The 1,153,433-nt window shown below is 38.2% G+C and overlaps 7 protein-coding genes, 1 long non-coding RNA gene and 3 pseudogenes across 18 annotated transcripts; 8 read left to right on the forward strand and 3 right to left on the reverse strand.

Annotated features, from left to right (window-relative positions):
* The first annotated feature begins 12,131 nt into the window (after positions 1–12,131).
* Positions 12,132–25,719, forward strand: METTL13 (methyltransferase 13, eEF1A lysine and N-terminal methyltransferase). 3 transcript variants are annotated; one of them, XM_055319427.1, is made up of 9 exons: positions 12,132–12,229; positions 12,400–12,628; positions 14,200–14,959; positions 16,232–16,431; positions 18,037–18,232; positions 19,092–19,259; positions 20,543–20,758; positions 22,935–23,066; positions 24,572–25,719. In XM_055319427.1, exons 1-9 carry the CDS (start codon positions 12,198–12,200, stop codon positions 24,844–24,846), a joined length of 2,208 nt encoding a protein of 735 aa, XP_055175402.1. In that variant the 5' UTR covers positions 12,132–12,197; the 3' UTR covers positions 24,847–25,719. The 3 variants fall into 3 exon arrangements, with proteins under 3 accessions (XP_055175402.1, XP_055175404.1, XP_055175403.1); XM_055319429.1 differs by lacking the exon at positions 12,400–12,628 and having other exon boundaries at positions 12,189–12,229; XM_055319428.1 differs by lacking the exon at positions 12,132–12,229 and having other exon boundaries at positions 12,245–12,628.
* A 46,264-nt stretch (positions 25,720–71,983) lies between these two features.
* DNM3 (dynamin 3) lies at positions 71,984–627,042 on the forward strand. Of its 5 annotated transcripts, none has more exons than XM_055319209.1 (21): positions 71,984–72,224; positions 160,935–161,008; positions 214,638–214,787; positions 215,972–216,175; positions 269,551–269,649; positions 270,229–270,389; positions 274,166–274,308; positions 277,569–277,704; positions 280,213–280,280; positions 283,519–283,657; positions 297,549–297,635; positions 302,616–302,686; positions 322,591–322,642; positions 323,450–323,479; positions 361,530–361,643; positions 466,168–466,277; positions 519,937–520,048; positions 587,289–587,453; positions 595,943–596,169; positions 596,853–597,110; positions 626,903–627,042. In XM_055319209.1, the coding sequence occupies exons 1-21, from the start codon at positions 72,064–72,066 to the stop codon at positions 626,937–626,939; spliced, it is 2,598 nt and encodes an 865-aa protein (XP_055175184.1). In that variant the 5' UTR covers positions 71,984–72,063; the 3' UTR covers positions 626,940–627,042. The 5 variants fall into 5 exon arrangements, with proteins under 5 accessions (XP_055175184.1, XP_055175182.1, XP_055175185.1 ...); XM_055319207.1 differs by lacking the exon at positions 626,903–627,042 and adding an exon at positions 617,446–622,836; XM_055319210.1 differs by lacking the exon at positions 626,903–627,042 and adding an exon at positions 601,915–602,283.
* On the reverse strand, positions 371,953–378,202 carry LOC129505895 (uncharacterized). Its single transcript, XR_008663628.1, has 2 exons — positions 375,510–378,202; positions 371,953–373,974 (listed from the first exon to the last, which is right to left on the reverse strand). It is a non-coding gene; the product is annotated as an uncharacterized LOC129505895 (long non-coding RNA).
* A 13,036-nt stretch (positions 627,043–640,078) lies between the features above and the next one.
* PIGC (phosphatidylinositol glycan anchor biosynthesis class C) lies at positions 640,079–643,617 on the reverse strand. Of its 5 annotated transcripts, none has more exons than XM_055319563.1 (2): positions 643,197–643,617; positions 640,079–641,469 (listed from the first exon to the last, which is right to left on the reverse strand). In XM_055319563.1, exon 2 carries the CDS (start codon positions 641,251–641,253, stop codon positions 640,360–640,362), a length of 894 nt encoding a protein of 297 aa, XP_055175538.1. In that variant the 5' UTR covers positions 641,254–641,469; positions 643,197–643,617; the 3' UTR covers positions 640,079–640,359. The 5 variants fall into 5 exon arrangements, with proteins under 5 accessions (XP_055175538.1, XP_055175534.1, XP_055175535.1 ...); XM_055319559.1 differs by lacking the exon at positions 643,197–643,617 and adding an exon at positions 642,804–642,906; XM_055319560.1 differs by lacking the exon at positions 643,197–643,617 and adding an exon at positions 642,804–642,899 and having other exon boundaries at positions 640,079–641,501.
* Positions 641,867–666,308, forward strand: CUNH1orf105 (chromosome unknown C1orf105 homolog). The gene is made up of 8 exons (XM_055319019.1): positions 641,867–641,898; positions 642,456–642,537; positions 643,890–643,975; positions 647,334–647,421; positions 654,491–654,565; positions 660,384–660,454; positions 663,134–663,198; positions 666,156–666,308. Exons 1-8 carry the CDS (start codon positions 641,867–641,869, stop codon positions 666,299–666,301), a joined length of 645 nt encoding a protein of 214 aa, XP_055174994.1. The 3' UTR covers positions 666,302–666,308.
* Positions 666,309–672,600: 6,292 nt separating this feature from the next.
* LOC129506115 (U6 spliceosomal RNA) lies at positions 672,601–672,700 on the forward strand (annotated as a pseudogene).
* Positions 672,701–688,365: 15,665 nt separating this feature from the next.
* SUCO (SUN domain containing ossification factor) lies at positions 688,366–804,681 on the forward strand. Its single transcript, XM_055319020.1, has 28 exons — positions 688,366–688,456; positions 693,281–693,384; positions 723,776–723,934; positions 724,070–724,362; positions 724,640–724,984; positions 745,259–745,367; positions 747,492–747,602; positions 749,637–749,788; positions 751,561–751,698; positions 751,922–752,072; positions 755,834–755,957; positions 756,789–756,913; positions 757,959–758,026; positions 770,207–770,314; positions 772,537–772,642; positions 774,577–774,597; positions 774,780–774,835; positions 775,334–775,425; positions 775,910–775,975; positions 782,418–782,486; positions 783,251–783,341; positions 786,011–787,174; positions 790,157–790,244; positions 793,305–793,409; positions 794,935–795,089; positions 795,550–795,641; positions 801,527–801,582; positions 802,639–804,681. Exons 1-28 carry the CDS (start codon positions 688,366–688,368, stop codon positions 803,080–803,082), a joined length of 4,683 nt encoding a protein of 1,560 aa, XP_055174995.1. The 3' UTR covers positions 803,083–804,681.
* Positions 804,682–835,839: 31,158 nt separating this feature from the next.
* Positions 835,840–843,240, forward strand: FASLG (Fas ligand). The gene is made up of 4 exons (XM_055319487.1): positions 835,840–836,252; positions 836,854–836,899; positions 841,423–841,479; positions 842,737–843,240. The coding sequence occupies exons 1-4, from the start codon at positions 835,893–835,895 to the stop codon at positions 843,129–843,131; spliced, it is 858 nt and encodes a 285-aa protein (XP_055175462.1). The 5' UTR covers positions 835,840–835,892; the 3' UTR covers positions 843,132–843,240.
* A 66,921-nt stretch (positions 843,241–910,161) lies between these two features.
* On the forward strand, positions 910,162–911,575 carry LOC129505972 (serine/threonine-protein kinase 38-like; annotated as a pseudogene).
* Positions 911,576–1,056,666: 145,091 nt separating this feature from the next.
* Positions 1,056,667–1,057,739, reverse strand: LOC129505941 (glyceraldehyde-3-phosphate dehydrogenase-like; annotated as a pseudogene).
* Positions 1,057,740–1,138,648: 80,909 nt separating this feature from the next.
* LOC129506074 (U1 small nuclear ribonucleoprotein C-like) lies at positions 1,138,649–1,139,062 on the forward strand. The gene has a single exon (XM_055319542.1). The coding sequence runs from the start codon at positions 1,138,649–1,138,651 to the stop codon at positions 1,139,060–1,139,062; it is 414 nt and encodes a 137-aa protein (XP_055175517.1).
* Positions 1,139,063–1,153,433: the final 14,371 nt, after the last annotated feature.

Genomic DNA, 1,153,433 nt, shown 5'->3' on the forward strand with positions numbered 1-1,153,433 from the left:
CCTTTCCCAGAGACTCTGCAAACTAGAAAGCTTTCTGGAGCTCCTGCACTGACCCTTGTCACCACTGCCACCACTCCTTTCCCTGTTCCCTCTTCTCCCTATTTTCTGCCCCTACACCCCAGCCTGGGTGAACTTTCAAACTATAACAACAACCTTGAAGTTCTTCCAAATCCCCTAGTAATTCAAGCACCCTTGAAGGTAAAACCTAATGAAGGAGGTTTATGAACTCCCTCATTTCCTTGTAACCCTTGCACTAAGGCTGAATTGCAAACTATTATCAAGGAATTTCCCAGTGCCTTTGAAGACCCTCTAGGCTTTGCTAAAGAGTTTAACTTGATTGCTCAAACTTAGAAACCTGGTTATTCTGACCTCTACCAACTTATTCCACATGCCTGTAGGTAAAGACCATGTTGGGAAAGCTTTAACTTAGATGAGTCCACTTTAAGGGGTCCCTTAAAAAAGAGGATTTCAGATCTCTTGGAGACAATGGAATACATTATTTGGTCGATACGCAGCAGCTTGTAAAACACAAAATGACTTCAAAAACAGTTAAAGGATATTTACAGCCTGCAAATAAGAAAAAACAGTCTTTAGCAAAAGACTTGACTGAGGAAGTAACTTAGTCAATGTACCAGAAATGAAATTTGCAATTTTATTTCAGTTACTTATGGTCATGGGCGCGTGCACACACACACACATCACATTCGTATGTCTATGTGTGTGCTGGGCCATAAAATATCTATTTCTTGCTGTGGAATGATCCCACATACTTGAAAGCCACTGCTCTTATATCACAGTAAATTGACCTACAAGAATCTGTGCAGACTGTTGAAAAGGCCAATATAAGCAAACCACCCTTTCTGTTCTGTACACACAGTGATAACTCCTCAAGGCCAAACTGTAATCACTGGTGTAACAGGCTCATACTTTGTTGACTTGTCTCTTCAGGTTTGCAGCCAAGTAGCAAATTGATTTAAGACACTTCTACTCGTGACTATCTGCAAGGCTGGGAAGTCTGATGAAGGCTTCCCGTACACCTATAGCTTTGCCGTTAATTCAGAATTGTCCCATTTCTTCAAATCTTTATTTTGCCTATCCACCTGAGAGCAATGCTCTTTAATAATATTGTGGGGATCCTGTTGACCCTGCCTGTTTTTTTATTCTCAGACTAACAAAGCAGTGTCAGGATGGATCTATAAACAAATGAAACTCTTGCTGTAATTTCCAAAAAGTGTAAGGTTAAAAGAATATTGAAAAGGGAATGTAAGTAGTCAAGCAGAGACTGGAATGGATTTATTTAAGCTGAAGATAGAGTTTTATTTTTTTATTTTATTTTTTTGAAGAAAGAGTTTTAATATCAAAAGCACACTGGTGCATAATTAAGAATTTGGTTTTCTTTCTGTTAAAGGACAAGTATTCTTGGATTATATGGGTCTGCTCTAAATAAGAAATTGTAAATCATGTTTATTTATCTTTAGGTGATCGTCTTCATCAGGTTTGATGACTCAAATACACGGAGTCTTCTGGATATTAAGAGACCTAAGTTTCACTTACAACTATGTGACCCTTTGTATTTGCCTTCAAAATCTTTTCTTGTCACTTGGTCACCTAGATAATGAACTATTATTTCATAATATTTTGTAATCCTATTTGATCAGGTATCTAAAACCTTTTGCTTTTTGACAAACTTCCGCAAATCAAATTCTAAATAAGTCTTTTGACCAAAAAATAAACAAGTTCCTGGAACTTCTCAAAAGATTTGCTCCTTCTCCTTATAGAAAGGGAGATCTTACACAAATTAGGGTTGATATGTCAAATTATATGGGAAGCATAGTCAAACAAAAAGTATTCTAAAGGGGAGTAGAAGGATGGGTGATGGACATTTAGGAGGGAACGTGATGTAGTGAGTACTGGGTGTTATATAAGACTGATGAATAACTGACCTCTACCTCTGAAACCAATAATATGTTATATGTTAAGTAATTGAATTTAAATAAAAAATGTAAATGTAAGAAAAAGTGATGCTAAAGGAAAAAAATAAAAAGCGATACTAAGCCTTAATGATGTATTTCTATAAGGATATGTTCTAAGTGTTCTAGAAATGTATGCAAAATTCCTAAAATTCTGACGTCCTGGCATAATGTTATCAGTCATAACCTTATCATTGACTTAAAGTGTTATGTGCCACAGAAATAACCAAATTTCTTTGTTAATTACATCATAATGAATTCTCATAAGATCTCTAATATTTGCTATTTCAAATCTTTTACAGGTAGTTATTGTTTCATGTGCTTCATCTTCAAAGTGACTCATAAGAAAGACTTAGATAAATATGCTAAAACACAGATTTTATTAAATTTAAAATCATAACATTGAACTTAGTTATGAATAGATAACTCAAAATTTCTAAAACACGAATGGAAAAATAATTGCTTTAATGTTTTCTTTTCCAGACTGAGAGGACCTTTATTCTTTTCTCCACTAAGCTATCTATAACCTCTATCAATTTGGTTAAAGTATTTCTTTATAACAACAAAGTTTGAAACATTTATCATTTTCTCCCTGCCTGATCCCTCCAGAATTCTGAAATGCTTATTAAATACTTTCATTTTTCAGAACAATGTATGTATTTGTATAAGTCCAATAAGTATCTATGGGCTGCCCAATGCCCCTCACCCCTGCCTCTTTGATCCACAGCTAATAAAGGGGGATATATCTGACACCATGAAGGCTCCTACCGCTTCTAATGGCTTCTATCCAAAACAACCATGCTTTGGTAAAGCCATCTTTCCACAGTGTGTCTCCAGTAGATAAAGACCTTAAATACTACGCCATATCACCTGGGGACTTCACTTACTGGAACAGGCATCTTCAGAAAAAATCTCTACCATCCCACTGGAAAGACACCTATCAAGTTGATGACTAATCCTTGTGCTACCAACTTCCAAGGAATAGACCATAGGATTCATATGTCACATCTAAAGAAAGCACCAACCCTAACTGAATCTGCACACCAACTGGTGACCCAAAAGTAGATTTGCAGGAGTTGCAGCCAACAACAGATGAAGGAGACAATGTTCCCAAGATGACTGGACCAGATCTGTAGAACCCTTTCCTTGCTGCTTCTTACTTTGTTGTTACTATTGTTTTTCCTCTTTCTCTTAAAGAGAGAATGCTCTTATCTGCATTTATCAGTGGATTACAAAAGGGGGAGACCTCTGTGTTACATCTGTCACCAGGAATTCAAATCTGTTTGTGAAGTTGGAAATCCCTGGGTCCTCCCTACAACCAATTGCTCTAGTCCCAGTGGTGCTGCTGATTAGCCCCACAGCCTTTATGTGTTCCCTATCAGGTTAAGTTGCTAGGACCAGCTGTTCCCATACCTCGTTTCAACCTTTCCCAGTCATAACCATACTAGTTCAACCATACACCTTGAAAAAAGAGTTGTCAGCAGTGAATCCATTTTGTACTTTGGATTCCATTTTGTTAAAAATATGGAACTGTACTAACCTTGGTGAGTTACAAAAAATAGGTTATTTGCAGAAAAAAAGACTTTCTGAGGACTGTAAAAACTATGATTTTCTTAGTAATGAATGAAATATCCATGATCAAACAAGGAATGATAACAGATAAATGTACCCTTCAATCTCACATCTTATTTTTCTAATCTCAATTCTTGATAAACTGATGTAAGTTTTTCTTTACGTCCTTAGATCTGCTCTATTGCATTATTAAATTTATTAAGCCCCTTAGATACTTAATGCAACATTTTTTTTAAGATTTTATTTATTTGAGAGAAAGTAAGTGAGCAAAGGAGAGGGCACTGAGGGGCGGAAGGGTAGAGGAGAGGGAGAAGCAGACTTCCCCCTGAACAGGGACCCCAACCAGAGGCCCAGTTCCAAGAACACAGGATCATGACCTGAGATGAAGGCATAGGCTTAAACCTACTGGCCCACTTAGGTGCCCCCTTAATTTGATATTCTTAACAATGTACTAGTTATCTGGATCATTATGCAGAATGTCCATGAGATTTTTAGAATATTAATATTGCTAATTACCCTTAATATGCTCAGATCCTCGGTAAAAAAGTTCCACTTAATACACTGGTGGTTGTGGAATCCAGAACCTCCACAACTACCAAGATTATGACCACTCAGCAGTTGATTCATTTGAACCAAATGGCTTAACAAAGCTGCAGATGAGGAAAGTGCCTAAGCAGAATTTTCTGACCGCTGCCTTGTTGCTCAAACATGGCCTAACCCTAGGGACGGTGACATCTTGAATTGACTATCAGACTTAAAATGCCCTCTGACATGGGACATAACTTTCTGGGACTGGTCCATCTCAATGACATGGGCCTAAGCAAATCTATAGTCGGTCAGCAATGCTTTCAGAGCAAGGCTTGATCAAAAGAGGAAATGTGAAAGGAGAAGTAAAATGGAGTCTCTATGCAAGGGGTTTTAACATGGAGATGGGAGACTGTTAAGGAAATGGGCCTTATACATGTTCTCAGGGAATAAAACTATAAATGCTGAACTGGGCCAGACTGCAAATATTCCAAGGACGTGGTCCAACACCTGCAACTTGCTGCAGTAAGAGCTTTTGCTTAGTGACAGCCCTAGCAACCAATTGTTCAGCCACAGTTAGTTTTCTGCTGCCAACAGCAATCAAAATTCTTGTAAACAACACATAAAGCATTACCTTTATCTTAAGAAAACTTAATCTTTATTATCTGGTGGGGGACACAGTTTGAGGTGCTACCCTAATTTGTTTTCCTTGAATTACAAACCAGACTCCCCAAATAAATGTTTTTCTTTTATCTTAGCTCTGCTTCTTTTCTTGGTCTACGCTGTAGAAGTCAGGGATCTGAACAGGCAATAAGTGTACATGGGGACTGACTTTCACCCACCATACTGGCTGCCTCAGAGTGATTTCGGGAATGGGTTCTCTCCTGTTTTAGGCCTATGTAGGTGATGCTGGATGTACCTAGCTCCACAGAACTAGAGGGCTCCAGCTGCCCAAGGCTTCCTAACAGGATGTTACTGTGCACACACACTCTGTGGAGCAGTCGCCGTGGATCTAGAAGAGGGTAAGGGTGTGGAGAGGTTGAGTCACAGAAGCAGGCTCTTGGAGGACAAGGACTATGCCCAGTTGCAAGCAGTGGGGTGCATAGCTGTGCACCTTCCCCTTGAAGCGGGGCTGGAGGATACAATACTGCTAGCCCATTGCCTGGCTGGTCTGTCCTCCAATAGAGAGAGTTAAAGTCCTAGTGGGGAGAGATGCCTAGGACTCCATCAAGTGGTGGAGTCCAGGTGGTGTCTGATTGTTGCCAACATGCAGGTGCTGCCTGAAGAGTGACTCGTACCATGAGTGGGCTCCCTCCCCAGGCTGCTGGAGAGGCTATGCTGCCTGTGCATGCAGTGCACAAGTTCAGAGTTGCCAGAGATCTGGAGCAGAGCAAGGATCTGTAGGCTTCCATGGGAACAAGCTTTGGTGGACAAGAACTAGGCCCAATCACTAACTATGCAGATGTAGGTATTCCCCCAAACATAAAACGAGGGGATACTAGACTGCTTTCCTGGGGCAGGGCAGGGGCAAACTGAAATTTTTCAAGGAAACACTCCTTGGGAGCCCCAGAGTACTGCAGAAACCCTAGACCTGATAAGGACGCAAGTCCAAATGGGGACTGACTGTCGCCAGTCTGAAGCACCACCTTAGGGTGATTTTCAGGGAGGAGGTCTATGCCTGTGGTCATGGTTTGCTGCCTGTTACTTTGTTAGCAGTCTTCCTAACAGGTACAAGGTAATACATCTCATTGTGCTTTTGAGTTGCATTTCTCTAGCAATCAGTGATGAATCGGCATCTTTTCAAATGCTTGTTGGCCATTTGTGTATCTTCTTAGGAGAAATGTCTATTCCAGTCCTTTGGTCATGTGTACTTGGGTTTTTGGGGTTGTTGTTAAGCTGTGGTGCTTTACACATTCTGGACATTAACGTCTTATGAGACACATAATTTGCAAAACTTTGCCCCACCCCACAGGTGGTCTTCTTACCCTGTTCAGCGTTTCCTTTGATGTGCCCAAGGCTGAATAAATCCCATGTGTGTATTTGCTTTTGTTGCTGTGCTTTTGGTGTCATATCCAAGAAGGCATTGTCAAATACAATCTCATGAAGATTTTCCCTATGTCTTCTGCCAGTTTGATAATTTCCCTTCTTACACTTAGGTCTAATGCATTTATTGTTAATTGTTTACATGACGAAGAGAAGGTCCAGCTTCATTCTTTTGAGAGTAGGTATCCACATTTCCCAAAGCAAGGAGTTTGGAATTTTTGAGGTTTGTAGAGCAAGCCAGTGTGTCTGGGGATTTGGCAAATGGGGTGAGTGGTGAAAGAGGGGATTGGAGATGCAGGTAGGGCCTGGATCCTAAAAGTTGATAGCACATGCAGAGTCTGGGTTTCATTCTCAGTGTTTTGGAAAGCACTGGAGAGTGACATAAACAGATTTAGGCTTTTAAATGATCATTGTTTTCCTCCTAGAGTCAATCGCAGAATTATCATAGGACTGAGCAATTCCACTGCTAGGTATTTATTCTACATAACTAAAATTGCACACTCATACAAACACTTGCATAGCAACAGTATTATAGCTAAATGGGTCAAACCCAAATACGAATCTTTCGATGAACAGATATATACCACACATTGCGTATCCAAACAATGAAATATTTGTTATTCAGCCAAGAACTGGAATGAGATATTGTTACACGCTCCCATATGGATAAACCTTGAAAACATTATGTTAATTGAAAGAAGCCATCCACAAGAGACCACATCCTCCAAGACTCGTTTTTCATGAAATCTGCAGAATAAGCAAGTCAATGGAGGCAGAAAGTAGATTTAGTGATAGAGGGTAGGGGAGGGGGAAAATACAACTAATGCTAATATGTAGGGAATGTCTTTTTGGTGTGATGGAGAGGTTGTGAAATTAGGTGGGGGTGATGGTTACACAGCTCTGTGAATATATTAGAAACCATTGAAGTCTACATTTTTATTTATACTTTTATTTTTTAATTTAAATTCAATTTGCCAACATATGGTATAAATGCTCATCCCATTAAGTGTCCTCCTCAGTGTCCCTCGCCTACTTACCCCATCCCACCCACTTTGCCTTCTACAACCCTTTGTTTGCTACCCAGTTAGGAGTCTCTCATGGTTTGTCTCTGTCTCTCTCTCTAATTTCCCATTCATTACCCCTCCATTCCCTTTCACTATTTCTTATATTCCACGTATGAGTGAAACCATATGATGATTGTCCTTCTCTGATTGACTTAATTCACTCCATAATACCTCCAGTTCCAATCACCTTGAAGCAAATGGTGGGTATTTGTCTTTCCTGATATATATATATGCACATATATATGCACACATATATGCATATGCACACATATTATATATATGTATATAAAATCAGATCATCTTTATCCATTCATCTGTTGAAGGACGTCGTGGCTCTTTCCAGCTTGGCTATTGTGGACATTGTTGCTGAGTATTGGGGTGCAGGGTCCCCATGTTTCACTACATCAGTATCTTTGGGGTAAATACCCAGTAGTGCCATTGCTGGGTCCAGGGGTAGCTCTATTTTTTACTATTTGAGGAACCTCCACACTGTTTTTCCAGAGTGGCTGTACCAATTCGCATTCCCACCAACAGTGCAAGAGGGTTCCCCTTTCTCCAATCCTCTCCAACATTCGTCTTTTCCGGTCTTATTAATTTTCGCCATTCTCACTGGTGTGAGGTGGTATCTTATCGTCGTATTGATTTCTATTTCCCTGATGGCAAGTGATGTGGAGCATATTCTCATGTGCTTGTTGGCCATGAGTTTGTCTTCATTGGAGAAATTTCTGTTCACATTGAAGTGCACCTTTTAAATCATGTATTTTCTTTGTGAGGTATATCTCAATGGGAAAAAAAATGCTATTATATATACTTGAAAATCCACCATAACTGCTGAGCAGTAAATGGATTGTGTTGGGCAGGAATAGTGGAGGCCATTAGGCAGAGGACCGGAAGGCAGCAAGCGTGATGAAATTCACACATTGAGAACTGTTAGATCTTTGATTCCGAATTCCATGTATCTCTAAGCTGTATCGTTTGGCATCATGAAAGGGGTATAAATTTAGCCATTTAGGTGCCCTCTCCTGCTGTCTAGCTCCAGAAATACTCAGGCCATATTTTCTGAGGCCATTTGTCTGTTGAGTCTTAAACCACTAGAGCTGCTGTTTGGAGGCAATTGCCGCATACTAGGGAAAACTCATTCCTTCTCTGTACCAGAACAATCAACATAAAGATCTACTGTTGGAAGACCGGATGGGCGAAGGCCAGTGAAGTGTTTTGGCCTCAGAAATTGAGATACTTTTTAGGAGAAGACCTTCTTGCACTCTCAAGGCATGTAAAGTTTTTTTAGTTTTAGTGAAGGATTACATAGGACTGCTTTGTTTGATTACCAGGAATTTTGTTCTCCTGGTTTCTTTCAAGGGCCCCCATCTGAGTGGTTAAAAAATATATATATCTTGGTGGGAGCATAAAGGATGCTCTAAGGATGTTGATCATTAAGTGCTATTTCTAAGTCCTCTTTGGTGGTAGAAAAATATTTTGTTATGGGTAGAGGATAGAGACTATAAAATTAAAATGGGATACATAAAATGCTCATGGTAGATGTGCTGAGGGCTAGAGTTTAGAAAAAAAAAAGAATTTGGTTTTTTTTTTTTTTTTGAAAAAAAAAATTTGGTTTTCAAGGTTTGTTTGTTTTTTTTTTTTCTTCCTGCAAAGGAACTCTTAGTTTAGAATTATGGAGAAAACATTGTAATAGTGCACCCTTGTAATCTTTCCCAGGATCTAGGCTGCACAAAACAAAGTTAAAAAGCAAAAACAGGCTTTGGGAGCCTCCACAGTAGGGATCTGATGCACAGAGCACAGGCCATCATCCTTGGCACCATCCCTCACCATTTCTAGTTTTCAAAATATTATGGCCACTGGCCCCAAAGATAAGCAGCTTGCTGTATGCTATGTCCTTTGCTTTCTCCCATTACAGTAGATATGCGGTCCACCCATTATCAGGAAAAGAGTCACCTACAGATGTCCACAGTGATAGAAGAAACTATTAAACAAAGGGAATCCGGGGAATCAAATACAATACCGAGGCAGGCTGGCTAAATTCACTCCGTCATACATAACTGTTGAAATTTTTTTAAACGATTAGAGTTTTGCCTCAATTATGTGCGTGTGTCCATCCCATGAATTCACGTTAATGTGTAAGGGGATTCTCGGAAAATTGCAAGTGCTATGCAAACTAAAAAGTACTATTATGATTATCTTGATATAGGAATCCAATGTCAGCTTGAGCACTACTTCTCAGGTCAGCAACAATGCCTTTAAGAAAGTGCTAATGCCAGGTAATAAAATGGTACAACATTATCCTAGAATGTCATGCTTGCCTTCCATTATTCTAACCTAGGGGACCGTTCAATTCTTAGCTTCTCAAATTTGGAAAAGAAACCCATTTGCAAAGACTTCCAGTATGAAATCATTTCCAGCGCCGCATGAGCCACTCCCTGGACACCAAGGAGAGATTCCCTTTAAACAGTTTTACACTGCACACATGAGGTATTTTCACGGTCTGGACCACAAAGTCCAGTTGGATGCCACTGATAGAATTTGAGAAGGGAATGAGCCCTGGGATAGGCATGCAGGACAGGAGAGTGGCTTTGAGCCTGTCGTGGGCTAGCACGGTGACCTCTAAATTCCTCTCAAGCAACAGTTCTCCAAATGACCTCCCTTCTCCTTCCCCTGTGCCATCGTATAGGCAATTTCCTCAGTCATCCAGACGCCTATATGGGCACCATTCTGAGTCCTCGGGTCTTCTATTCCCCGTATATGATCAGACATCACTTGCTTCCATTCTCCCTGAGAGCATTCTCCTATCAGTTCTGTCATGAGCCTCATTGTTCACTGGCTTCTTATGGCCTGACAGCTTTAATCTGAACACTCAGAATGGAAGACTTCTCAAAACAGAGGTGCTGCTCACCTCAGTTCTGTTTTAGCTTCTGAAGCTGCATTCTTCCCACTGTAACCTTCTGCCCAACCACCCATACCCTCTCACGGAAATGCTCTGTAGTGGTTTCAAAACCTTAGTGACTTCATACAAATTTAGTGTCTTCCAGTTCTGGAGGAGGGAAGCCCGAGGGGGTCTTACTGGACTAAAACCAAGGTGTCTACCGGGCTGAGTTCCTTCTGGAAGCTCTAAGGGAGAATTCTTTTCCTTGGCCCTTCCAGCTTTCATAGGCTGGAAGGCCCTTTCCTTGGCTCCCAGTCCCCTCTTCCATCTTTAAAGCCAGCAATGCGGCTCCAATCCTTCTCATGTTACCACCTCTATCCTTTTTCTCGGCTGTCTCCCTCTTCCATTTTTAAGGACCTTGTGATTACATTGGGCCCATCTGGGTAATCTAGATTAGTCTCCCTATTCTAACGTCAGATGCTTAGGAAACGTAATTTCCCTCTCAGCATAGGCTAATTTATTGACATGTTCTGGGAATTAGGACATACCCGTCTCAGGGGGAAAGTGTCTTCTGTCTATCACATGCTCTATGCTATTCTCTGTCTCCCACATTTTCAGAAATGCTTTTATTATCTATGCCTCCTTTTGCAAAGATCTCAGCAACAATTAGTTGAATATCGTTGCTAGAAACCCCATGCTTAAATTAAGTAAGACTACTACTTGCAGATTATATACTGAGAGAGGTCTGGATTTATATTTTTAGGGTATGACACCGAATGATCTCATCTACATGCACTGTGCATTTTAAAGCACACTGGTAACCACCCCGGAATTCCTGATAAAACACAGACCATCTTTTTTTTTAAGATTTTATTTATTTATTCTTGAGAGACACAGAGAGAGGCCGAGACACAAGCACAGGGAGGAGCAGGCCCCATGCAGGGAGCCCGATGCGGGTCCCGATGTGGGACCCGATCCCGTGACTCCAGGATCACGACCTGGCCCTAAGGCAAGCGCTAAACCGCTGAGCCACCCAGAGATGCAAATCCTTGGACCGCAGCATAGACCCGATCCGTCAGAAACTCTGGAAGCGAGATTCAGCAACCTGTTTTAATAGGTCTCCCAGGTGAGCCTGAATCATGGCTAAGATCGAGCACTACTCTCGTAAACCAGATGAAGTCCACTAACGACCACCGGTCTACGTGGCCACCTGTGCTGGTGGGGTCTCTCACCCCCGGCCTACAGGTCGATGCCCAGTGCACGCCCGCCTGCCTGCCGCCTGCGTGCTCCCTCCCGCTACTCCCAGCGCCGTGAACAGCGCAGCGATGCGCAGTATTCGGCGCCTGTGCGCTTCACAGGACCTTCCTTATTCCTTAGGGTGTCAGGTGAGACGAGAGGACAGTCTGTCCGTTAAGCGCCTCAAGCAAGCAGTCGCAACCACTGTTCGACGGCGCCAGCGTGACGTCTAGGGAGGCCGATGCTCAAAATGAGCTTGACGGCGCATGGTGTCCTCCGGGGGGACAAGGTGAGGAGCAGCTTCGGAGCACGCAGCGGCTCTCCTCGGCGGCAGCTCACGTCGCTACAGTAACAGGGGAATGAATCCTGCCTGTGGGCCGACAGGCCAGCCTCCTGCAAAACAAACCTCAATCGTCCAAGCGGCTACGGGAAGCGACGGTGCGCGGGAGACGCAGAGGACGACCGGGCGAGGAGGGCTGCCTGCTGCTGGGCGTGCTCGCCTCACTCCTCGCCTCGCGCCCTTCCCCCGGCGTCTCTCTTCGGGAGCCTCCTCCTCCGGCGCCCGCAGCCGGCCGCGCTCGGGGTCAGAAGCGGCCGCGAGGTCCGCTCGGAGCGGAACGGGTCGCCCGGCCGGGAGGGCCGCGCGCGGAAACCTCACACCCGGGGCGGAGGCCCCCGCGCGGCGCGCACAGCCGGCCGGGCGGCCCCGGAAGCGCGGCCCCGGAAGCGCGGCCCCTTCCGCCCGGACTTGGGCCCGAGGCCCCGCCCCCTCCCGCGGCGCGCCGGGGAACGCTCGGCGCCGCGTGGACCGCGCAGGCGCGTGGCGAGCGCGTCCCGGCCAATGAGGTGCCAGAGCCACCGCGCGGGGCGGGCCTGCGTGGCCGGCCAATCGCGCGGCCGCGCCCCCGGATGTGGTTGCGGGTCCCGCGCCCCGCTCTGAGGTAGCGTGAGGGGGCGCACGTGGGGCCGCGGCCTGGAGCCGGGAGGAGGGGGGGCCGTGGGCTGGGCTCGGCGTCCCGCGTGTGGGCGCGGCGCGGAAGCGTCAGCCCTTTGGGTTTCGGGCGGGGGAGAAGTCGGCGTGGGCGTTTGTGCGGAACGACTCCCGCCGCAGGGTCGCCGCCGGCGCGTGTGGGGAGCCCGTCCCATGGTCCCTCCTCGGGCGAGTGGGGCAGTCGGACGCCGGCAGCATGAACCTCCTACCCAAAAGCTCGAAGGAGTTCGGCTCCGCTGACTATTGGGAGAAGTTCTTCCAGCAGCGAGGGAAGAAGGCTTTCGAGTGGTATGGAGGCTACCTGGAGCTGTGCGGGGTGCTGCACAAGTACATCAAGCCCCGGGAGAAGGTGAGCGCGGCCCGGCGTCCTGGGTGCGCTCGGACCCCGGGCACCGAGCAGGGCGTCCGCGCTGGGTGCGTGCTGGGGCCCGGGTTCTCCGCACCCCTCGGCTCAAAGGGAGGTAAACACGCCTGCTTCGAGGCTTTCAGGGAACAGACGTGCTGCCGCCAGCCCCTCCCCGAATTACTGATCTCCCTGGAAGAGGGCTCCTTTGGGAGTCCAGGCGGAGATGGCCTCCTGGAGCCGTGGTGGGTGGCTCTGTCCCCGTCCACCCCTGTAGGGCAGATAGTGCCTGCGGCTGCACGGAATCGGGAGCCCGTTCTCGGAACTGGGGTGGCCGGCACCCTAATTTCAGGCACCGTGCTTAGCTCATAAGCAACAAGAGCCCTGAGGCACGTTCCAGAAATGGCAGCTGGGGAGTACAGCGCCCGCGGTTGATGGAGACGGAACTGTACGTCGTGCAGGTGGGGAAGAGGCAGGGAGTAAAATGTCATGTTCTTGGAGGACGCTCTACGTGCCAAGCCTCGTGCTGGGTGCTATGTGTGTTCAACAGTTCAAATCTCATAATGAATTCTGTAAGGTTCGCTCATTGCATGGACATGGAAACTGAGGCTCTGAGAGCCAGTCTCTTGCCCAGGATCATACATGTAGTAAGCAGCCACATGGGCTTTTAAATTCAATCCTATCTAGTCTAAGGTTTATGCACTTTTCTAGAGATAGTGACATTGGGGGAGAATATTTAAGGATCAATGTGCAGTTGCCCCACAGAGGGTGGTCGCAACTTGTGTTTTAAGTTTGGCTTTAGAAAATAGGAGAGTGTGGGCACCGGGGGGCTCAGTCAGTTAGTGTCTGACTTCTGAGCTCAGCTCAGGTCTTGGTCTCTGGGCTGTGAGTTCAAGCTCTGCTTTGGGCTCCTGTACTGGTGGTGGAGCCAACTGAAACACACAAAAGTAACAGAATACGGTCAGGTGGACCTGAAGCCGTGAGTGGAATAGAGTTATGTCACAGCAAGGTTTTCAAGAGTAAAACAGGAGGTTTGAGTTCAAAACTACTGTTTTTAGATTCTGTGACTTCTCTCCCTTCTTGAGTGTTCAATGCTTGCTTCAGGGAAAGCATGGACTTGGTTGTTTTTGTAACATGGAAAGTCCCTTTTTATATACATACCTTGCATCCTTGATGAATGAATGTGGATTTCTTTCTTTTTTTTAAATTTTATTTATTTATTCATGAGAGACACACACACACACACAGAGAGAGAGACGCAGAGACACAGGCAGAGGGAGAAGCAGGCTCCATGCAGGGAGCCCAACGCGGGACTCGATCCCGGGTCTCCAGGATCACGCCCTGGGCTGAAGGGGGCGCTAAACCGCTGAGCCACCCAGGCTGCCCCATGAATGTGGATTTCAAAGTGAGATTCTCAAAGCCGTAGTTTTTCAAGGTGGAGCCTAGAATCAGCTTAGAATCAGTAGCATCTGCATCTTCTAAGAACTTGACAGCCATACGGAGACTTGATTCTGGGAAGTATCTGCCAGTTATTCCTTTACCTTGATCACCTTCATCTTGTTGGCTTTTTCCCTCAGGTACTGGTGATTGGGTGCGGTAACTCAGAGCTCAGTGAACAGCTGTATGATGTGGGCTATCAGGATATAGTGAACATCGACATCAGTGAGGTGGTCATCAAGCAAATGAAGGAGCGGAATGCCAGCCGACGGCCCCAGATGAGCTTCTTGAAGATGGACATGACACAGATGGAGTTTCCTGATGCTTCCTTCCAGGTGGTGTTGGATAAGGGCACCCTGGACGCTGTCCTGACGGACGAGGAGGAGAAGACCCTGCACCAAGTGGACAGGATGCTGGCTGAGGTTGGCCGTGTCCTGCAGGTGGGCGGTCGCTACCTCTGCATCTCCCTGGCTCAGGCTCACATCCTGAAGAAAGCAGTGGGTCACTTCTCTCGGGAGGGGTGGATGGTGAGGGTACACCAGGTGGCCAACAGCCAGGACCAGGTGCTGGAAGCAGAGCCTCGGTTCTCCCTACCTGTTTTTGCCTTCATCATGACCAAGTTCAGGCCAGTCCCTGGCTCTGCCCTTCAAATCTTTGAGCTCTGTGCTCAGGAGCAGGGCAAGCCTGTGCGGCTGGAGAGTGCCGAGCGGCTGGCTGAGGCGGTGCGGGAGCGGCAGCAGTATGCCTGGCTGTGCAGCCAGCTGTACCGCAAGGCCGGGCTGGGGAGTGTATCTCTGGACTTGTGCGATGGGGACACGGGGGAGCCACGCTACACCCTCCACGTGGTGGACAGCCCCACTGTGAAACCATCGCGGGACAATCATTTTGCCATTTTCATCAGTGAGTTGGGATTGCTCCCTCTCTTCCCTGGAGGGGCTGGCTCATAGGGGCTGGGACTTTGGTGGATGGGTATGCTTTGGCCGATTTTATCTTGCAGGGGGTGGCACTTCAAGAGTTTAGACTAGTCCAGGCCTGAGGAACAGGGAGTAGCAGCTGTCCAGCTACCTACTTAAGATTTGAGGCATATTTCTTCACATCTTCATTGCAAAAGCTTGGTGAAGTGTGAGAATGGCTTTGGTAGGGAGGAGAGAAAGGCAAGACAGATCAATTTAGGTAAGTGTCACAGTGTTGAGAGTTACTTTGTAACATGGAGTGACAAGCAGCAGAGTCAGCTCTGTAGCCTGTGAGCTGCATGACTTGGGGGGAATTTGCTGTGCTTCTCTGCTGAATTTAGGGAGACAGTACAGAGTAGTCGCTTAAAAAGTGACTATTTGGGTTCCAGTTCTAGCTCAGTCTAGCTCAGTCTTGGTGGTGTGACCTCAGACATACCTTTTCTTTCTGTGCCTGAGTTTCCTCATCTATAAAGTGATTTAGTTGACTGTGTCATATAGGTGTGAAAAGTGTAAGGTCTCTTAGGGTGCTGCTCCCACATAGTAAGTGCTTAATAAACAATAGTGGTGTTTAATGATAAGGATGAGGAAGTGCTTTCAAAAGTAGCAAATTCCAGACAGTGGCAAGGTGTTGAAATCATCATGCTGGTGATTTGCTGACAGGTGAGCTATTTTCCCAAGTATTCCATAATCCTACCTGTCTACCTTTGGGAACAAATGGTATAACCAGTATAAGCATGGAATTTGGGGCTGGACTGCCTGGGTTTAAGTCCCAGCCTCACCATTTACTAATTGTGTGGGAAATTAATTGGCAAATAACTTGGGCAAATAATTCAGCTTCTGTGTCTCAATGTCCTCATTTATAAATGGGAATATTAATACCACCTGTACCGTAGACTACTGTGAGAATTCAATTAGTTTCTGTTTGTAAACTTCTTGGAATACTGCTTGGCATGCAATAAGCGTTAGCATTATTGCTATTTTTCTTGCAGTAGGTGCCTGCCTCTCTCCTCTTACACACAGGGTCATGTGGGTCCTACCATGTGTCTGATGGCTGCTTTACTCTGAGCCTTGTGTACTAGGGAAGTGATAACCCTCAGTGGGTCACATTCGGAAGGGATGCTGGGCCTACGCCAGGGCTGACTCGTGGCCATGTAGGTCATATTGATTGGGGCTTGAACACTCTTCCCTGGACTCCCTGTCACCAGCTGCCTCTTTCCAGTCCCCCAGGGTCGGGAGACCGAGTGGCTCTTTGGCATGGAGGAGGGTCGGAAGCAGCTGGCGGCCAGTGCAGGCTTCAGGAGGCTGATCACAGTGGCCCTCCACCGAGGTCAGCAGTATGAAGGCATGGACAGCATCCAGGCCGAGCTGTCAGCCAGAGTCATGGAGTTGGCTCCTGCCGGGATGCCCAGCCAGCAGCAGGTAACAAAGCTTTGGCAGAGCTTTCACAGATTGCTAGAGAAGTCGTATTAGGCAGGAAGGCAGAAGGTGTCTTGGACCTGGGACTAGTGTCTCTTCCCTTAGGCTGTTCCTGGAGGGCATATCAACACCTCAGAACTGAGTGGTCAGTACTTAGTTCTCTTGCTTCAGGTAGTGAGAGGAAGGTGAGTAGTTGCTCTTTGGAGACCCATAGTAGCATCTGTGTTTGTGTGGCCTTTGAGACTCCACAAATGCTCTTCCCCTTGCAGGCTCCAGCTCTTTATACTGTGCATTGCTCAGTATGTTTCTCCTTACCCTTTTTTTGTGCAGGCCTTCCTTGACCATTTTGTTTTCTAGAACCATCATTATCTGAGTGTAGAATGGAAAAGAGGCAAAAACAGCTCAGGTTAGTTTTCAGGATATTAGTATTGCTGGTCAGGTATTTTCCTATGGAGGAAAACACTACTTTGGCAAGTAGTGTTATGGTATTCATCAGCCTATATTGTCTTGTTCCATCCTGCTCATTGGTGAATTTACTGCAGGTACTTTATCCATGATGGATAGAAAGGCCAGGGTCCCTAGAAGCTTGTTGCTGAAGTAACAGATTTGAAAAGATGCACCTAGACTCCCAGGTTATAGCCTGTTGTTCTGCCCACTCGGCTGTCTTGTGTTTGCAGATGAACGTGCTTGATTCTTCCTGGCAGACTCTGGGGTTGGTGTCCACCAGAGAGATGCGGATCCTGTGGGGAGGTCATTTGGCACCTTCTGTCCAGTGCCTACATTTCTGTAAAGTCAGAGGCCCCTGGTGATTATGACATTTTCTTGGAGGTCTTTAAAAAATTAGAAAAGAGAAATGATTAGAAAGAGAGAGTAAAGATTAGAAAGATAAATGGAAAAGTCTGGGGGGAAAATGTATTTTTCTCCTAGTTTTTTCTCCTGTTTAGAAAAAATAAGGGAAAAGGTGAGAATAATTGGGGGAAGGGAGAGATTTTCCAAACTTGGAATTTTTGCTTTTCCTCTGGATTTTGTTGTCTTTATCCCTGTTCAGGCTCCTTCTCTCATAGTTATAGTCTTCTCCTGAGTGTTCCCTCTAGCTTTTATGGAAAGTCCTTTGAGGATTCCTAAAGAGAAACTCATGTGTTTTGTTTTATTTTATTTTTTTAAGATTTTATTTATTTATTCATGAGAGACAGAGAGAGAGAGAGAGAGGCAGAGAGACACAGGCAGAGGGAGAAGCAGGCCCGATGCAGGGAGCGTGACGCAGAACTCGATCCCGGGACTCCAGGATCACGCCCTGGGCCGAAGGCAGGCACTAAACCACTGAGCCACCCAGGGATCCCCACTCATGTTTTTTTCTTAGGGAGAACCCATTGCATTTCACTGAGGGTTTTGGAAATCTTTGTGTTCAATTGGTTTTCAGAAGAGTGAATTAAATCTTTTGGGATGTGTTGAAAGGCTCCAGGAAAGTTCAAGGCAAACCTTGGAAGTTCTTGCTGTCTAGAACCTTGATATGGGGATTCCTCATATACCCACAAAGGGAAAGGGTTATAATTCCTCATGTTTCTTAACTGAGGTGGTGTTTGACCACATCTCTTTTTATATCTTCAGGTGCCCTTTCTGTCTGTGGGTGGGGACATCGGGGTCCGGACCGTTCAGCACCAAAACTGCAGTCCCTTGAGTGGCAGCTACGTGGTCGAGGATGTGCAGGGGGATGACAAGCACTATTTCCGGCGGCTGATCTTCCTTAGCAACAGGAGTGTGGTGCAGTCAGAAGCAAGGTTGCTGAAGGATGCGTCTCACAGAGGTGAGGTATCATCAACACACTAGTAGGATCCAAGTGGACATGGCTGGACTCTCCATCTGGGTGGTAGAAAGACCTGGCAGCTTGGCTAAGATGTAGGACAGAACTGGGTACCTGTGGTCAGAGGCACAGGGCTCTGCAAGTTGTCCTGTTACCATCTGGGCTCTTAAAATTTAAGTGGCAATAAGCAAAATAGAGGTGTATGTTATTCTTGAGCAGAGCCTGGGTCTGAAATGATGAGGGGCTGGGGAGGTGGTTCACCAAATAGTTGTGATTATCACTTCAATGCCTTCAGTTTAGAGGCTGTTTTGCATGTTGCTTCATATGCATCTGTATTATATTCATTAGTAAACTTCTGTGAGATGAGCCAGAAACATTTAGAGCCTCTCCATAGTGCCACCTGCTAGCATGTTTCAGAGAGGCTTTAGAGTTGGTGAGTACCTTAGAGGTCACCTAGCCCAGTACTATTCAGTAGAACTTTCTACATTGGAGGGAATATTTAATAATCACTTAACTGCCCAATATAGTCACCATTAACCATGTGTGGCTCTTGATCATGTGAAATGTGGCTGGTGCCAGTAAGGAATTGAATCTTTTTAAACAGTTGTATTAATGTTTACATTTCCATACCTGCAAGTGGCTGGAGGTTACAGTATTGGGCAGTGTAGATCGAGGCCATGTCCTCTGGGATTTTTTTTTTTTTTTTTTTTTTTTTTTTAATTTAAGTAGGCTCCATGCCCAGTGGTGTGGGTTTTGAGTTGAATCAAGCTCACTACAGCACAGTGCTGCTGATGTGGCTCCCCTTCCACAGACTACAGTGCTAAGTAAGCATAGGACCTCATCATCTCTACCTCTTCTTTAGCCCAGAAGAAACGGAAAAAGGACAGGAAAAAGCAGCGGGCTGCTAACACTCCCGAGGACCTCTCAGCAGCCCCAGGGCAGTCCATTGACAAGAGTTACCTGTGCTGTGAACACCACAAAGCAATGATTGCCGGCCTTGCCCTGCTGAGAAACCCGGAGCTGCTCTTAGGTGAGGGAAGTGCCCCTGCCCTCCACAGGAGGGGCCTGTAAGATTGCAGATGGATGCCGTGTCAGCTGGCTTGTGCTTTGAGCACAGGGATTAGAGACCAACAAATGCTCATACAGCAAAGCTTTCTTATTCCCAGCCATCTCCCAAGTTAATTTAATAAACATTCAGTAACTTTTCCCTCAACTCTAATTGTGATCTTGAAATGGCTGCATCTGTGGATGTCTAAAGTTTTTGTTTATTCATTTATTTAAAATATTAAGGTATAAAATATATTCAATGAGACACAAAGTACACAGATTTTAAGTTGTTCAGTTTGATGAGTGTCTGCTTATGAGTCTACCCGTGAAACCAGATTAACCTTTACAAATCATGACTCCAAAAATGCCTTTGCATTTTAGAAGAATTTCTGGCTTTTCAGTCATGTGTTATAATTTGAGCACCAGATGCAATTCTTACTTGAATTTCTACTTAAATAAAAAAAACCTATATTGTAGGCAGTACAGTCTTAGCCTTATTACTAAAACAGGTTTGGCTCCAACTACAGTAGTAAAAAGTACTCATTTTTCTATGTAAGCTTGTAGCTGTTCACCTGAAGTCCTGAGTGTGTCTTACTGAAACACCCTGTATTTTTGGCCTGTATAGGTGCTGATGTATGTCCCTAAAGTCTCAGTTCTTAGGTTTAATCCTCAGGTATTAATCCAATATTTAGTGTCTCCTTTGGGTGATTCTTGTTTCTTGACTTCTATCTTCCTGTGGTAGCTGAGGTTTCTCTGTACTTACAGCTAGGATTTGGGCCTTTGTTTTCCTGTGATTTCTGGAACTCACTCACATGGATTGCTCTCGCTGGGCTGATGTGTCTGAGAGGCAGTTGTGGCCTTTGGATTGAAAGCTGGGCAGAGGGCATTGCATCTCCACTGCCTTGTGATCTTGAGAGAGATGTTGGCTATCATCCCTCCGAGTTACTAGGGGGAATCTAATAATGCTTATGTTAGGGATGGTGATACGATGTCAGCTGAGTGCTTGGGGATCATTAAAGGTCTGTAATAGTAACACACTGGTTCAGCTTCTGGATCTAGTAGAGAAAGGATTGTGTAACCAGGGGTGAGTTTTCAGATGTCAGATTGGCTTCTACATTTCTGGGATGAGACAGAGAAGCTAGGCCTCTAAACTGTGTTTCCCCTGGGCAGAGCCAGTAATCCAACTTCCTCCTTTCCCCTCCCCAAGGATGGTATAAAACTGTCAGCGAGCAGATTGTCAAATGATACTTGATTCTTTTATTGCAGAGACCCCCCTGGCAATGTTGGTGGTAGGCCTGGGTGGGGGCAGCCTCCCCCTGTTTGTCCACGATCATTTCCCGAAGTCCTGCATTGATGCTGTGGAGATCGACCCCTCCATGTTGGACGTGGCCACCCAGTGGTTTGGCTTCTCCCAGAGCGAGCGGATGAAGGTCCATATTGCAGATGGCCTGGACTATATTACCAGCCTGGCGGGAAGAGAAGGTACTGCTATTGGAGACTTTGGAGGGGTGCTGAGGGAAGATTAATCCAAGGTTGTCAGGCCTGCAAGGGCCTCTAGAATTCATCTCTAAGACGGCAGCATTAGCATTGTCCCAGTCTTAGACCTGTAGATTTGTTCATTCCTTGGTTGATGTATTGATTCAGTGAATACAGGGTGCCGACCATGTGCTCAGCACTGTGCTAGGGGTTGGGCCACAGCAACAAGTGAAACAGTCCGTTTCTGCCCTTGTGGTGCTAACAGATCAGTGGGTCTTTCTCCTGATTCTTTTCTGACTCTGTGTTCTTGTCACTTCCTCATCCTCCCAAGAAACCTAAGGTCTGTAGTGGGTGAGGAAAAGAGGAAGAAAAGTTGGGGTGTGTGTTGGGAAATTTTTTTTTTTTTTCAGTCTTTCAGCTGGAGGTGAAGCCAGAGATAGAGCAAAACAGCGTTCATATAGATCAGTGGTTGTAAAGCTGAGGAGCATCAGGCAGTGTCTGCAGATGTGTTTTTGGTGCTTGTAACCGCAGGGTGAGGGTACTTCTGACAGTGAGTAGAGACCAAAGATCCTGCTAAACACCCTACAGTGCACAGGACAGCCACCCATGACAAAGAATTATCTGGCCCCAAATGTCACTGCTGAGGTTCAGGAACCCTGAGGCAGATGCTACTCCGTGGGGATGCTGATGGCCGTGCTGCTGCTGGAATTGAGACTCCATTTTGCTCTAATAATTCGTGTCCCTGATTTATGACAAAAGACATACTAATGTTCTGCAACAGCTCTGTGATCCTTTTGCCACTTGATATGGAGGCTGGGGATGGTGCTTCCCAGAGCCTGAGCCCCTCAGGGAGAAGTCAGTCAGGTTGGTTCAATTTTAAGTGGACCTGGTGAGCTCAGGCCACCCACCCCTCCTGGTCTGCCTATTCCATCGCTGATACTCTGGTTCTCACTGGTTTAGGGCATCTCCCAGTAAAGTGTGGCAAAGCAGGATGGCTGGGGTGAGTACCTTGGTGCTGGGGTGGACAGATGGTGCAGAGATTTTAATTGCAAACTGAATTTAAGGATATCAGAGCTTCAGAGATTACCTCTGAGGCTGGGGCCAGTGTGGGGGCCCAGTCCCAACACAGCTAGTACATGTGAAACATTGAAAACTGCCCTAGGCTCATGGCAGGCTGTCAGTGCGTGACATGTTGCTGTATTGACAGTTGGTTGATGGGTTTTGAATAATCTGGCAGTCACCTCTAACAACCACCTTCCAGATCATTGGAGGGCTCCTACAAATGTGGACAGTGGTAGTTCTTGGACTTTGATGAGCTGAAGCTGACATGTTCTGCTCTCTTAAGAAACCCAAACAAGATCTGTGTTATGCCCTGTTATGGGCATACAGTAGTCCTAAGTCAGTATTTATGAATTCTTGAATAATTGGTATCACAGTCTCAAAGTTTGCTAAAAGTCAGTAGTATTGTAGGCTTACCCCTTGTAAAAACTGTTTTCATTATAGCAAGGAGCTCATCCAATGCATCATCAGTTCTTTCTCATTTAGCAAAATCTTTCTTGAGCCAGCTATTGTTTGAGGACTAGAAAAGATACACTAATTAATTTGAGGGCATTTTCTCCCACAGCCATTTGCAGAGTCAGCCCTTAAAGGCTTAGGCAGCTGATTTGCTGCCTAGCAGTAGTTCTCAACTTTGCCTGATTTAGGAATTTCTTGGGAGTTTAAGGAAAATACCAGAGGCTTCCTATCTCTTCTCTGACCTGTTCCTCCCACGCCAGGGTTTTTGACTCAGGTGGTCAGGAATGGAGCCCAGATTCTCAAAGTATTTTGAATATTCCCAGGTGACTAATGCTTTGCCTGGATTGAAAATTACTGGTATAGATGAACTGTTAACCAAGTAGTAATCATGCTAGCATGGACCCCATGAATGTGTGTGCCTTTGGAAGGTGCTTTTAAATACGGAGGAAAAGATCAGATAAAGGCCATTTCATGTAAGGGGCTCACAGCAGAACCCTGATTGACCACGACTTTCCTGGACAGCGTACTTAGTGCCCTTACAGGCAAATGACAGAGTCCATGTCATCCTTCGGACTTAGCCACCTGTGGCCACCACAGGTCACAGGGAATATAGGGAGTAGGAATGTAAATGGTGGTAGACAAAGACTTGTTTGCTTCTCTTTCCCAGCACGGCCCCGCTACAATGTCATCATGTTTGATGTAGACAGTAAGGATCCAACACTGGGCATGAGTTGTCCACCACAAGCTTTTGTGGACCAGCCTTTCCTACAGAAGGTCAAAAGCATCTTGACTCCGGAAGGTAGGAAGTATAAAAGGTTAGGGAGGGATGAGGGGTGGGCCCTTTCAAAATTGTTTTCTTTTAAATGAAAAATGTGCACGTCATAAGTGTAGCTCAATGAACTTTCCTGAGTTGAACACACCCATTTACCAGCGTCAAACACAGAACATTTGCAGCACCCCAGAAAGCCTACCTCTTAGGTCTTTCCAGTAACTCATCCTCCTCTCAAGGATAACCCCTGTTCTAGCTTAAGTCAGTATAGCTTGGTTTGTTTTTGTTTTTAAAGATTTTATTTATTCATGAGAGACAGAGAGAGGCAGAGACATAGGCAGAGGAACAAGCAGTCTCCCTGTAGTGAGCCTGATGTAGGACTCGATCTCAGGACCCCAGGATCATGACCTGACCGAAGACCTATGCTCAAGCATTGAACCACCCAGGTGCCCCAGTACAGCTTAGTTTTGCTCATTTTTTTTCTTTGTATAAATGGAATCTTATGGAACATACTGTTTGCCTTCTTTCACCAAACATGATCTTTATGAGATTTATCCATAGCGTTGTGTTTACCTTTTTCCTTTATATTGGTGTGTAGTATCATTGTGTGTCTATACAACATTCATTTTTCCATTCTGCTGTTGGTGTTAGATATTTCCTACTTGGGGCTTTTATAAATAGTACTGATATCAACATTCTAATAGATGCCTTTTGGTGAGATATATTTGCAGGTGTGTTATATATTTGTAGGTAGGGTTATATATAAAACATTTTTGTAGGTAGGGTTGTAATTTGGATCATAGTTTACTGGTAAGCTGGGGTTTTCTAGATGTTGCCACAGTTTGACAAGGTGTAGCAATTCACATTTCTCCCAGCTTGGTCACGCTAGCTACCGCTTGATTTCTTTCTATGTGGGCTGCACTAGGCTGTGCTGTGTCATCTTTGTAGCAGCCTGTTTTCAGATAAGTAAACCAAGTAAGGAATCTTTGCCGGGGTGACACAAGGTAACAAGCTGCACTCCAACCCCAGTCCTTGCGACTTAGAAACGAGTTCTTAGTCCATATTGACAGCCTCCCAGATGTTTTGATTTGTGTCAGGTACTTGAGTGAACAGAGTTATTTGGAACCTTCGTTGTCACAGGTCATGGTAACCTTGGTCCTCTTACTGGCTGATAAATATTCCATAATGTACGTCAGGAAGCTAACATCCCTGTGGAATTGGTACATTTTTTTCTCGGGGTATGTATTCCTTCTTTCTCAAAGCAATTGTTGGGGAAACTGAGGCACGGAGAATGGGAATTTGTTAGCAGCACAGAAGAGCAAAAATTAGCTTCAGGTTTTCTTGTAGTTCACGTATTCCCCATGCTCTTCTCTGTCTTCATATGCGGTGTGTTCTCTGCAGACTCACCGCAGTTTTGTTTTCCTAGGCCACCAACCTCCCTGTGGCAGGAATTGGTATATTCCTCAGAGCTGAATCTTGTCTCCAGCATGTCTCCTGATCTGATGAACATGACTCTTTTCCTTCCCACCATATAGGTGTTTTTATCCTCAACCTCGTGTGCCGGGACTTGGGGCTGAAGGACTCAGTGCTGACCGGGCTCAAAGCAGTCTTCCCTCTCCTGTATGTCCGGCGAATTGAGGGTGAAGTAAACGAGATCCTGTTCTGTCAGCTGCACCCAGAGCAGAAACTTGCCACATCAGAGCTCTTGGAGATGGCCCAGGCCTTGGAGCAAACCCTGAGGAAGCCTGCGAGGGGTTGGGATGACACTTACATACTGTCAGATATGCTCAAGACCGTGAAGATTGTGTAACTCCTTGGCTGGGAAGTCTGTTCCGCTTCCTGCCCACACTGACCTTGGGCTCCTAGCCTTCCAGAGATTGAAGAATTATAATGCACAGTATTTTTTAAGCCTCATATTTTTCTTGGTTTCATACTCAGTTGCGTGCGACCTCCAGCTTAGTGAGGTTGCCTGAAGATCTGGGGAAATAAAAAATGTCCGTCCCATCCTGTCATCTTTAGTACCACTTGGATTGATCCCCTCTGCTTCCTGTACTGTGTCCTTGAGTAGGATTCCCTGCTGGAGCCCCCAACAGATGCTGATGCCTTAATGACTATACACCAAGTTCCTTAGGATGGAAGACAATCAAATTTGATTGCTGGTTTGCTTTCACTTTATCTTTCTACTGGTTCTGTGGGAATGATCTCAAGTGAGATAGCATAGTATTCTGTGCCAGAAGACTATAAAGAGAATAGGATTTCCATAGATGTGAGACAGATTTGTGAGAACATCTAATCTACTCTGTCTCCCCCCAGATGGAACTGCTGCTGACATGATCCCAAGTTTTAAGAATCTATTAACCCACTTTAACAACTTTCCTCAGCTACCCCAACCTTGTAGCCTAAGCTCTTTGTTCTGTTCTTGTGGAAGGGATGGATGTAAGTGGCCCCATAACTGCATGTCAGAGACAGTCGACTAAAATCTCCAGTATCAGTTTACTCTCCTTCACTGAGTGACAGCTATATGTGGGACCCAGTGTAAAGACTGCGGTGGAAGTAAAGATGGTTAAGAACGGCTAGAAGACATGGATTAGTAATAAAAACAAACATGTTCCAGTGACTTACTAAGTGACTCACATACACTATCTCATTTAATGAAATAAACGAAAGTTAAACTAAAACCACATCTAACCCCAAGTCTCACTTGAGCCTCTCACATCAGTCCTATATGTTTTTTGAAACTAAAACCAGCAGTTCAGAGATTGGCTTGAATTTCATCTCCTCTAATTATGCCAAGGCTGACTTAATGAGCATCACCATGGAAAATAAATGTCACCATCCACCACCCCAAGTTACTTCACAGGTCCTTTCAAATGGACTCTAACCTCCTGAGGTATAACATATTTCAAAGTTAGAGTGTCATCTTTACAAAATTGTATTAGCTCATTGAGGAGAAAGGATGTAAGGATTTTGGATTTTATCCATTGCAAATACTTGGTATTTCTTAGGGGATGGTCTTTCCCTGGAGCCATCATGTAAAAGGAAGACTATGTCTTGCAATGCCCCTGTACCTCAAAGGGCCCTAGTTTGGGAATCCTCTATTTTCTAATCTGTAAGTTCACTCAGTGTTAGGACAGGTGATAAAGGAATGGGGTCTGAGTCAGAGGATCTACTCTGCCATTCTGTTCTCACTCTCAAGCTGTGCTGACTTTGGAATAGCACATTTGGGTGGCACAGCCAAGCTCAGGATTTACCAGAATGAAGATGAGGTCTCCACAATATCTTGGGAAAGTCATCCAGGGAATTAAGCAGACTTCTTGGAAAGCCTTTGGAAGTGGGAAGAGGCTGTCATGGGTGATGATAGTTGTCTTCAAAATTTTGGAAGTCTGTGGGTATGAAAGAAGAGTGATGTTGAGTATGTGTTCCTCCAGAGACTGAAGAAAGATCCGTGGGCAAAAATTATAGTTGGGCAGCTTTCAGCTTCATTTCCTACAGAGAGATTTGTACCAATGGAGACCACTTTGGTCATATACACGTGGTGACTCAGGCTGTTTACTCAGACACTGGTCTTAAGCCCCCTTGGTGTGCTCCTGAAGTTGTGAGGAGAGGGTATTCATTATTTGTGTGTATTGCTAAATGATCACTGCAGTAAGCCTAGTTAACATCTAAGAGCTGTTCACTTTTGCATTGATGACACGCAAATTGGTCTTCATGAGAATTTTGCCTAACTTGAGGCACTGGAATTCTGGAGGAGGGGGAGGCCTGTGAACTCAAATACCTTCCAGACTAGACAAGTAACGTAAATATATGAAGTGAGCAGGCTAGGATGAAGCCTGCAGCAAACCAGAGAATAAGTGCTCCATCAAAAGGCAGCCACTGTTTTCCCAACTGAGAGCTGTCCTGCAGGAATGCTCTCCCAGCAGAGCTAGATGTTTTAAGAAAAGCCAGACATCCTGAATGTATTTGTGTGTGTGTGACTATTAAATAATGGCCAGTCAGAAAATATCTTCAAGCCATATTCAACCTATGGGCAGGTAATTTGCATCTTCCACCATGGGGGAAAGCCTACAGAGCACGTGAGAATCTGGCATACACCCAGGCTCTGAGTGAACGTAAAACAAGGAGCAAGCTGATAGCTACCACTCCCAAATGTCTTAAAGTCCCATCCTGTTAAGTGACCTCCATTTTCTGCAGTGGCTACTCTTGAGATGGTCCCAGCATCCTTGGCATAATGTACAGTTTCACTTCCCAGGACTCTCAGAGGCTGAGTGATAATAAATCACCTGATAACCCCTTCCTCCTGCAACAAGTTCTGCAACAATGTAAAATTGATTAGGCTGGCTGTTGCCCCTTCTCTACCATCCCTCGACACACTGGTTTTTCAGTGTGTGCCTCCAGTCTTCCATCAGGGCTCAGCTTGCTAATAGCCATTTCTTGAGTCCATTCCTATGGGGTAAACCAGTAGTCTCCGCTTCCTATTCGGGTCATCTGATAATGGTAATAATGGTCCCCAAATATGTCCATGTCCCAATCTTGGTAATATGTGAATATGTTACATTACGCTGCATAGGGGAACTAATGTAGCAAATGGATTTGATATTGTAAATCACCTGACTTTAAGATAGGAGATTTTTCTTGATTATCTGGGTGGGCCCAACATGATCACAAAGGTCTTGAAGTGTGGGCAGAAAAGTCAATGTCCGAGTGATGCAGTATGAGAAAGATTTGACTGATGGTTTCTAGCTTTGAAGAAGGAGAGAGCTCGGTAGCCTCTAGAAGAGGTCAGAGGACGGATTCTCCCCAAGAACCTCCAATAAGGAATGCAGGTCTGCCAACATCTTGATTTTAGCCCCGTGCGACCTCTTTCGGACTTCTGAACTATAGAGATATAAAATAATAAATGTGTTTTGTTTTAAGCCATTAAGTCTGTGGTAAATCATTACAGCAGTAATAGAAAACTAATATACCTGGGAAACGTGTGTGTGATAAGAACTTTTAAGATCTACCCTTAGTAATTTTCAAATATACAATATCGTAGTATTAATGATGGTTGCCATGTTGTACATTATGTTCCCATGACTTATTTTATAACTGAAATTTTGTACCCTTTGACCCCCTTCACTCATTGCATCCACCTCCCCACCCCTGGCTCTGGCAAACGCCCAATCTGTTCTCTGTATTTATGACTTTGGTTTTGTTGTTTAAGATTCCACTTGTAAGAGCATATGGTATTTGTCTTTCTTTGACTTATTTCACTTAGCATAATAGGCTCAAGATCTGTGTTGTCTCAAATGGCAAGATTTCTTTTTTTATGGCAGAATAATATTCTGTTGCATACACACACACACACATTTTTTTTTATCCATTCATCCAATGGTAGACACTTTGGTTACCTGTTTTCATATCTTGGATATTATAAATAATGCAGTAAACACAGGGGCACATACATCTTCTCAAGTTAGTATTTTAATTTTCTCCAGAGAAATACCCAGAAGTGGAATTGCTGGATCATAAGTAGTTGTATTTTTTATTTTTTAGGAGCCACCATATTGTTTTCCATAGCAGCTGCACCATTTTACATTCCCACCAACAGTGTACTACCTGGGAAACTAAAAAATACTTCCGTTTGGGCTCCACCCCCAGAGATTCTGATTTAATTGGGCTGAGATGCAGCCTATGTATCAGACCTGCCGTAAAGCTTTTTAGGTGATAACGTGCAGCCAAAGTTGAGGACCACTGAGGTAAAATTTATGTGAGCAGCTATGTTAATAACATATGCTATAGCTATGTTATGCTATTCCCATTACTTCCTTAGCTCTGAAATACAAGCAGCAACAGTCATTTGATGGAATATGCTCTCCTCCCACTTTGTCTAGGAAAAACACTGCACTGCCTTTATTGGACTCATGACACTCTTAAACCAGATGTGTAGGTTTTTCCCCCCACACCAAGCAATGCTCCAACTTATTAACACCAACTAGGTGTCATACATTCAGTTAAAATTGGACCCTTCTGCCTGAGGTTAGTGCAGACCTAGAGCCACTCCCCCCCACCCCCTGTCTTACTCAACCCCACTTCAATATGCCAGTTTCAAAATCCCAAGTCCAGGTTGTTTGTGCTTCTGACCAACTGGCTATAAGGCAGAGGTTTCCATGGCCCCTCCTCAGGTTTGATAATTTGCTAAAGCAGCTCACGGAACTCAGGAAAACAGTTAACTTGCCAGTTTATTATAAAAAGTTACAATTCAAGAAGAAACAGGTGGAAGAGATGCACAAGGGAAGGTATGTGGGAAGGGGTGTGGAGCCTCCATGCACTCTGGGCATGCCACCCTCCTTGCGTCTCCACGTGTCTCTACTGAAAGCTCTCAGAACCTGTATTCTTGGGAGTGTTATGGAAGCTTCATCATGTAGGTATAATTGATTGTTAATTCAATTTCCAGCCTCCTCTCCCTTCCTCAGAGAATGAAAGAGGGGTTGACAATTCTAAGCTTCTAAGCATGGCATAGTCTTTCTGATCCAGGAACCTACCAAGAGTCACCTCATTAAAACAAAAGATGCTCCTATCAACCAGGAAATTACAGGAATTTTAGGAGCTCTATGTCAGGAACTGGGGTCAGAAACCAATTTGTATTTTGTATTATTTCACACTTCAGTACACCCGTGCACACCTCAATCTCTTAGCCCTTTGAGTGGATGACAGTAGGGCGAGGAGATCAGCTTGCTCTATAGGGTGATTTTCTCAATGGAGCTCAGCAGCCCATTCGCCAGTATGACTGGCCCTGAGTCTACTTCTTGAGGACTTCATTAAGCCATAGGTAATCCAGTTTCTCTCTTGTAGTTTGTCTTGTCATTTGTTTCTACAAATTTGTCAATAAGTAACGGTTGATAAGAGGTAGAATCCTTTTAAGATTTTATTTATTTGAGAGAGCATGAGCAGGGGGAGGGGCAGAGAGAGAGGGTTAGGCAGCCTCTCCACTGAGCAGGGAGCCTGCGGGGCTCAATCCCAGGATCCCAGGATCATGACCTGAGCCGAAGTCAGACGCTTAACCAACCCAGCCACCCAGTCATCCCAAGAGTCTCTCAAACTCTTAGGCTGAGTTTTTCTTATATTCAATAGTTTATTTTTTATTTTTATTTTTTGTTTATTTGTTTATTTTTGAAGATGCTGTTCTATGCCCAACTCCATGCTTGTGCCAAGGATAGAAAGGAAAGAGATACAGCTCCTGACATCACAGAGCTCACTGTCTAGCTTGGGAATAAGTTGCAGCACCTGGATGAGTTCTGGAACCACATGTGCATAAAGTGTGAGGAATGAACAGAAGATGATTGGGTGTTTGCTGAGAGTCTTACATGTTTGTTAGGTAAGAGTCTGGTCTCAATAAAACCACACCTTTAAAGTGATTGAAAGTGGGACCCAGGGCAGCCCTGGTGGCTCAGTGGCTTAGCGCCGCCTTCAGCCCAGGGCCTGATCCTGGAGACCCAGGATTGAGTCCCACGTTGGGCTCCCTGCACGGACCCTGCTTCTCCCTCTGCCTGCGTCTCTGCCTCTCTCTCTCTGTGTCTCTCATGAATAAATAAATAAATAAATAATCTTGAAAGAAAGAAAGAAAGAGAAAGAAAGAAAGAAAGAAAGAAAGAGAAGAAAGAAGAAAGAAAGTGGGACCCCACTGTTTTGTTTTCCTAGCTCAGGTCTTACCAGGTTCCCATGCTTCCCAGTAGATGGCACTAAAGATCACACTGAAGTTTGAGGTGTCTACAAAATTCCCCTTGGGAGAGCAGAATTCTTTGAAGGAGCTGTTTCACATAAATCCTATCTCCTGCTTTTTTCCTCTCATGCCTGGCCTCGACTCCTACTTTACGTGTTTTTCTCTCCACTCAATACTATCTACTCTACTCCTCCACTATCACCATCTCTGCCTTCCCATACATACGGAGAGATGACTCTCTCCAATCAAGATCTGCCATGGTGGAACACTGCACGGAGGCAGAGGTCCTTTTGCCTCCCATTCCTGATTTTAGAAGCAATGGTGTAAACAGAACAATGGGATTATGCTAACAGAATGTAAAGGAGGTAAATTGAGGAAGCATATAAGAAATAAAAACATATCTGAGCTTGCATATCAAATTTCCTACCACGATAAGATGTAAGTCATTTCTATCATAGTAGTAAAATAGTGCATATGGGAAAGGTTGGAAAATATATAATTTGAAATAATGGATTTGGATTTTTTAAAGATTTTATTCATGAGAGACACACAGAGGCAGAGACAGATGGATCCTGTAGGGAGCCTAATGCAGGACTTGATTCCAGGACCCCAGGATCATGACCTGAGCCAAAGGCAGAGACTCAACCACTGGGCCACCGAAGTGCCCCTTGATTTGGATTTTTAAAAATGCCAGTATCCCTGTAGTGGCCTCAAAAAAGTAATGTCCAAATCTTAACCCGTGGATCCTGTAAATGGGAACTTCATCAGGAAAAAAGATCTTTGCAAGTGTAATTAAGGATCTTGAAATGAAATCATCCTAGATTTTAAATCCGCAGACGAGATCTTAGAACAGAAGGGAAGACAGAGACAGGTGAGGCACACAGGGGAAAAGACCAGTGAAGACAGAGGCAGATGGGAGGGAGGCATCCACAATCCGAGAATAGCTACCAGCCACCAGAAGTAGAGAAAGAGGCTTGGAATGATTCTCAGAACCAGAAAAGAACCAATCGTGATAACACCTTGACCGAGGGTTTCTGACCCCCACAATTGTGAGAGTAAATTCCTGTTGTTTTAAGCCACGTGATTTGTGATCATCTATTTCAGTAGCCTCAGGAAATGAATACACTGCCTAAAAGGGTTTTGCCCGTGCTGTTGCACAGAATCAGAGATTGTATGCCCTCTCGGCCACATGCTACCTACAGAGGTCTTTAGCCTCTATAGGGCATTTTCTGTACAATCTGGGTTTCTAGCATCTTTCAAAAACATAGAAGCTCTGGCAATGCTGGGCTCCTGTTCACACTTGGTTAGAACTGGTAAGCATCTGTCTCTTTTAGATCAGTCATATTTGCTACGGTCCCCAGTCCTCCATCATGTGGTTATGTTCCATGCCTGGGCCTGCAGGCATTTGAGGTTGTAACTCCTGTATGTGCACCAGGATTGGCAGGTTAAGAGACACAGTCCTTTCCTTTGGAATAAGGATTTTATAGTCAGTGGTTTTGGGAGATTTGTATCTAGCAGCACCATGTATAAGGTGATTCTGAAATTTGGTTGCTCAACAAAACTACCTGCGGACCATTTTTCATATGCAAATTCGAAACCATATCCCAGACCTACTATATCAGAATCTTGGGTATGTGTGTGGCATGATGGAGTGGACAGGGGTAGAGCCCTGGAATCTACATTCTTCAAAGTTCTGAAACAATTCTGATAATAAATGGGCCTTAGGGCAGGTGCCAGAGGGCATTATCCTCTAGTACTAAGAAAAGGAGGCAGTGTCAGTTTGTTATCCCACTGGAAATCTTTGAAGTATATTGTTCTTAAAAAGTCTTTTCTCAGGTTAAAAATAGAGTTACCATACAACTCAGCAATTGTACTACTAAGTATTTACCCAAAAGATACAAACATAGTGATCTGAAGGGGCAACTGCACCCCAATGTTTATAGCAGCAATGTCCACAATATTCAAACTATGGAAAGAGCCCAGATGTCCATCAACAGATGAATAGATAAAGAAGATGTTGTATATATATACAATGGAATATTACTCAGCCATCAAAAAATTGAAATTGTACCATTTGCAATGACATGGATAGAACCAGAGAGTATTATGCCAAGTGAAGTAAGTCAAACAGAGAAAGCCATTTGTCATATGTGAAATTTAAGAAGCAAAACAGAGGATCATAGGGGAAGGGAAGGAAAAATAAAATCAGATGAAATCAGAGAGGGAGACAAACCATAAAAGACTCTTAACTATAGGAAACAAACTGAGGGTTGCTGAAGGAGAGGTGGGTGGAGGGATGGAGTAACTGTGTGATGGGCATTAATTAAGTAGGGCACATGATGTAATGAGCAATGTAATATGCAACTGATGAATTACTGAACTCTACCTCTGAAACTAATAATACACTATATGTTAATTCATTTATTTATTTTTTTTAAAGATTTTATTTATTTATGAGAGACACAGAGAGAGGGAGAGACACAGGCAGAGGGAGAAGCAGGCTCCCTGCAGGGAGCCTGACGTGGGACTCGATCCCAGGTCTCCAGGATCACGCCCTGGGCCAAAGGCCAGTGCCAAACTGCTGAGCCACCCAGGGATCCCCTGTTAATTCATTTAAATAAAATAAAATTTCAAAAAAGTCTTTTCTCAAAATTGGAATGATTTGCATTGTTTTGCAGAGCTAAGATTTGAATTCATTAGATTCTGTTTATTTAGGTATCTATAAACCAAGAGTATCAAAACCATTCATTTCCTTTAATGAAAATCATAAAAATGAATTATTATTACAGTGATATATTTTACTTATCTAGGTAATCTATTCATAAAAACTTTCTTCTCTCTCTTTTAATGGTGAGTGGGAACAAGCTGCAAAGATCGTCTACAAGGTTTGTTACTCTGCTGATGAAGTCTGCAGGGCACCATCTTGTAGGCAGAGAACTCCCAGTCACCTGAAGGAACGAGTAGGAAATGTGAGGGTATTCACAGAAAGTTGTTAGGCAGCATGACGTTACCATTATTTTGATCAAGAAAGATTACATACATTTGGTGATTCTCCAAAGCATTGCATACAGATTCCATTTGACAAGTATCTTATTATATAGTGCTGCCGAAGTGAGCACAATTTAACAAGTATCTTATTAAGTGATTCCTTTATTCAAGAAACATTTATGGATAAACATTCAGTGCCATGAGCCAGGCACTATTCTATTGCACTAGAAATTTACAGTGAATAAATGTAAAAATAAAAGTCTCTGCTCTTGCAAACCTTATATATGATGATAAAAAGTGAAATGTTAGCTTTATTAGTATGTGATGGGTGCTTTTCATGGTAAGCATGATTGGTATATGGGTTATATTAGCTTATTAATTTTTAAGGCAACTTTGCCAATATGTCCTGCAGAAAACCGAGGTTGAGCTCTCAGTGAATGCTACTGGTTCATAGAAGCCAGGAAGTTCAGTTTCAGGGGTAGCACCAATTGAATATTTGCTTACCTAATGCTCTCCTTAGAAGGGATATTTTTTTCATGGCCACCTCAGCATCTACTTCTCCACTGAGAGAATGGATGAGCCCCAGGCCATTTGGAAACTGGATAACAGAAAAATTTCCTACAGAGAACTCTTGGAATGGGCTAGGCCACTCAACCCATCTTCTGGTTATCACTTGGAAGATCCAGGTCTTACCCTCAACCTATGGTTAATGATACTCTTTTAAAATTCTGCCTCCAGGGATCCCTGGGTGGCGCAGCAGTTTGGCGCCTGCCTTTGGCTCAGGGCGCGATCCTGGAGACCCGGGATCGAATCCCATATCAGGTTCCCGGTGCATGGAGCCTGCTTCTCCCTCTGCCTATGTCTCTGCCTCTCTCTCTCTCTCTTTCTCTCTCTCTCTCTCTCTGTGACTATCATAAATAAATAAATTTAAAAAAAATTAAAAAAAATAAAATTCTGCCTCCCTTGGCACAGTACAGTCATGGTAGGGAAGGTGGGCCAATGACTTACAAGCATAGTTTAGACTGATTCCAGGGCATTCACTCCTAAGAAAAGGGCAAAGCCAGGACTAGAATCCATAGCTCCAGGCTCCCAGTCCAGTTCTTTCTATTGTCCCATGCCATCCATCTTTTCTCTTTGAGCACAAGAGTTTGGAACCCTTGCAACATGACAACTTTAAAATATAATCTCTGTTTTGCTATCAAATCAAGATGGAGGAGCTGCAAATGGTTTTAATGCCCTAGCAGAGTGCATAGGTGGTGAAGCAGTTGTGAAAAGGCATTGGTGTAAAAGTCCTGTTTTTACACCCAGAGCTGCAGTGGCTGTGGGTGCTACCCATCAGAGCAGAGCTCAGGCCACCCAGAGCTAAGACATTGAGGGAGCATTTCAAGGCTCATCTTCCTTCATAATTAAAGTTAGCCTTTTAGGATTTCCTGAAGACCACATTCAGTAATTGAAATGAATTTATTTGGCTGTGACTACAGAACCCTGTGGTCTTTTCAGAGGCATTCTAAAGGTAAGCATTTTACGGACATGCTAAGAACACGTAGATAATCTTAACCTTCAACATATCTGAAAATGAGGAGTAGTGAAGGCAATGCTCTGGAAAGCAAGCATTTAAAGCTAGTGGGGAGACATGATCACAAGATAACTTATATTTTCCTAATGTATGCTCTTAGATTCCTGTCATAGGTGAGAATGCTTAGAGATCATTGGTTCTGCTGGCTTGTCATGATGAGTTCTTATTCCAATGGATGTATCCTAAATTTCTTCCTTCCCACTAATCTGCAGATATGAATGAGGTCACATTAACAGTAATCCTTCAGATTTCCTAAACCTCTTGCTCCCACTTGTATCTCCTTCTCCTGCCCCACACCTGCCCCACTTGGCTTTTAGCAACGTTTCCCAGCCTTCTGCTTGGGTCTATCCAGTCTTGTCAGTTGCGGTAGTCCTGCATCACTGTTGTTGTTGTTGTTGTTGTTGTTCTTCTTCTTCTTTTTCTTCTCTTTGTAAAGATTTGTATTTATTTATTTGAGAGAGAGAGAGAGAGAGAGAGAGAGAGAGAGAGAGAATGAGCAGAGAGACGGGCAGAGGGAGAAGCAGACTCCCCAATGCAGGGCTTGATCTCAGGACCCTGGGATCATGACCTGAGACACTTAACCCACTGAACCACCCAGACACCCCTGTACCACTATTCCTATTCTCTTCCAGAGAGCACTGGTTCTGTCTCTCTGCACTCAGGAAGCTGCAAAATGTTCAAGATGTCAAAATGGAAATGCATTTTCCCCCAGAACCTCTCTGGATCCTGTGTAGAAATGGGGAAGATTCCTGTCTCTCTCCTGTTCTGAGCTGTACTTTATCATCTTCTAAAACATTGTTGGTTGGGGTCCAGGCCTGGGCTCTCAGGGGCTTGTCAGCTTCTGCCTGGAGTGCTCTCAGGAGACACCAACTTCTCTGCGCCGGCTTCACCCTCATGGGCCTTCTACTTCCCTCTCAAAGCAGAGCGGTGTCTGCCGGCCTTTATCAGACAAGCCTGGGCTCCTCAGAATCCTCTGTATTGCAATTCTTCTAGGACCTACAGTAGCTGGGGAGCTGCAGACAGACAGCAACAGGAATGGAAACTTTGTTCCTTTTGTTCATTTCTTCCTTCTGTCAGCATTTATCAAGCACCAGCCATACCCAAATACTATGCTGGGGCAGTGGAAGTACAGAAGAAGTCAAGAACCTCGCATTTTTGATAAGCCATTAAATTGGGTTAGGTTGCCAAAGATGAGGGCTCTGGGAGACGAGGCTAGAAAGGAGTGAGGCTAGACGGGCCTCTCTCACTTTGCCAGCTCTCCGAGGGGGGTGCCGATAGCTGACAGTGGTAGCTTTGGGAAAACTGAACACAGAAGTAACTAAGCAAATGAGCTTTCAAAAATTGTTCCTATACTTTTTCTGGTGAGAAGAGAGCTCCCCTAGTCAGAAGTTAAGATCCTATTAGTTTATAGTTATAAAACCTAGTTGTTAAAAGGAAAAAAATAACTCTCATTTAGGACCTACTATGCAAGAGGTACCTTAAATGTGTTACATAATTTTTAATTTGCTAATATTTTGTTGGGGATTTTTGTATCTCTATTTTTAAGGGATATTAGTTTTAATTTTCATTTCATTTCTTTATTTTCTTTCTTTGTCCTCCTCTTCCTTTTCTTTTCTCCTTCTCCTCTTCTTCCTCTTCCTTCTCCTCCTTCTTCCTGATGTCTTTATCTGACTTTGGTATTAAAATAATGCTGGCCTAATAGAATGAGTTAGGAATTATTCTCCCATCTTCAATTTTTTGGAAGAATTTGATGATTGCTGTTAACTCTTCTTTAAATATTTGGTAGAATTGATATATGAAGCTGTATTGTTACGTATTTTTTAAAAGGCAGCTTTATTGAGCTATAATTGACATACAACCAACTGCACGTTTAGATCATACAATTTTGTAAATTTTAACACTAGTATACACCATCACCACAATCAAGATAATGAACACAGCCATCACCCAAAAAATTTCTTTTTGCTTCTTTGTAATCCCTTGGTCACATTTCTTTGTACCCCGATACTTGTCTAGGGGAATCAATGGTCTGTTTTCTGCCACCATAGATAAGTTTACATTTTCTAGGATTTTTATACTGATGAACTCATACTGTATTTACCTTTTTTTTTTTAAATTTGACTGCTTTTCACTGAGCATAATTACTTTGAGATTCACCATGGTCTTGTCTTTCTCAAGAGTTCACTCATTTTCATTGCTGAGGAAGATTCCATTTTTGGATCCCCCCCAAGCTGTTTACCCATCCATCTGTTGGTGAATATTTCAGCCTTTTATAGTTTTGTCTATTAAAAAAGAAAGCTGTTATGTTCAAGTTTTTGAATGGATATATGCTTTCATTTTTCTTGGGTAATTACCTAAGAGCAGAATGACTGTATTCTATGGTTAGTGTATGTTTAGCTTCTTAAGAAGCTACTAAACTGTATACCAAAGTGGTTGTGTCATCTTCTATTCCCAGCTGGACTATATGAAGCTCCAGTTGCTCCATGTCTTTGCCAGTATTTATGCTCTGGTCAGTCTTTGTAATTTCAGACATTCTAATTGGCATGTAGTGGTAATAGCTAATGATATTCAGCATCTTTCCATGTGTTTATTTTCCAAATATATTTTTTCTTTGGTGAAATATCTGTTCAAATATTTTGCCTATTTAAAAAACTAGGTTGTTTCTTATTATTCAGGTGTGGGCGTTCTTTATATATCCTAGACTTGTGTATTTTATCAGATATAAGATTTGCAAGTTTTCTCTTAGTCTGTGGCTTGTCACTTAAGAGTGTCTCTTAAAAAGCAAACGTTCTTTATTTTGGTGAAGTCCAATTTACCAATTTATTTTTTTTATGGACCATGCTTTTGACCCTTATCTAAGAAATCTTTGGCAAACACAAGGTCACATAGATTGTCTTTGTTTCCTTCTAGAAGTTGTATAGTTTTAGGCTTTATATTTAGGTTTAGGATCTATTTTGAGTTAATTTTGTGTATGGTGTGAAGTATGAATCAAATTTTTGGTTTTTGGTTTTTTATATAGATATCTAATTGCTCCGTTTGCTAAAGTATCTTTCTTCTGTTAAATTACCTTTACACTTTTGTTGAAATCAATTGTTCAAATATGTGTGGGTCTATTTCTGGACTTTTTATTCTTTCTATTGATCTACTTGTCTATCTTTATGCCAATACAACTCAATCTAAATGATTCTAACTTTATAGTAAATCTTGAATTCAAACAGTGTTAAGTTCCAAAGTTGTTCTCTTTTTTGCTCTTCTAGATCTTTTGCTGCCATATGAATTTTAAAATCAGATTGTCAACATCTACACACATAAAAAAAGTCTGTTGGAATTTTGATTGGTATTGTATTGAAACCATAGATTAATTTGAAGAGAATTTACATAATTAAAATATTGAACATTTTTTTTGAAGATTTATTTATTTGACAGAGAGAGTATAAATGGGGGAGGGGCAGAGGGAGGAGGGAAAGAACTCAAGCAGACTCCCTAATGACTGGGGAGCCCAGCATGGGGCTCATTCTTACAACCCTGAAGTCATAACCTTAATGAAGCCAACTATCAGTGGCTTAACCAACTGAGGGTCACTTAACCAACAGAGCCACCCAGGAACCCCAAAATATTTAATCTTCTGATCTATGAGCACAGTATATTTTTTCATTTATTTAGATATTCTTTAATTCTCTCATTGATCTTTTATAATTTTAACATACAAGTAGTATCATCTTTTGTCAGATTTACTTCGTACTTTTAATGCTATTATAAACAGTATTTTAAAATTTCAATTTATGATTCTTCCTAGCATAAGGACATATATTGTTTGTTTGTTTTTGTTTTAAGATTTTATTTTTGGGACACTTGGGTGGCTCAGGTGGTTGAGCGTCTGCCTTTGGCTCAGGGTGTGATCCTGGGGTCCTGGGGTCAAGTCCTACATTGGACTCCCCACAGGGAGCCTGCTTTTACTTCTCCCTATGTCTCTGCCTCTCTCTGTGTGTCTCTCATGAATAAACATGAAACATCTTTTTTTTAAAGATTTTATTTATTTGAGAGAGAAGGTGACCATGAGTGGGGGGAGGAGCAGAGGGAAAGGGACAAGCAGACTGCCTGCTGAGCAGGAAGCGACATGGGGTTCCATCCCAAACCCTGGGATCATGATCTGAGCTTAAAGCAGGCACTTAACCGACAGAGCCACCCAGGCACCCCAGACATACATTGATTTTTGTGCATTAATCTTATACACTGAAAGTTTGTTAAACTCGTTTATTTAGGAGCATTTTTTAAAAAGATTTTATTTATTTATTCACGAGAGACACAGAGAGCGAGAGAGAGAGGCAGAGAGACACAGGCTGAGGGAGAAGCAGGCCCCATGCAGGGAGCCTGACGTGAGACTCGATCCCGGGTCTCCAGGATCACGCCCTGGGCTGAAGGCGGCGCTAAACTGCTGAGCCACCTGGGCTGCCCCAGGAGCGTTTTTTTTTTTTTCTTTCAGATTCCACAGGACTTTCTTCATAAGCAATCATGTCACATGTGAATTAACCGTTTTCCTTTTCCTTTTTAATTTTATACCTTTCATATGATTTTCTGGCCTTATTATAAAACCTCTAGTAAAATGTTGAAATGGTGAGAGCACACATCCTTACTTGTTCCTGTCTAGGGGAAAGCATTCAGTCTTTGACCACTGTTAATGATGTTAGCTGGAAATTTTTCATAGACACTCTATCAGGCTGAGGAATTTGCCTTCTATTCCACGTTTACTGACATATATACATATATGTAATCAGAAATAGATGTTGGATTTTGTCAAACACGTTTTCTGTATTTAGTGAGATTTTTCCTTTTTCTGTTAACATAGTAAATACATTTATGGATTTTTTAAAGAGTCAATCATGCATTTCTGGGAAAAAACTCACATAATCATGCATTATTTTTTAAAGAATAATTGCTCAATTAGATTTGCTAAAATTTTTTTTTAAAGAGTTTATTTATTTATTCATGAGAGACACACACAGAGAGAGACAGAGACACAGGCAGAGGGAGAAGGAGGCTCCATGCAGGGAGCCTGATGTGGGTCTTGATCCTGGGTCTCCAGGATCACGCCCTGGACAGAAGGCGGGGCTAAACCGCTGAGCCCCTCCCCTGGGCTGCCCAATTCTTTCTCTTTATATACAAATGGAACCATTTGTGTAAAATTGGAAATGTTCCTTCCTTAAATATTTAGTTTAACTCATTGGTAAATTCATCTGAGTCTTGAGAGTTTCTTCTGTGTTAATTTTTTAAAAAGATTTTATTTATTCATTCATGAGAGACACACAGAGAGAGGCAGAGACATAGGCAGAGGGAGAAGCAGGCTTCCTACAAAGAGCCAGTTGCAGGCCTGGATCCCAGGACCCTGGGATCATGACCTGAGCCAAAGGCAGACGCTCAACCACTGAGCCACCCACTGTAGGTGCACCTACAGTTTTTTTTTTAAGATTTTAAAATTTATATTAGAGATGGACCATCGAGGGCAAGGGCAGAGGTAGAGAGAGAGAGGAGCAGAGTCATCACTGAGCACGAAATACGACGCGGTGTTTGATCTCTCAACCCTGAGATCATGGCCAGAGCTGGAACCAGAGTCAGATGCTTAACTGACTACATAACACAGGTGACCTTCTTCTGTGTTACAGTTTAAACTACTAATTTTATTTCTCTAGTAGATGTAAATTTTCCTCCCAAGTGAGCTTTGGTAGTTTCTGTCTTTGTAGGAATTTTTGTCCTCTGCTTTGGTGACTCGGATGATTATATAACTTGGAATTCTTGTGATTGTTCCATAGTTCACTGATGCTCTACTCATTTTTTTTTTCTTAACCTCTTTTTTCTCTGTTTTATTTTTTGATAATTTCTTTTGTTGTATCTTCAAATTTACTAATGTTTTCTTCTTTAATATTTAATCTGCCATTAATCCAATCATTGTATTTTTCCTTTTTTCCCCCAAACATTTTATTTATTCATGAGAGACACAGAGAGAGAGAGAGACAGAGAGAGGCAGAGACACAGGCAGAGGGAGAAGCAGGCTCCATGCAGGGAGCCTGATGTGGGACTTGATCCTGGGACCCCAGGATCATGCCTTGGGCGGAAGGCAGGCGCTAAACCACTGAGCCACCCAGGGATCCCCTGTTTTTGCTTCTTTGCCCACTTGTTAATATTTGACTGGGTGCTGCACATTGTAAATTTAAAATTTTAGGGTGCTGTATATATATATACATGTATATATCTATAAATATTCTTAAGCATTATTCCGGAACATAATTTACTTAGAAACAATATGATCCTTTTGAGTCTTGCTTTGGAGCTTTGTTAGAAACACAGGGGAGTGTTTAGTATAAGGTTGATTTTGTGCCCCATGAGTAGTCTACCTAATGTTCCATGAATTACCATTTTCCTCTCAGATAAATGAACTATTCCTGATCCTGTGTGAGCTCTTGGGATTATTTTCCTAATTTTTACAGTCTTCTACTGAATACTTGAGGGGAGCCTCTGCCTTGCAAACTCTAGTCACTTGATCTGTCTGGACTTCCATCTGTGTGTCTTTGGTTCATAGAGCCTACCAGGCGACATGTCAGTTTCATGGCCCAGCAACTCTCTCAAGACAGTAAACTGGCCCAATCATAGGGTCCACCTTATTTATTTCCCATCTTTTAGGGTTCATTGTCCTTTTATTGCCTGATGTCCAGTGTCTTGAAAATTATTGTTTCATGTATTTTGTCTTGTATTTCAGTGGGAGAGAGAAAATCTGATCCCTATTACTCCATTCTGTTGGAAGTGGAAATCACAGCATGTAATTTGATCCTAATAGCTTCGTTTTTCAGTGAGTATTTTTTTGACCTCTATTTTCCCACATGAAAACATTTTGGTTCAGGGAGGTTTACTTCTAAGCTAATTAAAGGTAAACCCAGGGTTTAAATCTAAGTATGTTTCCTTCCAAAGCCTGAGTTCTTTTCACTGTGCTGAGCTCATGATATTGTCTGAAAGTATTCAAGGCTGGGGTTTAGGCCAGTCTCTGACTTTAATGATCTGCATAAGCTTCATCAAATCATGCAAATTTACTGTCAGGGAACTTAAAAGCACTTTTCAACTGCCCTGTTCCAAGACTCCTCTTTAGACCATGACGGACTTCTCTTCGTATAAGCCACATCTTTCAGCCTGATTTCCCGTTTCCTTTAAAGCCATAACCCTATCCTTTAAAGCTATTTTTCTTTAAAACTCCATTCTCCTGAAGGTGCTTAGTGTAGTACCTGGCATACAAAAAATTCCTTGATGAATGATTATTGAGTGAATGAGTAAATAAATGAATGCATAGTGGTTAGCTGAAGAGAATGGTGCAGTTTCCTTCCTTGCCTTTTCCCTAACAACCACAGCTGGAGGGTTGTAGGCCTCTGCAATCCCTGGACACCGGTGAGATCATACTAACACCAGTGATCCAGTGTCTGGCTCTGCTGGCTCCAGCAAGACCTCCAGGTCTCTCTCTCTCTCTTTTTAAGATTTCATTTATTTATTTGAGAGAGAGAGAGAGAGAGAGCATGAGCAGGGGAAGCAGCAGAGACAGAGGGAGAAGCAGACTCTCCACTAAGCAGGGAGCCTGATGCGGGCTCAATTCTAGGACCCTGAGATCATGACCAACTGAGCCATCCAGGCATCCTAACCTCTAGGTCTCTTGAAACTCTTCCTCCCCACTTTGTATTTCTAAATTAGTGAGAATTTGTAAAAGAATAGCTACCAAATACTTTGAACTGCTAGGGGGAAAAAAGGCACTAACTATAATTACATAAACAGAAAGTGGTAAGTTTCTTGTTCTCTCAACTCAAAAACCAAAATTCTGGGGGCCTGGGTGGCTCAGTGGTTGAGCACCTGCATTTGGCCCAGGGTGTGATCCTAGAGTCCCGGGTTCGAGTCCCACATCAGGCTCCCTGCATGGAGCCTGCTTCTTTCTCTACCTGTGTCTCTGCCTCCTCTCTCTCTCTCTCTCTCTCTCTCTCTCTTTCTTTGTCTCTCATGAACAAATAAAAACCAAAATTCTGATTGTACTAATTTTGGTATGTAAATGTCACCTGTTGGCCATAAAGCCATGAGTCTCATCAAGGAACACTTTTCTTCCTAAGATACCTCCAACTGAACCAGCTTCTGCGGACCGGGTGATGAGATGACTCAAGGCCCCTGTGGCACACTCAGCTATTACTGGGATGCCTGAGCACTTTTGTCCTGGGAGGTCCTTTGCAGCCCAGTGGGCTGTGGAGCAAAGGAGGGGCCAGAAATGGAATTTCTGCCCAAGTCCCACACATAGGTATCTAAGTCCTTTAGGCATGGGGACATCCACATTCACTGGTTGATTTCACAGAATGGTTAGTCTTAGAGGTTGGCTTTTAGGGCCCTTGGCAATTCAGTTAGGTTAACTGCTATTTATGGAGCATATGCTTGGTGCTCTTACAGAGGTGGTGTTTGGCTTTCTGTTTGGAGGAGGTCTCACTCCTTGACTTCTAGGTCTGAGGTGAGAACACTGAGAGGTAATACTTTGGGGCCAGGGAGGGTCTACTTTGGAGAGAGAATGACAACCCTGAAGGCTTATGGAACTCTAATAGTTTTAGGAATGCCAAAAGGTGCTCTGCCCTTTGGGGAGCTGTTGGAGTAGATCTGAGCTCTCCGTGTATATGCTACGGTGTTGAAAACATTCTAAGTATGCAGCGCATACTTTGTGATGGCTTAGATTCTTTGGGGAACAATTCTTGTAATTGTACTAGAAAACAGAAGTCAGGCTTTTCCAGTGCCATTGGCTTGTACTAACATGTCTAGCTCCTATTGTTATAGAGACAGTGAGAAAATAGAAGGCAGACTTTATAGGTGCCAGCACACCTGTTTATAGCAATATAGGAGATTTTGGTAGTGTACCTCCTCCCTGGGTTAACCCACCCATAGTGGCCTAAAAACTGAGTCAAGGTGGCATAGAAACCAAACCATGAGTTTCAGGGAATCAGAGTTTCAATGTCACATCCATTCTGACTGCCTTTGGGTTCTTTTTTTTTTTTTTTTTTTTTTTTTTTTTTTTTTTATTTTTTTAAAGATTTTATTTATTTATTCATGATAGTCACACAGAGAGAGACAGAGAGGCAGAGACACAGGCAGAGGGAGAAGCAGGCTCCATGCACCGGGAGCCCGACGTGGGACTCGATCCCGGGTCTCCAGGATCACGCCCCGGGCCAAAGGCAGGCGCCAAACCGCTGCGCCACCCAGGGATCCCTGCCTTTGGGTTCTTAAGCAAGTTTTGCCAGCTCTCTGAATCTGTTTCTTTATCTTTAAAATGGAGATAATAGTAGTTTACAGTGCTATTGTAAAGATAAAATTTATTCAGTGGAAGGGTTTAGTACATGGTAACATACTATAAAAGGTTGTTGTTTTTTTTTTAAAGATTTTATTTATTTATTTGACAGAGAGAGAGAGAGAGAGCAGGGAGAGAGCAGAGCAGGGTGAGGGGCAGAGGGAGAAGCAGGCTCCGCATTGAGCAAGGAGCCTCATGTGGGGCTCTATCCCAGGACCCTAGGATCATGACCTGAGCCACGAAGGCAGATGCTTAACTGACTGAGCCACACAGCTACCCCTATAAAAGGTTTTACTTATTTGTTTTTAATTTTTAAAAAGATTTTATTTATTTATTTGAGAGAGTATGAGCAAGGGGGAGGAAAAGAGGGAGGAGAGGCAGATAGCGCCCACCCCCCCACCCCCCCTCGCTGAGCAGGGAGCCTGATATAGAGGATGCGGGGCTTGATCCCCGGACCCTGGGATCATGACCCAAGCCAAAAGGCAGATGCTTAACTAACTGAACCACCTAGGTGCCCCTATAAAGGGTTTTTGTTTTGTTTTTTTTTAAAGATCCCTTTTATTAAGAAGGATTTGGATCCTTGTTTTCACTATTTGGAAGAGTTAAGAGTAAAACAAAGGAAACAAAAAGAGAGGCAACTTGGAGGTACCCAGATTGTGCTCATTCAGAGTCAGGGAAACACAGTGAGTGAAACAGTTTCTGGGAAGAGCATCTGAGGATCCTAGCAAGTTCATGAGCCAAGTGCATGCAGAGAAGGGACCCAGTCAAGAAAGGAAAGAAAGAAAGAAAGAAAGAAAGAAAGAAAGAAAGAAAGAAAGAAGAAAGAAAGAAAGAAAAAGAAAGAAAAAGAAAGAAAGAAAAGAAAGAAAGAAAGACTTCCCTTTTTCAAAGGCCTAGAATACTGAGACAGCTAAGCATGGAGTTTGGGGGAAGGGCAAGAAACAGGTGGAAGAGCAAAAAACCGGTAAGATCTTGAGGGTCTGAGAGGAAGAGCCTGTGAAAGGAGTAGAACAGGGTTGAAAGGGTTGTCAATGCAGGGGGCCTAGGGGTGATGGTGGCAGTCATTACTGATATTTACCAGACGTATCATATACCAGGCTTGGTGCTAAGTATCGATAGGCTGTCTCTCATTTAATGTTCACAACAAGCTCTGAGGTAGGTGGTGCCGCTATCCTCGCTTTACTCGTGAAGAATCATATGCTTAGGGAAGTTAAGTCCTCACAAAACCAGCTCTTGTTTGGCCTGACTACAGATCTTACCTTTAACCCTTGTGTCCTACTTTCTTGAAACTTGTGAAGCTGTGTCTCCACTTAGTTTGTTTCCCTCTAAATATTTCACTTTGGAGTAAAAACTACTTGTGCACGTGAATGAACACACCAAGATATGCAGCGATGGTGGTCCAGGTTGAAAGGCTGCCCTGGAGAAGAGAAGAGTTGCCCTAGACACACACACACACACACACACACACACACACACACCTCATTTTCTTTGATTCCCTGGCCATTGTGGCAGCAAAAATTTACCAAAGGCAGTGATGGAAACTCAGATTAACAGAGGGAAGGGGGAGGGTGGTGAATTTTGGATTGGGGACTGCCCTGCAGGAGCCCCATTTCTTCTCAGCAGTACAGATCAAAATCACAAGCTGTTCCCTGAAGCACATTCACCTCTTCCTGGATCAGCGCTTATTTCCAGAGCTCTGCAGGGCTTCTTATACATCCTGACCATCTCCAGGGATGTGGCCCTAATATTTCACTCTTTGTACTGCTTATTAACTGAACATGACAGTCTAGTTGAATAGGATGGGCCGGGGAGTAAAAGTTTATTGTTTTTTTAAATGGCTAGAAGGATCATTAGTTTCAAGATGAAGAAGAGATTTATCAGTTTATTCCTCAAATTTTTTCTTGAGTCACTTCTTTACAGTAACCAGCTGTACCAGGTACAAAGGTGAATAAGCCCCTAATCCTAAGGAATGAGTGTAAAAATACAAATGTGATACATGGTGATTATGACTAGAATAGAAGTTCAAACAATCAAAGCCTCCCTTGATTAGCGGTGATTACTTTACAAAGTAAAGTCATGAGTTTTCCTGTTTCTGGGAGTTTCAAGCAGATTCTGAATAACAACTGGGTCACGACTGGATTATTGCATTGGATATTGACATGGGCTATATGAGTTGAAAATATTCTCTTCCTGGGCTACTAAGACTATATTATTTTATGCAACTCTAAATGGTGTGGTAGTTGTGGGGTTAAGGCAAAAGAAGCAATGAGGCAGATGTTCCTGGCTTCCTCCTCCAAATCCATCCTCTCTTTCTTAACTACGAGAAATCCAACTTTGTCCCAATTATGTCCAGCTTAAAATACTCAGCTTGCCAATTGCACAAGGGTGGCCTTGTGACACAGTTCTGACCAGTGAGATGCAAGAGCCAGTCACCAAGTGGGGCTTCTGGGAAAGCTTGTTAAAGCTGAGTCATCTGATAAGTGTCTTTTCAGCTTTTACATTTTGTCTTTTGTCCCCTCTCCAATTTTTATTTTCTGCCTGGAGGTGGGATAGCCATTTTGTGAGGGAAGAAAAGCCATTTCTAAAGACAGTGGGACAGAAAAAGGGAAGGAACCTGTGTCTCTGTCACCATCCTAGATCCTCTTCACCAGCCCTAACTTCATACATGGGGACTTTTTGTTATAGGAAAAAATAAGGCACTATATAATTAAATCAATATAATAGAATTTCTGTTACTTGCAGCCAATTACACTCTTAACTGATATATACAATAAAGTGAAAACATGACTTGGATTCAAATTTCTTTTTTCTTTATTTATTATCTATGAGATATTAGGAAAGTTACATGAATCTCTTGGAATGTCAATCTCACCTGTCATTGACATGAATAATGCATGAATCTTATAGGGTTTGGGGGAGGGTTTGAGATAGCATGCATAAAGTGGTCCAGCACAGTGCCTGGTACACAGAAGGACCTTAATAGATGTTTCTTTGATTTTTGTAGTTGGATATATTTTCATATGAGGCCCTTGAGACAATTAGAAAAGATGTTCATGTTATTGATGGGCATATTGATTGATCCCTACTATGGGATGCACAGATGATTCATTGACATGTGGAAAGACAATATTCTCTTTAGATTTATTTTCATCTTATCTTTTTAACATTTCTACTTTGAGTATATTTTATGCATAAGTACAGAAATACATGATATAATTTATAAATAAAAAAATTGAATGTAGGGCACCTAGGTGGTATAGTCAGTGAGGCATCTAACTCTTTTTTTTTTAATTTTTATTTATTTATGATAGTCACACAGAAAGAGAGAGAGAGAGGCAGAGACACAGGCAGAGGGAAAAGCAGGCTCCATGTACCAGGATGTGGGATTCGATCCCGGGTCTCCAGGATCGCGCCCTGGGCCAAAGGCAGGCGCCAAACCGCTGCGCCACCCAGGGATCCCCGGCATCTAACTCTTGATTTTGGCTTGGGTCATGATCTCAGGGTTGTGAGATCAAGACCTGCGTCAAGGCTCAGCATGGAGTCTGCTGTGGGTCTCCCTCTCCCTCTGCCCCTTCCCTGGCTTGCACATATGCACACACACTCTCTCAAATAAATAAAGAAAATCTTTTTAAAAATTAAATGCTGGGAGTACCTAATAAAAAAAGTTTGGAGACTACTGCAAATATTATCTACATCATCATCACTTGATTTGTTTGTTAGAGAAGGAAATTTCTGGGCCCCAGTGAATCAGCAACTCCATGGTGAGGCCCTAAAAATTACATTTTAAAAAACTGCCTAGATGGCTTTTGCATTCACCTAAAATTTAAAATTTTACCTAAGTTTGGAAACTAAGTTTAGAATAGAGGAATTTCTCTTTATATAACCAAAACTTGTGGTGGCGCCAATCTTTTCTAGAATTCCAGGCCCTTAATGTTTAGTTCCTTTTTAAACTTAAGAGTAGCAGAAGACTAGTGATCTCATGATTAGTATTCAAGATTATTAAGCCTGAATTTGAATTGCATCTTTCTGGGTCTGGACCTGACAAAGGCAAGATTAGGGGAAGTATGTAAAATTTACCTTTTTAAATTTTGTTTCCCTTGTTTCAGGGTCACTATGTTCTCTTCCTTTTGATGGCTCACTATGACCTCATAATAACTCAGGGTTTCACAGGACCATCTTTCACTCCTTCTGCTGCTCTCTGCTGAGAGTATATCGTGGTCCTATAATTCAACTAATTCCCTATGGTAGTGATGGGCTCCATAGTCTAGAATAATGAACAAAAAGACCTTGGATTTTGGAATCATTCATACAATAAATGCTCAAAAATACATATTGAAGTCTTATGATACAATAGGCATTATGATAGGCACTGTGGATCTAAAACTAAAAGGTAAGTGGTTCTTACTTTAAAGAATGTGAAAATTAGGGCACCTGGGTGGCCCAGTAGTTGAGTGTCTGCCTTTGGCTCAGGTCATGATTCTGGGGTCCTGGGTTTAAGTCCTGCATCAGGCTCCCCACAGGGAGCTTTTCCCTTTGCTTATGTCTCTGCCTCTTCTCTGTGTCATGAGAGCATAAATGAATAAATAAAATCTTAAAAAAATGAATGTGAAGATTAATATGGAAAACCAAACATAAGCCATTCATTACTATGAAGTGACTGCTTTTATACAGGTAGGAACAAAAAACATTGGAAGTACAGGAAGAAAATGTCCAAGTTTGCTTGGGGAAGGCAAGAAAGTCTTCCGGGGAAGGTATCACATGAGCCGAAGGATGTGGAATTTTCCAAGAAAGAGATGGATGTTCTGGGAAGAAGACTCAGCTGGGCAATGGCCCAGAGCTGGAGAGCTGGAAGGTTCTAGAATCTTGGAGTGGTTTGGTTTTTATGTATCACAAGTATGTGGGGGAAAGTGTCAGGAGAATGTGGTTGGGGCCCAACCATGCCATGCACAGGAGTTGGGTTTCACACTTTTAGCAACTTTCAACATACTTTTGTGTTTTAGAAAGATTGCTCTACCAGCAAAATGGTGGATAGACTGGAGGGGATATCAGCCCAGAGAGCAAAAGGTCAGTTAGAAAGCCAGTATCATTGACAGATAAAAGATGATGAGGACAATAAGGGAACTGGTGGTAGGAATGGAGAGAAGGGAATGGATTTGAAAGCTAATGAGGGGTTCACACCAATAAGATATGGTGATTGGATATGAGCAGCAAGGGAGACTCAGGTTTTTATCTCAAGTAATTAGATGAATGGTAGGGCCATTTTTCCAAAATAGGATGCTGGAGGAGAGGACATCCTCCTGGTTCTGCCACTCACTGGTATTCCGAACTTGATAAGTAACTTGACCTTTCCACATCTTACTTCTCTTCATCTATAAAATGGAACTGTTGTGACCATTAGATGTAATGGTATGTAGGAGGCACTCCATCCATGAAAGCTAATTATAATAATCCAAGAAAATAATTCCTTTAGAGTTAAAATGTATAATATTTTACCTTCCCTGAGTAATACAATGCTTTAATATACTAAAAAGTGCATGCATCTGTAGACAGTCTTTATTTATTTGGGTATGTTTAGTTGTATTGCCTTGTATTTCATAAAGAAGCAGTGAAAAGATACACAACAAACTATATAAGTACAAACAGTACCCAATTTATGAGGGTTCAACTTATGATTTTTGACTTTATGCATTCAATAGAAACTGTACTTTGAATTTTGACTATGTACTTTGCATATTTTTGACTTTTGAGCTGTGAGCCATACTTCCCAGTCAGCCACACAATCACAAGGGTAAACAACCAATATACTTACAGCCTGTCTGTACTCATACAACCATTTTGTTTTTCACTTTCAGTATTCAATAAATTACATGAGATTCAATACTTTATTATAAAAGGCTTTGTATTAGATGATGTTGTCCAACTGTAGGCTAATATAAGTGTTCTGCACATTTAGGTAGGCTAGGCTAAGCTATGATGTTCAATAGGCTAGGTGTATTAAATGCATTTTCCACTTAACAATATTTTTTATTTACAGTGGGTTTATTGGTATGTAACCCTGTTGGAAGTCAAGGAAGATCTGAGGGATGGAGATGGGAAGTGGGAAGGATAGACATAGTAATGGGAACAAGATTTTTTAATAGGTACCATTTTATATTGTTTTAATTTTGAACCATGACTGCATTACTTTTTTTAAAACATTAAATAAAAAATATTAAGTCCTGGGGTGCTTTAATGATGTGAATTTCAGACATATGTTCAATGGGTTCCATCAAAATTACTGGGGCTCCTTTACCTCCCTGCCTTTTCTGATATTTTCTTCCAAACCTGCCCTTCCCTTCTTTGTTAACTCTCACTTCATCTCAGGTCATAGCTCAAGGATCACTTTATTCCTGTTATGCCTCTTCCTTTGCTACCCTCTTATTCATGAGATTCTCTTCCTATTTTCCAATGGGATATTGTGATAGTTGTAACTTAACTATGGCTTTTCTTCCAGTGGGCTGTAATAATATTTACGTTATATTATTATAATTATTATTATTTTAAGTAGGCTCCACACTCAGCATGGAGCCCAATGCGGGGCTTGAACTCACGACCCTGAGATCAAGACCTGAGCTGAAAATCAAGAGTCAGAAGCTTAACTGACAGAGCCACCCAGGTACCCCATGGGCTATAATTTTAATTTACCATCTTTCTGCCCATGACACTGTGAGTCCTCAGAGTGAGGGGAGTCTTATGTGACTATATTACCAGCATCAGACACTACTCATAGCTTATCATAAGTGTTCAAGAAATGTCTATTGAATGATTTGCAATGTATGTGTAGTAATCTTATGCCATGAACTTTTGGAGACAGCTCCTATTTCAAACATTTTCCCTTTGTTTCCTTAGGCATTGGTCAGTCCAACATACTAATTCTTTTTCTCTTCCTACTTTCCTTCCTTTTTCCTCCTCTTCTCTTTCTTTTTTCCTTCCTTCCTTCCTTCCTTCCTTCCTTCCTTCCTTCCTTCCTTCCTTCTTTCCTTCCTTCTTCCTCCCTGCCCTCCCTTTCTCCTTTTCCTCTCCTCTTTCTCCTCTCTTTCCTTCTGTTCCTTCTTCCTTGAATAAATATACACATGGGTTATCACCTATCGTGGTCTCTTAGTTGCGGTTGTTAAGAAACGGAAATCCCTTAGCTCTGAGATTGACACAAACAAAGGTAAAAATTCACTCTTCTGTAATACCAAGGCCAGAAAGAAACCAAGAGCCTTAAAAAAAATTCAGAAGTTCCTCTAATTAAATTGTGAGCTCTTGAAAAGCAGAGACTGTACTTTCTACCCTTGTGCCCTGGTACCTTGCAAAGTTGCTGGTGCAGAGTAGATCTGACTCAATAAATGAGTGCTAAACTTAATTGACCAAAATAATAACAAGGTATATCTTGCCTTCCCTTGAGAATCTTTGTATGGAGGTGAAGAACGCTGAATTTTGAAAACTAAATGATTAAATGTACACAGAAGCAGGAAAATGGTTAGGCATATGCAACTGTGGAACCGGTAGATGTTGGCTGAATTTCCTTTTTCGCCAGTAACTATGTGACCTTAGCTAAATCACTTAAATGTGAGCCTGTCTTCACTTGTAAAGTGAAGTGTGCACACACACACACACACACACACACACAATCTCAGATGATTACTAGGACAGCTGAATGGGATAACCAAAGCAAAGGCCTCGGCACAATACTTGACACCTAGTAATTACTCGATGTTGTTTCATTGAGCATGCTATTGCTCAACATGATACCTAGCTATTATACCAAAATTTTTGCAAGGCCAGGCCAATGGTACAAGTCTTAAACTTACAAAACCTGGAAGAATCTCAGCTAAGAGAGAAACTGGGGAAGAGACTGCATTAGAAGCCAGGTTCTTGCCTCTCAAACTGAGTTCTTTGCTAAAGCTAGAATTGGAAGACAAGAGAAATGAGGCTTTGGAGTCATAGATATTGTGCATCATGAAATGATTAAGGCAAAGTGCAGTGTTGGCTGGTGGCCGTGTCCTTATCTCAGAAGTGCAGCCTTTGTGTACCTCTATCTGCTTCATTTTTAGCAATATGCTTTTTTTGTGTGGGTGAGGTAGAAAGAAGTGGCATGACAGAGGGACATTGGAGGACTGTAGGAGAGAATATTTGAGGATAGGACCAAATAGATGAATAGTCTAGTGCCCTTTAACTCGTTGATTGCCAGGAACCTGGCTGAGACAGAGCATTGGTTTATTCAGCTTTTATCCAGCTCAGCACCTTGTTGACAACAAAATGTGTGTGAGTCACAGGGGGTCAAGTGACTGCAGCTTCTCTGATGAGTCATTGTCTTGCCTCCACTAATGTCCCAGCAGCTGGGTCTGACTTATTTACTGAGAGCAAGCTCCAGCTGTCTGCAGGTACAGACTGTTGTGCTCCAGATCTCACCAGCAGAGCGAGCAGGCTTGATTTGGGGGGATTTGCATTCCTGGAAGGTCTTGAAGTGTAACAGGCTGGGGCTGCCCAATGTGATGTTACGATGCTCTTGCCTCCAATTTGGTAATAATGCAATGAGCAAGTGTTTAGATTGGGACACCAAAGAGTTAAGCAAGAATTAGACGGTGTGAAGAGGACCAATATATACTATTCAGGATCTTAGCAAGGTAGGTGGCACATCTACACTGGGCTATTGAAGAGACTCTTTACAAAGGTGTGGGTGGGTTCAGAGAAAGAACGAGGGATGGTGTAGAGCACCCAGGAAAGCCAGAATGGGGACCCATTACTCGGTTGAACAAGCAGAGGCAAGAGTGGTTACTGGGGTGGGAGAAAGTAGAAGTATGTGGAGGTTGCCTGAGAAGAGCTGTCGAATTATTTAAGGATCACAGTCGAATTAGAGTTAACCGACAGGAAGGGAGCTAGAGGAGTAAATACCTGACCTCATTCTCCTTTTTCCTGCCCTTCTTAATCCTTCCACTGGCCAAATCCAACTGGAAGGCAGAGAGCAAAGGAGTGGTTGATGCCAGCCATAGACATTGCCTCCTGGGGAAAAGGTAGAGTGGAAAGAGCAGAGATTGGATCTGGAGGCAAACAGAAAACTTGTAGCACAACTTGCTAACTAGTCAAGTTCATCTCTTCTCTGATTCTTAGTTTCATTCATTATAAAATGGGGAAATCACTCTACATTGTTGTGGGAATGGGATGAGATATTATAGGTAGAAGGTTTTGAAAAGTCATGAAGGGCTTTGTGAACTTTGAACTTGATGAATAGTGCCTACTTTTCAAGGAGGAGGGAACTACAATGGCATGTGACCGGGGTAAATCCCTTATTTCTCACTTAGTTCACTAACCCTTCTGATACTGTACTAGGTATATCACTCATACCTGATGCTGAGGATGAGCATGGGAGCAAAGGTGGGTGGGCTATATAAAAAAAGGTGATACAGAGCATAGCCATTACTCTTTGAAAAGCTTGTAATAGAATTGGAAAGAAAGAAGGTATGTGTATACTCATAGATGTATATATGAACTGTAGAGAAAGATGTGAACATATCTAAGTACAAACATACACACACAAGGTAATGCAGTCTCATATGCAAATGAGGCAATCACTCAGGAATGATTAGAGTTGGACAGAGACCATCAGAAAAGTTTTTCAGAAGGAAGGAGTCTGAGTTGGAAACTGAGTCTTGAGGAGCCAGGCTCTGACCTCTTGAGGGTTTGTGTGTGTGTGTGTGTGTTATTTTTCTTCCAGGTCTAGGAATAGACCTTTTCAAATAGAGGTTGAACTATTTGAGTTCTTTGAACTTATATCTTTGTTTCTTCTTTTTATCTGTAATTTAGCCGGGCATGGTACTCTGAAGGTCCTCAGGAAGTGTTAAATAAATCCGTAAAAAGCATACAGTATTTGTGCTACCACATTAAGTGAGAGAAGAGAATACCCATGATAAGAGTGCCCCCCTTGAGTGGTATGGTCTTTTTGAGAATTCTTCTGAGGGTGTTGGAAATACCACTGCACACAAAAGATGAGTCCCAGTGAATGAGTTTAGCATATGCTTTTTGATAAGTGATTTGCATAAGATTAGTGTGTGCATAGACTGCAGTCTTAGAAATTTCCAGACAGAAAATGACTGCTTTCTGGAAGATGTTTCATTTATTAAGAGCCTATGACATGCCAGACATGTTTCTCTGATCCTTTGCTTCTGGGGCTCAGTAGAAAGAGATGAGTAAGGGTGGTGATAATCTCCCCCAAATAGTCGTCAGTTATTGCAAAGTTTAAAAACAGTGTTTAGCACTCAAGTACTGTTGTATAAATGTTAATCGTCAAGGACTCAGAGTGTGACAATGAAAGGAGATGATAAGGTAACATTGTCCAAACTTTTTTGGGCAAATATCAGTGAAAATGATATGGGTGTGGGACTGTTCAGAAACACTGCTGTGGATGCAGAAATCACTGATTCTAAGCCCATGGGGGTAGCCCAGAAAAGAGAGCCCTGGAGCAATGCCAAGGCTTCTTGGGCTTTGAGAGGAGTCTTTAACTGGTAGGAGCTCATGAAACAGGCTGAAGGCTATGGATAAAAAGCACAGCTTGCACCTATTATCAACTTCCTGCAGAAGAGAACATCACCTGCTCTGAAGCCTGAGGGTCACAGAGAAGGCTTGTTTCAATCCTGTTCTCCTCTAGGCTCAAGGCTATGGGTGCACAAAATTGAAGTCAGGCTTCTGATGACCAAACAACACTTGAGCCACACCTCAACCTAAAATGCAGAATGCCAAGTCCGGTCAAGGTCTGTGGATTGATGGGGTGTATGTATATATACCTAGGTGCACCCTCCCTGTTGCATTTTTTTTCCCCACATTTTTTTATTGAGGTAAAATTCACATGAGATAGAATTAATCACCTTCAAGTGTACAATTCAGGTTGCCTGGGTGGCTCAGTCAATTAAGCATCTGCTTTCAGCTCAGGTTATGATCTCCTGGTCCTGGGATCCAGCCTGGAGTCGCACTCCCTGCCCAGGAACAAGTCTGCTTCTCTCTCTCTCTCTCTCTCTGCCCTTCCACACTGCTCGTTCTCTTTCTCTCTCAAATAAATAAATAAAATCTTAAAAAAATAAAGTGTACAGTTCAGTGGTATTTAGTACATTCACTGTATTGGGTAACCGTCACCTCTCTAGTTCCAGGATACTTCATTAACCCAAAGGGACATCCTATACCAGGTAAGCCGTCATTGCCCATTTCCTCCCTCTGCTTCGTTCCTGGTAACTGCCAACCTGGGTTTTGTCTCTATGGATATATCTATTCTCTATATTTCATGTAAATGGAATCATACAATATGTGGCCTTCTATGTCTAGCTTTTTTCACTTAGCACGATGTTTTCAAGACTCATCCATGTTATAGTATGTATCAGTACCTCATCCCTTTTTATGGCTGAGTAATATCTCAGCGTTTGTGTATATATCACATTTTGTTTATCATTTCATCAGGCAATGGGAGTTTGGGTTGTTTCCACCTTCTGGCTATTGTGAATATTGTTGCTATGAACTTTGTGTGCCAGGCTTTTTGGAATACCAAGTGGGATTGCTTACTGGGTAATGTGGTAATTCGACATCGAACCCATTGAGGAAACACCAAGCTGTTTTCTAGAGCAACAGCACAATTTTATATTCCCACCAGCAAGTATGTGAGGGTTCCAGTTTCTCCACATCTTTGCCAACACTTATTTGTCATTAAAAAAATATTACCTATTACAGTTTGTGTGCAGTGTTATCTCACTGTAATTTTGATTTGTGTTTCCCTGGTAACCAATGATCCTGGGCATTTTTCATTCCCTATTGAATTTAAATTCAATGAAAATATCCTATAGCTAAACTTTTCTTTTTCAAAAAAAATTATTTATTTGACAGAAAAAGAGACAGAGGGCACAAGCAGGGGGAGCAGCAGGCAGAGGGAGAGAAAGAGAAGGCCTCCCACAGATCAGGGGAGCCTGATCCAGTTGATCCCAGGACCCTGAGATCATAATCTGCCCCAAAGGCAAATGCTTAACTGACTAAACCACCCAGGTGCCCCTATAGCTAAATTTCTGCCCTTGAGTGGATCTGTAGTATGATTTAGATGGCAAATTCTCCCATGTAGATTTAACTCTCTTTGAGTCATGTGGAATAGACTATTATTTGCTAATAGAGCCTAAGAAACACTCTTGGGCAATGGTGTGGATATGGAAATAGATGAACTTTTTCAGAAGCAATATTTATTAAAACTATACTACTAATAGCATTGTTTTTCTTTTTTTGGTCTGAAGTTTTATTTTAAAATCTATCCTTAAAAAAATATGTCCTAGAAAAGCAAATGAGACAAATAACAAATCACTTTGTGATTTGTTACCCTCACTTCATGGGCTTGAGTATTTCTTAAAATGGAGCAGCCAAAACTCTTGAGATTCAATACTAACTTTATTACTGAGTGACCTTTGACCTCTGACAAGACTTCTCTCTCCTGTACTATTTAAAAATCCCACTATGCTTCATTTCCCACTTGTTCTAATGTGGGGGATGATGATGAACTCCTACCAGTGTTGTCAGGGCTCTTGGGAACTCCAAGAAGAAACCCACAAGTGAACTCGTGGTGATGTTGTGAGGATCTTCCCAGGTGAACCATCCATTTTGATATACCTGGCTTGGACTGAATTTCTCTTTCATTAAGGCCATTAGTGGCCCTTTTTATGCCAACTTCTTGAGGCAAATGGACAGGGTAATGTGCCTCCAATTAGAGAAAGAGAAGACTGAGTGTCCCCAGAATAGTCTCATATCACAGTTAGGGTTTGTTAGTTGCAAAAATAGATCTACATTAAAATAGAGAAAAGTGGAAAATGATATGAAAATAGAAACCATATTGTGCACTACCTTTTTTGATAAGTAGGTTAGCTCTCTAGAATTCTTAAGTTGAGAAGAGATAAGAAACTAAGTAATGCAGTGCCACATCCTCAACTGATCTGGTATTGGGCTGGGTATTGAGGTCATGTCTGTGACCAGGCTCTGATTAGGTTTTTCTTGCTGGTATTTTTTTTTCTTACTCCTATCTCTAAATGCCTCCAAATATGGGGGAAATTCTAGAATGTTTTCAATTGAGAGCTGAGACTGAATCTATAAAAAAAATTCCATCCCACTCTTAAGAATAATAATATTCTTCTCATTCTGTCAACCACCCTCAGCATTCCCTGAATTACCTTGTCAGTAGGGTCCTAGCTGGAGGCCCCTTGTAGATAAACAATACCTTTCTGGATGAAAATTGTCAGAATAATTGTTTTTCCTATGGATAAAGGTATGTCAAAAATGGTTATTTTGGAAGGGAGAGAAGACAGCAAAGGAGAGTTGATAGTCTTCAGGTGGAGGGTCATGAGAAAGTTTCTGAAATCTGTTGTCTCTTGTTTACCATCTTCCATCTTTTGTTAGCAACATTTAAGGTCATTTTGCCAGATAAATAAATTAGGTCAGTAAATAGTCATTGGATGAATCTGCTTTAGATGGATAAATATCAGGTCCTCAACTGCAATCTGCAAAAACATGGATTTTGAGTTGTTGGAAACTGGTCTTGAGTATTCAGAGATAGATGCCATCATAGGATGGGGACATATTAAGAATATATAATGAATTCTTATTCCTCCCTATTTGGATATTATCTGTTCAACAGAAATGTTATCTTCTTATTTTTGGGAGGATTGTAGATAAATACAGAATGGTCTGGTTTTTTGTTTTTGTTTTTGTTTTTTCCCCCTAAATCTGGCAACTGTACTTCCTGGGCACTTGGCTAGATTACATTTCCCAGTGTGACTCAGTTTTACCAGTGTAATATTTGTGCAAATGATGTGTCATTTCTAGGACTGGCCCATAAGAACTTTCTATGTATGCTCCTGTATGTCCTTTTCCCTTGTGGTTGGCTAGAATGGAGACAATTTCTGGGGTGACTTTAAAAGCTGCATGTTGAAGGGGCACCTGGTGGCTCAGTAGATTAAATGTCTGCCTTACACTCTGGTCATGATCTTGGAGTCCTGGGATCGAATCTAGCATCAGGCTTCTCCCTTTCCCTCTGCCCCTCCCCCTGCTTGTGCTCTCTCCCAAACAAATAACATTTAAAAAAAATGATATAAAAGCCGTATGTTGAAGTTGGCAGAACTTCTATTAGACTGATTGCATGGAGGAAGACAACTGCATTAACTTGTTTACTCTTCTGTACTATACAAACCAATTTTTTGTTTTACTGTATTCGAGCTATTATGCATTTTGTGATCTATTGTCTTTGTTATGTAAGTAATTTCCTTAACCAATAAATATGTCAGTGGGTTAAGTCATTCTTATTGGTAACTAAACTACTAGATAGGGAGAAAACTTAGCATTAGATAGCTAACTTAATAAGGTAGGAATTATTTATAACTTCCAAATACAATGTTCTACAAGTGCCCCCATAGGCTTTTGCTGTGTGTAAGTGACTCTGAAACTTAGTAGCTTAAAATAACACCTCTCTTAGGTTCCCAGAGTCAGGAATTTGGGAAGGACCTGACTGATCAGGATAATATCTATAATGCAGTGCAGTTGAATAGGGATTTAATGTGGAAATCCATCTGGTGGAAGCCATGATTTGTGCTGTGGAAGAAAGTCAGGAAAGTATATGACATGATTCTGACCATCAAGAAGCTTACAATACTACTGGACTTGCACACATGGATAGGTACAAAATCATATAGAACACCTAGTTATGTTGTTAAAATCATTCAACAAATATTTAAGCATGTAATATGCACTACGTGCTCTACTAGGCACTGTGTTTATAACCATGAGCAAAATAGATAAATCCCTTTCTTCATGGAGCTTATTTTCAGGTGTGTGTGTGAGTGTGTGTGTGTGTGTGTGTGTGTATAATAGGCAAACCAATTAAAAATGTAATTATATAGAATATTAGAAGATGATAAATGCTGTGGAGAAAAATAAAAGAGGGGAGGAGAATAGAAATTGTGTGAGGGGATGCAATTTTGTTTTCAAGTGAGTTCTATGCCCAGTGTGGGGCTTGAACTCACTACCCAGTGATCAAGAGTCACATGCTTTACTGACTGAGCCCACCAGTGCCCTAAGAGGGTGCAATTTTAAGTGGGATTGTCAGGTAAAGACCTCCCGAGAAAGTAACTTTTGAGCGTAGACTTATAAAGAAGGTGAGAGAATAAGTGTTTCAAGCAGAGGGGAAGAACAGATGAAAAAGTGCCTATAGAGGAATGTGTTGGTTATTTTCAAGAAACAACAAAGAAGTCTGCAGGAAGGAGCTGGAGAAAAAAGCAAAGTAAAGGCAGGATGGGGAGTTGGAGGGGAGGATTAGTAATGAAGGGTCTTCTAAGTTTTTAGTCTGATTAAGATTGGAAACCAGTGCAGAGCTTTTGAGTAAAGGGGTGACATGATGGAACTTATGTTTAAAAGGATAACTTTGGCTTCTATATTAGGAATAGTTAGTAGGAGGGTAAGGATGGAAGTAGGGAGGCCAGATAGGAAACCACTGTAATAATCTAGGACAGAGGTGGCTTAGATCACTGTTTAACAGCAGAGATTTTCAGAATCTGCTAGATTCTAGATATATTTTGAAGATAGATAGAGCCGGTAGGATTTCTTGATGGACTGAATGTATGGTGTAAGAGAAAGAGAGAAGTCAAGAATGACCATGTTTTTTGGTTTGAGCAAATTCAAGTATGGATTTTCAACTAGCTGAGATAGGTCAGAAAAAAATAATAGGTTCAAGTGCTAAGGGGAAGAGAGCGTGTTTATACGTAGATGGTATAATCCAGTAGAGAGGGAAAAGTTAATAATGTAGTTAAGAAGAGAGAATTGCTATAATCAAGTAAAGAAGAGAGTAGAATCTAGTGCATATGTAGAGATCCTGTCTTAGAAGTTCTATAGAAACACTAGGGAAGGCAGAGTATATGATCTAGAAGCTGGTATGTTGGCATTTGAGATGATGGGAGCTAGTGGAATTTCTTTTCTGATTGTTACTATTTTCTTAGTGAAATAGAATACAATTCACCATTTGAGAATGAGGATGAGGGAAGAGACATGGAGGTCTGAGGAGAGAAGAGAAAGTATGAAATTGTCATCTAGGAGAATATAAGAGTGAATGGACTACGGGAAGGCACTGGTATTACCAGGTCTATTCGAAGTTCAGGATTATTAACTTAAAGTAGTTCCTGTCAACATGGTAGTGTTTCTTTTCTTCCTATCTATGTTCAGCTTCTTGGGTGCAGGCACAGACTAGGAGGAAAGTTGGATTTTCCTAGGGCTGGGTTATGCTGAGTATGATAAATTGAGGGAGAAGTGGGAGTAGAGGGTGTGTTCAAGGGAGTGCTTATAATGATAGATCATGCCATCATGCCATCTAAATGAAATGAGGGAAGTGAGGACATGAAGGAGGTGAGATGGTAGAATTAATTGATTATAAGTCCTAGTGAGACTGATGAATTATTGCAGGTGGACACTAGAGAGAGTGATCTGGAAAGACAGTGGATGGAGGCCTGAGTGGGGACTATTTTGTGTGGAGATTATGGGTGGTTGTAGACTGTGGTCCTGGCAGGAACTAAGGATTGACTTGGGGAGGTAGGCTGAGATAGGGTGAAAGACAACAATCATGGGAGGGGAGAGGATGGAAGAGCAAGGACAGTGTTGGAGGTATCACCAACGTGGAATGGAAATCACAAAGAATTAAGACAAGTATGTTGTTAGAGTGAGTCATGAACTAACATCTTTGAAACCCAAGGAGAATGAACAAGAGGTTGGCAGATGTTTCCAGAAAGGAGAAGCAGGAGTGACAAGAGTTGAATGATCTAGATCCAAAGCTGGAAAATTTTAGAGAAGGAATGGCTTCAAAGCAGCCATGAGGAGCACTGAGTAAACCTACCCCACTCTGAACTTTTAGTCCTAGGATTCAGGAGGCATGAGAGAGCTGACAGCTACCCTTTGTGATGACTCCAGTAGAAACAGGTTCCTCAGGGGAGAACTAGGTTACCAGATTGCTGTATAGTAACTTTGGAGAAAAGGTGAGGATTGAAGAGGATTTATTGCTAATAAAGTATGGGGAGCAAAGGGCACAAGGTGGAGGTGTTGCAGGAATGAAGGGATGGAGCCAGAGAAGATTCCAGCCCATGAAAATCATGAAGGCCCCGTATGTGAGGTACATGTTATTCTTCTCTACCCTGCCCTGCCTCTGACTGACTTTTCCACAAACTGGGGCTCTGTGTGCAGCTGGTCGTGTGTCCTAGTTCTCATCTGTCTAAAATGGATCTGGCTTCTGGAACAGAGAGGAGAAGCAGATAACCACAGAGCATAACCACGGAGCCCTCAGCCAACGCTGCAAGCTTAGACGTAACTAACCGTCAGATACCTCTAACTGACCACCTAACAAGAGGCTTGATTTTCTCATTCTATTTGGATCGAGACATCTGGGTAGGGCAGAAAAATTGTGAAGAGGCCATCTCAATCGCATAATAGACGCGTGAACAAGAAACTTCTTTCTAATTGCGGTGTCCAGCCCCTTTGGATTATGAGGGATTTGTGTCAGGCAGCACCAGCATTTCAACCTGATACCTTCTCAAAACAGCCACTGCTGAAAATTGTTTTTAAAAAGAAAAAGAAAACAAGAAAATGAATTTTTATGAAGATAGCTGATAAATGGCTCATCTGAAACATGTGCACATTCAAAGAAAACTAATTGTCCCCACCCAGGGGACACCTGGGTGACTCAATTGGTTAAGCATCTGCCTTCAGCTCTGGTCATGATCTCAGAGTCCTAGGATCGAGCCCTGTGTCTGGCTCCCTGCTCTGCAGTGAGCCTGCTTCTCCCTCTTCTCATTCATGCTTTCTCTTGCTATCTTTGTCTCTCTCTTAAATAGACAAAATCTAAGAAAAAAAATAACAAAGAAAACATAATTTTTATCATGGCCTCCTTGGTGGAGCTATTGTTTTGCAGATGTCAATGCCCTGAAGGGGACTCTCAGCTTTGTGAGGGTGTGTGTGTGTGTGTGTGTGTGTGTGTGTGAATAATTCCTATTGTGCAGCAGGATATAAGTAGAGCATGCCCTAATGGATTCAGAGTCATTATACATTAGAGTTACAGTTCAGTCTTTGCAGCTGAATTTCTATTTTTCAGAACGTAGGTCTTCAGCAATAAGGTGTTTGGCAGTTTTCACCAATAAAAAAAATAAATAAATGGCATAAAAGGGAGTTGGGGTTGAACCTGCCTGTTACCTTTGCTGTGAATTTTCTCTTTCTATTCTCTCAGCACATACCTGCCAGCATTTACCCTCCTAAAATAATTTATGTGGGGATGGAAGAAAAACAGAAATAAAATAACTTCCTCAGGCTAGTCTAAAAGGAAAAGATTTGGAAGGTCATGTAGGGAAGCACTGAAACCATTTTATCAAATAGAGTGATGGGTGGATGGAATAGTGATATGGTGGTAAAATCAAGGGTCTTCAGGTTTGACCATTTGTCTATAAGACCTTGGAGTATTGACTTTTCACAATGAGTTGCCTTTTTGACAGTCTTGTTAAAGGACTAACTCTTCTATCTACAAATAGTTTTCAAGGCAAGTGAGGATGCTAGTCAGGGGCAGGGTTAGCAGGTAAGGGCACAGATAGGAGTGAGATTTCTACTGGAGCAGTCACTGAGGAAAGTCTAAAGAGGACCCTGCAGGGAGTGGGCATTTTTGGAGATTCTTGGCTCCAGAGATACTATGTTCCTTTGCATAATTTTGCCAGAGAATCTGGAAATTATCCTTGTGTCATTGGCTACCTTTATTCTAAGTTCTTTTCAAACTGTACACAAAGAACAACACTAGTTGTAAAGGAATTAAGCTTCATTGTAATTTCTTCATCAAAGTCAATCTCAGCCCATTTTTGCCTACTCTTAACTCATTGCTTTCTGGATGTTCTTACTTGTGCTTATCTGTGAAAACTTATCTTGCTTTCTATTACTTTGTCATGCTTGATTCCTAGTGAACGGTTACTTTCTTTTTTTAAAAAAGATTTTATTTATTTATTTGAGAGAGAGAGAGAGAGAGAGCATAAGCAGGCAGAGCAGCAGGCAGAGGAAGAGAGGGAAGCAGGCCAGCGGGGAGGCCAACGAAATGGGACTCAATCCCAGGAGACCCTGGGATCATGACCTGAGCTGAAGGCATGTGCTTAACCAACTGAGCCACCTGGGTGCCCTGAACTTTCAACTACACTTTCTGTTTATTTCTGGGCTCTTCGTACGAGTGGACTCTTCCATAATTCTAATTTACCAGATGAAGGAATCCTAAAATTGATGAGATACATGAATAGTAAGATACTTGAAAGTATTTTTTATTACATATTTATCACACAAATCATGTAAAAATTATAGTTAAGAAAATCGTTTTTGTAATTAATATATTTACAGTCCCTGGGTAGATTTGGATAATTATAAATAAAACATTTAATAGTCTTTTGATGACATGCAGTTTATAGAATATTTTAGTGTTCATTATTTATTTCATTGCACAATAGTTCTACAAATTAGGAAGAACAGACATTACTGCACCCATTTTACAGATGAAATTATGGGCTAGGAAGGTGAATCACACAGCCGGTAGAAATTTGAATCCCAGGAATCTCTGGGTGGCTCAGCAGTTTAGCGCCTGCCTTTGGCCCAGGGTGCGATCCTGGAGTCCCAGGATCGAGTCCCACGTCGGGCTCCCAGCATGGAGCCTGCTTCTCCCTCCTCCTGTGTCTCTGCCTCTCTTTCTCTCTCTATGTCTATCATAAATAAATAAATAAATAAATAAATAAATAAATAAATCTTAAAAAAAAAGAAATTTGAATCACAATCTGCTGACTCTATATCATGACAACTGAAATAATTTATGTAAAGATAAAACCTGCTCTTTTTCACAAACCTGCTCATTTTTCACAAAAATGATTTACCATGCATTTTCCAGTCTCAATATAGATTTGGCAAATGTAGGTACTATGTATTACGAAGGTTCAAGGTCTCCTTGTGGGACTGCAAGTATGGTACACAGAAGTGTATGTATCAGGGAGAGTGTCTCTCATAATATAGCTGGGTGACATTGGCCAAGTCACCTAACCTCTTTGATTTCTCTCAGTTTTCTTAAGTGTGAAAGGCAGATGTTATTGGTATCTGTTAGTTGTTACTTCAAAAGTAGCTGTGACATGAAAATGGTTTGTGGGTATGAAGCAGTATCAATAACTGTCAGTGTTGTCAGTGCCACGATCTTTGGCAAAAGATCAAGGAGCAAAAGAACTGGGGTTCAGTTTGGCCTCTATGCTCAGGGGATGAAGGTTCCCATTTCTCCTGTAAAATGAAAGAGAGGAGGGGTATCTGGGTGGCTCAGTTGGTTAAGTGTCTGCCTTCTGGTCATGATCCTGAGTTCTGGGATTGAGCCCCATGTCAGACTCCCTGCTCAGTGGGAGTGTACTTCTCCCTCTCCCTCTGCTGCTCCCCTCGCTTTTGCTCTCTTGCTCTCTCTATCAAACAAACAAACAAACAAATAAATAAATCTTTTTAAAAAAATGGAAGAGAGGAAACCATGTGAAATGGGGAAAGTGAGCGTCCTAGGACACTCTGACTCTAGTATGTTTATGGGACCCATTCTGCTCTTGTCCCACACCCCCTTTCTGAGCTGACATTGCTGGAATATAATCCTCTCTAAGGAGATAGTTTTTAGTGGCTTAAGGTGTTTCTTTCCTTTCTGTAAGTGATGTTTTCCTGTCAACATAACACTCAGAGATCCCGAAAAAATGACTCTATATTGGCAGAATTTTGGAGTCATTGCAAACTTCTTAGGGAGTAGGTATATTTAATTTTTGTCCTCTCAAAACACAGCATGATTATGGCTGGCCATTATTAAGGTTATCCAGAGTCTATCAGACTCTGTGGTACCATTACATGTTGTATCATAAATGCCATAGGTTATTTTTATTGTAGTATAATTTACATAAGACAAAATGTACCATTTCATGTTTACAGTTCAATGAGTTTTACAACCACATAACCACCAGCACAGTCAAGATAGAGATTCCACATGCCCCCTTGCAGTCAATCCCCTGTCCCCACCCTCAGCCCAGACTGCTTTCTGTCATCACAGATTAGTTCTGGTTTTTCTCGAATGCTGTATAAATGTATTCATACAGGATGCAATCTTTTAGGTCTGGCTTATTGATGCCATAGATTACTGCATATGGTTTAAGCAAACAAAATTCAGCATATGTACCTACCTTCCTATGGTTTCGGGTAGTCTACAATTGGATATCCTTGGCTAATGATAGTTCCAGTGACTGTAGTGGCCTGGGCTGATAACATTTCTGCTGTTTGGGACAGAAAGAAATGTTTCCCATTTAAAAATCTTAGTTATCCTTTGCCAGTTATTAGCTGCCAGTGAGTGACAAAGGCTTGGGGGGTCAATGAGCTTGTGGACTCTCCTGCTTCTATTTGCCATGATATTATAACCTTGTATTACACAACATTTTTGCTGTTGACAAGCTGTATGTATGTAAACCACTCATGGTTCAGCCAAATGGCATTTTTATTCACTTTTAAATTGTAAGAGTAATACATATTTGTTGTAGAAAATTTAAGAGAAAAAAGAGAAGAGGACAATAAAAATTTCCAATACTTTCTCATGGAGACTAACATTAAATTTTTAGGCACATTTCTTCCTATTTTTTTTCCTCTAGATAGTCCACCATGCAGATATGAAAATACTATATATATAATTTTATATCCTGCATTTTTCATTTAATATTTTATTCATAGCATTGCTTTGTGTCAGTGAAAAATTGTCATAAGCATATTTTAAATGGTCATTATAGCTTACCTATATACCTAAAATACTACTGTATTATTAATGATAATATAAAATTATATATAATGTACAATTAATATAGAATTATCCCTGTATATCTCTATGTGTATAGGATTCATAATTCAACAAATGAGAATTAAAAAGCACTAGGGGGCCCTCCTTTTAAAAGGAATTATGTGATTTCTGTTCTACTTTGGTTTGTATAGATTATGCTTATAGCAGAACACAGCTGTACCTACTTGATAGAAGGCACAAACCGGCTGCTAAATCGACTTAAGCGATGTAGAGAGTGCTTCCTAACCCTTCTGTTTTAACACCTTAAGCTTGCTGATTGGTATTTTCTGCCTGGCAGGTGTGTAGATTCAGCCATGCTTCCATGGGGACAACTGGTGAGATTCCATCTGTCAGATCTCAAATTGACAGAAGTGATAAGGGTAGGAGACTGGAGTGGTTCCTCCAGAGTTATTTTGCTTCCTGATGAAAGCTAAGGAAAAATACGGGCAATAAAATTGGGAGTCTGACCCCAATTTCTGACCCCTGCTCTTGACTGAAGGAGAGAAGCCTGGAGAGACATAAGTGCCAACTATGATGGAAAGTCTAGTACAACTACAGGTGAAAGTCTGTGTGTCTATATTGGACTTCACTGGCTTTAATAGAACTCAAAAGATGTCTGCAGACAAACTGATTTGCAGGATGATCTAAAATCTAAGTGATAACCTTTGGAGAAAGGACTGTAGGGCTTGAACAGGCCCTCAATTGTATGCAGAGTAATACTATAATTTACCTAGTGGCACTCACAAAGGATGACATGACAAATGCTTAAAGTTTTGGTTCAGATGCTTCATAAATATTTATCGATTACTGAGCTAGGCACTGTGGGAGATATACGAGATGTGGCTCTGCAGTAATGTGGCTGATTTTTTTTTAATTTTTATTTATTTATGATAGTCACACAGATAGAGAGAGAAGCAGAGACACAGGCAGAGGGAGAAGCAGGCTCCATGCACCGGGAGCCCGACGTGGGACTCGATCCTGGGTCTCCAGGATCACGCCCTGGGCCAAAGGCAGGCGCCAAACCGCTGCGCCACCCAGGGATCCCAATGTGGCTGATTTTTTAAAAACCAGGAATTCCTCAGTCATTTATTCAAGTGTGGGCTCTTTTTTGAGAGGTTAAATATTTTTTCATAGATGTTTTCACCACTCAGCACTCTCTAACTCCTTAGAGTTTGCTTTCAGCCTACAGCATATTTTAAAAAATATATGTGTATTTAAGATACATATATATTTAATTCTTAGAATTAGCCAAAAGTCATTTGGTACTAAACCTATGAATGTGGTAGGATAATATTCTGTTCATCTGAAATGATGTGTGACTGTGGAATACTGAGTCTGAGTTTTTGGATAAGGTTTATTAATTTCAAAGGAGGAGTTCCAATGATACTGTGTGAAATGCAGCATTATTGCCACTGGCTTATTGCTTCTCAAAATGACCCTGAAGGAAAATACTTATTTCAGTAATAGTTCTGATGTGTTCATAAAAAGTTAACTTCTTAGATAGAGAGCCACACCTGAAAATGGCTTAACCTTTAGGAATCTTCTGCCTCATTAGGAAGGTGGGAACCAGTGCTATAGTTAAGAAAGCTGGAACTGGCATTCTTCACTTGGTGCTGGACCAAGGCTAAGGTGATTGTGTGATGCAGACAAGAAGCAGGGGCGGCTAACCCGGCTCCCCTTTCAGCTTTACACCCACCCTCAAAGATGTAGGTTGTCTTTGTGTCAAAAATTCCCCCTCAGATTTTCCCCTTTGTTTTTGTTTTCTTCACTATTTGTTTTATACAGATGAATTTATGTGAAAAGGGGTGGAGTGTGAGTATTAAATTTCTCCTGGTTCCATGTTATTGCAGAACTGATTCTGGAAATGGGAAGTAAAGAAGGAAACCAGTTAGCGAAAGTAGTTAAGGTTAATTTCTTGAAGTAGGTGGGTGGGATTGATTTGAACTAAGTTCTGGAGAATAGAGATGACATACATTGCTTTTGTGCACATGAAATTCAAATTTATATAATGATTATACATTCTCTGTCTACTGCATGGTCACATGGTCTTTTATATTAGAATGCCAGATACTCAGGGCAAGGGCTAGTGCTTCTGAGTTTTTTGTATTCCTCACAGCATGTAGCACAGTGCAGGACATCTCATCAAGGCTTCAAGAGAGAATTGTTACTCCCTGATTCCCTTCTTGTTTTCCCTTTTTTCCTTTAAGCAAATGTGGTGTCTGAGTCTGCTCAGGCTGCCATAACAAAATACCATAACCTGGGTGGCTTAACCAACAGAAGTTTATTTCCTCAAAATTCTGGAGGCTAGGAAGTTCAACATTGAGGTGCTAACTGATTCGATTCCTGGTGAGTACTCTCTTCCTGGCTTGCAGATGGCTGGCTTCTCACTGGGTCCCCAGATGGCAGAGATAGAGCAAGCCTCTGTAAGGACACTAGTCCTACTGGATCAGTGCTCCACCCTCATTTAACCTCATCCTAAGTACAGCCACACTGAGGATTAGGGCCTCAGCATATAAATTTTGAGGAGACACATAGTTCAGTCCATATCGCCGCTGGGACACTTATTACACTATGCTGTGATAATTTGTTTATGTCTATCCCCCATTGACTATGGTGTCCTTAGGTGCTAAGCACTGTGCTAGGCATTGAGAATCACAAAGATGGATCTTGCCTGCAAAGAGTTTATCATTAGTTGTATTTGTTTTCTATAGCTGCTGTAATGAATTACCACAAACTTAGTGGCTTAAAGCAACACAAATGTATTACTTACAGCTCTATAGGTTAGAAGTCTGATACATATCTCACTGAGGTAAAATCAAGGTGTCAGGAGAGTTGTGTTCCTTTTGCAGGCTCTAGGCAGAATCTGTTTCTTTGACTTTTCCAGCTTCTAGAGGCAGCCAACAATTCTTGGCTTCTGGCTCCCCTTTCTCCATCTTAAAGCCAGCAAAATTGCATCTCAGTGACCACTCTACTGTAGTCACATCTCCTTCTGAAACAGCCAGGCAAGACTCTCTGTTCTTCAGGATCCATGTGATTAGTCTGGACCCATTCAGATAATTCACCATAATCTCCGTATCGCAAGGTCCTTAGTTTAATCACATCTGCAAAGTTCCATTTGCCATGTCAGGTAACATATTCACAGCTTCTGGAGATTTAAATGTGGACATTGTTGGCAGGGGGACATTATTCTTTCACATTAGTGGAAGAAGAGACATGTAAATTAGAGATTCAATGCAATGTGCCAAATGCAATAATGGAAATCTATTTAGGGTACATGTATATGGGAAGAAGGTGGTTAACAAATGATAGTTATAAATGAGGTACTGGCAGTAAAGATGAAGAGGATGAGGTGGGTATTAGGGAGTTAGAATGGGCATAATCTGGGATCCAACCTGATGTAGGGGATGAGGGAGAGAAAGAGAAAAGGAGTAGAATGACTTCCAGATTCTGGATTGGGACTGGGCAGGCCTCTTGTTGGCACTGGAGGGCATGGTTAGTTGCTCTTCATGCCCTTCTGTCTTCATGATTACTCTGGCTACAACCAGGTGGTGGATGGAGGGGTGATTCCATGAAAAGGCATGTTGGGCAGATATCCTACTAGGGATACACTTCAGTGGAGGAGATGGTGCATTCCGCTTTGTCTTTCTCTTTTGCTTTTTAAAAAAGTTGAGATACAATTTACAGTGAAACGCACAGATCTTAAGTGTTTAGTTCAACGAGTCCATGAATATATACTCATATCCAAATCAAGATATAGAACATTTCTATCACTTTACGAAGATCTCTGGTGCCTCCTGCAGTCAATCCCTACACCTCAAAGGCATCTAGTACTCTGATTTCTATCATGGTAGATAATTTTGCCTATTGTACAACTTTGTATAAATGGAAGCACGTAATATGTACTCTTTGATGCCTTTCATTCAATATAACGTATCTGAGATTCAACTATGTTACTGCTGTATCATTCCCTCCTTTTTGTTGTTTAGAAGTATGTCCAAATTTGCTCTTTCGTTCATCTTTTGATGGACATTTGGGTTATTCTTAGTGCTTTGGTTGTTTGGACATTTTTATACAAGTCTTTTAGGGTTAAAGGAGAATTTATAGGGATCCATGGGTGGTGCAGCGGTTTGGCGCCTGCCTTTGGCCCAGGGCGCGATCCTGGAGACCCGGGATCGAATCCCACGTTGGGCTCCTGGTGCATGGAGCCTGCTTCTCCCTCTGCCTGTGTCTCTGCCTCTCTCTCTCTCTCTGTGTGTGACTATCATAAATAAAAATAAATAAATAAATAAATAAATAAATAAATAAATAAAGGAGACTTTATAGGATTAAATGCTGAGATTAGAAAAGATGAGCTGTTTTGAGTAAGTTAAGTCAGAGGTACTTGTGGGACGTTCGGGTAGTGAGGTCCAGGACCAGTTTTGAGTACAGTCTACGGTAAAGGAGAGAGACGTGGGCTAGCAATTTAGATTCCTGTAGTCGCTAGTCATTATGCAGAATCAAAGCCATGGCAAAAATCCTCAGGCAGAGTATAAAGTGTGAGACAAGCAAAGGCCCATGAATTAAATCCTGGAAAGCACGGATATCTCTTTGTAAAGTGGAACTGTCCAAAGAGGCTGAGCAAGCATGACCATTTATCTTTGTATCTCCATAGCAGGCATAGGACTCGACTCACAGGCACGTCTCAATTTGCTAAATTTAACAGAATATGTGCAGAGTACACGCTCTTTGATAGACCCCAAGGAGGAGTTAGATGGGCAGGAGAAACGGCGTGAGGAGTCTTACAGGACATAATGAGTGTGGGGATTGAAGAGAGGGAGCCTGCGGGGTAAGCACAGCGGGCTTCACCTTAGCTTCGACAGCTGGGAGGTGGAATTGTCGGGGTTGAATAATTAGGTAGGGTCAGGCTACCCAGGTCCTGAAATGGATATCAGATGGAAGAATTTAGACCCCACAGGCCAGCCACCTTGAGCAGAGGTGGGTTCTGAAAGTAGGGCGTGAGAACATGAGATTTGCTTTTAGGAAGTGACTCTGGCGGCGACGGAGGTACCGAAGCTACTGCTGGTGACAAGGCTGAGTTCTTATCAGTAGGTCTTTCCCCTGGTCTTTGGCTTTGTAGCTGCCGCTGATTCCCGGACCCGGCGCTGTAACTGTGCCTCTAAGCCTTGGTAGCAGGAGACAGAGGTCGTGGCATCTGGCCGCAGCTGGGAGGCAGTGCGTGCGCGCCGGCCCGAGGAGTCCGGTCGGGAACCCTCCCGCGGAATTGCAGGCAGGAGGGGCGCGGGTGGGGCGGCCGAGGAGCCAGGCCACGCCCCCTCTCGCCCGCGCAGGCGCGCTGCGGGCCGTTAGCTGTCAGGAGCCGAGCGGCGGGCGGCGGGGGTCCGACGTCTGCGCTGGAACCCGCTGACAGCACCCAGCTCGGCAGGGGCGGCAAGGGCGGCAGGGGCGGCCCCGGCTCCCCCGCCAGGTCGCAGAGGAGAGCAGGGACCAGCGGCAGCCGGCGACGCTGGCACGATGGGGAACCGGGAGATGGAGGAGCTGATCCCGCTGGTGAACCGTCTGCAGGACGCCTTCTCGGCGCTGGGACAGAGCTGCCTGCTGGAGCTGCCGCAGATCGCCGTGGTGGGCGGCCAGAGCGCGGGCAAGAGCTCGGTGCTCGAGAACTTCGTGGGCAGGTGAGCGCGCGGGGCGCGGGGGGCGGGGCGGGGACCCCGCTAGGGGCGGCTGGAGCGTGCGGGGCCGGCGGCGGGAGCCCGGGGCGGACCGGGGGCCGAGGCGGAATGGAGGGCAGAGCGGCGGCGTCCGTGGGGCGGGCGGGGTCGTCCCGGCTCCGGGCATCCTCCGTCCGCCGCCCCTCCGCCCCGCCCCCCCCCGCGCCTGGTGGCCCCCCTGTCTGCCTTTCATCCTGCGATACAAAGCCATTTCCTCTCCGTCCTCCGGTCGGGGAGTCAGGGGAGGGGGGTCCGCCCGGCGCGCCGGCCTCGGGCAGCCTGGATGCGGAGCGCGCCCGGGAGCTTCCCAGTCCCCGTCTGCTGTGTTTTCCCGGCTCCACATCCCCCTCCGTTTCCTGCCAGCCTCCGCGAGGCTCCAGGCGCCCCCCGGCCCCCGGCCCCCGGCCCCCGCCCCCCGCGGAGCTGCGGTCCTCCGCGCCCCGGGGCTCGGCTGCGCTCAGCTGTCCACTGTTGGAGACGGTCGTGCTCAGCCCCTCGCCGGGGAGGCGGGGTGCGAGGAGAAAGGAGCCGTTTGTTGTGGTGGAAGCTTTATCCAGCCGCGCTTCCCCACCATTCTCCTCCCTAGGAGTCGGAGAATAAAAGGTGGTGTGTGTCCGCGTGGGCACCTATTCTGAGCCCCAGGCTGGTGTCGAGGGAGGGGAGCGTGGACCCGCGTTGCCCAGATGCCGTGTCATTCCCGCATCCTCTCGGAATTGACCAGCATCTTCCTCGCACGCTCCCTGCGCCCCCTCCCCCGCAGCGGCTTCCGTTCCCGGGGCTCGCCTCTGTCCTGCGGGGCTTCGAGATAAAATGAGGGGTCTCAGCTATAGTTATGGATTCCATCGTGGCTCTTCGCACAGAAAGAGCTTAAAGGATTAATTTTTGAATTGGGAATCAGCATTGCTTCCCCTGAGCAGTTCGCCAGGGATTAAGTTACCTTAACGGCCTCGCCTGAGGAGCGCAGACGTTTGCCAAGAAAAGCCCGTTTGAGAGCATTACGAAGGCTGAAATCTGTGTCCTATAGTAAACCAGGGAGAAATGTGCAGCCCTGAGACAGCGGGCCGGAGGGGGCACAATCCAGATTGTACTTTACTCCTTTTACTTGGCTAGTCAAGTGACTGGAGATTCCAGAGGGTCCTGTTCCTTTTTTTCTTTTTTTTTGTTTTTTTGTTAGTGTTTGGTGGTGTGTAAAATTTCCATATTCCCACATCTCCTTTGGGAATGTTAGTATCTATAAAGTGCATATTCTTCTATCTTAGATGATGCTCTATCTCTCTGATGATATTCTTTTTTCCCCCTTGTATGAACTAGAAAGCTTAGGATCCTAATAAAAAAGTAGAATTGCTGACAATTGGCTGGTATCATTGCCTAAGTCTCTTAATCCCTTCACTTGCAGGTCTTACCATTTTGAGTGATGAGAAACTGATGGTAAAACATTTTGCATACGTCATCATAGATTAATGGTGAAGTGATGGATGGATGTGATTTCAGACATAAACACGACAGTCATATACTTAATTAAGAGTTTTACTTTTTTTGATTTATTGTCAATGAAATTCACTAAATTTAAAGTGGTATCCATAGGAAAGTGAGATTTGAGGACAATGTAATTTTGAATCTTCAAACTCCAGCACATTTAACATGGTGCCTTAATAGTCATTTAACTACTTTTGTTTTTTGAACAAATAATTGAAGACTAAAATTGTAAGTAATTCAAGTGCAGTTACCATATTTTTATGCATCTTTTTCATATATTTACTTGGATAGGCCTGTATTATAAATGCATTGTTTGTGTCAGGAGCTGTTGAACCTAATGTCAGTATTATGCACATATCTCAATTCGGTTCTCCAGGTTTTCAAATCCTGACACACTACTTAATGCTGTAATAAAGTTGTATACATTTCCCCTCACTAGCTATAGTCTTAAAATGTGAATTAAAAGGAAAAGATATATGGAAGAGTAAAATATTTTAGCTTAAGCATTTTTGTGCTTTTCATTTAGAATGAAAAATAAGGACATTATAAGCATTATACAAATCAGAGCATTTAGCACAATAGTACTCTGTTATACTTTTTAAAGTTTTATCAACAATTACTGTTAAAATATCAAATCAAAGGAAAGGGTGAACATAGAGGGAAAAAACTCATTTAATAAATATATAAAGGCTTTATTATCTGTAGAGATGACACTTGCCTAGCAGAGCTTATATATTAGGAAAAAAATTAATTAAAAAGGTCATTTGACTTTAATAAAGGTTTCGGTCATTGAATTATTGAGGAATCTAATTTCTAATTATAAACCAACCTTAGGGAAAAAGGAGTTCTCAATTTTGAAAGGAGATTGGTCCTAGGCAGAAAAAAACTACTTGTATTCCACTATAACCTTTTATCTTTTTGTTATCCAGAAGTTTTGTAATAAGGATAAGGTCCTTTCCTTTAAGGATGAAACTTTCTTCTTTTACACGTAGCTGTTTTCATTTGAGGACTCTGGCGTATTGTAGTTATCCAATGTAGTCATAAAACAAGGGGTCATTGCTTGTATGAATTGTGTTTGCTCTCATTTAAGCTTGTTCTCTTCAAAATAATGATGCATTTTCCTCAATACTTAACAATCCATATTTAGTGGATTAACTATTTTCTCCTCTCAGATAGTTTATATTGATTTTTTTTGATACCACTGAACGAATCTGGTTGTGAATGTGTTTACTTCATTAAACTGTAGCTGTAAAATCCAATTTTGGGGTGACAAGTTTTAAATTGTTATGAATAAAATGAGTCATGAATGAACTACTTGTTTGTGATATTCTTTCTGAAGTGATGAATTTACATATTAATGTAATATAGCGTGAGTAACCAGATTGTTCTTTTGGTTGTTCAGATGAGATATAGACTGGCAGTGAGAGGCAGCGTAAGGTCTAGTGAGTAGAAGCTGAGACTTATGTGAATATAGGGGTTCATTATCTGGTGTGGGGTCTGCCCATTTGGTTTGTGTATGAAAGAACAGAATTTACTCAACTACTTTCATATCCAGTGTTTTTTTTTTTATTGCAGTGCAGTGAGTTGATATGATGATGGTTATGGTAGTGGTTAACATTTATTGAGAGCTTGCTATGCATCTGGTGCTACTCTAAGGACTCTTACATGGGTATTCTCATTTAATAATCATAAAACCTCACAAAGGAAGGTACTCTTATGAGTTTCATTTTATGGAAGAAGAAATTGAGATTTAGACAGTTCAAGTAACTTGCTGATGGCTAATTTAATTTAACATAAAAACAGTGGAGCTAGGATCCAACCTGAGGTATGGGCTCTATACCTATACTGTAAACCAGGGTGCCATATTGCTCCCTCCATACTTAGATTTACCAAATCCTCTGATAAATACTTTTAACTTCTTTCTTTGACCACACTTAAAAAGCACCTCCTGGGGATCCCTCGGTGGCTCAGCAGTTTGGCGCCTGCCTTTGGCCCAGGGCGTGGTCCTGGAGTCCTGGGATCAAGTTCCACGTCAGGCTCCCTGCATGGAGCCTGCTTCTCCCTCTGCCTGTGTGTCTGCCTCTCTCTCTCTCTCTCTCTCTCTCTCTCTCTCTCTCTCTCTCTCTCTGTCTTTCATGAATGAATAGATAAATGAAATCTTAAAAAAAAAAGCACCTCCTAAATGGACAAGAAACTGCCATATTAATAGTAGTGTTCATATTTATTTAAGTCTACTTTGCCTTATTTCACAGAAGATTTGAGGCAACCCCTTAGGCAGAAGCCACATTAGTTAAAGAATAAGTACTTTTCTTTACTATATTAGACATTCTTGAAGGGAGCTCTAGCATGTAATTGGGTTGTTTATTTAAGTATGTGTTTAGAATACATATAACTTGTTTATGGAGGTGTTAAAGGAAAACTGTATTAGTTGCTAATGTGCAAATGTTTTATAATGATATACTTGTTAAAAACATTAGTTTTTCAATACTAATTATATAGGCAGAGAATTCCACATTATTTTATTCTAGTCTGAGTGGTAAATAGACTTTTAATTTTGTACAAATATAGCAGGTTTTGTGATTAATGATTAAAAAGATTTTTCAAAGTTGACTGTGTTAAGGGAGTGCATTTCAGGTGGAAATGTCAAATGTATACTTATATAGTTGTGATTTTTTAAAAAAGATTTTATTTATTTATTCATGAGAGACACAGAGAGGGGCAGAAACACAGGCAGAGGGAGAAGCAGGCTCCATGCACAGAGCCCAATGTGGGACTCTATCCCAGGACTCCAGGATCATGCCCTGGTCCAAAGGCAGGTGCTAAACCGCTGAGCCACCCAGGCGTCCCTAGTTGTGATGTTTTAAAGACAGATATGTGGATTGTCTAATAAAAGTTTTTTTGAGAGAGAACCTTAATAGCCACTTGATGCTGTTGTTGCAATGGACATAACTGGATAATTTTTAAAAAATCCTTAAGTCATTTACATGGCTTAGGCACTAATCTATTCTTGAATCCTTTGACTGATTTCAAGAGAGTAGTTAAAAATTGAGGAGGCCAGAGTTCTTTAATTGCGAGTAAGATTAGGCACAGAAGCACTCATATTAGCAAAACTTCTTAATTCAGAAACAGGTTTGTATTGAGGAAAATTATTTTTTTAATTATCAAAGCAGCTGAATTAGCGAATATTTTTCAACAAATAGCTTCCAGGTATTAAAGTGATTAGATAAATAGGTGCTAACAATTAAGTTGTGATAATTTTTGAAAATTGTGCTTCATGGTTCCCAAGAGTCTATTTAAATAAAATGTCAGACATCTGAACTTTTTTTGGTCCAGCAATGAATTGATAAAATCTGAACTTATGAAGATACTTTTGCTGAATTAACATACATGATATACTTTAGGTGATCACAAGTGTACAGTTGGAGTTAATTACTACAATCAACTTAATTCTTTTTTATTAATAGTATCTGAGAAGAATACAAGTAGGTATACTGGACTTGGATAGGATATCTCTCTTTTGAAATTTACTGTTGATGATCAGATATCAGAGTGTACTTTATTGATTTCTTTAAGAGTGAATTTGGATAGACAGTCATCCAGAACTTGGGAGGAATGGAAACTTTAATAGTTAGCTATGTTATTATGCTAGAGGTTAAACTATTGGATTATTAGGTGTTTTTCTTAGGTAGTGGTACCTTTTGTTAGAGCTAGTAAATGGAGTTAAATTATGATGTTTTATTTATTACTGTAATTTATTTGATATCGAGGGGACTACAAACTGCTGAAAGAGATGATTTTTTTTTCTCTCCCACAAGAGCCAAGTCAAGGGAACCCTAAATTAATTAATGTACTGTACAGAATAATCCACTTTTTTTTCTGTCTGGCCGAAGTTTTGCCTATCTCTGAGTCTGCTTTGTAATTTCTCACAGTCTCAGCATTAATTGATTATTTAATTGATTAAACATTTTTTTTAAGAGATGAGGGGGAGGGGCAGATATATAGAGAGAATCCCAAGCAGGCTCCAAGCTCAGCACCAAGCCCTTGCAGGGTTTAATTCCCTGACTCTGAGATCATGACCTGAGCCAAAATCAAGAGTTAGATGCTTAACCCTGAGCTACCCAGGTGCTCCTCAGCATTAATTTAAAAATCCACTACATTTTTATAAAGTAGAAGTAAGAAGGAAGCCAGTGTTTATTTAGCCTTACTGAGTTGTAAGCATGGACACTATTACATATTTTCCATGCTTTCCTTACTTTCCCTGTTTTCACATCCCCTTGTCAATAGGGGAGGAAAACTCAGGGTTAGAGACGAGAGTAATTAGAGTCACATGGCTAGTAAGTGGCCAAACTGAGATTTAGCCTTGGATATGACTCCTATTGATGCTCTTGAGAAGTATGATCAAGTCAAGTCAATGAACATATATTTAATGAGTTCTGAGTACACTGGGTAAGAATATAGCAGGAAGTATGAATGCATAGAAACTGATGTTCTTACAAAAAGAACTGACAACATAAGGTATGAGAGCTCAACTTTCAAGTGGTTTTATAAAATAAATGCAGTTAGGTATAATGCAGATTGGGATAAAATAAATTATACTATGTCAACTTATTTTTACAAAAAAAAACCCTTGAAAACCCACAATTCTGAAATTGAGTTGGGATATAAGAGGAAAGTAGACAATATATGAGTTTCCAGTGTCGTTTGGCAGCTTGGTATCATTTTAACTCAAGGCTGCATGTAACTAGAATATCGATGTCAAAGTGGGAAAGTGGTTATCTGTGTTTCAGTGTCTGACTCCACAACAAAGCATTGAATTTAGACTATCACTTTATCACAAAGAGATACAATGTACTGGAGCGGGCCTGAGAGAAGATTAGGAGGAAAGAAAAAAGGTTGGAGAGATTAAAAATATAGCTGGATGCAGTGAAGGCTAAGTGAGAGTGGGATGGATTAGGCCAACTGCTTTATATGTACCTCTAAGGCACTAATGCTGAAGGGAGTGGAATTCTGTTTTCTTTTTAAGAATAAGGCCTTTATTATTTATTTATTTTTTAAAGATTTTATTTATTTATTCACAAGATACACAGAGAGAGAGGCAGAGACATAGGTAGAGGGAGGAGAAGCAGAATCCATGCAGGGAGCCTGATGTGGGACTCGATCCTGGGACTCTGGCATCATGCCCTGGGCCAAAGGCAGATGCTCAACCACTGAGCCACCCAGGCGTCCCAAGAATAAGGCCTTTAGTTCAAGTAATGAAGTGAACTGAAGACAAAATGTCAGGGAAGATTTTCTACAGGCAAACCTGAGAATAGAATGTGTTGATATTGTTTAGAAGTGGGGGAGGGTAAAGGAAGAGTGTTGACACTAAACAATATGCATTTTTGAGTTAAACACTGTCCTGACAGATTAGAGGGTTTATTAATACCAAGTTGGTATTTTTTGTTTTGTTTTGTTTTGTCATAGGAAGCTTAGCTTTGCTTTTATCAGTAGCAAGGACAGGCGTTTCACTAGGTTCTGTAAGAAACTTTCTTCTGTCTTAATTTGCTAACATAGGAGCTACATTAGGATGCAGAGAGACTGAGAGATTTACCCAAGGTCAGAGACAGAATCAGAGTTGAGTTTGGAACTTGGTGTTCAGAACTGGGAACCCTGTTCAGGTCATCATCTTCTTTTCTTCCTCTTGTTTTAAGGTGCCTCCCTTGTACCCTTGCTCTGCCTCCTCGTTTTCCCATTCCTTTCCATTAGACCAGTCTTTCTGCCTCCTAGATATTTCCCTTGATTACTTTGCTCACTAGCAGGTCTGCAGTGATGCGTCATCCCCCTGCCCTACCAATAGCAGAAGGAAAGAAGGAGCAGGATTTTTGTCAAGTTTAGGCTTAGACCAGTAAGTTGGCTGCGATAATATACGCTAGTATATTTGTGACTTTTAGGAAACAGGCCCAGGAAAAGACTAAATGCAATAGTGAATATTTTCACACATTATTAATGTTTTCCTGCCAGGTGGGCGTATCTAGAAAGTTGTGTCTGTGGTGGTCACTGATAGACCTTACTTAAACCAAAGAAAGCTTTTGAAAAGTTGAGAATTGGTAAATAATATAAATATGGCAAGTTACTGTTTTAAGAAATGAATAGAACTTTTTGGTAAAATAAAAGATAGGTATTGGGTAGCAAATCCTCACCTTTTAGTTTTCCTGTTTCATAGGTATTGTTACTTTTTGTTTTTGTGTTCTTAGAGTGAGGCCCATCGATATCATAGAAATTATTTTAATAATTTCAACAAACATTAATATTGTATTAAATCCTTAATATTCATTGATTAGGAAGGCAAGATAGTTGTTGAGGAAAAGGATGATATATTTAATCCATGAATTATGTGAATGACACAGGACCGCTTTAGATCTTGTTTTTCTGACATCCCTGCTGAAAGTCCTGTATTTCTCAAAGTTTAAAGTGTGTGCCTCAGTACTATTTTGTGACAGTGTCTCATTTTCATCTCCCACTGCTTCAAGGTCATGATATACCCATGAATAACACATACATACCTCTTAGAAGTGGTAGGGCTTCTGAAGGACCTCATTGTCTATTGTTTCAGTGGCTTGGAATTGAAAAGACAAATCCATTTAAATTAGTAATTTGATGGGTGACTAATCTTATTTATGATATTTCTTAGATCTCAGAAAGCCAACATTTGACAAGGACTCATCATATCCTGGTGATAGAATGCAGGCTTTGCTCACTGGTCCTACCTCTGCCTTGTTTGGTAGCATGGCTCCTCAGTAAGGCACTGAACTTCCCTGGGACTTAATTTCCTCATCTGCAGTATAGGGGTAAAATACGGACTTTATTATTTTATGTGCATGTGAGTTCTAAGTAAGATAATGTTTAGTGTATAGCCCATAATGTGCATTCAATAAATTATGGCTATGATATTATGATTTATAAGAAAAAATATATTTGATCATTCATATGACTAAAATTATTTCTCTCTCTCCTTTTTAAAAAATTATTTATTTATTTATTTATTTATTTATTTATTTATTTATTTATTGCATGTGGGGAGCAGAGGGAGAGGGACAAGCAGACTCTGCTGAGCAAGGAATCCATTGTGGGGCTTGATTTCACTACTCTGAGATCATGGCCTGAGCTGAAACCCAGAGTCTGATGCTTAACTGACTGAGCTATGCAGGTGCCCCCCACTTTTTTCTTAAGATTTTATTTAAAAAAAAAGATTTTATTTCATATGACCAAAATACAATTCTCATACTGTTTGGTCTTCATTCACAGTTCTTGTCTTATAGCTCACAAAACTTGAAATTCCCAAAGTATTGAGAGTGATAAAGTAGTCTTTTTGTTATATTATGTGGTGACTTGGAAAAGGATGGGGGCTGGTTAACTAACCCTGTGATTAGAGGGTTGGAATTTTCAGTCCTTTCCCCCAGCTTCCTGGGAGAGGAGAGGAACTTAAGGTTGAATCGGTTACCAGTAGCCAGTGATTCAATCAATCTTAGCTATGAAATGAAGCCTTCATAAAAACCCAGGAGAGAGAAAACTCTGAGTTGGTGAACACATGGAGATTTAGGGAGTCTAGATTGCCTGAAGAGGGCATGGAAGTACCTCACCCTTTCTCCATACCTTGCCCTATGCATCTCTTCCATCTGGTTGTTCCTGACTTATATCCTTTAATGATAAACTGGTAATCTAATAAGTTAAATGTTTCTCTGAGTCCCATGGGGCACTCTAGCAAATTAATTGAGCCCAGAGAGGGTCAGATTGGCATTTGAAGTGTTGGGGTACAAGCTTATGGGACTGGGCCCTCAACCTTTGGAATCTGAGCACTGCTTGTTGGCTTGGGAACCTCCCTCACCACATTAGAGTTGGTATTAGAACCCATTTAATGGCTATTAGTCTATGTCTTTTATCTAGACTGGAAGTTTTCAGAATATTTTTAAAAACAAAAATAAATTTAGGAGAGATGATAGTAAAGCATATATGCAAATTCTCCATTTTGTGCATGTTGGAAAATTACAGCTGCGTCAAAATACTAACTTTTAGATTATCCTAACAGAAAATACATGGGCCTTCTTTAGAGAAAGCATTGTCCACATCCACACTTAGCATTACCCATAGTGTATGTTTTTCTTTAAACAGCGTAAAACAACATAAATCCAGTTTGTGTGTTTTCTCTCATCAGTTCCAGAGCACTTTTCCTTTTTTTAATTTATTCGAGAGAGAGAGAGAAAGAGAGAGAGAGAGAGAGAGAGAGAGAGAGAGAGAGAGAGAGAGGCAGAGACACAGGCAAAGGGAGAAGCAGGCTCCATGCAGGGAGCCTGACATAGGACTTGATCCCAGGTCTCCAGGATCACACCCTGGGCTGAAGGTGACGCTAAACCGCTGAGCCACCTGGGCTGCCCCCAGAGCACTTTTCCATTTATTCTTTTATTAATCCAAACATATTCCTGAGAAGAGAGTAAAGACTTATTTTATTAACTTCAATTCAGAAATGAAGAAGATTGAGCAGGTAAAAGTTAAATGACATGCTAAGGTTTATTTTTATTTTATTTTTATTTTTTTAATATTTTATTTTATTTATTCATGAAGGAGAGAGAGAGAGAGAGAGAGAGAGAGAGAGAGAGAGAGAGAGAGGCAGAGACACAGGCGGAGGGAGAAGCAGGCTCCATGCAGGGAGCCTGACGTGGGACTCGATCCTGGGTCTCCAGGATCAGGCCCTGGGCTGAAGGCGGCGCTAAACCACTGAGCTACCCGAGCTGCCCCATGCTAAGGTTTAAATGGTGATACTAGAGATAATGAATGTAAGAATTAGTAACATTGCAATAGTAGAATTAAAATGAGTTTTGCTGCAATTTTCCTTTGTTCTTAGAATAAATTTTAAGGAAAGTATTTGATTCTATGATATGGAATAAACCATTCTTAGCATATCTGTATCTTTTGAAAATATCGGATGAAATTATAGGCAAAGATGGGGGTAGAAGTGGGAAAAACAATAGCGAGTCCTACTGGAAAAGCAGGACTACTGAGTGAGTGTATAAGCTAAGTCCAAGGAACAGAAAACATCTACAGCAAAGAGATCGGGAGGTAAGACAGAAAAATAGTGTTGGTGTTGTTAGGCTTTAGAGAAGTAGTGCAATTTGTATAGTAGAAGTTGAAGTAATATCCAGTGATTATTTTCAGTGGAAAAACTCATATTCTGACTCAATTGACAGTCTCACAACTTAACTAACCACCAGTTTCAGCTCTGGTGGAAGCTAACTGGTTCCATTTGGAATGACGTTGTCTTTGTGTTACTAGGTATGCCTCAGAACATTTGTGTAAGAGTAGCTTTGGGTGCCTTATCTAGAGGAAACTTAGAGATCTGTGTATGTGTGTTTCTGCTTTCTGGTTAATAAAACTGAGATTCATTCTTTTCATATATTTAAAAGAGGGGAAAAGGCTCATGGTCTACTTTCACGGGTCCTAGCATTCATGATTCTGAATCCTACTTCCTGGACAATAACCGTTGTGTGGTGAGATTTTTGTATTTTCATCTAGAAATACCAATATAACTTTTTGAATACTGGCTGCAGTTTGTGGATTCAATTTAAGAAACTTTCCATGATCTGTTTACTTAACCCTAACAAAGAAACATGTGAAATTTTTGGGGGTGGTACTTGATTTGATTTATCTACCATGAATATTATATTTTCCCAAGGGATTTTTTTCTCAATTGAAGAAGGGAAATGGTGGAAGGATCATGAATCTCTTGCTTCAAGAACAAGGGCAGGAATGGGAAGGAGGAAGTTTTGCTTAATTGAGTGTGAATGTCTACTGTATTGTAGGGAGATAGGAAGAAAAACAGATGAAGTCTTAACTGCAGTGGGCGTTAGGAGTATTCATGAATTATTTAGTTTGAGATGGATGTTTGTTAAAGGATTGCTTCACCATGGGGAAAAGCAATGAAAGCTGGGATTAGTCCAGTATAACCATAACCCTACTGGTTTTCCTCAGCTCTTCCTGTCTGATTTAGAAGCCCCTCCTTGGTGGTCCTTGTTCATATCTTCCTGCACAGGGATCTTACTGCACAATTGGTTGCGTTGTCTGTCTGCCCAACTCTTCGCACCTTCCATGAAGTTAAGAGCTGCATTTCAGTTCTCATTTTCATTTAATGCTATATGAATTAGCTGTATGATTCTGTATATACCACTTATTCAAGCTGAATTGTACCTTTTTTTATCAATAAATTGGTTGTAGGTAGGGGGGGATTTTGGACTAGATCAGTGTTTCCCAAATTGTGGGTATGACTTTATTAGCAGGACAGGATATCAATTTAATGGGTTGTGACAGCTTTTAAAAAATATCAGAGTAAATATCCTGAATAGTAATGATAAATACCATACATTATTGGGAAACTTTTGCATTAGTTATATATTTATATATGTATATCATGCTGCAATATGAAATTTATTTCTTACTACGGTTGGCCTCAAAATTGTTGAATGTCTCTGGACTAGATTAAATCTAATGTTATTTTTAATCATTTATTTGATGATTCCATATTTGTGTAGTAGGACAGATCTTTTTATTACAGAAGGCACAATTCACACTATACCATACTATTCCACTAGACAATTTAAAATGAAGATAATTTTATTATTTTTATTTTGATAAATTAACTATCTTTTAGTCAATGAATAGGTACATATGTTAAAAACTGAGACACTTCAAAAAGATATACAATAAAAATGGTCTCCCCCATTGAGGTTTCTTACTTGTTAAGATGTCTCATTTACCTGAATACTTGCCAGATTATTTCTGGGTTTATATTTTCTTCATATGACATTTATTTGATTTTTGAGGACAGAAAGAATAAACTTGTTTGGTTATAGGTAGATGCTAAAACCAGTTGATAATATGTTTGAAAGTTCTGTTTGCAGGTGGATTTATTTATTCACTGAGTCATGTATAGTCGTATTTTGAGAGTCTACTATATTCCAGATTATATGTGAAACTCTTTGTAAAGAACTGCTCTATCAAAGAACTTGGTGGCCCAGTAGGGTACAAGTCTCTACAGTTGATATGCACTGTGCTGTTATTATTAGGGTAACCAGGCTGACGATTCCTATGTGAGGCATTTGTTAGAAAGTAGTCGGTGGTGTCATGATGTTGTCTCCAAATACTTAAGGAGCTGTTAACTGGAGAGGGATTGGATTGACTGTAGGTCCCTAGAAGACAAAGAACAAATGAATGAAAGTTACAGGTAGACAGATTTAAACTTAACATCAAAAGATTATTCAACAGAAGAGTTAAGAAATGGAATGAGTTCCTCTGAAGCAGTAAGTATTCCATCACCAGAAGGATAGAGGCCAGGGATGAAAGACTGACTGGCTCCTTGGCACGGTGTAGACGGGAGGCAGATTGAGCAAAAGGACTTTAAAGTTTCTTTTTAATTTAAAGTCTATGATTTAGCTTGCTGGGTGTCAGTAAGCAACCTGGCTTTTAAAAAAATGTACTTTAAAATTTTTTTATTTATTTATCTGACAGAGAGAGAGAGAGAAAGGAAGCGAGCACAAGCAGAGGGAGCAGGAGAGGGAGAAGCAGGGAGCCTATGTGGGGCTTGATCTTTGGACCCTGGGATCATGACCTGAGCCCAAGGCAGGTGCTTAACCAACTGAGCCACCCAGGTGCCCCTCAAAACGTATGTTTTCTATAGACTATTTCTAAGTAGATAAAAAGTGTCAGACATAGAAAAGGGTTAAGACCTCCCTGGGTCAAGTCTTTCCAGGCCTTCAAAAAATAGTTGTGGATGTAAAAAAAAAAACCCTGGAATCTCTCAAAGAATGGCAAATCCCAAGAAGCAGCTATGAATAAAAAATGTTTTAGTGATAAATTGTATTATTCTTTGAAAAAAAAAAGGAATAACAGCTTGATTTTAAAATCTGCTTTAACAATCCACCTCTTTTTTCAGCGATGTACTGATCTAAAACTCATTGGAAAAATCTCATTTAGTCTTCTTTTTCATGTCTAAAATCCTCTTCCTAAATCTAATACATATTAGAATTTCCTTATTCAGAACATTCTAGACCAGGTCCTCCCCTATACTTGGAGATCTCTGATGGCATCCTGCTCTCTCATTTCCTGTTTCTCATTCATTCTTTCCATGCTAATATTGCTGCTCTCAGATTCATTTTCCAACACACAACTTTCATGTCACCACCCTCAGGAACTTAGAGTTAATACCCATCTTTTCAAACCTCTATGTGATTTTCAAAACATTTTACCTGTGTAGCTTTTGTTTTCTGCCTTTCCGCAATGTGTTTTCCTTTCACTTTTCTCATCTTTTCTGTGTATAAAGTGGTCGTTTCTGACACAGGAATGAGCATAGCTGGGCAGAGCATGATCTTTTGTGACCAAAAGGAATTCCAACAATCAACATATACTTGGATGCTTACTTTGGGATGAAAAGACAACTAAAAAATATTTGCCCTCAACAGAGTCTAATGTAGACTAACATTGGGTGTACTCCAGAACTCATGAAGTGTTATGGTAAAGAACATGCAGTCTCTGGAGCCAGACTGCCTGCATTCACATCCTAGCTTTGCCACTTAGGTAGTTCTGTTATCTTAGGAAATTACTGAACCTCTCTTAGTGCCTTGGCTTTCTCATCTGTACAATGGGGTAATAGGAGGACCTATCTCATCGGTCCTAAGGATTAGGAAGACTAAATTAGTTAATACACGTAAAACACTTTAGACAGTGTCTCACATAGCAACATACGTGATATCTGTGTTTATTACTGGGGATGGAAGTTTAGACAGAATTTGGGTGCCTTTAGAATTAGAGTGTATTCTGGAAAATTAAAAGAAAATATCACATCTCTTTGGAGAGTCCAGGAAAGTTTTCATGAAAGAGGTACGGTTTGAAATGAGCATTAGAGAGGAAGAATTTGACAAGTTGAGATGGGGCAGAGGTCAGAGGCCAGAGGCCAGGTTACAGCCTTCTCTGACCTTTTGATGGGTTGGTGCTATGCTGTTTGGCACTTCCAGGTTTCTGACTGATGTACATAAGTTTTTGGTCCCTGAGACAAATACAAACTCCTTAGTGGTATTACCCACAGTATCTTGTACAATTCTGTTTTATTTTTTTTTTCCTGATAATTATATATCTATTTTTTTTAATAAATTAACTTTTATTGGTGTTCAATCTACCAACATACAGAATAACACCCAGTGCTCATCCTACAATTCTGTTTTAGGTACTTAATTTTTATTGAGTTTTCACTAATTAAATTGTTGATCCAACTTCAGATGGGTTAGGACTGGGAATGAAAGTAAGTAATCTTTAGTGAGATATATTATATATAAATAAAATCATAAGTAATCTCTACACCCAACATGGGGCTTAAACTCACAAGCCTAATATCAAGGGTTCCACTCTCCACCAACTGAGCCAGCCAGGTACCCCAAGAGATTTATATTTTATACTTATGAGATAAAATTGACTGTGTTTGAGGAACTAATGCACTTAGCTTGAAAACTAATGTTCTTTGCCCATGTGTCTTAGTTTTTTAGGTATCTCTTCTCTCATCTGTACTGCTCTATCCATTTTCTTTTTTTTTTAAGCTTTTATTTATTTAATCATGAGAGACACAGAGGAGAGGCAGAGACACAGGCAGAGGGAGAAGTAGGCTGCCTGCAGGAAGCCTGTTGCAGGACTTGATCCCAGGACCCTGGGATCATGACCTGAGCCAAAGGCAGATAGATGCTCAACCATTGCGCCGCCTAGGTGCCCCTCTATCTATTTTCTTAATAATATAAATCTACTTAGGATTTTGACCTCTGCCATCTTCTGCTCTTGGCTTGGCTCCTTCTTTGTCTTCCCAACTATTACTTTCTGAACTCTTGCTGTCTGAGTCTAGGAATCAAATAGATTTGAATTATAAGGTTTAAATATACTTGAAAGGCTGGTCCATCCCACCATCTCCCAAGGTAAATATATGGATGTCTTTGTCAGATTTACTTAAGGAACTTGTCAAAATAAGGGTTTACTTAAGGGACTTGTCACAATAAGGGTTCTTGGGCTTGACTCATGGTGACCAACTCAGTGGGTCTGGAGTTAAGCCAGCATAATCTGTATTTTTCTAAAGTTCTCCTGGTGCTCCTAATAAGCAACCATATTTGGGAGCTCCTAATCACGACTTCCACAATTCCTGTGATTTCTGCAGCTGTGGATAAGGAATGAAATGTGTCTTCTATTCCCATCATGATACTGAAACTGTCCTTGCCAAGGTCACTAATGATTTTTAAACAGCTTATTTTACTAAGTATTTCTTTTTTTAAAAAAAGATTTTATTTATTTATTTATTTATTTATTTATTTATTTATTTATTTATGAGACACACAGAGAGAGAGAGAGAGAGAGAGAGAGAGAGAGAGAGAGAGAGAGGCAGAGACCTAGGCAGAGGGAGAAGCAGACTCCTTTCAGGGAACCCTGTGTGGGACTCAATCCTGGGACCCTGGGATCATGCCCTGAGCTGAAAGTAGATGCTCAACCACTGAGCCACCCAGGTGTCCCTTACTAAGTATTTCTGAAATTGATCACCTATGCTTCCTACAGCCACTGAGTTCAAGTTGGCATCATTCATCTCCTGGACTATAGCAATGGACTTCATACTTTCGCCATCTGTAACCCTCCAACCTAGCTTCCACACTGCCATACCATGATTGATATGGAATTAAAATTAAGTGATGTCACTGTGGTGGTGGAAACTATTCAGCTCCTAGTGCTAACAGCATAAAACCTAAGCTTCTTGGCTTGGTATAAAAGGCCCTGCATAACCCAGGCTTTCCAGGTTATCTGTATTTATGCTTGTATCCAAAAGCTTTTCATGCCCTGTGCACATTCACCATGCTGTTTCACGTTTCTTTGCCTATTTCACATGAGTCCCTTTATAAGGAATAATGTGATCCTTTACTAGGCTAGCTCCTATTATCTTTAACTCAAGTTATCTTTCTTCTCATCTCTTGAATACCTCAGCTACCTTCCACTTTCTCATCTTTCCCAAGTTATTTATCCCTCTTCTAGGCATCATAACTGTGGTAGCTTTCTTTTCTTTTTTCTTTTCTTTTCTTCTTTCTTTTTTTTCTTTTTTCTTTCTTTCTTTCTTTCTTCTTTCTTTCTTTTTTCTTCTTTCTTTTTTTTCTTTTTTCTTTCTTTCTTTCTTCTTTCTTTCTTTCTCTTTCTTTCTTTCTTTCTTTCTTTCTTTCTTTCTCTTTCTTTCTTTCTTTCTTTCTTTCTGAGAGACACACAAAGAGAGAGGCAGAAACACAGGCAGAGACAGAAGCAGGCTCCATGCAGGGACTTGATCCCAATTCTCCAGGATCACACCCTGGGCCGAAGGTGGCACTAAACTGCTGAGCCATCTGGGCTGCCCTGTGAGTAACTTTCTAATGTTACACATATTACATTGTTTTAAATTATTTTATATACTTCTATCATTAAATTGTGAGCTTCTTGAGGGCAGACCCTCTTTTACTTTTGGGACATAGTAACTTTTGAATAAATATTGAGTGGATAAGTCAACAGATATAATAGAGAGGTTTCAGCCCTTGTCATACCGACTTACCTGCAGCATATGATGTTTATTGATCACTCACTGTGTACCAGGCACTGTCTTAGGCAGCAGAAAGGCATTAATAGGTGAACAAGCATACTCCTGGTCATTGTAGAGCTTGTGGTATAGTGAAAAGATCAACAACAAGCAAATAAAAAGTGTGTAATTATAAACTCAGTATGGAAGCTATGACAGAAATGATCATGACACTGCTAGAGCATGATAGAGAAGGACATTATAGGTTGATCAAGGAAGCCTGTCTGATCAGGTGACATTTCATCTGAAGATAAAGGAATCAGGTATGGGAAGAGCTAGGAAAAAGCAGTTCATGAAGAAGGAACAGTATGTGTTAAGTCTCTGAGGCATCAAAGAGCTCTGTGTGTTGAAGGAACTCAAGGTAAGTTGGGCTAGGGGAAGTATGGCAAGGAAAAGTAGCAGGGAATTTAGGTAGACTTTGTTGGTGTCAAAAATAGTTTAGATTTTGCCCAGAATGCAATGGTAAGCAACTGAAGGGGGGATTTTAATCAGGATAGTGACATAATCTGATTTATATCTAAGAAAGATCACTTTTGATGAGTACTGTTTAAGACTGTGGTCACCACCCCATGTAGCCAGTGCTACCAAGAAACTGAATTTTCAGCTTTATGTAATTTTAAACCTAAATATAAAAGCATAATTAATTCAGTTATTGGAAAACTTTTAAGTATGTTCTGATACTTTTTTGACTATAAGTTTATAACATTAAATATAGATCAGGTATTTCTGATGAAAATTAAGCTTCTAAGTAGGGAATGTGCTATAAATGTAAAATACACACCAGATTTTAAAGCCTTGGTATGAAAAGAGAATGTAATTGTCTCATTAATTTTTTTATACTGATTACATATTGAAATAATTATATTTTGGAGAGACTGGGCTAAATTAAAATGAACTGTCAAATTTACTTATTTCTTTTTATTTTTTTTGTAATGTGGCTACTAGAAAATTCAGAATTATTTATGTGGCTCACATTATATCCCCATTAATGGTAGATGCTCTGAGGATAATGGACTGGAGGCAGGCAAAATAGCACCAGTGAGAAGGGTTAGTAATCTTTTGCAGTTGTCTAGGTGGGTGATAATGACAGCTTTGATTAGGAGGTGACAGTGGAAATGGAGAGAAGTATAAAGATTCTATATGTATTTTGGAAGAGTCATCATGACTTACTGATGGATTAGATAAGGGAAGAGTAGGATAAAAAATGACTTACAGGTTTTTAACATGTGACTAGATGGACAGGGTTGCCATTTCTTCAAATGGGGGAGACTGAAGAAAAAGTCGGGAACTAAACATCAGGAGTATGGATTTGAGCATGTAGAGCCTGTAAGATATCTAGATGGTTGGATATGAGAGTCTGGAGCACAGAAGGAAGTTTAAGTGAAGATATTAATTAGTAGTTGTCAATATTTCATTGACATTTAAACTTTAAGATAGCAAAAACTATAAACATCATTGAAAGAATTTAAAAAGACCTAACTAAAAGGAAAGATATCCTGTATTCATGAATTAGAAGCCTTAAAATTGTTAAAATGATAATATATCTGAAATCAACCTGCAGATTCAATACAATCTCTATAAAAACTCCCTAATTCCAAAATTTACTTCAGTACTCAAAATAGTATAGTACTGGCATAAGGATAGACATATAAATCAATAGAAATAAACTATTACAGGGGCATCTGGGTGGCTCAGTCAGTTAAGCATCTGACTCTTGATTTTGGTCAGTTGATTTTGGCTCAGGTCATGATCACAGGGTTGTGAGATCAAGCCTCATGATGGACTCTGCACTAAGGGTAGATCCTGCCCCCACCCTGTCTAAAAACAAAACAAAAACAAGAAAAAAAATGATTATAAAATTTGGGTACCTGGGTGGCTTAGTTGATGTCTGCGTTTGGCTCAGGTCATCATCCCAGCATCCTGAGATTGAGTCCCACATCAGGCTCCCCATGGGGAGCCTATGTCTCTGCCACTCTCTGTGTCTCTCATGAATAAATAAATAAAAAAATTTTAAGAAGACTACATTTTTGGTTAGTTGATTATTTTTTCTTTTTCTTTTTTTAACAGAGAGAGTGTGCATGTGAGCCAGGGGTGGAGGGAGGGGAAAAGGCAGAGGGAAAGAGAGAGAGAATCTTAAGCAGACTCTCCGCTCAGCACAGAGCTCAATGCAAGGCTTGATTTCACCGCCCTGAGATCCTGACCTGAGCCAAAATCAAGAGTTGAACACTTAACCAACTGAGCTACTCAGGTGCCCCTATGGCCAGTTGATTTTTGACAAGAGTGCCAAGACAATTCAATGGGGGAAAGAGTGACTTTTTCAACAAATGGTTGAGACAATAGGATATCCACATGCAAAAGAATTTGGACCCCTACCTCAAACCATGTATACAACGAACTCAAAATGGAGCAAAGAAAAAAATGGACCAAAGACCTAAATTTAAGAGGTAAAAACTATAAAACTCTTAGAAGAAAACAGTGTAAATCTTGGTGACTTTAGATTCAACAGTGGTTTCTTAGCTCTGATACCAAAAGTATAAACAACAAAAAGAAAATTCAATAAATTGGGATTCATCAAAATTGAAAACTTTTGTGTTGTTTTTAAAGATTTTATTTATTTATTTCTGAGAGAGCAAGAGTGAGAGAGCCTAAGTAGAGGGAGCGGCTTGTTTTTGCTTCCAAGGCTCTAGTAAGAACATGAAAAGATGATCCAGAGAACCGGAGAAATTTTTTTGCAAAGTATATGTCTGTTAAGGAATAGTGTCCAGAATATGTAAGGAACTCTTATAACTCAACAATAAAAACACAATCGAATTTAAAAATGGGCAAAAAGATCTGAATGACATTTCTCCAACATTTCATGAATAGAAGATGTCTTTCCATCTATTTAGGTCTTCTTTAATTTGTGATGTAATCAGTGATGTTTTGTAGTTTTTGCTGTACAATCTTTTTTTTTTTTAAGATTGTATTTATTTATTTGACAGAGAAAGAGAGCACAAGCAGGGGGAGCTTCAGGCAGAGGGAGAAGGAGAAGCAGGCTCTCCCCACTGAACAAGGAGCATGATGCAGAGCTTGATCCCAGGACCCTAAGATCATGACCTGAGTTGAAGGCAGACGCTTAACCGATTGAGCCACCCAGGCACCCCTTTGGTATACAGTCATAAAGCTAAAGCTTTAAATGTCAATGAAATACTGACAACTACTAATTAATATCTTTAGTTGAACTCTGTGCTCCAGACTCTCATATCCAACCACCTGCATGTCTTAATAGGTTCCAGCATGCTCAAATCCATACTCTTGATATTCAACTCCCTATTGGAATTACTAACTCTGCCTGCCTGACTCTGTTTCAAGACACAGCTATCAACTCTTTCTTAGAAGCCTTTACTAAGAGAGAAGCTGTTCACTAAATGTATGTTGAGAGATTGAGGATGCCTAGAGCCCTGTTGAACTGATGAGTTCTTTGAATACCAAAGAATTATCCAGAGAGACAGTGGTATAAGTACAAAAAGCCAAGGGCCTTTGTACTTACATGGCTTTTTGTCTTTGTTTCTTCATCTGCAAAATGGAAATAATACACATTATCTCAATTCCTTATACAAAGTCTAAAAAGTGGGTTTTAAATGTCTAGTACATTGACTCCTCAATAAATGATAGTTTAAAAAATTATAACTAAACATGCCTAAGAGATCATCTCCATTGCAAGGACTGCAAAGACATCTGCTCTATTTAAATTCTGCATTATTTGACATAACATTTAAGACAAATTGGGAAGACCTATAACTGAAAACTGTTTTTCTAAAAGGTAATATTTCTCCAAAATGACTTGCACGCTTCTTGGTTTAGACCCGTGGGTGGGTGAACGGAGGGATACATTTGGTGTAGAAGGAGAATATGTAAAATTCAGATCTACCCTGCATATTTTCCATTAAGGTATCCAGATGCCTGAACATTAAGGAGCTGTGCCAGGGAGGAGAACAAGAACCTGGTAACTAGTCTTCTGGTTAAAAGGAGCTAGCAGAGCTTACAATAAGGCTGAAGGATGAACTATCAGTTGTCTATAGAACAGACAGGATTTGTAGAAGCATAGGGTATTAAGTAGAGCCCTTTAGGCTTGGAAAGGAGTCTTTTCTATTGGACTAGAACCAAGACAAGCACAGAGAGATTATAATTTAGATACATTATATATATATATTTAGATATATAATTAGATACATTATATATATATAATAATATATATATACACACACACACTTCATGTTGAATTGTCATTGTATGGCTTGTTTTTTTCAGTAGCTTTTATTTTTTTTAATTTTTATTTATTTATGATAGTCACACACACACAGAGAGAGAGAGAGAGAGAGGCAGAGACACAGGCAGAGGGAGAAGCAGGCTCCATGCACCGGGAGCCCGACGTGGGATTCGATCCCGGGTCTCCAGGATTGCGCCCTGGGCCAAAGGCAGGCGCCAAACCGCTGTGCCACCCAGGGATCCCTTTCAGTAGCTTTTCTTTTTAAAAAATGGTATGTAGGGGTGTCTGGGTGGTTCAGTCAGTTAAGTGTCCAACACTTGATTTTGGCTCAGGTCACTATCCCAGAGTCGTGAGATTGAGCCCTGCATCAGGCTCTGAGCTGGATGTGGATTTCTCCCTCTCTCCCACCCACCAGCCCCTATCCCTTTCCTCTCTCTCTCTCTCTCTCTCTCTCAAAAAAATGTATATAAATTGAACATTGGTTAATAGTGTTTTCCTAATACTTTACAGCATTAAATTAGAGATGGTTTGTTAGATCTTACTTGCCAAAAGTTTTTTTTTAAGATTTTATTTATTTATTTATTAAATTAGAGAGAGCACTACATGACTGGAGGGAGGAGCAGAGGGAGAGGGAGAGAAAGAATCTCAGACTCTGCAGTGAGTGCGAATATCACACAGGACTTGATCACCCCACCCTGATCATGACCTGAGCTGACATCAAAAGTTGGATGCTTAACTGACTGAGCCATCCAGGCACCCCTAGCCAAAAGTTTCTAATTTTTGCTTGAAGAAAATTTTTTTATTATATTACTTAAAGTTCTAATTCAGAGCAAGAATCTTTTGTGTGCCTAAATTATTTCATAATGAAATTAATCATCCCTTGATTTGCTTTAAAATGCAGGCATTTAGGAAGCCTGGGTGGCTCAGTGGTTGAGTGATCCAGGGTGTGATCCTGGGGTCCTGGGATTGAGTACCGCATCAGGCTCCCTACACAGAGCTTGCTTCTCCCTCCCTTGTGTCTCTGTCTCTCATGAATAAATAAACAAAATCTTTAAAAAAGAAATAAAAAATTCAGACATTTAATATCTAGCAGGTTTTCTTAATTGGAGAGAAACATTCCTGTAATTCATAAGAAGTTAGCTATCATGCCTGCAAATAAAACAATTTTTTATTTAAGTTTAAATTAAATTAAATTCAAATTTAATACCTTGCTTTTCCACAAAAGATTTGAGGTGGCTTCCTACAAACCACATTCATTCATTCATTTATTCATTTTTTTTTTTACAACAAGTGGAGATATATGGAGATGAAATAAGACAGTAGAGTAAAATAGAAGTAAAGAGGCAGGGCCAAGAAAAAAGAAGTAGCTAAGACCAAGAAATGGAGAATAGAAAAATTTCAAACATAAAGATTAGCATTGTAGAGCTGAACACATGTATGCACCTTATTAGTTGGGGAGAAAGAAATCAATCAGTTTATTATCAGAAAGGAGGAAGAAACATTCACATTCATAGTTTCCTCTAGAACAAAAACAATTTCTCATATTTTATAACCATGTAATAGTAGCTTCTTTGCTCTCTGATCTCACCCATTACCAGGGTTGAGTGGGGCAGGTGACTTTGGGATTTGGAGCCTGGATCCCATTCTCATATTTTCCGACACATACCAAGATTTCTTTCAACTTAAATGCTCATACATGGACTAAAAGATTCGTATCTTCCCCAGATAGCTCATTTCCTATGTGTATTGATGGCCTTTAACATTCTCATATTCAATAAACCTTGAAACTTTCATATTTTCTTCAGTGCTCCTCTCCCTGTATCTATTGAGTCTTGTGGGTTCTACTCGAGTGGTGCCTTTGTTCTCTGATGGTGCTGTTCCATTTCTGTTGCTGTTGTTCCAGCTCAGGACTTCCCTTCTCCTTCTTCTCTGTCACAACAGCTTATTTAATAGTGCTTCTGGTCAACCCTCTTCCAAATCATCTTAAATACTCATGCACAACCCTAATCACCACCATTCCCTTTTCCAATGTAATAAACTCCTAACTTTTTGGCATGACATTCAGAGCTTTCCATGATCTGGCCACCAACTACTTCTCAGCATAGTCTTCTCTTCCTGTCACTTACACACTATAGGTACCATTTTCTGGAACATTTATGCTTTCGCTCCCTTGTGTTATTACCCATACTGCTTCTTCCATCTAGAATGCTTTTGCTCTTCCTGTTCCTCCCATTTTAATTCAATTTATTAAAGCTTCACTGAGCGTTTGCTATGAACAAAGGGTTGTACTAGCTAATATGGATTCAGAGATGGGAATGATTGTCCTTTCTCTCAAAGATCTCATGCAACTATTCAGAGGAATTGATTGGTAAGTTGAAGTTTACATATTGCTTCCTCTTTGAGCCTTTCTAAGGTCTTTTTAAAGATTTTATTTATTTATTCATGAGAGACACACACACAGAGAGAGAGAGAGAGAGATAAAGGCAGAGACACAGGCAGAGGGAGAAGCAGGCTCCATGCAGGGAGCCTGATGGTGGGACTCGATCCTAGGTCTCCAGGATCAGGCCCTGGGCTGAAGGTGGCGCTAAACCGCTGAGCCACCGGGGCTGCCCTCCAAGGTCTTTTTATTTTTATTTTATTTTATTTTTTTCCCAAGGTCTTTTTAAAGAAAGCTTAGATGCATGTAAGTTTCTAATAAAGGCCAAGCATTTTTAAACTTTTTGGCCACGTGTGTAACCCTGCATGGAGCACAGCTTTGAAATCAGCAGGAACTGCACACAGCATGTGGGGAAGAGCCTGGAATGGTTTGGGCGGGGGCGGGAGTTAGACCTTCAGGTGCAGGCTTCCTCAGAGGCTGAGTGAGGCTGATGATCAGGCTTGAGACAGATTTGAAGCAGGTTTGTATCTATGTGAGAGGTGATGGCTTTTGAAATTTGATTTAATTCCATCTAGTCTTATAGAAATGTTTACTATTTAAGTCGTTGGATACTCCTTTCCTGTTCCTATCATGATTACTTTGTTTCACTAGAAAAATCTATATTTAAATGTGGCTATTAATGCTCTGAACCTAAAACATTCGGAATGTAGAAGTCACATCTGTAGTAGGCTCTGATAGGTAACATTGGTGTTCATCCAGTCCGTGATTCTTTTGCTAATAGGTACCCAAGTAATGTGTCATGGGGAGATGCAGGGTGTATGGTTTTCCTTTCAGATGTTAATCCTAAACTAAGGTTAGATGCACCCAAAGCATTTTTTATATGTTTATAGTATTGTCACATAAATTTTTATGCATTTCCTTTGTACTTACTTTTATTTAAACCTAACCCCTTCTCTCTTTTAAAAAAATATTTTATTTATTTATTTATGAGAGACACACAGAGAGAGGCAGAGACACAGGCAGAGGGAGAAGCAGGCTCCATGCAGGGAGCCCGACATGGGACTTGATCCTGGGTCTCCAGGATCACGCCTTGGGCTGAAGGCGGTGCTAAACCACTGAGCCACTCAGGCTGCCCTAACCCTTTCTCTTCATGTTTATAATCTAGTCTAAAAATTATTAACAGACCCATTGAGTCTGCTTGAGTGTCAAAGGGAACCCTTATCATTCTAGTATTTGGTATCTGTGGAATTTATCATAAACACATGTTTATATATCTGTGTTTACCATAGCCTACCATATTTTATCCATCAAAGATAACATAATTTTAAGATGCACCATTATTTTATATACAGCTAACAGAGAAAAAGAAAACCACTCTCAACCAACACAATGCTCTCTTATCACTTAGAATTTTTGTTTTGTACTTACTGGAGAACCTCTCAGACTTTAGAAACAGATTTTTATCCTATGTCACTCGTATACATATGTAAATTATAAGATGTAAGTGAAATGAGTTGTCCACATTGGGTTCAATTCATGACTTACCCTTCAGTGCATTAGTTGACATCTGTGTTTTTCCACACAATATCATCCTCCTGCTATTAAGAATGTCGGTGGTGAAGCATTTCTTAAAAAGGTGCTTCCTGCTTGCATGATAGTATTGTTATTTTCTAACAGACAGGATCTCTTAGAACTGACCAGTTTTGTAAGGCTTTCGTTTGTGCCCTAGGACCTAACCTCCCTAGAGAAGGTGTCGAGTGGTGCCCTGAGTGCAGATTGTGGCATTCCAGGCATCCGTCCTCTCTGTGGTGTGTGCAGGCCAGGGGCAGAAACTGCAACGCCCTGAAGTACTTGGTGTTAAGCCAAGTGATTTTTCCTGTTTTCAACCTCAACATTGCCATTTGTGCGTTGTGTGAATGAGTGGAAATTTTTGAGCAAGAAATAGCTTCCTGCCAGATCGATTTGAAATGCTCAGATCCACCTATTTAATGGCATCTTCACAGACATGCATAATTGAGTTAGTGATGTCACAAATTAGACAATTTTTCAGGCAAAAAGAAAGGAGAATTAGCTGTCTTTTGTAAGTCAGTGCTTCTTGGCAACTCTGGCTTGCTTTATTCAGCAAGAAGTAGCCTTTTAACACTTGCGGTGTGAGAAGGAAAAAAAGAAGTGTTTTTTATATCGTTTCTTAAATTATAGTTGCAGAGCTAATTGTTTTTGCATGTACTTTTTTCCTCAAGGCTGTGTATCTGAGCATGATATGTTTGGTCTTTAGAGAAAACCATTTTGTGAATGCTTTTGAACATAAACTTTTACTCCCCACCCCTGGATCAAAGTATGTGAAGATACCTGGTGCAGACCCGAGTGCTATTTCCTTTGCCCTACCCATTGATGCTCTACCCTCACCCTTGGTGCTCCAGCTGTTCTAGACTTCTCATTCCCTGAACCTACAGAGCCCTGCCCCCCAAGGGTCCGTCCGCCTGCACCATTCTACTTCCCCTTAAACATTTACTATTTTGTCTCTGACCTCCCCTGGCTGGGTCAGACACTATGTGCTCTTGTAAAACACCAGCTACTCTCTCTGTCTTTCGTATTTATTAGAAACACAAACATTTCTTTAATATTGCCCTCCTACTAGGATGTAAGCTCTCTGAGAGCAAGGATCTCCTGCTTCGCCTGCCCCTCCAGTCCCTAACACTTGTAGGTGCTTACATGATATGGTGAATGAATGAGAAATCCATACTTTAATGGATGTCTTCAGACCACATTAAAATTGTGTGGTTATATGATCTGATGCAACTATCAGGTGCTTTCCTAATAAAATAAATATTTCAAAAAAAAAATCGAACAGTCATCTGCTGGCTCAGAGCTTGGCCATTGGATCTTAGCAGAGTTCAGGTTTCCTGAGATCTTTTGTGGATGATTTTCATTCTTGCTCAAGTTTGTCTATTCAGAGGCATTTCCTCATAAGGGAAGCGGGCAGTTATAGCTGTCACTTGTAGTTCACTGTAGAATTGTGCTGGTGTACTCTAGAATTCCTCTTCTCTAGTTTATACTAATCATGTTTTTCCTGTATCCATATCCACATCGAGACTTAAGGTTTTGACCTGAAATTTTCTGGCTATTCATTTTTCTTTTTCTATTTACTTAATTACAAATGAATTCATATCATGGCTGATAATCATTAGTTTTCACTGAGGTATGATGCTGGATTATTGCTACTAAAATATTTTACTACTCTGCCTTATTTTTATTGTTCAAAAAAGTAATGCTCATAGATGATAAATAGTTCATGCTACCTCAGGACAGAAATTAACACACTGCCAATTACTTTCAGCTTACTTTAAACCTTCAACTAATTAAAGGTAGGGACTGATAACTTTTATGTGGACTCTTTTTTTTTCTTAGAGGGAGAGGGTACTGGGGGTGGTGGGGGAGAAGGGGAGGGGCAGAGAGAGAGGGAGAGAGAGAGAATCTTAAGCAGGCTCCATACTTAGTGTGGATCCAGGCACAGGGGCTGAGGTCATAACTTGAACTGAAATCAAGAGTCGGACGCTTAACTGAATGAGCCACCCAGGCGCCCCTCAAGTTACTTCTTTTTTTTTTTTTTAAGATTTTATTTATTTATTCATGAGAGACACACACAGAGAGAGGCAGAGACACAGGCAGAGGGAGAAGCAGGCTCCATGCAGGCAGCCCGACGTGGGACTCCAAGATCATGCCCTGGGTGAAAGGCAGGCACCAAACTGCTGAGCCACCTAGGGATCCCCTCAAGTTACTTTTTAAATATGGGAAGTTCTGATGTTTTCTAGAATTTTAACTATAGCAGCTCATAATATTCAGTTTCCTTCACTAGTAATTTGTGTTGTAAAGTCATAATTAGGCACCATTGGTGGGAGCTACTGTAAGTGCTGATGTAGTGTCTAGAAGATATAAATGCCCATTGAAGAATTAACCTTGTGATCAGGGTTCAGATGGCTTGGGTTTTCAGAACCCATTTAAATACTAGTGTCCTGCTATTATGTTTTCCATTGTGAAAATATTAAGAAATAGTATCTGACATAAATTGCCCCTTATATGTTACTGATATAAAGTAAAATTAGTAACATATGTAATTTTTATGTATTCTCACTGTATCCTCATTAAGAAGACAAATTTTAGGTGGGACCAATTGAAAACTAATGTATTTATTTTTTCATTGTGAACCAGCTGATAATCAAGGAGTCTTTTACTCATTTGGGACTTACTAGACTTTGAAGTTTCTTATGCATTGTTCAGTGTTCTGCAAAAGGTTTACCCCACTTCCCTGAGATAAAAAGTGAAGTTGATCTTCAGTTAAGTATGTTTCTGTTGAATACTTACTATATTCCAGTCACTTTGCAAAATAGATTATGCATCAAAAAGAGGTATAGAAGGGTTTCTGCACTCAAAATTATATTCTTTGGGGGAAAGATAAGACATGAAACAATGAGAAAACAGCATAAGACTATAAAATAAAATGCTAAACTTAATACAATCAGGTAGCAAAACAGTCTGTCTTGTAATGGGCAATTTAGGGAGAAATAAACCACACGGAAAGATAATATCTATGGAGAGTTTATCAAAGAAGGATCACTTTGGGGAGCCCCAGAAGATGATGGGATTTGGGAAGACAGAGAAAGGTGGAAGGTATACCTGGAGGAAGAACAGCACGATAAACACTTGAAAACGTGAAAAAGTCTGGCATTTATAGGGGATAGCTTAGTCACAGTGTCAAGTATGTGCAAAGGAGGGAAGATTCTAAATGACATCAAATGCTAAAAGTCAAAAATTTGGAATGGACATTGTCAGAAGTGATGGGGCAGAGAGGGCCATTTGGGGTGAAGGGAGACCAGGGTGGAACCAGTATTCATTGTTGAGAAATGGAGTGACAGGATATAGAACCATGTAGGTATCGCCACTCTGTGTCAGTGTCTAGAGGTGTAAGAAAGGATGGATACATGGCTGTCAGGGATCTGATTTTACAAAATGCTGAACAACTCTTCATAAAGTTCCAAACGGAAGTACAGCCTCTCTTAATTCACGTGGTAGTTTCATTTCCTGAAAATCCTGTGTATTGCCTTAATCTTTGTTAATATATAAAACAGAGTTAGGTTCAGATAATTTCACCTACATGAATTGTAGCAAAAGATTGGAAAATCTTGCAGGATGCAGGATAGTTGTTCAGTGTATAAGACTTTTCCAAGAGTTCAAGCTGTTTAACATTTCTGGTTCTACAATCACTGTGAAACACCCTCTAGGATTTCTAAGTAAACCTTGATAACCAACTGCCCTATACTATCAGTGACTTGTGTAATTTATGTATCTTAATTTCCTTTTCTTGTTTAGATGTTTGGCTGTTATTTTGATTGTTTTTATGTGCCAAAGAGAACCTTTAAAATGTAGTTCCCCAATAAGTCAGAGATTTTGTATTAATTGTTTTCTCTAGGAAGATAAATTCTATAGGTTTAAGAGGAAGGGATTCTTTATTACATTCAATTTAGCCAACAATTGCTAAGCCCCTACTGACTTCCAGGTACCATGTAGGTATGAACTATGACCTCTGCTCTCATGTAGCTGGCTCATAGCCCATCAGGCAAGTCGAGTGTATGATTAAGGGTGTGTGGAAAATCTGAGATGACAGAACCTGGGAGCATTGAGGGAAGGACAGAGAAAATGACAGAGATTGTCACTTTTGAGTTATGTCTTAAAGAGTAAGTATAATTTTTTAAAAGATTGATTTATTTTAGAGAGAGGGAAAGAGAGAACACAAGGGAGGGGAGGGCAGAGAGAGGGGAGAAGACAGAGAGAGAGAGAGAGAGAGAGAGAGAGAGAGAGAGAGAGAGAGAATGTCAAGCAGATTCCTTGCTGAGTGGAGAGGCCGTATGACTTGATCCCACAACCCTGAGATGGTGACCTGCGCTGAAATCAAGAATTGGATGCTTAACCGATTGAGCCACCCAGGTGCCTCAAGAATAAGTATGTATATATTTTTAAAGACTTTTATTTATTCATGAGAGACACAGAAAGAGAGGCAGAGATGTAAGCAGAAGGAGAAGCAGGATCCCTGCAGGGAACCCAATGTGGGACTCTGTCCTGGGACCTCAGGATCACTACCTGAGCCAAAGGCAGACCTCAACCACTGAGCCACCCAGGCACCCCAAGAATAAGTGTGATTTTAACAGAATTTTAAGAGTGCGCTGCTTGGTAACAGAAAGTTGAATTTGAAATGAACTTTCAAGTTGTATTAATTATACAGACTTTGTAATGAAGTACCAAATGCCAAGTATTTCTTGAGATGATAAAGCTTCTTTGCTATCTCCCAGTTTCTAGATATTTTTTGTTTTTGCAATTCACTTTTCTGTTGTTTATCTTTACATCTTTGTATCTGGCTTTTGAGCATAAGAACCATGTCTTATAATTAACAGGATCTCCCATAGTGCAGAGCATGGAGTAACCACTCAGTGAATATTGAGTGAATATATCTTAAATATTGTCAAAATAATTTATGAATGAATAATTCCTTGTTGAGAATTGTTTCTGTTTATTTTCCGTTAGCATTTACCAGGAAAAGTGAAGTCAAGAGTATTTGAGACTAAGAAGACAGCTTTCTCCACTTTTGGCAGGCTGGCCAGGCCCAGTTGTGGTATGAGTTTGTAGAACCATGTTGCTTTTCTCCTAGTCCCTTTTGTTAGGGAAGAGATAACTTGGAAAGCTATTATCTGCTCTGGAAGTTACAGAAATTGCCATTCAGGAGGCTTTTTTCTGAATATCTGTGTCTCATTCAGGTTTAATTTGGACAAGATATTTTTTTCTCTCTTTGGAATTTTGACGAACAAGATTATAGATTTTTTATAGTTATGTCAAATTTGATATTTGTAGAAGCATGTTGTGAACTATAAAGTATCATAGAAATTATTATTCTTTTGCCATTATTAAGATCAAGAGAGAGGCACCTGCATGGCTCAGTGGTTGAGTGTCTGCGTTTGGCTCTTGTGATTCTGTGATCCTGGGGGGACCTGGGATGAGACCTGCATTGGGCTCCCTGCAGGGAGCCTGCTTCTCCCTCTGCCTCTGTCTCTGCTTCTCTCTCTCTGTCTCTCATGAATGAATGGATAGAATCTTTGAAAAAAAAAAGATCAAGGGAGTAGTATGATCATAGCAAAGAGAAGCAACATCATTCCATAATTACTCTCAGGATCTGAGTTATGTGTTTGGCATAATTTGTGAAGACACTTGATCAGCTTTGTTAACTCACATTCTATTGTTGTAGTTATTGGATAGGTTTGAATATTTGAAGATCTAATGATGTCAGTTCTTTAAGAAGTCAAGTAAAAAAAAGTCAAGTTAATTCTTACATTAAGATGAAGAGATCTTGAATATGCTTCACTTGCTGTGAAGTTACTTAATCTCTGTAAGTGACACATTTCTCATCAGTAAAATATTATATATTTTTACTGGATGTTGTGATTTTTAAAAATGGATATGAAGGCCATGGCATGGTGTCTGGCCTGTGGTGGGTGCTCTCCATCTTCATTAATGTTTGCTATAAGGTATTACTAATATTTAAAAGATTATTTAAAACCCCAAATTCAATAGATATTTATTGTATACCTACTATATGTCAGATACTATTTTAAGAGCTGGAGAACAAAGCCCGTAAATAAAAGATTCTTGTCCTCCAGGAACTCACATTCTAACTGGGGAGTTTGATAAATAATAGGCATAATAAATAAGGAAATTATGTGGTAGGGTGCAGGATGATTAGGGTTTTGGACTAAAGAAAATGTAAAGCAGGTCAAGGAGGATCAGGACTGTTCAGGGGGAAAGGCCACAGATTTGGAGATGACAACATTGTGTCTCTTTCCTAATTAGGAGTTGGCATTTCAACTGACAAGATAAGTTCCTTAAATTGGGAGAAATTTGTCTCAAAGAACAGCTAGCGTTTAGGGTGAGAAGCAGACATCTCTTAAGGAAGTGTTCAATACCCCCTTTGTTCTAAAGAACAGCTGTTATGCTCTAAAAGCTGTTAAAATGCCTGATGTTCTTGGGGCACCTGGGTGGCTCAGTTGGTTGAATGTCTGCCTTTGGCTTGAGTCACAATCCCAGAGTCCCAGGATCAAGTCCTACATTGCAAGGAGTGTGGGGCTCCCTAAGCTGGGAGTCGGCTTCTTCCATTCCCTCTGCCTCTGTTTATGTGCTCTTTCACTCTGTCTCTCAAATAAATAAAATCTTTTTTTTTTAAATGCCTGATATTCTTAACTGTGAGGCTTAAGATGTCTGAAAAGGTATACATTTTTTCTTTTCTTTTATCCAAAAAGTAAGTAAATGATGTTCTTTTATCTTTTCTTTCAATGTTAATAAAACAGGCATTCCTAATGGTATTATCTAATCGTTCCTTAGGAGCTATTTCCTTTACTTCCTAATGGGTGTAGCTCTAATCCAAACCAGAGACACACTTATGTTGAGTCTCACATTATGTGACATTATTACCATGAGTGTTTTCAAAATTAAGAATGTTTCTATTTTTCTTCTGAGTGTAACTTGGCTATAGGGTAGGAATGTGAGAAGGCCTCTTGCCACAGGTAAACTATCTATTAAAGTACATTATTTAGTAAATGATAGATAATTCTTTTCCTGGAACTCATTTGAAAATTTACTGTAATGTAAACTCAGCTTTTTCTTATTTATTTATTATTTATTTATTTATTTATTTATTTATTTATTTATTTATGATAGTCACAGAGAGAGAGAGGGGCAGAGACACAAGCAGAGGGAGAAGCAAGCTCCATGTACCAGGAGCCCGATGTGGGACTCGATCCCGGGTCTCCAGGATCGCGCCCTGGGCCAAAGGCAGGCGCCAAACCGCTGCGCCACCCAGGGATCCCTATTTATAAATTTTTATTTATTTATTCATGAGAGACACACGCACACACACAGAGGCAGAGACATAGGCAGAGGGAGAAGTAGGCTCCTTACAGGGAGGCCAATGTGGGACTTGATCCCAGGACTCCAGGATCACAACCTGAGCCAAAGACAGACGCTCTACCATGGAGCTGCCCAGTCATTGTTCATTCGTTTGTTCTTTCTTTTTATTATTTTATTATTTTATTTTATTTTATTATTTTATTTTATTAATTTGAGAGAGAGCAGAGCAAGAGAGAAAGCAGGAGCCAGGGTTGGTGGGGGGCAGAGAGAGAGAGGGAGAAGCAGGCTCCCCACTGAGCAGGGAGGACTTGGACTCTGACTCTGGCAGGGTTCCATCCCAGCCAGGACCCTGTGATCATGACCTGAATTGAAGGCAGATGCTTAATTTACTGAGTCACCCAAGTACCCCTAAACTCAGCTTTCCAATTCCTAATCAGAAATGGTATTTTTTCTATATTTTGAAGTTAGATGTCAAATCCATACACATATATACAAATACTATTATTTGTCAGATACCTAGGTTTTCAGATATTAAAATTGGATGCCATTAATATGTGTATTTATCATGTATAGATATCTATATATACACACATCAGCATATTTCAATGATTAAGATAATTTGCTTAATTTCCTAATTATTTAAAAGAATTGGGGAAACCAGTAGTTTTCATAATTAAATATTACTTAAAATTAAATAATTGTGGTGTCTGTGCAGGTCAAAATAATTCTGTGTTTCAGTGGCATCTATGATAGTTCTTATGTTTAGATGTTGCAGTCAGAAGGTGTGCAGTGTCTAGTTGATGAAATTGGAGTGGTTTTTGTGTGTTTACTTATTTAAGGAATCTCTACACCCAATATGGGGCTCAAATGCAAGAGCTCAAGATCAAGAGTTGCATGCTTTTCTGACCAAGCCAGCCAGGCACCCTGAAATTGGATTTTTGAAAATAGTGTGAAGACTTTGTTTTTATCATCAAAATATGACATTCAAATAGCTCGTTATTGTCAAATGCACACGTGTGATTTGTGAACTCAGAATACTTGCACTTAGCAACTTCTAGAGTTCAAGATTATTTTGTCTGAGTTGCATTTATTAAGACTACTAAAGAGCCAATGTTATTCCATTGGAATTTATGCAATTGTACCTTTCCTTCCTGGTTGAAGGACTAACAGTATCTCTTTTTGAAGACAAGTTGAAACATAGGATGGAAAGATGACACTTGAGTAAGTTATGTTTGGACTCTGAAGGAGTAAACCAGATATGTACTGGCAGTATAGTGTAGTGTCTAAGACCATTGAGCTAAGCCTGAACACCTGGGTTCAAATCCTGTTTTGCCACTTACTGCTAGCTAGGCAATCTTGGGGAAGTAATTTAACTTTCTGGTCTTTAGTTTTCACATCTGTGAAATGGTAAGAATAATAGTAACTACCTTCTAGCTTTGTTTTAAGAATAAAATGTAAAGCACTTAGGACAGTGTGTTAAATTAATATAAAAATAATATATATTAATATAAAAATAAATACCACAGCAAGTCTAAAAAAGAGCCCTTACTTTTCAAGGAACTTACTTAAATCTTTACCGATAGGGACACCTGGGTGGCTCAGCGGTTAAGTGTCTAGCTTCAGCTCAGGGTGTGATCCTGGAGTCCTGGGATCAAGTCCCACGTAGGGCTCTCTGCATGGAGCCTGATTTTCCCTCTGCCTATGTCTCTGCCTCTCTCTCTTTGTGTTTCTCATGAATAAATAAATAAAATATTTAAAAAATCTTTCTGATAAAATATCTGGGATGTGCTATCTGGGATTTGCTTCAGAATAATCCAGTAGAAGAGTAGGACATGGAGTGAGTGAGAAGAGAGATGAAACAAGATTGCCTATGGGTTAATTATTGTTTCAGTGGAATATAGGTACATGTGGATGTATTACACCCTTCTCTCTACTTTATGTAACATTGAAATTTTCCAAAAAAGAAAAAAGAAGGAACAGTTTGCTCTGTCTTATCTTCCTTCCTTCCTTCCTTCCTTCCTTCCTTCCTTCCTTCCTTCCTTCCTTCCTTCCTACCTTTTACTCCTTATCAGTTCTTATCTAAATCTGGCACACTATTTCTTTCTTTCTTTCTTTTTTTTTTTTTTGGTGTTCAAATACCACCTTGTGTGAAGTCCTCCTTGATAACTCCAGCCACATCCCATCTTTTCTCTTGTGACTAATTTAGTCCCCTGGGCCCTTCTTGGGTTTGTGTGGATACTGTGTGGCTTTGTGCTTTTTCTTTTCCAAGGCTGAAGCTCCGTGGGAGCTAGGATCATCTTTGTAACTCTCATAGTCATCTTTGTAACTCTCATAGGAAACATGTTACACATCAGATCTTTGTTGAATAAATGGTATTTGTTGACTGTAATCTAGAAAGAGCCAAAAACAAAACAAAACACAAAACCTTTCTTTGTGTCACAGTTGTTACTAAAGTACCATGTTTCTGGTTGAAGGAGTATTATTAAGACTTTGTAGTGGTAATTCCAAATAGGAATATGTGTGGCTTTATAGTGAAGTATTTTTGCTGTTTGGGGATTTCCTTTTATCTTTTTAGGGACTTCATTTGGAAAGTTAATGTTGTTCAGGTTTATTAGCTGAGTTACTGTAATATCCATCTAATTCTGGCACATTAGAAATCTGAACATGTGTAACAGTTGTTTTTTACTTCATGGTTATGGAAAGTAAGATTTTCTTTTTTCCATCTGGGGACCTACATTTATAGACTTTAATGATACAAAGAGTCTAGTATAAAATTGGAAAAAGTCAATATTGAAAAACCTAAGTCATAGAACTTTTGTTTCACTTTTGTATAGGCCCTGAAACCATGGAAAGAAATTAAAACAACTATAATTTTAGTTACCCAGCCATCTCCCATAGCACAAGTAAGCTTTCTCTAGGTGTATTATTTTTTTTAAGTGGGGTCCATGTTGAGCTTGAACTCACGACCTTGAGATCAATACCTGAGCTGAGATCAAGAGTTAGACATTTAACTGACTGAGCACCCAGGTGTTCCTGCTTTAGGTATATTCTTAAAATCATATGTAGAACACGTTTTGGTAAGCTAAAGCATTATTTTAAACCCAAGAATTTTATGTCTATTACACATAGTAATAAGTAGAATAATTTTTATTTTTACTTATTTTTATTTATTTTTAAGATTTTATTTATTTATTCATGAGGCACACAGAGAAAGAGAGAGAGAGAGAGAAAGAGAGAGAGAGAGGCAGAGACATAGGCAGAGGGCAAAGCAGGCTCCATGCAGGGAGCCCGATGTGGGACTTGATTCTGGGACTCCGGGATCATGCCCTGAGCCGAAGGCAGATGCTCAACTGCTAAGCCACCCAAGCGTCCCAGGTAGAATAATTTTTAAAGAGTTTAAGTGTTTTGTAAATCTGCTTGTTATAAGTTGCACTTAGCTAAGGTTAAGACTCCACTCACCTTTGTGTCTTCTTTACAATAAATCTTTTTTCCTGAACTTATTGCCTAACGGTGAAATATAAACTCAAGGTAGCCCTTCATTTTCCTTTCCATTTACATCCTCTGTACAGAGGTGCTAATCACCAGTGAAATAGTTAAGAGATGACACTCAAAGCAAAAAGAAGCACTAAAGGACACAGATAATCCATAAGCTAAACAATCAAGTTCCTAAAAAAGTCACCAACAAGGTTATATTGACTGAAGTCATTATTCCATGACTTTCTCACTTGCAATGGAGAATAAATAGTCTCTGCCTTTCATTTTCTCCACTCTGCTTGCTCCATCGCCACCCCAGTAGCATGTTCTCATTAACCCAATTTCTTGACCTTTAGCTACTGCACTGAAGAATTCAGATTCACAAGAAGTGAATTGCCTCATTCATATTTGCAAGGTTCGAATCATGGTTAAATTTTAGGCGGGGTGTCTGATTATGAACAGACGTGAGAGTGGATGTTCTTTAGTGAGGATCTGCACTTGCTAAGCTGTATTGTTTCATTCACTCATTTACTCATTTAGCTTTTCCATAGCACTGAGGACAGTGATTCTCCATGTAGTCATTGTGAGACATCATGCCATTTTTGGCTGACTAATGAAGTTCTGAGAGAATTTAAAACTAAAGTAAAATTTCCAGGGTGCTGGGTGGCCCAGTTGGTTAAGTGTCTGACTTCAGCTCAGGTCATGATCTCAGGGTCCTGGGATCGAGCCAGGCATTTTGCATCAGGCTCCCTGCTCAGTGGGGAGTCTGCTTCTCTCTTTCTACTCCTCTCCCTCCCACTGCTCATGCTTGTGTATTCTCTCTCTCAAATAAATAAAACTTTTTTAAAAATAAAATTTTCATTAAAAAATAAGCCACATGGAATTATTGAGAAGAATGAAGGGATAAGTGCTAAAGAAAAGATGTCCAAAAACTTTGCCAAATAAGGATCACTAACAGTTTCCAGAGGCTTTGATGATTTTTGTTTTTGTTTTTGTTTTTTACATGGATTGAAAACTTCCTTGGGGATAGGGACCTTGTTTTCTATTCTGTTGTATCTTTCCTTGGCAACTAATAACTCATTTTTCACTAATTGAATAATCTGGAAACATTAATTTTAAATTCCTTTAATTTTTTTTTTTTTGGAAGTTGGGAAAACCTTGAATCTGTTTGCAAATTGATAGGACTGTGGGAATTTATTCATGAAAAACGCTTGCAGCTGAGGCTGACTTCTTTCCTATAGCAGAGATGCTTCTGGTAGAAGGACCTGCTGAACCACTTCTGTTTTTCCCATGCACTGGAAAACACTTATATTAAGTGACAGAGATAAAAGTAAACCTCAATTTATTACACTACTTTTCTACATAGATGAGAACCCAGGCTATACTATTCATCATTCAGGGGAAAGTCAGGTAGCTATGACTTTCTTTTACATCATATTTTTGCATGAAAAGGTTTGTCATTATTACCCTTAGGGAATAGGAGTATTCTTTTGAGTCCTAGAGGTACTTGGGTACTATTGGGACCTTTTATCAAGTAGATTCTGTCTACCTCAATGCATGGATTTCTGACTTTAAAGGTCAATTTTTGAAGAAAATCAAGAGTTGGATACTCAACCAACTAAGCCACCCAGGTGCCCCAGAGTAGCTATGCTATTAAAATCTAGGCATCTCTTTGTTATTGCTCAGAAAGAATGAGGAATTATATGATGTACCTCAATCAGTGCTATCTATTGAAGAGTCTAGACCACTTTAGATTACTTTGACTATTTGAAAACATGAAAGTGTTCAGATAGTTTATGTTTCCATGTAATTGTCTTAATACTCTTATCACTCAAAGGTATGGTTGCAGATAATGAAAACTACTCTAGCTATTTAAGCGAAAAAGAAAAAAAAACAATAACAAAAAAGGATTTAACATAAGGAATTAGGTGCTTGGTAGTCACTGGAAGGGCTAGATGATTAGATTGGAGGGTGCTCCTCAAGGAATTGTTCTAGAATGGTTCTAGAATGACACTGCAAAACTGGCTGTCAAGGGAACTACTACTGTAGTTACATTTAGAAAGCTAGAAACTCAGGAGATCTGTATGTCCAACTGCTGCTTTCACCACTTTAGCCACTTCCAGGCGTTATAAAGCAACTGTTGTGTTCTGGAATATTTTACCTCAGCTGTGATTCATGATCAGACTGCTGTCAGCACTGTTAGCTTCAAAGCTTTCTGTTACCTGCTAGATCTACACCAGCAAAACAAACTTTTGAGTACTGTGTCTCCTGAATTTGACTCTGAATTCAGATCTTACAGAAGTACATCTTACAGTGAAAATTAAAATGCGTGGAGAATGCTAGTTACAAGGAAGTCTGGGAAATGAAGTGTTTTTTTGTTTGTTTGTTTTGTTTTGTATTTTTTTTTTTTTTTAGCATTCTAGTCTTTGTAGTATAGGAAAGCAAATAAAGAGATCTGGAACAGAAATTGAGCTGGCCACTCACTGTGTCTACCACAAATGTTCTTGTGTTATCCCCTGTGATTGCTAGAAAATAACCTTAAATTTAAAATTCAGCTGATTAAATGAAGGAAATAATTTTCACATACAGACCATGTATGTTGCTCTTTCTTCTCCATGAAGATTTTTAAAATAGATTTTTTGTTTTTATTATTTAAGTCTGCAGAAGAACATCTAGTAATCATTAATTACATGGTCAGATGTGCCAGCTGGAATAATTCAGGTATCTGTGTGTATTTATAATTTAAATCCCATATGTCATCTCTTTAGAATTTGGCTATCTTTTGAAATTAAAACTTTTCCCACTGGTAATTATGCTAGCGGATTTAATTGAGATTATTTTTTTGGCATAGAGAGCATTAAGTAGAGCAAATGGAGCATAAGCAACATTGGTTGAATAAATAATGAATCAAAGAGTCTGTAAAGGTTAAATAGAATTCTCTTGAATATCCTATGAAGTGATTTTTCCTTCCATGGTGCATACTGTCAGGACAGCTGGCCTAACCCAAAGTCAGAAAGGCAGAATAAACTGTAATATTTGAAATGAACATGTCTTACTGTTAAAAGTCCTAACTTCTAAGACCATCTGTTGAATGTCCTATTTATAAATAAGGAAAAAGATTTGTAGATTTAATTGCTGTAAATGGAACTATTACTTTCATCTCTGGAATTAGAGAGGACTTCTCTGACTGCCTTTGCTAAAGGTGAATCTCTTCTCTGGGGCCCTCTGTTTTGTAAATCATCCAGTAACATTGCTGTGTTATTCTCATAGCATTTATCATGATTTTATTTATTTTTGTTTATGCATTAGTGTCTGCATTTCGTTAGAATGCAAGGTGCATGAGGATAAGTGCTTTGCTATATTCACTGCCCCCAGAACCTACAGCAGCCTGGTAGTAGGTGCTGAATATTTGGACAAATGAATGAAGGGGGAAGAAAGTGTATTGGAATAGCAGTCAGAAGATACAGCCGAATAATTCAACAGGAGACTGCCTACCTGTCAGCATGATGCCTGTATACTCCATGCAGTTGGGAGATAATATCTGTCCTGCTAAACCTTGTATATGCACAGCTGAGCATGGAACCTGGCACTTAGTAGATTTCCAATAAATATTTGTTGAATAGTATATAGTTTCCTTATTTTAAGATGAAGGTGGGGGGGATCAGATAATCTTTAAGTACTTATTTATTTGAGAGAGCAGGCATGTGCAGGGGGAGGGGCAGAGAGAGTGGGAGGAGGAAGATAATTTTAAAAAATAATTTTATTTATTCATGAGAGACGGAGAGAGAGAGAGAGAAAGAGAGAGAGAGAGAAGCAGAAACATAGGCCGAGGGAGAGGCAGGCTCCCTACAGGGAGCGTGATGCTGTGGGACTCGATTCTGGGACTCTGGGATCACGACCTGAGTCAAAGGCAAACTCTCAACTACTGAGCCACCCAGGTGCCCAGAAGAGAGAGAATTTTAAGTAGGCTCCATGCTTAGCATGGAGAGCCCAACACCAGGCTCGATCTTAGCACTCTGAGCTCATGTCCTGAGCTGAGATCAAGAATCAGCTGCTTAACCAACTGAGCCACTCAGGCACCCCTTTAAGTGCCCTTTACGATTTAACATCCTGTAATCCTAAATCTATATACCTTGGTTAGGTTAGGTTTGTTTTAGTTTTTGTTTTTTGTTTTGAATCCCCAGGAGAATTTTCTGTGGTCTGTTCTGTTGAGCAAGTTAAGTATTCCATGATTTCTGTTTGTATATAAAATGAGCTAATTAAGGACATAAAATGTGCCTTTATTCAAGAATGTTGACATTAACAATATATACTTAATTGTAGTAACCATGTGCCTTGAATGAGATAATACTTTGTTTTTCTCTATAAACACAACTTATTAAGTAGCAGTTGTATAGTGAGTTAATCTTATGCTTTTATTAGATTTCTTATTTACGAAAATCACAAATCAGAGGAAAAAATGCTTTGCCATGCCATATGCTGTAATTTGTATCCTGAAAAATAAGTCCTCATTGTTTGTGGCCTACTCCAGCTAGGTATAGTGTAGTTGATTAAAGATGCTTGACTAGTGACTGTAGGAACACATACCTCCAGTGGGCATTTAGTTCAGATGCTTCTACTGTGGGCAGCTCATTGTAGATAGTTCTTCCTTTCAGAAAGCTTGCCCATGAGGGCTGACTTAATTGGAAGACTGGCTGGCTTAATTGGAAGACATTATGCGACTCGATTTGGAGTTGTGAGTTCAAGCCCCATGTTGGGTGTAGAGATTACTTAAATAAATACAACTTGAAAAATAAAAGAGCTTGTCAATGAAAATAATTAGTGATGTTGATAATGGTTTATAAAGTTGTATACAGTAGAAGAAATGGAAACAACGTAAATGTCAAACATTTGATGTATCTCCATATAGACTAATATGCAGTCTATAAGTCTGATGGTGAAAGATGTATATTTATTGCTAAAGGATAATATTATACTGTTAAGTGGGTAAAGAAATTATAAAGCTATGTAGAGTGTGACAATGTTGTTATGAAAAATATATAGGTAAAAATGTTTGTAAAGGTCTAATATATAATATTAAGACATTGTTGGGTGATGGAGTTGGAGTTGATTTTTAAAATTTATTTATATTTAAAACCTTTTATCCAAATGAGCACATAGTACTTGTATTATAAGAAAATGATTACCAACATTTTTTTCCATGACTTACCAACTAGGTGTTCTATGCAAAATACACAGGCAGAATAAATAGTAAAGTAAAAAAATTATGTCATTTATTACTCTGCTCAGTTTGACTAGATATCTTGAATTATTTTGTGGATAATTTATTGGGAAGTATTTTTTCAGTTGTGAGTAAAATTAAGTTTGTTGGAAACCTTCCCAAATCTCAAAATATAATAATATTTATTGAAATTATTTTATTAAGAGAAATTGTAATACTGCCCTGTGAATTTTCTTAGTAATTGTGTAATAATAAAGTTACATTCATGATACACTGATTTATTTAGTTGTTTTTTTAATAATAAATTTATTTTTATTGGTGTTCAATTTGCCAACATACAGAATAAGACCCAGTGCTCATCCTGTCAAGTGCCCCCCTCAGTGCCTGCCACCCAGTCACCCCCACCCCCCGCGCTCCTCCCACTCCACCACCCCCAGTTCGTTTCCCAGAGTTAGAAGTCTTTATGTTCTGTCTCCCTTTCTGATATTTCCTACCCATTTCTTCTCCCTTCCCTTCTATTCCCTTTCACTATTATTTATATTCCCCAAATGAATGAGAACATATAATGTTTGTCCTTCTCTGATTGACTCATTTCACTCAGCATAATACCCTCCAGTTCCATCCACGTTGAAGCAAATGGTGGGTATTTGCCATTTCTAATGGCTGAGTAATATTCCATTGTATACATAGACCACATCTTCTTTACCATTCATCTTTCGATGGACACCGAGGCTCCTTCCACAGTTTGGCTATTGTGGACATGGCTGCTAGAAACATCGGGGTGCAGGTGTCCCAGCGTTTCATTGCATCTGTATCTTTGGGGTAAATCCCCAACAGTGCAATTGCTGGGTTGTAGGGCAGGTCTATTTTTAACTCTTTGAGGAACCTCCACACAGTTTTCCAGAGTGGCTGCACCAGTTCACATTCCCACCAACAGTGTAAGAGGGTTCCCTTTTCTCCGCATCCTCTCCAGCATTTGTGGTTTCCTGCCTTGTTAATTTTCCCCATTCTCACTGGTGTGAGGTGGTATCTCATTGTGGTTTTGATTTGTATTTCCCTGATGGCAAGTGATGCAGAGCATTTTCTCATGTGCGTGTTGGCCGTGTCTATGTCTTCCTCTGTGAGATTTCTCTTCATGTCTTTTGCCCATTTCATGATTGGATTGTTTGTTTCCTTGGTGTTGAGTTTAATAAGTTCTTTATAGATCTTGGAAACTAGCCCTTTATCTGATATGTCATTTGCTAATATCTTCTCCCATTCTGTAGGTTGTCTTTGAGTTTTGTTGACTGTATCCTTTGCTGTGCAAAAGCTTCTTATCTTGATGAAGTCCCAATAGTTCACTTTTGCTTTTGTTTCTTTTGCCTTCGTGGATGTATCTTGCAAGAAGTTACTGTGGCCAAGTTCAGAAAGGGTGTTTCCTGTGTTCTCCTCTAGGATTTTGATGGAATCATGTCTCACATTTAGATCTTTCATCCATTTTGAGTTTATCTTTGTGTATGGTGCAAGAGAGTGGTCTAGTTTCATTCTTCTGCATGTGGATGTCCAATTTTCCCAGCACCATTTATTGAAGAGACTGTCTTTCTTCCAGTGGATAGTCTTTCCTCCTTTATCCAATATTGGTTGACCATAAAGTTGAGAGTCCACTTCTGGGTTCTCTATTCTGTTCCATTGATCTATGTGTCTGTTTTTGTGCCAGTACCACACTCTCCTGATGACCACAGCTTTGTAGTACAACCTGAAATCTGGCATTGTGATGCCCCCAGCTATGGTTTTCTTTTTTAAAATTCCCTGGCTATTCGGGGTCTTTTCTGATTCCACACAAATCTTAAAATAATTTGTTCTAACTCTCTGAAGAAAGTCCATGGTATTTTGATAGGGATTGCATTCATCAAAAACCTCCCAAGACACAAAAGTCCAGGGCCAAATGGCTTCCCAGGGGAATTCTATCAAACGTTTAAAGAAGAAACCATACCTATTCTACTAAAGCTGTTTGGAAAGATAGAAAGAGATGGAGTACTTCCAAATTTGTTCTATGAGGCCAGCATCACCTTAATTCCAAAACCAGACAAAGACCCCACCAAAAAGGAGAATTATAGAACAATATCCTTGATGAACATGGATGCAAAAATTCTCAACAAGATACTAGCCAATAGGATCCAACAGTACATTAAGAAAATTATTCACCATGACCAAGTAGGATTTATTCCCAGGACACAAGGCTGGTTCAACACTCATAAAGCAATCAATGTGATTCATCATATCAGCAAGAGAAAAACCGAGAACCATATGATCCTCTCATTAGATGCAGAGAAAGCATTTGACAAAATACAGCATCCATTCCTGTTCAAAACTCTTCAGAGTGTAGGGATAGAGGGAACATTCCTCAACATCTTAAAAGCCATCTACGAAAAGCCCACAGCAAATATCATTTTCAATGGGGAAGCACTGGGAGCCTTTCCCCTAAGATCAGGAACAAGACAGGGATGTCTACTCTCACCACTGCTATTCAACATAGTACTGGAAGTCCTAGCCTCAGCAATCAGACAACAAAAAGACATTAAAGGCATTCGAATTGGCAAAGAAGAAGTCAAACTCTCCCTCTTCGCCGATGACATGATACGCTACGTAGAAAACCCAAAAGCCTCCACCCCAAGATTGCTAGAACTCATACAGCAATTTGTCAGTGTGGCAGGATACAAAATCAATGCCCAGAAGTCAGTGGCATTTCTATACACTAACGATGAGACTGAAGAAAGAGAAATTAAGGAGTCAATCCCATTTACAATTGCACCCAAAAGCATAAGATTTCTAGGAATAAACCTAACCAAAGAGGTAAAGGATCTATACCCTAAAAACTACAGAACACTTCTGAAAGAAAGTGAGGAAGACACAAAGAGATGGAAAAATATTCCATGCTCATGGATTGGAAGAATTAATATTGTGAAAATGTGAATGCTACCCAGGACAATTTACACGTTTGATTTATTTAGTTTTTTGATCAGTTCCACATAAAACATTTGTTTAGTCTACTGACCTATCACTGTTACCACAAACTAGTAATCATATGTAAGATGGAATTAATTCTTAATGATGTGGATTTTTCAAGATATAAACGTCTTTAATTTTGTGATCATGATATTGAATATACATTGTGTAATGTAGAATATACTTAAGATATAGCCCTTTCTCTCAGGATCTTAAAATTTGAGAAAATGGACAACATATGGATAATACTATTTACTATGAAAATTTTCCTGTCCAGTTTTGTCTTTTCATGTAAAACTAGGCAGAGGGGCTATGGGGTGTGTTTGACAGTTATACACTTGGGAAAATTGATAGGACTGGGAAATTTCAGATGAAGTAATAGGAAACTCTAGGTAGAGGGCCTGGCTGAGCCAGAAGTGGCACCACAGGGTCAGGCTGGGTCTGAGAGCTGGAGAGTCAAGATGAAGGCCATGGGTGAAATAGTGTTCTGTGTATGCCACTGAAATGGCAGCGTTCTTCCTCCAGGGTAGACATGCAAATGCAAGCATCCACAATGCCTGACTTGGGTATGTTGCTAGCACCTTTAGCCTCTAGTGGGTACTGAGTGGGAGAGATTGCAGCATCAGCCAAGATATCTGTTGGTGCGGGGAACAGGGTTAATAAAGAGATTCGTCCTTTTCCTACCTCACTTTCTCCAAGGAGACAGTTTTGTTATTTGACATCAAAATGTTACGTAATGTTCTAGGAACCCAATCTTCTCAGAATTTTCAGAATTACCATAAATAATAAATTTACAGTTACCAATTAAAGATTTTTTCTCTTTAAGTTGATTTCTTTTTAGATCTAGAATTATTATTTTTAACTTTATTTTGAAATCATTTCAAATATAGAAGTATTGCAAGAATAGTATAAAAAACTCCTGTATTCCTTTCACCCAGATTCACCAATTTTTAATGTTTTGCACACATGTATGTGTATTTTCCTATACTGTGAGAGTTAGTAGATCATGCCTCTTTATTCCTACACGCTTCAGAGTGTATTTCCCAAGAACAAGGACATTCTTTTATATAAGAATAAATGTAGACATACAGTCTACATTCAAAATTTGCCAATAGTCCCAATAATATTCTTTAGAATATATTTCCCTGATGAGGTATCCAAGTCAAGATCACATTTTGCATTTAGTTGTCATCTTTCTAAATTTTCTTTGATCTAAAACAATTTCCTAGGAGTACCTGGCTGGTTCAGACAGTGGAGTAACTCTTGATTCTCGGGGTCATGAGTTTGAGCCCCTTGTGGGGTGTAGAGATTATTTAAATAAATAAAACTTTAAAAAAATTATAAAAAAATAAAAGTTTCCTAGTCTTTTATTTCCTTTCATGACATTGATATTTTTAAAGTGTACAGGCCAGTTTTATAGACTCTTAATTTTGGGTTGTATGATTCAATTTTTTAAGCAAATGACTTTTTTATTTTAGTTTGGAAAACATGGAAATATATAAGAAAGAAAACATTCAGACATGATCTTGGTACCCAAGAATACTGTTGACATTTAGGCACACTTCCTTTTTATCCCCTATGAATTTATTTTTCTACATAATTGGGATTGTTCTGTATGTGCAATTTTTGTATCTGATTTTATGAGAATTTCCCATGTCATTGAAGGCTCTTTGAAACCATATTTTAGTAGCTTTCTTATATTCCTTATTACAGTTACACTAACATTTATTTAAATATTCTCTTATTTTTGGGCATTTAAATTGTTTCAGAAGCTCAGGACATTCCAGTCTTGAGTTTTGGGACCTCTTTCTAGGTAACGATTTGCTTTCTCTCAGGTGTGCCAAAGTATTGGTCTGCTCAGAGTGCTTTTTTTTTTTTTAATTTTTTTAATTATTATTTATTTATGATAGTCAGAGAGAGAGAGAGAGAGAGGCAGAGACACAGGCAGAGGGAGAAGCAGGCTCCATGCACCGGGAGCCTGATGTGGGATTCGATCCCGGGTCTCCAGGATCGCGCCCTGGGCCAAAGGCAGGCGCTAAACCGCTGCGCCACCCAGGATCCCTCAGAGTGCTTTCATACCATTTGCAGTGATAGTGCATTGTCATTTTCTCAGCCTGGCTTCTGGGTGATCACAGGGAGCTGAATACAGCTAAGTTAAACAGATGTTCAACTTGGCTGCATCTTCAAGTTCTTGCCTGGTATTTGGCTTTTTTTTTTTTTAACAAGGTTTAATTCACTTTATTTTTCTTGTATAAAACTATGTGGTGGTCACAGCTAGAGTCTGGATCCTCTGCATGGAGACTCAGGTGTGAGTCTTTACAATATGGTCAGTGAATCCCTGATAGGGAGACCTGGTGAACAGTCTCTTTCCATAGGTCAGAGATGAAACAGCTATAGATCTTGGAAATGGCATCAAAAGCAGCCTTGGCAAAATTGCCCAGGGTGGCAGGGTAGCCTCTGGCTGAGATGTAGCAGTTGTCAATACCAGCCATCATCAGTAGTTTCTTGGGCACAGGGGCCTGAGACAATGCCAGTGCCTCTGGGGACAAGGATGAGACACACAGCGCAGAGCCACTGCAGCAGGTCTCCTTGCTTGGGACAGTATGGGGCTTGTTCATCTTGTCTCCCAGTAGCCTTGCTACATAGGGATGATGGAAAGCTTGGCAGGGATGATGGCCTCATGAATGGCAGTGACTACATCCTTGGAGCACTTAACACCCAGACCGACATGCCCACTGTAATCTCTGATGGTAACTAATGCCTAGAACCTGGTCTGCTGGGCAGCATGAGTCTACTTTTGCACAGGAATAATCTTCAAAACCTCATCCTTAAGGGATGCACCCAGGAAGGAGTTGGTGATCTCAGAGTCCCTGATGGACAGAGAGAAGAGATACATCTCCTCCAGGGACTTGATCTTTGATCTTAACCAGGCGGCCCAGCTTGGTAATGGGAATCCACTCCTTGTCCTTGGCCTTGCTTCCATGAGCTCTTTGAGATCTGCAGCCTCCACCCTGACCTGTCTGTGGCTGTGACTTTGGCCCTGGATGCCACTTCCTTGGCCTCCCATCCCAGGGCCCCTGAGCCCTTCCAAAGCACTGGCATCATCCACTATTTGGTATTTTCTCAGAGAAGAAGATGGGTTCAGTCTCAGGGAAGCTCCTTGGCTCTGAGAGAGTTTCTGGTTGAAAGAATAAGACTCCATGGTTTCCCGGTGGAAACAGAAGCCCTGGATTGTGATTTGATCCTGGTGTTCCCTCTGGGGGATTTGTATTAATGATGGAAGAAGCAGAGGTTGGTTAAGTCTGTCGCCTCCTGAAGTGGTTCTTTTTCTCAGAATAAAGGAAAAGAATATGCATCATCTCCTCTGTGATTCTTTTTCTAACATGCCTGCAATCCTCCACACTGGACTCCTCCACACTGACCCTGGTTAATCACCCGGTTCTCTGAATTATCCATGTCTCTTATGCTTAGGTCCATATTGCAACCCTCTTACTATATGTACTGTGTTTTCTTGTGTACAAGTCTGGCTTCCCTACAAGGCTTTGAGTTTTCTATTAGTTAGACTTTGCACTGCAGCAAACCACATCAAAACTTAGTGGCTTAGAGCAGCAGCCATTTCTGTAGCTCATGATTTTGTGGAATCAGCAGTTTGGGCTGTGCTTAGCAGGGCTCAGCTGATTTTTGCTGGGACTCACTTATTATGGACAGCTGCTGGCTCAGAAGAGGCTGGCTGATTGATAGTGGGACACATCAGTTACTCTCTTTTAGTTTCTCATTCTTTAACTGGCTGCTTGAACTTGTTGACATGATACCCACAGGGTTCCCAAGAGCATACAAAAGGGCAAAACCTTAATATGCAGGGACTTTTCAAATTCCTGCTTCTGATACAAATGCTACTGTCTCATTGTCTTAAAACAAGTCAATATGGCAGACCCCAGGGTCAGTGTGTGAGGACACTATCAAAGGGCGTGGATGGAGGATGCGTGAACAAAAGGAGTCATTCCTATAGTCAGTCCACTACAATTTCCTTGATGTCAGGATTACATCATAACCATCTTTCTACCTTTAGCTCCGTACCATGTGTTTGGCATAAGGTAGATGCTTGGGAAATGCTGACCTGATCTATACAGTTGTCTGATTCCTTTAGTGTGCCCCCAAATTGAGTAATCTTTGGGATACAGAGAGAGCATTAAGGAAATGCTCTGGGATACTGAGCTTTAGGAGACTCGGCTGCTGGCTGACTAGGAGTTGGAGGGATCAAGGATGTTCCAGGGGTCAGAGATGTCTCACCTAGAGATTACTCACCTACTTTCCCTAAATCCTGTTCCAAGTAAAATAGAGTCCAACATTCTCTACCTAACGGGCCTTAAGTTGCTTTCAGGATCTGTGTAGGTCTCTTTTCTTTTTCTACTAAAGGGAGACTATACCAATGTGTACCTCCTAGGCCAAAGAGATGACCCAGGCGTAGCATTTGCACAGTGAGGATTAGAGAGTGATGGACCTTGGACTTTGGGTTGGGGTGCATGTAATCTTGCTTTGGAGGTTCCTGAGGGTGTGGAATGGAACTAGGGGTAGGATGAAAAATACATTGACCCCAGGATAGGGTCCCCTTTGCCTTGGGCTGCAGAGGTTGGGAGGTGGCCTAACCAGGGATCTTAAAAGGCTATTGTCAGTAGTGGGAATTTTCCAGGGGATTACTGGCTGAACTGGTCTCAACCTGAATTCTGAGAGTTTTGATTAAATCAAATGACTTTAGAAATATAATGAACTAAAAAAACCTACTAAATAGCTGTTAACTCATTATATTTTATGGCAGTAAATGAATGTGGTGATTGTTTTGTGAGATTATGAACTTAAATGTTGGTTCCTGCTAATATATAGCGAAATTGTGAGATTATAATCTTTTAGGAAATGTATCAAATTATTAAGATACTTTTCCTCTATAAATGGTAAAGTCTCTTATTTGTGATTTAAGTGATTAGTCTACAGTCTCCTGATTAGTAATAAAGTGAGTACCAGGGCCACTGGCTGGATTAGTTGGGAGAATGTGCGACTCGATCTCAGAGTTGTGAGTTTAAGCCCTACATTGGGTGTAGAGATTACTTAAAAATAAAATCTTTAAAAGAAAAAAAATGAATACCAAGTTACACAGGACTTTAGTGTTTATAAATTTAATGTGTATAGACTAGAGGGGATGATAATAGAAGTTCAGCATAGTGAGGCATATAAAATAGTTTTAAGAGTTGAAAAGCTCTCAAAACAGCTACAGGCATACCTCTGAGTTATTGCAGTGTCAGGTCCAGAGTTGCAATAAAGCAAATATCATAGTAATACAAGTCAAATGAATTTTTTAGTTTTCCAGTGCATATGAAAGTTATTTTTAGTCTATTAACTGTGAAATAGTATTATGTCTAAAAAATGTACATACCTTAACTAAAAATATTTTATTGCTAAAAAATGCTAACCCTCACCTGAACTTTCATAGCATCATAATCTTTTTGCTGGTAGAGAGGGTCTTGCCTTCATAATGGCCACTGACTGATCAGGTGATGGTCACTGAAGGCTGGGGAGGCTGTGGCAGTTTCTTAAAATAAGGCAATAGTCAAGTTTGCTTCATCAATTGACTCTTATTTTCATGACAGTTTGTAGCATGTGTTGCTGTTCCATAGCATTTCACCACAGTAGCACTTTCATAATTGGAATCAGTCTTCTCAAACTCTGCCATTGCTTTATCAATTAAGTTTAGGTAGTCTTCTAAATCCTTTTGTCATTTCAACAATCATCATGACATTTTCACCAGAAGTAGATTCCATCTCAAGAAACCACTTTCTTTGTTCATCTGTAATGGAGCAACTCTGAATTCATTCAAGTTTTATCATGAGATTCCAGCAATTCAGTCACATCTCCAAGGCCACTTCTTATCCTAGTTCTCTTGCTATTTCCACCATATCTGAAGTTACTTCTGCAACTGAAGTCTTGAATCCCTCAAAGTCATGAATGAGGGTTGGTATTGACCTCTTCCAAACTCCTATTCATGTTGATATTTTGACCTTTCCAAATGAATTATTAATGTTCTTAATGCCATTTAGAATGATGAATCCTTTCCAGAAAGTTTTCAATTGACTTTGCCCAGATCCATCAGAGGAATCACTATTTATGGCAGCTCTAGCCTCACAAAATGTATTTCTTAAATAAGAAGACTTGAAAGTTAAAATGACTACTAATGATTTATGGCCTGCATAATGGATGTTGTGTGGTGCAAAAGCATTAATCGTGTCTTACACCTCCATCAGAGCTCTTGGGTGATCACCAATACTGCCAATGAGCAGTAATATTTTGAAAGGAATCTTTTCTTCTGAGTAAGTCTCAACAGTGGGCTTAAAATACTCAGTAAACAGGGCACCTGGGTGGCTCCGGGGTTGAGTGTCTGCCTTTGGCTCAGGTTGTGATCCAAGAGTCCTGGGATCGAGTCCTACATCAGGCTCCCTGCATGGAGCCTGCTTCTCCCTCTGCCTATGTCTCTGCCTCTCTCTATCTCTTATGAATAAATAAATAAAATCTTAAAAAAAAGTCAGTAAATGATGTTGTAAAAAGATGATGTGCTGTTATAGAGTCTTTGTTTTTCCATTTCTAGAGCACAGGTAGAGTAGATTTAGCATAATTCTTAAGGGCTCTAGGGTTTTGGGAATGGTAAATGAGCATTGTCTTCAACTTAGAGTCACCAGCTGCATTAGCTGCTAACAGGAGAGTCAGTGTGTCCTTTGAAGTCAGATATTGACTTTTCTTCTCTAATTATGGAAATCCTAGATGGCATATTCCAGAAGAAAACTGCATCTACACTGAAATTCTGTTGTTTAGTGTAACCACCTTCATTAATTATCTTAGGTGGATCTGCTGGATAACTTGCTGCAGCTTCTACATCAGCACTTGCTTTACTTTGCACTTGTATGTTTTAGAGGTGGCTTCTTTCCATATATCTCATGACCCAAACTCTGCTGGCTTCAGACTTTTCTTTGTAGCTTCCTCACCTCTCTGAGCTTCACAGAATTGAAGAGAGTGAAGGCTTTGTTCTGAATTAGGGTTTGTTTTAAGAGAATGTTATGGCTGATTTGGTCTTCTGTCCGGACCACTAAAACTTTCTTCATCAATAAAGCTGTTTCACTTTCTTTTTAAAAGAAGATTTTATTTATTTATTTATTTTAGAAAGAGAGAGGGAGAGAGTGCAGGCATGCCTGCACACCTGTGAGGAGGGGGCAGAGGGAAAGGCAGACAAGCAGGCTCCATGCTGAGTGTGGAGCCCACAGTGGGGCCCAATTCTAGGACCCTGAGGTCATGACCTGAGTCGAAATCAAGAGTTGGACACTTAACCAATTGAGTCATCCAGGCACCCCAAGCTGTTTCACTTTCTTATCATTTCTCTATTCACTGGAATAGCACTTTGAATTTACTTCAAGATTTTTTTCTTTGCATTTGCAACTTGGCTGTTTGGAGCAAGAGGCCTCGCTTTTGGTCTGTCTCAGCTTTTGACATGCCTTCCTCACTGAGCTTAATCATTTTTAGCTTTTGATTTAAACTGAACAATGTACAGCTCTTTCTTTGACTTGAACACTGAGAGACCATTGTTGGGTTATTAGTTGGCCTAATTTCAGTATTGTTTTGTCTTAGGGATTCGGAAGGCTGGAGGAGAGGGGGATGACAGGGAACAGTCCAATGGAGCAGTCAGAAGGCATGTAACATTTGTGGTTTAAGTTTGCTGTTTTATATGAGTGTACAGTTCTTAATGCCCCAGAACAATTACAATAGTAGTATCAAAGATCACTGATCCCAGATCACTATAACAAATATAATAATAATGAAAACGTTTGAAATATTTTGAGAATTAGCAAATGTGACATAGAGACATGAAATGAGCAAATACTGTTGGAACAATGGCTCTGATAGACTTCCTTGACAAAGGGTTGCCACAAACCTTTCAATGTGTAAAAAAAATGCAGTATCTGCAAAGTGCAACAAAGTGAAGTACAGTAAAATGAGACATGCTTGTATAAGAAACACCTGGGGAGCTGGTGTTAGGGTGGCTAAAATGAATTTCAATGATCCTTTCTTTTGTCTCTCCCTCTTCTACCCCACTCCCTTCTCTTTAAAGAATCCCTTTGGGCAGTAACTTCTTACCTGGAAAATTACCTTTGCCTTTGTTATTTACATTACCCTTTTAGGAATTTTGGAATAATATGCGAGCCCTTAACAGAGGAGTTAGAATCAAAGCTTATTGTGTTCTGGCTATGGCTTGAATTTGAAATAAGAAAGGGCAAACATAAAACTTTCAGTTTTACAATTTGAGGATTAAGTTACGAAGTCATTAGCAATGAACATGTGTCTAGTAATGTCATTTACAAGGCTTTTGATTAATGACTACACTAAACATTTCTTCAGATTCACATAGCTCTCTTAAAGCTGAATTGTTTTGCAAGTTGGCGTACAGAGTTATCCTTTCCGGTTTAATGTTTGAAAGACTCATTATATGTCTTCTTACTAGAAAGTTATTTCTCATTGGTTATAGTAGAATTACATTTTAATGTGATATGATTGGATAATAACATATTATCATCAAGAACAGGGGAAGGTAGATTTATTAGGCAGTTGAATTACTGGAGATGTTGCTGTGAGGGAAACCCCAATTACCTATGGGTTGTGGACAAGGAACTTCCTATTTCCTGCTGGAGATCTAAAATTGATTACCTTCAGACTAGTAGACTTATGCTGTTATTCCTAAAATCACAAGTTTCTAGAGATATTAGGACTATAGAAGTTATCCAATCTTACATCCTCATTTTAAAAATAAGATTATTTGGATATAAGGTCTCTTGCCCAAGGTCATGCTGGAATCAGAACCCAAGGACCATAATAGCCCTGAAATAGTGACTATTACTTCTTAATGCAGAGTGTCTCTTCTCTATATACAAGGTATACATTCTCGAGGCAGAATCTTAAAATTTTGTTTACATGTAGTATTTAAAAGGTTTTCTATAGTTTTCATGGATGCATAAACTGTAAAGTCAATTCTTAGTCTTTATATAAAGTAAGTTATTTGGTTTACCTTTATTATTGCCAGCATGTATCAGAGTAGCAAATTCGCTCCATTCTTCTTTTTTTCCCCTGATATAGTTGACACACAACATTGCAGTAGTTTCAGTTATAAAACATAGTGATTCAACAACTCTATGTGTTATGCTATGCTCATCACAAGTGTAGCTATTGATATGATGTGGGCCCAGAGTGAACGATCCAGAAAGAATTCTTGGAATGTTTCCTGGGTAAAAAGGGGTTTTTATTAAAGTATGGGACAGGACAGGTGGGCAGGAACCGCTGCCCTGAGATTGTGAGGAGAGGTTGATTGTATACCTCTAAATTGGGAGGGGCAGAGATAAAGGAAGTTTTCAAAAGGATTTCCTATGTTAAAGAAGATTTACTGGATCCTGGAGGGATCAACCTTGTCAAGCTAAGGTTACCTTTTGCCTCTAGCAGAACATTAACATGAAGGCAGTTGAGTTCCTTGAGGAATGTCACTCTGCCTGTCTCAAGTACTTGTCAGTGGGCTGCAAGTTGAAGGAAATTTAATTTTATCTACAAGTTTTTTGCCTTTGTTCTCCTCATCAGCTACCATCTGTCACTGTTATTACAATACTATTGACTATATTCCCTATGCTGTATCAAATCATTCCATTTATGGATCTTTTCCCAGTAAATTTGGGACCCATAAAAAAAGGTAAACCTTGTATTTATTTTTACTGTACTTTATTTATTTACTTGGTTAAATAGGTGATTCACAAAATTTCTACTCTGTTTTAACATTCCTTTGATAATTTATAAACACATTTATGCAACCTACGTGTATGTGTAAATATGTATCCGTCTTGTCAATATTTGAAAAGATTTGAGATTTATTTCATTCACTATTAATATATTATAACCATATTGTTAAGTTATTTTGAGGCATGACCTGTTAATATAATTTTTTTCCCATTGTCTTTTTTCCCCAATTGAAACAAATCGAACCTTTAGAATATATATATAAACCAATCCTTACAATCTGATTAATTTTTAAGAAAGGCTGTGATTCCATGATGCTCTCTGGTGGTCTTATATTTTAATTTTATTACTATAAAAATTATATTTTAATACTCCTGTGGTCAAGAAATTCTTGATTATCTTCTACTTTCTTTTTTTTTTTAGTATTTCTGATTTTATTATATATAATATATATTATAATTATAATTTTATATTTATATAATACATAAACATAATTATATATTAATGTAAATATAGTTAGAAATATAGAAATTAAATATAATTATATATTAATATATTATAAATGTTACAGTTAGAAGTCATATATTATATAATATGTATTATATATAATTTAACAATATTATAGTTAGAAGTCAGCTCGTTATTATCATTGTATGTTAAGAATATAGAGGTTTTTGTTTTTCTTTATGGTTACGAAAAACATTTGCTTTTGAAGTATGAGAATATAATAATGTTATATTTGCAATAAAGTTTTAAAGCCAGTTCTCAGGGTTATACAGTGGAAAGATAGTGGAACTGGGAATAAAACTAAGGTCATATGAAATTCATTTTTCTCAGTAGATGGAAATAACATCACTTTCCCAGAGAACAAACTCTGTAGCTATTAGAAACAGTTAAGAGTTCTGGGGCACCTGGCTGGTTCAGTGTGACTCTTGATCTCAGGGTTGTGAGTTTGAACCTTACACTGGGTGGAGAGATTGCTTAAAAATAAAATCTTAAAAAAAGAAAGAAACAAGATTTCTTAATATAGATTATAAAACTGGCATAGATGGAAGAAATAATAGAAATGGGATTTTCTAGCATTTTATTTTTGGCTTAAAGTCTGATTCTGCTAAAAGAAGAGGAAGGCATTATAATGGAAAGGACTCTCAATTAACATTTGCTTGGCCTTGTGGCCTTAATTTTAACTGTTTTCAACCTTCAGGCAATAACACCTGTCTTTCCAAATTTATAAGTTTATCGTGAAGATTAGATGTGATAATGCATATGAAAATATTTTGAAAATAGCGCTATACAGATGTGAATTAGCATTAAACCAGAGCACCCGATGCATTCTTCTTTTATCTTGCCAACAGTGTCATCTCTTTGAAGGTGGAAGAAGCCAGTGAAGAGGATTAGCATTCTATATCTATAAAAGTGACAAAGAATATATTGCTGATATGGCCTTAAAAGGAATTCTGGGAAATGTGACCTTACTAGTTTTTTTTTTTTTTCTTATTAGAGTTTATAATGTCAAGGCAAGGTGGTACTGCATATAATTTTTAAAAAGTAGATTTTGGGGAGCCTGGGTGGCTCAGTCAGTTAAGCATCTGACTCTTGGTTTTATTTCAGGTCATGATCTCAGGGTTGTGAGGTAGAGCTCCTCCTGGGGCTCCTTACTGGGTGTGGGAGCCTGCTTAAGATTCTCTCTTTACCTTTACCTTTGCCCTGCCTGGCCCTTTGCCTGAGTTCTCTCTCTTAAAAAAAAAAAGAAAAAGAAAAGAAAAAGTAGATTTTTGAACACAGGGTTGCAGAAAGGGAGATGGGTGGGGGATTGGGGTAACTGGGTGACGGGTACTGAGGAGGGCACCTGATGGGACGAGCATTGGGTGTTATACTCTATGTTGGCAGATCAAACTTCAATAAAAACAAAACAAAACAAAACAAAAGAAGAAGGTAGATTTTAAGGAGCTTAGAGAAAAAAAAGTAGACATTTTAAAGGAATTGTGACCCATGAAGATGGCTGATAGTGAAAAATGAAATTCTGATGATTTACATGTAAATGATCTAAACAGTAGAGAAAGATTTATGGCAAGGTAGTTGTCTAACAAAGCCAGTGATATAGACTGAGCACAAAGGTCACAGGAAATATACAAAATATCAAGGAAGGAGCTTTTACTGAGGATAAATACAAGAGTAGCATTTATTTAAAATGGATTTGGTGACTTTCCTATATAGTACAATTGGCTTTAAAATATGCACTTTATGGTCAACTAATATTTGACAAAGGAGGAAAGACGATCCACTGGAAGAAAGACAGTCTCTTCAATAAATGGTGCTGGGAAAATTGGTCATCCACATGCAGAAGAATGAAACTAGACCACTCTCTTGCACCATACACAAAGATAAACTCAAAATGGATGAAAGATCTAAATGTGAGACAAGATTCCATCAAACTCCTAGAGGAGAACACAGGCAACACCCTTTTTGAACTTGGCCACAGTAACTTCTTGCAAGATACATCCACGAAAGCAAAAGAAACAAAAGCAAAAATGAACTATTGGGACTTCATCAAGATAAGAAGCTTTTGCACAGCAAAGGATACAGTCAACAAAACTCAAAGACAACCTACAGAATGGGAGAAGATATTTGCAAATGACGTATCAGATAAAGGGCTAGTTTCCAAGATCTATAAAGAACTTATTAAACTCAACACCAAAGAAACAAACAATCCAATCATGAAATGGGCAAAAGACATGAAGAGAAATCTCACAGAGGAAGACATAGACATGGCCAACACGCACATGAGAAAATGCTCTGCATCACTTGCCATCAGGGAAATACAAATCAAAACCACAATGAGATACCACCTCACACCAGTGAGAATGGGGAAAATTAATAAGGCAGGAAACAACAAATGTTGGAGAGGATGTGGAGAAAAGGGAACCCTCTTACACTGTTGGTGGGAATGTGAACTGGTGCAGCCACTCTGGAAAACTGTGTGGAGGTTCCTCAAAGAATTAAAAATAGACCTGCCCTACGACCCAGCAATTGCACTGTTAGGGATTTACCCCAAAGATTCAGATGCAATGAAACGCCGGGGCACCTGCACCCCGATGTTTCTAGCAGCCATGTCCACAATAGCCAAACTGTGGAAGGAGCCTCGGTGCCCATCGAAAGATGAATGGATAAAGAAGATGTGGTTTATGTATACAATGGAATATTACTCAGCCATTAGAAACGACAAATACCCACCATTTGCTTCAACGTGGATGGAACTGGAGGGTATTATGCTGAGTGAAGTAAGTCAATCGGAGAAGGACAAACATTGTATGTTCTCATTCATTTGGGGAATATGAATAATAGTGAAGGGGAATATAAGGGAAGGGAGAAGAAATGTGTGGGAGATATCAGAAAGGGACACAGAACATAAAGACTCCTAACTCTGGGAAATGAACTAGGGGTGGTGGAAGGGGAGGAGGGCGGGGGGTGGGGGTGAATGGGTGACGGGCACGGAGGGGGACACTTGACGGGATGAGCACTTGGTGTTATTCTGTATGTTGGTAAATTGAACACCAATAAAAATTAATTTATAAAAAAAAATAAAAAAAAATAAAAAATAAAATATGCATCTAACAGAACATATTTCAAAGTTAGAACAGTGGCTACTAACCACTCCCTGACAATGACTGGAAAAGAATATATGTGAAAGTTTAGGTAGGATAATGTCAGGGAGGCTAAAACTGGGAATTAGCTGAGGTTTATGATAAGGTTAGGGCAAACAAGCAAACCAATAAAAACAAATTAAAGACAAGAGAAAGGACTCTTATTTGTTTTTAAAATTGAAGCTCCTTCCAGAAGATAGTAGAAGATAAGGTTGCTGAGTAGGGAAGATGAAAAGCCTCCTTAAAACTATTCTTTACTGGAAATACATTGCAGAAACTGACTGAATATTCACCAGGGATAGTTGTAGGAGGTGAAACATTTGGATTTAAGTATGTTTCTTTATAGCATTACTATTTAATGTATTTGGTGTAGCCACCGTGCTTCCATGATGTCTAGATATGTTGTAGTCCACCCTAATCTGAATTTAAACCTCATTTTGCATTCCCCTCATTAGAATTTACCAGTCACAATTTATAGATTTTCAGTGATATTTAATGCTGAGAACAAGGATATAAGAAAAAGTCAATGAGAAAAACTACATGTTTACCAGCCTCTAGTCTCCAAACCATCCCTAATTATTTGTAGTAAGATCAATGAATCAAATGATGATCATGGATACAGTTCTTCAGATATCTGTTCTCAGTGTGGGGATCCATCAGTTAAAGAACAAGAGGAAGAAAGAGGTAGTTGAACATTAAAACCACCTTATAATGCCTGGGGATCCCTTATAAAAACCTCTCTTCCACGGCTGATATGATATGATATGTAGTACCTTAAAATGAGCTATTTATTTGGCTAGGCATTCTTATTTACATTTTATGTTCAAATTCTTTATAGCTCACATCAAAAGAGAAGAATAGAGCCTAGCAGCAGCCCCTTTTGTAAGGCCATATTTAAAGCTTAGTTTGATATTGTACTGTAAGAGGGATGCTAAAAATAGTGTTCATAGTGAATCTGTTTAACAATTTTATTTTAAGATTTGGCTTTTTAAAGCTATCTTCAGCCTTGTATGGAAGTACTTATTCCATGAATTTATATAGAAGTAGCATTTCTGGCCAAGTAGAAAAAAATTACTAGTTGATTCATTTTCCTAGAAAACTAACAGATGCTTTCCTAGAGTTAAAACATAATCAGATTTATTTAAAATTGACTTGGTGACTTTCCTGTAGTAAAACTAACTTTAAAATATGCATTTAACATAACATATGTAAAGTTAGAACAATAGCTACCAGCAGCTACTCCTTGACTTTCTGAATTAAAAAGAATTCATATGAAGTTTTAGATGTCAGTTGAATTAACTTACAAGTAACTTTGAATGGGAAAAGAAATCATGAAGTTGGCACTTGTTTTTTTTTTGACACTGCTTCTGCAAAATAAATTTGAGATTTATAGAGGTGACATAGTTCACTGTAGACTGTATGTGTGTGTATGGAGGGGGAGGGTGTTTATAAATCTATCTAGGAGGATATATTTTTGGTCTTGTTTATTAGTAATCATAGAAGCAAAAAGTAAGCAGTCATGTATCCTGAACTGAAGGTAAAATAACAATGGACATAGTTTCTAAAAGTCACTATATGTGGTTTTTGAAAAATCTGGTTCTTAAAAATACATTAATTTCTGAAAATCTTTCCATGTAATTGACTTTATGTGGTATTGCAACCAAACTGCTGGGATGGCCAACAGTCTACCCAAGAGTAGAAGAATATCAAAGTGAAAAGGCTGCCATGATCAAAACATCAGTTCTGAGTTTCCCATTTAGAAAGCTGGAGGTGGTTGATGCCAATATATAGTATTAGGAATGGGCCTGGAATCAGGGAAATACAAATCAAAACCACAATGAGATACTACCTCATACCAGTTGAGAATGGCAAAAATTAACAAGACAGAAAACAACAAATGTTGGAGAGGATGTGGAGAAAGGGGAACCCTCTTGCACTGTTGGTAGGAATGTGAACTGGTACAGCCACTCTGGAGAACTGTGTGGAGGTTCCTCAAAGAGTTAAAAATAGAACTACCCTATGACCCAGCAATGGCACTACTGGGGATTTACCTCAAAGATACTGATGCAGTAAAATGGCTGAACACCTGCACCCCGATGTTTATAGCAGCAATATCCACAATAGCCAAACTGTGGAAGGAGCCTCAGTGTCCATCAAAAAGATGAATGGATAAAGAAGATGTGGTCTCTATATACAATGGAATATTACTCAGCCATTAGAAATGATGAATACCCACCATTTGCTTCAACGTGGGTAGAACTGGAGGGTACTATGCTGAGTGAAGTAAGTCAATCGAAGGACAAACATATGGTCTCATTCATTTTGGGAATATAAAAAATAGTGAAAAGGAATAAAGGGGAAAGGAGAAAAAATGAATGGGAAATATCAGTGAGGGTGACAGAACATGAGAGACTCCTAACTCTGGGAAACAAATAAGGGGTAGCGGAAGGGGGAGTGGGCAGGGGGATGGGGTGACTGGGTGATGGGCACTGAAGGGGGCACTGGATATTATGCTTTATGTTGGCAAATTGAACTCCAATAAAAAAATACACACACACACAAAGGAATGGGGCTGGAGGTATAAATGGATAATCATCATATGCAGTGGATATCTCAGCTCCTTTCAAATTAATTTTAAATATATTTTAATTTTAGAACACTTTTAGATTTATAGAAAAATGACAAAGTTAGTACATAGGGCTCCCGTATGCTCCACATCCAATTTCTCCTATTGTTAAAATCTTATATGAGTATGGTACATTTGTTACAATTATTGTACCAATATGGATGTATTTTTTATTAATTAAAGTCTGTATTTTATTCATATTTCTTTGGTTTTTACCTCCTGGCCTTTTTCTCTCCTAGGATCCCATCCAGGATAGCATACTGCAGTTAGTGATCATGTCTATTCAGGCTCTTCCTGACTATGACAGTTTATCAGACTTCACTTGTATTAGATGATATTGATAGTGTTGAAGAGTATCAATCAGGTATTTGGTGGAATGTCTCTTAATTGGAATTTGTTTGATGTTTTTATCATGTGGTTTTATGTTTTTGGGTGAAAGACCGCAGAGGGAAATTGCCCTTTTCATTGCTTCCTATCAAGGGTACATACCATATCAGTATGACTTATTACTATTTTTTTAAAAAAGAATTATTTATTTATTTTGGAGAGTGAGAGTGTGCACATGCTCATGTACACAGGGTGGAGAGGTCGGGGAGAGGGAGAGAGAATCTCAAGCAGACTCCCTGCTGAGTGTGGAGCCTGATGTGGGGCTACATCTCACAACCCTAAGATCTTGACCTGAGCCAAAATCATGCTTAACCAATGGAGCCACCCAGGTGCCCCAGCATGACTTGTTACTATTGATGTTGACCATTAGCTTACAACTGAGGTAATGTTTGCCAGGTTTCTCCCTGCACCTACTCTGCTCTTTGGGAGGAAGTCACTATGCACAACCTACACTTAAGTAGTTGGAGTTCTGCTCCTCTTTCCTGAGTGTATATTGTTAACGTAAATTACTTGGAATTCTTCTGCAAGGCAGATTTGTTTCTTCTTCTCCATTTATTTATTTATTTTGTCATTTATTTGCATCAAAATGCACTCATGGGTATTTATTTTATTCTTTGGTTTATAATCCAACACTACTTTATTTTGTTGCTCAGTCTATTCCCTAGGGAGCTCTTTCAGTTGGCTCCTGTATCCCTTTGACAGACTTCCATCATTGTGTTTGTGCATGTGTGTATTTTGAGCACTTCCTTACTTTCTTTCACTGTAAGATGCTCTGGGATCATCCTTTCTGTTTCCTGCTCTAGTTCCAGAATCAGCTGTTTCTCCAAGGAGCCCTGGTTCCTTTTATGGAGAATGATATTAGAGACCAAGATCTGGGTGGTGTGCTCATTGCTACTGGTATGTAGTTGCTTCTAGGCCCTCTCAGCTGACAGAGCAGGGAGATCTATATGTGTATACTAACCTGTATATATACACATATTTATAGCTATCTCTGAATATGACCATCTGCATTGATGATAAATTAAACATGGGTTTATATTGATATCTCCAACTCTAATCCATTACCACATGGATGATTCTAGCCTGCTCTTCTTGCTTATCTGTAATTTCTCATCCCAACAGGAAGGAACTTGGCTCTGAACATCCATTTATTTACTTAATTGTTCATTCCAGTACACATATATAGCAGTAACAGAATTGTTAACTTGTATCCCTGGGGGTTTATAGCTTTATCAGTTAGAGTACAGTGGTCATATACTATTTCTTTTCACCTTTAGTCTTGCAGATTTCACTCATTACCCCTTAATTAGGTCAGCACTTCCTCCACTCCCATACCTTTCTGTGAGGTTGTTTCATACATTTGTGATACAGTTAGATTATTTTTTTCACATTCTGCATTTTATTCTGGGGTCATTAATAATGAAAAAATGCATGCATTCGGTTTCACTCTTTGTGCTATAAAGCTTTTTAGGTTTTAACAATGTATAGTATCATGTATTCATCACTACAGAGTCATATACCTGAAATTATTTTTAATTGGTTAATATTTGACCAATTTTGATTTAAAAATCCAGCAGTTTTTGGAGATTTGTTCTAATATAACTTGAAATGTAAGCCAGTGTATTATTTACATGCAGGTACATGAAGTAGCTAAAACTTAAGTTTTAAGTTATCATAAAGATATCATAATCTTAAGTATATATTTTACACATTTAATAAACACTATGAGAAAATTCCTGTAATTTCTCTGGTACAATAGTCCTGTCAATTCCTTAATCTTCTCCAAATTACTTATATTTTCAAAGAAGAGTAGACATTCATCCAAGTATGTTCTACTCAAGGTTAGGATTTTAGGCAGTGTTAACAACGAGTTACAAACTAGGAGGCAGTGTTGGGAAATCTTGCTCTCTAGAGCCAACCTCCCTTACTTAAAACCTTAACATATTGCTTCATTTCTTGATTTATTTTCAAGCATCCTTCAAGACCATCTTCAAGTGATCCCCAAGCTACTTTTTGAAACTGGGTGACATTTCTTCACTGAACAAGTATTTTTTGAGTGTCTTCTATATGTATGACATTGTGTTGGGGGCAGGGTTTCAGATTGTATATCAGCCAGAACAGGTGGCCAAAATGCTCTTGGAACCAGTGGCTCCCAGACCGCTGAATTTCATAAGTCAGTTAAAAAGCAAACAAACAAACAACCCCAAACTTTGGCAATGGATATAAAGTTGCCACCTTTTTTTATTTTGTAAAGTGTGTACCTCAAAAATAAATATCAGACAAATAAAAAATGAACAAGACTTTCATGAGTTTTGCCCCTTCTAAATGTCTAACTTAAATTTCATACTATGTTCCTTTCTCTAATTAATATAAGCTCCCCCTCCCCCAGTCCTTTATTTAAAGACTTTTTTTTTCTCAAATAACATAGGCTATTATTCTACTCCACTGATGTCAAGGATAGACCTTTATTATTATTTATTCTTAATTTTTTTAAAGGGTAGACCTTTAATGAGTAGAACAGATGTCAGAGATTTGGCAGTAGTCAATAATCATATCTATCTTTTGACAATCTTTTGATTCTAAGGATGCTGTGAAGAATTGCTGCTTTGGTCGAAAACCTAAATTAGCACATGCTATTCCATTGTGAATGTTTAATAAATATCTGCTAAATGAATAAAAAATGAATCTTTTCAAATCATCTCATTCATTAATGTGAAGATAGATAGAATCTAACATTTGACAGGAACTTCCTTTACTGCTAACAATCTGGCATTTTCTATATTTTATAGATGAACATAATAAAAATATGATCTTTGTTCTAATTGGCCAGTGGCAGAATTTAACCTTGCTTTTCTGACTTTGTTTCAGAAACCTATTTTCTGAATAAGGTTTTTTTACTCATTTTAAAATGAGTACATTTCTTATTATTGTTTTCATTTTGAACCATGTTTTACAAGTAAACATTTTATTGAGCATACCATGATGTTTTGTGGACTTAATGATCCTGTAAATCTAGCTCCATTACCTTTAGGACCTGGTAAGACTTAGATAAAAAAAAATATTTTAAGTCTTTAAGATATGAATAAAAAATGGAATATACTTATAAAGGCTTAGAGATACCTAGAATTTTTTTTAAAAGACTTTATTTATTCATGAGAGACACAGAGAGAGAGAGAGGCAGAGACACATGTGGGACTCCCGGACTCCGGGATCACACCCTGAGCCAAAGGCAGACACTCAACCGCTGAGCCACCCAGGCATCCCAGAGATATCTAGAATTTAATCAAGAGATGATTTCATTTTCAGAAACTTGTTTTGCCGTATTAAAGAAATATACCACCCTGGGTGGCTCGGTGGTTTAGCGTCTGCCTTCGGCCCAGGGCATGATCCTGGGGTCCCGGGATTGAGTCCCATGTCGGGCTCCCTGCATGGAGCCTGCTTCTCCCTCTGCCTATGTCTCTGCCTCTCTCTCTCTCTCTCTTTCTCTCTCTCTCTGTGTGTGTGTCTCTCATGAATAAATAAAATCTTTTAAAAAATTATAAATTAGGTATAATAAGAGATTAACAACAATAAGTAGTAATAAAATAGAATAATTATAATAATATGCTATCATAAAAGTAGTGTGAATGTGGTCTCTCTTGAAATATCTCATTGAACTACACTCACCCTTCTTCCTGAAATGTGAGATGATAAAATGCCTACATGATGAGATGAAGAATGTGAATGATACAGGTATTATGACATGGCATGAGGCTATTGACGTTCTGATGATTTGTCAGAAGGATGATCATCTGCTTCCAGACCACAGCTGACTGCAGGTAACCGCAACTGCAAAAGCAAAACTATTAATAAAGGAGGGACTACTGTATAAACATCCAAAAACAGGGGAACCTATCATACAATGGAACACTAGTAATCATTAGGAATGGTGAACAGAATAATTATTAACAGGAAAAAAAATCACTCTCTACTATTAAGTGAAAAATCAAATTTACAAACCTAAATATACAATATATCTAATATATGTATATATATACATATATACATATATTACATTTTCAAATCATACAACAGCATAATATAATATAACATAAGATAAATCTATGCCTAAACATTAAAAGTGGTTAACGTCTGGATGACTAGATTGGGATCACGCCCTGAGCCGAGGGCAGATGCTTAACTGCTGAGCCACCCAGGCGTTTGCATGTACCTAATTTATAAATTAACTTTATCATAGGTATGAATGTGTAGGAAAAACCATATATATAGGGTCCCATACTATCCTTGGCTTCAGGCATTCACAGGGAGTCTTGGAATGTATCCCCGGTGGGTAAGAGAGGGACTACTGTATTATTTCCATTCATGGTTTCATTTGAATCTTGTTAATGGAAGAGGAGGTTATGCTATTCATTTTTAGAAGAAAGAGATGATGAAGTGTCTTCGAAGCTACGTGAAGTAGGGCAGCAGTGCCCTCGAATGCAGTGGACCACTGCTCTGGGATGCTTCTCTGCTTGCTAGCCTCACTGGGCTGCAGGCTGCCCTAGGCCTGTTTGCTGTTAGCCCAGCTGAGAGAACAGTGGCCTCAGTAGCGTCAGCAGGAACAGAGCGGGCTTCATCTCTGCTCTTTGTCTCCGATTTGGTGCTGGTGTGTTGTCCCTGCTGCTGCCATGTGATGGCTTGTAAGCGGCACTACACACAGGATCAGTAACTCCTTTTGAAAGCTCTATTGTGAGATGCTGCTGAGTTTTAGTGCAGAGGAGGTTTTTGCTAGTGTGTTGCTTTTGGTTTCTTTCAAATGTGAATGTGCCTTCCTCTAAAGAATCCTAAGTAAGGAAAACTAGTTTTGAGACAAGGATGAATTGAATTATCCTTTACTTCAGGCCTTCTGTAATAGAATAGCATAATAGAAAAGTAAGTGCTTGGATTTCTTTGTCTGCTTTGCATTGCAGTTAACTGCCGTAAGAGAAGTGAGAAATAAGAGAACAGGGTGGGAATCAGGGACAGTTTCATAGATGAAATGATATTTCAATGGGGCATTCAAGAATGGGTAGGATTTTTGAGAGTAGTAACAAATGTCAAAGAAGCACAGAAATGTGGACAATGGAAGTTACCAGGGTTTGATTTTTTTTCATTCATAAAACATTAATTGAGGGCCTATGATATACCAGGAATTATACTAAAATTTGAATACATGAGGATGAATAAGACATGGTTCCTGATTTCTAGGAGTTAACACTATGGTTGGGAAGATGGAAAATAGGCAAATATAACATAGTTGGCTCTACAATATAGGTTTCTACAAATAATATGGATTTCAGAGTAGGGATATCATAGCCCAGCCTTGGCAGAGTAACAGAAGTCCTATAGGGGCTGATCGCTGAGGTGAGTCTTGAAAGACATGGGGGCAGGGAGGAGGGTGCTCCAGATAGAGGAAACTGCATGTGCAAAGGCAAGGTGCAAGAAAGAAGATAGGATCTCTAGGGCACTGCAGAGAGTTTAGTCTACAGCAGAATAAGAGTTTATTGCCAAGTGAAGGAGGACTGGCAATACATACTTTATGAGGGTTTGAGTTAAGAAAATAAAGGGTAGGGAGAAAATCAAGGAGAACGTCCAGATTTTTACTTGGTTGGTGGTGTCATTTACTATTATAGGAGGAAAAACAAAATCTAAACTAAGGAGGAACAGATTGGGAGAGCAGTGTGTTCAGTTTGGAACATGATAAGTTTGGAGTGCTTGTGATATATTGATATAACAACTAGAAGTCTAGAGCTCAGAAGAGAGATTAGGATTGCAGAGTCAAGAATGGCAACTATTAGTGGGGAGTGGATGAAACCACTGATGGAGAACATGTAGACTGAGAAGATGGCTGATAAAAATCCAAGGAGTGGACAATGAAAGACTGAGAAGGAGAAGAGGGAGGAAAAGTGGGAGGGGATGTAGTGAGGGAGGTTAGCTGAGAAAGCATCAGGAGAAGAGAGAGAGGTCAGCAATATCAAGTTTGCTGAAAGAACAAGGGAAGATAAATTCTGGGAACACTATTGCTTTTAGAAATAAGGTCATTGGTGGGGGTATCTTCAACGGTGAGGTAGATTGGCCTAAATTTCAGTGGTGGAGGCATGATTTTAGAATATCTTGAGAAACTTGGCAGTAGAGGAAGCAGTGAGTGGTGACAGTGAGTGGTGACAGTGAGTGGGAGGGAATGAGTGAAATGAGGCTGGAGAGAGAGGGTGGTGGTCCTTTGTTTGCTTGTTTCTTCCCCCAAGGATGGAAAACTGAAATTTTTTTTAAGATTTTTATTTATTTATTTAAGACAGGGAGAGGGAGAGAGAGTGAGATCCTGGTTCTTGCATGAGCAGGGGCGTGGGGGAAGGGGCAGAAGCCGGCTCCTTGCTGAGTAGGGTTCCTGAGGATGGGCGGGGGGGGGGGGGGGGGGGGGTAGAGTGGGAAACACCTCTATCCCAGGACTCTGGGATCATGACCTGAGCTGAAGGCAGCTGCTTAACTGACTGAGCCACCTAGGTGTCTCCTGGAATACTCTTACAAGAACCACTTGAGAGGGGAGGTTGAAAATGTGGGAGAGAGTCTGGTTGCAAGGATGACTCAGAGCAGGAAAGAAGAAAGGAGGTTTTGAGCACAAATTTGTACCTGTACCAAGATCTTTCAAAGATATCAGAGTGATGTTATATGCTTACCTACTAACATGCAGACTATTCTAAATGGGGCTTTAACTCTGTCTCTGTGTGTTTGTAGTGTTATCCTGTTTCTAAGTCTTTGCTTTTTTCTATTTTGCCCTCAAAAGTATAAGATCTGAGCCTTTAAGTTTTCCCTCTCACCCCAACTTCCTTTGTCTCTGTAGCTTAACCTATGATCTAAACAAATATTTTTTTCTAATGTAAACTGATTAACCTTTATAATAAGTAGAGAATAAAATTTCTTGACATATTCCTCTTTATGTATTAGTGATGTGATCTTTGAAAGTGGTACAGATCCCTGGAGAGAGAACTCGATGTGTAAGACAACTAACTTCTTTGGGACGCAGTTCTTTCTTTAGAAAAAGCTCAGGACAGGATATCAGAATATCAAGCTGTAGCCTCAATTCTGTCCCTTGTGAACTCCTGCAACAACACATTTAATCCCTCCTTGTTTCTTTCTCCACTTGTAACAGGTAGGTAGTAAGAGCCATTGTACCTCGCTTCTTTCCTGTCAAAAGAACTGAAGTCAATAGTATATGTATATTGTCACTGCTTTGAAATGTATAGAGTCCAGTGTGTATAAGAGGTGGCATTATTGTAGTCTCACCTCACCTGGCCAGAATGCAGAAATTCAAAAATGCTTTTGTCTTCAGTTTTGTAATTTTGACAGTTCAACAATATGGTGTATTATGCTGTAGAGAGTATATCACATCCTTAATTTTCCATATAACCCTGCTAAAAGACAACCTTGGGAGACAAGAGGTAAATTAAATAGGCTGTGAGTAGCCAAGATAATACAGCAAAGCCCCTCTGGGTACCCTTAGGTGAACAAGACTGACTGTGCCCAGAACACGCCTGCTTCCTGGCAGTTCTCCTACATTGGGTTATCTGACCTTGATGCCCACTACCAAGTAGAACTAGCAGGGAAGGAGTGGCACGTTAGAAGCAGGCACATTGGTGGTAGGGAGAAGTAGCACCCAATGTTCTGATAGCAAAATAGAAAAAAGTAAAGACTTAGAAACAGGATAATACTATAAACACACAGAGAGTTAAAGCCCCATTTAGAATAGTCTGCACTATTTAAAAGGCACATCGTAAAATGCCTCCTAAGAACACAATAATAATCATTAAAAAAACCCTCTCAATTTGTGCAGGGTTTTTAGGCCTTTGTAATATCCACTGTGATATTACTGTATTTTAGCATAACATAATAATTAGTGTTTTAAATGAAGACTTTATCAAGAGATGTTTAAATACTTGGAATACTGTGTGTTAAGAATACCAACAAGAAGATATTAACTATTTTATATATTAAATATGTTTGATAGTTTTCCATTAAAATAGAATTTTGGCAATTATAGCAGTAGCTGGGGCCTTTTCCAAAAGGTATCTCACTCTGTTTTTACCTATTTGAAGGATGGCCCAGAATTAGTGCTTATAGAAATTGCTAAGAGTTAGAGCTGTGATGTGTGGTTGTTCTAGAAAGCCTGGTGCTAGATGAAGCTTTGTATTGTCAGCTCACATTTATATTTCCATGGCACATTTTAAAGCATTTTAAATCTTTATTGCCTTGTGGGATCATAAAAAGGTTAATAAATAGTCAGGATTTTTTAAAGATTAAAACAGCCCTATCCCAGACTGTCTTTAGACCCTGGAGAATACATTAATTTTATCAGCTTTGGAGTACAAATATTCCTCTTTTTTTATTCTGTGATATTTAATAGCTTTAATTGAAATGGTAATCTATAATGGAAATTATCAAAAATAAAATATGAAAGGTTTAGTGTATTTCTTTTACCACATAAAAGAAACAAGTCTTCTAATTATCCTTAAAGAATTGCCAAGGAACAAGATCAGACTATGGTAAATTGAAAGTAAAAATGCTCATTATTGAATTGTGGTAGCCCTGTTGACATTTCGGAAGGACAAACCTTGAAACCTTCTAAGATCCAAAATTCCTGACGTGAGAAATGCTTTTGTCTTTTACAGGCAAGAATCTAAAATCTGGACAATGGCTTAAAATCAAAGTAATGACCTGGAATGTTGTTGACTCTGTAGAAATGTGTTCAAGAGTGATAATCTTTGTTAAAAAGGATAAATTATTTTTTAAAAACTGATCAAAGACTTAAATCTTGTATTATTTTATCAACAGGTTTTCAGGTGTCTGTCAGGGACTGGGCATAGTAAAAAGCTACTTGTACTTTTTTGTGTTCTGGGTGAAAATTTTCTACAACACTTATGTTCAGAAAACTTTTTAAAAGGGTTGGACTGGGATGAAAATCGAGTAATACCATAAAGAGAAGTTCTCAGTGAGCAAAACGAGATGTAGAAGGTGACTAATTTTTAAGGAATGTCTTATGTATATAGTTTGATGTCACAGAATGGACAGTAGAAAATACTGTAACTTAAAAAATCACTTTCTTGTCTATTTTTCCTTTGTATTTGGTGCTGTATTTCTGATTTTCATTTTTTTGGAGGTAACTTTTTTTGTTAAACTTATGCTCCCAGATAGATATTGACAATACTGCCTTGCTTTTTTTTTTTTAAATGCTACAATTTTTAGAGAGCTTTCCCAGGCACTGTCTTATTTAATAAAATATGACATAACTATTTTGGAGGAAGGTCAGCATACTATCGCTATTTTACAAATGAGAGAACAGGTGAAAGGGGTTCAAGAGCTTGTTTAAGGCCCTAGAGCTAGTGTCAGGATTGGACTTTTTCTTCCTTGTAATCCACTGTCTTCTCATTGCATCACTTTGTTGATACGGGAATTAATTGAAGAAGACATTTTGGTTGGGGATTTTAACTGATCTTGGAACTTGAAATTTTAATTTGTAGACATGTAACTTACTGTTAGAAAAGGGAGTTTAAGTAAGTTGAAAAGAGGTAATAGCTGGAAATTCTACATAGACTTTAAATGTTCTAAAGTTCTTACTTTTGTTTTAAACTGTATTAAGTGTTCTATGTTTTAAATGTTCTACTATGGGAAAAATAATCTCAGAGCTAGAATTCATTCTTCACTGGACACCAGTCACGAGTCCCGCATTTATTGTAATCAACTGGTGCTTGGTAGGATAATTGTGAAAAATATTTTATTGACCAGAGACACAGACTTAATTTTTTTAAAGGTTTTATTTATCTGAGAGAGAGAGAAAGAGAGTGCATGAGTAGGGGGAACAGCAGTGAGAAAGGGACAAGCAGGCTCTCCACGGAGCAGGGAGCCCATGCAGGGCTCAATCCTAGGACCTTGAGATCACGACCTGAGCTGAAGGCAGTGAACCAGCTGAGCCACCCAGTCACCCCGATGCAGACTTGAAGCTGAAAGATGGTTGTCTTTAGAAGATTGGCTGATTTCTCCCAGAGAAAAGAGAAACTTCCAGGGAGAAGAAATCAGAGATAGTTCATTTTTATGGATAGTTGATGCTGGTACTCTAGTTGAAGCGTGGCTTGGAGGTTCTGAAGTGAATATGGTTATGTGGGTACTAGGGAGGACTGACCACTGAGATGACTTGGACATACACTGTGAAGGTCCCTGTGACTAACTTGCTACAGAGGCTGGGGAGGGTGGCATGGAGGATAAGCACTGGATACTACCAATGGGGCTAAGCCAACAGGGCCACAGGAATGTAGACAATAAGCATCTCCTGTAGGGGTTACCATGGGTCGCTGATTAAAGGCCTTGACTACATTTTTCTTCATTGCATCACCTTTAAGGTCTGATACAAATCAAGGGGTGAGAGAAGAGCCCTTAAACATGTCTGATATTAGATTTCTTACTGACGTGAATGAATCTTGGTCTTGAAGTCAGAACTGCTTTGAATTAAGAAACAAAAAGATATAATGTTTTTTGATCTTAAATGTAGTGAAGCAATTCTTAGCTTATGTGCATACATGAATGTTTCCATACATGTATAAGGACTTCTTTTTTATACCTCCCTGGCCTTTATGCATCCATCCGGAAATGTCCTTGTCCTTGTCTAACCACCTGGAAAATGCTTACTCATCATTCAAAATTCATGTCAAATATCAGTTCTCCTTTTTGAATAAGCAGAGAGTAGGGAATCTAAAAATAATTCTTGGCTTCCTAATTTGCAATATAGAGATAATGCTTGCCTTGCTTAAATCACAGACTGATTGTGAGAGTTGAATGAAATGACTTCTATTAAAGAGACAGAAGGTATTTAAGGTTGGGAGAGCCACAGTAGCAAAAGCATTGAGCAGATAAATCTGGTATACATGGAGGCAGGGTTGCTAGGGAGACCTGTCTTTATGGAACTGAGGATTAATTTTTTATTTTTTGGTGTATGTGGTAGGGATGAGAATAGCCATAAAATATTCACTTAATGTGAACTGGATTTAGAGAAGGATTTTGAATTAGGAGAAGAACTTTTAAACATAATGAGGTGGTTATTAGGAACAGTTTCTTGATAGGTGATGAAGGTATTTTGAGTTGATATTAACTTGTGATACACAAAATTAATTTTATTGAAGACTAAAGAGACTGCACAGACAGGAAAATCAGCATGGATACAAGTAAATTGTAAGAATCAAAATCATGAGTCTCAAGACTGAAAGTATAATGGGCTGTTTTGGAAATAAAGAGTTTTTATTTTAGGAGGTGACCCACCCCCTCAATTTGTACATAAGGTGTTATTTCAGTATTTGATGGTTGAATGAGAAATGAATGTGCTAGACTGTGAACCTTCTGAGGGAAAGGACTGTTCTAGATTGTTCAATTTCTTCACAGTGCCTGCAACATCATAGCTTTCCAAGATTTGCTGAAGAAATGAAGTAGCTTCTCAAACATTTCTAAGGCTTTTAAGCTGTAGTTCAATTGCCCTCTGTAAAAATAAACCAAAACGCTTTTTTTTTGAAGATTTGATTCATTTATTTGAGACAGAGAGAAAAAGATGGAGTGCACAAGCATAAGCTGTGGGAGAGGCAGATGGAGTGAGAAAGGAAGAAGTAGAGTCTCCAATGAGCAGGGAGCCTGATGTGGGGCTTGATCCCAGGACCCTGGGATCATGACCTGAGCTGAAGGCAGATGCTTAACTGGCTGAGCCACGTACCCTCTTTTATATTTTAAATATGTCTATAACAAAATAATTATAGTAATAGGGAGAAAAGGAGCTCTCATTTATTGAAGTTCTGCTATGTGGTCTTACCTGTTATTTAATCTTCTCAACAACCCTTTAGAGTATGTGATGCTATTTTTATTTTACACACCTGGACTCTGAGATTTAGAGAAACAAAATACCATAACCGAGGTATATAGACTTAATGAGTGATAGAGCTGGAATTTGAACCCAAGTCTTTCAGGATACAACAAGAAATGTCCTACAATGTGTGCTTCAAGGCAGAAATAATTCCAGATGGACTCAGTATTTTTGAATATGCCCCAAATCTGACCACCTTTCACCACTTCCATCACTATGATGCTGGTGCAAATTTCCATGATTCTTTGCTTCTGTTAGTCTAACATCTCCTGTTTTCCCTGCCTTTTTTTTTAAGGTTTTATTTATTTCTTTTAGATGGGGGGGGGGGTGTGTGATGGGGAGAGGAGGGAGGGGGAGGAAGAGGGAGAGAATCTCAAGCAGATCCTGTGCTGATTGTGGAGCCCAATGCGGGGCTTAATCTCACGACCCTGAGATTGTGACCTGAGCCAAAACCAAGAGTTGAATGCTTAACTGACTGAACTGACTGACCACCCAGACATTCCTCTTTTCTTTGCTTCTGTCTTTGACTCCTATGGTTTATTTTTAATAGTCAAAGTGGTCCTTTTATTTTTATTTATTTTTTATTGAAGTATAATTGACATATGATATCAGTTTCAAGTGTACAACATAGTAACTCAATCTTTGTATATATACATTGAAAAATGATTGCCTTAATAGCTCTAGTTATCATTCATCATCAAAGATAGTATAATATTGGTATGCTTGGGTGGCTCAGCGGTTGAACGTCTGCCTTTGGCTCAGGGTGTGATCATGGGATCCAGGATCAAGTCCTGCTCGGGCTCCTTGCAGGGAGCCTGCTTCTCCCTCTGCCTGTGTCTCTGCCTTTCTCTCTCTGTCTCCCATGAATAAATAAATAAAGTCTTAAAAAAGATAATATAATATTATTGACTATATTCCCCATGCTGTACATTATATCTCTATGACTTATTTTATAAGTTTTTATTTCTTGATCCTCTTCACTCATTTTAGCACCCTATCCCCCTCTCTGTTAGCAACCACCAGTCTGTTCTCTATATCTATGAAGTCTGGGTTTTGTTTTGTTTATTTTGTTTTTTAGATTACGCATAGAATGTAAGAGAAATCATGTGGCATTTGCTTTTGTCTGACTTATTCACTTAACATAATAATTTCAAGGTCAATACAAGTTGTTGCAAATGGCAAGACTTCATTCTTTTTTATAGATGAGTCCTATTTTATCATACACATTTCTTTATTCATTCCTCCATCAATGGACATGTTGGTTGCTTTTATGTAAATAATCCTGCAATGATCATATATATGCATATATCTTTTCAAATTTTTATTTTTCTTTTAAAAAATATTTTCTTTAAAAAAATTTATTTATTTGAGAAAGTGACAGAAAGTGAGAGAGAGGGAGAGCAAGCACAGAGGGCGATGGAGAAGCAGTTTGCAGTTGAGCAGAGAGCCTGATGCAGAGCTCAGTCCCAGGACCCTGAAATCATGACCTGAGCTTAAGGCAGATGCTTAACTAACTGTGCTACCCAGGTACCCTTCAGTGTTTTTTATTTTTATAAAAAATATTATTTTTATTTTTACTTTTAATTTTTAATTTTAATTTTAATTGATTAGTGTTCATTTTCTACCCTTTTATTTTTTATTGATTAGTGTTCATTTTCTACCCTTATTAATATTAAATACTGAGAATGAGGAAAAATAATCAAGACTAAAAAGCATAATTTATGCTATTATTCTAAAGTATCACAGCAATTAACACATAGGCCTGCATTTGTTTTTTTAGACTCTTAATTTCTGAGGACAGAAAACATTTAACAGATATTATATCTGTAATCTTCTCTAATATAATTTATTATCTAAATTTGAAATTTCCTAATATGATCTTTTTTTTATTTGAAAGAGAGAGAGAGAGAGTGTGAGGGGAAGAGAGAGGCAGAGGGAGAGAGAGTCTTAACCAGACTCCGTGCTGAGCATGGAGCCTGATGTGGCACTTGTTCTCATGACCCTGAGATCACAACCTGAGCTGAAACCAGGAGTCAGATGCTTAACTGACTGTGCCATCTAGGCACCCCCTAATAATGATTTTTATTAAAAGTAAGAAATCCATATTCCAAACTGTCTTTCTTCATTATTGTCTTACATGCAATGCTGTAGCCATAGTAAATTATTAAGCCAATTTCATCCTGCCTTCCTGGCTTTGTGCCTTTGTGCCTTCTTACTTTACTGCCTGCCTCCCTTTTTCTTATTCTAATATTTTTGAATACCTGCTATATGCCATGCATGGTAGTGGGGATTATATTAGACATCGTCCTTGCATTCACTGGAGTTAAAATGGATACTGACATCCCTAGTTATGAAAGTGAAAACAAGAAGCCTTTGGTTGCTTAGAATGCCATTGGTGGAATTAGATTTTTTGTATCTTGGTTAACATCTAGCATTCAGGGATTCATAGAATTTTGGAAGTGACAGAGGCACTGGAAGACAATTGTTTAGTTCTCACATTTTAATAATGTAGAAACTGAGTCTCTTGTAGAGTAAATGGCCTATTGAGGTCACAGCTAAAACCTAAGCTGGTTTCTTGACCAGTGTTCCTTCGATACCACCTCCTTTCTGCTTATTGGGTTGTTGCCTGTCCAGATCCCATGTTGTTATATACTTTTTATATCTGGTTTGTGCTGTTAAAGACCTCTTTTCACAAAGCATACACTGAACTATAGGCTTTTACCATTATTGGTTTTGTTACTTGAAATTATAATCGGAACAATTAGAGATGCGTCAGTGGAAAGGCAATGAAAGAAGGCCATTAAGTGCTAATAAATGCCTCTCCTCATGGGAATGGAGATCTTTTCTTTTCTAAGTATTTGAGCTCTTTTCAGTGGTGCTTTTAAGTGGCTAGAAATAACACTTGCCACGCGCTTGTGGAATACTCTAGATGCCAGGGGTTCATTTCATTCTGTATTTGAATTGAACATGCTGTGGTTGGAATGTGTGTTGATTCTTTTGTTGGTTTAAGCTTTCATTCCATGTTTTATATTAACCTTTCTCATGGAAGGCAATAGAACAATAGTGAGAGGTCTTAGAGAATGAAGCCTTTGGGTAGCTGATGACTTTCTAGGAAGTAGATGAAAAAGTTAAAGTTATAGGTGTTTATTTTGATATAGTTTCATTTTCACATCACTCAAAACTTTAGATACAATATGAAAAACTAAATCTAGCTTATCCTAAAGTCATATGCCTATGGCTGACAAAAGATAATCACTACTTACTGCTCTGGAGATATGTTACATTCTGAAACAAATTTGTTTAGTTAATTACTAAATAAATTTCAGGATAACTATGATTATGGCTTCTAAAAATTGTGGTAACGATGATGATGTTGGTGATGATGATGGCAGCTGAAATTTTTGACCCCTTACTATATGCTAAGTATGTACTCAAGTTTCTTGTCTACAATTTCAGAATGCAAAATGATCTGAAAATTAAATATTATTTTTGTAACTCATTTTGCAAAACTTATATTGACCTCAACTTATTTACTAGCAGACTTGACCTGAATGATGTGAGGCTAAGTTTTTATTTATATTACTGTGAATATTCATTTGTTTTGCTACAGAAATAGTATGTTTGATTCCAGGTGCTACTTCAGATTCCATTACACAGTTTAAGTTTCTTTCTTTTTTTTTTAAGATTTTATTTATTTGTCAGAGAGAGTGAATGAGATAGCACAAGCAGGGGAGCAGCAGAGAGAGAGGGAGAAGCAGGCTCCCTGCTCAGCAGGACCCTGGGATCATGACCTGAGCCGAAGGCAGACGCTTAACTGACTGAGCCACCAGGTGCCCCACACAGTTTAAGTTTCAGGCATCATTTTTTTACATGTCTCAAATCTGAAGAAAATTTGAGTTGGCATATCACAACACCACCAGAAGATAAAATATTATATTATTCCTATTATTCCACCCTCAACAGGCCCACAATTTGCAGAAGAAACTGAACCAAAATGTAGTGGATTCTGAATTCAAACCCAGGCATTTCATTCTAGAATTTGTGCTATACTGAAAAAGAAGTATTTAAAAGTACTTCACAAACATAAATATTATATTTTTATCTAATAAAGTTCTAGTTAAGGTGAAAAAATTCAGATTTGAATAGAGTTGGTTACTCCATTAATATTTCTCTGTTCTGTTTCCCATGTTAAATACTATCATAAACTCTCATAGCCATGATTTATTAGTAGATCCTGCCAATCTTGATATTTATTTATTTATTTATTTGAGAGGGAAAGAGAGAGAGTGCATGCACAGGTACACACCAGTTGGGGGAGGGGCAGAAGAAAAGGAAAGACTCCCCAGCCAACTCCACACTGAGAGTGGAACCAGTTGTGGGGCCTTGAGGCAGGGCTCAACTCAGGGTTGACATGGGGCTCAATCTCAAGACCCTGAGGTCATGACCTGAGCTGAAATCAAGAATCTGCCCCTTAACCAACTGAGCTACCCAAGCACCCCTAGTCTTGATTGTTTTATTTTCAACCTAATAGTCTGTTCTTCTTTGGATTTCTTAAATTTTCAAAAGCTTCTGTGCTTGTTTGTAAAACATGCTGTTAGGCCTCAGGAAAAAGTAAATTGAAACTGAGGCAAATGTGCTTTGAGATGCTATCTACTCTAAATGAAGAAGGGAGCCACCAATCATTTTAGCACAACAGACAGTTTGAACTATAAATAAAATTATCACCTTAGTCACACACTATCAGTTTACTGATGTTGGTGGATGTATAGTTTACATAGTATTCTTGACATATACAACTGGGTAATACAGTCTGATTACTGTAGTCAGAGAAGTATAGAGAAAGTAATTCTTAAGTTTACTCATTAGTATGCCTTCTTTGGTCAGCTGAATCTATTAAGTAATAAGCAAAATTTATTGAACTCTGTTGTGTTTCCATTGGTTACTTTTAATACATTTTAAGACTTGGAGCAAATAAACATATTTTTCCAAACTTTCATTGGGAATGTAGCTTCAAGAGTACCTTTTTTAAAAAAAGATTTATTTATTTATTCATGATAGACGTAGAGAGAGAGAGAGAGAGACAGAGACAGAGACACAGGAGGAGGGAGAAGCAGGCTCCATGCTGGGAGCCTGATGCGGAATTCGTTCCCAGGACTCCAGGATCGCACTCTGGACCAAAGGCAGGCGCTAAACCGCCGAGCCACGCAGAGATCCCCAAGGGTAACTTTTAAGATAAGAAATAATTAAATATTTATGATACATATGTTATAAATATATATATGTATAGATCTATATACCTATATATCATCTATTAGATAGTGAGTGCTTTTCCTTCTTCCTTTTTCTCTTGCTCTTTAAAATTTCCAGTCAATGTTATAGAATCATAGAAAAAAAATCAAATAGACAAAAAACCCCGCAAAAAGCCCAACCCTTTTCAGGTTAAGAAAATTAAATAATAGACCACATACATGATGCCTGTATATCTTTAGTTATGAATGTTTGCATATTTATTTTCTAATTAATACCTAAAATTTAGCTTTCCAATAAATTAACAGTTTTATTTCCTATAATGCTGACTTTATTTGCTCACCAAGTCACTGTTGAGCACCTTCTTCATGCCAGGTGCTATGCCAAACACTGGCCTTTTAGAAATGAGGTTCCTGTCCTAAGAGAGCATGTCTAAGGGAGGAGATGTGACTGAGATTCATGGAACCTTGGAATAAAGAGGAGAAACATTTAAATATACTGGCATTTCAAGAAATGCTTCCCATAGGAGGCTGTACCAACATTCTGTCTTTGAATGAGATGGGTAAAGAAAGGCAATGCCTTGGAGAAAGGCTTCCGTGGTCAAATATTCAACACAGAGGCATGAAATTAGTGTGAAATCACCTGGGAACCAGATGTTCTGGGAATAAAAGGTTTGCATGGGGGAATAATGGATGAGGCTTCTAGACTATTAGGGAGGCGTTAGATCCAGGGATCCACTTAAATCCCTCTTTGATAATTTTTTTTCCTCTTTGATAATTAGAATATCATATTCTCATTCTTTTTAAATAAACTGTATGGCTATGGCTCTTCATTCTGTTTTAATGGAGAAACTGACCTATACTTTTTTGACTTCCAATTAAATACCTAATTTTTCTTTTAACATCTTAGGAAAAGTGGAAACAGGTGAGCATAGTATTGACTATGCAAGAATTGGCAACAAACAGTAGGACCAAGGACAGTAATTGGGTCATATTTCTCTGAGTCAATCTTCTGGGAAGGGTTGAAGTGGCTGCCTACATCAACCCTGTCCCTTGTCATTGGATAAGTGTTCTCTTGGGTCAGCTTCTTCTCACAGGGTGCGGTCTTCCACACCTGGGCCTTTCTTACCCATTGTAGTGTTAAAGTACAAAGGTCTGAGATTCGTGTATGGGCTTCATGGAAAAGGGGCAAAGGAAGCCTTTCAGCCTTTTTGGTACTGGCCTTAAACTCAGCTCATAACTAGTTCAACCTCAAGTTTCCAGGATTCAGAAGGGAATGTGTAAAGGTTTGAGGTAAAAGCCATCTGACCTTTTTTTTTCTACACATATCTTTCTAGAAACCATGTAGGAAAGGATGGCTGACAGGATGAATGTTTGTCATTCTGAGTTCTCTTACTCTTCTTTGATTTGTAGCACATATTCTTTTTTTTTATAAATTAATTTTTATTGGTGTTCAATTTACCAACATACAGAATAACACCCAGTGCTCATCCCGTCAAGTATCCCCCTCAGTGCCCGTCACCCATTCACCCCCACCCCCCGCCCTCCTCCCCCTCCACCACCCCTAGTTCATTTCCCAGAGTTAGAAGTCTTTATGTTCTGTCTCCCTTTCTGATATTTCTCACACATTTCTTCTCCCTTCCCTTATATTCCCTTTCACTATTATTCATATTCCCCAAATGAATGAGTACATACACTGTTTGTCCTTCTCCGGTTACTGTGGCCAAGTTCAAAAAGGGTGTTGCCTGCGTTCTCCTCTGGGATTTTAATGGAATCTTGTCTCATCAGAAAAGACCCCGAACAGCCAGGGGAATTTTAAAAAAGAAAACCATATCTGGGGGCATCACAATGCCAGATTTCAGGTTGTACTACAAAGCTGTGGTCATCAAGACAGTGTGGTACTGGCACAAAAACAGACATATAGATCAATGGAACAGAATAGAGAACCCAGAAGTGGACCCTGAACTTTATGCTCAACTAATATACGATAAAGGAGGAAAGACGATCCACTAGAAGTAAGACAGTCTCTTCAATAAATGGTGCTGGGAAAATTGGACATCCATATGCAGAAGAATGAAACTGGACCACTCTCTTGCACCATACACAAAGATAAATTCAAAATATATGAAAGATCTAAATGTAGCACATATTCTTAGTGGGAGTGAGATTGTATCCAAGGGGGCAAATATTAATTCTTGGGGGACAAAAGTAATCTTATTCTTCTCATGTATAAAGCACATATGTATATACAGTACATTTACTGATATACAGTGTATCTGTGGTATTAAACAATGGGGAAAATTTGATGGAGAAAAATATCTAACAAGGTTCCTCAGGGGGGCATAAAATAAAAGGAGGTTGAGAGATAGTTCTAAAATGTAGTTTCTCTATTTTTTTCTTACTCTCTTTGTTAGGCAGTACATACAAAGATGGGTTAGTGACTCATAATGTCTTTTTTTGCTCTGCTATGCTTAGTCCATAGCTTTTATCTTCAAGTTTGCCTTGTGGCTTAAGATGGTTTCTGTAGCTCTGCTCTCATGTATAATCATCAGGGAGAAAAAAGAAGAGGGAAGGGCAAAAGGTGTACATCAGCTAAATCAGACCTTTTTAAAGGAACTATTTCTTTTTTGTTAAAGATCTATTTATTTATTTTAGACAGATTGAGAGAGAGAGAGAGAGAGAGAGAGAGAGAGAGAGAGCATAGGTGGGGGAGGGGCAGTGGGAGAGAATCTCAAGCAGACTCCACTGAATATGGAGCCAGATGTGGGGCCCGATCCCACAACCCATGAGATCATGGCCTGAGCCGAATCCAAAACTCAATTGCTTAACCAACTGAGTGACCTAGGTGCCCTGTTAAAGTTGATGTTACTGGGACACCTGGGTGGCTCAGCAGTTGAGTGTCTGCCTTCGGCTCAGGGTGTGATCCTTGAGTCCTGGGATATAGAGTCCCACATCGGGATCCCCACAGGGAGCCTGCTTTTCCCTCTGCCTATGTCTCTCCCTCCTCTCTCTCTCTCTCTCTGTGTGTGTCTCTCATGAATGAATAAATAAAATCTTAAAAACAAAAAAGTTGATGTTACTCAGTAACCTTTACATTTTACTGACTGTATCTTAGCTATGTGGATGCCCCATTTGCAAATGAGTCAGGAAAACGTAGATTTATATATGTCTATTTATCTATTAAAATTGGGCCCATTGCCATTCTTAACAAAATTGAGATTCTGTTAATGAGAAGCAGAAATGGATATCAGGCAGGCAACTAGTAGTAACTTTAGATGTCTCTTCTATCATCCATTTGTGTGGCAGCTACCCAGGGCAAGGTATAGTTTGGGATTTGGAATAGAGCAAGAGTTTTGTGCCATTCCTGTATGCTGGGACTCATTAATCTGCTGCTTTAAAATTTTGAACAAACTGGCTTTGTGAATAAGCAAATAAAATGGATTAAATATGAAGGCTTTAGGTTCCTGAGAGTTTCCTGGTGGAGAGAACACATGGCATTTGAAACTAAAGCTGGCTTCTTCATTCAGCTTACAGATCTTGGACTCAGGCATTTTGCATTTTGAATGTTGCAGTGGAAACCATTAGTTATTGATTAATTCGATTTCATGAAAACATTTTGCTTAGAAATTTCAAGTTTTGTGAATGAAAGTTAAATTTGTTTTGAAATTTCTTAGATGTTGGTAAAAAAATAAAAACAGTGTTTCCTGCAAAAGGATTTGTAGCTATATTTTTCAAACAAAATGATGGTGGTATTTATCGAATACCTAAAATTATAGAGTAACTGATAACAGAAACATGTGATCTTTTGCAAATCTGTAAATGCTAATATTCTTACTATGCCAAGAATTTAGGGAATAAAAGAAAATTTCGTTGGAAAATATCCAATTAAGTCTGTGGATTTTGGCATAATTACTTCTTTCAACAATTAAAGTGGCATTGTAATGGTTGGCAAAACTCCAGGATAAGGCATAGAAGTACAAAGGCATTTTAACAGCACCATTGTGTTTAGCATGTGGACTACATGACCTCAGTGCTTCTTGGGGCAGGAGGTGGACAATATTTGGCAAGGATCTGTCTGTTTCTTTGTCTTTCTCTGTCTTGCCTTCTTTACCTCTCTTCTTTCCTTTTTCTCTCTCTTAGGTTGGGTTATCATTTTAAAGGACTGTGAGGAAGTAATCCTGCAGGAATTATTTTGGAGCACATAAAATTATACTTTGAAGATAATTTTTTAGGAGGGCCTTTTCTCTTTTTAAGGAATAATTTAAAAATATATATTGGCTCTGGGAGTTTTAAAAAAATTGTTTCCTTCAAATTCTATTCTGTGTCTTTAGATAATAATATTGGCCCAACTGATATTTTGTATTTTTTGCTTTGGTGTAGACTGTTGGATCTTAAACATTCATAATAAAACGTTAACTTAAATGACTTCAAGAAATTATTGGTAGATTGAAAGTCATCTTGCCTGTTCTTTTGGTACATCTAAAATGCTATTTATCTATCTACCAGTTGGGGAATTAGATAGGATAATGTTTTCCCTCCATGATATGAATATATGGGGCTACTGGAAATCTTCCTGACAGAGTAGGTAGAAAGTGTTAGAAATATTTAGTACATGGACATTAAGGGGGTACTGGGGGGATCATAGGGGTGAGGACACAAACTATAAATAAATCAGTGTAACGAGTGTGTTGAGAGCTTAGAGGCATGCATGGGGGAGTTCAAGGAGGGCTTCTCAGAGAAGGTGATGTAGAGGTGAGTGTTGAATCAAGCAGAAGTTGGCTAGAGGGAGATGTGAGGAGAGGGCATCCCAGGAGGGGAACATGGGGTGTGCCAAGGCACTGAGCCTGAAAGTGCACATGGAGACTTTCACGAAAGACAGACTTTTTATCTGCTTTGTTTTTGGCTTGGATTTCATGCTAAAGACAATGGAGAGTCACTGAGTGATTTAGAGTCTGGAAATGATGTGATGGGACTTATGTCACTGCTGAGGTTACAGTAGAGTATGCTCAATTTGGATGCAGGGAAATTAATTGGGAGATTATTGCAGTCTCTATGAGTGTTGTTGGTACCTGGGTGGTGATTGAAATAGAGAAGAGAGCTATTTGCACTTAAGAGATATTAAGAAGGTGGAATCAGCAGGACTTGGTGATCAATTGTGAGAATGAAGACAGAAGAAAATGGGCAATGGATGATTCCCAGGTACTTGGTTTGGCTGACATGTATGGATGCTGCTGATGTGTATGATTATTGGGAATGAAGGAGGAAAAACATGGTGGGTGGATGATAATGAGTTGAATTGTAGAGCTTGAATATGAGACATCTGGGTGGAGAAGACTAAGAGGCTAGTGTGCCTTTGGGGATGCCTCTGGCTTATAGTATTTGGCTTACCTCTTTGGAGACCTCTTCTCAATCTTTCAATTAGTTCCATTTCTTTCAGTGTTCATTAAATATTGGTATTTTCCGGGATCCATATTCATTACTCTATTCCACTCCATTCCTACTCATCTATTCTTTTGCATTTAGCTGCCTATTACATGAATTTCTGTCAGATTATTATCTCCAGACAGGACTTTTATCCTGAGTTCTAAATGGTCAGTCTAACTGTGTACTTGTCTCCATTTGGATATTCTTCAGATATCTATCAATATATCCAAATATTTTCCCTTATCTTCTTCCCCCTTTCCTTTACAATGTAGCATAGTCTAATGGTCACATTAGCATAGAAACTAGAGTTAGGCTGTCTAGGTTTGAGTCCTCTAAGATCTGTCAGTAGCTTTGTGACTCTGAGAAAATTATGTGATCTTTCTGTATCTCAGCTTCCTCATCTGTGAATTGACAATAACAACAGCACCTACCCGAGGATCAAATAAGAATAGTGCCTGACACATATAACTAACAGCTATAACTGAATCTTCCTGTATTGTCTGTTCTGGTTAATGGTACCACTATTCAGCCAGCTAACCAATCCAGAACTGTGAGATTTATCCTGACTTCCTCTGTATCACTTCATTCCACATCAGAATGATCATTTTGTCCTGTCAAAAGTCTCCACTCTCTTATGTTTTTTTCCATCTCTACCATTATGCTCTGAACTTAATCTTTATTATCTTCTTCCTCAGTGACCCAGACTGGCTAGTAACTAGTCTCCCTGTCTTGTCTTTCTTTTTTTCAACATTCTCTGTGCACTCTCCCAGTGATTTTTCTGAAATGCAAATCTGATTACTTAAAACTCTTTAGTGCCTTTCGGTTCTTACAGGAAGAAAAAAAATACAAGTGAAGGCCTCTGAGGTCTGGTCCTGCCTTCTTCTTCAGACTATTCTACCTCATTTTGACCTTTCTTTAATATTTAGTTCCATTATATTCTGTATTACTATGGCCTTCCATGTCTTTGTATATCCTGATCCCTTTCGGAGTGCTTCCTATCTCATGTCTCTCTGAAATAGTTTCTGGCTGTTTCCCCAAGCAAAATAGATCATTATTCCTGATCTATGTCAATATTACACCTTGTGCGGAACTTAACCATATGCCAGTTATGCTTGTCATTTGCATGCCATTCTCTTCTAAGACTAAGCTTATCTTTGAATCATTTACATGAATTAACTTCTTGAAGAGTGTAAGTTATGCCTCTTGTCTCCAGTCAAGGGCAGATGTTAAGCATTTATTTATTGAACAGATTATCTGGTTAGTGATCATTTACATCTAAAAGATAAAATATCTCTGTACTTACCTTATTTGTTGCTAAGGGAAAAATTTCTTATAGCTTAGTTGATACAGCAAGTGTGTTCTCCTTTTTTTTAGGCATCTAAAGGTCAGTCATTTCCTAGGAGACCAATAATAATGTTTCTTGTTAACTAAGTTTCTGGAAGAGCCAATAAGAAATATTATCAAGATGGTTCTTAGACCATAGGATGGGAATTGTTCTCTACTTTTTGTGCAGAAGTCAGGAAACCAAGAAAGAGCATTGACTTATTGCCTGAAGACCAGCTGTTAGAACTGTGCAGATTAATGATTCATTGAGGTGGGTGGAGAAAGAAGAAGACATTTGAGTTGTAGCTGCTATGTAGCATTGAGAGGGAAGTACTTCTCCTGCCTTAAAATCTGTACACTACAACCATAAATACATCAATAAGTTACTCCGGCAATAGAATGAAGTTAATTAAATGATGCTGAGTCTTCAGATTACTCTTCTTATTTTTTACCTTGAAAGTTCATGCAAATGAGAAAAAAATGGTGAAAAATGGCATGCAAATTTTATATCTTTATATACATGACCATAAATAGAAATGTGTCATTTAAATCCACAGTAATACTAAAGGCACAGTCATTTTTTCCTGCATTAATTTAGCAAGGTAGTTTTCCTATAAGATGTACATATGGGAGAACCAACCACCTATTGCATAAAAAATAACAAAATTCAAATGGATGGTTGCATGCAGTGTCTGATGAATTTTTCATGATTATTTGTATCAGGGCTTTGGCTTACTGTTAGAGGCCAATATAAGGAACTGAGCTTTTCCCAACCAATGCAGCTGGTCAACACCAAGGGGACAGTTCAGGTGGGGTCTGTGGCTCCTCATCTTTAAATTCCATTCACAAATGTTGAAATATTGTGTGTAGAGGCATTTTATTTTTATTTATTTTTGAGATGAGAGAATACTATAATATCAGGGAAAACATGTTGTGGCTCTATTATAGCAATAGTAATAGTAATACTTTTTTCTATGGTTGTTGGGTTTTTAAAAAGTTGCCATATATCGCATTTCATTTGATTCATAGGGTTGTCTCAGTTTAGTAGCAAAAGAAACTAAGATTTAGAGAGAATTTTATTCAGTCAGTGGTGGAGTTGGGGCTCAAAGCAAGCCTCTCTGGGTTTTATCTGAGGGCTCACCTCTTAGCTTGCAAAGCAGCGGTATGCTGGGCATATGGTTTTCATGCTGCTGGATCATCAGAATAACATGAATCTTCAGGATGCTGGGTTAGTCACTGGCTCTTCAGAAGAGAGACGTTTCTCTCTAGTGCCTTGTTGTACATGGATATTCCTGTGAAGTCAGGAGAGACTTCTAAATAACCGGATTTGATTACCAGATCTTTTGATTTTTGGTAAGAATATATGTGTTAGAAGTAGGACTGGTGATAGCCATAGAGGGGGCCAGTAAGTATGAGTTAGTAAGAAGGGAGTTGCATACCTGAATCCATTTATTACTTTTAACATAAAGGTCTGTTTGCTTAATAAAAAAGTGTTAGATGCATCTGTGGGCTTACTTTTTAGCCGAACACATGATAATTATTTATTTAAAATGATACATTATGTTTTGCTTTAATAATATTCAAAGGGGTTGTTACTAAATCTACATTATAAATATATAGTCTTAAACATCAGTTGAAACAGAAACCAGCACTAAGGTATTAAATAACTAAACCTTTCTTCCTTCTTCCTTCTCCCGCTTCACCTCTTTTTATTTTTTAAGAAAATATTTTATTGATTTCATGAAATCGCATTATTCAGGCATTTAAAATGTGAGTATTTCTCTTTGGCATCGATCTCAAAGTCCTAGTAGCTCAAACAGATTCCCTCCCATTGTTTACTGTGGAGTTTTGTTCTGTTTTCCCTTTATCTATATTGATTCTCAAGTTAACTTGTTCCATTTTGGTTTAGACACAGTAGATGCTCTTCTTGTTCTGACTAGTTTTAATGATTACTGAAACCATTAAAATGAACAAATATTCTGATATAGTTCCTGAAGAGTATTAAAAGAGTTTTTAATTATATGCATTTAGATGTTTACAGAGGAGAGTATCTCTCTTTTCTGAATTCCAGTGTAGTTTATGTATCCCCTTCTTTAATGGTCTCCTCTGTGCCTGTCTTTATCTTCCTATTAGATTTCAAACTTCTGGTGTCTAATGAGTGCCAGGTGATGCCCACAGCATCACCCTAGCACTTCTTAGTTGCTCAGTGAATTTTTTTTGATGAATAAATAATATTATTTATTTCAGATGGGATTTTTTGGAGCAATACAAGTCTATAATTTCACCATTATTTATTTGAGTCACATACAGTGACATTTCAAATGAAACTTAGTCCTTGGAATCAAGCAGTAAAGCTTTAATTTAGTTAAGAGGCTGTTCAGTATTATTTCCTCTATTAAAATTTACTCTAGCACTTGCAAAATAAATTGTTTGTAGTAGGGGAAATTTTGTTTAATTTTTTCTCTGCAACTGTATTCTAAAGGATCAGTGGAGCTAAAGGCTTGGGTTCTGCAGCATTCTCACTGTACTTTATCATTTGTATAGGATATTTTCATTGAAATTTCATTGTGTTGAAGCTCTACCAAATTTTCTACAAAACTTGGGATCCCTGGGTGGCGCAGCGGTTTGGCGCCTGCCTTTGGCCCAGGGCGCGATCCTGGAGACCCGGGATCGAATCCCACGTCAGGCTCCCGGTGCATGGAGCCTGCTTCTCCCTCTGCCTGTGTCTCTGCCTCTCTCTCTCTCTGTATGACTATTGTAAATAAATAAATAAATAAAAATTAAAAAAAAACAACAACAACAAATTTTCTACAAAACTCATAGTATGACCCAGGCCATTATCACCCACTGAATTGTTGAGTAATGTATCCTGACTTGAAGTCAATGTTTCTCAAACCATGGTGAGCATCAGAATCCCTTGGAGCTTGTTAAGAGTACCGATATTGCACCCCTTCCCCTGGGCATGCCGAATCTATAGGTTTAGGATGAATCCCAGGCATCTGGGACCACTTTCTGGTGGTCCTGGAACCATTTTTGAGAAACATTGCCATTGAGTCAAATTTATTTGTTATTTTTAAAATGATGAATCTTTCAAAATTGTAAGGCATTCTAAATGCATTTAAAAGTTGTGTTATAGGTATGTTAATGAATGCACAATCAGTATTGATTTATGTGGCATTGTAGATATAATAAAATACTTTCTTAGCTGCAGTTTTATTGGTCTAGTGTATATTAATATGCATTTAAAACACAATCTTTATTGGTTTTAAAAACTCTTTTTTAAGAATAAACTCCCGCTTATAAGGAATGAAAACAAAATTCAAACTTCAGTGTTTGCTGTTAATTTCTACATATACAACATTTGTCTAATTAATCCTACATTTTATGTATGACTTTTAATTGGGAAAAAAATTTCAGGATATTTAGAAGGCACAATCAAATATGTCTTTAATACCTCTAATAATGGTCCATGTTGACCTTGAAGCTAGACTGAGTACTGAATTTTTTAGTTACAAAAAGTTTAAGGATTAATTTCTGTATCACATGTTTTTATAAACGCTGATTCTCTGAAAATACAGGTGAAGTGAAAATATAATATAATTTAAATGCAAGCTTTTATTAATTCCAGCTAAATGAATGAGTGATGTATTCTGGTGAGGTCATTGTGATAATACACATGGATTAATATTCAATATAAGGAGCCTCCTTCCCCCCATTTTTATTTTACAAAGCTTCTTTTATAAGATGGATCAGCATTCTTTAGACATGTTATGCACTAAAAGGTTGGGAATTTAGTAGAATTACATTGGAACTTGACTTATAAATTTGTAATCAGAATCACATAAAATGCCTTAATCTGTTCTTTCTTTCTTTTTTTCTTTTTTCTTTCTTTCTTTTCTTTTCTTTTCTTTTCTTTTCTTTTTCTTTTTTTTTTGTAGGGACTTTCTCCCTCGTGGGTCGGGCATCGTAACCAGACGGCCTCTTGTGCTGCAGCTTGTTACTTCCAAAGCAGGTAATAAATGAGGATGTTTGCCACATGAGTAAGCACATTCCCATGGTACCTGTTGCCTCCATTCCTGGGTGTTGGGTTGTAGCAAGTTTTTGTGATGTCTCTACTCTGGGTAGCAGCCTGTATTTCTCTTCAAATGCTCTTTTCTTCATTATCCTTTTAATTCCTTTGATTACAGTAAAGGGAAAATCTATTTGCATAAAGATTTTTAAACACCTACTATTTTTTAGTCTAAGAAAATAGTATTGTCTCATTGTAATCCATCTATATAATTTTACAATACAGCTTAACTACTAATACCCTTCCAGTTTGCTTCCTTCTTGTATGTGTATGTGTGTTTGGGAATTTATTTTTAAGTAATAAGTCAATATCCATCTAATATCTGTATGCAGATGTACAATGTATGTGTACTTATATCTACATCTAATGTGCTATGCTTGCCCCTCTCTTTAACACCATAATTTGATAGGCAAATAAGCTTTGTTTTCATTCTAAGTTCTTAGTAACTAGTGATGTTAGATTTTTTTTTTTAATTTTATTTATTTATGATAGGCACATAGTGAGAGAGAGAGAGAGGCAGAGACACAGGCAGAGGGAGAAGCAGGCTCCATGCACTGAGAGCCCGACGTGGGATTCGATCCTGGGTCTCCAGGATCGCGCCCTGGGCCAAAGGCAGGCGCTAAACCGCTGCGCCACCCAGGGATCCCTGATGTTAGATTTTTTGTGTGCTTATTTGGTGTTTATATTTTTTAATGAATTGGCTATTTTTATCTTTCCCTATTTCTTTTTGAAGAAATTTTTATATTTTTATAAAAAATTTTATATTTTTATTATTTTTATATTTTATATTTTTTTATATGGTGTAAGGAAGGGTCCAACTTTTTTTTTTACATATGAATATCCAGTTTGTTGCCCATCATTTGTATGGTTTTGGTACCCTTGTCAAAATCATTGGTCATAAATATATGTGTTTATTCTATTCAACTGACCTATGTGTCTATATTTGTGTCAGTATTGTACTGTTTTAATTACCCTTGCTTTGTAGTAAGTTTTGAAATTGGGAAGTGTGAGTCCTATTTTGTATTTTTCAAAATCATTTTGGCTATCCTGAGTCCCTTGAAATTCTGTATGATCTTAAAATCACCTTGTTTTAGCCTAGCAATGCAAGGTTGGTTTGACACCTAAAAATGAGTTAATGTAATGTATTATATCAATACAATTAAAAAGAAATCACATGATCATCTCAACAGACTCAGAAAAAGCATTTGAAAAAAAATACAATATCCCACCATTACAAAAACACTCAATGAAACAGGAATAGAAGGGAATTTTCTCAACCTGATAAAGGGCACAGACTAAAACCCACAGCTACCTTCTTCATACTTTATGGTGAAAGACTGCATGCTTCCTTTTAAGATCAGGGACAAGACAAAGATGTCTACTCTTGCCTCTTCAGTTCAATATTGAGCTAGAGGTTCTAGGTAGGGCAGTTGGGCAAGAGAAAGAAATAAAAGGTATCCATATTGGAAAGGAAGGGGTAAAATAATCTCTATTTATTTATTTAATTTATTTATTTTAAAGATGTTATTTATTTATTATGAGAGACACAGAGATAGAGGCAGAGACATAGGCTGAGGGAGAAGCAGGCTCCCTGTGGGGAGCCCGATGTGGGACTCGATCCCAGGACCCCAGGATCATGACCTGAGTCAAAGGCAGATGCTCAACCACTGAGCCACCATCCAGGTGCCCCAAATAATCTCTATTTATAGATGATATGATAAAGTAAGTAGAAATTCCTAAGGAATCCACCAAAAAACCATTATAACTAATAAATGAGTTCAGCAAGGTTGCAGAATACAAGATCAATATACAGAAATCAATTGTATTTTATATACTTAGCCACACACAATAAAAAAATGAAATTAAAATGATTTAATTTATAATAGCATAAAAAATAAGATACTAATTAGGAATAAATTTAACAAACAAAGTGTGAAACTTGTACTCTCAAAACTATGAAACATTGTTGAAAGAAATTAAATAATATCTAAATAATTGGAAAAATATCTTATGATTTATATTCTGTTTATAAAAGTTTTGATGTATTGAAATTTTACCCTTTATGGTTGGGATATCTGTACATGTATCTTTAACAAAAAGTAAATACTTAGCACATTTTTCTCTCTTTTCATATTTAAAATTTTTTAACATTTAGTTCTTTATTTATTTGAAATTTATTTTTATGTATGCTGATATTTTTATGTATTTTTATTTCCCAGTTTCCTTTATATCCTATTGCATTCCTACTGCAATCTATTTTTAAATATCTTTTCCGTTTTATTGTGCCAATAATAGTGTTTTACTTTAAAAGATTATTTGTTTGAGAGAGAAAGGGAGGGGGTGGTGGTGGAGAAGCAGATGGAAAGAGTCTTAAGCAGACTCTGTGCTGAAAGTGGAACCCAACGTGGGGCTTGATCTCATGACCCTGAGATCATGACCTGAGCTGAAACCAAGAGTCCGATGCTTAACTGACTATGCCACCCAGGTGCTCCCACAGTGGGTTTACAGTTTACTTAAAATCCAGCTGTCATGTCTATAGTTCTGCCATTGCTTTTTATTTTTTTAAAAGATTTTATTTATTTATTCATGAAGCAGAGAGAGAGAGAAACAGACAGACAGAAAGAGACTGAGAGAGAGACAGGCAGAGGGAGAAGCAGGCTTCATGCAGGGAGCCTGACTTGGGACTTGATCCCCGGTCTCCAGGATCACACCCTGGGCTGAAGGTGGCGCTAAACCGCTGAGCCACCGGGGCTACCCCATTGCTTATTTTTTATTTAGGGGTTCTTTTCTATTTGTGTGGCAATATTTAGGATAATTTTGTAAAGACAAAGTTATTGCCATTAAAATTATTTTAAACCCATAAATTCATAGAGAGTAATTGATATTTTTAAAATATTCATTATTTTTTCCCAATCCTGGGATCATGCTATATCCTTTCATTTGCTCAAATATTCTCTGTATTCATTAGTAAAATGCTTGGTGATTTTTACATAGTATCCGTGTGTTTCTAGTTAAGGTATTCATATTTATTTATTTTTTTTGTTCTTGTGGTTTGAATAGGATTTTTTTTCATTATATTTTCTGATTTCTATTTCAGGTCTATGTTAATGCTGCTTATTTTTGCTTTTAATTTTTAAATTAACTGTATTAATCTACATTTTACCTTAAAATATTTTTAATTGATTCTCTGGAGTATTTTAGTTATATGGTGATTTCATCTGCATTTCTTAATAGTTTTCAATAAATACTTATCCTGAAAATACTGAGATGACTGAGAAAAAAATTGCACTGGGGATTTTTGGGTGAGTACTGACGTGGGAAAAATTACATGGTGAGCTTTATTGAGAAGGTACATTATATGCTTTTTCCTTATATCCTTTTGTCAACAGTCTCCCAATCTTGTCACTTCTAAACCCCTGACCATTTTTTCATTAATTAGTGAGAATCATACTTCATAAGCCACCTCTCTTTTCAGGCAAAGTAGACTAGAAAATCTTCCCTCAGGGAAAACTTACTGTTTTCATAATCATTCATGAACCCCAAAAAGGGTTTTTTTATATTATAGCACTCTAGGTGATGCCAGCTGATAACAATGCTTTTTTTTCCCACTCCAAGTGAACTGTTCATAGGGCAATTCCATGTATGACTATAGGCTAGGGTTGATGAAGAGTTAACAAAATGGCTGAATGAAGCAAGCTGGGATATTATGTCACTGCTCAGGTAATTTACTTGTGCCTTTAGATCCTAATTGGGATCAGTTCCACAAATACTACTTTCTCTTGATAGATTCATTCACTCTTCTAGTGCTTGTTGAGTGATTCCCGTGTATTAGGCAAATAACCCTGGCAACATGGAGCTTACATTCTAGTTGGGGAGAAAACAATCACTACCAAAAACCAAACCAAATCAAAATAAGACAAACCCCCCAACCCTCAAACCATAGAATGTTAGATAATGAAGAAAGTAAGCATTCAATCCATGCTGCTATTTGTGTAGGCAAAGGGAGGTTAGAAGATTCTAAGATGGGAGCTACTTGTGTGTTGGAAGTTTAACAAGGATGCCAGCAGGGCTGGAATGGAGAGAGGAGGAATAGTAGAAGGTGAGGTAAGGAGAGACGTGTTGCTGGAACAATTGCTTGGGTAGGATCTTGTGAGCTAGGTACCTTGAAAGGAAGTATGATAGTAGGATTAAGACCTTACAGTAAGTGGCCCTGAGTGTAAGAGAAGGAAACTGGAGTGGTTTGGGGATTGGATCGTGGGTTAGGGTAATTTCTTTACTGAGGAGGCTGAAGAATGAAGGGATACCTTTTCTACTGCAACCACATGAAAAGAGGGAAATGTGGGAGAAACTACTGGGAAGTCTGTGCTTTTAGTGCTAGAGAGTTGTGGGTTTCCTCATTTCATGACTTTATTTTCTCCAGGACTGAAACAAGATATTTGCTGATAATGATCATTTAATCTTCTCATTTCCATTAGTGTGCCTGTTATTTGTCTTTAATGTCTTCTTACATTGGTAGGACTTCCAGAACCATGTTTTGCTCCTAGTTTTCGTGACAATGCCTTTTGTGTTAAGTTATGCATATATTGTTTACTATTTGCTTTTCCTGGTAAAGAACTATTTTATTCCTAATTTTAAAAAAATCTATTTTTAAAGGTTTTATTTATTTATTCATGAGAGAGAGAGAGAAAGAGAGAGAGAGAGAGAGAGAGAGAGAGAGAGAGAGAGAGAAGCAGAGACATAGGCAGGGAGAGAAGCAGGCTCCATGCAAGCAGCCTGATGTGGGACTTGATCTTGGGACTCCAGCATCATGCCCTTGGCTGAAGGCAGGTGCTCAACCGCTGAGCCACCCAGGTGTCCCTTAAAAATATTTTAAAACCTATGCTTGCTTCGGCAGCACACATACTAAAAAAAATATATTTTAAAACCTAATAAGTAGATATATAATATTAATGAATGACATTTTGGCGTTTATTGAGATGATCATTTAAAACTTTTTTTTGATATGTTCACCTTTACATTTGTAGATTTCTTATTTAAGCATCCTTCCATTTCTAAGATATACTTGATTTTAATAACTTATTTTTACTGTACTATTAAAGTAATTTTATTAATTAATCTAGGTTATTTACATTTCTTTGTATATACATCTGTCTATCACTGTCATTATCGAATGAAATCTGTACTGGTCAGCATAAAATAAATTGAGCAACTCTCTTTCTGTCTTTTGGCTTTCTTCTACTAGCTTTTAAAATTCTTAAAAACCCAGTGATGCATTTTAATTTCTGTTTCCAATTAAGGAGGGCTGCTAGCATGGCTTTTTACAAAGGGTTATGTCTTAGATCAGTGGCTCAGCAACAGCAGCTGTGGGCAGTAAGAGAGGTAGACTTGAGGCTGTGGTTGCACTGGTCCAGAAGCATGGGATGTCAGAGTGCATAGAGTATTAAAAAACATGTGGATACTTCCTGTTCTTCTTCTTCTTCTTTTTTTTTTTAGAGAGAGAGGGAGCAAGTGAGTGACTGTGAGTAGGGTTAAGAGGGGGGAGGGGGAGGGGCAGAGAGAGAGGGAGAGAGAAAATTTTTAAGCTGGCTTCATGCCCAGTATGGAGCCTGATGTGGGGCTTGATCTCATAACCCTGAGATCATGACCTGAGCTGAAATCAGGAGTTGGACACAACCTACTGAGCCACCCAGGTGCCTCCATACTTCTTGTTCTAATGCAGAGATTTTCCTGTTAAAATCCTAAGAAACTCCTTTAAAAGTATTGCTAAGCCCAGGATAATTACTATTTAAAAAATTATAATACTGAGTGGTTGCCCTTTTTTTGAGCATTAGTTATGTATCAGCATTATGCAAGAACCTTCTGAGATAGATGTTACGAATCTCATTTTAGAAAAAGAGCCCCAACAAGGTTAAGCAGTTTGTCGGAGGCCTTGCTGTTGGAAGGAGTAGGGATTGTTGCTAGTATCTTTCTGAGACTGATAATATTGCATTTAAAAAATAGGAATCTCTAACTGCTTGCTTGTTTTCTTTCTTTCTTTATTATTTTAGAATTTAAATTCAATGAGCTAACATATTTTTTTAAAAAATTTTTAAAGGATTTTTTCATTTGTTTGAGGGAGACTGCTGAGAGAGCATGCACAAGCAGAGGGAGTAACAGAGACAGAGGGAGAAGCATGTTCTCCACTGAGGAGGGGGCCTTGTGGGGCTTGATTTAAGGTCATGATAGTTTGGATTTAGAAAGAGATTTCTGAAGGTTTGGCTTGAAAGGATAAGAACTGCACAAAGTGTTGATGAGGTGTTAAGTAAGGACTCACCTCAAGAGCAAGGAAGTAGGTAGAGGGTCCATGGTAAAGCAAGGGGACAGTTTTCAATGCCTGTGGGCATTTCCAGGGCTATGTTGTAACTGGCTTGTGTCAGCTGCTGAGATCCGATCATGAAACTCTCTTCTCTTTTGTATTCAGTGACATCATGGTGGTAAGCTGAAGCTGGTCATGGTGGGAATATTTACAATATGGAAATTGGCAAATGCTACAAATCAGGACTTTCTTCCTCTTAGAATGCCAGCTGTTGTTAAACATTTACCAATATGCCACAGGTTTCTTTCTTCTCAATACCTAGTCTCAGTGTTTACTGGTTTAATGACATGTCAAATTGAGACAAGAAATGTGTCTGAGTAAAATATTTTTGATGAACTACTGAGTATACTGAAAGTGTCACCACTTTAAGAAATGACCTATTTGGAATTTGATATACTTCCTGAAGGATGGGTGGTTTTTTAAGACATTTAAATCCGTCACTCTTTCCATTAAAAGCTACTGTTGAGAACTTATAAAAGTAAAGCATGTAGGTCATGGTTAATGATAAGTGGTTTTATCTCCTAGAGAACTTTCCTATGTTAAAATTCTTCTCTAAATGCTATTATATTGCCTCATGCTCCTTTATTTCAATGACATTAGTGTAAGAAAAAAAGATATTACAAATTAGAGCTTTCAAAATGGATGAAGTTAATTGTTCACATTACGGAAGTATTCTTTTGTGAAAGATTTTCTTGGTATTTCCTCCTTTCATGCATGTCAAATATATTATTAGTTCATCAAAATTTGATGTACCACCCCTGTATTACATTTATTGCACAATGTAATGTGTTCGTGTTTCAAAAATTGTGTAAGACTTGTAATTTATTAGAAAATTATTATTATTCAGTGTTTGGGATCCTTGGAGTTGCTTTAAGTGACCATTTAACGAAGATATTCAGTAACAGAAGTTAGAACACTTGTTTCTGAGGCACCAGATAACTAACAGGGTAAGGCGGAGACACAGAGTTCAGGCAACAGGTCTGAGAAGCATCAGGAAGGCTTGTGAAGGTGCCAGATCACTATGTTTTAAGTGAGGGGGCTACACATTGAGGTCCATCTTCAGGGAAACTTTAAAAACATTGTGAGTCTAGGTACAACTGAGCCAAAGTATGTTTGAGGAGATTGCTTCTTACCATGAGAGTCAGGGAATAGTTAATTTTAGAGAGAAATGTCACCTTCTCACAAGTGAGATATTTTAAAGAAGTTTGTAGATTACTTAGACTTTAAATCCTGATGTATGTATGTACAATGACCAGGACTTGTTTTCTAGGTTCATAAATTAGACTGATACATACTTAGTGGAAACATTCAAGTATTTCTTGAATAACAACATTGAAAATATTTTAAAACTACCTATCTCATTTGTATTTAAATATCTGAGTTTAATTAAAATGGACATTTTAGAATAAGATAGACTGTTTTTGCAGAGATTAAATGTTTCTTTTCACTGTAACAAGTTACCCTCATGTTAAAACAAATATGATTCGAAAACATTCTTTCTTGACTACAGCTTTGACCTTGTTCTGCTCCCGTGCTGGTGTCCTTCTGCTTTCCTTATAAAGTACAGGTTACCATATAAAGTGCAGATTCATAGTTTAAAGTCCCTTGAATATAGATATTCTTAAACTTTAATGTGCATAGGATTCCTAAGGATTTCTGAGTATTACTGTCTGAAGTTTTGATTCAGTAGGTCTGGGGCAAAAGCTCAGGGAGATGCATTTTAAAGAACTTTCAAGTGCTTCCATAGCTGTTGGCCTTTGATAAACACTGAGAATCATTCATAATAGTTTCACCTAATTCTTTTACTGTTGTTTTCTTTTTCTAGATCTTTCCTTCTTCTTTTTAATAGCTCCTTATTTTGAGATATTACCTATTACTCTTTTAAAAATTGTCCGAATGTTTGGTCATGGGATTTTTAGACAGGTCTCAACACCGTGCTTTGAGTAATCAGCACTCATTCAGTTCTGAACCGTATTCTGCTGCCAGGGCATCTTGCTCAGACACCAGCACATTTGGCCCTGGTACTTGAAGAGCCTGAGGATATTTTCTTTCTAGTTTTGATATAATTGATGTAAAACACTGTGTAAGCTTAAGATGTATGATGTAATAATGTGATATATGTGTATCTGAGGATTTTCATAGACTGTCAGAGGTTAGTTAAGATTCTAACAACATCTACTCTTGTTGTTACATAACTGACTTACCTTCCATGCATAAATGTAGAGAGAATAAAAACATCCACGTTGAAATCTCTGTAACAGTAAGTGCATATTCCTTGGAGCTGGGGATATGCAACCCCCAAAAGTCCTAGGTAAAATAATAGTCTTATTAAATGGATAGAAATATTGAAATTATATACATGTATTAAGGTAAGACTTGGAGCTGGGGATATGCAACCCTTGGAGCTGGGGATATGCAACCCCCAAAGGTCCTAGGTAGAATAATAGTCTTATTAAATGGATAAAAATATTGAAATTATATACATGTATTAAGGTAAGACTTTGTTCAGATATTTATACTCTATTTCATGAAGAGGTCAAATGACTTTCAGGATTCTTATAAACCTTATTTTTGAGGGGAAAAGTAGTTTGTGCACTTTCATCTAGACCTACTTTCAATTTGGTTTGGTTGTGTTTTTCAGGTCACTGCTCTTTTAATATTTGTATAACTCAAGAAATTTAACTTGTCTTCGTTTTATGCTTGGTTATTGGAGTCCCTCTGTCAATTACTGGTTATATTCATTTTTCTTCCCCCTACTTCTTTTTGCTGAGAACACTCTAAAACTGTTATTTTTGCCATTTTTCTTTTGTCCTTTTTTCTTTGCTTAAGTATTGGCTACATATTGATTAATAGAATTTCTAGTTGTTCAGTTGTATATCTTTAATTTACAAAATCCACAGCGATTTTTGCTCAACTCTAAAAATTTTGAGAAAAGTCAAAGAACTATTCTAAGCAAACTTGACATAAATATTATTTTTTTCACAGGTAGATGGCTGCCCTTTAATGCCACATTTATTTCTATTAGGAAGGAAGTGACTAAATTACGTTTAGTCATGTTTTCCTTGAAAGCAAATGAAGAAATATATATTTCAGTAGAATTCCATTCCTGTTTGTGAGGTAAAGATGACTTTTGAGTTGGCAGTAATTTGGTTTTTAGATTTGTTTGTCTTTATTTTATTAATTGATTTATTTATTTAAAGTGGACTCCATGCCCAGTGTGGAGCCCAATGCACTGAGGGCTTGAGTTCACAACCCTATATCCAGACCTGAGCTGATATCCAGAGTCAGACACTGACTGAGCTACCCAGGCTCCCCATCTGTTCTATTTTAAAAGAAGGCATTGAGGTTTATATTGACCTCAAATTTCCAAGCCAAAAATTATAGTTATCTTTTGGTCTGTCTAATGTCATTCAGAATTATATCTGCTTAAAGAGGCTGGATGGAAAGGTGATAACAAGTTTCTTCATTTTGGGACTTCTCTTTCCTTCTATAACCCTTTGTTCTTCCAGTTTTAAAAAATAGGTTGTCTGGAAATAATTGATCTTGAAGAAGACTAAAGGATAAGAGGTAAAGTTGTTAATATCTGTTCAAATCTGAGAGAGGTAGGTATGATTTTTATTGTAAGAAAATGAATAGACTTATTTTACATCATGACTATGACTAATAATAATTATTACTTACCTACTCCTTCCTACTCTCCTGGTTTCCCCTTGGGCTTCTAACAATAGAAATTGTAGATCACAGATGTCCCCTATTATTTCCATTTGTTGGATGAGTTGTAGTAGTCTGGAAATCCTTTTCTTTGTCTTCTCCTCCTCTGTGGGTCATGCTTCCTCCTTTCTGTGAAACATTCACTTCACTGGTCACTTGACCAGCAGGACAGGATGCATCATATCATCTGTTGAATGATATGGCCCATAGATTTAAGAAATGGGTTGTTCTGTTGTCTGGACAACATAGGGTGGACCATCATTGGTCTACTCTGGTGGTTTACAAGATAGCTTTGTAGTAACCGAAGGTGTTTATTTTGCAAAGTGAGCTAAATTCACATTAAGTACTTTTGAAGTGATTATGTTAGTTTAATGCTAACAATATCCTTCAAGCCTGGTGGAATCTCACCTCATTATTTTCCCAAAGTGTCTTTGGTAGATTTTATATTCATGTTTTTGCATGCGTTCATCTGTTCAAGTAAATAGATTTTATTTTATTTTATTTTTTTATAAATTAATTTTTATTGGTGTTCAATTTACCAACATACAGAATAACACCCAGTGCTCATCCCGTCAAGTGTACCCCTCAGTGCCCATCACCCATTCACCCCCACCCCCCACCCTCCTCCCCCTCCACCACCCCTAGTTCATTTCCCAGAGTTAGAAGTCTTTATGTTCTGTCTCCCTTTCTGATATTTCTCACACATTTCTTCTCCCTTCCCTTATATTCCCTTTCGCTATTATTCATATTCCCCAAATGAATGAGAACATACACTGTTTGTCCTTCTCCGGTTACTGTGGCCAAGTTCAAAAAGGGTGTTGCCTGAGTTCTCCTCTGGGATTTTGATGGAATCTTGTCTCACATTTAGATCTTTCATCTATTTTGAGTTTATCTTTGTGTATGGTGCAAGAGTGGTCCAGTTTCATTCTTCCGCATGTGGATGTCCAATTTTCCCAGCACCATTTATTGAAGAGACTGTCTTTCTTCCAGTGGATCGTCTTTCCTCCTTTATCGTATATTAGTTGACCATAAAGTTCAGGGTCCACTTCTGGGTTCTCTGTTCTGTTCCATTGATCTATATGTCTGTTTTTGTGCCAGTACCACACTGTCTTGATGAACACAGCTTTGTAGTACAACCTGAAATCTGGCATTGTGATGCCCCCAGATATGGTTTTCTTTTTTAAAATTCCCCTGGCTGTTTGGGGTCTTTTCTGATTCCACACAAATCTTAAAATAATTTGTTCTAAGTCTCTGAAGAAAGTCCATGGTATTTTGATAGGGATTGCATTATACGTGTAAATTGCCCTGGGTAACATTGACATTTTCACAATATTAATTCTGCCAATCCATGAGCATGGAATATTTTTCCATCTCTTTGTGTCTTCCTCAATTTCTTTCAGAAGTGTTCTGTAGTTTTTAGGGTATATTTTGAGAACCATTTGAATGGTAAATGGTTCTCCAACCTTTTATTTTCAGGTTGTAGGTGTCCTTCTGTCTAAAATGAGTCTCTTGTAGACAGCAAATAGATGGGTCCTGCTTTTTTATCCAGTCTGAAACTCTGCGCCTTTTGATGGGGTCATTAAGCCCATTCACGTTCAGAGTTACTTGAACTTCTTCTTAAAGGGGAGTTTTAAGAGTCCCCCTTAAAATTTCTTGCAGAGCTGGTTTGGAGGTCACATATTCTTTCAGTTCCTGCCTGTCTTGGAGGCTCTTTATCTCTCCTTCCATTTTGAATGAGAGCCTTGCTGGATAAAGTATTCTTGGTTGCATGTTCTTCTCATTTAGGACCCTGAATATATCCTGCCAGCCCTTTCTGGCCTGCCAGGTCTCTGTGGAGAGGTCTGCTGTTACCCTAATATTCCTCCCCATGAAAGGGGGGAGGGGCAAGATGGCGGAAGAGCAGGGTCCCCAAATCACCTGTCCCCACCAAATTACCTAGATAACCTTCAAACCATCCTGAAAATCTACGAATTCGGCCTGAGATGTAAAGAGAGACCAGCTGGAACGCTACAGTGAGAAGAGTTCGCGCTTCTATCAAGGTAGGAAGACGGGGGGGAAAAGAAATAAAGAAACAAAAGGCCTCCGAGGGGGAGGGGCCCCGCGAGGAGCCGGGCTGAGGCCGGGGCGAGTGTCCCCAGGACAGGAGAGCCCCGTCCCGGAGGAGCAGGAGCTGCACCAACCTTCCCGGGCGGGCGGAAAGGGGCTCGCAGGGAGTTGGAGCAGGACCCAGGAGGGGGGGATGCCCTCGGGCTCCCTGGGACACTAACAGACACCTGCGCCCCGGGAGAGTGCGCGGAGCTCCCTAAGGGCTGCAGCGCGCACGGCGGGGCCGGAGCAGCTCGGAGGGGCTCGGGAGCGGCTCCAGGGAGGGGGCTGCGGGGCGGGAGCGCGAATCCAACAGCGCAGGCCCCGGAGCACAGGGCGCCGGGACACAGCCCAGGATCCGGCCTCCCCCGGGACAGGCAGAGGCCGGGAGGGCCCAGGACAGCGAGGACGCTCCTGCCCCGAGCTGAGCAGATCAGCGGCCCCGCCCCGGAGCCTCCAGGCCCTTCGGACGGAGAGCTGAGAGCCCCGAGCCCCGGAACTGCGGAGGCTGAATCCAGGCTTCCAGAGTTGCCATAGCAACTGCGACTGTTCCTCCTGAGACCTCACGGGGTAAACAACCCCCGCTGAGCCCTGCAGCAGGCAGGGGCAGAGCAGCTCCCCCAAGTGCTAACACCTGAAAATCAGCACAGCAGGCCCCTCCCCCAGAAGACCAGCTGGACGGACCAGTGATACTCCCCCGTGTTCCAATACAACTTGTTTTTGGCCACTCTGCACTGAGCAAAATGACTAGAAGGAAAACCTCACTTCAAAAGAAAGAATCAGAAACAGCCCTCTCTCCCACAGGGTTACAAAATCTGGATTACACTTCAATGTCAGAAAGCCAATTCAGAAGCACTATTCTACAGCTACTGGTGGCTCTAGAAAAAAGCATTAAGGCCTCACGAGACTTCATGACTGCAGAATTTATATCTAATCAAGCAGAAATTAAAAATCAATTGAATGAGATGCAATCCAAACTAGAAGTCCTAACGACGAGGGTTAACGAGGTGGAAGAACGAGTGAGTGACATAGAAGACAAGTTAATGGCAAAGAGGGAAACTGAGGAAAAAAGAGACAATCAATTAAGGGACCATGAAGACAGATTAAGGCAAATAAATGACGGTCTAAGGAAGAAAAACCTACGTTTAATTGGGGTTCCCGAGGGCGCCGAAAGGGCCAGAGGGCCAGAATATGTATTTGAACAAATCCTAGCTGAAAACTTTCCCAATCTGGGAAGGGAAACGGGCATTCAGATCCAGGAAATAGAGAGATCCCCCCCTAAAATCAATAAAAACCGTTCAACACCTCGACATCTAATAGTGAAGCTTGCAAATTCCAAAGATAAAGAGAAGATCCTTAAAGCAGCAAGAGACAAGAAGTCCCTGACTTTCATGGGGAGTAAATAGATTTTAAATGCCTATACTGTGCCACACAACAGAGAAGTTGCCAGTATATATCCTGTACACCATGTTCCTTCAACTATCTTCCTGTTACCATTACTTTGGCTGATATTTAGAGACCTTTTGCTTCTTTTTTTTTTTTACCCTCTGCATACATAACAGAGGCTATATAGAATTGTCTCTCTCTCTGAACTTCAGTTTTTATTGTTACATTATATTGGAATTTGAGGTCATACAATACTTTTTAAGTATTAGGGCTTAGAAGCACATACCTCTGTAACACATGTCAAAAGCAATTTGAGTATCCTTCGGAGGGTCTTGAATCTAAGGCATGTCAACTGTGATTTCCATTTTGAATGTCCATTTACTCTTGTGCTTTTTGTTCCTCATCAAAACCCTTTTTCTCAGCTTGTACATGATATATCTGACTTTTCATCAGTGTCCTATTTTAACGTTTCATTTTTTTCTAGTTTTCTGTGTACGTGTCTACCAATGTTCATATTAGGCTCACGTGGGCTTTTCCTCGACCAAGTATTAGTGCAGGTTCCAGAATAAACATCAGCATACTTTAATATGCAAGGCTATTTTGATTTACAATGTAGCTGTAATCTAGAGATGTTGTCTGAATTGTTTATTGTCTAAATTATTGCTAGCCTTTTAAGTAAATCTTTTAATTAATTTGTATTTATGCTATTGAGATTATTAAAGTTGAGTGCTCAGAAAAGGACATATGTAAGGAACACTTATTCAACAGTTTATTAAGCATATTTTTTCTTCTCATATAAAAAGGTTGCTGAAAGGTGTACAAAGTTATATATATATATATATAGACACACACACACACATGCACACAGTCTCTACATTAAAAGGATAATTCTGAGTGTGAGAATAGCCACACTTTTAATTCCTGGATAGTATAATAGCAGAGGTAAAACCACAGGAGTGATATGAAGAGATTATCAGACTGAGGAAAGCATAGGTACTGCAACTGCCAAATGAACGAGAATAACGAAGGTGAATGTTCAGAGGTTGGTCCTGGAGGAAACGCTGTGTGAGAAAAGTAACATTGTGTATCAACTATACTACAATTAAAAAAAAGAATAGAAAATGTATCATATTGATTGTTAAATGAATACACTTTAATTATATCATGAAATATGTTATATTGATTTAATATAAATATATAACATAAAATTTACCATATATTAATTTTGTAATTTTTGTGTCTGTTCCTGCTGAATGACTTTTATCCTGATTATGGCTCCTATTTTCTTGCTTCTTTGCATGCCTAGTAATTTTGACTGAATATTGGCCATTGTGGTCTATGGCCATACCACCTTGAATGTGCCCAATCTCGTCTGAATACTGGCCATTGTGAATTTTATGTTGTGCTGGATTTTGTTTTAATAGTTTTGGGCTTTGTTCTGGTATGCAGTAAATTAATAGGCACCGTTAGATCTCTTTGAACTTTGCTTTTAAAATTTATTGGGATGGCTCCAGAGCAGTTTTTAGTCAAGGGCAAATTTGACCTCTTTATTGACTCTACTTGAAGTCCCAAGTCTTAGTATTTCCAGTCTGGCTTATTGGAACACCGACTATCCCAAGCCTCTTGTGAGCTCTGGACACTGTTCCTCCTACTCCATTTTTGTGGTTCTTTCTCCCAGCCTTGGTTGTTTCCTCGTATGCATTCACTAGTCTCTGGAACTTTATCTCTGTGCAGTTCCCTTTTCTTCAATACTTGAATAATATTGCTATGCTAAATTCTACCTGCTTTGGCTTCCTTGAACTCTGAATTCTTGTCTCTTCATCTTCGGGAGACTTCTGAGACTTACATGGGTTCTGCCTTCCTGTGCTGTGACATTGACATTTTCTCTAGGCAGTGAACTGGAGCAATTGAAGTATTCACCTTGTTGGTTTCCCCTCTCTCAGGAATTTCTATCTTGAATTGCTTGCTGTTCAGTGTAGAAACACTGTTCTTTAATAGGACCCACTGGTCCTATTTTCTAATTTATTAAGGTGGGAGGGTATATCTGATTCCTGATACTTGATCACGGCTAGGAGTGGAGGTAAGACCCAGTTAACATTTTACTCTGTTAATGATCAACATTGAAATCACATTGGTTTTGACTGCTCATGGAAAACATTTCCAAGGTCAGTTTTGGACATTGGTTTATGGCTCTAAGGTGATGAAAAGACCTTACAGTTATACCCCCCAGATAAAGAGTTTACCTCAAACTGTTTCTTTTACATCTCTCTCCTTTTTTTTTTGTAATATGTCTCCCACTTATAGAAGCTACCAAAGAAATACAGAATACCAGATGAGCTAGGCATTTTTTTTTTCAAGTTGAAAACACCAGATTTGCTAAAATCTTGATGGTGCCTCTTAGCTACAGTACGGATGTGAAATTCAGACATTTTTAGGTAACAGAGGGAAGCTCCCTGTCTGCAAGTTAGGTGAGTTAATAGGACTTGGGTTTGTAGTTGTCACATTTAGAGCTTAACCTTAAAATCCACCTCCATTTGACTCTACAGATAGTTACCACTGATATGATAATGTCACCATATCAGTAGCTACCATTAATATGATCTCTTCTTAAGAAGAGTCTTAGGAAGAATTTTGTCAGAACTGTTTATTGGTGCTTGCCTTTGCTTGCTTCATCATCTCTTGGCTGTTGCAAAAAGAATGTCAATATTGGTCTTAACAAGGAATAATGGCAGGGATATTAAGGAAAGTGAAATTAGTTCACGAGTCCATCTTCTTATTGTAAAGATTATACATGTACCTAAAATAGATGGCTTTGCTTCAATTATTCTAGCTGTTGGGAGTTAAGTGTTAGATGATGCCAAGTCTGAGAACCTTACAAGGATAGTTATTTAACGATGTAAACACATTACAGGAGTGTGGATTCAGATATATAATTTTATGTTAAAATTTAATGACCTTAACTAAATAATCAATAAAGGGGTTATTGGATAACCAAGGAAGCCAATGGATAGCCCTTCAGACTTCATAAGAGCTGTCTTGTGTATGCTATTGATACTTGTATATTTCCATAGAATTGAGGGAGACTAATGGAGCTGTGCTAAGCTAATGATGATTAATAAGCATCTTTTCCCTGTTGACTTGCTTTTGGCTGGATGATAAGGTTTTTGTGAAGTTGTGGTATGTATGTGCATGAATATGCTCAATACTATGTGGTTTGATAAAGTATCCATTACATTTTCATTTCAGTTGGTGACAGTGGTGGAATTACCATGCAAGAACATCTATCAGAAATGAGACAAGAGGAATAGGGAGCAGCTATCTGTTACTCTGATGGCAGCATGGAGGTAGACCTGGTGGGGTTTGTGGTTCTTGTAGATCAGGCAGCTGCATTTGGACTAAGGCTTCATTTCTTCTCTTTATGCCTCTAACTTTTTCATGAGCTTCATAGGATTTGTAATCTGTAGGACATGTGTGTGTGAGTGTGTGTCTAAGTGTGTGTGTGTGTGTGTGTGTGTGTTGTACTGTCCTTAGGTTTATTTCTTCCAGCAGGTTTTGTGTGTATGCATGTTAGGGAAAAGGATGTGTATTATCCTATTATCCATCAGGGCTTCTAATTTGACTGGGCTTATTTCAAAAGCACTACTCATAGTTTAAATTTTTTTTTAAGATTTTATTTATTTATTCATGAGAGAGAGAGAGAGAGAGAGAGAGAGAGAGAGAGAGAGAGAGGCAGAGACACAGGCAGAGAGAGAAGCAAGCTCCATGCAGGGAGCCCTACGTGGGACTCGATCCCGGGTCTCCAGGATCAGGCTCTGGGCCGAAGGCTGCACCAAACTGCTGAGCCACCTGGGGTGCCCAATTTAAATGTTTTTAGTTGCATAATAACCTGCTGAAAAAACTCAGTATTTCACAGTAAATAATGGAACATTTTATTTGACTTTACTCTGAAAAGATTATCAATAATAATTTCAGGTATATTAATAACAATAACTTTCTTTAGTATTTCTGTAGAATTTTTAGGGATTCTGTAAGATAAGCAGTAGTTAAGTAAATTTATTTCTTTTAGCCCCAACATACCATATCTATATTCATTTTTACTCTATGCGCTATCTCATCTCTCCCAGGCCCCTGAGTTTTCATGTAATCTTAGTACCTTGAGAGCCTTTACAAGAGCATCTAATAAGTTCATTTATACTCAGATACAAGTAACTGATATAATTTGAAGTGTTAATATCCTGAAGTCCTTTACATTTTAACAAAAAAAATGAGAAGCCTTACTTAACAGAAATTAATCTCTATTGTGGAGTTTTTTTGGGGGAAAGGGATAGTTTTTTTTTATTTTTAATCTGTAGAAGCTTTTTCAAGTTTTTAAAACCATACCACTTAGGTGACTATAGCTCTGCTTCTACCCAGAGTTAGCACCTTAATGTAATTCCATCTTCAGTAAGTTCAGAGTTCTTTATAAATTATTTCTAATCTTAAGACACTCTATTTGTAGTGAACAGACAGCATTTCAATCTGTTGACCGCTGATGAAACAAATACAACATTTTAGAGAAATAAAATAATGTCCTTGAAAACACTTTGTAAAGTGTTAAGGTATTATACAAGCAAATTTTTATTGGTAAATTGCTTAAGACCTGACAATTTAAGCAGTCTCACTAAATTTTTAATGAAGGTACTAATTTATAATGAATAAGGAAAGTAGGAGAAGTTAATACTGAGGTGCTTTGAGAACGAGCTGGGTTAAGAACCATATTTCTTACCTCGAGTGCCTAAGTTAAACTGTCATTGTTATTTTTTAGGGTTCTGGTGTTTGGGGATGGAAGAGTAATATAATAGACTGCCAAATGGCTAATGCCAAGTTGAAAATGCTTACATCTGAACGAACTTCTCATTGATCCAATCACTTTTTGAGAGAAAAAGGAAAGCAGCTCTTCACTGATAACATAGGTAAATGAAAGAAGTGCTGCCAAGGGAAACAGCTACTACTTGTTACTTGTTCTCCTGGAATCCCGTTAACATACTCCTCGAACAGATGAGTTTCCTGAAGGAGCCAAATTCCTAAATGATAATCTAACCAAAATACTAAGTGACTTTTGTGGTTAAAACAGAATCCAGATAGAGGAAGCACTAAGGTCAAGATTTGTAAACTACAACTAAATTATGAAAACTATTCTACTTCCTAGTATTCAGGCATTTGAGAGCTCTGCAAAAAATGCACTATTATGTGACTTCCTCAATTATGTAATATGTTTGGGTATATTGGTTAGGAGCTGAAAATATAGCTATCTCAGACTTTTCTGTTTTTATATTAAAGAGAATATTCTTATGTATTGATTTTATTCATAAAGGAAAAGCACAGAAGTTACTAAAAAGCAAATAATGTTTTTTTTTAATTATAGGAACACTCAAGAATTTATTGATTTCATGAAATAAATAGCTGTGCCACTCATACAATATTATTAATATGGAGAATTATAGAGTATATATATATATATGTTTTTTATTTATTCATGAGAGACACAGAGAGAGAGAGACAGAGAGAGAGAGACAGAGATACAGGCAGAGGGAGAAGCAGGCTCCATGCAGGGAGCCCGATGTGGGACTCGATCCCAGGTCTCCAGGATCATGCCCTGGGCTGAAGGCAGCACCAAACCACTGAGCCACCCGGGCTGCCCATATATTTATATTTTTAAAACCTTTATTTAAATGAATATATTTTAAATATTGTCCGCAAAATATTGCTAACTCTACCAGTAATGAAAGCACATTGCCTCATAATACTTTTCTCTGTGTGAATGTATGAATAGAAATGTTAGGTATGGGCTCTCCATCCAGGGGCAAAGATCAGTAGTTTATTTAAAGGTGGGAAAGGGGGGGGAGGGGCAAGATGGCGGAAGAGCAGGGTCCCCAAATCACCTGTCCCCACCAAATTACCTAGATAACCTTCAAGCCATCCTGAAAATTTACGAATTCGGCCTGAGATGTAAAGAGAGACCAGCTGGAATGCTACAGTGAGAAAAGTCCGCGCTTCTATCAAGGTAGGAAGACGGGGGGAAAAAGAAATAAAGAAACAAAAGGCCTCCGAGGGGGAGGGGCCCCGCGAGGAGCCGGGCTGAGGCCGGGGCGAGTGTCCCCAGGACAGGAGAGCCCCGTCCCGGAGGAGCAGGAGCTGCACCAACCTTCCCGGGCGGGCGGAAAGGGGCTCGCAGGGAGTTAGAGCAGGACCCAGGAGGGCGGGGATGCCCTCGGGCTCCCTGGGACACTAACAGACACCTGCGCCCCGGGAGAGTGCTCCGAGCTCCCTAAGGGCTGCAGCGCGCACGGCGGGCCGGAGCAGCTCGGAGGGGCTCGGGAGCGGCTCCAGGGAGGGAGCTGCGGGGCGGGAGCGCAAATCCAACAACACAGGCCCCGGAGCACAGGGCGCCGGGACACAGCCCAGGATCCGGCCTCCCCCCGGGACAGGCAGAGGCCGGGAGGGCCCAGGACAGCAAGGACGCTCCTGCCCCGAGCTGAGCAGATCAGCGGCCCCGCCCCGGAGCCTCCAGGCCCTGCGGACGGAGAGCCGAGAGCCCCGAGCCCCGTAGTTCCTGCGGAGGCTGAATCCAGGCTTCCAGAGTTGCCATAGCAACTGCAACTGTTCCTCCTGAGACCTCACGGGGTAAACAACCCCCGCTGAGCCCTGCAGCAGGCAGGGGCAGAGCAGCTCCCCCAAGTGCTAACACCTGAGAATCAGCGCAACAGGCCCCTCCCCCAGAAGACCAGCTAGAGGGACCAGTGATACTCCCCCGTGTTCCAATACAACTTGTTTTTGGCCACTCTGCACTGAGCAAAATGACTAGAAGGAAAACCTCACTTCAAAAGAAAGAATCAGAAACAGCCCTCTCTCCCACAGAGTTACAAAATCTGGATTACAATTCAATGTCAGAAAGCCAATTCAGAAGCACTATTCTACAGCTACTGGTGGCTCTAGAAAAAAGCATTAAGGCCTCACGAGACTTCATGACTGCAGAATTTAGATCCAATCAGGCAGAAATTAAAAACCAATTGAATGAGATGCAATCCAAACTAGAAGTCCTAACGACGAGGGTTAACGAGGTGGAAGAACGAGTGAGTGACATAGAAGACAAGTTAATGGCAAAGAGGGAAACTGAGGAAAAAAGAGATAAACAATTAAAGAACCATGAAGACAGATTAAGGCAAATAAATGACACTCTAAGGAAGAAAAACCTACGTTTAATTGGGGTTCCCGAGGGCGCCGAAAGGGACAGAGGGCCAGAATATGTATTTGAACAAATCCTAGCTGAAAACTTTCCCAATCTGGGAAGGGAAACAGGCATTCAGATCCCCCCCTAAAATCAATAAAAACCGTTCAACACCTCGACATCTAATAGTGAAGCTTGCAAATTCCAAAGATAAAGAGAAGATCCTTAAAGCAGCAAGAGACAAGAAGTCCCTGACTTTCATGGGGAGGAATATTAGGGTAACAGCAGACCTCTCCACAGAGACCTGGCAGGCCAGAAAGGGCTGGCAGGATATATTCAGGGTCCTAAATGAGAAGAACATGCAACCAAGAATACTTTATCCAGCAAGGCTCTCATTCAAAATGGAAGGAGAGATAAAGAGCTTCCAAGACAGGCAGGAACTGAAAGAATATGTGACCTCCAAACCAGCTCTGCAAGAAATTTTAAGGGGGACTCTTAAAACTCCCCTTTAAGAAGAAGTTCAAGTAACTCTGAACGTGAATGGGCTTAATGACCCCATCAAAAGGCGCAGAGTTTCAGACTGGATAAAAAAACAGGACCCATCTATTTGCTGTCTACAAGAGACTCATTTTAGACAGAAGGACACCTACAACCTGAAAATAAAAGGTTGGAGAACCATTTACCATTCAAATGGTTCTCAAAATATACCCTAAAAACTACAGAACACTTCTGAAAGAAATTGAGGAAGACACAAAGAGATGGAAAAATATTCCATGCTCATGGATTGGCAGAATTAATATTGTGAAAATGTCAATGTTACCCAGGGCAATTTACACGTATAATGCAATCCCTATCAAAATACCATGGACTTTCTTCAGAGACTTAGAACAAATTATTTTAAGATTTGTGTGGAATCAGAAAAGACCCCAAACAGCCAGGGGAATTTTAAAAAAAGAAAACCATATCTGGGGGCATCACAATGCCAGATTTCAGGTTGTACTACAAAGCTGTGTTCATCAAGACAGTGTGGTACTGGCACAAAAACAGACATATAGATCAATGGAACAGAACAGAGAACCCAGAAGTGGACCCTGAACTTTATGCTCAACTAATATACGATAAAGGAGGAAAGACGATCCACTAGAAGAAAGACAGGCTCTTCAATAAATGGTACTGGGAAAATTGGACATCCACATGCAGAAGAATGAAACTGGACCACTCTCTTGCACCATACACAAAGATAAACTCAATATAGATGAAAGATCTAAATGTGAGACAAGATTCCATCAAAATCCCAGAGAAGAACTCAGGCAACACCCTTTTTTAACTTGGCCACAGTAACCGGGGAAGGACAAACAGTGTATGTTCTCATTCATTTGGGGAATATGAATAATAGCGAAAGGGAATATAAGGGAAGGGAGAAGAAATGTGTGAGAAATATCAGAAAGGGAGACAGAACATAGAGACTCCTAACTCTGGGAAATGAACTGGGGGTGGTGGAGGGGGAGGAGGGTGGGGGGTGGGGGTGAATGGGTGACGGGCACTGAGGGGTACACTTGACGGGATGAGCACTGGGTGTTATTCTGTATGTTGGTAAATTGAACACCAATAAAAATTAATTTATAAAAAAAAAAAAATAAAGGTGGGAAAGGGAGAGTGGAACTGCCAGTAAGAGAATAAGGAGGGATGGCAATTAAGTACATGAAAATAGGCTTAACATTGTTAGTCATTAGAGAAATGCAAATTAAAACCACAACAAAATAATTAATATACCACCAGAATGCTAAAACTAAGAAGACTGGCTGTACAAAGAATTGACTAGAATGTAGAGGAACTAGAATGCTCGTACATTGGTGATGTTCAATGTAAAATGGCACATCACTTTGGAAAACAGTTTGGAGATTTCTTAAAAAAATTGAACATACACCTTCCATATATACACTAGCCAATCTACTCTTAAGCATTTGCCCAAGAGAAATTGGTGCATTTGTCTTCCCAAAGACTTGTGTGCAAATAGCCAAAAACTGGGAACAGCGCCTATGGTCATCATTGGGTGAATGGATAAACAAGTTGTGGAACATTCATACAAAGGAATACAGCTCCTCAATAAAAGGCATGAATAATTGATATACTCAACAACGTGGATGAATCTCAAAATTTATGTAGAGTGAGAAAAGCTAGATAAAAGGAGTACATATCAAAATCATTTAAATTTCTGGAAAATGGAAACTTATCTGTAGTGACAGAAAGCACATCAGTGTTTTTGAGGGAGGGTGGAGAGTGGGAGGAGGAAGGGATTACACAGTGGTATGAGGAAACTTCTGGGTTGTGACGGGTATGTTCTTGATCACAGTGTTGTTTTCACAGGGGTATACATGTGTCAAAACTTACCACATTTTATGTTTTAAGTATGTGTGTTTTACTGTTGTGATAGTTAATTTTATGTGCAAAGGAATGCCTAGATAACTGGTAAAACATTATTTTAGAGTGTGTCTATGAGAGTGTTTCCAGAAGACATTAGCATTTGAATTGATAGACTGAGTAAAGAAAATCACCCTCACTAGTGCTTGTGGTCATCATCCAATCTGCTGAGGGCCTGAATTTAAATGATTGAATGAGTGAATGGCAGAGGAAAGGTGGAATTTGCCCTCTCTGCTTCAGCTGAAACACATCCGTCTCTTGCCCCTAGATATTGGTGCTTTTGGTTATCAAAACTTCGGATTCAGATGGAGACTTACACTATCAGCCAGCTACCTGCTACCCTCTCCTCCATGCTTTTTCAGGCTTAAATAGAATTACATTACTGGTTTTCCTGGGTCTCCAGATTGTAGATGGCAGATTGAGGTACTTCTCAGCCTCCATAATCAGGTAAACCAATCCCTCTTAATAAATCTCTTTCTAGATACATGTACATACATATAAATATCTCTGTATTTCTTTTTTTTTTTTTTCTTTTATTTATGATAGTCACACACAGAGAGAGAGAGAGAGGCAGAGACACAGGCAGAGGGAGAAGCAGGCTCCATGCACCGGGAGCCCGACATGGGATTCAATCCCGGGTCTCCAGGATCGCGCCCTGGGCCAAAGGCAGGCGCCAAACCGCTGCGCCACCCAGGGATCCCAATATCTCTGTATTTCTATATCTGTCTGTCCATCCATCCTTCCATCTATCTGTCCATCCATCTATCTTACTGGCTCTTTTTCTCTGGAAAATCTGAGTAATATACAATTGTATATCAATTACACCTGTTAAAATACCATGTTAAAAAATACCATGTTAAAAATACCATGTTAAAAATACCATGTTAAAAAATACCATGTTAAAAATACCATGAGCCCATCTACCTAATTTGCCCTTAACTTATGGCTTAGTTGTATGTAGAAACTGCTACTTATTTTGGGAATAGGGGAATGAGGATGTACCATGCCATCCTGCTCATGCTTTAATTTTTGTGGTCTCTGTTTTCCAAAGGTGTTAGATAATAAACTCAATGTGGCTGATCACATACACATTCTCTTAGGGTGAAATTTCTCCTTAAGGTATTGTAAATTCTACCAACTTCATATTTGCTGAATCTTCAGTTCATATAATGAGAATTGGTGGTTGCTTTATCAGTTGTAATGATCCTGGTGACTGATGTTCTCTCTTGTTCTTTTACTGAAAACATGATGGTAACTGTAATAAAACTCACATTAAAAAAACAGATTTTATTTATTTATTCATGAGAGACACACAGAGAGAGGCAGAGACATAGGCAGAGAGAGCAGCAGGCTCCATGAAAAAAGCCCGATTTGGGACTTGATCCTGGGTCTCCAGGATCACACCCTGGGCAGAAGGCAGATGCCCAACTGCTGAGCCACCCAGGTGACCCTAAAACTGACATTTTGATCTTGAGGCAGGGAAATACTGCAAATCTCATATCTCAACCTCTCAGATAAATGTAGGACTTGGTGCCTACTTGGTTATCAAGTGGCAAAGTATTAAAATAGAAACTAGACTTTGAAATATTTTACATGCAGTGCTTTGCATTATAAAAGCATAATTTATCATCTACATGTCTTTTCTGTCCCTGTAATGTGCTTATGTTGGGCAAAAGTATTCTTATGCTCTAAAGTTTTAATTTAGTTGGGAAGAAATATATTTCTGAATAATCAGATTTCTGAAGAGGCAGATTTTCTGTTCAGGGTGCAAAACTCAGTGTAAGTAAATGGTATTGCTGATTTATTGTATGGCTTTGGCCACTATATAGCATATTTGGTCTTCAGTTTTCTCTTCTTTGACATGTATATGGTGTCCTAAGCATAGTACTATAAGCTGACGTTGTGAATCCCTAGGTAGTAGTTTCCTGAAGACTTCTTTAATTCTGTCATTGCTAGAGTGTGTGTTCTTCACTTGGAAAGGTCTTTATCATGTTGTGCCAGACAGAGGTGGCTTGGGTGATGATGATGGTGATGTTTACTTAGAAAGACAATATTAAAATAATTAAACATTTGATATGCTCTGAAATTTAGTATACAAGAATCAAGAATTTCATGCTTTTTATTTTTATTTTAGTTTTTAGAGCAGGGGGAGTGGCAGAAGAAGAGAGAGAATCTCAGGGGCGGAAAGAGAGACAGAATCCACTTTAGATGCGGAGCCTGATACACGGCTCTAACCTACAACCGTGAGATGACCAGAGCCAAAATCAATAGTTGGACACTCAAGCAACAGAGCCACCCACATGCCCCAAGACTCTGCTCCCCATGCCAATCAAAACTCTTTGTCTATTTGATATGTCTTGTACAGTTTGCACAATACTTGCAAGGCTTGATGGGCATATGGTTGAAGTAAAAGCCATAGTTCCTGTACTGGGGGAGGCATGGGGCAGAGTTGACAGTTTAGTGATAAGCTGTGCAATTGTGGCTTTCAGTGCAGAAGGAGTTCAAGGAAAATAGAGATCAAAGTCGGCTTGAGTAGTTGCAGATGGTACAATGGAGGCCCTGATGTGATGTAAACTAAAGAAAAATAGAAGAAAACTGGGTGATCATCTAGGTCGAGAGTCAGATTTGAAGTTAGGTCTTGAGAGTGGGATACACAGGAGGCAGTGAGCAGACCTGTCCTTCCACTTTTGTGATGAGGCTGTCTTGGTTGGTAGAGGGCAAGGCCTAGTTACAGAGAATATGCAAACCTTGGTAGAGGAGTTTGGAATTTTGTGGCGAAAGACAGAGTGCCATTGTAGAGTTGTAAGCAGGGGAATGCCATCTGTTAGGAAAACATTTTAGCATCCTTTCTTGAGGACTTACTGCAGTACCAGCTCCAGTGGTAGAGGTGTTGACAAGACAGTGCACAGCTGTTTTACCCAAAATATAAGTATAATTTAGGGTTTAGGATTGCTTAGTTTCCTGGATATTATTTTTCCCCTGTGCTTCATAGTTTGGTTTCATCTTTCCAGTCACATTTTCTCTTGTGTTTTTCAACCCTGTGTTTCAGCAACAGTGAACATGGCATTTCTCAGGCTGTACTTTCTGTCTGAAATTCCTTCGGTCATTCTCTTTTTCTGATGCACTTCTGTTCTCCTGTGAAAAAGGTTTCAGTCAGGTACCATCTCTTCTACAAGCCTTATCCAACAGCCTCCTTCCCTTAATTGTTTATACTTTTCCTTGTGTTCCATAGCACTTCACATAAACTTCTCTAATAACACCCATCATTTTGTTCTCTAACTTGGAGTTTATCTGACTGACTTACCTAGTAACCAGTAAGCTTCTTGAAGGGAGAGGCCATTATAAGTTGTAGCCAAGCACCTAAGTGTAACTCCCGTAAAATAGTAGACAGTTGTTTCAGTGCTCCTTGAATGAGTTAGTGGGTAATCTCCTCCATCTCCATTGAATGCTGAATTTGAGATCTTGTGAGATCCTACCTAGTAGAAACTTTAGTGAGTGAAGATACAGTAGAAGTGTGTATTCTACAAAAATTTAATGACATGATATGTAGTACAGGTAACTTAAATGGATAGACCAATAAATTTATTGACTATTTTGAAGAGAGTTATTTTGCAATGTGAATGAATTATCAAAAGAATTATTTGGTTGTTTCTTTGCTGCTGCTATAGAAGGCAAAGGAGTTTCTACAGCTGTAATAGTAATACATCCACATTTAAAAATTATGATTCTTTTCTCTTAGGGAGGTATAGTTTGTATTTATCATTATTAATAGCACGGATTTTATAGTCAACATAGTCAAGAAAACATTATCCTCTTTATTGTTTTATTCTCTTCATTCAAAGAAGTAATTATTATATCATGGCTTTTGCTAAGAAATGGCTATTGATTCTAGGCATTTACTAATAGTCTTTTTTTGGAAAGAAGGACTTCAAGCTTTAAAACATTTAAATTTTAACTAAGGAATATTCTGCTTATTTAGTTTGTATTAGATGCAAATATGTTAGAGGACTAACATACTCATATCTATTTCCTGAAGATATATTTCTTTCAAACTTTATATCCTAGCCGAATGTAATATTTGCTATAATCTACAGATCACAAGCTTGGCTGTTATTTTTCACTTTGTAATTATATGTCATATTCACACCTTCGATTATGATAATTATTTATGGTTTTAGACATTTAGGCAAATTATCTTGCACTTTTAGTGAAGCCAGTTATTTGAGCTTTAAATAGATTAAGGACTTAGGGAAGCATTCAGTGTATCCTTTACTCAACTGTTTTTATTTACAGTACCTTTCTGCATCCTCATTTTTCTTACCTCGTTTTAAAATTTTTTAACTAGAGGAATGCTAATAGCCAGGAATGATGTCCAGAAAGCTTAGCTTTGAAAGAAATGTGTTCAGAATAAAAAGCATTGAACCCCTATTAAGCTTTTATTTTAATTTTCTTTACGCAAGTTTTGGATGTGGGATTGAGTTTCTTTACTATTGTGGTCATTATCCTTTTTCATATATTCCAGTTTTCAGTAAACACATTGAAGCATGGTTTCCAAAACTGCATATAATACCTGTGTGGTCTATACACCACATGATTCTGAGGGCTAGCTGTCCCTTGTGTTCTGTACGCTAAACTGCATTTAATGTAGTGTTAGGTCACATTAGTTTCTGAGTAGGGATATTTTATTATTGGTTTATACTGAACTTGTCATCCACTACAATTGCCAACTCTTTTCTTTTTTATACTAGCCTGGATTCTCTCCTTGTGTTATTGATTTAAGAGCAGGACTTTATATTTATTTATGATAATAAATTTCTTTTGTTAAGTTTCAATAATGATTTCAGCCTGTTGAGAATTTTGGGTCTTGACTTTTTTTTTCCAGTTTGCGCAGATCCTCCTCTGGGTAATAAGTATACCATTTTACTTTGCCCAAAACATGGGGGAAAATAGTGCTTGTCAGAACAGGGTCTTGGACCTTCTGAAGTAGCAAAGGACCTTGTTCCTCCTCATACATTTTTTAACCTTCTTTGGTTTCTGGGTGCCTCCTATTATTCCTTGAAATCCTCTTAAGATAACAAAGTGACTATTAACCTTAATGCTCTTAAGTCACTTTGCTGCTTAGTGTTCTCACTGTTGAAATTCAGTTCCCTCTGGGGGCAGTGACATTTTATATCTGATTACCTTCTTTTTCAATTAGTGTGCTTGCTCATTTCTACAAGGGGAGATTTAGTCGTTGAGTCCAGAAAATTCTAGAACATACCAGTAGAAAATGCCACCAGAAGGAGGATAATTTATTAATGAAAACATATCCTCATATTGTGGCATTTCAAGTAGCATGACTACAATTGAGGAAACTAGGGCAATACTTTGTTACGCAATTTTTTTTGGAGACAGCTAAAAATACGTTCTCGGCAGAGAATTAATGAATTATAGTAATTTGATGCTAAGCAGTTTGGTTTTAATTAGGAAGATTTAGCTTACTAATAAAATGTCACCGCAATTTGACATAAGCTGTTAGAACAGTTTAAATTGATATTATCTTTTTAAAACACATGGCTCAGCATGCTAAAATAACAGTTTGAAGTACATGTATGAATAAAACTGCGACTTAATAGCAAACTTCAACTTTGTCATGCTAGTTGGATAGACTTAGGTTTTTACACTCTTTTGAATAGGTGAGTTGCTGAATAAGTGTTATCTCTTAGCCAGGGAGAAGTTATTATAAATGTATTATTTGCATGAGTGCACTGGGTAATGAACCGCTTAAAGACATGGAAGCCATGTACAGCTGTACTTAAGAAAATTAGACAAATACTCATTTATAAAACGTGATATATCTGTTCATTCAAAAAGAAGATAGTGTTCTAAAATAAGATCCTAACTTTCATAGTTACAGAGAACAATTGTGAAAGAACCAATTTTTTTCACTGTATACTGAATGCATTTTTTTATTTCACTCTCTGTGGCAGATAGATATAGAGGAATCAGAGATGAATGGGAGATAGTTTTGGATCTATAGGAACCCATGCACCAGAAGGAGAGTCAGAGACTTAATAACAAATATGGCCAATAAAATGAGAAAGCTACTACCATAACTACAATCATAACAATAAACATAACTATATCTTTTTAAAAAAAGATTTTATTGAGATCCCTGTGTGGCTCAGCGGTTTCGTGCCTGCCTTTGGCCCAGGGCGCGATCCTGGAGCCTTGGGATCGAGTCCCACGTCGGGCTCCTGGCCTGGAGCCTGCTTCTCCCTCTGCCTGTGTCTCTGCCTCTCTCTCTCTCTCTCTCTCTCTCGTAAATAAGTAAAAATAAATCTTAAAAAAAAGATTTTATTTATTTATTCATTCATTCATTCATTCATTCATTCATTCATAAGAGACATAGAGAGAGGCAGAGATAAAGACAGAGGGAAAAGTAGGCTCCCTGTAGGGAGCCCAATGTGGGACTGACTCAATCCAAAGGCCCCGGGATCGCACCTGGAGCCAAAGGCAGACATGCTCAACCACTGAGCCACCCAGGTGCCCCAATCATAACTATATCTAATATGAGATTTTAGAGGAGAGATACCTGAGGTGAGAGGCATGGGTAGCATCAAAGGAAAATTTTTGTTGAGGAGATATTTAAGGTGAATCTTAATGAATAGAATCTAGCCAGGTGAAAGGATGTGTGTGTGTGTGTGTGTGTGTGTGTGTGTGTGTATTTTGTGCAGGCATGTGTCTAAATGTGTGTGGAGGTGTTTGTGTGTTTGGAGGAACAAATGAAAGGGGTGGGAAGTGAGTTGGAATAAAAATTTGGAGGTGAGAAACACTGAAGTTTCTCTGGAGTGTATAGTGATTGTGTGAGTGAGAGATTGGGGTGGGGTACGTGAGGAGCTTGTGGACAAAAGAGAACTTTCAAAGGTGTTGGAGTAAGGGGATGGTACAGTTGGCATTACATGCTGATTGGGTTGCTGTGATGATTATTGGTAAAGTAGACTTTACCAGCAGGACTGGAGCAGGACTCCGGGCACAGCTGTGGAGTTAGCTGCCCAGGTGAGAGATGAGGGCTCCCTCACTTGGCTTTGGTGGTTGGGATTTGAGGGGAGTCAAGAAATGCTTAGAAAGTAAACTCAGGTAGATAGATATACCTGTCTGACATGTCTTTTGTTAGGTTTGTTTCTAGGCATCGTAGTTTCTGTTAATATTGTAAATTATATATTTCTAAAATTATGTTTTATAATTAATTTTCATGATGAAATATTATGTAGAAGTACAACTAGTGCATTGCATCTCTGTGCATTAGTATGAATGAATCTCATGTGTAATGTTGAATGAATAAGCAAGTCCTAGGAAAGTGACTCATTTTTATAAAGCTCAAAAACAAGTAAAACTAAACAATATTTAGAGATACATACATATGAAATAAGCCAATATAGAAAAGGAAAAACTAAAAACAAAATGAAGGATGAATGTTATTTTTCATGGAAGGGGAGATGAAGGGGGGAGAGTACATAGGAGGATAGAATGGTAACGGGCAGTTGTGGCTTCTTGTATTGGAGATGGGTTTATTGGTGCTAGATTTATTATTGTTAGTCATTATATGTATGGCATTCATGACACATGTATTCTTTTGTACTATTAAACATTATATTAAAAAGATAGTAAAGGAAGAAGTTAGATATACAGGTAGAAATAAGAGCAAGATATCTCCAGATTTCCAGCTTGGATTACTGGGTCATTGATGGTGATGTCAAGTAAACAGAAAACAAAAGGTTTATTCAGAGAAAATGATGAGCTGACATGCTTGAACCACATTCAAGAAGATGGATATTCAAGTGTGCAGCTTGGGGGAGAAATCTAGGCTAGATATGTGGATTTGGAAGTCATAAACAAACAGTTGTCTTTCTAACCCAGAAAGTGGATCAAATTAGAAATTTTTATCTAGGGAGAATGAGAAAAACAGTGATTAAGAAAGAAATCGTAGGGAGCACCAGCATAATGTCAGGAGAAAAGAAACCCAAGTAGAGAAGAAATGAATGGCAGGAGTGTCGGGACTAGGGATTTGGCCCCTAATTTTTCCAACGAAATCTTACAAATGGCATTAGTTGTCCTCATCCTTTTATTATTATATTTTCAGAAGTGTGAAGGGGACCCAAGACATAAAAAGTCATTTCTGAGACATTTTGTATGTCAGTCCTTGCCATGGTGTCTTATCTCTACCTGAAGATTTCCATGAGGCTGCAGCAGGGTGGTATGGTGAAATGAACTAGAGATCAGGGGTCAAATCACCTGAATTTTTGTATTTCCACCATTTTTTAGTTCTGTGACTTTATAAATCGCTTAAGCTTTTTGATGATTAATTTCCAGAAGATGGTTTTGAAGATCGAATCACCTAGTGCACATGCAGTTCCTTTGAACATTATATGCATGCTATACAGATGCAGAATGCTCTGTTGTTAATTCAGGGAACCTTCACTACTGTTGAGGCTTCTTATGATTCTGTGATCATGAAACTCAGAACTTACCTTTTTTTCCTCTAAAAGTGTTAGTCTCAAGTGATTATTATGTTGGAATGGTAGTCCACTGTTATGTCACCTTTGTGTAGTAAGCTACACTGAGGAAAAATGGGAGTCAATTTAAATATTGTTTTTAATTTTCTATTGGAAAAATAAATTATTATCAAGGTAAGTTTCTAGTACCAAATGCAAAATGATGCTGTTGATGTGTTGCCCAAATGTGAACTTCAGTGTTTACAACTGGTGCTTGAAGGAACATGTCTCAGATTCTGCCTGCATTTGGGTCATTTAGCTTTGACGGAGAAAAGCTATATTTATAGTTATACAGAAATAATAACTATTTTTTATTATCATTAATAGCAATGTTTATATGGCACTTAGCACATACATACTTACCAGGCACTTGTCTAAGTACTTTGTATATATTGACTTATTTAATCCCCACAGCAATCCTATGAAGTAGGTGATATTATTATTATTGTTCCCATTGTACATAGGGGAAACTGAGGCACAGAGAAGTTATAGTTCACCCAGGATAATAATACTTGTTTCCCAGGATTTTTGTTAACATGAGGTAAAGTGTGTCTGCTTGTGAATAAAATCTTGGTGTATCACAAATTCTCAAGTCATTTAAAATGTACTCTGAGTTAAAAGCTACCAATTATGCAGTAATCAGTATAATCTTTTTTTAAATTTTTATTTATTTGATATATATATATATATATATATATATATATATATAGAGAGAGAGAGAGAGAGAGAGAGAGAGAGAACATGCATGTGTGCGCACGAGTGGGAAAAGGGCAGAGGGAGAAGCAGGCTCCCCACTGAGCAGGGAGCCTGATGTGGGGCTCGATGCGGGTGTTGATCCTAGGGTCCTGGGATCATGATCTGAAGCAAAGGCAGATACTTACCTGACTGAGCCACCCAGGTGCCCCCTCCTTTTTTTTTTAAATCAGTACAATCTTTGGGGCTTGCATGTGGCAAAACCATAGATTTATGCTGAAACAAGTAAAAATAAATGTCTTTAAAAATTCAGCCTATGTACTTTCTTTCTGCTTTCTCCTCCTATTTTTCACTTTCTAGATGCACTACTTGGAGGCAAATAAAAATCATTATATCTTTAAAGGAATATTTAAAGGAATCTAAAACAAACTCAGAATATTAAAGAATAATAAAGATAAGGTAATATATATTAAAGATTTTAAGGATAACCTTAGCTGAGATAGTGTATTACTATCTTTAAATAATAATCTTTAAATAATATCTTTAATAATAATTTTAAATTTTTAAAATCTGTATTAGATTTTCTAAGATTGTTGTGGGTATTAATAAGAGTTCATATATGTTAATTCATATCTTGACTTATACAACAGATATGTCCTAAGAATATGTGCATAAAATAAGTTTTTGGATTCAAATTCTATTTTTTATTTTATTTTATCCTATTTATTATATATTGTTTATGCTTGTTTTTTTTGTTTTTTTTTTTTGAGGAGTGAGAGGAGGAGTAGGAGGAGGGAGAGAGGGAGAATCTTAAGCAGGTTCCATGTCCAGCATGGAGCCTGGTGCAGAACTTGATCTCACAACCCTGAGATCATGACTGGAGCCGAAATCAAGAGTCGGTCACTTGACCAACTGAGCCACCCAGGCGCCCCTCAAATTCTATTTTAAATATGATAGATGAAAAGATTTTTGTAAAATGTATAATAACCCTTCAAATTATCTTTGAGGTGAGTATGAATTTTTATGTGTAATATGGTTCCATCTTATATCGGTACTGCATTCTAAAATCAACTTTTAAGGCCAAGGTAGGTTATAGTCAAAATCACCATTAGGACTGTAAAGTGCCATCCTAAATATATGGTGTTGTGTACACAACTATCATTTCTTCTAGCTTTTCACTGCTCGTTTTTACCAATGCCCCTTAGTTAGTTCTTGAATTTCTTTTTTGAGGATGTTAACAACAAAAAAAATTTGGTAGCTGTCATTAGAATTCAGTTTTGTTTTCTGTGGAAACTACTTTTTCTGACAGATCATAAAAATCAAGTGAAGTAAGTGTCAAGTTTCAGGAACCAGTTTTATATTGATCATTAAAAAAAAACACAGGAGTCATATCAATAGTCTCTATTTTTTGGATTATCTCCTTTATTATTACATAGTGCCCTTTTTTTTTTGTCTCTTGTTACTGTTTTTGTTTTAAGGGCTACTTTGTCTGATATAAATATTCCTACTCTGGCTTTTTTTTTTGGACATCAATTTTCATGATAAATATTTCTCCATCCCCTCATTTTTACTCTGCAAGTGTCGTTAGGTCTGAAGTGAATCTCTTGGAGGCAGCATATAGATGGATCTTGTTTATCTACTCTGTCACTCTGTCATTTGATTGGAGTGTTTAGTCCATTTACATTCTCATTGTTGATATATGTTTGATTTATTTATTTATTATTTTTGGATATGCATTTATTGATGTTTTGTGGTTGTTTCTGAAGATTTTCTCTGATACTTTCTGGTCTTTCTTACATGGTTTTCTTGTTTTCTCTAGTGATATATTTTGATTTCTTTGTCTTTATTCTTTGCATATTTATTAGTAGTGTTTGGTTTGTGGTTACCATTAGGTTTGTATATAACCTCTTCTGTATATAGCAGTCTATGTTAAGTTGATGGTAATTTAAGTTTGAACCTATTCTTTTCTCCTTCCCTCCCCACATTTTAGGTATAATGGTGTCATAATAGAAAATTTCTGTAAAAAAATCAGTCAAGGAACATACAAAGTAAAAGAATATAAATTATGACTTGTTTTTACTGCTTTTATGATTCCTACCTTCATGCTGTCATTTTGGGTCTTTCCTTTCCACTCAAAGTATCTCCTCTAATATTTCTTGCAGGGCTGGTTTAGTGGTCATGAACTCATTTAGTCTTTGTTTGTCTCAAAACCTTTTTCATCTCTCTTTCTATTTCGAATGATAGCCTTGTTGGATAGAGTATACTTGGATGCAGGTTTTTCCGATTCAGCACTTTGAATATATCATGCCACTCCTTTCTGGCTTGGGAAGTTTCTGCTGAAAAACCTGCTTATAGCCTTATGGGATTTCCTTTGTATGTAACTGTCTTCCTTTTTCTTCCTGTTTTTAATATATTTGATATAATTATATTTTGCCTTTTAATTCTAAAATATCCTGTTTTGGATCTGCTTTTGTTGATTTTGTTTGGAGTTCTCTGTGATTCCTATATCTGGATATTTGTTTTTTTCCCCTAGATTATGGAAGTTTTCATCTATTATTTCTTCAAATAAATTTTCTGCCCCCTTATCTCTGTTTTCTTCTTCTGGGACTTTTATAATATGAATATTATTATGTTTAATGGCATTGCTGAGTTCCCTAAGTCTATTCTCATTTTGCAGAGTTTTTTTCCCTCTCTTTTGTTCAGCTCCATCAAGGCATGTTAGTTGTATCTGTTTTGCTTAAATATCTATCCATGACCTTGTCCTATTCTTTCATTTGGAATAAATTCCTTGGTTCTCTTATTTTATCTAAGTCTTTGTGTCTGTTTCTCTGTGTTGGGGAAGTCCACCTATGTCTCTTGTTCTTGAGGGTAATGACTTTCTGAAGAAGCAGTCCTGTAGTGCTCTGCAGTATAGTGTCCCCTGTTCCCCAGGCCTGGTGCTTCCGGGAGTGTCTCCAAAGTGTTCTGTATGCACTCTGCTAATGTGTCCTGGTCACTTTATCCTTCAGGCCAGTTGTCTGTAGTCTCTCTTTGCTTGTTGTGGGCAGTGTTTTGTTCCTGGCCTGAGTGTGGTGAGTTTTAACTAGGTATGTTCTGGTCTGCTTGTGAAATGAGAACCATCACCAATGCCACCAGAACTGAGGTCCTGCAAAACTCATGGGTTGGGATGAAGTGTGGTCAGGGTTTGATTGGTCTTCTGGGGAAAGGGCCTGCCTCCCTGGGACTGAGGCAAACGTGCCTGGAAAGGGCAGTTCTTCTGGGGTAGGGGGTGGCGGTATGGAGCTAGGGGTAACCAAGTTTGGTAGCTATTGTTGGTGCTGTGTTGGTTTCCACAGGTCACTCTGTGGTTATGCTGAGGGGTGAGGGAGATAAAGGGCACCTGCTGATTTCTTTGTTCCCAGAGGGGTCTCTCTGTGAATGCTACCTCTCTAGGACATACTTGGAGAAGAGCAAATAACCTCCCCATTGTATGTTCCAGGTGCTCTTCAGTTCACTGTTTCCACACTGTATGTTCACACGCTCTTTGCCCTGTCTTTTCTCCAAGAGCAGCTCCAATGTTCTCTGAGCTCTCCCAGAGCCAACCAAGCATGTGACCTTTAAAACTTTAGGCTTTGGGATCCCTGGGTGGCGCAGCAGTTTAGTGCTTGCCTTTGGCCCAGGGCACGATCCTGGAGACCCGGGATCGAATCCCACGTCGGGCTCCCGGTGCATGGAGCCTGTGTCTCTGCCTCTCTCTCTCTCTCTCTCTCTCTCTCTCTGTGTGTGACTATCATAAATAAATAAAAATTAAAAAAAAATTAAAAAAAATAAAACTCTAGGCTTTAAGCCCCACTGGTTGCAAGAACTTAAGAAATTCAGGCCCTCTTGCTTTCCAAGCCAATTGCTATGGGGATTTGTTTTTCCATGCACTCCCCTGTGTGCTAGTCTGTTTCTTGCTCTTCTCCATGACTGCAGCTCCCTCCCCACCACCACAGTCACAATCCATTTCTCTCCCAAACTGAGTTCCTACCTTCTTCAGTTTGGTCTCTTTACCAGTAGTTGTGGAATTTATTCTGCCAGTCTTCAGACTGATTTCTGGGATATTTAGGATGATTTGATAGTGATCTAGTTGTGTTCATGGAGATCTTCCTACTCTGCTGCCAGCTTCCTCTCCCAGTAGCCTGTATTCTTTATATGCTTAATATGGAATTGACACTATGCTAAATGCTTTATGTGCAACATCTCATTTAACATTTACCTACAAAGAGGGGTGCACTCTGTCTCTTATATTCCTCCATAATGCTTTATGTTTCATTCATTTCACAAATTTTTTTCCCACAAATATTTTATCATTTTTGAAAAAGGTATTATTTATTTATTTGAGGGAGGAAGGGAGGAGAGAGAGAGAGAGAGAGAGAGAGAGAAAGCATGAGTGATGAGGAGGGGCAAAGGAAGAGGGAGGAAACAGACCTCCCACTGAGCAGGGAGCCTGATATGGGGCTTGATCCCAGGACCCCAAGATCATGAGCTGAGCTTAAGGCAGACACTCTACCAACTGAGTGACCCAGGTGCCCCTGTTTGTAATTTAAAATTTTAAATGTTCTCTTTTCTCTTTTTGGTTTTTGCCCAGTTCTACCTATCCTCCTAAATCTACTCGGAATCAGCTCTTTCCAGAAATCCTTTATAGACCACCCCAGCCTAAAAGACTCTTCCTTTTCTCAATCCTCATAGCATAGGTACTCCATTTATCCGTAGATTACTTATGACAGAGTTTTCTATCTTGAAATCTTATTTAAATCTTTTGCTTAATTTTTACAACGTTGTCTTCTTTGTCTAACTTGGGTAAGTTCTTCAAGATTATGGATGATAGCTTAACACTTCATGTCCTATATAGTTTCTTCTTAAGTAATAGATTTTTGTCTGACCAGAAAACTCAATTCTCATTTGAAAGGATATATTATGTTACAGAACGGAAAACAGTAACACTTTTGTAACCTAAGAAGTACAATGTGTAATTGAAAGCTGTTCAAAAGGAAATGGAAAACCTTATCACAAAGCTAGAACAGGTTTTGGGAGACTGAATATATTTTTGTCATATTAAACTTCTTACTAAAATGAAGTCCAGGGAGCAGTAACATGTTCTCAAGAGTCTTATCCAGAGCTACTCTCTATAACTGATTAGACCAGAGTGGGAGGAGATGCCTTATAAAAAGATCCTACAAAGATTGTGCAGAAAAAAAGATTTTGCTTCACAGTGCTGATTCATACTGAATGAGGAAAAGATATTGAAAATTCTAAAATGCTCAGAGACTTTCAAGGCCTCATGAGTCTGAAAAATAGTGAATAATATTTCAGTTCAGAATTTTCACTCATTAAAAAAAATCATTCCTGTATCCTTAAGGAATATTATATTGAAGATGTAGCAGATACAGTTGCTACTCTCTAGGTACTTCTATTATTGCATTGGAGAGAAGATATATAAACAGTGACTATGCTAATGTATAACATGCTATGTGAATGTTCTTAAATATGTTACTTTGATTGGAGACTCTTTAAGATTCTTTCTGCCTTGTGAAATCACATGAGTAGTATATTCACAGAGTCCTAAAAATTTCAGAGGAGGAAAGCGTTTGTCACAGTCAATGAAGTAATCAAAGGAAATTTTTAGGAGAAATTATATTTAAGCAGGGACTTGTTTAGTGTTTTGATAGGCATAGATTATAATCATGATAATGATACATACCATTTTTTTTGCTTGTTATGCAGGAGCCAATACTAGGTACTTTAAATAAACCTGTGAGAAAGAAGGGTGGAGTTATCTGAATAACCTAAAATTATACCAAAAATTTTGTTTACATTTAAATATGTACATTTTTATAGGAGAAGGTTCCAGGATCCCCAGAAACATGAACCATGGTGGAGAGAGTAGCACATGTAATTTCTGGTCTTTGAGAAATGCACACCTAGGTGAAAAGAAGGAACTATGGAGAATAAAGAAGTGAAAATCTGAGAATTGGAAGCTCCAAGGATGGGAGAACTTGAAGTAATCAGGAACAATTGGTATAGGATGGCTGACTGATTGTCCTTGCAAGTCTGAATGTCTAGATTTAAATCCTGGGCTGCCACCTTTAACTGTGTCATCTTAGGGGATTTATTTAATCTCTCTGAAACTAAGACCTCTGCTATCTTGTTACATATTTCTTTAAAATTTCTTTGAGCATTTTTAAAAGAGCTTCCCATGTGTTTAATCCTTTAATTCATTTATTTTTTTATGTAACATATATTTGTTAAGGTCTTATAACCAGCCACTGGGAGAACGTTGATGAAAGAAACAGAATTGGCCATGTTCTTTTCCTCACAGCAGCCTGTGAAAGAGACTCCATTTACAGAGGTGGGAACTGAAGTATGGGCAAGTTAAAAGACTTTCCAAGTCACATGATGAAGAAATGGCAGAACCTTCAAACTCAGATCTGACAGGCATAGCTAACTCTGTGAGAATGTTAACAAGGGGAAATCTAGTGTAGGGATGATTTACATGTAAATTTCTTAGTTTAAAGAAGAAGAATACAGCTATTTTGGATGGGCCCTTTTAACATAATGAAATTACTCAGAGGGTTTATCAAATAATAGATCATATTTTTAAATATTATCATATTTCAGTATAAGACATTTAGATGATCAAATAGTTAATACATTGTTACTGAGATTGCAGTATTCATTGTGATCCATCAAATGTATTCATATTTCAAGGCCCTCTAAAATGGGTGCACTTGTTTTCTAAGCCAGATAATTTTTTTTTTGTTTAGATTGTTATTTTCCAACTCCTTTAATTTTATCTGCTTTGTAAAAGTTATTGATTATCCCCATATTTGAACCTGTTTTATTTATTTTTAATTTTTTAAAAAATATTTTATTTATTCATTTTAGAGAGAAAGAGTGAGAAAGTGTGTGAGGAGCACAGGGGGAAGGAGAGAAATCCAAGCAGACTCCCCACTGAGCCAGGGGCTTGAGGCAGGGCTAGATCTCACAACCCTGAGATCCTGACCTGAGCTGAAACCCAGTTGGGGGCTTAACCCATTGAGCCACTTAGGTGCCCCTGAGCTCATTTAAAAGGAGGTGAGTGAAGAAAATCTTTAAAAAAAATGGCAGAGTATCTGGGTGGCTGAGTCAGTTGGCTTTGACTCTTGATTTCAGCTGGGGTCATGGTCTCAGGGTCGTGGGATTGAGCCCTGCATTGGGCTCTGTACTCAGTGTGGAGTTGGCCTGGGATTTTCTCTCTCTACCCCTCCCCCCTACTTTTTTTTTATTTTAAAGATTTTATTTATTCATGAGAGACAGAGAGAGAGAGAGACAGAGAGAGGCAGAGGGAGAGGCAGGTTCCATGAAGAAAGCCCAGTGTGGGACTTGATCCTGGATCCTAGGATCCCACCCTGAGCTGAAGACAGCCACTCAACCGCTGAACCACCCAGGCATCCCTTCCCCTCCCCCTACTAGTGCATGTTCTTTCTCTCTCAAATAAATAAAGAAAATCATAAAAAATAAAAATAAAAGAAATGAGTGTCTTGGTGAGAAAGTTTTCTATTACTTAAGTTCCTATTGAGATAATCTGTGACTATTGTAGCTTAGTACTAAGTTACATGCAATCTTAGTTGGAAAAACCATAGTACAGAGTTTCAGTTCAGAACTTCATTTTGTTTTCTCTATAGGTACATTTCTGTTAGCATCATTTAAGCTGACCACATAATGCATTGGGTTTTGCTAAGTGCTGGGTGTTCTTACAAATTCCTTAGGATTAAGACAAAAATCACTTAAGGAAGACCCTAAAATATCTTAAATTTACTTATCCTTATTTAGATAATTTATGCACTAATCAACCCATTTTATTGCATTTTCTTCATAAGAGGTGCAACTTAATTTTTCTTTTCTTTTTTTAAGTTTTCAAGAATTGTTTGAGTCATTGAATAATTTTTGCAGTTTATGAAAGAAAGGCATCTTGTCAGAAGAAATTACTTTTTGCTTTAGTTTTATGCCTTCGATTATGAATACAGGCATACCTTAGAGATATTGCAGGGTTTAGTCCCAGAACACTGTAATAAAGTGGATATTACAATAAAGTGAGTCAAATGGATTTTTAGTTTCCCAATGAATATAAAGGTTATGTTTATACTATGTTGTAGTCTATTATGTGTGCAGTAACATTATGTCTAAAAAACAAGTGTACATACCCATACCTTAACTTAAACATATTTTTTTGCTAGATGTTAACCATCATCTGAGTTAGCAGCAAGTTGTAATTATTTTGCTGATGGAGAATCTGGCCTCCATGTTGATGGCTGCTGACTGATCAGGGTGGTGGTTGTTGAAGATTGAGGTAGCTGTGGCAATTTCTTAAAATAGGACAATAATGAAGTTTGTCACATCAGCTGACTCTTCCTTTTGGGAAAGATTTCTCTGTAGCATTTTATCCACAGTAGTCAGTTCTCTCAAACCCTGCTATGGCTTTATCAACTAGTTTATGTAGTATTCTGAGTCCTTTGTTGTCATTTCAATAATTTTCATGGCATCTTCACCAGGAGTGAAGAAACCACTTTCTTTGCTCATCCATAAGAAGCAGCTCCTTGTCCATTAAAGTTTTGTCATCAGATTGCAACAATTCAGTCCCATCTTCAAACTCCACTTCTCATTGTAATTCTCTTGCTTTTCTGTCACTTTGGCAGTTACTTCTGCCACTGAAGTGTCCTCAAAGTCATCCATGAAGTTGGGATGAGCTTCTTCCAAACTTATGTTAATGTTGATGTTTTGTTTTCTTTCCATGAATCACAAATGTTCTTAATGTCATTTACAATGGTGAATCCTTTCCAGGAGGTTTTCAATTGACTTTGCCCAGATCCATTAGAGGAATCACTATCTATGACAGCTCTAGCCTCACAAAATGAATATCTTAAGTAATAAGACTTGAAAGTCAAAATGACTCCTTGACTCATGGACTGCAGCGTGGATTTTGTGTTAGCAGTCATGTAAACATGACTTGTTGTCTATCTCCATCACAGATCTTGGGTGACCAGGTACATTGTCAGTGGTATTGGATAAATATTCAGTGTATCCAGTATTTTGAGAGGAGTATTTTCTTCTGAGCAGTGAGTCTCAACACTGGGCCTAAAATATTTATAAACCATGTTGAAAACAAATGATGTACTGTTATTTAGACTTTGTTGTTCCATTTCTAGAGCACAGGTAGAGTAGACGTAGTATAATTCTTAAGGGCTCTAGGGTTTTGGGAATGGTAAATGAGCATTGTTTTCAACTTAAAGTCACCAGCTGCATTAGCCACTAATAAGAGTCAGCATATCCTTTGAAGCTTTATAGTTAGACATTGACTTCTCTTTAGCTATGAAAATCCTACATGACACCTTTGCAATAGAAGACTGCTTCATCTACACTGAAAATCTGTTGTGTAATGAAGCCATCTTCATTAATTATCTTAGCTAGATCTTCTGGATAACTTGCTGCAGCTTCTCCATTAGCACTTGCAGCTTCACTTTGCACTTGTGTGTTATGGAGATGGCTTCTTTCCTTCCATCTCATTACCCAACCCTTGCTGGCTTCAGATTTTTCTTATGCAGCTTTCTCACATCTCTAGCCTTCACAGAATTGAAGAGAGTGAGGGCCTTGTCCAGGATTAGTCTTTGGCTTAAGGGAGTGTTATGGCTGATTTGATATTCTATACAGACCATTGCACCTTTCTTCATATCAGCAGTGACAGTGTTTGCTTTCTTACCATTCATGTGTTCACTGGAGTAGCACTTTTAATTTACTTTAAGAACTTTTTCTTTGCATTTGCCTCTTGGGTCTCTGGAGCAAAAGGCCTAGCTTTTGGCCTGTCTTAGGTTTTGTTATGCCTTCCTCACTAAGTTTAGTCATTTCTAGCTTTTGATTTTTTTTAAAGATTTTATTTATTTGTTAATGAGAGAGAGAGAGAGAGAGAGAGAGAGAGAGAGAGAGGCAGAGACATAGGCAGAGGGAGAAGCAGGCTCCATGCGGGGAGCCCGACGTGGGACTTGATCCTGGGCCCCCAGGACCACACTCTGCGCTGAAGTCAACGCTAAACTGCTGAGCCACCCGGGCTGCCCCTAGCTTGCTTATTTATTTATTTATTTATTTATTTATTTATTTATTTATTTAATTTATTTATTTTTAATTTTTTATTATAAATTTATTTTTATTGGTGTTCAATTTGCCAACATATAGAATAACACCCAGTGCTCATCCTGTCAAGTGCCCACCTCAGTGCCCATCACCCAGTCACCCCCACCCCCCACCCACCTCCCTTTCCATCACCCCTAGCTCGTTTCCCAGAGTTACCTAGCTTTTGATTTAAAGTGATATACGTGAGACTCTCACTCGAACACTTACAGAGGCCATTGTAGGGTAATTAATTGGTCTAATCTCAATATTGTGTCTCAGGGCATAGGGAGGCCAAGGAGAGGGAAAGACGCAGGGGGGATGCCAGTGGGTCAAGGAGTCAGAATACAGTGTTTATTGATTAAGTTGGCTGTCTTTTATGTCCATGGTTCATGGCATGCCAAAAACAATTACAACAGTAACATCAAAGATCATTAATCACAGATCATCATAATAAATATAACAATAAAGAAAAAGTTTGAAATATTGTGAGAATTACAAAAATGTAACACAAAGACACAAAGTGAGAAAATACTGTTGGAAAAGTGGTACTGAGCTATGCTTGAAAGAGGGTTGCCACAAGCCTTAATTTGTAATAGGACATCATCTGCAAAGTGAGGTAAGGCAAAGCCAATAAAATGAAGTATTCTTGTATCATGTCCATGCATGTATTGTATTTTAATGTATTCAAGATAAAATGTTTATTTTTATTTGTTCAGACTTTTGTTATGAAAATATTTCTTCCCGTTATCAAGCTGTATCATGCTGACTAGTAAGACAGTACTTGGGCCATGGTTGATAAGTATTTTTGTATGGCCTCAACAGCATTGAACTGATTGCTCTAATGTGATAGAGTTTAGAGGAGATGTACCTCCCTGCTATAAGAATTTGTAATTTTATTAAAGTTTAATGCATTTAATAGAGCAGACATCCATGGGAAAATTCTTATGATTTTAGATAAACATGTGTGTATATGTACAAGCTTGGGGCTTAGTAATATTGTGAAGACTGCTACTCGTAGAGATTAAAATATTGTATTGTAGAAATTGGCAAGCTGGTTCTGAAATTCATGGGAAATGCAAAGGACCTAGAATAGTCAAAACAACTTTAAAAAATAATAACAAAAAAATAACAAAGTTGGAGAATGAACACCACCTGGTTTTAATATTGATTATAAAACTACAATAATCAAGGTAGTGTGACATTGGCATTAGAGATAGGCCAGTGGAACAGAATAAAGTCAAAATGGACGTACAGGCAAATAGACAACTGATTTTTTGTTAAAGGTGCAAAAGTAATTTGGTGGAAAGAGTAGTATTTTCAACAAATGGGATTGGATAAGTTGAATATTCATTTGTAAGAAGTGAACTTCTATTTGTACCTTTTACCATAGGCTAATTTAAGTTGGCTCTCTTTCTAGCTGAGCTTCATGATCCTCAGGAATTTGTCATGAAGGCATTTGAGGAGCTTACATAATACACTAAGATCTTGTAAAATATTTAGATGGAATGCTGTTGCTTACAACTTGTGCATAGAAGTGCATACTCATGGAAAAGTTTTTTTTTTTTTTTTGGTCAAGTAGTTAAGATATTACCATTTATCCAGCAGTGTGTGTATTGTAGCTCAGAAATTTTCTTTGAGAATATTTTTTTATGTCCCTGTTTATATACTTGTAATTCTGGTATGATTATTACTAAAATCTCATTTATAAATTTTATTCCTTGTGTATAAGATTTTATGTGAAAATAATATTTTCATTTTGTAAATTAGACTTTGGATTGTGTTTTTTGTATTGGAATTTGATTACTTGAATTTTCATGACAAAGTCTAGTCATTTCACTTTTAATTACTCTAGAATTTTTACTCAGCAGATTATCTTATTTTTTGTGTTATTAAAACAAGGAATGACATTGCATCATTTGCTGTTTCTGAATTTTTATATTCAATTATTCTTTTTTTTTGTTTTTTTTTTATTATTATTTATTTATGATAGTCATACAGAGAGAGAGAGAGAGAGAGGCAGAGACACAGGCAGAGGGAGAAGCAGGCTCCATGCACCGGGAGCCCGACGTGGGATTCGATCCCGGGTCTCCAGGATCGCGCCCTGGGCCAAAGGCAGGCGCCAAACCACTGTGCCACCCAGGGATCCCTTCAATTATTCTTTTTAAAAAATATTTGTTTTATTTATTTTAGAGAAAGAGAGCGAGCGAGTGTGAGCGGGGTGAGGGGCAGAAGAGAAGGAGAGAGATAATCTATCTTTAAGCAGACTCTCACTGAGTACAGAGCCTGATGTGGGGCCTAATCTGACCTCAGATCATGACCTGAGTTGAAACCAGTAGTTGGCTGCCCAACTGATTGAACTACCCAGGCACCACTAATCAATTATTCTCAAATATTATTTTGATAATGTACTTATTTGAAAACCTCTTATATATATTTTTAATTTCTAAACTTTGCTCATTGTTGGGAGGAGGCAAAAAGAGCCTTGTGTAGTCAAAATTAATATGAAGTCTATGATCTAAAGCTCATGCATTGCAGGGTAGTGGGCTTACTGTGGACTTTTTCATTGTTTAGACTCAAACCATAGGTTCCTGGACTTTTCATTCTAGAATATAACATAAAGCTACAAGTTAGAATGGGAATGTTCTTAAAAACAGAGATATTGCTAACAGTAAGAAGTGACAATTATAAACCTGATCACAAAGGAAGAGACACAAGGAAAAAAGCTTAAAAAAGATAAAGTAGCGCACTGAAACTAATATAACACTGTATGTTAACTATACTGAAATTAGAATAAAAAACTTAATAAAATAAAGATAAAACTTTTTATCTAAGCAAAGTAATCTTTAGCAAAAGTCTTTGAAATAATACATATTTAAATACAGAACATTGTGTAAGGGTACAAGAAACTACACAGCACATGCTCAATTTTTGTAAATTCCTGTAGCCATGTGTTCATACTTATCTTGACCTTTCAAGCTTTTAACATTATTAATTGCTCCTCCTTCTTGAAACATGCTTTATTCTTTTGGCTTCCATGATGCTAAGTACTGATTTTCCTTCTATCTCTCTGACTACTCTTTCTGTCTCTTTTACAGATGCATTATCTTCTACCTGGCTTTTAAAATTTGAACCTACCCAAGGATCCTTTCTGTGTCATTTCATATTCTCCCTTAGACAGTCTCTTTTGTGCATAACTTATGTACTGTGACTCTCACATTTTATAGCTCCTGGGCTAAAACTCCAGACTAATATTTTCAGCTGACTCCTTGACACTCTACTTGAATATTTCAGATATGTCAAACTCAGTATGTGAGAAGCCATATTTGTGAACATTTTCTTTTCCACATCTACAAACTTCACATCCTCCAGTGTTTATATGTTGATTTATTCACTTATTTACTCATTCACTTGTTCATTAATTCAACAAATATGTATTGAGTGCTTAATAGATGCAGGTCACTGTTTTGGGCATTTGGGAGTTTAGCAGTTAATGTTCCTGATTTCACTGAACTTATATTCCAGTGGATAGGAAAGGCAATAGAGAAAAACAAGAAAAACTTTAGATCATGATTGTGTAGAGCCACCCTGGGTGGCTCAGTGGTTTAGTGCCTGACTTCAGCCGAGGGCATGATCCTGGAGTCCCAGGGTCGAGTCCCGCGTTGGGCTCCCTGCGTGGAGCCTGCTTCTCCCATTGTCCTTAACCCCTGTACTGAGACTTCTACCTTTTGCTCACTGCTGGACTCACTCAGGTAGTTTGCTTTTTCAGAGCCCCCGCCCCCAAACACCTTTTCTGATTGCTAGACTTCCCATGTTTACCTTAGGGACACAATTGAATTCTACTTCAAATCTGGGTCTATAAAATTCGTGTCTAACTTACCCTGTTCTAGGATCTTGCCTTCAATTTGGAATGACTTCAAGGCTTGAGGGAAGCATTTTTTCCCCCCAAACTGACATTGATCAATGGTATGCAAAGTGGCCTGCTTTAAAGAAAAAGGAAGAAATCCACAGATGTTCTTTACTCTAAATATGATAGGCATTGGGGAAACACAGATGAATAAAATGTAGCCTCTTTCTTTGAGGAAATATGTTTTTAAATATAGTCATACATAGATTCTTTACAGCCAGTGAATTCAGCTAGTTGCATTGAAAATTATTCCGTTTATGCGACCCACATGCTCTATTTTCATTGGAGCCCTGTGCTCACAAAATAGTGCTATTAAAACACTTCAGAAAAAAGACCCTAGCTGAAGTGTTGAGGGCCCCAGTTCTTAGAATAAAGATTGACAAAAGACAATGTGCATGTGTTCCATAATTATTCTCTTTTACTTAACCTTGATTAATTGAAACATATGCATGTTTTTCCACATGGAAGGGGCATATTGGTAATATTTAAATTCTTATGGTCATCCTGTGCTTTTCACAGATGGAATGCTGCCCAGGCATAAACCATCTCATCCTTCCCCCAAACAACTTGTCAGTTGTTTAACCTAGGCATAATTTGTTTTTCATGACCATTAGAAATGACAGTGCTAGAATGTTTTACAGGGAAATAAAGAAGAGTGATAGCTTTTATTTTTTAATACCCTTCTCCCCCCCTCCAAATTTTTTTTTGATATAAAAATAAGTCTTAACCTTTGCTTCAAATGTAGGCTATTTTTAACACCGGGGAAACAGGGATGATTTTTAAAACTAGGATTCTTATTTTGCAAAACTGAAAACATACTATGAGTTTTAGCAAGACAGGTTATACTGACAAAATAGAATTTCATGGATGCATTATCATGGTTTCAGTGCTAATATGCACATAACCCTCATCCTGTATATGAGCTCGTGGCTAAGAAATTTAATCACTTTCTTTTCAGATTGAACTTGGGCTAAAGTCTGGAATTGTTTGAGGAAGAGACTGTTTCATGTACCCAGCTACCAAGCATTTAGAATGAAAGGAAAAAGAAGGTATCTCAACCAGAAAATGAGATTGCTAGACCTTCAGACCTATTAGTTCATCGCAGTGTAAAGGTCTCAGAAGACACACATTTGCTAGTGCTTAAAAAATGTAGCTATTGATCAATTAGTACATGCTGTTCTGTAGATTTTGGTTTAGGTGTTAGAATTTCCTTTATCCCCAAACTCACCATGAACACTTTTGTGGAGGTGGGTATAATAAGTGATGCATCACTCTTGTGATAATCCTCTTTAAGATTTTCATCTATAATTGTATTTTTGGACGGCAGTGAAATAAAGCTGTCATCTTTTAAATTCTGCATTGTTAATGAAGATTTAGGATTGCGTGATGATATAAGCCGATTGATGATCCTCCTCAATAGCAACTGTGGTCAATTGTTCAAAAACATGCATGCCACCTCTGCTGTCCACCTATTTATAATTTGCTCAATAGGGGAGAGGATCCCATATCCTTGTTGTTAATGAGACACATCTTATTGGCAATATAATCCTATAGCTATAAATTATGATATGTTTTTCTAATGAGAAAGTAGATTGTGTGGTCTGACAATTATCACTATACTGTTAATGATAAGGGGACTTAGACCTATGAGTCTACAGGGCTGAGTAGAGGATAGATAACAGGTAGATTCTTTCTGGCAGCTCAGAGTAGGTTTTACCTGAATTCCATCCTAAGATGATTTGCTTTCTAAGAGACTCTTTGGGACCATAGAAAAAAGGATTTTGTGGTTTCTGCCCCATTGTTTCTTCTGAAATGCTGGGCATGTCTGAAACCCAGTGACGGACATAGATTAGACCCAGTTGACATCTCTGCTATGGTTAGTTACTCTTAGGTCACTCATTTGGGATCACTCTACTGTGTATGTGCGTGTTTGTGTGATATGTACTTTGTGACAAAAATAATAGTATTTGTAGGGTTTAACCAGTGGGAATATACGCAGAAATGTTTTTTTAGGGGATCCCTGGGTGGCTCAGCGGTTTGGCGCCTGCCTTCGGCTCAGGGCATGATCCTGGAGTCCCGGGATCAGGTCCCAAGTCGGGCTTCCTGCATGAAGCCTGCTTCTCCTCTGTCTGTGTCTCTGCCTCTCTCTCTGTGTCTCTCATGAATAAATAAATAGAATCTTAAGAAAAAATGTTTCTCAAGACGTAAAATGACTTTAGGCAAATATAATAAATCCCTACTCTCACCGGATGAATTCCACTTACTCCCACCCTTGTAAGTTCTACCCATTTGTCTTGTCAACTCTCATTGTTTGGTTTCCTTTCTGTCCCTGTGGAGGAACTGACATGCTCCTTTCTATGCCTTCTGTCCCCTCTTCCTTAAGATACCATTTCAGCACTTTTTTTTTTTTCCTCAGTTCTGCATTGCCACCTTTCCCTTCATATGATTAATTCCATCAGCCAATGGATGTGTTGTTAGTTTGCCCATCTTTATAAAACCCTCCCTTGATTTTACATCCTTCTCCAGCTGGTGTCTCACTGTTTTCCTCTCCTTTACAGAAAAACTTAAAACAGTTGTCCACAGTCAATCTCTTCTCTCCTGATGTGTTCCAATCAGGCTATCACTCCACTGTAGCAGCTCTTGTCAGCCTCCTGGAGGACTCTCCAGTTGTCTAATACCACGATCCATTCTTAATCTCATCTTACTTGAGCAGTTTTGGATGGAATGGAAGTCCCTTACCTTCATGAGAGACCCTTTCTATTTGGCTTTGGGTCCTGTCCTCAGTTTTCCCCCTACCTTGTTGACCACTCATTCTCTCTCTTTCTCCTGACCTCTAAACACTGGAGCTCCCAGGGCTCAGTGCTCTGGTCTCTTCCCTATCTAATGCTCTCTAAGTGATCTCATCCCCTTGTCTGACTTTAATGAATTCCAAATATATATTTCTAGCTTGTAGTTCTCCCTGGATGAAAGACTAACATACCTAGCCCCAAAGGCATTTGTGTGCTAATTAGAAAAAGCTGCTCTTTTTGTCAAGCACTTGACTGCCATCTTCTGGAAAATTTTCAGAATAAATAAACATTTAACAGATGACTTTGAATGTGAGTGGGATCTCTTACAGCTGTGTAATCCTCAACTGTTAGCAACAGTTCTGTTTCTCTGCTTGGGTGGGATGTAGGAGGCATCACAAGTGTAATAAGTCCCCAGCCAAACTCCTGATCCTGAACCCCCATCTCCCCAACCTCTTCCTTTCAGTCTTTTCTATTTCAAACTTCTTCCCATTGCTGTAGTCAAACTCCATGAAGTCCTTCATGACTCCTCTCTCTCCCATACTCCGAGTTTAATCCATCAGTAAATCATACTGTTTTTTTTCTTCAAAATACATTAGAATTCAACCACTTCTCCCCACTCCTACTGCTGCCACCCTGGTCCAATCCCCATCATCTCTCACCTCCATTATCCCAAATAGCCAGCTTCCTCTCTACCCCTCACTGTCTATTCTCAACACAACCATCCCAGTGATTTATTTAAAACCTAGGTCACATCATGTCTCACCTCTACCCCAAGCCTTTCAAGTGATCTACTGTTCAGCCAGAGTAAAAATTCAAGTCCCACGGGCTCCACACAATCCAGGTCTGTACCACAGCTCTGACCTCATCTCCTGCCTTTCTCCCCGATGTGTTCTATGATCCAGATGTGTTGCTTGTTCTTCTTCCAGTGTGCTTTCAGCTCCAGATACTCTGCTGGGATGCTCCTCTATTAAAGCATTGCTTGCTCCCTTCTTTTCTTCAGTTTTTGCTCAAATGTCACTTTATCTTATCAGAGAAGCTTTCCTCAATCAAAGCATATAACAAACCAATCTTCCTGTCCTAGCATTAAATATCCCCCCTACTGTTCAATTTTCTCCATAACACTTATCAGCTGGCACACCCACATTGCTATTTCATCTCAGTCGAATTTAAGTTTCGACTGAGGTTAGAGACTTATATGTATTTTTTTCTCCTCTGCAATTTCTATAATAGTGCACCGTGAAATAGTAAGAGCTCAAAATATTAGTGGAATAAATAAATGAATACAGCATCTCTAAATCTCTCTGTGGGATCCTATCCTTAAAAAGACACGAAGGTTTGAGATGGTCCTACACAGTTCTGATCTCTCAATTTCAAAATAAAAGCATTTTTAGGAGATCAAGAATGAATTAAAATCTAATTTGAAAATTGCATGGATTTTGCAGCTTTCTGGAAGGGTCTTGGTTTCCTACAGAGAAAGCAAGTAGGCGCCATCTAGTGGCTGCAAGGACGTCTACAATTGTGTTACTTGAATTATTGATTGGCAGCGTAATTGAAAATGTAGTCCCTGATCCAGAAGCTTATTAATTTTATGAAAGTAATAATTATGGCAGCTATAAATCCTCAACTGTGCATTTTCCACAAAATATATTGAGTTGAAAAAGTACAGTTCCATTTCTTATCAATTATGACTCCTTTTTACGAATTAATTTTTGTTTTCTTGGATCTGATAACCTTTGTTCCTCTTTATTTTTATTGTTTTATCCTCTACTTATTTCTAAACTTATATGTTCCTATGATACTGGCCAATCCTTTGAGTTAGGTAAATAAAATAAAGGCCATATCTTCTGGGAATGTAGATGCTAATAAAACAGCACCTATGAGGGTAAACATGTGAAAGAACATGCCAGAAGATGCAGTCATCTCTTCAGGCCAGAATTCTGAAGCCTCCTGAATTTGTACTGGGTATACTTCCACTATTGAGGAATAAACTGTGGGAGTCTTAGCTTGCCGTTTTTCAGAAAGTGACATATAGCATATGGAAACACTAAGAAAGAAAAATATTCACGTCCACCTACATTGACAGGGAAGACTGAAATGAAGTAAAGTCTCTGTCCTAACATTTGAAAGATTAAGTCATTACAGTTCTTTGGGAAATTAAAACTTAAACTGGCTAGTCCACTTCAGAAGCCATGGCCTTTCCAGTCCTGAGTAGCTGTGGTGGGGTTGGGAAATCTGTGTCTGCCTCCAGGAGGCCTGAGCAATGATCAGACAAGCATGGGAAGGTGGCAAGAGAAGCCCAGGGAGAAGATGAACTCCTTGTGCCAGGGCTCAGATTAATCCTGTCTTTTTTACGGGGAGGAAGACTGCCTGAGTAGCTCCAGGGGGCGAAAGTTGGACCAAGGAAGTGTGATTAGAAAGCAGATTTCAGACTTTTGTTAAGATACATTTTCCCAGGGGTGCTGGAGTGGCTCAGTTGGCTTAGCATCTACCTTCCACTCAGGTCATGATCCTAGGGCCCTGGGATGGAGCCTGGTATCAGGCTCCCTGCTCAGCGGGAGTTTGCTTCTCCCTCTGTCCCTCCCCTGCCGCATGTGCTGCTTACTTGTGCGTGCTCTCTCTCTCTCAAATAAATACAATTTAAAAAAAAAAAACATTTTCTAGAGCATCTGGATGGCTTAGTTGGGTAAGTGTCCATCTCTTGATTTCAGCTCAGGTTTCCATCTCAGGTTTGTGTTTAAGCCCCACATTGGGCTCCGTGCTGGGCGTGGCGCCTACTTAAAAAAGAATTGTAGAATTGTTTTTTCCAATAAGAGGGTTTTTTTTCCCCCCTCAAACATCAAAGCCTCAGTTTCCTATCAGTGGATGTTTCCGAGCAGAGGCTGGTTGGTAACCAGCCAGGAATATGTTGGGCTATTAAGATTCTCTGATTCCCTTAAACACCTTACTTTCTCTGCATACACTGAAACCCTTCCCACTCTTCGGTACTCACTTCAAACCTCATTTTCTTTTTTAGATACTGCAGCTTGAATCCATCTTTCCTATCTCTGTCTTTCCTTTCTCTTTAAATGCAGATCAGCATCATTTCATGCTGCCTTTGTTAACTGATGCTAAGCTGCTTGAAGACATCTTAGAGTTGTCTCCCTGTTGGCTTTGCTACAGTGGGTGAAGGTCAAATGTTTATGGTGGAAATGGTGGAAAGACTACCAATAATTTTCTCACCTGACATCTGGGCTTCAGATACTTAGCTGTAGTCTAAGTTTGATGCAGTAGTTCTTCAGCTAGTTATTAGAGAATCAAAAATTTTGTTAAGATTCATTCTCTCATTAAGATTATAATTTTTAAAAGTCTAATAGTATCAGCTGCCTTTTTGAGTTGTGTTATAACACAACTCAAAGTATACCTGATACTTCTGGAAACAGGAATAGAAGTCCATAGTACAACATTTAGTAGGATGTTACTAAAACTTAATCCAATTTTCTGTTATTATGTAGTTTTTCCTACTTCCGTGGATACTGATTTTTTTTTTTTGGATTGTACGTATTTTCTTTCATCCCAAACTCTTTTTTTCTTGAGAAATCTTTTAAAGTATTCAAGTTAGTGTGGTATCTTGAATAGTATATTTTAAAGCTACAATATTCCATATATTATTTCTCTTTAAAGAATTAAGTACAGTTTCTTTTTAAATTGTCTTGCCTTCTGAAGCTATATTTATATGACTTAGCATTCCCTCTTAATAAAGTGGTGATATTGAAAAAGGGCATGCTAATAGGATTAGCAGGTAGGCTTTGTATGTTCCCTAGACTTAATTTCTTTGACAATCAGATGCTGTTTCCTTTTCATTTGGAGGGCCAAAATTCTCTTTAAATTATTTAATAGACTATATGATTTAGGGACTGCTTTTAGTATTTAATTGCTCATCTGCAAATTAACAAATTTAGCATTCCTAGCATTTGTACTGTGTTTAATATTTCTAAAGTGTTAGCTGTGTTTCTTAGTAACTGCTGTATTCTCTCATTTTAATGGCTGAGGAGACAATATTGGATACTTTGACTTGTAGTTAAAAAAACATTGTTTCTCAGGGTGCCTGGGTAGGTCAGTTGGTTGAGCCTCTGCCTTTGGCTCAGGGTATGATCCCAGGGTCCTGGGATCAGACTGCTCCTCCATGTGCCTCTGCCCGCCACTCCCCCTGCTTGTGCTCTCTCTCTTTCTCTGTCAAATAAATAAATAAAATCTTTTCTAAACAAACAAACAAACAAACATTGTTTCCCTACAATTATTGCAAGAGTGCATGGATTTTAAGTTATGTTAATTTGTCTTTTGTAGAATATGCTGAATTTCTACATTGCAAAGGAAAAAAATTTACAGATTTTGATGAAGTTCGCCATGAGATTGAAGCAGAAACAGATCGAGTGACTGGAATGAATAAAGGCATTTCCTCCATACCTATTAATTTACGAGTCTATTCTCCACATGGTAAGTAAAAAAACAAAATTCCAAATTTTTGTCCTCAAAAATTTTATATTAATTGACATACATTATTTGTGTAGAAGATGATTTGTTCTGTCAGAAAGTACCAGGTTTCTGGGATTACGTTTGGATACTACCATAAATGAACTGGTCCAAAAAGCTCACCAATTTATGGGGAGGCAGGAGGACATGACTTTTAAAAAATCAGAATTGAGTATGTCACTTAAAAATATTTCTTTATGCTTATTTTAAAATTAGAGTTTCAAGAAGTATGCATGAAAAATTCCATTTTTTAACATCTTCAGTCTTAGCAAGAATCTTAGAGATACATGGTACTGTGATTGAGTCTTCCCCTATCAGATATTCTGTAGCCCTCTGATTTTCTATTTATTCCCTTCCTAAGGAATCAACTAGAATTTTCTTCCAGACTAACAGAAGAAACTTATAAATTAGATAACCAGTTTATAGTATATGATAGTAACCTCTATTCCGACTAAATTTTCAATGGGACAGATTTTAATCTCTAATCTTCTACTCAGCTCTGTTGCTTTTAAAGTGGAATGTGAATAACATAATGGTCAATTATGACTTTCCAAGAATATTTGGTGCCAATTCTGTTGTGTGCAGAGAATGATAGCCTGGTCCCAGCTGGAGTCACTGACTCAAGGGTAGTTTCCTGCTCTCCTGATGATACTCCATGAGTCTGGCTGTATAGTCTACATAGTAAACTTGTGGTACTACAAATGGTTCACAGATTTCCACTAGGCTAAGTGTCTAGCCCTCTCTAAATAAGTATATAATACTTTTGAAGGGAAGGACAAATCTTATCCTAAGAATTTTTATACCATTTGAGGGCAGTGTATAAGACTGGCAGACAGCATATGCATTTCTTGTTCAGTGTTTGAATTATAACACACTAGTGACAGATATGACAGTTCTCTCTTAGCTGTGCAAATCAGTGCCTTTCAAATTGTGCTAAAATGATCATTTGGTTTAGAACAATCATATCATAAAAATAGAGAAAACTAAAAAGCCATTTTGTATTCGGTGTACACAGAAGTTGAAGTTAACACAGTATATAATATATAAAGCTGAGCTTGTTTTATTTCCACTAACAAGACAGGTGATTTGCATTATTTTTTAGCATAGAGAGTTTATGCAAGACTCTTCTTCCCCCTCCCCCCATACAGTGTTAAATCTCACACTTATCGACCTACCTGGAATTACTAAAGTGCCCGTGGGAGATCAGCCACCAGATATCGAGTATCAGATCAGAGAAATGATCATGCAGTTTATCACGCGGGAGAACTGTCTGATTTTGGCTGTTACGCCAGCCAACACCGATCTTGCAAACTCAGATGCACTGAAGCTAGCTAAAGAAGTTGATCCTCAAGGTGAGTGTGTGACCTTTAAGATGAAAGAGAATTAGTTTAAAATGTCAAGAGTTTGTGTATATTTCAAGGTAACACAATTCTCATAACTTAATTTCATTATTAATTTAATTAGCTGTGATTTATATTGTTAGATTTTTTTGAATTTAAGATGCTGAAAGAAAAATAACTAGGGGATATAGTCTAAACCTATATAAATAAATGGTAATATTAAGTGAGATCTAATAAAACAGACATATCTATTCCTCATGAAATACTTATTTTAAAGAGCTAATAAACTAAACTTCTGGTACAGGATTCAGACAGTCCCCTTTAGTTATTAAAAGAGTTACCTGAATGTACTTCCAGTGAAAACTCTGTTTTATGTATGTTTTGTTTCTTTAAAATAGGAAGCCCACTTAATGTATGTAAAGTATTATTTAGCTTATAATTATTTGACATAAGCATGTATTATAAAAGCAGGGATTTTATTTTATTAGTATTTCAGAATCCAGAAAAATCCCTTATTTCTGCTGATGTTTTGATTTTTTTCTATGAACTGAGTAATAATAGTTTATTTTCAGAGATCCCATAATTGGACTCTCTGTGTGTGTGTGTGTGTGTGTGTGTGTGTGTTTAAAGTAGCTAGGGAAAGGCACTCAGTGATGTGTCTCCTCAATGTGGAGATGTATGTTCTCCAATTCTAAGAATTTTTTTGACAATTAATTGCCTCTACTTTCTCTTTTGTATTTATCTGGAATCCTTATTATTAGCATGTTAGAACTTCTGGATTAACCCCCTTTTAAAATAAATCCTCCCCTTTTATTGTGTTTCTTTGTGTTTTTTTTTTTTGTTTCTTTGTGTTGATGTTCTACTTTTCAGAGTTTACTCAACTTTATCTTCAACTCCACTAATTAATTTTTCATTTCTGATATTTAAAAAGTTCCAACAGCATTTTCTCATTTTGTGAATGTTATTTTTATTTTTTTAAATAGCATTATGCTCTTTGCTTTGCAAGTACAGTATTTTCTCTAAAGATATTGGGATCCCTGGGTGGCGCAGCGGTTTGGCGCCTGCCTTTGGCCCGGGGCGCGATCCTGGAGACCGGGATCGCATCCCACGTCGGACTCCCGGTGCATGGAGCCTGCTTCTCCCTCTGCCTGTGTCTCTGCCTCTCTCTCTCTCTGTGTGACTATCTTAAAAAAAAAAAAGATATTAATGAGAAATCTTTTGAGGCTTTTCCTTTGTAATCTACAGTGTCTCTGTGTCTATTTTTTCTGGTGATTCTTGGTCATTGTCTTTGATGTCAGAGACCTTTTGTTCAAATGATTGGTGTCTTTTGCTGCTCATTCAGATATAGGAGTAAATCACTAATAAGTTGATGAAAATTCTATATGCTATGAATGGGATTCATTGACTAATCAGCTTTATCATTAGGTGATGGGACTGGCCATTTTTTTAGGAGGCTTTCTCAGCTGCTGTTTGATACTGTATTTCCACTTGCACTGGTCTGGTATAATCTGATTTCCAATGTTTCAGAGTCAAGAGGAAGAATTGAGTTTGGCAGAGGAATGTGGGGTGGGTCTCACTGTTTAGCATGTAGACTTTTAATTAATCCCTCTGCTTTCATAATGGCATTCCCAAAGATCTTCTTGAGTTTAGAGTCCTGGATTATCCTCTTCTGAAAGCAAATCTTCAGTATCCTGTTGAGGCTAAGGAGGAGTAACTATGCGGTTATGCAAGATGAGAAAAATGGTCTGGAAGTCTATCAATATTGCATATACATTTTCAGCCAATTCTATTTTCTTTCTTTCTTTTTAAAAGATTTTAATTTATTTATTCACGGGAGACACACAGAGAGAGGCAGAGATATAGGCAGAGGGAGAAGTAAGCTCCCTGTGGGGAGCCTGATGTGGAACTTGATCCTAGGACACTGGGATCATGACCTGAGCCAAAGGCAGATGCTCAACCACTGAGCCACCCAGGTGCCCCCAGTTCTTCTATTTTCAGCTCCTCTTACACCCTGGCCTTGGTGCCTTTAGTTCTTAAATCATGGGGCATCTGGGTGGCTCAGATGGTTAAGCATCTGAGTTTGGCTCAGGTCACGATCTCCAGGTCCTGGGATCCAGCCTCGTATAGGGCTCCCTGCTCAGTGGGGAGCCTGCTTCATCCTCTCCCTATGCCTCTCCTGTATGCTGATGCATGCACTCTCTCCCTCAAATAAATAAGTAAAATCTAAAACAACACAACAACAACAAAAACAAAAACCCAACAAAACAAAACCTTCCCAGAGTTCTGCAGAATTCTCTCTACCAACATTAACGTGAGTATGTTCAATCAATCTCAAGAATTAGCTACAGATATTTTACAGGACATGTTAGCTGTCCAATTTTCTTTTAACTTACATTTCTTATAAAATTCAGAGTTTATAAAAACAGAAGATTCTCCTTTGGCTGTTCTTCTACTATATTTGAAGTTGTAAGGTTGTAAGGCAGAGGCAATTGCAACCATTTTGTCAACTGTGAGGAGAATCTACCTGAGAAATGAACCAACTCCAGGGAGACAGAACCAAAGACTGACACATTCATGTTATATTTTACTCCTCTTGTTTAGAAGGGATTATTAATGACAGTGACTATATCTCATTCCTCAGGCTCCTCAAAAGAAGATTCATTTATAACCCAAAACAATAACTCTCATGTGATGGCATATCATTAGGTGGGAGTAATTAATGTTGGTGGAGGGAGTCATCAGTTTACCAGAAAAGAGGCAGTTTTTACCATCTCACTGACAGTATTTACAGTGCGTTGTTACAGCATAAAAATACAGCATTGTTTCAGTCATGGATTTGTAATAGTATGCTATAAGTCTGTATCCAGAAAGTTAAATTTGAATTTTTATTCCTAATGTAGGCCTGGCTTGTTTTATAAACCTATTTTTATTAAATACTACTTAGAAGTTGCCATCCGCGTGTTCATGAATTTATTCAAAATGAGCCTCATTTCTTGTGGATCAGTAGAACTCCTGCTTTGTCAAAGATTGGCCTTCATTACTTCAGTATTTAATATCCTACTTATGGTAGTTTTGAGGATAGGTTTTTGTAATTTTTGCAGATCATTGGCAGAAAATTTTGTAGGTAATTGATAATTTTGCAGAAGAGAGAAAACATTCAGTGCCACTGTGTGCCATTTACTTGTCTGACCGATTCCTTCATGGTGATTGCTAAGGAGGACAAATTAATTCATTGCCTGAAGACTCTTAATAAGTATGATTCTTGGGTTCAATAATAAAAGTCCCTTGCTACCCTCAAGGCTTGCAATTTGTTTTCACATCCCAGTTTAAATTCTAAAACTCCTGAGCACTGTTGTGAGAAACCTGAAAACCATCTTTGCAGGGTGCTCAGGTCTCCTTCAGAGAACCACTTTGGTGTGTTGCTATCCTCTGGCTTTGGTTGGTCCTGGACATCACTGGAGCTCCAAAGGAAGAGGGTGAATTCTTTCCCAAACCAACAGAGTTCGCATTGTGTGTTTTCATTAGCAGTAAAAGAATTAAAATAGAGAAAGGAAGAAGCTGGGAAGGCCTTGGGATCTGGTATATAGGGATATGTTGTATCGGGATTGATAAACAGACTTTCATTTACTTTCTGTGTCCTTCTAGTCATTCTGTGAGTATGTTTTAAATATCTGTTTTAGAGGTCTAGTTTTCCTTATAATTACAGCTTTGGTGAAAAAGCAATGACATCAGCCTTGGTTATTTAGATGTGTGATGCTTAATTTCCACATGTTTGTGAAATTCCCAAATTTCCTTCTGTTATTGATTTCTAATTTCATTTAATTTTGCTTGGAGAATATGCTTTGTAACATTTCGGTCCTTTAACATTTATTGAGACTTATTTTATGGCTTAACATGTCACCTGTCTGGAGAATCTTCTATGTGCATTTGAGAAGAATGTGTATTCTGCTGTTGTTGGGTATAGTGTACTATAGATATTCATTAGATCTATTTGATTTATAGTGCTACTCAAATATTGTTTCCTTTGTAATCTTCTGTCTACTTGTTCTATTATTGAAATTGAGATATTAAAGTCTACCACTATTATTGATAAATTGTTTCTCTCTTCAATGGTCAGTTTCTGCTTTATGTATTTTGAGACTCCTGTTAGATGCATTTATACTTGTTATGTCTTTTTGATGGATTAACCTTTTGATCATTATAAAATGTCCTTTTTTTGCATATAGTAACAGCTTTTGTCTCAAAATTCTGTTTTGTTTGATTTTAGTATAGCTACTCTAACTCTCTTTTGGTTACTGTTTTCCAGGTATATCTTTTCCCATTGTTTACTTTTAACCTATTTGTATCTTTGAATATAAAATATATCTCTTGTGGACAGCATATAGTTGGATCACTTTTTAAAACCCATTCTCTAAAAAAATAAAAAATAAAAAAACAAAACAAAACAAAACAAACCCATTCTCTAATATTTGCCTTTTGACCAGAGTGTTTAATCCATTTCCATGTAATGTAATTACTGATAAAGCAGAATTTATATCTGTCATTTGCTCTCAGTGTTCTTTATGAATTATGTCTTTTGTTTGTGTATTTCTCTATTGGGCAGCAGAGAAATAATTTTTTGTTAAAGACGTATTTTCTGCTGTACCATTTTAATTCCCTTGTCATTTATTTTAATGTTTTTTTTAAAATTGGTTTTCTTACTGGTTGCCATGGAATTAAAATTAACATCTTTTAAATCAGAGAGGAGAAAAAAATTACAAACAAATAATTATACACTTATATTTTCTTTTATATGTACCTAAGTAGCTACCTTTACCAGTGTTCTTTATTTGTGTGGATTTGAGTTACTGTCTAGTGCCAAACTTTCTTTTCAGCCTGAAAGACTCCAGTTAGTATTTCTTATAGGGTAGGACTGTTAGAGTGGGATTCTCAGTTTTTATCTGGGAATGTCTTAATTTCTCCTTAATTTTTGAAGGAAAATTCTTAGCTGATAGTCTTTTTTTTTTCTTCCACTACTTTTTGAGTATGTCATCTCATTACCATCTGTGGTTTTTTGATGAGAAATCAGCTGTTAATCTCATTGAGGACCATCTTGAACATGAGGGATCTTTTCTGTCCTGCTGCTTTCAAGATTTTCTCATTTTCCTTGAGAGTCTGATTATGATATGTGTAGATATGGCTCTCCTTGATTTTAACCTTTTTGGAGTTTTGGGGAGGGTAGATTAATGTTTTCATCAATTTAGGACATTTTCAACCATTCTTTTTTTTAATTTATTTATTTATGAGAGACAGATAGAGAGGGGAAGACACATAGGGAGAGGGAGAAGCAGGCTCCTTGTCCTGATGCAGGACTCGATCCCAGGACCCCGGGATCATGGCCTGAACCAAAGGCAGACACTCAACCACTGAGCCAACCAGATGTCCTGTTCTGCCATTCTTTTTTTTTTTTAAATTAAGTTAAATTTAAATTCAAGTTAATTAACATATAGTATATCATTGGTTTCAGGAGTAAAATTTGGTGATTCATCACTTAAATATAACACCCAGCACTCATCCCAACAAGTGCCTTCCTTAATGCCTATTACCCATTTAGCACATCCTCCTACCCAACTCCCCTCCAGCAACCCTTAGTTTGTTCTCTGTAGTTAAGAGTCTCACTGGTTTATCTCCCTCTCTGTTTTTATCTTATTTTATTTTTCCTTCCCTTCCTCTATATTTATGTTTTGTTTCTTAAATTCCACATGAGTGAAATCATGATAGTCTTTCTCTGAACAACTTACTTCACTTAGCATAATACACTTTAGTTCCATCCCCGTTGTTATAAATGGCAAGATTTCATTTTTGATGGCTGAGTAATATTCCTATGTGTATACACATATATATACCACTTCTTCTTTATCCTTTGATTAGTTGATGGACATCTGGGCTCTTTCCGTATTTTGGCTACTGTGGACATTGCTGTTATAAACATTGAGGTGCAAATGTCCCTTTGAATCAGCATTTTTGTTTACTTTGGATAAAGAACTAGTGCATTTGCTGGGTCAAAGGGTAGTTATATTCTTAACTTTTTGAGGAACTTCTAAACTGTTTTTCAGAGTGGCTATACCAGCTTGCATTCCCACAAACAGTACAAAAGTGTTCCCCTTTCTCTGCATACTCACCAACACCTGTTGTTTCCTGAGTTGTTAATTTTTAGCCATTCTGATGGATATGAGGTAGTATCCCATTGTGGTTTTGATTGTATTTCCCTGATGATGATGGTTGTTGAGCATTTTTTCATGTGTCTGTTAGCCATTTGTATATCTTTGGAGAAATGTCTGTTCTATCTTCTGCCTATTTCTTAACTGGATTATTATTTTTTGGATGTTGATTTTGATGAATTCTTTATAGATTCTGGATACTAGCCCTTTATTTGGTATGTCTTTTGCAAATATCTTCTCCCATTCCATAGGCTACCTTTCAGTTTTGTTGATTGTCTCCTTCAAGGTGCAGAAGCTTTTTAGCTTGATAGGGTTCCAGTAGTTCATTAAGCTTTTGTTTCCCTTGCCTCTGGAGATGTGTCTAGTAAGAAGTTGCTGCATCTGAGCTCAAAGACGTTGCTACTTGTTTTCTCCTCTAGGATTTCGATGGTTTCCTGTCTTATATTTAGGTCTTTCATTCATTTTGAATTTATTTTTGTATATGGTAATAAGAAAGTGGTCTAGTTTCATTCTTCTGCATGTTGCTGTCCAGTTTCCCCAACACCATTTTTCCATCAGATATTCTTTCCTGCTCTGTTGCATATAGTTATGGGTCCACTTCTGGGTTATCTATTCTGTTCCGTTGATCTATGTGTCTATTTTTGTGCCAATACCACACTGTCTTGATGATTAGAGCTTTGTGATAAAACTTGAAGTCTAACATTGTGATGTCTCCCACTTTTCTTTTTCAAAATCACTTTAGCTATTAGGGGCTTTTCTGGTTCCATATAAATTTTAGGATTGTTGGTTTTAGTTCTGTGAAAAATGCTGGTGTTGTTTTGACAGAGATTGCATTAAACATGTAGATTACGTTGATATTTTTATTTGTTTGTTTATTTATTTATTTATTTTTAAAATATTTTATTTATTTATTCATGACAGACACAGAGAGAGAGGCAGAGACACAGGCAGAGGGAGAAGCAGGCTCCATGCAGGGAGCCTGACATGGGACTCGATCCTGGGTCTCCAGGATCACACCCTGGGCTGAAAGTGGCGCCAAACTGCTGGGCCACTGGGGCTGTCTGATATTTTTATTTTAAAAATATTTGTTCTTCCAATCCATGATCATGGAATGTTTTCCATTTCTTTACATGTTCTTCAATTTATTTCATAAGTGTTCTGTAGTTTTTAGAGTACATACCTTTTACCTCTTGGTTAGGTTTATTCCTAGGTAACTTATGGTTTTTGGTGCAGTTGTAAATGGGATCAATTCCTTGATTTCTTTTTCTGCTGCTTCATTTTTTGGTGTATAGAAATGAAATAGGTATGTTGATTTTATATCCTGCGACTCTGCTGAATTTGTATATCAGTTCTAGCAATTTTTTGGTGGGGAGTCTTTCAAGTTTTGTACATAGAGTATATTGTTGTCTGTGAAGAGTGAAAGTTTGACTTCTTCCTTGCTGATTTGAATGCCCTTTATTTCTTTTTGTTGTCTGATTGCTGAGGCTAGGACTTCTAGTACTATGTTGAACAATGGTGATGAGAGTAGACATCCATGTCATGTTCCTGACCTTAGGGGAAAAGCTCTCAGTTTTTTCCCATTGAGGATGGGTGGGAAAATGGACTTGTGGGCTTTTCATATATGGCCTTTATGATGTTGAGGTATGTTCCTTCTATTCCTACTTGATTGAGGGTTTTTATCAAGAAAAGAAGCTGTATTTTGTCAAATGCTTTTTCTACATCTATTTGCAAGATCATGTTCTTATTCTTTTATTTATTAAAGATTTTATTTATTCATATGAGAGAGAGAGAGACAGACAGACACATAGGCAGAGGGAAAAGCAGGCTCCTTGTGGGAAGCCTGATGCAAGACTTGATCCCAGGACCCTGGGATCATGCCCTGAGATGAAGGCATACACTCAACCACTGAGCCACCCAGGTGTAATGTGGTGTATCACACTGATTGATTTGTAGATATTTTTTTAATAATAAATTTATTTTTTATTGGTGTTCAATTTGCCAACATACAGAATCACACCCAGTGCTCATCCTGCCAAGTGCCCCCCTCAGTGCCCGTCACCCATTCACCCCCACCCCCCACCCTCCTCCCCTTCTACCACCCCTAGTTCATTTCCCAGAGTTAGGAGTCTTTATGTTCTGTCTCCCTTTCTGATATTTCCTACCCACTTCTTCTCCCTTCCCTTCTATTCACTTTCACTATTATTTATATTCCCCAAATGAATGAGAACATATAATGTTTGTAGATATTGTATCATCCCTGTAGCCCAGGAATAAATCCCACTTGGTCATGCTGAATAATCCTTTTTTTTTTTTTTTTATTTATGATAGGCACACAGTGAGAGAGAGAGAGGCAGAGAGACACAGGCAGAGGGAGAAGCAGGCTCCATGCACCGGGAGCCCGACATGGGATTCGATCCCGGGTCTCCAGGATCGCGCCCTGGGCCAAAGGCAGGCGCCAAACCACTGCGCCACCCAGGGATCCCTGAATAATCCTTTTAATGTGCTGTTGGATTTGATTGCTAGTATCTTGTTGAGAATTTTTAAATCCCTGTTCTTCAGGGATATTGATTTGTAATTTTCATTTTTAGTGGGGTCTTTGTCTGATTTTGGAATCAAGGTAATACTGGTCTCATTGAATAAGTTTAGAAGTTTTCCTTCCATTTCTATTTTTTTTGGAACAGCTTCAGAAGAATAAGTATTTATTTTTCTTGAAGTGTTTGTTAGAATTCCCCTGGGAAGCCATCTGGCCCTTGACTCTTGTTTGTTGGGAGATTTTTGATTACCGATTAAAATTTTTGCTGGTTATGAGTCTGTTCAGATTTTCTATTTCTTCCTGTTTCAGTATTGATAGTTTATCTGTTTCTAGGAATTTATGCATTTCTTCCAGATTGCCCAATTTTTGCCCGTTGCTGTGAGTGGGGTGTTAAAGTCCCCTACTATTATTGTATTATCAATGAGTTTAAGTTTGTTATTAATTGATTTATGTATTTGGCTGCTCCCAAGTTGGGGACATAAATATTTACAAATGTTAGATCTTCTTGTTGGATAGACCTCTTTATTGTGATATATTGCTCTTCTTCATCTCTTATTACAGTCTTTGGTTTAAAATCTAGTTCATCAGATATAAGTATGGCTACTTCAGCTTTCTTTTGATGTCCATTAGCATGATAGATGGTTCTCCACTTCCTCACTTCAATCTACAGGTATCTTAAGTCTAAAATGAGTCTATTGTAAGAAGCATATTTATGGAACTTTTTTTTAATCTGTTTTGATATACTATATCTTTTGATTGGAGCATTTAGTCCTTACATTCAGAGTAATTATTAATAGATATGAATTTAATGCCATTGTATTATGTAGAAAGTTGCTCTTCCTGTAGATTGTCTCTGTTCCTCTCTAGTCTTTGTTGCTATTGGTCTCTCTTTCCCACTCAAAGGATCCCCTTTAGAATTTCTTGCAAAGCTGGTTTAGTGTTCATGAATTCTTTTAGTTTTTGCTTGTCTTAGAAACTCTTCATCTCTCCTTCTATTCTGAATAACAGCCTTGCTAGATAGAATATTCTTGCCCGCATATTTTTTCCAATCAGCACTTTGAATATATCATCTCACTTTCTTCTGGCCTGCCATGTTTCTGTGGACAGATATTCTACTAACCTTACATATCTACTATTGTAGGTTAAGGACCTTTTGCCCCTAGCTGCTCTCAGAATTCTCTCTTTATCTTTGTATTTTGCAAGTTTGACTATGCTATGTCTAGGTGTCGACCTGTTTTTGTTGATTTTGAGAACAGTTCTCTGTGCCTCTTGGACTTGAATGCCTCTTTCCCAGGTTAGGGAAGTTATTCATTCAAATAAACCTTCTACTCCCTTTTCCCATTCTTCTTGTGGGACTCCTGTGATATGGATATTATTGCATTTTGTGAATTGTTGGGTCTATATTTGTGATATAATAGTTTTCCTTCCATCTTCTTTTCAGCTTCATTATTTTCCATAATTTTATTTCTGTATCACCTATTTGATCTCTGTTTCTTCCATCCTCGTTCTGATTACATCGTCAGTTTCACATCTCAGTTATAGCATTTTTTTTTTGGCCCGACTAGTTTTTAGGTCTTTTATCTCTGCAGCAAGAGTTTCTCTTTCTTTCAAGCCCAGCTAGTATTCTTATGACTGTTCTAAATTCTTATTCAGGTACACTACTTATAATTGTTTTGAGCAAATCCTCAGCTGCGATTTCTCTTTGATCTTTCTTTGGAGAGAAATGTTCTGTCTTGTCATTATGTCTAGGTTTCTGTCTTTTGTGTATTATGAAAGCTTGCTATGTTTCCTGCTCTGAGAGTAATACTATATTAAGAAGGCATCATACACTGTCCAGGGCTTAGTGATTCAGGAAGTATGCTGTGCACACTCTGCTGTTGCGTTTTGGATAGGTCAGTCCTCTAGGAGTTCTTCCTTCATTGCGGTGGGGAGTGTTTGGACCTTTAACTATGTGTGCTTTGATTTGTTTGCTAAGATAAGCCTGATTAAGAAAAAAAAAGACTAATTCCACTAAAGGGAAAAGGAAAAGGAACAAAAAGGCAAACAAACAAAAAGGTAGAAATCTGATTCCAAAGAAAAAGAGAGAAGGAAAAAAGAACATAAAAACCCAGCCTGATCCCAAAAATGTGAGAAGGAAACATATGAACCAACAAATGAACAAAAAAACTATAAGCCTGATTCCAAAAGAAAAATTTAAAAAGAAGAAGAAGAAGAAGAAGAAGAAGAAGAAGAAGAGAAGAAGAAGAAGAAGAAGAAGAAGAAAAAGAAGAAAAGAAAAAAGAAAGCCCAGTTCTATTTCCACCAGAGCTGAAGCTATCGCTTTGGAGCTTTCTGTGATCAGTAGACTTGGTACATGCAGGGGGCCTGTGTTGGTCTTTTGAGGGAGAGGCCTCACAGTCAGACTTGCCGTATTAAAGATGTCCCCGCCAGGTACAGCAGGGTGTGGTTTGGTGTAAGTGACTCCAGCCACCACTTGAGGTGCTGTGTTTCTCTCTCAAGTCTCAGTGTGCTAGTGGGCTTGGGGGGGGGGTGGGGTTGGGAGGAGGTGGTGGAAGATGGTGTTACCCCACTCTCTCAGCCCTGGTGAGGGGAATTGGAGGCTGCTGCTGTTCAGGAGGCCCTCATAGAAAAGTGAATGATCTCCCCTCCTGTGTACCAACCTTTCATCAGATCACTGCCCTCCATCTGTCTGTGTCTGGCCAGCAGCATGGTTTATCTCTAGCTCGTGGCTGGTATTCCAAACTCCAGATCTTAAAGGACCCAGCAAGGTGTGGACTCAGTCCCCTCCTCCAGAGAAGAGCCTCCCGGCACTACATCCTGCCTTTTTCTGTCCTGGAAATGCAGTTGCAGGCCTGTATAGGTGCCTGGAGTCTATGATGAAGCACAGTGAAAAGCTGTGACCAGGTTATACACTTCCCCTGCTGTTGAATGGCCACTCAGTGGTGCCCGGTGGGTCTCATGTTCTTGAAGAGGCAAAATACTTTCTTCCAGATATACTCCAGGAGGGGAATATTCTCTCCCAGTGAGAACCAGGGGGCTGTGTACACCAGAGCATCTTGTGTGAATCTCTGTGCTGGTCTCTCTCCTGCTCTCACTTTCTCCCTGACTTCTCTCTGCAAAAGTGGACCCTCCTCTTTCTGGTACCTCAGCTTTTCTCTCCCCCAGTTCTCATCTCCGAAACATGAGTCTGCCATGTTCTCTCCCTCTAGTGTTTTCTTAATCTTCAGATCAATTTCCTAGTTGTTCAAAGTGATTTGAATGTCATCTTGTGTTTGAGGGATGAGGCAAGCTCAGGTTCCTCTGTACTCCTCCCGCAGCCATTATTTCTTCAACTACTCTTTCTTTCCCTCTCCTCTCTGAGGCTCCTGTGAAATGCATGGGGGTATGCTTTATGTGTCTCAAAGGTCTCTGAGGCTGTGTTCATTTATTTTCTATATGTCTTTTTTTTTCTTTTCTGTTTCTCAGATGTGAGGAATAATCTAATTGACCTATCTTCAAGTTTGCTGATTCTTCTGTCTGCTCAGATCTTCTGTTGAATCTATCTAGAGAATTTTTAGTTTTTATTATTTTAATTTCTACCTCCAGTATTTCTATTTGGTTCTTAAAAAAAATTCTGTCCCTTTATTGATATTCTATATTTGGTGTAACATCATTCTTATACTTTTAAAAATTATGTAGATACGGATTTTTTAAAGTTCTTTGAACACATTTAAAATAGCTGATTTAAAGCCTTTGTTTAGGGGCACCTGGGTGGCTCAGTGGTTGCATGTCTGCCTTTGGCTCAGGTCATGACCCAGGGTCTTTGTCTAGTAAGGTCAGTGTCTGGGCTTCCTCAGAGATAGTTTCTATTGAATACTTATTTTCCTGGGTATGGGCTATGCTTTCTTTGCATATCTTGTAGTTTTTTTCATTGAAAATGGGATATTTTGAGTAATATAATATGGCAACACTCAAAATCAGATTCCTCTCCTCCTCCAGTGTTTTTGTTGCTGTTTATTTGTTGTTAGTATTGGTATTTGTATTTGTTTGCTTAGTAATTTTCCTAAACTAAGTCTATAAAATCTGTATTCTTTGTTGTGTGTGGTCATTAGAGACTCTGGTCAATTTTCTTGTTTGTCAGTTAGTAATTGGACAGAGGTTTTCTTAAGTGTACAGGGCCAATAAGTCTCCTAGTATTTAGTGAATAGTGTGATGTGCATGGTGGAATATGCCTTCAATACTCAGGCAGGCGGTTTACTATTCTGCCTTAGTTTTCACTTCCTGCTTGTATAGAGCCTTAAGGTTAGCCAGAGGTGAGAGTTTGTGGCCTTTCTAGATCTTTCATGAGAATGTGCACAGCCCCAGACATGCATGTAGCCTTTTAGATTCTAAATTGTACATGTATAAAAACCTCAAAGATCCTATGGCCACCTCATTCTCCAACTTTTCTTTTTGAGCTTTTAGGTTAGCTTTTTCTGCCCCAACTCTGATTGCTGCTAGAAATACCTAGTGATGTTAAGTAATTGCCACTGATTGTTTTTGACGTTCGTCCTGGGGAAAAGGCTCTTTGTGCTGAGTAGACCCTTAAATCAAATAAAGAAAAGCTCTAGGAATAGGTGACTTTAGAGAACTGCTAGAGGTGTTAAATAACTACAGTTCTCAAAAATTGTATTTTTGGTGTGTTCCAGCTGTATTTTATCCCCTCCAGTGGCTGCTGGCTGTTAGTTTTCACTGTGATTTTAGGGATTTTCATTTTCAAGACTATTATAGAGCTAAAGAGAAGGGTCTGGGAATTGGAAAAGTTCAAATACCACAAATCTCACTGTTCTTACTGAGATTCAGCCATTTTTGTTAAATAAATACTTCTCAGTTTGTTACAAGGCTTTAGTTAATTTTGAGAGTTCTAAAAAAGTTGATTTTGACAATTTTTACCAGTGTTCTTGTTGCTTTTATGAGAAGTAACCTTCTCAGAGGTCCTTATTCCATTCCACTATTCTTCATTCTGCTCTTATGTAACTTTAATAATTGGGAAATTTTCAAATAAAAGACGTTGGATTTGGGATGCTGAGAGCAATCTGGTTGTGACATCTGTTACCCTGTTGGTCTTCAGGATTGATTTCACTGGCTTTGCAAGTGGTCTGTTCTCATCATTAGTTCATCTTACCTGAAATTCTGCCCTGATTAGCTGATGAAGATGACCTATTTAGGTAAGAGAGGGCCATTCTTTATTCAAGGCATCTGAAATATAATCTTATCCACCAAGATACATCCTTATATAGTTTTCTGAGAGGTAGTCTATTTTAGGCAGTCGTGACTTTGTACTAAATTAAGCCTTCTTGACAGAGATAGGTCATTTTCAACTGGGCATAGTATATTAGAATATATACTTGGAAAGTTTATGTTTGCATAATGATAAAAGCTTTTATAAAATGAATATTACTATAATGCTGGGATAAATTTATATATGTCTTATATTAAATTTAATGGTGAATTATTCTCAATATATGCAGAATGTTACACATTTGTGGCTAGAGAAAGTTCAAGCTTATCTTTTGTGAAAAATGTTTTTACTGACTAAATGAGGATTTTTAGTAAAACTTCAAGGGAAATGGCCATACTATTTAAAAGGTCAAACTCCTAATCATTGGAATTATCTAATATTTTACATATATTTTTCCCTGTAAAATTATCTTAGCATTTTGAAGTTCTCTTACATACTTTGGTTTTAGTTTCACCAGAATACTGTGAGGTTTGTTTGTGGAAAGGTCCTATTTTGGGAGTGAATGTTTATTTAGATGTTGGTGATTTACACTGTTTTATAATATGGCTACAACCATGCATCTGTGATAGCCTTACCCTCCTCATCTAGTGTTCTTTCTACTTTATCAGATGACTTCTCAATTAGTTGTCTTATTCAGTGGTAGATATGAAAGAATACAGGGTTTGGAAGCAGATCTATCACCTCCCAGTTGTATGTCCTTGGGGAAATTATTTAACTTAACTTTATTACCTCATCTGAAAATGAGATGAGGTTATAATAAACCTTACCTTAAAAGGTTACTATAATAATTAAATAAGATAAATTTATCTGTAATGAGAACTCTAACTCTAAATGGCTAACCAAATACTAGCGATTATAGTGAGTTGAACTATATCCCACAAAAGATATGTCTAAGGCCTACCCTCCCATACCTGTAAATGAGTACTTATTTGGAAATAGGGTCTTTGTAGATGTACTTAAATTAAGGATCTGGGATGAGATCACTGTAGATTGAGGGTGGGACCTAAATCTAGTGATTAGGGTCTTTTTAAGAGAAAAGAGAAGATTTGAGAGCGACACACAGGGAAGGCCATATGAAGATGGAGGCAGAGATTGTGTGCGATCCCAGCCAAGTAACTCCAGCAGTTACCAGAAGTTGGAAGAGGCAAGGAAGGATCCTCCTCTAGAGCCTTTTATGGGAGTGATTATGACACTGCTAACACTTTAATTTCAGACTTCTGGAACTAGAACTATGAGAAAATAAATTCCTATTGCTTGAAGCCACTAGTTTGTGACAATTTGTTTCAATAGCCATAGGGAACTAATTTAGATTGTAATTCCTTGAGACTAGATAAGATCATGTAGGAGATGAATATAGATAAGAAGAAAAAGAAGGCCAAGGAAGTAGCTCTGAGGCTCTCCAAGGCAATTTTCTCCCTCCCACCTGGAGGGGAGGAGAAAAAGCAGCTGCCACTGAGAAGTGATAGAGAACCAAGTGAGCAATGTACTCCAGAAGCCATGGGAAAAGAAGGGTTTCAAGAAGGACACCGTGATTGGCTATACTAAATGCTGATGAGAGATCAAGAAGGATGATTTGATAGGTCAAAGTTGAGCCTACTGTGAAGAAGCCCAATAGCACAGTAAGAAATGGAACGACAGGACTTGGTAACTATTAGGTAGTGAGATTTCTCTTATATTGTGATGAAGTGGTACACCTAACCTAATGGCATAAAAAGCAGGGCGCCTATATTTCCTTGTGTCTCTGGCTTGGCAATTTACCCAGGCCTTACAGGCTATATTCAACTTCAAACTTACAGTGCTCCTCTGTGAAGAACCTGGGAGGTGCTGGAAAGCTGCATCCATTCACTTATATATATATATATTTTCTTAGCCCTGAATCCTTTCCACTGCTTGCTTGAAGATTTAGTAGTAAATGGAAGGAAAGCAGCCTTGAACTGGGTCTAATTCATCATTACCTCCAATCTTTTTATCTAAACCAGACTTTTATGTTTTCATGTAATACAGATGAAAGTAGAGAACTGACCATTGGATTTGCCACATGAAAGTCATTGGTGACTTTGATAACAAGGCTTAGTAGGGTAGTCTCCTTAAAGAGGGTTCAAAAGAGACTTGGGTGTGAGGAAGTAGAGACAGAATACAGACAGCTCTTTCAAGTTTCACTGTAGAGTGAAGCAGAAAAGTAGGATACTAGTGTAAGTTCAAGAGAATGTTTTTTAAAGATGGAAGATATTAATAGTATGTTTGGGTGTTGATGAAAATGGTCTAGAAGAGAGATACAATTGGCAAAGAATGACAGAAATGAGATAAATGTAGGAGAAATGGGATAAAGACAGGAGAAATAGAAAAGTCCTTGATTTTTTTTTAGGGAGTGGAGATAAAATGTAGGGCACCTGTGGGAGTCCTTGCCATAGGAGATAATTAGATTGTTTCTTTATTTTAATAGTAGGGAAGGTAGGGATATGGATGCAGATGAGGGTAGTTGGTTAGATTGATTGGTTGAAAAATAGCTTTTTTCTTGTTGAATTTATTTATGATAGTGTACCATATCCTGAATACCATCTATCCTGAAGGTTGTAATGGTCATATAATAAAGACACCATGTTAACACTGCTGTTCAACATCTGCTTGTTTTATAGACACTGCTATACCTTAGCTGAGCAGTTCATCATAAAGAGACACATTTTCTGTATAGAAAGCTGAGGAGTCAGTACCAATAGTGGTATTGATTTATTACTTCAGCATGAGTTCATTACCCATGAAGACTCTCATTGTGCCTTTTATTTTCTGGGCACAGCAGTATTTTAGCATTACCCATCAAGTTTGTTGTCTACAATAGAGGACTGTTCAAAGGCCTCACTAGGGAGGCAGATGTGTCTGGAAATTCATTCATGGTGATTTATTTCATGGCAAATGAATTTCATTCCTAAATCTAACATGATAGATCTTCCTAGAGTACGAAAAACACTTCATGAGGACTGTAAGACTCCTTGTTGGGAAGACAGTACCATTTTCTCTTGAGATGAAATTTGTGAATTGGGTCAGAATTTACCATGAAGCTGGAGGCAGATTGCTTTGTTTGTTTTATGGAGGTGTGTTCAATCTGCTTCTTCAAGCTTTTGCTATTCAACAAGTCTCCCTTTTCAGTTTGGAAAAGTTAAAGTCCATGGGTTGATATGAGTTGATATTTATTGATTTTTGGCAACATGTAGCAGACACTACTTTTCTGTCTGGTCATGGAGGTGCTGGCAGTGCTGTTAGGTTGAATAGAAACTTCAGGCATGCAGACATTAAATCAGCATTCAGAATATGGTGAATATATTTATAAAATGCAAATATAAGAGCAATCAATGGAGAAAAAAACATTTTTTTTCAGGCAGCGTATCTGTCTCTGCAGGTATTCTTTGCCCCCAATTAAATTCTCATTTTACCTTGAAATTCTTAGCATAAATATTTGACCATATTGGAAAAGTTAATAGACCTTAAATAATTGCATTGAGCCCAAATCCTACCTGATATTAATTGGATAAGTTAATGTGTGAAGATATTCTTTGAGAAGAAATAACTCAGTGTAAAAGTCTTAGAAGCCATTTTTTTAAACTTCTTAAAGGATATATATTTTTAGCTTATTTCTAACATGAATGAGACTCATACATTCAATTAGTCTTTTTTTTTTCAAATTGAGGAAGTGCTAAAGACAGAGGCTAAAATCAAAACATTGTGATCTTTGAAAATTTGGTTCATACCAGTTCTGCCCAGTCTTATTTATTTATTTTTAAAGATTTTATTTATTTATTCACAAGACACACACACACACACACACACACAGAGAGAGAGAGAGAGAGAGAGAGAGAGGCAGAGACACAGGTGGAGGGAGAAGCAGGCTCCATGCATGGAGCCTGACGTGGGACTCAGTCCCGGGTCTCCAGGATCAGGCCCTGGGCTGAAGGTGGTGCTAAACCGCTGAGCCACCCGGGCTGTCCTGCTCAGTCTTTTAAATTGTGCATCTTACTATATACTAGGCTTGAACAAAGACTAAATTACATAATCCACTCTAAAGAAAGCAGGGACCAGGGTTCCTGGGTGGTGTTGTTGGTTGAGTGTCTGACTCTTGGTTTTACCTCAGGTAATGATCTCAGGGTCCTGAGATTGAGCCCTGCCTCTGGCTCTGTGCTCAGTGTGGAGTCTTCTGGAGATTCTCTCTCCCTCTGCCCCTCTCCCCAGTCATGCTTTCTATAAATAAATACATAAATAAAATATTTTTTTAAAAAAAGGAAAGCAGAGACCACAGATACACATGATCCTGAAACCCTGTGTGATCAAAACTTTGATAGGAGGTTTATAGAATGTATCATCATTATATTATACTTTGAAGTCTGAGAATTACAGATGTGCATTTCAAAGTCATGTTACTATTTTGCATTGTATGTACTTGAATTTTAAGAGTTTTATGCATATGCAATTTAAGTAAGTTTGTTAATCTTATGTTAGAAATCAGCCCCTTTGCAGAGAGAGTAGTTTATCTGTAGTTTGGTAGATGGGTTTGCCAAAGTGTAGAGGACTTCCATTTGAGCTTTAAAAAAGTATGTTGAATCTTAGAATTATATCTAAGATTTAAGATTTTTCTACATTTATATATATCATATATAATTATTTATATCTATATTTATGTATATTGGAAAAGAGTATGTTGAGGGGCGCCTGGGTGGCTCAGTTGGTTAAGTGTCTGGGTTCGGCTCACGTCATGATCTCAGGGTCCTGGGATTGAGCCGCACATTGGGCTTCCTGCTCAGCAGAGTCTGCTTCTCCCTCTCCCTTTGTGCTCTCTCTCTTAAATAAATAAAATCTTAAAAAAAAAATTGTGTGTTGAGGGCACCTGGCTGGCTCAGTGGTTGAACATCCGCCTTTGGCTCATGTCCTGATCCTGGGATCCTGGAATTGAGTTCCAGATCAAGCTCCCTTCAGGGATCCTGCTTCTCTCTCTGCCTATGTCTCTGCCTCTCTCTCTGTGTCTCTCATGAAAAAATAAATAAAATATTTCAAAAAAAGTATTTAGAGTATTATAATTGGAAACATGACCACAAAAATATTCATCTTATAGGCTTAACTTTTTTTTAATGAAATTGTATGTATTTCATATGCTACTATTGGGAAGAATAAAATGGCCTGGAGTATAAAATTTACTCTCAAAGATCAAAAAGAATAGAGTAGATTTAGAACTTGAATATGCATGTGTAAATGTAACACTTGAATTAAATAGGAATAAAAAAGAAAAATATGAGGGCATTTTGGCAAAAGTGGACATGTTAAAATGGAACGTGTTATTGTTATCAAGATTTTATCAGTGTGAAAAGCCATGGAGATATGGATTCCTAAAACTGACACGTTCATTCCTTTTGCCACTGGGGGTCACTGTAAAGACATTGCTTGAACAAGTCTAAAATTTCCCAGAGTTGCTCTTTGTGGAATTTGAATGTAGAAAATTTTAATGTGGAGAAAAACATTATTTATGAGAATGACTAAAAAGTATCCAAGAAAACAACCTAACCTTATACCTAAAGGAGCTAGGAAAAGAACAAAGCCCAAAGCTAATAAAAGGAACAAAATAATAAAGATTAGAACAGAAATAAATAAAATAGAGACTAGAAAAACATAGAAAAGATCAATGAAACCAGGAGCTGGCTCTTGGAAAAGATCAACAAAATTGGTAAACCATTAGTCAGATGCATCAAGAAAAAAAGAGAGAGGTCTCAAATAAAATCAGAAATGAAGGAGGATAAATAACAACCCATACAACAGAAATAAAAAGGATTATAAGAAAATATTATGGAAAATTATATACCAACAAATTGGACAACCTACAAGACATGGATAAATTTCTAGAAACATACAACCTCCCAAAGTGAATCAGGAAGAAATGAAAATTTGAACAGACCAATTGCTAGCAATGAAATTAAATCAGTAATCAAAAAATTCCAAACAAATGTCCAAGACTAAATGACTTTACAGGTGAATTCTAGCAAACATTTAAAGTAGAATTAATCCTTATCTTCTCAAAGTACTCCAAAAAATAGAAGAGGAAGGAAGGTTTCCAAATTCATTCTATGAAGCCAGCATTACCTTGATACCAAAACCAGATAAACACACACACACACACACACACACACACATGAAAGAAAGAATATCTCTGGCCAATATCTCTGATGATCATAGATGCAAAAATCCTCAATAAATTCAGTAATACATTAAAACCATTCACCATGATCAAGTGGGTTTATTCCAGGGACATAAGGATGATTGGATATTCACAAGTCAATGTGATACAGCAAATAACAAGAGAAAGTATAAAAACCATATGATTACCTCACTAGATGCATAAAAAGCATTTGACAAAGTACAACATTCACTCATGTTGGAAACTCTCAACAAAGTAGGCCTAGAGGGGACTACCTCAACATAATAAAGGCTATTTATGAAAAACACACAACTGACATCATAATCAACAATGAAAAAAACCAAGAGGTTTTCTTCTAAGAGCAAAAACAAAACCAGGGTGTCCACTCTCACCACTTTTTTTCAACGTGATACTAGAAGTCCTAGCCACAGAAATCTGACAATAAAAAAGAAATAAAGGTCATGCAAATTGGTAAGGAAGAAGTAAAACTGTTACTATTTCAGAGGACATGATACTGTATATAGAAAACCCTAAAGAAGTCACAAAAAATCACTAAAACTGGTAAATGAATTCAGTAAAGTCTCAGGATACAAAGTTAATATGTGGAAATCTGTTGCATTTCTATGCACTAATAATGAAGCAGTAGAAGTAGAAATTAAGAAAACAATACCACTTACAGTTGCACCCAAAAGAATAAAATACTTGGGAATAAACTTAACCAAGAAGGCAAAAGACCTATATTCTGTTAACTATAAGACATTGGTGAAAGAAATTGAAGATGACACAAATAGTCCATGCACATTGATCGGAAGAACCAATATTGTTAAAATGTCCTATCCAAAGCAACCTACAGATTTCATGCAGTCTATCAGAATACCAACAGCATTTTTCACAGAAGTAGATCAAATATTGCCAACATTTGTATGAAATCACAAAAGACCCCAAATAGCCAAAGCAATCTTGAGAAAGAAGAGCACAAAGTTGGCAGTATCACAGACCTATATTTCAAGTCATACTACAAAGCTATAGAAATTGAAACAGTATGGTACAGGCACAAAAACAAACATATAGATCAGTGAAACAGAAAGTCCAGAAATAAACCCAGGCTTTTATGGTCAATTAAACTACAACAGAGGAGGCAACAATATACAATGGGAAAAAGTCTCTTCAATAAATAATGTCAGGAAAACTGGACAGCTATATGCAAAAAATAAAACTGGACCACTTTTTAAATATCATATACAAAAATAAACTCAAAATGGATTACAGACCTAAATGTAAGACCTAAAACCTTAAAATTCCTGGGAGAAAGCTTAGGCAGTAATTTCTTTGACATGGGCCGTAGGAATATTTTTCCAGATGTGTCTCCTTAGGCAAGGGAAACAAAAGCAAAAATTAAACTATTGAGAGAAGGCCAAAATAAAAAGCTCTTACAGCAAAGGAAAGCATCAACAAAATGAAAAGACAACCTACTGAATGGGAGATGATATTTGCAAATGTTATATCTGATAAGGGGTTAATATCTAATATATATAAAGAACTTATAAAACTTAACACCAAAAAACCAAGTAACCTAATTAAAAATGGGCAGAGGGTATGAAGAGACATTTTTTCCAAAGAAGACATACGGGTGGCCAACAGATAGATGCTGAACATCACTATTATCAGGGAAATGCAAATCAAAACCACCATGAGATATCACCTCACTCCTGTAAGAATGGTTAAAAATCAAAACAACAAGAAATAATCATTATACGGTTTCACTCATATGGGGAATATAAAAAATAGTGAAAGGGATTATAAGGGAAAGGAGAGAAAACGAATGGGAAAAATTAGGGTGACAAAACATGAGAGACTCCTAACTCTGGGAAACAAAGGGTAGTGGAAGGGGAGGTGGGCAGGGGGATGGGATGACTGGGTGATGGGTACTGAGGGGGGCACTTGACAGGATGAACACTGGGTGTCATACTATATGTTGGCAAATTGAACTCCAATTTTATATATATATATTTCATATATATATATGAAACAAAATGATTGTTGTCAAGAATGTGAAGAAAAAGGAACCATCATGCACTATTGGTGGAGTACAAATTGGTGCAACCACTGTGGAAATGTTATGGAGGTTCCTTGAAAAATTAAAAATAGAATTACCATATGATCCAGTAATTCCACAGATAAGTATTTACCCAAAGAAAACAAAATCACTACTTTGAAAAAATAAATGCAATTTTATGTTTTTTTCCAGTGGTATTTACAATAGTCAAGGTGTGCAAGCAACTCAAGTGTATGTCAATGGATAAGGGAGATGCAGTATATATAGAATGGAATTTACTTAGCCACAAAAAAGAATGAAATCTTGTCATTTGCAACAATGTGGGTGGACCTAGAGAGTGTCGTGCTAAGTGAAATAAGACAGAAAAAGACAAATATCATGTGATTTCACTCACATGTGTAATTTAACAATCAGAACAAAGAAAGAAAGAGACAAACAATAAAACAGACTCTTAAATACAGAGATCAAACTGGTGGTTACCAGAGGTGAGGTAGGTGGGGTGGGGGTGGGGAACGAAATAAAGAGGATTAAGATGTACAAACTTACAGTCACAACATAAATAGGTCACAAGGATGAAAAGTTAAGCATTGGGAATATAGTCAATAAGATGGTAATGTAATTTGCTGACAGATTGTGATTACACTTACTGTGGTAAGCATTAAGTAATGTATAAGAGTTGTTGAATATTATACACCTGAAGCTAATATAACACGGTATATTAATTATACTTAAATAAGAAAGCAAAAAAACATGTTTTTCCTTTAATTGCATTTTGGTGATGTGAATCTTTTTTTCTCAAGAATTCTTTTCATATTATGGATAAGTGTTGCATTGCTATTCAAGGTGGAAGTGTTTGATTATCTTAATCAATGTGACTTTAAAACAATTGTATTCTCATGTCTTTCTTGTTTCAAAATTTAAAACACAATTAATAGTTATCTATGCAATTAAATCTTACTCCTGAATTCTGATAGAATCAAGAGCATCTAACATTCCTATTTGTGTAGTAGCTTTTTAGAAAGTTGCTATGGAAACATATCCTGTAAGCCATTCTCAGAATGCCTACCCAATCCAGATCTGTACAGTTATATTGTGGGCAGTATAAATCAAATATGATCATTAAATCAAAACAAAACTCCTCTAAATTTTTATAAGATCTTCATTTTCCCTTTCATGAACTCTCTTCCTCCTTCCCTCCCTTCCTGTCTCCAGCCTGCCTTCCACCCTCTCCCTTCCTTTTTTTCTTCTTCTCTCTGTTCCTCCTCCCCAACATTTCTTGAATGCTTGTTATGATCCTTGAGTCAAAGAATTATTTCTTCCACAGAGACAAGAGGGAAGTAAGAAAGTACATGCTGTTAGAGGTTAATTTATAGGTATCTGGAAAGGCATTTGATGAATTTATTGCCTGTGAACATAGATTTTTCTCTTCAAGTAGGAATGAGGCAATTGGCTGAGAAAGAACTGAGTCGGGTGCAGATGCAGTGTAGGAGAGGAGAGGGCTGTGTAAGATATTTGAGAAGGGAGATATTTTAAACAGCCACTGTGGATAAAGCGTGCCAAATCTGAAGACCTCTCCTGAGGTCAGAGTCCATCTGCACCAAGCTTCAGGCTCCTGTGATTCCCAGAAACACTTGGCAGCTAGGGGGTTAAAGAGGCAACTACTTTGATTGCTTCTGGGTTAGAATTTTGCAGGGTTAGTTTAATGGAAGATAAAATGGGGGAAAGAGTTGAGGATATTGGAAAAAATAATAATGGGGCGATGGACTGTAAAATCCTCACAAGGAGGGAAGAAAATGAAGCCAAAAAAGACCTGTAAATCTGGGTGGGGGGAAATGGGTGGTTTAGGGATGGGGTTCTGGATGAGACTGGAGTATAGCAATGCATTATTCATAGTAGGTGAATAAAGGAATTGGAAGAACAGGAGTTTGTGGTTAGAAGGTAGAATATTGGAGCTTATGATTTACAGCTGGAGCAAGTCCAGGTTATAAATGTCCAGGATGTGGTCACAGGAGGAAATTGCTAAAATGGCATGCAGGTGAAAATCATTGAATAGAAGAGGTCAAGGGACTCAATACATAAAGAGAACTGGATACATCATCCTCACATACATTGATGCTGCCCAGATAATGGTAGAAATAAGGGTAGCGAGAAGTACCATGATTCTAAGACCTTCAATTAAGTGTGTGTGTGTGTGTGGGGGGGGTTGTGTGTGTGTGTGTGTGTGTGTGTGTGTGTGTTGAAGATGAATGTCTCAGCATTTGGTAGATGACAGAAACAAGGAGGACTAGAGTGCTGTAACGAGAGGATGTAAAGCTCCAAAGCAGTGTTTTTTATGTGAAAGTATAAGATTTTGGTTTGGAGCAGCCCTGAGGAGTAAGAAAACTTTATTAACCTTCATTCTATTTTCCTCCAACCCTGGACTCGAGTGGAGCCTGGGAGAATATGCAGTTTCCCACCTGAGAGGCATGAAGGAGAGCTCTGGGTTTAAATGAAGGCAAGGAGGTGAGAGATTTAGAGCAGAGCATGTGTGTGTTGGAGTAATCTGATGTCCATAAAGATGTTTGATTCCAGATGGGACAGTGGAGAGGGCTGGCAGAAAGGCAGCGAGGGGAAGCAGTGGGCAGCATGTTGGAATGCATGAACAAGGAGCATGTTGGAATGCTCAAACAACCAAGTAATGTTCTTAAGAAACTTTGCCTTAATCAAAAATTACATTAATAAAAAGCATAAGACATATAAAAATTACATCTTAAAACAGTACAGCCTAGTGGATAATAGCAGGAACTCTGGAGCCAAGCAGCTCTACAATTAATAAGCTGTGGAATCTTAGGCAAATTTCTTAATCTATTTATGTTCGAGTTTCCTCATCTGTGAACTGAAGATATTACCTTCCTTATTATATTATTATGGCTTTAATGAGTCAATGTCTATAAAGTACTTAGAAAAGTATTTGTCCCATAATAAGCTCTACAAAAGTGTTACATACAATTAATTTGTTTCATTGGCTAAAAAATAGGTTTGGGGTTGTTGAGTTTCAGACTTACAAACACATTTTTTCCTGCAGGAATATTTCTGTTTTAAAAGACCTTAAAAAACCAATAAATGGTTGTAATATTTTCAGAAAGGGTATAGATGTTAATTTTAAATCTCACTCAGCAACATTAACCCTTGCTTTCCACTTCCTTCTTACCTGTGTTTTCTTAGGGTTGCCAGCATTATCACTTGTCCAAGGTTCTTTGTTTTGCATTCATGTGCTGTTATCTTTATAACCCATTATGATGGACAAAGCCAGAGCCACCCTTTCAAAAAGCAGTTGTATTTCCTATGTAAGTGTGTGTGTGTGTGTGTGTGTGTGTGTGTGTGTAAATCACAGTTTCTGGTAATGGTGCCCGTGGCTGTTTATGTAATGCACATCATGTTCTCTATTTAGTAGGTCCCAGAAGAGCTCAAGGACTTAATGCAAACTTTTGCTGTAGGAGAAATTCTTGTTCAGAAGAGAATAACCAGAGGAGCTTGGATTTGGTTTGAGAGTGAAGGGTGACATGAATAAAGAGCCATCTGGTGCTTTCAGTGAGTCCCAAGTTAACCAAGTTAGATTCCAGTTAAAAGAGTGTCCATGCTGTTGCCAGCAGAGTCCCTGGATGGTGTTCTAGGCCAGAACATTTTGTGATCGGCAGTCAGAAGTCTGAGTTATCTGTTCAGGATGCCAGATAGATTGCCAAGGGCTGTGTATGGAGCCTGATTAGTTATTATCTACAGTAAAAACTGTATGAGAAAGGCAAGAGTGGGAAATACGTAAAACTTCCAGATCCACAGCAATGATGGAATCCTACTGGGCAGGCACTATGAAGACTTCCAGGTCCTACCCTGGCAGTGAAAGAAGTTTCTTTTTTTTTTTTTTATAAATTAATTTTTATTGGTGTTCAATTTACCAACATACAGAATAACACCCAGTGCTCATCCCGTCAAGTGTCCCCCTCCGTGCCCGTCACCCATTCACCCCCACCCCCCGCCCTCCTCCCCTTCCACCACCCCTAGTTCATTTCCCAGAGTTAGAAGTCTTTATGTTCTGTGTCCCTTTCTGATATCTCCCACACAAAGAAGTTTCTTGATTAAATCCTAAGAGTGCTTTCTCAGAGAAACACCCTCATCCATTGTCCATTGTTCTCCCAGGACTCCTTCTGTCAATTTGTTCCTTGTCCCTTACCCTCTAAGACAAATCTGACACATCTGAAGTGGAAATGGGGGATTTTGACCTACTTGGGAGATGCACAACTTTCATAGTCTGCTGTCTACTTGTAAAAACTTGGGACCTTAAAGGTTGCTTAATGACTCATAGGGTCAAAGTCTTTTTAGGTCAAGCTTTTTGTTTCTTTGGGAATACAATTTCTTAAAAAACTCCATAAGCTTAACTTCTGTTGCTAGTTAATTCCATGTACAAATAATTGTATGTGCAAAGACTTTTCCTAGACATAGGTCTTAAATCTATTCTATTTCTTTGTTGCCTTGCCACCAGTACTCTTCCCTCAATCCTCTTCTCTCTCTTTCAGCTTATTGGGGTGACCTTGAGGCTACCTGAGACTATAGGCTTGGGTAGGGAGATATGCATTTTAAGTGCAAAGTTTGATAAAAAGTTTTGATAAATACAGACACGTATGCAACTATCATCACAACAATGATAAAGAACACTTCTATAACCCATAAAGATTTTCTTGTGTTCCTTTTCAGGGTCTCATCCTGGTCCCTGACTGCTTGTCCCAGGAAACTACTGATCTGCTTTTTGTCACAATAAATTCGGTTTATCTTTTCTAGAGTGTCATACAAAAATGGCATCATACAGCAAATACTCTTGATGCCTGGCTTCTTTTGCTCAGCATGTTTCTTGAGATTCATCCATGCTGCTGCATGTTTCAGCACTTTATTCTCCTAAACTGATGAAGTTATATCATTGTGTGGATATGCCACATTTAGTTGATCCATTCACCTGTTGATGGAATTAAGTCTTTTTCTAATAGCTGATTAGCCATAAATATTTCTGCCATAAATAAAGCTGTCATAAATATTTCTATCTATATATTTTTTTTGGGGGGGGAAGGTGGGGTAGAAGGAGAGGGAGATAGAGAATCTTAAGCAGGTTCCATGCCCAGCCCAGAGTCTGATCTTAAAACCCTGAGGTCATGACCTGAGCTGAAATCAAGATTCAGACGCTTAACCAACTGAGCTACCCAGGTGCTCCACCATAAATATTTCTGTATAAGTTTCTATGTTCTTATGTTTTCATTTCACTTGGGAAAAATACCTAAGAGTGGAATTGCTGGGTAAGTATATGTTTAATACTTTTAAGAAACTCCTAAGCTCTTCTCCAGAGTGATGTACAACTTCTAGCAGCAATAGATGGATGTTTTATTTGCTCCACATACTCAATAACATTTGGTATTTTTAGTTTTATTTTAATTGCAATCACTCTAATGTCTGTGTTATGGTATTGATTTGCATTTCTCTGATGACTCATGATGCTGAGCATCTTTTCATATCTTTACAGGCCATTCATAATTTTTTTTGTAAAGTATCATTCACATCTTTCGCCTATTTTTAAATGATCTGTCTTCTTAGTATTAAGTTATGAGGCTTTAAAAAATGTATTGACACAGATCTTTTACCATGTATTTTCTTTCAGCTTATATAGCATACTTTTAAAATATTACTTCACCATATCTTTAAAGAACAAGCTTTATTTTTTCTTAAAACTTTATTTTTCAAAGAACAAGTTTTAAATTGATGATGTATAATTTATTAATTTTAAAAATATGCTCTACATTTTTAATCCTTTATTTAATTTTTAATTTAAATTTTGTTAGTTAACAGACAATGCAATACTGGTTTCTGGAGTAGAATTCAGTGATTCATCACATACAACACCCAGTGCTCGTCACAATGTGCCATCCTAAATGCCCATCACCCATCTAGCCCACCCCCACCCCCTTCTCTCCATCAACTCTGTTTGTTTTCTATTGTTAAGAGCCTCTTATGGTTTGTTTTCCTCTCTCCTTTTCTTTCTCTTGATGCCTACTGTTTTCTCTCTTAAATGTCACATATGAATGTGATCATTTGGTATTTGTCTTTCTCTGACTTATTTCACTTAGCATAATACTCTAGTTCCATCCACGTTGTTGCAAATGGCAAGATTTCATTCTTTTTGATGGCTGAGTAATATTCCAGTATATATATTATACCACATCTTCTTTTTTTTCTTTCTTTTTTTTTTAAGATTTATTTACTTATTCATGAGAGCCAAACAGGGGGACAGAGTTACAGGCAGAGGGAGAAGCAGGCTCCCTGCAGGGAGCCCAGTGTGGGACTCGATCCTGGAATCCCAGGGTCACACCCTGAGCTGAAGGCAGATGCTCAACCGCTGAGCCACCCAGGCATCCCTATACCACATCTTCTTTATCAATTATCAGTTAATGGACATTTGGACTCTCTCCATAGTTTGGCTATTGTTAATGCTGCTATAAATATCAGGGGGTGCATGGATCTCTCTGGGTCTGTTTCTTTGTATCCTTTGGATAAATACCTAGTAGTGCAATTTCTGGATCATAGAGTAATTCTGTCTTTAACTTTTTTTTAAAATAAAAGACTATAAAAATGATTTTACTTTAATTTACTTATTTGAGAGAGAGAGAGGGAGAGAGAGAGATTGAGAATGTGCACACAAGAGTGGGGCAAAGGGAGAAGAAAGGAGAATCCCAGGCTGACTCTGCATGAGCATGGAGCCTGACACCAGGCTCAGTCTCATGATCCTGAGATCACTGTTGCAGGATTTCTTTTCCTTAAGTTCCAGCAATTCTTGGTCATACCACTTTGAAGAATGGAAAAGTAGACCAGACAGAATGGTGAGCAGCAAAGCAAAGTTTATTGAGTGATTATAAAGCAAAGTTTATTGAGTGACAGCATAAAGCTCACAAAGAGGGAGAAAACCATAGAGAGTTGCCCCATTTTTTTTGAGTTGCCCCATTTTTAACTTATGAGGAACCTCCAAATTGTCTTCTAGAGTGGCTGCATTCCCACCAACATCTGTTGTTTCTTGTGTTGATAATTTTGGCTATTCTGACAAGTGTGAGAGGCTATTTCATCATGGTTTTGATTTGTATTTCCCTGATGATGAGTGGTGTTGAGTGTCCTTTCATGTGTTTGTTAGCAATCTGTAGGTCTTATTTAGGAACATGTTTATTCATGTCTTCTGCCCATTTCTTAACTGGATTATTTGTTCTTTGGATGTTGGTTTTGGTAAGTGCTTTATATATTTTGGATATGAACCCTAAATCAGATACGTTGTTTGAAAATATCTTCTCCCATTCCATAGGTTATATCATAGTTTTGTTAATCGTTTCCTTTGGTGTGCAGAAGCTTTTTATCTTGATGAAGTCACAATAATTCATTTATGTTTTTGTTTCCCTTGCTTCTGGAGACTTGCCTGATAAGAAGTTGGGGCAAACAGGTTTCTGCCTGTGTTCTCCTCTAGGATTTTGATGGTTTCCTGTCTCATATTTAGGTCTCTCATCCATTTTGAATTTATTTTTGTGTATGGTGTAAGGAAACAGTCCAGTTTCAACTTTCTGCATGTTGCTGTCCAGTTTTCCCAACACCATTTGTTGAAGAGACTCTTTTTTTCTTCCATTGGATATTCTTTCCTGCTTTGTTGAAGAGTAGTTGACCATATAATTGTGGGTTCATTTCTGGGTTCTCTATCCTGGTCCGTTGATCTATGTGCATTTTTGTGCCAGTACAGCAGTGACTTGATGACTACACCTTTGTAGTATAGCTTGAAATCTGGAATGATGATGCCTCCAGTTTTGTTTTTCTTTTTCAGAATTGCTCTGGCTATTCTGGGACTCTTGTGGTTTCATATAAATTTTAGGATTGATTATTTTTGGCTTCGTGAAAAATGCTGGTGATGTGAGAGGGACTGCGTTAAATGTGTAGATTGTTTTGGGTAGTATAGAAATTTTAATGATGTTCTTCCAATCCATGAACATGGAATGCTTTTCCATTTCTTTCATAAGTTTTCTGTAGTTTTTAGAGTACATATCTTTTACCTCTTTAGTTAGGTTTATTCCTAGGTACCTTATTGTTTTTGGTGCAATTGCAAATGGGATCAATTCCTTGATTTCTTTTCTGCTGCTTTGTTTTTTTTTAATAATAAATTTATTTTCATTGGTGTTCAATTTGCCAACATACAGAATAACACCCAGTGCTCATCCCATCAAGTGCCCCCCTCAGTGCCCGCCACCCAGTCACCCCCACACCCCGCCCTCCTCCCCTTCCACCACCCCTAGTTCGTTTCCCAGAGTTAGGAGTCTTCCATGTTCTGTCTCCCTTTCTGATATTTCCTACCCATTTCTTCTCCCTTCCCCTCTATTCCCTTTCACTATTATTTATATTCCCCAAATGAATGAGACCATATAATGTTTGTCCTTCTCCGATTGACTTATTTCACTCAGCATAATACCCTCCAGTTCCATCCACGTTGAAGCAAATGGTGGGTATTTGTCGTTTCTAATGGCGGAGTAATATTCCATTGTATACATAAACCACATCTTTATCCATTCATCTTTCGATGGACACCGAGGCTCCTTCCACAGTTTGGCTATTGTGGACGTTGCTGCTAGAAACATCGGGGTGCAGGTGTTCCAGCGTTTCATTGCATCTGTATCTTTGGGGTAAATCCCCAACAGTGCAATTGCTGGGACGTAGGGCAGATCTATTTTTAACTCTTTGAGGAACCTCCACACAGTTTTCCAGAGTGGCTGCACCAGTTCACATTCCCACCAACAGTGCAAGAGGGTTCCCTTTTCTCTGCATCCTCTCCAGCATTTGTGGTTTCCTGCCTTGTTAATTTTCCCCATTCTCACTGGTGTGAGGTGGGATCTCACTGTGGTTTTGATTTGTATTTCCCTGATGGCAAGTGATGCAGAGCATTTTCTCATGTGCATGTTGGCCATGTCTATGTCTTCCTCTGTGAGATTTCTCTTCATGTCTTTTGCCCATTTCATGATTGGATTGTTTGTTTCTTTGGTGTTGGGTTTAATAAGTTCTTTATAGATCTTGGAAACTAGCCCTTTATCTGATATATCATTTGCTAATATCTTCTCCCATTCCCTAGGTTGTCTTTGAGTTTTGTTGACTGTATCCTTTGCTGTGCAAAAGCTTCTTATCTTGATGAAGTCCCAATAGTTCATTTTTGCTTTTGTTTCTTTTGCCTTCGTGGATGTATCTTGCAAGAAGTTACTGTGGCCAAGTTCAGAAAGGGTGTTGCCTGTGTTCTCCTCTAGGATTTTGATGGAATCTTGTCTCACATTCATCCATTTTGAGTTTATCTTTGTGTATGGTGCAAGAGAGTGGTCTAGTTTCATTCTTCTTCATGTGGATGTCCAATTTTCCCAGCACCATTTATTGAAGAGACTGTCTTTCTTCCAATGGATAGTCTTTCCTCCTTTATCGAATATTAGTTGGCCATAAAGTTGAGAGTCCACTTCTGGGTTCTCTATTCTGTTCCATTGATCTATGTGTCTGTTTTTGTGCCAGTACCACACTGTCTTGATGACCACAGTTTTGTAGTACAACCTGAAATCTGGCATTGTGATGCCCCCAGCTATGGTTTTCTTTTTTAAAATTCCCCTGGCTATTCGGGGTCTTTTCTGATTCCACACAAATCTTAAAATAATTTGTTCTAACTCTCTGAAGAAAATCCATGATATTTTGATAGGGATTGCATTAAACATGTAAATTGCCCTGGGTAACATTGACATTTTCACAATATTAATTCTGCCAATCCATGAGCATGGAATATTTTTCCATCTCTTTGTGTCTTCCTCAGTTTCTTTCAGAAGTGTTCTATAGTTTTTAGGGTATAGATCCTTTCCCTCTTTGGGTAGGCTTATTCCTAGGTATCTTATGCTTTTGGGTGCAATTGTAAATGGGATTGACTCCGTAATTTCTCTTTCTTCAGTCTCATTGTTAGTGTATAGAAATTCCACTGACTTCTGGGCATTGATTTTGTATCCTGCCACACTGCCAAATTGCTGTATGAGTTCTAGCAATCTTGGGGTGGAGTCTTTTGGGTTTTCTATGTAGGGTATCATGTCATCGGCGAAGAGGGAGAGTTTGACTTCTTCTTTGCCAATTCGAATGCCTTTAATGTCTTTTTGTTGTCTGATTGCTGAGGCTAGGACTTCCAGTACTATGTCGAATAGCAGTGGTGAGAGTGGACATCCCTGTCTTGTTCCTGATCTTACGGGAAAGGCTCCCAGGGCTTCCCCATTGAGAATGATATTTACTGTGGGCTTTTCGTAGATGGCTTTTAAGACGTTGAGGAATGTTCCCTCTATCCCTACACTCTGAAGAGTTTTAAACAGGAATGGATGCTGTATTTTGTCAAATGCTTTCTCTGCATCTATTGAGAGGATCATATGGTTCTTGGTTTTTCTCTTGCTGATAGGATGAATCACATTGATTGCTTTATGAGTGTTGAACCAGCCTTGTGTCCCAGAATAAATCCTACTTGGTCATGGTGAATACTTTTCTTAATGTACTGTTGGATCCTATTGGCTAGTATCTTGTTGAGAATTTTTGCATCCATGTTCATCAGGGATATTGGTCTGTAATTCTCCTTTTTGGTGGGGTCTTTATCTGGTTTTGGAATTAAGGTGATGCTGACCTCATAGAACGAATTTGGAAGTACTCCATCTCTTTCTCTTTCCAAACAGCTTTAGTAGAATAGGTATGGTTTCTTCTTTAAACATTTGATAGAATTCCCCTGGGAAGCCATCTGGCCCTGGACTTTTGTGTCTTGGGAGGTTTTTGATGACTGCTTCAATTTCCTCCCTGGTTATTGGCCTGTTCAGGTTTTCTATTTCTTCCTGTTCCAGTTTTGGTAGTTTGTGGCTTTCCAGAAATGCATCCATTTCTTCAAGATTGCCTAATTTATTGGCGTATAGCTGTTCATAATATGTTTTTAAGATCGTTTGTATTTCCTTGGTGTTGGTAGTGACCTTTCCTTTCTCATTCATGATTTTATTAATTTGAGTCTTCTCTCTCTTCTTTTTAATAAGGCTGGCTAATGGTTTACCTATCTTATTAATTCTTTCAAAGAACCAACCCTCGTTTTGTTGATCTGTTCCACAGTTCTTCTGGTCTTGATTTCATTGAGTTCTGCTCGAATCTTTATTAACTCTCTTCTGCTGGTTGTAGGATCTATTTGTTGTTTTTTCTCTAGCTCCTTTAGGTGTAAGGTTAGCTTTTGTATTTGAGTTCTTTCCAGTTTTTGGATGGATGCTTGTATTGCGATGGATTTCCCCCTCAGGACTGCTTTTGCTGTATCCCAAAGATTTTGAACGGTTGTATCTTCATTCTCATTAATTTCCATGAATCTTTTTAATTCTTCCTTAATTTCCTGGTTGACCCTTTCATCCTTTAGCAAGATGGTCCTTAACCTCCACGTGTTTGAAGTCCTTTCAAACTTCTTGTTGTGATTTAGTTCTAATTTCAGGCATTATGGTCTGAGAATACACAGGGGACGATCCCAATCTTTTGGTATTGGTTCAGACCTGATTTGTGACCCAATATGTGGTCTATTCTGGAGAAAGTTCCATGTGCACTTGAGAAGAATGTGTATTCAGTTGAGTTTGGATGTAAAGTTCTGTAGATATCTGTGAAATCCATCTGGTCCAGTGTATCATTTAAAACTCTTGTTTCTTTGGAAATGTTGTGTTTAGAAGACCTATTGAGTATAGAAAGCGCTAGATTGAAGTCACCAAGTATGTGTATTATTATCTAAGTATGTCTTAATTTTGGTTATTAATTGATTGATATATTTGGCAGCTCCCACATTTGGGGCATATATATTGAGGATTGTTAAGTCCTCTTGTTGGATAGATCCTTTAAGTATGATATAGTGTCCTGCTTCATCTCTCACTACAGTCTTCGGGGTAAATTTTAGTTTATCTGATATAAGGATGGCTACCCCTGCTTTCTTTTGAGGACCATTCGAATGGTAAATGGTTCTCCAACCTTTTATTTTCAGGCTGTAGGTGTCCTTCTGTCTAAAATGAGTCTCTTGTAGACAGCAAATAGATGGGTCCTGCTTTTTTATCCAGTCTGACACCCTGCGCCTTTTGATGGGGTCATTAAGCCCATTCACGTTCAGAGTTACTATTGAAAGATATGAGTTTAGTGTCAGCGTGATATCTATTCAGTCCCGTGTCATCATGATATCTATTCAGTCCCTGCTGCTTTGTTATTGGTGTATAGAAACCCAACAAATTTCTGCACATTGATTTTATATCCTGCAACTTTGCTGAATTCATATATGAGTTCTAGCAATTTTTTGGTGGATTCCTTCAGGTTATCTACATATAGTATTATGTCACTTGCAAATAGTGGAAGTTTGACTTTTTCCTTGCTGATTTGGATGCCTTTTATTTCTTTTTGTTGTCTTATTGCTGAGGCTAAGACTTCCAGTACTATGTTAACTAGTAATGGCAAGAGTGGACATCTTTGTCTTATTGCTGACTATAGGGAAAAGGCTGTCATTTTTTCCCCTTAGAGGATTATAGTAGCAGTGGGTCTTTTGTATATCACTTTTACAATGTTGAGGCATGTTCCATCTATCCCTACCTTGTTGAAAGTTTTCATCAAGAAAAGATGCTGTATTTTGTCGAATGCTTTTTTATTCTTTTTTTTTTTTTGCATCTATTGTTGGGGTCATATGGTTCTTACCTTTTTTTTTTCATTAGTGTGGCATATTATGTTGATTGGTTTGTGAATGTTGAGCCACCCCTGCAGCCCAGGAATAAATCCCACTTGATTGTGGTGAATAATTCTTTTAATGTACTGTTGAATTTTACTTGGTAGTATTTTACTGAAAATTTTTACATCCATGTTCATCAGGGAGATTGGCCTATGATTATCCTTTTTAGTGGAGTCTTTGGTTTTGCAATCAAGGAAATGCTGGATTCATAGAATGAGTTTGGAAGTTTTCCCTCCATTTCTATTTTTTGGAACAGTTTGAGGAGATTAAGTATTAACTTCTCTTTAAATGTCTGGTAGAATTCCCTTGGGAATCCATCTGGCCCTGGACTTTTTGTTTATTGGGAGATTTTTGATTACTGATTCAATTTCTTTGCTGGTTATGGGTCTGTTCAAATTTTCTATTCTTCCTGTTTTAATTTTGATAGTTTGTATGTTTCTAGGAATTTGTCCATTTTTTTTGTAGATTTCCCAGTTTGTTGCATATAATTTTTCATAGTATTCTATTATAATTGTTTGTATTCTATAGTGTTGGTTGTGATCTCTCCTCTTTCATTCATAATTTTACCCATTTGGGTCCTTTCTCGTTTCTTTTTGATAAGTCTTGTTAGGGGTTTGTCAATATTGTTAATTCTTTCAAAGAACCAGCTCTTGGTTTCATTACTCTGTTCTGTGGATTTTTTGTTCATTTCTATATCATTTATTTCTGCTCTAATATTTATTGTGTTCCTTCTTCCATTGGCTTTAGGCTTTATTTGCTGTTCCTTTTCTAGCTCCTTTAAGTGTAAGGTTAGGTTGCATATTTCAGACTCTTCTTTCTTCTTGAGGTGGGCCTGTATTGCAATATACTTCCTTCTTATGACTGCCTTTGTTGTGTCCCAGAGGTTTTGGACTATTGTGTTTTCATTTTCATTTACTTCCATGTATTTTTTTTAATTTCTTCTTTAATTTCCTGGTTAACCCATTCATTCTTCAGTAAGATATGTTTTTACCTCCATGTATTCATGGTCTTTCCAAATGTTTCTTGTGCTTGACTTCAAGTTTCATAGCAATGTGGTCTGAAAATATGCATGGTGTGATCTCAGTCTTTTTGTACTTATTGAAGGTTGATTTGTGACCTCGTATGTGATCTATTCTGGAGAATGTTCCATGTGCACTTGAAGGTATATTTTGTTGCTTTAGGATGAAATGCTCTGAATATATCTGTGAAGTCCATCTGGCCCAGTGTGTCATTCAAAGCCATTGTTTCCTTGTTGATCTTCTGCTTAGATGATCTGTCCATTGTTGTGAATGGGGTAATAAAGTTCCCTACTATTATTGTATTATTATCCATGAGTTTCTTTAAGTTTATTATTAATTGATTTATGTATTTGGCTGCTCCCAAGTTGGGGACATAAATATACACAAATGTTAAATCGACCTCTTTATTGTGATATATTGCCCTTCTTCATCTCTTATTACAGTCTTTGGTTTAAAACTAGTTTGTCTGACATAAATATGGTTACTCTTTCTTTTGATGTCCATTGACATGATAGATGGTTCTCCACTCCCTCAGTTTCAATTTGCAGTTGTCTTTAAGTCTAAAATGAGTCTCCTGTAGGCAGGATATAGGTGGATCTTGTTTTTTAATCCATTCTGAATCCTATGTCTTTTGATTGGTGTACTTAGTCAGTTTACATGAGAGTGATTATTGAAAGATATGAATTTAGTGCCATTGTTTTACTTGTAGAGTTGGTGTTTCTGGACATGTTCTTAGGTCCTTTCTAGTCTTTGTTACTTTTGGTCCTTTTTTTCCTCCACTCAGAGTCCCCCTTAAAATTTCCAGCAGGGTTAGTTTAGTGGTCATGAACTCCTTTAATTTTTGTTTGTCTAGGAAACTCTTTATCTCTTCTATCCTGAATGACAGCCTTGCTGAGTAGAGAATTCTTGGCTGCGTATTTTTCCCATTCAGCATGTTGAATATTTCCTTCCACTCCTTTCTGGCCTGTCAGATTTCAGTGGACAGACCACCTGCAAACCTTATCTGTCTTCCTTTGTAGGTTAAGGATTTTTTTTTTCTTGCTGCTTTCAGGATTCTTTCATCATATGTGTATTTTGTGAATTTGACTTTGATATGCCTTGGCAATAGTTGACTTTTGTTGAATTTAATGGGAATTATTTGTGCTTCTTTGATTTTAATGTCTGTGTTCTTCCCCATATTTGGGAAGTTCTCAGCTATAATTTGTTTGAATAAGTCTTCTGCTCCTTTTTAGCTCTCTTCATCTCCTGGGACTCCTATGATATGAATGTTATTATGTCTTAATAAGTTGCTGAGCTCCCTAAGTCTACCTTTGTGGTCCATTACCTTTCTTTCTCTCTTCAGCTTCACTATTTTCCATAATTTTTTCTTCTATATCACTGATTTATGCTTTGTCCATCCTTGTTTTTATGTACCTCACTTGGGATTGCATCTTGGTTATAGCATTTTAAATTTTGGCCTGACTAGATTTGAGTTCTTTTGTCTCTGCAGTAAGGGATTTTCTAATATCTTCTATGCTTTCTTCAAGCCCAGCCAGTATTTTTGTATCACTGTTTTAAATTCTAGTTCAGACATCTTACTTATATCTGGATTAATTAAATACCTGGCTGTGAGTACTACCTCTTGTTCTTTCTTTTGGGGTGAATTTCTTCATCTTGTCATTTTGTCCAGAAAAGAAGAGGAGAAAGAAAGCAAGCCAAAACAACAACAACAATAGCAACAAACCAAAGAAACTAGATCCTGGGTGTGTTTTAATCTGCTTATTAAAATAATATTAAATATTTAATATTAAATTTATTTAATATAAATAAATTAATATAATATTAAAATATTAATAAATGTATTAAAATAATATAAAATATTGATTTATAAAATAAATTAATATAAATATTAAATAAATTTATTTAATATTAAAATAATCTAGATCACAAGGAAAGAAAAATAAAATGAAATAAAATGCAATGAAAGGAAAAGAGACAAAAATTAAAAATATATAACGTTGACATATAAAAATTAAAATAAAATAAATAAAAACAGAATTGAAAAAATAAAATAACTGAACAAAAATAATGAAAAACTTGACTAAAATAAAGATTTTATTTATTTGAGAGAGAGAAGAAGTGACAGCGAGAGAGAGAACAAGGAGAGAGAACAAAGAGGGAGAAGGAGAAGCAGTCTCCCCTCTGAGCAGGGAGCCTGATGTGGGCCTTAATCTGAGGAACCATCCAGGACCCCACAAAATGATAAGTTTCTTGTGTGAACTCATCTCTTTCTTAAATACCTTGCGTTAAGCAGCAAGGAACAGTCAAGATAAATTAACACTCTGGCTCTTTCCAATAGCTTCTTCTTTCAGGAGGCACTCAGTTTGCCTTACAAGTTATTATATGAAGCAGGCTTATAAAATATATTGCTGTTGCATGACATGAATCTTGATATTTCCAACTTGCTATATTTGTTTCCTTGCTTTGTAAGCCAGGTTTTCATTACAGCAGCTCTCTTCTTCAAAGTATCAGTATTTGTACTAATATACAGAAAGAAGTACGGTAAACATGTAATAGTGCAAACAGTAGAGAAAGGTCCATCCTGTGTGGACTCTCAGGGTAGCATGGTGTTTCTTGTCTGTGACATCATTCAGCTACCCAGATACTTGTACCTGTTATCCTTAGGGCTTTAGGAACTTGCTATGGTTAGATCCGTTAAGTGAAAGATGATAGAGTAGGCAGATGCATATGTGAGAAATTATATAGACTAAGCCTAGAAGTGACAAATATCACTTCTGCTCACATTCCACTACCTAGAACTCAGTCACAGGCAAAGGCAAATTATAAGGGAGATTGTAACTCAATTGAAAGGGAGATCTGGAAATATACGATGTGCAAAGGAAGAAGAAGGAAATGGATTTAAGTGGACAAAAAGATATTTAAATATATATGGATTCCTTTTCTTTTGTTTCCTCATGTCTTGGTATATTTTGCAGTACAAAGGCTCAGTGAAAGAACCGTTCCACGCCTAAATTTTCTTACTTTGGGAATAATTCTTTCTCCTTTCCCTCTTTTTCAGTCTTTGCCTTCTCTTTTTCCTTTCACTTCCTTCTATAAATATTAAATCTTTCAAGCACTTTGCTAGACTCTGGATATATATTGATGAGCAAGATTGAGTCTCTGTTATTACAGCAACAGTAATTTTTGTGTTTTCTATTTTTAACTTAATATTTTACCCAGTATTGTATGCAAAATATTTCCTGATGGCTTTGAAAATAAAACTGTGTTATTCATAATTGTTGGGAGAAACAATAAAATAATATTAATAGAAACTTATAGGAAAAAAAGATGAAACTATTCCTGTTCATCACTGATTGCTTTAAGAAATAAAATATTCCATAATCTTTGCCAAACAGAAACAACATTTACTTCAAACTCCCCTAAATCCCACCAAAATCCGAAACAACAAAAATGCATTAACTGAAGGACGTCTAATTTCCTAAGTCTGTTTTTAATTTTGCAGTATACATGTTTACACTAAGCTCTTCATTGATTTTGTTTGTCATTGCTGTTGTTTCAGTGTACACCATGTTCCAGATTACTTTTCTGGCAACTGCTAATGTGGTTCATGGCTTGTTTTTTTTTCCCCATTTCTTAGTTAGATGAAACAACACACTACTTAAATTTAGTTGCAAATATAGATGAAAGAAATGGCAGTGCTCTTATAGGAAAATCATTGGGTTAACAATCTTAGGTAATATGGTAGAATGGTATCATATTTCTTTTCTTTTTTTTTTTTTAAGACTTTTTGATTTATTCATGTGAGACAGAAAGAAAGAGAGAAGCAGAGACATAGGCAGAGGGAGAATCAAGCTCTCTGCAGGAGCCTGATGTGGGACTCTATCCCAGACCCTGGGATCATGTCCTGAGTCAAAGGCAGACGCTCAACCGCTGAGTGACCCAGGTGTCCCATATTTCTTTTTTGAAGTTTGTATTTCAATGCTTGTCTGAACCTAAGAAAAATATGCTTATTTTTGCTCTCATTTATTCATTTAATAAATAAACATTGATTGAGTTCCAACTCTGTGTTTAGCACTTATATGAGTTGCTTGAAGTATGTACAGCAGATATAGTCCTTATTGTAGAAGAAACCATGATCTAGTTAGTGATATAGGCAAATAAGTAGATCCCTAGTTTCATATAAGAATTATGATTTCAGTGTACATAGAGAGCCTTGAAGGCACAGAGAAATGGCTCCAAATGTACATATGTTGGAGCCTGATTAAGAACCTGCAGGAGAGGCCTGTAAGATATTTTGAAGGATGGGCAGGAGTCATCAGCTGGAATAGGAGGACCTTAAGCTTTCTTCATCCCATGGATACAACTAGATAACACGCACAGCAGCCTAAAAAACCCAGAAAACAACCCAAAGAACGAACTCCATAACTAAAGGTAGAGAAGAGGCCACACTGAAGAAAATAGGAAGGGGGATCATGTGGTCTGGGAAAAAAGCAGACCAATGGCCATCTGTAGTGAGGAGGGAGCTGGTGGCATGAAAAAAGGTGGAAAACAGACTTTCACACCGGGGAGCCCACAAACAGGACAAATCCCCATTATATTTGCCTTTGAGAGAGAGAGGGGCCAAGTTTTGTGAGTTCTTGCACCCAGCAGGATATAAATCCTGGGATTTGAAAAATTGGCAGACTCAGCTCTGGGAGAGCCTGGAGGGCATTAGAAAGCTGAGTCCTGGGATCCCTGGGTGGCGCAGCGGTTTGGCGCCTGCCTTTGGCCCAGGGCGCGATCCTGGAGACCCGGGATCGAATCCCACATCGGGCTTCCGGTGCATGGAGCCTGCTTCTCCCTCTGCCTGTGTCTCTGCCTCCCTCTCTCTCTCTCTCTCTGTGACTATCATAAATAAATAAAAATTTAAAAAAAAAAAAAAAGAAAGCTGAGTCCTCACCCTTAAAGACACAGCCTGACAAACATCCTATGTAAATACAGTGTAGAACCAGCAGTTAGAAAAATGCCAGGGGCAGATGGTAAAGGGACTGGTTTTCTCATTTCAGAGCATGGCCCAGAGAGACAGGGATCATGGGGAGAACCCTTTAGGAGCAAAGCGGCTGGCAGATGCCATTTCCCTCCCCTACCCACCAGCATAAAAAATGAGCCACCTATGGGAACCAGCATAGCCTCAACACTCCTCACCTAACTTGCTTGCACCAAGTTCTACCCTACTGTGCTTCAGTGGATCTGCCCTTCCCAGTCATGCTGGCCTTAGTCCCAGTGCTTCAGGCCCCCTCCCCTGGAAGACCAGTGCAAACCCTGCAAACACTATCTCCCTACCTGTGTTTGTGTGTTTTGCAGGACCTCAGTTCTGGCAGCAGGGGCAGGTCTTGTTCAGCAAGCAGACCACTGCAGACACTGCACACCTTGTTAAAACATGCCTCACCCCTGCACTGCCCACAATAAGCAGAGAGCCTCTGCAGACAACTGGACAGAAAGAAAAAGAGGCCATGACTCAATAGCAGAGCACACACATAGGAGACACTCCCTGAAGTGCCAGGCCCTAGGGAACAAAGGACACTATACTGCAGGGCACTTCAGGACCTCTTCATCATAAAGCTGTTATCCTTAAGAGTAAGAGAAGTAGCTGAACTTCCCAACAGACAAAAACAAACACAGAAAGTCAGACAAAATGAGGAGACAGAGAAATGTCTCCCAAATGAAAGAACACAACCAAACTATAGCAAGGGACCAAAGAGAAACAGATATAAGTAATATGCCTGACAGAGAATTTAAAGTAATGATCATAAAAGATACTCATTGGACTTGAGAAAAGAGTGGAGGACATAAATGAGATCCTTACACACAGATAAAAAAGAACCAATTAGAGATCAAGACCATATTAAATGACATTTTAAAAATACACTTGATGGAACAAATAATGACCTGGAAGACAGATAATGGGAAGTAACCAATTTGAGCAAAGGAGAGGAAAGAAAATTATGCAAATTGAGAATCGTCTTAGGGAACCCAGTGACTTAATTAAGCATAATAAATTTGCATATAGGGACCTCCAAAGAAGAGAAGAGAGAAAAAGGGGCAGAAAACTTATTTGAAGGAACAAAGCTGAAAACCTCCCCAATCTGGGGAAGGAAACAGATATCCAGGTATGGGAGACACAGAGATTCTTCCAAAAACTCAACCCAAGAAGGTCCACAGAAAGACACAGGGTGATTAAAATGCCAAAAGTAGTGATATAGAACAAATTTTGGAAGCAGCAAGAAAAAAGGAGACAGTTACATACATGGGAAATGTGATAAAGCTATTCATGGATTTTTCAGCAGAAACTTTGCAGGCCAGAAGGGAGTGGCATAATGTATTCAAAGTGCTGAAAGGGAAAAATCCACAATCAAGAATACTCTATCTGGCAAGACTATCATTCTGAATAGAAGGAGAGATAAAGTTTCCAAAATAAGCAAAAACTAAAGGAGTTCATGGCCACTAAGCCTACCCTACAAGAAATATTAAAGAGGACTCTTTGAGTGGAAAGGAAAGACCATAAATGAGAGTATGAAAAGCAAAAAATATAAAAGCAATAAAAAGAAATATTCTCATAAAAATCAGTCAAGGGCTTTGTAACATAAGAGAATGTAAAAATATGATACCATATACCTAAAATGTTGGGATAAGGTGGAAGAGGAATAGAGAATTGGTTTAACTTAGTGACCATCAACTCAGTATTGACTGCTATATGCAGAAGTTGTTATATACAAACCTAATGATAACCACAAATCAAAAACCAATAATAGATGTGCAAAGAATAAAGAGAAAAGAATCAAGTATATCACTAAAGAAAGCCAACAAACCATGAAAGAGAGCAAGAGACAATAGGATCAGAGAAAATGTATAGAAAAAATCATAAAACAAGTAACAAAATGGAAATAAATTAATATCTGTCAATAATTATTTTGAGTGTAAAGTGAACTGAATGGTCCAATCAAAATACACAGGTTGACAGACTGAATAAAAAAAACAAGACCCTTCTATATGCAGCCTACAGGAAACTCATTTCAGACCAAAAGACAGCTGCAGATTGGAAGTGAGGGGTTGGAGAAATATTTTCTATGCAGATGGGTGTCAAAAGAAAGCTGGAGTAGCAATACTTATGTCAGATAAAATAGAGTTTAAAATAAAGACTGTAACAAAGGACAAAGAAGGACACTACAATAAAAAATGAGACATTCCAAGAAGAGGATATAACACTTGTAAATATTTATGCATCCAACAGGAGAGAACCCAAATACATAAAACAGTTAATAACAAACATAAAGGAAATGATTTATAGTAATACAATAATAGTAAGAGACATTAACATCCAACTTACATTGGTCATCCAAACACAAAATCAATAAGGAAACAATGGCTTTGAATGGCACACTGGACTAGATGGATTTAAGAGACATATTCAGAACATTCCATCCTAGAACAGCAGAGCACAGATTTTTTTTTTTGAAGTTCACAGAGACCAATCTCCAGAATGCTAATCTCCTGTATTTTGCCATAAAACAAGTTTCAACAAATTAAAAAAAAAACTGAAGTTATACCATGCACCTTTTGTGACCACAGTGAAATCAATCACAAGAAATAATGTGGGAAGAGCACCAATTCATGGAGGTTAATTAACATGCTACTAAATAGTGAATGAGTCAATCAAGAAATCAAAGAAGAAATAAAAAATTACATGGAAACAGATGAAACTGAAAACACAATGGTCCAAAATCTTTGAGGTGAAGCAAAAGTGACTCTAAGAGGGAAGTTTGTAGGAATATAGGCTTATCTTAAGAAGCTAGAGGGGATCCCTGGGTGGCTCAGTGGTTTAGCACCTGCCTCAGGGCGCGGTCCTGGAGACCCGGGATCGAGTCCCGCATCGGGCTCCCGGCATAGAGCCTGCTTCTTCCTCTGCCTGTGTCTCTGCTTCTCTCTCTCTCTATGTCTATCATGAATAAATAAATAAATAATCTAAAAAAATAAAAAAGAAGCTAGAAAAATTTCAAATAAACAACCCAACTTTACATCTAAAGGAGTTAGAAAAGGAAGAACAAATAAAACCCAAGCCCAGTAAAAGGAAGGAAATAATAAAGATTAGAGCAGAAAACAAAACAAAACAAAATAGAAATATAAAAAATAATTGAATAGATCAATAAAACCAAGACCTGGTTCTTTGATAAGACCAAAAAAATTGATAAATCTTTAGGAAGACTCATCAAAAAAGGAAGAGAGGATGCAAATAAAATCCCCAATGAAAGAGGAGAAATAACAACCAACACCATAGAAATATAAACGACTGTAACAAAATATTATGAAAGCCTATATGCCAACAAATTGGACAACTTAGAATAAATGGAAAATTCCTAGAAATATGTAACCTACTGAAACTAAAGCAGGAAGAAATTGAAAATTTGAACAGATTGACTACCAGCAATGAAATTGAATCAGTAATTTAAAAACTCCCCCAAATCAAAAGTCCAGGAACAGATGGCTTTATAGGTGAACTCTATCAAACATTTGAAGAGGAGTTAATATCTATTCTCAAATTATTTCAAAAAATACAAGAGGAAGGAAAACTTCCAAATTTATTTTATGAGGCCAGTATCACCCTGATACCGAAACCAGATAGACACAACAAAAAAAGAGAACTACAGGCCAATATCTCTCATGAATATAGATGTAAATACCTTCAACAAAATATTAGCAAATCAAATCCAACAATAATTTAAAAAGTCATATGTCACAATCAAGTGGGATTTATTCCAAGATGCAAAGGACGTTTAATATTTACAAAACAATCAATGTAACACATCACATCGAGAGGAAATATAAAAACCATATAGTCATTTCAGTATGTGCACAAAAAGCATTTGACAAAGTACAACATCAATTCATGATAAAAACCCTCTGCAAAGTAGAATCTGGAGGGAACATACCTCAACATAATAAAGCCCTTATATGAAAAATGCACAGCCAATATCATGCTTAGTAGTGAAAAACTGAGAGCTTTTCCCCTAAGGTCAAGAACAAGATAAGGATATCCATTCTTACTGCTTTTGTTCAACATGGTACTGAAAGTCCTCATAGCAATTAGACAACTAAGGAAATAAAAGTAATCCGCATAAGTAAGGAACAAGCAAAACTGTCACTGTATAGATTACATAATGCTAAAGCCTCCACCAGCAAACACTAGAACATGAATTCAGTAAAGTTGCAGGATATGAAATCAAGGTACACAAACCAAATGAAGCACCAGAAAGTGAAATTAAGAAAACAATCGCATTCACAATTGCACCAGAAGCAATAAAATATCTAGGAGTAAACTGAACCAAGGAGGTGTAAGACTTGTACTCTGAAAACTGTAAAAACCAATGAAAGAAATTTAAGATGATGAAAAAAAAAAAGGAAAGACATTGCATACTCTTGGGTTGGAGGAACAAATATTGTTAAAATATCTGTACTACCCAAAGCAATCTACAGCTTTAATGCAATTCCTTTCAAAATACCAACAGCATTTTTCACAAAACTGAACAAATAATCCTAAAATTTGTATAGAACCATAAAAGATCTGGAATAGCCAAAGCAGTCTTGAAAAAGAAAAACAAAACTGGAGGAACAATTTCAGATTTTGTTGTACTACAAAGCAGTAGTAATTAGAATGATACTGGCATAAAAACAGACACATAGATAAATGGAATAGAACAGAAAACCCAGAAACAAACCTACAATTATATGGTCAATTAATCTTTGATAAAGGAGGAATGAATATACAATGGGAAAAGGACAGTCTTTTCAACAGATGTTGTTGGGAAAACTGGACAGCCATATGGAAAAGAATGAACCTGGACCACTTTCTTTAACAATACACAAAAATAAATTCCAAATGGTTTAAAGACTTAAATGTGAGACCTAAAACCATCAAAATTCTTGAAGGGAGCATAGGAAGTAATCTGTCTTGACATTGACTGTAGTGATATTTTTCTAGATATGAGGCAAGGGATATAAAAACAAAAATAAACTCTGTGACTACATCAAAATAAAGTTTCTACACAGAAAAGGAAACAGTCAATAAAACTAGAAATCAACCTGCTGAATAGGAAAGGATATTTGCAAATGACATATCTGATAAAGGGTTAGTATCCAAAATATATAAAGAACTGATAGAACTCAATACACCAAAACTAAATAATCCAATTAAAAAATGGACAGAAGACACTAATAGCCATTTCTCCAAAGAAGATATAGAGATCACCAACAGACACAGGAAAAGATGCTCAACATCATTCATCATTAGGGAAATGCAAATTAAAATTGCAATTAAGTATCACCTGGCAGAATGGTAAAATCACAAACACAAGAAACAAGTGTTGATAAGAATGTGGAGAAAAAGGAACCTTGTGTGCTGTTGTTGGGAATACAAATTGGTGCAGTCACTGTGAAAAACAATATGAGGTTTCCTCAAAAAATTAAAAATATAACCACTCTATGATACAGTAATTAACCCTCTCAAAATACAAAAACACAGTTCAAGGGATCCATGCACCCCTGTATTTCTTGTGGCGTTATTTACAATAGCCAAACTATGGAAGCAACCCAAGTGTCCATTAATAGATGAATAGATAAAGAAGATGGGTATATATACAATGGAATATTAATCAGTTATAAAAAAGAATGAAATCTTGACATTTGCAACCAAATGGATAGAGGTAGACAGTATAATGCTGAGTGAAATAAATCAGTCAGAGAAAGACAAATACCATATGATCACATTCATATGTGGAATTTAAGGAACAAAACAAATGAGCAAAGGAAAAAGAGAAAGAGAAGCCAAGAAACAGACTCTTATTTATAGAAAATAAACTTATGGTTACTGGGGGGGTGGTGGAGGGATGAGTGAAATAGGGTATGGAGATTAAAGAGTGTACATATAACGATGAAAATAAAATGATAAAAAGGAGAAATGGGTTTGAGTTGACCAAAAAATTAAGGGAAGGGAAGGATATTTGGAGTTGAGGGGCAGCATTATGAAGATAAGTTGCCCAAGAGTGCACAGTCACATGGAGAAGTGCAACTTTTTGGGCGTGCCTGAAGCTTAGGATTGGAGTAGAGTAGGAGGCATGTTGAGAATCAAAGCTCGTGAGATCACAAATTTCATTTACTAGGTGTTTTTTATGCACCAAGTACTTTACATATGTTATGATAATTGTCTTTAATTAATAGATTTTATATTTTATGCAATTTTAAGTGGAAAGAACAGAGAGTTCCCGTATATATTCTGTCCCCAGATGCACAGCCTCCTCAACTATTAACATCCTACACCAGAGTAGTACATTTGTTATAATTAATGAACCTAGAATTGATGTATCATTATTACTCAAAGTTCATTGTTAACATTAGGATTCACTCTTGGTGGTGTACATTCTATGGGTTTTGACAAATGTGAGATGATAGGTATCAATCATTGTAATACCAGATAGAATAGCTTTCACTGCCCTAAAAATATTCTGTACTCCACCTTTTTATCACTGCCTCCCCTAATCCCTGGTAACCCCTTAAGATTTTCTCTGTCTCCTTACTTTTGCTTTCTCTAGAATGCCATATATTTGAAACCATAGACTTTGTAGCTTTTTAGATTGGCTTTTTTCACTTAGCAATATGGATTTAAAGTTCCTCCATGTCTTTTTATGGCTTGATGGCTCATTTTTTTCAGCAGTGAATAATATTCCATTGCCTGGTTGTGCTGCAGTTTTATTTATCTATTTATGTACAGAGGACATCTTGGTTCCATCCCAGTTTTGGCAATTAGAAGTAATTCTGCTATAAACATCTGTGTGCTTGTTTTTTTTTTTTGTGGACATGTTTTCAACTCTTTGGGTAAATACCAGAGAGTGCAATTACTGTATCACATGATAAGAGTATATTTAGTTTTGTAAGAAACCATTTTCCAAAATGTCTGTACCATTTTGCATTCTCAATAGCAGTGAATGAGTGTTCTTGGTACTACATATCCTGGCCTGAATTTGATGTTGTCAGTGTTTTGGAATTTGCAATTTTAATAGTTGCTCAGTGATATCTCACTGTTATTTTAGTTTTCAATTCCCTAATGACATATGATGTGTAAACAACTTTTTGTATATATACTTGCCATCTGTACATCATGTTTGGTGAGGTGTTTGTTCAGGTCTTTCACCCATTTTTAAATCAGATTGTTTGTTTTCTCCCCTTGTATGAGTGCAAGGGAATTTTTCTCAGATATTCACTGTGAGAATATTGAATGAGTGCTGTTAGCCTCTGTGCCATATAAGAATCAGAGTTTGGAAATGCCTTGTGTGTCTTTTTAAGGTCTTCATCAGAATTCATCAGCACTCGTCATTATGGCTGTTCTTTACTGAAGAGAAATATAATTGAAACATAGTATCACACATTATTTATTAGCTCTTAATTTAATTTAATTTTCCCTTTAGTTGGAGAGCAAAGATTTTTTAAAAATTACTCTTTACTTATTATTGTACATAACTTCTAAATCTGGAAGTTTTTATCCTTCCTGGAATTATGGACTTGAAAGAGACGTCTGGTTAGTCTTCTATTTCTTATATGTAGATCAACAGGCCTGGGTGATGTAACTAACTTGCATAATAACAGCTAATCATTTATAGAATCTAGCTGAGAACTGGGAAACAGAAAAATATAGTGATTAAAAATGGAATTAGTTTGCCTGGATTCCACACCCTCCAGGCTGTGAGCTTTTAGGTAAGCATCCCTTTCCTCTCCAAATCTCACTTTCCTGATCAGTGTAATTGTGAAAACAGTGGCACCTATTTCATAGAGTTGTTTCAAGTCTATGTCCAGTGCATAATCAGGACTCAATACATGGTCTCTATTGTTATTTTTATCTGAGTCTTTTAGATTCCCAGTGAAATGCTTTGAAAACATGCTGCCTTTGAATCTCTTCTGGCAATGGCTTTTTAAGGTCTGTCAGTGTAGGTCTCCAGTATGCCAGTAGGAGTTCATTGATTATTTTAAGCTGCCTATTTGTATAACTGTGAAAAGAAAATAATCTCCTTTGATATTTCTGGTATACTACTAAGCATAGATTTCTCTACCTTTGCAGAGCTAAATGAGTACTAAAGAAAATACTTTTAAAATTTAATTTTAATTTTTATTAATGTTACAAATATACATAGCTTTAAAAAAAATCAGTCCTAAAGGCTTTTAACAAAACTATTGGTCCCTTGCCTACTCCTCCTGATTCTTGATTACTGATTTCTGGAGGTTATCACTTTGACCTCTTTTAGCTTTCTTTTGGTATTTACCTCCATATTTCTCTGTAATCTGTTCATACTACTATTTTTTTTAATTTTTTATCTTATGATAGTCACAGAGAGAGAGAGAGGCAGAGACACAGGCAGAGGGAGAAGCAGGCTCCATGCACCGGGAGCCCGATATGGGATTCGATCCCGGGTCTCCAGGATCGCGCCCTGGGCCAAAGGCAGGCGCCAAACCGCTGCGCCACCCAGGGATCCCTATACTACTATTTTTGAAATTTTATTTTTAGAAATTCACTTTTGACTTCCTACTGTGGAAAAGAATTTAGCTGTCTTCTATCTCTCTCACATACCCCCATATACTAACCATACGTATATACACTTACCCTCTCATGTTCTACTAATATAATTATATTTAAATATTTATGATTATGAAAATATCATTCATAGCTGAGCCCTGTGTAAATTATGATTACATTTCTTTCTTACATGATATTGTTGTCTTTGAGGTTGATAAGTTGTCTTTCTTTTTGTTTGCTTGCATAGTCTTCTATATATCCTTCAGTAGTGCATTCCTAGCTTCTCTTCCAGGAGTCTAAATCTCTTAATACTTTAAAAAATCTTAGGCATTAGGTGCTCTGTCACTTTCATTTTTTTTTTCTTAGTGGGGGAAATACATCTCAGTAATCTGTGTCCTCTCATCCTAATAGATATTGATTGTTCCCCTGGCCTAGTACTGGGATCTGCACCATCTTGAAAATTCCCTTCTTTTTTTGGTTATAGTATATATCTTGCTTCCTGGATCTCTTATTTACTCTTTTGCTAATTTGCTTTCCATGTTTGGTGAAACACATCCTTTAGTAGTTTCCAAAGAAAGAGAAAGGGAGGTAAAATATTTTGAGATTTTGAAAGTCTGAAAATATATTTTTCTACTGTCACATTTATTGATAGTTTAGAATTCTAGGCTAGAAATGATTTTTCCCTCAGAATTTTGAAAACAGCACTCTATTGAATTTTATTTTATTTTATTTTTCTTTTCTTCTTCTTCTTTTTTTTTCTATTGAATTTTAGTTTCCAGTTTGTTGCTGGGGAGACTGATGCTATAATGATCCCAAACCTTTTTTTGTCATTTTCTTAACTTCTTTGGGAGCTTATTAGATATTTTATTTGTTCCCAGTGTTTTGAAATCTCTTACTACTATTGTGTGTGTGTGTGTGTTTTTTTTCATATTATGTTGGATACTTGATGGGTTTATTCAACGTATAAATTAATCTTTCACTTACAGGATATTTTCTTGAATAGTATGCCCCCTGCCCAACTATTTCAGTTTCATTTTCTGTTTTCCTGTGATGTCAGTTATTCAGATATTGGGTCTTCTGGATTATTTCTCTAGTTTTTTCTTTCTTACTATTTATTTATTTATTTATTTATTTATTTATTTATTTATTTGAGACAGAGAAAGAGAATAAAATAGAGAGTGGGGGAGGAGGAGAGGGACACGGAGAGACAAAATCTCAAGCAGACCAAAATCTCAAGCAGACTCTTCACTGGACATAGAGCCCAACACAGGGCTTGATCTCATGACCGTGAGGTCATGAACTGAGCCAAAAACTAAATTTGGTTGCTTAAACTACTGAACTACCCAGGTACGCCTATTTCTCTAGTTTTAAACAAGTTTTTATATTATTTACTTCTGTTTCTTTTGTTTTCTGGAAGAGTTTCTAACTTTGTACTCCAACCATTCTCTTAACATTTAAAAAATTTTCTACTCTTATATTTTGTTAATGAAAATTCTTTTTGTTTGTTTGAATGTTTCCTTTTATGACATTCTATTTTTGTCCCATGGACACAATAACCTCTCCTTTTTCTCTAAGGACATTAATAAAATAATAACATTTTCTTTTATATTTTGTATTGTCTTTGTTTTCTTCAGTTCTATTTTATAATATTTGTTTTGGTCTCAGAGACTCTCCTTGGCTATCCATTAACATTTAAAATCATTTTTTAAAAATTTTTATTTTTTATTGAAGCATAGTTGATGTACAATATTGTATTAGTTTCAGATGCACAACATAGTGATTCTACAACTATATAAATAACAGAATGCTATAATAAGTCACTTATAGGAAATATATTTAATAATATGTTATATTAATATTATAATAATTTTGTATGATGACAGTTGGTAACCTACACTTATTGATTATATTTAAAAGTGAAATATTAACAGGTGATTAGAAATTCTATGTGGGTGTGCTTGACTAAATGAGTTATAGGCTTCACAGTAGGATGATTTATTGGGCTGTCTTAATTGGAGTTCCACTGAATTTTAATGTCTATGTTTTCCTCTAAGAATGGTTAACTTCCCCAGACAGTTTTTTCAATCTCCTGCATTGGGGGTTAAATTCTACCAGCCATTTTTTTTTCTTAAACTGGACTAGGCAGAGAGGTCCTGCCATACAGTATATGGAATTTCACTTAATCACCCTCTTCTAATACCTGATGCCCCTACCTGGGCCAAGTGCCCATTAGTTCAGTTTTCCATAGTTCAGTGTTTCCAGGGAGTATACCTGCGCTGTCCTGCCAGGTTGGACCAGGGTGGATCCTAGCTATGTTATCCATAGAAATCTCATTGCTTTCATCCAGCACTTTTGTTTTCAGCCTCAACTGCTCCCACTACTCTCCATTATTGTCAGAGCTGTTGGTCTCCCTGAACCTTTCTGAGAGGCTGTGATGTAAATTATCCAGCTTCTGGGCTTCTCCTGTTGTTGGCTTTCTTGGATTCAATTTTCCTCTTTCTCTAGTCTGTTAAGTTAGTTAGTAGTTATTCTGCTGGGTTTACAGTTTCAAAATGTTTCTTCAGTCCTCTCCTATTTTCTTTGACTTTCTTGGTTTAAATCTTCTTTACTTTTAAAATTCTTTGTATTGTGAAAAGCAGTATATTGATTAAAGGCATGGGCTCTGGATACCTAGACCTACATCTTTGTATGACCTTGGGAAAGCTACTTAATCTCTTTCTGCATTAGTTTCCTCATCTTAAAAAAAAAATAATAGTTGGAATCCTTTTTAAGATTAAATGATTTAATCTTTCTAAGAGCAAATGATTTAAGACATATAAAGTATGTAAAACCTAGTTGGCCTAATAAATATTAGCCATTTTAAAGTGGTTTCAGATAAAAAGATGAAGATGTGTTCAATTTATCATGTTTTACTGGGTGTCCAGAGAAATGCACTTAAAAATATGAATGCCTAGGCGAATATTGTTCATTTTATCTAGTGAAGAAAGCAATGGGCAAACACAGTGTATCTGATGTGCTACATAAAATGTCTAGGTTTTACGTTGTTTTTATTACTGAAAGGTACCTTGGAAATTAAGGTTTCCAATTCTTTATATTACAGGTAGGAAAACAGACCCTGAGAAGAGAGTTAAATAGCTTGTCTTGAGACCAGAATCCAAGTATCAGGATTCCTAGTTTGGTCTTCTTTTCGTTAAGTCATATATCTTTTTCTAAGGAACAGGGAATGCTGTGAGACTTTATTTCTGGTGATGATGCTATCCTATACCTAACTTTCTTCTTATTTGTCTGTCAAGTACTTGGAACTGGCTCAGTAATAAGTTCTGGTTTATGACACACTCTCTTATTGATCCTACTTACTTATTTTCAATAAGGTAATACATAAAAACATTAAAGCACCCATATGGTGTACTACCTTGGAGGAAAATTTTAAGTGTATAATTTCCATGTGTGCATGGTACAACAATAAATATACATATTTAAAATTATTGGCTGATATACTATTCAGTTTTTTTCTCTCTTGAAGTGAAAGTTATCTTATGGATAGGTGGTTTTACAACTCTCCTTCTCATCACATCTGAATTCACCAGACCAGGGTAGCAGTGGATTAGAAGACAAAGTAAGACAGAGAGAAACAGGAAATGGACCAAACACATGAGTGCCTGCACTTAGCATTGGTAGGGACATATGTATTTCTAAAATGTGTTAGTCTTCTGAAAACTGTAATATTGGGTTTTTTGTGATGCAGGTTTAAGAACCATTGGAGTCATCACCAAATTGGATCTTATGGATGAAGGAACAGATGCCAGGGATGTTCTAGAGAACAAGCTGCTGCCTCTTCGCAGGGGTAATGTACCGTGTCCTATAGAGAGGACTTCCTTTGATGATGTGGCAGAGAAACCATTGGGAAACCAATGGCAAGCTTGGTTTTATGCCTTCAAAGTTGTGGGGAATATATTTGTGATTAGTTATACTTTTTCTGGAATGGCATAATGTTTCCAAATGATATATTAAAAATGATCCAAAGTGAGAACTATTCCTTAAAATAACAGGAATAAGAAAACAGGAAAAAGAAGGAGTTTGGAAGGAGGGTATAAATATTCATCATAAACTGCATAAATATATACTGTTCTGTTTTAAGTGTGACTTGTTTACTTGGCCACCATATGACAAAACTGCTAAGGGAGACACTGTGTTAAAATGTACAGAGCTCTTAAGGGTAAAACACATTACTGTGTTAATGCTAAAAAAGTGTCATTAGCCATCAGCCAGCCTTTGTTTAATACTGATGACTTAAGTGGAGGGTTCAGTTCTTCAGCCCTTAAAAATAATTTTGCTTTTCTTATTCAGCCTGTTTGAGAGCCTTGAAATCTCTCCAGAATAAACAACAAGTGTCCCAAACCCCATTTTATGTGTTCTGTTTCAGGCTATGTAGGGGTGGTAAATAGAAGCCAGAAGGACATAGATGGGAAGAAGGACATTAAGGCTGCCATGTTGGCCGAAAGGAAATTTTTTCTCTCACATCCGGCGTATAGACATATTGCTGACCGGATGGGGACCCCACACCTGCAGAAGGTCCTTAATCAGGTAAAGACCTTTCTCAAGCAACAATTATGAAATATTAAGTGACTATTGGAATTCATATTTTTAATTTCAATATTAATTTTTTTCCAAAATAAGACATTTGGCTTAATTGATAGGAATTAAAATGAATATAAATACTTAGTCCTACACTACTTTAATGTTATTGAAAGAATACTGCTCAAAGCAGAAATAAACACTTATTTAGGAACAGTGAACAAGGGTATATATTAGCACCCACTTTACTCATAATATGTAGTTATCTTAAGAAACTAAACTTGTATATCTCTGAAAGGTTGATTTCTTGGGATCTGTTTTTAAAATGTCAACATGTAATGGTTAGGTTAGATTTATTTTTAAAATTTTTTTATCGTTTTGTTTAGGATTGATTTGTTCCTTAATTTAAATTCTTAAAAATAAAAAAATCCATATAAGAAATCATTGATCTCCATTCATCTAAGAAGTTTTTGCAGACCCCTTTCTCTGAACAGTAGACTTGGGCCACCAACTTCCCACATTCCATGCACTTACATACTTGCGTAAAACCTCATGCACTTACTTGGTTACATATTTTCCATCTCCTAGGGAAGTTAAGCATCATCCTTAGTGTGTGCAGGGTCTCCTCCCTGAGTTTTGATTATGTTGATTCAGATGGTGAGCAGCTTTTCTCACAAATAGAATCATAGGATATGCTTTAATGTTTATGAACTTTGTCAACCAATCAAGTCGTTATTGAATGTCCTGATCGTTTGCTCCTGAAAGCTATCTTTAGAGACTAACACAGTAGTAGGCTACTTGTAACACTGTACCTGAACCATTTGGGCAAAACAGTTGAAGAAGTTTTAGAAAATAAAAAAGTGGTGGTATACTTCTATTTTAAGTGGCATAACAGACCTCATGTAAGATTTGTGCTTTTTATCTAAGGGTAGATGAGTATGTATGTATGTATGTATGTATTTATTTATTTAAAGATTTTATTTATTTGAGAGAGAGACTGGGAGAGAGCATGAGCAGGGGGGAGGGGCAAAGGGAGAAGGAGAAGCACTGAGCAGGGAGCCTGATGTGGGACTTGATCCAATGACCTTGGGATCATGACCAGAGCTGAAGCAGATACTTAACTGACTGAGCCACACAGGGGTCCAGTAGATAAGAATTTAGAAGTCATGAGGTGGTGTTATGGTTGTATCATTTAACGAATATGAATATATTTTAGAGAAGGAACATTGATTTGCCACACAAAAGGCATAATATTCTACCAATGTATTTAGCTGATAAAAATCTTTTTGGATTACTGCTTTCATGCCTGTATTGATCTAAGAAAAATATAAACTGAAAAATTCTTAGAGAAAAATCACTAAGGTGATTATGAAGATTAAAGTTGGAAATAAATAAGGTTGTAAATACTAGAAAAGTAGAAAGAATATGACTGGCCATTTGGTTATACAAATGATCCCTAAACTATGACATAACTGGATTCTGGTTGACTGAAAACTGAATTAATTTTGTACTGAAGATCTCTCTTTTCTTGGATAATCACTTTCTTTTTTATTGCTTCAGGGATCTTCATACTGTTTGAAACTAGGATACTTTTATGGCTGATTCAATGTGCACCAATACCTCTGGCCCTGAGGGACAGTTTCTATGGCGAAAACTGGAACAGAACATGACATTTTTGAGTCATTATGACTGGAGGGCAGAGGATGAGGGAGTGAGTTATAAGAGACGAATTTGGAGAAGTAGGCAGAGGCTGGATCCTGTAATGTTTATAGGCAAGTTAAAGATTTTTGTTCTTATCCTAAGAACAGTGGGGAGTGAGTCATTTAAGGCATCTGAGTAGGGAGAATACACAATCATATCTGTGGATTAAAAATGATCATGGTGGTTGCAGATAGGAAGATCAAGAGTAGACATGAGAAGTTAGGAGTAAAGTGAGAATGATGGTAGTTTGGCTTGGTTAGGGCCAGTGAAGATGAAAAAAAGCAGAATTGAGAAATGTTTAGGAAAATCGAGAACTTGGTGGTAGATTAATTCTGGTGGGTTATGGAGAGGTGAGGTCAAGGATGTGTTCCAAGTTCCCATATTGTTATGAAGTCAACAAGATGGAGAGCCCTAAAAGGAAGATTAGGTGATTGATTTCAGACATACTGAGGTTGAGGTGTCATTGACACATCTAAGAGAAGTAAAGTCCGTAGTCTAATACATAAGCCTACAGCAAAGATTAGAAGTCTGGTCTGTAGATAATGCATTGGTAGCCACAAGTGTTTGGATATTTATTAAAGCTATGAGTAGAATAAGATTACTGTAGGAAAGAACAGAGAGTGGACAAAGAAGAAGGTTAAGACTCAGATTTGAGGAATATTGATATTTACAGGTCTGGTGGAAGGGGATGACTTGGCAAAGGAGATGTAAAGGGTACATTTGAAAGGTTAGGAGAAAAATGGGAGGAGCTAGGGTCATCAAAGCCAAGGAAAGAAGTGGTTTAGAAAGTCAAGAGTGGTCCAGAGTGTTGCTTTGCTGTTGAGATATCTGAGAGGCAAGAAGTGGAAACCATGTGTTTTTATCATTTACCACTCACATGGCAGACAGGTGGCTACTAGTATCTCATGGTTACTGATCCTCTTAGACTTGAGGATTTGTGATGTTGCTACTGGGAATGCAGTTCTCTCCATTCTTTTGTTTTCCGCTTCAAAGCCATAATAACAGCATGCTGGGGAATATCTTAAATCATAACTGTGGGCAAAGGTATAAGCTAGTTATGAACTATTAACATCTAAGTAACTATAGATGTATTGAATAGATGTATTCAAGTAATCTCAGATAAACATAAAAATGATTTAAAATGGTTTCTTTAGTCAGTCTGGATATTTATTCCCCTTTCAAATTATTATTCTTTTTCCTGCATTTCTGTTAAGTTTACATTCTCTCCTTTGATTCCAAGTTTATTACTTAACCAGTTCAAGAAGATGATCTTTTTTTCCCTTTCTTTATTTCTTTTTTTTAAATTTAGACTTTTTTTTAAACTGGATTATAATAGAAAGAACATAAGGCTAACCAATCTGGGTTATATCCACCTTTGTTCTTAACTAATAATGTACTCATAGACAATCTCTTAGAGAATTTTTCAATCTTCTGCGCTTGAGGTGCCGGCAGATGATCTCAGCAGAAATGCCAAGTGGATGGTTAGGTAAAGAAAGCAGCAGCAGAGAGAGTTTTCCTTTGCTAGACATGGAGCTTTCGTATGCAAACTGCTGAAGGCATCAGCCAGTGAACAACCACCACTGGACTGAGGCCTAGAGGCAGGGCAAGAGGAAGCACTCCAACTGCAGAATGGAGGGGAAGTTAACAGCTGATAGGTGCCTACAGGTTCCACTAGTGTGGTCTTGCGACATCTGGCAGCACCTGTAACTTTCCAGTTTCTTCATTTCTAACTACATTTTAACATAAGGCTCCTTTCTACAATCAAGGTAATCTGACAAATCAATCCATGCTCAAGTTATTAGGCAGTCTCATTGGTAACATTAGGTGCATTTTAACAGGATATTTCCAGCCAGGCATAAAGAGGTAGACCAGGCAAGTGACTCCAACTGAAGGAATATGGAGCATCTCCTTAAGGTCAGGAGACAGTTGGAGCTCCTTCTCATTATTACCTACATAGTCTCAAAGGTATATATGTATATGATTTCTAAGTTTTAAATGATTAGGAAAACAGTGAAGGTCAATTTTTGTTTCACGAGTTAATTTTAATTTGTTATATCTATATGATTTTGTTTTGGTTTATTTAGCAACTTACCAACCACATTCGAGATACCCTGCCAAACTTCCGAAACAAACTACAGGGGCAGTTGCTCTCCATAGAACATGAAGTAGAAGGCTACAAAAACTTCAAGCCAGAAGACCCCACCAGGAAGACCAAAGCATTGCTGCAGTGAGTCACCTTTCCCTTCCCTCGTTCGGTTTGCTTTTGCCTTGGTCTCTTTGTCATGATATTTTTGAAGTTTAACAGAAGAAGCAAGTAAAGTGTAGAGACTCAGTGTATATTATACAATGAGCCTTGAGTCTTTATGTGATCTTATTCTGTTACTATAAATTGAACCAGTTGTCCATCCCCATGCACAATTTCCCTGTGCTTTTATAATTGGATTCTGTAAATGAGTAAAACCAATAGTGATAACTCAGTAGGGTTTTTGCCCATAGTCTCTAGAAGTGGACAAAGCTCCTGTCAAAAATGTCATCTGTATTATACAACTGTTTCTACTGATGTCACTCGCACTTATTATCTTCTTATGTTAGTCATTTCATGTGATTTATCTGTGAACGTTTTTCAGTGGAATGAGAACCAAGGCTTTAATAATTAAAATGTGGGGATCCCTGGGTGGCGCAGCAGTTTGGCGCTTGCCTTTGGCCCAGGGCATGATTCTGGAGACCCGGGATCGAGTCCCGCATTGGGCTCCCGTGCATGGAGCCTGCTTCTCCCTCTGCCTGTGTCTCTGCCTCTCTCTCTCTCTCTCTCTCTCTCTCTGTGTGTGTGTGTGACTATCATAAATAAATAAAAATTTTTAAAAAAATAATTAAAATGTGGGTGACAAGGCCCATTTAAATTTCTTTCACCTTTTTTTAGTAATGACTTCCACGTAGCTCTTTTAAAACATAGATGTGAAACCTGCCAAGTATCTTTTTACACCTTCATGATCTTCCCATCTTATCCTTGGGTTACTAGGTATCCCTGAGAGGCCTTGGGTAGGACAGCAGAGTTGTTAGAGAATCACCATCTCCTTATGTTTTTTATCTTTGTTCTGTTTTCTGGCCCCTCCCAGTCTCATCTGTCCTCTTATCCCTATGCTGCAACTTACATCAGTTTCCTCTCAACCAGAAGACCCCTTGCCCAGCTGATAGCCCAGGACATCGCAAGTCCATTTTCCAAGATGATGCTTGCTCCCTCTTGCTGTCTCTTCTTATTGTGCAACCTTGCAATCAAGATGCCCTTAATTTGGTGCTGAAAATGCATGAGAAGATCCCTTTCTTTGTGGAGATATTTCTAAATGCTCAAACTATTAAAGTAAAAATTTAATGTAACATTTTATGTTTCCTCATTTAAAAACATTATAGAATCATACAGTGGAAAGAATTTTTTCTTGGATTCAACTCTTTTCCTAGTTTATCTTTTCTTTTTATTCTTGGCTTTGGTTAAGCTACTATAAAAACTCTTCAAGTTACAGAGAAAAGAAAGCTATTTCTGTTTAGGCTCTAGGTCATCATCTTAACATCCAACTGAAACTACTCTCCTTACAAATACTAGGCTTGCCTCTGTGATTCCATTGGACTCAGATTACAGAATTTTCCACATCTGGATTCTTCCCTTGTAGGGGGCTGATTAGCTCCTTCCTCTCTCCTTACCTCCCTTTCCTTTTTCTTTCCTTTCCCCTTTTCTGCCTGCCTCTCTTCTTGCCTTCCTATCATCTCTTTGTGTTTGACTTGGTGTCTGGCTCTGTGCTATCTACTGGAGATTCAACAACAGATAAGACTTTTGCTATCAAGGAGAGGCTACAATAGAGCAAGGGAAACAGACATATAAGCAACTGTGTTAAAATCTGATAAATGCTATGTTTCTGGTAAGTATAAAATGTTAAGGGAGGACAAATGAGGAAGCAATTACAGGTGAGGAAGGTTGTGAGTTCATAGAGGAAAAGGTACTTTAATGAGAACCTAATGTATGGGAGGAGTTTGTCAGGTGGAAGAGGAGGACAAGAGAATAGTGTGAAATTGTTTATAGCTTGTTGTAGTGGGCCAATGGGCTGGAGTGTAGGCTGGAAGGAAAGCAGTGGCTAGAGGTTTAATTTCCTAAAATTTCCCAGCATTTCAGTGCTTCCTCATGTATATACCTTCTCAGGTGGTTAAAAATTAGATTAATATTGGCATTTGCATAAACATAGTTACGTGGTCCAGTTGTATTCTGAATTTTCTGGCCTATGTAACTTGCAGTTTTAATTCATCCGTGGTTTTGATGAAAGAGAATAAAAGATAAGTCTTCAATGGTTTGACTTTTTCCTGTTGAATTTGAAAGCATTACCCTCATGCCAAAATTAGAGTTTCTACACTAGCAATCGAAGATGTAAGTAGGTTGCTGTTTTCTCCCTGTGATATTTTTCTTTGTTTTTACCAACCACCGTAAGGTAATTCATTCCTTCATTGAAGTTATTGAGTACCTCTTGAATATTGGGCAGGGGGAGATAAATAAAATTCATGGTTCTTGCTTTTAGGAGAGAGACTGGCAGGTGAACAAGGGTGAGGGGCTCTACTAAGTGTTGTGTTGAAAATAAGTACAGGAGAGGAGGAAGAGAGTCCCTTTACCCGACGGCAATGAGGAATGGTAGTGGATAGGACCGTGGAAGGTTTCCTGAAAAAACTAATGCTTGAACTGATTCTTGAAGGCCAGATAAAAATTAGCCAGGCAGGGAAGCAAGGAGCAGAGAAAATGATGTTCTGAGCAGAAAGGAAAACAAGTGTAGAAGCACAGAGCATGGTACACATAGGGAACTGCAAATACAATTTTTATGGTTGGCTTAGAAGGTGAACGTGGACGAGTAGTGAGAGATGGAGCATCCAGGGCCAGACCATGGAGAATCTTGCATAATGGGTTAAGGAATTTTAATTTTATTAGCAAATTGTGGGGAATCATTGAAAAACAAGGCTAGAGCTAGTTGTGGAGGAGGGTGGAGGTCACCAGTTAGCATTGTTCTGGCAGAGGGAGGTCTGTGATGTTGCGGTGGGGAACAGAGCTCACAGAGAATGAAGGGGCTCATCTGAAGCATTTAGAACACAAAGTGAGTGCAATGTCATAGGAACCGAGGTACATTTTGACTATTCTATATAAAGTTTTATTGTTTAATTCTTAATTTCAGTCTTTTTAAATGCCACTTTATGTTTTTGACTAAATGGGCAGAATGTATCTAATGACACAGATATTTAAGATATATATTTTAATTAAATGCCTAAAATAAATCTTAATAACATGTATGCCATATAATTACATTTTTGAGTGCTGAATAGAGTGCAGTGTTAATTCTGCCAGTAGGTGCCACTAAGAACACTAGGAAAGGATTCTAAAGGCTCACCACAGTGAATTAAAATGAGAAATGCAAAGCCTTCTAACTTTAACTTGAGTTTTTTTCTCTTTCACAATTCTAGGATGGTTCAGCAATTTGCTGTGGATTTTGAGAAGAGAATTGAAGGGTCAGGGGATCAAGTAGATACCCTGGAGCTCTCAGGAGGGGCTAAAATCAATCGTATTTTCCACGAACGCTTTCCTTTTGAGATAGTAAAGGTTTGTACCAAGTATTATTTCTTCCCTTTCACTTTTTCATTTACATGTTCTGTTCTACATAACTGTTCATAAAATGTTTATGTGAGTGGTATAGGACTAAAATCCTTGAACAAAAATCCCCATACTCAGGTGATGAAATTTAGGAGAGAAATATTTTCTTCCTGATGGTCCTGATTTTATTTATTTAATAGGATCTAACAACATTTCAAGTTATTTCAACAAATACTAATTGAGTTATTATGAAGTTTATTTGTTGTCTGACTAATTTAATAATGTTTCTTGAGCACCTATTCTGTGCCAAAATTCTAGGTGCCACTGAGCACCAGAGGCACTGTCTGGTGGGAAAACAGAGGAAATTTTACAATAGACAAAGTAAAAAAACATCAAGTGTTGTTATGTAACACAATGTTAGGGAGAACGAGGGAGGCAGAGTTGAGTGAGCCACTTTTTAAAAATATTTATTTGTTTACTTTAGGCACAGAAGGAGAGAGAGACAGGCAGAAGCAGGAGGGGTAGAGGGAGAAGGAAAGAGAATCTCAAGCAGGCTCCACCCTGAGCACAGAGCCTGATGCGGGGCTTGATCCCAGGACCCTGAGATCATGACCTGAGCTGAAACCAAGAGTCAGACGCTTAACCAACTGTGCCCACCCAGATGCTCTGAGTGAGCCATGTTTTAGGTGAGGTCCTTCTGAGTAGAGGACATTGAAAGCATGACCAGAATGTCATGAAGAAATCAGCTGTAAGGATCTTGGGAAGATGATCATTCAAGGCACAGCTGAGGATGAGGCCCTAAAGCAAGCATCTGTCCAATGGGCAGAGAAACAGTGGGTAGAGAATAGATGGGGCCAGTATAAAGCTGATGGAGGGGAGAAGGGTATGCTGTGAATTCAGAGGAAGGAAGTTTCCAGTTTATGCAAGGCCTTCCAGGTTGCAGTGAGGTGTTTACATTTAATAATGAGAAGTTAAGGGAGAGTTTTAAGAAAAGGTATGACCTGATTTGGTGGATAATTTTAAAAGAACACTTTGCAGGCTCAATTGTAAAGCGGCAAGAGAGTTGATTCAGGGAGAAAAGTTTGGTGAGTTAAACAGTAGGGTCAGAGCTCCTAGGAGTGAATCAACTTTCTGTGGTGCCTAAAGTTTATACAATTTGGGGGGAGCCCTTGAAGGGGAAGAATACAAAATTATAAACATAGAGTTAGGCACAGGGTCTTGGAAGGTGCTTATGCAAGAGGGAAGCCCTGAAACTTAATCTTCTTTAGCTTCCTAGTAAAAATGCTCTAGAAGAGAGGATGGAGAAAGTGATTGGATTTGTGATTTTGAGGGTAGGGTCAGTAGGGCTTGGACTGGTATGGGGGATGCAAGAAAGAAGATTCAAGGTGACTCCTGAGGCTTAGGATTGAACAATGGCAAATCATAGATGCAGAAACTGAGCAAAAGCTGAGTTTGTGTAGAGGTATGAACTGAGAGAGTTTTATTTTTGCTAAGTTTAGTTTGGCTTGCCCAAGAGGGCTAAGTAGTAATAGGGACTCTGTTACTTGCTTCACATACAGAGGAGGGTGCTCATGTCTTGATGTGGGAGGTAAATTGGTAAATAGATCGTTTCATTAAAATGTGCTAAGGGGTAACCTTGAGCCTACAGACCTGAATCCCATACTGAGTGCATGAGGGAGTCTAGCTTCTGAGCTGAGTTTGCAAGGATGAACAGCTAGGCAAGCAGGAGGGGGTTGGGGCCTGGGGTTGTTACAGATAGAAAAGGAGGAATGGGGAAAACAGCTGTGGGCTGCGGGGTGTGGTAGGAAACTAAAGCAGTTCATCGTTTGATGGTATAAAGTGTGAGGGGAAAAATGGATAGACAATGAGGCTGGGAAGACAAAATATTAGAAGTCAAGGGCTGAACCAAATGTGCTCTTGATATCCCTTTTAGGTCTAAGCTCCATGACACTTTGATCCCAATTCCAAATATATTTAAAGTACCTAGAATTTCTGGGAGATTTTTATGCAGTCATCTATCCTGCCTTGGATTGGTAAAATATTATTAATTTCCTCTTGTAAAGAGGCCTTGAATGCAGGTGGTTAAAATGGCCAGGGAGAAAAGACAGCCATTGTTAATCTCAGCCCAGCTGGACCACTGGTGCATGTCAGGTGACACTCTTATTTATGCGTTTGTCTGTGAATAAATACATTTACTACATTCAGCAGAAGAATGAAGAATTGTATATTTCAAATGAATGGCCAGATTTATGTCCAGAAGGCATTCTTTATGCATAGCACTCCTATCTATAACAGAGTTAAAATCCACTATGCTAAAATTCCCAGAAATCCCCAATGTTCTATGTTGCCTTGAACTTTATATAAACAGATGTTTTGACCATCTGGGTTTAGGTTAGGAGACACATGAGTATCCATTTATTAATAACTAAGTCAAGTTATTCTCATTTTTAAATATTCAACAATATTATTATTCAAAGGAATTAAGTGTCATAACTGTGGCTCATTTTGCATCTGCAGATGGAGTTCAATGAGAAAGAATTACGAAGAGAAATAAGCTATGCAATCAAAAACATACATGGTATCAGGCAAGTGATTTACATTTTCCTCGTCTTCTGTTCAAGCTACTAAAAGAAAATTAATAATTATAAATGGCTAGTGAAGTAGCCTTTTTGTCATCTGAGCAGGGGAGTACAGAGATGGAAGTAGGAAATAGGAGACTCTAGTTTGAGTTTAATGGTGATTTCCTGTATTGTCACACTCACAAAAGAAAAGACTTTACAATTTAAAAAAATGCAGGAACACTTCCTGCATCCACAGCACTGTGCTCTGTACAGTTAGGGATATACTGGTGAGCAAGACCTTGTTCTCCAGAGCCTTGCATTTTAGGGAGGGAGTCCTGACCTACTCATAAGTGATCATGACTTAACACAGAGGCAGGACAGATAAATTTCTGCTGGAGTTGTGGGGTAAGATTGGGTAAGATTAATGAAGGTGGTGGCTTTTGAGTTGAACCTGCCTGGATAGAGAAAAAGAATGATTTCGACAGGCAATGGTGTGCTGTGGGTTTACACATATGTGTGTGTGTGTGTGTGTGTGTGTATGCATGCACACATGTGAAACATGGGAGGCTGGAGATTATTGAGGCAGGAGAATAAAAGAGAGGGCTTACAGTTGACAGAGTAGTGTGAGCAAAGGCACAGAAGAGGTAAAGTACAGCAGGGATTCGTGGAGCAGGGAGTCATGCATTTTCACTGAATGGGAGGGCAGTGGGACACGAGACTGCGAGGGGAGTTTGTATCTTGTGTGGAAGTTTGTGGGGGATTTCCCCTTGTATCAAATGGGATTATTCTCACTTTCTTTAAAGTACTATCATAAGAAAAAAATGAATTTAGCACACACATTTCTTGAGTTCATCTGCCAAATTTAATGGAGTATATTTAAATGTCCTGATTTTAAGATATTGAACTTAGGTTGCTTACTGCTTACTTCATAGATGATCTCATAGGAAGGAGATGTCCCCCTGTCTGTTGGCCGTTGTCTCTCGGCTTCTGCCACAGGGCTAAGTTGAGACCATTTTGGGGACAGAACCTGAGAGGGCAAAGCTTGACACTGAGTGTACAAGTGAAAGGACTTATGACATTTGAATTTCCTGTCATTTTAACATTCAGACAACCTGCTCTGCAAGCTGCAAAAAGGATAGGTAAATAGTCACAAAATAAAAGGGAGAAAAGATTCTATAACCAAATCCAGTATTTTTCTCTTATTGTCAACAGGATTTCCAAGTTCTCTATTAATTCTATTCTGTCTTCCTCAAATCTGGAACACATTAGGTATAGAAGCTGTGTCTTGCTCTTGAGCTGGGCAGGGCTAGTATTTGAGCATGTCAATCTGATAAGTGCAGTGAAACCAAATCACATTTTTGGGGGTCCCAAACTGTTCTTATATTCACTTACTTTGCTGTAAGTGTAAAATGCAGTACTGTTACTTGGCTTTTATAACTCTTTATCAGATACATTTTTGCTGAATGTAGCTGCAAAAGCTCAGTAGTTCAGTTTTGAAGATTTTGGAATTACGTGCATTGGAAAATAATAGGTGGGTTGTTATTTATTATTCTGGAATTAATTTGCCTGTAAGATGATAAGAAGTGCACAGTGTCCTGAGAATAAGATATACTAATGGATGGCATGATGATTTAGGCTTTTAAATACACTTAATTTGAAAAATTTGGTTTCTGACTGATTGCTAGGTATCAAAATAACAGAAGCCATCTTTGTCCACTGCAGACCTAATGGCCCTTCTGTGTTCCGTAAGCACTGTGTGCCAGTGATGAGCATGGGAGAAAGACAGTCCTTGTGGGGCAAAGACAAATGCAATAATGATCTTTCCACCAGGGTAGTAATGGGACTATGTGTGTTCAGACCACTGCAATGCAAAATAGGATGTTGGGGTTCGGAGAAGGAAGACCTTGTCAGTGGCAGGATTGGAGAGGGCAAGCTGTAGGAAGTGGTTGTTTTTGATCTGGGCTTTGAAGCACAGGTGGGACTTGGACGGGCTGAAAGTGTGGGGAGGGTGAAGTGAATCTTACGGATGGAGGCAAAGACAGAAAACGTTAGTATGAGTATGTTTGTGGAAAGGCCAAGGATTGGGTTTGGCTGAAACATAGGGTGCATGAAAGGGAGGAGGCAAATAGCTGGAACGGAAGGTTAGGGTCAGACAGGGAAAATTTTAATGTTAGACCAAACAGTGTGGATTTTATTCTGTATCCAAGGTGGAGAAATTTCAAATTATAATATAGTAGGATCACTACAGTTAGAAAACGAGGTGAGCGTAAGGTGATAAAGTAAATGATTAGAAGGGACCAGAATAAAGCTGCTGTAAGGGAAGGGTGAAAATAATTTCCCAAAAGAAGCATCACTGAATTGAGTGGTGAAGGAGAAGAAGTTAATCAAAGGCAGGAGGGCCTGGGAATGGGGAGGATCCAGCACAAGCATTTGGAGCCTGTAGGGCTTTAGGCGTGATGATACTCGGGGTTCAGAGTTTCTCTTATGGTAGCTTTTCTCCTTTGTCCTTTTATTTAGATGTAATCATTTTTCACCTTTTATTACACACCACACTCACCTGCTTTGCTATGTACTTTTGCAGCCGGAGAAAACCATTGTTATGACACCAATTTGAAATAATTACAGCCAAGTGAAAGGATACTTGCTATTTTGATTCTCATTTGTTTTTTTGTAAATTCACCATTTAGGCATCCTGGGTCCCAAGCTAGTTAACTGTCTTTCTTTTCCTGTAGCACCCCAGAACCTCAGATTGGGATCCACTGAGGTCGCTATAATACAGCTCTCCTGGAGAGGATAGATTGCATAGTCAGGAATGCTACTATTTCAGTGTTGACAAAATGAGGATTATCTTCTGCTCTATGAAGGACGAGAGGGGGTTGCTATTGGAATACTTTGACAGAGAAACGTAAATTTAGGACAGCATTTTTATTGTAGCATTGCTTTTTATTGCAGTGAAACAGTGAGATGAAACAAACTACAGGTAAATGTCAGTTACTGGTCATATTATTCCAGTCCATGAAAACATTTTGGGAACTGTTTTTAGGTGACACTAATCATCTAGAGAATGAAATTTATTATGGGATAGTAGTTTCGAAGATATTATTACAAATGATACTGTTGATAGAATAAATCACTATGTAACTTTTAAACGGGTATTACATGGTTACTTTAGGTGGCATGTCATTTAAAACGTTTTTCAAAAAAGTATTGGATATTACTTAATTTAAAAAATCTAATATACTGCTTTCTTTCTTATATTCAGGACAGGGTTGTTTACTCCAGACATGGCATTTGAAGCAATAGTCAAAAAGCAAATTGTAAAGCTGAAAGGGCCTTCCTTGAAGAGTGTAGATCTGGTAATACAAGAATTAATCAACACTGTTAAGAAGTGTACCAAAAAAGTAAGTTTGAATTATTTAACTTTCCAACAGTTAACTTTCTAGTTTACCCATCTTTCCTACAGTGCTATGTAACTCTCATTCCCTGACTTTGTTGTAAAAGGTAGTGTATTTGCCCAAGGGGAAGGATTGTGAAAAGTATTGAGTGGGAACTGCTTTCATGGTAGATGGGCAGAGATTTGTCTTCTATCACCCATGCCAAACAGGGTTGTTTAAATCAGAAAGAGTATATTTTAGTCAGTTAATTGTTTTCCTTGTTGTCTTAAACAGGTAAATATCACCTTAGAACAGTTTGGTGAATTCCATAAACTAATTTTTCTTATGGTGTGTGGATGGGGATAATTGTCAGAGGAAGGGAATCATTGACATTGCATATATCAGTAAAAAAAAAAAATTCTTCTAAGTTTTAAATGAATCCCATTTGAACCTGGATTCTGGGAAGCAGCAGTGTGGTATAGTACTTAAGACCCCAGGCTCTGAGGTCCAATCACCCAGATTCAAATCCTGGCTCTGCTACTTACTTTCTGTGTGATCTTGAGTATTATACTTAATCCCTTAGAGTCTTATAAATTTCTTTCACAGAGGATGATAATAACAACAATCCTACTTCCGTGAGAATTAAACAAGATGATGCATCAAAGCCATGGGAGCACTTAACACATTGATTAATCATACCAAGTACTCAGGAAATGATGGCTAATCTACAAATGGCCATTTTATTAGCATCCAGTACTCTCTACTGTGTGATATTTATTGAATCTATGATGTAGAGTAGGAGGGGGAGAGACTTCCTCCTCATGGGAGGGTCGTGGAGGAACTGTGCTGGATTCTGTCCATTCTGTGGGGGCATGAAAGGGGTACCTTGTGTTAGAACATGTGGGAAGGAAGTTGATGATGATGTTTAAGGTAGGGCAGGCCTGGCCCCATGGCAATTAACACTGGTACTGATTTCTTGAAAGTGTAGATAGTTCTGGTTTTGTAGGTTTTGTTACCCTTCCCTTTCTGTATGGCTATGAATAACCTCCCTGAACAACCAGTGGGAAAAAAGGAGAGACAGAAAATGAAGATGAATATGAATTTGGTTTCCAGTTACCTGGTTGAAAAATTCAGATGAAGAGAGTTGTAAGTAGTGAAAGAGGAGAGCTGGCTAAATCCCAAGATGCCAATGCTAAAAGAAAAGGAGATAAGGGAATTGCTTGGGGCCCAGAGTGGCTCTGGAGCTTCAGACTTTTTTTCTTAACCTCTAATTATTCTTCTACCTTGTTCCTTAACGTCCTAGTTTTTTTCCTTGAAAATGAGAGAAAAGCCATTAAGATCTAAGGGACTGAGGAAAGGGAAGAGGATGCACATGGAGAGGGAAAAAAACCCAATCTTTACACCAGCTGTCCATTCAAAAACTCAAACCCCACTGATAATACTTCACATTCCTTTTGTCCTTGCCTGACTTCAACATGCAGTTGCTCTTGCCACCTGTGTGGTTAAAGATCTCCTAATTGGCCTCCTTGTAGGTGCTGCTGAATTAACTGATGTTGCATTCTCTGTTAACCACAGGATTGCCACTCTCAGTACCTGGATGTTTTCAGCCACAAGCTTTCCTTTAGATTGCCCATGTGCTCCCATTCCCATCAGGAAAGCTGGCTTTTTCTCAAGGGCCCATTGTGTTGTGCTTGTGTTCAAGTTTGTTTAGCCAGTCATATTTCTTATTTTAATCATGTAGTTGAAATGAAGAGTAAATGAACTGATCAAACACAGAAAAGACTTTGAGTTTTGTTTCTATAAACACGGCTTTGGAAAGACTTGATAAAAAAGCTTTGCTGTTCATGAGGTGTAGGCAGGATAATGCTTAAAGAAGATGGGGGGGGGAGTTATAAAAACCTAGATGAGCTCTGCATTCAGATTGTTTCCCAAGTGTCTTCAGGTTCTCCCTATGCTTTAAAGAGAGCCAAACTGGAAATCATAGATGAAGGATGTGGTTTATGTAAGACAGAAGACGCATAACTCCAATCAGCAGACCCATATGCAGAGAACAGGCCTTGGCCTCACATCAGAAGATTGGCACATGTGTGTATATTTATGTTTTAAGTTATATAGAGTGTTTATGGTATGTATGAGTCATTTTTTTTTTTTTATCATTTCCCATTGTATCCAACTTGTAGGAAAACCAACAGTCCTGATGACATGGGAAGAGACAGCTTGTTCGTGGACACTTTTTGGCTTCTATTCTTTTGCTCTTCACTCTTTGAATCTCTCTTTACATTATGCTCTCTAGATCAATGGTTGTTGTGTATTTGTCCTGTCTTCTCAAAACATTGTATAGTTTGTCTTAAATAAAACCTCGCCTTTTCCCTGAGATTATTGCTTACCCTTCAACTCTTTTCCCTGAAGAATATTTATTGGCTTACACCCAAGGAATCTAAGGGCCTGCTTCAGGCTTGGCATCTGCCTACTTACTCTGTGGCTTCCAAACATTGTGCCTTCAACTTCCTGTAAAAGTCTTCAGTAAAGGCCCCAATAGTACCAGGTCTGTTCTTCCCTTCTTTTCACTGTCACCATCGCATCTTAGTCACTCCCTTGCATTCATCAAGATATTTAGAACCTCATTTACATTTTTCCTCTTCATTGTAAATTCACTTTCAACTTGTATGACTTCAGTAGAGACTGTGTAGAAATCATATCCAACACCCAGGAACTACTGTTCTCCCAGATCTCTGACTCCAGTGGCTTTCGGTTCATTCCACACTAGCATGATACTTCCATGACCTCTTCTGGTCCTTATCTTCATTGACAAATGTTTTACCAGGAGAGCCTTCAGCACTTTCAAACTGTAAGCCTAAGGTTTTCAGAATTCTGGTCACCCCTCCTAACTTCTTTAGGTTTTAAGTTAGTGAGAAAATTAGTAGAAAAGCTTAGAGGAGGATTGAAATTTAGTACCCACTTTGCTGCTGATAAATCTAGATTGGAAAATGTGTCTGGAACTTGCTGCTGAAGTGGTAGCCTCCTGTTACTTCCTGTTCCTTCAGTAAACCTTAAAGGTCACAGTGGTGGAAAGAGTTAGATGTGCACCCATAAGAGAGACAGAGTATTTGGGCTTGTCTTACATCTGCGGGAATGTAATCTAGTAAAAGTCGGAGAGCCACATGTGAGTAGTGACTTAGGGTACCCACCCTGCCCAACAGAGAGCTGAGGATTGGTGCATGTCAGGTTCTCACTGTCTTACCAATCAACATGTCTTTCTCTGTGTGTGTGAGCTGAAGAAAATAATAGAAGTTTCTTCCATAGGGCTTCCCCAGGAGGGCAGAGTGTTGATGAAAGTTCCTACTATGAGTGAGATGTGCAAGGTGCTGTGGAAGAGCAAGTGAGCAACAGTTCTTCCTTCTACCTAACATTCTGTCACAAGCTCCTACCCTTCCAGTTTTCTCTCTCCTTTGCTCTCCTTATAACCACTCATCAATTTCATTCTTATTTTCAGTAATGATTTCACAGAGAAGATAGGGACCAGAAGTGGGAACACGATTTTCCCAAACTTCCTGGTATTCCCAACCCTGTCCCTCCTTTCCTCTGTCTCTGTTGAGGTGGTTTCCCTGGCTGGGGTTGGGCTCCTCTCTGTACTCTCACCCTCTTAAGGAACTTATCTTTTGATTTTTCTATTTCTTAAATCATCACTTTCTCTATCACATTAAAAAATAATCTAACTTAAAAGTGGTACCAACAATAACAAAAACCTATCCACTTTTTTATTCTCCTTTTCTTCATGTGCAGCCTTCTTGGGAAAAAAGTAGTTCGTATTTGCTGTCTTTATTTTCTTATCTCCAGTTAACCCATAACTCTCTGAAATGTGATTTCCACAGCACCACTCCATTGAGTAATTTTGGTGAAGGTCAACCAGAGACCTGATCGCCAGATGTAACACACACTCATCCCTGATGCTGTAGGCCACTCTCTCTCTCTTTTTTAAAGATTTTATTTATTTATTCATGAGACACAGAGAAAGAGAGAGGGGCAGAGATACAGGCAGAGGGAGAAGCAGGCTCCATGCAGGGAACCTGACGTGGGACTCGATCCCCGGTCTCCAGGATCACGCCATGGGCAGAAGGCAGCGCTAAACCACTGAGCCACCAGGGCTGCCTGGCTACTCTCTTTTTGAAGCTGATACCCATCTCTTATAGCTTCTCTTCCATCCTTCTCATGATTCCCTCCTCTGTCTCCTTTAAGAGATTATCTACTTTTCCTATTTCTGAACGCCAGAGTCACACAGAGCTTACTCCAGGTTTTCTTCTTTTTCTATCCTTTTTCTCTGCCAGGTCATACCTCCCATGGCTTATATTGGTGATTCCCAAATCGATAGCTCCAGCTCCAGCCTCTTTACTAAAACAGTCTACTCTACAGTCTGCTGCCATTATTCTCTTCTGATTTATAGCCCTGAACAGGTTGTTTTTTTTTTTTTACACTAAACTATTCCAGTGCCATCCTAACTGGTCTTTCTACTTTCTGTCTTTCTACTTTTTGTCTGGCCACCATCAAATTCATGCTCCCCACTGCTGTCAAAGTGGCCCTTCCAAAATACAGACTATTTTACCTGTTCCCTCAAACTTCTGCAATGGCTCCTCCAATCTTGCAAATAAAGTATAAATCGTTTACAGTTGCTTTTAGTTTAAAATGTGATCCCTGAATATACTTCTTGAGCTATGTCTATTGGTGCTTTGTGCTTGCTCCAGCCATTCCAAGTGATTTGCACCACCCTCACGGAATTTTCATGCCTTTCCCATTCACACATGTGATTCTCTTTGTTTAGAATGTCTCCTTTGCCTCTTGCCTTCACCTGCCATCCCTTCTCATTTTTTTGGTCCAATTCAATTCTCATCACTGTCCTAAGAAATCTTCCTGCAGGGCCTCTGTGAGTCCTCTTCTGATCTCTGCCTTTACTCCCTTTACAGTGCTTTAGTTGACACCCTATGTTTACTCCTATCATGGCATTTATGATGTTACATTGTGGTTTGTTTTTCAATTTATTTAAGTGAACGTCTCCTCTTGTTGATTATAAGCTTCTTAAAAAAATGCAAAACTGTGTCTTTTTATCTTCTTGTTTTTGGCATCTAACATAATGACTAACCCCCCAGCAGAGGAATTCTATAAATACTTATTAACAATTTAGATATTCTAAGTTCCCCTGACACTAAATAAATCTGTACTTGGTTTTAAAAGAATATTTTAGTCATTTCTTTTAAAATAATCAAATTTGAGCAGGTTTTCTTTTCCTTCTTTTCCTTCTTTCTCATTTTGATGTTCTTAACTTTTGCCCTCATTATGTCTACCTTCAATTTCTTTTACTTTAAAGCTGCCCTAATTAAAATCTTTTGCAAAGCAAAATAGCCTTAGTTAAAGTTGATTATACCAGGACTTTATTACTTTTGAACATGAGCCATATATAACGTGATTATGTAATTTATTGTCGAATGTAGGACCCTTTTGAGATTGAAAGGGGGAGCTATTCATACATTCAGTGGAATAGTAGGAGTAGAGTGGACTACCCCAGGCAATCTGAAAGGCATAGTTACTCTAGCTGTATTGTGAATATATGTATATGCACTTAGAGTCTTAAAACAGTACTTTCATTTACAGTATTTCTCATGTTGAATGTCTTATGTGTGAAATATTTAATTTTTTCCCCTAAGCCACATAAATAAACATCAATGAAAAACATGGGATTTATGTTTGTTCAAGTAACAAAACACAAAGCTAGACTTCTAACCTGGGGGAATGCAATCTTCTCGGATATTTTCTCACTGTTGTTTCTGGAGCACTAGAGGACAAGACAAGAACATTAGAGCTTTCTGAGTTGTTTGGCTTCACTCCAAGGACATGGAAATTTCAGAATTTTTCTGGTGGGCATCAGCTCTCAGCTGCTTTGCTTTAACCCTAATTCTCCGGTGCACCATTGAAGGGTCCTGAGGTTCTTTCAGGAAGCGCTGAGAGGAACATCTTGTGTTTTTAACCACAGTTTAGCAACTGTGCCATTTATTGGCCTCTTGGGAAACCACATTCTTGGATTGCCATCATACCAATTAATTGATTTTTTTTTAATTTTTTACTCTGTTCAGAAAGAAAAAAAAAAAGCTTTGCAAGGAAATAGAAAGGATGCCTTAGTTGGCTGTAAGAAAGACAAGAAAATTTTTTTCATTAAAGAGTGCTGTTAGAAGAAATGCTGAATTTTGTGGCTAACTTAGGTGAGTCAATATCTTTCAATGATTACCCATACTGATCAAGTAAGTCCTTAGCATGGCTTTCAAGGTTCCAGTAATCTTACCCCTTTTCATCTCCTAAGCTCCTCCCACTCTCCCTCTCCTTGGTCCATTGCCGCTACACTGGTCTCCTGGTTTCTTCAACAGGTCAAGGATTTATGATGGTGGGGCCTTTGTACTTCTCATTCTCATTGTTAGAAATATTTATGTGGATCACACCCTTGCTTCTTTTTAAGTCTTTCCTCAAATGCCACCTAATCAAAGTGTTTCTCTGACTTTTCTATCTACATTTATACATGCCTCCCTTCAAATACACACACACACGCATCACTCTTCATCTACTTACCAAACTTTGTTTTTCTTCATGGCACATATGACCACATGAATTATAATAAGTATGTCTTTTGTTTTTTTTTTTTTTTTTTTGTTGGACAATAAAGGGACTTGAAGAATATAAGCTCCATGGAAATAGGGACTTGGTTTGTTCAACACCGTATTCACAACCCTGAAATAGCCAGGTTTTAAATACTAATTATTGAATGGATACTTGAAAGAATAAATGGATCATATCTCATAGATGTGATGGGTTATTATCCATTTGACTAAAGTAGCCACTTGATTACCTTCCATGAAAGTCTGTAGGAGAATAGCTGCAAAGCATCATGCTCTAATAGGGCTTTCTTTTATGTCTGGATAGATCTGCTTTGTTTTATACTCTACAAAAAGACTCACATTTCACCTCCTCTAATGGCTAGCTGGCTAGTCAACAAACTATTGTGTTTTGCATATAATAGATGCCTCATATAACTCAGGTTTCAAATCAGGCTGATTATTAAAGTTTGAACCTTTCATTGGATATTATAGGGATTCAGGCCTGGTGCTTGGCTTTTAAAAGATAGGAATTTCATCTTTTTGTTATTGTTACTTGTTTTTAAGCCCAGCCCCTGCTTTTTTTTTTTATTGAGCTATAATTCATATATAACATATTAGTTCCAGGTGACCACATAATGTTTCAGTATTTGTATATACTGTGAAATGATCACCATAACTGGTCTAGATAGCATTCATCCCCACACATAGTTACAAGAATGTTTTCTTGTGATGAGAATTGTAAAGATCTACTCTTAGCAACTTTCAATGGTCACCGTGCTGTACATACATTACGTCTCCAGGACTTATTATTTTGTAACTGTAAGTTTGTGCCTTTTGACACCCTTCACCCATTTTGCCTGCCCAGGCCCCTGCCAATCACCAATCTGTTCTCAATGTTTAAGCTCAATTGTTGTTATTGGTTCTTAGATACTACAAGATTCTGTAAGTGCAATCATGCAGATTTGTCTTTCTCTGTCTGACATATCTCACTTAGCCCCTGCTCTCAGGGTCCTTCCATGTTGTCACAAATTATGGAATTTCTTTTTTTTAATGCCTGGATAATATTCCAGGATTTTTGTTTTTTCATCTCATAATTCACTAAAGAATTTGTGATCTTTATAATTAATTCTTAATTTGTAATTTTCCCTGGCCTCTGCTTTTCCCCTTACTTTCTGTTTTGATTTTTCTTTTTAAACTGCTCATTAAGGGGATCCCTGGGTGGCTCAGCGGTTGGCGCCTGCCTTCGGCCCAGGGCCTGATCCTGGAGACCCAGGATCGAGTCCCATGTCGGGCTCCCTGCATGGAGCCTGCTTCTCCCTCTGCCTGTGTCTCTGCCTTTCTCTCTCTCTGTGTGTGTGTGTCTCTAATGAATGAATAAATAAATAAAATATTTAAAAAAAATAAAAAAAATAAACTGCTCATTAATATGCCTACCAGAGGTAAACTTGAAAAGAAAGAAAACGAAAATCTGATTATTATCTTCATGTGTTTTGAGACAGTGTCAACCCCATCCCTGGCCTCCTGTTTTAGTGTGCTCTGAATTACTTAATGAGGCTGTCTCTTCTGAACACCTTTCAGCTTTATTTCACCCAATGTTACACTTTTATTTTTATTCTTTGGCATTTGCCAACTAATCCTAGAGTCCCCATTTCTCTGCTTAGAAGTGTTATGGTAAGAATACAACAACATCCCATACATGTTCTTCCATCATATACTTTACTATTTGTAGAGAATATTTGAGGTGTAGAGATGTGGGATTTGCCCACTTGGAGAAGGAGGGCGAACATTTTTCTATCTCTCTGACCATTTTACCCAAGGCCCCCTCAATGGAACCTGGTTCTCTTCCCCTTCCACCAGCTTCAGTTAGGTCTTGTAAGACTTCCTATATGCTACTCCTAAAATAACAGAACACTTGATAAAAAATTTTCCCATTCACAATTGCTAGAAACTGCAACTTCTTGACCTCTTTATACTGAATCGTTTCTTATCCTTGATCACCTTTGTAAATGTAAATCCTTCTATTTTTCCTTTTTCATAATAGGTGTATTATTATTTCATAATAATAATAGGTATTTTCTTATTTCCTGAATGAATCCAGTGTTATGCTATACACAAATGCTAGGGATTTGGGGGCAGGTTTTAATTCACATAAATGGAATAAAATTATGTTTTAATGGGCAGCAAAATCATTATTGCTGCTCAGTTTGTAGTGAGTGGCCAACATTGGAAAGTTTATGGCTTTTGGATCAAAACAGAGCCCATACCTTTAGGTTAGCCAAACCAATCAACTCAAGTCATGTGCATAAAAAAATTTTGTTCTGATCTTTGGTTTATTTTTTTGATTTATGTTTAGTATGGAACTATGAACAGATGGTACCTAATAACCTGACTCTTTGCTTAAGGCAGTGAACTAGTTAGTCTTGAAGGTGTGGAAATCTTTCCTCATCTTGTGTTTGTTCCAAGAGAGACGTAATAGCATGGCTCTCTTGGTCTGATTAATCAATGGTTAGTAACTTTTATAAGTGTATAATTTTTGTTTTACTGGATAGAAAGACCATTCAAGTGATATTTTTCCGCTAGGAAAAAATGTGACCTATGCTTGAAAGTAAATTTTTATATTGAGGTGCCACCAATAGAATTAAACACTACCCTAAATAACACTTAAAATATTGGATTTTGTTAATACATGTTTTGTATTTAAAAAATACCTAATACTCTTTCTCTCAGACCATAATTAAAATCTTCTCTCAAAAAATAAAAATAAAAAAAATCTTCTCTCAGAATTATATATTTAAAGTTTTGCTTTCTAACATCATATATATTGCATTCTTTCTACATTGAATATTCCTTAAGAGTATTCAGTGTGATTTTAACAATAAACTGTATATTTTATTTATTTTTTTAAAAATGTGTTTATTCATCAGAGACACAGAAAGGCAGAGACATAGGCAGAGGAAGAAGCAGGCTCCCCGTGGGGAGCCTAATGCAAGACTCGATCCCAGGACCCTGGGATCGCAACCTGAGCCAAAGGCAGATGCTCAACCACTGAGCCACCCAGGTGCCCTAACAAGAAACTGTTTAGAAGTAATTTGTCATTTGATCGATGCTCAGCTCTGTCTGGAAGCTTCACTGTTATGATTTAAGCATCAAATCTTCTGAGACCTGCTCAGAGTAGGTTTAGCCACTTTTTTGTGTGTTTTCCCTTGATTATTATAAAATATTTCTCTCCAGTATGACAGTATCTGTAAAGTCAACCTGCCACTAAGACTGGTTTTTAATTTCAGGTAGTTTGACAAAAACTGAGCATCAAGCTGGCTTATGGCAGTTGCCCAATGAGTGACTGCCTTGAAATGAATTTAGGAATATAGAATTAATATAACCAATAGCAAAGTCTTAATTCCTTGATTCTGTATAAATCAATTTCTAGAATATTTAAATAGTTAATAGGGGAATAAATGTCTAAAGATGATGTCTTCTAAATCAATATTATTTTGGCATACATGATTACAACTTTGATGATTTTGACAAAGTAAATATATTCTTACAACTGTAGCCTTTCAACTCGGTGTTAAGGACAAAAGAGATTGCAAACTCTAATGGTTAAAAATGGTTGAGGAAACTGATTGTGCCTTAAATAATGACAAGGAAGAGAGGTGAGGAATTGAACTGAGTGATCAAAGTCAAGTATTTAAAAAAAAAAAAAACAAGCAAACAACAGCAACAAAGAAAAGGGTTCTGCAAACTGAGCAGGAATTCCCATTGACTAAGCTAATGAAATGAGTGGCAGGAAGCCTGATCAGAGATTATTCAGAATGTGAGCGGGACATTTACCTTCCTCATATATATTATGAGAAGAATGGGGTCTGAAGTGTTACATTTGAGAGCCAGCAATTCAAGCTAACATTTTGATTCTTAAAGGTCTACAGTCTTTCCAGATCAACCAGCTAGATAGAAACTGTAGCAGCTGCATAACTGCCTTTCAGCAGTGCCTACATCCTGCACTGCTAGTGTCCCCTTCAGTATTTCTCCTCCTTTGCCTCCATAAGGGTGGTTGTTCCAGTGTGTTCTTTTTCCTTTTGTTCCAGTTAGAATTTAGGCTCATTTACTTTCCAGTTGTCTCAATTGTAGGTACTAAGTTATGCCTGTGGTGGGCTCCTTTCCTGGTGAAACTAAGCCCTTGGGCAGTAAGCTTGGAAAGGTCAGGAGACACACACACACATACAGAACATCAACCCTCTGCCAAGGCCAGGAGATGGGAAGGTTCTTGGATGATTCTGATTCTTGGGATCCTCTTGCCACTTTGGCCTTTCTCTAACTTAATGATAGCTGCACACTAGCCTGGGGTCCTTCAGCTGTCAAGTACTTTGTTTCTGAATAAATATTTATAGTGCCACTCTTCAGTGTTGTAAAAATAACTTTCTGCTATCATCTATTTTCTAAACGCTGTTGAAGGCATGTGTCTCCTGCTTAGTAGACCACTATTACTTGGGCAGTCACTTTTCTGCAAGAGTATGACTCTGTACTTGTGTGGCTATTATCAAAAAGCATGGGTGCACTGTTAGCTGGGGATGCCCTGAGTGCAGAGGAAAAACAATTGGTCTGGTAGCTCAGGGCAGGATAGTGATTTGGGTCAGATATACCACTCAGGTTTGCCCTAATCAAAAAGAATGATTTGTTTTGATCAGCTATCTCTTCTATACTGAAAATGCTTTTACAGGCCTCACAAAAAATTACTTACACTATTCTCAGAGTATGAATGGACTTCTGGGATGGTAGAACTTTTCCTGGAGAATGCTTCCAAAACTTGAGTAGAAGCTCCATTTGTATCCTACAGTTATTCATGAAATAAGCTCTCAAATGAGCATACATCTCAGAATTTAGCTACGTGTCTCAGTAACGGGGCAATGGTTTGGTGATCTCATGGAGAGGCACTGGACTGTGATTTTGGGGGTAATTAAGGCAGCCAAGTCTCTGTGCTTTTATTATGATGTTATACAAGCCCTCTATGGTCACTGTAGAAAAATTTGGAGAATATAGAGACATATGTAGAAAAATTGGAAATTATGTATAATCCCATCATTCAAAGAGGTTATGCCTATGAAGATTTTGTAGTCTTTGTGTAGATCTTTTACTGTGTACAGACAATAGACTTGCAGCTTTAGGAGGCTTAATATTTATATGTGATTTGTGATTATGATTGTTCCCATGAAAATTGCAGTTTGTTGTCTAGTTAAGAATATGTGCATCTTGTATACTGTAAAGTTGATGTGTACGATGACCTTGTTTGACCACAGAGCAGCCTTTTCTCAGGGTGGCCTAGTTCTAATTGCTTAAAAATTAGGAGAAATGTTAGGTGCTACAATATTACTCAAGATTTTTGAGATTTGTAAGGTCTCAGGCTATATTTGAAGGGTATCAAAGGTATATGGTAGCCTGTGACTATGTGTATGTGTGTGTTTGCTTGAATGTAATCACATTATATATTTAGTGCCTTGATTTTCTTCACTTGGTATTATAAAAACTTTACCATGTTATTAGATATTATTTAGGAATTGGATAAAATGAAAAATTAGGTATTGCATATTATTTGGATGGTTAATTGTATCCCATTAGTGGATCTACTTTAACTTTTATTTAATATTGTTAGAGACTTAAGTGGCTTAAAGAGTTTTGTTTATTCATTTGTTTTATTGTTGCTATTCCAAGTAATGCTGTGATGAATGCCCTTATTATTTTATCTCAGAATCCTGTGGAATAATTAGATCAACACATATATAGTGGATGGCTTTAAGATTTTTTGGTACATATTGCCAAATTGCTTTCCAGAAAATTATTCTCATTGTCCCTTCCTCAGAAAATATAAACTGTGCTAGTTTCAGGATACCCTCATCTGCATTAAGGCTTATGGAAATAATTAAAGCAGTTTGACAACATAATAGTTATTATCTTTCTTTTCATTTCTTTGGTCATTTGTGCAGTTTAATATTTTTCTTCTGCTTATATATCATTAAACTTCCTTTTTTAATAAAGTCATATTGTTTGCCTGTTTTTATGAGATATTAGTGTTATTAATTTGTAAGTGCTTTAAATAAGAATTGCAAATAACCTTTGGTCTGTCCTAAGTCATGAATTTGCACCCTTCTCTCCATTCTACTGCAGCCATCCCAGACCCAGTCGCCATCACTTCCTATCTGAATTGCCTCAGGAGCCAAAATTCATAGCAGGCCTGCAAGGATCCCCCTGATCTGATCCCTGTTTGTGTTTCTAGCTTAACCATCAAACCATCCTCCTCACTCTCTGCTCTAATCTACCTTTGCTTCTTTTACCATTCATTGTTTCTGTTCCACATTGCCTTCACACGTGTTTCTATGCTAGACAGCTCCATTTCTGCCACAACTGTTCCTATATAACTTTACCTGACTAAGCCCTTCTAGGTTAGGCCTCCGTAAGCCTCCTCATAGCATCCCATTCTTCTTCCTTACATTGAAAATAACTATGATTAATGCATTCCCTTTTGCAAATTAAATTTTTGACAATTATTGGCATAATTTAGATGGGATGAGTGATTGAAATGAATTATTTCTACAGTTTTGCCAAAAAGTATGTACACACAAACACATCTGTTAGGAAAGAATTTAAAAAAAAATTATCTCTGTGGTTCATGGAATGAATCATTCTCAAAGACTAGTGTACAAGATGATCGGCTCTGGAGTCTAAAAGCTTGGGTTAGAATCCAATTGGAATCCACCAATTCTGAGCTGTTTACTCTTGGGCAAGTTACTTAACTTCTCTGTGCTTTGCTTTCTTCCTCTATAAAATGGGGTTAATAATAAAATCTTTTATGATTGTTGTGGATTTTGAATAAGCTAATTCATGAGGTGTTTAGCACACAGCCTAGAATATGGTAAGTACTCTATAAATGTGAGTTATTTTTCTCTTTTTCATCCTCATTTCCATCTTCTTTATCTTTGAACTTTATTAAGTGCCAACTCTTTTTAGAGCATAGTACTAGATGGTATTTGGGTTTCTGGTTGTTGTTTTTTTTTTTTTTTTCCTTCAGGGAATTTCTCTACTAGTTGTTTCCTATCATATAATATCGTTATTTTGATTATAGTTTGCAGAGCTCCTTCTGTCACTCTGCCATTCTTCTTTCGTATATTTTACTTTTGCTTCCAGATTTGTGATATGTACATTCTGTAAGATAACATAATTTATCATCTCTGCTTCTTTTTTTGCAATATAACTTTTTGAGTATTAACACTCAGATCTGTTTCTCTTAACAGCTGGCAAACTTCCCCAGGCTCTGTGAGGAAACTGAAAGGATTGTAGCCAACCACATTCGTGAGCGAGAAGGGAAGACAAAAGACCAGGTGAGGGGAAGCTTCCATGGTGGGCAGGGTCCTGGTAGGAAGTAGAAGGTTTCTCTAGGGCTGTCTTCTGGTGGTCTCCAACAGTTGGCCTGTCTCTGAATGGAAAAAAGTAGCTGAGAAAACAACCACATATTTTTATTTTTACTTATTTATGGATTTTATACATGTGTTGCTATGCTAACCTCTTGTGTATGTTAAACAAGTATAAAATCTTTAGAAGGATGATATTTCAAAAGCAGTAATAGGAATTGCATTACTTTTTCCTCAGTGCTCCATGGATCGTGTTTGCCCTAGCATGTATACACCCCACTTTGAAACCAAGAATTCAGAAACATAGAACATTTTTTCTCTGAGCAGGGGTTCTTAACTTTTAATGGGCCCACGCATGGGTATCAGGATATTCATAAATTCCTAAAATGTTCTGCAGAATGTTTGGTGTTTTCAATTTCTTTTCTGAAATGCTTATCCATGAAACCTGTGATTGGAAAACAATGTTTAAGAACAGCGCTTTTAAACATTTTTTTTAAACATTTTTATTTAGTAAATGTATGTGGCTTGTAAGGAGTGGCCTTAAAATTATCTTCTAATCCTATTTAGCTCCATGAATTCAAAAGATTATTTTATGTAAAGATAATTCATTAGAAAAAAACTAAGGACTATGTGAAAATAATAAAAGCTTCTTAAATTTAGGTGGATTTTATTCTTATTTATAAAACATCATAATGGGAAGCACAAAGGTTTTCAAGTGCTCTTGGATTCCAGGACACAGCTGTGACAGCATGTAGAGGACACTGGACTCAGGCCATGTGTTCTCCACAAAATAACAGCATGTTCTTGTGAAAATCACTTCTCAGGACTGTTGTTTTCTCATGTACAACATTGGGCTTTTGGTCTGTGTGATCTCAGAAGTCCCTAGAAGTTAGAATTCCAAGATTTTTGTGCTGCTTAGGTGATTTGGAAAGGCTGAAAGGGGGAGCTAGGGGGGAAAAAAAGGAGAAAGGCAAAATAGAAAAGTGAGACAAACTGCAGGGGGAGAGACACAGGCAACCTGCCCCAGAGGGTGCATGCAGAGAAGGGAAGGGGTGGGTGGGTGGGGGAGGGGTGGCAACAGAAAGTGAAGAGACAGAATGGAGGCCCAGTACATTGGAACATTTGTCACTCAGTAACAGCTTGCTCTCTGCTAGAGCTAAGGGATACATTGCTACTAATTTTTATCATTGTGCTTTGAAAGTTAATTGAACATTATTTATAGTTTGCACTTGTTTTCCAGCTTCCACACCCTTGGATAGCTACAATAGCCAAAAGAGGAAAAAATAGACTTTATGACTTAGTGGAGATAAACAAATCAATGTTAACTCATGGGCCAATGAAATGAAGCATAGGGCCAGATATAAAATCCTGCCACCAGAAATTCCCCACACATCTAATGTCATAGCTGCTATTGGACCAAGAAAACTTAAATTCTAGTATCAGCTATACTCCTGACTTTAAGTCAGTAAGATAACTGTTTTAATTTAATATCTTTATAAAATTCAAAGGAAAATATGTCCTAACTCTTAGGGCATTTTACATTCCTCACCTAGGAATGTAAAAACAGTGTTGGAGAAAAAGTAGTACAATTATTATAAATTATAAGCAATTGTTAACTTCTTCATTTTCATGTTTTAGAGTTTTTGCTTTACTAAAATGTTATACTCAAATTTAGCATTGTCGTTAAGACTGTAGGTTTCGAAAAGAAAATTAAAAAAAAAAAAAAGACTGTAGGTTTCAGTTCGGACTGCCTGAGTTTGAATCCAAGCTCTCTCATTCCTTTTTTGTGTAAATAACAAGGTACTCAACATTTTATATACTTCAGTTTCCTCATCTTAAAGTGGGGGTAACAATGATGGTTAACTCAAAGCCATTTTGTGAACATGAAATGAAACAATCCAAATACAGCTCTTAGTTCTTCATTAATTTTAGTTGTTATCATCTTTTTTTTTCCTAAAGAGCTATGACACATAGTGTCTTATGAGAAAGAATTGCCTTTTTCTGATTTCCAGAGAAATTGTCTTCCATCTGCCCCTCTGATGTAATGATGAATTCATCCCCCCAAGTGGGAGATAAGGGGATGGAGCAGGTGACTCTCTTCTAAGTGATGTGACCATTTCAAATGGCCTGATCTGACAGTTAATCAGTCAACTCCTTGAAAAAGCTGGTGCTTGACGCCTATAAGTAGACCTATGCAGCACAGTAGAAACATGCATGATCTTGATAATGTGAATATATCAGTTTGCGTAGATCTCACATATGAGTTCTGAACTCTGTGTTGCTTGGGGTCATATGATGCTTCTGAAGTAGCTGGTCAGAGAGGGGCCCATTTTCCTCCAGCCTCTGTACTAGAAGTGCCTTGAAGTGTTCTTGCAGTTTTTTCAGTTTTTAAAAATTTTAAAGAAATTATTACTAACCTCTGTTCTAGAAGCTTTGTAGGGAGAAATTCTTCACAATTAAAAAATATGGGAAACCATAAACCTGTCTGTGAACTTTTTTCTAAAATGCATTTTAAAAAAAATCTATGTGTGTACCTATTATACCAGATGTTTCCATACATGTAATTGCATGTGAAAATGGCTGACTTTCTGGGTGATTACTGCTAGCAGAGGCAGCTTTACTTTTCTTTAACTAAATATTCGGTAACTGTGGGTAAAAAGGCAGTGAGAAACTCTGAGAAAGTGAAAAAATGAGAAAAAAATGTACTATTTTCCTTTTCATCCCCCACATGCGACCTGGCTCTTTTCCTAGGATGAACACAGACTCCCAGTTTCCAGGAATATGAATGAGAGCAGCCATAGTTTTTATTTTTTTTCTACTTTTTTCCTATACTGTAGTCCAAGTTAATGTGGATGAACGGCCAAGATATTCATGACAGCCTTTGGCAATGTTGAGAATTATGTAGATATTTTGCTCTTTATGGTGGCAACAATTTATTTGTGCTTAAACATTATGGTTTATTGATACAAACTCCTGGCCAAGTGAATTTGGGAGTATGACATTTAACAAAATCTGGCTTCATTGTAGGGGGAATAGAGGCAATACCACAGATAATCTAATAATGATGATTCCTCCTAACTCTTTAGTTTTATTCATTAAGAGAAGAAATGAAATTGTATCTTATTATATGAAACTTTTTCATACAAGTATTATGTTATTGACCTATTAGTGCCTTTACCTTGACTTTATGTTTTGTAGTAGGGATGGATTTGGGGTGATCCATTTATTCTTTTTGTCAGGTCCCCTTGGGACTCACAGCAAGATTTGATCAGATGACCAGCTGAGATTAGCCATGAAAGCAAAGCCTCAGAGCTCATAGCTTTGGGTAGTGAAAGACAGTAATAAGTGGCCATGAAATAATTATATGGTAATAAATTGCTCCCTTTAAAGTCTCCTTCATGGCTGGTAAAAATAATAAATTTATAGCCACAAATACTTAACTGGGTACCTACTGTGTATATCATGCTACATTATGGACATAAAGTGGTCAAGTAAGCTTCCATGAAACTTGCTTGCAGTCTTGCAGGGAAGCAAATCAGAGAAATGAGGCTGGGAGGTGTGGAGACAGGGGGAGAAGCATACTCTCTGCTGAATAGGGAGCCTGATGTGGGGCTCCATCGGGGGTCTCTGGGATCATGATCTGAGCCAAAGAAGACATTTAACCAACAGAGCCACCCAGGTGCTCCCCTTTTTCTTAAGATTCTATTTGTTTGAAAGAGAGAGAGAACAAGCATGAGTTGAAGGGGCGGACAGAGAGGGAAGCAGACTCCCTGCTTGGGCAGAGTGGGGAGCCCATAGGGTTTGATCCCAGGACCCCAGGATCATGGACTGAGCCAAAGGCAGCTGCTCAACCAACTGAGCCACCCAGGTGCCCCATGGCCAGGGATTCTTAAGTATTTTTTTCTATCAACAAGTCTCAGCGTTCTAGAAAGAAGGAACACAATTGGGAGAACAAAAGGAAACAGAGGAACTCTGTTTTGAATATTTCTGGAATAGAATTCTCTTTCTACAGTTTCTGGTTGGTTGTTCCACCCTCTCTTGTTCTAAGTTCTCTTATCTCCTATTTGAAGAATGTTTTCTACAGAGGGACTTTCCAGATCTCTGATTTAGAGTTTATAAGCATCTTGTGATTAGAACATTTTCATATTTCGTGTTTACTGGAACATGCATTCAGTTCATTCCTTGACAAATCTTGATTGAATGTGCATGATGTTCTAGGCCCTGGAGATAGAGCAGTGGATATGGCAGATGGGGCCTGTATACTGAACAGGTAGATACTTATTATGTCAGCTGGTGGTAGTGCTACAAAGGAAAATAAGGCAGAGTAATAGGATATAAAGAGAGTGCTGTTAGAATGGGCCAGGAGGTGATGAGGTGATCTCTTAGCAGAGAACTGAATGAAGTTTTGCTTTTGATAATGAAGCCTAGTGATCTTAAGGAAGTTTTCTATTTATTTGTATATTGCCTTTTTGAGTTGGTTGATAAGATGTTTCTTCTGCTTGCCTAGAAGGATCTTAAAGAGATAGAAGAGAAGAGGAAAAACAAGAGGTGATATTGTTATTTCATGGCTAAAATACAGTGTCTACAGGAGCAGGAAGCTCTGAGCAGCTCCTCACTGATACACACATGTCCTTTTGGACATTATGCCTACATTTTAGAAGATGAGAATAATTCTAGGTTCTATGTTAAATAGGCATAGACTATAACTGCCTATAAACTATAATACTATTGTCTTCATGGGGGACTCAGACTTTTGAGGTAGATTTTTAATTTCTGAATTTAGAGTGAAAATTATGAGTCTAATGAAAAGACTTAATGCAACTTTTCATTTTAACTGAAGACCTTTTTAAAAATTAAATGAAGATAAATAATTTGTGGGCAATTACTGAGTTTTGTGTTTGAGAATATTTACAATGCATTTTCACTGAAGTGTTTCTCTTTGACTTATAGGTACTATTATTGATTGACATCCAAGTCTCCTACATCAACACCAATCATGAAGATTTCATTGGGTTTGCAAAGTACGTGAAACACTTGATTGCTGCATGCATTTCTCCTGCTGATTTTTTAAGAATGCACATTGCGAATTTCTGCTACAACCATACTACTCTTGAGAGCACATTCTGTGTCAGGATTAACTCTGAGTCGACCATGTAGGAGGTCTGAACCTCACGGCCATGAGGCCATGTTTTCTCGATAACGTAGTTGGCTCTTTCATTGTGTGCCACGTGAAGTCATATGTGTCTTAGATATTCATTGTTTTTGGATGATGGTCTGCAGTTTGTACTTGAACTCTCATAGATAAGCAGTAACAGATGCACATTTAAAATATGTTTGGGAACACTTTCTCACATAAATTTGAAGTATCAAATGTAGTTCACAGGATACAAGCTATTTTAACATCCCTAAATCAGAATATAGAGTTCTGTTTTTTTTTTTAAACTACCCTTTGTAAACTTAGATGGAATCTTTTTGGATGAACATGCTCTTTTCTACAAAGTGTGTATACTTTATTTATACTTGTCTATATATTGCTATTCTATCATACATGTATTCTGTTATATTCTAGTGTTCTATTACTATATTCACAAATATTGTCATATACATACGCTTAGTTTTTTAGGGTTGATTATTCATCATGTGACATTTTCAAGACCCCGAATTTACCATTTTTTCCTGGCCTTTAGTAGAATCAGTTTTTGTTTGCTTTTAAGGAATTTTGATTCTAACTCTAAAATATATTTGTGTCATATACATGGTTTCAAGTATATAAAACACAGTCTATTTTATATAAAATACAAAGTAAAGGGGCCTATGTGCTATTACTATATATTCAAGAACAGGGACAAATAGAAAAATATAATAACAAAATGTAAAACAAATTTATCTAATTGCACTCTGACTTAGAAGTAACAGATATGTAGGTCATGTAAGCTAAACCAAACAGTGGCTTGAGGAATTTATAGGCATGTATTAGGGAGCAAAGGCCCAATTATCCAAAAGAAAATGGTCTCATTCTAAACTTGGCTGTGATCATGATGGCTTAACCAAGGGTGTATTATATTTTGCATCCATCGTGTGGTAGATTCGTTTTCCTCAACTATTTCTGTAACCTATGTGTAAAGTTGTTAGAACACAGTGATGAATATGTTCCTTTGGCCAGTTGTCTTTTTAGCCACACTACCCACTCCAACTTCTAGATAGGTGTTTTCTCACAGGCATTTCATATAGACCTGCTCCCCTCTCTTTTAGCCCCCGTGGCTCTCACCAAGTGCAGTGCTCATTTCCTTACACAAAATCACAGTAGGAAGAAACCTAGACTCTGATACACCTCTCTATCCTGGCCTTGGAAGGGGGGACTTGAGAATTTCTGCCCAGTCTCCAGCACACTCAGTGAACTCCATGTGGCTGGTGCCAAGTACTACACTTGTTGCTATTGGGGAAAATATATAAGAAAAAGAAAAAATATGTTTCTGTCTTGAGGAGCTTGCCTAATAATCGAAAAGTAGAGAGAAACACATGTAAAAAGTTAAGCCAACACATTCTCCATTTACTTCACTTGCTTCTTTGAGGAATTTAAAAGAACAACAAATCCTTGAGCCATTTGAAATAACAGGAATGCTGCCTTTAATGTTGATTTTTCTTGGTTACAAATGCCTGTTAGTTTCTTATAAAAATGTAGCAGATGTAGATGTAAACTTGACACTATAGCTTAAAAGTGGAAAGGATGTTGCAATGTTGCCCTGTTGTGGTACCTGATTCAAGGAGGAAGCAAAAATCATAAGGAGTTTGGAGGGATTCACGATTCTTTGAACAAGTTTTGTAATCAGTGCTACAATTTCATCTCATCCGTATAGTCAGTTTTCTTGGAACTTCCCCCTCCTTCTCCATTTATTTATTTATTTATTTGTTTGTTTGTTTGTTTTTAAAGATTTATTTATTTTAGAGAGATTATTTTAGAGAGAGATCATGCATGAACGCAGGCTGGTAGATTGGGGTAGGGGAGGAAGAAAAGAGAGAATTCAAGCAGATTCCCTGGAGTGTGTGGAGCCTGATGTGAGACTTGATTTCATGACCCTCCGATCATGACCTGAACCAAAACCGCTTTGGTTGTTCAACTAGCTGAATCACCCAGGTGCCCCATACTCTTATTTATTTCTAAAGATAAATGGTCTAGAGTTACAATATTTTCTATGTCATAAACTGTTCACTATTATATTGACTAGGTTTCCAACAGCATATAATTTTGCAAATGTAAATACTTTCAAACTCAACTTTTTGATGCAGTCTCTCTGTAATCCAGGTGACTGCCCCATTTTCCCAGCAGTGAGATAGGCTTGAACCTTTATGATGTTGAGGGAGAAAAAAGAAGCATTGTTCAAACTGCTTTAGGCACCTAGCAACTATGCACATTTTTCATCTAATTTAAACTGCACATCTCAACTTTCTTTTAAAGGACTAGCCTAAGAGTCAGCAGTCTGGATAATTTTTCCAGGATTTGTCACTGGTGAGCTTTGGGTTTTGGCAAGTCATTTAGCCTTTCTGTATCTCAGTTTACTGCTCTATCAAATGGAATAATAAGTAATCCCTGTCTTGTGTACCTTTCAGGATTGTTGGAAGATCAAATTAATGAAGTTATGGGAAAGTGCTTTTGAAAACTGTGGTGTAGTCTGTAAAAGTGAGAAAGTGCCCCCCCCCCACACACACACAGATACACAGAGGAATTTGATTACTTTAGATGTACCATTTTACTTTGTTATGAAATTTATCATGATTGGAGTATGATTGCCACTGGAAAATTTTTTTAGTTGCTGATATTATCTCTAAACACGACTCAGAGGTGAATGTTCTTTCCATTTGTATGCTGAGTTGGAGTACATTTCAGTGTGACATGGGACAATTATAAATATGAAGAAATGTTCATTTCAAAATCACTTAAGGGATTGTGGTATTTTTTTGTGCTTTTAAAAATTAAAAAAATATGGTTGTAGCTATAAATTTTAAAGTTGGCAGGAATGCTGTTTCCATCAAAGAAGAAAAGTCAAGCCATATTTGAAGACAATTATGTAAGTATTTTTAAGTTCCAAAGATAGAAAATTAAGGTCTGGAGTTGAGGAAAATAAGCATTTATTTCATGAGATATTTAGAGAGTTGCCAAAAGAGGGGATCCACCTCTCAGATTTATAGGATGTTGATGGACATAGCATTTCACACACACATATATTTTTTTCAATTGGGATGACATTTTTGGGATCCCTGGGTAGCTCAGCGGTTGAGCGTCTGCCTTTAGCTCAGGGCGTGATCCCGGGATCTGGGATTGAGTTCCACATTGGGCTCCCTGCATGGAGCCTGCTTCTCCCTCGGCCTGTGTCTCTGTCTCTCTTTCTCTCTCTCTCTGTTTCTCTCATGAATAAATAAATAAAATCTTTTAAAAAGGTTGGGATAACTTTTCTTAAAATTAAAAAAAAAAGAAAACAAATTGCTAAAATTAGATTAACAGAATATTAATTCTCAGAGTAATGCCCAGACTTCCCCTTTCTGCTGTAGACCTTACTCTGCCATGCTGAATGTGTGGAATTTTTTTTCATCTCCCAGCTATTTGTCAAACATGGACCGTAAAATATGTACCATGTGTAATGTATCCAAGTAAGCACTGCTGTAGGCTTGCTTTGGAATTTCCTGATTTCTGAAAGCTTGATCTTTATATTATAGTTTCTGAATCTAAAAGTCCAATATTTCAGAAGAAAACATCAACTTGCCTCATGACTTAAGGATTTTAATTGATTATCTCTGTTGAAAAAAAAACAACAACCCTACATTCTTTCTTTTTTTCTTTTTTACACAATACTAGGTTTTGTTATTTAAGAAAACAAAAGCTACTCCAATTGTTCTTTTATTCACTTCCCCTCTTTCTCTGTAACCTTGCTATATTTGAATAGAAAGGCAAGCTTGTTGGCTGAGTGCCTTGGGAAGTGAACTTTCATATTTCTTGTGCTCTTCTTCATTTGTTTCATGGGCACAATTTGCCTTCCGTCTATAACCTATACAGTCCAATTGTTTAAAAGAAAAATAGGCTCTAGACATAGATCATGAATAGTAATATCTCTATGCTGCGAGTGGCAGACCAAGTCCGTTTTTCAATCTGCTGGGTAGGTCTCAGCACCTGTTTTCTCATAGTTGAAAGTGTGCAGATTTCAGTTCCTTATTATATGAGTACCAGGAAAATTCTATTGGTTGTAATATTCATGGTATCTCCTTTCTGATCCTCTGGAGTGCCTTTGTTGCCACTTAAAAAAAGATTTTATTAATTTATTTGATAGAGAAAGAGTAAGAGCAAGCACAAGCAGTGGGGGGCAGCAAAGGGAGAGGGAGAAGCAGGCTTCCAACAAACAAGGAAGCCCAGTGTGGGATTATGACCTGAGCTGAAGGCAGATGCCTAACTGACTGAGCCACTCAGGTACCCCTGTTGCCATTTTATTAAAGGTGGTATATGGGAACCTTGGCATCAAATTCCAGAGCAATGTTTTTTTCCCTTTTTTTTCCTAATACATAATTATATTATATCATAAGGGTGTTTTTAGTTCCTATTCTTTAACACAAAAATGTTCTCTCTCTTGTGGAATCAAATTTTGGGTATTATAACAAGATTGATTATTCTTTTGACTCATATACAAATTCAGGAATTAAATGCTTGGTTGCTTTACTGGGACTGGTATCAGGTAGAAATACAGGGTTGAACAACTTGCAAGGGCATCATTAATATCACCTATTCAAAAAAAATCACCTATTCAAATAAGTTATGAATTCTAATGTTTTAAGCACCATTTTAAAAATCAGCAGACTTCTACTTTTCTCTTTCATTCTCAAATCTGTTATTTTGAACATTATCTTCATCTCTGAAGTGGATCTTAGAAGGTGAGTCATCCTTCTTTGATAGGCCCCCAAATCCTGGAGGATTTTCTTGCATAATATTTAGCCTGTGACTTCACTGAAGATCTTGCAGGGGGAATTGACATTATGTAGTTTTCTTTCCCTTTTGGCTTCAATCTGATTGGATGGAGCCAAGCTAGGATGTGATAAGCTGTACTCTTGGGACTCTTGGCAAGTGTTCATAATCTTCTTGGGGTAGTATAAAAGAACATTCTGAAAGAGCTTAACTTAATTCCAGAGCAGTGCTGTCCAGTAGAACTTTCCGAAAGGATGGAATAATTTATAATCTGTGCTGTCCAATACAGTAGCCACCAGCCACATGTATCTATTGAGTAGCTTAAATGTGGCCCACAAAACAAATGAAAGTTAAATTAAATTTTAATTAAACTTTTGATTTAAATAGCCACATTTGGCTACCAGTAACTGTATTGAACAGCAGAGTTCTAGAGTATGGTGAGTCCAGCTGACTGTTGTGAGTCCTTCATTGGTAACAGCTTGGTGGTGACCTACAATAGTGGCTACTAGAAGAGAAAAAGAAGATAACTCTGTTAGTTGCTGCTAAGCAAACCCCGAGGCTTAGGAACATGCAGTCAACTCTTGAATTGCTCTATCACCAAAGGATCATAAAGGACGGGCTTTTTCCTTATACTGCCTTAAGTCTGTATGTTGCCATTTTGCTGTTTTTTTCCCTATCATGGTTACTATTAAAATTTCATTGATTTCCAAGTCTCTTCTACAAACTAAACATAGTAGTGGAGGGTGAGGCACACCCTAATGTCTGCTGTGGAATCTGCATCTCTGAGGGACTCCATTTCCTTGATTTATTTGAGCCCTCTATGAGTTGATGTAGAGTCAACATTTAGATTTCCCTTTTTTCTTTCTCACGTCTCTTTCACTTTTCAGCCCACTGCAGTCTTGTTTCTGCCACATTACTGTACTGAGACTGCTTTTGGTTGACACAAAACAGCTGATCCAATGGGCAATTCTGAGTCTTCCATTTTATACCATAACCATGTCTTGTTGAGCGCTGCCCTTTACTTCAGCACTACTCAACTATCTCCTGGCTTTCCTCTTTTTCTTCTAGCCTCTCCTCAGTTTTATTTGGAGCTCTTCATCCTCCAATCATGGCTTAAAAACTGTTTTTTTTTTTAATCATGATTCTTTCATAGATCCTCTTTTCTCACTTACTGCACTGTCCCTGACCAATAACTCCCATCGTAATGGTTGCGGTTACCCCCTTTATCTAATGATTCTAAACCTAGACATCCATTCCAGAACTTTTTCCTAGACTGTGTACCATATTCTACTACATACTAGGCATCTCTACTTGTATATCCTGTGGAAACCACAACCAAATATTCCTAAATTAAACTCATCATGTGGTCTTAGAATTTAGTCCTCTCCATTGTTCCCTCTCTCTGTGGATGGAAACTCCCAGTTCACACCAGGACCCTGAGCATCATTCTCTATTCTTTCTTCCCCTCATCTTTGTTTCCCTCCATCTTTACCCAGTCCATTTGTTTCTACCTCTATAATATGTTTTGAATTTGTCTATTTCTTCCTGTCATCATTAAGACTACTAAAGTTAGTCTTCCTTTGCCTGGGTTACTATAGCAGTCTCCCTGCCTCTCGGCATGTTCATTCTCATTCCTTTTGGGATTCCCTATTACTTTCAGAATAAAGTCTAAACTCATTAGTGTGGTTTTCAAGGTCCCGTGGAGTCTGTCTTCTGCTTACCTCTTCAGGCTATTCTATCATCACTGTTGATGGCCCACCCCCTAGCCCCTATCCTCTGGTCAGACTGACCACTTTTGCATCTCCCTCAAGGTACCATACTCTTTTTTTTTTAAGATTCTATTTATTTATTAATGAGAGACATAGGCAAGGGGAGAAGCTGGCTCCCTCTGGGCAGCCTGATGCAGGACTCAATCCCAGGACTCTGGGCAGATGCTCAACCACTGAGCCACCCAGGTGCCCCAATGTACCATACTCTTGCTGCAGCACATGTCTATGGCACACTTCTTTATATTATTTAAATTTCTTATTGCAGATAAGCATTAATAATCTAGTTAAAAATAACCTTGGTATCAAAATATAATTTCATGAATATTTCTTTTTTAAAAAAGATTTGATTTATTTGAGAGTGAAAGAGAGCGAGCATAGAGGGAGAAGCAGATTCTCTGCTGAGCAGAAAGCCTGACATGGGGCTGGATCCTAGGACCCTGAGCCAAAGGCAGACACTTAACCAACTGAGTCACCCAGGCACCACATACTTTCATAAATATCTCTTAAGAAACTACTATAAACACTGTGCTGGGTAATTCCAGTGGTAAAGAGAGGGAAAGATACCCAGATTAATGCAACACATCATCAGCCATCAAGGAGCAGACATAGTTGGAAGGAGTTAGAGATCTGCCTATAACAAGGTCCTGTTTGTATAATACAGGCACAGACGAAGAGCTTTGGGAGTTCATGGGAAAGGGAGATAATTGGAGATTTCTAAGAAGGCATAATCCAGAAATGGTACTCGATTGACTCTGAAAGCTGAGCAGGACTCCAGCAGTCAGAAGGAGGGGATCTAGGCTGGCTGTTTCCTATCTTTCCTGCTTCAGAGTCAATACTACCCATTTCAGGGAGGTAATTTTACTAAAACATTGCTTTGATCATGTCATTTGCTGGCTCAGAAACTTTGAATACTTTTTGCTGCCTCTAATATAGTGGCCAAATTCTTCATAATTGGCCTCAACATACAGTTATTGTACTAGATGGCTTTTAAGGTCATTTTACAAACCTGAGTCTATGATTATATAATTTTGCCATAATAGTTTTACTTTCCACAACTTCCCTACATGCCTCATTTTTTCTACCTCCTGGCTTTGCTAATACTACCCTATTCTCTTGGAATGCAGTTGCTTGTCTTCCTTTATTAAAGTTTAACCTCTTTTCAAGTTTTCTGTGAAAATCTCAGATCACATCAGACCAAAATAATCTTTCTTTTCTCTGAACATTCAGACCAATTACTATGTATAGGACTTATTTGAAAATGGACACACACCTCCTTGGCATGCACTTGTTATTTGAATCTCTTATTGTGTGTGCACATGGACAAGGATAGAAACCAATATGTAAAAAAAATTTTTGAGCTAAAAGATAATATGGATTTTCTTCTTTGAATGAATTCAGTTGTGCTCTTATTTTTACAAAATTTTAAACCTCTTATATACTTTTAAAATCATTAAGTCTCAGAAAATTAAATTAACCTCATTTAGTTTTATGTGTGTTAGAGCTTTAGCAAAGCCTTCCACAGTGACTTGTGTGTAATAGAAATTTATACAATTAAGAACAAACACACCCAGAATAAGAAGATATAAGGTAATTATATCCTACATTTGGAATAAAAGCACCTTATTTTTTAGCTTTCTGTTATATCCTCACATATTTATTCTCATAGAGCTTATTTTTTCTATGTTGTGTTTTGTGTATATTTCTCACTACCTACACTGGGTAAATTGGAGGCTTCTGATGACAAGGATGATACGTTATTTGTGTTTATATCTCCTACAGAGTGTCTTGCAGATAACTGGTGCCCTAAAATTTTTGACTTATGTCAGGGTAAAGCATTATATATAGGTATGTTTTCAATGTTGTGGATATAACCAACCAAGTACCTATCACCAAGAATATGTCCAAAGGCTCAAGATAACTTGCAGGTCCTTACATGGTTTCTCATGATTACGTTTTAATTTGTATTTGTATTTTTAAATTTAACTTAATTTATTTTCTTAGTTTATTTTTAAAAATTCAAGTATAATTAGCATACAGTGTTAAATTCTTAAAAAAAATTCCTTTCAAGTATATAATATAATGATTCAACAATTCTATATATTTCTCATTGCTCATCAAGATAAGTACCCTTAATCCCTTTTATTTATTTCACTCATCCCCCACCAACCTCCCCTCTGGCAACCACCAGTTGGTTCTCTGTATTTAAGAATGTTTTTATTGTTTGTCTCTTTTATCTTTGTTCATTTGTTTTGTTTCTTAATTCCACATATGAGTGAAATCATTTAGTACTTGTCTTTCTCTGATTTATTTCAGTTAGTATAATAACTTTCAAGGTCCATCTGTGTTGTTGCAAATGGCAAGATTTCATTCTTTTTAAAGACCGAGTAATAATCCATAGTGTGTGTGTGTGTGTGTGTGTGTGTGTACATATACTAAATCTTTAGCCATACATCTATAGATGGACACATGGGTTGCTTGCATATCTTGGCTATTGTAAATAATGCTGAAATAAACATAAAAGTGAATATATCCTTTAAATTGTTTTCATTTTTGTTGGGTAAATACCCTTTAATGGGATTACTGGATCATATGGTAATTCTATTTTAAATTTTTTGAGGAACTTCCATACTGTTTTCCTCAGCGGCTGCACCAGGTTACATTCCCACCATCAGTGCATGAGGTTTCCTTTTTCTTTTCATCTTTGCCAACATTTGTTATTTCTTCTGTTTTTTATTTTATCCATTCTGACAGGTGTGGGTGATATCATATTGTGGTTTTGATTAGCATTTCCCTGATGATTAGTTATTTTGAAAATCTTTTTCTGTGTCCTTTGGCTATCTCTGTATCTTCTTTGGAAAAATGTCTAATCAGGTCTTCTGCCCTTTTAAAAATTGGATTATTTGGTTTTTGGGTGTTGAGTTGTATAAGTTCCTTTATATATTTTGTATACGTACCTATAATTGAATATATCATTTGCAATATGTCCTCCTATTCAGTAGTTTTTCTTTTCATTTGTTGATGATTTCCTTTGCTCTGTAGAAGCTTTTTATTTTGGCATAGTCCCAATAGTTTAATTTTTCCTTTGTGTCCCTTGCCAAAGGAGACATATCTAGAAAATATGTTTCTATGGTAGATGTCAAAGAAATTAGCACCTATGTTTTTTTCTAGGAATTCTTTGGTTTCAGGTCTCACAGTTAGGTATTTAAACCATTTTGAGTTTATTTTTGTGTCTGATGTAAGAAAGTGATCCAGTTTCATTCTTTTGCCTGCAGCTGTCTAGTTTTCCCAATGCTATTTGTCAAAGAAACTTTTTCCCATTGTAAATTCTTGTCTCCTTTGTTATAGATCAGTTAACCATAAAAACATAGGTTTATTTCTGGCCTCTCTTTTCTGTTCCACTGATATATGTATCTATTTTTGTGCCTGTCCCATACTGTTTTGATGATTACAGCTTTGTAGTGTATCTTAAAACCTAGGATTGTGACACTTCCATCTTTCTTTTTCTTTCTCAAGATTGCTTTGGCTATTTGGAGTCTTTTGTTATTTCATACAAGTGTTAGTAATATTTGTTCTAGTTACGTGAAAAATGTTATTTTGATAGGGATTGCATGAAATGTGTAGATTACTTTGGGTAGTATGGACATTAAACAATATTGGTTCTTCTGATCCATGAGCATCACTGTGGTTAAGTTTATTCCTATTTTTGAGAGCAGGGGGTAAGGGCAGATGGAGAGAAAGAATCATACACAGGCTCCATGCCCAGCACAGAGCCTGATGCAGGCCTCCATCCCATGACCCTGAACTTATGATCTGAACTGAAATCAAGGGTCAGATGCTTAACCAATTTGAGCCATCTAGGCACCTCCAGTATTTTATTCTTTTTGGTTCAATTGTAAATGATGTAAATTGTAAATGTTTTCTTAATTTCTCTTTTTTGCCATTTCATTATTAGTTTATAGAAACACAACAGATTTTCACATATTAACTTTTTATCCCAAGTCTATTGAATTTGTGTATTAGTTCTAGTAGTTTTTTGGCGGATTCTTTAAGGTTTTCTATATATAGTATCATGTCATCTGCCAATAATGACAGCTTTACTTCCTCCTTACCAATCTGGATGGCTTTTACTTCCTTTTCTTGTCTGATTGCTGTGGTTCAAACTTCCAGTACTATGTTGAACAAAAGTGATGAGAGTGGACATCCTGATCTTGTTCCTGCTTTTAGAGGAGGAGCTCTTGGTTTTTCACCATTGACTATAATGTTAGCTGTGTGTTTTTCATATAAGGACTTTATTATGTTGAGGTATATTTAATACCTTGTTGAGAGGTTTTTATTATGAATGGATGTTGTAGTTTGTCAGATGCTTTTTCTGCATCTAGTGAGGTGATTATATGGTTTATCTCTTTTCTCTTGTCAATGTGATGTACCACGTTGATTGATTTGTGAATACTGAACTACCTTTGCATCCCTGAAATAGATAAATCCTGCTTCATCGTGGTGAATGATTTTTTTAATGTATTGTTGGATTTGATTTGCTAATATTTTGTTGAGGATTTCTGCATCTATGTTCATCAGAGATATTGGCCTGTAGTATTCTTTTTTGTAGTGTTTTTATCTGGTTTTAGTATCAGGAAAATGCTGGCCTCAGAATAAATTTGGATGCTTTCCTTCCTCCTCTATTATCTGGAATATTTTGAGAAGGATAGGTATTAACTCTACTTTAAATGTTTGGTAGAATTCACCTGTGAAGCCGTCTGGTCTTGGACTTTTGTTTTTTGGGAGGAGGAGGTTTTGTTTTTGTTTTGTTTTGTTTTAGTTACTGATTTGATTTCACTGCTGGTAATGAGTCTGTTCAAATTTTGTTTCTTTCTAATTCAATTTTGGAAGGTTGTACAGATTGTTGGCATTTAGTTTTCCATAATATTCTCTTAGAATCTTTCTATTTCTGTGGTGTGGGCTATTATTTTTCATTTATGATTTTATTTATTTGAGATCTCTCCCTTTCCTAATGAGTCTAAGTAAAGGTTTATCAATTTTGTTGATTTTTTCAAGGAACCAACTTTTGGCTTCATTAATCTGTTTTATTCTTTTAGTCTCGATTTCATTTTTTTCTGCTCTAGTTTTTTATTATTTTCTTCCATCTACGGGCATTAGGCTCTGTTTTCCTTTTTATAGCTCCTATAGGTATAAGGTTAAGTTGCTTATTTGAAATTTTTTTTTTTTGCTTCTTGAGGTAAGCCTACTTTGCTATAATCGTCCCTCTTTGAACAGCTTATGTTGCATCCCCAATATTTTGGACCACTGTGTTTTCATTTTCATTTCTCTCCATGTATTTTTTAATTTCCTCTTTGATTTCTTGGTTGACACATTCATTGTTTAGTAGCATGTTATTTAGCCTCCATCTATTTCTGTTATTCTGTTATTTCTTTTCAGCACTTTTTTTGGGTGTCATTGACTTCTAGTTTCATACAATTGTGGTCAGAAAAGATCCATGATATGATTTCAATATTTTTTAATTTGTTGAACCTTGTTTTGTGGCCTAATATGTGATCTATTCTGGAGAATGTGTCATGTAGACTTGAATGTATTCCAGTGTTTTTGGATAGAATGTTCAAATTTATCTGTTATCTGTTTATTTTTTTTAAAGATTTTATTTATTCATGAGAGACACAGAAAGAGAGAGAGGCAAAGACACAGAGGGAGAAGCAGGCTCCATACAGGGAGCCTGATGTGGGACTTGATCCTGGGACTCTAGGATCACACCCTAAGCCAAAGGCAGGTGCTAAACTGCTGAGCCACCCAGGGATCCCTAGATCCATTTAGTTTAATGTGTCACTCAAAGATTTTGTTTCTTTGTTAATATTCTGCCTGGAGCATCTATCCACTGATGTGAGTGGGGTGTTAAAGTTCCCTACTATTGTATTACTGTCCATTTCTTCCTTTAGGTCTGTTAATAGTTGCTTTATGTATTTAGTTCTTATGTTGGGTCTACAAATATTTACAACTGTTATATCCTCTTGTTGGATTTTTGCCTTTATCATTATGTAGTGTCCTTCTTTGTCTCTTATTTACAGTCTTTATTTTAAAGTCTATTTTGTCTGATAAAAATACTGCTATCCCATCTTTCTTTTTGCTTCCATTTACATGGTATATGCTTTTTCCATCCCTTCACTTTCAATTTACTTGTGTCTTTAGGTCTGAAATAAGTTTCTTATAGGTAGCCCATAGATGGGTCTTGCTTTTTTCTTTTTTTTAATCCATCCGTCACACAGTGTCTTTTGATTGGAGCATTTAGTCCATTTACATTCAAAGTAATTATTGATTAGTACGTACTAATTGCCATTTTGTTACCTGTTTTCTGGTTGTTTTTGTAGTTCTCTGTTCCTTACTTCTTTTGCTCTCTTCCCTTGTGGTTTGATAGCTTTCTTTAGTGATATGCTTAGATTGCTTTCTCCTTATTTTTTGCATATGTATTATAGGTTTCTAATTTGCATCTACCCTTACACTCATATATAACATCTTATGCATATAGCAGTCTATATTAAGTTGATGGTCACTTAAGTTTGAACTCATTCTAAAAGCACTAGTTTTCCTCCCCCTCCCATGTTTTATGTATATGATGTCATACTTTATCTCCTCTTATTTCATGAATCTCTTGACTGATTTTTTTATAGATCTGATTTTACTGCCTTTGTGCTTTAAACTCCAACCTTGTTTTATGAGTGATTAATCTAATACTTTTATTATGTTTATATTTAACTGTGAAATTTTTTCCCTTTCACAGTTTTCTTACTCCTGAATATGGCCTTTTCTTTCCATTCAAGGGATTCCCTTTAATGTTTCTTGTAAGTCTGGTTTATTTGTGATGAACTCCTTTAACTTTTGTTGTCTGGGAAATTCTTTATCTCTCCTTCTATTCTGAATGATAGCTATACTGAGTAAAGTATGTTTGGTTGTAGGTTTTTTTTTTTCTTTTCAGTACTTTGAATATATCAGGCCACTCTCTTCTGGCTTGCAAAGTTTCTGCTGAAAAAAATCAGCTGAGCCTTACGGGGTTTCCCTTGTATGTAAATGTTTTCTTGGGGCAGCCCGGGTAGCTCAGTGGTTTAGTCCCGCCTTCAGCCTGGGGCCTGATCCTGGAGACCCAGGATCGAGTCCTGTGTTGGGCTCCCTGCATGGAGCCTGCTTCTCCCTCTGACTGTGTCTCTGCCTCTCTCTTTCTCTATGTCTCTCATGAATGAATAAATAAAATCTTTAAAAAAAATAAATGTTTTCTTTTCTCTTGCTGCTTTTAAACTTCTCTCTTTATCACTATTTTTTGCCATTTTAATTATTATGTGTCTTGAGGTGGACCTTCTTGGGTTGATTTTTATTGGAGGCTCTCTGTGCCTCCTGGAATCAGATAGCTGTTTCCCCTCATAGATTAGGGAAGTTTAGAGCTATTAATTTTTAAAATAAATTTTCTCCTTCCTTTCTCTTTTCTCTTTCTGGGATCCCAAAATGCAAATGTTATTATGCTTGATGAGTTCCCTTAACCTATTCTCATTTTTTATTATTCTTTTTTTTTTCTGTTCATTTTAGTTTCTTTCCAGTACTCTGTCTTCCAGCTTGCTGATCCATTCTTCTGCCTCCTCAACTATACTTTTGATTCCTTTAGTGTATTTTTTATTTCATTTATTGAATTCTTCATCTGATTGGTTCTTTTTTATATCTTCTATCTTTTTGTTGAAGGTCTCACTAGACCCTCCATTTTTTTCTCAAGTCCAGTAGGTGTAATTACTTTGATTTTTTTTTTTTAATCAGGCATATTCTTGTCTTTGTTTCATTTAGCTCTGTTCCTGGTGATTTTGCCCTGTTCTTTCATTTGTGACGTATTCCTCTGTCTCCTCATTTTGTCTGTGTTTCTATGTATTAGGAAAAGCAGTTATGTCTCCTGGATCTTGAAAGTAGTAGTTTTATGAGGTAGAAGCCTGTGGTGCCCTGTAGCACAACGTCTTCTGTTCAGCAGAACCAGGCACTCCAGAGGTGTCTCCTGTGTGGGTTTCATGTGCCCTAATATTGTGGCAGCCTTCTTTGCCTTCAGTCCAGTGAACTGCAATGGCTCACTTTACCTGTTGTGGGCAAGATTTGGTCCCTGTGCTGTTAAGGGGCCAGCCAGGGGTGCCTGTGGGCTTGTAGTTGGGTGATGGGGCAGTCAGACCAGAGGCCTGCCCTCTCAGCCTGTTTGTCAGGGTTGCAAAGTGACCCCAAACTGCAGGGCTTTCTTTCTGTGCTGCCTCACTGGAGGTTTTTATTGGTGGGTGGGGCTGGCAGTTAGACAAAGACACCTTCCCCCATACCATTGGGGCTGCAAATGTACTGATCAGCAGGGCACTCTCTCTACACTGTCAGTTGTAAGGCCAGGCTGCTAGGGCTGCAGTGGAATTGGAGTGTGGTTATCTTCCTCTCTCACAAGGACAGGAGTCACTTTGGAATGGTGCCAGTCCCTGTTGAGGCTGCTTGCAGGATGAGATGCAGTAGGAGCCACTTTGGGAGGACTCCTACAGAGTGGAGTGGGTTGGATGGAGTGAATTCACAAGAGAATGCAGGGGTGGGGTGCACAGTGTCAGCAAGGTAGGTGGAGGGTATTGAAGCTGGTTTCCAAGATGTCTGATCAAGATGTCAAGATCTAGGCTTGGGGTAGGAGTGTAGGCAGGTAGGAAGAAATGGCATTTTATAACTGTTTTGTTCTTGGAGAACTCTCCTAAAGATTTCTGCCCCTCTAGCATGCATTCTGAAATTAGTAAATAAATCTCCTTCCCATAACCCCTTGTGCCTTTTCAAACTGCTGCTTCTATGCTGTATCTAGGTGGGATTGTTTGTTGTACTGTCTCATTAGGGGCAGGGATTCAGATTCTTATCTCTCTTCATAGCTCTCAGAGTTGAGTCTGCCAATTTTTTAAGTTCCAGAGTTAAGTCTCACTGGTTGTAAAAACAAACAAACAAACAAACCCAAAAAAACCCCCAAAAACTCACAAAGTTAAGTTCCAAGGGTTTGCAAAGCCAACTGTTATGGGGCCTTATATTCCTCCTGTAGATCCCCTGTGCCTGGGATCCTTGGTATAAGGTCTTCTCTGTGCTTATGGAGTCCTTCGCATTTTTGCTTAGTCTCACCAGGAGTCTGGCTCCCCATGCATGGCATCTTTGCCCCCTACATTTTTTGATGTGACGTCCTCTCTCTGATGAACTGTGGAAAGTCTATTCTGCCAGTCTTTGGGTCATTCTCTGCTGTGGTTGCACTGATGTGGCTGTTATCCAGGTGTGTTCCTTGGACCAAGTGAACTTGGGATCCTCCTACTCTGCTGTTTTCCCAGGAGTCCTCCCATTTTTAAATAAATATTTTGAAATGTTTTTAGTTCAATCATCACAGCATACATAAAAATTATGATAAAGAATGTTTTATAACTAGACAGTTTATTTTTTATTGTGTTGCTTATGTAGTAACTTCAAGTACTAAATACATCTTTAATAAGTATCTTTGTCTTTATGGGGCCAGTTGCTGTGAAAAGATTATTCTTTAGGTCAAAAGTAAAGTTAATTTAGGATTTGGGCTTTTTAAAAAAGATTTATTGATGATTTATTTGAGAGAGAGAGAGAGAGAGAGAACATAAGCAGGAGGGGCAGAGGGAGTGGGAGAGAGAGAATCTGAAGCAAACTCTGTGATAAGCACCGAGCCCAACACAGGGCTTGATCTCACAACCCTGAAATCATGACCTGAGCTGAAACCAAGAGTCAGATGCTCAACCAACTGTGCCACCCAGGCACCCCATTTTTAACACTAATACTGGATATTGGCTTATAAAATATATCTCTTTTTACTCCTACATATTCTTAGAATATGGTAGATCCTACATATTATTTAGTAGATAAAGGTTCTGTCAGTAGAAAATCTCTTTTTCTACTGTGTAGGTCATAAGCTTCTGAGAATAACTTTGCATCTCAAGTAATCTTGGATCTAAGGGGAACCTAAGAAATTAGTCTAATCCCTTACCCCTTGTCTCTGTCTGAACACATACACTCACTTTTAGATATGACACTGTGGTCTGTATGGCCATATTCTTTGCACAGAGAATTGTCAACAGTCTCTAACTTTTGCTTTATGTTCTGTTTTTCTCCTATGTGATTTTAAGGGGAATCTACACATAATTCAAGGGTCCCCTATAGTTTGCCTGCTTTAAACACCTGTGGGTCTATTATAGTTTGAAATTATTACCACTAGTAAATGATTTATTTAAAAACATTTCCTCTTAAGAAAACCCTGAACAATTATGGTACTTGGAAATGTTGACCATAGCTGTGAAGTTGGCATGGTCACACTACAGTAGTAGCTGGTCCCAGCTCTTCCCTGAAGGGGCGGATGCTTCAGGCCCCAGAGGAAAAAAGCATGGCCAAGATCTGAAGCCTCAGAAGAGAAATACTTTAGATGCACTCCATGCTTCGAGGCATGGTGGGCAGCGAGAGGGCAGTGGGCATATCGACCCCTGGCCATAGCCTGACACAAACTTTATTGTATTTACAACCTCACCACAAAAACCCGAATAATGTAGATTTGGATTATGTAGAGAGATGGTTGGAGAGAGATGAATTTCATAGTGACTAAGAGAAGCAAGCATTTAACTAAAAACTAGGAAAATAACAAACAGGAAAGAAGGTCAGACCCCGAAATTAGCAAATTGAAAAACAAAACAAAAAATACACATAAAATGTCTTTAGTAATCAAATACTGTGTGCCCTTTTACCACTCATGCCTTCCCCAACCTCATTTGAATGTAGTATATGTTTCTTCCTGAGAGTGAAGAGAAGCAGCTTAAATACATCACAGTAGATTATAGGAGATTGCTATTTTGAACAGCTGTTCTAAATGTGTGATTTGTGATCTGCTACTGAACCACAATATCCCATCACTTTAAATAGCTGATTAATGACTTTAATCTACATTTTCTCTATTTTAAACTATTTCATCACTAAAACAGCTTCTAAAAACTATTAAACAACTAATGGGAGGGTCTGCTTTTCAGAATTACCACAATGACTTGTGATTTCTTGTATGAATAAGTGTTTACTCAAAGAAAGCCTTCATTCTTTTGAGAGAGAGAATAACATAGCACATAAATATCTGGGCTCTGGAGTTAAATTTTTGGGGTCATATCTAGCTCTTAATCCCTCTATGCTCATGTTGTAATGATACCAATCTCATTGGACTTCTTATTCAACAGATGCTTGTTGAAGCCAACTGGGTGCCACATAGTTTCAAGGCACTGGGGGCATGGAACAGACAAAACCCCTTGCTCACAAGAGCTTATGTTGTAATGGAAGAAGACAGAAAATAATACACACAAAAATCAGTAAACTATATAGTATGTTTGAAGGCATAAAGTGCTATGGAGAAAAATAGAATAGTAAAAAGAGGATGAGAGTACTGGAAGGGAGGGATGCAATTTTGAATAGGGTCATCATGGTAGGTCTCATTGAAAAGATAAATTTGAAAAAAGACTTCAAAGAGGTGATGCTGAGAGCCATGCTGATGTATGGGGGATGCATATTCTAGACAAAGGGAATAGGTAGCATAAAGGTTTTGAGGTGGGAGCATGCTTGGCAGGTCCGAAAAAAAGAAAGGAGTCTGTGTGGCTGGACCTCTCCCATGAACAAGTTGGGGAGAGTAGATGATTTAAAGAGGCAGAGGGTGGGAGGCCGGTTGAGTAGGGCCTATGGACCATGGTAAGGACTTTCACCCTGGGTAGAATAGTATTGCATAATAGTATAGAATGTTTTGAGCAGAAGAATGGCAGAAAGCCCCTTTTTTTAAAAAAAGGATCACTTTGGCCTCTGTGTTAAGGATTGATGTTTGGGGGACAAGTGTGGAAGCAGAGACCAAAATAGGTGATCAAAACAATAAGATAACCATGGCTTGGACTAATGTGGTAACAATGGGGAGTGGTAAAAAGATGTTGAATTTTATTTAAGTAAATTAATTAATTTTTAAAAAATTTTACTTTTAAGTAAAAGTAAAGCCATCATGGGACTTGAATCTATAATCTCAAGATCAAGAGTCGGCATGCTCCACCAACTGAGCCAGCCAGGTGCCCCAAAATGTTGAATTTTAAATAAATTTTACTTTATTTTAAACATTTATTTATTTGAGAGAGAAAATAGGAGTATTAGTGGGGGAAAGGTAGAGAGAGAATCTACAGCAGACTTCCCATTGAGCATGGAGCCCAATGTGGAGCTTGATCTAATGATCCCGAGATCATGACCTTAGCTGAAACAAAGAGTTGGACGCTTAACCAACCAAGCCACCAGTCACCCGAATTTTGAATACATTTAAAAAAGTAGAGTCAATAGCATTTTGTCATGATTGGATGTGGAGTGTGAGAGAGAGAAAACGAGGATTTTGGCTTAAGCACTTGGAAATACGGAATTGCCCCTGAGGAGGGGAAAACTGTGGTGGAGCAGGTTTTAGGAAGGAGATCACAAGTTCAGTTTTGGCCTATTACATTTGAGATGCCCATTAGACATCCAAGTGGAGAGGGTGAATTGTCCAAAACATTTATGAGTCTGGAGTTAGGGGATATAAGTCCAAGCTGGAGATCACTATGGGAACTGTCAGAATGTTGTGGAATTCAAAGCAGTGAGACTGGGTAATAGCATGAATTTGGGATCTGGAATCAGACGACTTGATACCACCACTTATTAGCTGAGGAACTTTGGGAAAGCCACTTTGCTTCTCTGTGACTCATTCTCTCCTCCTATAAAATGAGAAGAATAATAGTAACTACTTCATGGAGTTAAAATAAAAATTTAAATCAAAGTCACTAATACCTGTAAAACACTTAGAACATAACATACTCAATGAATGTGAACCGTTCATTTTCACTACAGCTATTCTGTATACCTCCTAGAATACCCCAAGTCCTTGCACAGACTCATGTGATTAGTGTGGCAATACAACTTTTTATACTGTGATTTATGTTTATGGTTTGGTGTGGTTAATTGGTACTAATTCCCCTGAGTTGGTCTTGCTTCCAGACTTAAACTGGCCTGGATTTTTGGTATTTGCTCTGCCTGAGTTGTTGATACATTTTGAAAACCTGTATATATTTTAATATGTGTTACTTGTTCCAAAAAAAATCTTATGAGTTTCTTCAGCAATGGTCTCCTTTGCTTTTCTCAGTGCTCAGCAGAGGAGCAGTCAGGTTCACAAGAAAAACACAATTGGAAATCAGGTAGGAATTTTTAGAATAATCAGTGCATGCCTGCCCCAGAGAATTGGAACTCAGTCGCTTGATTATTTTTTAATGCAAAATAATCGTGTGCAAACTTTGCTGAAAATGCAGCTTTTTGTTTTGTTTTTGCTTGTAAGGTTTTTGGAGTGTGTTGCATTTTATTTATTTATTTATTTTTGCTATTTTACGCACTTTATGATTTATTTTAGATAACTTTTCTGCTATTTGCTCTGCTTTTCACAATTGACTCTTTGTGTCCTACTTTGCTTGCTTATGTTACCCCTAAATTTGATTTAACATCAAATCTGTGAGTCAGTTCAAGGTTAAAATACGGTGAGTAGTTGCATGAGCTTCTGGTGCTGCTGACTAGTTCACACATTTGCACAGCTTGGTAACAGTGAAGGGACAGCTCATAAAGATGGCAGTTGTTGGATTGAATCTCTGCCACAAAAAATTCCTGTTGGTTAATGAAGACGTTAATTCCTAGATCTGATCTTTTAGGTTTTTGTGTTTTGGGCTGACCTGCTGTCTCTAACTAATAGCGCTCTGCAGAGATTGCATTAACTCTGACAGTTTGCTGTTTCTTTTATGTTTTATGTGATAATGAATATTTGTATTGTTATTTCTTTTCAAGTCAAAACAATGATGATTTCACGTTTTTTTTAAATTCAGAGGTACAATTATTGAACAAATTGAAACCTCTGCTCTAGAATTTTTTCCATTGTTTTGAAAGGAGAAGAGGTAATAACAGACTTTATTTTAAAAACTTTTTTCTGAACTAAAGCATATAATTCTTTGCTATTTCAGGGAACCAATCTTCCGCCTTCAAGGCAAATTGTACGAGCTAAGTTCTGTAAGCTTTACTGTTGCTTTTTCATTTAGCTTCCCAAGGGCACAGTTTGTCTTTAACTGATTAACTCAACTAGCGCTTGCTACTAATTTTTTTAAACTTAGGTTGTCTTGTCCGTAACACTGTATCATTGAAATAAAAATCCTTTTAAGAGGGTTCATCCCTTCACTGCTAATAACTTGCTGTGATTGAAAGGTATGAACTAGTTAACTCTAAAATGCTATAATAATAAACCCTTAACATTGTGGGTGCTTTGATATTTCTCTAATTTTAATGGGCCTTAAAATAATTAAAATCATTAATGATCTTCATCTCTGTCTCTTTGTGCTATGTTGTTATGAGGCGTAAGCCTTTCTCTACAACTTGTATGATCATATTTCCAATAAATGTAGTTGGTGCTTCTAAAAGGTGGGTGAATATTAAACATCTGATTTTGTTATATTTGTTGATAAGCCTACTCAATTATGTGTATTCATTAAAAAATAAAACAAAACCAAAATCACATCGATTGTTATCTTATATGCCTTTAAAGTTGAATCTTTTAAAACCAGATATTCTATCTTCATTTTATGGAAGTGTAGAGATACTATAAAATTACTGGAAAGGCATTAAACAACAACAACATTACGCTCCCATTTGTACCACAGATGAAGCAGCCCTAAAGTCTTTTTTCAGTTGTGCTCAAGTTGAGAATGAGATTGGAGCCTGGGCCAATTATTTGCCCCTGACGTTTTGGAAGAAAGACTTTGGAACTAGACATTACTGGGTTCAAATTCTGCTCTGTCACTTAGTAGCACTGTGACCTGGGACAAACTGAACCTGAGTTTGCTCATTTGTATGATGAAAAGAATAGAAAAGAAAAATAAAAAATATATCTGTAGGATGATTGTGAGAATTAGAAGTAATTTCCATAAAGAGGTTTGCATCTGGGTACTGGATGTGTGCCCTGCAAACAATATTTCCCTTGCTCTTAGCAGGCAGGTGCTGTTCTTGAAACTTTCAGAAGAAAAATATAAAAATGTAAAAAAGTTACAAAAGTTATAAAATGAGAACAATGAAACATTTGGGGAAATTAGAAGCTTTGGCAAATTATTCTGAAGATTGCAATGCCCAGATTAAGGCTTGATGTGTCATGGATTTATACATAAAACTTTCTTCATGATCAGAAGCTCTAGCTCATAGAAGTTTATATTTATTGGAAAAGCAATAGTATAGTGGCATGAATGCATATTTTAAAACCAATCTGGAAGGAAATTCAGAACAGTTTTCGATTATATATTGCTTTCAAATGCTGAAATAATGCTAATTGTGTTTCTGTGACTTTACTTTCATTGAGTACTTCAAAGCCCACACAGTATGGAAGTCTTTAATTCAAGATAATAGAATTGGGTGAGTCTTAGAATATAGATCCCTACCCAAAACACTTGGGGCCAGCTGTGTCATTAATGTCAGAATTTTTTGGATTTTAGAAGAAAAGTATATTTTTTGGATTTTAGAAGAAAAGTATATTTTTGGATTTTAGAAGAAAAATATATCACATATATCCTATATTACCCTATATTCATGTGGGGTCAAGAGTCAGCACCCTTTAATTAAACACGTTATGTTTCTTCATTAAAGCAAATGAACAATCATCACACTAAGTGGATTAAATGAGAGATAAACATTTTCATATCAGGTTATATTTTGCTGCTAAATTTTTGTTTTGTTTTGTTTATTTGTTTTACTTTTCTATTTTAAATGTTTTTAGAGAAGGAAAGAGAGAGAGAGAGAGAGAGAGAGAGAGAGAGAGGCAGAGGAGGGGCAGATCAGAGGGAGAAAGAGAATCTTAAGCAAGCTCCAGGCCCAGTGCAGAGCACAACACAGGGCTTTATCTCACCACTCTGAGATCATGACCTGAGCTGAAATCAGGAGTTGCTGCTTACCTGATTGAGCCACCTGGGTGCCCCTATTTGTTTTAAACAAAAACCTTTTGGACACCTGGGTGGCTCGGTGGTTGAATGTCTGCCTTCTGCTCAGGTTGTGATCCCGCCATCCTGGGATGGAGTCCTGCATCATCACTCTGCCTATGTCTCTCCCTGTCTCTATGTGTCTCTCATGAATAAATAAATAAAATCTTTAAAAAAATTTTAAAACCCCCCAAACCTTTTACTTTGCAAGTAAGGGGTTATGAACCTAAATATCTTATATTCCAGGATCAAGTTCTGTAATTACATGCAGTACAGTATATTTTAGTATATTTTATTACTTTTTGCTACTTAGCAGAAACGAACCATACCTATTTGAAATCATTTTCTTTACGAATCTGAATGTCTGAGGTTGATTTGAATTTGTATAAAAAGTTTTTGCCGATTAAGAAGCTCAAAGCCAGGGACCCTTGGAGCCCAGACTGTTAACTGATGCTGCTTTTTATAGTTGATGGGGCTGAAATACCCTTTGCTATGATGGTTCATCCATTGTGATATTCCCTTTGGGCTCCTGGTTATCAAAGATCCTGCTGTACAGAGTCTGCTCTGAAATATTTTAGAAGGATTTAAGGAAAGCAAAACCCCTCTTTAAAGACTATCTTGTCTTATGGCTGTCCAGAAATTTGTTGGGTTGAAATTTCCACAAGTTGATGTCAACATTTGTACAAAAAAATGTGAGCACACGATTAGCTTAAAGTTACACTGCCCGATAATTTAAATGCAACCTTCATTCATCCCTTCACTCATCAAATAAGTATTCAAAACCTAAGAGTATAAAAAACTGTGGTAGATGTTTAGAACTGAAAGATGAATAATTCATGGGTCCTATCCTCAGGGACCTCACAGCCCATGGGGGATGATGGTAAGTAAACAAACTGAAGTCTACCTCTTTTTTTTCAAGGCAACTTCCTTCTGGTCCTTCAGGTCACATTGAAATGTCACTTCGGGAATATACTGGCCCTGACCATTAGATCTAAAATCACCTTCCCCTCTTGTGTCTTGACCTTATCTATTATCTTCTTATGTTGTTAATTATTTTTTCATCTTCCTTCTCTAGGGCCTCAGCTCTACTGAAGCTTTTTTTTTTTTTTTTTTTTTTTTTTGTGGTGCTGAAAGCCATGGAGTATCATTGTAAGGTTTCAAGTACAATCATAAATTTTAGCAAGATGAGTCTGCCTGTATGTGAAAGGTTTTGAAGGGAGGACAAGGTTAGAAAAAGGAGATGAGTTAGGAGGCTGTTGCAGACAAGAGATTATGGTGATCTGGGCTTGGTGATTGTGCTGGATTTGAGGAGAAGCTGATGCATTGAGGAGGATTTGTGATGAACTGGATGTTGGGAAGAGGACTTGTCATCATCAGCAATGCTGTTTAGATATCTGATTTAGGCACAGGTGAGATAATGGTGCTCTCCATGGAGAAGGAAGTATAGTGAGAAACTCAGATTTGGATTCAGTTAGGAAGGGTAGATATGTTGAATATGAGTTACTGTGGGAGAAGGAAGTAAAAGTGTCCAGAGAGTTGTTGGATAAAAGTGTCTAGAGTTGAGAAGAGACAGAGAACTATTTATCTCAAAGGTAGTAGGAAGCCATTGAAGAGTTTTTAGGGAAGGGATATCATCTGACTTGTATGGTGGAAAGATTGTGTGTCGGCCATATGGGATGATTTGGAGGAGTAAAACTAGAAATGTAGAAATTGGTGAAGATGTTTTTGAAATGATTCAGGTAAAATACAAATGTTGGTAGCAACTGGTATGTAGACAGGAAAGATCCAAAATACATTTAGAGGGTAGGAAGAGTTATAAATAGTTGTGGAATTGGGAGGAGGGAGTTCTCTTTCCAGGCAATGGCTCAGGACATACCCTGACAAAGGGAGTGCAGGGGAAGAAGAAGCATATTTTAGGGGAAAAGGTGATGATTTCAGTTTCAGATACATTTTTTGGTGCCTATTGGAGATGTCAATAGGGTTAAATTTCAAGACTTATCTGGACTGGAAATATGTTTTACAGCTCTCAATGTATACATGGTAGTTGAAATCATGGAAGTAGATGAAATTGCCTCCAGTGGATAAAAGCATGGAAGAAAATACAGGATTTAAAGGCTAATGGAGAAATAAAGAGTTGGGGCAGAATGAGAAACTGGGAAGGAATCTAAGGAGTAAAAGAGAGGTAGGCAGACTTGGAAAACGGTATGGTGAGAGCCAACAGAAGAGTTCGGTTCAAGGGGGGGAATGACCAGTTAATATTGAATGTTTCCTAGAGATCAAGAATCACTGGGGAAGTTGTCAAAATAAGTGGACTGGTAGGAGGTCCTATGAGGTGCTGGTCACCTGAGTCATTACCAGTCCTTTTGGTCTTGTGAATGACTCTTCTACTCTATAGCTAAAAGGTAGCGTTACTTTTGTACCTTTCAGCTAAAATAAAGTTGAGAAACCAGACAATGGAATTGAGCTGAGCTGAGTTTTTTCCAGGGAGGCAGCAAATGTAGTCAAGGGAACAGAAGGGAAGTTTTGAGAAGATAGGTTGAAATAAAGGATTGTATAATCTCATATGAATAGTTTTGATTGCTGTATTAGTTAGGAAATGTTAACCAAATATCAAACAATCCTAGAGTTTCAGTTCAATCCCAATTCCACCCCAGAGGTCAACTCCATAGCTTAACAAACAACAATTTAATTCAGTGAAGGTCACTGAGGTGCTGGTGGTAGGAGGTGGGGGGCATCCCGCTTTACATGGTTGGCCCATGGACTTTAGAATCCTCTTTATTCTTCCAGCAGATGGGGAAGAGGAATAAGCCTGAGTGAAGGAAGTTTTTTTTTTTTTAATTTTTATTTATTTTTGATAGTCACACAAAGAGAGAGGCAGAGACACAGGCAGAGAGAGAAACAGGCTCCATGTACCGGGACCCCGATGTGGGACTCGATCCTGGGTCTCCAGGATCGCGCCCTGGGCCAAAGGTAGGCGCCAAACTGCTGCGCCACCCAGGGATCCCTGAAGGAAGTTTTTAAGGACAAGCCTGAAAGTGTCACACATTTTTTGCATTTCCATTCCATTGATTGATCAGAAGTCAATCATTTGGCCTTGGGGAAACAGAAAAATATAATCTGAACTTGTGCCCAGAATAAAAAAAAAGACAAAAGATGGTGTGGACTGAGAACGGAAAGGAAATGAGCAAGCCAGAGGAATGAAGAGTTTACTGAAATTGGAGAAAGAGTGTACAGTAGTCCCCTTTTATCTGTGGGGGACCCACTCCAAGAGCCCCGATGAATGCCTGACATTATGTGTAGTACCAAACCCTACGTATATGTGTTTTTTCTATACATACCTGTGATAAAGTTTAATTTATAAATTAGGCACAGCAAGAGAATAACAATAAGTAATAAATTAGAATAATTATAGCAATATACCATAATAAAAGTTGTGTGAATGTGGTCTCTCTCGAAATCTCTTACTATACTGTAGTCATCCTTCCTGTGATGATGTGGGATGATAAAATGCCTCTGTGATGAGAAGTGAGGTGAATGACACAGGCACCGTGGTATAGCATGAGAAGGAGGCTCATCTGCTTCTGGGCCGCAGTTGACAGTGGATAACCAAAACCACAGAAAGCAAAACCTTAGATAAAAGGAAACTAACATACCAGGATGATGAGGAAAAGGTGGTAGGATTGGAGGGTGACGTCAGGGAGTGGGACGTTGTATCTCAAGGCTGGCAAGAGAATGCCCCTGGAAGTCACAGGGGTTATTAGAATAAGAAGGAGCAGATATTTGGAGAAGGAGAATGACAAATGATAACTGTGGATATTGGTGGAATATTGTTTGTCCTCAGAAGCCATGGGCAGCTGAAGAGAAATGGGGATAAAATTTCCGAGATTTAAGGCCTAGGATATATTGAAGCCAGGAGGATTACATGGCTGATAATTCATTCCTTTAGTTATCAGAATCTAGGGCAGGAAGGCACAGCTGACATGCTCACTGGCCCAGACTGCATCGAACTGTAATTGTAAAATTAGGAAGAATTTTTCTTTAGGCAGCGAACAGAGCAGGTGCTTGCAGGAGCCTGAATATTAGGGTACCTCCTAGTCCTGGGCCTGTTTGTTTTGTTTTTCACCAAAGTGCCTTCTATTGCTAACTTGAGATTGGAGTATGAAATTCAGCTTTCCCAAACTTACAGGTCTCCACATTATTTGGATTCCCAAATTTCTTGAATTCTTGGCTACAAGCAGAGAGGACCTTTCTCATCAAAACAGGGTTTTTTTTCCTCCCTACCTTCTTGAAAGCTAGTCTCTTTTCTGTAGGACCCCCTACAGGTCTCAAAAGATTATCAACACACCCCAACATCCGGAAATTGTCCTACCAAGTTACCTAGTTATTCAGCCTCTGTAAGTACATGATTTGGGACCAATATTAAAAGAGGTGAGAGTTTGCTTGGCTAATTTATAACTGGTTAGGAAGTTTACCAACTTCCTGGGCTACAGCAGAGGGCGCTGCCCATCCCTCTCTCTTCCCTGGTCAGTTTAGCTAATTCTACCTTTGGGATCTGACACTCAACTCCCATACTCACCTGACTTCCTGGTACTGTTACCTAGATGAGGATTCTTTCAGGTGTAAATTTCAGAAAAGCTTAACGTACACGACCTTGGGAAAAAAAAGTGAATTAATTAGTTTACATGTTTGAATATTTCGGAAATAAGGTACCCATGGTTCAAACTGTCGGAATGAACCATGATGAACTGGATGAACTCTTTCCTTTTTTACTTTTGCTTCTTTGCTGTTGGCTCTGCTCTTGGGCCTCAAAGGACTGCAGTATGACAGCTATCAGCCTCCAGGGGATTTCCTACTTTGTTCAGCAGAAATAAATGAATCTTCCTCCCAGAAGTTTCAGAAAAACTCCTGAGGTTCACTCTGATTGATCAGGTGTGGATCTGTGCTCATTCGTGAGCCAATCCCTGGGGCCACAGGATGAAGTGTACTGATTGGCTCAGGCCAGATCATACGGCCTAAGGAGTAGGGCTGGGCTGGGCTCCTCTGACAACAGTCTGAACTATTGTTGAAAGAAGAGGGAATAGACCCTGGAGGATGTGTATTAGAGATGATGGCTGCAGGTACTTGCTGAGCATTGTTTGTCTTCACAACAATTTCATTTGGATAATAGGATTCTTAGGTATATTGTCTTCTTAAAGAAATATAACATGGTTAATACCGCATTATTAAAACCCTATGGTTTATTTACTGATTAATGTTTTTTTTTTTTCCCAGTTCATCCTCTGATTTTCTCTCCCCCTTCATTTTCCTCTTTCTTTCCAAAAAACATTTCTGTTGACTGTATTGAGAGGTAGTATAATGCAGTGGTTCTTCAGAGCTAGAACTCTGAAGCCACTGTGTGTGGCCAGGAGCAAATATTTAACTTCCTGTTCCTCAGGTTTCTAAATAAGGTGATAAAAAATAGTAACTGCTTTATGAGGTTTTTGTAAGTATTCAATGAGATAATACAAGTTAGGTACCTACAGCAGGCCTTGGCTGATAGTAAGTGCTTGTTATTATTATTGTTATTGCTGTATATTTGTATTATTTTGTTTGTCTTTAAGAAAGATAGTTAAGGGAGATCCCTGGATGGCTCAGAGGTTCGGCCCAGGGCGTGGTCTTGGAGTCCCGGGATCCAGTCCTACATCAGGCTCCCTGCATGGAACCTGCCTCTCTCTCTCCCTATGTCTCTGCCTCTCTCTCTCTGTGTCTCTCATGAATAAATAAATAAATAAAAATCTTTAAAAAAAAAGAAAGAAAGATAGTTAAAATAATTGCTTTTATTTTCTAATTGAGCCTTCTCCTCCTTTGGAAATGGGAAGATTGCTACAAAGCAACAATGAATTCTGCATATCCATAATGGTTTGTGGATTAATTTTTGAAGACAGCTTTCTGAGTGCAGAACAAGAAAAATACCCTCCACCCCAATATTCTAATAAGCAGTTCAATGTATTTTTGAATATATATTATAAAATTTTAGAACCAGTTAGACTTCTTCATCAAGTTCTTTTAATTAAAAGTACTTTAAAAAACATTATTTGTAGGAAGAATTTAATTTTTACTCTCTGTTGATCTTCAAGGTAGCCAGTTTTAATGAAAACCCTGTCAATGTTATACTGGTGTTTCAGTGCTTTTTTTGTATTTTTACAAGAAGTAACTTAATAATTAAAAATTATCAAAGATTTGTGGCAAGATACAATATATACTTTTATATATACAATATATATTTTAAGACTATATGGTGCTTCTCTGTATTTATTAAATATTACATAGATGCCCCTTATTATCAAAGAAATGTAAATGTAATTTTATTAGATATAATAGATTGCAATTTAGGAAACATTTCTAAAATTGTGCAGTTCAAGCCAGTAGGAATCTAACTTGTCATGCCAATACATGCATATATCACAGCTGCTTTAGCATGTATCATGTATAATAAGATCTGTTGTGACTAGCTGTGTTTCTATCCTTTAAGGGAATACAGTGTTGTTTGTTGCCACTTAGTCTGTTATTTAGATTTTTAAGTGTATAAACTTATTCTGAGACTGCCCTTTTCTTTGGCGTATTAGTTTTCTAGGGCTGCTGTAGCAAAGTACCAGAAATCGAGTGACTTAAAATAAGAGAAATATATTCTCTCACAGTTCTGGAAGGCTAGAAGTCTGAAATCAAAGTGTCTTTAGGGTCATGTTCTCTGTGAAGGTTCGAGAGGTGAATCTTTCTTGCCTCATCCTGGCGGCTGGCAGCTCCCGGCACTCCTTGGTTTGTGGCAGGCTGACTCCAGTCTGAGCATCATCTTATGGCTTCTTACTCTCTGTATGTGTCTATTTCTGTGCCCCCTCCTCTTCTTCTAGGGATACCAGTCATTGGATTTGGAACCCACTCTAAATCAGTATGGTTTCACCTTAACTAATTATATCTGCAAAGATCCTATTTCCAAATAAAGTCACATTCCGAGGTTCCAGATGGATGTGAATTTTGGGAGACAGTATTCAGCTCACTACACTTTGTCCCCTTACAGATTTTTTCTTTTTCTTTTTTTTTCTTTTTTTAAATGGCTTATTATAATAAGATTTTTACCTGGGATTTAGCTATACAGGATGCTGAACTTTAATCATTTATTAAAGTAAGAATTTTATAATTGGACCATGGGAGCTTTAAAAGCTATTTTCTTTATTATTCTGTTTTGAGAAAATAATAACCTTGTGTACTACTCCTATCAGTTCTGTAGAAATCATGACAGTTAACATGGACTAGTTAACAGTGTTTCAGGTATTTCACACGTTAGCTCATTAACTCCTCCCAACAACCCCCTGAGGTAGGTGCCCTGATCATCTCAGTTTTACAGATAAGCTGAGGCATGGAAAGGCCAAATAGCATGTCCAGACTTACAGTTTCTAAATGACAGCATCATGATTCAAATCCAGGTGATTTGATTCTAGTTTTTGTTCCTTTAATTATAGTGTTTAGCCACTGCTTCTAACAGTGTAAATTGTAAATTGCATCAGGAATCTCAGTTTCCATTATAGCTGAAATCCATTCACTGTTAGTTTTATTTATACCTTAAATTTGTTATTAATCTAAAGGTGATTGATCCTGAATAGAATGAACTTAGATTTGTATACATTAATCTGATTGTGGTAGTCAGTTTGGGCTGCTGTAACAAAATACCATAGACTGGGTGACTTAAACAGCAAAAATTTATTTTTCAAGTTATGGAGGTTAGAATTCTGAGGCCAAGGTGCCATTTTGGTTGAGTTTTTGGTGAGGGCTCTCTTTCTGGTTATGTTCTCATATGCCCTTCCTTGGTACATGAAGAGAGATGGTTCGATCCTGTGTCTCCTCCTCTTTTTTTTTTTTTTAATTATTTTTAAAAAGTAGGCTCCATACCCAAATGGGGCTTGATCTCATGGCCCTGAGATCAAGAATCATATGCTCTACCAACTTAGCCAGCCAGGCACCCTTTTCTTCCTCTTTTTATAAGGGTATTATTAATACCATCATGGGAGTACCACCCTTAAGACCTTATCTTACCCTAATTACCTCCTAAGGCCCCACCTTCTAATACCATCCCATTAGAGGTTATGGTTCAATATATATATATATATATATTTGGGGGCAATACTAATGTTCACTTCATAGCACTGATTAAAAATGAAAAACTATAATAGCTGTTAGAATGTGTTTCCTTTTTCCCCCTCAATTCTAAGAAAATATCTCCAGAACTTAGAAGTAGCTTATAAATAAATTCAATGATTTTTATTTTAATTAAATAGACAATGGAATCTGTGAAAACCACACTGAGTGAAATGTATGGCCTGCTAATTTTTCTGGATCTTTTAAAATCTAGACTTTTATTTGGAATAGCATTTAATGTATGCCTCATAGGTTTTTTTCTAGAAAATATGCAGATGCCCTTACTGTATTCTTACAATTAAGTAAGAAGTTACAATTACAATTAAGTAATTAAGTTACATCTTAATTGAAGGTTTAGGGCTTAAAATCAATGAGGAGAAAAACCTATCTATTCAGAATTACCTTGAAAAATGCCTTCAGTGGGCAGAATGTAGCCTCACATTTCAGCTGTGGTCTTTTCTTGGAGACAGTAGAGGCATGATCTTGTTTCTCCAGGGCAAAGGGCACTTGGGCAAACTAAGGGCTTCTCCTCATTCCTCTCTCCTGCTAGCTGTCTCACAGCCACCCATTCCCTCCCTCTGTCTCTTTTATCCTCTGCCCTTCTCCCCCCCCGCCCCCCGCCTTTTTTTTTTTTTTTTTTTTTAAAGAAAGCTTGATGTGTTTGATTCCCAGTAAGTTAAACACCTGGTTGATTTGAATTCTCTGGAATTTTTATAACATTTAAACATTTTATTTTCTCTCACTATTATTAACCACCATAATTTTGGATCTGAATGTTCCCGTGAATTAACAGATAAATGACATCTTAGCGTCTTCCTGTTTATGACTCTTTTCAATGTTTATGGACATTGGGATTGTATCATTTCCTTGGTTCTGAATGAGTGGCTCTCACTGTTTTCATTTCCACTTCTTTAATCATCATTCCACATCTCAGAGAAGTTTCCATTTTATTTTCCTACATAGGCAAATACCCCTAAGTGGTAGAGGGGTTCTACAATGTGGCTACTTCAGCCAACACCAAAAGTTGCTGGTTTTCTTCCTTAGCCAAGCCTATGATAGACCCACCCTGGCTGCCCAGCCACCCCCACCTCTCATCCCTTACTGCTCCTGATTCCAGGCCAGGGGAGTACCAGGGCTTAGCTCCCGATGTCTCACCCCCTTCTCCTGCAGCTTCATTGCATAAGGCTGCTCACATTCCCATTCCTCACCAGTGAGCTCATCATCTTGTCCCTTGGCCACAGAGACTTTTTAAGTAGTTTGTCAGGATAGAGTAATTACTCTAACAAGGCAGAAATTGCTCCACAAGGGTTTTTTTTGTTGTTGTTCAAGCCTTCTCTTATGTATACTCCATAGCTATTTTTTTTCAAGATTTATCTGAGAGAGAGAGAGAGAGAGAGAGAGAGAGAGAGAGAGAGAGAGAGAGAAAGGGAGGGGCAAAGAGAGAGAGAAAAAAATCCCAGAAGACTCCCCGCTGAGCTGAAATCAAGAGTTGGACAGTCAGTTGACTGAGCCACCAGGGGCCCTGATAGCTAATTTAGCACAAAATTTCAAAGTAGTATATGACTTTGAAGACATAGTTTTCACTTGTTACATAAGATATATATGAACACATTTCAGATATACCTTTGACTCTTACCCCATCTACTCATCTCCATAGCTATAACCTCTCTTAGCATTTTAGAGTACATATACTTACATATATACACACACACCCAAACACACACACACATGGTTTGTGATTTTAAAAAATAAAAGTGGTCACAAATGTTGTACATATTTTACCCTATAGTTATAAGCTCCACAAAGGCAAGGACTTTTGTCTCTTTTGTTCATTGATGGGTCTGAAATACTTAGAACCTGGTGTATAGTAGATGCTTAGCAAATATATTTGAAATTTAACTTTGTTCACTTAATGATATGTCTTAGAGATTTTTCCATGTAAACACACTGACAGGAGTCAACTAAACTTCTTTTACTGGTATCTAGTATTATTGTATATTACACAGTGTAGATATGCCATTGTTAATTTAATGATTACCCTGAGGATAGGCTTGTTTTGTTTCTAGTTTTTCCTGAAACAGCTGAACCAGTTTATAGACCCTACAACTACATATGTGAGTACCTGAATTCTCAACACTGGATAATTATATTTTATCTAATTTTGGATAATTTGATGAAAATAATAATGTATTATTTGATTTGCATTTCACTTATTGCAAGCTATGCAGCCTTCGAAATATTTAAGAGACAGGGCACCTGGTTGGCTCATTTGGTAGAGCATGTAACTCTTGATCTTGAGGTTGTGAGTCTGAGCCCCATGTTGGTTGTAGAGATTTTAAATAAAATCTTAAAAATAAAAAAAAAATCTTTAAAGAAATAGATGAAATAGTTAATAGACATTTATATCCCCTGTCCTATGAAATAAATATCTGATTGTATCTCTTTGCCCATTTTGAAGGGACTGTTACATTATTTTCTTATTGACTTTAAGATTTTTTTAATAGTTTGGATATTGTGTATTATATGTAGTGCAAGTATTTTCTGCTTGTCTGTCACTTGACTTTATTGTATATCGTAAAACAAAAAGTTATAATTTTGATCTAGGCATATTTTTTCAATTTTTGTGGCATTTATATTTTATCATGCTATGATAGTTTTAAGGTTTTTATATTTAGCTATATGAAAAAGAAATTGTTTTCCTGCTGCTCACATATTTCTATCCTTTAAACCATTTATATCTGTAATTTACTAGTGAGAGAAATATTTTTATGTGTATTGATCACTAGTATTCTTTTTTCTGAATGAACTGTTCATGCCTTTGCTTATATTCTCTTTGAAATTTTTTATACTTGATTCGTTGCATAATTTTTAGGCAGTTATATCAATCATTTGTTATATTTATTAAATATTTTTCCCATTAACTTTTGTACATTTTAATTTTACTTACAAGGTTTTTGAGGTCATTTAAAAACATATTTTGTAGTATTATCTGTTGCTCTTTTTATCTAATTTTTTTTCTACTGCCTTTGTGGTTAGGAAGGTGGTGTCCACCTCAAGAACGATTAAATATTCACCCATTTATTTATAGAATTTTTATGAATCCATTATTGACATTTGTCTCTGTAATCCATTTGGAATTTATCATAGGTGAAGGTAAGGCGTGGGGAGCAGAGTGTAGGTATTGAGAGCATGATAGATTGTGAAGCCTGACTGTCAGACTTCAATATTTGACTCTGCTACTTGCCAGCCATGGGCAAGCTACTTAAGGGCTCTGTGCCTTAGTTTCCTCATTTGCAAAATGAATATGATTATTGATTGTATCTACCTGTTAGTATTAATGTGATTGAATGCATTTGTGTATGTAAAGCACTGAGAACAGTGCTTTGCACATTATAACAACTCAATGATTGTTGATAGTGCCAATAATAATGTAATAATTGTTAAAATTTTATTCCAAAGGAGCAAATGTGCAAATATAATTGTTTGAATGATCCATCCATCACAGCTGATTTCCACTTTATTGATCATATAAAAATGTCAACAATAATTGTAATAATCAGAGTAGCCCACATTTCTTGAAAGCTTACTCTGTGGCTAGGTATTGCACTAGGTATGTTCCTTAGATTTTTACAACAACACTATAAAGTAGGTTCCATTCTTCCTTCCACTTTATAAATGATGTAACTAAAGCTTAGAAAAGTTAACTAGTCCACCCTGGGTCATACAGTGGATAAATGGTAGAATCCTGGCTTCAGTCCGGGTCATGGATGAGCTCTTATCCTAGGATCCGTATCTGGGTTTTGTATCCTGTCCCAACATTTGTTGATTTTTGTACAGTGACCCACTTTTAAATTAATGCAGCTGTCGAATACATTTTGATATCTGTTAGGTCATTTCCTTTCCTTACTCTTTTTCAGAAATTAAGATTTAAAAGATTTCAAGTATTAACATTACTCATTCTTTCAGTTGAAAATTAAAATCTTGCTATATTCCAACTACAATTCTATTTGAATTTTGATAAGATATTTATAAAGCCTATAAGTTAATATGGGAAGAAGTTATATTTTTTCACATTCTTTTAAAAATTCCATCCGGTTGGATGGGTGATTCCTTCAAGTTATTATAATTTCCTTTTTTTCCCTTAATATAGATAAGTGCACATTTATTGTTAAAATATAAAATTATTTGGAAATACCCTTATGTTGCAATTATGAAAGGGGTGTTTTTAGAGTATACTTTCTAATTGTTTATTACAATGTGAAACTATTGATTTTTAAGCACTTATTTTGTGTTTAAAAATTAAGCACAAAATTAATGGAATTCGCTAGATTCTCTAATAGTTTTCCATTTAATTATAATTTTTATCTTACCTTTTTGTAATAGGAATATTTTTATTTAATGGGAATATTTTATTTAATAGGAATGAATGTTTATTAGTATTTGATGTTGGCTTTTAGTTTAAGATATATTTATTTCTTATGATAAAGAAATAAGTCTATTCTCTATATCTGACATCCTGTCTCAGACATGAGCATTTAGTTGAGATGATTATGCTCTTACTTATTGAACAAATTATGTAATTTATTATATTGGTAGATTTACTAACTATTCTTGCTTTTCTGGTAGAAACCATATTTGGCCATTAGGGGATGATTCTTTTGCCATTGAATTAGTTTTCTTGTTATTTAATGGAAGATGAGTTTATTTTGCCTATGATATAAAGTTATTCTTTATAAAAACAAATGAATATATTTATAAATTAATAAAATAGAAGATAAATAAATATGCAATACTATTGAACTTCCTATTAAAAGAGAAATGTCACAGAAATTGAGGAGTAAAGGATATTGTATGCCTTATTTCTGATTATCTCAATTTGCTTGATAAAACAGGAGGCTGGGGTGTTTGCTGACTGCCTGGGAGTGGGAGTTACATGGGAGCCTTAAGAAGATGGTGAAATTCAGTGTCATTACCAAGTGGAATTATTAAGAGGAGTGAAAGGGCTTTTAGCCATTGGCCAGTTTACATGCCGAGACTCTAGTGTAGAGATGCTAAATTCTGTATTTGTTATACTGAAGAAACCCCGGTTCCTTCAATTTAGCAAATTAAGAGATTAGCAAAGGACAAATTAGACAACTTCAATGACTACAGAGGTGTCCTGGGATATTTTGTTGGTGATGAAGTCCAAGTTCTATACCTGAAGGTCCTTTTGAAAGGATGTCACTGGTTCACTGTAACAGTGAAAATAGAAAAGGAAGCTGGGAAATTTTTGTATGTATTTCTGATAGAGGTTTTTTTTTGTTGTTGTTATTTTTGCTCATTGCTTCCCATGTTGAAATCAAATCCACCCTACATAAGTATTTCCCCAATTCACCATGACCAAGGCGAATTGTAGTTTCTGTCCCTACAGCATGAAACTTTTTGTCCTCAGTGCAATAACATTTCAGTTTTCCTTAGTTGGAATGTTTATCCCAGGATCCTCAAAATACAGAGACATCTTTACATTCTTAAGATATTTCACCCAAGAGAATGCTGAGATATATACTCACAGAAAAGAAAGCTCATGTTGACCATGTCAATTAGGTAGGGGAGCATTTGATGGTCATCCTGTGGGTTCTCTTCTAGAGATTCATTTTATCTTGAGCTTCATTGTCAAGGTACCTAAATGTCAGAGCATTAATCCTGGCATTAGTGTAAATTGTTGGGACATCTTATTATTTTTTAAAAATTTGTTTTGTAATGAGATAATCCCATTTGAGAACAATTTTATTTTTTTCTCAAAAAACTATATATCTTCTAATCTTAGGGTCTCAGATTTCCCAGATCGTAGCTCTGCATGTCAGTTACAAATTCTGTTTGCCATAAATCCTTCATCCCTTCATGGAGTCCCTCTTTATTTTCTGTCTTCAGACATTTATTTCAATGAGCAGGTCTCTCATGGCTTTTGTGGAATCACATTAACTTTCTCTCGGGAGTAGTTTGCATGTGATTGTGATTTTTCTTAGTAGTGAAATTTCATCTTTACATGAAGTTGTAGACAAGGGTTTAATAGTACACATTGATCTCTCATGTGTAGTTTGTATTATGCAAAAGGCCAGAGCAATTCTGAACACGAACATGGCAGAACTCTGTTTATGTATTTAAAGGGCAGGGGGAGTTTCAGGTCACCGTCTTCTAATGACGCTAATATTTAGCATTTATTGAGTGCTTTTGGGGGACAAGCATTAAACCAAGGTTTCTATATAGATTGTCTCACCAGACACTTCCAAGAGCTTTATGAAAGTTTGGTTATCATTGTCTCCATTCAATGGATGGTAATGGAGAGTCACAGTCTTAAAGTGACTTTGTCAAGGTTGCTTCATTGCAAGGATAGTACTGTGAATAAGCATATATACTTAGTATCAAGATTTGGCAGTGGTTAACTTTTGGTCATTTTTGCTATATCTGTGTGTGTGTGTTTACTCTTTGAAAGTAAGTTGCAGGTATCATGACGGTTCATCTCTAAATACTTCAGCTGCCTTTCTTAAGAAAAAGGTCATCCTGCTTTATGTCCACATCATTTTCTCATCTAAGAAAATTAATAGTAATTCTTAATACTATCTATTTTCCTTGTGATTTACCTGCAGTAGTACTAATAGTTTGAAAGAGTTAATGCTGGTCTGAGATTTATCTGAAAAATCCTTGAAAGACCAATGTGGTTTATTTGCCTAGCAAAATATATTCCCTAATTATGTAAGTGCAGAAAATAAGACTTTTCAGAGGTTATCTCTCCTTCTTTCTTTTTAAAAGATGTTATTTACTTATCTGACAGAAAACAAGAGAGAGAGAGAGAGAGAGAGAGAGAGAGAGCGCGCATGAGCAAGCACAAGTAGGGGGAGAACCAGACAGAGAGGGGTAGGGAGAGGCAGGCTCCTCGCTGAGCAGGGAGCTCAACTTGGGGATCCATCCCAGGACCCCGGGGTCATGATCTGAGCCAAAGGCAGATGCTTAACTGACTGAGCCATCCAGGCATCCCTCAGAGACGATCTCTTAAAATGTAGATCTATAGAATTTTAGTGAAACTAAGAAAGAAAATGTCTTACCCCTAAAGTTACTATGAAATTTTTTTGATTCAGCAACCAACCCATTCCCCACTTCACAGATTCCATTAGGCTGAATTCTATAGGATGAATGAATGTTCCCTCTCCACGAAATGAGGGTCTTAGTTTCATAATTGAACTTGAGTTCCTCAAAGCTTTGCACTATGCTTTCACCTCACCAAATAATTGGCTGAAGTTTTTGTCTTGATTTCTGGTGAGGTTATTTACACTCTTAGCCTGCGATGGATTGCTCCTGTGGGAAGATTATTTGATGCACTGTCTTTTATATTGCCTGAATGGAGCAATACTTGGGAAGAGTGCACACAAATAAAAATGAGAAATATAAATATGAAATGGGAAATATGAGCATGAAATTCAGTCATCATCATAATTTAAGTCATTTCATTTTTTAAAAAAGATTTTACTTATTTACTCATGAGAGACACACACAGAGAGAGGCAGAGACACAGGCAGGGGAAGCAGCAGGCTCCCTGCAAGGAGCCTGATGCGGGACTCGATCCCAGAACTCCAGGATCACGCAGATGCCAAAGGCAGATGCTTAACTGCTGAGCCAGCCAGGCATCCCAATTTAAGTCATTTCAAATGCCCATGATTATTCTTTGTTTGCAACATAATATGAATTCTTTTATCTATGGAGTTCTGATATTCCCTGCTCCTTTTCTAAGTTTTAATTCAAGTCCTTATTGACTTTTTATAATTGTCTTTTAGGAGTAAGCACTAATATAAATGAAATTTAGTATAATAGTCACTTTATTATTTCCTGACCCAGTCTACTAAAAATGATCTTCTTAATTAAGTTGAGAAAGTTTTAGCATGCATTAATGTTCTCAGTTTTTTTTTTTTTTAATCTTCAAAAATCTTTAACTTCTCCAGCAAGTCTGGTCTTCCTGTTGATCTGCTGTAAAGAGGAGGAGGGGAAAAGGAAAAGGAGGATTTGTTTTTGAGAACTCAACTATCTATAAATGACTTCCTCTTGTTTGGTACATCCACTTTGCAGGGTTTCATTTTCAAATGCCTGGTTGCAGGATCCACGTCCTGGAGGAAGGAACCGTGTCATCCTTCACTTATCCTGTGCACATAGCTCGACCACTGCTCCGAATATTATCTCCTATCACTTCTGGCATTTCTTGTGCTTCTCCTCTTCCTGAAGTTCATAATTCATGTCACCGATTTCCGGTGCATACGGAGTCAGGTTTGGAAATATGAGACAATTTTAAAATTACAGATGCAAAGCCTAGCTGTTTGAGCCAACATCTGCAACTAGTTTATGGGATTAAGCAAAATAGCTGCTCTGGATGACTGATATTTACCAGGGCCTCTCCATTTCCCATCAGAAATCAAAATGCCTGTTACTTATATGCTCTTCGGTTTTCAGTACAAATCAGGATTTCATCTGTTAGATACCTCATTTTATTAAGTTTTCCCACAGAGTATCTTCAGTTCAGCCAATTTTCAATTAGCCACGATTAAGGAAATCAGGAAGAATATGGTCTAAGTAAAATCCACAAGTAATTAAAACACTTTAACCGGAATCGAACACTCTCCTAAAACTTTTTGCTGAAATTACAAACAAGTGAAACATCTGATGTGGTTTTGCTTTGTTTTGTTTTGTTTTGGTGCAAACAACAACAACAAAAAAATCTGAATATGTCACTCCTTTGCTTACAACCCCTCAAAAGTACTTCTTTACCTTTAGGATAAAGACCAAAACTTCAGCATCCATTTATCCGTTCCTTGTCTACTTATAACTCCTTCTCGTGCCCCTGGCACTCCTGAATTCCGTGCTGCAGCAACAATGACCTTCGGTCAGTGCCCTCCGTGGCTCAGACTCTGTCCCAGCTGGAGCTTTTGATACGTTCTTTTCTGTGCCTGGAACATCTTTTCCAATTTTGCCTGAATAACATCTTTTTATTTTACTTAGTTTAAACATCACTCCCTTAGGAGTAACCATCCCTGACTTCGACACTATTTTCGGCTCTCTCCTCTATGTTCCAATAAGAACATGTACCTTTCTCACTCAGCATCTGTGTATTCTTTGTTTAATCTTCCCCCTCACTTGCCCTTCGGCTCCAAGATCAGGGACAGTAGTTGCCATGTTCTCTGCTAGATTCTCTATGTCTCACTTAGAGTCTGCTCATGATAGCTGTCCAAAAAAATAGTGGTTGAATGAAAGGGAAAGTTACATATTTTTAAACTGAGAAGTAAATGGCCAGGTATGTAAATTACCTATAAAATAATGATTCATAAACCATGAGGTTGACATTCAGAAGGGAACATCTAGAATATATTAAAACTGCTCATTAACTTTGAATGTTACTTTTTTGTCATCCAGAGGGGAAAATTGGATCTGAAGCATGTAGTTGTTACTTACAGTTGTCATTTCAGGCTTGTCTATAGTGACTACTCAAGTTTTCCACTGAAATATGTCACCAGAAAAGTAATGGAAATTATTTAAACTTGATTAACATTTAGAGCTACTCACCCAATTATAAATTGTATTTTGACCCCACAAATGCTGTTGTCATTTTAGATAGAAGAGTTTCCTTTCTTCTTTCTTTCTTTCTTTCTTTCTTTCTTTCTTTCTTTCTTTCTTTCTTTCTTCTTTCTTTCTTCTTTCTTTCTAAAGATTATTTATTTATTTATTCATGAGAAACACAGAGAGGAGAGAGAGAGAGAGGCAGAGACACAGGCAGAGAGAGAAGCAGCCTCCATGCAGGGAGCCCAACGGACTCGATCCTGGGTTTCCAGGATCACGCTCTGGGCTGAAGGTGGCACTAAACCGCTGAGCCACCTGGGCTGCCCAGATAGAAGAGTTCTTTATTTATCATTCTTGACCTTTTTTCAGTAGATGTCTCCCAGACTGTACAGTATGCCCGCTGCATGTTTACAGAAAGTCCTTGGTGTTGGTACTGCCCCTGGTTTAGAGCCATTGGACCAATAATTTATTGACTAGCCCATGATCTTGGGAAAGTATAAGTATTCCAAAGGAGCAAAAAGCCACAGTTATGTTACTGGATCCACCAAAGTGGGTCTGCTCTTTGGTGAGCTATAGACATAGACTGACCCAGGTGGAGTTGCCTCCCAAGATTACTTTAATTGTACAAGCAAGGAAATCATGGGGGAATAAGACCTAAAGCCATGTCTTCACCAACAGGAGAAAGTTTGGGACAAATATCCAGAGGGGGATTTTAACATTATAATGAGTCTGGGGTAACTGTTGGGCACTGCTGGCACTTTCTGATTCATCTGCACAGGTGTCATCTTCAAATATTTCTTTTTCTGTCCTAGCAGTTCATTAGTTAGTTTCCAAAAGGTAAGACTGACACTTAGACAGAAACTTCTACTAGAAGTTTCCTGAATTTCAGGGGTCAGACTGGTGATAGTCTGTCTCTACTTCACAATAATACCTACCATTTATTGAACATTTACCAGATCACAAACATTCTACTGAGTGGTTTATGTACATTCATCTCACTTAATACTCACAGTGTGATTTGAGTTAGGAGTATTAGCTCCAATTTTCAGATGAAGAAAAAAATGAGGATTGGTTACATTAAGTAACTTTCCCAAGTTCATGCAGTTAACAAATGGAGGAGTTGATATACAAACTCAGAAAGTCCATGCTTTCAACCAAGCTGTAATCTAATTGGGAATATGGAAGCAAAGCAAACACAATTGCAAGTAATTCAAAACAAGATGATGTAAGTGCTAAATTCAGATAGTGAACAAAATAAAATGTCCAGAGAAGGAAGAAATGCTACTGAAGCTTCTCTATTATTCACTGGAATAGTATCATGGACTGCTTTCTTTTTCTTAGAGTGTTATATTACCCAGAAACTCTGATATGTATTTATGCTTTTACCTATCGCTCTCTGTCACATTTGATTTTGAAACAATCATATTATAATCATAGGTACCACTTTTTAAATGGCTGTTTTGTAAAAGGCAGTGTGTTAGGTGCTTTGTTTCTCAGAACACTTCAGCCTGACTGAATAACAACTCATTGCTTCTCTTCATGAGAAAATTCTCAGGTACTTTTTAACATATCTGTTTGATATATGTTTTCTTCATTGGCCAATTCTTATTTTTTTTTTAATTTTGGAGGAATGTTTCTCTGCATCTAGAAGATGTTGTGTAGGTATTGGTTTATCAATACCGAATCAGAGTTGCCTGGGAGACTTTCTGTTCTGTCACTCACGCATTTTAATCTGGCTGTTTCCCATCTCCGTCAAGCCACAGAAACAATGCCTGGTATGGTTGTGCAGCCAGCATGTCTTTATTAGTGGAGCGACATTGGTTATTCAAATATTGAATGCCTTTATACCATTTAACTGCTCCCCACAAGTGCCTGCCTATTATCAGAGACACTGAGGCTCCTTTCTCAGAATGCCTCCAACTTTCCCCCTTAGTGAGAAACCAAATGCAAATGTCTGGTACAGAAGGGGGCCTCCAGTCCTCTGCTCTCACACTGTGACCCCCATACCTTTTCATATTGGTCAGGCTGATGCTATACTAGCTGTTAGATATTTTGAATATTATCTCTTCAATAAACTCCATGTTACCCAAGTCAATTTTGGGGGTTATTTAAAAAAAATTTTTTTTTTTGCTTTGAATCTCACTTCTCCTCTCAGTGGCTTTTGACCTTTTCAGTCTATTCGTTTTATTAAATAAAACATCCATGTCTATTGACTTCTGTGGACTTGGAATTCTCTGTTGTTTTCTCCTGGCTCCTAGCCACTGCTGTCTCCTTTATGGGTTCATCCTCTCCTCCCAGACTTCACATGTTGGCTTTCCTCATACCTCAGTCCTGGGTCCTCTTCTCTTCTTACTCAGATTTCTACTTTATGTCATGTTTTCATACCGACAGCTTTAATCACACCCACAGCCAACGATTCACAAATCTGTGTATCTGATAAAGACTTCTCTGTAGCAAATTATCTGTTTTACATGTTCACATTTTGACAAGTCCACATTGAACTCGTGACTTATTGCCTCCCTAAACATGGCTCTCTTACTCTCTCATAGTGAACCTGCCTCCACAGCCTGTCCAGTTTCAGAAACTTGAACCTTGGATGTCATCCTTGACACCTTATTCTCTCTCATCTTCCATCTCTGATTTATCATTGTCATACTAATTTTTCCTCCTAAAGATTCCTCAAATCTGTCCACTTGTCTGTATGTCCACTTCCATCCCATTATCAAAGTTATCATTGTCTGTGACTTAGGATTCAATCCACTTTTCCCATATCCTTTCTCCCCACTCTATTCTCTTCACCAGACTGGATCTAGAAAGAAACTTTTCATGATGCAGATCTTATGTGGCTTCCCTACTTTAGATACTTCAAAGGCTTCCCGTTCCTCTCGGAATAAAGACCAAATTTCTTCACATAAGTGACACAGCCATGCCTGGTTTGCCTGGTCTCCAGACTTGTTTTGCAGGGGCCCACTCTTGCTTTCTTTCTGCACTATGACCACCTGATCCCCCACTCCCACACTCTTCAGATTTTAGTGCAAGTGTTAAAATCTTCAAGTACATCTTTTTTTATATCTCATGTAGGTCAGGGCTCTCTTCATGTACTGAAGCAATCCTTGGCAGCACGAGCCATAGCTGTAATTGTGGATATTTATCTGTGTGAGTCTTTGCTTTGTATATATTCTCCCATTTGTCCATAAGCTCTGTGAAGTTCAGGGACTGTGCCTATTTTTTATTTTTATTTTGGAGGGTTATCCTTGTATTTTCAATGTGCTTATACCTATAAGGTATTCATTAATTTTCTATTAAATGACCTAACAAATATTTACTAAGGTGTTTTTTTCCCTTGTCTCTCTTAAAGAAGCTCTCTGAATTATTTTTGGTAAAATGTCCATCTTCTACTCAGACCTTGGTAATTATGTGGTATCTTTTCCTTTGTGTGTGCATATTTTTGTCCTTGAATGTGAGAAATAGATGACGAGCTTAGTTCTCATTCTGTTTTGTATCATTTGGAATCTTTTCCACATGGAGGGCTCCTATTAACTTCAAAGGAAGCTCTGCACATGGAAAAGATACACAGGAAAAAAGTGAAAAAAGTAGAGCCCTGATTTTCATCATGCTTAATGGCCTGGATCTTGCAGAGGTTTAGGTGAGTAAACTCTGAGAATAAACAGCTGACTCTTAGTGAGCCTCTCAGAAATAGTAGTGCATGCCGCAGAAAGTGCATAAACAGGCCACTGAGCAAGTTCAGGGATATGAGGAGAAGGGAAGAAGTTCTTCAGGAGTAGTTTTGGGAACTGAGATCATACAATAACCTGCTGAGCCATAGCAATGTGAAAAATTGAGCATGGGCTTATGTGCTAGAAGCCAGTCTCGATGGAAAGAGGTTTCAGGTGCTTTCACGGGGCAGAATGAGTGGAGGATAATGGAGGCACCGTAGAAATAGTCCTCATAGGTTTGGGGAGTCCAGAAACAAAGTGGGCTGGGGACTCCTCAAGGCGACCCTTGTGAGGTTATTTCATGAAACAATAACTTGGAGTTCAGCTTAAAACATTTTTCTTAATGTGATTATGATTCAAACTCATGTCAGTTTTGTTAGGTAAAGATTGAAAATTGTAGAGAAACCAGAAAGTCATCTTTTTGGCAGCTGTATCTTCAAATAAAAAGGGGATTTGATATAGGTATTAAATTTCAATTCCTTATTTTCATTCAGTTTTATTGCATACTATTAATATGTTTTCAGTCAAATTAGTTCCTTATTTAAAAGAGTCAGGCTTCTTTCATCCTGGTGATTTCCCATACGATATTCCAGAATTACTTCTCTTCGTGTTGTGCTGTAATTTCACTTCCAAGTTGTTTATAATCTGCCTGAGTCCTCCAACATGCTGCATTCATTACATGTTTAAGGGGATCTCAAGAAACTGCCTCTTTCAAGCAAGCAATAAGTGATGGCACCTTGCATATTTAATAGCATGAATATTATAGGAACAGATGGAAAATACAGGAAGATTGAAGGAGGAAATAAATATAAGTTTATATCTTACCACCAATTTTCAATCATAGTTAACATTTGATATGTATATTAGTCTCTTCTGTCTTTACATTAAGAAATCCCAGACAATCAGACTCTAGAGTCCTGCCTAATATTAGCACTCCTTGACAAAAGTATTTTTGTCATGTCATGCATTAGGTGTTTTTGCTCTGCTTATTTTTTTTTAAACATAAGACTCTGGAGGATTTATTAAGTTTCTAAAATAATAGAGGATAGGGAAACTTCAGATATCATCTTCTCTGTTTTTAATACCTAGAGTAAGCATAAAAATTATAATATAATATAATTAATATTTTTAAATATTTTTTATTTATTTATTCATGAGAGAGAGAGAGAGAGAGAGGCAGAGACAAAGGCAGAAGGAGAAGCAGGCTCCATGCAGGGAGCCCAGCATTGGACTTGATCTTGGGTCTGCAGGTCAGGCCCTGGATGGAAGGTGGCGCTAAACCGCTGAGCCATCTGGGCTGCCCCTATAATTAATATTATTAGTATTATTTTGTAACATGACTAACCACAGTTGGGTATATTCTGCAATCACAGAACAGAATGAAGCCATTGACCTAAATATGGACTGAACCTTGGACATTGACCCTATTCCTTTTTTTTCTTTTCAGTAGAGTTGGTACAAAATGTTACATTAGTTTTAGGTGTACAGCTTAGTGATTTGACAAATTTAAAGATTATGCTATGTTCACATAGCATACCTGTCCTGTTATATTGTTTATTGCAATATCATTGATACTGTATTCCCTATGCTGTGCTTTTTATTCCCATGACTTATTCATTCCACAACTGGAAGCCTGTATCACCCATTCCCCTGCACCCATTTTGCCCAACCCCCTCAGTTTAATTTAATATCAGAGGGTTATATCATAATCTATTAACCAGTTTCCATTTAGGCAAATAGGTTGTTTCCAATCACTTGCTCTTAGAAACAATACTGCCAGCCAACATCCCTGTATCTGTTCTGGGTTAAGGGCTGGGGCTCTGAAATCAGACCACCAGAGAGATTTTCTTTTATTCAAATACTAAGAGGCTGAATCAAAGTGAGCAAAGTAGCCAACTCCTATGATAAATAAAATTTATAAATAATAAATAAATAAATAAATATATACATTTATTTATTTATGCTTCCTCCTATGAAGAAGGTGCTTGGCAGCAAAACAGGAGCCTGATTGTAATTTCCTCATTCGTCACATACTACTTCCCTCCAAGGATTATTCTATGGGTTAGAAGACATAATATGCAGGGTACTTTTAACGCAATGCCTGGCTTAGAGTAGTGTTCAGTAAATGTTAGCTCTTGTTATTTCCTGGAGTTCCTAGAAATGGAGTCAAATTGTATTCTTAACTTTGCCTAATTTAGATACTTATGAAACTCTGTAATCTGATTTCCTAGAAAGGTAAAACCATGAAAGGAACATCCAAACATACAAATGTCACTTAGCCAATTCATCCATGGTGGTATTTTGTAAAGTCTTTTAGAATTTATCATAAAATATTTGATAATTTTATGTCTTAATTGGTTATTCTGTCAGTTACCTTAGATATGCTTCACCTTACCTGCTTGTTTTCACAGCTTCTTTATCCCAGCCACAAGATTAGTTCACTGGATGTGAAAATCAATTTTTTACATTATGTCAGTCCATGATAAGACACATCTGGGCATAGTTACGGTGGCCTTCATTTGTGATCCAAGGGGCAGGGCACCTAGCACAGTGCCTGAGTCATCAAAGGCAAATAAATACCAGTAAATACCAGTCGACTGACTTATCAAGTGTCTTAGGTGATAAAGGTTTTTGAACACATTTCCTGAATTAAACTTATCTCTCTCTTTTTTTTAAAAGATTTTATTTATTTACTTGACAGAGAGAGAGAACACAAGCAGAGGAGGGAGAAGAAGCAGATTCCCCGCTGAGTAGGGCCTCAATGTGGGGCTTGATCCCAGGACCCTGAGATCATGACTCGAGCTCAAGGCAGATGCTTAACCAACTGAGCCACTCAGGCGCCCCTAAATTTATCTCCTAAAGCCACAGGCATAAACCCCTTCTTTTCTCTCTTAGGCCCTGTGTTCTCTGTGGTCAGGCTAGCTCCCAAGATGAACAAGTGGGAGAGAACAGTTCTGACTACATTTCCCAACTTGTCCTTCTAGATTTCCAATCTGAGAAATCCATTTACTCCTCTTGGAAGGGGAGTGAGTGAGGAAACAATAAGAGTGCCATTCCATCCCCCACTCTCGGCAGTATCCTCAGCTTTCCTCCACCTTTAATTCCATTAGGTTAAATGGTTAAGCCACTGGTTCACTTGGAGCATGGCTTGCCCCCTTTGTGGAAGGAGATTTACAGTCTACCAGTCCTGCTCCTGCTTCTTCAGGAATCTCCTCCCAAGCTAACCATGGCTCCTTTGGGCATCTTTCAAGCACCTCTGATGGATAGAAGGCTCTGAAATGGGTCAAAAGAGTACATCAGTAAAATTCAATCCGAGGCCAGTTTGTCTTTAAGATTAAATGTTTCCTCCTTACCTTGTTTTCTGCTTCAAATTATATCTAAGCATGTTGTTTTCATAGTGTATGGAGATTTCTGCAATGATCAAATGGCATCAATAATAGATTCTAGGGATCCCTGGGTGGCTCAGTGGTTTAGCGCCTGCCCTTGGCCCAGGATCAAATCCCATGTCAGGCTCCCTGCATGGAGCCTGCTTTTCCCTCTGCCTGTGTCTCTGCCTCTCTCTCTCTCTCTCTCTCTCTCTCTCTCATTAATAAATAAATAAATAAAATATTTTAAAAAATAGATGCTAATATATTAAGACTCAGTAATAAAACATCAACAAACTAGACATGAACCGCCCCCCCCAACTCTGATGTTGTCAGAAGTTAAAGTCCACAGATGATATCACCACAGGAGTTTGTTAAGTCTAAGATTCTTGTGGAACATCGAGTTCAAGTCTGCCAATTCATACTCTCTTGGCTTCAGGCAAAGAGGGTCTTGCCCCAGTGGAGTTGGGATTCATTCAGCAGCTATGCTCATATGCTCATACAAGCTGGCCTCCACAAAAATGGATTGTTCTTTGTGGGCTTCTGAAGTTGCAATAGTCTCCGTGTCCCTTACTTCAGAAATAAAGCAAAGATGGGCCACAAAAGATAAGCCCAGCACTAACTCCAAATCAACCAAATTTATTAAGACAAATAGACTCTTTAAAGTAGTTATCCCAGGCTACATTTATGTTCCTGTACTCTTTTCTTTTTTTTTTTTGAAGGTCCTAGAGACATTATTTTTTTAAATTCTAGTATAATTAATTAATTAATGTATAGTGTTATATTAGTTTCAGGTATACGATATAGTGATTCAACAATTCTATACATTATTCAGTGCTCATCATGATAAGTATATTAAGTATATTCTTAATCCCCTTCACCTATTTCACCCATCCCCCCCACCTCCCCTCTTGTAACCACCAGTTTGTTCTCTATACTTGAGAGTCTATTTTTTGGTCTCTTTTTAAAAAATTTGTTATTTTGTTTCTTAAATTGTGCATATGAGTGAAACCGTAGGTACTTGTCTTTCTCTGACTGGCTTATTTCGCTTAGCATTTACTCCTCTAGATCCATCCATCTTGTTGCAGATGGGAAGATTTCATTCTTTTTATGGCTGGGCAATATTTCATTGTACATACACACCACATCTTTATCCATTCATCTATCGATGGACACTTAGGTTGCGTGTATATCTTGGCTATTGTAAATAATACTGCTGTAAACATAGAGGTACATATGTCTTTTTGAATTAATGTTTTTGTGTTCTTTGGGTAAATACTCAGTAGTGTAATTATGGGATCATATGGTAATTCTATTTAAAATTTTTTGAGGAATCTCCATTCTGTTTTCCTCAGTGGTTGCATGAATTTGCATTCCCACCAACAGTGCATGAGGGCTCTTTTTTTCTCTACATCCTTGCCAACACTCATTTTTTTATTTTTTTATTTTAGCCATGCTGACAGGTGTGAGATGAGATCTCCTTGTGGTTTTGATTTGCATTTCCCTGATGATGAGTGATATTGATTATCTTTTCATTTGTCTGTTGCCATTTGTATGTTTTCTTTTCTTTTTTTTTTTTATTTATGATAGTCACAGAGAGAGAGAGAGAGAGAGAGAGAGAGGCAGAGACACAGGCAGAGGGAGAAGCAGGCTCCATGCACCGGGAGCCCGACGTGGGATTCGATCCCGGGTCTCCAGGATCGCGCCCTGGGCCAAAGGCAGGCGCCAAACTGCTGCGCCACCCAGGGATCCCTGTATGTTTTCTTTAGAGAAATGTCTCTTATGTCTTCTGCTCATTTTAATTGTGGTTTAATTTGTAGGGTTTTTTTGGTATTGAGTTGTATAACCTCTTTATATATTTTGAATATTAACTTCTTATCAGATATATCATTGGTATCTCCTCATTCAGTAGGTTGTCTTTTTGTTTTGTTGATTACTTCCTTTGCTGTGCAGAAGCTTTTTTTTTTTTTTGGCATAGTCCCAATAGTTCATTTTTGCTTTTGTTTCCTTTGCTTTAAGATACATATCTAGAAAAATGTTGCTATGGCTGATATCAGAGAAACTACTACCTGTATTCTGTTCTGAAGATTTTTATGGTTTCAAGTTTCACATTGAGGTCTTTAATCCATTTTGAGTTTATTTTTGTGTATGGTGTAAGAAAGTGGTCCAGTTTCATTTTTGTGCATGTAACTGTCCAGTTTTCCCAGCACTATTGGTTGAAGAGACTATCTTTTTTAATTGTATATTCTTGCCTCCTTTGTCATGGATTAATTGACTGTAAAAGCATGGGTTATTTCTGAGCTTTCTTTTCTGTTCCACTGATATATGTATCTATTTTGTGCCAGTACCATACTGTTTTGATTACTGTTTCTTGTGCTGTTTTGTAAGTGTGGCCATTGACTATAGCAGACATTTAGGAGTATCTGAAAGAGAGATGGTAGATGGAGGAAACCCTTCTGTGTTTAGTCCTATCAGGCTGTCAAACAGGTTATTTTTAGTTGTTTGTGAACTCTAAATTTTTGGGGGGAGGGGATTCTCTCCCTAAGAAGTTATTTTTGCCACTGTACACTTTACCACCAAGGGGGAAATCTATACACATTGTCTGAGAGAAACATGACTGTTTGTTACAATGTTTAGGACTCTGCAGTGGTGGCAGCCCTGGTCATCAGGTCCTATTTGAGTTACCTTCCTCCACTGTACAGCATATTCAAAACTTCCTAATTTTTCCTTTGCCTTTGTGTTTCTCTTCCTGCCTCTGGTTACATAATTTCTTGGTCTAAAAGCCTAGGCCTCCTAAGGAGACTTCATCCTGCCTATATAATTAATGCAGAGCCTGCTTTAGAACTTGTGCTGCAGTGGAGGGTGACTCTTGAGTCTGTAAATAAGCCATACAAGGTTAAGATTAGTTCTCCACAGTTGCCTCTTGTCCTGGCCCCAGATAAAGAATGGCATCAAGGGAAGCCCATCTCACCCGTCCTACCTCCCATCTGGGCCTGGGCCTAATAAATTAAAGCTAGAACCTTAAGAGGGCTCTGTGATCCATGCTGGCCTCAGCTGCCTTACAGTTCAAAAGTAGTAAATTAAATTCTCCTTCCTGAGGACTATGAGGCCTGTATATGGAAGGACTCTTTTCCCTATAGGCACACCTGCTTAGAAAAAAATCTCTGCCAGCCAAATTCCAGGAGAAGACTATATTCTGAGGATGCCTAGCAAAGGTAGATCTTTCCCAAGTAGCTGAGTGACTGGCTTGACCTGTGCTTTTGCTAGGGCCATGCAGTTTTGCAGCATTTACCCATAGAGGCCAGGCAATATATGAATTACTTTTATAGAAGCAGCTACTCATCTATGGATAAAGCCTGTGTATAAGCTTTTATAATCTACCAAGAGCAAAATATCAAGCAGTGTATGATTTACAACCTCCACTTAGGCTATAACAGTTTAAAGCCAGCTGCAGAGCTGAGAAAAACTTGTGTCGTCTACCATAAGCAAGGCCAAGGTTAAAACGCCCTGCTCACAAATAAAGTTCAAGGCCCAAAGCCTTGGCCACATTAGAACTTTTCCACATGTACTTTTTTTTCTCTCCATAATTTGATTCCTTGTCTATTAATTTTATGATCCAGTGTGCTGCCCAGATGTTGAGGTCCGAACTCATTACTAGCATATAGGTTTTGCCATCCCCGACAGAGCCTGGGTTCTCTTAGCATGCAGGGAAGGAGCTAGAACATAAACTCTTTAGGCTTGCCACAGAGGGAGGGGGCTGGGCTGTTCTACTTTTCCATGCCTGGTCTTGCAGTGGCTTTCAGGGTTTCTGTGTTTGGGGAAAAAAAAAAAAGCTTGGGTGATATTTTATGGCAATAAATTTTTTAAAATGGTTGGCCTTCAGCCTTACAAACATGAACATGCCCTTTCAGCTCTGAAGATCCCTTCTAGTCGTGTAATTACGAGCTTGCTTGCTCTTATTTACTTGGACACTCAAAACAGAATTTGATGTTCAAACACCAAGAGGCTGTAAATGGTTATTCTACCGAATGTTGGTGGATTTTTTTTTGATGATTTTAAATTTGAATGCAAAATTAACATTTTATATTATATATTTCTTTATGAAGAGAACCTTCAGTTAATCCCATTTGTCTCATCATTCTTTTCAAATTTTATTATTTTAATTAGTCTTTGTCTTCTTTTTCTCACTTATTTTCCTTTGTCTCATTCTTTTTATTTCCCCTCAGCATTTTTACCTCTTATATTCTGACCATTTTTCCTGCTTGCCTTTTCCCTTTTCCTTTCTTATTCCACTGTTTTACATGGATTTCATGATTTCTCCCCCCTCAATTCCTTTGTGAAAAAGTACATTAGGAATTGATTTTTCTTGATTCTTATTTTAAACTGATTATCATTGGGAAAACAAAAAGCCCATTTGTGGCAAATATGCTTCCTTTCCCTACCTCTCCTCTGGAAGTGGGCCGGAGCTTCTTAAATACTTTATGACAGCAACTTAACTTGCTGACAGCATTTGGTGCTGAACACACTTCCATGGATGCCCGTGAAGAGATGTGGCCATGTGTACTTACAACATGCAAGATGTCATTCTCTTCTTCTTCTTCTTTTTTTGGCTCCGAATGAGGAAGCTTGTTGCAATGCAAATGAATTTCATCCCATAGAATGTAATATCTATTTTTTGCGAATTCTTTGCAGATTTCATTTTAACTGTTATTAGTAACTCATGATTTCCACATAGTACATTTGAATATATCCACTGGACTAAATCATGTTTACCAAATATCCTGTTAGCTATAACATTTAGTACTTCTAGAAATAGTGGTGTGTCTTTGAGAAATTAATACAGTGATGCCAGGAGGATCAGGCAGTTATTCACATCAACTTAAATATCCAAAACTCCATTCTTATCTTCACTTACCTACTTTTTGCATTTTTTTTGAAACCCCATTGACATCACCAATCTCTTCATTTTCTACATTCCTGTTAGACCCCTCCTGGTTTCATTTCTGGCCTAGATTGAATGGATGATCACCTGAATTAGTACCTTGCTCTAAACCTTCAACATCTTTACACCCATATACTTAGGTCCTTTGGCCTTAGAAATTCAGAACCCTGGATCAATTCCATTTATCGTCTCTTTTTCTACATCCAGTGTGTAGAACACTGCTGATGATAACTATTAAACTATGCCAATTGTGTTCCTGCAAACTATGGCCTTCATTCTCAGCTTTCAACTATTTTTTAAAAATAATTTATTTTTTTAGAGCACTTTTGGGTTTACAACAAAATGGAGATGACAAGGTACAGAGATTTCTCTGTACCCTTTGCCCCCATATATGCATACCCTTCCCCATTACCAACATTACTTACCAGATTTTTTTTAACCAAGGATGAAACTATATTGACACATCATCGTCCAAAGTACGTAGTTACCGTAGGGTTCACTCTCAGAGTTGTATATTATATATATAGGTTTGGAAAAATGTATAATGATATTTATCCATTATTATAATAGCATGCAGATTATTTTTAGCCCTAAAAATCCTCTGTGCTCTGCCTATTCAGAACTTCCCCCAATCCCACTCTCACTCCTGACAACCACTGTTTTTGTTTTTGTTTTTTTTGTCTTCATAGTTTAGCCTTTTCTAGAATATTCTATAGTTGGAATCATATATAGCCTTTTCAGATTGGCTTCTTTTACTTAGCAATATGCATCTGAATTTCCTTTGTCTTTTCATGGCTTGATAGTCAGCTCTTTTTACTGTTGAATAATATTCCGTTGTCTAGATGTACTGTGATATATTTATCTACTCATCTACTGAAGGACATCTCAGTTACTTCCAAGTTTTGGCCATTATGAATAAAACTGTTGTAAACATACATCTGTGTACATAAGTTTTTAACTCTTTGGGTGAATACCAAGGATTATGATTTCTGGATTACATGGTAAGAATATATTTAGTTTCATAAGAGAGTACCAAACTATATTCCAAAGAGGCTGTACCATTTTGCATTCCCACTGGCAAATGTATGAGAAATCCTGTTGTTCCATATCCTGCACTTGGTGTTGTCAGTTTTCTGGCTTTGGGACGTTTTATTAGGTGTGTAGTTGTATCTCATTTTAATTTACATTTCTCTCATGGCATATGATATGGAAGATCTTTTATATGCTTATTTGCCATCTGTATGAGTCATTTGTTAAAGTCTTTGGCCCATTTTTTGATCAGATTGTGTGTTTTCTTATTAATGAGTTTTAAGAGTTCTCTATATATTTTGGACAACCATCCATTATCATATATGTCTTCTTCAAATATTTTGTTCCAATTGTAGCTTGTCTTCTCATTCTCTTGATACTGTCTTTTGAAGAGCAGAAGTTTTAATTTTAATGAAGTCTGCCTTATCAATTATTTATTTCATGGGTTGTGTCTTTAATGAGTATCCAGAAAGGTGTCATTATACCCAAAGTCTTCTAGATTTTTTTCTTTAATGTTATCTTCTATGAATTCTATAGTGATGTGTTTTGCCAACCATTTTTTAAACTAATTCTTGTTATGTTCCCTTTCTTTTTTTTTAAGATTTTATTTATTTATTCATGAAGGACACACACACACACAGAGAGAGAGAGAGAGAGAGAGAGAGAGAGAGGCAGAGACATAGGCAGAGGGAGAATCAGGATCCATGCAGGAAGCCTGATGTGGGACTCAATCCCGGGACTCCAGGATCACACCCTGAGCCAAAGGCAGATGCTCAACCACTGAGCCACCCAGGCGGCCCAAACCCTCTTCTTTTTTCTTTTTAAGATTTTATTTATTTATTTGAGGGGGACAGAGATCATGAGAAGGGGGAGAGGGAGGGAGAGAGAAATAATCTGAAACAGACTCCACACGGAGTATGGAGCCTGGGGCTCAGTCCCACGACCAACCTCGAGACCATGACCTGAGCCCAAATCAAGAGTTGGAAACTTAAGCAACTGAGCCACCCCGGTGCTCCCCCATCTTGCTCTCTCTCAATGACTGATTGTCCCAATGCTCTCATTAAGCCACTTTTCCAACTTCTCACCCTTATTCTCCTCCAGATAAATTTAATCTCTGCTCTGATGAAGTGAATTGGAAAGATCAAATATAACCTCCCTAAACTTTCTACCCTTTTCCTCACAAAGGACATACATCTGCCCTTACTTACCAACTTCCCCAGGTGCACAAGATGAGGCAGCTCCATTTCTGTCCAAGGGCAGTCCCTTTCTGTACTCTTTATCCTTCATTCTTATGTTTTTAATCCTTGAATCATTTTTCTTATATCACCAAACTCTTACTTTGTATGTTACTTCTCAAACAATAAATAAGTTCAATTCTTGTCTATACTAAAAAAAAAAAAAAAAATCCCAAAACAACAACAACAAAATAGCAGCAACACCACCACTACCTCCATTGGTCCTGTGTGTGTTTTGATTTTAACTGTCTTTCATCTTCCTGTGGATAGAGCTCTTTTCAATCATCATTTTCATTTTTTACTTCCTATTCACCTTTCAACCCAATAAACTCTGACTTCTCCCACCATCACCCTGCAACCGGCCTAGCTGAAGACACTATGATGTCTACATTGCACTTTATGCATCCCTGTCTGTGTTGAATTTGACATTCTTGATTACCCTGTCCTTAATATTCACCTTGCCTTTGGCTTCTATGGCCTTATTGCTATATTTCTCTGACATTCCTTTTCAGGCTCTTTAAATGTTGGTATTTCCCTGGATTCCACTGGGAGCCACTGCTATTTCATTCAGAGTTTTAACTGACACATATCAGTGACTTGTAAGTCTTCATGTCTAGTCCTAACATTGCCATTTTTGCTTCAGAGGTCGAGTCACCCCTATGTGTATTTCCCATAGGTACCTCAAATTCACCATGGTTTTGGCTAAATTTATCAACCACCCTACACTCCAAAACTTGCTTCTTCTCTGTTCCTTCTGAGGCAGTAGCCCCAAGAGTTTTGGAATTTCTGGAAGATCACAATGTTTAATAAAAATAAAATGTAACCTGTATATGTAATTTAAAATTTTCTGAAAGCCACATTAAAAAATAAAATGAAACAGTGAAATGGTTACTAAAAATTGATTTTACTTGACCCAATATATCCAACATAATACTATTATGATAAATCCTAGAACAATGAGGTATTTTGCATTTTTGTACTATATTTTTAAAATCTTATTGAACATCTGAATTGAAACTATTCGCTGGGTTCCAGTGACCACGTGGCTAGTGGCTCCTCTACTCAGTGCATTTGTAGAGTCTTTATCTCCACTAATCTCTCTCTTATCCAGTTATTAGTCCTGTTAGCTTTATCTCATCAGTATTTCTCCATTAAGTTAATTTATTTTCATCCTTACTATGCCATGGTTTTAGTTCACAATTTAGTCTTTTCTCATTTGAGTTGTTGCAGTAGCTTATGTAGCTAGTTTCTCTGCCTTAGAAAGTGTACAAAATCCACTAGAATAAAGGAGACTATAGTAGAACATCTACTTATATGTATTTTTATCTAGAAAATAAGAAAACAAGCCAGTCAATAGTCAAGTGTAAATGTAAGACGCAAAATATATTTTCCCCACAAAATAAAAAAAAATAATGTTATTTATTTTATCTTCCTGCAGACTTTAAAGTTTCTTTTTATATTTATATATGGTATACATAATTTATTAACACTATGGCCATATATAATTTAAAAATAAAATTACATGTGTACTTGAAATTTATTTTACTACTGCCAGGGGGAGTGAAATCACTAAAATTTGGCATCTCGTGGACCTGGACCTACTCTGACCTCACCTGCCTTCCCAACCTCAACTTCTTCATCCCCACCTCAAATGTTTTGTACTTAGTGGCTCTTTCATATTTTATTATTGTTTGTTCTTCTTCATACAGATAAACAAATAGGTAAAGTACTTCCTGGCCTGACCTAATTCTATTTCTCTTCTAGGCTATTCTGAGGACTCTTTCTCTTCAAAGAAAGTCTATGACAACTTCATAAATTATGTCATATGCCCCTTCTCTCACTTGACATACATTTCTTATTACATTATTAGACTGAAATTATATTTTTTTATGGACCAACATTCCCCACTAAGACATAGGCAGACATAGGCAGAGGGGGAAACAGGCTCCCCACAGGGAGCCCAATGCAGGACTCGATCCCCAGACCCCAGGATCATGACCTGAGCCGAAGACAAGTGCTGAGCCACCCAGGCATCCCACGACATATGATAGTTCTTTAGAAATGTTCACTGAACTACATTCATGGCTCTCCTTCTTGAAACCAGCTTCTTTTACCAGTGAATGAAACAATGATTTGGTCATTGCACTTTATGGAGTATCTGGGAGACTTCCTTTGTCTCTAAAGGTGCATGATAAAATAATAAGTATACTTTGATTTTAATACTGTGATTAGTATCCTATTTCTAAGAAGCTCATAGGGTCAATAACAATGTTATTGTGAAATGAATTGCCCACTTGCTTCTTACTAAAAAGTAGATGAGATTACTTGCTCTAGCATAGTGAAGCTTTGGTTGCATGTGTACATGCAATCACCATCAAACTTCAGTATGGATGATAATCACCTTGGACACATGTTTAAATATAGATATCTGGGTTTCATATATATGTATTCTGATTAATTTGAACTGATGATGGCCCAAGATCTGTATTTTTAGGAAGCATCACAATGATTATAATATAGATGATAGAAACCATACTTTGAGAAGTATTGCATCCTTTCTTAAGTAGAAGGTAAGAGGAAGAAGTAGTTTTGAACAGCTGAGAGAACTGCCTTAGTCAGGGACAGAGTGAGGTTCTCCATAGAGGTCTACAGAAGTTACAGAGCTATAATGGACACATGGGAAAAGTTGAAATGGAATCAAGGGTGGCTGTGACTGTGTGGAGGGAGTCATGAAGATCAATATAAGAAAATTTTGGCTTATTTCACAATTTTCCCTAGGATTTATTTTTCTTCTTCAGCAAGAAAACTTACTATCAATATTTTTCCTAAAATCTTATTATTTGAGTATTTCATCTTCACTTAGGAACTGACACTTGTTAGTCATTCAATAACTATTTTTTTTAATATTCCAGGATCTCTAGGATATTGAACACTATAGGTATAGGATGATTTTTAATATTTAGAACAGTATCATATAATTCTACTCAGTATTTCATTTTGGATTCTATGACAAAAAAAATTATCTAGCATAGAGGAGATAGTCAACTACACACCATGTGGAAAAATCTAACTTTGCAACTATGAGGAAAAAAATAGACTTTCAGTTAAATGTCATTTGTAAATACTCAAAGCTGTAATCCAAGTTATTAATGTTTTAAAATTTAAGAGCAGTTTAAAGATTTTAATGAAGATGCTACATATTTTTTAGCATGACAAATAACCAGAAGTAGATGGATAAATCTAGGCCGTTCAAAAGGTCCAAACTTTTATTTATTTTATTTATTTTTATTTTTTAAAGATTTTATTTATTTATTCATGAGAGACACAGAGAGAGAGGCAGAGACACAGGCAGAGGGAGAAGCAGGCTCCATTCAGGGAACCTGATGTGGGACGTGATCCTGGAATTCCGGGATCACACCCTGAGCCAAAGGCAGAAGCTCAACCGCTGAGCCACCCAGGCATCCCATCCAAACTTTTAATTTTCACTTATTGTTTCAGCTTTCTCCCTCATCCAGTTTTATTCAGATCTGTGAGCTGTTAACAAGAAACTAATTGGTTGACTTGAGTTTCTTCTTTTCACCATTTGGTGGCCAGTCTCTGGTGGAAATCCTAATGAGATGCAAACCAGGCAAACAAATGGACTAGTGGACTGGAAGGAGGAGAAGAGGCAGTGGGCATGGAGAGTTTATTATTGTTCACCCAATCAACTAAATCTGTTTTAATTGTAGCAGCAATGCCATAAATAGTCTCAGCACAAGCCTATTAGTCTGCCTCATTTAATTCCTGTATGTTTCAGTTGCTTTGCTTCCACTATCCATAGAAGTCGTCTGCAATTTTAACTTTGTTCCTTTGTTGGGAGAGATTTCCCTCTGGTTATCTGTAGTTTGGGAAGATAAATTATCTTCAATAGCTTAATAGAGATTGGGTTTTGGGGAAACAGTGTTTTTCTTATTGCAATCTATATCTTGTTTTTAACTTCACTTAGCACAAGACCTGTACTCTCTCTATTGGCTCATGTTAAACTAAACATCTCTGCCAATCTGTGCTCTCTTGTAGGTGATTCGCAAGGGGTGGCTAACCATCAGCAACATCGGCATCATGAAAGGAGGCTCTAAGGGATACTGGTTCGTCCTTACTGCTGAAAGCTTGTCCTGGTACAAAGATGATGAGGTAAGCCACAGAGAATGACAGAGTTTTCTTTTTAAAGAGTTTCTAATTTCAAGTTAATTGATATTGTGATATACAATTTCAAGACAAGAGTGGTTCTCTTTCAGTAAGACTTATCTTGGGGTGCTTGTTTGAAGAAGCATTGTTTTTTTCCTCATAGATTTTTATTTTTATAATATTCACCTCAAATTTCTTTTATTTCTTTGGTATAGTTACACGTTTGTTAACCTGATGAAGTGGAGTTTGGGGTCACTAGTTGGAAATTTTCTTGTTTGTACTAATAGTGAGATACTGATAAAGGGAAAACAATTTTCATTAAATGTGTTGAAAAGACCCAGGAATATAGAGCATCCTAAGAATGAAATTAATAGCACTGATGTAAAGTTAATAAAGAATTTTGAAATTGTTGCTGTTATATCTGTCTCAAATGGCAAGCTTTTGAAAATGTCCAAATCACTAGTCTTTAAGCGAGTCTCAGATAGTTGTTTTTTTTTTTTAAACATTTTTTTTTAAATTTATTTATGATAGTCACAGAGAGAGAGAGAGAGAGAGGCAAAGACATAGGCAGAGGGAGAAGCAGGCTCCATGCACCGGGAGCCTGATGTGGGATTCGATCCTGGGTCTCCAGGATCGCGCCCTGGGCCAAAGGTAGGCGCCAAACCGCTGCGCCACCCAGGGATCCCTCAGGTAGTTGTTTGTACGAATGTTGTATTTTGAAAATTTGATAGCTATGTAAAAGCATGAATTATAATAATTATGCTGTTCTGGTTCATGTTAGATGTTAATAGTTTTGGTCCTGTGATTTCAAAATCTTATAGCTATAAAAATGCAAAAAATCCTATCAGTCTTGTGGATCCATTAGGATGCTATAAAATGATACTGCCGAATTTGGGAGATCATGGATGAAATTAACTGTTTTGGAAATTTTAACAGCTCTGGTCTGACCTGAGCAGTTCTTGGTGCTTATAATGCAGTATGCAAACATTAGATAAGAATGCTTTGTGATCACAAAGCTATTTACAGGGGAGATTGTCTATACATGCTATAAAGGCCATGTATACCTGGTATAAAGGCCATGTATTTCAGAGTTAAAAGTCCTTCCAATCCTGGCTTGATATTTTTTGGAAAGCATGACAAGGTACCTTTGTTGGTGGTTGGAATTAAAGTTTCACATATTATACAGTTCTTTCTGTTCCCTAATGCTTTGTGTACAATAGTGTGTTAATCAGATCAGTTGATGACCACCAACTTTTCTTCAGTAAGGGAAATAAAATCTTCTAGAAATGTGCAAGGATGATTTCAATGCAAAAATCTTTTAAAATTTTTTTATGTTATATTTCACTGACTTCAGTCAAACGTGGAATTGGTTGTTATGTCTTTTTAAAAAATTTTATGTTATATTTCACTGACTTCAGTCAAATGTGGAATTGGTTGTTGTGAGAGTCTGAGGATTAACAATGGTTTCTTTCCTGTGCTGGCTGCTTAGAAATCCCGATCATTGTGTGGGAAACTCTAGTGTTTAAACATCACAGCTTCAGGGCTCTGAGATGCCTCGCTAGACAGAAAATCAGTAAAAGAGTAACTTCTTTTGCATTCCATTGCCTTAAGAGATCTTCTCTTAGATATATTCTGTTTCCAAGGATTGAGAGGATCATTTATGTACACTTAAACACATATTGGTTTGGGGGCTTTTATCAGTTATTTTAGGGAAAGCAAAAGATTTTGCTGAGGATTCATAATAAGAATAGCTAGTGTTTTATATAGACTAATTAACTCATTCAAGCCACATTAGAACCCTAAAGGTAGGTGCTATTATTTTTCAAAGAAGTAAACTAAACAAACAAACCCCCCAACTTTTAGAAAAGTCATTTCTCTAGGACTCAGTTTCCCTTATGGCTGACTACTGGGTGTTTATGAAGACAACTAACTTCCCAAGATCACATAGCTAATTGGTGGCAAAACAGAAATTCACATTCAGGCTATCTGGCTCCAGAGCTTATGTCTTCAACCATAAATGTAGGCAAGAATCCCAGAGATGCTGGAGTTGTCCAAGTCAACCTCATCCCACAGAGGATTTATTAAGACAAGTTCCCGGGATTTTGGCATTGATCTTTTCCTGGATATTAGTATCAGGGGCTCTGAAGACAATAGGATTAGTGGCTGCTCTTGGAATATGGCTTTGGGGTTCTCTTGTCAGGCTGTGTGGAACTGAAAGAAGGCCACTGGAAAGTTTATGATGCCCCGTGGGGCGAAAGGAGAAGCTTTGAGAGCTTGGTAAGCTTATGATAACTGGTCATCCCTTCCTCTCCTCTATAAACTCAGGATAACTTTTTTAAAATTTCTGTTGCTGAAGTGCCCTCATGAGCACTTGTTTTCAACAAATGGAAAATACATGTGTACAGTTATAGTATTAGCTGAGTTCTGGAGATTGTCTTATTAAAATTATATGTGTGGAGGGTGTTTGGGCATGGGACCAGTGGGAGAGATAGGAATGACCCTTGAAATACAACGGAGTGATTTAGAAGTTTAGAAGAGGGTTGTTTTCTTAGTTTAGACCATTTCAAGAAAGAAAATGACAAAGTTGCTGTTCTGTGGAGCTAATAAAGAGACTAATAATATAATATCAGATATTAAGTGCTCTGAAGAAAACAAAATAGGGTAATGAGCTAGATTTTGCTGAAGAACATTCCAGCTCGAGGGAACCATATGTGTACCCCTTCTCCTCAGGTAGGAGCCAGCAGAGATCCTGTGGCTGAAATGTAAGAGCATGGGGGAGAGAGTTAGGAAATAAAATCAGAGGTACCTGTGGGTGGAGCCTTATCCAGCCAATAATTTGAATTTTATATCAAGGATAATTGAAAAACAATTGGCTTGTTCCAACAGGATGTGACATGATTGGATTTATGTTTTAGAAAGATCACTTTGGCTGCTGGGTTGGGCATGATTTGTGGAATGGAATAGGTGTGTGGGATGGAATGGGTGTGTGGGATGAAATAGGTGTGTAGAAGGAGGGGAGTGGCAAGAACAGAAGAAGGGAGACCAGCTAGGAGACTGTAGCAATAGTCTAGATAAGAGAAGATGGTGGCTTATTCTGGGTGGCTTGAGAGGAGCTCTTCAATTCAGGGTAGCAAATGGATGGGCCACATAGAGCCACGCTGTTGCCATTAGCTACTGTTACTTATTAGAAGTCTGCTCAAGAAACAAGATAGGAAGTGTTCAAAATATTAATAATGTCTGACTCACAAATGACCCTTCTGTTTAAATTGTGTCACTGGGGCAGAGCCTTTTTTCCACTGGAGCCATCCTCATTCATTCCTGCCTCATTATTCCTTGGCCATCTCCACTGGCATCCTCTACTCTGTTCTATTTCTCTTGCCAGAGTTTTCCACCACTGCAGAACACCTCTGAGGTTGCTGTCAAGGTGAAAGGGAGGGAGCAGTATCATTCTTTGCTTTCTGCTAGTATTCAACAAATAGTTACTAGTGTCAATGGGGAGCAGAGGCCAGAAGGGAGGGTATGGGGAAAGCAGGTCAAGAAGAAATATCAGAGGGTAGGGCTTAGAAGTCGTGATGAGTCTCTGGCCTCCTGAATTTGTACCCTAAACTCCCATCTTTTAGCAGCAATGTCTTAAATGATACTTAGATTCCATAAAGGTCTTAGTTCATAGTTCAGGCCATAGTTCAACTACATGTGGCCTGAACGTGCTGCTGTGGGTAACCTCAAAACCCTCCAACTTAGAATATTCTTTTGTGAAAATAAGCCTGAATTCTAACTCAATGTTTGGAGTCCATCTGTTGTTAAATTAAGTGCATGATCTTTGTTCCCATGGTATCTTTCTCATATGTACTTTAGCATCTCTATACTTGGAAATCCTGTTATATGATAATTTCTTTTTAAAGATTTTATTTATTTATTCATGAGAGACACAGAGAGAGGCAGAGACATAGGCAGAGGGACAAGCGGGCTCCCTGCGGGGAGCCTGATGTGGGCTGCCATCCCAGGACTCTGGGTCTGGACCTGAGCCAAAGGCAGATGCTCAACCACTGAGCCACCCGGATGCCCCGACGTGATAATTTATCTTTCTTAGTCAAACAGATGGGAGACAGTAAATATTGTTAAGTTAGTTATATTTTCATTCATTTAATCAATAACAAATGTGTATGTAAATTTTCCTGGGGGATTATCATATTTTTTTCTGTGTTCTGCCATCTTCCCACTTTCTTGTGTAATTAGATTGGTGTGTTTTCATTATATCAAACTGTTAAGTAAATAGCATATTATGCCATAAGAATAGATAGGATTTTATGTAATTTATGACAAGTCTGTAATAAATATAAATGACTTATGAAATATATTTGAGATTGAAGAACAATGGCTCAGACTTTTATAGGATTATATTCATTGAAGAAAAGACCCCATAGGCTATATGCTTGGTACAATGAAAACAGTGAGGTATGGAAGATGTGGATTTGCTAGGGCTAATGTCAGTGCTAGAACAAGTCCGTTTTCTCTGGGCCTCACTTCTTTTCTTTTCACTTACGGAATGGGGATCTTAGCTCACCAAGTCACCTCAAAGTCATTTTCTAGGACTCTAAGAAATTATATATAAATAAATACTTTTTTTTGATTTTTATTTATTTATGATAGTCACACACAGAGAGAGAGAGGCAGAGATATAGGCAGAGGGAGAAGCAGGCTCCATGCACCGGGAGCCCGACATGGGATTCGATCCCGGGTCTCCAGGATCGCGCCCTGGGCCAAAGGCAGGCACCAAACCGCTGCGCCACCCAGGGATCCCTAAATAAATACTTTTATAAACTTTTAGATGTCACACTTACATCTTCATGATTGCCACTACAAGTAACAACTGTGCCCTCCCACTGTAAAGCCATTATTTGACTTACATATGTTCTAATTTCCTTTTTTTTTTGTCATTTCATATTGTGAGATAGGATGTATGGTATCTGAGCCTATTTTGTTGTTGTTGTTGTTGTTATTTTGTTTTGTTTTGTTTTTAGCAGAGAATAGTAAGGTTCATCCTCTACTGGGAACTCAGATCCCATTCCTTTAGTGAGACTTGCCAGGTTGCCTCCTCTGCAGCCTCTGGGTTCTCTTATACCTCAGCCAAGAATTGGAGGTGATAATACAAAAACATGTGATTTCCTGTCGAAGCTGGCAGAAGCAATAGCATGATAACACTGTGTAAGAATTTTAACCTAGAGTTGGCATGACTGTAATGGTAAGTCCCCAGCATTTTTCCTGCTTTCTGTCTATCCTGAACAGATCTATCTAGCCTACCCTTGAATTTTAGATGGATTCATGAATACCCTCAAACATTGTGGACTGTACTTTTTGAACCATTACTCTAAATTGCAATAATGTTATTTGTAGTATTACTGATAGGTGAGCTTAATAGAGAGGTTTCTACCTGTGTCGCAGACACTGTTTTATTCCATATGTTATCTTCAAAGAGTCTTTATAATACAGTGTGGTATACAGACATAATTTATCTACCTGACTAAAAGAAATTGTCTTCTTACAATGTTAGACAGTTTATACCTAACCACCCAGGGGTTTTTCCCAAATGTGGCTGTCCTTCTAGATCATGTTCTAGTACCCCAGATGCAGAAATTTCTTTTACAAGTGACCGTGAGCTCTTTTCTAGGGGTTTGATAGGCCTTTTCCTGTCTTCATCCTCTCCAGAGCATTCTCCCAGTGTGTATACCCCCAAGTCAAGGAGGATATGTTTAGGGGTAAGGACAGAGTTTGGACATGCAGGCTTGTGTGTCCACAGACATTCCCTGTATTTGGGATGGATGATCTTAGATCCTTTGATTTCTATCAAAATAATGACCTAAGGATATTTTTAGTACTTTACCAAGGATTTGGAGAAGCAATACAGCAATTCAGACAACAGAATAGTAGATACCCCCTGCACAGTTCTTTTTAACCAGTAGACACCCCACTTGGTGATGTCACTGGTTGCTCTAGCTTTGTGCTGGCCCAGCTTACGGGCAGTACATTGGCTTCTCTCTTTCTTTTTCCTCCTATTTCTTTCCTCAGTGCTGTTCATCTGGATTGCCCCAAACTCAAGGTGTTTCTCATTCTGTTATATACATCCTTCAGGTCTTCTCAGCATCTAGTCCAGCCTTTGCTCCAGTCTCAATTTTGCATAATCAGACTAGTCAAAATGCTAAACCAAGACAAATGGACTCCCAATTAGCAAGATGCTCCCTAGTTTGACAGTAATTATGGTTGTAAATAGTATCCTATTAGTCATTCTACCTGCTTAAAGTCATTCAGGCCAGCTTTCTATCTGAATGATAATCTTGATGATGATCATTATCATCATAAAGGTTAACATTTTTTGAGTATTTATAGCTTTCCAGGCACTGAGGTATTTTATTTACATTCCCCATTTTAGAAATGAAAACTGAGACTCAAAGAGAATAATTTAGCCAGCTGCTCAGTGTTGATGCTGTGCTCTTAATTGGCTGAACATTTCCCAACAAATACTTTCTGAACACCTGTTATGTAGTAGACACTATCCTACTCATTAAGGATAAAATGGTTAGCAAGGAATTCATGGTACTTGCCCTCATGAAGGATAGTTACTAATAAAGAAAACATACAAACAAGCAGGAAAACCTGTCAGATGTGCATTACAAGCTATGAAGAAAATAAATCCAGTGATGTGTTTGTCTTAAGGAGTGTCTGAGATAGGATCCCAGCCTGAGAGGGATGTTGAGTTGGGTGGTCAGACAGAGGTTTATGTTAATGTCTTAAGGCAAAATTGAGCCTGATGAATTGAAGAAACTGTATTAAGGCCAAAGAGAACAAAGAGAAAATAACTCGATAAAGATTAAGGATTTTGATCTTAAGAATGATGAGAAGCCTTGGAAGTTTTTAAGCTGGAAAGCCACATAATAAGATCTGAATTTTGCCTTGTAAAGAATGGACTGGAGGAACACAGACCTGGGTTGGGGAGTTGTTAGGAAGGTATGGTTGTGGACTATGTAAGAGAAAATAGCTTGGGCTGGGTGGATTGATGGAAACTGATAGAAGTGGATGGACTTAAAAGATTATTTCAGATGGTGAAAATTGACAACTCATCACATATGATACATATTGGTTGAGTGTTTCTGCTAATTTGTAAGCCTCTTGAGACCAGAAGCCATTTTCTTGTTCACTGTTCTACCAGTGAACATAGCACTGGCAGGTAACAGTAAATATTGGTTGAGTTTAGATGTGATTGAGCAAGTAAATAAATAAATGCAACCTAATAATTCATCATGTCCTATTATCTAAGGCACCTAAACTAAATTATTTAATTACAGGGTAAATTTATAATTTGAGGTAGATTGTCTTAAAGTTTTCTTAATTTTCATCATTGAAGGTTAATGGTTCTTTATTTCCTCTCCTGACTCTGTAGCTTCCTGAACTGAATACTGTTTAAGCAGAAAATAAATTTCCCAATCTTATTTTAACACATAGTAAATATATTTTGTACAAGTCAGGGAGGATTTAGAAAAGGGCCAAGTGTAGCATTAAAATAGAAATTATCATTTCAAAAAGGATTTTGGGTTTGGATAGTTTTATATTAATACCTTACATCAGATCTGGAAAAAAGGATGGATTTTATTTAAAATATGTATAAAATATGAATTTTAGAAGAATAGAATATTCTGCTAAAGGGAGAAAAGAAGCCTCATTTTTCCTAACATTGGTGAGAATGCGTGAATGATAGTTAAAATCTCTGAAGGGGGTTGCTAGTTTATGTATTAATGGTAGCTTACAGCCAACATTTATTCTACTTCTATCATACAACATGAAGATCAAAATCATTATTTAATACTTGTAGGAAAGTAGTGTAATTCAACAGAAGTGCCCCCAATGAAAATGTACTAACCTTGTACTGTTGAAGAAAATCCAAAGTCTGCATTGAAAGAAGGACATTCTTTGGACTCTTAAAAAATTGCAGGCCTCATTTTTGTGGGTTGAAGTATTTGGATAGCTTGATAAGGAGATTATATAATTCCTTTATAGGGATATTTACTTAGTATTGTTCTTATTATGTAGCTGTAACAGATAACAAATGTGACTCAGGTAATCAAAAACAAAATGGCAGCAATCTCCCTGAAGAGCCAAAGCCCTGAAACCAAGAGGTCCCAGAGATCTTCAGTTCTTTCCAGTTTCAGTACTTTTAAACGTCTGCCTGTTTCCTGCTAGGTCCCCATGCTCCCTATGATGAGGAGGTTAGGATTGACCCTGTGAACACTATTCACACTCCTTGCTGAATTGTTTTAGTTAGCCAAAACTTACATATTTTTTGCCAAAGAAGTCCCCCAAAATACTGAACTTTACTTTATTTACTTTATTTATGTTACTTAAAATTCTTCATGATCATAATTGTGTTTTTTCACATATTTAAGATATCTTACGTTATGCTTTTTAATGCAGGATTATTTCATACAAACATTTCCACATTCTGGTGTTATCCAAAGATTTATAACTTTAACAAATATATACAACAACCTATAATGGCAAACACTTTCAAATTTATTAAAAATACTCGAGACCCAAACCCACTCCCCTAAATGTATTTTTTGTTTCACTCAAAAGATTATTCTGGAAGAGCAATATTACTCTTTACCAGAAGAGTAAAAATTTAAAATGCACTTCATTTAATGAATTTAAATATACATAATATTCTTTCAGGCACTTATTGAGTGCTAAGGGAAAAAATGTAAAACCAAAATGTCAACGTCAAATTTTATGGGAATATTATTGGCAATGTTATCCTGAGCAGCTCACTTAAGGATGACTCTGCTGGCCTCCTAGCTTTCCCTTTGGAGTTTGCTGGAATGGAACAGTCATCTTTATGTTCTGACCTGCTATTGTGTCATCTGGAGTGGTCTCACTGTCCTTGGGACTGCCCTGCAGGGTTCAGTAGAGTGATGCAAATGTGGACTCCTGTTGGCATCTGCTGCGGGTTATACGAAACATTTAAAATTGGGTGGTAATATGTAAATATTTTGTGGGACATTTTTATATTGTCTTCCTGTTTATATTTTATGTTTTGTGAACTATTGTTTAGTACTTTATTGCTAGTCATAGACTTTCATTTAAGGTAAAAACCTTCATTGCTCAATGTGTTTTGCAGAAGTATATTTTTGCAGAAGATATATATCCTAAGGCCAAATTGTTAAATGCAAGAATGTAGCTTTAATTGTATTTTTACTTCTTTTTTTTGCAGAATCATTTTTCTCTTTTTTTAAAGAAACTAGTGTCAGGCCCAGTAAAATATCAAATAGCACAAAATCCTAGAAATTTTTAACCTCATAGGGTTTTTAGCCCTAAGACTAAATCTTTCATTTTAAAACTGAAAAATCTGCAGAAAACTAGTTTTTTTTAGTCCAAACTATATATTTGAAATATTTAATTAAGTTAAAAAATGGAAAATTTTGTTTATTCTTGTGCAACATTTTCAAAAGTTTGACAAGAATCTAAGGAAAATGAAATTAATTTTAAATACTGAAATTAAAACATTTTAGTGAATCAGAGTTGACAATTTTCTAATTTTATCTGTCTCCACACTTTTTTAACCCATCAGTGTTTGAAACATTCATATACGCAAGCCAGCCCTGATCATTTCATTCCAGTTCACTATACTGAAGTTTTGATATATCCTCAAGAGATATGGCAAAATTTACATTGTTTTACCATTGATCCTTTTCCTTGCTCTTTTTGAAAAATAACTGAATTGCCTGAACATCTCAAGAGTTTCAAAGTTTACAGTGAATGGGAACATGTATTTCAAGTGAATGCATTGGCCTTGGTAACTCCACCTTTAGAACTATAGTGTAATCTTCTTAATTAAACAATGACAAAGTAATAAATCTTTGTATGTCATGACAGTTGGGAATATAGAAGCTTCAATTACAATTTTCTATATATCAGCAGAAGAGAAGCAACTATTTTAATACCTATGTTTGAAATACTCTTTTTGCTATGTTTTACCCAGACCCAAACTGGTAGTATTAACTCAAAATACATGATCCCCTGAAACATTATCTCCTCCCTCTTTTTCTTTTCTCCTTCTCTCTCTTAAAAAATCATGATACAGAAAATTAAACTTAGTTTTTGTAGTAGAATTATTAGAATCATTTCTTCTCTGTCAAGCATTAGACTGAAGTTATATTGTTTTGTCATATTGATTATGGGGTTCTGCAAAGCTGTGTACAATTAATGTCAAGGGTAGTAATTTACTGACAACAATTAGGAAAAGAGAACTATAGAAAGCACAGGAACATTTTCAGAAATGGGTTTTATTATATTTCATAAGCACCACTCACTTTACTTTTGGTGGGTTTCAATATTTGAATCAAAATATAATAATAAAATAATACATACGAATTAAGTATTAAACCAACAGATTAAACACCCAGGCCCCCGCGCCCCTCATTTTGGTTGTAGCTCTTGGTGTAGATGCTATGGTGTGAGGGCTGCTTTCTTTCAATGGCTGGTTGTCATTCAGGCTGGGTTGTCATGTGACTGCCTGTCTGTGCCTGCTGTACAGGTGAGCGGATGTTCTGCACAGCAAGTGTAGACAGGCAGACACATGACAACTCCGTCCAGCCAGGCCCTTGGTTCCTTCGGGTTTCCTTTGCTCATGGGCAGATACAATCAGTCTGTTTTCCAGATTTGGTGATTTTGGAGGGTGAGGGGAAAGGGAGAAAAACACACAATAGAATTAAACATTAAAACATTAGGGAACTAAAACAAGTTAGACTTTTGACTTTATTCAGAAAGTACACTTTTACATTTGTTCCAAATGTGCTAACATGGATAATGGACTTAACAGAAAACTCACATTGAAATTTTAAGGAAAAAAACAAAACAAAAAAAAAAGATTAAGCACAAGGTTTATTCTTAAATCCAATTCATATTATTATTACTGGCCCACATGCAGTCAGAGTTCAGAGTAATTGAACCAGATGTTTTTCCTCTTCACAAAAACTCTGCATATTTTAAAACTGAAGTTAAAGATAAAGACTATGTTTATACATGTTTCTTGTAGTAGATAAGTACCATAGCCCAGCCCATGAAAAAGAAACTTGTCGTTTACATGGAAACGGCAGCCATTTTCAAAATAATTAATGAGCCTAATGTATTTGGCAATTCAACCAGTCAACTTTGGTATCCGATGCTTTGATAGTGGGATTTTATAAGGGGATGTATTTTTGCCAATACTTCGTAAAGCAGTGAGAACTTAGTTAAATTTCTCATATTCTTTTTGATGCAAAGTATTTACATGTGGATGTGAAGACCAAATAAAAAGCAGTGTGAGCTCACATGCTCCACCTTAGCTACAGCACCGTGCCATTTATCAAAAGGGTATAAAGTAAGAAGTTGTTACCTATGGTGATGCTCAGAATGTGTTTTGGACATTGGTACTGCAGTACAGTTACAGAAAATTTCCTTAAACACAGAAAAGGAAACTTTATTTCATATCCAAAAAGTAAAACCATACCCTTTGAAAAGTTTTCTTATAATTTGTATAAGAAAGAGTTAATGGTGTTAAATACAGTTAGAAAATGTAATTCTGGTGACTCAAGGATAACTCTACTGGCTTTTTATTATAAACGATCAATTCACATCCATAGAGGTATTTAATAAGTTCCCCTGCCCTTTAAAACACAAAATATTTAGATAGTCAAAATTCCAATAAGTGGGATTTCTTCAAAAACAAAACAAAATCTTATGGTCCAAGGAGTGTATAGTTTGGGATTTTTTTCCAAAGAATTTTAAAGAAAATTCGTGGTTTGTTATTTCCCTTTAATTACAAAATTCTGAGAAAATAGCAAATAGAAACTTTATGGAGAGGAAAATGTTCTTAGAGACTGAAAAAATTAGTTTTCTACACATCTGAACTTTTATGCATTGATTAGATATGGTACAGTTTTAACAAAGAGTTGATAGGTGCAATTTTCCATTTATTTATTTGATTTCAAGAAAATAAATATCTGATTCTGTTTCTGGTCATCATTCTGAGTAGAGAACTTTTTTTTTTCTGACAGAATCAATAATGTCAGTAAACTTGGCTGCTATTTAGATAATTACAAGGTCAGAGTATGTAAAAACAAATACCTTATGAAACTACTTTGTTATTGTTGCTGCATTCAGTGTAACAGAAAATATTTAGAGTGATTCACTTACAAAGAGTATATTGGTGGAAATTAAAAATTACTGTAATTCTGTATAGCTTTCCCTCTCTCCCATAAATAATTTGATCCAGTTAACTCTGCTCAATTAAAGGAATGATGTATGCAACCTGAAAAAATAGAAAGAAATATTTGTGAGTTTATATGTTATATTTTAATATGAAACAGTTCTAATAAAACAAGATATCCAAAAATATTTGAGCCTGAAAAACCATAACTTTTTTTCAGGGGGAATAATCTTGCTAAAAAATGACTATTTATAAGACTTGTGGACAATTAATGTTTCTAATAGATTTTTAAACTACAATTACATTAACTATGTGGCATATGCATACTTCATTGTTATGTTCAATCTGCCCTTAATCTTGTTAAAAAGACCAAAGGCTGAAAAAAAAATTTAAGACTTTTTTTCCATCTCTCAGCTAGAGTGACTGTCAATTCATTATCACTTAAAATGCTAACTAAAATATAAAAGAGCTATTTACATTATTATCGTACCATGTAATTTTTAATATGATTGTTACACTTTGTTTTCTTTTGTCTTTTATTTATTATCTTAAGGAAAAAATACAATGGAAGAATTATCTTCTAAGTACTTCACAGCAAAATTAGACCAGAGCAACTTCAGGAAACTGGCTGTCACGATAGGTCAGGAAGTCCAATATGAAGATTTAATGATTTTCCTTAATTTACTTCATTATCTCTATTTATTAAAACTGATAAAACTTTTTAATAAGAGACCTTCAAAACCTGGGTAAATATTTCTCTTGACCTAATTTACAGCACAAAAAAGTAAAAAGAAGAGACCAAGTAAGAAAATTTCTGTCTTCATTGAAGACAATTTCTTGTCTCCCTTCAGGTTAAAGCCCTGACCTCCTAGTTATTTTAAGTTGGGATTTCTGAGTAATGGTCACTTAGTTATTATTTGGACACTATTGTGAGGGGTGGGATATTCTCCTTAGAAAAGAGGAAAATAGGTTGTTTTTAAAGAACAGAGCTGTTGTAGGGTAATTGAAAGCTTTGGCTTCTCTTAAGGATGGACGCTGGTGGTTGAGTGAACTTTTTCACATTATCAAGTTGTATTTTCCTTTTATTTCCTTTAAAAAAAAAAAGGAAAAATTCTTTCATTAGACATTTTATGCCTAAGCTTTTTCCCACGGCGTGAAAAACTTGGGTGGTCTGTAAGGCGAGAGGTGGGGGTAGACAGTATATTTTGGTCTTTGAAAAACATAAACACTATTATCTGGGCCGAAAGACAGACATGCCAAGCAGGGAGAGCGTTAAACATATTGACTAATTGCAAGAAAGTGATCAGTAAGAAATTTTGTCCCACTATAAACAAACTTTCTTTGATTGTGAGATCTGGGGCTTAAAAAATAGGGAATGAGGTTGGAAAATATAAACTGTTTTATATTGATCCTCTTCCACTTACAGATTGATGGTGTTGAAGGTAAGGCCCTACGTTTCATTTCTGTTAGATGGCAGAAAAAGTTTTCCTTTTAACCCAGCACCTAGCCTAACTTACCAGGCATCCATGCATTGAAACAAAAAATAACTACTAAGCTTTCCTGAAATGCAGTTTGGACAGACCCTGCAGACATTTTTCTCTTTCTGACAATGTACAAAGTTTAATTTTAGTACTTACCATCATATCCAGGGGTAGTTTTAGTTGAAGATGTCACTGTTGGTTACTTTCCTCTGGAATAGATCCCATGACCTCTAAAATATTTGTATATCTCCTTATAAAGTAATATCAAAATAAAGTTAAACATTGCTCTAATTACCCTGAAAATAGATAAGGTATTATTTTATGATATGTGTGTATACATGCTGGTATATATACCAGCGCTTTAAGGGCCATCCTGTCCTGCCTTCAGTGAGCAGGAGTTTATAAAATGAGCTTTTACATTTGATTCTTGATTTAGCTCATGCAATTTAAAAATAAGTGTGATTCCTTTTCATTTGTTAAAAGTTTGCATCAAAAATGGGTTGTCAGGACTCCGCCGAGCACTTGCAGGCGCTCCTCGGCTACCCCTCTACAAATTATTTCTTATATTCCTATTCCTGTACTTCTGCCAAGGACACCATCGGGTCCCCTCTATCTCTAGACTAAAAGTCATCCTGAGGGAGAAAATTGGTGGGCAACCAATGATGGTTAATTCGTAGAAACAAAAAGACCAGTTAACGTGAAGAAAGACATTTGAATTCAATATACATGAAATGAAAGCAAGTTATGAAATTTTGTCATTTCTACAGAGTTAAAAAAATTTCAGAAAAACTTAAACATTGCCAAAGTCCCTTATAGCTATTTTTCTTCCTCAGTAAGTCCATCAATTAGTAAAAATACATTTTTTGAGAAAATAAGCTTCCGTAATTACCTAGTAAAGTTTTTTTTTTCCAGTTTCATTGTGAAAAAGAAATTATATAGGTTTTAAACATCTCTTGTTCTATTAAAAATAATTAATATGGAAGCCTCCAAGTCACAATAGAAAAACCAAAGGGTGACTTTATTATATCATCTAAATGGAGAAGATAAGTAAATTTATCCTTGCTTTTTATGTTTTAACTAAAAACTATGAATAGGAAACTTATATGTTCTTTATACCAGTTGGGGGATGATCAAAAGGGTAATTTTAAAAGTAAATTGTTTTCACAAAAGATAACTTGGGGAACCTTTTGTAATAAAATGTTTCGCAAAAGAGAACTTGTGACAATTTTTGAATTATTGCAAAATGTACAATTTAGAAAAGGATTTGTTCAGGAACCACGAAAATTTTAAAGAATTAAAGGAGGACAAAAGAGAGCACATTGGTTTTTTTCATAAAAGCCTACAGAACAGATGTTTTCATTATATAGAATTGTTTGGGAGTTGATATAATTGGGGGCTGGAGGAATTAGGGGTGAGGCAGTAACGTTTCTCCAGAACTTTCTTTGAGAGGCCCACCTTTAAAGTTAAGCATGGATCATATTGCAACCCAGACTTTCTCTATTATTCTCTCTATTGGGATTTCATTCAGCTTGAGGGTTTTCCTCCCTCCCACCTTCCTCCCCACCCCCCTTCACCTCCAGGACAGCTGGAAACTGACCAAAGAAAACTTTGCCTTCGTTTACAAATTCCTTTTTTATCAGTGGGTTTCTAGACAAAGTACCTTATCATTTTAAATGCTCCGAGAAATAGAAGCATTGTAAAATATAGGCATGAGGTCTCAGCTGACCAACAATTATCAACCATTTTAGGATTAAAAAAAAATTAAAAAACAAAACTGTAACACAGAGATATATATATATATATACTGGGATATCTGAAGACAGAGGTTTGGTTTCTTCTATTCTCCGACTTCATCAGTTGCTGACTAAGTTCTGGGTTGGCGCGCTTTCCTGGGTCAGTCCCATCTGCATTGTCTGGTGGGCAAAAGCTTGGCAGCCTCTTCTTTTATTGTTAGATACTACTATTCCTGGGATTTATATTATGTAAGTAAATTTTGAAAAAAAAAAAAAAAGCACTATTCGGATAGCATTTTAAAAATAGCTAATATTCTTTCCTTTGAAGCAAAATGGACCCAACCCGGGAATGTTCCAAGTTCTCCGACAGCCCTTATTCAAATAAGCTTTCAGGTCTTTGGATTATTCATTTCAACAGTTAAAAACTAGCCTCATTAAATTATTCTTAAGTGTTTGGAGTGTTTCCATATTTCATTTGGAAGTGGGAAAAACTTTAAACTTAAGGAAATCCCTGACTTCTAAATCTTCAGAAATCCAGTATCAATACAGTAAGTCGCTCTATACCACATATTGTTCCTCTCTCAAAGCTAAAGGCATAGCTGTCCATCACACATGTACGTCTGTCTGTCTCGCACGTGAACGCAAATCATTGGCTCCCCACCTCGGCTCTCCTGGGCACAGACCAGGTGAGCAGTCAGGAAGGCCTTACCCACAGGTCTTCTTCCGAGCAGTCCTTTCTCAGCAGTGTCCCCGAGGGCTTCTGGGTCCCTAGTGTGCAAAACCTGTGAAGAAAAACATGGGGTATGAGATTGGAAAAAGCAAACAAAAGTCTTCTCCTTGGAAACAGCTACTCTCGTCCCCAGCCGTCCATGGCGATGCTGTCCCTTGCCCAGTCTAACCAATGTGCAGACTACTGTACAACGGCATTGTCCTGAACAGGTAGTCTGAACACTGGGGCGACGGAGCAGGATCTCCAGAAGCTTCCATCTATGTACTTAAAATCCTCTCCCGGTCTTTGGGAAAAGCCTCCCTTCCTGCACCGGGGGTTGCATTCGGCTTTCCCCCCTGAATTCTGTTGCACTGACTGAGACACACTCAAGGGCTGTGATTTCCAGTCTTGACGTGGCACATTTGCTGCAGACTGGGGAACTGGCAATGAATTTAGGACCAGGAAAAGGGGGAGGGCTGGGCTGGAGAGTCCATATATGGGATGATGTCACCCTGGGGAGGTTTGGGTATGCGCTGTGCCGCTGGAGAGACCGCTAGAATCGCCTGCTCTCAGACATGGGTCTGTGCATAAAATGGTACCAGATGTTTTAGTGTAATGTTAAGCAGTCATTTCATCTTCAGGCCAGATTTTTTTCCTCAACTGGGCAGGAAGTGGGCCTCAGTATGGAAAAGCTGTAAAAAAAAGAGTCGAGATGTACAGTTCTGCTGTGGCCAACTGAAAGTGAGTTAGTGTCGAAGTACAAATTTGCTGTCCGATCCAGGCTAGGAAAGTCATTTGAAGATAGAGGATAGATAAAAAAAAAAAAAAAAAAAAAAAAAAGTAAACACAGAGTTGAACGCTGGAAGTCAGGGCTCATTTGTGAACTTTTTTGAGCTTTCCTGTGGTACTTTATTTTCTGGTATTTCACTCGTCAAAAGGGCAGATAAGTTCATTTCTCTCTCTCTCTCTCTCTCTCTCTCTCTCTCTCTCTCTCCCTTTCCCTCCTCCTCCTCGTCTGTTGGATCTGTCAGCGGCTTGCAGGCTGCTCTAGACTTGAACAGTAATTATAGCAACTTCCTGAAAGTGAAGCCCCCATGAAAAGTCTGGAGAAATGTTCTTTGTCATGGCCTCTACATGAGTAATTAGTTCCACATGTGGCCTTCCTCGTTTCCCTCAGCGATTTTGGCTGGCTCTCTGAATGCTGTGCTATAGCTTGACCTAAAGAAACTTTAAAGTTTTGATTTCAAACCTCCACTATGAAATAACGACTTTAGTCTTCGAACAAATTGCCTCTGGTAGATGCATGCTCTTAAGTACAGCATTCTTTTTCACTGCTAATTCTTGATTTTGTGTTAATCCTTTTTTAAAAAATTTTAATGGTATTCCACTGTTTATAGTTTTTATCTCTGGTTAACTAAAACTGTTGAAATTTGCCAAGTACTGGTAGAGCAAAGGTTATAACATATCAACCCACTGGCATCTATGTTTCTTTTCCTGTTGTTGCTTGTTTTCAATTATATATACTGTTGAATATTCGGAGTATACAGCCCTGTGACTGTCATCCCCGCCCCGTAGGATTCTGATTAAAGTTCGAGTTATCCAGAACAAGAGCTTGATTAATTACCCTTCCAGAGATCAAAATGTGAGAGAATTCCTAGGTAGCTTCCAAATATAATTTGAGTAGCCAAACTATGAAATTTAGTAATCTTTAAAGAATTACAACTAGAGCAATTCATTTCTACTGGCCTCATGCAATACTTTTTAGAAGCAGAAAAAAATCTACTCTTTTAAATATATTGGGTTAAATGTTTCAAAAAGCTTCAAGTGAGAGCTTCCTTAAAGCTTTCACTTATCATGAAACGTCCTCTTGAATTAACATATACCATTAATGGAATCTAAAGTTTGACAAGCCCTGGTCACCTTGGGAGGAAGATTAAATAAGATAAAAATGAATTATCCAGTAATTTTGGGTGGAACAAAGAGATTAGCATTGGGTATATCATTCATAGAGGGATTTAAACTCTCAACGGAAGACAGAGGGATTACTTCCTATCACCTACTTCCACTTCCATACCTTATTTGTATAGGGCCCATCCCATAATGCCTGAACAAGCCCAGGATGCCCCAACTCCTTACCCCCTCCCACCCCATCACTGCTTATATAAGACTGGAAATAGACATGTGACTACATATAATCTAACAGTCTTGCTACATGTAGATACCAACTCTGTTCTTTCTCAGCACCTATATGTTTATTCATAATAATCGTCATAGAGGAGCCATGAGCCAGTGGTACAATAGTCAGCCAGGAATCCAGCATTCCAGGTGTGGGCTTCTTTCTGCCACAAATAGTGAAAGCCTTCCCTCTGCCCTCTTCTATTTATATCGATGAAACATGCCTTGGAAATTTTGGGTAAGGCAGATGAAAGGTTGCTCTGATCAAACTGCTCCATGATTTCATCTCAGTTCACACATCTATAGTTCTCAAGTGTAGGAGAGATTCTTTCTCACAAAGGGAATTTTTCGAAGTTTTATTCAGGGAACTCAAATTCATACTTATCTTTACTGTTACTGAAGTAGTTTAAGTGATTTTCTACAGAATGCAATTACACAGGTTTAGTTCTTGGCATATGTGCCCGTCTCCTTAGGCTTCCAGGTGACTAAAATGCTTCAGAGTTAACTTTCCTTCAAATAAGCTCAATAAATATTTATTATTGCTTCCTCGTATGCTGATCACAATGCCAGGGACTGGGCATATAAAGATTAAGAAGATATGATTCCTGCCCTAGAAGAGCTCACACCTACTTCTAATGTTAAAAATGCTAATTGGTGATCAAATTCAGTTTATAAAATCTTCCATGCCTCTGTGGAAAGCCCTTGGCATTCATTTGGAAATGGCCTGAGGACCTTTCCTCTGTCTGTAAAGTTATCAGTTAAATACCTGATGAGACAGGCTCTAAAGAGCGCAGTTATGCCCCAGAAAGACTCGCCTTTGAGAATTAATGTTATTTAACTTGCCATTTCAAAACACATTGACCAAAGTGATTGTTTGAATCAATGGATGTTTGAGGTCACTATAAAATTTTCTCTGTTTTAAAATGTCATGGAAAGAAAAAACTGTTTCAGTTGGTTATCATTCCCAAACTTGGCACATTTTTATGACTTTAGAAATTCTCAAATTGAAACCAGGACTGAGTCTTGTTTCCATGTACTCATAAAGGAACAGGGTTACTAATGTTTACAATAGAGTATTTTGTGACATCCAGATATGGTGTCACAGGTAGTATTTAGACTCTCTACCTCAGATAATATGTATATAGCTTTACCTTTTTTTGTTATAAAATTAGTGCTCAGGCACTATAAAAGTTCAAACAATAGAAAGTATATAAGGAAAAAAGTTAATCATCTTCCCTTCCATCCTCCTAACCCTCTCTGCTCTCCCAAATTAGTGCTAACAGTTTTGTGTGATTCCTTTTACCACTTTCTCAATAGCCATTTATAGCTTCTTTACAGATTACAAAATCTTTCCATATACAATGTGTCGGTTTCTTGTAATTAACCTTATGTAGTAGGTACTGTAGTCATTCCTATTATCAATAATGAGGACGAGGCTGGAAGTTAAGCATATCGCTTCGTGGAATAACAGTAAGTGGCAGAACTCAGCTTTTTACTAACCCAGTCACCTGTACCCCCAAAGCATATTGTCAGCCCACAGAGACCATTTTTTCCCCTACAGAATTCTTATAGCAATTTTGTTTCCTGTTATTCATTTGTTAATTATCTGCTGCCTTCTCTTAGTTTTGTACTGAAATGTCACCAAATATTTCACATATTTGGATTTTTCCCCAAATAGAATGTAAGCTAATTGAAGGCAGGGTTGCTATCTTTATACTTTAAGTGGACTGTCACAGGCCATTCAGCATCTGGTTGAAAGAATGAATAAAAGCTACATAGTACATGTATGGTTTCTGGTCAAACCTTTATCATGACAGTCATTCGAGAATTAAAACGATCTTATTTTTTAATCTTAAATGTGAAACCTGGATATAGATGTACTGCCGTTGTGTATCGGATTGCACTATTCTTTTAGAAATAAATGTGAACATTTGGGCCAGCCATATTTCCTTGCTTATTTTTGGCCTCGTAATCTTCTGGAAGCATCCTGTGTAGCTATCGGTCATATAATCTTGTGTGAAAAGCAGGATCTAACCAAGTTGTGATGTTTCCTTTCTTGTTGTTTTCTCCTTCCCAGTCTGTATTTGAGATAAAAATCTAGTTGACCCCAGTTCATCACAAATTAGGAAAGATAGACCCACTTAGTTTGACTTTATGTTGTGTGGATTAGCACTTTGGGTTTTTTTTTTTTCTTTTAATTGGTGGCAATGCAATCCCCTAATTACTAGCATTTCCTATTTTGTTAGGGCCCAAAGGGACTGGGAGATTTGTTGTAGCAAGGCTCTCCCCTTTTCTCTCCCTCCCTGAGTCAAATGGCTGCCTTCAGATCACTTGCAGTGAGGTGCTCTCTCAGGCAGAGATGCAACATCAAGAGACTGTGAAATGGAGGAGAAATAGTCCAGAAGAGGCAACAGATTTTCCTTCAGCAACTGAAAAAGAAGTTACATTAGAACAGCTATAAATCATACATGTAATGCAACCGATTTTACAGTCTTCAAAAAGCTTGCGAAAGGCGGAGATTGTGAGAGTTGATTTTAAAATGTACATTTACTAATGCATGTTTTGTTTTGCCTGTCTGTAGAATTTCCATTGCTGAGTCTGTTTATTTAGAAATCAGCCTCTAACCAAAAGCAGTATGTATTTTATGAACATTCTTTCCTCAAATCAATTGAGGAAGATAATGTTACGAACTTTGAGTCTTACTAACCAGTGTCGTGCACAGCAGCCATTTCTCTATTTTAGGTAACATAATACATCCTGCAGACGAACCTTAAAAACTGGCTCTATTGAAAACCAGTCTCATGAAGGTAAATATGTGATTTATGACTCCAGTAAAATTTCAAGCACTGTCTTGAAATCTTTAGGGGAAGGCAAGATAAAGGGATAGGAAAATTGGCGCTGGCCTTCCCAGGCAGATTTTAAGTGAGAGCGTACTAGGAATGCAGTCTGCTGCCTGCTGCAGCCCCTAAGAGCTGACGGGCATCATCTGAATGCTATGTGCTAGGAGCTCCCATTGAATTCCACATTACAATCAGACTTTAAAATGAGCACTGGCTCACTTGGACAAGAGAAATATGGTGTCCTCGGGTCACTGACAATTTTAGAATATTGCCTCCTGATGTCTTTTGGCATCACCAATATTTTATTTCCTTAGTATGACTCAGAAATGTGCATGCATGATAACGTAAAGAAAAAGAAGTCTCTATGTCCATTACATGAAGACTCAGAGCCACTTTTTTGCAGGGATACAGAAAGTCTCCTTTCTGTGACTGGGGGTTCAAGTGAAGCATATTGGCTGCAAGGAATTTGTGTGTGAAAGGAAGCTTTCTGCTTTACTCAAAATACCTGCAATTACCTAGAAGGTCATTTCAGAAGCTCCAAGTCTTTAAGCAATGATAAGCGTACTTGCACAATACGTGGCACAGTATCTTTATTTTAGGATTCATAATCCTTGGTATATTCAGAAGTGGAAATACAAATTATATGAGTTGCTAAAAGGGTTTGATCCCACATAAATCTGTTTAGTTGAGTATATTGTAATAACTGGCTTCTTAATTCTGTTTAGACTCCAGAGAATTTATTCAAGGGACATATGAGACCACATTAAAATACTTCTATTCATGCCACCATGGGTATTTGCTTTACTTTTACAGGAAAAAGAAAAAAAGCACTTTGTGTATAAATTAGTTCATGTTGAAAGGTTATTTACATGTTGCAGATGAGTATTAATCCTATGTTTATAAACACTTATATTATTTGCATGTTAATCACCCAAAAATGGCTTCAATTGGCCAAACAGAATCAGATTATATGACTTCACTGATCTTCAGGAATATAGTGAAAAGCTGTAGAGGAAGGAAAGTGTATAGTTTTCCATTTTTAAAGATTTGTTTTGTTTCGTAGACACATTTTATGAGCACTTATTTTATTTTTCTTAAAGATTTTATTTATTTATTCATGAGAGACACAGAGAAAGGGGCAGAGACAGGCAGAGGGAGAAGCAGGCTCCCTGCAGGAGCCCGATGTGGGACTTGAACGCAGGACCCCGGGATCACACGCTGAGCCAAAGGTAGATGCTCAACCATTGAGCCACCAAGGTGCCCCCAGCACTTACTTTATTTATATCAGGCCCCTGTGCTAGTGTTTTTCACATGTAATGTAATCCCACAATCCTGAAGGTAGGATTTTGGTTACAGATGAAGGAATAGAAGCTCCAGGAGGCAGTACAGTGTGAGCGTTCTGGAACTGGACCACATGTGTTTAAATTCTGGCCTTGCAACTTCCTATGGACCATAGCAATTATTTAACTGTTCAGGCCCCCGGGTTCCTTATCTTTGAGATAGGGTTTCTTTGAGGACTAAAAAACCTAATGCGTGATAAGACCTTGGAACAGGGCCTGGCCCAGAAGTGGGCCTCCTGCAGGTCAGGTACTATTCTGAGGGCACAGTCAGGCTCCCATCTTCCCTTAGTTACTGACCCTCAATTCAAAGCTAGGTACTATGACTACAAAGCCCAAGCAATAGCAAGTACTGCTCAGGAATAAAGTGTGTTATTTTCCCCAAAGTGTTTATAATCTCATGGGGTAAATAAACCATGTATGTGTAAAACAAGTAAAAATAGAAGAAAATATTTGATTCTGAAAGAGAGGCAACAAGCATTGTTTTGAAAACACTGCAGTGGTAACTCGCTCCTTAAGATAGATAACCTTTTGGAGAATCTTTTTGAATAGCCCATCATGACCTTACTCTCTTTTGAGTTTATCCACTTTTATTATACTTTTTCATGTATGTATTAAAATACATATGTGTACATAAATGTGTATGGATGTGTGTATCTATATATATCTATTTAAACTACACCAGGTCTTTATGTGAAAATTACTAACATCAAAATCAAATTCTTAAAAAAAAAATCAAATTCTTTCCCCTTTTTAAAGTAACCTTTTCTTTTTTTAGGCTAGCACGTGTTCAGTGTTTTTTGTAATCTTAGATGTTAGTTTTAGTGTGTGCACATTTCAGTCATTTTTTTTAAAATTGTGCCTGTCAGAGCTTTACAGGAACAATTGAAGGTTAACAAGTATAAATTAGATAGGAAATGTGTTCATAATTTTGCAGATGCAAGATTTAAAGGGGACCAATTTCTATGGTGGGGGGTTATTGCTGCTTGCATTTAAAAACTGCACACACACTTTGTGTACTACTGGATCAGTTTTCCCCCAACCTCTGCTTTGTAACAGAACGTTTTCCTCTGGTACAATTTACTTCCTTTCCATTTCACCTTGGTTTTTTCAAGAAAGAAGTAGTCTTGGATTTCATTGGCCAGAGTGGATAATGATGGCTTTTGAAATACTGGCATGTTTTGCTGGAGAACTAGTAGAATTTTAAATAGTTTTTGCTTTTTTTTTTTTTCTTTAAGAGATCCAGACCTCACTGAAAATGTTTAGGGTGGGCTCCAGGTACTACCTGGTCCAGGGTGTGTGTCCACTACAACTTATACTTAGAATTCAACTTGCATTTTCAGGACCTAGTGAAATTATATTCCTGAGAAGCTCACTAAAAAACCAAAAGAACTTATAGTTTGTTTGTTTAGTTTTTTTCCTTCAAGTTTTCTGAACAGAGAAAACAACAGGAGCCATAATAAGTGACCTAAGAGGAACCTTTTAACTTTTGTAGAATTGCCTTTGTCCGTAGTGAAGCCAGGTTGATGATAATGGGCTTCTCTCCCTTTTTTCATGATTTCAGACCATGACAGTTTCAGTACCACATTTTAGTTGGTTAATTTTTGGAAAGTTCAGTTCTTAATTTTGTTTTAACCTTTAACAAAGCATAAGAAAGCTAGTGGGAAGTGATTTGCCAGTAAATATTGTCCTATATGTTTTCTCAATCAGCCTTAATTTTAGTTACATCTTTGCATTCAGATCATAAAATAATCAGTGTTGGTCACGTGGTAATGCTAATACTGGTTAGGTTGAATCCAATTTGGGTTTTTTTGTTTTGTTTTGTTTTTAAAGAGTTTTTATTTATTCATGAGAGACACAGTAGGAGAGAATGGCAAAGACACAGGCAGAGGGAGAAGCAGGCTCTATGCAGGGAGTCTGATGTGGGACTCGATCCCAGGTCTCCAGGATCACGCCCTGGGCTGAAGGCGGCACTAAACCGCTGAGCCACTGGGGCTGCCCATGGATCCAATTTGTTAACGTTGATTCTGACTTTATTTTATTATTGTTTAATTTGATTTTGTTTAGATCATATGTTGTATATTCGGACTCATTTAGATGAAGAGCCACATTTGCTGCATTCCTCTACTGGATCATTTTCAGTGTATTTCTCTGTGTATTATGTATATGCAGGATTTCCTGAGTATATCAAATTCTCCACTTACAACTCCCATTCCCACAGTACATGGCACATATCTCCTTCACATTCAATAAGGGAAAGTTTCCATAAATTTTTGTGACTGTGCATGCTGTTGGAAACTGGAGAGGCCCATGCTGAAAGTCATTTTAACCATGTAAGATAATTTTCATAATACAATTCTCTTTACTTACCAGTGCATACTGTGAGCATGAGATACACGTTTTGAATTAATATTCACAGTGTAAACACTAAAGCCAAGTCGCTCAATGCCTAGGGCAGAAGATGTTTGGTGATTTAATGTTTGTACAGATTTAATTAATTGTATTTCAAAAGTTCATCTTTCTTGAAGAAGTTACACTTCTTTGAACCTAAACCTTTTTTTAAAAAAAATTTCTGTTTTAGGGGTGCCTGGGCAGCTCAGTTGGTTAAGTGCTTGACTCTTCGTCTCAGCTCTGGGCTTGGTCTTAGGGTTGTGAGTTCAACCCTCACATTGGGCTCTGCACTGGGCATGGGGCCTATTTAAAAAAAAAAAGTTTTTGTTTTAGTTACACTAGTTACATACAGTCTTATATTAGTTTCAGGTGTACAGTATAGTTCAACCTTTGTATTTTGGGATACAACTGAAGTATAAGAGAAGGAGGACCAGAATTGTTTGGTACCAGATCAATTCTACTATTTTCTGATTTGTCAAACGAGATGTGGTTGGACATTGGGAGATGGCCTGAATTAAATGATATGGGTAAAATAAATTGGAATACTTTTGAAAACATTCTGCAGTAATTTATAGGCCAACGGTTTGGAGAATTGTCATGGCAGTGCCTGGGGGCAGATGGTTACAGTGCTGTTGCAGAAATTTTTCTACCCTTGGTGACTTTTGTGGTAGCCATGAATGTTTAAGGAGAAGAAAAGCAGAGAATTATTTCAACTAGTTGTGTCAAAAGGCAGTGATGTGTTAATGTCCATCCACTGGGTATATGTTAATACACCTTCACCAAGTGATCACAAGGTATTCAGCAAAATGGGTTTATTGCTCATTTTTATTCCTTCCTTCTCCTCCTCTTTTCTACTTGTCCTTCTTCCCTCTCCACCCCTCTCTTGCTCAGTGTGAGACTATATTGCTTTCTTCTCTTGTCTCCAGCCTCTACTCTTCCTGTGTTTCTTTTCAGAACACAGTACTACTGAAGGTACTGGAATTGAGGAAACAGGGAAATATGTATTCAACTATTTAAAAAGATTTTGTTTTTTCTCTTCACATTTTCAGTCAGATGCATTGCTTAAAAACAGAGAACTCCTGAACTAAATTACATTGCTTTTTGTCTTCCTTATGGCCTTTAAAATAATTCTCTTATGAGCCAGTGACTTTTGATTTAAAACAAAACATTAAATGTCTTTGGAAGGGAGGAGAGAGAATGTTAGAATTTTAGATTAATCATGCTGTTTTGCTTTAAATCAGCTTTCTAATGGCTCCAAAAAATATTGCATACCAAATATTTTCAGATAACCATTTAGACTTTATTGTCTGTTGCATTCATTCATCCACTTGTTGTTTGTGCTCTGCTGATTCTTCTCAAAGAATTGAGAAATCTGGCTTATTCTGATGTTTATCACTTTTCACACTTGGTTATAAGCTCCCTGAGGGCAGGGGCCATGCCTGTAGTTTGTGTCTGCTGTGCAAGGGAATCACGCTAGTAAATGCATAGTGATCCGAGATTATCCTGAATGAGGAGTCAAAAAAAGGGGGATTACTTCCTGAGTAAGAATCAAGACCATTAAAGGTCCCCTTGCTAGTTTACATACATAACATTTTAATCTACCTTTACAAAGACTTTAAATATAAACTGCAATTAGAATGCTAGAATACACAGGCCATTTGTTGTGCTTGAGAGTGTGCTTAGAACGTGCCACAAAATGCTGCAGATGCCATCTTACTTAAAAATCACCAGGAGGAATTTTTTAGATGAATGTCTGCTGGGAAACTACTGCCAGGAGAAATGTGGAAACCACATGAAATTCGCTACATAAAGAAATCTGGTTTCCATTTCTGCGCTGCATTTTGTGCTTAGCAGAAAGAAGATAAACAAGCTGTTTAAAACTAAAGTGAATGGCAAACGGATTAAATTTTAAAATCCCATATCGTAAATGTATTTTGAAATTTGTGAAATTTAATCCCATCACATAGGATCCTTTAAGAAGGGAGAAAATGTGTTGAATCTTCTAGTTTTAGATATCTCAGTGGAATGGATGAGTAATTTTGCTTCCTGTTGATGAGCAGTAACACAACCATAACATTTGCTTCAGTTGAAATTAAAACGAAAGTTTCATGCTAGTCTTTAGAGGCAGAAATTATTTTCAGAGTGAGAAAAAGAAAGGAAGCAGGAAAACTCTTTTTTTGGGCTTGGTTCTAGATCATTCCTTCTAGGGATAGGAGAATTTTGCTCTCGTGTTTTAAGTTAGCTGTTTTTTAAAACTATGTGAAAAGGTATATGAGTGGGGCAGATAGAAGGAGAAGAGCTGAAACTGTTTTTATTTTCAGAGAAGTATTCTGGAGATTCTTTTTTAGTTTTCTATTTTGTGGCCCTTATACAATTTAAATAAGTTATGAAGTTAGTATTTAAGAAGAAGTAAACCTGATGAAGATAAAATGGATTGTGAATAACAGAGACATTAATATTTAAAACATAAAGACCGATCATTCAAATTGTGATTTCCCTTTAATAAACATAACCAGATTGTGTATACCCATGCTCAGGAGTCACAGGCATGCATGCATTTCTAAATTCAGTAGGCCTTGTGCTTTGAAAAAGCCTGTGAGATCAAGGAGATTATAAAATTAAGTTCATCATATACTTGAGTGGATTAAAAGTTTTCCTTCCACAGCTTTCCTTCCTACTTTGTGGTAGAAAAGGGAGGTGGAGTTATTTAAGGCTAATTTTAATTACTTTTATTTAAAATGGTGGGTTTTGTTTGTTTGTTGTTGTTGTTTCCCTATTTTAACCTCCAATCTGAAAACTTTTAGCTGGCCTGTCTTAATAACTGGTACATAATTTGTCTAAGCCTGCATTCATAGCCCAGGGGTCTTTTGTCTTAGAAAATGCCATTTTTCAAATCAGATATAAAAATAAGCTCTAGTCACTCCATTCATTTGTTCTCCTGATCACTCATTCATTTCATAAACATTTGTCAGTCTCTACCATGTTATAGACACTGTGCCAGAGACAGAAATAAGTAACACAAAATTCATGCCTTCAAAGAGTTTGTTTGGGATGACTTAAAGGGCAAAGACAATTGTTGAGAAGAAAGAATGATTTAGATAATATAAACTTACACAGATGCTCAGGTTCATTGAAGTAACAGACTAGAGAGCTAGGTGGCCTGAGTGTGTGTCTAGCTCTACCATTTTGCTGTGTGTCCTTGGGAACATTATTTGCCATCCTTGTGATTTTGGAGTAGTTATGAGAATTGCATGAATTAATCTTTGAAAGCTCTCGGCATAGTGCCTGGCATTTATTAAGCACTTTATAAATGTTAGCTTCAGGGATGATTTTCAAGATCCTTCACAAGTAGAGTAGGGGCACCAACCAGTTGGAACTGCTGTTGGCTATAAAAACCTGATATGACCACACCAGTGTGTATGGTTTGGATGTTGGCTCAGTTGGCCTCATTGGTATTATTGTTTCTACTCAAAATTTCGGAACCAAGCTTTGTCTTACTCCCACCTCATCCTGTGGGCCAGGCTCTGTGGAGCTCATAGACCCAGGGCTTCTAGGGGCCTGCAATTTGTATTTTTGAAGTCTTTTCATTTTTAAGTTTTAAGTGGCTATACTTAGTATGGACTTTCTTTTCTTTTCTTCTTTTTTTCTTTTCTTTTTTCTTTCTTTTCTTCTTTTTTAAAAATTTTATTTATCTATTTGACAGAGAGGGAACAAACACAGGAGGAGTGGCAGACAGAGGGAGAGGGAGAAGCAGGCTCCCTGCTGAGCAAGGAGCCTGATGTGAGACTTGATCCCAGGACCCCAGGATCATGACCTGAGTTGAAGGCTGATGTTTAACCAAGTGAGCCACCTAGGTGCCCATTACTGACTTCTTTTCAAGTTCCAGATGATTCAGGGTGTTTTTCTTAGCTAATAACTTCTAGAAGACATTAGGGCCAAACCCGGAGTTCTGTATTTCTTTCCCCTAATGTCGGTTGGTAAGTGTGATAGTACAGGCTTTTCCTCTTTCACTTCTCTCTCCCATTTCTCCTCCTCCTTCTTATAAGAAGAAAATAATATCTAAGGCTAATTGCCTCACATTCTTTTTTAGAAAGAGGTATATACATACCTACATAAATATACAATACAATACATACATACATACATACACAAATTCACTCTTTTTAGCAAATGGCCAACAGTTTGTGGTAAGGATAGAGCCAATATAAGAGCATTTGGGGGAGGTTAGAAGACATGCGAGGTGTGAAAGAGTTTGTTCTTTTGTAGTTGCTGCTACTGACACTGGTCACTTAACTGTAGATAATTTACTTGATCTCTCTATGTTACATTTTTCCATCTGTAAACGTGGAGTGATGATAGAACCTTTTTCATAGAATGTTGGGAGGATTAAACAAAGGAATACTTATCAACACAAATTTCAATAAATTTATTTAATTTATTATACTTAATGCCTTAGAAGTAATTAACATTTATTAAATTCACTGAATTTATTCAGCAGATACTTAAAGCACTTATATATGCCAGACACTATTATAGGCACCTGGAAATACAATGGTGAATAAAACAAACAAAAATTCCTATCCTTGTTACAGTCCATTATAATGAAAAAAATAAAATATAAAGCAAGAAAAGGAAGTAGAGAATTTTGGGATGGGGTTGCAGAGTTAAATAGGGTGGTTAGGAAACATGATGTTTGAGAAAATGTTTGTAGGTGGTAAGGGTGTGACATGTAGACTGCATCGTTAAAGAGAGTTTTCAGATGGAGGGGATAGCATGTGCAAAGGCCCTGAGGCAAGAGTATGCCAGAAAGCCAGGAGCACTCCATTAAGTGAGAGGAAGAGTAGGAGGAGGTGAAGTTGGTGCCAGAGACTTGCTGAAGATCTGAGCAAGCCAATGACTGATATTGAGTGGCTATGGAGAAACATATGGAAAAAGGAGAACTTTCCTGTTAAGGAGAAGAACAGGAACGTACACAAAAGGAAGAGTCAGTGGAAGAGGCAGGCTTGGAACATATTCAAGATAGTCTGTGTAGAGCAGAAGTCACCAGTAGGGGAAGAAGAGGCACAAGATTGGGTAAATAGAGCGGGATTGGATGATGACATTCCTTGAGGGCCAGGCAAAGGACTTTTGGTTTAAAAAAAAAAAAAAAAAAAAGGAAAAGAAAAAGAAAAAAAACTTACCAGTCAATAGAAGCAAATCAATGATAAAATAGTAATGTCCAAATTTAAAATCCAAGTATACGCTACATACATAAAATTCTCTGAGGTTTGTTTTCAGAGAGAAATAAAAAATATAAAATATAAATAATAATTTTGAAGTTTAATAAAGGAAAATATGATCTTTCTTTTAAAAAGTGCTTACTGTTAAATAAAAGATTTCCTGGGATCCCTGGGTGGCGCAGCGGTTTGGCGCCTGCCTTTGGCCCAGGGCACGATCCTGGAGACCCGGGATCGAATCCCACATCGGGCTCCCAGTGCATGGAGCCTGCTTCTCCCTCTGCCTGTGTCTCTGCCTCTCTCTCTCTCTCTCTCTGTGTGTGTGACTATCATGAATAAATTAAAAAAAAATAAAAAAAATAAAAGATTTCCTAACATCCTACTTTTTGAGTTACAGTTATAAGCATCATGGTTTGATAAACTAGATATTGCTTTAAATATTAAAATCATAATCCTTTGAATAAATAATGTTGGTGTGGGTAGAAATCAGGGATCTTGTTCTAATGGTTCTCTTTTTATGCCCATTATCAAGCTTTAAACATAAGAGCTGTTGTGCTGGCTGCAATGTACACATGATCACATACTCACAAATATGGTACAGAAGCAAGTGAGACAAATGACTTGAGTCAACTTAAATGGTTGCAACTGCCTTTGGAAAACTATCTTGCAGTTTGAGACCTGTTGATGTTACTTAGTAATTTCTGCCTTTTTTAGCATTATACTAGTCAAGCTACGCAAAAAGGTGGTCTGATGGAGGAAAAGGAAAGAGCAAGCACCCTGTTAGATTCATCAGACTTTCAGATGTCCTCATTGGCTCATGCTTTTTTCAACATAATCTTTTCAAAAGATGAGCTTTTACTTGAAAATAATTTTCTGTCATCAAATGACTTCTGTTGCTGTGTTTCTGCCAGACAGTTCCTCTCTCAGTGAGTTTCAGCCCAAGACTCAGCCATGCTGAGTATAGCCTGCCTCACATGGAACTAAACTTATTTTTCCCATGAATTGGTCCTCAGAAATTTAGCAGTATGTAGAAACATGTTTCTTTACCTCCCCAATGTGAACGAGATTCAGTTTTAAGATGATTCTCATGAAATCTATTTTAAGAAATGGATGCTGAAAAAAAAAAAAGAAATGGATGCTGGACTCATCAGCTGAGTGCTACAGTACAGAATACTGTTAGGAAACTTTTGACTCTATTTCTGACTTCACTGTTATCCTGCAGAGGAATTTGGCAATGTGCACACTCCCTGTTGATGAATTTTCTGAGCATCCCTGTGAAATAGTGGTGAAATATTAGCTAATGTGCCTAGTCAGTTTTTACTGAGGAACTATGCAAAGTAAGCAGTCTGTTCTGTGGTATAAAAGGTGAATTACTTTTAAGACTCAGAGCAATCCTATGAATAGGTTGAAACATGCTGTTTAAAACTGTATGAATTTATTAACTTTGGGGACTGGATTATTTACTCTTTTTATCAGTGATTTTGATGACAGACTTCAGAATAAGTTCATTAGTTTTGGATGACACTAAATTAGGGGGTAATGTTAACCTCCTTTATGATTCAAATACAAAGTGGCACTTGTACCATCAAATGATGAACTGAAAAATAAAATGCAGTTCAGGAAGAACAAATGAATGCTACAGGGCTAAAGAACAAAGCAAAACCTGAATGTTGCCATGACCCATTTCTCAACCTAACTTCAGTATTGTAAGATTCTCATTATGAATTTTTTTCTTATTAAGAATTAAAAAAAAAAGTTTACCACAACATTAGAGGGAAATAATAGAGATGTGAATTCAGTCAAGAGTGTTGCTTGAATAGGTGAGGGGAAGATACGATACATATTAACCAAGAATAATGTTGTGTTTCCCCTCTGCTTGGCGTTGGTATACTTATTTAATGAATATGACCACTAGATCTCATTTTAATGTTCAGATTTTATGAGAGATCTGAGAGATTTAAGGAGGGTACCATAGATGAGCAACGAAAATGATTCAGGGTTGGAATCTGGCAGTATGATGGGCAGGGAGGCAGGATTGGGTTTAAAAAAGAAGGTGGTGGGATCCCTGGGTGGCTCAGTGGTTTAGCGCCTGCCTTCAGCCCAGGGTGTGATCTTGGAGTCCCGGGATTGAATCCCACATCAGGCTCCCTGCATGGAGCCTGCTTCTCCCTCTGCTTCTCTCTCTCTCTCTCTCTTTCTCTCTCTCTCTGTGTGTGTGTGTATGTGTGTGTCTCTCATGAATAAAATCTTTAAAAAAAAAGAAAAAGAAAGAAGGTGGTGTTTTGACAGAGGAAGAAGCTTAAAATCAACTGTCTGTAAGTAAATTAGATTTCAGTGGAAGAAGGATGTTCAGCCACACTTCATCTTCCAAGGGAAAGTAAACAAAATAAATTAGTGTAAATTGCTACCAGAGAGATTGAGCAAAAAAGAAAGCATTCTGTGGAACTGATTGCTGTTAAACTCCAGGTGGTACTATTACGTATGATAGGTTGTGGATTTTCTCTCAGTGGTTATCTTGTAAAAATGGGATTTATCCATTTTGCTTGGATGATTGGTTGTCTTATTTCCTAAAAGCATGATTTTCTTTTTTTTTTTTTAATTTTTTTTTTATTTATTTATGATAGTCACAGAGAGAGAGAGAGGCAGAGACATAAGCAGAGGGAGAAGCAGGCTCCATGCACCGGGAGCCTGACGTGGGATTCGATCCCGGGTCTCCAGGATTGCACCCTGGGCCAAAGGCAGGCGCTAAACCACTGCGCCACCCAGGGATCCCCTAAAAGCATGATTTTCTAAGGCAATATTTTGGTTAAAGTATATTTGCAAAGGAGTTGAAAAATTAGTTTGATCTATCTCCATCATTTTGTGAAATTTCTTGCTACTCAGGTACTTCAAAAATTCACTCAACAAATGTATATAGGGCGTGGACTTATGTTAGTAAAAATTTTTATAACGGTAGGAAACAGCAATACACGCTATTATTGTCTCTGAAAAAACAAGCATAATTTCTTGCCTAATCTCTGCTTTTGATTATTTATGTGGAGTTTTTATATTAGACCTGGTATAATACAATGGCATATCTGTTGTTGCTTGATTATCAGCTTTGAGATTTCACTTAGAGAATTCATGATTTGTGAACTCGAAAAGTATCATTCCAAACATATGGCAATAAATTCTGATCTTATTAATGTTAGGTAGCTTATAGTAAGATGTTGTCATGGTGACCATTTCTCAGAAACACAAATACACATGCAAAATAGCCCCCCCCCAAAAAAAAAAGAAAAGGAAAGGGAAAAAAAGATGTCTAATGTATTTCTCCTGCTTTAAAAATACTTCTACTTCACCCAGGGGTGAGAAAGATACTTTTTCCTTGAGTGTCTTTTTACATTTTTTGAATTTTGAACTATATGATAGTGTATTGCCATTACTAACTGTTATCTAATAATAATAAATAATTGTTTTTTAGAACTAAAAAAAAGTCAGGTTTCCCAGAATAATTTGCTTCGATTTTTTTAAAGCTATTCTCAGATCATTACATGAGAGTGTTTTGTTACTCTTTTCATTATTTTCAGAGCTTTGAGTAAGGTGACCTGAGTAATGGATACAGAGAGTGTTTTGCGAAAGAATACCTGTCCAATTTTTTAAATATTCTTTTGATAGAGAAGTATGTATCCTTTTTTAAAAGCATTTACATAAGCGGAAATTTGATAGGAGTCTGCCCCTTCATGCAAACAGGTGTGTGTCCTTGAGACTTTATATGGAATTAACCACTTTTTCAAGTGAGAAAAAAAATACAGTTAGAAACAACAGAATGGTAACTCCCTACTTGCTGTTATCATGATACAGGGACAAGGGGAAGAATTAGCAAATTTTTTTTTTAAGAGCTGCTATGTACAATAGAAGAAAATGTGAGTTAAAGCAATAGGCAGTGTTAAGGGTTGTGATCAGCTTAAGGTACTATTACTTGGTATGATCGCCAGAGGACCAGAAATATCCAAATCTCTGGGGACAACAGCAACAACTCTCCTCATGGTCTCTCTCTTCTTTCTTTCTTTCTTCTTTCTTCTTTCTTTCTTTCTTTCTTCTTTCTTTCTTTCTTCTTTCTTTTTCTTTTCTTTCTTTCTTTCTTTCTTTCTTTCTTTCTTTCTTTCTTTCTTTATTTTTTTTATTTTATTTTATTTATCCCTGAGAGACAGAGAGAGAGACATAAGAGAGAGGCAGAGATTTTATTTATTTATCCCTGAGAGACAGAGAGAGAGACATAAGAGAGAGGCAGAGACATAGGCATGAAGCAGGCTTCATGCAGGGAGCCTGATGTGGGACTTCATCCTGGGACCCCAGGATTATGCCCTGGGCTGAAGGCAGGCGCTTAACTGCTGAGCCACCCAGGCATCCTCTCCTCATGGTTTCTGAAGAAGAAATAATGGCAAAGAAAAGGAAAATGGCACCTTGTTATTTGCTGGGGATTTGGCCCCAAACCCTAGTGCAGAGAACTCTGGCTGGCTGGGCCAGACCACCTACATGGAGCAGCGACTTCTCCTGAGGTGATGAGGCCCAGATAGCTTCAAACTATAGGAGGCCTCTTTATGCTAACATCCGTATCAACAGTTTTGCTTCTTATCACACTCCACTGGTAGGAAAGACTTAAGCTAGAGTGACGTGTTTGGTCCTGGGAAAAATGAGCGTTGGCTCTGAAGATGCCAAGCATGGGGAAGACATAAACCAGAGGGAGAGCCACACCTATGCATGCCCCTGGGTCCTGTTCATCACTTAGCAAGAGTGACGCCATCTACCGAACCACAGGCACTCTTCCTTCTGGGGTGGGGAAAGTGTGTGAGGTAGGTTGTAGGCAGAATGGTCTTTGAAGGGCACTTTCTCTTGAGGACCACCGGCTTGGTAGTGCTGGCTGCAGTGAGAAGTGGATGAGCCACACTGCAGCTCTACTCTGCTTTTGTTTCAAAGTCCAGGGTATGTATCCCTTGTGTTTATGCTAAGGGCACATGCCGCTCTTTGTCTGGAGGCTGAGGACTTGGCACAAATGCAATTGAGTCATTTCAACCAAGTTTACAATGTAGATTTGTGATCCAATTTCAGTGGTTAGCCATTTTCAGCCCTATCCAAAGAAGCAATCTTAGTAAGTCAGGTTATATGTATGTATGTGTGAAAGACCTAACTGGTCCTTAACCAGACTGATCTTTCAAAAATATGGCTTTATTGGGTGAAGTGTAGATGGGAACTCTATGTACTGTGTTCTCAACTCTTTGGTAAATCTAAAATTATGTTGAAATAAAAAGTTTTTTTAAAAAGTCAAAGACCAAGACAATAATGTGTTTCAGAAAAAAATAAATGAAATTATTATGTTTTTAGGGGAATGAAGATATTTCTCATTATATATATATATATATATATATATATACATATATAGTTACTACACTGCTCAAAAGCTTTCAGTGACTTCCTATAATTAATAAGATATGGTTCAAATACTTAAGCCTTGGAATTTAAAATCTCTCAAATCTAGCCTCAGTCTATAAGTTGCTGCCATTCACCCCGTTCCACATCTCTAGCCAAATTGCTGTCCTCACTGACCTTCAGGGATTCCCTGAAGGATCCTTCCATCCTTCCATCTCATGAAATCTCCAGCAGCCCTGCAGAGCACCTAAAATTTTGTCCCTTCCAGGAAGCCTTCCCAGCCTACCGGTGGCCCAAGGTAGTATGCCTGAAAGCAAATCCTGCATATAAACTTTCAGTGCTTCTATTTAGCAAAAGCCCTATTTTTAGTATTAATTTTACATGTCTTTGTAACATCTCTCTACTAAGTTTTTTAAGCTGCTCCAAGCCAGTAGTTGATATTTCTGTATCTTTGAATTCTCCACAGTGCTTCCAAATATTTATTCCTTCCACCAACTTTTATCAGTTACCTTTTTTTGTGCCAGGCACTATGCTGGGTGCTTGAATATGAAGCAAAATAAAAATATTCCTTTATTGTTTTCCTCCTGGGCAACTTCATCAGAGGGTCTCTCATCGGGGCTCCCACTGCATCCTGGCCTTACCACTATCTTATTCAGCGATATCATGCTGTACTGTTTGTTGGGTTGTGTATCTGGCTCCCCCTCTGGACTGCAAGCCCCTTTGAGGATGGGCACTTGGTCTTTTTTCATCATATCCCAAGGACTCAGAATAGTACATGCAGTGGTGCTCAGTGTATGTGTGCTGAGCGAGACTGAAAGAAAACCAAAAACTAAGGCTGAAGATTCTGGTTGATTGGTGGGATGATAATGACTGAGGCCCTCACTTAAAAAGGCCATAAACTGCCTGGGAATCACATTCTGGTGTTATTGTTGTCATTGTTCTTTTTCTTCTCCAAGCAATGTCTACTTTTAATCACTATGTATGCATCATCACCAACACACCTCATGACATAGGATTTGTGTGTACTGTAATGAATACATCTGCCATCATAGTAGTTACTTTACACAGGGAATCTACAGATAAACACATATACAGGTTTTTTGAATTCCAGGAATATGTGCTGCCAACTCTGTGATCTGTAGCAACAGATATCAAGTCACCATTAGACCTGAATACCTTCAAAGGTTTTAGTCCATCTTTGTATTTCAAGTGTCTGGCACAAGCAAGGCACCTAGAACAGAGTATATGCTTAAATAAATGTTTCTGCAGTTAATATGAATGATTACAGTTCCTCTCCCCTCTCAACATCTTTTTGTTTGGCTAGTCATTTTGTTGTTGTTGTTGTTGTTTTATTTTTTTATTTTTTATTTTCTGGCTAGTCATTTTGTCTTTTGTTTTGTTTTGTTTTTTTGGCTAGTCATTTTGATATCTTACTGGTTTTATTGGAGCTACTAAAGAATAGAACTCACTGATTTGAGTTTCTTTCTACTTTCCCTGCCTTCATGCTCTAAAATCCTGATGTGGCTAAAAGTGGGAGCTCTGAGACTGAAAAGGAGCAAGAAAGATTTATATCATCCTGAAGTTCATTTTCAGGTCTAGGGAAATGGCAGAGGATTGATTTCATACAGAATTTTAAACTGAAAATCGCTCATTATTAACAAAGAAAACCTCATAATTCTTTTACATAATTGAGATCCATGCATTTTACATGGAACAAACAGGCACAGAGTTTACTACCTTCAAAGAATTTATCAAAATCAGGGTACTGAGGGGATCCCTGGGTGGCTCAGTGGTTTATGGCCTGCCTTCTGCCTGGGGCGTAATCTTGGAGTCCCGGGATTGAGCTCACATCAGGCTCCCTGCATGGAGTCTGCTTCTCCCTCTGCCTGTGTCTCTGCCTCTGTGTGTGTGTATGTGTGTGTGTCTCATGAATAAATAAATAAAATCTTTTTAAAAAATCAGGGTACTGAAATTTTGAATCCAGCTACTGTTATTTAGCTCGCACTTCTCCAAAATATCTCATAAGAAGTTGAAATAGAGAGACTCTTCAGTTCTTAAACTTTGTCTTGATAACTTATATTACCACAGTAAGATTTTTTTAAGTGCAATTTCCTGCAAAGTGGAGATTAATTCCTGATGCTCTGAGGGTTTGGGTTCTTCAGATAAAAGACTACAAAGGGAAAACATGAACATAGCATCTCCGGTAGTAATTATACTTGTTAGATTTCATGGATGTTACGTAGTTTGCTGAACATTAGCACAGCTTTGTTCTGTTTCAAAATAAAAAAAATAATTCCTTATGGTTTTAACTACCTATATTATAATTGACTTAAAATAGTTTGTAGTGGGTACTAGGTGAATACTTGTTGAATGAATGGGTGTCTCTTCCAATTGTTCGTTAAAAGTTATTCTACACAGTCTCCCTATCATTTTATCAGCTTTTTCTTGAAAGGTTAACTACACTAGAGTGGAAAAATAAGGAAGCACACCTATTTCGGCATTATGGCCCATTACTTCTTCCTGTATATGTTAACACAGAGGATGGAAAGAACCTTGCATATTTTAGCAAAAGGTTCACTGGCTATAGCAGGATGGACACTTAAAACAGGGCTGAGTTGTTCTATTATCAAGACAATTGCCTGATTGAGAACAGCTCTCTGGAAAAATTCCAAGTATGTGTCTGGATTACCACAGGGTGCTGGAGTGATTAGAATTGCTCATGAGCAACCAAATGCCCTGGATTGTCTCCACAAAGCAATTGAAGTATATGGGATCCCTGAGAGACATGGCTTAGTTGAAAGTATTCTCTTCCTGTTGTAGCCTTCTTTGCCTCATTGGAAGTATTAAATGCACAGCAGATCTCTGCATGGGAAGCCCTAATGCAGATATTAGATTTTCAAGGTGTCCCTGGTCAAATGCACATGAGACAGGCCCCTCCCACAGTCATATTGCTTGTGGAGACATGTGGAGACATGTAGTGACGAGCACTTAAGATATTTTAAAATCATTTATAAGTTATCAAGTCCTATGAGCCAAATTGCAATAAGCATAGGTGGATGAATCCACAAAGAAGGTGTTTACACTATAGCTTCAAGTGATAAAACTTGGCATATATTTTGGGATGAATATGGTTCTTTTGCCTTTGAATTTTCAAATGTCTAGTGGAGTAAATGTTTATTTGTGATTGATAAATAGTCTGGGGTGGTGAATATAGTAGTCATCTTTGGATATGTACATTAGCCTTTTCTTTTAAACAATGATTCACATGGTTCAGATTTCACCTAACTGACAAAGTTTCTCCATAGCATGTCTGGCTTAGTTATTGCCACCATTCAACTCCTGTTATAAGGCAGATTCCTTCTCTGTTTCTGCACTCTGTCTGGGGTGGAATTCCATATCGAGTGGCATTTCCCTTCCTTCCAGAGACTCTTAAGAATTAGATCTCTTCCAATTCTCCATCAACCCAAGTGGGCTGAGGTTAGGCCCTCCCAGAGCTTGAATGGGTTCAAATATTCCTTCCTCTTTGTGTCTGGGGCTGCTCAAAGTCCAATCTTCTTAGCTTCTTAGCTACATTTCTGTGACTGCTGCTTCACAGGAGAGAAATAGTCTCTATTTTTTTCATGAAATCCTAAAAAAATCATATAATCTTTTCATCCTCCCTTCTGGGCTATAGATTTTAGGAAAAACAACTTTTTGCCTAAGGGTATTTGGTTTTCAAATGGTGAGCTATTCACCGACTTTTTGGCTCGTTAAGCTCTCTAAATGTGACCACTATTGGTTGATGAGCCTTGACCAAGTTGTCTTTTTTAAAAACTATTCTGGTAAAAATATTCTGGTTAGCTCGAGTCTTAGGAACTGGAAGTTTGCTTGGAGATAGTTAATTTGAACTTGAGGATAGGAAGAAACCTTAGAAAGATCTTAGGGAACTTAAAACTTCACTGCAAACCTGTAGTGTTTGCAGCTCTGGACATAGACTCACATTCCATTTTCTGACTGGGTGACATTGAACTAATTGTTTGATATGAATATCAGTTTTTATAACCGGGAAATAATTTGTTGTTATATTTAAATGAAATACCCATTATCTTGTTTCTTTTTCTTCTTGTGAAGAAATTTGACTTCCTGTTTTGGTAGCCTCATCAGAGAACTGAGAGCAAAACTCATGGCAAATGTTGGGTTTTGCAGTATGTGAAGCAAAATCCCTTGCAGCTCTGTTTATAAACTTAGTTGCATTTTTTTCTAAGTATGTTTAAGAAGCAGGTCTAGAAGGAGCTAGACATCTATGTACTGTAAAAGCAAATTAGCTTTTACATAAGTGTTTTCAGAAGGAAAGGATCAGACAATAGAAGAATATTACATGAAAAGCATTAGAATTTCTTGGTTTTGTTCTATGTATGTTTTAAGTTCATATACTTGAAGCATAGGGTATATGTTAAATGCATTGTTTTTTACATCTTTACAATAACCTTTTCAAGTAGGGGGTACCATTAATATCCTCATTTAGTAGATGAGGAAATAGGCTTAGGAGGTTCAGGTACCTTGCTTCATGTCTCACAGCTAATAAATGGCAAAGCTGCTGTTTGAACACAGGTGTGTTGGGCTCAAGCTTTTAACGCCTGACTGGGAGGGCTGAAGTGAATGGGGCAGACTCCCAGCTAGGCAGCCACTGACTAGCTGTGAGACTTGGGGCCTTAATCTCTCTCTTCCTCCTCAGTTTCATATCTATAGAATGTGAATGAAAATAGGATTAAATGAATTCATATATGTAAAGCCCATAACATAGCACCTGGAATATGGTAAGGACTTCAGTGTTTATTGGTGGTGTCATTGTCAGCATATTATTATAATTCTTTTCTAAAGATGGTCACTTTGGAGTAATTTGCTTAGAATTTATGGATGGCACACCGCAGTGTTCTTGTTTGTTTTGTGATAGTTTTGTTTTTCTTTTCTTGGCTAAAAGAGCCAGGGAACGTTTGGGCCAGAGTTCTTTATGTCTGACCTCCTCTAGTCTGGCTATCTACCCTGACATGAGTTCTTAAGAGTCCATGTTTGAAGAAAGCTGGTGCATTGTACCTTTTGGCAACCAAATCATAAAGAAGAAAAATTGAATTTCTGAGTCACTGGGAATCATGCCAGCTCTGTCCTCATTTATGCTAAACTAAAAATCTAACCAAGGTGATATTTCTATGCTGTGGGAAATAGTTATATTATTCTTCATTGCCTTGGAGTTTTCACCTCTGCCCATTATTGAATTCATAATCTCTCTCTGTATCCTGGATCCTTTTCAACAGAACTTCTAAGAAACAGAGATTAATTAGTTTGGTGCTTCAAAGAACATACCTCCAGTTGTTCTGAGTCAAAAGGAAGCTGTGAAGAATAGCACATAATTTCAAGCAGAGAGTTTGTAAGTGGTATGAATTAACTAGTGATATTGATTATTCCCGCCCCATACTTATTCTGTATTGTCATCCTTATTCATCTCAGCTATTTTGATTTTCTAGGAACAAATAAGCAATAGAATGATTTCTTTTTAGTCAGTTATGGTCATGTTAGTGGATACTTTATTACATTTTTTTAAAAATAGAATTTAATGTCATATGATAAAAGTATATGAGAAGAATACAAGAATGAGTCTACCTAAGTCAAAATTTACCTCTTCGGAAGATATGACTTCACAGAAGAAAGGGAAATAGGTCAGTGTATGTTTTGTCTGAAATTCTTATTTACTTCTTATTTTTCATTTAAAATAATCAAGCAGTAGAGCTGTATACTGTCTACCCTGCTCTGTAAGATCTCAGTACCAGCTTCTCCTTGGTGGTGAGTGAGGGGATGCAGACATTCTTTGGAAAATGTGCTGATTTCAACTTTACACAGAAAAGTTAGGCTGATGAAAATATTGAATAGTATTTGTCAGATTGACTTAACTAATATTTATTGTATAGTCCTCCTGAGTTGTGCCAATTTCTGTATCTAGATGATAGATAAAAATAAATAGGGCAGTGCTAATGAAACAAAACAAAACCTATAAATAGCAATCCTTGAATTTTTATTCTCTACCTTGTTGAGGAAGGCCACAAAGACGGGATGTGGACTTGTATTCTGGACACAAGAAATCTCAAGTATAGAGGCCTGGGAGTATGAAAGAGTCATGTATTTAGGGAACCTTTACATGTGACCGGAGAACAGCACCTGGTGCTTGGTGAATAAGAGGTACTTGCTATTTATGAATGAGTAAATATTTGTTGAGGGAATAAACAGAGTTCCTTGAGAAGAATGATGGGAAATGTGTGTGAAATGTAAAGGGGAGCCAGGTAGGGAGCCTTCTGGGAGAAAAACCCAGTCCTTCTGGTAAGTGGTTCATAACTGGGGTATTGCTGCTGCCTCATAAGGAACACCAAACCCCTCATAGGAGAACTTCCATGAACTTCTCATTCTTGTTTCACCTGTGAATACATGCTATTCTACTGATGCCTGTCATTGTGAAAGTGAGTTGTAAATAGTGTGATGCACAGAGAAAGATGGTGAGCTATGGTTATAGGTGGTGGAGAGTTCTTGAAGGAAATGAGCTTGTGTGTTGGAGACATAATTCTAGTAGAGGTGCAGAGGGTGGCTTGAGTGAGGAAAAACTGGAAACAAGGAGAACATTATTTTTTAAAGATTTTATTTATTTATTCCTGAGGTACACAGAGAGAGGCAGAGACATAAGCAGAGGGAGAAGCAGGTTCCCTGAGGGGAGCCTGATGAAGGACTCTATCCCAGGACCCTGGGATCATGCCCTGAGCCGAAGGCAGATGCTCAACCACTGAGCCACCCAAGTGTCCCAAGACAGGGAAAACATTTAAGAAGTTATTGTTTTGTGTATGAAGGATCATGCATGCCAGAACTAAGGTGCTGTCAGTGAAGATGGAGAGAAAGTGAAGGAAAAGAGATGGTAAAGTCATAGACTTGACAAACTTCTGATTGAGCAATTGGGTGAGGGAGTTGAGAGAGGGAGAGGGGTGATTCCAGGGTTTTTGTTTAAGCAAATAGGCAGAATGACAGTATCTATAAACAAACAGGGGACCCAAGAGAAGGTGCAGGTAATATGAATGCTAGGGATAATAATTATTTCAGTTTGGGATACTGAGATTCACAAACATGTGATCCATGTGGGCAAAGATGTCCAATTGAAAATATATAGGACTTAGTCTCAAAAGAAAGCTTTTTAACTATGAAGTTAAGCAGGGAGAACCCTTGTACCAAGGAATGATTTCAGGATAAATTAAGAAGGAATGAAACTATGGTTAAATTTACTTTTATTAAAAAGTAGTAAAGTTTAGAGTTAACAGTTAAGTTGATTATAGACTTTATGTTTGCCATCCCAGCTTTAAAATGCATTAATTTTGCTAGGCTTCCAATTTTATGTTACAAGATGAATATGAAAGTATATTCATCCTTAAGTGAAGACACCCGCAGACAAGCCTCCTAGATCTTATGGCCAGGACCAAGCTCTCACACCAGTATTTAGAGTCCACATACTAAGAGGAAATGAGCATCTTAAATGCTGAACTTGAAATCATGATGAGGCAGCAGTGGTGTCCATAAGCTTATATTCTGAAAAAAACTAAATCAATTGATTTAAAATATATTTAAAATGATGCAATTCTTTATAGCATATGCTCCATAGAAAATGAAGGGAGACTATTATACTTTCAAATATTAGAGAATATTTTTAACATTCTAAGTACTATATAGTTGAACCTTAAATAAATTTAATGATTAAATATAGAATGAGGCTTTTTTTCTTTTTTCCTGGGCTTGAGTCCATCAACTTGGGAAGGAAATATAAATTAATGGAGCATAAGTTTAAGTTTTAAATATGAGGTTTTGAGACCTTTCCTGCTTAACTGTGGGTCCATTGTCAAGTGAATATGCTCTGTTTTGAAATAAATGTGTCCATAAGTGAATGGAGAAGATTTGAGACCAAAAACACTTTTTTCCTTGGCAGCATCTAGGACTTAGACACCAACTTTTGATTTTTACTGTTTGGTTTAGAAGGGCCTGACAAGTTACACCTTGGTAATTTATCTTCCTTGGCTGACATTTTTGAACAAATGCCTTAGTGTTCTACTTAGACCTGGTGCCATGCTTAGGATTTCCTTTTTTACTGTTTAATACAATTTGTTAATTTACCTTATATCAGAAAAAGACTGCTAAAGTTTCTTGTAAGAGCAATGTCTAGTGATGAAGGGTTGGTAGACTGTGCTATGGATGGCACACACACTGCAAATAGATCATTTGTGTTTTTATTGTATGTTTTCATCAATGGTGAAGGATATTGCTGTGCTTCAGCTGTATTTTCAAATATTAAAGTTACTTCCAATAAGCATTCATTATGGGCATTAGCAAGCATGTTCTGAATGAGATATCACAAAAAGTATCAGAAAGGTGCTATTTGTCTAAATTGCTTTATATTTTTCAATAAGAGACATTTAAACAGTGAGATCACCACTGACTTGTGGAAGTACTGATTTTTAAAAATTATCTTATTCCATATGGAGTAAATTGAGTTAACTAAGGCATGCTGTGTTCTAATAAGCCAACTATTCATAACAATCTATCTTTTTCATTGCTACACACTCTCCCCTGTCTTTGCTCAGGCATCTTCCAAATTATTGTCATTGTTTGCATGGGAAACAGAATAAAGAGCATGACTGGATCAGCACAAATGTATTTCCACTTTTGGAAAAATAGTGATATACTGACCATGAATCAGTATTATCTTTGTTTGCAAACAACATCCTTCTTACCCAGGAATGTGCACCTTGATTTTTGTCTTTAACTTAAAAGTTATTGCAAGTAAACTGATAAAGGACATCATATGTTACTAACTCAAACCTATTGATGATGATTTTTACTTATAGATTGTGTCCCTATAGATGTTTCCATGGGGGACAATTGAGTAAAGATGTCCGGTGTAGTCTTTATTTCCTGAAGATCTAATGGTAGCATATGGAAGTATCCATTCATATATTTAATTTCAGTGACATTAGGAAAGTTGTATTATTTGAAACCAAGTGAGTAATGTACATAATAAGTATGAATAAGAGACTGGAGGAAAGACAATCCTCTGAGAACTAATTGTAAGAAATATTTCATGAAGCTGAGGCTTAATTTTATGCCATTTTATTGTGAAAATTTCCAAACATTGAAAAGATAAAGGAATTTTACAGTGAGTACCAGTATACCCTTTATGATGACAATAGAGGTTTAACAATATTTGCTCTATTATAAGATATATTTTAATGGTAAGTAAAACTTGGACAGGTCCAGCCAAAAGGATCAAAGTGTGCTCAAGATTGGGAAAATGAGAAGGTAGGTTTTGTGGTAGCCAGTCCCCAATAATATCTCTACACATCCTTGAATAATCCCTCCCCAGCATCAACCAGGGTTGATTTACATGATTTTGGTGGATTCAGTAAGTACTCCACTGCCTTAGCCCAAAGATGTGCATGTCCTAATCTCCAGAGCCTGTAAATATGTTAGATTATATGTCAGGAGGGAGTTTGAATATACGATTTGTGAATAAATTAGGAATTTTTGAGATGGGAAGATTATCTTGGACTACCTGGAGGAACCCAGTGTAATCATAGGTCACTTTAAGAGGGACTTAGTAGACTTAGCATTAGAAAGAAGATATACGGATGGAAGCAAATATCAGAGATGAGAGAAGATGCTACCTTATTGACTTTGGAAGAAGATGGAGGAAGGGACCACAAGCCAATGAATGTAGGTGGCCTCTAGAAGCTGGAAAAAAGGGAAAAGGATTCTTCTCTAGTGCCTCCAAAAAGAATGCATCACTTCCAACTCATTTTAGACTTCTGTTCTCTAGAACTGTAAGATGAAAAAAAATTGTGTTGCTTTAAGCCACCAAGTTTGTAGTAATTGGTGACAGCAGCAATAGGAAACTAACACAGTAACCAACAGACTATGGCAGAAATGAAGGTTTACCACTTCTGAGGCAATAACATTATAAAAGACTGCAGTTTCTGCATTGAGTTCTTTTTTCTGTGATCATTCACTGTGGCAGAGGCCAGCTGCCATGTCATAAGGACATATAGGCAACCTAAGGAAAGGCCCTTGTGGCAAAGTACTGAAGTGTCCAGCCAATAGCCAACAAGGAAATGAGACCTATTGGGATCCCTGGGTGGCACAGTGGTTTAGCGCCTGCCTTTGGCCCAGGGCACGATCCTGGAGACCCGGGATCGAATCCCACGTCGGGCTCCCGGTGCATGGAGCCTGCTTCTCCCTCTGCCTGTATCTCTGCCTCTCTCTCTCTCTGTGACTATCATAAATAAATAAAAATTAAAAAAAAAAAAAAAGGAAATGAGACCTGTCAGTTACCCATGTGAGTGAACTTGGAAGCAGAACACTCCCGCCTCCCCAAACCCTTGAAACTTCAGATGACTACAGCTCCATCTAGCAGCTTGATTGCAACCCATGGGGGACCCTAAGCCAAAATCACCAGGCTAAGCCAATCACAGACTTCTGGCCTACAGAAATTATGAGGTAACAAATGTATATTATTTTGAGTGCTTCACTTGGGGGCAATTTGTTATGCTGTAAAAGATGACTAAAACAGAGTTGAAATGGTAGTTCAAGGGGAGATTGTGGAAGGTTTGAATGCTATTCTAATTCACTTCTCAGTAGGGAACCCTTGAGAGTTTTTGATCTGGAGAGTAACCAACTCAAAATAATAAGATTTACCTTGTTTTGATATATTAGAAAACAGGGAGATTGGAGGGACGAAAAATAGATGTAATATCAAAAATAGTAAAATTAGATGTAACAATGAAATCCTCCTCTAGGTCTGTGAACATAGGAAGGGACAGCAAAGAATAAAGGTAAAACTACAAAAGAAACTCAATAGGGCCAGGTGGCCAAATCCATTCAAGGGAGAGGGAAACTGAAAAGTTGGATGATGGTGTTTTGAGTTTGCTAGAACAATGGTGTAATTCTGAAAATGGGATGTTTACAATAAGAATCAGTTTTTAAAAGTTTCTTATACTCTTTGAAATTTAGTTGCATAAGTGAAAATGTTCAGAAAAATTTAGGATATAAGACTTCCTTGTGGAGAGTTAGCAATATAAGTGAGGGATGAAACTGTGACCTGAGACAGAAAGGTATGATGCTACAGGATACATAATTGCATATGTAAAGCCCCGAATGCTTTGGCTGTAAGTGTTCTCACAGCCAACCCAGAGGAAATGCTGACAATAACATGGTCTCAGACCCAGTAAGACTAAAGCAGACAGAAATGTCTTCCTTGGGTCTTCTTAAGTACACATCTTCTCAGCATTACCCTGTCTATGGCAATCACTATGATTTTAATGAGAAGACTTAAGAATAGGTCACTGGACTTTATCATTAATTTATCATCAGTGATATTTAGGATTTCATTGTTGGTATGATGGTAAGGACATAAGTGGGATTGCTGTGGGTTGAAGAGTGATTTTTCTGGCGATGAAATGAAATCAGCAGTCTCAGTTATTCTATCATATATCAGGGCTATATCACTTTACGTCTCAGCCCATAAAGCAGAGCAAAAATAGTGATCTTCTAGCCTAAAATATAAAGTGCTTGAAGATGCTGGATAAGAATTGAGTGTGAATCCAAGATGTTAGCAGCAGTTATGAGTACATACTGTGAATGCAATGAACTTGAAGGTTGATTGCCAACATGGTTGGTTTGAGAAGCCTACATTCAGATGGTCACCTCTAATTTTATATTTATAGAAAGCATCCCCCTGTGTGGACTGGAATTCAAAATTCTTGTTTATTACTAGTGGTGCCTGATTGTCATCTGTGAGCTTTGGTTTATGTGTGATGAGGTAGTATTTGGTAAATGGTGGTCTCACAATTTTTTCTGACCAGCCCTGCTGGGTCTCAGTTTTGACAAGTTGTTTCTCCTAGTAGGTTTTAATCAGATGTAGAATTCAAGATGATGTTAGTACTCTTACAGTGTTGTTCAGGAAATCAAAATAAAATAATAGATATGATGAACATGCCTTGAAAAGTTAAAGGATCATGTAAGTATTAGTTATGCTTATCATCATGTTTACAATGATTGAAACCATTATTTTATTAAAATAGTATTATGACTTCTGAATTCAAGATTGAAGAGAGGAAGGAGAAGTTTTTTGCTGTTTATTTCAGCTTCTCTATGACTTACATGAACTTCCTAAGGAAAATATATACGTAGGCAATATATATAGATATATATGTATTTTAGTGATGCTTACTTAATCATTTGCATTTGGATTATTTGTAGCCTTATTTAATTCTCGACTTATTTTCCCAACATAGTTTTGGAAATATGAACTCAACAATTCTTGGAATATAACCAGTAAATACAGAGTGACCTGTATGTGAAAAATACTGCTTCATACCCTCTTAATCTTCACAATAACCTTGACAGGAGGTATTATTATCTTTTTATGTATAAGGAAATGATGGCTCTGAGAGATTAACTTTTTTGCCCATGTAGCAGGGATTTGAATAAACAAATATAGCACCACAGTACTTAGATATAAGCTGAGCAATGAAAATAAGTTTGATTAGAGAAAACATAACTGCATCTGTAAATATTGTACCAACATCATATCATGTCTCTGAGTCAAATTTATATTGTTTTCAAAGCAGCATTACCTTCTGTTAACAGGCCTCTCTCATGTTACTTTAGCATGAACATGCAAGTTTGCCAGGTAGACATCTCACCTTTGTGAACATGTTACCAGTCTATGTGAACTAGTTCCAGTTAGTCTTGAGATTAGTAACAAGATATATATAAAAACGATAAACTATTATATATTTTGTGTTTTCACTGTTGAGCCATGAGTAGAAAATAAAATGGTTAGTAATGTTTTACGGACTCTAATATTTGTTTGTGCCTCATGGTTTAGATTGCTTAGCCATTCTTGGTCTCATCCATTTGATCCTCACCATCACCTTGTGAAGTAGATAGGGTTGATTTTTTTTTTTCTTTCACTTCATTTCGCAGGAGAAGAAATCAAGGCCAAAGGAGAGTGAATGATTTTTTCAGCAAACTTCAAATATTACCCATGTTAAAAAGATTCTGATAAATAGTCTAAGGTTAAGTGGATACAATGCAATAACCACAGTACATCTTGTTGCTTTTATAACTAGGAGTTTACTGCTAGATTATAGTTTGATTTAGGTAAAACTTCCCATCATATAGCATATTCGAAGATAGGAATATAAAAGCTTTTCTTCCTCCTTTTTCTGCAGGGATATCTACTGCTTATTTTAGCCCTAGTTATTACCTGAAGAAGTACTACATGCTTCTCCAATGGCTGTGTTTTTGTGGAGAGTTAAGGGAGAAGCTGTTCATATCTTTCCCCTAATGATATTGCCAGTCCTAGAACTTTGACCCAGAACACTCTACTGGGTCATGTATATGCAATGAAATTTGCCTTCTTGTGGCCTGTGGTGTTTACTTGTGAAAAAGCCACATCTGATAGGTTTATTTCCTAGTCAACTATGTAATGAAAGATTACATCAAACAAGAATAAGTTGTCTTGTTACCAATATTTAAAAATAGTTCTTTCCTTATTAAGCAGCATTTACCCAGCACTTACCTAGTACAGCTGCAATACCAAGTTCTGAGGCGCACAGCTCTTCCTTCACTTGGCTTATAAGCTAGACTGTGAGGTCCAAACATCAAGGCAAGGTGTTTCCAGTTTCACTTTTCACATAAAAATAGATGTCTTAGTGTGTTTGGTCTACTATCACAGAAACCATATACTGGATGGCTTATAAACAACAGAAGTTTATTGCTCACATTTCTGGAGGTTGGAAGTCCGAGATCAGGGTACGGCAGATTCAATGCCTGGTGAGGGAGGGCCTGTGTCCTGCTTCATAGACTATCATCTCTCTGTATCCTTGCATGGCAGAAAGGATAAGGAAGCTCTCTGGAGTCTCTTTTATAAGTGCACTAGCCCTATTCAGGAAGGCTTCCCCCTCATGACCTGATCGATTCCCAGAGGCCTCACCCCTCTTAGTACTATCACATGGGGGTTAGGTTTCAGTATATGAATTTTGAGGGACATAAACATTTAATTTATAACAGTAGTTTGGAGAGCATGTGAGACTTCTCAAAATATAAATAATAAAAAAGATACTTTTACATCATGTCTGAGATAAATTTGTTCTTTTGGCAAAGATGATTTTAATTGTTGGCACTTTCCAGGACAAGGAGCAGTCTTCTCAAAATGATCAGATGAAAACAAGAAACAAATGCCCAGGAACTCTCCATTGTATTCTTGATGAATCCTTTCTTATGTTTAAAACAGTTGAATATATATATATATATCTTGCTAGCAGGGCAGTTCTCTAAAAGACTACACTACTTTCTTTATGTATAGTGTCAGTGCCACAATATTAAACAGAAATGAAATATGTGGCTATGCTTTCCTTTTTAAAAATGTGAATATATTTCTCTATAGAGTTGTTTTGTAGCTGTATTGCTATTAAAGTAGTGCCCAGCTCCAGGCCTGCAGACTGCTGACATACAATTAATCTCACAAATTTATGAATGCCAAAGCATGAAGCAAAATGAAAACAACTGGGGGAATGTTTAAGGGAACTAATTGGACTGTATCCAGATGTGCATGTGTAAAACATCACCCCTTAACTCCTCCCCCATATCCTGTCTGAAGACAGGATTTTTTTTTTTCTCAAAAATAAACGAGTTATTTGAAAGAACCAATGGTCTCTGACGAAAACTGAATTAGGCAAAGCCCATATTGAACATACTGTGTATGTTCTTTTGGTGTCCTTGTTTTTTAATTAACTCATTGAGTGTTGATGAATCAATCTGCCTGATGGCTGTTCTTGATGGCTATCACCACAACACATCACCTTGCATTTGAAGATAATCTAGAAGCGCTTTCAAGAATGTCCATTTTCTTGAGTTTTGGGCTGTCACGAACTACAAAGTCCTATTATTAGAAATAGACAGGATTAAATTGTCTAGTGTGGAAGAAGCTGTTAAGATGGGAAGTGAAGTCTGGTTAAGAGGGAAAAGGAGCATTAGAGTGTTTCTTTTTCTTTTCTTTTCTTTTCTTTTCTTTTCTTTTCTTTTCTTTTCCTTTTCTTTTCTTTCTTTTCTTTTCTTTTTTTCTTTTCTTTCTTTTCTTTTCTTTTCTTTTTTTCTTTTCTTCTTTTCTTTTGTCCAAGACTAGCCAGAGGAGCTAAAGAGAGAGAGAGAAAAAAAGAATTTTTCTTAAGATGCTTTAGCTCACTAAATAAAAATAAAAATCAATGTAATATTGACTTTGGATGTACGAAGTTATTTGGACCTAACATCATTGGGATATGAGGAATTAGAGGTCTGGGATGCTGAATAAGAAGCTTTCATGTTGGTGTCCAACCATCATATATATTTTCCTATTTATTTTCTTTTTTTCCCCACATATATTTTAAATGTACCAGAGAAGAAACAGTAAGACATACCTTTTGCTTAAATGTCAAAAAATACTTCCTTGAAAACAAGATAACCAAATCCAACAAGAAGTTCAACTAATTTCATTAAAGGAGTTTTCTCTATAGACTTCTTTTTCTCTTGCTCTGCATAAAAAGCAAAAATAAAGATGAATGAAATTTTAATGAACCTTTTAAAGATGAAATGAAATTTTAATGTACTCATTAAGGTAGAGCATATAAAGACCTCTTTCCCCACATGCCCCTCCCTTTAATCTGCCTGTGCCAAAGCAGAGACCTTCCTTGGGATCAAAATTCCTGGCCTCAGTAGGCAGTCTCAAGATGGGATTTTTGTTTTTATTCTGGAAGAGAAAACAAAAGTAGAGAAATTGAAAATACCCAGTCTTTTAGCCCACTTAAGGAAAGATTAAGGACTCCAAATTTCAATATTTCTACTACAGCGGGTAGCAAATTTTTATCATAAAACTTGAGCGTTAGAACAGTATCAGTAGGGGATCCCTGGGTGGCTCAGCGGTTTAGAGCCTGCCTTTGGCCCAGAGTGTGATCCTGGAGTCCTGGGATCAAGTCCCATGTCAGGTTCCCTGCATGGAGCCTGCTTCTCCCTCTGCCTGTGTCTTTGCCTCTCTCTCTGTGGGTCTCTTGTGAATAAATAAATAAAATCTTAAAAAAAAAAAAAGAACAATATCAGTAGTTCATTTTGAGGATAAGCACTGATTTTCTTGTACCCTTCTACTTGTGCAGATACTTATTCAATTTAAAGCCTAATTTTCATATCATAATTACTAGACATAATTTCCATTAAAAAAGAAAAAGGAATTCGTCTGTTTTCTCAATTCCTTTACCGAAGGGAACTGGGTGCAGAAAGGCATTGTCCTGTGTCAGATGCCAGGGTATTTATGAGAAATGCTGAACCCAGAAGAGGAAAGCTGATGAGAAGATCACTTGCTTTATAAATATATATACACACAGATAGCACTGTTTCTACACCATGACAGTTATTCCCCTCCATATTTTGTCTCTATAGAATACCCAATAGAGTTATATTTCAGTTAGCCAGTTCTAATTTCAAATGGAGATAATTTCTGGGAAAGTTGAATATATTGGTTTTACCCACCGTATGAATATATAATTTCATGATGTTGAAAATATTCTCTTATCCAAATTCTAAAAGAACAGTTAAATTAACCTAAATTAAATTTTGATGTCTTGGGGCACCTGACTTGGGGCAGGTGACTCAGTCAGCTAAGCGTATGGCTCTTGATTGCAGCTCAGATCATGATTTTTGGGTTGTGAGATGAAGCCTGGCATTGGGGTCAGCACTGGGTGTGGAACCTACTTAGGATTTTTCTTTCCCCCTTCCTCCACTCCTTAGTCCCCTCCCCCCACCACCTCTCTCCCTCTCTTAAAAAAAATTTTTTTTTATATCTTAAGCAAAACTTGGTAAGTACTCTGGAGTTATTTGTGTGGTCATTTAAGGAAAATACAATGATTTGGGGTTTCAAAACACAAATCTAGAAAACATTATGGACTTTTTAAGCAGAAGGTCAGGGCAATTGATAAAATCCTCAAGTACCAGAATGGCAAAACTCATCAGTTGCTTAAAATTATTTGGTAATAGATTCAAACACTTTCTTGCTGAAGAATGAGAGCATTGTAGTAGGAATTACTGGACTAGTGCTTAAAACAACAGTGACCACAGCAATAACAGTAAAAATCTGCATTTCCACCAGGTTTGCCACTTATTAATAGTTTAATCCTGGATTAGTTGCTTTACCCCTATGAGCCTATTTTCTCTCTATTCAATAGGATTAGGACTCTATCCTGCTTCCTTTGCATGTTGTGAAGGTCATTATGTTTGTAACACTCCCTACCCCTCCCCATTACGCTCTCCCAAAACAGCTCTTGTTCCATTCTTACCCATCTGGAAAACACCACCTTTATCTGTCTTTTTACTCAAGCCAAAAAGCTGGGAGTAATCTTCCATCCTCCCTTCATTTGACCCTTTCCAATCTATCCCCAATTCTTGCTAATCCTGTCTCAAAACAGATCTCAGATCTGCCTCCTTCTCTTTAGTCCCACTGCCACCAACCAGCCAGGTCTAAGCCATCGTCACTGCTCATCCAGATGGCCACAAAGCCCTGCCACTGTTTCCCTCCACTCCTTCAGCACCTTTTCACAGACACTCCTAGAATAATCTTTTAAAAGCATACATCGGATCTTGTCACTTTCTTGCTTAAAACATTTCACTGGCCACAGTTGCCCTTAGGATACAATATAAAATCTTAAATATGGCCCCCACACTCTGGTCTCTTCCTATATCTTTACCTTCATTAACTTCTTTGCCCTCCCCCTTCCCCTATACTGAGGACTCCACTCTTGTCACACAGTTCCTTTTTCCACTGTTCCTTTGAGGAGTGCTCCTTCCAGTGTAGGGCCTATATCCTTTCAGCCTTAAGATGCAATATAAATGGAAGTTTTTTAGAGACACTTCCTCTGACTTCCCCTTCTAGTCTAAATTACCTTCTCTGTTCATACTCTGTCACGGCACTGTCTTCTTTTTCCTTGGAGAATTTATTCCAATATATAGTTACATATCTATTTGTATATTTATTCCCTTATGTAAGATCCGGTAGACCAGGAGCCTTATCACTTTTGTTCACTGCTGAACCCAGATGACAAACATGTTGCTTGGCATGCAAAAAGCTCTTGAATGGCACTCTGCTAAATGTTGGGAATATGAAGTTAATTTTGCCATGGTCCCTGGCCTCAAGTGGCTTACAGTCATTTAATGAGAAAGAAAGATGAACACAAATTATATGGAATCATTCTGTAGCTCAGAGAGAATTTTAAAAATGACTTTTAAGATCAGGAAAAAGAATTTGTAGTTCAAGCAAAAAGATCCCTAGGTTGGAAGGGGCATTAACACTTCAGGTCATTAATGGGTGTACACTACTGGTGTAGATAGGAGCTTCATTTTATATTTAGAGTGGAAGCTACCATTAAACCAAAAATTGTCTAGCTTGTATTACAAATTTCTTGCTATTTTTTTATTTTTTTGTGTGTGCATTTATATGTGTATCCACGTGTGTATAAAGTTTCTATCTGGAATGTTCCATCTTGTGAGAAGGAAAACATGTTTTTTGGTGAATGTTTCTCTGGCTTCCAGAATCTGCAGAGTACCAAAAGATGTTGCACTCTGATATGGATATAGAAATAGAAAGAATAGATTGAAGAGTCATCTCTTCCAGTATTTATAGAGAGAGTTGGGCAAAACTACACAGTTCTATGGAATCTTTCATAATCTTCGCATTAAAGGGTGTTAAAAATGTCTAAGACCCAAATGATTCCAACCACACTGATGTGGGATTTAGATATGTAGTCTAAATTTAGCATCAGACAACTGGAATTATTTAATAGAGAAAATGGTCACAAAACAAATACATGAAAATACCATCACATTATAACAATTTAATTGCAGAGCTTTTCCTTCTTTCTTCTCTTCTCTTGTTTCTTTCTTTCTTTCTTTCTTTCTTTCTTTCTTTCTTTCTTTCTTTCTTTCTTTCTTTCTTCTTTTGAGAACACGTGCCTGCACATGTCAGGGGAGGGGCAGAGGGAGAGATTCCTCAAGCAGACTCCCTGTTGAGTGTGGAGCCCAATGCTGGTCTCCATCTCAGGTCCCATGAGGTCATGACTTGAGCCAAAACCAAGAGTTGGACCAAGCCACCCAGACACCCTCCAAAACTTTTCTAAAACGTACCACATAAAACCCAACTGCAGAGGTGCAGCAATTTTTGCTGCAATTTGGAAGCTGGTCAATGAAAAATAGGAAATTATAATTAATTTTGTTTAGAAGTTGAGAAATTTGGGAATGTTTATTCTCCCTTCTAAACATTACCCTCAACACAGTATTGAGCAGCATGTTCAGAGAACCTGGCAATACCCCAGGACATCTCCCCAGGCTAGGTGCTAAGAGCTTCAACTTGCTCTTTTAGAAATTCATCGTTTCCACTTAACCCTTGTTCTCTCCATATGGTCCACTTTAAAAGACAAAACTTTTGGGGAGTTGTAAGTCTGGCTGCAGGAAAGGAGGAGAAACCACCTTAGAATTTACTGAGTACTGAATCTGGGCCAGGAACTTGGTATGTGCATTCTCCAGTATTTTCCCTCTTTCACAAATGCAGAAACCAAGTCTCAGGGAGGTTTAGTCTTTCTTTCTTTCTTTCTTTCTTTCTTTCTTTCTTTCTTTCTTTCTTTCTTTCTTTCTTTTTCTTTCTTTCTTTCTTCCTTTCTTTTTTTTTTTTTTTTTTTTTTTTTTTGCCTTTCTTTATGTGGCTGAATTGTAGAGCTGAGATCTGACCTCCCAGCTGGTCTGCCTGTAAACTCATGTTCTTTCCTTAACATGCTCTCCATCTCCTAGTAATTAATTAATGGGATGCTTTTTTCTTAAAAGCTGGGGATCAGAAGCACAAGAGTGTGCTAAGAACCTGGAAGAGAAGTGGTGGTGATAAAAGAGAAGGGACAAGAGAGCAGAAAAAGGAGGCTGGAGAGCCCTTGAGTCACTACATAGGAGCAGCTCCTCTGGGCTGGTCTCATCTGCAGGTTTTGCTTTCTGCCCCAGTGTGTACAGATGGGCCAGGAACCAAAGCTAAAATGATATTGAAGGAAGCTCCTGATAGGTCCTTCGTTATTTGCCTCAGCCATGAGATCCAGAGGCCCCTTCAGTATGTGAATACCTGAAATTAAAAGACTACAAATATGCATTTAGACTGTTTATTTTAGGCTTCCTGTTTACATTTGTTCCAATTTTATTCTCTCACAGGGAAGTAAAACTGGAATGAGGTGGGGAAAGGCGAGCAGATGCAAGAGGGAAGTGAAACTCTGTTTTGAAAGTAGAACCATTTTTACATTTCGGTTAAAACTGAGTTTAAAACATTCAGCTCTCTATTGGAAACCAATGTGGGTAGAGAGCGTTTGTAACAGAGCTTCACCTAATTCATTCTATATGCTTGGCAAAGGAAAGGCTGAAATAAGAGCCAAATTCCAAAGGGTCTCTAAGGGAAGCAAGGTCACACTGCATTCAGAATTCTATAGCAACCTGGCCTGAACAGAGGGTTTTTAATGGGTTTGTGCACTTAGGAATCATTCCTCTAGAATATTGTAATTGTTTAGCCATTTTGTGAGGTTCTCTTATAAATGTATTGCAAACACTGCTTTATAGCTAGGTAAAAAAGACTATTAAATTATTTAATCAAGTTAACTCAGTTGATTTTATAGCTGGTTTTGAAACTGAAAATAAAGTAATGTGGAAGGGTTTATTGATTAGTTCCACTATCATAATAAATTTGTGGAAATGCCTAGCAAGCCATATTTTAATTTTATTTTATTTTGTCTGAAGAATTTGGCTCATCCTTAAATAAAAATTGTGCTTTAATTCCAAGCGATCTTATTATGAACAGTTGAATTTTACATTGTTTTATAATTAGCCCTGCTGTTTAATGGAGCTCATTTGCAAGGTAAAAGGGCAAAATGTGAGAAGCAAGGAAACCAAAAGTTCACCAGTTATTACAATAAAAATAGGAATAAGGAGAAGTGTCATTTTAACTCATTTTCTGGGAAGACATTCCAGAGTTTGAGGGATGACAGAACATCTTTTGGGTTCTTAGGATCCAAAAAGGAGTAAGGACTTGAGACTTTTGAAGTTGTTTTGCTTACAACCAGATTTACCTCAAAGTGCAGAGTGCATAAGAGTTAATTTGAATGTCGGTTACAAATTCCAAGAAATGTGGAGATATAAACCAGAAAGACAACATGACCTGAACAGGGGTTTGGGAATGTGGACTCTGATGTTGACCTTGTGTCATTTTTGTTGTTGTTGTTGTTTTTTAACTTAGTAGTGATGAAAAATAGCTTCTATTCTGTTGACCCCCTTGAGGTAGTACTAAACACAGATAAAATGGAGCGTACTTACTTCTGTTTTTCTGGGGGGGTAATATGGAAGCACAGTCCTCCTCTCTTCTGAAGATGATACGAGCTTAGAGCAAAGTTTCAGCCATTTCTGAGAGGTTCAAGATCCAGGTATCTATATCTTTTGATGCAAATGTTGCTACCTCCTGCCTCTCCAAGGTACTTCTTGCACTCCAGTGATGGCCAAACCAGCTGGAGGAATCAGAATCAGTCGTTAATAAAAGTTTTGGGGGCAGCCTTTGTCAACCTTATAGTGTTCTCTGTCTATACCAGTGGTTCTTCAACTTCTGGGTTCTGAAACCCATGTGAGAGCATTGTAAGAGTTATTGACCTTTCCTTGGAGTATTGCACACTTTCACAAAATGACTTCCCAAAGTCCTCCAGTCCAGGGGCCCCTTCGTGGACCATTGGTTGTAAGCCCTAGCTGTGCAGGGTTAATTTCCCCAAGTTGCCTTCTCTTATCATGAAGCTACTTCTTTTGGCCCTGAGGTCAGTACTGTGTAATCTATTCTCTTGATATCCTACCCATCTTAGAGTTGGTGGAAGACCCCCTCCACAAGGAACCTAACCATTTTATGTCACTGTTTTTTCCAAGACCCAGTCTTAAGTTTGAATGCATCTTTTCTTCTTCTTTTCTTTATATTAGATTCCTACCCATTCTCATAACTTGCTGTATTCTTCTCTCCCACCTGCCTTTCCTCACCAGCGGCCCAGAGTGACCACTCTCCTAGTGATTCCTAGTAATACCACTTAAACTTGGTACCAGCTGTATGATGTTCATTATTCTCTTTTTTGCTTATTTTTAAATGAGTTTTTACTAGGAAATATTTTAATGTATACATATGAATGGAGAATAGAAATACTGCCTATTTTAACAAAATCTTAGCATTATGACATATTTACCTCAGATCCTTAAAAACAATAATTAGAGTTATAATGAAAATCTTCTACAGTGCCCTCGGAATGCCTTTCTCTCTTTCTTTCCCAATGGGAACTGCTGTTATTTTCAGACATGTTATTTTACTATTCAAAAAAAAATTATTTTTTGGTCTTGAGTGTAGATCTGATTCCTCCAATGAGACTATAGTTCCTTACAAACAGATAATAACCTTATTTTTATTTTGATTTCTCCCACAGTGCTTGGTTGAGTGCTCAAGGGGTCCTGTATTAGTGACTCTAGGTGTACACATGCAGGATTACTTGGCTTTTGGCACTTTTTCACTTTAAGATTCTCCTCCATCTTCTTATCCTTCAAAGATACTTTGCATATTTTCTTAGCAAATTCAGAAGACCATTTCCTACATTTTCTTTTCATTCTGCAGAAGAAAACCCAGATTATACTAAATTTTATATTCCTTTGGATAGTCTGTTCATTTTTCCCATTTCCTCACAATAGGCATGATTCTTAGTCCTTGTGCCTCAGTTCATTTATTTGCAGGTTTGGGGAAATACTTTTGCTTTAGATCACCTTGAAGTTTATTAAGATAGTATAAAATGTATGTGTAATATGTGACTAAAAGGTAAATTCATTTTCCCCCAAATATTATTACTTTGTTTTATGTGTTTATATGCTTTAAAGATTCATCACATTGTACCTCTTAGCAGTCCTGATATTACCCTCCATCTCATAGTTAAGAAAACCCAGGCTACGAAAGATAAACAGCATCTCAGGTAGCAGAGCTAGGGGTAAGACCAAGTTTTAAGATTTCTGTTCTCTTCACCTCACCATTATGCACAATTATAGTAAAAATTCAGCAATAATAGCCATTAATCTTATTGGATGACTTGACATGGTTTGGGTCACTTTACACTGCCACCAATTCCTTTTTTTTTTTTTTTTTTAAGATTTGTTATTCATGAGAGACACAGAGGGAGAGGCAGAGACATAGGCAGAGAGAGAAAAAGGCTCCCTGTGGGAGCCCAGTTCAGACTCTGGGATCAGGCCCTGAGCCAAAGGCAGACGTTCAACGGTTGAGCCACACCCAGGCATCTCATACTGCGCTAATTCTTACATCAACTCAAGTTAGGTGGTTTATCATCCTGTGTTACTCAAATTGGGGCTCAGAAAGGTTAAAGGAATTGCTTAAAGTCATGGCTAGTAACTACTAGTAGTAATGACAATGATAATCGCTCACACTTTTATAGCACTTATCAGGTACCAAGCTCTGGCCTAAGAACTTTATGTAAATTAACTCAGATTATACTTTGAGGCACAAACTCCTTATCTTTACTCCATAGACGAGGAAAGTGAGACTTAAAGAGGTTAAATAACTTGCTTGAAATCATTCAACTAGTAAATGTTGGAAGGAATTTTTAATCCCAGTAGCCTGGTTGCAGGATCAGTGTGCTACCTCCTCCCACTAACTGACACAGGATTCTAATCTCAGAAGTGAGTGTGCTTTTCATTATGCCTCCAAAGTCTTCTGCAGTATAATCTTTTTCTAATTTGCTATAAATTAGAAATATTTATTCAGATTCAGAGTCCAATTTCTTATTCTTTTGACTTGGAATGTCCTTTACCAAATGAATAGCAAATTCCAATTTGCCTTTCAAAATCCTGCTCGGCAGTCTCTATTACTGTCCATGATTGTTGAGCCCTTTCTTCCCTCTCCTGAAGAATTAAACACTCTGCTAAAGATTCTACTTCTGAACCATGTATTTACATTTTAAAAAATTAGTAGACTTTTTAGAATAGTTTTATATCTATAGAAAAAGTTGAGCAGAGTGTACAGAGTTCCCATATACCCATTTGCCCTGCTCATAGTTTCCCATATTTCAACACCTTATATTAGTAGGTACATTTGTTACAATTGATGAACCAGTGTTGGTATATTATTATTATTATCAGCTATATTATTAGCAACTATTATTAACTAAAGCCCATAGTTTACATTATGGTTTGTTTTCAGTATTATGCCATTCTATGGGTTTTGACAAATGCATAATGTTATGTATTCACCATTACAGTCTCATAAAAAATTTCATTGCCCTAAAAATTCCTGGTACTTCACCAATTCACCCCTCTCCCACTTCCTTCCTCTAAACTCCTGACAACCACTGATCTTTTTTGCTCTTTTTACAGTTTTATCTTTTCAGAATGTCATATACTTGGAATCATAAATACGTAGCCTTTTCAGACAGGCTTTTTCATTTAACAATATGCATTTAAGCTTTCACATGTCTTTTTGTGGCTTGTTTGTTTTTATCATTGGATTTACATTGAATTTATCATTTAGTATATGGATGTACCACAGTATGCTTTCCAGTCCACCTCATCTCAGATGTTTCCTGTTTTGGCAATTATGAAAAAAAGTTTCTATAAACATTGTATGCAGGTTTTAGTGTGAATGTAAGTTTTCACCTCATCTGGGTAAGTACAAAGAGGCATGATTGCTGGATTGTGTTGTAAGAATATGTTTAGTTTTGTAAGAAATTACCAAGGTAGCTGTACTGTTTTGCATTCCCACCAGCAATGAATGAGAGTTCCTGTTGCTCCACATTCTCATCACTATTTGATGTCAGTTTTTGTTTTGTTTGTAAATTAGCTATATTAATAGTGTAGTCATTTTTCAGTGTTGTTTTCTCTAATGACGTATGGTGTTTTAGAGGGACTCCTTTTGTATGCTGATTTTCCATTTGTATTCTCTTCTTTGATGGGGTGTCTGTTCATGTCGTTTCACCCATTTTTAAATTGGGTTGTTTTCTTATTGTTAAGCTTTAAGAGTTATTTGCATATTTTAGATACCAGTCCTTAATCAGATTTGTGTTTTGCAAATATTGTCTTCCAGTCTATGCCTCATCCTTTCATTCTCTTGATAGTGTCTTTGACATAACAGAGATTTTTAATGTAATTAAAAACTCATCACCCAACCCAAGGTCACTAGATTTTCTCCTATCTCATTTTCTAAATGTTTTACCATTTTGTATTTTTTATTTAAGTCTAGGACCCAGTTTGAGTTAATTTTTGTGAAATGTGTAAGATCAGTGTATAGATGCAGTTTTTTTTTTGTTTTTTTCTTTTTTTTGTCATGTGCATATCCAGTCATTTCAATACCATTTGTTGAAAAGATTATTCTTTCTCCATTGAATTGCCTTTACTCCTTTATCAAAGATATTCTGGGCTTTCTGTCTGTTCCTCTGATCTATTTGTCTATTCTTTCACAAATACCACACTCTCTTGAGATTGCAATAGCTTTATAGTAAGTCTTGAAGTTGACTAGTGTCAGTTCTCTGACTTTGCTTTTCTTCAGTATTGTGTTCCTATTCTGGGTCTTCTGCTTTTCCATATAAATTTTCAGATCAGTTTTTCAGTGCTCACAAAATAACCTGATGACATTTTTATTGGAGTTGCATTGAATTTATAAAGCAAATTGAGAATGGACATCTTATTGATAATGAGTTTTCCTGTCTGTGAACATAGAATCTCTTCCCATTAATTTAGATGTTCTCTGATTTATTTTATCAGTTCTATACTTTTCTTCATATAGATCTTGTACATATTTTTGTTAGATATATGCCTTAGTATTTCTTTCTATTTTTAGCATTAATATAAATGTTTTTTTATTTTTAATTTCCAACTCCAGTTATTCATTGCTGGTGTTTAAGAACACAGTTGACTTTTGTATATTAACTTTGTATCTCGCAGCTTTGTTCTAATCACTTATTAGTTCCAGGAGTTTTTTGGGTCAATTCTTTGGCATTTTCTACAGAATCATGTAATTTGCAAACAAAGACAGTTGTATTTCTTCTTCTACAATCTGTATATCTTTTCTTTCTTTTCTTCTCTTATGCGTTACCTAGGACTTCTAGCATGATATTCAATAGGGAATAATAAGAGGGGACATTTTGCCTGGTCCTAATCTCAGGAGAAATTAGGATCTAATTTTAGGTCCTAATCTTTAGTAACATTACTAAATATAATGTTAGTTCTAGGCTTTTTGTCAGGTTTTTTTGTAACTGTATGTTATCAAGTTGAAGGAGTTCCCCCTCTATTCCTAGTTTGCTGAGAGTTTTTATCATGAAATGGTGTTGGGTTTTTGTCAGATATTTTTTCTGCACCTATTTATATAATCATATGATTTTTTGTTACTTACTGTCCTTTAACTTGATGGGAGGGATCACAATTTTTTTAAAAAGATTTTATTTATTTATTTGAGAGAGTTAGCAAGCAAGAGAGAAAGAGAGAGAGAGAGAGAGAGAGAGAGCATATGTGGTGGGGAAGGGCAAAGGGAGAGGGAGAAGTGGACTGCCTACTGAGCAGGGACCCTGATTCAGGGCTTGATCCCAGGAGTCCAGGATCATGACCTGAGCCAAAGGCAGATACTTAACCAACTGAGCTACCCAGGTGCCTCTCACATTAACTGATTTTGAGAAGTGAACATTAACTGATTTTGAGAAGTGAACTGATTTTGAGAAGGTATCTAGCATACCTAGAATAAGCATGGTACATAATTGTTTCTATACTTCGTTAGATTTGATTTGTTAATATTGAGAATTTTTGCATTTATGTTAATGAGTGGTATTGGTGTTTTCCTTTCCTTTATTGTAAAAACTTTTATCTGATTTCTATTTTAGAGTATTGCTGTCCTGATAGAATGAGTTAGGAAGTGTTCCCTCTGCCTCTATTTTCTGTAAGAGATTGTAGAGAACTAATACTTCTTCCTTAAATGTTTAGTGGAATTCACCATTAAAACCATTAAGCCCTACTGCTTTAATTTTTTAGAAGGTTATTCATTATTGACTGAGTTGATTTAACAGAAATAGGCCTATTCAGATTATCTATTTCTTTTTGTCTGAGTTTTGCTGGATTGTGTCTTTCAGCGAATTGGTTAATTACTCTTTTGAATGTTCTGTTTCTAAACTGTGTATGTACTTTTATATGGCATATTTCATAATTTGTTTCTGTGTGTGAGTGTTTTCTTCTACTAAATGATGGAGTTCTTGAGAGTATAGACCATGTTTTTAAATTTTGTATCACCAAGACTTTGCACAATAATTGGGATATTTCATGGAAGTTTAATGAGATGACCTGAAATTCTTCAAAATATCAAATAGATATAAGAAATATATATGGCAACACCACAGCTATAAGAAGAAGAACATGGGATTTTTAAAAATAATAATAATAATAATTATTATTATTATATTTTATTTTATTTTATTTTATTTTTTTACTTTACAAAGGACTAATCTATTTAGTCCTTTTAACTGGCTTGGTTCTAAGGTGAATTATAATGTTGGACTCTAGTCACCTTACTGTTTAAAAGAAAGCTGCGCACTAGTGAGTCAGAAATCTAAAGTTAAACGGTTTTAATATGAAATGATGACATTTGTCATTGGAAGAAGCATTAATACAATTATAAGAATGTGATTCACCCCTTTCCCTATTTCTAGAAATCATCTGTTGCATAAAACAGAACACACCTGAATAGAGACAATAACCATATAACCTGAGCTCCACTGGGGAGAACTGATGATTAAAAATTACAAAACAGGAAGTTAGACTTGTAATTTAAACTTCTGCTTAGTCTTTGGCTATGATTAAATATTATGTTCAGGACAAAGAATGAGCTGCTGGGTCTCTTTAATCTCTGCTCTGATCTGCTAACTGCTGTTGTGTAACTAAGGTACCTTGTGTTCCCCAAAGGGTGAGCCACAGGCCTCTTTCTTCAGACCCCATGTTTAGATTGCTTGCAAGCCCTCAAGTGCTACATCCGCTGAGATTCGGTGTTGCATTTCATTGATGTGTTCAGGCTCTTTTGGTCAGAGACCGAAGCATAAACACTGTGCTGACAAGTCCGGGTCATGGAGTGGTTTTTGGTCGCTGAACTGCCCAACCAGGTTATTAGGGAGCAACATTTTAGCAGCAGCAGCAAGTTGTTTATATGATATCCAATCCCAGACATTTTGCATGTGTTTAACACTATATGAATCTATTTTTAAGATTTTTGATAATTATGGTTAACAATCAGAATTCCTCGTGAAGTTGACTCATATTATTTCTAATAGAATTTATTGTGTTATTTATCTGCATTTCTTCTCTATAGTCTATGAAGTTTGCTTTTGTATAACAGTGGGTTATTTTTAATAATCCATGCATGTTAAAAATGTTTAGTTCTGGTATTTTATTAAATAATAGTGTTCTATGTGGCCTTGGTACTAGAGTAAAAAATGTGTGTAGTTCCTCAGTTGCAAGGCTATGTGATAAATTATGATATAAGTTTGATTATTAACTTGGTTATTTATGTAGTGTGTGATATTTGCAAGGCTGCTTAACCAATTTGATTCTTGATTTCCATTACTATAAACTGGATAAAATGTTGTGCCACATTTTTAATGGTCATAGAGACCTTTGATATTTTTCAACAAAATATCTGTGCAAAGGGTTTTGTTGCCACTAAACATGTAGCTAGTATTAACAAATAGTTTGACATGAGGCTTTTAAAATGAAATGAATTAAATTGGGCTTTATGCCCTAAATTTTGAATGCTTATAAATTTAATATTTATCCAATTATGAGATGGACATTTGTGTCCTTTCTCCTAAGATCTTTAAAAAATGAGTGTAGCACTTTCTTACAGTTGGATCATGAAGTATTTATATCCTTCACTGAGGTTTTATTGTCATGAAAAAGATTTTCTTAGCAGTATGTAACATCTCCCAGTGCTATATGGCACATGTTAACAGCGACCATATGTGCTGCTTTTTTTTTTTTTTTGTATAATGACCCATGTTGAGTAAACTTCACAATATAATGGCCTTTGTGAATTTATTTTGAAACTTGAAATTGGTGTATGTTTTTTGTTTTATTACTTTTAGTGATGCTGTGTCTTCATCGCTATTCTGCCTAAATTGATACAGTGTATCATTTGTGCTCCAGAAGAACACACTTCACAGTCTGTTCTTAGATTGGGAGGACTAACACAGAGTTTCTGAAGTGACAGTATGGAAACCTATGGCCAATTATTTCTATATTTTCAGACTTGAATTCTTTCCACTTCAATAGAACCAAATTTCTATTCCCATCTTAGGCATCACCACTTGAATGACTTGAAATCCAGTCCATCAAAAATTCAGTTTATTTATTTCTGCCTTCACCTCTGTGTCCTGAAAACCCATTACTCTCCTGCATTTTATATCTTAGTTAATAGCCTCAGCAGCTGCACAGTTCTCCCAAATTACAAACTTCCTCAGAGTCATCATGGATATATCTTCTTCTATAAGCCCTACATCATCTTGTCTTCAAATCCTAATAGTTCTTTTTTCTCTCAAATATAGTCCCTCCTCTCAATCCTCTGGCTTAGGTCATATCCTTACCATCACTCTCCTGGATAACTCCTGGATAATTATGACAGCCTCCTGAATGTTTCACCCCACCTGCCCCACTCCACATTGTGATTCTAAAAGCACAAATGTGATCATGTCACTTCCCTGGGTAAAACATCTGTTGTCCCTTGATTCTCTGTTACATAGAGCAGTACTTTAAAAGTTACAGGTCGCAAGCTATTAATAAATAGCGAATTCAAATTAGTGACTGACATTGAACTTTTAAAAATTTAATAGAAAATAAAATAGAATACATCACATTTTGTAAAGTTTTGTGAAAGTCTACTCTAGTTATATTTATCTTTATAATTTTGCATGTGTTTGGGGACTGTTTTATATAAAATGTATGTCTGACCATGGGTTATAGTCATGAAAGTTTGAAAGCCATTGGTATAAAGGATAAGGTTCAAACTTTTAATCGGTGCATGCAGCTTCTTTTATAATCTACCTAGTTAACTTCTCTACCATCATCTCCAGCCAACTCTTCAGAGAAGTCTATGCCGATTTTCACTTCAGGAACTCACTGTATTTCCCTGGCATGATCTTTGCTTTTATACAACCTATTCCCTTAAATGAAGTAGCAGTTCTCAGACTTTTTTGGTCTCAGGATCCTTTTAAATTCTGACAATATTCTTTTTTTTTTTTAAGATTTTATTCATTTATTTGTTTGAGAGAGAGAGAGCATAAGTGAGAGTGCAAGCAGGGATAGGAGCAGAGGGGAGAGATGGAGGGGAGAGAATCTCAAATATACTCTGCACTGAATGCGCAGCTCCATGCGGGGCTTGATCCCTTGACCCTGAGATCATGAACCAAGCAGGAACCAAGAGTCAGGCGCTTAACTGACTGAACCAGCCAGTTGCCCCTGAAAGTAGTCTTTAAATACTTCCAGAGAGCCTTTGTTTATATGGACTATAGCCTATATCTATTGATATATAACATGCTAGAAATTAAAATGGAGAACTTAAAAATATATGTATTCATTTATTTAAAATACTAATGAACCCATTGTATGTTGTCCTAAGTAATATATTTTTGTGAAAAATATTTTCCCAAACAAATGGAAGAGTGACATTGTTCTGCAGTTTTGCAAATCTCTTTAATGTTTGGCTTGGTCAAAAACAGATTCTCATATCTGCTTCTACAATCTGTTGTGATGTGATGTTTTGTTGAAGGATTTGAAGAAAATCCAGACTCTAACAGAGATGTAGTTGGAAAAGGACTAATTGGGTATTTTAATAAATTTTTCAGATAATTGTGTAGATATTCTTCTTTAATACTATGCTAAAACTGAACAAGCAGTAATTTCTTAAAGATTAGTTACAATGTAGATCCCAAATCATATCAATTAACTTTCCATAGTCTATGACATTAAAATCAATGTTCTGTCTTGTTTGCACTTTGAATGGATCTTTTACCCATGCATGATTTTGCAATATTGTGCACTGGCCATTTGGGAAATATTGATTCTTTGAATGATATGTAGATATTCCAAATGTTTATCAATTTCATTAAATAATATTTAAAAATCACATTGGCTAATACTGCCATGGATTGCAGCAAATAAGTCTTAGCAAGTTTTCCAAAATTTTAATTTTCACATAAAAGCTCTAATTTTATTATTGGCCACTAATAGTATTGGTTGTTTTCCTTGAAATGTCATACAGCTGAATCAGTTTCACAGAACTGTATCTTTATAGCATGCAATACATTTGAATTACTGCAGTTTGTCTGTCAGTGATTCTTTCAAGTAAAAGTGGTATTCAAAAAAAAAAAAAAGCATAACTCCAACAAGTGCTTTTTTTCTTGAAATAACTATTGAACTACAGGATATAGCAAAAGTGTTTTATGTGTACTTCTCCATTTCATCACATCGAATACTAAAAAGGCATATCAGGAAGGTGAAGATTTTTAAAAATTAATCATTTTCATTCTTTTATCAAAGATATTCTTATGCAAATCTGTCTTCTTTCTTCTTCTTCTTCTTCTTCTTCTTCTTCTTCTTCTTCTTCTTCCTTCTTCCTCTTCTTCTTCCTTCTTCTTCTTCTTCTTCTTCTTCTTCTTCTTCTTCTTCTTCTTCTTCTTCTTCTTCTTCTTCTTCTTCTTCTCTACAACAGCTTGACATTGAAGAACATAACTACAAGTGCTTTGTGCCCAACCTTGATTTGTGGTAAAGCACCAGCAGTTTTACCCCCATTACTCTGAATCATCAGGACATATGTCAATATAGTAGAAAAGACATATAATACATTAGTGTTATAACATTTTGGCCACGTGGGCCTATTATGTGGGCCCCCTGCAGAGGGTACTACTGACTCCCAGGGGACCACGGTCCATACTTTGCAAACTTCGGACTTGAAATCTTTCCTATGCTCATTTTCTGCTTGGAAAATTCATATTCAAATTTTAAGATTAAGCTCAAAAGTCTTGTTCTTTGTGAAGCCTCCCAAAGCACCCCAGGCTAATTTATTACTTCTCCTCTGATTTCTGGTGATAGCCCTTAAGACATTTCCCTTTGTCCATGAAGTTTACTGGTAGGGGCTGAGTTTTATTCCTTCACCACTACAATGACTGGTAGATCTAAGGATTTCTTAATGAGCAGCAAGCTTGTTCACCCTGTGTTATATATTGGTTTTTATCTCTCCTTCTTTCTCTCTCACACACACTTTATTGGTTTTGTCTTCCTAGAGAACCCTGACTGATATAGCTGACTTGTCCACATTTTTGGTCTTATGTTAGTCCAAGGAATAAAATGCTGTCCTGCATACTCTCTAATCCTTGACACTGCTAGACTTAGATTCCTAGAGGTCATAATATTATAACATTTTCAGATCACAATACAGACTTCAAAACACTCATGTATTTGTGCATAATTAACTGTTTCTCTAGAAGTAATCAGGAGCAGTAAGCAGCAGGGATCCAAAGGGAAAATAAAATATGTTGAACTATATGGACCTTAGTGGGAAGGAAGTAACTGGTGGGGGAAGTAACCAGTAGAGAAGGTCCTATTATGAGATGAGTCGTGTCCCTGCCTACCTTACCCAAATGTTGAGCCCGAACTCTCAATAACTCAAAATGTGGCCATATTTGGATAGAGGGCCTTTAAAGAAGTAATTTGGTTAAAAGGAGACCATTAGGGCAGACCCTAATCCAATACAAGTGTGTCTTTATTAGAAGAAATTTGGACATACAAGGGTACACTAGGGGTACACACAGAGGAAAGACCATGTGAGGACAGAGAGAAGGCAGTCATCTGCTAGACAAGGAAAAAACCTAAGGAGAAATCAAACCTGCTGACACCTTACCTTGGACTTCTAGTCCCCAGAACTGTGAGAAAGTAAATTTCTGTTGTGTGAGCCACCCAGTCTCTGGCATTTTGTTATGGCAGCTCTAGCAAACTAATACAGGCCCCAAGGGTTGACACTGATGACTTTTCAGCTCTGCCTTGGGCTGGACATGATTTTGGTGCATTAGAGATTTCTGTTCATCCAGAAGCCAGGACAGTGGATTTCGAGAACTGCCTTGGATTTGCTGGACTCATTCATCTCTGACTGGCTTAAGAGAGGCCAGGCTGAGTTGCTATTTGCATTAAAGCAGGGAGGGGACTCTGACACCTCTTCCAAGAGCCCCATAGTAACATAGATTATATTTGCAGTGCTCCTGCCTGGGTCCTTGCCCATCCACAGCTGGAGTTCCAGAAAAGTCTTGTCAGATCAGGCAATGAGCATCTCATATAGCCTAGTCGGGTTTTTTTTTTCTTCATCCTAATATTTCTGAGGCCGTTTTTTTTCATCATCTGGAAAATGCATTTACTGAAGCCTGTTTTAAATAGCTAAATAGATTTATAAAATCATAATTTTAAAAAATGTTACTAATCATGAGATGGTATAATACAACCATCAAAAATGCGCTAGTAGGGCAGCCTGGGTGGCTCAGTGGTTTAGTGCCACCTTCAGCCCAGGGCCTGATCCTGGAGGCCCTGGTCAAGTCCCGTGTTGGGCTCCCTGCATGGAGACTGCTTCTCCCTCTGCCTGTCTCTGCCTCTCTTTCTCTCTCTCATGAATAAATAAATACAATCTTTTAAAAAAATGCACTAGTAAGTGATTACCTATTTGGTACTTTGCAGTTTTAATAATGATTATATAATAGTGATAATTTTAATATGTAGCTTATACTTCTATAGTGTTTACCATGCACCAAACACCATTCTGAGCTCTTCTCGGATGTTACCTTAGAACTATTTTGACATAAACTATCTCAGTTGGCTTTTGTATTAAAGCTGTGAGTTAGGCAAGGCAGGTATTATTCCCATTTTGCAGAGGAGAAAATTAAAACTTAAGAAAGTTCAATGATTTTCTCAAGGTCACCCTGCTGGTAAATGGCAAAGCTTGAAACATAATCCAGTTCTTCAGATTCCTAAATTAGTGATTATTCCAAACCACCTCTCTTCTAAATGGCATAAAGCATTTTACATTTTATATATATATATATACACACATATATATGTGTATGTATATGCATATATACGTATATATGTGTGTGTATAATTATGCATTACATATTATATGTGTTACATATATACATACATATACAGGATACAATTTACAATACATGTAAAATCATGAGCAAGCAAATATGCTTTTCTTTGCTTCTTTAGGTTCTAAAACAAATAAATGTGAGAATCAGTAAGATAAGGAAAATGACATTTGCCTCCCTAAAGGAATACTGACTTTCAGCCCTTGCAGGAAGTACTGGAAGTGAAGAATAGAGACCAAGAAGCACCTGTTTCTCACACCGAGAGCTGTATGGATTGGAGAGCAGAGCAAAACTCAGCTGGAAAATAAGCCAAAAGGGGAGATTAGCCAATATAAGCATAACAAGAAAATTGTAAAAGTTGCATCTGAGCATTAGAGAAGACTCTAATGGGAACCGAGATAGAACATGAAACAAAAAGACTAGGAAAACTGTTTCTTTCATATACTTCTTTCATTGGTAAGATAAATTCAATTTATAGGAGGCACAAAATGTCTCCATCCCCAGAAAAAAGTTATGCCTTTGAGACAGAAAAGAAAGAGGGTAATATATGTCTGCGGAAAATGTTTGGCTCTAGCATACATCAATATGTCCTTTCAGATATAAACTATGTCAGTTTCTATACTCAGGTTTCATTCCTTACCACAGGAAAAGCCCCTCGTGAGGGAAGAGTTTAAATCTAAACATGACAGAGGAAAGAGATGGTTAAAGAGCGCTTGTTAAATCCCATGATTTCCTCCCTAACAGCCTAACTCCTGAGCAAATCGAAGATTGCTCTTACAGCAAAAGGGCAGTAAACAGAGATATATCTCATTGTTTGTTTCTAAAAATTAGAAAATATGTCACAAAACCTTTCAGTGATTTCAGTATTTGGGGTAGGAGAGGCTCTACCCTGCCCATAATGACACTGAGGAAGCAAAGTTGCATTATTGCTTAACTCAAACCTCGATTAACTAATTAAAGCTGCAGACAAAAAAAGACAGAGGGGGAAACTTTTCTGATTATCGTCACTCCATAATTACTAGTATTTTCCATAACCTAGGCAACTCGGCTGTCTAAGAAACAAAATCCAGCTGAAACTGAACCTTTAGAAGTTTTCCTTCTACAGTTTTTTTTCAAGGCCCAGAGCAGGATCTCTATCATACTCAAGTTCCTCCTGGATGTCTGGAAAAAGTCTTAGAGTCTGGGAGGCCTTCCAAAATATGTGCAGTGACCATTGCCACAGGCGCGAACTGCTTAATGTGTTTTGCAGAAATCTTCACCACGATGCAATTGATTACTGTCTGAAGGGATTCCCCCCCCTTTTTTTTCAAAATAACAAGCTGCTAAAATATGCTTTTTTATATTTTATGACATCCATAAGTATCTCGTGTGGACTGAATATGACTGGAGAAAGTTGCTGCTCTGAAATGTCTAGTTTAAGCAATTTTTTTTAAGTTGATGGGTTAGGTGAATGGAAAAAGGAAACACTCTAGATCTATGGAGACTATATATGCAAGGTTGTATACTCATTACTAAAACTTGAGTTTCTGTCCAGTTCTGCTGTAGATCCTGAAATAAGGTCAGAGGAAAAATGTGAAGAAATGGCTTTTTAAGGAACAGGTGGAAATTGGAAAGAAAATGGAATCTGGAGTTCTGTGAGTCAGTCTGCCTTATGAGGATGCTATTTATGAGGCCAAGGGAGGAGGTTAGAGAGCTCGTTGTAATGTTTCTACATAATTGAGATCAAATTGTTCACGTTCTTTAATTCTATTTATTCATTGTAGTAAAGCAAAGGAATGACCTTGTAGCTAACAGGCAGTGGTTTTGTTCTTATTCATCTCATTGCAAACAGTTGCAGCAGAGCTATTGCCAGGCTTATTCTAATGTCACATAGAAAAAGTCTGATGAATCAGAGAAGGGAAAATGCAGGGAAGATACTGGAATCATAATAAAGAAAGGACAGAAGTGACATCAATTAGGAGATTTCTAATTCTTATTTTCATGGCAGTTTCCATAATCATGCTTAAAGTTGGAAGGTTGCTCTGATCCTGATATCAATCACGTCTCAGCCAGGCAGCAAACTAAGCCTAGTCACTGCTGCTGGAAGATTTCTTCCTGACAGGGATTCATGGGAACTAATTGTCAGAGGTTTTGAGGTAGTTAAATAGAAGCTGATGTATGTCTTTTGCTATTGTACAGTCACTGAAGATATTTCATATGATATAAAGTAGCTTTGTAAAACAATTAACCTAGTTCATATCTTTGAACAAGGTCCATCTCAGAAATCATCTGCTCATTTATGGGCATCACATTTTGCGTGTTTCATGTTTCATGTATATGTGTGGTGAAATTTCTATTATGGTACACAGCTTACCACAGGAGGAGGTGTGAGATGCGATGTATATACTGGACTCCTTCTCTGAAGGGCTTAGGAGAGGCCAGGCTTATCGAAGCCCAAACCTTTTACTTTGTATATTAATGGGAGCCTAAAAAGGAAACAGTAAATTTGTACACTTAACTTCGAGTCTTAGGAATTATTTATTAACATCATAAATACATAAGAAGGGATAATCAAATAACTCCAACCCAGGCTGAACACAGGATTCCAGAAGCAGGAAAGTAAATGATAGAAGGCCCCCTAGTGAGACCAGTACTGATAGAGAGAGAATACTTACTTGTCTACCTTCTGATATGTTTATACCTCATCTGTGCATCCAAGCATCCTTCCATATGAAATCGTAACAGTTTTTCCCTGGAACAAAACTTAGAGACTATATAGTCAAACAGTGTTTTTTGATAGATAAAGGAAAACTAAGGCCTAAATAGGTTAGCTAAGTTGCCCCAGGTCAAATAACTGTTCGGAAGAAGAAAATCTGTATCTTTAGATGTTGGTTCTATAGTCTACCAAGTCCAGTATTATTTCTCCTCCCCCACCTTGTCCTCTTCACCTAACTCTTCTCCTGAATGACAGGAGAGTTGTAGTAGTAGCTCCATGGTCATCCCGGCCAGGCAGTGTCCACTTGTAGAAGGAGCCTGCATAGTACAAACCAGCTGTGCTTCAGGCCAACAGAACTGGAAATGGCAGGCTTGTCTTGCTTCACTCTGTACCTGCTCCAGAAATTACATTTTGTAGAAATCATTTGATCTGGTGAATTAAAAGGCACAAGGAGGATGGCATTGGGGTTCTTGAGAATGTTGTTTCTTTTCTGATGCTGGTTACGTGGGAATGTTCACTTTGCAGAGATTCTGTGAGCTCTGCATTTCTGAATACTTCAGGAAATTTAAAAAATTTTATGCAACAATTGAAAATTCCTTGATAAAGCATGTTGGCATCAAAGAAATTAAATTCCTCTAAAAATTGTTTTACAAATTTATTTTTAAAATTTATTTTTAAAATTTGTAAAACAGTATATTGAACAAAAATAGCCATCATTGTCTGGCCTGACCAGAGTTTTTATTGTAAGGCAAATTTAACCTACTCCTTCAGGTAGAAAGTTTTTCTGGATCCTGGATCTTTTTCTTCATACTATGTAACTACTTAAAAGAATCATTTAAAAACAAAAGCTATTAGATGCTTACTGTGTCTTCACACTATGGGGATTATTCCCAATTAGAGCTAACTTAAAGCCTTTTTTCTAATCTTCATTTGTATTTGTGATAATTTTCACTTGAACTTTTCAACAGCATATTCAATAATTGCTTGTGTGGTGCATGAAATTGTGTGTGTGTGTGTGTGTGTGTGTGTCTATGTGTGTGTGTATGTGTGTGTGTGTATACATTTGCCCAAGGAGTTAAGTTCAATTTATAAGAAAGAAACCTTTATTGAGAGGAATTAATCATTTTTCTCTAATATGACCTTGATTGTCTCTCTGTAACTTTAACCTTTTAATTTAAAGACCAAGAAGATGAACTTTCAGCATCAGATATAATATGATGAGGTGAAGCCTTTGTCTGTCACAATGCTTTATGCTCAGATTTCAAGTCCAGGATAAGCCAAGTTTCCCATCTAAATATTTTCCCTCTGTAATTAGAGATGTAACTAGATATAGCAACGGATTCTGAAGATGACATTAAAATGTCATTTCACTATTAGAAAGCCATAATTTATTATCTTTTTCCACCAGCTCATTTCCAAGATTCATAAGAATCTCACTTATTAATTGAAGTGACACAGCTATGATTATTTATTCCAATGGAAATGGACTCCTTCCAAGAAAAACAATGTTCTAATTAGGATTACAGTCCACAAACACTGTCACTCATATAGTGATACTTACAGATGTCTTGACTCCAGCACCCTTATACCTTATGACATCACCACTAAAATATGGAGAGGGAGAGACTTCTTTCTAAGTTTGAGAGCTTCCATTGACTCTTCATTTGCTGCTGCTCCTCCCTCTTACACAAGCAGCAGTGCTAAAGAGCCACTTTCAGAGACCCATAGCCAATGTGACTGGTGGGAAACCAAGTCTTTGGTGTGCTCAGTCCATGACTCTCTGAGACATTTGAAAGCCCTGGTAGCCCTTTGGCATAGAAGCCACTGCAGATTCAACAACACAAAGCTTTACATATGCTGGAGACCTTATTTCTATTAGAGATGAGTTGCCAGGTTGAATTTTGGCTTCCCACTTTATTTTCTTCTATTTATGGCCTATTACACATCACTTGATTGTTTTCATTCTTTCTTTTCCTTGTCCTGACTAATTTTGTTTCTGAAAATTCAACTATTATTTTAGAATATACCATATGTCAGGCAGTATTCTATTCTCCTGTTGCTTTTTCCTCCACAGCCTATCAACAAAATTTTATTCTATTGTTGACTATTCCTTAAGGAAAATTCTGAGGGAAGGAGGCAAATCTTTTAAAGAAATGTATGAGGCATTGGTGGTGCAGGGGTAGGGGGTGGCTCACAGTGACTGTATTTAGGAAAATACAGACTACCTGTCTTCCTATGTTTTTTGTCTTATTTTAAACTAAAATGGTCAATAGCTATATATTCCCTGTATTATAAGCTAGTTTTTAGTGAATAATATTTTACATTTGTTCAGCATCTTTTAGATAAAAGACTGGGCAAAATTTCTTGACTATTCTTATTATTGCTAAGAAACATCATGGACAATAATTATAACATCTGGTTATTTCTCCATTGAAATTGAAGTGACTCCTGCATGTTTGAGGGCATCAGAGGTATCCTTGAACCTCTGAAAGTTTCTTTATATTCTGTAGACATAATTGCAGCAGCATACCAGGGACCTTCGTGAGCAACCAAGTAGGAGAAGAGGGGGAAAAAAAGGATGGTTAGCATATTAAGTTCTTACTTTAAAAGAACAGTGAAAAAGAAAACAACTATGTAGCCCAATCAGAATGAAATAGTGTGATTGATGGAAACTAAATAATTGGATATTTTGGCTTTGGATTAAATACCTGAAGAAATTTGTTTTTTTTTTTTAAAGATTTTATTTATTTATTCATGAGAGACACAGAGAAAGGCAGAGTCATAGGCAGAGGGAGAAGCAGGCTCCCTACAGGACCCCGGGATCACAACCTGAACCAAAGGCAGACACTCAATCACTGAGCCACCAAGATGGCCCAAGAAATTTGAAAGAAAACTGAATTTTGTTACTCTGGTAATATTCATTAATCTAAATAAGGGTAAGAAGGACTGAGCAGTTGATGTAGCTTCTGGGTTCATTGTAACAAGCTGAAGAAGACAAATTTTGGGAAGTTTTTTGCTTGCAAAACCTAGTTGCACTTATATGAAGTTATTCTTTTATCCCACTTAATGTGACTGTTGAGATATTTTACTATGGAAACGCTTCATGTGGGTTTTGCAGCAGATGATATACACACAATGTTACCTTTGTAAATTCTGAAAAAAAATCAATTCTGAAACTTGAGTTGCAATTCCAGCTCAGGAATTGTTGACTTGTACAGCCATCAGCCATTGGGAGAACTGTAAGAGCAATGAGGAGTGAGCTAAAGCCTCCTTTAATAAGCAGGGTTGGTAGCTATTTTGTAAAGTGGTTAAATCAAGAAATAAAACTCAGCATATTATATAGGCCACCAGTAGAACTACACAGAAATTCAAAGAGATTTTTTTCTTGAAGTGGAGAGAGGTGGGGTGGGATACTTGCTTCTTATCACATATTCTTCAAAACTCTTTGAACTGTTATCACATGCATATATTACTTTGGTTTAAATAAGTTAAATTAATTATTTCAATGAAATTCATTTGAGTCTGTATGGTGTGCTAGGTACTGTGTCTGGAAGTGTTAAAAATTGAAACCTTTAAAGAATTCTAATGTGGAATATAGACTGCAAACAACAAAGCATAATGAAAAAATAATTTATCCATACAGAGAGTAGAGTGATTACTTTTTTCTAGAATTAAGAGAGAGCATAAACAGATGTGAATGACAGCATGTGACTATTTGTGTATGAGGTTGATGGGCCCTGTGAACGGTCGAGAAGGAGGCAGAGAAGTCTTCACAGTGGTGCTGTCCCTGATCAGAACACACAGGGCTTTATCGAAGAGCAGTAAGAGGGAGATGGGAATGGAGGTGAAGACACAGTAGAGTTCACAACAGACACCACTTCTCCACACCATCCCTATTGTCAGGAAGAACTAACCTGTATCTCCTTCATTTCAACCTTTTTTCCTGCAAAGAGGAAGCTGTTCAGATAGTTTTTTTTTTCCTAGTGGGTAAGTATGGAGGAGGGGAAGAAGGTGCATTTTATATGAGAACACCATATCTTCATTTTACTCTCAAAGTAGAAGACCCTAGAAAATACACAAGAGCCAGAATTTTTTTCTAGAAATTTGGTCTAAGGTTAACTTTTTCTAGATTACAAATTTAATACTGGAGTAAGTGGGACATGGCTCATCTGACCAGGATCCTAAAGTAGGAAGGCTAGCTAAATCTCACAGGTGGTCTTTAAGGAGAGCCCTAAACCCAGAATTCATTGCACTAATCCAGCCTAATTATTTTAAGGGCGTGAACAAATATGATGAGGTCATTGAAGAGAAGGGATTGTTTGCTTCCATATTCATCTTGGCAGCTGTAGCAGCTGTGATAGCTCTTCAAATACCCAGATTATAGGTTAAACCCTGAAGTTGAGCCTTTGAATTTTAGGACTAGATAGAAGTTTCTTGAAATACCCAGCTGACTTTTCATACAGCAGAAATGATGTCATAGGAGCTATATGCAAATGATTACAATAGTGAGTAATCAGATACATTGTGAATAAATACAATATACAAAGAACTGATAGGAAAAAAAATAGAGAATGAGGAGAACTCTCCAAAGAGAGCTCAACAAGAAAAGTTGGTATCGAGTTAAGAGTGCACATGGGAAAGGCAGTGAGGCCTCTGACAGGTGGCAGGGGAAGTCTGTTGACAGATGAACTTTACATTTCTCGAAAACTTTGTCTTTATCTCCGAGTTCACAGGGACGGATGGGGAGGGAACAGATGTCAGAAACAGCAGTGTTTCTCAGGGAAGATTAAATGGCAGAGGAAATGGAGATCGCATTACCAAATAAGACGAGAAGGGAAAGTAGTGTGTCTGAGTGGGAGTGGATGGAATGACCAGGTGGAATTTGGATCTGAAGTTTGAAGAGATATCCTATTAAAACAGTAAACATCAAACTATCATAGTGTAACTGGTTGGGATTCAATTAATTGATGACAATGATGGATGCTTTCTTTGTTGATAAAATAGTGCCATACAGAAGAAATTAAAATTTTTAATTTTGGATATGTATATTGTTACATTTCAGAACTTTGGTGAGAAATTGAAAGTATTGGTGTAATGTGTTGGAAAGAACTAGAGTTTAGAAAAGATCTGGGTTTATATAAAAGATAATTGAATATTATGTTATTTTCATTCTTTTTTTTTCTCCCTCATTCCCTTATTTCATCATCTTTTCTCTTTGTTGGGACATGTGGAAGTATAGAAACCTACAAGCAGTGTTTACTGTTAAGGATATTGCCCCCATTAGTATGAATATGTATTCATTAATATATGAAATATATATGAAAAATGTAATTTGAAAATAATGTGATCATTTAGATTTCTGATACACATATTAAAGATCTCAGCTCCAAGAACTTAAGGCAGAAGTTTAGAAGACCTGAGATTTAATTCTAGCCAACTCATGATGCGCATTCTGATATCAGGGAAGTCATATGTCCACCTCTACCTCAGTTTCTTCAGCTCTAGAGAGGACCTCAGATCATATCAGTAGTGAATGTTCTTGGTGGTTTGAAGACCATAGTCTTAAGTGGTAATCCTAGTTAAAGCACATGGCATTTGCTATAACAGTGGGAAGAGAAGGGATGGCTCACAGAGCAGAAAGTGACCATGGTAAAACAATTCCTATGTTGATATCGGTTCGCTCTACTAATGCTAATTACACATCTGCTGTGATTTTGCGTCTGGGAATGCTTTTCTTCCAAATGAACATTGTTCATTTCCTTGCCTCTTTTAGGTCTTCACTAAATGGTTAAATTGTGCATTCCCCCCTCCCTTTCTCTCTGGAATTCCCTATTCTCCATTTCATGCTCTATTTTTCTCCGTAACAGTCATTATTTTCTAATACTCTAAAAAGTTCACTTGTTTGTTTATTTATTTAGTTTGAAGAGTGGTCAATAAATAGACCAAGGCTAGCAAAGTATTGCCTACTTTTTGCCTCCCCTAATGGTGGATATCAGTTGCTTAGAATGGCACTTTCAATGTACTTGAAGATTGTTTGAAGGCACTTAATCTCTTTCCTATATCTCATATACGTCTTCACTTTGCCTAGAAAATACTTTTTTTGGAGGATAAATCAAAAGTAGACTTTTCTCTGGCCCTATATTAAAGTTATTCCATTATATTACATATGATTTCCCACTAATTTAACAAACTCCATTTTCTTTGGAACTTCTAGTAGAAAAATGGACTTAAACACAACTTATTTATTTTGTTATTTTTATTCCCCACTAGAAAGTAAGATGAGGTAAGAATTTTGTTTCATTCAGTGTTGTACACTTAACACATAAAATAGGCCTTATCACATACTTAGTCCTCAGTAATACACAATTCTTAACCATCAAGTAGCTGAGGAATTCTAAGACTAGTTGTGAGTGTATTATTGACATGAGAATGGATAAGAAGACTAGGAAAGTCGAAAGTAGAAATGGATCCATGACCACAATTTTCAAGTGCTTTGAGCAATAAGATGTTTGCTTCAGATGAAAACATGCAGAAGCCTCATATGAAAAGAGTAAAGCTCAGACCTATTGTGAGTATGGCAGCTAAAAGGAATGTGGCCCAGCTTGCTTCTCTCCTGAATCTTCCAAGGTGGTCCCAGAAGAGGCTCTGCACAGATTCTCTCAAATTTACCTAATCTCACAAATCACTTGGGGCATCTGTTAAAAATACAGATTCCCTGGCTTCTTGCTGGGGAAGAAATAAGAATATAGCAGGCAGTTGGTGAAGGGGCAAAGGTGTGTATCAAAGGAGGTAACAGTAGACAATGGAGAAGGGCAGAGCTTGGAAGGCTGAGCACAGAGAGAGGTTAGCAAAAGGTCAGAGAGGTCTAGTGAGTAAAGTAATTGTAATAGTGGTCAGTCACTTACACTTGTCTCCCACATAAGAAGAAAAACTTGGATCTTGGTTTGGGCTGAGAATCAGATGTGTTTAAAAAGAGAAAAACAAAGCCATATTTAGGGTTTTGTTTTGTTGAATTTTATTATTGACAATGGCGCCAAAGAACCAACATACAACCGCTTGAACTAAATAGAACAGTAACAGAGTTCTAAACATTCAAACATGTGATGGAGAGAAAATTCCACTCGTCAAAGATCTCAAAAGAGACACCACTCACTCATTCATTAAGCACTCCTAGTAAACAAACAAAATCTAGAAAAAGACCTATTCTTTTTTTCATATTCAGTATCAATTTCTTTTTCTATCAGCAGAATATAATCAAATTATCTTATTTACTTATTTTTTAAAAAGATTTTATTTATTTATTTGAGAGATAGAGAGCAAAAGCAAGGTGGGGGGGAGCAGAGGAAGACAGAGAAGCAGACTCCCCCTGAGCAGGGAGCCTGATGTGGGGGCTTGATCCAAGGACTCTGAGATCATGACTCAAACCAAAGGCAGATGCTTAACTGATTGAAACACCCAGGTACGTGTCAAATTATCTAATTTAAATTGGGCCCCTCTAGACACATCTTCAGGCCCCACTGTATACCTATTCTTTTGTGGTTTATGTATTACATATAAGATATATTCTATAACTTTTCACCATTAATCCTTACACTTCTTTGCATTCATTGAAATTTCACATTCCTCTGAAAAAAGCATACCTCAAAAAAAAAAAAAAAAAAAAGAGCCCTCTTTCCCCATTAGCTTCTTTTGGTTCCTTCAGACTCCTCAGCATCAAATATCCAAAATGGAATCCATAGCCTCTCTGAACCCATGATTCATCTCTGTCTGTTGTTCCCTATCTCAGTGAACATCATCTCCATGTCCAATCCATCACTAAATCCCTGCTGGTTTTACTTCTAGATAATTATCAAATATGAATATTCTTCACCTTCTTCTACTCTCCAACCATCTTAGTCCAAGCTACCATTTCTCTTCTTCCTTGACTTTTGTAATGGCTTCCTACCTGTTCTGCATGTACTTCTGGCCATATTTTAAATTCTTGGAAGTCTGCTCCAGGTGTAGCTCCATCAATTACTTTCTTGATCTTTCCACTGCCATCATCCCATTTCATTACCTTTTAATCTGGGCAGTGAAGCACCCATCATCCCAGTTACCTTCCCAGCTTTTTTGTATCTGCCTTCTTCTATTTACACTATCTGCTAATACCAGCTTAATCTTTTTAAGAACATGTTCACCAACTGTTACATTGCTTATTGAGTTAATTTCAAACTTTGTAGGTTGGCATTCTCTTCACCAGAATATCTTGTCCTCATATTTATGCCTATCAAAATCCTGCCCAATCTTCAAGAGTCTTAAAATATTTCTGAACATCCTTTCCACTGAAGAGGCACTTCTTTCCTTTGAACTCACATCCTTCTGATGTCCTCTCTTACCAGAGTCTTTCACATTTCTATCACCAGATACACCTTGCACTGTCCCTTACATATAGTAAATACTCGATGTGTTTAATGAACTTTAGTTTATTTTAATGGGATAGTTTTTAGACTTTGGGTCTCTGAAAAGAGCTGAATTATTGTATTCATTTTAGTATTCTGGAGTTCCATAATAATCAAATGGAAAACACCCTGCATATGAAAGCATAGCTGCACTCTATTTGTTTTATTTCAAAGTGAGCCAGGTCCTTTTACCACCAGAGAGGAAGAAAGGGGATTAAGCTGAAATTAATGTTTTGATGAGGATGAGGCACATGGTAAATTGACCCGAGGGAAAGAAAAAAATCAACTTGCCACATGTTAGCAACAGAGACTCTTCATGATTGATGTTCAGTGACTTGGAAATTCTCTTCAGGGCAAACTGCATTTTCACTGCTTACTCCCATACATTCTGAAGCATAGATTAATTTCAAAACAAGAACTTAAAGCTATAAGGACCTCAGACCAGCTTTAGTTTGTGGTTTTCAAACTTTCCTCTCTTCTTTTTTGTTTTTAAGCATTATAACTCTTTATTCAATTAAAATCTTCCGTGAAATCCCATTATATGAAATAAATAAAAATGGAGTTGTTTTTGTTAAAGAAGGGTGGGAGCCCAGGATCCAGCCCTCTTGCCTCGGGGTCTCCAGTTTTTGTGATGCTCCCTGAAGCACATCCGGAATAAGCCTACAATGCTGGTGATCCAAGTTTGAAAACCAAGGATCTCATCTCACCTCTAGTTTCTTATATGAGGAAACGTAAACATGCCCAGAAAGACAGTATTGGCCAGTGGCAGGACTGAGACTAGAACTTGGGTTGCTTGCCATTGACTCTAGGTTCTCTTCCCATTACATCATGCTGTTTTTTTTTTGGTTTCATGTACCTCGTTCTAGTCACTTCAACTTAGTCTTTATTTTTTCTAGTGGCAGCACGTATGAACAAAAAGGCCTCCTGAATTTCTCTGAGGGTTTCAATAGCTTCTACTCTAAGATCTTTAACTAGCAACTATTACCAAATGGCCATACTACTGTATCTTCACATAAAAATGCATTTGGTTGGTAGCATGTTGACCAAAAATTCTAAGAACCTTGGGATAATACAGGGAAATAAGGGTAAAGGGCTAAGAATTTGATATTGAGGCCCAAATAGGTTTAAAAAGAGGAGAGGTATATGATGACTTGTCCAGGAAAATCAGATGAAACTTTAAAAATCCTCATTTAAATTTCTCAAAATTAAAAATACTTCATATTTAAAATTTGGTTTTGTTGCAGTAAGAACACCTAACATTAAATCCATCCTTTTAACACATTTAATGGGTACAATACAGTATTTTTTAAGTATAGGCACAATGTTATACAGTAGATCTCCAGAACTTACTCATTTTGCATAATTGACATTCTGTCCATATCATTCACCACACAATCTCTGGCTCCCATCATTTTATTCTAATTCTGTGAGTTGGACTGTTTTACATACCTTATATATGTGGATCCAGTAATCCTATTTCTGGGTATTTATCCAAAAGAATTGAAGTCAAGATCTCAAAGACATATTAGCACCCCAGTATTTATTGAGGCACTATTCACAATAGCCAAGATTTGGAAACAACCTAAATGTCCACTGACATCTAAAAAGAAAAGAAAATGGAATGTTATTCATTCTTAAAAAATAAGGAAATCCAATCTCCGACATCATGAATGAAGTTGAATGTATTATCCTAAGTGAATAAGCCACAGAGGGACAGATAATGCATGATTCCACCTTTATGAGGTGCCTAATTTCCTCATTTTAAGAACACATTTTATGTAAAAAGTTCAAGAATATGAAGCTTAAAAATCTAATGTTTCATTGTTCAGAAAGAAAAACACTATTAACCCTTCCTTTAGACATCTCTCTTTTGAATGTAAACATGAATTTATATAATCATACTGTGCATACTATTTTACAATTTGATTATTTTTTTTCCTTTTTCAATTTGATTCTTTAAATCAAGAAAATTCTTGGTGCACTTTCCACTGTATTTAGATATGTCACTTTGTTTCATAGTCACATAGTATTTCTTGTGTGGATTTGTCATATACACTCATTTTTAAACTGTGATGAATGAAGTACCTACTTCATAATATTATTATTATTGGGAGGATTAAATGACTAAATATATGATAAAATGCTTAGAAAAATAAGTACTCAATAAATATTAGCTATTACTAATATGTACCATAATTTTTTAGCTAGTCTTCATTGATGGACAGTTCAGGTTTTCAACAAAAATGAGGCAAGTAACATTTCATATATGTACACTTGTGCAAGAATTTTTTTAGGCTATATTCCTAATAATGGAAAATGGAATTACTTGGTCAAAGGATGGATACACTTAAAATTTTGATATTTTCATATTCCCCTTCCTCCAAGACTGTGCCAATTAACATTCCAGTCAAGAATGTGTAAAAATATCCATTTCTCCATATCTAATCAATATAGGATTTTTTCAGTGATATGCAAATATTCACACAGCTGCAGTTTTGGTGTGCTTTCCTTTTGATGATTAGGAAAGTTTGGTGTCTTATGTTTTATTGACCAGTTGTCTTTTACCATCTGAGAACTACTAAAACTAATCTTGACCACTTTTCTATTAATATTGATTTGTTTTTTTTAAGCAGATTTTTAAAAAGTTCTCTAGATATTATGCTTATATTTTCAGCCATATATGCTGCCAGCCCTTTTCTCCAGTTGCCTTTTGTTTTCCAATTTTGTCTGTTGTTTTGTCATGAAGCATCTCATACCCATGAGACTTTTATAGTATCAGTTTTTGTGTCAAATATGAAAAGCTTTTTTTTTTTTAACTCCAGTACTACCCAAATCATCACCTAAATTGTACTTTGGGATTTTGTTTTGACCCATCTAAAATTTATTTGTGGGGGGAGGGAGAGGGATGGAAACCAAATTCTCCTAAAATTGTTTATTCAGAGGTCTGATTTGTAATGCTACCTTTATAAAAAACTACATTCTCATTTTTTGTTTCATTCTTTCTGTGCTATTTTCTATTTAACAGACCAGTCAGTGGAATTTTACAACAGGCTTCTGATATTTGTCACTTTATAATTTTTATATTAAATTTAAATTTTTGAATCCTTCTGATTACGTGTTACTTTTTCTCCTCCTCCTCCTCCTCCTCCTCCTCCTCCTCCTCCTTCTTCTTTAGAATTTCCCTAGCTCCTCTCATCTGTTTATTCTGTCAAGTGAAATTTAGAATCATTCTGTCAAGTTACCTCTTATAAAATTATACTGAAAAATTTCCCTGGGAATGATAATTGTAGTTCTTTAGTTTTTAGAGAATTTACAACTTTAAATAGTGGGATTCTTATTCAAGATCTGTTTCTTGTTTTAGTTTAGTTTTGTCCTTCAGCATAATTTTATAAAGTTATTCATATAGGCACTGCACATTTCCTGCTAGATTTGTTCACAGGTATTTTCGAGCAAATACCCTAACTTCATTTAATGATTGATTAGGAGTACAATCCCACAACTTGAGTTTGCTCTGTGAATATAATTTCTAAAATGCTATTCATCTTCAGTTTTCACTGAAGATCTCTCCTTTTGCCATTTTCTTTTTAAAGATTTTATTTATTTATTCATGAGACACACATAGAGAATGGCAGAGACATAGGCAGAGAGAGAAGCAGGCTCCCTGAGGGGAGCCGGATGCCAGGCTTGATCCTAGGACCCTGGGATCAGGCCCTGAGACAAAGGCAGACACTCAACCACTGAGCCAGCCAGGTGCCCTCTCCCTTTGCTATTTTGATACAGAGCATATTTTTCCTACACAGCTCAAACTGTACCCCAGACTCCTTTAAAAATAGATTGTGTTTGAATGACATCTCTCACCTGTATGCAGTTACCATAAAAAGCTTGTTTGGACAAGATTTTGCTATAAATTATTCAAAGAGCTAGTTCTTCATTATTTTTCTTGTCTTATCTAAAGAACAGAATCATACAACTGGGAAGTCTATGTGTATACAAACTCACCAAGGTTAATAAATATTCTAAGTTAGTTAGATAATTATTATGCTTAATTTTTATTCATTCAGGGATGCCTGGATGCTCAGTAGTTGAGCATCTGCCTTTGGCTCAGGGCATGATCTTAGGGTCAATGATCAAGTCCCACATCAGGCTCCTTGCGGGGAGCCTGCTTCTCCCTCTGCCTATGTCTCTGCCTCTCTCTATATATATATGTCTCATGAGTAAATAAATAAAATCTTAAGAAAAAAAAATTATTCATTCAGCAAACAACTATTGAATCCTATTATGCTCAAAGTTCTAGAAGTAGAGACATTTCCCTATTCACTAGTGACTTATTATCTGTAGGAAAGAGATATTTGAACCAAATGATTGAAATACAAAGCAATTAAATCTGACAAAATCAGTTAAGAGTTCACATCAAATGGCAATTAAACATCTAAAGAGTGTGTGCCTATATATATGTGTGTGTGTCTGCCTGCATCAGCAGCATTTATTTGTAATGAAGAGCACACTTAGAAATATGTCTAGCTGAAGCAGGTTTCTGTAAGGTGTGATTGTTAAATCTTTTGTCTACTCTATGTGCAAAAGTATTGGCAATACAATCAGGTTAGGCCTGCAATATAAGTCCTAACTCTAGCAATAGCTTTTGGAATTTTAAAACTCAGGTGATTAATGAAAATATTAGGGAAGAATGATTGAATCCATGGTACAGAGTAAGAAATATATCCTTTTTTATTACATATATATATATATATTTAGAATTGTTGAATGTGTTATGTATTACATATATGTATATAACAGTAGAGTATAATAAAATACATGTACTCCAGGATGCATGTTTCAGTTCTTATGTAAGAAACTAGTAAGAAGAATACTTCTTTCATTGTCCAAGTTGTGCTGATTCTTCCCTATATGTGCCTCAGTGTTCTTATCCTATGCTGCTCTGTACTAGGACATCATACTCCTGTACAGAAAATTCTTATCCTTGCCTTTGCACTGTTAAAAGCTTCCTCTCTGGAGTTATTAGAGTTGTTTTGTTTTTTAATTCCATCACTGGGGAAGTCGAAACTGTGATCCTGCTCAACCTATAACCCTGCTGATGGCTTTCCCAAGTTGTGATGTTTCTTGGCTGGTCTCTGTTCTGATAATATTGTGTTTGCTGAGTTCTTGCACCATGTGAGAATGAGCCAGATTTTCTGTTGGGAACAAAGCTCTTGAATGAGATACAAGCTAAAAAGAAATGCCTTTTGTTTATTGGACAAACTATGCATGTGATAACATGCCTGTGAAATTCCATTAGATTACTGTGCCTCTTATAGAGTATATGTCAATAGTATTGCAGTAACGTTGTAGAGTGACAGATAGTAACTACACTTCCAGTGAGCATAGCACAAGGTAAAGTTGTCAAATCACTACCTTGTGCACCTGAAACTAATATAACACTGTGTGTCAGCTACACTTCAATTTTAAAAAAGAAGAATTATAGTCCCCTCTTCCTCACCACAGCAGGAGTTCATGGTATATTGTTTCAGGAAACTGCTTGCTTTGCATGGAACCCCTTGTGCTGTATTGACTCCTGGAAAGGACCATTTGTTTAACCACTTCACACCCACTGTCCGATAGGACATGTGCCGTTTGAAAAGTGGGAAAAATACATGTGCTACAGAGTGTTTTAACAAAGTTTGAATGTTCTTTCCAGTGAATGTTACTTTCTTACTCCAGTTTCTTTTTTATTACAGCATGAGGGTTACATGTTCAGTGGGAATATCTCTCCTTGACATGTCTATAGTACTTCCTCGTTGTCTGTTTAACCCACTTCAACCTACTTCAAGCAGGCTCTGTTCTCACCCTTCACCAAAATAGTGCTTATGATGATTATCAATTTCCTATATCTGGTTACTTTTCTATCTACATTGTACTGTATATCTTAGAAGTAGTAGTTATATTTGACCTCTCCCTCCATCTTGGAACACATTTTTCCTCTTTTCCTTTTTTTCCCCCCTTTATAGTTCTTCCTTAGTCTCCTTTGGTTTTTTCTCTCCTCTTCTTCCTCTACATATTGGAGAGAGCTGGGCCTTCTTTTCTCTCTCTACACACATACTCTCTAGCTGAACTCATCTAGTCCTCTGGCTTTACTTATTTATTTTTTTAAAGATTTTATTTATTTATTCATGAGAGACACACAGAGAGAGGCAGAGACATAGTCAGAGGGAGACACAGGCTCCAAGCAGGGAGCCCAATATAAGACTCGATCCCCGAACTCCAGGATCACCCCCTGAGCGGAAGGCAAACGCTCAGCCACTGAGCCACCCAGTCCCTAGTCCTCTGGCTTTAAATACCATCTTCATGCCCTATTTTTGTGACTACCACAATTATATCTCCAACTCTGAATAGCAGACTTGGATATCCAATGACCTTCTAGATCTAGATATTTAAACGTCTAATTGGCATCTCAAATATAACTTTCCAAGTCAGAACTCAATCTATATATCAATAATCTTCTTTATCTTAGTAATAGGCACTACCATTAAATTCACAGTGTGAAAGTCCACCTTTGATTCCTTTTTTCCTTCACCAGCCCCCTTACACTCAATTCAACTGCCCCAATTGTTGTTGCAATTCCCAGATTTCTTTCTCTCTTTCTGATTTTTCATAATGCTCCACTGCCAAATTTGTCTTTTCATTCTGTTTTTTTCTTTAAAAAAAAGATTTATTTATTATAGAGAGAGAGACATCATACATGCCTGCAAGAGAAGGGAGGTGGACAGAGGAAAACATTCCTCAAGTAGACTCCCCACAGAGCATGGAGCCTAATGCAGGGTCTCAATCTCAGGACCGTAAAATCATGACCTGAACCAAAATCAGGACTTGGAAACTTAACCAACTGAGCTGCCAACACACCCCATTCTGTTCTTTTTCTAATCACTCCCCCAAAGGAATGGATTTCAATTCACATTTTTAAAAATGCTTATAATTCCTAAAATTTTAAATATAAGTAAATAAACATAAAATACTATTTCGTGTAAGGAGAACTTATAATTGAAGTGCACTGTAATATCAATATATAGGGTTGTGGTAAGGAACACAGGGGTTGCAAAAATGGTTTATGAACTCTTACACACACAAAAAGTGATTATTTTGCATTTATTAAGAAGTTAATGTTACTGGCACTTCTGAAGATGAATTTAATGTTTCATCAGATCTATTATATCTAAGAGTTATGGGGCATGTGGTTTGTACAAAGCTGGGTGCCATAAACATTGAGAAAACTTAGAGCTACCAAAGGAATTCACTGTCAAGGAGGGGAGACAGACATCTAAGTAAATATGTGTGATAGTAAAAGAAGTACAACAAAGACATGAATAAGACAAAATGGAGGTGCCCAAGAGGCTATGACTGGCTGAAATGGAAGGGCATGTCTGTGACACACAGGGGCTTCCCTCATTCTTCTCTTTCCCTCATCCTTCCCTCCAACCAGTTTGATTTCATGATCTGTGACTCTACTCCAGAGGGTTGCCAAACTTTTTCTATAAGGGACAGATAGTGAATAGGCTTTTGGGTCTACGTATGATGTCTTTCACTCACTCTTCTTTTCTCATTGCCATTTAAAACAGTAAAGACAATTTTTCGCTATTTGGGCCAGACAACAGAAGCTAAGGCCAGAGTTAGCCCTTGGAGCTATAGTTTGCCAACTGCTGCTGTCCTCCAAAACCTGTTCCCAAGCCCAATTGCTTCTCCCTTCCACCACTACTCTAGTTGTAATGACCACTGTCCCCTTCCTGCACTTAGTCTCCTATTGGATTCCTGCCCCTGGTCTTGGCCCTCCCTAATTCACACACTACACTGTGGCCAGGTGATCTTTTAAATCATGCATATTGCCCCTTATATCAAGGAAGGCTTCCCTGATGAACCTACAAAATATAATGCTTCACAACATTTCTGTGATACTTGAGGAACTGAGTTTGGGAGGTGGGAAGACAGGCACTCCTAGAGAGCCAGCACGTTCTCACCATTCTAGTTTTATTTTAATAACTATCAAGCTTTTCATATTGAAATATATTTATTATGAATAATGAAATAGGAATTGATTAGATTTAATTGTAAGTATTTAAGCTTAGGGAATGTAAGAAAGGGGGGAGGGGAAAGAGAAGAGTATAAGCTTTGTCATCTAAGGTAGGATAAAGCTCACTATTTATATTTATGTAGTTTATCTCTATTTGAGTTGCTGTGGGTCTTAACCGGGAAGCCCCTGGGGACTTCACTGGGTCCTTGTCTATGTTAAACACTTCCTCCTCCTCCTTCTTCTTCGTCTTCTTCTTCAAGAATTTATTTATTTATTTATTCATGAGAGACACAGAGAGGCAGAGACATAGGCAGAGGGAGAAGCAGGCTCCCAGTGGGGACCCTGATATGGAACTTCATCCCGGGACCCTGGATCATGACCTGAGCCGAAGGCAGACACTCAACTGCTGAACCACCCAGGCACCCTTTATGTGCCACCCAGGCACTTTCTATGTCATTAGTGAGATCTGGGTGTGGAAATCTCCCTTATCCCTACTTCCTTGCTATTATTTTCCACCAACTTCATGGTATCTTTTCTTAACCATTGTCACAACCTTTCCCTGCAGCTCTCCCATCATTGTTTCACTCATTATTCTCTTCATAAGGGTCCGACTTTATTGTGTCTTTTCCCAGGTATTCCCAATTCCCCCCACAGCTCTATTTCTGAACCACACAACTTAGCATGTTACCACCCCATCTTCTTAAAGGAAGCAGATAATTTGCAGCAAAAATTAAACATAGGTTCAATTACATGTGTCAGTATGAATTAGACACGTATTATTGAGATATTTTCAAGAGTTCCTCCCTTAAATAGTACCTTCTTTTTCTCAAAAGATGAAAATGCTTTTGCATCTATTGCCTCTTTATTCTCGTAAAGTTAAGTTTATTTGTTTTCATTTTTCAATTGAAGGATTGAATTTGGGTATTATTATTCTTGCTTTACACATGTTGCAGCTGAAACGCAGGAAACAGTCCCCCACAAGGCCCCACAGTATATGCTGCAGCCGTGTCTGGGCCTCCCAGCGTCTGAGAGCCAGGCCTGTGTTTTTTCTCCTGGTCTTGCTGAGGGCAATTAGAAATGGAAGTAATTTCTCAGCTCTGCTCCAAATTATTTATAAGTCAAGGTCATTTGTTTGTACCTATTTAGACCATGTCAGCCCTTTCAGGAGAGTTCCAAATACACTGTTTCTTCTTCTTCTTTTTAAAAGATTTTATTTATTCATTCATGAGAGAGCCAGAGAGAGAGGCAGAGGCAGAGGGAGAAGCAGGCTCCCTGTGGGTAGCCTGATGCAGGGCTGGATCCCAGAACCCCAGGATCACAACCTGAGCTGAAGGTAGATGCTCACCCACTGAGCCACCCAGGCATCCTGCAAATACACTTTTCTTAAACCAGTTTTTCAAACTTGGATAATATGCAGACACCCTTTAAACAAGAAGGATCCTCTTCAATGGTGAGGATGGGCAAACTATTTTCTTTTTTTTTTTTTTTGGCAAACTATTTTCATTCATAATATTACTTAAATATGTAGAAACAGAAACTTTCTATAACATATCTACAAATACATAAATGGGTCATACTGGTTACTCTATATCAAAAAAAACAAAACATGTCAAATTCAGACAAATCTGTATTACCAAGGAACATCAACTGATCAGCAATGTTCATGTGAGAGATGATGTCCTTTTAAGAAACTTAATTAGCTAGTCAATAGGAATGCGTTCTAGCTTCCAGGCATAGGGTCTTTTGAAATAGGCATGTCCAGGCTTACCTCTGCTGGATGATCTCACCATCCTCCTGCCACTTTAATCCTATTGGGATGAAACCTCTATCCACCCAGGGCACTGTGATGTCGTTAGAGGAAAATACTATATATTGATGTCTCTCTCTGCTCTTTTCTTTATCAGGATGCTATGTACAGAGTACTTCTACTCGGTGCAAACACGAACATGGGCACTTTTAAGTGGTTCCCCAGACAATTCAGAAAATCCCTTATACTAATTTTGTTAAATACCAACACAAAATTCCTTGTTCATTCTAGCAAGACCTCAGAAACTCTGGGGACATAAGGGAGCTCTAGCTGAGAAACACCGCTCTAAACTTACTGCTTTCAGACTTGGAGAAGCAGCCTTGGACTGGACAACTATGTACTGGGATGATTTGAGGGCCACCTAAGAATCCCACCCCTACCAGTTTGCTAAAGCACTGGAATGACTCTGCCAATTCAGGCTGAAGGATCGGGGAACCTGATTTAAATACAAACATATTATCTGAGGAGAATAATTAACAGCAATTGATTCTCTTGCTCAGAGTTTATTATAAATGCAATCTTGCATGAAACAAGGCCTTGTGGAATGAGACTTAGCATAGGTGAGTTTGATACCATCATAAATCATCATGTATTAAGTGCCTGCTAGTGTCAGAGATCTGTAGAGGTAAACAGAGTCTCCATTCGTGGTTTTTAAAATCCAGTTGGTAATACGGACAAATGGAGTGAGAAGGGGAGCTTTCCTTGGATGTAGCAGAGGGAGAAACTTAGAAACTAGGCAGCAGCAAAAGCCGTCAACTCAAGGCCATCTTGGTTTGGAGCCAGCAGAAAAGCGAAACTGCCCGAATGAAGAGGTTTGGAGAAAGAAAACAAACCTTCCCTGCCTTTTAGTTTTTTAGCCAGTCTTGAAACTCTTGCTTATTTTTTTTAAAGTGTAAAAACATATCTGTAATAAAAAGTAGATGATCCTTTAATTACAGAATTTTCATTTGTATATTTCTTTCAAAGCTTTCATCTCCTCTCAAATACTTTCCTTGATGTATTCTCTGCAGTCCACTGTGGAAGCGAGGGAGAGGAATTAATATTACCTCTTAGCCTATAGTCGTACTTCCTCTATCTTTCCACAGCTGTTGACACAGTTCCACAATTGTGGATGCCTTACAAGTCTCTCTGAATAGAAAACCGTAGTTTAAAGTTGTTTATATTGTTTCACTGCTTGCCACCCTCCTGGCCTGATAGTGTACGTGTTTAATGAGTGTTTATCTGGCAGGCACATAATTAACTTCCGATTTTCCCCTCATAGTCCTATAGCTTACAAATGTAAAAGCTGGCTGTTACAGCTATGTTGAAGAGAGAACACCTTACTGCATTGATGGGTAAGGAAGTGGACGGCTAAAACAGATTTTCCCCAAGGAAAAGTAAAGAAACATTTATCAAAGAAACATTTATGACAAGTCCCTGAAGAGACAGCCCTCTCATTCAATAGTAATGCCCATGATCTCATTTAATCTACGTACCCCCTGTGAGCCATGAATTATCACCTCATTCAGAGATAAGACTTAGAGAAATAAAGTAAGTTGCCTAGATTCACATAGCTAGTGCCAGAGCTCGCATGTGAACCTGGTCTTAACCCCAAACTCCATCTGCATCCTTTCTGCTCGCCACACTGCCTCTCCTGGGAATCTCCTCCTGGTGGTCCTTGTCTCTAGGAAACTGGGGATGGGCCCACCTGAGCATACCAGGAAAGCAGAAGGCACTTTTAGCTTGTATAGCTTCAGTCTCTTCCCCCCCAATACATAGGTCACTTTGCTCATCGTTTCTGTCTCCCTGCACTCCTTCCTTTTTTCTTCTCTGTGCTCATTTCTTCTTCTTCACCCTTTCCTCAGAAAGCAGTCAGTAGATATGATTAGAATTGATGGAGAAGAACCGTTCCAGTTCTTTTTCCCTCATCCAGAGCCCTGTTTCTGTGTGAACTTGTGTTTGAGCCAATAATGGTACGCAGACCACCAGCTGTGCTTGGAGCAATTTAGCCAAATGTCATCATAAGTCCAGAGCTGCAACTCAGAAGGTGCATGGAAGGGGGCCCCTTTTTCCCTGAATCCATCTGGGTCCACATTCCCTGGAACAGATGGAGAAGGGATCTCACTAGAGAACACAGGGAGAAGCATGGTAGTCAGCTCTCCTTTGCAAACACACTGTATGGGTCTCAACAGGAACCCTATGGAATTATGTTAATATCAGGTGAGGGCAGGTAGCTTTGGAGTCAATGCAGAGGATGGCATGAAAGCAATTCAGTTGGGTTGAATGCTCAGTCCTGTTGCTTTTCTCCTTACTGCTGCTTCTTTTTGAATATTTCTTTGTTGAAATGATAGAAGAGAGAGGGGAAAATTCGGCTTTGATTTTTATTTGTGGCTTGGTGACAGATGATGGGGGTAAAATTTAAACCATTCATCTACTAAGTTCTGGGAATTGTCAGAGGATTCTAGTTGTACATGCCTTCCTGACCCCCATTTTTCTCAGATAAGTAAAAATTATGCTGCATTTGTAAACAAGGTGCTTTTATTGAGTTGAACTTTTACGAATGTATGGTATACTTAGCCAAAATAACACTTTTTATTTAATACAAGTATACTCAAAGGGCTATACATGTAGAATTTTGTATGATTAATATGCACTTGAAAGCTGTTACAAAGTAAGCATAATTTCAGAGTGTGTGGAGTTTCTTAAACTCACTTTGTAATTTAATGTGTAGCCACTGAAGTCAGAGTTGAGGGATACTACTACCCGAAATCTGTATCATATCACACACCTTTTCAAGTAAATCAGTCACTATTCCAAACTTAGAAGGTTCTCTTTTTAAAAATGTAGGTTTTGTTGCCTTGGAACACTGAAAGAAATGAAGAAATGAGAATATTAAGCATTTGAAATATGCTCATTTTAAAGTGTTTGCAGTATGTTTTGCCGTGCTGAGTAAATTTTTTCCTTCCTAGTTACTTAAAAAGTATAAAACACAAACTAAGTCCCTGTACATTGCTTCCCAGGAAATTTAACCCATGAAGTACATTGCCAATACAGAAGTAGCTTATAATAGTCTACAAACACATATGCCACTGCAATTCGTTATTGAAGTCATATCTGTTACCTTGTTTTATTTCTTGCAGAGCTGCTCAAATGCTATCCTTCTTACTTACTCTTTTGGATTTTCTCATTTAAATAATTTTTCCCTGGATAAAGACTCTTTCCTTGAGTGAAAAGTCCTAGAAATTCATAACTGCATAAACCATCTCCTTCTTACTCTCTCTCTCTCTCCCCCCTCTCTCTCTTTCTCTCTCTCTCTCTCTCACACACACACACACACACACACACGTGTGTGCTAATAATCAGTTCATTTTTTTAAATGATGTATTGTTGGGAAATGCCATTTTTCTACTTTACTGACTATTCATTTTTTTTCTGAGACATACTAATATATAATGACTAGATATAGCTACTGTATGTTCAGAGTCCTTAGTTGTCAACAATAGAATCTACTCTAGCTGGTTTAAGTAGAAAAATACTTATTAAGGGAGATAAATTGCTCAAAGAGCCAAAGTCAGAAAATTAGGCTGACTTTCCCAGAGTGAGTTCTCCAAACTGAAGTTCAGAGCTGGGGTTGCCAGGGAGCTGCTGCCTCCACCTAACTGGAAGCTGTATAGTCAGGAAGCCTCCTCATATTATAGCCTCTGGATCCAAAACCATACCACCTCTGCCATGATCCACTTCAACAAAACAAGTGCCACATACTCTGTAGCTCACCAGTGTGAGCCACTTCTGAATCAAAGTCTGACATGGATATGAATATATTGGGTTGGCTGAAACTTTATCTCGTCTGGAGCCCTAGCTATGATATGAATATATTGGGTTGGCTGAAACTTTATCTCGTCTGGAGCCCTAGCTACAAGAGCAAGATTGGGAAGGGAAAGAGAGTTTTGAATTGAACTCAAACATTATAAGAAGTTCGGAATGGGCATTGAGGTAGCCCATTCTCAGAATCTATGATACATCTAATAAGATTCTGTGCCAGTTAGCTACTTGGAAACTGTGTGTGGGTGAGGCTTGCAGAATGTAGGATCTCTCTGTAAGGTGATCAGGTAACAAGCTGCTCTTTTTGCTGAAATGTTAGAATATGGAGCATTTTCTCTGAAACTATGTAGCTCCCCTGAGAAGAACAGTAGGATATCCCTGCTTGGTGAAGGCAGAGAAATACATCTGGTTGCTGGCACTCCAGGGTAGGGCAGGAAAAGGGGAGGAGGGACATTTCAACAAAAAGACTTTTACTAAGTTCTCTTGTTTTTATTCTACTTTTGCTGTTCACCCTGCCTGGTACCTCTGGGTCCCAAAACTTCTTTTTTATAGTTCTGTGTCTAGGGAAGAGTCTATAATCTCCTGCTAGGGGCAGGAGTGTGCTGCTGTGCATTGAGGAGGTAACCCTTTGTCATTAGTTGTTCTATGTACTTCTGTATACAGACTCTCTGATCTTGCTATCTAAGCCCAACAACTATTCCTTCATGTCGGTATCAGGTACCTCCAAAGAAACAGGACAGGACCTAGTTGAGGTGGCATTGCATCCATTCTCTACCCCTGTAGGAACTTGGGGGAATAACTCCTTTCTCTATGCAAAGTCAATCAATGCTCCTCTGCTTTCTGTCTTCCAAAGCTTTCAGGAAATGTCTTCTCTACTGTTTTTTTTCCCCCTCCCATTCTTTATCCTTGTGGATCAACATCTTTTTATTCTTTTACTATCATCATAATGGGTTTAGGGGAGGGAGAAGAGGTGTGGTCAATCTGCCATGCTTAGCCATAAGTCCTTTAAATTTATTATTGAGTATACTTATCATTATCAGTCCTGTACATTTTCAATCTTGTATCTATAAATACTCACAAATATTTCTTTAAATATAAGAATTAATAGAGAAATTAAATATAAAATATGAGAATAAAGCTTTTAATTTTCTTGCTGTAAAATTACAAAAGTCCCTTTTTTTGGAAGGAGAGGGGAGTCCACATATTGAGGATATTAGAGGTACCAGGAAATATAAAATATACTAAGTGTAAAACAACATCAAAAAAAGTGTTACGGTCCAAGAATGCCTAGAGAATGGAGGAGGGAGCCCCCCAGTGGGCTCTTACGGCCAGGCAGGCTTCCTGGAGGAGGTGGAACTTGAATTGGACCCTGAACCATAGTTTTCTTGGGCCTACTACAACAGCCCATGAAAGCCTCCCCAAGGGCAGTTTCTTCAGAGCCCAAGAGAAAAATATAAAGAAGTACTTTTTACTAGCAGCCTCCTGATTCACAGATGCTGTTTACTACTCAAAATGTAATTCTGATTAAAGCAGGGAATTATTCGAGCTTAAATGAAAAGATGAGTAGTTTGTATTATGAGTTTCATACTTGTATGTCTCTATAGTTATAACTTTTAAATAGCAATAAACACCAGATTTTTGTTTTCAACAGCATGTGGATCTAGTATTCTCAATATATTATAGCCCTTTTTTTGGATATTTTTATTATTTTCTAAGTCAAGCATCATCTTTGAGTCCTACTCTAAACAAAGCACTATGCCAGCCCATGCAGGGACTCAATCCTATGTTCATTCAACAAGTGTTTGATGAATGTCAACTATGCAACTAAAACTAAGAGGGAAACAATTGCTTCCCTCAAAGAGCTGATGCTTTGATAAGGAAGTCAGGTCATAGGTACATAGTAGCAGAGGAACAAGATACATAGAATAATTAACAACAACGATAATAATGGTAATAATAACAGCAAATTTGTTCTTTCCCTAGGAGTTTACCTTGTAGTTGGAAAGGCAGAGCATATGCACACTTAGGTGAAACACTCAGCCACTTAGAAAATAAGATGGAGAAGAAACCAACCACAGAAATGCTGTCAAGGAATGGGACTGGGGTGAGAGAAATTCTGGAAGCGGTAGAGGAAACCTGAGTGCTGTGCCTGGCCACAAACGGCAAGGGTTTCTGATGGTTGGAGAGTACTGCATACTTTCTGGGCATATTACAGTACTCAATCAATCAGTCAGGGTATGGCAGGGGTGATTTGACCTGGAAGCATTTGCTAAATCACATCCATGGTTCTGGGGGATACATGTTTGCTCAGTTAGAAATTGCAGGAACTAGATGGAGCTACTTGGTGTAGGAGACCTAGAGAGATGAGGCACATCTAGGTTGACTTGGGGGAGGGCAGAGCCGTGGCATTACAGAAACACCAGAAGAATAAGGCTGGCACCTTGTTCCAGAAGAGGGATTTGGAAATCCAGGCCTTTGTACTACAGTCCTCAGGTGTTGCAGCTGCATTTCTTAGAAGCAACATCTGAACAAGAGGATGAGTCCCCAGGGCAGGTTTTCTCATAGCCACACTGCTGTCTCAATCAGAGGAGCTTAACTTTTTAATCTACCCAATATAATGAGCTTTGGTGTCAGAATTTCTTTTAAAGGATTCTACTGATTGAAAAATAATAAGTCTGCAAGTGGGTTGAAGAAGGAAAAGAAGACAGAAAAATGAGAACTGTAATACTTTAAGAAAAAAATGTACATGAAGTCTGAACTAGATAGAGTGATCTTTTGCAGGAGTTCTGGGTGAAAGAGAAGCAGAGTGGCTCATAAGCAGAAGTATTTCTAGTGGGAAGAATAGTATAGACAAAGACAAGATGATGTGGTTAGATTTGTTCTGTGTGGAAAATAAAAATGCATTGGTTTTCCTGGAAAGCAGAAGTCCTGTGGTTGGCATAGTGGGTATGTCGAGGAATTTGAATTTACTCTGAATGACAGTACAGTCTCATCTTGGACAATGAGGCGAGGGTGAAGAGCATGATGAAAATTTGTGCTTACATAACACTTGTGTCAGTTCCTCAAAGAATGAAAGGCTAGCATTAATTTATGGAAGCATCTCATTTTTCTTGGCCCAGGTACCTACCCCAAAACCCAGGGTACTGTCTCTAGTTTCCCTGTTCACAAACATTCTGGCCACCATGTATCAAGGAAAAAAGAAAACTTTGTCAGGAAAAATATTGATCAGTATTATTATCTCTTGAGGAATAAGCAAATCATCATAATAAGAGTGTCCCATGGTATCTCATGAGTTTCCAGTATTCTGCAAAAACAGTCCCTGTATGAGGGAGATTAATTTTAAAATTGGACTGATCTGTGGTATTGCCCTGTTTGGGTTTGTTTTTTTTTTTTTTTGTATTTTTTTTATTGGAGTTCAATTTGCCAACGTACAGTATAACACCCAGTGCTCATCCCGTCAAGTGCCCCCCTCAGTTACCCATCACCCAGTCACCGCATCCCCCCACACACCCCCTTCACTACTGCCCTGTCTTTGGACCACGTTCTTGGTGGCACAATCTGTCTCCCCCTTTAGCTGGTGCAGTGGTACCGTCCATGTGGGTTACACACATTGGTGGTATGGTTGAGTAATAGGAATGTTCCATTCATTGCTAGCAGTGTGGTGCAGCACTGAGAGAAGACATATGTCACTTTCTCAGTAGGAGAAGAGACACTCAACAAATTGGGAATAGATGGTATGAGAAATGCAGTAATCAAGAATAAACATGGGATATCATTATGTGGATATGAAAAGAGGAGTGGTCAAAACTAGGAATCTTTGCCCTAGTGAAGCTCAGCTATTCTCAGCAGTATGGAATATTCTGTTAATCTGTCATGGAAACTGTTTCTATTCTGATTATTTATTAGCCTGAGAAATATTATCACAATATTTTGAAATGTTACAGCAGACTAGTGAAGAATTATAATATATATATTTAGAAAATAAATTTGGTGCCATTATTACATAGTTCAAAAATATATTTGGTACTGTTACAGACTTTTTCATACATTTTTCTTAACTCTTTTCTAATATCTTATGCTTTACTGTTTTTTAAAACTTTACATCTGTTCTTACCTGTTAAGAACAGTGTATTTCCTGGTTTGGGTCTTTGAATTGTTTTGAAGTGTATTGAAATGTTATTGTGCATGCATGTGTTTAAGCCATGAGGTCTCTATTAATAAAATCAAGTATATTGGCCTAGGTTAGTGAAACTTCACCTAATAGGATAATAAGCAAAAAGCTATAAATTCATTCAAAATTAGCCTTTCAGGCATTAAAAATAAGTTTTTTATATCATATCTGTTTAATTTTTTATGTAATAGTGTAGACATATTAATAGATTTAAGAGTAGATAGGTAGACATGGTAGTAAAATGGCATAAATACGAAAGTGATAAAATTTCATCATGTTGGAATTTTGTTACTGCTGCATCATTTACAGTCAAATGTGTATTAAACAGTATCTGATGCAGCAGCGTTTAACTGATAAGTATAAACACAAAAGAATTTCAACATAAACCCTGCCCTCAAAGAACTTCCAATTTATTGAAGAGGAAAGTTGAGCATAAATAAGAAATGGTATCCTATATAGCCTAGGACAAAAACCATGGGAAATTTTAGAGCTCTTAAAAAAAGATATATATGGAGTGCCTGGGTGGCATAGTTGGTTAAATGTCCAACTTTTGGTTTTGGCTTTGGTTATGAACTCATGGTTGTGGGATCCAGCCCCTCAGTTGGGCTCCATGCTCGGTACAGTCTGCTTGAGATTTTCTTCCTCTCTCTCTGCCCCTCTTGAGAGTGTGCATGCACTCGCTCTCTCTCAAATAAATAAATAAAAATCATTTGAAAAATAAAAAATGAAAAAAGACATATATGACATGCAGTAATCAGAGTAGGCTTCATGGAGGAGTTGGCACTTGACATAAATTTCAAGGCCACTAGTATATGCCTTCTTGCAAGGAAGAAGACATTCCTAGCAAGTAGAAGCCATACAAACAGAGGCAGAGAGAGAAATACACATGATGGTCAATCTAAACTTTGTAAAGATTTCATGATCAAAAGCAGTGCCAATTAAGCATCTTTTACAGATTCTTTCTTTCCTACAGAATTTTTATTTGATTCTCAAATATATGTGACTATCAAATATCTTAATCAACATACGACTTTTGCTATCAGACAATTTCAAAATAATTCAACAAATACTTGTAATATGTTGTATAAATTTCAATGACCAACACTATGCCAGGCATTAAAATATATAGAAATAAATAACTCATTGTCTCATCCTTGAATATTTTGTTGCTTTGTTGGTGAGAAAATGTACATACAAATAAGATTCAAGGTAGTCATCAAACCAAGGCCACTCAAACATTCCCCAAGTTATGAAACTCCCTACATATAAATCACCAAGTACATAAAGACTTTCATTTTGGTTACTTCCACCTCCGACAACACTCTCTCAAACATTTAATGCATCCTTTTGGGAGTGTATCTTATTTCTCCTCTTTCTTCTAATACTTGTCAGGTTATTGAAAGGAAAGAACACAAACTCTCTCATGTTCCCTCTCTCTTTGAACAAAGAATCCCTGGATGCCTCCCATACAAATAGTGCTAGCAACCATTTTGTATTGAGGAAAGGAAGGGTACTATGTTTAAAAATGAAGGAAAAAAAGATGTTGAAATGGGGACCTCAGCTTCTAAAGCTTTTGAAAATTTCTCTAAAACTTTACAAATGCTTCCTCCAAAATGTCTATTTAATATAAAATATTTAAAATATCAAATTAGGGCAGCCTAGGTGGCTCAGTGGTTTAGCGCCTGCCTTCGGCCCAGGGCATGATCCTGGAGTCCCGGGATCGAGTCCCACATCAGGCTCCCTGCATGGAGCCTGCTTCTCCCTCTGCCTGTGCCTCTGCCTTTCTGTGTGTGTGTGTGTGTGTGTATGTGTCTCATGAATAAATAAATAAAATATTTTTAAAAAAATAAAAAAATACAAATTATATCTTATTTACTTATAAATGTTACAAAAACATTTTCTATTTTTTATTTTTCTTTGCCAATGTAACCTACTTAAACAATAGAATTGACTCGGGATCCCTGGGTGGCGCAGCGGTTTGGCGCCTGCCTTTTGCCCAGGGCGTGATCCTGGAGACCCGGGATCGAATCCCACGTCAGGCTCCCGGTGCATGGAGCCTGCTTCTCCCTCTGCCTGTGTCTCTGCCTCTCTCTCTCTCTGTATGACTATCGTAAATAAAAAAAAAAATAGAATTGACTGAACATTCTGAATTTCAAATGAACAACCTTCATACAAATTTTGTAATGTAATGCATTTATAGGATGACGATATATCATATAACATATAATTCAAAATGAATAGAATAAACTATGCCTATTGTATGAATCAAAATAAAGACAGAGGAATGACAAAGAGACAGTCATAAACTTAGGAAAACCTTTTGCATGGAAGGTAAAACTTGAACTTGACTCTAGGCTGATGTGGTAGGGGGAAGCTGGAAGGATATCTCAAGTTGGGAAAAGAATGTGGACAGAGCTGTATTTGGTCGAAATGGAGACTTTTTAATAGAAGAGTAAAAGATATTGTCAAATCAGAATTGGACCAATTTGTAGGTGTGTCATGTGACAAAAATGACCGATGTCACAGGAAGGAATTTCATGGATTTTCTTCCAGAAATAATGGAGACCTGTGAAAATTTGGAAGGACTGTAATGGATTTGACAGAGTAGTTTCAGAAAATTGCCCATCTCTGGTAATGTTCAAGGAATTAGAAAGCAAAGGACTAGATAGGAGGCCATTTATAACCACATGCTTGTGAGATGCCAGAGACCTGGACACATGTCGTGGGAATGTCAGACAAGGGTAGCTCTGACAAATTCTCAAACAGAATGAAACATAGTCTTGATGTGATAAAGGGGGTGAAGGAAATAGTACCTTAGAAATGATAGTGAGGTTTCAGATTCAGTGACTGGGAGAATGCAAAATTAAAATATACCTAATGGTAGAAACAGGGAGGTCAGAAGAGAAAAAAAAAATGGATGGAGGGGCACCTGGCTGGCTTAATCAGTAGACCATGCAACTCTTGATTTTGGGGCCATGAGTTCAAGCCCCACATACAGCATAGAGCTTACTTTAAATAAATAAATTTAAAATAAAGAGAAAAATTGGATGTATGAGAGGACATGGGGTTCAATGCTGTCAATAGAAAACTAATATGCACCACATATGTCATTTTAAATTGTCTAACAGCCATATTCAGAACACTAAAAATAAACAGATGAAATTGCATTTAACAATATTTTATTTGCCCTAATTTTTAAAAAATACTATCATTTCAATGTATAATAAATATAAAAATATTGATGATATGATTTACCTTCTTTTCCTCACACTAAGTCTTTGGATTCCAGTATGTACTAAATACTTAAAGCACATCCTAATATAACTAACCACATTTCAAGTGCTCAGTAGGGACTATGGCTGTGGCTATCACATTGGACAGTGTATTGTTGGCCAGTTTAATAGAACTAACAAAGATTATGTAGCAAATGCCTCAATTAAGCTGGTACTAAGATTGACTGTATTTTGGAAATTATAATTCTGTTTATCCTTTCTCCTCCTCTATTCCTTTTGTTTATTTTAGCTACTTCATATTCAACATGTTATTTTAACAGAACATCATTCTTTCCCCACAGCACCAAGAATTTTAGAAATATCTATGATAGATTGTTTCATTGCTCTCTCCAATTCTCCATTTGACTTACAACTTTAATTAAACAAGTCAGTCTGAATCTTCTTTTACTTCTCCCTTTGTCAGTCTTAAAACTCTTGATTATGAAATAATTTAGCAATATGTCCTCAAAAACCTTGGATAAATGACACTTAGTACTTTGGAAATGAAACTACATTTTTCATGTTCCCCTGTCGGCATATGTGTATTTCTCCAGCATTTAATGTCTGACGTAAACTTGCTGGATTTTTGGTATTCACTATATGCTAAAGAACTCAGTATGAAAGGGAGCCTACTTCTATAGAAAACACGCCAAGGACATTGTGTTCCATCTTTACAATGAAATGCAGATTTCCCATTAAAAGGCGAATCCATCATTTCAAAAGGTTGAAGAGGATGGTGCATTAAAAAAATCCAGCTGCTTAAATTTAGGGCATTGAAAAACATCCAATAAAAAAAATGTTCCTGGGTTTCAAGCATTTTCATTTGATTATGTATTGGATAGTTTTTCATTCAATCTGTGATCTTGCCTCTTAGAATTCTGTCCTAAAATAGTCTGACAAGTGACTCAACTGTGATACTTTATTAACTTAAATTGCATATTTTGTTATTTAGAATACACTTGTGTTTCGTAATATATTATTAATTTTTGTACAAGAAATGTTTGAATTTTCTTACCATGCTTTTCTTTTTCATGTTTATTCTTAGGCTTCTCTCACTCCTATTTAGTTTCTTTTATGTTTTTTTGAGCTTCTTTGAAGACATTGTCTGCCAGGACAGCAATTTTGTTCTCCAACCAACTTCCTTCAACTGATTTAGTCCTCTGTTTCTCTCTGCCTCACTGTTCTTATGTGTTCTGCCCAACTTTTCTCTAATTAATTTAGTAGTAAGAAGTGTTAAAGCCAGTGATTCCCTGAGCAATAACCCTCTGTAGGGTCTGCAGACAACATGGCCCCCAGAAACTGGCTAGGGTGTGCACACATGTACACACACACACACACACACACACACACACACAGTTCTTCTCCACACTACTGAGCCTAGTGCTCTGGGAACAAAAAAGCTTATGTCAAACATGTCTGTACAGCGCATGCATTTTTTGACAGGAAATACGGTAATAGTTGTTTATTAAAAGTCATGTGTAAGTCTCCATGCTTAATGGAGTCTAGTCCTGCTTTTTCTCAGGACCAGCACTAGAAATATGGGCTGGGACTCTATACACAGGGCTACTGTTGAACAAGGCCTGTGTAAAATGCCCCTATAATAGATATTGACTAGGTATTTTAAGCTGAAAGTTTGATTCTCTCCTATTAGACTGATTGTTAGGCATTTATACATATGATAATATTGGCCCTGGGCCAATCCCTAATAGTAAATGTTTCTCATAATTCTTTGGCATCCAGTATGTTTCATGAAGACCGGTTTAGTCTCATTTGCATACCTTCCTCTCCAGTGTCCATGTTCTTCCAAAAGAATTATTAATTTTAAAAGAGAATTTATTCTAGTTACTCAGTCTACTTCTAATGGGTTCTTTTTTTTCTCTCAACAATGGAATCACTTTTTTTCTGGACTCACATTTTATTCTAAGAAGTATTTTGCTGTGCTTTCTCCTGGTTTATAGGGGGTTTTTCATACTGGGGTCCTGTGCTTCCAGTTTCCTGCCAGCACTGGCTATCAAAACTGCTTAGGCTGCAAATAAAATATGAAATGAAATCCATCTGGCGTTTCTCATTGAATTAGGACCAGAACATTTTTGTTAAATATTAACAGATGGCTAAATTCTTAATATCAAACTAACATTTTAAAACATCTAAGGGGCCCACATGAGGAAGAAAGGATAGAAGACCATGTGTTCTCTCTATCGCTGAGCCCGTCCTTCTCCACACTTTTCCTCCACTCATCCTCTCGACCCATGTGTTGAGAATCACTGGAGTCTCTTTTCTCAGACAGCTCTTATTCCTTGGTAGCTGGTGTCAAAATAGTGCATGATGGTATCGAAATATTGTAATCAAATGTTGGCTAACTCAGGTGATGTGTTGCCATTGGCAGGCTTCAAAATCTTTTATTAAAGCCAATTTTCTCTCCCTCTCTATCTCTCTCAATAGGAAAAAGAAAAGAAGTATATGCTCCCCTTGGACAACCTGAAAGTTCGAGATGTGGAAAAGAGCTTTATGTCTAGCAAGCACATCTTTGCACTTTTTAATACAGAACAAAGGTAAGAATATGAAGCAGCTTCTGTCTTCAGATTTTTTTTTTGCTTGAAATTTATGTGATCTAGAGACCATATTTATAAGAGTTCCTTTGGTGCCATCTTGAAATTTGTTAACTCTATAGTTTTCCTTTCATTTGGCTTGTATGTTTAACTTTCACCATACGTTATGGATTGAAAAGATTCGAACTTAGAATAAGAATGATCTTCAAGCATTAATTAGTTTATTCCCTGCTCTTCCATCAGGCACTCAAATCATGTTGCTTTCACTCTTGAAGTGCATTTTATTAATTTAAAGTCTTCCATGCCCTGAATTTATTGTGTACATACTTATAAATTACTGTTATTATTTTTGATAGTATCTGTCCAGCATGGGTGGATACTACTCAAGACCTTCTTAAAAAAAAATAAAGACCTTCTTATGTATATTAGGATGGCATTTTTACATTGGTGAATAGAATTATTCCCCTTAATGTGAATACAAATATGTAGTACTTCACAGTTTTTCAAAGCACTATGCACAGTCATTTTTTAAACAGTCTCCCATGAAGCCAAAAGATAGAGTAGTGTGGTGACCATTTTAAAAATCAGAACTGTGGCTCAGAGAGGTTAACTGACTTTCTTAAGATTATAAAATTAGTGCATAAGAAAGCTTAAAACTGAAGCAGGACTTCTGTGTTTAAGTCCACTTTTCCTTCCACTTATGTTGCTTGTCTTGTTTTATTGCTGTTGTTTGTTTGTTTATTTGTTTTACTACCCATCACCTACAACATCAAAACTTAATTTGGGGCTGATTATCATGGAGTGCCATGGTTACTTACTGAAGCCAAGGAGGAAAATTAAATAAACAAATGGAGAGGTGGCAGAGGGTGGAATAGAGAGATGTCAAAGGGCTATAATGAGGCGAACATAACAAGGAGATCTTTTCCAAATGGAAATGTTCTAGGAAAAAGCTAATTAATTTCTGTGAGTCAGTTATTAAGAGATTGAGTCATTAGGTGGCAGGGTCTAATTTTAACCCATCTCTTGAGGCCCTTTTATCTTTATTTAGCAATAAATGATGTTCCCTGATTAGGTTCAATGACCGGCCTAAGGTCAATCACACAGTAAATTAAAATAGCCAAAGAAGCCTTCTTCCTACATTCCCAGTCAGTTGCTCAGAGTGACTCATTATACAAAAATACTTAGAAAAACCACAAGAGCAAATCATTTAAAGAACCTAGGGGAAAGAAAATTAAATATAACTACCCTACCGAATACTGAGATGGAGTTTTTAAAAACTTGGTATTGTTTGAAAGTTGCATAAAAAAAAAAAGAACTGTGATGATAAAGAATAAAAAGATTTCCTAGAGAGAGCAGTAGTGTGTCCTTGTGCTAGGGCCAACTGAGTACTGTTTACATACTTTTCTCAAAGCAATGGGTAATTGGGAGGTCCTGAAAGAACCTTCACAGATGTGCTCAGCCTTCTGCCTGGATGCAGAATTGAAGTGAACTACTGCATACAAAGTCAATTTGAGTTCTGGGTCAACCTGGAAGGTTCAGGTTATAAAAGGGCTTGGTACAAAATTTTAAAAATCAGACAATGGTAGAGTATCTTTCTAGATGAAATATAACTGTGGATTTTTAAGAGCACAAAAGACACCAAAATAAGATAACTGGACTTCTAAAATTCTAGTAGGTATTCTGGAATCCTAGAGTTCTCAGTAGGTAGTGAACTCTTCAGCTACTTCTCAGAGACCTCTGAGAGTACAAGGCTGTCCCATCTATATGCATATTTGCCATTGTCTTTTCCTCTGAAATCTTTAAATTATTTTTGTACTGTTTAAGACCTCCAGTACAATGTTGAATATGATTGGGTATCCTTGTTTTGTTTTTTTATTTTAAGGAGAATTATTTCATAATTTTATAATTAAGTACTTTCTGATAGGTAACTGATATCAGGCAAAGAAGACCCCTTGTGTCCGTGTTGCCAAAGTTTCTGTTTCTGTTTAAATCATAAATGGGGGAAATCCCTGAGTTGCTCAGTGGTTTAGCACCTGCCTTCATGGCCCAGGACGTGATCCTGGAGTCCTGGGATCGAATCCCACATCGGGCTCCCTGCATGGAGCCTGCTTCTCCCTCTGCCTGTGTCTCTGCTTCTCTCCGTGTGTGTGTCTCTCATGAATAAATAAATTAAATATTTTTAAATAAATAAATAAATAAAGTTGAATTTTATCAAGTGCTTTTTTTCTGTCCCTACAGAAATTGTATAATTTTCTTCTTTAATCTGTTCATGTAATGAAACAGATTCATAGACCTTCTAATGTTAAACCATCCAGATCTCTTGGGATTAATGATGCAGTATTATTTATTATGCTTTCCTGGCTTGTTTGCTAAGAATTTTACTTAGACTTTTGCATGTATGGTTATAAGTGAGATTTGCCCATAAATGTCCTTTTTGTGTGTGTGCTGACCTTGCCTGATTTTCATATCAAGCTTCTGTTAGCTTTATGATTGAAGTGGGAATGAGTCCATATTATCCTTTGGAACATTTTTATAAGATAGGATTAACTATTAATTGATTATTTGGTAGAACTCACCCATAAAATCATCTGGCCCTGGTGGGCAGTTTTAGTAGGTAAACTTTTTTAACTAGTGAATTAATGTATTTAACAATTATAGGTTTGTTAGGTTTTCTATTTTTATCATAGGTCATTTTGGACAAATTATTTTTTCTAGGAAAGCATCTATTCTGTTCATTTTTAAGTATATTAGTATCAAGTATTTCTTAATGTTCTGTTTTTTTTAATTCCTGCTGTATCTGAAATTTGACCCCTTTTTATTTCTAACATTAAACTTTATCTTTTTTAACATAATTATTTTTGCCAGACCTTTATCTGTTTTCAAAGTAACAGGTTTGACTTTTTTAACACTTTTCTTTGTATATTTTTTCTTTCGTTTTTAAAGATTTTATTTATTTATTTCAGAGAGAGAGAGAACAAGCATGAGCATAGGAGGACCAGAGAGAGAGAAGCATACTCCCTGCTGAGCAGGGAGCCAGATGCAGGGCTCGATCCCAGGACCCTGGGATCATGGCCTGAGCCAAAGGCAGATGCTTAACTGACTGAGCCACCCAAGGGCCCCTTTGTATATTTTTTTCTATTTCAATAATCTCTGCTCTTTTCCTCAGTACTTCCCTCTTTGTATTTTATTTGTGTATTTTGTAGGCTTTTTTTCCCTAACTTCTTAATTTGGATATGTAGTTCATCAATTTTTTGTCCTTTTTCTTGTATATGCAGATAAATTTATATATTTCCCTCTAAGTAATCTTGAGATATAATATTTTCTGTTATTATTAAGTTCTGTTTCTTGACACTTCTGTTTCTATAATCTTCATTATGATTTCTTCTATGAGTCATTTAGAAGTATGTTTTACATTTTTTGGTGCATAGACTTATTGGTTTGTTGTTATTGATTTCTAACTTAATTGTATTGTGGTCAAAGAACACAGTCTAGCACATGACGAATTTTCAAAAATGTTCCATGTGTGTTTGAGAAGAATGTATTGATTTGGGAGTGTGGGGTTCCATGAGAGTCCATTGGATTATGCTTGTTCATTGTATTATTCAGTCTCTATATTTACTATCTTTTTTCATATTAATGAATTCACACCCTCAGCAAATTTGTATTAGGCAGCCATTATGTGTCAGGCACTGCTCCATGTACTGAAATACATTTGTGAATAAAATAAACAAAAAAGATGATACATTTTAGATTATGTTCCAGAGAAGGGTTTTGGCAGGGAGACAGACAAAAGCCATAAAGAATCTCACTTCATCAGAAGGGTAGTAAAAATCTCATTTTGTGACTATGAGCTTGATTATTCTAGTAAATCTGTCAATTTTTGCTTTATATATTTTGAGAATTTTGAGACCAACCTATGTTATTAGAATCTTACAAGTTTAGAATCATTTTATCTTCCTGGTGGTTTTCTGGATATATAAGTAATTTTGGGGCAACCCTCTTTATTCCTAACAGTGTTCTTTGCCTTAAAATTTATTTGTCTGCTCCTAATATAACTATACTACCTTTCTTTTAGTTAATATTTGCTTGGCTTACCTTTTTTACCTTTTTTGCTATCAACTATTTTTTTAAAAAATATTTCTTATGTATTTGAGAGAGAGGAGGGTGGGCAGAGGAGAGAGACAATCTCAAGCAGACTCCCCACTGAGTAGGGAGCCTGACATGGGGCTGGATTTCATGATCCTGAGATGATGAACCAAAAACCAAGAGTCTGATGCTTAACCAACTGAGTCACTGAGAAACCCCAACCATTTTGTTTTTTTATTAAGAAGCATTCTTATATCTCATGCATCTAGATTTATTTGTTTTTAATCTAATGTTCTTTTTCATTTAGCTAGAGAGTTTAGTCCATTAATATCATTATAACTGGTTTATTAAATTTATTTGAACACCTATTTTAGTCAGAATATAGGGGTATAAAGACTTCAAAGTTATGAGATAAAAGAACCATCAATATATAATTTAATATCCAACTGAAGTATTATTCAAAAATGAGAGCAAAATAAAAACATTCTCAGGAAAACAAATACAAAACTTAAGAGTTAAAACCAAGTAGCACCCACTGTAGGGTTCTCTAAGGGATATACTTTAGTGTGAAGGAGAATGAACCAAAATTAAACACTGGAATGCAAGGGAAAAACTGAACAAAGAAACTGACAAAGTAATAAATTTAAACAAACAAACAAACACTGCTTATGTGAACCAATTTGAAAAAGGTGGTAAGGAGTAAGGTGGAATTCAAATGCTGAGTAACAACAATATGGAAATCAGGAAAGTTAGTAGAGTTAAACTGTTTCAAGGTCATTTTGGAAAAGGAGTAGAAAGACTAACTTCAAACTTTAAATAAAAATTGAGGAATCAAAAAGAATAAAAATAAAGCATATAACTACTAAAGTATATAAGGAGAAAATAAATTAATTAGAATTTTTAAAAGTCAGGAGTGAAGTGGGGAGGGTATAAAACAAGTATAGAAAAGGCAAGATAATGGGCAGCCCCAGTGGCCCAGTGGTTTAGCGTTGCCTTCAGCCTGGGGTGTGATCCTGGAGACCCCAGATCAAGTCCCACATCAGGCTCCCTGCATGGACTCTGCTTCTCCCTCTGCCTGTGTCTCTGCCTCTCTCTCTCTCTCTGTGTCTGTCATGAATATATAAATAAAATCTTTAAAAACAAAAAAAGGCAAGAGAACACCTTTTAACATTTTCCTGTTCTCTTATTTATTTTCTCAGTAAAAAATAATTCTGTTATTTACTCCAAAGTATTTATTAGGCATTTCTTCATTATCAGCTATGCATGTCAGTATTGGTATTCTAAATGTTTTGCATGACATTTGTAATCACCAGTGAGTGTCATACAGCATTCATTTTTCAGTAATCTTAAGACAGAAAATTTAAGAATGAATGAAGAGGTTAAAGAAAAAAAGGAGAAAAGGTAATCTAGTTGAGAGAATAATTATACATGAAACAGATTATAGTGTGTAAGGTAACATTTCACCAGATCTATGATAGCATATTCCATTCTAGTGTTTAAGTCCCACAAACAATAGTTAACAGCATAGGAGGTGACCCTTCTTGGGTCTTGGCATGAATTGATGGAGAGGAGATTGAAAGGAATATCCCAAAGAGGAAATAGCATTAGTCAAAGCAAATGATTGGAAATGGTACTTAATCTGTTGTCACCTGTTCTGGATGAGAAGAAGCTAATTTCAAAGGCAAGATGAGCCCTAGTTAAAAAAAATTTTTTTTTTCTCCATGGAATTTATTGGACTGGACTTACCATATAAATCAATATATTTTAGTATTCTATGTAGAGGGAAAACAATGCATCTTTCAGAAGCATATATGCTTAGCATAATTCTTTCTATCAGCTATACTTAAATGATATTCTTTTCACCACTTACACGGATTCTGAAACTATGTTCCAATTTTTTTTTCTGAGATAAAAATCTTATAAGAAAAATTATATTCTTGCCTTTATTAATTTATCTATTTCAGACAAGCTGTAGAAGAGATTTTATAAATGCTTCTGTTGATTTGTGTGCTTCATCCTTGTCTTCCACTTTAGTGTTTTGGATCAAAATATTTACCCATTCAGAAGACCCTTGGGAGATGCATTGGGTTGGGGTTGAGTTCCTGTGTGAACACTAGCATTGTCACCAGTGTAATTGTAAAATATCATGGCTTTCTAGGGTTCTCTGAAACCTTAGAGATAATCCTGTCCATTCTGCTCATCTCACAGGTTAAAGAGTTGATACCCATAATAGTTAAATACCCTTCCCATGTCACAAATGTTAATGACAGAAACAAAAGTAGAACCCAGGCCAAAGGTCTCCTGATCCAGGGCTCTTTCTGATACCACAGTTTTGATATTGACTGTGGAACAGGAATTCCACCTAATATTTTCATTGGAATTATTCCCAAAAGAGCAGCAATGAAGAGATTTTTAACTTTCTTTGGAGGTATTTCTTATCTCTTAGTCCTACCAATTTCCATGGAATGCTTTTAGTCTCATTGGCAAAGCTAGACATAGAACTGACCAGTACCATTGCTACAGTTCTTTTAAAAACTTTATTAGTCCTTGCTACTTGTACCACAGCATTATTCCTAAGAGCTCATACAGTTGCTGTTTCAACTTTCCACTATAAAGTTTAAAACAGTTATTCTGTAATTCCCCAATCATCAGGTGTGTGAGAATTGATACATTTAACATCCTTCTTTAAAAAGCCTTTGGTGTCCTGGTAAATTAATATGATCTTTGTGAGTCTGGTGACCAGATTTTTGAGCCATTCTAAACAGTGTTTTAGTGCTAAGATTTTTATAAATGGAAGGAATTGTTACTAGCTGCAGTGACTTATGCGCTTGAGAGTCAATTTCACACCTAGACTGATTTAGCCTACAAAAACTCCAGGTAAGAGTATGCATCCCCCAACTCTCCTCTGGGCCTGTCAAAGACCATATCCTAGATATATGGGGAGACTTATAAATCGCAATACTTTGTCCTCACATTCATTGCATCACCAGATCATTTTGAAATCTATAAAAGATTCCTAAACTTCTTTGTGGCAGGATCTAAACTACGATTGGAATGTTCCCCCAGGTTTTTGTTCCATTTGATTTTGTTAGAAATGCCATGTTTTCTCTGGTCGAGGCATGTCTAGATAATGGCTTCACTGTGCTGGTCTTTGCTCTCCCCAGGCAGGCCTTCTCTTTTAAGGTCATGCTAAGGCCCATTTGGTCCAAGGTATGTCAGTTCTGGTAACCAGCAGAGATCTGCGTCCATCCAGGGGTTTTGTAGGGCAGCCACATGGTGTTTTCTGAGTACCCCTTGGGGTTGTCCAGCTCTGTTTACTTTTAAAATAAGGCATTTTTTCCGTGACGTTGCTTTGTAGCTTCAATTCAGAATATGGTTATCAACATTGCCAAGTGTTTCAGTTCACCTCCCCCTTTTCCTACAGAAAGTGATTTTAGGATGTTTCACTAGTCCACTAGTCCCCAGCATACTACTGACACTCAATAAATGTCAAATAATGCCACACTATAGCTAGTGCTGCACTTTAGGGATTCCAAAAAGAATGGCTCTTTATTCTCATTGTTAAGTGGTATATTTTTCCACTTGTTAGCTGGAAAGAAATTGGAGTCAGATTTTTCCATTTATATACCTTTATGCTACGTTTCTATATTAAGACACATTTAGCGTTTAAGTTGTTTGAAAAGTACATTATTAAACAAATACGCTGGGCAAAAGGTGGTATACAATGCCTTGTCAAAAAGGTCATGTCTCATTTGAATGTGGTGTAGTGTCAAGTCTATATTAAAAGGGAAGCAATTACTCTTCCATAAATAGGATGGCAGAGGCTCAAATTCATTGGAAACTCAGTAGATTAAGAACATGTAGAATTTTATAATAGGAAATTAAATATTGTATAAGGAATACAGTGCAATGAGGCTTGTGTTTAGGACATAAACATGATACTTGGAGAAGTTATTTTATTTTATTTTACCCCAAAGTTGTCAAAAGGATGTTTCAGACATTTCTTCTTGCCTCATAGAATACTAAGTGAGGATTGTTTCTCTTCTGAATACTCTAATTCAAGAAAATTTTTCTTTGTCAGATTAAGATTCAGTTGTAACCAGTCTTTCCAGTCCAAGCTGAGTAATGAGATGTATGTTACCCTCCATTTCCCCAAGGAATGTGGATGGGTTATAGGGGTGTTTGTAATACTCTCTATGAGTACCTAGTATATTAAAAAAAATCAGGTTGATAGTAAAAAAAAAATCTTTATCACTTTCAACTATCTTATCTAGTTTATTATATCCTCTCTGTAACTTCAGGTATGATTATAAATGCCTTGATTTTCCCTGTACTCTATTCCTAGTATCAAAAAAAATGCCACCAGATGTGAGACTAAGTGAAGTCTGATGCCTTGTCTGGACGCACATGTAACCAAACTGATAATCATTACTCAGGTGTCAGTGGTATGGCTGTGAGAACACTTAATGTATTTAAGTAATGGAATGTGCTAAGTCGACATTTTAACACCTTGTACTACTTTCTAGTTTTAACATGGTAACAAATAAATAAATTAACTTAAATATAATTATGTGACAGATATTCATCTCCACTGCTGCACTACTTTCTATGAGGGGGAGTTGGTTTTGTCTTGTTCATTGCTTTATCCCCAGGGCCGTACACCTCAATAACATGAGGGAATGAATAAATGTATCTATATTAAACTTTTCTTCCCTGTTATATAGAGAAGATATAAATAAGACCAATTGCCAGGAAAAAGCATTCTGTAGGTAAGCTTTGGAAGCCTAAAGCCTCAGATCTGGGTGGGCTGAAAATGAACATACAGATGAAAACTCTTAGAGGAAATGAACACAAAAAGAAATCTTTGATTTAGTAAGTAAGAACCTGAGAATTTTCAGTTCTATACAAACTGTATAAATATTATTTGAATTTAGAAGAACAGAATTCCATGTCATTGTCCTTAAGAAAAAAATAGAGAATAGATGTTCTGTTGTAAATTGTCTCTGTTCTCTTGTTCATTTTATTATTCAGAACTGTGTTGTAGATATCTCCATTCAGCTTTCTAAATCTTCAGTTCTTTAGCTTAAGCAAAGTATTAACAAATTTCAGGTTTTCTGTTATATGTAGAACTTCTGAAAGTAAAGGAGGTAAAGAGCCAGAAGACAGGATTTTAGTTTTCTGTTGGTAAGATTTTGGCCCTTTTTGGTTCTGCTAGAACTATTAGGTTCACATGGGTCAGACAGAGAGTTGAGGACTTTTGCAGAGTTGCTGATTGCAAATTCCCAATATGACAGAAATGCTTATTTCCCACTGCAAATCTAGAGAGATAGACCCGGTGCTTTCTTTGTGGAGGAGTTGGATAGAAATACATGTGTAGCGAGTCAGTAAAAGTATACTTTATATCTTGAAGGCTGTTAAATACAAATCTTTGATTCAGAGAACTCCCTTTTTTGTTTTTGTTTTTGTTTTGTTTTGTTTTGTTTTTGTCTGCTCTCTTCCTTAGTTCCAGTCTCTCACTGCAAAGATATTTGTTGTCATGTGGTTCTGATCCTGCATATTACAATAGTTCCCAGCTCTCACTACTCTTTCTTTCTTCCCCTTGTTGAGTGTCTCTCTGGTTATGAAATGGCATCAGGAAACACTAGGTACACCAGAGAGGAGGGGTGAAAATGTTTTCAAAGGGGGCATCTGGGGAGAGATGGATTAGAGAGCTAAAATTGTCTGCCCATTTGATTTGATTCACCAGCTACACCAAGACAAAAATCAAGTATGATTTGGTAATATTTTTGTGAACCAAGTCTGTGACAATTGATTTCACAGCTAAGATAAATTCTCATGAAAGCCAACATAATTGCTTGGGTATGAAATGTCTGTGGCTTGAAGCAATCAATTTAAATTCTTCTCTTATTGGTTTTCAAATTAAACTCTGAAGTGAAATAGGAGTATGATGCCCTACTTGGATGACTGTTTCTGCCTTTTCTGAGGGAGAAAAATAGCAAGTTGGTGCTTTTTAGCTTTTTCAAATGTCATTAAAAGGCTTTGGAGAAATTCTTCATGCTTAAAACACCTGTGTGTAATCCATATCCCATTTTTCTAGGGGAATTAGACTTTGGGCTCCCTTTGAGTATTTCAAACAAAGGGAATGATAGGATAGAATCAGCGACTTCAATTCAATTCCTTTCTTCCCAAGGATTTAAACTGGAGTTGTATTTTAAGCCATTAGTAGCACCAGCAGGGATTTTGGTCAGTGTTTGAAGCATTCATGTTCAGGAGGTTTGTGTCCAAGGGCAATCTTGATAAATGAGCCCAATACGGCTATGTAAAGTTCAAGAACAAAAAGAAATTCTGTCCTTCACAGCAAGTTTACTTTTCTTCTAGGATTTCAGAACAAATACATTGCCCGCTCCCCACCTACTTCCTGGAAGGACTGTTTGCTGATGGGTAGTCCCCTCCCCCACTACCCCTTCAGACAAACACTGTGGCTTGGGACAGCCTCCATTTGGGGACCATAAAACTGGCCCCAGCTGTGTTCATTAATGATAGGGAACAATCACTGGTCGCAAACATACTACAGAAAAATACATGCTCTGTTCTACGATACAGTCTTTAAATGAGACTCTGTAGTGGTTAAGTGGCAAGAGAAAGTCTGACAGATCATTAAAAGAGACTGGTACAGACGAGCCAATATTTTAAAATGTGATGGTTTATAAATAAGATTGTAGTGCTAGGTTTTGTTTAAAAATTAGCTTTAATTTTTGAAAACTAGTCATCCTAAAGAACTGTATTCAAAATGTAAAGAATGAGTTTACATTTTGGTCATTTGTGGGAAAGATAAAAGTAAAGTGAGTTGTGTGCTTCAGCAGTGTGATGGTGAATTTGTGACAGCATAGCATTCCCCCCTCCCCGCCCAAAGCCAGTAGGAAGATAGCCAAGGGTTCAGGTATTTCAGTCAGCAACCTGCCGGGAAGAGCTCTTAAGAAATGAATAAGCAGGGGTGTGAAAATTTCCCTAGCCTGAAGGAAATTTCTAAACACCCAAATTTCAGTTGGCAGTCCTAGAGGCCTCCCAAGAACAAAAATAAAGAAAATGAAGGGCATGCTTTACTATTGGAATAATCAGGTTTTTAGAGAAGACTTATAGAATATTGTAAAACAATCTGCATGTTGACAAAAAAGCCCTACAGGAAATAGAATAGAAAAAGTCCAAAGAAGGTTATTATTCAAATCTGTTGCTGTTTAACTCCAGTTATACTGAACAATGTATCCATGGCACTCTGGCAGACACACTGTTTTCCATTATTACTAGTGTTTCCATGTACTATCCTGATTTATTACTAAAGCACTAACACCTTGCCTAGGAGTTCCTGAGTTTGAAAAAAAAGAAAGCCTCAAAATATCAAAATAACATGCAGATATATAAAGCTTTATGAAGATCACTGAACTCCTTCAAATAATGCACTCAGGAATATTTATTGTAAGTCTGGCTTTTTACATTATCAATTTGCAAATCAGGAATCTTTTGGGGACCCAACGTTGCATGTGTGATCTATTTTCATTTTTCCTCAGTTGATTTGCTATGCAATCAACTTAGCCATTAAAGAATGTCCTTAGTGACTATACCTGCTGAGAGAAAATATTATGAAGGTTTTAATTATATACCTTGTATATAAGTTATAAATTATATTATTCTGCTTCTATTTGCTGCGTTCAGAGGGAAACTATTTACTGGCATGTGTAATTAATTTTAATTAACACACGCAGCATTAGTAAAGGGAACTGACACGGCACAAGCTTTGGTAGAAAATGTTAGTCACACTCTGCAGCTAACTCTGAGCAGATGCATGGTTTCATAAAGAAAATATTTGCAGAGCCTAACTGGAGTGAGTTTTTTCCTTTTCTTTTCTTTTTCTAATTTTGAAGACTGCCTATGTTTATTTCTTAGAATCTGAGGAAAATACTGCTCATATAAAGGAACAGTTTCAAAAAGTGCAATTGCAGTGAGTAGTTTGACTACTCAAACACAGTATCTGCCTTTGCTGTCAATGTGTTTGTTGAGCCGGTACCTCACTCCATACCTGTAGAAATTTCTTGTGTTATTCTACTAGATAGTAGCCTGCACTTGTTTTAATATTACAGAATAATTTTGCTTCGGAAAGTAGATAAATGCTTGCCACTTGGGTCACTCTATCAGGGCAGTAAGATAGTTAAAATATTTGTGTTTTAATGTTTATACTCTGTATTTTAAAATAAATTGGCCACATAACATTGATACCAGTGGCCCTCAAATTTTGGGGTCTGAGGACCCTGTCCTACTCTTAAAAATTGTTGAAGACTTTAAAGAGCTTTTGCTTGTGTGGATTGTGTGGATTATGTCAGAAATTTTGTGAGCTAGTTGGCCTCACGTTGTTGCTTAAAATTGGCTATAGTGAGAGAGAGAGAACTTCTACCATGGAAATTGACATGTTTTACAAAATATGGCTTTTTTTCCCTTGCATAGCTAGTTGTTAAACATTTATTAGCATACTGCCAATGATATCCGTTGGTAGAAATTTAAAATGAGAAATTTTTAAATATTCACTTATTAAATCATTTAAAATAATAGTAGTAAATCTATTTCATGTTAGCATAATTAGTATGTTTTATGGGGAAAATATATTTTAAAATATCAGTGAGAAGAGTGGCTATTTTCTTTACAACTTTGCAAAACTCTTTAATGTGTGGTTTAATGGAAGACAGCTGGATTCTCATATCTGCTTCTGCTTTTCATCTGCTGCAATATGTTGTTTTGGTTGAAGTATAAGAAAGTTATAGATTTTCTTCTTTGATACCTCACCAAAACTTGACAAGTGATAGTTTCCAAAAAAGTTAGTTGCAATATGGAATCTGAAATCATACTGATGAACTTTTCATATTCTGGTACATTAATCCATTGGTCTTTTGTGCATTTTTAAGTGGATCTTCCACTTATGAGTGATTTTATAGCATCATAGATTTGGAAACATTGATTCACTGACTTACATAGATCTGCTCAATGTGTACACATTTCATTATACAGTGTTTAAAAATCACATTCCTAATATTACCACCAATCTCATCAGAAAGTAGGCAATACAAGGTTTCCAAAATTCGAAGTCTGAATTTCATCATTGGTCATAAATACTGTCAGTTGTCTTCCTTTAAGTGAGTCTCATTTTGTCCATTTTTGAGAAAATGTCTGCCAAAAACTCAGGTTTTCATAACCGTAGGATTGACTCTTAGTAAGGCTTCCAAGTAGAAAATGCATCTCATAAAAAACTGGTACTTCAGCTTACAGTGGAATTGCAGAAGTGCTTATGTGTACTTAATCACTCTGTGACAGAATATTGTGAGGATATGTGCACTCAGGCTCTAGGTTTAATAGAATTAATAGTTTTACTGCTTCATCGAGATATCCTTAAGTGGAAGTGACTTTTTTGAAAAACTGTGAGTGCGTGGCAGTGAAAAATACAATGGCTTTCAATACAGCTTTATGACATTGACTTCATTGACACTAAGGTTCCCACCTTTGCTTCTGTACCACCAGTGCAAATGTTAATACATTTGCTGCAGGATAAACCATGGATATAAAAAATATATATATTCCACTTTGACTATTTTGGCAACACTTGTGTTTTTTTGATAAGCATTTGTATAAATGGTCTTTGAGTACTGATGTACAGATGCTGGACAAATATAATCAAATATATAGTACTATATATAGTACAAATACAGTACAAATATAGTACTGATACTGGACAAATATAATCAAAACAAGTATAGTCCTTTAGATTTGTCACATTTTAAGGTTAAAATGTAATTCTGCAGATGAGATTTTAACTCATACTTCACATTAGCAAAGAAATCTTTAATTAGACAAATTGCTGTATCATTGGAAAGTAACAGTAATTTCTTTTTATTTTATCTAGCAAGTTTTCATTAATGTCAAGTGCAAAAAAAGTTTTATTAATTAATCTCTCAGCTACAGAGCACACTTATTCAGTCATTGCAATACAACAACTTATCCCATAAGATGCTTCAAGGGTTTGGGGGGCACCTGGGTGGTTCAGTTGACTAAGCATCTGCTTTTGGCTTGGGTCATGATCTCAGCATTCTGAGATCGAGCTCCCTGCTCAGTGGAGAATCTGCTTCTCCCTCTCCCTCTGCCTCCTCCCCCCCCCCTAATGCTTTTCTCTCTCTTTCTCTCTCCCCCACCCCCACCAAATAAACAAAATATTTTTTTAAAAAGATGCTTCAAGGGTTTTTTCATTTATACTGTGAAGAGCTCTAACAAAGAGTATTTGGCTTTCAAAGAATACGTTAAATTTATGTTTAAAATGTGTGATTCCTTTTTCTGTGTTTGATGATTGGTCTCAAATGATGGTGTGAGTTATTAATTGGCATTATAATGCTATTCAAAAGTGCTCAGCTACATTAGACAAGAAGAGAATTTATAAACATATATAAAGCCAAGGGAAAGGAAGAGCTTTCATCCTATTTTTGTTTTATACTTATAGCTTTGTCCTGTTTCTTTGCACTAGTTTCCTTCCTTCTAGGAGCCAGAGTACTTTGGGACATGTTGGTCTTAATGGGTTTTTTTTAGCATCTTTAGTTATAGCTGTTGCAGATAAAGGTTGAGAAATTGAATCTTCAAATATCCCCTTTTTTTTAAGCCAATGAGCCATCCATAAATGTAAGAAAAATATAAATACATTATTTCAGAAAAAAATTATTAAATTCTAAAATTGTATTTTAGATAGAAATTTTAAGTTTAGAAAAGGTATTTTTTTTGAATTAAGGTATTGTAAAATAAAGACAAAAATGTATGCCTATACATTTGTTTGTCTCCATGTGGACAGTTGTAAACTTTAGGATTTCAAAACAATGACTTATTAGATGATGAAGTTGTAGAGATTATAGCAGGTATAAATGAAAATAGCCTTAGAAGCACAGTAGAAGTACTCAGAACAAATGAGTTAATCTCTGAAAATGCACATACTACCTTTGAAAATTCTAGGAAACATGAGAGTGCACAAGCTTACTTTCCAAGTGATGATAGCTACATGTAATGTAGTTTGTAGAAAGCTCTTCTGTGGATTCATAATAGGATGAAAGTGAAAAACAAATATTATGAAAATAATTTTGATTTTTGAGAACCCCCTAAAAAGGTTTTGAGGATCCTAGGAGTCCCCAGACAATACTTTGAGAACTAGTACATGATATAATGATTTATTGGTGTGACATCAATTTAAGGTTTATTTTCGTGCACTGATGGGGATACTTATTGCGTTAGTAAGTCTGTTGGTTGTATCACCTAGTTTTGAAGAACCAAGAAACCACTGATTACCAAATTAGATTTTTATATGTCCTCCATACTGTCTTAAAGTAGAAGGTGAAAATAGAACACATCTGGAAAGACAAACTCATTTCAGGCCAACATAGATTTATTCTAGTGATCAAAGCCATACCATTCAGTTCCTTCCCAATTACACTAAAATAAAATCCAAAACAGTTATGAAATTTCTGGAGCTTTTGTTTACTCCCCATATCTCCTATTGTTCTTTTATCATTGGTGATGTTAATGAAAATGGGTTCCAGCCAGAGAAATCATCAAATAGCTTAGAGTTGAAAAGATGAAATTTTTGGAAATGTGTTGATTTCTGAGAATCATGTGTGGAAATGCAGATGTGACCAAAGAGAGTAGCCCTGTCACCCACAAAAGGGAAAGGATCCAGGGCCTCAATCTCAAATGAGAGACCCTCTCTTTGATAGCTCGAAGACAGGAGGGAGGTAGGGGATATCATATGCACCTCTTTCACCTTGCTCTCTACTGATAGGTTTGGTAAGTGATGAAAGACAGGAAATACTGAACTACATTAGATGGGTTTTTCCTAAGTGGAAAGAGTTATTTGGTTAATATCTTTCATCTTGAATCAAAACTTCAGAAATTTAGAGAATTTTCTTCTTAAGCACTGCTTTTCAAATTGTTAGGGTAAAGAATTGTTTTTTTTTTTTTTAATTTTTCAATTAAAAAAATTTTTTTCAGTGTATTGCCCAACTAGTATACAACCTGTATCACATAACGACTTACCTTTTGGGTTCAACGTCACCCAAACTGGTGTGAAACCTATTCATTAGACTAGTCCATCAAGGCTTGGATATCATACAGTGTCAGGCTGCTATAAAAGCTTCCAACTGCTTCGGACAGTTTCTATACTTACGTACTTATAGACTGGTAACAAGCAATTCTCAGACCTCAAGTACTGCTCTGATGTTGGCCATCGCAAATATAGGGTTGAATTTGCCAAACACACTTCCCAGCAGAGGGTGATTATTCCTAGACAACTATGGCCTGTCATTTGCATAGCTGTTGCTAGATGCCACAGTAGAACTAGTTACAGCTACATTGACTCCACAGGTAGAATCATTCAAAGTATACATTGTTTCCATCTCAGATTAATGCACAGGGTCCAGTAACTGATTTTGGTTTTTCCTATAAAAAGCAAAATGATGTTAAAGTTCTTGGCTAGATTACTGGCATGGCAATTAACCCTATCTCTGTTTTAACAATGAAACTATCATCTGAAAGAGTATTTATTGAACAAGAATAGGCAGACCCTATAACATGTAATTTGTCACTAAAATTATTATATCCTTAATTCTTTTGAACTTAATTTATTTTAATTATTTAATTAATTTATTATTTCTTAACCAATTAATTCATTGTCTCCTACTACCTGGAGAATATTGAAATTTTATTGCAGTGCTGAATTTCTAGAAACTCCTTTTGTATGGCTTCTTCTTATGTCTGGATAGTTGATGAGGAGCAAGCAACCTGAGAAAAAAGAAGCTATTGATATTTCTACTTTCTGGTCCTTTTTCAAACCATGTTACCCTAGTGATTTCTTTTGCCCTCTCCACAGAGCAGTTTTTTTCTTCCACGTGACTTGACTGGTGTAAAATTATGAAAACTAATACTGGTTTCCAACCCATGGAAATCCAGATAGTACACTCAAGCAAAGACCTGAGAAAGGAAACTATCAGATAGTTATTCCTTGAGAGCTCCTGGCTCCCAGGAAAACATTTTTAACATAGTTCCTTAAGATCATCTCTTATTATACAATAATTTTTAATCCTGACAAACTTCTTCTTAAAGAATATTTCCTTCCTGAACTATTTTATGTTCAACTATTTATGTTTAAGGAAGGCATGGAGCTGAAGGATTCACATTCTATAGTATCTTTACATAGATTCAAATTAGTAATGGGTGGAGACTCCGAAAAAGGTATAAGCCCATCATTAAAATAAGGGTTTTTAAAAAATAATTTTATGTTTTTTTAATTAAAAAAAATTATTTAAAGTCAATTAATTAGCGTATAATGTATTATTACTTTCAGAGGTAGAGGTCTGTGATTCATCAGTTGCATATAATACCTAGTGCTCATTACATGTTACCCTCCTTAATGTCCATCACCCACTTACCCCATCCCCTCAGCAACCCTCAGTTTCTTTCCTATGACTAAGAGTCTCTTCAGGGGTGCCTGGGTGGCTCAGTAAGTTAGTTAAGGGTCTGCCTTCGGCTCAAGTCATGATTCCAGTGTCCTGGAATTGAGTCTCTCATCAGGCTCCCTGCAGAGGGAGACTGCTTCTCCTCTGCCCTTCGGTATAAGATGGTCCCCCTTTCTCTACATCCTTGCCAACATCTGTTGTTTCCAGACTTGTTAATTTTAGCCATTCTGACTGGTGTGAGGTGGGATCTCATTGCGGTTTTGGTTTGTATTTCACTGATGCCGAGTAATATTGAACATTTTTTCATGTGTCTATTGGTTATTTGTATGTCTTTGGAAAAATGTCTGTTCATGTCTTCTGCCCATTTCTTGATTGGATTATTTGTTCTTTTGGGGGTTGAGTTTGATAATTCTTTATAGATTTTTGAAAATAGCCCTTTATCTGATAAGATATTGCAAGTATCTTCTCCCAATCTTTCGGTTGTCTTTTGATTTTGTCAACTGTTTCCTTTGGTGTGCAAAAAGCTTTTTATCTTGGTGAAGTCCCAATAGTTCATTTTTTATTTTGTTTCCCATGCCTGTGGCTGAGGTCACAGAGGTTGCTGACTGTGTTCTCTAGTATTTTGATGGATTCTTGTCTCACATTTTGGTCTTTTAACCATTTTGAGTCTATTTTTGTGTATGATGTAAGGAAATGGCCCAGTTTCATTCTTCCACATGTGGCTGTCTAATTTTCCCAACACCATTTGTTGAAGAGACTGTCTTTATTTTTCACTGGATATTTTTTCCTGTTTTGTCAAAGATTAGTTGACCATAGAATTGAGGGTCCATTTCAAGTTTCTCTATTCTATTCCATTGATCTAGGTGTGTTTTTGTGCCAGTACCATACTATCTTGATGATTGTAGCTTTATAATAGAGCTTGAAGGCCAGTATTGTGATAACACCAGCTTTGGTTTTCTTTTCTGACATTTCTTTGTCTATTTGGGGTCTTTTCTGGTTACATACAAATTTTAGAATTATTTGTTCTAGCTTTGTGATAAAAAATGATGGTATTTTGATAGGGATTGCATTAAATGTATAGATTTCTCTAGGCCCTTTTAACAATATTTGTTCTTCCAATCCATGGGCATGGAACGTTTTTCCATTTCTTTGCCTTCCTCAACTTCTTTCATAAGTGTTCTATAGTTTTCTGGGTACAGATCCTTTGCCTCTTTGGTTAGGTTTATTCCTAGGTATCTTATGGTTTTTGGTGCAATTGTAAATGGGATCAACTCCTTATCTTTCTTCTGTCTCATTGTTAGTGTATAGAAATTCAACTGATTTTTGTGCATTGATTTTTATATCCTGCCATATTCCTGAATTCCTGTATTTCTAGCAATTTTGAGTTGGAGTCTTTTGAGCTTTCTACATAGAGTGTCATGTCATCTGTAAAGAGTGAGTTTGACTTCTTTGCTGATACAGATGGCTTTTATTTCTTATTATTGTCTGACTGCTGAGATTAGGACTTCTAGTACTATGTTAAACAGCAGTGGTAAGAGTGGATATCCCTGCCATGTTCCTGATCTTAGAGGGAAATCTCAGTTTTTTCCCATTGAGAATGATAGTCACTGTGGGCTTTTTGAATATGGCTTTTATGTTATTGAGGTATGTTCCTCTATCCCTACACTATGGAGTGTTTTAATCGAGAAAGGAGACTATATTTTGTCATATGCATTTTCTGTATCAATTGACAGGATCATATGGTTCTTGTCCTTTCTTTTATTGATGTGGTGTAATACATTGAGTGATTCACAGATGTTGAACCACTCTTGTGGCCCAGGAATAAATCCTAGTTAGTCCTGGTAAATAATCCTCTTAATATACTGTTGGATCCTATTGGCTAGTATTTTGGTGAGAATTTTTGCATCCATGTTCATCAGGGATATTGATCGGTAATTCTCCTTTTTGGTGGGGTCTTTGTCTGGTTTTGAGTTCAAGGTAATGCTGGTCTCATAGAAAGTTTAGAAGTTTTCCTTTGATTTCTATTTTTTGAAACAACTTCAGAAGAATAGGTATTAATTCTTCCTTATGTTTGGTAGAAATCCCCTGGGAAGCCATCTGGCCCTGGACTCCTATTTTTGGGGAGAGTTTTGATTACTGATTCAATTTCCTTGCTAGTTATGGGCCTGTTCAGGTTTTCTTTTTCTTCCTGTTTCAGTTTTGGTAGCTTAAACATCTCTAGGAATGCATCTATTTCTTCTGGATTGCCTAATTTGTTGATATATAGTTGCTCATAATATTTAATATTTGTTCATATTTCTTAAGTGTTGATTGTGATCTCTCCTCTTTCATTCATGATTTTATTTATCTGGGTCTTTCTCTTTTCTTTTTGATAAGTCTGGCCAGGGGTTTATCAGCCATATTAATTCTTTCAAAGAACCAGCTTCTAATTTCATTGATCTGTTCTCCTGTTCTTTTCTTTGTTTTTAAGATTTTATTTATTTATTCATGAGAGACAGAGAGAGAGAGAGAAAGGCAGAGACACAGGCAGAGGGAGCAGCAGACCCCATGCAGGGAACCCAACATAGGACTTGATCCTGGGTCTCCAGGATCACACCCTGGACTGAAGGTGGCGCTAAACCGCTGAGTCACCTGGGCTGCCCTTGGTTTTTATTTCATTGATTTCTACTTTAAACTTTATAAATTCTCTTCTCCTGCCTGGTTTAGGCTTTATTTGCTATTCTGTCTCCAGCTTCTTTAGGCGTAAGGTTAGATTGTATATTTGAGACTTTTCTTGTTTCTTGAGAAAGACATGTATTGCTATATAACTCCCTCTTTGGACCACTTTTGCAGCATCCCAAAGGTTTTAAATGGTTGTGTTTTCATTTTCATTTATTTCCATGAATTTTTAAAATTCTTCTTTAATTTCCTGGTTGACCCATTCATTCTTAATAGGATGCTCTTTAGCTTCCATGTATTTGAGTTCTTTCCAAACTTCCTCTTGTGATTGAGTTCTAGTTTTTTTTTTTTCTTTTTAAGATTTTATTTATTTACTCATAAGAGACATGGAGAGAGTGCAAGAGGCAGGGACACAGGCAGAGGGAGAAGCAGGCTCCACACAGGGAGCCAGACGTGGGACTTGATCCCAGGTCTCTGGAATCTGGCCCTAGGCTGAAGGTGGCTGCTAAACTGCTGAGCCACCGCGGCTGCTCCTGAGTTCTAGTTTCAAAGCATTGTGGTCTGAAAATATGCAGGGAATGATCCCAGTATTTTGGTACTGGTTGAGACCTGTTTTGTGACCCAGTATGTGATCTATTCTGGATACTATTCCATGGGTGCTCAAAAAGAATGTGCAGGGATCCCTGGGTGGCGCAGCGGTTTGGTGCCTGCCTTTGGCCCAGGGCGTGATCCTGGAGATCCGGGATCGAATCCCACGTCGGGCTCCCAGTGCATGGAGCCTGCTTATGTCTCTGCCTCTCTCTCTCTCTCTCTCTCTCTCTCTCTCTCTCTGTGTGTGTGTGTGTGTGTGTGTGACTAAAATAAATAAATAAAATTATTTATTATAAAATACATAAATAAAAATTTTTAAAAAATTTTCTTAAAAAAAAGAATGTGTATTCTATTGCTTTAGAATGGGATCCTCTGAAAATATGTGTGAAGTCCATCTGGTCCAGTGTGTCATTCAAAGCCCTTGTTTTCTTGTTGATCTTCTGCTTAGATTATCGGTCCATTGCAGTGAGTGTGATGTTAAAGTCCCCGACAATTATTGTATTATTATCAATGTGTTTCTTTAATTTTTTTAATTGGTTTATATATTTGGCTGCCCCTATATTAGTGGCATAAATATTTACAATTTTTAGATCTTATTGTTGGATAGACCCTTTAATTATGACATAGTGTCCTTCCTCATCTCTTATTACAGTCTTTGGTTTAAAATCTAGTTTGTCTGATATAAGGATTGCCCTCCCAGCTTTCTTCCTTTGATGTCCATTAGCATGAAAAGGGTTTTTAACCCCCTACCCCTCTTTAAATCTGAAGGTGTCTTTGGTCTAAAATGAGTCTTTTACAGATATCAGATCAATGGGTTTTGCTTTTTGTATCCAATCTGATACCCTTTTTCTTTTGATGAGGGCATATAACCCATTTACATTCAGAGTAACTATTGAAAGATATGAATTTAGTGCCATAGTAAAGTCAATTTCTGTATATTGTCTCTGTTCCTTTCTGGTCTATGTTACATTTGGGCTCTTTCTTACTTCAAGGATCCCCTTTAATATTTCTTGTAGGGCTGATTTAGTGATTACAAATTCTTTTAGTTTCTGTTTGTCCTAGAAGCTTTTTATCTTTCCTTCTATTTTGAATGACATTCTACCTGAATAAAGTATTCTTGACTGTATATGTTTCTCATTTAGCACCCTGAATATATCATGCCAGTCCTTTCTGGCCTGCCAGGTCTCTGTGGACAGGTCTGCTGCCAGTGTAATGTTTCTACCCTTGTAGGTTATGGACCTTTTGTCCCAAGCTGCTTACAGGATTTTCTCTTTATCTCTGAGATTTGCAAGTTTCACTATTATATGTCAAGTTGTTGACCTATTTTTATTGATTTTAAGGGAGTTCTCTGTGCTTCCTGGACTTGAATGCCTGTGTCCTTCCCCAGATTAGGGAAGTTCTCTGCTATAATTGCTCCAATATAACTTCTGCTCCTCTCTCCTTCCTCTTCTGGAATCCCAATTATTCTAATATTGTTTTGCTTTATGGTATCACTTATCACTTGAATTCAACCCTCGTGATAAAGTTGTTTATCTTTCTTTTTCTCAGCTTCTTTATTCTCCATCATTTCATCTTCTATATCACTAATTCTCTCTAATGCCTCATTTATCCTAGCCGTTAGAACCTCCATTCTTGACTGCATCTCATTAATAGCCTTTTTGGTTTCAACTTGATTAGATATTAGTTTTTTTTATTTCTCCAGAAAGGGATTCTCTTGTGCCTTCTGTGTGCTTTTTCCAAGCCCAGCTAGTATCTTTATAATCATTATTCTGAACTATAGTTCTGACATGATACTGATTAGGTCCCTGGCAGTCATTACTGCCTCTTATTTCCTTTTTTGAAGTGAGTTTTTCCATTTTTTATTCTGTCCAGAGAAGAATACATGAAAAAGAGAACAAAATACTAAAATGACAATAATGGCCCCCAGAGAAATATACATTTCACAAATCAGAAGAGACCTGAAACTGAAGAAAAAAAAAGTGAAAATATTTTTTTTTTTAAAAAAGAGCAAGAGAATATAGTCAGATAGGTGAACAGAACAGAGCAATACACCAGATCCTGTGTATATTTTGGTCTGTTTGTTAGAAAACTAGATCCCAAAATCATAATGAAAGAAAAACTTATATATGTAAAAAAATAAAAAATACAATGAAAGGATAGTATGTAACTGTAAAAATTAAAATTAACAGACAAAAAATGAGAGAAAAAAAGAAGTAATATAAACAGAACAGTGAACAGAACAGCAATACACTATATCCTGGTCACTTTGTTGGAAAAAACTACACTCAAAATTGTAAAGAAAGAAAAAAAAGATATGTATAACATACATACACACACACACACACACACACACACATATATAATGAAATACATTGAAAAGATAGAATGTAATATAAAGATGAGAATTTAAAAAGATTTAAAACAAAACAAAAAAAGATTTAAAAAAAATAGAGAATATGATCAGACAAGTGAAGAGAACAGAGTCACACTAGATTCTGGGCACATTTTTGTCTGTTTGTTAGAAGAAACTGTATCCCACAATTGTAAAGAAAGAAAAACATATCTTTATCTTATAGAAGATAAAATTAAATACAATGAATCGATAGAATATGACTGTAAAAATGAAAATTTAAAAATATTTTTAAAAGAGTTGACAAAATAAGAAATTGTTTGAAAAGGTTCAATAAAGTTGAAAGACTGAAGAATTGTGTGTGTGGGGGGGGAAACCATGAATTCTGTATGCTATATTCCTCTACCGCTAGAGTTCTGCAGTTCTGTGTTCCATAGACTGGGTCTTGGCTGGACGTTCTTGCTGATCTTCTGGGGGAGGGGTCTGTTGCACTGATTGTCAGGTGTCTGCCCTGCGTGGAATGCACCGTGGATTCCTGGGGCCAAGCTAAGTAATCTGCACCAGATTGCTCTAGGTGGCTTTTGTTCCCTGAAGACTTTCCAGGCCATTTAAAAGGATGAGAATGAAAATGGCAGCCTCCTAATCTCCAGCCCTGGAATGGAAAGCTCAGGCTTAACTCTTCAGTGTGTCCTCAGAGAAAAGCAGTCAATCACTCCTGTCCCCCTGAACTCCATCTGCACTCCGTGCTCACCCAGCCTGTGACCCAGGGTATCTATCTCAGGCATGCAACCTATTTGGGGTCCCCAAATCTTGCAGGCTCCTGTAGTGGGCTCCCACGCCACTCCTCCCACAGGAGGAAGGCTGTCTCCTGGGTTCTGCTGCTGGCTAGGCCTCTGCTCAGTGAGTCATCACGCCAATTGGGCAGGGGTTCCTGGTTTATGGCAACCCCAAGCTGAGAGCCCACTCCGGGGCTCACTGATTACAGCCAGTTTTCCTGCTCCAATGCCTGGGAATTCTGACACACTCAGGCACCCCCAGTCTTCCTATGACCCCAGGGATCCTGAGACCACACTGGCCCACCTAGAATTCCACCCCTGCTTCCTTGCCTGAGCCCCTTTCAGGCAGGGACATCCCTCACCAGAGCAGACTTCTAAAAGTTCTGATTTTGCACTCTGCTGCTCTATCCCTTTCCAGTAGACAACTGCCAGAGGCTCCCCCACCCCTATTTATCTTCCCATAGACCCTGGGATCACTTCTCCACACTTCCTACCTTGCAGAATGTGGTCACTTTTCTATTTATAGAGTTGCAGCTATTCTTTTCTTAAATGTCTGATTGAGATTTTAGGTGTTCAGAATGATTTAATAGTTACCTAGGTGAATTCCTGGGACCAGACAAAACTAAGGTCTCCTACTCATCCACCATCTTGGACTGTCTCCTAAAAATAAGTTTTAAAAATATTTTTGTATTTTAATATATATTTTTACTATACCTTTTTAAAAATAGAATGAGCAACTTGTGAGTTGTGAAGCTCCCTCATTGCCAAAGCACTTTGAGCAGAAGCCAGATATCAACTTATTTGTAGGGTGATCATAATGTATCATTTATGTTTGAGAGTAGAAGGGACACTATTAATAATTATGCTGAATTACTTGACAATAAACTGATATGATCTAGGCAAAAAGAAATGAAGCCTACCTGCTGAGGAGAATTTGTAGTCCCAGTGAGGGAATTTGGCTTGGGTGACCTCTATGGTACATTCCAACTTCACCATATAAAACCTATTTTATGCACAACTATTGCTTTACACTTTTTTATGATTATTTATTTTGCTAATAGTCCTCAAACAGAGAGAAGTCTGAAGTGTGTTATTATTAAACATTAGAGTTTAAATTTTGTTTGGCACAATTTACAATATGTAATTTATGTTGTAATTTTTTAAAAATCTTGTACGCAAGAAATTACACACACACACAGACACATTCTCATTTATATGTAAATTAAATCGCTTAGTGTAACAGCCCATTCCCCAACTGACCTTGAGTGGAAAGTTTGTGTTATTTATAAACACAGTCTCAAATGTGATACCACTATTTATTGTTGATACTTTCAACTTGTCTCTGGGATTCTTCTTATGAATTGAGAGACCAACATATTGCCAGAATCAGAAATGAGCATTATTTTCATATTAGGCAATCTGATGTAAATTATAATAAATTATAGCTTTTGTCTAAAAGTTAGACGAAAGGGAAGATGGTTTCTTTTTTTTTTTTTTTTTAATTTATTTACGATAGTCACAGAGAGACAGAGAGAGAGAGGCAGAGACACAGGCAGATGGAGAAGCAGGCTCCATGCACCGGAAGCCCGACGTGGGATTCGATCCCGGGTCTCCAGGATCGCGCCCTGGGCCAAAGGCAGGCGCTAAACCGCTGCGCCACCCAGGGATCCCGGAAGATGGTTTCTTTGAGAGGAAAGTGTGCCCTTACTATTCTATGAGCTTTTCAGGAGGTTACATATATGGCAATAAAGAATATCAATGGATTTCTACATATTTAAGTTTTCAAATATTCATTAGCAGAGTTTTACTATGATGTGTATGGAATTGAAGGTTTGTTTGTTTGCTTGCTTGTTTCATGTGGTAAGGACACTCTCTTCAAGAAAGTAGGATAAGGGTAGAAATTATCCAATTTATAACCACTTTATCGAGTACTTATGTGCTAAGGTCTGAGGTAGAGCTAATCTGCAATCATGGCTTTCATAGTGTAGTAGGAAGAGATGGGTATTTCTGCCAGTGGCAAAAGGTATTGAATGAGATTTCTCAGCATCCTAATTTCCTAAATTCTCAATGCACAAGCTAATCTTGTGCATCTGTGTAAATAATCTGTGTAAAACATCTGTGTAAATAATCTGAAAATTGCAAAAACTCAAACTTTCAGGTCTGTCTCCTTTGAGCAGGCAAAGACAATCTTCAGAAGACTTCACATGGCTTCTAATCTCAAGTGGGAAAGTGGCAAACTAATCGCAATATGGAAAAACATGAGGTGTCATGTATTTACAGGAAAATAGTCCAAACTCTTATTTAAGACTCAGAGTCTCATTAACAGTGAATGAAAAAGATCTAGGGATCTCTGTAGACTAGCACTTGAGGTTATCTACCCAATGTATTGATATGGTCCAGTGGACAACTCAAGAGTAGAAAACATCCTGCTTGTATACAAAATAATGGTGTTTTATACCTAGAATATTTCATTAAAAACCCCCTCAATCAATTGCAAGAAGAGGCATAATGTAACCAGAGCAGATTCTGAAGGTGAAAATTATAATGATTGATGATACAAGAGAGTTACCTTGCATGATCATGGCAAAAGGATTGGAATATTCCATTCTGAAAAAAATGAGAGATGTTATTAAAATGTTAATGTCATTAGATTATATAACTATGATTTTGCCCCCAGAAATTTTAAACTACTGGAATGAGGAGAGACCTTTGGATTAAAATAGAGACTGCACTGCAGTTCTGTCATTATTATTAATCCTGAGAGGTGGTTCAGATACTTCTCAAGCAATTTATATGAAATTATGGTAGCATCAAAACTTAGCACATACCTGAAGGAAAGCATCTCTGAGCTCAGAGATTGATTGCAAGGAATACTTCTTTGCCTTTGTTGATATGATTCTTGCTTTCTCTCTCACATTTGGATTCTAGATTGGACCAAAGTTATACTTTCTATTTTTTGAACTCTGTTCAAAGTAAGATAGAATTAAAATAGCAAAGTACTCATAAAAAGTGTTCTATAGTCAATTATTCTTAAAAAAAGATTTTATTTATTCATTCATGAGAGACACAGAAAGAGAGGCAGAGACATAGGCAGAGGGAGAAGCAGGCTCCCTGTGGGGAGCCTGATATGGGACTCGATCCCAGGACCTTGGGATCACACCCTGAGCCAAAGGCAGATTCTCAACCACTTAGCCACTCAGGCATCCCTACAGCCAATTCTTCTTAAATGAATTCATGGCTCTTTTCTTGGCCCAGGCTCAACATTTCCTAAATTTTTATCATAGTTCATGATTTATAGCCATTTTCCATGGGTGCCTGTTGTCATTAGTGTTTTATAATAGGTAACAAATGGAATTGCCTTCAGGGAGATGTTCACTGCTCCTTCTTCGTCATGCCATGGAAGAGAAGCCATGTTTCTGTAATTCACTAGTTCATTTCCTGTTTTATCCTTCCTTCCGTTAAAAATCAGGAGTATCAGCGTGTGACTTATTGCATAAATATGCACACAGCCTGTGTCTCACTGTGCTGTTGACTTCATGGCCTGTTAACGCTCCGCCACGTTTCCATAGCAAACTAGCAATGCCGACGGGGGAGAACCCCAGCAGACCGTAGCGACTGATCTAATTTGGAGGTAAAGTGTTCTTTCTCTGGTAGTTTCTACTCTCACTGTGACTTTTCCTAGGCTATGAGATTAGTCTCCTCATGCTTAACCCAGGGAAGTAGTCCAGTTTTCTTGTTGCTGAAATTTGCTTTGCTTATTTTCACTAGCAGTCTGGTTTTATAAACATAATCCTGCCAGACCGTATGTCATCTTTCTTCCTTTAGAGTAGGAAATGAATGAATGTGTGCGAGAAAGGACCGATGCTTCGTCACCTTTGCAGGGTGCAATGCATTTAGGAGAAATCTTGAAAAATAATAATTTTATATCAGATTGAAAAAAAAACTTGAGCATCTTTAATTCCTTTTACTACACTAATGTTTACATTAAAAGCTTCTTCATCTGAAATACATTCACTTATGAAATATTTAATTGAATGGGGCGCCTGGGTGGCTCAGTTGGTTAAACATTTGCCAGCTCAGGTCATAATCCCAGGGTCCTGGGATCCAGCCATGAGTTGGGCTCCCTCCTTGGTGGGGAGTCGGGTTCTCCTTCTCCTTCTCCTTCTGCCCCTTCTCTTGCTTGTGTGCTCTTTCTCACGCTCTCTCTCTCTGTCTCAAATAAATAAATAAAAACCTTTTAAAAATAAAAAGAATATTTAATTGTGTAACTTTGGATAGTAGACTGGTAAAATAAATACCCAGCAGGGGCTTTTAGAAATCTCCACATATACACAGCATAGTATTTGTACACGAATAATTCCCAAATCAGTACAAAACCATTAGCAAACTCATTACCTTGGTCCATTTACGTTGCTGTTGTCAGATCAGGCTTGATTTTCAGTGAGACCCTGAACACCTTGGGCACCAGTAACACCATGTGAAAATATTAAGAGAGTTCTCTTGCTCCATCTATATGCTAAGGGTCCTAGATATACACATCCAATTCCACTCTTTCTCCCAGGCTTCAGACTTATATCTAGGCTACCTACCAACCCCAGTCTAGAACTGTAATTCCTGGTTTCCTGTCCTCCAGTCTTCCAGTTGCTCATGCCAGAAACTTGAAAGTCATCCTTGGTGACTTTCTTACCCTTGCTAAGAAAAATATGATTGCCAGTTCCTCAGAAAAATATGATTGCCCTTCCTTGGAAGAGAACTATATGTTTAGAATTTGATCTCTTCTTACTGCCTCTGCCTCCTCAGAACCAGTTCCTCAGAAAAATATGATTGCCCTTCCTTGGAAGAGAACTATATGTTTAGAATTTGATCTCTTCTTACTGCCTCTGCCTCCTCAGTCTGGTCACCACTTGCCTGCACTTCTGCGGCAGCCCCTTCCCTGGTCCCTCTCTTGCTATTGCCATGCTACATGCTACATGCTACAGAGAGTATGAAGAGTAACCAGGGAAGTATTTCAAAAGAAGTAAGTCAGATCCTATTACACACCTCTGCTTAAACTACTTCAGTGTCTTTCCAGCACACTCAAGAAAACATCCAAACTTATTATTGTGTCCTGTGAGGCCCTCCATGATCTGGCTTCCAGCTCCTTCTCTGAACTTATTTCCGACGGCTCTTCATTGTTCACTCTGCTCCAGTGATATTGGCCTCCTTGCTGTTTCTTGAGTATGTTGACCTCGTTCCTATCTGAGGGCCTTTCCATTTGCCAGGAATGTCCTTCCCCCAGAAACCTGCATGAGTCATGCTCTGTCTTCATCTCATGTCTCTTCAAATGTCACCACTTCATTTTCTGACTGTTCTCTCCAAAGAGGCACTTGCTCCTGCTCTATTTTGTTCATAATGCTTATTACTTCCGGATATGTTTGTTTATTTTTCGTTTGTTTTCTCTCTTCCCTGTTTGAGTATCAGTTTTATCATGGCAAGGGTTTAATCTCATTTGTTCAGTGCTTGGCATATAGTAGCTATTCAGGAATGAGTGGAGTGAAAAAGTGAGAGAATGAGTGAGTGGATTTTAGTATTGCTTATTAATATCCTTGAGCTTGCTGCTTGCTGGACTTTTTTCCCCAGTCTTAAGCTTCAGTCAACATTTACTTAATGGTAACTGTATATTCTGTAAAGGATATAAAAAGGGTACTGAATAATCATATAGAACTTCATACAGTAGTTCCTCTTATCCCTGGTTTTGCTTTCCATGACTTCAGTCACCCACGGGCAACTGTGGTCTGAAACAGATGATCCTCCTTCTGATGTATCATCAGAAGGTCAATACTAACCTCAGGCTAGGTAGTGCCTGCATCCTTCACTTCATTTCATCTCATCATGAAGGGATTTTATCATCTCACATTACCACAAGAAGGGTGAGTATAGTGCTGTATTTTGAGACAGAGAGAGAGAGGGAAGGAGAGACTGACTATATTCACATAACTTCTATTACAGTATATTGTTAAAATTATTCTATTTTATCATTAATTACTATTGTTAGTATCTTACTGTGCTTAATTTATCAAACTTTATCATAGGTATATATGTATATGTATCTAGAGTTCAGTGCTGTCTGTGGTTTCAGGCATCCGGGGGGGTCTTGGAACATACGCCCTGAGAATAAGGAGAAAGGACTACTGTACCTTACTGTTCATTTTTACATATATTATTTTCTTGTGTTAAACATCTAGGAAGCCATCCAGAAGAGATTCCAGGTTAATATTAGGAGAGAACAAGAAAAACATTCATGAAAGCTTATAAGGAGAGGCACAGAACTCAAAATTATGAAAATTAATAGTATCAAAATTTTATACATATACACATATAAGCAAGAGATGAGAGGAGTAGTTCAATCCAGCAGTATTATTTAAGTTATCCTGAAATATTGTAATGAATGAAGTGAAAGGACTGGAGAGATAAAAAGAGGCATTCTGCATAAGAAGACTGGGATGTGGGAGGTCATGGCCAAAGACAAAATAATGTGATCAGAGAACAGCAGGTTTTGTTCCTGTGGAAAGAGATTATTTATAAGTGCAAGTTATGAAAACTGAGTATTTTCTCGGTGCATAGTGATGAAGAGAGAGAATGTTTTAGCAGAATTAAATTATGGGAAGTTTTAAGCTAGTCTGAAAGGTTTTGAAGCTAAGAGACAAGGACCGCTTCCAGATTTTTTGAAGGGAGCCAACAGTAGTATGGAGAAGAATATGTTTCTAATGAAACACAGTGGTTCTAAAAGGGGTGAGGTGAGATACACGGAAAGGAGCCTGGGAGGGTATAGAAATGTTCAAAGAGAAGGTAAAATCATGGCTCCAGATGAACCATCCAGGTGAAACTGGGTTTCTTTTCTCAGTGGTCTACAAAGTAATCATCGCAATGGCAATCTCAAGAGGAGAGGCACCAGGAAAATTGTACCCCAAATAGAGATATAGATAACCTGTGGACCAGCATCCCCATTTTCCTCAATTTGAGCTTGCTAGAACTTGCTGAACTATAAGGCAACACATTCTATATCTCGGCTCTTTGCTCCCACAAAGTGGTTTGAAGCCCAAAGTTTTGGTACATATTGTTCAACTCTGTAAATTACTTTGTAAATAGCTGTTGTCTTTATTATATGCAATTGTTATTCATTTAAAAATATATTAACAAGTTTCATCTTAGTATTTTGTCTATGAATCAAGCTGGTTTGCAGGCCCAACTCCATAATTTACAGTTCTGTTCTTAAATGTTAGCTTTTTTTGTTGTTGTTTGGCAGTGCTCATTTCTTCCTCACTGATACTTTGAAAAATCTAATGTACTTTTTGATCATCTCATTTCTTTGCTCTTGAAATTTAGAATAATATAATGTCGGAATTTGACACAGACATGTCATATTTCACCTCTAGAGAAGAACACCATCTAAAATACATTAGCAAGATGAAAATCTGTGATACTTGCTTCCATGACTGTTTATTCCAGTGTTTTTACCAAGCTCAGGGCAACGCTATGGAGAAGCTGGAGTTTGAGACTGATCTTGTCCATTACTCATCGTCATTGGTTAAATTCTGTTCACCTCCTTCTTTAGTCTTACTTTCTCAGTTAGTTACATCATTGGGAAATTGCCTTGTGAGCTAATAACTTTCTCCAGGAACATTTGTGTTTCAATAGTAATTCCTGCCTAGCACCATGCTCAATGCTCTGCAGGTGTCAAATCCCTAAACTCCAAAAACCCTCTTAAGAGGTGCTGGGGTGGCTCAGTTGGTTAAGTATTTGCCTTCAGCTCAGATCATGATCCCAGGGTCCTGGGATGGAGCCTGTCATTGGGCTCTCCACTGAGCAGGGAGCTTCTCCCTCTCCCCCTCCTACTGCTTGCTCTGTCTGTCTCTGTTTCCTTCAAATAAATAAATAAAATCTTAATTTAAAAAAAAAAACCTTTAGATGGTACTACTCTCATCTATCAACAAGAAAATCGAAACCCAGAGGGCTTGATTAATTTGACTGAAAGTCATAAAACTAACATATAATTAACGAGTTCCAGAGTTTGATTTTCTCTGATTCCAAATGTTCTGTCACACCATGCAGATTCCTGTAGAAACTTAAAGCTCTCAAGACTCCAAAGAATGAAACTTCCAACATTGATTGGGGAAAGTTTTGATAGGAGATAAGGGTATTCTGGGTAGGATATAAGTGTTCATCTATTCCACATATTAAAAGTCTCTCTGTATTTGTCGAGAAGCATCTTTTGTTAGACTATTGAGGTGATAGGCATAACTCTACTTGGAGATAGTCTCAGACTATCTCCTTATTAATGCATACAGTTCATTCTTCTTGTCTGATAACTATCCCCCCAGGGGAAACCTACATGTGTCCCTCATATGGAGAATGGAGAGCAGTACAGTCTTCCAGTACGGGTACCTTGAGAACTTATGTGGCTGTCTAAGACTTCAGGCTTCTCTTGGGTCAGACTGTCTTTATGCCCACACAGTGCCAGCAGCATGGCATCAGCCTGCACCTGTTTACTCCAGAGCTCCTTCTTTCCCAGGTACCACCCACCTTAGGTTGTTGCTAGCCACTGAGGGAGACCTGATTATTAAAGGTTTGTTTGGATTACCAGAAAATTCTTCCTCCTATCTCTGTGCAATGCTGTCAGTTTCCACTCAGTTTTTTCCTCAGTGACAATGGCTAAAATGGAAAGGGCTTCATATTGTCTCCAAACAGTGCTTTGCCTGCCAGGTTCACCTTCCCTGGCCTTGTAACGTCATCTGCCTCTTGTTTAGTTTCTTTGGAAGCTCTCTCCAGCTCCCCTCATGGAGAGGCTCCATCTCTTTAGCTGGATTCCAGAACCAGGCACAGTGGTTGGCAGGACTTGACCACTAAAGAGTACAGGGCAGCAATTACTTAGACTCTTTGTTTGTGACTGATTCTCTATTGCTACTTCCTGAAGCCATTTTTCTATTCCACTAGGAAAACCAAGTTTACCTGGATTTTATTGAGATTGGGCCAGGGGTCAAAGGGGGCATTTTCTAAGTTTAGCAAGGAAAAAGGTACATTTCACTAAAAAAAGAGCTAAGTTTTCTCCTTCCTTAGCTAAAAAGAGATTTGAAGTTGCTTTTGTGTCTTCCTGTAGTTAAAAAAAAATGTGCAATTGCTTGTTTTGCAATAGGTTTTGTTCTGTGTTGCATGCAATTTTCTCTTTTATATGCCCCCCCTTAAAATTAAATCCAGTAAAATGTGAAAGAAAGAAGTGCAATAATCTCCACAGCTGCTGAGTTTTCCTGGAAGGCAAAGACATCTCAATTTTAAAGTTAGCCTTAAAACATGAAATCATTGTTCTTTGAAACAGCTGTCTGGTCAAAAACCTCTTTGTAGTGTACATTTTTAAACAGCAATTTTTAAAAACCACTAGGAGCTTTGTAAAGATTTCCTTTATCTGGGTTGTGAATTATTGTCAGTCTTTTGACTGTTAATTGTTAAAGTGATGAAACTTACTGGAATAAAACAGATGTCTGGTTTTTTTTTTTTTATTGTTTAGGGGAAGAGGGAAATGCCATTGGGATATTGGAGTTTACTTGATACCTTGACAGTAAAGTCCAAATAAACTGTTGTTAGGTAGTGTTTTAGCATAGCACTCACCATCAACTTTTTGTGTAGTGCTGGAATAGAAGCTTCTCGAGGAGAGTGAAATTGTATGTCTTAATCACCTTGTGTCCCTCAGGGTCTAGCATGATACCTGGCACGTAGCTTCTCAACAAATGTTTATTAAACAAAGAAATCAATAAATGAATACCACAAGTACCACTGTACAGAATGACATGTCATGTAACAAGATACATAATTCATTCATCCATTCTTCTGTTACCTTTTATGGAGATAACCTGGCAAGGAAGTTTTCCTGAAGAGAAACTTTAGGATTGAAGATGCATTTCAAAATCTCTCCTATTATTATTAGTCTGTTATGGATCTTTCACCCATGATTTGATGTAAATTAACTCTGACACTTTATATTTTCACCACCTCTTGGAGTAATGAGTTTCATAAATAGAAAGCAATTGTAGTTCAACTCCAAGGATGGGTAAGTAGAGCATTATGGGATCACAGAAGAGTGAATAACTTAGGCCTTTCAGGCTACCTAAAAGAAGACTCTGAGGAGGGAGTGTCTGAGTCAAGGCTGCAGAGATGAGTGGAAGTTTGCCAGATGGTGAGGTAGCCAAGGGGGCAGTGGTAATAGTGCATGAAAAGGCCCAACAGGTAAAAGGGCATACCATGGGACCATCATCATCATCAGTGTCATCACCACTAACTTCTGCTCAAATATTACTCTTTCACACAAAATAAAGTTGCCACTGAAGTGCTTGATTTTTTTTTCAATCTGATTTCTTTTCTTTGAAGAGTCAATTATATCCATTATATTGAGTATACCTAAAATGACCTCCCCAAGCAAGTCACCAAATAGTAAAGCTTCCTGCAGACCAGATTTTTATAAATTTGTTGCAGTAAGAAGACTGATGTGGGAATGCCTGGGTGGCTCAGCGGTTGAGCATCTGTCTTCAGCCCAGGGAATGATCCTGGGGTCCTGAGATTGAGTCCCACATCGGGCTCCCTACATGGAGCCTGCTCCTCTCTACCTGTGTCTCTGCTTCTCTCTCTCTCTCTCTCTCTCTCTCTCTCTCTCTGAGTCTCATGAATAAATAAATAAAATATTTTTAAAAAATTAAAAAGAGACTGATGTGTGTGGACAGATTTGGGGCCTTAAACAATTTAGGTGATTTTAGTTGTATACTGCTCATCCCAATCCTGGTCTCACTGAGGGGAACCAGTGAGGTACTACAGAGCCAGAGTGTAGACAGTGCTGATTACCTGGATGGGGCCAGGACGTCAGAGCCCATGTTAGGTGGCCATATTCACAGAGCAGCCCAGACTTTCCCGATGTACCCAACACATCTTTTTGTAGCCTCAGAACAGCGGTCTGAAAACCTATTTTTTTCACACTATAAAAGTGCATACAAAACTTTCCAAAATGAGTTCGAGGAATTGACTTTTATATAACTTGACATGATTAAAGTAATAATAATAATATCAACAAGTAAACATTTAAAAATAATTTGAAAAGCTAATTTCATGGAGAACCATTGTGTAAAATCATTCATATCACAACCATGCCAGCCCCTTTCATTCTTTTAAAATTTTCCTCTCCTCTGTTCTCTTTAACAGTGTCTCAATACTGGTAAATTTACACAGATCTCACCCTAATCCTAAGGTCTAAAAGTTCTCATCAAACTCTCTTCAGGTATTCGGGGCCTAGCATGAATTCATAACTGCATATTATCTCACAATTGATTTTTTGGCTTCTTGATTAACACTATGCCTTCTGGAATCAGATGTCACTTTTCCTGTGTTGATAGTTCCTCATAAATCTTATTCTTTAAAACTTTCAAAATGAGTTTTTATAAAGTTTATATAATAATAATTATTATTAGTTAGTCATTAACTCAAATGAAAGATCCCACAGAAGGTGATTTTCAAATAATAAATACCGAAGGGAAAAAGGCCAGACTCGTGTAGACTGGGCAGCAATTTTGTCCTAGCACATGGTGAGGCATGGCTTGGAGGGGCCAATAGCCACTCTATATTTATTCCTCAGATTTTGGAAATGCTGAGCTCAAGCAGATCATTACCACAACCTCTTCTGACCTAATAAATGAGACAGACTGAAAATAATTGTGGTTCTCTCTCTGCTTTCTTCACCAGTTGCCTTTTATTCCCTTCTAAAGTCTTTCATTGCTCTGGGCTAAATGAAGTTTGGATTGCAACAACAATTTTTTTTTAATGATATTGTAATACTGGCTCATTTGCCTGCTATTGGTTATGTCCAAGTAGACACATGACCTGTGGCTGTTTGGCTTGTTTTCCTATGGGAAAATGCTTAACGAAGCTAATAAGCTGTATTAAAACAAAACAAACAAACTCACATGGCATCCAGCATCACAGCCACATGTAGTATGGTTATTATTTATTATCCTGAGACACCAGTTCCACATCTCCAACTGCCTACTGGGCATGTTCACTCATAAGACCTTCTGTCCCTTCCAGTTTAACCCATCTGAAACCAGGACCCTTTCTTAAAAGCCATCCTTCACTGTTGGAATTTTAAGGGGCCAACAAATCACACACTCCCTCCCCCCATTAAAATTTGTTGTTGTTGCTATTTTCAGAAGCATAGGAAACAAACAGATAAGGCATGAACAAATGGGTATAGATCAACAAATGTCTTGCTGGTAGTTCAGCCCCCAGCGATCATGGCCACAAGTGGAGCAACCACAGAGCTCCACCACAGGGCAGCACTCAACAGAGCTTCTTGGAATAGGAGAGAAATGCATGTGTCCTGTGGGCGCAGGCTTGCTCAATTTCTCTTTTATAACACACTAATCAAATCAGTCAGCTCTCCTCCTCTTTTGGGAAGGAAACAATGAAATCTGGAGAAAAGGGACTGGGAGCCAAAAGCCCTACAAGAAGCCAGGAGATCGAGTTCCACTAAACGAGTCCCTCCAAACTTTTCTATTTTTGTTTAGAATACCTTCTTTACTTATGTTATATTAGATTACATTAGCATGTGGGTGTGAGAAAGAATATTTTGATATTAAATATTCTATATCATAAGAATTTCCACCATTAAAATTGTAATCTGATTTTTTTATGATCTTTTTCATTATAAATAAGACCCCACAGTTATAACCAAAACTCATACTTTCAGCCCTCTCCTCGTGCCTGTGATTAACACTGTCATGGGCCTGGTGCCATGGCCATTGGCAGCCAAAGTCAGGGCTAGTGGTGACTCAGCTGATTCTGCAGATGCACTTACAGTAAATGTGTTTTGCAATGCTCTTATATTTTAAAATGTTTTTTCCTAAAAACTAAAAAAAGAATGTATTTCAGATTTTAATTAATTTATTTATTCTTTATTGTGTCAAGAAAAGGAAATATCAAATGATCAAAGGACTGAATAGCAAATCTAGTCAGGCTAAAAGAACTTGTTCCTTTGGTGATGAATCCTGACACTTTCAGTCAATAGATGATAGCCAACCTACAATTTAAAACTGTCTTGGTCTTTGAGGCTGATCTTGAAAGACAGATAAATATTTTAAGGAAATGAAGGGCACTGAGTACTTCATTCATTGGTGTTTGCTTCAGCCAGTCTTTCATGCATTCACAGTTACTTGCTGAGTATTTTTTGTGTGCTGGGTGCTCTACGTAAGTTCTGGGAATGGGAGAAACAGGTTCTCTACTCTCACAACTGTTAATGGCAATTTCTGTGAGAACTTTTAATAGAGTAACCTAACCATTTTGGGAATTGAGGGGTAGCTAAAGCTAACACTAGAAGATAGTAAACACAGTTTGGGTGAAGAGAGAAGGGGAGATTGTTCTAGGCAGACTGAACAGCATTTACCAGGCCCTGAGATAGGAAGAAGCCTGTGTGTTCATGCAGCTGATAGCTGGAGCCTGGCAAACAAGAGTCGAGATCCAGGTTACTTACAACCCTAGAGGCTGTGTTAAGGTTGTTCATCTTTATTCTAATGTAGTGAGGAATGATTGATGAGGTGGATTTGAGAATAGAAATATCCAGAATGCAATTGTAGCTTCAAAGGGAACTCTGGGATTTGTGAATGGTCAGCTTATACATGATACTGAATGCAAGTGGTCTCTTTTTTAGCACTCCTTGTAAAAATTCTTTTAGGAAAAACCCTACTTGGAGTGGTGACTGGATATTTGTTCTTTTGAGGTATAATTGACTTATTACATTAGTTTCAAGTGTACAACATAATGATTTGATATTATAACAAAAGGATCACAAGTCTAGTTAACATCTGTCACCATATATAGTTACAAAATATTTTTTCTTGTGTTGACAGCCTAAGATTTACTTTCTTAGCAACTTCTGAATAAGTAATACAATATCAGTTTGTATCGTTTGTCACCCTTCACTCATTCCCTGTGCAGGGGAATATATGCCTCCCCGTGTCCTGGCTATTGTAAATAATGCTGTATTGAACATGGAGGTGCTATGTCTTTTTTAGTTTCTTCATTTTTCTTTAGATAAACACCAGAAGTGAAATTTTTAAAAGATTTTATTTATTTATTCATGAGAGACAGAGAGAGAGGCCGAGATATAGGAAGAGGGAGAAGAAGGCTCCCTGCAGGGAGCCTGATGCAGGACTCAACCCCAGGACCCCAGGATCACAACCTGAGCTTAATTAAGGCAGATGCTCGACCACTGAGCCACTTAGGTGGCCCAGAAGTGAAATTCCTGGATCATATGGTGGCTTTATTTTTAATTTTTTGAGCAATCTCCATACTGTTTTCCATAGTGGCTGCAACAATTAACATTCCCACCAACAATACATAGAGGTTCCCCCTTCTCTACATCTTTGCCAACACTTATTTCTTGTCTTTTTGGTTATTAGCCGTTCTAACAGATGTGAGGTTTTACCTCCTTGTGATTTTGATTTGCATTTCCAGGATGATTATTGATGTTGAACACTTTTCATGTACCTATTGGCCATCTGTATGTCTTCTTTGGAAAAAATGTCTATTCAGATATTCTATTTTTTAATCAGACTGTGTTTAGCTTTGTGGCCATTGAATTATATGAGTTCTATATATATGGTGGATATTAACCCCATGATTTATGAATATTTTGTCTCATCCAGTAGGTTGCTTTGTCATTTTTTTGGTGGTTTCTTTTGCTCCACAGAAGCTTTTTAGTTTGTTATAGTTTTATTGCCTTTGCTTTTGATGTCAAATCCAAAAAATCCTTGCCAAAACCCATGTCAAATAGCTAGTTCTGATCTATTTTTCCTCTAGGAATTTCAGGGTTTTAGGTCTTACATCCAAGTGTTAATTCATTTTGAGTAGTTTGTGTGTAATAGTGTAAGATAGTGGTTCAGTTTCCTTCATTTGCATGCAGTTGTCCAGTTTTAACCACACCACTTATTGAAGAGACTGTCCTTTACCCTCATTGTATATTCTTAGCTCCTTTCCAATAAATTAATTAACCATATATGTATGGGTTTATTTCTGGGCTCTCTATTCTGTTCCATTGATCTCTGATTGTTTATTATGCCAGTGCCATACTGTTTTGATTATAATAGCTTTTGGAATCAGGGAGCATGATGCCTTTAGTTTTGTTCTTCTTTCTCAAGACTGTTTTGACTATTCAGGGTTATATTTTTAAAATTTTTGCTACATTCAATTTCCTAATATATTTTTTTAAAGTTTTACATTTGTATTCATAAGTGAGATTGACTTACAGAAACATATCCCAAAATTTGGTCTTTAAAATACTGACCCTTTGATAAGTTCAAAGAAAAACGATTCAGGGGTCAATTAAGTTTGGAGAGTCATGCATAGCAGGTTCATTTCTTGGAGATTTACAATGTGTACTAGCCTCTCAATATTTCTGAGATGTCCTGCATAGAAGAATCTTCCCCTTAAAGTTTGGAAAGAAAGACCTATGAAACTCTCTGAGATCAGGACTATTTTGAAGAAAAGTTTTGATTTATTTAATTTTTAATTTTTTCCCCAATTTATCCTTTGGATATTGGTCAGGTAAGATTTTATGATTCTGATTCACTATATTTTTAGAAATTGATACTTAAAAATTTACTGTCATAAAAGTATACTCAGCATCTCTTTAAAAATTTAATCTTCTCCTTATTAAATCATATGTATCAGCTCTGAATTTGATTACATTTCTCATCTTATCTTTACTAGATACTACAGAGCTTTGTTTCATTGTTGGATTCATCAAAGAATGGACTCCTAAATTTATCAAAGATAGTTCAATTTTCCATAATTAGTTCTGAACTTTATTATATTCTATATTTTGCCTTGATTAGTTTTATAATGTTCTAACTTCCTAAATACAATTCTGGCAATGTATTTTTTTTTGCTTTTTTTTAATAATAAGACATATATGTATGATTTTACCTCTGGGTAAAATTTTGGCTGCATTTTCTGAGTTTCAGTCTGGTGTGTCGTGTTATTTTTGTCTAATAAGTAGTGTGCAATTATAGTTTTGAGTTGCTATATGACACAAGTTTTGGGGCAAGTTTTACTTTATTTTAAGTGGTTTTAGGGTTCTTTCTGTTTAACTTTTATCATAATTTCTAGTTTTAGTGTACTGCCTTTTTATCTTCAATTCACGAAATTAGGAATATTCTCTGTAAAATATAAAAATAATTCATAGTACTCACTTGTGAAATTTGTATTATTGAATTCATAGGTTTGATTCTTAGTTTATGGTAATGTACCATCTTGGTATCATTAATTCATTGTCAGTAGTCTTTGAAGAATTTCGGATGTTGAGAAAAGGCTGAAACATACTCAGTCAGCCAACAAGTGTTATTGAGTACCTACTGTGTGATGGAAATGTCAGAAATACATTGACGAATATTTAAAGTTCCATTGTTGAATTTATATTGCAGTTGGAGGAGCATAAACAAGGGAAAATGAGAGTTGGAAAGATAAGCCAGTGACGGCAAGGAGTTTGAATTTTTTCCTACTCATGGTGGGCAGTCACTGGAAGATTTTAAACAGGGTAGGGATATAATATGTGATTCTGGTGGCTTCTGTGTGGAGAGTAGAACAAGAAAGGTGCCGAAGAGCTGTCATCAGATGGCAGCTTGGATATAGGAGTCTGTAGTTCAGTGTAAAGACCTGAAGATATCTGCATTTAAATGATATTTAGGATTCCCAGTGAGGCAAGATTATCTTGCCAAAAGCATAGATAGAGGGAAGAGGACCATGAAGGAGCTTGGGGCACTCCAGAATTTAAAGATCTAACAAAGGAAGAGGAGACATCAAAAGAGATTAAGAGCTGTAGTCTGTGATGTAGAAGTGTGGAAACACAGAAGTCTTTAGGAGGAAATGATTGAAGACAGAGGGAATGGTCAATATGTCAAATGCTGCAGCGAAGCCAAGTAATGTATAGATAAGGAAAAATTGAGCATTTGCTGTAGATCATGTGACCTTGATAAGGCCTGTATCCACAGAGTAACAAGATCACAAATCTTACTGGGGTGAATTAAGGAAAGAATGAGAGAGAATGGAGAAAATGATTCAAAATAGCTCAAGGAGTTTTGCTGTAGACGCAAACAGAAATGGAGCAGTTCGTAGAGGATGGGAAGGGTCAAGAGAAAGTGTGTCTGTGTGTTTTAAGATGGTTGCTTTTAAGGCATGTTACTGTGCCATATGAATGATTCAATAGTAGAAAGGAGGAAATTATTGAAGGAAAAGTAAAAGGGAATGATTGTAGGAAGTTCATAAAGACATTAGAAGAAAAGAAGAAAAGGTCTGGCCCTTCCTTGTACTGGCAGAATCTGTGGTTGCAAATGCAGGTAGCCTGGGGTACTTGGTAGAAAGAGGATATATCATTCTCATCAGATTATGTGTGTTTTTCCTATGAAGTATGAAGGAAGATTATCAGCCAGGTGTTAGTTGCAAAGGGCATATTTTAGATTTCAGGGAAGAAAAGGCATGAAGTAATCATCTAGTACAGTGATAAAGCTTTTTGACTACAGAATAAGAGTAGGGATATCTGGGAAAGTTAGGTGCCCATTTGATATTTGTAGTTATAATTTGGAGTGCAGTAAGCCCAATTGTATATTTTTTTCTCTTGCATTACTTAGAAACTTGGATAGGAAATATAATTCAGTCAGAGTTTTATTAGGTCAGTAAAATGGTGAAGGGAAAGACAGAAAAGGGAGTTGAAGGTTTGCAAGGTAGTAGTTATAGTACTAAACTGAGTCTTCACAGAAGTGAAGACATAAGGAATGTGATAGTGGGAACATGGTAGGATCTGTAGATCAGTAAAAGCCTACACTAGAAGTTGTTTCTCAGATTTTCAAAAAGGATAATTAAATGGAAACTTTGATTGATGAGCTTATCACCGATACCCTGCTATGTAAGTTTACAATTAATTGTAAAATTGATGGTTATACATTTAGAAAGGAAATCATTGATTGGTAGGTCTTGCTTCAAAACTTGAAAAACAAGTGCAGCCAAACTGACTTCAATTTTTTCATAGAATTGGGTAGATATAATATACTTAAACCTTGATATAGTCTTTTGGGATATACATGAGGGAAAATAGAAGGACATTACTTGATAGTACATATATGATGGATTTATGATTAAGTCTTAGTGTTGATACCCGGTGGGTATCAATTAATAGAACATGTAACTTTGGTATGGGATTTTTTTGAGGTCTATTTAGTTCTATAGTGTATCTTTGATAATGACCTGGGAATATTGTTTTATTGTAAATACACAGATAATGCAAAGCAGGAAGAATTATGAATATGATATTAGCCAGAATTGGAATTCAGAACATACGAGCAAACTGGGATATGGGCCAGACTAACTAGATAAAATATAATAACATTAAATATAAATTTTACTTTGTTTTAAAATAGTACAGGAGAGGTCTGATTTTATAGGAGATCAAGCCCAAAGGACCTAAAGGCAGTGAGAATAATGAATAATAGTAATTTTTGTGTTTTGTATATTTTACTTGCATTTTCCTGATGCTGGACATTATGTTAAGCAAGCTTTTCACACATGTGACTTTATTTTATTATCATTGTAAGCCTGAGATAGATAGTGGTATTATCCCCATTTTATAGATGAATGAACTGAAATTCAGAGACATTATCTTACCCATGTCATAAAAGATAATAAATGGCATAGTCTGGATTTCAACAGATATTATTCATGATCTTTTACTATATTCTACTACCTCCTACATTAGTGAAAGTTTACTGTTAGAAAGTAGGCAAAAATTCCACCAAATTTCTTCCTTGCATCTGGATAATATTGCCTCTGGAGATTTGTGATCAGTTGTTGGCATGTCATTTTCAGAAAATCCTTTTAAAATAAAGCAAATCCACAGAAGGGTAAGAAGGATGTTATCTAGAATCTTCTTCATATGAGAAACATTTGAAAAAAAATGGCAGAAAGGTTAGCTTGGATACTTAGAAGACTTGAGGGACAGCTAATGTCTGATCCCAGATGTTTAAAGTGCTGTCATAGGTAAACAAGCTAAACTTCACATTTTTAATACCTAAAGATATCTTTATGACGTGTGAATGAAAGTTATACATCTAGTCAAAACACAGACTCATCATGTGGTCATGTTTAGCAGTGTGGCACTTAAAAACCTTTTACCTATGGAGTAAAATTTCTCATGCTCATTTTTAATGTTGAAAATTTCAAACAATGAAACACATATTTCAGCTTGATTTCATAGTGAAGTCATTCAGAAGCTCATATCTGCATGATTGCAGTTGCAATAGACTAAACAAAAAAAATTCAGTCAGTACAAATTGCTGTGGGTTATCTATACAGCTACAGCATGTGGTGAGAACCTGGAAGCTACATCCACAGAATTTATAAGACTTCCAGTAAATCAGCTCAGTTCAGTGTTTTAGACCTGTATCCAACTCTTCTTGGATGTCTAGACACAGACTAAGATGAGGCTTCAAAAATGGGTAAAAATGAAGCAGCCAAAGCCACCAGAAGCCTTTGACCCTCTTCTAATGTTTCAACCAGATAATTATTTTCCCTCTCAAGAATTTGGCTATCCTTTGAGGGGGAAAAAAAATCAAGATTTTCCATGTGAAGAGCCCCTGAAAGAAAATACTCTGGAGAAAGGTCAGTGAGAATGGGCCAAAGCTGAATTCTTCAGATCTGTTTAGAGAATGTGGAAAGTCTGTACCCTCGCTACTTTTTGTGCTTTCCAGCTGGACAAGAGCTACCTGGCATTTGTCCAGCTCTGCCTTCCCTATACATTTTACATCTTCAAGGGGCTCATACTGTGCACCAGAAATACCTCGAATGGAAACTTAAGTGGTAGCTAAAAGCTATGGTAGAGGTAATTAGATAATTAAAAACTGATGAATTTTGATTTCTATCAAGATAATCTCTTACCCTTTCTGCTCTGTAGCAAACATATGACCTTTCAAATTTTCCAACAATAAACTGTCCTACTTAGAGAATATATTTCCTTCAAATATGTCCCACTTTTAATTAAAAGTACTTATTCTGCTTGTTGTGATTTTTTTCTTCAAACTTTACTATCTTAGTTTTCTGAGGAAAATTAAGGATTCTGTCAAAAATTAAAAATTTGGTTTCAAAATAAACACAGTTAGGGCACTGTAGTGGCTCAGTCAGTTAAGTGTCTGTCTTTGGCTCAGGTCATGATCCCAGGTTCCTGGGACTGAGTCCAGCACCAGGGCTACCTGCTCAGTGTGGAGCTCGCTTCTCCCTCTGCCCCTCCTCCAACTCGAGAGAGAGTTCACAAGGCGTGCTCACTCTCTCTCTCTCAAATAAATCTTAAATAAATAAATAAAAATAAAATAAAATAAAGATAAATACCATCCAAGTTCTTTCGTTCTTTCATTCATTCATCTATCCCATTCATTTGACAAATAATTTTTTTGTAGAGACCATATGCCAAGGACTGTGATTGGCGCACACCGTGCTGTGCATTTGCTATGTAATCTTGGGAATCACTTCATCTCTAAATCTCAATTTCCTTAACTGTAAAACAGCTCTGCTACCAACTTTGCAGGGTCAGTAATGAAGACTCAATGAAATGATTTCTCTTTTTAAGATGGTGAAAAAACTAGAAGCTTCTCTTTTACCCTACTCTATCCATTGCTGTATCTAAAAGATCGTGTACAAAGGAGACAGAAAGTCTTAAAAACACTGGAAAGTAGCAATGTTAATCAAGTAGTTGCAAAACTCATGGAGTAAACTGGAATGAAATTTTTATTAGTAACCACTGCAGGCTTTACCTTGATTAAGAAAAATGGAGCTAAATAGACAACAGGAAGAAACTTCTACACTTCTCACTGAGTCAACACAAGAAATGTGGATCCTTGTGCCAACCAGAAATCCAGATGGCCAACTCTAATTTGAAGCCAATTCAAAAAATGAATCCAAGTAAGAATTTACAGATGGGAAAGTCCAGGTAGAAAATGTCTGATGATAAATACTTATTCAAGTTAAACATATAGAGCTCCATTTAAATAATTGCTTAAGTATAACAAAATTGCATATTAAGCTAAAGAAATAGACTCTTAAAGAGATGTGAAAACAATAATTCAGAAATAATATTCTGCCAATATTTCTAGACAGATTAGCAAAGGCATGTGATAAAATGACAAGAAGTAAATTCTTCTAAATTCCTTAAGTTAGGAATTGTTTTACTTCTGAATTACATATATATATGTATTTATATATGTATATATATTATATATATGTATATATATTTATATATATAAATGAATTCAGGAATGATTTGGAAAAGTGAAATATAATTGTTAAAAAAATAATTGTTTACCTGTAAACTGAAACCACTTACAGGTATAGAAGCCAAAAAGGCAGTTCATTTATCAACATATGCAAGGAAAAAGGAAATGGGAGCATAAAACAAACAAACAAAAAAAAAAAACAAAAACCTTATGTCAAAATGACAAAACTAAAACCAAGCCTATCCAGCTATGGCAAGAAATAAACATGACTCAGACTTTCCTAATCATGGGCAGTGCTATTCAAATTGGGATGAAAAAAATTTTTTTTCTTCTTTGGAAAATATATTTATTATTGATAGTGAGTGCAGTAAAGATGTCAGTATTCATGATCGAGAAGAGGTTGTATAAGCCAAGGTTGCCTTTATGTTGATAAAAAATGCCTTATTTCACTTGTAATCATAAACATTATTCCAGTAAAAGAGGTACATTTTTCTCTCCTTTTTGTCTTACTTACATGATCACCATAATAAGTTAAAATGAAGTAGCTCTTCTATAGTCAAGGGAGAAAAGAAAAAGAAAAAACCAACACGCCAGAGCCTAGATTATTGCACCCAGCATTTCTGAGCTGATATGGAGGCATAGTGCCCTCCCCTCCCCACTCCAAGGACCCTAGCCCCCATCCCAAGCCCCAAACCTAGCTTTGCTGGAGTGAGGGTTTACCCAACCATGGAGCCTGGTAAGAAGAGCAAGCTGAATAGAAAGTTAAAAAGGTGGAGAGGGCTGCCTTTCTCTCAACTATATTGTTGGCATTTACTACAAATATATCTTTTTAAAAAGTAAAATAAATGGACAAAAGTAAAAACATAGAAGAGACAGAGATATGTCAGGGTAATATAAATAAAAAGTGAGAAATAATTCCAATAATATAAAAAAGTCTTAATAAAATTAGAATAAAGAGTATCACTTCTAGAAATGTGTTAAAATGCCCACCTCCCTTTACAAAAATATTAAAGCTTTGATGGAAAATCACTTTTAAATGATAAAATTTGCAAATATTTTAAAGATGATAGTCATTATTTTTGTGGGTATAATGATATTCATTATTAAGAAATTTTTTTAAAAAAAATTATTTATTTATTCATGAGAGACACAGAGAGAGGCAGAGACACAGGCAGAGAGAGAAGCAGGCTCCATGAGGGGAGCCCTATGTGGGACTTGATCCTGGATCCTGGGATCACAACCTGAGCCGAAGACAGATGCACAGCCACTGAGCCACCCAGGCATCCCTATTATTCAGTAAATATTTATTAAGTACCTTCTAGATCTAGTCACTTTGTAAGACCTAAGAATATAGTGTAATGAAAACAACACGTCAAATATGTCTTTCTATTTATGAAGATCTTGTTTCATGTTATTCATAAGATATTATCATTTTCTTAATTTAAAAAATTTATCCTATGTATTTTATAGGCTTTTTCCTAATATGAATGGAATATCTTCCTATATCTAAGTTACTAGAAGTATAGTGTAGTAGTGTTTTGTAAAAGCCACTTGGATTTTGAATTAATTTTGGTAATTTATATTTGTTAGGGTATTATTTCCACTAGGTTCCACTAGGTTCTTGCCATAGAATTGCATATAATATTTGATTTTAATTTTTTTCTATCTTCTCTATATTTGTGGCTATGTATCCTATCCTTTCTCATTTGTGAGCTTGTATACTTTTGTTTTCTCTCTTACATAGTATTATGTTATCTATTTCTAAGGGGAAAAAATATTTGTGGATGTCTATCTTTTATGTTATTTTTATATTTCCTACTTTATTAATTTTGGTTTTAATCTATGTTAACTCCCTCTTCTTGGCTTTTTAAAAATATATTTTATTTATTTAATTATTAATGAGAGACAGAGAGAGAGAGAGAGAGAGAGAGAGAAAGAGAGAGAGGCAGAGACACAGGCAGAGGGAGAAGCAGGCTCCATGCAGGGAGCCTGATGCGGGACTCGATTCCGGGACTCCAGGATCACGCCCTGGGCCAAAGGCAGGCACCCAACCACTGAGCCACCCAGGGATCCTCGGCCTTTTTTAAATAATAGTTTTATAATGCCTGTAAATGAATATTGAACTTTTTTCTACATTCTATAAATGATGAACATATTTAGGCCATAAATTTTCCTACAGTCTGCTATGTTCTGTTGCTTGGAAATGATGTGTTTTTTTTTTATTGCTTTCTAAATTTATAATTTGTATTTTGGTTTCTTCTGTAATATAAAGATTATCTAAGAATATATTTAAGGGGTTTTTTGGTCTTTTTTTTTTACAAATTCTTTTTTTTCTTTTTTTTTTTAATTTGTGATTAAAGAATGTGATCTATATAATCTTTTTTTTTAAGTTTCTTAAAGTTGCTATTGTGTATGTGTGTAGGTCCAAGTATAAGACTGATTTTTGTAAATGTTTTTTGGATAATGAGATATCCTTATTTTCTATCTGCTTGCTTGCTTTTGTCCATGATATTTGTTCAATTTGAAGAGTATATTAAATTTATGTCTTAAATTTATATGTCTTTGTTTTCTGCTTGTCTGATTTCTCTTTCCCTGTTCTTTTATTTTTCCAAATAATATGTAAGTTTTTTTAAACCTAAATTAATTGACTAGCTGAGAGAATTCAGCCTACTGTCATTGATTTCATAATATACTTAAATGTATTTCTGCCATCTTATTAAAATTTCTTATTTTGTTCCTTTTTATTTTTTCTTCTTAGTTTTTTTTCTTGATCAAGAGGCTATTAATTTCTCCTTTTTCTTCTTTTATTTTGAGAGTTCTGCTGTACTTCTAATTCTATTGACATTTATATTCATCACCAGTATATAACCGTATCATTCCATGAAGCAAATTATCAAATATTTCTGCCCCAAACCCTTTCTTCTTCTGCTTCTCCCCTCACCCACTTCTCCTCACAGTAAGACCACTGGGATCCGTTTGCTGCCCCACTCTTTGCCCCGCACCCATCAGAGAAGACCTGGGGAGCATTTTTATTACCTCCTACCCTTCCCCAACTTTCAGACTATTTGAATAGTGTGTCTCTTTTACCTTAAGAATCTTTAGCCCTTATACTGCATATTCTTAGATGGCCTATCATTATTTTGATTTGACTCTGTAAATGTTGCAAGCTCTGTTGCTCGCCACTGTTTTTTTCTTCTTAACCTTTTTGAGGGTTCCTTTGGTGCTGTTGCAGCCTCATCCCCTGCATAGGTAACTCCCTTACCTCAGGAGTATGGTGATACCCCAGCTGGATAGAGGTCTCTGCAGTCCTTGTAAGAGTCCATGAGGGTTAGTTACTTCATTGCCTTCTATCTTTTGAATGTTTAATCTGGTGCCAGTCTAATTCTTTCTCCTTTGTAAGTAACTTGGCTATCTCTTTACAGAAGACTTTTGAGTGTTTTCTTTATTTCAGAGCTCAAGAATTGTATAAATGTATGTCTATATGGTATCTTTTCACATCAAATACATGTGAAACAGCACTTAAAATTTATAGACTCAAATCTTTCTAAAAATCAGGATAAGATTATTTTTTATTTTATTTTTTTTTTATAAATTAATTTTTATTGGTGTTCAATTTACCAACATACAGAATAACACCCAGTGCTCATCCCGTCAAGTGTACCCCTCAGTGCCCGTCACCCATTCACCCCCACCCCCTGCCCTCCTCCCCCTCCACCACCCTAGTTCATTTCCCAGAGTTAGAAGTCTTTATGTTCTGTCTCCCTTTCTGATATTTCTCACACATTTCTTCTCCCTTCCCTTATATTCCCTTTCACTATTATTCATATTCCCCAAATGAATGAGAACATACACTGTTTGTCCTTCTCCGGTTACTGTGGCCAAGTTCAAAAAGGGTGTTGCCTGAGTTCTCCTCTGGGATTTTGATGGAATCTTGTCTCACATTTAGATCTTTCATCCATTTTGAGTTTATCTTTGTGTATGGTGCAAGAGAGTGGTCCAGTTTCATTCTTCTGCATGTGGATGTCCAATTTTCCCAGCACCATTTATTGAAGAGAGTGTCTTTCTTCCAGTGGATCGTCTTTCCTCCTTTATCGTATATTAGTTGACCATAAAGTTCAGGGTCCACTTCTGGGTTCTCTGTTCTGTTCCATTGATCTATATGTCTGTTTTTGTGCCAGTACCACACTGTCTTGATGACCACAGCTTTGTAGTACAACCTGAAATCTGGCATTGTGATGCCCCCAGATATGGTTTTCTTTTTTAAAATTCCCCTGGCTGTTTGGGGTCTTTTCTGATTCCACACAAATCTTAAAATAGTTTGTTCTAAGTCTCTGAAGAAAGTCCATGGTATTTTGATAGGGATTGCATTATACGTGTAAATTGCCCTGGGTAACATTGACACACAAAGAGATGGAAAAATATTCCATGCTCATGGATTGGCAGAATTAATATTGTGAAAATGTCAATGTTACCCAGGGCAATTTACACGTATAATGCAATCCCTATCAAGATTATTTTTTATAAAGTAGTTTCTTTTCATAATTATTTTTCTCCCCCCACCTTTTCTTTTTTCTGAAACTCCTTTCGTTTACAGGTTAAATGTTCTGGGTCTTTCCTCCACAGTTTCATAACTTCTCTTTGTATTTTTAAAAAAATTTCCCACTAGATCTTGAAAACTATGAATTCTAGTCTCAACATTCATCATTCCTTCAACTTATCTACTAAATATTTTAACTTAAAAATCTTATTTCTTAGTTCCAGGAAGTTTTTCTTAATGTTGTTTTTATACCTCTTCAAATACTTACTATTCTTCTGCTTCCCCCAACAGTTCATTATTGATATAGTGTTCTGGTTGCTCTCTTCATTCTTGCTTTCTCGTTGTTAGACCTGCTTATTAGATATCCTTTTATTTTCCTCTGTTCATTGTGGCACAAGTCCAGCTGCTGTATACTTTAAGTGGACTAGTCTTATGAGAGTGGGAAGGCACAGACATCTTAGTCATCACAGGCCCAAAATAGGCAAGTTGCCGTTTATGTATTGAGACACCAGGAAGGAGCCCTTCTTTTGCATTAAGGTAGAGAAAACTCAGCCCCCCACACTTCTTGAGGGCCAGAGGATCAGGCACATCCAGGAGTCCTGTGATCATTGAGGGACAGCCCTACCAAAGGCCTGTACATGCAGGTCCTTGCCTTAGAGTTTTCCTGCTATATTCCCAAAGTTTTGTTCAGCCCAGAGTGAGAAAATACCACAATTATCTAGTTCACACCCTCTACCCAAGTGCCAATCCCAGTGTCTGCCTGACTCAAGAAAAGATGATATGTTTGACCTGAGTTAGAAGTGGAGAAGATATAATGGGGGATATAATGATAAGCATAAAAATGATACATTCCCTGTCCTAATGTTGGTTGTGGGCTTGTTGGGAAGATAGACAGTATCTAAGTAAGCAAGCAAGCAAGCAAACAAATACATGAGTAAGAAATAAAAAAGAAAATGAAACCCACACATAACTGAATTCACAACCGTTATTAGTGCTATGGAGGAAAGGTGAATAGAAATATGGGCTGAGATTCCAAGAAAAGTAGGCATTAATTGTACAGTGAGAGAAGAAGAAAAGACCTACAGGCAGAGAGCAGTAGATTCAAAGACTTTGGGAGTAAGCATGGCAAATCTGAGGAAGCAAGGGAAGGCCAGCATGGGTGGAGTAAACAAAGCAAGGAAAAGGAGAATGTGAAAAAAGCTGAAGAGGAAGGTAATACCTATGGGTCAGACTATACTATATGATAGACAGTATTGTCTTTCCCTAAAAGCAGGTGGCTGTTGGAATGTTTTACTTCATGGATAAAAATAATCTGATTCGCATTTTCAGGATTCTGTGTGGAGAGCAGATTTAGAGGAGCCATGTGATGCCAGGAGACCCACGAGGAGGCCACTATAATATTTGAAGGAGTGTGATGGCAGTCAATGTACAGGAAATGCACTTTAGGTGGTCAAGTGAAAGAGGGTATGAGAGAGTGGAAGGCAGGGAATGTCAAGCTGAAATCACCAATTCAGTCCTTCATGTCAAGGTGCCTTTGAGATGGTCAAGTGGAGAAGTCAGTGGACATTATGAATCTGGGGAGGTCTTGAGCAAGAGATATAAATTTGTGAGCCATCTTAGTTTAGGTATAAACTAAGGCTCTTAGGCTTGAATGATAATACCCTGGAAGAGAATAAGACCCTAAGTTCTGGTATTCTACTAGTATTGTCTAAATTGGATTACCTCTTCTGGAGGGGTAATGGGTAGTGCATATCAGTATCTTAAAAAATGACTGTAACTTTGATCCTGTAACTCTAATTATAGGAATCTATACTCAATTTTAGACAGAAGGACACCTACAACCTGAAAATAAAAGGTTGGAGAACCATTTACCATTCAAATGGTTCTCAAAATATACCCTAAAAACTATAGAACACTTCTGAAAGAAATTGAGGAAGACACAAAGAGATGGAAAAATATTCCATGCTCATGGATTGGCAGAATTAATATTGTGAAAATGTCAATGTTACCCAGGGCAATTTACACGTATAATGCAATCCCTATCAAAATACCATGGACTTTCTTCAGAGACTTAGAACAAATTATTTTAAGATTTGTGTAGAATCAGAAAAGACCCCGAACAGCCAGGGGAATTTTAAAAAAGAAAACCATATCTGGGGGCATCACAATGCCAGATTTCAGGTTGTACTACAAAGCTGTGGTCATCAAGACAGTGTGGTACTGGCACAAAAACAGACATATAGATCAATGGAACAGAATAGAGAACCCAGAAGTGGACCCTGAACTTTATGGTCAACTAATATACGATAAAGGAGGAAAGACGATCCACTGGAAGAAAGACAGTCTCTTCAATAAATGGTGCTGGGAAAATTGGACATCCACATGCAGAAGAATGAAACTGGACCACTCTCTTGCACCATACACAAAGATAAACTCAAAATAGATGAAAGATCTAAATGTGAGACAAGATTCCATCAAAATCCCAGAGGAGAACTCAGGCAACACCCTTTTTGAACTTGGCCACAGTAACCGGAGAAGGACAAACAGTGTATGTTCTCATTCATTTGGGGAATATGAATAATAGTGAAAGGGAATATAAGGGAAGGGAGAAGAAATGTGTGAGAAATATCAGAAAGGGAGACAGAACGTAAAGACTTCTAACTCTGGGAAATGAACTGGGGGTGGTGGAGGGGGAGGAGGGCGGGGGGTGGGGGTGAATGGGTGACGGGCACTGAGGGGGACACTTGACGGGATGAGCACTGGGTGTTATTCTGTATGTTGGTAAATTGAACACCAATAAAAATTAATTTATTTAAAAAAAAGGAATCTATACTCAGAAAATAAGAGTAGTAAATGTCAAAGGCTTATGGATAAAAATATTCACTTAAGCATTATTTTTTTATTGTAAAAAGAAATTACCTAAATATCTAATATTTGAAAGAGGTTAAGTAAATTATCATACATTTATATTAATGAATATCATACCATTCTAATTTAATGTTTATAAAGATGCAATGGCATAAGTAAATTACCATAATATCATAGTAAGTAAAAAAAGGACTCAAAATTGACAGAAAGAAAGAGAAAAGGGAGTTGGGGAGACATCAGCTGTTTGAAAGATTGATAGGACAATAGTATAAAGAAATAAGTTTATCTGTAAACCGTGGAAAATGGATGATTGTCACCATTTTTATACATTTACCGAATTTCCAAATCTTTCTAGATGGGTGTATATTATACCTTATGTATTATTTTACTGTTAGGAGAAGAAATAAAAGTACAGTATTGTCCCAGTTATAAATATGCACTTTATAGGCATATCACTCTGTTAAATATTGGTTAATGTTTTTTTCTTTTCACAGTAGCTATGAGAATTTCTGCTTTCAATCTAAAATAGTATTTTTAGTTTGTAAGATTACTGTCATACCTTTTAAAATTTTATGAGCCATTTAGACTTATAAAATGGTTTCAGAAAATTGATTAATTACTAGGCAACAGCAGATCAATTCCTCTGGAATCTCTCTCACTTGGCACCTGTGTATCATCTTGAGAGTATTTGTATCTCCTTTACTTCTTATTGCTTAGCAGTGTAAGTGGTTCTGAATTCTTTAATTTGAAGTTTTAAAAAGATTACATAAAAATATAAGAATTTTCTAATTATTTTAAATACACTGAATTATTTTTGTTTTCCTCCAGTGACTGTCAGAGAATTATCCATTTGGACTGTCAATTGTATCATCATCGTCTGCAGTGATATAAAATCATTTTGAATTTGCTTCCAAACTAAAAGCATGATGTTTTTTTTTTTTTTTTAATTCCAGGAATGTATACAAAGACTATCGTTTCCTTGAGCTGGCGTGTGACTCACAGGAGGATGTAGACAGCTGGAAGGCATCTCTACTGAGAGCTGGGGTTTATCCCGATAAATCTTTAGTAAGTTGGATCTCTTTTTTTATGATTATTGACCATGTTTAAGAAGACATAATTCTATATACTATATAATTGTTAAACTGGTGGTCTTTTGGAACAGTTCTAAGTAATACTATCCTCAACATATTTCTTTTTCTCCATTAGTTTCTATTTTAGGAAGTTTATCAGTATATTTGCTAGAGAAAATGCCCTATTCTGCCATAAAACATAATATATGTTTTATGTCTGAGAATGTCTTTGTTTTAATTTAAAATTTTATTTTCCTTTACATGGTATTTCACAGTTGTTCTAGTATTCATACAGCTGTTTAGAACATTCTTCATAAAGTCATAATGTCCTAACACTATTTCATATCCTTAAAAATGTACTTATTTTTATAAAAATCTACCTCCCTTCATTAGGTCTGTAGTACCTGAGTCCAAAATCATATCTGTATTCAAACTCTGGTTAATGTCATTTGGAGTGTGAAAGAAGAAAAACATTATATTGCCATTCCTACTTATCTTTATAAATATACTTCAAGTGTTTGAAGTCACTTCTGTCATTCAAGTTAAGAAACAGAACTTCTATTTGTATTCTTTGGAAAATGTCTGTATTTAAATTTCAGAAGTCCCATCCAACACATGTACACACACCGTTAGACACTCTGTAGCTGATGGCTCTCCCTGCTTACTCCCTGTCCCCTTTCAGGTGTACTGTCCAGGTGTCTCCTCTAAATGCAAGTACTGGGGCTGAGCCTTGGGAATTGAGTCCAACTGGATCCTGTTGATGCTTGCTTGACTCTAAATTAGTTTATAAGACTGATCATGAACAAGTCAGGTCACTTCTAGGCTCCCAATAGGAATAGTCTTCTCAAGAGAAATTCTGAAATATGGGGCACAGATGGGGCCATTGAAGCATCTCTGGAGGAATTTTAGACTTGACCACATCCCTGAGGTTGCACTGGAATTTAACAGAGTTTCAGAGGTAAAGGATTGGGGATTTGTGTCAAAATGTTCTTCTCTTAGCTGTTATTTTAGCTCACATATAGATCTCTTAACCCCCACCCAATCTACACTTGCCTGGCTATCACCTAAAACAATGAATTCCCCACAAAATACCCTCTAAATGAGGTGAAAGAAGACCGTTTCCTGATGATACTCAAGTACAGAGTTGTCTGTATGATTTCCGTAATTGTCCAAATTTTATCAGTGGTGTACATATATATTTACATAGCTGTATGCTACTCCAAAAACTGTACATGAGAAATCATTTAAAAAATCAGAGTACTACTTATACTTTGGTTATTAATTCTAATCATTTATTATTACTCTTCCCTCTCCACTGATGGTACTGTGTTTAATTTCACAAATATTCTATATTAAAAATGTACACATGCTTACTTTTTTATTCATTCAGTCCACAAAAGCCTGTTGAGCACACGCTTTTTGCCAGGCACATTCTAGGCACCAGTGCTGTAGAGGTGAATAATAAGGTCCCATCCCCAAGGAGCAGACGTTAACAAGTAAATGAATAACTGAATAATTATATAGTGTGATTGTAAAAGAGTGATACAATCTATAAAAAACAAAGAAAGTGAAAGGGATAGTCAGTGAGGGGCAGGTAAGCTTTATTTTAGTACAGATGATAAGGAAAGGCCTCTTTAAATAGTTGTCATTTGAGTAGGCTCCTGAAGGAAGAGAGGGAATAAATGAAATGAAGAATATTTGTGGAGAGGACTGGCAAGTGCAAAGCCAGCTCAGTGTCTCAGAGGAGCAACAAACAAGTTAGTGACTCTGGAACACAACAAGGGAGGACAAAAGTGGTTGATAGTTTCTGAGACGGTGGTCACGGCAGATTATATTGGTCTCGAAGGATGGGGTGACCATTTGAGTTTTGTTTTGAGTAAGATGGGAAGCCATTGGACGTCCGGTTTCAAGCCAGTTAAGTGACATGATAAGATTGACATTGCTAAAAAATTATATGTTGATATGTTGAGTTATTACAAGGAGCCATAGAGCATGTGTGTTCAAGCACAGGTTCTAGTGTCAAACTACCAAGACTGAAGTTCCAGAAGTTCACATATAAGCTGTGATTGTCTAGCCTTTTTATATATCCAAATTCCCATTTCTAAAATGGAAATAACAGGAGTCCTCTGTAGCTTGGTTGACAGGATTAAGTTAAAGAATGCAGGGAAAGCACTGAATAGAGTGGGCACAAATAAGCCCTCTATTTTTATTTGTGATGATAATGATGATGATGGTGATAATTATCATTTTCATCACAGACTGCTTTCTTTAACAAGTAGATGAGAGCTGAAACAGTGTGGATGTTATAATGTAGCCCAGTGAGATCGTAAACACTTTATACTGTTTCCGATTTCCAAATAATGCTTGGTCGTATAAAATGTTAATGTGTGGATGTATGTCTTCTTACCATGCAACTGGAATGTTTGTGCAAATTTTTTTTTCAATTGTGATTTTATCAAATTTATTTTAAATGAAGTAGACAATTTTGCTATTTAAAGAAATGATGCAATATGCCTCTTATGAGGGAAAACTGTCTTGGGAAAGCAAAATTGCCTACCTATCTCTGGTGAACTGTTTTTACAAATTTGAATTTTCATGTGTACACCATAGCTCTGCATGAAGATGGTCAATGAAATATTCGTGATTTTTTACCAGAATACTCAATTTTAAGCAAATCCAGAATTGTTGAACAATCTGTTTGATTCTTTCACATCATTTTTTGTTTATAAATATACCTTTGGTATAGTTGCTTAGAAGGTCAAGACAAAGGGGTTTTTTACTATATGCCAAAGACATAACAGGAAATTAAACTTGGAAGTATGCCATGAACATTGCTTTTCTCAGTTTTCATCATAAACAATATTTGCATTTCTTATGCACCATGCAGTTCTAGAGGTTATATTACACGATTGCTTGACTTTCAGATGTTTAAATGGCAGCTAACTACTGAAAGCAATCTAAGTAGAATGCTTGTGTAAACATTCATTTTGTGAGCATGCTTAGATTTGGGGGAATGGATACTTATAGGTACAGTTATTCTAATTTAGAAAGATTTGATGAAAAAGTCAGATTAACCTAATAACAGATGTCTTTCTGTAAGTAAATTTTTAGGACTTCTGGTGTGTCATTTGGGTTTTGTATCAATAAACCATTGAGTTGACAGTAAATCAATCACTATTCTAAAAATGAAACATTTATTTGTCATATATGGACATAAGTCTAGACTCAAAAAGTTCTGCTTTCTACACAAAACATCTCTATTTTGACTGGGAAAAAAATCTACAAAGATCATTTGTAAAAACTGTATAATTTTGGCTTCATTTTGATAAATAGACGTCACTCACATTTTGGTTTGGGACAAATTTTTTTTCAAATAAGAATGCACACTTTTTAATGACATTCTTTCCCCCATCATATCTATTTTATCACATTCAAATGATTGAATGTTTTTGTCACTCATATCATAATGTTCTGCCACTTGGTTTTTTCTCTTAGGTTGTTTCTCTTGGAGTTTTCCTACAGATTTTTCTTTCTTTTTCTTCCATCTTTTTCTCCCCTTTCTTCCCAAACTTCATCTATCACTGCTATGGTGGACTCTAGAAATTCAAATATAAAAAGATGCAGTTCTTACTTTATAAGAATTTCAAGGCTAGTGGACGTGAGGGATGCAAGTAAATAATTACAGTGTGGTAGGAACTACAGTCCATGTCTGTATAAAATGCCACAGCCCAACTATATTTCCATGTGGACTTTCTAATTACCTCCAGACCCTTAATCTTTCTGGATCCAAAGTGAAATATAGACTTCTTTGAGCAGTGTAATGTGTGGCCCTAAAATGGAAATGAGGAGTCCTGGGTTCAGTTTCCCACTGTGACACTGCCATACTCCATGAACTTATCATAACCTCTCTGAGCCACAAATTTAGCATTTGACCAGTTACCTCATCTTTCTGAGCAACCAAAATACTTTAAAAAATATATTTAAATCTGAATTTAGATTTAGCAGAATATTATTTCTTTAATTTCTATTTCCTTTAGCCACTAAATTAAAATTATAACTATTATGACATCTTATGTTGTTAAATAATTGAATTGTTAACACTGTTTTGAAGTAACGATGTTTCTAATGGAATTAATTAATAATATTTTGGGGTTTTTTTACTGATGAAAGTGAGAGAAAAAGTGTGCATATGTCAGTATTATAGGCTACAATTAAAGAACCTATAAAGATTATTTTATAGGAAAAAATGTGTTCATGCATCAGTAAGTATGAATACAAATAAATATGAATTTCATTAAATATCTAAATGACATGATACAAAAAATGATTTTTCTGGTACAATTTTGTTAGCTCACAGTATGCCTTAAATTATGTATAAACAAAGAATTCCAAATTCTTTAGAACATTTTGTGTGTGGTGAAATGAAGTAGACTTTAAGTCAGATCTACTCACATTTGAATCCTGACCCTTCTGTTTATTAGGCGAGTGGCTCGGGCAACTTACTTAACTCTTCAGTTTATTATTTTTTAAACTCAAAATAATGCTACCTTCTTCTGTGTGATTTTATAGGATTAAATGAGAACTATTGCATATCACCTGTAGCTTTGTGCTGCAATTGGGTGAATGTGTTCAATGCCATGTAGCCTTTATTATTACTGAAAATCCATGAAATCATAATTCCCAGTTTAGTAGTTACTTTTTCTTTGCAAAATATCAGTGAGACTTGGGCATGTTGAAGGAGAGTTTCCTTAACTGTTGGCTGAGGAGGTAGACTTCTTTAGGGGGACTCATGGGGTTGTGCTGTCCTGCTGGCCAGGCTGGCTTGGGAGGCTCTATCTATCCATCAACAGTGATCCCAAGGAGCTATCAGGGAAAGTGAGGGTTCACAAGCCTGCCCTCAGATGCTGGCCTGGTGGTTATCTGAAAGAAGCAGCCTGCAGAGTAGTGGGTACCCTGGAGATAAATTTGGTGTGAATTCAGTTTTGCCTGTTTGTTAAATTATACACCTCTGAACTAATTAAGAGATTTCCATTGGCTGTATAGATGGATGCTCCTCCCATTTATGGTATGAGTTAAGTGATGAAAAATGGCAGTAGAATGTGAAACACCCCAGAACTTCACTATATCTCTGAATTCAAGACTTTCCCAGTCATAGTGAGTGCCTTGGAGTTTGAAACCACTCTATAAATGAAGTCTTTGGGGACTTCAGAAATTCCTTTTGGAAAGATTCAAAACTGAATTTTTCTCTGTGACAAATAACAATTCGGAGGAGGGTCTCCGTATCAGTCTGTGGGGGGAGAAGTAGAATGCCCACAGACTTCCGTAAATGTCTCTTAATATGGGAGACCACTCATATGCATTTATTTATTCAGCCATCTAATAATACAAGATTGACAATGCTCATGCTTAGCCTGGCCACACATCACTTTATTCTTGGTTTATTCAGCAGTGCTTCCCACACAACGTCAAGCAGCCACATGACCAATACTGAGGAGTCTAGTTTTTCTTCAGTAGAGGAACTTGTGGCATCTAAACATAAATTGCTGCCACACAGAGTAGTGGAGGGAATTATAAAACATTTACAGTTCACCATTCATGGCTGTTATGCCTCTCTTAGAATAGACAATTGGGAAATGATTGAAGGAAACAAGAAATGGCAAAGCCACACCACGGCCTCCACTTGGATGTTTCTCATATTTAAGGATCAAGGCCCCCTACTCTGTGACATCATTGTTGCCACTACAAACAGAACCATCTGCCATTGAGCAGAGAAGCCAGTCATTCCCTAATGTGCAAAAATACTTGGTTGAACTCCTGAAACTTATTTGGTAGATCAAAAGCTGCACTGCTGTGGAATTCAATAAAGTCCATCTGTTTGAGGTATTTTCAGCAATATTGCTCTTTGGAGAACCAGGGCCTGTTATTCTCTAAAATAGCATTTTACTCCTGATAAAATTCCCTGTGGGAATCTTTATTGCCTTATTGAATGGTTGGCATATTCCTTACAGAGACTCTTTCTTCCCCCTTCATTCATTCTTCTATCATTATTTATGTCTCACAGAAGCCAGTGATGTTAACAGTTATATCATGGCAATTCTCAATGCCAAGAAGTTTCTCCACACTATTTTATCAGTGTCTTTAAACTTATGTTATGTTGTTATTAAATATGATGGCTGTGATGGCGCTTGGATTGGACATTTCCCCAGAGTCACCAGTTGGCATTGCGTTTAAGAAAATACCCTCTCCTGTGATTGTGGCCTTGCCCATCTCCAGAAAGTTTCTCTCTGTACATCGTCTTTTGGAACTAAATGCCAGATCTCCAGCCCAACCTGTTACTCCACCCCGGGCCTGTCCTCCTTCACAGACACACTTCACTAACAGCTCTCTTCAGCTCTGCATCTCAGTGAGAATTCCTCCTGGGCCCCTTGTGAGAAGAGTTCAGATCTGTTCCCTGCCCATATCCCATCACGTCTTCCCCACAGGATCTGACCTTGCAAGGACTCCGGCTGCCCTGGGAGTAATGAATCACCATTTTATTTTTTTAAGCCATATGTGAGTGAAATTGTTTGATATAAATCATACTCTTGCAGCTCCAGTTTGAAACAGGAGAGCCATTTGCCTGCTGCCTGTCACTGGCTGTTCTCTGCGTCTCTCTCCAGAACGTCACTTTTAGAAATGACTGCATTTTTTTGTGACTAACCTTTCCAGACCCATTTTCTTGAATGTGGACCAATGTTTATTTTGGCCGTGTCCCCACTATACAGCTTTCGCTTCCCATGCCAGCTCGAGACAAAACTCATAATTTATGGAGTAGAGGAATGGTACAGATGGAGGTCGTAACTTGGTCTGCTTACCCTGTCTCCCCAGAACCACCCACTCCTTTCCTCTGCTCCTTTCCTTTCTTTTTCCACCTTCTTTGAAACCAAGGATGCAGTGTTTGTTTAAAAATGCATTGGCTGATGAAATTTTCCACTGCTTGGCATGTTGGAGGAGGGGCTGTCAGGAAGGGGCAAGCTGACATACTAACTATTTTGCCTTTCATGCTAACAGTTCAGTTATTACCAATTCAAACCAGTGCTTTTTGGCCAGGTTCCCATACTCCAAGGATTCCGGGTAAAAAGAAAGGGGGAAATCACTGTCATAATTTTCTGCTGTTATAAATATATGATTTCACTTAATATAAGTGGATTCTTTGACTTGCCCAGGAGCTCTGGGTGCTGTATGTATGTAGGGGATGTCAGTGAATAAATTATTTGTTTGGATTTTGCTCTAGCGTGAAAAACCTTACAATTTTTAAATAAGTTTATGTTTAACGTATTTCTTTTTTGTTTTTTTTTTCTTGCGGCTATGTGCACAGGGGAACAACAAAGTAAGTTCTTTGTCCTATTGCAACTCTTTCTTTCCAGCCCCCCCCCCCCACTGCATGCATCTTGGTGAGAGCGTTTCTGTGCACGTTGGAATGACTGTTGTCTGTGACACTGCAAAATTATACAGGGTTTGCAAACACCAGGGAAAATGTACATTTGAACTACCCTAATGGCTGTTCCCTTTTGACCTTTTGGAAGGGGAATGTTATGTTCTTTAGGGTAGGTTATTGGGTGGTTCAGAGGTTCATAATACAAGGAAGGAGGTCGACACTGAGAGCAAAGATCATGAAAATTTAATAATAAGGACTCTTCTGCAGGCAGGGTACAACAGTCTGATGAAACTTGGTGCAGCAAAGTTTTTAACCAAAAATCAAAGCTCTCATGTTAATGTGCAGTTATAAAAACCCCAAACTGGAGTCTTAAATAGCAGGATGGCTGGCTTTGCTGGTGAAACTGAACGAAATCAGTGCTCTGGCTTTGAAGGTGCCTTAAAATGGATGGAGGAGGGTGGGGTCCACATTTGACTTGGCTTCTGCACCCTGATGTATTCCAGCTGGACGGAAGCGAGAGGGTGTGGGGGATGGAGGAGGAGACTGAATGTGCATGATAGATCTATGAGACCAGGCAACACGCAGCAATGGTGAAAATTATCTTCATGTTGCTATTGTCATTAGAGAAGTGAGCAATTTAGTCATCATAGGGCTGCTGGCTTGTTTAAATTTAAATTCCATTCTTCCAAAAGATTAGAACTACTCCTCGCTTATATTAGTGATATAACAGTAATATAGTTAGAGAAGATGGTCTTAAGTTTAGCAGGGTGATTCGCTTTTCATTTTTTTCTATGGAGAATTATTAGTGTTTTATCCTACCAGGTGGCCCACTTAAAATGGGCCTCATTGAATACAATAAGAATTGAAAAGAATCTGTTCTATAAGGGGTTGCCTGCATATTTAAACCAGCTGGAATTCATCAAAATTGCTATTCATAAGCCATACATATAGAATGTAAAACAAATGTGGGAAATCTTGCAGTTTAATTTGATGGAATGTGCTGTTAGGAATATGTTGAAGTCGCGGTTGGTATTGAAAATGTGTCACTTTTTAAATTTATATCTGGATATAACTGCTTACCACCTAAGTAATAATATTTAATAGAGTTAAAAATAATGCAAGAAAAGTACAAGGTAAACGTTTGTGAATAAGCAAAGTGAATTTAGCCCACTAATAGTTCGCTTTTTAAAAACAGCAGGTAACTTATGAAATTAATTAGGGATTTCTTACACAAAGTAAAGGATAATATTTCTACCTAATACTGCCACTATTAGAAAAAAAACATTTGGATAAAATATAAAAACCCCTGTTTTAGTTCTTACACCACATAATGTATTTCAATTCTTGAGTAGTATATATGTCTGATCTGGTCATTTACATTGAGTTTCTGTCTAGAATTTCACGCGCTCCATCTCTTGTTTGTTTGTTAAGGACAAGTAACTAATTGTGAGTGTACTAATAATTAGTCCATTTGTGCCGATGATCAGGGAACCAGCTAATGACGTTTTAGAGGACATGCTAACCCTTAGACACTCGAAAAGCATTTCTGATTTGCCTCTTTCACTAGTGATTCATTGATGACTTAAAGGGACTTGTAAAATTCCTGTAAGAAAACACTTCTCGATAGCAGGAGTCATCCATTATTGTGTCTTGCTTGGTCAAGCTCTTCTGGGCAAAGTTCAGTTTAATGGGTTTACTCATTTTCAAATAATTATAATGCAATGAGCAGTAAAACCCCAAAATGCTAAGCTACTGCTTATAAGGGTACCTGTAGGATGATGCAGAAGACCTGCAGGGTCTTCAGGCACCTGGAGCCACCATCTGCATAATGAAAACTTGGCCTAATGCTGAGGGGGTTAATATTGTCAGGCTCCAGAGTGTTAGCTAAAGAGTGTCAAAGATGCAAGCACTGACTGCTTGGGTTTTCCATTGAAGAGTGGCTACTTTGGAGGCGCTGGTATTTATTGCCCTTATGCCTTAATTTTTCATTGTTTATGTTATGAATAAGTGATAGCTTGTGAAAAAATGTAATGCTAATACTTTTAAAATACAATCATTATATTGACCATGTACTCTGGCACAAGAGAGCCTCCTCAAATCACAAACAGCACATCTGCATGCTATTTTCCTTCAGCTTAGAATTTCAGTATAAATGGAAAACACTGGAATACAAGCTGTGCTGTCTCCAGAGTATAGATCTGGAGTCTTCAAAAGGAGAATATGAGATTCTTTTTTCCCTCTAATTCTGGAATGCTTGTTCTGAATTGTCCCCAAGGCAACATACCTAACTCGTTGCCTGCCATGTACGTGAGCCAGCTGTAAAAGGTGACTCATTTTAGACTCACAATGGCTAATTGTTTACTTAGGGAATGGCATTTTATTATTTATGATATTAATCAGACTCTAAAGAGAATGAAGTCCGCTAAATTAATATTTCTTCTGAGGAGCAGGATGAATGGATTCATCTTCCCACATACATTAAATGCAGTATAAACACATACACATCCATACATGCATGTTCTGAGGTGTATGGAACAAGCCTACTATTCATTTTCTCAGTATCAACTAAGCTGATCTGCTTCAGCCACCTTTAGAGTACTCTTTGGGTTTGGGATCTAATCCTCTAAACTCCAAAAAAACAAACCTTCATCATAGATACACATTTAGATTTATATTCTAGAATGAAATGTCAAAGTTCACATTCCTCTTTGAACAATTTTTATGTATGTTGTTATTTTTCCTTAAAAAGCCAATTTTCCTTTTCTGAGGAGATCATAGTTACTAAAAAAAAATTCCTTCCAGGCCCACTACTTATTTTTCCTTTTGAAAATGTTTTTCTGTTGGCATAGTGATACTCTAAATTGCTTAGGGATAGAGTCTGCCTCCTTCTTAGAGGGGTTTCCCTGAACTATGGATTCCAAGTCATGTTTTCATGAGGAAGAGCAAAGTCTAGGACTTCATGAGTCAGTTTTGGGAATGTGGACAAATATATACAGTAATGAGGAGGAGGGGTTGTTTTTGGTTTTTTTAATTAGTTGTTCACAAATGTTGTAAGAATGTAACTTGCAGAACTGAGGCCTTCGAGTAAAAGAGTAATCTCCATGTTTTTTATCCTAGAAAGATGACATTTAGGAGCGCCTGAGTGACTCAGTTGGTTAAGCGTCTGGCTCTTGGTATCAGCTCGGGTCATGATCTCAGGGTCCTGGGATCAAGCCTGGTATCAGGCTCTACACTCAGATGCTTGAGGATTTTCTCTCTCCCTCTCCCCCATTCACCACACTCTCTCTGAAATAAATAAATAAATCTTAAAAAAAAAAAAGAAAGGTAACATGTAAGTTCCTTATTTAATTTGATGTCCTCTTTTGGTAGGCATCTCTAGGAATTCAGTAGACTTTTTATTTCTTTATTAAAGACTTTGAGTTTTGTTAAATATCTTTGATATTAGTCAAATTAAAGCTAGAAAATACTTAAAATAATAAGGAGTAAAATTCTATGACAAAAGCTTTCAAGTTTCTTAATGATGTTGGTGCTGAAACATAAATGAAAATTAAATAAAGAAATCCTGATGAGTTTAGAAATGACTGCTTCAAAAAATTTCAAGTTATGGGGAAAAACTACATTTAATCTTTTCTCTTGTGAATGGAGAAGGCTGGGGCTCACTTGAAGGGCGGGGCCAAGAGGGTCATCATCTCTGCTCCTTCTGCTGATGCCCCCATGTTTGTGATGGGCGTGAACCACGAGAAGTATGACAACTCTCTCAAGATTGTCAGCAATGCCTCCTGCACCACCAACTGCTTGGCTCCTCTAGCCAAAGTCATCCATGACCACTTCGGCATCGTGGAGGGCCTCATGACCACCGTCCATGCCATAACTGCCACCCAGAAGACCATGGACGGCCCCTCTGGGAAGCTGTGGCGTGACGGCCGAGGGGCTGCCCAGAACATCATCCCTGCTTCCACTGGCACCGCCAAGGCTGTGGGCAAGGTCATCCCTGAGCTGAACGGGAAGCTCACTGGCAAGGCCTTCCGTGTCCCCACCCCCAATGTGTCAGTTGTGGATCTGACCTGCCGCCTGGAGAAAGCTGCCAAATATGATGACATCAAGAAGGTAGTGAAGCAGGCATCGGAGGGCCCCCTCAAGGGCATCCTGGGCTACACTGAAGACCAGGTTGTCTCCTGTGACTTCAACAGTGACACCCACTCTTCCATCTTCGACGCCGGGGCTGGCATTGCCCTCAATGACCATTTTGTCAAGCTCATTTCCTGGTATGACAATGTCTTTGAAGGAGAGATTTACTATCCTTTAATTCAGTCTTCCTAAAGTAAAGGACTCTTGTGTTTCTCCCAGCGGAAGTATTAAGTTGACCACCTTGAGCAGAGAGAAGGAGTATTGGAAAAGGAGAAATAGAACCGAAACATGCTAAAACATTAACTTCTGGTTAGGTTAAATGCAATAATGTTATACATGTTGGAAGGCTTTGCTATTTAAGAAAAGAAGGGAAAATCAGGTTTAAACACTTGTTTTTACATTTAAGGAATATTTTAGTGATTTCCCAACACATTCAGCAAGATAAGTGAGCATTGACAGCCTCCAACAATGGGAAAAGTAGTGATTACCTAGAGTATTTCTTTGGGTGATCCACTAGATTCTAGCAATCATTTGCAAAAATAGTGTGTGCCAGATAAAATGTCACCAAAATGCATTATACTGAAGAACACAGATGTTATATGCATGATAACTTGCCTTATCTCTAATGCCAGGCCTTCAACTCCTAAATTCTTGCTCTTGGTTGAATATGAGAGACTGTAGTTAGCCCTTTTGAAAATCACCAAACCTGTAAAGAACCAGACAGTACAGTCTCATAATGTATATTTCCTTTCCAGTATTTAAAATGTGTATAAGTGCGTATCAGAACATTTTTAGGCAGTTTAGGTATAGTCAGCTAAATTAGGATTTTTTATTTTCTTTGAATAATGTATATGCTTTCCTTGGTTTTCTTAGAGAATCTTAGAAAATATATTTCCCTGGTATTTAAAGGGAGCCCATCTGAGTTGCTCAATTTATACACCATCCAATAAGAATATCAGCAAAGTGAAAAGAACGGATGAAAACTCACTGGCTTCAAAGTGTTATTTTAGTTCCACATGCATGGAAAAATGAATTGTCAGTCTCAATCTTCACAACACCAATAAATAAACCTTTGGTTCTTTTTTGGCAAATCTGCTCAGAAAGCTCACAGTGGGTAATAGAATAGGAACTTCTGAAGGGTTCGTGGGGCTTATTTATATATTTTATTTCCTCTGTTGTGTCCAGAATAAGTGACTTCACTCTAGTTAATGAGAAATAATGAGAATAATTTTGTCTTACTTCATAGTAATTTTGACATATTCTCAGCACTTTGCTTTTTAAAATGTTTATTCTAATGTAGTTAAAATACAGTGTTCAGTAGTTTCAGATCTACAATGTAGTGATTTAATATAGTGATTCAACAATTCCACACATCAGCTGGTGCTCATCATGACAAGTGCACTCCTTAATCCCCATCACCTATTGGTTTATCTCTTTTTTCCCCCTCCATTTGCTGTTTTGTTTCTTAAATTCCACATATGAGTGAAATCACATGGTATTTATCTTTCTCTGACTGTTTTATTTCACTTAGCATTATATTCTCTAGCTCCCTCCATGTTGTTGCAAATGGCAAGACTTCATTCTTTTTATGGCTGAATAATATACATTATATATATTATACACTATAATAAATATATATATATAATAACTATATATATAGTACATTTATATCCACTTATCTATTGATAGATACTTGGGCTGCTTCCATAGTTTCACTATTGTAAATAATGCTGCAATAAACATAGTGCATATATCCCTTAAAATTAGTGTTTTTGTATTTTTTGAATAAATACCCAATAGTATGGTTACTGGATTGTAGGGTAATTCTATTTTTATTTTTTTAAGGAACCTTCATACCTTGCACAGTTGCTACACCAGTTTGTATTCCCACAGTGCACAAGGGTTCCTTTTCCTCCACATTCTCATCAATACTTGTTTCTTGAGTTTTTGATTTTAGCTATTCTGATGGGTTTGAAGGGATATCTCATCATGGTTTTGATTTGCATTTTCCTGATGATGAGTGATGTTGAGCCTCTTTTCATATGTCTGTTGGCCATCTGGATGTCTTTTTGGAGAAATGTCTATTCTTGTGTTCTGAACATTTTTATTGGTTTATTTGGGAGGTTTTTGTGTGTATTGAGTTATATAAGTTCTTTATATATTTTGAATACTAATACTTTATTGGACATGTCATTTGCAAATATATTCTCCCATTTGGTATTTCTTTTTCAAGATTGCTTTGGCCAGTATTTTGTGGTTCCATAGAAATTTTAGTATTGTTTGGTCCAGTTCTGTGAAAAATGCTGTTGGTATTTTGATAGGGATTGTATTGAATGTATAGATTACTTTGAGCAGTATAGACATTTTAACAATACTTGTTCATCCAATTTATGAGCATGGAATATCTTTCCATTTCTTTGTCTCATCTTCAATTTACTTTAACAATGTTTTATAGTTTTCAGAATACATATCTTTCACCTTTTGGTTAAATTTATTCCTAGGTAAATTTTGGTGCAATTGTAAATGGGATTTTTAAAAATTCCCCTTTCAGTGCTTCATTATTAGTGTATAGAAATACACTAGTTAAATTTGGTTAAATTTATTCCTAGGTAAATTTTGGTTAAATTTATTAAATTTATTCCTAGGTAAATTTTGGTGCAATTGTAAATGGGATTTTTAAAAATTTCCCTTTCAGTGCTTCATTATTAGTGTATAGAAATACAAAAGATATCTGTGCATTGACTTTGTATACTGCAACCATAATGAATTTATTTATGCATTATAATAGTTTTTTAGTAGAGTCCTTAAGGTTTTTTCATAGTATCTTGCCATCTGCAAATAGTGGAAGCTTTATTCTTCCTTACCAATTTGGATGTTTTTTTTTTTTAATTTCTTATTGTTGTCTGATTGCTATGGCTAGGAGTTCCAGTACCATGTTGAATAAAACAGGTGAGAGTGGACATTCTTGTCTTGTTCCTGACATTAGGGGGAAAGCTCTCAGTTTTTCATCAAGTATAATGTTAGCTGTGAGTTTTTCATAAATGGCCTTTATTATGTCGATATATGTTCCTTCTAAACCTATGTTGTTGAGGGTTTTTATTATGAATGGATGTTATACTTTGTCAAATGTCAAATTTCTATTGAAATGATCATATGGTTTTTATCCTTACTGATATAATGTATTGATTTATTTGTGAATATTGAACCACTCTTGCATCCCAGGAATAAATCCCACTTGATTCTGGTGAATGATTTTTTTAAAATATATTGTGGATTTTGTTTGCCAATAATTTGTTGAGGGTTTTTGTGTCTATATTCTTCAGGGATATTGGCCTGTAGTTCTCTTTTTAGTGTAGTGTCTTTATCTGGTTTTGGTTATCAGGATAATGCTGGCTTCATTTTGGAAGTTTTCCTTCCTCTTCTATTTTTTGGAAAATTTGAGAAGAAACAGGTGTTTACTCTTCTTTAAAGGTTTGGTAGAATTCACTTGTGAAGTCATGTAGTCATGTAGTCCTGGATTTTTGTTTGTTGGCAGTTTTTTTTATTACTGATTCAATATCACTGCTGGTAATTGGCCTATTCAAATTTTCTGTTTCTTCCTGCTTCAGTTTTGATAGTTTATATGTTTATAGGAATCTATCCATTTCTTCTAGTTGGCCAATTTGTTGGCATATAATTTTTCATGATATCGTCTTACAATCCTTTGTTTTAATGTGGTGTTGGCTGTTCTTTTTCCTCTTCATTTGTGATTTTATTTGAAGTTCTCTCTTTCTCTTTCTCTCTTTTATTTTGATGAGTCTGGTTTGAAGTTTATCAATTTTGTTGATCTTTTCAAAGAACCAGTTCCTGGTTTCTTTGGCGTGTTCTATTGATTTTTTAGTTTCTATATCATATATTTCTGCTCTAATCTTTATTTTTTACTTCTGCTAGCTTTGGGTTATGTTTGTTCTTCTTTTTCTAGCTCCTTTAAGTGTAAAGGTGGGTTGTTTATGTGAGATTTTTCTTGCTTCTTGGGGTAGGCCTATATTGCTATAAACTTCCTCTTAAAACTGCTTTTTCTGCATCCCAGAGATTTTATACCACTGTGTTTTCATTTTCATTTTCCTCCATGTAATTAAAAAAATTTTTTGAGTGATCTCTACACTCTGAAATGAAGAGTCAGATGTTCTACTGACTACACTAACCAGGTACCCCTCCATGTAATTTTGATCTCTTGGTTTACCCGTTCATTATTTAGTAGTATGTTTAACCTCCATGTATTTGTGCTCTTTTCAGATTTTTTCTTGTGATTGATTTCTAGTTTCATAGCATTGTGATTAGAAAGGATGTATAGTATGACTTCAGTCTTTTTGAATTTGCTAGGATTCTTTCATGGCCTAATATGTGGTTTATTCTGGAGAATGTTCTGTGTGCACTGGAAAAGAATGTATATTCTGCCCTTTTAGGATTGAATGTTGTGAATGGATCTGTTAAATTCATCTGGTCTAGTATATTATTCAAAATTACTGTTTCCTTATTGATATTCTGGTTGGATGATCTGTTGTACATTGATGTGAGTGGGCTGTTAAAATCTTCTACTATTATTGTATTACTATCAGTTGGTACCTTTATGCCGGTTATTAACTGTTTTATGTATTCGGGTGCGCCCATGTTGGGTGCATAAATATTTACAATTGTTATATCCTCTTGTTGGTTTGTCCCTTTTGTTATATACTAATGTTCTTTGTCGCTTGTTACAGTCTTTCTTTTAAAGTCTATTTTGTCCGATATAAGTATTGCTACCCCAGCTTTCTTTTGACATTCATTTACATGATAAATATTTCTCCATCCTCTCACTTTCAGTCTACATGTATATTTAGGTCTGAAATGAATCTCTTGTAGGCAGCATACAGATGAGTCTTGTTTTTTTTTTTAATCCAGTCTGTCACCCAGAATCTTTTCATTTGAGTGTTTAGTCCATTTACATTCAAAGTAGTTATTGATAACTATGTACTTATTGCCATTTTGTTACTTGTTTGTGGTTGTTTTGTTGTTCTCTGATCCTTTTTTCTCTTGCTGTATTTCATGGTTTGCTGGCTTTCTTAAATGCCATACTTGGATTCATTTCTCACATTTTTCTGTATATCTATTACTGGTTTTTTATTTGTGGTTACCATTAGGTTTGTATATAACATCTTCTGTCCATATTAAGTTAATAGTCATTTAAGTTTGAGCCCATTCTTTACTCCTCTCCTCACCACAATTTTGGTATATAGTATCATACTTTACATTTTTTATTTTGTGAGTCCCTTGACTGATTTTTATAGATATACTTATTTTTACTGCCTCTGTGCTTCCTACATTTTTTATTACTATTTATGGTCTTTCCTTTCCACTCAAAGAGTTCTCTTCAACAGTTCTTATAGGCTAATTTAGTGGTCATGAACTCCATTAGTTTTTGTTTGTCTGGAAATTCTTTATCTCTCCACCTATTCTGAATAATAGTTTTGCTGGATAGAGTATTCCTGGCTGCAGATTTTTCCATTCAGCACTTTGAAAAGTCTGCTGATAGCCTTATGGAGTTTCCTCTGTATGTAACTACCTTCTTTTCTCATGCTTTTTAAAAAATTCTCTCTTTATCACTCCTTTTGGCCATTTTAATTACCATGTGTCTAGGTGTGGACCTCCTTGGGTTGATGTTATAGGGGGATCTCTGCCTCCTGTATCTGATACCTGTTTCATTCCCCAGATTAGGAAGTTTTCAGCTATTATTTCTTCAAATAAATTTCCTTTCCTCTTCTCTATTTCTTTTTCTGTGATCCCCATGAATGAATAATTTCTGTGAATGTTATTATGCTTGATGGAGTCACTGAGTTCCCTAAGTGATCCTTTTGCATAGTTTTTTTCTCTTACCTGCTGAGCTTGATTACTTTGCATTATTACTCTGTCCTTCAGATCACTAATTCATTCCTCTACTTTTTTTAGCCTGCTGTTATATATAAGTACATTTTAAATTTCATTTATTTTGTTCTTCATCCCTGATGGTTTCTTTTTTTATGTTTTCTATCTCTTTGTTAAGAGTCTCACTGATGTGCTCCACACTTAAGTCCAGTGGGTATCTTTATGATCATTGCTTTAAATTCTGTATCATCAGACATATTACTTATATCCTTTTTGCTTAGATCTCTTGCTGTGGTTTTCTTCTGTTCTTTCATTTGGGCATATTCCTCTGTCTCTTTATTTTGTCTAACTCCCAGTGTCTGTGTGTTAGGAAAGTCAGCTACATTTCCTGCCCTTTAAAAGTAATGGCCTTATGAAGAAGTCCTATAGTACCCAGCAGTGCAGTATCCCTTTTTGACCAGAACCTAATGCTTCAGGGGTGTCTCCTATGTGTGTTGTGTGTTTCCTGCTATCATGTCTGGGCCACTTTTTCCTTCAATCTAGTCATCCGCAAAGGCTTTCTTTGTCTGTTATGGGCAGTATTTGATCCCTAGCTGGGGGTGGGAGGCATGTAGGGGTTTTGTGTTTGTTTTTGTTTTTTAAAGATTTTATTTATTCATTCATGAGAAACACAGAGAGAGAGGCAGAGACATAGGCAGAGGGAGAAGCAGGCTCCCGGTGTGGAGCCTGATGTGGGACTTGATCCCAGGACCCCAGAATCATGCCCTGAGTCAAAGGCAAACACTCAACTACTGAACCACCCAGGCATCCCAAGGGGTATGTAGTTTTAACAAGGCATTTACTGGTTTGCTTGCAAAATGAGACCTGTAACTGTTGCTGCAGGGACTGGCGCTATGTGGCCAGGGCAGACAATTTTAAGAAGGTGCACCTTTCCACAGGGCCCACAGCCACTGCACCTGCTGCCAGGACCCATGCCCCACAAAACATACTAATCAGAGACTTGGTTTTGGCAAGATTTGCAGTGGTCTTCTAGGGGAGGGGACCTGCTGAGTCTAAACTTAGGCAAAGCTGACTGGGAAGGTTGGATCTGCTGAAGTGCAGTGGGGCAGGACTTGGTGTAAGCAAGTTAGGTAGTGAGGCAGCTGTGTATTTATGCTGCAAGGTGGAAGGGTGGAAGTAGCACTTTACCAGCTCCTTTGTTTCTGGGGAATTCTCCCTGCAATCCCTGCCTCTCTGGGATGAGCTCTGAGATGAGTAAATAACTCTCTTTCTCATATACCCCAGGCATTTTTCAAACTGCTGCTTTCATGCTGTATCCCCACAGGCCATTTATTGTGCTGTCTCTTTAAGAGTAGGGACTCAGCTGCCTATCAATGTTTGGGCTCTCCCAGAGCCAGGCCCTCTGATTTTTAAAATCCCAAGCTTTATGGCTAACTGGTTGTAAGAACTTATGAAATTTGGCCCCTCTGGTTTTCAAAGCCAAATATTTTAGGGGTTCATCTTCCCCATGTGGGCTCCATGGCATGATAATCTGTTTCTCTCCCTTTTCCACCATTGATTGAGCTCCCTCCTGCCCATGGATAGTCTGCTGGAGTTCATTCAGCTCCCCATTACATTTCCTCCCTTCCTACCTTCTTTGATGTGGCTTATTCTCAACTTTTAGTTGTGCAGTTTGTTCTGCCAGTCTACAGGTCATTTTAAAGGTTATTTTCACTGATATGAGTGTTACCTAGTTGTATCTATGGGGCAAGGTGAGCTTAGGGTCCTCTTACTCTGCTGTATTGTCCACCCTCTCAATAGTCTCTCTCACTGGGACGCCTGAGTGGCTCAGTGATTAAGCACCTGCCTTTGGCCCAAGGCATGATCCTGAGATTCCTGGGACCTGCATGAGGCCTGCTTCTCCCTTTGCCTGTGTCTCTGCCTCTCTCTCTCTCTCTCTCTCTCTCTCTCTCTCTGTGTCTCATGAATAAATAAATAAAATCTTAAAAAAAAATAGTCTCGCATAGTATTTTAAACACCTTTTTGTATGCTGATATTTTTTAATGGAATTGGTTTGAATGAAAAATTTTTATGCCTCTCTTTTTTTTTCATACCTCTCTTTTGAAAATATGTTATGATCAAGTATGATTTTAGAAATTCCAATGTGATAAGTTTTGGTATGAAATTTAAGCACTTACAGAAGCAGTTTTATCAAAAAGTATAAATTAATTTTTTATTAATTTATCTTTATGTGATTATCAATGGTACAATGAAATTATATCAGAATCATTGTAGTTGTAAGTTTAAAATTTTTCTTCCTATCGTTGGCAGATCAACTGGACAAAAACTAAAGTAAAAATGAATGTGATTATTTTAAGAAATAAGGCTGATTCAAAAAATGTATGTGTATATTTTTTAAATATATAAATATTGGATATCTGATAAGCTACAAGAAGCTATAGAAAATTAGATATACATAGCAAACTTTAAATGTAAAAGCTGATCTATTCAGGAAAAGAAAATACACTCCTAAATGGATCCAAATAGAAATCAATAATTAACAGACTCTTTGGGATATAATAACAATGAAAACACTAAACAGGAAACATTGTAAAATTGAACCAATGCTATACACAGAGAAAAATAAATAAACTTCAAATGGAATTATTATTTTTAATAGAAGTAAAGAAGTTTAAAAGGTTGGAAAATGAACAAAAAAAACTTAAGGAAAGAAATGATTAAAGATTAATGAATTGATAATGAAAGAATATAAGAGCTTAAGCTACATACAAATTTCAAGCTCTTGTATGGTACAGAAGACAGTAAACAGTTATAAGGCAAATGACAAATTAGTAATATTGCAGGATGTATGACATTCAAGGGTCTAAATATCCTCAAAATCGAACTGTTCCTTTTTGATTCATTTAAAACAGAACAGAAACTTATTAGGAAAAAGAGAAAGCTGACCAAATCAATAGAAGTTCATTTAATATCATTAAAGAAAAAAAAGGGACTGATATAAAATCCAGTTTCATTAGTAACCAAGAATTATAAATTAAAATAGCCACTTATGTATCATTTTTGACCTTTCAGATTATGAAAAATGTGAAAGAATGGTCATAAAATATAGTAATGAGGAAGCTGTCCTTCTTGTCCGAGATGCGGCAGAGTGTACACATGGCCCTCCTGGAAAGTGGCCAACTTGATGTTGTGTATCAAATGCTTTGGTCATGTGCCAACCATTTGGCCAAGCAATTCTGCTCTTATAAATTTATTTTTATCAAATAATTTAATAATTGTGAAAAGGTATCTGTTCAAAAATGACTTTGAAACATTGTTCATAGTTACCAGTGTTTAAAAACAACAGCAATATCTATCATAGATAATTGGTTTAGTAGAGTATGATATCTCAATGAAATGCTTTAAGCAAAAATTTTTAATGTAGGTATTTATTGACTGCTATTGAAATTTTCATGATAAATTAGCTGAAGAAAAAACCACTATGGATAACAAAATCCCATTTTTGCTTTAAAAATTTTTTACATGATAACTATATTTATATATTTACATATAGACATCCTGAGAAGATACACACCAAAATGTCACTAATATGGGTAATTTTAAATTTTGTTCCTGTACAATTTTCTCATTTTCCTTAATAACTATTTTTGTGCAGTTTCAAAAAAAGGTTTTAAACACACCTTAGACTATTCTAAGATTGTATGTCAACTACACTTTAGTAAAAAAATTTTTTAATAATAAAATTTTTTAATGAAAAAGAGAAAGATATTTAAGGGGAGGATGGTGAGAAATATAAAATGTTGAAAATAGTATTCAGAACGAAAAATATAGAACATAAATATATTACACTTTATAAGAAAGTCAAAGATATTAATATAAATAATGGAAATTAAGCATCTAAGACTCTACAAATGTAGTCTTACAATTATGTAATTCTATTAATATTATGTTTATGATGAATATATAGATTTTGTTTATTTCTTCCCCTTTACTGTGCCTGTACAAATAATATTATAATATTATTTATTATTTTTTTCACTGAATTACATATTGTTGAAGGATCATGCTATGAGTCTCTGATGCTTACATTCCCTCATTGCCTGTGGCTCTCAATAGTGTCTTTGTTTCACATGCTCAAATTCCATGGTACCCAGCCCCCTCATCTTCCTGGACCAATCCTTCTTCCTTAAATTCCATGTTTGTACCTGTCAGCACCATTGCCCACTATGACTATGCTATGCATAATATACAGAAAATATATATATTACCTGGATCTGGATTATCAGGGAGCCATTTTGTGGCCTAATTTCTTGCTCTTTATCTTCTACTATTATAAGAATCTAATTGAGGTTTAAATATGATAACATATAATATTAAGCTAATGAAAGTAATTCTGCAAAATTTAATTTCAATGTTTAGTTTCAAATTTTAAATTCAATAGTTGATTCATTTGCCTTGAATTCATTCGTTTATGCTACAAAATGAATAATCTGAAAATTGAAAAGCAGGATGACAATTGAAGACCTGGGATCAGAATTAGAGTCTCTACTAAGAAATGCTCCTCTAAAGGAGAAAAAAAAGGACAAAAAAACAAAAACTCCTTTTGGTTTCAGAGAATCATGTTGGCTATGGAGCAGTATTAATTGTGTGTTTGCTAGGTACTGTACCAGGCACTCTTATTTGAGCAAGAACTAAACAGATTAAGGCTAGTGACCATTAAAATCAATGACTTAATTTAAACCCAGATTTAGCTGAGTTTTTATAGAAAAAAAAAAGGAAAGCTAGAATGACAATGACATTTACAACATGTATGACAGGCAGAGTTAATATTTTATTTGCAAAAGCTTAAAGAGTTCTTACAAATCAATAATAAAAGACAGTAATAAAAACAAAAAGAAATGGGAGCAGGTTTTATAGGGAAGGTCAAGAGGCTGATGTGTTAGTTCCAAGGAGAGATGATGGCTTGGATTTGGGACTGATACTGGGAAGTGATTGGATTTGGGATAGACTTTGTTGATAAAGGCAATCTTTTAAGATTTACTGGTGGATTGGACATGAAAAGTGAGAAAAGGAGTAAAATTTAAAAAGATTATTGAGTTTTAGACAACAGATACATGTTAGTGCCATTTAAAAAGATGAGTAATATGGGGAAAGGAGAAAATAGGATGGGTAATATTGTTTTGATCGTGTTAGATTTGAGATACTTCATACACCACAGTGTTGAGTCAGGATAGAATAAATTCTACTGCTGCAACAAACAGCCCTCGAAATCTGGTGGCTTCAACTATAGGATTTATTTCTTGATCATGCTGTATGTCCATTTCAAGTTATCTGGAGCTCTGCTCCTTGTTTTTCTCATTTCAGGAGTTAGGTTGGTTAGATTATTGCTGATCACCATGGCTCAGGAAAAGAATGTGTAGAGAGCCACACATTGGCTGTTAAATCTTCTGTCTAAATGCAACATGTTATTTCCATATCCTTTTTAATATCCAAAGTGAATTACATGGCCACACCCAATCTCAAATGGGCAGGGAAGTACCGTGTTACCAAGTCCTTGGAGAGAAAACGGATATTTGAATGACTGTCTCAGCATCCAAGTAGAGATATCTTTAAGGCAGTTAAATATCTAAGTTGAGAGGAGAGGGCTTCAGACAGAGATTTGGATGTTATTAGATATTTAAAATTTTGTAGCAAGAGATAAAGTTTAGAAACCGAAGAGAGCTGAGGACAGAATTATCTATCCTTTAGAAATATAGTAGAAGGGGAGAAACCATCTAAGGAGACATAGAAAGAGTCGTGTGTGTGTGTGTGTGTGTGTGCGCACGCATGCAAAATCTAGCAAAATCTAGTATACAAAGTTCTAAAAAGAAAACAATAGTATTTAAATAAGACTTTAGGAAATATATCAAATTGTGTGCCAACTAACTGAATCAGCCCTAAATTCAAAGACTAATGTTATGTAGCGCTAATTGTATAACAAAGTGGGATATTAAAAATCAACTTTACATAATAAACAACATACATTCTGCAGCATAAATTGCTATTTCTGACCAAAATTTAAGTGAAGAAAGATCTTATTGGGTCATTTTCATTTTCCTCTTTGAAGTAGTTATTAGTCATACAGATTTTTTTTATTTTATATCACATGGCTTCAAAGAGAATTGGTGACATTTCAAGGAATTAGGCAAAGCAAAAAAAAAAAAAGAATCTAATGCAAAGAGCAAGATATAGCTTTAAAAAAAAAAGGCTTACTGTTGAAATCCTTCCATCGCTACACTTATTCCCTCACTTAAGAAACCAGGAAAAAAAAAAAACAGGAAAAAAGTATTATTTCCACTTAGCTCGTTGGTTCTCAACTAGGGATGATTTTGCTCCCTAGGGGAAAATATCTGAAGACATTTTTGATTGTTAGACTGGGGAGATACTACTGGCATCTAGTGGGTAGAAGCCAACAGCCTATTATTTATAGGACAGCCTCCATAATAAAGAATTATTCAGTCAAATGTTCAATAGTGTCCAGATTGATAGACCCTCTGGCCTCGCTTGAAATAAGTATATAAGACCCCCCCTATACTAAAGTCTAACCTATGAGGATTTAAACCTGTGTTCTTCATTAACTGAGCCCAATTTATAGGGTTGGTCGAAGAACTGGAATCTGTTCAGATTACAAACTATGAACATATGCAGCCCACACTTCCCATCATGCCTCACCAGTATCTGCTTCATTTGAAAAATATTCCCTGTCCTTTGATTTGCTGGTTTGCCTTAAAGAGTATGATAATAACTGATGATATTTGCATACTTGGACTTGCATAGTTGGTCAGGAGGTTCAGGGTCAAGGATTTTAAGTATTACAAAGAATTGCCTTTCCTAACACTTTTTTGTGAACATATGTCTTTCATTAAATAAGTAAAACCCAATTTTTATAAATTTGGATAACTTTTAGGTGCCTCCATTAAAAGCCAATTTCAAAATTAGAATTCCATGAAAACAGAAAAGTTAAAATATTTCTATATTTAAGCATTATAACAAGATACAAAAATAGACTCAGTTACATACAATTAAAAACTGAGCCTTTATCAAGAAAAACCTTTTTAATGTTCCAACCTAAATATCATCATTTGTCCCTTTCCAAGTGGTGCAACCATTCAACTCACAGATTGTTGAAGAGAAAACTTTGCTGACCAAAGTATGGAATGTATTGTCTGCCAACTGAAATCTATTTTTTTAAAGCCACTTTAAGATGGTTTGTATACCTAGACACAAATATAAAGCCACCTATATTAATTTGCTCAACCTGTTTAGAGGTAGAGTTTTTCAGGCATTGAAGCATCAACCTGGATACTTTGATTTTCCTCAGATGTGACAAAATTACTGAAGTCAGTTGTAGAAGCCAAGTCTTACAAAGGCTTTTTAACAATTTTACATTTCTAATTCATGTGAAGTGCTGAGAGGGTTATAATTATGATGAATTATAAAAGTATTAAAGCATAAAATTTATGGTATTATATAAATTTTTATAGAATATGAATATCACATCAGGAAGTAGTTGCTATCGTAAGCTTCAACTTGGATTATATAAAATAGCATAGTGATCGGGGTCCTGGAATAGATCTTTAACAAAGACACTATATTATAACTGCTTAACAAATAGGAAGGCCTCCCAGATGGTGAAAAATTTTAATACTAGACAGGGAACATTAGGCACAGATTTGACAGAACAGAATTTTGTATATTGGTAATTTGTATAATACTGTATATGGTTAATTTATTGGTTTCTTATTTGGCTATTGTCTGTCTTCTTAACTGTACTTCTGCCAGTGGTTTTGTTAACTTATTATATCCCTAGAACTGGGGATGTAATAGGTAGCGAGTAAATATTTATAGAAACATTCAATGAATGAATATAAATTATGGAAGAAACAAGTCAGAAACTGTAAACTTAGGCGCACAGTTTCGGGGGAGAAGTAAGTGACAGTACAAAGGAGAGAAACTGCGGCATGGTAGGAATAGGGAAGGGAAAGGTAGTGACATTGAGACAGGAGAAATAGCTTCCAAAATCCTTAGCCATTAACCTGATCACCATGATCAGTTCTTCTGAAATTACTGTAACCAATTCTCCAATGTATATTTAAATGTCTACTTTGCCAGACTGCTTACACACCTCATTTTTAAGGGTTAGGCACAATAAAATACTAATAAAATTAATTATTGTTTTTTTTCCCAATATATGTAACTTAAATCTGATTGAGCTTTGCTCTCAACTCTATCAACCTATTTTGCACCATGGTAAAAAGATCTCTTTATACCTTATCTTTTTTTTTTTCAAATTAGAGATAGTAACATTATTATAAAAAGGAAAACTCTCCGAATTGTTTCATATCCTTACCTTGTCTCTCTGTGTTCCCAGTTCAGTGGATGGTCCTCCTCTCTGATGAGGCCATCTCTTTAGCATGTTTTAGGACTTTGCTTATCAGTTATTGCCATGCCCTTAGATTTTTTAAAATTTAAACATAGGGGGCACCTGGGTGGCTTAGTCAGTTAAGTGGCTGCCTTCGGTTCAGGTCATGATCCTGGGGTCCTGAGATCGAGCCCCACTTTGCATCAGGTTCCCTGCTTAGCAGGGAGTCTGCCTCTCTGTCTCCCTCTGCTCCTCTCCCTCACTCCCCACTCATGCTCTCTCAAATGAATAAAAAAATCTTTATAAAAAATAAAGATAGCTGACATACAATATTATATTAGTTTCAAGTGTATGACATAGTGATTCCACTTTTATATACATTATAAAGTGATCACCACAATAAGTATAGCTACTGTCTGTCACCATGTAAAATTCTTGCAATATTGACTGTATTCCCTGTGCTATAAATTGCATCCTTGGTGTCTTATTTATTTTATAGCTGGAAGTGTATACCTCTTTACCCCCTTTCTTATTTTGCACATTTCGCTATCTCTCCTCCCCTCTGGCCACCATCAGATTGTTCTCTGTATCTATGAGTCTATTTCTGTTTTGTTGGTTCATTTGTTTTGGTTTTTTGATTCCACATATAAATGAAATCATATGGTATTTGTCTTTCTCTGTCTGACTTATTTCCCTAGCATAATACACTCTAGGTCCATCCATGTTGTTACAAATGGAAGATTTCATTCTTTTTTTATGGCTCAGCAATATTCCATCTTTATCCATTCGTCTATTGATAGATACTTAGGTCGCTTCCATATCTTGGCTATTGTAAATAATGCTGCAATAAACATAGGAGTGCTTATATCTTTTTGAATTAGTGTTTTTATTTTCTTTAGATAAATACACAGAAATAGAATTTCCAAATCTAATGGTAATTCTATTTTTCATTTTTTGAGGAATGGAGATACTGTTTTCCACAGTAGCTGTACATTACCACCAACAGTGTACAAGGGTCCCCTTTTCTCCACATCCTCACCAATACTTATTTCTTGTCTTTTTGATACTAGCCATTCTGATGGGTGTGAGGTGGTATCTCATTGTGGTTTTGATTTACTCTTGGATTTTCATTCTGTCTCCTTCTGCTGGCTTTCATATATATATATATATATATATATATATATATATATATATATATTCTCTAATTGCCTTTCCTAATCAAAAAACTTTATTCCTCTTTTTCTCTTCACCACCAAGTATTTTTAAATTAGCTTATTTAATCCTCACAACAATCCTGTAAGAGAGTGGTTCTTAACTAGGGACATTTGGCAATATCTGGAGACATTTTTTACTATTACAGTTGTGTTGAAGGATGCCACTGGCATTTAATGGGGAGAAGTCAGGGATGCTACTAAACATCCTATAAGGCTCAGAATTAAATGTCTGAATGTCAGGAGTCCTGCTCTTGAGAATCCCTGCTGTAAAGTAAGCATTATCTTCTCCATTCTAGAAATGAAGAATAGAAGGCTTAGTAAGGTGAGCAAACTAGCCAAAGAGCACATATTTAATAAGTGAAAGAGTCAGGAATTAGTTCACACCTAGTTTTGAATCTAGAGTTGGTGAAATTTCTAATATATACTCAATTTCAACTAATACCCAATTTCAACTAATTTTTATTATATGTAAATTTAGGGTAAACCCCTTTGTGTATAATTCTTCGTATGCATTTCTGACTACTTAAAGTAGATTTCTAGAAGTGGAATTGGATGGAGTGACTGGGTGATGGGCACGGAGGGGGGCACTTGACAGGAGGAGCACTGTTATACTATATGTTGGCAAATTGAACTCCAATAAATTAAAAAATGTTTTAAAAAGAAGCAGAATTGGTATCAAAGGGAATGAATACAGAGTTTTTGATTTATGCTACCAAATTACTTTTCTTAAAGCCAGAGCAGTTCACATCTCACCTAACTGTAACCTGAAATGATCACTACAGTTTTCGTGTAGCTTATTTAATCTTTGCCAATTTGATCATTTACCTTTCCTTAAACACGTACGCAAACAAAAATCTCTGTTGCTCAGAGAGTCTCCTTTGATTGCAAACCTATTGACCCTCTGATTAGGGTGTTAAGACTCCAATCCAAGCTCAAAGCCCAGCTGTGCGACTTGATAGCAGGGTGACTTTGTGCAAGTTACTCTGAGTCTTCGTCCTTATTTTTTAAATGGACCTTGATGATAATCACTACCTCACAAACACTAAATGAGCTACTCCTGTGATGTATGTAGAAGAATGCCAGGAATAAGGTCGATCCTCAAAAGGTGTTGGCCATCTTCAGTATCACTAGTTTCTGTACTTGCATGGTCTCTTAACCTTTGTTAAAGTGCCATGGTTCTGGACCTACAAGTTGCTCTGACTCCCAGTATCATCCTCATTCTCCACATATCATCTCCTTTCCAAGCCTGCTGTTTACCAAGGACCTTACTAACACTATTTGCTAACACTTCTAAAGGCATTTATTGAGATACCTATTGGGGAGCTTCTGCCTGACTTTGATATTCAGGATTTGTTTATAACCTGGCATCTTTGCTCCAGAGCATTCTTATGTACTCTACTACTAAACCATTTCCATCTAGGTATTGCAGATTATCTTCCTCAATAGTTCTCTACTTTTATATTTTCTTACATAAAAGTTTTATATAGGGGACACCTGGGTGGCTCAGTCAATTAAGTGTCTGCCTTCAGCTCAGGTCATGATCCCAGGGTCCAGGGATCGAGCCCTGCGTCGTGGGCTCCCTGCTCAGCGGGGAGCCTGCTTCTCTCTCTTCCTTTCCCTCTCCCCCTGCTTGTGCTTTCTCTCTCTCTCTCTCTGTCAAATAAATAAAATATTTTTTAAGTTCTATGTAGAAGCATTTTCCAAAGTATGGTCAGCCTATTTAAGTAAGAAGATTGGATTATCAGAAATGTTTGGGTTACATTGTACTCTATCTTGCTTCTGGTGAGACACCAACACATTAGCACTTTTTTTTTAATTTGAGTCCTGGAATATGAATGTGAATTTGACACTGCAATTCTTGAACTTATTTTATCAAATAATATGCCCCCCCTTGTTTTTTAAACAATACCTGTCACCATCTAGTAGTATCAGTGTTCAGTGGGAAACACTCTTGCAGAATAGGCAAAAGGATAAGGAGCAGCCTCTAGATTAGGGTTTCTCAAAGTGGTCCATCTGACCTGCATCAGACATACCCAGGCTGCTTTTTAAAAATGCAAACTCCTAGTCCACTCCCAAGTCTTCTAAATTGAATATCTGAGGATGGTTCCTGGGAATATACATTTTAAATTAGCTGTCAGGGTAATCCTGATAACCTCTAAAGTTTTATAATTACTACTCTAATTACTAACAGTATCCATAGAATAAGGTACAAAAACTATTAACCTATCCCTTCTGTCACCATTGAGGGAGAGTTTACACTTGTGGCCTTTGATTGTACTGTGAGTTAGATTGAGGTAATGCTAAGAATCATGCCCTGTGTCTGGCTGGGTTTATTAGAAACTCAGCTTTCTAATCATACCCCTACCCTTACCCTTCAGCTGTGAGGGGTCCCTGTCAGCTGTGATCAATAGCAAATAATTTTGCTGGTAGCTAGGGAGCCTGTGAATGGATTTTGTTCACAACTCTGACACTGCTGGTGGGGAATCATTCCCTTACCTCATTGAAAACAACTGTTGGCGGTCCCCAGGCTGAAAGGAAGAGCTAGAGAGACCTAATACATTTTTTCATGGCACAGGATGAGAGCAGCCACAGGCCACCGGGTGTGCCCTGAGAGCTCAAACCAACTCACTTTTTTCTGTATATTTGTTTGTTCAGGGAAGTCATTACCATATCTCTTTGTACTTTTGTGCTAAGTAGCTCTGAAAACTTCCATGGAGTTTTTCAGATGAGCCTAAGTGTATAACCAGTACTTAATTTTGGTTTTAAATTCAGAGTGAAAATAGATCTGAACTTAAGATGTATAAATGGTAGGTTTATTTGTACAGGTTTATAGTTTTAGGGTTTTTAAAATCTTTTTGCTTTTTAGAACTATTCTGCTATGTAATATTAACTTGTTAAAAGGTATATTCACATTTTCCTTCTTTGGTGATTTCCATACTTTGTACCCTGCCAAGTTGGGCCATGATGTTCATTGACATTTGTTTTTCTAAATAGAAAATAATGTTTGATTGCTTTTAAAGTAGAGTTGAGGGTAACCTCTGGTTGTGAAATATTTTGGTATGTTAAGTTGTTCCTTTTCAAATGTGTAAGAGACTATTTCATTTTTAGGACTATTTTAGAGTCTACCTTTAACTAAATTTCCTTCCTGACTTGTGATAGTATTGAAGAATTACCCTTGCTACCATTGGGCAATAGGAACAGGGGGAAAATGCTGTTCTTGAAATCTTTTGCCCAAACTGTGTTATCTATTTCCATCTATTTTTCTACCAGTCTGTTTCTAGAACATTGGCATTGGCTCATATTGCCTTAAGAAACCTCATCTCTGTCCATCACTCTTGCCCTTGCCCTATTTTCAGCATTAGTCATCTGCTCAGAAACCAATGATGATCTGGCCTGGCAGGTTATCTGTTCAGTCAAAATACTGTGGTTTGATTATGCCATGCTGTGCTGAGGGGTCAAAGCACCCAAAGGAACAACAGACACTTGGTGTTCAGCCATATTTTATGGCAACAGCTTCCTGGATCTTCCCCCACTTTAGGGAGCTGCTCTACTTACCTGGATTTTCCCTGGTAACCCCCAGTCTCTGATAGGTGAGGGCAGTCTATGAGCCAGCCTTTCTTCATACATCATTCGTGCTTGTCCTGTCTGTTGAAGTTTGATGTTATTTATTGTTCCTCTCATTTCACATCAGTTCAGTTAAACAAGCCTTTATTAAGCATTGCTAGGTGCCAAAAATGCAAAAATTACTAAGTCTTCTATGATTTCTGTTTTTAAAGAGCTCGATCTCTAACAGAAACTTGTAACAGAGAGTGGTAAAAAGTATGCTCAGGATTCAGTGGCTTATAAGGAGCATCTGGCTGCCTGTGGCATGGGTGGGGAAGGCATCATAATAATGGGTAACACCTGATTTGTAGAAGTTGTACGTGGTGGGACTTATACTGAATCAGGTAGGGGATCAGGTCACCAAGGATGATATACTTCATTCCGTGCCATCAAGAAGCTATGAATGATCAGAGTGGTGTTTTAGACTTTTGAGTCCAGCAGCATGTGAAAGGTGAATGTAGTGGGAGGCTGGAAGACCTATCAGGAGATTCTCATAGTAGTCAAGGAAAAAGGTGGCGAGGGCCTGAACCAGAGTTTTAAGGAATACGTGATGATGTAAATGAAAAGTATGCCCCTTCCCAGTCTTTTTGGGTTAAATTCATTCTGGGAATTTAGTATGTGATCAGAATGAGATGTAGGTTGACACATTCCCTTACATTGTAAGTCATGGCTTGACAGCTTCTCCACAGAGGAAGCGCCACACTGTCCCCACTGCTGGTCCCAACTTCTGTTTGTTCCTGTCTCCCAGACAAGTCTCCTTCCTAGTTTCTACTCGGCTGCTCTACAGCTATGACCAGCAAGGTTTATGTTGATCATTCTAATGCACTTTTGTTGATAATAGTCACTGGCAGACCAGGAACACTAGTGGGCTTTACCATCCAAATGACACAAAGTGACAAATAAATTGGAATAATTTGTTTTAACCACTTTTCATGATTTTTGGTGGGATTTTTTCTCATTGGAACTGTAAAGCTGTTTTATTTCTAATTTGAACCAGTTCCTTTGTTTCGTTCCTTTTACGTTTCTTCTTTTTTTTCTTACCTTTTTGGGGATCCAGAGAGAGTGTTTTAAAATGGGAAATTCCTTAAGAAACCTACAAAATGTATTTTCTTCATTGAATTAAAGAAAACTCCGTAGCAATAAACTTGGTTTAATGTGGTCAGTTTTATCACAGATCAGGCCTGCCCAAGGCAAGGGAGCTCAGCCAGTAATTTGGGAAGCCTTTGAAGCCACATGCACATGTATACATTAACCTCTAAAACTAACCATAATTTTAATTAACATAAAATAATCTAAAGACATGCTGATTAGGCACCGTGTGGCTTGAACAAAGCATTCTGGGCAGGGGGCTGGGGAATAGAAAACTCTGACCATTCCTATCCCCAACAAACAGGGCTTTCTTTTAATCATTTAGAAGTACATTTCATTTTGCTCAGCTTTTTTTCTTCCACGATGTTCTTAGAGACCAAAAACAACAAAATTCCAAAAGCTTTTGCTAATTAAAGCGAGAGGAACTGAAACTGTTATAGATTATGTCAGTTAAACCTCAAATTAGAAAAAAAAAAGTAAGACCCCAGATCTCTTTTAAAGTATATGATTTACACCATATTCCAGTAAATCAATGCAGGCCGAGAACTTTTCATTCATTTCTCTTGTGTGTCGTGTGAGGCACGCTTAAAGCAGTTGGTTCTCCTAGGGACAAAGCAGGAAGAATTAACTCGAGCCAGTGTTGCTTTTTATGATATGTGGTTTTGAGTTTCAGAAGAGTGGAGTACAGTGTGAATCATGGAAGCAACCGACTGAAAAATCCTCAACTCTATAACAAAAAGCAGATTTTTTTCCACATTTCTTCCAAGTTTTTCTTTCACATGCAAGTCTGAGATACAAAATATTCTGTAAAACTGTAAGGAAGCCACAGTAGTTCTTGCTGTTTGGGGGTTTCCCAGAGAGAATAGTGTTCAGAATGTTCATTTTTTTGCCAAATGGTTTATTATGTGGACTGAGCAGCCCAGCAAAACAGACAACACCATCTCCATTTTATTATACATGTTATTTACTGGGGTTTCCCTGAAGAAAGCTTAAGAATTCTTTCCCCATGAGTCACTGACCAAGTGATTGTTTTTTTAAAATATAAACTTTCCTTCAGCTGGTCAATTTGGAACACAGTCTTCTCATCTTCTGTTCACTTCGGGGCTGCTTCGCCTTCATCTGTAAATGATCACTTCTATAGCCAAATCGAGTGGCTTAAACGTAGCCAATTTCTCTCCATTTAACGCTTAAGTTTAAGAAAGCAGCAGCCTGGTCAGGCAAGATTCAGAGGTCACTATCTTCTGAATGTGACCTACATAATTATATTTTCATTGCTTTGGCAAAAATGCCTCTTTTTGGTTTAATTTGTGCTGGAATTAATGGAATGCAGAATTCACCCTTTCTCACCAAGAGTTGGTGGTGGTGCCTATACCCAGGCCATGTACCTTTTTACCTTTGTGAGTGGGTTAGAAAGTATTGTCCTCTATTCTTATCTTCTTACAGAATAAGGATCTGTAATAATTGTCTTTGCTAGTAGTTGAACTTTCCAGTTAAATATTAACACTGTAACAAATGTGTCAATATGAATGTTAATCAAGATCGACTTTTCCTCCATGAAAATAGGCTCTATAATTGCAATCATCCATTCTGAAGGAACAATGTTATTTTAGAGAATATTTCTGAACCCCTTCCCACCCACTTTCCCAGTGGCTATAAGAAGCCTGCTGTTGCCAACTGAGTGGTCTAGCGTCCCTGCTAATTACCTCCTTCCACAGCTTTTGATTTTGAGCCCAACTGATGGCGCCAGGGGCTGAACCACAGTCAGATCTACAGGCCCCTGATTTGCCAGATGGAATCTATGCAGTTTGTTTCCTTTCTCACAGTGTTTTTATGATGGACTCAGCTCAAACTGGAAATAGAATAAGAATTGCTTCAAAATATTAATGGCTGCTGGGTTAAGTTTGGAGAAAAATAGCCACGAAATTCTAATTTTGTTGCCCTTATGGGTGTGTATGTGTGAGTGTGTATATGTGTGTCTGTGTGTCTGTGTATGAGCTTACAAAAGGATACTTGTAAACATATCACAAAATTGTTTTTCCAAAGATATTGGCATTCTTTGAATTATATTCCACTAAGTATACAGATCCCAAAAGCCTTCAGAATACTTCACATTTTATATCCTTACAAAGGTTTTATTCCATTGCCTATTGATGACTAATATGTGAGGTCTCATGTCTAAATCAGATGTGCCTAGAATATTTTCTGGAGCGGCATCCTTTTAAAATCCTGAACACAAAGGTTTAGTCTCATCCCATGTAAAAATGTTTGTTTCTCAAAACGTATATTCACCTGTATATTTTGCTTGCTTATTTGAGGTTCCTTCAGAAAGAGAAATTGATTATGATAGAGGAAATAATGTTAGTGGACAAAACCATCTCAGACAACTGTGAGTTAAGTAAAAGCTATCTAAGTGAACTACTTTTCTCCCTGTTAATTTGGTTCCACAGGCATTTAGTAGTAAGTTAAGCATTTCAAAATCCAGAGGGCAATATGGATGGAAATTTAGCTCTCAGTTTTCTTTACTGATGGAAAGTTAGAAAATCATACATAATTTTAAAGAGAGAAGGTATTTTAAACCACCAAACACACATACACACACACACACACACACACACACACAGCCTGTGAATCATTAGAATAAGTCTTCCTTGTCAAAGTTACCAAACTTTTAAGTAGAATTGTGCCCACCTAATTCACTTCTTATTCCACAGACATTTAGTTAGCACCTTCATGTGTCTGGCATTTGTGCTCACTGCTGCATATATGGTATGAAGGAATCTTTGTTCTCGAGGAGCTCCCAGTCTGCTAGGGGAGACTTTAAGAAAATCATTTATCACCACCGCATATGATAATTGCTGTAATAGTTTTGTTAGGAAGTAAAATGAGAGGTGCCTAATTATTTTTCCTGATAAGCAAGAATGCAGATCAGAAGGTGCTTTGGAAAGGAAGTGACTTTTAAGGTGAATTTTGAAGGCTATTGCTAAGAATCTGGGAAGACTGGGGAAAGGAGAGTGGATCCCAGGCAGAGTAACAATATACCTAAAAATTCAGAGAAATGAAAGTGTATTGAAGTAACTGAAGATAGATGACCATGACAACATAAAGTTCATTTGAAGATGTTCAGGGGAGGCCGAGGGAAAGGGGGTGTAGACAGATGACAAATCTTGCTGAGCTCTGTACACCATGGGCAATTAACTAATTTGCAATATCAGTGAAAAAGATTATCTATAGTATATTCTTTTTTATGAAATTAAAAATAACTGATAAAAACAACTCTTTAAAACTACACATAGGGATCCCTGGGTGGCTCAGTGGTTTAGTGCCTGCCTTTGGCCCAGGGCATGATCCTGGAGTCCCAGGATCGAGTCCCACGTTGGGCTCCCTGCATGGAGCCTGCTTCTCCCTCCTCCTGTGTCTCTGCCTCTCTCTCTCTGTCTATCATAAATAAATAAATAAATCTTAAAAAAAAGAACATGTTCAATGTACCTTTAAAAAAATAAAAAATAAAACTACACATAGATGCAATAAAATAATAATAGGAAAGTAAGGTAATTGTCCTCACTGATCGTTACCGTGGGTGGCAAAGGCAGGGAGATGATGAGTTGGTTGGTAGAAGGTACCCTATGAGTAGATACAGATGGGACTTATTAAAAAAAAAAAGGTCCCAGCTTCTGGTTTTGGTAATGAATTCCCTGGTGCTTATTACATTATGAAAATAACTAATTAAAAATCTAAATAAGTGAGTAAATAAAATTGGTCTGCACATTGGCCAATGATGAGAGTGCTCCATGAACCAAGGATTATGGTTAATCCTATTCTGTACACTAGAAGTACACTGAGAGGGGTGGGACAGGGCAGCCTGAAAATTTTCTAAAATTGTTGAAGTCCACCAATTCTTAGATTCAGGAAACATAACAAGCCCTAAATAGGATTAAATAATAAATAAGTACACATACCTAGGCATATCATAGTAAAACCATGGGACACTGAGGACAAAGAGATCTTAAATCAGGATAGATCACCTACAAAGGAAGTGGAATTAGCCTACTGATCAGTTAGCCGGTAAGCATCATTGCATAAATAAGTGGTAGGTCCAGTACTCAGGTTCATGTCTTCTGTTTCCATGTTTTTCTAATATTCTTCAAATTTTATCACACATTCTTATATAGAATATTTTGTTCACTGTAATAAATGCAAACCAGAAAAATAACAGAATCAAGAAATTCAAAAACTTGAAAAGCTGGAAAAAAACTTAGTAATAATCTGTTTAACCTATGAAAATTTTGGTAAAACTTCCTTAAGTACAGAAGAGAAAAGGGAAATAACATTTGTTTAATGCCTCAGTATGTGTCCAGCATTGTGCTAGTGTTTTTATAATGTCATTCAGTTGTCACAACAGATATTTATGGGTTGTAGTTCTAATTTCCATTTTGTGGTATGAGTGATCATGGCTTAGAGAAATGAACTAACTTATCCAATTTCAGAGCTGGTGTATGATAAATTCAAACTCTTGAGAAGTGCCATCCAACCCTGCCCAACCCTTCCATCTTTTCAGTAGCATTTTTAATAAATGAATAATATAATTCATATTACCTGCTTGGTGTCAGCAGATGGAACCCTTTCTGGGTAGCCTTCCAATACCACAACTCCCAATATCAGGGTTCCTAACCCTGCAGACTTGCTGCGGGATATCATTTCTACTTTTACACTTCTCTAGCTAGACCTTTTTCCCATGTGGATACTTCACCGATTCCTCCACCACCTACTTGGTTATCCATTTAAAATAGACTATTTTCTAGTGGTACAACGGTTTTGGATGCTGGCTGTTAACACTTTCTGGACAAATTACTGAATACATCTGAGCCTCAGTTTCCTCTGATGCAAATGGAGAAATAACACACCCCCCTCCAGGATTAGTTTGATGATTAAATGAGAAAATAAAATCAATAAGGCCCTTAGTTCTGTCTCTGCCACTTAGAAGTTCTCAGTAAGTGATTGCTGCTCCTAACATTCAATCTGTTGCAGGTACAGAGAGAGCTTATAAAAGCTCAAAACTTTTCATTTTCCCTTCCTAGTCTGCCTGAGAATAAGTGACCCATCTTTACTTAGTCTGCTGGTTATGTTCTGATATAGCCCTGGACTGAGTTGTCATTAATTTTATATCATTTTATTAAGAAAATAATCATAAAAATATTTTTTGAATTTCACATAAAGGTAATATAGATGGATATAAGAATACATTACCAAATACACATTTTCTAAATCAAGAATTTAAAATTCCCAAACATTCATCTCCTGAGTCTAATTCACTAGAATGGAATACATGAAGACTATGTTCACTAAACTTCTAAAGAATTCACATGTTATGTAGGACATTTTAACCAAAGAGTATTTTCACATTCAGGATTTATTATACTGAATGAAGTGGTTATGCACAATCATTTTAATGATACAATGATAGGTGAAGGTTACTGTAGTGTCAGCAGTTAGAAACGCAAAATCACCAAATCCACACATACATAGACAGCTCACCCTAAGGCCAGAAGAGGGAGGAGGAGAGGCAGAAAAAATATTATGTTAAATCAGTAAACATGTGCATTGGGTGATACATGTATGTTATACATACAAAATGCTAAATTGGTATAGACTTCTGAAAAAAGGGGGGCCTATTTTTCTCACAGTGTGCAAATGGTAAACCTATTAGGCAGAAATTTTCATATTTTACATTCCCAATAATCACTCTATTATTTTTTTCAAACAAAGCATTTCCATTCTTCTTTAGGGCCTTCTGGTACAGAAATAACATTGTGAAGTTGCTCACATTTTTCATACCCTTCCATTTTATCTCATTAGAGTGTGTTTCTTGTAGGTGGAATATCTCTCTGGCTCATTTCATGGCTAAATAGGCTCATGAATCTAGATGGGTGGATTTTTCACTTTGCAAAGCAACACATTCTGTGCCACTAATTTATGCAGCATTCAGGCTTTTAGAAGATTGCTAGCTATGGTGGGGTAACTAGAAATGAAGAAAGGAAGTGCTTAGCTTTGGAGAAAAAGAATTAAAACAGTCCTCCAAGGTGCACAGCATGGCAATAAAGTATCTGGATTATCTGTTAGACTGTCAGAGAGGGCAGTATGCTAGATAGAATGATAAGAGAGGGGAAAAATTGCAGTTCTCTCTCATGTTATACTGACTTTGTAAAAAGGATTTTTCTCTCTTTTACACAAGACACAATCCACCAGATCTTTTTATATCAGCAGGGAACTCATCCATCTGCATATCCATGGAACTTGCCAGCTGTTAACAGCATAGCATAACACTGCTGAACAGTTCAGGATGCAAGGATGAGGAATATCATTCTCCCGTTCCCAACTGAAACAACATCAGCAAATGTAGGCCGGCTAAATAGAATTATCCAAAATGGAGCCTGTCTGAAGTTCCAAGTCTCCCAGAGACAAAAGTACTATTCACCTCTCCTTTTTGCGGCTGAAGTTCATTTGCATCCCCTGATATCCTTTAAAATATTACCCTCCTGGGAACGCCTGGACCCCCTGTAGGATACTTAGAAACATTCGGTTGTTTCTGGTCAGACCTATGTAGTTTGTGGTTTGAGTTCTCTGACTCATATTTTAGGACACCAGCAAAGAAAAGTCACTGCCACAAATGTAGCAAATGTTTACCATCTAAATTCTCATGGTTCCAGGGACCTCCTGCTGCATTTTAAATTTTTTTCTATACCTACTTTTGCTTTAAAGGCATAATTTCAGTGCTCCCTTCAGCAGCACATATACTAAAGGTCATAATTTGAGAAGTCTGGCTCTTATCTGAGCCTTTAGAATGATAAATATAGAATTTCTTGTCCCAGAAAAAAATGTAAAATAGGAACTAGCAAGTTCCAAAATTTAGCAACAGAGTAATTGATGGCTTTCTCCAAATATCTGTTAAAATTTTAATAGAATAAATCATAGGATTTTTTTAAGTAAAATTATTTAGCAACAAGAATTTAGCACTTTCAAAGCAGCCACATGGGCTGTTGCCCAGAACTCCCTTAAAGATTGCTTTGCTGAGGCTGTTCGACATCTGTCAGCGTTTTCAGCGTAAACCATCGGCTCAAAAAAAATTCTTCAGGCTGAAACTTGATATATCAGGTCTCAGCTCAGGAGTTTTTATGTGTATTCAGGAAAATAGCTTCAGCTGTTTTTAAGTTAGAGCTATAGAAAAAAATCTGATACCAAGACACATTTAGTTTATACATAGGTAAAAAGAAAATGGACTTCTACCCAACTAAAACGAATGGAAAAACATCTAAGCAATTTAATGGTTGCGAAGTTTTCTTCACACTGGATTGCTGAGACAGGATGTCTTTATTGGAGCTCTAGTGACCACATTCTTAGTAGGATAGTATATGGAACTCTGCCCAGCTTTAATTCCAGAGGTCAGAATGTGCCCACCTCTTGGCAGCTGAGGATGAACGGCTTAAGTGACAAATTCCAATCCTGCAGCTTTCCAGATCATTGTACAGCCAGAGACTAACACAATAAATAGCATTTGCCAAAAGGCATCGTGATTCACTGGTGGATTGTGGTTTTGCACAGCTTCGACATACATTATCTTGACGTCTAAAATTACTTCTCAGAGTACAGCTGTGTGTGTGATACTGGACTTCATTCCACTGGATGATCCCATGTAGTCCAGTTGCAACAAGAATGCACTTTTGAACCGAAAAATGTCACTAGAAATCTCACTGAGAGTGCAAGAACTCATGAAGAGTCCCAGTTTATTGGTTTGTAAGGCTTTGCCAGTGTAGGTAGAAAGACTGTCTTATAATTGTTATTGCATTCAGGGTGGAAAAATCATTTTAATGAGTGAACCACTGATTTTTTTTATGTGAATGTTAATTGAAAATAGAAAGGCAGGGAACGATCTGGCCTGCAACATACCAGTCTGCTGTTCCAGGTGTCTCTGTTGTAGAACTTCTTTGAAGTGAAGATTCCCTAAATCACTACAGCATTTCTGAGGGTTACCCCAAGAGAGGAAAAACCTCAAAAATGTATAAACAATTAAAACTGTACTAAAACTGAGCCAGTGCTTTACTTATATATGTCCATATGGCTTCCTGACCTGATCAAGAGTCTTCTATTCCAATAGGATTTTCTTTCCCATAGAGAAAGGGATATGCCCCAGTTTTTCTGATTCATCTGTACTTATTACACTGAAATTAGAGCTTTGAAAGCCGAATTTCAGTTCTACCTCTTCAACTTATATTGTATGGCCTTGGAAAAATCATGCCTCTTTTTTGACAGTTTCTGAAAAAGGAAATAAGTCTATCTATGTCAAAAGCTCAAAACAAGTTATATAAGTAAAACAATTAGAAACTTATATACCTCTATATTTATACAAAGTATATATTCACATTCCTATGAGTAGTACACAGTATTGTCACTAGCATGAAGGAAACTAGAAGTCTAAAGTACCTGGAACCCAAATAAAATTTGGCAAAAAAATGATGGTTAGGATATAAATTTCTTTGAGAATCAACCTCTCATTCCACTTATTCGTGATTTACAAAATGTTTGGGATCCCTGGGTGGCGCAACGGTTTAGCGCCTGCCTTTGGCCCAGGGTGCGATCCTGGAGACCCGGGATCGAATCCCACGTCGGGCTCCCGGTGCATGGAGCTTGCTTCTCCCTCTGCCTATGTCTCTGCCTCTCTCTCTGTGTGTGTGTGACTATCATAAATAAATAAAATCTTAAAAAATCTTCTCTACAAAATGTTTTGCAAGGATGAGAAGCTATTCTGAATAGCTAATAACAGTGTCAATATACATAACATGTTGATATGTCTGTGTGTCTGTGATATATGAAACGTTTTGCTATTGAACAGTCTGAAGTAAAAGAAAAGACAGCACCAATCAGAGTCCTCAAATCTTTATTATTTTAAACAGTACTAATCTTAGGAACAAATCTTTTAAAAAGGCATGTGGACTTTGATTTCTGGCAGTTTTAAAAAAGCTATCTTGATGTCATGAATGTCATGAATGTCATGAATGTCATGACAATGTCATGAATGAAAACTGGGATATTAACTTAAAGTGGTCCAGGTTGGAAGCAGTTCTGGGAGCTTGTAGAAACATAAATATTCTCTGAAGATACACACCCCAACATCAGACCTAATAGGATTGACACAAATAAAGCTCAGCTGGACATGAATACACAATCCAATATTTAAAAGTATTCAAAAAAAAGAGAAAAAGAAAGAAGGAAGGAAGGAAGGAAGGAAGGAAGGAAGGAAGGAAGGAAGGAAGAAGAAGAAAGAAAGAAGAAAGAAAGAAAGAAAGAAAGAAAGAAAGAAAGAAAGAAAGAAAGAAAGAAACCATCATGAGTGAGTCAAGAGAATAACAGTAGAAAAGAATTTGGCTTCGTTTGGAATTTAAAATGTTTTAAAGAAAAAAATCACAAATTTGAGAAAGGAACACCTTTCTAAAAGACTATGCATATGTATTAAAGAACCAAATAGACCTTTTAGAAATGAAAATGCTTATTGAAGTTAAAACTTATTCATAAGTTTTATGAATAAACAGTTGAAGAGAGACTAAGTGAAATGGATCATATACTGATCTCAGATGATAAGTGTTTAATAACTCTCTCTCCAGGGGAGGAGAAAAGAAGCCCCTGCTTTTTAACATTTGACAGTTTCCATGCTGTACCTACTCCTACCATGGCCAGTTTTAAACTACCAGTGTGATGACAGTGAACGCAGAATTAGGAAGAGATGCTCTCAGTTGGTTCCTGGATGCAGGTACACACCAGTTCCTACACACAACTGGTCGCATAACTGAATAAATTGCCCAGCATGCAGTGTAGACAGAAAGATAGGAAATGTATGAAACACAAAAGATTGCATGAGAATGTCTAACATATGTTTAATCATCATTCTAGAAGAGAATAGGAGAATGAATAAGCTTTTTCCAAAATTGAAGTAAGTCATGAATTTGAAAATCTAGGAGAACCACAGATAACATGCAGATACACATTGTAATGAAATTGCCAAACACTCAAGACAAAGAGGCAATGTTAAAAGCATCCAGAGAAAAAAGAGAGACCAACTTCCAAGGAACAAGAATTAAGACTTCTTAAAAACAACAATAAAAACCAGAAATAATGTAATAATTTTCAGAGTATAGAGGAGAGGAATTAACCTAGAATTGTGTAACCTTATTAAAACATTATTTTAAAGTGAGAGCATAATAGAGACATTTCATCCTCTCATTAGATGCAGAGAAAGCATTTGACAAAATACAGCATCCATTCCTGATCAAAACTCTTCAGAGTGTAGGGATAGAGGGAACTTTCCTCGATATCTTAAAAGCCATCTACGAAAAGCCCACAGCAAATATCATTCTCAATGGGGAAGCACTGGGAGCCTTTCCCCTAAGATCAGGAACCAGACAGGGATGTCCACTCTCACCACTGCTATTCAACATAGTATTGGAAGTCCTAGCCTCAGCAATCAGACAACAAAAAGACATTAAAGGCATTCAAATTGGCAAAGAAGAAGTCAAACTCTCCCTCTTTGCCGATGACATGATACTCTACATAGAAAACCCAAAAGCCTCCACCCCAAGATTGCTAGAACTCATACAGCAATTTGGTAGCGTGGCAGGATACAAAATCAATGCCCAGAAATCAATGGCATTCCTATACACTAACAATGAGACTGAAGAAAGAGAAATAGAGACATTTCAAACAACGAAACAGCATTTACCACCAATGGATGCACACAAAAAGAACTACTTAAAGAGGTATTTTAGGAAGAAGGAAAATGATCCATAAGGATTATAGACAAAGAAATGGATAAACATTTGGGTAAATCTAAGCCAACATGAAAATAACCACCATAGTAATAATGTCTAGTAATTAAAAGCCACGTGAATAGTGAGTTTTATTTTCCCTCAAAAACTAAACAGTTTATTATGCATTTAATTATACTACCACTTGAAATTTTTTTAAGATTTATTTATTTATGATAGACACAGAGAGAGAGAGAGAGAGAGAGAGAGAGAGAGAGAGAGAGAGAAGCAGAGACACAGGCAGAGGGAGAGAAGCAGGCTCCATGCTGGGAGCCTGACGTGGGACTCGATCCCGGGACTCCAGGATTGCGCCCTGGGCCAAAGGCAGGCGCCAAACCGCTGAGCCACCCAGGAATCCCCCCCCCCCTTGAAGTTTTAATCATCTTTTGTTCACTTGTGACTTATGAACCAATCAGAAAAAAATATTAAAGTATTTTGGTAAAAGATTTCCTTGGTTTAGTCCAAATTACACTGTGTTAAGCATAACAAACATTGGGATGAGTTTTTAGTTTGTAATGAAAGATCCATAAACATCTCTAAGAAAACACACTCCTCTGTGTATGTCCTTTACTCACATTACTCTGCTCCATCACTGTACAGCTGAAACTAGATGTGTGCATTTTCCACCCATTAAAGCAATTCTGTGACACCAGCTCGGTCCTACAATTTAACTCAATTCTGACACTATCCACCAAAAGATAGTGCGCCACCGACTTAGGGTTCAGTTCATTTAAGAGTGCTCCACTCCCCTACCCAACTTTAGATGCCAATCAAAAATTCAGGTTGTCTCCTGTGCTTCTGACCAACCTGCCAGATAGAAGTCCCAACACCCTATTCTGGTTCAGTAATTTGCTAGAGCAGTTCACATAACTCAGAAAACAGTTTACTTACTAGATTACTGGTTTATTAGAAAAGGATTTAACTCAGGAGCAGCCAGAGGGAAGACATGCCTAGGGCAAGGGATGTGGGAAGGGCACCGAGTTTCTATGACCTCTCTGGGCATACCACTATCCCAGTACCTCCATGTCTTCACCAACCTGGAAGCTCTCCAAACAGCATCCTTTTGTTTTAATGGAGGTTACATTATAGAGACAGGATTGATTAAATCATTGGCCATTGTTTATTGGCAGTTTAACTCAATCTCTAGCCCCCTCTCTCTTCCCCAGAGATGATGAGGATGGAGCTGAAGGTTCAACCCCTCTAATCAAGCACATGGTTGGTGCCACTGGCAACCAGCCCCCATCCTTAGGTATTTTCCCAAAGTCTCCTTATTAATATAAACTCAGGTGTGGTTGAAAGAGGCTATGGTCAATACCAAAAGACATTTTTTGTCTAACTTTTATCACTTAGAGCATTCCAAAGGTTTTAGATGTTCTACCAAGAACAGGACCATGACCAAATGTGTATTTCTTCGTATAAATCACAATCTCACAGTACTTCAGATTTCAAAAAATATGTATCTTGTTGATCTTGAGCGTTCAATTATGTGAGTTCCATGTCACTATTTATCAGGGATTTCCAACTTAATGTGAACTGATAAAGACATATTGCAGTTTAGGATTGTGAAAAAGTTTATCCCCCAGACACTGGAACTTCAGAGCCTCTATTTCTCTCTCCCCATATGCTGGTGAGTCTTGACCACTAGGAGAGTTAACAAGAAAAGATAGAGTTATTTTAGACTATGCTCCAGTTAAAGGAACTAGGGCTTGTGGAGAAATTAGGACTGGAGTGGAGAAAGTATAAACACAACAAAATAACTTATGGTGAAAACAGAAAACAAAGAAAAGAAGTACTAAAAAATGATGGGGAGATATTTAAGGATACAAGAGACAACTTAAGGGAGGCTTCCAGTGACTAAATGTGAGACCATTTCAGCAACAAAACAATAATAGTAATGGATTATAACCCAAAGAATAAAATAAGAAGCTATTCTTCCATAAATAGATAATTGAAAAATAAATGAAGGGAAAGCTCTTCCTTACAATATAAATCCAAGTGATACTTTTAAAAGAGAAGATAGAAAATCACCCTTTATCAAAACACCATAGTAATAACTGTTTCTCTCAACACTCATCAATGGATGCTGAAATTAGTAGCTGAAAGTATGACGAGAAATAGGATATTTACATAGCCTCAAAAATATCACCCAAAAAATACTTCTTAATTCCAAAAGGGAAAATAAATAGAAACTGGAGAAACCTGTATACACCATCTTAACCAAGTGATCAAAGTTAACATCGCTAGCACCAGGACAGACTGGTAACATGTATCTCCTGGTGTAATGCACTGAGAAGGACACGTTGTTTACATGGCTTTCTTGAAAAAAAAATGCATAATCTAGGGGTGCCTGGGTGGCTCAGTCAGTTGAGCATCTGACTCTCGATTTCGGCTCAGGTCATGATCTCGAATCAGGCTCTGAGCTCAGAGTGGAGTCTGCTTGAGATTCTCTCTCTCATTCTCCCTCTGCCCCATCCCTGCTCATGCTCTCTCTCTAACTAAAGTATTTTTAAAAATGCATAACCTAAATTCAATTATGAGGAAACATCAGATAGACTCAAATTGAGAGACACTATAAAGTAACTGGCCAGTACTCTCTTCAAAATTTCCTGACTGACCATGATTGTGTGGTTTTATAAGATGTTAACATTTGAGGAATCTAGGTCAAGAGCATACAGGAATTCTTTGTATTAATTTTGCAACCTTTTTATAAAACTGAAACTATTTCAAGATGGAATTGTTTTTAAAAAAATCAAAGATAGGGTTATGATAGTTTTCCTGGGCCTCTCCGTCCTCACCTCATTGTCAGAAAAGCCTCCTCTGTCCAGAGACATCATCGTATGGCTTCAGTAGAAGATAGCCTAGTGCACGGCTTAGGAGGAAGGAAACAGTTGGAGTCTGATGCACGAGGTCCCTACCCCTACTGTGTTGAATCAGTGTAGTAGAGGCTATTAAAATGCCATCTTGTTCTCCCTTCCCCCGCCTCTACCCCTATACTCCACTCTCCAGACTGCTTTTAATCCTATTGGGAGGATATATGGGGAGAAAGAAAGAAAAAATAATGAATGGCTGTATTCTTTGGCACATGAAGAACAGTTTCCCTTTCGGGGTTTCAAGAATAAAAAATGAGAGGCTTTAAATCTCACTAACTTGTGCAAGAGTGTGTGTGTGTGTGTGTGTGTGTGTGTGTGTGTGTGTGTGTGTAGGTAAAAGTGTAAACTACCACTGTGGAAAGAATAATGCTGATTTTCAAAACCTACTAAAGCAAAGGGAAATATTATTCCAGAATAAGGTGTATTAGTGGCCAACAGGGGGAAAAGGGCGGCAGAAGATCTTGTTTAGCTCGGGGTGTATTAGGAACTACCCTTTTCATAGCTAACCCTAAAGAGATGAGCGATTGTTGCCAAGATGTGTTTATCAAATGTCTAGGCTCTCTCACAGGATGTGAGAGTTGGTTCAGCCTGTAAAAGAGCCCGGTATTTTTATTTTAGCCAAATCTCTGCTCTCAGTCAGCTCCCTCCCCACCAAAATGAAACAGCAACAAGGACAACAAAACCCGATTGAATGTTGGCAGGAGGCCCATTGCAATCCAGTCTTGCTTTTTAAAAGGAATCTCTCTGTTTGATGCCTTGCGTCTCACCAGTGAGCTCCAGACTGTTTTTCTTAGGATAGATTGAAGTGAAAGAAGATTGCCATTGGTAATTCCTTCTACTTACAAAAAGAAAGAAAGGGAAAGAAGAAAGAAAGAGAGAAAGAGAGAAGAAAGAAGAAGGAAGGAAGGAAGGAAGGAAGGAAGGAAGGAAGGAAGGAAGAAAAGAAAGAAAGAAAGAAAGAAAGAAAGAAAGAAAGAAAGAAAGAAAGAAAGAAAGAAAGAAAGAAAAGGAGAAAGAAGAGAGAGGGAAAGAAAAGAAAACAAGAAAGTGGGCAGAATGTCCATGCTCATGTTGAGTCCCTCCGGAGGGCAACAAGCTATGGAAATGGTGCGAGGAAAAGCCACAGATAGAATATTAGGGTGTGAATTCAGACCACATGCCTCACTACTTACGCTGCTTTCTGCAGCGGTTTGGTTTTCCGTAAGCTGGCCTCCTTCCGGCTGCTCACTTGGCACACTGAGATTTCACCAGGTTGCCTCTCAGACAGGGTCTAGGGCATCACTGAATTTACATTCAAAATAAGATACCTGTCTGGACGCCCCCGCCCCCCCACCCCACCCCAACACACCCTTAATCAGCATCAGGTTGTGCCGTTCTCTCTGTAAGTGATGGGCGCTGCTGGCAGTTGGTGTTGTTTTTGGCTTGAGGCCTTATAGACCAGCCAGCCGTTGTGTAAGCACGGTCTGTCTGAATTGCTTTGGGGCTAACTGCCTTCTTAGAAGTTCTCTCACTGTTCATTACTTTGCCGGCAAGCCATTACTATTATTAATTTAAATTCCTCACTCTACATTTTCTGTTCTATCGGATGATGAAGTATAGAGAATACTTAGCTCTGTAAATCTTCAAGATTCTTTTTGGTCTTCATTTCTGTAATTTGCAATTGGGATTTTAAGCCAGTGTAGAACTTGTAAATTTGCTAAATTTAAACCAGAATTTGGGGGTAGGGCTAATAACTAAGCTATTCTGCTAATGCTGTTTTTAAAACTTCTGGTGTGTGTGTGCCTTTTTATTGTTTGCTCATCATATGGTCTATTCAGAAAAATTAAAAAAAAAAAAAACACTAAGTAGCTCTTGGCAGAAGGTCAAAACCAGCATTGCAGGGAAGGTATTTAAAAGTCTTTTAAGTGTGGCTATTTGTATAAGCAATAACTGAACATTTCTTATGACTAGGGAGGACTATTTTCACAGTCTTTCATGGAAATATTTCTAGACGATTTCTGTGGCTCTTTTCCTTGAGCTCATTTATTTGCTTTTGCTTCAGAACAGAGCATTTTAATGACCAGTTTTACGAGCCTAACCTGCGTTCTGCAAGCTCCACATGACTGGATTCCTGTTACACATAACCTTTGCCCTATTTTCCATTAAAACACAAAACTTTCCTTTAATCAACTTCATACTAAGACCTTGGAGGGAAAAAAAATGCAACAGATACTTTGGTCTACTATCCATCCCACTAAAACTAGTAAGTTTTTGAAATATTTGTTGTTGCCTTGTAGTTCCGAAATTTATACATATTAATATTCTAAGCACAGATCCCTTTATTTTCTAAGATGCTTAGTACCTTTACCTAGTCCATTACTATATGCCTCCAAGTAAACAACTCCTTTGGCTGTCTTTAAAATGCACTGAGGCAGGCAAGGACAAGATGAGTCCCAGGTCATTCTGGAAATAGAACTTTTTTTAAAAAATGCATAGTTTTCTCAGTCTTACATATAACTGCCAATGTCAGGAAGCTCCTTCTTAGGACAAAGCTGAAACAGCCATCTGAAGTCTTTGATTCCTTCTCTTTCTGTTTTAATTCAAATGTAGAACAACTATTTTTTTCATTTTATACATAATATCCTAGATATTTTTGTATACAATAACTTTCTTTTCTCTAACCTGAAAAAATCCAGGTCTGTTTAATTTTTCTTCCAGGTCTACTTCCAGTGATTTAACCAGTATTATTGATATCTGCTAACCGTTCAAGTTCTCCCTTTCATTTGAGCAGTGGCGCCCCAAACAGGATGCAGAGCCCCTGGGAGGGTCTAACCAGTTCTGAGAACAATGAAGCCGTTGTGGTGTGGCACTCCAGCTCCCCTCTTGGTCATGCATTCCAGCCATGTTTGTCTTTTAAAACTATACTACGGATTTAAGGTAGTCTGCGGTTCCTTATAACACCTAGCTCTTTTTCTGCCCTGCTTATTTCAGCCAATCTGTCCTCATCTTATAATCCTGTTTACTTTTTCCTTTTAGGACAAGGAGGGCACTCTTTAAGACAGAGTGAAGTAAGTTTAGGGAAAATGAAAGGAAATCAATTTCACATAGCAGGTTATAAACTTATGGAACTCTGTAGTCCCAAAAGGTAGTGCTGGCAGGAAATGTAAATGAATTCAGAAAACCCCTTAGCCAAATTTATGAATGAGAACCATAAATGGCTACTAAGAAAACCAGGGCTATGCCTGACTTTTACAGTTGGAGTCAGAGAGTTGCTCCAAGGCCTCCCACAGGACAGTCTCTTGCAATCAGTTGAAATGGCTGACCTTGGGTCTAGCCAACGTGAGATTTCCTGAACATCCTGTGTCCTCAACACTTGTCTCTTCTCCATCCCACTGGGTCGCAGAAAGACCCTCCAGGTCTGTTCTGGCACAGGCAACTTTCTTTTTGAAATAACTTGTTTTTGGTAAATTTTCCTTTACCGTGCAACCATCTGCCTACCACAGTGCCAATTATGACTGTCAGGGAATAATGACGTCTGTCCAGTGGAAACTAGCTGAGATCACATTTGGATCCTAAAACATAGATACTTTCTTTTATGTAAAGTCAGACCCTTCTTTTTCCTGCAAATTTTCAGACCTGAGACCATAAATAGCATTTTTGCTCCATCCTGTACTCTATCCTCAGGAGAACCCTCAATCCTCTAACCCCTTCCACTCTTCCCCATCTGTATCTCCTTATTGTGGGGTTGCTACCTGGGGGCACTTTTAAAATACAGATCCTCCAGGCCTGAGCCCAGATTAATTAAATCACAGTATCAATGGGTGGAGCCGGTGTATGGGCAAAATCAAAATCATCCCAGGCTCTTCTGGGCAATCCACTGAAAGCCTGGCCCAACAAGTTGTGTTAGTTTCTTTCCTCAACTCGAGCGCTCTGCTCATCATCTCAGTGTCCTCGAGGCATCCTTCTGCCATGCACACAGCCTCCCTCATTGAATGTTTCCTACTGATTACAGTGAAGCTCACTGCACCAGTCAACAATGCCAAGTCTTTATGCTGTCTGCTTCCTCTGTCCTTTCAACTGTGAACTCCTAGTAAAAGAAAATTTGCTGCAAAAATCTGGCCTTTGCAAATTTGTGATACTCAACACTTAAAGGAACTTCACTTCCTCTTACCTCTTTGCTGACTAACCTGGCTCCTGCTCTAAATATAGGATCATCCTTGGCATCAGTCCCTCCCTTTTTTTCTAGGCAAGCCTGTCACGTCTTTCTCTGGGGGGCGTTGGGGCCAACTAGATGAAGCTGCCAATACTCCTATCTTCATTCTTCCTCATTCTCTTCTTAGCCTTCCCTTAAATGTTCAAGAAGAAAGATCCTACTTTCATTTATTAAACACTATGGAATACCAGCTGCAATGCATTAAAATACAGTGGAAAAGACCTAGTAGGAAGCAATGAGTAATAATTCATGGAAAAATTGTAAAATTTAGGAAGAAGAAACATTTCAATAGGCTATGAATATGTAGGAAGGAGGGATCAATTCTGTTTAATTTCACTAGGAAAATGATATCACATAGGCAGTGACATCAAGGCCAGGCCTGGAATAACGGAAAGATTTTAGCATTCAGGTTTTAGGCAGAAGGGCATTCATATTCAAGGAGGCAGCGTGGGCAAAAGGGACCAGGTTGTGATTTGCATGTTTTGATCTAGAAATAGTGAGTAGCTAGGTATAGCTGGAATGTGACATAAAAGGTAAGTCTCTAAATATTTCTCTTTTACCAATACACTGAGCCCTGTTTGTTTTTGACATCATCTAAAATCTCATGTACACAACTGCCTTCTCTGATGTCTTTGGCTTTTTGTTTCCTGGCTCCTTTTTTAACTTCATATATGCGCATGTCCTCCCTGTCCTGTAAGAAACATTCTGTGACCCCGATATCCTGATATATATACTATGCCATTTCTACCACAGACAATAATTGGTCTCCCTGCTTCCTGTCTCACCCTCCTTACATAAATTTAGCCTGAAAACAGCTGCCATAGTCATCTTTCTAAAATGTCATGTGATCATATCCTTTCAACATGCTTGTCCACCATGCACTCCTAAATATTTCCCCAAACATATCAAGCTAATTTCTACCTCCATTCCTTTTGTTCCCTTTGCCTACATGCCTTCTTGATGTCTCCATGTTCCAATACAACCTGCTTTCTCTCTGTAGCCCGTCTGGCTCCTAAAAACTCTAGAAGTCACTAGATATGGATAGTGATTATACTTAGAGGCTGATTGGATAACTGATTATACTTAGAGGCTTTACAGTAGCACTTAGGACTTATTGCATGCTCTGATTATGACACATTGTTTCTGGCCTATGGATTTGCTCCTCCCCCAAAAGATGGTAAACTCCTTAAGAGCACAAATTGTGTGTGTTCTTCGCTTTAACCTCCCAGGGCACATAGTACATTTCTCATCATGTGTTATATGCTTAATACATAGCAGGAATTAATTATAATAATTATCTATTTTTCAGTAAACTGGTTTAGACCAAGATAAAGACTCTATGAAGAGGACAACAGGAAAGTATTTACACTGCGTGAAAGGGGCTCATTTTCTATTCTATAATATTAGTATCTAATTTGCATATCAATTTTGATGTAGTTGCCTCTTCCTAACTCAGAGTCAGCTAAGAAGTAATAATTGAGCCTGGAGTACCGAACTATAGGGAATATGGGGGGTAGAAGACCCCATAAATGATACCCAAATGGATTAAATCTGCCAAATCTGAACAGGGAAATGGGGTGGGATCTACAGGACAAATGACCCCCCCCCTTTTTTTAACAACAACAACAGATTTCAAGGAAAAAAAGAAAGAGAATGAGATGAAGGAGAAGCCTATAGATTAAAATAAACGTAAGAGATATATCTACCAATCACAGTATATGGACTTATTTGGATTCCAGTTCAAACATGTACACTATAACATGTTTTTTTTTCAGAGACAATTGAGGAAGTATACTGTGAACACTGAATACAGTTGGCTCTTGAACAATGTAGGGCTCAAAGGAGTCACCCGCCCTGTGCAAAGCAACTTTTAACTCCCCAAAAACTTAAATACTAATAACCTATTGACCAGAAGCCTTATCAATAATATAAACTCAATTAACACATATTTTGTATGTTCTATTATATGCCTTATTCTTACATTAAAGTAAGCTAGAGAAAATAAAATGTTATTTAAAAACCACAAAGAAGAGAAAATATATTTACAGTAGTGAACTGGATTAATCGAAAAAAAATTGTGTATAAATGGACCCACATGGTTCAAAGCCATGTTGTTCAAGGGTCAACTATATTTATAATGTTAAGAAATTATTATTAATATTTTTAGTGTGATAATAGTATTGCGGTTATGTTTTCCAAGGGTCCTTTTCTTTTAGGAATACATACTGAAATATTTACAGATAAAATTACGTGTTATGGAGTTTGCCTCAAAGTAGTTGAGGAATGTAGATGGAGAAAGGAGAGCCATGTGGCCAATCATTGAAGCTGAACAGTGAGCACCTAGTGAGATTAATTTCTGTTATTTTCTTTACTCTCTCCACTTTTACATATATTTAAATTTCCCAGGGGAAAGGATTTAAAAAGTAGTCACTAATATTAAATGATTCTTGTTAAATATTTTGTGCATGACAATGGTATTGTGGTTATGTTTTTGAAAAGGAGTCCTTTTAGAAATACTGACTGAAATATTAATGCATGAAATAATAAAAATATAGTCATGTAAGTTATTGTGAGTTTAAAAAATTATAGTAGAGTGAAAACACAAAATGTTTACACCGTCAGTGAAAAATTTTCTTATCCTCAGGAATACATCCCTAAAACCCCAAAAGTTGAGAAACAATAATACTTTAGGTTATATAAGGCCTGCCCTGTGTTTTACCTGTTTTTACTAAAAGATTACTCCAATATCTAAAAGGTAATGTGAGTTGCACGTCCTGTGGATGAGTGCATATGGAGGAGTAAAAAATAACCAAACACTGGACTGTAAGTAGTCATAGTCCTTAAAGATACAAGATTTGTCACAAGAGTAGTGACTTTCAAAACTATTTGGTTTTATTCCAGTTAACATCAGCTCTCAGTGGGCAAGCTTTGAGATATGCTTAAACAGTCCTAGATTTAAAAAAAAAAATGCCAGGCTTTCCCCAATATCAGTTTAATTAATAAGTTCATTCTTAGTCCTCTGACAAACTTTTCAATTAAACTTGGATTGTTAGCAAATTATCTGATATGGGGAAGAAGGGGAGTCTTGTGTCTGTGATTAAGATATTCATGAGCAACAAAATAACCATTAAGCTAATATTGTATCCCAGCTGAAGTCTGGAAAATCTGTTAAGTTAGAAAAATCATTCATGGATGAAGAAGAATTGAGTGTGCTACTGATACCTTCATTTCAAGTGAATTCCAGTGAAGCATATAGCTCTCTCTTCTTGTCAACCTAAAGCCACAGATGCACATTGGACTTCATCCTCATATTGACAGTATCTCAGTAAAGGTTAAAATTAGCTCTACAGTCTACTAACTTAATGAGATCATATTATGCTCTCTCAAAGTCTCATATGATGTTATAATCAAAGGAAATAAAACTTTGAACATCCAACTAGGAAACATAGGACTTATCAGGCGGCCGTTCTGAGAGTATGAATCCAATGTCAACATTTTTATCATAATGAATCAGCAATATTGTTTTAGCAGTGGAATTGGCACTTAAAATTATTAATAAAATTGTAATCCTTTATAAAGTTTCAAAAAATAAGCTTGTATTTTTTGGAACTTAAACACTTTATATAAAAGACATAATACCATGTACCTACTCTGTACTTACACTGTCCGGGGCAGTATAACAACTGTCTAGTTGCATGTGGTTACTGAGCCCTTGAAACGTGGCTGGTCCAAATCGAGACATGCTGTAAATGTAAAATACCTGCTGGATTGCAGCACTTGGTACAAAAACAAAAAAAAATGTAACTATCTCATGAATTATTTTTATATTAATTACATGTTGCATTTGTTTGCTAGAGCTGCCATCACAAAGTACTGCAAAGTGGCTCAAACAACAGAAATTTATTTTCTCACAATCCTGGAAGCTAGAAACCTGAAATCAAAGCGTCAGCAGGGTGGGTTTCATCTGAGGCCTCTCCCTTGGTTGGTAGATAGCTGACTTCTGTGTTACCACATAGTCTTCCCTGTGTGTGTGTGCCTGTGTCCTAATCTCTTCTCCAGAGAAGGACACCAGTCACAGGCTTGTGGCCTTCCTCTTAAAAGACCCTATTTCCTAATACAGTCCCATTCTGAGGTTCTAGGAGTTAGGACTTCACAATTTTGTGGTGGATACATACAACTCGGCCTCGAAACACATCACAATGATACTTTTCTCTAGGTGATAATATCTTGGTTGTGTCTGCTTAAATGAAACATTATTAAAATGCATTTCACTTGCTTTATTTGACATGGCCACGGAAATGTGGCTTGTGTTTTATTTCTACTGGACAGTGATATATTTGATTTCTTTGGAATGTTAGAACCTTGTAGCATCACCTCTTGGAGGAGCAAGAAGAAGTTTTAATTTTTAAAAATGTCTTACTTTCTATTTAATTTCACATTTAGGACTCAGTTCTACTGCAGTGTTGTTAATGAGCAAGGGCAGCAAGGTGGTGTATAGAGAGCAGGAATTGTACACAAGAGGTGTTAGGTCAAAGTCCCACTTCAGTCTTATTATTCTTTTTTTTATATATTTTATTCATTTATTCATGAGAGACACAGAGAGGCAGAGACAAAGGCAGAGGGAGAATCAGGCTCCCTGCAGGGAGCCTAATGTGAGACCCAATCCCAGGACTCCAGGATCACACTCTGAGCCAAAGGCAGATGCTTAAACACTGAGCCACTCAAATACACCCAGTCTTACTATTCTTTATGATCTTCGGGCATGTCCCTTCCCCTCTCTGTGCTTCCGTTCCCTCTTCCTAAAGAAGAAGAATAATGCCTGACATTTATTGAATGTTTATTATGTGCCAGGCAATCCTCTGAATGTCTATACTAGCGATTTATTTAATCTGCACAATGACCCTTGAAAGGTAATAGTTATAATAGGTACAGTTATTATTCTATTTGACAGAAAACTGAAGTCCACAGAGATTAATCAACCTACCCAACCCCTACTTTGTTGCTCAAAGTTCCCAGAGTTACTAAGTGGTGGAACCAAGGGGTCTAATGTCCTTTATTCCCTCATGTACTTCTGTCCCACCAGATTGTTTTAAGGACCAGCTGAGATGGTATATATGAATGCATTTAAAAATTGTTGACTGTTAATTGTTTTATCTTTTCCTAGAAATATTACAGATAAAGCTATGGTTTTTCTCTTTTGACTAGCAGATCGATGTTCTTCCTTGATAGCCTAGTTATTTTAGAGCTAAAGGAAGGGACAGTGTTTGTGTTTTTGAATCACAAAATCTTCAGAAGGATTCTTAGAAGTCATCAGTTCTAGCTCACCCTCTTGCTCATTGTAGCTGTAATTTTTTTCCAGCTTGCCCAGAAGATTTTGCTTGAATTCTTGTAGTAAATGGGTACTCCCCAGTTACATGACATTTCTGAATGGCTCTGACTGCTTATATTAAGCTTAAATGCTCCTTCCTTTCCTTTTCTTTTTTTAATTGTTTAAAGATTTTATCTATTTATTTGAGAGCGAGCACAAGCAGTGGGGAGGAGCCAAAAGAGATGCAGAAGCAGACTCTCCGCTGAGCGGGGAGCCTGATGTGGGGATCAATCCTGGGACTCCAGGATCATGACCTGAGCTGAAGGCAGACGCTTCACCATCTGAGCCACCCAGGTGCCCCACACTTTTCTTATGGTCACAGAATTGTAGCGCTGAAGGGGCCTCTGGAGATGAAGTCAGCAATTCTCATATTCAGGCAGTGAAGGACCTGACATAATAAGCCCACAACATTTATTGCTAAGACCGTAGCCCAACTTCTTCTTCTGATTCCAGAAAACACTCGCAAAGAAAGAGTTTGCAAGGGATCTTTTGATTTCTTTTTTTAACCAAGCTCATATGTATGAATTTTGTAAACTCATGTAAGTCATTTATGTCATTTACATCAATTAAACAATACAAACGATTAACTTCAATTGAGCACTTACTATATTTCAGGCACTGCTGAGTGCCTTTTCAATGATGCCCTATAAAATGTTTAAGATGCTAATATTACTCCCTCTTACGGCACAGAGATTAAGGCCTAGAGAGGCTGACTGACTTTGTAACTTTAATTTCACTAAAGTCACAACCCTAATTAGTGACAGAAACAAGATATGAATATAGTTCATCTGATTCCGTAGTTCATAATCTTAATTACATTCTAAATTGTTGCTCAAATTGAAGTGGTTTGGGAACATGGGGTAATCCACTAGAGTCAGGTGGATTTTTTTTTTAATTGTATTTGAGGAATACTACAAATGTGCATTTGATCTAGGTATTTTCCTTATAGTTTCTTTGATTTGGGAGTTCTGTAGATTTTAGTAGGATATGTTACTTATAGGAATGTGGAGAATATAATTAAATCAGATAAGAGTTCTGTTGAAATGATAGAATTACCATCCAGAATTATTTCATTGATTTATTTTAATGCCCTTTAAATTTTAATCACACATGCACCTTGATGTTGCATAAAGCTTAAGCCATGCACATTCCAGTGTTGAGTCCTCTAAAAATTGGTATCTTGCCTTTTTCATTTTACACATATTCCCAGATATTTTATAAGTTATTGTGAAGTATTGCTAGAAATTGTATTGAATTGGATGGACAATGTTGTCACATCTCTTTTTGATGCCTTTGGCCACCAATGTAGTGTGAAATTTCATGATGGTAATTTCAGAGAGGTTTTATTCTTTAATTCAGAGATCATTATACCTATTTTAACTAGAAAGTATTTATATGAATTGAGTAGACATAAACAATTGGCGGGGGGATATTATAGTACTTACTAATAATAACATTTCTAAGAATTTTGAAGCCATGGTTAGGAAAAAATAAAATTGGGGGAAATTGTTAATACATGCAGTAATACATTTTCTTAGCAATATTTACATATCCAATCTAAAGTTACCTTGTTATTCTATAAAGGAACATCTTGATCTGGTCATAAAAAGCATTATTTGAAATTGTAATCTCATCAGTGTTTATTAGTGGTTATAGTCTGATTTCTCCTTCCAAACTACTTTAAAAACAGTCTAGAGAAAAAAGGTTTTTAAGAAACCATGTCAATGTCAATTTTTTCTGATACCTCTAGCCATATTTCCAAACCTTATTAACACAGCCCTCCGTACAATCTCATGTATATAAATTTTAAAATACTACAGATTTTCTTATAATAATTGCACCAATAATGCTGCCAAAGGTTGCTGATCTTTTAAGCAATCTTGCCTTTGTTAGTCTTTACCACTTTGTGAGAAGTAGGCAATATTTGAAGCAAACATCACAATCAAGGTTAGGCAAAGAAAGTTTTGTTATCTGTATATTATTTTCTCCATTTGTTAAGCAGGCAATACACACAATTTCAGAAAAGGGATAGAGAGAAGTAACAAAAGAGAATAAACTAGAGACACAATGGCTATTACTCCTGGCATGTAGATCTCTGTGATCAATTGAATTTCAGCATCAGAATTTTTAGCATCTCCAGTATATTGTATTCTTATCAACTTCATGAATTTCTATTTTCTGTACAATCAAGATTTGCCTACCTTGAGACAAAGTACTCTACATTTTAGTCTGTTTCTTAATTGGGAATGAGTATTTATGGACAGAATTTCTACTTAGGGCAACTTTGGATGTCTGGGGCACATTCGTGCATGCTGTATGTTTGGTGGCCCAGAAAGCTGTGGCCCATTGTTCTTACCAGAAATGTTCTATCTTTGAATATTGGAAACAAGGGATTTACAACAGCTCAACTTGGCAAATTTGTTCTTATTTTGCTTTAATTTCTCCTATTAACAGAAATGAATCCAAATTTTCTAGAACAGTTTATAGATTGTTTATCATCTGGTAAGGCCATTGGGCCCTGGAATGCCTGACGAATGTGTACTCACTAATTCATGTGTAGGGATGGCTGAAAAAGTTATCACTGAGGCCTTTGGGGAATTGTGCAGTTGAATCCAGATGACAGGTCTATCAACTACAGCGTTCAGCAGAGACTGGAGAAATGTAAAACCCTTGACTATAGCTACTTCTTTAAAAGTCTCATGATTTTATTTCTCTACTCATGCAACAAGTCATGATTCTACCCACAGTTTAATTCTTGAATGTTTTTAATCCATTGCATTCTTTTGTTTTTTTTACTAAGAAGTTTTTGCATATAAAGCAAGTGATATCGTATTTGTACTGCACTTTGAAAGATTAACTCAAGACCTTTCATTTTGGCTAGGGAAATGGACTTGTAAACACCTCATTGAGATACAAGACAAAGGATGAGAAATCTAAGCCAAATGTTCAGATGCAGGGAGGAGAGGGGCTGAATTTTAGCTGCAGTATTCAGAGGTGTGCCAGATGTGCTAAACCATGAAGGAGTAAGAGGTGGAGATGGAAGAAAAAGCTCCAGGTTGTGAGAACATCCTGAATAAGTGAGTTATTCATTTGAACTCTTTAGGATAGGGGCAAGAAAAATTAAATTCAAGCCTACTCAATTTTTATTTATTTTTTATTTTTTTAAAGATTTTATTTATTCACAAGAGACACACACACACACAGAGAGGTAGAGACATAGGCAGAGGGAGAAGCAGGCTCCATGCAGGAAGCCCAGTGTGGGACTCAATCCCAAAACCCGGGATCACGCCCTGAGCCAAGGGCAGACACTCAACCGCTGAGCCACCCAGGCATCCAAAGCCTACTCAATTTTTAAAAATAACAAAAAACAGTTTACTGGCTGGTATAACCACACAAGCCAGAGATAGGTCTGTTATAGCCAGATGCACACACTCCAATCATGTCTTTAAATATCTGCCTCTCCCCATCTATCAGCTCTGCAGTTCTCTTTGTTGACTCCATTTGCAGGCCAGGTTGACTCCTCTTTACCCTGAGGCTCACTTGCCCTGGGACTTACTTCTTAAAAAGTTTTCATTCTTTTTTTATTCTTAAAGATTTTATTTATTCATGAGACACACAGAGAGAGGCAGAGACATAGGCAGAGGGAGAAGCAGGCTCCCTGCGGGGAGCCCAATGCAGGACTCAATCCCAGGACCCCAGGATCATGACCTGAGCCAAAGGCAGATGCTCAACCACTGAGCCACTCAGGCGCCCCAAAAGTTTTCATTCCTAAATGAAAGGAGGCTTCTCCTCCTTAATAGTTCTGACAAGTGTGCCACGAGTGGCTTTGCTCTGCATGTGCCATCTCTGTCATCACAGAGGTTAGGTTGGATGGGCAAGTGGAAGGCTCACCTGCTCTCTGCAGATCCATCAGGGCTCCAACCAACAGGACTGAGCTGAGGGGAGGAGGCTATCCAAATTTATCTTTACCCACAGGAGAGGCATAGCAAGACCCAGTGATAGATTGGAGAGAGGCGGATTATTTTTTTACTCTCTTCTTTAGAGCATGCTGTGAAGTAAAGGTAAATCATTAGAGTGGGACCAGTGTTACTTCCTATCACAGCCCTTCCTGATCCTCTGCTTCTCTGAACTCTTATAGCATCTGTGAACATCACTAAGCAATGTAACATTGAATCACATACTGTTTGATGATCTGTAGTGAGACTATGTGTGTATTAGTTAGGGTTCTCCAGAGAAACAGAATCAATAGGGTGTGTGTGTGTGTGTGTGTGTGTGTGTGTACACAATGATGGATGGATAGATAGATGATAGATGATAGATAGATAGATAGATAGATAGATAGATAATAGATAGATGATAATGATTTTTTATATAGAATTGGCTCACGTAATTATCAAGGCTGGCAAGTCCAAAATCTGCAGGGTGGGCTGGCAAGCTGCCAACCCAGGAAACCCAATGTGCAGTTCAAGTCCAAAGGCAGTCTTCTTAGAATGAGAAAGAACAATGTTGCAGATGAAGTCTGAAGGCATTCGGCAGAGGAATACTCTTTTGCTGTGAAGGGCAAATTCAAGTCTATTCAAGCCTTCAACTGATTGGATAAGGCTCCATATTATGGAGAACAACCTGCTTTACTCAAAGTCTACCAATTTAAGTATTAATCTCATTCAAAAATACTTTCACAGAAATACCCAGAATAATGTTTGCACCAGATATTTGTGTCAAACCCACGCTGACACATAAAATTAGCCATCACAAATTGTTTTTATGTTTACCCTATTGTATTTGATCCTATTTTCTGGAAATTTTTCTTTGGAAATATTCTGTTTCCTATTTTGCTATTCCAAAGAAATGTGATTTTTTTTTCACTAAAAAGGAAATTTGTATCAGTTGATTCTAATTCTAGTTCTCTTTAGGAAAAGGGTTTTCTTTTTACCAAAGTTAAATTTAAAACAGGTATTTTTCCAAGAGTCAACACTTGAAAAATAATTTTGGCCCTTTCAATATTACTAATATCACCAAATAAGATGGTGAGGCCAGTGGTTATTTTTAAAGAAACTGTCTAAATTGTTGTGCTTAGACACTTTATTGTTTGTTTGAAAATGAGGGACAAAAGGTTGTTATGCTGTGGTAAGCAAACTTGGTATATGTAAAGATTGAAATTTTCCAAAAATAAGTATTCATAAGTTTAGAAAAAAATCTCAGCAAGATTGTTTAAATGGTAGTGTTCAATGTGTTTAAAATATCTGAATCTTTCATATTCACAAATCTATCTGTTAATATAATACAATATGGGACTTTAAATAGATTAAAAACAGATTGGGATTACTATACCTTCAGGGCACCTGGATTGCTCAGTCTGTTAGGCATCTGCCTTCAGTTCAGGTCATGATTCTGGGGTCCTGAGACTGAGCCCAAAGTCAGTCTCTCTGCTCAGTGGGGAGTCTACTTCTCCTCTTCTCTCCACTTGTGCCCACTCTTGCTATCTCTGTTGCTCGGTCTCTCTCTCTCTCTCTCAAATAAATATATAAAATCTTTTTTTAAAAAATGAATTACTGTAACTTCTAGGAAGACCTCAGGACAGAGTACAGAAGTCTTCAAATTTCTCTACAAATCCTCACATCCACATTTGTTTTTACAGTTGCAGATAAAAGCCATTGTTTCAGGGCATCTTAAATGCAAGTACAGGACTGTCAGTTATCTGAGGGAACTCCTCCTTCCCCTTATTCCTCTAGATCCCACTTATTCATTGCTGTCATCATTCAAGTTATTTATTGAAGACATGGACATACACTGGCCCCACACAGAAATATGCTATTAGCAGCTCTTGGGCTGAGTGAGCGTTAGAAAAAAAAAAAAGCTACATCAGAACATAGGCTTGTTGTTGTTTTAATCAAGTATGTATCTTTCAGATCCCCATGTAGTTTTTTTCCAATGGCTGTTTAATTTCACATTAATCTTACCTAGTTTTGTAGTGTTTATGATGATGCCATGTAGAGATGAAAAGAGAATAAAAGCTTTAAGGAGAGTAGAAAGATAATAGCAGGTGAAGGAGAAGAGGGAAGGAAGAAAAGTGATGAAAATGACAGAAGCAGAAGAAGTTGGGTCCTGCCTGCTTTGTCCAGTCGGTCACCTCCACAGGATCAGGTGAGGCTCAGTGTTTTGTCCTGTGTTATGATGTTTCTTGCAGATTGGAGACGTAATTAGATCCCAGCATTTGACTGGAGTCGCAGTTCCAATCTGTAGACAGCCTTAGATGGAGTCACCAACACCTTTACGTCAGCTGAGATCATTCTGGATGCAGATAGTTACTTATCCTGCCCAGACTGGGAGGCTCCACATGGAGAACCCAGTTGTAGCAATCTAAGCACTTATTCACATTTACTGAATAGCAACCCCTCAGTTACCTGGAGCTTGGTCTCTTAGGTTCTTTTTGGAACAGAAACCTAATCCCTCAGGAGATGGCTTGGGTGAGTGTTTGTTTTCAAATATTCCACAGTATTTATGAAGCTCCTACTACATATAGAGGGCACCATGCTGACTACTAAAGATAGAACAATGAGCATATTTCCTCAGTCTCAGTCCAAAATCTCACCCAACTCTGAAGGTTCAGCTCTGCTGTGGTCACCCATAGGGACTCCCTGGAAGCCCTGTACTTGAGCTCGTCCTCTGACTCACTGGCTCCTCTCACCCTTGCTCATGAGCAAGCCCTGTGTCTTTTGACTTCCTTTGTGTCCATCACAGTTCACCTGAGACACTAAACAAGTGTTTTTCAAATTAATTAATAAAATATCCGTCACAAGGCACCAGACTACAAATCTATACTCTTCTCAAAGGCTTTGCGGAGCATGCTTCTCCCTTCTCCCATAGTTTTTGGGTCTTGTGGGTTGTTTGTTTGTTTTACAAGTTGAGTTGCTGCCTCTACAAATTAGCCTCTAATTAGCCTCTGCAAATGAGAAGTACATGACTGAACACGGGGAAAGGTTTTCAGTGAGACATTCTTCCTAATATGGGGCTGGAAAATTCAAAGCTGCTTTACCATGGTAAACGCTCTTTCCATAATGGTGACCCGATTCACTAAGAAAAAGTTAAGTGATATTTTTTACTGTTTGTTTAAGGTAGTGGAGAAATTGTATAACAATAATAAGATGCTTAGAAAGGGGCAAGCGTTGCTTATCTGGAAAAATCACTTATGTAGATCTGCAGATTATAATGCAGTGCTCTCCACTGGTGAGAAGAGATGCAGCAAATTCCCCCCCTGCCCCCCCCCCACACACACACACTCCCCAAGAGCTAATATGTTTACTTACGTATTTTTGCCAGGATACTTTGCATTTCTATCATTCCACTTTTAAAGAGTTGCAGTGACCTTAAGAAAATAACCTTATGTAGATGGTTTTAGTGATCCTCTAAGAAGCCTATGACATAGTTCCATAAGAAATTTAAGGAAAGAAAAGAGACAAAAATAAAATACATGAAAAATAGATATCCCCCATCAAGGCCAGATCTCCTACAATGGTTGCTTTAAGGTATGGTGGGGGGCAACTGGTTGGCTCAGTGATTGAGCATCTGCCTTTGGCTCAGGTCATGATCCCTGGGTCCTAGGATTGAGTCCAGCATCAGGCTCCCTATGGAGAGCCTGCTTCTCCCTCTGCCTATGTCTCTGCCTCTCTCTCTGTGTCTCTCATGAATAAATAAATAAAATCTTAAAAAAAATAAGGCATGGTGGGAATTATTTCTGATTTGACTATTTCATCCTCTCACCTTTTAAAGTAGTAAGTCTTTAGGAGAAAGCTTTTAAATTAAAATTTTGTAAAACAGACTGTTTTCTGAATAGCATGCAAATAGTTTCAGAAGAAAGAAAATTACAATATTGTTTATAAACAATTTACAGTGCTGAGTCGTTATTTTTCATTGTTTAAGCTGCATTAGATTTCACAAAAGCTGTTTAGTACAAAATTACAATAGGAACGCCTGTCCATTGTATTTTTCAGAAGAAAGCTGGTTTTCACAATATTATTCACATTTTGTAAACAGCATCAATGAACCTGCACATAAAAGGTTAAATGTTTGCAGACCATTCTTTTTTGCCTCAAAGATCAGAGACAAATTACTATTTTTATTTTACATTCCCTTGATGAGGATAATGATAAACAGCTGTCACTTCAGTGCTTAGACTGCAAAGAATCCTATTGCAATCCTATAATTTAAACAAAGAAAAAATACGTAGTCATACACAGTATACATAAGAGCACAACAGAGAATTTGGTTAGAACTGGGTCAGAGAAAAGGGAACATTTGCTCTCTGAAATTACTCAGTTAAAAGAGAGTCCATCTATGCACATTTCCCCCATTTTTCTTAGATAGATTAGAAAGGGAAAGTATTTCTTCTTTCTTTCTAAAATCAGAAAAGAAATTCAATTTGCATTCTGAATTCTGTGACTCCCATCATGTCCATAATATTATCTGAATGGTTAAAGTTTACATGTGATCACATATTATTTCCAAATGCTAAAGAGAATTTCAAATTGTTTTATGGGTTATTCTGGAATAATTCTTCTTCCTCCTCCTCTCCTCCTTCTCTTCCTCCTCCTCCTGTCCTCCTCCTTCCCCTCCTCTTCCTCTCCTCCTCCTCCTCCCCCTCCCCTTCCTCCCCCGCCGCCTCCTCCTCCTCCTCCATCGTCGTCTTATTCTTCTTATTTTTTTCTTCCTTTTACTGTTGAGAATTAAACCATTCGGTGTTCTCCATTCGCTCTGATACTTTCTTTGTTCTTTGCATCTGGTTTCAAAAAGTGAAAGTGAATGTCTTTTGCATGTTTTGATAAGCAAAAACTAAAGTGAGGCTAAAAGTTAAAAGTTGTGTGAAATGGGAAAATTCAGTGTTTCTATATAAAAATGTGGATGATGACATATATCATTTCTTGGTGTTTTATATTTCTGGAGGTTCTTTCAAAAATACTATTTACTCTGCTTTTCTCTCCTGTTTCAATAATCTTTTTTCTTTACAAACAGCAATATTTTAATGACATCTTTTCCCTGGAAACTCGTTTTACATTTATTATTTTATCTATAAAACTGACTTGATGTATTATGGATATTTCACCATTTCGTAATACTTCTTGATTTTTTTATACTTAAGGAAGAAAAATAAATTTGTTAATATTGTATGCATGTTACATTTTCTGAACAAATTTCACCTCTCAGAGACTCAGCATGCTCTTCTATAGGTTGACAATAACAAGGGCCTCTACCTCCTGAGGTTGTGGTATGGATCTTCTATGTAAAGTGCTTAGCAGAGTACCTAGAACACAGCAAGTGCTCAATAAGTGTTCCTAGGGCAGGTGGAATATTGACAATGAAATGTCATCACCCCCAACTGTTAAATACCATAGCAAAACCTCAGTATATTTCAGATCAGAGAGACAAACTGAATTGTATTTTATCTACTAGAGAGGTTTATGTCGCTTTGTATAAAAGATATTTTCCTCACAAAGCTGTCGGTCATCTGTTCTCATTTATATACATAATTTCATAAGCATTTTATCATTCTCACTGTTATCAAGTAGTAAGAGACCCTAACTCATCACCCTGAGTGATTCCTCTGGTCTCCAGTGTCTCTGACATGTACACAGGCACACTTAGAGGCCCTGTAATGCACCAGAGCAATTTCCTTGATTTAGGTAAACCCCTTTTGCAGTTGTTAACTCCTCCTCCCATGCATTGAGCTCTGTGCTGGGTGCTGAAAAAGGAGGGATAAACAAGACCCCAGAATCTAATAAGAAAGGAACATGAAACTAGGCTGGATATTAAATAATATAAGTGAATACAAGACACAGAGGAAGTACAGAGGTGGGAGGGGGGGATGATGGGGACCTGGGGGTTTTCAGGAGCTTGTCCAGAAGAGGTGATGATGAAGCAAGACTCTGAAAGATGGAAGATCTTCACTGGGGGGAGGAAGGGGTTCTGGGCAAAAGTGACAAGCTTGCAGAAAACACAGAGGTGTAAAAAAAAAATACACTTGCCATTTTTATATTGCTCTAATTGAAAATGTTTTATGCTCAAATTTTTCACTTTAAATTTTCATAGTATATGTTGAGAGCCAAGCAGCTCTCTAACTCATATTCCATGAATATCCAGAAAGGAAAGAAAGCAGCTAAAATGTATTGAGGCCCTTGGCCAGGTCATCTCCTCTGTGTTATCTCATTTAGCTTCCACAAGTTTACCAAGGACACGGATCCCCATTTTACAGATAGGAAAGCTGAGTTTTAATTACATCAAGTAACTGAAATGTGGCCACACAACCAGTCCACAATAGAGCGTGACTTTGAACCTAGAGCTTTCACTTTCAAATACGTTATCCTTAAAATAACACTGTAGTTACTACTGACTCTTACAACTTGGGTTCAACAGGGAGCACATTTGCAGTGGTTTTTAAACCCTAGAAAGAAGTTTGGAAAACTGATTGTTTTTTCACTGCCATGGCTTACCTTCCCTCTATCACTTTACCACATTATGGCCTTAGCTTTTTACCTACTTGTCCTAGATCCTTTTGTGCTTGTCTATCACAAATTAATAATAAAAATAGAGAACTACCTAAGACTCGATTTAGCTCTTTGTCTCAGTGAGCCAAGACCATTTAAAACAACAGTCATGGGATGCCTGGGTGGCTCAGCAGTTGAGCACTTGCCTTCGGCTCAGGTCGTGATCCCTGGATCCAGGATCAAGTCCTTCATCGGGCTCCCTGTGAGAAGCCTGCTTCTCCCTCGGCCTGTGTCTCTTCCACTCTCTCTTTCTCTCTGTGTCTCTCATGAATAAATACATAAATCTTTAAAAATGAATAAATATATATAAAACAGTCATTTTTGAAACTTCTTCTACCTTGCTGGAGTAGTGGTTAGATACCTCAGAAATGTCCTCCAATGATCACCCTGAAGCATGGAGTCATACTCTCAGGATTGGAAAAATGACTGTAGTGATTTAGTGAGCACGTTATTTTAATATTTTTTAAAAGTATTGGATATTTCTGAGCAAGAGAAGCTGATATAAATAACTAGGACCTATTTCTCTCTTTGTTATTGTTGACTTTGTCAGCCTACAAATATGCCTTTTACACATGCATATTGATTCAAAGGAAAAATGTCATTTATAGATCCATTTAAGCACAGTGCTTTGCCTAGAACTGATACGATGATTGAAAACCTGGCAGATCAAAGTATGTACATTTCCAAAGAAAAGTACTTCATGCCTACAATGGAAGCAATAAATTATCCCCCCTCCTTTTTTTTTTTTTTTTTGCATTTGTAATTAAATCTTTCCAAATGTTAGAAAGTAGCCAGACCACTAACAATATTTGTATCATGTTCTGGGGCTTAGATGGTTCAACCTGACTTGAAATGGAGACCATTTGTTCTAAATTGATTTCAATGCCAAGCCAATAGGTCAGCCCTTAATGATGAAGATGCCATTCCAGCCCAGCCTCTGGTGGATAAGCCAAAATTAATTAACTCAAGTCCCATAGTATAGAAAACAGATGCTTCTCTCATGTTGCACAAATAAATTCTTTGTGTATAGATGTGTTCTGTTTTATTCAAAGAATAACAAGTTGGAAGTTAAAATTGTAAGTTTTCCACAATGGAGCCAGCCTTTAGTAGTGATGACAGAAGCATGAATTTACAGAACAAATTCCAGCAAGTGCATGGAAAGATGAATTATTCTCTATATCTCTTATTTTGACTCCAGGCCAGGCCCAGGAGATTTAGTTTTAAAACCTGGGCTGATGCAAATGCTGATCCATTCCAGGACAGACCTAGGAGTTCCAGAACAACACCAAGGTTATTTCTAATCTATAGAATCCCTTGAGACCCCTCCCAGAGATTTGCATCTGCATCATTTGCTTGGATTCAGTTCTTTGGCCAGCTTGCAAATGGCTGAAGATTAGACTGTTCTCTAGAGAGATGTTGTTAGGTGAACTGTTTATCTGGTTATTCATCTCAGCATTCACTCAGAATAGTTGCCTTTCCCAGGTTGTGGCTCGTTAAAAGTTGAGTAATAACTGCATGGTTCTGATCTCTTTTCAGAATTAATGGGTATGTTTAAATAAAGATGATACCATCTAGTAATAGGACTCCAAATACAGTGATCAGAAGTTGATCGTCTGAGAATGTATGGTATTTTTTTTCTTTTGAATGAATGCAAAATAATACATGTTTTCTTTCCTTTCTGTTAGACTGAAAATGATGAGAATGGCCAAGCAGAAAACTTTTCCATGGACCCACAATTGGAGAGGCAAGTGGAGACCATTCGCAACCTCGTAGACTCCTACATGTCTATCATCAACAAATGTATCCGAGATCTTATTCCAAAAACAATAATGCACCTTATGATCAACAATGTAAGTGATTATAAACTGTCTCATTCTAACTTCTAACCCATCTTAGTGTGGAAAGTGCTCATAGTCTCATCAGTTTTTTTTATGATATTTTCTGGATTGTTAAAATGCCTATTACCTAGGTTCATTTATTTTCTATTAAAAGCGGTAAGTGGCTAGTGAAAGAGAATTTAGGAAAGCAAACATGGAATAGCCATAGCATTGTGGTATTCCCTATAGCCTATCTCCTCTTGAAGAGTGCACATTTGCTCACCATAAAGCAGAGCAAAAATACTGTAGCTGCAGTCGGGGTATAAGTGAATTGCAAAGCCAACAATAAAACCAGATGCCCTGGCTCCTAGACTTTGAGATTAAAGGCAAAAAATATTTATTCTTTTCTACACACATGCACATAAAATACGTTATATGATTATTTTCACCTTCTAAAAACTATGGAATGCTATTTTAACCTGGGAAATGGCTTTTTGCCCTATCCCCTTGGATTCAAAGTCAGTCAGCTTCTCTTTTCTAAGGTAATGATGATATTGCCACAGATGTTAAAATGCCTGCTAGACTAGCCCTCAATTGATCTGTATCATATAGAATCCCTCCCTTTTTGTGGTTACCTTTACAGTGGTCATGATATGATACTTACATTATGTGGTCTAGTTTGGCAGCTCCTTTATTGAAGTACAAATAATATCATGGGTTATTTGAGAAATTATCTTTTAGATAAGATAAGCTATAATGGGGTGTTTTAGAATAGGCTTTTCGGACTCTTGAAAAGGAGACACCAACATTTTTAGTTCTAGCTATCTTCTAGGGACACCTTTTTATTTAAATCAATAATATATGATGAGCGTTTGCTTGTGATAAATACAAATTAGTTGGCAAAGGTACTGGACACAGTTGAAATCAGCAGAAACCTATATTATTAAGCCTGGCTCTGCTACAGACTCTATTGACCTAAATAAAGACAAATCAGTTAACTTCTTTACATTTGTTTCCTCCATATGTAAACTACTAACCATGACTTAGGGAATTTTTTTGTTAAGATTTTATTTATTTATGAGAGACACAGGAGAGAGGCAAAGATATAGGCAGAGGGAAAAGCAGGCTCCCCATGGGAGCCCAATGTGGGACTCCATCCCAGGATCCCAGGATCACGTTCTGCGCTGAAGGCAGGCGCTCAACCACTGAGCCACCCAGGTGCCCCTGGTTTAGGGATTTATTTCAGAAAATAGTACATGTAGAAATACTATGGAAAAATATACTTGTAAGAAACCAATGTGTCTGCCTGCCTATTTAAGAACCATAAAGAAGGGCATCCCTGGGTGGCTCAGTGGTTTAGCGCCTGCCTTCAGCCCAGGGTGTGATCCTGGAGACCCGGGATCGAGTCCTACGTCGGGCTCCCTGCATAGAGCCTGCTTCTCCCTCTGCCTGTGTCTCTGCCTCTCTCTCTCTCTCTCTCTGTGTGTCTCTCATGAATAAATAAATAAAACCTTTTAAAAAAAGAACCATAAAGGGCCTTTTCCATATCTCAAGACTTTTTTCAGAATTGTGTTTGTAAATATCACATTCTATTTGTTGTTCATGGTATATTTGTTCCTTGAAGAAAGGTTTCCTCAAAGAAACCCCTTGAGGGAAACCCTTCTTGAAGAAGCTCTAAGTACCCAAGGTTTTTATCTCTATTCCCTACACATTTTTGCATAATCAAACAAGGTTATTAGGATGCTTTGAAGTATCAGCAGTAGATAAGCAGTATCTAGGAAGTTTGGAAACCAGGAATTGCACTCAAGCTTAGTCACTGGCCCACTGTGTGACCAGAAGCAAATTATTTGGCCCCTCTGAGTTGAAGTGGGTGACTTCTAAAATGACAATAAGAACACTGAGCGGCCTCACTGAATTGTCAGAGAATGTAATAAATGCGACCGTATGCCATTTTGAAAAATACAGAGTACTAAACAAATTGTCTGTGCATTTTTTTAAACTACCCTCTTAATTTTAGTTAAATGAGTTCAGGTTGTTTTGCTGTGGTATATCCAGGCACTTGCTTATTTAAACATTTTCCTGATGAAGTATCATTTATCTTTTCAGTGTTTGATGGCGAGTCATTAGTGCTGCCAGCAGTTCAAACACTTCTTTGCTCTGCACTGTATTCAATCATCCACACAGGAAATAGCCCTTACTGTCTATACTGTGAGGAGGAGCCTGACACTAATTAGTTAAAAGGAGAAAGAAAAAAAGACCCTCTTGCAAATCTATCCTACTTTCACCTTCTCAAGAAACACACACACACCCACACACCCACACCCACACACACACACACACACACACACACACGAAGAAATGCCGGGTTAATTGCCCTCACCCCTCACCAGTGTTCTTGTTGGTTTTAATGAAATGGCTAAGCCCCCGCCCACAGGGAGTTGTCCAGGGAGAGCTCTGCAAGCTGTCTTAAGAGAGACCTTACACAGGAATAATGAGACATGGAGACTTATAGGAATGTGTGGAGAAAACAGAAACATCATGACACGCTGAATTCTTACGAAATACGGTTCTCTTTGTTTGAAATTTAACTTTTTGTGTCTGTCAGAAAAGAGTTTACATAACTCAGATGACCACTATTATTTTGTCTGCTTTTTTACACTATACATAAAAATACATAGTCATATCTATCTGTCTATCTGATAATGATATATATGTGAAAGAAATAAATTACCCTTTATAAATGCCATATCCTCATGGCATCTTATTGTACGGGACACCTGGACCCTTTCTATCCATTCCAGAAGTGCCCTGTGGAGTTCAAGGAACAGAAACGTGGTGAACACCCAGCGCTGTGCCATGCATACGTGCTGATTTTTTGTTCGGTGTTGAGAGACTTCAAGGCAGAGAATTCATCATAGAATCACAACTAGAAAACAAACGCCTTGACTCCTCATTCTGAACTCTATCCACTTAACCCTGCTGCTTCTATATTTGGCTCCTGGTTAGACCCTGGTTCTCCAGAATCAACGACTACCTGAAGCGGGGGCCTCTGTGTGTGGACAGTCACCGTCGAAAGCTGCACTGTGGCCTTTCCTCTCTGAAATGGCAGTGGCTACCCGGCCTTCTGAAAAAGAATGCGTTTCAGCCAACTTTCCTAAAGTTCAGAATTTGGTGGGCAGTTTCCTTTGAAAGTTTACATTAAGTGCTCTGCCACTCAAGTCTCCATATGGAATTATTTAAGAAGTTTAAAGCCAGCAATAAATGCCTTGCCTCAGACATACTGTAAGCCTTTGTCTGTTGAAGCATAGCAGCTGTTGCATTGCTTAAGCGCACTAGGGAACAGCGGCCCAAAGAAATAGCAAGTTTATGACAGCCGGTCATTCTGGACGGGCTACAGTCGAAGCAGCAGAGTCTTGTTGAGGACTTTAAAGTCAACACACACCTAGCACCCCATGGCAGGCACAGTTTGATGGCCTCTTTCTCTGCAGCTCACCCCATCAGAAGATTCTCGGTCCCAGAATCAGGGAAGGGAATCCAGCTTTACTGTGAAAGCGTCAGTGGCAAAGCCAGACATCATTCTGTGCTGGTATCCATAGGACAGCCATCCACTAGGTACTTGTGATTTTGCCCAGATTATAAATGAAGAAACTGAGGCTCTGAGAGGTTAAGTGACTCACCCCGGCTCTCAGAGCTGGGACTGGCAGAGTCAAGATTAAAACCCAGATCTTCTCATCCACAGTCCGTGAACGCGTATGGTGAGATTAGGCCAACTACACAGCTCAGCTAGCAGGGCTCCTGTCCCCATAGCATATACCTGATGTATCTTCCCCAAAGGCTCATTTGCTTGGATATTTAATTAGGGTTTGTTTGAATATGAGAAACGTTTTAAATCTTAACTAGTAACTCGAGCAAACCCAGATAATACAAAATAGAACATAAAGTTTTTATGAAATTTTTTAGCAATCAAATATGAAACCCAGAGGCATTTCACACTTGGAGTGCATGCTGCTGCCTGTGCCCCTGGACCCCTGGAGGTCCACATTTACTCTCCTTGGCCATTGGCACTTTGGTGGAAAATCAGTAACATGTGCTCCAATTTCAAAACTCACTGTAACTTTCACATGTATGAAGTAGAGTGTTATTTCAAATGTTCATTATTTGAGGTGAAAGTATCCCTTAAATACCAGGGCACTGATTTGTTTCCACGGGTCAAGAATTCAGCATCCTTCCCAAGAAACAGATCAGGACCAGGACCAGAAGCTCCCCTCTCCCCACTTTCCCCCACTACCATCATTCTGCACCGAGGGTAACACTCCTGATGTCTTACAGCATAGCTTATCTTAGCTCTGGCTGTTCTTAAACTTTGGAATCATATAGTGTGTGCTTTTTTGGTGTCTAACTTCTTTTGCTTGCTGTTAGGTTTGTGAGTCAAAGGATGTCACTTTTTAAAAATATTTTATTTATTTATTCAAGAGAGAGAGAGCAGCAAGCAGGGGGAGCTGCAGAGGGAAAGGGAGAAACAGTCTCCCCACTAAACAGGGAGCCTGATGTGGGGCTCGGGGCTCCATCCCAGAACCCCAGGATCACAACCTGTACTGAAGTCAGAGGCTTAACTGACTGAGCCACCCAGGTGCCCCAGGATGTCACTTTTTAAAGAAGGAAAACAGCACTGGTCTTTAGCGGAAATATATCCCTGAGAAATGGAAAGGAAGCTAAAGCAGATGTGAAAGAATTATGAGATCTCAAAGAACCAAGTTCCTTTCCCAAACTAAGCAAATTTAAACTTCTCGATTATGTTTTTCATATATGTCTTCATGAGAATGACAACTATCACCGTGTTGCAGACTGTGGCCCTCCCGTCTAGAAACAGACAGCTCTTAAGGAAATGGTCTCTTTAGTAACAGAATTATGTGAAAATTTTCAGAATGTCCCTTCTATTTGTGAAGGTTTTAATAGGGTCTTAATTATGAAGACAAAGAAGGTTTAAGATCCCAAGCTATTGCAGGTTGATAGAGAAGGGTTAAAGTAAGAAAGAGAAGAAAACATGTGGAACGTTTTTAATGACCTCACATTCCTTTACACTGAGCAGAACGACATGGTGCGGTCATGCCTGTTTATCTAGCCTGTAGACTCTGAACTGGAATGAGGTTTTGTAGTATGAGAATTTTTTGTGAACCATACCAAGATGTATAGGTTATAAGGTGTTATAATTAAAAGCATAAATATTATTTCAGGTCTCGCATCCAAGTATAATTCGTTTATGCTGTGTTCTGTGAGGTGTATTCTAAATGCCATCACCTCAAAGGGATCTTACTTGGTCTCCCTGTCATGCAGAATCCCTGATTTACGTATGTGCACCACGGACATGCGGACTGCTCAGAAAGTCCCCAAAGTGTCTGGAAACTCCCTGACATCCCCCTACCTTTGTTCCAGTTGTGGCATCACAAAACTAGGCTAGCAGGAGAAGAGAAGAGTCTTTCTAAAATTTTGTTTCATTGAAAAATAAAATGTTTACCCTCCACTCTGAATTGAACTGTATGTGTGTCTTGACACCCGCGATAGCTTTCTGTGTGTTCTTCTCCCTCTAAAAACCTCATGCCAACTTAATTTCGCCTGTGTGCTTTACAAAGAACAGCTTTTGCTTACCGAACACTATCAAAATGCTAGGCATTGCGCGAGGCAATTCATAATTATTCTTTCACTTGATCCTCACCACGGCCCTAGAGACAGCTACTACCACTGTCCCCAGTTTACAGATCAGCATCCTGAGACTGAAAGAGGTAGTTATTTGCACAAGAACAGCAAGTGTGGGAGCTGGGACTCAAATTCAGAGCTGAGTGTAGAGCGAGTGCTCCTAACCACTGTGTCTTACTGCCTTTTTTTCTCTCATGCTAGTAATATTCCTATTAATTCATAACATTGCCAAATCTTTGGGATAGTAGGCCAGTTTTAGTGTGTTACGTTCTGATGTGGGAGAGTTGATTCAAGGCAGATCTTTGATCAGAATGCTGAAACAAGCCCTCATTATTTTATTTCGTGGTTTGTTTGACAGTCGCTTCTTAATTCAGATCTGCTTTAAATCTCTTCTTGGAAGGACCTTCTTTTAAATTGTGTTTAATAGATTCTAAGTGATACTCCAGTTAGATGTAAAGCTTCAAACTAGCTTAGCCCAACTGCTGTTCAATGCCAGGAAAATTGTCTGGTTTTGAGTTTTGAGTTGCATCATCTATCTGAGTGCATGCACACTCTCAGCAGCAGAAGATTCGTGCGAGTGCCCCTGACTGTGGGTACCTGCAAGTGTGCTTAAAAGTGACTGAATCTCCAAAAAGGGGGATGAAGTATTCCTTAATCCAGATCCAGTGTCTTTCCTCTAACTTTTAACTTACTTCCTGACTTCTGATTTTCTGTTCTCTGACTCACCCAAACCTCAGTGCTTGAAATGTTCTTGTTCCTTTCGCTCCTCCCCTTTCACATCAAAACAGCACCTCATCCACCTGGGTTTTCCTCCATAATGTAATTTATATGTGCCCATCTTTTCTATTCCACTGCAGTCTTGCTAAATTAAACCCTTACTGTCTCATAAATGACATATAATGGTCTCCTAACAGATTTCTTTCTCTCAGCTGCCACCCTTGAAAATTCTTTTCCAATCACAGACAGATTACTTTTTCTAAAACTCTATTATATTGTTTCACTGACTTGCTTAAAAGTCTTCCATGGCTTCCCATTGCCAAGTGGATAAAGTTCAAACAGTTTGCTTGGCGTTCAAGGCTTTCACATCTGGCTCCAGGTTACCTGGCCAAATTTACCTTCCACAGCTATCACACATAAACCTTCTACCCTCTAGACAGTTGCCCAAATACATCTCGTCTACTAGATTACTTCCACATTTGAATCCCTCTTGGTTTACAAAATGTGGACAGAGAATACTTTTCATTTCACCACAGTGAAGCTATGATTTTGCTGAATTTTCTGATCAGTATAACTATTTACATAGCCTGACAACTTTAAAAAATAATAAAGCTACGTGTTTTAGACTCTTGTCATCTCTTGGTTACATATTTTAACTACAACTCGGGAATTCTGAGCATCTGACAGCTGTGCTGCTGTCTGCCTAAATTTGTAACAATTAAATATACTGGCCTTTGGAATTTCTTAGAAAGATCCAGTGACTCTAAATAAGTATTAGTCTTATTTAACAGAGAAACTGAAAAATCCAAGTTGGTTTATTTTTCTAGGCTTAAGTTAATTAGCATACATGCTGTACCACTCTAAAATAATGATGCTTAGACATAAATTGTCTTTGCTAAGCATTCAATCCAAGTGGGTGGGGTAATGGGGTAACAGAAAGCACCAGACTGAGTCAAAAGATTTGGGGTTCAACTTAATGTTATGTGGCTTTGGGCAAGTTACTAAAGTCTCTGAATTTCAATGTCTTCTTCTGTAGAATTGAGGTCATAGTAAATTTTGTATGTATGTGGTGGGAATCAAAACATAACTTGCGGGGGTACTTGGGACATTCTGTCTTTCACTGATTCCTGCACTCACTTGTTTCACATTTACTAGTTCTGACATGATGACACATGTCACACTCAGTGGCATCTGGGCATTCTGTCATAGTTTAATTGATGGTGTTTTCTCTTAGTGGCATAAAATTATGGCGTATCTTAAAATTACTGGTATCTTCCATTTGATGAGATATGGTGGCTGGTGCTTGCTCCCTTGGTGCTGTGCAATGTATGCATCCTCTCCATTCTCATTCTTCTTCAAACTGCCCCTCCCCTATGACTCATACACACTGTTCATACTTAAGTCTGTTTTCATATATCTGTTAACTATGGGAACTATGTCAGTCCTCAATACTGTTAAGCAGTTCTACTGTAGACTTCTAGAAAGCCAAGAGTAAATAACTTTTTGGTTTTGTAAGTCAACTTACAATAATCATACAAGGTTCTGTTTTTAATAGAACTTCACTTACTAGTGCTAATTCTACCGTTGGGTTGACATTGAAACCTGGGATCTTCATACTACTCCAGTGATTGTGGTAAAAACTAGTAAAAGACTGGGAATATGAAGGAATGGATAACTTGTGCTATGACATAGGTGTCTTTACATCATTGTTTTCTATTGAAAATACTGCTGCTTATCTTCTGGTACCTGCCCTCATCTCTATGCCAAGCAGCCACAGACAGCATTGTGGAAATGCTTGCATTGCCAACAGGCCCTGTTCTGGTGATAGCAAGATTTAGTCCTCTTTCAACTAATCTAGGTTTTCCTTTAGTCCACAGCCATAAGACAGAGGGGAAGACTGTTCCTGCCCTGGTACTGAGGATTGGGAGGACAATGGAGAAAATGAGAGTAAACAAATACGCATATATTGTACATCTTGCATGCATGATGCATCATGAACTTTTTCCCAGAGTGAAATGTTGCAGACTTGGTCCATCATGGGCTCTGAACCAGTTTATACCATTTGATCACTCATGTATTCCCATTTTTACTTTTCTGTGGTAACTTGACAGGTTAAAGATTTCATAAATTCAGAGCTCCTAGCACAGTTATATTCTTCAGAGGACCAAAATACTCTGATGGAGGAATCTGCTGAGCAGGCTCAGCGCCGGGATGAGATGCTTCGAATGTACCAAGCCCTTAAAGAAGCCCTTGTGATCATCGGCGACATCAACACTGCCACCACTTTCACCCCTGCACCGCCTCCGGTGGATGACTCCTGGATACAGCATTCCCGCAGGTAGGAAAATAGCACCACGTCACCTGAGGCCTCCCAAGCTTGTCCGGGATCATTTTATGAGTGTTCTTCCCTAAACCAATATGAACCGAAAGATTAAAGAGAAAGAAAGATATTTAAGTTCAGGAGTGAGAGAGAAGGTCAGATTATCTGCACTTCCTTCAAAAACAAACAATATATCCTTTCAATGGAATGTTATACAGTCATCAAAATGAGTAAGACAGTTCTATACTGAAGTGAAGAGACAGCCAAGTTAATGTGAAGCTTTAAAAAAAAAAGTTGTAGAATGTTATGTTCTAATATGTACAAAACAAGAGCTTATATAGAGAGAATATTGTGTTGTGTCATAGAATATAGTTGAAAAGGATACATAGTTTCCTGTGTACTGGTTGCCTCCACAGAGAGAATGGTTGGGGTGGGGGTGGGGGAATGTCCTTTCCACCATTTACCCTTTTATACCTTTAAAAATATATATATTTAAGTAATCTCTACACCCAAGATGAGCTCACACCCACCACCCCAAGATCAACAGCCGCCCGCTCCTCCCTTTTACAAGTTGCACTGTTCCTAAAACGGATCTGAGTTCCTCAATAAGAAAAAAAAGACTTTTTACAAAGCAGCCAGGAAGCCTTAAAATATGTTTTTGAAGATGACTCCAAACTGAAATGGATCTCGTCTGTCCCCAGGTCACCCCCTCCAAGCCCCACGACCCAGAGGCGGCCGACCCTGAGCGCTCCCCTCCCGCGGCCCGCCTCTGGCCGAGGGCCCGCGCCCGCCATCCCCTCGCCCGGACCCCACTCGGGGGCACCCCCGGTGCCCTTCAGGCCCGGCCCGCTACCCCCTTTCCCCAGCAGCAGCAGCAGTGGCAGTGGCAGCAGCGACTGGTTCGGAGCGCCCCCACAAGTCCCCTCCAGGCCCACGAGGGCCCCACCCAGTGTCCCCAGGTAAGTGCACTGCCCCCTACGCAGGCTAGGGGGACGCTCTTTGGTTCTCTTCTGCTAGCCTAACAGACAGACCTTATTCAGATAAGAAAATCGCAAAAATATTTTCATACACATTTGCAGTTTTCACCCAGGTGGGGTATCATGGGAAAACCGTGAAGCCTGTGACACCATTTAAACACCAATATGTGGTCCAGACCTCTCCTCTATCAACTGGCACAAACTAAGTGGGACCATAGGAAACTGGGTCCAAATGAATGACATTTGGGCAGCTGTTTGTATAATTTGAGAGAGAGCTTTGAAAGGAAAGAAAGAGCCATGGCTGGGTTATTGCAAGCTGTGTGCTCCATAGGTCATGAGAGTATCAAGAGCTAAGGCCTCGCCTTCTCTATTACCAGTGGAATTCCAGAAAACCACTCACTTCAAGGAATATTATCCATTTGCCCCCTGAACTATAACCCTTAAACCCAATATTATTAACTTTAATGTAGTCTAAGTAAAAACTGGGCTGATCAGTTTGCAATATATTAAAAAGAAAAAAAGCTGTGCGGAGAAATTTTAACGTAGACATGATGATTGCTATGTGCAGTCACTAACCATATATGAGATGGAACATCGTACATTTGAATTAATACATCTTGGCACGGGTAAGCAGATTTTCCAGGCTTACTTGTGAAACAAAATAGTGAATAAATGAAACTTGAAACATGTATATAGTTGAAGCTATATCCTCATCTTTGTACATTTATAGTCAAACATGTACAATGTGTATAATTAGAGATTTTAAAAATAGAAGGAATTAGAGGTTTTTTTTCTCAAGATCAGAAACTTTAAAAGAAAACTAGCTCATACAGAAATTTAATTGTTTAAAACATTCAATTCAGACTATTATAATATTTGTATGCTTTATGAAGGAAAACCTTACTATGCGTGTACCATAAAAGAGAAGTGACTTCCTCCCACCCACGAAGCCTGAGTCACCTCACTCTCTGATTACGGGGCTTACATTTATTTTGATCTTCAGGCTGTTGGGTGTAATGAGGAGAAGGGGCATCTTAAACTAGTAAACAAAGGATGGTGTAGCAGGAACAGCAGGGGATGTGGAATCAGAAGACCTGGTTTGCCACAGACCTTGCACAACTCATTAAACTCTGAGCTAGGGTTTCCTCATCTATGAAATAGGAACAATTTGAAAAAGGTTGTTGCCCAAATCATATGTAATGAGCCTGATAAACTGTAAAGCACTGTGGTCGTTAGGATTATCATCACTTTGGTCCTAATCAAAAAGGATAATGTACTCTCAAACCTGTATTTTTTTTTCCTCTAAAAATAAGGTCCAGCTTATACTTCATTTGGAATGGAGCTAAATTTAATAGTAGTAAAAGTAATAGTGAATATTTATTGTGCTCTCAATGTATGCTGGGCACTATTCTAGGTGCTTTGAAGGTACATTTTTGTTTACTGCTCACAACCACCCAAAAGGATAGGTTATTATACATTTTACAGATGAAGCCCAGAGGTTTAAGCAATTGGCCCAAGACTGCTCAACCAGACCCTAATGGAGCTGGGCTTTAATCCCAAGCAGTCTGACTCCAGAACCCAGTCTTCCAACCACAATACTAGGGTTTCTCAACCTTGGCACTGTTGCCATATGGGGGGTCGGGGGGGCACTTGTCCCGTGCATTTTAGTATGTTTAGCAGCATCCGGGCCTCTACCCACTGGATTTCCAGTCACACTCCCCCAGTTGTGAGTACTAAAAACATCTTGACATTGCTAGTGTGTTTGGGGAGGTGAGGAGTGGGGTGTAAAATCCCCCTCCCCTTGAGGATCACCACACTTCATTATTGCAAAGATTTTTCCCTCCATGTAAAAAATAAATAAATGTCAGTGTTGAGCCTCACTGCGAGCAAGGTTAAATTATTGTTTTAGGAAATTTCAGACTGACTAGGAAAGTATCTGTTATTGTGCCAGGAAGGTGTGGAGACCACTGGGGGGCAGGGTGGGGTGTTGAGAGTGGGAAGGCAGGAGTCCGAAACAGGAGCCTCAAAGTCGGCTGTTTTGTCTGTTTAGCTATAAGAAGGAACCAAAGCAACCTGGTGGTGCCTTTCCTCGGGAATGAACATGCATGTCTTTGTTTGCTCGCTTGGCTGCTTTACCTCTTTGTTTCAGATAAACTGGCTTGCCAATCCCTTTCAGAGATACTGCTGAATGCTAAACTGATTTGTTAGGCTGGATGGAGTCACCCTTTCCAAGCTCACACACGGAAAGAACGTAGCCAGCAGGAATCGGAAGCTCCAGCTCTAGCTAGAGAAGGGGAACCGCAGGTTTAATGCATCTGTGTTGGGGAATTTATAGGACAACGGTTATGTTATTCAAAACTTCTAGAATATTCTCAACTTGGAGCCAGCCCTAACTTGCCCTGGCCTTGCAAAGAGTCTCAAATGTAAAACAGAAATGAGCCTTCAGAGTAAAAGAGGAAGGAAGGTTGGTTTTTGTGCTGAGCCTTCAAGTTTTAGCGCCAGCCAGTTCAGTGCAACGGGAGGGAAACCCCTCTTGGGGAGGGGGAGGGGGGTCACCTGAGAGAGACCCAGAGAGACTCTGTCAGGATCCTTTTGCCTATTAAAGTTTAGCTTTAGATGAAGAATTCTGACCACATAAAGTCTGTTTTTAATAAAAGCCAGAGCAGGAATCCTACCAAATGCAAGCCAGAAATGGGGTTTAAGATTTCAAAAAAAAGAAAAGAAAAAGAAAGAAAGAAAAAAGAAAAAGGAAAGAAAGAAAGGAGAAAAAGAAAGACAAAGATGAAAAAAGAAAGAAAAAAGTTGAGGGGAAGCTCTTGTTGAAACTTCACCTTGTTCTGTTTATTTATATATTCTCTTTTCCCTCTTTCCCACTCTGATTTGCCTCCATTTTCTCTATTAAAAACTGAGAGAAAAAAAAAAAAAAAGCTTGAAATGCCATTATCCATCATCTCCAGGAAAACAACCCATAGCTTTCCGAGAAGGAAGTTTGAATTTTTTTTTTCCTAGCCTCTTTACTTTCTTAAGGGCCCTTTCTCCTCCTTTATCTGAAACCAGAAACTCCTAACGTGACAAGACAGGACAAGCCGTGTCCCGCCGGCTCCCTGTTGGGCTTTAATATTACAGAGGCAATAACGGAACTTTTAGAGGCAAAATATTCTACATCCGGCATGTGCCTGTACAGAGTTTTCTTCCGGATAATTTTCGACTTCATTAGCAAGTTATGATTTTGACGTTAGGAGCGTATACACCTTTATTTTAACCCTACTCAGATGTAATGAAAGCACTTGCTACTGGACAGAGACCATGAGCGTTCGGGTGTGTTGTTGTTTTTTTTTTTTTTTTTAATTATTTTTATTACATCTTTCCATTCCAATGTAAAGGAAGAGGAAGGAGAGGGGCGGGGGGGGGGGTCGTTTTCGGCCCAGCTTTTCTCAGCCGCTCAAGCCCTTCTGGTTTCTGTGCACCGAGCCTGCCTTCGGTGAGGGAGCTGCAAATGCTGCAAAGGACATGCCTGTTTAATTAGTTCCACCTGAGCTCGGGGAGCATCTCTATCCCAAAGAGACTCACCAGTGGGGATGCTTCTGTCATTAGTGAGTTGAGTGTACACAAATCTGATTTGTGGAACGTTGTCTATTGCCAGAATATCTGGCTTGCCCCCTCCCCTCTCGCCCCACTCAACTTCTCTGAAGGGGCGAAAACCCAGTTTGAAAATCCCAGCCAGTTGCGTTCCTGTTTAGCAAGATGATCTGAAACAGACATTACCACTTCTTTAGGGGCCCCGGTCTTCTTACTTGAAGATCCTAATCTTCATCAAATATTAACTTTAGGGCTGATGTAGCTATTTTCGGTTACGGCTTCTTAAAATTAGTTAATTGGGAATCACAGCCTTTGACATTAACAGAACAAATTAACTGAATCAGAGTGTGTTTTTCCTGGCAACAGCTGATTCTGGCATTATTTTACTCATTTGTCTTCTCCCCTTTCCCTGGACTAAGCTATTTTGCAACGGTCAAAAGGGGATAAGGGTGGGAGGAAGGGTCCCTATCCAAGGAAAAGCAAACTCCATTTACCTCATCACGCAAGCCTCTATTTAAAAAAAAAAAAAAAAAAAAAAACTAAAAACTAAAAAACTGAAGTACTTTTTTTAACCACCCTTGTCACCAAGTCTGATGGTGTCTTTTAAAAATGGGAAAACTGTATCATAGGAAAGGATTTAGCTTTTACTCCAGCTCATCCGCATGACAGAAACACAAGATGGAAACCAAGAAATGCTCCATTGACTCTCTGGTGAGTCCAATAGTGAAGCTGACATCTCGTGCTGCACGGACAGCCCTGGAGCATCATCAAGATTATCACAGGGTTTCCCACTTATGCCCATTCTGTGACTTACTCATTTTCCCTGACTTTACATGGCGCACTTTGAGAGTCTCATCGCAGTCCCACGGTCTCAGTAATTTACTGCAAAGCCAACCATGGCAAAAGTTACAGAAATCTCTCTCCATAAAGAGATAATTGGTGCACTCTTGGTCTTGTCTTTAAGGAGGTAAAAACCATTTGGTTCTCTTTACAATTGAATCTTGTTTTACATGTTTGACCTTGATACACTGCTATGCTGTATCTCTTTTCCGTATTTTATATGTTGATCTAGTGGACATTAACACAGAATCCCTTTAACTTAGGGATAAGTTCTCCTTGTTTTGTTTTTTTCAGCCAGTCCCCCAAATTTTGAGTAAGGACATACCCACGATTCTTATAAGTTTGTCTTTGCATCCCTCACATGAAGGTTTGGTGCCATGAAGGATGAAGCTGCTGAGTCTTGAAGTCATGGGTTCAGGGTACACGGACAATTAAGCGACTTTTGTGACTAGCCTGTGTCTGATTCTCCTGAAATCATGTCCTGGAAAACATCCTGACTTACTCCCTCCTCAAGAGCCCTCTAAAAGTATGACTTCTTTTAGCAACTGAGTGTCATTTGGACAAGTGATGAATTCGTCTTGTGATTTCTGATTTCAGCCATGAGTTTTTTATTTTCCTCACTGTCCTTCCCCTTTAAAAAACAAATAAATAAATTTATGATTAGGTATTCTGATTTTTCAGGAAACGGTTTTTATTCTTAGCGACTGGATTTAAAAGTCATGGAGAGATTTTTTTTTCTTTTTTTTAGTATAAATGCCAAGAGTGGAAACAACTTTGAGGTGTTCTGATTCTTAGCATTATTTAAGGCAATTTTGTGAGACTGCTGTGTTATAAAATTTGTTACTGAAATCCCAAATGCAATTAATAATTTGTTGCAGGTTCAACATGAGTTGAAAATATGATGCTTCATATATTTTAATGAAAATAGAAATTTGGCCATAAACTGTTCACTAAAGAAAATATTCAATTTAATTTAAGCCCCTCCTCAGTTAAATATCCCATCAAAATCACTCAAATTCCACAATCTGTAACATAATATTTCATTGAGGTGAATCGATGGTTAATGACAAGAGTTTTTCATTTTGCAGTCTTGGTTTCCATCTGGTTTAAGTGAAGGTAAAATTAGTCTGGTGGTTTCCTTCTTGGGTCTAGCAAACTTGAGTCTACTTTACACAAACATCTCCATCCTGCCACAGTGCGGAATGACTGGCAGTCTGTTCAGGTGAGACCCAGGAACAGAACTACAAGTGTTCTGAAGGTCAGAATTTGGGACTTTTGCAGATGTGTCAAGGTAGACTTCAGATTGCCTTTCTGCTTTCAATGTGTCCCTTATCTCACTTTTCCAAATATCTGAGGCTGAGGGGACGATAGAAGAAAAAGAAAATAAGAAAGGATCTACATACGACCAAGTCCAAGCAACCAGAAATGCAGACAGGCGGCAGGCAGCCGTAAATATAACAGTATGCTACTCCTAGCCCAGTGGTAACTGGCATTAAGTTAACCAAATACAACTGCTTCCACATCCCGTGACAAATAATAGCAAATAGTTCTGTCATTGTTCTCTCTGGGGTTCTAAATTGCTAAGCTTCAGCCATTGCAAGGAAAGCCTTTCTGAGTTTCAGGATACGCAGCCCTGCCCTGAGTCTCACCTGATTGATGAAGACAGCCAAGACGGGAGTCTGGCACGAGAGCCACTGACCAGTGAAAAATGCACAGTAAATGCTTATTATTCTTCCTGTGGCCAGTCAGCAGCAAACTGTCACCAGTTGGAATCTGCTGAATGTTCCTATATACAAGTTGATGTCAGCTCAAAAGGAAAAGAAACAAAGAGAAAGGAAAGGAGAAGAGAAGTGAATCCCGCCCAGTGTAAGCAGACAGACACACGGGCTAGTACTTCCCTTTCATCGTCGCCTTCTTTTGTCTCCTTTGCTGTAAGAAAAGAATGATTTTACAGAGAAAACCTTGACATGCAGACAGTGTTGGTCAGATGGCACATTTTTTAGTGACTTTGGAGATTCATAGCACAATGTGATGCGTGGCTCTTCCACCTCCAAATTTTATCCAAGCAGCACGCTCCGAGAAGCTGCTGGGCGCTTCTTCCTTCCCTGTGACTTACCAGCTACTGTGAAAGAAGCGAAATTCAGCTTACTGGAGTGACTCTGGCCGATAAACAGCCAGGAAATTAAACATGAAATTGTAAATGTCACCTCTTTCACTCAGAACGGGCCCTAAGTGCTTACCTCCAGCAATATGAGAAAGGAGAGGAGGATTTAGCTGAGGGTTTGATGGCTTTTGTCTGCTTGTCATAACTTTATTGCCGCTTGGACGTAGAATTTTTAAATGCCCAACATTGAAATCCTTTAGCTTACTAGAGCCAACATATTGTAACCATTGTCTGGGGGAACCTCTGAATCTAAACACATATTTACACCCTTTAGTTGCCAAATGAAATCCATCTGGCTTACTTAATGCTGTTGCCAAAAGAATATTACACTTTTGGTCTGGCCAGTATTTTTAAGTGCAGGGTGAGGGGGGTTGGCATTGGAAGGACATTGAGTTTGAGAGATTCTGCAGGTGTATTGACACCATATTACCTGTATTTTGATGAAAGTTTAGATCACTTGGCGACCCCGATCAAAACTAGGAGAATTTCTACCTAGGGCAAAGTCTAAAGCCACAAGGTATTCAGCAGCCTCATCGTGTGGTGTGGTACTTTCTTTTCCTTTTGGCTGCTTTTCAGGCACCAGAGCCACATGATAGGCAAAACCACAAATAGCAAGTGCTCTAATTTCTGGAATTATTTTTTTAACAATTCCCATAAACACTAGGAAATGTCCATTCCTGCATTCCAGCCAAAACGATCAGCTCATATGAACTGAGAAAGGACACATTCCATCCAAGGATCAAAAAAAAAAAAAATGGTTAATCAAAATGGCAGATGGCAAAATCCTCCTTCACTCATAGTCAGTGGCAATGCTGGGACTTCTTGACTTCCATTGTTCAGACACAAGGAGAGTTCCATATCTCCATAAAGTCAACATTTTCCCCTATTGAGATTAGTTAAAATGCTGAAAAATAGGCTAAGGTGTGAATACTGGGAACCCAGTAAATGTGCAAGTTGATACGAAGTTTAGCAATAAGTTACATTCCATCCCTGCTTTGTTTGTGGAAGGGCTGAGGAAGCAACAGAGAGGGAGAATGATGTGAAGGCCTGGATATCCACAAACTAGATGCACCGCCACACGGGCATCCCCAGGCTTCTGTGGCAGTTTCGAGAACCGAGAGGAAGTGAGAGGTGTGAGAAGGTGGCCTCGGGTGGTTTTGAATATGATCTGGGAAATGATTTTATTTTACAATTCAAATATACCAGTCGTCTCCACCATGTAAATATTACCTATTTCTAGTTTCAGATTTGCATGAGGCAGCATTATCGACACTTCTCTTGGTCAGTATATATCACACTGATCTATAGTGAGATCGCTTAGGAGGGTAGATGAGGAAGACTTTGTAGCCCAGAAAGTCTAAAATGAAATTATTTCACTGGGGAATGGATATTTATATGCGATATATTCTGTACCATGTGTATTTTTTTAAGTTTATATTAGGATTGTTCTCAAAGCCAATTTTAAGAGTGAATGAATTTTTTCCTTCAAATAAATCTACCCTTAGAATCACATTCAAGGGACTTTGCCAGAAAGTCTATACACTGCTCCACCTTTAGACCACCATTTACGGAGGAAAAGCTATAAAACCTGGGGAAAACATCTACTTATTTTTAAATCAACTAGAACTTCTTTTTGCTTCGTGGTAGTGTTGGAAAATATTTTAATAACTAAAATAATAAAACTTCATGTGAGGCAAATTCTACCTTAATTATTGCCTCTTGGGGTGGAAAATTAAGGAAACATTAGTAAATGTGTTAACTAGAGAAACCACTGCAGTAATTTCCCTCCACATATCTGGATCCGAAGTCAAAATAAAATCCATGCTACACATATTATTTGAAAGAAAGCAAACTTGTCATTTTAGCTCAACAAAAGTAGTATCAGAGCACTTGGGACTGAAATTAGTGGACCCCAGAAATCCCAGTGACTCATCAGACTTCGATTAACTTACTTAAATGCCCTATCGTTCAGTTTAGGAATCTGTAGTGAGGGGTGTTGCTATGATTGCTTGATTTGTTTTAATATTTCAAACGCTCTGCATTTACCCCCCTTAGCATCCTATTACTTGAAAACTAAGTATATTGAAAACTCATTTTAAAGCACAGTATCTTTGAATAAGCATGTTGAAATAGTGTTTTCCTCTGTGCTTGAAACTTTAGTGTATGACTGACCACATCTTTTAAATTTCCTTCTTTTATGCTATACCTGACTCCTCCAACCCAGGACCTTTTCTCCACGTGTAGCTATTCAATATACATCCTGCATTCACAACCCTCTAGGTGACCAAATGACCTATTCATGCCACTAGCCATTGCTACTTTGTTGTTCCAAAGTCCCCTGGCCTGTTGAGCAAGGAGAAAATATTCTTGAGGGTTATAAGGTATCTTGGTAATTTATAAATACTTTCATAATCTCCATAGACTGTTGAGCTTTCAGTTAAAATGTTGTTATTTTTATCATAAAAGTTTGCTTTTCTCTTTTTTTTTCCCTATGGATTTCAGGTTACTTATTAAATGTGCATTTTGAGATGTAAGAATATGTAGCCAGAATAACAAAGTTAGCTCTGACCACTGTCTCCAGAGAGCAATATATTAAATCGGGAGAGCAGGGTTTTAGAACAATTTCTCTTTACCGCATTCTCATTGCACTCTCACTTTGTACCCTAGTCCTGAGTCCCTTTGTCTCCGGAGGGCCCTCCATCCAACTACACGGAACAGTCATCGTTCAGTCACTTAGTCGGACACCTGCCTCCTGCCTGTGTTTGGCAGGCCAGCAGGATGAGGAAATAATCAGAAGAAAATGTTCTGGTTCTTTGACCTCATCCACATACAACATTATCCAAAACCGTTTTCTGTGAGTGAGGACAGAGTGGCTCTGAGATCCCTTGGTCTAACATTCTGCAGGAATGTGGAGGAACAAAACTAACTTTTCTGATCCCTTCTAAGATAACAGAAATAGAAATGATGTCGGCCTCTGCCTGTCATTTAGGTGATGTTTACAGACAGACGTATGTAGACATGTAAGCCTTTCACTGGTAAACATTTTGGCTTGACTTTCTCCTAGCTCAACTGTCTTCTTAAGCACAGCTCCCCATGGTCATCGCAGCAGTGTTTTCCTGAAAGCATATTTTGTGAACTATTTCTCCAGGATGATGGCAGTTTTCTTAAGGCAGATGCCTAAAAGACATATGGTTTTCATAGATTTTTCCGTCTAGACTAGCTTTATTTAGTGACTTTTGGTCTGAATTGGTCTAGTTAAAGTTTCTGTAGAAGCTTGTATAAAAATTTAAAATGTGGGCATACCATTAAGGTGTAAAACAAAAAGTTTGACTTCTTATTGGCAATAGATTAAAAGGGATTGGTTGCAAGTTTCCTTCAGGTTAAGTAATTCTGACCATCCTGTATGCCCACTCGTCCATTCCACTCCCACAACACTGTCCAAAATGGAAAGGCTTACCCCCAAATCCTATAACTGTTATATTCATATACTTCTCAATGTTTTCCTGAGTAAATTCTTTGTTTCCAGTTGATGTGTGTGTGCGTGTGTGTTAGAAAGCTATAATTCTTTCTGCAGACTCTTTACATGGCCCAGGAGACATATGATTCTTTGCCCTTTTAGCACCAATTTTTACAAAGAGAGCATTTCCCTCATTTTAAAAAAGCACCCATCAAGCCACTGAGTGAAGGAGAGGGAGCGTTTGGGAATTTTTGTAGTGCTGCCAACCGCTGAGAAAAAAATCCATTTTTAAATGCAGTGCTGGAGCCAGTGTCCCAGACTCGTGTAGAGACAGTATGACACTGTAGGAGGAAAAGAATGGCTTCTAGACCTGTCTCAAAGTCGGCCTTTTGCTCTCACTTTTGTAAGAGCTAACTGCCACAGCTCTAATCCCAGTTTAGCTGCATCAGAACAAGGGGGTTCATGGAAGGTGGCACTGGGGGTGGGGAAGGGGGGGTTGTTGGTGCTTCGGCCTCGGCCAGGATCGTCACCTGCCTGCGCACCGACCATTTAATTGGACTTTAGTCACATGTTTGTCCACCGACATGGCAGCTTGCAAGGCACAACTGCTTCTCTGTTTTCTTGTGTTTGCATTAAACTTTTTTGTTTTTAAACTTTGAGCTCTGAGACATGTTAGAGCTCCTCCTGCTGGATTTCTTTTTCTTTCTTTCTTTCTTTCTTTCTTTCTTTCTTTCTTTCTTTCTTTCTTTCTTTCTTCTTTCTTTCTTTCTTTCTTTTCTTCTTTCTTTCTCTTTTTTTTTATCACTGGGATTGTAATTAGTAAATGGTAACTCTTTGTCTCCATTTTTGCCACTTGGACTGAGAGACATAAGTGGCCAGAGGAATACCACGTGGTACATTTCAAACTGGCCTTTGAATTCCCCAGGTATCACAGTCAGGCAGAAATGAAACATTGGTGCAACATAAATCTCTTAAGTCTTCAAATTCTTCCCTCTCTATGTGTTGTTGTTGTTGTTACTAAAATAAAAGGCATTGGAAAGTGAAATTTGCCATCAAGATTTCTAGTTACATGTTTGCTCTGTCTGAGGTAAGACCCCAAGTCAGATACTCACACCTGCAAGGTTCCTGCTTTCTACCAGAGAGGGGTAAAGAGTCTTTTCTGTCTTTCTAAGCCAGAAATGAATGTTACAGCTCTGTGTAGACCTTCGAAGGGTCGTCTTTTCCCTCCCCATCCTTGCCCCCTTGTCTTCTTCCCACTGACTCGAGATGACAGAGGAATGTGCATCTCAGAAGTGGACGTTGCCTCTCCCAGTAGCTGGTTCTTAGCACCTCCTTCCCAACCTCTCCTCCTTCCCCCAAATGGCGGGGTTGGCCAACCCCTGTCCCTGGTGCCTGAGCTGGGAATGAGGGGAAGGGCAGACAGAAGAGGACAGAAGAAGATGAAGAGGGTTAGAAATAGTTGTGCCCCCGCAACATCAATGGGACTAGGTTTCTACATCATGTAAGTTCTTGGAGATCTCTTTGGGGATTTCTCAAAAGAGAGAGGGAGAGAGAGAAGGGAGGGAGGAAGGGAGGAAAGAGAAAAAGGGAGAGAAATGGGGGGGTGGGGAATCATCGGAAGGGACACTGCCTAGCTTCATTCACTAGCCACGTGTAGGTAAAGCTCTTTTCAAACCACATCCTTTCTCTCTGTACGCTTTTCTCACCATTGCATTCCTCTTACCTTCTGCTTTTTGCGTCTCTTTCCTCTTTCCCTCCATCCAGTTTATCTGTTATCAGTGATATAGTACAGAGGCTAAAACATTTTTTAAAATCTCGAAAGCCGGGCTTTTGAGGAATCATATTTTAATATAACCCTAAACCCTGGAAGTTATCTGTTTTATGAATTAGGACTCAGTGCAAAACAAATAATTTTGTCACTTCTGATAAAGAACAAGACAACACTTGGTTTCTCAAACTGACAGCACTTTTTCTAGTGTTTTTTTCCCTCACACATACTATTTCCTATTTCTGGACTGCCAGTCCCCTCAACTTCCCTTGTTTTCTGGAGGCCCTTCTGACCCCCTTCCAGTCCCAGGCTAAGACTCCAGGGGCCCCGGAAGCTCCTAGGCACAGTCCTGTCATTACCAACTATCGCACTGTCATCACAGTTTCTTGTATCTCTCCCCATCTCGGAGAGACTCCCAGGCAGGGATCACGTCTCTGGACATCTGACTGTTAATACAGCATGCAGCACGTAAACAGGGCTTATTGAGAGAATGAAAGAATACAAAATGAGTTGACATGCAGTTCTAATTTGGAATTTCTTTTGGAATTAGCCCAATATTTAGTATATTTTAAGGACCAGTTTAAACACAAACACTCTATCTCGTTCTGTTCTATTGAGAAGCTTGCCTGGCCAAATGCTACTGTAAAACTCTTTTTTTTTTTTTTTTTACAAATCACCAACCGAGCAGACTTAATGTGGGCATATCGTCCTTCAGGCTGCCTTTTTGCTGCAACCACAGAAGTGGAGAGATCTGTACCATCCCTGTGAATGAAATCCAAGTCAGATATTTAATATCATGTAAAGCAAATGTGGCAAGGGAGGTTATGTTACCATTTATCTCAGAGACTAATTTATACAGGATATTAGATGTTTGTATCATTGAATAACAATTGTGGACTGTTTTCCCCCTTATGTTCTTACTTCAAATTCTGTCAACTGATTCATACTTTCCCAGTGACACATGTTATAAAGGCATGGGTTCATTTTCACAGGGGAAAGAAATGCTGGCTCTAACATGTAGCACGAATCATATTAGAGAATTCTTTAGACCCTTTAAGTAGACTCCAAGTCCTATGTTCTTTCCAACATCTACTGTAAATGATTCTTGGACAGTATCAACTCATTTTCTTACTAAGCTGAGAAGGCCAAAAATATGCTGGATAGCAGCCTATGGTATTTTCAATAATAAATTACAAAATACTGTCTTCCATGTGGACCATATCCTGACCATTGTGGCATTTTTTTTAAAACAGCCTCATAGCTTGTAGATATGTAAAATCTGTCTTGTTAATAAATGCTTAAAATAAGCGAAGCACAAACACAACTGTGTTTAAAATACTGCATCTTGTTATCTGATAGAGCAGACATTTGCAAGAGGAAGTCCTGGATCCTAGTCAGTTGCCATTCCATATCACCTAGCACCGTGCTCCTGATTTGTCACTGGGTATCTGCATTCCTGTACACTGAACTACCGGTGGGGACGCTGCCCTCTGCAGGTGCTGTGGAAGACTAGGATAAGGAATAATCTGGGTTCTTAGGAAGTTTATAATGTCACTCAGGTGATAAACTGTGTGTAAACTCTATATACATGCTTTAAACTTTGAGAAATGATCCAAGGATTAACTAATTCAAGAGGTTCGTGGACAAACAAGGCATTACTATTCCCGAGAGGGAGATACTCTGGGCATCCCCCAACCAAGCTTCCCGATGCCACCAGAGCCATTTTATTTATTAACTCTTTTAAAAAGATTTTATTTATTTTTTCATGAGAGACACAGAGAGAGAGGCAGAGACATAGGCAGAGGTCGAACAGGCTCCCTCTGGGGAGCCTGACACGGGACTCAGTCCCAGGACCCCAGGATCACGGCCTGAGCCAAAGGCAGATGCTCAACCGCTGAGCCACCCAGGCGTCCCTACCGGAGCCATTTTTGCCTGGGTCTGCTTTAAAGACAAGTCCAACAGAGCCCAGTACGGGAGATGCTCTTTATGGTTTTAGAAAACTCAGAAGCAGTTTTTGTTTTAGTTCTATTTTGTTCTGTTTTCTAAGAAATTCACCAGATGTAGTCTTACTTCTTGTGGTTCAGTACACAGAACCCTTCATTAAATTTTTTTTTTACCTGTTTCATCAGTAAGATAAACAAGTTGGGCAAGTTGGTATCAGATCTTTGTGGCTTCTAGAAACCTGGGATGTATAACTCTCCCATCCTCCTAAAAGTAATTATATGTAATATGTAATTATATGTAAATTGAATTATTGAGACAGATGTATTTTAAAGCCTCAATTATATTTAATAAGTAGAACTTGTGGTATAAGAGAAGCCTATTACATATCCGTTTTTATGCAAATACTACCCTGGTAGGCAGATATCATTCCTCTAGATGTGTTCATCTTTATCTTTTTTGAGGGTTTTCTTTTCTTTTTTGTGTGTGTAGAGGAGTAGGTTCACCTAGCTAATTAGGTGGACTTCAGTCATACATACCCTTTCCAAAGATGAGAATTTGCAATTCATGGTTACAGATGCTTACTTTCCTTACTTACTGCCATTTTCATAAGCAAATACAAGTGTCCCTAAGCAAGTAGGGGGTGATGATTAACAAGAAAATTACCGGAGTATACTATCTTAGTTATTATAAAATAAACCTAAAACTGAGCTGACCCATGCTTAAGTCTAATTCCCAAATGTTTCAGAGTGTTTCTACAACCATTTCTTCACCCTTCTTAAGATTTTTTTCCCAGTACTTTCACTTTTTGCTTGTACTATATCTGGCAAGTGGTTTGAATTGCTAATAAAGCAAGCTCAAAATCACTTACTGTGCCTTAGAACAATGGTTTTCAAAACATGGTCCCAGGATCAGCAGCATCAGCAGCATCTGGGAACTTGCTAGAAATGTCTCACCCTATTAGAAACTCTGTGTGGTGCCCAGCAATCTGAGTTTTAACAAGTCCACCAGGGACTTATGATGCACGGTCCAATTTGAGAACCATTGCCTCAGAATGTGCTAATGTAACTGTCCAATAGAAAGAATCCTGGAAAGGGAGCCATGAAATCTTGGTGTAAACATAGAAAAGGAAGGAGACTGGGCTACACAGATCCAGTCTGGCTCACACATTTACCAGTCTCATAATTCCCACTCTGACAGAGAATAAGGGCAGGGGCAGAAAGACCAAGCCATTTCAACAACCGGTGTTGTGCTACCTGACAGCAAGAAACTAGAGAAACCCCACATGCTGATGTACCCCGCAAGCAGTTTGCCTGTAGAATTTTCTATATATTCTCTCTCTCTTTCTCTCTCTCTCTCTCACTATATATATATATGTATATATATATATACATATATATATATATATTCATATTCTCAACCCTACAATGATTGGCCTCACATCATAAATACTCAGAACCCACTAACCCAAAACAGAACAGCTGAAGTTTTAATCCTTCCATTCTTAGAAGAGAAGTGAAAGAGACAGTAAGACAAAATAATGCATTCTTCTCTCTTATCAGTAAAGCCAGGTTCTCCCTTTCAATGCCACCCACCTTGTGTGAGCATTGGATTTCCTTACAAAAATTGTCATTGTCCAAAAGACTGTAAAAAGTTCATCCCTGCAGCTACGAATGCAACTACAAGTATTACATCTCTCCCTTTGATTTGGAAGCAGAAACATGGCTCTTCTGTCCTAACCATAAACCGCCCACACACAACACAGTGTTTCAATAAACACTAAGTGATGCAAGATGCTCCATTTCAATGTAATGGGTTACTTAATGAAGCCCATCACTAAACAAAGCAACTGAGGAAAATTTGGTACAAAACAAATAACTTTGCCCAAAACAAACTGTCTTATGAGGTGAATGTCTTTGGAAACTCTTTGAATGGTTAGGAACTAGACCAATGAAATGAACTTTAACAGTAAACCTTAAATGTATTTCTGGTGTTGAAGTTGGCAAATACCATTGCTTATTAAGAAAATCACACAGAACAACTTAATGCTCCTCCTGAATTGCTTTCTAGTAGAGTTTTATTATTTTAGAAATGAAATGATGCTCATTTTTTTCCAGAAGGGTAGGGAGGGGGATCTTTCAGGATTTTTAATTACCAAGTACGTATATGAGTTACTTTGACCTGAAACTGAGCATATTTTGTAGATGTCATAATTATTTTTGAGTGAACATGATAGAAATTTTGTCTTTCATTTTCTCATTCATTCACCACACAGGTGTGGGTGCCTATTTATTTTATTTTAGAGAGAGGGAGAGTGCATAAGAGTGAGGGGGGCAGAGGGAGAGGGAGAAAATACTAAGCAGACTCCATGCCCAGAGTGGAGCCAACATGGGGCTTGATCTCGCCACTCTGAGATCATGACCGGGAGATCATGACCTGGACCGAAATTAAGAGTTGGTTGCTTAATCAACTGAGCCACCCAGACACCCCCACTAAGGGACACTTTTAAGAAGCTCATAATGGATAGATTCTCCCAATTTTATTTTTTTAAATATTTATTTATTGGATAGAGAGAGAATACCTCACATGGAGCAGAGGGAGAGGCAGAGGGAGAGAAGTGGCTCCCCACTAAGTGGGGAGCTTGTTGCAGGGCTTGATCTGAGATCATGACCTGAAGAGAAATCAAGAGTTGGAGGTTTAACCACCCACGGACCCCAGGGACCTTTCTCCTAATTTCTTTATTAAAAAAGGATGCCATGAGGAGCACCTGGTGGCTCAGTTGGTCCAGACTCACATCATTGGGCTCCCTGCTTAGCCAGGAGTCTACTTAAGAATCTCTCTCTTCCTATACCCCTTCTCCCACTGGCATACTCCCAATTTCTCTCTCTCCCTCTCTCTCAAAAAAAAAAAGAGAGAGAGAGAGAGATTAAGAGAGAGAAAGCATGTCATGAGCCCAAGATTATGCTAGTTTGGGGATATAGTGGTGAATAAGACAAACGAAAGTCCTGGCACAGAGCAGAAAGTTGCAATCCCTAGTCTCCTGCCTTGCTTTCTTTCTGGACTTGCCCATTACCATCGTCCTTTTCTAGTTCCATCAGCATAGTCCAAAACTGGGGAGGAGGTTAATGAGGAGCAACTGTGCCATCATAGCATTTAAATCTCTCTCTTCTCTGTCCCCACCATTGAGCTCTGCCCTTCCATCTTCAGCACATAGTTTCTAGTTTCTTATAAATTCATTGTAACTATTGTCTTACATCTTCCAAGTTTTATATGTTGCAGTTAAAATCACATTTGCCCCTGCTTTGACCACATTGTATTTTCAAGCTTCCAAACTAAATTCTTAGAGTCTGAAGTACAAAATTTTGCCATTTTTTCCACTTAAAATGGGGTACAATAGTAAAAACCACTTGTATACTTGTCTATCCCACTCATCTTCCATTCTAAATAGATTCTGAGCTTTTAAAAATGATTGCAGCATAATGCAGTTCACATAGTAGATGCTCAATAAATTATGTATGCCACATAAAAACTAGAAGGTGTGTTATAGATCATCTAGTCTGAGTCTCCGGTGCCTGTAAGGGGGAAACTGAGTCTTGGAGAACCTCAGTTGGTTAGTGACTATACAAATTGGCAGTTGGAGGCATCCACATCTTTTTACTTCTGATCTAGAACTCTTTCTGTGTAAACTCAATAATAGCATCTCAGAAACACCTCAAAAATATTCCTGGCCCCAATGGATCTACTCCCTTTGATCTGGCCTATGCTCTAACCTGGCCAAGCATCTCTGTTTAGGCACTTTTCAGCCATTCATTTGTCCATTATTAATAAATATTTATTCACTGCCTTCTAATCTAATAATGTGATTACATTATACTAAATGCTGAATACACATAATAAATACAGAGTATATGGTCTTTGCTCTTAAGGAATCTACTGCGGGACATAGGCAATAATATAGTAAATACATAATCACAAACAGGGTCAAGTGCTATGAAATACACAAATATCATGAAGTGATTGGGGATGGGGTGGTTGGAAACTCTAGGATGGTCAGGAAGGGCTAAGGAATGACATTTAAGCCAAGAACCAAAGGATCAGAAGAGAACCCGGTTTGTATTCCTTTCTCTCTTGGCTACAGTCCTTGGTCCAAGCTATCATGTATGCATGAAACAGTTTCCAACCCACCATGCCACATTGTACCCTGCCCCTCAATGAATTTGTTTTAAGATCTACTTAAAAAAAAAATCCAACCTAATATTGAATCTTCTCGTAGAGTTTCCTTCCTTCAAATTCCAAACTCTGGCCAACTCCTCCTCTCCCTCCACCCCGCCATAACTGCTTAATTCTAAGAATACATTTCTATGGGTTATGTGACTATTTATCAAACTCGCTGAGGACAGGGGGCTTATTATTTAACGTTTATTCCAAACATTTATTAAAGAATTGAGCAAATACATTACAGGTAACATTTCCAAGGGTCAAAATCCTACATGTTGCTGTAGCTTTTTTTTCTTTTTTCTGCAACAGCAATGACTTCCCAACATATACCTGTATGTAATGTGAAGATCAGTGAGTATCACAAGCATTCATAAATTGCTTCTTACTTCTATGGATAACTGTATTTAGTTGTCAGTGTCCAGTTGTACAGTGGCTGAATGATAAGCACACACCACAAGAACAGGAAGATGAGTGAGACACAGCCCATTTCTCATCAGTGGAGATAAAACATAAAAACCTAATTAGGATTGATTGTGATGGTTGTAACAGACATATGTTGAGATGCTTTCGAAGCAGCTTTATTAAGATAGGGAGAGGTAGGTTAGAGAAGACGTTGGGGAGGTGAGCCTCGAAGGATGGATAGCACTTCTAGCAGAAGAAAAAAACAGCGCTGAGAACATAATTGCACAGAACATCACACTAGAAGTTGTATGAGACAAGTGAAGTAGGAGTGTGACCTCTGGCCACTAGAAACTTCACAACAAAGGAGAAAGTGACTCAAGGTTCAAGATTCAGGACAGAAGTCAAATAAATATGGCCATTTTAAATGAACATGAGCAGTATGCTAGTGGATGGGCAGTGCTTTTGCATGGACACAAGTAAAAAGGAAATCAGGGGAAGATTTTTCCCAGCAGGGAATAGCCAAAACATGTCAGGTGGTCAGAGTAGCCAGTACCCTTTCTGCAAAAAAAAGGTGTTTTTTTTTTGTTTGTTTTGTTTGTTTTTTGTTTTTTGTTTTTTTACTCAAATCAACAACTAGTATTGATGGTTTAGTTTGGTTACTGTGCCTATCAGGTATGTCTAGTCAGACTTTAAGAAATCGAGTGCCCACCTAATAAGGAGACTAGCATAAGGAGTTAAATTGAAATGCACCTTCCCAAGGAAACCTTTCCTCTAAAGCCTCTTGGACATTTTTCTGGTGCAGGAGCAGAAAGGAACTCTGTTAATATCTAGGAGTTTGTGCCTAAGGGGCCAGTATTTGTACCATTAATGAACAATATCTCTTTTGCGTTTTTTCCTTGACTATCTAGGTTTTATACCTTTGTGATTTTTTTTCCACATTTCATAATTGTTTCCTTTAAGTTTTCTATCTTCACTTCTTCATACCTGAGAAGGGACATTTGATTTAATCATATTAGTGTTTCTAACACAGGAAAAATTCTGTGGCATGACTATACTTCCAAAAAGGATCTTTCTGAAACAACCAGTGGGACAGTTTTATCAAGAAGAAAGGTTTCAGTTTGCAGAATTTGTTGAATTTTGTTGATTATAAAAATTACTCCCCAAAACACTACATATGAAAGCAAGTACACACACACAGAGATCCTAATACATTTAGGAAATAAATGGATGTGTTCAGGAACTAAAGAGCATTACTAGGTAATGTTGAGATTCTCACATACAGTAATATTTCATTATCTGGAGTTTGTGTATTGGGCAACCTCAGCTCTCAGAAACATCATAACCAACCAGAAAGTGAGCAATACTCCTCCTGGGCCTATTTACACTTACTGTAGAGAATGCAAAAACCCGATTCTCTGGTTTTCTGGTGCCCTTCAAATTAGAAATAAAATATAGAACAAATTGGAGGAGGCTACTGCTAAAGGCAATGAAAAGTGATAACTAGCATTCTGACAGTAAAAAGAGAATATTACATAAAGGGAAATAAAAATTCAAAAATCATCATCCTCTGAGACCTGATATACCTTAAAAGTTCCTGGAGTAGGCATAATGTAACACAGTTCACTCTATGCAGTCATTGTCTGTCAGCTGAGAAATGCACAGGACATTTCAGATGGTTTTTAAATGATTTGGTGTTTGGGTTTTTTTGTTTTGTTTTGTTTTGGGAGGAACCGCTTCTGTTTTGAGAAAGATTTGCGTATGAAATTTTTGGTTTCAAAATTCTAGATGAATGAAATGTGACAGTGTTCAAATCATTACAGATGGCAACCACCCCTGCTGGCCTGTCTGCATGGGCATGTGTATGATGGCTCTTTCTCAGTGTCTTTGGGACAACCTTCTGCTTAGATATTCTACTTGTTTCTTTACCTTTCTCTTTCTCTCTTTCTAGCCGGAGACCACCCCCATCACCAACTCGTCCCACTATAATCCGTCCACTAGAATCCTCCCTGTTAGACTAAACGAAGTGTCTGGCATGGCAATTAATTACTAATGAATTATGCGAAAGCAACATATTTGATCAGTAAATCATGAGTAGTCGCATGTGTGGACATCAGTAGGCAAGTAACCAGTTTTACTAATGCATTCATTACTCATCTTCGTTGCTCATGGTGTATCAAACCTTTGGAGTTTGACTCTTGAAAACTGCTGACCCTTCAAGGCTTTCTATGTTGTACTGACCAAGGGTAGGTTTGTATAGCAGCCCTATATTTTGGAGACCATTTGCCTACCCAGGTTAACCACCAGGTAGCCCATTAAGTATAATTCTTAAGAGCTATGAGATGGTGGGCTTAGACCTAAGCCATACATATATTTATTTTCCCACATTCTGTTTTGGCTTACAGAAGTTATGTTGTCCATTATTAATATCTCCTTCTACTCTATACTTACCTATTTAGATCTTCTTTCCTTCCTCTTTATTTCATAGGACTGCTAGGAAGTGATTTTAAAAAAAAAAATTAGGATTCCTTAAGAATACAACTTTTCCAGAAGCACAAGATAGCTTGCAAAGGAAAAGTTAACGCATTGCTTGCTCTAGAGAGCTTCTCTTCATACCAATGTGTTTTGCTTCATGCTAGAAGCATATTCAACAGCAAATCAAAGCTTAATTTTCAGTAGCCTATCAGTAGATTTGGCTAGTTAGTTTCAGAGTTCAAGGAAGAAGCAAAATATCACATCTCTAGAAGTGTCTGGAAACATATAATTTCTTTATTCACATATATATTCATCTCCTTATGGGTTACAGTGACTGACATGGAAGATATTTAATTTTTCAAACTGAGCTAATTTTAGGCATAGCTAACTACACATTGACACAAACTCCAGTTTATTTATTTATTTGGTTGGAGCAAAACGTTTTCTCTTTCCATGCTAATTTGTAATTCCCTCATGTAAGAATTTATCTGCCTTTAAGACTAGGTTAACGTAACTTTCCATCCATTCTAGGCTTTCTTAATATATCTTGAGCCTTACTCTGGAATAACTGTTTTCAAAAGGAGCCCCAGAATGAAAATAGAAGTCGTTTAGTAAGAGATGCCATGGTTTAAGAGCAGAGCTCACACTTTTACAGTTGTAGGATTTCAGAGTCTCTATACAGGTCATTCCAAATAATGGTATTAAGACATCGAGATCTAAAGCAACTTGGCAAATGCTAGCATTTCAAAAATTTACTAAATCCTTTTAGCCTGGGGGTTAATAGTTCAGTCTTAAGGCTGAGTTTTAGACTACCTAGGACCAAATGATTAGCATGTAGGAAACAGCCAGAAGCCAACTGGAATTCCGTCTGCTAACTGTTCCCAGACAGCAGAGCAAGTCCTCACTGAATAGTGGCGTCCCATGACACTATTTCATATTCTACAGAAGTAAATCAGGTTTCACCAACTGAAATGTCTCCCTTTGAAAGCAGCAAACATGATTTGTATGTTAACTTCACTTTAATTTCCTGTGTACTTTATACCCAAAGCAGACACCCATAAAGTATGAAGTAAAAACTTTCAACCATTATTAAAAAGAGAACTTGCCAACTTGAATGACATTGTCTTGAAGTTATTTTAAAGGGTTACAGCTAGCCCACTTATAACAGGCAAAAATCAGAGAATACAAGATTTATAAAAAGAACATTTCAACTTTTAAGTTATAAGTTATTGTATAAAGAACAGCACCCTAAATCTTCTCATATCTTTTTTTTCCGTCATTTGAAAAAAATCTTAACTCTTTGTGAATGGAACAGATATGCAAGAGACATAATGTGTGTTTAAAATAGTGCTGCAGCTAAGTGGGAATGTGTTACGTAAATGTCCATAGTAAAACAAATTATCTACAGAGATCTTATCATAAAATTCCCTCCTTTTAGGATTCCCTTTGCTTCTTCCTTTGAATTCTCTAAAATAGGCAGCTAACATTATATACTTCGGGGTTTGGCTTTGTGCTAAATGTGGTTTTGCATTTTGCTGTATTTCAAAAATTTCCTTCTGTTAAAGGAAAATATTGTGGATAACCACTGGTGTGTTCTTAGATCAGCACAAACCATGTCGAAGAAAATTGGAGATGTTTTTCCAACTTTCCACTGATCTTATGTAGTCATAAACAATGGCATTTGTCATATTTGGCTTTTGCTCTCAGATTATAATCCTACAGTTTCACTGTCCCAATTGTCTCTGTTTGTAGGCACATTTTTGTCCTCTCACTTCTCAGTTATTTCTAGCCTCCCCTGGAATTCCAGAAGTCATGCTGGAGAATACGTTGTTTGCTGCAGTACTATGTCATATGATTAGTATTAATGCCATTTCCCAAAGGGTTTGCATCCTGCTAAAAAGGAAATGTAAAGGTGAATGAAGTCGGAAGCTCTAAGATGTGTTTAAAGTGCGTTGTCCATACCAGGCCTTAAGGTGGGAATGTAGCTTAATGAGCTTTCTAAGAGTTTCCCATACCACTTCTCATCTTTTGTGTGGCTTCCTCCTGATTGCTCTGATGTGGTCTACACAATAGATGTCTAGCAAAATAAAATAAAACATACAATATTTTTAGGATTTGGAAGAATTAACTGTATATGTTTGTTTTATAGGTACATCACTTCTTGTCACATGCTAAATATTGCATGCTTATTGACTAATTGGAATAACCGTTTACTCAAGTGTGAACAGATTATTGAAATAGTATTGATTTAGAACAGATATATTGCATTTCCAGAAGTCATCCACCAAGATTACTCTTCTGAATGTTGCTTATAGCTGTCTTTTATAGCACAGAAGAGCAGTAGGGTTTATTAGTAAATTGCCTACTTGTTCAGATTCAAACTCATTCTGTTCCAAAACATAATGAAACCAGTTCCTGTGATATAACTGTAAGCCTTCTAAACTTAGAATTTAAAAATAGTCATAATAGATTAATTTTATGACTTTTTAGTATAGACTGTAGCCATAATTCTCAAATATGAAATGGGACCTAATACCAGTATGTGATAAATGTTGATGTTTTCTGTGTACAAACTTATTTTCTATGCATGTGTCTATGTATACAGTATATACATGGTGAATTCATTTCTGTAAGTACTGTGTTTTGTGCCCCTTTGGGTAGGTAGGTTTAAAAGCACTTGTTAAAATGCCACAAGCATGAGTGTGAATGTATGTGCACTGTGTATATATGCTATGTATGGGTGTAAATATTTATGTATACATGTGCTGTATGTGTGGGTATGAAAATATTTTTAAACTGTTAATACAAGAGCTCACTTTGGAGGGTCTGCTGTAATACATGATAACAGTGGTTTATATGACAATGATAACATACATGAGGCATACAAAATTTTTCCAGGACAGACACAAAGCTCAGAATTACCATGACAGCACAGTAGAGTAACATCCACAGACATTTGTACCTAAGTCCACAGCACTGCTATCTAAGAAGAAATTACCTTTGCCAAATATAGTGTAAGATCGGGAAACATACTTTTAAAATATCTGATTGGAATTATAAATTATTCTTGGATTGCTGAGCTGAATCTTGAAAAGCTTAAATTGGTCTACATAGTTATTCTTCATAGTAAATGTCAAAAAAATAAATTGGAGAGATCAAGCAATATAATAAAAAGAGCAGACTTTTTGGAGTAAATTTATCAAAAAATGTAGGGAAGAAGTTAATACCTCAGAGGTAGGTCATCCATCTCCTCTTTCAGGTAAATATTTCTCATTTGGCAAACCAGATAAGTATTTGAAAGATAAGTATTTGAGAATAAAGCCTAAATAGTAGGTCTCTGAACTGTGGAACCCACTCAAGGGAGATAAGATATGAGACTCAAACTGAGAGTTTTATATCCATTTCACCAAGAGGAGCTGTGAGCTCAGAGTTTAATGTGAATAAAGCTAGATGAGTGTAGAGAAACAATATTAGTCCATTAGATCACTCACTCCTTTCTTAAAAGTTCACATGTGTCTTCTAGATAATCTTAAGTCATCCTGTCTAGTTGGTATGCTTTAAATTGTGTGGTGCTCTGTATTGTGAAACTTTAAGAATATTTTGAAGCATATGTAGTATATGCATTGCTACTTGTATATATGTGTAAGAATGTGTATATGTGTGGGAGCAAGAGAGAAAACTCAAGGAGGAGTCTCCTGTTTGTCTTAAGACCTGTTCATACTGGTATATACTGGTGAGACTTCTCACCACTCTGGTCTGGGGTTTCACACATGGCTCAGCTCAAGGCATTCATTTCTTAATTTTTACCCTTTCAATTCCTTAAACTCTGCTCATTGTGTAATTTTTTTAAAGTATTATAAAAATTACTCTGTCAACCTCTTGCATTGTCTGTTGCCAGTTTGATAAAAAACGATTCCTCTCAACCAGAAATTTCACCAATACTTGATTTATGATTAATTTCATATGTACAGCCTTTGTTTTGTTTGCCCATCTATGTTTCTTTTTTCTCCCTTTTCTGAATCAAATTCCTCTTTTGCTTTTTTATGAAGCAGCAGTGTGTAGAAGCAAAATCTTACCTTCTCTGTTGATTCTTTAATTAATTTGAGCCAGAATACTTTCCACTGTCTTCTTGGCACTTTCGAGATTTCTTACTGCTGATATATGGATGGACTCTGTGAATGGAATTTTTGAAGCAAGTTTCTCAAGCCTGTATCATTCTTGAAGGTTACACGTACCTATTGTGAAAATGTGAAGCTGTATTTCTGAACTTGAAATAAATGATAACACTTGAAGGACTCCCCCTTCCTCGTTCTTGTATAATACATTTGGTTCATATCTATGCATATCGGTAAGACCTGAGATGTCTGAATACTTATAACCCTTTTGATCAAATTGGTCCAGAATTACTGAAATGGGGAATAATAACATTTGGCATTACTGTCATTTAATTGGGGGGAGGACAATATTTTTTAAAGGGAGCAAATCAGACAAATCAAAGGCAGGAGAGTGGGAGACATTTTATTTCTGATTCAAATTCATTGCTGAACTAGGTTAAAAGGGGCACATGCCTTAGACAGTTGCAGGGGTGCAATGTGACACTTGACAAGAGGCACCATTCTTATTTTGCCATTAAAGAGGAAGTGTTCATGAAAAAACCCTGGGAAGCAAAAAGAGGAAGAACACTCTGCCCAAATGTTAGGTCCACAGAAGGCATTTCTTACAGAAAGTAATTGAGCTCTTGACTCAATAGTTGGCCTCCATTATTTATTCATTGGGCATCGAGGGGAGAAGCTACCCTTTTAGTTTCCCTAATATTAAGGAAATGGAAGAGTGCTAAACAGTAGCTGCACACATCCTTGTCCGCAGGTTCCAGAACACAGAGTAAGACTCTTTATTACAGAGTTTTGATAATAGGTTCCTTATCAATGTACATAGTCCCAGGTTGAACCACCCATCCAAAATAGGAAGACAAGAAGAGAAAAGATGAATATTGGTTTACTTTCCCTCTGTGTTCAGGATATGTTCATTGGGAAAAGATGAATTGCAAAGATTGCTGTATTAATTCATGCTTTCCTGTTATAATTTCTTTTTCATATCTGTACATCTTCCATGAGTAGAGCCATTAATGCCTTCAAAGGAAGCTTCTTACTAGAAAAGATAGGATGAGAATCATGCTGTACACTTGTGTGGGGTGTGTGAGTGTGTACATGTGTATGTTTTACTGTGTGATTCTTTATTCAGTAGTTTCTAATGGAAATTACCAAAACCAAAGGACCTCATTTGGCAAACTACTTATTTGCTAACTATTTGGCAAATTACTATTCATATTTTTGAAATAGTTTTGGCATGGAAGTAAATATCTTTTCAGTTGTCAATATTCTTGTTTTTCTGCTGGAATCTTTAAATTTCATACTGAGAAATCTATCTGGTGTTTGGTTAGACAGATCTCATACCCTACTTCCTAGTACTTCAACACACATCTGGCATTGCCACTTTGAAGACCATTTGTTGATATTTTTTCACACTGTGGCAGCCTAATAATTAGAATACATGCAAGAGATGCTGGCTAAAATAGAGATGCAGTCTTAGAGTTTCCCAAAGTTCATTCCATGAGATTTTAGTAGGTTTTGCATGTACATATACCAAGGGTTTCTTAATTAAGCATACTTGGGAAATGATGATTAAAAATTAAATGTTTCTTTACTGGAAAACTTAACAGAAGTTTTAATATCAGATTGCATTGTGAATCTCTAAGAGAAGATCAGTGTCTACATGTTTCTCAGACTTATTTGACCATCAGTGCTTTGTTCATAAAACATAAAGCAGGTCTAGTGTTGTGAGGAAACAATGCTTTGGTGGCTTTAGATAAGAGAGAAAAGGCATTGAGCAGGATTAGTCCATTACAAGACTGTCACTATCACAAAGTCAGGTGATAAAATCAAATATAAGAGCAACTAAAGCTCCCAGGACAATCTTCTTGACCCCCATGCTTTGTCACAGCAATGTACCAGACCCAAGGAGGAAGATCACATAAGAACAGAGGCATGAAAGCAGACATACATGCAATGACTCTTAGTAAGCCTTGTGGAAGACTCAGATAGTTTTCCATACTACTTTTTCTCTCACTCCTGAAAAAAATAGCTCCTTTAAAGGAATTACATTCCCCCATTATATTCTTGTAAATGAATGGATCCAGGTTGATTTAAAATTTAAAGATTGGGGATCCCTGGGTGGCTCAGTGGTTTAGCACCTGCCTTTGGCCCAGGGCACGATCCTGGAGTCCTGGGATCGAGTCCCGTGTCGGGCTCCCGGCATGGAGCCTGCTTCTCCCTCCTCCTGTGTCTCTGCCTCTCTCTCTCTCTCTCTCTCTCTCTCTCTCTCTCTCTCTCTCTGTCTCTATCATGAATAAATAATCTTTAAAAAGAATAAAATATAATAAAAATGGGAACATCCCATCTAAAAAAATAAAAAATAAAATAAAATAAAATTTAAAGATTATCAAAGGAAAACTTACCCAAGCCTTCAGGCTCACCCACTGATCTGAGATACTAAGTTATCTAAATGATGGGCAAAGAAAGTAAGCAGAGAATGTTTTGTGAAGTTGTAACAGAAAAGAAAAAAAGTCATAAGACCTCCCCAGGGACCTTGCCAGGGGAATTTCACCATTAGAACAGATTGCAGCATTGAGGTAGATCCAAGAGAATATGGATAATCCATCATTCTTACTGATAATTGAGTCTTTTATATTTGAATAATGCCCATGTTCCATACACAGTTTTTCCTGCCTCCTTACCTTCCTGTTCTAGCCAAACAATTCTTTGAAGCTATTTTTCAGAATACTCAAGAAGGTGTAACATGAAACTATAACCTTGATTAGGTAGATTTGCCTGTATGGTAAAGAGTAGCAGGCCAAACTTTAAAATTTGTCAACTACTCAGAATTTCAACTCAGTGTTCCAATTCAGCAAGAGTATGATGTACGTTTATAGGCCTTCATGTAAAAAGCCCAAATATTTTCAGCATTTGCCTTGGGCACTTCAGCATTGTGTAAGTAACATAGAAGGTTCTGGAAGATAAATCGTGAAAATTCAAACCACCAAGATCCATCATAGAACTAACTCTGAGCCACTGCATGTGTCATCATCGACATGCTTTTTTGGCAATGAGAGGAAAGTTGGTGCAGGAAAGTGAAGAGGAAAAGAAAGGAGCCGCCTGAGGGAATAAATGTCATTCTGATGTTTGAAGCAAACATTCTAGCTGTCAGGTGAAATATATTCCAAGACATAGAGTTTCTGATCCTGTTTCTGGATTAGAACACCAAAGAGCTCAAACAGGAAAGTGCTTTGGCATATGCTAACAGAATGTCTCTTCAGCAGTGTGGACTTAATGGCTCACCTCCCCACCCTGCTGAGGTAATTAAAATGTTCTAAAGCCCCTTCAGAACTCAAAAATAGTTTCTGTTTGCTGGGCAGGTGATAAATCTCATTGAGCCTGACAGGAATTTAATTACACTTTCTTCATGAAAACACCAGGGATCCCCATTACCTGGATCTCTAAAGCTAAAGGCTTGCAGACCCCCCCGCAGTTGAAAGGTTACCAAAAGCAAGTTCTTCATCATTTAAATGGATGAGAGGCCTCCTTAGCATAGCCAGCTTAAATTGGACCGAAGAAAAATTGGTCTCGGACTTCAGGGAAGGTAAGATTTTTTCACCACTGCTCAGAAATAGTGCAGTTTGGCTCCATTAAACATCTCCTAGAAGATGAAAAAGTTTGTTTCTGTTTTTGTTTTTTGTAGACTTCATTGCTCCACTCAGTTGAAGTGTTACAAGAGTAAGATGGCAGTGAGTATGTTGTCAGACACCTGGATGAATAGCCAAAAAAGAAGTCCCGCGGGGAGCAGGGTACTGAGCTAACCTCACAGTTCTGTGGCCTGCTGTAGTGTGGAATTCATTACCAATTTGGTTAGAGAGAGGAAATGAAAGTACAGATTTCTGCTGGAAACCAATGGGAAAGTTTCACTTGGCCTGCTGTTTTCCCACTTACAGACAGAGCCGTTTGTTGCAGTGTAGAGTTTACTCCTCTAGCAGCGAATCATCCAGAGAGGCTGATGTCCAAATGAAGCACAGCTCACTCTAGACCCTTATTTCACAACGATAGGCCTGACAAGATGCCAGCCAAGCTAGGGATATGGAAAAAAGTCTGGCAAACTCAGTCTCCTTCACCCTGCACCCAGTTCCGAATAAATCAGAGCTTTAATTGTACGCAACTCTGAGACAGAAGCCCAGGGTCCCATGGACCAGGACTAGCTTTGTGGTTTCCCTGGGCTTGGAAAGGCTATTGTATCAGGATATTCACTCGGAGCAGATTCTCATTTACAAATCCTCCCCCCCCCCCCCCGCCCCGAGATCAACCCCTGACATTTTCTGCATTATGATTACATTGCTCATCTGATCTCTTAACACCTTCTAATTTACCTCACCTTAAAAAAAAATTTTACCTGTCAATTTCTATATCAACTTCTTCTCCCTTTGGAGGTAACAATGTCACAAACTCAGGGCTCAGAAGCAAATACTCAAAGTGATAAAGGCATTTGGCTCTAGTACTATTTCCAGGTCTCCTGAATATGATTGCATGGATTTATCATCCCAGGGTACAAAAGAAGATTCTGGAGTGGGCTCAAATGGCTCACACCTAGCACACTGCTGATAGCCAGGAAAAGTCCTGGGAACTGCTAACTTTGCCATGTGGTTCTCTCATTTCTCCTGCATGTCTGCATGTTTTTTGTCTGATTTGAATTTGACTTTCGTGGGTTCATTTTGCATGCTTTTATTTGGATTTGTTTTCTACTTTAAACATTGTTTTCTTCCTCTGCATCTGTGTTTTTCTTTTTGTTATTTTGTTTTGTTTTGTTTTGTTTTGTTTTGTTTTCACTAGGCGACCCCCTCCTGCAGTTCCAGGACGACCATCCTAACATCCATGATTCATCTCGTTTTGTTTCCAACAACATGTCTATCCATGGTATTTAAAAGCCTATCGTTTGCACTACATGTCATATGTACATAAAAACTTTTATTTTTGATCTATGTCTATAATAAAAACAAAGTTTATTCTATATAAAAATGAAATGTGTTCTGTTTCTTTTTCTAAAGAAGAGACAAATTAAATGGTTTTCAGCTAAAACCAGATAAGGTGAAAAATATGTAATTTGATCTTGTAGGAGCTTAATTTGAAAAACATTTAAGTTCTTAAAGCATTGTGATTTAAGATGCTATTTGGTGGTCATTGGAGCTACCCAGGCTGCAGCACTTAAGATGAACGTAATTCAGATGGTTCATGACCACTGGGTACATATACTTGTGCCTATGGGGTTTGTCCTTGGATGTTACCTAGACAGAAAGAATGATGAAAAGCTAACTGCCTCCCGGAATAAGAGTTTGTTGTTTAGAAGGGAATTGAGACCAAATGAAGAAGTCACCTGGAAGTAAAGGCTGTGACTAAATTACAGAATGTTCACATTTTAAAAGTTAGGAGAGAAATAAAGCATTATTTCATTCATTATTGTTTTTTTTTTTTTGCACATTCATTATTTTTTAAAAAAGATACTATTTGGTGGAGAATAATCCATCTTCAACTGAAATGTCTGTCCAATAGAAATATGAAAAAAAAGTATGAAAAAATAGAAACAAGTGTTGGGGAGGATGTGGAGAAGAAGGAACCCTCATGCACTGTTGGTAGGAATGCAAGCTGGTACAGCCGCTGTGGAAACCAGTATGGAGGGTCCTCAAAAAGTTAAAAATAGAATTACTGTATGATTCAGTAATTCCATTACTGGGTATCTACCCAAAGAATACAAAAACACTAACTTGAAAAGATATATGCATCCTATGTTTATTGAAGTGCCATTTACAGTAGCCAAATTATGGTAGCAATACAAGTGTCTACTGATGGATGAATGGATAAAGAAGATGCAATACACACAGACACACACAATAGAGTTTTATTCAGCCACAAGAAAAAATGAGATCTTGCCATTTGCAACAACATAGATGGATCTAGAAGATATAATGCCAAGTGAAATATGTCTGTCAGAGGAAAACAGATACCATATGATTTCACTCATGTGGAATTTGAGAAACACAACAAATGGACAAAGAAAAAACAAACCAAGAAACCAACTGTTAACTACAGAGAACACACTGGTGGTCACCAGAGGCAAGGTGGGGGGGGGGGGATAGGTGAAAATAGGGGATGGCGATGAAGGAGTGCACTCCTGATCAGCACTGAGTAATGTATAGAATTGTTGAATCACTGTATTGTACATCTGAAACTAATACTGTATGCTGATTATACTGGAATTTTTTTAAAGTGAGAAAGAAGCAAAAATTCTGGATATCTAGAAAAGACACAGAAGACCAAATAATTTCAACCAGCCTCCAGGGATCCCATTAATAATTGTTATTGCACCAAAACATTTATTCCTGTTTTTATTATTTTTCTAAACACTCTTTGTAGGAGATAAATCATGTAAGATAATGGAAGATAGAATAGGTCTGAAATACATAAGCCTCACACATTCTATTCAGCAAATGCAGGGGAAAAATATATCATTCAGAATAAAAGTGCAAAGAAATGTTACCACCTTGAGAAGAAACGTTCTTTAATGTGTCAATAAAGCACTGGAAGAATGGAATCTATGTGACTTTGGAGGACCAGAGAACATTTTTCTACTATAATACTCAAATGGTATCTCCAATACTGAATTTTTAATCTACCTTAAAAAAAATCCAAACATTTATTCAAATAAAATGTCTATTATTAAGGTAGTATATCTGCCAAATTTGCAATCTCAGATTTTAAAAAAAGATTTGAGATTCAGAATTCTCTCCTCTTCAAAAGTTTACATGATCTTAATTACAATCTGAAAGTATCTCCTATTGGGTGAGATCACTTCTATGTATGGCTCAGTTGACTTTATTAAAACAGAAAGCTACAGGAAAGTAAAAAATTGTTCATGAGGATTCGGTGTCTCATGAACCTCCTGTCTGACCTAGGCAAGACCTGGTAAAGATAGGCAAGGCAGAAGATGTGGGCAGCACCCTCCAATTAAAAAAAATGGAGATCCTTCACTCACAACGCTCTCCCTTTGGACCATAAAAATCTTTTGAAAAGACTACAGTCTCCACTCAAAAATAACACACTACTTTATTTCTCTGGCATTTCCAATGGCACATGACATCCATTTTTACTTGTCTCCTAGGTCCAGTGACTGTTAGAAGCACTGGTCACTGAGAAAATTCAAAGGCACCAGATCAGGAGATCAACTGGGGCTCAGGTATTCCTGGGGGCGATGGGGTTGATGCAAAATAAGGCACAGCATGCAGTGCTCTCTCTTCCCTCCAGCTCCCAGCCACTTGAGTTTTTGAAGAATATTCTTATTGCATAGCATTCTCATCTGATAGCATCCCTCTCCCAAAAGAGACAATGTTCCTGGATTATTTCATACACCTCCCTAAACAAAAGAAGGGGTTGTCAACCAGGTTTTCACCAGTTCATCTTTTTTAGGTGTTTGGGACTTTCCCACTTTGTCTGAAACATGATCTTATTTTCATATACAGTGTTACACAGTTTAGGTGTTTAAAGCTTAAACTGACCTGATGAACAATGAGGAAGGAAAGCCCAAATCACACAAGAATGACATGATTCCCTGGCAATTTTGCAGGGTCTCAACAAAAGTCCAGGTCCTTCCTCACATTGACAAGGCAAGTAAAAAAAAGGGGGTGAATCGGGGTGGGGGCTAGGGGGAGAAGCAGCCCAGAGCAACATGAAACATGCCATGGTTGGTTCCTATTTATTTACTATCCTTCGTGTTTCTGTTTCATAATATACCTTTCCCCAACCATCCCTGCCCCCATCTCCATCCTCAATACTTGATAGGGTTGAAAAAATGCTGCATTTTTCAGAGTTGATCATAACTCAGGATCATCACAAGGAACCATTATACCTATAACATATTATTTTTTAAATGTTCTCATGCCATTATTTACGCATCAAACATTTCTTGAAATCATAATAATTATTATGTGCTAACTATGTAATATATATGTTATATATATTATACATATAACTACATAATAACTATTATGTGGACTGGGAGCACCCAGAGAAGGAACAAGATAAAAGTAGCTTACAAAATAGCAATAAGGTGCTATGATGGGAGAAAATTTGAGTCCTTCTCCCAGGGAGAACTGTTACTGACTTCTGTGCTGAAGAAGCCACTTAAGTTCTAGAACTCAGATTACCCACCTGACTCAATGCATGCTAACATTCCAGAACATGGTGATTTTGACCTCTGACAATAGAACTCATTTCAGCCAATCAGAAACCAAATATTTCATTTCTAATGGAGTAGTATGATACAAGATTCTAAGTCATATAAGTGCTGGTTGAGGAAAAGACAGTGCAGCTTTGAAGCTGAAGTAGTCTGTGAACTTTGCTTTGGCTTCTAACAGAAAGGCTCTATAATCAGAAAGTACTCTGCAGCACTCTGCCCCTGGAAACAGGGGAGTTCCTCAGCCTCCAACTACAAAAATCCAGGACGTCTGAGAGATGGAAAGAAGAGAACTAAAGGTAGGAAAAAAGTATACAAAACTTCCAATCCTTCCCTTAGGGAGCTTCACTGGTAAATAAACAGGGATCACATACACACAGACGGGAATTTCAACAAATGTCCTAGAAGCTCAAAGCCAAACCTGTGTTCTTCCTTCACACACATAGACACGGTCAGTGGACTTGGAGCAGGATATACTCGATCCTCAGGATCCCACAGTTCGAAAATAGTTACAGCATCTGTTTCATAGCTCAGCATTAAGTATGATTTTTTAAGAACCCTCCAATGATACTGGAATCTTTAATCCAGCTCTATGAGATTCTCAAGTAAACCTTTGCATCCACAAATCCATTTTAAAAGCATGAACTACACCCACAGGAAGATAAGACTCCTGAAAAAGAAAACAATTTCTATATCCCTTTATAATACTACAGAGTCTTATCTGCATACATCAGATGGAACTTGTGACACTACACTACTCTGTGTCCCCCACTGACAGACATACCAGCGGCCTCCATGACCACGTACACACCCATTGTTTTTTTTTACTATAATTTCCCATTAAATTGGATTAGACGGCAGACTGTGGGATGAGCCAAGATGAATCTACTATTCCCGTATTGCTTTTAATCAAATCAAATGTCACAGTATTTTATATCAGGTCCAGATTTTCAGCCCCAGTTCACATCTTTAGAGAACCTCATGAACAGGGGTGAGAAGTAGGCACAGGGGAAACCAAGCCTTAGCCACCTCCTCAGGTCAGGGAGACTGAAGGATCCTCAAGTCAGCAATGGAGAAGTCACTGAAGTGGGTTCTACCTCTCAAAACAGCTGCTAGCGAAGTATGTTTCTGAAGCCTCATCTAACACTGGAAAGACTAGGGTTTGCGGCTCCACTGGGCTGGATCTTTTTCTTCCACTTCTCATCTCCGAGGGAGCATCTTAGAAAGCAGCAGAGAGCAAGTAAGAGCCAAGGAAACAGCTCCTTCTGCCTGCTGCCTTTTTTAAAGACAAAAATACAGCTTGCATACACAAAAGCTGCCCGGGGCCTGAAGATCTGTTTATTTTGCAATTTAAAAAGAGTGGGAGGCCCACAGCGTTCTCACTGAGCAGAGTCCAAGTGTTACTTGGGCTCCGCACAAGGCCACTGGGCTATCCCTGAGTGGGGAGCAGAGAGCCAGCAGCTTGGGAAGGCTGAAGCAGCAACCAACCCAGCTCTTTCCCAGGGCCCGAGGGACCATCGTTTCCCTCAACCTCTGCATTGGCAAAATCAATTTGATCCATTGTCCCAGCAACATGTGCTCAGGGGACTGGAGAGCTAGTCTGTGTAGGGCACAAGACCTCAGGCTGATCCTGGTGTCTTTTGAATCCGGGTGCCAATTGGTGCCAGATGGTGGCAGAAAAAGCCCTTTGCCTCTCTAAGCCCCTTCCTCTGGCTCGTTAGCACCTGCATTACCTGATGGGGGCAAAGAGGCACCAACAGCCCGGTGTGGCCGGGCCCCTGGTGTGGCCGGGCTCCTGGTGTGGAGCAAATACTGGGCAGCTGGAAAGCAGATGCTTCCTAACTACCTCATCTCCGGGGGACCCCCCGCCCCCCGCATTCATCACAGTTCCGTCTCTGGGAAGAAAATGGTGTTTAGGTTTGGTTGGTGATTGCTATTGTTTCTCAAGGTAAACAGACCAACGTTATCACACCTGTGTGGCTGAAAAAGAAAAAAATAGCCCAAAGCGTTAGCGTGGTGGAAGCCAGCTCGCCCAGCAGGTGTTCAGTTGTTTCGGCTCAGCCTCTCCCCTGCAGCTAAGCTGTCCAGAGCCCTCCCCACAGTCGGACCATCCACGGGACCGCCAGCAAATGCTGGCTCTCGTCTAAGCTCTGATCACTTTACCCAGAATCAAACTTTCTAGAACCCTACAAAGGGTGCTGCCCCACTGATGGAAGATTGCACAGTTGTCAGGAAGTTTGTCATTATACCAGAGAGTCAGTACATTCATCTCGTTAGCAGGCAGTAGTAACCTATTCGCGATGGCTTCAGGAAGCCTGTACCCTAAGACCACACCTCATTTAGAGTTGAGGCCTTCCCTCCCCACCCACCGATGTTTGCATTTTCCCTGCCAATTGCCTTGTCTGCCTTCCAAGACCCCTTAGACTGCTAGGTCACCCTCCTCCCTGGCACTCTGCTCTCCACACAGTTTGGTCCGCGCCTATCCTGTGCTCCTTTTCCACCCTCCCCGGCTTCTAAAACCCTACACTGTGCCCTCTGTAATCTACTGCCCATGATCAGTAAAAATCCGTGTATCTTCCACCTATTATCTGGCTGTGTCCTTCACCTTCTTGCTCTAACACAACCAAAATCTCCTCTCAGGGCACCGTGCCCCCTGTGGTCATCCCCAAAGGTGGCAGCTTGTCTCCACAGCCCTGATACTGCTGAACCGGAGTGGGGTAGGCATCCTGTTTTTCACTTTTGCTTTCAGACCATTCTTCCTCCCTCTGCCCTAAAACCCTCAGCCTTAAACCTCATGGCATCAGACTATTGCACATACTACCCCTCAGTGTTGCTTTAACCCACCACCAACCCCTAGTTCACTTTCCCTCATTCCTTGATGATTTTAGCTCCTGCTTCCCTGTCATTCTCTCCAGGACTATTCCTGTCTCAATTCTTGGGGATTTCACATAGGTGTAAATTATCCTTCCAACATCCCACCCACCCTTCCCTCTTCTTATTTTCTAGGATTTCACTTCTCCAATGATGCTGCCCTCCACTCCACCTCAGCCACTCACTCCCAAAGTTACAACCTTGTCTTTATTCTCTGGTCTTCACATCCTAACCTTCTAACTGCTTGGACCCCTAATACATTGATCTTCTCCCTGTCCCTCACCTTCCTGCTCTTCACCCGTGTTAAGGTTCACTGTCCTTCTTACTCAACTAGAATACCATAGTCAATCATTATAAATCATGCCCATGCATGTATATGTATACATTTCTCCTTTGTCCTCTCAATTTTTTAAAAGATTTATTTATTTATTTGTTCATGATAGAGAGAGAGAGAGAGAGAGAGAGAGAGAGGGGCAGAGACACAGGCAGAGGGAGAAGCAGGCTCCATGCCAGGAGCCCGACGGGACTCAATCCCGGGACTCCAGGATCATGCCCTGGGCCAAAGGCAGGCACTAAACCATGGAGCCACCCAGGGATCCCCCCCCTGTCCTCTCAATTTGATAAAACCACCACCCTAATGATATTCAGCTCTCCATCTCCTCTGCCTTGCACCCATGTACTTGTACATGGTCTGGAAAACACACAGACACAACCAAACTAATTGGTTTCACTTGAAAGTCACGCTCGCCATGCTCAAGTGAGCCCTTAATCCTACTGAGCAATTACACTAACCATCCCTGGTTCATTCACTGCCCCAGTGTCCTAAGCTATATCCTACCTCCCGCTCTCCTCACTCCCCTATCACTTCCTCTCTTATCCTCTCAGCTGATTCTTTGCCTCCTGATTCTCTAGGAAAATTGAAGCAATCAGAAAAGAACTTCCAAAAATCCCCATCACCTCATCTACCCACTTAGCATCTCTCCTCTCATTGGCGTCTGTATCTATGCACTCTGCCTTCCACGTGTTGCCATAGGTAACTCTCCTGGACTCTGTCCAGAGCCAGTCCCTCCCCTCATGCACTAGATCCCATCTCCTCTCAAATGCTCAAGACTGTAATTCTCACCTTCCTCACATCAATGACTACTTTCTATTGTTGCATTTCCATCAGCATAGAAACATATCATTTCTCCCATCTTAAAAGAATAGTTTGTCTTCACCTCCATGTTCAGTTTCTGCCCTATTTTCTGGTCTTTCTTTGAAGCAAACCTTTAATTTGCCTATACTTGTCGCTCCAGTTCTCCTCCTCTTTTCTTTTAAACCCATCCCAAATAGGTTTTTCTTCTCCCCACTCCACCAAAAACTGTTCAACACCACCAATGACTCTCTCTTTGCTAAATCCAATGGTAAATTCTCAGCCCTTGTGTTATTTGATTTACCAGATTGTCACATGAAATCACAGTTGATCACCTCCTCTCCGTTGAGTCATCTGCTCTTGGTTTCCAGGACTCCCAACTTCCAAATCCATTTGCTTGTTCTTCTCTCCAACCTTTTAATTTGGAGTGCTCAATCCTCTTCTTAGTTCATATCAGTTTCCTTGGTGATCTCATCCAGTCTCATAGCATTTATATACCAACAATTCCCAAATGTATATTTCCATCTCATACATTGATCTTAAAATACAAACTCATCTAACTCCCTACTCAACATTTCAGCCCTATGTCTGCAATACATTTCCCAAACTGATTTTCTTCCCCCAAATCTCCACCCATATTCCCTTTGCCCCAGGCTCAATTGATGACATCTCTACCTTTCAATTTGCTCAGGCCAAAACCCTTTAAGAGTCATTTATGATTCTTCTCTTGTTTTCACACTGCACATCTGTCAGGAAGCCCTTGACTCAACTTTCAAATTATATACAGGATGTGACCTTTTTTTTTAAAGAATTTATTTATTCATTTGACAAAGAAAGAGAGAGAACACAAGCGGGGGAGGGGCAGAGGGAGAAGCAGGCTCCCCTCTGAGCAGGGAGTCCAATGAGGGAGAAGCAGGCTCCCCTCTGAGCAGGGATCCTGGGAATCTGGATCATTCATTTACCTCTTTCAAGCCTTTGGTCAAATCTTACTTTTTTCCATGAGACCTATCCTGACTCCCTGATCTAATAACTTTTTTTTCCCATAGCATTTATAATCATCTACTTATGTTTATTGTCTGTCTCCTCCTGCTAGAAGGTGAGCTCTACTAGATCAAGGACCTTTGTCCACTTTGTTCATAGATATATTTCAAGCACATAGGACAGTATATAATTAGTGCTCACTGAATATTTGCTGAATGAATAAATTCCTGAGGCCAAACTTCATAAAGTGTGAATGGTGGAAAGTGAGTAGAGATCAGCCTGCATGGACAATAAATATTTTGCTGGATGTTGAGGGTGGGAATAAGGGATAAAGGGGATAATGAGGAATTTGAGAAAGCATTAAAAGCCAACTGCCTACCAGTTAGTCTTCAGCCCTGGATGCAATTCAGCTGTTGAAAAGTAAAGGATCAGCCCAAACTGGCAATCAGCCTTAGGCAAGTTCCTGGCTCACGGAGTCTCAGTCACCTCAACTGTAAAATGAAAGTAATACCGTGTATTACAGGATTGCTATGAGAAGTAAATAAGATTATGCATAAAAAGTGCCTAATACAGTGCCTGGTACATGGTGGGTGCTTGAAAATGTAGCAATCCTAATTTGTCAAATCCCAACATGCTATTTATTTCCTGAATTTATGGGGACCTCGAATAGTATAGTTATTTCTCAAACCACATTTCATCAAGAATTCCAAGACTTTGTTGAATTTCATTAGAAAAAGAAGTATCAATAGCTTCCACAGGATGGCACTGTGTCCCAGCCCGGTTTCCCTGCATCCAGTGTGTTTGAAATACTGTAAAATTGTGTGACTGATGCCCCCTGCTGGCTTTCTTTTTCTTGACGTTGAGCCTTTGGCTTAGAAGATGTATAATGGCTTCATGCTTCCTTGAACATGCTCAGAATGGGTTTCTAAATCCACAATATAAGCCAGCTGCCCAAAGGCTCACTCAAAATTTTATAGCACTGCCATAGCTTATAGGCCTAACACTGATACTAAGTTGGTCACTGCACAGAACCAATGTGCTATCATCGGATCCCTGCACAGCCTTCTAGCTACTGGCAAATCATCTACAAGCCACATCATGCCATAAAACAAAGCACACTGGCTGCTCCATAGCTCTATCTTTCCCTGATCCCGTCTATCCCAACTACAAGCCCTGATGCCATTTTGGAGAGACAGGCAAAGCTGCCTCCTCATTCCTCACTTGCCACCACCACCTTCCAACCAGCCTTACCTATTGATTGACAGGAAGCAGAGCTGGGAGAAAGGAGTGCAGAGAGGGAAGGCCTAACAGTTCCCTATGCAAGTATTTGGTTTGGGATTTTAATTCCAACGTTACTGTAATGGCTTCTCCCTTCCCCCACACACCATAATATTCTCTGAAAATCTAGTCATGAATATTCTGCTTGCTCTCAGTGCAGCTTAAAGAGACTGACCACATCACTGTACTTAAGTAATGAGTAACCTTCCCAACAACTGTCACACCGGGTCACACCCATCATTAGCTAGGCCCGCATCCCTGTGCCAGCAGCAACCCAAAGCAGCATGCTGAAAGTGAGCCCCATCGTCCCCTAGTAGTACCAGTAAGAGCTTGGGATTTCTTAACACTTTCTTACAAAATATTTACGGCTTATTTGTATTTTTTTCCCAAAACTTTTTGGAATCTATTTATATTCTTGGTCTGGGAAACTTCCTGGAGTTACATGCAGAAAATTATATTTTTCATTTGTCTTCAACTTGCTTTGCTTAAATTTCAAAGGGTGTCCTCTCCTCTAACTCATGACTTAGTGAACAAATTAACATTCATTTTGACCCTTTTCAGTTTTATAGGTGATGACTGTGTATCTCTGTTGAGACTTCTTCCAGGCTGTGATGGTTCAATTCTCTCATCTGTTTTCATAGGGCAGTCCTTCTCTGTGGTTACCATTTTGATTTTTTAATTATCCTTCTGTGATCCATTTCTAATTCCACTATAGTTTGGTGATGAGGCAACTGATTCTGCACAACAAATTCGAAGTACAAAAGCACTAGATTTTGTTTAGATCCCAATACCCTTCTAGATTATGCCCAGAATTTGGAGCCAATGTCCTCCAGACATATTTGAAACACTTTAACCTAACTGCCATCTCAGGCACCTCAAACCTCATGTGTCCCATTCTTATTTTTCTATCTACTTCACCTCCAAACCTGTTCTCACTTTTTTCATGGAATGGAACACAAATCCACTCAAGGCAGAGGCCCCACTCATCCACTAGTCCCTTCCATTTCCCAACACAAGTCTCCCAAGATCTCAGACAATCTAACCAGGACCCTCATCTCCATGCCCACCATCATCACCACCCTTAGTCCAGATGGCCACTCTTCACTATTGCCACAGAGCCTCTGAAATTCAGCCTGAAAAATGCTGCCAGAATTTTATTTATATATATGCATAAAAGTGTTTGGGGGGAATCTTATGTCCCTTTTCAAAATCTCCTTAATTTGCATTGACTATAGTATAGGATAATTCAAAGTATTCAGCACTTTCAAACCTCAAGCCCTCTCCCTATGACCCATCTATTCTGTGGTTCTGTCCATCTTCAGGATGTATCTAGCCCCTGCACACTTTGAATGTACTGCTCACTCTGGTTGGAATATCGTTCTCGCTGCCTTTCTACCTGAACTGAGTTGGCTGCCCCGCCCTTATACCCTCACATCCAGCCCTCAACTCCCCATGCCCCTGCCACCTGCACACTGAACAACCACCACCAAACTGAATAGGATCAGGCCTTGGGGGGGTGGGGGGGAGGGCGGGCTCCAAATACTATATTCAGTGTGATGGAGAAGAGCTGAAAATGACAGCACAGGCACATTAATTCATCCCACTGAAACTATTCCTGAAAGTGGTTCAAATCTGGAGAACTTTCTGCTTATCAACATGGATACAGTTGCTACGTGAGTTTCCTAAATAATCAGAAACCCATTCAAATAAGGCAAATGTACTAAATATAACCCCAAAGCGCACAATTTTACCCAATTCTTCAACCACTAACACCTGGCCCTGTTCCTGATCTGAACCATGGAAGTACGAGCCAATTTGGGCCATTCTCAAGGCATGAAGAAGCCACTTCTGACCTAGGCAGTAGTTGGACGTTTCAAGCTTAAGTCAGTTTCCAAGATCCCTCTCTCCCCATGAGCCAGTGTCCTTGGAACTTCAAAAGCCATCTCACTGGCCTCAGGGAGAACTACCCATTCTAATGAAACACCACACTCATCAGTACAAATTAAAATCAGAAAAAGAATGATATGAAGTGACAAAGCTCACGATATTAGTTCACAGTCCTGTTCAAGACATTTTTTGAGAAATCCATGTTCAGAGAAACAAGTAGTAGAACTCTTTAGGAAAACTACTGACAAAATTTCTGACATGAAACTAATCTCTAGTGGGAAGGGATAAGGACTTGCCCCAAATGAATGATTTCATGAGATACCAACTACTCTGGGAGGACTTGAATGCATTTTGTACTTTGTCTTCTTCAAGTCTTCCTACAGATCAACTTGATAACAGCAACAGCTGACACAAATGTAGTGCTACTTGTCCAGTGTTCTTCAGAACACTCTGCATAGATTTCATTTAATTATCACAATTCTAGAGGTAAATACCTCCATTCCCACTTTATAGATGAAAAACCTGAGACATAGAGCAATTGCATAACTAGCCCAAATTCCAATCATCTACTCCCTCTGTAGATAAGCTGGGTTGCTCCCAATGACCTACAGTATAAAACTCAAATTCCTGAGTATTCAGACCCATTACTCAAACCTCCTGTTCCAACTTTTCCTCAAATCCCCATAATCCTAAACTCCGATAAAACACTTTCCCACCTTTGTGCTTGCCCTGAGAACGTACATGGCCCAACGGCAGCCACATGTTGCATCCAAGTATGGCTTTTGTCCTGATATAAATTGGGCAATATTTACAGGTCAGATTTCACATTAAAAGACACATTTGTGGGGCACTTGGGTGGCTCAGTGGTTGAGCATCTGCCTTTGGCTCAGGTTGTGATCCAGGTCCTGGGATCAAGTCCCGCATCCCCACAGGGAGCCTGCTTCTCCCTCTGCCTATGTCTGCCTCTCTCCCTGTGTCTCTCATGAATAAATATATAAAATAAAATAAAAAATGACATTTGCAGCTATTGAGATTTCATTTAGGATCTTACTCAGAATTCTAAAGATCTGAAGCTAGGACTGATTTCCAGCTAGAAACCCTCAGCTGGAGCAGAGTAGTGGCTGCCTTCACTGGTCAGGGCACACTCCATCCAGCATTCACTTCCCATTAGTCTCATAAAGTCAGCCAGCTTCACTTGTTCACATTAATGACTTGGTTCCTAATGACCTTTGCCACTTTGCCCTAAACCTGAATCCCACCTGAAACCACAGACCAAGCTCAAATGCTATCTCCTCCGGTAAATGTTTCCTAATTATTCCAATTAAATGTGGTCTCCAGCTTCTTTGAATTCCCCTAGCATTCTGATTATGTATCACGACACACCACACTCTCCTTTGGACTTAAGTGTGTACATGCTTCACTAAGACTAATAGAAACTCTGAGTCAAGGTTAAGTGACCAATTTTGTGATCTAAGGCAATAACACAACACAGAATCCAGGATTCTAGGACCTGAGCTCTAGATAAATAAAGGTAGAGGGAAGTGACTTTACACATAAACACATATATTTTCATTCTCTCTTCACTCTTCATGCCCCTTCTGTCAGCCTTCTTACAGAAAAGTCGTGAGACAACTTAATGGATGTTATTTTTTTTAATAAATAGAAGCCACACCACTTCATTTGTTACAGCAGAGGCAAGAATTGAGGAGGGCCTCAGAAAGCGTTTTCATCCACAAAATAACAGAAAGGACAAGCATCTTCACCACCCATGCCTTTGGTTAGTTCTTTCTTTTGACTGCTGTTCCCCTACCCACATCAGTATGTTGTTTCCAGGATGGGACTGTCTTCAAGTCTTCTACTAGTTGGGAGGCTAGTCTATCAGCTTGCCTTAATAACAGAATGGAAGTCTCTAACTTAGCTGAGAAACCTGGACAGGTCTTCTTTGATTTCAGCCTCATCCCAAGGCCCATGAATGTTTTCTTTAAAAAGCTGCAGGCGAATGAGGTAGAAAGGGCAGAGACAAGAGATGGAAACCAGCAGAAGGGCAAAGAGGATGGCTCCCACAGCACTAATGGACAGTAAACCTCCCAAGGCTGAAAATGCAAAAAGCAACGTGACTCCCACATAGCTGCATGGAGTACATGCCTTCAGTTTCTTCTGTAACATGGGCCACAGGGCAAAAATCTGGATGGCAAATGTCACCATGATGAAAGCATGCAGGGACCGGGGCAGGCGTGACGCCAGGCAGACAGAGGCAAAAATGGCCATGTTCAAGGACAGTGTGCTGGATACAATGGCAGCGTTGGCGCCATAGTCAAAGAAAATGAGGTGGCCCAAGAGCATAAAGACCGACATGGCATAGATGGTATCGGTGCTGACAGACTCTGTCAGGGTCTTCAGCACCGGTGAAAAACCGTATGTGAAAGTAATGAAAACGAGGGCACTCTTCAAGTCAGCCCACCGGGTCCGCCCGCTCTTTTTCCGTCCTTCCCCTCCATCGATGAGATCAAACAAAACATAGCCAATCAGTGAAGAAGCCAGGCCAGTCCCAAAAAGCCAGTGGGGCGCCAGGAGGCCCTCATCCATGTACCACCAGATAACCACAAAAACACAAACGCTGCACAGCTGCTGTACCACCACACTGGACTCAAATACCACAGCCCAGTACTGGTACTTCCGGGCGTAGATGTTTTTCCGGAGCTCTTCCAGGAAACGCCGGTCCACATAGTTATCAGGAAAGGGCTGCCGCTCATACAAGACCTTCTGCCACTTGATCTCCTTTGTGTCAGTTACAGGTTGGGCACACATTATCCTCTCCTTCAAATTCAGGCCAGTTTGAGCTCCCTTCCAGAAGTCCAGGTGGTTCTTGTTCTTTACACAGTTTTGCAATAAGACCTCTCTGGAAGTTCCATGCTGTGTTGGTTCAAAGTGTACCGACCTTCCCTTGCTTTCAAAGGCAGCAACCCGGACGAGGCCTCAACTCGAAGAGTTTGTTCCCAGAGGCAGGACGATGCAGCCAAGTTCCTGGAAAATGAGAGACTATGAACCTAGGAAAGCTGTCAAAGGTCAAGGGAAGGACGGAGTTAAAAATCAAACCAATTCAGTTTATTAAAAGTCTGAGCAAAAATACATGCGGTGGCTGTTTTATAATTATGGACATTAACACTTCACATCAGATTTTAATTGTAATCCCACATATAACAACAGACATCTGTCCGCTATTACTCTCTGAGCGCCTACTATGTGCCAGGTGCCTTCTGGAGCTTCTTTCGTTTAATCCTCTCCTTTCAAATCAGCATTAGCTCCGCTTTAATCAGTAAAAATACCTGAGATTCAAATTGCTTAGACAACTTTAGCCCAAATTAACAGTGGCGCCAAATTCAGGCCCACGTCTTTCCCCCCGAAGCCTGAGCCTCACGTCATGTCTCCCTCAGGGGTTCACACATCCCTGAGGTCTGTGGATGGGCTCCAGAGCATCCAAAAAACTCTCCCTGTCACCATATCCTTGTGGCTGCTATTAGTGCAAATTTCGAGGGATAGGATCCGGAGCTTTTATTTATTGAGATCTCAAAGGCATTATACAAAAAAAAAAAAAAAAAAAAGGAAAAAAAGAAAAAGGTACCAGTGACACCTGGGTGGCTCAGCGGTTGAGCGTCTGCCTTTGGCTCAGGTCGTGATCCCGGGGTCCCGGGATCGAGTCCCGCATCGGGCCCCTGGTAGGGAGCCTGCTTCTCCCTCTGCCTCTCTCTGTTTCTCATGAATAAATAAATCTTTAAAAAAAAAAAGAAGAAGAAGAGAAGGTTCCAGTCTAAAGACAACAGTAAAGTGCACAATACAAAAAGGCACGAGCTCCTGGTTTATTCAGCCAAAACGACGGGCTCCAAGAAGCTCAAGGGTCTTCTTGACCCTCGGTTAACCGAGCTTAACCTCCTTTAAAGAGCTCGCGTCCTGGCGGGAAACTCTCGCGAGGCCCGCGGACGACGACCCCTTCTCCACAAGGAAACCTGAAGGAGGCAGAACGACCCGAGTCCTCCAGCAAGCCCGGGAAGACGACTCCTACTGCCCGACCTGACTCCTTCCACGGAGACCACGGTGAGTTGGGCTGCACCAGCCAGACGCCCTGGAGCCCCCTTCGCGGCCGCGGGGACCCCAGCCCAGCGCGCTCCCGGCCGTCGCCCAGGGCAACGCCCCGCCCCGCCCCCCCCCCCGCGGGGTCGGCCCGGTGTCCCCGGGGAAGCCCCACTCCCCCTCCCAGGCCTCCGCGGCCGCCGCGGCCACCGCTCACCAGCCTTGCGCCTGCGCGGGCGTGGCGGAGGAGAAGGAGGCCCGGAAACGCGGACGCCCGCCCGAGGACCCACCTGCCCGCGGCTCCCGGGGCTCTGCGGCCGGACAGAGGCGGCCGCCCACTTCCGCTCCCATCCGGGGCTCCGCGGCGCTCGCGACGCCGGCCGAGCACTTCCGGGTCCGCCGCTTCCCCCCCCCCCCCCCCCCCCCCGCGGCGAGAGCGCCTTTCCCCCGCCGGCGGAACTGCGGGGGTCGCTGCTGCCCCCCGCCGGCGACCCGCGGAACTCCCGGCTCCTCTCCCGAGGACGCGCCGCTCGGCGCCTAGGAAAAAGCAAGCGCCCCAAAGAAAGGCTGGATTATTTGGGATCCGAACGCCGGGGGACAGAGGCTGGGCTGGTCAAGAGAGACCGTAGAGCCGACTCTTAGGCGCTCCTGTTACTAAGTCAGGCCCTCAACTGGGGACCTACCATGCATCCGTGCATTCACTGGGCACGTATTCGGAGAGTACCTGCAAGCACCGTCTTAGGGGGGCTCTTGATACCACAGTGAGTGGAACCGAAAATCCCTGCTCTCCTGCAGCTCTCTGTCTTGTGCGTTGACCTGGAAAGTGATGATATCTTCCCAGAGGACAAAACCGAGGCTCAGAGAGATTGTGAGCTGGCCCAAAGCCACCAGCTGCAAAGTGGATTAACAGATTAACGTGCAGTGTCCGCAGCTTCAACGTGTTGTTCATTCCTCTTTGGTGCCTGGAAGGACTCGGGAGCGGAGGGCCCTGTGGCTGAAAGCAGTCTGAGTCTGAACGGGAGGTTGCTGATAATTCAGCCGGCTGCAGAGGTGCACAAAACAGATGGAAGTGATAAAGAAGCAAAGGGATAGATAGAGTAGAAGGGCACAAAAGTCAGAAAACCTGAATCCACCTATGAGCCGCGTGACTTGGCAAATCACAACGCCTGAGCTCTGATTTCTTCATCTGTAAAGTGGAGATAACACTGTTTGCTCTTGGATACTTTATAGGAGACTCAAAAGGCCCTCGTGATAAAAGTGTTTTGTAAAGTGCTGACTTTTATGTAGCTGCCATTAGCTCACTTTGGTTATTGTTTTGATGGCAGTGTTCAAATGCCATAAATTCCACAAAATGATCTCTTTCCATTTCTTTCCAGGTTTCTGTTCCGAAATTTGGCAAGATTCCTTGGCTTAGTGAGGCCAGCCTCATAAACAAGCCATTAGTGCTCAGCCTCCCCAAAAGGTAAATCACTCAGTCACTGAAGCCAAAGGTTCCGAGAAAGATGTCACAGAAGATGATTTCTGGGGCAGTTATCAGAGGGGCAAATCTGGTCAGTTGAGAAACTCAAGATGAGTGCTCAAAACCCAGAAATGGCCTGGGTTTCTCAGACAAAAGCGGGCACTGAGTATAGGCTTGGCAGGGGGGAGGAGATCTCAATGAACCTCCCTCTCTACAACCACCACTCAACAATACAAAAGAATTTTGCCCCTGGATGCTACCTCTCCGAACACTTCCATCCTCCTCTACATCTTACTTTTTCTCCTCTGCTTTAATTTGAAATTTTCTCATTTTAACCATCAAAAGTCTAGAACCATAAATGGCAGTCTTTATAGAGGAGCGACTGCCCGTGTATCCCTTTGGGGCAATCTCCTCCAATCTCACCAGTCCTGCCACTTCCAAACCAACAGCTATGGAATATGTTTCTGTGTTTCACAATTGGAGGTGTTCATGTGTTAGCAGCATTTTAGTGCTGACACTCGAAATATCTGGGCTTCTTCATTCCTCTTTCATTTGTGGTCCCTGGCTGCTCTGGGGAGGGGAAGTGGAAGGAAGGGGGAGTGTGAGGTAATGTGGGGGTGAATGGAAGAAATCAGAGGGAGGGTAGAGAGAGAGCGGCCAGGAGGCAACTTCGAAAGCACTTCATAGATGAAGAGGGCTGGCTCCCTGGCACATGTGGCAGTTTGCTAGAAGGGTTGTACTTCTAGCAAAGGGATGTTCGTAACCATCACCTACCCTCCTACCCTCCTACCCTCCTACCCACAAGCTACCCACAAGTAAGTGACTCTCCATGAAGAACATTCTCCCCGCCTGGCCTCTTCAGTAACATGGACCTTTGCTTTATCTGCTGCTCCTTTTAAAAGCCACGTTCTCAGTAAATAGATTTGTGTATTTTCAGAGCATCTAGGAAGTGCCTGTTGCTCTGTTCTGCTATTTTTACTTTGTTGTCTACACTCTAGCTCGTGTCTAGCTAATGTGAAATGGCTAGTGTTTGACCCCTAAACAGGGTAACAGCTCACTATCCCATCTCAGCCCCATTCCCATTAGACCTGCCCCTGTAGCCAGGAGTAAAGCATCCCTGGGCATGGTGCTCTCACTCCTAGCTCTCTTGTTTTCTGATTGTACAGTTTTGGGGTCAAGGGTAGGGAGTGGAAGCAGGATGAGGGCCTGAAGATGGCAGACCCAGAATATGATGGGGCAGCCCCAGCACCTCTTCCCCTTCACAGCCAGGTCCTGGTATATCAGAAGGGACAGACTATTGATAGTCTGAAGGAAGGGGTTGTTTTCCCTCTGGCCATAAGGAGAAATTACCTGAATGGTCGGTAAAGCTCTACTCGTCTCTAAACAGAGTATTTGGACAGCAGTCTCAACTCTTGTGAGGAGAAAGGGCACTTCTCTCCCTCAAAAGACACTGACTGGATGCCACCAGTGTGGTGCCCAGAGCTTTCAGGAAGACAACGTAGGAATGCACAGTCTATCAAAAGGACAGTTTGCTTAAGTATCAACAATTTTTTTTTTAGATTTTATTTATTTATTCATGAGAGACACACACAGAGAGAGACAGAGACACAAGAAGAGGGAGAAGCAGGCTCCACGCAGGGAACCCCATGTGGGACTCGATCCCGGGACTCCAGGATCACAAGGCAGGCGCTAAACTGTTGAGCCACCCAGGGATCCCACTATCAACAATTCTCAAAGATTAGAAACTCTTCATCTGGCTAAAGCTCTGGGTTCCAATTATTTTTGGCAAAACTTTCCTAAGGCCTCAGTAAGAAAGTTATAGATATGTTTTAAGTACTACCTAGTTTGGCACAAGCAGTTCTAACACACAAGAGTCTGAAAAAGAGAAAGAAACATTTAGTAAAATGTACTCAGAGCACCAACTACAAGGCCCAGAAACTACCTACATGGCTGGAGGAGTGAGGCCTAGCTCTGAACACCATGGCCTGCACAGACCTACTTCTTTCAAAGAAGACTGTCATGCTACATGGAAGCCACACTCATCATCAGTCTCTAGAGCCTTCAGGTGACACTGAGACCTTGTGTATTTGAGGTTATTGAGTGCTAAACAGCTCTAGAGTGGTCTCTGGTCTCTCTTGGTCAGCATTTAGGTGTCAAGTCCAAGGCAGGCTGGCTGTCCACAAATCAAAGGTAAAGACAGTGAAGGGCTGGGTCAGACCCACCCGACCACTGCTCACCCAGGGAAATGGTGAGGAGAAATGAAACCATAAATGCCTCGGGAATACCAAACTCCTGTCACATGCCTATGTTATAAATGAACAATGAACAATGAAATCTTTCCTCATTAGAGAGGAGAGGTGTTCCTGGCACTCCGAGTTTCCATTTCTGGAATGCCAGGGGCATGTACAGTGCTGCACACACAAGCAGTTTTTGATGACCGGGGCCCCTGCAGGCCTTGGCCTCTTACATTGTAATAAAATGAATCATAACAGCTGCAGAGCAGGTGGGTCTTTTCAAGAAGGAGATCTGGAAGTGTTTCATCGATTACATCTGCTTCTCTGAACAATTTTTTTCTCTCTTAATTTGTACACTATCTAACAATTCACAGTTTGCATTGCTTAGTTCAAATCAAAAGGACAGAGAAACCAGAGTGACTTAAGAGAGCAAAGTCATCCTTTGGAAGCTGTCAAATGGCCTGTGCCCTGCAGGACTGGGCTGGGCAACAACTCCTTGGGGTGTCCCCTGGATTATCTTTTTTTGGAAAGGAAAAAATTTTCTTCTTCCCTTCAAGTTTCTTCGGGCTGGTCGAAGAATCAAATTGACATGAAACACATTAACAAGAGAAAATCAAATTTGATTTTGTACATACAGGAACCCACATGAGAGTCCAAAGACAGTCATGCCAAATAAGGTATATATGTCATGCTGAACTAAGAAGGCAGCAGGGGTTGAGAATTTCAAAGGGAAGGAAGACAATTCACAGGAGGAAAGGAAAGAGTAAATGTTTGGCAAGCAAATGTTTGCTGGGCCATCCAGAAACAATGGGACACAGAGATTAATTTCAACAGACTTTGCTAAATTCCTCTTTACCTAGTTGATATATTATATATAATCTATGATGATAGCTCTCTTCCTGGAGCAGGTCCCTTATTTAAATTCTTTAAGGCAGTTAAGGGGAAGGTCAAAGTTTCTTCCCGAGTCTTTCTGGCCCTGATTGTTTTCAGCTCAAAATACTCTGCAAGTCAATATAGTACATCTTGGGGCTATTCATATTAACCCCTACATCTCTGAAACAACCAAGGGGTTGGTTCATCAAATCAGAGACTGTGGTTCTAACTTGCTCTTTTTTTTATTCCTTTAGATATCCTCAGAACTCTGCCGCTTTCCTGATTTCATCCAAGAATATGAATTTGCCTGTTTTATTTCAAGTTCCAGATGTCTTATCTAAGGTACTCAATTTTGTGTTTTAATTGAAAAGAAACCCATAGTGGTTCAGGGATGACATCGAATGTAAATACAAGGGCATTTTCTCTCTCCTTAGCAGAGCCCTGGGCCTGGAACATCATCACTGTTCCATATATATTTGTTGAATGAAATGAATGAGCATAACAGACTCGCCCAAGGTCAAGTACACTAGCATTAAGAATGAAAGTTACAATCATCAAAAAATTAAAACAAACACAATCCTATTGAGAAATAAACCCTGAAGCCTTCAGGGACTGTGCTTAGCCTGTGTCCAGAGCCAGTCTTAGCTTCTAGAGCCTCTGACCCTGTCCCATCACTGCCCTCGATCCCTTGTATCTCCCACCTACACATTCTACACCCGTGGAATTTCATATTGTCTTCCTCATGTCCCCTCCACCTCACAGAAATCAACTGAGATTGACAACTGGGTGATGACTACACTCCCCAGGAGGTTCCCGATCTTCAAGGTGCTGATAAAGTCAGCAGTGCTAAGAGACAGAGGGAGAGAATTCTCAGGCATAAAAGCAGTTTCTCACCTGAGGAGTACACAGGGTGGCTGCTGGTGTGCCAGGGTGGTGTTCCTAAGCACTTGTCACAGCGCCCCACTCGTGGTGACACCCGATCATGGTGACAGCTCCACTCTGTGAGTCACCACTGGGTCAGCCATGATGTCAGGAGGTAGATCCCTGCTTAGGGAGGCCTTCTGTGGTTTAGGGAGATATGGAGAGACTGAGTTAGATGCCAGCTCAGTGAATGAGTGCACGGGACCTGATAGGTGCACAGCCATCATCAGGGGCAGGCAAAGTCCCTGTGAGGCAGTGAGAAGGAAAGGAGGGGTGGGCAGAGAGTGCCAGGGAATGGTTGCAGAGGAAGCAGCACCTGCATGTGTTCTAGAAGGTGCTCCTATAGTGAAGGGAAGCACCAAGGGAACAAAAACACAGAGCCTGAGCATGAAAACATCAAGGAATCAGGCCATGGCAGGGAAAGAAACCATGCAGATGGGTGGGCTCAGCCGGAGGGCAGAGGGCCGCAGAGGCCAGGAGCTCTGTGGAGATGGTCCAGGTTTTCAGCTCAGCATGGTCAGGGGCTGTGCTTGAGTCACTGCACTAATCCCCCAACATCCAGGCCAGGCATGTAGGTATGAGTTCCCCCTTGACATGCACAGGATCAGCTGAGTGGAGACGGGATCCACCCTGACAATTGCTGCAGAACCAGCGAGAAGCCTTCCAGTCACTGTCTTTTTGACCTCTGATTTAGACAGGCTCTCCCCTGCCCCCGAGCACCTCCTTATCCCAGGTGAGCTTTGAGTCTCAGTGCATCACGCCTTCTGAGGCATTAAGATTCCAGGCCCCAGGCCCCAGACCCCTGGGGCAGGAGGCGCCAGAGGAAAGCATTGACAATGACCTGGGCAGGTTGAGAGGCCCATCTCCAGCAGGGCAGAGAATTTCATGGCTGCAATACGCAGGAGTGGCCACTAGAGGGAAGCCAAGAGCAGCTGCTTCCCTGGGCTTGGCCAGTAGGCTGAGGCCAGGAGGCCGGCCAGGCTCTGGGCAGACCCAGGGATCCCCAGATTCTAACTCCTGCAAGGAAAGGAGGAAAGGAGGGCTCCAGGACCTCATCCTCATCCTCATCCTCACCGTGTCTGGGGCTCATCCCCCACCCCCCCGCCCCCGTGTCTCTCTGTAAAAGACAGTTGCCCCTGCAGATTGGAAAGGCAAGCAGGTATAGGGAAGGCAAAATCTTACCTTTGCCATCTTTGGGTTTTCAGCTGCATCAGATAATTAAATCAGTATAAGACAGATTAACGGGACAAAAGCATACAAATGTATTAAATGTAAGTTTTATGTGACACGGGAGCCCTCATAAGGAAATGAAGACCCAAAGAAGTGGCCAAACCTACATGTTTTATGCTCGATTGAACAAAGAGAGGCAATGGGGGATAGTACCTAAAATAGATGGGGTGGCTAAAGGAAGGTAAAAACACTTTTAACAAGGTCTGCGTGTGCAGAATTGTACAGTTGGCTGTGACCACGAAGGCCTGAACGTATACCCTGTGAGGTAACCATGGGCTCAGCCAGCAGCTGCTCCTTTCTGGGAAGAAACCGTGCTCTATCCGGTGGAGTATAAAGCACCGTGAACACCTCATGTCTTTCTTTATCCTCTAAATCACTGACCTGCCAAATTCTGCTGGAAGCCATGCCACCAGCTAGAGGTCCCGGCCTCCGGGCACAGGTATAAAGGTCCTTCCACCTGGCTCCCTTCCCTTCCCCACTCACAGGTCAAAGGGCAGAACTTTGAACATTCACATTCCAGTGGCATTCCTGCCCTACCCAGAAGCAGTCCTGTGGTAGAGGCGGCTGTCTGCGTGTCTGGGGCAATAGTCACTAAGGGGTGGAGAGATAGAAAGGACATAGGGGCTGAGAGATGGAAAGACAGGGAGAGGAAGACAAATAGCAAAAAAGCTGAAGCCGAGAGAGGCGCAGAGAGGCGGGTAGGGGCACAGATTACAAGAAGAGGAAGTAGAAGAGGAAAGGCAGAGCTAGCAAAGAAGAAAAATGGAAATAAACACAAAGTGGTGGAGCCTCAATACTCCCCCATTTAGACATCCACGGTGGAGCAGCTTCTTTGTCAGGCAGGACTTTCACCTGCTGTTCCAGGCATTGACTCATCCAGATGCCACGGAATAGCCCAGTGTACTGTGATCGTTGAGTAATTAAGGCTGAGACAACATGCTCTGAGCTCCCTAGCAAGCAGAGCAGATGTGGGGGGCTCTCTGGGGGCTGCAGTGGAGGCCCTGGGACCCCTTGGTGCACTTGCTGGGTTGGGTGCCGCTGGGCAACAGCTACTCACTTACTAGTGGAGAAGCCTACTCTGTTCCCTCGGCTCCCGCCCTCACTCACTCTCTTCTCTCTTTGTTTTTTTTTGTTTTTGTTTTTGTTTTTGTTTTAAATTTTTATTTATTATTTATGATAGTCACACAGAATGAGAGAGAGGGGCAGAGACACAGGCAGAGGGAGAAGCAGGCTCCATGCACCGGGAGCCCGATGTGGGATTCAATCCCGGGTCTCCAGGATCGCGCCCTGGGCCAAAGGCAGGCGCCAAACCGCTGCGCCACCCAGAGATCCCTTTCTCTCTCTCTTCTCTCTTTGATCTGGGTTTGTTGTTCTAGTGTAATGAGTCAGAGTCCAGATGAGAGAAGTACTATTTTGCTTTTAGCAGACCTGTGACAAAGGCCCCTGGCTAAACACACTACAGCGGCAGAGATGTGGCTAGAAAACGCACAGGACGGCAACTCTCAATTTTCTCGCCACCAAGAACTTGTTTTATTATTTCTCTCTTGCTGAATCTCAGCGTTTGAAAGCTTATGACCACCACAGAAACCACCTTGCATGTTCCTAAGTCCTTTTCCTGTGTATATTGATCAGATACATATAACTACAAATGTAGTTTTAAAAGGGAGGTAATCATGGTCACCGCTGACCTGATGGTAATAAAATCCAAGTTTAATAAGTCTGGATGGTAGATGCATGGTTGTTGATAATATTTTGTGTATGTTTGAATTTTTTTCCTAGTCAATCATATGAGTATTTTAAAAACTATCTCCAGCTGTATTCTTTCATGGAGATGACTGGTATTTTCAGATTGCAGGAAAGTGTGTAATTATCAGAGGGCTTTTCTGAATATTGAAAATAACTCTCCAATCACCACTTTTTTTTCTAAGGGATATAGGAAGCATTATGTCCTCATATGGATCCTAAGAATCTACTTTCTCCCTGAGAAAAGGTAGTCTTCTTTTGTCCCTTTATCCAAAAGTTTCTGGCTCACTGAAATACATGTATGGTTAGACAAATCTCTTAACCCTTCTGGGCTACAATTTGCTCTTTGTGTTCATTCAAAGAGTTGAACTAGAGGTGACCCATGAGGTGTCTCTCATTTAAGTCAGGAGTAGAAAGGAAAGGAACAGAGGTGTCGAGGGCAGGAAGGATGAAAGCAAATTTGTCAGCGTTCCTCAGCATGCTTGTGGTGGCTATTTTTAAGATCACCATCTGGTGCTTTTACATTTTCAGTTCTGTTATGTGGAGAGGTATGTGTGTATATGTATGAGACAGAGAAAGAGAGGTGGAGAGAGAGGGAGGGAAAGAAATGTATTTCTCTGTTTCTTTATCAAAGATTCAGGAAGGCCAAGGACTTGGGCCATGAACCAGACCTTATGAACCTCAGCAGATATTAACCTCAAATATTAGGACGTTTCCAATCGTGAAATGTGAAGAGCAGACTCCAGCTTTGGGGGCCTTGCTGAAGTGTGCTTCATACCTTGGCCAGGCTATAAAAGGTTGCTCTCACTCTCTCATCACATCTGCCATCTGCTATCCTGAGGACAGCTGCTTGGAAAATGAGAACCCCATTAACATTTCAGAACTTTTCTTGGTCGCTCTTACTCTACAGATGATACTGACTCTACAGGGGCCTGTGTACTCTGAACCATCAGCCAATTCATTTGCCATTTCTGCTACTGCTGCTGAACTGGCCTTAAGGAAATCAAGAGTGAGCAGCAAATGCTGCAGAAGAAAAAGACCTTTGGTTCTAGGGCCAGGAAAGAAAGCAGGTTGGGGGGTTTTGGGGGGAGGTCTGGGGGTAGGAAGAGGGGTCCTACAGAGTGTGGAATCCCAAATTGTTTGCATCCACTTCCTTGTACACACATAAGTATATGTTTATGTGATTCATTCATTCAACCAACATGTGTGAATGCCTACTGTGTGCCAGATTCCTGATAGGCTCTAGGGACACAAAGGGGTTTGAGACATGTTTTTGCTTTTCAAGAATTCTCAGTCTGGTGGAGGAAACCAATGAAAGAAAAGAGAAAAGAAAGAAAAAAAAAGAAAAGAAAAGAGAAGAGGAAAGAAGAAGGAAGGAGAGAAAGAGAGAGAAAGAAAGAAAGAAAGAAAGAAAGAAAGAAAGAAAGAAAGAAAGAAAGAGAAAGAAAGAGAAAGGAAGGAAGGAAGAAAGAAAGGAAGAAAGAAAGAAAGAAAGAAAGAAAGAAAGAAAGAAAGAAAGAAAAAGAAAGAGTAACAGGACAAAATGCAGCAAAATGCTGTATCAAGTCTGTGATAGAATCAGAAAGGCAGGCACCCAACTCAGGTAAGGGGTGTGTAAAATGGTAAGAGGGCCTTGAGGAAAACTTTTCTGAGAAAATAACAGTGAAGCTGTGTCTTGACCAATGTGGCGTTAACAAGGCTGGACAGAACAATATATAAAACATTTCGTCTTCAGGCTCCACGGGATGGGATTCCTCAAGGTCATTCAACTCCGCATCACATCTGCCGCCCTCGTTAACCCGGCAAGATCCTGCCGTGCACCTCGGAGGTCTCTCAGATAGGTCTGTTGCTTGATTTGCAATGAACTCTTATCTTATGTGAAAACCAAAAGCCTATAAAAGGGGAAGGAATCCACCGCAGGAAAATAAGAAACCGCTTTTAACTCCAAATCTGCTCGAGGACGCTTCCACTTTCACCTCTACCCATCTATACCTTCTGCATTCTTTCAGACTAAGTGTAATGCCGCTTCTTGAAGACTCTCCTGATCCTGCAGTGGGATGTGGTTTCTCTTTTCTGAAGGCCTGGAAGTACCATTGCTTCTTCTGTGATATCGAGTGCATCTGGTCTTGGATCACAGTTTCAGAGATGTATTTAAGTTTCAGAACTCACAGATGTGAGGGATGGAAGGAGGAGCCAAACCCCGGGAGATGCCATCCCCAAGGTATCGGGAAGATATGGCAGAGGGTGGAATCTGCCAGAAGCCCAGGAGTCTCCTCTGCCTCTCTGGCCTCTGCCCAAGCCCCACTCCCCACACTAGACAATAGTCCATGCTCAGCTAGCCTCAGTTACCTGAAGCCAATCTGCTAGGTCATTCTTCTGCGCCATTGCCGTGCTTCCTGGGGGTTGGAATGCCCTCCCCCAACTTGTTCACCCTACCCAAACATTGCCTGCTCCTGTAGCCCTTCTCAGACCCTTCCCTCAATGTCTGTCCCACCTCCACTTTTTTCAGTTTCATTGCGCCCTCAACATATCCCTGTCACATAACCTTCTATACTGTTGTGCTTCCTTGGGCACAGTCTGCTGGGTGGTGAGCAGCTGAAGTCAAAAGCTGTGTCTTATTTGTTTCAGGGACCCCAGTACCTAATGAATGGGCAAATGAATGAATTTGTATTTTCCCCTGGCCTGCCTTAGGACCAGAAAATGCCTTATTCATCTTTGTGGCCCCAGCCCGCACATTTATTATGGCCTCACAATAAATGTCTGTTGTTGAATGAATGAATCGAGTTGTTCACACTCATACTTTAACATGCCAACCCACAACATTGTATTGTAATACTCGGTTGATTCTTTTTAAATGGCCTATAGAAATGAAATGTATTTTAGGTATTTGTCAAAAGAATCCAACTTTGTCTCTAGTTTGCAGTCCTCATACCTTCAATAATAATGCCTCACCCAAATGCTTTATATTTCTCAGAGGATGAAGCTACTGGATGACCAATCCACTGAAGGTCACCTTAGGAGCACTGCCCAGGCACTCCCCACACTGCAGAGATATATTCCTCCTCTTCCTGTGCCCCATCCCTCTCAGGGCAGCAGGAATGGGTCAGGGCACAGGTATACACACATGTAGTAACAGGTCAACAATCAAATGGCAGAAGGGGGCTTTAATTCACAGTCATTGTTTATCCCTTTGACCCCCCTCCCTCATATTATAAGCTTCTTATGAACATACTTCATGACTCTGATGTCAATGTGAGTGAAGAAAGGTAAGTTGTACCTGTACCACTATATACAGGGGTCCCAAGTAGTCTGTGACTGACCCTCTCCTGCCTAAACTCTTTCTGAACCTACCAGCTGCAGCCAAGCTTGGACTCCATGTCCACATGGGATGGAACTGACTCCCTCTGTTTTATGGAAGGAGTAACTATTACCTTTCCTATTCCTCCAACCCTGTCCTCCTTCCTTGCTGCCCAGATACCCCCACCATTTCCTCACCTTCCTCTGTTTCTCCCCTCAGGCCAGGAGGATCCAGAGTAACCCCATGCTGATCAGAAATAAGCAGCTGTGCTCCACATGTCAAGAAATAAAAATGGTAGGTCAACAGGATGATAGAGATGAGCATAGGTATCCCAGAGGATAGTAAGCACTATGCCTCCCTGACCAGAGCCCAGTGGAGAGACAATACTTATTGCAGGAATGGCTGAAAATAAGGATCTGTTGGCTCTGGGAGCATCATTATCTGACACAATATGATAAACTCTCTTTATTTTCAACAAACCAAAAGATGAATTAGGGTAGGTGAGTTAGAGGGATAGAGATGAGATGAGCCACTGTACTTTGAGATCCTAAAGTAACTGCACTGCTGTAGAGGTTCAGGAGCTTATGAAAGTTCTCCCCACTTAACATTCCCACAATACAACACGACAAAACACACAATCATACAACACAATCTGCCCCTACCATTTTAGTCATGAAACAAGCAGCTTCATCTTTGGACACATCAATTCAATCAGCGCCTCAGGATTAAAGCTCAGCTATAGTACTTTCTAGCTAGTGAGTGGCGTCTGTAACGGGTGGTGCAGAATGGTGGGGAATGAAGGCTAGCAAGAGGATTATGGGGAAACAAGGACAAAGCTTTGCCATCTGTCAGAGATGCTGCAGAAAGAAGCCTGTGTATGGAGGAATGCTCCATAGGTCAGAGTTTGGTCTTAAGTCAGTTTAAAGATTAGAGTTAGGGTCAGTCAGGCTTGGGTTGAAGGTTAATTTAGCTAAATGGCTAGGTTTCGGATAGAAGTTGAGGAAGGGTATTTATAATTCTGATATCCTATGATTCTCCTTTGACTCTGGGCTGGTGTGTGATAAAAGGAAGGGCAAGGAGTAGAAGAAAAACAGGAGACATAAGAGAGCCTCCTTTGATTAGTTAATGGTGAAAGTTCTTGGCTAATAAGATATGAAAGAGACCAGCAGTTTTGTGGTATTTTTGTGTGGGATTTGGAAATTTAACTGAAGCTACTGACAAAGGTATATCTAATGTTACAATCTATGTCCAATTAAGATCACAGTGTTCAATATTAGCATTGACTGGAATCTGGGAAAGTGGAATTGAGATTTCTCCTGATCTTATTCCTGATCTTATTCCTGGAATCACTGTGTCCACATTTAGAATGCACTGACCCCAGGCCCAAGCTGGCTTTGGCCAGCTGGCTCACTTGGGACTTCAGCAGCTGCTCTCTTTCTCAAGACCTCTTCTCTGACCTTTGCCCTTGCCCAGGCCTGACTGGAGTAGAACCACACACTGTGGTTTTACCATTCACTACAGATCCCAAAAAGAAGGACCTCAAACGTGAAAGTCAGAAACAGTTCATGCAAACCCTGGTGGGAAACTAGAGAGAGTTAGAAAATGAGCACGCTTCATACTGCTTCACTATGTGCAATAGCACTTCAACTTCCTCCTGGGGTAGGGGTATTGCATATCTCCTGTAGTCACTGAGACCCCTCCTTTCTCAACAGGGGGCTGAAAGTAGATGCTGGGGAAGATATAAAAAGACTCCAAAATGATATGCTTTATCAGGTTGAGGAAGTCATATCTATGAAAAACCCACAGCTAATATCATACTCCATGAAGGAAGACTGGATATTTTCCCCTTAGATAAGAAACAAGACCAGGATTTCCATTCTTGCTGTTTCTGTTTAACATCATACTATATGTTTTAGTTAGGGAAGTTAAGAAAAGAAAAAGAAATAAAAGGCACCAGATTGGAAAGGAAAGCATAAAACTATATTCACAGATGGCATAATCTTCTATCTAAAAAGTCCTAAGAGACCCACATAAAACAATTAAAGCTAATAAATGGGTATTGAAGAGTTGCAGGATACAAAATCAATATCAAAAATCAACTCTTTTTTATATACTAGCAATGAACAATCCAAAAATTAAATTAGGAAAACAATTCCATTTACAATAGCATCAAAAAATTAAAATACTTAGGAATAAATTTAACAAAATAAATGCAAGCCTTCTACATCAAAGGCTATTAAATTTTATATAAAGAAATTAAAGAAGACCTAAATAAGTGGAAAAACCCAGATTTTTAAGATGGCAGTACTCCCAAATTGACCTATATGTGCAGTGCAATCCCTCTCAAAATCTCATGTGACAGGGCAGCCCTGGTGGCTCAGTGGTTGAGTGTCTGCCTATAGCCCAGGGCATGATCCTGGAGACCCAGGATTGAGTCCCACATTGAGCTCCCTGCATGGAGCCTGCTTCTCCCTCACCTGTGTCTCTGCCTCTCACTCTGTGTCTCTCATGAACAAATAAATAAAATCTTTAAAAAAAAAAATCTCATGACATTTTTGAAGAAATTGACAAGCAGATCTTAAAATTCATATGGAAATGCAAGAGATGTTACAACCATCTTAGAAAAGAAAAAGTTGGAGGACTCACACTTCCTGATTTCAAAACTTACTATAAACCTACAGTGATCAAGACTTTGTGGTACTGGCATAAGGATAAACATATAGATCAGTGGAATAAAATTGAGAGTCCAGAAATAAAATCTTATGTGAACAATTAAAAAAAATGTTAACAGGAGAACATCAAATTTAATTACATACATGTGGGGTCTCCATAAAAACAAGAGATCATGAACAGTTGGTTTTTGACAAAGGTGTCAAAACAATTTAATGAGGAAAGACTAGTCTTTTCAATAAATGGTACTGAGACAACTGTATATCCATATGCAAATCCCTAGCGGAAAAGTAGGTGTAAATCTTCATGACCTTGAATAAGGCAATAGTTTCTTACACATGACACCAAAAGCACAAACAACAACAAAACTACATAAATTTGATATCATCAAAATTAAAAACATTTTTGCTACATCATCAAGAACATGAAAAGATAACCCACAGAATGGGATAAAATGTTTGCACATCATATATCTGAAAAGGGACTAGAATCCAAAATATATTTTTTTAAAAGTTTACAACTCAACAATAAAAAGACAACCACCCCAATTCAAAATAGGCAAAAAAAAATTTTTTTTTGAATAAACAATTCTCCAAAGAAGGTATACAAATGGCCAATAAACACATGAAAAGATGCTCAACATCATCAACCACTAGGGAAATGCAATTGAAATCACAATAAGTTATTATTTTACACCCACTAGCTTGACCATAATAAAAAAGTGGACAATAACAAGTGTTGGCAAGGATATGGAGAAATTGGAACCCCCATCCATTGCTAGTAGGATGTAAACAATGCAGCTGCTTTAGGAAATGGCAATTGGCAATTCCTCAAAAACTTAAACATAGAGTCACCATATGACCCAGTATTTTCATCCTAGATATATACCCAAGAGAATTGAAAACATCTCCACACACAAACTTGTACAAGAATGTTCATAGCAACATTATTCATAACGGCCAAAAAGTGAAAATACCTCAAAGGTCCATCTACTGATGAATGCATAAACAAAATTTCATTTAATCCATGCAATGCAATATTATTCAGCCACGAAAAGAAAGTATTTATATATGTTACAACCTGGATAAACCTTGAAAACATTTTGTTATGTAAAGGAAACCAGACAGTAAAGGCCACGTGTTATATTGATTTCATTTATTATGATATGTCCAGAATAGGCAAACCTGTAGAAATAGAGAATAGATAATCCTTAGCAGTTGCCAAGGATTTGGGGAATGAATGAATGAAGAATGAATGCCAGTGGAGACAGAGTTTCTGGGCTGATGAAAATCATCTGGAAGTAGATAGTGGTGATTGTTTACAACTTTGTGACACTACTAAAAACCAGAGTTGTATGCTGAGATGGTGACTCTTACGGTGTCTGAACTTAAAAACAGATTAACACTAGAAAAATATTTTTTACAATAAAAGCATAAAGTGGAAGAATATCAAAAAAAGAAAAAGCCTAATAGGACCTGGCTTCTATGACTGCTTATACTCCTATGTATGAGTACCCTGGGCCAGGAGCTCAATTGTTTAGCATGGAAGAAATACCTACTGAGGCTTATGGCTGACTGTGAGTCACCAGGGATATCTGCCTTAGTGTTATGTAAATTATCTCTTTTTACGTGTCTGCTCCAAACAGCTCCTCTTCCCTGTAAAACATCTATTTTGTAGTTGTTCTGTTATCTGCGTTACTCTCTGATACACACTTTGAAGTCCCTTCAAATTAGGATGTCAAGCTAGTATGTAAGGAAGTATTCTCTAACATATGTATGTTAATTGGTTTTAAAAGTCTATTTATATAATTCAGTTCATTTCAACAAATATTTACTGACTGCCTACCCTAGGCCAGGCACTTAGGTAATAGCTCAGCTACAGAGGAAAAAATAAATAAATAGAAGAGTAAGACATAAATCCTGCCTTTAAGGAGCCAATGGGTAAACAAATAAAGATAATGAGGTGATGAATAGAAATAGAAATAGACCTGTGGGATGTGAACACATGTGGAAAGTAGAGATCAGAGAAGTCTTCCCAGAATACTACACCTGGTTTTCAAGACTGAATAGGAGTTGACCACATGACACACTTCTTTTCAGGGACAAAAGTACAATCTTCAGTAAAGACCTTTGAGGTATTATTATTTCATTTGTATGAAATGTCCAGAATTATTTTTGAGGTAGCCCCCATCGCCCACTCATGCATGCAAAAACACTACCTGGATTTAAGGGCTTTTGAAAAAGGGTCATGCTAATCAGGAGAAGGTAGAGAGTTTCCTCCATCTTTCTTTCTCTTTCTCTTTCTGAAGAGCCAATGTCAGAAGAAATTTTGGAAAAAGGCAATACATCTCCTTCATTCCCATCCCTTTTATGTATATAAGAAACCTCTTCTCAGGTTCTCACCAAAGCCTTTGCTGTCCTCACTACTCTCAGATGCTCCTGTCACTGGATCATTTCTTTCCTCTCTCTCACATCTTCCCCTCAGCTAATGAGTTACAACAATTTGATTAAATACCATAAGTGATTGGCGTTTCTATAGACAATGTTCAGATTCTTCTCTCTTTTCAAGCATCGCTGAAGGCCCTTAACACATAGTCACTTGCAGGTTTGTTGTGTCATACATTTAAATCACAAGTCACTAAATGAATAACCCAACTAACCACCACACCCACATATTGTGATTATTTTTTCATTGTCATGGCTATGATGTCTTTTGAGAAATAATGGGGAACAAATGATTCTTAGTGAAAGCCTGTGCTCCAAAAGAAAACCAATATTGAGTGCCAGTAACAAATCTGGAAAAGTTCGAGAACATAATGTCTTAATCAGGAATACTCTGTGTAATTTATTTTAGTCCTCTAGGAAGGTCACACTTGAAACCAAGTGTGCTTCAAAGTGGTTTCATTCATTCCCTAATTTGATCAGCAAATATTTCTTGAATAGGCACTATGTTAGAATCTGGAAATACAAAAAAAAGGGACATGGTCTCTGCCCACATGAAGCTGAAAGTCTATGAGGGAAACCAGACATCAAGCAAGTAAATAAAATAAAAACCTTAGGAGTATTCCTATAGAGAAAGCCTAGGGAATGGTGAGAACATAAGGCAGACAACTACCTAACAGTGGTCCAGGAGTCAGTGTTGTTTGTGAGAGGCTAACCGGTGATCTGAGACCTGAAGAATGTTGGGGGTGAGCTATGAGCTAAACAAAGAGGATTGGAGGCTTTACCAATCTTGAGGTTTCTAACTTCAAAATCTGATAACCAGGGAAGACCATAGACTCTATGGTTTGTGAGCAGGTGATCACCTCTGATTCATTCATATCACAGAAGAAGACGTGAATGATTCTAATATTAAATACAAATTGAGTTTGCTATGATGGTGCATTATTTATTTAAATTGGAATACGGTTTTGGGTGATGTTCTAAATGAGACTTTCTTTCAGAGGGAACAACCAAAACCTGTGATAATCCCTCATAATCTGAAACTATCCTTTGAGAATCTTATGAGCCATAGGTAAGTCTAAGATTTAAATCAGGACATATTTTAATTCTGTTTATATCGGTTTGTGGATACGGGACAGTGGACTGAGAAACATAGTAAGTAGAATGTTTAGGGAATGCTTAGAGAATGGGCTTCTTGACTGGTTTCATTTCCTGGTTAAACCAGAGAGATCAAAAAAGTTGTTTTCACCTTTTTACTGAACAACTATTGAAATTGTAGTAGAAAGTATTATCTGCCTTTCCACCTTCCCAGAAACAGTACAAGGAAGGGGATACGAGATTCCTCTGGTAGCTCAGTCAGAACTGAGTACACATTCTCCAAGTAGATGATTTATGTAATTCAGAAGGCTTGGGACATTACACATAATCTGTTCTCAGTCCAAGACATCCTCTGTTACTTTTTAGTAACTAAAATTCCTGTCATCAGTCTGTTTGATTGTTGTTTGCTGCTTTCTTATCAAGAGCAAGTATATAAAAAATACAATCCAGTCAGAATTTTGATTAGTTGGATTTCAGGGATTTTTCTTCTCCTCTATCAGAAAGGGAAAAGGACTGTAAAAGTTTTTATTCAAATACAGACTTACCCTGGATAAGGCACCCATGAGGATAGACTTCCCTTATAGTAGATGGTTGGAACGTAGGCATACAAGCATGGTCAGATTTGATATGAATAAAAAAAGTTATATGGGATCTAATGACAGTCTTCAACTTTTCTCCCTCAAAGAGAAATCAATAATATGGAAAAATAAGTCTCTTTGTAAGCGTATGTTAAACAGCAGTAGATGCTGTGATTCCTTTTCTGAAATTTTCTCCAAGCTGAAGTATAGACTCAGATGCATGGAACCCATGTGCCAGGTGCCTGACCCGGGGAGAAAGGGTCAAGGAGGAAATGGGTAGTGTACTTGAGTACAACAGGCTCCAGTACTAATAATAACACTTACCTGCACTGACTCTATACTTTTCAAAAGCACCTGTCAGATCATAATGAAAGTAATTCAAATAAATATTCTGTATAGACTTTAAAAAGAAAATAGAACTATCTAAAGTCTGGGATTTCTGTGCAAAAGTTTCACTCTATGACAGAAACTTTTGAAATTTGTTGCCCCAGTTTATTTATTTTGCAAATTTGGTATTTTAAATAAACTCCCAAATTCCAGAATCATTAGCTGATTTTAAACAAATAGCTCTTATTACTTGAGCTAGGCTAGGGGTTGAGCCAATCCTAAAATCACATCTACACCAACCTGAAGTATCATTATATGGGTCATTTTTTTTTTTCAGTGTAATGAAGGGAAGCAGACCACTTCTGTTCTAGATTTAGTTAGTGTGACTGTCAAGTAAGGTCCTGATTCTATTTGTAGCTTATAAAATCTATAAGCTTATAAATCTATCATGGTTTTTGAGTCTCACTGTATATATACGGGCAGGTATAATTGTCCTTACTGAAATAATAGTTTTTTAAAAAATTAATTGTAAATATTGTCGAAATTAAGTGATGTTTGTTTAATGGAAGGAATGAAAGAAAAGCAAGAGGGAGAAAGAAAGAAAGGAAATATGAGTGGAGAGGTATATATTTGTTGATTTATAGTGCAAACAAATCTTCAGTTACTCAGTCTTAGAAATACCACCTTCCTGTTTGCTCAACATGGGTAAGAGAAGGGATTTTTCTTTTCCTTGGTCCCACTGATTTCTCCAATGGCAAATGAGTAAAATGGCCAGATGGGACATATTTTTGGTAGCAAAGTAAAATAATCTTGGAAAATCTTTGTAGAAATAGAAACAATGAAATGAGTTCAGAGACTTAGATATCCCATCAAAGTTTAAAGATTTGTCAATCTTTCAAAATTAAGCAACTTAATGTAGAAATGGTTTGGGCTCATATCCATTTTGGTGAAGGGTCACTTCCACAGCCTTAGCCACTGGGGGAAATAAGATGTAGTCAAGACATTTTCTCTAAAACTGGAAGGTGAAATAGGTGATAGGATTAAGGAGTGCACTTGTGATGAACACTGAATGATTAAAATAAAAACTAAAAACAAATAAAAATATTTATAAAAATTTTATTTAGGGATGCCTGGCTGGCTCAGTTGGGAGAGCATGCTATTCTTGATCTCCAGGTTGTGAGTTCAAGTCCCACGTTGGGTGTAGAGATTACTTAAATAAATATTTTGTAAAAATTAATCAAAGTCAGATTGGCAACAAAATATTTCTAAATGGTTTCTGTTCTGCTTTAATAACACTCAACAGTAGAGAATCAGTCTCACAGCATAATATTGATGGGAATAAAAGAAGAGATTTTAAGGCCAAAAAATAAAATAAAATAATAAGAAGGTTCTCATCAAAATATTCTGTTTTGCACTTGAGGAGTATATTACTGATGTGAAAGAATTGTTCACTTTTTTCTTGAAACTGGAGGATTCTTGATTCCTTCTATTTTTAGACCATATGTGTTTGGACAATGCATAAAATGTTTTTTCAATGAAGTTTTTATCAAACTCCATAAAAGTAAGAGAGCTTGAGATATAGTGGTCTCTGGCCCAGGCATATTATACTGTGGCAAAGTGCTCTGAGCACAAGGTTAACAGGTGCTGAATTCAAGAGACCATCTGTGTTTTAAAATGTATCAAGACACATTCCTTTCCACCAAGCCTGAGCCACTTAACTGATGTGTTTTCTTGCTTCTTCCAAACAGAATGAGTCTTCATCCACCAAAAGCCCAAGCTGTACTCAAACATTCCCATAATGACATCTCAACAGGTTTGTGTTCTTTTAGAGCACTTGTGGTGGGGGACATACCACCCCCAGAGGAGCATGATGAAAAGTTTAATCCTTAAAATAGTTACTAAATTTTCTGAATAAGTTCCCTCTGTCTGCCCCTTTCTCTTTTCACATACTGCTTATGGCCTGTTTTAATTGCTCCCCGGCTGTCTCTTCAGGCTAGTTCCACCTGTCTCCTCTCCGGGCTCACTGACCTTTATGTATGTCACATTTCTTCCCAGGTCTTCTCCATAGCACACGGCTATACCCCATTCTTTCTAAAGACCCCCATAATTGACTTGCTGAAGAATTTTCATGGAAATGGGGCACAAAGTGTGTAATTCCCTTTCAGGCAGTGAAGGTGGGAAAGGAACGCACCCCCACACCCCTGAAATGGCCTCACCAAAGCCCTGAACCTTCCACCCCACAGCTTTTTAAACCACCTGCCTTCTCTTGGCAGCTGCCCTGCACTATTCTTATGTGCACTTTCTACTAATAGACAAAAGGATAGCATCTTCAGCAAGAGCTTCAGCATTGACCTGTGTCTCATCTTTTAGAGACATCAACACTGGGCTGGTGAAGGTGGGTGTGGATCCTGGGGGGAATACTCTGGGTTTAGTCCAGTAGACGCTGTCATGTAAGTTTATCCACCTTCTTATTCGCTCCCATATTAACTGAAGCTGCCTCCAACTTTTCTCTTATGTGATTTACACAGGAAGTTAAATCCAAATCACTTTCTTTGCTTTGTGCAAATGGAAAAGTCTAATCTCCGTCTGCAGGGGAGCTAGAGCCAGAAGTGCCTGAGAAGGCATCCAGAGAGGAAATTTAAGATAAAAGGAATTTCTTGAAGGGATGCTAAAAGTGGTGACCAGAGACTTAGGTAAACAGTTGAGGTTTGGAGATATTCACATTGGTGGAGTGAAAGACTGCGTCTCAGGGAATCCCTTCTTGGGTATCTGGAAATAATGGCTCTCATTTAGCCAAAGTGAACTAAAGAGCCAAGAGCTAAGAGCATCCACCCAAGAAAATCTCCCCCTCTGCTTGTTCACTCTTCTGTGACCACCTCATTCTCTTGAAGCCAAGAGAACGTAGGGTAACAGGCATGTGCAATTGGTTCTCTTTTCCAGTTGCATACTCATTCTGAGTTTTCTTTGAACCTGGATTTTTTCAGGCCTACCTCACAAAGAAGTAGAACACGCATACATGCACACTCTTACATGCCCTTCCCTCAGCAAGAGTGTTTATTTTGTGATTCTACAGGGCAATGCGATAAGATGTCTTTCATCAATTTATTAACCATGGGAGTGTATTTCAATTACCAATATAAGAGCTAGACTTTGTGTACAGAGGTCAGCACATTATGTTCTTGGACATAATATGACTCTTGCCCATAGAGTTCATCCAAGAACAGCAATCTTGGAGGTAGGACTTGGGGGAGAGTGCTTATGGAGCTAAAGCTTGGCAGATCTACTATCGATTTCAGCTGTGACGTTTCTGAGATTTGCTTCATTCTGCGTGTACCCTCTAAGGTTATTGTAAAAGCACTAGCCTAGAGGCAAGGAGACCTAGGTTCAGATCCTAGTCTTGCTGTACAGGACTGGCCAAATTGTTTAAACTGTCTGGGCCTCTGGGTTCCCACCTATAAAACCAAAGAGGCATTCTGCTGTCCCACTTCCCCCTCCCCCGCCCCTGAAACCCAGACACTCAGTACAAGCAGCCTTCACCTTTGATCAGACCAGAAAAACTGCTGACGCTGTCCTGGCCCTACTGGTTTATACAGATTAGACATGTCCCTGCTGCAGCACTTGCTTATTGCTGAAGCTGCCACCCACCTGTGCTGCCTTGCCTGTGGAGAAACTACAAATACCAAATGGCTGACTCATTCTAGTGAATATTACTGCCAATCATTGTCTAACCCTTCTTCTTAATTACAACAGTGACTTCCAGTGTGTTTCTGGATTCAGCTAACCTTGGTATATTATCAATAATTATTGGTAAGAAGTAAGTAAACAGAAAGAGCCTATCTCCATAACTGATGGGGATTTCTTCTGGATTCATTTATTTTGACTCTGGCTTTGAGTCCAGAGTTCTATGATGTGTAGGGCTCCTGTGGTCAATAAACATCAGTAGAGATGTGAACAGCCTGCCTTGGCCTACTACCTGGGAGAGTGGTGTGACAAGATTCAAAGACACTAGGCTAGGATTAAGGAGACCAGGGTTCTGGTCCCCAGTCCATCAGTGCCTATAACCCTAGACCTTGTTTCCTCTTCATTATAGTGATGAGACTGAACCAGATCCTTGGTCTGTGGTCGTGTGATATCTCTTAGCTCTCATTCAGCTCAAATGAGGAGCTTTTCCAGAGAATTCAGGACTCCAGTTCCCTTCCATTCAGTGACTTCCAATAGAAAGACGTTATCCTTCGAGCAATGTGTCTTCTGGAAAAGTTGAATATTAACATTTTTGTAAATAAAATCACATTTGAAGAAAAGGTCAGAATGATGAGAATTTTAAGGAACCCTAATTTAAATTATTTCATAAAATAAAGGTTCCTTTTGAAATACAAATACTATCGTAGACTTTTTGTAAGGATCATAGTTTTTTTTTTTTGAAGATAGAACCATAAATGTGTCCCTGAAAAATATTCCAAGAATTTAATCCTCTTTTCCCTTTGACTCACATTATCAAATACATTTTATATTCAGTTTTTATTTAATTGGCAATGACTCCTAATACTTGAGTTTTGTTTCTGGGTACTCTCTTCTGACCTCTTTGATAAGATTTGTAGAAGCTTAAATCTTGGCAGAATAAGATGGTTCTATTAAAAGGAATTCTTATGTGAATTTTGAATCTGTTCTATAAGGGTGAAAAAAAGTATTTGGTGACCTTTAGATATTTTGAGTTGCTTTAAAAATAGACTCTAAGAAGCCCTTGCTTTTCCTTCTTACACTGTCCTCCAGAGAGCATTCACTACAGACTGCCCATTCTGGGCCCCAGGACAGCTGTCTTCAATAAACTGCTGGCAGATACCTATGCAACTCTGCAGGAGACACAACTCTCTTCCTTGCCCAGAAAGGAGCCAATGGGCAAGACAGTGAGGCAGTGAGTGGTTGGAGCTCATCACCTTCCAGACTCACAAAGAGAAAACAAGTTAACCAATCCAGTTTCTGGCATGTTAGCCTAATTTCCTCCTGTCACCACAAAGGTGACTCACTTTTACCTTCCTGAGAGTGCTAGAATTCTAGCTCTTGCCACTGTCTTCTCACTCAATTTTCCTAAAGACAAGTGGTTTAATTTCCATGATTATAAAGGTTTACTGATTAAAATGGAACATTTTGAGTATCATTAATTTTATTTTTTTTAAGATTCTTAATTGTGTCACAATAGACAACATCCTTTGTTTCTAAGACTTGAATTTTCCATGCAAATTATTTCGGCTCTTCAGGGCAGGGGGCTGGAAGTGGCTCCCTTAGGTCTCTCATGAATTCAATCTATTATGAATATAGGAGAGAAATGGAAGTCACCTTCCTGTCAATATCTCTGTTAGTTAACTGGTAGGTGACAGAGGATTCTGTGATGCAATGGGAAAATGGCAAGTGATTAGGGATTGCAACCCTTGAGGACAGGAACTGTGCCTTGTCTAGCTCCCCACCCCCCATTTAGTGCCCTGTATATTATCAGATATTTATCTAATCTTTGCTCATTCATATCTAAATCACATGCTTGTATTTTGTTATTTGATTACTTTCATTTCAGAAGGTGTACCTTCAGCTTTGTTGTGGTCCATGTGGCAGCAGTGTGAGGGAGACAGAGGAAAACTCTAGGATTTCAAATATATTTACAGGCACCAATGCTCAATACCCAGCTTCAGGAGGGCTCATATCAAAAAGGTCCCTTCCATGGATGCAATGGCCTTGTGGAATACGAAGACCCTGGCTAAATGGACACTGGAACCCACATGTGAGAACCAACCTCTGTACTGACTGTATTTGAAGAATGGGCTTCAGGAATCTTTAGCAGATGGCCTGGTGCCTAAATTGACCTCATTTCTTATACATACACACACACACACACACATTTAAAAACAACCCCCCAAACCAGAAAAACTCGCTCGATTGCCCTATATTTATGGTAGGTTATGATTCTTGGTTTCAGTTCAGTTAGAGTTCAATAACTCCAAAAATAGTATGTGCTTCCTCTCAGGGCATGCATATATTATGATCCTGCTTCTTGACTATTGCCATAGGACAGACAAATCATGAATAAAAATGTTTTTTCTTCTTTTTTGTTTTGCAAATTAATGTAGCCAAGAAAAAGGATATGGGGTACCTAGACCCCTGAATCAGGAAGAGATACATGCCCTAAGCACAATTATTTGGAGCTTTTGAGGTAATCTGAATATTATATACCCAGTCAGATAGAATGCTTCCTAAATCACAAAAAGTCCTCACCTGGAGTATAAGGGTATTTCTAAAATTTCATCAAAATAATAACATTCTGGTGTTTGCCAATGTGGCTGAGTATGGTGACTGACAATGATGGTCTGTATCAGTGGTTCTTAAACTTTTCATCTTAGAAAACTTTTTTACATTCTTAAAGACTGAGAGCCCTAAAGATCTTTTTATTTATTTTTTAAATTGTTTTAATTTTTTGAGATAGAGAGAAGAGGGGACATTGGCAGAGGTGGGGGTGGGGAGTGAGAGGCAAAAGGAGAAGCCAAGAGGATCTTAAGCAGGCTCCATGTTCAATGTGGAGCCCTGAGGCAGGGCTCAATCTCATGATCCTGAGATCATGACCTGAGCTGAAATCAAGAGTTGGACGCTTAATTGATTGAGCCACCCAGGTGCCTTCCTAAAGATATTTTTAAAATATGGATTGTATCTACTGTTATTTATTACATTAGAAATTAAAATGGAGAAAATGTTAAACACAGCAATACCCAAGCACACCCTCCAGTAGCTGTCAAAGTGATGACATTATCACATGTTATATAACCTTTGGAAACTCCACTGAAGCTTTGGGAGAGAAGGAAAGTAACAAGTACAATAACATCTTAGTATTATTATGAAAATAATTTTGACCTCACAGACACCCCAAATAAGATTTCAGAAACCCCCAGGGGTCCCCAGACTATACTTTGAGAACTTCTGATGCACATGATATACCCTCCCATCCTTGGCCTTGCCAGGAAAGGGCTGCCAGGATGTTTTAATTCACTCACCCAAGTACTCTGGTCTCTTGGCAGAGATCTTCGAGAGAAGGCAGTAGCAGGTTTTCCAAGTGCAGTTATATTAACTTTCAGCATCCTTTGTCTCCTTTTGCTCACATTGTTTACTTAACAACCTTAATTTGGTTTCTCAAATAGTGCCCTGGTGAAAATAGAGTGAGTTAACTGGTTGGCACAAGAACTCTCATTCCCTCCGGACTCTCCATTCTCTATATGGACGCTTGTTAGTTTATTTGCTCTTGGTTGGTATGAACTCATTTCCCAGAATCTGAGGTGTAAACCTGGACTCATTGTGACCTTGGCATACCAGTGATGTCCCATCAGTAGCTTTGTTGAACAGTTAGCTAGTTGGTGAATTTCCTTTTTACTTTACTCCTTACTTAACCACATCTTGGAGAGTAGTGGCACTGAGGGTGAATGGCCAGGGTTAGGAAGTCCAGCCCTTGACAGCCTACTCCACATGGCCAAGCCCATGCCACCATTTCAATATAAACTTGCAAAGAAATCTATGTGGATGCTGCCTGATTTTTTTTACCATTAGTAATGTAAGTAAGAAATCATCTTAAGCACACCAAATTTCATTTTTCTTTGTCCTATAGGGGTCAAATGGTTGACTCTGCCATCATCTTGATGGCTTTTTCTTCTTTTTTTTTTTTTTTAAGATTTTATTCATTTATTCATGAGAGACACAGAGAGAGAGGCAGAGACACAGGCAGAGGGAGAAGCCGGCTCCATGCCGGGAGCCCGACGTGGGACTCGATTCCGGGTCTCCAGCATCAGGCCCTGGCCTGAAGGTGGCGCTAAACCGCTGAGCCACCCAGGCTGCCCATGCAGGCTTTTTTCTGTGCTGATTTGGACCCTTGGAGGTAATAATGTGGACTTGTCACTTATTACTTTACCTACTGTGCGTTCCTAAGCTTCATCCAAAAACCTCTCATAAATGGGCCCAGACAATCTCTTCACTATAAAAAGCTGCTGATAATGTTATTCCCAGGTCAAAATCATGTAGAGTTCAGATTAATTTTTTTTTTAATGGATAACCTTAGGTAGATTTTTTAAATTTAAAGCTAATGCTTGGTTTTGCTGTTTTAAAAATAACTCTTGTTAAAATAAAAATCTGCAAACTACTCTCTATCCTTCATCTTAACAGGGAACTTAAAAACCGGTGAATCAGAACAATTTCTTTCCTGTCAGAATGGAGAGAAATGTTATGTTGAGGAAAATCCATGCTAGATTTTTAAAAAGAAATCAGGCATATATCAAGTCCATTGTCACTTCCAGTCCCCAGTTTAACCTTGGGAAGTCCTATAGGCCTTTACTGTCATGTGCTCTGTTCAGGGGTACTTATCTTCTTCCTGGCCCTTGACAGTCAAAGCTCATGGTAATACACATCAGAGCCACTCAGCTTCCTGCATAACCAAGAACCGAGAACCAAGAACTCCAAATAGTAGACATAGAACAGAGTTGGCAAGAGCCCCTGGGTGGCTCGGGTTGAGCGTCCTCTTTTGGCTCAGGTCGTGATTCAGGGTCTCGGGATCGAGTCCCACATCAGGTTCCCCACAGGCAGCCTGCCTCTCCCTCTGCCTGTGTCGCTGCCTGTCTCTCTGTGTCTCTCATAAATAAGTAAATAAAATGTTAAAAAAGAAAAACAAAGTTGGCAGAACTGCATTTTCCCCTCCTAAGGAAAGCTCTATTTGGAATGTCTTGTTTGGGTGTAGTTACTCAGGTTGAAGGTGGTCTTAGGGGTGAGGAGGGTATCACCCAATAGAATATAGAAGATTTCCAGAATATAGAAGAAAAGGAGGAAGCACAGAATTTGTTTCTAATATTAATAAACCTGTAAACTAAAGCCTTAACCAAGAGGTGGTATCAAGATAGAGAATTTAGAAATGGATAAAATTTAACCTCTAGAGAAAACAGGATGATTAATCTTGTTTCAACCATGTCTCCCTCAAGCCGCCCTTAATTTACCACTTTATTTAAATTACAGTCTCTGTTTCATACGTGTAATTCTTATCTCTCTAGAAAAGGGCATAGCTTAATGAGGATGAGAACGGTATCTCATGTTGACAGCATATCTCCACAGGAGCTACCCAGATACATACTTGAAAGATATTTAGAAGAAAAGTCCATTCCTACGTTGACAAGCAATATGAGAAAGTAGGAGCTGAATTCCCTCAATGACCGGCAAGGAGGGTAAAAAGGGTTTAGGTATTAGGAACTTATTTCAACTGGAGAAATAACACATCTAGACATAAATGAAAGGCATGTAGACAGGCCAATATGTAATTAAGCTTGAGTTACTCTCTGCTATATATCCCCAGTGATATCAGCAATAAGATTTTCCGTAGCACCAACTGCCCAGCTCTCTGGACAGGGACAATGATGCAATTGTGTGACCTTGTCGGTGAAGTTGGTCGGAAGAAAAATAGCCATATTTACTCTCACAGAATGTTATCTCCCCCTTGCAAAGTCTTTGGCGAGGCATTTCACTGCCTGGCCAGTAAAGTGCAGAATAGTGAAATTAGGCATTGGTAGATGTTTGCTCTTTCGAGGAATACTTGTTCCTAACCCCTTGGGATTGTCTTTCATGCCTTCCTGTGTAGCAGAGAGCATCCTACAGGTCACATAGCCAAAGAATCAGGAAACCCTTGTTTCCTAGACTCTCACATTGAGAAAATTGGGTAAAGAGTAAAGTGTGCATGAAACAATGAGGTATTGGTTAACATTGGTTGGCTCTGAGGAGTAGAATTGAATGGCTGAAGGACAGAAATTGGCAGAGGGAAGGGATATTTCATAGTATTTCCTTGTCTATTCTTTGAATTTTAAACCACGGGAATGTTTTGCTGACTCAAAAACGAAACAAGATCAAACAAACAAATAAAAACTTTAAAAAGTTACTGGGAAAAAAAAGTCACGGTTGGGGTGGGGGGCTATCTAGCTTTGGGATTGTAAGCCTAATAAACTATCAACATAATGCTTTATCTTCATGATCACGGACAACACAGTCCTTGAATATGGCAAAGTTCGGACAAGCATCTAGTGGAAAGATAAATTTTATCTCTGGCCCTTGAAAATTTTGCTCTTGAAATGCTACTGGCAAATAGAAACACATGCTCCAGCTTAGGTAGCATTTTGAACTTTCAAAGCAGTTTGACTTGTTTTTCCCCTTTCTTTGTCTCAAATTTACAATCATTCTCTTAGAATGAAAGGAGAACAATCAGTGGTGCACACACTGCTTTCCATGTAACAAATGCAGTCCTTCCCTGGCATCTTTACAAAAATTCTTTATTTTATTGTAACAAATGTATCTGGTTCTTTTTTATGAAGCTGCCTACACAGGGCTAGTCCATCTTGCACAAAACCCTTGAAATATTGGATGGCATCATCCATGTTGCTCATAGGCTTTTCCAGACTTATGATCCCCAGGCTGTTGGGCCAATATGACATGGCCCAGTCACCCTCTCTAAACCCACCCCAGTGCCACTCAAAAGAAGGCACCTAGAGTGAAATCTGAAACTTCAGATGCACCCTGGCCAGATGCATCTGTAGAACTCTCAGCCTCCTGAGTTCTGAAGTACCTGCATTAGAAATGCAGACTGATAAGAAATTCGTTTTTCTGGCAGCTGTGTCTCCTCGTTCTCCCACACTGACTTGCCACCAACTAAAGATTTTTGGTTGGGCAACCTGGGTGGCTCAGCGGTTTAGCGCCGCCCTCAGCCCAGGGCGTGATCCAGGAGACCCAGGAGATGGAGTCCCATGTCTGGCTCCCTGCATGGAGCCTGCTTCTCCCTCTGCCTGTGTCTTTGCCTCCCTCCTCTCTCTCTCTCTCTCTCTGTGTCTCTCATGAATAAATAAATAAATAAAATATTTTTAATAAAAAATAAATAAGTAAATAAAAAATAAAAACCACCCCCTTCACATTGTTTCAACTGCTGCTATCAAGGAAAGGTCAATTACTGAATAATTATTAATTTTTTTATCAAATTTATATGTAACTAAATATTAGGACTTCTGACAAGCATGGGATAACATTCTTATGGTATTGGGCTGATGCAATTTCAGAGACAAACCCAGAATTGTGATGTTTTGTAATTGTGTAATTTTGCTCAAGTTACTTAACCTCTGTGAGTCTGGGTTTCCTGTGCTGTATAATGAGGATAAATGTATCTGTCTCAGTAAGAGCAGCACATGTACTAAAATTGGAAGGAGGAGAGAAGATTAGCTTGGCCCCTGCATGAGAATGGCATGCAAATTCCTGAAGTGTTCCATATTTGTTAAGCTAAGCTCATATGTATATTTATTAAAAATTGCAAAAAATGTCCCTGCATAAGAGTTTTCTAATTTATATTACCATTACTAATGTGTGCAAGTGCCTGTTGCCCTCAGCCTCAACAATGACTGCAATAATTTTTACTTTTAAATAATTTTTAGGGATGAAAAATATCTCTATACAATTGAAATTTGTATCTCTAATTATGAGATTGCACTTGTTTTTATATATTTAAGGGCTATTCATTACATTTTTTTATTGTTTGGCTTTTAAACCTATTTTGTTATCATGACCCATTAATTTGTAAAGAATAAGATATTTAATTATCCAAATGGCAAAAAAAAAAATCTTAAATGATACAATTGCACTAAAGATTTCCACTTAGTCTCTGACCATGGGATCAAACACATGTTTTCATTTAACATTTGGAAATCTGATAAAATACCATTTATCAAACCCAGACTGGATGCTAGTAGAGAGGGTGATTGGATGAGCTTCTACTGTGTTCCGTACCACACGCTCAACACAGTGAGTCCATATTTCATCTTTACAATAACCCTTCAAAATGGGTACGGTTGTTATCTCCAAATATAAATGAGGAAAGTTGATCTCACAAAGGCTAAATAACTTACCTAGAACACACTTTGGAATTGAACTTGGGTCTTTCTGAGCACACAATTGGAACTTGAACTTGAGTCTTTCTGAGCACATAGCTAACTGAAGCACCTTCCACTATCCTATCTCTCCTCTGTGGCATTTCTGTCCATTTCTTGGTCAACATAACATCTGAGATTTCCAATCAACCAATCACCTCAAACTTGTTAAAGGTTATATTCAAAATAGCAGTTCTCTTCACGGAGTTCTCCGTCATCTGACGGATGAAACTGGCTGCGAGTCAAACAAAGTGAAGCCTCACCTTGTTGGGTTTTCCCGGGATGGGAAATGACATGCACTTGCTCCAGGCAGAGGCCTCTCTTCTCTCAGCCTGTAGGTTATTGGAATGTGTCATGTTTTTGGAATGATAGTGCAGGGAGGAGCCAGAGGAGGCAGGTCCTGGCATGAAGCTTGCCCACCAGTTTAGATAAAGTTTAAGAGGTGGGTGGTAAATGGGTAGGAAAGCAGACTAGTCCCAAGAGTGTGGCAAAGTCAGTGAACAAATCTTACACTTGTCAGCTCTAGTTTGGTCAGCAGTTGGAGCCCTAACAAAGTAGAGGAGTGCAGCAGTAGAGAGAGAGGTAAAGATGTGTGTGTGGAGAGGGAAGGAGGTACTTGGAAATGTCAACAGCTGGAATTCATTATCTTGGAAGTCTGATATTGATGGTAGAGCCCAGTCACTGCATAAGATGCAAGGGGCTGCCTGAGGAAGGGAGTCTGGCCAGAGCAAAACCGGGAAGCCCAGGGATTCTCAGTGAAGCCATATCATGATCTCTGGGGGTAGGGAGGTTAGAAATGCATTCAATACTGAAATATTTTTCATATATGCATGCATTTATTTTTTTAAGTTTTTATTCATTGAGAGAGAGAGGGAGAGTGGGGAGGGGCAGAAGGAGAAGAAGAAAGAGAAGCAGACTCTTAGTTGAGCAGGGAGCCTGATGTGTGGCTTGATCCCAGGACCCTGGTATCATGACCTGAGCCGAAGGCAGACACTTACCTGACTGAGCCACCCAGGCACCCCTACACATGCATTTAAAATAAAATATGCAGAAATTCCCTGGTAGCTCAGTGCGCTCAGTGGTTTAGCAACTGCCTTTGGCCCAGGGCATGATCCTGGAGTCCTGGGATCGAGTCCCACATCAGGTTCCCTGCATGGAGCCCTGCTTCTCCCTCTGTCTCTCTCTCTCTCTCTATCTCTCACGAATAAATAAATAAAATCTTTAAAAAATAAATAAAATAAAATATGCTTGTGTTCATAATAGAAAATAATAAGTCTAAACAAAGTCTTTTTAGCTGGTGAGGATATATAGAAATTGAACTCTAGTTAAAAACTATTAGTTATCTTTTGCATAGTAGTGATTATCACAGGGGCTATGAAATTTTTATGTTAAACAAAGAGGGGATCAGTTTCAATATTGAGAATTCCTTGGAAAGCAAGAGAAAAACAGGAGTGCAATTCTGGAAACAGGTCTCTTTGCCTCCTAGGGCCATGAGTTAGCTTAGAGCTTCTCTCCATTGGTTTACTTTGATTCAATAAATATTCGCTGAAAATGTATAAAACAACAAGCACCATATTGGGTGCTGTGGATACAACAATGAATATAATCATTCAGAAACTTGTGATCTAATTGGGCAATAGAGGTAGGCTAACAGATAATCACAGTGAAATGTTAGAAACACTATGATAGAGTTATGCACAGGATAGTTGGAGGATCTCTAGCCTGGGCTAGAGGTTTTTTCCTAGAAGAATTGTTCATAAGCTGATTTTAAAGAGCAGTTGGTACTGGATCTAATGCAAATGGGTAGCCTGTAAGGGGTGGTGGACCATGGAGGTTACAAGCTTGGTCTCTGTACTTATGTTGGCTGTACTTAAGTGCCCTTAGGATGGCACTTCCATCTTGATTCAAGATGGTACCAGGGTACAAGGATGTACAAGATGGTACATCCATCAAGATTGTACTAGGCTACCTACCACATAGGGTTGTTGTAAGGATTAAGTAGGGCAATTATGTATCACACCTTAGCACAGAGCTCATAATAAATATAAATTATTAGTTAATTTTAAATATAGTATGATCTGATGGATCTGAACCTGTGGAGTGCTTTTAGTTCAGGTTCTTTCTATGCTTAGAAATTCCCTTCCAAGCTAGTCTAAGGTTTTTTTGTGCCTTTACTTGTAGAATATTACATGAGTCAATGGGGTAATTTATTAAGGAACTGACAATTAAGTTAGAAATGTAGCAGTGCTGGTTTTCAAAGGAGTTAATATTTAACAAGAAGGTATCTCAGCCCAATCCAATATCTGCATTCATTCATTCATTCATTCATTCATTCAATATTAGAGTTCCTATTATGTACTAGGCACTATGCTTTATGGAAACCTTACAAAGATGATTTATAGATAAATACTTTTCTGTTGGAACTCATAGTCTCATGAGAGAGACAGACATACGACCAAAGCATTACAACACCATATGATAAATGTGATCGGAAAGGCACGTACAAAATACCAGCTATGACATTACTTGGCTGTGCAATCCTTACTCAGTAGGCTGGAGAAAAGCATGATTAGAACTGGGTCTGAGGGAAAAAAAGCTGAGGGAAAGGAGGAAATACCAGTTGGAAAGAGACCAAGTAGAGGGTTTTGCAATAATCTAGACAAGGTTTGTAAATCTTGTTACCTTCTAGCAGACTATACGGTCAGACCCTATGAGGAGAGACCTGGACTGGAGGCTTATTTCTAAGAATCGGCAGTCTGAAGTCCAGTATTTGAAGCTACAGATATCAATGAGATAAGTCAAGAATATAGTGTTGTACTGTAGTGTGTAAAGAGAGGGATCCAAGGGGGCAGGCTTGGACAATGTCAGAGGATAAGGAAGAGGAGTTTTCTAATTAAACTGAGAAGAGACCAGGAGAAGTATCCCAGAAACCAAGAGCAGAATTTTAGGAAATAGGATGTTACCAATGGGGTTGAATACCACAGAGAAGTCAAACAGGAAAGTAGTGAAAAGAAGTTACCAGATACAATTAAGATGTCAGAGGTAAGAATGTCAGAGTACTAGGGGTTCAAAAAGAATTGGGATTGCAGTGAGTTGAAGAAAGAAGGAAGTTTGGTCATGAGGAGCAGAGACAAGGATGAAGAAAAGAGACCTCTAATGAGAGAAAGGAGCCTGGTAAAGAAAGCCAAGCCTATGGGCACCTAAGCATTCCCCTGAAGAGAAGCCTGCTCTCCAGACCAGAGCACTCCAGTGTCCTTCCATCTGCCTGCTCTAATCACACATCAGTTCCTCTCCTTCCTGACCCACTTGGCTTCACATTTTGGCTCCTACTTCTAGTGTCTCTGTACCTCTGCCTGTTTGCTTTGGGCTTGGTAACCAGGCCTCCTCAGCAGTGTGAACTCAGGCCTAAGCCCCCAGAACACCACTGGCAGTGCTAACAGTGACACATCATCACCTATGCATTCATCACACATATATTTGTTAAACCCCTAGTATGAGTCAGGCACTATTCTTAACATTGAAAGACGCTGAAGTAGAAGAAAATCAAAGTTCTTGATCTTACTGGAATTTACATATAGTAGGGGAGATAAAAAATTAAGAAATGATGGGTAAGAGTCCCCAGAAACCTTCCCTTCAGAAAAGAACTTGAGTCTACACACACTGACCCATATGTAGTTCAGTGTAAACTCTTAGAGCCATTTTCCTAGCTGGTCTTGGGCCTTTGATGTGCCACCTAGGGTATAAGGTCTCACTGGTGTCATACCATGTCCTCAGGCATTCAGACCCCAAATGGTAGCCAGTAATCACAGTACTCTATCAGTCAAGTCACATTCTGATTCTTTTCTAACGGATTGTAAATGATGAACTAGTCTCTTCATTTGGACCCATGGCCCTTTTCAGTGGCTTTCTCCCTCTATGCGACCTTAATCCCACATACCCACCTTATATTTTATTCCCAGCTAGGCTTTCTAATTAGTTACTAGATGTTACTCAATCAAGGATGCTATCAAATAAAAATGTGCCATTATTATATATACTAATTAAGAAAAAATACCCAAGATGAGGAATCTAATGGGAGACCCCCTACATAAAGCTGAGACACCAAAGGGCTATACATTCACTACAAAACAAGAAATGAACTCACCACACAGGGAGAGACAGCAAAAAATCTTGCATGTTTCCATCTTGGCAGTGGTGAAGAAAGGATGAGAAACACCTCATCCAAGGAGTTAAACCACAAGCTGGGACTCATACAAGTGGTCAAAGTTTACATGACTAGAGTGGCCCAAATATTCTCAATCTGAGAATTTAATTTGAAGTGATATCAGGATGACTCCAGAAGCAAAAGTAAATCTAAATCTTTAGAACCAAAGTTCACAATGCCCATGGATGGCCCTCTGAACCCTTGCAATAGTCAAACTTTGTATTTCTAATGCAACCCAAAGATACCAGGCATCTGGTAGACTTCATTGCATAGGGATTTGGCCTATGGTCTCTTTCTTGTGAGTTTAATTTATAAAGATAATATTTTATATATTGTGACCACTTCAGAATTACAGATAGAGGGGCATCTAGATGGCTCAGTAGGTTAAACATTTGGCTCTTGATTTTGGTTCAGGTCATGATCTCAGGTCATGAGCTCAAGCCCTGCATTATCTCCATAGTTAGCCAAGAGTCTGCTTCTTCCTCTCCTTCCATCTCTGCCCCTCTCCCTGCTGGCGTTCTCTCTTTCTCTCTCTCTCAAATAATTTTTTTTAAAAAGTCTTAAAAAATTATATATGGAGAAGTTAGGGGCACCTGAGTGGCTCAGTCAGTTAAGTGTTTGCCTTTAGCTCAGGTCATGATCTTGGGGTCCTGCGATCGAGCCCCTTGTGGGGCACCTGTGCTCAGTGGGGGGTCTGCTTCTCCCTCTCCTTCTGTCTCTCTCCCGCTCATGCTCTCTCTCATAAATACATACATACATACATACAAACTTTATAGATGGAGAAATTAGGGTTTGTATAGCACATTAACCATGGCACTGAGATACTATTTAGTGTCCCACAAAGTCATTTTTTCCCCTGAAAGATCAGAACCTGTCTGTGTCTGGCATCTTGGGCTCTTTCTGAAATGAGAGAGGGCTACATGGGATCATCCTGGCACCTACAGGTATTAGTATAAGTTGCTGGGGCCAGGAGTCTGAATTATTGACACAACTTCCCCTAGAGACTAATTCTGGGCTCCACACAGAAGTTTTGGATTCTGGCAAAGGTTTAGAAGAGGAACCATAAAAGCTATTGTAAAACAGAAACTAGGTGGAAAGGGTGAAATTCTAAGTTTTCCTCCTAGAAGGAACCCCAGAGACCATCTAGACCAATTCTTTGGACCATCTGGCAGGGCTCCTATCTCATTAGACTTTGCATGGCTCAACCTTTTGTGTGACTCAGGTCTCTGTTCAAATGCTACCTCCTCAGAGAAGACCCTCTTGATTATATTATCTGTAATAGCCTGCCTACAATCTAGGATGTTTAATCCTTTCTTCTGCTTCTCTTAGTCATAGCAATCATCACTATCCAATACCATCTGAAATAATTAATTTTGAACTTGTTTTTTTTCTGTCTTCTCCCATTAGAATATATGAACATTGTTCAATTTCATAAGCCCAGAGCCCAGCCCAAAATAGAAACTCAAAAATATTCATTGAATGACTGATCAGTGAATGAATCAATGAAGAAAATAAGGACAATGGCTGTAATTATTTCAATCTCAGAAAAATGAAATTCCATATCAGGTTTAAACTAGACTTTGAGTAATTTATTTTCATTGAAGATCTAGTTATAGCATTTATGTATCCTAGTATTTAGCATAACCTTATACAAGACTCTCACCAAATGGTCTGGCAGATGAAAAAATTCACATTATATGTCCCTTAATGATGAGGTGCTTTAATTCTCTGGAAAAGAAATTCTCTCTTATCACCAGGGAACAATGATATATGTGATACTATTGACCAAAAAAAAAAAAAGTTTGGGAAATACAAATAGATTTTAGATGATATGAAAAATTGAAAAAGATGAAAGAATTAAAGATTTAAAATAATAGTTGAAATATGATAAGTGCAGGAGTGCTTTTAAGGAAACAGCAGAGGTTCAAGATGTCATGGTCATCCATACTCTTCTGATCTCCTTTGTTAAAATTGCCTTCCAAGGGCTTTAAAACTAGGAGCACTTTATCCTTGGCTGGGGTGCCTGTGAATTGGCGCTTAGAATGAAGGATAAACCAAATGGCCTTCCCAACATTTTCAAGCCTTACGGTATTCTGAATTTGGACGCTGAAAAACTGCTGCACATTTATCATTTCAGCAAACATTTATGTAAAGTACCTGCTTAATTCCAGGGACTAATCAAGATCCTTTTGATTACAAGTGACAAAAACTCAATTTATACCTTAAGAAAAAAAAAAAATAGAAGCACACTTGAGGGATCCTGGATTTTCTCCCAGAGCAACCAAACCACAAGAAGTGCAGGGATGTAGCAGACCTCAGGAATCATTAAAGCCAGGAACTTAATACAGTGTGGATTCTCCATCTCTTTTTTCCTGGCTCTTTTGCCTTCTCCTGTTACAGACTATCTATTTCCATGTGGCAGAAAATCTGACTATGAACATCTTCCAATATTTACCTGTATAGCTTTCAACCACTATAGTTCCAAGTCCCAAAATCCAGGACCAGGCACCTGGCCCAACTTGGAAAGGAATCTTATCATCAAGCAATCAGTTATGACCAACTCCATATAAATGAAGGGGTAGGGAAAGAGAGACACAATTTTCAAGGATAGTGGGTGGGGCTGAGCAGGCAATACTATACATGCTCATTATGTCCTGGCTCTGTATTAAACACTGGTTAGCCACTGGTGAGATGAAGATGACTAAACCTTAATACCTGTAAAAGTTGGTGTCATCAATTGCTGCATGACACAAAAATGCTGTCAGTGATCTCCTCAGAGTCTGAATGAAGTGCTGCATCTGGGAGCAGCTGAAACTGACATCTCTTTGACAAGGCCGCCCCCCTTTTCTTTGTAAAAGGCACATGCTGTCTTCAGAGTTCAGAACGTTGACCTGTCACTTACAGTTAGTGACAGGGATCCAAAGGCAATAGTTGAGGAACTGGTTTGTCAACTCTTGGGAAAAGAGGTCAATAAGATAGTACTGGGGATGGCCAGGATGAAGTAGGAAATAAGCAGAGTAGACAGACAAAGGAGATAAAGAAGAGAAAGAATAGGAGAAGGTGTTGTTAGTGGAGTTAATGAAAAATTAATGCAAACTGAATTTGAAACCCCCTTCCTCACAGCTCTCCATGTCTTCCTCCATTTGGGAATGAGAAAAATGGACTCTCGCAAAAAATTCTGAGAGGGTAAAGCTCTTGATGTGGGACTCTCTAATCACAGACTGCCCCTTCTGTTTTGAGGTTGTGTCTGCCCAGCATTTCCTCCAGAGAAGTACCTGGTGGGAGAGGGAGTGTAAGACTGAATGAGCTCTTCATGCCCCAGCTTCGTTTCCATGACAACTGCTCCTCAAGCATTGCATTTGGGCCCTTCTAACTTCTACTTTCCCAAGGAGAAATTTGCATGTTTGGGAAAGGGATGGAGTTGGCTTATGGTCACATAGCTGGGCTTTTCAGAGATTTTCCAAAGGGCTGACATTTCTTTTAGAGATATTTCTGTGTACAATGCTTAAAGTGATATTCCTTCCTGATGACTTGAAATAAAAACTCATCACTTTTCCCTTTAGAAAATGGCCACAGCCTGTTGTGCCTGGCTGGCTCAGTCTAAAGTGCATGTGACTCTTGATCTCAGGGTTTTGAGTTCAAGTCCCACGTTGAGTGTAGAGAATACTAAAAAAATTAAAATTAAAATTACGTAAATTAAAAAAAGAAAAAAAAAACAAAATGGCACCAGCCCAGTAACTCCCAAGTAGGGAGTTACTCCCAAATAACAGCATCACAGGCTAGAGTGTGCCTAGTCATTTGTTAGTCAAATGAGAAAGTTAAGTAATGAATTGGTAAGAACTGGTTCAGCCAGATGACCCATGTCAGGAACCATGTCTCATCTCCCTGGACTAGAGTGGCTGTCTAGAACTGGACCATTTCAGGGAAAGGAGTGTCTTACAATTTCCTACAAGTCAAAAATGCCTGTTGCAAGAGTCATGGATGAGATGGAGGTGTTCAGGAAGATGAAGATGATAAACACCCACATTGTAAAAGTATCAGTGACTGACTGACTCTGAGCGACTCCATTAGGCATGAAGAGGAAACCATACTTAGCATCTCTCTATAGCTCACCCGCATAGTGCCTGGCACAGAGCAGGTGCTTGTAAGTTTTGGTTGATGACAAAATAAAAGTAACATTTGATTATTTGAGAGCCTATTTCAGGAGCTATGCATAATCTGGGGCTTCCTAAAGGTCCTAAAGATTAGCCTTCCTAAAGATTAGCCTTCTAGGAATGAAAGAAAGCTTTCTCTTTACTTTTTGACTATCCCTCATTTAACTCTGATTTGATTTTTCTTAATTTTGCTCCTTGTTAACTGAGAATTTGATTCCAAAAAAAACTGGCTCCAAGTGAAATAATAGAGACAAGGAGGAGTAATTCATTCTGGGATCCAGAAACTGAGCATAGGATAGGGATTCCTGGGGATTCCCAGCAAAGCTCAGAATTGAAACAAAGGGAAATGTCTTGCAGAGTTATCTTCACTGAGAAGTCACATGATCACCACTAGGCCAAAACAGTCTAGTCAACATGAATTTCTCTGTACATTCCTTCCAATTTGTAAACCCCCTAGACCTTTTATAATTGAAAACTGGGGTTTTTCAAAAAGTGAGACCTCTTGTGTATACATGGGAATTGTTGGGGTTAGCTGGCTTAAAATTGCAAAACAACAAGAAAAAGATAAGCAATGAGAATTACGTTATGTTTGTGATTGAGAAACAACTACATGGGATATGTTTGTAGCTTAGTGGTTGAAAGCAGAGTCTCTGATGGTGGCCTGGCTGGGTTTGTACCCTGCCCTTACTGCTGCCATATGGCTTTGGACAAGCTGTTGTGAGATTGACATGCATTATATTAAAAAAAATGTCCCAGATTTGCCTGGCACATCATAAGCAGTCAACAATCAACTAATCTTACTATTCTTATTTAAAAATGCTTTATAAGTCACAACTCTAATGAGGCCATTTTCCTGCTTAAAATATGTCAATGGTTCCTTGTTATTCCCCTAGCTAAACTGCAAGTTCTTTAGCATATCCTACATTCCAGAACATTCCAAGGCTGGTCTCCACTTACTCATCTCCTGCCACTCCTCCCTAATGAAATCCTAAGCTGTAGCTTTACTTAGAGCTCCTCAAAGTTTCTTCTTCTCTTACATCTCTCTATATGTGTTCTCTTTCTTCTTCTTGAGATACTATTTCCCCACTCATTTGTCTGGATAATATCTATTTGTCCCTAAATTAGCCCAGATATCACCTTTTCCAGGAAGTGTCCCCTAACATGACTAGGGTAGATTAGGAACCCCTCCTCAAGTCCTTATATATCCATGTTCTACTGCATCATGTTTCTTAATATACTATTGGCATTCTTTCCTTCTCTTTCTCCCCCATGGACTATATGCTCCTTAGGGGGAAGAAATGATATCTTTTTCCTCAAGGTATCTCCAGCATATAACACAGAGAAGGTATTCCAAAAAATGTCTTCTGTCTTTAGAATAGAGGAGGCTTAAACATGAAATAACCTAGGAAGATCAGTAAAAATAAAGAGCTGAAGACAGAAATAGAGGGGAAAAAATCTGTAATTCTCTTACCTCTCACCTCATTTCTGTACCTTCATACTTGAGGGCCTGGGATTCTTCTTTATCATTTTCCATCCTCAGGTTTCCTTTAAGAGAAGGTCAGGAGTCACATTCTCTGGTGACCTGGGTCTTTGAGGCTGTTACCTGATCCTGCTTTATTTCCTGTGAGCAACCACAGCACCAGCTCTGATCCTCAACTGGAAATTCTGAGCAGTCACAGTTTCAGGTCTTTGTAAGCTGATTATGGTTCTTAGAGGTAAGGGATCTAAAGCTTTTCATAATCTAGACAATGCAGGCCCTGTCTTTTAAACTAGCCAGTACTGGATAAGTAATAACTAATTGCCTTTACATTTTCTAAGAATGCTGGGGGGGGGGCGGCACAATTAATCCTTTAAATGTTCTTGTAGTTAGAAATGCCATCCTGTTGCACACTGATCAGGAAAGTGATAACTCAAGGTCATTCAGCAGAACCAGGAGGTCAGACCAGCTCTAGCCAAAGGAAAACTAGGCTCATGTAACTCAAGTCAGTCTATTTTTCCCTTTGGCTTTTTTCATTCTGGACATAGCCATGGAATTAAAATGGGAGCAGAGGGCAAGCTAACGATGAGAAAATCATGTATTTGAACAAGAGTTAAAAATAAAGAAAAGATAAGTAGCATTTATGAAATCCATATGAATCTGTTCCAGCAATCTGAAAGGCCTTAGCTAAAGCAAATGCCCTGAATTACCCAAGGGAATTTCTGTGCTATGTTCTTTTCTTTGGCATGAAACCCCCCAAGGATCCAGGGTAACAGTTAGGAAAAGAGATAGAAGAGGAAAAACATTTGTAATGAGTCAGGGGTTTGATTTTTCTACCATTTAGTAAAGATTTCATTTTGAGATGAATTGCTTATAAGCTTCTAAAATACCTTTCTTAGGATGTTTGATCATGACAAGTGGGAGAGACTTTAGAATATTTTAATCTCAAGTGCAAATAGACCCAAAGCTTTTCACCTCTCTCAGCAGTAGCAGTAGAATTGTCAGGGAATGGGTCAAAGTTAATGAGGTCTTTCTGGTCCAGAGATCATGTATCACCTATCACTAGAACTCTAATACCTACTATAATATCTGTCATTTAGTAGATGCTCACCAAGTTTGGCTGAAAAAATTGTAAATTCATGACATGTCCAGTGAAGGAATCATGGTCTCTTAGTTTTCATTCTCAAAGGAAAAAAAAAAAAAAAAAGCCCTGACTTGTAGCACTTGCCAATTGCTATGGTATAACTACTCCAAGCATGGGCATTTTAAAGCTTTGACAACAAGCTCACCAATTTTCTAAAAATTTAATAATCAGCCCTCGTTACCAGTAGGAGTTGACTCCAATACATTTGGGGCAGTACATCCTTGGCTCTCTATACATACAGGCAGAGCAGTACTGAGTGTTTTCAATATATTTAGCTCTCTGAAGGAAAAAGGGGAACATGGATAAAGTTGGAGGTGGCTTGAAAACAGACACTATGCAATATGATGAGGCCTCTTGCAGAGAAAAGCGCATCAGTGGTGTCCTGTGGAAACTGCCAAAAACCAGAAGAGTTTTGTGTCTCTAGTCTACCATGAAAAGTGGAAGAAATGCTGATAGACCCCTCCTCTACACACTGGATGCCTCTTCCTCTAAGCAAAGGGGAAAGAAATCTCTTCAATATGACTAAGGTTCATGTGAACAGGTAAGAAACCTTAATCCAGGTACGAACATGCTCAAATCAAGGTTGCCAAGTCAAGGTGTCTTCGTATTGTGGAGATTAGACCAAAGATGGTTATTTCTTATTACCTAAACACTGTATCAATACCAAGAATACTTTTCATGCATATTTGGTAATAAATATTCTTTGTTGAGACAACTAGATCACTGTTTCCATTCTCCTACAATTCACATCATTCATATAGTTTTTGCTAGAAGTTTATCCATTTCTTATGTTGCTAAATAAATAGGATTTCTTGCTTGTGAGTGCTTAGGATGAGTGTTCTGTGACATATATTTATTAGAGAAACACATATTCAGCCAATGTGACTCCTTTCAGCCAGTACATCCTCTCCACCATTCATTGGATGGATCTGGAGCTTGACACATGGGTTTTGGTTATGGAGTGCAGAAATGGACCTGAGCTCAGGTTCTACCTGAAGCAGATGTACTTCCTCCTCAGCTTTGCTCTGTCTGAGAGGTGGGATCCTTGGATAGGGTGGGGAAAGGTGAGAGCCAAGCCAGCAGGGCTCACTTAAGACACACATCTCCCCCTACCACACAAATAGGCATAATATAAAAGACAGGTCTCATGTCAACTATACTTCAACTAAAAAAAACAAAAAAACAAACAAAAACAGATCTGAGCCTATTCTATTTTTAGATTTACTTCTACATCACTCATCTCAAACTACTGTTTGCGTGTCACTTGATCCCTGGAGATCTATTCTTGGTTTTCCTCGACCTCACTTTGCTAATCTCTTCCTTTTTTCGCTAAGCTAATTTTTTTTAATTACCCTGCCATGTGGCTCCTCTCAGTTTAGCATAAGACATAACAGAAGAATCTGAGAAGTCAAGCAGTCTGGGTTTGCCCCTTGACATTTCACTTGCTGGCTGTGTGGTTTTGGGAAAGTAACTTGAACTCTCTAAGCCTCCAAACAAGGTCACCATGAGTCCCTTTCTTATAAGTGTTATAAAGAGAAAATAAGAACATACATGCCTAATTCCTAGCAAATATCTCTGTGGTAAACACTTAAATACTTTAGCTCTTCATAACATTATTTCAAACATTGATATTATTGTTCTCATTAGTAGAAGTGGAGTTTTCATGGCACTACATTGCCTTGAGTGTGTTGGGTGATGCCCATACCCCAACCTCAGCCTGAATCTACCTTCAGAGATTCCCATGACCCAGGTCCCTGAGCTCGTGGAACTGACGCCAAACATACCTCTAAGCACAGAACCCTGTGATAATTTGCCCCTTGAGATGTTCCACAACTTTATTTTGGATAAGAATATCTTTAATGATTCTTTTATTTTGTTTGCCATGTGCTCTGTTATTGCTGATATGAAAGTATGTCTAGAAAATATATGCCTTTTCTTCAATTTGCATTTGATAAATACTGACTTTTTAGCCTTTAAAATGAATAATGGCCATTGTAACAATGACAATAATGAAATGGTTTTATTATTTGTTTCCATTCTAAGAAGCTGAAACAAGGATAGGCAAGATGGCTTCTTGTACTTCTTGTAATTAAAGGAGTCTACGGTTCTGCTTGAAAGCCCTAATTTGTTTTTTTACTTTCCTCAATTCATTCTGGGGAAATAGCCAAGCTCCTGAAATAGGACAGATTCCACCTGGATATTTCAGGTCTAGATGCCCTTGAATGCTGCAGCCAGACTCATCTGTCAGGATCAAAGGTTTGAGCTTACCTTCAAGATCAAAAATGCCTTTGAATTTTCCAAGTACATGAAAAGAGATTCCATGCATGCAGTCATGTGCAGCCCTGTATGTCAAAGGATGAAACCATACTTTCTAGGTACTCTGACAACAGACTGTAGAGGCATTTGAGAAACTGGAGAAGGCGGGAAACAGCCAGGGAGAAAGGCTAGGAGGAGTACTTGAGGTTTTCTAATGACAGGAAAGGCCACTGCCTAGGTTACCAGCAATCCCCGATGGCAACAGTACTCTTCCATTCCCATCTATCTATGGCCTGTCTTCTTCCTTCCCCACCCCTACCCCTTCCTCTGTCTTGTTCCTTCCCTAATCTCCCAAAGTTTTGTTCTCTTCAGTTTCAAATGGAGGAAGGACTACATTTGGCAAAGGGTTCCCACAAATTTGGCATGGGGTCTATGGTTCAGTTCCCTCTGATACTTCTTTTGTCATGTGTTGGAATCTGCCTGTTGCTATAAGAGCTGCTCAGAGCTGGTCCAGTATTCTCACTGTCAGGTCATGAGTCCTCTACACATTCCTTGAGCAGCGAACGTGTATTTTCCAGAATCAAACTAGATTTTGTGATACAATCTTAAGGATTATGAGCTGGAAATGGAAAGGGGGAGATCCAAGAGATTGAAGATTCTCAGAGGTCATCATGCCTAATGCCAGAAACCTTGGCCTAATTTACAGTGTTCCCTACAGAGAGTTGCCTGGCCCTCAGTCAAACACCAGGTTATAGAGATTGCCTCTTCAGAAGAAAAAGGAATATCTGGGAAACAGAGCTAAGAAGGAGACTCACTCTTGTAATATATAGGTTTGAATTCCATCCTGTTGCATTTATTATCTATTCAAAAAAGTAAATTCAATATTCAAAAATGCCTTCAGTGTGCAGAAACTCATCACCCCACAATGCAGACCATTCCATTTTGGATGGTTGGAACGAATAGAAAGTTGTCCCTCCTGCTGAGCTGACATTGTCTCCCTGTGGCTTCTGCTCTTTTAAACCATCCCTCCCGGTAAGTAGGAGAAAACCAGTTCTCCCCTCGCTAGTATCAATTTTTTTTCCAGATATTTGAAGATAATCATTTTATTTTCCTTCAGTCATTTCTTCTTGAATGACAGAAAGGTCATTTGCTGTGTCAGGTCTCTCAGCTTAAAGAGCTACAGGAAAAGAGAACTAATTTTAGTGTTTGTCAAAAAAAGGAACTAGTCCCAAGGATGAGTTTCCCTTGTGCTATGTTGCCGAATCTGGCCTTCACTGCTCAATTGAAGGTGGAGATTGTTAGAGCCAGATTTCACTCCAAAATGAAGAAGTTGTTCTGGCTTTAACTTTGTAGCATGGAGGAAGGGAAAGGGGTCTCCCTTTGCCCATGGACCCCTGAGCTCCCTAGCAGCCTTGAAAAACCTTCACAAGCTTCCCCAAGAGATTGTAACATATTTTCTGCTGGGGCCTATTTCTATATTACAGAAGTTTTGCACAGGCTTTTACCTAGAGGTTTATAGAGTGAATACAATCAGGGGACTAAATTTAGAGGTCCTGCTTTTGGATTGGATTGGCCTCGGGCTTTGTGCCCAATGCCTTTCTTGATCTTTATTACATTTCAGTAAGTATTGCCTCCCCTCCTCCCTCTCTCCCCAGTCCGCAGGAAGCACCAGAATACATACCTGCCCTCAATAAGCATGTATTCATCCTCATGAAGTGAGAATACAAAACTGATTAGATGGTGGCAGAGGGTAACCAGTGACCAGGGGCAGCACGAAGGACCATGGCGTCCTTCTGTAGCAAGTGCACATATGGGAACCTTTCTCCTTCTCAAAAAGAGAAACCTGATGACCTATTAGGAGATGACCTTACAGGTATGTGTCTAGAGGTAGCTGTCCACCCACCCAAATATCTTGATTCCCCTTATGACCAAGGATTCATATTTGGGACCAACTAACCAGAGTAGGATATCCTTGCCAGGGATATCTTCAGTCCAGAGTGATGCTCATCCCTACAAGATGGCAAGACCTATGATACCTTGCTTAGCCAGCTTGTGGCACTCCTCACCCCTTCATCATGGTGAAGGCTCTCCAGAAGGCTAGTCTCAGACCTGTAATCATGGGAGGAATTATGTATCTAGAGAGACATCAAACTGAATAGTGAAGCTTGCTATATGAACTCACATTCTTTTGTCTCAGCTCAGGCATGTTCTCATTCATCTGTCCACTTAGGACCAGCTCACACATTGAGCAGGCACCTCTTGTTTGCTTGACTCAACCAATTCTCCCTTGGTTTAAGCTGGTGCACATCAAATATATTTTCACCTCAGTATTTACGGCTACCAAAACGGGATTAGTCAGTGAACATTTCCTGCCTCTCATTGTTCTCTCAGAGTATAGGAATCAAGCCTTCTCCTTGCATTTAGCATTTGCAAGGAGAGGATGGGCATGCAAAAAAAAATTTTTAATATTTTAAATGAATAGATATTTCATGGTTATTTACTCAGGCTTGGTGTTGCACTTGGCTCTGGGAAATCAAAGTGAATCAGATGCTCATGTCTTCATGTTAAGGGATGAAGGCAGACAAGTCAGGGAGACATAGAGCAACCAGCAGGATAAGAGATGGAGCTGGGACAGACCAGAGGGTAGGCATCTCATCCAGCCTGGGCCAGGGTGCCACCGGGAAAGAGGATCAGGAACCAACCAGGGGAGATGACAGCCTAAGGCTTGAGCAGACGTGAGCTGACCCAGAAGCAAAGCAGTGTGTGAAGGCAGAAAGAGGAGGTTCAGTAGCCTGTGTAAATTCTGGAAGGTAAGAGAGCATGGGTTAGAACATGATAGAGCATGGGTTAGAACTAAATAGTGAGTCCTTGTACCCCAGAATATTTTCTTATAGCTGGGAAGTTCTGAAGGCTCAATCATCAGCTTTCACTTCATTTACTAATGGCAATTAATACCAATTAGTATTCATATTCAGCCTTGGTTTAATGAAAACCCTCTATTCTGATCTGTGAAAAGAAAGCTTAAAATGTGTTGAGGTCAGGAAAAGCAATAGCCTGGTCTCTATCCCCTCCCCTCCAGCTCTGGTCCAAAAACAAAGGCCACTAGCAAGTGTCAATAATGCTGGAATGTGCTGGTGCAGCTCAGGAGCTTGGGGCATTCTCTCTTTTCTTTCTCTCACTCTCTCTCTCTCTCCTCTTTTGGTCTGGTGAACTTGCAAACTGTCTGCATTCTCGAGATCCATCCCTGTCAGGTCTCATACAGGACTCCCTGCTTAACCAGGCATGCACACACCATTGCTTTCATGCAGACTTCCTTCTCCCTGCTCCACCCCCCCCCCCATTCCCACTTCTCCACCCACACTTGCCCTGGAGCCCTTAAATCTGTGACAGCTCTCAGGAGACAGAGAATCTGCAAGAGGGGAGCATGATCTCTTGTGGGAGGACCTAAATGTGGGGTAGGTTGCAGGATGTGATTTGTAGATCTTTACCATAGGATCCAGAAGAAAGTGGACTGGTTCATTGTCTTGGGCACATCCTTAAGAATCACAAAAGAAGGAAAGGACCTTCAGATCCTTGGTTCCAAAATAAAAGTAACTAACATTCTTAGATACTCAAATGAAAATTTGACATGAATTATCTCATTGAATCCAAACAATAATCTTATGAGGCATTTATTATTGTTATCCCTCTCTGTGCCTTAATTTACTCATCTGTAAATGGGGGATAAAATTTACCCCATAGTCTTGTAAGTATTTAAATAAATAGTAAGTACACTAGAACTATGCCTGGCACAGTGTAAGCTCTCAGAAAATGTTAATAGTTGACCCTTGAACAACACAGATTTGAACTGCGTGGGTCCATCCATACATGGATTTTTTTTTATAGTACCATACTGTGAATGTATTTTCTCTTCCTTATGCTTTTCTTAATAACATTTTCTGTTCTCTAATTTCCTTTGTTGTAAGGATACAGTATGTAATACATATAGCATACAAAATATGTGTTAATTGTTTATGTTATCAGTAAGGCTTCCAGTTAGCAGTAGTCTATTGATAGTTAAGTTTGGGGAGTTATACATAGATTTTCAACTGTATGGGGAGTTGTCCTAATCCCTGCATTGTTCAAGAGTCAACTGTATTTTTTATTGTGAGGAATCTGGGGTACAGAGGTTAAGTAATTTGACCAGGAATACACAACCAATAAATAGAAGCCAAGATTCAAACCCAGGCAGCCTGACCTCCTAACGGTAGCACTATCCACCCAGCCTCTCTGCTCTGCAGAAGAATGAAGTAGTGAAAAGGAATTGGTGATTTTGGGGTTGCTAGAGAGAAGCCAGAGAATCCCTTTGGTTTGAATAAACCAGTGAGTCCCAGAACAGCATCATTGGCATTTCCCAGGAACTTATTAGAAAGGCATATTATCAGGCCCCATTGTAGTTCTCCTGAAGCTGAAACGAAACCCAGCATAGTGTTTTCAGTAGCCTTCTAGGTGATTTCAAGGTGCACTAAAATCCCAGGAGCATGGGCCCAGGCTCTCAGCTCTCATTTCTTAGCTACCCTGTGCTTAGACTCCATAGATAAATATGGCTTGCAAGATGTTCTTCAACTCCTCTCTCACCCAACTTGGGGTTGGAGGTTTAGAAAAGGCCTAGGGGAAGGCCTCATGGCAGCCCATCAATCTTTTATTTGGGAGAAGATGGCAATGGGACTTTCTGGGGTCTCACCTTCTTCACTGTTCCTCCAGTAGTTAAAGAAACAATCCTCTGAAGAAACAGGCATCTGAAAATGGAATTAATTTGGCCTCACAGCCACATCACGTGGAGTCCTCAGTTTTTGAAAACACGAGGTCACAGGTAGAGAAAATAGACTTGGTACCTGATTCTGGTGGTGGTTTTTGGTTTTCCCCCCAAAATAGAAAAGTAGAGTTGCAGGAGCCAGAAAAGCTGAAAAGCAATCAAATGAATTTTGCCCTGTAAGAGTGTATCTGTGAGGTGTGGGGGTGGGCAGAGGTACATCTCAGGCCACTGTAGCCTTAAAAGCTCTGTGAGGCAGGAGATCTTACAGTGTTACAGAGCAATTCTGAGGTTTCATAAAAAGCAGTTACATAAGCAACACAATTTCCCCAAGGATCAGGAAAGGGGAAAGGATGGCCCATGGGTAGGGATGGGGAACAGGGGTAAATAACATACTTCAGCAATGTAATGTTCTTTAATGCCTTCTACCTGGTTCAGTGCATGACACACAGCTATCCAGTGATGAAGCTGGGGCGAGGACTCTGGCTCTGCTGGGATAGAGCAGGCCTCATGATGGAATGATGCCTCTTTGTCAGGGGTTATGTCTATGGCATGAGAGAAAGAAAAGAGGAAGAGCAGAGAGAATATTGTCAGAAACACAAGGCTCTCGGCTGATTCTGGAGCCAGATTCACTCAGCCAAATTCTGCTTTATCAGTCTTCTGGGCTGGAGGGTGACACCCGCAGCCTGTTTATCAGAGCCGAGCAGCAGTGACACAGGCAGCCCCTTGCCAGTGAGCAGCCTGATGGAGGTATCCAAGTCCAGCCCTCCAGAGCTGTGTTGCGTAGACCCACGGAGACCAGAGCTCCAGAAGGTACCAGCAGAGCTTCCCTGGCCATGGGGGGTTTGGCTCAGGTCCTACCTGTCTCTCTGCTCAGTAGGAAATGAGCTTGGAGCAGACATCTTGGCTTGAGAGAGGGGTATGTTGCTCCCTGAGCTTTCAGCTGAGGAGGCTGAGTTGACAGGTGTAACAAGGTTTTCCCCCAGTGCCCACCCTTCCCTAGCAGGCAAGCTGAGGTTTCTCACTCTTACATCTTTCCTCCTGGGCGTTTCCATAGGGAGAGAAGACTACCTTCCAGATTTCTCTGGGGAAAGGAAATAAAAAGCCGACAGATGTCTCCCTGGGAGGTTGGGAGCACGTGCCAGGGTTCCCAGGAAATTGCCAGCTCACCCTGGCTGACAAATAGCCTTTCCTGACAAGTAGCCAATTGACTTTCAAAACAACAGTGCCACTGACTAAGAGCAGATTGCCTCTTTTTAAGGAGTACAAGGTATTTGGTAGGTGGGATCAGATCTTCTCCCCTCTGCAGATGCGGGAATATGGAGAGCAAGTGAGGACTCTCATTCCCATTTTACAGAACAGGAGAATTGGGTCACCCCTTCACAGGGAGGTGACTTACTTATACAACTAGGTATGTATATGTATACAACTATACAGCAGCTTGAGGTGGGCACAGGACCTGTAGTTAATGTTGATGCTTCTGCATGTGGGAACACCAACCACGGGTCAAATCCACTGTTGGGCAGGGCTCAGACTTGCAACTCCTGGCTTCTGAACAGTGTGTGTTTTGTTTCCTTGTCTGAAGCCAACTTTAAACTTAAATGTATGTACGGGGAGAAATCATGTTTTCCCCTATTGGACAGTATAAAAAACCTGGCAAGAACACAAAGAACCCTTGTTCCCTGGACCAGGATCTGAAGAAAGACTTCATATCCAAGAAAGGATTCTGGAATACACTGTCTCTTTTATTGAGGTTGACACAGCCCCCTGGAGAGCTGCAAGAACAGACTAATAAAAGCTGAGGGCTTCACACAACCAGTGGCTTCATCCTTCCACCTAAACCATTCCAGATCAATTAGCCTGAAATCTGTCTGTTCTTAAACCCTCTCTCCCACCTCCTCACAGAAGATGTTTTCCCCAGCCCCCAGTTCCTGGAAGTTTCTGCCTTTAATTCTTGTGAGCTTACCTTTTACCTGGATGTTGAAGAAGATCCGTGTGAGAAGCAGGCTGTCAGCTTTTCTTTGCAATCAGGCTGTGAGTCCAGATTTTGAGCCCACACTTGAAAGGACCCTCAGTTAACCCCAAAACTGCATGATTTATGCCCTGGAGATAAACCAGTGAGCCAGACAATAATCCCTGCTCTTAGAGAGCCTACCTATATTCTAATAAATAAAAATAAATAAAATACAAATTTTAAATATGGCATTTTAGAAAGTGATAATTGCTTTGGAAAAAAGCAAAACACGAGTAGGAGATAACCAAGACGGCTGATAGAGACATGAGGTCCCAAAGGGACCCAAATCCAGGGTAGGTCACTGGGTAGGTTTGTCTTCTGACTCAAACACCACTGCTCCCCTCATACCTAGCTCTTACACTTTGACCAAGAGCTCCTTCTAAAGTCTGCCTCTCTTCTTTTGATCCTTCTATTCCTCTCACTTCCTCCACCATCAAAAACTGTGCCTCTTTCTCTGTCCGGCAGATTCTCCCGATTTTTGAGGTCCAGCTCAAGCCAAGCCTTTTCATGGCTCCCTTGAGGTATACAGAGCTCTCTCTTCTCTGGGCACCATAGAAACATTTAGCCATATGAGTGCTAACTGATCTTATCTTGTCTTCTGTAGCATTCTTAACAAATTGAGCACTGTGACAGAGGAGGCTGACATCTCAGCATGTGGCTTGGAATCTAGGACACCAGTTTTCATACGGCAATCAGACCAGCAAGCTTCAGTGCAATTTGGTGAGAGCTGACTCCTGGTTCCAGGACACAGCAACTTTTTTTCTTGAGCCACCAGCCACTCTCCATCCTCATTCTCTCAGTAGAAACTTTATTAGGGTCTATCTGAAATGGATTTGCTCATTTTTCCTTCTCATCACTTCAAAATTTAATGTGCATTTTCCCCCTCTCGCTCCTATTTGAGAAGAACTTGTGCTAATTCTTGTCCAAGACAAATTGCTGGGACACTTGTTCATCGTGGCCACTCATATGCTCTGAGATCCTGTGTTTTTCATTATGCAGAAATTCTTGTTTATTCTCTTAAAATATTGGCTTCTTTTCTTAGCACCCAATCAAGTTGAAGTCTCCCCCATTAAAAATAGGAATAAAAATCTTGATACTTTTTCCTCAAGTAACTACCAAACCATTCCAGAGGGAAAATAAGTAAGTTAGAATAAGGACGTTTCAACCAGATTGCCTATAGTTTATTTTATTAAAAAAAAAGTCTCGGAATCTTTTATTACTCTTATTTACTTTAATTTTTTTTAAAGAAAGCTTTTTATTTCTAAGTAATCTCTATATCTAATATGGGTCTTGAACTTATAGTGCTGAGATCAAGAGTCACAGTGCTCTATCAACTGAGCCAGCCAGGTGCCTCAGAATGCCTGCAGTGTAAATATCAGTTCTGTTGTTGTTAACTGTGGTTTTGGACAACTTACTTAACTACTCTTTGCCTCAGTTTCTTCCTCTGTAAAAATAGGGATAATAGTGACTATGTCATCATGTAAAGTTGAGGGTTAAAGCAGTTCATTTTTTAAAAAGATTTTATTTATTTATTTGACAGAGAAAGGGCGCACAGGTAGGCAGAACAGCAGGCAGAAGGAGAGGGAGAAGCAGGTTCCCCACTGAGCAGGGAGTCTGACCTGGGACTTGATCCCAGGACTCTGGGATCATGACCTGAGCCGAAAACGTTAACCAACTGAGCCACAGAGGTGCCCTAAGTCAATTCATTTTTGTGAACCACTTAGGACAGTTCCTGACACATTACAAATGCTATAGCAGTGTCTATTCATTAAAAGAAATGATAGTAAAATTAGCTATTACTGGGGCACCTGTGGCTCAGTCAGTTAAGCATCTGCCTTCAGCTCTGGTCACAACCCCAGGATTCTGGGATGAAGCCCTGAATCGTGCTCCCTGCTCAGCGGGGAATCTGCTTCTCTCTCTCTGCCTGTTGCTCCCCCTGTTCATGCTCTCTCTCTGTCAAATAAATAAAAATAAATAAAAAATATATTTTAAATTAGTTATTATTATTTCTTTCATTTCCTTGGTCCTATTCCTTCTTAGAACTACCATCCAATCTGTCCATTGTCTTTCATCACCAAACTTCTCAAAAGGGTGGTTAACACTGCAGACTCTCCATTAATTGCCCCTGTTACCTCCTGTCTCTTTTGTTCCTCAACCCACTACTGAAACCACCCTCTGCAAACTTGCTAGGGGCCTATTAAGCTGCCAGCACAAAGTCTCTTTTCATTTCATTTGACTTCAAATATCTGACTCTGAATTTCATCTTCCCTTTGGTTTTCCAGCCAATCCCACTTCTCCCCAGCCATCTCCTCTCCACATACTCCATGTAGACTTTAATGTAGACCTTCCCAAGGGTTCTTCTTGGCCTCTTCTCATGCTACACCCTCTCCCTGGAGGTGTAATCCTGTCTTCAATTATTGCCTGCATGCCATTGAGTTGCACACCTATTAGGCCTGACATTTTCCCCTGAGCACCAGCCCAAAAATCTGACTGGCCCAACAGGTATCCTGTCAGATAATCCATTACAACATGTAAACCTTCGCTCTTTCATGTATCTTTTCAAGTCTCTGTTTTGGCACTCAGTCACAAAAGCTAGAAACTAAGTCTTTGTTATTCTCTACCCATATATGCCTTTGCATTTGACAAATCAGTTGTCACATCCCTTAGTTTATTTGCTTCTTACAATGACCGAGAGAACATTATTTGATTAAGTGATTCACTAAATCTTCATTTGGATGAATCTTATTTTCCCAGACTGACAAAATATGTCAATCCTTTTTAAAAAGGGTGATATAACTCTTTTTACAAAGGAAAAAAACGAGGCTCACAGAGATTAAGTGACTTGCCTAAGGTGTTGGAAAAGTCAAATGAGATATCAGGTGTTGTAGAAGCGTCAGGGGCCATAAAGGATCATGTAAATGCAAGGTTTTCATAATCATTAATAAATTTTTAAGTTGCTGGTGATACAAAAAATTTGGCAAATGTCATAAGAGAAGTGCTGTGTTTTATAGGAATACAGAGGAAATACAGAGGAGAGGGATATTAATTTAGCTAGGGATGATGAAGGTCTTGGGAGAAGAATAGAATTTTAAAAGATGAACCACCTTCTCCATCTCTCATTCTTGTCCTGCATCTTTGCATTTTTCCTGTGAACTTGAATGATCGTTTCTTAGTGCTTCCATGTAATGGTTGGAAGTTTCCTCCAGTTGTGACAGACAGATGAGAAGCACCTTTTATAATGACATTGGGTACAAAGTCAAAAGGTCACCTTCTTCAGGGGCAATAAGAAGCCATTCAAGACTCTGACAAAAGCTCACACCACACTACCTGCCATATGGGCAGCAAAGAACAGGGGAGAGTGTAGGCCAATGAACTGCACAAGCCTCAATGACATTTGAGCAAATCCAAAGTAAGTGTTTCCAAATTGTGAAATCAGAACCAACAATGAATTGCCCAATGGATGCTGTGATGATAATTAGCTCAGGCTCAGGTTCCTGAAGTATGCTGTTTGGGAATTACCTTGCATGCTGCAGCTTATGCGGTGTAAAATGTGTCTTATAAATATATGAGGATATATTTTTAGGAAGCCCATGGCTGTTAAACTGGCCATCTTTGAGAAAAGAAGGAATAGAATAGAGCCTTTTAGTCCACTGATGTCAAATCACTTTATTTCCCATAAGTCCAAGTTGAGATTTAGTCAGATTGGGCTAAAACAGGTTCTTGCAGACTTCTTGGGGTACAATAAGCCAGGATATTGTCCAACTTCAGGAATAAGAAGGTAGCTCAGACAACTTCTCTGTTCTACAGCAGCCATTACCTACATCTAAAAAGGTCAGCCATTCTTCTGAAGCTCAGTGTCCCCAAAGCCACCCCATTACTACGACAATGGTGCACACGATATATACAGCTTCAATTATGACTCTTTAATGGAGATAGCAAAACAGAGGACTTAACTCTCTATCAAAATAATTCTGTGAAGAATGCACAGGTTAGATTTCAGTTTGATGGTCTTCTGAATGACCAGAGGCAAAGTCTAGCAGTAGCCAACTTGGTTGAGCCTGGAGGGGATGCGCTCACAGACTCAGTCTCTGCCTCCTATTTCCCCAGGTTCCACACTATCACTCACCATGCTTAACCATTGTTTGACTGATTGAGTCAGTCTTAATTTGCAAGTCTCCTTTCCCCAGGCTGGCAAAATGGACTTATTGCCAATTCTTTAAAGAACTGTTGTGAATATTAATGATATTTTCCTTGTACAGGGTTTGGGTTCCTGCTCTAGGTAGAATGCTGAACAGAGTATGGTCATTATTTAACCCAGCTGACATTTCCTTTCATAGTTAACTCATGAGCAGTGATATCATGAGAACTAGGCCTGAAACTGGAACAGCTTTGAGCTATCCAGCCATAAAAGTCAGTGGGTGCTCCTTTACCTAAAAATGCAATCACTGACATAGATCTTGCCCATCTGCCCTCATAGTTATGAATAAGCCATGTCACATTTAAGTTCAGAGCACTTAAGGTCTGGTTCCCAGTGGGCAGGAGAGAGGCCATCAGATGGTGCCCAGGCAGTGACCTAGACTGGGAAGCTCTGTCCCAAGACAGTGGAAAAGACTAGAAGGAATAGAGCTGATCCCAGCTCCCCAGGAATTTCACAGTCTGTTGAAGACATAAGAAAGCTTTGTTGCACAAATTGCAGTGTTTCAATTGAAATGTGTGGAGAAGCCTCTTCAAGGTCCCTATATTTGCCATGTGGGTTGTAGTAGATATAAGGTACAGGGAGTGGAGAGCGAGAACTGAGTCATTAAAAGGGAATAATTCATTTGGGTCTCTGGGCTTGTGGCCTTAAAGATCCAGTCTTTTTATGTAGGACCTGCTGATGTCAGGTGTCCCACATTACCTGCTTCCTTGAGCCCTAACTCCCCCTCACCCCAACTCCAAGGAACACTAACCTGGAACCCAGCAGGGTCAGAAGAAACTCCTAAAACTTCTCCCATGGCAGGGCACCTAGAGAAAGTCAGGGCCAGGTAGAGAGGGCCTCATCTCTATAGACAAAGGGGGCTATGAGGGAGGAACCCACAACAAGGTACAGCTAGGAAACGATAGATACTTACCTAAAACTTTTTTACCATTTGTTTCCAGTTGAAAAGAAAAACTTAGCTTATGATATCAAAACTATTATCACTCATAATTGTAGGGAGCATAACTGACCGATAACCCCAACTGCTGACCCTCTTGATTCCCCATCACATTTATAGCCACACTTCCTACAGGCTGCTGGTGGTCACTGAAAAAGCACAGGAGTACCCATTCCTGCCAGATTTGGGATACTTCCAATAGGTGACTCTGGCTTGAGGACATCCCATCAGCTTGGCCAAACCTTTCTTGGAACTGTGCTGCGGTCCTGTTGTCAGATCTGTATCACGGCCTGAAAGCTCTCCTGAAAAGCTCTCCTGCACCTCCCCTTTATCCTTCATAGGCATTGACCCCAATACGTTTCTTACACCTATAATTCATTCTTGGATCTGCTTCTAAGAGGACCTGAGCTAGCACAATCATTAATAACAGCAATACACTCTTCTCATTAACAAGAATAGATCTATTGCATTCTCTGTGGAGGTTACTATACCAAGGCTAAGAGACAGAGGAAGCATATGAAGAGATAAAGGCAATAGTCCCTACTGGAATAGGTAACATGAGTCCCATAGATACAATAGTGAACAATAAAAAAAAGTATATGCTTCTAACACGATACAGAAATCATTTATTTATATGATGATTTCCCTGTCTATATCTCAGTGGGACCAGTGTTACATAAACTGTTAGCCAAGATTCATTAAGAAGCTGTAAAATTATAGCAATGGGTCACAACCAGCATCATTTGGAACAAAATAGAAGCTGTTAGAAGGCAGCATACATAGATTCTGTATTGTGAAATGTATGTGTGTGTACAGAAACAAATATATGATTGTGTGATGGATTATGATGTAAAATATATCCCTTACATCAAGAAATTTTCAAAGTGACTAAAGGAAACCATGAGTTTCTGAGGACAGTGGCAATGTCCTTTTTTAAGGCTATATCCCCAGTGCCTAGGAGCATTACCTGACTGTATGTAGAGACTCAATAAATGTTTGTTGATTGTGTGTGCTTTTGACGGCTGATTTTATATATCAGCTTGGCTGGACTAAGGGATATCATATTATTGGTAAAACATTTCTGGGTATGTCTGTGAAGCTATTTCTAAAAGTTTTTAGCATTTGAATTGGTAGATTGAGTAAAGATTTCCATCATTAGAGTGGTTGGGTATCATCAAATCCATTGAGAGCTTGAATAAACTAAAGGGTTGGAAGAGCTGTGAATTTGGTCTCTGCTTGAGCCAGGACATCCATTTTCTCCTGCCCTCAGACATTGGCACCTCTGAATCTTGGGCCTTCATATTCAGAACTGAACTTTCATTATCAGCTCCTTTGGTTGACAGGTCTTTGGGTTTGGACTAGAACTCCACCACTGGCTTTCCAGCTTGTAGATGGTAGACTGCAGGCTTCCTACATCTTTGTAGTCACATGAACCAGTCCCTCATAATAAATCCCTTTCTATGTATCTATGTATATTCTGCTGTTGCTGTTTCTCTAGAGAAGCCTGACTAACATGGTGCTGAATAAGAAGAAGAGAGGGTCACTTAACAGAGGAGAGGAAACCTGAGTTAGACCTTGGGGGAAGAGGCTTAGAAAAATGGAGAGGAATAAAAAGAAAATGAAAAAAAAAAGAAAGAAAGAAAATGCAAGAGGCATGATGTGAGCAGATCAGGATGCCCATGATATGTTGAATAAGCCAGTTAGATTGGCTTAATATCCTCAGCATGGAAAGAAATCAAGGAGGAAGATGAATTTGGCCTTTAATTGATGTCAGGTGGCCAACACACTTCTAAGCATGTGTTGTTTTTTTTTTTGCAGTAATAAGGTAATAATGATAAAAAATCATACTTCCAGAACTTAGAAAAGTCATCTTTCAAAGGCCTCAAAGCATATTAACATGCTGCATTATTTATTTTTTGGTAATTCTTTGAGGCAGGTTCAAGGGAAGCTATCATCATCTCTATTATATACATAGGGAAACCAAAATGGAGTGAGAGTCTCTTAATTCCACCTCCCTATGGTGAACCACCTGGAGTTCTTGATCTGAAATGCAGTATTCCATGTTCTCTATCTCTTCTAGAGCCAATCCTTGTTGTTCAGGTGTGTTCCAATTCCTATTCTATATAAATCTGTAGAAGTTTTTAACTTCCAGGAAACTAACTAGATTTCAAACTACTCTTTACCTTTTTGTCTGGTTGACTTAATATGACTGAACCTACCCATAGGACATTTTAATAAGTTTAAGCTCATCCTCCCAAGTGGTATCTAGGTCAAAGGTATCAGCAAGAAGAGATACTGGCCATACTAATGGTTTCTGCAGTAGCTGAACACTAGTGGATACTTTTTTCTTCTTCCAGCTCTCCCAGATGCAAGGACTTCCTTCTACCTCTGGAGTTGAATGAACTTATAGGCTGCTCTGGTATTAGAAAGTGGGTCATACCTCTTAGAGAAACCTCTGAAGGTCGTATCAGAGCCCTGCTCCTCTTTTATGACACCTACATTGACCAGCATAGGAAGAAATGGAAAACTGAAAGAAACACCCTTGTCTCTAAAACCTAAGGCCAGGGCACCTGGCTTAGTCAGTTAAGCATCTGTTTTTGGCTCAGGTTATGATGTCAGAGTCCTGAGAGCAAGTCCCACATCAGGCTCCCTGGTCAGCAAAGAGTCTGCTTCTCCATCTACACTTCCTCACACTCATGCTAGCTGATGTACTCTCCCTCTCTCACACACACAAAAATAAATAAAATCTTAAAGCCTAAGGCCAAATGAGATGGTCTTTACAGCCATGGAACAATCTGGTATTTAGATAGGGGAGCAGTGGTGGTGCTGCAGTGCCAAGGCTCTGTGGCAACTTCAAGGGTTGGAGGGAAGCATAGCCCTTCCCTTCCTCACTATTCTCCCACTGCCCTATGTATATTCCAAGATCCAGACATACAGAACAACTTGCAATTTCCTAAAGTGTCTTTTTTTTCTTCTGGGCTTTTGTACATGCTAACAGTCTATCTTCCTAGAATGCCTTCTCCTGCCTGATGTCCTGCTACTTATCCTCTGGGCTCAGCTTGTTATCAGTCCCTCTCTTCCTATGAGTCTTCTTCCTCATCACCATCCCCAATAATGCTTTATAGTACCTTCTCCCTATCTTCATATCCCACATGTGATATTGTAATTGTTAATTTTCTTGGTAGCCCCCAAGATGTTGATGACAATGATAATATAGATATCATCTATTGAATGGTTACTATGTTTCACAGTAATACTTTATGTCATTAATTATCACACCAACCTTGTGAAGTAGTGTTATTCTTATTTGTAAGTATGAAAACAAAGCTCAGAAAGGTTTTATCTAGATTTATGCAGTTAATAAGAGGCAGGGTTGGGATTAGAACACAGTTCTAAAAACAAACAAACAAACAAACCCACAGTTCTACTGACTCTAAGTCTTATTTTCCATCACTATACCACAATTTTCACCACTACATCATGCAGCTTCTCACTGGGCTGTGCACAATTTGAAAGCATGGGTCACAACTTTCATCTGTATCTTGTGTCTAGCACAGCACCTGGAATGAAGTAGTTCCTAGATGCTGTTAAACAACAAAGATTCAACTGAGTTATTTTATTTTATTTTTTATTTTACTTTATTATTTTATTTTATTTTCCAACTGAGTAATTTTTTCATTTTTAAATTTTTTTAGTAATTTTGTTTTAAAGATTTTATTTACTTATTCATGAGAAATACACAGAGAGGAGATAGAGAGAGAGACAGAGAGACAGAGACACAGGCAGAGGGAGAAGCAAGCTCCATGCAGGGAACCCGATGTGGGACTCGATCCCGGGTCTCCAGGATCACGCCTTGGGCTGAAGGCGGCGCTAAACTGCTGAGCCACCCAGGCTGCCCTCCAACTGAGTAATTTTAAAGATCAAATTGGCTTTTTTTCAACAATTTATGAACCAGGAAGCATCCTTAGCAATAGGAAGAAGTTCTACAAAGCTGTAGAAAAGAAAAAACTTTTAAAGGCAGAAATGGGGTTGGAAATGGAAATTATTAGCAAACAATGCATTATTTTAGGCAAAGTTGCCTTCCTACAGGAAAAGACAGGGTCCACTGGGTAGATTATCTCATTAGTGTTGACCAGGCCATTCCATGTTGACTGAATAAAGGTTACATTTGAGGTGAGGGGGATGAGTTGAAACAGCAATTAAGTAGGTACTGAGTCTTGGTTTGCAAACATGGGATTTAGCAGAAATGACTCCATTTTGGGCATGTTGTCTCCTTTGTAACAGTACTCAATAATGTGTTTGATAAATCGATGAATGAATGGCAATGAATTGTCACTGTAGGCAGCCTTAGCTAAGTCCTGGTAATCTCAATATATATTTCCTGGCCTTGGATACTCATTTTGGAAGATCAGTTAAGTTTGAAGTAAAACCATACTTCAAGAACAGCAGCAAGATAATATTTTGTAACATGGCTATGACTATATTAGACATGATTGGACTGGGTTGAGTTACTGGGATAGATAGTTACATAAAGGAGCTCATGCATGCAGTGATGAAATGGATATAGATAAATTGTGTTTACCCCTAAAACTCCCACAAAGAGCTTAACAAAGTTTAACATTCTGCTGAGGCAAGACCTTGGTCTTATTTGCACAAGAAGCAAGTGGTCCCCAGTACAAGCTAACCTCAGCCAGGCAGGCTGTTTGGAAAGCAGTTTGGGGATCAAAACAAGTTTGATGCAGTTTCTCTATTTCAGTAGGAGGAAGGAACAGGGGTCACTTTCTTTAAAGAACCTGCAAAGAGGCCTAGAAAAGCTTTGTCCACATTTATATAGTTATTAAGAGTCAGGATTAGAACACAAGTCTGATTTTTTTTCACTACATTATGCACTCACCTCTGGTTAAACCATCCCTGACCACCAGAAGATTAGTGGCAGTGTCTAGACTATAATCTATCAGCACCACCAAGTTCTTCTTGCCTCTTATACAATAGTTCTCCTCTGCAGAGAGCAGAACTCAAGGAACAAGATCTTTGAGCTTCTTTGTTGAATAGTCAAATAAGAGATTGTTTCTTCCTGTTCCTTGGGGAAATTCTTCCTTTTTTTTTTTTAAGATTCCATTTATTTATTCACGAGAGACACACAAAGAGAGAGAGGCAGAGACACAGGTAGAGAGAGAAGCAGGCTCCATGCAGGGAGCCTGACGTAGGACTCCATCCTGGATTTCCAGGATCACGCCCTGGGCCAAAGGTGGCACTAAACCGCTGAGCCACCAGGGCTGCCCGGAAATTCTTCCTATATGAGAAAAATATACCTTTGTTGATTCTTCACAGAATTTGAATTTCCCATCCTGGCTGGGTCTCAAGCCTCCTTTTAGCACTGACCTCCATCAAAATTAAGTACAAATAGAGATGCCTGGGAGGCTCAGCGGTTGGGTGCCTGCCTTCAGCTCAGGTCCTGATCCTGAGATCTGGGATGGAGTGCAGCCTGCTTCTCCCTCTGCCTGTGTCTCTCCCTCTCTCTCTCTCAGTCTATGTCTCTCATAAATAAATAAATAAATCTTTTTAAAAAATTAAGTAGAAATAGGTCCTAACAAAACTCACAAAAATGCAATATTCTCCACTTGGGTAAAATAAGAGGTGACGTACTAACAAAAACTGCCCAATTCTTCTTGAACGGAAAATACACACCAATCTCAGAGCAAACCAATTGCTATGGTGCTTCTTCTCTCTTTCCAGTCTTTTCTATAGGCAGGATACTTCCCTTTGTGCTCTTTGGCTTTAGATAAATTACATGTTTACTAGGCATAGCTGAGCCTAAGTGTATTTATGACCATGGTCTTTGTTAGAGATTGAATCCTTCTTGGTGTTCTGGTCTATTGCCACCTAAATTTGGCATTATGTCTCTCTTAGATTTTCCTTACTGAATTATAATAATCTTACATATGGGCTCCAAGTCTACATATGTGAAAACCCCAAGCTTGTAAATTACTTAGGTAGTTAACTGGTGGATCTGAGAGTGAACGTCTATAGAAGATAACTAAAATTCTTCATCCATTCATTCAACATTTATTGAATATATAGTATTGCCAGGAAGAGTGCTAAGGGGATGAGAATATAGATAAATAAAGCATTTCTCTGCCCTTAAGGGGTTATAGCCTACTGGGGACATGAGTACAATTTTTACTTTAAAAATCATTTGGTGGTGACCAGGGGCTGAGGAGTGGGGGGAATTAGGGAGATGTTGTTAAAGGGTACAAACCTGCAACTAGTAGATAAGTCCTGGGGATCTATTGCACAGCATGGTGATTACAGACAACAGTGCTGTGTTTTAAACTTCAAAGTTGTTAAAAGTTTGCACCTTAATTGTTGCCACCACAAAAAAAGAAATAATTATGTGACATGATAGAGGTGTTAGCTAATCTAAGTTTGTAATCATATTGCAATATATAAATTCACCAAATCAATACATTATATATTTTAAACGTACACAATATTATATATCAATTATATTTCAATTTTAAAAGTCATTTAAAAAATAAAAAGTTATTTGAGGGTGCCTGGGTGGCTCAGTCAGTTAAGCATCTGCCTTTGGCTCAGGTCATGATCCCGGGGTCCTGGGATCGAGTCTTATGTTGGACTCCCTGCTTGGCAGGGAGTCTGCTTCTCCCTGTTCCCCTCCCCTATGATCATGCTCTCTCTCTCTCTCTCTCAAATAAATAAATAAAATCTTAAAAAAATAAAAATAAAGAAATAAAAAGTCATTTAATTTCATCTCACAACAAAATATGTCCAACCACTGAGGTTGCCTACTTGGAGGATCAAATTCGTGCTGTGATGTTTGGAAATAAATGCATTTAATTTAATAAAAGAAATTCACCTAAAATTTTAGAGAAAGTACAAAGCAATTACTGAAATACAGAATGAATGCATCAGGTAAGCATTTCTATTTACTTGAAAAAATCTGGTAGAGTTGGTGGCATAGAATCTTGATGGTTTATTTCTGTATTGACAACAGATAGTATTTATGAAGGTACCTTCATATTTGTAAAGGGAAAACAGAGCTGTTGTTGTTATACACTGACTTCTAAAGATCTATGACAGTAGGAATTTCATGTGGTTGAATAGGGGTCTGGAGGCCTGAGCTTATAGCCACTGAAAACAATCTGGTGGAGTTTTCTTGACCGTAAGTTCTAGACTCTTTTGTTAATGAAATGGGGTTCTATCCAATCTACCTACTTCACCAGGTGGTAGAGATGACCAAATAAGATTGAGAATTGACAATGTAGATACCATCCTTTCCCTTTACCCAGGGGATGTCCCCATCTCCCACTACCACAGAGAGTATATTCAGAGGAAGGGAAGCAACGTGAGGGAGATTGCTCTCCTCTGGTGACTCCCTGTGAAGAGAGAGGAAAGAGAGGTAGGTAATGTGGTTTCACTGGCTCACAGTCCCACTAAGTATGAGTCTCAGTGGTTCTCTAGATTTTGTTACAACAGAAGCAGGCTTTTAAGAAACACTATAGCATATTTCCCTGCTCCTGCCGAGAACATCAAACATGTATATTAAGGGTCTATCTCATGAAAGACATTGGCTTCAAAGATTAAAAAGGCATAGTCCCTGCTCCCAAGGAAAACTGCAGAGGGGAAGTGACCCCTAGTAGAAGTTTAAAGGAGAAATAGCTCACAAGACAGACGATAGAGGGGGATCTTTTTTAGTTAATTGTATCAGGATGAAGATTAATTCAGAAACTTTAGAAGATATGTTTAAACAAAGGCTGAATAATTATTCCCATCACTTGACAAGATGTATGAGGCTTCATTTCCTATAAAGTGAAACAATAGATCCTCCAGAATAATGGAGCTCCTTGCCCTCTTAGCAGATGCCTTGGATTTCATTCCCAATCTTTGTCAGATGTGAGGTTCTAAGGATAATCAAGGTTTCAGTAAGACATAGAAAAGAAATAAAATTATAGCTAGAACACTGGAAAATAACAGAAATGGATGGGCAACTTCAGGGGGATTTGTAATGGGACAGAGATAATATCAACAAATGGGGGATGGACTCAACAAATAAGCTAGGCATTCACTTTGCAGCAATTATGTTACTAAGCAGGGTGAGGTAATCTAAATAAAAGATTTAAAAAGCTAACTTCTGGATAGATCTCAAGTTCTTGATCAGTGAGTTATTAAGTTTGTTTAAATCTTCTTTTATAGTGTCTAGTTATAATTTGGCCAAGACTAAATCTGGTGATATTTAATATTGAATGGATGAAGGACTTGTCTGTCACCTACTTCTACAGCCCCTTTTAGCACTTTGCTCCACTATATTTTTGGGCACTACTGCCCACCTTGGTGAGAAACCTGTGATCCAAAAAACCTCTCCCTACCCAACATACACCTTCAATACTTGGGTTCTGGATCCAGTTTCAACATGGTCCTGCTCTTCACTGAAGAAGAGAACCCTTGAAAAATTGCAATAAAGCTTCCACTGAAGAAGAAAATGGAGCTGGCCAGGAGATGGAGAAGTATCTAAGAGCTAGGAGGAGAGCCAAAAAAAAAAAAAAAAAAAAAACAAAACAAAAACAAAGGAGGAGTGAGATTCAAACAGAAGATGGTGAATCAGGAGGCTAAATGTTGGAGAGAGGTCTGCGGCAGCTGAGAAGAGCTGGGTTCAGGGATTAGAATTGGTAGGCAGTGGAGACTGAGAGGAGAAAAGACAAGCGGCAAGATGTTAAAGGAAAAAAGCAGCCTGGGAAGAATTGGGAGATCAAGTAATAATAATGTTGATAACCAGTGTTTATCAGAGAGTGTAGCTGTGCATTTTGAATTCCACTAAACAGCTGGCATGTCTTACCTCCTTGCACAGATCCTATTAAGTAGGTACTATTATAATCCCTTTTTTACCCATGAGAAAATTGTGACACTGACTAGACAGTAATTTACCCACATAAATTTACTACATCACATACTGATAATCTGAAACTGATGAAGCTCAGATTCAAACTTAGATCTGTTCGGGTTATTATGCTTCTTACTCTAGGTTTGTTTGAAAGAAATCGTTTTATCTGTATCTCATTAGGAGAATGTGGTTAGGGGAAATTTATTAAAACAGGGAAGAGGGACGCCTGGGTGGCTCAGCAGTTGAGCGTCTGCCTTTGGCCCAGGGCATGATCCTGGGGTCCAGGGATCAAGTCCCGCATCAGACTTCCTGCCTGGAGCCTGCTTCTCTCTCTGCCTGTGTCTCTGCCTCTCTCTCTCTCTCTCTGTCTGTCATGAATAAATAAATTAAATCTTTAAAAAATAATAAAATAAATAAAACAGGAAGATATAAGGATACATGCAAGTAGATGGGAAAGGAACATTGGAGGTGGAGGCTGAAGATACAAACAATGAGTCTAATGCATGGAAACTTGCAGATGATGAGATAAAGTTTCCCAAGGAACAGAAAGGGTTCTACAGACACAGCTGGATAAGTTAACTTAAGACATAAGAGAAGGAAGAAAATAGTCACTGGGTTCAGTGGTTAGGAAATAATTTTGTTTAAAATTGCTTTAAAACTTGGATTTCACAGAGGAAGTCAGTTGTTAACAAATATTGTTATTTCTCTTATGAGTTATGCACCCTGTCAAATAGAGTCAGAAACAACATTGCTCGTCATTTCTAATTATTTTCAAGAAATGGATTATAATGCTGAAAAAAATCATCAGTACTCTATCATGTCAAACATTCCCATTGCTCCTTTCATCTGAGGAATTATATTCTTCAGGCTGTCTCTGAATAGGTAGGGCATGTAAATTGAAATTCTTTTGATTTCAGGGGTCAGAAACCCAACTTGAACTACTTAGGTAAAAGAAGATTGCCTTGTCTCACACAGCCTGACCTCAGGAGACAGAGGGATGGAACCACCTCGGGAAAATGGGAACCGCAAGCTTGATCATCAGCAGGATTTTCCATTCTTTTATCTCTGCTTTTGTCTACTACTGACTTCATTTGCTTCTACTCCAGGCTACAAGCAATCCCTATGCCAATCTGTATCCCTTCTCTACTAGGAAAAGAAAAAGCCACTTCTCCCCAACTCCAGTTTACAGATCCCAAGAAATGTTCAAAAAGCTACAATCGGGTCATGTGTCCACACATGGGACTAAGCACTCACCAGGACGGTGAGGTCAGTTCCCACTTGGGGCCAGGTGAAGGTGGGGTATTTCAGACTCTGAAAAAGAAGGGAATGCTATTTCAGAAGAAAGAAGGACTGATGGTCAGAAACAAATAATAAAAATCTATATACATGGAATCAGTTCTTTTACTGATGGGAGAGTGAAGGATAGAAGCATTAGAAAAGAGACTGTAGAGAGGGACGCCTGGATGGCTCAGCGGTTTAGTGCCGCCTTCAGCCCAGGGAGTGATCCTGGAGACTGGGGAATCAAGTGCCATGGCGGGGTCCCTGCATGGACTTTTCCCTCTGCCTGTGTCTCTGTCTCTCTCTGTGTGTGTCTCTCATGAATAGATAAATAAAATCTTAAAAAAAAAAGAATTAGATTTGGTTTTTGTTGTAATTATTGCTAGTCTCCAATTTTATTTTTTGTAGACAAATAGCAATATATGGCTAGGAGTGTTCTAGGTGCTTCCTCAAGGGGCAGCTTCCCGTTGTCACATAAAGTGGCAGGGAAATACTCATGACAAATTTATCTTGGACCAGCAAGACTGTGCTTGCTTCAGGCTTGTCTTCACCTGGATTATTCATGGTGATTTCAGAGAGCCTCACCTGCAGAGTCAGAGTGAGTGAGCTGAGGAAGGGGAACTTGAAACTTGCACTCCACTTGGTTGGCTGACAGCCTCTGAGCTATCATTTCATCTTCCATGGTTCATTGAAAGTGAGGGCTTGCTTCCTTTCTGGCTCGGAGAATATGGACAATTAGACACTAGAATATAGACATCATATGTCCAATTTGTATCTCTTGACTTTAAATAGTTTAAAGGAATTAGCATATTTCACACAGCAAAGGATTTTTTTCTCATTAATGAAAGGAATTTATGAAAGTAGTTATTGAATGCTTAGAAATAAAGCAGGACACAAGGATGATCACACAGGCAGAGTTCCTGGAAATATACAAACATGGAGGAAGGCATCATGGACTTAAAGAATAATGCTTATGTCTGATTTATTGTATGCAGTCCTTAGCCTGGAATGCCAAAACGATGTATTGGAAAAAAACTCAACAATTCATTGGTCTATTGTTAAGAAAATAGAAGAGACTTTACTAGTAACCTCCAGATTAATAAGTAAACACAGAAAACATGTTCTTCAACTAACAACTGCTTTTAGGATTAAAAATAGTCTTAATGGATGTTTTTCAAGTATTTTGTGTTCTCTTCCACCCACTGGTTCAGAATCAGATTCAACTAATGTTCATGAGTGACTGCCCTGTGCCAGACACTTTGCTGGATGCTCCTATTACCTAATTTGATTCCTGCTTCTCCTCCAGAAAAGTCTGACTGTTCTCATTTTATAGACACTTGGAGAAATGAAGAGTCTTACCTAAGGCCTCATAAGTGTTGAGTGAGGAGCTAGGGTTTCTGGCATTGTAGTCTGGGGTCCTTGAATTGTGCTCCTTCTGTTGACACTTGTCTTTATTTTATCAGAGTCAATGAGACTTATCAACACTTAGATGTTAAATACCAATGAAAGTGAGAAGAAAAACATTCTTCTTTGCTAATTAATTTTATAAACAAATAATAAGCAATTGTATAGAAATAATAGAGAATAGAGCAACCTGTAATTTGAGTAGTCATGAGTCATGGCATGGTATAAAACTCATGTCTTTTATGTGTGTGTGTGTGTGTGTGTGTGTTCACTTTTTACAGTGTAAACAAGCTTACAGAAAGGTGTGAAAGGTGAACACAGCAGATTTGAATTACAGAGAATATAGGTATGGGCTATCCCCCAGCTCATGGAATTTAATCAAAAACCCTATATAGCATGTGTTGAAAGACATCAGTGTCTTGGCAGGAGCAGTGTCACACTAGCAATATCAGAAAGTCATGCACCACTGTGGGACCTAAAGATAAGAAGTACTGCTGTACAGTCTGTCCCAATCAATCCACTATTTACCAACTTCACATGAAATGCCCTTTTGGCAAATATAAAGGTTCTCTTAGGGAAACACAGGATGGGTCCATGCTATTATTTTTACCTAAAATTAAAATAATCAAGTGGATTATTAAAGAACAAATATCAATTATCCCTAAATATGTCACCCTAATAATAAGGCTAATTTCACTTTTGTCTAGACCTTTCCTGAGGACATCACTATCTTTAGAATGCATCATTTTTATTTCATTTGTCTCTTGATAAATGACAATTTGCAGGAGTTGAAATACCTGATCTTGCATTTTATTTTGTAAGCCTACGGACCTCTGGAGCATGATTGTATCGTGTTTGTTGGTCCTTTTATGAAGTCTCTGATGGTGTCCTGATGTTCAAACAAACATACTAAAAACAAAGTAAGTGTGCTAAGGAAGACCATTTCTCTGTAGCCCTCGTTTTCCCCAGTCATTTCTGATGCAAAAGGACAAACCCAGGGACTGCTTCCTGATTATGCATTTTCAGTTTCTTAAGCAACTACAACAGGAAGGCTGGGACTAGACCTATTTCCTATGATGTGATATACTTATCAGCCCATTGCTCCTATCACAACTCACCTTCTAGCTTTTATATTTTTAATAAATCCCTCTTTTCTTTTTTAAAAAAAGGTTATATTAAAAATTCATGAGGAATTTTTGTCATTCATTGATGTCATTAAAATCCATGAGGAAGGAGAAAGATACAGGATCTCTTCCACTGTTGTTTGGGCTTTCTTCACCATAGGTCAACCGTTCAAATATCGTTTTTCTTGCAACATGAGGGAGGACAGAGAAGAGGCCTCATGGGGATCAGCATGATGACAGCAAAGCAGCAGGACTTGCCATGTTCCTCCATTACTCTCTCCTCCATCTCCTCCTTCTCTTCTCTCTCCTTACCCCTTGCTCATATTCTCCTGCCACACCCATCTCCCTGTATTGTTTTATCTGGACAGATTTTTGATGTTGTGAGAATATTAAGATTAAAGAAATAATATCTTTTTTAAAATTTATTTTTATTTTTTTAATATCTGAGAATTCTGATGACCTCAGAGGAAGGTTCTTTGGGTTTCCTGGTTATCTGATGACTAATTTCTTCTCTAGGGGGAAACTGTACATTAGTCAGGCAAATTAGCTCTCCTCCAGCACAGGAAACCTTTCTACTGGTCTTCGAGAGTAAGAGAGTCACAAGGTGCTTTTTTTTCAAGATTAGACAGAGAATCTATATTGGCTCCTCCCTGGCAGGAAATAGAAACACCTCTTCCTAGGTGCTGTCCCTGGACAAGGAGAGAGCAGGAGTAGTGTGAGGAGCAGATGGGGCAGTCAGGGCCTTCTGTAATCGGCCTTGAACTGCCTTTTTAGCCTTGTCTTACAACCCTCTGACATGTGTATAGCCTTCTCTCAAGGGAAATAGAACCTCCTTTTCTCTTGGTATGTCTCCAGACTTTAGCTTGACTGCCCTTCCCACTCTCTAGAAAGCACCATCCTGCACCTGAACCACAACAGGCACACACACAGTGTCTCAGCTGCCTCCTGTGCCAAGAAAACACATCTGTCCGTTAGAGGTCCAGGCCTAGGCCCATCTTTCTTTTGCTTCCCCTAAGGAGCTCGGTTTGCTCCATCCTTTCCTTTCTCCTCTCAACAGCTACAATAATTGATAAGGTGTTAATCTCCATCAGGAAAACACACTGGAGCTGAAACCAGATATGATGCTTTTGATAAAATTGGACAGACTTTGAAGAAGTGGTGTGTGTGTATATGTGTGTTTTAGTGAAGGAACTAAAGGCAGACAGTGTGACTGAGAGGGGAAGCTGAGATGACAAATACAGAGAGAATAATAAAGTAAGGTGATGGAAATAAAATACCACCTTCTGGTCCTGATAACATATCCTACAGAACCCCATTTCCACTAGGCCTCTTACATGGCTGGGTTAATTATTCCTGTCTCTTCACTTTGGCCTTCATCCTACAACCGTCAGCCTTATAAAAGCTAGAGATTCACTGAGACTTCCCAAACTCCAGTTCAATATTTAAAAAGCATCTTTTTAATTTGGAAAGGCCACCACACACATACTTTTTATACCCAAAATGCCACAATGTTCCCTAAATTGCATTTAACCTCCAAGCGCATGCCCTTGACCAAAACTAAAGACTAAATGGTTTATATTCTTCTCCCTTCCCTTCTCCAGCCTTTTCCTGAAAGTTCTAACTTGGTGTTAGAACAGTTTCAGACAGTCTCCATCTCATCCTGCAGTTTGTTTGTACATCGAAGCCTTTGATACATCAAACAAAACCTCCAAGAGCCTTTATCGCCTAATCATGTACGCATAGACTCTTAGAATGTTGTAATAATATACTCTATAAATAAAATGTGAGCATTAAAAATCAATTGTGAATACCTGAGTTTGCTTCTATAATAAAGGCATATTTGTGAAATATAAAAGAAAAAATTATAGACCTTGTAAAGCCTTTTCCAGATAAAATCTGAAAGATATTCATATTTATATATATTTTCATAGCCACGCACATGTCCAATTTATGATAATTAACAACTTGTGTTGTTTTGAGATGAAAGAATTTTGAAATAAATATTGAGAGTATTAGAAATAAGCCTTCTTTTTTTCCTTTTCTTTTAACAAACATTTAATATCTGCTACATATATATTTAATGATGTAGGGAATAAAAAGGTGTAGGGACGCCTGGGTGGCTCAGTGGTTGAGGGTCTGCCTTTGGCTCAGGGCATGATCCCTGAGTCCCAGGATTGAGTCCTGCATCGGGCTTCCTGCATGGAATCTGCTTCTTCCTCGGCCTGTGTCTCTGCTTGTCTCTCTCTGTGTTTCTTACGAATAAATAAATAAAATCTTAAAAAAAAAAAAAAAGGTTAAAAAACTGGCCTCTGCCCTGAAGTTGCAATCAATCTAGTTAGGGAGATAAAGCATAATGGCAAAGATTATATGAATGATATAGACATTAAAAGATAAATACATAAAATCCCATGACAATGTGTGATTATACAGCAAGAAGTGTTGGCAATTAGTGCTGTGATTTTGAGGTAGACGTCTCTGTGGGTTGGGTGGTCCTGGGAGATGGGTAGTTCTGGAAGGCTTCCCAGACAGAGGAGGAGGAGCTTCAGCTGGGCAGGAAAGAAGCACAGGGCCCTTCTGACAGAGAGAAGTAAGCTAAGTAGTGGGTGAAAAGACTGTATATTTGGTTAAAATGCATCAGTAATGGAATCTTGATAATGTTTAAAACTAGATGCTTAGAGAAAGAAAAGAAATACAGAAAGATATTCACTGTGGTTGGCTTTGAAGAGTGGAATTATTGTTTCCTTGGTGTTTGTATTTTCCAAATTATCACTAGCTTTTAAAAAATAATACTTAAGAGTGCCTGGGTGGCTCAGTCAGTTAAGTGTCTGCCTTTGGGGAAGCCCGGGTGGCTCAGCGGTGTAGCGCCACCTCCAACCTAGGGTGTTATCCTGGAGACCTGGAATGGAGTCCCACATCGGGCTCCCTGCATGGAGCCTGCTTCTCTCTCTGCCTCTCTCTCTCTCTCTCTCTCTCATTCTCATGAATAAATAAAATCTTAAAAAAAGCGGTCTTCTTTGACTCAGGTCATGATCTTAGGGTCCTGGGATCAAGCCCCACATTGGGGCTCTCTGCTCAGCAGGGAGTCTGCTTCTTCCTCTCCCTCTCCCTCTGTGCTTTCCCTCTCTCTCTCAAATAAATAAATAAATAAATAAATAAATAAATAAATAAATAAATAAATAAAATCTTAAAATATAAGAAAAATAATATTTAACAAACCTTTAAAAATTATTGCATCAATTTCCTATTGATGTTCTGCTCACAAACCTTCTGGTGGGAAGACAGGATTATCTCTCCTAGTTCATGTTTACAACAGACTAGTAGATTATTATTTTTGTTTTTCTCACAGAAATGTGGGGACAAATTTCCACGATTAATACTTTGTTCAGTATATTAGGTAGCCTTTATATTCTATTCCTTTTATCAAATTAGCCATTATTCCAGTTATCTTCTATGTGATAAAATTATCCCCAAACTTTGTGGTGTATAACAATACTTTAGTATGTGTATGGATTCTATGGATCTGTTATAAAGAAGGGTACATGGGGATGATTTGTCTTTGCTCAGTAATGTCTGAGCCCTCAGCTGGAAGATTAAATGGTTTGGAGGCAAACCATTTAAGCCAGAGGCTGCAATTATATGAAGGCTCATTCACTTACCACTGGCAGGAGGTGCTGGCTGTTGACTGGAATATAAACTGAGGCTATTGGTCAGAATACCTACATGTGACCTCTCCATGTAACCTGGGCTTCCTTACAATATGGAGGCTGTGTTCAAAGACTGAGTGTCTAAGAAAGAGAGAGATCCAATCAGAGTTCGTATCTCCTTTTATGATCTTTTATGACTAAGTCTTGGAAATCACATAGCCTTACTGTTGACACGTTCTATTTGTCAAGGGAGTCACAAAGCTCAAAGTCACACAAGCTGTTTCAAGGGGAGGAGAGACAGACTCTGTCTTTTGATGAGTGATAGTGGTGATGGTGACAAGTTTCCAGAAGAGGATATGGAACTGGATAAGTTTGGTGAGAAATTTTGGAAAATACGATTTACCACAGCCATTGTCACACTTTCTCCTGCAACTAAGTCAGTTGCCCTCAGTTATTGCTGAAAAGGTCAGATGAGCTGCAGATTTTCTGGCCCAGAGCTATGTCAGATGACTAGAGATTCCTTGGTGCAGTGATACCAAGAGTTTGCTGCAAATTGCTTTTCCCACTAGAGAAAGAAAGGTGCCACCTTTGTCACTGAGGTGAATTAGCTTATAGCCTAGAAACCACTGTTTATTTTATCAATATGCTGACCAAGGCAAGAAAGTTCTGCTGAGGGAGTCCCTGTCTCACTGAAGCTGATATTCTATATTTGTAAATAAAGCTATAAAATTATTACTTGGGTGTGAGAGGACAAGACATACTCAACATAGGGAGCTTCGGGAAAAAGCAGGAGAGAAGGTATATAGTACATGAAGGAGAGAGGACTTGTGGGAGGAGCTTTTCTAGTATCTTCCATTCACCTTTGCTGAGTGGGAAATCTTTGATGATACTAGTTGGGTCTTGGTGGGCAAAAGATAGTAGAATGATCTCCAAGCAATAACAAAATGAATTAAGCCAACATAGTTATCAGCTTCCTGCTTTGTCACTAATATGCAATTTGACTTATTTCAACTCAAAAAATATGTATTTTACACTTATTATGTACCTATTTTAAGTCTGTGAGAAGCATAGGTAAAATGACAAAATGATACTCTACTATCACAAAGTTTCTTTGTAGGGGCAAGGGAATCAGAAGAGAAATATATATATATATATATATATATATATATATATATATATATATAATATTTAATTTTTTCACCCTAAAATGTGAATGTAAGTTGTTAATAAGAGTGGTGGTACAGGCAGCCCGGGTGGCTCAGCTGCCTTCAGCCCAGGGCCTGATCCTGGAAACCTGGGATCGAGTCCTGCATCAGGCTCCCTGCATGGAGCCTGCTTCTCCCTCTGCCTATGTCTCTACCTGTCTCTCTCTCCCTGTGTCTCTCATGAATAAAGAAATAAAATCTTTTGTTTTTAAAAAAAGTGGTGGTACAGCTTAAACACTAAATGAGATCAGAAAAAACTATGTTTACCAAGTTTTCCTGTGCTAGTACAAAACAGTGGAGATGTTTTATCTAGTCTTGTGAAAATAGTGTCTCAAGGATCTCAGAAAGGAACGTTTTATTTTTTAATTAATTTATTTTTTTATTTATTCGAGAGAGAGAAAAATCATGAGGGGGGAGGGGTAGAGGGAGAGGGCGAAGCAGGCTCTCCACTGAGAAGGGAGCCCCAGGCATGGCTAAATCTTAGACCCCTAGGATCACGACCTGAGCCAATGGCACCACCCAGGCACCTGAGAGGAATGTTTTAGAACAGTGTTTTCTAATTTATCTGACAATAAAAGTCATCCATTAAGTACAGATTTCCCAGTCCTCCTAAGGATTCTGATTCTGAGTATCTAGGGTGGGTTTAGGAAGCTATATACCTTTACAAAGGATTCTATTATAAGGAAAATTTGGGAAATTGAGATTTAGGAGAAATTGCAATTGATCAAAGAGGAGTGAAAAACCCAAAGAACTCCTTTTGCAAGTAAGAGATACATAGAAGTGCAGCTAGCTAGGTACCTTTTGCACCTTTCACAAATTGAACCTACACTGACAACATTGCAATGTAAAAAAGAAATTAATAAAATTAATAAAAAGGAAATTATTTCAAAATATTCTGTCCATCTATTAAGGTTTTTTTTTCAGCAACCGTGAGTCTTTGACTAAATGGTAGATCTATTTTATTGTAATTGTGCAAATAAATACATCACATTACATTTTTAGCCTAGGGGTACCAGGGTGGTTCAACTGGTTAAGTGTCTACAGTCTGCTTAGGGCATGATCCCAGGGCTGGAATTGAGCCCTGCTTGGGGCTCCCTGCTGAGTGGGGACTCTGCATCTCCCTCTGCCCACCCCTTACTCTCTCTCTCTTCTCTCTTTCACATGCTCTCTCAAATTAACAAAATCTTTGAACTTTTTTTTTGTTTTTTTTTTGTTTGTTTTTGCCTATAACTAGGTTCTGAAAAAAAGGCAAAATTAAAAATATGTAATGTTTAGGAGTGCTTGGCTGGTTCAGTTGGTGGAACATCTGACTCTTGATCTTGGGGTTGTGAGTTCAAGCCCCACATTGGGTGTAGGGGTTACTTTAAAAAACATGTAATATTTAAAATTAACCAAAATTATCTTAAAGAATGTAAAGTTTAAATTCTACTTATAGTGATCATAAATATCTTTCTCCATCCCTATTCTTCAAAATAAGCAGTTTTCCTTTCAAACCCTTTAAATTTTCCCCATTGTATCTTTGGAGATGGGACTATAGTGAAAATCCTAACAAAGTCCAACTAAGGCCGAATGTTTCTAAACACTTGAAAGAAGTCATGCTTTAATATCCCATCTCGGGCAGCCTGGGTGCCTCAGCGGTTTAGCGCTCACCTTCGGCCCAGGGCATGATCCTGGAGACCCTGGATCGAGTCCCATATCGGGCTCTTTGCATGGAGCCTGCTTGTGTCTCTCTGCCAATCTCTCTGTGTCTCTCATGAATAAATAAAATCTTAAAAAAAAAAATCCCATCTCACACGTTATGTAATGAGGATTGTATCGCTCACTCGTAGACTTGGGTTTTTTTGGTCTTAGTTTTAAATGAAAGAATGCACATAAAAGCTCTACTTCTGTGTAGAAGATGCTCAAGACATTTAAATATCCCATTTCATGAATCATCACCAACTTCGTCATGATCAACCTCACAGTTACACTTGATTGAATGGCTCCTTTGTGCCAAGAATAATGCCAAATGCTGTGGAGGATACAGAGGTGAAATAAGATACACTTCTCATCCCTCCAGGGAAGACACACTAACTGCAGTGCAAGTAAGAAGGTAATAATCCGCGCTCTGAAAGTTCACAAAGTGGAGGGCTTGCAGGGGGTTGTACAATGGGAAAAGACTTCATGGAGAAAGTGGTTTCAGAGCTCACCTACAAGAAGTTTCTATATTCCATATTCTCAACAGTTCCTCAACTTTCCCTAGAAGCATGATTGTTACCCTTCCTTAATTATCTGGTGATATGAAATGATTCATGTTTAATTCTCTCCTAAGGAATGGACTTTCCCAATGAGTTTCATTAAATTGAGTGAATTCGGTGTAAGGAATTGAGAGTTGCACAGTAGAAGGAAACAGTGAAGGTTCTTGCATACCAGTTTCCCTGAATATCAATTCATGCGAATCCTTTAACAGCTTCCAGACTGACACACTTTAATATTACATGATCTCCCTGTGCAATACGAAGTGGGAAAATTAATCCATATAATGATTTTCACAATTCAGGCCTCCAAATAAGATAATGACTGAATAACAGATAAAGTAAGTGTTCTTCAATTATCCATAATTGCTTCAATTTATAGAAGCATTAGAAAGATGGTTTTAAAGTAGATGCAAATAACAGGAAGAAGAACATGTCAGGGAAGGTAAAGATTACATTATAAACAGTGACTAGGTGGTTGTGAAGGCAGGGCAGCAAAGAGAGTTCTAGAAATACTTTCAGATCCTTGGAAACAAGTAATCCCTAGCAAAGTGTCCATTTGCCCCACACCTCTACATTTTATTATTTTCTCGCATTCTCTTTGGATTTTCAAGTCTTGCGACTGAATAGAACAATTAGAAAATGGACACATCATAGCAGACTGTCTTCTTTGTTCCATATATTCAGGATAGAAGAATGGAAAGGAAAAAAATTAAAATATTTAAAATAACTTATTTTGCTACAAATAACCAACATTATCATAAAACATCTGATTTTTTTAAGAGTTCAAAGTTCCATATGCACGGGAGAATCGGACAGTTCCACCAAAGTTAGGAAAAATCGCAATTCCCCACTGCCCTCTAATTTCTCCCTGTTCCCCAAAATCCCACTGCTTTCCCCTCCTACAGTCAATTGTTATACCATTTTCCTCCATGCCCTAAATTGCATGTGTTGTTATTCTTTGTCTTGGCTTTTTCAAGTTTTAGGCAATACTGATTTGCTTTCTGCCATAGAAGCTGAGGATTTTGCTCTGTTTCCTGTTCCCTGGCCTATAACACCTTCTCATTGTTCCAGCCTTCTGATGTCGTTATGTCATAATTTTGGTTACATTAATTTTTATCCTGAGATCATGTAAACACTATTCACAGATGAATTTGTCTTGCATAACTCTGTTTTCTAAATTGGTTTTGTTTTATTTTTTTTAAAGATTGCATTTACTTATTTGACAGAGGGAGAGAGAGAGAGAGAGAGAGTGCACAAGCAGGTGGAGCAGTAGGCAGATGGAGAGGGAGAAGCTGGCTTCCTTCTGAGCAGGGAGCCCCATGTGGGTCTCGATCCCAGGAGCCTGGGATCATGACTGAGATGAAGGCAGACACTTATTCAACTGAGCCACACAGGCACTCCTTGTTTTAGTTTTCTAAATAATTTTCGCTAATCAGCTATCTTTTCACAATTGCCTAAATTTCCCCACAAGTCTCTCAGATGCAGTCTTCCTGCAGAGGTCTGTCCGAGTGCTTTCTGATCTCGAATCCTCAGTGGCTGCCTCTTACTCAGGATACTCTGCAGCCGTGCTGGGTTCTTCCTTCACTATTACCCTGAGGAATCCTCCTTGCTTTTTCCTCTGGATTGGATTTCATGTTTCCTATATCAAGTGTCTTCTTTTTTGGTTTCCCATCTTGTTTAGCAGAGTAAAATCTCCTGTCATGAGAAATGATGCACAGTAGGTAAACTTCTTGAGATGTTTCCTGTCTCGAAATGGCTTTATTCCCCTGAAGTTGATTGATGGCTTAGTTGAGCATAGAATTCTTGGATGGAAATGACCTTCCAATCTTAGTATTTTGAAGACAATGCTCCCACTGCCTTTCAACTTTCTGTGTAAAGGTAGAGAAGTCCTAAACTATTGATTCTTGAATCTTTGGGCATGGATCTGTTTTTCTCACCTATCTTTAAAAGGTCTGTGATCTTCTCTCTTTGCATCCAATAGTCTTGAACTTCACAATGATGTGCCTCAGTGTTGATCGATCATTTTTTAAAAGATTTTATTTATGCAAGAGCATGAGCAAGGGGTAGAGTCAGGGGGTAAAGGAGAAGCAGGCTCCCTGCTGAGCATGGAGCTGGAACTGGGGCTTGATCCCAGGACCTCAGAGTCACCACCTGAGCCGAAGTCATATGCTTAACTGACTGAGCCACCTAGGCAACTCAGCACTATCATTTTTATCCAGTGTGCTGGGCACTTAGACTAGGGCACTTTGAATTCGAAAACTTAACCCTAGAAAAATGTCTTAAAGTTGTTTGTGTCTTTGCACTTCTTCTATTATAGCTATTCTGGATCTCCTTCATTAGTCCTTTGTCTTTTTGCCTATTTTCCAGACAATTTCTTCAATTTTATCTTCCAATTTTCCTCTTGAGTTTTTTTATTTCTGTTTTCACATCTTTACTTTATAAAAGATCTTTTTTGTTGTTGTTTTTGACAGGTTCCTTTTGTATAGTATCCTGTTACTGTTTTATGGTGGCAATGTCTGGCAATGTTAGAATTTCTTTTTTTAAGTTTTCTTCTCTGCATAGTCTTTTTCTTCTACTCTGATGTTTTGTTTGTTTTAGATGTCAGAGCATTTTCTTTTTGGCTGGTAATTAGTTGTCTATTCCTTTTAGTAGTGGAGCATTAAAAGTTTATTTGATATTCTGAGCACAAGCTGGGCTTGACTATGACCTTTCCATGGGGTGAATTGGTTGAGAACACTCATGTCTCAGTATCTTTTAGGTCTTCCCTTATAGGATAATCACATTCTCCAAAGAAGACTCTTCCAATCTTCTGCCGAGAGAGAGAGAGAGAGAGAGAGAGAGAGAGAGAGAGACTGGCTGTCAGTACAGGAAAACAGCTAGGGTTTCAGAATCAAGTATGTGTTCATTCTACCCTCAAATTGCTATTATACAATTTTTTAAAATATTAAAAATTTGAAGGTATAGTGCTATAACCACCTGTATTCCCTCTACCTAGATTTGACAATGGTTAACAGTTGGCCACATTTGTTCTTACTCTTCTCCTCTCCTGAACCTTTGAAGGTAAGATGCCATTATCATGACATTTTACTTTTAATATTTCAGCATAAATTTCCTCAAATAAGGACATTTTCTACATAACCACAATGGATTATATCTAATAAAAAATAGGGGTACTCAGGTGGCTCAGTCAGTTAAGCGGCTGCCTGTCAGCAGAGTATCTGATCTTTATCAGGGCAGAGACTTGAGCTGTCCAGAGTTTCTGGACAACATTTAGGAAATCCTAGGATTTGCAGTGCACATGACTTATCGTGTGTGATCAGTGATTTATAGGTTTTATTGAGTTGGGAGATCCTCTTATAGGAGTTTCCTCAAGCTTTGTACTTTTGACTTTTCAGGCCAAATAACTTTTTGTCTTGTGCATTGTAAGATGTAGCATCCCTGGTTTCTACCAACTAGATATGGCATTTCCTCAACTGTAACAACCAGAAATGTCTCCAAATGTTGCCATTATTTTCCCCAAGGAGAAAAATTATTCCTGGTTGAGAACCACTGTGGTTCTAGATAGTAGTTACTTAGCCCATGTCTCAAAGATTTTCTACAGTCTTTCTTGCCATTCTTTGGCATATGTTGTTATACTTTAAATATGGTCGCATTTATCTGTGCTAAATTTATTTTGTAATTCAAACTAATTTTTTGTTATATTTGCCTATTGAGTTATAACATACTTTCCCCCTGATATTTAACAACCATGTAGAAAAACATCCAGTTTTTCAAAGGTCAACTCCATGGAACTTCTCTTATTCTCACTATCTGACATCTTAAAACAAGGAAGAACTAGCACAAATAGAAAGTCAGGTGAAGAAGCTAATTTATGGGGAAGATGAGTTCTATTTTATTCAGGGAAAATTTGAAGTGATAGTAGAATATCTAAATGCTATGTCCAGCAACAAACTTGAAGAGAGGTTGGGCTACAGACCTGGGAGTCAACAGCATAGTTATGAACTAAAATTATGAAGTCCCCAAGAGAAAAATGAAAAAGCTCAGAGGACTGAAGACTAAATCTTAACATGAAAACTATATGAAGCTAGCAGAAAGAAAAAAGGATATTTATTGACTGAAATAATGAAAGCTAACGACTGAATGATGAATGGTAACCCTACCACAGGGGTATCAATAAAGTCAAATTATAGGAAAAAAGAAGAAAGAAGGAAGGAACTAAAGAAAAAAAAAGAGAGAGAGAGAGAAAGAAAGATTGTGTCTACCAGAAGAGCATTGCAAGGACTTGTGGAGTAGTAGTGGGTGGGTTTGTGGTTTGGAGCGGGAAAGGGAATAGATAAGGTGCCAGGTGACTTGCCAGTCTTGAGATAAGGATGTATTCTGATCAGACTTCCTTGGTGGTAATCTACTGAGGATCACCTGGGGAGCATCTGTTCCCTATCCTGAATAAAGTAATTCCTAGAATGAAAGGAAAGAGTGCTCAATATGGTAAAGAATGTCAAATAATCCATCTTTCTATTGTTCCTACCTTCTTTTCAACTTTCATATCAACCATTTACTTCTGCTCTTGAGTGAGATAAAGGCTTGACTACTGCAAGGATAAAGAGAGATGAAAGGATAATTCATTGTTTTATACTAAGAGTGGTATCAGTAGATCATTGGAACTGTTACCTAATTATTGCCAGAAAAATTAGTTTCCACATCATCATTTCTAGAATTTAAAAAATATATCCAGTTGACTTACATCAAGATTCTTAGAATGGGTCAAATCATTTATGTCCCTGGGAATGCAATTACCAACCAATTCGACTTAAAAGGTTCATAAGGAAATTTTGTCTGAAATTTAAGCATTTTACTAAGGTGTTTTATTTTTTTCCCCTGCGGCCACACGTGCAGTACCTGACGCATGCTCTAATAATATCTGCTTCATTTTTTTACACTAAACATTATGCCGTATTCCACAGCACAGACACCTTAGAGCCTCTCTATTCCCCCATTTGTCTGGCTGCTTTCTGGGGAAGAGAGTTCTGGGTCTCCCGATAGTCAAGACAAATAAAGGAAACCAGAGTTATATTTTATATTTCTTATCTAATGAAAGAAGCATCCCTCAGTAGAGACTAATTCCTCTTAGTCTGAAACGAATACATCAGCAGAGACAGATGAAGGAACTCATTAGGCCAGAGGCCAAATCTCTCCTCCGAGCAGAAGCTAATGCCTCTGCCTCTATAACTCTGCTTTCTAACAGAGCTACAAGAGGGGATTGGGAAGAAAAGTGGTCAAGCATTTTGGAGTTTCAAGCAGAAACCGATTCCAAAAGATCTTGAGGGCCCCAGTGGCATAAAAATCCAGGGTGGGCATACTGTCGGTTACTAAAGTTTAAGCACCAGGCACTTTTTTGCTCTGCACGGTAGCACAAGAGGCGTGTGTTACGTGACCTCCTTCCTCCCTTTTGGTGAACTCCAGGACCCGAGGCTTCGTCAACGAGAGCCCAAGCGTTGCAGCCGAAGCTCGAATCCAACAGAACGCAGACCACCTCCGCCGACCCCAGCGCAGGAAGCTGGGGCGCTGAAGGTCTCCCCGAGGCGGAGAAGATGCGAGGGACTTTCCGCTCCAACCAATCAGGTGAGAGGAAATCTTGGCGCACCCCCTCTCCACCTACCAATCAGCACCTACCTCCATGGGCCGGGCCCATCGGCACCGGAAAAACACCTTTTAAATTTTTTTAGTTATAGCTTTTTTCCCCCACCGTCATTCTAGGCCTTCCATCCCACGAACTGTGCTCAAAGAGGAAAGCTGAGTAAAACAATTCCAAAGCTGTTCATTCTGGCGAGGAGGCGCGGAACTCCACACCTCTCCATCAAAACTGTGATTCTGGGAGGGATAAAGGAAAAGGAGCGTTCCAGAGGACACACTACAACTCCCAAGAGGCCTTGCGCGGACTCGGCTGGGCCCCGGGCGAGGGGGCGGGCCCTTGCAAAGGAGACCGCTGAGGGTCATGTGGCTCCTCTCCGACTTCCCGAACGTGAGCCCCCGCCCCGGGGAACTCTGAGGTGGGCGGGGCGGCGGCCACAGCGGCTCTCGCGCCTGGTGTCCTCCCCCCACCTCCCGTTCCTCCGCCCGAGACGTCGGAGGGGGCGTGGCCCGCGCGGAGGCTGGTGGGGGCGCGAGCGCCGCGGGACGTGGGTGACGCGTCTTCTTCCAGCTCAGCGGTGTGTGAGGTGGCGCGGCCCCGCCGGCGATTGGCTGTTGGGAGCCTAGTACGCAGCGGCCGTTGGTCGCCGGCAGCACGGAGGGAGAGCCGGGGCGGGCGGGGGGGATATGGGGCGGCGGTGGCGGCGGCGGCGGCTGGAGGAGGCGGGCGCGGGCGAGCCGGCGGCTGCGGCAGTCCCAGGAGACCTCCTGTGAAGCGCCCCTGTGGGCGCCGCCGTGGGCCCCGCGGGGAGGGCGGCCAGTACGCGAGCCGCTGAGGAGCCGCTCCCCCAGCGCCGCAGCCCTTAGGACTCTCGGTCCCATCCTCTCGCTCCTGCTCCGGCTCCTCCATCTTGGCCTCGGCAGTGGCGGCTGCCGGGAGGATGTGCCGCCTTCTGGCAGGGGGAAGAAGGAGGAGAAGATGAAGAAGTACCGTCGGGCCTTGGCCCTGGTCTCCTGCCTGTCTCTGTGCTCCCTCGTCTGGTGAGTCGCCGCGACGAGGCGGGAGTTTCCTGAGAGGGGACACCCCAGGTCACACCCCCAGATCATCTTGGCTCTTGGGGTGCGGGTCTCCCAGGCCCTGCCGGGGCGACACACCGGTTATTACGTCGCGGCTCTCCGGCTGCCGGGCCCGGCTGCGCCCTGTACGGTTTTCAGGGTGTGTTTTGGGATTTTCAGACTAAGTGGGAGGGAAAGGTGCCTGAGCCGAAGGGACCACCCGAGTGCCTTTGTACTCAGTTACGCTGCCCCTCGGAGACGGAGAGGCCGGGGTGTTTGGGTAGTTCTCAGATAAATGCAAGGTAAGTCCCTGGTTTCCTGCCAGCCGCTCGCTCTCCTAGTGTGATAAGGGTGGAAAGAGTGTCGGATGTGAGTGTTCCCGACGTGCGATTTTAAAAACGTGATTGTCACGAGGGTGAGAAAGTAATGTACAAGCAGGAGTTCTTGGCCATTTCTTAGTGTCTTTGGTCTCGCGCACCCTTGGGGCTGCCCCTCTTGGAAACTTTGGGGTGGGGGGGGCGTTATGAAGCACGTTTCCGAGGGGTAGCTGATGGAAAGCCGTTGGTTTAGTAGAGTGTCTTAGGTGTAGTGTGTACAGTAGGTTCTGGTGGTGTGGCTTGGATAGTGTCCCTGGTAATGGGAGGATAAGTCCTGAATTTTGAAGGCGAGAAGAGTGCTCCCTGTGTCCCTATATCTGTGTCTACCTTGTGGGGTGTACTTTACACATTTTAGTACATTCAGTCTTCCCAACAGCACCATGAGGTAAGTATTATTGTTAACCTTGTTTTTCATTTGTTCCTAAAGCTTATGGAGTGTCTGTTGCTCCCCGGCACATTTGGGTGTCTCTGAGGCACAGAGACCTTGTCGGTAAAAGGATTGCTGTCATTATACTCGGAAAAGCCATTTTTAACCCCCACCCCCCTTAGAGAATTTTAGAGACGTGTGACGTTTGCTGACTGAAAAGATGCTTCGGTTAGAGCGATTACACCAGATTAAAGTCTAGTTAAACGAAGTCTCTCGTTTATTTCTGGAAAACACCAACAATATGTTCATGTTCTTGGTGCCTAACCGATTCCAAAGATACTGAAGTTGTAGAGTTCCTCACAGAAAGTAGTAAATGAGAGGGAAAGGAAACACTTCCCTGGCTGAGGAATTTTGAATGGAAGATGGACAGAAGTCTTAGAGAACAAGACGTTTGGCTTTTTGACTTTAATTACAAACCCTTTTAAAGGACTGCTGTCATTCCTCCCTTTCTGCTTTTTAGTATCATGTTAGGTACCACGAAGTGCGTGCAGAGGAGTCGACTCATCCCATTTTAAATTTAAATTTGTAGGTGAGATACCAAAACCTTGTGCTCATATCCACCTGTTCCTGAGGAGGGCTTGGTAATTTACAGGATATATATAATTTATTTCCTCTTTTCCTTGATCCTGCCCAACTTAAGATCATGTTATTCTTCACCAGCACTTTCTGAAATGGCTCATAGGGCAAAGAGGTTATACTTTTCATTCAAGTTTAGAATGATTTTTTTTTTTGATTGAAACATATTTGACATTGTGTAAATGTCATTGTGGCATTTCATAAATTTAAGATGTACATGTTGACTTGCTGTATTTATATATTGTAATATGATTGCTATTGTAGTGATATCACTTTTTTCGTGTCACATTGTCATTTCTTTTTTGGTGGTTGGAATAATTAAAACCTAGTCTCATAATAAATTTAATAATTCACTTGCAATATCATTATATGCATTATACTCTATAGCATATCTCCAGGACTTAGTTATCAGTTGCAAATTTGTACCCTTAAACATTTTTTTTTCCAATTTTAAGTAGATGGTGGAGATGAAACCAAGCATTACAATGTGCTTTCTGAAATCATTTTTGGATTTAAATTAACCATGCTTCTATTACTTTGTGTAACTTCTGGCTCTCTTTTGCTTAGGCCAACTTCATATGGCTTCTCATTAGCAATAGTGAGAAGATCACAACCTGTTGGAGAAAAAAATCAGCCTAGTATTGAAAGTAGTAGTCAGAAAGTTCTGTAAAGTTTGTTGACTTTCCCAGTGAAGAATGGATGTTGAGGGTTACTTAAAGGAGTGAAAAGATTATGAAACTTTAGCTAAAGAACAATTGTTTTAATATATTTTGAGATTGGTTTGGAGTACCAAATTTAGGGACATTTTAATTATTCTTTACTGACGCTGTTAAAGGACATTGAAAAGAGGGTATTTAGGCTTGAGATATTCTTGGAAGGGTAATGATGAGATTGGAGAAGAGGAGTGGTACGTGATACTGACTGGCAAGAGGGTATATTATGTCTTTGAGACTCTCTTCCTTGGGGAAATTGAAATTACTGCACTGATCCAACCAGAGGTCTAATTCTTGTTCTGGTTTGCTCTAATGTCATTTTCCGGTATCTCCATTCTCCCTTTACCATTAATGGTTATGTTCAGCCATTGTAGGGTTAGATAGATGTTTACAGAAAAGTAGTTAAGCTCATTTTAGTAGCCATTTTTGTCTTTGTCATTCATAAATTGTCCCCCATTTTTGATCCATTTCTTTTTAAAGCTATATCATTTTGCAATTTATGAATGCTGTGCTTTCCTATTACAGTTCTCTAGTTTCTAAAGTTCTCCTTACCAGTATTACTGAATTTTTTAACCCCCTTTTTTATACTCTCACACTTTATATATCTTGATTTTGTCTTCCCTCTCCTTTTGTCTTTTCAGCCTAGAGTCCTAACCTTAGACCCTTTCACACAAAACCTATCCTTCCATCTTATTAGTCATTCTGGTTGCTATTTTTTACTTTTGCATATATTATATGATTCTTTATTAAGTAGTACAGAATATTTTAGGCATAAATGTACTGTAGCTGCAGTACAGAGTAATATTGATTAGAATTGACATCTATCTCTGTGTCTACCTTGTGGTGTGTACTTACACATTTTAGTACATTCAATCTTCCCAACAGCACTATGAGGTAAGTATTATTGTTAACCTTATTTTTCATTTTATAGTGAAGGAAGTAGGCAAATTAAATAATATAGCGAGGTTAAACAGCTATTAAGTTTAGGAGGCTGGATTTGAATCCACGCAGCCTTGTTCGTGGTAGAGGATCCTGACTTGTCAAAGGTGAGAAGGCCTGTCTTCTTAATAGGGCTCCATCACTTTGTAGATATACACATCCTTAGGCATAGTATGTAATTTCTTTGAACCTTAATTCTTATATTCTAAAAGTAGGAAAACTAATTGATTCACACTTCACTGAGTTGTTAGGAGGATGAAATTAAATAATACATATAACAGGTCTTTACAAAATAGTAAGGGTATATCATTTGTATATTTCATCATAAAATTATTCAACAAAGATTTTTCTTTTTTTTTTTTTTAAGATCTTATTTATTTATTCATGGGAGACAGAGAGAGAGAGAGAGAGAGAGAGGCAGAGACACAGGCAGAGGAGAAGCAGGCCCCATGCAGGGAGCCCCATGATGTGGGGCCCGAGTCTCTAGGATCACACCCTGGGCCGAAGGTGGCGCTAAACTGCTGAGCCACCAGGGCTGCCCAACAAAGACTTTTCTTATGCTTATTATGTACCATATGTTGTTATGGGAATTGGAAACCTGAAAACAGGGAGACCAACTTATCCTGGTTTTTGGTCACTGAAAGTCCCAGGTCCCGGAAATCCCCTGTGTTATTTCTTAGTGCTGCTTTAACAAGTTGCCAAAAATTTAGTGGCCTAAAGCAGTATACATATAGTATCTTATAGTTCTGGGGTCAAAAGTCTTAAATAAGTCTTAACTGGCCTAAAGTCAGAGTGTCAACAGAGCTGATTCCTTCTTGAGTCTCTGAGGTAAAGAATCTTTTTTGACCTTTCAGCTTCGAGGGCTACCTGTGGTCTGTGACGCCTTCCTCACATCATTCCCACCTCTAGTTTAAGGCCTCACATCTGCTATATAACTGATCCTCCTGCCTCGTTTTTATAAGCACTTTTGTGATTACATTTGGCCCATCAAGACTATCCAGGATTATATCCCCATCTCAAAATCCTTAATTTAATCACATCTGCAAAGACTGTTTTAATACGTGAGGTAACACATTGAGGGATTAGGACTCGAACATCTCTGGTAGGCATCATGCAGCCTAATACACTGCCTTCAGTCCTGCAAACTGGAAAGATTGACCATCAGCTTAAAGAGGACGAAGATTTGATTTGTGCTTTAAGCAGTGCATATTCAAACTTTTTTTGAATGTGTCCACCCTCAGTAAAACCATGTCCATGCACCTTTAATATTTCCTTGTTTATGTTATGTGCATGTGCCAATATAATGAATGATGTATAGTATACTAATAAGTTACATGAACTCAGTATTTTAAAAAGATGAGAAAAACAGTCTGATCCTTTCTATTAATAGTACTTTTTTGCTCTCAAGCAATAATTTCTGGTGAGAGCTTTGTGATTGACTAAATTATTTTACATCATGATGTGATTAAAGAATAGCTTGTATTAGTTAGGAGTCTTAGCCCTGCAATTTTCTTGTTGATTTGTGCTTGTGTAGCTATTACCTTTGTAGTCTTTGCAGGAATTTTTTTGAAGCTACTTCTCCATGTTGTGAGAATCAATTTAATTAAAATTAAATAGTGTAATCCCTAAGTCTGCTTAACTGGGCACACATAAATGTCAGTGCCTCACAATGTGCTGGAAGTAACCCCCCCCCCCCCCCGTTAGTGGAGCTTCCACATTTTCCTTCAGGTTTCTGACTAGTCCCTAGGATTATTGATGTGATAGCTGACCTTCAGAACAAGTATAAATTCTTAAATTAGACTTAGTAAAACTTAATTAATTAAAAAAAACTTTTTTAGAGCCCATTTTATGTTTACAGCAAAATTGAAATTGAGTGGAAGTTACGGAGATTTCCCATAGACTCTGTCCCCATCCTTGTATAGCCCCTTCATTAATCAACATCCCTTATCAGAGTGGCTTATTTTTTTTTAAGACTAAAAAAAAAAAAAATCTATTCTTCTTGGACCCAATAGGATCATCTTGGAGAAGCTTATATTTAGAGCTAATGAGAAAAACCTGACAGTTCAACAATTCTCATACATTTGACAATATAATAAATACAAAAAATATTTACAAAGGTCTTTAGGAACACCAAGGGTAGAATTTATATTCTAGATATGGTTCTATCACTAGCTCTATGTCCTTGGATGAGTTATTTCTGAGTCTCAGTACTCATCTGTATAAATGGTTTGCAGGATGGATAGCTCAAGATGGGAGAATTTTGTTTCAGGTAGAGGCAAGATTCCTAGAGTTTACGTGGGGGAGAGATTGGAAAGGGAAGCTAGAGCCAGGTTTTGAAGAGACTTGATAATTGTGCAGATGAACTCTGATTTTAACCTGTCTGAGAGGATGAGCCAGGGCGGTAGTTTAAGCAAGAGCGTGAAGTCAGATGGATCTTTTAGATCACTATGGGGATAGAGTGGATTGGAAGGGACAGACTGGGAGGCTTTGGAGGCCTTTGGAGGATGGGAGCCCTAAGCGGCAGTCACACTGGAGAGACTTGATAGATACCTAAATCAGTGTGGTCTGTTTTGTTTGCTTTTTTGTCCTTGGTACTAATTTTTTCTGAGTATGTCATCTATTTTCATTGACCTCAGAGGTAATAATTTCTTGGCTTGTAATTTTATTTCCATATCTCTTATGTTGCTTTTTCTATGATAATATTGCTGGCTTCTTGCTCATTTGTCTCTGTGCATAAATGAGCAGAAATTTGAGAAACAAGAAAAATAATATAAGCAGTTTTATTGTTTTTTTTTAAAGATTTTATTTATTTATTCATGAAAGACACAGAGAGAAAGAGGCAGAGAGGCAGAGACACAGGCAGAGGGAGAAGCAAGCTCCATGCAGGGAGCCCGACGGACTCGATCCCAGGTATCCAGGATCAGACCCCGGGTGGAAGGCGGCGCTAAACCGCTGAGCCTCCTGGGCTACCTCAGTTTTATTGTTGTTGTTGTTTTTTTAAGATTTTATTTATTTATTCATGAGACAGAGAAAGAGAGAGAGACAGAGACACAGGCACAGGGAGAAGCAGGCTCCATGCAGGGAGCCCGACGTGGGACTTGATCCCGGGTTTCTGGGATCACGCCCTGGGCCGAAGGCAGGGCCAAACCGCTGAGCCACCCCGGCTGCCCAGTTTTATTGTTTTTAAGGTAATAATTGGAAATATCTTTGAAAATCCCAACTCTTTTTTGTCTGGAGAAATTATTTTCTTTATTGTGTTTCTGTAACTTTTTTTAAGACCATAAATCTCTTTTCTGAATAAATTAATAAATATTCAAAGTATATGATAAAATAATTCCTCTTCTTTAAATCATTTGATGACTTTTTTTTTTTTTCTATAGTCTTTGTTGTCCTGGGCATATAGTTTTCAGCATGGTGACTTTAGGTAATGATACTGTATTATATATCTGAAAGTTGCTAAGAGTAAATCTTAAAAGTTATCACAAGAAAAAAAATTATAGCTGTGTGGTAATGAATGTACTTTGTGTTGAACATACTACAGTTTATACAAATATTGAATTATTATTGTATACACCTGAAACAAACATAATATATGCCAGTTGTATCTCAGTTTTTTTTTTGTTTTGTTTTGTTTTGTTTTGTTTTTTGGTTTAAAAACAAGTTCTTGTGGAACTTGATGTGAAAAACTTTGGGAAGAAAAGTTTATCTTTGCCCTGGGATATATATTCCAAAGAAAGTCTCTGGTACTTAAAAGAGGTGTTGAGTTATTAAAAACAATGTTAGATCTTTTCAGACAAGTTCGATGAAGCCAGATTGCTTAAATAGGAAAAGGTCTGTGAAAGAAGGTGTGACAAGGAGGTACAACATCTTTGTGTAAAGCTCCAACACTTGTGTTCAATTAAAAAAAAAAAAGAGGCAGATAACTCAATATCCTTTTTAAAAGAGCTGGTTATGTTTTGTAATAACTTCTTTAGATTATTAAACATTTGAGGGTATATCAGAATGGATGCAGGTAGTTAGATTGGCTGGCAATGAAAAAAGCAAAAGATACACCTAACATACCTTTGGACATCTGTTATTTCATTTTTCCATTGTTCGTCAACTCCTAAATTATTCTTTCACTTTTTCCCAACTGTCTGACTAGAGAAATAGGTCAATATGTATATCTAACATTCTAGTCCTTGTGATAAAAGGGAAGAGAAAAATTTATAAAAAATTTAAGTGCTTTATTCTGTCAAGCCATCTTCAAGTAGAAACATATGTATGAAATACTTTGTTTAGTTTATACATAAGTGGAATTCTTTATTTGAAACATAATGTGTACATGTTGCAGATTGTACTCTAGTGCCAATTATGTGTTATTTGTTTTGCTTTTCAAGGCCGTATTTTAAAGTAGTTTCAAAAAATTGTACACGTTGCAAAGAAATGAAAAATTATTTTCGAGTACTTACAGTATGAGAATGTTAATCCCTTGGGATAAACTTATTTCATAAGTGCAGATTTTTTTTTAAAAAAGAAAGTTTGATTTTATTTTAGGACTTTGTAAAGAATCACTAGTTAAAATTCTTTATATTTTATGTAGAAGTAACACCTAGCTTTGTTAGAAAATGTTTTGTGACATATAGGTACTAAGTGAATTTTGTATTTCTTGTTATAGAATATTTGTAATCTAACAGGAGAAAGTATGTAAAGTGCTTAAAATAATGCCTTGCTCATAGTAAGCACTAAGATTCTTATTATTTATTCCCTCTGGGTGCTTTGGTATAATTAGGAGGGCAGAGATGGCAATGTTGAGAAATAGGAATCCATAATTCATTCAAAATGTTATTTAGTTACTAACAATGTATTTGTTGTGGTGGGAAGCAGGAGACTTGAGCTCTGCCCTTGGGAATATACAATCCGGTGGTGGAAATATATGTACATACTAGTGTAGTGAAAAGAGCATAAAACTTACTCAGAGTTTGGTTGTAATCTTTTTTTTTTTTGCATTATTAATATTGAGCCCTTATTGGGCGCTTCTTTCTATTCTAAGTGTTTCATGTACACTGTTTACAACTCTTTTGAGATAGCCACACCATTTTTAAAATTTATTTATTTTGATTTTATTTTTTAGCCACACCATTTTAAAGATGAAAAAGAGGCATAAAAATTAACTTGCCCAAGTTCACACAGCTAGTAAGCAATAAACCTAAGTAGGCTGAGTCTGTGTTTTGTTTTTATTTTTTATTTAAATTCAATTTAGTTAAAAAAAATAAAAAATAAATTCAATTTAATTAACATATGGTGTATTATTAACTTCAGAGGTAGAATTTAGTGATGCATCAGTTAGTTGCATATAACACCCAGTGCTAATTACATCAAGTGCTCATCACCTGGTTACCCCATCCTTCCACTCCCCTCCCCTCTAGCAATCCTCCATTTGTTTCCTATAGTTAAGGTCTCTTATGGTTTGCCTCCCTCTCTGTTTTTATCTTATCTTTCCTTCCCTTCACCTATGTTCATCTGTTTTGTTTCTTACATTCCACATATGAGTGAAATCATATGGTATTTGTCTTTGACTTAATTGCTTAGCATAATACTGTCTAGTTCTATCTATGTCATTGCAAATGGCAAGGTTTCATTCTTTTTGATGGCACACTAATATTTCATTATCTATTTATCCATCTGTCTACCTACCTATGTACATCTGTTTCACATCTTTATCCATTCATCTGTCAATGGACATCTAGTGAGCTTGTATTTTTATCACTACTCTACTCCACCAGCAATCTGGTGGATAGCCTTAAGCAAGTTTCTTTACCTTTTCTTCCCGTGTCAGTTTTCTTACCTGAAAATGGGCAGACTGGATTGCCTCAACTAGGAATGGACATTAGAATTGTTCACGAAGCTTTAAAAAATACACAGGCCAGGGACACCTGGATGGCTCAGCGGTTTAGCTCTGCTTTCGGCTCAGGACGTGATCCTGGAGTTCAGGGAACGAGTCCCACATCGTGCTCCCTGAGGGGAGCCTACTTCTCCCTCTGCCTATGTCTCTGCCTCTCTCTCTCTGTGTCTCTCATGAATAAATAAAATCTTTTAAAAAAATAAAATAAAAAATACACATGCCTAGGATTCTTACATTGGGGGTTCTGTCTCAGTAGGTTTGGGATAATCTGTTTATCCCAGTAATTATTACTAGATCAGGTGAATTCTGAGAATTTTTTGTACTTTTAGCATTCTGAGGTCTCTGATTTGAACATTTGTGAACAATACAAAAAACTGAATTGTTCAGTAGGTGCTTAATGAAAATTAGGAAAAATCAGGCCTGGAGTTGTCAGGAAACATATGACAAGTTTAAGAAAAAATGATGTGTGGCTTCTTTGGAATGTAGATTTTTCGTGAACTGAAATAAGATGTACTGGTTCTGCTAATATGAATAATGGTCTTTTCCTAATGTGGGGTGTGTGTGTGTGTGTCTATAGTGAGTAGGTAGTACTTAATTGTCAAGAAGAAAGAGAATAAAAGATAATGAACTTGATATAAATGGGAGTGATAGCAGACAAGCCTGAGTAGAAACTAAAAGCTATGTTTTGGAAATTGTAATGAGTTTTATAAGCTCACCCGAGGAATTAGACAGTAAAGATCCAGCAAGAGAAGTGATGTTACAGGAATGTTATTTTGACATCATTGTGCTAGAAATATTTCAGAAGAGAGAGACTTGGAGGGATGAGTACAAAAAAAAAGGCAATTGGAGTAATTGAAGTTTATCATAACAAGGACTTGGTAGTAAAAATGAAGAGGGTGCATTAAGCAGAGTTTTGAGGAAGTAAATGATCTGGTTTGGTGATAGATTGGCCATTGACAGTCCAATATAGTAGAAGTAGCATTGGTTTAGGATTCAGAAGAGAACTTGGTTTTAGTTTGCCTCTAACAGGCTCTTGTTCTTAGGATTCCCTTTCTGTCATCCATGTCAGTGTTGAGAGATATTTACTGAGGCGTCTATGTGGTACATTCTATGTAGGATTCTTGTGGATAAAACAAAGTTAACTGCTTTCTTGGAGTATATTGGTTGAGAGAATAAATGCTAGGATCTAAAGTTATAAATTTGTGCAATAAAGTTCAAAGAGAGAAGAAAAGTTTAATTTTTTATTTTTATTTTTATTTATTTTTTTTTAAGATTTATTTATTTATTCATTCAGAGAGCGAAGAGAGAGGCAGAGACACAGGCAAAAGGGAGAAGCAGGCTCCGTGTAGGAAGCCCAATGCGGGACTCGATCCCGAGTCTCCAGGATCACACCCCGGGCTGCAGGCGGCGCCAAACTGCTGCGTCACCAGGGCCTCCCAAGTTTAATTTTTTAAAAAATATTTTATTCATTTATTCATGAGAGACAGAGAGAGAGAGAGAGAGAGAGAGAGAGGCAGGGACACAGGCAGAGGGAGAAGCAGGCTCCATGCAGGGAACCTGATGTGGGACTTGGTCCCAGGACTCTAGGATCACGCCCTGGGCCAAAGGCAGGTGCCAAACCGCTGAGCCACCCAGGGATCCCCTAGTTTTTTTTTTTTTTTTTTTTTAACTAGGTCAACTGGAAGAATTGGACATGTTCAAAAAGAAATAGAAGAGTTGCAGAGGATTTTGATAGGAGGAGCAGCTGAGATGAGTGGAATAATCCAAGTGGAATGGTCCAAGTGAACATTGTATAGGCACTTAAAAATTCAGACTTCACTGCATTTAAGATTTGGGCTGGAGCTGTCCTCATAGAGAGGGGATCTTTTGAAGCAGAACTTTCGCTGAACAAGGAGCTTCTGCAGATACTTAGAATAAAGAAAGGTGCCAAGCAAAGTAAAGCTCTGAAGGGAAAGGAGGAGACTGGTTTGAAAAGAAAGATGGAAAGAGGTTTAAGGTGCTCATTTGAGTGGGCAGCAATATAGAATGTCTCAGATAAGGCTGAAAGGCTTGAAAACTGAGAAAAGGGCCTATTTTCAAAAGAGGGAAGTAATTGGTAAAAGCTCACAGGAGTGGAAATAGAAGATATTTGAAGAGCTGGTAGGCATGAGTTCTCATACATTTTGGCAGCCAGAGAGAGAAGAGGTTAGTCTCACCCTTGTATGCTTCAACCCTTTCTACACAGTGCCACTAGATTTACCTAACACACAACTTTGATTATGTCAGTCTCTTGCTAAAACATCTTTTAGCTCCTGTTTAGGCTCCTATTTTCCTGAAGAGTAAAAATTTAAAACCTCACCTTAAAGGTCTGAAGTCTGGACCAAACCTACTTTTGTAGCTTTATTTTTCACTGTTAGGTAGGCTTTCTATTATAGCATGATTAACCTGTTAACATGGTAGTAATTTACTTGGCTACTATCTTTGTAATTTTGAGTTGAAAGTTAAGGTAATGAGGTATTGTGACTTGGGTTTTTAGGCTAAACACAGCTGATGCAGTTTATTGAAATATATCATTATCAAGTAAGTATAGCCTATGATTATTTTCAGAGGACAGTTGTATTGGTTGAATTTCTAACAGTATGTTAAAATGTAAAAACAACATATATTGCTTAATAAGTGCTACCCCACGCTGGATCCTTGAAATTATAGGCAAATTTAGAGAAACAATCCTCTAATAGATTTTGATATATGGAATAGTTAAACCTTTGAAATTCAAAGGTTTGATGAGAAGCAAACGCTAGACTACAGAGTTTTCTTTAGCTAAGCTCTATAGAATTTCATGTGATTTGATTGGGGACTGCTGTGGCAGCCAAATAGAATAAAAGCTGGGAGGGGAAAGGAGCACAGTGTGACCTCTTGTGATCAGCATGTAGAGTTAGCGGAGAAGCAACCTTAAAAGAGCCCCCAAGCTGATAATAGATTAAGAAGAATATCTGTCTTTTAATACATTGTGATTGAAAGAAAGTAGGGTGTTTATTAACCAGAACCACTGGAGGCCCAGTGATCTTTTGGTCTTTTTTGGTTTTTGATCAAAGTATAATACCCATTTACTACGAGTCTCCTTGTACTTCATAGAATTTCTATTGTTTTTCAAATTTCTTGACAATAATGTTTAAAAAAAACCCCATAATTTTCAGTTGTTTGAAAGTTAAGTTCTACTTTCCCACCTTTATGTTTCATAGGTGTCTTTCCTGGATTGCCTTTGCTTGTGAAGGGGGGAAGTGGGCAGGGAATTAATTTAACCACACTGCTGTAATTAAATGGCTGGTATTAATTATGTTTCCATACTATGGATTAGATTTGCCCTTGTGTTTAAGAAGCAATTCTTCATTGCCCAGTTCTCTTCTTTCTTTTACCATAAATTCTTTGGTTACTGGGTTCTCTCCTTTTTCTAAGTTCTTATCCAAACTGTTCCAATCCATAGTCAGAGGAAGAGCTCAGGAGATCACTGTGCTGAGAACAGGGCAATAAGTTCTCTGCCCTAGAGTTGCTCAGTGTTGTCTAAGGAACAGAAATATAAACAGTTAATTTCAGTTCAGGGTTGTAATAAATGCTCAGAGATATGCCAAAGGGTTGTGGCCAAGCCACAAATTGTGGAAATCAGGAATGTGTCCTAGTCCCTAACTTGTTCCTTTCCCCAGAAAATGGATAAGAATTTAGTCAAGTTTTGGAGGGTGAGGAGTGGGAGTAGGGCAGAACAGTCTTGGAAGAGGGAGAAGCATGGGCCAGAGACTTAGAAGCATAAGACAGCTTAGTATGTGTTCGGGGAACAACTACAACTAATTATGTATCATTGAAGCATGAAGTAGGAGGCAGGGAGTGGCAGAAAATATGAAGCTGAAGATTTAGGCAATAGAAGAATTTTAGATATTTTAAAATATGCAAAGAAGCTTGAATTTTGTAATGGAGGGTTGATAGAAGGTCCTAAGCAGGAGAACAGTAGTCTGACGATTAGTGTTAGGTTCTTGGCAGTGTGAAGGGTTGATTTGCAGAAGTGGTAAGATATGAATTAGGGAACTGTTAGGAGGTTGCTCTAAGTAAGAGATGGGGGTTTGAGCTAAGGTAGTTGTAACAAGATGGAGAAATGGATTACAGAAATTTGAGGTAAAATAAACTGTAGATAGTGGAGGGACGATGAAGGAAAAAGATGTATAGATGCTTTTCAGGTTTCTAACTTGAGAACTGGGTGAATAGCAGTATCACATGATGAGATCAAGGATATAGGAAGAAGAGATTTGGAAAAGGAAGATTCTTATGTTCAAGTTTGGATTTAGTTGTTTTGGAGACATCTTGGACCATGAAGAGAGAGAGGTTCAAGTTTTGAATGAGGTTAATTCATTTGCCACATACATAGGGTATCATTGAAAGGTTTTAAGAAATGGACCAGGTAGGAGAACATAATAAGGACTGAAGATAAAAGTAACCATCAGATGAAAACCATGAGATTAGATGAACTCTTCCTAGTAATAAAGTAGAGGGAAGTAAAGGGAAGACTGAAAACAGAACCCTGAAATCAGAATTTAAGCTGCTGTAGTCAGCAGAAACAGCCTATCAAAGGAGACTCAGAAGACTCCGAGAGAGATGAGCAACAGAAGTATGTAATTTGACAAACTAAAGGAGAAGAGGGTTTCAAGTGGAAGCAGTAGTCAAAGGTGCCACACACAGCAGAGAAATCAAAAAAGGTAAATCCTGCTACTACTATACTAATTTTAATAGTTTAAACAAGGGCAGAAATTAGAATTAAGCAGGCCAAGGGCTCAGTAGAAGGTGAAGAAATTGAGACTACACATATATAGTACTCTAGAATTTGATACGTAAATGAAGGTGGAAAGAACAAAGCTGATAAGTTAACATTTGAGTGCATATTTTATGTCAGACTAATAAGCACAGCACATGCATCATTTTATTTTCCTCATGGTAACTCCATTTTATTAATCATTTATTTTTCTATCTATTTATTTATTGGCATGTGTGCATGAGCTAAGGGGAGGGGCAGAGAGAGAGAATATCAAGCAAGCTCCGGAGCTGGACGGCAGGCTCGATCCTACAACACCAAGATCATGACCTGAGCTGAAATCAAGATTTGGAAGCTTAACTGCACCATCTGAGCTCCCCTTAGTAACTCCATTTTAGAATATCAATATTGAGGCACACAGGTTTTGTAATTTACCCAAGAACATACAACTAATAAATGGAGTACTTGGAAATAACACTTGGGGATCTTGACTCTAAAGTTCATGTCCTGGTCACTATACTACAAAACTACAAAACAAACAACAAAAAAAAAATTATCTCTGGTTGCCACTATCTAAATCTGAGGTAAACCTTATTTCTCTTTTGTGATAGTTCTTATATTTTTGTTATGCTATAGCTAGCCTTGACTAGTACCATCATTTCTGGAGTGAACAGATTGATGTTATTTTCTCACTCTTCATTTATCTGTTGACCAGCGAATATTAAATATGAAATGCGGCGATACAGAAAGATTATAGGCTTTGGAGAGAGAGATACATAGACTTGTCACAAATTGAATGACTTTGGACAAGTTAATTTCTGAGCTGTAGCTTCTTTGTAAAAATTAGGTTAAGACTTTCATTTAAAAGTCTGAATAAAAAAATAAAAATGTGACTTTTTTTTTCTCGAGACATCAGGTGCTTAGGATTGCATTGCTCATACTCTATGCAGAGTTCTGCCTGGGTCCCCTTTTTTGCTCCATTTTATATGCTTATTCTTTTATCTTCAGTTTCACTCTTTTCCCCATTTTAGGCAGTTACCCCAGAGTATATTTGATACCTCTCCAGTCAGCCTTCATGTATTTATTTGATGTGTTTTTTCCAAAATAGTCTTGTTTTGCTTATATGCTTATATAAAATTTTATATAAATGATATAATGCTATTAATCTCCTTCTTCTTTCTACTTCTTTTAATACTTTTATTTTTACTTGTTTTAGTTAGTAGAGTCACCATTAAAATGAATTTTAAGTAGTTAATGATGTGGCAAAGTAATTAATGATGTGACAGATATCGTCAGGAAAGCCTGATAGTATCATTCATTCATTGAACACTTTGTGTGTGACTGCTTCTAAAGAGAGACTGCATGTTAATAAATGCATTTTGGGAGTATTCTGTTCCAGTTGCTTGTCTTTTGCTATCCCAGTACTGTAGTCTAATTAGAATGGTTTTGTAATAAATGTAATTATCTGGCAAGGTGAACCATGTGCCTTTGCTTTTTTTGTTAATTTAGTTATTCTTGAATCACTTTATTCTCATATTTAGAATAGGACCCTTCAGGTATTTTGATAGGAGTTGTATTTGAGTGATGAATTGCTATCTTTACGTTGCTGTCACCAGCATTCTATGAATGAACATACTAGGTTTTCGTATATTTATCTCTTTATTGTATGATTATTAACAGAGTTAAAATTTTGTATATATAAATAGTTGTGTATTATTTTTCTTAGGTTAATTTTGAAATCATTTTATAATTTTTCTTATTGCTAGTAGCTTATTTTCTATTTGGTTATTGCTGGAAGGAAATATAAACTTTTGTTTCTTTAATTTTTAAGTTGAGGTAACTTACATATTGCGAAATGCACGTATATTAACTCTATAGTAGTTGAATCAGTTTCGACAAACACATATATTTGTGTAACCTACCTCCCATCAAGGTATAGAACTTTTGTATCACCCCAGAAGTTTTCTCGTGTCCTTTTCTAGTGAATCCCCTGAAGCAACCAGTGATTTGATTTCTATCACTGTGGATTAGTTTTGCTAATTCTGGAACTTCATCTAAGTGGAGTTATACAGTATGTCTTGGGTCTGGTTTCTTTTACTCTGCATGATCTTTCCAAGGTTTATCTGTGTTGGTTGTTTCATTAGTGATTTATTTATTGTGAATAGTTAGTACTTTTTTTTTAAAGATTTATTTATTTATTTATTTATTTATTTATTTATTTATTTATTTATTTATTTATTAGAGACAGAGAGAGAGAGAGAGAGAGAGAGAGAAAGGCAGAGACACAGGCAGAGGGAGAAGCAGGCTCCATGCAGGGAGCCCTACGTCGGACTCGATCCCGGGTCTCCAGGATCACACCCTGGACCGAAGGCAGGCACTAAACTGCTGAGCCACCCAGGGATCCCCTAGTTAGTACAGTCTATGAATATACTATAGTTTCTTTATTTTACTGCTGTGGACATCTGGGCTGCTTCCAGTTTTGGGCTGTTAGAAATAAAACCTATGGGGGACATTTTCTTACAAGACTTTTTGTGGACATACTTTTCATTTCTCCTGAGCAGAAGTACCAAAAAGTGAATTGCAAGCGCTGAAACAGATGAGTATTGTATCCTTCTGCATATAGTACCCTGAGAAAGACACATCACTTAGGAAGGATTCTGGCTGGGAATACATAACCTGAATCTGATCATGAAGAAACATATCAGACAAACCTCAAATAAGAGATATATTATTTAAAAATAAAAGGACTGTGTTCTTCAAAAATATCAGTGCTACACAAGGTAAAAGCCAAAACCTTCCAGGTTAAAGGAGGCTGAAGAAAGATACATGATAAAAACAGGACGTGATCCTAAACTCAATTCTCTACTTGGGAGTAGTGGAGGGGGAATGTTATAAGGACATTATTGAGTTAATTGACAAAATTGTGATATGGATTAAAGTATTGTCAGTGTGACATTTACTGAAGTTGATAACTGCATTGTGGTTATGTAAGAGAATATCCTTATTCTGTGGAAATACTACCATATTTAGAAATAAATTATATGGAGATGGAGAAAGGAGAGTGTGAAAAGGATGTGAGAGAGTATGCCATGAGCAAATTACAAGTGATGGAAGAAATGAGGCAAAATTCATCAGTAGGTTGATATGGTTTGTGTATATTCTTTCTACTATGCTGGCAATTCTTCTGAAACTTTGAAATTTTCCCTAATAAAAAGAGGGGGGGAAAAACAAAGTTAGCATTTTTTCCTTCTCTTTCTGAGGTATTGATTGATCCATTCAAATTTCCTTAATTTTCATTAGTTTTATACTTTGTGCCAATTTTGCCATTTTCTAAAGAAATCCATTTTTTCCAAGTTTTCAAATATACTGGTATTTATATAGTATATAATATTTTATAATTTTAAAAATCTGTTTTGTCTGTGGTTATTTCATGTTTTGTAACATACTGTGTTAATTCATATCATCTACTCTCCTTGATTGGTTTTACCAGAGGTGTATCTTTTTAGCATTTTCTTCAAAGAATCAACTTTTGGTTTTCTGAATCTTTGCCTTTTTTATTATTTATTTCAGTGATTTCTGTTCTTACAGCCTGCCTTTTTTTTTTCCCCCAATTTTATTTTATTTACAATGTTACCTCTTTGAGTTGAAAGATTAGCTCTTCTTTTCAGGATCTGTCTCCCAATGTGTTTAGAAGCATAGTTTTCCTGTTATTATCTTCTCTGGGTCCCACCAATTTTAACTGGTAGTCTTCCACTATAATATTTCATAATGTTCCTTATTGTTTCCTCTTTAATGGAATGATTATTTTGCTGCATAATTTTTATTTCCAGATTAGGATGTTGTTGGCTATCTTTTTGTTACTTCATATATTGTTGCAATGTGGTTGGAGAATATAGTTTATTAGATCTTCAGTCTTTGCAATTTGAGTCTTCTTTTGAAGTTTAGTATATGGTCAGTATTTGGGAAAGATTCGTATGTGCTTGTAAAGAATGTTTAATTTGTATTTGTTATAAATTCTATATATTTGACCAAACTATTTCGGAGAAATTTATGCACATAGAAATACCTTTAGTATACATGTACACACATGGTATAATATGTATGTATATGTTATTATGTACCTTGTCCTCCCCCCCCTTTTTTAGTTTTAATTTTATCGAAATAATATATCCATATGAAAGTCAGAGAGCTCTAAGATTTATTTACTTATTTTGGTTTGAAAGAAACCACTTTCATTTCTTAGCTGATTAATTTTATATTCTTTGTCTCTAAAATAATTGCTTTAATGTCAGTTTCAGTGTTCTAGTGCAGATGATCAGATTCTCTTTAAGCACATGTTGGTAGTAATATAGTTCCGTCATAATTTGGATTAGATCAGTGTTCATTGTTTATGTAATTATGACTTATATAAATGCTATTCACAACATGATTATTTTTCCTTTTCTGTACTACCATTTTTCCTCCTGTAACTAATATTTGGCTTATTAAATTTGCTTGTTTTTCTGTTCAATGACAAACTGTCTACCATTTATATAAATCTGTACTTAAGATTTTCAAAGACTTATCATCAGATGTGCTGTCAATTTCATCTTCTAAAAGAAGGTTCTTCTGGAGTGTCTGGTAACCTCCAACCTCCAGGTTGTTCCCTGTTCTCTGTGTATAGCTGTCATGCTAGGATTTTATTTCTAGTCACCCTGGAGATTCCCTTTCCCTCTGTCATCTCAATACCATATTGTTGTAATTATTATGGTTTTATAGACATCTAGTTCCTTCACATTAAAATCTTCTTGACTGTTCTTACTGCTTATATAAATTTTAGAATCAGCCTACCTACTTAAAAATCTTTGTGTCTTCAATATGCAGTTGTCAAATATTCTGTATATGTTAGCTTGAATTGTATAATTTGAGTTTTCCATGTTGAAGTGTTGTCAAATACTAGTAATTTCAAACAGTTCTACTTAATAGAACATTTCTTGCTAAGTTTATATTTTACTGTTTTATTGTTTCTTTTGCAAATGGGAACTTTTATAAACTTTTTTTTTGTTTTGTTTTATTTATTTATGATAGGCACACAGTGAGAGAGAGAGAGGCAGAGACACAGGCAGAGGGAGAAGCAGGCTCCATGCACCGGGAGCCCGATGTGGGATTCGATCCCGGGTCTCCAGGATCGCGCCCTGGGCCAAAGGCAGGCGCCAAACCGCTGCGCCACCCAGGGATCCCTGCAAATGGGAACTTTTATGTTTCATCTTGTAACTGGTGGCAATGGCGATGGTGATGGTTTGAGCAGAGTTGACTTGATTCTTTATACCTACAAATATAAATTGTATATCCAGAACTTCTTTTAATAGGTGGTTCTTTTTAATTTTTCATCTATAATTATCACATCTATAATTATTTCACCTTTAATTTTTCACACTTAATTATTATTTTACTATTTTTTCCATTTTTATACCTTTTATCAAATTATGTAATACTAGCAATAATTCTTGTCTTGTTTCAGATTTAAATAGGATTGTTTTTAGGTTTCTTCACTAACTTTGGTACTGACTTTTAGGATTGTGTATTATGCATATATGTCTCCATGGTAAACATCTGCTTATTACTATTTTAAGAAAATCTTGATGGATGTGTAAGTTTATCAGATGTCTTTCAGTGACTGTGGAGATAATCATAAGATATTTTTACATGGTAGACTAAATAAATAGATTTTATTATATTGAACCACTTTTGAATATCAGAATTAAACTCTGCTTGATCATAACAGTAGTATATTATTTCTTTGGTATGTTCCTAGGGACTTTCTTTTTTATTGTTTTATTCATGTCTGGTATCATAAGTTGTATTAACGTGTAGTATTCATTTGCGTGTGCTGTTTCTCTTAATTTTGGACATCAGTGCTATGTTCCCTATATGAAAATTACTTGGAAGCTTTACTACTGTGCTTTGAAATAGTTTAGGCAGCTTTAGAGTTATTTGTTCTTATGTATGTATGTAAGTTTTTTTTTAAGATTTTATTTATTTATTCATGAGAGACACAGAGAGAGAGAGAGACAGACAGAGACACAGGCTGAGGGAGAAGCAGGCTCCTCACAAGGAGCCTGATGCGGAACTCAATCCTGGATCCCGGATCCCGGATCCCGGGATCACACCCTGGGCCAAAGGCAGATGCTCAACCACTGAGCCACCCAGGTGTCCCTGTTCTTAAGTATTTAGTAAAATTTAGAATATTATTGGCATCTAGTACTTTCTGAGGAGATTAAGTCTTTGAAAACTTTTTCTTCTGTGATAATTATCAGATACTTCTTTTGTGAAGTCTTTATTGTTTTACCTTCATGAAATTCATAATGCCTTACTTGGAATGCTGATAACACAGTTTATGGTTTTTTTAGGGCATTAAATAAAAACATTTGTCTTATATACATTTGTCTCCATTATATTGTTAAGTTCTTGAGAGCTTAGGGTAGGAGCCATCTATTTGTTTATTGCCTCAAATTCTAGCCCGTAGTAGGGGATATATTGGCTTAACAACTTTTTCCTTCTTTCTTTTGGTGATGGTAAATGTTTTACAGGCTTCCCAGTTGGCATGTGTGTTGTAAAGAGAGTTCTTCAGCTTCATCATACTACTCTCAAGATGACAATTGTGCACTAGAAAATGAAGATGTACAATTCCAGAAAAAGGTACCTTAAATAAAGTTGACAGTGTAATTTGTGTGTCAGCTTTTTGAGACTTCCTCAAAATGTTTGGAATAAAAGTAATTTCAAAAATACAGGACATAATTTTTGGTGATTTGTAATTCTTGCTGTAATAAGAATTACTCAGATAATTCTGAAAGTAAGCATGTTTATTTGTGTTGCTTATGTTTGGAATGTTATAACATCTTTAGTCCTAGAATAGGGAGAAAAATAGTACCTATTCAGAAAACTGAAAACCAGTGGCTCACTTTTTAATACTCTAAATACTTAAAAGGTTTCAAAAGAAACCCCAGCCTTATAAGTGAAAATTTAGATATGAGGATTATATGGAGACTCTGCAATCACTGGCTATGTAGTTTTTTAATATAATTGGGGGAATTTTAATAAAGTATAATTGGGGGAATAAATAGACAAAGTCCAAAAAACCAGACCAGATGGTCTTTTTTTTTTTTTATCAGATGGTCTTTAAATCACTTATTATTTTATTATTTTAAATGATAAAAGGTGGGGGGCCTGGGTGACTCAGTCAGTAGAGCATGTGACTCTTGATCTCAGGGTTGTGAGTTCAAGCACTACATTAGTTATGGAGCCTACTTAAAATAAATAAATAAAATGAATGGTGAGTATTGACTAGATTTGGCTTCTCCCTATCAATATATGTTTTTAAAATACAATTGACCCTTGAATGACATGAGTTTGAACTGTGTGGGTACATTAATATGCAGATTTTTTATAATACAGTACTGTAAATGTATTTTCTCTTATGATTTTCTTAACACTTAATATTTTCTCTAGCTTACTTCAGTATAAGAATATGGTTCATAATATATGGAACATACAAAATATGTGTTGACTGCTTATTATTGGTACATTTTCTGGTTAACAATAGGCTATGAGTAGTTAAGTTCTGGGGGAGTTAAAAAGTACATGGAAATTTTTGACCGTGCTAGGGCTTGGAGCCCCTAATCCCTGCATTGTTCAAGGATCAACTGTATAGAAGTAATTTATACTAACTATAGAATATTCATATTTATAGCCTATCCCCCTTCTGAAAGGAACCACAATTTACTGTTTCTTGTGAAAACATGAGACTGGTTTTTTGTGGGTATCTATATATGGCACACAAATTAATATTTTTATTTTCCGTAAAATGTCATATTGTAAATATTCTACATTTTGACTTTCCCTTCTGCCCTGATAGTATCTCATGGACACTTTTTCATGTTGCTGGATTCTTGTTATGGCTACATTTTTATTCCATCATAAGTTATGATATATTTCTTTATTAAAAGACTGAATTGTAAAACAAAAAAAAAGACTGAATTGTTTCTCAGCTTGTGTGTGCACGCATGTGTGTGAACATAAGTTTATAATTACATGCTTGGAGGGGGTGGCATGATATTTAGCGTGGATGATTCGAATTTTGGGGTTATGTTGGATTTCTGGGATAGAGCATTTAAAAATTTTAAGACCGTTCCTGAATATCTCTTTAAAGAGAGTATAATTTTATACTTTTAACTTTTACCCATAGTCTAAGACTTTGATCTAATCTCTCATGAGAAATTTGAAAACAAATTTTGTGAGAATGAATATAAGCAAAGCATTCGGGGGGGAACATACTCTTACAGAAATATTTAGGTCTGAAATGCTTTAAAGGCTTTGATAAGCAAAGAATGAACCTTGCTTTTATGAAATTATATCCTAGAAGATACATTTAAATGGGAAGGTATCTGAAATCCTAACTTGAAAGTAAATGTCAAAAGAGAGATGACACAAGTATTAAATACATATTGGATGATGTACATTCATTTTTTAGATATTTTCCAAAGTCTTACTGTTTGCCTACCATGTGGTGCTGTGTGGTAGGACTAAAGTGCTTATCAAGAAATCAAATGAAGGTCCTGAACTCATTTAGTGTACATTTTAAGTGTGATGGCAAGGAATGGAATGCAGGAAGATGAACAAGCATGTAAACAAAAGTAATTAGAGTCAGACTTGTACAAAACAGTGTTTTGGTTGTAAAATACATAATATTGCTTTATATTATATATATATAACTGTTTTGTGAAATAGTTTTATCAGTTACCCTTTCATCTTGTTGCAATATAGGATGAAAGAGAGGGACCTATCCATGCTGAATTATCGGAAAAAGTGGGTTCAAATTTACCTATTCCTCCAGAAGAACATAAATTAAAAGATGACTACGATGTGGATGTACAAGTAAGCTATGTTGCTTTAATGTTTAATAATACATCTTTTAAAACTACTCACCATATTGCATATTGTTACTTTTTTCAAACTTTCATGCAATTGGCTTTAATACTATTTACACCTAAGAGTACTGATTTTGATAAATTGAAAAATTGCAGATTTAATAATAAATGTGACCATTTTCTTTGTAGTAAAAGTTTGGGTGTAAGTTCTCATTTCTTTGTAGGTTCTATTTTAGATCACTATAATGTATTTTATCTCCAGATTATTAGATGTCGGGAAATTTTTTTCTAACTTACAACAAAAGATAGTATTTGTATATAAAATCGAGTATTTTGATACCAAACTTTTGTCACTGATTGTGGAATATGAATTAGTAATAGGTTAAAATGTATTTTATGTGTCTTTTATATTACATCCTGAATATTTTCCATTTTGTACATCAAATTTTATGAAAATTATTAAAAACTAGAATGCTGAAGCATCTGGAACCCATTTAATGTCAGGAATAGCTGAAGAACTAGGGATATTTTATCTGGAAGAAGAAAAACTAAGGAAAAACTAAGTATCTCAAATATTAACAAAACAAACCAACTCAAAATGGGGGAGAATTCTTTTTTGAAAATACAGTTACAGCTATTTTATGACTTGATTTCACTATCTAAGTACAAATAGTGAATTTCATTTTATTGGATCCTGGAAGATGTTTGTCAGATGTGTGTACATAAGAGTAAGAAAAAGTTCTCTGTAGCCCTTCCAGTTATACGACTATCCTGAACAGTTCTACCATTGTTCATTCTCCAGAACTTTTATCATGGTATACTCTTCCTCAAATACTTTGAATTGCTTATTGCATCTTAATAGATCTGTGCTGTTCAGTATAGTAGCCACTAGCTACATGGGGCTATTGAGTACTGGAAACGCAGCTAGTCCAAATTGAGACTTGCTGTAAGTATTAAATACATATTGGATTTTGGAGATTTAGTTAAAAAAATGTAAAATATCTCATTGATTTTTTTTTATATTAAATACATATTAAAATGATAATATAATATTTGATAATGTAATACTCCTTTTTTCAAGGCCTCCACCATAAACTGTAAACTGTTTATATTCCTTTGTGAATTTTTCATTTCAGTGTAAATATTTCCCCCAATGATCGCATTTTATATTCCTCTGAACTCTATACCTTGTGTTTTCTTTCTGCTTCCATACTGAGTCCTTTTTGCTTCAGAGAACCAATTATTCTAGTCCATAATAGTCCATAGTTTCTCTTTTCCTTGAACTGAGCATGAATACCTCTCACTTGATAGTTAATAAGCATTGAATGTCTGCTGTGTGCCAGGGAGCATGAAGATCAAGAGAACATAGTTCTTACTCAAGACATTTACAGTATACTTGAAAAAGGGAAGAAGACCTTAAATAAGACAATTAAGGTGTTATAGATGCTGTCTTAAGTCTATATACAGAGAAAGTAGAGGCATAGAGAAAGAGGAATGGCTAATTCTCTGTAGTGTTGGTTGTGGTGGAGAATATGCTGATAGAGGTTTCAAATATAAGTGGTAATAGGTAGATTTCAGATTGTTGTTTGGAGGGTTGAAAGGTCCAGAGCATCCAGGAGTGACGGAGCAGTGAAAATCATGGATTGCATTGTAATGTTACTTGTACATGCCCTGTGCTGTTGTTTATTTGTGGACATTATCTTCTAAACTGCTCTGAGGCAAGAAGTATGTGTTATACTGTTTTGTATATTTAAATATGATTTCTGTGTTGCTACTAGCATTAATAATAGTAAGAGGGAAATATATGTAGGTCTTGATAGAAAATAGGAAAGAAGAAAGACAAGCTCCTTTGTCCTAGTTTGTGAAATGCCATGAAAAATGGCTAGAGCTTGTATTTTAATATGAAGTATATTTCTTGGGGGATAAATGTTAGAAGATAGGATTTTTATAAAAATACATTCTTGATACTGTCACTTTTGAATGTACTTTTATAAAATCCTATATAGCAAAAGAATACAACTGACTTTTTTTTTTTTAACAGAATACTGAGTCAAAATTAAGTCCATCTGTGATTGAGACACTCCCTACAGTTGATCTACAAGAAGATTCTTCCAGTATAGTTTTGGGCAGTGAAAACATTGAAAATATTTCCAGCTCATCTACCTCAGAGATTACTCCAATCTCAAAGCTTGAGTAAGTCATTACAAAGAAAAAAAAAAGGAATCTCATTAGGTAATGATAGAAAAAGGTCTTTTTAAAGATAAGGCCGCTTGAGACTCAGATTTGAAGTTTAGGCTATATAGCAGACTTAAGTTACGATGCCTGTGTTTTTATTCTGCATCCAAACTCTGAAGTTGATTAGATCTCAGCCATGAAATCTCTACATCACATAAACTGAGGTTCTGCTTGTTTAAGTAAATACTTACTTGAGTAATCTTCTCTATAATTATCAAAGATTCAGATGTCAGTATTCATTTCCATCAAGTATTACTGCAGCATTCCATTCATAGTTGTGTCTTTTTGTGAATAGATACATTTTTTCAAACTTGATAATATTCAGGATATGTAGGTGTAAGATTTCCTTAATTTAGAAAAATCTATTATATCTTTCCTAGTCTATTAAATCTCTCCTGATCCTTAAAGCAACACTACAAAGAACAAAATTCCCTTCTCATACTACATTAAGTATTTCTCTTACTAAGTGTTTTGTGTGTGTGTGTGTGTGTGTATACACACATATATACATATATACATATATATATAATGGATAGGACAATATCTGGCACATAGTAATATATCTGTCAATAAATATTATCATCACTACTTTTTTGGGGGGGGATAAGCACTCTTTAAACACTCTCTTTAAGAACAGAAGGGACTGGAGTGAAGGAGTGGTACTCAGAGATGTTAGAGTTGCCATTTAGGTATTTATCCTAGATAAGGAACAAAGAAACAGGAGACATGCTTAGAAATAACAATAGTATTTAAAATTTTTTAAATATTTATTCCAGAAAGAATTTAAGGCTAGATATTACATATCTGAACAGTACATATTATTTTCCCATTATACTGAACATGACTACTTAGCAAATTGGAAGTGAGTAGGGGAAAATATTAGGGTATATATTTATAAAACAAAATTCTGAAAGTGCCTTGAGAACTTTAGTGAAATGTTTTGAGATAATAGATGATTTTTTTTTTAAGATTTATTTATTTATTCATTCAGAGAGAGTGAAGAGAGAGGCAGAGACACAGGCAGAGGGAGAAGCAGGCTCCACGCAGGAAACCCGATGTGGGACTCGATCCCGGGTCTCCAGGATCACACCCCAGGCTGCAGGCGGCACTAAACCGCTGCGCCACCGGGGCTGCCCAATAGATGATTTTTTGATACTATAGGCAGCAACTCTAATACTGGTAGAATATACTAACAGGAAGGAAACATTAGAGAAGATGCAGTTAAAAAAGTAATTTTATGTACGCATGAGTGTCTTAGTCGCCTAAGCATTTAACTCTTGATTTCAGCTCAAATCATGATCTTAGGGTTGTGAGATCGAGCCCCAAGTTGGGGTCCATATAGTGTGGGGACTGCTTAAGATTTTCTTTCTCCCTCTTCTCCTCCTGTCCCTCCTTGTATGCGCTAGTGTGCTTTCTGACCCCACCTCCCAATACATACATACATACATAAATTTAAAAACTTATATTTTATGAGACCAAATACTAAACTCTGATATTTTGCTTTAAAATTTGGTAATTACCTATTTAATGGCCAAGGGCATTAACAGATCAAGAATCAGGAGTTGACCTTATATGATTTAAAATAGTGAATTCTTGAAAACAGCCTGCAGAACTTCAAAGCATTTTTCGGTGGCTTAGATTATTTTTTGAAAATCGCTAATAAAATTTTTAACTTATGCCACATTATTTTCATTGAATTGCCAGATTGTCTTTTTTGTTTCTATTTTTAGTGAAATAGAAAAATCTGGTACTATTCCTATAGCCAAACCAAGTGAAACTGAGCAATCTGAAACCGATTGTGATGTTGGTGACACCCTTGAAACAAATGCTCCAGTTGACCAGCCTTCCTTTGTTAGTCCACCTGAAAGGTGGGTGTGAAATGTTGTTTGCCCTTTATATAATTCTGTAATGATAGCAGCGTCATGTTTGAATGGTGCACGCGTAATTCCACTTTGTGATTGAGAGAAAGCTAATCCCTTTGTGCTCTTTTCTTGGTTTATTTTATACATGATAATTGTAACAGCTTAGGTTAGATTACATAAACTTGTTATTCAGTTAATTCTTTTAATACATCTTTTTGGTTTCTAATAGCCTTGTTGGCCAGCATATAGAAAATGTGTCATCTTCACATGGCAAAGGAAAAATAACAAAATCAGAATTTGAATCAAAAGTTTCAGCAAGTGATCAGACAAGTGGTGATTCAAAATCTGCATTGAATACTTCAGATAATTTAAAAAATGAGGTAGGTATATGACTTGGACTATTTCTTACTTTATATTATGCATCTTTATTATTAGCTTATGTTGCTGTTTGCTAACCATATTTGCCATAAAAATCAGTGATTAAGTAGTTAATGAGGAATATGGAACTGAGGCTAGCTGTGTTCCTTGAGGGCAAGTGGTTACTTTTTGGGTACTGTTGCCAGTGTATTGTTTATACATAAAGTTGTTCCAAGTATGAACTTTGTATATAATTAAGTGGTTTTCTGCTGCCATCAACTGTTTGATACCAGATACATAATGTCTTTAAGCAGTTTCTCAGAGAGCTATATAGAAGAAGCTATGATTATTGAATTCAGGTATCTTCAGGCTGAACATAAGTTTAACTCCATAAACAATGTTAAATTTAGGCTCTTCAAACAGAATTATTTTAAAGAGATATTTTACCTTTTGTTTGTTATTTGTGCACAGACTACAAACTAGATCAGCTTATATTGAAGAGTGTGCCATTTACAATTATACTATCCTCAATTATACTTTCCAAAGAAAGTTTTACTTTCTTTTCTCCTTTCGAGTTCTGCTTTGACTTCGTATAGAGGCCAATGCAGAATTTCCTAAAGAAATGTTGGTGGAGAAGTCTGGGCTCCCTTCAGGTAAGAAGTAATGGGGTAACAGAGATGAAGTCCACTCCATGAACTTAAAACATGTGGAATCAAAGAGTAATTTAAAGTACTGAGTACTATCGACATTTGTTCCCTTTTAATTTGGATCTTCTGTTCTCTACCTTCCCTTTCGTATATTTTCAGTGAATATGTACTCACAACTAACTAAACTTCATTCTGGAGACTTTACTATCACTGTACCAGCTATTTTTATGTTGCTTCTTAAAATTACAGGAGCAACATTTTGTAGTCCACCATCTTGAAGGAAATAATTTTCTCAATGAAACCAAATCAGGCATATATTATAGTTCAGTTGTCCACAGCCATAAATAAAATTAGGCAAACATTACAAAAATATCTTCTTTGGAGCTATGTAAGTATCAGATGTGAAATTCAAGCATGGCAGCCAGTTTTGTCCTAGTTTTTCTTTCTCCTTAACCATTAGTGGACTGAAACTAGTCTTCATAACCTAGGATGTAAAGATGGATGATGAGTCTATGCTAATAGGCAAAAATGGTGTAATTTTTAACTGTATTAATTATATCCAAATAAATTAATATCCTGGAAAAATTATCAGATAATGAGCACATAATGAAATATCTGGTACTTTTATGTATTGTCCAGTTCAGGATAATTGTTTCCAGTTAAGTTTGTGTGACTGGAGAGTTTTTTTTCTCATGCAGGTAGATCTTTGTGTTATCATTGTTATCTCAAGAATCTGTAAGACAGTCTTTGCCATACTTAGTTAGAAACAGTGCTTTACCAAGTATTTTTATTGTATTGTTTAGTTTTCTTATTTTTTGCTAAGAGGTGATAGTGATTTATTTGCCTGGGCCTCAAAGAGCATAAGTATGTTCCTCTACTTTTGTATTTCTTTTAGTATTGGGCTTTATTCTTAAGTACTCAGGTTAATTTTTATAAATATGTTTTTTTCTTATTTTCCCATTATGTTCAGACTAGGTTTTTATTTAACTTTTAAAGTAATGGTTTACTAGGTCTTTACATTCTGCTATGTACTTTTTTTTTTATAGCCATATACTTCATTTAGTCAGCCTGTTCTGCAAAACACTCCAAGATGGAGGTTGTATGGGAGCCAGTTTGCTGTCTTTCTAGAGAAAGATTATGGGTTTTTGTGTTTGTGTAATTTTAATAAACTAGTATATTAGTGTAATTCTAATATTCTAGTATCAGTCCTTAAAAGTATACTTTAATATAGCAAATATTAGTTTTTATTTTATTTTATTTTATTTTATTTATTTTTATTTTATTTTATTTATTTTATTTATGAGAGAGACAGAGAGAGAGAGGCAGAGACGCAGGCAGAGGGAGAAGCAGACTCCATGCAGGTAGCCCGACGTGGGAGTCGATCCCGGGTCTCCAGGATCACACCCTGGGCTGAAGGTGGTGCTAAACCGCTGAGCCACCTGGGCTGCCCAAATATTAGTATTCTAAAAACTGTGCCCTACAAAAATAGCATATGTACACTATATGAGACTTGTGCTATTTACCAGAGTAAGTCATTTAAATAGATGTATACTTCCCAAGGAACTTTTAATAAATGTTATGCATTGCTTTAGGAATACAGAAATAAGCAATGGAATTAACCTACTTGCATACAGTATTCAGATTATGGGGAAAAAATTACAAATTGAATTGTGTGCCTTTCCCCAGTTATATTTCTTCTCTCCTCTTCAGATAGAACACCTATGTCAAATTCAGCTTGTATATGTATGTGTGTAAGAATGTCTTTTTAAACTTTTTCCAAAACTACATTATTATAAACAATACATACTATTATTTGGTATATTTGGACATAATATAAAATGATGTCATTCTTAAGTATCATTTTTCATACCATTGTTTTGAGATTTGTCTGTTCATTATTTATACTGTTATATTTCACTACCACAATTTGCCTGTTCTTCAATTAGTAGATATTTAGGTTGTTCCTGATTTTTTGATATTACAAACAGTGCTGCAATAATCATTTTCATACATACTTTCTTAGACACGTGCATGTTTTCACTCATATTTATACATAAGAGTGGAATTGGGTCACAGGGTATGCACGTTTACTTTTATAGCTAAATTGTTTTTAAGTTTATTTATTTATTTAAGTACTCTCTATACCCAGTGTGGGGCTAAAACTCAGGACTCCAAGATTGGGAGTTGCATGTTCTTCTGACTTAGCCTGCCAGGTACCCCTAATATTACTAAATTTTGAACTCCATTCAGCAGTCTGAGAGATGTCCCATGGTTCAACAGACATGCCACACTTGAGGGTACATCAGATTGGTATAACTTATTTAGCATGTCTGGTGTTCATTTGCATTCCCTGGTTGTTACTGAGATTGAGCATTTTGTATTTTCTCTTTGCTGAATTTATTGTTCCTTTTCTCCATTATTGATTTGTAGGTAGTCTTTGTAGTTTTAGTAATCCTTTATTAAAGGTTGCATATATTGCAAATACTTCTCTCAGCTTGTTGCTATTGTGCCATGTATTTTATGGTCTTTCAATACATTTAAATTTTAAAATTTTAATCCAGTGAAATGTGTTAGTCTTTTTTTTTAAACTATTATTTCTTCATGTTGTTAAATCCCTTTATATATGAAGATTTTTCTCTACTTTCTTTAAAAAGCTTTTTCTTTAGACTCTTTATGTTTTTAAATCTACCTTAAATTTTTATGTGAATGGTCATCTAAAATTAGCTTTCTTTAGGCATATATTACATATAAACATATATTATTTTAGCTTAGATTTTAAGATGGATGCATTACAACTATAGTATTTATTAGTTTATGTAAGGAATTGTTTGTTTATGATACAGAGTTTTTTTTTTACAACCTATGCTTATATTGCTAACGTGAAGGAATACATCCTATGGTGCTTGTGATGCTTAGGTAGATTTCCACAAGAATACATCTTTTGGTGCTTAGGTAGAAGATTTTCAATTATTTCAAGGGAAACTCGCCTTTTAAGCAAACCAAAACTTTTTACATTTCATTATTCTGAAATATTTTCTGTCAACTATAAAATTTGACTTTAATTTTACAGGAACATTTGTATGTACTTTTACAATTTATTAATCTGTTTTCTCTGTATTCTTTTGTATTTCTTTCAGAGTTCTGATTATACAAAACCAGGGGAAATTGACCACACATCTGTAACAAGTCCCAAAGACCCGGAAGATATACCAACATTTGATGAATGGAAGAAGAAAGTTATGGAAGTAGAAAAAGAAAAAAGTATGGAAGCATTGTAATTCTTTTTTTAATTTATTTTACTTTTTTAGGGACTGGTTTAAATACTCATTTCTCTCCATAGTTGGTAAAATAAAATAAAACTTTTGAAAACTTTTTAAGGGTGAAAGTTACTAAGATGTGTAATTACCAACTTACATGATTTACCTGTATATAACTACATAGTTTTAATATTAATTAAAATCCATTCTTGTAAATTGAACTCCAATTAAAAAAAAAGAAAAAAATTAAAACAAAAACCAAACAAAAAAATAAAATCCATTCTTGTAAACTGTTAAATGAGGAAAAATGAGACAAAGTAGACAGAACAGTAATCTTCATTTCAATTTATAAGAGGAAAATTGCATGGAAACTTTGTTGTTTTTGTATTTGGTGGGGGCTTGTCTGGGATATGAATGAAACTTTTGAGTCATGAAACTTTAAACTATAAACAGAGTTGGACATAAGTATTGCCCTTTGTTTTTGAAAGAAAATCTCAGAGTTAAAAATTCTTAATGTTATAGAAAGATAGCATCTATCCTTAATAAAATATGTATGCACAATATTTTGATTGTCATGATAAGCTTCATTTTGAGATTCGTATTATTTAGACAGAACTCAAGTAATGTGGATTTTTGCAGTTAATTTGGTTTTGGGGGTATTTTAAAGCCAATGAGGTAAAGCATTTTGAATTTCTTAATGGGTTTTTAAAATGTTCTCTTAAGTATTAAAACCTGTTCTTCACTACACATCAGCTATTACTTTTGAGATCATTGTTGGGAGTATTTTAAATCATAGTCATCATATATGTACGTTTATAATAAGGTTTGTCTGCAGGTCAGTCAATGCATCCATCTTCTAATGGAGGTCTACATGCAACAAAAAAAGTGCAGAAAAATCGAAATAATTATGCCTCAGTAGAATGTGGTGCCAAAATTTTGGCCGCTAATCCAGAAGCCAAGGTACTTAACTGTAAAATTCTTCTGTACATGTGGGACACTAGTAACTTTTTTAAATAAAGGCAGCAGTTTGCTGAAAACTATATTTTAACATGAGCTAGCTCTTTTTCTGATTTACTAATACATGTAGGATTATGCTTTTAAAGACATTTTCTTGTATGAATTCTTAGTTATATTGGTTGATACATTGCACCTTTTTTTAGACTTGGTAAAGACTGTTTTTTTAGAGCAGTTATAGGTTCACAAGAAAATTGAGAGAAAAGTACAGAGATTTCTCTTACATCCCTTACCCCAATATGTGTTTAGCCTCCTCCATTATCTATATACTTCCCACCAGAGTGATACAATTGATTCATTTACATCGACACATTGTCACCTGAAGTCCATAGTCTACCTTAGGGTTCACTTTTATCATATAGTCTATGGGACAAATGTGTAATGACATGTATCTCCCATTATTATATCATAGAGTAGTTCTACTGCCCTAAAAATCCTCTGTGCTCCACCTAGTCATCCCTCGCTCCCCTCAACCCCTGGCAACCACCAATCTTTTTACTATCTTCATAATTTTGTCTTTTCCAGAATGTCATGTAGTTGGAGTCATATTGTATGTAGCCTTTTCACATTGGCTTCTTTCATTTAGTAATATGAGTTTAAGTTTTGTCCATGGCTTGATAGCTCATTTCTTTTTAGCGCTGAGTAATATTCTGTTGTCTCAATGTGCCACAGTTTATCTCGTCATTCACTGAAGGGCATTCATCTTGTCTTTTAACTTTTAAAACCTGTTTGAAATTTTAAAAAGAAAATACTAATAGAAAAATCATTTTTCCTTTATAGTAACAGACATTTAATTTTAAACATTTTATTATAAGGCTAACTTTACATTATAGACATAACTGGTAAATTTTAGCCTTTTTATACCTTCTTCTCAAATGAGCATTTCAGAATCTTACTATTTTAAGATCTAAAAATATAGAAATCCTAGAAATCTTTAGAGTTGAAGTATTTTTCCTTAAGTAATTTATTCCCTTCCCCCTTTTTAAAATAGAGCACATCTGCTATTCTTATAGAAAATATGGATCTTTATATGTTGAATCCTTGCAGCACCAAAATTTGGTAAGTAATATAAAATTTAATACAGTGCATTCTATGTATGTACATCCTCTGTTAAGCTTTTATGTTAGGATTAGATTGATTTGTTCATGTAGTCACTTAAAAAGTATTTATGATTGATAGGTGCTTGTATTGTACTTAATTTAGGTCCGGCTTGTACTGTACTTTCTTAGTTTTCCTAGAAGAAGTAATTCCTGAGCTAAATCTTCAAGGATTTGTAGGAAGTCACAAATGAGAGAGACTGAGATAGTCAGGAACTGTAAGGATGTGGGGGGACAGTGCTAAAAGGATTGTATTTCTTATGGGCAGCTATAAGTAGAAGCAACCTGAAGAAATTATTTTAGGATAAGAATAAAGGTATAATTAGAGTAATCGTGAAAGAGGAGACAAATTTAGTTTACCAATAGTTTAGTTTACCAGGCCATCCAATGCTGTACTTATCTTAAAAATTTTTGAAGTTTGTTAAAATACTGTGGAGGGCATTGTTTGTTTTAAGTAAGAAAATGACATGATCTCATTGGTATTTTAAGAAGGCTCGTCCTCAAAGGATAGCCTACAACAAAATGCAATTGGGATTACGGAAACCAGTTAGGAACCTGCTTTAATTAAGGCATTGGCAGTTTAGATATAGAAGAGAGGGGGGATATAAAAGATATTTATAGCAGATCAAACTGGCGGCTCTTGGTTAGTAATTGGATGTAGAGAGAGTCATCTAGGAAATCTCCCAAGGATTTTGGCTCTTACTTGGGTCTGTGATTCTGCCATTAACTAAGAATATAGGCAAAGGTATAGGTGATATACCAACAATTTTATTAGATTATTTAATTGCTCCAAAGCCGCTGTTCAAAAAAGAATTAAGATAAATCACCATCATACTGATTTACTAAAAATACATATATTGAATTTTTTTTTTAATCTGAGGAGAAACTCTTAAGATAATGCTTATGTTTTCTGTTCTTGGCTTTCCTTTTGGTACATTTAGGTTCATTTTGAAAATTAATACCACAAATTACTTAAGGGAATTAAGGGATAATTTGAAAGTCTACTTTTCCTTCTGTCATAAATTGGAATTGAGGAAATGATTATCTGAGATTGTAGTTAAACAGTTATTTTGAAGTTTGTTTTTTTTTTTATTTGTAGGCACCTCTATAGTCAGTAACAGCTCAAGTTTTTATGCTCCAAATTTTTGTATTTCAAACAGACATGCTGGGATGAAGTTATATGAAGTAGTCATAGCTATGCATTTGTATTTTAACATTTCTACCAAACAGCATGTATTTATGTGTTTTGCATATTTAGTTTTGGCTCATTTACATAGGTGTTTTCATTGTATAATTGAATTCAGAGCACGTTTAATTGATTTCACCTGATTTAAGTAGGTTGATCCCCCTAGGGTATATTAAGACCACATAGTTTCACTGCAGCTTTATGTCTTAATATTTGGTAGAGTCATCTTCATCAAAACTCTTTTCACTATTCTTGTTTTCATTTAAATTCAAGTTAACATATAGTGTAGTATCGGTTTTAGGGGTAGACTTTAGTGATTCATCACTTACACATAATACCCAGTGCTAATAACAAGTGCCCTTCTTAATGGCCATCACCCATTTAGTTCATCCCCCCAAACACCTCCCCTCCAGCAATTTTGTTCTCTATAGTTAAGAGTCTCTTATAGTTTGCCTCCTTCTGTTTTTATCTTATTTTTCCTTCCCTTCCCCTATGTTCATCTGTTTTGTTTCTTAAATTCCACATATAAGTGAAATCATAACGGTATTTGTCTTTCTCTGACTGACTTATTTCATTTAGCATAATATGTTCTAGTTCCATCCGTGTTGTTACAGATGGCAAGATTTCATTATTTTTGATAGCTGAGTAGTATTCATGTGTGTGTGTGTCTGTACATACACCACATCTTCTTTATCTGTTCGTTAATTGAATAGATACTTGGGTTCTTTCCATAGTTTGGCTCTTGTTGATAATGCTGCTATAAACATCAGGGTGCATATACCTATTTAAATCTATATTTTTGTATCCTATGGGTAATACCAAGTAGTACAATTGTTGGATCATAGGGTAGTTCTATTTTTAACTTTTTTGAGGCACTTCCATATTGTTCTCCAGAGTGGCTGCACCAGTTTGCATTCCCACTAGCAGTGCATGAGGGTTCCCCTTTCTCTCTCTTCACTAACATCTGTTGTTTCATGTGTTGTTATTTTAGCTTTCCATCAGGTATGAAGTAGTATCTCATTGTGGTTTTGATTTGTATTTCCCTGATGCCGAGTGATGTTAAGCATCTTTTCATGTGTCTGTTAGCCATATCTGTATATCTTCTTTGGAAAAATGTCTATTCATGTCTTCTGCCCATTTCTTAACTGGATAATTTGGTTTTTGGGTGTTGAGTTTGATAAGTTCTTTATAGGTTTGGGATACTAAACTTTTATTGATACATTACTTGCAAATATCTTCTCCCATTCCCTAGGCTGCCTTTTAGTTTTGTTGATTGTTTCCTTTGCCCTGCAGGAACTTTTTATCTTGACGAAGAGCCAATAGTTCAGATTTGCTGTTTTTTCTTGCCTCTGGTAACATCTTTAGTAAGAAGTTACTATGACCGAGGTCAAAGAGATTATTGGCTGTTTTTTCTCTAGGATTTTGATGGTTTCCTATCTCAAATTTAGGTCTTTCATCCATTTGGAATTTATTTTTGTCTATTGTATAAGAAAGTGGCCCAGTTTCATTCTTCTGCATGTCTCTGTCCAGTTTTCCCAGCACCATTTGTTGAAGAGACTGTCTTTTTTTTCATTGGATATTCTTTCCTGCTTTGTTGAAGATAAGTTGACCTGATAGTTGTGGGTCCATTTCTGGGTTCTCTGTTCTATACTATTGATCTATGTGTCTGTTTTTATGCCAGTACCAACTGCCTTGATAATTACAGCTTTGTAATACAGTTTGAAGTGTGGAATTGTGATGCTGCTTCCTGCTTTGCTTTTCTTTTTCTATATTACTTTGGCTATTTGGGATCTTTTCTGGTTCTATACAAATTTTAGAATTGTTTGTTGTAGCTCTCTGAAAAATGCTATTATTTTGATAGGAATTGCATTGACTGTGTAGATTACTTTGGGTAGTATAGATATTTTAACAATATATGTTCTTCCAATCCATGAGCATCTAATGTTTTTCCATTTCTTTGTGTCCTCATCAGTTTTCTTCACGAGTGTTCTATAGTTTTCAGAGTACAGATCTTTCACCTCTGGTCACGTTAATTCTTACGTATCTTGTGGGTTTTGGTGCACCAAAATGGGATTGATTCCTTGATTTCTCCTGCTGCTGCTTCATTATTGGTATATAGAAATTCAACAGATTTCTGTACCTTGATTTTATATCCTGCGACTTTGCTGAATTCATGTATCAGTTTTAGCAATTTTGGGGGTTTAGTCTTTTGGATTTTCTACATGGAATATCATGTCGTCTTTGAAGAGTGAAAGTTTGACTTCTTCCTTGCTGATCTGGATGCTTTTTATTTCTTTTTGTTGTCTGATTGCTTTTTCTAGGACTTCTAGTACTATGTTGAACAACAGAGATGAGAGTAGACATCACTGTCATGTTCCTGACATTAGGGGAAAAACTCTGTTTTTCCCCCTTGAGGAGGATATTAGCTGTGGGATTTTCATATATGGCCTTTATAATGTTGAGGTGTCTATCCATGCTTTATTGAGGGTTTTTATCAAGAAAAGTGCTGTATTTTGTCAAATGCTTTTTCTGCATTTATTGAAAAGATCATATGGCTCTTATCCCTTCTTTTATTAATGTAGTGTATGATGTTGATTAATTTGTGGATATTGAACCACCCCTGCAGCCCAGGAATAATAAATCCCACTTGATCGTGGTGAATAATTCTTTTAATATACTGTTGGATTTGATTTGCTAGTATCTTGTTGACAATTTTCATCAGGGATATTGGTCTGTAATTCCTGGTTTTAGTGGGATCTCTGTCTGGTTTTGGAGTCAAGATAATGCCATCTTTATAGAATGAGTTTGGAAGTTTTCCTTCCATTTCTATTTTTTTGGAACAATTTCAGCAGAATTGGTATTAACTCTTCTTTAAATGATTGGTAGAATTCCCCTAGGAAACCATCTGGCCCTAGACTCTTGTTTGTTGGAAGATTTTGATTACTGATTCAATTTCTTTTCTGGTTATGTGTCTGTTCAAGTTTTCTATTTCTTCCTGTTTCAGTTTTTGTGGTTTACATGTTTCTAGGAATTTATGCATTTCTTCTAGATTGCCCAATTTGTTGTCATGTAATTGCTCATAATATTCTCTTATAATTGTTTGTATTTCAGTGGCGTTAGTTGTGATCTCTCCTCTTTCATTAGTGATTTTATTTGGGTTCTTTTTGATAAATTTGGCAAGGGGTTTATCGATTTTGTTAATTCTTTCAAAGAACTAGCTCCTAGTTTTGTTGCTCTGTTCTACTCTCTTTAAATTTCTGTATCCTTTATTTCTGCTCTAATCTTTATTATTTTCCTTCTTCTGGTTTTGAGCTTTATTTACTGTTCTTTTTCCAGCTCCTTTTGATGTCAGGTTAGATGTGTATTTGAGACTTTTCTAGCCTCTCGTGGAAAGTCTGTATCATATACGTCCCTCTTATGATACAGCCTTTGCTGTATCCCAAAGATTTCATACTGTCGTGTTTTTATTTCCATTTGCTTCCATGTATTTTTTTTTCATTAATTTCCAGGTTAACCTGTTCATTTTTTAGTAGTATGTTCTTTAACTTCTATGTATTGGTGGTCTTTCCAAATATTTTCTTGTAGTTGATTTTAAGTTTCATAGCGAATGGTCTGAAAATATGTATGGTATGATCTCTATCTCTGTGTGTACTGGTTGAGACCTGATTGTGACTCAGTATGTGATCTGTTCTGGAGAATGTTCCATATGCACTTGAGAAGAATGTGTATTCTACTGCTTTAGGATGAAATGCACTGAACATATGAAATGCTCTGTGAAGTCATCTGGTCCAGTGTGTCATTAAAAGCCCTTGTTTCCTTATTGATCTTCTGCTTAGATGACCTGTCCATTGCTGCAAGTGGGAGTATTAAACCTCCTGCTAGTATTGTATTATTATCAATGAGTTTAAGTTTGGTATTAATTTATTTATATACTTGGCTGCTCCCAAGTTAGGGACATAAATATTTATATGTGTTAGATCTTCTAGTTGGATAGATGTCTTTATTACGATATAGTATCCTTCTCCATCTCTTATTATAGTCTTTGGTTTAAAATCTAGCTTGTCTGATACAAGTGTGGCTATTCCAGTTTTCTTTTGATGTCCCTCAGCATGATAGATGGTTCTCTACTCCATCACTTCCAATCTGGAGGTGTCTATGGGTCTAAAATGAGTCTCTTGTAAGCAGCATATTGATGGGGGTCTTGTTTTGTTTTTGTTTTAATATTTTATTTATTCAGAGAGACACACAGAGAAAAGCAGAGACATGGTCAGAGGGAGAAGCAGGCTCCCCAGGGGGACCCTGATGCAGGACTTGATCCTGGAATCCCAGGATCATGCCCTGACCTGGAGGCAGGCACTCAACCAATGAGCTACCCAGGCATCCCTTGTTTTTTTAATCCATTCAGATAGCCTGTCTTTTGATTGGAGTATTTAGTTTATTTACATTCAGAGAAATTTTTTGAAATTAGTGCCATTGTATTACCTGTAAAGTCACTGTTCCTGTAGATTATCTCTGTCTTTGTTGCTCTTGGTTTCCCTTTCCTACTTAAAGGGTCCCATTTAATATTTCCTGCAGAGCTGGTTTAGGGTTCATGAACTCTTTTAGTTTTTGCTTGTCTTGGAAACTTCATCTCTCCTTCTATTCTGATTGACAGCCTTATTGGATAAAGTATTCTTGGCTACATATTCTTCCCATTTAGCATGTTGGATATATCATGCCACTCTCTACAAACTGGCAAGTTTCTGTGGACAGGTCTTCTGCTAACCTTATGTGTCTACCACTGTAGGTTAAGGACCTTTTGTTCCTAGCTGCTTTCAGAATTCTCTCTTTATCTTTGTGTTTTGCAAGTTTCACTATGTTATATCTTGATGTTAACCTGTTTCTGTTGATTTTGAAGGCAGTTCTCTGTGCCTCTTGGACTTGAATGCCTTTCCCAATATTAGGAAAGTTCTGAGCTATAATTTCTTCAAATAAACTTCTGCCCCCTTTTCCCCACTTTTCTTCTTCTGGGACTCCTATGATACAGATATTATTGTGCTTTATGGAATCACTGAGTTCCCTAAGTCTCTATTCATGATCTACTAGTTTCCTTTCTTGTTTTCAGCTTCATTATTTTCCATAATTTTATCTTTTGTATCACCTATTCATTCCTCTGCTTCTTCCATCCTTGTTGTGATTATATCTAGTCAGTTTTGCAGCATCTCAGTTGTAGCATTTTTTTTTTTCACCCCGACTAATTTTAGGTCTCTTGTCTCTGCAGCAAGTGTTTTTCTGGTGTCTTCTATCCTTTTTTCAAGTCCAGCTACTATTTTTAAAAATTAATTTATTTGAGAGAGGTGGGGGGGTCACATGGGAGCAGGGGGATGGACAGAGAGACAGAGAACATTCTCAAGCAGACTGCCCATTTAGCACAGAGCTCAGCATCGGGTTAGATCCTATAACTCTTGAGATCATGACCTGAACTGAAATCAAGAGCCAACCTGCTTAACCAGCTGAGCCATCCAGGTGCCCCAATAAAATGTAATTTTTAAAAATGAGTTTACAATTGCAGCAAATAAATAGCCACCCAGAAATGAATTTAATAAGATATACAATACTTTCATGAAAATTTTAAAAAATAATAATCTACTGAAAGACATTAAAAGACAAAGAAGGATATGTCCTATATATAGATAAGAAAACTCAATATCTGAGTCATCTGGAGATTCAGTAAAATTCCAAACAAAATTTGACATGATTATTTGGGGAATTCAACAGAATAAGTAAGTCTAAGATTAATAAGAAAAAAGCAGAAGCAGAAGAATAGCTAAGATGGTCCTGAAGAATATGATGCAAAAACTTGCCCTCCCCCCCCCGATACTAAGATCCATAAAGCTAAAGAAAATGGGATGTTACTGTAGGTGGTGATAAACTGATCAGTAGAACAGAACAGGGAGTACAGAACAAATGCATGCTTAGAGGCAAAGTTTATGATAAAAGTACATTGTAAATCAGGGAGTAGTGTAGAACTACTGAATAAACAATGTAGTTGAACTTACCTGTCATAATTTTGGATTTTTTGGATGTCAGATCTCTGACATTAAAAAAAAAGATACCTTAAATTTTTAACTTATGCTATCCACATTTAGGTTTTTGATCCCAGTGGAATTTTTTTATATATGATATGTAGGAGGGATTCATTCTTCCCTCTCTATTTTTCTGTTTAGATAATTTTGTTTTAATCAGACTTATTTTAACAAATCAAAGCACACCTAGTTAAAGGTCCAAGCACTCCCCACTGCAAACAAGAAGGAACTCTGTAGAGGACTGACCTGTGGGAAAGAGCAGCCAAAAGAAAACAGAGTGTGTGTAGCATATACCTGAAACACTTACTGAAGTGCAATGCTCTGGACAGCGTATGACCCCTTTTTAATATCGCATTACTCTCAGGAACAGGAAACATTACAAGCTTTCATAATATGCAAAAGATAGAAACCAAGACAAAATGACAAGACAGGAATTTTCTGAAAGAAATATCAGGAAGAAATCATGGCCAGGGATTTGTTCAAAACAGATACAAACAATGTATCTGAACAAGAATTGAGAACAACAGTAATGAGAATACTAGCTGGGGGATCCCTGGGTGGCTCAGCGGTTTAGCGCCTGCCTTTGGCCCAGGGCGTGATCCTGGAGTCCCAGGATGGAGTCCCACATCCGGCTCCCAGCATGGATCCTGCTTCTCCCTCCTCCTGTCTGTCTGTCTCTCTCTCTCCCTCTCTCTCTCTCTCTCTCTCTCTCTATCATAAATAAATAAATAAATAAATAAATAAATAAATAAATAAATAAATAAATAAATAAATAAATAAATAAATCTTAAAAAAAAAAAAACGAATACTAGCTGGGCTTGGGGTGCCTGGGTGGCTCAGTCAGGTCAGTGGCCAGCTCTTGATTTTGGGCTCTGTGCTCATCTGCGAAGTCTACTTGTAAATCACTCTTCTTCCTCTGCCCCTTCCCCAGCTCACACTTGTGTGCGCATGTGCTCCCTCCCTCTCTTTCTTAAATAAATAAATCTTTTTAGAAATTTTTGTATATAGATGTCCAGTTTTTTTACATATGGATCTTATATCCAACTATCTTTTTATATTCTCTTTTTCTAATAATGTGTAGATTTTTCTTCGGAGTTTCTGTGTAGAAAATTATAGCGTCCCTGCAAATTTTTCTTCTTTAAAAAATTTTTAATCCTTTTCATTGTATTTTACTTTCTTTTTGTCATTACAGCTGGCAAGGTCCCTGGGAAAATTATAAATAGAAACAGTGACAGTAGGCAATGTCATCTTATTCCTTATTTTAAAGGCATTACTTCTAACCTTTTACCATTAGGTATATTCTAAGTTTGGTACTCAGCTATAAAACCATCTTGGCCTGTGAGAAGATACTGATTTTCTTTTAAGTGTATAATTTATTTTTTTTTTTAAATTTTATTTATTTATTTATTTATGATAGTCACAGAGGGAGAGAGAGAGAGGCACAGAGACATAGGCAGAGGGAGAAGCAGGCTCCATGCACCGGGAGCCCGATGTGGGATTCGATCCTGGGTCTCTAGGATCGCGCCCTGGGCCAAAGGCAGGCGCCAAACCGCTGCGCCACCCAGGGATCCCTTAAGTGTATAATTTAAAAACTAAGTAATATGTTCACATGGTTCAAAACCAAAAAGGTATTTCAGAAGGATAAGGGAGTTAGAGTGAGATTCTTCCAATCTGTCATCCATCTTCTTATTCATTGTTAAATTCTTAGATATCTTTTTAGTTTCTTTGTGCAAATACAAATGTAGATTTTTATTGATCTTTTTTTCACACAACTTAGTATATTATACACACTATTTTTCTCCTTGAGTTAAATTTTAACTCAACAGTATCTGGTCATTTTTCTATTTTGTTCATAGAAAACGTTTTCATTCTTTTTGACAGCTACATAAAGTTTGATTATTTGGTTTTACCAATATTTAACTAGTCTTATGATGATGAATATTTGGTGTTCATAATCTGCCATGGCAAACAGCGTTACTATGAATAAGCTAAAGCATGTACCATTTCGTACTGGTGTAAGTAGATTGGGATGTTTTTAAATACATTTAAAAGAAATAGTTATAAGACTATTTAGGTTTACTATTCTTAAGTTACTTTTGGTAAATTACATTTTTCTAGAAATTTGTCTTCATTTTCAAAGTTTTTGTAATAAAGTTTGTAGTATTCTCTTATTGTTTCAATGATTTTTTTTTTAAACTCTACTGTGTCTTCCCTCCATGCACCAGTTTGACTTTATTGATTACCTCCATCATGTCTTTTGTTTTGTTTTGTTTTATGGATTTCTGCTTGAAACTTTATTATCTTATGTTTTCTTTAAGTTTAGTTCTATTGAACTTAGTTTTTTTTTTCCAGATAAACACATTAAGGTTATAAATTTCCTTCCTAATTGTATCAACTAAATTTTGATACATGGGGTTTAGATCTTGTGTTTAGATCTATGATCTCTTAAAATTCCTGAACTATAAATGACTAAAAGAAGCATATTGAAATTGGATTTGTCAAGTTTTATATATGTGGTTCTATTAATTTGCGTAGAATATTCTCTGCTTCTAAGAAAACATAAAAGATGAGGCAGAAAAATGAGAGAGCATTTTAAAATCAACTAATTGAGGAATAATAACATACCTGCTTATATTTTATATATTTATTTATTAGGTGCATACAAGTTTTAGAATTATTAAATCTTCTTGGTGAATTCACCTTTTCATGTTTTTCTTTATATATTGTTAATTTTTAAAATTTAAATTCAATATATATAGTACATCATTAGTTTCAGGTATAGAGTTCAATAATTCATCAGTTGCATATAATGCCTAGTGATCATCACATTGAATTCACTTTTTATATCTGGTAATATGTTTGAAAGCTTATTTTTTTTTCTGATATATAGCTCATGTCTTCATAGAAATTGAGAACATCATATACAAAAAGAAGAGGTGGAGGAGAATTAGCTTTTTATTTTCTTCTTAATGTTCTTTTAGATTTATTTTTTTCATTGTAAATAACAAGCAAAGTCTGAGTTTGGTTTTCTTTAGTTCCCTTTCCCAAGGGTGTTTTGGTGGTTTGGGAAATGTTCAAGCTTTGGAGCCAGATAGAACCAAACAATTAAAGGACCCACACACTTTCTGTTGTGTTCCTTTGCCTCCCCTAAAGATGTTGTCCCTGCCTGCATTGCTGAAATGATTTATTCCTATCACATTCTCATTCCAACCTGTAAGGTAGGAGAAAGCAAATGGAGAAGTAGCAGCTCCCTTTTAAAGACTTGACCTAGGGCAGCCCAGCTGGCTCAGCGGTTTAGCGCCACCTTCAGCCCAGGTTGTGATCCTGGAGACCCGGGATTGAGTCCCACGTCTGGCTCCCTGCATGGAGCCTGCTTCTCCCTCTGCCTGTGTCTCTGCCTCTTGTGCTCTGTGTCTCTCGTGAATAAATTAAAAAAAAAAAATCTTAAAAAAAAAAAAAAGACTTGACCTATAAGTTGGACTTGACATTTCTCCTCACAGCCCTTCTTCACCCTAAACTAAATAACACGACCAAAACTGAGAAACACAATCTTTGATGTGTGGCTATAAGCTCAGCTATATTTTGGCAGGGTCTTTAATTACAAGGCAGAAGAGAAGAATATGAAGTAACCACTTAGTGATTATTGAATTGTTTTATAAAATGGAGATCATGTTCTTTGCAGTTTGGTTATAAAAAATTAAAGAGTGAATGTAAATCATTTAACATAATATCTGACCCAGAGTAAGCATTCAGCAAATGTTGGTTTGCTTCTCTTCATGAGCTTTTCTCTGAAACCTGATTGTTTTTTGCCATCTGCTAAAACTTGGTTCTTTTGCTCTCATAAATTAAACACAAGATGTTATTTTTAATGCTTTTGATTTATTTCATTGTCAATATATATAATCTCATTTGATATAGTAATTACTTTCTGAAAGTATTGATTAGAGTTCTAGATGTCCTGAGTATTTCTTTTCCCCAAATGCCACGCTGTATTCAGTTTTATTTTAGACACATGACACCATACTTGTAATTCTTCCTAAGAAGCAATATTTTATGGCATTTTTCCATGACCGTAAATACAGGTCTCTGGCATCATTTTTAAAGAATAGTTTTATTGAGCATAATTGACATAAAAATATATATATACACATATAAAATAAACTGCAATAGCAGAATGTACAATTTGATATATTTTGACATTTATACATCTATGAAAATATCACTACAATAAAGATAATGAAACATATCCACCTTCCCGAAATGTTTTCTCATGCTCCTTTGTAACCAACTCTTGTTCCTACAGCAATTACAGATCTGTCTTCTATCACCAAAAATTATTTTACATTTTCTAGATATTTATATAGATGGAATTTCTAGTAACATTTTTAATGCCTGTTGGTATTTCATTGTTTGAGTAGACCATACTTCAATTCTTAATGCTAAACATGTAGGTTGAATTCTTCCACCTGCTTTTATAAACTCTGCCTTGATATATTACAATGAATATACAAGGGTGAGTCTTTGGAGCTTGTGTCCTTAGGATAAATTTCTAAAAGTTTACTGCTAAATCAAAGACTGTGGTACCCTTTGAGATCACGTATATGCCAAACTGCCCTCTAGACTAGTCAGTTTACACTTTTACTAGCTGTTTTTAGTGAAGTCATTCCTTCTCCAAGAATGTTGTCATTAAAAAAAGAACCTTTTAAAAAATATTGTAGGACAAAATCAGTATCTTATGTTATTTATAGTTACTTCATCCCCCAACTAATGATATGCTTGGGAAATAACAAGTAACTTAGTGGAAGTCTAGTTTATGTGAACTATTTATGTTTAATATAAACTATTTTTTTGGTTGGTTTATCTCAATAATTGTCTTGTGTTCTTTTTAAAGGTTTGTTATTGAACTTTGTGAGCCAATTCAAGTAAAACAGCTTGATATTGCAAATTATGAATTATTTTCATCAACTCCTAAAGACTTTCTGGTTTCTATCAGTGACAGGTAAATTCTAAAGCTGCTTTCTACAGAAGTTTTGTTGGATTTCCGGAATAAAAATTTTTAAATGCATCACTTTTTAAAACTTTAGTTTTTAATAGATCTGTTTGTAAGAATAGCAATAATACTATAGTATTAGGCACTTGCTAATCAGCTTACTTTCACTAAATCATAGTGTTTATAATCATTATAATCATTATATGATATTATTCCTTTATAAGGTGAGGGAACAGATAAGGAAAGGTTAAATAGTTTGTCCAGATCACATGAGTTGTGAATTGGAGAATCAGGATTCAAACCTAGATCTATATGACTTCAGATTCCTTATTTTTAATTATTATGCTCTGTTACTGCCAAACATTTCTTTAAAAAGTTATTAAAAGGGGCACCTGGTTGGCTCAGATGGTTAAGCATCTGCCTTGGCTCAAGTCATGATCTCTGGGTCCTGGGTTTGAGCCCCACATCAGGTGCCCTGCTCAGCAGGGAGTCTACTCTGTCTCTCCTGCCTGTGCTCTCTTCTCTCTCTCAAAAAAAAAAAAAAAATTTAAAAAGTTACTGTAAACATTCATGAATATTTCATTTTATATATCATGAGGTGTATTTTTGTTAAAATATATTTTAAAAACTTTGTTATGTGTGTGTGATTATAAAAGAATAAACATTTTGTAAGGAATTTGGTAAAGAATCACAATCCAATCAAAGATAACTTATTAGCATTTTAATATATTCCTTCCAGTCTTTTCTATGTATTTATATATTTAGTAATTTTTTAAAAAAATCAGCTTTTACTGCTTACATCCTGATACATGCTTTTGTCTTTTAAACACACCATTTAAAATTTTTTATTTACTTAAGTATAATTAACTTACAATGTTACATTATGATATTAATTCAGTAATTCTATGGATTAAATATACCATTTTTAATGAATATTTTTTTATTTTTCTTTCTTTATTTTAAATTTTATTTAAATTCAGTTAATTAACATATAATGTAATTTTTTAATTTTTTTAATTTTTTATTTTTATTTATTTATTTATGATAGTCACAGAGAGAGAGAGAGAGAGAGAGAGGCAGAGACACAGGCAGAGGGAGAAGCAGGCTCCATGCATCGGGAGCCCGACGTGGGATTCGATCCCGGGTCGCCAGGATCGCGCCCTGGGCCAAAGGCAGGCGCCAAACCGCTGCGCCACCCAGGGATCCCCTAATTAACATATAATGTATTATAGGTTTCAGGTAGAAGGTCAGTGATTCATCAGTCTTATATAGTACCCAGTGCTCATTACATCATGTGTTCTCTTTAATGCCCATCGCTGAGGTACCTCATCCCCTATGGGCCCCCTCCCCTCCAGTGACTCAGTTTTTTTCCTATGATTAAGAGTCTCCTATGGCTTGTCTCCCTCTCTGATTTCATCTTGTTTTATCTTTTCCTTTCTTCCTCTATGATACTCTGTTTTGTTTCTTAAATTCCACACATGAGGTCATATGATACTGTCTTTCTCTCATTGACTTATTTCACTTGGCATAATATCCTCTAGTTCTAAATAGTTTATATTTTTCCCCCACTGGAGGTATTTACTCATTTCATAAATACCTTTTGAATATCTCTGATATTGCATGTAGGATGCTATTATTTATTTAACCATTCTTCTATTGTGATTGTTAATGGTTTTCCATGCTCTTTCTTCTTGCACCTCACACTCAACATTTTGCATATACAGTTATTGAAATTAATTGTCAAGACCTCTTGAATTTCATCCATTTTTCATCTAATAAGCTTGCTTGGCAAGGAATTTTTTGTTTCCCTTTCCACCAGTACTTTTATTTATATTTTATATTGTCACACACCTGTCAGTACCTGAGGAGTAGTAGTACCTCCTTCTTCTGAAACAATCTCTTGTACTCTCTGTTTTAAAACCTCCAGTTTACTTAGAAACCCAAGAAGCTGTTTTGGTCCTACGTTTGTCTTCTCCTTTCTTGCTTTCTGTTTGATAATGGTGTGAGTTTCTCAAGATATTCTTTCCCTATAAAGAGGAACCTATCAGAGTTTAGTTGGAAAATAAAATGTATTTCTTCAACTCAGTGTTTTACTCCTATTTAAAACTATGTTAAGTGAGTTTGTGCTCTTGGAGGAAAAAAATAAACAGGATGTATTTTGGAGATGTGATGGAACCTCTCAATACGTGGTTTATGATTTTTTAAAAAGAATGTTTATATTTATTTCCTAGATATCCCACAAATAAGTGGATTAAACTGGGTACTTTTCATGGTAGAGATGAGAGGAATGTCCAGAGTTTCCCTTTAGATGAACAGATGTATGCAAAATATGTGAAGGTAATGTTTATACATTCAGGACTATGTTTTATAATAAAAACATACCTATTATTCGTACTTTTTTATGCCTCACCCCCCCTTTTTTAGAAATCACAAAACTTGAGGAAATTAATGCAATATTCTTTTTGATAAAATGATTCTTACTTGCATTTATTATTTTATGAAACAAATATTAACACATTCCCTTTTGCATAACTGGTAGCTTAGGCCAATTTTTTGATATTTGCAGCTCTGATGAAATTTCAAATTGTATCTTCATGTTTTTTGGGTCTTTATGTAAAATGTCATCTTCATAGCATCATGTGTCTCTATTTCAAAGCCCAAATCATTGTTAGTCATTGATTTTTTTTAATTCAAGTGTGATTTTTTTAATTAGAATCTGATTTTTAGATCATTTTAATTTTGATATCCAATTATTTGTCTTACAGCTTTTGCCTTTTCTATTGTGTATTCAAGTGAAATATTCTGTGTCCAAATACCAATTTCAGATAAACTTTTAAATGCTTATATTCAGTATTCCTGCTACTTCCTCTACCAAAGTTGAATTATCTACTAAAATACAGTTACTACTCTTAAATTGGATTTTAAACAAAATACAGGAGTTTCCTACTCTTCTCCTCCCCTCTTTTTTTTTTCTCTCTAAAATAATAGCACACCTTGAAGTACCACTGTATTTATAATATGACCCTTTGGAATGATAGCAGCTCTAATTTCTGTCTTTTCTTCTTTAAATGTGAGAACTTACACTGCCTGATCGTCCTCTGGGATTTTATTGTCTGTCTTTTTTAAGCATATATTAAATTGGCTTCTATGAATGGGTAAACTTGTAGTATTCCTAGTCTCAATATAAAAATGCCAAATTATTTTTTTAAAATGCAGTTGATATTCTTAGTGGTTCAACAGTGTTCAGAAAAATGAAGGGTATAATTTGTTTCTTTTAAACGGTTGCTTATGACCTTTTTATATAGCAGTGTCTACACTGTGATAAGGAAGAATTTTAAAAATTATGTGGCAGGTGATACAATTGTATTTAATTTTTACAGTTAAGGCAACCCACCTATTAATGAAATAGTTCCAAGAATCATTCTTCGTACCATCTACTCTGTTAATAATGGCAGAACATTTTATTGGTTGTATAAAAAGTGCCATTCCCTACTTAGTCCTTTATATGGTAGGACATTATAGAGTATCTTGAGGATTATTTTTCTAAAAAATTATTTTTGATAGCATTAGTTCTAAAAGCAAAAAAACCCCATTTAATTCTAATTCTAATGTTGATAAATATGTAAGTTTGCCTGGGTTTTCCTTATCCCAAAATTAAACCCAGATGTATGGTCTACTTTTTAAAATCGTTTGTATCTTAAAAGTGGATTGATTATATATCTTTTCGTTCTGTAAGTTATATTTGAAATAACCTAGCATACGAAAAATTCATGCTTTCCTTAAAAAAATTTGTAGACAATATACACAAGAATAAATATGATTTTATATAATGCTAATTAATCTTTTTATCACTATGTAAATGCTTGTGCATATCAACATATATATCCATAGATACATAATACATATCTATAATATTTGAATTAATATGACACAGATTGTTTCTAGATATTCTTTATTAGTTTTAGAATGCTTTTATTCCTGACAGATAAATAAAATAGCAGCAGTGAATTTTAGGTTATTCAACTTAACCTTAAAGTTAATTTATTATTTCATTACAGTTAGATTATATTTTCTAGCCATGATGGTAAAAATTTTAATTATTGGCTTGATTCTGCAAAGAAATAAGAGTACTACAATGTTATCCATCACACAGTATATGGCTTTCTAAACTTTAATTATACAATATAATTTACAAATATTAAATGTTGCTTATGGCATGTTATCCAGACTTTGGAACTGATTTCTTTTTCTTTTCCTTTCTCTTGCTTCAGATGTTCATCAAGTACATAAAGGTTAGCAACCTTCTCTTTTGCAATATTGAATACAGGGCATGGCATATTACTGCATGGCAAAAAAGCAAAACTTATAATTATTGACTTTTGGGGAAATGAAGACTTTATTTTTAGAAATTTGATGAAAGAAACTGAATATATTGTTAGATAATCTCACGTGCACTGTGCTTTTTATTCTTTAGGTAGAGTTGGTATCACATTTTGGATCAGAGCACTTTTGTCCATTAAGCCTTATAAGGTAATACAGAACAACATTTATCGAGTGACTTATTTAAAAAAAAAAAAAAAAAAGATACACAAAAGTCCCAGTATATTTAAAGTGAGGAAATGATTTTCTGTTATGTGAAGTTAATATTATAGAAATAGAAGCTGTTAAAACCTTGTTCTTGAATCCATTTTAGAAAAATGTAAGAATTTGCTTTAAGAAAAAAATAACCATTATATGTATCTGGTTTAGTTTGCTTGCTGTTTTGCTATGATAATAATATATGGAAAATTCTTAGACTAATATTAAAACTGGCCATCACATTTTTAAATGCCTTAAATAGATTACAATTTTAATGGAAACAGTGGGTGGGTGACTACAGTGTAAGAAACGGTCATTGTTTTGGAGTCCAGAAGCTAATGGCTCTCAAAAAAATAACCAAAGTTAATGTATTTTGTCATTTATTATGAAGAGATGAGTCTTAACAACTCTGTTTTGTTTTAAAGTCTTTAATGAAATTGTTGTTAATAGGGTATTTGGCACTAGCATGGTTGAAGAATATGAAGAGATTGCTGATTCCCAGTATCAGTCAGAACGTCAAGAATTATTTGATGAGGACTATGGTAAGTGACTTTAAGAGAAATGACTATTATATGTATTTTTTTGTTTTTTAAAGTCTAATATTAGTCTGTAGGGGTAGGAGAAGGTTTTATGTCACCCTCAATTACTACTCTATCAATTCTTGTTTTAAGAGATTTTAAATCATAGCCTGAAAAATTGAATTTTTCCCTTCCTTAATTTTCCTATAAGTGAAATGAAAACATTTACTAGGGGTTGGTAAAGTAGATGGAAAGCTTAATAAAGTCTTAATAAATGTGATTAAAATTTTGGTAAGCAGTGGAATTATTTTCCTTGGTTTACAATATCTGTTTGACAAATGGTTTCTGAATCTTATTTTCGATTTGTGAACATATTTTAGATGTATAGTGAATATTTATTATAAAATATGCTTTAAATAGCTGACTTTGACAGGACATAATTTGAGCTTTTAAACATATTATTGGAGATAGTTCTTAGTGTAATTACCTTCATTTTCTCTTTAAATAGATTATCCACTGGATTATAATACTGGAGAGGATAAATCCTCAAAAAATCTTCTTGGTTCTGCTACAAGTGAGTATTTGGGGATTTTCCTAGACATGATTAAAGTATTTCCCAACTTTTTTTTCCCTGACATATGTGGATATTTTGTTGTGGTATATAGTTTAGGAAGCTCCTACTCCCAGTATTGAACTGAAGTTGAAATCAAAGATAGTGGCTTTGAAATGTATTTCCATAGGAATAAGACTAGAAAGATTAGATGAAAAGAAGAGAGGAAAAAGTGCAAGCACAAGTTTGTTCTTCTACCCTAAGTTCTTATATTTTTAAGCAAATTCCTTGGAAGAATGGGTTATTAATTTACTTGGGAAAAGAATTATCAGAGGTTCTAAACCATATCAATAGAAGTATCTGGGTAGTCCTACTGGATGGGAAAGAAGTTCGAATGGTAGTTCAGAGGTAGTATGCATCAGTGAAATCCCAGCAAACAATGATTTGTTGATTTGTTAATGTAGTTAGTTTCTTATTTAATTACAGACTATAAAGGCTGTTATCCATAATAATAATGATTCTCAAGCAATAACAGTAATAGTAATAATAATATATTCTTTGTAAACTAAAGAAATAATGACTAAGATACTAGTAGTTTATTTTTTGTCATGCCAGCCTATTATCTAAACCTAGTGATAGGCTGGCTTAAGGAGACTCTTGGAAAGACCAACTGACACTTTATTTTACTGTTATAATTCAGGTAGGTATATTTTAATGGTTGTTATTTTTGGTTATTACTAAAGAATATAAAATCGTGAAAGGAGTTTTATTTTTAATTGGAGATTAACAAGTGAATATAATAAAAGTAAAGCTTAGTAAAATCAATGGCTAATTTCTTGTGATTTTCCTTTGTTGCTTCTCGTGAGTTGAGTTGCTTGAATCTCAATCTCCTGGTATAAATTGTCTTTATACCTTTTTAGGATACTCAGCCAGTAGTATATCTACTTAGGTAGTATTTAGTATAGTATAGGTGCAATATATGGAGCTGGGAGTTGTTTCTGGTTTTTTTTCATCTTTTCTTTTTTCTGTTCCCTTTTTCCACTTTTGCTCTCCATAGAAAAATGTAGCCTTCGGTGGACTTTTTAAAGCATAGGAAGAAGAATGATAAAAATTCCTGTATAAGAGGAACCCTTTTATGTAATATTTAACTTTGTTGGATATTAGCTCAATATACTTTGTTTCACTCTATTGCTGGTCAACTGACTTTCTATTTATTAGTGACTACTTTTAAGTAGCATTCTTAGCTATCTAGTTCGTGATAGTATTATTGATGATAGTATTAATTAGTTTTATTTAAGTAATTAGTATTGATGATAGTATTAAAAATAGGTGGTTCATTCACTGCTATGGGATAGAATCTTTTAGGAGTGAAAACCTGATTCTGTTTTATCTCTCTGGATGTTAATATTATTGTTCATGTCCTTAAATCTGTATTAAAAATTCTGTGGTACATAGTAATCATCATAGCTCAATGATGTTGTATTAGCTGTCTAGAAGCATTCTTATTTTATGGAATCAAAACATAGTCCCAAACTGAAAGATCTCTAGCTTCTGATAGTTACTTGGAGAGGAAGGGGAACCTTAGGGAAGTAATAGCTTACCATAGTTTTAGATAAAGGAAAATCCTGTTGATATTCTTGATTTCTTTTTCTATATTCTTAAGGGATTAACTCCTAAACAAAACCCAGTTTATATCTCAATGGAGGACATTTCTCTATTTGCAATCACTTCTCTGACCAAGATATTATTTGATTTAATGAGATAAAGAATCTTCTTTATATCCAACTTTTGGGATCCTTTTCCTCAAAAATGTGTTTCTTGGTAACATTTTTTCTTTTTGTGGATCTCTGAAAACGTAGTCTATTTACCTTTCATTGTTCTAATACTGAAAGAATTTGTTTAGTGAGAGGAAGGGAGGGTGGGAGGGTGTCAGCAAAGCCTAAACATAGAAAACTGGGTTTAAAAAGACCCCTATCTCTTGAAGTTTCAGAAAAAAGGCAATCGTAGCTGGTAGTGATAAGACTTTGGTGTCATAAAGGCTATAGACATGACCTAGCACAGCTATCTTCTACACTTATTCCTCTAGTTTTCTGTGAAGAGTGGGACTATTTCTGAGCCTGGCTTTGCTACCACCTGGTGGTATAACATTTAAGGAGTAAATAACAGTAGAATCAGGCCAAAGAGGTAATCTCTGGCATTGAAATAACTGAATTTGACTAGCATCATCATACTATGAATTAGCTTGAAATTGGCCAATTTTGAAACTGATTAACTTTTAAAATTTACATAGTAGCTCCAAAACAGAATTCTGTGGCTTTAATCTTTTTTTTTTTTTTAAAGCAGAGGCAGAGGGAGAGGGAGAATCTTAAGCAGACTCCATGACCAGCACAGAGCCCAACAAGGGGCTGGATCTCAGAACGCTGAGATCATGACCTGAGCCAGAATCAGGGGTTGAACACTTAACTGACTGAGCCACCCAGGCACTCCTCCCCCCCCCCCTTTTTCCTGTGGCTTTAATCTTAATGGAAACTCCTTTTTTTCCTATTGGTATTGAGCATTTAGTAGTTACAGGAAATAAATGTCACCAGGGTACATTGCTTCTATTGGCACTTGGTTTTCAGAGATATACATACTATATATTTGGACATTCTTGACATTATATAATTTTCTTAACTACCATACTAAAAAGGGAGAAACTATTATGTTAGAAAAAGCAGCATTCTTGACTTTGTGTATATGCTAGTTATGGCAGCTCTTCTGCTTGATTCTTTTATTTACATTCTTTAACCAAAACATTTAACTATTGTACATCAACAAAAATTCTTCATATCACTCTGCTTTCCTTGTGCTTTGTCATGTGGATTTTCCAAACCACTTTCTACTTTTGGTATTCTAGCAGGTCTGCCTTTACTCCTAAATACGGTCTGCATTTTTTCTAGACTCGCTTAAAGGCCAGGTTTCTGTGTATATGTTTAAGACAAAATAGTTTTTGTGTTCTTTTATATCAAAGTATTTTTTTATGAATGTATGTATTTTAAAGACCTAGAAGGAGAAATGAGAATGCAGGTGGGCATGCAGCAGAGGGATCTAAATACACATGGGAGGAAATCATTATTTTGTTGCTTTGTCCTGTTATATTGTAGCATAAGTAGTTTGTTTTCCTTATCAAAGAGTCATAGTGTACTGGAGACTGAGTATAACATGTTGATGGTCCTTGGGGAGAATTCATTCCTAAAAGAATGAGATTGGATGAATAGTGCCCTGCTCTAAGATAAAGGAGTTGGCTAATCTGGGAGAAATTAAAGGACAGATACCTAGTTTGGTGCTATGTTGCAAATTATTACCTTAGTCTATTCAGACAGTTTTTTAGTGGCCACATTATGATTTTGACAAGGTATCATGTGCTTGGATGCAAATTGGGAATGGTCAGAATAGAATATTCACAAAGCTGCTTTCACTCAAAAGACAAAATGAGACTACATTTGGCAGTGTTCTGTGAACAGAGCAAAATTATTTTTAGATGGGCCGAGAATGTAGAAATTTGCCAAATTTTGCTTTTGTTACCAAGTATCCCCCTGAAATTATGATAGTTAGTATTTTTCAATGATGGATGATGTTAATCTTCTTTAGGTTAAAAAATAAGACTTTAAAGCTGTTTTCTTTACACAGATTGATAGATGTGTTCTTCTTGAATTCTTTAGCAGTAAATGCCCCAAAATTTGAATGTCAAAAAATTTATTATCTGAGGTAAGATTGCCCTTTGAAGTACAAAGGACTTTTGAGTATAGATTTGATTCCAGAATTTGGATTCTGTGAAGTAGTCAGCTTTGACTGAACTTTAGCTTGCAGGCTAAGTAGAAGATCATATATTATTGTAATATTGGTTGACATTAAAAGTGGATTTATGAGGAAATAAAAGTGTTTCCATTGCTACTTTATCTTGGTTTGTGAGAAAAAAAGGTGTTTCCATTCCTGTTTTTTTTAAGTTTTTATTTAAATTCCAGGTAAGATACAGGGTGATAATAGTTTCAGATGTACAAGATAGTAATTGAACACTTTCATATAACATCTGGTGCTCATCACAGCAAGTGCACTTCTTAATCTCCATCACCTATTTTACCTTTTCCCTCCACTCGGGTAGCCATCAGTTGTTCTCCATAATTAAGTCTGGTGGTTTGCCTACTTTTCTCTTTTTTTCCCCCCTTTGCTCATTTGTTTTGTTTCTTAAATTCCACATAGGAATGAGGTCATATAATATTTCTTTCTCTGACTGACTTATTTCACTTAGCATTACAATATCCATGTCATTGTGATTGGCACGATTTCATTTTTTATGGCTGAGTAATATTCCACTGTGTATATATAGTCCTTTTTCTTACCATTCATCAGTTGATGGACACTTGGGCTGTTTTCATAATTTGGCTATTGTAGATAATGCTGCTATAAAAACATCAGGGTGTGTGTATCCCCTTGGTGTAGTGTTTTTGTATTTTGGGGATAAATACTCAGTAGTGTGGATACTGGATCGTGGGATAGTGCTATTTTTAACTTTTTGAGGAACCTTTGTACTGTTTTCCAGAGTAGCTGCACCAATTTGCATTCCCACCAAGAGTTCAAGAGGGTTCCCCTTTCTCCACATCCTCTTGAAGTCTGTTGTTTTTTGTATTGTTGATTTTAGCCATTCTGGCAGGTGTGAGGTGATAACTCATTGTAGTTTTGATTTGTATTCCTTCATAATCAGTGATGTTGAACATCTTTTCATGTGTCTGTTGGCCATCTGTATGTTTTCTTTGGAAAAAGGCCTACTTCAGATCCTCTGCCAGTGTTTTAATTGGATTTTTAATTTTTTGCCATTGAGTGGTATAAGTTCTTAATGTATTTTGGATATTAACCCCTAACCAGATATCTGATTTGCAATTTTTTTCTACTGTTGCAAAATTGGCTGACGTTAAAAGTGGGTTTATGGAGAAATAACCGAATTTTCATTGCTGCTTTACCTTGGTTTGTGAGGAAATACTGTGTTTCCATTCCTGTTTTTATCTCATGTGTTAGCTTAAGAATCAACACTGCTTCTTTGTTTTCTAGTTTGTCTGGTCAAAGGAAGGGCAAAGATTGATGTAAAATCCTAGATATATACAAACAAGTACAAAGCTTTTGTGTGTTATACCAAAATGATTGGAACAAAGTACCATTCCTGTACTTTGTAAAGATTTAAATTTATGACTACCAGTTATCATTTTAAACTAAGATTTCTTACTGCTTTCTCTTACCATAAAACATATATCTACAGGGCTAGCTCCAGGTGACAGTGCTTGGCTTCTTCTCAATTTTCTAGATAGGGTGTTAGCTTTCCTCCCTTTGAGCCTTTCCTACTTTTCACATCTATGATTTTCACTGAAAGTGATGAAAACCATACTATGTATCTCTTAGGAAAGGAAACCAAACTGATGAGGCTTAATTAAGTAGCCCTTGCCAGATACTAATATTTTAATAGGATAAATACCTGATAACAGGTGAATTAACTTCTAGTAGAATTTTAGAGATTAGATTGGAGATGGAAATTAACTTCTGTTAAAATTACATTATAGAAGGAAACCACCTGTTCTTAGCACCAGCTTTTCATGAAGTTAGGTATTTTGTGGTACTCATGTATCATAATCAGATTTATTCAGATCTTTGGCTATTTATTCAGATATTAAGGGTTTCACTTTATTCATCATTCAAAAACCCTCTTTAGAAAGAAAGATAGAATTCCTGGGTATACAGATTGCTTTACCTACAACACTGAGAGTTTTATGACATTGACTTAATCTGCCCATGTCCATACCCACCCAATTCACAAAAGAGTCTGTTTAATGTATTATCCATTAAACATCATTAAAAATTATCAAAGAAATCTGATTCTATGCAATATTAACTTGGGATTTAACTATATTATCAACAGATAATATATGTTCCTAGTTGAAAATAAAATTTTTCTGCTCTCCTTTGGATAATAATCTTCCCATTTTATTTACACATATAAAAATTGCCTGTTCTTCATGCTTTTTTTTTTGTTTTAAACTGTAGAAACTTTTTAAAGAAAGACAAGCTTTTCTGTAAAATACTAATTTTGGTTGTCACATTTTTCTCTCTCTGCCCCAACATGGGCTATATGTTGAATTTTACTTGAATTTTGTAATATGCTGAAATTAGTGTTTTGGCAAAAGGTTTGGGAAGCTTTACCAAAAAAGTATAATTAAGTTTTAAATTCCTTCTGAACATAAAAATTCAGATTTATGTTTTATACTTTTTGGCTGAAATTTGTGTCCTAGATTGGACTTACATAGTAAGATGAAGAAAAAGGTAATTAGTCCAAAAAGATGCAAAAAGACCATTATAAATGGTTTTTTGACTATCTGATATTAAGCTATATAAGAATTTTTAGGTGTATTAGTATTTTTTTTCTGATTGAATTTTGTTTTAGATGCCATTCTAAATATGGTGAATATTGCCGCTAATATTCTGGGAGCAAAAACTGAAGACCTGACAGAAGGTACCTAATCATTTTATGGGTCTTTTAAATATCTGATACTCCAGGGGTCATTCTAGTTAGGAAAATTAATTAATAAGCCAAACAATTTGATTTTTCATTTAGAAATATAGAAATGATACAAAGGGACTTACCAATCTTCTGTTACCCATTGTTTATTTGAATTTCACAAGTTCTCTCTTATAATAGGATCCTGTCTATATAAAATTCATGAAGTTGTTTTTTGACTCTTCCTGTTGTAGAAGTAATAATTCTATCCCTTATCTCTTTGATGCTCTAAGGATACTATATGCATGATTTTATTTATCAAATAATTACTCAATTTAGAAAGTGATTTTTTTTCCCCTACAGAATGCCAAATAAAAGTATTAATAGCAAGAAGAAACCATCTTGCCTTTTTCATTCTTAGAAAATACTTAGTTTCAAGTGCAAACTTAAAATGACCCATACATTTCTTCTCATTCTCTTTAGTTACTCCTTTAGATGTCTAGAAGGCATGCTAATCATGTAAGATTACACAAAATTTATAGTCATTTTACTTGCTTTATCTGAGAAGTTGAGAAAGAATATGCATTATTTGTAGTTCTGACTTTGTATTATCATTTCTTGCTAAAAGAACTTTGTTGGAAGAAAATAAAGTCTTCAGTAGCAAACCTGTTTTACTTTTTCTCCCTCAGAAACTAAAGTTCTTTATTTGTTATAGTGAAATATCTTCATGGTATAGCTTTTTAAAATTAAACTCAACATGGGTATCTTTCTTAAAATAGGAAATAAAAGTATATCTGAGAATGCCACTGCCACAGCTGCACCTAAAATGCCTGACTTAGCTCCTGTTTCAACTCCTGTTCCATCACCTGAGTAAGTTATATTGTGATATTAGAGTTCTGTTAAAATGGAGAGCTAAGTGTACTAGTACATAGAAAGGTACTTGAGATTTGTGTGTGAAATGATTATAGAAAGCTCTGAATCATAAGGCAGGCATTCCACAGCCACTTAAAATATCTCTGAATTGCTTTTTGGCACCAGGAATACACTTCACTCCAGACCAGACATCTGTTGTTTTGATATTATATATTACCTTTATTATTCACAACACTGAATCTTTTTCTTATTGCAAATAATTGGCCTAATTCTGCAGGAATAGGTTTGAGGACAAATTTTAAAAGCTTGCTTTCATTAAGTTCAAATTTAAAAGCATTGATTGAATACCTGTGCTGTGCCTCAAAAGCTATAAAGGGTGCCTGAAATACCTAGAGCAGTGATTCTTAAATTATGTGTTTGTCTCTCAGCAAACTCTTACTCTGTTCAGTTTCTTAAACTGAATTAGATTGAGGTCTTTTCCCAGGTTGCAGTGGGCAACTATGGGCAGAAATGCCTGTCATATAGCTAACGTAAAACACCCTCATTTTTTTTTAGTCTTCCTACCAGAGATGATTAAGGTTTTTTGACACCTCTACCCCTTATCTATAACAGATAAGCACATAGACTGGATAATTGGGTATAGTTACTATAAGTTTATGTGTATTTCATTATACTCTGTAAAATTTTGAAGGCCCTTTCTCTCAGAAGAAATCTGCTTAACAGGATAAGATAATTGAATAGGATACATGAAAGGTGCAGTGGGTATGGTTTAAGCTGCAGTTAATTTAAGTTGTTAATTCCTAAATAACATACTAATTCAAAATTGAGATTTTTGTGCTTTGAAGGGCACAATGACAAATTTGTATTCTGTGTTAATTCAGAAAATGACTAAAGATACTTTTTTATTGAATGACTACAGCATTATATGTCATAGATTCCTAGAAGGTACTAAGAAATCTATTTAGGATAGGGTGGTATTTCTAATTACGTGGAGCTGTGATTGCTAGTCCCATTTTTGTAACTATGCTTCTTCAGTTAATAACACATACTATGTCTTCTTTTTCAAAACTGAAGGAAACTGACTTCACTTTATATATGTACCGACATACACATATATACACTTACTCCCCCCATGTATACATAAGAATATTGGTTGAAAGATACTACATCAGTCTAATGTAGTGGTTTTTACCTTTCTCTATTAGTTTTAGTTTATTTACTTATAATTTAAAAAAAAGATTTTATTTATTCATGAGAGAGGCAGATACATAGGCAGAGGGAGAAGCAGGCTCTCCCCATGGGGAGCCCGATGCCCAACTTTATTCCAGGATCCCGGGATCATGCCCTGAGCTGAAGGCAGACACTTAACTACTGAGCCACCTAGGTGTCCCTCTATTAGTTTGATTTTAATAGACTTTTTAATCTAATTGCTTACTTTTTAATTTATGTTTCTTATTTATTTTAAATTCTTTTTGATGACTTTATGGCAGTCCTTTGAAGAAGAAAACTGAAATTGAAGAATACATGATAGGGTGTCACTGTTAAAGTTACTTTGAAGAGATGACTTACTTTCTTTTCTCAGGTTTGAGTTTTTTAAAGTACAGCTCTGATGAGGTATATATAGATGGTATACAACTTAATTTGTACCAAATTAACTCAATTAGTTTTTCTCCCTCCCTTTCAGACACTGCTCCTTTTTACTGTCATAATTTATATTGTAAATAGTAAGCAATAAAGATGTAAGAAATGTTATTAGTCTATGTTTTAGTTTTGCCCATTTACTTACTGTCAACAAGATGAAAGTCTAGGTTTTAGATACTATTTTATTACTACCTTTGCTATTATGATATTAGTCTTTATTCAAAGACATTTCCTGGCATTCTTAGTAATTTTTCAGAGTAGGAAAATTATATATGGAGATGTTTCTTTTTGGTATTCAAATTAGTTTTTCAGATTGTATGTTTTATGCTGTAAGAGCTGCATCTGGAAATTTATTATATTTATCTTAGAATGAACCACAGATGTTATAATTTATAGCACTGTTCTTACCAGCTCCATCCCCCCACACTTTCCTGCCTTACATACATACTCTAGATCCTAGAGATGGGATTAAATTACAGATGAGGGCACTTTATTATTAGCCAGGACAACTCTAATGAAAAGTTGTTAAATATTTGGCTTAAATAATAGAAAATTAGGTCAGATGATTTTAAAATTATTTTGGGGAGAGAGGGATGGCAGAAAATTGTGTGTGTGTGTGTGTGTGTGTGTGTGTATGTAATGCTACCCTGGAATTCCTCACATCATCCACAGAAAAATTTTTTGAAAAACCTAGCTATCTTTTGAAAGCATGATACTCAAATACAAAGTGCATTCATAAGTATTAAGAATCCACATATAAGCAATCCACAATAATCAAGTTTGATTTAGTAAATAGGGGGATTTGAGTCATCTGGCTGATCAGTTGATAGATGATCTTTCTATTACCATTTCTGAACAATACTTGCTTTTATAGTGAAAATGACTTGAAGGGAAAAATTCATCCAAAAAAAAACATTTCAGTTTCTCCTATATTTCTAGTCTTCCTTTTATTCAATGTATGATACAGTGATTTTTTAGCATAATTTTAACTTTAGATTTCTAATTAAATTTGTGTGTATTTCTAGGTTTATAACCACTGAAGGACACATACACGATACAGAGCTCTCATCACCAGATACTCCAAAAGAGAGTCCCATTGTACAACTGGTTCAAGAGGAAGAAGAGGAGGCAAGTCCATCTACAGTGACCCTTCTGGGTAGTGGTGAACAGGAGGATGAATCATCACCCTGGTTTGAGTCAGAGACACAAATATTTTGCAGTGAATTGACCACAATTTGTTGTATTTCTAGTTTTTCAGAATACGTATATAAATGGTGTTCAGTTAGAGTTGCTCTTTATCGGCAACGTAGCAGAACTGCTGTGGGTAAAGGAAAAGATCGTCTTGTGTTGGCTCAACCACCATTACTGCTTCCTGCTGAATCAGTGGATGTTTTAGTATTGCAACCTCCGAGTGGAGATTTGGACAGTAAGAGAAAGGAAAAGGATGCTGAAACTATCGATCTAGGTGACTTAAGTAGTATGAACCAAGGTGATTTGATTAATCACAGTGCAGATGCAATTGAACTTGAACCAAGCCATCCTCATACTCTTTCTCAGTCTCTTATCTTAGATGTTACTCCAGAAATCCATTCATTATCTAAAATAGAAGTGTCTGAGCCTATTATATATGAAACAGGACCTACACCATCTCAAGTGATCCCTCAAGAGAGTTCTGTTGAAGTTGATAATGAGACAGAAAAAAAGTCTGAGAGTTTTACTTCTATAGAGAAGCCACCTGTGATCTATGAAACAAATAAACTTAATGAAGTAATGGATAATACTGTAAAAGAAGATATAAACTCCATGCACATCATCACAAAGCTATCTGAAACAACAGTGCCACCTGTAAACACAGCTACTATGCCAGACGGTGAAGATGGGGAAGCCAAAATGAACATAGCTGACACACCAAAGCAAATTTTGACTCCTATTATGGATTCTTCTTCATTACCTGAAGTAAGAGAAGAAGAACAGTCTCCAGAAGATGCCCTATTAAGAGGGCTACAGAGGACAGCTACAGACTTTTATGCTGAATTACAAAATTCTACAGATCTAGGATACAGTAATGGAAATCTTGTACATGGATCAAACCAAAAGGAGTCAGTATTTATGAGACTTAATAATCGTATAAAAGCCTTAGAAGTAAACATGTCTCTCAGTGGTCGCTATCTGGAGGAACTTAGTCAAAGGTGAGCTTTATAATCAATTAGCACAGTCCACTTTGCATAGTAAGGTAAGTAGCAGAGTATGACTTGTAAATAGAGGAGGAAAGGATTAGTTATCTCATGATAGTAGTAGTCAGTGCCATTTTTATTTTATTTTATTTATTTTATTTTGCTTTGTTTTATTTTATTTTATTTATTATTTTATTTAGATTTTATTTATTTATTCATGAGAGATACAGAGAAAGGCAAAGGGAGAAGCAGGCTCCCCATGGAGAGCCTGATTTAGGACTTGATCCCAGGACCCTGGGATGATCACGACCTAAACCAAAGGCAGATGTCTAACCACTGAGCCACCTAGGTGCCCCTAGTTAGTGCCATTTTAGCTGGAGAGCAAGTTACTTGGATATCAATCAATGAATTGATTTTCTTTTTTAAAAATACTAAGTGATGTAATATCTTTATAAAATAGGGTGACAACAACTTGAATTATCTTTAATCAGTTTCTCCTTTCTTCTGTTGTTTAACTTTAGCCACTTTTACTATTGGGTTCCCAGAGTAATCATGTGAAACTTACAGCATTATAACATGTATATCTGTACCGAATATGCAATACCTATAAAAACTATAGATGTCAAAGATCATAGTGGAACTAGACCAGATATCAATTAAGAGTTTAAATAAGTGAATACTAGAATAAACTGAACTGGATGATTAGGGAACATTTACAGTCTTTCAAACAAATCTTAGAATCCTAGTTCTAATTGTGATAATTTATGCTCTTGTGGTCATAAGTGCCAGTGTGCTTATGCAGCGATTAGGACCCCAGGCACAGTTCTCCATTTTTTTTAATACCTGTTTATTCTTTATCCCCTAAATGTCCAGTGTCCTTAGGGCTTCTCTTTCAACATTTTGTAACCACTTGGGCATTAAGTGTCCAGAATTTCTGAAGCACCACCTTTCCCTACTCCTTTTTTTTTTTTTTCCCTACTCCTTTTAAATCAAAATGCTACTAATGAGATGTCATCATTATATTCTAATGGGTTTCCCCCTAATCCATACAGACAGTTTATTGGCAAATTATATGTGCGTGCATGCTCATTTAAGTACCTCCTACTTGGGGTGCCTAGTGAGTCTGCTCATCGGGGAGTCTGCTTCTCCCTCCAGCTCTACCCTTCCCCCGCTCGTGCTTTCTGTCTCTTCTCTCAAATAAATAAAATCTTAAAAAAAAAAAAACAAACCCAAAACCCTCCTATCTGCTTCTCCTTACCCCAACTGTCTCCCTAAGGGAACAACAGAAATCATTAATAACTTTTTTATTTTTAATTGAGATATAATTGACACTAATTTCAGGTATGCAACATAATGATTTGGTATTTGTATATATTGTGAAATGATCACCACAATAAGTCTAGTTAACATTCATTACTATACAGTTCCAAGATTTTTTTCCTTGTAACAAGAACTTTCAAGATCTATTCTCCTAGCAACTTTCAAATAGAGTATTGTTAACTATAGTTACCATGCTGGACATTACATCCCCATTACTTACTCATTTCATAACTGGAAATTTGTACCTTTTGATCCTCTTTGCCCATTTCTCCCATCTCCCATCCTCTACCTCTGGCAACCACCAATTTGTTCTCTGTATCTATGAGTTCGAGGGTATTATTGTCATCATCATTATTATTATTATATTCCATGTATAAGTGAGATCATATGGTATTTTTCTTCTCTGTCTGATTTATTTAACTTAGCGTAATGCCCTCAAGTTCCATCCATCCATGTTGTTGCCAATGGCAAGATTTCCTTCCTTTTTATGGCTGAATCATATTTCAGAGTGTGTGTGTGTGTGTGTGTGTGTGTGTGTGTGTGTGTGTGTGTGTGTTGGGAGAGGGTGAGAGAGAGAGAGACCACATTTACTTTATCCATTTATCCTTTGATAAACATTTAGGTTGTTTCCATGTCTTGGCTATTGTACATAAGGCTGCAGTGAACATGGGAGTACATAAATTTTTTCAACTTAGGGTTCTTCATTTTCTTCAGATAAGTACTCAGAAGTGAAGTTGCTGGTTTATAGAATAGTTCTATTTTTGATTTTTGAGGAACTTCCCTATTGTTTTACAGAGTGGCTGCATCAATTTGCATTTCTACCCACAAGGGTTCCCTTTCTCTACATCCTTGCCAAACATGTTATTTCTTACCTTTTTTTTTTTTTATTTCTTACCTTTTTGATAATAGCTATTCTAACAGGTGATCTCTCATTATGATTTTGATTTGCATTTCCATGATGATTAGTGATGTTGAGCATCTTTTCATGTACCTGTTGGCTGTCTGTATGACTTCTATGGAAAAAGCCTGTTTAGCTCTTCTGCCAGTGTTTTAATTGGGTTTAATTTTTTATTATTGGATGGTATACATTCTTTATGTATTTTGGATATTAACTCCAATCAGATATATGAGTTACCTTTTGCTGTACCACAGCTTTTTAGTTTGGTATGTACTCCACTTGTTTATCTTTGCTTTTATTGTCAAATCCAAAAAGCCATCACCAAGATCAATGTCCAAGAGCTTACTACCTGTGTTGTCTTCTGAGTTTTATGATTTCAGGCCTTACATTCAAGTCTTTAATCGATTATGAGTTACTTTTTGTGTATGGTCGAAGATAGTGGTCCACTTTCATTCTTTGCATATGGCTGTCCAGTTTTCCCAAAACCCATTTATTGAAGAGACTGTTCTTTCCCGTTTCATATTCTTGGTTCCTTTGTCATAAATTAATTGATCATATATGTAACTAATCTTATATAGTAGCAAGATGTGTAGAATTGGTGTTAAGGTAGTAAATACTTCAAGGGACCTCTTTATTTTACCTTTGTAAATGTTTCAGGCCTCAATAAGAGTCATTTTCAAAAAAGTAGATTTATTTCACAGGTTGAAATCAGAAGTTTGTTTACAGTAATAAGTTCATAAGAAATTTAAAGCTAATTTAAATCCTTTCTTACTCCACAGGTACCGAAAACAAATGGAAGAAATGCAAAAGGCTTTCAATAAAACAATAGTAAAGCTTCAGAATACTTCAAGAATAGCAGAGGAGCAGGTTGGTCATCTTCACCCCTTATTTACATTTTATATAGATTTCTTTAGAATTCTATAGGCTCTTGCTAGTAAGAAAGATAAGTAATATTGATTCATTTTTTTCCCCCAATAGGTTAAGATAAGCCTTATAAGATGTCATGTTTGGGAAATTACCTAGCTATCAGCATCTGTATCTCCTCTAGAGATAATTTTCTTGAGCATTATTCCTATTACATTTCCAAGTTTGTGTGTGTATATGTGGTAGAAGTGCATTGGCCTTTTTTTCACGTAACTTTGTTAAACTCCAATCTTTTGATTGCAAATAAGAATAGTTCTGTTTCTTTTTAATCCTTATATCTTTTCATTTCTTCTTTTTTTACTCTCTGTCTCTTGCCTGTCATGCAATATGACTGGTGATATTGGCCATTACCCCGTCTTGTTGATTTTAAGGAAACAATTTCAGTATTGAACGGCTTCAGTGTTGTAATATCCAGATGCTTATTAAAAGTTTTTATGGTGTGTTACTAAAATGAGAAATTTTATACTTTTCTAAAAGCTTATCTGGGACTAGGGGATAATGAGATGAAGTGAGGAGGCCTGAGGTTTCAGAGTTTAGTTGCATCTTACTGCCAGTTCCACACACAATCTATTTGTGGTTCCATACAAATTTCCTCCTTTAGTGTTTTTTTTTTTTAATTGAAGTTTGAGAGTTATTTATGTATTCTGAATACAAGTCCTGTATTAGAGATATGCTTTACAACTATTTTCTCCCAGTTCATTATTTGTTTTGTCATTCTCTTAAAAGTATCTCATGAAGAGAAGTTTTTAATTTATTAAAGCCTACTTACCCATTTTTTCTTTGCTCTATAAAATCTTTCTATAACCTGGGGTCACAAAGATTTTTTTCCTCCGTTTTGTTCTAAAAGTTTTATAGTTTTCATTTTACATTGGGTTTATAATCTATTTTAATTTTTACATATTGCAAAGTATGGCCCAAAGTTCTTTTTGTTGAGGAGGGGGATAGAGAAACATATGTATGATTATCTCTTTATTCCAGTATATTTGTTGAAAAGACTATCCCTTCCTCACTGAATTTCCTTTGTACTTTTGATAAAAAATTAATTCACCATGCATACATGGATCTGTTTCAGGGCTGCTCTTTTGTTCTATTCATCTATTTTTATACTTTTACCAAATTGTTGTGATTACTATAGCTTTAAAGGAACTCTTGAAGTCACATAGTGTGAATCTTCCAACTTTGTTCATCTCTTCCAGAATTGTTTTGACTAATATGGATTTTAGAATCAGTTTGCCAATTTCTACAAAAAAAAACAACATGTTTGCATCTTGGTTAGGATTTTGTTGAATTTTAGATCAGTTTGGAGAACTGACGTCTTAACAGTATTGTCTTCTGACCCATGAACACAGTAGTTAATTAGTTCTTCATTTATTTTAATGGTTAAAATTATTTCCTCTTTATATTTTCTCATCTCAAAAACTTATTTAAATACTTTTAAATAATTTATGTACTATTAACAGTATTAGAAGTAAATCTTGATTAGAAGTGTTAACCAAATTATTAAATTTCATAGTTTTTTCTTTAAATGTTTATAACTGTCTGGAACGTATCAGGATTTATCAAATGTGAGTCACAAGATATAATGAGTCAGATTCAGCATTTTAAAAAGATGAAGTAGGGATCCCTGGGTGGCGCAGTGGTTTGGCGCCTGCCTTTGGCCCAGGGTGCGATCTGGAGACTCCGGATCGAATCCCACGTCGGGCTCCCGGTGCATGGAGCCTGCTTCTCCCTCTGCCTATGTCTCTGCCTCTCTCTCTCTCTCTCTCTCTCTGTGTGTGTGTGTGTGACTATCATAAAATAAATTTAAAAAAAATTTAAAAAAAATAAAAATAAAAATAAAAAGATGAAGTAAGATAGAAAAGTACCACAGTGTATCACAGTAGGGAAATAGGTGAAACTTTTTGTTACAGTTTTATACATCCACATCCACCCTACTCTTGCACATACACACAGTTGAGATTTAAGATTGATTGATTGATTGATTTTTATTTTATTTTTTTAAAGATTTTATTTATTTATTCGAGAGAGAGGCAGAGACACAGGCAGAGGGAAAAGCAGGCTCTATGCAGCAAGCCCAATGTGGGACTCGATCCTGCATCTCCAGGATCAGGCCCTGGGCTGAAGGCAGCGCTAAACCGCTGAGCCACCCAGGCTGCCCTAAGACTTATTTAAATCTAAATTTGAAAAAGTTAGGTCTAGAATGATAAATGGTTATATAGTTAAATAGAGTGTTAGATTTTCTTTACATTCTGTCCTCTTTTACTCCTTCCCAAATTCAGTAGTAAGTTGAAAATTTCAATACAGTCTCCCTAATAAGATTCTTGACCATGAGCATGATGCATAATTCCCTAAAATATGCATGTAGATATTTTACATAAAGACACGTTTGTCAGTTATAAAAGTTTTAAAAATCTAGAGCTGAAGAGATGGATGTTTTTGATTAATTTATTTTTATTGGTGATATTCTAGCATTGACTAGATCAGTTGTAGGTTTTTGACTATATGACATTCTAAGTTCCATTCTAATGTGTGTGATAGAATAGAATTTGTAAAAGCTTAGTATGAGTCTGCTTTATACCCCAAAACATTTTTCAGAACTTTTTCAGCATCTTTTTGTGCTGACACCTTTGGTTTGAGAACATATTTGACAAAGTGATTGTGTTGCATATAGCTGACTATATGCTCGTTCCTGCATATGGAGCCCATATTAACTTGAAGTAATTTATTAACTTCCACTAGACAGTAATCCAAATGTGGCAATAAATGGCAAAATGTTTTTTGTAGGAGTCAGGAAAGGGAGGATTCAACAGTCTCATTTTTTGTTTTTTTTGTGTTTTTTTAATTTCTGGTCACATTTTACAGTACTTGTTCATTAAAAGCTTTCTATTATGTATTTTTTTTCTTGAGAAACTTAGTAATTTTATTGGAACTTGCATGTATATTTAACATATAGATGAAACTTTCACACACACAAAAATAATACTTCTTCTTTCTTTATCATAGGATCAGCGGCAAACAGAAGCCATTCAGTTACTACAGGCACAATTGACCAACATGACACAGCTTGTTTCAAACTTATCAAACACAGTGGCAGAATTAAAACGCGAGGTATTGTTATTGCTGGTATTGTAAGACACATTGCATATATAGAGGTTGTCATAAAGACTGACTTATTAACATGGTATCTAAGAACTTAAACCAAACAAAATAGTCATTTATAGAGAACTTGCTCAGAACACCGGAATGTGGCACTATAATATTTTGGAAATAGATTAATTATGATAATTTTTTGGAAAACAAAGCATTCATAGTTTAGGTCTTACCTAAAATATGGTTATAAAGCAATACTATTAGGCCTTTTGCAAACCACTGGTACTTCCATTTTCAGTTCACAAAGGCTTATTGAGTTGCTTAACAAAGCAAACATTGCATTGATTTAACAAGTATTGAGCATCCAGTGTATGTGAGGTGTAAGCTGTACATTCCTTATGGCATATAGCAGTGAGTAGTCCCTGGCCACAGAACTCTTCTGGGGGAGAGGACAGTAAGATAGAAAATGAAATATGTGTATATGAAGTGATTATGGTAAGGGTTGCTTAGCTAGAGTGATTTGGGAAGGCTTATCTGAGGCAGTGGCATTAGAACTTGAGTGCACAAGAAGAGTTTGCATGCCACAGGAGGCTTAGGGTCAGAACAAACCTGTTACTAGCAGCACTAGGGCAAAGGACCCATGATTAGAAACTGTGTGGTATATCTGAGGGCAGAAAGAAGGCTGGTGGCTGGAATAGAATGAGCAGAAGGAGAGTAAGAAGTACATTCAGGATATGCCAGGGACCCTGTCATAAAGGCCTTTGTAGGCAATTTAGAGTTTGATTTTTACTCTTAGGGAAAGAATTAAGAAGTGACATGGGTCATCTCATTGACTGCACTTTGAGAAACTACCTGTTTGTTGCTCTTTGGAGAATTGCCTCTTGGGGAATAGGAAGAACAGAAGTGGGAAGGAGACTAATTAGGATGCAGTTGCAGTGACCTGGGTGAGGTGATGTTGGTTTGGACTTATATTTTTAGAAGTGGAAAACAGTGTGAAGTTGTTGAATTCAGGGAATGTTGAAGAGAAAGACAAGCCTTGATGAAAGATCGGATGTGTGGGATGAGGAACTAAGGATGATCCTGTGTTTTTGGCTTAAATAACTGAGTAATTGCTGGTTTAGTATTACAAGATGGTAAAGACTAGGCAGAAGCAAGATTTTTTTTTCTCCCCAAGTAGGAATAATACAGATGGAAAAACACAGCAAATGTGGCAAAATGTTAACTATTGATGAACATAGGTGAAAAGGCATGAATATGTTCATTACTGTTTTTAAAAGTTTTCCATAGATTTAAAAATGTTCAAAGTATTGGGGGGGGTAGAGAAGAAAAATTATCTCAGTAGGACATTTTCTAAGTGCATGCCCTTCATTTTATGGTTTTGAAACATATTAAGAAATGCTTAAAATTATTTGTCCTTTGATTTTTATATCCCATTATATTTTTTATAGTATAATTTTTAAATTATAATGACAGGATAAAATAATATATTTAACATTACTATAAAATAAAATATAATAATTATTAGATCCTTTTCTCCTCTCAGGTTTCAGATCGACAAAGCTATCTTGTCATATCTTTGGTTCTCTGTGTTGTCTTGGGACTGATGCTTTGTATGCAGCGCTGTCGAAACAATTCTCAATTTGATGGAGATTATATTTCAAAACTTCCTAAATGTAATCAATATCCAAGCCCAAAAAGGTAGTATATATCAACATTTTATTTCACTATTTTTACTATATTTTATATTTTGAGAAATTTGAATAAGCAAATAATGAGATACTTTCTTTTTCCCATATGATTATCTTAAAACTGCACTGTTAAAACATCATTGTAACTAGCAAGAGATAGTCCTGTATCTGGAAGGTTCTGTAGACTGGTATGAAAAATACGTTAATAGGAAGTACATAAACCCTTGAAATGTTTTAGTTATGAAAGGTGCTTAAATGTGGAATTCAAAGGGAGAAGATAGTAGGTATTTTAATATAGCATCTTTTAGACAATGGTCCTCAATTTTTTTTACATGTAATAGCAATAACTGAAGTATTACATTAGAGATTAGTATTCTGTGGATGTTCAGTTCTCAGTAGCTTCTATCAAGCCCCAAGTGCAAAGTAAATTATACGTAGTTTACTCTGTGCTCATTTTCTTCATGTTTTAGGTGTTTCTCTTCCTATGATGATATGAATTTGAAAAGAAGAACTTCATTCCCACTCATCAGATCCAAGTCTTTACAGTTAACTGGCAAAGAAGGTAGATTTTGTGCAATATATATATATATAAACATGAATCTAACTTACTTCTGGCATAATTACAATGTCAATGTTGTGTTCGAAACCACCTGCAACAATAATGGGTAACCTTCATGTTTGTACTATGTCAGAGCCACTGTATCATTTTCACACTTACTGTCTTTGTTCCTAAAAGCCCAGAGGGTGGGGAAGGAAGGGGGGCTTAGTTTAATTAGCCGTTGGTAGCTTTGTTTGCACATGCTCCTGTTTAGAAGTATTTCTTTTTAGAAAGGGATGTTTGAAAAAGTTCAACAGATTTGGAAAACCTGAATGTGCTCCCATAGCATCCTGTGCTTATCTGCCTCCTCTTCTTGTACAGGTAGGACCCCTTTTGTCTCTAGTTTAGGACTGTGAGGCACTTTCTGAAAAAAAAAAAAAAAAAAATCTAGTCTATCTCTTTTTTTATAGGCCAGGGTCTATAATAGCATTCTATTGTCTAATAGTCAATGAATACTTAAATGTATGAATGTGTACTGAGTGGCTATTTTTTTTATATCTGTTCTTTTAAAATTAGCACTTATTAAGAGACTTATCTTTATACAGTATTAAAATAACCAAGTTAATTATGTATTTCAATTAGAATGGCTTTCTTAATAATTATTGGCTGGCTTCCCTTTCTTAAAGACTTAGTAACAACAGCATGTTTCAATTGATAAACTCTTTCAAGTAATCATTGCTGAGCATTACTATTTCCACAAAGCTTCACAGACTTAACCCATTACATTACATGTGTGCTTACTTAGGACTAGTAAATCTCTTCTTCCCCCTTTTTCTTTTTTTCTTCTTTTGGCTGATTTTCTTTTACAACTGAAATTTTTAATTGAAGAATTACATGTAAGAAAATGTAATTGTCATATGTAAACCTTGATGAATTTTCATAAACCAATTGAACACACCTGTATGACCAACACCCAGATTAAGATGGAGAACATTATCCAGTACCCCAGAAACTTCCTTGTGCTCTTTTAGACACTGTCCATCCCCTCCCAGGATAACCACTGTTTTGACTTCTGACTGTTGACTGTGAGATTCACCATGTCACTGAATATAGTTGTTGTATCTTTTTATAATATTCCATTATACAAATGCACTGCACGTTATTTTGATCATTTTCAGTTTGAGGCTATTCCCTATCTTTTGGTACTGTGTTTGATCTCTAGCATTTCTTTGTTTATCCTTCTTTAGAACTTTTCTGCCTACATTATCCATCTATATTTGCATGTTGTCTACTTTTTAACATTAAAGTTCTTAACATACTAATCATAATTTTAAAAAATTCCTGGTCTGATAATTCCACCATTCTTGTCATCTAACTCTAGTTCTAATGTTTGTTTAGTCTCTTCAAACTGTGACTGTTCTTCAAACTCTTCAAACTCTTCAACTGTTCTTTGCTTTTTTAAAAAATGCCTTGTAATTTTTTATTGACAGATGGGACATGATGCACTAGGTAAAAGGAATTAGAATAAACAGATCTTTTCATAATATAGTGGTGAGGTGTGGTGGTAGAGGAAGCATTGTGGACTCCTGTGATTAGGTTTCAGTCTTTTGGCAGGCCTTTGTCCCTGGACTGTACACTTCACCAGTGTTTGTTGGGTTTCTCCTTTTGCTTAGGCCAGTTCGGCTCAGATAAAACACCAGCAGGTACAGCTCTACTAAAATAGTTCCTAAAGTCAGGCCTTGTTAAGAACAGAATACTCTCTGGAACACCTGGGTGGCTCAGCGGTTAAGCACCTGCCTTCAGCTCAGGGCATGATCCTGGAGTCCTGGGATCAAGTCCCACATCGGGCTACTCTGGAATATTTCAAAATGGTGAGGACCTGGTAGAGCTCCTAAAAATACAACTCATAAAAGTGTGAGGGCTCCCCTCTGACTGGATGTCCTCCTTAGACTTTTTAACTTACAGATTTATCCACACTGAGCATCCAGCAATTTATCAATTAATAGTTCAGGTTTTTCTATATGAGCACTGGTTCCCACAGAGGTTTCTGCCCAGGTAATTTGTGATTCACTGTATTTGCCTATCTCTGAGTTCGGGGATAGTAGTTTGCCTTGTGAGCTCACTTCTCTGAAGGAGCTAAAAAAGAGTTGATTTTTTTGGTTTGTTCAGCTTTTTTAATTATTGTTAGGACAGAGTGGCAGCTTCTGTGAACACGGGCACACTTTTTGAGGCTACAGACAATTTTTGTTTCTTCCTTTCCAATCCTTATAGATCTTATTTCCTGTTTCCCTAACTGCAGTGGCTAGTATTTTAGCAGTGTTGAAGTAGCTGATAGGCACCTTTGTCTTGTTCCCATTCTTAAAGGCAAAACACCTAGTGTTAAGTATTATATTTCTCATAGGTGTTCTGTAGATAGCCATTATCAAAGGAAGTTCCTCTTCTTAGTTTGCTAATAATAGTTCCTCTCCCCATTAATGCTTTATTTTACCAAATACTTTTTAAGCTTCTTTTAAGATGACTATTTCTAATCTTCTTATTAAAATGAATTATACTAATTGATTTTCTAGAGTTACATTTTTATTACATTGTTAAAAAACACAAGTTGGTCATTATACATTATTTATATATGTGTATGTTTTGTGTACATATTGTTAATTTCACATAATTCTGTGTGATATTCTAGGGATTTTGCTATCTTATTGTTCATGAATAAGGTTAGCATGTAATTTTTTATTTCTCAGACTGTTGGGTTTTGATGTGTCAAGTATGTAAAATCAGATGGGCAGTGTTCTCTTATTTTCTGTTCTCAGGAAGAGTTTCAGATTATAATTATTTTTTGAATTATTAGTCACATAGGTCCAGTATTTTCTTTGTAAGAGGAGTTTTGGTTATAGGAACCTGATTTTTTTTTTTTGTCACTTTAAATTTAAAATTTCCATGAATTTTTCCATTTCATCTAAATGTTAAAATTTATTAGCAAAAAGGTACTTGCATATCTTTTGCCTATTAAACTCTTTTTATTTTTCCTCCCTTTGAGAGCTACAAGTTTCTTCTCTTTTTCTGTCATTAGAAGTTGTGCATTCTTTTTGACATTTTCTTGTACTTTAGCATCTACAAATACTTGTCAAAGTCTGCAGTTATTCAATACTTTTACCTCTTTTTGAACAATACAAAGATCTTGTATCCTCAACTTCATTTATATGTTACTGTTTTGTGTATATAAATTCTTTATTTTTTTTGTTTAGTTTTAACTCAACAAGGTATACTGTTTTTTACACTAATGTTCATTACATTTATTCACATATATACCAATTTCTTAATTCTTCAGTTCTGCTTTCTGAGACTCCGTTTGCCATTATTTCCCTTCATACTGAAACATTATCGTTTTTTCTTTATTCCTTTTTAAATTTGTTGGGCTCTTTGAATCTCTCAATTGGTATCTTTTATCAGTATTGGAAAATTCTTAACCATTATTTTTTCCCCAGAATATTCACTCTACCTCATTCTCTTTTAGAGTACCCATTTAATTCAATGTTAACTTCCTTTTCACTTTATGCCGCTAAACTTTTTTTTTTTTTAAGATTTTATTTATTCATGAGAGACACAGAGAGAGAGGCAGAGACATAGGCAGAGGGAGAAGCAGGCTCTCTATGGGGAACCTTATGCAGGACTCGATCCCAGGACCCCAGGATCACGCCCTGAGCCAAAGGCATACACTCAACCACTGAGCCACCCAGGCATCCCCTGTTATTTTCATTCTTTCTGCTTTTCTGTGCATTATTTGGGTGATTTCCTCCAATCTGTTTTCCATGTCGTATATTCTTCAGCTATCTGTAGTCTATTACATTCTTCCATTGTGTTTTTAATGTCAGTTATTATATTTTCCATTTCTAGGACTTCTTTTAGTATTTGTTTAAACATCTAGATCCCCCCTTTTTTTTTGTTTTATGTTTCCTGCAGATATTTTCAAGCTTGTTTTTTATTTAAAAATAGTAAGTATAGCTGTCTTTTTAGTCTTATGTTTTATAATTGTAATATCTTAAGACTTTGTGAATCTGTTCATTAATTGGGTCTACTGGCTCTTGCTCAAGATGCTTTGTGTCTTTCCGTGCTTTTACCTTTGTGTGTTGGTCCTTCTCTTTGAAAAATTTGTAGGGATAATTTGAGAGCTAGAAGGTAGGTCCTTATTCCAGAGAGAATTGGTTTATATTTACTTTATGTTTGTTGTGTAAGGTTAGTTGGACCACCAGATGATGGGAATTTGGACTGTAAGTCCTTGCATTGCATGGGTTAATTCTTTCTCTGAGGGTAGTTCTGTAGAGTCCTAGCTTACTGCAGGGAGAGTGAAGGTGTCTTATTAGACTACTACTCTGGATGGGTCTGAAGATTTGATTTCTAGCTTATTCTCTTGATCATCAGAGCTAAACTTCACATACTCATGCACTAGCAAATGCCGTCAGGACAAAAATGACTTTTGTGTTCCGCTTCACTGTTTGGCTTCCTACTTTTCCTTCAAATTTGGCCTAGTTAATCTTGGCTGCTCTTCAGTGCTTTTAGTGATTTTTTTTTTTAAAGTTCCATATTTAGTTGCTTTAAATAGAGAGGGTGATCTGAGTAACAGTTAACCATTCCTAGAAGTAGGTGTTATTTTTTAAAAAAGCAATTGGAGTGAGATTAGTAACCTGATAGAAATGGCTATCTGGAGGAATGTTTGGATTTTTTTTTTTATATATTTTTATATATTTGATGACTTTCTCAGCAGATTTCTAGGACATAATGTAAAAAAAAACATAATTAGTTAAATCGCATTACTAGTAAATTTGCAGTATATGAAGTTTCTTTTTTTTTTTAAGATTTTATTTATTTATTCATGGGAGAAACAGAGAGAGAGAGTGGGGGAGAGGGAGCGGGAGAGGGGCAGAGACACAGGCAGAGGGAGAAGCAGGCTCCATGCAGGGAGCCTGATGGTGGGACTCGATCCTAGGTCTCCAGGATCAGGCCCTGGGCTGAAGGCAGCACTAAACCGCTGAGCCACCCGGGCTGCCCAGTATATGAAGTTTTATAGTGAATTTTACTACTTATAAACTTCTGGCTCTGTCAGACCACATACTGTTTACTTTTAATGGGTTCAGTAGGACTGAGATCTCATTTATCTGGTAGTCAAATGTCTTGTCAAGAAATACAGCTTGTCAGTGTGAAAGTGGTATACAGCTGTCTTTAATGTGCTTAAAGTAATGAAATCTTAGGAACCTTAAAATGAATATTTTTAATTTACTCACCTTGCCAGAAGTGTTTATTCAGTATTACTTTGTCATTTATATTGCACGTTCAAGCTGTTTTTAGATTTTGGCATTCATAGTTTTAGTCATAGTAAAATACAATAAGAAAAAACTTCTTAAATTTCTTTTTTTGTGTGTATGTTCCTTTAACTCGCTTTCATACCTGGTCACAGCTGCTTGTTGCCATAATTAACCCACATTTGTGACACAGTGTAGTCTTTTAGGGAAATCTAAAGTCTTTTAGGGAATCTAAGTCTTTTAGGGAAATACTCAGATGATCTCTAGGCTTGTTACTAGTTTACCTGGTGGTGTTATCCTTCTCATCAGGTAAGAGGGTTGGGCTGGGCCCAAGAAAAGGATCCTTACTGTTGGCTGATGACCAGCTATCAATGAAAAATTTAGGGAAATTATTTGAAGGAGACCAACCAAGCCCAAAATAAGAATGGTACCATCTCTTCCAGTATGTCGCTTTTTACTAATTTAAAATGCATAAATAAATGCTTAGTATGTTATAATTATAAATTCACTGTATCTGTTAGGAAAACAATTACTAAGGGACAATATAGTTTTAGTGTTTATCATAGCATAGTCTACATTTTATATCTGCTTTTTATTTTTTCTTATTTATAGTAGACCCAAATGATTTGTACATCGTAGAACCCCTCAAGTTCTCTCCAGAAAAAAAGGTAATATTTTGATTCTTTTTAGTGTGTTGGTGTAATTATGTGATTGTAGATGAATTAGGTAGAAAGGTTTGATATAATCTTTAAGTGGTCCTTATTTAAATTTACTTTTTATTTCCAGTCATAGTAATGATATAAGTAAATGTTGCAGAAGTCAGCAAGCTATGACCCATAGGCTGTATCTGGCCTGTGGCCTGTTTTGTATGGGCCTGGAACCATCTTTAAAGGAAGGGTTGTAAGATGCAAAAGAATATGCAAGAGGGAACAGTATGTGACCTGCAAAGCCTAAAATATTTACCGCCTGGTCCTTTACTGAAAAGGTTTGCTGACCCCTGGCTAATAGTCCTTATTTACTGAGTATCAGTGCTTATTAGGCACGATGTATACATGTGCTATTTCTCTAATCCTCACAGCAGCCTGGAGATGGTAGTATCCCCGAGCTGATATTAGAAAGCTAAAATTCAGAGGGTTTATACTATTGCATGATCTATTAATAAATCAGTGGTAAAACTCAAAAAATACTTAGACTTTTTGGTTACAAAGTCTGCTTTTTCCATTTTGCCTAAGTTGTACTCATTTTGACTAGAGGTAATGGTCTCTAGGTGAAAGAACTTGGACTTTAGAGCCAAAATAGTCCAGGATTCAATCCCAACCTCCACTTACTGTGTTGTAACTTGGGCAGGAACCAAACCTCAGAACCTTGGTTTTCTAATTTAGTAACCGGGGATAAAAATACTCACTTCTCAATAAGTTAAGATACACATGAAGGCAACTAGATAATACCTGGTACTTAGCAAGTACTCAGATGTTAGTTATCATCTCCTAAATCTATTTTCAGAGGTGGCTGCTAAGTAAAGAGTTTTGATTGAATAGTATTTATAAAATGGGAAGGTAATAGTGGTGTCTATACAGAACACAACAGTATATTATGCTGTTCATAACACTGTTTTACTTCTCATTGGGTTGGTACTTTGCTCCATTAGCCCAGCTGTCTAGATGTTTTGACGAGTTAACTATTGGAGGTCTCATTACTACCTTTTTAAAAAATTTGTGTTATAGAAGAAACGCTGCAAGTACAAAACTGAAAAAATTGAAACCATAAAGCCAGCAGATCCATTGCACCCAGTAGCCAATGGAGACCTAAAAGGAAGGAAGCCCTTTATGAACCAGAGAGATTTTTCTAATATGGGAGAAGTTTATCATTCTTCTTATAAGGGTCCTCCGTCTGAAGGAAGCTCAGAAACATCATCACAGTCAGAAGAGTCTTACTTTTGTGGCATTTCAGCTTGCACAAGTCTGTGCAATGGACAGTCCCAAAAGACAAAAACTGAGAAGAGGGCTTTAAAACGAAGGCGATCTAAAGTCCAAGACCAAGGAAAATTGATAAAAACTCTAATACAGACTAAGTCAGGATCATTGCCGAGCCTGCATGACATAATCAAAGGAAACAAAGAGATCACCGTGGGAACATTTGGTGTCACAGCGGTCTCGGGACATATATAAAATAATAGAACTTTTCATACTGGAGACTTTTGTTGTTCTTTGAAGAACAGTCTGTGGTATTTGAAGGGTTTGGGGGAGGGAGAAAATATTAATGGGAAAAGTATTCAGAAATTATGGTTTCTGCCTTTTTAAAAAAAGTAGGTGGGATTGTGTCAATCTTGGTTAATGAGCTGCAGTTTTACAAGGCTGATCACTTCCTACAAGGACAATGGTAGACATTTTATAAAGATGTTTTTTTCACAGATTAATTACTGGGACAAACGTAATTTGGAAGCCCCAGTTCCTTTGGGTGGGATAGGAATGAAAGCCTAAACCTCTTCCTTTAGCTTTGTTCCTATTTCTTGCACCTTCCCATATTTATGTGCCTTTTGTCTATTTATAATGCCACTGGAAGAGGAGGGAGAACTTTTTCTGTCATTTGATTTCTTTTATAACTTTGTTAGTTTTTTGAAGCTGCAAACACTACAAGGCTTTAAGGTGATCTGCGCCTGAAGTTCAGTAATGTGGGTCAGACAGTGTAAAGATCCTGCAGACTTGCCAAATAGACTTCTGTTTAGCAAACTCACTTGAAGCAAAAACTTGCTGGAATTTTTGTCTCTTCTTTTAGGGTAAACCTTGATACTGATATTTTCATTTAACTTATTCTCATTTGTTTTTCTCTAGCTATTAACTCAATGAGAAAAAAAGCCTACAAGATTTTTTTCTTGCAAATAACTGGTATTTGGAAATAAATTTTTTATAAATTCACCTCTTAAACACAGTAACCACTTGTAAGGGTTTTCATTAGCTACATTACATTTTAAACATTCACAATAAGCACTAATCCTCCATACTTTCAGGTAATTGCTTCCTGTTACTACAAATAGAACATTTGAAGGTTTGTCAAATGAGTCCAGGTCTCATATGATATAATCACTGCCTATGTACATATGCACGGAACCAGCTAGTGAGTTTGTCAAGCCTTGTCTAATTGGTCAAGTCTAAACGGAGTATTATTCCTTGATGTTTGCTTTGTATTGGCTACAAATGTGCAGAGGTATACGTTGTGTGATGTCGATGTGTCTGTTTTCATTTTGTCTTTTTTTTTCTTTAAAAATAATTGGCAGCAACTGTATTTCAATATAATGATTTCCTAGTGTGTGTTTGTACAGTAATGAGTGAAAGTCGGAAGTTTCTTTTTGAAAGGGAGAGAATTGACCATTTTGTGTTGTAAGACTTAAGTTATAACTTATTGAGCACTTTTAGTAATAACTGTTTTTAAACTCGTCTAATACCTTTCTGGGGGTATTGTTTGTAATGTGACCTATTTAAAGCCTTTTTTGTTTGTTTAAGTTGCTGCTTTTAGGTTAACAGTATGTTTTAGATGATTTGAATTTTTTTCCAGTCTGTACAATTAGCCATTCAGAGCAAGAGGGCCTGATTGTATAGAAACTCATTGAAAAGAGGTCCAGATGAGAGCGGAGGGAGAGTGGGAAGGTACACAATCTGTGTGCAGCACCCAGTATTGTGGAAAGATGACTTTCAGTATGTAACTACGGAGCTGTAGTGCCATTAGAAACTGTGAATTTCCAAATAAATCTGAACACTTGTCTTTATTAATTACTGGCTCTTTTGTTCTTGGAAGGAGAACTTATAAATATATTACTCAGAACATAGATTGAAGTTTTTGCCACATTAAAAACTAAATACAGTAACATCTCATTACATAATTGATGACATTTCAGCCACCTCTATACTGATTGAACTTACACATAAACATTGTGTTCTCTATACAATCATAATTTCACCATTTCAAACACTAAAATAAGAGTTTTGATCTTTATTTAGTAGAGTGCATGTATGCAGTTTCCTCTTAACAGATGCTATCTTGAGGACTACTAATTTCTTATTTTTTCTACATCTAAATAGAGTATAATGCTTTACAATTTACTTTTAAACTTTTACACATCTAACCAGAGCATAACATTTTATAATTTCAGGTGAGATTATACCTACATGAGGGGAAGAAACAGTTCTTGCCAAGTGTCACTGGTGCCTGATAAGAAGCAAAGCTATGTATATAAAATAAGCTTTCAATGTTCCTTGATAGCCTCATTTTATTTCTTTTAACATTAAGCATTAAAACAGCATAAAATAAAAGGAAACAGGAATCCTAAGGGCAAAGGTGCCGAGTAAAGCAGTTCTTTTAATTGGATTTTTAAAAATACTATGTTAAACATACATACAATCTGAGGAATTAAATAACTTTTTAATAAGCCTTGTATGAGAAAACAGGAATTCTCTCCTCTCTACCACTGCCCCCACACCACCACTGCCACCACAGCCCTCCTTCACCAAGGATGGTTTGTTCCTCAATAGCAACCTTTTCAACTTTTGTCTCCAGTTGGTGTTTCTTTTACCACTTACTGGTTTTCCAGTTTTAAAGGTGTTCCCAATTTGAATATTTAAACTTACATACATGAATATGAAATAGCCATTTGTTAACCTACTTGAACAAATCTACATAAGATCACAGTATATAGAAGTGATGTCAGTTTAGAAACAATACTTTTTTAAAACCTGCATTTCATATAAGAAAGTTATTAAAAACTTCATGCTTTTCCCCAGCTTTTTAATTTGAAAAACTTCAAATCCATAGAAAAGTTGAATATCTATGCACCGTTATTCAGATTTAGCAGTTAACATTTTTAATTTTTTTTTTTTTGCTATATGTGTCTGTGTGTGTCTATTTGCATACATTCATTTGAGTGAACCATCTGAAAGTTGGGATATTAGAACCCTTTACCCCTAAATACCTAAGGATGTGTTTTCTAAAAATAAGGACATTCACCTCTGTAGCCACCATACTTGTATCATTTAAAAAGTTGATAATTCTGTAGTCTAATAACACAGTCCATGGTCAGATTTCTCCAGTTGTCCCCATGGGTATCCCTCTTTTTTTTTTTTTTTTTTTTTGTCCAATGTCTGGTCAAGGTTCATTTGATTGTACTATTTATTTAGGTTCTTTAAATACAGATTGCTTTATGACTTAGCGTGTCTTCCTTATGTAAGGGCCCATGGGCTACCAAAGTGGGCACTGACAGCTTTTCTAGTGATGTGTCAATACTGTCATTAAATTTTATCCCAACCCACAAGTATCCATTTATATAACATTAAGACATTAAATAAATCCTATAGGAGCACATATTCATGACCTCTACATTATATTCCACTTTATTACTTTCAAAATTAATCTTTAGAATGTTTACAACAGAGTTCATCACTTGGAATTGTTGCATTTTTTTGATAAAGCATATATTAAGACCCACCTAAATGCCTAATGTTATAATATGTAAAGTGATAAGTCCATCTGAGCAAACAAGCATCTGTGATTTTTATTATTTTTCCCCTTTTTTATTGAAGTATAGTTGACACACAGTGTTACTACATCAGTTTCAGGTGTGCAACAGTGATTGGACAAATCTATATGTTATGCTATGTTCACAAGTGTAGTTATCATCTGTCACTATACAATACTAGTACAGTATCATTGCCATTGACTATATTCTCTGTGCTGTACGTTTCATCCCTGTGACTTATTCCATAACTGGAAGTTTTTACCTTCGACTCCCTTTTATCCATTTTGCCTGTCCTTCACCTCTTCCCCTCTGGTAACCATCAGTTTGTTTTCTTTATTTATGGGTTTCTGCTTATTTGTTTGTCTTTTAGATTTCATACGTAAGCGAAGTCATGGTGTTTGTCTTTGTCCAACTTATTTCACTTAGTATAATATCCTCTAGGTACCCATCCATGTTGTGCCAAATGGCAAGGTCTCATTCTGTTTTTTATGGTGCGTGTGTGTGTATGTGTATATATATATTACATTAATACATTAATGTAATATATATATTACATTGATACATTACATTAATGTAATATATATATTACATTGATACATTACATTAATGTAATATATATATTACATTATATATATTACATATATCTATCTCACATCTTCTCGATCCATTCGTCTATAATTTATATTGATAGACACTTAGTTTGCTTATCTTTATGTAAATAATGTAATATAGGAATACATATTTCTTTTCCAATTAGTATTTTTATATTCTTCGGGTAAATACTGCATTTGTGATTTCTAGATGAATAAGGGGTAAAAAGCAAGTTTTAAACCCAGGATGGTTTAAAAAGTTCCCCAGGTGGTGTATCATACAATTTAAGAGCAAGTGTTTTCAAATCAGACTGCCTAGTTTCATATTTGCTCTCCATCTCTTATGATGACATCGGACAAATCACTATTAGTCATAATCGCGTTAAGCATCAGATTTCTCACCTGTAAACGGATATAATAACACCTACTTCAGAGGATTATTCTGAGGATCAAGTGTGCTAATACACATAAAAATACCACGTACCTAGCATATACTGCACTCAGTGTTAGCTATTGATGTCTCGATGCTCAGAGTTAGATCTCATCCCTGGTGTCTGACCATCTACCAGCAGGTCAAGAAAGGAGCTCAGGCTTGGTGTAAGACTATCATCTCTAGCCTCAGCGTCTACACCACCATTAGCAAGGTCAGCTGGGAGCTTTAAGCTTGATGTGCTCAGGGTAAGACCCTTAGTGCTTTCACCACAGGGTCATTAAACACTCCAGACTCAGCAGGACTCCTAGAAAGATCTTGTCACCTGTTTCTACCCTTCAGTATGAAGCCTTGCCACAACTTTCTTCCTCAAAACCATCAAGGCAGATTTCATATGTCCTTGACTCCTGTTAATTTTGTCACTGCAAGAAGCTCCATATGGCTTTCACATTATTCCTTCAGGAATACTCTTCCGTATTATATTTCCTAATCCCTTCCGTCGTGCCCTCTGGAACTCAAAATCAATCATCAATAAAATTCTCTAAATCTTTAGCTTGTTTCAACCTTCCTTTCACCTTTTTGTTCTAGTCAAAATTACTTCCCTTGAATCCTTTCCAGGTCGACTTTCTTCTGCACTCCTCACAATACTTGGTCTGAGGAGAGACTAGTAGATGGTTCCCTTAATCTTCCATGACCTAAAATTCACTCTCTGAATCTTACATCAACAAACCATACCACCCACTATTTCTCTTTGTTGCAAATGAGCTCCTATTTTCTCTTGCCCTCTCTCATCTTCATTCTTGGGTTCCCTATCATTCCAGTACTGCCTGTCACAATTCTTGAGGACTTCAATGTCTACCTTACATGATTTTTTCTAGTTTCTCAGTTCCTTGACCTCTTTCTCCAATGATCTTATTCTCCAGTCTGTTTCAGCCACTTAATTCCAATGATTAAATTCTAGTTTCTGTCATTACCAATATCTGTAAACCTTAACACCAATTCCAAGCATCCAGCTTCTGACCACCATCTCCTATTCTCCTAGTTCATTCCCTCTCACACCCTAACTGTAACAATTCTTTGCAGTCCCACCAATCAAACTCCCATCAGATAGCTGTCATGTGTAGTTCATATTTTGTCTCCAGAAAACATGCATCCTCAGCTACAAACCCTGGGAATGCTGCTCAATCCCAACAGGTTTCAGACTCTGCTCACACCATCAGAGTACTTAGCAAGCCAGTCTCAACTTTATTTTCTTGGTGGGACTCAGTCACATGTCTTTTGTGTTCCATCTTTCCCTAACTTCAGGGACACATACTCCTGGGGGAGGTGATCTTATTCCTTGGTCAAAGATCTTGGTCAGTGTAATTCAATCATGGTAAATATTCTCCTCACTAGTGACTGGTTTCAGTATGGATGTGTGGTGAAATTCTGGCCAGTGGCAAATGAAGAGAAGTCTGCCAAGAGTGAGGTTTTTTTTGCTGTTAAAAATCAAGTTGTAGTAAGAGAAGGATGTTTCCTTCTCTTGTTTTCTCTGGACAATTTCTTGTCTGGATGACATATGTAAACTTCTCACACACACAATGGCAGCTTGTCTGAGGAAAATCTGACAGAGGAAAGAGTAGAGCAGAAAAAGAAATTGTTCATGCCCTCGCTCTAAGTCACTGAACCACTGAAGCCATCCCATCTTGGGAGTCCTTGTTAAATGAGATAATAAATCCTTCTCATGTTTAAGCCATTCTTGACCAGTTTCTGTGTTACATATTTGTGTTATGCCAAAAGCATCCCATCTGCTAGAAGTTGCACTTAAAAAGTGCCAACACCATGCTAAAGCATTGTATACATATCCTCTTATTTAACAATCTCTATGAGTATGGTTATTGTGTCAGTTTTAAAATGAATAAACTCAGAAACAGAGAGGTCACAAAGTAAGTGAAAGAGTGGGGATTTAAGCTTCTCTCTGTAGTAAGACTTCAGTGCCTAGGCTCTTAAGCACCATGCTGTAATGCCTCCTGGTGGAGACATGGGGGACACTGCCTGAGAATGCCCAAGATCCCTCTGAGGATCTCAGAAGAAGGTAGGGACCAATCACAGAAGCACCACTTTCTGGCATTGGGCTAGTTAGACCTGTCCTGGAAAGTTCTCATTTTGTAGTCACAGCCTGGTGAGACCTAAGACTCAGAAATGCATTAACTATACCTATTTGGGACAAAATGCTGCATTTAGTATCTGTTCTCAGTGTTACTTTAAATTCTAATTTATTAACTAAAGTAGTTATCTTTAAAGTTCCAAAGTTATGTTTTCCAGTAGTTCTTAGGATATTGTAACTATGTAAGGTGACAGACATTAATTAGACTTATGTGCTGATCATATGCAAGCATACAAACATCAAATCATTATGCCGTATGCCTGTATATCAATATAATGTTATATGTCAATTATACCTGTTTAATTTTTTTTTTAATTTATTCCAGGGAATTGAGAGCCCAAAGTAAATTCTTAAAGAGAGAGTTCCAATTTAGAAAAAAATATACCAAGAATATGTGTAGTACGTAGTTATCAGATAAGAATGTGAATCCTTCCTTCAAAGAGGTGTTTGTTCCATGAACAGATTGACTAGACAGGGACTGCCACAGCTCTTAACCTTAAGGATCAGGAAGTCTATACTGTCCATTTCCAAGAACCAGGGAGCAATGAGGAGAAATGAATGGTACTTATGTTAGTGGTGGTTAAAAAAAAAAAAAAGTCCTATCTCCAAGGGCAGCAATCAGTATTCTTATACTTTATAGGGGTTTAAGGAACTTTAAAAGAGGAAGTATGAAAATGACTCAAAATCCCCACATGAAAAAGAATATTGAAGGAGCATGAAATGATAATGTACATCACATCAAAGAGACTGTGCTTTAAAAATAACAACTGCTAGTGGAGAACGGAAGCTGTGGCTCTCCTGTTCCCCCAAGACTCTATGATCTCCCCCCACTGCCCCAGAACACCCTTCACATGTATCACGTGATCCCTACTCATGTTTCATTAGCTCTCATCGTTTTTGTCTCTGTATCTCAGAGCACTGAGCTCATTGAGTCTCTCAGGAAACCTGAAATATTTACCAAGGGCTATATCACTGACCCAAGGCACAATCTGGCTCATTGCTGATTTGTCTAATTATAGTTATATCAAGTAAATAACACTGGGGCATTTTAGAGTGTTTATTATGTTCACTATAGCATAGATCAGATTAGAGCTGTCTCCTCTGGTTATTTGATTGTAAAGATTACAATCTCTTGAGCCTCTTTGGATGTTATCAGGAGCAAGAGTCCAATCCTATGGTGACTAAATTGATTCACACACTGTTATTTGTGACAAATTGTCAATCCATCTTCAAAAAGCGGCTGTGGTTTGCATTTCCACTCCGCAGTATTTGTGAAAGAGGAGTCACTTAACTAAAAGACAATGAAATTTAAGGAAATGATTCCTTGTTCTCAAGATTTCCGCTGAGGAATGTTAATAGCTGATATATTTCATACCGCCTGTAAGAGGAATTACAGACTGTCAAAATTCTAGTAATTAGGTGAGCTAATTTCCCCCAAATCTGTCATATGTTGACTTTCATCATGTTTTATAGGTCCTAGGGCTCTTTCTCTGGGGGATCCAGTAACTGTTAATTGTTGTCAAAGGGGCCTAACAGAAGATCTTTTATTGCCTGACCCATTTCAAAACTTTTCCTGAGTAGCACAACCCAGTCCTTTAAAATTTTTACAGTCCAATAAAAGATTCTCACATACAGAGACCCTCATGGTGGCAATGGTGGCAGAGGGCCCAGCAGGCCCAGTCCAGCAACTGCTGGGCTGTGTCAAGTCTTTAGACAAAGACTGTCAAATACACATTTAGAAAAAAAGTTCTAACCATCTTTCTCTGTCTACTCAGACCTTATTTAGCATTAATCATAATATTATAATGACAACTGTTAGGTTTTTCCCAAACGAACGGCAGAGAAATTAAAAACAGCAGAGCCAGTCAGTAGGTTTGAGAATGCTTTAATGGGGAGAGGTTCCGTGACTCAGAGGGGCTTGAGTCAGGGAAGTCACACCCAGGCAAACTGCAGGGGGGTCTATAAAGAGCTTTCAGCGGGAAGATGGGGGCAGGGTGCCATTCCAACTAGGGCAAGAGTTACAGGTTTTTGTGTGCTAAGGTAGGGTAGAGTGGCAAGACAGACTTATTGGGAGGTTGCTGGCCTGGGGTCGGCCGTTTTGAGGTCCCCAGTCTCACCAGCCCAACAACAACCATTGGCTTATGTCGACTCCTCTTTACTACAACTACGAGGTTCCTGAGAATCTGAAGTCAGTCCTACAGTAAGGCCAAAAGGTATGCATAGTTCACCCAGAAATCATTGCTAATGTATTCCCAATTAAGATCTCTGTTTGAAACATCCTCCTTTGCGTACTTTGGAGTTACAAAGCTCCCTGCAAGAACAAATGCAGATGCTCCAGGCAGAGCTATTTTAAGTGTGAAGTTGCATGGAAAAAGCATAATTCCTAATCTCAGGAACTTCACCATCTTTGAGCAAGGTAGACAAAGAAGCGCAAACAGATGACCATCAATATAATATCATATTTATTACCCTAGCAGTGGTACTATGAACATCTGTAGGAACAAGGAGGGTGTAATTCTGCTTCAGCAAGGTACACTTCACAGAGGAATTGCCTTTTAAGCTGTGTTGTGAAGAGTGAGTCGGAGTTTAACAGGCAAGGGAAGCAGTGGTGATGGACATCGTCAGGAAGGGTAAGAATTAGGGCCAGGCACCGGGAAGGTATTTCTTCCAGAAAGATCCCTAAAAACCCAGAGGCATAGAGTGCAGTGAGCTTCATGCCACAGCTGGGCCATTGACCAGATGGATTTTAATTTATTTCCCAGAGTAAAGATTGTCATATTCTTGTATCTCCTCTTGGCTTTCTCTTATCACATGGGGATACCATGACTGAACCACCATCATGTGCTTTCTGCTCTTGGAGATTAATTAGTAGATATGGGGCCTCCAAAGTATCATCTGGTCCTATTGTGACCATAGACTTATTTTGAGATGATGACTCATTGGGATTAAGGAAGTAGCCTTGGGATGTGATTGTGGATTGTTATGGGTCCTTATTGGTTCTATTCTGGACTAATCAACTGAATTAGCTTCTGTTTCTAAAATCTTTGGGTGCTGTAGAAATTTTAAATCCCTTTTAGGCAAGGGATGGGGGAAAAAAGGTGAGTCACTTCTCATTTGCTTCATTGCCTTTCTCCATAGAGTACAGAGAAAAGAATTCCAAAGTAAATATAAGAGAAAAACTTAGTTTTTAAATAGTGATCAGCATGCAATTAACTAAACATACAAATGACTAAAGAGATTGAATTCAGAAGTCTGAGTCAAGGACAGGAGCAATCCTGATAAGGTATTTATCTCAGGAAAATTTCCATCTTCTATAATGGCTCTCCTTTATAGAAAAAAGATTTCACATCAAAGAGGTAAACCACCTGGAGGAATTATTTTCCTTGAATAATGTGAGACTGAGGACAAGAGAGGGATCTATTTCTTGTTATTCAAAATGTTTTCAGCTGATGGTGCCAGGTGTATGTCTCAGAGTGGGCGGAAGTGTTGGTGTAGAGCTTGAATCTTCCTGCCCAAAGATCCAAGGGACCTCCCAGAGCCTCTAGCCTGTGAGAATCACTGGTCAGGATGGAAGTTCTTAATCTGGGCCTGGCAGAGGGTATCTGAGAAATCTGAAACTCTATGCAAAATGCTGAGTATGTTCTTATTTGTTTAGGGGTTTTTGACTCATCATTTCACAGAGGGCTCTATCATTCCTAAAACCTTGAGTGTGGTACAGTGTGTTTTCAGCCCTTTCATCTTAGGGGAAAAGCAGGGTTGGAGGAGGGGATGTGGGGTGAAACCTCCCTTTGATACTGTGTCACATCTCTCTAAAGAGGGATCTGAAGGACAACAGGAAAAATCACATCAGAACCCTTTCTGTCTGAATGTTTAAAAAAAATTTGCATAAATCACAAATCACTGCCATGAGGAAGCAAAGAGAAGGGCAACATCTGCCAAGACCCATCTTTCTCCACTGGCTCAGATACAAAGAGAGAACAGACAGAGAAGAATGGCATGAAGCTTATTAAAAGAGAGACCAAAAGGAAACCATGAGGCCCATCTAGGTCACAATTTCTGATTCAAATCATGGGGGCCGAACATGCTTCAGAAATGTTTTTATTTTACAAAGGTAACATGGTATGTGTCTTGCTATGATGTAACACCCCAATCTGGATCAGCTTTCCATGATCAAATTAATACTTGGTCATGAAAAGTGGAATGAAATGGGGTCACTTATGCTAAGTGGTTTTAAAATGGAGCCCAGAGGCCAGCAAGGAAGTGGGGTCTTGCACATCCTCGCCAGGTCGAACCAGGAACTTTTGAACTGGGCCACACCTCAAAAATTACCAGGATGCTTGCAACTTGCTAACAGTAAGAGACTTTGCTTAGTGATAGCCTTAGCAACCAATTACATTCAAAGATAGCTTTCTGCCGCCAACACCAATCAAAAACATGTGCAAGCATTCCCTTTGTGCTTTAAAAACCTTTGATTTTTGCTCCCTTATGGGACACCATTGGGGTTGCTTCTCAAATCTATGTACTCTGAATTGCAGTATTTTGATCCCAAATAAACACTCTTGCTTAATATTAATTATTGCCTCCTGACAATTTTAGGTTGACATGATCAAAATTCACATTTTGACAGCTCTATGAATATTCACACTAGTACAGAAAAAAAAAACCTCTCTATAAAGACCTTAAACAGCCTCATGACCCTTTAGGTCAAATGTTGTCACCACATAAATTCAACATAGGGCTCACTGGCAGGTGAGTTTGGAAAGATTCCCAGTTTGGAAGAGGTATTGCAGGTCTGTATTATGTATACACATACAGATCTCCATAACTCAACAAGCAACATGTTTTATAGAAACCATGTACACATTGTAGAGTTTACTTTTAGGCAACAGGCTTGAGCCATGGAATCACGAGCAAGGCTAAAGGGCCCAATTTGACCACTGAGCTGAACACAAATGAGCTCATTAAGCCCATCCACCTCCAAGCTGCCATAGGCCCTAACCAACAGGTTACTTACAGTCAGGCACAGTTACCAAAAAAGGAAGAATTCCATACATCACCAGATCTCTTCATCTTCCCCCTTTGAAAACAGCCCCTACCCACTGCCTCCTAGTAGGCAGCATCTCCTCTGCTGTCCTGCCTGCGGCTCCCTTAATGGTGTATTCAGTAAACTGTTATCCCTTTTGTTCTACTTAGGGTGAATTCTTTTACCATCCCCACCACCACCTCTCATCTGATCAGGGCACCTCATACACACCACTTATTAAAAAATCTTCGGAGGGACACTTGGGTGGCTCAGCTGTTGAGCATCTGCCTTCAGCTCAGGGTGTGATCCCAGGATCCAGGAATAGAGTCCTGCATGGGGCTCCTTGCGGGGATCCTGCTTCTCCTTCTGCCTGTGTCTCTGCCTCTCTCTGTGTCTCTCATGAAAAAAAATAAATAAAATCTTAAAAAAAAATCTTTAGAGAAGTTTCCAGGTATTAATGTCCAGTTTCAGTAATTTCTAGAATCAGTTCCATTGAAAAACTTTTTTAAAAAAAGATTTATTGATTTATTTTAGAAAGAGAGAGAGAGTGTGTATGTGTACATGCTGGAGGAGCAGAGGGTGAGGGGGAGAGAATCTCAAGCAGACTACACACTGAGCATGGAGCCCAATGCGGGGCTCGATATCACCACCCTGAAATCAGGACCTGAGCCAAAAACAAGAGTTGGAGGCTTAACTGATTATGCCACCCAGGTGCCCCTAATTGAACAATTTTTAAAATTTATTTCTCTCAGACGTTTCCCACTCCTACTTTCCATTTCTGGAAAGTCACAAATTGTCTCCACATTCAAAATGGCAAGTTTGGGATATTTTGGAATGAAATTAGTCTAAGCATGGTGAGTGTAGTATGATAAAACATACTTATAAAAAGGTTTACAACCCCGGTAAACCCATCATCAGTTGAAAAGACCATTCAGTGGAAAAGGCATTTCATTCACTAACCTACCAAACATCATAGCTTAGCTTAGCCTACTTTAAACATGCTCAGAACATTTACATTTGCTTACAGCTGGGCAAAATTATCGAACACAAAGCCTATTCTATAATAAAGTGTTGAATGTCCCATGTAATTCACTGCATACTGTACTGGAAGTGGCAAACAGGACAGTTGAACAGGACGGAATGGCTGTAAGGGCATCCGTTGTTTAACCCTGTGACCTTGTGGCTCACTGGGAGCTGTGTCCCTGCCATCACCCAACATTGTAAGAGAGGATTGTACTGTATATCAATAGGCTGCGAAAAAATCAAAATTCAAAGTACAGTTTCTACTGAATGCATGTCACTTTATATCATTGTAAAGTTGAAAAATGGCAAGTTGAACCATCATAAATTGGAGATGGTTTGTTAATGTTTGGATCTGTCCTGGGTTACTGGCACATAGCTCCTAGAGCTTCAGAAATCTCCAGAGTGATCAGAGTATCTTGTGTATGCTAATGAGGTGACTTGCTTAGATTGTTGAACTTCTAGCCCCCATCCTGACCCCTCTCCTGGGAGAGGAGATGAACTGGAGATTCAGTCACCAATGGCCAAATGATTTACTTCATCATGTCTACATAATAAAATCTTCATAAAACTCCTAAATAACAGAGTTTGGAGAGATTACAGGTTGGCAAACACTTCAAAGTGTTAGACGAATGGTGTTCCCAATGAGGCATGAAAACTTGAACCCCTGATTTATTACCAGTCAAAAGAAAGGGAAGCTGGGACTTTCCACTGGCATCTGAAGTGGGGTCCAGTCTTGTGGGGCTGAGCCCTTATGCTGTGAGGTCTGCATTAACTCTGGAAAGGCAGTATCAGAATTGAATTAAATTGTTGAACACCGAGTTGGTGTCTGGAGAACCAGAGAATTGGTTGTTGGTTTTGGGAATCACCGTGGAGTGAGGCTTTCATCTTAGTGACTCTTAAACTCTGATACCATGGAACAGTAGTATTTGCTGATCTGACTGAGGTCCTTTGTAATGATAGTTAAATAATGATAGCTGTAAAATTTGCTGGAAAAAGAGCAGAGGTTCTCAAATTGTGCTTCATGAAAACAAAATTCAGAGAGAAACATATCACCCAGTCAGAAAGGCACATTCAGTTGCTCATATCTGAAAGGATATCAAAGAACTCCTTTCAATGGTTCAGTGCCATAGATTCCAAGCAGTCTCACTGGGACCAATTTGAAATTCAAATGAATCTGGATTCTGATCTTGATTTGGCTATTTATAAGCTGCTTGACCTTAGGCAAATTGCTTAGTAAGACTCAGTTTCCTTTTATTTACTTTCTCTCTCTATTATTTTTTATTACTATCAGGTATCATTTTTATTACTACTATCATTCTATCTATCCATGTATCTATCTATGGTAGACATTAAAGTATACATTAATATCTATTTCCTTTTACTTTTAGGCATTTAGGATGATCACACACACAGAGAGCTACATTACCTGCTCTGATCAATGAACTAGGAGAGAAATAGTGATTGGTGTCTTCCATTATTTGAGAGCGGATGTCAATTGTCCATCTTTCCTCCCTGCTGCAGTGATTGGAAACATGGATGCTGTGCCTCAGTGGGTAGGGGCCCTGTGGAGTCCAGCCACTAAGGACTTTGCGAACAAAAAATACACTATTATTGTGGTAAGCTAATGTGATTTGGGGATTGTTTGTTATTTAACCTAACTTCACTTGACTAATACATCATCTTCCCTTGTTTCAAAAAGAAGTTAAAGTAGCTAAAAGAGACATATAGTGCAATTGGATAAAGAAGTGACTAATGAAAGATAACATATAACAACATTTGTCTTACAGAATCATTGGGAGGAAACATACATATCCATCAGTATGATTGATAATTAGCAGATATAACAATATGAGCCTCAGATTTTTTTTTTACCTTTGGATCTTTCTCTTTGGTGGTCCCTGCCCACCCCCATATTCTCCCTCACTTCCCACCATGTTCAAAGAAGGCTTGTTTGACCTACTTACATACAATTACAACCCAGTTTCTTCCAGGGCACACTTATCACTCTTACTTTTTTTTTTCCATTGTATTTATCACCATTTGCCATACCACATATTTTACTTCTTATGTGTTTGGTATTTGCTCCTCAACACTAGAATGGAAGTTCCATGAGGAAAGAGCTCTTTATCTGTTTTGTTCACTGTTGTATCCCCAGTTCACCTAGAACAGTACCTCAATAAATATTTTTGAATGGGTTTTGAATTAATCAATTATGATTTGATAGGAGTTGCCATAATCCTTAGTATAGCCACCAAAATGAAGTAAATGGCCAACTGCCTGGTGTTTCGGAGTTTGGGATATCAAGATATATACGCACACCGTCTTCTGCATGGACACCTTCCTTGACCCTGCTCTGTCCATCAGTACCTTCCCTGCTTCTGCTCCCCTTTTGGCATGCTGGTTTTGAGAGATAGCTACCCACTACAGAGACTTCAACAACAATAATAATGACAACTGAGACAAAATAATGATTCACATTTATCAAGCACTTAAGACATGCCAGCTTTAGGGGCCCTTGGGTGGCTTAGGAGTTGAGCCTCTGCCTTTGGCTTAGGAAGTGATCCCGGGAGTCCTGGGATTGAGTCCTGCATCCGACTCCACATAGGGAGCCTGCTTCTCCCTCTGCCTGTGTCTCTGCCTCTCTCTGTGTGTCTCTCATGAATAATTAAAGTCTTAAAAAAAAATGTGCCAGCTTCAAAGCTAAGTATATTCCATTCATGATCTAGTTTGAATCTCAAAAAACTCTCAAGTCAGTACTTTAACCATTATTTTAAAGATGAGAATTTGAGGCTTAATAATGCTAAATAACGTGCCCAAAGCCACATTCCTAATACGTGGTAATGTGGGTGTTAGGTTATCTATTGCTATGTAACAAGCCACCCAAAATGTGATAGCCTTAAATAATTTGTTATTGTTTGTCATGATTCTGTGGGTTGAATGGGGTCAGTCGACTGACTTATTTTGCTTAGCATTGTATCCTCTAGTCCCATCCATGTCACTGCAAAAAAGATTTTATTCTTTTTGATAGCCGAGTAATATATATATATATATGTATATTTATATATATAACATATATATATAACATATATATATATACCACATCTTCTTTATCCATTCATCTATTCATCTGTTGATGGAAATCTGGGCTTTTTCCATCGTTTGGCTCTTGTGGGTATTGCTGCTATAAACATTGGGGTGTGTGTGCCTCTTCAATGACTATGTTTGTATCCTTTGGAGCGCAAGCCTTGTTTTTTTTTTATAAATATATTTTTAAAGATTTTATTTATTTATTCATGAGATACATACAGAGAGAGAGAGAGGCAGAGACACAGGCAGATGGAGAAACAGGCTCCATGCAGGGAGCCCGAAGCAGGACTTGATCCTGGATCTCCAGGATCATGCTCTGGGCTGAAGGCAGTGCTAAACCGCAGAGCCACCCAGGCTGCCCATGGAGCACAAGCCTTGTTAAACGACTACCTGCTATCGGCATTAGTGACTTTGTCTTGCAAGACCTTAGGCCCCAAATTACTGCATTTTAAGGGAAGCCAGATACATACAAGCATGCATATATTTTAATAAAAGATCTTAATTTTAAAAACACAGTATAGGTCAAGTGAAACACTCATGTGTTTGGTCTATAGGTTTCCAGGTTATAAATCCTGTGCTGGCTCTCCAAGGTAATGTTCACACTTGCAAACATAGCACACAAGGCCCTTGTGATTGTGGGGGACACCTTACCTGACTTCCAGTTTCATTTCTCACTCCTCTGCAGCATCTATGCATTCACCAAGATTTCTTAATTCCTACTACATGCTAAGCAAGTTCTAGATGCTGGGGATATAGCAAAGAACAAAACAAAGTCCCTGGTCTCAGGAGGCTGATATTCTGGTTGGCAGAGATAGCCAATACACATAGAAAGTTGTAAAACGTCAGATGGCACTGAGTGTCATGGAGAAGCATAAAACAGGGTGAGTTCCAGCATGGCAGGTTGCCCAGACATGCCTTCCTTCTTGTCATGCTCTTCTGTGTGCCTTGAATGGCTCTCCCTCCCCTGCAGCCTAGGCGCTTCCTATCTATCTCTGGAGGCTTAGTTTGAGTATCACAATCTTGCAGTATTTTCTCTGACCCTGCATCCTGCTCCATGAGTTTGGTGACCTTCCTCCTGGCTCCCAAGGCACTTGCACCTACTCTAACTGACGTTATAACTGTTTTTTTAAGCTGGTATTTATTTTTTGGTATCTCCCAGGAGACAGTAAGTAAATTGAGGGCTTCTGTGTTTCCTTAATTTTTCTGTAAATCTGTGTGGAACCATGGAACATCCCTCTTTGTGAAGCTCTTTAGTGAGGAAGCTGCTGGGTGGGAGAGAAATGCTCCCAACCCATTTTCTTCTTTCCCTTTTCAGTAAGAAAAGTGCTACCCTCTGCTGTCCAAGCCCAGAAGTGTGCTTGTGATTCCTTGGAAAATGAAGGGAAAGGTCATCGTTGATGTCCTTTGGTTTAGGGGCAGGTTATTAATGAATGCGAAATATTGTCTTATGTTATCAGCGAGTGAAGGAGCCAGAGCCAACTGTACGTGGCCGTGAGAAGACGCTGGTGTACTCATTCTATTTGCATACTCGTCTATTCATAGTTGCCATTCGTGTTTGCAGGTTCATGCACACATTCATACACATCAGATGAAAAACATGCCCCCTGTGTGTACAGACCGAACCATGTGCACTACTTTACAGTAAGTAAAGGCAAGTGTAAATACGCATCCTGAGCCAAACAGGATGCGTGTTTGCGTTTGACAAGCATCAAACACCAGAAACTTGCTCCCGGCACAGCCTCATCTCTGCCCTGCATCTCTGACTTGCTGTTCTCTGTGCTTCCTTCCATCTGGCTCCTGCTGCCTGAGCCCCCAGGGGTGAAAGCCTCCTTTGGCTCAGATCCTGAGGACACCTGGAGTGTGCCTGGAGGCTGGCCCGCTTTTCTAGGGGCCCCAGGGCTGGGGCTCCCTGTGCGCGCGTGTGGAGCCGCATGTTCCACTGCGCTCGGAACGCTCGAGCTCAGCCCAGCCCGCACAGGGCCGTGGGCACGGCGGCCTCTGATGTGTCTCATCTCTGGAAACCCTGACTTTCAGGCTGTGTCAGAGCTGCCCCAAAAGAAAGTGACCGGGCTTGGGGCAGGGTGGGGAGAGGAAGGCGCCCCCGGCAGCCAGCCGGAGCAGCAGCTGCCCCGAGGGGGACTGTGGGGAAGGGCGGTGGGGAGCAGCCTGGTGGGTGGAGGCGCGGAGGCGCAGGGAAGCACGCTGGGCAGGGGACATGCAGTCCCAGGCCCGACTCCAACTTCTCAGCAACCGTTTGCCGGCCTCGTTCCAGTGCTGGCTTGCTTGTTTTTAAACATTAAGCTGAAATAAACAGGAGGAGCTGATTCTCGGAGCCCCTTCTGTGTCCAGGCCCGTCACATCCGCTCCAAATAGGATTCTATTCCCAGGACTAACGTGCTGGCGGCACCCAGAGTGCTTGTCACCCTCAGTCTGGCAATGCAGTGACTGTCACACGAAGACTCTTCCGCTTTCGAGCCGTGTTTCTGACTGGGCGACCTGTAGGAGGAGGACTGGCCTGCTCTCTGCCTCCCGCCCCAAGGCAGCGCCGAGCCTGGGCCCAGGAGTTCAAGCATCGAGGGTAGAAGCAAGGACACCTACGCTGCGCCTTTCCCTTGCCCACTCCGGCAACTGACAGCCCGCATGGCTCTCATTCTGGGGAGGGAATGAATTGCCGGAGCCTGTAGATGCGTCTCGAGTAGAACAGGCCAGGTAAAGCAAACAGCATGAAACGAGTTTCAGAAATGTGTTAGGTCCTCAGGCTGCCCCTAGTTTTGTCATCTAAGAGCTACAGAAAAGACCCCCCCGCTGAGGGTTTGCTGCTGGAAGCCTGGAGGGCCGGGGCCAGTTCCCGCTCCATTGCATCCCCACAGTGGTATACAGTGCCTGATGCTCCGCAGAAGCTGGGAGAAGGACTGATTAGCACCTCAGTCTGTAACTCGCCCCCTCTCTCCAGGTCAGATGACTAGCAGGAAATGAACCAGGAAAGAAGAAATCAAAGCATCTACTCAAAAAGTACGACCTGAGGTAAGTCGTGAAGGTCTAATACTGTGCTTTTGTTAAAGAGCTACCGTCCTCCCTCTTCAGGCCGGGTGAACGTAGGGAGGGACAATAGTCACAGAGAAGAAGGACTTTGGGGTCAGATGTTGATTTTAAATGGAGAAAGCTTGGATTTTAGTAACAAAAAAAAAAAAAAACGTGGCTGGTGGTGGACCCCAATTCGGGTGTCTCTGGGTGCCTCTAAATTAAAAATTACATTCTGGGGATCTGGAAAGCACTGTGGGAGTCAGAGGAGGCAAAACCTCATCAAATGCAGTTTCATGTTCTCACATTGATTCTCACTGGAAAGTTAGGTGGGTGGAGGACTAGATGTCAGCTCAGGATGAGCTCTGCTGTCTTGGCGAGCTCTGCTATGGCTCCCGGGCACGTTCTTAGGGCCTGCACCCCCGTCTGGGTGGAGCTGACCTTTCTTCTTCTCAGGAGCCCGCAGGGCTCAGGCCAGGTGCCCAAAACATTGTCACTGCCCTTTACTGAAGCTCTCATTCTCTTTGAGCAGCGACTCAGTGCCCTTACTGTGGGTTTATGAGGTCTCTTTTGGTTGCAAGTGACAGAGATTCAACTCAAATAGGCTTATACACTAGGATGAAAGAAAGAAAGAAAGAAAGAAAGAAAGAAAGAAAGAAAGAAAGAAAAGAAAGAAGGAAAGGAAATGTTATGGCTTCTACAACTTATAAAATGTAGGGGTAAATTCCAAGATTAAGGTGCTGCTGGATTCAGATACTCTGATGCCACCAAGTATCTTTCTTTGCCCATTTCTCAGCTCCAATCACTGGCGTCAGCGGGACTCATGGTTTTAACAACTGAGCCAGAAGGGATCTAAGTGGGATTAGCTGTGACTGAGCTACATGGACAGGGAGGAGAGAGCAGGTTGTCCATCAGAGAAAATTGGACTGTTTATTTTTATGATTTATTTGGGAGAGAGAGAGAAAGCAGGGGAGCAGCAGGCAGAGGGAGAGGGAGAAGCAGACTGCCCACTGAGCAGGGATCCTGATGCAGGACTTGATTCCAGGACCCTGGGGTCATGACCTGAGCCAGAGGCAGATGCTCAACCAACTGAGCCACCCAGGTGCCCCAAGAAAATTGGACTGTTGTTACCACATGTGGAGCAGTGTTGGCAGGGCAGTTCACACTTTAGTGGACAAGTGCAGTCACTGGTGAGGATTTCTGCATCCTCCCCACATGTTAAGTCTTCATATACAAACACTTTTGTCTCTCTATCTTAAGGGCTTGGCTCCTAAATTGGGTCCTCCATCCTCACTCCCCTCCCAGTTCCCTGTAGGAGCTGAGTTTGGTGGGGAGATGGGTTTGTTTATTTTGTTTTTTTTTAGAAAGTTGGCTATTTCTTGTGGAGGGCAATCATCAAGAATAGGTAAATATCATTTCACTATTTCTAGTCCAGTGAAACCATCAAGAAGTACTATCTCAGGGTGGCTCAGTCAAATGAATTCAGTCAAATGAATAAATAAAAAAATAAATTAAGTTAAATTAATTAAAATTTTAAAAAAGGAAGTGCAGTCTCTGCTCTTAGATGGGGACAAAAGTAAAGTTGCTCAAACTAATTATCTTGGGGGCAAAAGAGCATCATAGATTTGTCTGCATTGAACTAAAAGGTCATGTGGTTTGAGCCTTATCTCCAGGGAGGTCAGGGTGTTTCCAGCCTGCTGTGGGACCCAGCTGGCCTTGACTGACATCGGGAGAATGGAGGTTTGGGGTCTGGCTCTGCCACTTGCAACCTGAGTGAGCCTGACTAATTTTCAGTTTTTGTTTTTTTTAGTATTAGTTTTTCGGACAATATGTTTTCTCTTTGATATAGTCCATTCCTTTTGTAGTAGTTGATTTTTAGCTGATACTTCAAATCTGTATAATAATACGGGTTGTATCTTCCCCACATTTGAAGGTGGAAGAACTTAGGCACCATCAGGATTAAATGAAAGAGAGTCTTTCCGTCTGATTCAAGAAGAGCATGAGTGACAATAACATTTAACCTTTCTTTTGGGACAAGGGGTGTCACTGAGGACGTGGATATCTTCAGTGTGGACCAGACTGGGTTTCTTGGGACACAATCCATCGGCTCTCAGGAGTCTACTGACTTGGTACACGACGCTGCCCACCCTCTGCAAGCAGACGCCCCTTGCATACCTGAAGTGTGGAGAACACGAGACAGGAAAGGAGACACCCAGGCGTGAGAAACTTCTGAATATGGCATTTTTAATATTTAATTGCTCTGAGATATTTTATTCTTGAAAGTGGTGTGCTGCCAGCCAAGATGCTCAGGGCAGTTTGGGAGGGTCTTTCATCTTAGATCTCCAGCTGGACAGACAATGAGGAGCTTACACTGGATGGTCGCACCGTGTGAAGCCCAGGGCAGGGTCTGCGCCTGGCACAGGGTGGGTGCGGAGGGGTTATGGGAACAGACGGCTGAGTGCTAAGAGCCGATCCACTCCTAACTCCTGAGACGGTGAACACAGGTGTCTCCCCACTGGGATGGGAAACAGTATGCAGGTGAAAAATGTGAAATGGACAACGCAAAAAAAATATATAATATATGTGTCCAGTAAACTAGAGAAAGGGGATACAGGGAGAAGAGATTTTTGGGAGGAGATGTTATGACACTTTGCTTCTGCCCCCGAGGCCTTGTGTGAAAGGGAGTGCTTTCTGCTGCCCGCTGACCACTTCCTCAGCACCCACTTCACTCTGCGGAGCTGCAGCTAGAAAAGAACCAACCCAGGAGTGCTGGGAAGACGAGGCTGCTTCAGTGAGCACAGCCACTGGGTCATCTGTGTCTTCCGTCTCTGCACCCATCCTGTGCAGCGGCCCCCTCCCCTGGCCTACATGGTGGTGGTGGTTACCCTGACCACAAGGCTGAGCTGTGCAGGAGGTTACACACATGCGCGTGCACACATCAGGAGGCTGGGGTGACAAGTCCTCAGTGTGTATAGTAAGGAGGAAAGTGCGGAGCTGTGAGGTAACTTAATTCGGAGCTGCAAGATGAAGGGACCTTGCTCCCTCAGCTGACACGTCCCCCTCCCCACCCCTTTGAGGATCAGAGCCAGGCCCAGGGCTGACATCCCCTTTTCTTTACTGTCCAGTAACCTTGATATGTGAACAATGAGACATGCAAGGATCAGGGCAGTGGAGGATGGAGGGCACTCACGGGTTAGATTACAGTGGAGAAGCAGCTGACTCAGCCACCTGTCAGTGGCTGTCTGGAGATGCATTCAGGTTTCCATGTACATTCAAACCAGTTCGGTTGGGGGTAGGACAGGTTAGATGTGGACAGCAAGTTGCAAATGTTAACCTCTGTAGTGGTGATGGGGGCGGGTTTCTGAGGCTAGCAATCAAAGGGCAGGCAGGCTGGCCTCCTCAGCAGCATGGTGTGGGACAGGAGACAGCTGGGAGGTCCTTGGGAGGCGGGCAGGGGCTCAAGCACAGGTGCCAGGGGCTTGGCACAGGGAGGAGAGCCGGCACAGGAGAGCAGGCCGTGGAAGACAGCAGTGAGCAAAACAGGGCCTGCGTTTATAGGAAGGAACATGTGGGCAGGAATTCTGGGGAGCAAGGCTCCATTCCTAGACGGCCCTGGGTCATGGGCCCTAGAACTGATTTACATCCAGCCTCTGCCCCTTAATAGTTGTGTGTGTGATTTTGGAAAAGACACTTAACCTTTCTGAGCGTCCACCTCCTGATCTGCCAAGGAGCATGTTTAACCTTATTTGCTTACTTTGAGGAGTCAACATGAGACTCCATGCAGAGGATCTGATTCAGTATCTGAATATAAGGGGCACCCAGTAAACATGAATATTCGTGTATTTTGTAAACAATTCTGGGGCACCAGGTGGCTGTGTGTTAAGAACCAGGGTGTGAAGTCAGACCTGGACCTGCAGCAAAAGTGACCTAAGTATATTGCCCATCTGGAAATCAGACTGACCCTAGAGCTCAGCCTACAGTTGCATCATCTGTAACGTGCAATACGTTTTGAAAAGGGGGGATGGGTGGAGTTCAGAGCCAGTGGTGGCCTGAGCTGGAGTGGGCTGCCCTCTGAGAGTTCTGTTGCTTGAGGACCAAAGCTCCGGCATGTTGACTCAGGGCTGGCCAGGCTGTAGCCCATCAAGAAGGGCCAGATGGCACAGGGCAGCAAGGGTTTCCCTGTGTTCCTATGTGGCCTGGTTTTTGTTAATTGCAGCTGATTTTCTAGGATTTAGTTTCCTGTTTGGGTGGAGTGAGCATGAAGCCTATTTCTGGCTGACTTCCAGTAGCAGCAGCTTTCAGCATGTCAGCTGTGCCTTGGGGCTCGCAGGGATCTCGGGAGTCTGGCCATGCCAGTGTGCGAGCGCTTCCCTGTGGTTAAGGAGCCGCATGCTCTCATGTTTTTCCTGCCAATCCTTCCGATCTCTTCCCTTTCTCCAGTTTTCAGCTTCTCTTTCCTCACCAACCCTTTATTTCCTACCTTGCACCTCTTTTGCTTCCATTCCCCTAGCTGACCTGTTGCTCATCATGGAATCATGCTGTCTGGAGCTAAGAGAGAGTTCAGGATAACCTAGTGCAACCTCCTGCCCCAAATCTCTGCCAAGGCATCATTTATCCAGTGCTTAGACATCTCTTGGAACCGGGAACTGACGGCAGCCCGGGGTGGGTCCTTCTGTTTGTAGCATTCTGACTGTTGCACAGGAGGAATCCACCGATGGAAGCACCCTGCCTTTGCGGAACTTGGAGTTTAGGGGAGCAGAACCTTCCGGTTTGGCTCTAGTTTTCCCCCTTGGGTCTAAAGAGGCAAGCAAACCTTAGGAAATATTTACTGAGCATTTCCTGGTGGCCGCCTCTGGACTAGAGATTGCGTTTGCAAAACTGAAAAGAAAGTATCCCTGTAGTGAAGATGTTTGAGTTTAGGAAATAGGAGAAATTTCCAGTGTCTTGGCCTTTTAAGTGCTACAATAAACCCCCTGTACCTGGGGAAGGTTTTCACAACCATGGTGTTGTCTGAACTGACTTTGGAAGGAAGAGTTCATCAGGAAGACCAAAGGACAATGTGGGCAAAGGCCATTCCCAAGTGTAATTTGGGAATATTGGGCTAAGTGAGGCAGCTAGAATAAGATAAATAGGATTAACTATGAATGGAGGGCACAAACCAAGCAATGGGCTGGAGTGATAGAGAAATCCCCAGGAAAGAGGATGAAAATCACATGTAACATGACATGGGCATCACACACAGGGTGTGGTGCAGTGAGATCTAGGAGCAGGAGCCCTGAAGAATGGAGGTGTGGGCTGGTCTGGGAATTCTTTGTGGAAGAACAGCCTTGCTGGACTTTTGTGTCCTCTTCTGCCAACAAAGGAGGTGGCAATACCTGGGCTGCCTGTCTTGAGGGGTGCAGGTGAGGAGAGGGGGAGGGTGCGGTCTGGCAAGCCTCAATGCCTGGAACACAGTGCCTTTAGGGAGGTGAGGATAGTTAATGATTGAGAATGAGGCAGATGAGTGTTATAAAAAACAGGAGGGGCATGGAGGGGTGAGGGGGCAGTGTGGGGATTGAAAACTGTGAATGAAGACCTTCAACTTAGAATTCAGGTTCCCTAGAATGACAAGAAAGATTTTGATGTTATGCGTTGGGGGGAGGGGAATCACCTGTCAAAAGTTCTAAAGGCATGTGAGCCTCTGTGGGACAAGAGAATGGCTATAGAAAGAAGAGAAAGCTAAAAAGTGACAGAGTGGTATGGTGAAAGACCTGAATTCAAATCTGAACTCAGCCACTTCATGAGTTCTTCAACTTTTCCAAATTGTTTCGAAATGCAGATAATACCTACCTTAGAGCGCTGCTTGAGAGGCAAATAAGAAAATGTATAGAGTGCCTGGCATATAGTAGTCACAAAATAAATGTTTCTGTCCTTCCTCTCTCCTACCCACAGAACATTGAATCAGCATTTTGACTATGAGGGATGGGAAAGGCCAGTGGATTTGAGAAAAAGTGAAGAAAGCAGGGACATCCCACTCAACTAGGAGCTCCTTAAGGAATCGCGCCACAGCCATGGATATGTCTTTGCACCCTCCATGGTGCTTTGCATGAATTGGTGCTCGAGAACATAGAGATGGAATTGGACAGAAATGAAAGCAGCATTTTCCTGTCCAGATATTTATGACATGGTGGGGAAGCACTAGGAGATAAGACTGGTTTTTCTTCCCAACTCTTCCACACACGGACTGTGGCCTTGGGAGAATGTTCTCACCTCTCTGGGGCTCAGGACCACATCTGTGAAATAAGGGGCACAGCAGGATGATCTCCACCTTATTCTAGTGATGAGATTTGAGAGCCCTGTAAGGTTTGGGGTTGACATGACAATATTGCAACTGGTTTGCAAATGAGCCCCAGCAATTGAGAGCCTCATTTGTAAACTAACAAACTGCTACAGAACTCAGGACTCTTCACTCATTGGGTTGAGGCTGTTCTTTTCCTATTGTCCCATGGCCCTGTGACAGCAAACCATATCTCAGACTCAGAGGCTGGGCACCAAAAAGTTGATTCTCGTGAGTCCCTGAAGATGGAAGTCTCTCGAGGCATCCCGATGCACAGATCTCACCAACATCTGCTAGACACTCAAAGGAAACAGTGGGTGACAAAAACAACGACTCTGACATTTGTGTCAGTGTTTGGTACATCTGACTTTCCCACAGACCTACCATGACATGTGTTTTTGCAATGAAGCATTTCAAACATCAATAAGGAGCTCATAAGAGAGCCCACAAGACTCAGGCACTTCTAGCCTTAAAACATGTTGTTTAGTGGTGTGCCCCATACCCTATCTCACCTCCTCATTGCCCTGGAGGCAGCGAGCTCCCAGCCCTATGCACTTAGGGGTGTTGCTCATGGGGTAGTCCTAAGCACTCTTGTGTCGTAAGCATTTTCACATTGTCCCCTTTTTGTGTTAGAATTTTGGCTCAAATACCAACAGGCTGTGTAATCCTAGGCAAGTTGTTTAACATATTTGAATGTTAGTTTCCTCATTTATATTCATCTCGTCAACAGATAGTTATTGAGTGCCTTTAATACCAAGTACTATTCTAGATTTGGAATTTACAGACAGCCCTTTCTCTTTCTAAGTGTCAGAAATCCAGACAGTTAGACATTCATATGTCTTAGTAACCAACGTATGACCTCAGCACTGTTTTCAGTGGTTCCAATGTATTATTGAGCATACGAGGACTCAGGAGGAGTCAACCTGCTTACACTACAAAGCTGTAGTAATCAAAGCAGTGTGATATTGGCACAAAAATAGGCACATAGATCAATAGAACAGAAAAGAGAGCTCAGAAATAAACCCATACTTGTATGGTCAATCTACAACAAAGGAGGCAAGAATATAAACAGAGAAAAGACAGTCTCTTCAATAAATGGGAAAACTGGACAGCCACATGCAAAAGAATGAAACTAAACAACCACTTTCTCATGCCATACACAAAAATAAACTCCAAATGTTAAAGACACAAATGTGACACCAAAAAAATAAATAGTCCAATTGAAAATGGGCAGAGAACCTGAATAGACCTTTTCCAAAGAAGATATTCAGATGGCCAAGAGGCACATGAAAAGATGCTCAATATCACTCATCATCAGGGAAATGCAAATCCAAACCACAGTGAGAGATCACCTCACACCAGTTGGAATGGCTAGAATCAAAAAGACAAGAAACAGCAAATGTTGGTGAGGATGTGGAGATAAAGGAATCCTCATACACTGTTGATGGGGATGCAAATATGGTGGAAAACAGTATTGGAGATCCCTCAAAAAATTAAAAATAGAAATACCATATGATCCAATAATTCCACTACTGGTTATTTACCCAAAGAGAATAAAAACAATAATGTGTGAAAAGTTATATGCACCCCTGTGTGTATGTGTGTGTGTGTATACATATACATATATACATAATTGAATATTACTCAGCCATGAAACAATGAGGTCTTGCCATTTATAGATGAATGAACCTAGAGGGTATTATTCTAAGTAAAATAAATTAGAGAAAAACAAATACTGTATGATTTCATTTACATGGGAAATTTTAAAAAACATAACAAAGAGCAAAAAAAGACCCATAAATACAAGGAAAAATTGATGGTTGTCAGAGGAGAGGAGAGGGAGGGATGGGCACAATGAGAGAAGGGAGGTGGGAAACACAGGCTTCCAGTTATAGATTGAATAAGTCATGAGGATAAAGGACACGGCATATAGAATGTAGTCCGTGGCATTGTAATAGCATTGGTTGGTGACAGGTTGTAGCTACCTTGCGGTGAGCATAGCATAACCTATAGAGAAGTTGAATCACTATGCTATACATCTAAAACTAATGTAACACTGTATGTCAACTATACTTCAATAAAACTATAAAAAATTGGGGCACCTGGCTGGCTCAGCCAGTTAAGCACCCAGCTCTTGATATCTGCTCAGGTCTTGATCTCAGTGAGGTCGTGAGTTCAAGTCCTGCATTGGGCTCCATGCTGGGCTTAAAAAAAAATCAAATAAAAAGATGGTCAGTCTGCTGAGCCACCACCTAAACTTCATCATGTCAGTGTCAGCCACCAGGGTTCTAACTGAAGAAAACTTGATAAAAAGCCTTTTGAGAGAAATAGTAACAGCACTGAATGGTACTAAAACTTTTGAGTCAAGAGGGAAGACAGTCTTTCCCTGGCTTTGTGGGACATGCTTTGGGTTGCAAGGTCACCAGGAGGCAGGAAAGACCAAAGGCTGCCCTGGGATCCAGCTGCATAATTTTTTTTTTCCAGCTGCATTATTAATGAGTTGAAAGCCTTCGGGTGTAGTGCGGTTCCTCTCAAATGTCTTCTGACTCGTCTCAGGGTTTAGGAGCCAAAATTTGATGGGAAACTGAGAAAATAAAGGAGTTGTGATTTGAGGGTTCTATAAAACTACTATGTAGGGAGTTTGGTAAGAATTGTTTCCATATACACATTAGTCACCCGGAACTGTACTAGACTGGGTATACAATAGAATGCAGAAGATATATATGATTCTGTATCTATAATTTATGAAATTGTGATAAGTACCAGAAAAGGAAAAAAAAAAAAAACCTCTGAGTATGATGACAGAGAATACTAACTGGGATTATCTCATTTTGATGGAGCAACCAGTGAAAACCTCTGAGGAAGTGATATTTATTTGAAGACAGAAGGATTTTGGGAGCTGGTCATATGAAAGTAGGGCAGCGGTAGGGCAAAGAACATTCTGGCCAATGGCTGCATCTCAGGCCAAAGCCTTGAGGTGGACAGGAACTTGTCACATTTGATGAACTGAAAGGCCCATGTGACTGTATTTTGGTGAGAGAGGAGAAGAGTAGAAAGAGCCGCAGAGTCCAGGAGAGTCCAGATAACGAGGGGCTTGCAAGTGACACAGAACGTTTCAGATTTTATTCTTTTTTTTTTTTAAGGCTTTTTGGGAGCCTGATTTTTTTTTTTTTTTTTAATTTACGATAGTCATACAGAGAGAGAGAGGCAGAGACACAGGCAGAGGGAGAAGCAGGCTCCATGCACCGGGAGCCCGACGTGGGACTCGATCCCGGGTCTCCAGGATCGCGCCCTGGGCCAAAGGCAGGCGCCAAACTGCTGCACCACCCAGGGATCCCTCAGATTTTATTCTAAATGACAGTAGAAATGCACTAAAGTGTTATTTTAAACAGCAGAAGGACATGACCAAATTAACACTTGCATCAGTGACAACTGAAGGAGGGACATGGCCTCAGAGAAAGGAGGGAAAGTACGATGTTGCTGTGCTTTCCTGTGGCAGCAGCCGGCCGCTGGCACCTGCGGAGTGTCTCCAGAGGATGCAGAAGAACCTGACTTCCTCCTGGAGTCCTGCTTCTGACTTCAGACTCTTCTGTGTTCAGAAACTCGGCCATCAGGTATTTGTTGAGTTTTCACCCAGTATAGACACGGTATACCACGTGTAATTCGTCAATGCTCAGTGTTGACTTTTTATCCTCTTGCTGGTCCCCAAGGAAGACTTAGCTGCTGGTTCCATCAAGCACTACTCAGGTGACCACTGAGTCACACCTGGAGCTCTGGGCCACCGTGCACCGAGTCAGCTCGCCTGCTAAAACACGGGAGGGACAGAAGGGGGAGAAGCCCCTTCTCCTTCTTCTTCTGTTCTTTTAACCTCCGTGTGGCTAACTTGCTAAAATGGGGAAAGATCATTGGAATTCTTCTACCAAAGCGTTAGGACAATTTCTGAAGGGAATTACAATGCTAGAGGGACCATCATAAAAGATAATTTGAATTTCATCTAATGAGGTAAGATACCTAAGAAATTCTAACATGTACAAGGAGTGTTCTCTGATTTGATCCTGCACTGAAATTTGCTCCCAAGCCTCACCCACATCCTATTAAATCTCTATGACAGGAAATCCTACCTCTTATCTAAAAGAACCCCCCAGTTCTGAGTCTTTCTCCCTCATCCATCCTCAAGGAACTCTGGTTCCAGAGTCAGAGACGCTGCCAGCACAAGCAGGAGGGATGAGATGAGAAAGAGAGAAGTTCCTCAATTAGTTTCCCATATTTGGGAGCTGCCAGCCTGCTGGCCTTTTGATTGATTTATTCAATGCATTTTTTTTTAAAAAGTTTATTTATTTTTAGTAATCTCTACATGCAATGTAGGGGTCAAACTCATGACCCTTAAATCAAGAGTTGCATGCTCTAACGACTGAGGCAGCCAGGTGCCCCTACAGTGCATCTTTCGAAGGCAAATATATATTTTCCTTCACACTCCCCCACCCAGGAATCACAGAATTAAGATCTTATTTGAAAAGATAATATCTGCTAATGAACAAGGTTCTGGTAGTACTCCCAAACTACGGCAAGTCCCTGTTACTGTTTGTTAGCGTATTTATTTCTCCACACAATTTTGCCAACATATGAAATTTGGTGGCATTATCAAAGAGCAATACGGGTGTTTAAAGACTGCTCTCTGCCTCCATTTCTGTTCAGATTCTCCCCAGGATTAGAGGACACTGGATGGGTTGGCGGCAGATGTTAGGATTCTGATCCCTCCTATCATGGATTAAATCAAGACATAGGGCAGAGGGAGATGTGGAAGTATAGCAGAATTCTTACTGAAAATGCTAGAAGCTTCTGTGGGAGTTTGAGAGAGAAAAGCAGGGCATATGTGAGCCTGAAACAGAGGAGTCCATCGGTCCACCGGCAGACTCTCTGCAGATCCTGGTTGTTGGACATTGACTTGCACTTTTTCCTGCAACTTGTCCCCACTCCACCTTCTTTTATCTTTAGTGGAAGACCATCAGTTGTGTTACGTTTACAGATGCATTACATGTAGGAAGATTTGCTGCATTTCCAACAATAGGACAACATTTGTTAAGAGCTTCCTTTGAAGCTAGAGACTGTTTTAAGTGTATCAAATGCTTTGACTCATTTAGTGCTCACAATGCCCTATGAAATAAGTACTGTTATGATCAGGCCCATTTTTAACAAAGATTTTATTTATTTATTCATGAGAGACACAGAGAGAGAGGCAGAGATATAAGTAGAGGGAGTAGCAGGCTCCCCACAGGGAACTCGATGTGGGACTTGATCCCAGAACCCCAGGATCAGGACCTGAGCCAAAGACAGACACTCAACCACTGAGGAGAGACAGTGACCTGTCCAGTTCATATAGCTTATAAGTAGAAGAGCTGGGATTTGAACCCCAGGCAGCTTATTCAAACCCCTAAGCATCATGCAACACTTTCTTTCCTCCCTATCCTCGATATGGTGTGTTTTTTCACTTATTTAAGTCTTTGACACCTTCAGTAAAATTTTCATAGCATAAAAATATGAATCTATACAATTTTTTGTCAAGTTATATCAAAATACTTTCAAGGTAGGTTTTTTTTTTGGTTGTATGTATGGTGGAATTCTTAAAGTTACACATTCTGATCCTTACTTATGAACTTTAAACTTGCCATATTTCATAACTATGAGTAAAGCCACATGTGAGTTCAAAAGCACTTACTAACTCTGCCAACCTTGAAAAGATAGTGGGAACCTTATACAGTCATTCTGCTCTCATCTATCACACTGTCTCATGAGTGGAGAGTAGGGTGTGGGCAGAAGTGTCTGGAGAGGAGGCAGTGCCAGCTGTTGGAGTCTAACTGGAAGGAGCCCTGTGTGTCACGCTAGAGAATTTGTACTACTTCTGGTTTCAAACCTTCCAACAGGAGGCTTTAGGCAAGAAAGTGAGGTAATTGAGTTTGTTTTCAGAAGCGTGATGCTTGTGTCGTTTTGCACGGTGAATTGTGCTCAGGAAAGCTGGTGGGAGGGAGGGCAGTCAGGGTGCCATCGCATGATTGCAGGTGAGAGATCATAGAAGTCTAACGTAAGACAATAACAGGAAAAATAGAAATGGAGAGGGTGTGCTGAGGTGAGAAACAGGCTCGGGGAAAATCAGCAGTCCTGGGCTAAATGTTGCAGGAGAGAAAGAGAGGAGCTGAAGTTGTCATCAGAGAGATTGACGTCAAGCGAGACGTCAAGCGAAACGTCAAGGTAGTATGGAGAGGGGGTGTAGGTGGACAGAAGGTGCCAGAGAAATAAATTTGGTCTTGGGTTGGCCCAGATGGAGAGCCAGAATGGCTTCAGAAATGCCAAAGCATGACGTAAATGCTATTGAAATCTGAAAATGGGGCCCTCTGGTTAAATGGAAAATAGGATTTTGTGAGAGGTTTTTTTTTTTTTAAGATTTTATTTATTTATTCATGAGAGACACACAGAGAGAGGCAGAAACATAGGCAGAGGGAGAAGCAAGTTCCCTGCAGGGTGCCTGGTTTGGGACTTGATCCCAGGACCCCGGGGTCACAACCTGAGCCAAAGGCAGATGCTCCACCACTGAGCCACCCAGGTGCCCCCTTGTGAGAGGTTTATGTGGTTTATATGGGAGCATGATTGGAACTGCAGCCAAGCACTTAGGAGTTACTGGCATATAAATAGTATTTGAAGTCAGAGAACAGAGTGAGATCTGTCCAGATAGAGATCCCATCTTTAGTTAAAAAACAAACACGTAAGGCAACCAGGTAAGTTTGAACATCAGATAAATGGCAAATATTTTTTTTGCAATTTTCATGTAATGTTTAGGACATAGTTATCCTAAAAATGATGTATTTATGTGAAATTCAACCTTAACTGGGCACCATGAATTATACCTGACAACCATAACACATGCTGCAAGCAAGGGCCTGCAGGGATGAGGAAGGCCATTGCCATGGCGAGGTGGCATGGGAAGGAGAGTGGGGGAGGGATGGGGATAGGGTGGGTCTGCCAGCCAACCAGGGGCACCAATGCTTGCTCCATGAGGTCAGGGGCTTCCCAGCTCCAGCTGACTGGGTTTGGCTGACCTCCAGGGTATCCACTATTCTAATGTTTCAAAACATAATAAAAAACATTTGTATTTTTTAATGTGGGCTATCCCAAATTTAGAAGAGAAAAAACATAGTGAGGTACAAACAAGACGGGTCTATGGGTTCCATAAGGCATATCAGCCACTGGTTTGCAACGTCTGATTGAATCTCTAGAGGAAGGATGGGGCAGGTTTTGATAGTGCTTTACAGTGTTGGAGTAAATAGTGTTTTGGGTGTGGGGAAAGGGTAGCAGCCAGGGATCAATCCCCTCATGCAAAATACAAGATGTGGAAGCGACTCTTCTGGCTCTGACTCCATGGTCTCACCTCTTGGGGTCTGGACTCACCCTGCTGGCCCCTCTCCCTAGAGCTGGCCAGTGGACAAAGGCCATCTTTTCTTGCAGGGCCTGAGAAAAGTTAAGGCAATCCCACCAGCGGTTCAGGTAGCAGGCAGTGGCAACTGGGGCCCTACAGGCTTTCATCAGAAAATTGTGGGCGGAAACTTCCCGGGGTTTGCTCTGGGTGTCTTGTCTTGAGGCTTCTCAGCTTCAGATGCAAAGTGAGTGGGTGTCTCTTTGAGAAGCAGAAAGAGAGAAGGAAAGAGAGAACGAAAGAGAAGTGTTTCCCTTGGCTATGGAAACTCTATAAAGAGATTAGCCGGGCTTTTCTTCTCTCAAGCAGTTAGAAACAGCAGTCCCAGCCTTGACACCTTTGCTGGGGGCTCGTCCGAGTGACTGGCTGCCATGCAGCAGCCCTTGAATTACCCCTACCCCCAAATCTACTGGGTGGACAGCAGTGCCAACTCTCCTTGGGCCTCTCCAGGGTCAGTCCTCCCGTGTCCATCCTCTGTGCCAGGGAGGCCCGGGCAAAGGAGGCCACCGCCACCACCGCCGACACTACCACCACCACCACCACCACCACCACCACCACCACCACCACCGCTGCCTCCACTGCCACTGCCACCTCTGAAGACGAGGAGGGACCACAACACAGGCCTGTGTCTCCTTGTGATGTTTTTCATGGTTCTGGTGGCCCTGGTCGGATTGGGGCTGGGGATGTTTCAGCTCTTCCATCTACAGAAGGAGCTGGCTGAACTCCGAGAGGTAAGCTAGTGTGTGGATCGTTGTACCCTGGAGACACGGGTGTAGACAGCTCTGCTGCAATGGAGGCTGGAGGGATGCTGAGGTCCAGAGGGACCGTGGTCTCACTTGCCAAGCATTTTTTAGTCCTTTTTTTCCTGTCTTAGAAATGGTCATTCTAGTTGTTCTAGTCAACCATCAGAAAAATAGAAGCTCAAGTGAATGAAAGGGATTTTTGCTATCTTGTAGAGGATCAGGGCTAAAATAGGACTGGCAGTTACAGTTCTTCCTTTCTCAGTTGGCAAGGCAGCCTGCTGAACTCTTACCTAGAGGTTAGTGATTCAAGAAAAAACAAAGAGGAACTTGGAGTCTTGCTTAGAAGTGAATTTGTTTAAATGACCAAAGTAACTTTCCTTGCAAATACTGTAAAATATTATAACTGTTCCAAATCCTAAAACTGAGGCATGGTGAGACACAATTGCATGGCCAAGGTCTGATTTAGGAAAGGTTCTGAGGTATTGAGATTCCCTTCTCAGGTTTATTCACTTTATTTGACAATTTTGCATTTTTAAGATTAAAGAACTTCATAATCATTATACATCTTTTTTTCTCTCTCTTTTGCTAGTCTACCAGCGAAAGGCATGTAGCACCATCTTTGGAGAAGCAAATAGGTGAGTCCTTTTATGCGTGTACATTGAGTTTCTAAAGATAGTCCTCATTGCTCAACCATGTTGGTTGCACGTGTCGAACTCCATCCCATTCTTGGACACATGTATACTACAAAAGGAATCTTGGCTAATTCTGAATCTCTGGTCATTGTGGTTCCTTGGGCCACTCTAAAATATGAAACGAATTTAATCATTCAAAATGAGTATAACTGAGTGCTGAATACAATTTGAAATAACTTCTTTCAACTTTGGAAAGAGACAATACAGTTGCAGCAGGCTTGTCCCATTCCTCAGGCTTCCTGGCTTCCATGAAAAGGCAGTGGCTGTAACTCCCAGGGAGATGGGGGAGGATGAGACAGAGACAGATGTTTCTGGGAAAAGTCGTCTCCTCTTTAAACTCTTTAAGAGATTACTCAAGAGTCAAACTTTATTCAAAAATTTTTTTCTAGGATATAATTATTTATTTACTTAGCAGAGAAGGGTCAAGAGAGAGGGGGAGAGAGATTTTTTTTAAAGATTTTATTTATTTCAGAGAGTACAAGGAGGAGAGAAAGAGAGAGAGAGCAAAGGGAGAGGGACAAGCAGGCCCCCCCTTGAGCAGGGAGCCCGATTTGGGGCTGGATCCCAGTACCCTGGGATCATGACCTGAGCCAAAGGTAAACACTTAAGCAACGAGTCACCCAGGTGACCTGAGAGAGAGAATCTTAAGCAGGCTCCACGCCCAGTGCAGAGCCCAATTCAGGGCTTGATCTCATGACCCTGAGATCATGACTTGAAGCCAAAATCAAGAATCGGATGCTTAACTGACTGAGCCACCCAGGTGTCCCATTTAGGCTTTTAAAAAGTATGCAATTAATTATCCACATTAAGGTTATTCTTTTGCACTCCCTGGCAGTCTTGGGGGAAGACATTGGCCATTTCTCAAAGGCTAGTCCAGCTTCCCCCCCAAAGGCAATCATGAGCTACCTTCAGTAATAAAAGAAAGTTCTTTGTATGAGGTTCAGGACAAGAAAGAAGATGAAAAATTGGACACTAACCTTTTGTGAAGTTTCAGGACATAGTTTGCAAACTGTGGACAGGTAGATTTAGGATGCTCTGGTTCATTAAACTAAGATCACCGAACTTTGGATTTGGTAAGAGTTGGAAGGGAGCTTGGAGCAAATCTCACTTTTCAGAAGAGAAACAGAACTCCAGACAGATTAGGGGATATGCCTAATTTATGAGAAATAAAGATGAAAAGCAAGAAACCTCTACAAAGACAATAGATATATCTTGTTCCTAGAAATTGGGAAGAAAATAAAAGGCAGCACTGGCCATCCAATGAGGGAAGCCTGTTCCAATTTCTCTTATTGCCTATTGTAGCTGACCCAAGTCACCCTACTGCTCCAGAATGTAAGCTCTGAAGGAGTCATCCCTTGGATGCTCTGTCTCTAGTTCTAGGTCCAAGTCCCTCAATGTTAGGGAGAGAGAGTCCAGATATATTCAAGCACAGTAGAAATATTTGTTAGAAAAATAAAACTTTTGGAGGATTTCTAAAATGAAATGGCCTCGAAAATCAGTGGAATGTGGCTGGTGAAACAGGTTCCTAATTACTCATCTTTCACCCACTCTCTGGGATCATTTTAGTGATGATAGTCAAGTGAACAAACAGATGAGTCAAATCTACCTATTCCAGTAAGCAAGTACCTTCTTTAGATCAACCCAGATGGACCGGAGACTGGGTGCATTACCCCCTAGAAATCAAATTAGCAACTTTATTAACAGAAGAGATGCAAATTAAAACAAGGGGCTATCCATTTTCATTCATCCCATTAGCACAGACTAAATAAAGCAGATTGGCAAAAATATGAGGGAAAAATTCTGCTTCAATATTCCTTGACAGCCAGGGAACATGCAAATTGCTATACCTTTTCTGAAGAGCAATTGGAAAAATGTACCCACGAAAGGTTTCAGTGTTAATGTACCATGCAATCTCCTCACTAAGAATTTATCTTAATAAAATAATCAGAGATATACCCCGAAACTAATAGATAAGGATGTTCATCATTTCCTTATAAGGCTATTTATATTAAACAAGTCAGAAGAAACTGAAATACCCCTTACCAGATTAAATATGTCATGGTATATTTGGATGGCATTGTATGTAGCAGCTGCAATCCATGTAGTTAACGTTTAAGGCCATGAAGTTTGTGCATTCTATATCGTGAGATAAAAAGGCAAGTTATAAAACAGTATGCTTAACTTAAATTCCCTATGTAAGTGCATGTGTATAATTTTATATTTTTAGTAAAGAACTAGAAGGATTTATACTTCAACATATTAACAGCAATTTTCTTTGGGATATACTATTATAGATTATTTAAACATACTTATTGGCTCCTTTTTCATTTTCCTTTTTTTTTCACAGTTAACTCATTAAGTCTTTTATTCATTCACAAATATTCTTGGAGTTCTTCTTATGTGCCAGGCTGGATGCTGGGTGTTGGTGATGACTGAGAACCAGGGAGGAGAGACAAGGGTCCTGCTGTTACAGAGCTTTTAGCAGGCAGGAAAGGGTAAACAAAAGCAAGCAAGCAGACAACAATTTCAAATTGTACTAAGTGCAACGTAAAATAGAGTGGTCTGGAAAGTCCCCTCTAAAGAGATGTCATGTGTGTGCCTGCCTGTGTGGGGGTGGGGTGGGGTAGGAGGGTAGGGAAAAAACATTCCAGCAGTGAGAATGTCATGTGCAAAGACCCTGGGGGCAGGAAACGTTCACCACCGAAGTGTAGGATCTAGTTCCAGTTTCTGCTCTTGCCTAGCAGGTATTTCTACTGAATAACCCTCTATGAGAATAACACCGTGCAAGGCTCTGCGAGGGATATAAAGATACGCAAGCTGTGGTTCTCTGTTCCATTTCCTGTCAGTACATGGCTGAATGCCAAACTAGTTGCACAGATGGTTTGTGGTATAGGAATGTAGAGGAGACTCAGTTTTGCCTTTCCTGTTCACTAACACCTCATTCATGGTGGGTGGTCTTGTGGGGCTAGAGAGGTCATGATTGCTCAGGTTATGTTCTCAGCCCATTAGGGCGTTCTCCCGCCATGGGTGAGTTTTACAGGCTAATCGCAAGGAGCTTGATGTGGATGAAGGCCTTTCTATGAATCTTTCTCGAATGTCTTAGCTAAACTATTGTTACTTGGTGAACTATTGTTTATTTTTAACTCCTCCATTTTAACTTAGTAAACATTTACTGGTCACATGCCCTGTGTTAGACACTGAGGCTGGAGTACTCTGGTGGATTAAACATATAGTAGGAAACCTGCCATTTATTTGGGGGTGGGGGGATAAGACAAATTATACAGTTACCACAGAAATGGGGAGTCAGAATCAAGAAGAGAGGTGAAGACAAAGTGATTCTAGGTTTCAAAGGAGAGAAAAATCATATTCGATTAAAAAGGCCTGTGAGGGTTTCCCCAAGAAAGAGGTATTGCAGGTTTTATTTATAGGGTTGATAGGAATTTGCCACAAACATCTGTGTGCAGGGCATTCTGGGCAGATGAACAGGCTGAGCAAAGGCACAGGGGCTGGAAGCTGGGTGTGTTCAGGTTACATCAGAACTCATGTTGTGGGGGCGCCTGGGTGGCTCAGTAAGTTAAGTGTCTGCCTTTGGCTCAGATCATGGTCCCAGGATCCTGGGATTAGGCCCCATGTCTCAGTGGGGAGTCTGTTTCTCTCTCTCCTCCCCACTCATGCTCTGTTGCTATCTCTGTCTCTCTCAAGTAAATAAATAAAACCTTTACAAAAAAGAAAAGAAAAGAAAGAAAAAAAAGAACTCGTGTTGTGCAGCCTTGGTCAATGTGAGCAAGCTCAGGAGATAAAGCTGGACAAATAGGCAGAGATGATGTCTAGGGAAACTGTTACAAAATTATAGGCTCAGCGAAGGGCTATTCAAGGCATTTGATATCTGAGGATGGTTAATTTGGGCAGACCGTCGAATACCACGGAGGCAAAGAGCTAGTGGCCAGGAGCTGAAATCATAGTCTTCTTTGGCCTCTGCTCTGCCGAGTCCTAAAGGCAGCAGAACTGGAGTAGAGAAAAAAACCCTAATTTAGAGCCAGAAGACCTGAGAGTCTGTCCTACACTGACATTTGGTTGCTGGGTCTTCTTGGAAAAATCACTCAACTTCTAAGCTCATTTAGCTGTTTATAAGGTGGGACGAACATCTCCACTTCAAAGGATTGTGGCAAGTTTAAATACAGTAACTGATATGATAGCTCTATATAAATCAAACTTCTTATTGGTTTATTGTAACACAGTTTTTGCATATGTCTATCTCTATTTGGTTTGTTTTTTACCTCTTCGTTTCTGAAATACAGGTTTCTGTGAGTTCTATAGTTTGGACTTGAATGATTAGTATATGTTAGACTATTGTCATTTATGTTTTTAAAAAAATCACTTTTATTTAAATGACCTGTTCGGAGTCCCAACAAAAGAATAGTTGGCATCTCATTTTTACATTTATCTTTCATCTCTCTATGATACAGGTCAACCCAATCCACCTTCTGAAAAAAGGGAGCTGAGGAAAGTGGCCCATTTAACAGGTCTGTATCTGGAAGGTACATGGGGCTTGGGAAAGCCTTCGACAGAAAGAATAGCTGGTTGGGTACTGTGCTCTGAGGGAGTTGTTACTTTCCAGAGACAGCATTTGACAGCGAAAAATGGTCCCATCTTTCTAGTCAAGTCAGCCTCATACTCATATTGAGCCCCTACTAGTCTAGGCCATGTTTGAAATTGGCAAAATGGAGCTAATTATAACATGATTCCTGCCCATGAGGAGCTTGCTCTTTTCAATCACTCCAAAGATGCTTACAGGATTTGGGGCATGGGTTCATGAGGTGAGATCTGGGAAGAGAGAGAGTGATGAATTATTTTAGTCAGGGCTTTTCTGGTGTTCTGGAAGAGCTTCACTCTGCTTTGTGCAAGAGTAGAAATAGGAGTGAGAAAAAGGGCCCTGTCCCGGCATTGGTGGACTTCCTGCATGTGGTCACGTAGCGGAGTGAAGTGATTTGATAGCAATGTGGTGTGCGCATTCCCAGGGTACAGTATTTGAAAGGTCACAGGAAGGGGTATGTCACAGGAAGGGGTATGTCACTGTCTCTAGAATTATTAAAGTAAAGGCTGTAGAATGATCCAGTTTGGATCACCAGATATTTATTGAACACGTGTTGTGTGCCACGCCTTGGGGACATGTAGATTAATCAGACATGGTCCCTGCTTTCAAGAAACTTAAAATCTAATAGGGAAATACAGGTACATAAGCGATAATTTCAGTACTGGAGTGTGTTCTCTGCTTAAGGTATGAATATATTGCTGTAGGGACATAAAAGAAAGGGGATTTTAGCCCAAAGTGGGGGAACTGAAGTCTCCTTAGTATAAATGAGGAGCTGGACCAGATGATCCCTAAGGATTCTTCCCAACTTTAGAATTTCAGAGTTCCTTAGGTTTGGCTTTTTTCCTCATGGAAGGACCTTGAAACCTAGAAGTTTTGTTATTAGTTCTGAAGATCATAGACTCTTTGTTCCAGAGAGTTAAAATAATCTCAGTAATGTCTCACTGTAATTGATTAGCATCTATATTATTATCCCAGTTGTGTAGATGATAAAATCAAGGCAAACAATTTGATAGAGGTGTTGCAGGAATTCAGTGATGGATTGAGTCTGACCTGTTGGCCAGTTCTATGTGGGTTATGTCACTTTGGTTATTTGCTAATGGAAAGGCCCACAGTTTTGCTTTGGAAGCTTCATTTGTTGGGTGCATGAGCATTCCTGGCTGAAAGCTCCTCTCTGATTTGATTTCAGGCAAGCCCAACTCAAGATCCATCCCTCTGGAATGGGAAGACACATATGGAATTGCCCTTGTCTCTGGGGTGAAGTACAAGAAGGGTGGCCTTGTGATCAATGATACTGGGTTGTACTTTGTGTATTCCAAAGTGTACTTCAGGGGTCAGTCCTGCAACAACAAGCCCCTGAACCACAAGGTCTATATGAGGAACTCTAAATATCCCCAGGACCTGATGCTGATGGAGGGGAAGATCATGAACTACTGCACTACGGGCCAGATGTGGGCTCGTAGCAGCTACTTGGGGGCAGTATTCAATCTCACCAGTGCTGACCATTTGTATGTCAATGTATCCGAACTATCTCTGGTCAGTTTTGAAGAATCTAAGACATTTTTTGGCTTATATAAGCTCTAAGAAAAGCACTTTGGGATTCTCTCCATATGGTTCCTTGTTACAAGCACTGAGAACGTGGTCTTGAATGAGAGTCTTCTTAAGCCCACTTGAGGTCAAGTGAGAAGACATGACCCAGGAGTATCTTAAGACCACAGGGTTCAGCAGGTTTACAGTTCCTCGGCTCACCTAAGGTCCATGAACCAGACAGGAAGAGGAACATGACTGAAGAACATGAGACTCTGGGCTACCATATGAAAATACAGAGGCAGGAAGAAGTAGCTACTAGCACGTTCTACACTCATTTTAAGTGTCCAAAAGCATTTTGACACATTGAAAAGGACACCTGTTAACTCACCTCTTGGGGTGGGTCTACTATCTACCTCAGGGGAGGATTTTTGATATATGGATGTGACATGAGTGTATAAGGGATGGAAAAAGAGGAGTAGGCTTGTGTGATAAGCTAAAGAAACCAGAAGGCCAGTGTCCCATTGGCAGCACCTTTACTTCTAAACGCATAGCCTGAGCCACCAGGTGATGCTAACACAGAAGCAAAGGGAATCTTTTGTGAAGTTATCCCATTCCCCACACAGCATGTATATTTCCAGTGCAATTTTGGGGTGTGTGTGTGTGTGTGTGTGTGTGTGTGTGTGTGTGTGAATCACATGCATTTGACTAGAAGAGTTATGTAAGAAGAGATAATGTGGAGATTGTGAAGGATATGTTAGGAAATCATGGGTTGCATTTAGTGGTAGATTTTTGAATACTTCTTGGCAACCAACTCAGCTGTCCTCAAAATAGTCCTCAAGACTCTTTGATTGTCAGGTTTTGATGCTGTTTTCCTATAATCAGTATTTATATGCATTTTGTGTATTTTAATAAAAATACATGTAATAAAAATTATATTTTAGAATACAGATCAATATTATGAATGTACCTTTTGGAAATCACTAAAATTTGGACTTCTTTTCTTTATTAATTCTTTCCTCCATGGCTTCATTACTCATTTTGACTTAAGGCCATGTTAAGAACTCACTGGTGTTAGAACTATGAAGCAAATCTATCGTTGCCAGATACCCCTCTCCCCAGTCTTTTTCCATTATCCAGAGTTTTCATTACCTATAAATTTGCCAATGTTAAGCTCACCCAACTTTGAACAGATTTAGTGACAATTTACCCCATATTTTCCTGGGAACAGAGCCATTGCATAGTGGAAAGGGCACAGACTTTGGACTGACAAAACCTTAACTTGGATCTTTGTTCTTCTGCTTTCCAAATGCAATCACTGGGCGAGTCACTTAACCTCTCTTGCACAAAAATGCCTGATATGTACATAAAATATCTGGTACATGGCATCTATCTAAAAAATGGCAGCTATCATTTTAATAAACCACTCTAGGAGAGGCACTATATGCTCCAGAAGAAGCCACAGACCTGAGGGATCCACCCAAACACCTGGTTTCTTACATTCTCCTGTCCTTTATTGACAATGACCTTTTCCTATTTTTTTTCAACCACTCACTACCATGGCCTCCCCCTAGACTTTGCCTTTTTAAAAATTATGGTATTTGCTTTACAATTTAATTTCATACATCTTATTTTCACATTATCTCCTATTATTCCAGCTCAATTGCTCCAACATTTTCTCTCCTAAAATGTGTATATTTTTACCACATTGAGACCTCTAATAAACTATCCTTTCCTTACATATCCATCAACTCCTTCTTTATCTTCACAACTCTCTCTTAGATTCTGCCCTCTGTCATTACAATCAGTATCTTGGGAAATTTCTCAATTCTAGAATATTCTTTCTTCAGTACATTCCCCTTGCAAAAATCCCATTCTCTTTAAGCTGGCATCCTAAAAGCTGGATGTTGCTAGAGAAAATTACCCAAAAAGACAGACTAGTTTCGGTTTATTTTTGTCTATCATCTACATAAATCAGTTACTCTTTATCACTGAATTATTTCTATCTTTTGATTGATTTGAATAACTAATACATGTACATAGTACAAATTTTAAAAAGCATATAAATATATGGGATGAAAGTAAGTCCTCTTTTTACTCTGTCCCATGGCCCAATTTCTGCCCACAGAGAGTATCATTGTCTCCTTATGTGGCTTTCCAGAGATGTTCTATATGTATGACATCCATTTACATCTGAGTTTCCATTCTTCCTTCTATTAACATTCTGAACTAGATAATTCTTTGTCGTGGGAGCTATCCTGTGCACTGTCGTATGTTTAGCAGTATCTCTGCCTTCTATCCACTAGATACTAGTATCATTGTCCCCTCCTGCATGTGGGAAAACCAAGAATATCTCTAGATACTGCTAAATTTCTCCAGACTGGGGGATGGGAAGACAAAAGTCAGCCCTACTTGAGAAACACTGCCTTACATTAGTGATCACAGATCTCAAATAGGCATTCAATACTGCCTACCACTTTTTTTTCAGTTCCCTGCCAACCATGTTTTTCCACTATTTGAGACAATTACATCATAGCTTTTTACAAGCCCAACATATCCCCTCCTCCCACCATGGAACCACACTTACACCACCAGAACACAAATCCACCTACATTTGCATGATCCGCCTACATCTGCATGATCACCTATATCTTCTTTTTTCCTTATAGTGGAGGAAAAGGACCATCTTTTCATTTGTGCACTAGATCCATTTCTATTCCCCTACTTTGCCTCTTTAAAATTTCTCTTCTCTCTTCTGGATCCTCAAACCATTGCTGTCTATGAAATGATTTCCATCAGCATGATATGTTCAAGTATATTAAAAAAAAAAAAGACAACCCAGCCCAAACCAAAAAAAAAAAAAAAAAAAATCCCAAATCTTTCTTTACCATTCCTCTTCTCCAGTGATGGCTGCATTTCTCATTTTCCTGGTAGAGACAAACATAGAAGGCTGTCTCCATACACATGGGTTCCATTTCTTTAGCCAGGAATGGTCTTCTTTAGGTTCCTCACATGTCTGGCTTCTTATCTTTCAGGCCTTAATTTAAATGTCACCTCCTCAGATCATTCTTAGAGTCTCTTCTTTTTTTCATTATTTTATTTCTCTTTAGCATAACTTGCAATTATATTATTTATTTGACCACTTAAAACAGTATCTGTTTTTTTCACTACAATAAAAGTTCACCAAACAAGAACTTTTCTGGTTTGTTTACCACTGAAACCTCATTACCAAACCCAGTGCTTGGCATCTATTAAGAGTTCAATAAATATCTGTTGACTGAGTAACCTTATTATTAAAACAAATGTTTCTCAGTGTGTATATTTCTCAGTGTAGTGAATATATTCACTACTAGTTGTAGTGTTGCCTCATGAATGTATGTGACTGTTTATCCAGCTTTGAGTAGATTATCTAATAGGAATTTCAAGCTACAGATGCAAAAAAATAGTACATCCTGATTCTTATCACTGGAAAATAAGAAAAATCTATTTGATGTCTGGCATTACCAAGTTATTCAGGATACTGTTGAGGGAAACTGCTGGGTAACTAGAGTTGCACTTGCCACTTAGAAGACAATAAATATTTGTTGAATAAATTAATGAAAGAAATCAAAGGTTCAGGCTGGAGTATGTCACCTGCTCTCCTTAAAATTATTCTGTTGAATCATCTATTTCCTGGCCAGGTACCTCATCGAGAAAGTCAGGGAAGTATTCACCTTTCTTTTGGAAGCCCTCCCAATGAAATCCTCCTCATCCTTTTTCTCCTCTCTTGGATCCAGCCATCAAGTACACTAAGCGTAAAAGGAGATTTTCTGGGCTTTTTTTTTTTCGGTCAATGGACCCTTCTAGATAATGGCACCAGGGCAAAGGGAGAGTAGGAATGGCACTGGGCCATCCTAAGATGACATAATGCAATCAATGAGTAGTGGTATTACTGACACTTTTATCCCTCTAAATCTGAGCTCTACTAGGATGCCTTTGGGATTTTCTGAAGATAGAGCTATAACTTACTATGCACTATTTACTTGTTCCAGGAAAGAGATGTTAACAGTTCCCTCAGGAACCTTGAGTTAGTTTTCTTTACCTCAGTACATAAAGAATGCCAAAGAATCAAAACTCTTTGATGAGCTCATTAAAAATGGGATCTGCCATTGTTAACTTTTGAAATGCTAAACCCAACATAGAACACTTACCAAAAAAAAAAAAAAAAAAGAAGAAGAAGAAGAGGATTACTTCTGGTTCAGGAGGTTGAGGTTTTCTTACTTTTCAAGCAGCCAAAAACACACAAAACCCATGTTTTTCATTAGCACCCCCAGGGTGGTGACCTTGTCTTCTTTGAAGTAGGTTTTGACTTACCACAGCTTAATAGGAAATGAGCTCTACTGGGGACCATCATTATGAGTGTGGCTCATTTGAACCAACAGATCATTGGAAGATGGGAACTGTAGAGAAAAGCCCGACTCCTCTGAGCCAGACTATAAGATTTTCTTAGGGTTAAGTCACAGACATTCCCTGGGCCTTATCTAAAAAGTATGCCAGCCATATGTTAAATTATTTTTTTCAAAGGGGGTCTGCTTACATTCTGGTATTAGTAGAGATAAATTTTTACTTTCTGAAAAATTTGTATTTTCTTTTCTTTCTTTTTTTTTCTCCCTTTCCCAGGGTTTTTGACCATCAAGAGGCATAAGAGGTGGCCCTGGGAAAGTGGAATCAGAACTCCATTCCTTAGGGTCCTCAGACTTAGAAATCAACCTTATTATAATTATTGATGGTAGGCAGAAACCTTTGGGGCTCACCTAAAAGCCAATTCACCTTGGAAATATAGACAGTCTGCTATACCCGCTTATATACAGAATATCGTCAGTATATTCTTACAGTTCACCCAGAAGGGAGGAAAGTATCATCTCAGTGATGACTTTCTCACTATTGCCCGAGCTTCATCCTTATTAGGAGACATTTCTCCACAGTTCTAACTGTCCATCTTCAGAGAGAAGCACAATGCAGGCATCCCTCCTGTTCTACTTGGAAGCTCCTTTGGCACTATGGGGTCATCTTTTCTTCTGCTTCTTAATTAAATACCGTGGACCCAATGTCATATTCTGTGGACAGTCAAGTCTTCCCTCCAGTTTCCTGAAAGTTTTAGGGAGCACCCTCATTCTCTTGGGCAGTCCACATTGTAACACGTCTTGGAAAGAATACAAAGCAACATCTCTTTTGAGGCAGAAATTTTCATTGCCACATGTACAAAAGGTGGAACACATTTCCAACACATCCTTAATTTGAAAACCTCTGGGAGAGGGGCTTAGTGAACTGTGAGGGAGCCCATATCTGCTCTGGACTGTATTACATTTACATTTTAGGGCGTTCTTTCTCAGATTTGGAATCTTCTGCATTGCACCGTCCACAGATTGGATATAGTTCTTTTCTGCTTAATATTCCTACAGTATTTTATAGATTGTAAAGTTTTCTCATATACCTTATCTTGTTTAGTTTTCATGACAACCTCAGAAGGTAGATTGTTGTCTTTGTTTTATACACAAAAACAACTGAGACACTGAAAAGTTATGAATCTTGCTTAAGGTGACATGGCTAAGAAAGGGTGGAGCTGAGACTAAGCCCCAGTCATCCAACTGTGCATCTTATGTCCTTTCTGCGTGCAGAGATTTCTCAGTGCTGCACCTTATATGGTGGCACTAAATGTGAGCCTCACCCCTTCATTTTCATTGCATCCTTATCTCTTTGCATTTTAGTTTAAGTCTCAGTTTGGTTAATACCCACATTCTACATAATATGAAATAATATGTATACATATTTGATATCATAACCCTATAGAGGTCATAGAGTTTCATAGTTGACAGTCACAGATTCTCTTCTTTCATTTCATCTCTCTACTGTGTGTGTGTGTGTGTGTGTGTGTTTTAAGATTTTATTTATTTAATCATGAGAGACACAGAGAGAGAGGTAGCGACATAGGCAGAGGGAGAAACAGGCTCCTCGAGGGGAGCCTGATGTGGGACTTGATCCCAGGACCCCAGGCAAAGGCAGATACTCAACCACTGGGCCTCCTAGGTTTGGGAGTCTCTACTGTGTTTAACTGTGTTTAACTGAATTGCTCCTATTGCTCATCCTAGTTTTAACAAAGTGAGAAGGAAAAAAAAAGAATGAACTAGCGGTCAGAGGGCCTGGATTTGAGTCCAACCTCTGCTACTCAACTAGCTATGTGTGTGACCTTGAGTAAATGATAGGGAGTATCTTCAGATTCTGTTGTCCTCTGTAAAATGAGGACACTGATTTAGAGTCTTAAGGTTTTGTAGGAATATTGCTAATGCTAAATGGAATGAAACCACTTTGTCAGGAATGGCACTTCGGAAGGTAGGTCAGTGGAGTTATGTACCTCAGCAACTTTCCTGATAAAGTCACTGTAAAAAAAAGTTCTTACTTGCCATTTAGTTTCTACAAAATTAACAATCTGTAATCCAACCATATTATGTATGAATCCCATCAAATGTGAAAACACTAATTAGGAACAACAGGTAGGCAAGTATTCTGAGACATAAAAGTAAAAGAATAATATCTTACTTTTTAAAAAAGATTTTATTTATTTGTTCAAGAGAGACGGAGAAAAAGGAAGAGACACAGGCAGAGGGAGAAGCAGGCTCCTCATGGGGAGCCTGATGCGAGACACGATCCCAGGACCCCAGCTAACCACCTGAGTCAAAGGCAGACGCTCAACCACTGAGCCACTCAGATACCCCCAACATCTTACATTTTCATAGCCTTTTTTTCACATGGCTTTTGCTTTTGTTTTTTTTTTTTTTTAACATCTGGTATAATATACATAAAAGCAGTTGGCATGCATCAGCTTCTCTATAAACGTTAACTGAATATATTGAATATTTTCCGTGCTCATTATATTCATAGCCTAAGGTGATGCCATTTTGGTGCTATATTTTAAATCATGAAGATAATTAAATAGGGTGTTGGTTAAACATTTGACTGGGAAGATAGAATATACTCTTTGCTGTCCTTATGCATAGCTAAAACCTTTAGCTTAACCCAGGGTTGTCTCAGGAGATGTGAGCTGTTGAGGGAATCCCCCTCCTCCAGCTACTCATCACAGAAGGGATAGAACTTCTTGGTTCTCATGTCACAGCCCTGGCTTTCTGTGGGTAAACCACTTCAAAGACAATGTGAGTTAGTAAGAGACAGCCTTGATACTATTGAACTCTGAAAGTGTCCACCCATGTAAGGCACCATATACAAGATGTGCATCTTTGCAAAGGAGACTGGAGAGTTGGAAGGGTGTCTCTTAGTGTCTCAATGCTTCTCTGGGCAACGATCTTTTAGTTTCACATGGTTTAGGTCTTAGTTTTCTCACACACACCACCCTAACACCACACGTGCACCACTTCCAGTCTGTAGAAGGGAACTTGGTGCACATTTTCTGGAAGGGAAGGTCCTAGAATTTGTTCCTGATTGGAAGAGAAGGCAGGTGGAAGATTCAGGAAGCTAACAATGTCTCTGGTCTTAAATAAATGAACTCAGATTCTAGACTTTCATAGCAGAGATTAAAGATTGTAGATTGAGGGATCCCTGGGTGGTGCAGCAGTTTAGCGCCTGCCTTTGGCCCAGGGCGCGATCCTGGAGACCCAGGATCAAATCCCACGTCGGGCTCCCGATGCATGGAGCCTGCTTCTCCCTCTGCCTGTGTCTCTGCCTCTCTCTCTCTGTGTGACTATCATAAATAAATAAAAAATTTTAAAAAAAGATTGTAGATTGAAGAAGCTGGAGGTTCCAGTAACATGAAATGTGTTCTATTCTCCTCACCTCATGTCTTCATTGAGAAGAAAAAACAGCTTTCTCTAAGTGATGAGAAAGATACAAAAGTGTTAAACAGAACTTTGAGGTGTGAGCTGCGAGAGAAGACATCTCAAACCTCAGCATCCTCTTTTGCATCATTTGGGTGGGTTATGTTCTGGCTTCTAAGAAAGTCTAGAGGCTCCTGCAAAGGTTTGGGAGGGTGACAAAGAGAAGATTGCAATACAGGAAACTTTAGCATTCTGTTCGTGGGTTACTCAATGGGTGTTGACTAGGATAGCTAATTGTCTCTTTCCAACTTCCCCAAAGAATGTGAAAAGAATTCTCTGCTCTGGAAAGGGAGTAGGAGTGCAATTGGCAGAGAGAGGCGGCTAGGTAACTGGATCCACTTTTGAAAGGAAGGTGAATTTGTGGTATTTTTTTCTGCTCTACAGCGAAGCCCACATTGTTGTATTTTATAGCTTACAAAATGGGTAAGAATACCAAATTCTTATTTAAAAATAATGGGACATTTATTACAGGACTTACTCTTTCCCTAAGCCAAGGCATGAGGTAGATAAATAGCAATAATAGTTGTAATTTATTGACTCATTTTTTGTAGGGATTATGCAAAGCGTCTTACTTTTATGTTTACTAAACCTCACAACTCCATAACTCAAGCACTACTAACTCCATTTTGTAAGTGAAAAAAAAAACTGATTTAGGCTTAGAGAGATTAAGTAACATTCCCAAGGTCATAGGGTAGCAGAGATAGGATTCAAGACCAGGCTTGAAATATTTATTAAGCACCGACTGGGTGCTAAGCTTTGCTTAGGGGATGCAGTGGTGAACAAGACAGATAAGTTCCTTGTTTCTTTATTTTTTAAAAATATTTTATTTATTCATTCATGAGAGATACAGAGAGGCAGAGACATAGGCAGAGGGAGAAACAGGCCCCCTACAGGGACCCCCTTGTGGGATTCCATCCCAGGACCCCAGTATCACAACCTGAGCCAAAGGCAGAAGCTCAGTTGCTGAGCTACCCAGGTGTCCTTCCTTGCTCCTTTAATTTTACATCTTAAGGGCAGGAATGATGGTGGTAGTGCAGAAAATTTGTTTAAAAAGCAAATAAATTCTCAGATAATGATAAATGCTAGATAGAGAATTAAAATAGGGCATTAAGATGAAGAGAGACTAGCTAACTACATCAGAGGGGAGGCTTCTCTGAGGGGGTGTCATTTAAAATGACAAGAGCCACAGTCAGAAGAGCATGTTAACTCTTGATCTCAGGCTTGTGAGTTTGAGCTCCACTTTGGGCATAGACATTATTTTATATATATGTCAAGTAGCAGAGCCAGGGATACAAAGATTAAGCTAAGGAGGTTCCAGGCAGAGAGGACAGCCTGTTCATGTTATTTTGGATAAAACAATGCATTGTTGTGTGGGATTATCATGCACTTTAGCAATATGCATAACAGTTTTAAGTGCTTAAGCACCAGGATGTTTCCTCATTACTGAGACAACTGTCAACCTAAATAAAGAGGTAAACTGAGGCAAACTCTAATCAGCAGAAATTCAGTTAAGTCCCAAGTAGCAGAGGAACTGCTATTGGCAGACACGTGCTAAACCAAGCTCCAGTCTCTTGAGAGCTTTAGTCGGGCTTTATTTATGGGCAGGAAGCCCAAAGAGGGTGAAGTCCAGCCAGAGTCGAAGTAAATTCATTGGCTTGAGAATGGGGAGAGATTCTCGGCAGATGATCATTGGTCAGGAGATAAGTGCCAGTTTCCCAAAAATCAGGCATTTATGGGAATCAGTCTCTCCCGGTCTTAGGCTCCTTCTGAGAGTGCATGCATGAAATTCCCTGTTTTTATATTCTTTGATTCAATTTGAGGTTGCAATCCTTTCGGGCTGCCAGATGTGTCCCACCTACATTTCCAAAGTTGCCACTGGGGATGACTCTTTGCTCGGTCCGTGTTGAAAGTCACTGGGCAGGTGCCTGGCTTTAAGCCAGAGCGAGCTTGGCACACAGCACAGGGAAAGAGCGAGTGTGGCAGAGGATGGTGGGAGGATGCTGGGGAGGTTGACGGAGCTGGGATCATATAGGGCTCTCTGAGCTGGGCCGAGGCCACTAACAAAGCCACTGAAAAGCATCGTAGCAGGGGAATTGGAGGGAAGTGGAAAAATTTGATCTACATGTTGGTAGTAAGAATTTTCAGGTTGGCTGATTGGGTGTTGGGTGCGTGGAAAAGAGATGAATCAGGGATTACACCCACTATTTTCTACTGTTTCCTTTACAGTATCTACTGTAATTATTTCCTAGTCTTTTTTTTTCCTGTTTGTGTATTTTTCCAATTAGATCCATGTTGACTTTTATTCTGGTGCTTAATAAAAGTGTGTTGAGGGGATCCCTGGGTGGCGCAGCGGTTTAGCGCCTGCCTTTGGCCCAGGGCGCGATCCTGGAGACCTGGGATCGAGTCCCACGTCGGGCTCCCGGCATGGAGCCTGCTTCTCCCTCTGCCTGTGTCTCTGCCTCTCTCTCTCTCTCTCTGTGTGTGTGACTATTATAAATAAATAAAAATAAAAAAAAAATAAAAGTGTGTTGAATAAATGATTCAATACAGAACACTAAGGACACCTCCCTCACTCCATAACAGAGACATATCTCTTTCGTTCTGATGGCTCTGTGCAGGGACTATCATCGCATTGCTTCATTTGCTTCTCCAAGGGACATGTTTTTTGTTCCCAGAATTTAGTTTTTTTTTTTTTTTTAAATGCTGTAAGACTGTATTTGTATACATGTCTGTGCACTTCTGGTAGGTTTTCTCTAGGATAGAAAAGTAGAATTGGAAAGGCTAGTCCTAAGCTATGTGCTATGACTTTCAATATGCATTGTCAAATTGGACTCTAAAAAGCTGTACAAGGGGAGCCTGGGTGGCTGAGTTGGTTAAGCTGCTGACTTCAGCTCAGGTCAGGATCTTCAATGAGAGCTCAGCAGGCAGTCGGCTTGTCTCTCTCCCCGTCCCTGTGCTCCTGTGCTCTCTCTCTCCAGTAAATAAATAGAATCCTTAAAAATAAAATAATATAAAAATCTATACAAGTTACACTCCCACCAACACCACTGGAGAGTGTCTTTTCTCTATACTGTAAGCACTATATATATTTTCATTTGTAAAAGTTTTATAACATTTACCAGGCAAAAAAAAAAATGGTCTCATTATAATTGACATTTCAAAAAATATTTTTGAAATTGAGGTTCTTTCATTTTTAGTTTTGTTTATCACCATTTATATTTCTCCAGTGAATTGCTGAATATAATTTACTTTTGAAATTAAGCTACTGAGGCTCCTGGGAGGCCCAGTTGGTTAAGCATCTGCCTTCAGCTCAGATGGAGCCTGGGATGGAGCCACATTGGGCTCCCTGCTCAAGGGGGAATCTGTTTCTCCTTCTCCCTCTGCCACTCCCCTTGCTTATGCCTGCTCTCTCCCTCACTCTCTCCCTCTCTTGCAAATAAATAAATAAAATCTTTTAAAAAATAAAAATTAAGCTATAAGTCTTATTATTGGTTTGTAGTGGCTCTTTACATGGTATAAATGTAACTCTGTCTCTTACGTGTATTATAAATGTTTCTTCCCCTGGTGTCATCTCTCATCATTTTCTATGTAGAAATGTTTGATTTTTTTCATTTATTTTTATTAAAGTTCGATTTGCCAACATATAGTATAACACCTACTGCTCATTCCACCAAGTGCCCTCCTCAGTGCCCATCACCCAGTTATCCCAATCTGCCCACCCACCTCCCTTTCTGCAACCCTTTGTTCATTTACCAGAGTTTGGAGTCTCTCATGGTTTTTCTACCTCTCTAATTTTCCCACTCAGTTCCCCTCTTTTCTCTTATAATTCCTTTCACTATTTCTATATTCCAAATATGAGTGAAACCATATGATGATTGTTCTTTGGTTGATTTACTGCACTCAGCATAATACCCTCCAGTTCCATCCACGTTGAAGCAAATAGTGGGTATTCATCCTTTCTGATGGCGGAGTGATATTCCATTGTATACATAGACCACATCTTCTTTATCCATTCATCTTTCGATGGACACCGAGGCTCCTTCCACAGTTTGGCTATTGTGGACATTGCTGCTATGAACTTTGGAGTGCAGGCGTCCTGGCGTTTCACTACATCTGTATCTTCGGGGTAAATATCCAGTAGTGCAATTGCTGGGTTGTAGGGCAGGTCTATTTTTAACTTTTTTGAGGAACAGAAATGTTTGATTTTTTTAAAAAACAAAACTGTTGTTTCCTTTAGAGCTTCTTGTCACAATGGGACTTGCTTCACCCTATTGTAAGTGTAGGTATCTTGATTTTCTTCTAATAAAAGTTTTTTATTGAGCTCTATAATGTATTTAAAAACTCACTTTTATATGATGGGAGTTAGATAGTAAACATAACTTTTTCAAGATAGACAACTGATAACATAAGCAACACCATCTTTTAATTTCTCATCTGTCAAAATGACAGTGTTGTCTTAGACTAAGCCTCCTCTTATGTTTGGATTTTGTCTTAAACTCGCTATTCTGTTCCTTTGATCTCTTTGTATTGCAGTCATGACTATTTTAAAAACTGTCTTCTTTACCTTCAGAATGTTGTTGGCAATTTTTGTATATTTACTCTGTACATAGACTTAATCAACTTATCCAATGTTCCCTCCATTTACTTCCTTGTCAAATCCTATTGGACTTTTGATTGGAATTACATAAAATATATTATAATTTAATTAGGGAGAAGCTGACCACTTTACACTGTGAAGTCTGCCCTTCTAGGAGAATATGATATGGAGTCAGCACTTACTGATTATTTTATATTCCTTCAGAAAAGTTGTAGTTTTCTTTCTTTTTTTAAACATAATTTGACATATAATATTGTATAAATTTAATATGTATATCATGTTAATTTGACATATTTAATTATTATATTGAAGTGTAGTTAACATACAGTATTATATCACTTTCATGTGTATAACATAATGATTTATTTAACATTTAGCATATACATCATGAAGTGATCACCACTATCGTCTATTACTATATAAAGTTGTCACAATGTCATTTACTATATTCCCTATGCTTTACATTCCCACATGTCTTATTTACCTTATAACTGGAAGTTTGTACCTTTTAATCACCACCCCCATTTCACCCATCACTCCACCCACCTCCGGCAATACCAGATTATTCTCTGTATCATTGAATCTGTTTCTTTTTTGTTTTATTTTGTTGGTTTTTTTGATTCAATATATAAGTGAAATCATACAGTATTTGTCTTTTTCTGATTTTTGCTCCCTAGCATAATAACCTCTAGCTCCATTCATATTGCCACAGGTGGCAAGATTTCATTCTTTTTCATGGCTGAATAATATTACATTGTATATGTATACCATGTCTTCTTTATCCAGTACTCCAACAGTGGACACTTGGTTCCCTTACTTCCATATGTTAGTAATTGTAAATAACGGTGTGGTGAACATAAGGATGCATATATCTTTTCAACTTAGTGTTTTCATTTTGCTCTGGTAATTACCCAGTAGTGGAATTACTGGATTATATGTTCTATTAAGTTCTATTCTTAATTTTTTTTGAGGAACCTCCATACTGTTTTCCACAGTGGTTGCATTGTTTTGCTCTCTCACCAGTAGAGCACCAGAGTTCCCTTTTCTCCTTATCCTCCCCAACACTTGTTATTTCTTATCCTTTTGATAATAGCCATTCTGATAGGTGTGAGGTGATATCTCACTGTGGTTTTGATTTGCATTTCCCTGATGATGTGATGTTGAGTTCCTCTTCATGTATCTGTTGAATATCTCTGTGTGTCTTCTTTGGACCAAATATGTGTTGAGATCCTCTGCTCATTTTTTAATTGGATTGTTTATTTGTTGATTTTTGATATTGAGTTGTATAAGGATACATTTGTATTATAATATGATTGCTGCAGTTTTTTATATAGTTTTTGTACATTTCTTAACTTTTTTCTATATATTTTATAGTTTTATATATAGCCACTTTATCGAACTCTTAGTTCTCAATGGGCTAGACTAAAACAATTAGTTTTTCAGACACATTGATCAATGAAACAGAATACCTAAACCAAAAAAAAAGCAAAAACAAAAACAAAAAACCCAAACAACAACAAACAACAACCACAGGGCACAAGATGAACACGGCAGATACAGTCCCTGCTCTGAAAGACTGACAGTCCTGGGAACATGCAGGAACCTGTTCGTGTATGTCCCTGAATGCCATGTTTTAGTGAACCCAGAAATGGACCCACAACTATATGGCCAGCTAATCTTTGACAAAGCAGGAAAGAATATCCAATGGAAAAAAGACAGTCTCTTCAATAAATGGTGCTGGGAAACCTGGAAAGCAACATGCAGAAAAATGAAACTGGATCACTTTCTTACACCATACACAAAAATAAGTTCAAAATGGATGAAAGACCTAAATGTGAGACAGGAAAACCATCAAAATCTTAGAGGAGAACACAGGCAGCAACCTCTTTTACTTGGTTATAGCAACTTATTGCTAGATAAATCTCCAAAGACAAGGAAAATAAAAGCAAAAATGAACTATTGGGACTTCATCAAGATAAAAGGCTTCTATAAAGCAAACAATAAAAGGTAAAAGGCAACCTACAGAATGGGAGAAGATATTTGCAAACAACATATTTGATAAAGGGTTAGTATCCAACATATTTGTCAAAGAACTTATCAAACCCAACACCAAATAATCCAGTTAAGAAATGGGCACAAGATATCAATAAACACTTTTCCAAAAAAGACATCCAGATGGCTAACAGACACATGAAAAGATGCTGAACATCACTCATCATCTGGGAAATACAAATCAAAATCACAATGAGATACCACCTCACATCTGTCAGGATGGCTAAAATTTTTTTTATAATAAATTTATTTCTTATTGGTGTTCAATTTGCCAATATACAGAATAACACCCAGTGCTCACCCTGTCAAGTGCCCCCCTCAGTGCCCATCACCCATTCACCCCCACCCCCCGCCCTCCTCCCCTTCCACCACCCCTAGTTCGTTTCCCAGAGTTAGGAGTCTTTATGTTCTGTCTCCCTTTCTGATATTTCCTACCCATTTCTTCTCCCTTCCCTTCTATTCCCTTTCACTATTATTTATATTCCCCAAATGAATGAGAACATATAATGTTTGTCCTTCTCTGATTGACTCATTTCACTCAGCATAATACCCTCCTAAAATTAACAACACAAGAAACAACAGGTGTTGGCAAGAATAAGAGAAAGGGGTACTCTCATGCACTGTTGGTGGGAATGCAAACTGGTGCAGCCACTCTGGAGAACAATATGGAAGTGCCTCAAAAAAGTTAAAAATAGAACTACCCTATAACCCAGTAATTGCACTTCTAGGTATTTACCCAAAGGATACAAAAATACAGATTCAAAAGGATACATGTACCCCAGTGTTTATAGCAGCATTATCAACAATAGTCAAACTATGCAGAAAACCCAAATGTCCATTGATAATGAGTGGATAAGGAAGACGTGATACACACACACACACACACAAACACACACACAGAGAGTGGATTATTATTCAGCCATCAAAAAGAATGAGATCTTGCCACTTGCAATGATATGGATGTAGGTAGGGTGTTATGCTAAATAAAATAAGTCAGAGAAAGACAAATACCATATGATCTCACTCATATATGGAATTTAAGAAACAGATGAACATATGGGAAGGGAGAAAAGAAAAAAGAAAAAAAGAGGGAAACAAATCATTAGAGATTCTTAATAATAGAGAACAAACTGAGGGTGATGGAGGGAGGTGCATGGGGGATAAGCTGGATGGGGGATGGGCATTAAGGAGGGCACTCGTTATGATGAGCACTGGGTGTTCTATGTAAGTGATGAATCACTGAATTCTACTCCAGAAACAATATGGCACTGTCTTTTAACTACCTAAAATTTAAACTTTAAAAAATGTGTTTTTGTCTCTTACTCTTTGATGCCTTTAACTCCTTTGGCCCCAACCATCCAATATTGCTTTCTCAAAGGGTCTTGCTTCAGATCGTTATCGAGAAACAAATTAATAATAATAATAATAATAATAATAATAATAATAAAAGAGAGAAACACATAATAAAATCTTAGCCATTGACTAAGATGTTGGCTGACAACTGGGAAGTTAGTTTAAGGGCATTCATTTCTTACCCATTGTGTCCTCATACTGAGTGCTAATGCTTCCTGACTACCTTGAGGTCTGCAGACTGCATTGCCTAGGCTTCTGGGGGCACTGATGAGAGACTGGAGGGCTGAGGAAGATAGAAGGCATTATGGGTTACTTGCTTTTACCTGTGATCCTACTGCTGGCCTGATGATCCATCATCTCTGGTTTTGTCATAGTTGTACTCCAACAGACACCTTCCCATTCTTCTTCTTTTTTTTTTTTTAAGATTTTATTTATTCATTCATGAGGGGGGACGGGGCGCAGAGACACAGGCAGAGGGAGAAGCAGGCTCCATGCAGGAAGCCTGCCGTGGGACTCGATCCCGGGACTCCAGGATCAGGCCCTGGGCTAAAGGCGCCACTAAATCGTTGAGCCGCCCAGGCTACCCACACCTTCCCTTTCTTACCTCTATTTGGCCATTTTCCTGAACCATTGCAGTCATTTTCTTTTCTTTTCTTTTTTTTAAGATTTTATTTATTTATTCATAGAGACACGGGGGGGGGGGGCAGAGGCACAGGCAGAGGGAGAAGCAGGCTCCATGACATGGGACTCGATCCAGGGTCCCCAGGATCAAAACCCGGGATGCAGGTGGCGCCAAACCGCTGCGCCACCGGGGCTGCCCCATTGCAATGATTTCCTTTTTAATTTCAACCTACGCTGAATTTTTATGTGGAAAGTACATTTTAAAAGCTACATATCATTCAGTATTCTTTGAGCATCTATGGGGTGCTAGGCATGAAGGTACAGAGATAAAAGAAACTGTCCTTGGTTCTCAAGGAGTTCACAGGTTAATGACCAGGTGCTCAAACTCCTTGGGACAAATGCTGCGAAAGGAGTAAACACAAATGCTGTAGCACCGATTTGGGGCCCATGACCTAGTGGGCAGGGAAGACTTACTAGAGAGGTTCAATTGAAGCTACTTAGAAGGTTGCTTGGGAAAGAAGGTGTAGGAACATGAAAGAATAAGAGAGCATGAGCCATTGTGGCTATTGTCTGTACTATGTAAGGCCGGAGTAGAGAATATTTGTGGGGAAACAGAAGGTAGTTTACAAGTGGGGCAGTTCATGAAGGGTTTTACGTGCTGTAGTGAGACCGCATTTAGTTACAAATGAACCTCCATGCGATCTTCCCCTTTCTGTAACCTGGGAACCATCCTTCCATACTACAGTCAGCTAGGATTGTCTATGTTTATTGCCTTAGAAAAGAGCTGTTCTAAAAACACTTAGGAAAGTAAGACTGCACCAGACTCTAATCTCACTAAGGAAAGGGCATATCTCCAGTTGTCCCTAGAACCTGCAACTGCCCCTATTTGTACTTAATAAATAATTGTTGAATTAATAAAGAAAAGAATCAGATTCTTGGTGGTTGAGTTTCAAAAGCTTATTTGAGTTATAAGGACCTGTGTTCTGGAGTTTCAACAGCCTAAGTCCCAAAAGGCATGGCTCATCAAGTTAAGGAGAAATATGATAGATTTGGAAGAGCAGAAGGTCAGTCAGAGATAATTTTTCTTTTATGAGGCTAGATGATTCTTCTACCTCTGAGGAAATGATGGGCTCTGATGGAAAACAGTGATGTGCCCTGGAATACTAAATGCTGGTATGTGTTCCTGAAAACGGACCTTTTCTACACCCTTCTTCAGGTGCAGTCTGGAAATGGGAGTAGCATATTCTAAGAACCCTACATGAATTTGGTGGATCAGAGAGCAGAGAGTAACCATGCTTATAATCTCAGTGGAGCCAGGAGTGGTAACAAAACTATAGAATTTCCCCTACGTTGCTTAGTAGGGGAGTAGTGGAGTAGATGGGACCATGTGTGATAGTTAAGCAGAAAGAGCTTGCAGAATTTCCTTTCACCCCATAAAGCATGTGAAAGATCTGAATATATTCTGTACGCCCAAGAACAGTAGGGGAGTAGCTGGGAGAGAGAGAGAGAGAGAGAGAGAGAAAGAGAGAGACAGACATTAACCTGTGGAGACCTAATGGGTGGGGCAAGGAGAATGTAGCTGTGTCCTGTATAGACCAGCAACTATAAACCAGATGGGAATGATGATGTCTGAGCTCATGCTAAAGGGCTCAAGTAAAGACTAAGGGCCAGGTTTCTGTCCTCCCTTTCCCAGTGCTTCGGCACACTTTACAACCTGAGATACTAGATATATCCAAGGGGAAGGGTGGGAAAAGAAATCCTGAATTAACTGAGAAAACTCTGAATTAAATTAAGATTAAACTTCATGCAACACTGGAAGGAGAACACAAAAGTAATGTATGAGATGAGTGATAACAAAATAAAGTTTTATTTGTACACTCCTGAATTTTGGGGCTGAGATTTCTATCATGATTATATTATTAAATATGTATTTTATTATGCACAAGATGGTGGCCATCATTCCTTCATTCAGCTTTTACTAGGTACCAGGTGTGGAGTGTGGGGTGGGGTAAAAATATGAATCAGACAGACTCTCTGACCTCAAGGCTTGCACAGTAAAGTGGGGGAGAATGACATGACTAGAGTCATAGAGGATACAATGGGATCTTGCAAGAGTGGAGCACAGTGTAAATTCGTAGGAACTTTAGGTAGTGTTTAAATCTACTAGAGGGATTCAGTGGTGGCTTCACGGAGGAAAGAGCTTTTAACTAAGACATAAGAGATGAGAAGGAGCTGGGCAGGTGAACATTTAGATGGAGGAGTTAGCATGCACAAAGGTATTAAGGCAAGAGAGTATTGGTAATTGAGGGATGTACAAATGTATTTGTTGTCTGAGTGAAGAATGTCAGGGTGAGACACAGGGTGGGGAATGTGTAAAGACAACACAGGGCAGATCACAAAGGAACTTGTTAATGCTACAAAGGAATTTCATTTTGTTATACAGAAATCAATGAAAAATTTTTGGCAGGGGAGCAATATTGCACCATAACCAGAGCTACCTGTTGAAATAATCACTTCATTAAGATAAATTGGAAACTTAAAATTAAAGGTCATGAGATCATCAGGGAAGACTTTTGTATGATGACTACTAATAGCAATGTTGCAGATTGCTGTCATTTATGAACTTCTTCCTCTGCAACAGGCACTTTACACATTTGTTTCATTTTATCCTTATACCAATCTTTTTTAAATAAAAGATTTTATTTATTTACTCATATGAGACACAGAGAGAGGTAGAGACATAGGCAGAGGGAGAAACAGGCTCCCTTCAGGGAGCCTGATGTGGGACGCGATTCCAGGACCCCAGGATCATGACCTGAGCCAAAGGCAGGTGCTCAACCACTGAGCCACCCAGTTGCCCTCTTTATACTAATTTAATGGGGTGGTTATTTGTTATCTCAGATGAAGAAGTTGAGGCTTAGAGAGGTTAATTTGCTTGTCCAAGTAAATATGCATAGAGAATGGGTAAAATGAAAATGAAACCAAGTCAGTATACCAAAAAGTTTCCAAAATTATTGTTCTTCCCACTCAAATATTTGTCTCCATTGTCAGGCCAGGAAAGGGACACTGAAGGCCTGAATTAGAGTAGTAGTAGAGAGGAGCATGAGAAGCCTAACATGGGAGATGTTTAGGACACAGTAATTAACGGATGTGGGGATAAAGGGAGAGATAAAATCTGTGCCCAGAGTTCCTGGTAGGGCAGTTGGGTAGGTAGTAAACACATTCACCAAGACATACAAAACAGGAGAGGAGTAGAGTCTCTGGGAAGGGTTATGAATTCAGTTTTGGACATGCACTTTTTGGTGTAATTCATGAAATAAAGAATGGGGTAATTGGAAGTCTCCATGAATTGTGGTGAAAGGATAAACGTGCAAGGGGAGAGGGAGCTCCTAGTAAAGGAATTGTTTAAATTATGCCCCTGCCCACTAGACCCCTACAGTCTTTACTGATGAGATCTGAATCTTCATGAGATGCTTCTCCCACCCTCTGAAGTACATATATTACCATGGCTTCCAAAACACTTGCTGCTTCTTGGCTGATTAACTTGGTGCCACCTGTAGAATAGACTAGAGTGATGTTCTGTGGCATACTCAGAGGGTGAAAATCCTTTCAGACTATGACAGAGGGAGAGATTTAATATAGCCTTAGGGCTATAAGTGACGACGGTTGTCTCTTCCCTGTGAATGTGAACTGTTTCTGATCTTTTGTCTTGATAAGATGGAAAACAACTCAGTGATCAGATCCATGGCTTGTACTTTGTAGCTGAGATACCACTAATGTGCTCTATCAAAGCCATGGTGACATCGCATTTGTCACCACAGCTGCACTTAGAGGTAGTATTTGATAGAGTTTATAGCAGTCCATTGTCATCCTCCAGGATCCACATGGTTTCTTCAAGAGTCAGACTGGTGAATTAAATGGAAATATGATGAAGACTCTCAGCCCTGCCAGTCCTTCCAGCGTGCAAGGTTGTTTTTGATTTACTGTCTTGGCTGAAGGAGTTTGGTCTTCCCACTATAATGTGTTGTGTTGCAAATGACCCTAATTATTGGTCAGGTGGCTAGGAAGAGAGGTAGAAGTAAATTTTGATATTTGAGAATATTTTCTTGCAAGGCAGAGGTCTCTGTATCATCGTCAAGTGAGGGGAATGTTAGCCTTTAATAAGGAGGAGTGGGCCCAGAAATGTCATGGGAATCTGGTGTTTCCAGGTTTTTTGAATGCATTGGCCCAAATGTCCCATTTCCCGTCTTCAGGGTGCCATTCTTTTTCCAACCTTGGTCCTTACACTGGCCTAGTGGACTTGCCAGAATTAAGGTTTTAAATTTCTCTGGAATCTGTTATTTTAGATTTGGACCTAATGCTCAGATTTTTCTGTCTTCCAGTTTTAGGGATTAGTTTCTTTGATGCTGCCAGTGAGGCCTTCTGACTTTCTCACTCTTCACTATTAACATTTTGGGCATGATGAGTCTTTGTTGGGGATAGTGTTGCTTTATGCACTGTTGGTTGGTTAACAGCATCACTAGCCTCTACATACCAGATGCCAGTAGCACTCAACTTTCTCCCCAATTGTGGCAACCAAAAATATATCCAGATACTGCCATATTTCCCCTGGTGGGGGCAAATTTGACGCTGTAGAGAACCACTGCATTAGACAAAATGTTGTTAGGGTGGGGCAAGGTATTACATACTTCAACTTTCTTGAAGTCATACGCCCTCTATTTCCCTCCCCCAATACAAAAAAAAAATTGAACCTGATTCTGTTCAAAACTTAGATCATACTTAACAGAGGTGTAGTAGATAATGCAGTACACTGCCCACATCTCCATTTAGGACTGAGATAATCATTTCCCAGCAGCTGAAAATGTTGGCCACCGACGGTTCGCAGCTGAAGAAAATTGCCCTCAGCAGAAGGAAACTGCTTTGTGCAAGGTTTCACACCCTCTTTGTAGGCATCTGCATCCAGTGACTAGTTAATGATGGTACATTGTCTCTTTGCCACAACAACTTTAAGGGGCCATCCTACCTCCAGAGTGCCCAAAGGATGGGCAGTGACATTTGCTGAAACTTCATTGCAGTTCAGTTTTGCCCTCTGTATAGGCCTGCTTCTTTCACTCCCACAAAGGTGTTCTTCTTGAGAGCTAACCCTAATAAAAAGATCTTCCACAAATCTCTCTCTTGATGCTATTCACAGAGAATTCAATCCAAGAGAGGTCATCTGAGGGAACAGACTATAAAATAGAATTTTAGAGTGCAATAGCCCACCAGCCCGCTGGCATTAAGGATCCCATGACTAGTGGTAGGGGAGATCTGATAGAGCCTGACATGTGGTAGTAGTGCAGTTGTTTAATAATGCTGACATCAAGAACCCCCGATCTAATGGTTTCAAATATTGATGAATGAACTATTCATTAGGGTGTACATATTCTGCAATTGGCTCCACATTTATTGGCTGGAATTCTGTTTTTAATAAAATCTTTTTTATCATCATCTAGGTTTTCTCGATTATTCTAACATTTTCATTTTAGGGTAGTAGAATAACTAGCTATGGAAAGGATCAGTAAGAAGTCAGGAGCTCATTACAATTTTCTCTGCAGGCCTAAATTAAGTCAGGGTAACAAATAATTCAGGAGTGAGAACCAATACAATTTGGCAATAAATAGTTACTGAGGGCACGCAGAGTTAGAATGACTCTTGGCTTTCTGACTGGGTAGATGATGATGCCAGTCATTAGGTAAAAGAGAACAATGAGACAGTTGAGAGATTTTGGAGACACTGAGCTTGAGAAGTGTAGTAGATGAAATGATCATTCAGCAGATATACACTTCCTCTTTCTTAGCCTCTATGAGAAGAGAAGCTGTACTTTTCTGAGCCTTTGATGTTGTGCTTGGCTGCATGACTTGCTTTCACCAGTAGAATATGGGTAAAAATAATAGTGTGCCCTTTCAAAGTCTAAGCCTTAGAGGCACTCTGTGTTTCTTCTACTCAGGGAAGGAGCTTCCAAAACCTACCATGAAAATAAAAGTTCTCTTCAGTCTGGGACTCAGAACAAACACATATGGAGTGGATCTGAGCTAGGCCTACAGCTTAGAGCAGAGCTGCCTAAATCAAGCCCAGTCTAGGTTGGCTGAATTGCAGTCAACCTGCAGATTCATGAGCATGAGAATCTGTGTTTCTTTGCCATTGAATGTGTTTTATGTTATTGAATGGTAGTGTGTTACATGGGAATAGGACGGGAGCAAAAAACCTGAGGGTCACACACATGAAAATATGTAGTAGGGAGTTGTATGTACAGGTGTCAAAATTAAGTGAGATCACAAAGGGAGAATGAATAGAATAAGGACCAAAGACAGAACCTTAGGGAATATTCATGTGCTGAATATTTGTCCTTTGGACATGCTCCGTTGAGTATCGAAGGCATTTCTTTGTTCTGTGATATTATGTAATTTAGAATATAAATGAGGATATGGGGCAGCCCGGGTGGCCCAGTGGGTTAATGCCGCCTTCAGCCCAGGGCGTGATCCTGGAGACCTGGGGTCAAGTCCCACGTCAGGCTCCCTGCGTGGAGCCTGCTTCTCCCTCTGCCTGTCTCTCTCTCTCTCTCTCTGTGTCTCTCAGGAGTAAATAAATAAAATTTTTTTAAAAATAAATGAGACTATGTATTACTATAAAATATTGTACGTGCTACCCAATCACTTAGAGCTATAATATGCACATGGACTCTGGGATTGCTTAGAGAAGAAAAAATATCAATCTGGGCAGCCCCGGTGGCGCAGCGGTTTAGTGCAGCCTGCATCCTGGGTGAGATCCTGGAGACCCAGGATCGAGACCTAGGATCGAGTCCCACGTCGGGCTCCCTGCATGTAGCCTGTTTCTCCCTCTGCCTGTGTCTCGGCCTCTCTCTCTCTCTCTCTCTGAATAAAAAAAGGCTTATTTAAAAAATATCAATCTGTATTTTCCTTCCTGAATAAAACACTTTGACTCCCAGATAGGTCTTGACATTTTGATTATAAAGGGAAATGGATCTTACTTCTCTTGGTTTTCCATTCCACCTTCTTTGCGTGGCTGGATTCTGTCTCCACGACAGAACATCTCTCCAGACTTATAGGTCAATTTCCATCAGAAACCATTCTGCATGTCAATTCCTATCCATCTTTCCTCAATATTCAGTTGAGGAAATTTAATTTTTTCCTTTAGGGCATTGAAAAGTCAACTGTCTTCTTACAGTGTTATTTTCCAGTTTTGTGCTAGTGTTCTCTTTTCTTCCTCTCCTTCCTCTCCACTCCCTCTTCTTCCTCTGTTCTTCCTAAACCCTTCTCCCCAACTCTGCCATTCTGCTCCCCCTTGTAATGGTATTTTCTAATTCCTTCAGGTACTAAGAAGAGATTAACCACTGTTTTTACTTTTGTGTCCCAACTGTAAAAGTACACAGATTTTGTTTGTTTTTATTGTTTGCTAGTAATAGTCTTTCCCTTCCTTTTAAATGCCACAGTTCCTGCTAACTGCTAGAACCACAGCTGCATCGTTGACCACAAAAATGCTTTTATTCTGATGAGGTCTGGAGCCTCTGGTACAAGTCTCAATGGAGATAGACACAAAATTATATTTAAACCAACCTCCTGAAGCAGGTTGCAGATGCTCTTTCTCCCAGACAAACCTACAGAGCAACTTCCCGTTCTCATGAGGAACAAACTAGAATGAATTACTTTATACAGAAAAGATAGAAAAAAGAGAGTGTCATTTCCTTTGCTCAGATTATGACTTGACACTCATCCATTTAGGTCAGACCTTTAACAGAAAGGGGGAAGTTCTGAAAGACAGCTAGTTATGGGGAGATGATGCATTTAATTCTAGAAACACTGAGTTTCAGTACGTACTGAGGTCAACTAATTTTGGGATGCCTGGAATTAGTTTGGCGTTAAGCATGCTAAGTTCGAGGTTTGGGGAGCTTTTACGTAGAGGTGTCCGTTTGGCAGGATTGACAAACAGGGGAGACGTCAGAGTCACAGTTACAGATTTGGGTGTTACTCTTGTGTTTAAAGCTCTGAGAGGGGATCCCTGGGTGGCACAGCGGTTTAGCGCCTGCCTTTGGCCCAGGGCGCGATCCTGGAGACCCGGGATCAAATCCCACGTCGGGCTCCCGGTGCATGGAGCCTGCTTCTCCCTCTGCCTATGTCTCTGCCTCTCTCTCTCTCTGTGTGTGACTATCATAAATAAATAAAAATTATAAAAAAAAAGCTCTGAGAGGTGATAAAGAAGCACATGGATTGACAAAAGCAAGGGCTGAGGATTAAGCCTTGGGTTGTACCCAATTTGACAGATGGAAGGAGGAAGTAAAACCAATGAAAAAGAAAGACAAGTATGTACAGCAAGGAAATTGTAATATAGCCTCTTGCATGCCAAGGCGGATAGAATTCTGAGAATGTAGGTGTGGTTGTGAATGTCTATGGCTAGAAAGACCAGGGGCATGAAGGCTGAGCAAAAGCCATCTGACTTGGTTACCAGGAGCCACTGGTGACATTTGAGAAGATAGTTTCAGTAGAGTGGTGTGGACTGAAACTGAGTGCCTATGATTAGGGAGTGATTTAGTAGAGAGGAAGTGGGGAAGAAGGAGACAGACAACCTTTCAAAAAAATGTGGACCGGAAATGAAAAAGAAATAGAAGTCCAGAATTAAAGTCATTGTTATCAGAGCTGGTGAAACAAACTTCAGGGCTCTTCATTGCTCTGGCCCTGGATTGCCTTGGATTTTGTGATATTTGTGATATTATCAGGTTTTAAAAAATATGCAAGTTGTCATGATTTCACATTCTGAAGACATGTTCACTGTAGTGCCCAAGTGCATGTTTGTGAATTCATGTTCTTTTTCATAAAAGATGATACTCAAATCATCTAAGCTTCTGGTTGTCTAAAAGCTTCAGAACCTTCTCACCTTCAGATCCTCCCCAGCAAAAGGATCTATGGTCATGTAACAGATTCATCACTAATCATTCTTCTCTCCTGTCTTCTTGGGTCCAAGAATAGTTTTTGTAGAGATGACTTCTAACTCATGCTAGAACATGTTGGCATGGTGGTCATGACCAAGCAGATACAGCAGTTAAGTTGCCCTGAATGTTGAAAGGGTACTTAATTTTGGCTCCTCTCAGTATTGGCCTTTCTTCCTTTCCTTTAACCTTCTATTAGCACAGACTGATTGATCAGCCTGTATTCCAACTAATACTTTGGAAGGTACCTTAATGGCTCTCATGAGCCTTTGGGTTCTTTGTCATCCTGAGGTTCTATATTTGTTTCAAAGAGCAGGACTTCAAGGATAAGGGAGGCAGGACTGGAAGGACTGACTAGCACCTGGGACCAAGTGGGAGAAGTGGTGGCAGGGAGGTGGCCATTGGGAGGAGGTGAGTGACTCTGAGGAAGGATAAAAGAGCCAGTCAACATAGAGGTTTTGCTAGATCAAGGTTTTGGGGTGGAGGTGGATGGATTTTTGGGGGTTCTCCAAGGACACAAACCCAGACTCACAGGACAAGGAAGAGTTGAAGTTACACCCAGGAGGATACGAAAAAGAGAGAAAGAGAGAGAGGGAGAAAAGAGAGAAAGAAGTGTGGAAAGGTGAGGGGATGTCAGGGATGAGATGAGTGTGGCTGCCTCAGAGACACCTTCAGAGCACCCCACTCACAGGAAGAGCTTGTTTGATCACTGACTCATTGTGGGCCTGTCTTCCTGTACTTCAGTTTCCCCTTCTCTAAGATGAGAATCACCACAAAGGGCTATGGGGAGGAAAAAATAAGAAAAATAGACCCAAAACACTACTGGTAGATACATTCTTCTACGGTTTCCATGGTAATAATCTTGGACAGGAGTTAAAAAAAATTATATAGGGACACCTGGGTAGCTCAGTGGTTGAGTGCCTGCCTTCGGTTCAGGGCATGATCCTGTAGTCCCTGGATCGAGTCCCACATCGGGCTCCCTGCGTGGAGCCTGCTTCTCTCTCTGCCTATGTCTCTGCCTCTCTCTCTCTGTGTCTCTCATGAATAAATAAATAAAAATCTTTTTTAAAAATTATATAAACTGAGTTAAATACTTGTCTACTTGTTAGTAAAATGCATTTCAAGTTGAGATATTTCTCTTGCAGGGAGTTGTCACTAAAAGAGATAATCTTCCTTAAGAAAACCACCAGTCTCAGGGTCTCTAGCTTGTCATTGAAATACAGAGCTGACTTTGGCACACATTTTTTTTGTAGTAATGAAATATATGGTAAGCAAATGTTTAATTAGTTATTTCATTCTGAATAACCTTTACCGAGTACCTACGGTGTGCCAACATGCCAGCATTATGATTCTATCTCTGGTGAGACCACAGAGGTAAAAAGGGTAGGTTTAGTCTTAAGTAAAATGTAGTGAGGGGTACCACTAATTACAGTCCGTGAGATAGAGGCCCTGTGTGTTCCACAGGTATGCTCTGACAGGGCAGACAAGGAGCCAGAAATGCAGGGGACTCATGTCAGCTCAAGTTCCACAAAGGAGCTGCCACGTGAACTGGTTGTTGGAAGTGTTCAGCAAGGAGGGGCTCAGGCAGCAAAATGAAAGGTGGGAAGGCATGGGACAAAGACTGTCCACTTTCCCATTAAGTCTCAAATCAGAGGGCAGCCCCGGTGGCTCAGCAGCGGTTTAGCGCCGCCTTCAGCCCAGGGTGTGATCCTGGAGACTCGGGATCGAGTCCCACGTCAGGTTCCCTGCATGGAGCCTGCTTCTCCCTCTGCCTGTGTCTCTGCCTCTCTCTCTCTCTCTGTCTCTAATAAATAAATTTAAAAAAATCTTTAAAAAAAAAGTCTCAAGTCAGATTATTAGAATGACAATTTCTTAGAAGCTGACACAAGTTTGATTCATCTTGTGTGTCCCAGTGACTTTTCCTAAACCTCTGCTCCCAGTGGAGCCCGAACAAACATTTGTGTTTAATTCACTCTCTTGTCTAAAAAAGGATTCAGTAGCTTTCCAATGATTATGAGTAAAATCCAAAGCTTTCTTCTGGACTATGAAGCCCTGCCTAAAACGTACCAATTTTGAACTGCTCTTTCCTTCCTTCCATGTGACTCTAACACTTGTTATATGATTGGCTGTTGTCCTTCTTCAGAAAGAGAAGAGAGAGGTCTTATTTGACCAATTTATTTAGGTAGGCTCCTCATACTCTATCTTGATTTTCTCTATTATTATATCCTATTACTAAAATATTTATTGAATAAATTAATATTGATTGGAATAACAATAATGATATTAGTAAAAGTTAACATTTGTTGAGTGCTTATTAGATGCTGGGCATTTTGCTTTCCTTTTTTAATTTTTAATTTTTTAAAACTTTTTTGTGGTGAGGACACTTTAGATCTCATAGCAAATTCCAATTTTACAGTATATATATATATATATATATATATATCTTAAAGATTTTGTTTATTCATGGGAGACACAGAGAGAGAGGCAGAGACATAGGCAGAGGGAGAAGCAGGATCCCCATGGGAACCTGATTCAGGACTCGAACCAAGGACCCCAGCATCAGGACCTGAGCCAAAGGCAGACACTCGATCACTGAGCCACCCAGGTGCCCTGTGTATGGTATATTATTAAGTATAGTTACCATGTGTTACATTAGATCTCTAGAAGTTTCTCATCTTATAACTGAAACTGTATGGATGCTGTATGCTTATTTCATTATAGATATTACCCCATTTAGTCCCCAGAATAAACTCATGAGTAATGCTATTATTTCTATTTTACAGAAGAGGAAACTGAAGCTTGAGAGGCCAAGCAGATTGGCCCAGGAAACACAATTAATGATATAGTGACAGCTTAGAAATCAGGAAGTCTGACCTCAGAGCCTATGCTTTTATACATATTTACTTAATACCTTTAAGTACTACCTCTTGAATATGTATAACTACATAAAACATTAGCAAATGATTATCATGTATTTATTTCAGGTTAGCTTTGAGCTCATTGAATTTTTAAATGGGACATCAATCTAGAATCTTCTGCTCCAATTTCTAATATCATCCATGGCATCAAATAATATTCTTTGTTCATTAGCAAAAGGAAAGATGAGCTGAATTGTCTCCTTCCTAATCCTCACATTTCCCTTGCCCACAATTTATGTGATACTAATAGGCTTGTATTCAGTGGAGAGTTCCCAAGCAAGGCATCTCAAACATTTCTGTGAACAAGAATTACCTGGGGATCTTATTAAAATGCAGTTTCTGATTCAGTGGGCCTGGGACAGGGTCTGAGAGTCTGCATTTCTAATAAGCTCCCCGGTGAGCTGATACTGCTGGTTGTGGGCCCATACTTGAACAGCAAGCAGGGTTCTAACAAACGAGTGTAAAGACTACTTGGGATGTTTTTTCTCTCTTCAAAGGGGAACTAAGTTCTAATAATTGGTCATCTGGGCATGGACTTTGGTAAGGACTGAGGATTAGGATACATAATTACATTAGAATTTAATCTCCAGGAGATCAGGGTTCTTTTCTATCCTCTTCACCAACATGTTCTGAATTCCTGGCACAGAGTTAGAGATCAATAATTATTGAAAGAAGAGAATTTGACCTTGCTTGGGAAAGTAGGTAAGAATTCATAGCCTCATTCTCCCATTCTTTCCCAGTTCTGTGGTTGAGTGGAATCTACATACTTTTTTCATTGTTTAGTGAAAATGAAAAACTATGTAGTGAAAATCCCTTCTATACAGTTACTCACAAGCAGAGAGGCATAGGGGACCTGTGTGGGAAGAGAGGGAAAATCGTTTTGAAGATTGAACTTCTACTTTGATGAATAGTCAAGTCCCTTTTTTTTTTATGTAGAGCCATATTCATTAAATGGTTCCCTATCGCTCTCAATTGAGAGGGTTCCTGAACACATTCATTCATTCATTCATTACGTATGGGGAAGCACAATTCTAGGGACTTGCAATACATTGATGAGCAAAGAAAACCTCTATCTCATGGAGCTTTTATTACAGCTGGTGGAAACAAATACTAAATTAAATGAATAAGTGTTATCTTATAAGGTGATAGGAGATATAGATGAAGGTAGACAAAAAGGAGACAAAAGGACAAGGGAAGCATAGATTAAGGTAGGGAATTATGAGAGTATGAGGTGGAAGGAGGCTGTAGTATTAAATAGGGTGGTCAGAGTAAATTTTATTGAGAAAATGACATATGGGTAGAGACCTGGAAAGAATAAGGCTATGAACCAGGCAGATTTTAGGGCCTTGCCTGTTGCCAGGCTGAGGTGACAGTTGGTGCAAAGGACCTAAGGTAGCAGAGTTGCTGGGAATATTATCAGTATAGCAAGAAGTTCAGCATTGAGGGCGAAAGGAAAGATGAGGAGAATCGTAGGAAGTAAGACCCTCATCTCATTCCCTTTCTTTAAACTGTCCTGGTTATTCAGGATGGTAGTGACTTGTTCTTTCCCAGATTTATTTGGAACTGATGGCCAAATAGTTTCCTTTTACAAATATGGGATTATGACTGGATTGAATCATACCTTCTTTATATCTGCATTCTAGATTGATTGGTCTTTGTTAGGGAGTGCAAAGTTAAAGAATGAATCCATTCATTCAACAGTTTAGAATAGAGACATGGTTTGGTAGGAGGGTGAGGCTTCAGATTAAGTTCTGGTTGACACCGTGACCATGCCAGAACACCTCACTGTCACATTTTGTTTGTAAAATGAGATGACTAGATCTGATAATCTCTAAAGATCCTTCTCGTAGTGACATTTACTTTTAGATATTACCAAAGGCCCTTATTAGCCCAGTCAGTACTGTGGTAGGTGCTTTGCCCTCAAGAGGTTTGCAGTCAAATTGTAAGACAAGATCTGTATATGAAAGGTCAGATGACCAAAAGAGGGTTAGAACCAAGTCAGTTATAGGCTGGCTAAGTATAAAGTGAAAGTTCCAGATCAAGCCCACTCTGAATTAAAGGAGGGGGAAATCATTATGGGATGAAGTTGTAGAAGTCATTTCTAGAGAAGAGCTAGATTCACATCCCTTTATTTATTTTTATTTTTTTAGAGGGAGAGAGAAAGAGAGCATGAGCAAGTGGGTCAGGGAGGGAGGGGCAGAGGAAGAGGCAGAGAGAGAATCTTAAGTGAGCTCCACGCCTAGTGCAGACCCGGATGTAGGACCCAATCTCGTGAGCCTAGCTGAAATTAAGAGTCAGACGCTTAGCCAACTGAGCCACTCAGGTGCCTGGGATTCACATCCCTTTAGAGATGGACAGGTGGACCTGGTGGAGATACATGGACAAAGGCAAAGAGTAGTAATGTCACTGTGGCTGAGGAGATGTTTCATAGGGGAAGGTTAGGAACGGGTTAGCAGATAAGGCTTACACATTCTTTTAGGACCTCCTGAAGTCTACAGTTGTTGTGACCACTCTCTCCAACCACCCAGCTCCACCCCTGCCAATAAACCTTTAATTTTGAGTCATTGAGAAGAAACAAAACAAATATTATTCATCCTTTTAGGGCTCACCACACTTACCTCTTCCCTGCTGTGGTGGTACTTACAAAGAAGACACAGCCAGAGATGGACAGAGAGAAGAAAGTGTGAAGTACTATTTAGATAGACAGGGTCAGATTTTAAAGTCCTGTGCTGTCTTATTGGCTTCTTTGTGTACAGAGGGAAGAAATTTCTGTAGGTCATTTAAGTGGCTAAACCCGTTTATTAAGATATCTATGACATATGCAATATGTACAGCTTCTCTCCACTTCTATAACTTTATACCTTATATAAAGAGAAAGAATACAAGATGACCTTGTAGCTTACTCAGCTCTGTGCCACCCAGACAATTCACAGGCAAAATGCTTGTTCCCTGGGACACTCAAGCATGCATGTGTATGGAGGGGTGCTGAAATAAAGGAACACAGGCATAATGTATAGAATGAAAAATGCAGATAGAGGATATTGCCTTTGTCCCTTTCCACAGCCATTTTATCAATTTACAATTTTTCTTTTAGTGATCTCTTATGCCCTTTACCCTGGCCCCTACCAAGTGCACTTTCTGTTACTTTCCAGGACTTCACTTCAGGATACTAACCTCTGCTTATCTAATGTTGGGATGAGCCAGTTGTCAAAACTAGTCCTCCAGTTCCTGACCATTCATTCTCCTAGCTTTACTTGTCTTAGCTCTCATTCCAAGTTGCCAAATGCCCCTTTTCTCCCAGAAGAAAAGAAAATTGCTTTTGTGTGAGCCCCTCCTGTGAAAATGCATTTCCTGGCAGAGTGCTGTGGTTTGATCTGAAGATAGGCTTTGGTTGAGGTTTCAAGAATTTTCATAACGAACAAGGGCTATAAGTAGATGAGTTTTAGGCCAGAGTTGCTTTTGCTAACTTCTGTTAACTCCTAAACACATTTAGGAGGATGGATGATTCATCTCAACATGTCCTAATGCCATTTTACCAGAATTGCAAGAGATTATACAAAAAAGGAGAGCAGTGAGGATTATTGAAGAAATCAATCAAATAGAAAGCCTTCCCTGTCTTATAATGCTGTGGTTATAGCCAGTGGATAGAAACAGGCTTTTGTGTTTGTTTTATGTTTGATAGATTTCTCTTCCCATGAAGCCAGCTCCTCATTCTGCGCTCTTCATCTAATCCAAATGGTGGGGGCCAGGGGAAGGAAGAAAGAAAAACACAAAACCCAGAACCTCCCTTCCTCCTCACCATAACCACTACATTAAAAATCCAATTACATTCTAAATAATATGTGCCATAAACAAAGGATACTCCTCTTAGATGATTTGATTAGAGGAATTTGTAATACTATAACATGGTTGATGGTTATATTCAATCTTTTCCTTCTCAAGGAAAACATAACTCAGGTAATTTGCTTGTACCTGTACCTTGTATATACTGATTGATAGTTATTAAATATAGATATAGTAGCAAATATAAATGAAATAGGTTCTCCTTTGCTGAGAGCATAGACATGTTATTTAATTGTGACAGTGAATACAGTCTTGTATATGGACATCTATGTTTGAGCCAATAAGGATCATGCATTGAAATGGCCTGCGATGCCCTTGGGAGCAGAGTAAACATTGATTACCAAGATGGCATGACTTTCATGGAAGGAGGTAACCCGTGTTGAATGCAAAAAGCTCAGGCAGTGGATAGAAGCCCTTTTTTAGGCTCAGTTTTATTTTCTTGACCTTACTGAAGATTAACCCCCATAATCTCAATAGTATAGAGTCCCGTACTCAAATTCAATATTGTAAATTAGGTCTCAAGATTTCTGAGGCTGCTTCAATTTGATTAATCTATTTTTTTTTCAAGAGAATAGACTTTGCTGTCTTTCATGCACCTCAAAGTGAACATTCCTCAAACTGAACTCATGGTCCTCTCCCCCCTCCCTTCCACTCGTTCTACTTTCCTCATCCTGCGTTTCAGTAAATGGCATTGCACTCCACCCCTTTGTGTAGGTCAAAGATCTTGGTATCCTTTCTGATTTCACCTCTCGTTCACCTTACATCTAGCTTATTATCAGGACTACTACTAAAATACTCTATCTCTTCAAATATCTTCCCATCCTTGTCTTTTTTCACCTCTTATTCTGGCTGCATTCTTGAATTCTAATAACCTGTTCATCACACTATTGTTGGAATATTCTTTTTAAATCACATATGATTGTACTACTTGCTCCTTTGCTATGACTTTTAATTGATTTAGTTTAGTGTCAGATTATTAACATAGTTTATCTACTAATCTATCCTCTACTTTTGCAGCTACATTAACTCTGTTACCCCTCCAGCAGCCCCAGCTGAACTTGCTGCTTGCTCTGCCGGCAGTACTTAATGGTTTTCAGTTCCTCAAATACAACAGATGACAGACAGTCTCCTGCTACCTCCAGGCTGTCCCTTTACTTGGAAACTACCAACCATTACTCTGTCACCTTTCCCTCCTCGTCAGCCACATACATAATACACTCTTGGCTTAAATAGCCTTTACTCATTACTCATCTTGAACACCATTAAAAAAAAAAAGATTGCATTTATTTATTTGACAGAGAGAGCACCAACAGAGGTAGTGGTGGGCAGATGGAGAGGGAGAAGTAGACTCCTTGCTGATCAGGGAGCCCAGCGCTATTCAGGCTCCATCCCAGGACCCTGGGATGATGACCTGAGCCAAAAGCAGATGCTTAACTAACTGAGATACTCAGGATCCCCTGAACATCACTTTCTTCACAAAGGTCTTCTCTGATCCCCCAGACTATTAGGTCTCCTAGTTATAAGCTCCCATACTCTCCAGTATTCACACACTAGAAATTTATTATTTATGTTCTTGTATTTTGTGTGTGTCTTCCCCACTGGACTGTGCACTCCGTAAGAGAGAGTTCTTTTTATTTTCACCACTGTGGACACAGTGCCTGGTGTTGTGCCTGGCACATAGGAGACACCCAAAAGATATTTTCTGCTTAATGCTGACTTCCTGTATCAGGATGGTTTTGCTAGCAAGTAGCAGAACTCTTAGAGTCAAATATGCCTTGAAAATGAGGTTTGGAATTCTTTCACTTATCTGAAAGTTCAGAGACAGGGCAGGCTTCTTGGTTAGTATTGATTTAGCAGCCCAGCTGGCTCATGCAGCACCTCTCTACTCTACTTTCTCCTGCACTGGCTTCTTGGTTCATTTTCCCTCTGTGGTCATCAGAAAGTTCCCAGAATCTGCTTCACCGACCAGCCAGGCTGAGAAGGAAGTGACCACAGCCATGGACACCTTATAGGGAATCCATCCATGCTTAAGGCTTCCAGAACTGGAATAGCCCCAAGCAAGGGCCATGGCACTCCCTGCCTTCCAATACCACTAATTCAGCAATAATTTCAAAGATCTGCAAGATTCCATGAAAACCAGCACTTAGGTGGTAGACTTCACTTAATATCTTTTAAATAAAATGTTGGCTCTTGATTCTTTAACCGGCTTCCGTACACAGCTAGTGAAGAACAAAGAAAGGAGCAGGCCACTCTGGATTGGTAGGTAGCAGGTTTAATAAATAAGAGAACTTACAGACAAGGCTGATGTCGGGCAGCAGAAAGGTAAGTAGACCTCTGCACCCACCCTCCAAAATCTTAAGAGTTTTTATAGAAGCCTAACTGGGGGCTCAGTCACATATGCCATCCAGATGGTCTCAACATCACCTTACTTTCTCAAGGCGGTATCCTTGAAATGGTGCCCACTGCAGGAATGATGGTCAGCGTGTACAAGGACTGGGAGTGGTGAGGAGCCTCCAGTGATCTGGATCCCACTGGAGGGTCAGCCAGTGATCATGTCCTCTTGTCCTCTTGATGACCTCCTCCAACATTGGCCTACTTCAACTTCATTTCTTGAATGTTTGGCTGCTCTAGTGCCTTTGAAATACTTGAATAAGATGGAGATGCTTAGGTTCTGTAGCTTAAAAAGCAGTCCCTCACATATATTTTCTCCTTTAGGTAACAGACTTCAATTTAAGTATATTGAGTTTTCACTTCATGTTTTAGTTAAAAAGAGCCTTAATTCACTTCCAAGAGTCTGTTGGAACCAATTGTTAAACCTTCAGATCCTTTAACAAAATATTTTAAATTAAAAAAATATTATATGTAAGGAGAGAAAGAGAGAGAGGAAGGGAGAGACCAGATCTTGAGAATGAATAAATCAGGAGTTGACTTTAGAGGTAAAAGAGTGGTAAATACCGTGGTTAGGGCTTAATTCATGTTGAGTGAAGAACTCTTGGACAATTGAAGTCAATTAGGATCCTTGGTTGGTGGCTTCTGAGAGAAAATTATTCCTAGCCAGAAGCATAGGAATCAGGTTCCAACGAGTCTATGATTCTCTGAAATGTCTATTTATTAATTTTCTACTTATAACTTAATTAGACCACATCATTGTTCTTTTTTACCTGTATTTGTTTTTTTTTTTTTTTTTTTTTGTTCTTAAAGCAAATTAATGCTTTAAAGATATTGGGAAAATCTGTTTCTTTTCGAGTAAAAGTTTTCTCTCCGAGTGGGAGGAGGAGGCGGGGGTCACTGGGTATTCCCTCTTCTGCCAATTTCTGAGTGAGAAGACACCTATTTCAGCTGACAGGCTGAAAACAAACTAAACAGCTGAAGCTTCTTCTTTTGATCTCTGCCTCTAGGTAGTATTTCCCCATCGCACGTTTGCTGAGCATTGATTTCCACTGCAGATATAAGATGTCTAAGCGTGTCACTCTTTCCCTTTGTTTGCCAACTTTTACTTTTTATTTAATCAGGCAACCCCATGGGGGTGGAATCTTATTTATTGTTCCAAGTAGTGCATAATCAGACAATTTGAGGGCGGTTGCAGAGTTCTTGGTGCATAAAGTAATCAAGTCTCTGGGGGCTCCTCAGCTGCAGATCTGATGGGTATTTTCCATGTTAGCTTTGCAGGCTGAGCTACCTCCTTTATGAGGTTGGGGAAGAATGTGCGGGGGAGATGACATGAGAAAACTGCTTTTTTCTTTTCTGCTAGCCTAAGCATTTGTTTGTAAGATAGCTACAGAAAACCTGAGAGGGTCATGGCTTTGAAGTCTGTACCCAACTCTCTCCCTGCACTCATACCCATGAATTTTGAGTTGACCCAGCAGACTGTCTAATTGGAGTAACTTCTTCCTTTATCTTTGTTCTGTGTATATCCTTTCTGAACCTTCAGTCTCAACAATAGCGGCTGCATTTCTTAATAAATGAGCTCCATTCTGTAGTCAAGAGTATTTGAGTACTTTCAGGCTGAAGAATGAAATGATCAGAAAAAGGCAAACCAGGGATCCCTGGGTGGTGCAGCGGTTTGGTGCCTGCCTTTGGCCCAGGGCGCGATCCTGGAGACCCGGGATCGAATCCCACGTCGGGCTCCCGGTGCATGGAACCTGCTTCTCCCTCTGCCTGTGTCTCTGCCTCTCTCTCTCTCTCTCTCTCTCTCTGTGACTATCATAAATAAATAAAAATTAAAAAAATAGTTAAAAAGGTTAATTTAAAAAGAAAAAGGCAAACCTTTTGAGTAGAGAACAACTTTCTTTTACACTTGCCTCTCATGCCCACAAGGTTGATATGATAGAGTTAAATTTCTTTACACAGTTGAAAAACTAAATTCAATATGAGAAGGGTTAATAATAGTTTTTTTTAAGTAGTCTCCATGCCCAGCGTGGGGGTTGTACTCACAACCCCGAGATCAAGAGTGGCACACTCCACCAACTGAGCTAGCCAGATGCCCCTAGCAATAGCTTTTAAGAGACAAACTGGTTTACATAGTTCATGTGCTCCTCCACTGTCATCCAGCAGTCAAATTTATCTTTAAAAAACATAAATTAGGGATGCCTGGGTGGCTCAGCAGTTGAGCATCTGCCTTTGGCTCAGGGCGTGATCCTGGAGTCTCAGGATCGAGTCCCACATTGAACTCCATGCATGGAGCCTGCTTCTTCCTCTGTGTGTTTCATGGAGCCTGCTTCTCCCTCTGTGTGTCTCTGCCTCTCTCTGTGTGTGTTTCTCATAAATAAATAAATAAAATCTTTAAAAAAACACATAAATTAGATTATACCATTTCCTCATATTAAACCCTCTAATTGCTCTAAAGTTAAATCCAAACTCTTGACCATGTATTTTCTTTTTTCTTTTTTAGAGATTTTATTTATTTATTCATGAGAGACACAGAGAGAGAGACAGAGACATAGGCAGAGGGAGAGTTAGGCTCCCTGTTGGAAGCCTGATGTGGGACTCTATCCCAGAACCCCAGGAACATGCCTTGAGCTGAAGGCAGATGCTCAACCACCCAGATGGCCCAACCATGGACTTTCTGACCTATATTGTCTGACCTATGCCTACCCCCTTAAACCTCATCTCATGCTCTCTTCCCCATTACCCAATATGTTGCAGCCATGCTGGTCCCTTCAGTTCCTGAACCATCACATTCTCTTACTTCAGGGCCTTTGCACATACCATTTCTTCTTTTCAAAATGCCTTTCTTTACTTGGACTCTCCGTATGGCTATTTCTTTGCACCCTTTCACTCTTAGACCATCTTCTCAGAGAGGCCTTCTACAACCACACAAATTGATAAAATCCCTCTATTATTTTCTATTACTATACCACAAGGACTATGCTTGTTCTTTTTTCTTCTTTCTGTCTTTCTTTTGAGATAGGCGGATGATCTAGAACAAATAATTATTCATAGACAATTTTTAATATTATAGTAGAATTTATATAAAGTGAGGAAATATTTTAAATGTTCAGTTTGATGAGTTTTGACAATGTGTATGCTCATGTCACCACCACTCATAGTGAAATATGAAATGTTTTTATCATTTGTAGAAGTTCCCTTATGTTCCTCTCTGATCAGAAGTAACCACTATTTTTTATTTATTTATTTATTTATTTATTTATTTTATTTATTTATTTAACCACTATTTTTAAAAGATAGATAGATTTATTTATGAAAGAGAAAAAGAGAGCAAAGAGAAGGACAGAAGGAGAGGGAGACAAGCAGACTCCCTGGGGAACCTGATGAGCTCGATTCCAGGACCCTGAGATCAAGATCTGTGCTGAAATCAAGAGTCGAGGCTTCACAGACTAAGCCACCCAGGTGCCTTGAGAAGTAACCACTTTCTGACTTATGTTACTATCCATTAGTTTTGTCTATTCTCAGCTTTTTTTCTTTGAACATAATGCCTATGAGATTCATTCATGTTGTAGATATCAGAAGTTTATTCCTTTTTGTTGCTGAGTAGCATTCCATTGCGTGAATTCACTAAAAATTGTTTTTCCATTTTCTTGTTGATAACATTTGGGCTATTTCCTGTTTTTGGCTATGATGCATAAGGCCATTCTGAACATTCTTTTTTCAAAAACTGTTTATTATTGAAGTATGGTTGACATACATGTAATGGACAGTTTTGTACAAGTGTATTCAATTCTCATGGACAAATACCTAGAAATGGAGTTGCTGAATCAAAGGGTGGGTATATATTTAAACTTCTGAAAAATGACCTGAAAAAGTTTCTGAAAAAGTTGTGTGTTTGTCTTATTCACTAAAATATACCCGATTTTTGTTTCATGGCCTGACACACAGTAATTATTTACTCTTTCTTTATTGGGTGATTTGATGCTCTTTTTAGTGTTCTGACTTCCTGAGCCATCTGTCCGTTATTCAAGGATGGAATTTTTATCTGTCTGTTACTCAAGGGTGGCATTTTTATTGTGAAATTATGACCCTAATGTAAAATTCCAAACATCATTATGATAAACAGACTTTGGCAAAGCACAGTGTGCACAATTTTGAAATTAAGCCTTAGCCTCAGCATTTTGGTTTGTTTTATTTTGCCTTCTCCTCCTCCTTCTTCTTTTCAGTTGATCAGTACTCCCTAAGCAGAAGATCATCCTTATCCTGTGCTAGCAGAAGTCAAGCCTTGTGTAGGTTGTGGTTACATTTTTTCTCCTAATTAATCAGAGTATTTTATAAGGAGTAACACAGTCATTTAGCATCTGTTGAGAAACCAATGAGTAAAATATGCCTAGGGTCTTCAGAAGGTCAAAGGCAGAACTGAAGTTAGGTCACTCAGCTCTCCTTATTCTTTATCAGGAACTCACTAAGAAAACTAATTACTTCCTTTCAATAGCAGTGAGTCAGGCCAAAATCAACATTTAGTGGGTGGAGACAATGGGTACTTCATTCAGAGTAAAGTCTCAAGGAGTCTTATTCCTAATTTAAAGTGACCCACATGGGTTCACACTTCTCTCAGAACCTCAATTCCTTTGATTTTCCTGGAAGCCTTTGGGAAACCTTGGGAAGCTTCTGGGAGATTCCATGAGGTGAGTGAACCTAGATTGTGATGGGATGGGAGTGAGGATGGGAGAGGGAAGAATAGGGTGATGGGTAGGTGGCAATTACATCAATTAAAAAAATCAGATACTGGTTTGGTGAGTAACTCCTTAAAAGGCAAAGTCCTTCCACAATTCATGAATATTTGCATAACTGCTCATTAATGCTTGGGAGAATTGAATCACTGGGATGTCATGGGACAGCTTATTTCTATTAAGACTGGTGGAATCTTTCTGTGGTGGGCATGGCTCGCCTAGGCCCCCATAACAGTTTATAACATCCGTTACAGAAGTTCCTTCATTTCTAGCAGTTGATTAGGGTTATAGTGCTCATGAATGCTAATGACTCAGAAAGCTTCTGGAGGTTAGATTGAGGAAATAAAGATCTTATTAAATATCTTCCTTTCCCCAGGATAGGAGAGAACTCAGCCAATATTTAGATGAAAGGACTTCCATATTCTTCAAAGCCATTAAGAACAATTTGTTCCTAATTCTCACTCTTCCTACTTTAAAAAATGTTTCATATCAACTTGTAATTAAAAAAAAAACTTATAGCACAGGACAGCTAAAGCAGTATAGCAGGAACTATTTTAAGAGAAGAGAGATAGTTTTACACCAAAAGTGGAATGATATTGCCAGTTATATCAGATACTACATTTAGCTCTATCCTCCTGGCAGCCTTAGCAAACAACAGCTAGGAAAACCCACAAAAAGAGACATAGTTCTTGTTATTTGATAAAGATACAACTCTATTTGAAGTATATTTTTTGGCATTGAATTCTGAAGAGAAATTAGTGGGCTTCATAAAGGATGATGTAAAGAGATATGGGCATGTCAGCAGGGTATTCTGTGGGTAAATGTCTTTTCATCCATGATCATTAAAAATCCAAGGACATAATATTAAGTTGTAGTCATTGAACATATTCATATGGAGACCTAAGCTAAGATGCTGTGTTTAAAGATTATTTAATTTGACACAGAATTGAGAAGTTGCTAGAATTCTTAACTTTCTTATGCTATGGGCGTCTTCTTATTTTATGTTTTAACAAGATTTTATTTATTTATTTATTTATTTATTTATTTATTTATTTAGAGGGTGGGCGTGTGCATGTGCAAACTGGGAATGGGCCAAGGGGAGGGAGAGAGAATCCTTTTTTAAAAAAAAAAATTTTTATTGGAGTTCAATTTGCCAACATATAGCATAACACCCAGTGCTCATCCCGCCAAGTGCCCCCCTCAGTGCCCATCACCCAGTCACCCCAACCCCCTGCCCACCTCCCCTTCCACTACCCCTTGTTCATTTACCAGAGTTAGGTGTCTCTCATGTTTTGTCACCCTCACTGATATTTTCACTCATTTTAGGGAGAGTATTGAACAGACTCCTAGATGGGTGCAGAGCCCAACATAGGGCTCGATCTTACTCCAAGTTCACGACTTGAGCCAAAAGAAAGAGTCAATCCCTCACCTGGCTGAGCCACTCAGACACGCTTGCAATGGACTTCTTTTTAAAATAATAGTCTACATACAGGGAGGAATGCATATAGGACTATAAAGAAGTCAATCACTTTGAAGTACAGATATCAACATATTTGAAAAATTATAATAGATTAATATATATTAACACATTAAGTAATGTTATATCAACTGATCTATAAACTACCATAGTTTAATAGAGCAATGAATGTAAATGTTATTTCAACATAATTTTAAAACTGTAATATGATCAGAAAAATGTATATGATTTCTATTAGCTATCACAGATACTGCTAATACTACTGTGGTTTATTTCCTGCATTCTTAAAATAAAAATATGTTACATACCAGATCGAAGTTAGTGAGAATCAAGATGCATTTTTTTCCCATCCCAGTTCTTGGACTGCTTTGGAATCTCAGGACACCAGGTTAATAGCTAAGGATATATAGAAATGAAACTAGCTGAACTAATCCATCTTCATTTATGTTTGCTGGAAGCATGATAGGAGTCAGCCTAACTAAGATTGAATGACTTACGTAAATATATTCGTTGTGAATGAAGGGAGGTCCATTAGCTTTAGATTGACGAGAAACTTAGTTGGGGTTATATTATGAAAATATTTTCCAATGTTTTATTTGATTTTCTTTGATTTCTGGAACAACCCTTCAACAACAGTGAAAACTATGTTTTATTTAATTTTTATCACATGCCCTGGCAAAAAAGATGAAATAGTTGTTGCTGTTAGAATAAAAGGAAAAATGAGTGAGCAAATTTGTTCTTGATATTCTTGTTCTCTAGCCTTCATTCTCCTCGTGAATCTTTCTCTGAACTGCTAACAAGTAATAAATAAAATAGATAAGGCTTAATTTCCTTTCTTTTTACCTCTCCAATTTATTGCCTTGTGTAGATTCCAAAGTTTCAGCAATGCAAAAAGAAAAGAGGAAGTCACGCATCTGTAAAATTAGGAAGTTGTGTCATCAATACCCTACTCGTGGAAAATTATTGAATTTAAGAAGGACACCAACATATCATAGTCTGTGCCCAGAAACTCAAGACAAGTGAAGCCTTTTCTTCTTTACCATTTCTTCTGCTAGCCCATGATTTGTAGCTGAAAATGCAAAGGCAGAGGGGAAGGAAATGGTGGAAAAGAGGGAAAGCAGAGAGGGTAGTGAGGAGAAGTAATACTGAGAGGAGGAATAGAGGAAGAAGAAAAAGGAAAATAATCCTTATTTGTGCTGACAATTTATTTCATCACTTACATGGGTTATTTGGAGCTGTTCTGTGAGTATGGGGAAAGAGATGGAACTTCTAAAATGGGTTGTCTCTCAAAAAAATGTGGACCAAGGACCATGTATGATGTTTGTTTCAATTGCAGTTTTTAGGGCCTTTGTAACCCTACTCAACCAAAATCCTGTGGGACCCAGGACTGCATTTTAACTAGCTTTCCAAGTGATTCCAATGCCCCTTAATGTTGGAGAGCCACTGATTTTGATGAGAGAAAAACTTGGTTGATTCTTGCTAATTAAATCTAATTCTGCTCTCTCTACTTTCCCCCTCAGGGAGGCAAGAAAGTCTGTTCTTTCACTCATAAATATTCACACTGCACTGGAATTTGGGGATTTTGTTATTTGGCCGAGCAACAGGTTAAATGTTTTCTTCATTTTGTTATTATTAGACAGTTATTAGCAAGGAAACATAGTAGGCATACTTAATTTGCAGAGACCTTATGCTATTCTCTTTGGTTTCCAAGAAAGAGAAGCAATAAAAGTAAGCTTTCCTGCTGATCCTGATAATGTGACTGTGTTGGAGGAGATTTTTACCCAGGGGTATCTACTGATCATTCTTGAGTGATAGGCAGAAGTCTATGTTTTATTTTATTTTTTTTTACAGATTTTATTTATTTATTCATGAGACACACACACACACAGAGAGAGAGAGAGAGAGAGAGAGAGAGAGAGAGAGGCAGAGACACAGGCAGAGGGAGAAGCAGGCTCCATGCAGGGAGCCCGACGTGAGACTTGATCCCCCGGACTCCAGGATCAGGCCCTGGGCGGAAGGTGGCACTATACTGCTGAGCCACCCGGGCTGCCCAGAAGTCTATATTTTAAAGTATGTTTATATTATCTGAGAGAAAGAGCTATAAAACCAACTTCCACATAATTTATATTGGTTTTCAAAAACATGGTCTGTAGTGTATTTTTTTTTCCCCAGCAAGATTTACTTTTGCTGGTATAAAAATCCATTTTTCCATTTCATGAAGACATTCTGTGAGGCATGAATTAAGCAGTACAAAACAACCTCATTCACCACAGAAAGGTTATAGAGCACTTTTCCATGCTATTTTTAGTCCATGGTATTTCTGTTTAATTCCCAGGTCATTTCAAACTACACTAAAAAGATCTCTCCTTACCCAGCCATCACTCTGGTCATATTTCACACACCATGATCAGAAACAAAGCATCCTTAAATATAAATCACTTAGATGGATATGGTTCTGTTTGAACACACAATGAAATGCACAAGATGGAAGGAAACTATATGAACTTCCCTCTAGTAAAAATACAATAAAATTTAAAAACATAACACTAGACTTTGAAAATTGTTCTTTTCTTTTCTGGAAGCCAAAATAATTGATGGTTTTAGAGTCTCTCTTTGATCTCTTTCATCTACAAAGTGAACATTTAAAAATCACACAGAGCTGGATTCTTCTACTACCATTCAGGTTATCTTACTATTAGACACATTGCTATGGACTTGTCACATGAAAAATACCTGGAGGGTATTATGCTGAGTTAAATAAGTCAATCAGAAAATGACAAACATTATATGGTCTCATTCATTTGGGGAATATAAAAATTAGTGAAAGGGAATAAAGGGAAAGGAGAGAAAATGAGTGAAAATATCAGTGAGGGTGACAAAACATGAGAGACACCTAACTCTGGGAAATGAACAAGGGGTAGTGGAAGGGGAAGTGGGCGGGGGGTGGGGGTGACTGGGTGATGGGCACTGAGGAGGGCACTTGGCAGGATGAGCACTGGGTGTTATACTATATGTTGGCAAATTGAACTCCAAAAAAATTTTAAAAAAAGAAAAGTATTTTCATTGATATTTCAGTAATTTAAAAACTGGCTAGAGAGCATTTAACTTAAGACAGTGGCCATTTTTGGGGGACCATTGTAATTTAAAGAAAAGAAGACTAAAAAAAAAAAGAAAGAGGACTAAATCCTGGAGAAACCATCTGTTTCATTTTTTTAAAATCTCTTTTTATTGGGAGTTCAATACAATTCCTAAGATACCTAGGAATAAACCTAACCAAAAAGGTAAAGGACCTATACCCTAAAAACTACAGAACACTTCTTAAAGAAACTGAGGAAGACACAAAGAGATGGAAAAATATTCCTGCTAATGGATTGGAAGAATTAATATTGTGAAAAAGTCAGTGTTACCCAGGGCAATTTACACATTTAATGCAATCCCTATGAAAATACCATGGACTTTCTTCAGAGAGTTGGAACAAATCATCTTAAGAATTGTGTGGAATCAGAAAAGACCCCGAATAGCCAGGGGAATATTATAAAAGAAAACCATAGCTGGGGGCATCACAATGCCAGATTTCAGGTTGTACTACAAAGCTGTGGTCATCAAGACAGTGTGGTGCTGGCACAAAAACAGACACATAGATCAATGGAACAGAAGAGAGAATCCAGAAATGGGCCCTCAACTCTATGGTCAACTAATATTCGACAAAGCAGGAAAAGACTATCCACTGGAAGAAAGTCTCTTCAATAAGTGGTGCTGGGAAAATTGGACATCCACATGCAGAAGAATGAAACTGGACCACTCTCTTATACCTTACACAAAGATAAACTCAAAATGGATGAAAGATCTAAATGTGAGACAAGATTCCATCAAAATCCTAGAGGAGAACACAGGCAACACCCTTTTTGAAATTGGCCACAGCAACTTCTTGCAAGATACATCCATGAAGGCAAGAGAAACAAAAGCAAAAATGAATTATTGAAACCATCTGTTTCAGATTGATGATAGCTCCTTATCAGTCATCTGAATGGTCTACTTTCATATTATTTTCAGGGTAGATTCTTGGTCCTAAGAATTAATTGATCCACATCACTAATTTGTTATTTTTTTTTGGCTTAATGTTACAGCATCACTTCAAAGTATAGTGTCCCGAAGTGTGATTTAACAAATTTAATATCTGTAAATTAGCTGGAAGGGACATTGAGAAGTCTACCAGCATCCATCCTCCTATATACACTGCCTGAGTCATGCTCAGAGATGGGTATCTGCTCATATTTTAATAAATACGCAGACATTGAAGCATCACCCTTAGTTACTTCTTGTATTTCATGATGTTCACAGGTTCTTTGAGCAATTACTTCATTTATCAGTAGCCCAATTGGAGCAACTTTTAACTATGAAAAACTGATGAAAGTCTATCGTAACTGGCAATTGACTGGCTTCCATTTTTTTTCTTATGATCTCCATAGACTGTCTGATCTGCTCTGCTCATTTGGATTAATTAGGCTAGAATTGGAATATTGCTAAGGACAACTCAATATTAGTCCAGTAGATTATAAATTTAAATATTTTTACCTTTTTAGGGTAAAGGCTATGGAGGGAAAGTGGAAAGAGCAGCTAGATATTGCTGACCTAAATGTGGTTCAAGGGGCTGCTCTGTTGAATAAGGGAGATGGTCTTCTTTCTGTTGTAGTAGACTATACTTGGAGCTCAGTGCTTACTTCAGCAAGTCCCATATGAGAGTGTCCTGGACAAACTGGCATGTCTGGCAGAGACTTATTAGGATGCCTGATGAGATATGGAATCCTTAGATATGTAGAGTGAAAGAACTAGAGTTTACATGCAACCTGGAGAAGAGTAGAGTAACAGGAAGCATTATAGACATCTTCAAGTAACTAAAGGATTGTGACATAAGAAGATTTAGTTTTGCCCCACATGACCCCAATGGCAAAACTAGAGCCCATGGGTGCAAGTTACAAGGACACAGTTTTCTCCTCAATAAAAGGAAGAATGTTTTTTAATCAATTCAAATTTTCTGTATACAGAATATTTTGCTTTGGAGCATAATAAGTTCACCACCATCGAAATGATTCAAGCACAAATAGGACAGCAATTAAGAGCTATGTTATAGAGGAGATTCCAGCAAGGGAGGTTTTATTTGTTGACCCCAAGTTGTTTTATAAACCTTGAGACTATGTTTTAGGAAATTCAGTCTCATAATCTGATTTACAGAAATTTGTGAAACTGATGAAAAGAAGCAAATCATGGTGGGAAAATGATGGTTTTAGGTTTTGTTCCTTAGTCTCTAATATACTAGGGTTGTGACCTTAGTCATATTACTTTACCCTTTGCGTCAGCTAGAAAATGAGGGTTTGAGCTAAGTGACTTCTAAGCTTACTTAGTGTAAACACTGTGATTCTAAGAAAGTGTCCACCCCTGTCTTCTTCTAAGTTTGTTCCCATAGGATCACCTCTTCATTGACCATCTAGGGACTTAGAGGCTCAACAGCAGTGACCTCTATTGATGGTTTCCCCTGTGTACCTCCAGGGAGACACCTCAGCAGTATGTCTAAAACATCAGTTAGTTGCTTCTTCAGCAGAGTAGGGCTCTACAGAGAGGTACGATCAGAATAGTCCCAAGGTCCACCCAGCAGACACAACATACTTCCAGTGTTACAAAAGTTATTCTTCGAGTCAACTGACACTCATAATTTAACTGACACTCATTATTCAGTACTTAATATACTATAATAACTATTCTTCACAGAGTATAAGTCTATGTGAGGATTAAGTTACTCTTTTGTAGACTTTCGGACTTACCCCCTAGAGACATGTCTAAGGCCACTCGCCCCACCAAAGGAGCTATTTACTCCCCTCTTGTCATAAACTGTGTTGGTGCCACTTAAAGCCTTATTTTTCGATCTTCCTCTATTTATGCCTCTGCAGGGTTTTCTATGAGAGAGGAGGGTCACTCCTCTCCCTCCCTGTGACTTACTTCACTGTAATATGGTGGGAAGATGTGCAGAGACTTACTGTGTTTTGCCATGGTCTGAGGAGACCTATTCTAAAATACAAAAGGAAACCAAACATAATGATTGAAAAAGATAGTTGAAATTATTTTGAATAGTCAATGAAAAAACCATGTAACAAAGCCCACATCAAAAGCCCAGCTGCTGGGGTATACCTTTCAAATTCCATCAACTGCAGAGGCGATGTACAGCAAGGGAGGCCGTGAGGCAATGTGTTTAAAAGAAGATAGAAAAGGTCAGAGTGATAGTGAAAAAAAAAAAAAAAAGGTAAAGTGAATAACAAGTTTGAGAGTGAGAATATTTCCATCACAGAGACTAAAGAGTTTAGCTTCCAAGAGGCACGCATGACCTCTTATTGCCATCTTACTTTGTGAGAAGATATTTTGGAAAATCTTTCTGGTGGATCCCACTGGAAAGTCACTGGGAAGTATTTGGATGATTTTTCTTTCCCTTCCTCCACCTCTACCTCCAAGTTTTTTTTTTGTTTATTTGTTTGTCCATTTGTTTGTTTTTGGATTATTAAGTCCTGCAGTTCCACCTTGGGTGATTTTATAGGTTTGGTTAAGTGGTCAGAGAGTAATCTGAGTATAGCTGGGCCTGGGGACATTTGAGGATCTTTTCCAGGTGGAATCTGAGTAGAGAGAGAGAAGTTCCAAAATGGTATCATGCAAGTGGCTCAATGATGCTATGGGTTTGTTTGTGATCAACCTCTGACCTTGTTGACAAGTGTACTATGAACAGTATGTTTACAAGGCCACATTGTCACATTCTTTGCTTGGACTCTGCTTTGCCCAGAAATGTCAATGACTAGACAAGTATTTCTGTGATGTCACCAGAGATCCATAAATGACTGCATCTAGGTAAAGGAAAAAAATAGAAAATTCTCAGTGAATATGTGTGATCAGTTTCTGGGCTGGGAGTCATTCTAGTATCTCCCCTCTGAAATCAAATAGAACCATCTTATTTGCTCCTGTGAGCTCATTTTGTCACTGTAGTCACATCTTAGTCCTGAGAGTATGTGTTTAGATGAGGAGATATGAAAGTGTGATGATTAAGGGAAAGAATTTAGGAGCTGCTCCTCACTAAAGCCAGAGGGAAACAGGTATTTCCCTCCCTTTGGAATGTTGGGGCATGAAGGCTATGATATGTGATTAATAGCTAAGATTTTGCAGCCAGAGAGCTCTGGGTCAAACTTTTTTACAAATGGTATGACATTGGATAATTTTCTAAATACCCATCTTCCTACCTTTAAAACGGAGATAATACTAGTACTTCTACAAACAGTTTAGATGCCTTTGGTTGTGAAAAACAGAAAACTCAAGCTAGCTTAAAGGGAGTGTATTGGCTTGTGTATCTGTGGTCTTGAAGTAGGTCTAGCTTCAAATGTTTGATCCAGACACTTACAATGTCATTAGGCCTTGAGTTCCATTTCTTTATGATACTCTTGGTGTATTCTCTCAGGCCGTCTTGCCTCGGGGAAGAAACAATAATGGTTGTGGCAGTTCTAACCTTATACCCTTATATCCCACTATCTAAAAGTGGGGAGTTTCTCTTCTGGTAGTTCCGTGGAAGAAAGAAGAACCTTTTTTTCCCAAAAAAGTACTCAGTAAATGTCATCTTATGCCTCAAATGCCTGAATTGGCTTGTGTATGCACTCTGAACAATAACTAGGTCAAAGGGGTGGGATGATAGACATCAGAGTCATTTCTAAGAGGTGAGGATAAAGTCCCTATCAACCGTCATGCAAAAGGTATAGGAGAGGCAATTTCCCAAAGGAAACTATCCATATAGTTGCAGAAGGAAGGGAGAAAATGATGCCAGCTGACCAACAGTGCCAACTCTTGGAAGGACTAGATAAATAGTAGCGATGATCATTATGTTGGTGTCATCTTGGACTCACTATCTCTGCCTCAAAGTGCCACCTCACCTTTTCTTCTTCTTTCTGAAATGCCAGCATCTCTTATGTAGCAAGTCTGGAGAACTGGATTTCTGCCTTAGCTCTGTGTCTGACTTGCTGGGTGGAGTCTGTTAGACTCTGTCAGGCAGATGTGAAGTTCAGATGAAATATTTCCAGAAATAAAGAGGACTTTTTCTTCCTTTGAACCCCTAGGAAAACTTATGTAAAGTTCTAGCCATGATCTGGGGATCCTGTCTGCCAGTTTTGTGTTTTAATTTAAAGACCAAAGGCTTTGAAGTCAGGCAGATCTGGATTTGAATCTTAGCTAGTGCTGTGATTGTGGGGAACTACATTCTTCTTTACTATTCAAGGGAGGAGGTGTTAAAGAATATCTGATCATCAAGCTTGACTTACATGACTGTGATAGAGTTGGAACGAGGCACAAGTTGAAATTTATACAGTGGGTAGAACAATAGTGCAACAACTTGTATTTAAAAATGTATGTTGATAAATATTTCATCTGCCCTCATTTTCAATGTCTTAAGCACTTGTCTGATGACTACATGTATTTCCCCCTCAGGGATATTGAGACATTAAATTGAGAGCTTGGAAAATTACATTCTGAAGATATGTGTGGAGTATCATAATGTGAAATGAGAGGGCACATTTCTCTCTCTCCTATCGGGTTGATACTCATCTCATATAAAGCTGCTATGAAGAACAAGTAAACAGGGGCACCTGGGTGGCTCGGTTGGTTAAGTATCTGATTCTTGATTTCAGCTCAGTTCATCTCAGGGTTGTAAGATTGAGTCTCATGTTGGGCTCTGTGATGAGCGTAGAGGCTACTTGAGATTCTTTCTCTCCCTCTACCCCTCCTTGGGTGCTCTCTCTCTCTCTCTCTCTCCACCCCTCTCTCTGTCTTTCTCTTAAAAAAAAAAGAACAAGTAAATATTCAATCAATGTTGGTTATATCCATTCCTCCTTTTCTTCTATTTCTTTCCATTTCTTTCCTGCCCCTGCATACACTCTTGGCTCACTGGTGCTACCTAGTGGCAATTGTAGGTAGAGGAGTCTCCCCTTAACTGTGGTTTTGCTTCTGTGGTTTCAGTTACCCGGGTCAGTTGATCACGGTCAAGAAGCAGATGATCCTCCTGACAAATCGTGAGAAGGTCAATAGTTGTCTAATACTACATCAAAATGTCTGCACCATCCACTTGATTTAACCTCCTCTTGTAGGCTTTTAACATCTCACATCATCATCACAAGATGGGTGAATAAACAAAAAAAAGAAGGTAAGTACAGTGCAATAAGATATTTTGGCAGACCACACTCCCATAACTTTTATCATAGTAAATTTTAATAATTTTTCTATTTTACTAATTTATTTATTGTTGTTATTTTTTAGAAAGAGAGTGTGTGTGAGTTCATGTGGGGTGGGGAGTAGAGGGCAGAGGGAGAGAGACATATTCTTGAGCCCTGACATGATACAGGGCTCGATTTCACAACTCTGAGATCATGACCTGAGCCGGAATTAGGAGTCGGTCACTTGATCGACTGAGCCACCCAAGCACCCCGTGATTTTTCTATTTTACAATAGAAATTAACAATAATAATAGTTAATCTCATGCCGTGTGCCTAGTTTATAAGTTAAACTTTATCATAGGTATGTATGTATAAGAAAAAAACACTATATATATATAGTCTGATGAGTTTAGAAATAAGTGTATACCTCTTGGAAGCTTAGGAGGCAGAACCAGGTTCTGGGAACTGGGATTTTCTAACAAATTAGTAATTTTTACCTTAACAAGCTAAGTAGAGCTGACAAGGTGAGTCTGGAAAAGTAAGGGGAACTTAAGATGGAAAGTAGGGGTTAGGGGAGGGGCAAGATGGCGGAAGAGCAGGGTCCCCGAGTCACCTGTCCCCACCAAATTACCTAGATAACCTTCAAATCATCCTGAAAATCTAGGAATTCGGCCTGAGATGTAAAGAGAGACCAGCTGGAACGCTACAGTGAGAAGAGTCCGCGCTTCTATCAAGGTAGGAAGACGGGGAAAAAGAAATAAAGGAACAAAAGGCCTCCGAGGGGGAGGGGCCCCGCGAGGAGCCGGGCTGAGGCCGGGGCGAGTGTCCCCAGGACAGGAGAGCCCCGTCCCGGAGGAGCAGGAGCTGCACCAACCTTCCCGGGCGGGCGGAAAGGGGCTCGCAGGGAGTTGGAGCAGGACCCAGGAGGGCGGGGATGCCCTCGGGCTCCCGGGGACACTAACAGACACCTGCGCCCCGGGAGAGTGCTCCGAGCTCCCTAAGGGCTGCAGCGCGCACGGCGGGACCGACCGGAGCAGCTTGGAGGGGCTCGGGCGGCGGCTCCGCGGAGGGGGCTGCGGGGCGGGAGCGCGAATCCAACAGCGCAGGCCCCGGAGCACAGGGCGCCGGGACCCAGCCCAGGATCCGGCCTCCCCCGGGACAGGCAGAGGCCGGGAGGGCCCAGGACAGCGAGGACGCTCCTGCCCCGAGCTGAGCAGATCAGCGGCCCCGCCCCGGAGCCTCCAGGCCCTGCAGACGGGGAGCCCCGGAGTTCCTGCGGGAGCTGACTCCAGGGCTCCAGAGCTGGCCACCCACTGGGGCTGTTCCTCCTGGGGCCTCACGGGGTGAACAATCCCCGCTGAGCCCTGCACCAGGCAGGGGGCAGAGCAGCTCCCCCAAGTGCTAACACCTGAAAATCAGCACAGCAGGCCCCTCCCCCAGAAGACCAGCTGGACGGACCAGTTCCAGGGGAAGTCAAGGGACTTAAAGTCTACAGAATCAGAAGATACTCCCCCGTGTTTTTTTTGTTTGTTTATTTGTTTTCTTTTTGATTTCTGTTTGCTTCCCCCACCTTTTTTCCCTTTCTTTTTCTTTCTCTTTTCTCTTCTCTTTTTTTTCTTTTTTCTTCCTTTTTTCTTTTTTTCTTTTCTTTCCTTCTTTCTCTCTCTTTTTCTCCTTTTCCCAATACAACTTGTTTTTGGCCACTCTGCACAGAGCAAAATGACTAGAAGGAAAACCTCACCTCAAAAGAAAGAATCAGAAACAGCCCTCTCTCCCCCAGAGTTACAAAATCTGGATTACAATTCAATGTCAGAAAGCCAATTCAGAAGCACTATTATACAGCTACTGATGGCTCTAGAAAAAAGCATAAAGGACTCAAGAAACTTCATGACTGCAGAATTTAGAGCTAATCAGGCAGAAATTAAAAATCAATTGAATGAGATGCAATCCAAATTAGAAGTCCTAACGATGAGGGTTAACGAGGTGGAAGAACGAGTGAGTGACATAGAAGACAAGTTGATGGCAAAGAGGGAAACTGAGGAAAAAAGAGACAAACAATTAAAAGACCATGAAGATAGATTAAGGGAAATAAAAGACAGCCTGAGGAAGAAAAAACCTACGTTTAATTGGGGTTCCCGAGGGCGCCGAAAGGGCCAGAGGGCCAGAATATGTATTCGAACAAATCATAGCTGAAAACTTTCCTAATCTGGGAAGAGAAACAGGCATTCATATCCAGGAGATAGAGAGATCCCCCCCTAAAATCAATAAAAACTGTTCAACACCTCGACATTTAATAATTAAGCTTGCAAATTCCAAAGATAGAGAAGATCCTTAAAGCAGCAAGAGACAAGAAATCCCTGACTTTTATGGGGAGGAGTATTAGGGTAACAGCAGACCTCTCCACAGAGACCTGGCAGGCCAGAAAGGGCTGGCAGGATATATTCAGGGTCCTAAATGAGAAAAACATGCAACCAAGAATGCTTTATCCAGCAAGGCTCTCATTCAGAATGGAAGGAGAGATAAAGAGCTTCCAAGACAGGCAGGAGCTGAAAGAATATGTGACCTCCAAACCAGCTCTGCAAGAAATTTTAAGGGGGACTCTCAAAATTCCCCTTTAAGAAGAAGTTCAATTGAACAATCCACAAAAACAAGGACTGAATAGTATCATGATGACACTAAACTCATATCTGTCAATAGTAACTCTGAACATGAACGGCTTCATGACCCCATCAAAAGGCGCAGGGTGTCAGACTGGATAAAAAAGCAGGACCCATCTATTTGCTGTCTACAAGAGACTCATTTTAGACAGAAGGACACCTACAGCCTGAAAATAAAAGGTTGGAGAACCATTTACCATTCAAATGGTCCTCAAAAGAAAGCAGGGGTAGCCATCTTTATATCAGATAAACTAAAATTTACCCCAAAGACTGTAGTGAGAGATGAAGAGGGAAAACTATCTCATACTTAAAGGATCTATCCAACAAGAGGACTTAACAATCCTCAATATATATGCCCCGAATGTGGGAGCTGCCAAATATATCAATCAATTAATAACCAAAGTTAAGGCATACTTAGATAATAATACACTTATACTTGGTGACTTCAATCTAGTGCTTTCTACACTCGATAGGTCTTCTAAACACAACATCTCCAAAGAAACGAGAGCTTTAAATGATACACTGGACCAGATGGATTTCACAGATATCTACAGAACTTTACATCCAAACTCAACTGAATACACATTCTTCTCAAGTGCACATGGAACTTTCTCCAGAATAGACCACATATTGGGTCACAAATTGGGTCTGAACCAATACCAAAAGATTGGGATCGTCCCCTGCATATTCTCAGACCATAATGCCTTGAAATTAGAACTAAATCACAACAAGAAGTTTGGAAGGACCCCTAACACGTGGAGGTTAAGGACCATCTTGCTAAAAGATGAAAGGGTCAACCAGGAAATTAAGGAAGAATTAAAAAGATTCATGGAAACTAATGAGAATGAAGATACAACCGTTCAAAATCTTTGGGATGCAGCAAAAGCAGTCCTGAGGGGGAAATACATTGCAATACAAGCATCCATCCAAAAACTGGAAAGAACTCAAATACAAAAGCTAACCTTACACCTAAAGGAGCTAGAGAAAAAACAGCAAATAGATCCTACACCCAGCAGAAGAAGAGAATTAATAAAGATTAGAGCAGAACTCAACGAAATCGAGACCAGAAGAACTGTGGAACAGATCAACAGAACCAGGAGTTGGTTCTTTGAAAGAATTAATAAGATAGATAAACCATTAGCCAGCCTTATTAAAAAGAAGAGAGAGAAGACTCAAATTAATAAAATCATGAATGAGAAAGGAGAGATCACTACTAACACCAAGGAAATACAAACGATTTTAAAAACATATTTTGAACAGCTATACTGCAATAAATTAGGCAATCTAGAAGAAATGGATGCATTTCTGGAAAGCCACAAACTACCAAAACTGGAACAGGAAGAAATAGAAAACCTGAACAGGCCAATAACCAGGGAGGAAATTGAAGCAGTCATCAAAAACCTCCCAAGACACAAGAGTCCAGGGCCAGATGGCTTCCCAGGGGAATTCTATCAAACATTTAAAGAAGAAACCATACCTATTCTAGTAAAGCTGTTTGGAAAGATAGAAAGAGATGGAGTACTTCCAAATTCGTTCTATGAGGCCAGCATCACCTTAATTCCAAAACCAGACAAAGACCCCACCAAAAAGGAGAATTATAGAACAATATCCCTGATGAACATGGATGCAAAAATTCTCAACATGATACTAACCGATAGGATCCAACAGTACATTAAGAAAAGTATTCACCATGACCAAGTAGGATTTATCCCCGGGACACAAGGCTGGTTTAACACTCGTAAAACAATCAATGTGATTCATCATATCAGCAAGAGAAAAACCAAGAACCATATGATCCTCATTACATGCAGAGAAAGCATTTGACAGAATACAGCATCCATTCCTGATCAAAACTCTTCAGAGTGTAGGGATAGAGGGAACTTTCCTCGACATCTTAAAAGCCATCTATGAAAAGCCCACAGCAAATATCATTCTCAATGGGGAAGCACTGGGAGCCTTTCCCCTAAGATCAGGAACAAGACAGGGATGTCCACTCTCACCACTGCTATTCAACATAGTATTGGAAGTCCTAGCCTCAGCAATCAGACAACAAAAAGACATGAAAGGCATTCAAATTGGCAAAGAAGAAGTCAAACTCTCCCTCTTCGCCGATGACATGATACTCTACATAGAAAACCCAAAAGCCTCCACCCCAAGATTGCTAGAACTCATACAGCAATTTGGTAGCATGGCAGGATACAAAATCAATGCCCAGAAATCAGTGGCATTTCTATACACTAACAATGAGACTGAAGAAAGAGAAATTAAGGAGTCAATCCCAATTACAATTGCACCCAAAAGCATGAGATACCTAGGAATAAACCTAACCAAAGAGGTAAAGGATCCATACCCTAAAAACTATAGAACACTCTGAAAGAAATTGAGGAAGACACAAAGAGAAGGAAAAATATTCCATGCTCATGGATTGGCAGAATTAATATTGTGAAAATGTCAGTGTTACCCAAGGCAATTTACACATTTAATGCAATCCCTATTAAAATACCATGGACTTTCTTTAGAGAGTTAGAACAAATTATTTTAAGATTTGTGAGGAATCAGAAAAGACTCCGAATAGCCAGGGGAATTTTAAAAAAGAAAACCATAGCTGAGGGCATCACGATGCCAGATTTCAGGTTGTACTACAAAGCTGTGGTCATCAAAACAGTGTGGTGCTGGCACAAAAACAGACACATAGATCAATGGAACAGAATAGAGAACCCAGAAGTGGACCCTGAACTTTATGGTCAACTAATATTTGATAAAGGAGGAAAGACTATCCATTGGAAGAAAGACAGTCTCTTCAATAAATGGTGCTGGGAAAATTGGACAGCCACGTGCAGAAGAATGAAACTAGACCACTCCCTTGCACCATACACAAAGATAAATTCAAAATGGATGAAAGATCTAAATGTGAGACAAGATTCCATCAAAATCCTAGAGGAGAACACAGGCAACACCTTTTTTGAACTCAGCCACAGTAACTTCTTACAAGATACATCCACGAAGGCAAAAGAAACAAAAGCAAAAATGAACTATTGGGACTTCATCAAGATAAGAAGCTTTTGCACAGCAAAGGATACAGTCAACAGAATTAAAGACAACCTACAGAATGGGAGAAGATACTTGCAAATGACGTATCAGATAAAGGGCTAGTTTCCAAGATCTATAAAGAACTTATTAAACTCAACAGCAAAGAAACAAACAATCCAATCATGAAATGGGCAAAAGACATGAAGAGAAATCTCACAGAGGAAGACATAGACATGGCCAACAAGCACATGAGAAAATGCTCTGCATCACTTGCCATCAGGGAAATACAAATCAAAACCACAATGAGATACCACCTCACACCAGTGAGAATGGGGAAAATTAACAAGGCAGGAAACCACAAATGTTGGAGAGGATGCGGAGAAAAGGGAACCCTCCTGCACTGTTGGTGGGAATGTGCAGCCACTCTGGAAAACTGTGAGGAGGTTCCTCCAAGAGTTAAAAATAGACCTGCCCTACGACCCAGCAATTGCACTGCTGGGGATTTACCCCAAAGATTCAGATGCAATGAAACGCCGGGACACCTGCACCCCGATGTTTCTAGCAGCAATGTCCACAATAGCCAAACTGTGGAAGGAGCCTCGGTGCCCATCGAAAGATGAATGGATAAAGAAGATGTGGTTTATGTATACAATGGAATATTACTCAGCCATTAGAAACGACAAATACCCACCATTTGCTTCAACGTGGATGGACCTGGAGGGTATTATGCTGAGTGAAATGAGTCAATTGGAGAAGGACAAACAGTGTATGTTCTCATTCATTTGGGGAATATAAATAATAGTGAAAGGGAATAGAAGGGAAGGGAGAAGAAATGTGTGGGAAATATCAGAAAGGGAGACAGAACATGGAAGACTCGTAACTCTGGGAAATGAACTAGGGGTGGTGGAAGGGGAGGAGGGCGGGGGGCGGGGGTGAATGGGTGACGGGCCCTGAGGGGGGCACTTGACGGGATGAGCACTGGGTGTTATTCTGTATGTTGGCAAATTGAACATCATTAAAAAATAAATTTATTATTTAAAAAAAAAGTAGGGGTTACTAAACTGGTAGATGAGATTGAAAGTTAAGATAGCCTCCTAACTCCTAAAGAACCCGGACCTTTATTACAGTCAGTTTCTCAGATGCAACTCTATGTCCAAAGAAATACCTCAGGGTGCTGCATGAATGTAAAAATTTGGTGACATAGAAACCACCAAAGACTGTGAAATAGTACTTGTTTATGGCATTCTGATGAATCTTTGTAACAGGAATAAATCCTCTCCAAGTCTAAGCACTTCAGGCACTTCCCCCATGGTGCAGGATTACTCTTTTTTTTTTTTTTTTGTCACTTAAAACTTTATTTTTATTTTTTATTTATTTTTTAACGATAAATTTATTTTTTATTGGTGTTCAATTTGCCACCATACAGAATAACACCCAGTGCTCATACCGTCAAGTGCCCCCCCACAGTGCCCGTCACCCATTCACCCCCACCCCCTTGTTTTTGAAACAGTACTTATTTTTGTTCTCTAAGGGGCAAATACAGAAGAGGCAAGTGTGCTGGGAGGGTTAATTCCAGCTGAGCCAGAACCAGCCTGAGATGTTATGCTCATGTTCCTGCATGGCAGGAACCTGATGGAGGCAGGAAATATCCTGGTTACTAGTGTTGCTCTGAGGAGTTTGGGGGCAGTTTGTACTGGCCTCTTAGCATTTGATAAGAGTGGGATTGATGATTTGTATCTGATTTTTAAAAATGATTTTATTTATTTATTTGACAGAGAGAGAGAGCACGAGCACATAAGCAGGGGGAATAATAGGCAGAGGGAGAAGGAAAAGAAGGCTACCCACTGAGCAGAGAGCCTGACCTGGGCCTCAATCCCAGAACCCTGGGATCATGACTTGAGCTGAAGGCAGATCCTTAACTGATTTGTACCTGATTTTAACGAGATTTTTGGAGGGTTGTACTGCTGGGCTGGTTACACAGCAGGAACATATGCCTAGGTGATCAGCAAAATGTTAAAAACCTCAGTTGAGATTCTATTTTGGGCCTTCTGGTTCCAAGTTCGGTGCATTTGCTATCAAAGAGAGAAAGTGCATCCAGCCACAGCCCTTGCAGAGTGAGGACAGTAGGAGGCTGTGGGTGGCCTCTCCTGACCACTTCCTGTGAGAACCTAGAGCTCTGATGTAGATCCCTCCAATAAAGCTGTTATAATATGGTGGTATCCTTTGTCTATGCAAGCATTTCATTTTGCGTCCTATGAATTTTCTTTAGTAATCCAACCCTGTTTAACTGCCACTGTTAGTGAAGAAGTATTATTTTTCTATTATATAAAAAGCCTTGGATCTGGTGTAGCTCTACTACTTATTAGCTTTGTAACTGTAAGTACTCTGATTTCTCTATCTTAGGGTTTTAAGGCTATGAAATCAAGGAAGGAATTTTATCTACTATACATATGTGTGAAAGAACAAGACTAAATGTAATGCAAAATATAATTATTTATTTTTACAACTATTCTTAAAAGTACTAGTCTTAAGTGGTAGTCTTAGTAGCGATACTTGGAAGTGACTGTAGGTTAATTAGCCAGGGTATAGAAACACCTGGAATTGAGGTGCAGAGTCAAGAAAAATCACCTTTTGAAAAAGAAAATAACAAAACTCAACTGATAATTGGTGTACTTTGCTTAGTCATTTGTAAGAGTAGCCCACTCTAAGGAATAATTTCTGTGTCGCTGGTGTGAATTTAAGAAATATCCAAGTGCAAATAGGAAAAGTTAAATGTAACTAATTTTTACCAGTTAAAATGTGCATTTTAGAGACAAAAAGAATATTTGGAGTATAAAGTTTTTTTCTCTTTTGCTATCACAGTTCCAGGTAGCAGATAACAGTTATGGGTATCAAATATTAGAACTTGAAGGGGCCTTACCAGACATTTAGTCCAACCCATTCCTTTACTGTAAGGATATTTTAAATTGACAAAACTGAGATGCAAACAGATGATGTGACTTCTCTGAGATCAGAGGCAAGGTGTTAAGAGGAAGGAGTAAAACCCAGATCTTCTGACTCCCCAGCCCATGTTCTTTCAGATATCTGGCTTGGCTGGCCCTATTCAGGTCCTTTGGCAGTTCAGGAAAGAATAGGAAAGTCATTTTCCAGTAAGAACCTTGCAGTCTAGTGGAGAAAGCAGGAAAATCACTAACTATACAAAGAGGATGTGATAAGAGATATAATAAACACGTCAGCAACACACATTCCTTGGGAAAATGCTTGAAGAGATACTTTATTCTTTCTGAAGGAAGTTTCAGAACCCTGAAATAACAGGAAAAGTTCCCAGGAGTCTTACTGACATAGTGGCCCAAAGCCCCGTGGGTGACAGAAGTAAGGGGACCTTAGTTCTTGGGACATTGACATGGAAATTCTCAGAAACAGAATTGAGACAAAGGCTATTTCTGTAGGATAGTGGAAAACTCCCCAGGATGGTAAGTAAATCACCCTAAGGTTGCGTAGAGAGAAGACATGGGTTTTGTCCTGAGACACCTGTTCCCTGTTGATAAGCAGTGCCTTTCAGGATGGTTCTAGGGAGTCACTTGAATATCTTACAGCTTCAAACCCAGGAGCTTCAAATTCTTCTATATATTAGGCTGTATCAAGATGGGGACTGAAAAGAAGAAATGCCATAGGAAGAAAAGTAAAATTTATTGTGGCTCTGCATTGCACTAGATACTTTATATAAGTTATTTATTACAACAAAGCTTGAAGTAAAGTTAAATCTGGTTTTAATGGAATTCCAGCTTTCCTTAAATTTCACCTTACCACTCATTTTATGAATTTCATAATTTTATGAATTATACCATACTCATTTTATGAATACCTTGTGTGTGCTTTTGGATAAGCCCTTTCAGAAGGGAGCTTCTCTAATTCCTCTTCCTGAGCTAAAACTTTGTTAGGAGGACAGCCTGGGTGGCTCAGCGGTTTAGCGCCACCTTCAGCCCAGGCCTCATCCTGGAGACCCTGGATTGAGTCCCACGTCAGGCTCCCTGCATTGAGCCTGCTTCTCCCTCTGCCTGTGTCTCTGCCTCTCTCTCTCTCTCTCTCTTTCTCTCTCTCTTCTCTGTGTATTCTAATGAATAAATAAATAAAATCTTAAAAAAAAAAGATAAAACTTTGTTAGGAATCTTTAGTAAACTCCTTACCCAGAACCTTTAGTTAAGAAATTGGAAATGACCTGTATGTGTATCAATAGAGAAATGACTAAATTGTGAAATACAAGGGACTGTCAAAAATAAATACTGACCTGAAAACCTAACTATGATATGTTTTTAGCAATTGCAGTCCGATATACATAACATAATCTCATTAAAAACCCATATATGCATCTGTCTCTAAAGTTATATAACAAACTGTTAACCATAGTTTCTTTGAGGGATGAACTTGGGACAAACAGAGGTAGGAGCAGGCTAAAAGAGTGTCAGGAATGGGAGGGACAATCATTTAATTCTGTAATTTTCTTGTGATGAAGTTATTAGTGGCTTTTACTCTCTTACTGTGTACTTTTCAGTTAAAAAAATGTTCTAGGGGCACCTGGATGGCTCAGTCAGTTAAGTGACCGCCTTCAGTTCAGATCATGATCCTAGGGACCTGGGATGGAGCCCCACATCAAGCTACCTGCTTAGCAGGGAGTCTGCTTCTCCCTCTCCCTCTGCCTCTTCCCTGCTCATGATCTTTCTCTCTCAAATAAATAAATAAAATATTTAAAAAATAATAAAAAAATTCTAAAAGCCCCCTTCATCCCCATTTTGTTCCATGGGTTGACTCAAATCAGAATTCTTTGTACTCTCTATGAAGTAGCAGAGATTTGGGGGAAACGAGTTATTTTTTAGCACTCCCTTTATTAGAGCCCTCCTCTCAAGGACTCTGGCATGACTTGTCACCCGATAAACAGACACACAGTTCGGTCTCTCCAATCTTCCTACCCTTTGACCAGACACAGGCAGGTCAATCATTTTGTCTTGGGAGAACTTACTTCTCCTGTATTTGAGGTTACTCAGTGAATTCTATAGATGTATTAGACAAAACTGATTTTCAGGATGAATGCAACTAAGGCTATTAATGTGTGACCTCGGTATGTAGAAATTATTATCCCCTTCATATGAATGAGGCAGCTCAGAAAAATTGTAGAGGGCATTAAAATTGAAGAGGGCATAAAAGGAATTTGGAGCATATGAGTTTAATTACCTGCTGTGGTAAGTGGGTGAAACAAGAGTTGAAGTGGAATAAGATGGGTCATACAAAATCTTACTTTTGATCACTTTAGTGTTCTAGGTGATTTTGTCTGATTTATATTTAGGACAATGAATAAGGGCAGTTGTTAAATATTGTTGCTGATTTGACTTTAAAATAAAAAATTAAGACTAACAATCTTTTAAGTGCTTTGATCAATTTAATTGAAGCTATGCTGAGATTTCAATGCAAATTATTAAAATTTGCAACTACTTCTCTGACTTAATTTCTAAAATTCTGGCTCCATCAGCATGTAGGTTGTGTAAGTTTGACAAACCGGTCCTTATTTTCTATGGGTTTCAGTTTTCTGTTCGTAAGTTGAAGCCTTTGCACCAGATAATCATCAATTTCCTTTTTTCATTCAGTAGGCTATTTATTTACTCAATAGTGCCTTTTGCAGAACAAATGTTCTTAGTTTCGATACAGTCAAATTTATCCCCCCCCCCTTTTTTTTGGTCATGTTTTGGGGTCATATCTAAGAACTCTTTGCCTAACACAATGTCACAAACATTTTCTCCTAAATTTCTTCTAAAAGCTTTATGGTTTTGTTATACTTTTAATTCTTAGATCTCTTTTGAGTTAACTTTTTTTTTTTTAAGGTAGGAGACAAGGTTCATTTGTAAGAAATGGCCAAATGTTTTCCAAAGTGGCTATACCATTTTGCTTTCTGACTAGAAATGTATGAAAGTTCCAGTGCTTGGTATTGTCAATTTTAAAATTTTAGGATTCTACTAGGTGTGTAGTAGTATTTCATTTTCCTAATGACTTGTGATACAGAGCATCTTTTCATGTACTTATTTGCTATCCTTAGAAATTCTTTGGTGAAATGTCATCAAATATTTACTAAAATTGATGGTGGGCTGAATTTGGCCTGCAGGTAATAGTTGGCTGACTTCTGATATACTTTTTTTTTTCTGATATACTTTAATGAATGTTCCATGTGCACTTGAAATATAAGTGTATTCTCCTGTTGTTGGGTAGAAACATCTTTGAATTCCTGCAACAAAGCCCTCTTTTTACATGGTATATTATCTTTTTTATATGTTTCTGGATTTGATTTTATTTTGTTGAGGATATTTGTGTCCATATTCATGAAGGATATTGACATTGGCTTATAAGTTTTCTCTCTTGTAATGTCTTTTTCTGGTTTTGATATCAGGGTAAATGCTGGGTTCATAAAATAAGTTAGGTTTTCCTTCCTATTCTGTATTATGGAAGAGATTATATAGATTTGGTTTTATTTTTCCTGAAATGTTTGGTTGAGTGTAGCAGTGAAGTCCTCTGGACCTGTGCTTTTCTTTGTTGGAAAGTTTTAAACTACAAATTCAATTTATTGAGTAGAATAGAATATTTGGGTTACCTATTTCTTCGTGAGTGGTTTTTGGTAGTTTGTCTTTCAAAGATTCATTCCATTTCATTTAAGTTGTTGAATGTCTGCACCTGAAGTTGTTTTTAGTATTCCCTTAATAGCCTTTAAAATTTTTTTAAAATTTTATTTAAGTTCAATTAATTAACATATAATGTATTATTGGCTTTAGAGGTAGAGATCAGTGATTCATCAGTCTTATATAATACCCAGTGCTCATATACCACATGCCCTCCTTAATGCCCATCACCTGGTCACCCCATCCCCCCACTTTCCTCCCCTCCAGTGACCCTTAGTTTGTTTCCTATGGCTAAGAGTCTCTTATGGTTTGTCTCCCTCTCTGATTCCATCTTGTTTTATTTTTTCCTCTCTTTTCTATGATCCTCTGTTTTGTTTATTAAATTCCACATATGAGTGAGATTGTATGATAATTGTCTTTCTCTGACTGATCTATTTCACTTGGAATATCCTCTAGTTCTTCTAGTTCTATCCATGTTGTTACAAATGGCAAGATTTCAATTTTTTGGTGGCTGAGTAATATATATATATATATATATATATATATATATATATGTATGTATATATACCACTCGATCTTTATTCACTCATCTGTTGACCGACATCTCAGCTCTTTCCATACTTTGGGTCTTGTGGACATTGCTGCTATAAACATCGGGGTGCAGGTGCCCTTTAGATCACTACATTTGTATCTTTGGGGTAAATCCCTAGTAGTGCAATTGCAGGGTCATACAATAGCTCTATTTTCAACTTTTTGAGGAAGCTCCGTACTATCTTCCAGAGTGGCTGAACCACCATGCATTCCCACCAACAGTGTACGAGGGTTTCCCTTTCTCCACATCCTTGCCAACATCTGTCATTTCCTGACTTATTAATTTTAGCCATTCTGACTGATGTGAGGTGGTATCTCATTGTGGTTTTAATTTGTATTTCCCTGATGCTGAGTGATGTTGAGCATTTTTTCATGTGTTTGTTGGCCATTTATATGTCTTCTTTGGAGAAATGTATGTTCATGTCTTCTGCCAATTTCTTGATTGTATTATTTGTTCTTTGGGTGTTGAGTTGATCAATTCTTTATAGATTTTGGATACTTGCTCTTTATCTGATATGTCATTTGTAAATATCTCCTCCCATTCTGTTAGTTGTCTTTGGTTTTGTCATGCAAAAGATTTTATCTCGATGAGGTCCCAATAGTTCATTTTTGCCTTTGTTTCCCTTGCCTTGGAGACATGTCTAGCAAGAAGTTGCTGTGGCTGAGGCCAAAGAGGTTGCTGCCTGTGTTCTCCTCTAGGATTTTGATGGATTCTTGTCTCACATTTAGGTCTTTCATCCGTTTTGAGTCTATTTTTGTGTATGGTGTGAGGAAATGGTTCAGTTTTGTTCTTCTGCATGTGGCTGTCCAGTTTTCCGAACAAAATTTGTTGATGAGAGTGTTTTTCTTCAAGTGAATATTCTTTCCTGCTTTGTTGAAGATTAGTTGACCATGGAGTTGTGGGCCCATTTCTGGATTATGTGTTCTGTTCTATTGATATCTGTGTCTGTTTTTGTGCCAGTACCATACTGTCTTGATGATTACAGCTTTGTAATAGAGCTTGATGTCTGGAATTGTGACACCACCAGTTTTGGTTTTCTTTTTCAACATTCCTTTGGATATTCAGGGGTTTTCTGGTTCCATACAGATTTTAGGATTATTTGTTCCAGCTCTGTGAAAAATGTTGATGGTATTTTGATAGCAATTGCACTGAATGTATAGATTTCTCTAGGTAGCATAGGCATTTTAACAATATTTGTTCTTCCAATCCATGAGCATGGAACATTTTTCCATTTCTTAGGTCTTCCTCAATTTCTTTCATTAGTGTTCTATAGTTTTCTGAGTACAGATCTTTTGTCTCTTTGTTTAGATTTATTCCTAGCTATCTTATGGTTTTTGGTTGAATTATATATGGGACTGACTCCTTAATTTCTCTTTCTTTTGTCTCGTTATTAGTGTACAGAAACACAACTGATTTCTGCACATTGATCTGATATCCTGCCACTCTGCTGAATTCCTGTAGGAATTCTAGCAATTTTGGGGTGGAGTCTTTGAGCTTTCCATATAGAATATCATGCTGTCTGCGAAGAGTGAGGGTTTGACTTCTTTGCCAATTAAGATGCCTTTTGTTTCTTTTTGTTGTCTGATTGATGGGGCTAGGACTTCTAGTACTATGTTGAATAGCAGTGGTGATAGTGGACATCCCTGCCATTTTCCTGACCTTAGGGGAAAAGCTCTCAGTTTTTCCCTCCTTCATAGTATTTTAATGTATCTATAGTGATGTATAGTGATGTTTACTCTTTTATTACCAATATTGATAATCTGTGTGCTCTCTCTTTTCTTCTGGCTCAGTGTGGCTGAAGATTTATAAATTATCTTCAAATAAAATTAATTTCATAAATGTTCCTTATTATATTTGTGTTTTTGATATTATTAATTTATACTCTTAATTTCATTATTTCCTTCCTCCTGTTCACTTTGTGTTTAATTTGGTCTTGTTTTTTAGTTTCTTAAGATGCAACCTTAGAATATAATTTGAGACCTTTATTCTTTTCTAATATAAACACTTATTGCTATACCTTTTCCTATAAGCACCTCTTTAGTTGTATGTTCCCAGAAATTTTTATATATTTAGATATTTGTGTAGTTTAATTTTTTTTAAGAGAGGGAGGTGGGGGGAGAGGGAGGGAGAGATTCTCTTTTTTTATTATTATTTATTTTGAGAGAGACGGAGAGCGTGCACACATGCATGAGCAAGGGGAAGGGGCAGGTGAAGAGGGAGAAGCAGGCTCCTCGCTGAGCATCTCAGGACCCTGGGATCATGACCTGAGCTGAAGGCAGATGCTTAACCTACTGAGCCACCCAGATGGTCCCAGAAAGAGAAATTCTTAAGAAGGTTCCATGCCTCCATGCCCAGTGTGGAGCCTGACCCAGGACTCTATCCTACAACACTGAGATTATGACCTGAGCCAAACTGTTTAACTGACTGAGCCTCCCAGGAGCCCTAGTTTATAATATTTTCTAAATTGTCTTGAGACCTCCACTTTGGTCAATGGGTTATTTAGAAGGATGTTGTTTAATTTCCAAAATCTTGGGAAAAGTTTAAAAACCTTTACTATAAATTTCTAATCTAATTCCATTATGGTCAGAGAATATACTTTGTGTGTTTTCTCTTCTTTTAAATTCACTGTTTGCTTATGGTTCAGAACAAGGGTAGGTAACTGTTTTTGTAAAGTGTCAAATAGTAAACACTTTTTGCATTTAGGGCCACATAGTCTCTCTTGCTTTTGTAGACCAAAATAGCCACAGACAATATGAAAACAAGTAGGCATAGATGTGTTCCAATAAGACTTAACTGCTGCTGGGCTGAACTTGGCCTCCAGGTGATAGTTTGTTGACTTCTGATCTACCTTGGTGAATGCTTCATGTGCACTTGAAAAGAATATATTTTATCCTGTTTTGAGTGAAATACTTTATAAATATTAGTTAGGTCAACCTGATTGATGATATTGTTCAAGTCTTCTTAGTCCATACTGATTTTCTACTATTCTATTGATTACTGAGAGATGTTTGATGCCTCCAAGTATAACTGTGGATTTGTGCATTTTTTCTTTTAGTTCTATTAGTTTTTACTGCATGTATTTTGAAGCTGTGTTGTTTGTTACATACATTATCCTGATTATTGTGTGTTCTTAGTGTTCTGACCCCTCTTTCTTCCTGGTAATATTCCTTGTTCTGACATCTACTTTGATATCAATAGAGCCATTTTCAGTTTCCTTTGGTTAGTGTGATTTCATGGTTTTTCATTTTCCATTTTTTTACATTAACTTAGATATGATTATATGTAAAGTAAATTTCTTGTAGATAGCATATAGTTGAGTCTTTTTGTTTTCCAACCTGACAATTTTTGTCTTTTAGTTGGTATAATTGAGACCACTTACTTTTAATGGAACTATTGATATGGTTGGGTTTGGTTCTACTCTTTAATTATTTATTTTAGATTTTCCTCTCTCTGGTTTAGATTCCTCTATTTGCCATTTTCTGCCATGTTTTAGATTATTGCAATATTTTTATAGTATGTCTTAATTTATCTCTTGACTTTTTATCTCTGTATGTTTTAGTGACTGTTCTAGGAATTATAATATACATACCTGGGGATCCCTGGGTGGCGCAGCGGTTTGGCGCCTGCCTTTGGCCCAGGGCCCGATCCTGGAGACCCGGGATCGAATCCCACATCGGGCTCCTGGTGCATGGAGCCTGCTTCTCCCTCTGCCTGTGTCTCTGCCTCTCTCTCTCTCTCTGTGTGACTATCATAAATAAATAAAAATTAAAAAAAATAATATACATACCTAACCTTTTACAGTTTACTTAGAGTTAGTATTTTACCACCTAAAGTGAGAGTTTAAGGTTTAATCAAGTAATTAAAAATACTTTATCTTCCTCTTCCCTTTATATTAAAATTGTCATATGTATTGCACTTACATGCATTAAAAAATTCCATCAGTGTTACAATTTTCTTTTCTTCCCCAGCCTCGGAGCCCCTTGCGCATCCCCTAGTCTTGGCTGGTCGGTGGGGGGCTGCCGCTGGGGCTTCACGTGTCTGCGGGTCGGAGAGGTCGCTGGCCGGACAGAGTCCACGGCCATCCGCCGCCCCCAGCCCTTCTTTCCCGGGGCTCTGACATGGCAATGACAGGCTCAACACCTTGTTCCTCCATGAGTAATCACACAAAGGAAAGAGTGACCATGACCAAAGTGACACTGGAGAATTTTTATAGCAACCTTATCACTCAACATGAAGAACGAGGAATGAGACAAAAGAAGTTAGAAAAAGTGATGGAAGAAGGAGGCCTAAAAGATGAAGAGAAGCAACTGAGGAGATCCGCATGCTCGGAAGGAAACAGAGTTTCTTCGTTTGAAGAGAACAAGACTTGGATTGGAAGATTTTGAGTCCTTAAAAGTGATAAGCAGAGGAGCATTTGGTGAGGTGTGGCTTGTTCAGAAGAAAGATACAGGACATGTGTATGCAATGAAAATACTCCGTAAAGCAGATTTGCTTGAAAAAGAGCAGGTTGGCCACATTCATGCGGAACGTGACATTCTAGGGGAGGCAGACAGTTTGTGGGTTGTGAAAATGTTCTATAGTTTTCAGGATAAGCTAAACCTCTACCTAATTATGGAGTTCCTGCCTGGAGGGGACATGATGACCCTATTAATGAAAAAAGATACCCTATAGCAGAAACAGTATTAGCCATAGACTCCATTCACCAACTTGGATTCATCCACAGAGACATCAAGCCAGACAACCTTCTCCTGGACAGCAAGGGCCATGTGAAGTTTTCTGACTTCGGCCTTTGCACAGGACTGAAGAAAGCACATAGGACAGAATTTTATAGGAATCTGAACCACAGCCTCCCCAGTGATTTCACTTTCCAGAACATGAATTCCAAAAGGAAAGCAGAAACCTGGAAAAGAAATAGATGTCAGCTAGCCTTCTCCACAGTAGGCACTCCCGACTACATTGCTCCTGAGGTGTTCATGCAGAACCAGTACCACAAGCTCTGTGATTGGTGGTCGCTTGGGGTGATCATGTATGAGATGCTCATCGGGTACCCACCTTTCTGTTCTGAGACCCCCCAAGAGACCTATAAGAAGGTGATGAACTGGAAAGAAACTGACTTTTCCTCCAGAAGTTCCTATCTCTGAGAAAGCCAAGGACCTTATTTTGAGATTCTGCTCTGAGTGGGAACATAGAATTGGAGCCCCTGGAGTTGAGGAAATCAAAAGTAATTCTGTTTTTGAAGGCGTTGACTGGGAACATATCAGAGAGAGACCTGCTGCAATATCTATTGAAATCAAAAGCATTGATGATACCTCAAACTTCGATGAATTTCCAGAATCTGATATTCTTAAGCCAACAGTGGCTACAAATAATCACCCTGAGACTGACTACAAGAACAAAGACTGGGTCCTCATCAATTACACATACAAGCGCTTTGAGGGCCTGACAGCTCGGGTGGCAATACCTTCCTACATGAAAGCAGCTAAATAGTGTCCTCGAAATAGAATCCTAAATGGAGTAGAGCTCTTTGTACAACGCTACGGTTTTCCTCTCACACGCTCTTTGAAAAGAGTTTCCAAGAAGTTTATGGAACCCACCAGTATGTCATGGTAAACTCTCCTGAAATGTGACAGTAAGTAGATTCTCTTCCATAAAACATCTGGAAACCTGCAGAACAAAGACAACCATTTCTACTATGTCGGCCATAAACAGCTGTACCGCTTCTTCAGAAGCCTCGTGAGCCAATTTATTGATAGAGTTCTTAAAAAACTCGTTTTCCTAAGTTCATCAGAATGAAGGAGAAAAAAAAAAAACAGCCATCATCAAACATTATTAAGATTGTAACATACACTTAACTGAGTATCAGCCAATTTCTGTGATTTTTGTGACAGACCTGCTTTCTGCCAAGCCCACCAAGTATTTCTTTTTTCCTTTACAGCTAAAAGTTCCATAGTACTAAGGAAATAAAGCAATAATGAAAGCCTCAGCAGCCAGCGTTCTGGCTGAAGGAAATGATCCACCATCCTCTGAGCGGGTGGTGAGGGTAGTGTCTCCCATACCTCGGCCTCTGGTGAGTGGCTCCTCACAGCCTCCATTCATGGTGCACTTTATACTAGGATAAAGACCCTCAGTCCACTGATTTGTCTCCTGCCCATCTAAAACACTCATGCTGCTTTTCTGAGTGTTGGTGGGGGATCCTAGCGTGATCCATAGTCGCTCTCAGGAGACCCAGAAGCCACTGGGCTTTGCCAAGTAGTCCCAGATCATGTGGAAAACCCTTACTGTCCCTTCATGGCTGGATCAAAAAATCCTTAAGATGGATGTTGTCGCGGACCAGCAATAGCCACAAATGCTGTCAGCAGGAACTCAGTTTGTTCCTGGGAACACAGCAGGGAGAGTCCAGGCAGAGGCAGGAGGCCTGGAACCCTCTTGGCCAAGGTGCTGTTCCTGCTCGGTCTCCAGAACCTCCTCTGAAGTGAAGGAGCCAGCCCAGTAGAAGGCGAAAGCTGGCCTACAGGGCCCTGTAAAGCTCGCTCCTCCTCAGTCCTTGGTGCAACTGTGTTTGGTCTCTCTCTCTCTCTCTCTCTCTCTCTGATATTTGTATTTGTCCTCTCCAATTTAAGTAACCATTTTGCCTTGGAATCATGATTACTGATTTTTCCTTTGCAGATGCCTTCCAGGGCAGGGCGGGGGGGTGCTTCTCTCCAACTTAAAGGGCAGCCTGCTGCTCAGGCTGACCAGGCCTCTCTGCTGTGGCACTCTCCCGAGAGACCTCTGAATTTTAGCACAAAGTGCCTTTTCTTTCACACCTGCCACCACCTTAAGAGGAATTTTGTGGCATCAGAAAAATGTGGAGGTTCCACACTAATGCATTATTTTAAGATTTTTGATAACTCTGAAAGTATCATTTGCACCTCTGTGGTAATTTTGCCTATGGCAAAGCGTCATGGCCAAGTGACAACTGAGAGTCTGCTTTCTGCCAGTCTTGAGTTTAAGATCGACTTGAAAGGAAAGTATGTCCTGGCTTAGCCATTCCTAAAAGAAAAATGGGATATCAGAGTTACAGTAGTAAATGAAACTGCTTTGAGTTTCAACGTCTTAGAGGAAGGAAAAAGGGAATAATAGGGAAGCATTAACTTTGGTTGAAGGTAATGTTTGCCCTTTAATCTTTCACTCATGGTCTGCTAGTGAAAAGGAAGTAAATGAGATTCTTTTGTGTAACTTTGTCATTTCGTTGTATTACCAAATAGCTGAGGTTTTGATCCCAAGGTGTTTTGCAAGTATGTTTGGTAAGCACGGTAGAGAGAAGTTAGCAGGAGTGGTGATAGTCTGTGTGGGGGATTGGCAGGGGATGATTTGTTTTAGGGGAAGATGCCCATATTTTAAACTTCTGAATAAACTGTGTGAAACAGTGTGAAAAAATTTTTTTTCTTTGTTTTTTTTTTAAGATTTTATTTATTTATTCATGAGAGACACAGAAAGATAGACAGAGATACAGGCAGAGGGAGAAGCAGGCTCCATGCAGGGAGCCCAATGTGGGACTTGATCTTGGGACTCAAGGATCACACCCTGGGCCAAAGGCAGGCGCTAAACCACTGAGCCACCCAGGGATCCCCTACAGTTTTATTTTAATAGTCATATCTACTTGAATAAATCTGAGGAAAAATAAACTACTATATTTATCCATTATCATTTCTTAATTATATCGCTGTTTTTCCTTAAGTCCTGAAGTTCCAAGTCTCTCTCTTGTATCATTTTCAGCTTACCTGGAAAACTCTCTCTCTTGTATCATTTTCAGCTTACCTGGAAAACTTCCCTTAGCACTTTTCTTAGAGCAATTTTGCTGAATAAGTTGCCTTAGCTTTCCTTTATCTTAAAATGTCCTTATTTTACCATAATTCTTTTTTTAAAAAAGATTTTATTTACCTACTTGAGAGAGAGAAAGAGAGAGACAGAGTAAGCAAGCACAAACCAGGAGGAGAGGGAGATGCAGATTCCCTTTTTAGCAAGGAATCCCGATGCAGGGCTTGATCTCAGGACCCTGAGATCACAACCTGAACTGAAGGCAGATGCTTAACCATCTGAGCCACCCAGGCACCCCTCACCCTAGTTCTTGATAGATTTTTGCTAGCCAAAGAATTCTGGGTTGACAGTGATCTTATTTAGCACACATTACATGTAATTCTTTATAACTGGGGCAACCCACAAGACAAAGTGGTAAGAAAAAAGAGAAAGGGAAAAAAGAAAAGTGATTCTTCCATTCTTTCTGAGTCACAAAATTCCATTTCCCAGTTCTCCTGGCCAAAAATATGTTTGTTTGTTTGTTTGTTTGTTTTTCCTCCAAGTTTTAGGTGCTGGGACCACCCTTGCAATGTGATACCCAAGTTGCAGGTTCATGATTTGGGGTACCCTGGGTGCAGAACTGGAAAGAAAAATAGAAAAAAAAATCCTTGGGTCAGAGAGGGAAAACAAAAGAACAAAAGTACCAAAGAAACTCCCTTGTATGGGTTTTTCAAATTTAGTTTTTCTTCCTTTTTAAATTAAATTAATTTTTTTTTAGTTTTTCCTCCTTAATCTGTTTACTTTTTTAACTTTTCAGAGTTGTCAGATAGTTGCTTTTGTGTAGTTGTCTGCAGTTTTTAGGTAATCAGTGGGAGATATAGGTTGCAATGGGCTTATTCCATTGTGACTGGCTATGGGAGTCCTCTATATCTATTCACATTTGTATTGTATTTTATTAAGTTTTTATGTAGTTAACATACAGAATTACATTAGTTTCAGGTGTACAACATAGTAATCCAACAATTGTGTACCTCACTCAGGGTTCATCATAAATGAACTCTTTAATCCTCATCACCTATTTCACCCATCCCCCTACCCACTTCCCCTATGTTCTCTGTAGTTAAGAGTCTATGTCTTGGTTTGTCTCTCTCTTTTTTTTTCTTTTTCTTTGTTTTGTTTCTTGAATTCCACATATGAGTGAAATCATATGATATTTGTCTTTCTCTGACTTATTTTGCTCAGCATTGTATGCTCTAGTTCCCTCCATGTTGATGCAAATGGCAAAATATCATTATTTTTTATGGCTGAGTAATAGTACATTATATAATTATATAATTTTAATTATTATATATTGATAAATATATAATATATATTAAATTATATATAAAATTTAATGATATATATCACCACTTCTTTATCTGTTTATCTATCAGTGGATATTTGGGCTACTTCCATAATTTGACTATTGTAAAGAACACTGCTATAAACATAGGGATGCATGTATCCCTTTGATGTAGTGTTTTTTGTATTTTTTGGATAAATACCAAGTGGTGTGATTACTGAATCATAGGGTATTCCATTTTTAACTTTTTGTGGGAACCTACATAGGTTTTCCACAGTGGCTGCACCAGTTTACATTCCCACCAACAGAACATGAAGGTTTCTATTTCTCCATATCCTTTCCAACTCTTGTTGCTTCTTGTATTTTTTATTTTAGCCATTCTGACAGTTGTGAAGTGATATCTCATTGTAGTTTTGATTTGCATTTCCCTGAAGACAAGAACACCTTTTCATGTGTCAGTTGGCTATCTGGATGTCCTCTTTGGAGAAATGTCTATTCATGTGTTCTGCCCATTCTTAATTGGATTATGTTTTTTGAGTGTTGAGTTGTATAAGTTCTTTATATATTTTGGATATTAACCTTTTATCAGAGATGTCCCTGGCAAATATCTTCTCTCATTCAGTAGGTTGTCTTTTAGTTTTGTTGATTGCTTTCTTTGCTGTGCAGAAGCTTTTTATTTTGATGTAGTCCCAATAGTTTGCTTTTGCTTTTATTTCCCTTCTTCAGGAGACATATCTAGAAAAAAGTTGCTGCATTTGATGTTGGAGAAATTACTGCTTGTGCTGTTTTCTATGATTTTTATAGTTTATAGATCTCACATTTAGGTCCTTAATTTATTTTAGATTTATCTTTTTGTATGATGTAAGCCAGTGGTCCAGTTTCATTCTTTTGTATGCATCTCTTTAGTTTTCCCAACACCAATTGTTGAAGAGGTGGTCTTTTTCCCATTGCATATTCTTTCCTCCTTTGTCAAAGATTAATTGACCATATAAACATGGGCTTGTTTCTGTACTTTCTATTCCACTGATATATGTGCCTATTTTTGTAGCAATGTTATACTGTTTTGATTACTACAGTCTTGTAGTATAATTAGAAATCTGGGATTGTGATATCTCCTGCTTTGTTTTTCTTTTTCTAAAAATATTTTATTTATTTATTATGAGAGACACAGGGACATAGACAGAGGGAGAGGCAGGTTCCCTGTGGGGAGCCTGTGGGACTTGATCTCAGGACCCTGGGATCACGACCTGAGCTGAAGGCAGATGCTCAACCACTGAGCCACTCAGGTGCCCCTGTTTTTCTTTTTCAAGGTTATTATGGTTATTCAGGGTCTTATGTGGTTCCATGGAGATTTTAGGATTGTTTATTCTAGTTCTATGAAAAATGTTGTTGGTATTTTAATAGGGATTGCATTAAATCTGTAGATTGCTTTGTGTAGTATGGACATTTTAACAGTATTTGTCTTCCAATCCATGAACATGAAATATCTTTCCACTTCTTTGTGTCACTTTCAATATCTTTCACCAGTATTTTATAGTTTTCAGTCTTTTACTTCCTTGATTAATTTTTTTCCTAGGTATTTTATTATCTTTGGTGCAATTGTAAATGAGATTATTTTCTTAATTTCTCTTTCTGTTGCTTCATTATTAGTATATTAAAATTAGTATATAAAAAACAGATTTCTATACATTGACTTTGTCCTGAAACTTTACTAAATTCATTTATTAGGTCTAGTAGTTTTTGGTGGGGTTTTAAGGGTTTTCTATCTATACTATAATGTCATCTGCAAATAGTGAAAGTTTTACTTCTTCCTTACCAATTTAGATGTCTTTATTCCTTTTTCTTGTCTGATTGCTGTAGCTTGGGTTTCCAGTTATGTTAAATAATAATGTTGAGCGGACATCCCTGTATTGTTCTTGACCTTAGGGGAAATTCTCTCAGTTTTTCCTTCACTGAGTATGACGTTAGATTTGGGTTTTTCATATATGGCCTTTATTATGTTGGGATATGTTCTCTCTAATTATACTTTGTTGAGGGTTTTTATCCTACATGGATGTTGTGCTATGTCAGATACTTCTTCCTGCATCTATTGAAATGATCATGTAGTTTTTTATCCCTACTTTTATTGATGTGATGTATCACACTGGTTGACTTGTAAAGATTGGACCACCTTTGCATCCCAGGAGTAAATTCCACTTGATCATGGTGAATGATTTTTTAATGTATCATTGGATTGATTTGCTCACATTTTGTTGAGAATTTTTGCATCCATTCATCAGAAACGTTGGTCTGTAGTTCTCTTTTTTTGTAGTGTCTTTATCTGGTTTTGGCATCAGGGTAATCCTGGCTTCAGAGAAAGAATTAGGAACTTTTACTTCCTCTTCTATTTTTTAAAATAGTTTGAGAATAGGTATCAACTCTTCTTTAAATGTTTGGTAGAATTTAACCTGTGAAGCTGTCTAGTTCCAAACTTCTGTTTGCTGGGAGTTTTTTGAGTGCTGATCCAATTTCACTACAGTTAATCCATCTGTTCAAATTTTCTATTTCTTCCTCTTTCAGTTTTGGTAGGTTATATGTTTCTAGGAATGTATCCATTTTTTCTAGGTTTTCCAATTGGTTGACATATAGTTTTTCATAATAATATCTTACAATCTTTTGTATTTCTTCCCTTTCATTTCTGATTTTACCTATTTGAGTCCTTTCTCTCTCTTTATGAGTCTGGTTAAAGGTTTATCAATTTTGTTGATGTTTTCAAAGACCTGGCTTCTGGTTTCATTGTTCCTGTTCTATTTGTTTTTTTAAGTTTCTATTTTGTTTATTTCTGGTCTAATCTTTATTATTTCCTTCCTTCAACTGGCTTTGGATTTTGCTTATGGTTCTTTTCCTAGCTCTTTTAGTTGTAAGATTATGCTACTTATTTGGATTTTTTTTTCTTCTTGCAGCAAGCCTATATTGCTATAAACTTCCCTCTTAGAATTGCTTTTGTTGTATCCCAAAGATTTTAGACTGTGGTATTTTTATTTTCATTTGTCTCCATGTATTTTTCAACTTTGTCTTTGATTTTTTTGTTTGACCCCAACTCATTGTTTAGCAGCATGTTACTTAACCTCCATGTATTTGTGTGCTTTCCAGGTTTTATCTTGTGGCTGATTTCTAATTTCATAGCATTGTGAAAAGCATCAGAAAAGATGCATGGTATGACTTCACTATTTTTAAATTTGTTGATACTTGTTTTGTGGCCTAATATGTGATCTCTTCTGAAGAAAATTCCATGTGCACTTGAAAAAGAATGTGCATTCTGCTGTCTTAGGATGGAATGTTTTGAATACATCTGTTAGATCCCCCTGAACCAATGTGTCATTCAAAGCCAGTCGTAGGATTGCTCTCCAGCTTATTCACACAGATATGAATGATATCTAGTTGTAAACATAGGATAGGGTGAGTTTAATATCCTCCTATTCCACCATCTTCCCAAGCTCCTGTTCATATTTGTATTGATTCTTAATTGCTCATTGCCTTTGTCACCCAGATGATGATCAGAAATTATTTGTTGAGTGAAAGGATAAATGAATAAAAAAGAAGGGAGAAAAAAAGAAGGGAAAAAGAAGAAAATGATAGAAGAGAAGGAGAAAAAGAAGGGAAGGAAGGAGAAATGAAGGAAAGAAAGAAAATAGATGGATGAATTTGGAATGTTTGTGATTCCCACCTCTTGGCAATATCTTTGGGCTAATGCTACATTATGTTCACTAGATGGCAGTAGAAGTCAATGCCCACTCATCGATTTTTTTTTTTAATTGAAGTATAGGTGATGGCCATGTTATATTAGTTTCATGGTGTACAAATAGTGATTCAACCACTGTATATGTTATGCTGTGCTCACCACAAGTGTAGCTACCATCTGTCACCATACAATGCTATTACACTACCATTGGCTATACTCCTTATGTTGTACCTTTATTCTTGTGACTTATTCATTCATTCCATAACTGTAAAACTATGCTGCACACTCACCTTCACCCACTTTGCTTATCTTCCCAGCCCCCCAACCCTCTGGCAACCACCAGTTTGTTCTCTGTGCTTATGGGTCAGTTTCTGCTTTTTTGTTTGTTTTTGTTTTGTGTTTTAGGTTCCATATGTGAATTCATATGATATTTGTCTTTCTCTCTCTGACTTATTTCATTTAACATAATACTCTCTCCGTCCTTCCATGTTGTTGCAAATGGCAAGATCTCAACTTTTTAATGGTTGAGTAATATTCCATTGTATATATACACCACTTATTTGATTTTTTTTTTACTTATTTGATTTTTTAAAAATATATTCAATAATCATTGGCAGTCTACTCTTGGTAGGATACTTCATTAGGAACTATAAGGAGTGGGAGTGAAGAGGGGGTGATGCACAAAGATAATAAGATGCAATTTCTACCTTTCAAGAACTCAAAAATAGACAGAAATGATAGACTAATGGTATATAAATCAGACTATGGTAATCCTACAGCAGGCATGTAAACTAATACTACAGTGAGACAGGAGGGAGGGATTAGTTATGACTATAGAAATTGACTTCACAGAAGCAAAGTTTGAGCTGGACCTCAAAGGATGGGTATAGATTGGACACCTGTAGTAGCTGAAAGTAGTTAGGAGGCATTCCAAATGGTACAAATCTGGGAATAATATTCAGAGGGTAGTAAAGACTGAGGTGTGGCTGCAATGTAGGCTATATGAAGGAAATAATGGGAAATTATGTTGGGAAGCTAAGTTAGGATCAAATTATGGGAGTTCTTAAATAGAGAGAAGGACCATAGTCGTAGAGTTGTTTCTAATTCCTGTGGTCATGCCCCTGTTTGTGGGCTGGGTGCTAAGTAGGCTGGCAGTTTTTAGCTATAGTATATTCTTTCCTTTGTGATGGAGCAGCCTGTCCCAGGACCCTGGGAAGCCACTGCTGGATCAGCAGCCAAGGACTCAAATACTTCTAGGGTACCAGAGAGAAGCTACAAGAGTGCCTTGGCTGGATGGGAACCATGCCAGACATGATACTCTGAAGGACCTGCATGAATCAACTTGTTACTATGTAGGAATGTGGGCTCCGTATTTACTAGATCTTCCAATTCTTGAAGATAAGCTGGAAATCCAAATTTATGTGAAATTTTCTGATTTTTAAAATGCTACCACTGACTCATAAGCTAGAAAGCACTGAGTAATCCAATCAAGACCCATCTGTGGGCTACATTAGGCCCTTGGGCAGTCATTCATGACCTCTATTTCAGAGTCATCTATGGGTTTCTTTCCTGGTCTCTGCCATGGCTGACTTCCAGACCTGTGACCTTCTAGATAATTCTTTCTTTCCAAATTCCCTGTTCTATGTATTCCCCTGGGAATATCTTTCAGAGCAACACTTCCCAGCCCTTCTGACCAGTGATGTCTCCCACACACCTCCTCTTGGTAGGAACCACCAGGCTGGCCACTTAGGGGAAATAGCTGGGATGCTAGCACTCCATTCCTGGTGTGTCCTCATATGTCTCAGATACACCAGTGTGGGCTTTTTGATGACCCTAATGATTCATCTGTGCACACAAAACATCATTCAGAAGTTACTTTGGTTTTTGAAAGTAATTTTCTTTTTAAATCTATTGTTTATTTAACTTGCAGGTTGCATCATATTCTACGGACATAGCTACATCCAGATTTTAATAATCACTTATTATTTCTTCTTATTTAGAACTGCAGAAGAATTTGGATTTTGTGTTTTTCTTGTTGATTCCTTATTCCTTACATATCTGGATCACACACACACACACAAAATGGAATTCCATGTTCTTAGAGGCCATGGAAGCTGGGAATCTGGTCCAAGGATGCTAAGGTGCCAAGAAATGAGTGATGGAGAGGCACAGGATGCAGGTCAAGGAGGAGACAGGAAGGTTCTCTCCTTCCCCTTTTCTCTCATCAGGAATCAGCATTCCAGGTAGCAAAGAAAGAGTCAGAAAAATATAGCAGTTAAAGGGCAGATTCTGAAGCCAGACTCTTTGAGGTTTAGTCCAAGCTCTTCCTCTAACTAGTGAGGTGACTTTGGGCACAAGATAATTAATTACATTATCTGTAAAGTGGAGATGTTAATATGTAATCTCAAAGAACTATTTTGAAGATTAAATAAAATATCTGGCCTAATGTAAGCAGAGATCAATAAATGAATATTGGTGTCTTTTCTTTTCTTTTTTAAAAATATGAATGTTACCATAGCTTTTATTTCCTAAGACCAAAAACAAAACTGTGAAGAGACAACAAGGTATCCCTAGGAATTCTAGCTTTGCTTGTCCTGGAGGGCTGACTGTGTCCCCTTCACAGGTCCAGACTCTTTTTGCTCTTATTTCCTTTCTGGTCTCAGTTTGAACTCTTAGCAGAGAACTAGATTCTTCTCAGTCAAGTTTCCTCTTACAGTACTGGGGCTTAAGAGAAAGGAAGGGGAAGGGTTTGCCTTGGAAACCCTAGTGGACAGGTCTTCTCCAGGAGCATTGGATGCCTGCAGGGTGTTTTGGACTGACAACAGTGAGCGTCTGCTTCCACGGGTTGGTCTGAGGGTGTGTAGAAGTGGAGTCAGTGACAACTCTAGGGGCTTGTTTAGTTATGAATTTTCACTAGGTGGCAGCAGAACATTATGAAGAGAATTCACAAACCCAGCATTCTACTCAGCCTACAGAGTAGCTGAAAGGAGAACAAGAAGGGTGGCCTGTTAAGGACATTCATTATCATTTTTTTTTAATTTTTATTTTTTAATTTTACTATTTTTTTTCATTATCATTCTAAAATCAACTCATTAGGGTTGGCAGGTCAAGATCTAGTGTGAATTCAAAAATAACATCTTCATATAAAAACTAGCAGAGAGAGGTCAGCCAACCGAGAGGAGATTGATTGTGTGTGAGAGACTGCCAGGCTGTGAATGGCCTGACAAAATCAACAGTGGGGCAACATGAATGAACTTCACGGAGTTGGTTAACCTTAAAGTTCAACTGTGGGGATGAAATTCAGGTGCAGCTCTCTGTGTTGGCAGCAGTCAGTTGCCTCTTTGATTTAATGAGACAAGTCTTAAATGTATTCTCTTTTACAGCTTAGCAGTCTCACTGTTAATGGCTTATCTGGAGTCAGCTTTTATCTCTAAAAAGTCCCTGTTATGATGAAGTACGGACGCCCTTCCAACCCCCTAGGACAAAATTTTAACTCTTGTTAATGTTAATGGATATTAATTCTATTTATCCCACTTTGAAAGAGTGAATTTTCTAGAGGAAATGGGAAACAGGACAGTTTTAAGTGAAAGGTGGGAGGAAGGGTAGGAGTAGAGTCTATGCTGCAGGATTAGGATTTAAAGCAAAGCAGCCCCTAATAGTCAGGAGCAAGCTTGGCTCTATCAGCTAGACCCTGGTGTTGTGGCAGGGTGGCCTTGTACTCATGGCAAGGACTTGGTATTCTCTTATTGAACAGAAACAATTTCATGGAACTCTAACATTTGACGAGGCCACTGTGCAACCACAGTGGGGCAAGGCAAAAACAATACCACTCCACAATCATGTCTGAATACAGATGAAAATGAGAGTATTGTCCAAAAGAGACCACAATATTGACCAAATGTGCCTCCATTCTGACTAATAGGAGTGATTGCTATTCCTTTACCAATTAAATCTTTAGCCATGTTCCATTTCTCAAACTTTTAGGTGACAATTATTAGAATACTCAGTCACAGAATTCTGACAGTATCCATCCAGATCAAGGCCCTGTAAGTCCTCCCCCAAATCATTTAATGCAAGGTTTGGCAAGAGATCACTGGATGCTTAAGAAAAGGTTTAAAAACTAGGAGAAGAATGTGCCAAAGGAAAGGAAAAGAAGAACAAAGCCAACCACACAGCTTCACAGTTGCCTTGGGAAGGCTTGTTTCAATGTTTAGTTACCAGAGTCAGGGACCCTGACACTCCTGGCTACAGGCATCTGTCACCTGCCCCGAGTCTTTGCTTATCTAGGAGCCTACAAGTCTTGTGGAAGGAAGGCTGGCTGTTTGGAATGGGAGATGAGTTTGTTCAGCCCACTGCCTCTTCTCCTTCCTAAGCAGCTGACTTCTTCTGTTGTGGTTTTGTGGTTATACAGTAGGCAGCACTGCTCATGTGGACATGGTGTACTTTCAGTTTCTCAAAGTGAGTCATGTTGACTTTCCTCTTGGGAGTAAGAGTGACCCTTGCACAAAAGGATTATATGACTAGAAAGAAGAAACAGCAGAGGCCACCAATGCCAGAGTATTTACCAATGTAGGTAGTCACTAGTTTCTGGGAATAGTTTGTATCATCTCTTTAAGCAAGGTAAACTAGGAAGAGGCCTTTGGTTTTGAATCCTTGAATATTTGCCAGTGTTTGAGGTCTTCCTTATTCTCACTATTTGGAGCTCAGGATCTACAGAAGGACTCAAATTTATATTTGGTCAGCTGGTACAGTATGGGAGAAGTTCCCAAGAGGATTATTGGCTATTATTCCGTCTTTAATTCTTATGTCTACCAATGAGCTCATGATATTGGACCACTCATCCAGGCCCTAAGAAACCTCAGTAAGCCTGTTGAGAATCAAAATTGGGTTTGTAAAGACTCATCCAATAGAAGAATGACTTTCTTCTAGTCTAACTCTGTTTTGTGGTCCCATTTGGGTAATTTTTCGTGAGAATATATAGAGCTAGAGTGGAAGATACCTAGCACTCATGTCACCACTTCTGTGATCTTGACAAGTTTTGTTAATTAACTGTGGCATTCTTTCATGCTGAGCCAGGAGGGAGCCACAAGACACTTCTCATCACTGCTCCAGACAGCCACTACCTCTAGATCCGAGTGGGTGTGTGAGATGAAACCTATTTGCCCTGTTTGTTGTAGAATCTCGATTTAACTTTGCACTTGGATAAACAAGTCATGAGAGTGCCACACTGAGGTAATTGATTCTCTTTCCTCAATAAGTAAATCCTCTTGGGTTGAAGGAGAAGAAAATAGAATTATTCTTGGATTCTCTATCACTGACCCTCAATCACTATCTGTTGTCTTGCTAAGTCATTTGGATACTAGTTAGAGAATAATAAGAAAATCCCATTAGTGGAAAAAGATACATTAAATTATTAGCTGGATATTCAAAACAGTTTATATTTTCTAAGTATATAAAAATTGTTACCATCATGGGGCTGAATTTTCAAGGCAATTCCATTTTCAATTCTTTTTAGGTACTAGAACTGTCTGTCATTTGGTGTTGCAGATTAGATTCAGTAAGGAGACTTATTAAACTGGTAATATTTTAGAGTTAGTCTGTGATACCTATTTACACTTTTTCTATAAAATATACTTATTAGGGATCCCTGGATGGCTCAGCGGTTTAGCTCCTGCCTTTGATCCAGGGTGCAATCCTGGAATCGGGCTCCTTGAATAGAGCCTGCTTCTCCCTCTGCCTGTGTCTCTGCTTCTCTCCCTCTCTCTGTGTCTCTCATGAATAAATAAATAAAAATCTTAAAATATATATATATATATTTATTAAAACCACAGTATACAAATACCATTCAAATACTGTACTAGTTTGAGAGTCTTGATTGTGCAGAACAGATATGAACTCTAGTTACATAATCAGAAAAGTGACTTATTAGAAGGATCTGGAATAGCTTAAAGAAGCAACTAGAAGGTTGGAAACCAGACATCCATCAAAAGGCAGTCACCACACTTAATGCCAGGCTGGGATAGGAGCTGTATGCTTATCTGTCTTCTCTCAGACATGGAAATCTTAATCTTCTGTGACATGAAACCACTTGGCCATTAGGTGAAGCCTATGAGCCTCTTCTTAGAATGATTGAAAAGTAATAAAACAAACTTAGGGTTATAAAGGAACCAATTATATTGAAGTCTAGTTATCAAAATATAAAAGAAACTTCCAAATACAGACTGTAGTGATATATGTGCTCATTTACTGATGCATTAAATAAAATTAACTGGTGAGTTTGATTACTATTGTAATTTCAGTTCTGATGAGCATCCAAGGCTCCTGGGTGTTTGCTAGGTCAATAGCTTACAATATCCTCAATGACTGTGATGAATACGGAAATAACTGTGATCTCAGTTGTTGACAAAGTCACAATTACTGCTAACACTACTGAGGTTTAGTTTACTGCCTACATTCATAATTGAAGAAAATGTTAAATTTTAGTTAGAAGCCAGTGCAAATATCTGTTCAATTTGATTTAGTGGATTTCTTTTAATTCTTTTTTTTTTTTTTAAGATTTTACGTATTTATTTGAGAGAGTGTGCACAAGCAAGGAAAGGGGTAGAGGGACAAACAGACTCCTGGTTGAGCAAGGAGCCTAATGCAGGGCTCAATCCCAGGACCCTAAGATCATGACCTGAACTGGAGTCAGACGTTTAACCAACTGAACCACCCAGGTGGCCCAGAGTTCCTTTAATTCTATTTATAGATTCCAAGTGAAGAACTCTTGAAGAAATTTTTACCTATCTCAGCTTTGAGTGTATGTTACCTCTAGTGTCATAAATTCTGTATGTGTTCTTCTAGGTGGTTAGGTTCTTTGAGTATAATACTCCTTCTTTTCCTAAGCTCACAGAAATGGCTGGAAAATTGAGGAACAGATCTCAAAATTGTACAGATCATCATTCAATATCGGTTATTGGCTTACTTTTGTATGGAAAAACCCAACTCCAATTCTTCTGCCATCATTGCACTCTATTCCTTTTCCCAACCTATCCATCAGGCTCTTCTGTGGAGCAGTCTCTCCTGAGGGTTCACCACAGGACCTGGCTGCCATACTGGATTGCACAGATAATAATATTCTACTATTGTCCTCTGGAAGGACATGGTCTACCTAAATTTCCTAAGGGGAAAGGAAATTAATTCCTTTCCAGGCAGTCAGCATTCTTTTGTCATTATATTTCTGTCATTTTCCTTGATTTATCAGAAGGTTTCTTTCTACTCTCTGTTGGTCCATTTGCAGCTGGTCTACTTATTGCCTATATTTTTTTGTTTTATCATCCTGTTAAATTTGATTAAGCAACTTGTACTTGGTAAGAGTTCAGCAAAAGTTTATTATGGCAATATTATTGAAGGGTGATTTATTTTTTTTGGCAAATTGAAGTGTTGCTTGTGCCTTTAATAACCCAAACATTTGTTACTTGTTGGACCCTTCTATCTGTGTCTGTGATGCTCCTCCCCTTTCTTACAATTTAGTAACCTCATGTAATAGGAGGAAATGAGAACTAGCAATGCCTTTCAGACTGACCATTTCTTTTCTGTTTACCTCTTTCCTGCCATCATTATTTTGATCATGAAATATTGAAAGAAAAACAATATCTAATATAAAAACACATCATAGGGGGAAAGTCTTTACATATGATTGGTGAAAACAGTAACAACAACAAAAAGCTCTCACGATGACATGAGCTTTGAGAAACTATTCGGATTAATACTTTTCATCTCACTGATCCAAAACATCTTCCTGGAAGAACAGGTTGCTTCAAATTCAGAAAACTAATGCAGGAAATTCATTCTATCCCACCCACTTCATTTATTCTACATTTTTTCTTAAGATTTTATTTATTTATTCATGAGAGACGAGAGAGAGAGAGAGAGAGAGAGAGAGAGAGAGAGAGAGAGATACAGGCAGAGGGAGAAGCAGGTTCCATGCAGGGAGCCCGACGTGGGACTCGATCCTGGGTCTCCAGTATCACTCCCTGGGCTGAAGGTGGTGCTAAACCGCTGAGCCACCTGGGCTGCCCTATTCCACATTTTTAAATTGTCTATATTTTAAGAACTGTTTTTTAGATAAACTCTTAGGAGATTAAATTTGAAAATTGGACCACATAACTCTCTGGAATTACAATACTCTTGAGATGTTTCAGAGATTATTATCCAGCTTGGACAGATAAGAAAACTGAGGCACAGAAAACTGACTTGGATAAAGTCACCCATCTATTTTTTATCAACAACAGGACAAGAATTCCAACTTTATGAACTTCTATTCAGTTGTCTTTCAGAAGAGCAGACATAAGTCCATATTCACTGTAAAGTAACTTTTTAAAAATCACTGCTCTTGTGGTCCCCTTCTCAGAACTTTTTTTTCAGTTTTGCTAACATCAGCTATTTATTTGCTGTGAGTTCATTTTTTCCTGAAACGAGCACTAGCCTGCAGTTCTAACTTGGAAAGCTGATCTCAGGCTTGCCCTCCATTGTTCTAGGGCAGGTAGTGTATAGATAGATATAAATACATATATTCCCCCTCCCCTCAGGTAAATGAGGAAATAATAATTGTCTCTTTCTTCAAGGCAGTCTTGTGTAACTTTGATAAGTATTTATTGAGCAAGTGCTGTATGTAGAGTCTTGTACTTCTGTTCACTTAGAGGCTGGCATATCTTGAGCCATTCCTAAGGGCTTTTTGGCTGGAAAGGCAGCCTAGACTTTTATCTGAGGAGGAAACTACAGGACTCCTAGACATGGTCATCTGAGACACCATTATTTCCAGGACATAAACTCTTTCTGAGTATAGTCTCCTAGCAACAAAGGTGACTGCTCTTTCCCCCATATTGTGTGAAAGTGTATTTTGGTTCATCCCAGCAACTCCTGTGTGAGTTCAAGATTAACTGAATTCTCAAAATCTAGAAATAATCGTTTAAATATAAGACTAAAGAAGTACTTTCCTTTTTCTTCTTTTTTCCTTTTCTCCCTTCCTTTCTCCATTCTAATCTCTCACTATTTTATTTTTGCCAAGAAATATGTTGAGTTTAGAACCAATTAAAGAATGGCAGTATCGTGAATAAAACATGGCTTTGCCTCAAGAAGATAAACACGCTATAAATTTCAATGTAATGTGTTTTTCTGAAATTAAGATATCCATTAAATTCAACAGCTGCACAAAGGATGAGCACTTTGCCATGGTCGGTAGTGAGAGGAGGCATTATAGGTCGATGAAATCTGAACAGGGTCTCGAAGAATACGTAACAGTCTGACAGGCAGATTATTTATACTTGTAAATAAATAATTTACTTATAAACTAAGTAAAAATTCAATGTACTCCAAGAAATAAATGCTAGAAACTACATAGACTAAACTATTTTTCTGATTGCCTTAATTAGAGTTGCAAGGAAAGGAAACTTCGGTTGAGAACTAAAAAACAACAGAGAAGCCAGACTCCAACTCTAAAACACGGCCTTTAAGAAGTGGCCAGAGACTGAGGCGTCAATAGTTCTATCAGAGCATTTCCTGCTTCTAGGTGATCTGAGGGTTCTGGTGGGAGGTCTTCAGAGCTAGTGCCTGGAAGATTCTCTCCACCAAATATCACTTTTCTAGCTCTCAGTTGTTGGGGGCCCCAACAACTCAAAACTGAAATTGTTAGTTAAACCACAGCTGTGACTACTCAGCCCCCCAAGTCTCTAGTCATACTTGTCAATTACTCTGACTCCCACACAGAACCTGCCTTTTTTTGCTGGGTGATGCCAGTAAACTCACCTATGACTAGGATCAGACTGTATAGGAGGCTTAAAGCCCTATGGGATTTTCAAAATGTTTAATACGGTGACAAAACATCCATCGGAGACAGACCCTACAGATACTGTACCAGTTGACCTCTACTTAGCCTCACTCATATATGTATATACATACACACAGGTATACACGGTGGCTTTCTTCTAAAGTTCATCTGCAACAAATGCTTACGAATAAGTATACAATTTAAAAGAATTATCCATTAACTCATTTTTGGAGACATTTTACTTTTAAGACAAAGAGCCAAATGACAAAATTAAACTTCCAGAGGATCGATCCAGATTCAGTTCAGTTTCCTAAACCTATTCCTACATGTATCTATGTTCAATATATATGATTACAAATGTTCAGACAGCTGACTAGAAAAAAATTGTTAATTGTTCTGTATTTCTGAATGTCAGAAATAGAGCAATACAATTTGTAACAGAAAGGTGGTAGGTGTAGGTTACTATAGAATTGACTTGGAAATTCTCTTCTCTGTATACTTGAGTTAATTGTTTTTTTAATGTAAAACTTTATGTATTTTCACATATTTTCCTTAATTAAAAAGGCAGTTTTAGAAGCACTATCTTACAGATCTCAAGAGAAAATTCGTTTAATTACAAAATGCACAAGAACGATATTTTAATTTATTGTTTCATATGCTTGGATAACTTTTGTTTCTTGGTACCTGATTATTTCATACTTTATTGTTTTTAAATGAGCACAGAGAAAACAGCCATGAAAATAAATACCATGGATCAGTTACAAATTCCATCTCTATTTAACCAGTGGCTTTAGACAGGGTTGGAAATCTGAATTACTGTGAAAATTTTAAAAAATTACCCTCTTCTCTCCACCCTGTCATTTAAAAAAATAAAATAAAATAAAATAAAATTTTTAAATTTAAGTATAGTTGACATCACAGTCCCTGTGTTTTTTATTCACGGGATCTGGGATGGTGTCTGCACTTATTTATTTTAGAGATGTTTTCAAAGTGAGTTTGGTGCTTTTCCATTTTGAGAACTACCAGTTTAGATTATTCTCTCTTGAGCCCTTGCTTTTTCTATTTTAACTCATCCCAATTTCCTGCTTTATACTTATTACCTTTTCTTTCTTTGTACCTAATGACTTCAAACCTTATTTCAAAATTAACACAACTAATTCAGGCCATCCCTATACCTAGACATCCAGTAGGTCCCAGTGAGCTGGCTAGAATATAGTTAGGAGGAGAAACTGGAGAAACCTTAGGTACCCAAAGACCCAAGCACAAGGCAGATAGGCTGACTACCTCATGGGGAACTGAGTCAGGGACACTACTGAAAGGCTAAAAAGAAATGCTAGCTGTTACCTAGCACCTCCTGTTCACAGAGACAATGCAGATTATAATTTTTAGAATGGAGTTCTCCATATTTTGTCTGATTGGCCTCTTGGTTTCAGAGAGAAATTGATGGTTTAACTGGGGTCTGGTAGACTGGATCAGAACTCTGAAAGGGATTGACAGTCTCAGTTTGAATGGTCTCTCAAAGCTTTAACTCTGACTTTTCCATTAGGGGAAAACTGGCCAAAGAAGTGAATTGGTAAAAGAAAGGACTTCTGAACACAAATATTTCATTCTTATATCAGCACTCTTTTCAACTTGTAACTTCAACTTCTAACCTGGATGTGCTATAAACCATGGATTTGAAGTCTGGTGTTGTCTCAGTTTTCTGCTTTCCAGCCTTGGAGGAATGTCCCCAGCGTCCCAGTGTCCCCTGAGTTTCTCTCTTCACTGGGGCTGTAGCTTTCCAGGAGTTATTTACTTCCTCTTCTTTCTTCCCTGTTTTTACACACACTGTGACACAATGACTGTCCCTCGCCTTTTATGAAACCACATAGTCATAACAAGCAAATGATCATTCTCCAGCATGAACATTAGAGTTATTTTCTTTTTGTGTGTCTTGGGAGAGGGTATAGTGGAATTTGTCTTGAGTTTACTGTATGTCTAGTTGGAGCTATGTGATCACTAGTCATTTTTTCATTTTTCTTTTAGTCTTAGTGCTACCAAAATCCTGAACTACCTAAATAGTTCCTAAACCTTAATAAGAAATTTGATGGATAAGGATGAAATGAGATAAGGATTCCCAAAAGAGGAACTTCTGTTTTAAACAAAATCAAAACAAAATCTCTTTTGACAAATGCATAAGAGGAACATCCCTTTATTCTTGTGATTATAAAGCAGAATGTGATTTTTTTCTTAAAACAACTTGAAACATAGAAATTAAATTCCACTAATTTAGAGTTAGAAAACAGTTGTTTTTGGTGGATTCATTATATACAAAAAAGAAGCTGTATTTATCAAAAACAGAATTTTCAAATGGCAAATAGCTTTAAGACTTGTTTCAAATGTAAAACATAGCCTCAGAGGACATAGGAAAATTAAAATTTGTCAAAACTTACCCAAATGCCCATCAAGTACATTAACCTATAGGTTCAATTTTCACACCATTAGCCCAATAGACGTACATATTTTGGTAGTGTCTTTTTTTTTCTTTTCTTGTTTTTAATTAGCACAGTTTATTTTTAGTACAATTATAGGCTTACAGAAAAATTGAGCAGGAAGCACAGAGAGTTCCCGTCTTAACCCCTAACCACATACACACACATACACAATTTTCCCTGTTATTAACATCTTGCATTGGTGTGATATATTCATTACAAGTGATAAACCCGTATTGATATACTATTCTTTTTTTTTTAATTTTATAAATTAATTTTGTTGGTGTTCAATTTACCAACATACAGAATAACACCCAGTGCTCATCCCGTCAAGTGTACCCCTCAGTGCCCATCACCCATTCACCCCCACCCCCCGCCCTCCTCCCCCTCCACCACCCCTAGTTCATTTCCCAGAGTTAGAAGTCTTTATGTTCTGTCTCCCTTTCTGATATTTCTCACACATTTCTTCTCCCTTCCCTTATATTCTCTTTCACTATTATTCATATTCCCCAAATGAATGAGAACATACACTGTTTGTCCTTCTCCGGTTACTGTGGCCAAGTTCAAAAAGGGTGTTGCCTGAGTTCTCCTCTGGGATTTTGATGGAATCTTGTCTCACATTTAGATCTTTCATTTATTTTGAGTTTATCTTTGTGTATGGTGCAAGAGAGTGGTCCAGTTTCATTCTTCTGCATGTGGATGTCCAATTTTCCCAGCACCATTTATTGAAGAGACTGTCTTTCTTCCAGTGGATCGTCTTTCCTCCTTTATTGTATATTAGTTGACCATAAAGTTCAGGGTCCACTTCTGGGTTCTCTGTTCTGTTCCATTGATCTATGTGTCTGTTTTTGTGCCAGTACCACACTGTCTTGATGAACACAGCTTTGTAGTACAACCTGAAATCTGGCATTGTGATGCCCCCAGATATGGTTTTCTTTTTTAAAATTCCCCTGGCTGTTTGGGGTCTTTTCTGATTCCACACAAATCTTAAAATAATTTGTTCTAAGTCTCTGAAGAAAGTCCATGGTATTTTGATAGGGATTGCATTATACATGTAAATTGCCCTGGGTAACATTGACATTTTCACAATATTAATTCTGCCAATCCATGAGCATGGAATATTTTAGACAGAAGGACACCTACAACCTGAAAATAAAAGGTTGGAGAACCATTTACCATTCAAATGGTTCTCAAAATATACCCTAAAAACTATAAAACACTTCTGAAAGAAATTGAGGAAGACACAAAGAGATGGAAAAATATTCCATCTTATACTATTCTTAATTAAAGTCCATGGTTCACATTAATTACATAGTTGTGTTGCGTAGTTCTATGGCTTTTGACAAATGCATAATGTCTTGTATCCACCATTACAGTATCAAATGCAATAGTTTCACCATCTTAAAAACTCTCTATGTTCCACCTATTCATCCCTCCTTCCTTCTCTCAGAATCTCTGGCAACAACTACTGTTTTTTTTCCTTTTTTTTTTTTAAGATTTTATTTATTCATGAGAGACACAGAGAGAAAGAGAGGCAGAGACACAGGCAGAGGGAGAAGCAGGCTCCATGTAGGGAGCCTGATACGGGACTCGATCCTGGGACTCTGGGATCATACCCTGAGCTGAAGGCAGGCCCCAAAATGCTGAGCAACCTGAGGATCCCCAACAACTACTGTTTTTACTATTTCTATAGTTTTGCCTTTTTTCAGAGTATCATATAGTTGGAATGATAAAGTATGTAGCCTTCTTAGACTGGCTTCTTTCATTTAGCAATATGTATTCAAGGTCTTTTCTTTTTATTGTTGAATAATATTCCATTTTATGAATATACCAAAGTTTGTTTATCCATTCACCTATTGATGGTCATCTTGGTTGTTTCCAATTTTTAGCAATTATGAATAAAACTGCTATAAATATTTATGTGCAGGCTTTAGTATGAACATGTTTTCAACTCATTTGGGTAAATACCAAGGAGCACAACTGCTAGATCATATGATAAGACTGTGCTTAGTTTTGTGAGAAACTGTCAAGCTGTCTTCCCAAGTAGCTGTGCCATTTTGCATTCCTACCAGCAATAAGTGAGAGTTCCTGTTGCTCCACATCCTAACTGGCATTTGATAGTGTCAGTGTTTTGGATATTTGCCATTCTAATTATTGTGTGGTGGTATCTCACTGTTTTAATTTGTAATTCTCTAATGACATATGGTGTTGAGCATATTTTCATATACTTATTTGCCATCTGTGTATCTTCTTTAGTAAAGTGTCTGCTCAGAGCTTTTGCCCATTTTTAAATTGGGTTATTTGTTTTCTTAGTTTTGAATTTTGAATTCTTTATACAGTTTGGATACAATTCCTTTGCTTTGCAAATATTTTCTTCCCATTTGTGGCTTGTTTTTTCAGTCTCTTAGGAGATTATCTTTTTAAAAATAGGTATGTTACACAAATAAGCAGTTTTCTTGGTTTCCTGGGAGTGCCCAGTTACCATGTTATGAAAGAGGAAGACAGGGAAATTTCATTTTAGTGAGAAAAGTTAACTTCTCTTAACTGTGAGAAAGAGAATTAGCATAGGGACCAGGAGGAACATTGATGGAACGATCAAATTTTATGGAATAAAGTGGACATCATGGAGGTGATTGGTGCCTTTCAAGAAGTAACCCCATACTGATGAACTGATGTTCTTGTATAGGCCTGGTGTTCATGAGTTTTCATCCTGAAACTTCTACCTTGAACACCTTGTACTTCACCCCATTCTTTTAATATCCTTCTCTTTTAATTTACTGACCTTCCACTGTTTATATCCCTGTCTGAGCTCTTCACATTTTATGCCCAAAGTGCAGTATTGAATCACGAGCTTGTACTTTCTTATCACATGGGTTAGGCCTCAGCTCTCAGCTGCATAATTTACAAGCTCTGTAAGTTTAGGAAGTTGTTTACTTGTTGCAGCCTGTTCTCTTATGTGCCTGCCTCACAGGTTTGTTGAGAAGGTTAAATAAAATGTGCCTGGCAGTGGTACTTAGCAAATGTGTGTTTTCTTGCCAGTCTTTTAAAGTTTTCCTGTATATTCTTCCTTACTTTTATAGTCGATGGCTTTTTTTGACTGCTAGTTTTTCTTGTTTCAGGCCAAGTATTTATCCAAATAGCCTGGTGAGCAGTAACCCTTCCTTCCTCCCACTGGATTCCTCTAAGTGTCCTGTGGTCAGCACTCATGTGGTTTTTTTCTGGTCTCACGGTAAAGCTTCCACACAAATGTAATTAATTGAGGTTATTTCTTGGATAGGTAGCTTCCTTTTCTTCTTTAGCTGTTGCTATTTCTAACTTTTCTGAGCCTTTTAGAGGCATGAATTCAGTTATATTGAGTATTTGTGATGTCCCATTGTGACACATTTGAGGGGCTCACAAAAGTAAAAGATATGAATCTTCCCTTCACATTGATGGTTTACTTGGAGAGTCATTAATACATAAAGCAGATGCTGATGTTATAACGGATGTGACAAAAGGTTAGGTGCAGTCAGAATGTGCAGTCAGAATGGTAGTTTCATAGGACTCACTGGAATATCACCCCATGTGACCACTGCCCAGGTTTAAATCCTAGGCTTTTACCAAGAGGAACACCTTCTAGCTAAGAGAGTTAAGAGAAATGAACACAAGATTGATGGTGAGAGGCAGTGAAGAGAGTGAACAACTGTGTGTGAATGGAGTCACTAGTTGGGCATCATCAGAGGATTATAGAAAGCAGATGGTTTGAGGAGTCAGGGAGAGTCTGACCATGAGACACAGGCTTCTATAACAGGAGAGCTTCCTCTTTATTCTCCCTCTCACTTTATTCCTGTAAATTGATCATTAGTTTTATGGCCACAGACGTGTCTACTGAGAACTGTGATTTGCAGGACTTTTACCATGAAATAAAATTATTAAAGTTGATGTCAGGTTTTGCCATTGATGTTAACTCAACATTATTTTTAAACCCTCTACCTTGGTACAAAGAAGATTTAAGAAAGCTGACAAAACTTACAAAATGAAAAAGAAAATGTAAACGAATATAAGACAAATGAAGCATTGGGAAACTAAGAGTGGGGACCTTAGGTGGATCCAGGAATGAAATTAGAACACGAATTTGCTTCACTACATTTGTTGGAGATAGGCCTGTCTAGGAACCAATAAGAAAAACAAATATAATTGTCTACAAAGGTTCTAGGGTTCCTTAGGTTACAATCAGTCTGTGGTGGGGGAGAAAAGAAACCATCCCTATGAAGGCCTAGGAAATATTTTTCCTCAGGGTTTTCATGGATCGAACATTCAGCCTTTAAAAACTCAATTTCAGCTTTTCTAAGAACTTCATTGAAAAAAGAAGGCAGAGAATGTTTACTAACCAAACATCATTGTGCTCCATTTCCTTACATTAAATGTTAAGTTTCTTTTCTTCTTGAATATACTCGAAACCTCTCAACATTTGAGATCAACAGGGGAGGAAAGGGATTTGTGATGCTCAGAAAGGGAAGATGAGACATGCTGACAGTCTCATAAATTAATACTTCCCTTTCTGCTATGAGCTGAATTGTCTCTCTATCCCCCACCCCCGCCTCCAGTTTATATTTTGAACTTCTGATGCCCCGTACCTCAGAATGTGACTGTATTTGGAGATAAGGCTTTTAGAAAGTTATTCAGTTAAAGGGTTCCTGAGTGGCTCTCTTGGTTAAGCGTCTGCCTTCAGCTCAGGTCATGATCCAGCCCTGGGATCAAGCTTTGGGATTAAGCCCTGAGTCAGGCTTTCAGTGGGGAATCTGCTTCTTCCTCTCCCTCTGCCCCTCTTGAGTGTGTATTTACTCTTTCTTTCAAAACATAAATAAATAAATAAAATCCCTTTTTTTAAGAAGTTATTAAGTTAAAATGAGGTCATTAGGTTGGGCCCCAATCCAATAGGACTGATTTCCTAATAGGAGGAAATTAGGACACACAGAGAAACATTCATCACGTGTGAGCACAAATGTGACCATGTGGGGACACAGGAAGAAGACAGCTATCTGCAAGCTAAAGAGAGAGGCCTGAAAAGAAATCAAATCTGCCAAAACTTTGAGCTTGATCTTCTAGACTCCAGAACTCTGAAAAATTAAATTTCTGTTGTGGAAGTCATAGTTCTGTTTGCTTGTACTTTGTTATGGCAGCCCTGGCAAATGAATACACCCTCCAATTGGTCTTATATGTCACTACAAGACTCTCTTAAGTTTACTTTAATTATGTCAGTATTCTCTTAGGAAACTACAGGTTTGAATTTCTTATTCTGGTATTAATGAGCTGCAAAAATCTGGCCCCAATCTGCATTTCCCCCACTTAACCCACATAATACAAACCTCTTCTTTTTAAAAATTTAATTTAATTTAATTAATAATTAATAATTAAATTAATTAAATCAATTTAATGATTAATTAATTTATTAACACAAACCTCTTCTAAGCAGAACTGTTCAATACGTCACCCCTGACAAGGATGCTTTGCACTTCATACACGCATGTCTTCGCTTATTCTACCTGGAATATTGCAATTTCCATCCTTTGTGATCTTACCCATTTCTCAGTGTCCATCTCAAATACCCTACTCATCTATAAAGCCTTTGGTTTTCTTAACTAGTGTTTCTTCCTCTTCTGAATTACAGTAACATTTTGCTGTCATTTATTTATGTCTTATTCTTCCTGTTTGAGGGAAGATCCTAGAAGCACAAGCATGTTTTTGTACCTACATATAAATTTCCTAGTACAAACCTTTTAAGGAGAAGGTGCTTCAGGGATGTCTGGGTGGCTCAGCGGCTGAACATCTGCCTTCAACTCAGGGCGTGATCCTGGAGTTCCTGGATCGAGTCCCACATCGGTCTCCCTGCATGGAGCTTGCTTCTTCCTCTGTCTGTTTCTCTGCCTCTCACTGTGTGTCTCTCATGAATAAATAAATAAAATCTTTTTTTAAAAAAAGGAGAAGGTGCTTCATTCATTCATTTATTCATCCATATGTTGCTATTACCCATATATTGTATGCATTTGTAGAGGATATAACAGAGAACAAAACAATTGTGATCTGTGTCCCATGGAGATACAGATACATGGGTAATCAAGTAGTTGCAGGTTATTAGTGCCTCAATAGAGAGTAACATCATAACCAAAATAGATACTATGCTTAAAGAGGGCCTCCCAGGGAAGTGTCATTGAAGCCAAGACATGTAAACATGTTTAGGTAAGTGGCAGGCTCCTGGGGCAAGGATGAGTTTGATGTGCTCCAACTAGTGTACTTAGAACACTGGGAGCAAGAGGGGGAGCCACAGGAGGTAAAGCCAGAAAGAAAGGTGGGAAGTAGGTCTTATACAGGGCCTTGGGAAGGGGTTTACATGTTATTGGGAATTTTTTAAAAGATTTATTTATTAATTCATGAGAGACGAGAGAGAGAGAGAGAGAGAGAGAGAGAGAGAGAGAGGCAGAGACATAGGCAGAGGGAGAAGCAGGCTCCCTGCAGGATACCGATGTGGGACTTGATCCAGGATCCTGGGATCACGACCTGAGCTGAAGGCAGCAACCTGACTGCTGAGCCACCCAGGCATCCCTATTATTGGGAATTTTAAGGAAGGAGGTGTCATAACATGTTTTTAAAATCTCTCCACTATGCAGAGAGTGAATTGTAAAAGTGAAAGCATAGAGACACATTAGGAGATTATTGTAGCATCTAAGTTAGAAACAGTGGGTCATAAACCAGAGGGTAGCAGCAGAGGAAAAGGGAAGTAAGTGTATGAGGAAGTGATGTTTTGGAGATGGATTGTATCAATAGATAGGATATGGGGAAGGAGAAAAGGATTAGCCCCAGAAGTTTTAATGCATTTCTGCTTTTTTTTCTTCTTTAATTGCAAAGTAGAACCTGATCATTAAAAACAGTCTTTTACAACACACACACACAGGCACACACACACACCCCGTACACACATGTACAAACACATTCTGTAGAAAAAGAAAACTTCCCAACTTTGCTAACTTCAATTTTTCAGGGATAATCTCTAATAGTTTAATAAAATTATGTATGTGTGTGTATGTTGAAAAAGAAAAAGAATGCTATTTTAAACAAAAACCAACTATAGTTGTTTCTATTTTCCCTGGGCATAGCATAAATCCATCTTAAGTAAACAGTGTTTTGCTTATGGGACGCCTGCGTGGCTCAGCGGTAGAATGTCTGCCTGGGATCTGGGATCTAGTCCCATATCAGGCTCCTTGAGGGAGCCTGCTTCTCCCTCGGCCTGTGTCTCTGCCTCTCTCTCCTGCTGTGTCTCTCATGAATAAATAAAAATCTTTTTAAAAAAAAACAGTGTTTTGCTTAGAAAAATCATTTTGGTGAGTCTTTTTGGTAAGTATTTTGGGGAAAGAGGGAAAACAAAGGAAGAGGTGAATTGTACTGCATAACAAGTAAGAGGTCTGCACATACATAGGTAGCCTGGGAGAGAAGTTCAGAAAATGAAAGATAGGAGGACATCCACAGAGGAGACATCTGACTGGGTGCCTGAGGAAATCCTTGGCAAAGGGGATGTTATTTGTGGTAGAAGTGGTGAAGGAACAGAAGGTCATCAAAGACTAATATTCCCATATTTCTGTACTCCTTTCTAAATTTTGATTAAACTTTCTAAACCAATTTAAGTAGGCTTCATGCCCAATGTGGGACTTGAACTCACAACCCTGAGATCAAGAGTCATATGCACTACTGACTGAGCCAGCCAAGTGCCTCTAAATTTTCATTAAACTTTTATTACAGGGCAGCCTGGGTGGCTCAGTGGTTTAGCACCGCCTTCAGCCCAGGTCGTGATCCTGGAGACCCGAGATTGAGTCCCACATCGGGCTCCCTGCATGGAGGCTGCTTCTCCCTCAGCCTCTCTCTCTCATTCTCTCTCTCTCTCTCTCTCTCTCTCTCTCTGTGTGTGTCTCTCATGAATAAATAAATAAAATTTAAACAAATTAAAAAAAAGAAACTTTATTACACATACACCTTCAAGTTAGTGGTGCTTTAGGGAATACAAAGAAGAATGTATTCATGTGGACAAGGCAGTGCTAGAAGAGGAGAGTAGGCCCAAGAATTGAGAGCCAGGTGTCATGGATAATCAGACTGCAGAATGGACTAATGGAGAAGAGCACACATTGTCTCTTTTCCCAGTCCTTTAGTGAGGAATTACCTCTCTATGGAACTTGGGTACTTGTGCCATTTTATTTGCATAGTTGAAAAACTTTTACTCCAAAGGTCTGGAATGCTTAGGGATATCCAGACAGCAGAATCTGAATGTGAGTGTGTGTGTGTGTGTGTGTGTGCCATATGTTCAGCTGTAGAAACAGCTATCTACAACTGAGATATGCTGGAGATATATGAGAAAACTAGTTCTGTATCTGTATCTATCTGTCTATTTAATTCAATGTGTCATCTATCTGTCATCTATCATCTAATCTGATTTATCTGTCTATCTATCTATAGCTTAACACATTTCTGGGACATTCCTTCCTAAATTTCTAGATACAGAATATAATTCTTATGAGAAATTTTGGAGCTGTGAGTCACAGCACAGTTCTTTCGTTATTTAAGATGCATCAGCATTCTTGGCAAGGTACAGCAATGCTGGTGGGCAGTAAGGAGCCTCTAAAATGTCAGGGTCTTGTATGCCCCCAAAATAAGAGCTGGCAAAATTGTTGGATGCCTTTTGAATTTAGGTTTTTCAATTAAAAAACTTCAGCACTTAATTATTCTGTATTTGAAAGGTCACTAGAAACCAAGAGTTTAGAAAAAATAGTGTTGAAACTGGAAAAAAAAAAGTTTAATCAATTTCCATTCAAACCAAGATCCCTTCTTGCATTTTTTCCCTTTGGGGAGGTTATAGGGTAGAGAGAGGTTGTGGGGAACAAGGCGGTTATTGTTTTTGTGAAACTCTTTGGTTTTGACTCTGACCTTTATCTTATAGTGGTAGGTAGAGTGCTCTGTATTGAATGGAAGAAACCTGTGGTGAGGGGTACAGAAACTGTAATTGGGGAAGCTGAAACATAGCCTAACAGAGACCCCATATTGTCTAGGGGGAATCACTGAGTAGCAACGTACAAACTCTGAACAGGACAAGAGAATGACCTGCAGCTGAATTCCAGAGCTCAGTTGTCCCGGGATATTTCATGAGCCTGAGGAGTCTATTTGTTTCTCCAGCCTTGGTCAATACCACCCTCTCTCCTCCTAACACTACCTGTAACTTCTCTTGCTTCGCATTTGGTTTAGGAAAACATTGGCATATTCAGGTGCCTTCAGGGAAAAACAAAAAACAAGAAACAAAACAGCAAAAGAAACCTCAGGGTTACTCAAGTTCATCCACAGCCACATGGTTCCAAACATGTCTATTTCCATAAGACCCACATCTTAAGAAGCAGGGAAGGGAGACACGTGAAAGGTTTTAGGTCAATTTCACCCTTTAGTATTCCCCCGGTTTATGATATGCATAAATTATAAAAGTGAGGTTCTCTTCTTGGTTCTGTAGTTCACCTTGGGAACTTTCTGAAGAACCTAGGTGTTTTTTGTAATAAAGTACCTAGGGGCATTGTAAGGACTAACTACTTTAAAGCTTTTCTGAACTATTAATATATCTTCATTGCTTTCACCCTTTATAGTTTATTGTTCTAGGTTAGTACTTTCATGCTGATACAATGTGATTACTTCAGCTATTTTTTTGCTAAAAGATTTCCTGAAGATTCTTTTTTTGTTGGCAGTTATGTGTCACCCTCTAGGGGGCCGCATAGAAAACATAGCTGCCTTAGGATAACAAATTTTTCACAAAAGCAGTGATCTAGCAACTTGTCAGAAGGGAAAACCAAATAACCAAATGAACAATCTGTTTTTCCCTTTCCTTCAAGCTCAATCAAAAGATCCAGAATTAGGTGCTACCCCTAATACCAGCTGGGGAATTCCTTGGTTCTTTCCAATAATTATGGTTTACCAAGAACTGCTCTTACTCCGTGCTGTAATTTAGAGTATCTTTAACACTGCATTTACTCAAGAATTTTCCTGCTCACTGGCTTGTGTGCCTACCAAATCTAGGCAAGAGTAACACAGAAGAAGAGAGCTCCTGTAGGACAAAGATAGTACTTTATCGATCTCCTCTTCCCTAGGAATTAGCACTATGCCGAGTGAAATGTAAAGGAAGACTATTTTCCTGTGGTGCCCAGGAGGATCACTCTTGGGTTAATCTCAGGAAGATGTTACTCTAATGCATTCTAGCATAGTGTTTGAGAACATTTCCCTGGTTCTGTGGTAAAGAATACTGTGAATTAAGATACTACAGGTCTTCTTTGGAGATTGACTCAGAGCTGGGCAGAAAATCTTCAGTGGCACCGGTAGTAGGGAAGTAGGAGTCAATGGCAAGGTTTGCAATTGGTCCGTTAGCTCTGATGGGGAGAAAGGGCCTACTGCCAAGTGATCACATATGTGTTGAGCAGACTAAAAACCATATGGATAGAGCCAAGAGTGAGAAAGGTCAGCATTCATTCAATGGAATAGGGAATACTGGGATACCAGAGAAAGGATAACATTTGGGGTCCTGGAGCCCATGTCCACAAAGTTCAGGGGCTGAAATCAAAGAAAGACATCATGACTGTTACCCAGGATGGGCATATGAGGGCCTGGGTTACAGCTAGATGACCACAATAATCACAGAGCCCTTGGGTCAAACCGTTGATCTGACGAACAGTTAGAGACAGTAGTCAGCTTTTTAAAACAAGTTGATGATTCCACCCTTTGAGTGAGAGCAAATAATTTGATAGTTCCCAAGGGAAAATCATGCTTTTTGAGCAGAGATGCCATTTTCCCATGAACGACGTTGGTTTGAGTGAGTATGTTCTCTATATGAAAGGCTTCTTTAGATTAGATCAGATGTGCAGTTGGGGTTTGCGTAGGGGCAACCCACAGGTGAGAGATACCTCTCTTAGATTTGTGTCTGAGTGGGCTGATCAAATGGGAGAGGTTGCAAGGATCTCAGTGGGCTTCAGAAAATGAATTCTGGTCTTATTTGAACGGTTGATTGGCTGGCTGCCCACCTGCTACTTTGTCTCGAGTGAAGCTCCACCTTCAACCTTTGAAAATGTTCCCACATGTAGATCCTGTTTATGTAAGAAGTTGATCAAACACCCCCACAGTTGCACAATAATTTAACTACATACTGGAAGGATATCCTTTCACCTCTGCCTATGACTCAATACACAGACCAGAAATGCCGCTCTGTTCTCTAGTCTCTGAATTTCTTAAGTGGAATCACCTCACAGAGAGGTGTCCCTCTCTCAGTGGGTATTGCTTCTGATCAGCTGATCTGTCTTGCACTGTTGCTGCAGGGCCAGGGATTATTGATTAAAGATAAAACAAAAATAGTATAGATACATTGCTTTTTCATGTTAGAAGCTCTCTTCTGAAGCTTTCTTTCCTGTCCTCTATGATCTTTATACTGTCTTTCTTTTCAGTTAACCAGAATGAATTGCTCAACAAACATTAAACATAGACATCTTTTTGCTTTTTAATTATTTGCTTGAACTGCTAGATATTTATCAGCAAGAAGACCAAAATTTCTCTTTTGAGGCTCTCCTACTTAAGTTGGCTAGGAACTTCAGTTTGCTTGGTGCAAAGGACTCAGCCCATTTCCAATGCTAGTTACAGAGAGGACTGGGGTCTGGATCAGTCCCTTGCCCACCACCCCTCAGGATTTCTGCTGAAAGTCAGTCCTGCATTATCTCTTCAGCAGTGCTTGTCCACTGAAACAGTGATGCTCTTGGTGGTCCAGACTCCTCTGTTTTTCTCCAGTGGTTATTAATCTACACTTTGGCTCCAGCGGAAGGCTCTTTTGGTTCACATACACAAATATGCCAGGGCATAAGCTAACCCACACTGAGAGGTTTAGTTGGGTTCCTACCCAAAAACCAGAGTCAACACTCCCCATCTTTCTTCATGGCCATTACCATCCAAATGTCAGCACAGTCATTCAAAGCCACTCAAAATTCAGTGCCTTTTATATCCTTCTCCTATAAAAATACTGCTTTGTTGTGATAAGAGAAAAAGTAACTGTTCATAAAATCATTCTATTCCCTGCATCTGGGTGGGAACTGTAATGAGATCTGAACAGAGAATATGGACCCATGTGCCATACCTTTCCTAGACCTTGCCATAAAACCTTTCTTGTGAGATTTTCCGTATGTTCTTTCCCTGTATCTGTATGACTGGAAGCAAAGGATTCTTTTTTTTTAAATTTTTATTTATTTATGATAGGCACACAGTGAGAGAGAGAGAGGCAGAGACACAGGCAGAGGGAGAAGCAGGCTCCATGCACCGGGAGCCCGACGTGGGATTTGATCCCGGATCTCCAGGATCGCGCCCTGGGCCAAAGGCAGGCGCCAAACCACTGCGCCACCCAGGGATCCCTAGGATTCTAAGATAGTAGAGCTACTATTGGGGATAGTCTGAACCCTGAGAGACCACCTAAAGCCATCCAGGAGAGTAGTCAACCTGCCCTGGATCATGACAAATAAGTGTTTATTTTGTGAGTTCTTGAGATTTGGGTGTTGAACTGTTATTACAGAAGAGCCTATCCTTCCTTAACTAATAATATTAGTCAGAGCAGTTTGCCCTCCCTGGACATTATCTTTCAATTTAGCTTTGCATAACCAGAGGAGCCTTTCATATGTATCTACCCTGAACAGAAGTGTTTGTTTCATGTGGACTCGCTTACTGACTTCTAGACGTTAAAAAGGTTGGCATTTCTAGCACCACACCTATATCGGTCAACTTGGCTGAGTTATGCTGTGGTAATAAATGATCCCCAAAGCCAAGTGGCTTATATCAATAAAGGTTTCTTTCTTGCTCAAGTTACATTTCCACCATTGGTCAGCTGAGGTTCTGGCTTCACATGATCTTCACTGTGGGAGCCAGCATGATGGTGCATCCTCTATCTGGAGCATTGCCAAGCTCATGGAAGAGGGAACAGAGCTCAGTGAACCACATGCTGGCTATTAAGCCTTTGGTTGTAGTGGCAAACATCACTTCTGCTTGCTGTTAAAGGACCACAGCATGCCACATGGCTAAACCTGATGTCATAGAGGGTGACATATAGTCCTGCAGGGAAGGACACCACAGAAAAGGAAACTGGAATATTTAGAAATATAATAATGTCATCTATCAATATCTTCAAAGACATTTTTCTTAATTTCTGTCTTGATAGGCATCCTGTTATTTTTAAAAGGTAGAATGTGGTAAGACCTTGATTAATTTAAATTCCTTGTTGAAAATATATCCCTCCTTAGCATTGAGTACAGAAGGAGACAGCCAAATTTGTTAAAGAAAAGACAAGAGTGTTCACTAATCTGAAATTCAGTTCTCTTAACAAAAATTCCTTATTGGCAATTGGTCAGAGGTGGCTCTTATTTCTAGAGGCTACCTGTGTTCCCCAACTTATGGTCTCCTTCCTCCATCTTCAGAGTTTTTCTCATGCCTCAATTATCTCTGACCTTCCTTTCTGCCTCTCCCTCTGCTTACCTCTTCTTCCACATCTGACTCTTCTGCCTTCACTCTTGTTTTTAAGGGCTTCTGTGATTACATTGGGCCTACCCGGATAATCCAGGAAAATCTTCCTATGTTAAGGTCAGTTGATTAGTAACCTTAGTTTAATCTGCCAGATCTCGTTACAGAAATACCTAGATTAGTGTTGACCAGCCAGGGGGTGGGAACCTTGTGGGGGTTCTTCAGAATTCTTTAGATTTCTGTCTACTATGTGGGTTTTAGTTATATCTGTGCACCAGATAATTATTTGGAAAATCTCCCCAAAACTTTTCATCCTATAAAGGCCAGTAGGTTTGGTGGTATAAAAATATACTATCTAGAAGAGAAAACTCCATAAAAAAGGCAAGCCCTGGGTACAGCAGCTTCTGGACTAGATCTTAAAGTTTTTGATAGAACTTTATACTCTGTTCCTCCAGGCCCCACAACTTTTGCCCAGTAGATAGTCCATGGATGTTTATTGCTCTTGCCACTGCTATTGCTATTCTGGTTATGGCTGCTGATGAAAAGAAATAGACTCAAGTGTACATAAGTTTTGAGTAAATTTTAAGGGCTTGTGATGGACTATGTACCCCAGAGTCTTTTAAAATACCCTATATCGCATAGCTCATAGAAATGGTTCTCCAGAATGGCTCGCCACCTTTCCACCTATCAGCCTCAGCTTATCATGCAACCTCAGCTTCCTGAGGAGTAGAGTGAATGTGCTTGAATGTTATTTACTAGTAGAAATCCTGAAAGTGTGATGATTTCTGAAATTAATAACAGAAAATTTAGGTGGATTCTAGAGGAAGACTGTTTTCTTCCCCACTCTGTATTCCTCTATGGCTCATATGGAAAGGAAGTCCCACCAAACCGTCCATACTTTCTGGGAAGTACCTGAGGTGTGGTTTTTGTATTTCTTTCTACCTTTCACATGTTCTCTCCAAAGGGGCAGGAGTAGCTAATCTCAGGTAAGAGTCTGATGCCCTCTGGTCTGAAACCTATGTCTTAGGGTTTGCTTTAAAAGCTGGGAATAGTCTGCATGCTTTCTCTCCTGCACTGACTACAACATGGGAAGGTAAGGACAATGTGCTTCTTACTCTTCTTACTTTTGAGTGAGAGTTGCAGCTGGGTCAAGGCTGGTGCTTTCTTTCTGGATCTGGCCCTGCTCATTTCTCTGACCTCATTTCCTGTCATTTTTTCTTTCTATCACTCTTTTTCCCTTTTCCCTAGAACGTGCTAGGTTGGTCCGTGTCTCTGAACATTTGTCCTTGCTATCACATTTCTCTGTTTTATTTCCTTCATAGCACTTTTCACCATCTAAAATTGTCTTTTTAAAATCTGTTTATATTTTTTATTGGGTTACTAGGGCTGCCAAAGCAAAGTGCTAGAGATTGAGAGGCTTTAACAACAGAAATTTATTTTCTCACAATTCTGAAGGCTAGAAGTCCAATGTCAATGTGCCAGTAGGGTTGTTTTCTTCTCTTCTTGGCTTGTAGATAACCATCTTCTCCATATATCATCTCATATCTCACTGTGTACATGTCAGTCCTAATCTCTTTTCTTATACGAATACCAGTTGTATTAGATTACAGCCGATACTATTGACCCCATTTTAACTCAGTTACCTCCTTAAAGACTCTATCTCCAAATACAGTCACATTCTGAGATATCAAGGAGTAAGACTTCAACATGTGAATTTGGTTACGTTCAACATATAACACATTTATATAGTTTGTGTTCTCTCTACTAAAATGTAAGTCTCATGATAAAAGGGATCTTATCTATTTTGTTTGATGTTGTATCCAAAGCACTTATACTGGTACCTGGTGTATGGTTAGTGCTCAATAAATAGTAAATGAAGAAACCTGGATAGTTTAGATATCTATAGGTTTTAGATATAGTATTTACACAGTTTGGATAACTGTAGGATTTATTACTAGTAACATGTGAAGAGAAGGCAGGGAGAAGAAGTCTTGGGTGAATTCTAGCTTAGACAATTGAATGGATAGTGGTATTCTTCTACATGATAGGAAACACCAGAAAAGTATCTATCTGGGTTTCAGGAAGAAAGCTCTGGAAATGTTGAATTAAATATTTAGAATATATTTGAGTACAAAAGTTCAGAAGACCTTTGGCTGTATAGTCTGAAATGGAGTGGAGAAATCTTGATTAAACATATAGATTTAGGAATCAGTAGTTCATACCCAGTAGTAAAATCAGGATGGCAAATGAGATTATTCCAAAAACACTCAGAGGAAGAGATCTAATATAGAGGCAAACAAAATACTAATTTTAAAGGTTGAGTAGAGAAAGGAATGTTTGATTGAGAAGTAGAAGGATATAGAAGGAGAACAAAAAGTGAGGTATGAGAATTAAAGGAGGAAAAAATATCAAAAGGAATGATCATTATTGTCAAAGGATAAGAAGGAGTATTTCTCAAAGACTGTTCTAAGGAATAATCCTCCCATGAAATACTATTTGGAAAATTATTTTGTGGTCAACTAAGTGGGAGAAATGTTGAAATCTGCATATTTCTCTTGCAGAATCACACACATACACAAACACACACATACACACACTAGCCTGTTACTATCTTTGAGAAGTCTTTCTATAAAGAATTCCATAAGTTTTATTTCCAAAGTAAAGTTTCCAAAGCTTATTTGATCACGAATCACTCTCCTTTCTTCTTAGATCACTACTATTAATAGCACTAAGAAACATTCTTTGGTAACAGTGAAATAACATAATCGATTAGGTAAGCATTGAAATATTCTTTTGCATTTGATAATTAAGGGGTTTTGTGGATCTTGCTGAAGTTGTTTCTGTAGAGTGGTAGGGCCTGAAGGAATGGAATTAAAGCAGTAGGCATAATTTGCTCTTTCTATAAGTTTGACCTCAAAGAGGGGGGAAAAACATAAGGCAGTATCTTGGATGGATGATAGTATTTTAAGGTCAAATACATATGTTTTGAAAGGAAAGATATGACCAAGTTTATAGACAAAGAGATATTAAAGAATAATAGCAAGTTGAATAATCGACAGAATAAGTTCTACAAGGAGTTGAGAGAAACTGAGAAACAGGAGAAAGTTCTCCCTTTTTCCCAGAGATTGGAGGGAAGGAAAGGAGAGGATGCAATTATAGATGAGATGTAGGATAAGAGGGTTGAGAAAGCCCATGATAACTTCAGTTCCTCAGACAAGAACACGTGCTCAATTATCTTTGGTACTGAAACAAAAGATGCTGTCCTCCAAATCCCTCTTCCTGAAAAAGATCATCTCTGATCTTGCTCCTGTTACAGTCCTTTCCAAATATTATCATTATTACTGGTATGGTCAGAGAGTCACTTCTACTTTGAACTCCTATATAGGCATCATTGTCCTGTGCCTTTAATCATCTGGTTTCTCTCAGGTCTTGGCTTCTGGAACTGAGACTCATCTTACGTATTTCTGTCTCTCCATTACCGCTCATGCAGTGAGGTACTATAAACATTGTAGAATGGTTAGTGAGTCACAGGTAGCATCACAGTTTGCCCACAATTGAGAATTTAATGAATTGTGTTATTACAGCTTGAAGAATCTTAGTACCTGAGCATAGTTACACAATTGAGTTTCTTACACTTTTAGTGTTAAGTCTTATATTGGAAATTTTCCAGATATGATTTCTCTTCTCCCAGCTCTCATTATCTATGCCCAGTTCAATTGATTTCATCTCTGCTTTCTTCACCTGGTTGTCCCAAAGTGTGTGCACCTTTGTAGTTCTGTGTTTAAAGCATTTATTAGAGTGCAAGGCACATAATTAAATTTCAATAAATGATGGCTGTCATTATTACCATTATAATAGATTCAACTTCCAACCAAGGAGAGCTTCCTTATCAGAGATACAAAGTTTAGTATTTCTTAATTACCTAATTACTATTCTAGTTCTTGACCTCTACATTTTCTTTCACAAATCTTTTTTCTTCTTAACTATTTAGTGTTTCATACCTTAATTTCTTTCACCACCAAATCCTTTAATTATACCTATGTACTTAGTACACTTATTTGCTTAATATGCTTATTTTATTTTTATTTTTTTAAGGTTTATTTATTTATCTGAGAAAGAGAGAGAAAAGAGGATAGAGGGAAAGAGAGAATCCTGAAGCAGACTCCCTGCTGAGCACAGAGTCCAATGCAGGGCTAATTCCAGGATCCCAAGACCATGACCTGAGTCTAAATCGAGTTGGCCACTCAATCGACTGAGCCACCCAGGCACCCTTTACCATACATATTTGTACTTAGACAGTTTTCCTTCCCAGTATTTTTTCTCTCATCTTTCTTGATAGTAAGCTGTCCAAAGTAATATCTGTTTTTAAAGATTTTATTTATTTATTAATTCATAAGAGACAAAGAGAGAGAGAGATAGAAACACAGGCAGAGGGAGAAGCAGGCTCCATGCAGGGAGCCTAATATGGGACTCGATCCCGGGACTCCAGGATCAGGCCCTGGGCTGAAGGCGGCGCTAAACCGATGAGCCACCCGGGCTGCCCAGTAATATCTTTTTTATTCATTTCTCTTCCAACCATCAGTTGTCAACTAGATCAGAGAGTCATGATTTTTTTCATGTATTTAATAAATATTTCTTTGTTGGGCACTTATATGCATCAACTACTCTTCTAGGCACTGAATAAGCAAAGTGGTAAACAAAAATGTCACTGTCTTTTTGAAGCTTATATTATAGTGAAGGACTCAGGCAATGAATAAATAAAGATTAGATGATTAAGAAGCTTGCAAACATTGTTTTTTTAAGTGAGTCATCAGACACTAAAAAAGTAATCATAAGAAGTGTGTGGCTTGGGCTGGATGACTGAGCAGAAACTATTTCTTGAGCACAGATTATAGGCAAGCTGTATCTGAACTGCCAGACTATAGAGATGAGGGAAGTTTATCAGGTAATGTAGTCAACTAAGCCCTGTTTAGATGACAGTGGATAGCTTTAAGAGTTGCAGTGATTTTTGGTTAATTCTATCACTATAGTCTAAAAGCAGCTCTACAAAAGAGTTATTGCTGATAACTATCTGGGTGATCTAAACCTATGCTTTCTCAAGGTAGCAGCAGTAAGGGAAGGCAGCTATGAGGCATACTTTATGATGTGAATTTTTTATTTATGTTATTAAATAGGTGCAAGGGCACCTGGGTAGTTCAGTTAGTTAAGCATCAGCCTTCTGCTCAGGTCATGATCCTGGGGTCTTGGGATCAAGCTCTACATCAGGCTGTCTGCTCAGCAGGGAGCCTGCCTCTCCTTTTTCTTCTGCCACTCCTCCTGCTTGTTCTCTCTCTTTCCTTCTCTCAAATAAATAAATAAATAATAAATATTAAAAAAAATAAGCAGACAGTTGTTATGGTATAGATGAAAGCAGTTTTTTCTCTATCGGATGCCAGAAACTTAGCCTATTTTAGGAGAAAAAATCTACTGGGAAAATAATTGGTTCAATTATGGAGATGTCAAGCTTTTGCTGTCTATGAAATCTTCAGTGTTGTAAGGTCCATTATTTCAATGTATTGACCACCTTTAAGAGGAGTATCTGAGCTGGAGACAAGATTTGATATCATCTGACCCAGTAGGAATGGATGAGATTCTCTAGGAATGGTGTGCTACAATTTAAAATATTTAGAGCCAGCTAGGGAAGGAAGTTGGAATGAAAAGAACTAACTAGGGAAAGGTGGGGAGGATTACTGGATTGATGGACTGATTCAGATAAAAAGTAGGTATAAGGAGGGTAACCAAGTGAGGGAAATGGAATAGTAAAAGGCATTCAGAGAGCAGAGTGGTTGAATTCAATCTTTTGAATCTGGAACAATTCTGAGTGACACAGTTCTAGATGTGCCCGGGGGGTGACTGAAAGTGTGGGAAAGATTTTTGGGGAAGATGCAAAGGAGAAGAAGTGCAGAAGAGTGATAATGATGAAAGTATAGATGAGATTAAATGATGAAGATGAGGGTGGATACCAGAAATGTGAGTCTGGTGAAGACCATCCAGATCCAGATGCCCTCTGAGAGAGAATTGTGGCATGGTGGCCCCAGGTTTCCTCTAGAGTGAGTCATAGCCTGGAACAGGTTGCAATTTTTTTTTTAAGATTTTATTTATTCATTCATGAGAGACACAGAGAGACAGAGAGGCAGAGACACAGGTAGAGGGAGAAGCAGGCTCCATGCAGGAAGCCCAACGTGGGACTTGATCCCGAGTCTCCAGGATCACGCCCTGGGCTGCCGGCAGCGCTAAACCGCTGAGCCACCCAGGTTGCAATTTTTGAGGAAATATTAGTTCTTCAGGATGTTGCAACTTGATTTTCTGTGGGCCTCCACTGCATTGGTTCTTGTGTCAGACTTGTTGGTATGTGAATTTAAAGTAAGTCTGCTAGGTGGAGGTCCTTGTTATACACAAGGGGTCTGTACTCCAAGAGTTGTACCGGGTAAAATTTCAAGTGATCCATGCTGATTGTTAGCCCCAAATCCATTTAAGTGTAGTGTCAACCTATGAGGTTTTCTGCAAGTTCAGACTGGGAGAGAGAAGCAGGCTACATCTAACTCGTTTCTGAATGCCATAAGGAGTGAATGGAAACAAGGAGTTGAAGAAGGAAAATGAAAGCTATTTGGGGCATCATGTGTTGAGCTGAAGGATTAAGCAGAAACAAAATCAGACATGGGTGAGGGGCCAAAGTCACTTCCAAGATCGCTAAACCAAGGAGGAAAATGAGAGAATTAGCAAGTCACATGTATTCTAGATATAAGAGAGAATGGGTTAGATATGGAGTGAGTGAAAAATGAAGTCTAGTTATTAGGGTGAAAGAAAAAGGAATCTGGTTATATGGCATATAGTAGATGGTTGGTGTGCTTTAATTGTAAGCCTCCTTTTTTTTGCAAAAGCAATACAATAAAAAAGAAACCAAAAAAATTCCTGCATTGGAGAATTAACTCTTGGCACCTTCTAACTAGCAAGGTGATCTTGAATAATCTTTTAAAGCCTATGGCACTCTATCTGTAAAAATTAAGCAGTTTGGTCAAGATGATCTCTGAAGTTTCTGGTAGCTCTGTGATTTTATAACACTTATTCTTCTCTCACTCACATTCCTGCTACCTTCCTCTAATCTCCTATCCCTCTTGTGTTCCAAATTATACTGAAGGGATCCACTGCTTTCATGCAAGTCCAGCCTTACATTTTTGTTTCTTTCTAATATTTAGGATTAAAGTAGCTGCAGACATTTGGAGATAGTTCACATCCTGCTGGAATTCAGTGAATGACTTAACTTCTCTAAAATGGAATATGACTATATTATCTATATTTTGTTTTTTCTTTGTTACCAGGCAATCATTATGAAGTCCATTGATATATTGTGTGTCAGTTGAGTTTTGTGCCTCATCACATAGGCAGTGGGAAGAGTGTAATAGCTGCTTCGGGGAGTGGAAGAGGCTGAAAGGAAGACAAAGAGTGAAGATGGAGAAACAAGATGGTAGTGGTGGAGAGAACCAGTGAAGGAGAAGGTTAAGGTGGTGCTGAGAAGGAATAGAGAGATTTTTCTTCTCCTTAAGAGAAGCAGAGGAAAGAATCCAGCTGATGACAGTATAGGGATATCTGGCTCCAGGAATAACAGATTCTATGGTACTCAGCTTCTTCAAAATGGTGAGCTTTGTGAACATTGTCATTTATCTGTTGTGGGCAGTAAGTACCCAGCTGATGTAGTCTGTGAGCATTTTTTGGTGGAAGCAGGCCTATTCAAAGTGAGGTATTTCAATATAACCCTTGACAAGAGGGGGATGTACATGACTCTATATTTTTATTTGAGAAACTAAGATGGAAGGATTTGGGTGAAGTATTGAAAGTTGTGTTCTTCATTTTTGTTTGAAATATGAGGGCTGACTTGGACTATGCAAACTACTTTCTTATGTTTGTTTGTTTGTTTGTATTTTACCATAGATTGAATATGTGTTAGCAGGCTGCATTTCTTCATTGCCTAACTTGATATAGGAATAATATCCCATAGGAAACAGGAGCAGAGCCATAAGCAAACTTAAAACATTACTTAAGGCCTGATGTCTCTTAATAGTCATCTTATGCTATGTATTTCTCTGTGTGGCACAAACACATCCACCCCTGCCTCTATTCAGTACCTTGTAGTCAGAAGATTATGGATTTGCTCCTTTCTCTTCCCTTTACCCCATTCTCTTCCTTCTAATAGGCTGAATTTGGATTTGAGGGTAGTCAGGGGGAGTCTAGCTTCACCCTAATTTGCCACCTCTGAATCATGCCTGACTTAAAAGAAGAAAATTCAGATCCCAAATTTGTACACATAGCAACAAATAGCTTTCACTGCTATCTTTATATGCACCATGGAAGCAGATACAGTCTCAGAGGTCACTTCTGACTCTAAAATTCTTGGATTCTGTGACTCTTATGGGATTTTTTTTTTTTTAAATTTAGGCTCCATGTGCAGTGTGGAGCCAAATGTGTGGCTTGAACTTATGACCCTGGAATTGAGACCTCAGCTGATATCGAGAGTTGGACACTTAATCTACTGAGTTACCCAGGTGCCCCTCTTTGGGGTTTTTTAATGGGACGTTACTGTGGAAGTTAAATGACTGAGAAGTGACCATAATCTGCAGAGAAGTCTGAGAAATAATGCCGTGTTGGCATAACAGTCTTTGAAAATGTGATAATACAGTAAAGAGAATACAGTTTTGGAATGTAGCTTGAGTTGGATCTTTGGCATCAGGTATCTCCTCTCTAATTTTATTATTTTCTATTTGGCACCATATCTAAGAAATCGTTAATATTCAGTAATACTTTCTATCATTAAAAATAGTTAGGAAAAAACACTTTTTTTCATATGGAAATACTTAACGAAATGGAAGGACTTAGGGACAATTATCTCAGAAATGATTCTCAGTCAAGTTTGACCACTTGACAGCTTATCAGAGATGGCTTCAGAAAGCTTAATTTAACTTGCATGTATACCCATCAGAGAGTGGAAAAAATTCCTTAATTCCAGGTAAATTCACTACAGGACTACAAGTACCCGATGATCTAAATTTCATGTCGTATGACTACTTTTCAGTTTAAGATTTGATACCAGTTACTTCATGATTGGTATACCGGGTTAGAAATTAAAAGATCTGGGGATCCCTGGGTGGTTCAGAGGTTTAGCACCACCTTCAGCCCACGGCATGATCCTGGAGACCCAGGATGGAGTCCCACATTGGGCTCCTGGCATGGGGCCTGCTTCTCCCTCTGCCTGTGTCTCTGCCTCTCTCTCTCTCTCTCTCTCTCTGTCTGTCTTTCATGAATAAATAAATAAAATCTTAAAAAAAAGAAATTAAAAGATCTGGAATTTGAGTCAGAGATAAAGATGACAGGTATCTAGAAATATCATGAAGAAAGTTTTTAAGAAAATTGCTTATTATCTTTAATTCAACAGCTTAGAAACCATTAGTGTTATCAAAATTTTATAAAAAAAATCCTTTCTGGGGATCCCTGGGTGGCGCAGCGGTTTGGCGCCTGCCTTTGGCCCAGGGCGCGATCCTGGAGACCCAGGATCGAATCCCACATCGGGCTCCCGGTGCATGGAGCCTGCTTCTCCCTCTGCCTATGTCTCTGCCTCTCTCTCTCTCTCTCTCTCTCTCTCTCTCTCTCTCTGTGACTATCATAAATAAATAAAAATTAAAAAATAAATTTGTTAAAAAAAATCCTTTCTGCTATTTTGCTCCCTCTTCCACTATTTTCTTCCCTTTCTTATGCCAATATTTGAAATTGTTCAGTGACAACTAGCACAATAGTCTGTTTGCATCTTTCTGGATACAAAGAAATCATGTCTTCATGTATGGAAGCCAGGCCTAGTACTGTGGGAGAGGAATTCAGTTTGGATCTCAGACCCTGAGGAAGTCCCAGATTTGCCTCTAAAGGTCTTTGTGAACTTAAGTGAATCATTTAACTTTTCTGAGCTTTGTTTTACTATCTGTAAAATCAGTAACAGTAATACTCCACAAAGTTCTTATGAAGGTTGTATAAGGTGTTTGTGAAAAACCCCTTACCCTGTAGATTGCTACTGAGTTCTTAATTGAGATTAGAAAGTGAAGTAGATGTGTGGTCAGTTATGCAGGCTCCTTTAAGGCAGAGCTCACACTTAATATTTTTCTGAAATGTCTTGAGTCACATTACAAGGCAAAGTTCTTTTATGTGTAAATGCTCCCTCTGGGTGTAATCACTTATTAACATCTGGTGACATTCTCTGTTACTATTTTGGGAGAAAAAAAGCTATCTGTCCTCCTGGCAGTATTTTTCTTTTATTTTGATACTATTTATCAGATACCTTTCCAAGTGCTAACATTTATGTTAATTCAATGATTCAACATTTATGTTCATTCATTTATGTTAAATCAATGTTGCATTGAGTTATTGTAGTAAAGTTAGATCTCCACAGGGGATAAATAAACATATCTTCAAAAGGAAATCTGAGTAGGTTTTAGAAAGAAAACTTAAAGATTTTCAGATGATTATGTTATTGTCAGAAGCAATAGGATTACTCAGCCATTAGAAACGACAAATACCCACCATTTGCTTCGCGCAGATGGAACTGGAGGGTATTATGCTGAGTGAAAGAAGTCCTTCTCTCTCAATCGGAGAAGGACAAACATTATATGGTCTCATTCATTTGGGGAATATAAAAAATAGTGAAAGGGAATAAAGGGGAAAGGAGAAAAAATGAGTGGGAAATATCAGAAAGGGATACAGAACATGAAAGACTCCTAACTCTGGGAAACGAACTAGGGGTGGTGGAAGGGGAGGTGGGTGGGGGGTGGGAGTGACTGGGTGACGGGCACTGAGGGGGGCACTTGATGGGATGAGCACTGGGTGTTATTCTATATGTTGGCAAATTGAACACCAATAAAAATAAATTTATAAAAAAAATTTAAAAAAGAAGCAATAGGATTCCTAATGGCAGAAGAGGCTTTACATAAGGATCTATAGGTGAGATAGGATTTAACTACTGAAAAACATAGCAAGGTAATATTTCCCAAGATTATAAATTATCTGTGTATGGTACTAGGAACAACTAAATTTATTGCTCCATGTCATCCCTTAGGATCATTGATGTCAGGAAGAAGATCAAAGTCAGAAACACAGATTTGTGCTCGTATTAGTCTGGCATAAGCTCTAGTAGCAGCTAATAGGTAGTAAGAAAGATTTGCCCAAATTGGAACAGGTCATGCTAATTTCCTTAAAGTCAAATATCTTGAGGATGATTTTGCTAAGCTCATTTTTTGGGTTTGTTCTATTCTGAGTTTATCTTCAAATAGTATTGCACTGGGGTTGGCTTTAGTAGTTACTAATAATTCTTTGATCTTGACCTTAGTTTCTTTCACCATTTGAAGACTGAGTCTGAGAATGGGCAAAGTTCTGCTCATGGTTCATAAACAGCATTGACTATTTTCCATCATCATGTAAGATATTTAGGCTTTTTTTTTAAGATTTTATTTATTTATTCATGAGAGACACAGACAGAGGCAGAGACACAAGCAGAGCAAGAAGCAGGCTCCATGCAGGGAGCCTGACGTGGAACTGGATGGCAGGTCTCCAGGGTCACACCCCGGCTGAAGGCGGCGCTAAAACCACCTGGGCTGCCCGACATTTGGCTTTAAGAGAAGAAGTACATTTGTTCTAGTTCTGGCAAAGTTTTCTTTACACCTATTAGTGTTCCCAGGCAAGAATCCATTGCCTGATGTGCAGCAAGTCAAGCACTGACACCAGTTTTGTGGCAGGAAAAAGTTGCAGAGTGTCAAGGAAAGAGAAGGGAGAAAAATGATCAAATCTGCTTCCTTGAAGGACTGGAGTTGGGTATATTTAAGAATGAGATCAGGATGTCACAGGGTAGTTAGGTTGAATGCAATATGCTAATTCAATATATAGAAAAAGAGAGATGTCCTCTCTTTGGAGCACCCACATTCAGGAATCATGTCTTTTCATGGCACCACATATTCATTAAATGGTATTGTAAATATGATGAATGGAGAGGGAGGATCTGGGGCGTGTCATCACAGAGGTTACTTTTGTTCACACTTGGTCCCTTCTGTGCAATTTAAAGAATCATTCTGGGTTTGTTCCTGTCTCAGCTAGTCTTACCAGTGGTTGGTTAACTTTAGCAAAACAAGCTCATAAATCAGGTTAGCCAGAATATCCTTAGAGTAGAATGATCAAACATTTGTTAACTCAGTGTGTCAGTTTCATTAGCTCATGACAGAACCTCTTCTCTGACAAATATGAGACCATCTGGATTCCTGATGGCCTTTTTTCACATCTCAAAGATCCCCTTTCAGTGCAAGCAAGGAAAAGAGTATGATCCAGAGATGCATTCAATTTTTTTCTCAGAAAGTCCTCAGGAGAGATCTGCTCTAGTTGCCCACACTGATAACCCACATTTTAACATATCCTTTATTGGCTCTTCTCCTTTCCATGTCTTATTTTCCTCACTTTCTCTGAGATCACTCCCGAAATAAACTGCCTGCACACAAGTACTTCTGTTTTTGTGTAATCACAGAACCCATTAAAAAATAAATCCTAAAAAAATAAAAATAAAAAATAAAATAAATAAATCCTTAGGAGATTAAAATGCACACAAAAAATGTGTTCATCCTTCTTGAAAATAAAAAAAAAATTCATATTTTATAAGAAGAGAAACTGTAAAAAGCCAAAACCAAGCAAATAAACCTGTTGTCAAATTACATGCATATGCACACACCCATACACATGGATCCATACTCGGATTGGTCTAAACAAGTGGACAACAAACAGCTTGAGTGGACAATAACTTCAGCAAAGAACTTACTGAAGCATAAAGCCAGAACATAGGGATTATTTAGAAAGATATAGATGATAATTAAAAGTTGTAAATCACAATCAGGAATAAAACTAAAGAAACGAAATAAGATGCATTGGAATTTGGGTAGATTAATACAACCAGAATGAGCTAACACAGTGAGACTTGGGAATGTGTGATGACATGTATGTAATATATGTGCTTTGTAAACTTTATTGAAATTCATATTTAAGGGATGCCTAGGTGGCTCAGTGGTTGAGCATCTGCCTCCGGCTCAGGGTGTGATCCTGGAATCTGGGATCGAGTCCCACATTGGGCTCCTTGTGGGGAGCCTGCTTTCTCCCTCTGCCTATGTCTCTGCCTCTCTATGTCTCATGAATAAATGAATAAAATCTTAAAAAAAAGAAATTCATATTCAAGATATACTTGTCAACAAATTAAAGAATGGTTGCCTATCAAGTGGACAACCATGGAGGAATAATACTACACTAGAAACCCTCTAGGCTTTTTATCCTAGTTTCCCTGAATCTTCTGACATTTGGCAAGTCAATTAATTTCTCTGGGTTTATGTTTTCCTTCCCTAGCTTATTGGGTCAATATGAACTCAAATTTTACAGTGAATATGAAAAGACTTTGAAAAATATAAAATTATGTCCAAATATAAGAGTTTATTATTTTTTAAAAAGAGGTAGGATATGATAACTAATGTTTGCTACTCTTAAATTCATTTGGGCCTCAAAGGAGGTAGACCTCAAAAGAGTAGAACTTTGCCAGATGTAAAGTTCTCTGGGTGAAATTTCCCTTTCAAAGGATACACACATGCCTTATTTTATTCACTTACAATTTTTTTTAGGATTTTATTTGAGAGAGAGAGAGAGTATGAGCATGAGGGGGTGGGGGTGAGACAAGGAGAGGCAGAGGGAGAAGGAGAAGCAGATTCCCTGCTGAGCAGGGGACCTGATGTGGGGCTCAACACCAGGACACTGAGATCATGACTTGAGCCGAAGGCAGACACAACTGACTGAGCCACCCAGGTGCCCATCACTTATAAATTTGCATAGTTAAATGTCTGATTTGAAGAACCTAATGTAGATTTCCTTTTCTTATAGTGCAAACACAAGCATTGTTCCCATCTCAAGATGGCTTAACAAACTAATAGCTCACACCCCTGGAAATCTGAAAATTTTCTGAGTTACTCTGAGTGCTCCAAAGAAGCTACTATTTTTTAGATACTCAACTACTCCAAGATATCTTTGATGGTGGGTTCCTATAGATGTTCAGAACATGAAATGTGAAATGGACCTTGCAGCAGAATTGGTAAAGAGTTCTTTCCCTCAAGGATCTTCTAGTCTAGCTGGGGAAGTAAGGAGCAAAATTGCACCCAGGAAATTAACACAAATACAAGTCAGTATTAATTCAGATACCTATTGAGAAACTTCTATAGGCATACTGTAGATATTTTGGAGAAAAATCCAACTTGTCTTTGAATACTACATTATAATAATTCAGTCCATTCTGGGAATAAGAATGTTAATACTATTGATCAGTGTCCTTTGAAATTATCTTACCAAGTCATCTAGTACAGCGGGAAGGTGAATGTCACAAGTAATTCCCCTTCTTCATTCTTCTTTTTCCTCCACACCCCATCAGGGAAAAACCCCTTATATCTCTAGAACTTGCATGAAAAACCAGTGAAATAATCCAGTGATACTGGTAAGATTAGTGACCCAACCTCTGCTCAACGGGTGCATTTCTAAACCACATATGTCAAAGTTGTCACTACATATAGGTCAGTGTGTGGTTTCCTACACTGTGGCCACTCTGGGGAGAGAAAGCAGGACTGTTTTCTTATGGAAAAAAAGTGCTCACTGAAAAAGACAAGGCAAATATGGTGGGCTGAAAAAAACACAGGAGCAACTGAAGGTCATCTTATTCATCTGGAAATTCTTCCATTGGCCACTGTCCTTCTTTGGCAGAGTGAACGGACTCTATTCTAGCTAGCAAGCCCCTGGCCAGAGAACAGTGTGGCTTAGTGGGGGTAGATGAGATGAAGGTCATCAATATATGTGGGCTAGATGCCTGTTTCCTTATGTCTCTTACATTAAAAGAAGAATTGCTGCTAAGAGACCTTTGAAGACTGAAGGAGAAAGAAAGAAGGCATATCTTCATGGAATGACACAGGAGTTCTGGAGGAGAAAGTGGGAGATAAGGACACAGTGACTGCATATGGAGTATGCTATGGAGTTTCCTTGGATGGCGAGTCCTGGGAAATGTATCAGGGCATTATATTCCTTAGTCAGCTTTGGAGAAGGACTAATTGTAAAGAAATAACCTGGTAATTTTTCCACACTGATCTATGCTCAGAAGAGATCTTGGATTATGTTCTATTGAGTAATCTCTCCTACACTGAGGCAGAATGAGGTCATGGTTAAAAGGTCAGACACTGGAGCCAGATAGTGTGATTTAAAAATACATTTCCAACACTTCCTAATAGTGTAACCTTGGACAATTTGCTTAAACTCTGTTTCCTTTTCTATATAATGGAGATTAAAAGAATATCCATGCCACAGAATGCTATAAGGATTAAGTGAATTTATAAATAAAGAAATACTTGGCATGTAGTTAGCATTCAGTAGTTATTTCTCATGGAAGTTATGTGCAAACCCACTCCAGCACGGGCTGCACAGCTGAGAGTTGGAGCACATGGGTTTTGCGGATAGGTTGGATGAGGAGTCAATATAGTTGTGTCCCTTGCCTGCTATATGATCTGGGGCAAGTTATTTAATTTTTCTAAGCATCATTTTCTCTATGTGTAACCTCATAGTTTGTTCTGAGAAATGAATGATTTACATCATACCCACACACACACACACACACACACACTATATATATATATATATATATATATATATATATATATATATATATATAATATTGCATCTTACATATTGACCCTTTGCTCCTTAAAAGGAAAACCTGAAGGATGCCTGGGTGGCTCAGGGGTTGAGTGTCTACCTTTGGCTCAGGGCATGATCCCAGGATCCGAGATCGAGTCTCACATTGGGCTCCCTGTGAGGAGCCTGCTTCTCCCCCTGCCTATGTCTCTGCCTCTCTCTCTTTCTCTCTCTCTGTGTCTCTCATGAATAAATAAATAAATCTTTAAAAAAAAGTAAAGAAAACCTGAAAAACCTTCATCTTCCCTAGGGAAGTATAAAATAATGACTCTGAACTGATCACTTATATACAAATATATCCTTCTCAACTCTCCCTCACATTTTCCCTTTCTATCTCCCATATCAGGAATAGTAAACTAGGGAAATCTGTTGCAAAATAGGAGATGAGGAGGAAGAGGACCAAAGCTGACTTCGCACATGTCCTCTCTTATCACGGATGTTGGCCAGCCAGGACTGGCTTTATAATTTGTGGGGCTCAGTTCAAAGTGAAAGTCCAAGGTCTCTAGTTCAGAAGTCATTAAGAATTTTGACAGTGACATGAGAGCATTAAACCAAGCAAATGGCTTTCTGTGACTGCACAATCCATGTACTTATAAGGCTGGCCCTGCAGCCAGCCCTGGGACAGTAGAAGAGAAGCCCCTTCTGTTGTTGATGAAATCAATATTGTCTGTTCTTTCTATCCCTGCACATGAATGAGCCATGTAGGTTTGTTCCCAGGGGCCCTTGGGAGCCTGGAGACTGGGAACATGTGTCAAAGATAGCCCACTCCTACTTCTGAGGGGAGGTGGAAAGGTATTGGGTTAGAACTGGCTAACCCAATCAATTTGATTAGTTCTTAGGAAATCCTCATAAGTGTAGGAGGATAGGTCATTTATTGCAAACAACCCGCCCCCAAACAGTACTAGCCATTGGAGAATATTGTGTGTGTGTGTGTGTGTGTCCTGAAATGATGCACAGTGTTCACTTTCATGGTCTACGTATCAGTTAATTTCTTATGCTTAACCAACTTTTAAAAAAAGCTCTTGGGTGGATTTAACACTCATCAAAGAGGTGAAAGCTTGATTTTCATTTCATACTAGCTTGGGGGGTATTAAGAAGATGACCCATGTGCAGGGAATAAAGATGCTTCTGTCTTCAGAAGCCAACAGTACATATTAAAGACCTACTTGTTAATTTTATCTATTATATACACTGCAGGGAAATTTAGTGATGGACTTTAATTCTTTCAGACACTATCACATGGCTCAAAACACTTATCTTTTCTTGTTCTATGATCAGATTTGAGAGATTGGGTCCTGCGGCTGCAGCAGCAGAGACACTGGAGGGGATGTGGGAATTACTGGGGGGAAAGAATGGAGTTTTGAGGAGAGCTGCTTGAATTAGAAGAAGGAGAAAGGTGGTTAAGGTAAGGAGTAGAGGAGAGGAGAATGTAAGGGGGTGCTGGAGAGAGAAGAAGAGGACACCCAGGAAGAAGGAAGTCTAATTTAAAGATTCTGAATTTAAACTGTGGGTTAGGAAGTCCCTGGGAAGGAGAAGAATCCCCGGAGTTTGAGATCCTGGATCAGGTCCTTTCCCTTCATGGGTGACTAGAAAGCCCCGAGGGGCCATGGAGAGAACACTGCTCATTGTAGATCCCCTTGCATTATCACTCCTTAACTCTGTGGGTTGGTCACTTCTCCCAATGATTCAGAGTCTTCATAGGCAAAGCAAAGTGGTGTGGCAGAGGACCTTACAGATTACAATCTTGAACCAGACCACAAATTCCAGGCCAATGAATAGATGAAAGGGAGAGGAAAGGTCAGAGAGAGGAAGGAAAGCATTGCCAGAGACAAAAAGGATGGAGAAGAGGAAGCTCAGGGGAATACAGAAAGATTGGGTGGGGGAGAATGAAGCATGGCCATGTTTGCCTGTTACACATTTTCCTTATGTTTTTAAATAACAGTTTTAATGAGATGTTTACATAGCATAAAATTCTCCCTTTTAAACTCTGCAACTCAGTGTTTTTTGGTAAATTTACAGAGTTGTGCAACAACTACCACTATCTAATTCCAGAAACTTTTCATCATCCCTGGAAGAAACTATCTATTAGTGGTTACTCTCCATCCTCCTCTTGCCCCCTCCCTCCCAAAACTGAACACCTGCTTTCTGTCCCTATGGGTTTGTTTATTCTAGACATTTCATATAAATGGAATCATACAATATATGATTTTTTGTGACTGGCCTTTTTCACTTAGCTTTATGTTCTCAAGTTTCATCCATGTTGTAGCATTCATTAACACTTCATTTCTTCATAATGCTAAGCTTTATTCCATTGTATAGATACACCACATTTTGTTTATCCGTCAAGTAAGAAACATTTAGGTTGTTTCCATTTTATGGCTATGATGAATAATGGTGCAAAGAACATTCTCATACAAGTTTTTGTATAGACATGATTTCATTTCTCTTGGGTGTGTAGCTTAGGAGTGGAATTGCTGTGTCATGTGGCACTTTATATTTAATATTTTGAAGAACTGCCAAACAATTTTCCAGAATGACTGAACTGTTTTACAATCTCACCAGTGATGAATTAAAGTCCAGTTTCTCCACATCCTTGTCAAGATTTGTTATTTTCTATCTGTTTACTTTTAGCCATCCTGTGGGAATGAAATGGTATCTCATTATTATTTTAATTTGCATTTCCATAATGACTAATGTTGAGGGTCATGCAATATGCTTATTGGCCACTTGTATATTTCATTGGAGAAAAGTCTACTCATATGGTTTTGATTGAGTTGTTTTTATTATTGAGTTGTAGGGCTCCAAAATATATAAATTCTAGACATAAATTCCTTATCAAATAATTCCTAGAAAATATTTTAACACATTTTAGTATCTTCACTTTCTTGATGAGGTCTTTGAAGCATAAATGTTTTACATTTTGAGGAAGCCCACTTAATCTTTTTTCCTGTTCATGCTTTTAGAATAGTATCTGAGAATCCATTGCCCATTCATTTTATTTTCTTCTTGAGTTTTATGGTTTAAACTATTCCTTTTAGGGCAGCCCCGGTGGCTCAGTGTTTTAGCGTCGCCTTCAGTCCAGGGCGTGATCCTGGAGACCCGGGGTCAAGTCCCATGTCGAGCTCCCTGCATGATGGAGCCTGCTTCTCTCTCTGCCTGTGTCTCTGCCTCTCTCTCTCTCTCTCTCTCTCTCTCTCTCTCATGAATAAATAAATAAAATCTTTTAAAAAAATAAAAAATAAAAAAATAAACTATTCCTTTTAGGTCTATGGTCCACTTTGAATTAATTTTTTTAGTACAAAAGATCCAGTGGAATTCTTTTGTATGTGGATATCCAGTTATCCCAAAATCATTTGTTGAGAAAACTATTCTTTCCCAACCCTTGTCAAAAATCAGTTGATCCTAAGTGTAAAAATTTATCCCTGTACTCTCACGTCTATCCTATTGATTCATATGCCTATCTGAATGCCAGTGCATAACCTCGGTTACTGTAGCTTTGTAGTAAATTTTGAAAATGTGAATTGTTAATCCTCCAACTTTGTTTTTTTTTTAATTGTTTTCTTTTTGATGATTGTTTAGGGTATTTTGGTTCAATTTTATTTCTTATGATTTCTTGGTCAAGTTGTAAATTTCTGCAAAAAAAAAAAAGCTGTGTTTTTGATAGGCATTGTGCTGAATATGCAGATCAATTTGGGAACTATTGCCATCTTAAAAATACTAAGTCTTCTGATCCATGAACATGGCTATCTTTCCATTTATTTATCTCATTTTTAATGTCTCTCAACAATGTTTTATAGTTTCAGGGTATGAGTCCTACACTTTTTAAAACATATATTCCCAATGTTTTATTGTTTTTTTGCTGCTACTATAAATGAAGTTATTTCTTAATTTCTTTTCCAGATTGTTCATTGTTAGTGTATAGAAATGCAATTGATATTTGTATATTTATCTGTATCCTGTAGATTCTGTGAAATTGTTTATCAGTTCCAATAGTTTTCTTGGTGATTCATTGATAAGATTATGTCATATGAAAATAGAGATATCTTTACTTCTTTCTTTCTAATCTAATTTCCTGTTATTTTTCTTTCCCAATTGCCTTGATAGAACTCTAGCGTACTGTAGGACAGAAGTGGTGAGAAGAGATATCTGTGTTTTGTTCCTGATCTAGAGGGTAAAGCATTAATTACAATGTTATCTGTGGGTTTTTCATAGCCTTTACCAGACAGACCAAGGAAGATCTGTTCTGATATTCATAGTATGTTGAATGTTGGAGTATGAATAGGAGTTGGATCATGTCAAATGCTTTTTCTGCATCAGAGAAGATCATTATCTAGTTTTTGCCATTGATTTTGTATGCTAAACCAACCTTACGTTCCTGTGATAAATTCCACTGTTACGGTATATAATTCCACTTTTTATTTGTTGCTAGATTTGATTTGCTAGTATTAAAACATTGAGTATTTTTGGTTTTATATTACTGATGGATATTAGTCTATGTTCTTTTCTTATAATGTCTTTGTCTCAATTTTGTTTCAAGATAACATTGGCCATGTAGAATGAGTTGGAAAGTGTTTGGAAGAGTTGGTGAATAATTGATATTATTCCTTAATTCTTTTATAGATTTCATGAGTGAAGCCATCTGGACTTGGGATTTTTTGGAGGGAAGTTTTTAAATGACTAATTTAATAACTTTATTTGTTATAATCATTCAGATTTTCAATTTCTTCTTGAGTCAGTTTCTATACTTTGTATCATTCTAAGAATTGTCTGCTTTGTTATCTATTGCGTGGGCATACAGTTGTTCCCAGCATTTCCTCATTATCCTTTTATTTCTATAAAGTTGTAGTGATGTTTTCTCCTTAATTTCTGGTTTTAGTAATTTGAGTGCTTTTAAAAAGATCTTATTTATTTCTTTGAGAGAGAGAGAGAGAGAGTACACAAGGGGTGGGGTGGTCAGAGGGAGAAGCAGACTCCCTGCTGAGCAGGGAGCCCAACACAGGGCTCAATCCTGGGACTCCGGGATCATGATCTAGCAGAAGGCAGACACTTAACCAACTGAGCCACCCAGGTGTCCCTGTAATTTGAGTCTTATCTTATTTCTCTTGGTTAGTCTAACTAAATGTTTGCCAGTTTTGCTGATCTTTTTGAAGAGATGGTTTTTGGTTTCAGTGAGCTTTCCTAAATTGTTCTATTTTTTTATTGCATTTCCCTTCTAATCTTTACTGCTTTCTTCTTTCTGTTCCTTTTGCATTTAATTTGCTCTTCCTTTCCTATTTTCTTAAGGTGGAAGGTTAGGTTTTTGATGCTTTTTTTCTTCTTTAATATAGGCATTCAGCTATAAATTTTTTTCCAGGCACTGTTTCAGCTGCATTCTCTAAGTGCTGGTATGCTGTGTTTTATTTTTATTACACCTCAAAGTATTCAATAATTACCTTTGTGATTTCTTTTTTGACCTATTAGTTATTTAGGAAAGCATTAATTTCTACATATTGTCATTTTCTCAAATTTACTTTTCCTATCAATTTCTAATTCTACTATAATCTGAAAACATACATTGTATGATCTCAACCTGTTAAATTTAATGAGACTTGTTTTATGACCTATTTTATGGTGTACCCTGTGGACTGTACATGTGAACTTGAAAAAAATATGTGTTCTCCTGTTGATAGTGGAGTGTGGGGGGCAGGGGTGGATATAGATGTCTGGTAAGCCTACTTGGTTTGTAGTTTTATTCATCTCCTGATTTCTTGTTGTTCTTCTGTCTTGTTGCTATATTCATTACAGAAAGGGAGGATTTAAGCATTCAACTACTATTGTAGAATTTTCTATTTCTCCCTTCAGTTCTATATTTTTATGCATTGTATTTTGTCATTGATGCATCAGTGTTTGTAATTGTTATACCTCCTTTTCTTAAAAAAAAAAGGATTTATTTATTTATTTATTTACGAGAGAGAGAGAGAGAGAGAGAGGCAGAGACACAGGCAGAGAGAGGAGCAGACTCCATGCAGGAAGCCTGACATAGACTCCTGGGTCCCCAGGATCATGCCCTGGGCTGAAGGCGGCGCTAAACCGCTGAGCCACCCAGGCTGCCCAATTGCTATACCTTCTTGATAGATTGACTTATCAGTATAAAAAGTCCTTTTTTATTTCGAATAACATTCTTTTATGGAGTATATTTTGTCTGATAGGAGTATAGCACCTCAGCTCTTTTGGTTAATGTTGGTATAGTGTATCTTTCTCTATTGTCAATCCATTAATGTATTTTAAACGTGTCTCCTTTCCACCACATATAATTGGGTAATGTTTTTGTTTCTTTGTTTTTAACCAAGTCTCCCAATATCTACTTTAAATTGAGGTGTTTAATCCATTTACATTTAATATAACTAATAAGGTAGGATTTACATCTTCCCTTTTGCTCTTTTTTGTATTATTTTCTAGTGTATCATTTTAATTCCCTTGTTCTTTCTTCAATTACATATTTTCAAGTTGTTTTCATAAAGGTTTCCCTGGAGCTTACAATTATTATCTTAACTTAAAACAGTTTTGTTAAAACTTGCTCCACTGGGCAGCCCTGGTGGCTCAGCGGTTTGGCGCCGCCTTCAGCCCAGGATGTGATCCTGGAGACTTGGGATCGAGTCCCATGTCAGGCTCCCTGCATGGAGCCTGCTTCTCTCTCTCCCTCTCTCTCTCTCTCCCTCCCTGTCTCTGTCTCTAATAAATAAATAAAATCTTTAAAAAAAGAAAACTTGCTTCACTAATGCTTTATTCTTTCCACCATCCTTTGTGCTATTGTTATACAAATTACATCATTATATATCATAATCCCATCAACATAGTTTTATAATTATTACTTTATGCAGTTATCTTTTAAAGCAGGTAGGAGAAAAAGAAAATTACAAACAAAAAGACATTTATACTGTCGTTTAATTTACCTATGCGTTTAGAGTTATTTATGCTCTTTAATTCTTTGTGTGGATCCAAGTTACTATCTAGTGTTCTTTAATTTAGCAAGAAAGACTCTTATTATATCTTGTAGTATAGGTCTGACAGCAATTAATTCTCTCAGTTTTTGCTGATCTGAAATTATCTTATGTTCTTTCTTTTGAGGGAAAATTTACTGGATATGGAATTGGTTTTTTTGTTTTTTTTTTTTTAGTTTCAGAAGCAGAATTTAGTGATTCATTAGTTGCATATAATACCCAGTGCTCATTACATCAAGTACCCTCCTTAATGCCTGTCACCCAATTATCCTTTCCATCCACCCACCTCCCCTCTAGTAATCCTCAGTTTGTTTCCTAGAGTTCAGCATCTCTTATGGTTTGCCTCCTTCTCAATTTTCATTTTTATTTTTCCTTCACTTCCCCTACGTTTATCTGTTTTGTTTCTTAAATTCCACATGAGTGAAATCATATGGTATTTGACTTTCTCTGACTGACTTATTACATTTAGCATGATACCTTCTAGTTCCATCCATGTCATTGCAATGGAAAGATTTCATTCTTTTTGATTATTCTTTTGATTATATATACAATATTCCATTATATATATATATATATATATATATATATATACATATTACTTTATCCATTATCCACTATATTTATCCATTCATCTGTTGATGAACACCTGGGCTTTTTCCATATTTTGGCTATTATGGACATTGCTGCTATAAACATTGGGATGCAGGTGCCCCTTGGATCACTTCATTTGAATCTTTGGGGTAAATCCCTAGTAGTGCAGTTGCTGGGTTGCAGGTTAGCTCTATTTTTAACTTTTTGAGGAACCTTGATACTGTTTTCCAGAGTGATTGCACCAGCTTGCATTCCCAACAACAGTGTAAGAAAGTTCCCTTTTCTCCACATCGTCACCAACATCTGTTGTTTCCTGAGTTGTTCACCTTAGCCATTCTGACAGTGTGAGGTGGTATTGCATTTGTATTTCTCTGATGCTTAGTGATGTTGAGCACTTTCTTATGTGTCTGTTGGCCATTTGTATGTTTTCTTTGGAGAAATGTCTGTTCATGTCTTCTGCCCATTTCTTGACTGGATTTTTTAGTTTTGGATGTTGAGTTTGAGATGTTTGGATATTAGCCCTTTTTCTGATAAGAAATTTGCAAATATCCTCTCCCATTCCATAAGTTGCCTTTTAGTTTTGCTGACTGTTTCCTTTGCTGTGCAAAAGCTTTTTACCTTGATTGAGTCCCAATAGTTCATTTTTGTTTTTGTTTCTCTTGCTTTTATTTTATTTTTAAAAGACTATTTATTCATGAGAGACATAAAGAGAGAGAGAGAGAGAGAGAGAGAGAGAGGCAGAGACACAGGCAGAGAGAGAAGCAGGCTCCACGCAAGGAGCCCAACATGGGACTCAATCCCAGGTCTCCAGGATCCCACCTGGGCTGAAGGTGGTGCTAAACCGTTAAGCCACCAGAGCTGCCCTTCTCTCTTGCTTTTAGAGACATATCTAAGAAGTTGTTGCAACCTAGGTCAAGAGGTTGCTCCCTGTGTTCTCTAGAATTTTGATGGATTCCTGTCTCACATTTAGGTCTTTCATCCATTTAGAGTTTATTTTTGTGTATGGCTTATTTTTGTTTATGGTCCAGTTTCATTCTTCTGCATATGGCTGTCCAATTGTCCCAACACCATTTGTTGTTTTTTTTTCCCCCTTGGATAGTCTTTCCTGCTTTGTCAAAGATTAGTTGACCATGGAGTTGAGGTTCCATTTCTGGGTTCTCTATTCTGTTCCATTGATTTATGTGTCTGTTTTTGTGCCGGTACCACACTTCCTTGATGATTATGGCTTCATAATACAGCTTGAAGTCTGGAATTGTGATTGTGATTCCACCTTGCTTTTCTTTTCCACAGTATTACTTTGGCTATTTAGGGTCTTTTCTGGTTCCATACAAATTTTAGGATCATTTGTTCCAGCTTTATGAAAAATGCTAAGGATATAATGATAAGGATTGCACTAAATGTGTAGATTGCTTTGAGTAGTATAGACATTTTAACAATATTTGTTCTTCCAATTCATGAGCATGGGATTTTTTTCTATTTCCATCTTCCTCATTTCTTTCATGAATGTTCTATAGTTTTTAGAGTACAGATCCTTTATCTCTTTGGCTAGGTTTATTCTTAGGTATCTTATGATTTTTGGTGCAATTATAAATGGTATCAATTCCTTAATTTCTCTTTCTTCTGCCTCACTGTTTGTGTATAGAAATGTAACTGACTTCCATGCATTGATTTTATATCCTGTGACTTTGCTGAATTCCTGGATCAGTTCTAGCAATTTTGGGAGTTTTTTGGGTTTTCTTCCTACAGTATTATATTGTCTGTGAAGAGTGAGAGTTTGACTTCTTTGCTAATTTAGATGCCTTTTATTTGTTTGTTATCTGATTGCTGAGGCTAGAACTTCCAGTACTACGTTGAACAACACTGGTGAAAGTGGACAACCCTGTCCTGTTTCAGACCTTAGGGGAAAAGCTGTCAGTTTTTCCCCATTGATGATGATATTTGCTGTGGGTTTTTCATATTTAGCTTTTATGATATTGAGATATATTCCTTCTATCCCTACACTGTAGAGTTTTTATCAAGAAAGGATGCTTCATTTTGTCAAATGCTTTTTTTGGATATGGAATTCTTGGTTGATAGTCTTTTCCCCTGGCACTTTGAATACGTTGTCCTACCACTTTTTGACTTCTATATTTCTGATTAAAAGTTAGCTATTAATCTCATTGCATCACCCTTGTATGTAATGAGTCATTTTTTTTCCCCCTTAGGACTTTTGAGATTCCCCTCTCTGTCCTTTTATAGTAGGACTATGATATATATAGGTATGCTTCTTTTTCAGTTTTTCTAGGCTGTATTTTATTAGTCTTTTTTTCTGATGTGTTGATTAATGTTTTTCATTGAATTCAGGAAATTTTCAGTCATTATTTCTTCAAGTATACTTTATGTAACATTTTCTCTCTTTGTGGGACTCCCATACTATATGGTGTCCCACACAACTCTCAAACTATGTCCATTTTTTAATACTTTTTTCTGTCCATTCTTCAGGTTAAATATCTGATTTTTTTTAAAAAGATTGTATTTATTTATTCATGAGAGACACACAGAGATAGGTGGAGACACAGACAAAGAGACAAGCAGGCTCCCCTCAGGGAACTCGATGTGGGATTCGATCCCCAGACCCTGGATCATGCCCTGAGCCAAAGGCAGATTGATGCCCAACGGCTAAGCCACCCAGGCATCCCTGAATATCTGATCTTGAACTCGATTTACCTATCTCAAGTTTGTGGATTCTTTGTGCTGTCAGTTTAAATTTGTTAAGCCCCTCTACTAAGTATTTTGTAATTGTAGTTTTTAATCCTTTAGATTTCTATTTGAATCTCTTCCCTATCCCATAATTTCTCTATCTTTATCGATATTTTGTATTTGTTTGGCAATCATTCATACTCTTCTTTAAGGCTTTTTGTAGGATTTACATTGTTTTTAATGTATTTGTAATAGCTTATTTAAAATCGTTGCTTACTAAGTCTGACATTTGGGCTTTCTTAAAGAGATTTTCTAATGACTACTGTTTTTGGTATATTTAGGCCATCTTTTCTGGGATTTTGCATATATTTTCATTTTGGGGGGGGTGGAATGTTGGACATTTACAGCAATATAATGTGGCAATTTTAGAAATCAGACTTCCCTCTCCCATACTTTTGTTGTTATTGTCATTATTCTTGTTTGTTTTCATTGCTGCTGTTTGCTTATTTAACTTATTGAAATTAGTTCTATAAAGTCTGTATTTCTTCTTGTGTAAAGTTACTGTTTACTTAGCTTAATGATCAACCAATATTTGGGTGGAAATTTCCTTAAACTTCTTGAAACAATAAATCTACTCTTTAATATGAGTGAGATTCTGTGGGTGTGTACCTTCAACACTCTAGAAGTTTACAACTCTACCTTATCTATTCCTGCTTGCACAAAGCTTCTAACTTTGTTGAGGGATTAGAGCCTTTTCATATCTTTTCAAGTTGTGCACCGATGCTCAAATGTGAGGATCAGTCTAGATCACCAAAAACACACTGGAGCACTGCAAAACCCCCTCTAGAGCGCTTATTCCCTAGATCGTCTATTTTCCTGTTTGGTCCTGTGGTATCATTGACCTAGGCGAATACAATGTTAAACAATTATCAGATTGTTTTCAGCAAGTGCTCCAAGGGTAGGGCTTTTGTTATGGAGTGAGCTCCAAATCAGGTCAAATACTAACAAACCTTGTGAATGGGATTTTTTCAAGAAACTGCCATATAGATCAAATAATGATGATTCTCCAATGATGGGGCTTTCTGGGGAGCTTCAAAACCATATACTTCCACTAGTGGTTGCTAGGATGCTAGTTTTCACAGGTATCATGATTCTAAGGTTTTGGGATTTCAAGGTCAGCTTGGAGTTTAGGAGAGGTCAATGGGGATGGGATAAATTAAAATGCCACAGAGTTCACTGTTTTTCCTGAGATTCAGCTGTTTTTCTTGAATACATGGCCCACCGATTGTTGCAAAACTTTGATTTCCAGAGTACTAAAAAAGTTCATTTTGACAGCCCTTCCCCCTCAATATTCTCATTGCTTTTATGAAGGCACTATTTTTTGGGTGCTCTTATGTTGGCATTCTGGAAGTGTTTCCTTCTCCTAATACTTTAAATGGCTTTTTTCCCTGTTTATAGAAGAAATTTAGAAAACACATAGGAGTATGTAGAAATAAAAAGGGAAAGTCTATAAATATTAAGTTCATTGTCACTTTAAGCATCTTTCCTTCTGGATTTTATTTTATGCCTTTCACATTTACTGATTTTTTTTCTGGCAGTAGTAGTCATGCAGAGTGAGGAGTAGAAAAGAGATTTGGGGAGAGGATATTGTGCTTAGGAGCTCAAAAGTAGGTGGACTTGAGAAAAAAATGAGTCCAAGTTGAAAAATGTAGAATAATGTTAAGGAAAATAATTAAAACTACTGATAATTTTACTGTCCAAAAATAAATTAGTGATATATTGGCCTATTTTCTTTTTTGTTTTTCCTATGAATGTATCGATATAGTACATATTCTTATAGCTACCCACTCAAACACACACATGAATATGGGCACACATGGACATCTTATGTCTGTGTGAGTATATTTTTAAACAAATTGTTATCATATGGTGGGTTTATGCTTTTTCCTAATATAATGATTGTGGTTGCCCTTGATACTTACTTAAGTGAGATCACGTAATATTTTAAAAAAAATTAGTATAACCCTAGTATGTGGAGATGTTTGGTTATATTGCCGGTGTATAAAAGTTCTAAGGGAGCTTCATGGTGTGAATTTTTATCAACTCTGTGGTCTCAGCTGGCCTCCTCTCTCTGCAGCTTCAACTAAGAGGGACCTAACTGCAAAAGATTTGTTTTCTGTGACATTTGCTATTTGTTGCTGGCTCACCGTTTCGATGGGGGAGGTGTTATGCTAAAGTCTATAGGGGTAGTAGACCATGCACTTTTTGACACTATTACTCATCTTTCTCAGGGAGAATGTCACCCAGTGTCACTTCCCCCATTCTTTTTTTTTTTTTTTTTTTTTTTATGGTATATTGGAGCTGCCGAAGTCCATGCTGTCACTCATGTGGCAAGTGTCAGACTTGACAGCCTCAGGGAAAGCGGGGGAGGAGGTTTCTCATCTTTTCCCCCCTTGTTCCCCTTTCTTCTTAGTGTTTCTGTGTTGACGTGAGCCCTTTTGGTTGCTGTGCCCATTGAGGGGTCTGGCAGACTTGTTTTGCCCTCTAGCTTTGTGGTGGGAAACCTCTTGTTCATTTTAGATAATTTGAGAACACTGCTGGATTGTAGGGTTCCAGAAGGTGAACTTGTTAACAGAAATGTTTGTTAGTTTCAGTTTCTGCCCATTATTCTGTGAAACCAAGGCATAGGGTAAAATTTCTCAGTTTTATTTTCTTATGTTCCAAGGCCTTTCTGTACAACTGCCCCAACATTTTAATGCATGAGAGGGCTTTCTCTCCAAACACAGACTTGAGCTTCAGTTTAAGCCATGTTTTCTCATTAGATTGACAGGAATCTTGAAGACACCATCCATTTCCTCCCTGTGTGCAGTGACATGCCTCAGCACTACAGACCCTCTTTTCCCACAGGGTAAGTGGCTTCTGTGGTCAATCATGTATACGGAGCCCTGGATTAAACCACTTTGCACAACTTTCTGTACAAATCAGTCAACACATATGCACTATTGAGTCCTTCTGGATACTGCACATTGGACAAACTCTGCAGACGTGGGGCCTCTTATGCCTGTAGGAATGCTAATTCTTTTATTGTGTGGCATCTTTTAGGCCTGGGGTATTGAGAAGCAAACTTTGGCAAAGGCTGTCTGGCTCAAGTAAGTTCTAATCTATTATTTTAAAACTTAATAGGGTGATCGTACAGTATCTTATATTCTATTGATGGAGAGTTGTTGTCTAACAGAATTTATGTATAACTTCTATAGTATTCAGGTTAGGCCTGCTTGGTGAGACAGCAAAATCAACTTCAGATGAAGGGAGCTACATAGTCCCAGCTCTGCCACTCCACACATGACTGTTTCCTCCTTTATGACCCATGTTTCCACTGGTCTCTCTGGTATCTGAGAACAAATCTAAGAGGCAGAATCGCATGATGGCTAAGAGTGCCAGTGACAGAAACACCTGGCCAAAGTTCTGGCTACCTCACATCTCCTGACAGCTGTGTGTCCCTATGCAAATTACTTATCTCTGTCAGCCTGAGTTTGGCCTTATAGGACTATTAGTAAGGATTATAGATGCTAAATATCTTAAAATTTAGCACTATGTTTAGCATATAGGCAATGTTCTATAAGTAATAGTTACTGTTATTGAAAAGGGTCACATTCCTAAGAATTGCCCAAATGGTACAGCCTGTTTCTCCACTCATCTGCTCATTTGGGACCTTGATCTCTTGCAGATTCCCTTTGTCCTTTTCCTCCTCCTCAACATTATGATCACAGTTAACTGAACACTTATGTCATAAGTGGTATATAGTGAGAGCACATATTTACATTATGTCATGTAATCCCTACCTCACTCTTATAAATCGATTGTTTTTCTTTCATTGAAACCTGTTTAAGGTATGTTGCTTAAAATTACTAACTGCAGGGGCGCCCGTGTGGCTCAGTTGATTAAGCCTCTACCTTTGGCTCAAGTCATGATCCTGGGATCCTGGCATCGAACTTGCACTGGGCACAGCAAGGCCTACTCAGCAAGGAGTCTGCTTTTCCCTCTCACTCTGTCCCTTCCCCACTTCTTTTCTCTCTCAAATAAATAAATCAAATCTTTAAAAAATAAAATTGCTAACTGCAACTTCCACCAAACTTAATCCCCTGCTCCCCCCAACAAGACTGATCTTTTAATATAATGTTTACCACATTTGTTTATTATTTATATTTTGTTTATATCCTCCTTTGGAACATAAGTTCCATAAACACAGGAAATTTTTATAAATCTCTTTTTAACTGATGCATTCTAAATGCCAACAGAGCACCTTGTACATAATAGATGCACAGTGTTTGTTCAACAACTGTGTGAATGGTATTGACTGAACAACAAAAAAAAAGTGTGACTATAGCCAGTCTTATTTTATAGGTAAAAGGAATGAATTCAGATAATTTATGTAAATTGACTAAGGTGGTAGCCAGTAGTTTAGAGTCTGGATTTGAATTAATCTGAAAGCCCAATTTCTCAACCATTTTTCTCTACCACTTTTTTTTTTATAAGATTTTATGTATTTATTCATGATACATACATAGAGGCAGAGACACAGGCAGAGGGAAAAGCAGGCACCATGCAGGGAACCCAATGTGGGACTTGATCCTGGGACCCCAGGACCATGCCCTGAGCTAAAGGCAGATGCTCAACCACTGAGCCACCCAAGAGTCCCCCTCTACCACTTTTGTCACCTAAGTGCACTTGGGGGTTTTCAAGGGATATTGCCTATATTCTTACTAAAAAAAAATCCTATTCTCAAGTAACCACAGCCAGTATCCTGGATCCCTTAGGTGACAGAGGTGGGGGTCTGTACTGACTGATATGGAGAAGGCCTATTTTATGACTCTCTTTTAGAGGCACTCTGGAGAGTGTTGTTTGTGCTCCCATGTTTCCTTAGCTGTCTTCAGTGTGACTCAGAATCAGCATGGGTTAGATCAGGTATGATCCAAGCAACAGCCACCATGCCGCTCTCATTCACATCTCTATCTTCCTGTGACAGCTAAGATTTATAATTTACCATGGGTATGTGAATCCCTAAACAGTATATTGTATAGTTTTTGGAAAGCTGAATGGTAAGCATAAATTTATTTGTGTTTAGAAAGTGCAATATTGCCATATTATGTTATTGTTACCAGGAGATGACAAGCTGAATAGAATTTCTGGACATAGTTTGGCATTAGTTTTCTGCGAGGTTATAGAATCCCTTAGGTGAAGTCAATGCGTAAGATTGTGAGCAGGGAAACATTGGAGTCAGTCACCTCAGTTGGGGTATCTGGCAGGACTATAGTGTGGACCAGGCTTTGAGCATGGGCTAGAAATGGGGTCAAATAGAAAGGGACTCCTTCATATTTTCTGCTTCTTATGTCACCACCTACATGCAGCCTTCAAGAGTAGGGAAAGTAAGTAATTCTTCAGTGTGGAAGAAGTATCCTTAGCTAGCCCAAGTTGCAGGGTACACAGGAGAGCATATGAACTTCAAATAGCACAAGGTCAAGATAAGCCAAAGACAGATAAGAATCTGGACCTGGCTCACAAGCATATTCTGTGCTCAAGTTAAAAAGTTGATTGAATTGGGGTCTTAGTGAAGGTAATCCTCATCTTTTATATCTCTTGCCTAACATTGCTTCAGTTAGACCAGTTGGCCAGATTCCAACTTTCGGCCTAGAGTATAATGGTCCTTCTCAAAGCAGAGTGGGGGGAGATGGCAAGAGTTGGTTGCATTTGGCATTCACTCCACAGCTTCTCACTGGATCTGGTACCTATGCCCTCAACTTCTCCTGCTGTCCTCAACTCTGAATCCCTCTGTTACCCTTTTCAGAGAACAAATCTTCAGACTTTTCCCAGTGGGGCAAGGGAAATGTAGAAAGGATGAGGGAATGTAGGAATCCTAACAATTTCTGAAATAGTATTCACTCAGCTTTCCTTATTTCAGACAGCTCTCCTACCCCAGGTTCAAGAGATCTTGGGGCTTCTAGTTCCTGAACCCTTGAAGTTCCTGTGATGTTAATTGGGTTGGTTCTTCCCAGCTTGTTTACTGTGGATACAGAATTCAGCTTCCTCAGACCTGGTGAGTTAGTTATGACTTGTCCTTCTCTTTCTAGCTTCCAAATGTGTTGCTATTGTCTCTTCTGTGCTCCCATTCTTCTGGGTTTGTGTCCTTTGAAAGATTCCTTAATATAGTTCTAGTTTTAGGAAGGAATGAAAAGAAAGATGTGTTACCTAAACCTAGAACCCCGAAAATAGAATTTCCTTCTTTTGTCTAGAGCTCGCTTAAGCCTCTCCAGGGGGACTCATCTGCCATATTAGGGGGAAAGTATTAATAGTGTTCATTCTTTTTTTTTTAATAGTGTTCATTCTTATTTAAATTAGTTCAATCTGATAATTTGATGATAACTGGGGGACACATCTAGAGAAGGAGATCTGAGGAGAAGACTTTGTGTTTTTGGGGCTTGTGTTTTCTGAAGCCTAGGCAATGTTCCTGTTTAGCTGGCATTTTCCTGTGAATTTGGTACCTAGTATTGTTGCGCCTTCTCTTCTGCTTTCTCAGAAGCTTGCAGTGCTCCTTCGGTTGATCTGCTTTATACCGGGCTTCCACTGGCTGCAGGCCTGGGTGTTCACCATGTTCTCCTGCTATCTACTGGCCCACAGGTCCACCTCAGCCTCAGCAATAAGGTCACTGGCTGCTGTCACTGTGGATTTAGTGTCTAGTCTGCTTGATCTCAACCCTCATGCCCCATGGGAACCAAGGACTGCTTTGGAAAGCTGAACTTAAGAGATTCCTTCCACTCTGGGCTTCCTTGTTGATGTGGCCATATGGCAAATTAGTAAAGGAGATAATTAACTCCATAGTCCTCAGTGGGGAGCAGGAAAATAAGCTGCTGCTCCTGCCCTCTATGTTATGCTAATATACCCGCCCCATACCTTGAATAAGGGATATTTGGACCCCATGATTAACAGTCCTACTCTCCTGCCTCCCTGACTTACTAGAAAATGAAGGATCCTTTTCTTGTACTTTCAGAATCATGTATTTCTTCTGTCTTTGAGCAGTATCCTTTCCATACTGCAGGTGATCTCTGTAAGCGTTGGGTCTTAATTTTAGTGAATAAAAGAATTTGGAAAAATTCTCTCTCAGGACCATAATAACATTTCTATTTTGTATATTAGAAGCTACTTATTGTTTATTTTTTTCTCTTTGCATTTCTTTCGTAAAATATCCTTGTATTTCTCCAGACAAATGGACTCCTTGGGTTGACCTACTCCAAAGAGTCAAAAGAAAGAAGCAGATATTTTTCAAAATATAGTTTGCTGCATTTGTGATGAATATAATTACATTGGTGCAGGTTAAAATGACGCAGAAAACCTGAGGTTGGCTACATGTTGCGTACCTGGAGAATGTCTTGGACTGTGGGGTTCTGCTTACTGAAACAGGATTTGGGGAGGAGATTTTCCTCTTAAACATTAGCTATGTGAATTAGAGACATTTCTTTTTTTATTATTATTTTTATTTATTCATGGGGGCGGGGGCGCAGAGACACAGGTAGAGGGAGAAGTAGGCTCCATGCAAAGAGCCTGACGTGGGACTCGATCCTGGGACTCTGGGATCACGCCCTGGGCTGAAGGCGGTGCTAAACCACTGAGCTACCTGGGCTGCCCCAATAGAGACATTTCTTAACATTTCATTTGTAAGATCAAGTTGCTAAGACAATGAAGTGGGAAGTTTATAAAGCATTATAAGAGCTTCATGAATTGTTACCATCACTGTTACTAATACTATGCTTATTAATGTTGTATTCAGAAGGAGTCCATTTCTTTGATTTGAAACATTTGAAATCATAAAGATCCAGTTTTGCTGATTTAGGGTGTTCCCTTTCCAAGTACTCTAGAATTCAACAGAAACATCTTTGGAATGGCAGGTAAAAAGATGCAGGGAGAAGCCAACACACTAAGGATTGTTAAAAATAATCAAGGACAGTGTTGATGAACAAGTGAATGACCTGGCTAAAGATGCCACCTTGGAAAAAGGTACACAAACCTTGTCAGCTTTGCTGTTTTTACTGTTTGTTCCTGAATTGGTGACTCTTTTGGTTAGATGGGCTTAAAAGAACTTCTATAAGTACGAGAAATCTTTTTTAAACTCTCAGCTAATTTCGTGGGATGAATAAAATGTCTGATTTGATATTTTCAATTTAAAATATTTTGAGGAGATTGAATATGCAGGAATCTCAAGAAAGATTATGTTGGGGTTATGGGATTTTGAGTGATTTTTTAAATGCTTTTGTAACCCCCAGAAGTCTCTCAAATTATTTTTATGACATCCATTACTTTTCTTATCAGAAAAAATGATAAAGATTCACATTCTAATAACCACCTTCGATTTGGTCCTCAGTAGACATGTTTCCTATTTTACCATTTCATTTGAGCTCGGTATACATTTTTAAAATATAATTTGAAATGGCTCAATTTAAACTAAATTGCTAACTTTGTGGCAATATAGTGTTGCTAAAGATTAGTTTGGGAACAAGGATCTGTGTGGGTTCCTGCATTTCATCAACTTCTTGGTCTGAAACAGACTCTTATAGGGATGCTGCATTGAGGTTTGAATGAAGACTTAAAGATTGTGTATATATTTTTATGTTGTCTGCCTTTTATATATATAAGCATTTATACATGTACAAGACATCAATATATAAGTTAAAATAAAAAGACATTTTGAAAAGTTAAGTAAGTCCTCATCTGTACAATAAGGAGAGGGTCTTTGAGGTCTCTTTTGGCTGCTGAATTCTTTTTTTGTATTTCAACCCAGAATCTACCTGTGGGAAGAAGTTGAGGAAAAGCTGCTATTCTCAAGGCTGGCCATATGGGGGTGCAATGACTCCTCATAGAAAAGATACTCAGCCTGAAAGGAAAATGATTACACTCCAGAGTTGAGTTATTCTAGGAAGACGCCTGGCCAGTTAATTATGCTTCTGATTCCTGGCAAGAGCAAAAACGTCATAATTTTCCATAATTTAGACAAAGATGTGTTTTGAACTGTGACAAAGGCAGTGCCAGTGCATGTGACTTTCTCTTCTAGTCTTGTGACTGAAAAAGGTATTTGAGTATTGAACTCTGTATTTGTAGATGGCCTTCTTTTGTTCTCTTTAAAGCCATGAATTAAATAACAGCACTAGGAGCACCTGGGTGGCTCAGTGGCTTAAGCATCTGCCTTTGGCTCAGGTCATAGTTCCAGGGACTTGAGATTGAACCCTGACCAGCTCCCTGTTCAGTGGGAGTCTATTTCTTCCTCTTCCCTGCTTGTGCTCTTTTTCTTTCTCAAAAAAATAAATAAAATCTTTAAGAAAAATAAAAGAGATAGCAACACTAGTTTACTGTGTGCCTCTGTAATCACTTTTCCTTGAGCCCTAGTTAGCTGTCTCTTGGTCCTCCATCCTATCTACATGTGCCCTAATCCTTTTCCTTTCTCTCTCAGCTAAGTTACATCTCACGACTCCATCTCATTTCATCCACTCTAACTCATCACGGTTTGGAGTCCACACTTATTTCTAGGTCACTGGTGAATTTCATATTGCCAAACCCAAGTTGCTTTCTCAGTCTTTATCTTACACGCCATCTTAAAACTCTTTTCCCTTTACTTCCTTGACTCCAAATAGTCCTGGCAGTCCTTCTCCTTAACTATTCCTCTCAGGTCTTTATGGACTGTTCCTTTGCTGTGTATCCATTAACTGCTGGTGACCCTCTGTGTTCTAAAGTCTTCACTTCTCTCTTTACATGCTTTGCTTGAGGGATCTCATGCCTATCTATCATCATTTTATCTTGTAGTGGAATGATGATGAATGCTAAATTTTTATTTTTATCTTTGACCTCATATGGGATCTTCAGTTTTCATATATTCTACAGGAATCACAGACTCATAATATCCAAAACTGTCCTCATGGTCACTCTGCTCACCATCTCCAGTCCTCACCACCAGTGCCCCCCAATGTACTATGACTCCTTGATTTCTAGCTTAATTACTGTCACCACTATCTAGTTGCCTAAAGAAAGACTTAGGAATCAGGGGAATCTTCTCAGTTCCCTGAATCTTCTGCATTTAGGAAATCAACAGGATCTAATAGTTTTAGCCCTTAAATATATATATTTTTTCCAATCTGTGCCTTCAGCCCCATCCCTAATACCAGCATCTTCTTAGAGTCATTTATCCTTTCTTGGAGCCTTTCGGTATGTAGTCTCCTGTCTTCTGTCTTGCTTTCTTTAAATCTGGTCTCTACAAAGTAAGGGAATTTGATAAAACTGAATCATTTAACTTTCTTGTTTAAATATTTTTTAGTGCTCCTCATCATTTACAGATCAGAGTGTGAAGTTCTTAATGTAGTGTACAAACCCTTACCCAGGTGGCTCACTGTCTCTGGTTGCTCCCTGTCTTTATCTCTCACCAGTTCCTGGTCACAACATTATAACCTAATGTTACTGCTTCTAGCTCCTCATTCCCCTCCTGTTGATTATGTCTCTGGCTATATTTATTTTGTTCTCTTTCTCTCAAACTCCCTTCCTATCTTTCTTTGTCTTAATAGCTCTTGCTTATTATCCTGTTCCTGTCACAGGATATCTCTTTTGGGAAGCTTTCCCTAAATCCCTAGTTGGATAGTTGGATTAAAAGCTTATTTTTCTCACTCTCACAGCACTGTTTACCTCCAACTTAGAACTTCACATATTTGATTGAAATGATATATGTACCTGTCCCTTCCAGTGGGCACTAGCTTTTTGAGAGGAGGAATCACATCTATTCATTTTTTCTCCCCCTCAGCTCCTGGCCTAGAGCTTTGTGCAAAATGAGTGTTCAATAAATTGTTGTTGAACAGAAATTGAGATTTTTGAGGCTCAGAGTCCTTGAGGGTACTCTGTGAAGTCTACTTCAATTCTAAGAAAACTAAAATATGGTTTTAGTTGGAGCCTTAAGTTCCTGGAAGAGAGAAGACTTGAGTTGTGTTGTGAAGAGATGGGCGTATAGGGTTTGGACTGATTGAGAAAGTGAGGGATGTAATCAGAATTGATGAGCAAAGGTGAGAAGTCTTACATGGAAGACAATGCAAGAAACAACACTAAGCAAACATCGTGTTTCCAATGTGGAGTAGTGGGAAAGGAATTAGGATATGTAGAATCAACTTATTACAAACTTCTAATGAGGAGCTGGTGGATTTCAGGCTTATTTTTATAGGCAGAAGGAAATACTTGAGATTCTGCGAATAGAGAAATCACATATTCAGAGCCATACCACAGGAAGAATAATCTGGCACAAGATATAAAACAAATTGAAGTGGGAACAGATGGGAATGAGTGAAGCCACTAGGAAATTATTATGGCAGCTCGATAGGTGCCAGATGATGAGCATTTGGACCAAAATGGCAGCAGTGTGGGCAAAAGAGTTAAATTTTGAGCCATTTTAGAGGAAAAATTAATAGATTGATTGCATGTGGTGACACAGCAAAGATAATGACATTCTTAAATTAGTAAATGGTGTTTCAGAAATGCAGAAAGTTAACAACAAAAAAGAGAAATGGAAAGGAAGGATGTTTTGTGGGGCAATAGGGGACTTTGCTCTGAAATCTTTGAATGTGAGATACTGAAACTTCACAATACTTCTATTTACTAGATGTGCTTAAGAACTACTATATGAATTTGAGTGAGTGAATGAACAAATGAAATCTTAATGAAGGGCACCTGGATGGCTCAGTGGTTGAGCATCTGCCTTCTGGTCAGTACGTGACCCTGGGGTTCCAACAGGGAACAGGTTCCCCCCGACAAGGAACCTGCTTCTCCCTCTGCTTATGTCTCTGCCTCTCTCTCTCTGCATTCTCTCATGAGTAGATGAATAAAATCTTTAAAACAAATCTTAATGGAAGGCTTCATCAGGCATATGAAACCATACTACTATTGACTTATGGGGCAAACTGAGTTAGGGGCAGGAGTATAGATTAGGGAATTATGAGCTTAGAGTTGTGAAAATCACTGGGTTACATGAACTTTTTAAGGAAGAGGCATGGGGAGAGAAAGGTAGAGGGCCCAAGTGTAAGCCTTGGGAGACTTCTAGGTGTGAAGAGGCAATGAAAGCCAGTGGATGTGTAAGGTCAGCCAGATACAGACCTGTTTCTCTGACTATAACTGAGTTGCATGCCTTTCAAATAGACCAGAGTTGTCTGAACCAACCAGAAGGCAAATTTCCCATCATGAAAAATATTTTTTAAAACATATGGCATATAAGTAGCAAGAATATATGAAAGCTTTTATTGTCAATCAGAGAAAAATGAATATTCCAGTAGGAAAATGAACAGGTGGAATAAGGAAATTTCTTAAACAAATAGAAAAATTTAAGAAACATGCAAGAGTGTTCAACTGCACTGGAAATAAAAGATATATTGAAATAATATGATAGGACTTTGTTGCTTAGCAAATTGGAGTATTTTTAATTAAAAAACAATCCTCAGACTTGGCAATGGTATGGGAAATAGGCACTTGGTAGAAGAATAAACTTACACAAACCTTCTGGATGATGATTTGGCATTCATATCTGACTCAGTGATTTGGTTCAGTGACTCCTTGAAACCTAAAAAATAATTGCTTGGCATAAAAATAAAATGAAAAAGTGTTCATTTCAGTTTTTCTTATTAGTTATATAAGGTATACCATTAAAACTCTTTCTAGCTGATCTTTTTTTAAGATTTATTTTATTTATTCATGAAAGATACAGAAAGAGAGGCAGAGGGAGAAGCAGGCTCGCTTTGGAGAGCCTGATGCAGGACTCAATCCCAGGACCCCAGGATTATGCTGTGACCTGAAGACAGGTGCTCAACCACTGACACTCGCAGGCATCCATCTAGCTGATCTTAATAGTTATTAAATTATATACATTGAGATATTTTTAACACTTATCCCGAGTATGTTGAATTGCAGTTCTCCTAATTCTAACTTATTTCATATGTTATGCTCTTACACATTGTTTTTATCTATTTCTATTGATTAATTTATGGCATTTAGCTCCCTTCATTTACAGTTGCACTTCCTTATCTTCAAAATTCTCTACCAGCCTCAGGTTTACTGAGCCTCATTTTGATGTAGTAAACTACCTGGTCTCTCCTTGATGTATCATGAACATATCTTTACATTTCATCAGTCTTGCACTCTAGTTGATTGTACACAAGTCAATCTTTTTTTGTTTTTCAGAAAGAGTGTGTGTGAGAGCAAGTGGGTGGGGGAGGGTAGCAGGTGAGGGAGAGAGAGAATCTTATGGAGGCTCCATGCCCAGTGCAGAGCCTGACATGGGGCTTGATCTCATGACCTAGGCTAAATCAAGAGTCGGACACTGAACCAAGTGAGCCACCCAGGCACCCCACAAACCAATCATTTTTAAGTCTCTAGACTCTTAAATCTTTGAAAAAGCAAATAGTGGTTCAGAAATGCATAAGACATTTTAAACTGTCAGAAATGCACTCAAATTTGACAAACCTTTTTATACTTCAGATTAAGAATAGGGGACTTGTTTTATTTTACATGTTGTGCAAATTCTGAATCTAGTTTCTAAAAAAAATAGCAAGAAAATACATACTTAGTAAGCTTGTACAATTTCTCATGAACAGCAAAAAAAGCCATCAACCACATGATTAATATTTATAAAGAAATTAGTTAACACTAACTGGTAACATTTTCATTTGCTGTGGTGGTCCATCCTGACCCTTGGGAAATTATTCCAATGCTTCCTATGTAATAATAATAAAGATAGATAGATAGATAGATAGATAGATAGATAGATAGATAGATAGCAAATATTTGGAAACTTTGGGATATTTATAACTTATAAATACAAAATAAAATATTTTGCTTTCCTAGCAAACATAGAATGCAGTTATTACTTATTGCCTGTTTGAACATTCTTTGTCTTTGTTATTGCCAAGAACCAGGAGGAAAATAGAAGCTCAATTGTTAGTCACTAAACATATGAACTTGTTAAATGTCCAGGTTCAGTTTAAGTTTATTCTGAAGGCTCACTACTGCCCATTTTTACTAAATTGGTTTTCTCTTCTAGGCAATGACATTTACTCAGCATATTACTAAGTGCTTCTTAAAAATACTAAGCAACACAAACTTCATATTTTAGTACTGAAAGGAATGGGAACATGTACTTTTTTACAAATCTCATTTGAAGTGTGACTCTAACTTAACAGAAATGTACTGTTTCTCAGAGGCATGCAGGGCAGAGAAAAGATTGTAAAGTACTCACTTAATGTCACAAGAAGAATTTACTGAACAGTCCTGGCCATTTATAGCAGATGACTACAAAGGCTGTAGGAGACACCATAGAGAACTTTTTACAGGCCCATTCTGTCCTTCTTATCACAATGAAGATAAAGATTTCCACTCCAGTTCATAATTTTTCTTATCTGTGAAATGACATGCTATTTCTGCTGTGCTTGGCAGGTGTATAATGCTGGTATTTCACCGAAGATTCAGGGTTGCAAATCCTTGAGTTTTGTGTGGTCACAGCCACTTGCTGGGATTGTCCCAAGAGAAATGTAACCATAGACATCCAGGTAAGGCAAAGCACATTCTCTGTCTCTGTAAAACTCTTGCTGAAACCCCCATCAGAGTGAGCTCTGTCCCCTACCACTGCCCTAGTTCTATCCAGTCTTGGCTTCTGTCCCATTCCAATCTCAAGACTGGGAGAAACAAATCCAAGGAGCTGCAAGGTAGAGAATGTCTTCTTAGGATCTAGCATATCTGTATTTAACCTACAAGGCCCAGGGGAGTGTCCTCACCCACACAGGGGAGTCACCTACTGAGGCTTGGTCATTTAATCTCCTGGCTATATCAAGAGCTCTAGTTCTTGGTACTTCTATTAATGTTTTTGAAGTTGATTAAAATAGGATGGGTAGGGAAAGTAAACAAGAAAAGGCCAGTGTGTGGCAACTGTTGCGACAGGATACTGGCAGTATAGCACAGTGGTCAAGAAGGCAGGTTCTGGTGCCAGAATGCCTGGGTTAAAATTCTTTTCTGTCACTTTATCACTTACTCAAGTTTCTAAATGACTTTGTGCCTCTGTTTTCTTATCTGTGAAATGGGGATGATAATACATGGCTTATGAGAGTTATATGACTTAATAGAGGCAAAGCACTTTTGAAATATACTAAATATTTAATAGCCATTTGTTATCATTATCCCAACATATCATGTGGCCATACCCCACACAGTTGTGTTTTTAGGAAGTGGTCATCGATGTTCAGAAAAACAAATTTTATTTGTGTAGTCATTGTGGACTTAGGCAGACTTGTTTGTCCTAACCACATTCATAATCGACTGATTTTGAAATTAGGCAGCCAGCATATTAAGTTATAATGGAAGGCATAATTGCCGGTGATCTAGAATGTTTTGGTCTGATTGTTTGGTCAAGTTATCTCCATGTAGAAAAATTACATGAAGGGGGCACCTGGGTGGCTCAGTGGTTGAGCATCTGCATTTGGCTTAGGTCGTGAACCTGGGGTCCTGGGATCAAGTCCCACATCAGGCTCCCCATAGGGAGCCTGCTTCTCCCTCTGCCTATGTCTCTGCCTCTCTCTATGTGTCTCTCATGAATAAATAAATATTAAAAAAAAAGAAAAATTACATGAGATGGGAAGTCAAATTATAATCAGTAGGTTAAATGGAAAACAAAATTAGATTATGAGAATATTACGAGACACTCAACATCATGATCTAATGCACCCTATCTATATCTCTCAGAGCAAATATATAGATTGATAGATCTAAATGCCATCTTTTCAAACAGTATAGAAGACAAAGGGAGATCAATACTTGTTAGGCTTCTCTTTTTCAGACTCCAAGCAGTCTGTCTCCTTTTCCATTAATGAGTAATGGAAACACTGTGAATACACTAAAATGGTTAGGTTTTCTGATTAATTAGTTGCAGGCATAGTCTAGACTTTTAGTCTAGACTTTTCCTGTATTTATATTCTATTTTTTCTGGTCCAGTTTGGAGGTTCCCAAATCTCAGGCACACAATTATAAATATTCTCCTAGAACGGTGTTCTTAAGCTATGCGCATAGGAAGCACCTGGGCATCTTGTTGAAATACAAAGATTTTAGGGGGTCCTGCTGCTGCATTTCTACCAAGCTCCAGGTGATGTCAATGCTTTTGGCCTCTTTTTTTTTTTTCTGGCTTTACTGTCAGAAAAATATAATCTCTAAGCTCTGGAAGTAGTATATAAAGTGAATAGAGACAGTGATTTGCTGTTGTACACAGGGAACTTTCTTTTCTTCTGTTTACAGACAGCATTATGATTTCCCTGATCATTTTATATGGCTTTTATTAGAATGTTTGTTAGCATGCTTTGTAAGCTGTAAAGAGTTATATAAACTAAGTCATTACCTTTTAATAAATAAATCCTCCTATGTAGATTGTCCAAGGAAGAAGAAAATGTGCAGTAAAGCAATGCTTATAATTTATATAATCTGCCCACATGTTTTGATATGGGCTCTCATTAGAATCCACTGTTGTTCTCTCTCTGTGGCATCTATTTTAGCACAGAGTGCCACTCCCAATGAGCACATATTTTTTTCTTGTTTCCAGTTTCTGTGCAGATGACTCCCTGTCCCTTTGAACAAACTGCCAAAATGTATTTTTTTATATATGCAACAATTTCTGTTTTAAGTGAGGTTTCAAATGATCTGCACCATATGTGGTGAAAATCCGTTATTCTCATTTGATGGAGTAATAAACAGATCATATCTGCTCTGTGTATATACATTATTTTTAGACATTGTTGTTGAATTATCATCCTGATAACTACCATTTTTTGAATTCAGAACATGTCTTTGTACCATGAATTATTATATACTTTGAATACAAGTATTTTTCCCTAATCATTGAAATAATTGAATTCTCGCTTCCCAGGTTAGGTCAGGTTCAACTATAGTAAAATCACTATAGTAAAATTACTCTCCAAATTTCAGTGGTTTAACAAAATAAACATTTGTTACCCAGTTATGGAAAAACCAATGCTGGTCAGGAAAGATTCTTCATCTTATGAGGCCATCATCTTGATTTGTGCCTAGGTCCTAACCTATAAAGGCGACTGAGTGATGATATGGAGACGTCAATGTTATTGAAAGTAAAGTTTATTGCTATTCATAGTTCGCCTGGAAATAAGAAGCATAGTGTACCAACTAAGGCCATGTGGAGAAGTGCCACCCATTGTTGGTCAGGAGGCAGAAGCAGGAGCAAGAGGAAAGCATAGGCCCAGAGCCATTATTGTGTTTTCTGTGGGGAAGTAAGGCAGGGTAAGAGAAAGGCTAGTTTGAATAATACTGGTGGGTTCTGGTCTATAAGGATGGTATCTCTAGTTTTTGTGTGGTAACTGGCCCTGGATGATTTAGGGCAGGGAGCATACTAGATTAGTATGTGAGAGTTAGATAAAGAGGATAGTTGGGGACATGAAGTTGGGGTTGGTTGGGGGGTTTATAATATAATTTTTGTGCAGTCAGGAAAGCTGAATTGCAGAGGGATTGTAAATAACTGTGGCAATTAGTTTGTTCTGGATTAGTTTGATTAGTAGATGCAACATAGACAAATATGGAATCTAAGAAAACAACACATCTCAACACATGAGTTTACCATATCAGAAGGAGAGAGAGAAGTCCAAAGGGGATGTTTTTAAAGGTCAGATCTGCCTGTCCACAGTCCCAATTCTAATGGCTCCAAGCCCCTTGCTTGGAAGGCTGAGGATGTAGTCTTTCCATTAATTAAGAAGAGGAGAATAAGATAGGATTTGTATATATATATATATATATATATATATATATATATATATATAAAATTACTTCCAATTTACAAAGGAATAAACTGAGGTTCTGGTGGATTGTGGTTTATCCAAAGTAATCATCTTATAAATAAGAAAACCAGGGCTTGAACTCAGGGCTTCCAAAGTCATCTTGCTCTGTATCACATGATGTCTGAATTGAATATAATAATCCTGGCCATGAGAGAATAGGCAAGTGGATCATATTTTACATGATGACAACTGAGAGGATACTAAATTATAATTATTGTGAAAGCCATAACATAGTTGAACTAAGAATTTAGGAACCAGCTGAGTCTTATTCTACCATTCAGAGCATTTACTGCAAAGGAAAGTGCCTGACTTTTCAGTTGTATTATCAAATTTTGAAGATCAACAGCCAGGGGGATTAAATCAGCCTGGTAAATAATAGCAAAGGCCTTTAATTTTTCTCTGAAGAGAAACACATAAAGAGCAAATCTTATCACTAGCAGGTACTTTCGGGTGAAGTATATTGCTGAGAGTCTAGCCTACCATCATCAAGGTTCCCACACCGCATTCTTGCCAGTGCTACCTTGATAACACAACTAGAGAGTCATCTGCAATGCTGTTGATGGTGAGGTCAGGAAGGGTACAGTCCAACACATTAGTGCAAAAAGTCCCAGTTTTCACCACAGTGAGTTCCTGGAAACTATGTCATAAGGCAGACATAAAGCATATGAAGTGGATTACATTTTGTCAAATAAACAATGCTACACATCAGGTGAAGGTTGTCCTACTGATCAAGCACTAAATATTAGTTAAGTTCACACATATGATTAGATGATTTTTGAAAACAGGGATATATGAATTTTTTTTAAGATTTTATTTATTTATTCATGAGAGACACAGAGAGAGAGAGAGAGAGAGAGAGAGAGAGAGGCAGAGATACAGGCAGAGGGAGAAGCAGGCTCCATGCAGGAAGCCCAATGTGGTACTTGATCCCGGGTGTCCAGGATCAGGCCCAGGCTGAAGGCAGGCGTCAAACCACTTTGAACTTTTCACGATATGCAGTCCTTTTGAGCCACCTGGGCTGCCCTACATGAATTTTTAGAACTTAAAAATAGTAATATGGCATTCTAGATTTTATAAAATGAACCCAAATTAGAGGTCCATTGAAACTGAAGAGGATAGCAATATAGAGTGTGCCTGTAACAGTTTTGTTAAATTTGATCCAAACACTGCTAGTTTTAACAATTAGTAATTTTATTCCAACTTTATAATGTGAAGTTTTATTGAAATTATCTAGGGGACTCAAGTCTCTTTAAGAAGCTAAGGAAATAAAAAAAAAAGAAGCTAAGGAAATATGAGGTGCAATTTTACATATACACATTTTGCCTTTTATGAATATCAAGTATACATTTTCAGAATCATTCCATGAGTTGACTGAGTCAAAGAGGTGTACTAGAGAAATGTGGGGCAGTCTACAATAGGCAAATGGCAAAGATTGACCCAGTACTTAGATCCAGTCCAACAAATACTGACAAATTTCTCCCTTAAGTTTGGCAACAGTTTATTTCAGACAGATCTTATTTCAATTAGTATGTCCCATTTCCCACATAAATCATAACAAATGTTCTGCTATCTCCAATATTTCCACATTAAAATTTAATCTACCAATGACCCAGCTGTGCCACTCCTATTTATGCAAGAGAAATGAGAACTTAAATTTTTGCAAAAATGTGTTCATGAATGTTCATGTTAGCATTGTTAATAATAGTTACCACATAGAAATAACTCAAACGTCCACCAGCTGATGAATGGATAACTACATGTGGTGTATCCATACAATGGAATGTTATTTGACCATAAAAAGGAATTACGTTCTGATGTATGCTCATGAGCAAACTTTGGAGACATTATGCTAAATGAAAGAAACCAGACACAAAGGACTGCATATTGTGAAAAGTTCAGAATGGGGAAATTGATAGAAACAGAAAGTAGATTAGTGGTTGCCAAAGGCCGGGGACTGGTGTGGAAATAGAGGTGGAGGGATGTGGAGTTACTTTTTGGGGTGATGAAAATGTTATAAAATTTATTGGAGTGATGGGTGGACAAATGGTGAGTTACTGAATTGTACACTTTAATGAGTGAATTGTATGGTTTGCACATTCTATCTTAGTAAAAGCAACAACAAAACACTATCTGTTGGATGATTCACCACTCCAAGAAGTTGTACAAAAATCCCTTTTTGGATGCCTGGGTGGCTGAGTGATTGGGCAGATCTGCTTTCGGCTCACGGTATGATCCTGGGGTTCCAGGACTGAGTCCCACATCAGGCTCCCAGCATGGAGCCTGCTTCTCCCTCTGCCTGTGTCTCTGCCTCTCTCTAGGTCTCTCATGAATAAATAAATAAATCTTTTTTAAAAAATCCTTTTAAATAGTATGTGTTCTGATTTCAGGATAAAAAATACGGCTTTTGTAACAACATTCCTGGCACTCTGGTGTGGGGGAAGCAAAATAAATGATTAGTCCCAGCTGACACAGAGCTTAAAATATTGTTGAGGCAGTAAGTCTCATATCAAGAAACAGAGAAATCCTCCTAGTTATCATCTTTATGACTTGGGGGAGGGGCTATTTTTATTAGGTCAGAATTGTTTCTCTTCAATGTGATGTGCTTTTTGATTTCCAGACAGTTATAAGTGCATGCTACATTCTGGATACGATGCTTATGAAGGAGAACTACTGTTTAATCTTCATTCTCTTCTCAAAATGCCACGATCCAGGAGGATAAAGGTTAAGAATGCTGAGACAACCACTTTCAGACTTATCGTGGGTGCTAAAAAGGGATCTATATGTAAAGAGGCTCTGGAGACCTTGATACAGTTGAGCATGACTGTTCATTGGCTCTATTGTCCTGAGCAAGACATTTATCTTTAAACTACAGTTTGCTTCTTCTGCAAAATGAGGAGGCTAGATTCTCTCAGGTTCTTTCCAACTCTATCCTAGTTACGTAGTAGCGGATGTTGATTTAGGTCATTTTAGAAAGCATTTTCCCCTTTGTGCTGCTTTTAAGGAAAGAAAATGAATACATTTTGAAAGAGAAACTCATTATATAGTTTGTTTCATAAATAAGGTACACTTACCAGGGTGATATGAAACTCTAAAGTTTTATGGTCTAAGAGTTATTACCTCACCTTTTATATATGTGAGTACATCACACATGTAGCTGAAAAGTGCAACTTCTCTCTACTCCTAGGAGGTGTTAGGATTGTATCCTTTGCCTAATGAACTACATTTATTTACAATTTTAGGAAGAAGAACATTAATAATGAAACTTAAATAATCACCCATAATGTTACTGGTTTCCATTTGCCCAATTATTGAAGACTCATTTATCTCTTGCTATCTGTTGGCATTTGATCAAAAACTCAAAAATGAGTCATGGCTTCGTGAGTCTTACTCTCTCTCTGTACCCTTTACGTTTATGACTGTGAGTGAGAGAGAAGGTGGGTCATACCCAAATCCACTGATAGCCAGTAACGGAGGAAATGAAGGGAACTCTACAAAGCTCAAGGCAAGAACAGGTGTTTGTTGTGGTGACAAGCTTGGAAAATGAAAGTTTGATGTTATTTTCTATTTTTCTATGATAATTATTTTGATCCTTTTGTTACACTCCTTAAAGGACGAATAGCATGAAATAGAATTTTGTATGATACACACTCTCTGAGATAGTGAATATTACAGATGCTCTTGTGAATGTTGAATTCTGGAGCCATTGAGCAAAAACATTATTATGGGTTAAATGTTTGTGTCCCTCAAATTTAGTATGGTGAAGTTATAAACCCCAATGTAATGGCATTTGAAAGTGAGCCTTTGAGAAATAATTAGGTTTAGGTAAGGATGGAATTGGTGCCCTTTTTTTTTTTTAAGAAAATGTCTTTTTTTTTTTTACTGTGGTAAGAACACTTAACATGAGGTCTACCCTCTTAAATTCTTGAGCTTACAGTTCATTATTGTTAACTATAGTCATAGTTTTGCACAGCAGAGCTCTAGGACTTTCATCCTGTAGAACTGAAACTTTATACCTGTTGAACAGCAATTCCCCATTTCTCTCCCCCGTCAGCACCTGACAACCACCATTCTACTCTGTTTCTGTGAGACTGGCTGTTTTTAGATGCTGCATGTATGTGGATTCAGGCGGTATTTCTTTTATGATTGACATATTTCATGTAGCACAATGTCCTCCTGGTTTATACATGTTGTTGCATATGGCAACATTTCCTTCTTTTTCAAAGGGTAATATTCAATTGTATGTATACACCACACTTTCTTTCTTCATTCGTTCATGTGCTTTATTATTTTTTTTAATTTTCAAGTAATTTTCCCACATAGAACAAGAAACTGGGTTTTTTATTCCTTCCCCCACACCCCACAATGGTGAACACAGCATGCTGCACATGATTGTTACTAGATGTTTATTCACAGTTTTACTCTGTAAAGCATAGTTAGGAAAGGTATTAATTATTCCTACTTATTCAGTTTTGAAATTAAGGCAGAGACCTATCTGGGTTTACCAACCATCTGCTTCTAGTCTTAGCTGAAGACTGGAGATGATAGTACTCTTATCTCAAAGAATTATTCTGTCAAATTAAAGATAGCCACAAGTTCTTTGTTACCTTTCCCATCAAGAACTGGTATTTAGGGCCCCCTGGGTAGCTCAGAGGTTGAGCATCTGCCTTCGACTCAGGTTGTGATCCCAGAGTCCTGGAATCGAGTCCTGCATCAGGCTCCCAGCAGGAGGCCTGCTTCTCCTTCTGCCTATGTGTCTGCCTCTCTGTGTCTCTCATGAACAAATAAATAAAATCTTAAAAAAAAAAAAAAAAAGAACTGGCATTTATTTCTCCTCCTCTTGAATCTTGGCTGGGCTATGACTGATTTGATCAGTGGAGTAAACTGGAAGTCTGCTCTAACCTAGCTTTTAAGACTAGCACCCTCTTCCTTGGTTTCTTGGAGCCCTGAACTTTCATGTAGAAAGTTCAAATACCCAGAGTGTCTGGGTGGCTCAGTCGGTTAAGTGGCTGCTTCGGCTCAGGTCATGATCTCAGGACCATAGGATTGAGACCGGTGTCAGGCTCCCTGCTCAGCCAGGAGTCTGCTTCTCCCTTTGCCTCTGCTCCTCCCCCACCTATGCTCGGTCTCTCTCTCTCTCTCTCTCTCTCTCTCTCTCAAATAAATACAATGAAAGAAAGAAAAAGAAAGAGGAAAAAAAAAAAGAAGGGAAGTTAGTTCAACCACCTTGTGGAGACACTACATAAAGGCAGAGCCCAGCCTTCCAGCCATCACTGCCGAGGCACCCAGCATGTGAATCTCTTAGTTCCTCTGACAACAGGTTCACCAGTTGAGTGACTACCAAGCTTCGGTATGTGCGAGGTCCAGCTGAGCTCTGTCTGATCTCTTGACCTACATCATTGTGAAATATAACTATATTTAGAAAATATATTTATTTTCTTCTAAGCCACAAGTTTGGGGATAGTTAATTATTATCCAATAGATTCCTGAGTAGTTGTTACAAGAAGTCACTGAATTTACACATAAAAAGTATGTAGAGCAGGGCCACATTAGTAAAGGTTAGTCCCTCATCCCTCTCTGTCACCTTCTTCTTCTTCCTATTATTTTCTATAGCTTCTAAAATAACTCAGTGACTGAGCAAGTCTTAAAACTTCATTATTTTTTTCAAAGATTTATTTATTTATTTATGATAGACAGAGAGAGAGAGAGGCAGAGACATAGGCAAAGGGAGAAGCAGGCTCCATGCCCGGAGCCGGACGTGGGACTCAATCCCGGGACTCCAGGATCGCGCCCTGGGCCAAAGGCTGGCGCCAAACCGCTGAGCCACCCAGAGATCCTCAAGCCTTGAAACTTCAGATCTCCAACATTCATTTTACTTTTATGTCCCATGATGCTGTGCAACACGTTCTGGAAGGCATTGATGACACTGCTTGCTTCCTATCTTTTCACTTTCTTTGTTTTTTGTTTTGTTTTGTTCTTAAAGATTTTATTTATTTATTCATGAGAGACAGACAGAGAGAGTAAGAGACATAGGCAGAGGGAGAACAGGCTCCCTCTGGGGAGCCTCATGGGGGACTTGATCCCAGGATCCTGGGATCACAACCTGAGCCAAAGGCAGATGCTCAACCCAGGTGCCCTTCACTTTCTTTGTGTTATGTTATGCTACAACCTGAGGCAGCCACAAGCCACCTGGGCACATGAAATTTCAATTTGACATATTATTTATAAATCTCTACTCCTCATTCATTCATTCACTCATTCAAGATATATTTATTGAGCATTGACTTTGTACCAGGATATGTGTTTGTTGCAGGAATGAATAAAGGAGACCAGCATTTTGTCCTCAAGGTGCTCAGAGTTTAGTGAGGGCAATTTATTAATAGGTGAGCAGATAAAAATATTTCAGAGTAAAGTGTTGTGGTGGGAATAAGTGTGGTGCTCTGAGAGGAGAAAGCAGAGGATGGTTTTAGAATAGTTCACTCATGCCTACCTGAGATTTGGCAATGAGGCTGAGGCCTGGAGGGATGAAAGGAACCTGTCATAGTGAAGAGTCTGGGGAATATCATTCCAGGCACAGAGAAGCAGGTGCAAAGTCCCTGAGGAGAGAAAGATCTGGAATGGAAATGTAGCCTGGAACCTGGTGTGAGATGAGGTGGGAGAGCTGGGTGGAGGCTAGATCACTCAAGGCTTTGTGTGCTCAATATTGGTAGGAACTTTGGGTTTTACTCTAGGTGCAATGGGAGACCTTGGAAGAGTTTCAGCAAGGAGTGGGGGGCAGGCATAAGCTGATTAATATCTTAAAGAGATCACCCAGGATGACATAGGAAGAATGGATTCCCCAGGGGTCAAAAGTGGAAGCAAGAAGAGCATTTAAGAGGCCATTAGAAGTCCAAGCAGAAGATGAGGGTGGCTTCATCTAGAGCATAGGAGTGAATTTGAAGAGAGGTAAAGGGCTCTGAGTGATGGGGCAGAAAGGCATGGACATAGATTTGCAGGTTCTAGAATCAAGCTCCCTGGGCTCATCATCCCAATTTCAACACTTACAAATCATGAGACCTTTGGCAACTCAACTTCATTGTCCTCAGTTTCTCTCTTTGTAAAATTAGACCAATGATATTTGCCTATAGAGATATTATAAGTACTAAATAAGTTTAATATTTATAAATTTAATATTATAATATTAATTTTTTAGTTATTTGAGAGAAAAAAAAACATGAGCAGGAGGAGCAGAGGGAGAGGAAGAGAGAATCACAAGCAGACTCTGTGCCAAGCGTGGAGCCCTACAGGGATGGAGGCCATCTTATGACGTGGAGACTAGGACCTGAGCTGAAATCAAGAGTCAGATGCCCAACCCACTGCACCACCCGGACACGCCAAAAAGCTCTTTAAGTTCCTAGCACATACTAAGCCCTCAGTAGGTGTTCTCTATTGTTAAATTTTGGAAGTGGTACCTGTAGGATTGGCTGATGAATTGGATTTGTGGGGTGAAGGAAAAAAGATGAAGCAAAGACTGTCATTTTTCCAAGCTGAAATAATTTTCCATTTCTGTGCAATATCCTGGTTCTGTGGTGTTTTGTATGACATGATCTTATCTTACACACAGTCTTATAGTTTATGTGTGTATAAGAGTGTGTTTGTGTAACTGATTATTATTACTGATGGGAACACATTTTATCTCTGAGGAGTTTTGGGGCAGGAAAAGTGTTGGGAACCCCAGAGGCTAAACAATAATATTGCACATATGTTAAATTGGGAATGACCATGTTCTCTATGGAATTTCAAGATCATAGATATAGAATTATCTATATGAAATGGTGATAATATTAACTGTAACAATACTTGGAAATAATGAAAAATAATGTCAAGTAAGAAACCTAGTATAAAATAATACACACACAATGACTACAATAATATAAAATAGTAAGGATCAGAGGACAAAACTAAATAATTATCTTTTGATTAAAGTTTTATTGTTTTTCCTACAAAGTTAATTAAAAATGAATCTCAAGGGGTACCTGGGTAGCTCAGTTGGTTAAGCATCTACCTTGGATTCAGATCTTGATTCCTGAGATAGAGCCCTACATTAGAGTCTCTGCTTAGTGGGGAGTCACTTCTCCCCCTCCCTCTGCCCCCCCCACTTGTGCTCTCTCTCTTTCTTTCTCTCTCTCAAATAAAATCTTTAAAAATAATGGATCCCAGTATTCTGAGTGCCTTCTGTACAGCATTAACTTTTCAGATTCCTTGAGCAAACAAGATTCCTTTATCAAATAAGTTTGTGAATACCTTCAATGGAGATTTCCCTCCCAGAAATACACAGAACCTAAAATAAAGTTTTTCACTTTGGGAAATAAAGTTTTTCACTTTGTATTTTTCAGTTTTCTTCCGACTAATTTAACCTCCAAAACCTTTTCCCCAAGGGACACCTATTAATATTTCTCATAAGTTTTCCCTGAAGAGCAATCTTAGGAGAACACAGATCCCAGGCACATCTCACTTCCCCAAGTGAAGATTGGTGACTCTCACCAGGAGCTACTTCCATGATCATGGGATAGGGAGCCTTGTACCATATATGATACTAAGACATTACTATCTCTTTACTTTTTCAATTAAAAGGAATTTGATTTTTGTATCTGATGACATTTCAAGAGGTAGTTCTGTAAACACTCTTCTGTTTTAAGCTACTCAGCCAAATAATTAATATCAGACCAGTGAATGCTAGAGGAAATTTGTCATTTAAATAAACCAACTTTAATGGATTCATTTTTAAAAAATTTATTTATTTATTCGTGAGAGACACACAGAGAGTAGAAGACATAGGCAGAGGGAGAAGCTGGTTCCCTACAGGGTCACAACCTGAGCCAAAGGCAGATGCTCACTGAGCCACCCAGGTGCCCTGGATTCATTTTTTTCATAAGATTTTATTCATCGAGAGAGAGAGAGAGCACCAGCAGGAAGAGGGGCAGAGGAAGAGAGAGAAAGAGACTCCCTGCTGAGCAGGGAACCAGATTTGGAGGTCCTGATTCCAGGACCCCGAGATCATGACCTGAGCCACAGGCAGACATTTAACTGACTGAACCACCCAGGTGCCCTGTGATGGATTCATTTTTAATGGAAGAATATTTCGTCACTAAGCTAGTTTCCTCTGATATATTGATTTAAAAGAAACAATATTAAAACTGAGTAGATTGAATTTTCTTCAACATTTTAATGGGAAATTTGACCTCTGTCTGCAAGGTGAATTAGGGAGAGTGCAAGTGAAGACAGTATACTGGCAAGAAGTCTTGGAAATGCTGAGGAAGCCATGGAATTGCTGGTCTTTTCAACTTTGTCAAATTTTGAAGTTACCATAAACAATGATATTTCTGGTTCGTTTCCCTTTTTTGTATTTTTTTCTTGAAATGTATTTGTTAAAATGAGATGATTAAATCATAAGCTATAACAAACCCTCTAGCTCTTGTTATATACTGTCTGATTGAACCAATTCATTACATTATGTCCTATAATACATTTAAAATTTCAATTCAGTAAATATGCAATAGTATCTCATACTTGTTTTAAGTTGTGTTTATTTATTATAAAGTTTGCATGTTTCCCACATGTTTTGGCCCTGTGTTTTCTAATATATTAACTACTTCTGTCATTTTAATTCTTGTTAAGCTTAGCTATTTTTAATAGCAAGTTAGGAATATACTCAGGAAATAGAAATTAAAACTGAGTATGAACCATTTGATTTCCTCTTCATTAGGAAGAGAGTCAAGTGTAGTTTATTGAACCAGACCACAGCAGCCTCCCCTCCCCCCAATCTCCCCTTCCCTCACTGTAAAATGGGAGCTCCAGGAAGCAAGGATCATCCTTATGTTCATTTGCTAGGTGCTCTGAGCATAGTTGGTATTTAGTAAATAGTAATGGGAAGGAGGAGGAAAAAAGACTTCAGGAAGGCAAGCAGACAGGCAGGAAGGAAGGGAAGCAGGGAGCAAGGCTGGCTTTGTACTTCTCAGAAATGTCCTAATAATAAACAGCATTATCCCTTAACTTATTTATCACTTAGCAACAGAAAATATGCTACAGTTCTCATTGTCCTACTTCCTTGATTAAGTCACATGAATTCACTGATTCTATTTGAGGTCTGTGAGGAGGTTCTCTAGTCTAGGTTGTACCTAGTCTTGGATGATACTGTGACCCAAAAGATACACTCCATGCAGTTGTTCAGTCTAAACTCAGCTAGAGATTATGATATACATATCATAGAGATTTATACATAAGAATACATATAAGATATGTAATTTTATTTTTTATTTTTTTAATATTTTATTTTATTTATTCATAAGAGACACACAGAGAGAGAGGCAGAGACAGAGGCAGAGGGAGAAGCAGGCTCCATGCAGGGATCCCAACGTGGGACTGGATCCTGAGTCTTCAGGATCACACCCTGGGCCGAAGGTGGCGCTAAACCCCTGAGCCACCAGGACTGCCCAAGATATGTAATTTTATATAAAATCCTGTCTCCTTTTACTTCCCATTACAAACATGAGTGCTCCTGACTGGTCCCCCTATGCCTGACATGAATGCATGTATGCTCACACACTTACAGACTCATTCCTGCCTTGTAATCTTTGCTCAGAACGTTTTCCCTTCTAAAATATCCTCTCCTTTCCTCTCCAGTCATCTACATCTTTCCCATCCTTCAAAGTTCTACTTAAGTCCTTTTTGAAGTCATAAAATCATAAAGCTGCTCTCTGCTTTGTTTTCCCCTTACAAACTCCTACACCATTCTAGGGAGCCTCCCCTCAGAGGTTCTCCCAGGCAGACCCCACAGATGCCCCCTCTGTCTGCTCTGTGGGGACTGTGTGTCCCTGCCTACTTCTGGTGACATTCTCAAACCTTGGACAGGTCACTGGCTGTCCCCTGGGGCAATCCCCCCCTGCCTGTAGCTGATGTGGTTTGAACTCCTACGCATATCTCCTCTTCTGCCCTACTTCTGGATTTTACTGTAACTCATTTAGCAGTTGAGATGCTGAAGGCGCAAAAAGGGCCTGTGGGTTTGCTTTTGATAATGTTCAAATTGTTTCCAAAAATGTTCAGCATTTCCTGCCCTTGTTGATAGGCTCCTAGAGCTCTTTTCTTTTTTCTTTTCTTTTCTTTTGTTTCTTTGGTTCGTTTTCTTTTTCTTTCCTTCCTTCCTTCCTTCCTTCCTTCCTTCCTTCCTTCCTTCCTTTTCTCTCTTTTTTTCCCCCTCTCATTCTTTTGTTCTTTCTTTGGTCCTTGCTTTTTAAGGCATCATCTCATTTTTTATTATATATTTTGATTATTCACACTCCTTTTTTTCCGTGTTTCTTATCAGCACACTTTCCCCATTCCATTTATTTGCTGCCTTCACCCCTCCTCCTCCCCCCAGACACTCAGCTCCTGGCTTGCTTCCTTTTGTCATTACTATCCCATTTTCCACCACCACCCAGCATCCAGTTATTACTTAAGTAACAAATAACTTCTACTATTTAGGTAACAAGCTTCTTAAGGAAAAAGTTTCTAAGCCATTCAGTGCAAGTTTTGACATAACACTGATTTCAGTTGGGACATAGAGGGCCTAGCAACTACGATGCCCTCTGCCTTTGACAAAGGAGGAAAGGTAGGTGTAGAGAGGTTAAGAAGCATGTACAAAGTCATGAAGAGTAGAGTTGGCATGGAGCCCTCTGTAGTCTGACTCTGGAACCTACGTTCTAGCAATATGTGATTGGCTGTCTGATTCCATGGGTCCCATCTGCATCTCTATTGAGTTCCCAGGTGATGCAGAAACTATAGGAGTTCAGAAGACAGTGGAATCCCAGAGCATTAGAGGACAAGAAAGGAGAGCAATATGCATAGTTAAAACATACTCTGACTCAAAAGTTGTCTGTGACTCACAGGGCAACTGGATTTCCATAGTCTTGTAAACTGCCCTAGGACACATGGATCCTGAAGGCAACTGAGGACAAGTTCATGAGGATATTATCAGAACATGCACAGTTTTATGTGTTATGGGGAAAAATAAAGTAAGAAAACAGAGATAGTGAGTAGAGGGAGGGCCTGACTATGAGATGACATTTGAATACAATGATAGGATCAGTCAGTAGGTATTTAGTGTAAGGACTTTGAGGTAAATTAAAAAGCATGTGTCAAAGCCCTGAGGTAAGTGTGTACTTGGTAAGGTCAAACTTGAATGGGATGGTGACTGAGGGTTGATGTCAAGGAGAGTAATACTCATAAGGTCTGAGAGGAATGGTGGGATGTGTCCTTGTAAGGACTTTGGGTTTTATTTGCATGAGATTGAGAAGCCCTAAGGGGTTCTAAATTAGAGAAGGGGTACACTGTTTTATATTTGTCCAGGGTCACTTTGCTTGATCTTTTGAAAATAGACTAGAGAAAGTCAAGGAAAAAAGGAGGCTATTATCATAACATGGGCAAGCTATCAGTGTGCAGCTGGGCCAGGGTAGAGGTGAGAATTAGCAAGATTCCTGATCCATGTAAAAGTTTGAGAAGACAGAATTTGATTATACATTGAATGCGTGATATGAGGGAGAAGTTAATAAAGATGATTGTAAGATTTTGGGCCTGAGGAACTTGAAAGATACAATTGCTCTATTCTGGGATGGGGAAGACTGCAAGAGAAGGAGGCTGGGCACACATGTGGGGGTTCTATGTTTGATCACACAGGTTAATACCAAGTAAGTGACTACATAGGTAAGTCTGGAGTTTAGCAATTAATTTCCATTGAAAATATAAATTTGTATTTGTGCATCATTAGCATAGAGGTGGTATTAAAAACCGTGACTGACACTGGATAAGATCACCTAAGGCAGCGCTTTACAAAGTTTTTGGACCATAAGTTACAGTTAAGACATGCATGTCACATTAGATGTGGTACACACTTGCACACTGATCCAAAAGTTTCAACAGTCTGTTGAGCATCTGACTCTGATCTCAGCTCAAATTTTGATCTCAGGATTCTAAGTTCAAGCCCCACAATAACTTGGATGCTCCAATAAAGAAAATCTCAAAAAAAAAGCCCTTTCTATGAATCTCCTTGAAGATCAAACACAAGGATAAGAGGATAAGAACAATAACTGTAAATGGCAAAAGACTCAAAAATGAACATGGTTAAGTATCTGATAAGAGGTTACAATATAACTGGCAGTCTGGCTATTTCTATAACACACAGCACTTCAATAATCAGAATATCAAGTAATGGCCTCATACCAAAACTTATTAAAACCATAGGAATTGCAAAAACGAAACAAAACACCTTAAGAATTGCATGTAATCTCTAGACTAGTTATAACATTTACCCAAACATAACTTAAGGCTTATTATTTGTTTAGCAATGCTTTCAGGGTCACTTCACATACCAAATAAAAACACCTAATTAGTCAAAGAAACTTTATTTACAATTTAAATTCAAAAGAGTTTGTTAAAAAAAAAAAAACTCGAAAAGTTATAAAGTACATGCCTATATAGAATTACAGATCAGTACAAAACTTAAAACTTAAATATTTATTTAGCCAAGGTGGCAAGAAGAGATTCCAAAGACAAAAAAGTAGGGTAGTTGGGTAGTAGTAGGGTAGTTGTTAGCAAAACTTAGCTCCTTTATTTATGTATTTTAAGATTTTATTTATTTATTCATGAGAGACACAGAGACATAGGCAGAGGGAGAAGCAGGCTCCCCGTGGGGAGCCTGATGCCTGACTCCATCCCAGGACCCCAGGATCAGGACCTGAGCCAAAGGCAAAGCCTCAACCACTGAGCAACCCAGGCACCCCAAAACTTAGCTCCTTTAATAATGAGAAGTTTTAACTAAGTAATCAAAGATCTGATATAAACAAAGAAAAGATTTAGTTTTCTGGGCACAGAGAAGAGAAAAAAGCCTTTGTTTACATTTCCTTATCAAGAGCAGATCAACAATCCAAGAAAACTTTTGTTTTTTGAACAGATAGAAAAGGAGAATTTCAATCTTTTATCAGTGTACTTTTAATATCCATTCATTTCAACCTTAGTCCTTGAGGAGAGAGCAGAAGGCCAGTTGAGGTCAAAGCAAAAGCTGAGGCCCCACAAACTCCTCCCCACATGCTCTTGAGTGGAATATGTGTAACATTCCTCCTAGGAAACTTCCAACTATCCTAAAGTTAATGCTTTGCTAGAGGGAAAAACATACTTAGCTTGATAATAGTAAGGCCTCCAGTATCTGAGGGTCTTCTTTAGGATACGAAAGTCCTATGGAGACCTCCCTTTTTCCTTACCCCTTCCAACCCCATGGAATACAATCAATTGCTCCTCACAACCCCAGTGCAGCTCTTTCACGTACCCATGGGTCACCTTTTTGCACCAAGGACATCTCAAGAATTCCTTCTTGGCCTTTAGCTCTGAAACTCATCCAAAATTCAAAACTACATCACTGACCACATATAAAATTCCTTTCTAAAGGTTTCCCTTCATAAACCTTCTGCAACAACTCTTTATTCAGAGTTGTTTCCCTTATTGCCATCAGTCCTTTACATTTAGCAGAAGAATTTTAGCTCTTAGAAAACTTAGTCTCAAAAAGAAACCTTAGTCTCTAGTAAAAACTAAGACATAAAGGAGGGGCAAGATGGCGGAAGAGCAGGGTCCCCAAATCGCCTGTCCCCACCAAATTACCTAGATAACCTTCAAACCATCCTGAAAATCTACGAATTCGGCCTGAGACGTAAAGAGAGACCAGCTGGAACGCTACAGTGAGAAGAGTTCGCGCTTCTATCAAGGTAGGAAGACGGGGGGAAAAGAAATAAAGGAACAAAAGGCCTCCGAGGGGGAGGGGCCCGCGAGAGGCCGGGCTGAGGCCGGGGCGAGTGTCCCCAGGACAGGAGAGCCCCGTCCCGGAGGAGCAGGAGCTGCACCAACCTTCCCGGGCGGGCGGAAAGGGGCTCGCAGGGAGTTGGAGCAGGACCCAGGAGGGCGGGGATGCCCTCGGGCTCCCGGGGACACTAACAGACACCTGCGCCCCGGGAGAGTGCGCCGAGCTCCCTAAGGGCTGCAGCGGGACCGGAGCAGCTCGGAGGAGCGGCTCCAGGGAGGGAGCTGCAGGGCGGGAGCGCGAATCCACCAGCGCAGGCCCCGGAGCACAGGGCGCCGGGACACAGCCCAGGATCCGGCCTCCCCCGGGACAGGCAGAGGCCGGGAGGGCCCGAGACAGCGAGGACGCTCCTGCCCCGAGCTGAGCAGATCAGCGGCCCCGCCCCGGAGCCTCCAGGCCCTGCGGACGGAGAACCGAGAGCCGAGAGCCCCGAGCCCCGTAGTTCCTGCGGAGGCTGAATCCAGGCTTCCAGAGTTGCCATAGCAACTGCGGCTGTTCCTCCTGGGGCCTGACGGGTAAACAACCCCCACTGAGCCCCGCAGCAGGCAGGGGCAGAGCAGCTCCCCCAAGTGCTAACACCTGAAAATCAGCACAACAGGCCCCTCCCCCAGAAGACCAGCTGGACGGACCAGTGATACTCCCCCGTGTTCCAATACAACTTGTTTTTGGCCACTCTGCACTGAGCAAAATGACTAGAAGGAAAACCTCACCTCAAAAGAAAGAATCAGAAACAGCCCTCTCTCCCCCAGAGTTACAAAATCTGGATTACAATTCAATGTCAGAAAGCCAATTCAGAAGCACTATTCTACAGCTACTGGTGGCTCTAGAAAAAAGCATTAAGGACTCACGAGACTTCATGACTGCAGAATTTAGATCCAATCAGGCAGAAATTAAAAATCAATTGAATGAGATGCAATCCAAACTAGAAGTCCTAACGACGAGGGTTAACGAGGTGGAAGAACGAGTGAGTGACATAGAAGACAAGTTAATGGCAAAGAGGGAGACTGAGGAAAAAAGAGATAAACGATTAAAGAACCATGAAGACAGATTAAGGGAAATAAATGACACTCTAAGGAAGAAAAACCTACGTTTAATTGGGGTTCCCGAGGGTGCCGAAAGGGCCAGAGGGCCAGAATATGTATTTGAACAAATCCTAGCTGAAAACTTTCCCAATCTGGGAAGAGAAACAGGCATTCAGATCCAAGAAATAGAGAGATCCCCCCCTAAAATCAATAAAAACCGTTCAACACCTCGACATTTAATAGTGAAGCTTGCAAATTCCAAAGATAAAGAGAAGATCCTTAAAGCAGCAAGAGACAAGAAGTCCCTGACTTTCATGGGGAGGAATATTAGGGTAACAGCAGACCTCTCCACAGAGACCTGGCAGGCCAGAAAGGGCTGGCAGGATATATTCAGGGTCCTAAATGAGAAGAACATGCAACCAAGAATACTTTATCCAGCAAGGCTCTCATTCAAAATGGAAGGAGAGATAAAGAGCTTCCAAGACAGGCAGGAACTGAAAGAATATGTGACCTCCAAACCAGCTCTGCAAGAAATTTTAAGGGGGACTCTTAAAACTCCCCTTTAAGAAGTTCAGTGGAACAATCCACAAAAACAAGGACTAAATAGATATCATGATGACACTAAACTCATATCTGTCAATAGTAACTCTGAACGTGAATGGGCTTAATGACCCCATCAAAAGGCGCAGGGTTTCAGACTGGATAAAAAAGCAGGACCCATCTATTTGCTGTCTACAAGAGACTCATTTTAGACAGAAGGACACCTACAACCTGAAAATAAAAGGTTCGAGAACCATTTACCATTCAAATGGTTCTCAAAATATACCCTAAAAACTATAGAACACTTCTGAAAGAAATTGAGGAAGACACAAAGAGATGGAAAAATATTCCATGCTCATGGATTGGCAGAATTAATATTGTGAAAATGTCAATGTTACCCAGGGCAATTTACACGTATAATGCAATCCCTATCAAAATACCATGGACTTTCTTCAGAGACTTAGAACAAGTTATTTTAAGATTTGTGTGGAATCAGAAAAGACCCCGAACAGCCAGGGGAATTTTAAAAAAGAAAACCATATCTGGGGGCATCACAATGCCAGATTTCAGGTTGTACTACAAAGCTGTGGTCATCAAGACAGTGTGGTACTGGCACAAAAACAGACACATAGATCAATGGAACAGAACAGAGAACCCAGAAATGGACCCTGAACTTTATGGTCAACTAATATACGATAAAGGAGGAAAGACGATCCACTGGAAGAAAGACAGTCTCTTCAATAAATGGTGCTGGGAAAATTGGACATCCACATGCAGAAGAATGAAACTGGACCACTCTCTTGCACCATACACAAAGATAAACTCAAAGTAGATGAAAGATCTAAATGTGAGACAAGATTCCATCAAAATCCCAGAGGAGAACTCAGGCAACACCCTTTTTGAACTTGGCCACAGTAACCGGAGAAGGACAAACAGTGTATGTTCTCATTCATTTGGGGAATATGAATAATAGTGAAAGGGAATATAAGGGAAGGGAGAAGAAATGTGTGAGAAATATCAGAAAGGGAGACAGAACATAAAGACTTCTAACTCTGGGAAATGAACTAGGGGTGGTGGAGGGGGAGGAGGGCGGGGGGTGGGGGTGAATGGGTGACGGGCACTGAGGGGGACACTTGACGGGATGAGCACTGGGTGTTATTCTGTATGTTGGTAAATTGAACACCAATAAAAATTAATTTATAAAAAAAAAAAAGAAAAGGGGATCCTCACACACTGTTGATGGGAATGTAAATGATATACTCACTGTGGAAAACAGTATGAGTCTTCCTCAAAAAATATTCAAAATAAAACTACCAAATGATCCAACAAAAAAAAAAAAAAAAAAAAAACTAAGACATAATGGATTGTGAAATGTCATACCAGAATTCTTTTAATGGCTAATTTATGGTATTTCATAATTTTAAAAACATGTTTTCCCATGGCACCTTTTTTAAATAAAGCACACAAAGCATGTTTACCATCAGATCCAAGTACTCTTTGCTTCTAAGTCAAAAGTCCAAACCTACGTTCAGTAATCATTGCTTTACAAGCTTATCATACTTGGAAAAGACTTAGGTTAGGCGTCCAATGAATACAATCCAATTTATCATCCAAGCAAAACTTTAAACTTTTAAAACTTTAAAGGTCTAGGTTACCAAAGACCTTGAAAATTGTCTTAAGAATTACCCATGAAAACTTAGAGAAAGACAAAACTAACCATCATTTTAAATTATCTTTTTGCTGACAAATTGCAACAGAGGTAACATGAGTTTCTTTGACCATTAGGAAATCTGGGTGAATAAGTTTCATATTTAATACTAATTGATGAGGGAAACAAAGGCAGAAGAAAAATTATTAAGTTCCCTTACTACCTATAGCCCCTTGACAAGTCCTTGAAATAGGCAGAGTGACCATCCTCAATGTTAATACTTTGCTAAGGGCAAAAGACAACCTTGGCCCAACCTCCAGGGGCCTCTAAGTCTACTTTAACCTATAAAAATTCCTTTAGAAATTTCCTTTATCTCTAAACCCCCAAAATCTGTGTTGGCAATCAGCCCCCAAGCATATGACCCACTGTTGTACATCTGAAGGGTCTTGTGACTCAGGGTGTGTTAGACGGTAGTAAATGACTTTTCCCCAACAATAACTAGCTCCCTTAAGGTCCTGGGAACCTTGCTCCCCAAATTCCTTAGAGATCTATGCTATCCCTAACCCCCTCCAAACTTAAAAGTATATAATGGGCCACTCCTCATGACCCCAGTGCAGCTTTGTGCCCACAGGTCCTGTCTTCATGCTTTAATAAAATCACCTTTTGCACCAAAGGCATCTCAAAGATTCTTTCTTGGCCATCAGCTTTGAACCCTAGTGTCTTTTCCTACATCACTGATAACTCTAAAAGACATGTTTTAATTAAACCAACAAGCTTAAATTAAATACTGAATATGTCCACCTTGGCCAATCAACTTGTTCCCCAATGTCAATTTTTACTTGGGACACAGGTGAGAAAAATCTAAAGTGGGCAATATAAGTCCAAGAGGTACTCTTTGCTTTGGGACTGGGAAGGGAGGGAGAGGAGCCAATGGTGCCAGAGGCCAAGGTGCTGCTGAAATGGGGAGGAGGGGGAGAGGAAGGCAGAAGAGGTGAAGTGCCCCCGCCCAAGGGTCCTAGAGCTCCTCTGCTCAAAAGATGAAAAGACTTGTTTTTTCCATCAACAAACAGAAATGAGTAGTCCATGTTGGATGGGAGAAAACAAAGGAACTTCCCCAAAACAAAAGGAATTTCAGCAGCTTCTTGGGAATATTCCTTAAAGTCCCCATCCCAAGGAAGACTAACCAGATACAGTTGACTCCAATTTATTATAGCCATCAACATGGGAAATGAATGAAGGAGAAGCCTCCACACAGAGTTGGAGTAACCCAGGTCTAATAGGAGGAACAGTGACAGAGTCAGTGACCCTCCCTTAGGGATGGCCTGTTTTTCCTCCAGTAACCAGAGTGCCAGCATATGGACCGAGATACCATGCCTTGTCATGCCATGAAGGCCATGTCTTATCTTCCCTTGCCTGAAGAACCCACCATTTTTAACGTGTGGAAAATACTAGAAATGTTTTACAAAGGGTAATTACACAATTTTGTAATTTAAGTAGTCAGTTGGGATTATTGATGGAAAACAGCAAAGATAGAAATCCATCATGAAAAAAAAAAAAAAAAAGAAATCCATCACGATCTAAGTAACATTCTCACACATATAGTTCTTACAGCTGAAATGGTCCCTGGTTGGGTTTTAATTCAATCACGTACTGGTTTTTGGCCCTGTCAGGAGCACTCTATGAAGGCACATGCACAAGCTGTGTTTTTCCACAAAATCAAACTATTCGATCATAAAGCAAAGTTAAATCACAATTATAAGGTAGGTTCAGGAGTCCGAACTCAATGATCATTCACCATGTGATTACACTTGGCTTCTTAACACACAAGCAGGACAGAACACAAGCCACACAACAAACAACAGAAGGAAGCAGGAAGTTAATGAACCAAATGTGAAGTCAGTTCATGGGAGCACAGTTGAGAGAGGGCCTCGGGCTGGTCGTGTCAGCTATTGGCACTTATTGCTTCTGTTCAAGCAGTGAAGGACCTTGGTTCTGTTCGAAGATCAATTGAGCAAAGCCTTCAGCAGCAGTTGCCTTTTTTAAGTAGTCAGATATAGGGGGGGTCAGGTCTGAAGACTCTGACAGTTTGCTGCCAAAATCTTTCCTTTTTTAAAGGCATTTTATCAGGTTTGGGTCTCTGCAGAACTACTCTGGTTCTTCTGGGGTGTCAGCTGACGTTGGTCCTTGGAGATGTATCTCCTAACTGCAGTACATTAACTGCTTGCATCATTGCTTGACACAGGGTCTTGCTGACACAGGCCCCTGGCTGACCTGAAAGAGTCCATTTTGCTCTCTGCAGGCCAGCTCCCAGTTGAGGTCCCCTCCCTCCTGCCCAGAGGCTGCTAGCCCAGAGATGAAGGGGATATAGCATTAGAACAGTCAGGAGGAAACCACACACAGGAGTCCTAAAATCAGCAGCTGAGCTAGCGACTTGGGTTAGAAGACAGCTTTGCATAAGGACAGGAATCAGAGCGCAGGCTGTCTCTGGATCTTATTTCAGCCAGAGTACTAACTTTCCAGCCAAGAGGTAGGTTTTCTCCTCCCCATTGGGTAGTCATGGGCCAGAGGGTGACAGCCTGAGCAATCAACAGGAAAGTGTTCCCCTAAGACCGTACTCCTTGAAGAGCCCCTGAAATAAGAGTAAAGGAAGAGAAGAGGAAGTACTCACCAAGTTTGCACCAAGGCTCAGTCCAGATGAAAAGACTCAGGCCTCACGTTCAGGCACCAGGATGATATAATGTGAAGCAGTTTTCGTGAGCAAACAGCAAAGAATTCTTGAGACATTTTCCGTGCAAAAAGGTATCTTTATTATTAGCACAGGGACAGGACCTGTGGGCAGAAAGAGCTGCTCTGGTCAGTGAGGAGCAGTGGATTATACATACTTAAAGAGTTTGGGGGAGGTAAGCTTCCCATAGGATTTTCATATGTTAAAGAAGAATTCCAGGATCCCCGAGGCCTAGCTATTGTCAATCTAAGGTTGGTTTTTGTTTGTTTGTTTGTTTGTTTGTTTGTTTGTTTGTTTTTGCCTCTAACAGGGCATTGACATGAAGATTGGGAATTCCTGGAGCAACGTTACACTCTGCCAGCCTCAAGTACTTGTCAATGGGCTGCAAGTTATAAGGAAATTTAATTTTATTTACATTTCTTTTGCCTTCGTTCTCCACATCAGAGGGACAGGGACACATCCCCTTCACTGACTGAAGGTTTCATTGACCTATATTGTATGTTTGGGAACATCACAGTGAGATTACAACATAAGGGAGAAGCAATATAAAATTCAGTATTACGTATTTTCTTTACTTAATGTTCCTTCATGACCCACAGCACAGCAAGTTTCTCACTTTGCCATTTTCAGGCTTAGGCGTCAGGGGACCTGAGAACAGCTTCTCTCTAGTCTGCCCACCCACTTTTCCCTCAGGCCTCCTTTTGGTCCGCATTTCCCAGAGACTCACTGGAAGAGAATGCCAAAATTCTGTGTCTCTATGAAACTGAGAAATTTAGTCTCCCTTTGAGTCTTTCTCTTTTGGGGGTCTTTTATGGGGTCTAGGTTTACATAACTAATGGCTTAGTAAAATATTTATTTCTCCCTCTGCCTCTCTCTGTGTGTCTCTCATGAATAAATCAAATCTTATAAATAAATAAATAAATAAATAAATAAATAAATAAATAAATAAATAAATAAAATATTTCTTCAAATGAGAATGTTTTCTTTTCCAAAGACACTTTGCACCCTTCTGAAGGAAACCACCTGAATACTTATAATTCTCAAAAAATGTCACGTGCCCCATTCCTGACTTCAGGTCTATCGCTATGTACTATCTTGTGCTTTTCCAGTCAGTGTACCTGTTAAAGAACAAAAATTCAATCACATAAATTCCAAGATTTAATTGACTTTGTTAAGTGATTGATTCATGGGGCAGCATCCCATCCAGCAGGTGGAAGAGAACTCTGGGGAGGTGTACAAAATGGAAGGTTCTTCTTTAGGAAGGAGGATGAGGCAAGAAGTGAATTAGGAAAAGAAAGGATTGTTTCAGGCAAGGTCACTGTGTTTCAGGGGAATAGAGCAGAGGGTCTTATCCTCCAAGTTTCCTGATCTTACAAGGCTGAGAGAACTCAGGGGATGGGTGACCTCATTGGTGTTTGCCAACTGTTAAAGTCACATTTTAAAGTAAGCTGAAACTGTGGTTGGGTTAGGTATTAAGCCCAACTTAATGGTGTCTTGGTCTAAGCGGCTCCATTTTGGCTCTGTGATTTTCTTTGTAACATAACCAAGAATGAAACTTAAAAAGAGTCCTAGCAATTGCACCAACTTGATGGATTGCCACAATTGATCATATTTCTATGATATTTGGTCATTTTTAAAGTAGCTACCTAAACAGGTTCTCTCTTGTCCTCTGGCTGTGCAGTAAAAAAATGGGAGATTTTCACCACTATGAATTTGTGGGTGAGGAATTGCTCTGGGGTCTGAGAATAAAGCTAATTGTCATAGAAGACAAGACAGGAAAATAGAAATGAGGTCTACAGAGATATAGTGTGAGCCACTGTATCGGTAGCCAGAGGCAGGTTCAAGGGGGAAAAAAAGAGAAAGAGAGAGAGAAAGAGACCAAAAAAAAAAGAAAAAATAATAAGAAAAAGAAATAGGGAGAAATGGAAGTCATAGAAGCCAAAGGACTTTCAAGAAGATAATAGTCAGTAGTATGAGGACTGAATATAGAACCCTGGATTTGGCAATCAGTAGAATATTCATTATCAATGGCAATATCAGCAGAATAATAGAGTAGAAATAAACAAGATCAATCCGGTTGAGGAAACAGCAACAACTACTGGAAACTATTGGTTCAAGAAGTTTTGTGAAAGAATGGCACTGCTGCATAATGAAAGGCAGGTAATTTTGAAGTAGAGCTTCTTTTTAGGGAGAGGCAGAAATTGAGAAGCTGGTAGGCTGAAAGGAAAAATCTAGTGGAGATGAATTGATCAAAGACACAGGAAGCCTTGGGGCTTGGTGAATGCATATGACCTCAGCAGAGGAGAAAGGATGGGGTATAGTCCCAGGTGGGAGGTTAGCCTTGGAGAAAATAACACCTTTTCCTGAGGCAGGGGAGGACTCTGTAGATCATTTTGGAGGTGGAAAAAAAGTTGTGGGAGCCCTGACATTTTCCTCCAAATCTCCCATAACACTGACTCAGAGTAGACGCTAAAAACACCATATTGAATTTCTGAGTTGAGTTTCCAGCCTTCATTCCTACCGGGAGGTAGAAAATTACTGTTAGTGTTCCCTGGAGCTGTGACTAAGTTCCAGAAGTTTTGCAGCAAGCCAAGGTGGTGGAGTCTGGGGGACCACTAGCGCTCTAATACTATCTGTCTGTAACGGAAGGTCAGATAGCATTTTCTGTGTGGAGTTCGGATTTCAGTCCATACATCTAGTTACTCTGCTGTTTTTTCTTGCTACAAGGCCTCTCTGAGTCTGCTTTTCTCTCAGTTAATTCTATGTCCCTGCTGGGTACTCTTGTGTCACCCAGGGTACAAGAAATTTGTGTAAATCTCAAATGCCCAATGCAGCCATGTCTCTTCTACTGTTCTCATATCATGCTGGACACAGAGGAATTCCATAAAACTTGCTATATGGTCTCAGGTTACACATAGAAAATCAGACACAGGTTTTCTCTTCTCCGGGATCTTTCAAACTCACCTGGATATTCTATGATGTCTTTTGCTCCCTTCAATTTCCCGCTGGCTGGAGCTCCCAGGGAGAGCCTGTCTCAGCGATCTATCAATACGGTAAGTTCCTTAGTTTTTCCTTTCCTTTTCCCAAGTCTAGAGGCTTATCTGTTGTGGGGATAGGAAAATTGATTCTTATATGTTCTATATTTTTCCAAATTTTTTAGTTATGGCACTAGGTAGATGCATTGAGTTCTGTAGGGTAAAATGTTCCTAAAGGTCAAAATTTTAGGCTCTCGTGAATGAAAAAAAAAAAACAAACTTTGGTTTTAAAACCCCAAATAATTTTTTCCCATTTCTAAATTATTTTCCTTTTCTTGAAAAAAAAATGCATATGCTGCCTTTTAGTTTATTTTTTAAAAGATTTTATTTATTTATTCATGAGAGACAGAGAGAGAGAGAGAGAGAGAGAGAGAGGCAGAGACACAGGCAGAGGGAGAAGCAGGCTCCATGCAGGGAGCCCGATGAGGGACTCGATCCTGGGTCCCCAGGATCACACCCTGGGCTGAAGGCGGCACTAAACCACTGAGCCACCCAGGCTGCCCTGCCTTTTAGTTTAAATGGGGAAAAAGACATGGTTAAAAAGGAGTGGCAATGAAAAATATATTGATAATATACCAAAATATGATTTCTTCACTTATTTCCAAAATTTCTTTATAAAGCATATTTTACTTCTGTAATGAGAAAAAAAATACATATTATGTGAATGTACAAACAGCCCTCCTTTGACTTCTTTCCCACCTGAGCTCTGCCCTGTCTCCTACCTTTCCCTCACAGTCATTCTCCCTAACAGAATGTTCTACTCCTAACTTCCCGTTATTTTTAAACCACTCCTGCCAAATATAGTGGACCTTTTAATGTTTGCTCTACTCACTTCCTCACAGCTTGCACTGACGTTGTTGATTCCTTTCATGTTGACACTCTTCCTTCCCCTGGCCTGGGAGACACCAGTGTATTTTGGTACCTGCATCTATCTTCATCTGTGTTCACTCTTCTTTGACAACTCCTCTTATCCTTTCCTCTTGAATGCGGACATTCTCCAGGGTTGAGCTGTGGACCCTTTAACCCTGACCAATCTTTTTTGTCAACTCTGGCCTCAGGCACTTACTACTGCTACTCTGCCTCTTGGCAAATGTAGATCAATGGCTATAATCTCTCTTCTGGACTTTATTTATTTTTTTTTTTAAAGTATACTATTTTGTCCTTTTTTTTTTTTTTTTTATGATAGGCACACAGTGAGAGAGAGAGAGGCAGAGACACAGGCAGAGGGAGAAGCAGGCTCCATGCACCGGGAGCCCGACGTGGGATTCGATCCCGGGTCTCCAGGATCGCGCCCCGGGCCAAAGGCAGGCGCCAAACCGCTGCGCCACCCAGGGATCCCTCTTCTGGACTTTAGAACTCAGCTTCTCATGTCCATTATGTCCAAAACTGATCTCTGTGTCTTCCTGTTTAATTGTTCTTTCTTCTACATTTCTTTTAAAAATGGCACTGCCATACATACAGTTAGAAAAGACAACAATGTTGCAGCTATTACATGTTCCTCTCTTACTTTTATTTCTTCCCTGATTTGTGACTATGTTGTATCTCATCTCTTTCCTCTGTTTCCACTAAAACTGCATTCATTTAGTACTGATTCTCTCTCATCTTGAACTTCTGATTGTAGGCTTTTAACTAGTCCTCAGCCTGTTGTCAGCCAGGACTTAGATCTCTTCTACTTCCTGGCTAGCTCTTGAGTGATCTGTAGTTAAGTTTTCAAAAATAAATTTGTTTTTATGTTACTCAAAGCTACTCATGTACTTAGAAGCCTTCTCATAGAATAGTCTCTGCTACTCCTCTTCTAACACTATCTCCACAGGCTGTTCCTTTTACATTTACCTTCATATGTCTAAATACATTAATATATGGCTATGCATTTGTTTCAGTTTCAGGCATTATCTATTGACTTTCCACTATGGAAGATGAGGCTTTAGTGCTCTTTTACTGCCCTTCCACCCCAATACACACACACACACACACACACACACACACACACGCACACACGCACACACTTTCCCTTTCAATTTATATTTTAATTATATTGTAATTTAGGTAAGATGAATATTTAATTTACGTTATTACAATTATGTAGATACTCTTCAAAGATAAGCCATGTCTGTGATGTTTTCTCCTCCCTGATATCAGCCAAATCTGACACCAACTCCTGGAGTTAGGGTGAATGCCACAGGTTTAAAGGCTCATTACCACCACACTGTCTTAATTTCAGACATTAGTCACAAGTATCAGGTCTTCAGGTTATCTCTACTTCTGTTCAGCTCAGCTATTAATCCAGGGTTCCCACAACCCCTTTTTCAGTTTTGATAATTGGCTAGAAAAACTCACTGAACTCAGGAGACTGCTTTACTTAGCCTCGCTGGTTTATTATATAGGATATAAGAGAATACAGCCAAATGGAAGAGACATATAGGGCAAAATAAGGGAGAGGGAAGGCACAGAACTTGCATATCCTCTCTTCCATTTACTTCTAGCATCCCTATGTGTTCATCAACCCAGAAACTCTCTGAAACCTGTTGTTTAGAGTTTTTTTTTTTTTTTTTTTTTAGAGATTTTTATGGAAATTTCATTACTTAGGCAGGAATGATTAAATCATCAGCCATTGGTGATTGAACTCAACCTCTAGTCGATTCCTCCCTTGGAGGTTGGGGGGTGGAGCTACAAATTCCAACCTTCTAATCACAAAGTTTGGTCCTCTGGTGACCAGTTCCCATCCTGAAGCTATCTGGGGGCCCACTAATAGTCACTTCATTAGCATAAACTCAGCTATGGTTAAAAGGAGTTGTTATGCATGACAGAAGACAATCCTATCACTAAGGAAACCCCAGCTGTGCTCTGTGCCAGGAACCAAGGACAAAGTTCAAATGTATTTCTTATTATACCACAGCATGTAGGAAACTATAATTGTCTTTTTTTTTTTGGTACACTGGTTTCTCTTTTCCATAGTTAATAATTGTCTTTCTTTGGAGTATTTGTATAGTTTTCTAAGATTCTCCACCATAAATGTAAATCTTCCCAGTAATTTTATTTATTTTTTAAAAGACTTTTTATTTATTTATTCATGAGAAACACAGAGAGAGAGAGAGGCAGAGACATAGGCAGAGGGAGAAGCAGGCTCCATGCAAGGAGCCTGACGGTCTCCAGGACCACGCCCTGGACTGCAGGCAGTGCTAAACCGCTGTGCCACTGGGGCTGCCCCTCCCCAGTAATTTTAAACCATCAAATGTTCTGTTAGTTTTAGCTTCTTGGAAATCTCTTTCTTGGAGTCCTCTGAATGCCTGCTCAAATCTGGACTGCTGTTCTTTAGGCCTGCTGCACACCTGCGACCGTGGGATCTCCCTTCCCCATTACAGTGGGGATTTCCTTCACCTCTCTTCTCAATGAATCCCTGATTACCATTAATGTCTTCATTTCCCTATTCTGCTGGAGTATCTTTGCCTTATATATCTCAGACTTGGAACTGAAAAAGGCAACAACCTGGAAATGCTAAGGAGCACAAACAAAAAACCCTGTTAAATAATAAAAATTCAGTGGAGTAAATTTTAAAGATCTAATTGACTTTATCAAATGATCCACGAATCAGCAGCATACCATCTAACAAGTAGAGGGGGCTCTAAGGAGGTGTACAAAGTGGAAGTTTTTTATAGGAGGGTGGGGCAAGAAAGTTATCAGCAAAAGAAAAGTATTATTTCAGGCAAGGCTGCTTTCTCTTAGGAGGAAAAGCAAAGGGTCTTATTGTATATATTACCTCATCTTTGGAGGATGGAGGGCCCATGTGGCAGACTCATTGGGCTGCTTGGGTGTCAACAGAGGCCACATGAGCAACCAGGAATTATATCCATACCTGGCAGTGAAGAGATGGCATATTCTTCTTCCTCTGTCAAACTAGTGTCAATGGAGGTCAACTACACCAGATTTAAATTAGATTCACAGTCTTACAATACTCAGAGATGTCCATGTTTATAAAAAACCACTTATCATACAAAGAATCAGGAAGATCTCAAACTAAATTTAAAAAGATCAATAGATGCAAATACAGAGATTAAAGAGCTATTAGAATTATCTAACAAGGATATTAAAACATCCATCATAAAAATGCTTCAGCAAGCAATTGTAAACATGCTTGAAACACATGAAAAATATAGGAAGTTTCAGCAAAAATGTAAAAAGTCTCAACAAACAAAAAGAAGAGCCAAATGGAAATTTTAGAACTTAAAAATGTAGTACAAAAAAAAAAAAAAAAACCTCAGTGGATAGGCTCAATAGCATAAAGTAAGGAACAGAGGAAAGAATCAGTGAATTTGAATATTGAATAATAGAAATTACCCAAATCTGAAAAAAAGAAAAAAGATAAAAAATGAACAAAGCCTTAGGTAACTGCAAGACTGTAACAAAATACCTAACACTCAAATCATCAGAGTCCCAGAAAAGAAGAGTACTCAGAGATTACAGATTCAAGAAAGTAAAGGAAATCCCCAATAGATCAACTCCCCAAAAATCCACATCAAGACTCATCATAGTCAAATTTCTGAAAACTGGAGATAGAAAAAAAATCTTAAAAGCAAGAGGAGAGAAACACCTTACCTTTAGGGAAAAAACTATTTGAATGACAATGGATGATTTCTCATCAGAAATCCTGTAGGTCTAGAGGAAGTGATACAATGTTTTTTCAGGTGGTGACAGAAAGGAACAATCAACCCAGAGTCTTACAGCCACTGAAAATATCCTTTAGGAGTGAAGAGATCATCAAACATTCTCACATGAAGGAAAATTAGGGGAATTTATTTTCAGTAGATCTACTATATAAGAAAGGCTAGGAAATCATTTCACCAAGTATATGTATATCAAGTCATCATGTTGTACGTGTATTATTATATTATATATTATTATATTATATATTTATATATATTTTAAAATACTATATTTGTCATTTATACCTCAGTAAGGCTGGAAAAAAAAAAGATCATTTTATAAACCTCAGAAAGAAAAACAGAGAAAGACTAAGTGGAGTTCTTTAAATGGAGTACAAAGAGGAATCTTGGAATATCAAGAAGGAAGAAATAACACAGTGAACAAAAATATGAGTAAATATATTAGACATTAATTCTCCTTCTGAGTTTTGTAAATTTTTTTGATAACTGAAGCTAAAAATATAACCATTTCTAATTGGTTCGGAATGTATACTGAGGAAATATTTAAGATAATCATACTATGAAGGAAGGGTAAAGAACATAATGGGAGATAAGGATTGTAATGGTTAATTCCATGTGTCAATTTGATGGGCTGGGGTATGTCCAGATAGCAGGTAAAACATTATTTCTTAATGTGCTATGAGGATATTTTTCGAAGAGATTAACATTTGATTCTGTAGACTAAGTAAAGAGATCCACCATCACCAATGTGGGTAATCATCATCCAATCTGTTGAGGACTCAAATGGAAGAAAAAGATAAAGGAAGGGCAATTTCTCTCTCTTTAAACTTTCCTATCCCTGGACATCTGAATTCCTGGTTCTTGGGCCTTTGGATTCTGGGACTTCTATCAGTGGCTCCTGTCTCAGCCTTCAGACTCGATTAAATTATGCCACCAGCTTTCCTGGTTTTTCAGTTTGCAGGTGACAGAACTTCTTGGACTCCATAACTTCATAAAATAATTCCTATAATAAATCTTCTCTTATGTATCTCTATGTCCCATTGATTCTATTTCTCTGGATAATTGACTAATATAAGGATTCTACATTTCATTTGAACTGGTAAAATGACTACACTGGTAAACTTTGATAAATTATGTATATATCATGTAATACACACAGCAGTTACTAAATAGCTATACAAAAATGTACAATAAAAAAACTACAGCTAATCAAAATTGAAATATAAAAAATTCTGCAGCAATCCATAGGAAGACTGGGAACAAAAAGCAGAGAAGTCAAAAGCAGAAAAAAACAGAAAACAAAAATTAAAATGTCACTTTTAAGTTATAACATAAATAATTATTTTAAATAAAAAATGGTCTAAATATACCAATTAAACATCAGAGATTTCCAGAATGTATTAAAAATCATAACCTATTTTCTTTCTTTTTTCTTTCTTTCTTTCTTTCTTTCTTTCTTTCTTTCTTTCTTTCTTTCTTCTTTTTCTTTCTTTTTTAAAAAGATTTTATTTATTTATTTATTCATGAGAGACACAGAGAGAGAAAGAGGCAGAGACATAGGTAGAGGGAGAAGCAGGCTCCATGCAGGGTGCCCGATGCGGGACTAGATCCCGGGACTCCAGGATCCCACCTGGGCGGAAGGCAGGTACTAAACCACTGAGCCACCCAGGGATCCCCACCCAACTATTTTCTGTGTATAAGAAACTCAAATATAAGAAATTTAAATATATTGGTATAGACAAGTTGAGAGTAAAAGGATAAAAATAATAACTTACATATATTAATCAAAAGAAAGCAAGAGTGGCTATATTAAATCAGATAAATTAGACTTGCAAGCAAAGAAAATTACCAGAGAAAGAGATGTAATGAAAGGGTCAATCTACCGCTAAATAACACTAAATATATAAACACCAAACATAGGACAACAAAATAGGTGCAGCACAATGTTTATAGCAAAAACTGACACAACTGAAAGGGAAAATAGACAAATCCACAATTGTAAGTTGGAAACTTCAAAAACCTTCTCTCAAAAATTTATGTAACAATTAAGCAGAATATCTGCAAAGGTATAGAACTCAACTCCATTAACCAACAGGTTATAATGGATATTTATAGAACAATTTACTCAACATAGCAGAATTTATTACAAGTGCCCAAGAAACACCAAGATAGACCATATCTTGGGTCAGAAAATCAATCTTAACACATTTGAAAGTACTGAACTCATACAAAATATGTTTTCTGATCACAATGAGAAAACTAGAAATTGATAACAGAAAGGAAATGAGAGAGTCTTCAAACACTTGCTGAGTAAACATCATATTTCCAAATAATCCCTGGGTAAAAAAGGAAATCTCAAATAAATAAAATTTAAAAAATACATTAAAGTGAGGAAAACAAAAATTTAAAATATCAAAATTTGTGGAGCACAACTAAAGCAGTGCTGAGAGAAACATTTATAGTACTAAATAAATATATTAGAAAAGAGGAAAGACTTGAATAAATAATCTAAGCTCCCATCTTGTTGTAGGCAAAATAGTGGCCTCCCAGAATATGTTAATTTAGGTGGCAAAACAGACTTTGCAGATGTTAAGAATCAGGAGTATTGAGATGAGGATATTATCCTAACAGTTCTGGTGTAATCACAAGGAACCTTATAAGAGAGTCAGAAGTTGAGAGTCAGAGAGATTTGAAAATTCTAGTTGTTTGCTTTGAAGATGGAGTCATGAGCCAAGGAATGTAGACAACCTGTAGAAACTGGAAAATGCAAGAAAATAAATTCTCTCCTCGAGCATCCAAAAGAAAGCAGTCTTATACTTTGATTTTAGCCCACGAAACTTTCAAGCTACAGAATAGTATGCTAATAATTTGTGTTGTTTTAAGTCACTAAGTTTGTGGTAAGTTGTTATAGCAGTGTTAGGAAACTAAGACAGACTTTGATACTGAGACTTTTTGTTGCAAGTGCCTAAAAATGTGGAAGTGTATTTAGTGTTGGGCAATGGCAGAGAATGGAAGAATTTTGAGAAGCATAAATAGAGAAAGCTTATATTCAAAGAAAGCTTTGAATAGACTATTAGCAGAAAAATGAATGTGAATGATTCTGCTAGTGAGGACTCAGAAGTAGGGAGCATGATAGAGAAAACACATTGTCTTAGAGAATACATAAATCCTAATGAGCAGACTTTTAGTAGAACTATGGCTATGGTAAGTGCTGCTGGTGAGAGCTACATGAAAATGAGGACCATGTTATTGAAAACTGGAGGGAAGGAGAATCCTTGTTAAATCACAGAAAGCTTAGCTGAATTGTGTCTTGCCGTTTTGGAGAAAGCAGACTTTGTAAGGGATGAACTTGGAGTTTTACCTGAGATTTTCAAGCAGTGTTGAAGACATAGTCCGTTTTCTTCTGGTTTCTCATAACTAAAATGTGTGATGACAGAGAAAAACTTAGGGAAGATGGTTAGCTGGAAAGGAAGCAAGACTTGATGATTTGGGAAATTCTCAGTCTATCCGGACTGCAAAATACGATCAATTAGATGCACTGTTAGGAAAACCTACTCTGGTGAGAAAGGCAAGGGTGTGCCTTTCTGAATGAGCTAGACAACTTTTTGCTAATGCCTTGAAAGGAACCAATTATCACAGTATTCAGTCATACAAGGAGGTTCTTGTAAGAAATTAGATATGTGACTCATGGAGCCATTCAGCTACCTCAGCTAAAGCCAAGAATAAAAATAGAACTATCTAGGGATGACCTATGGAGATCTCTCTTGTGTGATGGAGTAAATCCCCATGATGTACGCAAGAGATCCACAAGTTTCCAGAAAATTTTAAACCACCAGAAACACAGCCAACTTGGGCTGAAGTGGATAGAAAGAGAATGAAATGAAAGACTGTTGGACTCCCAAAATTCTACAGACAGGAAACTGATAAAACAACTCAGATGTAAACATATGCTACTTCTGGAGGAAAGAAAGTGGCAGAGTGGGAGAGCCTCAAGGCCAGAGAGTAGAGCTTCCAACCCAGTGAAGATTATTCCCAGGCCTGAAAACCTAATACTGTCTTTCCAGCTAGATGAATAAAACTCAGCCATCCCTTAAATAGTAATGGTAGAAACAGAAAAGTTATTGTCTTTTCAAATGAAATAATAAAACTAAAAGGAAACTGTAACTTATATGAATAACATATAAAGTAAGGAAATAGCTTTTTTAAAATCATAGAATGTTTTCCAATGAGGGATACAACAAAATAAAAGACCAAAAAGAGAGTAGAATAATCTCATTTTAGCAAGCCAGTTATCAATATAATTTTCTCAAGTTCGAAAACCGATTACTAAATACGCCATTCAGTTAGCCTCATCACCACAACATCAATTCTTATAGATGCATACGAAAATAATTTTTTATTCATCAAGAAACTTTCAGGTAGCCTGAACAAAAATAACCTCATATAAAAGACTTAAACATATCTGTCTCTGGTAGGGCTCTCCAAAATTTCAAAAATCTGTAAAAATGAGCTTTTATAATTAAAATATGATTTGTAATGTTATAAGTGACAAACCTTAAACTGTTTTTAAAATTAATATACTTTACAGGCATCATTAAAAACTATTGATATTCAACAGTTTTTTACATTTTTAAGGGACTTACTTTTTTTATAGATTAGTTGATATCTAAATTCCAGGTACTCTCCAAACAAGCCTGGCATCTCTAGACATCAACACAAATCTTGGTATTACACATGAGAAGACTGTGTCACCAAAGGCCAACACCCTTGAACACTGTTGAATCAGGAGAAAAATCCCCCCGGAGTTTCTGTCTTCCGCTTTCTCATCGTTCAAGTAAAGGGATTGCAAGCTGACCAACCACTAAGAGAACTTTGGAGCACTCCCTATATCTCAGAGCACCCCTAGTTTCACCATGGGAAGACAAGGGCTTTAAGCTCTATTTGCTATTTCAAGACAACAAAGTTTATATGTGGTTGACCCAGTTCTGGGTATACCTGGCAGCCTTTGCATTTCTGCCTTAGCTAACTAACACAGTACTTCATAACCTAGACATCTTCAGTTACTTCTTTAAAGGATATTCTTTATTCTTCATATGGTCTACACCTTTTCCCTAGACCCTCAACCCACCCCTTGCTGAATTTTCTTCAAACTATTTCACCACATCCTTAGGAAATTCCAAGCTATGAAAAGAGTTCCTTCCATCCTCCTTTTTTTTTTTCCAATTAGGAACTCATCAGCATTTATTTCCGTAGATAGGAATAATTTACTAGTACAACTCGTGTGAGGCTTGAGTGTGCCATTTGTCTACTACTCCATCTCCACATACACATATACAGCTAAATATGTGGTAAAACCAGACTCCTGCCTGGTGAAGCATTTTCTAGCTAGGTTGATAGGCTGGCCTTGAAAACTACATTCAAAATGGTGTCTCTTGAAGAAACATGCTGCTTACCAACTTACTATGAAAAACCACCTTGCAGTGGTAGTTTTAGGCAAAGGGCTATCAGCATCCAGATGAATAAAAAGTAAATAATCCTGTCTGATAGGCACCTCAGTTATTTGGGACATGCATTTTGCTTCTCATGACCTAGTCATGTGACATTTAAAATTAAACATTCTTTTGGAGCACCAGAGATCTTTTCAGAAAAGATATCTCAAATTTTTGTTTCTGTGCTTTGATACTAAACTCAGTCAAGAACTTACTCATTTGAGAATGGAATTAGCTCAACCTGCCTGCAGAATCCGTGTTTTATTTGCAATACCTAATTGAATAATAGATGAATAAGAGTAGACTAATCAAAAATTGTTCAGTGTGTTACAACTGATCCAAAGTTGTTAGAGCCATAGGTCCTATTGTAGCCTACCTCAGAAGAGAAGTAAATAAAACAATTTAGGGTCTTAAATATTCTTACTACCTGAGGATTAGAGCATAGGCTCTTTAGTCAGAAGCTTGAAGTAGCATTTCTACTGCTGCACTGCCTCCTCGATTACTAGGATTATATGATTTCTCCACTTACTCTTTAATTGAAAATAGGGCAGCCCAGGTGGTTCAGTGGTTTAGTGCTTGCCTTTAGCCCAGGGCATGATCCTGGAGACCTGGGGTCAAGTCCCATATCGGGCTCCCTGCATGGAGTCTGCTTCTCCCTCTGCCTGTGTCTCTGCCTCTCTCTCTCTCTCTCTCTCTCTCTCTCTCCCACTGTGTCTCTCATGAATAAATAAATAAAATCTTAAAAAAAAAAACAAAACAAAACAGAAGCATATCTCCTGTGATACCTCTGCTCCTCTCTTCCCTCATCCTATTTTAGGGAAACTGCTTGTTCTCCTACATCTGAAAAGTTCAGCTCTATCAAATTCCCTTTATAAGATGCTTCCAGAGTGGTGGTTCTGAAAGAGTGGTCCCCAAACCTAGGAGCTTGTTAGGAATGCATGTTTTTTGGCCCCAACCCAGACCTGAAATAAACTCTAGGGATAGGGCCCAGCAATGCATTTTTTAACAAACCCTCCATATGATTCTTAAGTACAGTCAAGTTTGAGAATCACTGTTCCAGAGCATTTCCTTTCAACTTCTGTTGTCCTACTTTTCTCATTCATAATTCATGCCATTTTGTGACACCATTCTCTACATCTCCAAGAGAGTGCTGTTTACCATGTTCACAGTCATTTATGCACATCCAGGGATTGCATCTCAACTCCCAAGTCAGACTTATTTTGGGTGACTTTAGTGTTTAGAGGACACAGTACCCAATGTCTGAGCCTCAGAGTTCCTTGACATTCTCTACTCAACAACTGTGACCCAAATCATGCTTTAGCAAATGACACATAGTAAGGTTACACTTTGTCATCCTCTGGAAATGTTCTACCTCTGAAATCTTGAAGTCTGCAGCTTTAACCTTGATTAACATCCTGACCATCTCAATTAACATCCTGACTATCCTCTAAATTCCTTCTCTCACCAATATTTACTATTTCATCCAAAAGACCTCAGATTTTCCACTGCTCTTTTTTCATCTATTCCATTTTCCTCCCCAGACTTATTATTTTACTTTCTAGTCCAAACCTTATGGTGCACTGCTTAACTTTTACTCTTTCAAATAACTTCCCCTATACCTGTTCTACTGGTTTTCAGCTGGGATCAGTCAGTCCTACATGATCAAATCTGAACTTTTTTCAATATTGTCCATTTTCTGTACTTTTACATTTTAGCTGCTGAAGGAAATTACAAGGTGACAAGTTAATGCCACTAACTGCCTTGTGTTTTTTTTTTTATGGTAAGAAAATCATTGAAATTTTGAATCATAGATTCTTTTTTTTCACATATGCAATTTTTTTTAATTGGAGTTCAATTTGCCAACATGTAGCATAACACCCAGTGCTCATCCCATCAAGTGCCCCCCTCAGTGCCTGTCACCCAGTCACCCCCACCACTAACTGCCTTGTAACGGTTAGCAGGTTCTTCCTGCAGTTCCATCAGTAGCAATGTCAATCCTCAGTGTAAATCTTACAGGTTTCCTGTATCAAAGGTAGTATGAGAGTGAGCAGATACTAACTTTTTGTTTCTCACTTCCACATCCACAAACTTATTATTTGTAATCCTCTTTGCCCATTTCTATTTGTTTCACAGATGCAGTGTTCTTATCCATATACAATCTTTTGTCTCCTGTCTTGTCTTGGTCCAGAGTGCCACCTCGGTATTATTTTCCAGTTAATCCTTCCCTTGAAGAATAGAAATATATTCAAACTTTTCCTAGTTATAAAAATAACATAACACCTTACCCCACCCAAATCTTCTAAAAGCACTTATAGCATAATCTCATTCGTTTCATTAATAAATCAAGCTTTTGAAGAAGTTATCTATGTTTTCTGTAAATACTTCCTCAGGTTTCATTTTTTCAATAAAATAATTTATCCCTATAACTTCACTGAAACTGCTTTTTCCAATGTCAACAGAACACTTATTTTTTTTTTTTTTTTTTTTTAGCATTTGCGGTTTTTTGTTTAAGATTTATTTATTTGAGAAAGAGAGAAAGCATGAGCAGGAGTGAGGGGCAGAGAGAGAGAAGAGTAGAGAGCCTGAAGCAGGGCTCGATCCCAGGATCCTGGGATCGTGACAGGAGCAAAAGGTAGACACTTCACTGACTCAGGCACCCAGGTGCCTCATCAACAAAACATTTTAAAGTATCATATCTATTAGTCAGAAATTCATCTTTTTTCCATCTCTCTGGCCATTTGTGCTTGGTCTCTTTCACTGGATATTATGTTTTTTACTTGTTTTTTATATGGTTTTGTTCCACAACCTCATCTTTTATCCTCTCCACACTCTGAATACTTCCTGTAGATGATCTCATTCCTGCCTATCTCTTTCACTACTTCCAGATCTCCAGTGCAAATTCTCCTGAGTTCCAAACCTACATATTTTGCTGCCCATGAATATTCTAATCAAATGTCTGTTAGGTTTTACAAACTCAATGGATTCACAACTGGGCTCATAGTCTTCTCTCTTGGATTTGCTTCCTCTGTTTTCTTGACCTGAATGAATGGGACTATTTAGTTACCCCAGTAAGGAACCCAGAAGTCTTTCCTCTGTGGCTTTGCCTATTCAATCTTGCTTATTTGACTTTTTTCACTCTCTTTCATATATTCCTTTTCTTAGTTATCTCACACATAATCATTGCAGTCATTCCACAACTATCCTCCTTGTCTCCTTTCTAACTTGCTTCTAATCTTAGCCTTTCTACTACTTTTATTTGGTCCCTATTCTAGTTAGGCAAGTACCAGAAAGAAGCTATGTTCAAGAGGCCAAGATTGAACTGGATTTTGTCATGTAAGGCAGAGCTTTTAACTCAAGAATTACATTGCATCATGCTAACTGGCAAATGCCAATATTATACTGAGAAGGATAAAAGGTCTAAAATAATATCATCAGTGAATGGTAAGACTCAAAAGTCTTTGGGAAGTGGAACCAAATGAGGCAAAGAGTCCCAGAAATCTGATCGAGAAGCTTTGGAGTATGTAATGGACATGGTTATGTGACTTCTAGACATGTAATATGGGCCAGCTGAGGCCTTTAGAAGGTCAAATGGGACATAGAGTTGCTAGGACCATATTCTGTAAGGAAAATCAGATCATATGATTTCTGGTTTAAACTACTCCATTTTCTGCATAATATAGTCTAAAATTCTTACTGTGGTTCACAAGACTCATTGTGTTTTGACCCTGCACACTTCATCTCTCACCATTTAGCCAAAGTGAGCAACTTAGAAGTTCCTGAATGCAGTAAGCCATTTGGTATAATAACGTAGGCAGTTTTCTCTACCTGAAATGCCTGTTTTCTGCCCAGACTATCATTCTCCAGTTTATTCTTTGAGATCCAGCTTAAATAACTCCTTCTCCTGGACTCTGAAAACAGAGTGAGTTAACTCCTACCCTGCCGCCCCCCGCCCCGCTGCTCCCCACCAAACTGGGCTATCAGTATTCCTTGATCACATCTCTGAGAATTAATTTTTTTTTCTCCTTCATTAACCTATATGTTCTTTGAGTGGAGGGAGTTATTTATCTTTGCAAACCCAATGACTTCTTTATAGGAGATCAAGATAGGTTTGTTAAATGAATTAATAAGTATAGAAAAAGAAGTTAAGTTTTAAAAGTAAATAAGGGTGCCTGGGTGGCTCAGTGGTTGAATGTCTGCCTTTGGCTCAGGTGGTGATCCCAGGGTCCTGGGATCGAGTCCTGCATTGGGCTCCTCACAGGGGGTCTGCTTCTCCCTCTGCCTGTGTCTCTCATGAATAAATATAAAATCTTTTTAAAAAATTAAAATAAATAAATAAGCCTTGCACTAAGCAAACAAAGCTTTAAAGATGAAAATCAGCACAAGTCATTTGTTGGTTCAAAGATGGTACTTTGGTATATCATTGCTTCACTCTGAGCTCCACCTCAAGAACATCCTCTTTCTTCCTTTTTTTTTTTTTTTAAATTTTATTTATTTGACTGAGAGAAAGTGAAACCTCTCCTGAGAGCAGGAGAGGGAGAAGCAGACTCCCTGCTGAACAGGAAGCCCAATGTGGGGCTCGATGTGGAGCTTGATCCCAGGATCCCAGGATCATGACCTGGGCCCAAGGCAGATGCTTAATCTACTGAGCTACCCAGGAGTCCCCCCTCCCCACCAAGAACATACTTATAGCCAAGGAGCTTCAGTGACTGGTCAGCAGATAAGAACCAGAGGGTGGAAGCTTGACTACTTTTTTCCCTATGGCCATGTTAGAGACTTGTTATTTTCTCCTCTTAGTAACAAAGACTGACCACATGTTTTTGACCAGGTTAGTGACATGATGAAAGATGTGTTTTAGAAAATTAAATCTGTTGCTGCAAAGAAAAGAGAGGCAGAAGAGACTAGTTATACCTGTAACAACATGGAATAAAGTAATGAGGTGATGGGGTAACAAATCAACCACTGAAAATGCCATAGGGCTTTTATGATTGCTATGGTATTAGAGCCACTGTTTTTGTTTGTTTGTTTGTTTGTTTGTTTGTTTGTTTGTTTTTTAAAGATTTTGAGGCAGATGCTCAACCACTGAGCCACCCAGGCATCCCTAGAGCCACGGTTTGAAGAACATCTATCTTGTATGCATTACTGTATTTGCCCCCACCCAGTATGGATGTTGAAGTCATTTTAAGATCAATAGTTGATCTTAGGTATTTTTTATTTTGGAGACCTCCACCTCACGTAATGCCAAATATAATTAAATTGTTCCCCCACCCAACATTACATATAATATACTAATGATATAAAGATTAAGGTAAGTTAAAGGTAGTTATTGAGAAATGTTACATTTTGTTAATATTGAGCGAACGTTGATTACAACTTTCATGGGGATCTCCCCCCTTTTTCTGGGCAAAGTGAAATAAGAAATATTCATAGGCCATAATAACCATGGCAAACAAATCAAACAAACAAACTTTATATTGTGATATTACTTCTCTGCTACGAAGGATTAGAGGAATAGTTAAAAGACCAGTGATTTCCTGGATTCCATAAGACCTTCGATAACAACAAGATTTATCAATGCTAATGTGGTTTGCATCCTCCACAGGCTTAGCTTTTGTTTTTCTTCTCTTCCCATATTCAACCTTCTCCGTGATAACATTATATAACAATTGACTTTCAGAAAAAAAAATAATTTTTAAGCCAACAGGAATTTTTAACAAAAAAGAACATTTTTTTATTTTTTACATTTTTTTTTAAAGAACATTTTTTCACTGGTTCTTCCCATATACTCTGCTAGGGCTGAACCTGTATAGCATTTACTATGAGAAAATTCTTGAGGCCATATCTATTTCTTCCCTGACTGAGTACAATAGTTCAAATATATAGTTAGGCTCTAATGTCCATTTATTGGAGCATTCAGCAGAGAATCATAAAAAAGTATGGCTCATGAAACAATTGTCCACAATGACCAAAGTTCCTTATCTGTTCTTTAACTTCTCTTACTACCAAAACTGTAAAGTCAATGGAGATTTACTTAGTATTGTGAGAAAGAAAAACAAACCTGACAACTTTCATGTCTGCTGTATGAAACCAAAGTACATCTATGAGAAAACCAGGGCTTCCTTTTTTTTTTCTCTGCTGAGAGAAAACAGATTGTGTTTCTTGTGGGAAGTTCTTAGAGGCACCTGCACACCGTCAGCCACTACTTTCTGCAATCACAAACAAGATCAAACAACATCCTGCAAAGCCCTAAATATAGTGAAAGAAAAACTCCTACTGTCTCTCTCTCAGGGAGTTCCCCAGGCAGAAGGAGAAACCTGGTCTGCCTATCTCACTTCTAAAACGAGATAAAGGGTGTCATTTGTAGAGGTTTCTCAATATTTCACCATAATTGGAAATGATGTATTTCTTTTTAGTGAATTTTCCATTTAAATGAAACTTATTCTTTTAAGCACCATACTTTATTTTAACACTATTAAAAGATTTCTAAAAAGCATATACTGTTTTGCCTTATTAAGTGATACACTAGATAGCATTGAATACTCTCTAAATGACTTTGGGTTATCATTATGATATGAATTACTAAATTCCATTTCCTTGAGAGGATTTTGAAATATATACAGTTATTGTCACCATCATGTTAAAATGCCTTAGATAGTTCTAAATTCTGTGGCTTTGCTGTGTGTATCTTCACTCTCGGTTATTGTAATTTCATCTTCAAGAAACACTATTCTCAGAGAAATTAAAGAGATCTAAATCAATCCATCAAACTCATAGAGAAGAACACAGTCAATAACCTCTGTGATCTCAGCCAAGCAACTTCTTCCTAGACAAAGGCAAAGGAAACAAAGGCAAAAATGAACTATTGGGACCTCATCAGGATAAAAAGTCTTTGCACAGCAAAGGAAACAGTCGACAAAGCCAAAAGACAACCCACCGAATGGGAGAAGATGTTTGCAAATGCCATATTAGATAAAGTGCTAGTATCCAAAATCTATAAAGAAGTTATCAAACTCAACACCCAAAGAGCAAACAATCCAATCAAGAAATGGGCAGAAGACATGAACAGATATTTCTCCAAGGAAGACATACAAATGGCCAACAAACACATGAAAAAAATGCTCAACATCACTCAGCATCAGGGAAATACAAGTCAAAGCTACAATGAGATACCACCTCACACCAGTCAGAATGGCTAAAATTAACAAATCAGGAAATGACAGGTGTTGGCAAGGATGTGGAGAAAGGGAAACCTTCCCACACTGTTGGTGGGAATGCAAGCTGGTTTAGCCACTCTGGAAAATAGTATGGAGCTTCCTCAAAAAGTTGAAAATAGAGCTACTTGTATGACCCAGCAACTGCACTACTAGAGATTTACCCCAAAGATACAAATGTAGTGATCTGAAGGGGCACCAGTACCCCAGTGTTTAAAGCAGCAATGTCCACAAAAGCCAAACTATGGAAAGACCCCAGATGTCCATCAACAGATGAATGGATAAAGAAGATGTGATATATATATATGTAATAATATATATTATATTAATATATATAATAGATAATACAATACTACTCAGCCATCAAAAAACTGAAATCTTGCCATTTGCAATGATGTGGATAGAACTAGAGGGTAATTATGCTAAGAAAATAAGTCTATCACATGACCTCACTCATACATGGAATTTAAGAAACAAAACAGGAGCATAGGGGGAGGGAGGCAAAAACAAAACTAGATAAAATCAGAGAGGGAAACAAACCATAGGAGACTCATAATCATAGGAAACAAACAGAGGGTTTCGGGAGGGGAGGGGGATGGCGGATGGGGTAACTGGTTGATGCACATTAAGAAGGGCACTTGATGTAATAAGCACTGGATGTTATATAAGAATGATGAATCACTGAAATCTACCTCTGAAACTAATAATATGCTATATGTTAATTAATAGAATTTAAATAAAAACAAAAAACAAAAAAATAAAGAGACCTAAATAAGTAAATGGATATTTCATGTTCATGGATCAGAAGACATAATCTTTCTAAAATATCAGTTATCTAAAAATTGATATATAGATTCAGTGTAACCTCCATCAGAATCTTATCAAGCTCTTTTGTAGAAAGACAAGTTGATTCTAACATTTCATGTAAATGCGAAAACTTATTGCAAAGAGCAAGACGGAGTCACTCATATCAAGCAGGGGCCTGTGTGAAACAGACACAAGAGTTAAGGGTAGCAGTGAGGAGACATGGCCAACCCGGGGTCAGCTGACATCCCAGAACTGATAACCAGAGGAAGCAGAGAACTGCAGTGTCCTAAGACTGACGAAATTCCTTTAAAAAGGAAGGATATTTGCAGCAACTGTCAGACTTTTCAGACATGACTTCTCTGATCACTTAAAAATGCGGCTGCTTCCAAAGGCTCAGTTTAATTGATCTCCTTATAGAACTGAGATCCTTGACTGCTTGAACATAATAAGCAGTAAATGCCTAGAGCTGACCCGGACTTGACTGAGGCCTTATCTCAGCTGTGCACCCAGACTGACTTAATGTTTTGTTCATTAACTTCCTATACCCTCTGTTATCTTGTTTGTTTTGTGACATGTCTTCTGTTCTGCTTTGTTTGCCTTGTAAGACCTTAAGCCAAGTTAATCACATGGTGAAAGGTCATTGAGTTTGGAATTCTGAGCCTGCTTTATAATTATGTTAACCTTGCTTTATGATTGATTAAGCTGACATTGTGGAAAGATACAACTCATATATGTGCTTTCATAGTGTCTCAGGACACCTATAATAACCAAGACAATTTTTAAAAAGAACAAAGTTGGAATAATTGCACTTTCTGATTTTAAAAATTATAGAGCTATAAGTCTATAATCATAAAGTTACAGGTATAAGGACAGTTGAATATTAAGCTAAAGAGACACTTATAAATCAAAGGAACAGACAAGAGAGCTCAGAAATATACCCATTTATGTATAGTCCATTGACTTTCAACAAAAGATTGCAAGGCAATTCAATAAGAGAAGGATAATCTTTTTTAACAAGTAGCCTCGAACAATTGGGTATTCTTAATGCAAAAAGTGAAACTTGACCCTTTACTTCATACAATACATAGAAATTAACTCAAAATAAATCATAAATCTAAATGGAAGAGATAAAACTATAAAACTCTAAAGGAAAATAGAAGAAAAATCTATAAGATCTTGGCAGTAAGTCTTATATATGACGATAGTATGATCCATAACAGAAAAAGTTAATAAATTAAACTTTATCAAAGTTAACATTTTTGCTTTCTGATGATTCACACAATAATATGGATGAATCTTAAATGCATTTTTTTCTAAATGGAAGAAGCTAAACCCCTTAGGCTAGGCTACCTATTGTATGATTCCATTTGTATGATATTCTAGAAAAGGTAAAATTATAGAGATAGAAAACATCATTTCCTACCAAGTGTTTGAGGAAGTAGAAAGGCTGGACTACAAATGGGCTGCACAAAGGAATTTTTGGGGTGATGAAACTGGTCTGAATGGTACTGAGGTGATGGATACATCACTCTGTGTTTTTGCGAAAACCTATAGAAGTGTATGTCACCAAGAGTGAACTTTACTATGTCACCAAGAGTGAACTTTACTATATGCAATTTTTAAAAAAATCAACCAAGAGATTGAAAAGATCCCAGGATGGAATGAAGACATCATCAAATAAATCAAACTATATTGCAGATGCATGATGTAATCTTCCTGAAGAGGATGGGGTAGAAAGGAACTGTCACAGACCAGAGAAGACTAAGGAGAAATGACAATAAAATGCCATAGAGCAGGGGCACCTGGTTGGCTTAGTGGTTGAGCATCTGCCTTTGGCTCAGGTCATGATCCTAGGGTCCTGGGATCGAGTCCCATATCGGGCTTCCCGCAGAGAGCCTACTTCTCCCTCTGCCTGTGTCTCTGCCTCTCTCTCTCTGTGTCTCTCATGAATAAATAAATAAAATCTTTTAAAAAAATGCAATGGAACATCCTAGATCAGCTCCTAGAACAGCAAAAGACATTAACAGGAAAACTGGTAAAATCAAAATTGAGTTTGAAACTTAATTAAGTTAATAAGCTATTATCAATCAAGAAACTATCAATGTTAGTTTCTTAGTTTTAGCAAATATTCCATTGTATTACAAGCTGATAGCATTAGGGCAAACAGAAACAGAGTGAGGGATATATGGTAGGTCTTTGTAACTTTTCTGTAAATCTGAAATTATTTCTAGATAAAAGTTTAAATAAGAGACTATGATGTGGTATTTATATACTGATTTTATACATACTGAATTTATATATCTTGATATAAATGGTTGAATAAATAAATAATTAATTAAGAAGAATGACAAACCGTACTTGCAGAAGAGTTCCAGATAATAAATATGGAAGCAATAAGGGAAATCAAAATCACTATTACAACATGAGAGTAGTAATTGCCACAGGCAATGCCCATTGATGAATACTAAAATTAGTAACAAAAATTTTAAGGAAAAAGAGAATATTCACACAGTTCTAACAGAACTCCCTAAATATGAATTGTCATGGTGTTTTAAACATATATCCACAAATTCTTTGATACTCCCTTCTCCAGGCGGTGTATATTAATTTGGGCCCCTTGCGTAAGACTTAGTGACTTGGTTCTAATGAACAGAGTAAGACAGGTAAAAATAATCACTTTAGAGTGAAGAAATGTTGCAGACATCACTTTACCAAGTGGTCAAAATTAACATCACTAGTCGTGTTGATATCATGTATTGATAATAATATGATGCAAAGGGGACTTCACCTGTATGTTATTCCTCTCCCCAGATTTGTACCTTCAGGATAATCATGAGAAAGCCTCTGAAAACCCAGATGGAAGGATGATCTACAAAATACTTAAGTAATACTATTCAAAAGTGTCAAAGTCAGGAAAAATAAGGAAAGTCTAAGAAACTATTGCAGATTGGAGGAGACTGACAACTAAACGAGTTGGATCCAGGAATGGGAAAAAGACATCAGTAAAAAAAATTGGAGAAATCTGAATAAAGTCTGTAATTTAGGGACTAATGTTTTTTGTTTTGTTTTGTTTTTATTTATTTATGATAGTCACACACAGAGAGAGAGAGGCAGAGACACAGGCAGAGGGAGAAGCAGGCTCCATGCACCGGGAGCCTGACGTGGGATTCGATCCCGGGTCTCCAGGATCGCGCCCTGGGCCAAAGGCAGGCGCCAAACCGCTGCGCCACCCAGGGATCCCTAGGGACTAATGTTGAACCAATGTTAATCTCCACTTTCAAAAATGTACTGTGGTTATGTAATATTAACATTAAGGGAAGCTGGATGAAGGACATGTGGGAACTCTCTGTACTATCTTTGCAACTGCAAAATAATAAATCTAAAATTATAAAAGAGCCTACTTAATAGGAGAGATATTTGCAAATGATGTCTCTGGTAAAGGGCTAGTATCCAAAATACATAAAGCAGTTAAACAATCCAACATCCAAAAACCAAATAATCTGATTAAAATGGGCAGAAGACATGAGAAGACATTTCTGCAAAGAAGACACATCCAGATGGCCAAAAGACACATGAAAAGATGCTCAACATGACTTGTCATAAGAGAAATGCAAGTCAAGACCACAATGACATATCACCTCACACCTGTCAGAATGGCTAAAATCAACAACACAGGAAATAATAGGTGTTGATGAGGATGCAGAGAGATAGGAACTCTCATGCATTGTTGGTGAGAATGCAAACTGGTGCAGCCACTCTGGAAAACAGTATGGAGGTTGCTCAAAAAATTAAAAATAGAATTACCATATGATCCAGTAATATTACTAAAGGGTATTTACCCAAAGAATACAAAAGCACTAATTCAAAAAGATACAGGCACTTCTGTGTTTGTTGGAGCATTATTTACAATACCCAAATTATGGAAGCAGTCAAGTGTCCATCGACAGAAGAAAAGATAAAGATAATATATATATATATGTGTGTGTATATATATATATATAATGGAATGTTATTATAGAATATGAATGAAATATATATATTGGAATACATATATATATATATAATGGATTATTATTCAGCCTTTAAAAAAGAATGAAATCTTGCCATTTGCAATGACTTGGATGGAGCTAGAGAATATAATGCTATATTTAAAAAGTCAGTCAGAGAAAGACAAATACTATATCATTTCATTCATATGTGGAATTAAAAAACAAAGCAAATGAGCAAAGAAAGCAACCAAGAAACAGACTCTTACCTATAGAAAACAAACTGATGGTTATCAGAGGGGAGGTGGGGGGTGGATGGGTGAAATAGCTGATGGAGATTAAGGATTGCACTTGTGATGAGCACTGGGTGATGTATTGAAGTGTTGCATCACTATATTGTACATCTGAAACTACTATAACACTGTATGTTAACTATACTGGAGTCAAAATTTTTAAATCTAAAATTATTTTGAAACCAAAAGTTAAAAAAAGGCATTTTAAAGTTATTGCTTTCAATTACTATTGCATATTCTACTAAAACATATTATTAAAATTAGCCTAGTAAAATGGTTAAGAATGAAAGCTTTAAATTGTTTTATTGGAGTATAATTGATACACAATGTTATACTGGTTTCAGGTGTACAACATAGTGGTTCCACAACTCTATACATTATGATATGCTCACCACAAACGTAGTTACCATCTGTCACCATACAACACTGTTACAGTACCATTAATTATATTCCTATGTTGTACCTTTCATCCCTATGACTTATTCATTCCATAACTGAAAACTTGTACTTCCCAATCTCCTTCACCATTTTACCAATCCCTCCACCTCCCTCCCCTCTGGCAACCACCTAATTCTTCTCAGTATTTGTAGGTACATTTCTGGGTTTTTTTGTTTGTTCCTTTGTGTTTTAGATTTCACAGATAAGTGAAATCATATGGTATTTGTCTTTTCTCTGAGTATTTTACTTAGCATAATACTTTCTAGTTCCACACAGGTCGCTGCAAATGGCAGGATCTTATTCTTTTTTATGACTGAGTAATGTTCCATTGTGTGTTTATATCTATATCTCTATCTCTGTATCATACCTTTCTCCATTCATCTTTTGACAGACACTTGGGTTGCTTCTATAATTTGCCTATTGTAAATAATGCTGCAGTAAACATAGGGGTACATATACCTTTTTGAATTAGTGTTTTCGTTTTCTTCGGGTAAATATATCATATTTGAGTTACTGGATCATATGACATTTTGATTTTTGTATCTCATTGTGGCTTTGATTTCCATTTCCCTGATAGTCATGTTGAACATCTTTTCATGTTTCTGTTGGCCATCTTGTCTCTCTCTCTTCTTTGGAAAAATGTCTATTCAGGTCCTCTGTCCATTTTTCAATTAGATTATGTGTTTTTCTGGTGGTGAGTTGCATAAATTCTTTATATATTTTGGATATTGACCCTTTATTGGATACATCATTTGCAAATGCATTATCCAATTTGGTAGTTTGAGTGCTTTAACTTTTAACTATCTGAATTAAAATCTTGGTTCTGCTTTTCTGTAGGTATGTAACTTAGAGTACTTAACTCTTCCAAGTCTCATTTTTCTAATCTGTAAAATAGGAATCATATTATATAGCTCATAGGTTTTGTGAGGATTGGATAATACACAGTATCTAGTATAAAATAACTGCTCAATAGATTTAACTATTATTAAAAATTACCACTATTGCTTTCTTTAGACCAGCATACTTTAATTTCTATATAAATAGATAAATATAAGTAAATGGTATTTTGTGTGCTCAGATTATTAACTTCAACCTACAAACTATGAGAAAATGCATTTTGGAGCTATCATGTCCTTTACTCTTAGCAAAGGAGACCTTAACATGGCTGGGCTTGGGAGAGGGTTGGCTTTTGTTGGAGTCAGGGGCTGCAAAGAAAGTTTTGTAGTTATGGTAGTTATGGTATTCTTTCTCTGTATATTTTACTTAGCATAATACTTTCTAGTTCCAGTTTCTAGTGGGTCATGCCTTGGGTCATGCAATTTCCTGCTAAATATTTAGAGATAGATTGACACAAGAAGACATGGTGTGCTGCTCTCAGGCATGCTATTCCTTGTGCTTTCTTTTTAGACTTAAAAGCTATTTCGTCCAGAAAGGAAAACCAAATAAGGGGATTCATGATCAGCCTCAATTTTTCCTCTCCCTTTCACCCAGGAGGAGGCACATATGGCTCTAAATAGGTATAGTAATATAAAGAAGTAGTGAAGCCAAACGTGCCATGGTAGCAACCCTGAAAATTTTGATCCAACCAAGTTGACATCATGGATATGGTGTAATTGGATACAGTCCATGAAACCTAATGTTCACATGGTTAAAACCAACAAAACCAATGTTATTTTCCTTATGTGAGCTGAAACCTCATTTTCCTTTTCTTTCCATAAATATATTTGCATACGTATACCTTACACGTGAATAGGTTTTGCCATGGGCAAAATGATTTCACAGGCAGGAAGTTAAAGGTTTTATTATTAATATTTAAGTTTTAAGAAATTTAAGCATATTTAAGGATTTATTATTATTACTTAAGTTTTTATTACTTTTTTTATTTACTTAATTACTTTATTTATTACTTAAATTGAGATGCTGTAGGTGGTACAATGCTCAGTGTTTTTGCTCCTTGTCTTTCTCCCGGGCCTCCTGCTTTTCCTCATCCTTCTTTTCTACTTAGATGAGTGTCATTTGTTGCCTAGAACTGCCTTATTTCCACAGCTTCGTAATTTGATGCTAACATTTAGTGCTTACCTAGTACTTATGAAGTACCAGGCACTATTCTAAGTATCAACTCTTAATCCTCCAACAACTTCATGGAGTAAGTATCATACATATTTATACTTACAGATGAGGAAGCAAGGTAGCGGCCCCGGGGAGGCTTGGTTTGAGAATGGTCACCTTTTCCTTTGCCATCCATCTCACTGCTTCCCTCCCCATCCCCATACCATGCTTCAGGAGACTCATCTGTTACATAGCTTAATTAGCTCACTTGGACATTTGTGTTGTGGCATCAAAATATTATCTTTTAAAATATTCTCCTTTAAAATGAAAATATTCTCCTTAAATGAAAACAGTATCTAGGCATGTTAGTAATTCAACTGGAGTGCAATCTTTTTGAAGGCAAGGACTTTCTGTCATATACCTTCTGGATTGCTCCTACAGGTTTAGCACATGGTAAAGTGGTTGAGATATGTGATTGAGTCACATGTTTTCCTTTGCTGGAGGAACAACTAGGATTTTGATAAAGAGATGGGAGAGAAAAAAAAAAAGAGAGAGAGATGGAAGAGATACTTCTAAGTGGGTCAGGATAGAGTAATAGAGTAGGCTGCTGAGAACACTGGATTGGAGGTAGTTTCAGAAGGCTACAAGAAGTGAGGAAAAGGAAAACAGAGGAAGGAAACCAAAAACAACCTCCTTTACTTCTTAACTTTGTCTCATGTAAGCTTTGATGGTAGGGAGCAGCCACTGTAATACTAGCATTTACATAGCACTCCATAAAGACTTTCCACACATATCTCATTTGATGTTTTTTTTTTTTTTTCATTTGATGTTTATAGTAACCAGTGCAGTAGGAAAGAAGGGTTCTCCAGAGAAGCCAAGGTCAAACCAGGTTTTAACTTTCCAAATTCAGGTTTATTCCCCTCTTGTCCCATTACTATAGGCTCACTACATGATAATGGGCCCCAAACGAGAGGACTTTTTTTAAAAAATCATTTTTACTGAAAATATCAGAGGAAGCTCATTTTACCTAATGACTCAGAATGAGAAAGGACTGCCCTGCACATACATCAGGACATCTCTGCTATGAGAACACACAGGTGTGTCACTCCCTTGATCACCGAGTGGGGTAGGGTATGCTGCCCTGCAGTCTTGTGTCCTTTCTTCCTGGGTCACTTAGGAAAGATTCCACACAAGGCCTTTGTCAGTCAGATCCCTGCCAGCCCAAAACACATGGTATGGCAAATTTACCATTTTAAAATTCTGAAACTATCTCAAACTTGGAAAGAAGCTACAATACTCAAATGTGAGAGTAACTTACTCATTTGAGAGTAAGTTGTTGACAAGATAGTCTTTTATACCTAAAAACTTGTATTCCTAACAAACAAGAGCATTCTTCTAGATAACCACATGTAACAACCATGAAAATCAGTAAATTATAGTGACATATTTCTACCAGCCTGTCCTATCCCCCTATTGAAGTTTTAGCTATTGCCCCTAACATCCTTCATAAGAAAAAGATCCAGTTCAGAATCACACATTGCATTTGCTTGTGTCTCTTTAGTGTGTTTCCATCTTTAGTCATCTTTCCTTGATTTTTGTGACTTGGGCACTTTTGAAGATGACAGATTTGTTATTTTGTAGAGTGTCCTTCAGTTTGCTTTTCTCTGATGTTTCATCATGATTAGACTCAGGTTATTCTTTGGTAGGCAACAACAGCACAGAATTAATGTTGTGTTCTTCTCACCATATCCTACCAGGTAGCATACAGTTTTGAGAGTTTTGCCATATTGATGGTGCTAATTTGATCTTTTTTTAAGATTTTATTTATGAGAGACATGGAGTCAAAGATATAGGCAGAGGGAGAAGGAGCATGATGTGGAACTCTATCCCAGGACCCCAGGATCATGACCTGAGCCAAAGGCAGACACTCAACCACTGAGCCACCCAGATGCCCTAATTTGATCATTTTATTAAGGTGATATCACCACACTAAGGTGATATGATCCACTGTAAAGTTACTGTTTTCCCCTTTATAAGTCATATATATTGGAGTGGGGTGGGAGGGAGATTGGTTTGAAACTAAGTAAATATCTCATTTCAAATCAAGCTTTTTCTTCAGTTTTTCACTTATTTATATTAACCTAGTCTTATGGATTCCTATTTTATTCCACAGATTAAAATGCATTACTACCATTATTTATTTTCGTTGTTCAAATTGTTTATAGTTTGGCCATTAGGAGATTTCTTCAATCTGAATTCTGTGTTAATACATCCTCATCATTCTTTGAGCACTTTCTTAGGTAATTGGCCTAGCAGGATGCTCCAGGCTCATTTTGTGCTTTTCCTATCACAGATAATAGAATCAGATGTTTCTCTAAGGAGTTCTGGTCTCTTTTAATGACAATAGTTAGAAACCATGATCTGGAAGCTAGATGTGCTCATTATTCTTGGGATGTCACTACTCTCAGGCCCTCTCAATGAACAGAAGTAGTGAAGAATATATGTATTTGTGTGTGTGTTTGTATGCACACACACTTTTATCTATATCTCTTTATATATATATTAAAATCCATATTTTCATTCCAATATTTTTAATTCTAATCCAATACGATATGATTTATTCCAATTTTCTTCCTTTCTATGTTTGTAACTCTCTTTTCCAACAATAAGAAAGCAGACTTCTGTTATCCTGAATATGATTCTTATTTGGTCAACCTCCCTGTTTGTAACTAATCTCCTATTGTTACTGTCTTAATTTCTTTTTCTTTTAAAGATTTATTTATTTATTTATGATAGACATGGGAGGGGGGCAGAGACACAGGAGGAGGGAGAAGCAGGCTCCATGCCGGGAGCCCGATGTGGACTCGATCCGGGACTCCAGGATCACGCCCTTGGTCCAAAGGCAGATGCTAAACCGCTGAGCCACCCAGGGATCCCTGACTGTCTTAATTTCTAATGGTCTGCAGCCTAGCACCACTTGAGCTCAAATGTCCTGTATTGACTACATCCTTAGGCTGAAGCCCTCTGGTGCCTTATAGTTTCTAATGCTCTTGCTCAGGTTACAATATTTGACAGTGGACTGCCCCTCTTCATCCCACTTGGACACAGACAATTTGTGTAGGGCTTCCCACCTTTGTGGATACCCTCATCAGCCTGTTTAGACTCTGACACCCATGCCTGGCCATGTTCCCATGCAGATAGATACCCTCTTCATCTACCACTTGGGCTTCAACACCCTACATTACACAACCTTCTGTGTTGATGCCTTCTGCATCTTTCTTGGACTCAGACACATCATATCTTTCTCCCAGCTCCAAGGATGGCTAATTGATACACTCATGTAGGTACCCTTTTCATCTTTATTGCATCACTTCACGCCTACTTCTATTATGGAAGTCTTATTAACCCTGCTCAGGCTCTTCCACCCACACCAAGTCACCCTTTTTCATGGACTATCTACTCATCTTCTTGGGTTATGACTCCTGTGTGGATACCACCCTTAGCACTTATGGGTTCCAAAACCTTATACCAAGATCCTCCTCCTACACTTCATGTTTTAATGCCTATCTGGCTCAGTCCTATCTAATGTCTTTATACTACATTGCTCAGGAAGGACAGGGAAAGTGAAAGAGGAAGAGGACTATTTTATTTTTGATATTTTATTTTTCTTTTCTCATGATTCCTGGAACTGTACAAAGAGAGGCAACTAAGCATAAAATCAAAGTACATTTATTATTAGGATTTTTAAATAATTGGGAAGGAAAACAGAATTGAAGTAAAGCCTAAGATAAATTGACCTTTGAGAAATCCTTAAGATATTTCAGGTTTCTAAGATTTTGTAAGAAGGCAAGCCCAGTTTATTTAGCCAAGCTCCTTATGCTATGTTGATGCTTGTACTCTGCCTTTCAAAATAATTTACATTTCCAAAATAAATTTAGGTTCCATGCTCACCAGAAAAACCTTCTTAGTAAATTCTGGCTCCTGCAACTCTTAATCCTGACTACTCAAAGCAAGAATTCTGAATCATTTGGTTATAACTGACCTTTGATAATAAAATGCCCTATGTTATTTTCCAGTTGTTTTCCATGTATAAAAAATAGATTGATTCACAGGTATGGGAAAATTTTTTTGTAACCCCATGACAGGGTCTAACAGAGGGTTAAGCTCATTAAGCTGGGTTTGATGCAAAAATGATACTTCAGAAAGAGAAAAAAAAGCTGTGCGCAGAGTCAAGAAGGGGATTTCCCTTCATAACACTCTTTCTCTCTCTCCCCTTTATCACCCTGACCTCATCCCTACCTCCAACCTCCACCTTCACCTAGATTCATTTGTATTGTTATTGTCTGAACCATATAGGAGGCCCAAACTGTTTATTTACTGAAGGTTTTGCATGCTGAGTAATACCTGGAGAAATACATGGGTTTCTGACATAGTCACCAGAGAACTAGCAACTTCTACCACAGTTCATGTGCTCTTCTTTGGTCAATGACACAGGAGAACATTGGAATTTCCCTGTGCTTCTGAGAGGAATGGAAGAAGTGGAGGACAGGCTAAAGCATTTTTAGGGGTGCAAGCTCAAGGCTGTTTTAAGAAAGCCAGAGATGTCAGAGTGTCTGAGTGGCTCAGTTGGTTAAATGTCTGACTCTTGGTTTCAGCTAAGGCCCCGATCTCAGGGTTGTGAGATCAAGACCAAGTCAGGCTCTGTGCTCAGCACAGTCTGCTGGAGATTCTTTCCCTCCCTCTCCCCTTCTACTCCTTGCTCCCCTCTCTCCCTCCCTATGCTCTCTCTCTTTCTCTCTCTCTCTCTCATATAAATAAGTAAGTAAGTAAGTAAGTAAGTAAGTAAATAAATAAATAAATAAATAAAATCTTAAAAAAAAAGAAAACCAGAGATGCTAGCTTTGTTTTTTCCTTTGAGTTCTGTATTCATAAAGAAATTCTTATTTTATTGGCTACAAATGTCCCCAAAAGAAATTTGTCTTTTCCAAGATCACTGCCTACTTTGACCTTATTGACATCTTTGAATCTTTGTTAGCAATACCTATAAATAGATCTTGAAGTGTAACTCTTTGTATATTCCATTTCTTTTAAAATCACTAAAGGAAATGTATATGCAATCCCCTGGAACAAATACTGCCTTTACAGAAAGCATGGCCTTCTTCATAGAATATTATTATTGTTGTTATTGTTATTATTATTATTACTTTCACATATTATATTCATTCTTATTTATTAAATTGTACCTTTTTTTAAGATTTTATTTATTTATTCATGATAGACATAGAGAGAGAGAGAGAGAGAGAGAGAGAGAGAGAGAGGCAGAGACACAGGCAGAGGGAGAAGCAGGCTCCATGCGGGGAGCCCCATGTGGGACTTGATCCCGGGACCCCAGGATCATGTCCTGGGCCAAAGGCAGGCGCTGAACCGCTGAGCCACCCAGGGATCTCTGTACCTTGTTTTTGGCTGATGATAATGTTATTAAGATATTTAGGGAACTTTTTTTTTTTCTGTAACTGTATAGATGACATTTGTATTTTCCAGGTTTTTTAAAAAAACACTTTATTGAAGTATGATTGACATACAAAAGCTGTGCATATTTAATGTATACTTTTGGTGAATTTGGAGATAAGTATACACCCATGAAACCATCACCTTAATGCCATAAACATATCCCTCACTTCTAGAAGCTTCCTCCCACTTTTATTTATTATTATTATTTGTGATAAAAACATCTAACACAAGAGCCTCTTAACAAAGTATTAACTATACAATATAGTATTGTTAATTATGGGCACTATGCTGTAAGTAGATCTCTAGGAATTATTCATTTTGCATAACTGAAAATTTATACTTTTTAACCAGTATGTCCCCATTGCCCTCTCACCCCAACTACCATTCTACTGCTTCTGTGAGTTTTACTATTTTGGATTCTTCATAAATGTGAGATCATGTAATATATGTCCTTCTGTGTTTAGCTTATTTTACTTATCATGATGTCCTCCAGGTTCATCCATGTTGTCCCAAATGGCAAGATTTCTTTCATTTTTCTTTTTTTTAAGATTATTTATTTATTTGAGAGAGATTGAGAGAGAGAGAGAGAGAGAAAGAGTCTGAACAGGGTGAGGAGGGGCAGAGTGGAGAGACAAACAGATGCTCCACTGAGCAAGGAGCTTGATGTGGGGCTCCATCCCAGGATTCTGGGGTCATGGCCTGAGCCGAAGGCAGATGCTTAACTGACTGAGCCACCCAGGCACCCCAGTATTTCTTCTAAGTTTGAATAATATTCATATATGTATATATGCATGTCACACCATCTTTATCCTTCATTCACTTAAGGACATTTAGGTTGTTTCATGTCTTAGCTATCGTAAATAATGATTCAGTGAGCATGGGAATACAGGTACCTCTTCAAGATTCTGATTTCACTTCCTTTGCATATATACCCATCAGTGGGATGGCTTGATCATATATTAGTTTTGTTTTTAATTTATTGAGGAACTTTCATACTGGTTTCCATAGTGTCTACATCATTTTACACTCCCACCAAGAGTGTACAAAGGTTCCTTTTTTTCCACGTCTTCAAAACACTTGCTATCTTTTGTTTTTCAGTAACACCCATTTTAACATATGTGAGATTAGCAGTCCTTATATTTTTGATTTGCATTTTTCTGATACTTAGTGATGTTGAACACCTTTTCATATGTCTGTTGGCCATTTGCATGTTGTCTTTGGAGAAATGTTTATTTAAATTCTTTGACCATGTTTAAGCAGATTGTAATTATTATTGCTATTGAGTTGCAGCAGTTTTTTTAAAATATATATATTCTGGATATTAACCCTTGGTCAGATATATGCTTTGCAAATATCTTCTCCTGCTGTAAGTTGCCTTTTCCTTCTGTCAATTCTTTTCTTTGCTCTGCAGAAGCTTTTTAGTTTCATGTAGTCACCCTTGTCAGTCTTGGCTTCTGTTACCTGTGACCAGGTTTTCTGGTTGTTTGTTTCCTGTGAAGTTGCAGTGCTTAGAGTAAACCAGATGTAGTATAGCATTTGGAACTTAGGCATAATTTTGCTTTAGAGAATTCACAATTTAAACTTGTTTTTAAATAAGGTAAAATTTCTCAGTTAAATATATGTGATTTGACAAATGTTTGTTGATTACCAGTTATATGCACGTCAGGGGTGAGGAATAGAAGAGTGAGCAGAGAGGAGTGAGACAAATTCTCTGTCTCTAGAGACATTGTAACTCAATTATATACAATTGTATATAAAAATAGCAAAATGTAATTAACATTAAATAAAGGCATTTTGTATTAGAAATGAGTAGGAAGGAGAAATTAATTTTTCCTGAGGCAAGCAAAATTCCCCAAATGAGACTGATTTGTTGTTTTCCTTTGATAAGCCAAGGCCTGAAATGAGAATAGAAGAAGTCAGGGAAGAATGCACAATAGAGAAGGGCTGTAGCAAATGATCCATGATGGGGAATATTGTAGGAAATAATTCTGGAAATAAATTTTTAGATTAAGTATGAACTCTTAGGTTCTAGATTAAGGGGTTTAGACTTTATTCTCATGGAGGCATGGAGGAGAGTTGTCAGGAAGAGAGTGCCATAAGCTGATTAGCAGTGTGGGGACTGAGTAGTGGAGTAAATGGGGGTTTGTATTATAAAGTAAATCATCCATTTATTTATTCCACATATATTTGCAGAGTACCCAATCGATACTGATGATATGGAATTCGAAAAGACATTATTTCTGTGCTTGAAATTTCTGGCCTTAGTGGAGGAGGTAGTGCCGTGTAATTGAGCCATGATAGTGATAGCACAGGATAGATTTAAATTAAATTGGGGGATCACTGGGTGGCTCAGCAGTTTAGCACCTGCCTTTGGTCCAGGGCGTGATCTTGGGAGTCCTGGAAATGAATCCCACATTGAGCTCCCTGCATGGAGCCTGCTTCTCCCTTTGCCTGTGTCTCTGCGTCTCTCTCTCTCTGTGTTTCTCATGAATAAATAAAATCTTAAAAAAAATAAATTAAATTGGTAGTAAGAGGTGAGAATAAAAGAAAGCTATATGGTAGGTGACACTGAGTTTTCAAGGATAGGTTTACGTTAGCTAGACTTACATCAGATGTATGTATAGATATGAGAGACGATGGTAGTGAAGTGTGTGTGGAAATTGAGTGCTTCAAGTAAGAGACCAATGTATAAATGCATGGACATGAGACATAGATTCAGAGGGAACAAGCAGCAAATTGTGTCACATGGCTGCACTGAGCCATCTGTGGTGGGTATGGCAGGAAATGAGGCTAGGGAAGTAGGCAGAAACTAAATCATGAAAGGCTTTGGTTGATCAACCAATTGTTTTATACTAAAAGCAGTGGGGAATCTATAAAATTTAACTAATAAAATGATACAATCCTATTGATTACATAGGCATTTGTAAATAGAGACTAGCCAAACTATAGGCAAGAAAGCTAGTCAATACAGTGTTACTGTTGCCCAGGTAAGGAGTAATGTGACTTTGAATTAAACCAATAATGGGGTAAAATGGATGGATTGAACAGACTTAAAGAGGTAAAAGCTGTAGAATCAAAAGGGAGGTTAGGATTGATATGCTGAGTTTGGAGGTGCTTAAGGGCCATAGTTCTACAGCCATAAATGATGCCCTGAAGAATGCTGCCCTTTAAGAGTGGAAAAGGTGAATCTATAAAGGAGAAGAAAGAAGAAATCAATAGCATGATATTCCAGAAGTGAAGGATAGACTTCCACAAATGTGTCAATAAGCAACAACATCAGATTTCATGAGGACAAAGGAGAAAAGAACAGCAGCACTCTGGAGCTTGTTGGAGACTTTAGAGAGAAGCATGGTGGAGGCAGGAGCCAGCTTTCTGTGGTTGAGAGATGATATGATGTGCAAATGAAAGGAAGAGGAGGTGGCAATTTTTTTAGAAGCGTGGATTCCTAGAACAAATTGTTGTCATTGATTTGGCTTTGTAGGGTGATGCTTAAATATGTATATGAAGAGATAGCTGTATAGTTGTTATGCCCACACCAGCTTCCCTAACCTGAAATTTGCTCTCTTCCCTAACAGTAGGATGAGGCCTGATGGCAGGCATGGACTAAATTCATGGAGAGGAGTGAATATAAAGAAATGCTTTGCTACAGATAGAATAAAGAGTAAGAAATGGGCAACCGGACATTGTTTAAGCAGTTGGTTCACATCAAGGAACAATAATCCTAGAGTGGATAGAGAGAGGGGTCCAGAAACAGGAGTATTAGCAGACTAAACCAAATGGACCAAAACAATTTCAAAGCTTCTGAGATTAAATGCTAGTTCATGTCTGAGTAGCACAAAACCAATAGATTGAGGCGTGAGAAGCACAGCATCATTTTTTATGTAGGAATTCTGGGAAAAACCCCAGAGGTTGTTTGTCTGAGACTTCCCACAGACATGCAAATAGTAATAAGTATGTTTGGTCACATGTTCACTAAAACATAAGCTTCTGGATGCCAGGAAACCTGAGAGGGCTGGGTTTGATTTTTCAAAAATGATCATCATATTTTTGATAATTGAAGACACAGGTTTATTGGAAAAAGAATTGCCACAATGTGTAGAAAGTGAAAGTTTCCTATAATCAACCACACCCATAACCACTGTTAACTAGTATACCTATGTAATTAAGTGTGTTTCTACAAAAATAGGATAATGGTATTAAGAGTGACTTTTGTGTCAGTCCATGGAGACCATTTTCAGCCTTTATGTTCTTCTTTAACCAAAAAAAACAAAACTTGTATTTCATAGAGTGAAAACTAATAAAATTATTTTAATAGATTTTTGTCAGTGGGGACCCTGGGTGGCTCAGTGGTTAAGTGTCTGCCTTTGGCTCAGGGCATGATCCTGGAGATCTGGGATCGAGTCCCACATTGGGCTCCCTGCATGGAGCCTGTTTCTCCTCCCTCTGCCTGTGCCTCTGCCTCTCTCTTTGTGTCTCTCATGAATAAATAAATAAATCTTAAACCTTAAGAAAAAAATATTTTTGTCAATGGATATGTGAGTTATTTACAGTCTTTTGCCATTTCAGACACTGTGAAAAGCATTCTTGTGTGCATATGTGCATGGACATTTCTATTGGTTATATGTCTAGGAGTCAAATCACATCCATTTCTAAGAATACATATATAAAAGCTATGTATATTTTGCTGAAGTACCCTGGGATAGCTGTTAGAGGAGCTGGAAACAGTACTTAGAGCAGAAATGCTTACTTTGGATTACATCAACTGTGGATATGATCAGTGTCTGTGAACTACAATGGGAAAAAAATTAGCATCTTCATTTTCTTTAACCTCTAACTAGAATTTAGCTTTCCCTTCAATTATTAGTGATGACTATCACAGTATTAGCAGCAACTGTGATTTTGCTGCTAATAGAAATCAGAAATATTTTCATTTGTTGCTGCTAATATCTTAAAATATTATTTATACTTTTTACTACGTTAAAATTTTGGTGATTATGAGTCCTGCCAATATATCTTATATTTTAATGTGTTTAAAAAGAAGATATATTTTCATATCATAGGTTTCTTTAAAGATTTGTTAGTTTATTTTTAGAGAGAGAGTGCACAAGCTTACGGGGAAAGGGACTCCGGGCTGAGCACAGAGTCCAAGTCAGGCTCCATCTCACGACCCTGAGATCATGATCTGAACTGAAACCAGGAGTTAGATGTTTAACCGACTGAGGTACCCAAGCCTCTGTACCACAGTTTTTAAACATTTTGATAAATATATTTCAATATATTTGCTTCCTTTATAATATTATGTAGTTTATTTTGTCTTTAAGAGCATTATTGTGAGAAATGCTCTATAGGCTTCACCAGACTCTCAGAATCTGTAACAAAAAATGGTTCAAATTCCTATGACTTAGAAGCACAGTATAAGAAATGAGAATGATAATAGTAATAATCGAAAAGGCTTATGGTGCTATGACATGCTAGACATTGTTTTAAGCATATTACTTAAATTAACTCCATTAATTTTCAGAACAACCCAATTTGGGAAGTAATCTGTCTATTTTTATTTTACAGGCTAAGAAAGTGAAGCACAGAGAGGCTAATTTGCCCAAGTTCCCACTATGAAGCCAGTTATGTAACCAGACTGTGACCTCAGCAGTGCACTTCAGGATCTGTGTGCTTACCTACCTGGGTAAGATGGATGTCAGAAAAATTTATCCACATACATTTGGTAATAATTTAAAGTTAATTACTCAATCACCCTGACTTCACAGCCTGACCTGAGAAATATGATTCCATATATGCACCTCTATCAACTCTCTTTATGGAAGTGTAGGGGTAGGATAGATATATAAAGGAGCTAACCAAGGACTCATAGACTCTCCATTTCTGAATATAGTTGATATCTTCTTACTTACATTGATCCCCACTTATTCATAAATTCATTCATTCCCCCAAATATTTTGAGCCCATAGTATAATGGGTACTTTCCCAGGCACTGGGGATGTAACAGTGAATCTGAAAGATGATGTTCCTGCCTCTCTGGACCTTACACTTTGGTGAAGAAAGTGAGAAACAAAACATCCCATAGAAACAAGGATCATTTCATAGAGACACAAGTGCTAAGAAGACCATAAAACAGGATAACAGAATAGAGGTGACACAGGTAAGAGTGGGAGATGGAACTTAGGCTAGATGGTTGAGCTTGATTGCAGGATGGCACTGGGCCAAGACAGCTGTGATTTAGAGGAGGCAAGCTATGTGGAGATCTGAGAGATAGAGAGCACACCTTCAGGATGTACCTGGCTATGTGAAGTCAATTGTTGAGACAGGACAGTCATGGAGCGGAAGGAATGGTTGGTAAGAATGGGCCACCTTCATTCCATTTTGAGTCTATTTTTGTGTATGGTATAAGAGGGCAGTCCAGTTTCATTCTTTTGTGTGTTGCTGTCTAGTTTTCCCAACACCAGTTACTGAAGAGAATTTTTCCCCATTGGATATTCTTGCTTCCTCTGTCATGGATTAATTGACCATGTAAGTGTGGATATTCTATTCTATTCTATTCTTCTATTCTATTCTATTCTATTCTATTCTATTCTATTCTATTCTATTCTATTCTTCTATTCTATTCTTTCTATTCTATTCTATTCTATTCTATTCTATTCTATTCTATTCTATTCTTCTATTCTTCTATCTCTATTCTATTCTATTCTGTTCTTCTATTCATCTATGTGTCCATTTTTGGTGACAAATGGTAGCTACACTTGTGGTAAGCGTAGCATAATGTGTAAACTTGCCCAATCACTATTTTGTGTACCTGAAACTAATGTGACATTGTGTGTAAACTTTACTCAAAAAGTTAAAAAAAATTAAAAATAAAGCCGGTATTGGTGTTAGAGCTCAACCAAGGAGCTTTAAAATTAGCATAAAGAATTCCCTACGCTGGGGTTCCTGGGTGGCTCAGTTGGTTAAACCTGCCTTTGGCTCAGGCCATGATCCTGGGGTCCTGGGTTCAAACTCCATGTTGTGTTCCCAGTTCAGTGGGGAGCCTGCTTCTCTCTGTCTTCCTGCAGCATCCCCTGCTTATGCTTTCTCTCTCTCTCTCTCTCTCTGTCAAATAAATATATAAATAAAATCTTTTAAAAAAGAATTCCCTGTGCCATGTTGTTAAAATTGAAAATATAAAATACAAAAGATAGTTGAGTAAGATATCTTTTTTGTTAAATTAAATAAACTGAAGTCTCATATGGTTAAAAAAAGGAGAGAGAGCGAGAAAGAAAGGAAAGAAAGGAAAGGAAGGAAGAAAAGGAAAGGAAAGGAAAGGAAGGAAAGGAAAGGAAAGGAAAGGAAAGGAAAGGAAAGGAAAGGAAAGGAAAGGAAAGAAAGGAAAGGAAAGGAAGGAAAGAAGGAAGGGAAGGGAAGGAAGGAAGGAAAGAAGGAAAAGAAGTTAAAAGGAAAGAATAGGCCCCTTTCTGGGGAAGATATCTCCCAATGGATAAGCAGAAGAATTTGCTTTGAACCTTCCTCCTCATCGTTTCTCAGCAGGAATTTCTCACCACCAGGGCCAGCACTTATGAATTCCTGGCGTTCAGAGTGCCAAGTCACATTTCTCTCCATTAGCTCCTTGCCTTAACCACTGACCCTTTCCCACCAGAATGAATATGCATGTAAATGTTTTCAAGTTGCTCTGCATACCCCCCAACTCACTCCACCCCCAGGGACTGAGGTAGAAAATACCGGGAAGGAAACTGATTCTGTCAGTTATAGAATACTGACAACATACTGTCACCCTAAATAGGCAGACTCATCTCCAGAAAAGTGAGTCTGTCCACAGTTTCGGGTTTCAGTTCTGTTATATTGTCTCACCACTGACCAATTTTAAGCTGACAGAGAGTGGATTGGCTTTAGTGAGCACTTCTACTGTAAATCTAAGAAAATCAAAGTAAAAAGTACACGGGGAAAAAAGATTCCAGTGCAACACTGAGGAAGTAAATAAAACCAGGATGGCAGGGGCATGGGCTTGAACTCACAAGCTCATTAGCTTGCTTTCAACTCTGTGGAAAGTCTGCAGGTATTGAGTGAAGAGGCGCAAAGCAGCTTCTCAGGGGAACACATTTTCCTGAATGGGTTCACGCCTTTCCTGGGAGTGCCCTGAATGAGCTGGCTGTGGAGGCACAGACTGTCTGTGGTTCTTAAAAGCCTCAAGGCAGTTTTTGAAAGGGAAGGGAGTTCTACCCTGAGTCTTAAGCTAATGTGAACTGAACTAACAGAACATTTTCTGCCTTTCTAACACTCAATTTCACTTCATGAAATTTGTCTTTATGAAATGGTTGTGCAAGACCCAAGCCAATTTTATGCCTGGAGGTGTAGCCTTTTGGAGTCTAACATTCCTGGCCATTTCCTCCAGCTCCAGAATCACATAGGACACTTAAAATGTGGGAAAGACTGTAATGAAATTCCCCCTTCTCCCACCTGCTCCTCAGACTGCCTCTTGACTGCTGCTTGAAACTCTTTGGAGGGCGAGGTTGGAGTGGTAGACAGGTTTAGTTATAATTAGAAGTGAAGCTTAATATACAAAAATTGCTGGAGGGAAAACACCAAGTTACATGATGTCAGTGAACTACATATACACTTTTTTTTTTTTTTTTTTTTTTTTTTTTTTTTAATGAGGAGGAGGCTTTCAGGGAGGAGAGGGAAGAAAGGACAGAATGACTCAAATAGTTCAATAGACCCTACGAAGAAGAGTAGCTGGGGACATTGGATGGGAACAAAGAATTCCAGAGAAGCACTCAGAATACACAATCTGCCCATTTCAGGATTTACCCGTTTTTAAAGTCCCTTCGAGCTACTTGGTCCCTTTCCTATTCATTTTTGAGTGGCCAAATCCCCCCTCAATGATGTCAACCAGTCTTGATCTTCTTAGAAAAGTTTAAAAATTTATTTATATATGACTAAGTCTAAGACCACTGGGTCAGAGATACTGAGCTTGATGCTCTCACCTAAGAATACCTAATACATGCTTGTTTATTGATGAAGACCAAGGAAAAGATTTGAGTATAGATGTTGAAACTGTTAGAAACTGTTTCAGAGTTAAATACTTATTAGCAGCCATACTATGCTTCAAGTAGCATACCTATGCCCAGGTGATATTTGATTATATTTTGTACTGCATTAATTCACTTGGGTAATTAATGTATACATCTCACATCATTGATAAAAAAGATATTCAAACTTTCTGAGCTTTAAATGAACTTAATGAGTATATGGCTAAGTAAAGTCCAGATACTGGAGATTCTTTAGATAACTGATCAGATGCATTTCTTTTTTTTTTTTTCCTAAGGTTTTATTTATTTACTCATGAGAGAAACACACACACACACAGAGGCAGAGACACAGGCAGAGGGTGAAGCAGGCTCCATGCAGGGAGCCCGATGTGGGGCTCTATCCCAAGACTCCAGGATCACACCTTGAGCCAAAGGCAGGGGCTAAACCACTGAGCCACCCAGGGATCCTCTGATAAGGTACATTTCTTTCAGATTATCTGTTCTCAGCATGGTGCCTCATCTGGTGGCCTGCTTAGATTCTCATCATCTACCTTACTGGCTGTGCCAGTCCAGAACTCCTTGGTCCTGTCTTTTCAGTTCTCTGAAATTAACAAAGCAGCCTCTCTTTCTTTTCTGTCTTATATTTGTATTGACAAAAAATAATTACCATCCTAATTTCCTTCCCACTTTCCCACTGTATGTCAGAAAATAGAAAGATCAGTAGCATTGAATAACTTCCTGTTGAACTAGAAATAGATGCTTTCCTAAGGAAAAGGAAAGCATTAAGATATGGGGTTGCCAGTCTACACTAAGATCCTGAACAAAAATTGTTATCTGGTACATAACCATTTTTTACTGTTGCAAGTGGATCTTTCATCCAGTATACAACCACAAATCATTGTTAAACTGACCAAAATGCCAACACCTTTTGAAGGAGTCCATCAAAAACATAAACGTTCAAGTGGTCACTGATGAAACTCTAAATATCTACAGCCAGAGAAGGAAGTTTTAAAAATACACCAGTACTTCATGTAGCAAAGAGACCCTGGGTGGCCCAGTGGTTGAGCATCTGCCTGCCACTCAGGGTGTGATCCTGGGATCTGGGATCGAGTCCTGCATTGGGCTCCCTGCAAGGAGCCTGCTTCTCTGCTTGCCTATGTCTCTGCCTCTCTCTCTATCTCCATTTCTCATGAATAAATAAATCTTTTTTTTTTAAAGGGACCCCTAGGTGGCTCAGCGAAAATGAAGAGAATATTCAAACATGCAAGAGAATGCCAGTAAGGGATGATTAGAAGAGGAACAATACAATACAAAAAATAGTAATTGGTGAGTCTGTGTTAAAATAAGGAAGTTTAGAACAGCAAATCTAAGATGGTGCTGGAGATAAATGTATGTTATGCTGTCCTTGGGTCGAGTGCTATACATATGTCTGTTTCATCTATTTGTTCTACAGTCTTATTCAAGTCTTTCATTTCCTTGTTGGTGTTTTGCCTAGTTTTATTATCCATTATTTAAACTGAGTATTGAAGTATTCAACTATTATTAATAAATTATCTCTTTTTTCCTAGATAGTCTTCCAGAATTGACTTTATATATTTTGGGGCTCAGTTGTTAGGAGAATATATGTTAACAATTACTATATAATCCTCATGGAATCAACTTATCATCATTATGCAATTTCTCTGTAGTAATATGTTTTTTTGTTTTAAAATATATTTTGTCTGATATTAGTAAAACGACTCCAACTCTCTTTTGAAATATATTTTCTATCCTTTACTTTCAATCTGTTTGTCTCTTTGAATCTCAGTTGTGTGTCCTATAGCCAGTTGGATTGATTAAATCTGTAATGCTGGCTGAACAGAATATCTTGGTCAGAATGAAGGGAATGAGATGAGTTTGTATGAAAGTCAGCAAGTTTAACCAATGTCTCATTTCCTTATAAACCCATGGCTCTAACAACATTGATAGGGCAATGTACTGGGTTACCATGGATAGTTACCTAATAAGCTATAAAAACTATTAATAAACTATTAATAAACTATAACTTCCTTGAAGATAAAGTTTCTTATTCATTTCTAAAAACCATAATCCCTAGCATAGATATAGTAGATCCATAGGCTGTCTACCCAAATCCCTTCTCCCTTGCCCAGAGACACTCAGTTGTGTTTAAGTATTCTAATGCCATCTGCTTGTAGAGACATTGAGCCTCTCTCCAGACCTGAGGTAGAAGGATGAATTTTTATTAACTTCCATAAGCCAATAGTGGTATTTTCAATCCCTTTGTCAATGATAAATTAGGAATGAGCATGTGACATAATCCTGATTTACAAAAATTTGTTTTTTCTAATCCAGTCTAATAAACCATGCCTTTTAATTGGATGGTTTGACCCATTTACATTTATTGTTGTTATTTATATAATTGGTAATATGTCTGCTATTTCCCTTTTTTTCTGTTTTATTTTCACCCTTTTTGTTTCTCTTCTATTATTTTATATTAAGGGACTATTTTCCACTGAAACATTTTAAGACCTTTATTCTTTAAATCAAATTAAAAAAATTATTTTCCTTGGGGCTCCTTTAGAATTTACATTCTCTTTACTTACCAAAATCTACTTAGATTTATACCAATTTTAATTTCAATGAACATAGAAATTTTGCTTTTATAAAGCTCCATTTTCTTCTACACCTTTGTGTTGTTATTGTTACACATATTATGCCTACTTATGTTACAAATCAACAATACATTCCTAATTATTACCTTATGTAATCTTATTTCTATTTTTAAAGAGCTGATTGAAGGGACACCTGGTTGGCTCAGTGAGTTAAGCATCTGCCTTCTGCTCAGGTCATGATCCTGGGGCCCCAGTATTGAGCCCTGCTTCTGATTCCCTACACAGCAAGGATTCCGCTTCTTCCTCTCCCTCTGCTCCTCCCCCACTCCCCAGACCCGCTTGTGCTCTTTCTTTCTCTGTGAAATAAATAAATAAAATCTTTGAAAAAAAAAGGTGATTAAAGAAAAGAGAACCAGTATATATTTATAAGCTTTCTTATATTAATCTTATTTACCATCTCTGACTTTCTTCATTTATTTTTGTGGATGCAAGTTACCACCTGGTGTCATTTTCTTACTCAATACAGTTTTATTCTTATTCACACCCCTTATTTAGTTACTGTTAACTATATTATATTTCTATATATTACAGGCTGCAAAACACAATTATGTACACATTGTATCATAAAATTAGATTTTAAATCAGTCAAGATTAGACATAAGATGAAATATGCCATTATATTTTCTTTTATAGTTGCCTACATAATTATCTCTTCCAGAACTTTTTGTTCTTTCATGTGGATTTGAATTACTACCTAGTAGCAATTGATTTCAGCCTGTGATTTTTTTTAAAAATTTAAATTCAATTAGCCAACATGTAGTACATCATTTGTTTCAGATACAGCATTCAATAATTCATCAGTTGTGTATAACTCCCAGTGCTCATCACATTATATGCTCTCCTTAATGCCCATCACCCAATTATCCCACCTGTAAATTTCTATATAGCATTTCTTGTAAGCCAGATTTGCTAGCAAATTGCTGAAGTTTTCTCAGAATTTTTTCTCCTTTTAATCTGGGACTGTCTTTATTTTGCCTTTATTTTTGTAAGATAATTTTACTCAATGTAAGATTCTTGGTTAGGATTTTTTTTTTTTTTTTTTTACTTTCAGCACTTTGTATATGTCATCCCACTGCCTTTCTGACCTCCATTGTTTCTGGCAAGATATCAGCTATAATTGTTGTTCTCTTCTACATTATGAGTGGTTTTCATCTAAGATTTTCTTTTTATCCCTATATTTCAACATTTTACTAGGTTTGGATGTTTCTAGGTATGGATCTCTGTATTTATACTACTCAGAGTTGATGGGGCTTCTTGGATGTGTGGAATGTTTCATTTTGTTGTATAAAATTTGAGAAATCAAAAAAAATTTTAAGTCATTATTTCTTTGAGTATCTTTTCTGTCCCTTTCTATTTATCCTTTTCTGATATTCTCATTATGTATCTGTCAGTGTTCTCAATAGTGTCCCAAATTTGTCTGAGACCTTATTTTCTTCATTCTTTGATCTCTCTGTTATTAAGTTTGTATCATCTCTGTTTGCCCTATTTTTAAGTTTACTGGTTGTTTCTTTTGGTGTCTCAAATTTACTGTTGATCCCTTCTAGTAAAATTTTCATTTTGGTTATCATGCTTTTAAACTCCAGAATTTCCACTTGATCTCTTTTATAATTTATTTTTTAAAAGGTTTTTATTTATTTATTTGAGACAGAGAAAGAGTGAGAGACAGAGCATGAGTGGAGGGAGAAGGACAGAGGGAGAAGCTGAGGGAGTCAGGACCTGGGATCATGATCTGAGCCAAAGGCAGACACTTAACCAATTGAGCCACCCAGGTGCCCCTATAGTTTCTTTTTCTCTTTCTTTCTTTCTTTCTTTCTTTCTTTCTTTCTTTCTTTCTTTCTTTCTTCTTTCTTTTTTCTTCTTTTTTTTTATTTTTGGTACAGTATACTTTATTGATGGTACATGACAAGGTAGGGCTCCCCAAGTCCCTTCCCTTCCTTGGGGTCTAGGATGTAAATTGGAGGTCAGGAGATTCTCAGTGTGTTGGGGGATTAAGTTGGGGCAGGGACTCCCCAGCAGCTGAGGGCTTCTCTCTTCCTCTTGTTCTTGCTGGGGCTGGTGGTCCAGGAGGCTCTTACTCCTTGGAGGTCATGTGGACCATGAGGTCTACCACCCGGTTGCTGTAGCCGAATTCATTGTCATACCAGGAAATGAGCTTGACGAAGTGGTCATTGAGGGCAATGCCAGCCGCGGGGTCGAAGGTGGAAGAGTGGGTGTTACTGTTGAAGTCACAGGAGACAACTTGGTCCTCAGTGTAGCCCAGGATGCCCTTGAGGGGGCCCTCCGATACCTGCTTCACTACCTTCTTGATGTCGTCATATTTGGCAGCTTTCTCCAGGCGGCAGGTCAGATCCACAACTGACACACTGGGGGTGGGGACATGGAAGGCCATGCCAGTGAGCTTCCTGTTCAGCTCAGGGATGACCTTGCCCACAGCCTTGGCAGCGCCAGTGGAAGCAGGGATGATGTTCTGGGCAGCCCCTCGGCAGTCACGCCACAGCTTGCCAGAGGGGCTGTCCACAGTCTTCTGGGTGGCAGTGATGGCATGGACGGTGGTCATGAGGCCCTCCACGATGCCGAAGTGGTCATGGATGACTTTGGCTAAAGAAGCCAAGCAGTTGGTGGTGCAGGAGGCATTGCTGACAATCTTGAGGGAGTTGTCATACTTCTCATGGTTCATGCCCATCACAAACATGGGGGCATTAGCAGAAGAAGCAGAGATGATGACCCTCTTGGCCCCGCCCTTCAAGTGAGCCCCAGCCTTCTCCATGGTGGTGAAGACCCCAGTGGACTCCACAACATACTCAGCACCAGCATCACCCCATTGATGTTGGCGGGATCTCGCTCCTGGAAGATGGAGATGGACTTCCTGTTGATGACAAGTTGCCCGTACTCAGCCTTGACTGTGCTGTGGAATTTGCCGTGGGTAGAATCATACTGGAACATGTACACCATGTAGTTGAGATCAATGAAGGGGTCATTGATGGCGACAATATCCACTTTTCAGAGTTAAAAGCAGCCCTAGTGACCAGGCGCCCAATACGGCCAAATCCGTTCACTCCAAACTTCACCATCGTGTCTCGGGATGTGGCTGGCACTGCACCAGAAGATGCAGCTGTCTGTCAAACGGGGAGGAGCAGAGAGCCGCCCCTATAATTTCTATCTTTTTTCCTCTGATGAGATGTTATTATCCTATCTTTTTTTTAATATTTTATTTATTTATTCATGAGAGACACAGACTGAGAGAAAGAGAGAGAGGCAGAGACACAGGAGGAGGGAGAAGCAGGCTCCATGCCGGGAGCCTGACGTGGGACTTGATCCCGGGACTCCAGGATCACACCCTGGACCAAAGGCAGGCACTGAACCGCTGAGCCACCCAGGGATCCCCTTATTATCCTATCCTAATTTAGTTCTTTAGAAATGACTTCCTTTAGTTTTTAAAAAATATTTATGATGGCAACTTTGAAGTTATCATCTTCTAAGTCTACCACTTGGGCTCATTTAAAACAGTTTCTTTTGCTTGCTTTATTTCCTATGCATGGACCATAATTTTCTTTTTCTTTTTTTCTCATAATCTTTGGTTGTAAGCTGGTCATTTTAAGTAACAACTCTGGACACTGATGCCCCACTACCATGCCCAGGGGCTTGATTTTTGTCATTGTTTGCTTGGGCATTTATTTGTTTAGTGACTTAGCTGCCATAACTCTTCAAAATCTATTTATCTCCACACTGGGGAACTTCTGATGTCCTGCCCCTATTTTTTTTTTTTTAATCGTTTAGCTTGGCTACCTAATGATAGCCCTTACTTCAACATAAGCCATTTATAGGTTAAAAGTTGTGCTTAAACCTTCTTGGCCAATTAGATTTTTTAGTTTACATTTTTGCCCCTCCATTCAAGCTAGCTGAAATCTAGTAATTTAGATTTTTCCTCTCTAAATACTCCTGGAAGGACATGGCCTTGAATATGCACACAGTCTTTCAGACTTTCAGAGATGTGTATGACTATTTTTAATAAAGCCTGGTTTCCTAGGAGTTGTCTGTGAATCAGAGTATCTTATTGTCAGACAGGGTTTGGTCAGAGATTATATTTATTCCCTTAATACAAACGATATGTCTGCCTTGTGTTGGTTGATTTGTGTGCAGCTTGATGGGAATGTTTTGAAGTCTGCCTCATGTCCTGGCTCTGATCAGTCCTAAGTGGGTGTAGCCTACTATATGTGTGCAATCTTTCTGAAACTCAGAGTTGATTATAATCCTAGGAGGACTCTTCTTGATTGTTTATTTCCCTGGTTCTTTCTGTCAGACTTCTGCTTGTTTCTACTGTTATGAAGGTATAATGTCCATTCAGTTGCTCTCCATTGTTTTTGACAATGCCCTGAAGCATGACATTCTCCATACACTATTACAAATATTGTCAGTCTCTTCAGGCAGAGCCGTGGAGTTTTGTGCCAATGGTATACCTCTCCCAGTAGGGAGCCTCTGCGCTGATGAACCAGAGGGAGGGAGAACTCTTCCTTTTGAAGTGATACCCCTCTTCTACAAGAAGATACTGGAGGGAGACTGTAGCTTCTTCTAGTCTTATCAGCTTGCTTTCCTGGTGTAGAACAACTGTTCTAAAGACAAAGTGATTGAGGGACAATGGGAGCCTCCCATTTTTTGCCCTGCTATGCTTGGAGTAGAGATTCTACTCAATGAGTGGGGGCTGTGAAGGGGAAGGGAACCCTGGCCCTCTTGGATTCACATGCCTGGAACAGAGCTTTTGCCACATGAGGTTGAGGGGATGAGAAATATAGCAGCCTACCCCTCTCAAGATAAAACCATAGCCCTAGACTGAGTTGTGGAAAAAGGGAGCTTCCATGCTTCCATCTTCTCTCTTGCATATATTCGGGATAGAACTTCTGTAACACAGAGCTGAGGGGTGGGGACAGTAATAGAGTGGATCCTGGTTCAAATGCTACAGTCTCTTGCTCTTCTTACTAAGATGTCATGGATTGTTTTGTCTTGTTCTTGTTTTTTTTTTCTTTTTTAAGATTTTATTTATTTATTCATGAGAGACACAGAAAGAGAGAGGCAGAGACACAGGTAGAGGGAGAAGCAGGCTCCATGCAGGGAGCCTGACGTGGGCTCAATCCCTGGTCTCCAGGATCACCCCCTGGGCTGAAGGCAGCGCTAAACCACTGAGCCACTGGAGCTGCCCTTGTTCTTTTTTTTTTTTTTTTAATGAATGTTTCTCCATTTGCTGGATGCACTTAAGATAACTTCTAGAGACTTTAAATTATTACTATTATTTATTTATATTTATAGTTTTTTATTATTTTAAAAAAGATTTTATGTATTTATTTGACAGAAAGAGAGAATACACTCAGAAGCAGGGGAGTGGCAGACAGAGGGATAGGGAGAAGCAGGCTCCCTGCTTAGCAATGCGCCTGATGTGTGGGTCCCATCTCAGGATCTGGGATCATAAGCTGAGCTGAAGGCAGACATTTAACCAACTGAGCCACCCAGGTCTCCCATTTATTTACATTTTTAATAATTTTCCCTAGTTACATACTTTTTTGTTGGGGAGAATCTGTTATGTCCCTTACTCCATCATCCTGGAAGTTGGTCCTTGTCTTTTATTTTTTTAATTGAATAAATGTATTCTTAACCCTTTCTAATTAAAATAATACTCATGGGTAAGTGATTTCTCTGTGCCTCTTTTGAATGGCAATTTTGTTTACTTGTGCAAGATAACCTATGTTATCTAGGAAAAAACCACACTGATCAAATATGTACCAGTCTAAAAGTGATGGAGTAGCAATAAAGAAATATTAAATTTCTTAGAATTGTGTTTCTCCGATATTTGAATTAATGCTTTCCTCTGTAGCCCTTGGCAAATCACATAATATATTGGGTGTCTTATTCATCCAAGTGAGGATGATAATATTAAACTATTCAGAATGTAATTTCAAAGACAAACTAATGGGGGGGGTTAATGTAAAGTTGTTGAAAAATGATGGAATCCGATCAGATGGACTTAGATTCAAAACCTGGACTCTGTCACTTATTAACAAGTTACTAATTCTTTTTAGCTCTCAGTTTGCTTATATGTAAAATGAGAGTAATACAAGCTATCTCAATCGATTATTGGTATAACATAAAATAATTTATTACAAGTGCCTAGTACATTGTTTTCTCAGAGTAAAATATAGGTTGTAAATTATTATTATTTTATTATTAGGTATTATTAATACTAATATTAATAATAAAAAGTTATTTAGGTAATCATACAAATACCACAATTCTATTAATTAGGATGTTTTGGTTACAAGTAACAGAAAAATCAGCTCAAAAGTTTCTTTCTTAGGGCAGCCCCGGTGGCTCAGTGGTTTAGCACTGCCTACAGCCCAGGGTGTGATCCTGGAGACCTGGAATCGAGTCCCACATAAGGCTCCCTGCATGGAACCTGCTTCTCCCTCTGCCTGTGTCTCTGCTTCTCTCTCTCCTTTCTGTGTATTCTCATGAATAAATAAATAAAATATTTTTTAAAAAAGTTTCTTTCTTACAGGAAGTATACAGGGAGGGGAATTTCAGGGTTGGTTAAGTTAATGGCTCAAAGGTGTCATCGGGGAGCTAGATTTAATTACTTACGGTTCTGCCATCCTCAGAGTTTTCCTTATGGTCTTAGGTTGAATCTTTTTAAGATGCAAGATAGCAGCTATAGTTCTAGGCACCAAATGCAGGTTGCAGTGTTGATAGGCTGAAAAGAGAATGTCTCTGTCTTTGGTATTTATTTATTTATTTACTTATTTATTTATTTTTAATTTATAAAAGAATTAGTTTCAGAGGTAGAATTTAGTGATTCATCAGTTGCATATAATACCTAGTGCTCATTACACCAAGTGCCCCCCTTAATGCTCATAACTCAATTATCCTTTCCCCTCACCCACCTCCCCTCCAGCAATCCTCAGTTTGTTTCCTAGAGTTTAGCCTCTCTTATGGTTTGCCTCCTTCTCAATTTCCATCTTATTTTATCTTTCCTTCCTTCCCGCTATGTTCATCTGTTTTGTTTCTTAAATTCCATATATGAGTGAAATCATATGTTATTTGTCTTTCTCTGAGTGACTTATTTTGCTTAGCGTAATAACCTCTAGCTTCATCCCTATGGAGCTGACAAGATTTCATTCCTTTTGATGGCTGAGTAATATTCCTATAGTAATATTCCATGTGGTAGAATATATATATATATATACCACATCTTCTTTATCCATTCATCTGTTGATGGACATTTGGGCTCTTTCCTATTTTGGCTACTGTGGGCATTGCTGCTGTAAACATAAGGGTGCAGGTGCCCCTTCAAATCACTATGCTTGTATCCTTTGGATAAATACCTAGTAATGCAGCTCCTAAGTTGGAGGGTATCTCTCTTTGGTTCCTTTTTAAGAACAAACTCAGTGCTCCAAAAAGTCCCTAAGAGGTTTCTCCTCATTTCTCATAAGCCCGAATTGTGTCACATACTCCTTAATTTACTATTGACAAAGGGATTGAAAAATACCACTATTGGCTTATGGAGATTAATAAAAATCCACCCCTCTACCTCAGGGCTAAAGAGGCTCAGTGTCTCTGCAAGCAGATGGCATTAGAATACTTAAACACAATTGGGTGTCTCTGGGCAAGGGAAAAGGGGAGAAGGGATTTGGGTAGACAGCCTATAGTATCTACTACATCTATGCTAGGGATTAGGGTTTTTAGAGATGAATAAGAAACTTTATCTTCAAGGAAGTTATAGTTTATTAATAATACAACTATGATTGTCCATGGTAACCAGTACATTGCCCTGTCAATGTTTATAGAGCCATGGGTTTATAAGAAAATGAGACATTAGTTAAACTTGTTGACTCTCATACAAACTCATCTCATTCCCTTCATTTTGACCAAGATATTCTGTTCAGCCAGCATTGCAGATTTAATCAATTCAACCGGCTAAAAACAATAAAGGGAAATTTGAAAAGTACCCCCCAATGATGGGAAGATATCACCAATACCTAGAAAAGTTATGTTTATCTTATCTGTAAAGAAACTAATTCATGTTGACTTGAATAATCATCAATTGATATTCTAGACTGTTTTGAAGATAACACTCTGGGTTCTATCTAGTGGCCCAGATCTTCTGAGTTTCTACCCACAGAGGAACACATTATGTCAGGTAGGTATTTGAAAGTTTTGCAGAAAAGAATAATGGAGATTTAGTTCTATTTTGAATGAACACTTAAGAAAGTCTATCCTTGGCTAGAAAATAAAACTGAAAGTGGTTTTAATTTTAGGATCTCATACATGGTAGTTGGGTGGAGAGAGAAGTACTGATGTTTATATTTATTAAGTATATATTTTTTGTTCACATTCCCCGTGTTTATTCATTCAACCAATTACATACCTAAGCATTTAATACATGCTCTATGTTTTGGTAGGAAATGATAAACCCACAAAGGAAAAATTTCTAAGGACTTTTTTAAAATTTATTTATTTATTTATGATATTCACACAGAGAGAGAGAGAGAGAAAGACAGAGACACAGGCAGAGGGAGAAGCAGGCTCCATGCACCGGGAGCCCGATATGGGATTCGATCCCGGGTCTCCAGGATCGCGCCCTGAGCCAAAGGCAGGCGCCAAACCGCTGCGCCACCCAGGGATCCCAATTTCTAAGGATCTTAATAGAAACACATTGTCATAATAAAAACAGCAAATGATAAGACATTTTCTGCTGTAGGACTTCTTCAGAGGAAAACAAACAAGCAAACAAAACAAACAAAATAAATAAGGGAAGCAGCAAAGAAAGATAATGACAGGTACAAACATAATAATGATACATAGCACACACACATAAACACACAATCGTCAAATATTTATTGAGTCCTTACTACATATGAGACAAATTCCTATCCTCAAAAAGCCAAGATTGGCAAGAGAATATGCATATGCAAAGTACTACAAGCAAAACAAATTTAAAAAGCTAATAATTTTTAATAATAGCAAATGCATGTAGAGTGGTTATTATGGGCTATGAACTGCTCTAAACACTTTATCTATATTAACTCATTTAAACTTATAAACCACTGTAACACAGTTTAAAGTGATTATTACCAAATTGCTGAAGAGGAAACTGAAGCACAGAAATAATTTTCCCAAGTTTGCATACCTAAAAAGTGGAGGAGCAGGGAGGATAGCCTAGTTAATCTGGCTACAGAGTCTATTCTGTACATGGTGATTAATAATTATGTATAAGGTAACTTCACAGACAAGATACAGAATTTGGCCATATTAGAAAAATATAAAGAAAATACAATAAGACATCAGAGAAATGAGATCTTGTTTCTAGCTAGGAAGATAAAATATGTCTTTCTGGAAGAGAAACCATTTGGAAGATATAGGATTTAGGTAGGGAGATACTCTGTGGGAGAGCAATGTTGTTGGAACAGTATGAGGTTTAAGGAGAATGAAGATTTTTTCCAGTTTAGTTGGAATATAATTGTGCATAGAAGACTAAAAGAAGATAAACGTTGGAAAAAATCCTAAGCTGTTAGAGCTGGCAGATGTCTTAACCATTATTTAATCTAGTTTCTTGATTTACTGACAAAGAAAATGAATCTTTGGAGTGACTAGAGCCCCAGTGGGACTAAGACTGGCAGATCCAGGACTGGAGCTCTGTTCTTTTGACTCCTGGGCCAGGATCTTCATATTCCATCAAAGAGACTATATCTAAGTAAGAGTAAACTATTAAGAATTTTGAGGGCAGCCCAGGTGGCTCAGCGGTTTAGCGCTGCCTTCAGCCCAGGGCCTGATCCTGGAGACCCGGGATCAAGTCCCATGTCGGACTCCCTGCATGGAGCTTGCTTCTCCCTCTGCCTGTGTCGCTGCCTCTCTTTCCCTATGTGTCTCTCATGAATAAATAAATAAATCTTTTTTTGAAAAAAAAAAAAAAGAATTTTGAGCAGAAAAGGAAAAGCTGAATTAGAATCCCAACTCCTTAACCTGTCAGTTGTATGATTTGGGAGGATTTCATTTAACCTCTTTAAATTCAGTATATTCATCTGTAAAATGGAGATAATAAAATGCATATGTCATAGAAATGCTGTGCGAAGTGGATGAGGTAACTTTCACATAGCAGATGCTAAGTAAATAGTGAAATCAAATTTTCTTCTCCTTCCCTCTTAGTTTATTTTTTTCCTTTGGTAAACTTTCTTTCATTCTCCTTCCTCTTCTTCTTCTTTTTCTTTCTTTCTTAATCGAATAGAAAGATGGGGAAAAGAAGACATTGACCCACACCACACACACCCACACACAGTGTGCTTTTGCCCAGGATCTGTATCTCTTGGCCTGAGGGTTGCCTTGTAAAGGATGTTCTGTCCAAGTTTGTAACAGGTCACAAGTGCCAGAATGTCCATAACACCCCAGGGAAACCCTCAAGCAATGACTGAGGGGATTGAGTGAATAAATTCCTCAGCTTCTTCCTCAACACACTGGCAAGATTCCTCTGAGGCACATGTTTCATGATGTTTCCCGGGATTTCCTCACAGAATTGATCTCCAGTCCCCTCCATAAAAGCAGATATCTTCACTGGCTACTTTCCTTTCCCTGTCTCACTTCTTCACTCCCCTTTCAACTTTTCAGATAAACTACTGACACATGAATATTTGTCTGCTTTGGGGGGATTCCATGCTAAGATGGTGTGGGATCGATCATAAATGATGGAACTGGGTCCTAGATCAGGGAGGAAGGGGAATAAAAGCATAGATTGAGGGACTAGTCCAGGGGAATCAAAAGGATGTCTTATAGGGTTAGAAATAACAGTCTACTGACTGCCATGCTAGCACTCCTACCTTTGTCATCCTGCCCTCTCATGTTTCTTGATATTCCAGGCTCAAGCAACATAATCCCAGAAGTGTCATTATAGTATCTACTGGGAAAATCCTGAATGGCCTGGCTTCTGGGCTGACCTTTCCTTTCCAAAGCTGATAACCTCTCTGGCTTTTTGATAGTAGAATGAGAAGGAGGAAGCCACCAGCGCTAACAAGCACCGTGATTCTGGGAACAAGGGTATTCCCAAAACACAGACACCAATAACTGTCATTTTCAGAATTACTGTTGGTGGTGCTGGTGATGAAGGCAGCCCAGAGTAGTTGCCTACGTATCTAGAGGACAGTGAGTTTTCTGGAACTATGGAGATGGGCCTGGGCCAGGAAGAGACCTTTCTCTGAGTGCATGAGTTTTGCCAATAAAAGCAGAGAACTCTTTTAGCTTAGCTTTACCCTTGCACCCAAGAGAATGCTGCCTTGAATGGGGGAAGGGCTCATCTTTGTCTAGTGTTTCTAGTTTCATGCATTTATCTCCTAAATAGGACTTCTTTGTGCTACAAGGTAGAAGAGGTTGCTGTATACTGGGAAGACAGGAGGAAAGGATATCTTTAGCAGATTCCTATGAAAATACCTTTTAAAAATCTAGAGCAGTAAGAAAATGCAGCCAACTGATGTCCAAAAAGACCTAAAATCCTAGGGAAACAAACATTCAAGTTTCAGGGATAGTTAATACTAGATTTTCTGATGAGATTTGTACTAGTATTGTCTTTGTGACCGGATGACAATGAAGCTCTTTTTATGTAGTAAACACCTAGACAATAAGAATAATGTGAGAAATAGTTTTCTAACACTTTGAGGTTTGGAATGTAACTTCAGTGTTTGAAATTTAAAATGAAAGTATAAATATGGGGAAGTTAAAGGTAGATGGTTTTCTAAAAATCAACTCATTGGAAACAATTGTTAAAATTAGGATATTGGTCAGGGCACCTGGGTGGCTTAGTGGTTGAGCATCTGCCTTTGGCTCAGGGCATGATCAGGGGCTCCTGGGGCTGAGTCCTGCATAAGGTTCCCCATAGGGGGCAAGCTGCTTCTCCCTCCACCTATGTCTGCCTCTCTCTCTCTCTCTCTGTGTCTCTCATGAATAAATAAACAGAATCTTAAAAAAAATTAGGATACTGGTCAAAAATGGGTATTTCCAATCTCTGCAGCTTTTCACCCAGTGATGCTCACTGTTTATTATAAAAATCATTTTTTCACAAAAAAGGATAGCATTAAGCATGTATCGAGGATTTTGGGTGAATGGTACGATAAAGTCTATGCAAACTAAATTAATTTTAAAAATCTAGAAAGTGGGACACCTGGGTAACTCAGTGGTTGGGTGACTGCCTTGGGCTCAGGTTGTGATCCCGGGATCCAGGCTCGAGTCTCAAATGGGACTGGAGTCTCCACATCAGGCTCCCTGCGAAGAGGCTGCTTCTCCCTCTGTGTGTGTCCCTGCCTCTTTCTCTCAGTCTGTGTCTCTCATGAATAAATAAATCTTAAATAAAGATAAAAATAAAAAATAAAAATCTAGGAAGTATTTCCAGTTTCTTTCTTAGTCTAATTTTAAAACAATATTCTAAACTATGCTCTTTTCAAAAATATTTGACAAAAAGAAGGAAAAAAAACCCATTCATTTTTTTCTTTTTGAAAGCTTTACTTTTCTTTATAAAAAAATGATTTGTCACAATTCCTTATGTTAAAAAAAATTAGGAAAACATACTTCAATATCATATAAAGTGGACAAAATAGCTTTTAAAGTGTGTTTTTAAAAGCTTAAAATATTCTAGATTGCTTAAAAATTAATGGCATATGAGCAAGTGCGTAGGCACTTAAAGACCTACCAATTCATTTTGGGAAATTTACTTAGAGAAATATTATTTTTATAACTCCTAAAAGTATTAACCAATGACTTTAAAATAATTTAATAAGATTTGAGAAGTAAACAAAAATTCTAAAATAGAAATAAATATTTGTAAGCAAGTGCAACAAAAATGATGCTTGAACCAAATACTTTCTGAAGAAAAGATTTAAAATGAATTATAGCACAAAATTATTATAAAATGGTCTCATGATACACAGAAATTATATATATAAAACTATACATCTATTAATAAATAGTAATATATTTTAACACAATACAGAAATTAATAATATAATATTAATGATATATATAGTTTTAAAGTAGTTATGGGAAAGATTTTTATTTTCAGCTAATTTGTGATTTTAACCAAATTGTTTTAGAATGATTCATGTAGATGGAGTAATTTATAGAGTGACCTGGATTATAAAATTTATACAGGGCAGTCACTCATTTTACCAGAAGTTGGTACAAGATCAAGTGACTTCCATATGTATGATTTCCCAAATGACAGTGAAGTCTAGAAATAAAGACTTGAGGGGGATGACTGGCTGGTAGAAGGGAGTCCTTACTCTCTTATCTGGCATACTGTGCCTTTAGATGTCCCTGTGTTTTAGGGTAGCATATACAGTGTCAATACTACGTGACTACTTGGCTGTTGGGCAGAGAGGGTCTGAGATATGGATGTTGATGTGGTGGAAAGATATTCCTCAAAGGGAATCTCTTCAACATGACAACCAACGCCAAGGGCAACCCTCTTACATCCTTTAGTACAAAAGCTTTTGATACTATAGTCTGAGGATTGCTCCCTGGAGGAGAGTAGTAAGGTCAGTTATAATAAAACATTCTAGTGAACAAAATAGGGTCTGTACAAGCTGCAGAACAGAAGTGGGTGTGTCATAAACACTATCATATGATTTGTATCCCAGAGTCTCATGGTGGAGACAGAAGTGCAAAGATACTTTTTTTTTTTTTTAAGATCTTATTTATTTATTCACGAGAGACACAGAGAGGCACAGACACAGGCAGAAGGAGACGTAGGCTCCACACAGGGAGCCCTACATGAGATTCCATCCCAGGTCTCTAGGATCATGCCCTGGGCTGAAGGCGGCGCTAAACCACTGAGCCACCTGGGCTGCCCAGATACTTACTTTAAAAAGAGAGACAGAGACAGAGATCTGAGGCATTTTTATAGATCATTATGATATTAGTTTCCCCAGGCTCGATAACACCAAAACTAGGAAAGGACACCTGGTCAAATTCTTTGCAAATTCTGAGTCATAAAAAACTTGTGACTAGTACTGTACATTTCATATTACTAAATTAGAGCCCATGGGAGGTTTTTTATGACTGGTTCTTGGCCAAAAGATCAGAGAATGTCCTTTCATCTGTCAGTGTTAACTGAAAAGGCAGTAGATTTTTTTATAAGCAAAGGTAACAGGCTGAGCATGTGTATTTCCTGAAGGGTGCCTTTGACATTTGAAAGTGAAACTCAGCATTATAAGTCTAGATATATCCATTGAAAAACATTCTGTGAGCTGAGAAACTGCAAAACAGTTTTGTGGATCATTCAATAAAGTTGTTTCTTGGTTTGGTCTCCTTCAATAATGTTATGATGTTGATACTTGAGCGTTTTCTATTTGAATGCTAATGATTAAAGTTTCCATAGAATAAAACTTTTGGTAGTAGAAATGTAATGATCATAAACTTTTAAATTTACTAATTTTTTTTTCTACTTAAAATACTTACAAGGGTAATGAATGCTTGGTGTAGTAGTCAAGCAAGTACAAGTGAATAAAATATGTCTCCCTTGCTGATCCTTCCTGGAAGTGGACAATATTATCAGTTCACTATGTTTCTTTTCACACCTTTCTTGAATGTATTAATTTGCAAAAATGGCAAGACATTCTTCTCATCCTTGTGTGCTCTCCTTTTTGCAGTGTGACTTTGTAGGTCTTTCCAAAAAGAAGTAGGGTCTGTTTCTCCAATCTTTGGGTGTGGGCTTGGCAAGGGTGAGTTTCTCTGGTCATTGAAACATCATAAATATGACATTGGGATGGCAAATATGATGAAAAGCCCTTGCCTCTGGGGCTTGTCCTAAATGTGAATTTTATCGCATCTATGATTATTCCTAGAGCCCATTAAAATTAGGAAACAAAACTAGTACATAAATAAAGGATTTCTGAAGTCTTTGGTTTAATAAGATAGATTTTTTTAAATCAGATGTTGTATGATCTTAAGATTTTTATACAATACAATCTCTTAGTCTTCTACCCAGGCATATATAAATATATGCTTTATTTTTAAGAGGGCAAGCATATGAGAATACATGACTTAAAAAAAAACAAAAACAAAACCTTTGAATAAAGTTGAAAAGGCAAAGGGATTATAACTTCATTCTCTTACCTTTCCATACTCTACTCTCCACTTTAGCCAGTGCTTATCTCCCTTGAACATTGTTTGGTCTTCCTATCTTGTAGGGGTCATGAGGGAGAGTGATCTGATAAGTTAGTTGACACCAACATAACAGGAATTTATCAGGTTATCCTTTTATAATGGGCATTTGCTCTTTTGAAGAAACCTAGAAAGAGACTAATCAGAGCTTGTTCCAAAAGCATGACTTGATAATAATGGAATTTAGGAGAGAAATGTCTAAGGAAGTCCACACACAACCTCTTCTACCTAATCCAGCTTCTTTCTAATACCTTCTCAGGTTAAACATTATTGTTCCTTATCCCCAGGATTCAATTGTATGTAATTGGACATGGGACCTTTTTCCATTTTTTTTCTCTTTTTCCATTTTATTAACAGATATGATAAAAGATTAGAAAGAATTGTAGTAGTGTGTTTATGATTAGAATTAGGATACTGATCAGTAATGTAATCAGAAGAATTTTTCTTGTAAGTGGCAGGGGAGGGAAAAGCCAACATGTGACTCAGCTAAAACTATATACAAACATCTTAGTATATCAAAGCATTAGAATCAATCATGTCATTTTTCAAGATGTATGAAAAATTACAATAGCATCAACTCCTCAGCAACGACACTCACAAGCCAGTTATTTCATTACAAAGCATCCATAGCACGGCCAACTATTTTACATATATAAATAGTTACTGTCCTATAGTGTTATTAGATGGACATGAGATAGGTAGGTGTATAAGTATATAGGTAGGTAGGTAGGTAGAGGCATGGATAGAGATATAAATTTGTTTTATAAGAAATATTTGTGTATAATTCAGTTCAGTGTAGCATTGTTTTCTGTTTTTATCTATCATCTTCCTGCTGTGCCTGGCTCATAGTGTTCTTCCATATGTCCACCTTGCTGTCATTCTTGGTGAATCAGTATTTACATGGGAAGACCATATAACACTCTGGCCTCTCAAATTCTTGATCCCCTCCACTCCAGTGGCCATTATCTATATTCTACATAGGCCACATACTGTACTTTGCAAAGTACGCACTGTACTTTGACACCACTTACCCATACTCTCCCTTAAAAATCTTAAATTCAAATATTCTAACCTCAGGTCAAGGACTCTGGTCCCCTAATTCTAAACCTTGATTACTTTTACTGTACCCTATTCTCATACCTTACCAGGACCACCAATCTCTTGGTCCCTCCTAATCCTCATGTAGTCAGCCACTTCCTGTCCTTTTCTTTTTCTATACAGCTTAAACTATATATTTCATCACTTTTTATTAATATTCCTTAATAATGAATTTGATCAACACCTTTGCCTGTTGACCTTCCATGGCACTAGCTTGATAAGACCCAAACTATTTATAATGTATGTCAATCCAACTGGTTTCTCTCTTTTTTTATGTCTAGGTTACTGAACTAAATTAGTGTCATGATAAAAATTGTCTTTGATATTAACTGGCCCTCATCGCTGCTAAACAGCTAAATATTTCATCATTTCTGGCTCCCGCTTCTAATGGTGACTATTTAAGAGCTTATTCACTGTCCTCAAATCTCTTACCTGTCCTACCTCTTACATCATCCAACAGTCTCAATGCATTACCTCTCTCACCTTCTACTATGCCAAAAAAGTAAAAATTTGTAGGTAGGAACTCCCCATCTTCATGCAACCCCATCTGTAAGCTTACTTGCATCTACATGTATCTGCCTTCTCCCTTTTGTTTCCAGGAAGATTCTGCTCCTCTTTGTGTAGCCAGCAATTCCACCTGTTCCCCAACCTACTACATTCCTGACTCTTCAGGGAACTTATGCCATCTTTTTCTCTTTATTTATTTTTATTTTTTTTCTCTTTATCTTCAACTTTTCCATCTCTCCATGTTGTTTGCTGCTAGTGTTCTTTTTCTTTATGATTAGTGCTTTTAATAACCTCATTAATAATTCTTTTTTACTCCAAAGTCATAATTATATATACAGAATTGCTTTTCTTCTATACAATGTTAGGTAGGGTCAAGTTTCACATTTTTTGTATATATATTTTATTGCCTCAACATTATTTATTGAAAATGATATATTTTCCCCCACTTGGTGTAAATCAAGTGTCCATTTATACATCCTCCCCTCCCCCCCCATAATTCTTCACTGCCTTGTTAGCTCTCTGATACCATCAGGGAGATTTACCTTTTGAAGGAGGAGGATGAGTCCAGTTTTCTGGTTGTCCTCAGTGTTCTAGGATTTTATATAGCTCTTTTCAAACTTGCTACTTTAAAAAAAAGTAATTCCCAGTCCTCTCTGAAATCTCCATATTATCTTTTACGTCCCTGAAAGTAACAACTAGAATTATTTTAAAGTTGTGTCTGACAACTCTGGTATTTGGAGCTCTTGTATGTCTATTTCTGTATCTGTTGTTTGTGTTGGATCTCATCTATGTTATCTTGTCCCCCATGTGAATGATTCTTATCTACCACATTTTGTATTTGAAAAATTTCAGTATTTGAAACAGTATTTGAGGCCTGGGATAATGTCATCACTCTACAGAGAAATTTGCTTCTTTCAAACCCTATAGAACTTGCAACCTGGATCCACTGAAATCTAATATCAGCCATTGATCTGATTTGAATCTGGGCTGCAAACTCTGTAAGGACAGGTCTACCTCTGCCTTACCCATACCACCAGAGTACTCCTTCAAATCAGGAAGTTTACAGGCACTCATCCCTTGGTGAGCCCTGGACCATTAGTTAGATTTGCAAATCTGTGTACTTTCCAGAGAAATAACATTCCTCTACAACACAACCTTTGAATGAAAGAGAGAAAGAAAAGAGGAAATATTAATGTAGAAATATCAAATATAAAATAGATAAAAGCGGGATCCCTGGGTGGTGCAGTGGTTTGGCGCCTGCCTTTGGCCCAGGGCGTGATCCTGGAGACCTGGAATCGAATCCCACATCGGGCTCCCGGTGCATGGAGCCTGCTTCTCCCTCTGCCTGTGTCTCTGCCTCTCTCTCTTTCTCTCTCTGTGACTATCATAAATAAATAAAAATTAAAAAAAATTTAAAATAGATAAAAGCAACAGTACTCTGTTGAAACTAGATATTAGAGCCTGGAGCAGGGTCTCCTTAGTCTTATCTTGGCTTTTATGATGATTCATTCTTAAATTACTTCCAATTAATTTACCTTTTCTAGAACATCTTTCAAAAACCATGGAATTTTATCTTATTTTACTTTTTAAAGATTTTATTTATTTGAGAGAGACCATGAGCTGGGGGGAGGGGCTGAGAAAGGGAGAGAAACAGGCTCTCCACTGAGCAGAGGGAGTCCCAATGCAGGACTCTTATTAGGACCCCAGGATCATGACCTGAGCCAACATCAGATTACTTAGCTGACTGAGCCACACAGGTGCCCCTAGAACCATGGAATTTTAGAAATAAACATTTATGTCTATTTTTATAAAGCTAGGTTGGCTTAACAAAAGTCCTAAGCAAGTACACAAGCCCCTTATGTCTAATTAACTTTATTTACATCTATAGTCATAGGCTGCATCCTTAAACTTAGGCTTTTGTGAATGAACTTTGAGCCAAGGACAATAGAACCAGAGGGTGCAGTTGGCTCAGTACAAATCAGTAGTAGTCAAATGGCCTGAAACCTCCTGTTCATTATAGATGGACAGAATATTTCAATTACTTATTCATTCATTTATGCAATACTTTTGGAGTACTTATAATGCTCTAGACTTTGAAGATGCTGTAGTTTTAAGAAGCAGACAATATATTTTTTATCTTCTAATTCTCTGCTTAAATTATGTGGAAAGGTTGCTTTTGTATTATGTTTTAATATGACTTGCAGGCTCCAAGCTCTCAGTAAGTCTATGTTTTTATCCCTTTAATAATACCTATATTTAAATTTCCTACATTTCCACCCTTTATCTGGATTCTTTATTTCGTCTTTTCTCAGTGACACCACTTCCTTTGAAACCTCCTTAGGTAGAAACACTGATCCTCTCAAAGCCCTTTCTGTTGAGCCTGGGAAGCTTGATCTGCTTTCTTTGCTTACCTACAAATTCTTCCTGATTATGCCTTTAGATCAAGAGTCTCTATTCCACTGAGAGTCATGCCATCTAACTCTACTCTACTCTTTCTCACTAGACTCATGCAGTATTAGTTTCATACTCTGATGGGAAATTTCAATTTTCCCCCTTTTGTCATTCTCTTCGTAGTCATTTGTTCAACTGAAGATTATTCCCCAGAATTGATACAGAATTTAATAACTGGTCCACAGTTGGTCTTCAACATCCCATTCTATTCTTTATCTTGGTTTATTTAACACCCTCATAGTTACTTTATCTTTAGTCTCCAATTATCCATTCCTCTCTACTAAGCAATACACTTATATGGATATTTCTTGGGCTGGGTCAGCACCTGGAAGAGTGTGACCTTTGAAGTTTTGAACTCTGAAATTTCCCTTTTGACCACAACCTCTTATCCTTCTAAATTTCTTTCCCTCATGCTCAATAAAGTTCATCATTAAAATAAGTTTGAATTCTAGCTCCCTCGAACTCATTTATTACATTAATTTCCCCATGTCCCTTACTGTCTTCACTTTCCTCCCAAGTACATCATTTCCATATCCCATCTCCGCATTATTCTGTCAAGTAAAAACATCCAGCTTGTGACTTAATGTGATTATTCTGGTTCTGATTTAGGTCTGCTGTACCCTACTGGAGAAAAAATGCATGATTCATTTCATTACGGATGTATCATCTTTAATCTCAGTCTACCTTGCTCTATGGTTCCTTTTTTCTTCCCCAGCAGCTTCTGTTCCTGCTCCCCACAGAAAATACAGCAAACTTCTTCACTCTGCTCAGAGCTTCAGCTAAAGACCCAGGTCCCTGCTTCATTGAGAAAAGAAACACCATCAAGTAAAAAATATTCTTACATTATACCTATATTTTCACCCACTTTCCCCTCTTATTCAAGTGGAAGAAATATTTCTGAATTGCTAGGCTAATTCTTTCACCTATATCTTTGGTCCCATTTTCTCTTGCATCCCCAGGGGTTTTGTCTCATCATTCAGCTCTTTGCATCTTCATTTCTTTCTCTCTCTCCCTCTGCATAAATCTCAAACACTCAACCCTAAGACATGTTTATTATCTCCCCTTTCTAAGGAGCTCTATACCACCCAACTTTTTCCTTCCTTTCACCACCATTTATTTTTTTTCCTTCCCAATTTATTATATAGGACTTACTTGCCATCTCTACTTTTTTTACATTTCATATATTATTACTCACTAAAATTTGACTTCTACTCTTTCTGATCTGACCTTCTTAAAGGTCACTTGTGAAAAAAATCCTATTTCTCAAATCCAGTGGCTTCTCTGCTATCCTCATTCTTTGAATCTGGCTATGATATTTAACATTACTGACCACTTCTTCTCTTTTGAAAGTCTGTCTTCCTTCAATTTCAAGATATATTCTGTTTTTTCTTATTCTATTCCTGTCTACTCTTTTGATCTCTTCTTCTGCTTCTTAATTGTTGTCTATCAGAATTGCAAGGTCTGTTCTTTTCTTGCCCTTCACTCTCGCTTGGAGTGTTTCTAACAATTCTCTCTTCAGCTCTAACCAGTATGTCCTAAAACATGTCTTACTCTTATCCTGTATTTCTCTTGAACTTGAGATTCATATTTCTTTTTTAAGATTTTATTTATTTATTCATATTTCTTTTTTCTTTAAGATTTTATTTATTTATTCATGAGAGACACACAGAGAGAAGCAGAGACATAGGTAAAGGGAGAAGCAGGCTCCCTGGTGGGAGCCCGATGTGGGACTTGATCCCAGGATCCGGAGATCATGACCTGAGCCAAAGGCAGATGCTCAGCAACTGAGCCACCCAGGTGCCCTGAGATTCACATTTCTAACTGCTTCCTAGAAATTTCTTCCATTGTTTTCCTGCAGATGTACCTCAGGTTTAATTTAGAATTTATTATCTCATTTTCTCTACATCTCACCACCCCAGTGAAACCTAAAATGTACTGTTCTTTTTACATTGTCTTTCCCTATTACTAATCCTCTTATCTCCTCCATTATTTGAGTTGGAAACTCTAGAATCATATGACTCCTCTTCCTTCACCCCATGAGTCAATTGGTCAGATCCTCTCAATTTTTCACTAACACATTTTTCTACTTGATGTGGCTCTCTACTTCCCCTTCTGACCATTCTCATCAAGGCATCCCTAGTTCTGAGTCCTCGTTCTCTTCACCTTGCATCTCTTTACTCCTATTCTCAACTTCTACTTTTCCACAATAGGACTCAAATGATGCTCAATTACTATGTACTGGGAGGAATTTTTAAATAAACAAGAAGAGTTATTCCCTTCTACTTATAATTGAGCTACTAATGTCCAGGTGACACTTGCTTTTATTAGAATTATTACCTTTCAGAATATTGTTTTTAGATTTCTGGAATTAGTGGAGGATCCATTGACACTTTAATGTCTATAAGTTATAATACAAGGATGCTTTAATATGACTGAATAAAAGTCTGAAATCATCTTTAATTCTTGTTGTGACTATTTATCAGTCTTCTATCAGAATTTTCCCAGTCACTGAAAAAAGGAAAGAAATACAAGGGAACAATGCACACCATAATCTAGATAATCAAGAGCTAATTCTTTTGAATTATTTCTGTTGAAAAGCTTTTGGAATCTTTGCTCTTCCCTTCCTGTTTGGAGACTTTTAGAGTTGTATCCTTGATCATGAAAACCATAGAAAGTAAAATGTAAAATGAATAAAAAAGATGAAACTCAGTCAATTCTGCTACTTATTTGAAGTTCTGATTGAAACACATTGTTGAGTGGAGGGTGTAATAAATAAAGCAAACGACTTGGGATTTTAAGCAGATGCTAATTACATACATATTCATTCACTATTAGTGTCAATGACTGAGAGTTGACAGTTGTGAATCTGAACTTTTTACTTCGGTATATAGTCTGCATAGATAAAGCAAAACACTAAAGTTAGAGTGGTGCTGAATTTTTCTAAACGTTTGTTTCCAATGTAACCCCCCCCCCAAGCCCCAAAATAAAACTCTGATGTTTAATAGTGCATGTATAAATTATGGAATCAGAACAAAATTTAATACTTTTGACTTGAATTTTCTGTTGAATCATGTAAGAGTCAGGATTCTACACTATTGCATTGCCTTAGATTGCAACAAAATTGAGGCAAAAAACCGGGATCCCTGGGTGGCTCATCGGCTTAGCGCCTGCCCTCGGCCTGGGGTATGATCCTGGAGTCCCAGAATCGAGTCCTGCATCGGGCTCCCTGCATGGAGCCTGCTTCTCCCTCTGCTTGTGTTTCTGCCTCTTTCTTTCATGAATAAATAAATAAAATCTTTTTAAAAATTGGGGCAAAGTACATAGTGAAAAGAGGTTTTTATTTTCAATGAGTACTAACTTCTTGGCCTGGAACGGACTACCGTCAACTTGGTTTTATTTGTGTGTGTGTGTGTGTGTGTGTTATAAGGTATGAATATCTCAACTTACTGAAAGTGATTTAAAATTACTTTTAAAACACAAATATGTATTTTCACAATACTTTGAAATTTTGAACTGGTTTTGTGGGATTATAATGTAGATAACTAATATCTTCTCTAAAATATATGTCTGATATTCTTCAGCCTAGGAAAAAAAATAGTTTCTGGACAAATCATAATCTGCTACCAGTACGCTGAGCTCAAAATCAGGTCATTTGGTTTCTCTTCTATTAAAATTAAGTGCCATGATGAAAATATAGTGCAGCATTGACCTTACCAAAGACTTGAAAATATATCTCTATGGTAAATTTAAACAAACTTCTATGGTTCTAAAAGGGTTTCAGAATGTACATTATCCAGTTTTAAGATTCTGTGACTAAAACTGTTATTATGTCTACAGTGACATTGTGAGTCATTGAGTGTTTGGATGTGTCGATGAAGAGCAGCTGTAGAGTTTTTGTAAAACCAAATATAACAATAGCAGTATGTAACTCAAAACTTTTTCACAATTTAATGTTTTGCATGATTCTCCTTATTATTCAGTAGACTTAACCAGTGCAAATGCCAGATCATTTTCTAACTGTGTAAACTTGGTTTTTATAAGATAATGAAGCAGGGTTTTTTTTATGGATATATATTTCATTACAAATGAGATAGAAGCTACCATAGAAAATAACTAGAGGGTATCCCTGGGTGGCTCAGCGGTTTGGCCCTGCCTTTGGCCCAGGGCGCAATCCTGGAGTGCTGGGATCGAGTCCCACGTCCGGCTCCCGGCATGGAGCCTCCTTCTCCCTCCTCCTGTGTCTCTGCCTCTCTCTCTCTCTATGTCTATCATAAATAAATAAATATTTTTTTTAAAAAAGAAAATAACTAGATATCTAAAAATTTCATGTGATTCATTGAAGACAAAAATGTTTAAAGATACTTCATACTCAAGTCTTCTGAGGATCATATAACAGTATCTGAGGTTTGAAGTTAACACAACTTTTACTGACTCAAAACTTAAATGCAGTTAGCCCAAGTTAAAAAATGCTGGTTGGGGGTTGCCTGGGTGGCTTAGCAGTTGCATCTGCCTTCAGCTTAAGGCATGCTCCCTAAGTTCCGGGATGGAGTCCCACACTGGGCTCCCCGCGTGAGCCTGCTTCTCCTTCTGCCTGTGTCTCTGCCTTTCTCTGTGTGTTTCTCATGAATAAATAAATAAAATCTTTTTAAAAATGCTGGTTGGTGTACTAATATTTGGAATAGAATTGAAAACTGGAGGGGATCCCTAGGCGGCTCAGCGGTTTAGGGTGGCTGAGTGGTTTAGCGCCTCCCTTTGGCCCAGGGCATGATCCTGGAGTCCCTGAATCGAGTCCCACGTTGGGCTCCCTGCATGGAGCAGGCTTCTCCCTCTGCCTGTGTCTCTGCCTCTCTCTCTATGCTTATCATAAATAAATAAACAAATCTTAAAAAAAAAAGAAAACTGGATTTATAGTTTTGTAAATATAATGTGTTGTACAAGCATATGTAATATCATATATGTTTCTTATATTAATGTATTATAAACATACGTTCCCCCTGGGAGAAAGTGGCAACTACTTTTTGACCCAACTGTGATATTAGGCTGGTAGTGAGGAGCTTGAGCCCGAGAATATGTAATGAAGTAATATTTTTATGTGCTAATATGTTTATTTGAGTGAATCTCTATGATTTTTAATTAAACTTCTGAAGATTTCCTCATATATTCCTAAGAAGCAAATGTTAAGGATAGGTCAAAGTATGTAACTATCTAATTAGAAAGGAATGCATTCTCTCATGGGTATTGTGAAATGAATATATTGTTTCCCTTCATGAAATACTTTAAGTTCACTTTTGTGGGTTTCGTAGGAATCCTTGAGGATCATTGCCTTCCTTTCTCAATCCTTTTAAGTTTGTATACCTTAATTTTCAGTTAGGGAAAATTTATTTATTAAAACTGAAAAGGGGAGTAAGAGATTTAGTCACAACAAATGAATCTTTTCATGGAGAAAAATCTGGAGGGAAATTCACCATTAATTTTTAAGCTAGTCAAGTCATAACTCCTTTAACCCAAGGGAATTCCATTATTGCTCTTTAGAAGTTTTTACCCCCAGTAGTTTGTCTCCATTCAGCTTTGGCAGCTTGTGTTTTCTTCTTCTTAAATGCCACTCCACTTTTAGTCTTTCCAAATGAACTCCTGGCTATATATCCTTATCTTAAACCATAATTTTCCTTTTCTCTCTCAAATACAGAGCACGTAACAAGTGAGACAGTAAAGTGTTATTCAATCTTCATGAACTGGAAATAGGTTTTTCCCCCATATTCTTACTGTGATTCACACTAAAAGTGGTGCTCTTCTAGTTTGTAGGGTTTCAGAGCTGAGAGACTAACCTAGTATTTCAGAGCATTCTGAGATCAAGAGGAAGTAGACTTTTACTCCTTTCAATGGGATTTCTAATCACAGCATTTCTAAATAATGCAAAAATAATTTGAGTTGAAATTAAAAGATAAGTGATCATGGTTCTTTATCTAAATGCCTGTACTGCACAAGCCTAAAGTCTGAATTACTCCAAATGATAGATTGTTGATTGCTGTGTATTTTAGGGATGTTTTGAGTCAAAGAATCTGAAATTCTTAAAGATAAGGTTTCCCTGGGTGGCCCAGTTGGTTAAATATTGGACTGTTGGTTTTGACTCAGGTCCTGATCTCAGGGTCATGGGATCAACCTTGTGTTGGGCTCCACCCTCAGTGGGGAGTCTGCTTGAAGATTCTCTCTCCCTTTCCATGTGCTCCCCCCACCCCCCGCCCACGTGCACTTTTTCTCTAAAATAAATAAATAAATCTTAAAAAACAAAAAGAACACCAAAAGTTGAGTCCTTTTAAGAGATTTTCTTAATAATTGGTAAAAACTAGTTATCGTTCTTAAATCAGAAAATGTTTTCCTAATGCCTCAAAGGCCCTGCATGTGCTGGTCTGTTGTAGAATGCTTTTTCACCACCATTGCCCAATTAGTCTTTCTGATACTGCAGATTCAGCATATACATCCCTACCTTGAAGATGCCAACCCATGACCCCTCAACCAAAGCCTGGATTCTTGTTATGTGCTCTCATAGATCTTTGCCAATGTCATTCAAGGCACTTACTACAAACAGTACTTACCTATTTTTAGTACATGTGGTTGATTTTTGATGTATCTTTTTTGCTAAACTCTAAGCTCTATTTTGCTAACTACAAACAGTTCCCAGTGCCCAGCAAAGTGTTTTGTATGTATTGTAGAAATCCAGTGCATATTTGTGACCAGAATTAAGAGCAAGTATGGGAATGAAATACTTTCCCCCAGAAATTAATCTGTCCTAATTGGAAACTATGAATTTCTAATGGATAATTTTTACAGATCTCTCCATATTCCAGCGTGGATTTGTTCTAATCTATGAAGATTACATTTCATGCGTATCTAGTGACCTAGTCACTGTCAAATTCAGTATAGCTTAAAAACCACTTTAACCTTTTAAACCCCATATAGCTTCACTTACAGCAAACTACCATCAATATTCTTTTTAATGTTGGCATCTCTTCCATGATTGTCTGCACTTAACTTCTCCATTTCTAGTTACATTTACCTATAGTCATATTAAAAGCTATTTTAGTTTGGAATTCTCAGATCTCAGTAAGAGACTGGGGAAATAGGATAGAGAGAGGGAAGGGAGTCAAGAAAGGATAAAATTTCAGATTAAAGTGCCCTAGAGGGTGCCTGGGTGGCTCAGTCAGTTAAGTGTCTGTCTTTGGCTCAGGTCATGATCCCAGGGTACTGGGATCAAGTCCCAAATCAGAGCTTCCTGTTCAGAGGGAAGGCTGCTCCTCTCTTTCCCCCTACTTTTCCCCCCTGCTCATGCTCTCTTTCTCTCATGCTCTCTCTCTCAAATAAATAAATAAAATCTTAAAAGATAAAAAAAAATAAAGTGCCCTAGAGAATAGCTTCAATATGATCTCAAAACAAACCCTAGATATGAATTATGTAAGAGAGTTGGACTTCATGTTCCTGCACTGGCCAGTCATTGGCTAATGATGGGAGGAGTAAGCTTTCTAAAATTTCTCTGGCTTTCTAACCTTGTAGAAAAAACAGCTCTAGTAGCTAGAAGGGTATCTGAGGAAGCTCATATGAGGACACTAGAAGAAAAAAGCACACAGAAACTGGTGAGGGTACATAGAAACATGAGAAAAGATTGGAAGGGATGTGGGAAGAGTACAAGCAGTATCTGCTATAGAGACTCAACCTGAAACCTCATCTCTATCAAAATAGATGAGCATTTTGTGTTCAGTTGTGTTTTATATAATTTTGGATCCAACTGCCATCTATTTACAAAAGACGTGCAAATCTACTTGCCGTCCCTGAACATTAGAGATTACAACAATTTGTTAAAAATAAGCTCGCGGTGCCTGGAAGGTGATTTGTTTGCAATCAAATATCAAGGAAAAAAAAATCAGAAAAGACCTAGCATTAAAAACAATGAACTAAATTAAATAGCCCTACTATGCCTCTTACCTCACCCTGTCTGCCTCATTAGATACTTATGAAGCTATCAAGTGATTTGACTGGCCTATGAGGAAACACTGTTTGACAGGATCTTGAGAAAGAAAGGTTGAAAAATTCAGGGGTGTTAAATGGGCTTGTGTCTAATTTATTGGATTAGTGCATTAGCATTTTATATTTGGCAAGAAGAAAAGCACACAGACATAATTATAAGATAATTATGGCATTTGACCAATAATACAAAACAGTCCCAAAGCCTAGAAAATAGAAACTTCACAGGAATCTTGCAGGAAAGATCAAGTGTCAGGAGTAGATAGGTTGTAGCCTTTCTAGGAAGGTAGCTAATTAGAAAGTGTTGGGAGTAGATGGGACAGTTGCAAAAAAAAAAAAGGAATCTAAAACCTTGATAATATTTATTTTAGCTCACATATCTTAATTACTATCAAATAAAATTGTTTTACAAATTTACATTGATTAAGACAAACTGGAAGTAAAGGAAATGCTAAAACTATGTAAAGTGCTGTTTTCATGAGTGATATTTTTGCAGGGGATTACTTTTGACATGTTAAAACAAGTCAAAGTATATAGATAGGTAGATGGTGATGGAGTGTGGCAAATTCAGCAATGAGTATATCACCAGGACGTTCTGTGGTATGGCATCTCCATTTACATGACCTAGACACTATGACAATGGAAAACACTTTTACATAATTGCATACTCTAGAATCCTCAAGGCTCTGGTAGCAAGCTAGCTATAGCTATATAGCTCAGATGAGATATGTGAACATTATGCCCACTAAGTGTGCTCAGTTCAACTCTGTCTTAGCTCTGAAGTCCCTGCTGATCTTTTCAGAACCCCACACCACCAGTGCCCACCCATGTGGAAAGAGCAAGTGTTGACTCTGTATTCTGCCTTGGGATGTGTTCATATCTGCCAGGGTCAGTGTTCATTTTTTTGTTATCTGCATTCAGAAACTATCATTTCCTTTTCTGCCTACAAGGCCTAATAATCACTTTGGAACTTATTGCTTCCTTCCTATGTATTCATCATACATCCTGCTCTCACATGTGGGTCTCAAAGCTTGCTGAAAATATGCCTCCAATTTTTTTCCCCTTTGATTTTCACCATGGAAAAAAATCTCTGGAAGAAGTTGGCCGTACCTTTTGATGGAAGGATAAGTGAACACTTAATCTGTAACAAAAACTGAGGGAAGAAGGCAGTATGAGAAGAATGAAAAACAGCAGAAACAGTGCCAAGAACACTGACAGTGTTCATAAAGTACAACACCTTTTGCTGTTTTTAGTACTTTGGTATAAAGTCTAACCAAATCATTTACTTAATGGAAGCCACATATTGTTGATTCTTGTCTGGATGTCTTCCTGTTCAACTGCATCATAGTTAACTTCATCCAAAGACCAGGATCATGATACTGTTATGTTAGTGAAGAGTAGATGTGCTTCAGAGCCTCAATAAAAACAAAGTAAATCAATTAATGACTAATAATTTCCACTCATTGCCCAAGGCACACCTTTGTTTCTCCACTCTGGTTTTATTTCTTATACATTTTCTTGGCACTGTTTCTGCATTTATCTTGCTTCCCAGACTATCTCCTTCCCTCAATTTCTGTTACAGATTAATCCAAATCCAATTTATCTTCTAAGCTAAACATGGTTTTATTTAGTTTATGGTGATTTGTTTGTTTCTTGGTGGTGTTGAATTTTTAAACATCTTAATTATAATGTAAACTTTCTAGATTTTTATTTTAGGTTTCTGGATTGGATTTTGTTTAGAAAGGAAGGCCTGTCTGTATGATAAAATTAACTTTTTATTTTCTTCTGTATTGAGAATCTATTTTGATATAAGGGTAGATAGTAATCTAACTTTTTTGCTTTTTGTTGTTGTTTCTCTAAGCGTCTCGCCAATTATCTGAGTATCATTTGTCCCATAATTCATCTGTCTTTATTGGGTCAAGTGCCATCTTTATTTTATGGTAATTTCCCATGTAGATTTGGGTTTGTCTCTAGATTCTCTTTATGAGACCATTGATCTCTCTATTTCTACCTGCACCAAGTAGTTTTCATCATTCTGGCTTAAATTCGTTCTTTTATGCCTTTGTCAGACGTATTCATAGAGGGCCTTCTATGTAACTGGCATTCTGTGTGTTAGATAGTTCTGCTTGTTTTTGATCATTTGTTTCTATGTATTTTTTTTAAGTCATAGGTATTATCTTTTCCCCACTATATTTTGTCACTTATTTTTGTATTAGAGAATACTGATTGTTGTGAATTAATTTTTAGCCAGTCATTATGCTGATTCATCTTGCTGTTAGTAATAGTTTTTTAATTGACCTTAAGACTTTCATATCTAGGTATATATATCTATCTATTATTTGAAAAAATGTAATTCGCCTCATCCTTTATGGTTTTGATTTACTTTCTCTTGCCTAATCACATGAGTTAGTAAATCTAGAATAATCTTGAGTAATGATGTTGATAACAGTTATTTCAATTCAGTGTCTGATTATAAGAGGACACTTTTGGTGCCTCACAAAGATGGGGGTCTTGATTTGAGCCATAAAACTTTTTTTCATAACAAGGAACAAATATATAAAGTTTTATTTTGAATGCTATTACCATGAAGTTGATTTAATTATTGCCCTTCTTGACTATAATAGACTATATTCATAGATTTCTTGTGTAAACCATGTTGTTCCCTTTCATTTAAATTATATTTTAGATTAAATCATGAGGAAGTAAATTAGGTACATGATTACCACTATCCTATTTTGAGTTTTTAAAAAACTGAGTCCAGAATGTTGGCCAAGGATTCTAATATCTCTCCTTCTTCCTTTATCTAAATGAGAAACAAGCAAACAAACACAAAAGCTATGCATATGTATAGATATTCTCAAAGTAGCAATAAAGTTAAAAATTAAAAGGTACAGTGTGAAAGATGTGACATTTATAAGCTTACACAGTGAAAAATGTGACATGTTTGCCAGTTTAAAATATTCTCACTAGAATTCTGACTCCTCTATAATAGACTCAACATCTGAGCAAAAGCATTTCAAATGTGTGTTTACCTTCCTTGAGCTTACCTCAAATATAAACTTGTTTTGAATGATTATTTAATCAGTGTAAGAGCAGACCAGCTGGTCCTGGCCTTAATTCACATCACTATAGGGGTCACTTATAAAGAATTCTAACTTGGTGCCCCCACAATGAAAACTTCGGCTCTACCGAGATCTAGGAGGCAGCAGCAGACAGCTGGCTGTATAGTGTTCTATGTAGGACACCATACAGCCAACTTCCTAAAATCTTCTTTGGTCATCTCTTTCTGTTTCCCCCAAATCATTCATGGTAGTTAGTAAAAGTCAGTTCCTCTCTCCAAAGCCCCTTATTTCCAGTCCTCAGGGCAATGCTTTTTTCCACTTGATTCCCCTCACCAGCCTAACCCAGAAGCTTCTCTGCTGTCTTCTCCCAAAGCCTGTTTACTACTACCTTTGGAAAAGATGGAGTTTTTTAAGAGAGGTAGCTCCTGCCATAACTCTATCAAATAAAGCCTGTTATCACTTTGAAATTATAGCACTGCTATCACAGCCACACCTCTCAGGGCTTAATGATGAAACAGGTCAATTTCCACCTCATAAGTGGGAGTCACTAGAGAAAAAGAAATCTACTGTGAGCCATCAGAGGAAGGGGGAATTTCATACCGACACCTACTAATGCTCCTTCCTTTCTGGGAACACCAAAAAATTTTCAGAGATGTCTTGATAGGTTATTTGTATAGAAATTATCCTGATCACATAAAAGCATTGCTTCTATAGGCTGCCCACAGAAGCAAAGATATAACTTTCTTTTTTTTTTAAATCTTTTTATTTATTTATTTATGATAGTCACAGAGAGAGAGAGAGAGAGAGAGAGAGAGAGAGAGAGAAGCAGGCTCCATGCATCGGGAGCCCGATGTGGGATTCGATCCCGGGTCGCCAGGATCGCGCCCTGGGCCAAAGGCAGGCGCCAAACCGCTGCGCCACCCAGGGATCCCCAAAGATATAACTTTCAAATATGGAATTCTGTTCAGTATTATTTTTTCCAACTCATTGATGAATCTCTTGCAAATCAATGTTACCTTTATGCAAATCAATATAAGATTATCCTTACATTTATGCACAGACTATTTGGAAATACCTAGTGGAGTCCTCTGAATTTTAAATGAAACATATAGTTTGTGAGATCATTTGACTCCTTGGGCATTTAATTACCTGACCTATTTTCCTATCAGGAATTCATAGTTGAAGATAAAAGTTGCAGAAGATAGCCAGCTTGTTTTTTTTTTTTTTTTTTTAGATCCTATCATATCCATGCAGAGACAGGAAAAAAAGAAAAGATAATTTTTCTACCAATGTTTTTTCAGATTAGGGTTTTCTGCTGCAGAGCAGAAAGTATAACTAAGGTGTGAAAAATATGGATTAGTGAGGAGTTTGGCCAGGGAGGTGAGCTTATTTGAAGAGTGGAGCTCACCTTTTATTTGCCCACTTTAGAGAGAAGCAATTTCCCTTCTCATTGGAGTTTGATTTCTAAGGAATAAGGCTTCTTAAGCAAATAGTTTACCTATCTCTCCCCCTGAAAATCATTTCGTGATAGGAAAGGCCTTCCCATTGTGTCATGCTGGGATTATCAGCCAAAGCAATGACAAGAAATTGCCATTTTTTTAATAGTGAAACAAAAACTGAGATATTAAGAAGTGGAAACAGAGACCTTTGAGTGCAAACTTGGCTGTTCTCCCAGACCTGTTGTTTACTCCCCACTTGGTGAGCATCTATTTCCATAGTAACCTCAAGGAAGTGTGAATCAGGTTTTACTCTAAATATGCTGTTCCTATGTTAGCCAGGTTTAAAAATAGAATCATAGGAATAGAAAGGACTTCCAGGGTGTTTTTATTTTCAGACCTTCCCCCATTTCACAGTAGCCCTTCTTAAATTCTTTCCCAATGGCATCCTGTTTGCCAAGACCGTGAGGAAGAGATATCATAATGTTTATTTCAGAGTCCAATATTTTCCAAGTCAAGAAACTGCTTCCCAGTCAATCTAAGTACATTCAGTCCAAGTCTGTGTTTTTTCTATCTCAGTGGTACATGTGTTGGTTAATAAATTAATCTTATATCATAAAATCTTAGTATAAGAAGAGACTCTCAAATGTCATCCAAGTCAGTAATTCCCAACCAGAATGGTAAAATGATGGATTTCTATCAGTCACCATAGTACACAGGAGAAGAAAGTTTTCATGGGAGGGGGCAATAGATAATGAGAATTCACCAAGTGGTCAGGAAATAGACTTCACATACAGAAAATAGGTTCACATACTCCGGGTTGAATGCTGGTGCCTGGATAGCTGTACATCAGATCACTTACTTGGGCAGCTGGTTAGAAGTACAGTTACTAGGCTCTCCTTCTACTCTACATCCTTTTTTTTTTTTCCTACTCTACATCCTAATTCAGTAGGTCCCTGTTGCTAGAGTGCTCCCCTCATATCAGAATCTGTGTTAGACCAACACTCCACAACGCTGGCCAAAGTAGGAAGCCTTCCTATACATCTAGCTCAGCTCTGCTTAAACGCTTCCAGCGATGGGGAGGATTGCGGGGCGGGGGGGGGGCTGGAGGATCTGTTAGCTAATGAAGCAAACAAACTCTTTTTTTTTTAAAGATTTTATTTATTCATGAGGGACACAGAGAGAGTGAGAGAGAGAGAGGCAGAGACACAGGCAGAGGGTAAAGCGGACTCCATGCAGGGAGACTGACATGGGACTCTATCCTGGCACTCCAGGATCACACCCTGAGCGAAAGGCAGATGCTCAACCGCTGAGCCACCTAGGCATCCCACAAACTCTTTTTCAAGCAGTTTTAATTGTTACAAAAATTCTTCCATGTACTAAATTGAAATCTATGTCTCCTTGACTCTCTTATTCATTGGCTTTAGTTCTGCATTGTAGATCAACAGACAACAAATGTGTTAAGTCTCTAACAGATTAACTCTTTGAATGTTTGTTGAGCAGATGCCATGTTTCCTCTCTGTTTCCTTTGTTGAAACTAAACAGAACAAAAGAAACCATGATTCTCTGATATCAGGAAAAGTGTTTGGAGCACTCAACCAGGACTTTTAAGACTCCGACCTTGATCCATGCCCCAATTAATAGCCAACTATAGTTTATTTGTGAATTAAAATTTTCTTGATCAAAATGTTTTCCCTGTCTCATCTTTACTGTGTAATAAAGATCTTCTGGGAAGCCTCAGATGGCATGTCTTATCCCATCTATTGTGTAGTTTGCTATTTGTCAAACCTTTTGTGCAAAACCAAGCGGGAACTTCCTGAGAGGTTTTGTGGCTTAATGATGCAAAATCAACGTAGTCCCTACTCCCTTTGTGTAAGAAACTCAGGGGGAATCTAAGAAAAAATAAGGACATTGCTTAAACTGAGAACTGAAGAAGGTGAGAGCCCACTTACATCCTTCACAAAGACACAATCATTTCATTGCTCCAAAATCTGGGGTGTGTTTTTCAATGTTAATGCCATCTTCACACCATCTTCATAAATATCTAATCAACTGTTAGGGGACACACCTGGATGGTCAAGTATCAATAAGCCAATTCTGAAAAAGAAAAAGAACTCAGTTAAGGTAAAAAGCATCTAACTGAGTGCTATTACTTTAAAGAAGTCACTTTTTGGAGGTCATGTATTTATTTTTAAAAGATACTGTTTCTGAGAGCAATATTAGGAATCTTTTTTTTGAGATACTCAAAATAATATTTCACGAATTTGGACTAGCTTTGTAGGCTTTATTAGTCTTCACCCACTTAATTTCTTGCCTCTTCTTGCCAAGCTCTTCCCTTGTGTTCTGTACTACAATACACCATCAGCCTTGACATGTGGCATTTACTGTACTTAGAATGTTCATTCATTCCACCTTTCCTAGATCACTAGTCTCACTGCTCTGGGTCTGAGTGGATGTTAGAACTGCAAGAGGTCTTTTGCTCCTGCAAAACCCACTGGGACCTGAGCTGAGTCACAAGCCCAGTAGTTGTGGATTTTACCCAGGAATGAATAGCATGTCTTGTTTTCTTTTCTTTTCTTTTTTTTTTTTCATGTCTTGTTTTCTACCAACATTCTTCCTTTTCCTCTCTCCTTTGCCTGTTTTTTACTCCTTTTACATCTCAACATGAATATTACCTCCTTGAAGACTCTTTCACTGATGCCCCACACTAAGTAAGGTCACCCACCCCATCATGTATACCCATAGTACCTGTGCTAATTCTATCACAACAGCTGCCATATAGCATGGAAACTGCCTGTGTGGTTGTCTGGTGGCTTGTTACTACATTATGAATTAGCTCCTCAAGAAGAGGAACTGTATCTTATTGACTGTGAACCCCAGTTAGATACCTGCTAACTGCTCAGTCAGTGATTGCTAAAAAAATAACTAAATGGATAAATAGATGGATAGATTGGTCTAAAGAGAAGCTTAAAGCATTCTAGGTGAACACAATCTGCCTTGTTCCTTTTGCCTTTTGGGTGGTTTCTTAGCTTTTTCTCAAAAACAGTTGTTAGAAGTCTCTAGTCTTGTTGTGAGCTGGTGTTAATTTCTTTTATTTTTATTTTTAAAATTTCCTCCAGGCCAGAAGACTCGTAGGGAATGCTGACAGTAAAGTCCCCAAGCTGAGCAGGGAAAGGAACATTATTGATGCAGTTAGTTTCTCACCCTTGAGACTGAGAGTTGCCCTATTTTTTAATTGGTAGGTTGACTGGGAAATTTTAAAAACTTATCCAAACCTCATTCTTGGCATCCTGGCCTTAACATGATAGGTTTGGCTCCTATCTCTTGGGACAGTGAATTCACTGGAAGCGGCATCACGCTCTTGTGATGGAGGTTGGTATGCAACATTCCTTCCATTCTTGCATTGCCAAAAAAAATCCCGAATGGCATAAAAAATCTGGTATTTTCTCATTGGCAAGTACTCTCCTGTCAGCTGTGCTCTTCCCAGGGATTGCATTCTTTTTGAGTTCAGCATTCTTTCAATTGTGTTCTGGTGAGTCATAGAGACCCAACATAGTATAGAGGGAATAAATATATAGACCTGAAGTTGAGTATATGGTCCTAAATACCTGGATTTATATTTTACAGTGTGACTCAAGGAGCTCAGGGCACATTCCAGCAGAAAACACTTCTGCATTCCATTATGGGCAACTTTACATCACCTCCACCCAGAAAAATGAAATGGATCTTGGGTCTTTCCCATTTATTCATACCTGGTATCTCTTCTAAATTGACTTCCATGCAACATTTTCTCATATTTAAATGACAGTGCATAATAAATCACAGATTAAAGTTAACTCAAGACAAGGACTGCATACCAGCAAGAAAATCACATATATAGAGAGATTTTGTTTATGAAGCAGTGAGTAATTTCTTGGGTGGCTTTTGGGCATCAGCCTCATGATTTCAGTCCCTCCCCTGTTAGCCTCAGAAATTAATTCAGAAAATAAACAAACCTTAGCATACATCTCCATTTTACTTCCTAGTTTTCCTTTTGGGGCTAGGAAAGGTCTGTCTTCCACTACACTGTAAATTCTAGAAGAACAGAGGCCATATTTGTTTACCCAGAGCCTAGAACAGTGCCCTGTACCTTGTAGGCATCCATAAATAACTGATAAATGAATAAAACCAATGATTGGTTAGCATCTACTCGATTGAAAGCAAGCCCATAGAGTTTCTTTTGAACCTCTATATTTTTCCATGGTAGGATTAAAAGGAGGTTCATAGAACTCTGAACACTTGGATTTGGACCTTCTCTAGGCCCCCAAGCTCTGCACTCAATATTCTTCTTTATCTCACCACTTCAAACTGCCTAAGGACTAAATGTAGGAAGGTACTGTGGTCAGAACTGAGCTCACCCTTATGGTATTCCACCTCTCTTCACCTCACGCTACTCCATATGTTCCTTAGTTGTACTCTATCACCCATCATTTCTCAATCAGATCCCCTAAACCCTTCTTCTGGTTTTTGTTCTTACAGTCAAGCCTCAGGAAAGTCTCTTAGACACACAATCTCTTTCTCCATTCCTCTCTTCATTAGCCTGTCCTAACTGAAATCCAGATCTCCTTTGTAGACACCACTTCTCTCATAATCCTTTCATATGAAGATTTTTTTCTCTTGCAGCCCTTGTACCATGGCACTGGGGGTCAGATGTGTGTCCTTTATTCTCATTGCTTTTTCCAAATATTGTTAACCTTCCCATTAAAAACTGAGTCATAGAAAGGTTGGGTAACTTGTCCATGGTTTCACTACCAGGAGGTGGTAGAGCTGGCTACCAAACCCAGGTGACTGGCTCCAAAAATTAGTATGTTTAACCAGTTGGCTAATAAGCTATCAGTATTATTTCTATATTAATAAAACGATTTCTTGGATTTGTTTCTAGACATATTTAGGGGCCCTGAAGGTAAGAAGCATGGGACAGATGTGGGTTTCAAGTTTTTTGTTGGTTAGTTTGTTGGAGAGAAATATATGCTATAGAATGCAAGTCTGAGTGGAGTCTTCCAGCAAGGGCTGTAGACAAATGAAAGCACAATAACTGAAGACATTGAGTCTTGGGAAAGGAAGACCAAGGCTCAGAAACAAAGACTTCAAAGAGAAAAAAGATATGACTTTATTGTGGTGACTCTCTGGCCCCCTCCAGGAATTTGGTGGGCAAAGCAAAGAATTGGGCCATTTATTTGTGATAGATGTCAAGTACCCTATGCATCTCTGTGTATATGGGAGACCTAGAGGAGTGCCTATAATGCCAGTCACTTCTTTCATTGGACACATGCTTATTGATTGCATCCTCCATGGATGGATAGTATAGTAGCATGCTAAAGACATGAAGAAATGATCAGGGTTACAAATGCCTTAGATCATAAAGTATGGTAATCTCAACACATTGCCAAGTCTTAGTTTCACAGTATTTTCCATTCTACTTGCCAATAGCAGGTATAATGTAAGGCAGGAAGGACCTAGATAGATTAGATCATCTACTGCTTTGGAATGAAAATTGAAAAGCATGAACTTCAGTGCATGCCTTGGAGGTCAAAAAGTCAGTATTTGTTAGAACAAGAGCAGAAGGGAATTCCCTAAGTCTTGGCAGAAAATACATTTGGCTATCTGGAACTACAATTCTGGTGCTTGCAGCATTTTATTTTACCCTGTTTTAAAGTATGGATATTATTTAGAAGGAAAAGAAAAGATAAAGATAAGCAGAATAATTAGCACCCAAACTAAGAAAATTTGTGAGTTAGCATCTGAGATTGTGCCTGGAAAGAAACAAGGATCTGAGAAGCTGCTCTCAGGTTCACTGTCCTTTGTTCCTGGAAACCTCTTCCTGAGAGTCAGAACATTATAAGCAGGTTTGCAGACAAGGAACCATCAAACAGAGTCGGAAAATCAGAATGAGGTTTAAATTTTATAGTAAATCCTTTAATCCACCTGGAAAGTGTCAAATAAGAAGGAATTCATTTTATTTGTTTATTTGTTTATAGGTGGGCACAGCTGTTTTTTTTATTTTTCATTTCACTATTATAGTTAACATGCAGTGTTATATTAGTTTCAAGTGTACAATATAGTGATTCAACAGTTCTATATATTACTCAGTGCTCATTGTGTTAGGTGTACTCTCAATCCCCTTTACCTATTTCACCCATTCCTCTACCCATAACCCCTCTGGTAACCATGAGTTTGTACTCTATAGGTAAGAGCCTGTTTTTAAAATTTGGCTCTTTTCTTCTTTGTTCATTTGTTTTGTTTCTTAAGTACCACATATGAGTGAAATAATATGGTATTTGTCTTTCTGTGACTGACTTATTTGGTTTAGCATTACACCATCTAGATCCATCTATGTGGATGCAAATGGCAAGATTTCATTCTTTTCAAATAAGAGGGAATTATTGCCTTTAAGCTAACTATACTGAAAACATTAAAAGTTCAGGAAATCTGAAGTTGAACAGCATAATTCTCCTCTTGCTGTTGTATACCATCACATAGTATCTGGCAGAAGATTTAGAGCATCACTAAAGTGACAGACTCTTAATCCATATCTTCTAAATTTGAGTCAACTGTGATAAACACTCATTCCATCTTAGTCTGGGCACAGAACCAAAATGAGGGTGAGGTCAATGGTAATGGACCATGAAGCAGTTGACCCACTTGTTTACTACTGAATTTATCTCTGAGGTTTACATCTTAAGACAGGCACTGGTAAATCAAGGCATGTACAAAGAAAAATAACCAGAATGGTCAGGGACTTGGAAACAATTTATAAAAGAAACAGTGAAAACAATAAGGAAGTTTGGTCCCAAAAGAGAAAAAAGAATAATTGATGTGATTCCATGTTTGAAGAAATATGTGAGAAAAGGAAGAGATTCATGGAAGTTTTAGAGAGGCAGGCTTAAACACATGATTAGAAAGAGTAATAATTCAAACTTCAATTGTGGAGTGCATTGTCTTATGAGGTAACAGACTGGAAATGATCAAGGAAAAGCTGTCATAGATATTCACAGAGATTAGGGGTTCTGCACTGTATAAAAGAGAGTATGATTGCACTATGGAGGGATTGCTGGTGTAGAGTAGGTGCTCATATTTCCTGGAGAAGGTAAGATTTGACTTGCAACCTGAATGGCCAAAAAGGGGATCAACCATGTGAAAATAGGGAGAGGACACTTCTAGGGAAGAGAACAGCAAGTAAAATGACTCAAAGAGCTGTAAGACTATGGGGACCAGAGCCTAGTGAGTGTGGAAAGGGGATGTAGTGGTGGGGGAGGTAGGAAAGTGTGTGGAGGGACAGATAATGAAGACTCTTATAGGCTATAAAAGTAAATTTATGTTTTGTGTCTAGTGCATTTGAGGCCAAAGGAAAGTTTTAAGGAAGGAAGTAACACAATGAGATTATCTTTTTGAAAGAATCTTTTGGCTTCTGTGTAGCAATGGAATGGAAGAAGGCAGATGAAGCCAGGAAAAGTGTTGTAGACAATTGCTGGACACAGACATGTAAAAATAAAAATAAATCAAAATAGCCTAATGAACATGTTAGGCCAGGGGTTGACAAGATCTATCATAACACTGTACTCACAGAATAAATAAATAATTGCTGATGAATTAAGTGTCTGGGACTGAGGCCAAGTTCTTTGTTTTCTTTTCCCATGAACTGTGTTCTTTTTATTTGGCTCTTGGATAATGAAATAGCAAGCACTATGTATACATTCATATTTTAGAAGAGTCAGAGGGAGAATCACTGTCTTATGAGAGAAGTAATGTTCAAAATAGGGGTATGTGCATCCTCAGTAGGTTGCTATTCAACTAAAGGAAAATCCATGGACACAGAGGAGACAGAAGAGTTTGGTAGGAAATATAGCAGAAAGAGACTCAAGGGTTATGGTATCTTAAGTCCCTTGCTACTAATGTGCTTATATTGGTATAGTTATTTAATCTAAAGGTAGCTTCTGTGTTTTGTCCCAACCTCACCTCTATGTCCTTTGTACCCCTTCTAAAGGCTTTCAGCTGCATAGCAGATGGCCTCAACTGCTATCTCATGGATGCCCAGAGCAGTGATTCTCAGTGTTTAGCATGCATCAGAATCATCTGAAGGCTTGTTAAAACATAGATTGATGGACTCCATCCCCAGTTTCTCATTCAGCAGGTGGAATCCATGAATCATTTATGTATTCCCAGTGATGCCAGTGCCTTAGGTGTGGGAACAATGCTCAGAGACTCACTGACCTATAGAAATAGAGTGACAGATGAGGAATGGGAGAGGAGATGATAGTGATTAAAGCAAACACCTGCCTGCTACACTTGTGTGATCGGTATATCCAGATATAATCAAATTAACTTGAACTTCAAGGAATTCTAAATGGGGAAAAAGTCCAAAGGAGGACTAACAGCTGAAAGAATGGAATATAAGAAAGGGGAATACAACCCTCTGTTTAGAGATGGTGGCAAATATCATGTGATTTTGAGTTTCAGATATTAGGAGCATCTTTCTCTTTCCCTAGTCTAATATTTCTCAATCTTGGCTATTCATTAGAACAACTCAAGGAGGCCAGCCCTGCTGGCTTAGTGGTTTAGCACTGCCTTCAACCTGGGCTGTGATCCTGGAGACCCAGGATCGAGTCCCACATCAAGCTCCCTGCATGGAGCCTGCTTCTCCCTCTGTCTGTCTGTCTCTCTAATAAATAAATAAAAAATCTTAAAAAAAAAAGAACAACTCAAGGAATTTTTAAAGTATGGATTCTTGGGTCTCATGCTCAGAAATTTTTGATTTAATTGGTCAAAGATATAGCTGACCATTACAATGTTTAAGTGTTTTCCAGGTCATTGTGCAGCCAGTGTTCTAGCCTCAGCTTCATTCTGGTTGTAATCACTAGCTTTCTTTACCCTGAGGCCAATTCTTCATTCTCCTATGTGGAGCATGTGGGCTGAGTGGAAGGGACAAAAGTGGGCTTCTCAGGACTGCTCTTGTTATTCATTGTTGTTAGTCTGAGAACAGAAAAAACAACCAGGAAGATAAACTCAGGTGCGACTGGACAGCTGGACCAAAAATGGCTCCCAGTTAGTGGCTCTAGAAAATCAGATTTTTTTTTCATGCTGGGGAAGGGAGATCTTTTTTTAACTTTGCAAATTAAAAATTTAAATGAATTCTTATTATTTTGTAAAATGATAATAGCTTATAATTCTTTTAAAAGTAATTAGTTTTTGGTCTTGATATAGACTGTTTTTAAAAAAAAAAACAGTTTCAGTTGCTTTCAGAGGCCTTTTTTTCAGATTGATTATTACCTTATTGTAATACAGAAGCAGGCTTGGCCTATGCATTTTATTGTTGTTTCCCTGTGACATCACTTTTGCCAGCTATCCATTTGGAACATTTATACTTTGTTAGTATGTCCTTGTCAGATATCAGGCTGCCTGAGAGATGGAAGATGGGGGACAGGGGGGATTGTGAAGACCTGGCAGTACTCCTGGGCTCAGGCTATGGTTAGGTTACTTGCTAGAAATACATCAGGGAATAGAGGGTGAGTCATAGCCATGCTAAAACATGTTAGCCAGATAACCATCAGAAGGGTTTCCTGTTTGCCTCTGAGGGACACAGATAATATTTTGTCCCTCTGATTTTTCCTATTTGTATTATAAATAACTCCATAGATGCTGGATCCTTTGACCTGTCAGAATGTTCATTCAAATCCAGAAGGAAAGATAGACTTCAGGGCCTTTGAGTGAGTCTGTATCTTAATGGGTGAGTTTGGTGCAAGAAAAATTTCCCCTTAGTGCAGAGAATTGCCAAACCTTCCACCTGGAATACTTGGAATGGGGTTCACTGCTTTATACACTTCCCCTGGTACTGAAGCATCAGATAATGATAGGCTAGACTCTCTTCCTCAGTGATTTTTATACATTTTGGAAAACATTGCCTTGGATAATGTTCACTTCTGGGCTTAGTCGAACATATTGCAAATCATAATGTCTAGAATATAGAAGAGCTAAAATTTACCATAAAAATATGGTAGAGGACAAAGTTGTAGATGGAAAAAAAAGAGGAGTGAAGGGGCACACTGAGATCAACAGAAGAATATTTTTTTAAGACTTTATTTACTTGAGAGAAAGAGAGCAAGTGAGAGACAGCATGAGTGGGGGCAGGGAAGGGCAGAGGGAGATGGAGAAGCAGATTCCCCACTGAGCAGAAAGTCAGATGTAGGGCTCTATCCCAGGACCCTGGGATCATGACCTGAGCCAAAGGCAGATGCTTAACCTATTGAGCCATCCAGGTGCTCCACAGAAGAATAATTTTAAGGTAGCTGGAGAAAATAAGTATTCTGAGATCCACAGGTTAGCATGCTGAAGCTTCAAATCACTGATATATCTCTGTCCCATATGTCTCAGACATATGTTCTATTGTGGAAAAACTAGATGATTTAGAATGCTCTTGATTTTTAAAATGAGAATCATATACCATAAAAACCAGTTTTAAAGTGTACAATTGAATAGTATTCAGTATATTCACAAGGTTGTGTAAATATCAGCACTGTAATTCCAGAATATTTTTTATTGAAGTATAATTAATGTCTAATATCTTATTAGTTCCAGGTGTGCATTATAGTGATTCCATATTTTTATAAATTATGAAATAATTCCCATGACAAGCCTAGTTACCATTTGTCACCATCATAGAAAGTTACTACAGTGTTATTGACTATATTCCCTATGCTGTACATTACATTTCCATGTCTCATTTATTTTGTAACTGAAAGGTTGTGCCTCCTAATTCTCTTCACCTGTTTCATCTACTTCCAAACCCTCCCCTCTGGTAACTAATAATTTGTTTCCTCTATCTATGAGTCTATTTCTATTTTGTCTTTTTTTAAATTTGTTTTGATTTTAGATTATACATATAAGTGAAATCATATGGTATTAACTTTTTCTGGCTTATTGTATTTAGCATCATACCCTCTAGGTCCATCCATGTTGTCACAAGGGGCAAGATTTTATTCTTTTTTATGGCTGAGTAATATTCCATTGTATATATGTACTATATATTCTTTATTCATTCACCTATTGATGGACACTTAGGTTGCTTCCATATCTTACCTATTGTAAATAATTCTGCAATGAGCACTCAGCTGTCATCCAAACAATTGTTGAAATCAATAGACTTATATTTCTATATACATTTTAGGACCATCTTGTCAATTTATTAATAAAAAAGCAGCTGGAATTTTACTCTTTGCTCTCCTCTTTCCTTCCACATCTTTCTGATGTTTTTAAAATAATTTTTTTTGTAATGTATTCAACATTTCCTAATTGTTACCAGGGGAGTTTTATCCTGTCTTGACCTACTATGTCCTTCCTAGAAGTAAAACTAAGCTCATTTTTGGGGAATGAATTGGTAGCTTACATGTGCAATGATCTATGGTCTAGGAAAGTTTGCATTTAAAATATAAATATGTCCTATATTTGAGTCATGTGCTTTCATCTAGGATGTGGAAAGTGTGTCTTTTCTTCATTTTCCTTTTATAGGCAACCCTTTCTTTTACTGTTTTTTTTCTAAGAGATAAAGACATGACTGATAACCTCTTCTCTTCACTTAAAGATATATGATTTAATTATACCTTATTTTTATGTTCTTTGGGTCATAAAATTAACGTCCTTTTAGCTATCTGAAAGTGATCAATTTTTCTTAGCAGGAAAAATAAGCTAGAGGAATGAATTTTTTTTTTGAGGAATTAATTTTTGAAAGGGCAGCAGTAACTAGTTGCAGGCTTTATTTTTTATTTTATTTTATTAAGATTTTATTTATTTGTTAATGAGAGACATGGAGAAGGAGAGAGAGAGAGAGCGGCAGAGACACAGGCAGAGGGAGAAGCAGGCTCCATGCAGGGAGCCTGAGGTGGGACTGGATCCTGGGCTGAAGGTGGCACTAAACCGCTGAGCCACCCGGGCTGCCCTAGTTGCAGGTTTTAAATGTCATTTTAATTTTGAATGTAAGACTTTTCATTCCCTAGATTTCCTTCCATTTTTCCTTCACAAGAAAGTCACAGTTAAACAGCAAACTTTGCATATTGCCATTTAATGTGGAGAGAGTGTAAAGTATCTTGGCATCTGTGAGTGCTTTTATCCATCTAATCACCTTCAAACATATTTTTAAGAAAGCCAAATTCTGGGAAAACTTCTTAAAAAAAACAATCTCTCAGGTTTTTTTTTTTTCTTAAAGATTATTTATTTGAGGGGGGAGAAGCAGAGAGAGAGAATCTCCAGCAGAATTCAACACGTAGCATGGGGCTCCATCTCATGTCTCAAGATGATGACCTAAGATGAAATCAAGAGTTAAATACTTAATTGATTGAGCCACCTATGAACACTTCCTAGTTATTTTCTACTTTAATTTTTATTTGAACTTCACTTTGGAGTTCAGGTACTTATTCCACAATTTCCCTAATAATATCAAATATGGATAATATATTTAACTAATGAACTTGTTAATTTATTAAATTATTTTCAGATTCATTTATTCATTAATTGACACTGCATGCTTTATTTCAACAAATATTTGTTGAGTTCCAGACACTGAGCTAGACACTTGTAATTCAAAGATGAATAAAATTTGGATTATACCTTAAGGACTTAAGAATTTAGTGGGTATAGAAGGGAACAGACACCAAAACATGTAACTTTAAAATAATACAACATGAGTAACATATAGAATTGTTGAATCATTAAATTGTACACCTGAAACTAATTTAACTCTGTGTGTTAAGCATACTAAAATTAAAATAAACCTAGAGAATATTTTTAAATAAAAAAATAATGTAGTGAAGTCAATAATAGTACAAGGTATTATGAATTACTGATGAGAGGCAGGAGAAAAATAGAACTATGAGGGAATAGGATATAGAAAGGTAAATTTTGATGTGGATTAAGGGAATAGAAGCAAAAAAGAAAAGACCAGAATATTCTTTGAGGTAGAACTTAAGGGGAGGTCGATTCTGTTGTCATTGGACGCTTGGTGAAGTCTAGGTAATAGAGAAAAGGTGATTCATCTATCGTTTTGTCACCTACTTCACAAAGTTGCCCTGGACTCATTCAGTGGTTAGATTTCTCTTTTACTTGGACTACATTTTTTCCAATGCAGTTACAAATTCTCTGACTCAGGGCATTTCCTATCTGTAGCAATGCTTAGCTTATGACTGGCAATCGATTATTATATTCAAAAAGAAGGAAGGAAAAAAGGCTCTTCTCTTTGCTGAATGAAGCATTCTAATCTTACATTATTCTCCTCAATGGGTGTTATTTCCTTCCTGCCACTAGAGGGAAATGACAGCACTTTTAAAAAATTTCTATAATCAGGAAATCTTCCCAAAGAAAAAGCCCTGCTCCTATCCAGCTAAAGATTATTTCTCCTGAAGAGCATTTAGCATGAATCATATTTTCACATTTCATCCAGCTAGGTTCTTAAATAAGTAATGCAGCATCTTAATAATGTGTGAAATAGCATAAAATAATACAGCTCTGTTTTGATAGTTATCATTATTTTCTCTTTAGTCATTAGAAACCAATTCCTATTATAGTTGTTTCTCCTACTGAAACACACACACGTGTACACACATATGCATACACACACACACACCATATCGCAGACTAGAAAGAAGGTATTTTTCCCCCATTGTTCTTTAGTCTTTTTTTCAAATACAAGGCTGGGAACGCTGAGGTAAAGAATGAACATATTCTTTCCCATATTTACTTAAAATGAACAGATTTTAAAATATATCAACCTAAGTTTATTAGTCAGCATTCTCTAGAGAGAAATAGAACGAATAGAAGATGTGTGCATGTGTGCATTAAATAAGAAATTGTTTCACATGATTATGGAGGCTGAGAAGTCCCAAAGAACTGCAGTTGACAAGCTGGAGACTCAGGAGAGCCAATGGTAAATGTTTCAGTCCAAAAGCTAGCAGGGGGATCCCTGGGTGGCGCAGCGGTTTGGCGCCTGCCTTTGGCCCAGGGCGCGATCCTGGAGACCCGGGATCGAATCCCACATCAGGCTCCAGGTGCATGGAGCCTGCTTCTCCCTCTCCCTATGTCTTTGCCTCTCTCTCTCTCTCTCTCTGTATGACTATCATAAATAAATAAAAAAATTAAAAAAAAAAAACGTTCAAAAGCTAGCAGGCTTAAAACTCAAGAAGAATGATATTTCAGATGGAGTCCAAAACGTGGTAAAGGCCACTGTCCCAGCTCAAAGCAGCCAGGCAGGAGGAGTTCCCTTGTACTCACTGGAGGGTCAGCCTATTCTTTGTATCCAGACCTCCAAACGGATGAGGGTTACCAACATTAGAGAGAGCAATCTCCTGGCCAACTGACACATAACAAGATGCTCTTTTCACCAGGGAAAATGCAAATCAAAACTACAATGAGATATCACCTCATAACTGTCAGAATGGCTAAAATAAAAAACACAAGATACAGCAAATGTTGGTGAGGATGTGGAGAAAAGGGAACCCCTGGACACTGTTGGTGGGAATGCAAACTGGTGCAGTCACTGTGGAAAGCATTATGGAGGTTCCTCAAAAAGTTAAAAATGGAACTACCCTGTAATCCAGTAATCACAGTACTTCATATTTACCAAAAACAAAAACTAAAACACGAATTCAAAGGGATGTATGCACTCCTGTGCTTATAGCAGCATTATTTACAATAGCCAAATTAATGGAATCAGTCCAAATGTCCATCGATAGATGAATAAAGAAGGCATTTTATGTATCTGAACATATATATATTAATCTTTCAGCATAAAAAAGAATGAAAAAAAGAATGAAATCTTGCCATTTGCAACAATATGGATGGAGCGACAGAGTATAATACTAAGTAAAATAAGTCAGAGAATGACAAATACCATCTGATTTCATTCATAGATGGGAATGAAGCAAAAAAGAAACAAAGCAAATGAGCAAAGGAAAAAGAGAGAGAAAGACAAACCAAGAAATAGACTCTTAGAAATAGAAAACAATAGGAATAGAAAACAAACTGATGGTTATCAGAAGAGAGGTGTCTGTGGAGCAATGGGTGAAATGGGGATTAAGGAGTGCATTTGTGAGGAACTCTGGGTGTTCTTTGAAGTTTTGAATCACGATATTGTACCCCTGAAACTAATATAACACTGTATGTTAACTATACTGGGATTAAAATTAAAATAACAATTAAAAAAATAAAATTAAATGTAGAATTAAAAGAGAGAGAGAGAGAGAGGGCAATCTTCCATACTGATTCACATGTTAATCTTATCCAAAAATACTCTCACAGACACATCCTGAATAATGGTTGACCAATTATCTGAGCACCCATGGCCCTGTCAAGTCGGAAAATTAACCATCACAGAATTCAATTCCTTAAAAATTGTCCTATGCTGTAACTGGTGCAGTATTTGCAGGAAGGATAGGAAGAGAAATCATTTTTTTCAAGGAAAGGAATTCCCTGCTGTTTGAAATTCATTTTTATCACCTAGATCTTTTTCCCAACCTGAACATCATCAGGTCTTTCCGGACAACAGTAGCCATTCCCCTTTCAGTAGAGTCACTCAGGTGCAATGGAATACCATAGCCCTAGCCAGAATTGTTGGGTGACTAGATGTCTCAGGACAAGACAGACTTGGAGGACCAAATCTTGTAAAATATATAGTTCTATATATGTATTTTAGAAATGATTGTCTTGGAGATAAATTGGAGAAGATGTCTCCTTACTTCGTAGTATCTGTTGTGTATTAAGAGGAATATCTGGTCACTTTATATGTAATACTGGGTTATAATAAATAAAATACAATTAGGCAATGAAGAACTGTCTCCCTAGTAGAATCTAAAGGGAAGTAGACAAAAAAGATTATATTGGTGGTAAGTCAACATTACACCTGAAGGAAGAGAGACCTGAAGGAAGGTGAATGCTGGAAAAGTCAATATGTTCACTTTTTTCGTACTATTCATGTATATTTATGAATTGCTATACCCTCATCTAAGTTTATATGCATTATTTTCATCTTAACAACCACCTTATAAAGTAAGTACTACTGTTATCCCTTGGGGACTGAGTCTCAGCAATATTAAGGAAACTTAGTTCCACAGCTAGTAATTTGTGACCTGAGATCTGAACTCAATTTACTTGATCACAATAACTCTGTTCCTATCTTGATGGTATATTGCCTTCTATTTATAAGGAAAGTTTCTGGACCTAAATCTTATGGCTCTCGGATAGTACTGTCAGTATGCTCCCAACTGAATCTTTGGAGAGGCATTCCCCTTACAGCAAGAAGTAAAAGTAGAAAATAGAGAGGTCAGGCCACTATTTTCAGTGTCATTCCACCCTATAGCAATTTCCTTGTCAAACTCAGTCTTGGTTTATCATATGGTAAAGCAACCAGTTACTTAAGTTCTGGGCCTCTGTTTCATTTCTTTTCCTTTCTTTTTTTTAAAAAAAGATTTATTTAATTATCTTAGAGAAAAGAGGGGAGGGGAGTACCGGGAAGGTCAGAGGGAGAGGGCACCCAGTTCTCATCACAACAAATGCCCTCCTTCAAGCTTAGAGCTGGACACGGGGCTCAATCTCTCATGATTCTGAGATCATGACCTGAGCCAAAACCCATTGACACTTAACCAACTGAGTCACCCAGCTGCCTCTGGGCCTCAGTTTTCTGATCCATAGACCAGGCTCAGTGCCTACCACTAATTGGATCATTGTTAGGTGCAAATTATATAATTTATGTAAAATTCTAGAAGAGTTCCTTTCTCTACTATTCCATATGTTCCACAATATACACTCCTTCAGACAAGCTACATTAGACAGTCTCCAAGTGGGTTGTACAGCATTCCCACGGTACCCAGTCAAAACTCAGATTTCTGAGAGTCCATTAAAGGTCCAAGGATTCTCCATTTAGGTTTAGCTGCTTCCCAGGAAAGGACTAACTCAGTAAATAGCAAATACCAGAACTCTAAAAACTGGTATAGAATCTTACTTGTCTCTTATTAGTGTTTTGTCCTTTCCTTCCTACCCTGCCTACTAATGGTTGGTCTCTCACAACCATAAGGTCCTTCATTTTACAATTTGGTATGATTTTTTTCAGGATTTAGTTTTCCAGATGGATATTCCCAACTTTGAAGGGATCATCATTTCCTATTATTGCTGCTTTTATTTTGCAGTGTCCTAAATTTTCTTTTTTTCCCTGAATTTTCATATGCAAAATCAATTTAAGCTTATCTAAAAATTAAATCTTTGATAACTTGGTAGCAACCTGTCCTCATTTTTAATATCTGAAAATGCCTTAGTGTATTGCAACACTGTTGGAATCCACAGCTTTGGAGTCTCAACCAAAGACTGTCTCTCACTATTCTGCATAATGAAGTGATGGCTAACTTTTAGTAAGCAAGAAAAATACATATCAGCAATGAATTATTAATTAGACTGAGATAGAGTCTTATGAAGGCAATTTATTGAAGAAATGCTCTCATGAGAAGGGAAGGGAGGAGACTGGTATAAGATAGGGAAAGGATATGATCTCAGCTGAAACTAGCCTGTGTCTCAGGAGGAATCCTGGAGTATGAATCATATCAAGGTAGTCCCATTTTGAGAAAGGAAGCAGTGTCGTATATTCCCTGTTTGCCAGTCATTGGTGGCTTGAGGGCAGGTGGCTTTTCTTAGACAGCAGTTCTCTAGAGAAGGGGCGACTGTGTGCCTTTGGTGGTGATCTTCAGTGCTGTTGGGGATGGGTGTGCTCACTCAATGAAAAGGATCTGGGCAGGGTAGCAACAACTTCCACCATAGTAATGTCTTTTTTTACCCTATGTTAAGAGTTAAAGAAAAAAAAAAAGCGGGTCCGTTTTCCTGCTTTTATTTAAGGAATTAAAATGACAGTTTGAATAAATGTTTTTCTAAGTTGTTAGGCAGAGAAAGCCTTAGCTTTCAATTATAGTTGTAATTTTTTTATTTGCTAGTAATTTGTGATATACATTTAAGAATTCCTAGAGCTTTGAGGCACCTGGGTGGTTCAGTCAGTTAAGTGTCCAACTCTCATTTTTGGCTCAGGTTGTGATCTTAGGGTGTAAGATTGAGCCCCATGACAGGCTGTGCTCAGCGCAGAGTCTACTTGAGATTCTCTGTCTTTCCCTTGCCTTCTGCCTTTCCCCTGGTTTCTCTCTCTCTCTAAAGTAAATAAATAAATAAAATCCATTTATTCTGAGAGAGAGAGAGAGAGAGAGAGAGAGAGAGGTAAAAGGAGAAGCCCGCTCCCATGCAGGGAGCCTGACGTGGGACTCTATCCCAGGTCTCCAGGATCACACCCTGGGCTGAAGGCGGCACTAAACCTCTGAGCCACCCGGGCTGCCCAATACATAAATATTTTTTAAAAAAGAATTAAACTAAAAATCTTCTATACAGCAAAGGAAACCATCAACAAAATGAAAAGGCAGCCTGCGGAATGGGAGAAAATATTTGCAAATCAGATATCCAATAAGGGATTAGTATCTAAAATGTATAAAGAAAACAGGCAGAAGGAAGTGAATAGACATTTCTCCAAAGAAGACATACAGATGTCAGAACAGGTATATGAAAAGGTGCCCAACAGCATTCATCATCAGAGAAATGCAAATTAAAGCCCGCAATGAATATCACCTCACACCTGTTAGAATGGCTGTTATCAAAAAGACAAGAAATGACAATTGTTGGTGAGGATGTGGAGAAAAGGGAACGCTTGTGCACTCTTCATAGGAAAATAAACTGGTGCAGCCACTGTAGAAAACTGTATGGACGTTGCTCAAGAACTTTAAAATGGAACTTTTGTATAATTCAACAATCCCACTTCTGGATATTTAGAAACAAAATTACTATCTCAAAATGATATATATACCCCATGTTCATTGCAGCATTATTTACAATAGCCAAGATATGGACACAACTTAAGTGTCCATGGACAAATGAATGGATAAAGAAAATGTGATGTATATGATATATATGTATACCTATCACAAAGAACTCATGCAATTTAATAGCATAAGAACAATCTGATTAAAAATGGACAGAGGAATTGAACATACACACACACACACACATATATATATATACACATATATATATTACACAAATACACAATGGAACGTTAATTAGCCATAAAAAAGAAAGATGTCCTGACAATATGGATGGACCTTAAAGATATTATGCTAAGTGAAATAAGTTAGTGAAAGACAAATATCATATGATCTTATTGATATGTGGAATCTAAACCCCTCCACCCCCTAAACCCCAGAACTCATAGATACAAAAAGCAGATTGGTAGTTGCCGGAGGTGGGTGATGGGAAGGGGGCAAAATGGGTAAAGCTGGCCCAAAAGTACAAACTTCCACTTATAAGATAAGTAAGTCCTGGGAATTTAATGTATATCATGGTTAACAATACTATAATTTGTATTTGAAAGTTGTTAAAAAAGTAAATCTTAAAAGTTCTCATCACAGAAAAAAAATTGTAACTGTGGTGATGAATGTTAATTAAATGTATTGTGGTAATCATTTTGCAATATATACATATATTATTATTTTTTTAATAATAAATTTATTTTTTATTGGTGTTCAATTTGCCCACATACAGAATAACACCCAGTGCTCATCCCGTCAAGTGCCCCCCATATACATATATTAAATCATTATGTTGTACACCTAAAACTAATTCAATATTATATGTCAATTACATCTGAATTGAAAATAAGTAAGTAAAACATTCTTCTCTCAAAGCAAAGATCTCCAGCCACCTGAAAGTTGCAAACTGTTGGCTCAAAGGCTAAAGCAGATTTATTATTTGCCCACAATGTATGAATAAAAATTTGGGTGTTAATCACTAGTAAAAGACTAGTGAAGGGCACCTGGGTGGCTCAGCCAGTTATGCGTCTGACTGTTGATTTGGGCTCAGGTCATGATCTTCTGGTGGTGAGATGGAACCCCACATTGGGGTTCCCAGCGTGGAGCCTGCTTAAGATTTTCTCTCTCAAAAAAAAAAAAAAAAAAAGATTTTCTCTCTCCTCCCTCTGCTCCACCCCCTGACACTTATGTGTTGTCTCTATAAAAAGAAAAAGAAAAAAAGATTGGCAAGTTGACATTAGAATTGCCAAGCCAGGTGTATGTTAAAATCCTAAACTATCTGTGGTGGGAATGCAAGCTAGTGTAGCTACTGCAGAAAATAGTATGGAGGTTCCTCAAAAAATTAAAAATAGAATTACCATACAATCCAGTATGGTACTGAGTATTTACCTAAAGAAAATGAAAACACTAATTTAAAAAGATATATGCCTTCTATATTTATTGCAGCATTATTTACAATAGCCAAGATATGGAAGCAACCCAAATGTCCATCCATAGATGAATGGATAAAGAAGTGGTGGTGTATATTATATATTATATATATTATATGTATGTATAATGAAATCATATATTATATGTATATACAATGGAATGTAATATTGCTCAGCCATAAAAAGGAAATCTGCAACATCTGACAGGTGTAATGCTAAGAGAAATAAGTCAGAGAAAGACAAATACATTATTATTTCACTCATATGTAGAAATTAAGAAATAAAACAAATGAACAGGAAAAAAAAAAAAAAGAAACCAAATAACCAGACTCTTAAATGTCGAAAACAGGGCACCTGAGTGGCTCAGTGGTTGAGCATCTGTCTTTGGTTCAGGTCGTGATCCCGGGGTCTTGGGATCAAGAGCCTGCTTCTCCCTCTGCCTATATCTCTGCCTCTCTCTCTGTGTTTCTCATGAATAAATAGATAAAATCTTTAAAAAAGAATGATATATATGTATACCTATCACAAAGAACTCGTGCAATTTAATAGCATAAAAACAATCTGATTAAAAATGGGCAGAGGAATTAAACATATATATATATACACACACACACACACACGCCTGTGTGAGAACATGCAGAGAACAAAATGGTGGTTGCCAGAGGAGAGGTAGGTGAGTGGATGGATGAAATAGGTGAAGGGAATTAAGAGCACTGAGTAATATATAGAATTGTTGAATCACTATATTGAACACCTAAAAATAATATAATACTATAGATGAATTACACTTAAATTTAAAAAAAAGAAAAGAGAAAAATCCTGAACTGTCTTGTAATGCTAGACCTGTTTTACTGTTTTAATTCATTGCCTGCTATGCTTAAAATACCACTTCAGCAGCTATAAAGCTGGGTGTTCTTATAGAAGCTACAGAGCATATCCTAAGAGAGATGTTCGCGTGATTCATTTGTTGTACATACGCCTTGAAAGAAATAAAAATATGTGAAAATAATGAATAAAAACTGAAGTTCTAACCTTCTTACAGAGTTCCTCATAACCTAGAATGTCACCGAGATCAGAACATTTGCCCTTCTCAAATTCAGCTGCCGTACATATAACTCCTTGTTCATTAACCTTTTTTTTTTTTTTTTTGGTAATATAAGCTTTGTTTCAGGTGCAAATTGAGTTAGAGGCCAAACAAAATAAAACCGAACTCTATCTTTTCTTTTTTTAAATCAAAAGTGTTTATATAATTATTATGCAAAAAAAAGTGTGTCTAAGGCAACTGAATAGAACTTAAGACAGCAATATGAATATGGGAATTATGTAGGTTAAGTACGTAGTCAACTGTGAAATGGCATAACTTATCATCAGGGCTTAATTTATGACTAAATAATAATCTATTGTGAAATGCAGTCACGTATTAAGAAAATTTTTCCTGGAATCAGAAGTGCTTACTGATGACAATTTTTATAAATGTGTGCCAGTTGTCCAAGCAGAAATGGTTTCCTGATCAGGAATAACCACTTGGAAATGAAAGCCTAACCAGACATGATGTTGCTTATCATTTTGAAGACAGAGCTGAGAAACTACAGGACAAGTTTTTTATGAAAAAGTAAAATCATTTGGAGCATTTCTTATTGCAACTAACAGAAACACAGATTTAATTAATACCATCTTATTTTTGTGGTGTTGATAAATATTTTACTGTTACTAAATAACGTGCGAAAGAGACAGAGGAGGCCCAGGAGAGTTACCACCCCTGGAAATGATTTTTTTAATGTGGTTAGAATTAGTCTCGAAAGACTTACTGCAGAATACTCAAAAACACTAAGTGTGATTTGTGAATACAGTTGGTTCTTGGTGGTAACACTCAACTACAGTGAAACAAATTCAGAGTGGTATTGTTTTACAAGGACCTGGAACTCTAAAATCTGCCTACCATATTGCTCATAGAAATCACTTTGGGTTAGAAAATTTTAAATCTTACCCACTGTGGATGTAATTATTAGCTCCATAACCTGGACATGCTGCTGCACTAGAACCACAGACAGTGCAATACATTACTTAGGTGAACAAAATAGGCCACGCCTAATCTGCTGCAGAACATACAGATTGGGTGGGTTGGTCATTCACTACATAATGCTGAAGATGTTTTTTTATTTGTCGGAGAAAAAAACTGATTTGTTAATGTTAATCAAAGGGAAATTCTGTATAAAATTTGGCCCTTTGGTTGTTATTACAAATCATATAAATATTTTAAATATTTATCTACAGGGACATTTATTAATGATATGCAAATACATGATTTTATTTGCTCTTTCCTAATAAAACTATGTCTCTGGGAAACTCATGTGTCACGGAAGAATATGATCCACTTTCATATGCTGAAATTGGTTTTTGCCTCTTCTAAATAGAAAACAGTGGCCAAATCTACTATTTCAAAATTAGGGATTCGAACACTGTGTTTAAAAAATGGTTTTCTGATATAAGACTTTGTGAAAACGAACTAAGATTGTCCAAGTTGTTATTCACAATTAATATTATTGGCGTGAGTGCAGAGCTGAGGAACAGTGCATTAAATATAAAAACCAGTATGAAAATTCTGTTTGGGGATCCCTGAGTGGCGCAGCGGTTGGGCGCCTGCCTTTGGCTCAGGGCGCGATCCTGGAGACCCGGGATCGAATCCCACGTCAGGCTCCCGGTGCATGGAGCCTGCTTCTCCCTATGCCTGTGTCTCTGCCTCTCTCTCTCTCTCTCTCTCTCTCACTATGTATGACTATCATAAATTTAAAAAAAAAAGAAAAAAAAGAAAATTCTGTTTGGGAAAACCTATGTTTGTACTTAGCTATTATTATAATGAATAAAATGAAACATCATTCCCAGTTAAAACACACGAGGCTGAATTCTATATATAGGCATACCTCAGAGATGTGTGCTTCATTCTAGCCTGCAGCAACAAAGCAAATATCACAAAAAAGAGAGTCAAATGAATTTTTTGGTTTCCCAGTGCACATAAAAGTTATGTTTACACTATATTGTAGTCTATTAAGTGTGCAATAGCATTATGCCTTAAAAATATCTTAATTTAAAAATACTTTATTGCTAAAAATGATAAGCCTCCTCTGAGTTTTCAGAGTCATAATCTTTTTGCTGGTAGAGGGTCTTGCCCCGATGTTGCTGGCTGTTGACTGATCAGGGTGGTGGTTGCTGAGATTGAGGTGGCTGTGGAAGTTTCTTAAAATAAGACAATAATGAAGTTTGCCTCGTCAATTGACTCTTCCTTTCGTGACAGTCTCTCTATAGCACGTGATGTTGTTCAATAGCATTTTACTCACATAAGAACTTCTTTCAAGATTGGATTCAATCTTCTCACATGCCATCATTGCTTTATCAATGAAATTTATGTAAGATTCTAAATCCTTTGTTGTCATTTCAACAGTCTTCACAGCATTCTACACCAGGAGTAGGTTCCATAAGAAGCAACTCCTCATTTGTTAAAATTTGATCATGAGAGTGTAGCAATTCAACCCCATCTTCACCCCACAATCTTAAACCGGATGTTCAATATCATGGAACACACACTGTTGGTCAGCAAAAACAGACAGTTTAGGCAAAGGATTTGGCTTACTCTGACGTGCTTTATTTATTTGTGTTGGCTACTTGATCCCTCTTGGCTTCTGAGTTGCAATGTCCAGTCCAATTCATGTATCTATTATGGTAGCAATAAGACTTTTTTTTTTTTAAAGATTTTGTTTATTTATTCATGAGAGAGGCATAGAGACCCAGGCAGAGGGAGAAGCAGGCTCCATGCAGGGAGCCCAATGTGGGACTCCATCTCCGGTCTCTAGGATCAGGCCCTAGGCTGAAGGTGGCGCTAAACTACTGAGCCACCCGGGCTGTCCGCAATAAGATTCTTTAAATGGTCATATACATATTTATAATTTGCCTTAGGTTCTTTCTGGAAAGAGATGGATGGATGGGTGGATAGAAAGGTAGATAAAAGCAAAAGTGGATTTCAGTCTCCACTTAGATATAGAGAATATACAAATTGTTTATACTTCTATATCTCTAATCACTATGTTGAACTCACAATTACACCATAGAAAGGGAAACTTAAGCTCAGTTAACTTAAGATCTCTTCCCCTTTTCTGTAGTGCTCTGGTTCAGTTCTGAGGAACTTACACAGGTTTTTAATGAGACTCCCTGGTTCAGCTTGGCCCTTGATTATAATCAAGTAGCTGCTAAACTGCCACTTTCTTTTAGGTAAAGGCTGTAGAATCTCCTCAGAGATTCTGGGCCCTGTGATGAATCATGGGGACCATCTTTCTGCTGCCAGATCATCCTAGACATGGTGATCTTGTTGATTGTCTGTGACCCTCTCTTATCCTGATCTACCCACAGCCAGTCAGTCCTTCTCTCTGGCTCTGTTCTGTCTTTTGGGTGTAGGTTCTCTCTATTCCCCCAAACCTCTCAGAATCTTGCCACCTCCCTGGGACTCTTCCCCAAAAACAGGGTGCCAGTTTCTCTGTGAAGTCCACCCACTTGTTTGCCTTTATCATATCGACTCTTTCTCTACATCTTCCCCAGCCTGGAGAAATGTTTTTGTTATAGGGAATGTTTTCCTGTAGTATTGCTCTTCATACATTTTAGGTGAATCCATAACTATTTCTTTCCTCCACAAAGCTGAGAATTTTAGAACCAAGTCAAAGAAGTGGCTCTCAGGAGGTTCTTACTTTCTCATACTGTGCCATTCCTTCACCAAGGTGAAAAACACACAGACAATAATTGAGGAAAGAGGGTTTCAGTGTGAGGAGGCAGGAAGAGATGGGAAGGAGTTGGATGGTTTGAATAATTAGCTAGTCAACGGGTAAATTTGCCAAATGTCTGGGTGATAGACCTTTATAGACTTTTCTGGTATCTGCTCATTCTACCACATTGTTACAATTAAAAGTTACAAAGCTGTAAATACCCTCACTTATGACTTGCATTCCTTGATATCAAATTTCTGAAACTTATAAGTGCTTTTCAGATTATTCATTTGATTGCCTACACACATTTCTGAGTTGGTTTACCTGAGATGCCTTAATGGAAATGAACTCTTCTCAGGATCATTTCTTTCCACTGCCAGGTTAATGTTAAGCATTCCATTGCCAGTTTTGAGTTGCTTAACCATGGTGAGGGTGGTGATTTCCTCCATCCATCTACCCACTCACTCATTCAACATTTGATGGACACCTACTACTATATGTAAGGAAGTGGGAATACAAATAAGGATAGAATACTGTCACTGCCTCCAAGCATTCCATCTACTGAGAATGGGAGACCTGTGTATAGATGGTTATAATACAATGTGACAAGGGCTCTAGTAGAAGTAGGCAAGGAGTTTTAGGGGATCATTGAGAAGCTGAAACTGCCTACCTCGAAGATATCAAAAGTGTCAAATAGCTAGTTATTCTATCTTTAGCCACCAAAATCACTCTTATATTTCTTTTTTCAGGCGATCACAACCATTCTAAAGATATTTTATCCTTACCAACTACTTAGCATCTTCATTTATTTAATTTTGAACTTCAGATGCAAGGGATTGAGTTAATCATGCCCCTTACTTTGTGGGTCATTGAGTAGTTCATCAATCCATTACCTGGTCACTTGTGTGACTAAGCCCAGTAAGCTAGCAATAGCCAGGGACACACAGATGTTGGAATTGTAGCTCTCAATGAAAAGATTAATCCCTACTGCCCATTGGTTCCTTGCTTGATATACCATAGTATACCACAAAGGATTGGAGGCAGGTGAGAGTAAGTTTGATCCTATACTCACCAAGATTAACAGTAATCCTTTCTGGGTTGTCCACTTGCCTTGATTTGAAACGTTTGAAAAGAACACATACCTCACAAACACCAAGGATGTTAAACTGCTTTTCACAGAAACTTAAATTTCTGAAAATCTGAAGTGTGTCTAAGAAGAAAAGGATTATTGGGTTAATTCAGAACATTTTAGAGCTAAATGATTCTGCCTCCCATTTTTGCTACATTTCTGATTTCTCCTAGTGCCCCATTTCAGTGTCACCTCATCCTCAGAAATTTGCCAGCTTAGGTGTTGGACCATGTTCTGTCACCACTATTTCTCTATTTAGAGGACCCTCCCATGTGAATTAACTACATGACACCAGTTTAGAAAATAAATATTTCTCCAGAAAGCAACTTGCTTTATTTTTTATCATGTCATGAAAAGCATAACTAAATGAAAATGAAAAGTAATGAGATAGTTTTTGATTCATGATCATCTGTTATAGTTGCTTATTTATGTGTCTGTCAGCCTTGTGAACTTGGGTTCTGTGAGAAGGAATGTGAATTTTGGCATCAAACAACTTTATTTCCCAGTAGAGTGGTGTATGAGCTGTGTATCCTTAGACAAGTGACTTAGTCTGAGCCTGTTTTCTCATCTGTTAAAATCGGGAATAAGAGTGGCCTTGTGCTTTCTGCTTCCTTTGTACATGGCATTTCCCTCTACCCAGCAAGCCCCTCCTTTCTGTCTTCTTTCCACTTAATGTGAATTATACCCATCCTTGAAGACCAAGACCCAGGCACCATTTCCTCAGCTGCTTCAACCTGCTGTAATCTCTACCTCTTTGAACTCTTTATAGTAAATAGATATTCTCTGTCTACTCAGCAGTTATACTCACTACCTTTGTAAAACATTATTCTCAAGAAGAAAGAAAAGAAAGCCAAAGAGGCAAGAGCTGTTTTTTTCCCCAAAAAACTATATTTTTCACCAGTTTTCTGGTTCAGGCCTCTTCCTTCTACATTCTTGATTTTTCAGCTGTAAAATAGACTTTCCTGGTACTTCTTAGGTATTCCATTGTGAGTACTCCGTCCATTTCTCTACTTCTACTTTGAAAGAAAAAAAAGAGGAGGTAAAAACACACTCTTACTCCCTCCAGGGGTGATGAGACTTCTGACTCTTCTTAGCTATTTTCCTTATCTCTCACTGGATCAGGAGAATTATGAGTTTTCCTCCAATAACTAAGATCAGCATGCCGTTACTGCCAAATGACAATGTTGGACAATGTTGGAAAGCACAACACATTGGGCAAATGTAAGACCCAACTTGAAACTTCAATATTTTCACTGCTGCACATATCCAGCGAAAAACCTCTGAATCACTGCTGACACTGCAGCCAATGCTGTTTCTTCTTCCCAACATTGTGACCAGGCCCTGGAGTGAGCTAAAATGGTCACCCAGGAGCTCCCCTCCATTTCCAAGCCCTTTCCCAGACTACAAACAACTTGTTCACTCTGGCCCTGCATCCGGTCCTATTCTACTTCTGTCTGAGACGGCCCTCACACCATTAGCTTGGAAAACTGAGTATTCTCTTTGAATCAGCATTCCCTATGATGCCTAGTCCTTACTTATAGACAGTGCTCAAGTGTGTTTTGGATTTTATTGAAAAGGATGTCATCATTCCACTACCTACAGATGTGTTGTTATCTTTCACACTGCCTATCATCAACAAGCTTATTATTTATTTCATTTTTATCTTTGGCCAGCATATACTTTCTCTAAATCATTTATATTTTTGTCATGGAGTGTGCGCAGCCAGGGTCTAATTTATTTCTTCCTCAGAGATCTAGGAACCTATTAAAAACATAGCATTCTCCTCTGTATATTTATCAGTTGCTACAAATGCTGCATTTTCCAGAATAGTCTGACTCTAACATATTGTCTAAGCCTTATATGCATATTCTCATTTATAGGTCCAACTTGGAGGTTTGGAAAAAAGGGTTCTCAGACTCTGATCCCAGCCCTTAACGAACTGTCTACTCTATGGTTCTATGCAGAACCACAAAACAAAAACGAAGATTATAAATAGAAAGTATCAGGCTGATCAATACAGATAAGAGTATTGTATCATTTTAGAGCAATTGAGTGTCAGAAAGGTACAGAAAATCTTTGAAGTGATGTCACAAGTCATGATCTTAGCAGAGTATTCCACCCATTCACATTTTTAAAGCTATAAACCTGTTAACATCTTAAAATATATGTTTCCTTGGAGTTAGGGGGACTAGAAGGACCTGGAGGAGGATGTTCTTCACAGTGAGTCTACTTTCTGTGGGCCTACAGGCTGAGGCTGTGCTGGCTGTTGTGGCTCAGTGTAGCCCACATGGGGCTGCACAGAGCATCATTAGTAGGGAAATCATGTGCTTCCAGCTCATGATGAGCCTGGTGTGAAGCAGAAGTGATGACAGAAGTGGTAAAGCCTTAAAGATGACTACCTCGTTGGAGGATAAAATCCAAGGTCAGACAGCTTCCTTTATCCCGACACCCCTGTCTCCACTTCCTCTTAGCTAATAAATCACATAGTATGCACAGTGTGAGTAGGGAAAAATTAGGACACTAGAGAGGAGGTTTAAAAGGCCCAGATTCTAATTCTGCTTTTGATTTGCACTAAAGTTCCTGGAAAATCCATTTGTTTTACTGCACCTTTGCTTTGCTATCTGCAAAGAAGGTAATTGAAGAAGATGAGTGGATTTTTAAGCTTTTTAAAAAATCTGTGGTAGTCTTTTATCAATCAAATCCTATACAAAGCCAAGTCATATAAAAGAGTCAAAGTAGAGCCATGTTTGAAGTGAGCAGAGAAGTCTATTTAGCTTCTCCTCCACAGAGCCTCAGACCACCATGTAACTAAATCTGAAGCTGCTGGTCTCCATGTCTCTAAGGACATGGAGCAGGAATGACCTGGTCAGACATTCTGTGAGGAAAAAAATTCCAACCTCCCCACCTGTTTTGTTTTGGCTTTTTGGTTTTGTTTTGTTTTTACAAGGAAATGTAATTTCATTCTGCTTGCCTAATGTGAATAAAAGTAAAGGAGTATGGACTAGGGCATGGTCATGTGTTAAGCAGTTCCACTTTGTTCTTCTGCCTTCATGAGGGTATGAAAGCAGAGTAAGTAAAGAGGAGCTCTGTACTTCAAAGTGGTCATCCCTCTAATCCTCCATTAAGCAACAAAACAAAACAAATGAACATAAAGAAAGAAGATAACAATATTTCCTGACTAAACACCATTCCCTTTCCCTCCATCCTCACCTCCATGAAAGAATCAGGAGAGTCCATGAGTTCCTCTTTAAATCCCATTCCTAAATGCTGGAAATATTAAGGCAGGAGATTGAAGTATGATCTGGAGAAGAGAAGGAAAAGGGAATGAGTATGTGAGATGAGGCATTTCCAAAATGGCAGGCCTGGGTGTTGACTTTGGAAGGTCAGTCTCTTCATCCTTAGGCATCTTCTTTGGTGGCAGTCTTCTGTCATCCTTCTCACTGTAAAGGGCATGATATTGGAATTAATAAAATAAGCTCTGGACTTACTCAGATTCCAGGCTGTTTATGCCACAAAGTACATGATGTCCTACAAATCACTACTCACAGGCACATAAATGAGAAATCTACTATTTTCTTCATAGGAAGTGTACTTTTTAAAAAGTTTACAGTGCTATAAAAATATACATATGCCCTCTGGAATACCCTCTAATCCCACTCCCTGTCCTCTCACCTTATTTTATCCACTATTCCTCCTCTTTTTATCCAGAGATGGAATAAAGGAAAGGGATTGACTGAGTTCATTTCTGGAAAAGAGATAGGTAAAAGGGAAGAAGAGGAATAACCATTCTTCTCTTTTAAACATGCCTACTGCACCTCCACTCAAGCCTGTTTCTTTCCCTTTGAGGTGAATATTTGTTACCTCATTCAGAGATGAGTCAGCTTAGTGAATGGAAACATAAAAAAGTCAGGATATGTTGTGTTCATTCAACTGAATTCCAAGGAATGTATATAGTCTTACACTAAGTCCCACTCAAAAAGAAAGAAATGTCTTATTCAGCACTGAGTTACTTATCTAATCTGGGAAGCTCCACCAGATGATTCTTATTACAATGAGGGATCTTTTGCAGAAATTGGGCCATGATGTATAAACAGCTGATAAGGATTTGCTCTTATTTTAAAACCAGAAAGTTAGCCATTAAAAAGAAAAAAAGTATAGACTCAGAAGAATTTTAGGGGGAAAGGACGCTTAGATGTGTAAAACAGCAATCATTTATGTAACTCATGAATCTCAATTGGACAGGCCTTGGTGAGGAAAGTTTGTCTTTACTTCATGTGGCATCAGCTGAGACTGATTGCTGGGAGTTGACGATTCATTTCCAAGGTGGCTCACTTACATGGCTGACAAGTTGGTACTAGCTGTTGGCTTAGACTCAGTGGGTACTGAAGACTTTTGAGAACTTTTTCCTTCTACCTGCGCTATCCTGTGGGCTGAATAGTGGCTGGGTTCCAAAAGTCAGAATCTCAAGATGTAAGAAGTAGAAACAGCAGGTTTCATGAGGTCTGGACCTAGAAACAGGCAGCCACAGCATTACATTCCACTGACTTGAATGGTCAAGGATTCTCAGAAACCAGATTCATGGGAAGGATGTAGATCCAACCTCTCAGTGAGAGGAATATCAAAGAATTTTGGCAGTATATTCTAAAATTGCCACAATATGAAATCGAGTTTTGTGTGGTGGTGGAGAAGAGTATGTTAGAGAAGGGATAATATGATTTGAAAGCAACGTTAGCAGAAATTAGGGCACATCCCCTACCTTCATACCCAGTGGTATGAAAGCTACAAGACCTAAACTAGCCCCACCCGAGTGGGCTACAGGGGAAGTAGTGTCCTCAGGATGAGCCAGAGTCCTCTTAATAGGAAGATGAATGGAGAATTCAGAAAAGTTTAAGAATATAAGGAATTTTACTGATCATAACCATGAGCTGCATAAGGCACAGAGAAAGTGTTCTGAGACTAGGAAAGTGTAAGAGAAAGAGATTAGGTGAGAAGTGGCAGAAGAAATGGAGTGATCTAGAAGTCTGATGTTTGTGTTAGCAGTGCCTGTGAGCATAATGAGATTGAACTCCATGGATTCAAGGCAAGTAACAGTGGAAAGATATATGACAAGCATGAGTTATACAGCATATGAGGACTAAGGACCAAATGTTTAAGACTCCTATAGATCAGCACAAAAGAGAAAACTCAAAAGGAAAACTGACAAAAGACAATGAGGCACAGGCAATTTTCAAAGAAGAATGTCTCAGTGACCAATAAACTTAAGGTGCTCCATCTTAAGTTCGTCTTCAGAAATCAGAAAAACACAAATTAAAACTAGCAAAGTATTGTCTTATATCAGATTTGAAGAGAAATCTAAGAGTCTGATGATATCAAGTATCAGTTATAATGTGAAGCAAATAACAACTTTCACATATTGCTGGTGGAAGTGTAAATTGACACGTCAATTTAACAATGCTCTGTGATGGGGCAATTTCAATTCCAGATGTATTGCCCTGGAGAAATTCTTGCACATATGTAAGAGCACACATACATACCAGAATATTACTTGACAATATTTTTATGGTAGTGAAAAATTATAAACTACCATAGAGTCAAGATCAGGAGAATAGATAAGTAAAATGTGGAATAGCCATATAATTTAATACTGTGACAGCTTACATGAATGAATGAGAAGCTATGCATATTAATACAAATACATCTCAAAAACATAGTAAGTTACAAAGAAAGTTGTGAAAGATGCATTCAGCTTGATATCAATTCCTCAATAAAATAGGAATGACAGTGATATCTACCTTGTGAGGTTGTAAGATCATGCATGAGTGAATACATAGAAGGTGATCAGAATAGCTGAGCACACTGTAAGCATTGCATGTGTTAGATCTTACTATTGTTACTATTACTACTATTGTTAGTATGTAGAAAAATTTGCACAGAAATAATAAAATCCTATCAACCTATCTCATGATCGTGATTACCATTGGAGTAGGCTGCACAGATTTCACCTCTCCTTACAGTACTTATTTAAAAAAAAAAATTGAACCTACCATGGTAAATCTCAGCAGGGGGGATACATGAGTCTTGTGGATACATATACTTCTAGCAGTCCATGCTAACTAACACTGTGACACCCTCCAGTGTTGCAAAAGACAGAAGGACCAACTATTCACATGTTTGACTTATCAGAGAATAAGGAATCAAGGACTATTTTGAGAGACAGACTTCCAACTGAGTGGAAATTATAAAACTGACCAAAACAACCCCTCCAAGTATAAGGTTTATCATGTACAGTCCCCCTATGAGACTGTAGGGGGGAGGGGCTGGTTTCAGGTGAATTTTATAATTTTATAATTTCTGCTCACTTGGAAGTCTGTCACTCAAAATAATCCCCAAGGAAGACTGTAGGGACTGTACATGGGGACTGTATCACTAAAGGCACATTCCCTAAACTCTCTTTCTGGGTCTTATTCCCAGAGGACAGATGTTGAATCCATAGTAGGCCAGGTAACACTCTTCAGAAGTGGACATTGTGAAGTGGCAAAGTGACAGAGATACCACCCTAAACTGGGATCATCTCTGAAGCAGTCTATAGTACTTCAGTTAGAATAAGAATCCTTTTACTTCACAGTGTTGAAACTCCTGATGTTTGGGATTGAAACACTGCCTTTTGGAAATCCCACCACAGGGAAGGTGAACATTTATAGTTTGATGAGAGAGATTTGGGAAAACACTAATGCTTGAACTTAATTTTTCATCTGCCAAGTTAGTAACAGGTATACTCTGCATTTTCCTCAGAGCTGAGTAGAACATGCCTTATTTATAGAGGAATGTCTTAGGCCCAAAGAGATCAAAGCCCTGAGGAAAGGCCAAAAGCTTGGGAAGCAGGGGAGTCAACAGAAACAGACTGCTCTCACTTGTGTGCTGAGCCTGTCTCTGCCCAGCCCACCTTGAGTCCTGATCAGCTGACCGGCACCAGTCATTATTCCAGCCACACTGAGAGTATGACTACTGTCCACAAATGATTGGTTATCAAGTGGGCCAGCCTTGTGACTGTTCCAAAGCCCTTTAAAAAGGGCCTACAGATACCCTGTTGCTACAATCCTAAGTGGGAGCCTGAAGGAAGGCAGAGAAACAGAGAAACTGGTACAACTCAGAGAAGCTTCCTACACAGTTTCCCCTCCCACACCAGCTCCAGTCTTCTACACAGCATGATTCATTTCCGCTCCTTCCCACCTGAGGGAGTGGAGAAGCTCTATCCATCCAGAGGCATGCCTACTTCATTGCAGTGAAAGGCACATCATTAGGTTCAGTTGAACCAAACTATGCTCTGTATTCCCAGCATTGATTTTCATCCTCCCAAGAACACTGTAAAGTTAAACTTTATTGAGCACTTAAACAAGTATTTTATATGTTTAGTTCACTTAGTCCTCACAACAACCCTCTGTGGTACATATTATCATTTTCATTTTAAAGATGGGAAATTAAGTCTTAGATTAAGTTCCAGAGTTACACACTATACGGCAGAATGAATATTTGAAGTTGAGTCTCTTAGTCTAATTCCAAAACTTGTTCTTGACTGTATAACAATATTTAGACCCACTCATCCTATGAGGCTTTTCTAGTTACTCTGAGGAATAGAAATTACAAAAGGCATGAACAGAAGAAGTTACCTCATAAGCAGATAATTAGACATATTCCATTTAATATCATGTGGAGAATCTACAGGGGAAAAAATATTATCAGAAGCTATAAATCTTGTCAGGGTGAGGTGAATAGAAAAGTAAGATCAGAGGACAGTTAAGCTAAGGCCTACTCTAATTCCTCAGTGTTTTTGAGGTATTTTCATAAATATTGTTTCCCAATCTTCCCAAAAATGTGTTACCACTCATTTGCCCTAATCATCTGTGATAACTGTCAGGGTGGGACTTCCAAGTTGTGACATTGAGAATTCCTAAAAAGCACAGAGAAATGGCCTGGTGGGGAATGAGGTGGGCTGGCTAGAATAACTACAAAGATACAAAGATAAACATGCCATTTAGCCAGAAAATGGCTCAGGATGGTAAGAGAATTGGTGATTCCGAAGCTGAGTCTTGAAAGGCAACAAAGAGCGAGTTACAAGGTGAAGAGCATTCAAGATTTGGTGAACAGCATGAACAAAGAGATGGAAAGAAGGAAATAGTATGGTATTAGGGCTAACTAGAAATAATTTGGTTTTACTGCAGCCTGAAACAAAAGGTATTTGGCTCTGAAAGCTGGATAAGACTTAGGGCAGAACCCCAGTAAAGAAACTTTTGTAATTTTTCCATCGAGAGATGAGAAGGGATTGACTCAAATCAGTGACAATGAAGTTGATAGCAGGAAAGAGTACAGGGGATATTTGGAGGTGGAATCAGAAAGATTTGAGGACTGACGGGATCAAAGAACTCTGCAAGAGAAAGAGTATGGTTTGGCTCACACTCTAGGAGTTTCCATACTGGCTACTTTAGAGAGCTGCCTTTTCCTTCCTCTTTGCTTATGAAGCACCAGGGCTAGCTCACCATATCTTCTCTATTTTTGTTCATGGCAACCTTTTGGGGATCTTGTCACCCTTCTTTTTCCACAAGACCTGCATAGAGAACTATTCTGGCTCATCCTAGCAGATCTTCCGAACTCAAAATCTCAAGAACAGGATTTGGAGTAATTTACTGTTTCCCTCATGTACTTTACTGAAGAAAGAAGGGAAAACTACATTGGCTACATCAACCTCTATGTAACAGTTAAAACCACAGAAGTAGATGAGATCATTCATCAAGAAATGTAGAATGAGAAAAATGTCATGAAGAATGGATTCCGGGGAAACACCAACTTTTTTTTTTTAAGATTGTATTTATTTATTCATGAGAGACAGAGAAAGAGAGAGAGAGGCAGAGACACAGACAGAGGGAGAAGCAGGCTCCATTCAGGGAGCCTGATGTGGGACTCGATCCCAGGACTCCAGGATCATGCCCTGGGCCGAAGGCAGACACTAAACCGCTGAGCCACCCAAATGTCCCTGAAACACCAACTTTTGAATTACATGTGAACAAGAAGTAACAGGAATATCAACAGAATATTTTACTGTAAAAACCCAGGGGTAGAGTATTTTAAAGAAGGAAATAGTAATGAATTGTCAAAGTTTGAATAAAATAAGGTCAATGTGAAGTATCCATTGGGATTGATTGCTGATGGGCTTAACAAGAGTTGCTTCAGTGGATTTACTGGGGTAGCAGATTATTAGTAAGTTGAGGTTTGAGTGGCAGGTAGAGAAATGGCTGAAGTAAGTAGAGGGGAGAAATTCAGTATAAGAATGGGTTTCCAATGAAGAAAAGGAGCCAGTGGAGAAAGGCAAACTAAAGAGAAAAGAAAGAGAGAGACAATGATTGATGGAGTGGGATCCTGTAGGAGACAGAAAAAGCAGGAATCTAGAGCACCGAGGAGTGTGTTTACTCTGAACCAGAGAAATGGCAATTCATTTTACTTTACAAATGAAGAAAATTGTGCATGGGGGTGGGGTGGGGGGTTTGAATGTAGACATTTATGTAGAGAAACAGGAAGTTCAAATATTCCATGCTTGATTGGCTCAAATAAAAGTCAGTATTTGGTGTTTTCTTGCACTGATGTTACAGTGGCCCTAATACATAGGGTTGGGAAATTCTCTTCAGTGGTACCCAAACGCTTGATTCAGGAACAAGGGTAACCTAGACCCTTGATCCAGGGTTGGTTGAGTATGTGTGGCAGCAGATGTATGAACACTGTATCTTTGCATTATAGTTAAGTTGCCTGAATCATGGTGGTCCATCACTTAGATTATTTATTCTACATATACTGCAAACATCAGTATTTTTATTTTCATGTAGGTTTTTTTCTGCATGGAAAAAGAACTATAGATTTTTTTATTGTTCTTCTTGAGGTAAAGAAAACAAATATATCTCTTTTTAAAAAAGCTATTTTATTCTATTATTTTTGAGAGAGAGCACAAGGAGAGGGTCTGAGGGAGACGGAGAGAAAGAATCTCAAGTAGGATCCATACTCAGCACAAAGCCCTGACACAGGGCTTGATCTCACAATTCATTATCTAAGTAGAAATGAAGAATCAGACACTCAATCCACTGAGACACTCAAGTGCCCTGGAAATACAGTTCTTGTGATGCTATTTTTGTTTTTTTGACAAGTTGATCTAAAGCCAGTCCGATGTATTTTGTTAATGTTTCCTGAGTCTGAGGTTCTCCAGATTCATTGTCAAACTATTTCAGAGAGTACATGTCACCACTTTATAGAGGGCCTATTCAAATAAAATGGATTTTCTAAACTTAGTAAAAGGTACTATAATTGATTGAGATCTTACCCCTTTGTACAGAATTAAGAACTTCTGTGGACATTAGCAGGAGTTCATGATGTAGGAAAGAGAGACAAGTTAACTCATAGAAAACTAGCTCATTTAATATAGAAGCTAAATAGTTTAATGCCACCAGATAAACCTCGATTCAGTTCTGGGACTGGAAACAGGTTGTATAAAAGAGAAGGAAGCAAAATGGGAGCAAAACATTATGGAAATTTCATTCTTGACCTCAAGTAATTTTCATGGAAATTGGGAAAGCAAAACCTATTCCTTTCTATATACTGAACAGTCAGTGAACAAATACTTTTTAGTAGAATTCTTAGTCCATTGTAATTGTCAAGCAGAGGTCTAGCTACAAATTTTGTCACTAGAGTTAGGTATGTATTTAAAGTAGAGTTGGGGGATCCCTGGGTGGCGCAGCGGTTTGGCGCCTGCCTTTGGCCCAGGGCGCGATCCTGGAGACCCAGGATCGAATCCCACATCGGGCTCCCGGTGCATGGAGCCTCCTTCTCCCTCTGCCTGTGTCTCTGCCTCTCTCTCTCTCTCTCTCTCTCTTTCTCTCTGTGTGTGACTATCATAAATAAATAAAAATTTTAAAAAATGTAAAGTAGAGTTGGCATCTGAAGATATCATGGAAGATATCTTTGCTTAAATGAATGTCAAGGAATTTGAGGAACGTTGTAGAACGGAAACCTGAGGCTAGGAAAGTTGCCTTGGCGCTGTCAGAGACAAAAATTGTTTAAATACTTTAAGGCTTAGAATATCTATGAGTGTAGCTGCCTCAGTGTCAAGTTAGGGGAAAATCAGTTTCAGTGGAATTCAAATTGGGTCAGGCTTCTCTAGACAAAGTGGAAAACGCTAAAAGCCATAATGAGGCTAAGGAACTGGATTAGGGGTAAGTTTCTTGTCTCTGGAGTGAAGCTGTTGGAGTACAATCTGGCAGATTGGAAGAACACAATGCATATGAACCATCAAGGCAAAGGGAACATACACAAAACTGCTCTAACCTCCCTGTCCTTTTACTTTCATCAAAGCAGCAGCTTTCCCTCACTCCAAGTCCTCCACACAGGAGCACCTAAATTCATTTTCACATCCTCGACTGGCTCTCTCACTCTCTCCTGCAGCATACATACAAACCATTTCTCTTGGGTCCACTTTCCTTGGGCTCTTTGGAATGTGACCTTGCCAGGGGAATAACCTAAATAAATGCTTCACTGTAGAAAAATCCATTAGAGTTTTTTTTAATCTGTTAAAATATGCATACATGAAACCATATCTTAGTATCTTATCAACCAAGATAAATTCCATGGAGTTTCTTTCCTCAAATTTGATGATTTACATCTCCCTGGCTCTCCTTTTATTGCAACAATGATGACAAGTTTCCCTGGCCAGCTCTTTAAAGAACTTGTGAGTGTCATCACAACTGTTGACTGAACTGTTGTTCAGTTTAAATCTCAGGGCAGACTGCAGAAATTATTATTGATAAAAACAAATTTAAGGGAATTATGTGTGAATCTAAGCATTCCATGGGATAAAGAGGGCAAGAAGTCAGTATCATTCTCATTTGGATAAACAGGAGCCCTGCTTACTCACTTAAGACAGTAGGAGAGGATATACTTTTTTCAAGGGAAGTCTCTCTGAACATTGATTTCATACTACTTGTGAACTTCATATAAATGATTATGAGAATACACAGATTAATGAAAGCATAATCATTATAAATTAAATGCATGGGTCTCTGTAAAATTATGGCATTCTGCTCCCAGAAGGAAATCACTATCCATGTCATGAAAATAAATTTCAATTTTCGCTTTCCACTGTTATCTAAAGGTTTTACATGTCAAAATTTCACTTTTTAAAAATAAATAAATTTTGGTTTGAGTAGGAGTGAAGGATTGAAGACTTCTGTGAATATATGACAACAAAACCCAGTGAAATTTGGATTTTTATCATTATTAATATTATTGACATGAAGAAATGTGGGTTATATCAGTGCCCACAATTTAGTGACTGGCACTTAGTAAAAGGTCATCAAAAGCAGATTATGTTGAAAATAAATGAAATAAGAGAATGTAACTCTTTTGTGGTGTTGACCTTGTGGGACTCTAGAAGCTAGGAAACTACTAGTCTCTTCGCTGCTCTGTTTGTCCTTCCTTCTTTGCTTCTTTATAGTGGGCGTGGTTATAAGATCATGTTTTACATTTATGTGGATGCAATTTATTATTTATTGATAATTTTTCTTTCTTTGGTGGAGAGTTAGGTACTGGATGGAAAAGTAATATTGAATATTATATCATATTATAGGAGATACGATTTAAGATACTCCTGAGTTAAGCACTTACAATTTTATAAAGGGATAACATTTTAACTTGGCTCAACAGTGGCCAGATGTGAACATTAACGTAAAAGCTGGATGTCATATGGGCTCTAGAGTATACCACTGGGGTCAAATTTTGGCTCTAAATATACTAAACCATAGACACGTTATTTAACTTCTTGAAGCCTTAATTTACTTATTTGTAAAACTGAATAACACCAGTATCTGCCTTTAGAGGTGGTTGTGAGTCTTGCTCCATATAAGCACAAAAAACATGTTCCAAACAATTAGCTATATACCCTCATTCTTTAATTTCCTAGAAAATCAGAGTTCTTTTGGATTCTCTAGATATTTGTGGCTATTTAGATGTTAATAGACTACAGAAAAGAGGAGAGCCATGCAAAGAAGTGAGAGTCTGGGGACAATGATAATCCCAGGGTTGCTTTATAAATTCTTCATAGCAGGGGATCCCTGGGTGGCTCAGTGGTTCAACTCCGCAGTTCGGCCCAGGGCATGATCCTGGGGTCGTGGGATCGAGTCCCACGTTGTGCTTCCTGCATGGAGCCAGCTTCTCCCTCTGCCTGTGTCTCTGCCTCTCACTCTCTGTGTCTCTCATGAATAAATAAATAAAAGAAATCTTAAAAAAAAAAAAAGATTCTTCATAGCAGGAGGTACAGAGAAGATTTAAAAGCAGCACAAGTCTTTTGGATCAAAATGAAGGGCTTGGTTTGGACCAGTTGTTGGTCTTTTCAATAAAAGGAACTTCCATGGCAAAGAGCGCTCTCTGAATGCCTGCCAAAGTTGAGATAGCACTGACTGCAGAACTCCCTTGAGTAGAAGCAGAAGCGCTTCTTTGTGAGGTGGTCAATGCCTCCCTGACCACCATTTTTTTTTTAATTGCAGTTCTTACCTCCTCCTTTCTATAAAACCCTGCATTCTCAATCCTTCATTCCTTGCTCTGTTTTGTTCCCTTAAACCTTATTTTCTAAACTATTCTATATTTTTCTTAACTGAGTGTTCATTATTTAAAGTCAGTCCTTCTTCACTTGAAGTTACACAGGACAGAGAAATATGTCTGGTATTTTTTTTTCTTTTTCTCTTTCTTTCTTTCTTTTTTTTTTTACCAATATATCTCTAAAGCCTAGAACAGTGCCTTAAATACTGGTTGATGAATGAATGAATGAATGAATGAATGATTCATTGGATGGATGAAACATGGGAAGTGGAACGGTTTGACATGATTTTTCACTTTTTAATTACTTAGACCACTCATGCTTTTGAGACCCACCCTGACAGTAGCTCATTAAGAGAGAAAGAAGAGGACCGAAGTAAACAAACAGAGAAGGGCAAGAAGCTCGCTCTATCATGCTTTCAGTCTAATTTGAAAGCTGCTGGTTGGATTTAGAAGGAAAAGCCTTTGCATCTCAGCTTTCCCCTTCCCCAGTCCCTAGGCCTTAGCAGTGTAAAAAGGACTTTGGCAGATCTCTGAATCTCTGTTTGTGGGCTGTACCCAAAGAGATGTACAAGAACCTGTGGGAAGCAGACCTGAGGGCAAATTCCTCTCAGTCACACCTCTTTCTCTGCGTGAGGATTGGCGTAAGGAGTGTTAGTCTTTCTATCTCATTGAACAGAGATGTGTGGGCACCTCTACCGGACAAGTTCAGATACTCAGAGTTCTGTCTTAGCATGCTTTATTCATTGACTCTATCAACCTATCAGTAGGTTTCAACTGAAGTTTCATTTGTGGTAAGTGCTGATGATAAAGCCTAGGATAGTTCATCTAGTTGTTTCCAGAAGATGGGGCATACCCGCCACTGACCAGTGGAAAACCCATAGCCAGGAAACAGTTTTTTATAAGGTATGTGGTTCTAAACTAACCAACACTCTGACTAAATCTTCATCTATCTAGCTAGATGACTAATAAATAAACCACTTATGATAGCCAGAATAGAGCTGTGTAGACGGTAATAATTTAGACACATATTATGAATGCTATTAACCCAAGAGCCATATACAAGCTAGCCCCTGATTATCTCTGCAGCTCTATTTCCTTCTAGTCCCTAAATCACTAGCAGCACACACACACACAGCAGTCTGTCTCTGCCTTTCATTGTTTTAACTTCTGTTTTGAATATCTTCTTTTCCTGTCAGCCTATCAATCCTTGATATTTTTATGACCTAGCTTAATTCCTCAATAGTGCATGGTTTCATTCTGGTAACTCCGGTTTCTCATACCTCACTTTCTTCTGAACAACACTTAGGCCCACATCCCAAAGCCTTAAACTTAACAGTCTCGCCTGCTCCAGGTTTGTAGCGATGGTGTGATAACTGACTAGCACTGTGACGCTGGACAGGTCACAGAGCCTCTCTCAGTTGCTTTTTTTTCTTCTGTATTTCTCCTCCTTGGTGCCAGTTTCCTCCATTTCAGTCCTATACTAGAATAATTGTGCTGAAAAAAATAAAAGTGATCATGTCATTCCTCATCTTAAAAAGCTTCTGTTTTCCCCCTGTTGCCTCTGGGATAGAATCCGAACAGTTTTAGCTTAGCAGTCAGGACTCTTCAAAATCTCACACAAACCTACCTTTTCACTTCCTCCCCACCCATAGCCTGTCTTTTATATTTTGTTCTTCGAAATAAAACTTTCTTCTCTGAAGTTTCTTCTCTCTGTGATATCCTACCCTTATCCACCCACTCCCCATCTTTACCTATTCATCTCTTAGAGCTCTAATTCAAAGGTTGCCCTCTCAATATTTATACTTCTTTGTTCATATGACTAATTACAATATCTAACAGCACTTAGCCCATAACACTCCATTAATTTATCAGACATTTATTGGACATCTGATATGTCTCAGAGACCAGTGCTGGTTACTGAAGACACTGATATGAAAAATATCTCAAAAAACTCAGGGAACTTTCAGTCTAGTGGAGAAAAATGACAAATAATAAATAATCACAATGCCATCAAGATAAAACCAATGCTATACATATGCATAGAATGCTATAAGCATATGGAGGAAGGCTGTAAACCGATTTTGAATGCAAAATGATGACATTAGGAAAGTTTACCTTGATGAAATGATCATTATTAACATGTCTGTTTCCCAATTCAATAAGGGCAGGTACCATATCTTAATCATTTTGTGTCCCCCATGACTAACAGGGTACCTGAAAACATGGCTTACTGAATGAATAAATGAATTAATTGTAAATAAAGGAGGTTGAACCAAAGGAGCTTGAAGTAAGTTTCAAAGTCTAAAATCAGGGATCCCTGGGTGGCGCAGCAGTTTGGTGCCTGCCTTTGGCCCAGGGCGCGATCCTGGAGACCCGGGATCGAATCCCGCGTCAGACTCCCGGTGCATGGAGCCTGCTTCTCCCTCTGCCTGTATCTCTGCCTCTCTCTCTCTCTCTCTCTGTGACTATCATAAATAAATAAAAATAAAAAAAAAACAAAGTCTAAAATCATGAAAGCCATCTTTGTGGAAGTCACTAATATATTATGAAGATATGTTTTAAGCTTTAGAGATTAAAATCAAATAATATTGATTAACGAAAATTAGGCTTCTAGAACACATTTTCCCCTCCACCTTCAAAGAAGGCTTGAAAATAAGGATAGCATGGCTTTAACCCAGTGATGGAGAATTGAAAGGCAGAACAGATCCAGGGGGCTTGGAAGTAACTTGATAAAAAAAGAAAGTAAAGGAAAGAGAAAGGAAAAAAGACATCAGTCTTGTGAAACTTATTAAATTCTTCTCTACTTCTTTTAAGGACATAGGGTGACATCAGACCTTGGGATTATATAATCCTAACTTTCAAGTTATAGAAATACGGGAGTAGAGCATTACCACAAGGAAATACAGACAAATCCAAAAGGTAGGACATTATATAAATCAACTTACATCATTTCATCTGAAAGTCAATTTCATAAAAACAAAACCACACTAAAATGGCGTGAGACTTTTCTAAGAGATTAAATTCTAGTCAAAGGAAATTTAGAGACAACTGGAGCAGTTTGAATATTGATGAGATAGAAGAGGATACTAAGGAATTACAGTTAATGTTTTCTTATGTTGTTTATGTAGGAGAATGTTCTTACTTTTAGGAAATACCAGCAGAGTACATTAGGATAAAATGTTAAGATGAATTTACTTCCAGATGTATTCAGGAGAGACAGAAAAGACAGAGGAAAATAAAAACAGATAAACAAGTTTTCCAAAATGTGAACTATTGTATTTAACAGTGACTGAACTAATTTATCATTTCATTGATATATATATGAAAATTTGTCATAATTAAAATATGAGGCAAAAAGAAAAAAATAATAAAGGGAATTTCTTAATAAAAAAAAAGAAGAAAGAAAGTTTAAAAAAAAAAGAAAGAAAAGGAAAGGAAACCAAATAGCCCACAGCCGCAGACTAATCCACTGAGCTTTAGAGCATAGTAACTCTGGTAGCCAAAGTTCAAACCTCTGGGGCTCCTTCTGGCACTAAGTCAAAATGACAGTTTTGTGGCAGGGACTACATTGAGAAAGTTCTGTGGAATTTCAAGGACATAAACTGTGAAGCCTGAATTACAAATATATATCTCTGATTCTGTAGGCTAAGGCTAACAAGGGAGACTTCAAGTATGTATGTGCTTTTTATACAAATTGCATGTCAGATATATTTATTATACAATATTTTATATTAGTCAAACTTGCTAATACAACTTTGTGAAAGAGTGTTTATCCTAAAGTTAAAAAATTCCTAGGAGTCCTGAAAAATTAGGGAGGCAAGATAGAGCAGCCAGCAGTATTCATGAAAACACAATTACCTTGAAAAAGTTATAGAAATATGTTTGAAAGTGATTTAATCTGTGCTCCCAGAACCTAAGCAAAATGAAGTACACTTAATGGGAATTAAGCAGTGGGCCCTAATATTCTTTTTCTATGTTCTTTCATTTGTTTGTTGTTTTCCCCTAAGAAGGCTAATTGCCTTCTAAGGCAATTGGTTAATCACCCTCGTGATTTCTTATCCTGGAAATGAAGAGTTGTGGGTATGAACTTCCCATTGCTCCCTTGCATGCTAGAGGATGCTCCACCCTAGAATACTCCATTTGACTCTAGGATGGCTTTGCTAAAATGAATTTGGAAACTTCACTCTCACAGGAAGCCATCCAGACTCACTGTTCACTAGACATATCCTCCAGAACTGAGGCTTATTTGGTCTGCCCAGTTTAGTCAATGTTCCAGCTAGTTAGAGAACATATATTCCATCTGGAAAAAATTACCATGAAAGCTTTCCTCACACCAAAAATACATGTGGTCCCTTATTAGAATTCTGTCTTGAGAAAATGTAAGATCAATACATACTTTTGAAATTTGAATGTTCAGGCAAGAGATTAATGCCCACACAAGCTAATCCAGGAATTAAATCAGGAAGTTAATTCTCTCCCTTGCAAGTTAACCCTCCTTTCATTTCAAACTTATTATCAGGGTCAAAATATTTGGGGTTCTGTATCATAGAAAAGTCAAATACATGAGCTTCTGATATCCAGGGATGTTTGTCTCTTAAGACTCTTCTGGCCCCAAATTTTGTATCTAGTTGACAGTATGGTTGCTGCATATTTCAGACAGCTTATTTATTCTTAGTCCCTAGAATAGGGAACAGACCCTATGAAAAAAACGTGTGTCCAGCACACTTACACAGGTTGTTACATTGGTTTTCAGTCTGGCCTTGCCATTTGTCTCTGACAGCCAGCTCCCTAATTTGAAATCTGAGAGCTGGCCAGACTTCTAAGAACTTCCCTGGGGCTCAAGGCAGGGAAAATAATATTCCTAATTTGCAAATGGCTTCATTTGATTGCACAGTGGCTAAGAATTACTGGCACCATAGGGGCTCTTCAGCTTTGCTACGATCAGAAAGGAAAAGATGAATAACCATGTCGAAGTCCCTGAAGGTTGGTCCTCCAAGTAAAACTCAAAGATGTTTTCATTGAGCTTTCCCAATCCCAATCCACTACCCTTGAGCAGCTCATTTTCATGGCTTTCTTAAATTCCTTTATTCTCCTTTCCTGCTTCCAAGGGGATAGACTGAGTTCTCTTCTACTACTTTAAATGCTGTATATTCTACTTCCTTCTTATAAAATCCAAACGTATGTTTATAACCCCTTTTTGGTTGCCTAATGATATCAATACTTTTATCTTGCCTTAAAAAAACATTTTACTATGTGTTGTCTCCATAGTCATGCATACATGTTTAAATTTGAGTTCTGGGTTAGATACTTCCCTTTCTGTTTTTATTTGGTTCTAGCTTTTTAAAAAAGGGAATAAACTTCACTAAGATATTTGGCCATTTTTTTAAATAATAATGTATTTTTTTTTCATTTATTCATGAGAGACACACACAGAGAGAGGCAGAGACACAGGCAGAGGGAGAAGCAGGCTCCATGCAAGGAGCCCGATGTGGGACTCGATCCCAGGTCTCCAGGATCACACCCCGGGCTGCAGGCAGCGCTAAACCGCTGTGCCACCAGGGCTGCCCTATTTGGCCATTCTTATATTCTTATCTCTTATAGCAGCTCCTGGGTGTGTTTCTCTTATTTAGAACTTTCTCCAAGAGTATAGTCAATATAATATCTCTATGAGGCATACCTGAGGCTGTGTATGCCTAAGACTATTTGCTTAAGCCATTTTTTAAAATTTTATTTATTTATTTATTTATTTATTTATTTATTTATTTATTTATTTATTTATTTATGATAGTCACACAGAGAGAGAGAGAGAGAGGCAGAGACACAGGCAGAGGGAGAAGCAGGCTCCATGCACCGGGAGCCCGACATGGGATTCGATCCTCGGTCTCCAGGGCCAAAGACAGGCGCCAAACCGCTGCGCCACCCAGGGATCCCCTTAAGCCATTTTTTTTAATGAAAATGTAACTGGATACAAAATTCTTAGTTCAGAGGCCTTTTCCCTCAATATGTCAAAAATAGAATTTTGTTATCTCTTTGCATCCACTACTCCTGTTGAGAATTCTGACCACATCCTTAGGAAGGAATTCATGCTCTTTTCTTGACCATGATACATCCAAGGGCTCCTTGTCTCCTCAAATGGATTGGGCTGCCAGTATGATCCATGTTATTAGTTACTTAGCCAAAGCTTTGCTCTCACGCAAATCCCTCCACATATGTTAAATGCCTATTTTGGCAGCTAAATACTCTGGTGAGCCCTTAGTGTGTGAAAGTTTAAGCTTGTCAAAATAAGCTCAAGTGAGAGAAATTGATGGGCAGAGTTTGCTAATATAATGTCAGAAAGCAGCAAATGGTTCACATCCAAATCACAGTCATAACATCTAAAACACTTGACTTCTATTTCAATTTTCTCCCTGAAGCCAATCTCAAGAAGCAGGCTGTAGTGATACATAAGAAACACAACTAATTTTCAAAAAGTTTTGTTTTCTTTCCTGTAAAATTATATGGACTTTGAATAAGGAATGTGGATGTTGTGACGCAAGTCAATGACTACTGTCAACAACTTCAATAGTAGGAAGCCCTAGCAATATAATCAAAATACTCTTCATTCATTCATTTACTTTTTTATTCATTCTATATGCTCATTAAAAGCATTCTTGAGTCCTTGCTACATGTCAAGCTCTGTGTTGACCATGTATCAGGCATATGAATGAGCGATTGCCCATGTGGAGCTAACCAAACGGTGGAGGAAATAGGTATCCGTTCAAGAGTGTCCCAGACAAATGCAAGATCACACATAAGAGGAGAGACGATTGAAGGAGCAATTATTGTGCTCTTCAAATATATTAAAGGAATGTGATATGGTCAGGTTGCCTTGTGGAAATGAGGACTATCTGAGATTTGAAGGATGACCAGGAGCTAAAAACACAAAGATGAAGAGGGAAGAGTGTTTCAGGCAGAGGGAACAGCATGTGAAAAGAATGTGGCTGGCAGGTTGGCTGAGAATCCAATGGAAGCCAAGGTGGCCAAAACACAGAATTCACCAGGCAACATCATGTGATACAAAGATGGGGAAATGGGTTGGATTCACAATGTATGTGACTTCCTTTTTTTTTTTTTTTTTTTAAGATTTTACTTATTTATTCATGAGATACAGAGAGAGAGAGAGAGAGAGAGAGAGAGAGAGAGGCAGGGACATAGGCAAAGGGAAAAGCAGGCACCATGCAGGAAGCCCAATGTGGGACTTGATCCCAGGACTCCAGGATCATGCCCTGAGCCAAAGTCAGACGCTCAACAGCTGAGCCAGCCAGGCAGGCATCCCTGTGTGTGACGTCCTAAGCCTTGGGGATTTCCATCTTTAGCCTGGGAGCAAGGGAAAGCTTAGAAGTTTCTAAGCCTGGGTATGGAGGTGGTATGATCATGTTGCATGTGGAAAATTTTCCTTTGGCCAGAACGTGAGGGTGTATTACTGTGGGAAAGGATCATGAACTGTAGCAGCTGAATAACACTTCCAGGAATTGGAAATGTGTAATTGTGTGTCTAAGTAGAAGCAAAGCTTTCTCACATGTGTCCATTTAGCCTGCTTTGGAATATTATGTCCAATGTGCAAGAGTACAGAGACAATTTCCTTTCCCTACTTCTGTTATACAATTTTGGAAATTTGTAATTATACTGACTTCTAGAATAGATCAATCAATCCACTATTATATATACAGAGATATGAGCAGGTCTTTTTAAACAGGTTTCCTGCGGTTGATCATCTGAAAACTGATGGCATTGTTTCTCGTGATTCCCTGATGCAGTGTAAACAGTTACACAGTGCATCAGAATTATCTGGAGGACTAGTGGAAACACACTACTGGGCCCCACTCTCAGTTTATGATTCAGTTTCTAGGATGAGGGACCAATAATTTGCCTTTTCAATGAGATCTCAGGTGATGCTGATGATCCTAATCCAGGAATCATGTTTTGAGAACCACTGCCCCAGTGCATCAGACCCGCGTATGGCTGCACATTAAAATCACCTGGGGAGTTTTAACAATAACAACTTAGGGGTCCCTCAGACCAACTAAGTCAGAATATCCAAAATGATGGTGACATCTACACATTAGACTGAGAAACACTGATCTGGTGCCTTAGATATTTAATATTAAGCCTGAAGTTGCATTACTTTGTCTCTCTTTTCCCTTTATTTCCAAACAACTCATTAAGGCCCAAACTTAAAGAAATTAGGAGCTTTTCAAGAGAAATAATTTTGAGATACATACTATTTATAGAATATTTATCTTTCTTTTCTGTATGTGCAACTGTTTACACATTTATTTACAAAATAGGATCATACTATTCATAGTATTTTTTAATATATATTTTAAAATATTTTGTTCATTTATTTGAGAGAGAGAGGGAGAAAGCATGAACTGGGCTCAGGGCAAAGGGAGAGGGAGAAGCAGACTTCCCACTGAGCAGGAAGCCCAACATGGGTCTTGATACCAGGACCCTGAGATCATGACCTGAGCCAAAGACAAATGCTTAACTGACTGAGCCACCTCATTGCCCCTTTAATATGTTTTTAAATATGTTTTTCCTGCTCATTAATATACCTTGAACAGATGCTCACATTTTCATATTAATGAATATATTTTTAAAAACTTTTAATGCTGATGTATTATCTCATTGTGTGAAAAGCAGTTCTAATGATATCTTTAAAAACTCCTAGAATAAGAATTACTGGATAAATGGAATTCGTGTTTTAAGATTTTCAGTACATATTACCAAATTGTATACAAAATGTATACAAATTTGTACTCTCATATATGAGTCTCCACTTCCTCATACTTTAACCAACCTTTATAATTATTATTAAATCCATTTTCTAATTCAATACTTGAAAAATTATATTATTAAAAAAATTTTAAGTTTATCTGAGTTTACCTTTAAAGGCCTACTAGTCAACATCCACCTTTTTCTCAATCAGCGTGGTTAATGAAAACTTATATGCTACATGTGAACATCACTTGGATCTTTAAATTACCACTTTTGTGCACATCTTGTGACACTGGGGGGTATTGAAGCCCAGATAATCTTTTAGTTGTCTATATCATTTTCCTATCTTCTACCATCAAAATGAAAGTCTTGAAATGCCTGTTCCCCAAAAGATATTATCATCTAGATGTGTGTGTGTGTGTGTGTGTGCGTGTGTGTGTGTGTGTGTGTGTTTTCGGTTATGACTCATGTCTTTGGAGATGAATAGCACTAGCTTCAGTAACCTAGGTGCTGATGAAACCTATTACATAATTTCCTATAGTGTGGATTGCGGTCAGCAGGGCAGGATTTCTCCTCTATTCCCTGCTCCAACTTCTTCCCACAAAATGCAGAGCTTTCTCCCTACCATTCTAGATGCTCCCACAACCAGATTCCACCTCCTTTGAATTTGTACCTGCTATGGGGGGGAGGGGGAAAACACTTCTCTTCCTACATGGCCTTGGTATGCCCAAGAGAGAATACCTCTGTTGCTACATCACACCGTTAAGGACCATGTAAGCAAGCTTCACATAGCCCAGAGGGTGTTCTTTGGCAGATGTAGCTCTGGAAGTTGGCTTGGCTTCAAAAGAAAGAGGGCTTGGTCTATGCTGCATAATTAGTAATTTCTAAATCAATACAAAGGGAAAGCCTCTCACAGGGGCAAGCTGCATTGCAGCCTCAGAACAAGCTGAATGACTCATTTGGGTGTATGACATTACCTTGAACATTCTTGCGTGTGTTAACTTTATACCAGCTCAATTAAAAGCATTTAAATGATGGCATTTAAGCCAAAAACCATATATGTAATATATATATAAATATATAATATGTATATAATATATAATATATATAATATTTTCATACCTGAAGAAACTATCAGGTTGGAATAATCCAGAATTTGCATTGGCACAGCCCTTGTCTTCTCTCTGAAATATGCCTTCTCAACTCAAATGGTGCTTCTTTTCATAAAATATAAGGGAGGAGTTGGTCACAATTTCCCATTTCCACATGGAACCCATGTTTCAGCATCTTTGATTCTTAAGAAAACCACTCTATAATTACCACAAATCTATTTTGCTGTAGTTTATCTCCTGGCTGTCACACCACCATGATTGAAAGAGTCAATCAAAATTACATGCAGACATCTAGAAAAGTGATCAACATCATAGGCACATACCCCTACTCTAATCTACAGGAAAGCATCATGACTCATCGGCTCCTGTGGAAGAAATTTCAATCCTTCCTACTTTAAGGTCTTGTGTCTTTAGACCTTCACGTTAATGTTGTGGGAAGAAATGAAAAAGTTGTCCCTACTCCATTTCCCCAAATCTTCTAAAAACCCTTCTGTATTGATGTCTGTCTTACATACAATGAAGTGCACAGATCTTAACCATTCAGTGTTTAAGCATGACCCTGACCAAAATTAGAATATTACTAGTCCTCAGGAGATGCTCCTTTATATTCCTTTTTAGTCTCTATCTTCTCAAAGGCAATATCGATTTTATACTCAAACACCATAGACTAATTTTGCCCATTTTTAAGTGTTATATAATAATGGAATGATGAAGTATACATTCTTGTGTGTCTAACTTTTTTCATGCAATATTATCTCTGTGAGATTAATCTATATTGTTAAGAGTAGCAGTAGTTAGTTGTTCTTCATTTCTAATATTCCATTGTACAAACATACAACAGTTTATTTGTCCATTCTATGGATGGATATTTGGGTGGTTTCCAATTTTTTTACTGTCACGAATAAAACAACTATGAATATTCTTGTATATGTTTTATTGCACATAAGCATGCATTTCTATTGGTATATACAGCCAGGAGGGGAATTGTTATGTCATAGGGTCATATAGCTCAGAAGATACATATTTTCCAAAGTAGATTTACCAATTTACATAGCCACCAAAGATGTAAATCTCTGTACTCTCACCAACAGTGGGTGGTGTTGTCCTTTCAATTTAATCCAATCTGATGTGATGTATCTCATTATGGGGTATATCTGCATTTTCTTGAAAACTAGTAGCTAAGACTTTCACCTTTCTTTCTTTCTTTCTTTCTTTCTTTCTTTCTTTCTTTCTTTCTTTTATCATAATGGCCTATATCATATATTAAATTTCCTTATACATTTATTATTTTTTTGAGATTTGTATCCCATTAATCTCAGCCTATTCATGAATGAATATAACACTATTTTAGTTTCTACTTTGTTCTATATGCCCCATGCTGTACTTTTCATCTCTATGACTTACTAGTTTCTATGTCTTAATCCTCTTCACCTATTTTGCCCATGTCCCCCACCTCCTCTTAGGCAACCACCAGTTCTCTGTATTTAAGAATCTGTTTGTTTTTGTTTATTTTGTTTTTTAGATTCCACATATCATATGGTATTTGTCTTTCTCTATCTGACTTTGCATAATATGTTTTAGTCCATCCACGTTGTCACAAATGGGAAGATTTCATTCCTTTTTATGGATGAGTAATATTCCATTGTGTGTGTGTGTGTGTGTGTGTGTGTGTGTATATATATATCACATACTCATTCATTTATCAATGGACACTTGGATTATATCCTATATATGCACAAGATATATTCACCCCTGTGTTTACTGCAGCATTACAACAGCCAAGATATGGAAGAAGCCTAAGTGTCCCATTACTGCTTATATAACTCTAATCAGGCTTTTACATACATCAGTCCAGTGGAACTGCTGTTGTCAAGTAACAAATGGCCTCCATGTTGGCAAATCACTTCTTAGTTCTTATCTCATCCTCTTGATCTCAAAACCACACATCCCTTGTTTTCTTCCTACATTCTTTCTCTGTCTTTTATGTCAGAACAAGTGCCCTGTTGATTTCAACTGCTCCTCTGACTCCAACCTCCTTATTTCCTTCTCCTACTTTGTTTCTCTATATTGATTATAACCATTTATAGTAGTATATGATACGCCAATATTTATTGTTTCACTCCCACTACAGTAAGAGATGAAAACTCCATGAAGCCAGGATTTTTGTCTCTTTTGTTTCCTGGTATATTTCCTACACCTAGAACAGTCCCTGTCGTATAGCAAGAACTCAATAAATGATGAATAATTGAGTGATTGAATGAATGCAACAATAGGAGAAAAATGGCTAGAGTAGTGGGAAAATATATTCTGCCAAGAAATATTTAATGAATGACTACTACAGACATAGCCCTACTTGGACCTAGCACTCTAAACTTTATATGACTTGCAAACACCAGAGTTCACGTTTTAAAGGCAGGTGCCCTTTATTTTATGAGTACCACATATGTAGGTAGAGAGGAAATCAAATCTTTGAAAACATTTGACATTGGGGATGGAGTGGCCAATGGCCTACAGAGCAACATGCCTAAGTTTTATTGTGACTACTGTGACACATACCTCACCTATGACTCTCCATCTGTGAGAAAGACACACTGCAGTGGTAGGAAACACAAAGAGAATGTGAAAGACTACTATCAGAAATGGATGGAAGAGCAAGCTCAGAGCCTGATCGACAAAACAACCACTGCATTTCAACAAGGAAAGATACCTCCTACTCCATTCTCTGCTCCTCCTTCTGCAGGGACAATGGTCCCACCTCCCCCCAGTCTCCCGGGTCCTCCTCGCCCTGATATGATGCCAGCCCCCCATATGGGGGGCCCTCCCATGACGCCAATGATGGGCCCTCCTCCTCCTGGGATGATGCCAGTGGGACCTGCTCCTGGAATGAAGCCACCTATGGGAGGCCATATGCCAATGAGCCTGGGCCCCCAATGATGAGACCTCCTGCTCGTCCCATGATGGTGCCCACTTGGCCAGGAGTGACTCGACCAGACAGATAAGGAGAGTCAGGAACCTCTTTATATTCATTTTATATTACTTGTTCTACTTCACCAGGAGATCATGGTGCTGTGACTCTGGGTGTTTTCTAATAGCATGACAAGGAAGACTTGCTTCCCCTTCCTATCAAAGAGAGAATAGTTTTTGCAGGGGAGTAGTGGGACAAAAAAAAAAAAGGCAATTTTCATTTGTATTGTGAAATGTTAAAATAAAATTGTCAACTGTTTTAGTTATATATAAAAAAAAACACATTTGGCTTTGTTTTTTTGTGGCAAGTGTTAAGATTTCTTAAAAGAAAGCATCCAAAATAATTGTGTAATCAGCTTACACTGTAATCTAAACAGAGGAAGGATGTGGTTTGGCACAAATCACTTCATCCACTTCTACCAGGAGCTTCCTCAGAACTCTACAACTGTTGAAATAGTAGCTAAGGTGTATCAGCTACCAATCTGGACTAAACTCTAGGTTACATAACAAAGGTAGTTAGTAAGCTTAGACTAAAATCTCTGTGTCCAGAGAAGACATTCAAACTGAAAATTAGCACAAGAAAAGGGCAAAGTCAACAAGCTTGGTAGTTTCTGTCACAAAACAAAAATCTCTGGGCTTTGGCCCAGGGAAGAGCAAGGGAGTAGACAATAGGTGAGAGATGTGGGTTCATGGGAGGTCAAAAACAAGGTGGAAGGCACACAGAATTTGTAAGCTTGGTAGTACTTAGTATGCATTTTACATTCTGGGATCTACAGCCTGGATCTCTTAAAGGTATTTGTGGTATCAGGTGCCATGTCAACTGGATGCTACTCACAGAAGTGTATTTCTAAATTTTCAAGTTTTAGCAGCCTAAATTTGAAGACCAAGAACAGAGTAAGTGATATGGAAGGCTTTGCTGTAAGAATTGGAGACTATATCCAAAATATGCTGAGTTTCTTTCTCAGATTCCTGGCCACTGGACAAATTTTACAAAGGTGGTAGATAGCTGGTAGCCCAAGTCCTCTTCCTCTAAAAGTACAAGAAGACATTTTGGGTAATAAACCACTACATGACTATTTCTATTCTTGGGTTACTGACTACATTTTCCCCTGTATGATGGATGGATATATGTCCTGTTTTAATTCTTCCTTCTAGGTTATAATTATAAGGAGTATAGTCGCTATAGGTTACTTATCTCTAAATCTTTTCTTCTACCAGAATAAAGGCTGTAGTTTACTCATCTCTAAATCATCTCCCTACCACTACCTCTACCTACTCCAGTGTCTTGAACATGGCAGGAACTCAATAAATACAGTTGAATTGAATGGAGTTTCCCTCAAATGTGTGAGAAGTCAAATTACCTTTATGGCATACTGAAACTCTCCTATAGTGTGATTTTTCTCCCTTCTACACAACCGGACCAAACCGGTTTGCCCACACTTCCTGCCTGGGTAACTAGAGGTAAACTTTTTGCTGACTTTAAGTATTTGTCATAAACTCATAAGAGATAAGATCCTTGCATTTGCAATCCCCACAAGATTAATGAAAATAAATTAATAATAATAAACATGGGTTTATTGATGATTGATAAATGAATTTGGAAATACTTGGGGAGTAAACATAGCCAGAGTATGTTCTGCAAACCTCAAACATCTCTCTACAAACATGAACAGTATTCTGCTTTGAAAACAACCATGAGGATACATTGTGGTTATTTGGTAATGGTTCACTACATTTGGCTGAGATTAGTCAATTCCTTCCCAAGTCACAGGGGAGAGAACAATGGTAGGTCACCATGCAATGTAGCTGAACCAGAGCTATTAATTCCTCAGTCATTTCTCAGCTGTGAGTCAGTAGTACTGAGTTCATGGCCTGTTCAAGGAGAGAGCATTGGGTAAAACCCTGGAGTGTGACTTTACTGTTGTCATTTTCAGCTCCCAGCAATACTTACCAACATATGTGATGTCAGATACTGTCCAGTGGAATATGATTTCCTATCTACTTATAATCTCTCTTCTTCCTTAAAGACAATTCCATTTCTTTTTTAAATGCCTGCATACCTCTATTTTATCAAGGGCATTTGGTAAGAAGAGAGTGGTGAAGAAGGAGGAATAGACAGAAAGGAAGCTTAGATATTAAGAAGGCTCTATAAAATAATGGAGTCTCACCTGGTCAGGAAATGATTGAAAACAATTATGTGGAATGATTTTGCCTTTCTTTGGAATTTCAACAACTGAGGCTTTTTCTTACATAGGTTGCTGGGAATTTTTTTCCTGTCGTATGGAATAAGCAAAACCATCTTTATTAAACTCTAAGGATGAACACAGAGATGGTTAACTTTATGTGTCAACATGAATATGTCACAGTATCTAGATATTTGGTCAGACACCATTCTAGGTGTCCTTGTGAGACTGTTTTAGATGATATTAGTATTTAAATCAGTAGACTTTAAGTAAAGCAGAGTATGGATTATCTTCCATAAGGTGGATAGGCCTTATCAAATCAATTGAAGTCCTTGAGAGAAAAAGACTTACCTCTCCCGAAACAGGACTGCCTTTTGACATGAGCTGCAACATCAACTCTTCCCTGGGTCTCCAGCCTACTGGCCTACCCTGCTAGCCTCTATAATCAAACTTGCTAGCCTCTGAAATTACATGTACCAATTTCATAAAATAAATTTTTCAGATAGATAAAGATTATAGACATATATAGATACACACACGTATTTTATTAGTTCTGTTTCTTTAGAGAATAATGACCAATACAAATACATACCCAAATGTTAGCATTGGGCTTCTTAGGGCCAACAATACAGGTATTCAATATGAATCAAAGACTGAATAAACTTCAGGTTGCTCAGAAGCCATTACCTTGATTCTAAAAGGAAATCCTAGTCTGTTGAGTATTATTTCCTAAAATGACACTTTCCCTGGGGAAACTTCTCCTGAGCACTCACTGCTCCAGTTGATAGTAGGAAGTCACTTATAGCGATCTCTGATCCTAGACCCCTTTCTGTATATGGCTCTCCTCTCTCATCTGATTTTTGAGATACTTTTTGCATTCAGCTTTTTCAATGTGGACATTCTGTTCCACATGACCTATGTTTTCAATCAAGATATTAAACAAATACCAAAGAAAATTTTTAAAAAGTTATGTAGGAAGGATGTTTGTTTTTCCTGTTTACATTTCCCCAAAGAAATCAATCCATCTGCTTGATAATGAGTATCTGTCTACTTGTGTCAGAAGCAGCTGCTATTTTCTCGTAAAATCTGTTAGGTGAACAATTTATTTCCCTTTTCTAGAATTTTAAACTACTGGAAAGTCACTTTTCTTTGCTTGGCTACCAAAATGAGAAAACAGATGCAATTTACATGAAACAAAGCATGAAGTTACATTTTACTAGGAGTTTTTTTTTCAAACCTTCAAATGAATTGTGAACCAGGAACATGCCACAGCATTTTTGAGGCTGTTTCTGCCTGATAACAAAATATTCTATTAACTCGATTTAAATTTAGGCTGTATTGCTATGTTTAGTCTATCTTGTTATGTTTAATCTTGGCAATGATCACCAAAAAGTATGATTGTGTTCACACTGAACTAACTGATTTGCTTGGAAATTGTGTTGTTTTGTGTTATGTGGCAAATTTATGAACTAATTTTGCACTTTGTTTCATGTTTTACTTTCATAATTGAGGTTCTATTGCTCAATAATTTTAATGATATCAGTAATACTTAAATAGTGGTTCTTTGAGCCTGTTTGTCTGTATTCCTTCCTTCTTTTTTGTTTTTTCTTTTCTTTTGGAATTGACATATACTCTCAGTTAAGGAACTAGAGTTTGAAGAAGAGTCTCGTAGCAGGCCAGAATATATAAAATTCAATCTTGAACAGCCTCTTCCAAAAAGAACATTCTGTGATTCCATTCTGTGTTCCTACCTGGTTCCATGTCTCTAGATAGATAGATAGATGATAGATAGATAGATGGATAGATAGATAGATAGATAGATACAGATACATAGATTGAGTTTATCATACTCCTCAGAATGCGCACTATTGTTATAGTTCCATACTAGTCTCTTGCTTAATTTCTTTCACTCTTTCATTCTTTTTTCTTTACCACTCCTTGTCTCCACCTCCACACACCACATCAAGTATTCTAATGTGTTTAACTGTATTCTTTTGTGTTTGTTCTTACAAAATATGCATTTTATGTGCATTAATTTTAAATTTCTGCAAATGCGATCATTTATAGATTTCACTCCTATTTCTATCTTTTGTTGTTAAAAATTCATCCATAAATATTTAGCATTCATTTATGGAGCTGTGGACATATGTGGTCTATTATTTCTCTTACTACATAGTCCTTTATGTAGGACTTCACTTTTAAACTATCTTTTTTGGTAGGACTGGACACTAGGATTGCCTCTAAGACTATGATGAGTTTCCTTGAAAAATGTTCTATTATGGAACTGTATAAGAATGTCTTTGGATAGGTTATTCAGAAATATATGATTACTGGGTCATAAAGTATGGGGATATTTATTTGAACTAAGTTTTGCTAAAGAGTTCTCTATCAGTTTCTACTCTCCAGGAAAGATATCCACTTATCTCCATCAACATTTGGCAATGAACAGCTTTCTCTAATTTTTTTTCAGTTAAACAAGTGTAAAATAACGTATTATTGTTGATTAATTTGCATTTTCTCTGATTACTAGTGTATTTGAATAGCTTTTTTTTTTTTTTAATTTTAGAGAGGGCATGGGAGGATGGGCAGAAGATGAGGGAGAGTCAGGGAATCTCAAGTAGGCTCCACTCCCAGCACAGAGCTCAACACAGGGCAGGGATCCATCTCACAACCCTGAGATCACAATTTGAGCCAAAATCAAGAGTTGGACACTTAACTGACTGAGTCACCCAGACACCCCTTGAGCACCTTTTCATTAGCTTGTTAGCCTTTGGGTTTCCTCTTTGTAAATTACCCAATCATATGCTTAGCCCATCTTTTGATTGAAGATTCCTGTCTTGTTGATTTTCATATGTTGCTTATATATAATATTAGTCTTTTGTGGTTTTAGATATTTAAACATCTCCCGGTATGTAACCTGTCAACTTTATATATGCTAATTTCTGATAACTTGTCTTGTTATTAGAGACAGAGAGAAAACATGAGCATTTTTCATTTGGTTATTAGTGATGAAGAAATGTGCAAAGTAATCTTAAATACAGCAAACACATTGAACTCTTAATAGCTCAAAGAATTGGTCTGAACCTCTGTTGGTTTCTCTAGATAAATAATTATATCTGGTGATTTTTATCTCTTTTCTTCCAATCCTTGAACTTACTTCTTTTTCTTTCCAAGTAACATTCATCAGCATATCTAGTACTATGTGAATTAGTAAGTGTATCCTTCTATTATTCCCTGTCTTTAAAAGAATGCATCTTAGTTTTCTTCATTAACCACAATATGTGTTCTAGGTTTTTTGTGTGTAACTTTTATGTAAGGAATTTCCTGGCTATTCCTAGTTTTCTCGGGGTTGTTTTGTTTTGTTTTCTCTCAGTGTAAATAAGTGCTGAATCATCCTCATGTGCTTTTGGAGTCTAACTACCCCAAGTTCATAAAATGTGTTGGTCAATACTACTCTTATCCTGTTATCTGGGACAGCATAAATAAGTTAGAAATTAAATGGAGAATCAAGGTTCTTTTTTAAGATAGACATTCTGCAAACCCAGGAAAGACATAGACTACTACATTCCCAGTTAGAAAATATTTGTCTTGTTCAAACTCAGCCATGGTTCTGTTTGGTGTCTTCTACCTTGGTAGGAGGATGCCTGGTCTTTTTAGCTATGGCTTTGAACCAAGAGGACTCTTAACTAAAGGAGGAATTTGCTTCTACTTTTCAAACTCAGTTTCAGTTCTCAATGAGCAGAAGCAATAGAGAGGGATTCTAAAGCTACCTCTTATGAAGTAATTATTTTTGCTTCTTTGTTGTTCATGAACTTAATTACCCTGAGGACCAAAGGTAAAAGGAAGAGATGAGCATGTAAGGAAAAACATTGTGCTAAATTGGACCTGGCAAAATGCCATCACAAGGAAGACAGCTTTAATGTTTCCCTCAGCCTAAGTTTTAGACAGGCTTCCCCCTAACTCTGTGCTCTAATCTTTTTCTTAGAGATTCTACTTTAGAAAACTTGTAATGGTAAATTCTTTCTATGGCCCTTTGAGATGTAATTCTTTTTGAATGCTTCTTACTAGTTTTGTAACCTAAAACTGTCTTTCTCAAGAAGGCAGGAGCAGTCCCTTTGAAATATAATCATCAAGGGACATAGCACCGTATTTAGTCTCTGTGGGAAAGTAGGAGCCTAACGTTAGTGGGTGACTTGCTCCAAGTTGCAAAATTATCTCGGCATGACATAAGAGAAATTTACTTTTCCTTTGGATAAAGTCAATTAGCATGTGTGGCTCACCTATGATTTCCCCCTAACATCCTCTAGTACTTCACTGACAACCATCAAAATATCTTGGAAAAGAGGTTTTATATAGAGAAGCATGTGCATGAAAAAGAAAAATAGAGGCATCTTCAACCTTCCATGCATCTGGAATATTCTCATCTGACCCCGGTTACTCCACTTCCCACCCACTACAGAAATCCCTACCCATCTTTCCAAAATTAGTTCACACATCTTGTCTTCTGTAAAGCCTTCCTAGAAACCCTACATCTGATGTTAATCTACCCTGTTTATACCTCTATCACATCATTGCCTACCATATTGTAATTATTTCTTTGTATGTCTGTCTCCATGAAGTCGGGGACTGTATTTCATTTAGCTCTTCAGCCTAAACACTTGTCATAATACTTGACACATAACAGATATTCAATAAATATTGTTGAGTGATAGGTTTTTTTATATCCTGCTTTTCAACCTAAAGAGCAATTAGGTTTGAGGTATGTGCTTAGGATTTTATAATTAGGCTTGTATTACAGAGTTATTTGCCTATTACTATTTCTCTGTCCAGGAGAAAGTACCTAACACAATTTAACATTGTATGTGGAACTCCACCACTATACCTACATCCAATATGACACCATTGAAAATCATTCCTGCTCAGCAGTTAGTGGGAGACTGAGAGTTATGAATTCCGAATGGCCTTCAGTCACTTAAAATAAAAAAATCAAAATATGACCAATTTTTATTCAGGAGACTAACATGTTTTGGGTTGTTTCATCATTAATGAGATTGGTTTGCCTTAATGGAGGTAATTTATTGAGCAATTGTCTGGGAAAAGGCAACAGTCAGAAGGCAGAAACATTTCATTTGTTGTATGTCATTCTCTTTTCCCCATTTTTTTCCCACAGGAAACACCAAGAATAGATAGCTCAGATGGATTTTACCACAGCACTCACAAGGCCAAATCAAGAGTTAAGGCTTTTTAGAAGTGTTGTTTTGCTTTTGTCTCCTGTTTGCTGTCAGTCCACTGCTACAACAGGAACTATAATCAAGTACTTGCTAAATTAGTACCTATGAACCCAGGCATTAGGAATTCAAAGAGCACAATATGATCTCTGTCCTATCAGAGCTGAGAAATCCATAGGAAAGACCAATGAAGAGAGAAACTATGCTGTTCTCTGCTTCCAGAGATTCTGATCTTCCAGGTTTCTTCTTTGCATGATATTCAGGATCCTATTTGCAAGAATTTTCAGATTCCTCATTGTGATATTGAGGTTGCAAAAAGAAATCCCAAAAGGAGTTAGGATTTCAGCAGTTCTGAAGATGAAGCTCAACCTGTAGATTCTAGTTTAAAAGGTCATGTTGAACTAGGGGTGGTGGAGGGGGAGGAGGGCGGGGTTGGGGGTGAATGGGTGACGGGCACTGAGGGAGACACTTGACGGGATGAGCACTGGGTGTTATTCTGTATGTTGGTAAATTGAACACCAATAAAAATTAATTTATTAAAAAAAAAAAGGTCATGTTAAATCCCTGTGCTCACCTAAACCTGCACCCTACACTTGATGAACTGAGGTAACACCTTTCTTACACGTGCATTTATGAATTGGGGCTCATTCTCCCATTCGGCAATCTGAAGCTAAATAAAAGCTGTGAGCTGGGGATCCCTGGGTGGCTCAGCGGTTTGGCGCCTGCCTTTGGCCCAGGGTGCGATCCTGGAGTCCAGGGATCGAGTCCCGCGTCGGGCTCCCGGCATGGAGCCTGATTGTCCCTCTTCTCTGCCTCTCTTTCTCTCTATGTCTATCATAAATAAATAAATAAATCTTCTTTAAAAAAGCTGTGAGCTGATTGACAGTAATGTGGAGGTTAATTTGGGAGTGCCTAGGTTTAGCTCAAGGCTGCCATGTAATCTGATATTTTCTGGATTTGAGTTTACCTCCACCCCTTTCCTCTCCTACTTCTACCCTCCAGGTAACTCATTTACATCACAACGGAAGTGTGAAAAGGAGGGGTAAGGCTGAAGAAAGAGTTTCTTTAGGTCATTGCCAGCCCTACTGAGGCAATAAATCAGGGTAGGTTTCTTAATATCCAAAGAATCTATCCTGCCAGTTGCCCAGCTTGTCTCAGGTGGCTAGACCAGTGGATGGAAACTGGTGGTGTTTCTTGAAATGGTTCAGGGTTCCCTGAGCACGAGAGAGACAAAAAAATGGGGTAGAAGAGACCAGTCCCATTGGCAAGAGGGAAAACAATCAAGTATGCTGTTTAAATATTGTGCCTGTAAAATTCCCATAGTCTATTGTTTTTTTGGGTTTCAATGAGAAACAAAAGAACATAAAAGTGTACATAAAAGAACTTGGAAAAATATTATGCCTATAGGTGGAAGGTAATGTTACTTTTATCTTGTGTTTATTTGGCAATCCCCCATTGTCATTAGTTCTCAATATAGAAATTATTTTTGCTCCACATCATATATGAGAACAGTAAAAGTTAAACTTAATAACATGCTGAAGGTCAAGTATGTGATGATTTTCTCCTTGTTCCTCATCTCTGACTCCCACACTCAACAAATATTCAGTAAGCCCTAATTCTGTACAAAGCACTGATACCTTTAAAAGTATTTATCAATTGAATTTGGTCCTGTGATTACATGGTAATTTTTTTTCTTTTCCCTTGGACAACCCTTTCAGCCACTTCTAAACAGAAGGCTAAGAAATGCTTTCCTACAGTCACATAGCATGTCAGGAAAGACTTGGAATGTGAACCCAGTCAGTCCCCTTGACTCCCCTCTGGACCAGGTCATGCTGCTGCTTATTGTGACCTTAAATCATCAAAATCCTTTTGCTCTTCTAACAAATGCATCCACCTTAACAAATTTGGCTATCATTTGTTTTTTTCCTCTTTCTTCCATGCCTTTCTTTTTTTCTCTTTTCTTTCAGGTAAAGCAGATTTGAATATCATCAGCCAAATTAAGAAAAATCCTCTTTTATCTAATTCATAAGCTCAAGAGAGAAATCGAATAAATGTACTTACAGTCTTATTACTGCCCTTTTAAAATCCAATTGTTGAAAACTAATATAAAGTAAAAACTTGAAAGAAAGCTTTAAAAAAATGGTAGCTTGCATTTTCTTGAACATCATTTTGTGGAGGAGTTGCAACCATTCTCTAAAATTAATGACTCACTGTTATACATATTACACTTAACACATCACAAAATACTTTTAGAAACATCCCATTTGAAAAAAAAAAAAACATCCCATTTGAAAACTTTATATAACCTTTGGAAAATGAAAGCCAAAGGATTAATGCTCTTCGTTTTGCAGGCGATATAACAGATGCAGTGAGTTTAGCAATGATCTAAGATCACTCAAGTTCTATTTGGCAAATCCAAGTTTTCTTATACTACTAATGCATTTTCCTAGAATGCTTCTTTAAGAGAAATTTAGTTGTGTTAAGCAAAATTAAACTTGTTTATAAATCACACAAAGCTGAGCTATGTGATACAGACACAAGTACTTTCATGTACCATTTTCTCATCATAGATACAGACTAGGCCAATCACAAGCAAAAATGAAATGTCTAGTAAGTTTTTCATTTGGGATTGTATTATTCTCCTTCATCCTTTCCCCTTCATCCAGCCTTGTCCCTTTAGACATTCTTTGGCCTTCTGCTTGCTTCATACTTCTCCACCTATCCAAAAAGAAAACAAAAAACAAAACCACATTTTAAAGATCAACATGTTATCCTTCTGGTTGTATAAGGGACATAAATATATGCCCAGTCAGGAAGGATAACCCCCATGTGATCCTAAAGAGGTAGCTATCTTTTTCCCTTTGGATGAATTTTTTTTTTAAAGATTTTATTTATTTATTCATGAAAAACACACTGAGAGAGAGAGAGGCAGAGACACAGGCAGAGGCAGAAGCAGGCTCTATGCAGGGAGCCTGAGGTGGGACTCGATCCCGGGTCTCAGGATCACACCCTGGGCTGCAGGCAGCACTAAACTGCTGCGTCACCGGGGCTGCCCCCTTTGGATGAATTGTTACACATATGTATCTATGTGTGCACATGTCAAGAGGTAGGTTGAGGCAGCAGAAGGGTGAGTTGAAGGATGTTCCTGATATCCAGGAGAAATGATAAGTTACATTTCTACCACTGAAAAACACAGCCATTCGTGTATTCATTCACTCAACATTTATTAATTCAATAATTTATTGAATAACTAGTCTGCATCTGTTCTATGCTTTAGAGATCTGGTAGTGAATACTATTGGTCTAGTGCTATTGGTAAGTACTATGTATAATAGAGGCACAAAGGAGGGAGAAATCAACTCGTAAGACAGAGGTCAGCAAAGCCCTCTCAGAGAAGAAGATATTTCAGCTGCAGCTATAAAGAGAAATAAAGCTTAGCCCTCCAGGCCTTCCAGGCAGAGAAAATAGTTACTTGCAAAGGCATGAAGTCCTAGAATGGACTAGTACATTCAAGATACCTTAAGTAGTCCAAGGATGGAAAGAAGTAGAGATGGGGGAGACTGATAGTAATCAGGATCATGGAAAGATATGCATGACATAGGGAGTTTACTTGTGTAGTTTTTGTAGGACCAGCATCTCTTTACCCTTCAAGTGATAGCAGCATCCTAAATTTCTTTGGAGAGCCACATTTCCTTGTGATCTTGGTTGGACCATCTTTCACTGCAACCTCCTAGAGACAATGGCTCAAGTTATCCAGTCAGTCTTCCTTCGCTACAGTGATTACTTCAAGGCTTATGACCTAGGCTAGGCCAAAAAGAACCTTTCTAAGACTAAGACTTAATGTGTGGAAATTAGGATAAAGCATCTTGTCTTTCTTCCTTTGGAATCTTGAACATCATGCAAGCCTGCAATTGTACGTAGCTTTCTCCTCTGGCTGCCTACAAGTTTCTGACAAATGAGTCAAACACACAGGAGAAGATAGAATCCAGGAACACAGAGAGGGCAGGGAAAAGGGAGGAATAGAGCCCTGGTGATATCACTTGAATCATGTACTTGAAGCTTTTCATCAATTCCTGGGCATTCTCATTACAGAGGTTCCACTTGAACCACTTTAAATTGAATTTTGGTAACTTATGACCCAAAAAAGCCCTGAATGTTAAACCATGTTAAGGACTTTAGGGGTACTTGGATGGCTCAGTCAGTTGAGCAACAACTCTTAGTTTTGGCTCAGATCCTTAGTTTTGGCTCAGGTCCTCATGGGTTGTTGGGCTCTACGCTCAGTGAGGAGTCTGCTTGAGAATTCTCTCCCTCTGCCCCTCCACCTACTTGTGTGTTCTCTCATTCTCTCTCTCAAATAAACAAATCTTTAAACTATTTGGAATTTATTATCTGAGCAGTGAGGGGATCTTTAAAAAGTTTGGGGGCACTGAATAGATTTGTGTTAAAAGATCATATGCTGGGGACAGTTTAGAGAATGGATGGGTGTAAGGGAGGGATTGTCAGAGAACCCAGCTATGAAGCTAGTATGACAATCTAGGTGAGAGATCAGAAAGGTCTAAACTAAGATGATAGCAGTAGATGTGAAAAGAAAAAAAATCTATTGAGAAAGATTTAAAAGGTAATCAACTGGGGATGGGCTATGAGGGGAGGAAGAATTCACAGATAATTCTTGGCTTTTTTTTTTTAATTTTTATTTATTTATGAAAGTCACAGAGAGAGAGAGAGAGAGAGGCAGAGACATAGGCAGAGGGAGAAGCAGGCTCCATGCACCGAGAGCCCGACGTGGGATTCGATCCCGGGTCTCCAGGATCGCGCCCTGGGCCAAAGGCAGGCGCCAAACCGCTGCACCACCCAGGGATCCCAATTCTTGGCTTTCTTGCATGGATTTTTAGGTTGAATGGTTTTTTGGTTAACCAAAAGAAGAAATCCAAGAGAAGAGATATATTGGGAGTGGGAGGAGTTACGTTTATTCAGGGAACTTCTAAATTAAAGATTTCTGTGGTGCATCCTCCTGGAGATACCTATATGGCAGTTAGTTGTATAGTTCTGATGCTAGAACTAAGACCGGGGCGGAAGACTCAGATTTTAATGTCACCATTATACTGATAATACCAGAAGCTTTTTAATATGAAAGAGATTACATAAGGAAACCATAAGGAGTGAGAAAAGAACAAGACCAAGGACTGAATTTGGGGGAATGGCAGCATTTAGGAGGCAGGTCTGCAACAGGAAAAGGAAGCAGAGATATTGGAGAGGTAGGAGAGGAATTGAGAGAGTGATGTCCTAGAAGCCAAGCTATCGAGAAGGAGGAAGTAGTTAATGGCATACATCTCAGACAGGTCAGGTAAGGTAAAGACTATGAAGTGTACTTTATTTGACTATTTGGAGGTCTTCAGTGACAGGAGCCTGAGCACTTTCAAGAGAGTATGGGAATCAGGAAGACAAGATTTATAAGCAGAGGAAATAGGAGGAAGTGTGCCCATCCAATTGTATTTTTAAAAATATTTTCAGATACAATATTGATTATATTTAGAATTTTGCTTTATGTCATACCATATGGAAGACATACCAAGCAGGATTTTACAGAAAATACTTACTCTTTTATTGTGAGTCTATACTTCTAATATTTGTGACTGACAGCCTTAGAGATCTGCTGTGAAGATTAAGTGAACTTTATGTGTGTAAATGTCAAAGCATCTGTGTAAAGCATCAAGATGAGAGTAGCATATAGTAATTATTCAACTAATTGCAATTGCTTTTATTATTATCCATATTAATGCTGTCATCAAAAAGAAAGTGACTTCTCTTGTAATTTTTTGCTTAAGACTATTATTTTGTCTTGTCCAACTCAATGAAATTGCTTGCACATACTGTGATAGAAAGCCCTACACTAAGCCACAGATTCTTGAGAAATTCTCAGCCTGGTCAGGCTCTGGTGAGTATAACTTCCTTTATACTCCCTGTGGCTGCTCAGAAAAATGAGAGAGGATTTATCCCTACTCTATCCAATTATGGTTTTATTTCTTTTCAAAAAATAAAATGTCTTTCCTCATGCTCATATCCGCAACTTTGAGACATCACCCAAGACAAGTCATAGCAGCAGCTCTTCTCCAGATGTGACTTCCAGATAGCTTTTTCTATTTGAATAGCTGTCTGCATTTTTTTGATTTTTGAGGCTAGAAAAATCTTTCCAGAAACAATGCTCTGATGCACTAACAACTGTAAACTTATTGCCTCTCTCAGGGAGGTCCAGAGCATCCAGTAAGTTCACAAGTGTGTTATGGAATGTGAAAAAGTAAAAAAAACAAACCAAACCAAAATAAAATCATGTTCCATTCTTTTGCATCTAACCAAGATCCATGTGAATAAAGTACTCTGACATCATGATTTCCTGAGATATTATAGATACCATAGCTGATAGAGTCAAAGGGTGGAATGGGCCACTCAAATGCTGAGTTGGGAAGTGCTGACAACATATTTTAATATCTGTTTAGCCTGTCTTTGGCTGAGAAACCTGAAGATCATCCATGCATATCCTTCTGAACATTGACTTTTTTTCCTTAGCTATCTCCTGAAATGGAAACTTCAACAGGACATCCATAAGCGAGCTGTGATATATATTCATAGCTAGCCAGTGGCTCTGACTGTTCTACCCATCACAGCCATGGTCCTGGTTATGTTTGCATCTTCTCTCAGTCCTGAGTCTTCACTCCTTCACCCATTCTAGTTATCTATTGCTATAGGCTACCACAGAGTCAAACAAGTACCTATCTATAGGGCCCACTTAAAGGCCAAGGGCTACGTAACTTTTGTGCATATAAAAAAATCCTGTGATGTAACCCCTTTCTGTGCAGTTTGAAAGACAAAGTGAACACATCTGAAGCGATTAAAAAGCTATACAGTATCTAAGTCATAATACATACCTCCCAGA

This window comes from Nyctereutes procyonoides, unplaced genomic scaffold (genome assembly GCF_905146905.1).
Source record: "Nyctereutes procyonoides isolate TBG_1078 unplaced genomic scaffold, NYPRO_anot_genome, whole genome shotgun sequence".
NCBI classification, from domain to species: domain Eukaryota; kingdom Metazoa; phylum Chordata; class Mammalia; order Carnivora; family Canidae; genus Nyctereutes; species Nyctereutes procyonoides.

What these genes read in the sequence shown, in the direction of transcription:
- METTL13 (XM_055319427.1), top strand. Translation starts at nt 12,198, where the DNA reads ATGTGGTTGCGGGTCCCGCGCCCCGCTCTGAG. An exon ending in TCATTTTGCCATTTTCATCA is followed by an intron (nt 14,960 to 16,231) that starts GTGAGTTGGGAT and finishes GCCTCTTTCCAG; the next exon opens with TCCCCCAGGGTCGGGAGACC. An exon ending in CAGCCTGGCGGGAAGAGAAG is followed by an intron (nt 20,759 to 22,934) that starts GTACTGCTATTG and finishes TCTCTTTCCCAG; the next exon opens with CACGGCCCCGCTACAATGTC.
- DNM3 (XM_055319207.1), top strand. Translation starts at nt 72,064, where the DNA reads ATGGGGAACCGGGAGATGGAGGAGCTGATCCCGCTGGTGAACCGTCTG. An exon ending in ACGAGTCTATTCTCCACATG is followed by an intron (nt 214,788 to 215,971) that starts GTAAGTAAAAAA and finishes CCCCCCATACAG; the next exon opens with TGTTAAATCTCACACTTATC. An exon ending in TAAAGAAGTTGATCCTCAAG is followed by an intron (nt 216,176 to 269,550) that starts GTGAGTGTGTGA and finishes TTTGTGATGCAG; the next exon opens with GTTTAAGAACCATTGGAGTC.
- FASLG (XM_055319487.1), top strand. Translation starts at nt 835,893, where the DNA reads ATGCAGCAGCCCTTGAATTACCCCTACCCCCAAATCTACTGGGTGGAC. An exon ending in AGCTGGCTGAACTCCGAGAG is followed by an intron (nt 836,253 to 836,853) that starts GTAAGCTAGTGT and finishes CTCTTTTGCTAG; the next exon opens with TCTACCAGCGAAAGGCATGT. An exon ending in GAAAGTGGCCCATTTAACAG is followed by an intron (nt 841,480 to 842,736) that starts GTCTGTATCTGG and finishes ATTTGATTTCAG; the next exon opens with GCAAGCCCAACTCAAGATCC.
- PIGC (XM_055319563.1), bottom strand. Translation starts at nt 641,253, where the DNA reads ATGTGTGCCCAACCTGTAACTGACACAAAGGAGATCAAGTGGCAGAAG.
- SUCO (XM_055319020.1), top strand. Translation starts at nt 688,366, where the DNA reads ATGGCGTCCTTCTGTAGCAAGTGCACATATGGGAACCTTTCTCCTTCT. An exon ending in ACTCCAATCTCAAAGCTTGA is followed by an intron (nt 749,789 to 751,560) that starts GTAAGTCATTAC and finishes TTCTATTTTTAG; the next exon opens with TGAAATAGAAAAATCTGGTA. An exon ending in CCGCTAATCCAGAAGCCAAG is followed by an intron (nt 756,914 to 757,958) that starts GTACTTAACTGT and finishes TTTTTAAAATAG; the next exon opens with AGCACATCTGCTATTCTTAT.
- LOC129506074 (XM_055319542.1), top strand. Translation starts at nt 1,138,649, where the DNA reads ATGCCTAAGTTTTATTGTGACTACTGTGACACATACCTCACCTATGAC.
- CUNH1orf105 (XM_055319019.1), top strand. Translation starts at nt 641,867, where the DNA reads ATGTCTCCCTCAGGGGTTCACACATCCCTGAG. An exon ending in TTCCAGATGTCTTATCTAAG is followed by an intron (nt 647,422 to 654,490) that starts GTACTCAATTTT and finishes TTCTCCCCTCAG; the next exon opens with GCCAGGAGGATCCAGAGTAA. An exon ending in CCATAATGACATCTCAACAG is followed by an intron (nt 663,199 to 666,155) that starts GTTTGTGTTCTT and finishes ACTGTCCTCCAG; the next exon opens with AGAGCATTCACTACAGACTG.